The following is a 1,082,306-nucleotide window of genomic DNA, read 5'->3' as shown; positions in this document are numbered from 1 at the left end:
GGTGAAAACAGTGCCATCAAGTCTGAGGCTCTGCAGTGCAGGTCCACAAACTAAGCACCAGGCTCCCTTCCTCCTCTGAACTCAACATAACAAACTTTCAGACCAAGATTCATAAATTGGTTCAGTTCTGTATTATTTTGGGGAAGGGAAATCCTTTTGAGAAATTATAGACTTTTCTCCTTCCTTTATATCCTCTATACTACACAGGACACTGGCCAGGGCTTAGTAAATACTGCTAAATGTAAAGCAGAAGCCCAGGATTCAATTGCCAAGCAAAAGAAGCCGTTATCAGGGGTCATTTAAGACAGCCCTGAAAATCCTCCTTTCTGTAGCTCCTCCCACAGTGAAGAGTATAATCTCCATGTCTCCATGTAATCTACGGTATACTCTTCCAGGGCCTGTGCATTCTAGTGTGGCCTGGACCGGATCCCTCTTGTTACCAGAAGCTGGAGATGTATCTGTGGACTTGTAATTATCTGTAATTAGAAAAGAACAGGGAAGGAATAAGAAAGCAATGAGAGTAGAGTCCAGGTTATGCCCAATCTTACATACACTAACTCTGCTTTATACTAGAACTCGGAGAAAACTTGGGGTCTGCCGATCTTTACAGAACATCACAGGTCCTGCTTTGGGAGAGAAGTCAAGGTTAGGGCAACTGTGTGTCTGCTAGTGCTCACTGACCTCTGCCCCGCAGTGCGGGTCCCACCTCCTCCACCCCCATCCCACCCTCTGCTCTCTACCTGCCCTCTCTGTTGGGCAAGGGTTGAGTGTGGCAGGTCAGCCAGAACAGAGTTTCTCACCCAACCCCACATTAGTTCCATCCTCCCAAGGGTTTCTCATCTATTTATAGAGAAGGAACCAGATGAGAAAGAGGACTTCCTGAAGACAAGGAAGAGGAAATGTGGGGATGCCGTGCATTCATGTAAGGCTCTTGACCCATCCTGTGCCCATGTAGAGAGTGGGGCTTTGTTAGGGGAGCTCTAACATCACCCTGCAAATACTGACTACGTATACATCTTTAGAAAAGTTCTTTGTGCTCTACTTGAAGCCTAGTTACTAAAGAATAAACCACTCGTCTAGTATTCCATCAATAGCTATGACCCCAGCTGTTCTGTTTTGTTTTGCCTGCAATGGACTTACTGAAAACCAAAGTAACATTCCCAACAATGTGTCGCTTAAGGTAACAGCAATAATCATGATAAGCACCCATACTACTTAAAATGGATAAGTATTATTCTGTTTTAATGTATCCTCAAGAGCTGGTTTCTATTGTGTCCCCATTTCACAGAGGAGGCACAAGAGACATGAGAGATCAAGTATCTCGTTCAAGGTCATATATCTAACAGGTAATGTAGGCAGAATACAAACACAGGTGATTCAGATTCCAGATCAGATTTATAAGCAGTCACCTGAAACAACTCATAGATCTATATTTCTTGTCAGCCCAGGTATGTAAATAATAAATATTTATTTCTTATCAGCCAAGGAGAAATGGAGACATCAGTACAGGATTGGACCTTAAGCCAGAAGAGAAGTCTGGAGTTCATACTGTTTGCATGATTTTCTGTCAGAAAGAGGGAGTTAAATTTATAAAGAAAAGAGAAATTGTATGTTCCAGTTCTTTCCCTGATTCTGATGTGTGACCCCGCAAAATTCCTTGGGCAGAAAATGATGGCCATCTCTAGCTTCAAAGACTCACTTTGAGAGTCCTATAGAGTTTTGGTTATATACAATGGGTTTAACACATACATCTAATAAAATATCAGAAATAAAAAATAAAATTTTGAAATATCAAATGAACAATATGCTAACATATCTTTTGTAACATGATCCTCCACCCCCACCCCTAGACAGGGTCTCTCGGTGTAGCCCTGACTGTCCTGGAACACACTCTATAGACCAGGCTGGCCTTGAATTCATAGAGATCCACCTGCCTCTGCCTCCTGAATGATAGGGTTAAAGGCATTCGCCACCACCACCACCCGGTGATTTATTTATTTTTATTTTATGTATATCGGTGTTTTTCCTGACTGTATGTCTTTGTGAGTGTGTTGGATCCCCTGGAGCTAGAGTTATAAACTGTTGTGAACCGCCATGTGGGTGCAGGGAATTGAACCTGGGTCCTTTGGAAGAGTGGCCAGTGTGCTTAACTATGGAGCCATCTCTCTTGGAAGAGCAGCCAGTGTGCTTAACTACTCATCTCTCCAGTCCCAACATCTCTTAAGAAAACAAAAAAGAAAGAGGCAGAAAAGATGGGTGAGATAGCATTCAGAATGGAAGCCCTAAATTCTGTCTACAAAGAGGAACAATATTGAAAAGAGTTTCATACACACACACACACACACACACACACACACACACACACACACACACACACACGGGGTTGGGGGAAGGGAGAGAGAGAGAAAGGAAGAAAGAAAGAAAGAAAAAGAGAGAGAGAGAGAGAGAAAGAAAGGAAGGAAGGAAGGAAGGAAGGAAGGAAGGAAGGAAGGAAGGAAGGAAGCAAAAGAAAGAAAGCAAAAGAGCTAGAAAGCCACAGCGTTTAGGATTGCAAGGAGCTTGGGAGGTTGTGGGTCGTTAGAGGCATACACTGTAAATACGGCTCCATAGTCTCTCACCTGGGGCTTCAGCCCCTGTGCTTCCCAAACCTGTAGTAATTCTGGGTTAGGAATAAACATTGCAAATAAACAAATAAACAGACACAATAAAAAACAGATCCTGCCGGGCGGTGGTGGCGCATGCCTTTAATCCCAGCACTTGGGAGGCAGAGGCAGGCGGATCTTTGTGAGTTCGAGGCCAGCCTGGTCTAGAGAGCGAGATCCAGGAAAGGCGCAAAGCTGCACAGAGAAACCCTGTCTCGAAAAACCTAAAAAAAAAAAAAAAAAAAAAAAAAAAAAACAGATCCTAAAACTTATAGGGAGAAAAATTAGTTCACACGAAGAGTATCAGGAATTAAAACAACATTGGTTCCAATAACAGAATAGTAACAATAATGCACTGCTTTTTGATCTCTAGAAAGATTTAAGGGAACTTTTTCAAAATTCAGATTTCTAGACAGAGCCAATTTTAACCAAGTGTAAAGACAACATCATTTTAGATGTTTAAATGCTTAATATTTTACCTTTTATAGACCCTTGTTTTAGAAAAAAAAATGTTGACGATGGCTCTTTGAAAACTGAGGAGATCTATAAATGGAAGGAAGTAGAGGCTCCTCTGAATGTCAGCTGTGGAGGAAGCGTGGACGGGAATCGGTCTCTATTACACAATGCTGAGGAAAGCATCCAAGGGAAGAGTGCTCAGATTTAGACCAGCAGCAGCAGCAGCAAACCCTGATATACTTGACTCTATGGTGGACAGAACCAAAGGGCGTACTACAGAACTATGAGAACAATTAATGTTGGTGGTTGTACAAGCTAAGAAAAAGATATTGGGGTTAATAATTCTAAGAACACTTTGAAAATGTGAACAAAAATGAAACATAATTATGTTAGGCTGTTTACCTTAAGTTAAAATAAACCAATAATTTCCATAATCTTAGTAATATAAACTTTACTGATTTACCCACAAAGTACTGTGCCAATTAGGAAGAGTGGGAAGTAGGGAGAGCAGTGAGGAGAGAATGTCATAACCTCATGTGTGATGACAGGTCTTTAAATTTCAAAAATAATAAGGCCAAAATGGAGGTTAAAGCACATTATTTTAAATTATAGAAGAAGAAAAGGGGGTTGGGGATTTAGCTCAGTGGTAGAGCGCTTGCCTAGGTTCGGTCCTCAGCTCTGATAAAAAAAAAAAGTAGAAGAAGAAGAAAAGACTAAAGATGTAGCTCAGAGGTAGAGTGCTGGCCGTAAGATGAGTCCATGGATTTGGTCCCCAGCTTTGCAAGAAAATAAAATCAAGACAGAAGAACCACTCATGGTAGAACACATCTGTAATCCCAGCAATCCAGAGGCTGAAGCAAGAGGATCATGCGTTGAAAGCCAGCCTGTGGTGTAGAGCGAGACTTGGTCTCCAAAAAAAATTGTTCTAATTAATTTAATTATGGAGAAAAATGTCACAGGAAAGTATGTTGGACTAGATCGGTTTTGAGAACAGGATAAATGCTGGGAAGAATTCTTAATTTGAATGTTCTATGATATGACAGCATCTCATTTCATTGCTGGCCTGGAACTCGTGGGTGGAGCCAGTCTCCTACCTCAGCCTCCTGAGCAACCAGATTACTCCTTTTCTTTTTTTTTTTTTTTTTTTTTTGGTTTTTCGAGATAGGGTTTCTCTGTGTAGCTTTGCGCCTGTCCTGGAACTCACTTGGTAGCCCAGGCTGGCCTCGAACTCACAGAGATCCGCCTGGCTCTGCCTCCCGAGTGCTGGGATTAAAGGCGTGCGCCACCACCGCCCGGCTTAAAAGGAACTTGGAGGAGGTGGGGAGGTGTGTCTGTGGTTAAGAGCACTTGCTGCTCTCCCAGAGGACCATGCCAGGTGGCTCGCTACCACCTGTAACTCCAGTGCCAGAGGAACCAATGCTCTCTCCCGGCCTCCACAGTCAGCCACACATGCTCATATACACACATGCGCAGACATGCACACAAATAAAAATAAGACAAATCTTTTACAAGAGCATCTTGGAAATACTATTAGATTTCTAACAATACATTCATGAGTTATTTTTAAGAAGAACGAAAATTGGTTTACTTTAGCAGGCATCTGGGGCTCCCTGATGGTGTGTCTGCAACACTTGCAAAGATCATTATACAAAATGAGAAAAACCAACATCCAAAGAAGAGGAAGGGAACCAGCAGGCTATTATTGGCTTTGTTATTGAAATAATCACATGGCAATTTGGTAGAGAATTCAAGAGACAGTCAAGGTGATTTGGAGAGTTTATCCTTATGCCTATGTATATAATAGTATTATATCCATGCGTATCTCTTTATAAAAGTTATATTTCATAGGTGTATATGCTACATATATTCCAAATGTGGGGAGAGCTTGGTATCCTGGTGAATGATGTTGATATCATGAATGATCTTGGATTTCATCTCTGTGCTGTAATAGAAAATAAAACATGGCTTTTAAATGAGCTCATTTATTGACTGTGTTCTCTGTTTGCCTTCTGCCTTGTACTTATAGAGTTATAACACTTGGAATTGGAAGGGACAGGGGATTAGATTAAGACGGCCAACTGGGCACAGATGTCTAAAACTGACAGAAGAGATTATGTGTTTAAAATGATAAACTCGTAACAGAGCTGGAGCACGGCAAGGCATATTCTTGTGGGTCAGAAAGAATGAATTCCTCAGAAGGCAGGCAGGATTGGATCAATAGAGGAAGCTCTTTTCAAAACTCCACAGTGTTCTTTTTTTTTTTTTTCTTTTTTTTTTTTTTTTTTTTGGTTTTTCAAGACAGGGTTTCTCTATGTAGCTTTGCGCCTTTCCTGGAACTCGCTTTGTAGACCAGGCTGGCCTCGAACTCACAGAGATCCTCCTGGCTCTGCCTCCCAAGTGCTGGGATTAAAGGCGTGCGCCACCACCGCCCAGTCCACAGTGTTCTTAAGACAGTCTACTCCATTGGTAAAGAGATGATATCTACAAGTTTATAGTTCTCTCATTTAGAGTCTTATGTCTTTACAAATAGCAAAGGCCTGTTGGAGAAAGGAGGGTTCAGTCTGGATTGCTCTGACCCCTATCCACAAGTTGGGGGTGGCAGTGTGAGCAAAAAGGGAACCCATAGGAAAAAATTGGGGGTTAATGGTTTCTGAAGTACATAAGGAACATCGCATGGGGTGACCTCTGACCTCTACTCACCAAACAGAGGTGGCTATCCTCAGGAGGTCAGAGTGATTGTAAACTGCTGAAGAGTGTTTTGTTGGTTAGTTTTTTGTCCACTTCACACAATGTGGAGTCATTTGAGAATAGGGAACCCCAAATGAGAAAATGTCCCCAAGATCAGTCTGTAGGCAAACCTGTGGGGGATTTATGTGCAAAGGCCCAGCCCACTGTGTGTAGGGCTATTCTTAGGCAGATCCTGGGTAATATAAGAAATCAAACTGAGCAAGGCATGGAGAGAAAGCCAATAAGCAGTGTTCCTACATGGGCTCTGATTCAGATCCTACCTCCAGGTTCCTGCCTGAGTTCCTTGTTGGCTTCCCCTGATAGTAAACTGGAACCTCTAAGTCAACAAACCCTTCTTTCCCAGGTTGCTTTTGGACATGGCGTTTGTCAGAGCAATAGGAAGGAAGCAAACTAAGGGTGGTGCCTTAGAACGATTTAGAGTGTAAATGGAGAATCCTCATACCCAAGAGACTGTAGCTGCACGGTCTTCCAATGCAGACCCAGCAGTGCTTGAGAAGGCTGGGAGGCAGGTAAAGTGATCACAGACAGGCTGCAAGGAGACTTCACGATGAATATGAGCTCACAGCTGAGAACAGTCAATCTCTGAGAAGAGCTAATATCCCAAAGAGTAAGCAGAAGGTATTTTTTTTTTTCTGAGAGCCTTGCCTTAATACCCTCAGAGGGGTAAGAGAGGATGTTGTGTCCTTGAGACTAGAACTTTTTTTTTTTTTTAAGAGAAAACTACTAGGAGACCTGGCAGGGAAAAACTATGATGGTCACACTAAGGTTCTTTGGGATCTGATCTGCATTTCATTTTGTACTGTCGATAGACAAGGAAACACCCTATGGCAACAGCCGACCACGTGTTGCTAGAAAGCTCACATTTGTAAGCCCTCATATAGACTCTTGCCTCTTCGCCCCTAAGCCCGTTTGTCCCGGGCCTGTCACTAGAGTCTATCAAGTCACCTTCCTTTTCCTTAAGAATGCCTTTCGAATATCTGCTTTTTGCCTTCATGGTCTTGTCTCCAAACCAAATAGTAGCTCATTCATGGGCTTCTCGCCCAACCGCTTTCTGAACTTTATTCTTCTGCTAACCTTATCCCAAAGCTCTTTTTAGATTATCCTTAACATCTAAAACAGAGGCCATTCCAGAAGGCCCACAGTTGTCTGTACTTCAGATGTTTTGCTTTATTTTTCACAATGATATTATTACTTCCTCTGATTATGCAGCTACTATTAATACATGTAAGTCCACATGAGCATAGTGCCTTCCCCAAAGAACTCCAGGAAATGAGTAAGCAGGTCTGTTTCTCTAATGTCTGTTTCTCTAATGTTGGGTTCATCTGTTTAGTAAATATTTATGAACTTCAAGCCATGCTCTAGAGACAGTACTAGGTGCTATTGGGACTCCTGGGGGACTTGAAGCAGAGCTCCTGCCTAAAGAAGCTCATCATCTGGTAGGACAGAAGATGCATGTCTAAATAACCTCCAGCTTAGAGCATGGTGCAGATGGGGGGATAGAGCTGTGAGTAGACAGGCACACACGAACGAAAAGCAGAAATGCTTCCCAATCAACAGGATTTCAGAAGGCTGGAGTCAGAATGCCAGCTCAGATTCCTTCCCTAGACTTGGATCTTGTTATCCCAACTTCCTGTTCCGGGTGTGTCCTCAATTCCAGGACTCAGTGAGTGCCTATTTGTTCTTATTACTCTCCTGGGCTTAATAAAGATCAGCAAAGAAGCCTGGCTTTCAGAATCAGGCATTCAGTAATCCCATTTCTTCATGTAAGCACACACACACACACACACACACACACACACACACTGCAATTGTAAGTAGGGAGCTGAGTTGAATGGATATGTGTGCATACATTATATAAAAACACTATTCACATAACCAAGAGGCAGAAGCACCCCAAGTAGCCACTGATGGAATGAATAGATGGACAGCCTGTGGTTACACACACAATGTAGTATTGTTCTGTCAAAGCATGGAACTTCTGACACATGCCACAATAGGAATTACTCCTCAAGATGTTATAGGAAATGAGATGAGCTAGTCACAAAATGTCAAACATTAAATGATTCCACTTACATATTATTCATAGAGATGGAAAGACAATGATGTTTGCCTTGGGGCAGGGCCCTGGGAGAGTGGGGAAACAGTGTTTGATGGCTACAGAGTTTCAACTGGAGAAGATGAAATAGTTCTACAGATGGTCATGTTAGTTGTGCATCAGTGTGAATGTGTGTATGTGTGTGTCTATTTGTATTTGTAGGTACGCAGTCCTGAGTGTGCACCTGTGAAGGCCGGTGGGTGGTCCTCTTCTACTCCTGTCCTACACCTTGTTCCCTCGAGGCAGCATCTCTCACAGAACGAAGAGCATGCTGCTGTCCATCAAGGCCAGCAGGCCGAAGTTCCAGGGACCCTTCTGTCTCTGCCTCCCAGTTCTGGAGTTACAGGCACATGTGGTCACAGCTGGCTGTAGCAGGCTTTTTTGGACCGCCAGCCCTCTCATCATGGCACAGAGACGTATTTTGAAAGCTTGGCCTTTAGCTTAGGCTTGTCCCACTAGCTCTTCTAACTTAATTAACCGATTTCTATTCATCTACATTCTATCGTGTGGCTTGTAACTTTTACCTCTCCTCTTGCATGTCTTATTCCCTCTGCATCCAGCTGTCAGCCCCGACTTCCTTCTTCCCAAAGCTCTCTCTGTCCAGAAGTCCCACCTACACCTCCTGCCTAGCTATTGGCCATTTAGCCTTTTATTAAACCAATCACAGTGACACATCTTGACACAGTGTAAAGAATATTCCACAACAGCTGGCTTTTAACATGGATTCTGGGGATCTGAACCTAGGTCCTCATGCTCACATGACAAGCACTCTTACCCATTGAACCACCTCCCTTCCCCTGTGAATGAACCTGATACCACAAAAGTGTATACTTAAAATAGTTAAATGGCGTGTGTGTGTGTGTGTGTGTGTGTGTGTGTGTGTGTGTGTGTGCCACTGATGTGAAGGTATCCTTTGGGGCTAGAAAAGGGTGTTGGATCCCATAGAAGCAGAGTCACAGGTGGTCATGAGGCAACTGATATGGGTACTGGAGACTGAACTCTGGTCCCTGGAAGAGCGGCAAGTGCTCTTGACCACTGAATACTCTCTCCAGCCCCTTAAATGGCAAACGCTACACTATGCATACTTTACTATAATGAAGATTCATCCTAACCTTGTGCTTTCGATATTACAGGATTCCATTCCTCAACTCTTCTGGCTTTTACCCACAACCTTGCCTTTCCTTCTGAGTTGTGGGTTGACTTGAAGGTACTGCTTACATAGAACAAGTTCATGGCTGCTATGACTGCGATGCACTATTAGCTAAGGAAGAAGTATGCTGAGAGAGAGAGTTGGGCTTCAGCGGCCATAACCAACAAATCAACACCGGAATCCTCTGCGGCGAGGCTCACATTCCATTCATGGCCTCACCTTCCTGTAAACCTTTGTGGAGGAGGCCCATGCACCAAGCAGGAGTCTTTGGCTGTATCTGGACTGAACTTGAAATGAGAACTCCCCATCCCATCTGGGGCAACCTACTTTCTTCTCTAGAAGCTCATGGAGAGTTCCTCCAGCATTTGTCCCTCCGGCCCTAGAGAACAGTCTCACACTCAAGGCAGCAGCCTTAGCTCCTAGTGCTGGAGGGTTCAAGTTGGCAAACAAGCCATCAGACTGGAAAGGAACGTAATATTTGTGTCATGAGTAAGTAGCACGCTATTAATTTATACTGAACGGGTTGTTGAATTCTAACTATGTATAATGCATTATAGTCCACTAAAGACTGTCCAGAACTCACTCGGTAGAATTATAGCTTGCCTATTTAGCTAGCCAGCTTGCTCTAGATATCCCATCTCTGCCTCCCACGGACTGCCATTACATAGATGCTGGAGGTCCAAACCCTAGTCCTCATGCTTGCAAGGCCAGCACTCTTTCCCCCAAGCCCCATCAATACATCTTTTTATGTTGACTATTCTACCGCTGTCACGGACTCTTAGGCAAATGTGTTCAGAGAGGCCCCTGTAGCATGACTGAATTCTCTCTTCTCTTCACTCAAATTCAGATGTTGAAGAACTGACCCCAAAATTCAGAATATGACTATGTTTTCAGATAGGAATATCAAAGGGGTAATTAATCCTTATAGTCCACTAGGGCAGCTACAAGAAAGTACTATGGATGTAATGGTTTATAACCAACACAATTTAGCTCATAGTTACAGCGGCCAGAAAGTCCCAGGTTAAGGTGCTGCAGATTCAGGGCAATGTGTCCTGGTTGTACATAGGCCCTTCTGGTGGTGCTCTCTTGTGACAGCAGGTCAAGGGTGCTCCCTCAGTAATCTTTGGTAAGAATATTAATATTTATGAGGGCTTGGCCCTCATGACCTAATCACTCATGTATTCATTTCTTTTTTTATTGCTATAATAAAATGCCTGACACTGGATAACTTTATAAAGAAAAAAAAACTTTAGTTAGTTTGCAGTTCTGGAGATTTAAGGGCATGTTACCAGGGTTGGGTGTGGTGATGCATGCCTGTAATCCCAGCACTCAAGAGGCAGAGGCAGGCAGATCTCTATGAATACAAGGCCAACCTGGTCTACATGGTGAGTTTCAGGACAGCCAGGGCTACTAAGTGAGACTTTGTCTTAAAAAAGCCAAACATTTAAAAAAGGGGCTGGGAAGTGGGAGACATGATACCAGCATATTGGGCTCTAGGAAGGGCCTCACTGCAAATGAAAGCATAACGTTAAGAGTACATTTGAGAAGGGAAGATCACTTTGTCAAACAGGAAGCAGGGAAAAACAGAAGAGGCTTGATGTCACGAGAACTGAAAGTCCCACAAAATCTACTTTTATCCTTTCCAAGAGCAGTGTCCCCATAACATAAGGACTTTATGCTGCCCTGTCCCTGGAAACAGGCTCCATTGCTAACACTATGGCACTCAGCGGCAACCATATCCTACGAGTACTTAAGAGACACATTCAAAATACTTCTAGAGCCTCTTGCCTCCTGAAAGCCACTGCCTCCTAATCCCTTGAGAGTTAGGCTTGGCCCTAGCAAACAAGTGCGTTCAATCCTTGCCCGGATGCCTTCTCTTACAATGAATAATCCTGTTCCCTTCTGTGGCATTTCATAGCAGTGATCAAATCCAAGACATTGGGACTGAATTTGTTGAATTCATGAGGGAAAAACAAAAACAGCAGAAAAACAAAAACAAACAAACAAACAAACAAACAAAAACCCACAGAACTAAAGAAAGCATCCCAGCAACATTGTGTGCTTTAGGAAAGAAAAGAAATGGAGGAGAGATTGTAGGTTGCACCATGCTGCAGCTCAGCAAAGGCTAGTCTCCTGGAAAAGGAAGTTTGTTTTTCTCCCATTTCCTTCCCATGTAGGAAGGCTCCCTGGAGCTGGAACCGCCGCCACGGTAACATCCAGCCCCTGTCACTTACCACCAACAGTTCTCTCCAACTATGCAGCTGAATAAGGACATCATCCAGACTACAATTTACATGAACACAAACATTCTCAATCTTCTCTTAGAAGAAAGATGCACCTCTGGCAGTCAAATACTAGGCGGTTGACTCCATAGCTCTGTGTCCCCATACGTCCCTTCTCCATCACCCCCACTTACCTAACTGCATCCCTGGGTCCCAACACCTCCCAGTTTGGGTATATCTCCAAATCAGCCTTAAGACTGAAGGAATTCCTGGGCTCAGGCATCCTTCTCATCCAATGGTCCTAACGTACTGGCCAAATTTCTTTCCAAAATTCTGGCCCATTTTGCAAGTTGACCTCCCGATTTCTGCAGTGTTCTGCGTGCTTCTCAATTTGCCATACCCCACTATTCCCTGTTTGCCTGTGGCTGCTGCACTTGGATTACACTTTCTGCTCTTCCCTGGACAGAATCATCCTGTTCATCTGAGCAAGCCCCGTAAGTTGTTCTAGCTGAGGGTTATGAGCCTCTCCCTAGTCCCCAGTCTAATGCTGATGCTACCCTTTTAGACCTATTAAGAAACCTGCTACTCACATCACCAGGGAGGCTACCTGGAAAACAGGACCCCAAGAAAGACACGGGGATCGCCCAATGACAGAGATATGGAATGAGATCTACATGAACAGCCTGGACATGAGTGGGGGTAGTGAAGGGTGAAGGTCGAGGGAAAGAGAGCTTGGGGGAGTGGGAGATCCCAGCTGGATCAACAACAGAGAGGGAGAACAAGGAATAGGAGACCATGGTAAATGAAGACCACATGAGAATAGGAAGAAGCAAAGTGCTAGAGAGGCCCACAGAAATCCACAAAGATACCCCCACAACAGACTGCTGGCAATGGACGAGATACAGCCTGAACTGACCTACTCTGGTGATGGGATGGCCAAACACCCTAATTGTTGTGCTAGAAACCTCATCCAACTACTGAGGGATCTGGATGCAGAGATCCATGGCTAGGCCCCGGGTGGAGCTCTGGGAGTCCAATTAGCGAGAATGAGGAGGGTTTATATGATCGAGAATTGTTGAGACCAAGGTTGGATAAAGCACAGGGACAAATAGCCAAATGAATGGAAACACATGAACTATGAACCAATGGCTGAGGGGCCCCCAACTGGATCAGGCCCTCTGAATGGGTGAGACAGTTGATTGGCTTGATCTGTTTGGGAGGCATCCAGGCAGTGGGACCGGTCCTGTGCTCATGGCATGAGTTGGCTGTTTGAAACCTGGGGCCTATGCAGGATCGTTTGGCTGGGCCTGGGAGGAGGGGTCTGGACCTACCTGGACTGAGTCTACCAGGTTGATCTCAGTCTGTGGGGAAGATGGGAATGGGGGGCGGGCTGGGGGAAAGGTGAGGGGGGCCGGAAGGGGGAGAACAAGGGAATTCGTGGCTGATATGTAGAACTGAATTGTATTGCAAAATAAAAATTAAAAAAAAAAAAAGAAGCCTCTTCCTGCCCAGCTAACTTTTTATGGGAACAATGCATCTCCTTTACTGCTCAAGTCCAGTTAACATTTAAATGCTTCTCCCTTGTTCTCAACTTAGGAGAGGAATTTTTGCATCACACTTGAAGGCAAAACAGCAGCAGTATTTACTGAAAGCTGGGCAAGAGATCTGCCCTTATGCCGTCTTCCATCAGTATCGTCTGTCTGGCAGGCTAAGGAGCGCAGCCTGATTTCACACCCAAGTACATGTTAGATGCACTGGAAAACATCGTTCACAAAAACATAAAATTTAGCTGGCTACTCTCAACCGAAGCTTGTGAGTGTACTGTGGGGGAGGTATGTACGCACACTTGCACACACGCACACAGGTTGAGGCCAGAGGATAACCTCAGATATCAGGTTATATCTCAGATAACCTCCGGCACGGTCCATCATTTTGCAAGTCAGCAAGGCTGGCTGGCCAGTGAGCTTCAGGGACCTGTCTCAGACTCCCCAGTGATGGCATTACAAACTTGAGCGTTCACATCTGGCATTTTTTTTTTTTATGTGAGTTGTGGGGGTCACACCTGTGTCTTCATGATTTGAGTAACTGGGCTCTCTCTCCAACCTTCATTTATGCTCTTTAAAATTTTTCATCTTTTCTTTTGTTTCCAAGATTGGGGTCTCGATTTGTTGCCCAGGTTGGTCTCAAATTCCGGGCCTCAAGTCATGCTTCTATCTCAAACTCCATTTTGGTTTGTTGTCTTTGGGGGTGGGGAGGAGGGTGACCAATGAAGTCAGCTAAGCCATGTTATTTTGCACACTCCTACTGGCTCCTAGACTGAATAATACCCTTGCTCAGGTCATCACGCTCTCATTCTCTTCATCTAGCCGATTACAAGCTGCTACAGTTCTGCGATGGCTTTCTTTGCCCTCCCATTTCATTTTGAGCATTCTCACTCCAATGTTTCTCCCTGTTCAAAGCCAGACCATTGTGTGTGCCGAGCTGATTCTGCCCAGGGCTGTGCAGGGTGTGCTGGGAGCAGTGTGGACTTTGCAGCACAGAGAACTGCCCTCGGGAATACTAATTGCGTGGCTGATAAACTGGGGTGAGGGGAGCCTCGGGGACAATGGCAGACCTGCCTGAGAACAGAACCAGAAAGCGCATCTGCAGAAACAAACAGCAGTCAAGGGAAGCAACCCTTTTCTCTCTCCTAACTTTTCGCATCCTTTGGCTTCCATCCTCTCTTAGGCCATTCCAGGATCAACCATTTCAAGAGCCTGAACAAAGCAGAACCATCCAAAATTAAAAAAAAAAAACACAGAGCTCAGATTCAAGGTCTGTTTTGTCAAGTTCAGGATTAGCTGGAAAAGCGCTGCCTTTCGGGTTTCGTCCCCCCCCTATCATGAAACGCCATTTTCCCAAGACATTCTTGTGGTACGTCATCTTTCACCAATCAGAGAGCCCAGTGGGGTGATATTTAATTCATGTCTGTCAATCAGGACACAAAGAAAAGGCCTTCAGCTGGCCAGAGAGAATCCTGTGCTCACCAAACAAAGAGTCCGCGGGGATCTCTGGGCCCAGCCGCCAACCACTCTCAGGGAGCAGGCTTCACGCTACCAGCCCCTTGTGTGGTTTCAAAATAATTGTGGCTTTGGAAGCTGCAAGGCAGATGAAAGAGATTAAACAGAGCATCCCCGCGACAGTCGGGATGGGACTGGGACTCTGGTGTTTGAGCCCCTCCGTCGCGGATCAGCATGTCCTTGGCATCAGACCTCTGTGTCCCATCCAAATATTTGAATTTTAGAGACAAGCAGAAGTCTGACCCTCCCGACTTGCGGTTATATTAGTTCCATGATTTTTAAACACACATATCAGCAAAACCAAGTCGTTAAGATAAGAATCTTGTGTATGAAAAAAAATTTTTTTTTAAAGCCTCACTTCTATGCCTGTCATTGATCTTTGGAAGCTGGAGGGATATGAACAATAAATAAATGAAATGAAACACTTCCGCGGCAGTTGTCGGCAACACAAATACAGGATTCAAAGCAGCAGATGGGCGACAAAGGAACCGGTCCTCATGTTCAAACTTAGCTCCCTGAGTACTCCCCCCCCCCCCCCCCCCCCCCCCCCCCCCCCCGCCCCCATAAACAGTCCCTGGGAAGTGCAGCGAGCTTCTCTCCTCCCTTTCGCTCCGGAACAGCAGTGGATCAAACTGCTTGTGCACTTGACCCTAAAAACAGGACCCAGAGCTGCTGCTGCTCAACCCAATGAGGCCCAATCCCTCATTTCTTTTTACTCAGAGAGCAGTTATGTCACACCTTTTTCTTTCGAATTATATTTCCCTTGCTCGCTCATTTTAGTGGCGGTAACAAACGACCAAGTGTAAGGGAGGGCAGGAGGGAGATGAATGAAGGGCCAAGAGCCAAGGCAAACGTGTGCGGCCCAGAGAAGACCAGCTTTTTAATCTTAGCCCTCCCGACTTCGGGCTCTCTGGGACTAGCAAGAGCTTAAACGCCTTGATCTTCAATTTCCTGTCTGGTGAAGTGGGAAACACCTACCCGCAGTATTCTCGTTACAATTAAGTGAGATTACGGGGGTGAGAGCTCTTGGCAGGACCGGAGCTCTTAGAAACAGTAGTTTCTTCCATAACACAAGAGAAGGTTTAGAGCATGGCTGAACAGTCTGCGTGTAACTGGGACGCCCCTGGACCACCAGCTAGCTCAAGTCACTGTTTTAGGTTGTGGTTTCGCCGGCATTGTTCTTAGGCTAACGCCCTTAGGTTCCCTTCTTGCTGCAGCCGCAGCAGTAATGGCAGCTGTCCTTCGAGAAGGCTCTCTCCTTCTTATTTACTGCGGTTATTATGAACATTGGGGGCACAAGAAATTTCAAGAACAGGTTAACCCCTGTGATGGTTAATCTTGATTGACAACTTGACTGGATTTAGAATCACCATGGAAACACGCCTCTGGGTGTGTTGGTGGGCATTTCCGGAAAGCGTCCACTACAGAGGGAGGACACATAGCACCAATGATGAATTGAATAAAATGGAAAAGTAAACAGCCCCAACATTCCGTCTCTCTCTGCTTCTTGACTGTGGACACCATGTGACCAGCCACCTCACACTCCTGCCAGTGGACCTTGTATCCCCGTGGACTATAAGCCCAAATAAACCTTCCTTCACTTAAATTGATTCTTGTCTGGTATTTGATCACATCGATAATAAAAGCAATCAACACACCCCGTTAGATTCAGGCAGGTACCCCATGCATGCCTACCAGCTTAGACTATAACTAAAGGTTCAAGCAACTGTAGTCTCAACTACTTGGGAGGCTGAGGCAGTAGGGTTGTTTGAGCCCAGTCTAGGGTCAGCCTGGGTAACAAACTTCTTATTAAAAACAAAAGCAATAAGCACTATTTGGGCTAAGTATACAGCTCAGTGGTAAAACATATCTGGGTTCGAGCTTAAGCACTAAAAATAACTGTCTTTTGAAAGGGGGAAGTGATAGTGGTATTAAGGTTGAAAAATGACAAGTTGGAGCTGGGTGGTGGTGGTGGTGGCAGCGGCGGCGGTGGCGGTGGATCTCACCACTAGGGAGGCAGAGGGGAGGATCAGGATCCCAGGCCAGTGGAGACTACACAGCCAAGCTCCCGCACTCCTCTCCAAATTTTAGTTGCCTCAGTTATGAAATGAGGTGTTTGACACTGTTGTTGGTGTTTGTTCTCATTCTTTATGTAACCTTCAGTTTTAATTACTGTAGAATGGATATAGGAGTGCATCCTCTTGTGCTCTGCTCTCTTCTTATCCACTGAACGGCTGCACACACCTGCCTCTGCTCTGCCGCCTAGCACCATGCTTTCTCTGCCACTCCTCCAGCAAGCTGCTTCTTGCTGGGTATTGGGTCAGAAAGTCTTTTGTTTGGGTTTGTTTGTTGTTTGGTCTTGTTTTTGTTGTTGCTGTTGTTTGTTTAGGTAACCAATACAGAAAATTGGTGGAGAGAAGTGGGGTTGTTGTTATGATACCCTAACTAAGATTCCCAGGCCTTTAGAGCCAGCTTGTGGAAGGAATGGGGAAGGATTGAAGCTGTGGCCTAGAGAAGTGCTAGCATCTTGCAAGCAGAGTTTAATGGGCCATGCTGCCCCTAGCCTGGAAGGCAAGAAAACAGATAGAAATGTAGAGTGGAGGCTGAGCTCATTAGGTTTCTGAGGGGAACAGGATTCTACTGGGAATGGGGCCAGAGGCCATTCATGCTATACTCTGGCAAAGAATCATGTTCTATCTATTTCCTGAAAACCTGAATGAGGCTGAATTCAGAGGCAATGGACTAGCTTGTTAGACTGAGGTAATTTCAAGACAGCATAACATTTAGGCTGTAATGTGGTTTTTACTTACTGCATTCATCCAGCTTACACTGAGAGAGATCAGAAAGTAGAGTGTGGGAATGCGAAAAATGACCATAGTTAGAGCTTAGGACAGGACAGTTTCAGAACAAGTGACTATAATTGTTAAGTAGATTGGCACCAATACAGAGAAACCTCTGACTTCTTACAAGGATAATGGTGTTGTGGGATAACCTTTTTGTACACTGTAAAGACGTGTCTCTGCCCAAGACACCTTGTGATTGGCTTAATAAAGAGCTGGATAACCAATAGCTAGGTAGGAGAGAATAGGTGGGACTTCCGGGGAGAGAGAGGAACTCAGGGTTAGAATCTAGGCACACAGAAGAGCTAGGGAAACACTGAAGAGGTCGGACATATGGTACAGAGTAGAGGTAACTGAGCCACGTGGCAAAACATAGATTAATAGAAGCAGGTTAATTTAAGTTATGAAAACCCATTGAGGACAAGCATAAGCTAAAGGCCAAGCTTTCATAATTAATATGAAGTCTCTGTGTTGTTATTTGTGGGCTGGAGGCCCAAGAAAGTTCAACTACACAATAGGGAAGGTATCTGTATGGGAAGATATACCCATGCAGAGTTCCAGGGTGTAATCAGGAAATCGATTTGAAAGAAACAAACACGGATAAGAAGAAACATTGGGTGCCCCGTTTGAAAGTTGTCTGGGGAAGTGTTTTCCTGGACTCATCTACAAAGGCACAAGGAGGCTATTGCCACTGTAGTGCAAAGTGAGCAGGTCATATTTAAGCTGGCAGCAGAACTTGCTGGTGGGAGTCACAGAGCATTGGTTCTGTAGGCATGCAAGTGAGATACTCATGGAGGCTGGCAACAGCAAACCACTGAGGTCCAGTGACATTGCAGCAATGCTAGACTCCCTTCATGGAAGTCCCAAGTGGGCTGTACATGGAACTTTGAAGGAAAACCCTGAATTTCAAAGGAGACCTTAAAAAATTGGAAATAGCCAGGTGGTGGTAGTGCACGCCTTTAATCCCAGCACTCAGGAGCAGAAACAGGTGGATCTCTGAGTTCGAGACCAGTCTGCAGAATGAGTTCAGAACAGCCAGAAAGAAACCTTGTCTCAAAAAAAAAAGAAAGAAAGAAAGAAAGAAAGAAAGAAAGAAAGAAAGAAAGAAAGAAAGAAATACTGTAAACATGGGAAGCTGCAGGCATGGAGTGGGATAGACTGAGCAGAGAGGCTACATACAGCCTAAGAAACAGAGCTTCAGGAGGAGGGCTACCTACCTGAGGCAGGTGGAACCCAGGCAAAGATATTGGATGTGAAGCTACAGGGTCAGCCTGCTGGCATTGATCTCTTATTTTTAACCTATGCTTGCAATGTTCCTTTGTCTTCCCTTGGGTACGTTCACTCTGCCACTGTATATTGGAAGTATATGACTTAATTTTTAATTTACACTTGTTCACTGTTGGAGCTTTTGGACATTGTTAAAACTGTTAAGACTGGGGATTCTCCCAATGCACTAAGTGCTTCTTGCATTATGAAATGACTATGAGCCTTTGAGGACTGGGGGCTGGAATGTTATAGGCTTTTGTTTTCGTTTTTCAAAATGGGTTTTTTCTGTGTAATAGAACCCTGGCTGTCCGGGAATTCATTCTCTTTGTAGACCAGGATGACTTTGAACTCAGAGATCTGCCTGCCTCTGCCTCCTGGATGCTGGAATTAAAGGTGTGTATGACCACTGCCCGGCTTTGAACATTATAGTTTTAAAGTGATTTGTTTGAGTGTGCATTAACAAGATGTGGCCTTTTGATGATTCATCTTCACTATCAACTTCAACGGATTCAGAATCACCTAGGAGACATACCTCTGGGCACATCTATGAAGGCATCCCATTGGGGGGTTCACTAAAGACAGAAAACCCACCCTGACTGTGGATGGCACCAACCCATGAAAGTCCCAAACTGAATACAAAGAGAAAATGGAAGAATCCAGGTGAGCACTGGCTTTCCCCTCTTTCTGCTTCCTGGTCTACTGAGATGTGGCAAACAGTTGTTACACATAGAACCAGCAGCCACAGAAGCACCTGCCACCATGCCGTCCACACATATTTCTTCAAACAAGAATCAAGATAAGCCTCCCTCTCTCTCTGAAAGTGGGGAGGATAATAATAGTCCATACACAAGATCATCATGAGGCCTAAATGAAATGATACATCTAATTGAATAAATCCCAAACCACAAATCCTGTTTTAAAAGTGTGTGTATGTATATGTTTGTATGTTTTCTTTTACATGCATGTATTAGTCAGGGTTCTCTAGAGAAACAGTACTTACAGAATGAATACACACACACATATATGCATATGTATAAGGAATTTATTAGAATGGCTTACAGGCGATGGTCCAGCTAGTCTAACAATGGCTGTCTACCAATAGAAGAGCCAAGAATCCTGTAATTATTAGTCCATGAGGCTAGATGTCTCAACTGGTCTTCAGCATATGCTGGAATCCCAAAGCAGTAGGCCCTAATGAAGTGAAAGAAGAGCTACTGAAAGTGAGAGTAAGCTTCCTTCTTCCATGTAATTTATATAGGCTGCCATCAAAAGGTGCGGCCCAGATTAAAGGTGGATCTTTCCATCTCAAAAGATCCAGATTAGAAGTGATGGTGGTGCACATCTTTGATCCCAGTGCTTGGGAGGCAGAGGCAGGCGGACCTCTATGAATTCGAGGCCAGCCTGATCTACAGAGTAAGTTCCAGGACAGCCAAAGCTATTACACAATGAAACCCTGTTTCAACAGCCCCCCCCAAAAAAGTGGGTCTTTCTGGGGCTAGAGAGATGGCTTAGTGCTTGAGAGTACTAGCTGCTTTTCCAGAGGTCCTGAGCTCAATTCCCAGCACCAACAAGGCAGCTCACAAACGTCTTTAACTAGTCCCATGGGATACGATGCCCTCTTCTGATGTGCAGACATACATGCAGACAAAAGATACACATACGTAAAATAAATAAATCTATAAAACAAGTTAGTAAATAAATAAAAATGGCTCTTCCCACTTCAAATGATTTAATTAAGAAAAAAATCCCTCACCGGTACCTAGCCACTTTTTTAGTTAATTCTAGATATAGTCAAGTTGACAACCAAGAATAGCCATCACATATATTTATTGTATGTATATATGTATGTACACACATATATATCTCCAATGACATGCATGTATAATAGCGTGTGTGTATATATATGTATATATAACCAATGGCATGTATTCTAGTATGTATATGCAATATATTTACATATATGCTTATATAATATGGATATGTAATCTATATATGTTGTCATATACGTACACATATAGCATATGTGCATGACCTATGTATAAATATATAGTATATACATACTATACATACATTCATTGAATATATTTATATATATATAATTTTAAAAAAAATCACACATTCTCTGAGTCATAATCCCTTGAGTTACCAGGAAATTTAACTTCGGACCCTATTGGGAATTTCCCATACATATTCCTGGGCACCATTTCTGTGTCTTACATAGATGTTATCCATTAATACCTACCAGGATGGTTCCAGGACCTCTTGAGAATACCAACATCTACTAGTGTTCAACTCTCATATAAAAAACAAAATGATATTTGCATATAATTTACCTATGTCTTTCTGCATATTTCAAGTCATCTTTAGGTTGCTTATAAAACCTGATAAAGCAGAAATGGTTTATACATTTTATCATTTTATATTATTTGTAAATTATGTTCAGATTTTTAAAAATGTCTTCCATACATAATTGGTTAGATCTACAGATGAGGAATCTGCAGACAGAGGGCTGATTTCCTCGTGTTCAGCAGGGGTTGGAGGCAAGGGCATCCTCCTGTGTCTCTGAGATGCCTGTTGCATTGGCAATAGGGGCCAGTCAGTAACTCTTCTGCCGTGTTTGGATAAAGACTCCTGGGCTGAGACTAGGAAGTCCAGCATCCTGATCTCTTCCCTTTGCTGAGATCTGACCCCTGTCCTCCATGACTGGGGAGTTTCTTCATAGTCTAGTCACCACTTAGATCTGGGACCAGTCTCTAGTGCTTGAAAGGCTTTGACACCAAGGAAGTGCCTGCAGCTCTCCAAGCCCACTATCATCTCACCAGCTCTCTGCAGGCAGCTCATGGTCTACATTTGCTCTCCCTGACACCTCAGATGACTTCCCTCCATGCCCTCCTCTCAGCTAACTCACCCTGAAGCTTAGACTAACTTGTGGTCTCATTCAGCGGAGCTTCTTCCATCTTGCCTCCAGACTCTTTCACCTCATGGCTACCACCCAAGTACCACCGTCCTGACTCCATCTTATCCTGAGTGAGTGTCTGTTTTCACTGCTCATTTGAAAACAACGTGAGTTCTCTTTGTCTCCGGCTAGTGCTGGACCCAGCAAGTACCCAGTTTAGGTTCGGTAAGTCAATTTTCTTAACAGCAAGTCTATGCATTTAGCTTTCTCTCCTAATAGTGCTTGTCCTCTGTACTTGAACCTGTGGTAGTGCTGTGCACATTTAAGCCGCTTAGGTCTGTGGCCACCAGTGACCACAGACTAAATGAATTACGTCGCTTCCTAATTGCAGATCCTGGAAAAGACCCCAGCTGTCAGCCATTCCAACCTCCTCTTCTGTGTAGTGTAGAACTCATTTATAGATGCTCACTCACTCTCTTCCTAAATAATTCCCAAGGCTTTTAACTAGATTAACTCGATTCAGAAGTACATTGTGGAAAACACTAGCATGTGGGTAGACATTGCCAAGAGAACATCCTGGCATACAGCACCTGACTCACTCTGTGGATGAGAACAGAGCAGTTCAGAACACACAGATGCTGGAAGAAAGGACATTCTGTTTTTGATGGGAGCTTATTTTTCTTCCAGATTACAGCCCAGGCAAATAAGGAAGCTGGTCAGCCCTAATCTTTGGGGCCCTGCTCTCTTAGTTGGTTTTGACTACAATTCCACAGGTGACAGACACATCCAGAGCCTTCTGTTCACTCTTCCAGGAGCCATTGTTATCACCACCAAGAGTTTTGGACTCGAACAGTTTTTGGAGATGAGGAAGAGGCAGGGACAGTGGCTCTTTGTGTCTCTCAAAGGCAGCACTGTTTCCTCGTGCTGGCACAGACCACCATCAACGTGCTGCCCTTCATGCGAGACTGTTTGACTTCCCTGGCACATGGACTGCACAGTGCCAGCCCTCACGAGGGAGAAATGCTAGTGTCTCCGGCAGTGCCTTTGCAGAGCAGCAAATGGGGAGACCTTCCCCAAAGGGACTGTGCATAACTCATCATACTCCCTGCTGCTGGCTTGTTCGTGTCTCCTCTAGCTAGTTGCCAGCAGGGGCCTTGAGCTTTGAAGTGGAGTTGCTAAAGGCCCCTCTCATGTTCCTCTGTTCGGATTCATCGTCCCAGGCCATATGTCAATAACATGGTAATCTGTAAAGGTACCTGTTTGTTGATGCTTCCACAACTTCCAGATTCATCCTATACCAGTCACTCATTGATAGATACAGTTAGCAAACTCTTACTGAGAACAGCTTTTATGTCACCTCCCTCAGCCACCAAAGTGCACATTGACACACCTCGCTTAAGAGTTTCCTTTGCAGCCTACCTGTCTCTTTCATTTTTTTCTTAAAAAGGGTAGAAATGGTGATAATGATGTTGAGATAAACAGGCCAGTTTCAAGAAGACAAATAATGCATGTTTCCTCTCATACATGGAATCTATACTATATATGACATATGTATCTTTGGGGAAGAAGAAGGAAGGGTACAAGGTAAATATTAAGGTACAAATATTGGCAAAGTACAATGATACACATCTGTGGAAATGTCATAATGAAACCTATTATTTTGTATGCTAGCTAATAATAATAACAATAATAATAATAAAATAATATGTGACTCTTAATAGCGGGAAGACTGTCATTGTTGGTGTTAGGTGCTGTGGGTCCTTTGTTGGTTACAGAAATACCAGGGACAAAGGACTACACTGCCTCCTTGAAGCACAAAATAAGCCCTTGCTGTCTCAAGCCTCTGAAATTCAGGGTGCATCTGTAACTACAACATGAACCATTCCATCCTAATTAGCATGGAGTTTATCATACACTGACATTCTTGTACTTAGGTCATAGTTATCCTTTGTTTTAATTTCTGTCCTGTGTTTCTATGGTGATGAATCTTGATTATTTTTCCTTTGGTTCCATACTGTTTATTGAGCTGCAATAATCCTCTCCGATGATTTTCCAGTGGGTTTTATTTTCTGAGAAATAGTCACATCACAAAAATCTTTCTTGAATGACTATCAATAGTGGAGTAGTTGGAATACATACTTTATTCATTATATTTGGCAAAGAGAAAGTATAGTTCTTTTTAGCGGGTCCCCACCCTTCAGCTGCAACTCATTACTGTCTACCTAAATGGCCTGAACTAGCCAGAAAGCAAATGTTTCCCATTACACATGACATCCATCAGCTAGTCTCAGCAATAGGCTCCCTTCAAAATTGATCTAGCTTGGAAGTAACAGTTATGACTCACTACTGGATCTCTTCATGCTTTCAAAGTGAAAAAGGACAATGGATGATACGGTTAATCTTGACCCACTGAGTCTTTCTTAGGCATGCATCAGCCTTAGCATTTATTTCTCTGGTAAGATACTACTTTTGCCTATCAGTTCTAGAATGCCTTCCTCAGTAGGTCTGATAGTCTTTCATCTGCAGGCATAGACTATATTTAGAAGTTTTTATACATTTTTTCAGAACCTGTTATCTTATGCTGTAGTGCTACCCACAAGCTGAATTATGTGGGAACAATGTCTGAGTAGATGCTAGAGTTCAGACATCAATGCTGATAGAAGTGTATGAAGCACCCCAACTTCCACATGGGTTGCATTCTGAAAATGTATGATCTGCGTTTTTGGAACTTAGGTGACATTTCCCCGGTAGTTCTGAAATCCACCATCTGTTCCATCCTAACTACTCAGAGCCAGTTTAACCATGAGAGCAGGTGAAACACACTCCTTCAGTATGCTAACTATTTTGGGTGAGTTATCTTCAAAATCTAATCATTGTTTATAAAAATGTTTGTTGAAACCAGTCTGTTGATATATTAAAAAAAATGGTGCACACTGGTTTGGGGAAATGTGTGGCCTCCCAAACTATCGATGTAAAGGGAAGCAACATGAAATCCACAAGAACATATTCTGGTCACTCACATGTATTTAAAAACAGCAAGTGGCCTGTACATGTCTGATCAAGAGGGAGAAATTATCAGAGCCTTTTTTAGGGGCTCTGGTGGGTCCCTTAAAACATGAGCTATGGTTTGAGATGGAGAGTTAAGATCAAAGGGTCATTGTCAAACAGATAAATCTAATTTCAAAGTTAATTTTATGCAATAACTTTGAGAACCCTTGAAGTCAATCCATATCACAGCAGCATAATGCAAAAGTAACTCAAGTGCACTGGACTCTGTTATTCTGATTCCAAGCATAATGTACAAGTGGGCACCTGATAGGAACATCCATCTAATAAAAAGTATCACCGCCAGCTGAGAGGGCTCTGCTGTGGCCCGCCAGGAGGCATTCAAATACCTCTGGGAGTCTTGCTTTGGTAGAAGTGGAACACAGAGTGTATGCTGAATGATAAACTGTTGCTACTGTCCTGCCTCCTGGGCTCAAAGATAGACCAGCTCAGTACCAAGTCCACAGTACCATTTCCTCGTACCATTTGCTCCCTTTTGAAAGCTGTTAAACAAGGACCCATAGTCGAGACAGAAAAGTAATGAGGAAAAATCCATGACCCCATAGCAGTATTATATAACAATTCTGCCGTTGTCCGTGATAATTCATTATGATTAGCTCAAGAAAAAGGAGTGTCTTCCCCCTCCCTCATTTTCAGAAGGAAATGGATAGTACTGAAAACTCAGCTGATAACCCAAGTCTGGGGAGGGTGTAGGCCCAGATGGAAGAACTTGTCACTGTTTTTTAACTAAATTGATATAACCTCAAACTGCCTCTAAATGTGTAAGCTTGTACCAATAAGCAAAAGCCACCCCCAGCCTCCATCAGAGAACCTCTCCTTGCAGCAAATGGCAGAGGATAAAGAGATTCATGGCTGCCCAAGGAGTTGAGATTAAGTGGTAGGTGGTGGTTTCATGCCAAAACAAGACATTTTTATCATCCCCTCTAAGGCTCAGGGACCATTTCAGGAAATGGGTTGGGAAGTGTGTAAGAGCCAGAGGCTAGGGTCGAAGGGCTGTGAAATGCTACCTCCTAAGCTCAGCACAACCTTGGCAATCACTAACTTAGGTTACCTACACTAGGCGCACACGAGATTGACCCCATCAACAGTCAGCCATTGATGGGGGTTCAAGAGGCCCTATCCTTTCCCCCCTGAACTATTGACAGATTCTAGGACAGGGGAATCGCTGTCTCTTTTTGTATGCTCACTATTGAGTCTACTGGTCTCCAATGGGTCGTGCCAAAGCAGTGGATGCACAGACACCATGACTCAGTCATAAAACAAACCAGACATGAACTTGAGGAGAGAGAGAGAGAGAGAGAGAGAGAGAGAGACAGAGAGAGAGAGACAGAGAGAGACAGAGAGACAGAGAGAGGTTTGTAGGGAAGTGGCATAACAGGAAAAAATGGTAGGGAAATAGGAGAAGTGCAGGGTACGAGTGGATATAAGAAATTATCTAAGAACACATTTAATTAATAAAAGGAACTTTTTAAAAATAAATAGAAAATGCAAACAAAATAAGTACTTCAATTTTTAAATTCTCTTAGAAATAGCTATGAAATAGAAATTTAATAATGAAAACAAAAGTTTCTTCCTCTTTCTCTTCCCCTCCCTCCTACCCTCTCTCCCTTCCTTTTCTTCCTTCCTTTCTTTAAAATTTTGACAGGGTCTCACTATGTAGTCCAGGCTGACCTTGAACTGACAATCTTTCTGCCTCAACTTCCTAAGTGCTAAAATTATAGGCAGGCACCACTGCACCCAGATTTCCTATACTTATTAAAGACTTGAAACCAGAGTCTACCATGAGGGTAAAAGTCTGGAAAATATTAATTTGTTACTGTAAAACTGCAATAGAAAAGCAAACCGAGTTTTCTTTCTCTCCCTGGACCAGGGATTGAACCCAGGATCTCACACACGTGAAGCAAATGCCCTCTCACTGAGCTATAGCTCTAGCCCTGGGATTTCCTATAAGTTACCAATATTGATTCATTTTCTCCCTTAAATTGGATAGACAATGCAAGGCAATTTGAAAAATATGGGAAATGGGGAGAGAAGGGAGGGAGGGAGGGATTAAGGAAGGGAGGGAGAGAGGAAGGAGGAAAGGGAGGAAGGAAGGAAGGGCTTCATGAAAGTATGTAGTGACCTCGATCTTGAACTAGGAAGTCTCTGTTCTATTTTCTTTCTATTTTCTTGGTGATTTGATAACAGAGATTTAATTTATCCTTATGAAGCCATAGTATGTTCTTTCTAATTCAGTGTGACCACATTCAGCAATCTGTCATTGGTCTACTCAGTCAGATGTGCGCATGTCTAGATGCTGAGGGATAGACAACGTTTGGACAGCTATGACAGTTTTAAACAACAACATTAGCTACTAGCCATTGAAACTTGACTACAGACAAGACTCGATGTTGAGTTCTTTACATGCATGCTCTAACCCAGTCTACAAAGTACCTTAGAGGGCTGGGGATGTAGTAGCATGATACAGTGCTTACCTGACGTATGCAAGTCCCTGAACTCAATACCATGAGTGGAAAAAAAGTTATTAGAGACTTTATGTATGTTGATGGTTAGTGCCGATTGTCAATGTGACATCTTTCAATTTCTCCTCTCCTCAATGCCCCAGCTTTATGCTGAGGTCCACTCTGTTTATAGTGGCAACAGTGTCTGCATCCCACTGAGTATAGAAGATCACGAATTTTCCTTTGAGGTGGTTGAAGAAAATTGCATCTCAGAAGCTTCACTGGGGCTGAAGGAGCACAGTTCAGTTACCAGCACCCATGTCAGGTAGGTCATAACTGCTAGTAACTTCAGCACCTAAGAATCTGACATCTTCGAGCCTCTGTGGACACCTGCACTCATGTGCATGTACCTACACACATATGCATATTCATACACATAATTAAAAATAAAAATAAATAAAAGAAAATAAGGAAGCTTCACTGAGAAGTGATTGTGCATGCCTTTGATCCTCTCACTCAGGAGGCAGAAGCAGGCATATTTCTGTGTTCGAGGCCAGTCTGGTCTGCAGAGTGAGTTCCAGGACAGCCAGAGCTACGCAGAGAAAACTTGTCTTAAAAAACAAAACAAAAACAAAATTTAAAAAAAAAAAGCTTCACCATATGTCATTATGTCTTGCTGACCAAATTTAATGATGTCCATATCACTGACCTCAATTTGATGATGTCCGTTTCAGCAATTCTTATGGCAACAGAGAAACATTGTTCTCCTTGACTTTAGCCAGAACTTTTGACAAAGCAAAGCCAGGATCAACCTCACTGTAATTATGATCTCATCCCTCCAAATCTCAGAATACTTAAAGCAAAAACCAGGGAGGATAGAGTCTAGTGGGGTTCTTAAAACTATGGACTCTGCCCTCCGTTCATACTGTTTTTTCTAAAAGCAGAGTCTAAGAAAATAATATTTTTAAAATAATTTAAAAATATTTTAAACTCTGTTATTTAAAAAAATGCAAACGAAAAAACATTACACACTGAAATTAGCCAGACTCCAAGACTCCATAACTCAATGAACTTCTATACAGTTAGTAGTCATTCACAACAGAGGCTGCAGAGCTTCATGTTGGATTTTATACTTTGACTATCAAATATATTTTTTATGAACTTATCTACCATCAAAACCAAAAAATCGATGACAGAGTTAGTACTAGAAAAACAATTAGTTTTATACCCTCTTTCATGACTAGTGTTCACTGCCTGCATTGGTGTTATACTGTATGTACAATTTCATTTGTTTACCTATGTCTGCATTCGTGTTATACTGTATCTACATGTACATTTGTTTACATATGTAAATACAATACATTTATTGGCTAAATTCCACACATGAGGGAGAATGTGAGTTTCTTCTGAGATTCTGTGACCTCAATTAATATGCATTTTAAGTCCATCCATTTTCCTGAAAAATTTGTAATTTGTTTTCTTTAGAGCTGAGTAGTATTCATATATACAAATATAGTACATATATAAAATTTTCATTGCCTATTCATCTGTAAATAAACAGCTAGGTTGGTTCCATATCCTTGCTATAGTGAATAAAGGAGAATAAGCATGGAAGCCTATCGTAAGGTATGGAGTTCTTGGGTATATACCCAGAAGTGCAGTAGTTGGGTCAAATGGTAGTTCTAATTTTATTTTTTTGAGAACTCTCCAAACTGATTTCTATAATGACTGTATTAATTTGCACCCCAACTCCCAGTTAATAAGGGTTCTTTTCTGTCTGTATCATTTCCAACGTTTGTTGTCAGATTTGTGAACAATAGCCATTCTGACTGGGGTGAGGTAGAATTTCAAAGTAGTTTTAATTTGCATTTCCCTGATGGGTAGAGATATTGAAGTTAAAGAAAAAACAGTTATTGGCCATGTGTGTTTCTTATTTTGAATACTGCCTATTCAGTTCCTTAGCCTATTTGTCAATTGGCAGTTTTATGTCCTTGGTATTTACTTTCTGCGATTCTTTGTAAATCCTGGGTGTTAGCCCTTCGTCTGAAGTGTGACTGGTGGAGGTTTTCTCACATTCTGGAAACTGTTGCTTTGTTCTGTTGAGTGTTTCCTGTCCAGAAATGTTTGGTTTTCACGTCGTCCCACCTGTTGGTGTTTGGAGTCAGGGCCTATGCGGCTGGTGATCTAGTCAAAATGTTCTTGCCTACCCCAAGATCTTAAAGGTGTGCCTTGTTTTCTTCTAAAAGTTGCAGGTTTTAAAGTCTTTGATTCGTTTTGAGTATGTTGTTTTTACAAAGTGAAAGATAAGAAACCAATTTCATTCTCCCAAAGGTGGAAATGCAGTTTTGCCAGCACCATTTGTTGGACAGGCTTTTTTCTGATCTATGTTTTTGCCTTCATCAAACATTAAGTGGGCACAGCTTTGTCACTTTCTTTCTGGGTTCCCTGTCTGGTCTTCTTATTTATTCTTATGCGAGTCCTAGGCTATATTTATGACATTTTGCTATAGTAAAATTTGAGGTCGGATATTGTAATACCTCCAGCAGATATATTAAAAGGCCATTCTGAATGAGAAAGCTCTGACATTAGCGAAGCTTGAATTAAGTTTCTCTACTCCTGGGCAGCATACTTTCCATGGTCACGTAAAGGCACTCCAAAATTAACCACTGCATTCCAACTTAGTAAGCATCCATAACGTATTTTGAATGTTACATATATTTTAAAAAGATACGTGTCTTGGTGTAAATATCATAGGTTTATTATGATTGAATTTTTAAAGTCAATAAATTAAAAATGCCAAGGGAAAAAAGGCAGGTGTGATGTTCCACTCTCATAATCCCTATATTTGAGGAAGAGAAGTAGGGGGACCGGCGCAAGTTCAAAGTCAACTTAGTCTCCATAGTGCAGTGACATCAGTGACTGGAAGTTCCCAGCTATGCCTCTGTACACATTTGGCTAATTCTGTAAACCATCACTGTCTCCCTCTGGCACCTACCATGCATGGTAGGTACATACATGGTAGCTACTACACAACTCTGGATCTACATCTTCCTTTTCTAAAGCTCTCATACAGCCTAGAGGATGCAGCATAAGGTGAAATATATAGTTCTACTCAGTTTCACTTCAAAGGGAAGGAAAAGGCATCGATAGTCAACAGATCTACTGATTTCCAGTTGTGGTTCTCGGGTTTTGTTAATCATGGAGTCTGGCTGTCCCATTACATTTCTAAAGGTTAAATAAATTAATACCATGAGAAATACCCCAACCTGGTTCTGCCTCAGATACAAATATACAAAAGAAGAACTCACACAGGTCTGTTTATAATTTAAAACAATAAAGTAAAAGGAGATTGAAAAAGTCATGGAGATGAGTCCAGAGTGTCTGAGCCAGCTTCAAGTCATCTGGCCTCTGAGTTGCTAAGGTTTATTTTTTCCATCCCCTTCTGAAAGCATCGTTGCTACAAAATCCCAGAAACAGAACTGCAGTGAAGGGACAGAACTACTTTATTCCATCAACCCCCAGTCACCAAACTGTGATTAAATGGGTGTGAAGAGGAAAGCAGCCCAAGATTCCTAAAATGTCACATATTTGCAATTTGCCCAAAATGGAACCAAGCCTAGAGAAGCCTGTCTCATTACGTTTTGGCAAAGGACAGGGAATATCCATGGAAATGCTCTTAAATTTGTCCTTGTTTTCTTCTGAAAAGTGGTATCAATTTATAAAATAAATTTGAGCCCCAGTGTGAAAAGGGATCAGCATATCCAGCCAGGGACCCTCAAAGAAGAACCTGTCCACCCCAAACTTCAATGTTAGCGTTATGCTTGGAGCAAGAGCCAATAGCCAACCAGGCATACATGTCCTAGCATGCCCTCACCTTTATTAACTGTTAGAAAGAGTTTTCCCTCATTCAAAGTGGCTGCCTCTTTGGGGGGTGTAAACACTAGGCCTTCCAGGATAATCACTGTGCCTCTTCTCTGAAGTAAATGAACCAGTCTTTTTAGACTAATAGAAAGCATTTTAATGATCTTGGATTATGGTTGAGTTAGTTCTTTCTTTGTAGAAACTGCCCATTAGAGAAATCAGTAGGCCCAGTAGTCCACTCACAGAGTCTAACCATAGTTCCACAAGTAGAGCAGTTATGGACTTGTTCATACTTCTATTTATTTGTCTAGAAGTTTCTGAAGCTGATAATAGCACACATTGGCACATCTTAGCTCTTTATTTAAGGAGGTGGCCACACCCATCAGCTTAACCATCTTCAATGTCCCTCTCCTTTGTTAAGGATGGAAATGTAAATCAAGAAGACAGACTTCTCTGTGTCTTTCTTATATTCCTTACCGCAGCCTGTGCCTTCCAGGGTGAGTATCTGACAACTTTGGAGTCCTGGACCTGCTGCTCTGGGCTTTTTGGCATTAGAGTTGTGTTGCTTTCATTCCTTATCAATGAGACAAAACATCTTCGGAAAAAACCATAAGGGAGGAAGGAAACCCAGTGCAGGGAAGGCATGGCAGAGTTCTTAGTGTTGGGATTCTCTGAGAGGACTGTTTACATCTTGGTGGATTGGGGAACTTGAGATAATCAGGTGAGTACAGTCTTCATGGCCTGCTTCTAAAGAGTCACTATTACCAAAGGTTCTATGACCTCCCCAAATAGAAGCACAACCTGGAGACCAAGGGTCCGAACATATAAGATTGTGGAAGACATTTCACACTCAAGTCCTGACAATAGTGCACTCATAAAAATGTTGTTGATCTTAAGTGGTTTTGCATATGGCATTGAGGTAATAATGGTAAAAAGTAAGGGAATTCTTATATATTTAATCAAGGTCAAAGATGAAGAAAGAAAAAGCATATTTCATCTACGTTTCAAGTGTTAGGCGATAAACTTGTTTACAAAATAAAATGCTACTTAGTTTCATACTGTAGTTTATAACCTGTTCAAGGGTAGGGGCCAGCAACCGGATTGAAAAGGGACAAATAGAACCTGTAGATACATCACAGAAGAAGGATGAAGAAAGATTATAAAAGCCAAAGACTTGGGAGGACTGCTGTGGAAGTGTCTTCTGGATGTGTGTCTCAGTTAGGGTTAGTATTGCTGCGACGAAACACCATGACCACGAAGCAAGTACGAGAGGAAAGGATTTATTTGGTTTACACTTCTGTATCACCGTTCATCCTCAAAGAAGGAACAAGCACTCATACAGGGCAGGAACTCAAACTTCATCAGGACAGGAACTCAAACAGGGCAGGATCCTGGCGGCAGGAGCTGATGTCAAGGACATGGAGGAGTGCTGCTTACTGGCTTGCTCCACATAAGCCTGCTTTCTTATAGAACCCAGGACCACCTGCCCAGGGATGGCACTACCCATAATAGGCTGGGCCCTCCCAGCCTATTCAATCATTAATTAAGAAAATAATCTACAGGCTGGCCCACAGCCCGATCTTATGTAGGCATTTTCTCAACTGAGGTTCCCTCCTCTCAGATTACTTGTATCAAGTTGGCAGAAATCTAACCAGCACATCATGGCAGGGTTGTTGCCCTCAAGAACCCAAAGCAGCTATTGAAAATCACTACTGGGGAGGAGCTTCAAAGTACCCACCCCTAGCCGAGGGACGTTTCGCTGTCGAAGGCTGTTGAGGGCAGGAAGAATCGGTGTTCCTCAGGGGTGTGGGCCCTGGTGGGTTTTCATGGCATCAATGGATGGTCCCACACCCATGGGCATATGGGCAGCACTAATTGGACTCTGTGGGTTTTCATGTTTGGGTTTTTTTTGTTTTGTTTTTTGGACATCTTGAAAGGCTGGATGTGGTGGTGCACACCTTTTACCCTAGCAATTGGAAGGCAGAGGCAGGCCTTTGAGCTCCAGGCCAGACTTGTCTACATAGTGATACCCTATCTAAAAAAAAAAAAAAAAAAAAAACTCCCAAAAGGTTGTAAAGTTGTGAGGGAAATATGGAAAAGGGATCCAAGAGGCTTTTGAAAAGCATAAAAGGGTGTGAATAGGATCAAGATGCATTGTATTACATTGTATACAAGTATAAAATTCTTAAAGAATAAATGAAAAATATCATATTAAAAAAAAACTTGTTCACAAATGACAAAATAGTCTATGTAGAAAATCCTTTAGAACAGAGTTCAGAAGTAGGTTAACATTACAAAGAAAAGTAAACAAATTTCACAATGGTCTTAATGTAATTTAATGAAACAAAGGAATGTTTTTTGTAACAAAATTAACTTTAAATTTGTATCAATATACCAAAATCCATGCCAATGAAAAATACCTGAGATTAACAGTGGTCTTTTTACCTTATATTCCCATATTCCCTTACATATAACAAACATCCATGACCCACCAAATAACCAAAAGCCTCCCACAACCCAATTCTTGGGAATGTGGACATTGTTTTCTCTAGACTGCATCCTGTTGTCTGTAGGCAAAGGCCTCTTTAAGGTTCCCTGAAAAAATTTGAGATAATGGTCAAGTCCTGGGAAAACCAGCTATAACCTTTGTTGGTAGATACCACCTGTCAAGTTTCAGGAGGTCTCCCTTGATCAAACCTGGTCCATGTTAACAAGGCCTCTCATTCTTGTGGAAGCAAAAGCAAAATCTCTTCTCCAAAGCATTTTACCACATAGAGACTTAATATTATTTATAAATGATTGGCCAACATCTCAGGCTTGTTACTAGCTAACTCTTACATTTAAATTAACCCATATTTTTATTTATGCTTTGCCACATGCCAGAGAGTGGGATGTGGCAGTTTGAATGAGAATGGCCCCATAGGCTCATAGGTTTGAATAGTTGATCTCCATTGGTGGGACAGTCAAGGAAGAATTTGTTAAAGGAGGCTGTGTCACCACCACAGGTGGGCTTTGAGGTTTCAAAAACTCATGTGATTCCCAGTTTGCTCTCTGTACCTGCTGCTGGTGGATTAATATGTGCGCTCTCAGGTGCATGCCTTTGCTCTGCCGTCATGGACTCTAACACTCTGAAACCATAAACCCAATTGAACGCTTTCTTTGATAAGTTTTATAAGTTGGCCACAATGTCGAAGCAACAGAAAAGTAACTAAGACAGATGATGACTGTATTTTCTGTATTTTTCTTAACGCTAAACAAATATTTCATAAATAAGTATGCATTTAATTTTTTTTAAAAAAGCTGGTTTTTAATTTTTACTCTATATGCCACTATACGTCTTGTTTAGCTAGAGTTAAAATGCAGGTGTTTGTAAAAAGTGATGTATTTCTGAGCCATTTCTTCACCTGAGAATTAAAAGTTGAGAGAAAACCCAAAACAAATGTGGCTATAACATTGGGTGAGATCGATGGATTCAAGACCACAATGAAATGCCACTCAACAGGAGGGAACAGTAAAAACGGAAAACAAGTGGGCCTTAATAATAGTTAAGCCCCCTGGGGGTGAGCCACACAAGCAATGGATGTGAGTAGCCAGCCTTCTATGATCCCCACGGAGGAGCACAGCTCACGCCAGCCCTGCCGTGACCTTGGGTCTTGCTCTCATGCCATGCATACCTCTCATTCCATTGGACACAAATATGCCTTTCATATCAGAAAGAAGACTATCCTCTATATGCCCAGCCTTCATGTCCTTCTGCAGACACAGGGACAGACAGCTGGACAGAAGCTATTTATGTTTCCCCAAACCTTTATTTCTTCCTACATCAGTTAAATTTTTCTTCAGAACTGTTTTCACTGGACGCACTAGATGCTGTATTCAAGAACGAGATTTCACCATCTGTTTATTTTAAAAAAAAAAAAAAGGTATTTTGTTTGAGAAGTAAAGTGTGTTGGTATAAGCAGTCGTTATTGCAAGCTGTGGAACAGAGATGTCACGGGGGCTATAGGTGTTTCGTACAGCTTGCTTTTTGTTAGAAGTACTTGTTTCCTTCACAGCTTAAGCGCTAACTCAAATGGGCAGACACCATGTTTGGCTTCTCCTCTGTGTCTCTCCTGCAGAGCTTTTAGCATGTCTGGACTTCAACAATTTACTTTATTAAAATGGATTGACTTGCCTTTCACCCTTCCCTCTACATTCTCAGGGGCTCCAGAGTGTCTCTGGCACAAATGCCTCTCCTTCAGCCATCTTCCTTACACTTCTCAGTCTGTTTGGAAGGTGGGTATGTTTCATTCATCCGTGCATCTCATCCCAACTCCTGGCTTCTTTCTATCTTCCTAAGAAGGTCAATTGCTAAATAGATAAATAAGAGTTGGCCTGAGTCCTGTTTTCTCTACAACTTCCTCCCAAAGAAAAGGCAATAAATAAAACAGAGCAAGTGGGGGCTGTGTCAACATAGCAGAACACCTGCAGAACAACTCGGGGCTGACAAAGACTTATGCAACCCTCAGTGGCTGTCCAGGGTCCAACAGTAAGCTTTTCCGGACCGTAACTCTCTCCCTGCCAAGGAGTCATGACCTTTGAACCTGATGGAGTTCAGTGTAATACTGTATTATTGCTTCATGGAGCAACAGGATAAACTACATGATTGGAACTTGTCACAGACAGAGGCTATGTGTCAATTAACAGAAGCTAGAAAATGATAAAAATGATGACAACCCAAACAACCCGAAATGTATAATAGGATTTACTGTTTGCAAGCCGATTTTGCATACATTATACCAGCCTTCCTTACTTCCACTTCTATTAATAAAATAAGCCACAAAGTGGCTGAAGTTTTCTGTATGGTACCCACAAGGAAAAGGCTGAGTGATGGGGGTATTTATTCAGGGTCATGAAATCCTATTCCTCTTCAATATTCTGCCTCTCAGGTGTTAGTCATCTAACTCCATTGTGAAGTGTGTACCATAGCCAAGTTTTATTCCAGCCATCACTGAGCTTTGATATAGTGTGGTTTAAAGCTCAAAAGTGACTTCTCTTTGTGAATTTACAGTTTCCCTAATTGTGCACAGAAATAACCATAGATCCATAGCAGGGGAGGAAGAAAAGTCACCACAAGGAAAATGGGGATATATATAAAACTCATAACGTTGGGTATATTTGACCAATATTAATGAGAAATATTGAGCATATATTCCATATCAGGCATTGTGTGAGGGGCCTATAGAACTTTTGGGCCTGTACTAGGCTGGGGTGTAGACTGGCTGTAGAGCATTTGCCTAGTAGGCAGGAGGCTCTGAGTTCAGTTCTAGTACCACACAGACACACAGACACACAGACACACACACACACACACACACACACACACACACACACACACACACACACACATTCTCTCTCTCTTTCTCAGAATAACCCAAGAATAATAGTCTATGAAAATGTAGTATGAAGCCAGTGGAAAGGAATGATCTCTACAGAGCTCTGAAGAATTTCAGGAATCTTACCGACATCTTTACTAGAATGCCAGAAGATGCTCTCTCCGTGAATAAGAACATTAAAAAAGAGAGAGAAAAAGAAAAAGATTTGAAGAAGAAGAAAAAGAAGATCATGAGGGAGAAAATGAGTAGAGATAATTTGGAAAGCAGAGTAGATAAAATAAGAACATTTAAAAAAGCAAAACAAAATAACAACAACAACAAAAAACCCCAGAGTTAAAGTTGTTTGTGTTTGAAAACAACACAATGACTTTCCTAAATATACAAGAATTAAGAAAATATAATATCTGGCTGCACATAATGACAGTCTATAATCCCAACACTGTGGAGGCAGAGGTAGGAAGATCCTGAGTTCAAGGACAGTCTGGGCTAGCTAGACCCGTCTCAAAAACAAACAAATAAACATACATACCCCAAAAGTAATCAAAAAGAAAAAGAGAAACCAAATATGAAATGCAGTGTTTCTGTGCCTGGTCATGGCTTCTATTTAGGATTACTCAGGGCCCTTCAGTCATGAAATAGGTCAAGAAAAGGGACTGTTCCATGAATCAGAAAGGAGAAACAAGCTATGGGGGTGAGGTTAGAGGATTCAATGCTATTTATTAAACAAATATGCAAAATTAATCATTTTCCTGCATATAAAGAAATAGTTCGAAAATATACAGGCAAGAATTTCAATCACAAACCAGAATGAGTTATAAAACACGTAAGAATAAACTTAAATAAAGGAAGGAGTAGGCAAGAGGGCTCAGTGGGCAAAAGTGTGTGATGCCAAGATCTGAGTTTGATCCCTGGAACTCACATGGTGGAAAGAGAGAACCAACTCCTGAGAGCTGTCCTCTGACATCCACATGTGTGTTATGGTACACACACATACTTACACACACACACACACACACACACACACACACACACACACACACACTAAATAAAGTGTAAGAGAAAGGAAGGGAGGGAGGGAGGGAGTTGGGCATGGATGTATACATCTGTAACACCAGTGCTCAAAAAGCTTGAGGCAAGAAGATTACTTTGAGTTCAAGGCCCGCCTGAGTTCCACAGCATAAAAGGACTATGTAACAATAACATTAAAAAGTGTAACGCTGGGGCTGTAGAGATGGCTCAGCAGTTAAGAGAACTTGTTATTCTTGTAAGGGACCTGGGTTTAGTTCCCAGCACCCACATGGCGGCACACAACTGTCTATCTATCACTCCAGGTTCAAGGGATCTGATGCCCTCCTCTGACCTCTGCAAGCACCAGGTACACAAACGGCTCACAGACAATACATGCAATCAAGATACTCACACAGCATTAAGTATGTCTGAAAAATAAAACACTTATAAAACTCCACCCCAAGCGACAAACTAAGATAAAGTGCTGGAAAGAGCATCTGTTCATGGGTAGAGAAACATAAAGTGCCATCATATCCTAAAAGCAACTCTTTCTGAGTCCATGCAATACCATTTCAATTTCAATTTTGGTGTTTTTTTTTTTTTTGAAATGACTATTCAGAGAAGAAAAGCCAAGAATCAAATTAGAAAAATATTCCTGAAAGGGGAAGCAGCTTGCTTCAACAAGGGAGGGTACATGTTAAAACAAAACAAAACAACAGATGTATATATTCACTCTTAGTTCTGAGCTTGTCTAGACAGCCAGGCTCAGCTTGCCAATTAGCTGGTGGATCTAGAACTTCAAAATCAACATATCTGATACATTCCCTCCCTACACTGTGTTTACAACCTATGAGACCACAGTTGGATGGATTCCAGCTGCACATACTTCCCTTCCATTTCCACTCCTGAACCTTAAGGCAGGCTCCTACACAGACAGAGCTATTGCCATACTCTGCTGCAGGTCTCTGTGACCCTCTCTGTCCTTGGCCCCAGGCCTGGATTCTTCCTCCTCCTTTGCTTCTACGTGACTAATCTCCACGAAGAGACCTTGGTCATGGCATTCCTTCAATCACATGCTTCAGAACCTTTAGTGACACCTAACTGTCTACTAAATATAGTCCAAACTCTTTAGTTTGGTATTTGTAAAAGGTCCTGTGTGTTCTAACCCCCGCTTCTGTTCTCGGCTTTACCTCTCATTAACTCCCTTCTTGGCAATTAAAAGGACTAGAGTCTTCTGAGCAAAGGACATTTTAGTGGGAATTTCAGAGAAATCAAAGGAAATAACAGAGAGCGAAGCATATGCAGACCGTTCATTAGAAACCTTTCAGAAAGTCAGGAGTGATGCTGTGCATGCCTGTAACAAGAAGGTAGAGGCAGGAGGATTGCCAGTTTGAATGAGCTTTCAGTGAGACCCGTTTTCAGAAAGCCAAGGATTAGGCATACAGATCAATTGTGGAAAACCTAGCACATAAGAGCTGAGTACCGTTTCTAGCACAAGACAAAAAGAAAACAAAAAACAAAAAACAGAGAAGCACTCTAATGTGAAAGGATGGTGAAATTGAATACTACTCTAGAAGAGGTTTTGCCTTACTTTGCCTTGGAATGGACTCTTTGGAAGATACTTATTTTATGAGTTACTTAGCCATTGCTCTGTAACACACTACCCCAATATGAATGACCATTTATATTGGGTGCTTATTTAGTTCCCTAGTCTACAGGACTGCTGATGGCTTGGCTGATTTGAACCGTGCTTAGCAGATCTTGGCTGGTGGAAAGGTAGCGGACTCCTGATCCAGTATGGTTACAGCTGGTGCAACTGATCTCATTTGTGGAGTCTCTCATCCAGCATCAGGCTTGTTCACATGGTGGCGGGAAGGTTTCAAGGAAAAGCCTAGAAGCAACAGGGCTTCCAGGTTGTAAGCATCCCAAGGTGTGTATAGGGAACTGAACTCAGGTTCTCTGCAAGAACAGTACATGATCTTAACCACGGAGTTGTCTCTTCAGTAGCCACATGGGGCTTCTTAAAGCTTAAGCTCAGAACTGGCGCGCTGTTGCTTCCTTTGGCAGAACAAGCAACAAGCAGCCTAAATGCAATGGACGAAAACACTGAAATCATCTTCGAACCGTAAAAACTTCAAGGTCACATCGAAAAGGACAGAAATAGGAGAAACAGTGAGGACCTGGGCCATGTTTGTAACCAGTAGGCACCAGTCCCTGCAGCTTATATTGTCATAAGCAGGACAGGCAAGGGGCTGAACCCACAGCACTCAGTTTTGATTGACAGATACTTAGGCCAATCTGATTGTTCACGGTATGTGCTCAGCAAGGATCTTCTTTGTCCACTAATCTCAATGGTCACCTCAAGAGCTTTCTTGCAGATGCATCACTAAGAAAAGTAAACTGAAAGCAATATACATTTTTGCATTTGGGGAACTAACTCAATGTTTTACCATATCAATGTCATAATTTGTAAAATTTTGTTTACACAATGATAAAAGCTTCTTGCTCTTCTGCCCTTGTAAATACTGGAACTCATCCTATATGGAATGAGTCCCTCTGTCCTCAAGATGCACCATTGATCCCTTCTACAGAGGTTAGAAACTATATTTTTAAAATTTTATCTGTTCAATTCTTCAAGCCAGTTTACCTAGCACTAAAATAATTTTCAAATGGCTTTATTCTTTAGAAGCAGCCTCCTTTAGTTGGCCATTGTTTTTAGTCTTTATGCAGCATAGTAATATCTGTATGTATGTCTGTTACAAATACTATTTGTTTTAAGGACTAAATGCAAAATCTCAGCTTTTTTGAATGACAACTTAAGAGGTTTATAGAAAGCAATTCTATACTTTCATTCAGTATTTCAGTTTGTGCTCACTCTGAGTTATTGTGGTAAAGAGACATCTGAGAAGACCAAAGGATTCCGTTCTGTGCCAGCTGAGAGTTATCCCCTACCCAAAACAGCTTACAAATACAAACAAAAGCACCATGCCAAGAAATCAGATCACAGAAATTCCCTCCCAAATGAGTATAACTTATATAATAATTGTGTTTTCGGCTCATTTGATATATAACTGTGTTTGTGCCCTAAAACAGTGTTGTTACCTCACATTTAATACTAAGTAGAAATGAAAATTAACAGGCGTGTAACTAGATCCACATGCTAGCACTTTCGAATATAAACTTAAAAAAAAAATCTCAAGGACATTGTAGCCCAGCATAATGTGGAATGTCAGAGCCCTTCTGACATTGAAGATTTTCCCATTGTTTCTTTGCTGTTGTTGACTCTTCCTCCTTCATTAATTTATTCTCAATCTCTTCCTTTTTGTCATCAAAGAAGCCTTGGAATTGTTTAAAATTAGTACCACTTAGCTCCTTCCAGCAAAGCTATGCAAATACACTGCAAGCTGCCTGAGTTCAGTTTTCCACAGCGGTAGCAGCCAGAGTTTCTCTCTGTGGTCTTCAGTGTTCACTTGCTCAGACAATTCGTTAAGAGACACGAAAGGGCTGGGTCTGGTGGCACAGGCCTGGAATGTCAGCCACTTGGGAGGCTGAGGCAGGAAGACCACAAGCTCAAGGCCTGCCTTCGAGAGATCTTGAGGCAAAATGAAGCTGGACGAGGAGAAGAGGGCTGGTGGTGCAGAGAGAGAGATTAGACCCCGAATTTGACGCAGCATTCTACCTATATTTAGATGTTAACACCAGGCTCTGAATGTTTTTCTCCACTTTGACCAGAAATAAGGAATGTCACCCCAAACAACCAAACATCTTAAGTTTCTTTTAATGACGAATTCAAACTTTAAATGTTGTTTTTATTACATACGATGTTAAAATTACTCAAATAACAGAAAAGTAAATCTCAACCCCACCACCTGGCATCTAGTCCAATTCTTTAGTTAGTTTATAACTTTTCTGACAATAAATGTCTATCAATAAGGACATATAAATTATCCACAGATACATATAATCAATATTTATTGTGTTATTCCGTAGCTTATGAACCAATCCATAAAACTCTACCCAATTCATTTCGACAACCAAATAATGTTTTTACTAATCCTTTCGTATAGTCATTTAAGCCAAATGTCCATTCCTTGTTGAGGAGCTTGGCATATTTACTCAAACTAAGTTCTACATTCTATTTGTTGTAAAATATATAATTTGCCACCATCTTTCTAAAGGCTGCTCTAAGGTGGTGGTTCCCAACCTTCCTAAGGCTGTGACTCCTTGACATAGTCCCTTATGTGTGGTGACCCTCAACCATAAAATTATTTTTGTTGCTACTTCATAACTGTAATTTTGCTACTGTTTATGAATTGTAATGGAAATATCTGATATGCAGATGGGTTTAGGTGACGCCTGTGAAAGGGTCATTCAACGCCTGCCCACCCCCCAAAGGGAACACAACACAAAGGTTAAGACCCACTGCTGTAGGTGATTCTTGTGTCACCCATGGTTTCGTTATTCTTGCTTTGTCCCTGATGGAAGAACCTTCTTCATTCTTTTGTTCGTTTGTTTTTTGTTTTGTTTTGTTGTTTTTTGTTTTTCGAAACAGGGTTTCTCTGTGTAGTTTTGGAGCCTGTCCTGGATCTTGCTCTGTAGCCCAGGCTGGCCTCAAACTCACAGAGATCCGCCTGCCTCTGCCTCCTGAGTGCTGGGATTAAAGGTGTGTGCCACCACCGCCCAGCCCTTCTTCATTCTTACAATTGAAGGGCATAGTTTAATAATATATAAATTTGGGGCTGACAACACACACACACGAATAAATAAATAAAGTAAATTAAAAAGTTATAAAAATTTTAAATTAAAATACATATTTTGTATACGCTGAAAATATTAACTTACTAAATAAGCCTTAAAAGAACCTTAAATATGACTAAGCCCTGTACATGTCTTTGGTTTTGAGGAGATAATCAAAACTTTCTTCTCACTCCTTGAAATGATGAAAAGGAGTTTGACATGGAAGAAAAGGTGTGCCTTGCACGTGTTTAGGAACTCAGGAATCTGAATCAAATCTCCTACGACCTTGTGAGCTGCAGAATTCCTGGCAGTTTCAGACCGGAAAGTTTATCAAGCATTTGTCAGGAATGAAGAGAACCTTCCCTATCCATGGACAGCTAGGAACTCCATGGAAAAAGCCCAGTCCCATAAGGTATGGCACTAACTACGTCCTGGGTCAAAAAGCAAGATAACTGGGCATAAAAATCCTCTTATGTATTTTAGTTTAAATCCCTCTAGGGAAGCAAACTTTAAAGTTTTGTGAAACTATGAAACACATGCATTCTACATAATAATGCAAATTTAACATTGTACTTTAAAGTCCTTTGCACGGGCTAGCTCATTAAATCTTCAAAATAAAAGGAGAGGTGGCACATGCTAGTAGTTCCAGCACTTAGGGGCTTCGGGAGGAGAACCAGTTGTCCTCCATCAGTTGCATAGGGAGTCTGTGACCTGATCTACCCAAGAGTCTTAACTCAAAAATAAAAAAAAAACAAAACATCCCAAACACAAATAGTTGTTAAGTCTGTTTTCAATATTGGAGAAATTAAGAAAACAAGAGAGGTTGCCTAAGTTTGCAAAATCAGACGTGGTCATAGCAACACTTGGAGCATGTGAGCAGAACTTGACCTAACCACCTTTTCCTTCGGCTACTTTTAAATAAAATATAGAGCTGCAGACATCATATATAATACATAATATATAGTGATTAAAAATCCACACTTCATAAACAATGCATGTGTGTATAGGTGAGCATGCAAGAAAAAGTTCTGCATCAACAATCATGAGGATATACAAATTGAAACCACAGTGAGCCATCACATAAGAGACTCTCAAGTCCCCACTAGAAAGCTCTTAGAGATGCTAAGCACTTTCAGCAGAGTGGAGGATACACAGGTAGCGTGAGAAAACCAGTAGCCTTCTTAGACACCGCTGACAAACATCTGAGAAAGAAATCAGGGAAGCAATCCTAGTTACAAAAGCCTTTGAAGAAAACCAAACAAAAAACACCTTGGAATAAACCCAAGCAAGGAAGAGAAAGACCTGCTAAGAGAAGGACCCGAGGAAGACATTGGAAACAGGACGATCTTATACTCACGGATTGGGAGAATTAATATTCGAAGAACAGCTATTCTACCAAAAGTCATCAGTCCCCACTATAACCCCAATGTAGATGTAACCAACACCCCAACACCCTTTTGCACAAAAATAGGAAAAACAACAACAACAACCCTTTAAATTCATATAGAAGCAACAAAGAGCCCAGGCAGGCAAAGCAAGTCTGAGTGAAAAGAATATTGCTGATACGATAACACCTGATTTCTAGTTGTACTACAGAGCCATAGTAATAAAGACAGCATGGGAGCTTGGCGATGGTGGCACACACCTTTAACCCAGCACTCCCGAAGCAGAGGCAGGCAGATCTCTATAAATTTGAGGCCAGCCTGGTCTACAAAACATCTGTTCCAGGACAGCCAGGACCATTACACAGAGAAACCCTGTCTTGAAAAACCAAACAAACCAACAAACCAACACAAACACACAAAAACCAAACAAGCAAACAAAAAAAGAAACCAGCATGGGGCAGATACAGAAACATACCCAAACATTAATGGGAGAGAATCAAGAACCCAAATACAAGCCCACATAGTTATAACCGCCTGATTTTTGACAAAGATATGAAAAATATTTCCACATTCTTCCCACAAACCAGTTCTTCAAGCCTAAGCACTACATACATGGTCAGGTTTATCTCAGCCATGGCCAGACTCCTCTGGACCAGTTTTCTGAATTAGTCACCTTTTTTGTTGTTAGGATAGACTATGTGACAGAAGTCACTTAAGAGGGGAAAGGTTTATCTTGGCTCACAGTCAGGCTACAATGCGTCATGATGGAGGACACGTGGTGTCCTTGAGTAAGAGCTTGAGTAGATTGTGTCTATAGTCAGGAAACAGCAAGATGAATTTTGGTGCTCAGCTCACTTGGACATCAACTCATGGGATAATGACACCCATATTTAGGATGGGTCTTCTGTCTTCAGTTAACCCAAACCTAGAAGCTTCCTCATAGACATGCCCTGTTTCCTATTCCTTTTTTTTTTTTTTGGTTTTTCGAGACAGGGTTTCTCTGTGTAGCTTTGCGCCTTTCCTGGAACTCGCTTTGGAGACCAGGCTGGCCTCGAACTCACAGAGATCCGCCTGGCTCTGCCTCCCGAGTGCTGGGATTAAAGGCGTGCGCCACCACCGCCCGGCCTCCTTTTTTTTTTTAACCTTTCCTCTTCCTGTTTGAAGCCAATATGAATCTGCCCATGATTTTTGTACTTTTAATGAATATGTGTGTGTTCAAACATACTATGTGACAAATATACATTATAAATCAACTCACACTTTGGCAATTTCCATTCACATTCAGGATTCATTTTATTATAAATAGATATATGTATATATTTACTTATTGACTTTGATAATTCAACTTGTATTGCCTAAATAAAGTTGGTTTTATCCATTGCCTACAGAAGAAGAACTTATGTAGAAGGGGATATTTTATACACATCTGCTTACACAGAGAAGATACATTTTGTTGGATGAATTCGCAGAAGCATGACTTTTTTTTGTAACAAGATTTGAGAATGCCCAACTTTTCCACCATTATATTTAAAATCCCCTTTTTTCCCCAGAAGTGGTTATTCATTCAGTTTTCAAAACATAGTTTATTGAGTATCTCATACAAACCAGAATCTGTGGGAGGGCACCGAGGAGATAGCCGTCCACAAAAGAGAACTTCTCCCAGGTCTTCTGAGGCTTACTGTCTAAAAAGAAAAAATAAATACACAACACCAGGTAACGATGAATGATTTGAGAGACCGAAACCCAAAGGGCAGTATTATAGTTTGGATCTTAACTGTTCTCCACAGGTGCATATGCTGTTGATGGTACTGTCTGGAAATGGGACCTATGGAAGGAAGTTGGGTCACTGAGGGAGTGATCTTGAAGGGGATCTTGGCACCCCAGCCAATTTTTATCCTTCTTGCCCACTATGACATGAAGAGCCTCCACCACGTACTCCTCACCATGATGCACTGTTTAAACACACAACAGTCAAATACCTGATCAACACGGACTGTGGAGCCATGAGCCTGAACAAGCCACTTCCTCATTTTCTGCTGCCCACCTAAGGTACCTGTTAAAATTACTGAAATCTAACACAGGTAGAGAGAGAACTAACTTCAGGGTTGAGGTGGGACCTGTGGAGGTAGCTAAGGAGCCATCTTAAGTATAGTGTGGTCAATGAAGACCTCTTTAAAAATGACTTTTAAGTAAAAAGCCTCAATGGAATGATGAGGCCCCTTGGCTGTGTGAGGGAAGCCTACTCCAGTCTGGGGGGATGGCAGGTGTGAACAGTAGGTGAGCTGCAGTTGTGGTGGGAGCAAGCCCCCAGTGCTTGAGGAATGACAGTGAGCAGATCGGTGTATCCTGGAGGTGGACCAGGAGAGCCAGTATAAGTTATTGGAAGGATCTAGGCTTTTTGTCTTAACAAATATGGGAAGCCATGGGAGGATTTTAAGCAAGGAGGTGTCTTGATCTGACTTGGGTTCTCAAAGGCTTCCCCTGGCTCCTGTGGATTCTGGTAAAGATAAGGGCAGAAGTCCGAAGACTAATTAGAGGTTGTCGGTTTAGTCCAGGTGAGAGATGGCTTGGCTGGTGTTAGGGTGACAGCTGTGGAGGTGATGGAGGTGACAGATACTAGGTATAATTCTAAGTCAGAGCCGACCGATGTGGTTGTGGGCTGAGAGAGAAAGAGGGGTTCAGGGAGCCTCATAAGTTGTAGATTTGCAGCAACTGGAGGGACAGAATTGCCACTTATGTGAGGAGAACAGATTGGGGCATCTCACATTGGAGACCCTTTGCTGGGAATACCAAGGTGGAGATCAGTGGCCTCAGATTTTGCAGACAGTTTGGAATAGGGGCCTGGGCAACCAGCATTGATTGCCTTATGATGACCTTGGATTGCCCACATGCTGTGAAATCAGCGCTTTCCTCACCCACACAGTGTGGTGGGTTTCAGAAGGCCTCGTTCTTTCGATTGGCATTATCCTGACCACGGTGGCATGGAACACCTTTCTTTAGGCTTAGGGTCAGAGGTATTTTCTCTTTTGTGAACTATTGGTCTTTTCTATTTAACTTACTGGCCTCTGGGAGCTCTTTCCACATCAGAACACAAATCTCTTTGAGTTGCTTATGTCTCGTGAGTCTGTGGTTGGCCTTTTCACTTTATGTCTAAGTATTTAGTCATTAGAATTTAAAACAGCTCAAATAACTTAATGGCCTTTCCACCGCTCCTTGTAGCCAATGAGGAAATCCACGTCACTGACATTTCTCCACCAGAATTCTTCCCCCACCTCCCAAACACCCTTGTTTTTGTTCTGTCATAGTGTGCTATTGTAATATTAGTACTACCTTTTTTTTTTTTTACAGTGATCTTCTTTTCAAGATTTATAGTATCTGCATTCTGTAATAACATAGTGATGACCACAGGTAAGCCATTGTCACCACCGATCCTCATTTATGTAACGTAATCCATTCGTAAATCACACTGTCACATACTATTACTTTGGGGGAGAGTGATATAGTTCCTGAATTTCTGTGTTCAAAATGTCTTTGTCCTGCTTTTAAATGTGAAACAGCTACATGGTTTTGATCTTTTGAGTCATTTTCTTTTTTTGTTTTTCTTCAAAACTCCTTCCATATTAATTAATACAGAGAATTCTGTAGCCAGTCGTCCTTCTTCTTCCAGTTAAAGGTCAGTAGTTTTGTTTGTTTGTTTGTTTTCTGGGAAAAACTAGATAGAAAATAGATAGACTCTGTAGTTCAAAAGGACTGATGCATCCATCTACTTCCTGCCGTAGTGCTGCTGTGATTATCAATGTTGCAGACGAGGTCTTCCTTCCTGTAAAACTTGCCAGGCAAAACAAATGGAAGTTCTACTGTTTGCCAAGCCTTATTTTATTTTATTTATTACTAGTGCATGCGTGCGTGCGTGTGCGTGTGTGTGTGTGTGTGTGTGTGTGCGCGTGTGCGTGTGTGTGTGCGTGTCCAAACTCGAACCCTGGCCTTTCATTTTTCTATGCTAAACCTGACAACCTATCTTGAAACACTATGAAGTCAGGGACCCCTTTAAGGGTAGAATCCTGGAATGACCCACAGTCATTCATGTTTCATGTAATCAGATGGCCACACTTGGGAGGAAGGCTGGGAAATAAAGCCTAACTTGTTGCCCCCCAAAATGAGGACAGTACAGATACTGGGGGACACTCAGCTCTAAGTCCATTTTACCTCTGAAAAGTTTTGTAGTTTTGTTAATGCAACCTCTTTGTCAGAGATCTTTATTGCTCTAAATTATATTTTTATCATTTATTCCTTATATTTATTTTTCTCACCCTCCTCCCTCCTGTTGTGAATAGTTTCCTCTGAGATTGAAACATTCTGTCATGCAGGAAAGTACCCTAAATAGTTTACAGGAAGGTAAACTATTCAAAATAGCGTCAGGAAGTCCCTGAAACTGACCAGATTCACTAGCGCCCCTCCCTGCCAGAGTAAACAATAGATGCTGAGAGTCCCTCTCAGAGGAGTGAAGAAAAGCTGCAAAGACAATTTTTAGGCAAGCCAAACCGCAAAAAAAGCCTCTGAGACCAGACCAGCTGCCTGGAAGAGGTTTAGGCCAAATGAGTCACAGGGAAGGGACACTCACCAACCTGTTGAGCTGCCTGCAGGCTGTGCAGTGTGCTCCAGGTTCCCAGCTTCTGTGAGCTGTCACCATGCTGGGGTGGGCCTTGGTGATGCAGCTGTCTTTGACTCATTTCTGCTCCTTTAAGCGACCCCTCACCTACACTCCTGTAAGCGACCCTTCACCCACACTCCTGTAAGTAACCCCAATAAAACTCATGGGTTTACCAAGTTGGATTTTGGAGGCATTTGTATTTTGGTCTGTTGTGGCTTTCCCATCTGGGGTGAGTAGATATGTGTTTCTCCCCAGGAAAAGTGTTGCCACACAGTACCTCCCTCTCCTTCTCTTTTGTTTTCCCTTTCTGCAGAACTGACTATGTAGTTCAGGCTGCTCCCCCAACCCCCACCCTCAGACAAGGTTTCTCCATGTAACAGCTCTGGCTGTCCTGGAACTCGCTCTGTAGACTTGTAGACCAGGCTGGCCTCGAAATCTCAGAGATCCACCTGTCTCTGCCTCCCGAATGCTGGGATTAAAGGCCTGAGCCACCACTGCCTGGCTCAGGCTGGTCTTGAACTCACAATCTTTTTGCTTGATCCTCTGGCGTGATTTTAATCTCTAGCCTATTCACTTTACATCTCTTCTTTTCCTTTGGGTTTCATATGGAAAACAACCAGACCAATGCTCCCACACACTAAAAGCCTCTCATTCAACTACACTGCGTTCTACTAGATATTTCTTACCCCTATTGCTAACTCACTCTTTACCTCCATAATGGTATGCTTCTTCCCTGTGGATATATTCTTTCAGCTCTCCTAGTGCTTTTTATATTGTCTTCATTCACTTTTAATATATCATTTCCACTAAGGTATAAAATATTTGTCTACTTTTCTTCAGTTACTGGAGTTAATTTTCTTCCATAATACATTCTTTTCTCTCTTGTAAGAAGAATATACTCTGGTTTTGAAGTTTTTACAGTTTATTAGTCTTCTGGATCACTGCAGATCCAGTCCCTGCAGAATTTCCGCTCCTGCTGTTTGCCCAGCTGCAGTCCTGACTTCACGATCCTGCTTTCGCACTCCACATGCCAATTTCTTGAGGTCCATTTTGTCTCGTTCAGGGCATGTCTTGCAAGGCTGTTTGGGCTTGGTTTTCTTTGCACAATCCAAGGAATCATCAACGCCAATGTCACTTGTTTTGCCACCACTAAACTGAGTTATGAACCAGTACAAAAACGACACTACACTTTTTGTCTTAGGAACCATTACCTTCTCAGAGTGAGAGAAACTGATGACCATTCATTTTCTTTGAAGAGATTGATCACAAACCTGTTACCATTGATGTCCAGTTACCATTGATGATGGTAGATCCTCAGGCAGCCAGAAAAGGAAAACTCCATGCTCCTTTATTTTACCTTCATCCCCACAATGACAATGTAAAATGTTTCTATCAATTAAAAAAAAAGTAGCCCAGGTATGCGTGGAACTCACTAAGTAGCCCTCCAAGTTGGCCTTGGACTTGTCTCAGTCTTAATGGTCTAAGTCTTCCTTAGTGCTGCAATTAAAAGCCAGCATGTCTGTCTCTCCATTTGGACCCACACTCTGCCTTTTCCATTTGTATATAAACAGACCTCAGGGTGGATGAAATATCTCTGAGCATCTCAGGATTCCTGTTGGATTCAACCAATAAGGAGCTTTTGGAAGAAGGCCAGATAGTGGATTTGTATGATATGAAGTCAGCTCTGCATAGTCTGAATGTTTATTTTTTGTGTTGTGAATCTTTTAGAAATTAAAATATAATTGAGCTGACTTTAATCACAGCACTTGGGAGGTAGAGGCAGGTGGATCTCTGTGAGTTCGAGGCCAGTTTGGTCTATAGCTAGCACTATATGATAGACCTTGTCTCTCTTGTGCAAAGAAAACAAAACCAATTATATATTTATATATAATTGAAATAATCTTTAGGGGGAAAGTTATGCAAGCCTCAATCTATCCTTCTTAAACCCACACGTGAATTGCCACATATTACTCTGTAATGTGTTCCTATCTGAAGGAAGACTCTTTAGTTAGTTGACTTTTGGATTAAAAAGGAATTCAGGCAATTTTAGGAATAAGAGAATCTAATCTAGGGAGCTAAGGAGTATGGAAAGACAACCAGAGTTTCACTAATGCAAGGATGTCTTTCCTACTTCTGCCCATGACGATGAAAGGAACTGTTAGGACCATTTTTTTTTTTTTTAAATTCCTTTCTTTTTTAACTGTGATGAAAAACTTGGGTTACTCTGGATTGGGCCTACCATATTAAAAAATCAGCTGCTGGCAGTCTCCTAGTTAGAATCGCCCAGCTGGAATGTAGCACTCTCTTCCAAGATGATAAAACACACTTCACTTCTACTGTAATGTGGGTTTCTACCCAAAGTGCACAGTGTTTGCACAGCATGTTCCAGTTCAGATTTAGGTGAGTGGGTGGAAACATTTTTAAAAACTGGTCTCATATTTTTCTTTTTAAATAGAATATTTCTAAATGAAAGTCACGATTCCTAGGACAAAATAAAAGCTGTGCATAAATGTATTTAGTTCTATCATTCTTAAAATGCAGAAATAAACTCTTTTTAATGATGCTGATTCATTGTAGCACTACATTGGAATAACACAGATTTGACTGCTGAAACACCATTTGAATTCAGAAGAAAATGTTGGATCTATGATTCTGGATAAACTGTGAGCTGAGATCTTTATACCACCCAAATGCAAGTGGTACTAGGTTTTAGGGTGGTGTGGTGAGCTCAAAGAGTCGGTCATCAGAGATGGAGTTAGGTAAAGAGCTAAAACCTGGCGTGTGTGGAGCCTGAGGCACATGGCCCCTGTTCTCTTTATGGATACATCTTTGAATTTATTCTCTCCAGCCATGTGCACTGTGATCTGGATAATTAGTGATCAGCAAGGAATTTGAGATAAAACCATTTATCAATAATAGTGATACAGACTCAGTGGTGGAACACTTGCCTAGTGTGCGTGAGGCCATGGGTTCGAACCTTAGAACTACAAGTAATAACAATCATAACAATATCACCTTTATTATTTATTTGTTGAGTAATTGAGTACTGAATTCTGTGGGCCAAAGATGTGGCAGGTATTATGGGAATCTAAATTAAAGCTTCAAAATGAATGCTAGTATTCTATTACAGAATTGGGGAAAAAATAAACTGAGAGCAAGGAAATTATTCAAAATTAGTATTTAACTCTTTGCTGGTCACTGTATATTAGAAACTAAAGACTATCCAGAAATTAATGGTAAAAACTAGATCATCTGTAATGTGAATAAGAAATATTTAGCAAATGCAGAACATTAAACTAGCAAATAATTTACAGTATTTGTTTGAAAGGGTTGTGATGAAGGGCCCTAGGATTTCCTTACCTTGGAGAATCACTCCTGTCTCTTGGTTACAACAGTTAAATGCCTTGTGAGTGAGGTGAGATTTCTGTAGCTATTTACCATGAAAGTGTCTTTTCAAAGAAATGTTAGTAGATATCATATTCCCTTTGAAATTGTATGAGTAAGAAATAAAGCACACAGTGTTTTCCTCATTAAAAAGGAAGTTGCTCCTCCGATGGCATTTGGGCTCAAATATCTCAGACACATAATTTTGCAAGTGCTTCATACTGCATTACAAATTTCACTCGTGGAATTCTCTGGCAAACACTTGTGCCTCTCAGACTTGCCAGCTTCTGTATTCAGAGTAGAAATCATCCATAGATTGTCACAGAATGACCTCAGACCAGACCAGACCAGGACATTGTGGTTCTATTTCTGGCTTTGACATTTTTCCCCGATAATGGGTCACCAAACAGTATTATTATGCCGTCCACAAAGCCAAAATTTATATTTTGAAGATATGGTTGCTCGAACTGCAAGAATTATAGTTTATGAGTTGGCCTTCTAGTTGTTAATACAGTGATTTTTGAAACTCTTTCAAGTGAGATGATAGGAAATCACACATTAGACATGCTGTGGGGAGGAAAAGATCGTTCTCTCAAGTAAACAAAGCTAGAATTACTGTTGGTTATCACTTATCCAAGAGACTTGGGATAAACAAGTGTCCAGGTATCAACCATGAAATCCCTGAAACCTGTAGTTCATTCCCTGTGCCCTCTCAGTTACAATGACCCCCCCCCCCCCCCAACATTGTTTCACCAAGTATCTCAGGAGAGCTTTTTACAAGTAGCCACATGATTGAAGCTTGGCTGGGTTTCCTTTCCCTTGCCCTCCCTCTGGTGGAGGTGTTAATGAGTGAAACACCAAGATGGGCAGCTGAGAATTCCATGGGCTTGTATCCTGTACCCCTTACTCTATTAGCCTGTGGAGTGGTGGTGAGTGACTGGTATTGGTTGTCACCTTCCGGATGAGCCAAGGGCGTCTGTGCCCTTTTGTTATACAGAAGGAATCTAAATGGGAGACGAATCATTTATTTAGAGATTACTATTTCTCACGTCTTCAGACAGGAAAAGACCCAACTCTTAACTGCCTAATGTGTTCCTAGTAAGTGTCAGTGAAAAAGTGAAGTTCCGTTGGAGAAACAAGATGAAGTCTTGCTTCCCAGTAACTTAATGGTTTAATAGTTAATACACAACGATTTGGCACTTTAAATTTTTTTTAATTATTTATTTATTTTTTTGAGACAGGGTTTCTCTGCATAGCCCAGTTTGTCCTGGAACTAGCTCTGTAGACCAGGCTGGCCTCAAACTCATAGAGATCTGCCTGCCTCTGCCTCCCAAGTGCTGGGATTAAAGGCATGAGCCCCCACTGCTCGGCATACTTTAATATTTTAATAGCCAACATAATGTTTTTGTATTTTCAAAGTTCCTTTATAGCTGTGATTTCACCTGATGTTCTCAGCCCAACAAAAGTACTGTTATACTCACAGATTCTAGTGGATTCTAGTGGAGGGACCAGAAGCATGTTTCCCAGATCCTAGCCACACTGTCTTCTCCATTCAGCTTGTGGCTGATACATACAAGCCACACATGATGTAACTAACTTATAAAGTTATGAAAAGCATTCTCACATTTTCGAGACACCATGATCATACCTGTCCCAGGAATAGGATTAAATTGGTACTTACAGACCACAAAAAACTAGCCCATAGTAAATTAATGTTAGCTAACATGGTTATTATAATTGAAAAGGATGTTTGAGGTAGTACACAGCTGTGTATAAAAGCATGGATTCTGGAACCAGACTCTCTGGGTTTGACTCCTGCCTCCATCACATAGCAATCTCAGAAGATGTACATATAACTCTTAGAGTAGTACCTACCAGGAGACAGAGAGAAGGAGACGGTGGCTATTGTTCCTCATTAGCTCTAATACTTACATACAAACAAGAATTTGCCTCAAGTTACATGAGAAATGAAGAAGATAGATTATATTTTAAAAACACTTTATTTTTAATTATGTGTGTGTATGTGCAATGAGTAGACAGTGGTGTTGTGTTACAGGTGAGTTAGCTGGAGTTACAGGTGAGCTGGCTGGTATGGGTGCTAGGAACCAAACTCTCTTAACTGCTGAGCCATCCATCTCTCTGGCCCCCGGATATAATCTTGGTTCTCATATATTACTTCCTTTGACAGAAATGTCACATCTGTAGAGTATGTTCCTTCCCAGTATTTCCACAATGAATGTCATTTCCTTTCATGGCCAACCTTTCGTTCTCTAGTACCAAATGGAAACCCCTATCCCAAGCCAACGTTTTTAAAGGTCTTCTGCAAAACTGGATATCTTCAGCTGTTAGGCACTCAGTTATGCCACGTCTGCACGTCTGCACCTGTAAGCAGAGGATGTGAACTTTTGCCCATCTATCTCCTCTTATTCTCTAAGCTCACTAGAGACAAACCACGCGAATGTTATATTTTTATTCAGTTTTTGTTGATTTATCCAATAGCAGGGTAGAAGTAGATCTGCTATAGAACAGTGGGTTGCTACGGAGTAAATTACCAAGTAGTAGGCTCTTTCTATTTTCTTTTCCTCCTTCTCTTTCTTTTTTCCTTCCTCCCTTCCTTCCTTCCTTCTTCCTTCCTTCCTTCTTCCTTCCTTCCTTCCTTCCTTCCCTCCCTCCCTCCCTTCTTTTTTCATCCTTGGCTATTGGTTAACTATTTTGGTTAGGGCCGGTCAGACCTTGCATATCTCATGGCTACTGAAAATGATCTAGTTAATTTCTCTCCTCCAAGTGTGAGGGTTTGGTTGTAAATTCTTCCACTGTAAGGAACTATAAACTAAGGTTCAGGTTCTCCACCAGCTCCAGAGTGCTTTAAACCTGGAAAAGAAACAGGACCCGAGGCGGTGGGTGTGGAACGGGGAGGAGTCTTCAGAAGATAATTGTAGCCAAGAAGAAAAAGGTAACACACGTCCCACAGTGTCTTGTTTTTGTTCTGTTCTCTCAGGATGGTGGTGACAGTTGATCAGACACAAAAGCTGGCAGTCCTCTGCCCAAGTGAGGATCAAAATAACCCTCAACAGTATCAGCAGGAGGACAGAGACCGGGAGGAGGGGTGTGCATAAGAGGAGGAGAGGACGACGGTGACAAGGTGCCAAGCGCCACCACCGCAGCTAGATGCTCCCCTAAGGATCAGAGCCGGTGAGCCACCTCCCGAGAAGGGGTGGGGGTGGGAAGGGGAGGTTGAGGGGCGGGGCAGAGGGCCTGAGCCGGTAGCCTCTGATTGGCTCGCATTCTCTCGCAGCGTTTCCGGATTGGGCGGTTTGCAGCGGGAGATGTTGTGAGGCGCAACAGGGCGGAGCTAGCCGTTGGGGTCTGAGCGCAGGCCCGGGAGTGGGGTGTGCAGCAGCGGCCGCGGTGCAGGCGGCTGGCCCGCGGGGACGGGAGTGCGGGGGATAGCACAGCCGCCGCTCGGTTCCGCTAGCCGCGCCTAATCGCTCCGCCGCTCCGCAGGTTAAAAAAGAAAAAAAAAAAAAAGCAACTACCAAAAATCTGAACGACACGTAGCCGCCACCACCGGGTCCCCGCTTACCGCAGGAAGCTACCTTGCAGTGGGGCGGGCGGGGACACTCCCTTATCTGGAAGCCCCACATCCCGTAGCCTCTAGCCCCACCCGCTGCAGAAAAGGGGCCGCTGCCCCCCAAGACCTGTCCCCGCGGTCCGGGACCCTCGGTCCCGCAGACAGCTGCAGGGCTGTGCCAGCTCCCGGAGCGGCGCTCGGGAAGCGGCCGGGGTTGTGTGGCCGCCTTCGGGGTGCGGGGACGAGAGGGCTCGCGGGTGTCCAGGTTTCGGGGGGGCCTGGCGAGCACCACCCCTGTCCCGGCCCGTCTTCCTCCTCCAGCTTGGCTTCCCGGGCCGGGTGACTGCAGACCGAAAACTCCTCGCCCCCGAGCGTCCCCCGGGAGGGGAGGGGAAGGAGGTGGGGTGGGAGGAGGTGGATCCAGAAGGAAGGCGCGAGCAGTCCGCCCCCGGGAAGCAGCTCGCGCGCCCGCTGGCCGGGACACTCTTCGCGTTCGGCGATCGCGGGAGCGGGGGGCCCCGGCCGGCCCGGCCAGGCGAGGGGAGAGTCCGGCGGCCGCCTCCCCGCCCCACGCCCTCCCGCGGCGCCGAGAGCCCGGGGCCGGCCGGGGCAGGTCGTGGCTGTGCCTGGGAGCGGACCTCTAGCCCGCGTCCTCCGTTGCGTGGCCGTCTTTCTCAGCGCCTGGGGCTGAGGCGCGGGCCCGCGGAGGCCGCGCCCGCGTGTGCGCAGCGAACGAGGCCGGGGCACAAAGGCGGGCGGCGGGCGCCGGGGTCCGGCGGGCCGCGGAGGAGGGGCGGCGCCTCATGAATATTAACCGAGCCGCGGCCTAGCGCGCCCCGCCGCGGGCCGAGCCGCCGAGCGGAGCCCTTGCTTACCCACCCGCACGCGCCCGGGCCGCGCTTCCCGGGAGCCCGCGCCGGCGACCCGCCTCAGGAAGGGGCGGAGGAAATAGTGGTAGGTGGGTGGTTTGCTTTGCGCTTTGCCTTCTTTCAGGTGGCCACCCGGGAGGGCGAGCCGGGGTCGGGGGTTGGAGGGGCTGGGGGCTGGGGGGCTGCAGCGGCGAGCTAAGAGTTGCCGGGGCCGCGGCTCTCCCAAAGCATGCCCGGGAGCTGGAGCGGGAGCGGCGCCGCGTCCCAGCCGCGGCCGCACGCCTCCCCACCCAGCCCCGCCGCGGGCCAAGGAAAACAGCCGCCTCCTCGGGGGCGCGGGCCGGGGCGCAGGGCAGGCTGCCACGGGCGGCCGGAGTCACCCGCGGCCCGGGCGGCCGCCGCAGACGCCGCCGAGCCCACGCCCGCCCGGGTCGGAGCTGGCTTTTTGTTTGTTTGTTGGGGAGTTGGAGGGCGTCTGCGAGTCTAACCCGGTGCGGTGCGGAGAAAAACTTCACTTAAGAGTAGGTATCCGGGTGCTGCAGAATGCGCACACTGCCTCGGCACTGCCCAGGAAATGCAGCAATTAAAATGCACTTGAACCGGGAATTTTTTTTTTTTTTTTTTCTTGAAGGCTTCATAGCAGCCGGGCGTGTTTGACACAGCCACCCAGGGCAGTTCTGAGGTCTCGCTTTCTCATTCTCTTCCCCACGTTTAGGCTTTTTTTTTTTTTTTTTTTTTTTTTTTAAACGTGTTGCATGCGAGGGTTGTTTCTTTCCTTTGCGGGGCTCACCTTCGTGGACTGAGTAATCCTTCGGATTGTGGGAGAGGGGGAACTTGGTCTGGACTTGTGGGCAAGGCTAAAGATCGGCGCCTGGGGAAAGTTCACGTCCTTCATTAACTTCTCCCTGTTCTAGGAAGGATCTCCGAAGGCTGACGCCAGAGCAGCCCAACAAGGATTTTTCTCTGGCCTCGGGAGTAACACCGCTTGGAAGTAGACCTCTTCTCGCTGCACTTGGCCTCCACCCGGCCTGCCAGGGAAACCTGTCGCCCCTATAACTTTAAGTCTGGAGAAATGAAGAGGGCGAAGTCTGTTCAGGAGGGCATTTGAAGGGGCTGCCTGCAAATCTTTCTTATCTCGCACGTTGTTTGACCCGACCCTCCCTACCCTGCACCGGTCGCCCCAGAACCTGCTGTGGAATTGGTCCCCTTTTGGTGTGTGGCGGCGGCACCTCTCCAATGTGGACTCCAAAGGATTTGTCCCTTTACAGTGTGAAATGAAATGATGGCCACACATTGGACTGGTCTGCCTGAGGGAGATGGTGACAAACTCAAGGCCTGTGGGGCCGCCTCTGCCTGTGAGGTAAGCCAGCTAGCTGGGCGGTGGCTAATGTCTGTGGGCGTCCTAAGTGAGTTGGGGTCGTTTACCGCTGGGCCTCACCAGGGGGCTTCGAGGGGGCGTTCGGCGGCTTGGTGGCAGCGTTCTGGTTGACCAGGAGGGAGGGGAAACCTGGCCTACTTTTGTTTCTAGCGACTTTAGTGATTAATTGGCAGGAACGAGCCTCTCATGTCTTACATGGCCACATCTTGGTTACCCTTCGGGGCAGGGGCATCCTTCCATTCCTGAAGGCTGAGAAGCCTGAGAACAGACAGTGCAGCATCCATTTTTCCTTTCAGTGTTTTGGAGATCGAGCTGCTCGGGGGTGGCTTTATGTAACTCGTGTGTGTGTGTTACATCCCCAGTGGAGAGGGCAGATGGTGTGCTTTGCTGCACCTGGAAGCCAGTGTTTTTTACTCGGATGGGAGGGGATCCGAGCTAGTGGTGCCCAGAGCAGCTTTGGGTGGGAATCGAAGGAAGCCTTCCCACCGACAGTTTAGGCTCAGTCTTGGAAAGCGCCTGGAGTGTTGAAATTCTAACCTCCTAAAAATCTCCCAGCTTTGCTGTTCTTTTATTTATGTTCTCTGGGCCCTTCGACTGCTCCGCAGTTCTGGGGGCTGCTCTGGGTGTCAGGTGGCTTGCACCACAGTTCAGAGAACGGTGAGCTGGGAGAATGTACTCCAGGTTTCCTAATTGTTCTTTATTATTATTATTATTATTATTATTATTATTATTTTTATTAACTAACAGACAAACAGAATTTGTAGAAAATGTATCCATTTATGGCATCCACATGCCCTGTTGTCTTCTCCTGTCTTTTTATTCTCCTTGCATGTGAGTTGGTGTATGTGGAGTTTATTTCTATATTGGAGCTATTGTGCTTTGTTTTGTATAGTTTCTCTAATTTGATTGGTAAGGGCCCTGAACGCTGTTATTCTTTAAACTTTATCTTTGAGGTGCCTGTGTCTTTATTAAGATGTCAGCGATGACAATCTTAACATCTCCAATGAGTCCTCACCAGCTCACTGTTTCCTTTGCCTCGGTTGTAAATTTTCACTTCTTGGTCTCTGGAACACGACTAGTTTTAAGCATGTGAATTTGGGCATTTAGTCAGTTAAATCTGGGTCCATAAAGCATGCAGAAAACATGCTTCAGACAGTTTACTTTGTGTGGGAATAGAAAGTTTGTGCAGAGGGGACATTCTGTGTGTTACCACACAGTTTATTGGTCGGAGCCTTAGGTTTACATCTAGAATAGGTATTCTACTTTGGGGTATCGGTAAACACCTGCTTGCAGGTAAAGCATGATTAAGTCTGACACCACAATCCTCTGATCCAGTAAACCATAATGACGCCTTTTGGAAGACCTACCTACAGCCCGGTGATTGCTTAATGGGTATTGTAGTTACGTAATGATATATGCTGTAGTCCGAAAGCCTTATTTGTCATTGTCTTGGGAACACTTTAATTAGCATACTGCTTGCATTGTGTTTGCTAGAACTAACGTTTATTTGATAATATCCATATATGTGTGTGTTGTTGTTATTGTTTAAGAGTTGCTCTCAAACCAAGAATTTAGACACACCTTGTACTTGTCTAGAAAGCATTGTGTACTTTCAGTTAGTTGCATACTGGCTTTTATTGACAGTGGCAGTATGTATGTGTATGTATATATACACGTATATATGTATATGCATATATGTGTGTATATATATACATATGTATGGATATATATATATATATTTAAGAGTTTCGAAATTTGTTTTCATCTTGGCATTTTTTTTTTTGCTTGTGTGGCTATATTGTTTCTAGTTGGGAATGAAAAAACAATATTGTCTGTATTTTGCTCATTTAAAGAGTACTTGAATTTGGTATTAAATTAATATGTTTTGGCTTTTTAAAGAATAGTCTTAGATTCTTTGTGCTTCAGGAAGCGTTTTCAGATTGGCAGGTGGGAAGTGAGGGGCACTGTGATTACTGCCTGCAGTTGGCTGGGGTGTGGGTTTCTCTCAAATGCTGCCTACAGCTTGTGGATATTTCTGAATACTAGAAAGGGAGTTGCTATAGTTTGGTTTGATAAGTTTTTGTCATTGAACAGCACACTCAGTATTTGTTTTTAGTTTTATTGGATGTACTCTATTCTGTAATACTGTCATTCTTCAATTAAAAAGAAAAAGGAACAAAAAGGAGAAAGAGTAGCTGTATTCCTGAATGTGTTTGAATAGTAAATTGATGTATGTATATCTTTAACTAACCAGGAAACAAACACATATGTCTTAGTTGTAATGCTGTTTGCTAGTTGACCAAAATACATAACTTTGTGAGGCAGAAAAAACCAATTTGGTAATTTAATTGGAATTTCTCTCATGCCTTATCGAAGTAGCTCATTCCATGTTCTATGGATAAGGTCAGTTGCTTTGCTTACAACAGAAATTTCATGTTCCTATTAAATGATAGACTCCACTTGTGTTGATAAGTATATTAATTTAGGCACCCTTCCTCAAGACTATATTGGAAGACAGAAAAAGCAGATTACCAATTGATCTCATGACTTAAAGAATTAGGATAATTCAGAAAGTGTCTTGGACACAGTAAGAACAGTAGTAATTGTGTTCTTACTGTCTTACATGGACTTACTCTGTGCCTCTAAAATGTCTTTCTCCTTCCCTTGCCTCCCCCACCCCCTTCCTGTAGGGCCCTGCTGTGTAGCCCAGGCTGGCCTCCAACTCAAAGCAGTCGTTCTCTGTCAGCCTTCCAAGTGGTGGGATGAAAGGCTAGAGCCACCAGGGGGGCTTTAAAGATGCGGTTTTTAGTAATGATCTTAGTCACCCTGAGCTGTGGTGTGTGTGTGTGTGTGTGTGTGCGCGCGCGTGTGTAAAACTTGGGCTTGCTATTTTGTATTACATGGACTCCTTTAAATATTCTGTGATAAGATCATTTCCCTTACATATTACTTAGTTTTAGTATTCAAGGTTTAGCTTGCTACTTTTTTAACTAGAAAATTGAACAGTTGCATTGATTTCCCCTTTCCTTCATTTTAAACACTAATTTCACCTTTTAGTCTGAAGCCCCTAGTAATGAAAATTTTAGCAACTTCATTATTAAAAACTTACTTGTTATTGTTAATTTCATCAGTTCACTCGGTGTCTTGCCTTTTTTTTTTTAAACTTAGCCTGAGATTATCCTGTAGCTGTGCTGTATTTGTGGCTGATGAAAACTCTTTGCTCGTTGATAATGGAATAGTGTAAACACTACGATAGGGTGATTTTTCTGAGTAGGAAGTTGTGTGAAGTCTTGTTTTGGTTGTCTTTTATAATAGTGCTCATTTTCTTTTTGTCCCAGACTCCCTTGCTCCATCTCAGCCTCTTTCTGTCCTCCTCCTCCTCCTCCTCCTCCTCCTCCTCCTCCTCCTCCTCCTCCTTCTATAAGATTCTTTTACTGTCTGCCCGTTTCATATTGGATTAAGCCAGAGACAGTCTCTTATCCTCTGTTTTCATTCCCAGGCTTTATTTTATGGTTTCCTGGGACTTGATAATATAAGTGATTCTCAGTCTACAACTCTATCCCAGATTTTGTGGTTGTCTCCTAGACCTCCGTAACCACTTCGGTTAGTTCTGAGCAGTGGTTCCGAATACCCCACAAGCAATGCACACTTGACAGACTTAGCCCTGCCACCAGCCTTTCTGTCTGTCTGTCTGCTGTCAGTGGGCAGTGCCACCGCCTTTGGACTTGTCTCTGTTAAAAACTAGGTGGTTGTCTTGACTAGCTTCGTGTCTGGTATCTAAGTTCTGTCCAGTCTCCACTCCACATTGCTGCTGCCACTACCTGAGTTGAGGTCACTTCCTCTCTGAACCCCAGAAACAGGTTTCTCCAGGAGCTTCCCAGTAGCCCAGCTGGTCTCTGTCTTCTTCCAGAGCTTAGTCTTAAGTGACTTCAGTAGTCAGGGTCACCTTTCTCCTTTCTTGGCTCTTTCTGTACTCCTATAATTGAACTTGCGGGATTGTGGGGCAGACAAGGCCTGTCTACCTTCACCTCCTCCTCACAGGTGTCTCTTTCACCTTGCCGCCCCTCTCCTCTGGCCTCCCCACGGCTGCCTTTATCTGATTGTCACTTAGCCCTCCAGGCTTTTCTTTTCCATGAGCCCAAGACTGATTAGTTTGCCCCTAGTGCGTTAGTCCAAAACACACTGTACTTTATTGGGAACAAGTGCTTACAGCTCTGGCCATCTCTGTCTTCTTTGGACTGCAGCCGACATAAGAGCACAGATCATGTTTATTTCCACAGTGTCAGACACGTAATAAAGGCCCAGTGTTTGTTGAATAGATGAATGAACACACTGGCAGGGCTTTACATTTCATTGACTGGTCACTGAGATTCTAGTACACTGATGGTTATCTCGGTTACTCCACCTCACGGTTCCTTCCTTCATCGTCCTTAAAGTTTCTTCAACTTTCTTACCTATGTACACCTGAGGACTCAGTTTGACCCTCTGCATTTCCTCCTACATTTCATGGTTTTGACCCCAGGGTAGTCTCAAACTGGATGTCCTTGAATTTGTGATCTTCCTGATTCCACCTCCCAACTTGGGGATTACAGGCATATGCCAGGAAGTCTGTTTTTCTCTGTGGTTTTTGTTTTTGAGACAAGATCTCACTATAGAGCCAGGGTGGTCTTGAATGTACCATCTTCCTGCCTCCCCAGTCTGGGATGACAGGTACCTGCCCTCACGTCAGGCTTCCCTTTATCTCTTGAGTTCAGATGCCCACAGCCTACTGGCCTGAGTACTCAGAATCCATCTGCACTTGGAGAGTAAGCAGGCAACTCCAGAGCCAGACTGGAGCTTCTCTGCCTCCTGCTGCTCACCTTCTCCACTTGCTCCTTCTGGCCATGCTCATCACATGCCTCATCTCGGCAGGCTTTGGAGTGATTGGTGTCTCTCTTTTAGTGCATACATGACATGTATATTTGCTTGATTGGGGTCTCGGCTTGCTAAGCTGGTGTTTCTCTCCCTGCTGTAAGCAGAGCAGAGCATTTACAAATCAAATCAAGTCTTTTTTTTTTTTTTTCACTCAGATTCCTTTAATGGCCTTTCATTTCCTTAAAAACTAAAGGACAGAGTTCTTCCAGGGACCTTCAGGGCTTTTCCCCTTTCGCCTTCCTGCCCTCACTTCCTGTTACTCTTTCTCTCATTTGCTACTGGCTTTCCCAGACTTTGGCTCTTCTGCAGCCTCGAGCCTCACCGTTCGCGGTCCCCGCCCTGCAGTGCTCTTCCCCATCTCCTCACAGCTTGCTCTGGCTTGCTCTGGTCTCCCTTTTGTGTGGACAGGCCGTTCTCTGGACGAAGCCCTGCCGCTGACCCCGGTGAGTGGACACCTGCCCTCCACCTGCTGCCCACTGCCCTTTTCCTAGGGTTACTTATCTCCGCGTCACCCGTGTCCGGTGGACGTGCCTAGCTAGATGATTTGACTCTTTTTTTTTTGGAGACATATAGAATGTAAAGGTTCCGAGTGCAGAGTTTGGCTGATGTGTTCATGTGCTCTTTGTGTTATAGTTTATTTCTGAGATGACTGAAGACAAGGGAAATCCCACAGTGTGGTGGAGTGTGTTCTTAGGCATGTTATATGGAAATACAGTGTGTGAACCGTGGAGTAGGAGGTGCTTATCCTTCAGGAGACCTCCCCACTCCTTAAATTCCCTTCCATTTCCATCAAGATTGCTGCTGAGATGTTTTGAGTCATGGTTTTTTTTTTCTTTGTATCTTTCTTACCTTGGGGAAGTTGGTTACCAAGTTACAGTAACCAGGACAATATGTAGTACAAATGAAGGAAATAATTTGCACCACTGGGTTTGGTGACAGACTAGTAGAAGCGTAGTTAGAGGGATGGGTGGTAAAAGCGTACGAGAAGGTAATATACCAGGGGCTAGAGTGCTTTACCTAGCATGCGTGTGGCTCTGGGTCTGAACCCCAGCACTTAAAAAAAAGTAATATGCCTATATTTACATTGTTTCCTTAGTGAAATGATTTTCTAGTATATGACCGACACTTACTGTCTATTTTTGTTTTTAATGTAACAACCATGCAAATTTAACAGGTGTTAATTTTGATGAGAGTATAGAGATAAGTTTTTATCCTTTTAAATTCCAAACTGCTATTTACTGATTTTTAAAATAAGTTACATGTTACCAGTCTTGTGAAATTCTGATTTCTAGCAAAACCATACTCAAAGCAGTACATGAACAGCCTTTCAGAGGCACATGCTTTGTTCTGAGAAGTCCTGGGATTGATTCTACCTAGTTATGGTATAAGGCAACACCATTACTTAATTTTGAGTCTTCCTCCATATAAATAGATCCAAAGCCAGAATACCATTCTGCTAGAATCTCTGTGTAGAATTAGGAGTGGAGGTCAAGCCTGCCAGGATTGAGAGCATTTCAGTAGCAGAAGCGCCTGTCACTTGGGGCATCCTGTGTGAGTCTAGATTTGAGTGCATTAAGCAAAATCTTTCACTAGAGAAGAGCCATCAACAAAGAAAATTTCCCCATAAATTATTAGTATTCCTTAGCATTCATTTCTCTTAACACATTTTGAAGTCTGTTGTGCTTTGATTTCATGGTTTTAATCTGAGCAGCTATGGGTCAGGTAATCTACAACAAAGGTAATGCTCTCTCTCTTTTGTTCTTTGCGCTGTGGAGGGCTTTGTCGTCTTATTATATTAACAGTATGCTCGCTGATTTAAGGATGGGCAGCGCCAGTGTTGATAGATGCACAGATGCTGTTCCTGAATGCAGCTATTTTCTGTTACAGAAGGACCATATGGTAGGCACTTGTTTTTCTTTCTGGTTGATGTGATTAGATTACTAAAAATGAAATGTTACTGTAGTTAAAGATTGTCCCAGTAGTTATCTGCTTTTAATTGACCTTAAGGAGTTAAATGTGTGAACTATTATAAAATAGCCTTCTGTATAGTCTCTGGAGGAGAAAGACTTTGTGTAAGTCACTTTTCTAGTTTCTGCAATGAAACACCTGACATGAAGTAGCCTTGGGAAGGACAGGTTTATTTTGGCTTAGAGTTCACCAGGATCTAGTCGGTCCGTCGTGGGAGGAGCAGCATTCTGCAGAAGAGAGAAGGTCCTGGCCACGCTGTATCTGCAGACAGGAGCTCGGGCTGATGACTGCTGGTGCTCAGCTGGTCTCTCAGTTTTATCCTCTCTAGGACTCCAGCTCATGGAGTGGTTACACCTATAGTCAGTCCTTCCTCAATTAAGTTTTCTGGGAACATCCTCATGAACATACCCAGGGGTGTGTTTCCATGGTGATTCTAAATCCAGTCAAGTTGGCCATGGAGACACAAGAGCTCCATTTTGGATTATTTTTATGAAAATAATTTTACAGTTTGAAGTAGTCAAACAACAAACCATAGTCTCATCAAACTGAGTACTATATAAAATAGTTTATTTCATAATGAAATAATGGAAGACAGCATTCTGTGCTATTAAAGTAGGCCTGAAAGATGGCTCTGGGGTAAAGGCACTTGCCATGTAAGGCTGGCAGCCTGAACTCAAAGCCTGTAGCCCATGGTGGAAGGAGAAAACTGATTCTCCAGGGTTGTTTTCTTACCTCCACATGTGTACCATGGCATGCGCACCCCTCCATTCCCCCCCCCCTCTCTCTCACACACACACACACACACACTGTAAATTTTTTACAAATCTGAGAGAGAAATGGATGCACTGTACTGTAGCTTTAAACACTTCACACGATAGAATTTTGTTTGTTTTCTAGCTAATATAAAAAATTCCGTTCTCTTAAGTTAGGATTAAAAGAATAGGTTTAAAACTTAAACTCAGTATTTCTGAATATTTATCTATTTATGGGAACATAGTTAGACAGACCAGAGCAAACTGTCGTCCCTTACTATAAAGAAGGCTAAGTTAAAGACTTTTATTTACTTTCAAGTATCTGGCTGCTCCCCGGCCTTCTGTTTGCTGTTGGGTATGTTTGGATTCTGGCCTGGTCACTTACTGCCTTTTGCCCTGTTGCTTATCTCAGCCCTGGATGGACATCTGGTGCAGCTGTGGGTTGTGCCAGGCATTCTCTGTCCTTCTTACAACCTAATGAGCACACAGTGTCTTGACTTCCTGGCCTTCTTTTCACTGCATTTATTACTGACATAGCTTATGAGGACTTAAATTGTTAATAACATGTTGATTATTCGATATCAGATGGGTTTAGTACATTTGGAAGTTTCTTCTGGATGTCATTGAACTTGTATGATCTTGGACTTATAGGCACTTTAAAAAGTATCTTCAGGTAAAGTGTTTGGATATACCAGTATCTCCTAGTATATCAGGGTTCTGTGTTGAAGATAGTCTGTGTGAGCTTGATCCGTGAGGCCTGCTTTCTGGGCTCTGAATATTGGCTTCTGGAAATAATAGGGATTGGTATGTGAGGTGAGGGAAGGAAATGCTTGGGGCACCCATTTTTAAATGGATCTTTATTAAAAAGCTTTTAGGACATTGCTTTTTACTTCATTCATCCATTCATTCATGCTTCTCAACAGGTTTGAAAACAGAAAAATAGAGACAGGAAAATAAAAATCCTAGAATTGTCTCCAGGTGTACGTTTGCAAGTTCTGGTGAACATTGCTGAAGTTATGGGCTGAGCTCCTGTCTTGGATTTCTTCCTTGACGTTCCACTTTGTTCTTTAATCCTTGAAGTGAGAGAAACCCAGGAGGGAAACAAAGGCAGAAACCCTTGAGGTACTGGAGACTTCTCAGAGGCCCATCATTTCCTAGAACATTGTCTCTCCCAGTGCCAGCAGTTTCTTACAGGCTTATTTCTACTGTGGAGCATGGGCCACAACTTTGATGTAGCGGAAATAGAGTGGAAAATTAGAAATTTGTTTTTACTTTTTTAATTTTAAAAATTTCATATTTGCACTATATATTTTTTTAAAAATCATTTCATAATATATCATAGGCATATGTCTTTGTCCATAGGTTTTATGGATGGACCATACCCATATTGTATATGGAGGACAAGAAACCTAAATATTATAGGCCAAAGGGAATTTCAAAGTCTGTAATGTAGAACTACGTATGATTCACTTCATTTCTTTGTCTGTGAAGGTAGAACTAGGTGATCCTAGGTAGATGGGCCCATTCTAATAGAAGTTTCCAGAAGTTAAATTTGTTTTCTTGGCAGAGGTAGGATGACCTTCAGTTAGAGATGTTCTAGTGGCCACTTCTGCCTTGGTAGGATTTTCAGTCAGGTGTGTTGGGGTGATCATTTGAGTAACTTTTTGAACTACAGATTTCTAGCCTATAATCAATGTAATGAATAGAAAACCCTGGAATTCACCCAAACCTTTAACTATTGAATGGGTTTGTGGTATTCCAATGATCATTCCGGTTTGAGAACAGCATAACTCTAGATCATATTCACAGACCCTTCCAGGAAGATTCAAGGTGCCATGAACTTAGTTAATCTGCAAGATTGAAATTGTATTGTAGCCTCTTCTTTGGCAGTTAAGCATTATGTCCATGTTGCTGCTCTCCTGAAGTGATATCTTTTTAGACACAGGAAACTGTCAGGAGAGCCAGGCTTGGTGCACATCTCTAGCTGCAGCTAGCTTGGAAGCTGAGGCATGTGCGTAAGTTGAACCCAGGGGCTCAAGGCAGCAAAACAAAACGCATTTTAAAGTTCACCAGGTGTAAGTGATAGCTAGTGTACTCTTGAAAAACATCTGCTGTCCCTTAATTAAATGAAACATTTTAAAGTGGTGGAATTCTGCTTTTTGGCTCAGTGCAGCTACAGCTGTTAGGTTTTTTTCTCTATTATAAAAGTAATTTATTTGGTTTCATTTGCACAAGGCTGTACTTAAAAATACATTGTAAGCAGTTGTTTTTACTAATTTTTTAGCAAGAACAGAAAAAGTTATAGTGGAAGAATATATATGCACAGCCACATGCACACATTACACATGCATGCACATGCACACACAGCTCTGTCCCTGCGTACACATTGAGTACACATTGTGAGTGACAGAAATCATTACAACATAAATCTTCGATAATGAAGTGTTCATTAGTGCGATAATGTCCCCTGTAAATCCATCCCCATTTCCCTCCAGCCAGCAGCTCTTCTGATTCTGTCCTTTGAGTCAGTCTGGTCTTTCAGTCTGACTCACAGTGGCCGCCATTGGATAAGATGATGCAAACACAATGCAAACTAATTGCAGTGTCCAGTTGCAGTTCTGAAAAAGAAGTGGGGTTTCTTGAAGACAGCTAATGTGAAGGAGAAGGCGCACAGCCACTGACAAAGAGGCTCTGGCAGAGTGAGACCCATTCCCAACTGGAGAAAATGTAATCAGGGTTGATAGGCATCTCAAAGGAGAGCAGTGGAGAGCACGTTTAAGGATTAAGAGCTTTTGAGAAGTTGATGTCTGTGACTGTGATTGCATCTAGGAGGGTGCAGCTCTTCTCAGAGGCAAAGTTTAGCTTAGACTCAGTCTTTCAGCAGCTCTGTTTGCCAAGAGACAATAAAAAGCAGGTATGAATATATTGATGGATGGATGGAAGTAGTGAACAAATTTCTCTTACCACTGAGAATTAATAGAAAACCCTAGCTTTTCTGGTTGACTTTTAAAGGAAGCTGTTTAAAAAAGCGCTCCGGGATAGCCTCATACAAGGTTGTGGTTCTTAGATGCCCAAGTAGTTCAGAACTGTGACTGTTGTAGCTGCTACCATTTGTGACTCTCACAGGTCTTTGCTGCCTAGAGTCCCATTGATGCCTTAGCCAGGAGGTCAGGTGATTAAGACCAACTCTGATAGGCACAATTAGGTTATAAGTTTCGTGAGAGTCTTCCTTAGGATATATGACTCAAACTGTCTCTAGGAGATGATATTAAGAGAACCATAGTTGGTGGCTAACAGAAATGTGTCTGCTCTAGGCATGTAGGAGTACAGATTCTCTCCAGCTCAGGGAGAACCTAAGAATCATTTGTTTCTGTTTGGCCTTTGATTGTCGCTGTCACTCTTGACAGTCTTTGGCTTCTGTAATCATCATTTCTAATTTTGACTTTTAAGCAGATTATTCAAATGATATGTTTCGATTAACCAATATTTTGAGAAGAAGGTAGACAGTTATTTAATGGCCTATAATATGTGTGCCCATTTGGAGAGCGCAATGATTCCTCCAAACAGGGCTTAGAAAGTGCATGCCCCATGCTGTGCCGAAGTGTTAGGCAAGCATTGACAAGAAAATGGTATGTCTTTCCTAGCTGGCTCTTAATTGACCATAGACTAAATAGAACTCTTAGTCTCTTAATAGGATTTGAACTTTGAAGTTATTTTGTATATTAACTAAGAGGGATAGAGTACTAATTTTATGAATAAAATAGAGGTCATTGTTCAGAGCCTATATAGATAATAAAAAACAGAATTTCATGAATTAATTTATGTCAATGAACTTGGCAAATGACATGGTCACGTTCCTTAAGAGGAACAAATTACTGACACAAAAAACGGACACAAGGAGAAATTAAGGAATCTTCACAGTGCCATGTGTTAAAGCAATTGCATGTGAAATCATAAACCTTTGCAAATAGAAGGCTCTAAATCCATTTGGTACATTGGTATATTTAAGGCATATATCTATATACCTATATATATATCTTATATATTAAACACGTCACATATTTAAGAAAGAAAAGATTCTATAAACTAATTTTTTACAAACTCAAAAAACAGGTAGAGAGAACTTTTCTGATCTCCATTTTGTCAGGCCATTGTAGGCCTTCCAGATACAAATGTAAGAAAAGGAGTTTGTATTAACAACTGTCATGTTTAAATGAATTTAAGAATATTAGCAAATCAGATCTAGGAATGAAGTGAAAAGGGCAATATACTGTGAAAAGGGTAACATGCCACAAGTTAGTTTGAGTTATTCTAGAAATGAAAGTTTATTGTCAAAAATGAATTAGTAACAAACCGAGAGAGTTCATATGATCATCTCAGTAGATGCAAAGTATTTGACAATGTAAGTCAGAAAACTGGCACTATAATGGAACTTGCTGAATTTGATGAAGAGCATCTGTCTATAAGGAAAAACAGCTGTCATATTTTGTAACCATGAGTGTTTACATTCAGGGTAGCACTGCAGACCTACCTAGTGTGTAAGTCAACAGAGGAACTAGAAGGAAGGAAGAAGAAGAGAGGAATAAATCACTTCTCAGAATGCATCTATACACAGTGAAAACTATAAGGGATGCACCCCAAATGCCCACTAGAACCAGCTAGTAACAGTTTCAAACTTAGGGATGCAAAGTAGCTGTGTGGTAGACTTCCTTTTTTTTTTTTAATTTTTATTAATTTTTCTAAGCCTACAGTACCCAGTATTTCCAGGCGGTCTCCTATCCAATTACTAACCAGGCCCGAACCTGCTTAGCTTCCGAGAGCAGACGAGATCGGGCGCGTTCAGTCAGGGTGGTATGGCCGTAGACTTTTTTTTTTAAAATAGAAACACTTTTAATTAATTTGAATATCTTTTAAATGGATCTGTTTAAGCTTACCAAAGTAAAAGAAAGTTGGCATGGTGTAAACAAAACAAAACACCCTTATTGGTAAAGGCTGGAAATCTGTGGGATATTTTTGGTCAGGAAATGGCTATGTGACCCACTCCACATATTAAATTGAAATTAGTTATTCAGTTAAGATCCCAGTGTCTTCATTCCCATAGGTTAGTGGTATGGGTCTTTCTGGGAGGTGATCCTAGCATCAGTCACCAGGGGAGATGCAGGTCCTCAGACACAGGTATGGAGGGGCCTTTAGGTGGCTTCTTTCCCTGGCCCTGGATTATGGGGAGTCTGAATTGGAGTGGTTTCTGGTAAGTGGGGGTGAAGAGGGCACTGCCACACAGAGAAGTGAGGAGCCTGGACGGTGGCTTGTAACACGAATTGCTAAATGGTCTTATAATAAAAAAAACCGCTGGGCGGTGGTGGCGCAGGCCTTTAATCCCAGCACTCAGGAGGCATAGCCAGGCGGATCTCTGTGAGTTCAAGGCCAGCCTGGGCTACCAAGTGAGTTCCAGGAAAGGCGCAAAGCTACACAGAGAAACCCTGTCTCGAAAAACCAAAAAAAAAAAACCAACCAACCAACCAAACAAACAAGTGAGTTCCAGGAAAGGCGCAAAGCTACACAGAGAAACCCTGTCTCGAAAAACCAAAAAAAAAAAACCAACCAACCAACCAAACAAACAAACAAACAAACAAAACAAAACAAACAAACAAAAAAACCCAGAGTCAGATACTGGTGTAAATGCTAAAAGATCAGAGAGACAAAGGAACAAACCACTGCTACCTCTTACCTCTAAAACTCCTCAGCCTGAAAAGGCTTTAGCCAATAGGCCTCTAGCTGAATGAGCTTCCTCAGCCAAAAAGGCTTCTAGTTCCTGTCTCCTCAGGCCTTATTAGGCTTTATTTCTATATGCTAACAACAGCTGGAAAATGAGACTTAGAAGTGAGCTTTATTTTAATGTTTGAAGGGGAACTAAACTAAGTTGGCTACAAAGTGCCCCATTAGATTCCATTTAGATACAGGTAGAATTCTAGTAGGCTTTTGGTTATTGTTTGCTTGTCTTTTGAGACAGGGTCTCTCTGCATAGCCCTGTCTGTTCCAGCACTCACTCTGTAGACCAGGCTGGCCTCTAACTCACAGAGATCCATCTGCCTCTGCTGGGACTACAAGTGTGTTTTACTACACCTGGCTTTTAAAAAGAGAACTAAATAAGTATGTGGGAATGCAAAGGACAAACAGTTACTAAAGCTATACTGAAAAAAATACCAAGTTGGAGGGCTCACAGTATCATGTTGACTGAAAGCCGTGGAAATCAAGACAGTATAGAATCAATATAATCTTGATGTATGCAAGAATGAAAGAGAGTTGGGAGACCTATTTGTCCATCCATCCAAATGCAGTGGGGAAAGGATAGTGTTTTCAACAAGTGGAAATACATACAGAAAAAAAGAGCATCCTTTTTTATGTCTCATTGGACAGAAAAGTTAATACATTGATCACTGATGTGAACATAAAAGCAGATTATAAAGCTCCAGTAAAGCAACAGAATTGGCAAAGATTCTGGGAAATGACAAAAGTATTAGCTAGAAGAGAATAATAATGACTATTTCTACTTTATCAAAATTCAAAACTTCTCTTTTTGCAAAATGCCATTAAGAAAATGTTTTCTGGTTGCACATGGTAGCACATACCTTTAATCCCAGCTCTTAGGAGTCAGAGGCAGGCAGATCTCTCTGAGTTCGATGCTAGCCTGGTCTATAGAGTGAGTTCTGGGACAGCCAGGGCTACACGGAGAAACCTTGTCTCGATAAACCAAAATAAATAGATAGGTAGATAGACAGACAGACAGACAGATAAATATTTTTTAAAACCAGAGATAAGGAAGAGAGGTTTGCAGAATCCGTCTTGGATGAAGGGATTGCTTCCAAAATCTGTTCAGAAAATTCTTATGACTCAATAATAAGACAGCCTAGTTTTAAAAATGGGTAAAAACTGAACTCCACAAGACAAGATAAATGAAAAGCACATGCAGACATGTTCATTGTTATTAGTAACTGGGGAGGGGGAACAAATTAGTTTGTAGCATTAGCTGTTCTTTGTCACAGTAAGATTTGCTGCTGTGATTTAACTACACTTAGTCAACTCTGATAGTTCGTGGGAACGCCTCCATTTAGGTTCCCTTGGAAGTAGTAAAATAATACTGCTGTTACTTTTTTAAAAGTTATTTTTATTTTATGTTCATTTGTTTGTATGTATGTCTGTGTGAGGTTATCAGAAGCCCTGGAACTGGAGTTACAGACAGTTGTGAGCTGCCATGTGGGTGTTAGAAATTGAACCCTGAGCCTCTAGGAGAGCAGCCAGTGCTCCTAACAGCCCGATTGCTGTTACTTTTAAATTTCATTTTCCAGTTAGCCATTACTACCACATAGGAATGGAGGATTTTGTGCAGCCACTTTGTATATTCAAAATATGAAAGTTTTGGCTACTGCTGTCTACCCATTAGAATGGCCAGAATTAGAAGTCAGAATACCAAGTGTTGGTCAGTGAGGAGCAACTGAACTCTGACATACTGTAGCTGACATGATGACACAGCGTGGGGGAAGACATTTTGGCAGCTGTCAGAAATTTAGGCACTCATTCAGTGTAGCCCACTCTAGCTAATTATTTGTGTTATTTTGAGACAGAGTCTTGCTATGTAATAGCCCTGGTTCACTTACTACTTGCTACATTGCCTGGGATACCAGGATAGCCTTGAACTCAAGATAGTCCTTCTGCCTCAGCCTCTCACATTCTGAATTTACAGGCATATAGCACAGGTCTCTTTTTTGCTACACACACACACACACACACACACACTTGTTTTTTTTCGAGACAGAGGTTTTTTGTTTAACAGCCCTGGTTGTCCTGGAACTTGCTTTGTAGACCAGTCTGGCCTCGAACTTACAGAAATCCGCCTGCCTCTGCCTCCCAAGTGCTGGGATTAAAGGCGAGCGCCGCCACCACCACTCAGCTGCTGTTTATATTCTTAACAGCTAACATCTTCAAATTTGAAATAGCCCATGTGTCTACCAACAGATGAACCAGAAAATAAATTTTAATGTATTACATAGTAGAGTACCATTCAGCACATAGAATGAGTTGATACTTCCAACCGTATAGATGTATCTCAAAACGAGAAACTAGATGTGAGTGTATATATATGTATACATTCATATATATACACATATGTACACTTAGACATATATACGTATATATCCATCCATCCATACATACATACATATACACACACACATACGCACGCACGCATATGCACACACACACACACATGCAGTTCCACTTATAGGGAATCCTAGAACTGGGGAAAATAACCTCTAGTGATGGAGAGTGCACTGTTGGTGGGAAGATGGATTACAGAGGCCCGAAGGAACCTGGGGTAACCTTGTGTGGTAGTTATGGTTATGTGTATACATATATTTGCCAAGATGAATTGTGCATTTAATGGATAATTTTGTTCTGTGAATTACATCTCAGCAAAATATATTTGAAAAGAAAAAAGTTTGGTAACATGAAATTGTGGTGACCGCCGACTGCCCTCTAAAATGGCACACTTAGCCCAAAGACTTGGTAGCTTCCTATAAATGATATCAGATATCTATGGTATGACCCAGAATTTTCATTCTTAGATAATGCCCCAAGGGAAATAAAACAAATGCCCACAGGAGTGTTCATAGGGCTTGCTCATGGGAGACTGGAAGCAACTCAGCTGTCCATCAGAGGAAAACAGATCAAGCATTGTGTGTGGTTACACAGCCACAGAGAATGGATGGATGGAAAATAGCCTGAACAGAAGAAGCAGACAGACAGACAGCAGGGCCCAACACTATGATTGCAGAACTATTACATGGTGATAGAAAGCAGAACTGAGTTTGTTTTTGTGCCTGAAGGCCCAGGCATCACTAGGAGGCACACAGGAAACTTCCAGGGTAATGGGAATGTTTTGCATCTTCATTCATGTGTGTGAAGGGCATAGGTGCATGAACTTGGAGAATCATATAAATGGGGCTCAGGAACTGCATGTGACTGTATAGACTGCAAAACGCACTTGAACCAGTGCATAACTGGCTACACTGAGAATATTCGTGATGTTATGTAATCATCACTCTTTATCCCAGGGTCTTTTCGTCACACCAGAGTGAAACCCTGCCCACTCTCCCCAGCCCCTGGCCATCTCTGTTCTATTTCAGGGTTACCGGTCTGCCAATCCTTTGCAGTAGTCACACAGCGTTCGTCTCTTCCTGTCTGGCTACTCCGCTTAGCACAGTGCTTTCGTGCTTCACCCACGCTGTGTGACATGTCAGAACTCCATTTCCTTCTATGGTGAGCAGCGTCCTGCTGTAGGAACATAGTGTAGTTTTTATGCGTTCACTTGTGTATGGTTTCTTAGGCTGTGAATAACACCATTGTGAACATACCACACAAGTATCTGCTTGGATTCCTGTTTTCTTCCGAGAGTGGACCTGGTGACAGTTGCAGGCAGAGAGGACAACATGACAGGAGCAAATGGGAGAGAATGACTGATGTCCGGAGCAAACCAGAAATTTATGCAAGAGAACTCCTGTTAGATATGCCGTAATACGTACATTAATTTCCAAATGAGATTTTCATTGTCACGTCTTCCAGTGATGATGCAGGGAACAGGCTTTAGTGTCTGAACAAGTCTTTGCTGCGTTCCATTCCAGCTCAGACCTGTTTTTGGCTCATGAGGACACTGTGCAAGGAATCTCTGCTATAGTCTGCATTCAATATCTGACTTTTTAAAAACACTAGTGTCTAGGAGCAGTAAGCCACTGGTGTTGGTTTGTTCATTTGTTGTTTGGTCAACCTGGATCATCTGTTAGTTCTCACAGAGAGTGTTTTGAGGACTTTGAAACTGTAATATTAATGATAGTATTTTTTTGAGTTTTTCCTTTCTAGTGAGTTAAATCAGAGATGTCTCCATTTTTATTATTTTAATAAATTCTGGTTTTGTTTATTCATTAGCTTTATCTCTGCCCATCTCATTTCACTGCTAGTTTATAACCTGAAATCTGCGGGGGACTTACGAGTGGCTGTTTTACTTTTCTGTCAATGGAACAGGCACAGTCATTAAAAATAAATTTACTTCTATCTGGTTAGTTTTGTACAGTTTTAGAAGCCTGCTGGCCAAGTTACTTAAGCTTTTAGCAGAATGGGGTACTAGTTAGATTGTTTTCTCTTCAGGTAAAAATATAGACTATGAGAACAGATTTCAAATAGTTGGAGTAATTACATTAAAGACTTTTAAAAAAATTGTGTGTGTGTGTGTGTGTGTGTGTGTGTGTGTGTGTATGTGTGCATGCCAAATGGGTGTAGATGTTGAGGAAGCCAGAAGAGGGCGTTGGATCCTCTGGAACTGGAGTTAAGCTGTTGTGAGCTGTCTACCACTGTTAGGCACCTGGAAGAGCAGGAAGAGCTCTTAAACAATAAACTGTCTTTCTAGCCCCTAGGGAATTAAGCCTTTGCAGAGGGTGATATGGGCTGTTGTTAAATAGCCATATAGCTTATGCCTGGGTTTTGGGTTGTTTTGTTGTTGTTGTTGTGGTTGTTTTGTTTTTTGTTTTTTGCCTATAAATGTGTACATCAAAAAAAAAGTAGTAATTGGTCTGCTTTCTAACATGCAGAATGTAATTGCATCTGTTTTCAGTTTTGAGTCTTCACAACTTTTTAGTACTTGTTCCTACTATACTGTAGGCATTTATGCTGCTGACATTTGTGAGCTGTGTTTGTTTAGTCGGAGAGTACCGGTGAATTCTTTGTAAGCTCTAGACTGTAGTATCTGTTTCCTAGAAGCAGGCTATGAGACAAAGAACGTTTTAGATAATTTTATAGTGCTGAAGGAAGAGCATTAACACTCACTGAATATTTCAACACTTACTGCATTCGGGGAAGGTATGTATGACTGTATGTTTTCAAGGTGGAAACTGAGGTTCAGAGAGCTTAATTAACATGGCCAAAGCCACACAGAAAGCCTGTGTTGAGGTTGAATCTGACCTAAACTAACCTCATCCTTAGAGCTCTCCATCTTGTCTTTGTAGCAAGTGGCATATCCGTGTTTCCTTGAACTCATGACACATCTGAAGTCTGTCATGTCTGTTCATGTTCATTGTGCTGAAATACCTTTCTCATGTCTTCTCATCTATGTAAATCCTGCACTTTCTTCAAGCCTGCCTCAGATTGCACTGCCTGAGAAGCCTTTTTCTGACCTCACTGACCTCAGGTAGAAAGTATTTTTCCAGTTCTGCAGGCGAAGTTTTCCTGTCCCGACTGCCTGCTCCCAAATAATCACTCAGAGGCTTAATATAAATTATAAATGCTCGTCCAGTAGTTCAGGCTTATTATTAACTAGCTCTTACATTTTAAGTTAACCCATATTTCTTATTTATGCTCTGCCATGTGATACTTTATTGGCGTGGCACGTTCATCTGCTTCCTCTGTGTCTGGCTGGTGACTCTTCTGACTCTGCTCTTCCTCATCCCATCATTCTCAGTTTGGCTTTCCCCCCAACTTTATCCTGTTCAGCTATTGGGCAGTCAGCTTGTTTATTAAACCAATCATAGTGACATATATTCACACAGTGTACAGAAGGATTATTCCACAGCACAGTTCCAAGGTGGATAGTCTTGCTTTTGGTGGCTTTTCTTCCTTTACTTTTATGATTTCTCTCCCTCTGGACTCCTGCTGTCATTTACCTTATTTTTAGTATTGAGTAGATCTGTAATTCCTTATGTTCAGAGTTCAGAAGTTCTCAGATCTTGGAAGTGTTAGATGATGCAGATTCTGGCTGTGAACTGTGTGAGTATTTGCACTTCATGGAATAAACACAGACTTAGAGCCTATGTTCAGCTTAGGTGAGGCTTTACTACCAATATGTTAAAAAACATTTTCACTTTCAGGGTTGTTTGAAATTTAGAATAGTAATATGTAATTACAGATACAGATTGACTGTTATTTTAGAAAACCTATTTACCAGTCACATGATACTTTGACTTTTTTTTTTGGTTTTTCGAGACAGGGTTTCTCTGTGTAGCTTTGCGCCTTTCCTGGTACTTGCTTTGGAGACCAGGCTGGCCTCGAACTCACAGAGATCCACCTGGCTCTGCCTCCCGAGTGCTGGGATTAAAGGCGTGCGCCACCACCGCCCGGCTGATACTTTGACTTTTGTTTATCTTTTTTTTTTGGAAACAAATTGGTCTTGATTACCTTAGAGATGATATGAATGTGTGGGTATTGCCTGCCAATTGATCCATCATTAACAGGTAGATGTGAGCACATCATATCTTTTAAAGCTTATTATACTTTGATTTTTTGGTTACTGGTGACCTTTTTTAGTTTTCTCCTAAATCCTTTAGACACAAACCCAATTATCACTGAAGGTTTTTTTATTTTCTAGGTTTTTTTTTTTTTTTTTTTTTTTTTTTTGGTTTTTCGAGACAGGGTTTCTCTGTGTAGCTTTGGAGCCTGTCCTGGAACTCACTGTGTAGCCCAGACTGGCCTCAGACTCACAGAGATCCGCCTGCCTCTGCCTCTCGAGTGCTGGGATTAAAGACGTGCGCTACAACCGCCCAGCTCTAGTTCAGTTATATATGCTATTACAGCCTGAGATCTGGAATCAGTCATTGCTTCAGCATGTCCTGGTATCTTTGAGTGGACACAGTATTTCAAGACCTCACTTGCTGTTAGAGAATTGACTCCTAATTGAATCCTAATGAATTGACTCTGAGGCTTTTCACACAAACATACACACTCATGTCCTTAATCAACCCTCATACGTATTCAAACTAGGACAGTGGTAATAATATTGCTATAGTATTGTTACTAAGCTATAGGCCTATTTGCTGTATTTTTTTTAAGATAATGAGAACAGTATAAGACATGCTATTTTCCTTTCAAATTCAGGGTTTGGAGGATGGTGTTGTTTGAGAAAGGGTCTCACTATGTAGCCCTGACTGTTTTGGAACTCACTATGTGGACTGGGCTGGTTTAGAACTCACAGAGATCCTCTTGCTTCTGCCTCTTGAGTGCTGGGATCAAAGGTATGTGCCACAATACTTGGCAAGGTTAGGCGTGTTGTTTAACTTCTTTGGGATTACATTCTGTTCCTCTTTACCCCCAGAGTACTCATTTAATTGTATCTCAAACAGCATACACAACAATCTGGAAAAAAAAAGTAGTGCCTGATAAATGTAGTTACTGAGAAGTTACAATTTTTTCCCTATTCTTTCTCTACTGCCCTTTCCCCCTCCCCCTTCTGTTTTTCAAGTTGTATTATATCTGCCTTGTCAAACTATCAGGAATTACAGGTCCACTTTCCCCTTTCAGTGTTCAATATCCATCTCTATTTCCCATGTCCTTGCTTTTTTTCTTTTTTTTTTTGACATGGCTTCTTTGTAGCCGACACTGGCCTGTGATTTACTGTGTAGCCCAGGCTGGCCCGCTAGTCATGCTTCCTTAATTACAAATGTGAGTCACCACACCTGGTTGCTTTAGTAATTTTGATTGTCTAGAGTTTGTTTTCTGATAGGTTCTGTGGGAAAGTCTTAGGACACAGAGTTCCTGGGGTTCTCACAAGTTTGTCCGTGGATATTACAATGGAAAGCTCTAGCCTAGGCAGTTGTTCCCAGACTCATTTTCTTTCTGAAAATGTCTTAAATCTGATGCTGCAGGTTTGATTTTGTTGGGGAAAAAGTCAAATGCCATTTAATTTTATTCCCATCAGTACTTTGCTCTTTCTGCCTCAGTTAGGCTATATTGGTTATTTTTCATTGCTGTGATAAAACACCATGACCAAAAGTGACTTAAGGAGGAAAGAGTTTATTTTGGCTTACAGTTCATGGCAGGGAGTCCGTGATGGTGGCAGAGGCATGGCAGCAGACAGCTAGCGCCAGAAGCTGAGCAGTTTCATCTTTCACTAAAAACACTAAGCAGAAAGCAAACTGGAAGGGAGGCCCGGAAATGAACGTTCACAGCCTGCCTCCAGTGATGCAGTCTCCCATCAAGAGTCCACTCCTCGAAGGTTTCACAACCTCCCCAAACAGCACCACCAGGTGCGGACCAAGTGTTCCAATACAAGAGTGATGGGAGCCGTCGCTCATTCAGATCACCACAGTGGCTCCAGTTTTCGTCATGTGGTGATGGCCATTCTGAGGGCATTCTCTTTCAATTTCCAATGTTTATTTCGGGAAAGCATAATGAATTAACTCCTTGTACATGTTCTCCTTTCTGCTTCCCCGGGATTCTTAAGGCACTGTGCTGTGCACACATTGAAACTTCCCTCCTGTTTCCAGTGCTTACCATATCCTCTCGTGTCTCCTCTAGCTTACTGTTTACTTCTGGTTTTGTGTCTTTTTCTTCTTTTGAGTTTTATCATCTCATTTCTGAGTTTGTGTAGTTTGGAAGCAAACTTATTTGACCAACTGGTGATTGTTTTAACGCAATTCTCATTCACATTCTGTGTCCTATAGAAGAAGTGGGAACATACTTTGCAAAACGGTGCTGTGTCCTGACAGAAAGCAGCGGTGGAAGTGATGGAACCTGGGTAGCCCCGTGTTTAACTTTGCTTTAAAATATTCTGTTGTTAATCCTGTGGAGCAAGGTTTCAGAGAGGTGTGACAATGGTTGAGAGACCAACCTAGGAGAAAGCTTCTGGGAGTCTAATGCAACGGGAGGCAGTGGAGTAAGAAAGGGACAGCATTTTAGAAGTGACAGATTTGGTAGCTGGGTAGAGAGAAGGGACTCTAGGATGACTGTTTGCTGTTTTGGTAACCAAGGGCTTGAATTGCCCTGTCGTTATGTAGATTAGGAGATTATTGGTGCTGGGAGGTTGGGAGAGGGAAGATAATGAGCTCTGTTTGGGGCATGTAGTGCAAGGCATCTAGGTACCCAGGCTTAGCAAGGGCTCAGTCATGCAAATTGGGGCTTTGGAGAAAGGGTGGCATTGGAGAGGGTTGAAAGTAATTCATAGTCATGAGCCTGGAGGATGACATCATCTAGGGAGAGCATAAGAAAGGAGAAAGTGGGTCAAGGAGAGAATTCTAACTTAGATAAGAAGGGAAACCAGCCTTAGGCATATTAATAGGAATGATTAGGTGCCATTCTCTTTTAATCTTGGTATGGTTGTTCATGCTAAAAGGCCCATGCAGGTGTTACTCATTTTACAAATGTGATTTGGAGTTCAAAGGTTAAACCATTCGCTCCTTGTTACACTTCTAGCAGGCGGCCCTTGAGGAGGAAGCTGAGTCTGTGTGACTTGAACCCCTGCTTCTCACTTCCTACCTGGCCTCTTGCTGGGCAAGGAGTTAGGGAAATACTGCACAAGTGCTGATGTGCTACCTGGGGTGAGAGAGAATGGAAGGTGTTCGCAGTGTGAGGTTCTGCTGAGAGATTAAGAAGGATAGGTAAAGTCGTCGGTTCTGCTGTTGGCCTTGGTCTGCTGTGGAATGTAGGTAGTATGGTTAGTTTATTGCTCCACTTTCCCAAGCAGTGCTTTTATTGACCAAGTAAATGCCAGCTCACAATTCCCCAAAAGAAGAAGACAACAAAAAACGAAGTGATGCTAAACACAGACCGAGACTGCTGTGAGACAGGCTTTCCTGTGTGATGTAATAATATCCTAGTGTTTGGGAGGGTGATGCAGCTTGGCCAGCTGCTGACGCTGCTCAGACAGGAAAGGGAGGGGAAGAGCCTCTGTGAGCACTTGACTGCGGAGGGAGCGCTGCTTGCTGACAAAAGCTGAGTCAGAGGATGAAGAAGACTGCGCTATAGCAGACATGGCCCAGTTCAGGCTGCTGGACTGCATGATCAACCACAACTGGGGTTTACTCTGCAATCTGTACTGTGCATGGAGTGGCCAGGTTTGTCGGATGGGTGCATGTTCTTGCTTTTTAATTTGAGGCTGCTGTGACTGTAGAGCAGAGTGGAAATGCTTGATGTGAGAACATCGCCTTGTTGCAGTTGTCTTTTGATACTTTTTGATTAATTAGGTTTTTTCACATGGCGTATGGTAAATCTGAGGATCTGAATTACTCTGAGAGACTTCAGTTCACTAAAGTAGTACAGATGATGCTGTTTGTAGAGCCTTGCGTGGTGGGGGAGGGGAAGTGGGCATGAATTACTTAACACAAAACTAATAAATATGAAAACAATACAATTGTAAAAGCAGGCAGACAGCACAGCTTTCCAAAGAGTTTAGGATTGTGTTTAGGTAGTAGGAGTTTGGAATGAGCTACCTTTTAGCAAGCTTTTTATTTGCAAAAAAAATATGGTTCTATTTCTTTCACAGTGGTATTGAATGAAGTTCCTGTCTGAACTTTCCGTGTTACGAGCCAGGCTTTTCTGAAAACTGTTGTTTTGCAGTAGAGAAAACTTGCTGTGCATATTTCTTAGAATAGCTCTCCGCTCTGGAGTGTTCTCTAAGAAGCAAACCGTTCGTTCTCTGTGCCACCCATCAATGCCCTTAGCAGGTAAAGAGTGCTTCAGTAAGCCGTAAATCATGTTGTACATGCTCAGCCTAATGGCTTTTAAAACACAGAAGACCCAGCCACACCCCAGGTATGTCTCAGTTCTTCCGCAGGCCAGACACAAGCTTCCTAGGTTGGAAGACTTGAAATTTGTTCCAAGCAGGACATTTGGGTCTCAGTTCTTTTCTATATGTCCTATTTATCCTGGCCTGGAAAATAGTTCCATAGTTTAGCATGGATGCAATAGACCAATAAATCAGAAAATTTAGAGATAGAGAAGGTCATTTAGTGTCTGTTTCTTCCAGGCTAAGATTGATTCCTCAATGCACTTTCTAGTACTCTCCCTAATGCACTTACATTACCATAAAAATATGGGTTTTACATGGCTGCTAAGAGAATAAAAGAAGATACTGCAATTATCTTAACATTTAAAATTCATGCTATCGGGAGCCTACTGAAGCTGAAATTTGAGCTCTGTGCTTTATACTTGCTCCATCACTATTACTAAGGAGACTTTCTTGTTTGAAGTCTGAAGCTACTTGGTCATAGCTAACCCCAGAGGAGTGTTAAGTGTGCCATAGGTGCCCCGGGATGGGGAGATGCAGCTTTGGACCCTGAAGACTTGGTGTGTGCCCTGGCCTGGCTGTTCCAGAGCTGCTGTTGCTGCCCTTCCTGTGGTTTCCATCTCATTGGCCAGTCAGCTAGTGGCATCTCTCAGAGAGTTTGCAGAATGTAGCATCAGGAAAATGGCACAGGACACCGTCACTTGTGATTTTGATGCCATTACTTAAAAGTACTTTGTTTGGCCAGGCAGTGGTGGCGCACGCCTTTGATCCCAGCACTTGGGAGGCAGAGGCAGGCGGATCTCTGTGAGTTTGAGGCCAGCCTGGGCTCCAGAGCGAGATCCGGGAAAGGCACAAAGCTGCACAGAGAAACCCTGTGTCTAAAAACCAGAAAAAAAAAAAAAAGTATTTTGTTTGTTTGCTGGGTTTCTCTTGGCTGTCTTGGAACTCACTCTGTAGACCAGACTAGCCTTGAACTCCGAGATCGCCCACCTCTGCCTCTCCAGTGCTGAGATTAAAGGCATGTACCACCACTGCCTAGCTACTTAGAAGTATTTAATGGAAGTCACAGATGTAGTACCTTTGAGGCCAGGCGATTGAAGTGTGAATGGAGTAAAGAAAGAGCAGAGAGACTGGTTGGGTGTGATGGCACGTACCTGTAAACGCAGCACTTGGATGCAGAGGCAAGAGGATCAGGAGTTCAAGGCTAGCCTGAGCTTGAAAGAGTGAAGAGACCTGCACAGAGGCAGGTATTAGAGACCACAGATGACAGGAGAGCAAGCTCTCGGAGACAGCTCCTCTGCCGGACCTGGTGTTGACAGATTCTGCCTCCGTGTGTATGTGAATAACACACATAGCTGGTGCTGGCAGAGCTCAGAAGAGGGGTTGTGTAGCAGGCTTTCTTGGGCTGCCAGCCCCCAAATCATGACACAGAGACTTATTATTAATTATGAATGCTTGACCTTAGTTTAGGCTTGTCCCACTAGCTCTTATGACTTATTTTAACCCATTTTTCTTCATTATGTTTTGCCTCAGGGCTTTTTACCTTTCTTTCATTCTGTATATTCTGCTTTCCTACTTCCTCCATGTCTGTCTGGCTGGCAGCTGCCTGGCTGGCAGGCTCTGGGCTTCTCTCTCTTTCCTCTTTGTTCTCTTCTTTTCTGAGCCTAGATTCCTCCTACAGATTCTTTCTGCCTGCCTGCCCTGCCTGTCCCTCTACTGCTTAGCTATTGGCCAGTTTTTTATTAGAACAATCAGGTGCCTTAGGCAGGCAAGGTGAAAAAAATGTAACACATCTTTACATAGTTAAACAAATACAGTATAATCAAATGCAACACATCTTTTCATAGTTAAAGTAACATTCTGTAACATAAACAAATGTAAAACATCCTTACATAGTTAAAGTAATATTCCACAACAGGGTTGGATCCCCTGGAACTGGAGTCATGGATGATTGGGAGCCACTGTGTTGGTGCTGGGAACCGAGCCCAGGTCCTTTGCAAAAGCAACAAGTGCTCTTAACTTCTAAGCCTCGTCTCTAGACCCTTAAGATACTTACTTCATTTTAAAAGAAGCTAAATTTTTAGATTTGTATGTGAACTTACCATATCTTTTAAACATTGATGACTTACTAAAAAATTTCAGAACAGTAGGATCTGAAACAAATACAAATGGTGGGCAGATTTGGCTCTAGGCTTCCAGTGTGCAACTTGTGATTTATAGTAGACTTAGGGTCATACTTGGTTCCCTTGATTCCATCATTGAAGCTAAGCTGTGCCCAAGAATGTTGCTGGATAAAAGCATGTGATATTGATAGGGAAGGCGTGCAGAGGATGAGGACGAAAGGGAGTAAATGAAATGGTGGGTGAAAATGGGAAACAAATTTGAGATGAAGGAATGATAAACTAGGAATCAGGAAATGCCACCATGGGGCACAGTGCTGGTCAGTGTGGCACACCGAGAATTCTGATCAAGGTCATGTTAGTTGCTGCATTTCTCACTGCTGTAGGGAGACAGGATAGTGGAGAAGGATGCCAAATTTAGTGTCCCAGAATACCTAAGGCAGAGGTAATGATGGTTCTTGATGGCCATATGCTGCTAACTTTGTGCACCTCGAATAGTGTGGACATCAGGGATGACCGTGAAGATTAAAACCAGGGAGCGTGGTTCAGCGTTTAGCACAGTGCCTAGCACGTTATATTTGATGTGTGCTTATTGTTATTGTTCATGTATTCTAGCTTGAGACAGTGTGCATAAAGGTAATACCACATGAAATTTATATTGAAATTAAAGTTACATGTAAGTTGAATGATCACATACAAAGTGAGAGCTATAAGTTAAAATTGATTTACACATTTCAGTCATTCAGCTATCACTCCTACTAATATCTGGTTATTATACAACCAGTGTTTTCCAAGTGCTTTTGAGTGTTTTGAGTAGTTCATAGTTTTTACAAACTGGAGTCATATTATGAATACCTCTCTCTCCACCCCAACCCAATTTTAAAGGCTTCATAAAAGAATTATTTGTGTGTGTGTGTGTGTGTGTGTGTGTGTGTGTGTGTGTGTGCGCATGTTGAGTGCAGGTGTTCATGGAGGCCAGGAGAGGATGTGGGATTCTCTTGGAGCTGGAGTTAAAGGTGGTTGTGAGCAGCCCTATGTAGATGCTGGGAACCAAATTTAGGTACTCAGCTAGTGCAACAGGGACTCTTAACTGCTGAGCCATATCTCTAGTCCCCATGGCTTTGTTTTTAATAACTAATACTCTAGCTAGAAAATTATATATTTTAAATACATTGTTGGGCATTTAAATTGCTTCTTTGTATGTTTTCAGGTGTGTCTGTATACAAGTGTGTGCACATCTGTATGTGCATGTGTGCATGCACGTGGAGACCAGAGGACAACCTCAGGTGCCATTCCTTAGGTAGCGTCCACTAGAGTTGTTTTTCTTTGTTTTTGAGACAGGGCCTCTATGTGGCCCTGGCTGTTCTGGAACTGGCTGTGTAGACCAGGCTGGCCTTGAACTCATAGAGATCCATCTGCCTACAGAGTACTGGGATTAAAGGTGAACACCACCACTCCAGGCTCCTAGGCTTTTTAGTGATAGGGCCTGAGGTTCTCTGATTAGGCTAGGCTGACTCTCCACTGAGCCCCAGGGATCTGTCTCTCTCTGCCTCTCCAGCGCTGGGATTTAAAGCACAGGCTACCATGCCTGGCATTTTTGTGTGGGTTCTGGGGATTGAACTCAGGCCCTTGTGCTTGTGTGGCTAGCACTTTGTTGACTAGCATTTCTGTAGTCCCTTCTGGTGGTTTTAATAAAAATGACTCACATAGGACTGTAGGGAGTGGCACTGTTAGAAGGTATGGCCTTGTTGGAGGAAGTGTGCCACTGGGGGTGGGCTTTGAGGTCTCAGAAGCTCAAGCTAGGCTGAGTGGCTCACTGTCTCTTCCTGCTGCTGTGGATCCAGATGTAGAGCTCTCATTACCTTTCCAGCACCATGTCTGCCTGCATGCTGTCATGTCCCCCCCCCATGATGATAACAGACTAAACTTCTGAACTGTAAGCCAGCCCCAACGAAATGTTGTCCTTTACAAGGGTCGCTGTGGTCCTGGTGTTTCTTCACAGCAATAGGAACCCTAACTGAGACCTCCTGCTTCTGTATCTTTGCTGTAATAAATTGCTGAGTATCCTTCAAGGCCAGGGCTATAGCTCAGTTGACAGAGTGCTTGCTTAGCAGCAGGCAGAAGTCCTGGGTTAGATCACCAGTGCTGCATAAACTGGGTGTTGCAGCACATGCTTGTAATTTCAGCACTTGTGAGGTGGAGGCAAGAGCATCAGGAGGTCATAGTCGTTTTCAGCTACAGGAAGGTTGTGGTCAGCTTGGGCTACTCCCCACCCCAGTACCAGTACCAGTACCCTCCCTACCCCCCAAATCCAATATACTCCTCCAAGAAAACCAATAATCTCAGTTTTTCATGTTTTGTATTTCACTAACATAGAAGGTATTTAATTATTACTACTTTAATCAGCTAGGGGCCTCAGAGGGACTTTCGGCAAAGATCCTGAAGGTTTTGTTTCCTAATGGACACAGTGCTGTAAATGGGCTATACTCCTTACTTCCAGGACAGCCCTGTTTATAGCTTTGTGAGTATGCATCTGGAGTCTTCTGTCTGCTCATTCTGTTTGCTGCTCATTTCATACAAATGGCCTTCTTAAGATGCGCAGGTGACATCAGCTGGAAGTGGCACGTGAAAAACACACTAGTGAGTGGGACAGATACAGGATGAACACAGGTAGGACTTGGAGATGAGATCAGGCGACATGGGGATGGGAGAACAGAGGTGTCTTCGTCACTGTTAAGAGAAGTCCAAGCTGAGCCAGCTGTGTGTTTGACCAGTGGTGTGTAAGGACTGTTAGCCCCAGTCTCAGGACTGAAGCTCTCACACTCTTGGGCTCAGGAGGAGGAGGAAGAAGCACTGTTCTGCCATTATCTCTGAGCTGAGCCCTGTCATAGGAAGCCTGCTCAATGATGAAAAAGGCCACGAGGAATTCTAGTTCAGCGCTTTCAGAGTGATTAAGAATAGATGGCAGGCGTTTCAGATATGGAACCTCGTTCAGTACTTCTGATAACCCCACGGTGATGGTGTAACTGTCACATTCCTGTTCTTGCACAGGCAGAAACTAATGGCGTGGGAGGTTCAGTCCCCTGCCCGGTTCAGTCCCCTGCCCAGGTCCCCACAGCCGCCACGATGCAAAGCAAGATGTCCTGACAGTCAGACTCAGCTGAGTGTTGTGAATACAGGTTGTGCCGCCTGTTAAACTAATTTGGTGGTTTCCAAGGATTCTCTATTCTAACAAAATAAGATATGATTTGCATACTGCTGTATGTTTGAGAAATGACATTTTAATTGTGCTTTGTAACATGGTTAATGATTAAGTCATAGTTGATGAGGTTACTTCTCCGAGTGGCCTTGGGTTCGGAGAATGACTGGGAAAGTTCTTAGAATGAACTTCACGTGGTGCATTAAAGAACACAGTGCTTGATTTTCCTGCAGTTATGCAGGCACAAGCAAATGCAGCAGCCATGGACTCTGCTAACTTCATCAGCAAGAGGCCTGCGAATGTCTCTCTCCAAGTGCAGTATGTGTCTGTCTTATACTGTATTTTCTCTTAGAGAAAATTGGGCTCAACCACTCATCTGGCTTTAAGTTAGGAGCCATAAAGCCACATTCAGAATGTTTAAGAAGTAACGTGTTTAAAAACTGATGAACAGCCGGGCGGTGGTGGCGCACGCCTTTAATCCCAGCACTCGGGAGGCAGAGCCAGGTGGATCTCTGTGAGTTCGAGGCCAGCCTGGGCTACCAAGTGAGTTCCAGGAGAGGCGCAAAGCTACACAGAGAAACCCTGTCTCGAAAAACCAAAAAAAAAAAAAAAAAAACTGATGAACAGTTGGCAGAGTAAGAGAGAAGGTTGGCCTAAGTCAGTAATCAGAACAGGAGAGAGAAAAGATGAAGATGGCATAGGACACAAAGACAGCAGCTCCTTCTCACTTCTTCCCATCTTTCTACACGCACTCCTTTATTTTCCTTTCCTCACAGTCCACTTGACGAGGTCACCATCCACCCATCCCCCTGTGGCCGACCCCTCTAACCACCCTCCTCACAGCAGTCCTTTAGCTTAGTGAGATTTGCCTCTCCTGTGACATTTACCCACTCTTTGGAGGCAGGTGGCAGCTAAGGTCGGGTCACATTTAGGAACAGTGTTTTATTACTCTTCTCTATCATTTCTGACTCGGGCCCTTTGGTACCGTCCTCACTGGGACACTCATTCCTGAATTTCATCTTGTAATGAAGGTTAAATGCCGCTGTTGGCCCCTGCCGCTTCCTGTGATGATGCCATCGCTGTTGCTCCATCACAGGGCTGTATCTTCATTCTTAGTGCTGACTTGGAGAGAGAGAGAGAGAGGGCGAGAAGCATCTTGACAAACTGGCGCTGCCCTGGTCAATGGAGTGTCCCCCGACCCCTCTGCAGATCCCTGCTAGCTCTTCTCTTTTCTTTTCTTCTCTTCTCTTTTCTTTTCTTTTCTTTTCTTTTCTTTTCTTTTCTTTTCTTTTCTTTTCTTTTCTTTTCTTTTCTTTTCTTTTCTTTTCTTTTCTTTTCTTATGCATTGGTCTGGTCCTGGCTGTCCAGTTCCTGAGCATCGTGGTCAGCCACAGCAGTTCTGGCACCTCTGTTTCATATGAAGTCTCACTTTGTCCAGGCTTCTTCCCCCTCCGGGTGGTATATGTGAGCCTCCCATTTGCTCTACTATCCCTATGGCCCTACAGCTAACAGTCCTCATGTACCAGTGGGTACCGGCCAGGGCCTGAAGTTCTTGGCGAATAAGAACCCTTTCCTCTTCGTCTTGTTGGCCGTGTTTCTAACCTTTATTGGGTGAACCAGATCACTTTCAGTTGGGGTGGATCCACCCCATTAGTGGGCAGTACCCTTAAGTGTTTTCTTGGTGCACCACTACTGACTACATGTTCTCTTTCTCACTGCTCTTTCTCACTGGTGGGAACAGGCTGTATTCCTGGTCCTGTGTGCTTTTCAGGGACTGGCCATCCATTCTTTCAAGAGATCCTTCCTTCTGGCAGACTAACCCTGGCTTCTTAGGACTGGGCTTCTGGGGCAGAATCCCCTGATCTCTCTCCCTGGTTCAGCCCTGTGAACTCAGTCTTTGCTGCCTGGATTTCCTTTCCCTGTGCCGAGGTCTTACAAACTGTAGAAGCGAGGGTGGTCATAGGCTCCCTTCACCCTCTGAGGGCTCACTGCTCTTTGTCATCTGCTGATCCCTGTCTGGAAGCCATTGCTTCAGAGATACTATCTGAGTTTGGCTTGTGTACATGGTAGAATGTTAGTTATCTATTACTGAGTAGCAGATTACCCCTGCAACTTAATGGCTGAGAGAACATTATTATCTCAGTTTCTTCTTGGGTAGAAATAGAAGCATACTTTCCTAGGGTTGTGGGCAGCATCCGTCACAACACACTCATTCTGCCTGGCTCTTGGTTCACCTGGCGAAGGATCCTGTTGTTGATGGTGCACTTCAGTTCTTCAGAGGCTGTGAAGCTGAGCACCTGAGTTCTTTTTTCTTTTCTTTTTTAAAAGAGATAATTTCATTTTATTTAAATACATGTTTTACAAAGAAGTAAATTTTTATTTTTAATGTGGGTGTGTTTGCCTGCATGTATGTGTGTGAATCTCATGTATGCCTGGTACCCATGGAGGCCAGAAGAAGGTGTCAGATTCCCTGGAACTGGTGTTATGGATGGCTATGAGCTGTCATGTGGGTGCTAGGAACCAAACTCGGGTCCTTGGCAAGAACAGCAAGAGTCATCTTTCTGGGACACCTTCCAACATCCCCCCTCCTGCGTAAGCTTTGGTTCTTAAGCAGGCGGCTGAGTGGAAGGCACCTTCCATTTTGTGTTTTGTGCCACATGACCCTTTCCAGAGAGAGTGTAGTGTACTACACGGTGACCTGTTTCAGAGGAGGATGGAAGGGAGAAGAGACAGAGAGTGGACAAGACAATGATTCCTGTGTTTTGGAATCTAACCTTGGAAGGGACATTCCATCACTTTTGGAATCCTGTTCTTCAGGAGCTAATCACTAGGTCCAGCCCACACTCAAGGGAGGAGTTTGCACGTAGACAGGAATGCCAGGAGGTGGGGAGATTGATTAGAATCCATTGCAGAGTTGGGGAATGTGTTGGAAATCATCCCCAAATCCCTTGGTTTGTGAGGCGGCGGCTCACAGACCTGCATCTGTAGGACTCAGCTCTGGTAAATCTATCGCAGTGAAGGGACACAAAGCAGATCAGCAGAGAGAAAAGGAAAAGGCAGCTGGGACAAAGGTCAGTGGAAAGCACACACAGGCTTCCAAGAGTCCTCCCTCGGTGAAGTCACACAGGATGTGCTTAATTGCTTCAGCAACAGACTGTTACAGTGCATGGGAAGGAGCAGTCCACCAGGGAAACTCATTCAAGGTGAGATTTTGGGTTTTTTTTAACTGCAGCCCAGTCAGTCACCTTGTGCCTAGAATATACCAAAATTCTAGACTCCTAGAAAGCAAGCAAGTGCTTAGCATAAAATGTTGTTTGCACTACACAGTTTAGGCAAAGAAAGCCTCTTTCATCAGCTAGGGACTGATGGGAACATTCTTAAAATCTAAACAGCATGACACCAGTCAGTGGCCTCTTTGCAAGCAGCTCTCAGGTCCTATTCTTCTGAATGGATGGAGTTGGAGTTTATGTTCATCTTACTACAAATCATAGTAACCAGTCAAAATATTTTGTTAAAACCAGGTGTGGCAGTGCATACTTGTGATTCTAGCGTTCAAGAGATTGAGTTAAGAAGATAGACAGTCTTCGCCAGCCCGGACTATATAGTGAGACCATGGCTAAAAAGAAAATAAAACAAATTACCTAATTTCTTGGAATACAATGTTAAAAACTCATATAGTGGAATAATGTTATCTAATTCTTTCTTTTAGTAGTCTCTTTTTGAGTAAACAAAACAGGTAATAATGAATTATAAGACTTTGTATTTTTTTCAGCAGTTTCTAAGAACTGAATAACTAAACATTAACTAATATTAACTATTTTCTACACAGATAGTGTCTATTTTGGATATAAAGTGTTTTTAAGAGAATAGATCTGAAATGTGAATTAGCATTGTTAGAAATCAACTAGAGTTGGGAGCTGGCTCACTTGGTAAAGTGCTCGTTTCACAAGCATGAAGACCTGGTTTAAGTCCTCAGAATCCACATGAAAATGGGCATGATGGTGCACACTTGTCATTCTGGTGCTGTGGAGGCAGCTCTGAGGCTTGTTGGCCAGCCAGTCTTGCCTGATAAGTGAATTCTAGATCAAAGGTAGACCTTCCCCCAAAAGAGGTGCACACAAGGTTTTTTGCTCTGGCCTATACACACACACACACACACACACACACACACACACACACACACACACACACACACAAATGAATGAAAATCAACTTTCAAAAAAATAACAGTAGTTGGGGATGCAGGTGAGTTGATAGAATGCCTAACATCCTGGATGCTCTGGTTTCAACCCTAGTACTGTGTTAAACTGGGATGGTGACACCCAGGCCTATAATCCAACGCTCCACAGGCAAAGCAGGAGGATCAGGAGTTCCAGGTCATTCTCAGTCCCAGCCAGTTCCTGGCCAACCTGGATTATATAAGATCCTGTCTAAAAAAAACCAACAAAAAATACATTGTAAGAAGACTCTTGTTCTTCTTTCACAAGACGAAACCATTTTTTAATTATTTAAGCCCAATTTACCTGTAGGTTACTCTTCTGAACACAGGTTCATTTTGATATCTAACTGTAAAGCCTCTCTACATGTACCTTACAAGTGCTTCAGGACTCATGTTAATGACTAGTATGTCCCTGTCCCCCAGTACCATATCCAGCATCTCTCAAACACGGACAAGAATAGCAGATCAACATCAACAAAAATCTAGCATTTGGTTTTGGAGATGTCCTGACTGACCAGTATTTCAAGACATGCCCCATGGCTTTCAACGCACCTAGGAGCATCTCATGAGCAAAGCAGAGCAGTGCTGCTCATCCTCGGCTATTTACTGTGAATGATGCATGCTTCCTTTAGCTTCTAAATTTGTATGCATTTGTATTTTCACAAGTTTGGTACACACTTTAAGACACCTGAAAATATTCCTTGTGTAATATGCAACTTTCTTAAAAAGTTGTGATGGATTAGGTTGAAGTGTGGAGCACTTGGTCAGCATGCATAAGGCCCTAATTTGATCTTAACATCTTCACCTGATAGATGGTTTCTGAGTGCCCAATTTCTATATCTTTGCTTCTTGATGATTGTTGAGTCACTTCTGGGTTTTGGAAGTATTTGTCCTTGTAATCTATTAAAACAATCTGTTCTATAATGCCTTTTCTAGAAATACAGTACATTGAAAGGCAGTTGTATTGTAGAATTGTTGAAACCCTTCAGTGCTTTCTAAAAGATTTACATCAAGGTTCTCTTAAATATCAGGCTTCCCCACAGTGCTCAAATGTGTTTAAAATACTTTCTCAATATTTAATTATAGCTTTTTCATGACCCAATTGTAAAATAAATATGTCCTGCATTTGGAACGTTTTACTTGGCTGAGTTTTTAGTGAGTTTGACCCTAAAACAACCTTTGAAAGTTCAGGAAGGAATTGTGTATTTCTACAATGGAAGTGGGACAGTAGGAATCTTGGGGATTGGCTCAGTGGATGAGGCACTTGTCGTGAAAGCATGAGGGCAGAATTTAGGTCCCAGAACCCATGTAATGCCAGGTGCGGCATAGCTGCCCATCTCTAATCCCAATGCACTAGAAGAGACAGGCAGACTGGTGATCACGATGTTCAGATGAGACATCTTGCCTCAGTTTATAAAGGTATAGAACAATTGATGAACATACCTGACATCAATTTCAGGCCTCCATACTCGTGCTCACATACGTACCACACACATACCTGCCTCACACATGACATGAATGCTCGCGCATGCACACACACACACACACACACACACACACACACACACACACACACATTCGTGTGCACAAAAAGACAGAAGGAAGGAAAAGGAAGGAAGAAAGAGAAAGAAGGAAGGAAGGAAGGAACTGCAGCCTCCTTGCTCCATCTAAAGGGTGTGTCGCCCTCCCCCCCCCCCAGGGAACCTTGCATTTCTAGTTAACTGTTCCAAGGTCAACCCACTCAGCTGGTTCTACCCATTTAGGGTGCATCCCAGTGCTGTGACTAATCAGATTATAAAGTAGTTCCAGCCTGCCTTGGTTAGGGCATTATCTCCTCTGTGAACCCAAAGGTCTGCTATCTTTGGTGATAACCTCTGTGTATCTGCAGCTCTTTCCAGCCCTCAGGGATTTTGTTTTGTTTTGTTTTCTGCTACCAGGATTTAAGACATTCCTGTCAATTTGAACTGCATTCTGAATTTCAATGAACCACATACTTTTCTCTTTGGGGAGACTGTGCATTCTTTTCTGCTATTTATATTATTTATATTTATATCTAGGAAGAGTTTAATGTGCTTAGCTTTGCTAGTAATGAAAGAGACAAAAAATTAAGTCAGTGAAAACCTTTTTCATTTTAGCATATTTGTAAAACTTAAGAAAATCCTAGTGCTAATTGGAATACAACAATGTCCTGCTGTGGATGGGTTTTTTCTCTATTTTATGCTTAGCACTTTGAAACTTTGAAATGAAAAACAAATAAATGATAATATAGTAACAAGAAGCCCATTCTCAGGAATTTACGCTGATGTGATTCTCATGTTTTTTCACAGACACTGCCTACAGAGGGGTAGTAGTGTAATACTAAGAGAAGTTCACTGGTAGTATAAAAATGACCAGGCTAGAGACATGGCTTACTGCGCTTGCAGAGGAACCAAATTCAGTTTCCAGCATGGAGGTAGGGCAGCTCAAACTCCAGTTTCAGGGGATCCTTTACCCTCTTCTGAACTGTGCAGGCACCAGCACTCATACCAGCACTAATGTGCACAAAGCCACAGACACACAGACACACACACACACACACGTACACACACACACACACACACACACACACACACACACACACACACACACTCCTTAAAAAGAAAACAATCTTTGAAAAAAGATAGTGAATGTAGCCCATTGTGGTGGTGTACACCTTTAATCCCAACTCTTGAGAGGTAGAGGCAGATGGATCTCTGAATTTGAGGTCTAGGACAGCCAGAACTACACAGAATTCTGTACCGAAAAGGGAAAAAAAAAAGCGAACAGTGTATATATCCAATTTAAAAAAGTTTAAATGAACAAAGTATGTTTTATTCATGTGATGAAATAGTAGAGTTTTAAAGATCATATAGACATATATGTTTATATGGAAAGACATATAAGTTAAAAAACGCAAAATAGAAGAGAAATTTCTCTAAAGTATATTTTCATATGAAAAGTGTCTGGGAGTATACATGTATAACAAAAATTTGACTTAGTTTTCTCTAAAGAGGTTAGTTTTTCATCAGTGTGACAGAGAACCTCAATTGAGGAATTGCCTCCATCAAATTGGCCTGTGGGCATGTCTTTAGGGTATTTTCTTACTAATTCTTGACCTGGGTGTTGGAAGATGAAACAAACTCTTTCCTTTCCAAGTTGCTTTTGGTTGTAGTGTTTATCATAGCAACAGTAAACAAAGTAGGACTAGAGGGAATGGTAGATAAGTTCACTTGTTTTCCCTTTGCTTATTTTTATCTTTAATGAACATTTACTTTGTGTCTACTAAGAAAAATGGAATGTTCCCCGCTAGCTGTCTCCTTGTTTTGCTGAGACAGGCTTGTTAATGATGTGGTTTACTGGGGAAGTTCTAGGAGACTGGAACTTCAGCTGTAGTCCAGGCTGCGCAGCTAGTTAGCTGTGAGACCACCAGTGAGTCACCGTGTGTGTGTGTGTGTGTGTGTGTGTGTGTGTGTGTGTGTGTGTGTGTGTGTGTGTGTGTGTGTGTAGAAGGTTGGTTGAAGCAGATCTCGGATTCTGGGGGTTCTAGTGGTCAGAGCTTCTAAGGAAGCAGGCAGGGTTGCTAAGCTCCATGTATGCTCCCCGCCCCTCTCCCCAGCAGCTCTGTGTAGTTAGTTGCTCATGTAGTTTCTCTTTTCATCATTCATAGATGGGGAGAGGAAGAAAAAGAAAACCCACCCTCAAGACTTAGCAGTCAGTGCTGGGCATGGGCAGGCACCTTCAGTCTTTCTTCTAATACTGAGACAGACTGTCGTGAGTTCAAGGCCAGCCTGTTTCATGAAATAAGACCCTAATTGAAACATAGTCACCTGGCTTGGTGGTGCCGTATGTGCCAGGATGCCCTTGCTGGTCTGGAACTCAACGCTCCTTCAGCACCAGTTGGTAAATGAATGATTGTTCTTTTACACACGTGAAAGCCGTGTCAGCACTTGCTCTGTGATGTTTTCTCTTAGTCCTGACCCTTTGAGCATACTGTCTTCTGGTCCGCCCAACTGAAGCTGGACCCTAGTGTTAGTTTGAGCCGCCATATCTACAAAGTGTTAGGCCATTTGCTTGAGGTTTCAATGTTATACTTTATAAATTAAAATATGTTATTTATTATTAGCATGAGTGTACATGTGTGTCTATACGTCGTGCATCAGTATGTGTAGCTGTGGCGCATGGTGTGAAAGTCAGAGGACAACTTTGGGAGTTGGTCCTCTTCTTCCACGGTGGGTTCCAGGGATCCAGCTCATCAGGGCAATCGCCTTCACCTGCTGAGTCATCTCACTAGACCGATGTTTTGAAGATGCCAAATGACTGAGTTGGGTTATTTCATCTCCAAGTTTCCTTTAGCTATAAGTTTCTGTGAAATTATATATAATCTTTACACTATTAGCTAATGAGTCCACTGTTAAGTTGATAAAACTGTGTGTGTGTGTATGTGTGTGTGTGTGTATTTTTTTTTTTCTTTTTGCAACAAGGTTTCTCTCTGTTGCCTTGCCTAGCCTGAAACTCACAGTATAGACCAGGCTGGCCTAGAACTCATACACGATCCACCTGCCTCTGCCTCCTGAATGCTGGGATTAAAGGCACGCACTGCCACACCCAGCTGATATTATAGTGTCTTAATACTATATTTGGGGTGAAAGGTGCCAGGGCTGTGTTCATGTTCATTATATACAAAGTCCTGAGATTGCTCAGCAGAATAATAAAAGCCTGTGGTGTTGGGGGGAGAAAAGGGGAAGTTAAAATAATTTTGATTATATTGTGAAGTTTTATATCTTATTTTCTTTAGCATTACACATTGGGCATCTTCTCATACCCTGAAAATGTTTCACACTCATGACTTTAGTAGCTTGGTCATAATCATTCTTTTTTGTTGCTGTTGGACATTGGTTGGTTTGTTTGTTTATTATTATTATGGAGCTAGAACTCAAGGCTTGACCCATGCTTGGAAAGTGCTTTACTGCTGAGTCACACACCTAGCCTCTGAACATTTTACTAGTTCCAATTTCAATTTATTATTGTAATTAGGATCAAGGAGAGATGGGGAGGGGTGTAGATCTAGAGAGGGAGAGCTTTGCTTTTGAAGAGCATTATTCATGAGAGGATTAGCTGAACGTTAGATACTGAGGTGACTTCTTCAGAAATCCTTAGCAGAGCAATACTTTGGATATTGAATGTTTTTTCTTTATAATTTGAAAGTCTCTTAGAAAGGTATTTTAGGAGGAGGCTAACTTCATAATGGAGAGGATAGTGTATCACAGTGTTGTAATTAGAAAAGAACAGGGTTGTTGGTTGAACTGCACTTGTAGACAAAACTTTTCCTGGGGAGAAACAACCCGGATCTGCTCACCCCTGATAGGGAGCCTATGACAGACCAAAGTCAGGATACCACCGAAGTTCAACTTGGTAAACCCATGAGTTTTATTGGGGTTACTTACAGGAGTGTGGGTGAGGGGTCGCTTACAGGAGCAGAAATGAGTCAAAGACAGCTGCAGCACCAAGGCCCACCCCAGCATGAGTGACAGCTCACAAAAGCTGGGAACCTGGAGCACACTGCACAGCCTGCAGGCAGCTCAGCGGGTTGGTGAGTGTCCTTTCCAAGTGATGCTGGTGTAAGCCTCCTCCAGGCAGCTGGGCTGGTCTCAGAGTCTTTGCAGCTTTTTCTCTCTGCCAGTCTGCATTGCAGCTCAGCTTCTCTGGGTCTTCTTGGCACCTCAGTCCCCATAGGAGAGTCTTCTTTGCAGCTCAGCTTCCTTTAGTCTGAGAGGGACTCAGCTTCTATGGCTTACTCTGGCAAGGAGGGGCCTAGTGACTCTGGTCAGTTTTAGGGACTTCCTGAAGCAGGATGGGATGTTTAAACCAGTTATTATACAACATTATCATTCTGTTATGTATGTTATGGCTAGGAAGTACTTAGGAAAGTTAGAAGCAAATAAAGAATGAAAGTAAAATTATGGTGCGTTGTTTGGGTACCATGCTTGAAGGTGATGGACTATAAATGCTCAGTGAGGTGATGAGGCTTTAAAAGTAAGGGTGGAGCTACTTGTGCCAGCAGAAATTGTAGTAAACTGCAGGTGTCTACACTGATCTAGTGCTGTGCTGTGGTGTCACTGTTGGCCTGTGCCAAATGTGGTTGACTCTTCTTGTCTCCTTTTATCTTTAGACCTCTCCCTGCCATCAGGAAGTTGCATGTTTGTCAAAAGGTAGGAAAGGAAAAGCAATTGAGCAGAAAAGCTAGTGCTTATTAATACAGTGCCACATGATTTGTTGAGGAAGAAGTCAGTGAATGCCTAAAATTGTGTTACCAGGTTGTTTTCTTCTGTTTTAAACATGCATTAGATTTGGTCACTCTAGTTGGTGCTCTTTAACAACTAAGTAAGTCATTATTCATTGTAAACCTATTCCTAGTATGTGTAGATACTCAGCAATCAAAGTGATACATTCTTGGGACTGAAAATCATTTGTTCACTGGCAGTTTTGTACACGTATACAGTGTATTTTACTCACATTCCCGTTGCCTCCTCTTCCTCCTCTGTTTCCTCCTCCTCTTGTGTTTCTCCTTATAACCCACTTGAAGTCAGTTACTGATACCTGTTTGTGTTAGACCTGGAACCAAAATTTCTAGAAAATTTTTATTTCTGACATTTAGTTAGTTTGAAAATTTTGTTTCTAAGTTGCTAAATCTTTTTTTTTTTTTTTTTTTTTTTTTTTTGGTTTTTCGAGACAGGGTTTCTCTGTGTAGCTTTGCGCCTTTCCTGGAACTCGCTTTGGAGACCAGGCTGGCCTCGAACTCACAGAGATCCGCCTGGCTCTGCCTCCCGAGTGCTGGGATTAAAGGCGTGCGCCACCACCGCCCGGCTAAGTTGCTAAATCTTTTTTTAATCTGAAGTATACATCTCAATGAAAATAATTTTCTTTTTCACAATGTTCTAGTAGCAGCTGTTCATTGAACTTCCAGTCTCCCATGTCCTTGTGTTTAATCATGATTAATGTTTGAATTTTTATTGCAGTAGCATATCTAAGTAGAAACACTGTCTTTTGTAAGTAGAATTCGGGCCTTCGGTTCCTTAGGAGACAGCCCCTTAGTGTGCTTACATTATTCAAAATACCTTCTTTTGTTTTGTTAAAAGTTTAAGCCATAACCCATTTTTAAAATAATAGTGGACAATTTCAACTTCTTCTGATGCAGTACTAAGGAGAGTTTGAGTAAATCTTTGAATACAATTCTGAGCAAATCCCACAGATGTCCAGAGAGAAGTGACATCCTTCTCTTGTGCCTGTCTGGGTGCAAGAGGACAGAACAGACCACACTGTAGTAGCTCTTGGTGCCTGAGACCCAGCTCACATGTCTCAAATTCACTCCATCTTCATATTATACTGTAGAGACACTCTATCCCAGCCAAGTTCATGAAAAAGATAGAAATACTATTAAGCATGTGTAAGTACCTTAGAGAATTCATAAAAAATACTGTGTAAATACCATGAAGAAACCACAGCACAATGCATTTCCCTACAGATAGATGTTCTGAGGAACATTTAAAAATTTTATTAGTGAAGTAACCAGACACTCCCATTTCCATTTACTGGAGAATGGATAAATATAATGTAGTCTTCTCCCATAAGATTCCCACCCACCCCCTTTTTGTGGAGCACCTAAATCTCATGTCCTTGCATTCTCCCTTTAATGAGTATTGTTAATAACAGAAGAAATGCCAGAAGATGATAAAGAAGTGGCTGCAGACATATTGCAGATGCAGTCATTTTTATTTTGGAAGGAGAGAGAGGAACCCCCACCCCCACCCCCAGGGTTTCTCTGTATAGTCTTGGCTGTCCTGGAACTCACCCTGTAGACCAGGCTGGCCTCGAACTCACAGAGATCCAGCTGTCTCTGCCCCCTGAGTGCTGGGATCATCACCACTGCCTAGTGAGAGAAATTCTTTTAAATTATAAATCCAAATGCGGACAGGTGACAATTTTTGTTCCAGACACAATTTTGAAAACTTATCCTTTACTTTCACTTTTTAAAAATTTTTATGTATTTTTCATTATGTATTTGTGATAGAAGAGAGAAGGGAAACACACATGTTGAGGTCAGAAGACAATTTTGTGGAGTTGGTTCTTTCTGTCTACATTTACTTGAATTCCTAGGCTGGAATTCAGGTCACAGGGCTTTTGTGGCAAACACTGCCTACTGAGCCATCTGGTCAGCTGAACTTTCTCTTTTAGAAAGACAATTGTCCCTGTTATCATGAAGATATGTATTGTTTGTTACAAGGAGACCAAGGGAGATAGGAACACATAATTGGAATATGTCATTACTACCAATAAAACAACTCAGAGAATATGCCTAGAAAATAGTCTGGGGGACTGTTGTTTATGAGACATACCAGATGACATGACACCCTTTTGTTATTCTGTGAGATGATAATGTTGATGTAAGATTGTATGTCTGTAAATTAATGAGATAACTTTCACTGTCTGCCAGTAGTCCGAGCTAACCTACTTGTGAAGCATTCCTGGATGCTTTGTAACCTTGATGCATTTTTGGTTTCTTTTGCTGTTATATAAATGAAGTATAAAGTGATGATTTAGGAATCTCTTTGAAAAGTTGGGATCTAAAAACAGAAAGAGGGAGCAGGGAGACACACCGGGAAGGTGAGAGAAGGGGCGCTGTTTAGGTTATAAATACACTCAGAAGCAGATGCTGGATAGAAGGGCAGTCTAAGAGTGACTAGTCTAGCGAGCAGAAACTCTGCAGGAATGACCTGACTGCAGCAAGGCAGCTTCCCAAGTGAGCTGCAGGGGTGGTGCTACTGCTCACCCTGAGATTCGCCAGAGAAAAACCAGTTCCATCATTTTGATCAAGTTCAGCCGGCTTTTTATTAAAATTTTCAATACTGACCAAGATGGGATTTGGTCAGGACCACTCCTGGAAACTTTCCAGATGAGTGGCCCAGAGGCACATGTTGTTGGGGCTTATATGGACAAAACCTGTAGGCCACCATGCTTTTCCATGAGGCTTTGTTGAGAACTACAGCTCAAGAACTACAACTCCCAGCATTCCATGAAGTTACTTGGTCTTTGGGCAGGTGGGGCTTACAGGTTACTTTAGGGTCTAACACTACAAACAAATGTCTACCGAAATGATAAACTTGAGATTGAGCTGTTTGTAAGAATACTGACTCTCAAGGGTTTCCTTTGCAGTATTACAGGCAGAAGTTACCTGGGTCTTCAAGCTCCAAGCTATGAGTTCATTTCTTTTGTTACATTAACTGTGCAGTGAGCTAGTCACTGTTTAGAAAAATATGTGCAGGTACGGCAAGATACGTAGTATCAAAGCACGTGCCCTTGTTTTCAACCTGGATTGGCAAAAATGTCTTTAGGGCTGGAGAGAGCTCAATGGTAAAGTGCAAGGATGAAGATTTGAGTTTGACTCCCAGAACCCATGTCAAAAAACAGGCATGGTGTCGAATATCTATAATCCCAGCTCTGGGGAGGCAGAGACAGGTGGAGTCCCCTGAGGGCTCTCTGGCTAGCCAGTCTTGCCTGATGAGTTCCAGACCAATGAAAGGACCCTGTCTCAAGAACAATGGATGGCATCTAAAGAATGTCACCCAAGGCTGTCCACTAACCAGACTCATCTTCCTCTTCGATGCTCGCTCCCCGCCTAGACACACACACACACACACACACACACACACTTTCTCCCCACCACCCCATATAAACTAACACTCACACAAAGAAAGATTTTAAATTAGGAAAAAAAAAAAGGATTTACCAGCAAGCTGCATGGTAAGAATGAATTTCAAGCACACTTGGCTTATCCAGATTACATTTAAGAGTTTTTTTTAACTAACTTAGAACCTAAACCAATAGACCAAAAAGCAAACAACAACAACAACAAAAAACTTCAATTCAGAACACCAGATTATTTCTCTGACATGACTTTAGAGAAATTAGTTTAGAGATAAGCTATATCTAATTTATCAACACCATATTATTATTTCATTTCTGCTGATGGTGTGCACCGGAGAAGGTGAGCTAGCTCATTGCTTACTAGCTGTCTGGTTTTGAGAAATTGCTCTTCACTGTAAATCCACTTTTCTGTCATACTCGGGATATGCAAGGTTTTGGTTGGCAGTGTTGACTTAGAGTGAGGCCCTGAGGGTCAGTCTCCAACACTGAAGAAAAATCAATGAAAGTATAGATATTCAGGCTTTGTTTTTCTTCGACAAAATCATATTTTACACTTGATCTCAGTATCTGAACAGTGATCGTTTAATCATTTTTTCCAATAAACTTTTTCTGTGTTTAGTGACACTTGAGTTTTTATTTTACAAAAGAAATTTATTATTTACTTTGCAAGGTACCATTTTAAGTATTAGGTACTTTCAACTCATTAAAAAAAATCAGGGATGGTAATGCTTGTCTATAGTCTCAGCACTTGGGAGGTAGAGGATCCCTCTGGGGCATAGCAAATTCAAGGCCAGCTTGGGCTACATGAGACCCTGTCAAAAAAAAAATTAAAAATATCTCTGGAATAATAGGTAATAATGACACAAACAGGCATATGATGTCGTTGTTTATCTAGTTTGACTATTCCTTATCCCCAATGCTTGGGCTAGAGTGTGTTTAATTAATTTGCTGGTTTGTTGGTTTGTTGGTGGATGAGATCCGACCCTGTGTACACATCCATCTGGCCAGCATCTGAAGTGTAGTCTCTCTAGTGCTCTCTGGTTTTCCCGAGACCTGGTACGTGACATGGGGAGTTTTCTACTTCTGCTGTCATATAAATACTCCAGAAGTTTTAGATAGTGGAAGACGTTGAGTTTTTAATTAGTAATACACCTTACATTATCGTCCTCAGAGCCAGTCAAGGCATAGGCAAGCTTTAAGCAGCTTGCCGACCACAGTCTCAGCTATAAACCAAGGGTCTAGCTCAAAGAGTCGAGTTCAGAGTCCATGTCCCCCTATGTCATATCCTAGAAACAACAACAAAATAACTTTGAGCCAGATGAAAGTTGCAACCATAAAGTTAATAATACAAGGACATAAAAAGAAAACCAGTGTTTGGTGTTTTCTCAGCAAGTAAAATCATCAAAAGAGGTTGGATGACCGTGAAGAAGATCTGGCTCTTTAAGTAGACTCTGTCTTTAAGTCACTGTATGACCTGTGGTAAGAGGTACCAGAGAACAGTCTTGTCAGTGGGACTTGTAGAATTTGTGTGAGGGCGTCTTACGACAAATAGAATGCAAAAATGCTTTCTCAGGAACACATCCTGGGATGTACCAGGAAGCTGACTTCATTATACGTTAAGTACAAACAACTCTAGAGGGAGACGTGTTCTGTCGTATTCACTTGGAGGACAACCCTGTCTCTTTTCCTCCCGCCTCTGCTTTCCTTCTGTCATTGATCCTGGAGCCTTCCATGTTCTAGGCGAACACTTTACCCTAAACAGTCACCGCAGCGATTGACAAATAAAAAAATTCACCCACTGTAAGCATGTATTTCATTGATTTGTGGCAAATTTACTTGTGTAAAATGTTTACCGCAATCCTTCAGAACTTTCCCATTCTAGAAAGTTGCATCATGCCGTTTCCCATTTTTTTTAAACAATGACTTTTATATCTTCTGATTGGTGTTTCCCCCCTTACACTCTATCTCAGCCTTCTTTACGTTGCTTTGTCTAGTTACTCTGATTTTTATTATAGAGCTGTTTGTTATCATTTAGTTTCTTCTAATTTTGAGCTTTTGTTCAATCAAATGGCCTTGTTATAAAGTCTTTCAAGGGAATGAAATGGCAATTCTTAGTCCACAGGAATTGAATCTGATATCCAGCCACCTCTTACCTCCTTTCTCTCTTAGTTAATGGGCACTCATGGTTGGGAAGTGAAATGATGCATGGGGAGGTGCAGATCCGAGTCTTTTTAACTGGAAGGATCTGTGAGTGCTGTCTTCTTTCCTCACAGTCCACAGTTTGCCCTTGTTACTAATCCGGAAGATCAAAGGCTCTGTGGGTATGTAGGAGTGAAGAGGCACTCATGTATGTTTCTTTTTATCTCTTCTTTGTATACAGGCCAATGAAAATGTAACCTTCCCTTCTTTCCTACAGGGGAAAGGTCAGAGACCAGAAGGGTTTGGATGTGTTCTTCTGGGTGGATGGAATAATTGAAACAACTGAGCTATGTGCTGTTAAAAAAAATCAGTTTGTGGAGGGCAAAGTGAAATTGCTTACACTTACCCGTCTTTTCTTTTGTGGAAAGAACACAGTAAAGAAGATGTAACAAGGCCAATCAGAGACTTAAGAGGAGGAACCATGACCCAATAGAGGTTCCTGTGTGATTGAAAACAAACTGGACTATATCTGGGGTTGTGAGGCTATCAAAAGAATATTCTAGATGTGAATTTAATGCACAATTTAATTTAATTTAAAGATCCTAACTTAGACTGAAGAACAAAATTACACACAGCTTACAAGGTAGAAGAGATGATGAGAGACGCTGACACAGAACATCTCCTAGCCTGGGAATCAGGGATCCTTCGTTTGGTTTTGAAGGATTCTTGACATAAGATCTTGCTATATATCGCAGGTTGGCCTCAAATTCAATCTTCCTGCATCAGCCCCTTCTCCCACCTCCAGTGCTGGGGTTACCTTGTCCATCTTAGAAACCATGGTTTTAATTCTTGCTCAGATTTAGCCATTCACACTATAGGAAAAATCATTTCACAAGTTGGCCTCCATGTGCTCATGTGTAACATGAAAGAGTTCACTTATACTAAAACTCAGAGGGTCTTTTGTTTGTGAAAATTATATAACTAAATACACGAAGAAGGTGTTCCTTATCATTAGCCATTAGGGAAATGGCAATTGGGATCACAACAGGTCATCTCTCATGCCCCTGCCACCATGACTAATATGACAGTAGGAATCACACGTTTAGTGCCGCCAGCTCCCTCTCTGTAAACGGCATAGAATACAGCAACTTTGCCAATTCTCTTTTCAATTTTACTTTCTTGGTAGTCTTAAATCACATACTATGTGTCATATTCAGTTAGAAAAGGGCATCAAAGCAAGTAAGAGCTCTGGATGGAACATGAGGTCAGAGGTCAGTAGTAGAAGAAACCAGATCTTGGATGACCAACTAACCCTTTCCCTCCCTGTCTTTAGCTTTTTGAGTGAAAAATTCTGAAGTCACCTGCAGAGACTTTGTACATTAGAAAGTAATTACCGGTAGTTTATCTCCCCTTCTTGGATTTGAGGGTTTCTAGAGGACGGGGGAACATAAAAGTACATATAAGAGACCACTATGTAAGTTAAGTTAAGCTGCTACACTGAACTAGGCTAAGATTCAGAGGGGAATCGGTCATGTTGATGTTCTACAGAGCCAAACTGCAAACTCCATTGCTCTCTGACATCTGAACAGCCAGGAGGGTGCTAACCACATTCCCAAACAAGCTATTTGATCTGCACTACAATGCAGCTCCCTGACCCTCACTAAAGAAAGAAACTGAGGCTAACAACTGATCAGTTATTGCCCTATGTTTTCCTCTCCCTGGATTACCCTGGAAACTAAAATGCCAAGACAGAATCAGTAGACTTTTGTATTCTTAAGGAATGAGGGTGGAAAACAGTTACTGGGTTATTATTTTGCAGTGTTAAATTATAGTTACTTTTGAATGTCTATATTTGATAATATAAATAAGTAGGATAATGTACATTAATATGTTATACTAAACTCTTAGGGACTGTCCATTGGTCTTAATTCCATCACCAGTGCAGTTGAAGGAGCTCATGTTTCTTCTAGATTTCAGCTTTTTCTTTCTCTTTCACATTCTTCTTTCCCAGAACAGCCATGGACTTGAGTTCATGGAACTCGTTCCATAGCATCTTATTTTCTTTAATTTTCTTTAGGAGCTGTTTGTAATCAACTGCACATATTTAAGTTGTATAATTAATTATACGTGTAAAAATGTTACGTGATCAGGGAAGTGAGCATCCTTACTCCCTCCCCCCACCTCCCACTACTCTTTCTATCTCCTTTGTCCATCAGGGTGACTGCTGTCTGCTTCCTGATAATATAGACTCAGTTGTAGAAATTAGGTCTTTTGTGAATGGAATTATGAAGTAAGTACTCTATTGGTCTAGATTCTTTAACTTAGTGTAATTAATAGATACTTACATAGACAGGAGTTCATTTCATTGCTAAGTTTTGATTAATGTATCACAGTTCATTTTTGTTACAAAACCTTTGAGATATTTTTCAGTTTATAATAAATGAAGCTGCTGTGAACAATTTTGCATAAGTTTTTATATTGACATAAAAAATCTGAGTTTCTCTTGAGTAAATGGCCATGTCACAGGAAAGACACATATTTAACTGTTTATGAAACCATAAGATTGTTTTGCAAAATGTTTGTACCATTTTAGATTTCCATTAGCAGTGTGTGAGAGGTCCAGTTGCCTCATAGCCAGCATGGGCTGGTCTTTACAGTAAATAGGCCTTGATGTTCCATTGTGGTCCAGTGTGAATTTCCTGATCACTTACAATGTTGACCATTTCTTAGCTTCTTTAGTAAGGCATGCTCTGATCTTCTGCCCATTTAAAAAAAAAAAAAACAAAACTGGATTTCTAGACTCAGTTTTATGTTCCATATGTCAGTACTTGATGAGATTCCATTTATAAATATTTTCCACTTCCAACAAATTGTCTTTTCATTCTCTTACATATTTCAAACAACAAATTTTGATAAAATCCATTTTTTTTTAAAAAAATAGAACGTAAGTATAGGAAATGTCTTCCTCAGAGTTAGATTCTTAGAATGCTACAGTGAATTTTAGAAATAGTATGTCTTCATGCAAAAGTGTTCTGAGATCTTGATTGGGATTGCTTTGAATCAATATACAAATATAAATCTATAGATAAATCCAGAGTTCATATGATAACAACTCCAAATCTTCTAATCACGAATGTTCTTCGTTTATGTGGATATTCTTTCAGGTGTCTCAGTAATGCTTTAGACTTGAACCTTCAGGTTTAGGTCTTGCAAATGTTGTATTATCTCAAAGTTCAGTGCCATTTTAGTTTATATATCTGGTTTTTTATGCATATGTGTTTGTGTGTAGGTGTATGCAAATGATCACACCCTTTTCAGAGGTATAGGATCCCCTGGAGCTGGAATTATAGGCAGTTGTGAGCTGTCTAACTTGGATGATGGAAACCAAATTCAGGTCCTCTGCAAGAGCAGTACATGGTCTTACCTACTAAGCCATGGTTATAGCCTGGTTGATACATCTTTTTAATTGTCAAGTTTCAGTTGTTGATTGCCGGTATGTGAACTTACCATGACTTTTTTTTTACATTGCATAGTACTTTCACATTCCAATTACTTAGTTACGTTGCCTTACTACAAGCTTGGCTGGGTAATGTTTCTGTCTTATCCTTTTACCTTCATATTGTGGAAATAGACTTGCTGAGAGAAAATAATAGGAAAGGAGAGTCAGCATTTCTAAGTATTTGCTATCGGATGAAGGTGACAATTTTCAAGTTGCTAGAAGGAGCTTAGTATAATTTAAAACAAAATTTTATTAACAACTCAGCCATATAAAGTTACCTATTGGATTGAGGTATGGTTGGACAATAGATACCTATTTGATGTTGAGCACACGAGACTAAATGAAGTCACCCAGAGAAAAGAGTTTAAAGAAGTTAGTGGGTTCATTGTGGGGGTGGGGTTGCCGGCACCTCAGCTTGTAAGAAGCCTGCTGGGTGTACTGCGCTTCTCTGGGACGTGAGCCCGCTGTCAGTCATCCCTCTCATGCTGGATCCAACCTCTCTAGCAGCCAAACCAGCCAGATCTCCCACATTCTTCTCCCGTGTCTAACCCGGTCTCCACTCGGTCCCACTAGTCCAACCACTCCTACCTGCACCGCAACAAACCTCGAGGCTCCTACCAGGACCCTCCCTGCCTGCCATCACCCGCCGGTCCCTCTGGCACCACATCTAACCTTTCCACTCATCCAGATCTCCCATGTTCTTCTCCAGGGTCTAGCCTGGTCCCCCGCACAGATCCTCTCTTCTGCCACAACCTACTCTAGATTTAAAACTAACTAAAGAAGTCCACGTGCCCTAATACCATCAAAAAATAAAATGTGAAAGATCAAGTCAATATCTTCTCTTCAAAACCCACCAGTTCAGTCTATAGAAATGTTTGCCAACGAGAATTACCTAGAAGAACCCCAGGACACAGAATTTAAAAGAACAATCATAAACTTCAAAGAATTCAAAGAATTTAAAGAAGACACAAAGAAACAGCTCCATGAAATTAAGGAGAAAGAACTTAAGGAAAATAAATGTCCAAGTGATGCCCGATAAACACAGACAAGGCTGATGGACATGATGAAGACAATCCAGGATCTGAGAACAAAATTCAGTAAGGGGACAGAAACACTGAGGAAGACTGAAGCTGAAATGAAGATGGGATTGAAAAACTCAGTAACTCAACTAGAAAACTCAAAGGAAAACTCTACAAGTAGACAAAGTAAAGGATCTAGACCAAACAAACAAGGAATCTGAAGAAAAATGTTTTTAAAAATTAAATGTGAGACACCATGAAGAAAACCAAACCTTTGAATTATAGGCAGAGATGAGGGAGAAGAATCTCAAATCATTGATATAAATCAGATCTTCAATAAGATGATCGAAGAAAACTTCCCTAAACTAAGGAAAGACATACCCATACAGATGCAAGAAGTATGCAGAACACCAGATAGACAAGACCAGAAAAGAAAATCCCTCTGGCATATCGTAGTTAAAACAGTAAGTGTGCAGAACAAAGAAAAGTATACTGAAAGCTTCAAGAGAAACACAGACACACACATACACACACACACACACACACACACACACACACACACACACACACACATAAAGGAAAACCCATCAAGATACATCTGATTTTTCCTATGGAACGTTTGAAAGCCAGAAGAGCCTGGAACAGTGCATTCTACGTCCTAAAAGACCACTGCAGCCAGTCCGGAGTAATAAACCTACAAAACTATCTGCCTTAATTAAAGGAGAAAGAAAAGCTGTCCATAGCATAAACAGCCTAAAAAGATTTTATATCCAAAAACCAAAACAAGAAGATACAGGAAGTATTATTTCGGGCTGGAGAGAGGAGTGAGCAGAGCAGAGACTGGGGAGAGACATACGGAGCGTTACTATACCACACAGTACCACGGAGATCACAAACAGCACCAAAAGTCAGCAACAGGATGACCACAGTTAACACACATGACAACACTGTAGTAACAACTTTAAATATTAATGTCCTCAATTCTCTAATCAAAAGACACAGACTGACTGGCTGGATCAAGACACAAAATCTACCTATCTGTTGTCTACAAGAAACACCTTAGTTTTAAAGCTGGGTACCACCTTCGAGTGAAAGGATGGGCAAAAAACACTTCAATCAAATCAGGCCAGGAAGTAAACAGGCCTTCTTATCCTAATATCCGACAGACTAGACTTCACATCCAAACTAAAACTTCATTCTAATCAAGGGAGCAGCTACATTCCTATCCTAAACATATGTGCACCAAACCCTTGTGCAGTCAATTTCATTTAAAAAAAAAAAAAGTACTACTGATTTAAAGACAAAGATTAACATCAATCCATTAAGAGTAGGTGATTTGAATACCCCACTTTCTCTAAAAGACAGGTCATCTGGACAAAAATAGATGCACCAGGAGTAATTGACATCATACATCAAGTGGATTTAACAGATCCACAGAATATTCCACACAAGCACCAAAGAATACACATTCTACCCAGCAGCACATGGAAGCTTTTCTAAAATAGATCACATCCTGGGACACAAAGCAAATCTTCACAAAGTAAACAAAGCAAACAGACTTAAATAACTTTGTACCCTGTCTGACCACAGTGCAATAAAACTTAAAGTTGACAGCAAACAAATCTCTAATAAATGTACAGACTCATGGAGATTAATTTGAATGATGAGCAAGTCTAAGAAAGAAACAAAAATTTATCTGGAACTAAATGAAAAACAAAAATATAATTCAACAAAGCCTCTAGGACTCACTGAAAGCAGCCTTATGAGAAAAATTTATAAGTCTAAGCAGTTACATTAAAAAAAAATCACAAATAAGTGACTTAATGATGCAACTCAGAAATCTGGAAAATCAAGAACAAACCAAATCCAAACCTAGTTAATGTCAAGAAATAGTAAAACTCAGTGCAGAAGTCAATGACATAGAAACAAAGAAAATAATGCAGAGAATCTACCAATCTAAGAGCTGGTTCTTTGAGAAGATAAACATGATTGACAAACCCGTGGCCCAACTAACCAAAAGAAAGAAAGAGAGGATCCATATTAATGGAATCAGAAATGAACGGGGAAATACTACATCAGACACCAAAGAAACTGAAGATATTATAAGGGAAAAGGGAATATTGTAAGGAAAGGAGAACTCCCAAACCCTTATATGAAGCCTGTATCAACCTTATACCAAAACTAGTAAAGGCACAACAGAAAAAGAAAACTACAGGCCCATATCCCTAATGACTACAGACATACGTCACAAAGATTATACACTATGACCAAGTTGGCTTTATTCCTAAAATGTAGGGATAGTTCAACACATTCATGGCAATAAATGTCATAAACTATATTAATGAACTTACAAAAATCCCACGATCGTCTCAATAAATGAAGAAAAAAGCCTTTGACAGAATCCAGCATACCTTCATGATGGAAGTCTTAGAGAATGTAGGAGATGGGGCCATTGAAAAGCTGTGAGGTCTTACACACTTCAGTCTGTTATTATGAGAGAGGACAGGGAAACATGGGCACGGTGGGTAGGTACATGTCAGGGGAATACGTTCTCCTTGTATCTCTGTTTTCTCACTGTGAAAGCCTGATAGGGACATTGACTCCTGTGAGGATGAGGGAGAAGGGATGAAATAGCTGCTTAGGATAAGGATACAAGATGTAATGTATCTGACTGAGCACTGCAGGGTCACCGGAGGTTAGTGGTCCTGATGTTAAAGTGACCACCACCAGCTCTGCCTTGTTTCTCTCCTCCTGTGTTCACCTGGAAAGGCTAATGTTCTGAGTGGGCACTGATGATTCCTCCTGGACTAGTCAGGTGACAGTGAGGAGGAGTTTTGAAGGATCAAAGGTAAGGGAGTAAGTTAATGCTGTTCTGGAGTGGGAAGAGTTGGGATTGGTGAGGCACAGTGTAAGGATTAAGACTTAGGGCACGAAAGGGAATGAAGTACTGAATGGGGTGGGGGGTGTCTTTGATTTTAATCTATAAAGGATTTTTAGTCTTGGTCAGGCAAAGGCTGAAGAGCAGAGGTCAGGGGACCTCAAAAGTCAGAATCTTGGAAGGATTGTGATCTCTGTGCATATGGAATTTGGGCTTAGAACTGAGGCTTTTCTGCTATTTTTTAGTATTTGTTGCATTGAACTATATGGAAAGGCTTAGTCTCCTTCCTTGCTGAGAGTTCTGCATCCCTTCCATTCTTTCTCCTCTTCACCCTTTGTGTATTGTGGGATTTCCTTAGTATCGTCTTCCATGCCTTCTATGACTTTTTTTTTGTTTTAATTATTGTGCCAGTAATTTTCAAGAATTCTCTCTTGCTCATTAGTTTCCCACAGTATAGTTTTTTTCATAGTTTCAGTTTGGGGGTGGGGATGGAGAGATGGCTCAGCAGTTAAGAGCACTGCTGTGCAAGCTTAGGGACCAGAGTTTAGATCCTAGCATCCACTCGATAAGCTAGGAGAGATTCTGCATACACCTGTAACACCATCAATGAGTAGGTCACTCAGAGGAGGATTGCTGGAACTTGCTGCCTGCCAGCCTAACCTAGCCACACACCACAGACTCCAGGCTCAGCAAGAGACCCTGTCTCAAAGGACATAAGGCAGAGAATGGTAGAAGACACCAGACACTCTCTGGCCTCAGCATGCATGTAGAGGTGCCTACACATGTGCATACACCATATGCACACACGCACATATATGCACATCTTTTTGATTTGGTAGTTGTAATGCATCTAACTCTATCAGCAAATATACATCTTGTCCACTAAGTTCATGCTTATACTCAGGTATTATGTTTGTACATAAAAATTTTTCTAAATTAAGTATGTTGTGCTCTGTAGTTAAGTCTTACATATCTTTGCACTTTAGGTGTCAAAAAATAAAGATGGAAAAGAACAAAGTGAAACCGTCTCACCATCTGAAGATGAACCGTTCTCCTGGCCAGGTCCCAAAACAGTTATGTTGAAGAGAACATCTCAAGGATTCGGTTTTACATTAAGACACTTCATCGTTTATCCCCCGGAGTCTGCAATTCAGTTTTCATATAAGGTAAGAGGATTCCATCTCCTCTGGGCTTCTTCCCTTTCTCACCTCCCCCCTTGCCTCCTTTCTATCTTAAAATAAGTGCTATATTTGCATTTTAAAATCTTTTTATGTATTTTTAAACCTATAACAAAAATTTTAATTTCCGAAATACACTGATTCTAAACTATAGATGTATTTTTCAGAGACTTCTAGCTTCGTCTTACTCTTTGTGATATGTAACTTTCCCTACTGTCTAGACAGATTCTGTAGTCTCTGGGCAGACTATGGCCGTTGTTGGTTAAAATACGCTGGTGGTTACAGAAACTTAAGAATAGAAACTGCTAACTTTTGGGTGTATCATATGGTGGTGAGTCAGAGTCTTAAAGCATGGTGATCAGGGTAAACTGCATGAATATGCTTCAGTAGAGAGCACTCCTGTCGGAAAGGATCTGTGTGTGGTGATTTTAGCTGCAGTTGACGTATGGATTCACTGTTCTTTACCACCATTATTAGTGTTAGCTTACTTCATCCACAGCAGAGATGTGGAGCAAGTGGTATTAAGCCCCAACTAACAGACATGAAAACTGAGTTAAGTCCTGTAAGTAGAGAGGGCCTGGAATTTGAACTTGACTAATGTATTGATTAAAGACATGTAAAGATAATTGTCCAGTTGTATCTAGAGACCACGCTTTTTTTTTTTTTTTTTTTTTAAGTTTTTGAGATAGACTCTCACTGTGTAGCACTGGCTAACCTCAGACTCAGATATCTGCCTGCTTCTGTCTCCAGAAAGCTGGAATTCCGGGAGTGCTATGACTCCTTGACCCTCACTTCTTTTTCCCTAAATACCTCTTTCCAGGAAACTGTATTGTAGGATAACCTTTGAAAGGCACTGAATATCTTTTAAAGGTTATGAATAATTTCTGCTGTTGGAATTAGAATTTGCTAGTCAGGTTTCCTAAAATGTCGGTCCAGCTGCTGTCGAGCTACTTTAAGAATCTATTGATCTTAAAAAGCTCTGATAGTATTACTTACATTTTCGCTGGATATCCATGCTAGAGCTGTGTAATTTTTGTCTGTTTCGTTTCGATCACAAGGAGCATGTAAGTAATAGAATTTCTATAAAATAATTTGCTTAACACAGGTTAAAAATATATCTGTATTAGTAAGTGTTTGTGGAGTCTAAAGAATCCGGGTCTGACCCCATCTCTGTCCCATATTAGCTCTGTGACCTTGAGCACAGCACTTGGGGACAACAGCATGCCTTGTCACAAGTTGTGTGATGACTATGCAGCATGACACATTTGGAATGGGAACTGATAGACAGTAATGCTCGGGATAGCCATGTGAGGCCAGGATATTCATGCACGTAGGTCTGTCTTTATATGCTTTCCCTGGGAAATACATATTTGAGTATTTTCCACTTTAATATTGAAATTTTATCAATTCACTCAAAGACCGTGTGTGTGTGTGTGTGTGTGTGTGTGTGTGTGTGTGTGTGTGTGTGTGGAGTAGACCTAGGGCCTTACACATGACACTTGCCAGGTGGGCACTGCATCACTGAGCTATACTCCCAGCCTTAAGAGAATTTAAAATAATTTTTAGTGTTATATAGTTTTTAGAAAGTGTGCAATTGATAAAAACAATGTCTCTATTATGTCACTTAGCTGGCAACCGATTAGTCTCAGAACAGAGCTTATAACCAGAAGAAGAAAAACAACATTTGGGCAGCCAAAATAAAGGTCAAGAGTTATGTAATAAATCACCAGCCTTCAGCCAAAGCTCCGTTTTCCTTTCTACGATGCATGGTAGCTTTGATTCGGTCAAAGGCTCAGCAAGTACTCGCCTTGGTGTGTTTTCATACTAGCTTTTTAAAGTTGCCCGTCTAACTTCTCAGCTAGACACAGGCAGCATGGCAGCGAGAGCCTAAAGAGAGCAAGCAGATGAACTTCCAAATGAGTACAAGAACTTAAACATGGAGCCATTAGCTCTGTGTCCTGTTATGGCCACCAAGAGCTCACTGAAGGTCACTACAGCACAGTAAATAATGACCCCCGGCTCTCATTCAGCCTCACCTCTCCAGCTGCTTGTGTGCTGCCTCCCTCTAAATACCTCCGTGACGTTCCCCACCCTCATGCCACTTTTTAGAACTCAGTTGATTCTTGTCCCAAACTTGGCTTCACTCACAGCCTTGTTTTCTTGTGAAAACTCCACCCTTCTGACAAAGGTGCTTAGTAAGATTCTAATTGGTATTAATTATAGACCAGGAATTTGCTTGAAGTTCAGCTGTGATCAGATAAGAGTTTACTGTTGGTGCTCAAATGTTTTTTTTGTTTTATTTTGTAGGATGAAGAGAATGGAAACAGAGGAGGTAGGCCATAAAATCTTCATACTTCTCTAAACGTTCCCCTGTGCATTCTCGCCGTTGGGGGCTTGTATTAACTGAATTGAGTTCACGTGTAGAGCGGTTTTGAGGTGTGAGAATCATGGGAGTTGAATGTTCTTTGCTGTCATGTCAGGGCTTTGTGAATTCCTTCAGTGGATTGGTACCGTTTGAACACTAACGCTTTCCGTATTTATGCAGCAGAGTTCTAAGGACACTGTGTGGAGGGTTTTGATTGAGGTCCAAGGGCCTTTGTAAACTTAGTGCTCCTTTCAGGGCAGGAGCGTGTTGTGTTTTGTCAAGGTGGCTTCGGGTTCTTCTTCCTCCTACTCTTTTTCTTAAATACACTTAAGGACCTTCGTAAAAGATCCAGGCTGAAAAGGGGTTATTTCTTAATAATTCTGATTTGATAATTTTCAGTCAACTTTAATGAGTTAAAAGTTCACATGCAATAGAATAGATTCATAAAAACTTTATTTCTGGGGCTAGAGAGATGGCTCACCAGTTAAAAGTAGTTGCCGCTCTTCTGGAGAACCTGAGTTCGGTTCCCAGGACCCACATCCAGTGCTCAGAGCATTTTTCTAGCTCCAGGGGACCTGATGCTTGCTTCTTAAATATCCATAACTGTGATACAGTGAGCAAAACTAAGAAATTGACTTTGTTGGGGTGTTAGTACATTAGCTACAGGGTTTAATGTCATCGAGTTTTCCACTAGTCTTGTTGGTTTTGTTGTTTTTTTTTTGTTGTTGTTCTAGAATCCCACTTTGCACTCAGTTGTGATACTTCCTTAAAGTTCCCTAGTCTGTCTTCCCTTCGTTCTTTTTGTGTCTCGTGACCTCAGCATTGTTGAATCTACCAGTTTTGTTTTGTAGAATTGTTTATTCACTTGGTTTTGTCTGATGTTGTCTTCTTACTACGAGTTCAAGTTTAATGTGCTTTTACCAGTAATACCACATTTGCACCAATTATAAGTGTAACGTGTGAGATTCAGTAAATGATAACCCATGAATCTTCCATTCCCATCAAGCTATGATTTAAAAAAGTAAGTATTCCACCATTTTGGAAAGTTCCTGAGTATTCTTTTGTAACTCATTTGGCTTCTTGTCAATATAGAAATTTGCATTTTATGGAATTTCTTATCAAGTAGAACAATATAGAATATTCTTTCTATGTCTTTGCCTGACTTGTTTTTTTAATGTATGTATGAGTACTAACAGTATTATTATTATTATTATTATTACTATTATTGTTTTTTGGCTGAGTAATTTCATTTGAATCTATTCCACTTAGCCTTAGTGTATCTTTGTTGTCTGTATCTTGCCAACCTGCTTTGGGGTCCTAGAATTATCATGTTTAGGGTGAACATGGAAAGGAAATCATTTCTTTTGGTATTGTCATGTCGAAAGCATCAGAGATGTCACCTGTGCAAGCTGGGGCTCTCCTGTCTCCATCTGTTACACACGAGGGTTAGGATGAGTTCCAAATGCTCCTGCTGGGACAGAAACGGGGGCAGCTGACAGAACCAGCCCCAGGATGAGCAAAGGGCATTTGAGTTCTCTGTCATCTTCCCATCATGTCCCAGGCTGGTGTGCTGAGGCAGATATGGCACACACAGAATCTAGAATATTTTGCTTGTTACAGGGGAAATGCATGCTTAATAAATCTAGAAAAATATAATCAGAAAGCTGTGTGTGGGCGTTATGTATCTGCCACGGCCTGTTGAACTAATTGGATGTAGTTATGTATGTAAGTGGGAAGAATAAATTTAAACACCTCGAGGGGCCAGGTATTAGAGAAAGAAACTTAGAGAGGAATAGTAATATGCAGATAAAGGATAATCTATCCATTTTATACCTACATTCAAAACGGGGGTTTGTCCACATGCAGAAATACCATGTTGTGATTAAATAGGAATAAGTTAATGAAAAAAAAGGGCACAAAGTTGGGGGGGGCAGGAAAAGGGGAGTGGTTCTGGGCAGAGTATGGGAGGGGTCATATGATCCAAATAGGTGAAATTCTCAAAGAAACTGACACATTTGGAGTAAAAACATTAATTTGATTGACAGAAGATAAAGTGTACATAAATTTGTGCTGTGGGTCCAATGTCATTATTAGAAAAAGCTCAGTTTGCTTTTAAGCTTCTTAACAGCCAAAAGGATCAAGTAAGAATAGTAATAGTTAGGGATACACATCACCTGTTTAAAAAAAAAACATCTTGTTTGCATTGAAGTCCGAGGACAGAGCATCTTATATGTCCCTGTTCTGGAAAACAAAGAGAATGCTTCAGCAGTATTGCTCCAAATGGCTAATTTTCCAATGAATTTACATCCCCAGGATGCAATTCCTTTAAAGCTGTGGTTTTCCACCTTCCTAATGCTGCAGTCCGCTAATACAGTGAGGCCAGCCTGGTCTGTAGAACCATGGCTACACAGAGAAACCTATCTCGAGCCCTCCCCCCCATTATTATTAATTTTTTTTGGATGCTACTTTATAACTGTAATTTTTCTACTGGTATAAATCATAATATAAATATCTGATGTGCAGATGGTCTTAGGCAACCCTCGTGAAAAGGTTGTTTGACCCCCAAAGGGTTCACAACCCACAGGTTGAGAACCACTGCTTTAAAGGGTTTCTCAGGCTAGAGAATCATTGTGCCTAAGGAACACTGGAATACCTGTGGACTAATTGATTATCTCAGCATTGCTGCTGGTATTTCACAGGTGAGGCCAGAGGGGGCTCTGAACGTCCTACCAGTAAGAAGTAACTTAGAAAGTCCAGAAGGTATGGCCCTTTTGTCCCTGAGGAGAACTTGGGACACCTAAAGACGCTTGTCTGTTACACACTAGACATACACTTTGGTATGGAAGAGCACTGCTTGGTTTGGGGAGGGCGAGGGAGTGTGCCATCAGCAGGCACTTGAATGCTTAATCCAACCAGACATCAGAGTGTGTGTTAGGGGTCTGTTAACCATGAGGATGAGGTAATGGTCCTCTTTTGTAGATAAAAGAGCTAAAATAGCTCATGCAGATCACATGGCTAGTCAGTGGCAGAGCTGGACTTTTCAAATCAATTCTCTCACGTACTCTTTAAGTTCTTAGTTTTGTTTTTAAACTTGCATCTGTTGACTTATTTTTAAGTATTCTTCCTGATTTCTTTTTTGTTTTTCACAAGCATTTTACTTCAAAAAAATGTTCTCGCATTTAGGGCCAAGAGTTATTAGGTAAATATATAGTGTGTTTTGAAATTGACCCTGGGAAGCCTACATGGAGAAGGTTAAGAACAAGGAAACTTGTTTCCTATTTGTGAACACCTAAAGATAAAACATTCACATTAAGGTGGGGGAGCCCTAAATACCTTCTAGAAGGAAATTTTACTCACAATGACATTCTAAACAGCTGTTTAGCTATGGGCCTAAAATATCCCCTGAGCCTGAGGAGTTTCCAGTGGTCTGCCTGCCTGATCGTACTTCACCTTCCAGGGCTGTGTGTCCCCTCCCAAGTGTGCTCACGGGCTGCACAAAGCCCTCTCAGCTTAAGCATAGTAATAGCATTTCAGCTAAACTAGTTGTGCGCTGATCATAGTCCGTGCTAAAAAACTTCTGGCTCCTGAACAATGAATGACTTATAGATGCGGGTTTTTTTTGAGTTCACCCTCCTCAGAGGCAGCTTGTATGTTATTCACTGTTTGAATTCAATGGAATGTTATGAGTTTTATTTGTTTCCTTTTAAATTGTGTTTCCAAGCCTGTTGAGATTATGAAACTTTCGTGTGAGTTGTGTTCAGTGTACTAGAATCCCAGCCTCCAGTGTAGTGATCGGAGACGAAATGTGGCCTCACTGGAGAAGAGGTAACTGCTAGAATTGTATTCTAATGCCTAAGAGACCCTGTTGGAGTGCCACCATTCTGTAAAGCAACTGAAGTCTATGTTTGATATTTTTTCCTGTTGGCCATTTAGTAAAATTTCTTTTGGCGTTTAATTTTCTAATAATTAAATTACCCAGCCTTTTTTTTTTTTTTAACATCCCATACTTGGGTGTTATTTTATGTTTTAAAACATTATTTTTCAGCTGGGCATTGGTGACATATGCCTTTAATCCCAGCACTCCAGAGGCAGAGACATACAGATCTCTGAGTTGGAGGCCAGACTGGTCTTCAGAACTAGTTCCAGGACAGCCAGGGATGTTACATAGGGAAACTCTGTCTTGAAAAGCAAAACGAACCAAAAAATAGTTTTCATTCTTGAATTTTCTGTACAGTGATGTAATACAAGAAAAGACCGTATACTATTTTGGAGAGAATAGCTGTTTTGGACAATTGACCTTTAAAATTCTGGAGTAAATACTCATAATCATATGAGAATAAGGTTGGCTGTTACTATTATTTCCTTTTCTTAGTTCCATTGTTCTAGCATGTTAATAATGGGGTGTCTCAGTTGTGACATTTGTGATTTGGTTATTTCAGACTGAATAGCTCTGTAGTCTGTACTAGTATGCTCCAAGAGTAACAAGGCCCAGGACAGACCACATGCAAGGAAGTCGTTCGCTGGCACTGGGCGTTCGCTGGCCTTAGGCGTGCTGGAGCGACTCAGCATTAGCACCTTAAGAGTTGGAACCACCACAGCCAAAAGCCCTTGGATTTAAGGCCAGTGGGAGAGTCCATCTAGGAAATCTTGGTTGGCCTCTGTGTCCATGAGCTTTCGCTCTGTAGAAGTCCAGCCTTCACCATGCGTTCTCTCTTGTGCTACTTCTCAATCCCCAGGGAGGGAATTGCATTGGACCAGTTAATCATTCAGTGCAGATGTACCTTGGTGCTTCATTCAGAAACAAGTGTGCTTTGGGGAAATGCATTTTTAGTGATGAAAAGAAGGCTTATAAAGCTGAGAAAATGCAGTCTGTTTGTGCTAGTATTTCCAATAATTTGCTGAAAACACATTCTTTCAGAATAGCATAGCTAAAATATGGACCTAAAATTGTGTTGCAAGAAGTTTTTCTTCTGGGCTGGTCAGTAGCCAGAGATTTAGTGGTGAGCGTGAGAAATACATTTACATTTCTTTTCAAATGGAGCATTCTAACTGAGCTCTGTGGAGGCCTTAGCTGAACCCTGTAGGATACATGTTAATTGGGTTGTTTTTAATGAACTTGACTGGATAGGTATTAATTCATCGTGTATTTTCTGTTAATTTTTAGTGCTGCTTAGTAGAACAGCTATAGGTGTCTTAGTCTTGAGCACATCTTAGGAAGAAGGAGAGATAGATGGTCATGATGGTGAGTGACAGCAGTGCCACAGTGGGCAGCAGTGGTGGTGACAGCAATGTTCTGGGGCTTCACTCTTTAATCCTTAGGTGCTGTAATCAAGACATGACATTTAAGTCATTAGCATGAGGTAGAGTAGCTGGGTTCTGGCGTTTCATCTCAGTTTCTGCCATGGCCTCTTAGAGCTTAACTTTTGTGGAATTCATGCTTGAAAGTGTGTAAGACAGAGGGTCATATGTTCTCTTGAATTGTACACACTATTAACGGATCGCTTGTGCAGCTTCAGGTGTGGTTTTTGGCTTGCACAGCGTAGCATTTCACACACGTTCTTTAATTTCCTCATTTTTACAGGCTAGTTTGTTACTGGCTTTTGTTTGTTGAGCCTCTGCTTAACAACAAGGCATAGTTATTATTCTTTTTTTCCTTATTCCTTTAAATTTATTTATTTATTTTATAGCCCGACCTCAGTTTCCCCTCCCTCCTCTATTCCCAGTCCCTCCTCCCTGTTGATGTCCATTGCTCGTCATTTATTTTTACATTATCGTTTTGTTACTGTGTGTATATGGGTGTTTTACCTGCATGTATGTCTGTGCACCGTGTTTGTTCCTGGTACTTGAGGAAGGCAGGTCAGGGTGTTGGCTTCCTGGAACTAGAGTTGTGAGCCACCATGTAGGTGCTGGGAAACGAACCCAGGTCCCCTGGAAGAGCAGCCAGCGCTCTTAACCACCGAGCCCTCTCTCCAGCCCTTGTTGCCCATTTTTACAATGCACTTGTGGTTTTGTTCTTCAGCTGTAATAGCTCTTTATGTTTTTTTCTCAGTTTGTAGGCTCTGCATGTTCAAGATTTTTTCTTATTTTTTGCCCTTTTTTAGAGGAGGGGTTAAAACAAGAAAAGTCTATTCTCTTATTGGCCATCCTATCTCTTCATTCTCCTGATAGTGCAGCTGATGAACAAGTGTTTTTGAAGAGTATTTAGTTCATCTACTTTTTACTTTATTACTTTATTACCCGTGTTGCTAAAGCATTTCAGTGAGTGAAAAAACCAAGCATAAAAAAGTATATACTGTTTGATTCCACTCATACAGACTTACAGGAAAGACGGACCTAAACTCATGCACGCTGGTTTGAATGACTGGGAGAAAACAAAGATTTTTTTTTTCAGTGTTTGTTGCTTGTAGAAACCATGGTTTTTGGCAAGTTCCCTAGATAGAGCAGTGTCCTCAGCCTGAGGGAATACTATATTCAGATTATGCTGGTGCTTATCTAGGATATACATTTGTTAAGATAATTGAACCTTGCACTTGATGTAGTTTATCTTAGTTGTAAGTTACAGTTACATCTCAGTAGACGATTTAAAGAATATGTACAGTTTGTTCACCCTACCAGCTATAGACGGTAGTGTAGGAATGTTTTGAACAGCACAGCTATGGCCCTTCTTTTACCTGCTTTGAATCCAAAGGCATGTGTATGTAGGAGTGGCCTTGCTGAGTCACAGGGACAGGCACAGGTTCCTGCCAGTGTCCAGTGCCGTTGGACCAGCCTGTACACTAGCAGGCACACGCACACACTCCTGTAGTTGGCATGTACAGTGGCATGGGTTGTAGCTTTAATTTACATTTCCCAGAAGACAAAGCTGATTACTTTCTAAAAGCTCAAGTCCATTTGAATTACGAATTTGTAGGTATTCTTTTAAGTATTTCAAGTGAGGAATTTTTTGGCAACATTATGTATAGTGGATGTCCACTGATCTTGCTTTCCAAATTCTTACTGATTCTGTTAAATTCCTTATTTTAATGAAGTCTGAATGGGTGATATTTTGTCTTTAATGCTTTGAGTTCTCTTTAAGAATTTTGTTATACTCTGTGGACAGGAAGTGCTCCACTGTGGTATTTCTAAGGTGCTTTTTGTTTCATCGGTCACAATCAAAACTGCCGTTTGCCCGTCTTTATTGCCTTGGTGTATGGTTTGAGTTTGAGTTGAGTTTTTTCTTATGATATTTATTTTGATTTCCACAGTGTTCAGTGTGAAGTCTGTCCCTTTTTAGTTACTGTGTAGCGGAAACCACCTTACTCATAAAGTTGTCTGTCACGGTGTTGGTCTGTCCTGGACTTTGCTCTATCCTGGGAGTTGGCTCGTGGCTTGTTGTTATATAGCTTCCAAATGGAGAATGTAGGGTTTTTTTTGTTGTTGTTTTTTGGTTTTTTTTTTTTTTTGTATTTGTCTGTTTTTAAGAAGAAAGGAACACGACGGAGACCATAGGTGCTTACAAAGCCCAAAATATTTCCTAGCTGATTCTTTTCAGACACACATCATCCATGTTGTTCTGTTCCATTGGTCATTTTATTTGCATCAAGACAATACTGCTTTTGATTGCTGTGGCCTGACAAGTGGTTCTGTGGCATATTCTCCCGTTTGTCCAGGCTACCTTGCTCGGACTGGCGGATCACTAACTCGGTTCTTGTCACTAAGCCAGCATGCATGAGGTTCCAGATTAAACCTGCAGACAGAAAAGAAGAAAAAGAAAAAATATCCTGGCTAGTTTTGTTTATTATAGTTTTATAAAGGTTTTAGAATTGGGTTTTCAGTTGCTAGAGTTTTTGTTGCGTATGTACTACTTAGAAAATTTAAATGTTTAAGAACACTTCCCTTCAGGAGGCAGAGGCAGGTGTGTCTCTGAGTTATTCCAGGACAGACAGGGATAGACATTGAAACCCAATCTCAAAAAAGAAAGTAAGCAAGCAAACAAACAAAAACCCCTAAAACAAAACAAAATCCTTGGTATGTTGAAGATTGTAGATTAGTCAGTCTGCATTTTTTTGGAATAATCCTTTGCTTTTTCTCTGTTCATTTTTTGATGTAGTGAATGTATATTGATTGGATTTTTAGATGTTAAACCAATCTTGTGTTGTTGAACCAAACCAAGCTTGTTCATACTGTTGTGCTTATCTGTAACTGAAAGTTTTCCTGTGCCTACCCAGCTCCCTCATCCTTGCGTTCCTGCAGCCGCTCAGACCCAAATGAACACACAGAGGTTTATATTAATTACGAACTGTATGGCCTATTGGCTCAGGCTTCTCGCTAACTAGATCTTACATCTTAAATAACCCATTTCTATAAATGTATTCTTTGCCATGTGGCTCATGGCTTACCGGTATCTTTACATCTTGCTTCTCGTGGTGTCTGGCAGCGGCCTCTCTGTTCTGCCTTTCAACTTTCTCCTCTCTAGTTAGAATGTCCTGCCTAGCCCTATTCTGCCTCACCATTGGCCAAACAACTTTGTTTATCAACCAATCAGAACAACATATTTTCACAGCATACAAAAAGACAATCCCCCCATCACTTAGCATTATTGGCTTTGTGTGGTTTTCTACTTGAAGGTTCTTGCTTCTCTGCTCAGTGACTGCATTGTGATTAGCAGACACCGAGCAGCAGCAGCTAGCAAGATGGGATGACTCATGCAAAAGAGTTAGTAGGGGAAACGATTATGATGTATGAATAACTGAAGAGGACTGGGAAAGGATGGTGTAATACAGATCTGGCCCTAAGGGAGAAAAGTGAAGGGAAGATTTGTTAGGAGAAGCCTCAGATTCATTCTGCATCTACGGAAGTCTCGGCTAGGCCAGCAAGCAGTGGGAGCAATCTTCCTAAAGAACTCTGCTTCGGGCAGCGGTGGGGACATGCTGGCCTAGTGTGGGCCTGGCAGTGTATCCGGTGGCTGGGAGCTCCTGCCTGTGAATGTTCTCAGAGGGAAATGTGAGCACAGTATCTTCATGCTCCACAGGCTGGCCTCTTCGTCTCCATCCCAGCTGAAGGCATTAGATGCTTTGTAGGCTGCCCTTGTTGGCTGGTCCTTTATACCTTGCTCCCCTCCCTAGCCTCTGGAGACTGTGGGGCTCTTTGCCTTGTCTAGCTTTCCTGTAGTGGTCCAGGGGAGAAAGAGTTGACCATGAAGCCAGCTAGCAAGCTATGTGTATTTAGAAACTTTTATGTCTTTATAGCTAGTGAAAAATTTCATTTTTTGTTTAATCTTTTACACATGTGTATGTATGTATGTATGATGTGTATGAATGTTTTGCCTGCATGTATGTCTGTGTACCACTTTCATGCTGATATCCTCAGAGGACAGAAGAGGTCATCGGATCCCCTGAGACTAGAGTTACAGATGGTATGAGCTGCCGTGTAGGTGCTGGGAATCGAACCCCTGTCCTCTGGACAGCCAGTGTTTTTAACCGCTGAATTCTCTCTCCAGCCCCTTGTTTAATGTTTGTTGTAAGAATCTGCTCATTCAGACTTACTTATAAATTCCTTTTTTGAGATTAAAAAAGCCGTTTCTCCTTCATGCTTTCTACTTGATATGCTAACTAATATATTTTCATTTTTTTGTTTGTTTGGTTTTTTTGGGACAGAGTTTCTCTGTGTATTTTTGGCTGTTCTGGAACTCACTCTGTAGACCAGGCTGTGTGGCGGGTGTGTGTGTGGGGGTGTGTGTATGAGGGGTGTTAGTGTTGTTTTTTTTTTTCTGAGACAGGGTTTCTCTGTGTAGCTTTGGAGCCTGAACTCCCTCTAGACCAGGCTGGCCTCGAACTTAGAGATCCACCCGCCTCTGCCTCCCCAGTGCTGGAATTAAAGGTGTGCACCACCACGCCCAGCTATTTTCATTCTTTTAATAGTTTGGTAACTCTACTTATCGCCCTACTGCCTGCATATCATTTTGTGCTGTGTTGAAATTAAGTTTTTATTTAATGAGATTCCTTTATCTTTCCCCCATTTTTGCTCTGTACATTCTTCAGTCATCTTGGAGATACAACTCTAGTCTTACTTGGCTTCTGCTGTTACTACTAAGACATCATAATATGGTCATACATATTTGGATGTAAACACATAGACCTATGCACACATGACACAGACACGTACACACGACACAGATACACACACACACACACACACACACACACACACACACACACGCGTGCGCGCGCGCGCGCGCTCTTAAGGTTTTTCTCTGTATCTTTAATGCTCAGCCTTTTCCCAACAGTGTAGTATCTGAGGATCTGGTGTCTGGTGGCATCAGTGGAGCTTCTTGAGACTGTGGACATCTTTCCTCCTCACGTTTCATCAGTCTATGCTTCTTTCTGGGGTCTCTGTTAAATATTTTCATTTTAAAAAATAAATATGACTAGATTTTCATGGTTTTGCTGGAAATAAAGAAGCTAATGGATAGCCGGTTTCAATTGTTTTGAAGGGCTACTTTATAAGAAATGTTTCACAGTTAGTAGAAGATTGAAGATATGTTCATTACTAATACACTGGTAAATCCCTGCTCATGGAGACAACCTGTTGGTTGTTGATGTTTGGTAAATTAGGTGAGAATTTCTGCCCCTTAGTTACCTGTCCAGAAGAGCTGTGGCACTAGCTTGGGTTTGATACTCAGAAGTAAGAAGCAGAAATTGGTCCTGAGACAGTTGTGCAGTTGGGTTCCCCTCCTCCCTCCTCCCCTCCTCCCTCCTCCCTCCTCCCTCTTCCCTCTCCCTCCTCCCCCCTGGTGCTCATCTCCTTCCCTCTTTTCCTCCCTCCCTAGCTTTTTGAAAAGAAACAGGGTCTCTTTATGTTGACTTGGCACTCTTGAACTCCTGACTCCAGATCCACTCCGCTTAGCTATCAATGTGTTTTTGAAATGATTTCTGTGTATTCTTCTCAGAGCAGAGATTGTGACAGATAGGAAATGCCCCGATGGCTGAACTTTCAGTGAGCAGGTCCCTGGTACATAGTAGGAGCTTAGATGCACCAGCGACTGTTGACTGAAGGGAAGGACAGTGACGCCTGTTGTTGTCATGGCTACCGTGGTGCTGTTTCTGAGTGACTGTGGTCTGCTGCAGAGGTTAGCATGGCAGTCTGTGTCTGCTACTGGGGGAGAAAACTAGTTCGGTGTCACCCTTCTTACTCCCCATGGTCTTTGTCACTTAAGGGTTAGTGGCATGTTGTGATTTAGAAACCCCATTTCAAATGACTAAGTGTGTGCGTGGGAAAATGATAAAAACAGGGTGGTCTTGGGCTTACGTAGAAATTTAGACACACTCTGTAAAATAAACTGGTAGGTGAGAAATTTAAAAGAAGGCTTGATACTACTTAAAAGTAATGAATGGCAATCTATGATGAAGGAAATTCAGCGGATTAAAGTAGATACCAGAAATCCACTTTTTAGGAGTAGACTTTAAGACTTGAAAAAGATAATACATGACGTTAACTTGGTGGTCAATAAGTCAGATGTGATTTCAAAATCTCTAATGAAAGATGGCTTCTGAGAGCTAATCGGAGGTATTGGGCAGAGGGATGTAACTGTAGAAGAAGGACAAGTTCCTGCGGAGTCTGACCAGGCTCTGCAGCAGGCTCTCTGCTCTGCAGATTTCTCTCTTAGGAACGTCGCCTTGGGCAGTCCTGTAATTAGGGGATCTTGAGCTGTCTTTTCCTAGCTGCTCGATAACTTGTGACCTGGCTCACAGACACCACCCTGCTGGATCACCCCGTTCTTATTTCTAATTGCTTTCCAGCTAGCCTACATAGAAAGTATGGGATTCCTAACTTCATAAAAGTTAATTGTGGGAATTACAGTCCCTGCCTTTGACGTGTAGCACATAGCTTTTCATCTTTGGCATAAAATCACGACAGAAATACATGCAGCTAAATGCTGAGTACATTAAACTAAGACATACGTTTCTTGTTTTTTCATTCACTTAGCAAACATCTGTTCAGTCTGGACCATGAGCCAGAAACTAAGCTGATTGCGTGGAAGGAAGCAACGTGGCCTCTAACCTCACTTCCCTCAGAGTGTTGATCAAGTGTCACCTGATACAGTGGACTTCCTCGACCGTTTAATGAAAACAGCCTTGCCTTTCAAGCTCTCTGCCCTTCTCTTTCTGTGTGGTGTTCTCCGTGACATCGCCTCCCGCTAATTTCTGCACCGCCCTTTTCTCCTCTGAGCTGAAACGTAGGGCAAGGATTTTTGCTGCTTTTTTTTTTCTGCCTTCAAACTCAGAATAGTTTCTGCATTTATTGGAAACATACAGACCCACACATATGACACTCTGATTTCAAGAAACCTGTACTCTGTTAGAAGATGAAAATATAAAATAGTACTGAAAATACAGAAAGAAAGTGTGTACAACTGTTACAAGACTGTGGCAAAATAAGTCATTTTTACCCAGGGAAGGGTGCTTAGGTGGAACATTGGCTAAGATTGTTGATGGACAAAGGAAACTTAGTAAGAAGGAAGGAAAAATAGCACACCAGAAGAAATGTCTGAGACGTTTTGAAGTTATCTTTGCCTAACTTGGGGGGAAAATGGCGGGGGGTGGATTGTGTGTATTTGTTGTGCGTTACTGATACATGGAGAGTCATGCTTAGCTTTTCTAGGTTGAGTAAGATTGAATGGATGAAAACTGCATTAGTCAAAGGATGCCAGAGGGGAAGCATCTTCGTGTCCCCAGGGAGTGGGGTTCAGTCTGGGATAAGGTGCTTTTCTGATGACTACTAGAGCACCTAGTTTGGAGCTCTGGAGGAGGACGGACCATTTAGTCAGCAGGGGCAGCAGATATGCTAAACTTAGGTCCTGGGCATAATGAGACCATCCAGAGAGCATGGAACCACAGGGTAAGGATGGGACCAGGGAAGATAACGTCTAATGATGGCCAGAGGCAGAACAATCAGAAAGACATCAGAATAAGGAGAAGAAAGATCTGAGGACAGCCAGCGTTGACACTTTGTTAATTAAGGGGTGATAATTTTAGGGTGTCAGTGAAAACCTTTTCATTGGTGGTAGAGGCTGTATTAGGACAGCGGCCAAAAGGATATTTTCCAACAAATAACAAGTTAGGGAAGTTCCAGGGAACAGTAGAGTTGACAGAGGAGGAGGAAAGCAGGTATTCCTGAATTGGAATGTTAGAGCATCGGTGCATACCCAGGGACAGCAGAGGCATGGCGGTGAGTCTGTACGCCTGGCCTGGGGGTGTTTCTTCATATCAGAAACCCCTGCATTCGAGTGAGTGAAGATCAGTGAGCGCAGACAGCACCAGAGGCATCGTGGACGGGAGAGAAAGGGAACTTCTTGGGCATCAGGTACGGCTGACTGAAGTACATCCACGAGAAGTGGTAGCCGTGGACCAAGGCCCTGAAGGATTCTGCGAGGACTGAGTCCTTACCTGAGACAGGACACAGGAGAAAACCCCCTCAAAATGAAAACTGAGCATTAAAAAGAAAAAAATTGAGCCAGTGCAGCAGAAGTGCAGGAGACAGGAGACAGAGCCAGTGTGACCGCGCTTCAGGGAGAGCAGGTCAAAATCACCCAAAGGTTGGAAGAGCAGCCTTGAGGGAACAGGGCTTGGAGTACAGCAGGAGCCTTTCCTGAGCATTGTCAGGAACTTGCTTGAACTTAGGAAGCAGTTAGTCACTGTGGCTCAGCTTCTTTCAGTGGCATTAAGTTCCAAGAACTGGGGACAGAACTGGTCGGTGTGTGGCTACGTTCTCTGTAGCTAGATGGGCAAATTGTGTACTTTGAAAGGTCAAGGGAGAAAAGAGGTTGAAGTTGCTGGTAGGTTTTGTTGAAATGTGGGTCCATAGGTGATCTTAAAAAGATGTCCTGTGGGAGGCTGGTAGTCTTGATGGGTAAAGAGGGCACAAAGGAAGGTCTTGACAAATTGGTTGGTCAAGGGGTTGAGTAGTGGTAAATTCAGAGATGGAAAGTTGTTACTTGTGATTTAGAGTGCTGTAATCACAACTAGCATAGCAAGAACAGGGCTGTGACTCTGTAGGCATGATATATGATTAATGAAACTCTTCAAACTTAGGGGAAAATCTAACAAATACTCTGAAGGCAATTGTGGGGCTGTTTCGTTCATAATAAAAGAATCAGTATGAGACTGGGTAGTTATTGTTGGGTGATAACATGCTCCCACAGTGTTTGCCTAGCTACACCACCAGCGTGTTTTGATTCACGCCTGACACCTAGTGGTGTTACACTTACACTACTCTCAATTGCCCGCACTGCCCCTGTGCAGACCAGGACAGGAGACAAACCTCAGAAATGCTTCAGGCTGTTTTACTGTAGGCATGTTCCAGGGGGACGTTTTGAATTAGACAGAAGGTATTTTTTGAGCATCTGTTACATGCCAGGTACCATTCTGTTGTGCACTTGAGATTTTCACATGGCATGTTTTCTCTTCTATAAACTCAGAATTTGAAAATATAGCTGAGCAAATCGGCTATAAACTCACTGAATTTTAACATACAACTGAGAAAATCCACTGTAAACTCACGGAATTTGAATATATAGCAGAGCAGATCCACTATTAATTCATGAAATATGAATCTATAACTGAGCAGAACTACTATTGACTCACTGAATTTGAACCTATAACTGAACAGATCCACTATTAAACCATGAAATTTGAATATATAGCTGAGCAGATCTACTGTTAACTCACTGAATTTGAATCTATAACTGAGCAGATCCACTATTAAACTGTGGGATTTGAATGTATAGCTGAGCAGATCCACAGGATGCATAACTTGCTAATAAACTTGACATAGGGTTGTCTTGTGATTTTCACATGTGAGACTTTCTTGTATTTGTCTCGTGGCTTTGGGGGTTGTGTCAGTCCTTAACGTTACATAGACATTTGAGAAGATAAAAGATGGGTTTGTGTTCAGAGTATGTGAAAAACTGTGCAGAATCCTCTGTACTGTGGAGACCCCCTGGAGCATTTTGCTGATTTGCCTGTGAGTTAATACTAAAGTTTCTATCTTTTAGCTGTGCCTGCCGAAGTGTTTACAGTGTTTATGAATGAATCGGCATCTGGGATTTAATTTAGAATGCTGTAGAAGGATATGAGTGGGTTTAAATGGAGCAAGATTTTCATACCTCTGGGGCTTCATGCTGTTAGCCTCTCTGGTTCTGAGTATATGAAATTTTCCCATGGCAAAAAGTTTTAAAGACCTAGATGTATCCGATTTGAAAAAGTTTAACATGAGTAAGTTCAAACATAGTCTGCTTTTTAAGTTTTTAAAAAGATTTTTTTACTCCATTATTTAAAGGTCAACGTGTAAAGGGAGTTCATATTTGTTTCTAGTGTATGTAATTGTGATTGATTCATGACTAGTCCCACTCAAATTCCATTCTGAGATTATTATAATTTGAGATCAGGAACTCGTAAAGTTGTCAGATCTGCAGATTGGGAGGTAAAACTTGAATGTACTAACTAGCATCTAAAAATGAGCACGTTGAATAGAATTTGAGAACACCTTGTTTTAATAAATTAGTATTTTCCTCATTTGTTTTTGCCTTTACCACAAAAGAAGAAAAAGAGGCTAACAAATCAGCTATAGTATTTTAGTGTTTGATTGTATGATACATGCATTTTTGTTTGTTTGTTTTTTTTTCGAAACAGGGTTTCTGTGTAGTTTTGGTGCCTGTCCTGGATCTCGCTCTGTAGACCAGGCTGGTCTTGAACTCACTGAGAACCGCCTGGTTCTGCCTCCTGAGTGCTGGGATTAAAGGCGTGCACCACCGCCACCGATGATACATGCATTTTTTTTTTGTTTTGTTTTTGTTTTTGTTTTTGTTTTTCGAGACAGGGTTTCTCGGTGTAGCTTTGCGCCTTTTCCTGGAACTCACTTGGTAGCCCAGGCTGGCCTCGAACTCACAGAGATCCACTTGGCTCTGCCTCCCAAGTGCTGGGATTAAAGGCGTGCGCCACCACCGCCCGGCTGATACATGCATTTTTAAATGTTAGGTAGTGTGTCTTTTTTAGGATCTTAAGATGGCTTTTATAACTAGATGTGTTGACTCATGCCTGAAATCCCAGCCTTCAGAGTCTGAGACAGGAGGGTTGCTGTGAGTTTGAGATCAGCTTGGTGACAGTGCATTCCTGGGCAACTTGAGCGTCAGAGCTGGAGTCATTGGTACAGCAGACATGAAGCATGGGCACCTCTTCGACTGATCCCATTTCCTTTGGCTGTATAACCAGCAATGGGATTGCTGGGTCTCATGAATTTTTAATTCATTCATTTATTTATTTGAAGAAACTTTATACTGTTTTCCATAATGGTGTGTTGGTTAGTTTTATGTCAACTTAACACATGCTAGAGTCATTTGGGAAGAGGGACTCCTTTTTTTTTTTTTTTTTTTTCTGTCAGTGTGTTTTTTACTCATTGACCAAAATAGTCTCAATTAATTTTCATTTATATGTATAACAGTTATTTATTATTTGTATTGATCTTAGTTTTGAAAAACAACCTAGTAAAGAAGTTCATATTTCAGTAGGATCAGACAATTCCAGAGGCTCCATTGTTCCCTTGAAAGAACAACCAGTGAGCTCTTTTGCAAATTCCCTGTCTTAAATTTTCTTTATAGTTAAAAACCATGTGAAGAAAATGAGTACATAAAAGGAATTCAGGTTTATTTTACAAATTAAACCTTACAAATAATATTTTTATTTTTAATTTGTTTTTTTGAGATAAGATAATTACAACATTTTCCCCTTTCTCTTTCCCCACTTCAACACCTCCTATATACCCACCTCCCTACCTCGCTCAAATTCATGGATTCTTTTTCTTTGGTAGTAGTAGTTGTTACTGTTTTCGGTGTGTGTGTGTGTGTGTGTGTGTGTGTGTGTGTGTGTGTGTGTGTGTGTGTATTCCTTTTTTTTTTTTAAACCGGAGCTGAGGACTGAACCCAGGGCCTTGCGCTTGCTAGGCAAGTGCTCTCCCACTGAGCTAAATCTCCAACCTGATATATGTGTGTATTCCTGATTGTATAAATACAACCTGCTCAGTCCCATACTATGTTTCTTGTGTGTATGTTCCCAAGACTGACCATTTGGTGTTGGATAACCAATTGGACGGCTCTTCATGAGGAAAGTTCTCCCACTTGGAGCATTCCTTGGTAGCCTGTAATTCCTTTGTCTGTGATTGAGGACTCATGAGGACTTCCCTGCTTCCACATTAGCATGTCTATTGGTATTGTCTTTGTTCAAGTCACGTTTAGGCTTTCCTGTCAATGTGACTTCATTGGTATAGCTCTCTGACATCTAGAGGAGACAGTCTCACAGCAAACATCGTGTTCTCTGGCTTTTGTAATCTTTCTGCCCCTCTTTGGCAGTAATCCCCGAGCCTTAGCTGTAGGAGTTCCTCTTTCATATGTATCCGTTGGAACTGAGCATCGCAGCTCTGCGTTCTAATCAGCTGTGATTTTATGTAATGATTTCCATCAGTCGCAAAGAGAAGTTTCCTTGATGAAGGGTGAGGAGGACTACCCTTATCTGTGGTTATAAGGATAAATATTTAATATGTAGTTAGGGATTATGCCTACTTAGTAAAGTGGCAATTACAGGTTTTCCAAAAATCTGTGACTTCATTAGCCCCAGGTAATTGGCTAGATTTCCAGTATCAGGCGTGACTTCCCTCTTGTTGAGCAATTAGAGCTGTTGATGGCTGCCAAGGTCCACATGCCACTACTGCACCTAGGGTTATCATTGCCATGCTGGCTGTTGTGGTTCATAGGCATCATACTTAACTGGGTAAGACTGTTGGTTGCTTCCTCCCCTTTGGAAGCTTGTGTGACACATTTTGGTGTCATGAGAGCTAGTCCCTAGGGAGGAGACATTCAGGTCAGGTCCAGCTCAGGTTCTCTGGGTGGAAAATGATGTGCCCGTATATTCAAATTCAGTGAGTTAATAGTGGGTCTGCTCAACTATATATTCAGTTTCATAAGTTAATAGTGGATCTGCTTAGCCATATATTCAAATTCAGTTAGTTAATAGTAGATCTGTTCAGTTATATATTCATATTTCATGAGTTAATAGTGGATCTGCTCAGCTATATGTTCACTTTCATGAGTTAATAATGGATCTGCTCAGCTGTATATTCAAATTCAGTGCTTGGTGACTTAGCAGTAGTGACTTAACTTCCACCTCTTGGAAGCAACCAGAGGCAACAGCAATGACCTATAATTTTTTGGGACTCTCTTGGACAACCTTGACCAATAACACATAAGAGGGCTTCTCATGTCTGGTGATACAGTTTTTGTTAAATAGTCTATGGCTCTTGAGGGGAGCATTGTCAGCCCAGATGGAATAGTTTCATTTAAACAATGTATGTGTGTGTATATTCAGATTTAGATGTATTATTGATATTTTCAGGTAGATAGATAATAGTATGATCTCTTCCCTGTGTTGTCTTTCTGACACCCTTACTGTTAATTTTACCCTCTTCCCTCCTCTATCTATCCCCCACTCTCCTCTGTTAATTCACACCTCCCCCAGTTTTCTGCTCCCTCTTCAGATCAGTTACATTCTGTTGGAAGAAGGACTGTTAATTGAGAAAATGCCTCCATAACGTCAATTTTGCCTGGCATTTTCTTAATTAATGATTGATGTGGAAGAGCCCAGCCCACTGTAGATGGTGCCAGCTTTGGACAGGTGGTCCTAAGTTGTATAAGAAAGCAGCTGAGGAAGCCACAGTGAGCAAGCCAGTCAGTAGTGCTCCTCTGTGGCCTCTGCTCCAGTTCTTGCCTTGACTTTCCCCAGTGATAGGAGTGTGACCTGACATCAGCAGTGTGACCTGAGAGGTGTAAGCTGAAGTACATAAACCCTTCCCTCCCAGGTTGCTTTCGGCCATGGTGTTTTACCACAGCAGTAGAAACCCTAAGACCACTGTATCACTCACTTTCCGTTGCCACCAGGGTACAGTGCTTCCCTTTTTCCAGCGCTTGTTACTTCTGTCTTTTTCATGGGAGCCACTGTGCCTGGGATGAAGTTCTAGCTCTTTGCTACTTAGTCATGTGGAACAGTTTTTCCACTATATGTTGACCACCTGTATGTCTGCTGAGAAGTGTCTGTTTACATCTGCTGCCCATTTTTTATTGGGTTGATTGTCTTTTTTTTTCTATTGAGTTTTTGTTCCTTAATATTTTGAATATCAACTTTTTTCAGGTGTGTAATTTGCAGTATTTTCTCTTGTTCTGTGGGATATCTTGACTGTGATGATCATTTCCTGTTTCTATGCAGAATCATTTTAGTTTGATATCATCACATTTATTTACTTGCTTTTGTTTGCTATATTTCTGGGGCAATGTGAATATAAGTGTATACATATTTGTGTATATGTGACAATACATGATTTTTCAGTCTGACCGTAGTACATTTACTTTGTTCTGGAACTATAGGACTCCCTGGTTGCTCTGTTACTCTATGGGTCTTTCGGGGTCTTTTTTTGTAACTGACTGTCTTAGTTAGGGTTTCTATTGCTGTGAAGAGACACCATGACCACAACAAGTCTTACAAGGACAACATTTAATTCGGGTTGCTCACTTACGACTTCAGAGATTCAGTCCAGTATCATCGTGGTGGGGAGCATGGCAGTGTGCAGGCCAAAGGTTGTTTCTTCATATAATCTGTTTGCTCTGTGTACTTTATACTTAAAAATTTCAGGTAATCTAAATGCTGAAGGTTATTTCAACTTGAGCATTCTCCAAGGAAGTTCATTATAGATATGTCATCTTTCTTGACTCTAAAGGTAGCATACTGCAGTCTCGGCCACCAGTCTCTTTGGAAATGGGCATCTAGTTCACAACAGGGATATTGGAACATTTTGTGCTTGTACCTTTATGTCCTCTTCTCCTTCATTTCTGTTTTCTTTGGGCTGTGCTCTTCAGCTTCCTTCTAATATGACAGTTGAGTTTAATGGATAACTTCTCAGCCAGTGTTTTCTGATTACCTGTAGGGATACAAGGTTGATGTCCTCTCACAGGGCTTGTCTTGATCTGTGGGTAAACCTTGTCTGTAAGCCTGGTTTATAATAAAAAGAGCATAGTCATATGTATTTAATATCTTTATGTTAATCCTCACAGCAGCTTTGTAGGTAGGCAAAATTACTGTTGTTACCACATTACAAATGAGCAGACAGGCACATGTAAGCAAGTTGTGTAAAAATCACTCAGAGATACGATTACCAGGTCAAAGGAAGAGTGCTCAGTTAAATTTGACAATCGTATCAAAAACTAATAATCATTAGTTAGAACTCGTATCAAATATTATAAAATTTGGTAGCCGGATTGGAAAGTAAATGGTAAATGGTAACGGTGATGTTTTAAACCAGATGTTCTGGTGTAGGGCCTAAGTTTTTCTTAAGTACTCCATTATCCTGGGCACAGAATCAGACTCGCATGGTCATTCAGAATTGGATGGCACCCTCTACCTGTATATTACTAACTCTTTTTATTTAAGCTGCAACTGATCACGTTATTGTAAAGTTTATGTGCTCTCTAATCTCAGATGTAATCAGAGCTCTGAGTCAGTTCTCGGGTACTTTCATGCCTTCTTAATCAAGCCAGGTTGCTTCATTTAGCCCACTGTACCCACATAAGCTCAAAGACAAAGATTTAGCTAGTTATACGGATGTGCTAATATATATAAGTACTTTGAGATGCTCAATGGAAAGACACCCAAATAAGATACTTGACCTTTAAAACGTGTTGTCTGTGTCTTCAAAAAGTCAAAGGTGACGTAAAGGGAGGGAAGTGGAAATGACTTTCTAAGAATCACCGAGATGCTGTCTGGAAGCAGAGGAGTAATTCTCCCTGTTGGATTCCTAAAACTCTGGATTGGGCTGTTTGTTTTCTATGTTCAGAAACTGATCTACAAGAACTAATGACCTGAGATTGCCTGACTCACATTTTATTTAGTTACTGTCTTACTTTTGTTTGTTTGGTGTGTGGGGGGGGGGGTATATACACGTGTATACAAGTGTGGATGTGGGTACACTTACTCATGCAGAAACGCCAGTAACTTCGGCTGTCATACTCTATCACTTTCCACTTTGTTCTTTGAGACATACCGCACTGAACCTGGAGCTCACTGTTACAGCTGGGGGACCGGCCAGCGAGCCCCTGAGATCGGCCTGTCTTGGGCTGGTTGTAAATGTGTGCTGTCGTGCTTCCCTTTTACATGGTGGTGGAGATCCAGACGCAGGTCCTCAGCTCAGCAAGAAGCACCCTATCCACTGAACAGTCTCCTTAATATACGTTCGTTCATTTGTTCGTTCGTTCATTCATTCATTCATTCATTCTGAGACAAGGCTTTGCTCTGTAGCTGGGCTGGCCTCAAACTCATGATCCTAATGCCTCCACCTTCTGAGTGTTTAAATTATAGGTATGTCCCACCACAATTTTAAGTTTGGTACATTTGAGCTCAAGTTCAAACAGAATTTCAGCACCCCCTCCCTTCGTGTGTGTGTGTGTGTGTGTGTGTGTGTGTGTGTGTGTGTGTGTGTGTGTGTGTGTACTATTAAAATTAATGAGCCAAATGTCTTAATTCAAAATATAAAGTCTGAGTCTCGAAATTGAAGACATGTAAATTCCTCCTGAGACTTGCTTATATTTTAGGGATACTTGAAGAACAGTTTTCTTTTTTATAAGAGGAATTAGTTTAGACCCAGGTAGAATTTAGGAGAGTTCATTCTCAAAATACATTATGGTTTATTGATATGGTTGGCCTCTCTTTTAATCTGTTCCACCTCCATAGGCCTTTAGGCATAGGGTGGTGATAGACTTGTCATTAGCAAAGTGACTTTACAAAAGAAGCCATTGCAAAGGTAGTATGCCTTTGTAGATGTTTGGACCCAATTACTCTGTAAGTCAACTTTTCTACCAGAGTTTTTAGGGGTCACCACATTGTTACCCAACTTTGTATTATTTTTAGAATATATCAGTAGTCATTTGCATTTAATATATATTTGCAACAAACTCTTATTTTAATTTTTTATTATTTTATTTTATGTGTATGGGTGTTTGCCTGCATGAATGTCTGTGTGCCACATGTGTGCCTGATGCCCAAGGAAGCCAGAAGAAAGTATCAGGTCCACTAGCACTGGAGTTATGGTTGTGAGCCGCCATGTGGGTATTGGGAATCGAACCTGGGTCCTCTGAAAGAGCAGCCAGTGCTCTTAACTGCTGAGCCATCTCTATAGCCTCTATATTTTGTATTTTTAAATGAGACAGATGAGAGGATATCAAGAAGAAAACAAATGCCTTTATTTTATAAACCTTCCTGTGAAAGCAGTGTCTTGATAAAACAAATCATTTACTCCTCAGATCTTTAGCCGAAAGGATAAGTAGTTTTTCCTTTAATTCGAACTGTTGTAAATGTTGGGTTGCTCACAAAGGGATCTAGCCAGATTAGATTCTTGATTAGAATTCATTGTTTGCATTTTGAATGACTTAAATTGAAATATACTTTATTTTCTTATAAATTGCAGCTGTGCATCACATAAAATGGCAGTACATTATGAGAAGATGTCCCTAGGTGATTTTTGTCATTGAGTTAGTGTTGTAGTGTGTATTTACACAGACCTAGATGGAGCTGTAACTCATTGCCAAAGCTCTCACCTAAAATGCAAGCCCTAAGCTCCATCCCAGCACTACAAAGAGAAAACAGATAAAAATGTAGCTAGATCTAGTGCTATATGGTATAGTCACTATTGTATATGGTTTATCACTGACGAAATGTTAGGCTCATGAACTATCATTGTAAGTGGGCTTGTATCAATAAAGCTGGACAACTGGATTAACATCAGTTGCTGAGATGCCACATTTGAATTCATACCTGGATGCAGATCTCTACTCTGCCTTTGCCGAATGCTTAGTTCCTCATTTTTAATCAGTCAGACGACAGTCTTGGATCACACCGCCTATTCCCAAAGCTTGTGAGAGTTAAACTAAGTAATACATTTATTCATCAACTTAGTAATTGTTTATTAGAAGCCAGCTCTGTGCCAACCATTGTTCTAGGTGCTGTGACTATCAGGAAAAATGATTTTTTTCCTGCCCATTAGCTTATGTGACACAGCAAATAAATAAGCAAATATGCAATTTTTGTAGTAAGACTTTCTGTGAACATGTTAAGAACAGAAAATTTCGAGTGAGAAAGGTGTCTGTGGCCATAGCCCCCTGAATGTACGTGATGTTGTTTGATCTGAAGTGAGAAAGGGAACTGAGCCCATGCCCACTGACTTCTGAAACATAAACAGTTGCTCCTACAGTAGCGTGGCTTAGGTAGTTGAGTGATCAATTACTGCTTTAGAGGGCTTCTTTCAGATTTCAGATCTCGGTGTGAACAGGAGCAGCCAGTTGATGCTCTGTTATTGAGAACTGTCTTTGAGCCTCCTTTTGTCTACACTATAGTATTCAGTTTTCATGTGGCAATAACCGAGGATTCTCATATGTGGCACCCCTTCTCCCCAGTGTTGCTACTTAGTAGGTAGCATTAGATTACCCGATACATGCATGTACCTTGTTACTCAGTTACATTCTTCTTTAAATGTCTGCGTCTTCTACTTCAGTGGTTCTCAAGTTTGGACACTAACTTGACACCGCATTTCTAACACAGCTCCCGGTGATGCTGATCCACACTGGTCTGGACCTTGAAAACTGTGGGATTTTTGTTGTTGTTTGTTTTGTTCTTTTGCATTCCACGGTGCTCATCATGGTGTTTATCACTCAGCTGGCCCGTTTTCTCTTCTCTGACTCTTTCCTTGACATCTGTTTCATGGAAACTGTTATCCTCACAGTCTAGTATTAGGGTCACTGGGAAATGTGTTAACAAAATAAAATTCTGTTTGGACTCTAGAGCATTCATTTTTCGTAAGTACTGTGGGTTTCCCTACAGGTGGGTCTGTAGACCACAGCTTGTGAAATACTGACTGTCTTAGTTATGGTTTTTATTGCTATGAACAGACACCATGACCACGGCAACTCTTATAAAGAAAACATTTAATTGAGGTGGCAGCTTACAGTTTCAGAGGTTCAGTCCATTATCATCATGTCAGGGAGCATGGCGGCATGCATGCAGATGTGGTGCTGCAGCTGAGAGTCCTACATCTTGCAGGCAACAGGAAGTCGACTGTCTGTCACACTGAGCGAAGCTTGAACAAAAGAGACCTTAAAGCCTGCCCCCACAGTGACACACTTCCTCCAATAAGGCCACACCTACTTCAGCAAGGTCACATCTCCTAACAGTGCCACTCCCTTTGGGGGCTGTTTTCTTTCAAACCACAACACTGACTGTATCCAGGTTGGTGATCTTCTCATTGTCACCACTGCACTGTATCTGTCTTTAACTGATTTTTATATTATCGTGTCATTGATTTATGTCTTCTTTTCTCCACCAGCTCTTAGAAGAAAGGAATGTCTTCAGTGTTTAGCACAGTTCAGTATTAGAAAGCAGTAGCCTGGGTATTGCTGTGTAACAAGCTTTGGCATTTGTTAGTTCTGTGACCTTCAAAGATCTTTAATCCCTTGAAGACTTTGGTCCTCGTTGTGCTCTGGTGGTCATTATATTTATTTATTTTTTTTATTTTATTTTTTTTTTTTTTTGGTTTTTCGAGACAGGGTTTCTCTGTGTAGCTTTGCGCCTCTCCTGGAACTCACTTGGTAGCCCAGGCTGGCCTCGAACTCACAGAGATCCGCCTGGCTCTGCCTCCCGAGTGCTGGGATTAAAGGCGTGCGCCACCACCGGCGGTCATTATATTTATTAACTATGGGAATTAGGAGCTGTGAGGTATGCGTGGCATATAATGTCATGAATATGCAGAATATGCTCAGTAAATGGAAACCATCAATTTGGCTGCTGTTATGGAAGAAGCAAATAAATGCTCATTTAACAAAAATCCTTACAGTCTCATGTTCGTATCCAAATTCAGGTTGTGTTTAATACTTTATGAGCAATCTCTACTCTTATTTTATGTGTGGGAGTTTTATTAAAGTACTGTAAAGTAAAACCATACCTTGGGCTTTTTTTTCTTTCCTAGGAAAGCAAAGAAACCGACTGGAGCCGATGGATACCATATTTGTTAAGCAAGTGAAGGAAGGAGGGCCTGCCTCTGAGGCTGGATTATGCACAGGTGCTAGTCAGCATGTCTCCTCAATTCATTTTATTTTTCCTAACATTTTCTATTGTATTTTTACCTTTTCTGTTCTTCTGGGTACCTCTGTCTCTTCACATCTGTTACTACTGTTTCTGAGATGAGTTATGTCTGTCTTGAAACTCATGGATGTAGCTGAACAGACAGAACAGTGGCACTTGATGAAGTATGGGCACTTTTAATTAAGAAACAGACTTGCAGTTTCTCTTAACTTACAGTTGACTTTTGACCAAAGGATTACAAATGACAAACTGATGAAGATACTTCTTTATAGTGTAATTGAGATGATCTTCGTCCTCTGAGTCTGGAAGTGCCTGGTCAGGCAGGTAGCATACAGAACGGCTGAGCTTTCCAGAGTACTTGTTAGTCCCTTCATTTCCAGGTATCAGTGGAAGTGGTCTACTGAGGTACACTTAATAGCTGCTTGCTACTATATCCTGTTAATTTGGTTTGTGATTTTAATAAAATTAATTCAAGGTTAAAGATTAACAAATACTATAGAATATTTTTATTGTTTTTATGCATAAAACAATTTAAAATAGAAATCGACAGCCTCTATAAACTTCTTTTAGTCCCCTTTGAATAAAGTGTATTTTCAGCTACAAATAAGTAGTGAGTACCACTACTAAGATTTACCAGGATGCATTGTAATTATCTTTATCATCATATTTAAAGTGGCCCTTATTTTAATATCATTAATATGTATGATATATATATATATATATATATATATATATATATATATAGTATCTACACATAAGGAATTCCATTAGAAGGTATTACCTATCATATTCCAAGTGTCACAGTTTTGAGAAAATAAGTTGGAGATGATGTGATAAGCACACAAAAAAATTTCCCATCCCTCTGTCTTTTGCCTTTCTATTCCTGTTTTTCTTAGTAATCCAGTATTATCCCCCATTAAAACAAAGAGTAAATTAATAGACACAAAGTAAAAAATATATATATATTTAAATTTTATAGTACACTCATCAATTAACCAGATATATAGATTGGGAGGACATTCTAAAACAAATCAGTGGATAAAATCAGATAATACTGTTGAAATGTTCACAGTCAACATTTGAAACCTGGTGGGCAAGTAGAGGAGTAGTAGCTGGTAGTTCTGCCAGTCTTTCCAGCTGATGGGGAACAGGAAAGGAGCAGCGCTCTCCTGGGGCAGTACCATCGCAGTTAAGTACATCGGTATCAGAATTCTTTCTTAGAACATTGCTATACTTTATGAGAAGTTGTGTGCATTAACAGGTAGATTTCTTTTTGTAACAGGCATTTAGAAAATATGCACGTATATTTTAAAAATAAGGGCATATTGGGTCTGGGGTGGATTTCAGGCAGCGAGTAGCTTGACCCCAGCACCACCAAAGCAGTGAAGAGGTGGGAGCAGTCTCGGCCTTACTTCACAGTTACTCAAAGCGAAGTCTTTCAGGAGTTCCTAATGTGTTGTTTTGTTTATTTTCCTTTTTTCCCCTTCTCCCTCCCTCCCTCCCTCCTTTCCTTTCCTTTCTTTTCCTTCTTCTTCTTCTTCTTCTTCTTCTTCTTCTTCTTCTTCTTCTTCTTCTTCTTCTTCTTCTTCTTCTTCTTCTTCTCTCTCTCTCTCTGTCTCTCTTCCTTTCTTTTAATTATTCTTTGTAAATATTCTTTGAAGGTGACCGTATTATAAAAGTCAACGGAGAAAGTGTCATAGGAAAGACCTATTCCCAAGTAATTGCTCTCATTCAGAACAGGTAAGATTCTTGAAAACTGGTTAATTTTGGTTAAAACCCTATAGAGCAAGTAGGTTTCATAAAGTGCTGTGCTCCTGTAAGGGACTGGGGTGATATTCTATGGATAATGCATCTGGTGTTGCCAAGCGTTAGCCCACTAATTGCTTAGTGGGCTTGCAAATTTGAAACATTTACAATGTAAAATCCTTTGGGGTTTGAGAGCACAATTGTAGATTTATTATGAGTTTTCCACTTTGATTTGAGGTGACAAATATATAATTTGTTTACAATAAATATAGAAATAAATGCACACTTGGTCTTCTAAAAAAAAATCTTACTGAGATGCATATTTTTAATGTATTTTACCTAACAGTCTTATTGAATAAAACCAATGGCTTATATTCTTTCATTTGTTTTAACAATCTTAGCAAGATATTCTTTTTAAATCCATTTGCCTGTATTCTACAGAATAATAGAATTTTGAGCTCTAAAGGTAAATACATATTTATAGAATAAGTATCTGTAGGACCACAAAGACAATTTAGTCTTTCTTTCTTTCACCCACACACTTAGAAAATTTTAAATAACCTTTTTTTTTAATCCAAAGTCAAAGAGGTTACAATATTGCATTTCTGTTCTAAGAGGTTCTTCCCCAATTCAAATCCATAACTTTTAGATTATTGAATGGTTCCTCTTAGCTTTATTCACCTGTTTATAACTCATTTGAAATTCTTTATTTTCTAAAAGGTAAGATTGTATGTGTGTGTCTCAAGTCAAAGACAACCTGGGATATCTTCTTCCTCAGGAATATTATCCACCACCTCCTTTGAGAGAGAGTCTCATTCCCTGGAGCTCACCAGTTAGATTAGACTGGATGGCTAGAGACCCCCCCCCCCCACACACACACACACACACACTGGAATTAAAAGCTCGGGCCACCACACCAGAAATTTTTAGCTGGGTTCTGCAGATCCACTCAGCAAAGCACTTTGTACTATCTCCCCACCATCCTACGGTTTTTATCAAGGATCTCTAGCTATGTCTACAGCAGTTTGTGCCATAGTATAAATTATTTATACTAATGTCCTAATGCATTGTGATGTTTTTACAGTGAAATGACATGATCATGATTAATTGATCTCAGAGTATTCTATTTGATGTTTGAATATTTAATGAAATTCCTAGAGAAGCCAAGTCCTGAATGGAATGTAGGTGATGGAGGCAAAGCTTCTGCAGGAGAGATGCGCACATTCTTCCTTTCCAGTAACCAAGATCACCACAGCTACACCAGCATACCGATATATAACCTAATCTCTGTTTTCCCCAAATCCACGTAATTCCTCTCTTATGGGCGCTTACGGGTGCCGATCTTACAGAGTAACATGAGAATGGTAGTCTTAGAATTTCAGCCACAAGCCATTTGATAATGACAGAAAAGTTGTTTATGACATTGCTTTCTTTCAGGAAGTTGTAGCAGTGGGCCAAGCAGCTGAAAGCCACTGGGCTGCTGCAGTGTGCTCATGTAGGGCTTCACTGCCGGGGACTTCTCTGGACATCGTAGGTGTTTTCTGCCACCTGAAATGTTGAATTGCAGTGGCTTCCCTGTGTTGGTGGATGTGTTTGCACCTGTGGCTCATTGGTCCCCAGCCTCCTGAAATTTATCAGCCTAAACAGACATGGACAAATTACTGGATTCTGAACTTTTTTCCATTTTAGGTTGGGATTATTTATTAGTCTCTGAGGGTATTAAAGGGAAGCTAGGATAATTGTTAGATTAAGATAGTTCCACTGTCCTCAATATATCTAAGTATAAATCCAGGCCATGTCACAGGGTTCAGTTCAGTTTTCCTCCTTTCTCCTCCTGTTTCCTTCATGTGCTGCAGATCAAACCAGGGCCTGGCAGATGGTCTTCCACGGCCCTGGGACCCAGGGAACTGTCTCCATCACAGCTAACGGAAATCTGCAGTGCTGGCATAAAAATCTTTAAGCTGTACCTATAATGTTCTAAGATTAAATCTTATGGATAAAACAAATAGTTGATATGATAATGAAAATCGAAATTGAAATGATTCTGGTAGAGGTGATGGTGAACTGATGTTCATCACGCCTGAGGCTAAGATGGAATTTTCAAAATTAGGAAATTTAAATCTGCTTAAAATGTTAAATTTGAGGGGCTGGGGTATAGCAAGCTATAGTCCAGAACTTAAAAACATCAAAACAAGAAAGTTGCTAGAAGAGTGTTTAGTTATTTTGTGTTAATAAATTTTAAGTTGATAATAAAAACCTATAATTTGTCTTATGGCTTAAATAAGCAATAAAGAATCATACTCTGATATTCTCATAAGTTTTGTCCTAAAATTACTTATTAAGTAACACTTTTTATTTCTGAATTAGGGGCACATTATGAAGACAGCTCACTTGATTATGAACTATGCAAACTTATGTGGGGATGCCCTTTTTTGTATGTCACTTAGCTCTGTATTAACAACTTTTTTCATGTGGTTTGTTTTGAAAGCAATGATTTAAAAATGCTCCTAAGCAAAGCATTCTGAGTTAGAGTTGCTGCTCAGCCTCCCGCCTCCCCTGACAGTGTTGTGCTCAATTTCAGTGACACGACACTGGAGCTCAGTGTTATGCCAAAGGATGAAGATATTCTCCAAGTGGTAAGTTTTCTCCAAACAGAAAATGTTTTATGGACATGAATATTAAGATGATTTTGAAAGGAAGGTGAATTGCATTAAAAAAAAAGATTTCAGAACAAAACAACCTCCTGATCCGCTTAGCAGAATTTAGATTTCTGTACATTTTATAATAGAGACTGTTGCCTATCATTTGGAATTAAGTAATATGGGACTGTTTTATAATTCTACCAGAACTCCTCTGGAGCTAAGGGCTGAACCCAGGACCTTGGGCTTCCTAGGCAAGCTCTCTACCATTTAGCTAATTCCCCAACCTCTAATTTCACAGTAGACTGTTAATGTTACCATTTAGGATGAAATTCCTGAACAGTTAAGCTAAGTTACATTGTTGTCCTTTGACCCTAAGGCCGGAGTGTATATGCATATCCTTAGGAATTAAAACTTCTATTCACATATTAAAAAACAAGAATTCTAAGAAAGTAGATGCTAAATGTTCTCATAACTGTTACTCTTTTAAGTTAACCCTGCAGCTTTGTTAATAGTGCTGACTCATTACTCTAGAAGTGTTCGTTGTGAATGGACTCTAGAGCTTAGTAGGAAATACGCTTGAGGAAGTGAAACAGCGTGGGTACAAACATGAACATTTAGTCTAAACACTTCCCTGATTGTTAGAAAGAAGTATGTTTAATGGAATATTTAACACCCAAGTGTAAATATTACTTAAGGTAAAAGGAAAATAAAAATATAAATTTCACTCAAAGTGATGTTTTCAGTGTAGTCAGCAGGTCGGTGACACTCCATTTACACGCAGGCAACTGGCATACAGTGGTGACAGTCTCCACGGTGACTTGTTTTTTTTTTTACTTACAGCTAAATTCAACAAAACAGGGAATGTAATTTCAATGTAGCCCAAAAGCTCCTAAACAGTTGTTTTTTGTTTTTCGAATCAAAAAAGTCAGTAAGGACACCCTAATGGTTCATCTTATTTGCTGACATAAAATACGAATTAGCTGAAATTCATGGAGATCAACCCCAAGTGTCCTCAAGGCATGCTGGCTTTATTTAGGAATGACTCACTATTGATCACAGAACGTTCTTCCTAAGTATGTGATGGGGGCTGGGGAGACTCAACCAGGAAGGTGTCGGTGCAGCGCAGGGGCAGAATGCTACCCATGAGCGAGAGTGACGCTCAGGGACTGGAAGTGGGGGGTCTTCTCTAATGCCCCTTGACACCGGTGCCACAGGGTGCTCTGTGAATTCAGTGAACCTGCCGTCTGAAGACTTAAAGATAGACGACTCTGGAGCTGAGTTGTCAGGAGCTTCAGTTACTTTTCCTCAGCAGCAGCAGCTACTGGGGGAACAGTGTGGCTGGTATTGTCCTAAATTTCTAAGTTTGGAATTGAATGCAGACTTCTGTCACTGTCTGCTTGTGATAGATGAAGGATAGCAAACGACTTCGTGCAACCATGAGAACAACTTTCTAATAAGATCAGAGATGACTGGGCATGGTGGTGCATGCCTTTAATACCAGCACTCCACAGTTAGAGATAGCAGATCTCAGTGAGTTCCAGGACAGCCAAGGATGTTACACAGAGAAACCCTGTGTCAAACAAACAAAAATCCAAACAAAAACCAACCAGAGGAAAGCTAAGTCATTCTGCTGTATAATTCTTCACAGCAAGTATACAATAAAAAGAAAGTGCAAAGCATTCCAAACATAGGGTGGCATGGGCATACAGGTCTAGGCTCAGCAACAAGGACTGTGGTGAAATCTAAAATTGACTCTTAAAATCGATTTTCAATCATAAATTTAAAAGCATGTACCCTTAATGATAAAAGAAAATTCCATCTTTATAACTCAGCCTTATAACTCATTTCAAATCATTAAGAAATCAAAAGGGTGAATGTATAGCATAGAATTAATCATAATATGCATTGTTCTGTGAAGGGCAGCAGGATATGGCTACTTCTTTTCTGAAGCATACTTTTATGGGATTATAGACAAGCATTGTCTTAGTATTTCTATTGCTGTGATGAGACACCATGTCTATGGCTGCTCTCATAAAGAAAAATATTTAATTGGGGCTGGCTTACAGTTCAGAGGTTTAGTCCATCATTATCATGTGTGAGCATGGCAGCACATAGGCAGATATGGTGCTGGAGAGTAGCTGAGAGTTCTACATCTGGATCAACAGGCAGCAGGAAGAGAGGGTGACACTGGGCCTGACTCAAGCTTTTGAAACATTGAAGTCCACCCCAGTGACATTTCCTCCAACAGGCCACACCTCCTAATAATGCCTCTCCCAATGGGCCTATGGGGGCCATTTTCATTCAGACCCACAAGCATCATTTTTGGAACTATTATAAATATGCAAAGAGAACCAAAGGTTTTGTTTTTGTTTTAACCTTACATAGAAATATGCTGTGTTTTAGTATAAATCCTGGGGCTTAACTATTTCACAAGGGACCTTGAGGCCATACATAAGTACTTACATTGAGTTTAAATTTGTTTTTAATTTTGAAGAATCCATTTGGATTTAAAAAGAAAAACAAAATTAAGAGTAGCTAAATAAATAATTCTTAATGATATTGATAGCAGTGATCATATAATTTCAGATAATTTTTTTCATACAGTATGACTAAATATCATCATAAAAGAATATAAATTGATACCATTATATAAGAACATAATTGCTTTGTTTGCTTAAGGAGTATTTTGTACCATTTAATTGGTGCCCACTGATAATTTAAAGGTTCCCTGATGGGTACTTAAAACATTGATGTGTCGGACCATGATTACTCATTGAAAGATTTGGTGCTGTGTAATGGAAGGGAATACAACACAGTTACAGATGTGAGAAAGTTAGAATTAATCAATTCTCTCCCGGAATGTAAAATCATATCTTTATACTCAGTGTTCATTTGCCTCAAAAAAAGTGTATATTCTGATTCCATCCAAATGACCTATCTTATGAATACTTCTTTGTGTAGCCCAAAGCATTCTTTAGATGTCATGGGAGAAAAAACATTTTGCAGTTGTGAATTGTCTATTCCTAACTTGCTTCCCCAGTATTCCTTGGGACCAGTTTGTGCCATTGTGTATTTATGCTTCCTGGGATTGCTGTCTACAGCCCTGAGTTATTCTGTTGTACAGTGACCTTAGGAATACTGTTGATTTCTCCATGGGTGGTTAACTGGGGAGACCATTTATTCCCAAATTTAGTGTCTAGAATTTTTGTATAGAAATTGTAGTTATATCTGAAGAATACAAAAATTTAAAGTATTTAATAGATAATGTTCCTCAAATTTGAATAAATGAGTTACCATTAAATTATTACAGAATGGCCTTTCCAAGCTTGGGTAAAACCTATGGGGAGTAAATATGTGTATGTTCTCTTCGAGTACAATGTGTTCTAGTGCCGTAGAGGTTTGCCAAAGCTCACCAGCTTCCCTGACATTGCTGGCTGTAGGGATCTGCCCTCCTTTCCAGGCAGCACATGAAATTACACAAACCCATCACAGGAAATACTACAAGATAGTCCACAGTGCTTAGACCATTGTGTGTGTGTGTGTGTGTGTGTGTGTGTGTGTGTGTGTGTGTGTGTGTGTGTGTGAGTGTGACAGAAAAGCAGTGACATGGACATAATCAGCATGAAAAAACTAGGCTTATGTCTAGGTACACACCCAAGATGCACACCTCATGTTCAGATTGACAGTATTTATGCTATAAAAATATTATGGTGTGTATGTGTGTGTTTATAGTTTTAGCTTTGATTTCTCACTCCATTCCAGACTGTGATCTGTAATACTCATTACCTTTCAAGTTATACTGTGGAAGTGATATTTTTATGTCTAGTTGATAGTTATTTCATAAATGAATAAAACACTATAAAAGACATTGTGCTGAAAGATCTTAATTTTTGAGTGAAAAATCTATTTAAACCAAGCAGTTGTTTCCTGCAGTCAGACAGTGAGGTCTTCTGTAGTCAGCTGACAGCTTGTGGTTATGCTCTGATCTCCCAGGGAAGGAGGAGGTTGCACTGTTTTAAATGCATAATAGAGCATTCATTTAGTTTTCTGGAAGCAGAGACGAGGAGCTCAGGGGAGAAGAGAGGCAGCGATGCTGCCCGTGTTGAAGGGAAGCTCTTGTGGCACGTTATCAGATAGCAGCGCATACTGGAGGACATATGTGTCAGGGATACGTGCCACCAGATGTGTTCTGCTTCCAAGAGTAGGCAACAAATCCAGTAAGAACAGATAAGAGCTCGAGAATGAGATGCTCAGGTGGATACTGAAGTTATTCTTATGCTCCACTGCCCTTTACCTCTCTTGGTACCTTCCAGAGAAATCAGTGTAGATGTATTTTTAGCTTGCTGTTTCCAGCATCAATATGACAACATGCTTCTGTCTTTATATCAGTAAGCAGCTTCTACTGTGTTTCCTATTTTCTGCTAGCTACAATTTACAAAGGATGCCACAGCGCTGGTAAGAGACGCACAGTAGCCATTTCCTTATTTTTTAAGTCGTGTTTCATAGAGATTTGTAACAAGCCGATCTATTAAAAATTGTAAGTTTGCTTAATCATACTAATTTGCAGAGAGTGTATGTGATAAATGGTTTTCCTTCCTCTATGTTTTTGTTTGTGCCCTCTATAACTAGTGTTAAAGCATATTTCTCTGCATCTGTATTGTTTAAGCATCTCACCCTCTCCCTCTCCCTAATCCTTTGCTGTTATTTGACTGTGTGGTGTGGAGGTAGGATGTGCTCCTAGCCAGGAGTGAAGCGCATTGCATCAGGGGCGACAGTCACCACACCTAACTGCCTTGGAGCTGAGCATAGTCCCGTGTCGCATCCATGAGCTCTGTTGGTGTGGATTCTTTCTAATTAATTTCAGTTCTTAAATTTTCAAAAGCATTGCTAGATAATTTTATAAATCTTTTTTTAAAAAAATAAGAGCTGCATGCATGCTTGTTAGTAATTGAAATGTCTTCAGTAAAAGAGACCGATTTACAAAGTAATGTTTGCTTAGCTTAAAATAAGTTTATATTCAGAAAGATGAATTATCTTTTTCATATTTTTTTGCTCTTAGTATGTGCTACTTAATTTCTTAAACATGCACATTCATTGACTTTAAATATGAAAATAATTAGCATGGCTATTTAGGGGCTTAATTTTTCAAGATGGATTATTTCTTTTAATTTATAATTAATTGACAAACCATTTCAGTAAATGTTTTGCTTGTTATAGTATTACTGCCTTAAATAACATTCTGATATTTTGACTTTTTTCCCTTGTAAACATTAAGAATCTTTTTTTGCTGGGATTTATTAGACAGTCATTTAACCTGTTGATTGCTGAAAGATCTTAAAGCTTAAATGGAGAGATTTTAGTAGCATGCTATGTCTGGTTGGTTAGGAGCAATATTATATGCCTCAAGAACCTTCTGGAAAAATTAATGATTGCAGTTTGTGTGTATGGCACGTTCTACAGTTTATTCAGTTTCTCTAAGAATAATTCTTGTGAATGTACCCTGTGCTGAGCTTTGCATGCATGCCATAATAAGCATCATTCGGGATTAAGGTAGGGCTTATTTAGTCACATAGTGAACTACAGACTTGACAATTATTTGTGACACCTCTCTCTGATTTTGTACAGGCGTATTCTCAAGATGCCTACCTGAAAGGCAATGAAGCTTATAGTGGCAATGCCCGTAACATACCTGAGCCTCCGCCGGTTTGCTATCCCTGGTTGCAGGCCACTCCTTCAGCCCCGGCACAGCCAGCTGACGCAGCTCCTCCAGACTCATTACCGAACAAACAGCAAACCAGTACACCAGTCCTGACACAGCCTGGCCGGGCCTACAGAATGGAAATACAAGTGCCTCCATCACCAACAGATGTTGCAAAGTCAAACACAGCAGTGTGTGTTTGCAATGAAAGTGTGAGGACTGTCATTGTGCCTTCTGAGAAGGTTGTAGACTTGCTATCCAATAGAAACAACCATTCAGGTCCTTTGCATAGAACTGAAGAAGTAAGGTATGGTGTAAATGAGCAGACCTCTTCAAAAGCAGCGTCAAGAACCACGTCGCCGTCATCAGTTCCCACTGCCCATCTGAGTCATCAGACCACAGGCTCCAGAGTGTTGGAACCTTCTGGAATTTTACTTAAATCTGGAAATTACAGTGGACATTCGGAAGGAGTCTCAAGTAGTAGACCTCAGGCTGTGGATTCTCCTTCTGTGTCTGTCAATCACTATTCCCCAAACTCCCATCAGCACATAGACTGGAAAAATTATAAGACTTATAAAGAATACATTGATAATAGGAGATTGCACATAGGTTGTCGGACAATTCAAGAAAGGTTGGACAGCTTAAGAGCTGCATCTCAGAGTGCAGCAGACTATAACCAGGTGGTACCCACCCGCACTACTCTGCAGGTACGACGTCGTAGCACCTCTCATGATCGAGTGCCCCAGTCTGTTCAGATCCGGCAGCGCAGCGTATCTCAGGAAAGGCTGGAAGATTCTGTGCTGATGAAGTATTGCCCAAGAAGCGCGTCTCAAGGAGCGCTGACCTCCCCACCTGTTAATTTTAGTAATCACAGAACTCGTTCATGGGATTACATCGAGGGACAGGGTGATACAACCACAGCGGGAGTCAGTTCTGAAGGTCAAGTGCCCGACTCAAAAGGGGAACGAAAACAGACATATAAGTGGAGTGGCTTCACTGAGCAAGATGATAGACGAGGTATTTATGAAAGACCCAGGCAGCAAGAAATTCACAAGCCTTTCCGAGGTTCAAGTTTGACTGTGGCCCCTGTTGTTAATTCTGACAACAGGCGACTGAGTGGTAGAGGAGCGGGACCTGTCTCACAGTTTAAAAAAGTCCCACCAGACCTGAGACAGCCACATCCCAACAGAAACTTTACAACTACTAGTGGCATGTCACTGCCAAGGGGTGTTTCCCAGGACAGGTCCCCACTTGTGAAAGTCCGAAGTAATTCTGTGAAAGCGCCTTCTACTCCTGTCTCAAAATCATCCTTCAGCCAGCACTCACTGATTTCCACAAAAGACCAAAGGCCAGTCAATCATCTACATCAACATGGTCCACTGAGTCAGCAGACATGGTTCAGACCGGAAAGCACCCTTGATCACCAGCTGGGGACCGCGATGTCCCCATGTTTACCTGGAACTTCTGCTAAGACCGGGCCTCAGCTCAGTGAGAACTTGGGAACCTCAGACTTAGAATTATCTGCCAGTCCAAGGAATGGAGATTTAAACTTACAGGAGGCTGAAATTCAGCAGCCAGATGTGCTAGATAATAAAGAATCTGTCATCCTAAGAGAAAAACCTCCATCTGGTCGCCAGACGCCACAGCCTTTAAGACATCAGTCTTACATCTTGGCAGTGAACGACCAGGAAACCGGGTCAGACACCACCTGCTGGCTGCCAAATGATGCTCGCAGAGAGGTCCATATAAAAAGGATGGAGGAGAGGAAGGCTTCAAGCACCAGTCCTCCTGGTGATTCCCTGGCTTCCATCCCGTTTATAGGTGAGCTCATTCAGAGGCACTGCACAGTGCCGACTATGTAAAAAACGTGTTCAGAAAAAAGTGGGATTTATATTCCATAGACATCTTAAACTGTACTTCCAAAGCATTTTTTTTTTTTTTTTTTTTTTTTTTTTTGGTTTTTCGAGACAGGGTTTCTCTGTGTAGCTTTGCGCCTTTCCTGGGACTCACTTGGTAGTCCAGACTGGCCTCGAACTCACGGAGATCCGCCTGGCTCTGCCTCCCGAGTGCTGGGATTAAAGGCGTGCGCCACCACCGCCCGGCTTCCAAAGCATTTTAAGTGTTGTTTACTTAGTGGTTATCATGCTCTATTTCACCGCCTGCTCAGGCTTTCCTGTACTGTAGCTACTAATCTTTTTTTTTTTTTTTTTTTTTGGAGCTAAGGATCGAACCCAGGGCCTTGTGCTTGCTGGGCAAGTGCTCTACCACTGAGCTAAATCCCCAACCCCTGCATTGTATCTAAAAGAGCTGCTTATCAAATGTGTCCATAGATGTGCTCCAGGCAGACCCACATTTGTACTTTTGATTGCACATCTCTCTGTCAGAGTAGAGCGTACACTGTGAGAGTGCTGGAATTTTAAATCTGTAGTTCATGTCATCATTCCCTATGCCTAGAACACTGCCTGGAGGAAAGAGGCACTCATGCAGGAAATAGTTGTTAAAATAGTAGCTGAATGATACTTTGCGATGATGACTAAATGTACTGAAAAATGGAGGGAAGAGGAAGGAAGGAAAGGAATTATGTCATAATTACCATGCAGTCCTAAGACATAATCTACAAGCATAGTTATAATAGATATACTTAATAATGTCTTCATTTTCATAAAGGAGAAGTCTAGAGTACAGAGAACTACTTCCCTAAAGGCACTTAGAAATGAAGGCTCTAGGTTAGCTTGATTCAGTGTCAGAAACACTCCAAGGGCACTGTCCTCTATGAAGCACATTGTAAAGAGGGACCATGTAGCTGGACTTTTCTCCAGTCCCACCCGGACCCACAGCCGCTCAGACCCAAGTAAACACACAGACACTTACATTAATTAAAACTGTTTGGCCTAATGGCTTAGGCTTCTTGCTAGCTAGATCTTACACTTAAATTAACCCATAATTCTTATTTATGTTTAGCCATGTGGCTTGGTACCTTTCCCAGTTCTGCCTTTACGTCTTGTTTCTCATGGCGGCGGCAGCTGGCAGCGTCTCCTGACTCAGCCTTCCACTTCCCAGAATTCTCCTCTCTCTTATCCCGCCTACATTATACTTCCTGCCTGGCTACTGGCCAATCAGCGTTTTATTTATCAATCAATCAGAGCAACACATTTCACAGCATACAGAAGGACATCTCCAGCAGGACCATGCGTCTGTGTGTACACAGGCCTTGCTTTGCCACCAACGCCTCCTCTTACAAGGTTGTGAAAGGCTCTCCGTAGCTTTGTGATGTAATGTTTGTCAGTTTCTTACTTTTTCCTTTCTAGAGAAACTATTGAACTGTCAGGTGGCAGCATCCAAATCAGCCTGAAAGGAAGAGTCTGCATAGTGTCAAATTTTTATACATAGGATATTTTCATTGTGAGGAGTATTTCAGCCAGAATTATACCACCTGCATGTTTGTATCCTTACTGTCAAGCCTACTGAGTACTTCCTGTTGTACATAGAATTTAATACCTCATCTATATAGGTACTGAGGACTAATGGTGTGAGTGTGTGTGTGTGTATGTGTTTTAAAGTCCTACAACCTGAAGCCATATTTCACAGGCCACTAGGATCTCACCAGAATGACAGCATTACATTTTCTTTCTGTATAATGAGAATGTTAGAATAAGATGACATAGAATAGTTTTTTTTTAAAGTGCTGGCTATTATCTGTTAATACTTAATCTTTCTAATCCTATGAAGTGCAGAGATAAAATGAAAATCAACTATTTTATTAAAAAGCAGCCATTAACTGAAATCTAGAATCGTTATCTATGTAATTCTGTACATAAGCAGATTAATGAAAACAGACCATATTCATTAAGAATGAAATGCTCAGGGCTGGAGTGATGGCCCAGCAGTTGACAGTGCTTCCTGGTCTTCCAGAGGATCTGAGTTTAGTTCCCAGTTCACCCACACCAAGTGTCCTCCATGGTATCTGTACATGTGTGATATAGACTCACATGGATGCACATACAAAACAAAAATCAAGCTGGGTGGTGGTGGCGCACGCCTTTAATCCCAACACTCAGGATGCAGAGGCAGGTGGATCTCTAAGTTCAAGGCCAGCCTGGTCTACAGAATGAGTTCTACTACGAGTTACACAGAGAAACACTGTCTCAAAAACAAAACAACAAAACATCAGTCTTTTTAAAAAAGAACGAAAGTGCTCACTGACTCCCTTCATTGATTTTGAGTGCTTAATAAAGCCTTTCTCATAATTCCTACAAATAAGCACATCTGTTTTAGGCACTTCCTGAAGTTACACAACAAAACTGCACTTAAATCCCGCTTACCTACTTCACACGTAGCCTGTGGTCACTGTGGCACTGGTTACACTACACCAGGAGTGGAGGCTGAGATGCCTGAGGTTCTTTGACTGTTTCCTTCCTGTGGAAACTGTCCATCACATGATCAGCCTCCCAGAAGTTCCCGAGCCTGAGGTGGGCAGCTCGGCCTCTCCTGAGTTCTTACAGCACATTCCAGCTTTTATACTGTTTACTGCTACTTGAAGTAAAGACACTGAAAGGAATATAATTTTAGAAAATAAGCTTTCTTTTTACCTCATGTATTTACCCTCTTCCTTGTGATGCATTTGACTTTTTGATTAAAAATCTTGTATTGAAACATTAAATTCCAAAGACCTTGTTGTGTTAAGTAGAAGTTGCAGAGCTTCTGTGTTCTTTTTGAAATCATAAAACCTCAGTCCTTAGTGCCCAGCTTTAAATGTTACCCTGTGTTTTTCATTGCTGATTGGTTATATAATTACATATTCTAGGGATAGTAGGATAGATAACAAGATCCAAGTAGAGAGAAGAGAATGTATGCAATGTTCTTAAAGGGCTTTCCAAGAGCACAGATTAGGTTGTGTTACTGAGAAACAATTCAGCAGCCAAAAAAAAATGAAAAGTGTTAGCTTACTTGGGAAAACAAGCTTTTGTCTTTTTACTATAGCACTCTTCAAGTCCTTAATACAGTACTAGATGCTATGAACTTCCTAGATTTAGTATGATATCTCAAAAAATCTTTGCTAGTCCATTCCTTTGTTTAGATTGTCTCTGGGGTTAGTGTACTATAAGCCACATTTTGGTGTATGTTGAGCTATGTTTTGTGCTACTTCATTCAAGTGTTAAGTAACAAAGAAAAAAATTAAGGCATGCTTTTGTGCCATCAAACCCAGAGGTCCTCTTGTTTTAATAATGCTTTTTGTTACTTGAAAACATTATAGATTAGTGCCCTCAAATACCAAGTGCCTTGTCTTTTCCCCAAAACGGCAGTGTAGAGCCAGTCCACTGATTTAGCTGTCTATCAGACAGAACTAATGTCTGACAGCAGTGGTTTTCAACCTGTGCATCATGACTGCTTTGGGGCTCAAACGATGCTCTCACAGGGGTCACATATCAGATGTATTTACATTTGTAACAGTAGCAAAATTAGTTATGAAGTAGCAACAAAAATAATTTGATGGTTGGGGGTTCACACAACATGAGGAAATGTATTAAAGGGTCGTAGCATGAGGAAGGTTGAGAACCACTGTTTCACAGGAAGAAAACTCTCCTTACATTGTATTACATATTTAACATGTATCATTAATCTTATATTACAACCAATGTAGAAAAAAAATCAACATTTCTTTTTTAAATCAAGAATATTAGTTATTAGCAGTAGTTTGCAAATCTGTTACACACATACATATACTTTACAAGGCTACATAAGTTTTGAGTACATCTTCAGATTCCCTTATAGGCAAATAGAAAATCCAAAACGATTAACGCTTTGTAGAATGGAAACTGAGTAGGCTGAGCAGCAGGTGCTTAGGAGGCAGGATGGCTGATTGAACCAAGAAGCCAAGGCCAGCTTGGGCAACACAGACCTGTCTCAGTAAAAATGAGAAATGGAGCTTTATTTCTCTTCTTACTCACCTCTGTCGATTTAAATAAAAAGAAGTGGTATTTGCTGTATTAGAATAGCTTTTGAAATGGCTGTGTCACAACTAGGTTTGTTTTAGAAGGCTGAAGGCCCACCCCACCTCATCCTGCTGTAACAGGTACTAAGAGGAGAGGTAAATTTACCTAGGGTGTAGAAAACATCAGATTCTTCACAATCTCATTTTAAAAAAACATTTATTATGTGTATGGATTTTTTGCCTGCATGTATGTCTGTGTAGCACATGTGTGCAATGCCTGCAGAAGCCAGAGAAAGGCATCAGATCCCGTGGACCTGGTTACAAATGGCTGTGACCTGGCTATGACCTGCCATGGGGCACTGGGAATAGAAATTGGTTCCTCTAGAAGAGCATTCAGTACTCTTAACCACGAACCATCTCTCTAGCCCTTATTTCATTTCTTTCATTCCCCTCCTCCCTCCCTTCCTCCCTCCCTCCCTCCCTCCCTCTCTTTTCAAGACAAGGTCTCGCTAGGTATCCCTGGCTCTCCTGGAACTCACTATGTACACCAGGCTGGCCTCAAAATCACAGAGAGCCTGTCTCCCAAGTTCTGGGCTTAAACACTACATGTGCCATGATGCTTGGCTCCCTTGTTTCATTGACAGTTGTAAATGCTTATAGGATATAAGGTGATATTTGATCATCTACATTGTGCAATAACCAGATGAGGTGATTAGCATTTCCATCTCCTTCTACATTTATTATTTCTTTATGGTATGTGCATTCAAAACCCCCTTCTAACTGTTTTGAGAACATAATTTGTTGTCAGTGCTTTCCCAGTGGTGCTGTAAAATTCCAGAATGTATTCCTCCTGTGTAGTTCAAACTTGGTACCTGTTGGCCAACCTCTTAACTTGGTACCTCTTCTCTAGCCTCTGGGATGTGAAATCATATGGGTGGTTGACTTTCCCCTCCTGACTTCACTTAGCAAAATGCTCCCACATCCACCCACCCCCAGGTTTGCTCACATTGCAAATGATGCTTTTTTTTTTTTTTTTTAAATCATTTCAGAGTATTCGGTTGTATATATATTCCACATTTTATTTGTGTCTTGATCCCAACCATGGGCACTTCTTCAATTGATTGCATGTTGACTCTCGTGAATAGTTCTGGGGTATACCTAGGAATCAGATGTCTCTCCAACATACAGATGTCACTTCTCTTGGATATATACCCAGTAGTGGGATTGCTGCTTTTGACTCTGAAGAACCTTCAAACTGTTAACAGCGTGTGAGGATTACCTTGCACATCATTGCCAACACTTGGTACCTGAGTCTTCTGGGTAATGGTTGGGGTGAGGTGATAGCGCAGAGCAGTTGTGGTGTGTTTCCTGCCCGTGTTTGTTCGTGAGCCTCTCGCAGAGTATGCATGTCGTCTTAGAAATGTGGGTTTCTACTCTGATCCTGTGCTCATTCTAAAATCAGTTTATTTGGGGAATGATGGCAGCTATGGAGTCCTTAAATATTCTGGACATTTTGAGCCCTTGTCAGATGTATAGTTTGTAAACATTCATCTTCTATGTTCTCTTGACTCGGTTATTTCCTTTGGTTTTCATATAATCCCACTTGTCTGTTTTTGCATTTGTTACCTACTCTTTTGACATCTTATTGAAAGAAACAAATCCTTATAGTTTTGTATGTGCAGGTCTTACCTCTAAGTCTGCCATCCATTTGAACTGGCTGTTGTATATAGAAAAGGGTCTGATTTATTCTGGGTGTTGATACATTTTTCCAGAGAGAGAGGAAAGCTGGTGCTCAGGTGTTTTCTTTATTCAGTTTGAGATCCCTCCCCTCAGTTGTGATGCCCACATGTAAGCTGGGTTTTCCCTCTTTAGTTACATCTTTCTGGAAATACCACCACAGACATGCCCAGAGAGTGTGTTTCTGTGATGATTCCAAGTCTAATCAAGTTGACGGTGGGCTATTAATCATCACAATGATCATGGCATCTGCAACAAAAAATTTAAACCTATTTCCTGTTGTAATGGCGTTGTCATCTCTTAATTGGGCTTTCTCGTTTTCTTTTAGGGTGACTAAGGGTATGTCAGTCTTGTTTATCTTTGCAGAGAATTAACTTTTTGTTTCATTGACTCTTTGTATTTATTTAAAGGCTTTATTGCTTTCAGTCATAAAATAGAAATGTTACAATTTTTTTAAACATTAGTTCTTTTTGCTAAAATAATTATCATTAAAGTGATAGATGGTTAGAATTTGCACAGAATTAGTGTTTGACCTTCTGAACCAAGTAATCAAAATTCTGTTTTATATCATTATAGTTTCATTGTAAAGGATTCCATTAAGGGACATCTAATCTTATGCTTTATAGTTTTGGCCTCTTATTAAATTATATTTGGCCTAAAATACTAGAATTTAAATCATGGATGTTTTTACAAGAGTAAGAATTTAGAATGAAGTTATTGCTCACTAACGGAAGACAGGTGCCAAGCAGGACTAGTGTGAGGCTTGGTTTCCATGACATCATTAAATTCTGCTGTCTTGCTCTCTTAGTCTGTAAAGTCATATGTTTCAGGGTTTCATTTGTTTTACAGGAAGTAGGATATGTAAACCATTTACACGTACTAGCGCATAATAAGCACCATTAATGTTAGCTGTCATGCATGCATACAAATTTGTTTGACAGATGGTGACAGAAACTCAGCACAAAATTTTCCATTTCTACAAGTCCATCTGCACAAAGCTAATGGGAAAATCATGACTGACACCTGTCAGGGAAAGAAGGAGCCTTCTTGTGATTTACATAAAAATGCCAAATAGATCAGAATGTCCTGGTAGTGCACCACTTCTGGCTGTTACAAACTGGGCTGCCTTATCATATTCACAAAAATGAAAGACTTGTGTCGGGGGTGGATGGACGGACTTGCAAAGTAACTTTTCATATAATGTCTGATTATTTGCTTTGGCCCATTTGGGTTATAAATACCTACACATTTTGATATGCTTGTTTTCATTTACACATAGTTGGGAATAATTACTCATTTTTCTTATAATTTCAGAGTTATTGGCATCACTAGAGTAGTGGTTGTGTGAGGTGAATTTTAATAGACAACTGTGTCATTTATTGGTGGTTTGATGGCTGCTAAAACCTTTATTGGCCCTTTAAGTAACAACAGTCGACTGTGAAGTTTTTAGGGTTTCAGTAATTGTTTTCCTTCTTTACAGACGAACCAACCAGTCCTAGCATTGATCACGACATCGCCCACATCCCTGCGTCCGCTGTCATCTCGGCCTCTACCTCCCAGGTCCCCTCTATAGCAACAGTTCCTCCCAGCCTCGCAACTTCTGCTCCTTTGATTCGACGTCAGCTCTCCCATGACCAAGGTATGCTTAAAGTGATTCTGCACACCTAACCTCACAATGCATGGCAAACTGATCTTTTGACCAGTCAAAGAATCTGGAAAACCACTTGAAAAGTCTGAATGCTGGGTTTTAATTGCAGAATCTGTTGGACCTCCCAGCTTGGATGGCCAGCACAACTCAAAGACAGAAAGATCAAAATCCTATGATGAAGGGCTGGATGATTATAGAGAAGATGCAAAATTGTAAGTCTCAGATGTATTATTTTAAATGTTTTCATATGAATGGTATTCATTATGAGTTTAGTTTTTAAGGCTGTCTCATTTTTAACTTTGACATTAGAAATGCAAATCAAGTAGTATCAAAGTAACATCCATTTGATTTTAGAAGTTATATTTTTATTGATATATAGCAATATGCTTTTATATGTTATAGATTTAAGATGCTTTTCCTCCCCCAGACTTGTAGATATTTATAGTAGTTTTATAATGTCTTTATAATGAGGTAGGGCTATTACTCATCATTATGATGTGTTCTTTCAAAATTCTGCTGGTTATTTTTATTTTATTTCTTGAACCTTCCAACATGATTTTCTAGTTCTTTTTCATGTGATATTTTCATTGACACACTGTCTGGTTCATAGATTAGTTTAGGAACTGTGGACAGCTTTTACAGCATTGAACCTTTTATCAGTGACCAATTCTTATGTCACCTTGTTTAGTACCCTCTTCTACTTTCATCAGATTGTCATTTATATTCTAATTCAATTAGTTCCTCTAGGACTAGTCACTTAAGAGTGGTTCCTGTGAGATACGGCCAGGGTACAGTGTTCCAGCTCAGTAGGAATTGTCCTAACGATACCAGGTTGGATATGTGAGCTGTTTGAGCTTTTCACTAAAACATGTCTGCCACGCTCCAGGCTCCTCCCCACACAGGCTGTGCACAGCTTTCTTTAAAATGGCAGCACTATGTGTTTCCTCGTTTACTTGCTCCATGTACACTGTCTTAGACAGTATCAGTGCCCCATTGCCTTCTCTTCTTCCCTCCACCTCCTGCTAAAGTCCCTCTCAACTAGACCCCGCTCTTCTTCCCTGTCTGTGTCCCTGTGTCCCACTGAGTTCCGTTAGGGAAGCTTGCGTGAGCATGTGTGGAGTTATTCACCTAGCACGAACACCTCACCAGTGGCCACACTCAGGAAGAAAGTGTGTCCCCTCACTGGGGCTAGGTGGTGGCCTGTGAGTTTGTCACAGCTCCACCGTGTGTCCCATGAGTGAAGGGGGAGGGGGTTGGCTTTGATCTCAGAGGACAGTGACCTGCGATGGGATTTGAATTGTGCCGCTAATCATGCCCTCTCCATTGGCTTTTAGCTGCTCTTTTTTGTACACATACCTTTTCTTGAGAGTAGTTAGTATATTTTGCATCGATTCTTTGATAATTCCAGTGTCTAACTCATTTCTGTGTCTGGTTTTAAATCTTCCATATCTTGAAACCGGGTTTTTTTGTCTTTATTATTACCACTGCTATTTTTTTTTGTTTTTTTGTTTTTCGAGACAGGGTTTCTCTGTGTAGATTTGTGCCTGTCCTGGATCTCGCTCTGTAGACTAAACTGACCTCGAACTCACAGAGATTCACCTGGCTCTGCTTCCCAAGTGCTGGTATTAAAGGCGTGAGCCACCACCGCCTGGCACCACTGCTATTCTTTATTGAAAGCTAGACACTATAGATACACAAAATAATACGGGGTTAATGTTACCGTATTTGTTCCCAGAGGTGGGCATGAATTGTGAGACAGGCCCTCTCCAGGAGTTTAACCAGTAGGACAGAAAGAAAGGGTAAACAGTTTCAGTGTCTCCTGGTACTTTTCAGGATGGCGATTGTATACCTGTTTCTAGTTATCTTCTTGTGTGAGGTGGTTTTTGAGAGAACTATGATATATTTAGTCACATCTTTAATTAGTTTGCAGAATTAATACAGACCTGTCTTCTCTTTTCTTTGCATTGACAGCCTTTGTCTCTCCCCTTCTGGAAAGCACTCAAAGAGTGTGGGTGGATGAGTATGTGCACAGGAGTAGGTTAAGAGGGGCGTCTCTGGCTTTCATGGGCCTGCAGGCAGATGATCCATAGGCAAGAAGTCTCCTTCAGCATGACTCAGTAGCCACTGTTGGTTCAGACTTTTGGAGTCTGACTCTGAGTAGTTTATTTTAGGCATGTTTAAGCACAGCACAATTGAGTGAAAACTATTCTGCTGATAATCAACTCAATCCTGCGAGCACAACAAAGCATTCCTAAATCTCTTTGAGAAACAAAGTAAGCTAAAGAAAGGTGGGAGGTGAATACATTGAAACGCTTGGTTAAAGTACAGTAGGACACCTTCATAAGGGTGGGTTCTATAGCTTGACTGAGAAAAACAGGTTTACAAGGGTCTAGAGGAGGGAGGGTCCAGTGCCAGAAAGTCTCAGACTTCACCGAGAGTGCGAAGGTCAGCAGACTAGAAGCATCTGCTTCAATCTTCTGGGCAGAAAGCAGGTTTTGCATTCCTTGTCTTGAAGGAACAACCCTGTGTTCTTCACGTTCCAGGTTCCGCCAGTGCTTATCTGTACCACAAAGACCTCCTGCCTCTTACAGGTGGAGGGCACAGGGTGTGGCTGGCATCACGTGACAGCTCGCCCACTGCTGCATTCAAAGCCCAGGGTTTTCACTGGCTGCCTAGGACAGATGAGCTATAGTTGCCTGCCCGCTACAGATAAAAGGCTCAGTGGTTAGCCCAGGTAGCTTTTCCTTTGATACAAAGAAATATTTTTTTTTTAAGTTGCTCACTTGAAGCAGAAAAGGCAGGAACAGCTGACCAGGAACAGCTGACCAGGCAAATTAAAGCTAAGAAAGCTGCTATCAATGAATTGAAAATGTGCATATTTGTAACTTAGCTGTTCTCACTTACATTGAACAATGAACATATAATATCAATCACATGGTAAGGATGAAATGTCAACTCTTTAATGAAAATTTAGTTGTAGTAGTCAATTCTTACATCAAGAATTTTTTATATTTATTACACATATTTATATACTTTCCCAACAGGTCCTTTAAGCACGTGTCTAGCCTGAAGGGAATCAAGGTCAGTATTTAATATTTTTTAAGATACCAAGTAAATGATAAATGTTTTATTTACCGTAGTTTATTTTAGCCTGGCAAAGAAAAGTATGTATTTTCTCTTTTGGATATTTTGTATTTAAATGGTGTAACTTTTTAGTCCATGTCCACTGCATTTGAAAGATGATGGAAATGTTTAGAAATTAAGAACATTTATTCATGCAAGTATGTAATACCTTATAAACATTGGGCTGATTTTTCTCATGAACAACTCAAGGCCCAAATCAAACTGCCCAGCAGTCCTGTGTTTTCTTTTCTCTACTCAAAATATAGCTGCTGCTTGTAGCCACGTCTGTATTGTCTCCTTTACCCTTCCTTGTACTTCACTGAAAACTTCGGAATGACTGGACAGGAATATTCTTATTTCCCGCCCTGGGAAATGGCTGTGGCTGCATAGTTCCTTCCTTAAAGTCTTTGTGCTTGGAACAAAGCCCTGCCCAAAGCCAGCCAGCCAGCACACAGACGTCTGTGGTGCGCACCAGCAATCGCTTTCTCCAGCCCTGTCCTCTTCTGCAAAGGCAGTCTTCCCGTGCGTGTTCCGGTCACGCAGACATCATCTACTATCTTTGTTAAACAGAAAACTTCTGGAATCTATGTCTCTCTCTACCTCTCCTGTTTTGTACTTTTTATACTAAATCTTCTTGAGAACCATGTACACAGTCTCTCCTCCTCAGTTCACACGCATGAGAATCATAGGTAAGTGTGCCGAGGCTGCCAGTGACATTTGGCTTCACAGAGGCTGCTGACCTGGGTTTTTAACTGAATGCAACTTCTCAGGAATAGTTACACAGTTCGCGCCCCCGTGGTGAAGTCCCTCCATTGCTGCTTGTACTTCATCATCTCTCTCCCGTTGACTTCTAAGAGTACATCTGAGTCTCCTTTGCTGGGTCTTCCGCAGTTAAAACTTCGGAATGCCTACAGCTAGTTTCAACCCGTTTCTGTACACTGATTTCCTCGTTGATTAGTTCAGAGGCTTCACAGAGTCGGTTTGCTGGCCTTGGCTTCCTCCCAGACAGCAGCTCCTGTAAGCCGCTGCCTCACCTGACATTTCGTCCACATGGTTAGTAAGCAGCTCTGGGTTTGCATAGCTCTGGATTATCCTGAGATTATCCCTTCTCTCCATCTCATTAATTCCACTTCTGTTCTCCCGTTTGCTCAAGCCACACTGTTTCCCTCTCCTAAGTCAGCTGTCTACTGTGTCTCTGAGCCGTTGCCTGAGTGTTTCATTCCTCCTCATCTTCACCCCCGGCCTCAGGCCCGTTCTCTCCAGTTCCTTGTCTCTTTAGAAACCATGCTCCACGGGACAGGGTGATCTTCTTCATCACTTTCAGGTTTTCCTTCCCCTTTCTACCACAGACAAAAGACCAGAACACCCTTTCCTTAGCTCTTGCGCTTGCATGGACTGTGAATTATTAAAATGATGAATCTGTGTTCCTGTTTCTTCCTGAACTTTTCATCTCTCTGATGTGTTATGTATGGCTGGCTCCTTCACTGTGAGAGGCATTGCTGTGGTCCCACAGTTCAGCCATTCAGTCTCCAGTCTCACTGTGCTCCTTCTCCAGAAGCATACATCACAAACGGCTCACTTTATTTTGTTTTAAAGAAGGATCTCATTGTGTAGAGTAGGCCAGCTCTGAACTCACTTTGTATGCCAGGCTGGTCCCAATCTCTGTAGTCTAGACATAGATTCATTATTTGTATACCTTGAGATCCTCCTCCTGCAGCCTCTTGAGTGCTGAGGTTACAGAGTGGACCGCTATACCTGGCTTCTTGTTTGTCGTCCCATCTGTCCGTCCGCGTGTGTTTGTGTGTGCGTGCGTCCGTATCCAGCCCACTATCTTTTTCTGCCAAAATGTGACTCCATGAGACCAGGGAAGTCAGACTATTATGTAGATAGCTTTTGAAAAACAATGAAGCCAGATCACCTTAGAAACACTTGTAGTCTTTTTTTAAAGTGTGACTTCTAACCCCAGAACTTTCCACAGTGTTTTACTTAGACCATTAAATATGACATTTGTCAACACAGTTTCCATGTATAAATACTTACAAAAAGAAAAGCTGACATTTTACTGTTTTCTTGGCCCGTTCTGTAGATCACAGACAGCCAGAAGTCATCGGAAGACTCTGGATCCAGAAAGGGTTCTTCCTCCGAGGTCTTCAGTGATGCTGTCAAGGAAGGGTGGCTCCAGTTCCGACCCCTCATCACAGATAAGGGCAAGGTAGTGCACTTTCTTCGTCATGGGACATCAGAACCGAGGCCTGCTAAGGAAAGCTCAGACATACGTATGTGCAGTTGTGAGGCGCCCAGGCATTCCTAAGAAGGAAAAAGCTGGTCAGTGGGGTAGTTTTCTGCTTCTCATCTTGAATACCAACTACATGTGGAGTTCCTCACAGTGTGCCAGTGTGGACAGGAAATCGGGGTCTAAGGAGGACCCCACTTTTATTTACCAGGATTGGTTGTTAGTCATTAAAAATATTTAGCCTAGTTCTTATTAGTCATTAAAAATATTTAGCCTAGTTCTTTTCAATTTCCTTTTTAATTTTTGTTTCATTTTATTTTATAAACTGAATTATGTAAGTAAGTAGAATGGTATCAACATGTGCTTCAGTAAGTAGAATCCAACATATAAAATCTTTGCATAAATAAGAATTACTTTCGTGTTGCCAAAGAATTTAAATTTGCAGACATACTTGGATATAGACACTCCTGCTGTACCACGCACAGCTGATGACTTTGGTGATGTCATTTCCCGTCAGTACATGTTGTTTCGGGAACACTCCTTCTGGATGATGTTTACTTGTATTATGGCTTTTTATTTTTCCTTTGATTGGTTTTGGTTTTTGCTTTTTTTCTGGCTAGAGATACAGCTCAGTGGTAGAGCACTTGAACAGTATTCTGGATTCAATCCCCTAGCACCAGAAGGAAAAAAAAGAATATTAATGGATTTCTTTCTTTTAATTATGAAAATTTCTTTACTACTTTTGTGTTCATATGATTTTTTTTAAAGCAAACAGTTAATGCCCACTTTTAATGCATTTCTGTAGCGTGTATTTTATTGGGTTTAGTTGTTCATTTTTTGTCTTCCCATCTGAATTTGGTACAGATACATTTCCTAATTGGTGTATATGTGACTTTTTTTTAAAAAGTACTACTTTTTTTTTTAACTTTTTATTGAGTATTTGTGGATTTCACATCATGCATCCGGATCCTGTTCATCTCCCTGATACCTTCATATCCACCCTCTACCCTTGCAACTTCCCTATCCTAATAAAACTTAAGAGAAAAGGAAAGGAAAAGAAAAGTCTTAGCAGGAAGCTGTAGTGTGACACAACACAGGGAGTCACAGAGTTTACCCTTTAGTCCAGAACTTTACTTGCACGTAAGTGTTCACTGCAGAGTCATAGGTCTGGTTCCGGGCCTCTGGCTTCTGCTGTGCTCTCGATACCGGGACTCCTCTTGGATAATCTGCTGTTGCCCTGCTGCATGGAGATCCTGCAGCTTTGGATCTGCAGGTCTGGCCCCGTCACGTGCTCCAGCAGATCACAGATGAGGTGGATGTTGGGGTGGGTCAACTCATAGCCCTGTTTCTGGGCCTGGGTGGTAGCTGGGTTGGTCAGCCTGCCAGCTTTCCCTCATCATTACCCCCAGGGTGAGCTCTTCAGTACTGCCTTGGCTAGCTCACCCATTGCATCAGGCATCAAGTGACAGGGCCAGTTCTCCTGCTCTCAAGCCTTTGGGGCCAGCTAACGGCACCCATACCACCAGGGCCAACTCTATTGTTTTGAAAAAGACTACATTTAAATTATTTATTTATTTATTTGGATAGGATCTCACTGTGTAGCTTGGAACTTGCTAAGTAGACTAGGCTGTCCTCACACTCAGAGCCTTTGCCAACTGTATGCTGGGACATGAGTCATCATGCCCAGCTACACTTTTTAACTTTATCTCTGTGTCTATCATGTGATTGTCTTTATGCCATGGCAAGCATGCGGAGGTCAGAATACAGCGTGTGGGAGTCAGTTGGATAGAACTCATATCAGGCTTGGCAGCAGGCTCCTTTTCCCACTGAGCTAACCTGACATTTTTTCTTTCTTTTCACTCTTCATGTGTATTCAAGTAAATGAGACATCTGCTATACCAGGTACATAAGTATGCATCTGAAGGGCGTTACTTAGTCCTGAGCCCGCCACAGAGGTCTAGCCTTGTATTGCGCATTCACGGACCGCTTACTGTTTTCCAGCGTGTTGGTGGCAGCATTAGGCCGTGGAAACAGATGTATGTTGTACTTCGGGGCCATTCACTTTACTTGTACAAAGACAGAAGAGAGCAGACGACACCATCAGAGGAAGAACAGCCCATCAGTGTCAACGCTTGCCTGATTGACATCTCGTACAGTGAGACCAAGAGGAGGAATGTGTTCCGACTTACCACATCCGACTGTGAATGCCTGTTCCAGGCTGAAGACAGAGACGACATGTTAGCGTGGATCAAGACTATCCAGGAGAGTAGCAACCTAAATGAAGAGGTACGTTGTAAAAAGGATGTGGGTGAAATTTGACACTTATCAAAAAGCTCTGGATAGATTTTTATAAAAAATAAGATACACTATTTTCAGTCATTAAAAAGAAAAAACTCAGGTATACCTGCATTAGTTTTACTTATCGAAAAAGTACTATTACCAAACAAGAAAAATAGGATCTTCCTGTTCTTCATGTCTTTTCAGACACAACAAACCACAGGCAGGAGCCCATGTTATCTTTGATCATTAGTGTTGTCCCTGGTATCTCTGGGAAGGTCAGGACACCCTGTGTCTGGGGTGCTTCACCCTCTTACATAGGGCCTAGAACCTGCAGGCACCTTTTGACCAATTATTACAAGTCTGTCTTGGATATTGAAATTAGTATTATTGTGGGTTATGCTACAGTAAAAACATTTACAAAAACAAGTTGCTATGTAAAGGAAAAGAAATGATTTTTTTATGGAATTGTATAGGTAAAACTATATCTTGGTATGCTCATGGGTTTCTAAGGAAGCATGTTTTATGAACAATCATGTCATAAGCCAGTTTGTCTGTTTAGTAAGGAGTGATGCTTTACACTGGTGAGGGTCTCTGGCTTCGGCCATCAAGGAGCTGCTTTTGCAGTGAGAATTTTCGTAGTCAAGGTATTTTTCAGTATAATGGAGGTCAGACTTTTGCTCAACCCTCCAGTCCCCCATCTCATTAACACAGTTTCCTTCACATTCTTCATGCACTTTCTGCACATTGCCCACAGTACTCATGAACACGTGCATCAGCTGTGCAGCCGAACATAAGATCTTCTCTGTTCATGTTCATCGTCCAGCTTATACTGAAAGGCTCACACCGTGAGGACAGCTTCCCTGCGCTGCCTTGCCTTCACGCTGTAGCTGCTCCCTGCAAAGTGTCAGCTGATTTCAGCATCAGCTTCCAAATAATAGGATACATTATGGGCATTTTCTTTCTTTCCCCCCAAGACAGGGTTTCTCTGTGTAGCCCTGACTGTCCTGGAACTCACTCTATAGATCAGGCTGGCCTTGAACTCAAGAGATCTGCCTGCCTCTGCTTCCCAAGTGCTGGAATTAAAGGCGTGCCCTACCACGGCCCGGCTATATTATGACATTTTCATGTGGGCTTTTTCTTTGTTGATCTCTCTCCCTTACTCCCTTTCGTCCTGGTCCCCTTCTTTCTGCAAGTAGCCTGCATTCCACTTTCATGTCACATGTATTCTCTTGCCTTTTTATCTCCTCCATTTTTCCTACTCATGGTTCTGTTTCTAATTCCGTGATCTGTACCCACACTCATATAGGCACACATATGAAAATTAAAATCTATAGTCTGCATAGGAAAAGAAAACATGTGCAATTTGTCTTCCTAAGCCTAGGCACAGTAATAATGACAAGCAAAGAAGAGATTCATTCAATGTGGGTACTCTGGGAAGAGGAACAAAGAGGTCCAGTGGCCTCCAGTCCATCCTTGGGAATCCTGCATGAGGGTTAGGTTTAAATAGAGGCTAGAAAGGCGTGCATAGCTAAGCAGTCCTGATCAGGGTGTGATCCTGCCCATCATCACTGTGGCTCAGGTTTGACAAGTTACAAAACTGAGTGAAATCTTTCTGGGAGACGTGCCCCCTCTTACTGACATGAAGCACAGTGTTAGATTTTCCTTCTTTGAGTATGAGATTCCTGGGAAAATTCCAACTTTTTGAGAACCATTGTTTCAATAATTTGATAGCCAAAAAGAGCACAGTACTCTTCAAGTACCTTCATTCCTGCCTGTGTGGCTACATGTATTTCATTACACTCAAAATAAGATGTATTTTGAAAAATGTTTGCAGACACATGCTGGTGTATAATTGCAGTTGCTACAAACAGAGTTATTCCTGTTTGCTAAGCTCTGGGTTCACCTTGGGACATAGGACAAAACAGGCCCTTGATGATCTGCCCCTCTTGATGCCATCTGACTCCTAATTCACTATTCCTGCAAATTAATCATTAATAAATTCTGGTGTAGTTTCCCATGTTTGACTCAATGGTGTTATTATTGAATGCTGATCATTCATTCTGGTATTAGAGAAGAAGCTGGCTTTGTGCTCCCCAATCATGCATTTTATGTAGCATATTAATTCAGTACATACTGAATCATTGTTACTTAAAAACTGTCCTAGGTATTGCATGTATACAGAAAATAGACAGCAAACTCACTTGCAGGGGTAGGAGGCACTTGGACCATATGCCACATGGTGACCGCTCCACTGAGAATAAGTCATAGCATTTGTATTATTAAACAAACTGATATAATAGCAAGCTTCAAACACAGGGGGTGTCACCCTCTGCCCCTAATAAGCTAATAACATATTTTCTAATGTTACTCTGCTCATTCTGTAGGACACTGGAGTTACCAACAGAGATCTAATTAGTCGAAGAATCAAAGAATATAACAGTCTGTTGAGGTGAGAATCCCATCATACCTAGGGTTAATTTAGATGTCAAATATGCAGTTGTTAAGAAGTGTTCATTTCTTCCAGCAGCAAAACAGAACAGTTGCCAAAAACACCTCGCCAGAGTCTTAGCATCAGGCAGACTTTGCTTGGGGCTAAATCAGAGCCAAAGACTCAAAGCCCACATTCTCCAAAGGAGGAGTCAGAGAGGAAGCTTCTCAGCAGAGGTAACTAACTGTAACATTGTTTAAGTTGGGTTGGCAGTGTGTGTTGCTGCTTCACGATGTGATTTTTACCAGCAGACTCAGGGTCAGCCAGCTTAAAGCTCCTGGTAAACCTGGTACAAGCTCATTGGGCCTTTTCCTTAAGGTGAGGCCCAAGGCATCTGTCTCTGATCAAGAGAAAGGGAAGGAGAGCCCACAGTCACATCTTTACAGATGTGAATGGCCAGATGTATCATTGTAAGACAAAGGGGAGGACATGCTGGTTCTGCTGCTTCCTGAAAGGGTGAAGAAGTGTGACTGATCTGATAAGTTACATGGACGGGTCAGAGGCATAACAGAGTAGGAAGAGAATAATGTGCTATATGTAGACTGTATTATAAGACTGTAGTTAATGGAAGCATTGAAGAATTAGGCTTTTAAAGTGATTTAAACAATCTTGTTTCCATTTTTTTATAATGTCCTTTTATTTTCAATAACAATCAAAAGATGATACCAGTCCACCCAAAGACAAAGGCACTTGGAGAAGAGGCATTCCAAGCATTGTGAGGAAGACATTTGAAAAAAAGCCAGCTGCCACAGGGACCTTCGGAGTTAGGCTGGATGACTGCCCACCTGCCCACACCAACCGGGTAGGAGATCCCAACCATCTGCACTAGTCAGTGGCTCTCATAGCAGGGCCTGAGTTCACAGCCCTTTAGATAAAGTGGCTGCCTGCTCATCTAGTCTGCACTTTCCTCCCTTAGTATGACTGTGGGTTGAGTAATTTTTATCTTTCAACGTTTTATCTAACATATTAACTCTGAACTAGAGTAGTGACTACTCAGAAATGGTCAGTAGGAATTCATTTCAAACTTTTGTACTGTGTTAAATAAAATGCTGGTTTCTTGTTTTGCAGTATATTCCATTAATCGTTGACATATGTTGCAAATTAGTTGAAGAAAGGGGTCTTGAATACACAGGTATTTACAGAGTTCCTGGGAACAACGCAGCCATTTCCAGTATGCAGGAAGAGCTCAACAAGGGGATGACTGACATTGATACACAAGATGATGTAAGTTCTTTTCTGTTTGAATAACCAGTCTTTTTTCCCCTGTCATATATTGACCACAAAAATACTCTATTTCTGTTTTGCATATCCAGAAATGGCGAGATCTGAATGTGATAAGCAGTTTACTAAAATCCTTCTTCAGGAAGCTCCCTGAGCCTCTCTTTACAAATGGTGAGTTAGCTCCCACAGACCATGCCAGAGAAGGCTCACAGCCTGTGCTGGAAACCAGGGCTTAATAAATCAAACCAGAGACAACATGAGAGATGGAGGAACTGGCATTTATCTCAGGTCTAAATTTAATGAAAAGCATAATTAAGAACTGGTTTTGTTCATTTGTAGTCTTCATAAATTTTGGTGAAAAATCATTTGCAAAAAGTTGATATACTTCAGTAAAGTGAAAATAAGATCTATATTGACCATGTTTATCATCAAGCTAAAAATGTTATTATTGTTTCAGTCATAATTATTTGGACATAGGTGTAGTTAAAAGACCCTGTGCTAGATACTGTTGTGAGGTGGGGATCATGGACAGGCTGAATAAATGCCAGACAGTAATTTCAAAGAAGTCCCATTGAGAGAACTCTCCTTTTGTTGGAAAGGCTTGGAGATCATTAAAAACCATCTCTAGCATATAAATTTCAGAGATTTGTATTTCAAAATAGACAAAAATCTTACACATTTTAAATTGTGGTTTAAAATTAAGCCCTGAAGGGAAGGGGACTACAGTTCACCTGAGTAGTTCACCTTGTTCTCTTTTCCTGCGGCTGCCAGATAAATATGCCGACTTTATTGAGGCCAATCGTAAGGAAGACCCTCTCGATCGGCTGAGAACATTAAAAAGACTAGTAGGTATTCCTTTTTATTTGGGGGGGTGCAATTCAAATACAGCATTTAAATTCATTCTGAAAATAATATGTTCCAGATTCATGATCTGCCGGAACATCATTATGAAACACTGAAGTTTCTTTCGGCTCATCTAAAGACAGTGGCAGAAAATTCAGAAAAAAATAAGGTGCGTAAGGTACAGCCTGTTGAAATACAGCCTCAGTTTGAGGGTTAGCCCTCATCACTCTGTGCTGAGTACTCAAAGGAAGGCCTTTTTTTCACAGAAGCCTAAGAATGCATCAGACTGGACTGGCTGGGTCCTTCAGAAGATCACTCAAAAGCAAAGGCTCCACAAACAGCAATTGTCACTCTTGTGAAGGGGCATTTCATTTAGAAATGTTTCATTTTACATTCATCCAGCAAGAAAAATGGAAGAGTCAGAATTTTGTTTTCAGCTTTATGTTACTACCTTAAATAGGTGGCATATATGCTTGGTAATCCAGCCCAAGGGTACCAGATGCCACACACTGAAAAGTAATGTTTTCTTTAGTTTCCTGTTAAACAGGTATGATGCCTTTCTTCCTTTTAATACCACATCACCACATCCCCACAGTTAGCTGTCCTAAGTATTATCAAATACTCAGTTCATGTTCAGGTTTTCTTGATCAATTGTTTTTAAAATGTCTTTACAGTTATTTGTTTAAGTAGCTAGATAAGATCCACATTGTATTTCATTGGTCCATTTTAGTCTTAATTTTTCTTAATTTTTCAGCCTTTTGCTTAGTCAGTGAATGATTGCTACCCAAGTCCATTATATCAGGAGGTTGCAAATGATTCTTTTTCTAACTCAGTTCATTCTTTAAAGTTCTGTGATGATCCTGTTGAGTTACAGAGGAAAATAATGAAAGAGAAAGCTAAAGAGTATTGCTAACACCCCTGAGACTACTTTCTGCCTGAGAGAGACAGAGCTCAGTGGTACAGGATTGGCTCATGAGCTCATCATCACCCTGTTACCTGCAGTTGAAGAAGACCACAGCATTGCCTCAGCACCGTCCACATGCTCTTTGTCTCTAGTTGAGAGAGTTGTTTTAAAGGAAAAAAAAAGGGAGGACAAAAGCCTAAAACATCAGTTTACTGAGCTGTCTTCAAAAGTTTGTTCAATAAGCCATAGTTTTCTCAATATAATTCTAGCTGAAATATTTTGTAGTTGATTATCCCTGAAGGATGGCATGTTTCAGTTTTGCTGCATGCTAGTGCTTCTTGAAAAGAGTGCCATATTTCTTAGAGGACACTTAACATTGCTAAACACGTTCAGCAAAGTAGCATGATACAAAATTCAGTAACCTTCCTGTGTACCAATGTCAGACATACTAAGGAAGAATCCAGGGAAACAATCCCATTCACCATAGCCTCAGAACTGGATCAATTAGCAGGTGTCTGGGCTGTACAATTTCTTTTGTTGTTGTTGTTCTTTTTGTTTGGATATAGGGTCTGTAGGTAGCTGTCCTGGAATTTGCTGTGTAGACCCAGGCTAGCCTCAGACTCAGAAATTCTGTCTCTGCCTCCTGAGTGCTGGCGTTCAAAGCATGAGCCACCACACCTGGCTTAGTTTTTTTTTTTTTTTTTTTCTTTTAGAAATCAATTCTGTCTTAAAGTCTTGCTTGTTTAGAGAGTTTTTGTTTTTTTGGAGAAGGCTCTCCATTAGCTTGGCTGGCCTTGAACTCAGCTATGGAGCCTCCTGCCAATACTAGAGCCACAGGCATGGGCCACCACACTTGGCTTCTTGGAGTTTTTTTATTGGATTAATAGTGACTCTTGAAGACAATATGGTACTTTATTTCCTTGACATTTTTTTTAACCTCATTTTTTGGAACTTAAATTCAAACAATTAACCAAAACAAAACAAAAAAACCCATACAACTTTAGGCTAAGTGTCATCTTATATATAAGAGCTATCTAAAAGCTACTCACATAGGACAAACCCGTCTCTGTACATACATATTAAAGTATGCCATTAGTCTGAAGACTTAAATGAAGCCATAGACAAGAATCTACTGAATGCCTGACCTGAAGCATTTGATGTGGTGGATTTTTGCCTTTGGGCCACTCTTCCCGGCATAAGGGTTAGATAAAATAACTGAATATTCCAGAAGGCGACACAGACATGCCAGAGCCCACATCCTTTCCTGAAGGTAATATTTTTATAGTCTAGTATTCTAGGAAAATCCTAAATTCAAAGAGAATTTGTTTTTCTTCCGAGCAGTATGATCGCACATATAGCACATATGGGTGCCATTTGCTTCAGTAGAGGAGATCAGCTGTAGAGTCCTTGTCTGGTAAACTACATGCACATGTCAGTGCCTCCCAGGTGATCTAGTAATGTGGGAATCCTGAATGATTCATTTACCTCAGTGAGTTCTAAGGTTGGTTAAAGTTATTTAGCAACATTAATCAAACCTTAAGCTCAGCGTAATATAAAAGACAACAGGGTCCATCCATGCCTGTGACAGTCACAATTCAACAAATTCAGACTAGTCTGTCAGTAGTGTGCAGACCGAATGTCATGCTAAGAAGGCAGCCAGCCAGCCTAAGCCCAGGACTTCAGGAGATTTGGATGAGGTGAGAGTTCATCAAAAAAGATATTTCCAGACTTGTTTTCCTCTGTTAATGATTTTGATGTATGACACAGAAGAATCTGGAACCTTGCGTGTATTTCCAAGTCCTTTGCCCCTTCCAATTCCCAAGACACAGAGTTCCTTATTCTTTAATTTCACTTTTTTCTTTTCCCATCCAATCCATCTTTGTTAACTAAAAACAATTGATTTGGTTTAAAACTAATTTAAGGCTTCTTGGGAAAACAGAAATACCAAATAGCCATTGTCTATTATCATTCGAGGATTTGCTCATGAAAGCCCTAACTAAGAAGAATTTACTTTTCTTCATCCATTTTTTTGTATTTTTTCATCAAAAAGAACTTTCCAGTAACAAAATGCCAGACCTGCCATGGAGGTTTAATCTAATTTTCCATTTTCTTCCTTTCCTTCAGATGGAACCAAGAAACCTAGCAATCGTTTTTGGTCCAACTCTAGTGAGAACATCTGAAGACAACATGACCCACATGGTCACGCACATGCCAGACCAGTACAAAATCGTGGAGACTCTCATCCAGCATGTAAGTTCACACTGCATCTCCTGAAAGTTCTCTCCTCACGGCTGACAACTGGTAGGACAGGAGTTGCTTCTACTTTTTTCCCCTCTACGACATTTCCCTTATTTCTGTGCCATTCCCCAAGATAGAAATCCACTTAGAGGATTCTTTAATTATTCTCACCTTTTTATTTTAAATTTTAGCATGACTGGTTTTTCACAGAAGAGGGTGCTGAAGAACCTCTCGTAAGTATTGTCAGCCCGCGTGCTCTGCTGTTCTCATATGGGATACAGGCTCCTTCTTGACGCCACGGCAGTCTTGATCTTCTGCTTTGTGTGTTATTGTCAGCTTCGCACCCCGGAAGCAGGTCTCTAGTGCCTCAGTCGCTGATCTGATAAGAATTGAACGGTGGTGCCTACTTTACCATTAGTGACGTCCAATCAAATCAATGCGAAGTTAAGCTTGTGCTCCATAGACTGATGTATCTCTTACTAAATGTTGTTTGAAAGTTGTCTTTGAAGAGATGATGAAGAGCTCTTTGTTTGTTAACCATAGACAACAGTGCAGGAGGAGAACACAGTAGACTCCCAGCCAGTACCAAACATAGATCATTTACTCACCAACATTGGAAGGACAGGCGTGCTCCCTGGAGATGTATCAGGTAACTCTTGTGTGGGCAGTACTGACCTCTAGGTTATTTGACATTCTTATAACATGAACCAGCAAATCAGCCATCAGTAACAATCCACTATTGAGTTTTTTTCTTTTCCTTCCTCTTTTTCCTTTCTACTAATAAAAGCTGCGACCTGCCTTTTCTGATTGACCTCACTTCCCTTCCAGTGATTATATTGCCATTGACAGTGCATGGAGTTGTGATGTTTGTCAGAATGGGAAGATGGGAACAAGGAGCATGCAAACCACTGTTTTGTTTTGTTTTGTTTTGAATTCACAGTTTCCATGTAATAGTCATCACAAGGTAAAACAGATAAATGCTGCTGAATATGTGGTTGCTGTGATGGCAGAAAGTATGGTTAGACTGAATGCATAGTTCTTGTTTGGGGCCAGTTCTGTGAGAGCAGCATGCTAGACATTCAGAGCTGCCCTTCTCAATCCAATGTGTCCTCTGTCACTAGAGACGTCGCAGTCAAAGTCCCTCTTCTTGACCTTGATTTTCTTCTCTCTCCTATTGCCACCCTAATGCTCGGTGAAGTATCAGTATTTCGTAGGCTCTTGATGAAACCGTCTCCTGCCAAACTGTTGCGCTAATCTGGCATGCTGTTTTACACGATGTTCTTCACCCTTTGTCTCTAGTTCTTGTTTTAGCTCTAAAGGGTCTTTTCAGCACTCACTGACACAGGCAAATCTATATGATGTTACACAGGCGAAGTGGGAGGAGTCTATCACACGGTAATGTCTCTAGTGGATTCTGTGATGTCCCTGATGGACAGCTGGAACTGTAGGAAGAAGGAGGACTGCTGTCCACACTGTAGCTGCCTTGTCTGCAGAAACCCCCGGTTCTTGTAAATGCAAACAGAGCTGATCTGTGGTGTAATGTCTCTCTTAAGAATATTGTAAACAGATCACTACTACTCTCTTAAAAGTTTTTCTGCTGTCTCTTGTTATTTCTGAAGCGGACCCTGAGGAGAAATAGCATGGTATGGTCCACCGGTTCTTAAAGTCATAAAGCATTTAGCCATGTGTTGAAAGGGGCGTGGCACGGGGCCCAGCTCACTCATTCTGAAAAGAATTTTCCCAAAAGTTCAAAGATAAAATTCTAAAATTGATATTTATTCTTCATTATGCTGGCCCCTTCCTACCCTCTTTATAATTGTATAATCTGAGTTTTTGCCAGACAGCAAAATTATGGTCTCCATTTTTCCATTTCCATAATAGCATTTGTTAATAGATACTTACAAACCTGGTAGCAATTTAACCAAACTAACCAAAAGGATCCCTGACTGCACGGATGTGAAACTGGGGTCAAGCACAAAAATGAGCATCCTCTAACAAAACCAAAAGTGACCCGGAAGCAAGGTCACCCTAATGCCTCCATCGCATCCACTCCCATCTGGGATATCTTATACAAATTCCAATCTGACGGTCTGACAAAAATCAACACATACACCAGTGTGAGTGTTTCGATTTGTAGCTAGGGCAGCCGGCAGTCTGGAAAGTCCTGCATTGTGTATCAGTTTCAGATACAAGATGCGGCACATCATTTTTAAAGGTCTTCAAGCTTCTTTATTGCTAGATTTACTCTTTAGAAAAATAAACACTAGTATTTCTGTTTCTGTTTAGCACAGGGCTCCTTTGCCATTCCTATCATTGAGCTGGTTCTGCCTACAATTCACAGCATCCTTTCATGGCGGTGGCTTTCTGTGGTGCAGCTTGCATCTTTGTGAGCTCTGACTATCCACTGTGTTCTGTTGTTTTGAGTTTTGCTTTCACATTTTGTTCTGTGCCTGTCCTCTTCATAAGTTTTGCATTGTTTGTTAGAAGCGGTGAAGCTTGGCTCCCACTAACCACATTTTATTTACTTCCCACAGATTCAGCTACTAGTGACTCAACAAAATCTAAGGTAAGTTGCTTTAAACAGTCTGGAAACACTCCATAGTGTCTTTGAGTGAGAGCTTTTATCATTAACATAGAATTGTAGTCCATACTGGAGCCAGAGCAGTAAAGTCCAGTGTGTGGAGAAGTTAATTTGGAATAGAAGAAGCCTGGGAAATACAAGATTGTGAGCTGGAAGATTGCAGTTGTGGGAACAGTTTAGCATGGTGCAGACAACATTGGCTTGTTTACATTGTCAAAAATGTACTAACATAAAAGCAAGGAGAATGGGATAAGGAATCTGCAGAAGCCGGGATAATGGCACAGGCCTGAGACAGGAGGATAACCCATTCTAGCCTGGGCGTTGCTGTTACAGTGAGACTCTGTCTCAAAACACACACACACACACACACACACACAGAGAGAGAGAGAGAGAGAGAGAGAGAGAGAGAGAGAGAGCGCCTTCCAGCACAAATTGGACTCAATGGGTCATTTTTTTAAAAAAAGACACAGTTATGGAGTGGCTCTGTGAGTCTATGAGAAAGGAGGGATAAAAGTAATTTTAAAAAGGATTTCCATGCACAGAAAGGTGCTAGAGTATTAGTTTTCAAGCATGTGTGCATGCTGTACTGCACATAGAGAGGTAAGAGGACAATGTACTAGATTAGTTCTCTCCACTTCGTGGGGCCAAGGATTGAACTCAGGTTGGCTGGTGATTTTATCCACCAAGTCACTTCTCACCAACTTTAGACTTTCCTTTCTGTTGCTATGACAAATACCATGACCTAAAGCAACTTAGAGGAGGAAAGAGTTTATCTCACCCCCTACTTTCAGGTCACAATCCATCATTGAGGGAAGTCAGGTGAGGAACCCAAGGCAGGAACATGAAGCAGAAACCACAGAACACTGCTAGCTTACTCAAGGGTTTATGCTTTTAGCTAGCTTTCTTACACAGCCAGAACCATCTGCCTAAATATGGTGCTGCCCACAGTGTCCGAACCATAGAAACTCAGCAATCAAAACTGTTCCCACACACACTTGCCCATAGTACAGTTTGATCTGAGCAACTTAAATGAGGCTACCTCTTCAGGTGACTCTACACTCTGCCAAGTTCACAATTAAAGCTGATTAGCACATCCACTGGGAGTTTTGTTTGTTTGAACATATATTTACAAGCCTTTTACCTTAAATTCATTGGCTGGTAAATTTGTGTGTGTGTGTATACTTGATTAGACTTAGCTAATTATAGTACGGATGACACCACCCTAAATAATGCAGTCCCTGTCTCCCACAAGCAAGAACATTCTCCTACATAACCACAGTCTAATCATCATAGTCAGGTACTAACACGAGCATGATACATTATTAGAGAATGCAGCTTTTATGCAAATTTTCCCAATTACCTGAGCAATCTATTAACCCCCTGTTCAGGAATAACCAGAAATCTTTGCTTACACTCAATTGTCCTGCCACCCTAGTCTTTCTATATTTAGAACACTTCCCAAACCTCTTTTGCCAGAATTTTGTTTGAAACAGGGTTTCACAATGTAGTCCAAGCTAGCCTGGGACACAAAATCTTCCAGCCTCAGCCTCCCAAGTGCATCACTGTACCCAACTATAGATGATAAGCTTTAAATTACAAAGACGTGCTTGAAATTCCTTTTCCCTCTCACTAGACGTACATCCCCTTTCCCTGTATGTCCATCTTCCATTGTTTTGTACTATGCCTATAACAGATACTTGAATTTTCACTGTTCCCAAATTGTAGAAAAGCAGAGTCATTTTCCCCAACACACAGAATAGAGAATTTTTAAAGATGATATAATCCAGGTGCTTCTTTTATGGACAGTAAAATTGAGATGTGAAAATGAATTCATCCCTTCTCTGTGCCCGACAGAGCAAGCTGGGGACAGGAGACCAGTTTCCCCACTCAGCCCAGTTTCAACCATGGTCCACCAGTGTTAAAGAAAACATGGAGGAAACGGGAGCAACCCATAGGAATGCCCTGGGTTGAGAAATCCTTTGTAACGTATAAAAGCGCAAGCCTGCTGACCTGTGATTTGTCCTTTTTAATAGAACAACAGCCTTTCAAAAGAACTTAGGAGAGCTGTCTAGCTTATTTGTTTTTTTTTTTTTTTTTTTTGTAATAGAGAGATACTCTGATCCATTACTCCACATGCCTTCAGCTAGACTCTCTTGACTGAAGATGGTGTTCTAAAAACAAGGACTTATTCACCTGCCCACCAACCACTTACTTAGCAGGCAGACATTCTGAACAAACTAAATAGTTGTCATCAAGAATTCCCAATACATAGCAAGTGACTCTTACAGTAACTGTATTGGAGCATTTTGTGGCAAGGATTTACAACTTTTTAAGTAACCTTATGTCATGAAATTTTCTACTCTGCTGTTACATGAGATGAATGAAGCCTTTACTGACCTGATTTCCCCAAGGCAAGTCCCTGAAGAGCCAGTCTTGGTGAGCTAATGGCAGCCAGACTCCCCTTAGCTGAATGAGTGCCTCAGGTGCAGTGCCTGTACCATATACTGTCCACAATCAGAAAATTGAATTCATCCATGCAAGCTTAATCATGTCTGAATATTAAACTGTAGGAATGGTGTTTACCTATTTTCCTTTTTGAATGTTTGAGACAGGATCCCACTGTGTAGTTGGGGTAGCCTTGGAACTTGTGCTCTTCCTGGCAGCCTCCTGAGTGGTATGATTGCAGGTGTGCACCATCACAGCTGGCATAATACTGCTTACCTTTTCCGCCTGTAGACTAGATAAAGGAAGTGGGGATATTAGAGCATTATGGATGTAGGGAACACCAATGGAGAAAGTAGTAATAATTGGGAAACCTCAGGATCCCTAAGCCTGAAGTCTTTCCCTGAAGGAGAGATGTATCTGTTATGATGTGGCAAGAAATGGGACTCGTGATTAAATAAAAAACTAACACTGATACAAGTTCAAAAGGGAGTATTAAAAAAGAAACAGACTATGTTGTGGATGCATCTGGAGCTTTGGTAGACTTCAATTCTTTAAGAACTATCTGGGGACAAGCCAGCCCTGACAAGGCCCTGGACAGTGTTCATAGCCTCATTTTTCTGCTTGTTTCCTAGGGCTCTTGGGGATCGGGGAAGGATCAGTATAGCAGGGAACTGCTTGTGTCCTCCATCTTCGCAGCTGCTAGTCGTAAGAGGAAAAAGCCCAAAGAGAAAGCCCAGCCCAGCAGCTCTGAGGATGAGCTGGACAGTGTTTTTTTTAAGAAGGAGAATGTGGAACAGAGTCACAGTGAAATTAAAGAGGAGTCCAAAAGAGAAGGTGAGACATCAGGCAGAAAGCAGAGGACTGTCCTTGCCAAAGACAGTCATGTCAGGAAAGACTCGGGTGCAGCGAAGGAGGAGAAGAAGACGCCGTCATCCGAAGAACCCTCCCCACCACACAGCTCCAAACGCAACAAGTCACCAACTCTCAGCTGTCGCCTGGCCATGCTGAAGGAGAGCCCCAGATCACTTCTGACACAGAAGCCCCACTGCGAAGAAACAGGGTCTGACTCGGGTACTCTGCTTAGCATGTCTTCCCAGGCTTCACTGGCGAGGTCCTCCACCAAAAAATCAACCAGTCCAGAAACCAAGCACAGTGAGTTTTTGACCAATGCTGGCACCATCACCTCGGATTATTCTACCACATCATCAGCTACCTACTTGACCAGCCTGGACTCCAGCCGCCTGAGCCCCGAGGTGCAGTCAGTGGCAGAGAGCAAGGGGGACGAGGCTGATGACGAGAGGAGCGAGCTAGTGAGTGAAGGGAGGCTGGTGGAGACGGACAGTGAGAGCGAGTTCCCGGTGTTCCCTACCGCCCTGACTTCAGACCGGCTCTTCCGAGGGAAGCTACAGGAGGTTGCCAGGGTGAGCCGCAGGAACTCGGAAGGCAGTGAAGCCAGCTGCACCGAGGGAAGCCTCACACCGAGTTTAGACAGCCGCAGGCAGCAGTTCAGTTCCCACAGGCTGATCGAATGTGACACGCTGTCCAGGAAGAAGTCGGCTCGCTTCAAGTCAGATAGTGGGAGCCCTGGAGACACCAGGACTGAGAAAGAAACTCCTGCCCTGGCCAAAGTGTTTGACGTCATGAAGAAGGGCAAGTCGACTGGGAGCCTCCTGACACCCAGCAGAAGTGAATCCGAAAAGCAGGAGGCCACTTGGAAAACAAAAATAGCAGATCGCTTAAAACTGAGACCTAGGGCACCCGCCGACGACATGTTCGGAGTTGGGAATCAAAAACCTACAGCCGAGACCGCGAAAAGAAAAAACATCAAACGCAGACACACGCTTGGAGGCCACAGAGATGCTACTGAAATCAGCGTCCTGAGTTTCTGGAAAGCGCACGAGCAGAATGCAGACAAAGAGTCCGAACTTTCAGCTGTGAATCGGTTAAAACCCAAGGGCTTGGCCCAGGACCTCTCCATCTCAGACTGGCTGGCCAGGGAGCGCATCCGCACCAGCGCCTCCGACCTGAGCCGCGGCGAAGGTCGTGAGCCACAGGCCGAGAGCCCCAGTGTGCTGGGAACACCTGCCAGCACCCACACACCCCTCTCTGAGCAGCCCGAAGGCAGGGGTGCTGCCGGCCCCTTGGCTTCAACCAGCGGGCCCCCTCTCTCCACACCACCACAGTCACCTGACCAAATAAACGGAGAAAGCTTCCAGAACATGAGCCAAAATGCTGGTTCTGCAGCCAACACCCACCCTCACAAACTGTCTGCAAGTCCCGGCACTAAAGCAGAGTCCCCTCCCTGTCTTTAAGCTGGGTATATCCGCTCTAGCAAGGAAAAGCTACTGTTACACAGACCAGTAACTCTGTAAATATTTTTCTTGTACCAGAATTGTTATTATGCAGCCTTGGTTTGGGCTGGATTCACCATTTTGCACTGTGAAATAGCTTTACAGTGCATTACTACAGCCAGAAGAACACACACACATATATTTAAAAGTATATCAGATAGTTGTATACAAATAAGCAAGGTGTTTGTTGCAACTTACTCCATAGTATATTCCCCAAATTACTGAAGAAAAATCGCTGACTCATGCAGCAGAATTGTTCTTTTGGCTCCTCACTAACAAAAGTGCCTCATGATAAAAGTACATTTGATTTTTAGGGTGCCATATTGTTGAAATTAGATAACTTACATTGAATAAATGAATGCGTTTATCAGTAACAAATTTCATTACATTTACCAGTTTTAACACAGGTGGATACAGAACTTCCATTCTTTAGTCATTCCAGGTGGATCTGAGTTTTATATTCAAACTTTTAATACAGTTTTTGAGTTTTGTGTGACTTGAATTTTTAATCTTTCTGTAAAATACGTAATAACTTAAATGAACATATTCTATGTGTATCTTTTCTTCAGATACCAGATTTGATATAAATGTTGTAACATAGGTGTGTAGATAGTGGATCCTGGATGGAACTGGCTTCTTACTGAGAAGAATATAATTCTGCATGAGGACTTAAATCCAAACCTGTGTCATGCCTGTGTGCATACCCAATTAAACACTGGAAATAAAAGTTGTTTTGGTGAACTTGGCACTGTTGGGAGCTTTCTCTGTTTTAAAATGTTGCCCATGTATATACTATCAAGCCCTGTCATTAAAAAATTAGCCTCTGTGTTTGCACAGTCCGTCCACCTTTCCTCCTCCTGGCTGTGACTGGGAATAATGACCTCTTAGGAACACTGATGGCGGCCTCACGGTGCATAGGTAGTCCCTAGGAACTCTAGCTACAGCCATGCAAGTGAAGGCTTTAAGACTTCTTCCACATCTACTTCCCAGATACATAGTGTGTTAGACTTTGTACCTTCTGAGTTAGCTCCTCATATAAACAGTGACAGCAGTACTTTCCAGTGTGGCATGTTATAAATAATGCTTCCATAAAATCTAAACCTGTTAAGATTTGATGACCTTAGAAGCCACTGGAGCCACAGATTCTCAATGTTGTCAGACCTGAAACACATTTTTATGGAAAAAAAAAGTTTTAAAATTCTCCCGTATCATAAAACAAAATTCTATATCTACATAACTTTATATTCAACATAACACAGGGGCTACATTCCCTCATTATAGGAAAGGAATTTGCATAATCAGTATGCAAATGCTTTGACACAACTACATTCCAGAAACGCCATCAGACACTGTTCTGGTAGGTGTGGCCACAGAGGGCACAGTGGAGCCCATGCCATGAATAACTGCCATGGGTAATGGCTTTTCTTTCTTGTTTTAGACATGCTCTCTCTCTGCAGCCCTGGCTGTCCTAGAACTTGCTACGTAAACCAGGCTGGCCTGGCATACACAGAGATCCCCCTGCCTCTGCCTTCCCAGTGCTGAGACTATAGGTGTTTGCCTCTGTGCCAGGCTGGCTGTGACTTTTCTTAAACAGAATATGCTGTCAATAACCGTCTAGAGAAAACATACTTCTTGTGTAGTTTACATAGCAAAAGTAAAAGTCAGCATATTATTTAAATTGTCAAAACAATCTTTTAGGCATTTTGATAGTCTGGTTCAAGGCTCAAATGATTGTATTTCAATCTGCCCTTGAATTAATTATGTTTTTGGATTTAGTTGGTTGTGTATTTTTAAAATCCCTAATGTGATTGCTTAGATTGTTGATTTTTCCAGGATCTCATTCTTTCATTTTCTAATATTTGCATTTTAGACCTTTGGACTCTTATTTTTATTATTAACTTAAACATTGGCCAGGAAGATGGGTCAGTGGATAGGGTGTCTGGCCCCAAGCCCAACAACCTGAGTTCCATCCCTGAAACCTACACGGTGGAAGGAGAGAAATGATCCCCACATGTGTGTACACATGAACACACATCAGAATATAATAAAGTCTTGAACGTTTTTTGGTTTCCATCCTGAGTTTGTTTTTCCCAAACCTGTATGTTATTTCCATGTGGATCAGCTTTATTTCCAAACGACTGAAGGCTTTGTTTACTGATTACTGTCAACCTTCTGCATGGTCACTAAACAGAGCTCAGCTTTGAACCATTCAAAAATTAGACATAAATTTTGAATTCATACATTGCTTTAAAATTTATTGTGTGTGTGTGTGTGCACACGCACACGCGTGTGCACAGCACACAGGCATGCATAAGCCATGGCCCACATGCCATTGGCACTCCTGGAGGTCAAAGGACAACTCTTGGGAATCACTCTTGCCTCCCCTTAGGATCCAGGGTTGAACTCGGGGTATCAGATCTGTCTGCAAGCATCTCTACCCTCTGAGCCATCCCACTAGCCCTGTTTTAAAAGAAGAAAAAAAGTTGCTTTGCTACTTGGGAAGAATATTTGTGTCATTACTGGGCTTTTATTGGATAAATTAGGTCAAGTTTATTACTTTCTTTTGGTTTTTCAAGACAGTTTCACTTGTGTATCCCTGGCTGTGCTGGAACTCACTCTAGACCAGTCTGGGCCTGAACCTGCCTCTGCCTCACTCCTGGGATTTAAAGCATGCACCACCATGTCTGGCTTATTACTTTCTTTTTGGATCAGCTTCGTACCTGATTATTCAGAACCTGGGTAGGAGGTGATAAGAGTTTACGACTGTGGATCTGTGTCTATCAACTTTATGTCCTGAGATTTGATTACTAAGTAAACATAAGAGCTGGTATGTCTGTTGTGGTGGATTAAGCTTTTCATCTATGTAGAAAGTCCTGATCTCTACCAAAGCTCTTTGCTCTCAGTTATTTCCATTTCATCCATATAGCTGCATTGGTATAATAGATCTTTTTCACCCTTTGCTCTCAGTCTTTTTGGGTTTGTGTGTTGGTGCTTATATCTTACACTGGCATATAGGTTTTTCAAGTGTAGTCTGTAGATGGAACATACAACCTGGTTGCATTTACTGCAATTACTAGTGTAGAATGATTGAAGATCTGAATATGCACATACACACACAAGTTTTTAGCCTTGGCTAGCCTGGATTCCCTATATAGACCAGGCTAGTCTCAGATTGAGAGATCAGCCTCTCAAGTGATAGGATTAAAGGCATGTGCCATCATGCCCAGCCAACATTTTTTTTTCAAGTAGAATCACCATATAATTTATTGTCTATTGGTTTGATTTGTATTGCCACAGGAAAATGCCTGAGGCTGAATACTTTATAAAGATGTCTATTTAACTCGTAATTCTGGAGGACTAAGAACAGGTTTGCAGCATACGGGGAAGGCTCACTCCACATGCTGTGTTACATCATGCCAGAGAGGTAGGGAAGACATTGGCCATATTCAGAAGGAGCCAAGCATGAGGGCTGACCTCACTTTACAGCAAACAGCTTGAAGAAGTCACTCCTTAAGACCATCCTTATTATCTTCTGAGGGTGATGCCCCTTGACCTAGTTAACTCTCTACTAGACCACCTCTGATGGGTGAGATGGCACAGTGGGTAGAGACCCTTGTTGAAGATATCACTACCAAAGCAATGCTACACCAAGGACCCTGCCTCCAAGGCATGGACACACGGACAGCATTCTCAAGCCATACCCAAACCATAGCATTGGGTAACACAAGGTTTTTCTCTTTAAATATTGTTTAAGGTTTCATTTCTTTATTATCGTGCGAGGGTAGAGATGTGCCATAGTATAGATGTAGAGGTCAGAGGACAGCTTTCAGGAGTTGGTTCTCCCACTACGGGTGCAGAGAACTGAACTGGGGGTCATCAGGCTTGGTAGCAGCAAGCACCTTTACTTGCTGAGCCATTTTGCTGGCCCATGATAACATTTGCAAAGGATATTGATGTAAGCTGTACGGTTTTGAAGAACACATGATGAGGACTAATGGTTTTTGTCCTGGGGTGCCGGTTTCCGGGACGGAATATGCCCACTGATCCGCAGTGTCATGGTCTGTCTTCTGTCATTTGCAGGACTGTCTGGGGCTCAGTGTCTTCTCTGTACTCTCCTCCAGTCCCTGCTCATAGTACATACTTTATAAATCTTGATGGGAAGTTTTTCTAAGCCAGGCCACCACAGCTGCTGTAGACTCGCCTGTGAGTTTAATTCAGTATGTTACCTTTAACCTGTTCCCTTCTATGGGAGGAATGGTTTTTGTTCTTTTTTCTCAAGTTGGATGGTTGAGTTCATTATATTTTTAGTCTTTTTCAAATCCAATAAAGTTTATAATTTCCTTATGTTTTTAAGCTGTGTCAACCAAGTTTTAATTCCAAGTGTTTTTATAGTCTCATTATGATTTTTTTGACAGATGGGTTTAAATGTCCCAAAATGTGCATTTTTTATAGTGTATCATTTTTCAACATTTTCCTAAATTCATTATGGTAGAACATATAGCCTGCATGGCCGCTGTCATGATGGTTACCATCTCCAGTTCTTTCCATTTCTGGAGGAGGCAGTGAAGTCCTTTGGGACAGTGTGTTGATGACACTGGGTACAGCCATGTCAGGGATCCTAATGTGCCTCATTCCTGTCAGGGCGGCAAAGCCTTCCCCAGGTCTAATTGTGAATGTTAACAGTGTGTGCAGAGAATGTCCATTGTAGCTCCCCCGCCCCCTCCCCCAAGATGTTTAGAGCCTGAAGACGGCTTCCCTACAGAGACTGCTCCTGCTGAGATTAGCTAAACCTGCCTCTGTTCAGCTGTATATAATAATGACACCTGTTAAATCAATTCCTGGAGCCATGCAGAACATGGCACTTCTTGCTGGTATTTATTGATTTCTCTTTGTAAGTTTTAAATTGCCGTACCTTCCTGTCTAGCTAAGGACACTTGGGATTGCATGAGTAAACTCTGATCTTTTTCTACTGGGTTCAAGTCTATTTTGACTTGATCTTACTTTTGTTTAGGGAAATTAGCCTTGTTCTGGTTTGTGTAATTTCCATCCTTGGTCTGTTTTTTTTTTTTTCCATTCTTTCTTTAACCTTTCTCTATTATCCTTACAAATAGCTGCATTTCCTTATGTTCTGTTATGTTTTTTAAGTTGTCAAAGTGTCTTTCAATCTCAGTGATCAGTCTATCCATCTACTGTATGTTCAGATTGTTCCATCATCTATCCACTGGCTTTTTTTATTACTTTTTCCCTGGCCTTTTATTTTCCCTTGGATTGAGGTTTTTCTCTTTCCAACCTTCTCTGATTTCTAGAAAATGCAATATTTGTGACTGGAGACATTGCTCAGTGATTGTGTACTGCTCTCGCAAAGGACCTGCTTTGGGGTCTCAGCACCCACATAGGCTGGCTCACAAATACCTGTAACTTCAGCTCCCGGGGGATCCAATGCCCTCCTCTGGTCTCTTTGGGCACTTGCACTCACATGCATATGTGTACACACACACACACACACACATACACACATACACACACACAAAGCTAACAAAATCAATTTTAAAATGAAAAATGTAATGTGCATACTAACAAGAAATTTCCTCAATAGTTGAGCTTTGCTCTCAAGCAATACAGACATGCAAGGGTCAGCCCGTGTCAGCTGCTCCCCTCCAACTCTATCGTAACATCTTCCAGAAGTTTGTTTTTATTTTTTACTCCATGATGTGGACAATGTTCCTTCCTGGCATAGTTAGGCCAACACTTAGATTTACTTACTGGCATGTCACTGACCACTGTTACTTGTAATGTAGGCTGATACTCTAAGATCATTTTCGACCTCAATTATGACGTTTAGAAGTTCCTTCAGTGGAAGTCATTGGTCATAAATAGCCACAGCTTCTATGTATCTTTTGGTGGAATTATTTTGCTTTTCACTCTTGAAAGTGCTGTGTTGCTGGAGGAACAGTAATGGGTTGAAGCGGTATTTTCCCTTCATTTGGAGATGCCAATGTCTCTGGTGTTGCTGTACTGACTCCGCAGTCTGTAAGTGACTTCCTTTTAAGAGCCTCTCTGTCAGCATATTCTGAGGCTTTGGTGTAATGTGTGGGATTTCATGTCAGTATCCTGCTGGGACTTCTGTGGCTTTAGTACCTTCTCAGTTCTGTGCTTTCTAGTAGCACCTTCCCCTCCTTACGCTCTATCATCTCCTCCATGAACGCCCTAAAAATGGGCTGAGTGAAGCCCCTCTCCTCCACATTCCTTTCTTGTTCCCGCATTCTCCCTGGGCTGCCCTCTGCCTAACTTCCTCACAGTTCCTTTCCACTCCGCCGATTCACTTTTAGCTCTGTCTAATCTACAGTTGAATCTGTTCAGCAAGTTTCAAATTTCACTTGTTTTGTCTTTCTCTAAAAACAACACCTTTTTCAAAATGACCTCGTCAGCTTTTAAATACCACTTGTCATATTTGCAGCCTTTTGTAAAATGAAACAGTTTTATCTTAGCATGAATCCCAGAAGCAGACTACTTGCCTACAAATCTAAACACTGTCGTTTACACAAGAGGCAAGTTTCCTCCCATGGATCCTGAGGGGAGTAACAATTCCTCCCATAGTGCATGTGTGGTGTTGTTACTAACGTAATCCAGCTCTTAGAGGGTCTGATTGTTTTATCTCATTCACTCTTGCTGATGGAGACTGTTTTTTCCTGAAGCACATGCCCAGTTTCCGCTTTACTATGATCAGCATTTGTCATATGGTATTTGTCATACCATATCGAGTTCAATGTACCCAAATGATGTTTGTCCTTTCCTGTGTCTGAAGATACCCAGAGGCTGCTTCTGCAGACCACCAGGAAGGAGGATTTATGCAGGCATTTGAAAGAACAATTGATCCTGTGACCTGGAAAATCAGCATGAGGTTCACAGCAACCCAGAATCATATAGAATTCCCAGGAAAGATTTTTTTTTAGAGGAATGTTTACATTAAGAACCAAAGAGTTTATCAATAACTAAAGCTATCCAGAACTGCTATGAAGCCAGTTGACTGTTAACATCTCATTCTTCTACAGTCAATTTGTTACAAGAAACTACTAACCTTGGCTATAAGCATCTGTATTTTTAGGCTAAATATTGTTGCCTCCTTCAAAATCCAGCCTCTCTTTGCTCTCAAGCAGCCAGAGAGAGCCTTAATTTATAAATTGTTTGTTATCTGTTCATTTTGGCCAAGATGTCTTGAGGGCCGCTTTAAAGTTTCCTTAATGGTATATTGACATCTCTATAACATTCTAAATTTATCCTGTGCATAAATTCTTAGGAGAAATATCTCGTAATTTCCTCCCCATTTTCCATAAGCAATTTGCTCTGAAGACCTAATATAGTCCCGAAGGACTCTTTTGCTGCAGAATAATGAGGAAAGCCATGGCTTTGATTACAGATCCCAGTGGTCCTTCAGGGTTGATTATTGATGGGCAGACATTTCCCAGCCCCCTTTGAGGAAATGTCACTTAAAGGGATTTGTCCCCAGTCAAAGTAGAGGTGAGGAAAATAATCTCCTTCATGCTAGTGGATTTCATGGAGTGAGTGGGTGTTCAGTAGCAGAAAAACAAAACAAAAATACCTCAGACCAGGCCCTTCCTGTGTGCCAGCCTCAGCACAATGCAACTTTGTTGGTTTTGAGTCAGGGTCTCACATAACCCAGGTTGGCCTCCAACTCACTCAGTAGATGAAGATAGCCTTGAACTCCTAATCCTCCTGCCTCCACTTCTCAGTGCTGGGCTTACAGGCATGAGCCCACACATTTCAGCTCAGTGTCATTTTTAAATGGGTGTCGTTATTTCCAGTATAGTTTTTTTGTTGTTTTGTTTTTTGAGACAGGGTTTCTCTCTGTTGCCCTGGCTGTCCTAGACTTGCTCTGTAGACCAAGCTGGGCTCAAACTCACAGAGATCCGCCTGCCTCCGCCTCCTGAGTGCTGGGATTAAAGGCGTGCACCACCACCACCAAGCTTCTAGTATAGTTTTTAAACATTGGAAACTAGTACTCTTTCCATCCCTCCAGTTCACTTTAGCAGACACCATGCAAATAAAAACTCTTGAGTCACAACAGTGAGTCTCTTCTCTCCCTTGGGCTCCCTGTCCAGCTGAGAGGGGGCAGCATGCTGAGGACCACTTCCAGCTCAGCCTTAGTAAGCTCCGCCCTTGACGTCCCCACCCCACCGCCGCCCCAGAGCTTGGATCTTGTAACATTTTACAATCACGCCTCCAGCTGCAGCTAATTGCTTTTCCAACCCATCCCATATCTCATTATTTTCCATCTCGTGTGGTCTCAGCAGACTGATTGCTTGCCTGTGGCCATAAGACAGTATTCAGAGTGAATAAAAAGATGTCACATTAAAATAAGCCAAACTATTCTAAAGCCAGAAGTTCTGCCTGTCTCAAGTACCCACCCCTTAGAAAGCGCGCCTGTTTCCAGGTCCCTCCCACCATGCAATGTACGTTGATCCCCAAAGCTCCACCCTGACTCTTAGGTTGACTAAAATGTCTTTGAATAGAGAGGGCAGACTTTTGGTCTCTCAGCCCCAAACCCCATCTCTAAGGATAGATCTAGGAATATATTCTCCTCCATGCTAAGGAGAGCTATAGGAAAGAACAATTAAGAGGGGGTTTTCTGATGCTCACATTTCCCTAAGCTGAAAAGCCTGTCACCACTGCTCCTTGTCTTGTGATAGCAGCTAGCACAGTGTGAGAATATGCAGTGTGGCAGGTTCTGACGTCAGTGTTGGATTCGCATTAGCCCCTTGAATTCTCAACGTGACTTAATCAAATTGGCGTAGAGTTCCGGTTGTTTTCCTCCTTGTGCTGAGTAAGGAGGAAAAATGAGTATTAAACAATGTCTATTCTGTATCCTGTGTCTTTGGTTTTCCTTGTGTGCCTCACCAGCAGGTTCTCTCACTTTGGAAAAATCTTATTTCTAAGAAGCATCGCATTGAAAATCTTCAGGTGACTAGGTTGTCTTCAGATGAATAATGCCCTAGTCAACCTGACAAACTTTAATACATGTCTCAGCCTCCAGACAGCCAGCTGTGGCCACGGACTGAGTTCTTGTTGGCTGTTCACAGGAGGAGAATTTTCCACCATTTCCTAGAAAGGCAGCCATGTGAGCCTGGACTCAATTTCCCCTTGGCATGGGCTGACCACAGTCCAAGGCTCTTGAACTTTAAGCAACCTCAGGATGAAAGGCTTGCATAGTGCACCCAAGTTCATGTACCATGGACTGCCACCCCAAATAGCCCTACCTCTCAGCTGCATGCACAGAGGAGAGGAATAGACATCTCTCTTGCTTCAGCCATTCCTGCTTTGGGCTTCTGTTGTGTGCAGCTGCCCATAGTCCTGGGTGAGAGAGACACATGGGGCTTTAGATGAGGTCACGTGGGAAAAGAGTCAGTCATTTTTCCAAGTCTGTATGGCTAGGAACAGAAACATCTGAACTTTATAGCTTAGAAAATTTAGGACTATCTACCCCCTATATGATATGCTAAGAACATAAAGGAAAATGGGAACATCAGGTTAGTATTATTATCTGAATAAAATCTAGTCACTTGAGGATTTAAGACACATGTTCTCACTTAGAAATCAGATTTTTCCAAAATGAGAGAATTTACTGGAGAAGTGTATCAAGAAAACTGAGAACATACAAAACTAAGATTATTTAAACACTTTTTCTTACTATGTGACTTAAATGTGCTTTTAATTGCTGGCCTGGGCCATTTTCATAATCGGCCTCAGTTTCTCATAGGCCAGCTGACCTTAGAATAAGAGTTCAGAGATGCTAACCTGCCTCGGGAAACATGCATTGATTTACATACAGTTTCATTTTCTGCTAATTAAAGTCCTAGACGCTTAAACCATACTTGCTATGATCCCTGCAGAACATAGTGTACACCTTGGTTCCTGTCTGAAATTCAAACAGTTGTGATTCATGTTAATTATTTTCTTCAAACAACCAGTGAAGCAGCCTAGCAGGTAAAGGTACTTGTCGCCAAGCCTGATAACCCAAGTTCAATCCCTGGGACCCACATAGTCCCACAGGTTGTCCTCTGACCTCTATTCATGCCTGTGTGTGCATGCACACACACATATGCACACACATACACACACACAGGAGATACATTTTTCTGAATAGTGGCCAAAATGTATGTGTTAATAACTTTCATTTGGCTTGATACAGACACCTGAGAGGAACAACTTCAATGAGAAAAGACCTGCTCTGGCTTATGGTTGCAGATGTTTTAGTCTGAACTTGGCTCCATCTTTGCAGAGGCCTCTGGTAAGGTGGTGTATTATGACAGAAGGGCCTAGCAGAATAAACTGCTCACCTCAGGGCAGACCTTCCTGCAACCAGACCCCGCCTCCTCCTAATCTTTCCAGCTATGCCCTATCAATGGATCAACCCACTGAGGATGGCAGAAGTCTCATGATCCAGTCACTGCTCCAAAGATTGGCTGATGACCAAGCCTCGACCTAGGAATCCTTTCGGGCTGCCTTTGGATTCATCCTACGACAGTTTTCCAAGCCTGTAAACAGCTGAAGGGTGTCCCGTGCTGTCATTCAGTCGTTGCATTCTAGGGCTCTCATTTGGGTCTCCAAAGCTTTCTTGCTGCCAACACCGGCTTTACAGATGTGGGTTGGATTCCACTTAACCCAGCCTGTCCAGCATTTTTGGGGGTGACTAAACTTCTGGAAGCGTCTCACTGATACTAGTGACGTCATATACTGACTCCCACAGCCACTCCTCCATCCTCTGCACTATTGTTATCATAGGTCATAGCTGCCACTTCCCATCATGAAGACTGGAGGTCCAGGGTGAAGCAAGACCTCCTCAAGGCAATGCTTGCTCTTTCCTATGCTAATTCCTCAGCAGAAGATGCCCTAGGAGAAAGCCATTTCATTCCATGGGCTTTGGCCAACACCGAGGCAGGATAGGCCCAGAGCCGATGGACTCACATGGGCACAAGATCATTCATCAGCTGGACTACTTAGCTCTTCCCCTGGGGAGACTGGGTTCTCCCTATTAAAAGAAACTTTCAGGGTGGCATTTCCTCTAGAACAGTGGTTCTCAACTTTCCTAATGCTGTGACCCTTTAATACTGTTCCTCATGTTGTGGTGATCTTCAACAATAAAATTATTTTATTGCTACTTCATAACTGTAATTTTGCTACTGTTATGAATTGTAATGTAAATATCTGATATGCAGGATATTCAGTGTACAACCCCTCTGATAGGGTTGTTTACCCCTCAAAGGGTCGCAATCCACTGTTCTAGAAGTTGACAAAGTTGGACAGTATAGCCTTTGCAGAGTAGGGGATAGGGAAGCCCAGAGTGAGAGCTACTCAGAATTGCTGTTCCAAGGGATAGGGTCATTTGTCAGAATGTTTGACTTTGGTCTGACTGATGTTGGTGCTGAGCTGCTTTTTCAGAATCTTGGTCTATAGTTTCAAAAAATAAAAAAAAGTTTTGTGCCTGACCTCTGTAATGCCAGCACTCAGGAGGCTGAGGCTCTCACTGTATATCCCACAAGTTGGAGTCTAGCGTGGGATATACAGTGAGAGCCTCTCTCAGAGACAAAACAGAAACTACCAGGACTGTGAAGATGATCCTGTCACTTTTCCTCAGTGGCTCTGCTTGCCCAGAAGCACCTGAGAATGACTGGGATACAGCTGTGTGGTGAAGCACTTGTCCAGCCTATATGAGGGCCTGGCTTCAAGCCTGAGCACCAGAAACAAACAAAGAAAAAAAACAAAAAAACATGTGGCAAAAGAAGTGGGCTATCCACAGCCACGTGAATGGTGCCTAATTCATGCAGACACTTCTCTCTGCTGAGCGTCATGCAGTAGCCAGCAGTGCATTTAGATTTTACACAAGGTGGTGGCAAAAGCAATGGGCAGAACAAGTGAAGCTGTGTGCCAGGTAGAAGCATAGCCACACATTCAGCCAAATGCCAGAAGAGACCACAGAGGGACCACCCTCTTCCTTGTTAACTCCCGCCCGCCGTAATTCAGACCTTTGATAGAGTCAGTATTTCCCAAGCAAAGAAAAGTTACCAATTGGTTGCTTTCTATGAAAAGCACTTATTTTATTAGCTCCAACTACACTTTTCCTAACATGCTTCATACCCTACATTAGCAGCTCTCAACTTTCCTAATGCTGCAACCCTTTAATACAGTTCCTCATGTTGTGGTGACCCCCAACCGTAAAATTATGTCATTGCTACTACTTCATAATGCTGGTTTTGCTACTATTAGGAATCATCAGGTAAATATCTGATATGCAGGATATCTAATATGCGACCCCCAAAGAGGTCATGACCCACAGGTTGAGAACCACTGCTCTAGAGAAATCACACAATTGTCTTTGGCTGGCTTTGTTTTCTTGGGTACCTTTCCTAGGTCTCTCTCTCTGACCCTGCTACTCAGCTCTAAACATTCTTGCCAGAATCCTGAGCATGTGTCTAGGTGCTGCTCAACCTTTCTTGCTGGCTTTAGAAATCTTTGAGGGCAGGAATTGAGTTCCGCTGCAGACAGTACACAATTGTTGGACAACAACAGAAATCAGTCAAGAAAATAAAAAAAAAATCACAACTGTTGAGGACTGGGTCATGATCAAGAGACCAAATCCAAGAATCAGTAAGTAGAAGCAGCAGCTGAGATAAAACTCAAAATCTATTCAATGGAATTGTAACAGAGCATTCCCCAAATCTGGGCAAAGAAATGGATATCCAAGCACAAGAGAACCCCAAATGGACATGGCCAGAAAAGAACCTCTCCAGCACACATTATAGTTCAAATGCTCAGGCTGCAGAACAAAGAAACAGGATTAAATTCTGTAAGAGAAAAACTCCACTTACAAGAGCAACCCCACCAGAATATCATCAGACTGCCTAGCAAAACCCCTCTAAGCCAAGAAATCATGAATGACATATTTTAAGCTTTGAAAGTGGAGAACTGCCAACTAAGATTACTATATCCAGCAAAATTATCTCTTAAAATCCACGGAGAAATAAAGACATTCCCAAACATGCATAAACTAAAGCAATTCATGACTTTTAAGCCAACACTCCAGAAGATATTTAAGAGAACCCAGTTCCAGTTTGCTTTCTGTTGCTGATATAAAACACTGACTAAAAGCAGCTGTCACAGTCTGTCATGGAGGGAAGACAAAGCAGGAACTTTAGGCAGGAACCTATAGCCAAGATCCATGGAAGAAACTTGCTGGCTGACTCTCAGGCTCCAACATACCTAGCTTTCTTATACAGTCCAAGATCACCTGCCTAGGGATGGTACCGCCCACAGTGGGTTGGGCTCTTCTGTATTAATAACCAAGAAAATCTATAGACATGCCCACAAGTCAGTCTTACCTAGGCAATTCCTCAATCAAGAATTTCCTCTCAGATGATGACTCTAGGCTGTGTCAAGTTGACAAAGTTAACTAGAATAAATCCTATACACAGAAAAGGGGGAGGGGACCACACATAGTCACAGGATCATATTTGTTTCATTTGGCAATACTGGAGATTGAACCTAGGTATTCATGCATGAGAGGCAAGTGCTCTACCACTTTAATATAACTCAGTACCTATTTATAAATGGGATGGAAAACAAAGACCGTACTAGGAATTTAGTATGTTTTTATAACAATATAATTGTATAGAGATTGTTTACCATGAAATCTTGGACTTAATGGCAAAATCTTGAAAAGTTTCACCACTGACAACAGGAACAAAGAAGGAATGATTGGAAATACCAATTCTATTTGGGAAAGAAGAATGAATCTAAGTGATTAATTATTAAAAGTGAGCAAGTTAGACTGGCTAGGCAGCTCAGCAGGAAAAGGCACTTGCTGCCAGGCCTGGTGGCCTGAGGTTGATCCCTGGGATGCACATGGTAAGAGAGAGAGAGATGACTCAAGCAGATTGTCCTTGATCTCTGTATGTGCTGTGGCACACATTCGCTTACACACACACACACACACACACACACACACACACACACACACACACACCCCTACCTCTCCTAAGTTACTTTTGGCCATGGTACTTGTCACAACAACAAAAAGGAAAACTAAAATAAACCTTTAGCCAAATTAACCAAGGATGATTTGACGTTTGCAAATCGATAGCCATATAATAGCACAAGCAGAAACCCAGGACCATCTGAAAATATAGAAAGAGCTATCGATAAACCCATCAATGAACTCAATAAGAGAGCCCTCTCTTAATATAATAAAGACAGTATACAACAAATCTACAGCCAATGTCATACTAAATGCGGAAAAGTGAAGCATTTTTCTAAAGTAAGGAGCAAGACAAGAGGGTCTGTCTACTGCTGCCCCTCTTCTTTAATACAGTGCTTGAGCCAGGGCAGTCACAGAAATGAAAGGGATAAGAAATAATAGGAAAGAAATAAGCCAAATTATTCTTTTTTAACAAGATATGATTCTATACTCAGAAAACTTTAATAACGGTCCCAAAAGTCTCATATCTGATAAATATTCAGCAAAGTACCAGGAAACAAAATCAACATTCAAAAGTCAATACTTTCTTCTATACCAATATGGAACCCACAGAGAAAGAAATAAGGAAAGTGGTACAATTTGAAATAGCCTCAAAACCCAGACAAACAGGCAAAAACAGGACTGAAACTAACTGAGGATGTAAAAGGCCCCTACAAGGAAACCGTCAAAACTCTGGAGAAATTGAGGACCATAGAAAAGAGAAGTGACCCCACTATTCACGGATAGAGAAAATGGGTGCTGGTAAAATGGGCACACTGAAGAAAGCGGTCAGATCCAAGGCAATCCCCACCTAATTCCCACAACATTTGCCACAGAATTAGAAAACAATATCAAATTCATATAGAAGTCCAAATAACCCCAAATAGTCAAAGCAATCCTGAGTAAAAGAGTGACCAAACACACCATGAAGCCAGGACAACACAGCCACACTCAGTGGCTGTATCCAGATTTGTGGAGGAAAGAGACTACAGCTGGAGCAGAAAATATTGGATGCTGTGGACATCATTCTGTATAAATAAAACATTGATTGACCAGTGGCCAGGCAAAAAGTATGGGCAGGACAAGGAGAGAGGAGAATTCTGGGAAGTGGAAGGCTGAGTGAGAGAGTGGCTGCCAGCCGCTGCCATGACAAGAGCCATGTAAGGTACCGGTAAGCCACGAGCCACGTGGCAAGGTACAGATTTATAGAAATGGGTTAATTTAAGATATAAGAACAGTTAACAAGAAGCCTGAGCCATTAGGCCAAACAGTTTAAATAATATAAGCGTCTGTGTGTTTATTTTATAAGTGGGCTGTTGGACTGCCGGGGCTTGGTGGGATCTGGAGAGAAAACTTTCCAGCTACAATTGGATGCAAATATTGAAGAATGGACAGCATCTTTAATGAATGGTGCTGGGAACACTAGATGTCCCAATATGTATCTCACCCAGTATGTATGGAAATCAACTTAAAATGGATCTAAGACCTTAGTGTAAGACCTGCAACTTGAACATTTCTAGCAGAAAATGTAGGAGAAACACTTGAAGATGTTGGCATGCAGTGGTTTCCTGAATAGGACTCCAGTGGTTCAGTGAAAAGAGCGAGGATTAACACTTAGGTTAATCTCAGATGAAAGGGCTGCTGCACAGCCAAGGAAACCATAGACAGAATGAAGATACAACCTCCAGAAGGAAGGAGATCATAGTTAGCTATTCATTTATTTGACAACAGGCCAACATCCAGAAGATCCAAAGTACTTAACAACTCAACAACAAAAGAATAATTCAGTCAATAAATGTAATTTAAGAATTTTAAAGTAGCACAAATGGCCAGAATGTGAAAACATGTGGAGCATCCCTGGCTGTCAGGGGAATGCAAATACTATACCATAGCAGGCAGATGGCTGTCAAGAGGATAAACAGCAAAAAATGTTAATGAGATTGTGAGGGAAGAACACGTGGACATTGCTGGTGGGAATGTAAATCATTCCATTTACCATGCAGAACCAAGTAGAAATGCTTAAGAAACCAACCAACCAAACCACTAAAAATAGGGGCTGGAGAGACGGGTCAGCAGTTAAAAGTACTGGCTGCTCTTCTAGAGGACCCAGGTTCAATTTCCAGCACCTACATGGAGGCTCACAACCATCTGTAACTCCAGTTCCAAGGGATCCAATGTCCTTGTCTAGCCTCTGCTGGTACCACACTCACATAGTGCATGGACATACATGAAGGCAAAATACCCATATGCATTAAAATAAATAAGAACTACTATTATGATCCAGTTACATCCATCCTGAGTGTACTCAAGGGAATCAAAGCCAGCATATGATAGAGACAACTCCATACTATGTTTATCTTGGCATTGTTCATGATACCTTAGAGATATGGCCAGCCTAGGTGTCTAGTAATAGATGAATAGGTTAAAAACTATGCTATATACTCACAATGGTGTATTATTCAGTCACAAATAACAAAATCAACCTTTTTTTTTTATACAGGAAATGCAGATGCGGCTAAAGTTCACCTACAGGAAATAAGCCAGACTCAGACAAATCTTGTGCACTGTTTCCTCTCATGAGAAAACTAGAAGAACAAAAAAGATGACTTGGAAGTAGTAGAGGGACAGCTGGGGACACACGCAGGGATCTAAGGGTGGACGACAGTAAGATAATGGAAGTGGGGGGTGGGAGGTAGATAGGACCAAGCATGACATTCAAGAAAATGCCATGGTTGTTTTATGCGGTGTGCATCAGTGGTCGCAGTAAGGGCCCCTCGAGAGCTACTTCTGATGTGCTTCAGGGAGCTGGGCTTTGCTGAGTCAGTGAGTGGCCTTCGTGTCTACAAAGGGGAAAGAACATTTTTCGAATAAAATCTCTACATGCAAAAGGGATAAATGGGCTGCAAGTAAGTACACAAGGGATTCTCTCTTCATGGGTAACTAACTGACTTGATATTTTTCTGTCAGCTTGACACAAGCTGAAATCATCTGGGAAGAAGAACCTCCATTGAGAAAAGGCCTCCATCAGATTGGCTTGTAAGCAAGTCTGTGGGGCATTTTCTAGCTTAGTAGTTGATATTGGAGGACCCAGCCCACTGTGGACAGATCTGTCCCTAGACAGGTGGTCCTGGGATATATAAGAAAGGTAGTTGAGCAAGCCATGGGGAACAAGCCAGCGTGCAGCATTCCTCCATGGTCCCTACTTCAGTTCCTGCCTCCAGTTCCTGCCCCGACTTCTCTTCATGATGGATAACAACTGCAAGCTGTATAAATAAACCCCTTTCTCCTGAACTTGCTTTTGGCCATGGTGTTTATCACAGCGATAGAAAGCAAACCAAGAGGCAAACCAAATGAAATGGATGGAGATTGACCTCTCTATACTCCTGAACATAGCTAAAATTCAGATGATGGGCTGTGTCGAGGATTGATGAGGCTGTGGAGGGACAGGGCCACCCACAGTCCTGCTGATGTGAACACACAATGCACAGTTCAGAAAAGCTGTCTGGAGCCTCCTTCAAAAGCTAAATATGGCATTCCTGAATGACGCAGGGAGGGCTCATCTCACTATTTGCCCAGGAGGAGTGATAGGTATGTCTGCGAAAAGACTTCTCTATAAACGTCCACAGTAACTTGGCTTGTCAAACTCAAATCAGGAAAGAACTCCTTTGTCTACCAATGGGTAATAGATAACTAGTCACACAGCATATCCCTGCAATGAGATACTATTTGGTCATCTGAAGAACAAAACTACTGATCCACACAATAACATGCATGGAGCCGGGAACAGTTAGGATGGAAGAAGCCAGACAGACTAGGAATCACAGTCTATAACTCCATTTACACAAAAAAATTGAGAACACTCAAAACTTGGTTATAGTGACTGAAAGCAGAACAGAGCTTGGAGAAGAAGGGGTGGGAAGGAAAGACATTAAAACAGAGCATACAGTGGAGTGATTTAGGGTGGCCCCCGTTGTCCCCACATAACAGCATTTACTGCCTCATCTAATCCTCACTCCTGGAGAAATTTGTTTGTGAGCAACACACTACCTCAATGTTGGGGTTGGGGTGGGGTCTCATCTCCAATAGATTAGGTAAAATTTCACCTTCTGTGGTGCTAGCCCACACTATCCCTTGCTGGATTTTTCTTTTCTTCACCTTTCTATTTTGGTGGGCTTGAGGTCAGTCCAGGGACTGCAGCATGCTACGCACATGCTCTGCCACTTCGATGCTTCCCTATGCCCACTTGCTAGCTTTGATGTGGCCATGGCTATGCTGGGAAGAGCATGTGTCAAGGAAGGGAAGGCAGCCGTGGCCAACAGCCTGCAAAGAACAGAGTCTGAAACAACCAACTGAATCTGGACACAGAGCAGAATCACCAGGTCCATATTTTAGGCAAGATCCAATCCCAATTGATACCTCAGTCCCCCAAATCCTGATCCCATGTTCCCTGAAACCACGTCTGCACTCCAGGTTCTTACAAGTCTGTGGCTATTTGTTTCACAAGAACAGATAACAAACACAAGACACACAATAAGAACAAGTAAGTGAACTGCATGCCAGTGATGAGGGGCATCGCAGCCAAGGGCGTGGCTAAAGTTAAGTACTGGAAATACCCAATGCTCATCTGCGGAGCAACTGGACCCGCCCATGCTGGAGTGTGAATAGGTGCTGCCTCTTAGAAAATGCAATGGACTGACAACCTCTAACTTAGACCCCAAAACATAGCCACCTGTGTACAAAAAGTGTATGTAAAACATATACCATGGTGTCCAAAGATAGGAGTCATGCCAACTTGACCAAGGCCAGTCAACAAGATTAAACTTCATATACCAACACCATGTTGGCTTAACCTCACAGCTACAAGTGAGAGAAAAGTAAAACACAGTATCCAGTCATTCACAAATCGTAGGGTCATGTTTGGGGAACAGTGTGAAGGAACCTCTGTGATTTTCTATTTCTTTAATTTTTCTGGGAGCTACTCCCAACCTTGTAGACAGTGAGCTATAAACTTGTGTTTTGTGTGTTCATGCATAGGTTACACTTCATGAAAGTCTTACTCAAAGACCCATTTACGTCAAGTGGAGCCAGTTTTAAAATCACTCTATTCCTATGGCTGTGTGGGATTTTTACCACGGCATGCTCAGTTGTCTTTGATCACAACGACTATTAAGGTGGGCTGCCATAGACTGGGTGGCTTATAAACCACAAGAGTTTATATCTCACAGTGCTGAATGGAGGAAGTCCAAGATGAAACTTTTGTCAAATTTGAGGGTGAAGGCTTGCTCACTGGATCTACACCAAGGTCATCTTGTGGGGAAGAATGAAGTCTCTGGAGTCTATTGTATGTGGGTGTTAATTCCACTCAGGAGAACCCTGCTGTCATGATCTAATCACTTTGGAAAGCCCTGACCCAATACCACTTTGTTCTATACCATCTCATTGGGGCTATGTTTTTTTAAAATTATTTATGTTATTTTTAATTGTGTCTGTGTCTCTGTGTAGGTATGTGCACAAGAATGCCAGGGCTAGTGGAGGCCAGAGGCTTCAGATTCCCCCCCCCCATTCACCCAGAGCTCAAATTGCAAGTGGTTGTGAGCCAACCCACGTGAGTGCTAGGAACCAATCTCAGGTCCTCTGTACAAGTGGCACATGGTTTCAACAGCTGTGCAATCTCTCCAGCCCCTGTAGTTAGGATTTTAACACAGGAATTGGGCAGCAGGGAGGATGCAAAGAAACATTTTATTCCTGGCAATGTTAAAAATACATTTTAAAATTAAAAAAAAGTTCAACTCGATCCTTTGTTAAAAATAGGTACAAGAAGCCGGCCACAGTAATGCTTGCCTTTAATCCCTGTGCTCAGGAGGCAGAGGTAGGTGGGTCTCTGGGAGTCTAAGGCCAGCTAGATCTGCATAGCAAGTTCCAGGACAGCCAGGGCTATATAGAGAGACACTGTATCAAAACACAAAACAAACCAGGTACATGAGAAAACGGAGACAGGTGGACATTAACTGATGGGAGGGGACCTGGGATAGAGTTAAGATGTTCGTTCGAGTCCAATATATAAAATACTGTGGAGACTGAAACTTACTAATACAAAACCTGACCAAGTGCATGGACATCTACTTTCATAATAAGCCAAGTCATTTGAAATCAACGATCCTGAACAGGTTAATCAGTCTACTTGGAAGCTAGTGGATGCCCAGGGCCAGCAAACAGTAGCAGTCTGTGGGGCAGAAGGGACAAAAGGTCACAACCTAGCTTCAGCTGTTGTTTCTATAAGAGCTTCTAGAGATACAAGAGAGACACTGGTTCTTCACAGTCTCCATGACACAAATCCTTGGGGCAGGGAGCACTTGGAATTCAAGGCCAAGGATTCTCAGCTTGGAGGAGTTTTTTGGAGATCACCTGGATAGGCTTGGGGAGAACCATGTTCTCATTCTTTCCAATAGATGCTCCAAACCCAAGTGGCCCTGATCCTGGTAAGAGGGACCTTTCTCAGGCAGCTGGTATAGCAGGTTAGGGGGTGTGCACCCTCCGATGGGCAGAGCAGCTGCGTACATCCAGGTGGTACTGACTGGCTCTTCCTCACTCTTGGCTGAGTTTTTAAAAAGTCCATAGTTCATTCTCACTCGGAGCCACTGTTGAAAATCATGTCTTTGCCTCACTCTTCCCATCCTGAGTGGCTGAGAGGCCAGACCTTCTATGTTGTGACATGTGAATTTATATATCTTTATTTCCTATCACAACCCAGAATGAAACAGGGCACTAGTATTGAGGTAAACAGAGGTTGCTGTCAGAGTTGGTGGCCTGTAGCTACCATGCCACTCGTATCTTCTGTGGACCAATGTCAGACACCTGCTCAAAATAAACAAACAAACAAACAAAACAAAAATAACAAGGGCTCTCAGAGCCGGCTAGATGTGAAAGCCCAACACATTTTCAAGTAAATCAGAACATCTGATTTAACATTCTGTGTTCTGAGTAGTGCAGGGGATTTAGTAAATCAGAAAGCCCTGCCGAGCAGATGACAGCCAAAGGACCCACAGTGTCTCCAGGGATCACTAAATGCCCCCTAAGGGTCTGGGCTGGTGAAACGGGAGAATTATTGGTCAGTGGAGACAATTTCTTCAGTTTTAGTAGCATGCGTCCTTTGTTGCAGATGGCTTCTGGGGAGAGCAAGGGCCACCCCTAGGTGAGAGCTATGACACTCAGAAGGCAATGTGCTACATTCATGCATGGAGACAGGATCTGGAGCAGGAGGAGTCAGAGCTGGAGGGACAGACAGACTGCAAAGAGCAGCAAACCTTAGGTTCCCAATAAGTTCACCTTTAAACGCAAATGGCATGCATGACCTGTTGAATCTAGCAGGTGGAGCTGTGACAGGGATACACTTCAACTTGTCCTCAGATCCCAAATGCCAATTGCACAAATGACATTAGAGGAGGGACTTAACCCTGTCACTTCTAGGGAAAGCTCAGGACTTCTGAACGAGCTGCTGCCAGGCGCCTCTCAGGATTTCATGTCATGATGCTATGGCTTGAAAACGAAATGTCCCCCAGAGGTTCATGTTTTGAACATTTGGATCCCAGCTGGTGACACTGTTTTGGGAGGTTGAGGAGGCTTGAGGAGGCTTAAGGAGGCCGAGCTAGAGAGGAAGGCATGAGTTCAGAAGTTCTCCCCAGTTCTGTCTCTTCTTTCTTGCTGCTTCCTGACATACCTTCTCTACTCGCTCCTGCTGCCCTGAAGTTCTGTGTCGTCATGGACCCAGAAGCAGTGGAGCCAGGCACTGTGAGACCTCTGATACCATGAGCCAAAATACAGTCATCCCCCTAGGTCATGTTAGGTATGAATGACAGCCACAGCAGTCTAATAGACTCAGATGCTGAAGTGGAAAACACTGTTCAGGCTAAGAGAGTCAGCTGGACTCTGCGGAAGCTTAGTGCCAAATATAGATAGATTACGTCACTGTCTGCTCATTGTGTTTATTATTCATCTATCTATCTATCTATCTATCTATCTATCTATCTATCTATCTATCTATCTATCTATCTATCCATTGTTTTTCAAGACAGGGTTTCTGTGTGTTTATCCCTGGCTGTCCTGGAACTCACTAGAACAGGCTTGTCTTGAACTCAGAGATCCACCTGCCTCTGCTTCCCTAGCACTGGGATCCAAAGTGTGTGCCACCACTGCCTGACTGGCTGACTGCTAACTGACTAGTATTTCCAAGTAAAATCATTGCTTGGCTTGGCTCTCCTGAGTCATGGCCCCTCAGTTCCTGTGGCATATTTGTGTGTGAGTGCACACTCAAGTGCACATGGATGGATGTATATATGTGACTTAGGATTAAACCCAAGGTCTTGAAAATGCTAGGCAAGTGCTCTACCACTGAGTTTTATCTCTACCTTCTGTGGCATACTTTCATTGTTATTGTTTTTTAAACATAGAAGTTTACACTTTCTAGCCATTCCCTGCAATGGGCAAGAAAACTTCTGGAAATTCTGCAGGTATGCATAAAAGAGCAGTAAGCTCGTCATGAGCAGAGCTAACCACACAGTGGTTGAAAGACCTGGGTCACATTTCCTGCATAATTCCTGTCCACAAAGGAATTGCTTTTCATGGGATTCCACCTTGCAGCTGACCTCTGACCCTTAGGATTTCATTATCAGAGACTCTACCTTTTAAGTGTCCTCCTGTGTCTGAAGGCCTAAAGGACTTACTTTTCTTCATATGAATGATAGAAGGCAGTGAGTATTCTACAGAGGGTGATCTTGAATGAGGACAAGTGTCACCTGCTTCACACTTTCATCCTGTGTCCTGGGCTCTAAGAGCTGATAGCTACAGCAAAAGTTGCAATGAAGGAAGTCGAAAATTTTAAGAACAAGGTGCTTGAAGTTCCAGGCATGAGCACCAGGGGGCAGTACATAAGCAATCTTTTCCCGATAGTGTAGACTCGGCCCATTGTGAATTGTAGGAAACAACGCAAGTCACCCAACAGCACACCACCATGACGCTGAAGGATTTGCAGCAGGTCCTGCTCTTGGTTCCTCTTCTGTCTGTTGAATATAGACTTCATTTCTGTACTTTGAAAATGTTTGCTGACGCCTGCCACCTCCACTGCCGCTGCGCTCCAGTCAGACTCTTTTGGCCCAGCTTGACCTGGTCTGGAGGACCTGGGCTCTGCGGCAGGGCCGCGGCTCCCAATGGAAATCATATGAAACACTGTTTGATTGATACCTTCAGGAAAGATGTTAAAATATTGCAGAAGACAACAACACTAATGCATTTGAGAAAGTGATAAATTTGAGGGGAGGGGAAAAAGCAACTGATATCCTGATCTGCAGCTTGGCTGGATGTTAAGATGTCCATGGACATGAACAGCCAGGTGTCTGACAGCAATGAAGAGGACTATGACCCAAACTGTGAGGAAGAGGAGGAAGAGGACCCTGGGGACATAGAGGACTACTATGTGGGAGTAGCCAGTGATGTGGAGCAGCAGGGGGCTGAAACTTTTGATCCTGAAGAGTACCAGTTCACTTGCTTGACCTATAAGGAGTCTGAGGGTGCCCTTCATGAGCATATGACCAGCTTAGCCTCTGTCTTAAAGGTATCTCATTCAGTTGCAAAACTTACATTAGTTAATTTCCACTGGCAAGTCTCAGAGATTCTGGACAGGTGCAGGTCTAAGTCTGCTCAGCTGCTTGTCGAGTTCAGCCTAATCCATCAAAACACATCCCCACAGCCCATCCCCCTCACCACTGTGCAGTGTGTATGAAGTTGGTACGGAAGGAAAACCTGCTGCTCTCTCTGGTTTGCCAACATCAGTTTTGCCGAAGCTGCTGGGAGCAGCATTGCTCAGTACTTGCCAAGTATGGTGTTGGTGTAGGAGTCTCATGTATGGCTCAGGATTGTCCACTCCGAACACCAGAGGACTTTGTATTTCCCTTGCTTCCCAATGAAGAATTAAGAGACAAGTACAGGCGCTACCTCTTTAGGAACTATGTGGAGAGTCATTACCAGCTCCAGATGTGCCCTGGTGCAGACCGCCCCGTGGTTATTCCGGTACAGGAGCCTAGAGCTTGCGGAGCACAGTGCAATCAATGCAACGAGGTCTTCTGTTTCAAGTGTCGACAGATGTATTGCACCCCCCCCCCCCAGACTGCGCCACAACCCGGAAATGGCTCACCAAGTGTGCAGACGACTCGGAAACAGCTAACTACATTAGTGCTCACACTAAAGACTGTGGCAAGTACAGCATCCGTATTGAGAAGAACGGACGCTACAATCACATGCAATGTTCCAAGTGTAAGCACAGCATCTACTGGACGTGTCTAGGAGACTGGAAGATACATGGCAGTGAGTACTATGAGTGTAGTCGGTACAAGGAGAATCCTGACACTGTCAACCAGAGCCTTGCCCAGGCCAAGGAGGCCCTGAAGAAGTACTTGTTTTACTTTGAGAGGTGGGAAAACCACAGCAAAAGTTCGCAGCTAGAGGCACACACATACCATCAGACTTATGAGAAGATTCAAGAGAGGGTTAGGAACAATCTGGGAATGTGGGTGGACTGGCAGTACCTGCAGAATGCTGCTAAGCTGTTGGCCAAGTGTCGATACACCCTGCAATACACCTATCCATATGCGTACTACTTGGAGTCTGGTCCCAGGAAGAAGTTGCTTGAATACCAGCAGGCTCAGCTGGAGGCTGAGACCGAAAACCTTTGGTGGAAAGTTGAGGGTGCAGACAGCTATGACAGAGGGGACTTGGAAAACCAAATGCACAGAGCAGAGCAGAGCAGCGGAGAAGAACCCTGCTGAAGGATTCTCACAACACCTAAGCAGGGCTTCGGATGTGCCAGGGTGAGGAAGATGTGCTGGGGTGAGGCCTCCCAGCCATTGTACTGCATGCTGCAGGCTCTGCCTTTCACAACCCCAGGCCACAGCGAGGGCCCCACTCCTGAGAGACACTGGCAACACACCTCTTAGTCAATTGGTTTTCTCCTCATCTTCTTGCTTTTTGTTTCTACCAGGGTAGAGGTCATGGTGAACTGGTCTCTAGTAAGGACTTTGAAATTCTCCCTGGATGGTTGTTGGGAGGGAGGGAACTTTTTTTTTTCTCTCTGAATGGCTATTCATAGTATTAGATCATTACAACTTATGTAATTTTCAAAGGTTGTACAATTACAAAGAAAAAAAGGCAAACCATAGGATAACACAGAGCCCTTTTGAAAATAAATTGGCATTGGAGTGTTTACCCTCTAGCTATTTCACTTAGAATGTGACTTGATGCTGCCCACCCACTGAACCTCAGAATGTCTGCACTGCCAGGGTCCCTGGGGTGGACTCTGCTTTCCAGCATCATGTTTGGCCGTGGCTGGAGTCCCAAGGGAAGAGCATGGGTGGCAGATGGTGGGGAACTGAGTTGGCCTGCATACCAGGCATGGAGCCCAGGGAGTCTTGTACCTCCTGCCTTAGCTGGGCAGCAAGGGCACAGAGCAGAGCAAGGTCTCTCTAAGGACTTGCTTTTATTCTTGAATGTGAGGCTTACCCTAGTTGGGCCACCAAGCCAGAACCCGTGTCAGAGCAGAGGTGGGCTTTCGCACCTCCTGACTGAGAGACTGGTTCAGCATGGCGCTCCCTTTTGTCTCACAAAGATAAGAGTCCACCTTTGAAAGGAATCCTTCCCTAAACAAGTTTCCTTTTCTTTGGTTGTTCCTTTTGATCCAGTATTCAAGTGGTGTACTAGGGTCACATGTGACCATGTCTGACACTGTCTTACTGAGTTCTTGTGAACATCAGAGTTTCAAGGGCATGGGCTTTGTGGACCAAGAGCTAGGTTTGCACAAGTTACTTTTATGTTAACCTGGAGTGTGGCCAGAAGCTGCTCTGGGGTGGAGTGTGTTCCCCTTGCCTGGTTGCAACTGTCAGAGGACCCCATCTCTAGGGTCTGGGAGTCTACAGCCAGGAGAATCCCTGGTTTGTGGTCCCAGTTCCTTTACTAGAAGGGACTGACCGGAAGAAAGGACCAGTTCTTGCACAATCAAGGTCAATGGAACAGGCAGCTTGCCTGGTGTCCTTCCCATCTTGAACCTGGTCCTGTGGGCCTTAGAAAAGTTAGATCTGTGATCTCTGGGGTTTCCATGGCTTTGTTCAGTGCCTCCCCTCTGAGACTGGCAGAGCTGTCTATACTTGACAGGGCCTCCTTGAACTCCTAGGAGAGTCTATAGAGAACTCTGTGACTATTACGATGTGGATCCTTTGATAGTCATACATTTTCACCTCCAGTTAGCAATTACCTACGTTCCCCATAAAGCTATAAAATTGAGTTGTTCAAGATGGTGACAACTGTGACTCTTGGGGTACTTGGCCAGCTGCACGTTCTTTCACCTCCTCAGATTTTGTCTCTTCATGTTGTCCTGATAAGTGAGAGATGGTGGGGTGGATTGGGAGAAGTACTTTGGTATATAGTACTTGAACCCAAAATAACAGTGGGGGCTAATTGTAAACAAGGAGTATTCCTTCCCCAGGGCCCAGGAGTGGCATGTGAATTCTTGTGTTGATACAGACCTCTCCATCAGTGGCACTGCCATGACACAGGACCAGAGTTGCAGCTCTGCAGCCTAAACCCCCTTGGGTACTTTCTCAACTGCATAGCTGCCATGCTCCTACTCATAGGCTGTGACCTTGACTGTTGGCCCTACAGGATGCTCTGCCAGCCACAGATGGTGGTACTTCACTGTGGAGACCTTCCTCTGGTGCCCTCAGTGGCACCTTTGCTAAACATTATCAGGGACATCTTAAAGGTCAGGCAGGGGTGTGGTTTGGTTTGGTGTTGGCCCTGCAAAGACATGTTTTCATGAACTGACCAGATCCTTGGTTTTCTTCCAAGAAAAGTTGAGGCAATGTCATCTGCTCAAAGTTGAGTGGTTTATTCAAAATAAACTAAGTTTCTGATTAAAAAAAAAATGTTTACTGACCATCTCATACATGCCTCCCTAACTGGTATGGAAGAGGGGTGCTTCTAGCAGGGACCCAAATCCAAACTTCCTGGAGGGGGCAGCACCTAAGTGAAGACCAGAGGGATCACCAGAAAGCAGATGAAGGCCTAGATGTGGAGAACATTACAGGTGGAGGAAGCTACTTGTGGCACGGGCTTGTCTTAGGAGAGTGGTTGGCCCTGTGACTGCAGGGCAAGCAGAAGCCAGCTTGCACCCGTGGGGCAGGAATACCTAACTTGCATTACAAGTGTCTCCTTTGAGGCATTTTAGACAACAGGGGAAGTTAATGCCCTCTCTTTGAGGGGTCAGTGGCAGAGCACATTTTATCCAGTATGGAATTGCAGGCCTGGTGAGACCCTTCTACTCTGGCCCTATTCAGTTGTGAAGACAGAAGCAGTGTGATCACACCAATTGCAATGATGTATCTGGTCTGGAACCTTTTCCTCTCTGCCCCCCTTTCCAGGTAAGAGAAGGCTTTTTTGTGCCTTGGCTTCCTCAAGCTGACATCAGGTGCAAACGTGGACTTTTCAGGAAGAGTGCTGGCCTAGAAAGGAGACCACCATCATGGAGGGAAGAGATAGGAGCCCCAAGACTTGTGTGGGTCCCTAACAAAAGGGCTGGAAACCCAGAAAGGGGGAAAGCTGGCCAAGAGAGGAGACTGGCCTATCAAAGGTGCACTTTGCTTCTTCATAGCTCTAAGAAAGCTCCCGGCTCGAATCCATCTGTCATGTTCCGTCTAATGCACATGCTTAGGTCCAGTCTGTTGAAAAGACAGCACTGGATGGTGCTGTAAATGCTGGCTCAGAACAAAATCAAAATCAGAACCAAGCAAGTCCAAGCAAGAATGATCGACTAAGTAGATGGCACTCCTGAAAAAATACGGGGTCCTTGGCAGATAGGTGGCATGCCCTGTGCTTGTCACCAGGGAACCATTAGCATCCCTCCCTCCTGCAGAGGTGTGCTGACTGGTAAGGCTGGCAGACTAAGGTCATAACTCCTCTGGGTCAATACAGAAAGGGCTCTGGCCTGTTAAACCCAGAACAATCGCTGGCAACGGCTTTAGATGAAACTAGAGATAGTGACTGAAGAAATGGAAACTGCAGGAACTTCAGAAGTAGTGCCATCCGCAGAAGCCCTGTGAGCATGGCTGAGGAGCCGGGGGTGGGGACTGAGTGTGCAGACAGAGAGAAGCCCAAGGAGAATGGGGCCGGCAAAATGGGCTGAAGCCACCAGGCCAAACTTTGATGGGCCCAGCCTGCATTAGGTGGTGTTGACAAAGACAAAGAAAAGGGGCTGGTGGGAAGAGCCCACCCTTTCTGGAGCAAGTGATAGACTGAGGACCTGGCTTTCGGCCTTGTGTCGCCTGCACCGTTAACCTGATGACCAGAGGAACTGTGGGTCACCCTCCTGACCGGAAACCACGCCATTGCAGCTGGGACAGGCTCCCCTGCTTTCTCCTATATCCTGCACCACATCTGCAGGAGCCCCTCCCCATTAGGGTTAGGATGCCCTTTATTCTACACTTGTATACCTTGGTACACAGGAACAGGGAGGCACCGCATGGGGCACATCATTACGACGCTGCTTACCACTTACATTACCAACACATTGAACAGGCCTCACTTAAGTACTAGGAACATTCCGGAGACCAAGGAGGAACCAGGTCTGTACCTTCATAAGGCCAGGTCTTAATTCCACCTGCAAAGGCACCTGAATGCTATGAATTGGCATCGCAAAGAAAGCGCCAGGTGTAGCAAAAACCCAAGCCAGCTCTCAAAGGCAGCAAGAGTATGATACATAAGGTGTTTATAAATTGTGACTCTATAAAGTTGGGCGGAACATCGTGGCACTCTAGCTGCAATCAGGGCACTCTGGGGGCCGGAAGACACGAGCCTGATGACAGCCTGGGCTATATATGGAGTCCCTGCTTCTAAGTACATAATAAAATAACACAGTTGAGAAGCTGGAGGTGGGGTGCACACAATTATCCCCCAATGAGAGCTGAGCCAAGTCCTTCCTGTGGGAACCGATGTGGCAGCAATGACATCTGTATTTGCCTCTGGCTTCCCAGCCTGGTGTCCTTTTAAGAGTGACCTGGGGGGTTGAAAAAATACCTCATCCCCATCCCTTCTGAGTACCCAAGCCTTGGCAAGTCCACGTGGCAACATTTCACAGCCCTCTGAGAGGGCAATGCAGCCAACTTTGAGAAGCTGCTCCCTGAGCCTCTGATATCTTGCCCCAGGCTTTCTTGGGTTCTGCCGCTTCTGGGGTGCCTCTCATTGTCCTGGCAGCCTGGCAATGGTGTTGGTGGCAGGTACTACCCTGGTTCCAACTCACCTTTCCTCAGCTTCCCAGCAACCCCCCCCCCCCACAGGTGCCCAGGAGCTGGATTTCTGTTGCTATCAATTTTATCAGGCTTTATGACGAGAGCATACTATGATATAGGCTTAATGAAGAATTAGGGGAGTAAAGCAGGACTGCACACAGAGGCAACTTGGAGGATCCGGGAGAACATTTTCTTGTCAGCAGTGAAGGTAAAAGTGGTATTTAGTGAGTCAGAGATGCTAGAAGCCCGCTGAGGTACGGCTCCTGCCTGGTAAGACCATGCTGCCCTCCGCTGGACAGTCAAGAAATGAAAACCGTGTTTGTAATTAGCAGAGACCAGAGACCAAATGCGTTTCACCTTTAAGCAATCTAGTCTCCCGTGCTGTGTGAAGACAAGGAGACTAGCATTTGTTTGGTTTAACCCTTTAAACAGTGGTCCTCTCTTTGCAAAAAGTCACAACACGTGGCATTCACAAGTTTGAGTCTGAGTCCTGGTCTGAATGTGTTTTCATTTGAGGCTGAGTTCTGCCGATGATGTGACATGTGACAGGCATCAGGCCAGGGACTGTATTACACCGGTGAATGGGGGGATACACCCCTAAGGATTTCACCTCATACAGAACAGTTTAAAAGGGGAACTTACATGCAACAGAATTAAGATTCCTTCTCTCATTTCAAAGACTATTTGTAGCTGGCAAGTTTCTGAGCCAAGACCCCAGAATCCCTTTCAGGAGGCACTTACCAACAGTACTTCACCAGATGAACGCAACCAGCCAGAGAATTCCCATGTTGGAAAGAGCCCGGTGATGGTGATGTCGGGTGCAGCAGGGGGGACCAGTCCTGGCAAGAGGTCCCTGCCCAGCACTCTGGAGTTTCAGATGCCAGCGTGCGGCTTTGGGGAGAGCTGTGTGGTGAGCCCAGATTTGTGCCCAGCTCATTTCTCTCCCAACACTGAACAGCTGATGGCAATGTCAGCCTGGTGAACAGGCTGCCCTTCTTCTGAAGGGGAAGATGCTACGCCGTGAAACCTCATAGCCCCCTACAGTGGCTGCTTTTCTTCAGTGGGCGTGTTTGTTTGATCAAGGAATGGAAACACCTGTCAACAGCACCGCCTACAGCACCGTGAGCAGTCCCTCCCCATGCAAAACAGCCAAGCTCCTCCCGACTCCGTATGCACCTTTCAGGCCTCTGCCTGGCTTATGATGGCCAGATGGCCATTACTGCTGCTGTGTTCACATACTCATGGTCTGAGGAATCCCTGGAAAGCTCAGGCAATTAAACCTTAAGCATTTTGTGTGAATTTAAGGTATGCAGCATAGTGTCTCTGTCTTTTTGGGCAGAATGTATGGAGCACAGCTTAACCCTGCTGCCTTCAGGCTGTCATGTGAGCCTCTGCTTCTAAGCTGGGCAGCATGAACTGTTGTTAGGGGCAGGACCCAAGCGTGTGGCCCAACACATCACCGTACACCTACTCAAAACATTATGAGAGTTGTATGTATTTTTGACTCAGTCACACAGTTCTGGAGTATACACATTGTGGATGACAATGTTATACTTCAAAGTCAATAGCTTGGGCACACTCCTCATCCACTTTGTGGTGCAGATTCGGGACTGGATGGTGGGCCTGTCTAGAGGCCTTTTCCTGGCTGGTGTTATTGTCGCTGTATCAAGGAAGCTGGTTAGCCCTGTAGGGACATCCAGGAAAAGGGGTGTTTACCTACAAACCTGGTTGAAAGAAAGATTATGCAACCTGCTCCAGGGCCCAGTGGCTGGGTCCCCTTCCTCCAGGGTTAAGATGGGCAACACTGGGGGTGCAGAGCAGACTGAGCTGGGAACCCCTGCCCTGAGAATTTAACTTTGTATCACTACCTTCTTGCAGTCACGATTCTGAGCATCGGTATTTCTCCATGCCTGTGCAAGGATTCTAGTCACAGGCAAGGTGCCAGTCAAGCAGCTCCTTTGATGCCAAGACAGTTAGAGTTCCGTACTGTCCCCAAGAGGGCCGAATGGCACCAACTCCCTGAAGCCACGGAAAAGAACTTTGCAGCATCTGTTAGGATAACTCTGCCTGCCCATCAGTGACTTGGCATCCCTGGGAATCAACCCCACCTCCTGATTAGACTAGAAACTTCTTAGGGATCAAACAGTGCCACAGTTGTCATTGAAATTGTGTGAACGATAAGCCTAACCTCTTCTTGAGTACTCGGGATGTGTTAGGCTCCGACTTAATTGTATCCTATTTAATCCCACAGTCCTAAGAGTTAAATCCCATCACTATACTGTGTCAACAGCTGAGAAAACCAAACTCTGCTCAAATTTGTACAACTAGGAAATAGCAGTAAGGTCTCAGGTCACAGCGCCACACCCTCCCAGCCCCTGAACCCCCAAAAACTGCTTCAGCCGAGTTGTGTATTGTTCAGCAAGTGTGAAAAGGCCACGCAGCACATGGCCCAGGTCAGGGGACAATTTTTTGTTGATTCAGTTCGCTCCTTCCATCTTTATACCTGTAGTGCGTATTGAACTCAGGGCACTAAAGTTTTCATGGAGCCTTTCCCAGATGAGCCATCTCACTGAGTCCATGAAGCTTATTTTTAAGAATCTTTGTCAGATTGTAGAGGCTTATTAGATTAATGACAACCATAAATGATTTTTTTTTTGTTTTTTTGAGACAAGGTTTCTCTGTGTAGTTTTGGTGCCTATCAGAAATGATTCTTAAGCAAATATCTATTTGTAATTTAACAAAACCAGAGAAGCCAGCTGTTCTTGCGGCCACCCGTCACCCACTTTAGATGTTAAAATAACCAAGGTGTGGTTGTGATCTGGACTGCATGGATTCCATTCTAACCTTGAGATCTTTATACTGGAGTGCCCTTAAGCCAGCCAGCCCCTGTCTAGGAGGCCCTGTTCGGTTCGGGTGCATAGGCACGTGCAATGTGACAAGAACTTAAGCACAAAATACAGGAAAGAGAAGCAATTTATTCTTTAAGGATCTTTGAGTGCCGATGGGCGTGGGGCCAGGGTGATGGGGAGTGGTCACAGAACAAAGTTCAGCCAGCAGGTCGGTAGCAAGTGCAAGAGGACCTGGGGGCCATGCCTTTATTAAGGTCCTCATGCATGCTCCTTGGCCTTTCAGAGAGACTGGTTGGTTTAAAGAAAACTCATGTGAAGTAGAAATAATTTGGTCTTGGGTACTAACCATTAGGTTTGATTATGGTTAGCAGCTGAAAATGGGATTGTGGTCAGTGAGATGAGGAGCCAACTCAAAGAGGAGGGGATCTTAACTCAGCTAAAGGTGACTGAGCAAACGTGGGTCTCAGATTATGTCAGACTTAGAAATGAGTGTTGAGCCAACACATTCCTGCCTGCTGCCATTTTGCTAAGCGTGGTTATGGGTAGCCTATGTATACCTGGGCCCCCCTCCCCATCCCACCCCACCCTCACTCTGCTCAATGTTTGGAAGAGGTAGACAGCTAGCTGGTTTGGGTCAGCCTGAGAGGTCTCTAGCCCAGGGAATCTGTACCTGCCTGCCTGACACTGACTCAAAGGGACCATGAGCTGCAGGACTCTGCCAGAGCTCTGGGAAGTCTGATGTCCAACTGAGCCCCAAACACTGCTTAGGTGTTTAAGCAAACATTCCCAACACGGTCATAAACAGGACCAAGTAGACCAGTATGAATTAGCTAGCTATTAGTCACACAGAACAATTATAATTCTAGTAGCTGGTATTGTCTAGGAACTCTTGTGGAGCTTATGGAACCGCTGGATGGGATGGGAATGCTGCAATCATGTTTACTGAAATATTCCCTACGTGCTACTGAACTTGTGGCTGTCATGACTGTTGTGAATAGAGGTCTCAGAAGGTATTTCTGAGGAAGGCATGATGTTCAGGAAGCCTGAAGCTTGGGGACACACAAGTTGTAAAGTGTGACAGTATTAGCTCTTTACATCTAAGCAACAAATGAAATATTTTTTGATGTGAAAAATAATGATGAGCCGGCTCCTAAGATTGTTTGTGGAATCTATTTTTATTATTAATAACTCTTTGTCAGTCTGTGTGTGTGTGTGTGTGTGTGTGTGTGTGTGTGTGTGTGTGTATGTCTGTCTGTGTGTGTGTTTGTCTATATTTATGTATGTAAGAGCCAGAGGTCAATCCTGAGTGCTGTTCCTCAGGGGATCTCCTGGCCTGGCACTCAGTGGTTAGGCTGGACTGGCTGGCCAGCCACAGATCTGCCTGTCTCACCCCAGTGCTGGAGTACAAGGGCAAGCCACTCTGCTCACTGTGTTTGTGAGTTCTGGGGATCAGACTCAGAATCCTCACACTCGCAGGGGGAGCACTTTCCTGAGTCCTCCTCTCCATCTTCTTTCCATTCTTTGTAAATGAAAATGTGCTCTGCCGCACGTACATTTCCCTTAGACCAACAATATTTCTCTCAAAATGGAGAACTCCAGGCTGGAGAGATGGCTCAGTGGCTGAGAGCACCGGCTGCTCTTCCAGAGGCCCCAGGTTTGATTCCAGCACCCACACGGAGACTCACAACCAGATGTAACTCCAGTGTCAGGGGACCCAACAACAACTCTTCTGACCATAGGCAGCAGGAATGAACAGACACACATCCAAGCAGAATTTCCATATACACAAAATAATAATTTTAAAAACTCAAAATTGGGAACTGAAGGAAAAACAAACAAACAAACAAGACAACCAAAAACCGATCCCAAACTTAGTGATAAAGACAACTTCTTTTTACTTTTACTAGAAATTAAAAAAAAAAAAAAATCCAGAAAGCAGCAAAAGCACCTTTGATGAATGAGTATGCAAACTTGTCTGCAGGTTTATTTTCTGTTAGCCAAAACTCCAAGAAGCCCTTAGAGAAGAGTGAGACGGGAAATTAAGTTCAGACAACCACACTGTCAATTAGTTTATTAGGAACTCATCCTTAGCTGCGCCGAGCTTTCAGAGAGCACCACTGTATAAGTGGATGTGGCTACACGTTGCTCAGAACGCCCTCAAAGCTGAGACCCTGTGGCGATACTTACATGCTCTTTGACTAGGAAGTAGTTAGTTACAATGACAAGGTACAAAAAATAATAAGCATGCAGCCCTTTATTTAGTTCGCAAGGTCTCTGCTTACAGTTCTGTATGTTACATGGCTGTGTTATACAAATACAGTTATTTACAAAACCACTCGAGCTGTGCAAACTTGGAGCTTTTTGAAAATGTATGGGTAGTCCTATTTCTGCCCATCCCAATAGAGAGACTCTTAAAGCATGCATAAAAATTAACTTTGGTGTGGGGAAACTACTCTATGTGCTATCACACACAGTATTTTGATGTCTATTTATATTTATATATTTACAAAAGTTCCTCAGTGTACAGAACCGTACAGAAGTGTACATTTAAAATCCACAATGTAATAGTGTGTGTGTTACCAGGACTAGGAAAACGTAAAAAGGGGTTAGACACCGCAACAAAAATCGCTACAGAACACTAATTCTTTTTTTTTTTTTTTTAAGAAAAAAAGGAAGAAGAAAATAAAAAGAAAGCAAAGAAAAAGAAAACAGACTTGCTTGGGCTAGCAGATTATCATACATACTTTCGAGCAGTGCAAGAGTTTGCTGACTTTCTTCCTACGGGCTGTGTGGGAGCTCACTGGCTTAGGGTCTGGCATGCTACTTTCAAATGTACAATGCTGTAGTATCAAAATGTTTTGGCAAAAAAGATCTTGAAAGGAACCATGAAGTTTCGACAAAAATAGAAATCTGTAATAAAGCTAAATAACACTAAAATAAAAGAAAATATCATAATATATGCTTTACAATTTATATAGTCACACTTGTGTATCTCTCTGTTCACCTCTAGTCTCCGTAATGAAAAATATTTTTATACAAAACATACTAAAATTCTGGAATCATACATGTTTTACATGCGTAGTACAGCTTGTCTCACACATCTCTTCACTCTCACCATACTCTCTTTTTTTTAATAGCACATGCTTTCTTCATTTAATAGGTATTGAGTCTAGACAGTAAACACTATGTAAGTACAAGAGCAACAGAGTAGAAAAAAACAAGCTTTACTGCAATCTATGAACTCAGTATTTAGCACATACTTTGCGTGAAGCCTTGAACAGCACAACAATATGGTACATTCTCTCGTGAAAACAGTTGTTCCAGACTGCTAAAAATTAAAAACAAGAATGTAATTCCATCTTGTGCCTAATAGGATCTGGCCTTTAAGAAGTTTCCTTTGCTGTGGATGGGGTGGCTTTGCTTGAACTTCCGTTCTGTGCTTTGTAGCTGGCGAGGCTAGGAGTATGGATGGTCCTGACGCCCCTGGCACCTTGATTCTGGGAGGTAGGGGAGGCAGGGGAGGGAGGGGAGGAGGAGGAGGAGGAAGTAGGGGCAGCTCGGCCATTTTGAGTCTGCAGTGCAAACGAAAGGTGATGGCCTTTACCTGCATGAGGCGGGCTCTGAAACTTTAAGGAGCCATTAGAGACAGAAGGGATGAGGGAGGCGGAGGGAGTGGACCGTCCTGCTTGGGGGCTGAGAGGGGTACAAGCAATCGATGGTTTAGTAGCAGGGGCACTGAGGAGGTTAGAGCTGTCACCACCAGCAGAGGGTAGAGAAGTGCTTTTCCCAGAGCTGGGAGAAAGGGCTGGAATCTTAGAAGCAGGTAAGGAGGGGGAAGGAGGCTTACAATCCCCACCAGCTTTCTTAGCACTTCCATTAGCCTGCAAACAAAGATGGCGGGAGACACTTTGTCAGAAAGCTGGTAACATGATCAACAACGCACAGGGCCTGGCAACACAGCCCTCCTGAGAATCAGTCAGCCACAGAAAAACAACACACAGTCTGAGGCCTGAGCTAAGTTTTGTGCTTATCTGGACCTGGCTGAAACCACCCCATGCACATAGCGAAGGAGGTACGGAAAGGACAGAAAGGAAGACCACACACATCACACATTCCACGGGCATCCCCAGTGCCAGTCAGCCATGCATGGGGATCGTGATTGGGGTGGGGAGTGTGAATGCGCTTCTAACACGGGACAGTTAATGGGATTTTAAAGCAATGCAGTCAACACAGATGTTAGTAGTGGCGACTTAAGAGCGGTCACGACAGGTTGGTTTGTCTCTGTTTCCCAAGAGGTTTTGATGAAGCACTACATTCCCCAAAGCAACCGCCACTGGCTTGGCACCATGTGTTAACAGTTAAGAGCTGGAGTCACAAAGGAAAAGATGTTTTATTGTAAGCATGCAAGAGTGTGGTGAGAAGTTTAACAGAGGTTCTTTTAAGACCTTCTTCATGCCCCCAGATCCAAGATGTCTATGGAAATGAGATCTCACACAGAAAACACAGTATTTGGTATAAACTAAGTCAGCGACTGGCTTCTTAATCGCAATAGTGTCCATCCAAAATTTGGTTTAAGGTAAAACTACCTGACGGTATTGGCGGGGATCCTGGAGTTTGGATTGTTTGCTGGGCTTATCCAGGCTTCCAGGTCTGTTCTTAGAACTCATGGGGACTGGCATCCGACTTGTCTGTGGGGTGGTGCTGGAGCCCTGTGAAAGGACCAGTGAGAAAGGGGAGACAAAGAGAAGAAGGTGAGCGGATTGTTACAGAGACTACCCCACTATATGCAGAGAAGGTCAAGTGAGAAGCTAGCGCCCTACATGCAGGACAGACCCAGGAGACACCAACTGAGTTAATCAGAAGAATCAAACAGAATCAAGAGCTCACTACCGATCAATTGGATTTTAATGTGAGTACCAACAGCACACGGCTGACCCAGCTTCCTTCTATGGACCCAACACCAATCAGCAACAGAGGCACAAACAGAATTGATTAGCTGTTAGACATTTGTTGCCGTTGTTTTTGGAAGGCGACGGAGAAGGGAGGAGAGACGGGGTACATGACGAATAGACAAAAACGCGAGCCACCTGAAAGGAAGCGATTAAATCACAAGACACCTTTTGCTACTGTGATTATGACAGGCTTAAGAAGCAGCTGGATCTTTCCATTTTCTACAGACCAAGATACCTTACGTGAAGCTGAAGATATGGACGTGGGGGGCTCTGGGGCAGGGGGCACTTCATCCAGAACTAGCAAGGACCGGGGAGAGACCTCTTGGGCTATGTGGGGCGAGCTTGCACCACAATCTCTGTTGGAAGAACATGGGGTATCAACTAGGGCCCTGGGGCTCATTTCACTGATTGTATTTTCAAGTTGCCTTATGGTCTGCTCCAGGCTGTCCAGTGTTTTGTAAGTATTTTTCCTAATTTCATCCGTCCTTGAAGTCGGAGATGTGCCTTCGAGACTAGGCTGTTCTTGTCTCCTAGCCATGGTTTTCAGGGCATCTTCAGGCTGTGACCTGGTGATTTCAAACCGCTTGGCCTCTTTGTGCTGTTTCAAAGTACCATCCTCTTCCTCTTCCTCGTAAACCACCACCTGCAGGGTTTTCTTTCCCGTTTTCGTGCCTGTGCGGATTGCCTGAGTAAGAGCAGCAAGTTGCTTTTTAGGGAATTTGAACTTAAACTTTTTCTTGGGGCTTTCAAACTGGTCATCGGCCATGTCACACTTATTTCCCGAGTCTGGAGAATCTTCGGAGCTAAGCTTTCTCTGCTCGGCTTTACGAACTTCCTGCTCTCCTGGAGTCTGACTCTCTGATGCCAGGGAGTGGGGTCGTGACTGTGTCTCTGCCTTTTGTCCCCTCCCACCACTTCCCGAGTCAACCTGCTTCTGAGAGGTTTGGGAAGAGGGCTGGACTCCAGCGTCTCCGTCTTCATCCTCTTCCTCCTCCTCGATCTTTTCCTCTGTCATCATTCTCTCCAGTTCCTCATCACACTCCTCAAAGATAGTAGAAAGTCTCTTATACGCAGATCGGATGTCCATGGGTTCGTCAAAAATGATGATAACTGGCTTCTTGTCTAGACACACGACCGGCTCCTCAGCTTCAGTCCCTTCTTGCTGAGAGGTTGTCTCTTTTCTCGCGTCAATATTGACTGTCTGTACATCTTGTCCCTTTTGGCTCACAATGTCATGGACCTCCCCACTGGACAGAACCTGCACAGCGTTTTTGGTGATCATGAAGGCGATGTTATCAGTGGCTGTGTGTTCCTCACTGGGAGAACTTGGAGTTGACTCTCCATCCTCAATAGAGTTCATGTTAGCATGCCTACCCACCTTGGATCTTAGGACAACTTGGCCAAGGTCTGTCATGAGAACATTGTGATCTTGTGTTTTGGCCTCATGAATACTTAATTCTGCTGATCTAGGTGGGGGAGGAATATGACTCTTATCTGTATTTTCCTGTCCTTGTCGGCCTGCCTCTCTTGTCTTTCCATAATTCAACTTCTGATTGTCGGTGTCAGGAATAACACACTGTAGTCCCGAGACCTTAGGCCCTTGGTTGAGTTCACCTTCCAATGAATTCATGCCAGTGGAATGAAAATTGACCTTAGGCACATTTTTCTGGGAATAATTTCTACTGTCTCTGAATAGATTCTTATTGGGTGTGGAATTGTCCTCCATGAAGGTGTCACCTCTACATTCTGGTGTTCTTGATGTGTCAGACACACTAGTCACCACTGTTCTTTCCCACTTGGGAGGGCCACTAGGTCTCAGAGCCCCTGCAGTAACCTGAGAGGCAAAGCGGAGAAAGGAAACCACACACATTAATCAGAAAAGGATCTGCAAGGGGAGGTAATTAAACTGCATAGCATCAGCTGGAACCCAGAAATGGCAAACTCACCTTCTGAGATTCCACTTGGGGGCCATTTTCACATTCAACATCAGATTTTCGTACATCTTCATGGAAAAATTCCAAATTCTGGTAGAATAGTGTAGGACATGTTACTCCACAAAACCACATGCTCCCCAAAGTGGACTATAACTATCGTTCAATTACATTTCCAAACATGCGTGCGGCCCAAGCACATGTGTTACACAGCAACCAAAACCCTACAGCTCTGTTTACCTGGGACTGTTTTGTCCTCCAACCTCCAAAACTGCCCTGTATTTGTACAAGATGAAAGTCTCCATTAGTGGAATATTTCAAGTATTTCCAATTTCGTGGGGGAGCAGGGAAGAGGATAAGTGGAGCCATTAACAACTGTCTTTTCAATGCCTGACTGTCTGTGATCTTGGCAGACTCTAAAACCAGAACTGTAGGAAGCATACTGGGTGGGGGGGAGGGGCAAGCAGCGATTAGTATTCTGATACACATCTGCCTCTTACTGATGTGACTTTGGACACATCCTTTATTTCACATCTCTGTACCTCAGGTTTTGGTTTTGTTTTGCCTATAAACTGAGGAACAAGAGCAGAGTTTTAAAATGTCCCTTCCGACTCTTTTATGGAAGTCAGCCCCTAAGGAGTTCTGTTTGGGTTGGTTGTCATACTCTGGGATGAAAAACATTTTTCTTCCGTGGTCCAGTGACAGGCTGAAAATGTCTTTGCAGGTTATCAATGTGTTCAAATAACCTTCAAATTAATAACAGCCCCGAGGATTACATCTAAATTTGCAGTGATGATACTTCCCAGTTTGCAGCCATGTAGTCCTCAACAACAGAGACATGTTCTGACAAATGTGTCACAGAGTGATTCTGTTGTGCAAGCATCTGAGCGTGTGCTTACATTCACCAGAGGTCTAGGCTACCATTGTTCTTGGCCTCAGGATGCTCGTGACAGACTCAACAAACCAGCACTTGAAGCTGCTGCCTGTGTAGCACAGCCTATTGTGTTACGGTGACTTTTGGTTTTCACATAACTAGAAGTCTACTCTAAGACACTGATGAAAAATATAGACAATTACATAGACCAGTGACAGCTTTTATTATCCTTATCCCATCAGGCAGGGGAGGGAACTGTCTCTTTCACACATCAGCACTGAGTAGACCTGTGCAGACCACCACAAACCACCTCAGCATGACTGTGTGATGCAGATGACTGCCGTCAGTTAGGATCTCAATGGATGAGCCACCACTGTAGACGTGGTCCGTCACTCACCAAAATGTTATGTTACATGGGGCATGACCGTAATCCAAAAAAAAAAAAAACCAAAGTGGGCGTCTGAGGCCAAGATGGTGGCTGTGATGTCATAGTCAGTTTTTATTCCCTGCATTTTATGATGCAGCTTTTATTCTCTATATTTTAAGATATAAAGATGTTCATGAGAGTGTCACTAAGATTCAGAATTGAGGACCCAACAGCAGCGAGGATCCAGGTAATCAGAGCATTTCATCTAAAGGCACTGTGTTCTAACCTGGATGTATGAGTAGCCCCAGGCCCTGTGTATCCCTAATATTAGGATACCTTCTCCTCTCAGGATACTGCTGCTGGCCCTTCTAGCTATAAAACGCCAAGAGGAAGTGATATCTGTCACAAGGTGAAATACAGTCCCAGTGAAGGCTGTTTGGTTAAAGCAATGACAATATCACAAAGCACAATAACCCAGGCTGTGCCAAAGTTAACACGACTGCCCTGGTTCAGAGCGGAAGGAATAGTCACACACATTCAAGGAATAACACAAACAACACAGTCAGCGTTAACCACACGGAACACCATTAGTGACCAAGAACGAGGTGCACTCGCCGCCAGCCACCGCCGGTTAACCTGTCTGCTCCCCCTGGAGTTTCTCCAGACAGGGGCAGTTCTGCTGCTGCAAGAGAATGTGAGTTTTTCTGTGGGATTTGAAATTCAGATTATAAAGCAACTGATGTAGCACATAAAAGGTTTTAAGGAGAATATTAAATGAGGATCCAGCCCAACGTTTCAGTTCCAAACATGGAGCTAGTATATTTCACTAGGACCCAAGTGAAAGTTGACTCTCTGAATCAAAGAAAGGATTGGATTTGTGTAAACTTAAGTCCCCTGCCAGGCCCATTTACTGGGGGTGGGGGAAGGAGGGGAAGTGGTGGGGCTGGCATCTGCACTGGTTGGTAAGGGCCACACCATAGCCACTATTAAATATTTCCAGTCTCACTCTGTAATATGTGTATTCAAATACAATTCAATAGCAGGACTACTCCAGCAGCAAGTAACTAAACTGAAGACTAGTTTAGATTTCACATGGACAATTGTATTTAATCCATGGGCTAGACACAAAAGGGATCATGAATCAAAGCAAGTGCATGAACTTCAGGGAAACTTGGTCATAGTCGCCATGGAAATTGACAGTGATTTCTTAGACATGGATGGTCACAATTTTGTGTGAAAGGCAATCAACCTTCTTTAATATTTGCTTATGAGCCCATGATTTAGATGACGTAAATGGCTAGGGAAGCATGCTCCATGTGAATGAATAATCAACGGAATAGAGACCCAGTCATGAGGAAACTGTAAATGTGGAGTGCCAGGCTGGAGCTTCATGAGGGTAGGAGGAAAAACAATGGAGAAAACATTTAAGTTAAGGAAGGGCAGATGAATAGGCCACAAAGAGGTTAATAAAGGCAAAAACTGGGGAGTAAGACTGATAGTTCTGGCTATTAGGAAGTGATTCATCTACTGAGTTTATGATCCAAAATGAGTACCTAACCTACAAACTCAGTGTTGGGTGCTCAACAATGACCCACTGGCCTTCCCACAGCAAACTGCTTCCAATCTGCTATCAACAGGTGTGGACTCCACACTGTCAGACAAGAACCCAGTGCAACATCAGAGTCAATTAGAATAAGTCTGCAATGAGACAGTGGGCCTCACAGAGGACCTTTGGGAGGTATGACGTTTCCAGTTAGTGTTCTAGAATGGTCACATTGGTCCAAATACAACGTACCATGCCCTGCCAGGGGGTCTGCTACAAATTAGTAGTAATAAAGCCGTATAGGAAAGTTCCACACACTGAACAAGCAGCCTATTTCTGGGGTGATTTCATGGGTTTAGTTTTCTGCATGAGACAGCTTGTTTATCATCGTCTAACAACCTGCTGGTGTAGAAAGACACCCTCTGCCTGCTGACAGTTTCACCTGCCTACTGGGGGCAGATCACTTCACATCAGGGCTCTGCAATGGCGGCGGTGGGCCAGAGCTGAGCAGGTCCCTTGAAGGCTGTTGCATTTGCCCTCTGTGTTCTGATATATTTACCTCACTGGGTTTGCTTATAGAAAAGCCAAGGGTCCAGGGGGAGTAGATAGAAGGCCACTTCGAAGCTTTTTTTGTTACGATTGTTTCTCTTTATTTAAAATAAAGTAGTGTCCCTCAGTTCTGAAATGTAAGGCTTCTGGTGGCAACTGTTAGGACTTGAATTGGTTAAACTTTTTGTCCTGAATTAAGGTTAGATGGCTCTAAACCCTCAAATCCCAAGTGCTCTAGATTCATCCTCACACTGTAGCTCTGACACTGGTGACCACAGCTGTCTCCTCAGCATGGATGGATGCTTTGCTACACAGCCTAGACTCCTCTTCGAAGTCACAAGTATATTATTTTAGCATTAAAGCTATACTTACTAATTTTTAAAAATATACCTAAAAAATTGGCAATAATTTGCAAGAATCCTGTTTGGCATACTTCAATGTATATACAGGTATGCTTCCATGATTATTAACTTCCATGAGATATGTTGAAAATGAGAAAAACTTGCACTTACTTAGTTATTATTTCTGGGTTTTGTTGTTGTTGTTTCTAATGAGTTGGTCTAAAACTCTTGGAAGGTACACATTCTCTACTTGGGGAAGCCATTGCATTGGTTTTGCCTACGCTATTGTGTGGTGTTCACAGGGAACAATGCTTACTTTGGAAACCTGAGCCAGATATTTGTATCTCACTCTAAACCTGTATCTCCATTAGTCAAAGAAGAAGAGGGACAGAGCACCACGGGAAGGCCATGTGCAGGAGGTCAAGTGCAATAGGGCCGTGTTAGTAGCAGAGCAGGGCAGGGCAGGGCCGTCTGACTGTGTGGTAAACAGATAGCTACCACGTGTTACCTTCTTCTCCTTGGGTGGGACTGTGGCGCCTGGCCTAGTGTCTTTAAGGTGGCTGTCAGCTCGGGACTGCTGAGCATGACTGTTTGGATTGACATCCATAAAGGAACACTTCTGGAATGCCTAAGGAATTAAAATACTGAAGTTAACAGGGGTCCAAGTGTATGGAGCAGAAAAGAGGCAAGAATCCAAAGACATGGGGTCCCCAGCCCTGGTCCTGAATGCAGGCTCCTGCTAGGAGGCAGCATCCTGAAATCCTACATCCCACAGGGCCTTAAGCAGGCCTCTGGCTGAGCTCTAAGCAAAAGCCTTTTTTTGTAAAGATGAAATGGAGAGAGCCCTAAAGACTATTAATACCCTTGGGCTGGAGGTGTGGCTCAGTGACAAGTACATGCTCGGCAGGCATGAAACTCTGAGCTCGATAGCTAACATCAAAGGGGAAAAAAATGCTCTCAGGCGCACCTGATTTGACTTAGTGTCACTTTTTGTCTTGACCTTTTCATGTTGGTGCATACATGAACAAATCAAGGAAAGATGAAAAGATATCTTTATGTTCTTCATTTCTTATCAGCTTGACTAAGGTTATAGGAAGAAAACTCACAAGACATTTTAAACTGAAGAGGTAATAACGCACACCTGTTCATTCTCTGAAACAGCTACAGACCTCACTCTGCTCTGTTGCTCATTCCCAAGCAATGAATGCTTTTTAGCACCACGTGGTCCTGAATGGCCAAGGGGCTGCCGAGCTCTGGATATAACTGTGGGGCCAGCAGCTGGCTCATGTGAATAGGGTCACGTGAAGAGAGACTAGTTCGTAGATGAAAGAGCAGCGGTACCGCTTCTGTCTGTCAGATGACGGGGTTGGGGACATCAGGAGAGTCTCTTGACACTGACCTGTGGAGGACAGCTGACAGCTCTGAGCCCAGTGCCGCCTAGCATCAGCAGTCCCCATGGCTATGCACTTAGCAGCCAGCACAACCAGCCAGCAGCACTGCCAGGCCTCACTTAAGAGAACTAGGAAACAAGAGTCTCTGGGCTGTGGGCATTTTCCACACAAATGCTCCAGTAACTCTAATGTGCAGTTAGCATTAAAAAGGACTCAGTGAAATGAATAATCTTAAATCATTGCCTAATATTCTCTCTACGTCAAATGTTGACATCTGGAAATACTTCAGTAGGCTGAAAGAAGAAGTTGTGACTTTGCCAAGTGAGCATTCTAGCATCTGTCCTAACATCTGGACAGAGCTGACAACAGGGACCCTCTTCTGCCTTCAACGCTTGTCGCTCTGTTTTAGCCATCTTTGCCCTCCACGCTGTCTGCTCCTGTGAAAGTGAATCCTGGCTTGTCCCAGATGTGCTTGACTTATCTCCAGGCCTGTCTACTGAGACCATCCGCTATGTCCTTTGAGCTGTAAGAAGTTACATTTCCACACCTGGATTTTCTTCTGATGCCTACTCACCTGAACACAGGACACTATTTAATGGAAACTACCCTTAGAGGGGACTGAAGAATCTCTTTGCCATGCTTGGGGTCCGACTCAAGAGCACACACAGACAAACTAGCTGGACCTACAGAGCTAGAGAATTTCAGTCTTTATTATAAATAGCCACTTATAGAACAAGAAGCCAGATACCAGACACCCCACTTCCTGGAAAGGGATCATCACAGAAGATACTGAAGACAGAGGACTCTAAATGGTCATCTCACATAGTAGCTAGAAGTGTCTATGACAAATATATGGTTTCTACTGGAGTGCTAAGATTGGAACATTCAAACGTCTAAAGGTTGCTAACTATAAATCTGTTTCCTATCAGTAAGTTTCTGACCATTCTAAGGACGCACGGAGTCTGCTTGGCGGAGGGCTTGACCCAGTACAGTCTGTGAGCTTGGGCGAGTATTCAAAGGGTTCACCCCACAACGGAACACTCGGCAGTCAAGTCCCATTTGCCTTATAAGATGCAAGGAGCTCAATTTTGGCAGCTATTACCATGGATACCACGAAAACCAGGGTAGACTCGCATCACAAAATGGACCTGGTTTAAAGTTTTCTCTGTTCCATGTGAAGAAATTAGAGTCACTGGTCTGTACCAAACCACACGGACAGTGGTGAAAAAAACAGCATGTTTTGGAGTCCCACAAAGGGTACAGTATCTCAGAAGCAAAAATGTCCCATAAAAAGCGGGAGTCAAAAAAGTCCAGAGTTTGGTCTAGGAATTATGTATGTATCTAATAAGAGTTCTCAGGACATGCTTGTAGCAAAGCGTCACATTCATGACAAGAACATGGGATGGTTTTGGGTATATACCCTGCAATCCATTCTCAGTCCTAGCAGATAGTTGTGTAATTAAATATATATATAATAAAATACTCTCTAATAGGCCAAGGAAAATGGAAAAAAATAGAATATTCCTATCATCTACAGCTAGGGAGTTCTGCAACTGATTTTTCTATGTAAACTTTACAGAATTGTTTTAAAGATGTTCTCTATCCACACATCTTCTGGGTGCCCAGAGAAATGGCTGACTCTCATCTTGGAAAAACGGAGGCCAGGATTAAGACACAACTAACATGTGCTGGCTCCAGCGCCCTTTACCAGCCTTGTCCAGAGAACAGGCTCCACAGCCTGAGAAGCCCAGATGAGAAGACCAAGAGCCAATGGCCAGGAGTCACCTCAGCTCCATACCTGGAGTTCTGCCATGATTTTGTCTCCTTCTTCTTCTTCCTCCTCATCCTTGGAGGAAGAGGTAGGGACTGGTGGTGGGGATGGGGCCCAGGCTGAGGCCGGCTCCTCTGTGGGACATTTTGTGGCTCTAGTCTGTGGGGTTGGCCCAGGGTCTTCACTGCTCACCTACAGGGGATTTAAACCACAGATATTGGTGTAAGACTCTCAGGTGAGACTTCATAGATTCTCAACGCCTCTTTAGGTCTGGCTCTTCTAGCCAAAAGGCTGTTTCCTTTCCTTGCATTTAGTTTGGGCTTGTTTACATAAGTTGTCACGTTGGTGAATGGTTTGAAGAATTATGAAATTGTAAATCCCCCACATTTACAAAAGGCCTTCCCCACATTGCATTTCCAATTGGAAATGTGTTTTTTCGTTTAACACAAGGGACAAGGCTTTCCAAGTTAAGTGTCAGCTAAGCTCAAGTGACAGCTTTTTATGCAAACACCCACAGCTATGTCTGCTGATCTGTTCTTGGTAAGACCCTCACTCTAGTTTACTGATATCACACCAGGGAAAGTGGCTGGTGATCTACATTTCATAGTGTCCCATTAAAAGTCACATTAAGGCTAGCATCCATGGTGCCCAGGCTAGTCCAATAGCACTGGCTGACATTCTCCATCTGAGGTACTTTCTGGAGATCTAGATGAGTTGAATCACTACTCTTTTGTGTGTGTGTGTGTGTGTGTGTGTGTGTGTGTGTGTGTGTGTGTGTGTTCAGACAGATAGAACTGTCTGCACCCAGAAACCAGTTTGCCAAGACTCAAGCCATCAGACCTTAGACATGCTCTCCTTTCTGCCGGTGTAGACCACATCGCCAGACCTTGTGGTGGTGAGTCCTGACCCAGGAAGGTAGCTTCTCCGAGGGGGTGGGGGTGGAGGAGGGGGTGACTTTCCCCCTAGCTTGTCCAACTCCTGCTCTGAATTTGGAGAATCTTCTGGAAGAGAGTATGCCATTTCAAAGATAATCTCTTTTGAAGATACATCTGTATACAAACGCAATGCAATTTGACGTACAAACTCTCTCTTCTTGCCATAGACAAATGATTAAGGGTACAGCCTTGACAACAAACTGAACTTAACTCCCAGAAAACCCCTGCATATGTGACCTCCCTTCCTGCTGATTCAGCTCTCTCATCTCTTACATACTACATACAGCATACTACAACAGGCTTTCCACTGGGGTATTCTGGGGGTTAAATGACAAATGACATCGGCTTATTGTGACTCCAATGCAAACTATTAGATTTATTATTAAATGAATATCTTAGAATATACAAAAACTGAGGGGCACCAGAAAAGTGACAAAATTGGGCAACTAGAGGTAAGTCCCAAACCCTTTGCCAGGCTTCTGAAGCCTCCAATCCCAGCCTGAAACAGTATATCCATAAGAACTGACATAGCTCTGGGGATAGCTGAAGAGGGGAGGGGTAGAGAGGAGATGAGGACAAATCCCAGCATCTGGGAGGCAGAGACAGGTAGATCTCTGTGAGTTTGAAGCCAGCCTAGTCTACAGGGCAAGTTCCAGGACAGGCTCCAAAGCTACAGAGAAACCCTGTCTTGAAAAACCAAAAAAGGAAAAAAAAAAAAAAGACCTTGTATATAGACTTTTGTTTCACTAGTAAAAATGCATAAATGCATACAATGACATTTGTTATACACACACACACACACACACACACACACACACACACACACACACACACAGAAACCAGAATTTACAGGTGACCGATACACATTCTGGGTGACCTGTATATTAGTGAACTATTTCTGATAATGGTTTTTTGTTTGTTTGTTTTGTTTTTTAAGTAGGAAATAGCAATATACTAAATGAAAACATTCATGCTGGTAACAGGATAATTTATGCAGGAATTTTTAATTTATATTTACTTTTGGTTTCTTGAGACAGGGTTTCTCTGTGTAGCCCTGGCTGTCCTCAAAGTCGGAGACCACCTGCCTCTACCTCCCAAGTGCTGGGATTAAAGGCCTGTGCTACCACTGCCTATTGAGAATTTTTTAATCTGAAGGTAAAAAGTGAAAATGAGACATCTTTACAAAATGCGTGCTATATTTGTGGTGCATAAATAAGGAAAATTTATGAGAATTATATGAAAGACCAACAGACTGTGAGAAGACTAGTAACAGGGGAGGCATTTATACAAGGTAGAAATGTAATGAGGTGGGTCAGAAATTCCAGCGATCTGAGGAGAAAAGCCAGCTTTGGAGAATAATGACTCCTCCAGTGTCTTGACTTCCTTGGGACATTTCTTTTGTAGAGAGATTGTATGGTGGTATTTTATTTGTACTGAAATGTGATTTTAATTGTATGTTAATAAATAAAGTTGCCCAGGGGTCAGAGCTATTAGAGCCATAGCAAGAGCGTGGCGGTGGTGGCGCACGCCTTTAATCCCAGCACTTGGTAGACAGAGCTAGGTAGATCTCTGTGTGTAAAAGGATACAGCCAGCATTGGAGACACATGCCTTTAATCTCAATACCAGCCATAGAAGACCTGGAAGTCTCTACAGGTAGGCAGTGACAAGGCAGTCATGTGTTTGGGTTTACAACCAATGAGAAGGCAGAACAGAAAGACTATATAAAGACAAACACACAGGAAGTTGGTCCCTTTCGGAGAGCTCTCTTGGCTGAAGCAGGAAGGGTAAGGCTCTTAGCTCTGACCTCTTGGCTTTCTTCTTTGAATCGGCTCTGTGTTTCTTATTTAATAAGACGGTTGGTTACATCTACAAGACTGTATTGTGCGTGTGTGTGGGAGTGTTATCTACGGCCTGCACAAAGAGGTCAGAAGACAACCTTCAGGACTGGTTCTCCCCTTCCATTGCTTCGGTTCTGGGGATGACCTCAGGTTGCCAGGCTTGGTGGTGTGTGACATTGCCTGCTGAGCCACAGAGATGCTTCAGCCAGAGAGGCACGGTCTTGTTGCCCCACAGGAGCTTATGTGTGTGTGTGACAACCTCTGATTTGAAGCTAGTGAGCCTGCACAGCTCTGCAAGGCCTGCTGTGGGCTGGCCCTCACCTGACGGCTCCAGCTTGTCCACCGAGGCTTCGGCTTTCGGCACCGGGCCGGAAGCTGGCGGCATCTCCAGGTTTGGGATTGACTTCATGATGTTGGCCTGAGCTTCTTCCAGTAGCTTCTCAAACTCTTTCCCGTTATAGTGTTCCAGATTTTGCCTTTTTTCTTCCCATTTCCTTTCTGCTTTCTGAAGGAAAATAACAGTTGCCGACAGTTTAAAAACTAGAGAGAAGATTTAGGTTAGAGATTTTATAATGAAGTGTCGGAGGGGTATAGCACAGTTAAAGTGTTGATGAGATGATGCTCTGGTCCATCTGAGGCTGCCTGCCACCTTATGTCTGCCACACTGCCCAGACCCATCAAGCTGCTTCAGCCTTGTGACACTCATCCACAGAAAAGCTATCTCAGAAGCTCAAACCTACCTCTTGACAATCACTCACAATATACTTCTGCCAACGCTAAATTAAAATGGGAATGGATGTTGCTTTCAAAGATGTTTTCTACTACTAAACTTTGTTTTCTAAATTCAGCTTTCATTGCAAAAGGGATATTTAGACAAACAGAAACACAAACCCAAACACTCACTAAGAACCACATTAAGAATCTATGTCCTGATTTTACAATGCACTCATGTATTGAAATATCATATGGTACTCTATTCATATGTACAATTTTATGTTTTTATGTATCAGCTGCAAAAAATAAATTAAGGTTAAAAAAATCCTTTGCCTCAATTCTAATTCTGCTCAAGACACTGCGGGACCTCTGGGCAATCCTTTTCTTACTTATAAAATGGGAAAGGTATTGTTTTAGATTGTCTACAATGTGATCAAGTTTCATCATAGAGACACATTCAAGTATTTTGAAAACAAACAGAAGCCCCACTTCTACCACCACCAGTCTCCTGTGTTTTCCTCCCTGGTGCTGACCACCTGGCATACACTTGGTGAGCCACAAACAGGCGAGAGCCTCGCTCACGGCTGACCCAGAGTCTATTGGGGACAGTAAGGATCAGCGAATGACTAAAACATACCTGATTTGTCAATGGCCCAAGGTAACAGAAAGACCCTGGGCCTCCCTACCCATGCAGAGGGCATTTCAGAGACAGCGCCTAAGTGTCCTTTCACAATGTGAAATGCACACATCTTATTGATAATTATGTCTACCAGGTTTTTAGTAGATGTTTATAAAATAAAAGTGTTGTCACACTGACATCCTTTAAGTAAGGAAATACACACGCCCCGCCCCCACCGCCAGTGCTGGGGATAGAGTCATACTCCACCCATCACCTCCCATCCCTTCCTCAATAAGCAAGTTTTAAATAAGTGACATGGATCAGGACACAGACACTGCATATGTAATGGAAACCTCCCCTTGTCTAGAGGCCACATGACTGTGGCTATGGTAGTTTTAAGAGGTCATCTCAACACACCTCGAGTTATCCACTGGTGACATGTAAGACAGGTGAGGGTAGCTACGACCAGGCAGCTAGGGACAGAGTGGAGGAAAGGCTCTGGGATGAGGGGAGAGTGAGAGCTGGGGAAGCAAAATATATTTAAAATAATATGCTTTTTTTTGGTATGGCATTTGACTTATTTTCTCAGTGTCGGGGAACCCAAGAACCAGCATATGCTGAGCCAATGCTTTGTTGTCCTTCTCCCACACCAGCATCTTACTGTGCAGCCCAGGCTGCCCTCCAACTCACAACGTTCCTACATTAGCCTTTCAGCTACTACAATATAGGCGTTCCCTACCACAGCCACTGTTTCATTTCCATTCATAGACTACTACCATAACTTCCCATTGGCTCCCTCAATTCCAGACCCACCACCTCAATCGACTCTGCGCATTGTCTCTGGATTTCCTAGAGATACCATTTTGAGAACTCACTCACTGGTCAGACTTTCCATGTTCTCAAATATCTCTAAATCACACTCCAGGGACCTTGTACTGGCTTCCAAGTGCTCCCAGATCACCACACAACCATCTAAACTGGTTCACTCCCAGTCTGCCTTCTTATCCGGCTTTGCTCTAGCCCAGGATGCCCTCCTCAGCATCTTGTCCTGGTTAGTTTGTCAACTTGACACAAACGAGAGTTATCTGGGAAGAGGACCCTCAGTTGAGAAACTGCCTCCATCAGATTGCCTGTAGGCAAGTGTGTAGGGTGTTTTCTTGATTAACAATTGCTATGGAAAGGCTCAGCTCACTGGGGGCTGTGCCATCCCTGGGCTGGTGGTCCTGGGGTATTTAAGAAAGCAGGTGGAGCAAACCACGGGGAAGAAGCCAGTAAGTGCTCCTCCGTGGTCTCTGCTTCAGTTCCTGCTCTGGGTTTTTGCTTTGAGTTCCTTCCTTGACTTTCCTCAGTGGACTATGACCCAGTATATGGAAGCCAAATAAACCCTTTCCTCCCCAAGTTGCTCTTGGTCATGGTGCTTATCACAGCAACAGAAAACAAACTGTGCCTTCTCCGTTTACCCAGATTCTGGTGACTTCCTGATGGGAGGCAAACCCTCTCCAAGCTCGCCTTTAGCCTGGTGTCTCCGTGTGCACTGGCTCAGAAAACTTACTGCCTCATTTCTCTGTAAGCTTATATTCCACCACCTCAGGTGGGCATACGAGGTCCCAGATCAGCTCCCGTAGGAGCTGGCAGATGTTTCCTATCAGGTTTTTCCCCATGAGAGCTGGTTGCTCAATATTTACCAGCATACCTCTGACCCATCTTCCTCCAGGTTAGGGGTCATCCTCACACCTGGTGACCTTTCCCTCAACTCTACTCCTGTATTCTGTTTCTGGAAAAATCTAAACACAGACAACAACAAAACCCCTACATATCTATAAAATGCTATCTTTAGTCACAATGTATCTTTGATTCATACTGTATTCATATGAATACAATCCTATTCATATATGTGCACAATACATATGCATACATTGGCATTTAAATATACAGCAGTCAGAATATACACTCCCTGCAGGAAAGGGCATGGGGTTGTGAGAAATGGAAATAGGACTCTACCTCAATGGACACTGCCCTGTTCTTGGCACTCACACTGTGGATTTCCTCAATGAACAAACTCTGCATGGAGGAACCATTCATCGGGGTTTGAGGGGACTGGGGGGCTGGAGCCAACTGCGGTGCGGGGGTTATTTCCTGTGTGATTGCTGTGGGGCTGGCTGTATGGGAACCAGTCCCTCCGGGCAAGTTCTGGGCCGGGTTCATCAAGGCTGAGGAGTGCTGGGAGGGCTGCATGACCACAGGGGAGCTCTGGACATGGTGAACCGTCATGGTGGACAGCGGTACCACTTCTGACTTCACATCACCAGGACCTCCCGTGCTGCTGTGGAGGGGCTGCCCAGGCACATGGACTGTCTCTTCCTGATGCTTCAGGACTTCTGCAGCTGTGGCCTTCTCCATGGCGACATACTGGGCAGCTTGGGCTGCATCTGTGCCTTTCAGGAGCCCATCAGTGACATGCCTAGGAGAAACCATGCACAGCAGTGTCAAATGGGGATGAGTATCCCTCCATGCTCTCTCGGTGGTGTGCTTGAATGCCATGCATCAGTATTAGTTTAGGGGAAAATATTAAAGAACTCAGGAGTAGCTCAGGGGTGAGGGTGACCCTGGCAATGCAGTTCTTCAAAAGATTTTGTGTGTGTATGTGTGTCCGTCCTCACACACATGTGCCAGGGTCCACATGGAGATCAGAGGATAATCTGTGGACTCTCAGTCCTTACTTTCCACCTTGTGGAAACTGAGGCTGGATTTCATTGCTGCTATGGATGCCAGCATGGTCATCAATGCCAGCATGGCCTGTGAGCTTTTGGAGACTTGCCTGTCTCTACCTCCCATCTGGTCATAAGTGTACTCATGCTACTGCATCTGGTACTACATGGGTTCTAGGGATTTGAACTCAGGTCCTTATGCTTTGTGGCAAGTGCCCTTACACAGTGAGCCATGCCATCAGCCCCAGGAGATGGTCTCTCTCTTTTATGATAACACTGTTGTACCCAGACTGAGACTAGTCCCTCATTGCTTGGTGGTGGTAAATGAAAGTGAACCCATGTTTATCAACATTCACTCCTCCACCTGAACTTGGCCTGTGAAGCCCTCAAATACACTCAATTCTCACTCAGAAGCTTCTAGAAGCCTCCAAACTCTTCTTGGATTGTGAGCCATGTCAGCCTGTTTGCTTTATCACCTTATTGCTTTCTTTCCCTTATACCTTATTGCTATTTTTTTCCTTTACATGGAATCAACCAAGTATTTCAAATTCAAGGCCAACTGTGACTCTAAATTGAGGTGTGTTTTGTTCCCCATCCTCCTGAACATGCTATGCCAATGTTCTACAGCTGATTTAAATCCATGTGCTTGGGTTTGGAGACAAAGTCTGTGTAGCTCATGCTGACCTTGTGATCCTCCTAAGGGCTGGGGTTATAAGCATGTGCCACCTTCCCTGGTTCTTTGGGAGTCATTCAAAGTTATGTGTCTATTTTCACACAGACTACACTGGAAAAGACGGTGGTCTTTGGAAGTACACACCCTGTGTTTGAGTAACAGTTCTAACATGTTCTCAAATGCCAGGGACATTGACACTTTGAGTCTCAGGTACTTCTGTAGAATGTAATGACGGCAATAAATACGGCGCCTTCTTACAGCTGGGTGATGGTGGCGCACGACTTTAGTCCCAGCACTTAGGAGGCAGAGGCAGGTGGATTTCTGAGTTTGAAGTCAGTCTGGTCTACAGAGTAAGTTCCAGGACAGCCAGGGCTGCACAGAGAAATCCTGTCTTGAAAAACAAAGACAGTGCCTTCTATGAGGAGTGTGTGTTTGGGTTAATACTGTAAAGTTACATATCAAGAAATGTCAAACAGGGGACTTGATCCCCACATTTTAATTAGTTTTGCAATTTCTTCTTATTAGAATGCTTTCTCTTTTTTTTCTGACTTGAACAAAAGACACCGAGTTCTCTGACTTTCCTCTGCTACTCACCTCTGTGTCTTTTCTGCTTTTTACTTTACCTAGTATAGGCTACTTCGTCTCCAAGTCACTCCAAGTCAATATTCAAAGCACACGATCCCATCTTCTTCAAGACCTGTATTCACTGGTTCTAAGACAAATACTGAGCTTAATCACCCAGTGCTGGGTATGAAAACATCTTTTAACTGGTTTCCAGAGAGAAGAGAGAAGGGCCATTTCTTCCTGCCAGCCTACTGTTTTACTTTAATGAGGTTGGCTTAGTTTAGACTTCATGGGCTCTCACATTTGGGCAATAGCTTACTGAAGAAGTACTTTAGCCGGTCTTGATTGTAGTGGAGGAAAGAGTTTACTTGGTAAGAGAAAATGAATGAACTCATGGGAAAGAGTAACACAGTACAGCTCCTTGCTGGATGGTCTGTGTGGACTTAGAATTCCTTTGGCATTTGGTATTTCTGCAGTTGACTATACACTTGCTTTGGAAAGTTATCGTATTGAGGTTGGTTATTGTTAGAAAAATCAAACCTGCTTCTTATGACTAGTTATCCATCTCAAAGTTAACTGTATACCCAATATAATTCTCTTCCAAATCTGATAGAGTGATTATAGTCAGGGAACAAAATTCTTACAAAGTTTCTGACATATTACTTTTGCCTGGGAACTACTCCTTCTTTTTCTCTCTCTTTCCTTCCTTCCTGCCTTCGTTCTTTCGTTCTTCCTTCCTTCCTTTTTTTTCTTCTTTTTTTTGTGGTGGTGTTGTTCATGGCTAAACACACCCTAGGCAAATGTTCTACCATTGAGCTATGCTACAACCTTTTTCACTGGGTATGATGATTCTAGAATTTTTTCTTTGAGAGTTACAGATCAGGCAGTGATTTCTCTGGATCTTTTTTCACAGTAATGATTTTTAATGAGCAGGTCCACTCAAGCATGCTTATCTTCCTTCCTGGGTGGTACCAGCATGTTCTCAGACACTCTTTCAGTAGATAAACACTTGACTCAGTTTTTTTTAACTAGTCTCCTATGCCTCAAAGGTGAAGGAGGGTAAAAGAATATTTTAATTTGTTCTTCACCTACAAAATATTACATTTATTTTTAAAAAACTATTTACTTATCTAATTTTATTTATTTATTTTTTTTCCGAGACAGGGTTTCTCTGTGTAGCTTTGCGCCTTTCCCAGGATGGCCTTGAACTCACAGAGATCCGCCTGGCTCTGCCTCCTGAGTGCTGGGATCAAAGGCGTGTGCCACCACCGCCCGGCTAATTTTATTTTTAAATTCATTAATTTCATAGTAGTGGGGATCAAACCCAGGAGCACACACTACCGTGAAGCCCAGCACATGACTAATAATTTAAAAGCCTATCATGGGTCCAATGCAAAAGTCTACACTAAGGAATTAGACCCTCCAGCCATATTGCAACGAATGTTTAGGGGCTGAAGGAGCTGTGGGTCCTCCTCAGGATGCCATGAATAAGGGGTGACAAGTCATGACGCCCTTGGAGAAGGGCAGGAACCGAGAGCCCAGGAATTGCACAGCAGCCTTTCAGCCCTCCTCCTCAGCCACCCCCCCAGGGCCACAACAGTCACCTCCGCAACATTGTCAGGACATCCGTCATGCTCCTCACTCGCTTCAGGAGGCTGTCCAGCTTGTGCGGCTCTTCCTTCAGGAACCTCACTGCCTCAACTTCTATGCGCAGGACAGCGCGCATCTTGTTTTGCAAGGTTGGAAATTCTCCTACAGGCCAAAGCAGCAGTGAGTTACGGAAAAAGAAGGCAGACTGACCACACCCATCCCACTCCTGTGACCTAGGGCAGCACAGAATACCATGTCTACACATGTCGGGAGGCAGTGGGTTAAGAGCACAGGTGGTCAGACCAAGTGACCTTGGAGAGGTCACAGCCCCTCTAGATCCAGTCCCTGTGTATTACAGATAAGGTCAACTGAAAGTTACGTTTGTGTTCAAGAGTGGTATGTCTGTAAGGTCCAGTAAAAGTGAATAGACAGTTATAATTGTATCATTCAATTTCCATCTTCAGCACCCTCTATAAGGACCCTTTAAGAAGTCCTGAATGAATCTGTCACTCTCTGAAAGATTGTTTATTTATTTATCTATTTATTTGAAGCAAGGTTTCCCTGTTTCCCTGGGCTGGTCTCAACTCTGAGATGAGAGGTGCACATTTGAAAGATTCTTAAACATCCCAAGAAACACACTTCCAACTTCTCCCTCCCAGCAGAAGACTCACCTTTGAGAGTGGCCACAGCTTCTCCCACTTGTCGCAGGAGGAACGCTCCATCCTCCACGTCTTTCAGAGTCACCACTCGGCCAGCGGATGAAGAGTCCTTCTTCAAGTCCTCAACAAAGTCCTCCAGCTCACTGTGACGGGAGTCAGATAGTAGAGGAAATAAGCATGGAGGGTCTCAGAAAGGACTGGTGTAGGAGCAGAGCACTCCCTATTTTCTGCTGCATCCCAGCCCCACCTTGGGCTTCCATGGAGGTGGTGGGAGCACATTAAATGGTAGTTTGCTTTGGAACATTGCATAGAGGTATAAGGCAGCTACAGGAAAGGTCTCCTGTGCCTGCCATTTGAGGTCCAGGTTGGCCAGGGGTGTGTGTGTCTGTGTGTCGTGTGTGTGTGTGTGTGTGTGTGTGTGTGTGTGTGTGGTGGGGGAGTGGCTTGTGGCTTATGGCTTGCTGAAGATATTGTTAATTTTCAGTGGTATTCATGCCAGCCAAGGGAGCAATGTGTATGTACCCTTGGTGACCAGGAAGGGAGGGAGAGAAAGAGAGAGGGAAGAAAGCAGTGATGGACAGTGTAAGAAAGACAGTGACAGAGGCAGGCGATGTGAAGGGGTGCCATGAGCCACTACAACAGCGGAGTGAAATCAGACTACCAGGTTTCTCAACTTTGGCATCTGACATTTTGGACCAAATAATTTCATTTTTTAGTACAGGGCTAACTTGTGCACTATGGATGTTTAGCTACATCCCTGGCCTCTATCTGTTGAGTGCCAATAGCAAGCGACCCCAAATTCCAGTAATTTGTGACATGTGAATGTCCCTTGATATTGTCAACTGTCCTTGGGAGAGAGCAAAACTGCCCTCAAAATTCCCTAATAGATAACCTCTAGTATATCTGATTGTCCCACCAATAATGATTGCCTCTCTTCTTATGGCTAAGCACTTACTTAGACATCTGATTTCTGGTGTGTGTGTGTGTGTGTACAGATACCAACTCCAACAGAGCTAAGTTACATTCTCCCACTTGAGAAAACAAAAACAACCTGCCCCCCCCCCCTGCCCCTATGTGCTTGTATCCTTTCAATTTGCCTGCAAATTCAAGAGAAAGCTTTTCTTAAAGATTAGTGAGGATAACGTGCGGAGAAACATATGACCACTAGGTGGCAGCAAATGAATGTCAACTCTACCTCCTGGAGCCCTAGTGGAGCAGGCAGAGGTTGACCATTGAGGAGGTGACATGGCCCCTTTCCTCTAAGTAAGGGAGTGGAGGGAGCTTGGGTAGCTGCATGAGGGAATTCAGCAGGGCAGAGTATACATTCAATAAAGATGAAGTCACACAGCACAAATTTGACCTCTTCTGAGCAGGGAGATGGAGTAGTTGGTGATGCTGGCCATTCTGATATAAACATTTCAGAGACAAGGATCCATTTAGGGTCATCACCTTGGCTTCTCTGTGTCTGCATTTGTGAAACATGCCTGGTGTTATGTGAGCATATCCACAGGACACATACAGTGGCTGCTCCTTGAGGTGGGAACTGGGCCACCCCTTGTGAGACCTCTAAATATGATCGCCTTTGTGACTCTATACTCTACCCAATCCCTTCAGGCTTTCATAAAGCCCTTTGAAGCTAAGACCCGAGTGCTATTCCAGTTCCATCAACCTCCCATAGCTGGTCAGTATTCAAATACTCCTCCAAGGAGAAATTACTTGACCCAAAGCCATTCTACCAAAATAAAATTCTATTCAACTTTCTCTGACACAGTCCGCCCCCTGTGCATCGTGATGCTGCAATTGGAAGATCTCCAAACTCTGCCTCACTTTGCTGTGCAGCAGGGAACCTCTGACACCGCTATTCTCTTGGCTCATGTGCTAGTGATTTCCATTTAAAGCACTGAAGGTCACTGCTGTGGATGATTGATTGGTAAATAAAACACTGATTGGCCAGTAGCCAGGCAGGAAGTATAGGCGGGACTAGCAGAGAGGAGAATTGAGGGAACAGGAAGGCAGAGAGGAGGAGATGTCAGCCTGCCCTCTAGGGGGCATCATGTAAAGGCATCAGGTAAAGTCACGGAACACATGGCGGCATATAGATTAACAGAAATGGGCTAAGTATAAGAGTAAGAGCTAGACAATGGTAGGCCTGAGCTAATGGCCGAGCAGTTTAAATAATATAAGCGTCTGTATGTTTATTTTATAAGTGGGCTATGGGACTGCGGGAGCTTGGTGGAACCCAGAGAGAAAGACTCTAACTACAGGTCACTTTTATTAATTCAAAGATTGTAAAGAGACAATGCATCTAAAAATGAATGCAGACCATCTTTTGAAAATCATCAATGGGCTTTTGAAATGTTGGCTTTGCTCAACAAAACATCAGATATCCATGGGTGCTAGGGATTATAGCATTGACTTAAGTTGCTTTTGATTCTGCCTTTGTTAAAAAGAAGCATATTGTTTGTTAAAATGAACTTAATCTGACTCTTATTAGAGGTCTGTTGGTTGACCCTCTCTCCACATTTTCCCAGTGCATGCACCATTCCTGGAAATCCCCTCTTCTCTTTTCCTGTCCCTCTCTATTAGACCTCCTCAGTCCTCCAACAACTCTATGGCTAATCCTGGTCAGCCAATTGCTGACTCCATCCTTTGATTCAAGATGGCTTTTTTTATTGGCACAGTGGATTGGCAGTATGAACAATTCTCCTGCAACAGAAGTACATTATATCCATGTAGAAAAGCATGAAGGATCTTGACTCAATTTTTCTCTATTCTTTTAAACCCCAATTCACCTCTCTCTCCTCATGCCTAATGGGCTATATGAGAGTATTTCTTTTCTGGTGCTTAGAAGGAACAGGGAAGGGAGGGGTGGGGCAGAGAAGGGTAGTCATTGCTTCTTCAGTGGTCCAGAGTCAGAGTTTCTACTCATCTTTCTTAAGCCCTGTTCTCCTGCCATACAGACCCACCAAGTTATCCTAATTTGTGTCTATTTAAGATAGAAGGGACACTTATGACATCATTAAAAGGAGATATTTCATAAATTTTAAATTAGTGCTGTGTGTATATGATGTGTGACTGAGTGTGCAAGGGCACACATGTGGAAGTCAGAGGACACTTTTCTGGAGTTGGTTCTCTTGTTCTACTGTGGGTTCCCATGATCTTCCAGTCTTGGCAAGCACAGCCCATCCAGGCATCCAGCGGGTCTCTAAAGCAGGAGTATGGTCTATGGAGGGCACCATGCAGATAGGAATGACACAATTCAAACATGAGAGGTCATTAGCACCTTATACCCAATTTTCCTACCAATGCTCTTGCCCTCCTTCTCTAAGGATGTCCCACACTCTCCTGATCAAGAGACATGTTGCCATGGAGACTGTAGAGTTTCCCAGGCCTTGATGGAGGGACACTTGGAATCACAGATACCAGGGTCAGCAGATCTCTGGCACACACAGTAGGGGCTCAGTAAAGAGAGGGAGGAAAATACCAACTAAGAAGAGCACCCTGTGAACAGCACAGTTTTTCTTCCGAGGTGACCAGCACTCACCGTAACTTCTTGCCAATCCTCTCCTCTTCATGAAGATACTTCTGCCTCTCTTGCTCCACCAGGGTGCGCTGCCGTTGTACCGGATCCTCCAGTCTCTTCATTGTCTCCTTGACTTTGCTACTGATTTCCAGCTCAGCCTTCTTCATCATCGCCCTCAGAATCTCCTGGTTCTGCAGCTGTCGAACAAAAGAAATCAGCTTCCATTGGCTTCGCCTGTCTGCCACCACGAAGACTGAAAGAAAGCCCCGCTGTCTTCAGAAGTGGGTTCGGAGAAAAACCCCAGCTGAATCTTTATTTTGGTAAGAAAGAGAAGAAAGCAAGGACTGTGTACAGTGTCGCTTCCTCAAGGAACAGCTGAGCGTTAGCAAGCAAATGACAGCCGAACTTGAGCTTTTGTGTCTATAAAAAGGGAGAAGCTTTTCTACTTCTTGGCTACTGTCTCACACACACGAGGCACACACTCTGACGGACATGATTTTAGAGAGAGGAGCCAAGAGCACTAGTGTTGGAAGCCAAGTAGATCAATCAACCCTCGATCGTTTGCCCACAGAGACTTGAGGCATACCATTGCTCTCCATTTCACTTTTCTCTGATGATGTGGGCTCTGCTTTCCTTGGCGGAACTACTCTGGGACTCTCAGGAATACGTACCAACCATTGGCTTGACAGGAATTTTTCAGAATGTCTTTAAAAGTGAATCTGTACTCTCTGGTTTGTTTGGCTCCAAGTCTCCATACCATGGAATCACAGCTTCCTACCATGTGACACTCAGTATTGATGGTGACAGTGATAATGAGTCCAGAGGAGACCAAGGCTCTTGGGAATTTACTAATTTCACTAAAATCATGTCCATTTGACAAAGACTGCATGTGTATCTAAGACCACAATTTCCATAACTCTCTGGTTTTTCATCTCATGGAGCATACAGCAGGCAAGTTTGTAGCTAGGCTTTCTAAGACACTTGTCAACACTTGCATCCTTGGGACAGGGCAAATGATAGGCTTTCATATGTCCATGAAGGGGATGCCTTTCATAAGCCTCAGCAGCAGTGACTGCACTATATTTCTTACATTATCCCTAAGTCCCCCTGAAACACCAGAGAGACTTTCAGTTATTTTCAGGACCCTTCTCCACTAAATGGTATCACCTCACAGGAGTGGGGACCCTGTTGTCATCTTCACACTGAAGGGAAGTATAGTTTGACCATAGTACCACTTGTTCAAAGCCTCATTTTGGTCTCCATTACCCAAGTAAAAAATAAACTGGGTCACATGCAAAGGCATCATTGAATTCCAATGTCAGTGCAAGATTCTGCGTGGTGATTATCAGCTAAAAGGACCATGAATGTTACTAGTTTCCATACTGTTAATAAGGAAGTGTGGTAACAGGACAATGCTTTTGGCTGGTTGTGGTGACTTAGGGAGACAATTTAAAAAATGTTTAGGATAGCATCTGGTGCAAATCTAACTTTGAGTACATACCAGCCATTGTTATCAGAGAGCAGAAACCTCGGGGTGGAGCCTGTGGTTGCATCTGGGAGGGAGCCAAATAAAAGTGTGCCACTCTTGGTGATCTCTATGACTCACAGTCATGTTCACAGAGCTTTGCTAATGTCCTTTCCTTGTGCTCCTAAAATCAGTCAGTGCGTAGCAGTCACGTGTCTCCTTTGCTGTCTGTAGCTCTGTCCTGTCCTTCCTTGAGACAGCCCTTCCTGAGTATTTAGTCTCTTCTCAGCTCTGCCTCCTCCACTCCCCATGCCCACACCAACACCCTTTGGTCTTTCTGACTTACTGAGCTCCTTTCTGCCACAGTGACCTTGTACCTGCTATTTCCACCTCCTGAAATGGTCTTCCCACCACCTTGGTAATTTCTGCTCGAGAAAAAGGATCCGATAACATCTTTCCAACAAATGAACGTAAGCAGCCATCTTGATAACAGAGAGCAGTGGAAAACCCAGAATTTATTCTCTAAGTGGTTGAATTAAGGAGTGACCCCCAGCTCAGGGGAGCCTTGGTCTCAGCCTGTGCTGCAGAGGCTGCGGCAGATCTATGGTCAACACTGTATAGGTCAATGAAACATCAACAGTATCACTGCCTTCTGTGAAAAGCTGTGCTCAAATTCAGGGCTACGGAGCAAGCTCCACAGAGCTCTGTCTGGGATGGGGAGGTACCATGAGTGGAGATGGATTTGTAAGGCACAAAGAAGTACTCGATTAAATATTTGTAAAGGTTATGGATGCCTGGGTGCTTGTGAGAGAAGCATCTCATTTAACTGGGATGCAAACTGAGCATCAGGATTTTTTTGACCTCCTGAGTGATTGTGTTTTGCCACCAAGGACAGTGTCATGGTCTAAGAAGGGGGCCCATGAAAGGAGAGACGGTATCACTGTGCCAAGAGCTAGGGCACAGCCCTTGGCCATAACCCTCCTGGCTACACCCACAAAGAAACAAGTAACACTGTAATCTCATTAGCAGTAGACATTAAAATGGCTATCAACCAAAAAAAAAAAAAAAACAAAAACAAAAACAAGCCGGGCGGTGGTGGCGCACGCCTTTAATCCCAGCACTCGGGAGGCAGAGCCAGGAGGATCTCTGTGAGTTCGAGGCCAGCCTGGGCTACCAAGTGAGTTCCAGGAAAGGCGCAAAGCTACACAGAGAAACCCTGTCTCGAAAAACCAAAAAAAAAAAAAAAAAAAAAAAAAACAAAAAAAATGGCTATCAAAATAGGAATTATTGCTGGGAGGGCCTTCACATTGAAAGTGGAAAGGAGGAAAGAGAACCTTCTCCTCGAGAGGTCATGTGACTTCCTCAGGCTCATTTAGCAGTTGCGGGCTCAATCAGGGTTAGGAACAGGTCGTTTTATCCTGACTCCCAAATTGCTCTTCTATCCAGACAAGCGTCTTGCTCCAGGCATACTCTCTGGCACATATACCATTTCTGACACAGCTATGGACAGACAATTCCATGTAACACAGAAGTGAGTTACTGCGCTGCCAGAGTAGAAGAGGACGGGCGGATCCTAAGGGTTAGGCTTTATTAGTCTCCTCGCCAGGAAGGAGACTTCCTGGGATTCAGCTGAGGGGACGGAGAGGGAACTGCTTATGGCACTGTGAGGAGCAATTCCTGCAGGGAAAGGCCGAGCTAGCTAATTCTGAGTCCACTTCCCTACCCTCTCCTGGTACTGCCACTATCTCCTGGCCATGAGAACGCTCTGGTTCATCCCGCAGAGTGCCAAAAGGAAGCAAGGGCAAGACTTTGATCCACAGATGTGTCTGTCTGAATCCATCTCTGTATCTGAGAGCATGGGTAAAGTCTGTAGGTCTGTTTGCCTTTAAGTTCATGAAAGCCCATCAACGCTGTGAAGGGACAGTATACAAACAGTAAGATATACATGTTCACATTATGGTCACACTGCTCCATAAGTCCACAAATGTATCCACCAGTAAACACCACTAAAAAGAGAGATGTTTTCTTGTCGTTCCAAATATTTCTTTCATAATCTCTCAAGTTCACAACCTCTAGCCCAAGAAAACCACCCATGCTTCTGTTCTCACAGGATACTTCCTCCTGTCCTAGAACATCATGCAAATGGAATCCCACATTGTCCATGGCATCTGGCTTCTTTTATTCAGTACTCCCAGCCCCAGTGCTGAGATGGAACTCAGGGTCCTGCATGAGCTAGGCAAGTGGTCTAACACCCCCAGCCCAGCCCGGAGCTTTTGAGATTCCAGCAATGGTAGTTCAGCAGTTCATTCTTTTTATGGCCAAGTGACATTCCCTTGTATGGACTTACTAAATGTTTTACATTTTGACTTGATTCTGGTGATCTTGCTCAAGTCACTTATTTCTAATGGCACTCTTACAGATCCCTTTCAGTCTCACAGGCAATTGTACTGTTTGTGAGGAGAGACAAGTACACTTTTACTTTCCTGCCATACACCTGCATTTCCTTTGCTAGCCTTGCTGCGCTCAATAAGATATTCAGTACAGTGCCAAATAAAGTGATACTTGACTTCCTTCCGCTTGGCTCTTGCTTTTACTGGGCTCATGTATGGGGTTTCACTAGCAATACCATTTCCTATGGGCTGAGGAAGGCGCTTTCTCTATGGACATTGCCGAGTGTTGGTGTCACGGACGGTGAGTTCCAGCATGTTTCTCTTGTATTTACTGAGAGGCTTTGCCTTTTTTATTCTGTTGATAGGTTCGAACATGCCAACTTATATTTCTATGCTAAAGAACTCTGGTATACTTGAGATAATTATCTTTTAATACATTACTGAACGTCATGACTATTATTTTGTTAAGGGTTTGAGACCTTTATTTTTGCAAGGGATCCTTTTGCAAGGAGAGTCAGTGACTCTGCTACCTTTGATTTGTTCTTAGGGTGTGTGCTGGTTAGATTTTATCAACTTGACACAAGCTAGAGTCGTCTGGGAAGAGCGAACTTCAATTGAAGAATTGAAGATCCTTCAGATCATGATCAGATTGGCCTGTGGGCATGGCTGTGGGCCATTTTCTTGATTAATGATTGATGTGGGAGGACCCAGCCTACTGTGAGCAGGGGTACCACTGGGCTGGTGGGCCTTGGTTTATATAAGAAAGCAGGCTGAGCAAGCCATGGAGAGCAAGCCAGTAAGCAGCACCCCTCCACTGCCTCTGCTTCAGTTGCTGTTTGGGCTTCCCTTCACGACGGACTGTGACTGGGACATGTAAGCCAAATGAACCCTTTTCTCTCCTGATTGCCTTTGGTCGTGGTGTTTATCACGACAATACAAAGCTAACTAGGACAGGGTGACAGTGACTTTATGAGAAGAGCTGGGTACTAAGCATCCTCCCTTACTGATTTCCCCCGCCCCCCTTTGGGCCTTTGAAGATGTCATTAAACTGTTTTCTGTCTTGTCTTGTTTCTGAGGAGAAGTGAGTATTAATCCTGATTTATGTTTCCTCGTAGAAAATGCTTCTCCCCCTTCTGTCTGCCTTTTCTATTAATCCTTGTTTTCTCTCGATCTGTTCCCAACATCCATTGCTGTGGTTTCCTTTTAGAGTACCAGCCTGGATATTCACTGGGCTCTTCAGTCTGTGGATTTATAATCTTCATCAAATTTGGAAAACTTGCACCCCCTCTCTCTTGTAATAGTTTCCTTTTCCCACGGACCCTTTAATACTGCTCCATGGGTCACTGAATTTTAGGTCATTTCTTCTTGACTCTTGGATGGTTTCTTTTGCTATTTTCTATTGCTCTCTTTGGCCAGTCCCTCATCTTTTAAGTCTATCCAGATACCACTTTTTGTTTTAACTATCCAAAGCTCTACCCTTAATCTCTTGTAGCATTGGTTCATGCTTTGTTCTAAATCCTTGAGAATAATTTGAATGACTTTTTTTTTTTTTTTTAAGATTTATTTATTATGTATACAGTGTTCTGTCTGCACATATCCCTGCAGGCCAGAAGAGGGCGCCAGATCTCATTACAGATGGTTGTGAGCCACCATGTGGTTGCTGGGAATTGAACTCAGGACCTTTGGAAGAGCAGTCAGTGCTCTTAACCTCTGAGCCATATCTCCAGCCCTTTGAATGACTTTTTGAAGTCTTTGCTACTGATGTCATTATCTCCATCACTTCTGGTTGGCTTCTAGTGGCTGAGTTTTCACAGATCATATATATATATATATGATTATTAATATATATTAATAGTAGTTTTTGATTAGACGTTGGGCATGGAGCATTAGCTTTCATTGTTTTCCTTACAGATTTTGAGTATTCTCCGACAGACCAGTTATGTGTGGCTCATTTTGTTACTGAGAGGATTATTTTTAACTTTTTGTAGAGAGAATCTAGGGTAGTCTTCACACTAGGGCTACTTTGGTCCAAAGACTGGGATATAGCCCTTTTCTAGTCTGTACTTAATGCTGAGGTACCCAATATGGCCGCTTCATTTTTGCTTGTGAAAACTTGAACTGCTCCAGGCCTGGGTGGTCTCTAGGAAGATTTTGGCTTGCTGGTTTACCCACATGGTCTTTACTTGGTCTACAGGTCTGTTCATCCTACACATACTTGGTTTATTACCCAATAGCTAGCCCACAGATGGACACAGTCCTTTCTGTACAGAGACATCTTCTATTTGGCACTCCATTCCACAAATGCTTGCTGCTTCAGCTCTCTGAACTATGATTTTATCTCCTTAGCCCAGAAGATGATCACAGGACTGCCCGAGTTTCTGCATTACATCTGGAGAGTACCTCCAGGCGGATGCATGGGTCAACTGGGGATTCGTCTCCTTTATCTCCATCCTTCTGAGCAACCCAGGCCCAAGTTCTCTGTTGTCCAGCATCTGCAAATCGTGCTCAATAGTTTCCAGTTCTCTAGCTGTCAACAATGGAATAGTGAGTGGAGCTGCAACTACTCCCTCTTAGCTAGATAGCTAGAAACACAATTTATTGAAAATGCCTGTGATGGTTTTATAAGCATACTTAGAATGTTCTTGGCCATTAAATCTTTAATTGGGCCAAGTGAGTTATCCATGTCAACTTTATGAATAATGTAGGAAACTGTTTAAATCTAACTGCCTCAAAATAGCCCTGCACCTTCTAAGCTCATCCCTGACGTGGTAGGTGAAACGATCCTTGACAACATGGCCAGCTGGCAAAATGGACCAGCTGTTGCAGTCTGCCCGGAACACTGAGCAGTGGTTATACCACAAACCAGGGAGTTTGGGATTGAAAACCACACCCCAAAATGACTCCTAACCACCTACATAACATTCCCCAAGGCTTCAGGGAACAAAATAAACACTGCCTGCTCATGGACACATGTCATCTGGGTGTTGTCTTAGCATCTTAGATAGTCTCTTGTCTGTAGATCTGACTGGAATTTGGTAAACTGTTCAGCAACTTAACTGTCAACTCCTGTATCAGTTCCTTTTATCATTTCTGCCTTGGTGGAAAAAACAGCCTGTCCTACAAGGGCCACGTTGTGGTGTGCTTTCCTCTGGGACACACATTCTCCTGACTATAATTTTGGTCATCAGAAAATAAAAGACTCTGGCATAAAAGATACATTAAGATAACTGTTGAATTATGTCAGGCTGGATCCTAGGGCTCTGGGAACTGTAGCCTCTTCTTTAATGTTGATCCTCCCTCATCAGAGGAAAAACAAGATTCCCAGAAACCTTAAAATTGTAACACTAAGTTCACAATAACCTGATTTTTTTTTAACTTATCAGGAAGCTGGATAAAGAGATAGGGGGCTAAAAAAAAATGTGAATTGGAACAATAGAATGTATCCATTCTCTTGATTTGGTGAAGTCCTGACTGTGGTCTCCACAGAACTTGTTTTCTTCCAGAAATACATTTTTCTCCTCAACTCAGAGAGAGAGACAGAAATGCAATCACCTCTGTGGATTTGGAGTTCTTTTGGAAAGAAAAAAAAAAATCTATGCACTGGGACATTCTGTAGGAAAGGAATTATTCACCATTAGAAAAAAAATGGTTTATTATTTATAAATCACATCAGGAAAAGTAATGGACAGGGATCATCATCTGTTGAAGAGAACATTTATTGAGTTACAGAGTTCTTTGTTACGGTCTTTGTGGACCCAGAGGTTACTTGGGAGTAAGAACACAGCAGTGGAAATATTCCATCAGCTTGTGGCTTGTAGCAAATCTGATGAAGCAGAGGAGCCACAGTTGATGAGCACAGTTTGGAGTGGTTTAAGTTACCATCTCCTTCTGGGCTTACGGAGCAGTGGCATACTCATTCGCATCCATTTTAGCATTTGTGAGAGCTGACTGATCCTGGCATGCCTACGAGGCTTCTCACTAGATTGAGCATTCAGAATAACATGAAAGCAGTAATTCTTACCCTGGAATATTCTAGAACCACTAGCCTACCTGTCAGTCCACACCACTGAAGTCAGACTGGCTGGGTGACTCAGTGTATGTCCTTTGTGAAGGACCCTCCAGGCGACTCCAGTGGGTGGAGTATGTCTTGTCTACCGATAACTCGTATGAAATTGGAAGACAGTGAACCACATGGAGAGGGACTTGGTTGTCTCAATGGCCTTATTGACATCCTTTCCCCCATCTAACCACTCCTTGTGTCTGCTTCATATTTTTATTCCTGAGAAGAATCTATCACTTCTGGAAATGAAATGTTCACATATGATGATCTGCTACAGCCTAGGGCTTATAATGATTTAATTATCTAATTATTGGAGCAGGCTGCCAAACACAAAAGGGTTCATTCAGTTTCACTATTTTATAACACAGCTCAAAGAACACTGGAATTTCTAATTCAATTTTTGTTCTTTTGAGACTCTTCTAGCGAGTTCTGCGTGTCTCTAATGATAGCTCTATTACTGGATTCATAACCACTCTGGAGCTGTATTTTATATTGGGTGCAGGATAATACAGGTGCTGAAGGAGGCTCAGTGCTGCCACGGCTTAATTATTCTCAATTGTTCTTGTATTAAATAGACTCCCTTGGCTGAAAAGACAGAAGTTCATGGAGGAGGGGAGCCTGGGACACTGAGAATACAAAGATTGGGGCGGAGATGAGGTGAGGATGACAGCCAGGTTAAGAAACAAAGCATGTATCTTCCCTCCTGTGTCCGCCCTGAAACTGCTAACACTTCTAAGCCCAAGAGCTCATTGCTCATTTTCATTTACTCCCAGAGAGAACCAATGAAGTCGAGCGTTTCTACAGAGATAAAGAAACTCATAGGGCTCAGCTAGTATTGCTAAACCTTGTTCAAGAACTTTCTTGTTAAGAACTGGACATGGGATGTAAGGTGGTAGGAGATCGCTCCCAACCATCCCAGAACTAAAGAAGGCCATGTACCAGCCAAGGAGGTAACATACCCACAGTAACAAATGTTTCTCAAATACTTATGAAATAGCTAAGGCAACTGTTTGTGCTTATGATAAAACAGTACTACCCATGTCCCCAAACTAACAGCTGTTCACTTTGGAGAGCAGTTAGGGCCTACTATAGATAGATTCAGTTTGTGGAGGGTAGGGGGCACCACAATGTGAGACTGTATAGGGGGCGTCCAATCAGGAACACAATTTCCAAACAGCCAGCAGGTGGAGCTAAAAGTCAGTTGCAGTGTGAGGAGGGGGCATGCTGTGGAATAATCCTTCTGTACATTGAAAATGTATTGCTCTCATTGTTAATAAAAAGTTGATTGGCTGATAGCTAGGCAGGATTTTCGGGGCAGAGAGAATGCTGGGAAGAAGGGCAGAGTCTGGGGAGTCAAGAGCCAGACGCAGAAGAAGCAATGTGTGAAGTTCATAGATGGGTAAACAAGCCTTGGGGCAGCACACAGATTAATAGAAATGGGTTAATTTAGTTGTAAGAGCTGGCTGAAGACAAGCCTAAGCTATCAGCTGAGCATTTATAATTAATATTAAGTCTCTTGTGGTTATTTGGGAGTAACTGCTGGGACAGAAAAACTCTGCTTACAGGGGCAGACTCCAGACAAACTGGGAAAGAAATTGGGAGGTGACAGGTGGTGTCTGACCTACATACCTGTCCTTTGGCTTTGGGAGCATCAAACAATTGAGTTTTAATTCCTCTCTAACACTTGAAAATGGAAGTGTTTTATATCAAACCTTATTTCCAGATTTTCTGGGAGTACTGAAAACATCCAGAAACACGGCGTCTAGGTTCACAGGGATAGGGATGGCTGGAATTGCGTGATAGCTGCTTTTTAAAGGGGCTGATTCCTTTGTCCCTCCTTGCTTCCTCTGTCCCTTCATTGTTAGGACACTGAGGACTGAAAACATTCTACTCTGTCATTCCAACCACCGACAGAGACACTGCACTTCATTACAAAACCAATTCTTTTTTATTCTCATTCTCTCCCCGCCCCCCTTCCTACCTTCCTTTCCCTTCTTTGCAGAGAGATGGCTCAATGCACAAGAGTACTTGCTGTACAAGTATGAGGACCTGAGTTTGAATCTCTAGCACTCAGATAAAAAACAGGGCATGGCTGCACAGTCCTGTGATTTCAGCCTTGGAGGACAGGACAGGTAGATCCCAGGCGCTCAATGGCCAGCCAGCCTAGCTGAAACAGCAAGCTTTGCTTCAGTAAGAGACTATGCCGCAAAGCAATACAGTGAAGAGCAATAGAGGAGGAACCCCAAGGTCCTCTTCTGACCACTGCACACACAGGTGCATGGGCACACACCTGCACACTTACATGCATACACCACACACATATATGTCCACCCCATACACATGAAGTGAAAAAAAAATTTTTGCAAGGAAAAGGGAAGTCCATCCAAGATGGACTTTCACAGATGCCATGACTCAGAGGTGATGTAAATAAAGATGCACCAAATGTCCCAGGTTAGGTCTAGGACAGAGAGAAAGAGTGGTGGATGGTGGTGTCTGAGCACTAAGCAGTGTGGGCTGTTTCATCAATCCTCACCATGTACTCCAGGGTCTCAGAGGAGGTCTTCCAAAGCAGCTGCCCTTATTTTACATTTTAATTTTAATTGAAAGTAGGAGAGGTGGTTTGGGGACAGGATCTTATCATGCAGTAGGCTGGCCTCAAACTCATGATCTTCCTGCCTCCCAGTGCTAGGATTAGAGACCTGAGTCTCCACACCTGGCTCTGGCAGCCCCTTCCCCTTTCCCACTGCTAGACACTGGTGGCGGGAAAGCACATTCTTAGCTTTAATTAGGTGGGGAAACATGTTGGGTTTATGCCACTGGGGTGCTGAAGTTACAGTGGTTCAAAGTCCTTTCCTGCCTCTACCTCACCACGTGGGCATTGCTTTCACTAGCTACAGAGGAGCCCCACCCATGTGGCTGCCCCAGCTCCTGGGTGTGTTCAACTTTTAACAATATTTGGATTATGAGCTTCTTAAAGGAGGCCAAAGAGATGTCTCCATAAAGCCCAAGCTAGAACTATGCCCTCCGTGTCCAAGTCCTTGTCAAAGGCAGGGAGGGTGAGGCTGCGCCGGAGGCAAACAGGTGACCTCATGCCGTGTTGTGCCTCCCAACTCCTTAGGACTCAAGCCAGGAGATGGATTATCCCACTTTGCCAGATTGACAGTGTTTGCTGACCAAGACCTAGGATGGGAAGGGTTATTTTTGCCTTCCCTTTGATCCCCTATTTCATTTCATATACTCCTCGGTGATGAAAAGGACAAAGGAAACCTGGAATATACCACCCAGATAAAATGCACATGTTCTGTTCTCAACACATCATCCACAGTAGCTTTTGGTTTTTTTTTTTTTTTCACCCTTATTAATTCATCTTCTATGCTAAACTCATGGTTCTTAAGGAGGAGGGGGAACTGTTTCCTGAGAAGGAGGGATGAGCTGACAGCCTTGGCTGGTAGCACGCTCCATGGGGCAGCTCTCTTCCATAAAAGCAGGTGCTGGAAGGTTCCTTCTCTCACGTAAAGCACTTACTGCCAAAGGGAATTGTCATACACTGGCTATAGTTACAGGGGAAGTTCTAGACCAGGCTTCCGGGGAAACGAGGAAGCTGTGCCGTTATGATTACATGTGTAGGACCTTCAATTAGCTCCTGGGGAGAGTAGGTCCAGGGGCCCAGGGAAGTCATGCAGGGCTGGGGCTATGGGGGAGAGAGAAACCAGGTCAAGAGCCACTCAGATAGGGGACACATCTGTGAGAAGTACCTGGAGTTGCCTCATTTGCTGGAGCTGGAGCCTGAGTTCTGCCACGTTCCGCCTCATGTCAAGCAGGCTCATGTGGATGGATGAGGTCGCACCGGCAGGCAGGGGTTGGCTGGGGGGAAGTGGGGACTCCAAAGTGCCCAGACTCTTCCCAGCAGAAACATGGACCATTCCTATGAGCAAAAAAAAAATAACAAAATAAAAAAAAAAAACCAAACAGCAGAGGCCTTAGAATGCAGACAGCACCTGAGCTGTGAGGCCTATCTCCATACAGATGACTAAAAAATTAATTATGAACAACATCAGGAAAACAATAGGTCACAGAATGCTAGGAGTTGCAGTGTGTAACCATCATGTTCTAGAAGCTTCACTGTCGTGAGATGGCAGAGCGGTACTGTAAGCATGATGTCATGACAAGGAAGCTAAGTGTCTATGCTGCTGCCAGCCCCTCTGTTTCCATCCATTTCCCCTCCCTCTGGCCCTCTGGCCCTCCCTCCCTCCCTCTCCATCCCCCTATGCTGTGATTTCTCCACCTTCTTTTTCTTTAATTACACAAGGTTTCACAGACAAAAGCTGAAAAGCATATAGGACAAAATATTAACAGCATTTCTGGCTGCTGGTATTCCAATAATCTTATTGCTAAATTTTAGATTTTTAAAATCTGTACAGCATATATGTATATATTTCTGGGCCTTCACAGAGCATGCTGTGTGACTGTCCCCTGCTGGCAGGTGGACATGGGACATGCTGGAGACGGGAATCAATCAAAAGAGGGTACGCTTGGCTAAGTCCTCACAGGTTTCTAAATCTGAAAGAAGTAAGATTTCTGTGCATTGTCACCCTTGGTAAGAAAACACGATTTTACTTAACAGTTCTTCAGGAAAGGAATCAAACCTGAAAGGCAACGGAAAGAAACGTCTAGGCTGGGACACAGCTCGTGGTGGATTACTCAGGCCCGGGCTCTGCTCCCAGCACTAAAGGGCTGATGTGGAGAGGGAAAGCTCCTCAGGTCTTCTCCAGCTGCCACAGTCGCTGTCTTTGGTTCAACTTACATATGATTCGTACATTTTGCGAGCCCACTAGGGAGGGTCCTGAGCTGGCATATGACTTATAGAGTCAGCAAGGTTTAAAGAACCTTTACTAGATGGTTCGGGCTTTTAAAGAGAATGCAAAGATATGGAACAGCCCCAGAGTAAATGCTGAATCTCAGTTTCTCTCTCTCTCTCTCTCTCTCTCTCTCTCTCTCTCTCTCTCTCTCTCTCAAACACACACACACACACACACACACACACACACACACACACACACACACACACACAGATCTGGCTATTCTTATGGAACAGGCCCCCAGAGTAAATGCTGAATCTGTATCACCCATCACACACACACACACACACACACACACACACACACACACACACACACACACACGGCACTTCTGGCTATTCTATGAGCCTTAGCAGTTGTTCACACCATCACCAGTCAGGACTTGAAAAACTTATACGTGTCCCTGTCCCTTACACACAGATCAAAGTCACCCTCAGGAAAGTCAATATTTGCCATGTGTGCAGCTGTTGAAAAGACTGTTTTCCACTGTGAGGTACAAAGGAAGAGAACATCCAGTGACATCTCTTGCTACAGCAGTGTGTCATAATTAACTTAGTGTCTTCCAAGGTCAGGTATTCTGACAGGGAACAGCTATCAGTTCCAAGTTGTCGCTTTTGAATCAGACAGCTTATGCTTTGTCTGTAGGCAAAGATGCATGTGTACAGGCTTGCGAATACTCCTGGCATTACACCACACATCACCTGTATAGTAAATGGAACTGCCATGGTATCGCTCTGTTAAAATGACACTGTGAATGTCAGTCTGTCCTGGCAGTTCCTCAGCCAAATGAAGGCCCATTCCTCCTACATACCTTGTGATCCTTGTATGCTCTGAGGGTACCAGCTTACCTCACCAATTTTATTTATTTATTAGTGTGTGTGTGTGTGTGTGTGTGTGTGTGTGTGTGTGTGTGTGTACATGTCGATTCCTACCTTCCAACTTTCAGTGGGTTCTGGAATCAATCTTGGGTTTCCAGGTCTGCACAAGAAGCACCTTTACCCGCTGGGCCAACTCTTACAGAACACAGGCTCCAGTCTGCATGTTTTTGTTATAGCTGAATGCTGACATCAGGCTTCAAAAACATTTTCAAAAACCAGTTTCTTTCTGGAATTTCTAGTATTTAAGAATCCATCTTTTTCAGTAACATCTGGTTCTATTGCACGTGGTCTTTAGTTCCACCAATTCATTGGCATGGCTGCTCATCAAGGGGCCAGCTATGGCCACTCTCCAGGGAGAGTGACTTCAACTAGCACGCCATTGGTCTGCCAGTCACTTCTCTCCTTTCCTGTCACACTGAAATGTCTCTCCCTTGGCTTTTCTCTCTGATGCTCCAGCTTCATCAGTCTGTCTCTTCTCCAAATCCTCCCTCCGTCAGCCTTTGAGACCCGGCTGCCTGCTCTCCTAGGTCTGCTCTTCTCACTGGCCATGGCATCAGGGGCAATTCCGTCCTCTTCCGCTACCTGTCCAGCTCCCCACACCACCCTCCCCAGACGCCACATACCAATGGCCTCAAGTCACCCTCAGCCTCTCCTACAAGCAGATCCAATTCATTATCTCCTCTTACCTCCCCCCAAACTGTCTCCTAGCCATTTGATTTTAGCTGAGGCCACTATTATCCACTTCAATATTTAGGCCAGAACCTGGAAGCCATCCTCACTGTCCACTTTGCCATGTATGATCTTGGGCAAGCAAGCGCTTAACCATGTTCTTTTTGTACTTGCTTAGATGGGTACTGGTGCTACCCTGAGAGCTAAGGAAGTTACCACCTGTAACTGCTTAGCCTAATGTCTGGCGAAGAGTGAAACTTACTGCCCTTGGCTGAATTCTCTGAGCGGAATGGTAGAAAGGACCATCTTTCCCATCTCCATCCAGAGTCTCAGCAAGTACAGAGCATCGGGGGTGACCAACAGCCAGCAAGGATCTATAGCAAGGGCCCTGAAATGTGGACTCAGGATGGAGAAGATCTAGCTGCTGAGGACGCCAAGTAGGTCCCCATTCACACTGGGTCACAAGACCTGGAGTTGGTCTGCCACACCCACAGATGGGGAGTCACATTCAGTTTCTTGCCAAGTCTAGCAAGAAGAGACAACATACGGTTTGTCCCCAGAATCTTAAAATTATAATTATTATAATCCTCCTCCTCCTCGTGTGTGTGTGTGTGCGTGCGTGTGTGTGTGTGTTCGTGAGCACACATGCACGTGTGCACACTGTTACAGGTCAGAGTACAACTCTGGAGTCTGTTCCCCCCTTCTACCCTCTGTGGGTCCTGGGGATTGAGGTTGCCAGGCTTGCACAAGTGCCTTTACCCATTGCGACATCTCACTGGCCCTTGGTAAGTTAGATCTTAATATGAATTTTAACAAGCATGCACGTGATGTGAGCTTAATGTACCTTGTTGTGGCAGAGCTAGCACTGGTGTGAGATGTAGGAAGACCGACTGTCAGTAGCTAGTGTTTTTAACTCACTGTGAGTCTGTTTCTCGCCATAAGATACAGATGGCAACGTCTTCTCCTCAGGGTTAGGTGTGCTAACTGAGACAAGAGACAATGTAACACACATGGTATGCCTCAGAAGTGGGAGATGTCCTCTGCTCTCTCCTGTCTACAGTAAATTACACCTTTCTAATGTAACCAGGAAGTCTGGACTTCATTTGTGTTGACCTTTGGCCAAATGAGTTCCTTGGCTTCTATATAAGCCTGTTATTTGTCTATACACAGGGATAACACCACTTTCTTATAGTTTACTTCCTAGGATTATAAAAGAATTACTATATTTTGTGCACTGTACTGGCTGCTATGGCAACTAACCCCCTGTGGGCAGTATCTAGCCTTGATACATTCATTAGAAAGAGAAAGATCAAACTGGCCAGAGACTCGGGAGTGAAAACCACTCCCACTACCAATGTCATTGCCAATGCTTTTCAAAAAACATGTGACCACTACCACTGTCTGTCCCCTACAATCCCTGATCACACTTGAAAACACGGCCAAAGAAACTACACTTGTCTCTTCTGCCTTGCTCAAGAGAGACATTTACAAAAACTTCAGACTGAAGGAATCAAACAACCTGTGTATCTTTCAAGGGACTTGTGTATCCTCACATGAAAGGATGAGATCAAATAGGAGGTATGTGGACTGTATGTCACATGTGTGTGGATGTGTGTTCCACTTCCTTATGTGGAACAGGGAAATAAAAATGATACCTACCCCTTGGGGATAGACATTAATGGGTTAACGCACAGACAGTGCCAGACACACAGGAATCACTTCCTAAAGGTTTCCTTATTATTTATTACTCTACAGAAATCGAGAGAGCATCAGAGCCTACAAACCAGCATGTACATCTTGAGCAGAATGATATACAAGACACTCATCATTTCCAGAATGGATTCCGGAGGCACTGAAGGCTTTAATGTTAGTAGTTTCATTTTATTCCCTTAAGTTCATAATAAATAAGAAAATGAGTGAACACATATCCCCAGAGCAAACTGGCAATTGCTCTGAAGTCAAGTTTAGTGATTTCCATGAAATAACTGTCTGGGTTCAGCCCAGGCCATTGACTGATTTTTTTAGTTGGATGCTGGAGAAGTATCCCTTAGAAATGAGTGCCGGGCTTTGCTCAGCCCAAGTGGAGCCAGGGGGAGGGGTGGGGATGTTAGACCTACGTTCCTAATCCTATCCACATTCCTGTGCTGCATGACTAGAAGATGTGGTTTCCCCCAAATGAGGGGTTTCACACAACGGGCTGTTTGCTTCTGTGGAGCCTCAGCATGTGAGCATGCTCCTGCCCTGATCTGTTTCTAACCCAGCGGGCAGGAAGATAGCATCTTCTGCAGGGAGGCCTGCCTGGGGACCCCAGGATCAGGCTGTCACCACACAGATGTGGTGATACCAGGAAGTTATGCTAGTGAGAGTCAGTCCTCCTGCAGGGGAACATTAACATTGAAAAGGAAAGCCCTAAAGCACGTTCATTCATTCTCTTTCCCTATCTAGACTTAGGTAAGTGGTTACTTCTTCCCATTCACTCTTGTCCATTCGCCTATTACACCCAGGCTAATGTTCTTTCCCAGAGTGCAATCTCCCAATGGCCTCACTTTACAGTTAAGGGACCCCCGCAAGTTGCCTCCACCTGGAAGGATCCTCTACTCTTTCCCTGCCCTAAGTTCTAGGGACCCTTTGTACTCCTCCATCACCTTTCCAGGGGATGCTTTCAATACAGGCAAGCCCTGCTGGGTAAAGTTTTATCCCACAATTTTTGATACTCAACCTACATCTATTTTCAACTTTTCTGTGGATTTGAAGTTCTAGGCAGGCAGCACCATGGTTTATGTTTACCATATCCACGCTGCACACCAGTGCCTGGAACAGAAGTAAGGTCATATGAGTGAGTGAACAAACCACGAAGGTAATAATTTCTGCATTGCAGTAGCAATGGAGTTGTTTAGGACACCACGGAATCATACCAGTTGACTTGGAGAAACACCGAGTACTTGTGAAGCCAGCTGGAGCTGACTGAAACTCACAGCCCTCCAGAGCTCCTGGGAACACTCACCTGCACCATCTGTTTGGTTCCTATTGGCTGTGGCTTTCATCATTTTCTCACTGAAAGAAAGAAAAAGAGAGTCCAATCTACAGTGTTCCAAGTGCTACTGTCTTTCCTCGACCCTTCTATTCTTAAGAGTTAGCAGTGATGGATTAAGCAATGGAGGTGTTTGCCGTCAGCTCCATGACTGCCCGGGATGGGAAAGGCTTCCCAGGTGTGTGCTGATACAGGCAGATGCAGCTGGGCACGCGGTGATTGTTCAGATGGTGGCGGATGTGGACACACGTGGATGGTAGGAACAGGCACTGTGGGCCAAGTGGTCCGTGAAGCCACATGCACTGGGAAGCCCTGTGTCCCTTCTTGGGCCAAAGTGTTACCTTTGTCCAAGAATGACCAGAAGAAAAACAAAACCAAAAGAACAGCCCCCACACCATGATTATAAAGATGTAAACATGTCAGCCCTATAATGATCACGAAGAAACGAATTCCAGTGAATGAATGGCTGCAATGATTAAGGAGAAGCAAGTTGATTTTTTTTTTCCTGCATGGCTTGCTTCTTTTTTACCTAGACGCCTCTTTGCTACTACTTGTAATGGGCCCTTTAAAAAGCGCAGACTGAACAAGGCCAGTGAGACTGGCAATCTGCTTCTCCATGGCTTGCATCCTCTCTCTGCAAAACAAGAGAATTATTTGTTAAAGCTCTGTTGACTTTCAGATGGGTTCAGATGGTTTCTAGGTGAATGATCCACCTGAGGGCTATAAGAGGTACCACCCAACAGGCTGCCAAAGTCTACCCAAACCTGGAGAACTAAAGATCCTTGGCTGAGGCCAAGATTCATTGGTAAGAGTGGAGAGAGGAGGCTGTGACCTCACAAAAAAGACAATGCATAGGCCAGAAGAGGCCGTCCAGAAAATAGCATTTTCCTCCGATGTTCACACAGCATGTGTTTCCCAGTCTTCGTGCCCTATTTTGTTGTTTACATTGCATCAGAGGAGACCCCAGTGGGACTGGTCATACTCTGGGCCAGGCCCTGCATTCATACATGCCCAGAGGCTGCTCTTCGCAGCTGGGAAGCTGCAGGCTGATTTTGGTGTGAATGATGGAGATATTTGTTGTGTGTGTAGTTATACTTGTTTCATAGCCCAAGGGCAGACAAACAAGTGTCTCTTGTCAACACCATGGAGAATGCAATTGAAATCAATATGAGTTTGGAAGTAGATGATGCTCAGTTTAATGGTGTAGAGGCCTTAGCCTGGAGGATTTTATGGGATCAAAGAAGAAAAATATACTCAACAACTCAATCATGAACACACTAATAAAAATCCCCCTAGTTACTGCCTATGAACAGGTACTGTACCTTGCTCTTCGGGGCTCTGTGATACTACAGTCAGGTATTTGAAACAGGCTTGCCTCTCTACCTCTTAGACCATGCGATGGTGATTCCTATTCTACAAACAGCACACTCGTACACACACTGTGGCTCTCCAGTGTAAACCAACATTTTATCTGATACTCTGTGAAGACAGAGTAGCAATCTATCCTTTCACCACAGAAACAACTGGTGAGGCTGGGCTCATGGAAAGACAGGACATCTGCATCCTGAACTTTGTGGTAATCACGAGCATCCTTGAGCTTTGAGGCCTTGAGTCTTGCCTTTGGGCTAAAATCTTTAATGCCTTATCAGTTACGAAGTTTAACTTTGCAATCACCAGCTTCTGACTGGTCGAGTCCACGCGCTTTCTTCCCTTTAAACTGGCAGAGCAGCTATGACGAGGTTTCTTGCATGTATGTCATGCAGTGTGAGTAGTTCACGGTGCAAAATGCAAGCAGCCCCACCCAGGGATATATGTCTGAACAGTATGATCTCTGCTCTACTGGGGGAGAGATAATCTCAAATGCCAAGTGTGGACACACATCTATCTCCACAGACTGACTGCTCATATGTCCAGGTACAGCAATGGATGTCAATCTCTGAACTGAAGCATTTTCAGGCACCCTTGTGTACTTGGCTTCCTCTTTACCATGAAAGTATCAACAGGTTAAGAAACAGAGTTAGCAAAAATTTCTAATAATGAAATCAGGTTAGTAAAAACTTGCCAGAAAGCCCATGCTTGTTGGTAAGTCATAGTGCCATCTCAGAAGTGATAAGGGTAGTGATTGGCCACTGTGTCTGCCATGTAGGAGACACAGACGGACACAAACACTTGGGAAACTACTTCTTTGAGAGAAAGTGCCAATACAGAGTGAAAGTTGTTTAGCCCTATCATTCACTGCACAGAAGATCGAGAGAAATGCAATGTGCACAGCTACAAGGAATAACCAAGAATCTGCTTAGAGGAAAACGACAAGAAGAAATCTCGGCACTGTCATACTGGATATGGATGCAGTGCAGATCCACTGGCACTGTAACACTGGATATGGAGGCAGAGTAGATTCAGTGGCACTGTCACAGTGGCTATGGAGGCAGTGCGGATCCACTGTCACTGTCACACTGGCTATGGAGGCAGTGCGGATCCAGTGGCACTGTCATACTGGATATGGATGCAGTGCAGATCCATTGGCACTGTCACACTGAATATGGAGGTAGTGCAGATCCACTGACACTGTCCACTGGATATGAAGGCAGTGCAGATCCACTGGCACTGTAACACTGGATATGGAGGCAGAGTAGATTCAGTGGCACTGTCACAGTGGCTATGGAGGCAGTGCGGATCCACTGTCACTGTCCCACTGGCTATGGAGGTAGTGCAGATCCACTGTCACTGTCACACTGGCTATGGAGGCAGTGCGGATCCACTGTCACTGTCACACTGGCTATGGAGGCAGTGCACATCCACTGTCATTGTTCCACTGGCTATGGAGGAGTGCAGATCCACTGTCACTGTCACACTGGCTATGGAGGCAGTGCAGATCCACTGTCACTGTCACACTGGCTATGGAGGCAGTGCAGATCCACTGTCACTGTCACACTGGCTATGGAGGCAGTGCAGATCTACCGGCACTGTCACACTGGCTATGGAGGCAGTGTGGATCCACTGTCACTGTCCCACTGGCTATGGAGGCAGTGTGGATCCACTGTCACTGTCCCACTGGCTATGGAGGCAGTGCGGATCCACTGTCACTGTCCCACTGGCTATGGAGGCAGTGCAGATCCAGTGGCCCTTACACACTATTTATGGAGGCAGTGCAGATCAGGGCTAAATCAATGTTCTAGCAGGTTTCTTGTTGGTCAAAGTATTCATTACCCTGTCTTACAAGAGGGGGTGGCAGCAGCATTAAAAAGACAAACAAAACACCGTGGACATAGGACCATCTTTAACTGGATCATCACTGTGGACAGAATTACAGAGCACTGCAGCAGAGGGAGGGTTGGACCCATGAGGGCCCATAGGGCTTCCTGGAATTTTCTTTGGATCAGGGGAGGTAGGCTTCTCCACTGCTCTTCCCCTCCATAGTGGTTTTGGGATGCAGATAGCGAACGACAATTCACCTGCACCCCACTGCCTGATTCTTCAGGGCTCATACCAGCACAAGTGTAGAAGAGCCTGGGATGACAGTTTAGATGCTTGGAGCAAAATCCCTATGTGTGATCCAGGTATCTACATGCTTGGTTCTGTACTTAGTAACCATGAGTTAGGACATGAATACTCCCTGGGTGGCCTCTTCCAGGCTATGGCATCAACAGGGCCACCAGGGAGAAGACACCAGTCAGATGCTGCTGGTAGCTCTTTGACATCCTCCCTGTAGTTTATAGACACTTGAACCAAGCACATAGGGGCCACAATTCTCTCTCACTCCGGTGTGGTGGAGGCAGTGATGAACAGCACAGAGATGGACAGCACACTGACCACAAGAGTATGTGTCAATGTCTTAGCCCAAACCACTTCATGAAAATACAATTCTTTTGACACATGGTAATGAGAAAACTTTTCCCTTCATATTTAAGCATCAAAGAGTTTCTGGTTTCAGGATTCATTTGAGGGAGATTATCTGATTTATAAATTCATAAATAAGATTGTCTTTCCATTTCATGGTTGGTAATCTGGAAACAATTTTATGGCTTAACTAAATTACAGCAACTGGAAACTTACGCAGCCTTCTCCTGCGATGAAATGTTATGAAGTATGTTTAATGGGAACAGAGGAAAAAAATAAGAGAAATGCAGTGGAAGGAGAGAAATTAAATACAACCCTGTCATTTGACTGCACTGGTAATTCTGTGTGATAACCATCAGAATATTAAGGATGCTTAGGCTAATTCTTGCCAATTTCACTTGGTTTAAGGTATTATGGGCTGGTATAATTACTGTCGAAGAGATGGCTCAAAAATGATTTCATAAACCATTTTATACCATTCCATAAACCATATTTATGTGATTAGTAGGGACGGTTAACTAGTCATTTAGTGCTGTACATCAGCTTGGCCACACAAATCTTTCTTGGGGCCCAAATACAACATGAATTAAAAATACAAGGCTAATTCAGGGAAAGTGCTATTCCCAGCATCAATCAGTCGCTGATTTTGCCAGCATTCTTCCCTGCCCTGGGTCTGTGTGTGCAGGTGAAGTGATGCCTTATTGCTAGAGGGCGGCCCTCGCTGCCTTTGGAGCAGAGGGAAGAAAACCTTTTATGGTTGAGGAAATAGTTTTAGTCAATGAGTTCATTTATGTGATTTTTTTATTCAAGTTTCACCTTTGACCTCTTTTGATTATGGACGTCTTTGTTCTGAAGGAGGCCTCTTTGAGTCTGGATTAGTTTCTTATCTTTGTATAGTTAAGAAAATTAATATCAATTAGGAATCAAGAGAGTACCATACCAGGTGAAGACCAGAAGTTCTTTATGGTGAATCCCAAAGGATTATAATCTTTTATTATTTATTGTTCCTCCTTGCTGTCATGGGGAACTAATCAAGGAGCTTTCCATTTCTGGCCTAAATTATCCTATTGGAGGTAAGCTAAATAACCTAGACACCATGATTCCCAACTCTCCGTAGAATCTTAACTTCTCATTGAGGCATCTGGACTTGCTGAGGGGATATGGATGGAGTTGGCAGCTGGAGTCTATTATCCATCTGCCCTCTGCTTCTGGAGTGAGCAGGAAGACTAGGCATGCTTTGTCCTCCCTACTGTGGCTTCAGCCATCTCAACGTGTCCCCTGCTTCTCAATTTAAAATCATTTGGGAGGACCTGGGAGGTGTTGGGGGGAGGGGCAACCATAATTGGAATATAGTTTATGAAAAAACTATTTTCAATTAAAAAAAGATGACAACAAGAAAAAAAAAAAAGCAAAACAAAAAGAATTACTTGTCTTAAGTTGTCTTCCAAAGTCAGGCACCCCTGACTGGTATGTGGGTATCCCGGCACAGGAAGCTGCCTTTTCTGTCGTACCCGTGTTAGTTGTCACATTGCTGTGACTAAATCCCTGACAAGAAGCAATTTCAAAGAGAGGTGATTTATTACGTTTCACGGTTTGGGAAAGTACAGTCCACGGTGTGAGAAAGACCCACAGAACTCATGGTGTCAGGAACACATCTCTGGACTCCACACCTCCTGATATCTTCATCCCACAGCAACTCATGTCCTCCAGCCTGGTCTTCCTAAAGGTTCATAGCTTCCCCAAACAGCGCCACCAGCTGGGGACCAAGTGTTCAAACAGATGGGGGGGGGGGTAGTGTCATTTTGTATTAAAACAATAGCCTTATTCCAATCTGCCATGTTTTGTAGCTTTAAGACAATCTTCTTCAGGTTCCCTCGTTCATACAGACTAGGCCCTTCTCTGTATCTTGGCCTTTCCTCCTTGCTGTCGGCCATCATCACTATCAGGATGGTCCCTGGGATTTTTTTTTTTTTGGTTGTTATTGTTGTTCCTTATGTTTTCTGAAGTTCAGATCAAATACACTGGCCCTGTTGCTATGGCCTGTGGTGGTCCAATATCCCATGATGGGATACATGTGCTGGAGGAGCCCTCTGCAGAGGCAGGATGGCTAGGATGATGAGATCAGGGCTAGGTGGAGAGGAAGGGAGGGGGTAAGGATCCTGATAGCCCCTTCAAGGTATGGTATGCCCTGAATAACCCAACTTCTCTCTTTGGGCCCAACTCCTTAAGGTTTCATCACTTCCAAAAACACTACAGACCAAATCCTCAACAATTGTCTTTGGGGAGGTTTTTTTGTTTTTTGTTTTTTTTGCCTCGAGTAAGTGCTACAGCACCCATCCCCTCCATCTTGTCAAGACTCTCCTGCTTCTAGACTCTTTGTCAGTCTTCTGGACCCCATGCTAGGCTGGCTTTGCTCCCCCCCGCCCCCCGACTGAGGAGGGCAACAAATGAGAAGAAATGGCCCCTGTGACACAACCTTACAATGTCATTAAACATCTTTAACAGCCTTACAATGACATCTTACAATGTCATTTTCTGTTGGTTTCAAGGAGATAGGGTGAGGCATCATCTCAGTAGGCAGTCATGTTTTCCCGAGCCAGATAAAACGCAGTGTCTGAGCCAAAGGCGTTTACCTAAGATGCACTGCATTTGACATCCTTACTATTGTTGCTGTTACAATACCCAGGATTGAACCCAGGGCCCGCAAAGGTGCTTTACCACCAAGCTGCACCCGAGCCCTGCACCTTACATTATGATGCACAAAAATACAAACTTATGTGGAGAAGTCTGGCTTGAAAGCAAGACTGGAGCCCCATTTATGGAAGAGGGTAAAGGCTGTTTATACACATTCTGAGACTCAGAGGGAATGAAAGTCTACAGTGCAACATGAGGAGGAAATGCCCAAGTTGGCGGCGTTCTCTCTAGTTCTTAGTCCTTCACAGACTAGAAACCGATACTGTTTGTTTTCCTCAAGGCCATGGAAGAGGGCTGATTATCAACTTCAAGTTCACCTTGGCAATGACTTTGGGTGTAGGCACCATGACAGGAAATGGGGAATCATGGCACAGGAGTGTTCTTCTCTTGGTCTCAGGCTTCAGATGGCCTGAAGGGTAACACAGGGAGTCACACCCAAACTACGCTTCTGTGGTGTGCTTCTGTCCTTGGCACTGTCCACAAAGAGCTCCTGGATGAACAGGAAGAAGTCAACTAGAAATGCAACCCTTCCTCAGAGCTGGCACACGAACCAAACACAGACTCGGGAAGGAATGGGTGGGGCTCACAGACTAACAGTTCTAATGTGGGCGCTACAGCAAGGGCAGCAATAGCAAGCCAACTGAAACAATTCCAGCAAAAACACGGATAGAGAATTGATCTAGATTTGGGTTCTGACTTACATAGGTGTGACTTGTCTTTCCTCTATAAATTCAGTCAACATGTATTGTGCTAGGCAGTGTTCTAGGCACTGAAGACACAGAAGTAAGGTTTTACGTACACACACACACACACACACACACACACACACACACACACACACACACGGGGGTTGGGAGGGGGGTGAGTCAGGACTGGCAGGACTAAGGGGTAGTTAAGGAGCTACTGTGCTACAGTGGAGTGAAGGAAGAGAGGGCAAGAGGAACCAATGCAGGGGGTGGCCTTCTTCAGGTCCCACAGGGGGAGCGAATCCTATCATTTACTTGTAAACGAGTAAACTTTTTGGAATGAAAGGGAGCCACTGGTTACTATGTAAGGACCACACGGTAAATCAGACTGGCCCCAGTCTAGCTGAAAAATGCCCTCTCCTCAGATGTGGGTCACTTGTAGGGCCTTTGGCTCTGACTGTAAATGCGATGGTAGCTGAGGTGAGGACATTCAGGGACTCAAATTTTAATTGGAGCCCATGGCTTCTCTGCTGAGAACAGCCCGAAGTAGATGGACTCGGAGTCGGGAACCAGCTTAGAAAACCACATGATAGTCAAGAACAGCCTCTCTCAGCTGATGGCCTTTGGGTGAAGTCCTGAGGCTGGAGAGGAGCCAGTCAGGCGGCTCTTCAGTGGCAGCAAGCACCAGGCAGGCGCAACCACAAAGGCACATCTTCAAAGCAGATGAGTCTCTGCCAAGTTCAGACCCAGAGACCAGCAGCACACATGCAGTAGAGTTCATGATAGGGGGTACCAAAGGTCTGCTTGAGTTTGGCTCCTTAATGTCTTCTAACAGCTGCTGTGCTGAAGGATTCGTCCACAGCCTGTGGTACGACTGGGGGAGTAGAAACTTTAGGAATGGTATCCAGTGGAAGGAGGCTAGGTCATAGTGGGTATGCCCATGATGGGGAAACATGACCTAGGCCCATCTTGCTTCCTGGCTGCCATGAAATGCAAAGGGCTCTTCTGCCACACCCACCCACCTTGATACAACTGCAGTCACAGGCTCAAGGTGACAGCACCAAGTAAATGTGGACTGAAATCTCTGAACCACGATCCATGAGCCCTTCCTCTTAGTAAGCTACATGTCTTGGGTATTTTGTTACAGTGATGGAAAGGGCACACAAAGCTGAAGTCTCAACACTCAGAGGTTCCAGGGCCAAAAGGCTCTGGCATTGTTCACAGGGTTGCCTTTGGTTTCATTCACTGCCTGGAAAGATCACATCTGAAATACAGCTGGAGTCAGGATCCTAGAATTGAATGGTTTCTCGGTTAAGAGGAACTTATTCAGCCCTCATAATTCTCTCCATTCTGGTTCAGTGATCCTGACATAGGAGAGAGAGAAAAAAAAAAAAAAAAAGGAGGGCGTGTCAAGTCAGGCAAGTGGGTCAAAGCTCAGACACACCCTGGCCAGGGCTCCCAAGGTGCACTGTTTCTGAAGCCGGATGGGTTCTTCCCAGCATAGTAAATGCAACCGGGAAGCACTCCCAGTACTTAATCTATTTCACAGTTTGCTTTCTGTGCTGGTTGTACTAGTGGGGACCCGAAAAGAGCTCCAAGTCAGTGACAAGACACAGTTGTCTCTTGGATCTGGGTGGCCAGCATAACTAGATAGCTTCATGCTTGTATGCCCAGAAGGTTCCTGTTGATGAGAGCACTTGCTGGATCACACCTATTTTCCTTAGAACTGCACAGAACCCATGATGGGTATGACCTCTCTATATTACAGCAGATACTGAGTTTCAGCAAGGGGAGGTTTCGTCAAGAAACATGGCTAAATCCCTGCAGAGTACAGTGGCCATGACTTCCTGCTATGGTGACATACAGCCTGGGGTGAAGCGTTTCATTTCCTGTTGGCTCTGTCAGCGACCCGAGCTACCACACCCCAGAGCAAGCCAACATGAAATCATCAATTTTGGATTTTCTTTCTCTTCCCTGAGGGTGCTCTTCAATATTCATGCTCTGGAGTGGTATCTCTCTCTCTCTCTTTTTTTTTTTTTTTAAATACAGGTACAAACTGGTAGGAATAGCTGTTCATTTCTGTTAGAGAACATAATTTATCTTCAACTGACGGACAGTGTCGGAAGCTATGGAGAGATGGTCCTCAGGTGGTTGTGAAAATAAGCAACTCCTGATCTCCCTGCCTGGGCCTCCTGAACTGCTGGGATTACAGGAGTGCTTCCCGTACCCGGCTCCTACCTCCTTTAGCTGTAAAATCCTAGTGTGGACTCCAATGAAATACAATGACTCAGGGCTGGGTGGCGGTGGTGCACACTTTTAATCCTAGCAGTTTGGGGGCAGAGGCAGGCAGATCTCTCAGTTTGAGGCCAGCCTGGTCTACAGAGTAAGTTCCAAGACAGCCAGGGCTACACAGAAAAACCTGTCTCTAAAACCCAAACCAAACCAAATGGAAAAAAAACAAAACAAAAACGATGACTCTGTGCCCTCTCTCGTGTTCTTATTGACTGTCACCTTTCTGGTCACTTGTGAGTGATGGAGGAGGTAGGGACCTACTACTGCCATTAAATGACAGTCTCAAGGCAGTGTGGTGTTGAGACCCCGTTTTACTGGAATGGCTCCACTTGACACACTCTGGACTGGGTCTCCTTTTATCTTCTGTAAAATCAGGCTGCAGAACAGAGGCCTCAAAATTCCCTTTAGCTCTGAGTGTGGACAAGGAAGACATGATTTGGCTCACAACAGCACAGTGGGAAATACTGATTTTTTTTTTTTTAAGACCTACCATTTTTTGAAAGTTGGAATTAATGCTTAGACTTAGCTGTAGTTTTGAATCACATGATTCATGAAATATAAAGCCTAGAGTTTAAGTAAGGATAAATATCATCTACTTGACCATCAGTTGGAGAGACAATGAGTTATAATAGATGCTAAGGTATGGTGTGGGCAACATGAGAGCCTTAGTTACTTAGATGAGCCCTGTTTTCAGGTTGGGGGCAGTCATTCTGATTTCTACAGCTTCCTGGCTGGAGCTGCCCCTAAGCCTTGACTCTTTGGAGAGGTTCTGGCTGGTAAGGAGAAGGAATCATCTGACTGTTAAATTGTTTGGGTGACTCTGGTTTCCTTCCCTGTGACAGATTCAAGACTTCTGATTGACAGTACCTCTTGAATATTCAACAGAAATACAGTCATGTTTTAATTGGATCTAATTAGTGACAGGTGACAGCTTTTCCTTCGGAGAAGTTGGTTTGTTTAAAGTAGCTCAGACTTGACAGCAGTCATTCCCTGGTATTTTGCACAGAGTATCTTTGGGGTAAATATGGGGAGGGCTATCTTTGTAAATCAGTTAGATGGACAAACATGGTTATTAGACACCTGACACCTGAGTTCAGCAGTCTATTGCGTGGATACCAAATATCCCTTATCCATGAACTTAAATTCCTGGGAATGTAGTAATAATTCAACTTATTGGCACTTACTTGATTTCTTAGACTGGCAAAACATCCTATCATGATGTCATTTTATAGGTACTGTAATGGTAGAAATATAGCCAGTTTTGGATAAAGACCAGTTGGCCTTCTTTTTATTTCATTATGTGCAGACCATAAATTCCAGACCATCTGAGGATTATCACGGAGCTCCCAGATGGGTCCGACTTAGGAAAGTGCTCCTGTTTCTGAATTCTTAGCAATTACAATCTGTATCACTGCTTTGGAATTAATTATGTACAAGCATTCCCCTCAATTATGGCAGGGTTGTAATTGAAAAGTTTGCTTGTACTTCCATTGTTTAGGACTTGGAATAAGTGGCGCTTGGATTTCCAGCTGGCCCACAGAAGCTTCTTTACCCTGAAGCGTGTTATTAGCCCTACTGCTCCACATTGTTTTCAAGGAAAAACGTGTCCTAACTTCCCAGCTGGATGCTGAAACACTGGAAAGAGATCTACCCCGTGGGGCTCAGAGAGGCACTGGGCTGGACATGCCCTCCCTCCCATCCCCTACTTTACCAGGAGACTCTGTCACTCTCAAGAAGACAGGAAAACATCTCCCAAGTATCCCCAAAGCCAAAACAAACCCCAAACCCTCTGGCAGGTGTTCTTCCCAGATGGGCACAGAGTACCTTTCAGAGCCAGAGGGCTGCCGCACTTCACCAGAGCCCAGCTTAGATGCATATATTAAGCTCTGAATGTTTTATGATTGTCTTCGAAGTTTATGGTCCTTGTGTAGGAGAACCACATCTAAGCTCCTCTCTGTGTCCAGCAAAACATCCAGTTCTCAGCCAAATGTTTAAGAGGACCTCAATAAACATCCATTGATCCACAATTAGAGCTCTGTGGGAAAGCAACTCAGACAAGCACCCAGTTAGTCAGGCGTCACAACAGCTGGTGATCCAGTCACACCTGGGGAGGGGCCTCTGCCATCAAGCACACTGCTCAGGTTCAGGGGAATCTTAAAAGGATGCCCTCAGCCTGCCTTGTCTTTCTGTCCCCAGACTTTGGGATGAACAACCTTGATGACTTTCCCGAAACAGACTTTGCTGTTTTTAATGGTTTTGCTGCTCTGTACCTTCTGAGTCAATTCTATTCTGTGCTCACACTTGGTTTTATCCCCCCCCCCCACCCCAATTCTACCTTTGATGTTCTGTGCTATTATATTAAAAAATGTCTGCCTGCCCCTTCAGGCAGCTGTTTCTCTCTTCCTCTGTTCCTCCACACCCCCACCCCTCACCCTAGGGCAGAGTGGTTTGCTCAAAGCAGGAACTCTTAGACACTTACTCGTGAAACCTGTATGGAGTTCTTGCCTCCATTTTACACAGGAGTAAATGGAGACGGAGTAAGATTCCACTAAGGCATCAACGAACCGACTGCCGGCAAGTGTGGGAATTAGTTTGAACCTAGGTAGACTATGAAGTCTAGAATTTCATTCATGCCTTCCCATAAGCAGTTGGTGGGCAAAGAACTTGAGCTGATGGGAGCAACACTGAGCTCTATCATAATGCACCCTTAGTCTGGCATGGTAGCACAAGTTTATAAACCCGGCATCTGGAAGCCTGAGGCAAGAGGGTCTGGAGTTCGAAGCCAGTCTGGGTATATAGAGAGATCCTATTTTAGAAATGTATACCCCCAACCAAACGAACCAAATAGACCACGATATTGCTTTTCCAGAAGGTAAAGGGCAGAACTAAGTGATGATGGTTATAATCTGTATTTTATGCCTGCCACCCAGCTGCTTGTCAGGTTCATTAGGTTTCAAGAAAAGCTGTGTTTTCCCAAGAGCAGAGTGTCCTGATGGAGGCTTCTATCTTGGGGGTGGGATGGCTACTCGACAATGTTAGGAGACAGCTTCGTTGCCTTTATAGGACAGCATTTTGGGTATAGAGTTTCTGAGTTGGCTCACCTTGACTACCCCAGGGAGAAGGAAAGGAATAATCCTATTTTTTTTTTTTTCTAATCATGGTTCACTGTGCTCTAGTAGAAGAAAGTGCCATTGAGAGGCTCATCCAAAGGCTGCCAGTCAAATGGATACTTTTAAATGCCACACACCCAGATTTCAACTATCATCCTATCAACTCCTAAGGCAACAATCCATCCCTTCCTTCAAAGTTACCAACACACTAACATTTAGTCCTTGTAAAATGAGAAAATGATGAGAAGCAATTAGAAACAGACCCAAGTTATCAGCTAGCATGCAGGCTTCCTTCTGCACACATACTTTTTCTTCCCTCTTCTCCCTACCTGGCCAAAGGGCTTCTGTTCTTCAAGCCTAGTGCCTAGGAAACCCTAACCAGGTGCCATGCGGCTTCTCTTTCTTTAGACTCGGGGTACAGACAGGGCCAGACTTTGCCCCTAAGTGTGACTCTTTCCTACTCTGACGAGCTTACCTGCTCTGGCTGCAGAACAATGTTAAAATGGAATCTCAGCTCCAGTTCACTGAGCATGAAGAATCATATTCCATTTGAAGGATTGTGTTATGCATTTGGAGGGATGGCCATTAGTGACTCTGCAATGAGCACCTTTAAATTGAGTGTTATTTCTAGAAAGATGCTTTCGATTATATGATCTAAACTACAAATAGAAAACAGTAAAAACACAAATGCCCTCGAGTTTTACAGTTCTTCTGTTTTATGTGACATGGTCAGATGTAATGATGCTGTTTAATGAAGTGATCTGATAGCCAAGGGAAGGCAGAGCCCCATGCTCTAACCACCTGTCCCACATAGTCTCCCTCACAAGTCTCTTACAGCTGCTTGAACCCATTTTTCCTTTTTGGAGTCCCAGCAGAAGGGGCTGCCAAGGCAAAGCCACAAAAATATGCAAGGCGATCTTCCTTCTAGAAGCTCAGATACAAGAAGGCTGTTATGAGAAAACTCAACACCCATGGAGTCCATGGAAGGAGAACACCACCATCAGATAGATTACATCATTTATGCTGACCTTTATCAGATATTTACTGAAGGGTCTTCAAAAGAAGAGAGAGAGAGAGCGAGAGCGAGAGCGAGAGCGAGAGCGAGAGAGAGAGAGAGAGAGAGAGAGAGAGAGAGAGAGAGAGAGAGAGAGAGAGGTTGACTCCAGGAGAATGGGGCACATGACTGAGTATAGGAATCGAGATTAAACGACTCAGTGTTTAGCGCTTCATTTCTCTGTCAACAGAGCTGTTACAGAATCATGTTCCTTCAGACGAGCTGCCGATGGACCTCTCCTAGCACACATGTGAAAGAAAGGATTCTTCTCTCTGATTTCTAATGTCCTGCAGCTATTTTAGCTATTATATTGAAGTGCTCTTAGGAATCTTAGGGGAGTCCTGCAGGGCTCAGGAGAAAGCACAGCTCCCCGCAGCTCTGGTCCCTGTGTTTTGTCAGCTCACATTTTAGATGTAAAATCTCACTTTGAGACTCACAAAGAAAAAGCACTCTCATTTATTTGCTCTTAATATTATGAAACGGCAACAGAAATTGGCTTGGCATTTTATACCCCATACTCATGAAGTTAGACTTTCAGGGGGCTGAACATGCTTTAAAAGACTATCCAAATTAAATATTTCTAAAATAACGTCATGAGCTAAGCGAGACTAAAGCATATAATTTTGCACTTTGGTAATTGTTCCTGGTATTTGTTTTTTGCATTTTTTTCCCCCTTTGACATAGCATTCAGATGCACTTTTTTTTAAAAAAGAAATTCTACCAAGAATGTTCTCTCCTTTTCCCATTTCTATGTAATTGTGCTAATATACCAGCTAGGGCAGTTATACTTTAAATGGCATGCATATATTTAGCAGTATAATTATGCAAATTCTGCCATGTTTATGATTGTGAATGTCCTTTGGGAGCAGTTACTTAGCATCCAGTCCTAAATCGATTTTTGAAGGATTCTGGTTCAGAATTCACTTCTCTCTACTCCTCTGCTGTGGGAAGGTGGACGCACTGCGGTCTATTACCCATGACTACTATAGTAGATTACGCACCCCGTGAATACTGTATTTCCTCCTTCCTCTTTCTTCCTCGAGATGGGGATGGAGCACAGAGCCTTTCACATGCTAAGCAAGGACTCTACTACTGAGCTGTATCCACATTATGTAAGATAGGGTCTCACTGTGTAACAGGGCTGGTCTTGACCTTGAATCCTCCTGTCTCAGACTCTCTGGTATTGAGATCACAGGCGTTTGCCAACATGCCCGGCAAAAGGTACAGGCCCCTTACTAGACTGAGTCATTTTATAACACTGTTGATTTTACAAAGTCAACTTAATATCCCTGTTCCTCAGTTTCTGTCTCTGCAGCATGAGGTAAAGCAAGTATGGATGTTAGCAGCTGTTCTGACAGTTCTATCCCATGATACATAGAGGATACCAATTGCAGGGCTTGTTTCAAAGAGGCCCCTGTACAGGACAGATGCGCCCGTGTTGCGTTTCAGCTGAGTCGGCACTTTTTACGAACGTGTTGTGTCCAGGCTGAATCAGTGAGGACAGAAAAGATACCTTTAGTTAGCAGAGGCTCAAAATGTCGATGTTGTATGTGCCTGTGAAGGCCTGTGGTGCGTGTATCAATGCATGCGCACCTGTATGCTGTGCATGTTTGTATGAATGTGTATGTGGATGTACGTGCCTGTAAGGTATTCTGTGTGTGCTGGTTAGTTCGGGAGTTTTTGTTGTTGTTTTTCAACTTGACATAAGCCAGAGTCATCTGGGTAGAGAGGGCTGGAGAGAGGGCTCAGCCATTAAAGGCGAGGCTCACAACCAAAAATATAAGGGAAAATGTCTCCATTCTAGTGGCCTGTGTGCAAGCCTGTGGGACATGTTCTGGATTAGTGACTGATGTGGGATGGCCCAGGCCCTGGACAGTTGTTCTGTGAGCAGCGCTCCTCCGTGGCCTCTGCTTTACTTTTACCTTCAAGTTCCTGCCTTCAGTGTCTGCTCTGACTCCCTCAGTGATGGACTATGACCTGGGAGTGTAAGAGGAAATAAACCCTTTCCTCCCCACACAGCTTTTCATGGTGTTTATCACAGAATCTAACTGGGACAGTGTGTGTTTAGAGCATATATGTCTGTGTCTGTATATGTCTATGTGGTATATGTGAACAGGTGCCCCGTGGGGTGCCTGTGTTTATATCTATCTCTGTTGCATATGTATATATGTCTGTAGTGTGCATAAGAGTGCGTGTATGTACATATATGTATTTATATGTCTAATATGTGTTATATATGTATGTGCATAGTGTAAGATCTGTGGAAGAATGTGTGTGTACAGTACTAACCCGCCCACAAACACGCAAGCACTCCAGCTGGAGATAAGTTAATTACCAAATCAGGACTCACCTAGGCAGGATGTATGAAATAAAATTCTTTTGTTATTTCACATTTGGCGAAGGCGGGAACATGAAAATGTAAAATTACAGCATCACTGTCATCTGTCACAACACAGTGGTGACAATGACATTGTGTCTTAGGTGAGCACTTATCTTTCCTAGTTAATTTTTTCTAATATTTTCTAGTCTAGATATAACATAACTTGAGTTGTATAAAAATGTTTTATAACATGTAAAGAAGAAATCTATGGGCTTGTTTTTAAGATTTGGAAAAAAAATGAAGTCATTGAGGTTGGCCTATCCTTTTACACAAGAGAGTGAAAAATCCAACAGGGACACTGGCAAATAGAGAGGGAGTATCCTTTAAGGCATTGGTCAGGCAGGAAGCCGCACATGGAACCTCCACACATCTTCAGAGGCTGTGGTTTTTGCTGTTGTTTGCTTGCTTGATTGGATTTTTAATCCAGGGTTTCACAGACTGACTTGGACCTTGCAGCAGTCCCCACACCTCAGTGTCTTGAGTGCTGGGACTACAGAGCGCCCCACCACACCCATTACCAAATCTCTTGAGGAATGGGACTATGTGGCTCTGTGGGCTGGGTACCTGTGGCATCTGCATCAATGACACCACATTGTGGGAAGGAGGATGTGGTGGTTTGAATGAGAAAAGTCCCTGAATACTGGGTCCTCAGTGGGCAGCACTGTTTGGGGATTTTAGGGATCCTGTAGGAGGTAGAACAGGGGTGCCGGGGGATAGGACTTGAGAGTTTATAGACTCGCCCCACTTCCAGCTCTCATACTGCTTCCTGTGTGCAGTGAAGATGTGATCTCTCAATCTCCTGCTCCCGCCTCCTGCTCTAGCCTCCTGCTACCACATTTTCCCCACCATTAGGGACATCCAACCCTCTATAGGCATAAGCTAAAACAAGCTCTTTCTTTCTTTCTTTCTTTTTCTTTTTTTTTTTTTGGTTTTTCGAGACAGGGTTTCTCTGTGTAGCTTTGCGCCTTTCCTGGGACTCACTTGGTAGCCCAGGTTGGCCTCGAACTCACAGAGATCTGCCTGGCTCTGCCTCCTGAGTGCTGGGATTAAAGGCGTGTGCCACCACCGCCTGGCAAGCTTTTTCTTTTATAAGGTGCTTTCGGGCATTGTATTTTATCACAGCAACAGAAAAATAACTAATACAGAGGATAACACCTCTGTTGACAAAATGCACCCAGAACCTAGCATGGGAACAGTGTCATGTGATGGCGGTACATCAGGCTTTTGGTTCTCTGCTCCCCTCGAGGCACCCATGGAGTAGTGGTAGCATGGTGGAAAGGTAGAGAGAGTGGATTCTGGTTCTCTGCCTTTTATCCTGGAAGTGGATTCTTTTTTAAAATAATTTCCTTCACTAAATCTTTGTGCTTCTAATTCTCATCCTCCCCATGACACACCATTTCCCATCCTGCACCTCACAGACCATTTCGGAGGACACATCTGTCACCACATCTGCTGAGTGCTCAGCACTAGCTCCAAGTGCCGCCTTTTTTTAGTTCTACGTTCTCAAGCCAGTCCGTCAGTCTCCGTTTTACCAGCGGTGAGAGTTGGATTTTGTTCTTGCATAAATAACTCCAAAACGTTCAGGCTCATTCCTGTTCCATTCTCCTGAAATCTTTGTGCCATGAGATTCCTTATGACTGAACAAATAGGGATGGCTTCACTTGATCAAATTCTGCTAGAGGCGACAGGGCTTTGGACTGATTTGAGTGTGAAAACAGTAAGTGAAGAAGACAAGTTTGGACTTCTTATAGGGTTATATAATGGAACCATTTTTAGTGAGGAATGGAGGTTCTAAGCAGGTTCCAAGCAACTTAGTATCTGATTCTTGTATTTATTCTTTTGGAACCTACGTGAAACAGATAAGTTGCCCTTTTTACTTCAATTTCTCTGCTAAATTTTATGACTATAATTATTTTTATTCAGTTCAATCAATTCAGGCCAGGGAACTTTCTCCTATGAAAATTTGTTTTTCAATTATCACTTCGCAGATTTTCGAGGGTCTTCAAGATACATTCAGGATATAAAATTTGAATACTGGCACACACACACAAACATACACACACACACACACACACACACACACACACACACACACACACACACACACACTTTGAATACCCAGAGTGTTTTTATTCACTAGAAAACTCTTCCCATTCCAGTTCCACTCCTGAATGAGTTTTAAATCCAAACAGTTCATGGTCATGCAAACTCATTCTTTCCATTTTCCAAAACTAGATGAGAAAATGAAATTGCATTCTATAGGTGGACCATGAATGGCTGTGACCAACAGTTAAGCCACTATTCATTTTCTGTGACAGACAATTATGATCCTCCATCTATTGTCCGCACAGTTTCTGTTAATCAACATTTTCTTCCCAATAATAACAATGCTGTGGGGACCAGCGTCTAGGGACAAGAGGGGCTGGTAGTCTTTGTGGTACCTCTTTTTCCTTTCACATGGTCACTGGTGGACCTCAATGATCTGACCCCGCTCATTCAGGAACTCTGCAGGGAAGGGCCACTTTCTATGAGGCTCAGAATTTTGTTCCCTACTTGGGATCTACTAAGGGGTTTTCAGCAACACACAGGCACAGACCACCCTCGACCACCCCTATGCCTTACCTGGTTTCTCTGTCTTTGGGGATCGTAGCAGTGCTGTAAGCGAAAACTTGTTTCTCAACTAGAGGAGGCCCCAGGTCTACAAGGCTGGATAATCCTGGAGCGTTCCGTGGCTTTTCGATATACACCAGGGTGCCGGGCTCCTTTTTGAAGGACTGGCGACTGGGTGAGGCCCGGTCTGGCTGCAGGGTGTGAGGGGGCCCGTGTGCATTAAGATGAGGGTGCATGTCTATCATTCTCAGGTCACCCACCCGGTGCGGAGAGGCTGGGGGTGTTTTGGAGCCCAAGGTAGGCAAATGGCTGTCCGGGTATTTCCTTGACTTCTGTCTGTATAACGACTGCTCCATATGCATTTCTGCTTGCAAGGAAGGGTTACAGTAAGCACTTGCTGACCGGATCGCAGTTCGGTGATACGCGATGACATGATCTGGGACATCCAATGGGTGGCCACCATGGGATGAGGCTATGCTCATGCGTCCCTCGTGATAGAGGTAAGGGTCGGCATAGAAACCCTCATTTCTGAACATAACTAGGTTTTTGCTGCTCATGTCTTCGTCGGGCTTGACATCTCTTCTTTCCAAAATGGCGCTCGGGCTTGGGGAGATGGATCTGGAGACTGGTAGGCTAGAGAGTCTGTCCCTGGGGATGGTGGCGTTGCCAGGAATAGCCATGGGACGGCTGCCCCCGTAAGGAATTCTGGATGGGGAGGGAGGCAAGGAATGGGGCACTGGAGTGGATGGTGGGGAGTTTGGAATTGAATGGGGTGTGTGAGCCATGGATCCCGGTCTGGGGACTACGAGGCCATCTCCTCTTGCATAAACAATTTCTCTCTGCATCTGGAATAAAGCAAGGAATCAAAAAATATACTTAGATAATCATGTTTTTGGAGGATTCTCAAAGTGACAAGGTGAATTCCTTCATACCAGACACTCACACCAAATGAATGGAACCCAAGCATTTGTCCCCTTATTGGCAAAAGGGGCTTTATGGATGCAACCAAGTCATGGACCCTAAGGTGACATTATCCAGGTGGGCTCATTGCCATCACAAAGGCTTTTATGTAGACAACAGGGAAACAAGGAAGTCAGGCTTGTTGGGGGGCAGAGGGGCTGCAATGGTAGAAGCAGTCAAGGACAGAAAGGCTAGAAGGTGCTATGCTGCTGACTTGGGAGGTAAAGGGGAAGCCAGGAGCCAAGGACTGCAACTGCACAAGACAAGGAAATGGATTCTCCCTCAGAGAACCAACCGAAGCGTGGTCCTGCCTACAGGTGGCTAATGGCCCATGAAACTCATGTTAGAGAACTAGCCCAACCTCTACACAAGAATAAATTCATGGCATTTAAAGCCTAAAGGATTTTGTTTGTTTGTTTTGTAAAGCTGGAGTCCAAATCCATAGCCCCATTGCTTAGGCAAACACTTCACCACTGCATGCCAGCCCACAATTCCAAGTCTCCAGTAATTTGTTATAGCAACCTCAAAAAACTGACATATACCCAGTGACAACAACATAGTGCCATGGTCTAAATATCGAGGCCACAGCTTCTTACAGCCACTTAATAAATGTAAGGCTAATGTATACATGGGTCTAAAATTATGTTTTCTGAAACCTGTATTGGTACATTTTCCTACAAATTAGTTATTTGCCATTTCCCTGGCAAATAACTAATAAGCACTTTCCTACTTTTCCAAGCTAATGCTATGTGGGACATGGCTAGAAAGATGAAGTGGATCCCTGGGAGAAGTGTGAATGAGGTTCAATTCACTCATCACCTCTTTAGTTGAGCCGATGTGAAGACAGCTCAACCGTTAGGGGAAGAAAAGGGTTAACTGGGAGATGATAGGTAAACTCATTGTGAGAAGAGACGGCATCTGAAGCATGGTGGGGGCACAGTGGAAAGTCCTAATGGCACAGCCTCTGGGGCCATAAGGTGGTGATGGGTGATGGGACATCACTTGAAGGGTGACGGGACTGGGGTAGCAGGCTACTGGAAGTGTGAGCTTTGGGCTAGGTAGCTTAGATATCCAGGCTGTTATATCACATGGTCCAGAAGAGGTAAAGATGCTCATGACTCCTTGACAAATGCATCTTCAAAGAGAAACATTGACAGGAGAATCAAGTTAATGAGGAAGGGGAGAGATGAATTTGTGCTTTGCAACCACACTACTATGATTAGCAAGGACAGAATAAAAAATACAAATAAATCCAGGCTATGATTATTTGATACACTGGTGATTTGGTCAAGGCCCCAGAGGGAAATGCCCATTGAGATTCTCCATGGTCCATGAGGGAGAGGGAAAGGAAACCACAATCCCTTATCCTGACTTCCAAGGGATGACAGAAGGGTGTCTGGAGTTGGAAAGTTTCTCTGGTCCCTCCAGGCCCCTGTAGTCCTGTGGCCCTCATAAAATAATCACTCAGAAGCTTATATTAATTATAATTCCTTGGCCATTAGCTCAGGCTTATTACTGTCTAGCTCTTATACTTAAATTAACTCATAATTCTTATCTATGTTTAGCCATGTGGCTTGGTATCTTTTCTCAGTTCTGCCTGGTCATCTTGCCTCCTCTGTGTCTGGCTGGCGACTCCTGACTCAGCCCTTCCTCTTCCCAGAATTCTCCTCGTCTGCTCGCCCTGCCTATACTTCCTGCCTGGCTACTGGCCAATCAGCGTTTTATTTATCAACCAATCAGAGCAACACATATTCACAGCATAGAGAACGACATCCCACAGCAGGTGTCAACGGTTGGAGGGTAGCTGTGATAGGGACATGGGAGAGAGAGGTGACTTAAATAGAGAGGAACCGGAATGTGCACCTGAAGACTCACGGTGGGAGGAGAGCAGGTCGAGCAGGAAATAGAGTCCAGGCCTTGAATAAAAGAAACTGATCCATCACCACACAAATTTGTTTAGTAAACAACCTTTATCAAGACCTTCCTAAGAGCCAGGCATTGGGATACAGCTCCAAACAAGCTTTCTAGTTCCTCCCACTGAGAAAGTGAATGCTTTCTCACACCTCCTTCATGGGAATCCAGAGCAAGAGCCAACTGGTCTTCCACAGCTTCTTATCTTGTGCATGGCATCTAATGGTGCAGAATCCTTGACAGGAGCAGGGACTTCTATGTATTATAATGGACTTTACACAGATAGTGACCAATTAAAAATGCAAAATATTTACAAATAGTCAACAACTAAATGGAACGCTTTGAGGTTGTTTCCTGAGCAATCACTGAATTGGCCTCTTGACTCCCTGAGGACCTGGGTGATTCTGGAGACCCCAGAGGGAGCAGGTTCCCGACTTCCAATCATAGTTTATCTCACTACCCTCTTAACTCTTCAACACACACATGGAGTTCACACCCCCCTAAGGTAGTCTGTTCTCCCTTCTCCAAATCCGACTGTGGTACCTTCAAACTCTCTCTTATGTCCTTACTTTTATGTCCCATTCCCCATCCTGGATTCCAGGTGTCCCAGTGTTCCTGCCATATGTGACCACTTTCTGCTCAACTGACACATGTATGACTCAGTAGACCAGAAGGACCCCACCCAAAGTGTGGGATAGTATACCTGGTTAATTCTCCAGAATGGTTGGAACAACCATGGAATGGGGGATTTGCAAAACTATCACAAATCCTTACAAACACCTTTCCCATTGTCTTGCACAATTCAGGGCTCAATAAAAACAAAGGTATGCTCAGTACATGGCTTTATAGGTCATAAAACCTGAGAGGGCCTAGCTTAGCTGGCAATGAGTATCTGACCAAATGCCCTAAACAATCATAACACACAATACAATAACCAACACCCTGCCCCCCCCCAAAAAATCTCAAGATAAACTCATCACATCACATTGATTCAGAAAGGCCACTGTGTGAAGTACATCACACATTGCCCAAGACAAATGAACACATAGAAAGTTCTGCTGCATTATTGTTAGGAATTACAAAGGTAAACAAGATGAAAAATGTCTAGAAGCCACTTGGGACCAGTAACTGCTTTAACCAGGACCATCTCTGTTTTCCTTGCTTTCTTATCTATCTCTAGGTAACATCTAGATTTTGAGGATCCCAGCCCAGCTGGTCACAGTAGAAATATCCATCTTTCTGTTAAGAGAGTAAAAAGTGAGAACAAGATTCTAAACAGTAGAGAACTGTTAAGATAAATAAATAATATTAATGAAAGGAAAATGTAAAACTAACTTTAATTAATGAAAGTCTAGACATGTATTTTTTAAAACAGTAGAGACATTTGAATAGGAATTTAAAAATGTTTTGTGATATGAAAAGACATAGTTAAGAGTTATATTTTATAAGTATCTTTTAAAGTGAGATACCAAAAGACTCATTAAAAAAATCTTTAAAGTTTCTGGTGGCACGAATGGATGTATTCTGAAATAATAAAACAATTAAGAACAATTCTGATACATTGTGTTGTGCATTCATGTGAAGAATGTGGGTGTCAGTCAAAATACCTGTCTTGGTCCAGAGGCTAATCAGTACAGAACCTCCACAAGTGAGGATGGATCCCAGCTCCAGCTATCAGCATCACATACTTGCTGACCGTGCTGGGGTGTCATCCCTGACTTTTCCACTTCAAAATAATCCTGCCATGGTCCAATGGGGCCACTGAATGAAGCACTGAGTTAGCCACTGGACATTCAGTTATGACAGAACAGTTAATCTGAGGCTGAATGTCTCCATCAATACTAGTGGCATAGTCAAAGCCTCTGGCAAAATGTCCATGTTGTTTTGCCAGGCTGTGTCTGATTTTCCAAGACTGAGCTTTAAAAAGCACCCTGATCATTTCACCCCCTGCTCTAAATAGAGCCCCAGGAGAGGATGACATGATAATCCCATTAAGCTGTGGGAAAACATGGCTTTCAGATCTACATGAGATGACTCCAGTTCATACAGTAAATGCCCGAGTCCAGCTGACGGCACCTCACCCAGGATCTTCTGGTAGTAGGACTGAGAGATGAGGAAGGAACCTCATGCTGATTTTTAAAAACTAGACTTTACTGACTTCACAAGGGACTTGTCTGACTGGCTGTGGGGCAGATCAGTTTTATAGTTTGCCATTTAGAACAAGCTTTGGCGCTCCAGCTAGTACCCCTCTATGGCTGTAACATCCTAGTTTCGGGCGTCTACAGTCTGACTTTGCTGTGGTTTTTACGTTTTTAACTGTCTTGCTGACCAAGACCTGACATTAAATATGAAGGAGCTTTTCTCACACTAATGCCCACAGTCAGGTCTGGGAGAAGATTAGACTGACTTTACACGGTAAGAGAGGAAGACACAGGTGCACACAGGACTGTGGTTGTTTCCTACCCACTCTGACGGCTCTTCTGCACCTCATTCCTCTCGGCAAGTTAAAAGTAGCTACGCCCATCACTGAAGCTTTCTCTACAGGGAATTTAACGTTCACATCTGTATGTAAACTGCAGATTTTCGTTTTACAGAAATAAAAAGAGGGCCTACATACATTTTTTCTACCCCTTTATCAGAATTCAAGTCAAGTACTTATTTGTCTGTACAGGCTCGGGTACAGAAATGCTCAACCACCCAGCAGTGCATAAAGCAAGCTATTCTTCCTCGCTCATTTGCTTGGTATGGTCCCGTCTTTTCCTCTCTCCACTGCCACCCAAATCCCCACTGTGTCTTGGTTGATAAACAAGGAGGTGTTTTACACAGTCTCATCACCAAGGTGCCCTGAGTAGAATGTTGCTGTTCTTTCTCACAGCACCCAGTTCAAGAACCCACCTCATTCTTCCATCAACCAGAAAATACTAAGGGTCAGTTCAAATTGTGTTTGAGTTAGGCGGCTATACACAGAGCTGGATTTTCACTTCTCTAAGTATTTTAAGACAAGGCAAGTATCACTCAGTTGGAAGTTTCTTGAAAGTAAGACAAGAGGGAACATTTTTAAATTGTTTCTGGAAAAGAAAATCTAGCATGAAAAAAAATGTTCACATAATCATGTCTCTTTCTGAAGCGTTTACGACACACATAGATACGCTTTGTGGGGAGGGAATATTATGTTCAGCTTACTCTATTTCAAGCCCCACCCTTCCGAGTCTAGAATCTGTACGTGGCCTCCTCCATCAGACCACATAACAAAGTAATCGGAGAAAATAGAAAAGCGTCCTTAGAGATGTTTTCATCCTCAAAGAATAAAAGCCACTTACTTTTTGTCTGAGGAAACCACCTGTGTCACTGACGCCGTGAAAAGGCCCATTGGCTCCGTGCCGGGCTATGCTACTCCTTTGTTTGAGATCCTCATCTGAGTCCTCAGGCCCTCACTTGGATAATGCAGACAACTTTTTCCTCTTCAGAGTCCAAACCACCACAAGGGCGCTCAGGTCCTAAAATGCTCCCCAGTGAAGACCAGTTTGTTTTGCCCGGTCTTCAGAGCGGAGCTGCCACAGGCATGGATAAAAAGTAGCTCTCCCCATGATAAGCCAATTCTCCTCCCCTTGGAAATTAGTCACTGAATAACCTCAGCTCACATCCAACCACAGGCTACTGCGTGGGTGACTCAATCCTTCAACAATTGCTTACAGGGAAACACAGAGCAAGGAAGGCAGGCGCTCAACACTGAGAGCCCTGAGTAAACGGGCTAACAATAAAAGCTATATTACCAAGTAGACTCGACATAGGGCAAAGATGATCCCTAAAGCAGACCGAGAGGCAACCACTAAGAAGCAAAGCCAGCAGAGAACAGGGCTAATTATCCCCCAGGACCATCTCTTGCACCAGTTTTTTGTTATGGGTGCTGGAAAAAAAAAAAAAAAAGAAAAGAAAAAGAAAAAAGAAAAAGAAAAGAAAAAAATCTGGCCCAGCACCCAATTTTCATTCTTCTGCTAGACTTTTGAAGTCTGGTTATGGGCAAGTAAAGGAAACCTGCCTCTTCCCTAGGTTTGTGGTACCTGAGGGAAAACAAGAGGGAGGGAAAAGAGGCTGTCTATTAATTAACCAGCCGGTTTAACCAGGCTGAGCTGTCAGCGAACCCTCTGCAGCATGGGGCTAGCAATGGCTATAGTCCTGGAAAAGCCAGCTGGAATGCGGAGGGCAAGGAGAAGGCCAGCCGCAGCTGCCGAAAGAGGAGATCCGAGAGAGGCAAGCAGCCCCTGGCAGCCCCACCCTAGGCAACACGGAAGAGAAAGCCAGAGGTTCTCCAGAGGCATCCCCTGGGGGAAGGTACCGTGGAGCCTGCTCTTCCAGGGAGACAGGAACAAGAAGGGGCGTGTGTGTCCACCAGAAGTGGCTCGCTGGAGGACAGGTGTCAACACCTGGCTCACAAAAGGTGAGTGAGGCAAGAGCCAAGGCTTCCCTTGGCTCACAGAGCACTCTGTTCAGTCACTCTCCCTGTTCTCTGAGCCCTCAGGGACAATACAACACCCTGCTGGGAATCCTGCAACAAGGAACCTCAGACGTTGGTTGGGCTGGCCTTAAGCCACACCCCACTACCACACTCATGGCTGCCTGCGCATTTTTAAAAACATTTTCAGGCTGTCAGAGGTTGTTCTTGCTGACCAAAAGAATTCCGTGACGTCTCTGAAGTCCAAATGCAGTCAGCGCTGCGAACTCACCAAAGGAACTGTTGACTACCCCCAAATCGCTCGTGGTTATTAAGGGAGGGGGAAAGTGGTGCCCACGACACCACCACCCTCCCAAGATGTCCCATTAGAAACAATATTTTGATGAAGTGGTTGTAACAGATGCCACCTAAGAGGTTGGGAAAGAGGAGAAGGGATTTGAAAACCCATGTTTTGATTTTTTAATCTAATCAGCAAGGATTTGTTATTTCTCACCGGGCTACGGGAAGCACACGCTCTCAGCTCCCAGGCATCTGGCATACATTTGGCAGGTTTTGCTGGGTCACAGAAGGGCTTTCCAGGAAGGGGAACATAGAGTCTAGCCTTCACTGTCTGAGGAAGCCACATCCAGCCCCACAGAACCTCCAATGTCTTTGTTTCATGGCATAGGGCACTGCATGGCTCTCTGAGTGATTGCCCCGTGTCTTCATGAGTAGGGCCACTTGTTTGAAAGGGCTGTATGCAGAGTGACAAGGCCATGCTGTTCCCACCCCAAAACAGAAGCAGCAAACCCTCAGTGCTCTCTGGTTGAGTGCATCATGCCATAATCAACATATTATTTCATGACAGCCACCTTAAAAAGTGGTGGCGTCTGTTGACCCCATTACCACGTGAGTTGGTGGGACCACGTGGGAGGCAGTCTGGCATACCTCTCCCATCACTTCCTTCCTGCCACTTCAGAACCATTTCCTTTCACTTTCAGAGTGCCGCAGGGCACTCCGTATAGTACATGCATGGCTTCATTATTACCGGGGCAGTAATTCACTGTCAAGGGTTTGAAAGGCAGCCCAGTACTGTGGTGAATCAGTGTGAGTTAAATGCTCTGCCGTATGCAGGAAGCTGATCCCAGAGAGGAGAGAAGGGTTTGCTATCCAAGGCTTCAAAAAAAAAAGTGGCTAATGAACCATCCACTTCTGGAAAAAAAAAATGTCCTGGTGCTGTACATAGAGCCATTGAGTGGCTCAGTCTTCAGAGGACCTCTTAGCTCCTTCTCACTAGCCCAAGTGCAGTCAACTGCTGGCATCTCAGAGTCTAGTTGGATCATCAGGTTGTTCTCAGTCTTGTCTACCCTTCCATAAACAGCCTTTGTGAGATGGCTCTTCATTTCCCATCTTCTTTTGTTGGACTAAGGCTGCAGAAGTGGAAGCAGTTTCTTTCCTTCAGGTTAGCATTAAGAAAGGCCTTGCTTGTAAATATCCAGTCCTACCTCAGTAGGACACAATGTTTATCCTCTAGGAAGGCCAATAGTGTTGTAAGATTTTATTACTAACTCTTCTTTCTCATTCATTATCAATTTACAGAATACACATGTAAAGAGAAACTCCAATGCCTATAGACATACACGTGGTATCAGGAAAGGAAATGATTGTTATGCTGGAGCTATTTCAAACTCATCTTGTTTATAATGTTAAAATTGCAAGGATGGTCATTTGTAAGGTCTTATTAATCTATTAATGTTTCATTTGCTCATAAATGGACCGTCTCCCAGACATGAGACAGACAGGCTGTTGCCAAAATTATTGGATTCTCAGTAAAGAGATGATCCAGTCAGCGGTTAGCTTATGCCTATATTTAACGTGAGTGTTATTCCCAGAAATAGTTTGACATGAAAAACTCTAGTTGGACTCTGCACCACCAGATCTGGTGGACCAGCCCTGTGCCTAATAGTGATGAAAGATGCTTGGGCTGGGGCAGAATAAAGAAATACTGTTAAATGTATCTAACTTCCAAGTCGCAACCGGTGACAGGGCAGAGCTGCAGGGTAGGTAAAAGAAAAACTGCCCTCTCTCATGGATACTTGGTCTTTCTTCCACAGGGCTACTCCCCGTGTTATCGTGAGCCAAGGACAGCTCCTGTATCTGCAGTGGCCACAGTTAGTAAAATCATATCTTCTTACAGACATTTGCAACAAATGGAACAAACAACTCCCTCTTTGCTCTGCACATCCACCCAAACTTCTGCATGGACAAAGTTCTTTTGTGCTCGGATCCCTTTTAGAACTTCTAGATTTGCTGCTGGTATATTACCAAGACGCTCAACTCAGTGGCTTACACTATTTCCTTTGAGGAACAGCTATTGAAATGCCTATTTAACTATTAACATATACCTTAAATGTATGCTGTATTGCATTATCAACTTTTTTATCAATGCCTCTTACTGTGAAAGGAATCTTAAATGTGCCCTCGAGCAAATACATATGATAATCATTTAGTAGTTTTGTACTATACAAGTGCTTTCTGTTATTATTTTATTTTATGGACTCCAGAACTCAGTGAGATACATAAGGCAAATACTACTGTTTTTGAATGGTTAGGGAATGACATGTGGGAAGTTAAGAACCTTATTCAACATCATGTAGCAAGTACATACATGTAGTAGCTAGTAGTAGCTTAGTCATATTCATCTGTAGGAGATAAGTTCTTAACACATAACTAGATGCTTAAAACTGCAGATAGTACAGAATATTATATATACTCCATTGTCCCTTCCTTACACATTCCCCAAAGAGATCAACAACAATAACATATTTGGGATAACTATAACAATAAATTATAATAAAAGTTACTTAGAACTTATAAACTATTTGTTGAATTTCTTTTTTTAAAGATTTATTTATTTATGTATATGAGTGCTCTGTCCTCATGCACACCAGGAGGAATCTGATTCCATTACAGATGGTTGTGAGCCACCACGTGGTTGCTGGGAATTGAACTCAAGACCTCTGGAAGAGCAGTCAAGTGCTCTTAACCGCTGAGCCATCTTTCCAGCCCCTATTTGTTGAATTTCTATTGATTTGGTTTTAGAAAAACTAAGGTTGACCTTTGGGAGCTGAAATCATGGGAAGAGAAACTGAACACAAATATTATACATGAATATACATATACATATATACACATACACACACACACACACACACACACACACACACACACACACACACACACACACACATATATATATAATGTATACAGATACCAGATCACTTATGCACTAAAATACCTGGGGTTTATCTGATTACAATCTCTGAGCACCATGACTCTAGTTATGTTAATGGGGACCATATCTCTCAAAAATGTATTAACCAGTAACAGAGATACAGGTCCCTTCTGTTGACCCTATGTCCAGCCTTCCTTTCAATATAGAAACTGACCATGTTATGACTGAAGAAACTTAGATCCCATAGCAAATAGCTTTAGGATGATTACAACAGTGTGAGAATTAAGACGTGCATATTTTGGCTTGATGACATAGCAAGTCTAAACTTACCAAATGAGTTCATGACGATTTATATAGAATTGTAATCACTACAACTGTAGATTAGAGAGACAGAGTTTTCAGGGCCCATTAGAGAAAAATGATGGTAGATGTATGGATGAACGACAGAACTTGGAAACCAAATGGTCACTTAGCAACCCCACCTCTTATCCTTGGGGGACGCATGCTGGTCCCATTACTGCTTTAACAGAACAAACAACATATGACGAGCTGCATTGTAGGGCCCGTTTTAAACAGTCTGCTGTGGGTGATGATGGTGTTGCTGAGCCATCATTTTTATCCATAACTGAACACTGGCTAATGTGTCAGGAGAAGAAAGGATTGTAAAAGAGTCAAGCCCCAGGGGATAACACTAGAGGACAATATTTTACAAGTCACCAAATCCAAACTCTCAGCAAATAAATGTGAAACGACAGTGGAGTTTCATGTCAAAACAGCCCTTGTGGCAATTTACCTTTGATTCAGAAGGGTCTTCTGTTCTGCTCTTAAAAGTAGCTTCCAGTGTCAGACACTTCAATGGGCATCCAAGGTAGGAGGATGCTTCTGGGTAAGACTGGCAATAAATGCTGTGTTCTATGGGCATCCAAGGTAGGAGGATGCTTCTGGGTAAGACTGGCAATAGATGCTGTGTCACAACTGAAAACATGGCACTTTCTCAGTTCTTTCAGAGACATTCCAACTTTATACCTGTAAAGGATATGCCCTTGAAACCCCATCTGTGTTCCTGGGTTTTAGTTGGAGCCTGAGACAAAGAATACAAAAACACCTGCGAGTATTTGGATCAGATTATTATTCTTGAATGACCTCCAAATGTGGCTCTCAAAAATCAGTGCAGACAGGCTGGCAAGATGTCTCAGTAGGTAGAAACACTTGGCCCATAAGCCTGATAACCTGATTTCAGTCCCCAGAGTTCACGGTAGAAGGAGAGAACCAACTTTCAGGAATTATCCTCTGATCTCTACCCGTGGGCCATGGCATGCAAATGCCTGTATGCACAATACACCAATAATAATAATAATAATAATAATTATTATTATAATTATATATATATATATACTTTTAAAAAATTAAACCATCAGTGTAGAAGGACGGAGGGCAAACTACACCACTCTTGAATTAATCACTGATTCAACACTCCAGTTCAGGAATTAACATGAGTTTCTTAATCTTTAAATAGGACTTCCTGTAATACCCACTCCAAAAATATGATTCTGTAAATTCATGGAGAGTTGATTGAGTAGCTACTATCTGTGGTAAATCCAGGTTTACAACTGATGAGGGAGAAGGGATCTGTTAAGACACAATCCTCACTGGGCATAGTGGCACAAGTCTTTGATCCCAATACTCAGGAGGCAGAGTCAGGCAGATCTCCATGAGTTAAAGGAGAGCCTGGTCTACATGGTGAGTTCTAGGACAGCCAGAGCCATATAGTGAGACCCTGTCTCAAAAAAACAAATCAAAATCAAAACAAAACAAACAAACATAATCCCCATCTTTGAGGAAGGCACAGTTTAGAAGAGAAAGTAAAGCATGCGCATATGTATGCAGAAGGGGATCCAGAAAGAACCACTTAAATGAGTGCACTAGACAATACTCCCAGAATCGGCAGAACGAGGGCTTTCTGATAGTAAGCTGTGGGTGGCAATCACAATCATAACCGCCCACGATTTCTCTAGTAGTAAATACTTAAATATGTTCAATGACATTTGCAACAAGTTGGACGTAGAAAAGGAAAGGAATGTTTTTTGAGATTTCCTCTTATAAATTACTTTCTAGACTTATCCCATGGAATCCCTAATTATTCTTATCATGTAACCACCACCTCCATTTTCCAGATGAACAAACTGACCCAGAACTTCAAGTGGCTCATCCACAAGCAAAAGCAGGGACCAGAATCTAGAAGATGCCAGAGGAATCTTGCAGTTCAATATCTAGAGATCAGTGTTTGGGTCTGACCTTAGAAGGGTCTGAGGTTGAGTATTATTTTGGTGCAAAATCAAGTGCAGAGATATCTGAACAAAGGCATTTCTGCTGCTTGTTCTGGAAGAGAGGGGTCAAACAAACCAACTGTATCCACATTCTCTAAAACCGTAGGGGAAAGTCTTCCAAACAATGACCCCAGGAGATCCGTGAACCCCACAAAAGTGCTCCATTTCAAAGGCATACCTTTGTGTTTGCAGTTCAAATATCAAGTTAGCCGGCCAATGAGCATGGCTCAGAAATCTGAGCCAGTTAGCAAAACCACTGCCTTGCCTTATTTGGATAAATAACAGCCTCAAAGACAACCAGTTTGGGAGTCATGCATGCCCTGAGGCTGAGCTTGGCAGCCTCTCTGCCCATGTCTTGCCCTGCCCTGTTCTGCCCTGCCCTGCTCCAGCAGATGGAGGAGTTGAACCAGCTATCACCTTCCCTTTGCCACCAGGTTGATCCGGAAAGAAAAAGTCTCCACCTCTGCTTCTCCAAGTTCCAAGAACATACACCTCAAACTCCGAATTCCAGAAACCAAGGAAGTCATAAGAAACCAAATGGCTTAGTTAGCAGCTCAGAGACTTCCCAGAGAGATGCCATGATCCATGCGACAAAATGGCCACATCATGGAAAGGGGGGTGACACTGTCGAGTTGCTCTTGCCAATGCTGTACCCTAAAAAGAAACTCTCAGTCCCACATGAAGGAAGGCACATGAGGAAAAGGCGCTGGGATCTATGGAGGACTTTTCAAAATCCCAAACTAGCACCAAGAGCTTGTGCATTCACTTTAAGATAAACTGCAGCTTGAACCAAAACAACTTACTTTCTCCCACTGCTCAAGCCAACATTCAGTCTCTCCCTCTTTTCAGTTGTGTGTGTGTGTGTGTGTGTGTGTGTGTGTGTGTGTGTGTGTGTGTGTGTGGTGGGAGGGCTCATTAATTTCTTCCCTTTTCTGAAAAACAACATTGGACAAAATTTCTCCCAGGAAGGATAGGTCAACAAAAAGATGGAGTTTCTTAAAATCAGGAGACTGGGATATCGGCTCCACGCTGATGGCCTCTCCTCCGGCATACTGACATATATAATTAACTCCTTACCCCCCTTCCAAATTTTTAGAGGGTTTAATCAACCTTAGCCATTGTTGTCCCTCCCCATCATGGTGTTCAAGGAAGGAAGCGGAGTGTGGTAGAACCACAGAGTTATGGCTAAGCAGGCTGGACTTCTCCTAGGAATCTCTTCTCCATCATGGTTTCCCAGACTTCACGGTGGCCCTGGCAGAGATTCCCTGAGTCTCTAATTGCACAGCTATGATGTTCCAGAAGTGCCTCCTGTGCTTACCCTTCTCGGGCCATGAATAGGAAATGAATTAAATCATTGCTACATTATCTGAGGTATAGAAATGCACTAAAAAACTTGCATTATTTTTAATATCACCAACAAATATTCATGGGCTCCTAGTGAATGGTGAAGCAAGACACAGTGTACAAAATGGATAATATTCACTTGAATATATTCATAGGAGGATGAAGAAAACAATACCTTCTCTTGGTGAAACAGAAAAACTCATGAATGAATGGCAATTCGGAATGCAGGCAATGTATACCTTGCTGTAGTATATCTCAAAGACTTCATCCTTGAGGAGAAAAGTCCAAGTATATGGCATGGACTTACACTTAAGAGGATGTAAGGAAATATTCTTGCTTATGTCAGTGAGATGACTTATGAGATAAAGGTGCTGACACCTAGGCCTGATGATCTGAGTTCAATCCTGGGGAGCCATACGGTGGAAGGAAAAGAACCAACTTTTGGAGAATATTAGTTTAGATGTGTTACATTCATTTATGCTGTGGAACATTTGTTTAGTGATGCAAAGATGTGTTTCATTCTTTTATGTTGCATTTGTTTAACTCTACAAAGCTGTGTTACTTTGCCTGTCTAAAACACCTAATTGGTTTAATAAAGAGTTGACCGGCCAACAGCAAGGCAGGAGAGGGATAGGTGGGGCCGGCAGGCAGAGACAATAAATAGGAGGAGAAGTCTGGGAGAAGATCAAGGAGCAAGAAAAGAAGAGGACAGCCACTCAGCAACACAGCCGGCCATGGAGTGAGGAGTAAAGAAAGGTATACAGAATAAAGAAAGATAAAAGTCCAGAGGCAAAAGGTAAATAGGTTAATTTAAGTTAAGAAAAGCTGACTAGAAACAAGGCAAGCTAAGGCCAGGCATTCCTAAGAAAGAATAAGCCTCTGTGTATTTATTTGGGAGCTGAGTAGAGCGTCCCCCAAAGAGTATAGAGTAAAAAACAACCAATTACAACCAATTCCTCTGAATTGTCTTCTGACCTCATGTGTGCATCATGGCAAGTGTGTGTGTGTGTGTGTGTGTGTGTGTGTGTGTGTGTGTGTGTGTGTGTGTGTGTGTACATGTGCAAAGAGAACTTGTTACTTTAAAAAAAAGAGAAGATATTTTTCTTCATTCCTGTTCTCAAATTAATGGACATTCTGAATCTAGACCACACTGTGTAGAAAAGACTGTATTAGTTACTTTTCTGTGGCTGTGATAAAACACCATGACCAAAGGCAACTTGAGGAAGAGAGTTTCTTTTGGCTTACAGTTCCAAAGGCTGAGGGTCTATGATTGCAGGGAAGCACGACAGCATATGGCAGGACGGCAGCAGGAACAGGAGTCAGAGAGATCACATGTTTTAACAGCAAGCATGAAACAGAGAGAGGGAACTAAAAGTAGTAAGAGACTGTATACTCTCATAGCCCACCCCAATACTTCCTCCAATGTGGCCATGCCTCCTAAACCTCCCTAAACAGTGCACCAACTGGGGACCAAGCATTCACATGAGCTTCTGGGGGACATTGCTCATTCAAACCTCCACAGACTCCCTATACATTTCCCACTGGGACAACAAGCAAACTTGAATTTCAACGATTCCTGGTAAGTTATTAGTGAATAAGTAATTATATCCATTTCTGCTTTGGATCTTTCTCTTTCCCTTTCCATCTTATCAGCCAGGAAAATCATCTTTAAATCCGTGTTAGAGTTGGGTAGGAGGTATACCCTAAAAGGCTCATGTGTTGAAGGCATGGTCAACAGTTAGTGGGCAGGATCCTTGAGAGGGGACTGGAACGTGAGGGCTCGGCTTTCACCAGTGGAGTAATCCATTGGTGAGTTTAAATCTAACGGCATTAGTGGAAGGGGTGGGTATTTCCAGAGGTGCCGTCGTTTTTTTGGGTATGTCGCTTAAAGGCATGTCCTTGAGGGCTGTGCATTGCCCGGAACTGCCTTCTCTGCTGTTGTCTGCTTCATGGTTTCCTACCATAACGGAACAGCTCTCCTCTACCACAACCTCTGCCAGAATGTTCTTCTTTACAATAAGCCCAGAAACAATGGAGCCAGCTGACCACGGACTAAGAACTGAAAATGGGAGCCAGGTGAAGACCTCTCTTCTGTTTTTCTAGATATCTGTCTTCGTGGTGGAACTAACTGACACACACATCATTGGTCATCTGTGTTCTGAGGATGCTGAGCCAACTAGCTCAAAGTAATTTGTATATTCTCAGAATTTCACCAATTATTCATAATCCATCTTGGCCTGCCATATATTCACATTGGTAACAAACATCTGGATACCTTAGGACAGTCCTTGACAAAAAAAAAATATCTTTTACTATTGCTCAAAATTAAATTTTGGATAGGGTGATTAAGATTTACAGTGTACATGTCTGAAAATGCCATGATGAGACCCACTGTTTTGTACAAATGATATGAGCTAGCATTTTTACATTAATTATTGGTTTTTTATGTATAGCAAAAAGTATAGATCCAAAGAAAATGGACACAATTTGTTACTGGACACCCACAATTAGTTGGCTTTGCACATATACTCACTGTACAAATACTTAAAACATAAAAATATAACTGGCCTGGGGGCTGGTAGCACCAGTTTGTAATCCCAGCTACTCAGGAGTCTGAGGCAGGAAGATGGAAAGTCCAAGGCCTTCCTTTGCTATGGAGCCAGATAAAGGCCAGTCTGGGCAACTTAGTCTCAAAATGTAAAGAGAGGACTGGGGACGTAGCTGAGTGGAAACATGATTGCATAAAATGCATAAGGTCCTGGGTTCAGTCCACACTGTAAAAACCTAAATTTTCACGAGGTCAATTTTTATATTATGAAGATACATTTTATATATATGAGTACATATCCTTTTTTTTTTCTTTTGAGACAGGGTTTCTTTGAGTAGTGCTGGCTCTCCTGGAACTCGCTCTGTAGACCAGGTTGGCCTCCAACTTACGGAGATCTGCCTGCCTCTCCCTCCTGTGCTGGGATTAGAGGCATGTGCCACCACCACCTGGCGAGTGCATATCTTTTAATAAAAATTGTGACTCAAAGTTCCACATTTGACTTATTTTTATGCCCTAGTCTCAAGGTGATACAGAATAGGAACTCACTAGCATTTTCTTAAATTTCTTCAGATCATTGTTATGAATAATGAAAATACAGAAACATTTTAAAACAACATATTTCAGTCTTAAAATGGCTACATTAACATAATTATAGCCTTGGTTGCCAATACTGCCACATTTCTCATTTTTATGAGAATACAGAGGTTCTCTTAGATCACAAGCTAATAGGCTCCTTGGTCTAAATATACACAGTGAAATCTTCAGCAGATTTCTGAAGCGATGGGGTCTGACCCTGTAGATATCTGTTAAGTAAATTACTCTGCAGCAGGGAGGGTCCTTTTTCCTTCTTGTTTTGCTGTTAAACAGCTGCTAGGAAATATATTTTTAGATTCGCTTTTAAAGGAAAGCAAAAACGCTATCTACTTTTGGAGAGGCATCTAGAATGTTCCTTTACTCACAACCACATGGTGCCAACGATCTTCAGAATGTTGTAATCAATGTCTCTCCTTGGAGGTCAGCACAAAACACAGTCCTATGTGTTCATCTTAAATGAAGGTATCCAGCTCTGATTACGTGGTGGAGCATTTCATGAGAAACACACATCAGGTCCACGATCGAATTTTTCCACTGTGAATGTGTTTTGACTTCCTGCTGTCTATGGCTGTGTTTGGCAGTTCTTCCTGCTCCATTAAGGGCAAATGAGAAGTAATAGGTTCCAAAGGGTGAAAACGACATGGCAAACCATGACCTTTGATGTTGCAGGAAAAGGAAAGGAAAAAAGAATGAAATCAAGTGCATGTGTGGACCTGGACCTAGCAAATGAATCAAGCACAGTGCTCATGCTTTAAGAATGTGGTATGACTCAGTGCTGCCTGTCCAATGGCTTCAGTGAAGTCCTGGATAGTTACACCTTTTATTAGGAGAGGCTTCAAGGAAATACAGCTACACAAAATGACTTCATGAGTGCCTCCTCCTTGGTGGGAATGAGAAGATGCCGGAGTCTTGAGAACTCTTCAAGTGGAATTAGATGGGATTTTGACAACAAAATGATTCATTCTTTTCAGCTGTCTACAGTCCATAATAATGACACCTTCCATGACCCCCCAGCTTAGACGTCATCCTGAAGTTTCAGTCCATGGGATCAACTCTGCGTTCACAAGACAAGATCACCATTTAGGCTCTAGCCCTACTCCAGCTGAACGACATCATTCATTTAATAATTTTCTTTAAGTCGGTTTTAAACTGACCTTTAACTGCTTAACTGTGACTAAAACAACAACACTCACTAGTTCCTAGGCCCTCAGTCTTACAAATCTTTTTTTTTACAAAAATCATTAAAGGCAATATTATACAATGACTAAAATTTAAGCCAGGTGCAGCAGCACACATCTGTAATACTAGCCATTGAGGCCAGCATGGGATACATAGGGAGACCCCCATTCCAAAACTACAAAAACAAAAGGATGCAAAACCCCCTTGTCCATGAGTCGCCTAAAAACCAGTGGTGCCAGGAGAGGACAACTTGGCACACAAATGACCGCAGGCAAGACCTGCTGTGACAGAGAGACGGACAATTAAGGATGCTATGGCGACACTACACGACACTGCTCAAGCCGATGTTTTTTGATTTATTCAATGTATCCATAATTTGAAGCAGCTGCTGTTTCTCCATTGACTTGATGACCTATTCCCCTTCCATAAAAATACAGGGTAATCTAAATTTGGTTAGTTCAACATTTATTTTTGGTGCAGGCCCATGCATTTCCAATTAATGAACTCTAGCTCTGACAGGATCTCTGGTTCGTTTTTAGTAAGATAATCAACAAGAGAGATGTGGGCTGCTTTCTGGAGAATAAATGAAGCCGAGCTGTACCAGATATAGCCATGGATGCTGTGAGGTAGACAGTCTTCCCAGGCCCACCAAGAAAACAGCTGGGAAACTGGACATGGAAAGAATATATGAGTTGGAGGACAACCTTGGCTACATAGTAACTTCAAGGCCAGCTTACATTAAACAGTGAGCCTCTGTCTCCGTCTCCATCTCTCTCTCTCTCTCTGTCCCTCTCTGTCTCTCTGTGTGTGTGTGTGTCTCCATTTGTCTCTGTTTCTCTGTCTCTCTCTTCCTCTCTGTGTCTCTCTCTGTCTCTGTTTCTCTCTCTCTCTCTTAAACACACCCACCCACCCACCCACTCACACACCAGATGAGACCCAGAGCGATGAGAATAATAACAAAGGTCAGCGCAGTGTGGCAACGGATGAGGATGATGGGCTGGTCTGGGGCGGGCAGCTTGGGCTCCAGTACTATTTTCCATCCCTTCTTTGGTTTGTTAACCTGACCAAATCTCTCCAACCATGCTAAGCTTCTTGGATCTGAATTTCCAGGTGAATGGTTTACAAAAGGTGATGTCTAAGACCCCATTTCTAGCTCTTGAGCTCGAAGACATCAAACCAGTCAGGCTTAGTTACTGAGGGAAGGAACACCAACTAGCCAAGTCGTGTATGTTTCCTGAGTCATGAATCAAAAGGAGTATTTCCTCAAAAGCAGATGGAACATTTCTTGCTCCTGCAAATTACACACCAGTCAAGAAGCTGCTTCCCCGTGGGGAAAGCACTGTGGGGAGAAATGTCACCACAGGTGACATGGACCTTAAGAAGAAACACATTATTAACACGTTATTCTCTCTACACACAAGTGTATATGAAAACAGCACACTCACCTGAGATATTTTGGGAAAGGCACAAAAAAAATGGTCAGCCTGCCTCAGAGCAGGATGCCAGACCTAGGAAGCCTGGGCTGATACTGCAAGGAACAACCTGGCCTAGTTGGGACTGTGGAAACCCACAAAGAACATGGAGCAGGGAAAGCGCAGCCAGAGAACAACCTGTGAGAAGGAGGCTTACAGCTGGAAGACAAGGATGCCTACTCTGAGTCAAAGGCCACTTCTGCTAACATCAAAGAAAGGGGGCGGGGCTTGGATATGAGAGGCAGGGGGCGTGGCAAAAGTTTTCCTGCTCAAGGTAGCTGAGGCTTCAGATGGGTGGGGGCTGCTGAGCATCAGAGAAGTGAAGCTGCTTCAAGTGATATTTAGGTGGGTTGGTTGTTTGGCCAACCTTGGATTTCAAAACAACGACAACATAGTCATTAGCATATATTAATTTACAAAAGGAGTTTCATTTTGAAATTTTCATAATTTGCTGTAATGGGGTTGGAGGCAGGCTGCCTTGATCCTGAAACCCAATCCTGTGTCATGTGAGCTGATGCATCCCTGGTGAGAACTTTGCATAACAAATCACCAGGATATTTTCTGCTGTCTGGATCTTCAGGAGGGACTAGGCAGAGCACCGGGAAGATTAAGCAAGCCTGCAGCCCCAACTCCAGAACCTCCCCCTTCAATATTCTTTAACATTCCTCCTGCCTCCTTCTGAAAGGGAGGCGGGAAGGCACCTGGAGCAGAATCTTGTAAAGACTCTCTCAAATCTATTATCAAGCTCACAAATGCACTCCCTGCTCTGTCCCACAAACACAGTTTTGTGTGTGTGTGTGTGTGTGTGTGCCCCACCCCCACCCCTCAACTTAGCGTTTGTAGAAAAGAAGCAATAAAAGCCTGCAACAGAAACAGCTGCTCATGCAAGGTGTTTTTATTACCACCAGTCTATCTGGTGCTGACTGCCTTCATGTCACCTTAACTGGTAACCCAGTTCCGGGGTAAACATAAACATCAGCCTGATGCAGTCTCAGGTTTAGAAGGCTCCCAATTTACAAAAACCAAATAAACAAGAGACTCCCAATAAAACAACAGCAAACCCCACTACAGTACAAAATAATATCTTGCCGCTGAGTAGATATGACATTACAACTACTCCCAAGGTAAATGATCTGCACTGGCCCCAGACTTGAAACTCAACCACTGGTGAGGCTGTGCAGCATAAGACAGACACAGAGGCTATGGAGAGAAAGCCTGGGTTTAAATCTCAACTCTGCTACTTTCTAGTGTGTGATCTTGTTACTTTATCACTCTCAGCCTCAATTTCCCAATCTTAAAATGGGTATCATAGTACTTATGTCATAGGATTACCATGCTGGCTACATGAAATGATACATGGAATGAAGATCATATTGGATAACAATGTCCTACACATTTTTAAATCATCCTCAAACGGGGATTAAAACACTACAGGATGGACATGCAGATCCATGCATGTGTTCCTTTAACAGGAAGTTGATGGGCTTACGAGGGCACGGCCCTCATTAAATTCATTTAAAAGTACTTTATAATGTGATTTCACACAGAGCCAATGTCACAAATAAGCATGATTTCCGTCAAAGACTTTCAGGCAATCACTAAATTCCACAGAACAGGCTGTTTAAAAATGGGACACTTGTTCATCCTTCCTCAAGCTTATGTTGATATCTTCCTATTTTTTTCCAAACTAAAATAATTTAACAATTTAAGATGAATTTCACAGGAAAAAGAATTCAGTAACTTCCCAGAACACTACTACAAGCCATACACAGTTTTCTCTCATTCCTCTTAAATTTTCTCTACTGATTTCAGAACTGAATGAAAGATATCTTTATGAAAATACTGACGACTGCCACAAACCCATAAATGAACGAGCCCTGTTCACGCACACTGCACTGACCCTTCAAAGCCTTTCCGAAAATACAAAGTTAAACAGAAACAGGCTCACGGATCTGTAGCTCAGAGACAGCACAGTGGAATTAAAGGGGCAATCTTTAAAAACAGATTCATTCCAGTAGTAACGAGATTGCTTTCAAAGCTGTATGCAAGAAGTTCATACAAAACCTCCAACTCTAGTTCCTCACTGGAGTGAACACATGAGACATAAAACAAGAAAAGGAAGGATACAATCCGTGCCAGAGCCGGGCAGAGGAGTCTCTGCATTCTGTTGTCAAGACAGATCTTACCTTTCATCTTCCGTGGTCTGTTCCTTTCTAGAGGAAACTTTCTAGACGCACAGAGACCTCAGAACCACCCATCCATCTGTCGAATGCTTCCAGCTCCGTCCCTCTTCACGGTGACTAAATGCTAGGCTTTGCTTTCTTACCGAAGGAAGCTTTTAGTCAAAACATGTGGTTTAAAGGAGCAATATCCACCCTTGTTAAAACTATTTCACGGACATTCAGAGGTATTACTTCTACTCTATGAAAGTTAAAGCTGAGCAGGAATGTGTTTCTCCTGTTCCGGAAATCAGCATAACGAAAACCAATGCTGAGCCAACGAGAAATGTTTCTTCCCTGTGTGCTGCCTGGCAGAAACTGCAGCCAGATCAAGGAAACACGTGATGTTTATAAATACAATATGGCTCATGTTGTCATAACCTCTCAATGACAAAAAAAAGTGTAAGGAAAAACAAGCGGCCACGCAGTAGGAAAAATGAGCTCTCCATCAGTTGGAAGCTGCCTGTCTGCTAGGCAGGTTCCTCTCTTGGCTTCTGAAAAAATGAAGACCTGAGAGCATGGAGGGGAGATGTGCTGGACAGACTCTGTATTAAAATGTGCAGGCTGGTTAGTCACTGCAGTGAGAGTAATTCCTCCTCAGCGGAGACACAGTCATCCTAAAGGCACAGGTAAAAGGGGCACCCTGGAGCTCATTGCTTATAACCAAGACCCACAGTGCTCACTGAAGCAAACAATGATGGAGTGAAGGGAAAGCTTCCTGCAGCCTGGAGCTGATGAGAAAAAAATGACAGATGTCGATATCGGCATTGACCATTGGCTATTCTGATTCCTCGTCGGCCAAGTCTGGAAGCAGGGGTTTCAACATCTGCCTGGCTTACTGTTACAGCTTCAGGATTGGGAGGAAGCATGACTGGTAGATAGAGCTGGTCCACAGGATTGTGTGTGTGTGTCGGCGGGGGGGGGGGGGGGGGGGCCCTCTGTGACATTTTATAATAGTGGGGTGATGCTCACTGCTGTAAAACCATAATGCTTAGTTTATAAGTTTGAAGATATTTGAAATGGCAATAACCCACCCCACTTCAAGGCAGTTTTTGTCCTCAGGAATTGTATGTACAGCCACACATGGTATCTTATTTAGTTTTTTTACTGGAGAGCTAGCTTACCTTCCACCGCAGGAGAGTGCAACTCCTGGAACCCACTCTTTCAAGGGGGAAAAAGGCTGACAAATGTGCATTTCTCACCATCACTGTATCTGAGAAAACCAGACTTTCCCCATCACTGTTATTCTCATCTTTAACTCCAGGGAAAAGAACCCCTGTCATATTACAGTGATGGAATGGAGAATACAGGAAGCCAAGTAGGCATTCATGTTTCTCACTGGGAATGGGCTGCAAACCAACCACCAGCAGCCTCATTTACAGACCATTGTATTGACTTTTGTAAAGAAAGCATTACCAGAAAGTTCGACAGGAAAATGCTGACCTAAGCAGTATTTTCCACGACTGCATTTAGTCAGAATCTACACAGGCTGAGATACTGAGAGAGCCACAGGGAGTCTGAAGATGAATGAAACGGGGACCTGCTCTCTACAGAATGTAGAGCTCAGAAGAATGCATCCATAACTACAAAGTAAGCACGAAAGAAGAGCGGCCTACAAGAATAGGGGTGAAGGGATAACCATGGAAGTTCTAAGGAAGGACAGTGATGAAGAGAAGGGAAGGGAAATGAAAGGGTTGATGAAGACAGCGGCTCCTGAGCTAGGTCTTCAGGAAATGACAGCAGGCAGATGTGGAGATGACCCATGGACACTGGTGACGGAGGAAGATGGCGCTGACCACAGAAGTGATCAAGAAGCCAGCTCGTGAGTTCGGCCTAGCTCTGCATCCAGCTCCATCTCTTGTGACCTGTGTGGTTAGTCAGATGGCCTGACTAACTCTGCTCAACCTCAGCTCTTCCTTTTGAGGGGATCACAGGAATTTCTCTCTTATTGTGTTATGAAAATTGAGTAAGAGTAAAAACAATCAAAACACTGAACAAGGTGCCAGGCACAGAGTAAGGGAATCAGGAACACGAGTTTTTAATAGCACTGCCACTGAACAGGTGGAGGGCCGATGGCAAGGGTAGAGACCACAAACAAAAGACCGAAGCTAGGGCGTGTTTTCTGATACTTCTATCTTGATGGCATTCTCTTCTCTTCCATTCCTACAGTGTTCTTTGGTTCCTCTCAAATCCAAAACTTTCACCTCAACCAGGACACAAGAGACACAAGAAATCTGCAGCCTGGTCACCTCCTCCATCCCCTCCTCTTCCTCCTTGTGGAACTCTCTCTTCCCTCCCTTCCTTGTTTCCTGTTATCTTTTGTTCCACCATCAGGGAACAGGATGGGACAGAGTGAAAAAAGAAGACACCATGGAGTGGCTATCCAACCGTGTCAAGAAACAAAGCAAACAATAAAGTAAGTAAATAAAAATACTTCGTGTGTTTGGACATCTTACCAGGAATAGCAACCTATTTTGTAACTTATAAAACTTCTATGTAAATATCAAGGAAGGAAAGCTTGGGCTCCCTAAGAGGAAGCTGCAAGAAGCGGGCTCAGATCTGGTGGCTGATGTGTTCCAGCTCTGGGAGCTGAGGGGAGGCTTCTTGATGTGTGCCAGCTCTGGGAGCTGAGGGGAGGCTTCTTGATGTGTGCCAGCTCTGGGAGCTGAGGGGAGGCTTCTTGAGCCTCAGTTTTATCATCTGAAAGAAATGGACTCAGCACACCTCTTTTGCAGAGTTGGTGACTTCGTTTAGTTAAAATATAAAGTACTTTCCCATGCTGCTGCAGCACAGACACAGGAAGGTCTATGATCTGGCATCAGGAACAAAGGCACACAGAAAATGCTATTTATGTCTGGACAGATTCTGCAAAGAAACTAATACAGTTCACATGAATTATTATAATCCTGTAAGGAAAAAAAAAGCCGAATGGAATATATGACAAGAGGTAGAAGAAAAGCAGGGAAATTAAAGGGGGCGCCAGGAACAAAGCCAACACACAAACTAGAGCCTGCAAGCGCCTGCACTCTTGCTGTGGGTGGGCCACAAATTTAATTCTAAGCTTTCGAGTAGCAACACAAAGAGGGAAAATGATCATGTACAAGCCTCCAAGTGTCCACATGATAAAAATAAACCAGGAGAGGGGAACTATTCTTGGGAATGAGACGGGATATTTTTACAGTGGGTCCTCACTAAGGACGGAAAGCGAACATCACGACATCTGTAGCACGGTAGTACTCCTTGTTCCGGGCTATGACCGCACTCCACATCTGCCGGCCCTCAGGATGCCACACCGGCTTTCAGGGAGACATGGAGGTGAACGTAGCATGATCCATGCCTTTAAAAGACACACCGTCTTCGGGATAAGGTGAACATGACTTAAAGGGTTAGAACAGGACAAGAGAATGTGTGCCTGCTCCTCAGAGGGAAGATGGGATTACGCTGAGCACTCTGGAAGCCTTCCGCAGCAGGCGGTCTTCCATTTAGGCCTTAAAAGCAGTTTTTACTTTTAATTACTTTTAGACATTTTACTGTGGAAACTTTAAAACATAAAAAAAAGAAAAAAAATAAGGAGCCCCTATTACCTTTTTATGTTTTCAATGCTATTTCCTCTACTACTTTTTTTTTTTTTAATCCACTGCTGGAGTGTCTTAAAGAAAACTCCATTCACCATGTCGTTTAACATGTAAATACTTTAGTATGTTTCATTTTTTTTAACCACCAACCTGTTATTCTAATCCATATAGTCGCCCTTAATATCTTCTGATGCCTAATACATGCTAGAACTTTCCAAACAGCTTTAAAGATGTCGTTTATAGTTGGTCCATTCTCTTTAAGATCTACACACAGCCCTAGAACACAGCCTTAAAACTCACAGCACCCACTCGCATGCTTTTCTAGGCTAGTAGTTCCTTGGAGGAAGGAATGGGATGACTGCCCATTAATGTTAAAAGAGAGGACTTAGTCCATTTTGTGTTGCTGTAAGAAAACACCTAAGGGGTTAGGTATTTTGTTGTTGTTGTTGCCCTCACCCCCATTCTGTCAGATAGGAAATCCAGATAGCATGGTATAGGTGAGTGGTAAGGGTGAGCCTACTCAACACTCTGGTCAAAGAGCAGACAGGGAAATGGTCACGTGAGGAAGGTGTCTGGCATGTGAGTGGCCTCACTTTATGATAACCATGACTGCCATAACTAATCAAGTTTTGGGAACTAAATGAATCCCTTTTGAGTTGGTTCCCTCAGGACCCAATTATTTTTCACTAGACCCCTAATAATCCACCTCTTCCTACCATGACATTGCAGGCCACACTTCTGACACACGAGCCTTTGGGGAACACTGTGAGTGTTCCATAAGTCCCTAGCAGGCAGACATTATGAAGAGAGACACAGGGGACTCCAGACACCAAGAACAGGAAAAAAAATTTGACGTGGGAAGTAAGAACTGAGACGATGCGAAATGATGAGCACTGTAGCTAAATCAGTAGAAGTGAGCTATGCACCTTGACTAGGAAGGTAGCCTCCTCACCCAATAGCAGCCCCCTTTCTCTAGCTAAACAACTGACAACTGCATAACACAAACAAGTGTTCATCAGCTATAAATATGTGGACTACACCAATGTCTGAGGATTAAATAAAATTATACTTGCAAGTGCCTAATAAAAGCTCATGAATTAGCACTTACAGGAATATTAGTACAGGCACCAAAGGGTTATCTGTGAGAGACTTTGTGAGTGACATGGAGAAGGGCTGGTGAATGGCTGGATATTTTGAAGGGCAGGTGCCAGAGAGGTTAATAACTCAATTAAAACATGTTTTTATTTTTTAATTATGTGTAGGTGTGTATGTCTGTGTGTTGGTTTGGGCACAAGGGTGCAGTACCTGAGGAGGCCAGAAGAGGGGGTCTGATTCCCTGAAGTTGGAGTTATAACTGGTTGTCATCTCCCAGAGATGGTAGAACTGAACTCAGGTCCTCTGTGAGAGCAGTACTTGCTCTAAACCACTGAGCCATTTCTCCAACCACAAACTCAAGGTTTTCAAATCTCTCCTACTCCATTGCCTGCACATCCGTGGGTGAATATGCACTATGAGTACACACAAAAACAGGCCACTCCATCCTTCAAAGATGGAGAATCAAGGATGTTTTTCTTCAATAGTATAATTAGAACTACTAGAAGAAAACCAATGTGAAGATAACAGCTTAAAGCAGTGGCTCTCAACCTGTGGGTCGCAATCTTTTAGGGGAGGGTTAAATGACCCTTTCACAGGGGTCACGCGCATATCAGATATTTACATTATGACTCAAAACAGTAGCAAAACAACACTTAAGAAATAGCAACAAAAATGATATTATGTTTGGGGGTCACCACAAGATGAAGAACTATATTAAAGGAAGCATTGAGAAGGTTGAGAAACACTGGCCTAGAGGTTACACACTTGGGGTTGGAATTATAGAAAGAAGATCTAGAAATACATTTCAATGTCCATTCATAGGGATTATAGTTTTTAAACAGTAGTTAAAGCAGTGATGAGATAAAAATCACAAGGTCAAGATCAAGCTAAAAGAAGAGCAAATCCAAAAAAAACCAGAAAGACAAAAAAAAAAAAAAAAGCCTAAAAAGCTCAAAATGCATAAATCCTGAACATACTGAAGCCAGTGGGGAGTGATGGAAAGGTCTACGGAATAAAGGAAGCTAGGCTGTGCTGCATGGAGGCAAAGAATTTAGCTATGGTGTGGAATGGAAGCTATTGGTGTCTAAGGACACCATTCCTCATTGTCAAACACAAAGCTCAAATAGAAAACAACTGGGAAGCAGTAACTGACTCCAGTTGGTCATTAATTTAAGATGCAAGGTTAATTCTGGGGAGTGTGTCCTAAATGCAAATCTAGCAGTTGTCTGCGTTCAAGTAAAAAATTAAAGACATATGAGTAAGATTCACGGTAGACTGAGAACATTTCACAACAACAGCAGACACTCTTGGGAAATAATATCAATGCACACAAGAAAAAGAGAAGCCTCAAATGATAAGATAACCAACAGGTTTAGTGAATAGGAAGCCAAAAGTTCCCTTTGAGAGCCACAAAACAGACCGGGTGAGCTTTAAGGTATATAGAATTTGTGAATAAGCCCACATGATTTATTCAGAAGGGCCTGTCCATATGGTGAGACCAGTCCCCTGGGAGTTGAATTATCAAACCTACCTGATGGAAGGAACAAAAGTCATGTGACTAACTAAATTAGATTGGGGTGCTTTACACCCACGTGGAAAAAATCAGTAGACTCAGGAGTCCAGTTAGGTATGTTCAGTTCCAGCCAAGAAGAACAAGTCTCATTAGACACAGAGGCCTCAGCTAGATGTTAAGTGAAAAACTAGATGTCTGCTTCCCCACATAAATTCCATGCACACTCAGAGGCCCATAACCTCAGAGTTAATACTTTGGTCTAACTTGCTTCCTGGGCAACACTATTCTTATCATAAAACTGCTCTGGAGAACTGCCTGTAAATTGCAGATCCACAGTCTTACATTTCTTATGACTCAAAGGCAAGGTATTAAAGTCCTTGTTTAAGGAAAATCTCAGAGGTCATTGCAGAATCCAGGCATTGTGGCCATGGCTCCTCTGCTTGTTCCAATTCATATCTTTTTCATATGCATGTTTATTGGGAAGAGTGGGCAGCCCGGAGGTCTGGCCTGGGCTGTCTCTGGAGGCTGGTGAGTGAAGTCTTATGACGTCAGGCACAGAGCTGCTATGATGGATGCCTATGAATGGTTAGCGAGGCATTCTTTCATGGCCACACTCACAGTGCCAACACACAGGAGGGCACAGTGTGCCTTGGCCCACAGTGCAGCTTGGTTTAGTCTGAGTCTACGCTAACAACTGATACTTGCTCTGTTCCTGTTCTGCTCTTCCTCACTAGCAGTGAAATTTTACAGCTGGACTGTATATAGGCAAGGCTTAGCAAAATTGCCAGCCTTTGCTTAGCAGTGCAACTGTACTCCCTGGGAGAGAGGAAACCAGAGCCCAAAGATGGGGCTGAAAGATTTCCACATCTTCAAGTTTTTTGGAATCTAGAAAAAGGGTCTAAGTTATAAACTTCAGACATGATCAGACCTAGATGGTTCTCAAAGAGCCTTCTATATTTCTTATTTCTGAGTAATCTTTACTAAAATACAAGGACTTTTCTGCTAATTATACTATGAACATTTGTTGTCCTTCATTTGAGGGTAATGACTGAGTTTCTCTCTCTCTCTCTCTCTCTCTCTCTCTCTCTCTCTCTCTCTCTCTCTCTCTCTCTCTCTCACACACACACACACACACACACACACACCTGTTATTTGAAGTGGGCTGTGAACAATCCAGAAAGGAATCGCTCATGTTTTACCCACAAGCAAAAGCTGAAAGGCTTTGCTTGGAGTCCAGAGCAAAGCCTCCGCATCTTAATAGGTTACATGCATGTGGTTAATATTTGATGTTCCTGGTCCCCTGCCGCAGGTCCTGTGTAGGCGCCACATCTGCTTAAGAGTTAAAACAGGTGTCTTCCTTAGCCACACACAGGGCTCCCAGAAACAACTGTGGGGCGCCTGTCTGAGGAAGGGCTCTGTGTAACAGAAAGAGAATACGGAAGAACATCAGGTGGAAGGAAGACTGGGCACATCCAAACTAAAGATGTTTAGTATTTCCCCAGGCAGAGCACAGCAGAGTCAGTCATACAAGCCAGGGTCTCAGAATGTCCACTTAGGCTCCATTAATGGCATGGCCCATTGTCTCCATACGGCTCCAGCTTGCATTTAAAGTGTAACTGACCAAGAACAAATCTCAAAATTCTAGACTTTTCTGAAGTAGCATTGCAGCCTTTTAGTTTGAATCACATAGTATTTTACACACGAAATAAAAGAAACAGGAAAAAAAAAAAGAGCAGTTGAGGACATAATAGGTCTTTGCCTTCAAAACGGTGGGCTCTGGTCCCACTGTGACTTGACTCACATTACAATTCAGAATTTCATGAAAATTCTTCAAGAGCCCTCAGTTGGCTCTCCTGACCCCTTTCTTGGTTTTAAATCCACATACCCCATGTGGAAGATAGAGCTGTGGTCCCCCATAGATTCTGCATCTAATACCCTGCACATGTGATGCTAGGTTACAAGGGAAAGGGACACTAAGGCTGCTATTAGCTTCCCTGAAAGCAGGGGGATTTCCCAGACTACTAGTAGATCCACAGTGATTTCAAGTGTCTTTAAAAGAGGACAATAGAAAATGGGAGATTTGACAATAAAAGCAGGGCCAGAGGGATGTCATTTTATTGGGATTGAAAATAGGGTTGCAAAGCAATATAGGTAACTTCCAGAAAATAGGACACACACACACACACACACACACACACACACACACACACACACACACACACACACACACTGACCATTTAGAAAAGAATTTGGCTTGAATGGCCAGTCCTTATTTAGACTGGTAAGACTCTCTAGATACATAAGGCTGCAAATCCATGTTACAGCAGCAAGAAGACACACATGCACAATGTGAGGAAGTCAAGTGCTACCCATTCACTGCAAGTTCGGTAGGAAATAATGCCTAGTTTTGTTAACCATAAGAAGTATTTTTTTTTAAAAGTTGAACTCCAGTGTCCTTGTACATACTGTATATGTGTTGGGGAAGGGGTGCACTTTGAGAAATTGACTTTTTTACGCCCCACCTTTATTTAAGCTAGACACAGCCCTTCCCAGTGGACTTGCATTAATGTGATTCTCAGACTCTTCTCATATAGTTTTCCTGTAATTTTTTCCTTCCAAACATCCCTGAGTATTAGAAATACTGAGGTAATCTCCCAAGATGGCCTAAATCTAGAGAGTTCAGCTTCCAAATCATGTAGGTATTTATATTCTGCCCTGAACATGGTCCCGAGAAGATTTGGTGATACCTACTATTAAGAGCAAACAGCCCTGTGTTAGCAGGAGAGCAGCTGCATGAGGATGTTGGGACCTGAAAGGCTGTGGTGAGGACAAGAATTGCTTTTCCACACAACTCGCGCATTTTGTTTGTTTTTACTGAGTGAAACCATTGCAGCAGATTCTCTCGCTTAGCTAATGCATTACTGACCAAGGCTGCTGTGTTGGAAGGCAGTCAAGATACCTTTGAGATCTTCGGAGTAAAGATTTATCTATCTAAACTCTATGCTTGGGGTTGAGGATACAGAATAGCCCAGTGAAAGGGCACTTGCTAGCATTTGAGAGACCCTGCATTCCACCCTGAGCACCACTAAAATAAATAAGTGAATGAATAAAACTGACAGCTGAGATCCATGCTAAGGGAATGAAGTTAGAACCAGCCCCATTCTACTCCCTTTGCGCCAAATGACCAGGAAATCTTACTGTTTTACCAATGACCAAATAATGAGTCACCGACAAGACAAGCCACGTGATCCCGGGAAATGTGGCAGTGGGATGGTAGCAGGGTGCGAGAAGAAGGGAGAGTGAGCGGGAATACGGTCAGAACTGGAACGGCAGTACTCACCCTCATGTCTCCGTTCACAGCTTTGGCCATGTGGTTAAAGGCATGTGAAGGATCCTTGTTGTATACTTTGAGAAGAGATCTGTCTTGGATATTCCTGGAATCAAACACATCCATCACTATGGCAGATGAAAGGAGCCTGATTCTGGCCATTTCCTCTCCCTATCCTTAAGCATCAGGCAAAACACACAGACAGACACTCCGGCGGTCGTCTACCATGAACCAGACAAAAAGTCCTTTTACCACAAAATGGGCAAAGATAAATAAGGAAAAGAAGAAGAAAAATGACTCTGGCTTTTCTTCCCTCGTCTCGTTCCTAGGGAACGTGTTATTCTTGCAGTATTAACGTCCACCCATAAATATCAGGTAACAAGAACTTGCTTTCAGGCTTCAGAGTGTGGAAAACTAACACTCCTGAAGGCAGTAAAATGCCAATATTTACACTACTTCAAAGAGCTTTGGTTAATATTTAAATATTTAATTGTTTACTTTGCCTAAACACCTGGTTTTCTCCTTATCTAATGAATGTACACATAACAATGATTTTTTTTTTTTTTGCTTTCAGACATGCTCAGCACAGGAAACAAAATGTATACAGAATGTAGAAAAAATATCAAAAGAGATCAAACTCAGTATATTTAACAATGCATTTTTGTCCTCCCACAGTACATTTTAAAAAATACTTTTCTCCATACAAATTGAAACACAAAGGAAAAGTAGCACATAGAGTCTTCTTTGATTTTGATGCCAGTTGTTAGAGCCAAGAAAGCCAACTGCTGAAGAAGACAGGGGTCCTGCATCCTGCTCAAAGCCTGCCTTCCGATCCCATGAGAGGGGTCCTTCTCTCTCCTTAGGTTGTTCTGTGGTCCCTCTAGCTCATCTACACTGCGGTTCCCGTCAATGCTGGCTGGAGCTGAGGGAGAGTGGGCAGGCACACGGTCTTCTTGTAGGTGTACCTGCATTGGGTGGGTTGACCACAAGCACCGGGATCCTTAGGTTGTGTTTGTGTTTTAAATGAAGGGGAGGATTCTTGGAGGAGTCATGTTTCTCTCTAAATATCCGCCAGTCATTGCTTTGAAGCACCAACCAGTCGTAGCTTGCGTGGCTGCTTCCTGTTTCAAGTAGCTCATTAGAAGTGAGCTTGGGGGAGCAGGTAGCTTTTGTTAGCAACAGGGGCTAGGCTAATCTGGAGGAGAGAGTGGGGAGTAAGGATGTGGTAGTTCATGAAAGGAACCCAGCCTCTGGCTAGCAGACATCACGTGTGACATGTGCCCAAACTGGAAATCTCACTCGCCATGAGAAAGGCTTACTGCGATTGTAAATGTATTTAAAATATATGAGCTTGGTTTATGATTAATTTAGAAACATCCAAGATGAGCCAACAGTAAAAGGCCAGACTGCATTATCGTGACATTTACCAAACAGCATCCTGACCTGAACTCTCTTCAGTACCTCCCTGAGGAAAATGTAAGAAGCCAGCACAATAATGAACAAGTCAAATGGTTAGCAAATAGGCTCTGGCTTCTAGAACACGGAAAGACATAAAGTGGAATTTTATGACTTCAGAAAATTAAAGCCATTGTCTTTATTTAACATCTACCTGTATTCTTTTTTTTTAATGTATTATATAACGTTTGTGGTAAAAATTTCCACCATTAAACTTAACTGTAATCAAAACATCTTAGGTACAAAAGCTAAAAATTAAATGGTACTATGGGGAGGATATACATGATCATTTAAGGTAAACATTACATTCACCAAACAAAACAATTTTATCCTGGACACTTTTAGGCTCATTTTCACATTTAAATTAAAGAAACAAAAAGCAACTCAAGGAGAGAGAATAGTGGGCTAAGTGCCAACAAGTTATCACTATTGCAATAAAAAACAAACAACACACCAATATCTTTGAGAATTATTTGGTTGTGTGTGTGTTTGTGTGGAAGTGCGTGTGTGCATCGGGGTGGGGGTGGGGCATGGACTAAGACCCAGATCTTCTTCCTGGCAGGCAGGAGCTCTTCTCTTAGCTGTACCCTCTATCAGTGTTTAAAAGGTGCCTCTTTCAACACGTGTTGGCTTTCAGCTGTTTCATCAGCTGTTTCCATTGAGGAGGACCATGACCTTTTTCCTCCTTGGCTCTTCCCATGTCCCCTCTTGACATTCCCACAGAATGCAAAACCAAGCCCACAGAGCCATACCGTAGAACTCGGGAAAGGCTTCAGAAAATGATAACTTATAGCAATATGCAAATGTTTCTATAGGTGGAAAGTGGGCGCAGTCCAGTCACTCCTAATGGCCTCCTGACAGCCTTAGGGGCTGCAATCAAGTGGACTTGCTTACTTTCACACGTAGTCACTATTATTGTCCACCAATGCCTCTACCCGTGAATGTGGAAATACAAGGTGATCGTGAAGAGGTCTGTCCATGTAAAAAATACCACATGGCTTTATATTATGACAGGTATATATTTGGAATATAATGAGATTACCTCCGATTTAAGTTAATGTTTTGTAAAATTAAAAAAATGGTGACAGCTTGATTAATAATTTATCTAAAACATAAGCATGACTTTTCAGTTATCATAAATATTTAAACCTGTTTTCCAAAAGCAGGAAGTTGCCCAACAGATGTAGCACCTAGAGCTTGGGGCATGTGTCAAATTCTGAAAGCCCGAAATTACTCAGACACCTTGGCACCCGTCTCCGAACGTCATCTGGGATCGCCGTTAGATACGAACCAGCTTGTACCCGTGCTTGGCAGGCACAGTTTTACAAAGTGCTACTCGTTATTTCCACGATGAGGAAACAGGGGCGCCTGCGATTCCCAGGGTGGTGACCAGAAAACCTGAGATGCACCCCTCATGATTTGGATTGAGCATTTGAACATCCAGGATTTGTGTGTGTGTGTGTGTGTGTGTGTGTGTGTGTGTGTGTGTGTTTGAGTTTTAATTGGCTGTATGTTCTTGAATAATACCCTAATTTTGGTGCACCTGAGTTCCTGGTTCCATACAATGAAAGAGCTAGATTAAGCATTTGGCTTCTAAACCATTTAGGGGCTAGACCAGCAACTGCTTGTTTATATGGATCCAAATCCTGCTTCTCCAGTTGTTTGGCTGGGACAGATCAGAAGGGTCCCTTCATTCTATGGACAACACCACTGCAGTCAATGACAAGGCTTTTGTCTCCTTGATGCTAGTATTCCTGTTAATCTGTCCAACTGGGCTTCCCGGAGAAAGTCCATTCGGCAAGTGACACCCTTGGGTAAAAGATGACTCTTAGAAATGGAATGTGAGACTGCTTCTCAGTATCTTCGGTGGGCACTGAGTCTAGTTTTTATTTCAAACTTGTGAGGCACAAGCGAAGACCCAGTAGGCTCACTGCTGAACACACCTACAGGTTCTGTCATGGGAGAAGGGCACTTTGTGAGGGAGTTTGAAAATTTTAGTCTTAAGTAAGCCTTTAGCTCTTGGTATTTCTTATCCCATCTCTGGGCTTTAGTGTCCTTGAACTTCAGATAAAATGCAGTCCTGGGTCATTTCTTACGTTCGTTTCAGCTATGATACAGGCAGAGCTAGTAACACATCCAAAGCTCTGCATGGAAGAAGTTTGTCCACATCTTTGTATTTAACTTTAGGCAATAGAGGGTGGATTCCCATCTGTGTGCAGCAGGTCTTGCCAAATGTAATGACTGGGCTTTCTCTATCAGGACAAGGAAAAATTCAGACTAAACACAGACTCTAGACATCCAAATGGTGGCCAACAACCCTCAAAATCAATTAAACAAGCACCCCAAAACTACTACCTCAAACAGTGCCCCCAAACGACTTACCTCACATCATTTAACTCATAATAGACATTTCTGCTTTCGTCTTTGATGTAGATGGCAACACTAGGCGACTCCAGCATTTTCATGGTGAGCTGCTGTGGAAAGGCACTTACGAAGAGAGCACGGATCGTGTCTGCACTTGTGATTTCATTCGGCATCTGCAGCTGTTTGGTTTCATCTCCGTACTGGAGGTAGAGAACACCTGCATGCAAAAGAATCTACAGTTACTGGCTTGCAGATCCAGAAGCATGGGATGTGAATCAGAAGCTAAGCCACTTCTACCCTACTGCAGTTATAGACGCCCAGGACAAACGTGAAGAGCAAGGAATGGGGGGTGCTCATCTGGAGCTTCCACAAATGCATTATCTGGTTATCAGGTAAGTACCCGGTTTTATTCTTTGGGCAGGTGTTAGCCAAGCCATCTCCCCATTGTTTTAGAATCAAAAGGACAAGGATCTAACCTTGTTGCCTATAGCAAAAAGCGATACAGAATGGCCTCAGAAGGTATATTTAGGACTCTGACCCTGCAGGGTTATTTTTAGCATGTGGTTCATTAACTGGAGACATAATCATTATAGCAATGCATAAGGTCCAGAGCTTGTCTTAGTAGTTCATTCAGAAACACTTCAAGTGGAAATAGCCCATTTCTGTGGTTTTACTACAGCTATTGAATGTTTATATCATATTAAACTCCCCTCAGGAGGCTGGCACCTTGACATACCAAATAAAAATGGGACAAGTTGGTTACCACAGATACCATCACTGAATGTCAGAGTTCCAAGGGGGTAGCATATGTTTTGTTTTAGCCAATGAGATATTAGTCAGTGTGATGCAAAATGAAGACCTGACATTTGCTGGCACACTGGATTTGTCTTCTTGATGAGCAAGGTTTGACAATATTCCCTAACTGAACCTAAATTTGAGGACTCCAAGCCATGCTCAGAAAGAGGTCAAATGTAGAAGACCCGTCTGACAGTTCCAGCAATGCACCCTCGTGCAGCTAGGAACACTGGGTGAACATCTTGGTCGTGAACTCGCCAGCCATGTAAGAGAAAGGACGTGTCCCCACCAAGCACTGCTGAAACTGGACAGTCCTAGCCAGTAAATGACCATAGGAGCAGTCTCAGGCTACCATGCTTGCTACTGTGGTTTGAATATCAAATGTCCCCAATTCATATGTTAGCACACTTGTTCCCCAGCCAGGGGCACTGTTTGGTTAAGTTATGAAGCCGTTAGGAGATGGAGCCTTGCTGGAGGAAGTGCATCCCTGGAGGCAGGCTTTGGGGGTTTATAGACGGCCCCCATTTACTCTTCTCTTTTTTGTTGTGTGTGTGTAGGGGAAATGTGATCACTCAGCTTCATGCTCTTGCTGCCACACTTTCCATGCCTGTTGCCATGTTTTCTCCCACCATGGTGGACTCTACCCCTCCGGAACAGTGAGCCAAAATGAACCCTTTCTCCCCTAGCTATTTTTTGTCAGGGTATTTTATCATAGTAACCGAAAAAAAAACAAACATACTTGTCTTCACCGGCTGTTTGGACATGGATAATTGAAATGTTAAATCAAAGACGTTGAGATTGCATCTGGATTCTGGTGTTTAGGGATTTGTGAGAAGTCACTGGGGAGTGGACTAGTACCACCAGGGAACTATTAGTGGGCAGAGATGGAAAAGGAAACAGACGGCTTTCAGTTAACTATGGCATCTAACAAACATGTCCTCCAGAAAGTCCACTGAAATGGCAGGGAGGTAAGAAAAAGCACACATCGAAGAATTGAAAGAAGGAGAGAAGAGAAGAGACAGAAGAGAGAAAGCTAACACCAAAATCTTCAAGGGAAGAATTCATTATAAAGTGAGTAGGACCAAAGAGACCCATGAGTGCCAGGCTACTTTTGAACATGGGCATACAGAGCTGAAAGGATGAGGCTTGACTCCACTTCATTTTTCCCCAACGGAAAAGATGTGTCTATCTTTCCCTTCCTTCACCACTCAACCAAGAAACTCTTCACTGTGTCCATTTTACAAGTCTGAAGAGCTTAGCCAAGATTGGATTATGGCTGATCAGGCTTACAGGACCATGCTAGGGGGATGGCACCCTACTGTAGGAACCAGAGGAACTTCCTTAGAAAGCTGAGTGACCCACAGGAAGAGACCCTCAGATTCTGTGAAAGAGTCATGTCAGTCACTGGGTATGAACATCTGTCACCAGGAATGAATGACTGGACCTCCTGCTGTCATACTAACAGACTTCCAAGCATTTCAGACACTTTCTGAAAGCTTTTAACATGAAAGAAAAGGGCATTTGAGATTTTTATCAGGCATCTACCTTCCCTGAAAAAAAAGGTTGGGTAAAAAAAACAAAAACAAAAACAAACAAACAAACAAACAAAAGGCAGGAAAAACAAAGACAGTTTCAAAAAGATAGACTATAAGTTGTCTTTTCATTCTCCCAAACTAAGATTCATGAGACTGCAGACTGAAAAGGGGCGTGAAATGCCCAATGTACTCAGACTTGTCTCTGGTACGTGGAAGATGACAGGCCCTGAAGGCTCGCGGAGGTGGGGGAAAGTCACAGAGGAAGGACCAGGCATCAGAAAGACATCATCTTTCTCAATATCAACCAGGGGCCAAAGGACAAGAGCAGCACTTAAGAAATTCCGGTGGAATATACTTCCCATCTAGGTTTCTCCCCCTCCACATCATCAGCCAGCTCTCTATCAAAGCCATATTCTCAGTGAGGGTTTCTCTAGATACTTCGCCTAGAGTTCCAACACTGTCTCCCTATTGTTTTATATTCCATCCTTGTTTTCTTTTGATTTCTTAACTTCTCTTACCATGTGCTACAAACTTCTATCTTAATTCTTGACCTCAGGTCTGGCTGGTGCAGCTGCCAGCTGGGTACCCATGTCCACTTACAGAACATAACAGTCCGGAGAGGATGGGGATGATGCCTTTGCAAACAGAGGGGAGTGGTGTTTTCACACTTGACTCTGGAAAGGTATTTACTTTGATCTTTTAGCTAGAATAAGTTTCAAGAGAATACTTTCTAAAATACTTATTTATTTTATATTTTTAGGTATAGATATGTGTGCCTGGGTGGGTTTATGTACATAATGTATATGCAGAAGCCCATGGAGGTCAAAGGAAGGCACAGATTACCTGGAACAGGAGATACTAGAGGCTGTGAGCAGCGACATGGGTGATGGGAACCGAACCTGGATCCTCTGGAAAAGTGGCAAGCTCTCTTAACCACTAAACCCTCACACCAGCCCCAAGAGGAGGGAATGTTGAAAGGATTGTTTTGGTCATTGCTCTTCATATCTTCAAAGTACTTAATGTTATCATAGGTCCTCTTCTTTTCCCACCTTTCATGTGTGTATATGTGTGTGGTGTGTGCACGTGTGTGTATGGATAGATTTGTTTATGTGTGTGTGTATGTGTGGGGGGAGTCATCCTTGATCTCTCTTCTACCTTATTCACTGAGGCAGGGCTTCAGAATCAAACCCAGAGCTCATTGATATGACTAGCCTCGGTAGCCCTCTTGATCTGGAGAGTCCCTGTCTCTGCTTCGAGGGCACTAAAGATCCCACAGCTGAGTCCATCTCTATTGCAGCTTCTTAAATAAACATACACCGAATCAATTAATACATATTTAGTCAGCTGAAAGGGACTCTGGGTAAGGGACTATTTGAGCTGTAATTTTTTTTTCTAGATGATGTACTTAGCCTCATAGGATCTCGCTTATAAATTAAATGTTTCCTTGTCCCAAGCAGTTCCGTTACGCCTTTCTGACCATCCCATGTCAGATCCTCAGGGAGGGAGTTCTCCTGTGTGCCTATGAGGTTACAAATTCCTTAGAGTGCAGAGGAAATCTTTCAGGCCTGTCTGATCACAGATTGTGGGACGTTTTGCTCCAAATGAGAATTACGGTGATTGTCCCATGGATTAGCTCATATTATAGGAAAAGGCTACAACCATTCCTGAAGGCTGGGCCTGCAACGGTCCCCAGGTGAGGCCTCTGCAGAACTGCCTGGCAGCAGTTCAGGACCATAGCCTTGCCACCCCAGCAGGCCTGCTTTTCATCGCCACATCTGCATTCTGTACGTGTGTGTGCTGGAAATAGAATTTAAAGACTCTGAGTGGAAACAAATTGGGTCTAAACTCCAGTGACCTCAGGTCTGGCTGGTGCAGCTGCCAGCTGGGTACCCATGTCCAGTTATAGAACGTGACAATCCAGAGAGGATGGGAATGATGCCTTTGCAAACAGAGCGGAGTGGTGTTTCCACACTTGATTCTGGAAAGGTTTTTAAAGATTCTTAAATTCAGAAGGAATTCTCTTAATATATGATGGCATTTTAATGGCACAGTGATAAACTAAAACCCACATGGCTTCAGCAAGTCCACAGAGGATGAACCTGCTCCAGGTACACGAAGGATGTCTGTAGGGCATAATCTCATTTTGCATGAAGAAGAGAATAATTGAAACACATTTATTGGATATCCACTGCATGCCAGTCATGGGTCATGGATTCCATCCTATCAGACAACATTCTTGTCCAAGTGTTACTATGACCCAATCTCATGGTATGGAAATATTAATAGAAGCTCATAAGATCCAAGTGGCTTGCCTTGAAGTTACAGCCAATAACTAAGACTCATATACAATTCCATTTTGAAGATCCTGCAGCCTTGAAAGCATACTACTTCTGAAATTCTACGTTCAGCCTGTTCATCCAGTCTCTTGTCATCAAGTGATCTGAGCAGGTCTTACATTTTTTTTGAATGACCATGTGGCTTGAAGAACAAGTTGAGGACAGTTAGGAAAGAAGTTCCATCTTTAACCCAACTGAAGGGAATGCAGGCACATGGAAGGCCACACTCCAAGGGCTGGGCTGAGAGGTTATAGGGAAGGAGGGAGCTCAGAAAGTCACACCAGGGTTCTGAAATGAACCTGAGAACGTTTGGAGTCCTCCTTAAAACAACCTAGACAACTGGTATTGCTTCCACCTCAATGGCTTTGCAAAAGCATTGTGGATTTTATCTAAGAATCTTAGTCACAATAAAACAAAGTGCATTTGGCATGCCATTCCTGTGTCATGGATATATCTTTACCACCTTCTGAACCTCGGTGTTGGTCCCAGAATGAAGGACAGCTCATATATTCCTTACTGTAATAAAGTATCTAAGGATGTTCACAGTGCGACCTCAGCCTCCTAGACCTAGACTCAAGTCATCGACCTTCCCAGGCACTGTGAGTGATACTGGACACATCGCCATGAACATTCAGTCCATTGGGCCATCAGCTTATAACGGTCTTCTTGCCCATACTTTGCTTCACACACACACATATCTCCTTTGAACATGCTTCCTTCTCTATGTTAATTAATCAGAATTGTTGCCATGGTGATAAATACCTGAGAAAAACAGCTTAAGATGAGATAAATCTATTTTGGCTCATAACTTCTGAGGTTTTAGTTCACTGTGGCAAGGAAAGCATGTCTGAGCCAAGCAGCTTACCTCGTGACAGTCAGGAAGCAGAGAGAATGTGTGACGGCAGGCTTTCTCTTCCTTTTATGCTAACCAGACCCCCAGCCTATGTACAGAATAGTGTTTCCCACATTCATCAGTCCTCTCTGAAAACATCCTCCCAGACACAACATGCTTTACTAATCTCCCAGGCACTTTTCAATCTAAGGAAACTGACATTCAAGATCAACCATTACAATCCCTAACCACACCGCCATCAGAACTTCATTATGTGTTGAGGAATTTGCTTTCTTCACATACATGCTTACGATGTGTTTTATTGAAACTGCAGGCATGGCTCTCACTTTTTCACTACAGTTGCTTGTATACAAGCCAGTTTCTCTCACCAGATGGTAACATACAATACAGTGCGAAGTACCTCATAGATGCTCAAATATATTTACTTTAAATGAATTCAATTCTCCCTATACAGTGGTTGTGTTCTTTTGATACATGCTTGCTTCCTGGAATGACAACACATTACTCCTGGAATGCATTCTCCACAGGCAGGTGATGCAGCAATTCCAAATGATTTAAGTTTCCCAGTTTCTCCAAATCTACTTTGAGATTATGCAAACTACAAATCATTACATGCATCACCAGTGGCAAAAGGCCAATGTTTATGAATATATGAAGAGCTCCTGTAGTAATTTCTGAAGAGAAAATATGCTTTCAAACCATGGAAATTATTAAAATAAAAACAAAAAGATTGTTTTTAACATTTACAAAATTGGTAAAAGGATTTACAATAAAATCAGCAGTACTGAGAAAAATTAGAAAGATATTCTCATACTTCTCTTGGAAAGGCTCTTTGTAAATATACATTCAAAATTCCCAAAATATGCAGTTTCAATTAAAAATTCCAACTCTGCACATTTAGACACAAAGATGTTTTTACCAGAGAACCATGGGGGTTGATTTGATGAATCGACTCAATAAATCAATCTATTCACTGGGACACTGATGTTTTACAGAATTTCTAACAGCTTATGGCAATGAGCAGGACACATTTTTATTAAGTGACAGATCATAAAACAAAATGGAAAGGAAACAAATTTATAAAAGTTAATTACCTTGATAGGGAAGTTGTACAAACTTTAAAACTTAAAAAATTTGAGGAGCCTCTTTAAGAATAAGAACATAAAGCTAGCTATGAAAGTGAACATTCAGTTGTGGGGCCTGAATCTTGCTTTCATTTGTTTTTGTTAAGTTTATCTATTTGATTGCTATATACCAAAATACTAAAAGTGCCTGAAGGGTCCACTCAAACTCCTTTATACTCTTCTGCATAGCCCTTATAAAACAAGATTTGGTTTAATCATCTTTCAGGACAGCTTACTCACGTTCAAAGAGACTGACCAAGAGAATAACACCTTCTTGGTTAAGTGGGTCATTTCTTAAGCCAGAAGAGATCAACCAAGGTTGTCTGATTATATCAAATCTCTCAGTAGAGTTGTCAGAATGTAAGTGGACATCAGCATGGAGGAGAAATTGGAATCTAATACAGGTGAGACTGAATTATAGTTAATACATCTAAGTACCTTTAAGAAGTGCTTATTATTAAAAATTTACAAAAAAATATGTACTTAGAGGGATGTTATAGATACTGAAGAATCAGCTTTATTTACTAGACAAGCTCCTACTATGTGCCAGCTCTCTTGTACAATCTTGAGTATACAAAATAATCATAATCATAGTAGATATAGATAAAGGCTAAGAGAAATACAGTACACTTATAACTTTAAAAATAGTTTAATATTTAAGTTGATTTTCTTAAGTATATCTGCCAAAAGAAAAAAATTTCAATTCAGCTTAATGCTCAATGATGAAATGCTAAAAAGTCCCATCTTTAAATTTGGGTTATTTTGTGTGTGTGTGCTTTCTATATTGGAAGAGTGAACTAGCACAGTCAATGCACGAAAGAGAAACAAAAGGTCCACAGTCCTGGAAGGGGCAGCAAAGGGATGGAGAAGGTTGGAGAGGGTCCTGAAGGGAATGAGGAGAATAGCAGCACACTACAGGAATTCATGAGGACTCAGTGTGGATGAATGATGCTAGAACAGTTCAAAAACAAACAGCAGCCCAGATGCTAGAAAAATAGGGAATAAATATTGTTAAATAGAATTTGTCATTTACAATAACCCTGGCAATTCTGAGGAACACTGATAAGCAGGAGGGCTCACTCCACCCTGAATCAACACCATTAAAACACTGTGGTCTTTGGCACAGTACAAATAAGATTATGGAAGGAAGCAGAAGCCAGGGAGAGACAGGTTTTTATGAAGGCCTGAAACACGATAGGAGTGGTTCTAAAATTCATGTCGATTCAATAAATAGTCCCAGAAAAATTGGTTTTCCATACTGCAAAAGTAAAATATATCACTTTCTTATGCCATAAGCAGAAAAAATTCCTGTTAGGTTTGAGATCTGCATGTGAGGAAAAACTATGAAAATTTTAAAGGCCAGTAACACAGGAAGGTGCATTCTAGCATACTGACAGAAGGGGCCTTTAAAAGAAAAATAAAACACAGAGGAAGATATTGTTTTATTATCCCATATTAAAACGAGTATTTGATACAATAGAAGACACTGTAAACAAAGAAAACAAACCACATCCTGAAAGAAGATATTTATAAATCAACAAGAAAATAGCAAAATAGAAAATGGATAGTAATGGACATCCAAAATGAAAATAAACAAGTAAGTCAATGAAGAAGAAACTCCCCAGGCCAATAAATAGTAAAACGTTCACTATAATTGAAGATAAAATTTGAAATGAAAACATACTATTTTATCCCCATCCTACAGGGAAAGCCAGGGAATCTAAATGCCTCAAGTAATGGTGAGAGTCTGAGAAAATGGGCAGTGAGAGAGTAAATTCATCCACTCCTTTGGAGAGAGTTAAGGCTTGTGTCCTGTTCCTGGCTGTGTCTTTGCTGTCCATCACTGACAAAACCTCACGAACATGTTCCAGGAAAACCCACTGTAGCTCCATTTGCATGTGTTTGATCTTAGTGGTGTATTCACACAGTGGAATATTAGACAGTGGTTATAAGAAAGGGGAATCATGTTTGTCCCCAGAGCTATATCTCAGCAACATAAAGCTGGGTGGCCATGGAGAACTGGAAAACAACGCATACCGTCCCACTTAGTAGAATGTGACACTGACCACATAATCATACTCTTGCTTGTGAGTACATACCAACACAGCAGATGCAACAAAATCTGCATGGCAGCTATACCCTCTAGCTATTGGTTAGCTCTGGGATATGAAAGGATATGTGGGTTTACACCATGCTACCTCTTTAAAAATGTTTGTTAATTAAGAGGTCTCAGTTATAGAAATAACTTTTTCTTCATAAAAATTGATACAACCTTACATATCACTTATTATGTGTTGGACATTGACCTATACCCTTCCCAAATATCAACTCATTTAATCTTTACAATGTTCTCATTTCATAGAGAAGCTTTGGGTGACTCAGTTAATGACCTTATCCATCATGCTATGCCATCTCTCCACTGATAAACAGATCTGTTTATTTTTGACAATGTCTACTATATTGTTGTTTTCTATATTTTTCCTATTTAAGATACTAAGAAGAGACGATTTTTGTTTTGTATTTTTTTAATTACAAAATTTTTTATTCATTTTACATGCTAACCATAGATTACCCCTCTCTTCCCTCTTCCTACCCTCAGCCTTCCCCCCTAACCCATCCCCATTCCCTCTTCTGACAAGGTATGGCCTCCCATGAGGAGTCAGCAGAGCCTGGTACAATCAGTTGAGGCAGGTCCAAGCCCCTACCCTTGCATTAAGGCTGTGCAACGTGTCCCATCATAGGTAGTGGGCTCCAAAAAGCCAGCTTCTGTACCAGGGAGGGACCTGATCCTACTGCCAGGGGGCCCCTTAAGCAGATCAAGCTACACAGCTGTCTCACTTATGCAGAGGGCCTAGTCCAGTCCCATGGAGGCTCTACAGCTATTGGTCTAAAGTTCATGAGTGCCCTTAGCTTGATTTGGTTGTCTCTGTAGGTTTTCCCATCATGATCTTGATATGCCCCTTGCTCATAGACTCCCTCTTCTCTCTAGAAGAGACTATTTTTAAGGAAATTATCAAAATGGGACTCAAGAGATGGCTTAATGGTTGTGAATACCAGCTGCTCTAATAGAGGAACCAGGTTTCATTCCAAGCACCACCATGGCAGCTGGCAACCACCTGTGTAACTCTAGTTCCAGGGGATCTGACACCCTCTTCTGGCCTCCAAACCTCAGGTAAGGTAAGGGTACATAGACATACATGCCGGCAAATAAAAATAAAATAAATTTAAAAAAATTTAAAAATCCAATCTGGGCATGGTGGCAACACCTTTAATTCCAGCATTCAGAAAGCACAGGCAGGTGGATCACTGTTAGTTCAACACTAACATGGTCTACATGGTAAGTTACAGGCCAAGCAGGATTATATAGTGAGGTCCTGTCTCGAAACAAAACAAAAACCCAAAACAACAACAACAACAACAAGGGACAATTTTTAACAATGCTCTTTTAATAGCCTTTCCCCACAGATCATGCAGATCTGACTGAGAAATTAAAACCTGGGTGCAGCCTGGGAATCTGGACATTTTCTTTGGCTAGTGATAAAACAAAGGTCCTGAAATTCCATAGTAGCAAGCAAAAAACAACAGTCACAAAAGGAAGAATTACATCTTTTGAAGAAAACAAAAACAAACAAACAAACAACAACAACAACAAAAACCCCCAAGATCTAAGAAAAAAGGAGGGAAAGGAAGGAAAGAAGTCCAGCAATAATTACATAAAATAATGAACAATAACAACAACAACAACAAATGTATAGGGCAGTTCTGATGCATGTTCTCTTAGCATCAGACTCCGGCTATACTTTTTAACAAAAGGCATACAAGCTTCCTTAGGAGACCTGTGCATCCTGTACTGTCTTCTTTCTCACTGACCAGCAAATGTAAGCACCGTTATGGTTTGCTAGGAGTGTCCCCTACAGGTCCATGTGTTGAACATTCATTTGCTTCCTAGCAGGTGGTACTAGTTGGGGAGTTTCTGGAAGCTAAGGTGGAGGCAGACCCCAGGGGTGTGGCTCGGAACAGAGAGTGCCTGCTCCACCAGAAGCTTCTTTGCTCTCTGTTTCCTGGCTGCCCTAAGGTAAGAACTTTTCCACCATGTGCCCATGCCAGCATGCTGCTCTGATCAAGCCATGGAGACCACGAAACCATGAGCTAAAGGAATTTAACCTCCTGCAAGACATTTCTCTCCGGTATTTGGTCACAATGATGAGAAAAATAATTAATACATGCAAGATCGTGGCCACTAGTGAGAAAACAAAACTATCTGAAATCTCCTTTGTAAAATAACAGGGTTTCACACAGTAATAACCAATAATCATTGCACATGAAACTATACTTAGAAAAGTTTCTACTATACAGTGCTAATTGTTTTTGTATCACCACATGGAGATTAAAAAACTGCCAATAGGTGGTGTCATAAATTGATTAGCTTAGAATTCTTTTATTTTCTACTGTTGGAGAAAGAATTCTTCCTGGAAATGTACGGCTTGCTTGTCTCTCAAGTTCGAGTAGAGAAGTGTGCACATATCAACACAGGAAGAGCTCACCAAGAACTTCTGGAGGAAGCTTTCAGGCCACAGGGGTTAGGGGGCCTCAATACACCACAAATCATGCTAATAGCAAAGAGATAAAGTTCTTTTCTGACAACAAACACTACCAGTGGACGTCAGTCAGCGGAGTTGCACCTTGGAAGTCTGTGTCATAGAACTGACATCCTACTTTTTCAAGCTTATTTTTATTAATTATTTTTAATTTTGACAATATAATACATGTATATGATGTAATGCGGTTGGTTATATTCACCTACTTTTACTATTTATTTTTATTCCTGTGTGTGTGTGTGTGTGTGTGTGTACGTGTGCACACTACGTGAATTTATGTGCACCATATGCTTGTAGGGACCTATGGAGACCAGAAGAGATCATCAGATCCCCTGGAACTGGAGTTATAGGCAGTTGTCAGTGGACATGTGGGTTCTGGGAACTGAACCCAGGTCCCCTCCAAGAACAGAAACTGATCTTAACAACTGAGCCATCTACCCAGCCCAACCTCCTCTTACTTTTTAAATTAAAAATATTCTGTTGTTGTTGTTTTATGACTGTAGTCAAGCCTTAAACTCTCTTGTCTCAGACTTCCTGTAGCTAGTACTACAGCTCAGTGTCACCAGGCAAGGCTCAAGCTTATTTTAAAAAGGCACAAGTATAGGCTGCTTGGACCTCAAAGCATCTTGTGCTTTGGGGCCATCTCTTCCTACTTCTTTCCTCACTCTTAATCCTAGGCTTGACACATTGGTTCCTTTGTCGTGGCTGTGTTTCAATTTCCATCTCCGGGCCCCGGGGTCCAAGTAATTCTAATTCTCCTTGCCCATGAGTCTCAACAAAAGCATGCATGTCCTGTCTAGCACATCAAGGAAGGACTTGTAGGCAGCAGTTACAATTCTCTTTGAGTGGCTGGCCTTTGCCACTCTTAAGTCTTAGGGTGTACATGTCTCTATCACGGGGCCTAAAGGGAAGGGCCCCAATATGAGGCCAACACTGTCATATGTTGCTACTGACAGATAGATATTTAGGAGCCTGCATAGGGTACTCCTTGCTTTTTAGTTCCACGGATCTATTAGATCTACTACTAGATGAGCAATAAAATTTGGAAAGACAGTCAGCCCGGAGGGAGTGGTTCATTCTAGGCAACTGTTCCTCTCTGGGCAGTTCTTTTTCAGCTTCTTTTAGAAGTTTGAAGGCTAGTCTCAAAATATTTTTCAGAGAGGAGAAAGGATGTGGGCAGTTTGGGGAAATCCATAGCTCTCTGGCCTTCATTTTGAAGCTCTTAAAAGAGACAAATAACAACAACAATAACAACTATTGTAACAAAACCCCACAGAGTTGCCATATTGTTCATGAGCCCAGAAAAGACATAACCCATCCAATGCCCACATTCCTAGGACAGATCAACTTCCTAAAGCTTTGTGATTTGACCTAAGAAAAGGGCAAGACTGATGTGCGTCCGTTCTGATAGAATAGTAAGGGTCATACTATGTGACACAGGTGTCTGGAGGGGGACCTATGTTCCTAGGCTGCCAACATGGGCAAAGAAATTCTTGGAGTGACGTGGCATGGCTGTTGGTGGGGAGTCTTTCCTGCCGCCATGCGAAGTAGAACCGGACTGGAGGCTGAACCAGAGGGAGGCAGGCGACCTTGGCATCATTGTCGCGGGCCGAGATGTCAGGGGTGGAACTTCTCAATCAGGTGAGCTGGCTTTGTGCTGATGGTTCAGAGAACTCTAAAATCAAACCTGCCTTTATATTCAGATCCGGACATTATGAAGGTTGTATTTGTCAAAGCAGGAAGAGGGAATAGACTCTTACAGTTTGATAGCCAGACTTTAAAACTACACTGACAGGGCTGGAGAGACGGCTTAGTGATTAAGAGCACTGACTGCTCTTCCAGAGGACCCGGGTTCAATTCTCAGCACCCACATGGCCGCTAACAACTGTCTGTAACTCCAAGATCTGACACCCTCACAGAGACACATGCAGCCAAAACACCAATGCACGTAAAATAAAAATAAATAAATAAATTTAAAACTACATTGACAAAAGGTATGCAAGTACTGTATGCTGCCCAGGGCAGCAGGTTGGTGTATTACACACTAGGACTTGGGTGCTCAGAAATTTCAGCCAGAGCTAAGAACAGCAAGGTCTTCACCTTCTGGCCATCATGAAGCTGGGACCTTATGCCATCAACACACTCACTGCTGATCTGATCAGGTTTGGCTTTTGTAACAGAAACAAAGGTGAATCCAAATGAACTACTAATAGTGCACCACCTTTTATATGTCACTGACTTGGTTACTATTTTATATCTGAAATTGTTCCCCACAGCTCTTCTCTGGTAATCATTCTGTCATTTGTTCTCTTACTGAGTCCCCTGGGCTTTCCATAGTATTTTCTAGGGCTATTGCAAAAGTTCACAGCTGTCTCGTGGGCACTCCCAGCCAGACCCAGCTAGACGCCAGCCTGACGTGGACAGTGACAGGGCTCTGGCCTCCACAGCAAGCCCATTCTGTTCCTGGCTCTCCACCCACTTCCCAACCCCAGGGTCCTGCCTTCTGCTCCCAGCAGGGCTCCTCCTGTGTCCTCAAGCCACCAGAGGGAGTGGATGTGCTGGCAGGCCCCTGTGAACCTTCTGTCTCTGCCCCTTTCCACACCCTGGCCCAGCAGGAGAACTGGAATGTCCTCTTGGTCCTGGCCAGAGGAACTAAGCGGCTTCAGGAGAGCTAAGGCTTAGCTCAGGGATTAGCTGAGGCCTGGGATGGGCACCCAAGATCCCAACCGTGGATGTGTGAGCATGTGGTAGCATAATGAGAAAGAAGAACAAGGTTTAGTGAAGTGTTCATTCCTGGTGTGGACTGTCCTCACAGGGGAGGGACAAAGGGATTGGGAGGCAAATCCACTACATTTTGAAAGGTGGACCTGTGGGGGCCACTTCTTACTTAAGAGCATATGAGAAGGGAAGGGGTCGCTACTAGTGTGGTCTAGGTGAAGGAGGGTAAGAAAGACATTCTCTCTCCCAAACTGAGCAGCTTCTAACACGTGGGGCTTCTAAGGAAAGGCCAACCTGATGGAGCTTGTTCTTGTGACATAAACCTCCAGGACTGAGCTCGACAAATCTCACTTCGGATCTGCTTTCTCAAGACCCTCCCCCCCACACACACATCCTGCCACCCAGGGATTTTTGTCATTTTTTCCCCACATTTTACTCCTCTCTTTGTTACTTTCTAAAGAGGCATTTAAGAGACCCACACATGACTATTTCTCCTCCCCATCTTCCTTTGAAGTCTCACAATGCCTTTTAAGAGAAGCTTCTGATGTCAACCACAGGATCACAATAAAGAATGAGTGTCTGAGGGCAGCTGAATCATGTGGGCCCCCTTGGAGCAGCTCTAGAGGAGCGAGTCTGGGAGGAGGGACCTGAGGTCGACCAAGCTGCTAGGATTTCTGTCCCCACTGCCTGGAAAACATACAACCTTTGCTTCCAGATTCACCATAAATCACTGTTCAGAAATACGAGTCCCTTCTAAATGCCTCAAGATCTAAATGACCTTTGTGTGCATTCCTACTTTAATAAAAGCACTGGAAAAGACTGATCAGGCCCACAGGCACCTCCAGCCACCCTGCTGCCTCAGGAATTTATCAGGCAAAGTCACTGGATTGTGCTGTCCTGAATACAACATGCATTCAACAAGTTGTCTGGCCACCCCGGGCTCCAGCAAAACGGGACAGACAAGATTACCCCAAACTTGTCACTTCTGGGCTCAGTGCATCCTCTAGCCTTATCATCTACAGCAATTCTGCTCCTGTAGAAACACACCGCTTATATCACAAAGAGAACAAAAGGGAGAATAATAGCCTATGTCCATGTTCCCCAGAGCAGGCTAACTCAACTACACAGTGTGCAGAGACAAAGATGTTTGGGGAAAGAGTGGGAGCAGGCTTGCAGATATCTGGAGGGCCAACAGTTCGGGCAAAAGGAACAGAAAGTTTCTCAAGTAGAAGTCTGTCTGATGAGTACCAGGAGCAGCAGAGAGCTACATCGTCGGGAGGCAGAGGAGAAGTGATGAGCAGACTGATGTGAGGCCAGGAAAGCCGCAAGTGGTAGGATCATATAGACGCTGGTACTGTTGATCCATACAGATGGATCAACGCTGGTACTGTTGATGCAGCTGGGAGGCTGACGGGATTGTGCGGAGAGGCAAGGCAAGATGGGCCTGATTATTAGAATCGCTTTGGTAAATGCTCACTTAGAAGGGTGAGGACTAACACTAAGGAACCACAGGAGGCTAAGCAAAACCTGAAAGAGATTAGGATGGGTGAGAACAGGAAGGAGGGTGAGAAGTGATCACAATTCTGTATACCCAGTGGCCTTGTAGCGTCATGAGAATCAGTTCCAGGAGCCCCCTCCCCGCAACCATGCCAAAATATAGAGAGGCTCACATCCCTTTTACAAAACAATGCAGTATCTGCATATCACCTACGCACACCCTCCTGTATACCTTAAGTCATCTCTAGATTATTTTTAATATGCACTACAGTATCAACACTATGGAAGCAGCTGGGATGCTACATAGTTTAGGGAACAGTGACAACAGGAAGAAGAGCCTACATGTGTTCAGTAAAGATGCTGATCGAGCCGGGAGTGGTGGCACACACCTTTGATCCCAGCACTCAGGAGGCAGAGGCAGGAAGATCTCTGTGAGTTCGAGGCCAGCCTGGTCGACAAAGCAAGTTCCGGGACGGCTAGAGCTGTTACATAGAGAATCCCTGTCTCAAAAAACCAAAAAAGCAACTGATAGACTATATCTCGAAGGTGGGTTGAATAGGACTTCCTCTAGGCTGAGTAGAAACGAAATCAAAAGAGGACTCAAGAATAATGGCGAAGGTTCAACACGAGCAACTGGCAATGGACAATACCATCTGCCCAATTTCGGGCAGATCCCAACCTGAGAAGCATAGATTTTGATGGAGGGGATCAGAAATTCATTTTGGATCCGTTAACTTTGAAAGTCAAGTAAACGACTTCAAATACTAATATGAATCTCACGGGAGGTATACAGAGAGAGAGGGCTCTGTCCTATCATTGGTGCTTGGCACCAAAGAACTAGATCAGATCACATATGGCACTAGTAGTGAGAAGCCATGAAGTCTGGGGCAAAAGCCATTTTCTGTGAGTGAGACTATGAGAAGCAACTAGCATAGAGGCTGACAAGGAATGGCCAGGGAATCACTGAGAAAGCATGAGGTGTCCAGAGCTAAGAGAATCATGTCTTAAGAATGGGGGATCTTGCCGGTAAAAGAGATGTCATGTCAGAGCACCAATTAACACATGAAGGTCACCCGTGACATTGACAGCTTCTGGACAATGTTGGCATTGAAAGGCTGAGTGACCGTGTTTAAGGGGAAATGACAAGAAGATCTGGAGCCAGTTCCTTCACTTTCCAACCTGTTGCCATGACACAGGAGTTGGAGGGGGATTTAGTAAGTCACTTGGAACCTTGGGTAATCCAAACTCAAAACTGTCACACATGATTCCCGAAGATGAATAAGCAAGTCAGAGGACAAAGAACTTATATGTATCAGCAGCAATCAAGATGTTTTTAGGTTACTCAGATTTCTTTTTTTCTCTAGCAGACATTTTTTGTGGGATTGGGACAGTCAAACTGGAGAGTTATAGCCAATATAACAATTGCACAGTATCTTTGTCTTGGAATTGTGCAGATGCAAACAACGTTCAGTCACAGTGCTCCATCTGGCCACTCAGCTACAGCTTTTCTCATGCAGACATGACTGATGCCCCTTTGGCCATGCCTGCTCTTGTTTTATTAGGTATGTTACCTTGAGGAACTTTGTGATAACCTTGACCTCAACCAAGTGTCCACTTCCTTTAGCAACTTCTTGCTAATAGTATGTAGCCTTCAAAATTAGAAAAAACAAAACAAAACTGATGTCCATAGCTACAGCCAAAGTCACATGCTAGTGATCATTTTATATGTAATGAAATAATGAAAAAACAAAAACAAAAACACTGGGGTTTAGTTTCACGTTTTCTGTCTGTCCAATTAGGATATACTTCCCATGGGGTATCAGTTCCAGGAACTCTATGGATAATGAAATCCTCGAATGCTCAAATCCCTTCTATAAAATGTTGAAATAATCTCCAACAGCCTGCACAACCTCCAGTATACCTTAAATCACTTTGAGATTCATTGTGATACCTAATACAATGTAAATACTGCATAAACTGTTAATGACAAGAAAAGTCTATAGCATTTGTTCAGTGTGTTGGGTCTCAAACCCAGGACAAATGGCTGAGGTACCTGTTAACATATCCAAGTCGAATCTGGACCCCAGGTTCTTCCAGCATCCCTCAGTCGCTGTTACAGGGTCCTCCTGGCTGGCACATCCTGCCCCCTACCCTAAACTTCTCCAGCCTGGGCTTGGACTGCGCTTCCTCTCTTGCGGCTCTTCCCTATAGAACCCACCATTTTGGTTATGTGCCCCCCCTAAACCCGGCCATTTTGGTTATGTGCCCCTCTTTATCCTTTTAGCCTCTTGTTCTCTTGGCTACTGTTCTTGGTTCCCCTCTCCCTCGGCCAGTCCACTCCCCCTTCTCCTTACATGGTCCAGTTTAGTCAGCCTGTCATGTTCAGTCTGGACCCTTCCAGATGTCTCTGGCTATGCTCTCTCTCACATCTACAATAGACCTTCTCTTCCATCATACCTAGGAGCAGTCAGGTCTCCTAGATGTCTCTGCTTCTCTCTGTATTCTTCCTTATAACTACAATAAACTTTCTCCTCCCTCATCCTCCTTTTAATCCTTTTTTTTTTTATTCACAATACAAACTTATTTATTTTCCTAAATATTTTTGGCCTGTGGTTGGGTGAAACCATATATGCAGAGCCTATAGAAACGGAGGAATAATTATGTGTGTATTCATGTGTATACACAGTGGTACACAGATTTGTAAACACAAACACATAAACATACATGAAGATATGCACACACACATGCAACTTCTCATAATAGATAACCTAGGAGTAATATTAATATCATAAAAGAATGCACTAAAGGTATTCCTTTAGTAGCAATTAGCATCAAAAAGCACACTTAAATCCCAGTAATAAATGAATAGGCCAAAGGACTTGGGAATACAAGTACCACGGAGAGGAAAGATTGATGTATTGAAATCTAGTGTGTAAAGAGCTATTGAATTAAAAAGGAGGGGTATATGGGAGGCTTTGGAGGAAAGAAAGAGGAGTGAGAAGTGATATACTTACATTATAATCACAAAAATAAAATTTTAAAACTGACCTCAAGCATCTCAGAAAGTCTGTTTTCATTGAGGGTGAATTTGTTTCATTTGGTCTACTGAGAATCGGCTGCCTCCTCTGAATGTCTTTGTGTCAATGGCCATTAAGCAGGTATTCAGTAGCATAGCAATAGATTTCTTTTTAAGGTTGCCATTTAATGCTAAAACAATTGGCTGAGGAATGGCTGCATTATAAGGAACACATGTATTAAGTGAATTGTGGCCTACTAAAAGAGTTGAGATTCCAGCCTTAATCCGACACACACAGTTTACTATGACTTCTTAGCTGCACAAAGTACTGTTGATCTGGCTTTCCACAGAGAACTGGGGGAGAGATTAACAATGAGTCCTATGTGCCAGGAAGTATCTAGAAGGCCTCCCTCGTATGAGAGAAAAAGGAAGATATGCACAAAAATCTGTGAGAAAAAGATATTTTAGAAACTATTGGGGAGGGAATTATAGTTTGCCAGAAAAGAATGGGATAAGGAGGGCTGGGTATGTGGAGGCTTTTGGTAGAATGTCTACTAGGGTATGGGAAGCCCTGGGCTTGATCTCAAGTACAGGATTAAAAAGAGAGAGAGAAAGAAAGAACACTGTGCCTTTCATGTTGAAAGACAAAAGACAGGCTGTCCGGAGTCAGATTCCTGCGCCAAAGCTGCTGTTCTCAATGACCTTGGTCAAGACATTTAATTCTCTCCATGTGCGCATCTGAAAGTCCTGCGGGCTGGCAATGGGATTGCCAGCCCACAGACACCACCCAATTACTTCTGTCTACTTGATTTTGATTTGAACTCAAGGAACCAAATTTAGAAAGTGGGTTAGTACACCTCCCCACCACAAATGCAGAGTTTTCCCTTCCACACCAAGGATACATAAATAAATGGGAAGTCATTAATGTTAAAAACCCAAGCTTCATTAATCACCTAGTGGGCAATGCAGGAAGTGGAAAGGGACACCAGAAACTGTCAGTGTGACCTTGGGCAAGTTATCTTTTTTCCCCCCTGTTCAAAACAGCTTTATTGAGCAAAATTACACACACACACACACACACACACACACACACACACACACACAAAGGCATATACTTAAGTAGTACGATTTGACAAGTTTACTTCACTGCTGTTCTTTGGAGGGAGGCGATCTCAATATGTAGCCTAGCTTGGCCTTAAACCCACAATCCTCCTGCCTCATCCTCCAGCGTGTTGGGATTACAGGGGTGTGTCACCACATCTGGCTTCAATTTGGGAAGTTTAGACCTAGTCATAAATCCGTGAAACCATCACCAAAACACAAATGACGATCATCAGCCCCACCTCCAATGTCCCTCAGGCCCTTTGCAATGGTTCTGTCACCTCCCTGAGCAAACAAGAGTCCGCTTACTGTCACTGTGGATTAGGTCTCATTTCCTTGATTTCCATAAACGAAATCATACAAGACATACTCCCGGTCTCAATTCTTTCATCAAACACAATTCCATGCCAGGGGGTGGTGATGTTGCATGTGTTTAATCCCAGCACTTGGGAGGCAGAGGCAGGCGGATCTCTGAATTCAAGGCCAGCCTGGTCTACAGAGTGAGTTCTAGCACAGCCAGAGCTACACAGAGAAACTTTGTCTCAAAAAAGCAAAAGAAAAAGAAAAAATTATCATGAGATTTATTTGCATTGTTCCTATTTTCATGCTAGAGAGAAAGCTCAACAGTTAAGGGCACTGGCTACTCCTCAAGAGGACCCAGGTTCAATTCTCAGCACCCACACGATGGCTCACAACTGTGTGTAACTCTAGTTCCAGGGAATCCAGCACCTTCTTTTGGCCTCTACAGGAGCTGCACATGAGGTGCACAGGCATAGACACAAACTCATACACGTAAAAAGTTTAAAAGAGTGCATTATGTACATAAGCATGGTGACATACATTTGTAATCTTAGCACTCAGAAGGTACAGACAGGAGGGCAATTGTAAGTCTGAAGCTAGCCTGTTGTACATAGTGAGTTCTAGCCAAGCCTGGGCTACATAGCGAGACTCTATTTGAAAATCAATCATTCAGAAATGTGTACATGCAGTCAGGTATCACACCGAGCTTCACCAATCAAACAGAACAGTAACATCTGACACACAGGTATAAAAGCAAAATGGGGTTGGGCTGGGTGGGTCTGAGAACTGGCCTCTTGGGGATGATAGAGGCAAGAGAATAAATGTCCTCTTGTGACTCTTGCTTCCTGGGATTAATTAAGCTAGGGCATGGAAGGTCCAGGAGCAACTCTTCTCCCATCCACTGTAACTCATTAGTTTAGGGAACACAATTTGTTAGTGGGCATCAACCCCACCAGGATCTTGTAAAACAACAGTGAATTCAATAAAGTGGCTATTCTCCTGGACTCTTCCTGCTTGTCAGCGGGAGGAGACGGGCATCATGTTAATAAACAAGTGATTAGACTGTGTGCCCGGTAGCCACCAGTGTGCAGTAGGGAAATCAGGCAGGTTAGGGATAAGGTTACTGGAAAGGGTATTTCCCAGAGTGCCCAGAGAAGCCCTCTTCAGATAAAATGACACAAATAAAGACCAGCTGAAGGAAAGGTGCTCTTCTCACTAGGGTTCCCAGGACTATCTCAGGCAAAGGAAACAAAGTTCAAAGGTCCTGAGATTGCTAGCAATAAGTTCGACTGTTAAAAGGACTGCTTAGACGTCAAGGGCTGGGGCTGAGGGGTGAGGCAGGGTTGACAGATGACAAAGCCATGCAGAATCTGGGCTTGTACCCTGACTTGGCTGTCGTGCCCTGATGATGGTCTGTGTCATGTTTTGAACAGAGGATTCCTGCGAAGTGACCTGGGAGTTCGAATAAGCACCTTGGCCTCTTTCTGAGGATTGCTGGTACCAAGATAACAAGCAAGGTCTTGACCTGGTAGATTACTAGATAGTCCTGGCCTCGTGAGTGGAGAGAAGGGAAAATATCCAGGTTCTAGGTACAGTTTAAGGGCACCCTCTGTGGCTGTCTGTGAGCCTATAAAGACACCACTCCATTCCTGTAGCAGTTACTGTAGTTCAGACATTACACTGCAGTATAAATTAGCCACTTTAATCCTCACAGGAGCACTGTGAGGCAAGTTCTACCCACACATTGATTCACCGATGAGGAATGGAGGCGAGAAGAGCTGGTGAGCAGCCGGGCAGCAGCACACAGTGGGAGACGATGGAGTGGGGACGTGATGCTGGCAGCCTGACCTCAGAGCCCATGTTGTTAGCTCTACACAATATGGCTCCTTCAAGCTGATGTAGGAGAGAATGAATAAGCCAGGCAAGGTGGTACGCACCTGCCGTCCCAATACTTGGGAGGCTGAGGAAGGAAGAGCACAGCTCCAAGGCTGGCCGAGACCGTAGACGAGACATGGTCTCATAAAACTGAGTCGGGGGGAACATGACCAAAATATATTTTATGGAAAAAAATTTTGAGCAAAAAAAGGAAAAAGAAACTGAGTGGGAGGATGAGGAGGAAAGGGAAAAAAAGGAGAGGGGGAGGGGGCAGGTAAAAGGAGGAGAGCCTAGGATATAACTACTTCGTTCCAAGTAAGTCTAAAATTGAGAAACGTGTGTTTGTTGACCGTTCATTTAAAACTTTTGGCCACAAACAAACTTGTAGAAACAACCTTTGCTATCTCTTGTTACGAGCACAATTAATCACTTTTCAATGGAGCCACCTTCATGGGGTCGCTGGGATAAAGGAGTGATTGATGTCCACAGCCTGGGTGTTCTAGTTTGCTTTCTGTGGCTGTGATAAACACCACGACCAAAGGCAATCTGGGGAGGAGAGGATTTATTTGGCTTCCACCTCCAGGTCACAATCTATCAGTGAGGGAAGTCAGACCAGGAGCTCAAGCAGGAACTGAAGCAGAGACCATGGAGGAACATTGCTTAATGGCTTGCTCTCTTATAAAGCTGAGGACAGCCTGCCTGGGATGGTACTGCTCGCGATGAGCTGGGTTCTCTTACATCAATTAGCAATGAAGATAATGTCCGCAGACACTCCCTAGGCCACTCTGATAGAGATAATTCTTCAATAGAGGGTTCTTTTCCCCAGGTGACTTTAGGTTGTGCCAAGTTGACAATAAAAACTAACCAAGAGCCATGGCCACGTCATTGGTCAGTTAAAGGTGTTGAGGATGGTCCTTGTGTTACCTACTTTCCTTACTGCTGTGACAAAATACTTGAGAAAAGCAAATTAAGTTAGAGCTTTACTTTGGCTCATGGTTTAGAGAGCATAGTCCCTTGTGGTGGGGAAGGCATGGCAGGTAGGGCAGCTCTGCACAGGAAGAGGAGAGCTGAAGAGGAAGTGGTTAGATTGACAGGGCAGTTGTGCACAGGAAACAGAGAGCTGGACAGGAAGTGGATGGAGTGACAGGGCAGTTGTGCACAGGAAACAGAGAGCTGAACAGGAAGTGGGTGGAGTGACAGGGCAGCTGTGCACAGGAAACAGAGAGCTGAACAGGAAGTGGGTGGAGTGACAGGGCAGTTGTGCACAGGAAACAGAGAGCTGAACAGGAAGTGGGTGGAGTGACAGGGCAGCTGTGCACAGGAAACAGAGAGCTGGACAGGAAGTGGGTGGAGTGACAGGGCAGTTGTGCACAGGAAACAGAGAACTGAACAGGAAGTGGTTGGAGTGACAGGACTGCTCCACACAGGAAACAGCTGAACAGGAAGCAGAAGTAAGGTACAAACCCTCAAAGCCTAGCTTTTAATGGCCTACAGCCTTCACGTAGGCCGCATGTTCCAAAGGTTCTATAAATTCCCAGAAGAGCATCACCAGCTGGAGACCAAGCTTTCAACACAGGAGCCTGTGGGGGAAGAATGCTTCAGACCCTGTAGGCCAGTGGTTCTCAGTCTGTGGGTCGCTACCGCTTTCAGGAAGGTCAAACAACCCTTTCAAAGGGGTGACAAACCAGATATCCTACACATCAGATATTTACAATTCATGACAGTACCAAAATTACAGTTATGAATTAGCAATGAAATAATTCTATGGTTAGGGGTCACCACAACATGAGGGACTATATTAAAGGGTCGCAGCATTAGGAAGATTGAGAACCACTGCTTTAGGCGATTCTTTAGAAAAGGCAGACAAGAGCATTTCAGAGTATGAAGGCACCTGCTTTGGGTTTGGTGAATCTTTTCTTGGCAATATCTTTCTTCCATTTTATTACGGCCAAAAACCATTTACCTTTTATCCTGACACAAAATGGATAAGCGGGCCCCTTTGTTATCATCAATAGTGATAAAATATTGCTGGGAGACCCTGTGACTCATTGCCATGTCTGTCATGCCAAGACTCCTCTCAGACTCTCCTGGGTCAGGATTTTATGGCCCAGGAAACTGAAGATTAGCAAGGATGAGAGAGTTACCAGGCACTCTGACTAGCTTCTGGCCCTCCCAGCAGAGCCAGGACCAGAACGTCCCTGATGTTTTTATAGCAGGCTGTGAGCTCACCCTGCAACAGGTGCTTTTGTTGTTGGAGCAGCAGAAACTATTGTGTAAGAGCTGGGCACCCTCCCTCTCCAGGCTGCCCGCAGAGCCTGGCAGTGCTCAGGTGTTCCTCCTATACAGCTGCACGGTGTTTAATGCTGTGTGGACTTCAGCGCTTCCTGCCAGTGCTGAAATCTGGACACATCCAGGAAAGCGAGGCTCTTTCAACAAAACACTTGATTTAGAACTCTAACTTCCAAAAGGAGCATATCTTAAATATTTTTCCGAGTGTTCTCTATAGCCATCTTAAGCACAGTGGATGGGGCAGGCAATCTTTTATGAGTGTGGAAATAGAAGGTTTGGTGGCACAATGTTGCAGGCAAGACAAAGAGCTCTCTCTTTCCAATGCTGTCAATGGTTTTAGCTATTTAAATCCACACTAAAAGGTATTTGAGGATGCTAAGCATGTACCTTGGCATATTCAGAGCCCAAGATCATCTTAACACCAGAAGAAACAAAAACAAGGTTTACAAATGGGAAATCAATAAATTGGTGGTTTTCTCTGATCTTCAAAAATCACACCTCCAGGTTCCCACTGAATACAAAATAAAATTTTTTTAAATGTGATTTTGTGTTCATTGGGCATACACCAAGTTTGCGAGTGGATGCCCATTGATTACCCAGGTAACACAGAGAGCTGAAGGCTGGGCTCCTGGGGCGCACAGCTTCATGACAGCTCTTTAGAGTGTAAGCTGACAAGAACAGGTATATAAGCTTTGGTTTGGGGTGCTGTGCTCATACTGTGGCCAATGACGTTCATTAAATGCAAAGGGAAGTTGTGGATGTTATTGGTTCTACCTGTGGTTTAAAAAAGAGTCCCATTGCAGCCAGGTGTGGTAGTACACACCTTTATTTCCAACACACGGGAGACAGAGACAGGTGGATCTCTGTGAGTTCAAGGCCAGCCTGGTTTATAAGGTGAGTCCTATATCAGCCAGAGCTGTGACACTGAGAAACCCTGTTTTGAGAAACCAAAAGGATGCCCATTGCATTCTGTAAACTCCACCTTCCTGACAGGTCCAGAAGGCTCTAGAGTAAGAGTTAAGGAGCATGAGTATGGAAGTCGGACAGCCCTAGCCTCAAACCCTTCACTGCACATGACTCTGACCTGTACTAATCCACCCCCTTTAGGCCTCTGCTACTCACCAACGAGAAAAGGATAAGCCCATGTCCTGGAAGAATGACAAAGGAACTGTGACGGCAGGAAGTCTCCACACCTGAACCAGTGCCCAGGGAATGATATTGGCTGGTTTGAACGTTCTTCTGCTCTCTATCATAAAAACATTTGCTCAAGAGTATGGATGTCAATGTTGTTTAAGATAGGCTCTCACTGTGTAGCCTTCGCTCTCCTGGAATTCTGTATGTGGTCAAGGTTGGCCTCAAGCTTGGAGATCCACCTGCCTCTGCTTACTGAATGCTGGGATTCAAGATGTGCGCCACCACGCCTGGGGAGAAGGATTGCCATCATGCTTCCCTCTAGAACTTCTCATTGTTTCTATCCGATAGTTTTGCTTTACACTGAACCTCAGTATATGATACGTTAAAATCCATTCTCTTTTCAGTTTTCCAGAAACATCTTGGCCATTTCATCCTCTCACCATCACTCCATTCATTCGACTCCTTCCTTCCAGTTAGCACTCTTCTGAGTGAAGAATATAGTTTCAGTTGTTTATTCTGAAACATTCATAAGAAGAAAGTTGTGTGTGTGTGTGTGTGTGTGTGGGGGGGGGTTACAGGGAGGACTCATGTCTTCTTTATCATTGTTCCCTCAATTGTACAGTTGTAGAACAGTAGCCAAACCAAGTTATTCTGGCTTGACCCACAGAGAACATTAACTCCCCTCCCCACTCCCTAACCCCCCTGGTTAGTACTAAGGTTTCTCATCTCTTTGGACTTTCTTTTTTAGCACAATGATTCCTTGAAGGGGGTGGGGTTGTTAATGGTTTTAGTTTACTCCTCCCCCAAAGACCAAGTACAACACCTAAAGGAAATGATGACTTCAATGTGGTGTGATCTTCATCGTTGAGCAGTGACCCTCCACATGGGTCTCTTGGCTGTCTCTCCTGTCACTCCTCCCAGCCCCAAATGCTTACATAACCAGACAGCCAGCAACCTCCAGACCCATGGATGGCTCAACCCATTCAATCCCAACACATCCTCATCGGAGTTTTACCCTTTCTCCAGAATCTTGGCAGAGTCTGCCCACCATACCATTCTTCCTATGCCAATTACCCCGGGCATACACAGAATCCTTGGCCTTCCGGTCCCTCATCACTGCATTAGGCAGACTGCTATTGTGGTGGTGAAAGAATACTTGAGCAAAGAAACTTCGAGAAGGGAAGGAGGGAGGACGGACTTGGGTTCTTGATTCTGGAGGTTTCAGTATATCATGGTGAGCAGGACAGGACAGAGAACAGCTGACATCATGGCAGCCAGGAGTGGGGTGAGGGTCAGAGCAAGCCTGTGGTAGCAGGCTTTCTCCTCCTTTTGTTCCATCAGAACTCCCAGCTTTTAGGACAGTGCTGCCCACATTCAAGCATCTTTTCCACTATGGTTAATTCTTTCTGGAAATCCCTGCACAGGCACACCCCAGATGTTCTTTGTAGATTGAGACACATGTTGATTCAGTCAAGTTAACAATGAAGATTCATCCATACGGTCAGAGATCAGCACTTGCCACACTTCTTGCAGACAATCCAGTGGATACTTGGATACTCGCCATTTTTTTATATGATTGCTATCAGCATGGAAAGGAATGTCCAGCTCTTCAATGTAGTTTCTCAAGTGTTACATATAAATGGAGTGGTCAATCCTTTGAGATCAGCTTTAATTCAAAAGGACAATCCTCTTGAGGCACACCCAAGGTGTTACATACATCAGTATTTCTCTCTATTGCTGAATGGTATTGTGTGGTATTGGGGTAGCATCCTCCATCCATTCACCCATTGAAAGATGTGTAGGTAGCTTTTATCTTTCAGCTACTTCAAGGGAAGCTGGTCTATACATGCTTCTACACAAGATTCTGGATGAAGTTTTCCTTTTTCTGAGATAAATGCTAAGGACGACAGTTGGTGGGTCTACTTTCAGTTTTAAAGGAATTGTAAAGTTATTTACCAGAATGGCTGTGTTATCTTACATTCTTATCAGCAAGGGGTGGGTGGGCCTATTCTCTGAATCTTTACCATGATTAGCCAGCATCGTTATTTTTATTTAACTATTCAATAGTGATATCACACTGGATCTTAATTTACATTTTTCTAAAGTCTAATGATGCTGCCATCACATGCTTATTTATCACATATACCTACTCTTTAGTGGAATGTCTTTATATTTCATCCAATTCCTAATTGGATTTTTTAAAGTAATAAGAGTGTTTTGTTGTTGCTTGGGAATTTTTGTTTGCCTATTTGTTTGTCTGTTTGTTTTGAGATGGGATTATCTGTAACCCAAACTAGCCTGGAAGTCACTATGTCTTTGAGACTGGCCTCAGACTCAGGACAATCCTCCTGCCTCAGCTTCCTGAGTGCTAGGATTACAGGCATATGCTAGGACCAAGTTTTAAGAGTTCTTTATATAGTCTGAATGCTGGTCCTTTATTATATATGTGGTTAACAAAAAATTTTCTTGGTCTGTAGCTTGTTTTCTCACCCTTTTGAGAGGGCATTTAAAAAAGTTAGGTTTAACTCACCAGATTTCCCTTTTATAGCTCATATTGGTGTCACATCTAAGAACTCTTAAAATAAAAACAACATAGCATATTAACTTTCTGTCAGTATAACAAAATGTTTGCGGTGATTACCTTAAAAGGGAAAGGTTTATTTTAGCTCTCTGTGTTGGAGGTATCTATCTACCTATGGCTATCTATAGCTCAGTAGCTCTTAGCTTTGGGGCCTATGGTGGGGCAGAACATTACCACAGTGGGAGCATGTGGTGGATGAAGCCCGTATACCTCATTGATAGGAGCAAGAGCAAGAGAAGTGCTGGAGGAAATATTATTTCAAGGTGTGTTCCTTTTGTTTATGTTGCATTTGTTTAACACTGTGAAGCTGTGTTACTGTGCCTGTCTAAAACACCTAATGGTCTAACAAGGAACTAACTGATCAGCCAATGGCAAGGCAGGAGAAAGGATTGGCGGGGCTGGCAGGCAGAGAGAATATATGGGAGGAGGAGAAGCAGCAGCAGCCAGAGGAAGCTTGGCTTAGTTTCTTGCCAGCTTTCCTTAAATTGTCCCGTCTATCCTTTTGCCTCTGGACTTTTCCTGTTCTCTTCTGTAAATCTTACTCTTACTCTGTGGCTTGCTGTGTAGCTGGGTGGCTGGCCCCTGGAGACCTCCTCCTTCTCTGGCTTCTCCTTTTTTCACTCCTCCATCTCTTTTCTTCCTCTATTTATCCTCTCTGCCTGCCAGCCCCGCCTATCCTTTCTCCTGCCTTGCCATTGGCCAATCAGTTCTTTATTAGACCATCAGGTGTTTCAGACAGGCACAGTAACACAGCTTCACAGAGTTAAACAAATGCAACATAAACAAAAGGAACACACCTTAAAATAATATTCTACGGCACTAGTTTGTCCTCAGTGTTTTGTGACATCTCTCCAGCTCCTATCTACTACTTTTCTATCTAAAATGTTATAATTTTAGCTTTTGAGTCCATGACCTTTTTTAAAGTTAGTTTATATAGAAAGTAAGAGATCTAAGTTGGGACATTTTCTTTCAGAGCTATGAATACACCATTGTTCCCCTGCCATTTGTTGGAAAAAGTCTCTTTTCCCCCTTCATTGAATTACCTTTGCAGCTTCGTCAAAAATTAGATGAACATCCTCCTGCCCTGTGTATGAGTGTGTGCATGCTTGAGTGTGTATGTGTGCATGAGTGTGTGTCTGTGTGTGTGCATGAGTGCATCTGAATACATATGCTTGTGTGTGTACGCATGAGTGTGTATGCATATGAGTGTGTGTGTGTGTGTGTGTGTGTGTGTGTGTGTGTGTGTGTGTGAGTGTGTGTTGCCAGGTTCTTGGCTCTGTTTCACCGATACCTGCCTATGTTCCTGCACCAATACCACCACCTAAGCTTGACTCTTGCAGCTCTGCAGAAAGCCTTAAAATCACCTAGGATGATTCTTTCTACCTCATTCTTTTGTGACAATAGTCTCAGGCTTGTTTATATTTACAGAGAACCTGACTGTGATTTTAATAGTAACCGTTTTAAGCCTAGAAGGCTGATGTTCAAGAAGAACTGACAGCTTTATTTGGCTGAGTCTTCCAATTCATGAATAAAATATGTTTTGTCAATTATTAGGTCTGATTTCCTTCAGTAGCATCATTTTCGGCTTACAGATCCCATCTGCCTTCTGAGTGTCGGTCCTTAAGCACTTCCTTTTCCTTCGGGAGATTATAAATAGTGGTGGTTTCCATTTGGCCTTGAATCTGCCTGTTCTCAGCACAAAAGTGCAGTTGATTCTGGGTCTGCTCCTCTGACCGATGTCCCTGCTGAACTCCCTTGAAACTCCTCGGAGGGCTTGGTTTGCCTCTGGCTTTTTTACATTCTTGGGGATTTTCTGGTAGGCAATGTTTTCTGAAACCAGAGGCAGCTTTACTTCTTCTTTCCAAGCTGCGTGCCTTTATTGCTTTACCCTGCCTATGGCACTAGCAAACGTGTCCAAAGCTACACCCAGTAACAAGAGTGAGGCCGGACACAGTTGGTGGGGCCCCTCACAGGAATGGCATTGTAACAGCTGGCTGCAGGGGTCTTATATAAGCTCTTTCTGGGGTTCACCTCTATTCCTACTGTGCTGGGAGCTTTTTGTTGTTAGCGCGTGTTTGCTTATTTGCAAGTTTTTAGTACGGAAGATGAAGCCAAGGCCTTGAATAGATGCTCAACAAGATTTTTTTTAATGTCATAAAGTGGTATTGGATTTTTATGTGGGCATTCATAGAACCACATGATTTGTTTGCCTGTTCAGATGAGGGATTACCTAAATTGACTTAATATTGAACCCAGCCTGCCATACCTGAACTAACTCCATCTGGTTTTACCGTGTTACTGGTTTTAAGCACTGATGTGTTTGACTTGCTAATTTTTCATTAAGGATTTTGTGTGGAGTACATGTTACTACCAGCTCTTCCAGCAAATCTAAGCATGTAAATATTCCAGCCTTGTTTACCTGAAAATGGCTTATGTTTACTCATTCAAAAGAAACAACAACAACAACAACAAAACAAATGAAAACTGGCTGATAGGGATTGTTCCCTCTGAATGTTGAAGGTATCACTGCACGACTTTCTGACTTCGCATCCTTTCTTTGTGGGCACCGACCATTTCTCTCATCTTCTCATTGCTGATGTTCTGTGGCTTGTCCTCAGTGAGCCTATAGTGGATTTCTTTCTTTCTTTCTTTCTTTCTTTCTTTCTTTCTTTCTTTCTTTCTTTCTTTCTTTCTTTCTTTCTTTCTTTCTTCCTTCCTTCCTTCCTTCCTTCCTTCCTTCCTTCCTTCCTTCCTTTCTTTCTTTCTTTCTTTCTTTCTTTCTTTCTTTCTTTCTTCTCCTTCTTCTTCTTTTTAAATCTTACTTGTGACTTTGTATCCCTTTTCATCTTCAATTCTTAAAAACAAAAAAATCCTCATCTATGTTCTCTTCCACTACTGTCCTTCTCCAAGTTTCCCCAGCCCCACTGAATTCCTACTAAACATACATGGTCTTAATTATTTTATCCCGTTCTGGAGTTGTTCCTTCATTTTCTGTCTCTTTCTCCTTGGATTGTAAGTTGTCCTTAGATTTACATTCTTCTTGAATATATTTTTCTTACTAGTTAAATAACCTTGATACTATTTACATTGATTTGTAGGGCTAGTGTTAATTGTTGCTGGTGTTGCTCACAAACATGCTAGGGCTTTATCCCCTTGACGTTAGCGTGACCTGGTGACTTCTTTAAATGTAAGTGTCACTCCTGCAGAAGGTTTAAAAGCTAGGCAAGTTTTATTATGATTTCTTAACTTCATGTCTCTGGGGTATTGACATGGAGCTGTCATCAGCCTAGAACCTGGAGCACATTAAATATATGAGTAAGTAAATCTTTAAAAATAACCTTCTGCTCTGCCAGCATAACTACATTTTCTGAAGCACTATCCATACTCACCTCAACATCAACTCTCTCCTTGCTGGAATACGGGAGTCATACTTTTCAAGCTGATGAATTGGAAAGATAGGGGAGTCCAGAATCCAACAGAGCATGGAGTAGATAGACATTAGAATTTAGAGATGGAGTCTACCACTCAACGAGAGAAGGAATATCATGAGTGGAGCAAATGGCCTCCACAGAGAACCTTCCAGAAACAATACAGCCTCTAACTTAAGGGCCGTGCTACTGACGGGAATAAAGACTGAAAAACCAGTCAACAAAATATGTGAATTATTACAGAACAGCTTAAAAACTTAGTAAGTAAAACACCATGTGGAGGTCAAATGGCAGACCGTGAGGGGTGCGGAAGGCAGAAAGGGGCCCTCTTCAACTTCGAAGGCAAAAGGAGTAAGTTAAACAGGAACGGTCCTGACGAACGATTCTCATGTAAGGACAGTGTTCCTAAGTGGAATTTATAATGTCCCGGCTTAGAAAGCAGATGCAATGGCTACTGTACCCTTTTGTATGACTTGGGTGAACAAGTAACCATCAACTAATAGATAAACTGCTCACTATACACCTACCCCTGAATTAAGACCATTACAAATAGGGGCTCAATTGGTCTTCACAACTGCTCCATGAGGTAAGTGTTTATAGGAGAAGCTCAGAGATAGGTCAAGGTGCCCCAAATCACACACCAGGTAAATGCTGGAACCTGGACCAGCTGCCCTTGACATTCAATACACGGTCTTCTTCCCTCATACCGTGTAGTCGCTATTGGGATGGTAGAGAGGCAAGCTACAACCATGAGGGAGAATGGCAGAGAACAGAGCTGAATAACTACTGTAGACAGATATATCCTGGTGTATTCCAGCTCAGCTTCGGAACATGCAGCTGTCAGCAGGCGGCTATTCATATATTATTTAAGGCAGCTTTTCAGTACAGCTACTGTTCTAAAGAGATACCCAAACCCTTTTCAAACTGTCAGATTCTATAGATTCCTGAAAGACCCAGACATAATGTTACTTTCCATTCAAACTCTCTAAGTCATCCAAACTAGAATTTACCTCTTTCCCTTTTGTGCTTTTCCTACGGTCGCTAAGCGTGGGGCTTGTGCTGACCAGATGGCTCAGCATGTAAAGGCGCTTGCCTGCAAGCCTGGCAACCAGAGTTCAATCCACGGAACCCACAAGAAGGCGCAAGGAGAAATCACCTCCACTGTTGTCCTCTAAACTCCACATGTGTGCCATGGCATGTACATGTCCTGCTACACACATATGGACAGAAAATAATAATATAGTAATAATAATGATAATGATAATAATACATAAAATAAAGAGGTGGGTAATAGAGATAGGACCCCTGGGCTGCAGCCCTAGCTTCCCTGCTCATCATATTCAACACTGCCAGCAGAGCCAGTGGGAAGTATGTGCCAGCCACTAGGGTGCCATCGGCATGCACGTTCTGGGTTGGTTTTTTACATATATGCTATGTCCCAGCCCAAAGTCCTGTATAGCGGGAATACATTTCAAAATGCACACATAATTCAAAATTTTCCTCCTGCTTCCACAGCTAACACCCTCATCTCTCTAGAGGATTCTAAGACTCCTTGCTCCCCCAACTTCTATCCGTGCTTCTTTAGTCCATTATAAAGCTGGTGATCAAAACAGCTTTGAAGGGAAGCAAGCGTTCACAGCCTGTGATGGAAACATTCTCCTCCCAGTGTGGCCAGTGGGAGCCCAGTTTGCTGTGGCCAGTCCAGTCTGCTGCCATCCATTCCATTATCTCTCCTACCGAATTCCCACCTCTCAACTCCTTCCTGCAAGACCCTAGCCGACGGTCCTCCCACTGTTACTTGAGTGCTCCGAGTGTGCTCCTGCTTAGGGTCTCTGCACGGCCTTTCCTCTACCTGGAACTATCTCCCCAGATCTCTGTGTGGCTTACATCGTCACGTGGTCCAGGTCAGGATTCAAATGCTCCTTTCCACTATCCCTCCCTGTCCCTCTCTCTAACAGTCTCTGTAACTTTTACCTTACATGTCTTTCACAGAATTACACATCTATTACCTATTTATACATTCTCTCCTTAATCCAACAGAAGTTCCAGAAAATCAGATGTTTTTGGCTCTTTTGTTGATTGTTGCCAAAGGTAACTAGCCCTCTGAGTGATACAGAATTAGTATGAATTTCTTAATGTATGATTTCCTATCTACCTACCTATCTAGAGCTCTGTGTATATCACAGGGGCTAGGGGGTGTGTGTGTGTGTGTGTGTGTGTGTGTGTGTGTGTGTGTGTGTGTGTGGTGTGTAGTCATGCGTGATTTTGTGATATGTGTGGAAGCCAGAGATCAAATGCAGGTATCTCATTTCTCAGATTCTATCCACCTTTGGGAAGGGGTGTGGCTCCAGCATTCCCGGGCCTCTCAGGAGGAATGAAAGGAGCCGGAAGTGCTAAGCCATGAAGTCATGTAAGAGACTGGTCATCAAGTCAAAGCCTGGGTCCCTGTCCCATAGAGATAGCCCACTTCACCTGCTTGTCCTCTGTCTCATCTGTACCATGAATAGTATCAGTGTCTAGATGTGCAGTGACCAGAACTGGGCCAATCTTCCCCTGGGGCAGAGCAAAGACATGATACTGACATGGGAAATCCTTAACTTAATTAAATTGGGTCTGTGCAAATTACTGAAGTCAGATGAGAAAGTCAGCCACCTAGGGTCCAAAGAACGTGGAGATGTCAAGTTAAGCACACTTCTAAGTCCATCCATCAGGAGGCTGAAAGTGTCAGAAAAAGATGGTTCAGAGGTCAGGCAGGGATCAAAAATAGGCACAGCCAAGAGAGACAGAGAGACCATCAAGCAGGATGTCTTCCAAACTCTTACAGGATACAGAGCCCTAGGCCTCACAAGGGCTGCACTAGTCATGTGTGCTGGAGATACTTCAGATGAAGATCAGGATCCAAGCTAGGCCTTTGGACTCCTCCACAGGAGTCCTCAGTATTGTCTCACCCAAGTGAAATAACAATTTCTCATCCTCTATCGGGCCTGACCAACGGGCCCTCGTGTGTGGTTACGTTGTAAGAGCAGTTTTCACAAGGGTGTGCTGGTGCCTTAGAGCTGTTCTGGGGCCCTAGACCAAACAGTGAACAAATATTCCAATCCAACCAGATCTCTGACTGGGAAACTAAGGAGAACCAGTCACAGTGGCACACCCTTGGAACACCATGCATGACTCCGTGGGGCGGGGTGGGGGTGGGGGCTGAAGCAGGAGGACGGTGAATTTAAAGGTGCCCCAAGGTGGACAGCAAGACCCTATTTTTAAAAAGAAGGGAGGGAGGGAGGGAGGGAGGGAGGGAGGGAGGGAGGGAGGGGGTGAAAGGAAAGGAAGAAGGGAAGGGGAAGAAATTCAGGAGACCAGGTCAGAAATCCGTTTTCACAATGGGCCTGCTGAAGTTCGGAGTGAGTGCTGTAAGCAGAAGACCAGGAGTAAGCTCTGGAAAGCAGGGTAGGGTAGGGAAGAGAGGGGTGTGGGGTCTGATGACCAGAGGTCTGAAGGGAGTGAAAGGTCCACTGTTAATGGCGGGGGTGGGGTGGGGTGGGCACCCAGGCAGAGTGCATCAGGGACAGGTTGCTGAAGGACTGCTGGCTGGAGCAGCAGGGAGACCCGTCTGGCTGAACTTCATCTGCAAAGTCTCTGCTCTGTGTATATTTAAAGTCGGTCCTTACATGTGTCTTCAGTTATGCCAAAAATTCTTTAAATACAAGAACCAGATTTCATATATATTTTTTTAAATAACTCACCATGGCACCTTTCACGGTGCCAGAAAGCAGGCAGACTCTTAATATAAAAGACACGAATTGAGGGGGAAATCTGAGAGTGGGCAAAACTTGGGAGGGACATGGACAGAAAAATGTATTTTTACTATTACTTTTATATTACTGAGAGACATTTAGCCAGAGATGTCTTAAAGCCAATTAACACCTCAGGAAAGTCTGAAAATGGAAAAGTTGGAGAGAATATAATTTTTAATGACATTTTCAAACTATTGAGAACTCAACACCCGACAGGATGAAAACAGGGGCTTGCCCTGATGGGATACAGTTGAGTCATGTGGATGCCAACGTGTGCTTGCTGAGCTTGGGGCTGGAGCCTGGGAACTGCCAAAAGGAAAGTGGGAATGCAAGGGAGTCTGTAGCTAAGGGTTGTGTTTTTCTCTGGGCTGTATTAAAACACCAGGCTGAGGCATTATGCAAGCATAGAAGAAGCTGGGTTGGAAACAAGGGGAATGCTCGACAAGCATAATCTTAGTGTCTGGAAGAAAGACACACTATGCTTATGGCAACTCTGGGCTGTTGAGGAGAGAGGGCAGGCAGGAGAGGCTGGCCTGAGCCCTGTTATCTTCTGCTCCGAACAGCAAACTGTGGGGCTTGAACTGCAGAAATATATCTTCTCATAATTCAAGACCAGCTCTGCTTCCCTTTTCCCTTGGATCAAAAATGGCTGCCGTCTACCTCTTTCTTCATAGAATCTTGACTCTGAAGATATTCACATCCCATTTTGCTCTTCTGAGGAAGACCCCAGTCCTACTGGACTAGGGCCCACCTTTATAACCTCATTCTAACTTATCCACCTCTTCATAGATCTTGACTCCAAAGACAGTCACGTTCTGAAATTCTGGGGGATAGGACCTAAGTAAGCAAAACTGGAAGAGGGGGGATCTAACTCCACCTATAACAGCTCCTAAGTCTCAAGAAAGTAAAAGGGTCATGTGACGCTTGGGGACCCACCTGCTGTTGTGCTCAAAAGCAGCTATGCTAGATGGAAATCTCACCCTCTAAAATCTCCAGACAGGACCTTGGCTCGAGACCCAAGGCCTGTTTCATCTCAATTCCACATCACGATGCTCACTGGAAAAAAAATCTGAATGGAAAGTAGACCAGAGACCTTCAGCAGCCCCTTTGCTTATGGAGACACACGTGGACCCCTCAGCCATGCGGAACGTGTGCCTTCCGGTGTTCTTAGCACACCACCTGAAATATGAGAACCTGCCAAAAAGCTGTTTCCTGATGTCACCTGGCAGCCTGCTGGATGCCACTGCCAGGATGAGAGCCTCGAGGAGGATCTGCTTCGGTGTGTGGGTGTGTGACATAAGGCAGGCGCGCAGCACAGCGGTATTTCTAGTATTGCACAGAATAAATAGTCTTTAAGCTAGTGTGAAAATCCATGTGGAAACTCTTACGGAGTTAGAAGAACATGAAAGGTCCCATTTGAAAGCCAGCTTTCAGAAAACAAATTAGCTTGAGAAGGAGCTTTTCATTAAAAGAAACAATGTGTGCACTATTGACGCCACCAGGCCCAGTGTGCAGTTCCAATCCGATGGCTGTACACACAGCCTGGCTCAGGTGAAATGAAACAGGTCACAAAACAAAATCAGAAGTCATGAATCCGAGAAAGGGACTAGCATGCAGGTGGGAGGAGAGAGTAACCAGAGTGCATTATAGACATGCGTGAAATTGGCAAGGACAAGCTAAATTAATTTTTTAATGGAAAGAAGTAGGTACAATTAATCTTGCATTCAGGAAGATAACGAACGGTGAATGGAGTTCGGATCGAGCTGCCCTGGTGAAGGGAAGCAAAGGGAACCAAAGAGCTGACTCCTCCTCTGTGAGGAGTCCATGAACATTTGCTCACGTCTCTTACTCTAACTAGACCATTGCGGAGCAGCTGAGAATACAATATCTTTTTTTGGGGGGTAGGGAGGTTCGAGACAGGGCTTCTCTGTGGAGCCCTGGCTGTCCTGGAACTCACTCTGTAGACCAGGCTGACCTTGAACTCACAGAGATCCACCTGCCTCTGCCCACTGAATGCTGGGATTAAAGGCGTGGGCCACAATGCCTTAATATAACATCTTAACCTAGATACTGCCAATGCCACTAGTGAAGGGAACTGAGGCTTGCTGTCAGTATTCTTAGAACATATTCAAGGGACTAGAGATAGTTCAGTGGTAAAGAGCACTGGTTGGTTTTCCAGAGGACTGGGTTTCAATTCCCAGCACCTACATAGTGGCTCACAACCCTCGGTTAACTCCTGTCCCATTAAACGGGACCACCACCCTCTTCTGGCTTCCTAGGGTACTGCATAAATGTGGGGCACAGATATACATGCCAGCAGAACACCCATAGACATTTAAAAAACCAAACCAAAGTCAGGTGGTAGTGGTGCACGCCTTTAATACCAGCACTCGGGAGACAGAGGCAGGCGGATCTCTGTGAGTTCGAGGCCAGCCTGGGCTACAGAATGAGTTCAAGGAAAGGCTTCAAAGCTACACAGAGAAACCCTGTCTCAAACAAACAAACAAACAAACAAACAAAATAAATAAATAAATAAATAAATAAATAAAAATTAAAAAACAACACCAAAAAATATATAGTCAAAATGTATGGTGGCACACACCTGTTAGCTCAAGATACAGAGTTTAAGGTTATCCTCCATGTAAGTGCAAGGTCAGCCTGAGACACATGAGACTCTGTCTCAACAAGACAAAGCATTGGAATTTTGTCACTGCAAGAGAGATTCCCTTTCCCACTTTCTTTTGACATGCTGGAATTCAACAGGAACATGTCTTCCAAGTATTCTTCTCCAACTGGAGTGCCTTTCCCTGATACAGCAATTCATACTGATAGCCCAGCACCAATCAGCTTCCGCATGACTCTTCAGTCATCAAATGAGATCCCCAGAAACCTTCAGCCCCCAAGTTACACCTTTTGGACAGTGTGATATATTATGTCATTTAAGTTTCAATTTTTAGCATAAAGCCCTTTCATAAAAAACAAACAAACAAACCTTTCAAAGAAATCACTGAAATACAACTACTGCATAAAGGGATGTCAAGAACATTAACATATTATTGGTTTTTTATCATAATGCTTTAAAATGTTTTTACCCTAATGAACTGGCATAAAACTTTTCTGAAATAATAAAACCTATTTAGCTCACCACATTTCTCCTTTTGTCTGTTTTTTCATCTTGGTTAAAGTTCCAGCAATTATCCTGATCGTAATTTCCTGGCACACGTATTACATTCAACTGCTACTTGGAGAAAGTACTTGTTTAAATGGTTCTTATAATTTTATTGTTTTTGATTAAATCAAGTCAAATCTATTTTGGATATAGAAGTATAAATAACATAAAACATTTGCCTTGCTGGCTTCCATGTTGTCTTTGAAACTTGAGGATTCTGTTTTAAGTGAATATTTTTCACATCAGAAAAAAACATGGGCAGGGATCTGGGCTAGGATGGGGCTTCCTGGCTGTGATACAGAGGAAGGAATATTTCACACTGACCTCCTGGAAGACCGATTTCCCTCCCTATAAAGTTTGGATATCTGTCGCCTTTCATTTATTTCAATCCCGTGCCTCCATCTTCAACACTGAAATGTTTTATGTAAACTTTATAAAATGGTGACGTATAATCCAAGCTTACCAACATCCTGACTGCAAAGGCAAAAAATAACACAGGTGACCTGAGTCTTCCCCAGGAGCCTTTTCAATGCTCATGGCTAACAAGCCCCCCCGTTTGTGGCCCACCGGCATTCTAATAGAGGGCTCGCACCCCTGGCATCAACCAAAACTGTTTACCATGGTCACTGCACTTCCCAGCATACTTTGCCTACAAAGCTACCATGGAAGACCTTGGTAAAAGACATGGTCTTGGTTTCTTTACCGTTGGTGTGATAAAACACTCTTAAGGCAATTTAAGAGTGAAAAGATTTATCATGGTTTACAGTTCCTGAAGGAGATAGTCCATCATGGCAGAAAAAGCATGCCAGCAGAGGCAGAAAGCTGATCAGTCACAGTGAATCACACACAGGAGGCAGTGTGTGTGTGTGTGTGTGTGTGTGTGTGTGTGTGTGTGTGTGTGTGGCGGGGGTGGGGGGGTGAGGCAGGGCTATGAAGCCTCAGCCATGCCCCCAGGGACCCCTTTCTTCCATCAGTCACCATCTTCCAAAGCTTTCACAAACTTCCCAATTAGCACCAACAGCAGAAGATCACATGTCCAAACCCAGGTGCTTCTGTGGGGATACTGCACATTCAAACTACAAAAGGTCTAGAATCAGTTCTATGCTGACTGAATAATTACTTTGAAATCTGAAACATCAATTCTAGAGTTTCAACCCAAGAATTTTAAGAGCCTGAGATTTCTAATGATATCTAATTGTATTTTCTTTGACACAAAGTCTCACTGTGTAGCCATGGCTGGCCTGAAACTCACAAAAGAGATGCTTCTGCCTCTGCCTCTCAAGTGCCGCCATTGCCTGGGCTGTTTAAGAACAAATGCATCACGTGGCCGCACAGCTTCTTACAAGCATTCCCAGAATTGAACTGGGTGCAAGTGGGTCATTTGCAGAAAGTTTTCCATGTTTCGTTCATCTCATATGTAAAAATATTAGCTCACGAAGCACAGATGAGCTGAACTTCTTGTATCATCGTGGATGGGAGTTCTGAAACAGTCCTGTTGGAAATTAACTGCAGGGCCCAAATCCATATTTTATGAAAGATTGATTCAGTTTATGAAAGCCTCTCAGAATATTCATTTTATCAACTGTAAGAAAACCAAGACCCAACACATTTTTCTTTGAAATTCTTTCATACAATATGTTTTGATCATATTCTTTCCTCTCCCAACTCCTCCCAGATTTTCCCCACCTAGCTAGTCAACTAATTTCATGTTCTCTCTCTCCAAAACAAAAAATAAAAAATCAATCAAGCAAAACAATAACACAAAACAAAAAGGGCACACAAAACCCCAAACAAACCAGAGTCCATTTTGTGTTGGCCAATTCCTCCTGGGTATGGGGCCTGCCCTGGAGTATGGTTTATATGCCCAGGGACACTTGGAGAAAGCCAATTTTTCCTTTCCCAGCAGGTCTAGATTACAAATAGATTCTTAGGGGAGGGGCTTTGTGTCTACCACTCCTTCTCTGTGCTGGGCTTACGTCTAAATTGCACTCCTATGGGTCTCAGGCATGATGCTATAGTCTCTGAGTCCAAATGGGCATCAGCTCTGCTATGTCTGGAAGATGCTGTTTCTTGGAGTCGTCCTGGTTCTTACAGTCTTTCTGCTTCCTCATCTGCATCGATCCCTGAGCCGTAAAGGGAAGGTTTCGATAAAGATATCCCAGTTAGGGCTGAGTAAGAGCCACTATTTTTTGTTCATTTAAAACAGCTTGTTTTAGAGAGGAAATATATAACTTTATAAGTTCTCTTTCATTTCTTCTTGGTATATATCCCAGTCTATTTAATGTGTCTTGGGCTGTGTGTAGATTTTTGCTTTATTTTAATTATTTTATTTTACTTTATATTTTATTTAGCATTAGCTCGTTTCATGAAACTGTAGTATCTGTAAGTCCCTTCGATGGCTACTGAACCCACTTGCAGTTCACGGACCTGCCTCTAGATGGAGTCAGTCTGTACCTAACAGTACTTTTCACATTCCCTGCAACGAAGTTGCTATAGCAACACAATATGTAAATAGAGAAAAATCAGTCAGCATGCAAGTGCAAACAACTGAATCTTTTGCTAGTTAAGGCCAGTACAGCCATATTAATGGCTTACAGTCACACTGAATTGGATTTTCTCTGTAGAACCTGGCTAGAGCCGAATCTGCCAAAACAACCTGGCAACCCCAGGCAGGTGCTACTCTAAGGCCATCCTGGTTCTATCAGGAACTGCCAGTACTGTCACAGTGCCACACCAGATCCTCAGGGCTAAAAAATAGTAGCCCTGTACCTGGACCCCCACCATGCCAGTATAATGTATGGGGACACTGGTGGGGGTGCCAAGGAAACCGGAAACCATGCTCAGCTGTTGTGCTACCCACCACTCAGGTCCAAGTATGTGCAGTGTGCTGGGACAGCCCACTTTCCAGCCTCAGCATCAGAGCCGGCACACACTGGGAAGGTGGGAGTGTGTGATTCATACCCTTACCATAGCCACTGACCAAGCCCACTCAGGCCAGGACACTGAACCTGATGCTGTAGGAAACACTCTGATACTTGCTTTAACAGCGCCCTAACATGATTCAAGATATACCCAAACCTCTCAATCTGCCACCAAGCCCTCTTTTTAAATTTTCTGTTTTTAATAGCATTACATTGCTTTTAAATGTGTATTATTTTTAATTACGTGCAACTCATACGTTTCTGTGTGAGGGTGTGCAAACAAGAACGCAGGTGCCCAGCCATGCTGGGAACTGAAGCCACTCTTCTGAAAAGAGAGCAGTGTGTGCTCCTAACTGCTGAGCCATCTCTCCAGCCCAGTACGACCCTGTCTGGTGATCACTGACAGCACATGGGAAAACAAAGGTCAAAAACGCTATATATATTAGGCTCCAAGGTGATAGCTGGGTGGGCAAACCACTAGTCATGCAAGCGTGAGGATCTGAATTCAAATCCCCAGGACCCATGGAAAGGCTGCAGGCAGTAGTACACATCTATATAATTCCGGTGCTCTCACAGGGAGATGGGAAACAGAGGAGAACCCCAAAGCTTGAAGGCTAGCTGGTGTGGTACATGCAGCAGTGAGCAACAAAGAGCTGACGCTGCTAAAAAACAAAGCAGAAGACACGGACTAATGGAGGTGGGTGTTTCTCAACCCTCTGCTCTCACCTCCTACCCAGTCCTGCTGATGCACAGGGAATCAGGCTCTGATGGCCATGGCCCTCTTTTCCTTAAATCCCCACAGGGAGTGATCACCATCAAAATCAATGCTCTGGAATACAAGAACAGCCACAAACTCAGCAATCCACTCCCTTGAGGTACATTTGGTCCTTCATGTGGCCTAAACCCTTCTACACTGTTTAAAATTGTTTTTGCAGCCTGGTGGTGGTGGTGGTGGTGGCGGTGGCGGTGGCGGCACACACCTTTAATCCCAGCACTCAGGAGGCAGAGCCAGGTGGATCTCTGTGAGTTCGAGGCCAGCCTGGTCTACAGAGCAAGACAGGTACCAAAACTATACAGAGAAACCCTGTCTTGAAACAAACAAACAAACAAACAAAAAATGTTTTTGCCTTTTCAGTCTGTTTACAAACATGGCAGGATGGTTGTTGGTTGTTTCCTTACTCTTTGTCTCTTTGGGGGCCTGCCACCCAGCTCCCAAATAAATCACACACAGAGGCTTATTCTTGTTTTTTTTTTTTTTTTTTTTTGGTTTTTCGAGACAGGGTTTCTCTGTGTAGCTTTGCACCTCTCCTGGAACTCACTTGGTAGTCCAGGCTGGCCTCGAACTCACAGAGATCCGCCTGGCTCTGCCTCCCGAGTGCTGGGATTAAAGGCGTGCGCCACCACCGCCCGGCTGAGGCTTATTCTTAATTATGAATGTCTGGCCTTAGCTTGGCTTGTTTCTTGCCAGCTTTCCTTAACTTAAATTACCCATGTCTACCTTTTGCCTCTGGGCTTTTCCTTCTCTCTTCCTGTATACCTTTCCTTGTTTCTTACTCTGTGGCTTGCTGTGCAGCTGGGTGGCTGGTCCTTGGAGTTCTCCTCCTTGTCTGGCTACTTCTTTCTTCTCCCCCTAGATTTTTCCTTCTATTTATTCTCTCTGTCTGCCAGCCCTGCCTATCCTTTCTCCTGCCTTGCTATTAGCCGTTCAGCTCCTTTTTAGACCATCAGGTGTTTTAGACAGGCACAGTAACACAGTTTCACAGAGTTAAACAAATGCAACATGAAGAAAAGTAACACACCTTAAGATAGTATTCTACAACACAAGACCTCTGAACTGCTTAGCCAGGGCTTCTTGAAGGCTGTGCATTTGGAGTATGGTCAAGCCTCCCAAACCTGGCTGCAGCAGAAGGAAGTTGTTGCTGCTGTTCTTGTTTTCATGAGTTTCATTTGCAAATTCCTGAGGGTGCACAGAGGGGTGGGAACATCTTGTGGCTACCCTTTCCCCGAAGGCCAACTAAGGAGCAGCCAGACACCAGCCCCACTTAAGGCTGCATTCCAGACAGGCACCATGATTAAAAGGACACTACTCCATCATTAAGACTGCAGACCTAATATCAGTGGGGTGATTTTTCATGGAAATTATTTAAAAAAAAACAAACTCTACTGGAAAGTGGTTTTCACATTTGGGGAGACTGGCTTTCTCTTAAACCTTTCTCTTTCCACTGAAAAGAGGGTCAAGGAGAAATGGCATCAGTTGTGTTGGGTACTTCAGTGAGTGTTTACTGAGACGGCAGGAGCAGCTTTGGAACATACCACCTGATGGAAGTGAAGTGGGATGAGGTCATTGGAACCTGGCTGTGCAATAAATCAGAGCTCCTGGGTACATTTCTTTCTTGTCACTGTCGCTCTGCCAGCCCTCGGCATTAGGAAGGGCCTGGCTTAGCATCATCTGGCTGTGTCTGGCTCTCTCAAATGAGAAGTTCCCATCCTTCATCCCAGGAGTCGTCCCTCAGCATCTACAGGGGGCTACAGCCCAGATCTCATGAGACACCACAGTCTGCAGATGCTCCAATCCCTTATGTATAATCTGATAGTATCTGCATATAATGCACACACATCCCCCAACTTCCAAACATCTCTAGATTGGTCTGAATACCTAACAGAACTAAAAATCTACCTAAATAATTATTGTATTGTTTAGAGAATGGTGATAAGGAAAAGAAAGCCTGTGCACAGTTAGGATAGATACAATTTATTGTTTTTCAAAGGCTCTTATTTTAGGGCTGGGATTGAACCTAGGGCCTTGGACATGTTAGACAAATACTATACTACTGAGCTACACCCACAGTCCTGTAAGAATTCTGGTGTGCAGACGGTTATATCAGAGGACTCAGAACTAGCAAATACAGAGAAGAGCTTACATTTATGGCTATCTGAACATACATAGTTAATACACACACACACACACACACACACACACACACACACACACACACACACACACACACATTTATGTATGTCATGTATGTCTTACTGCTTTCAATTCCTCTCCAAATACATGTGCTAGGAGCCCCTGGCAGAATGGGCCATGGTTAACCCCTCAAAATTCCTCCCACTCTAGAAATACACAGAAGCAATAGGAACAAAAGATTATTCACATAGAATAATTATAAACTTGGCAGTTTTCTCTCCAAGCAAATATGTGAAGGCTTCCTCTTCTCCATTAGAGAGGTGGAGTTTGAGGTCTATCCAGTTCAGATTCCACCGTCAGGGTGCCAAGCCTCCATATAGCACAGCCTTAGGAGGACCAGAGTGACAAATTGTGCTACACAGAGAAGTGTAAGAGAGAACAGGTTTCCCCACTCAGCCTGTGGAAGTTTGAATGAAAAGCGTTGGCCATCCCCACCCCTCCAGGGCTCCTATACTGGATCACTTCGTCCCCAGTTGGTGGTCTCCAGCTTTTTGGGGAGGTTATAGAACTTTTAGAACTAGAATGTTGAGCTTTGCTGAAGGAAGAATGTGGCTGGAGGTAGGCTCTGAAAGTGTATAGTCTCTCCCACTTTCAGTTTACCCTCTGCTTCCTGTGTGCGGTTGAGATGTGACCTCTTAGTTTCCTATTCTGTCTCCCTGCTGCCATACCCCTCTGCCATTATAGATTCTCCCTCTGGAACCAGAAGCCAAAATACACTCTTCCTTATGTAAGTTGCCTTTGGTCATAGTATTTTGTCACAGCAATGGAAAAGTAAGCAGGACAGGGTCCCATTCCATGCTCTGTGGCCAGGGGCAGGCAGCAACGGTATCTCACATTCCTGGGTGACATCTGGGGAGGCAATGGTATAAAATCTCTGAGTTACAGCCTCTAATGCATAGGTCAGGGTCTCTACAAATACCCCAGGAATCACTGCAAGTAATGCTTTGATCTAATGTTTTGGAGACTTGAAGTAAAGCCATGGTGGGAGCTGAAGAGCTGGCTCAGCAGTTGAGAGAGCATCCTGCTCTTGCAGAAGACCTGGATTTGGTTCCCAGTGACAGTTTCAGCCCCAAGTATCTGACCTCCTCTTCTGACTTCTGTAGGCAACTACACTCATGTGTATATGTGTATATACACAGACATAAAAATGAATCTTGGAAGAGTTACCCCGCCCCTTAAAGGGATTCACAATGAAGCTAAATTTAAAAAACCTTCCCATATAATCCGTAATCTTTCTGTCTGGAATGTACTCAAAGAAATCTACACACAGATTTTCTCAGCAGCTTTATTCATAAGCATCCACACTTGAAATCAACTAAGATGCCTTTCAGAGGGTGAACAGATAAACTGACAGATCTAGATGATGGAATATTGTTCAGTGCTAAAAGGACATGAACTATAGTCACCAAAAGACATGGAAGAAACTTAAATGTGCACTACTAAGTTGCCAATCTGAAAGGGCCAAACTGTAGTTGTTGTTTTTACGCTTTGCTCTTTGGGGTCCTGCCACCCAGCTCCCCAATAAATACACATGGAGACATTATTACTTATGAATGCCTGGCCTTAGCTTGACTTGTTTCTTGCCAGCTTTTCTTAACTTAAATTATCTCATTTACCTTTTGCCTCTGGGCTTTCACTTTTCCCTATTTCTGTATATCTTTTCTTTCCTTCTTATTCCGTGTCTGGCTGTGTGGCTGTGTGGCTGTGTGGCTGGCCCCTTCTTTTCTCAATTCTATTTATTCTCTCTGCCTGCCAGCCCCAACTATCCCTTCTCCTGCCTAGCTATTGGCCATTCAGCTCTTTATTAGACCAATCCAGTGTTTTAGACAGGCAAAGTAACACAGCTTCACAGAGTTAAACAAATGCAACATAAAAGAATGCAACACATCTTTGCATCATTACGTAAATATTCCACAACATAAATGAATGTAACACATCTTCAGTTACTATTGCACAACACCAAACAGTCTCACTCTAACTCTAAGACATTCTTGAAAAGATACAAATACTCCAATGGTAAAAGGAATGCTCACTTGTGGTCAGAAGTTAGTGGGGAACGGAGGATAAATGGGCAGAATGCAGAAGATCTTTGGGGCACAGAAGATACTTTACATTACACATGGTGGTTCCTCGTTGCATGTCCAACCCCATGATATATATAACAGCAAGAGTGAGCTTTAGCGCCAGCTAGGGGCTGCAGGTGATAATGGCACAGCAGGGGAGGCCTGCCAGCTGTTTCATCATTCCTGGCCTAAAGTTCTTGATTAGGTGGGGGAAGAGAAGTCTATGATGAGCAAATGATCAAAATTATAAATAAAGGTCAAGGTGAATGGATACATCTAGAGCAGTGATTCCAGCCTTCCTTATGTTGCGACCCTTTAATACCGCTCCTCGTGTTGTGATGACCTCAACCATAAAATTATTTTCGTTGTTACTTCATAACTGTGAGTGTGCTACTTAGCAGTGTCTCAGTTCCTATGACCATGGGAAATGTGTGTTTTCTGATGGTCACAACCCACAGCCTGAGAACCACTGATCTAGATGAGGATATATTCAGAGGATATATTAAAATTCTCAACTCAGAACAAAATGACAACACAGAGATACCCAAAGACACAGGGCTTTCAAATGGCACCAACAGTGGGTTTACAAGGTCATACCTCTGAGTTTTGGCGGGGTCATAGCTTCAGGTCTAACTGTTTGTGGCACTGGAGCAGGGGTGTCTGGGGACTGGTCCTCTACGTGTCTGAGTTAAATATGACCAGGCATAAGGGGATTTCCTTAAAGGCAAGGCCGAGTAAGGGCCTTGAAAAGGAGATTGTGTTTTGTAGACTCCTGGTGACTCACATTTTCCCCTTCATTGCATGACCTCATCAACCCCGGCCAATTGCTCTCTGGGCACCACGTGCATCCCAGAGAAATTCCCAAGTTGGCCACAAGGAGGCACTCAAGGGCAGCAGTAACGTTGCTGGCTCAACACCCTCATTTTCTGAAGCCACAGGTGGCCTCCCTTTTGGCAAACTTTTCATGTTCTCATCTCCTGTCCTCTCCTCCCCCTGTGTTCCTTTGTTCCTCTCCGGAAGTTGAAAAATTCACAGGTTAGATGCCCCTTATTGAGGTAACTGAATTGAACCTCTCGAATACTGAATAGCCTTAATTTGCTGTGACTATATGTTTATAGGTACTTGACAGCTGAGCTGTCAAGTTTAACTTCAGGCTGAGCACTTGGCAGAAGCGCAGCCAACCAGAAATGTCCCCTCAGTCATTTCTTGTCACTGCTTCCTAGCTCTTCTCTCTCTACCGGAGGCTGGGTTCCTGCGCTGGGCAGGTATCCACCTGCAAGGCCAGCTGCTTGCTGAGGCAGACAGAGGAAATTCCTCCCTTGAAGACAAAGGGTCCATTATCCAGCAGGCTCAGGTTCCCAGGGATGGGGGAAGGCACACAGGAGCTTCTTATCTTTACTTTATTTGGCAAAGCAGGGGCAATCTTCACAGAGACCTGATCCTAACCACCACCACCCCACCCCCCACCCCCACACCATTTCCTGCAAAGCACAAAGGAGAAATTCCACTCCCAGCCTGGCTTCTGCCTCAAGGGTCACAGTGGCTAAGAAGTCACAAGGCTCTTTGATGCAGGTGGCAGCTGCAGCCTGGTGGCAATAGGAAGGCCCTGCCTGTCATCTTCACACTGGCCTGAGCAGTGTGCTCCCAAGTTGTAGGCCAGCCTCTGGGAGTCCTAGAAACATTATTGTAATGGGATGTAGGGTTTGGACTTCCTGACTCTGTGATTGAACTGCCAGGTCATAGACAAACACACACACACACACACACACACACACACACACACACACACACGATTCCCTGTGGCCTTCTTGTCTTATCTGCAAAACAAGAACAAGTATATGCAAATAAAAACAGAAAAGGAAAGGTTTTTTTTGTTTGTTTGGTTGGTTTTTGAGGCAGGGTCTTGCTGTGCGGTTCAAGCTGGCCTCAAATTCACTATGGAACACACACTGGCCTCCAACTCAAAATCTTCCTGCCTAGCCTCCTCCTAAGTACTGGGATTTCTGGTGTGCACAATCACAGCCAGCTCGAAACGTAATGTGAAATGTGATACAGGGTGCTCACTGCAGCAGTGCTGACACCAAGATCGGACGAACAGGTCAGCAGGGCCTCTCACCAGCATGGAGTGTAGAGCCGCAAACAACAGTCCGCATTTCACAATAACAACTATGTTTTATGAATAATAAGAAGGAAAGGACTCGAAAGCAACAAATGCAAGACGGTGATATGGAGACAACAGAAATATTAATTACCCTGATGCAATCAGGACCCATTGTGTACTTGGGACAAAGCATCACAAAGCACACAGAATTATCAGATCCTAATTTAAGGTTTAATTAGAGACAAAAATGATAAAATGGTAGGTATCCTTACTTGATCATAAAGGACCATTTACATGTATTAGCACACTCCATACTGTAATTTGTATATATGTACAATTAAAATAAACAACAAAGGGCTAGAGAGATGGCTGAGCGGGCAGAGAAAAGTACTTGCCAGGCAAGCCTGATGGCCTGAGTGTGACTCTCAGAACTCACATAAAACCCCAATGTTGTGCACATATCTGTAATCCCAGCACCCCTACAGAGAGATGAGAGCTTGTCCAGACACTCACGGGCTAGCCCTGAGCACTCAGCCCAGCGGAAACAATAAGAGAGATCCTGCCTTTAAAACAAGGTAGAAACAAAGAATGGGCTCAGGAAAGTTATTTTCTGATCTCCTCGTGCATGCCAGGGCATGTGGGCACCAGAACTTACACATATATCCTACACACACACATACACACAAGCAACGATAGCAATACTAAATAACAATAAGAATGACTGGGTGAAAGTAAAAGAATATTAATAGTGTTGATAATATAAGCACTTTTAAATGCTTTTATTATAATGCACTTTTAATACAATGTGCCTTTACAGGTAGCTAGGGTAGTGTCTGAAACCACACAAGGAATGCTAGCCTTGTTCTGTTTCGCCTGAGGTTAGTTTGAACAGCTAGAATGCATTGCGAACCAAGTTTCTCTGGTTGCTCTCTGCAACAAGGAAACAAAATCGAGGTGTCAGTTTACACCGATCTTCTCCATAATCTTCTAGCAACAGTTTGCTAGGTTTTACATGGTAGAATTCAGCTGTCTTTTATATTCATCCATTTTCTGTCCCCTCTTACTGCAAACACAAGCATTACGTGAAACCCTTAACATGGCAAGTGAGGCTTGTGGAACACCAGCGCCCCAGGCAAGGAGGTCTAAACCCTGTACCCTGTACATTTTGTTAAGGTGGTAGGGAAGGGACTAAAAAGGCAAAAGAAGATATAAAGTGAACCCCAAATTCAGGGGGCCGGAGGAGGGCGGATATACTTGTGGTAAAGGCAATACCCCTTGGTATTCCCTTGTCCAACAACATTAGCAAGTACTAGCAATGTGATAGCTTAACGTTGCTAATCCTAGACAATTCAGAACGTGCCCAACCTCAGAAACAGCCTGGACTTCAGCTGATTCCTCAGCAATCGTATAACACTCTTGTCCTAGATAGGGGGTACTATTGCTGGGATGAAGCACCATGATCAAAGCAACTTGGGAAAGAAAGGGTTTGTTTGGCTCACACATCCATACCACTGTTCATCAGTGAAGGACGTCAAGACAGGAACTCAAACAGGGCAGGAACCTGGAGGCAGGAGCTGATGCAGAGGCCATGGAGGGGTGCTGATTACTGGCTTGCTCTATAAGATTATCTCAGCTTATTTTCTTATAGAACCCAGGACCATCAGCCCAGGGATGGCACCACTCATAATGGGCTGAGCCCTCCCACATAAATCACTAATTAAGAACATGTCCCACGGTCTTGCCCACAGCCTGATTTTTATGGAGGCATTTTTCTTGAGACTTCCTCTTCTCCAGTGATTCCAGCTTTTGTCAAGTTAACATAAAACTAACCAGCCCAACTTGATGTTCATTTTGGTTTAGATCTTAAATGTCCCCACAAAGGCTATAGGTAAAGGACTTTTTTTTACCAACAGCATTCCTAGGAGGTGATGGCACCCTGAGACAGTGTGGCCAAGTAGAAGAAAGATCACTGGAGACCCTTGGCCCTTCCTTTCCCTATCTGTGCTCCAGCCGTATCTCTGTTCTACCACATGCTCCACCATAATGTCTATTCTCCTCATAGGAATAAGGCAATAGATAGGGAAATGCAGGCATCCTTCCTGCTTCCTGGCAGCCACGAGGTAAGCAGCTTTGGAATCACTGCCTTCCCACAGGCCCCAAAGCAAAGCAACAGAGCCAGCCACACATGGACTGATGAACGCAGTGGTTCTCAACCTGTGGGTCACAACCCCATCGGGGGTCACATGTCAGATATCTTGCATATCAGATATTTACATTACGATTCATAACAGTAGCAAAATGCAGTTATGAAGTAGCAACGAAAATAATTTTATGGTTGGGGGAGTGGTGGTCACCACAACATGAGGAACTAACTGTATTAAAGGGTCACAGTATTAGGAAGGTTGAGACTACTGGGCTAAAGGTTCTGAAAGAGTGAACCCAAAAAAAACCTTTCTTCCTTAGGCACCAATTATCTCAGGTAATTGTCAGGGATGGAAAGTTAACACGATGTTAAATCAGCGAAGTTTTCTAGGGTCAGTGTTTGTAGAGTAAGATTAAACTGATACCTGAGTCCGGGGCAAATGTTCAGAAGTATAAAAACATGCACACGCAGCAAGAAAGGGGCAGGTGGAGCTGCTTTTGAAGCTTACCCAGGGATCTTTCTTTCGTTTGGTTGGTCGACCTCACCACGGGAAGGCTTGCTCGAGTCCGACTTCCTCTAGCGAAAGGACTTGGTACTTCCCCCTCAGACATGACTTCCAAAGAGTCACCAGATGTCTCCGACAAATGCTCCAGCGGATCCCCCAGATTGGGAGGTTGAGGACTGTGGGATAGCTTGGGGCTTTTTGTCTGCAAGAGACATTTTAAAGAATGTTAAATAGTAAAAACATTACTACTGATGTATTTATTATTGCCATGACATTTTCAATACCAGTTGTGACCAGAAAGAAAACCACCAGGATTATGCTAGGAGTCAGTAGTGTAAATTCCTAAGGGGAAAAAAAATGTCCTTGATGATCCTATTAAGAATTGTGGTCTGCTGGGAGGGGTGGCCCACGTCTTTAATCCCAGCACTCAGGAGGCAGAGGCAGGTGGATCTCAGTGAGTTTAAGGCCAGTCTGGTCTACAAAGGGAGTTCCAGGACAGGCAGGGCTGTTATTCAGAGAAACCTTGTCTCAGGAAAAAAAAAAATCAAAACAAAAAAACCAAACAAAAAAAAGAATTGTGGTCACTGGACATCTACCTTATAACTGCCATTTCAAGTAGGTTGGGGATAAGCCTGCCCTGTGGAAAGAATGATGGAGAACTGTTACCTTTGCCAGAGTCTCACTATTAAAGCCCAAGAGCTGAGCCTGCATATATTTCTAGGTGCCCAGTGTAGATATCGGGCTCACACCAGGGTAAACTGGACACAGTCAGTTCTTCACAGTATTCTATAGAGACCTGATTCCAGGGGCTGGGGAGATTGCTCAAGGGTTAGTAATAGTCACTGGCTGCTATTCCGAAGGACCCAGGTTCAGTTCTCAAGACCACACAGCAGCACACAGCCACCTCTAACTCCAGTTCCGGGGGAATTCCTCTTCTGGCCTCCACAAGCATCAGGTATGCAAAAGGTGCATGCGCAGATACACACGCAGGCACACACTCATACACACGAATTAAGTAAATGAAATGAGTCTTTCCTAGGCATGGTGGCTTAATCTGAGCACTGAGAAGGCAGAGGCAGGCCGATCTCGGAGTTTGAGGCCAGCCTGGGTCATGGAAGGTATTCCACAAGAGCTAGGGCTACACAGAGAAGCCTTGTCTTGAAAAACAAAACAAACAAACAAGAAAGCAAATCAAAACAATGAACAAAACAAACAAAAACTGTGCTTAAAAATTCAATAAGCTGCCGGGCGGTGGTGGCGCACGCCTTTAATCCCAGCACTCGGGAGGTAGAGGCAGGCGGATCTCTGTGAGTTCGAGGCCAGCCTGGGCTACCAAGTGAGTTCCAGGAAAGGCGCAAAGCTACACAGAGAAACCCTGTCTCGAAAAACCAAAAAAAAAAATTAAAAAAAAAAAAATTCAATAAGCTAACGCTCTGAGGGAGATATTAATAACACTGTTGAATATTTCTGTTCTGAGGCAGAAGACCCTTAGTAAGTTGTCTAGCTTTGTTTTTTTATCTTCCCTGCTAATCCACAGACAGCTGACAACCCCACCCACACACTGCCTAATTGAATTCCCCTGTGAATTACCTGTTTAGACTGCTATGTTAGGGAGTAAGTATGTCGAAGGCTCATTATCTATTAGTGAGTATTGTCCAGAAATCAGAAGGATGGTCAGCACTGGGAGATGTCAAACAGCACCTGATTTAATAACCCAAGGGAATTATGACAGAAGTATAAATATGAATTGTGTGGTACATTCATTCATATTTCAGTGAATACCCATGAGAGCTCCACTATGCTCCAGATACTCTGCTTGGGACTAAGACTAGAATGACACAGCAAACAGACATGACTTCCTTGTTCGTGGTGCTTATAATCCAGAAGGAGACATGCATTAAAGAGAAGGGGCTGGGTGTGGTGGTGCACACCTTTACTCCCAGCGCTTGGGAGGCAGAGACAGTTGGATCTCTGAGTTTGAGGGCAGCTTGGTCTATAGAGTGTGATCTAGGACAGCCAGGGGTACACAGAACAACCTTGTCTTGAAAAAAACAAAAGAGAGAAGGGGTGGGGTAATAGGAGGAAGTGTGCCATCCAAGATTGGTGGTTTAAGCAGAGGCATGTGGGTAAAAGCAGGATAAAGATGTTTTTTTCTAGATCACTGTGGCTGCTGTACAGAGACTGGAGATAACACAGGGCATAAGGCAGAGAGGAGGGGCTAGGGAACTTGGGGAACTGTGAGAAATGGGCACAGTGTCTCAACCTTCCCATCTCCCCTGGCCAATGCTGACCTGCATCACATGGCTCCAGGCACCTTCTGGAAAGCAAAGGGATCTAGAAGGACCACGCAGGTGCCTTTACTCTAACTAAGATGCCAAAGGAACTGGTGGGGTGGCAGTGGGGTCCAGGCTGTCCCCAGAAGCCAGGCTTGTTGGTTTGCTCCATTCCTTGATTTCTTCATGCTGCCTACGAATGCCAGTCCACCAGGCATGCCAGTCCACCAGGCAGGCATGTAACTCAAGGCACTGAGGCTTCCTGGGCATGTGATCTGTGCAGCTAGCTGGAACCTTGCTACCCAGTGATCTGCGCCTGTTTCATGTTCTTCTGGGGATATCTAGAACTTTTCATGATTTTTTTTTTAAATCAAGAGACACTTCATGTGTCTCTTTACTTCTCTTTAAAAGCAAGAGAAAATTATGTTGCCTTTCCTGCTTTCATGACTTAGCTACTGATCCTTGAGTGATGGTACAATTATGCGTGATAGGTCCAGAGGACCCTTGGAAAGATGGAATGGTCTCTTTCCCACTGCATTACCCAGACAGCCACACTTCACAACACCTCACAGGACCCTCCCAAAGAAGGAAACACAAATTCTTTCCCTCCTGTGACCCCCCGGGGATGTGCCTTCCAGAGATGCCTGCATAACCAAATGAAACTCAGCCATTACAAGCCAATGAGATTATGAAACAAGATTCGAGCCAGAAACAACGCCATTAACAGGCAAATTGCCCCTTTAGGTTCGTTTTCATATGCAAGTTTCCAAAGCAGATTATTTCCCAATTTACTTTTTATGAAGTTGGCTTCTATTATGGGGAACTGATACTCTTCATGACTTTTTTTCCCCCTAGTCTGGAATCAGACCAAGCATATCATCCAACCAGGGAAATAGCCCTAAATCTCACTCATGTACCTCACCAAGACTTGGAGAAGTGGCTATGGTCACTAATGGCAGAGCTTCCGAGTTAAACTAAGCAGAATCTCATGCTAGATGTATTTTAACCAGAGAGGAGGGGAGGTGAAGAGGAGAGACTCATTTAGCCTAGCAAAATAGCAAAACCCAATATTCCTTTAAGCGATGCAGCTGCATTTATTGCCTCTGCTGTGGCCATCCTAGCAGCCTGTAGCTGGCATGCTGCACGTGATGAGTTGGTATTTTCCATTGCAATAGGTAATAATCCTTGAAGAAAATGAAACATCAAATCTCTATTTCTTGTTCAGGGTCATCACAGTAGTAAGTAAATATAAAAATAGAGATGAAAAGGCTGATATCTTTTCTAACTTCCTATATATAAACTCTTTGGTTCTAATCTTCTCTTGATTTTTATGTCACTCAGTTTCTTGTTGAAAACTATCCTTGCACATTAGCAATCTCCTCAAACACTGCACCCTCCCCTCAGCCGCTAGCTCACTGCTGAGATGTCCAGTCAGCTTGCAGAAAAGACATTGAAAACAATGTGCTACTTAGCCTGTAGCCAGCATATAAGATATCTCTTAAGGGCCTAGAACTGCATTAACAGGAGCTAGGGACAGGGCATGCCTTGCACACACAAAATTATGGGTTCACTCCCCAACACAGCTGCATAAATTGGGCTTGGTCACACACACTTGGGAGGTGGAGGTAGAAGGCTCAGAAGTTCAAGGTCATCTTCAGCTACATAGCAAATTCAAGGGTGAGGCCAACGTAGGCCTGTCTCAAAAACAAACAACACAAAAGAAGCATATCTGTAACATACAGGAAGAGCCATGTGGGCATGCCACTGTAAGGGCTGGAGAGGGGAACTGCAGACTTGAAGAAATGGCGGTGTTGAGGGCAGATCAGTGGCTGAATGCCTTGCCAAGCATACCTAAGGCTCCAGGATTTATCCTCACTACCGTAATATTAAAAAATAAAAACTAAAGGTGGATGGGGAAATTTAGAGCTTCAGTGTGGCAGAGGCCGGGTTGCTGGGAACGCTCTCCTCCAACTGGACCAATCAATAGCCACCTACGCATGACTAAACCAATCAAATTCCTTTCCTCAGAAACTACTCCGGGGCCAGAGAATTTACTCTATGTGTATGAACAGACCAGGAAAGTGATGCGGCAGAGCACAGAGAGGAGTAACACAGACTCCTGGTGGGATCACAGATGAGAGCCTCAGGCCCATTGCCCAAGCCAGCAGCTCTGAAGCTTCTGCTTCCAGTCACTCATGGGGGTGTGGGGGGGTGTGCATGGGGGGGAAGGGGTTGGGGGAGCAGGTGTAGGGGGTATGAGGCTTACAACTAGTTTGGCCCTTAGTTCCAGTTTTGTCCTTTCACTGTTTCCAGAAGAATCTATGCCTCATTAGCAAATGGTCACTGTCCAATACCAATTCTAGTAGTTGGTCCCCCCAAACCCTTAACCAAGTTGCTGTGCTACTCAGATTCATAACCTGAGCAGCAGCCAGGGAGAGCACTTAATTCTCTGGAGACTAAGCAAACAACATCAAGCAACTAGAGGGGGTTAAAACAGAGAGGAATGCTGCTTAGGTTTGCAAAGTCTGAGGCAATGAAAACAGCGTCAAAAGAGATGCCGCTTTACGGCTTGCTCAGAGGCAGCATGCATGGCCTGGGTTAAACCCCAGGACTACATACACAAAACAAACTCAACCCCCATGTTATCCACAGTAGCATTATAACTATAGGAAGGGAATAGGGCCTGGGGAGATGGCTCAGCTGGGAATGTGCTCACTGCACAAACACTTGGATCTGAGTTCAGTCCCCTAGAACTCATGTAAGAGCTGGCACAGTGGTACACACCCTTCATCTCAGCACTGGGGAGGTAGAGACAGGAGGATCCTGGTAAATTGCCTGGTCAACTAGCTGGTGAGCTTCAGAAGCTGCAGGTTCAGTGAGAGACCCTATCTCAACAAAACCAAGGTAGATAGCAACTGAAGAAAACACCTGATGTTGACCTCTGGCCTCCACATGTACAGGAACCCATGTGTACACTCATAAACATGTACATGTACACACAAAGGTGTTGTATGTGTGTGTGTATTTTAGTGTTCCCTAAAAGGGAGGCAGACTACAGGACTTCAGATTGTGGTCTCAGTTTGCTTAAGATGAAGCCTTTTCTGGACCTTGGGTGGTCCAGCATGTGCTCTGCATTCTCTGTTGTAGAACTGAGAGCTAGCCTCAGCTGTAGAAGAAGCAGAGGATGATGGGAACACTCTCTGGGCCACCTGAGCAACACTCAAGAGTCCATAACCCTGGCTGGTGACCCAGGACAACAATCTCCCTGCACTTTCCATTACAACTTTTTCCAGACTTCCCATTCACCAAGTGCCTCAACCCTCCAAACACAAATGAGAACAGGGTGGTCTGTCTAGTCAAGTCACTCAATCCACTACCCTTTCTAAAGTGTTCTCTTCCTTAAAGAGGACTTTGTCTCACTGAGCAGTGATGGTGTAAGGGGATCCATATGGCTCTCTCCGGTGTCTTCATCTATAACTCTCTCTTAGACTAAATTTCCAGGCATTTTCTCTTCCTAATGATGGGGAAGGAGGGGAGGGAACTATCATCTCAGGTTCCTGTTGCCCTGGACCAGATGGCTCATCCCTGGTTAATCTCATTTAACCATCACTGTCGCTTCGTAAGAACACTTATCATTTAAGGAAATAGTGCCTAAGCCATGTACACTGAACTGCTAGTGAATGAAGAAACCCAAACCCAGTATGTAGGTTTACAGATATGAATCTCATTGTTGAGTTACTTAATCAGGACACAGAGATGCTGGCTCTAGGTCATCTTCTACCAAGAACTTGCCAGCATATAACCTTCATTGGGTAACAGTTGGCTCATGTGTTGCTATTTAAAATTCCTTTTTGGCCAAAAAAAAAAAAAAAAGTCATAACTCTAAGGTATACATACCACAAAGAAGAAAGGGTGATGTCACAGGGGTGAGGCAGGGGATTAACTTACTGAGACATCCTATATACTGTTGATTCTATTGTACCTGCTCTGTACAAACACGTTGCTAGGCCATACTGAGGTCTCCTTGCTGTCACAGCACTAACTCAGGAGACTGCTGTGCCTGCTGGTCAATGTGAATGCACTGGAAAAATCCACCACCAGCAGCATGCTTTTGCTAGGATATCAGATTTGTGCTTAGTGTCCTTAGTGTGCCGCTGTGTGTGTGTGTGTGTGTGTGTGTGTGTGTGTGTGTGTGTGTGTGAGAGAGAGAGAGAGAGAGAGAGAGAGAGAGAGAGAGAGAGAGAGAGAGAGAGACTGTTGCATTTGAACACTGTAGCCAAAGAGGAAAGGAAATCAAAGATATAATCATCAATGTTTTTTCATTCTCATTTTCAGACCTTTTAAACTCTAAACTGAAACGCTGAGGTCCAGAAAAACAAACCTGAAATGAAGCTTTATATAATATGCTAATTGTTGGGAACAGTGGGATGTTTGGTTAGCCAAAGTATTCAGATCACAGTCTGTTTTGAAAAGAAAAATCAACCCTGCCTTAATGAACTTTTCCTTCATACTAATGGATGCCCGGTTTGCCACAGAGAACTGGGAAACACAATGCAAATGTATTCAGAATGACTCATTCCCGGTGCTCCTTAATGCTGAATCAGACACCTTGCACTTGAGAGACTCTCAACTCAGCCTAGTCAGAATTCTCACTTGAACTGAAAAGAACCATCTAGTTGCTAGGAACAAAGTAAGAGATTATCATGTAATGAGTCAAGCATGGACTTCAGTTTTTCTCTTTCATCCTTGCTCCAGCAACACTTCATCTTTGAAGGAAATTCAGTTACTAGGGAAGGCCTGACCAAGGCTCTGACCGAGGCTCTGTTAGTTTACGGAGTCCCTTCCATGGTCCACAGTGTGATCAGCTGCCTCCCATTCTTGTCCCTTTCTTCTAACTAAGTCTTTGAGTTTGTAACTAGAGATGGGAAGGAAGACATAGAGTTCTGTAAAGCACACCGGACTTCCTGAGGCCCTGTCCTTACAGACACTCGCCCTGGGTGGCAGTATCCACCGAGGTCCTTGCCCTCTGGGCCAGACACCTGGCATTCTCAGCTGAGTTCTGGGCCCCACAGCTAGGTGCCCTTTGGGAGCAGGCCAGCCCTGAGCATCCTATGGCTTCCTGCTGCTTCCGGCAGCCTCTGTGACTCTTGGCCAGGACCACTTGGGTTTCCTGGGCACCATCATTGTGATGACGGCCGAGGTGGGGGACACACTGAACACGTCGGTGGACATGACAACTGCAATATAAATGTCAGAAACAAGTGCAGTTCTAGAACAATCCTGAAACTGTCAGATGGTCTCAGCTTTAAATGTATTCAGAATGACTCATTCCCGGTGGTGGGGAAATGGTGGTAGGGGCCAATAACCCAGCTTTGTTTTCATTATGAAAGATGGGCAAAGGCACTAAAGAGTCCTACCATCAATCAGGAGCAAGGCATAAACCCAGTCAAGATGGAGTGCCTGGTGTCTTCCTGGGGGGTTCCTATAGGGAGTCAGGACACATGACAGGTTTCCAGCAACGTTGAACTTCCAGGCCCCATCAAAAGATGGGAATTTAAGTTCAAGCCTTTATTTGAAAGCCAACTTCCAACTTCTTTGACTACCTTTCCTTGAGTTCTGAAAATCAGTATTTCCATTCTGTTGTTTGGACAGAGGTTAATGGTTTTTCTCTAGGGTTTATTTTGATGAATTTTCCCTGATAAACTCTGCCATACCCTGTTTCCTCAAGGCTAGTATATCAATACTTTCCTCCCTCTTCCACCCACAGTGCCCAGACATTATTCATGTTTTTCACCTGTGAAAACATCCATGTTTGGTCTGGAGTGAAATCCGACGATTCAGCAGTGGAGCAAAGTACAAGCATCTTCTCTTTTACATCTCCCCATTTGTGTGCACTATTTCATTATCAGATCAGAGGGGTGTGCGGGCTCGAGTGCCAACTGCTCACTGCCCAGAGACAGTCTGCCCAGAACCACCACAGACATCTGTGCATGCAACAAGTTGCCTATGGTCACGAACAAGGGTGGGGCCTTCTGCTCTGGCCACACAAGTCCCTTCTTACAGAAACCAGGAAGCAGATGACAAGGACAGCTCTAGTACGAAGGGCTATGTCCTTGTCCTTTAAACAGAGGTATCCAAGCTTTTGACAATGTGCTATGACATTGTCATCTATAGGTGTGTTGAGACATCTGCCTGCTGTAGCAGGGTTGATATGCCTGGACAGAATACCAGGCGGCAGGCACGATGTCCACAAAGCATCCTTTGCGGGCTAGTTCCGTCTTTTGAAAGGTAAATGCCTGAAAATGAGACTGGAGGACATGGAGGTTACTAATATGGTCTGAAGAAGGGAAGGGAATGGATGATCTTTCAGGACCAAGGAGAAAATGACAGTCCAGAGTCACTGATGGTGACACTGACGTGTTCTTTAAGTTGGGGAGACCTGGCTTCCATTTGCAAAAAAGACTCCTGATGGAAGATAGGTATATGGTACGCTTGGGTGCTCAGTCTGGAAGCTTAGCAAATCATGTCCCATGTAACTGTCTGCAACCACATAGTATGGAGTCCTTACTCAGCTTTAAAAGACTAACTGTGCTCCCAAGATTTTTTTTTATGACTGCAACCAAGGGCACAGTGCTTCCCCCTGAATATAATGAGAATATTTCTCAATAGGTTGAAGCCAAGCCAAGATTAGTTAGATTTAGAAAGATTAAGAAAAATGTGGAACCCAAAAGATGGCTTAGTACAGTGTGCTTCAACCTTCCTGATGCTGCATCCCTTTAATACAGTTCCTCATGCTGTGGTGATTCCCGACCATAAAATTATTTTCATTGCTACATCTTAACTCTAATTTTGCTACTGTTATGAATTGTAATGTAGATATCTGATATTTGACCCCCAAGGGGGTCGCAATCCACAGGTTGAGGACTACTGTTTCAGTAGGTGAAAGGCACTTGGCTGTCAACTATGATGACATGAATTCAACCCTCAGATTCACATGATGAAAAGAGGGAACAGACTCCTGCAAATTGTCCTCTGACCTTCACACATGTATCAACACATGTGCTTGAACACAACACACACACACACAAAATAGATGCCATTTTAAGAAGTTTTTTGTTGTTCTTTAAAGGAAGAAAAATGATAGCTCCCATTGTGGGTTTGTGGGTACAGATATGTACACATTCCATCCTTAACCGAATCAGTGAGTCTAGAAACAATTTACAAGGCGATTAACAAACTCCAGTCTGGAATACTAAGCACAGCAAAGGTGTTTACAGGGAACGTTTCTTGTACAATGTAGGAAATAAAAGTCACATACTAAATATTAACTTTGGTTTTCTTCCAGTGTTGGCATTATGGGTAACATGCTTTCTCCATTTCTCCAAATCAGGAATGATTGCTTACATAAATCAGAGGATTAATGAACAAGCCAGACAGTTACAAGGAACATAATAATGAGGAAAGGAAAGACTTCCTCAGGGCACTTAGGATCCAGAAGGACTGGTGATCATCAGTGGCCTGTTCATACCCACTCCCAGCTTCCCCAGCTACCCTACAGCTGGATTTCAGGCAGAGGGCTTGTCCTCAGAGGTGGCCCCTAATAAGGGCACACGGCACCAGGGAAAACCCAGGAAGGGAAGTACATTCTCATTTTCATGCCATGCAAAATTGGCAGGAACCAGAACTGCAATGGCTTTTCAACTCCAAACTAGATACAGCCAGGAGAGAGGAACCAAAGCCAACAAGGCCATTCTGGATATGCATGTGGCACTTCACCTCATAAACAGACAGACTTCCAAGTCCTTAGTTCTGATGTCACTGCCTTAACTAAGCCCTTCAAGCTTGGCTCCAGGTAAGTTCGGCATTTTAGCAATGTTTTTTATCTATCTATCTATCTATCTATCTATCTATCTATCTATCTATCTATCTATTTATTTTTCGCTAAGTCGTTCATGCTTCCTTGGTTGCTGCTCAAGTTTATTGCTGCAGACTGGACATGCCACAAACACCTCCCCTGGTTAGAATGCAGGAGAGCTAGCCCAGCTGCCAGGATCAGATGTCAGCCTGCCCACGGCACACTTGTGGCAAGACACAGACCCTTCTGCAGTGACTCTTAGACTAGACTTCTGACTTCTCCGCAGAGCCACCCTGAGGTCAGAGCTACTTAAAGCCCCAGGGGCCCAGATGCCCCATCCTCACCCAGCATCTCTCCACTACATCAGCCAGTTCCACATCTGGATCTCACCAACCCCGACCCTCATCCTTTCAGATGTTCACAGGCGAGGCTGCTCTGTACTGCTGCCCTTCCCCTTCTATTTCAGATACAACGTGAAAGGCCAGGTGAACCGCTGCTGTCCATTTGACCACCCTGCCTATGACATCCAACCCTGTCTGTTTTAGAAAGAAGGGAAACAACATCGCTTCTTTCAGGTTTTACAGTAAGAAAACCCTTTGCCTCCCGAAGCATGAGTAGAGTATTTCCTGGTCATATAAGGAGAATTTTGTAAAATACAGCATGTTAGGAAGGAGCAGCTGGACTTGATTTCCAGCCAATCACAGGATGGCCATTTGTGACTCCGCCTCTTCCTGTGGTAAAGCTTCCCTTTACTGAGTACTGCCTGTAACCAACCCGTAACGACTATATCCCTTTCCTCCCTCCATGTGAAATAAACAGGGTCTGCATTAACAAACAAGTGAGGGCTCCAACAAGCCCAGAGGCTCCCAGGTCCTCACTGCTCAGGAACACAGCTACAGATGCCTGGAATTCAGAGACAGGGGTGCACTTTTCAAAGGCTCTGGATGAAAGGTGTCTGTGGGGATTGCTGTTACTCCCGGGATGAAAAGAGAGGGACCTGCTTGCAGGCTTTGAAATTCTAAATAGAATACAATCTGTGCTGAAGACTCACCTTAGAAGCCTCCTAGCAAAGGTCTTTTTAGACATCACCCTGCCCCCAACCTCCCCAGCCTAGGTTAATACCTTTGGGGAGGATGAGAGGCCCTAGGCCAGGGGCGGAGTCCCTAAAGATGAATTGCATTATTGTGGAACCAACCTGGCTTTTTTCCCTAGTAGCAATGGTCCAACCGCAGTGAAGGCACAGACAGTGACAGTGTCCTGGGAACTTGTTCTTACAGCTCCACAGTGGACGTGGCCTCAGGGAGTTGTTGGAGGCCACCAGACCATCAGTACTTGTGGCCAGACCCTCTCCAAACATCCCAGGAAGAGTTTTGCTGTGACTTACAAACTTACACAGCACACCCACCCACACCCAAGCCCACCCTCATACTCACTCACCCCTACCACCACAACCATGACCACCACATGCTCAATTTGACTGCAATGAGTTTTAATTAAAACAAAAATAAAAACAAAGCTCCCCCAAATAAAAACATCTTTAAAAAAATAAGCCAACCAAAAGCAAAACAACCACTAAATTCACTTTATGGGAGTTTCAACTACCTTTCTGGAAAACTGTTCCGTTTGTTTGTTTGTTTCTAACTCTGTTAACTTATTAAATACCAGGGTCTGGAGAACCAGACAAAAGACAAGAGTAAGATATGAAAGATTTGTGTTCTGCTCACACTGTTTTGTGGAACACAGACTAATTCCAACAATGCTATGTATTAGTGAAACACTAGAAACCTTTCTGAACCTCAATTTTCAGTTAAATGACTTGATGGGGGGGGGTGTCTAAGTGACCGAGTATTTGTTTGCATAGCATGAATATGGCCTTGGGTTCCATCCCCCAGACCTCACAGAGTACACAATGGAGATAATCAGAATATTTACTTGATATTGTAGGACAAAGAGAGTGCTTTAGAACTCACAGGACAGCATTTGTGAAGCAGGAGCTCCACAAAGCTACCCTTTCCCTACACTGCTCTCTCAGAGTTTCTGGGCAGCTCAGCTCAGCTTCCTACCATAAGGGGCTGCCTCATAACTCATGGGCTCCCACAGGGATTAGAAGGACACACCAATGGCTTAATGTGCCCATACTGCTGGACTGGAGAATGGCTACTTCTGATTTTAAAATAGAGAACATCATGTCGCAGAGGACCTGAGTTATTCACTGAAGGGGAGAACAAATACCTTCAATTTTCAACCTTAATCCGCTGGCCACTCCAGTGGGGTATCTCCAAAAATCACTGCTGTAGTTGTACCTTAGCTATAATTCAACAAAATAGAAAAGAAAAAAATTTGAAAGAGGCCTCGGATAACCAGCCATTTGTTGATACGCTAAAAAGAGAGAAAGAGTCGTGTGGTAGCAGACATCTTTAATCCTTTAGCCCTCAGGAGGCAGAGACAAGTGGCTGGATCTCTTTGAGTTTGAGGCTTACCTGGTCTACATAGTAAATTCCAGGTCAGTCAGGGTTACAGAATAAGAACCTATGTTAAATAAGAAAGAAACAAGAAAGAAAAGAAGAAGAGAGAGAGAGAGAGAGAGAGAGAGAGAGAGAGAGAGAGAGAGAGAGAGAGAGAGAGGAAGAAAGAAAGAAAGAAAGAAAGAAAGAAAGAAAGAAAGAAAGAAAGAAATAAGAAAAAGAGAACAGAGGATTTCTTTCTTCTTAACATAAGGAAAAAAGAAAGAAAAATGGACACAGTGCAGAGTTAGCAAGATCCTGGGTTCCTGTTCCCATTACCCTCTTCCCCAAAAAGCGTGGAATGCTATCCCAGACTCTGTACTATTTATGATGGGGAAAAAACCTTCTACACCACAGTATCAACTCTAAGTTCTGAAAATTGGAAAAGCAGTTAAGGGCAGTGTGTAGAGCGGCAGGGAAGAGCTCACCATAGCGTTCTTTCCCTCCCTCTGGCTCGATTTGGTGTACAGCACATGTGTGAGGATGTGGTAGAGGCCTCTCTTTTGCATGAATTCTAAAATTCATTATGGAAATATGAAAACAGTTATGAACTCATTGTTAGTTTTTCGGCTGCGTTGTGTTCTTACCCTGCAAGGAAATGCCACGAAACACGACAGAATCTGCTAACAAGAGTTTTATTAAAGGTAAAGGGACAGAGTGAACAGGCCTGCGGGAAACACGTGTGTGGAGAAGAAGAAGGAACCGGTGCTGTGGGATGGTCTGTATGTCAAGTGTGTTGCTGATTGGTCAATAAATAAATCACTGATTGGCCAGTGGCCAGGCAGGAAGTATAGGCAGGACAAGGAGGAGAATAAAGCTGGGAAATGGAAGGCTGAGTCAGAGAGACACTGCCAGCCACCATGATGACAAACAGCATGTGAAGATGCCGGTAAGCCATGAGCCATGTGGCAAGGTATAGATTAATGGAAATGGATTAATTTAAGCTGTAAGAAGCCTGCCACGGCCATACAGTTTGTAACCAATATAAGTCTCTGTGTTTACTTGTTCGGGTCTGAGTGGCTGTGGGATTGGCAGGTGAGAGAGATTTGTCCTGAGTGTGGGCCAGGCAGGAAAACTTTAGCTACAAACTGGGAACATGGCGCCAGATTTTAAAGGCTGGGTGTGGACAGATCAGCGTCACTACTACATGCAAGGGCGTAGATCACATGGCCACGTTGCGCGCCTATGTGGCTAGTGGAACATCACGGATCTTGGTCACGTGAGATGCCCTGACCCAGAAATGGTTATCCTGACCTGGACCTGGCTAGGTGGAAGTGTCCGCCAGGCATATGCAAACACGCCTGACCATGGGGGCTTGTTGTAAACCTTTCACTCATGGAAAGAAACTAAGGATAAACACCTGTCCGAACCGGGCAGCTGTGGGTTATGACAATGGTGGTTTTTGGTGAATTTGGTGAAGCCCAAATTTAACTGTTTTAAGGACAGGGTCTTACTATGTAGCTCTAAGACCTGGTTGGCCTCAAACTCACCTGCCTCTGCCTCTAGAGTGCTGGGATTAAAGGGCTGTGCCTTGAGGCCTGGTCCCAAATTTAACTTTTAAGTCTGTCTATTGGAGCAGGAACTTTCTAATTTGAGCTTGTTGTTCCAAACAGAAGATCAAAGGGGCCATTATCTAAAAAGGGAGGGTGAGGAGGTCAGCACTGTTAATGACACTGGCCAAGAAGGAGGGGTCACCTTTGTAGACAGGCAGACAGCTAGACAGTGAGCTGCTTCCTGAGCCTTTGCATTTGGAGCCTCACAGTAAGGGGCGGTGGTTCTGATGTGCGCATATTCGGGAGACAATGGGGAAATAAATTATCCCATGTTTGGGGGACAGAAAGGATGTGGGGGGTCATGTTCCGCAGCTTTAGTTGGCATAGCTACCCAACACTGAGCCAAATGACCAGGGATGTTCCCATCTCTTGGACCCTGAACAATCTAGACTAACTCAGTATAAAGTAGAGGGCCTTGAGTTTAAAGGTAAACAAGTAATAATAAGTCAACTATTGACTGCTAGACAGCCCGGAGGCAAACTCCAGCCCCGCCACTAACTAGCAGTGTGGCCTCATACAAGTTATGTAATCTCTCTGTGCATCAGTCTTCTCATTTGCAAAATGGGGGACCCCAGCATACCTTCCCTCTTGGGGGACAGCATTGAGAATGGCACACGGGTTCAGTAAGTTCTAGGACAGCACACACGCTCCCATCATTTCCCTATATGGAAACGTGGGCCAGTCAAATGACCTGGAGCCAATATTGAGGTGATGGATCTGAATCAGGTCACTCATGTGAACCCAGAATTTTTAGGAGTGAAACACTCTGGTTTACTTCCAAGAGGCCTCTGGCTTGCTAGCTGGTGGTGAGGGGTCTCACTGGGGAAGACCGTCTTTCAAAAACCATGCAGACACTCCGGCCTTCTGCATTACCACACATGCTAGAAACCCATTTGTGGAAAATACATTATTTTGAGGCAAGCATGCAGTTAATGCTCATTCTAAGGACACCCACTCTCAGCACCGCCAACAATGCACAAGGTCCCCAATGCTGCACACACGCGGTCCGGGTAGTTTTGAATCAGTGCTTGGGGTAAAAGGGAAAACACAGGCAATCGGGTTTAGTCGGTCACAGCAATCAGAACACCACGAGCTGTTGTGAAAAGGGCACAAAGGAGGTGCAGCCCAGTGCAGAAAAAGGGAAGGCAGAGTACTAACTCGCTGAGATGCCTCGATTTTCATCAAGTACCTTTGAATGTCAAGTTCTGCCTGGAGAGATACCAGCATGCACTGCAAAGCCTGTGACCAGGAGAGAGAAAGAGAAAGAGAGTGAAAACAGGAAGAGAGAAGGGGGAGGCTGCCCAAAGGGACCATCTAGTCCTTCATAAGCTTCATCATCATCATCATCATCATCATCATCATCATCATCATCATTATGTGTCACAGTTATCCCTCCCAAGAGAAAGAAGAGACAGGGGCAAGTCCAGCCACTTATTTTTCAAAACAATGTGGGAGGCAAGTCCTAACTACCAGGGGTCTCCTCAAATATCCCGACACAGGTGCACTTGACTCCACCTGTGTCACCTGAGAATATGTCCCACTGACCCAAGGTCACAAGGGTATGGAGGACTTGGCAGAGCCTGCCCAACCAATGCAACACCTTGCTGAGTCAGAAAGCAGGCTGGTGGGCAGGACGGAAGCTACCATGAAAATTAGCACTGGCTCCTGGGTCCACAGCCTTTGGGTTGTCTTTCTAACCGTCCCATGTGTGGTGCCCTCTGTCTGCACCCTGCTATCCAGGAAGCCACGGCCACTATGAATATAGGCAGGAATAGATGATCAGCATTTAATCCAAAGCCTGAGTGCTAATACTTGAACCCAGCAGCCCTGGAGCCGCCTTCCGTTTACAGGCGAACTGAGGGTGTCAGTGCTTAATTTGCTCAATTTTCTTTGATGCTGCGGATCTATTTTTAGATGCCTTCATTTTTTAAAAACCCGAACTAGAGGGATCGGAGAGATAGCTCAGCAGTAAGAGTGAGTGCTGCTCTTCCAGAGAACCTGAGTTCAATTCCCAGCATAGATCACAGCCTCCTGTAACACTAGACAGCTTCAGGAGGTCCAGGGTCCTCTGTGCGCATACCCTCAACCCACATGTGCACACGTGTGTGTGTGCGCGCGCACGCACAAACACACACACACACACACACACACACACAAATAAAAAGAAAAACAAATCTTTTAAAATGATCTAAGGTAGAAAACCCTTTGTGTGTTTTGAAACAGGAAATTTGTATAATCCTAACACAAGAATGATCACTTCTTATACCTCATGTCAGCCAATGAAGTGTTCTCCCTGTGTGTAGGATTAGTCATGATTTCAGCTATATCCACACAGACTACTAACATACAGGGTCTCTAAAATCAATTGCAATCTGGTGTGTTGATGAATGCCTATAATGCCAGCATTTGGAAGGCTGAGGCAGAAGGATCATGAGTTCATGATCTGTGCTATATGGGTCTCAAAAATTACATAAATAAATAACTTAGAAATTCATTTTGGCTAAAATTGAGTGTAATAACTAAACACAGCCAGGAGGTGATGGTACATGCCTTTAATCCTGAACTCGAGAGGCAGAGGCAAGCAGATCTCTGGAGGCCCACCTACAAAGTGAGTTCTAGGAGAGCCAGAGCTATACAGAGAAACCCTGTCTCAAAAAAAAACAAAACAAAACAAACAAAAAACAAAACTAAACACATACCATTGTAATAAGATTATATAATACAAAAAAAAACTAAACACATACCATTGTAATAAGACTGCACAATATATATGATCCATGTTACCACTTTATACATACAATGTATACATCACTATATGCATTTATGTCTGAGTAACTAACTCCATGTCATTTAGGACCACACACATCAGCTATAGACCATAAGAAGAAACAGAACCTTTGAATACAGAAGGCTATGCTTAAAAGCCAAGACAAGTCTCCTGACAATAACTGTGTTAAAATATTCTACCCAGAATGCTCTTAGGGGTTACAACCAGTAAAAGAACTTTTTAGGGCCTTCACAAGGAACAAATAGCAACACCATTTGAAGAACTATCTGCTAGCCTGACCTCATAAAAGCCCCTTTTCCGGTGAATATATTCTTCCCAGAACTAAGAGGGTTGCTGTAGGGCCCTCTGAATCTCCGCTGCAGAGTTTACAGGCTTCATCAACTAGGAAAGAAATATCTTGAGGCATACCACAAATAATAAAGCCCTAGAGGAGCATGGTAAATAAACGTGCAAGATGGAAATAGGATGATAGATTTGAAGAGCTGCTGTAGTTAGACAGAGGCAAAGGCTACATAAAATCACACTTTGTGTTACGAGGTAAAGGAGAGCAGTATCTCACAGCAGAGAGGAGACTTCAGCCCTACAGAGTCAACCTAGAATGGGGGGGGGGGACCAGGGACCAAGACGCCCCCAACATCAGGGGGACCTACAACAATGAAAGAAATAGTTGGGGAAAGTAAAGTCAACAAGGCAGTAGTCAAGATAAGTACCATCATGAGTCAAAAGGGTTGTGGTGGTGGCAGTGATGGTGGCGGCGGTGGCGGCGGTGGTGGTGGGATGGTGGTGGTGTGTGTGTATGTATGGTGAGGTGGCTCCACATTCTGGAGCCAATCTCACTCTCCTGGTTCATTCTTGGCTTGACTTTGGGGAGTAAGTGGAGACAAGGAAACACAGAAACTATTAAGGTTTCCCACCAGTAGACCAGGGAAAGACTCAGGGGTGCTAGAAGGCAGGAAGCCCTTTCTAGAAGGTCCATGGATCCAAAGGAGGAGGAACTTGGAGTCCGCAGCTGGACATGCTGTGCATCCTGCAGTCCTAGCATGCTGGAGGCTCTCAAGTTGGGGCCAAGTTCTTAAAGCGTAAGACCCTGCCTCAAACAATCATCAGCTCCTCACTGCGGAGGGTTTTCATACAAAGGAAGCTCACAGAAAACTCTTTACCTCCCAGTGGGTTCCATCTGGGGGGGAAACTTTTAAGCCCAACAAGAAACGAAGCAGAGATTTAATCGGACCCCTCCTATATGACACTCAAACTGAACAGGGAGCACTTAGAGGCTGGTGTGTGGCTCCAACTAGAAAATAAACGAGTTCCCCCACACGAGGAGAAGTGGCAAGGAAACTACTTTTAAAGAATAATTTTGTTTATTTATTTCCAGTGGGAAGCCGCACACACATGCCGGGGCTGCTTGTGGAGGTCAGAGGACATCTTACAGGAGTCAGCTCTCTCCTTCCACCATGTGGGTTCCCGGATCAAATCTACATCATCGGGTTCTGAGGCAAGCACCCTGACCTGCTGCGCCATCTTCTTGGCCTCCAAAGAAGCTAGTTTGATTAAACTTATTGATTATCAATGACCCACTCATCACTTCAAGGCAATAACTGGAGTGGCAAAACAATGATGTTATAAAAATTAATTAGGAAGGTAATTTTTTTCAAATGCTACTAACAAAAAATTGAACAGCTCTCAGAATGAAATGGCAAAAATAATCACTAGGTGTTTCTGTTGTACTGAAGGATTCAGATTCCGGAGATCTTTTTCCAGAAATGAACAACACAGAGTGCTGCCCATAGCACAAGTGATGGGTGATATGGAATTTTCCTTAGCTCTATCCACTTCCGAGTTTTAGTAAGAAGTCTAACTATCCCACAGTGTGAATGGGGCAGAAGCCAACAAACACACAGGTGTCTAGGGGTAGCAGCGAGAAAGGGCGGACGGTTAGAATCGAAAGGTTAACATTTAACTTAAAGGTTAAGTTTTTGGTTTTCTTCAGAAATTAAAGATTTTCTGATATGACTTTACCCAGAGTCAACTTCTGATGACTTGGGAGCCACTTAGCAAACTGTGGTGAAATAAAATGCATTTATAAAACAATGGTTATGATCCAGGGAAGACGTGTCTGTGATGGGTCCTCCATGAACACTGACTTGTCCCCATTACCATCACAGAGAAGAGCCCAATGGCCAGAGCCTCGTGGAGGCCTCTGTCTTACTGAGCATAGAACACAGAAGCAGGCTTTCTCTCTTCCTCTCTTGTGGTTTATGTACTTGTTCTTGAATTCACAGTAAAGATTTTCACTACAACTTCCCACTCAGTTTAAATTTCAAAGAATAGAAAATGTTGTTTTCACTCCCTCCCAACTGTTTCCCTGCTTTAAAAAAAAAAAAAAAAGATTTATTTATTTATTATGTATAGTGTCCTGTCTGCATGTGTGCCTGCAGGCCAGAAGAGGGCGCCAGATCTCATTACAGATGGTTGTGAGCCACCACATGGTTGCTGGGAATTGAACTCAAGACCTCTGGAAGAAGAGCCAGTGCTCTTAACCGCTGAGCCATCTCTCCAGCCCTCTCCCTGCTTTTGAAGACACATAACAGCTATTTGATTGTCTCCCAACTTGACTTTCCTCATCTGTTAACTGGGGAGAGCAATGGACAGTAATGGTTATTGAAAAGTTTAGATGAAGCAGAGGGATATACAACTCCATGCTCAACTCCTATCCCCTGTAACTCCAGCTCCAGGGTATCTGATGCCCTCCCTGGTCTCTGTGAGTAATCACATACAAATGGCATTCACACACACAAATGCATGAACATAAAATAAAAACAAATCTTAAAAAGAAATTATATTGCCAATGGACTGGAGAGATGACCCAGCAGTTAAAAGCACTGACTGCTCTTCCAGCACCTACATGGCAACTATCAATTGTCTGTAACTCCAGTTCCAAGGTACCTGACGCTGTCTTCTGGCCTCATCAATCACTGCACACTTGTGGTGACAGATTTATGCCAGTGAAATACCCACACACGTACAATAAAAATAGATAATTCAAATTATATTGTTGACACATGCTTTAATAACAGATGATGAATATTATGTCTTAAAATTCAGCAAGTGTGTTTACAGTGATTAACTCTAAAGAAATAACCATAACCTAAGGGAACCTGCACAGTGTCCTACGAACATGGGGGTGGACTCATGCTGGGGCCAATGAAAACAGACGCCAACAAAGGCACTCACACATAGCTGGGCATGGCAACATAGACCCAAGATCTCAGTACTCTGAGGTTGAGGCAGGAGAATCACAAATTTGAGGAAGCTTGGTCTACACAGCAAAGTTATGTCTCTAAACAAAACAAGAAGTGTACACATATAACTAAGTAGATAACACCGTGCCAGAAAGTCGGGTAGTAGTGGCTCATGCCTTTAATCCCAGCTAGGGCTATTACACAGAGAAACTCTGTCTCAAAAACAAAAACAAAACAAAACAAAATAAAATGCCAGAAAAAAATGACAACTGCTTGCAGTTTTGAGTCTATATGCCTATAAAAAAAGAGCAGAGGACATACCAAATGCTAATAGGGATATCCTGCGGGTTGTAGGACTACACTAATTCCTAACTTAATTCTTTATAGATTACACAATTACTCTTGTAATTAAAAAAAGACATTAAATTTAAATTCCATAGGATATGATATTAAAAGAAGAGAGAGAATAGAGATATCTCCTTTAATAGAAAGAGAATATGAGGGTTCATGGTTTGGGGGCTTTGAAGGTGGGACAGCAGCAAGATCACAGCTAACCGTGCGGCTTTCCCATGACTTCTAAGCTGCCTGTTGGCTTCTCTCATTGACTAGGGAGCATTACACCACGAGGGGGTGCCCTGGACTTGGCAAGTTCCACAATGTCCGGTATGATGGAAGGGCCCAGCTGACACCCCAGACACTGGAGGACACAGGACACCCTCCCCACTGGTGGCTCTGTGTCAATCTTTGTCCTTTCCAATATGCTTCTGAGTCCCTTGCTCGGACTCACTCTGGCTGCGGACGACCAGTCGGTGAGGACACTTCAGTCAGCTGACCGCTTGTAAACTGAACAGCAATGACAGAATGGAACGGAGCGGGGATTACTGCAGGTCTAATCCAGTTAGCGGAGTGGCCACCGATGAGTCAGCTCTGTCACCGCAACACAGAACTACAGAGCACAACACAAGCAAATGTCGGGGAAGTCACCTTAGAAACCACTCTACCCTGAAGACACATAGTCATCAGTAACGGGTCATCAAAGCCAATTCAGGTTCTTTCATGTTAAAAAAAAAAAATTACTCCACGGAGTCGTCCAATTATTTAATAAAATTACTTTCAATATTTAAAACAGTGAAAGCGGAACAAAATCATTTCCCCCAGGACATTCAATAAGTCAGGCTAATACTTATAACTGACATCAAAATTGTTGTTTCTCGCCGGGCGGTGGTGGCGCACGCCTTTAATCCCAGCACTCGGGAGGCAGAGCCAGGCGGATCTCTGTGAGTTCGAGGCCAGCCTGGTCTCCAAAGCGAGATCCAGGAAAGGCGCAAAGCTACAGAGAAACCCTGTCTCGAAAAACCAAAAAAAAAAAAAAAAAAAAAAAAATTGTTGTTTCTCTCTAAAGGGCAAGTGGGGGCAGGGCAGCTTCTAAGGAAATGAAGGAGGGCGCAGATGTCCTTATGAACTGTTGTCCTAAGAATTCCTCCTTTTCTGAGAAATCCCAGGAGCAGAAGCAATCCTACAGTGAACATGGGATGGTGGCTGCAATACTGTTTGCGGCAAGAGACAGGGGTAAGGAAGCGTGGGCCTTGGCGTCGACACGAAGTTTAAGGACCGTGCCCATTCCATGGGGCATCTTCTGTGTGCGGCTTCCTCGGCAAAAGACACAGTGGTGTGAGTATTGATGTTACAGTGTGGTGTATGAAATGAGATCACGTCACTTAGGAAAACACCAGGGCACAGCACGTGAGGCTCAGTAAGAGCACAAGAGTGACGCCTGTAGTAAGCAGTGGCTGGGGACCTCAGAAGCAGGAGTCCAAGCGGGGAGCCCCGCTTGGCTGTTTTCAAAACAAATGAATCCCATATACACCTGCTGCACGGCAGTTTCCTCTGAATTGAAAGAGGAGGCTCACGAGACTCATGGGGTAAACAAAAGGTCACACTCTGGCAAAGCTGGAATCCGGAAGATTCTGGAGGGTCCCACCTGAGCTTGATAGGAGAAGCATCTCTGAGAGCTCTTGGACCTGACCTGACCTGCTGTCTACAAGCTGTGCGGAGGGTCTCAGAGTTGCAGCTTTCCCAAGTCCTCATTCATGCTGGGGAGGGCTTTGTGGGATGCAGCTTTTGGAGTCATCCCTGCTCCTGTAGGTAGCCCCTCACCCATACTCCTGTTAGGAACCCCAATATAAACTCAGTGGTTCACCAAGTTGGACTTTGGTACAACTGTTACTTTGGTCTGTCATGGGTTTCCTTCATGGGGTGAGGAGGTGGAGGTTTGTGTTTGTGTGTGTTATGTTGTCCTAGGAAAGCAATGCCTTAGTTACAATACATCACTGGCGTCCAACGCAGTGGGTTTGAAGGGTAATACAATGATTTCTATTAATTGCTATAGCTTGGAGGGGGAAAAAAATGATTGCACCACAAAGTAAATACACAAAACATAGGCTAGAGCTAAGCCAGTTTTCATGATGTCCAACACACACATAGACACACACACACACACACACACAGCCATTGTTCGGATGGACGGTCAGTGCTATAAAAGCAGCTCAGTATTGTAATATTCAGCTGCCACTCATTTCCAATTCTGTTTCACAATATCTACTCTCTCAAACTAGAAGAATCAGACTATATTTAGGAGAAAATTGAAACAGCTAAGATTCCCATGCAAAGGAAAGACAGCATTTAGGATCAAACAGTGCAATGACTAACTATCACAGGAGTTCTTTCCTGAGCCTCCACATTCTCCACTAGCAGCCGAGGAACAGAAGCCAGCAGAGGTGGAAGTGTTCTGGCCCAGTGTTTTATACCCTGCCTGGAGGAGTCTGCTCAAGTCATTTCTGCAAAGGAGACAGATATTCCTAGAACCGCCCCCAAAGAAATGCCTCACACGGTTGTAGCCTATGTGGAGGTCCAGCTCAAACATTACCTGCCACACATATAAGCTGTGGCTTGAGAGTGGACTGACTGTCAGTGGAGGGTGCATCGTGACCGAACACTTGGTCTTTAGGGTGGTATCATGCAATGTAGAGATGGAGGAACCAATGGGAGGTGGTGTCTCCTGGGAGATCAGTGGGCCATTGGGGGAGGTGCCTCCAATAGGAAGTCCGCTGGAAGGAAGTTCTCATGGGACCCCCGGGTGGTTCTCTCACGAGACTGCTATGAAAGCCTGTGTTTGGACTTCACTCTTTCTGTCTACGGACAGACTTAAGACGTGACCACCTCTGTCAACGCAGGCTCCCGCCGCCTGCTATGAGGTCTACCCCAGCACTCCGCTGATACAGGCACCATTCCCCGGACCCTGGAACCGAGCTAAGCCAATCGTTTCATAGAGTAGCTTGTCTTGGACACTTCATCACAGTGACACAGAGACTGGTGATATAACAAAGGCCATCTGTGTGCTTGCTTCCCCCCTGCCTCCTTCCCAAGTCCCCGTTCTCCACACTGTGACCGTCACAGAAGCAAGAGGCCTCTTCAGTACTCCCTTCTCCCTTACAGGATGAAGGACACAGAGCTGGAAAGAGGTGCTGGGCCTCAGAACTTGGGGTTGATGTGGTGTGGTTGTCTGAATATAAATGGCTCCCCTGCTGGGCGGTGGTGGTGCACACACCTTTAATCCCAGCACTCAGGAAGCAGAGGCAGGCAGATCTCTGTTGAGTTCGAGGCGAGCCTGGTCTACAGAGCGAGTTCCAGGACAGCCAGGGCTGTTATACAGAAAAACACTGTTTCAAAAACCAAAATAAACAAAGGCCCAAGAGGCACATAGGGAGTGGCACTATGAGGAGATGTGGCCTTGTTGGAGTAGGCGTCACTTTGTTGGAGGAGGTGTGTCACTAGGGGGTGGGCTTTGAGGTCTCAGAAGCTCAAACCAGGCTTAGTGGCTCACAGTTTTTTTTTCTGGCTGCCTGCAGATCCAGATGTAGAACTCTTGGCGACCTCTCCAGCACCATGTCTGCCTGCACACTTCCATGTTTTCTGCCATGATGATAATGGACTAAACCTCTGAACTGTAAGCCAGCCCCAGTGAAATGTTTTCCTTTATAAGAGTTGCTGTGGTCATGGTGTCTCTTCACAGCTGTAAAACCCTAAGGCATGTAGCCTGCTTGGTTTGGAGGCCTATTTCTTGATAATAAGCTACCTAGTAGGTCTTAGAACTTTAGATGTGTGTCCCAGGCAGCAGTGCCCACAGCCTGAGCAGGCCTACAAGCTCCAAAGACCTGGACCCAGCCCAACACTCACGAGAACCTCACCATTAAAAACACTCCAAGACTGTTCTGATCTATCCCTGCCCCCCAACCCTACCCCCAGCTGACTCCCTGTCTTTTACTGTCTTGGGTGCTCTTGTACCTTCTCAAAAGGAGGGAAATTCCGCATGAAGGAATTTCTGCTTGGCAGGGCTTCTTTTCAATTTTTACCAAAACCTCCTCCCACAGAACGTGAAACTTAAATAAAAAGACTCGGAACCCCTGAAGGGGGCAGGAAGTGGGAAGAGCTTCCAAACCCCTTTCATTATTTCAAAGGCTTTGGAATACATTCCAGCTTTGGTTCAATAGCTGCTATTTCTGAGGATGTAAGCATGGCAGAAGGGATGGTAAGGGCTCACACCAGCTGGAGCCATCGTCCCAGAAGGCTTTGCTTCAGAAACTGCTTCTCACACTGGAGGCCTGCCAAAAGTGGCCTTTTAATGAAGAGGAGAGGTGGGCTAATGCCTGGATTCTGACTTCTCCTTTCTTCCCTTGGGGAACAGGCCCAAACTCCAGAGCCTTGAAGATCCTTAGCAGGTTGTATTGAAGTGTTAGGACCTCAAACACACGTTTGATACCAGCTGGTATCATCCCAGGTCTGCTGTGCCAACTCTCACTATGGCTGGTGGTTGTACAAATGGGGCTGAGGGACAGACCACCAAGGTAAGAATCAGACACCTGAACTTAATGTGACTCAGGCATGTTTCTGGTTCTAGAGTTACTCAGGGATTCAAATGAAGAGCTGGATGAAATCTTTAAGGCAAATTTTAGCTTTACATTAATTGCCTCCCAAAATGGGCGTTCCTGGGTGGTCCAGGAATCCCACTTCACAGAGTCACCACCAATGGAAGAGAAGGCCCGAGTTAGATCTGCTCTCTGCAAAGCTTCATGTCCTTGTGTACAGGAAGACTCTTATGCTGGTTGGCTTTTGTCAGCACAAACCTAGACTTACCCGAGAAGAGGTAATCTTAATTGAGGAAAATATTTCCTGGAAGACTGGCCGGTAGGCAAGTCTGTGGGGTAGTGTCTTGATACATGACTGATATGGAAGGACCCAGCTCATAGTGGACTGTGCCATCCCTGGGCAGACGGTCCTGGGTTGTATAAGAAAGCAAGCTGAGCAAGCCATGAGGAGCAAGTCAGTAAGCAGTATTCCTTCGACTTCTGCATCAGTTCCTGCCTTCAGGTTCCTGCCTTCAGTTCCTGCCTTGATTTACCTCCATGATGGAGTGTGGCCAGAGAGTTGTAAGAAGAAATAAACCCTTTCCTGCCCATACTGCTTTCGGTCATGGTGTGTAATCCCAGTAAGAACCCAAGACAAGCCTGAATACAAGACATGAGCCCAAGGCCTAAGCTCAGCACCCATTAGCTTCTCACACTGAACAAGGTATTTCACCCAACATTGGACTTTATACTAGAGCCATGAAAGCACCAGGGCTCACTTTGTAATCTGGCAAATAAAACCATGGCACCCTCTTCACAGGGTCAGCAAGAGGCACAAGTGATATCAGCTACATGAAATCTCTTAACTGTAAAGCTCTAACGTGGGACACTGGCGCTGTTCTGCAGAAGGCATTTCAGAAACGCACAGAAAGAGTTCCTGAGATGGCTCAGATGGCGACTGTCTCTACTGACCCCAGACCCCACAGCTCAATGCTATGTCTGGCCCCAGTTCCCGAGTTAACACTCATAGTCTAAATGTTTGTGCCTTCTTAAATCCCCGGGTTGAATCCCTGGTCCCCAGTGTGATGGTATGTGGAGGCAGGGCCTTTCAAAATGACGGCTTTATATGGGTGGAGCTTATATGATGGGGTTAGAGCCCTAATAAAGAGGATGGAGAGATCAACCCCTGATGCTCATGGATACAAGACACTGACACCTTGGCTTTGGGTTTATTTTACTTTCCAAGACAATGAAAAAAAGACATTTCTATCGTTTAAGCCATAGTCTGCTTATTACAGAGCCCAACTTTATCAAGATGACGAACCAGTGATAATCATAGTGGCCGATGCTGGCAGCCACATCCCCAGTTTAGATACCGGCCATAAGACTTGGTGTCCGAGGCCCTGATACCTCCTGCCCATGAGGCTGCTCCCCTGATCCCACATCTCATGAACTCAGCTCAATCAGCCTGTTCCCCTTTACCAGCCTGTATCACTTGACACCTAGAGAACTCCACACCAGGCTCAGCCTTCCTCTCTATTTTTTGGCTTATAGACTTCAGAGCTAGCTATATTATTTTGGAGAAAAGTTGTTCTGTGAAATCTATTTAGTTTGACTGGGGGAAAAAATGCCTTCTTCTAAAAATGTTATTCTGGAGAGTTCCATATCACTTCTAATAGCAATCAAGTAAGAGTGACAGTTTCTTACATCAATGGATAGGCTGCATTAAACTGTTAGTTTGTACAATCAAGCACCACCACTTTTAAAAACACTACACAACTGAGGCCATAGTTACAAACTGCTATTGTTATTTTGCAGAGAAGCCAGGGCTCTGTACATGCTAGGCAGGTGGTCTACACTGAACTACATCTGTAACCCACAAATTGTGGATGTTTGAGTGTGTGCATGTATGGGTAGATGAGTGCACTTGTGTGTGCATGTATGTTCATGTGTTGTGTTCATATGGGTTCTTGTGTGTGCTGGTGTGGGGGCTGGGGCAGAAAGTCAATCTAAAGGATCATTCCTCAGGAGCCACATACTTTTCTTTGAGGCAGGATCTCTCATTGGCCTCTAGCCCATCAATCTGGCTCTAGGCTGGCTAGCCACAAGCCCTAGGGATCTGTCTAATTCTACCTCCCCAGTTCTGGGATTACAAGTATGTACCGCCTTGCCCTGCTTTTTTAAATATGACTTCTGAGGATGGAACTCATGTCTTTATCTCGCCTGGCAAATACTTTACCAACTGAGTTAGCTAGCTTCTCGGCCCACAAATCATTTTTAATATTACATTTCAGGATGATAATCTAAGCATGAAACAACAAGAAGAAACTATAAAATATGACATTGAAATCACAGTGTGGAATTAGTGTATTCTGCTCGCTAAGTGAACTCTAGTCTCTGTCTTTATTCATAAGACAATACAGGGTTCAATCCTTTTCAACCAGAAGACTGCATTCTCAGAGTTCTTGAAGAAGTTGAGAGCTTATCCTTCTAATTACAGGGAACCACAGTGGAATGTGCCTCTATAACAATTCAACTCTAAACATGCTTTGCTAATTGCTTGCAAATACCAAGAGCAGAAAGTTGAAAACACAGCCTCTGAGTAAGCAAGCAGCCTCTGGCCTGGCTGTGCAAGCCTGAGAGTCAAGTGGCAAAAGAGGAGGGAACAGAAGGGGAGGAAGGGAGAGGGAGGAGAGTGGAGAGGGAGGGGAGCGGAGAGGGAGGCAAGCGGAGAGGGAGCCCTTCAGCAGCATTCCAAGTTTACTCTGGCTGATTTTATCCATGAGGACCATGGGGTGGGGGCAGCCACAGCTCACCAGTGATGCACAGGGTACTGTGCAGGGTGATCAAAAGACATTCGAAAAACATTTAAGAAGATTACCAAGAACCCTTTCAGGAGAAGGGAAAAAGAAAACAGAAAAGCAATTATCGTGGAACTTTGTGGGGACCAAAAAAATCCCAGAATGCCAGCAACTGAAAACAGAACAGAACAAACCTAAAGGGAAACGTATTTGAATACGGTTATTCTACTGGCATGTCTGTCTGGAACATCTGCCCGGCTTGGGACATCGAGCAAGCAGGGTGCTGGAAGGTATAGGAAGGAAAGGAAAATGGGTCACAGTTTGGGGGTACAATGAGGGTGAGAGAAGCCTAAGGGCAAAGGGGGAGTCACATCCAGATGGGTGTGCACACAGACACCTAGCTTATTTTCTTGTATCAGTCCCAGGAAGTTACTAGGGTCTGAAACAGGTATGGAGGGAGATAGAGTTACTTAAGGGATTTGGGGGAGACCACAACATTCTTGTCATCCTCCAGCACTGCCTTAGGGAACCCCTCAAGGACCTGGACAGCTGCTGTCCATCAATCTCCAAATTTCTACAAAGACCCATTCCCCACTTGGGTTAGTACTCCGGGGCATAGGAGTTTAGGACAAAGTTGAGGAGGTCATTCACAAAACATGCTCCACAGTAATCTAACTTTTAGAGATGTCTGGCATGCAGTCTCTTTTCTTTTGGTGCCTGGCCTCTCTCCTAATTTACCAAGTAGCATGATGACCTCCTACCTCTCTCAATAAGCTAATAAATCGCCCTTGTATATTATCAGATAAAGCACAGCACAGTTCCTGTGTTTGGGAACAGTAACTCCCTCTTCTTTCAAGGCAAGATTGTTGAGTAAGAATAACCTTGACTCCACCCACTCCTAGTCTGACACAGACTTTTCTTTATGGGCTTGGTTTTGAGACATAAACAAAGAGCTTTGAAATCCAGAGGTGGAGAGTAGGGTTTGAACAGAGCGTTTGATTATTGGATAGAAAAATAAAATTAATAAAATGGTGGCACCTTATGCACCATAATCTATAATGGGCAGATCAGTACACCCATTTATAAAAAGGATAAGGAAATCTTTTTAAGTTTACATCTCAAGTATACATATACCCTGTAATTAACTCATTTCACATAAATATAAGGATATTATGTCACCTATGGTTATTCCGTGCAGAAGGTAGATATTTGATGGCTAGCATTTGTCACAGTCTCAGACCCAATCTTAGTGGGTCACCCTCACTCCTCTTTCTCAGTGCAGCCCTTTATCAGTTAAACATACCCGTGGTGAGCCTGTGGTCCAGGGCACACCTGGATTAATTTATTGACAGCCTCTCACCTCCTACTCCAGGAGAGGCAGGAGTGCAGCGGACAGGGAAGCAGCTCTCAACTGGGTTCAAGGATTGAGGCCAGTGTGGCCACTCAGGGACAGAGAGACGGGATTTAGAACAATCTAGATGGGCAAGCAGTCCTCCATGAGAGAACTTAGAAGAGGCTTTGTGACCCTGGCCAGTTCCCCATGGTGCTACCTGACTTCACCATGTGTAGACTCCAGTCTTCACATTCATCACACGGGAGGGCCATACCTGTGAGCAGACATGGCAGCAACCCTGAGTGAACTACAGAGAGTGAAGTCATGAGGACTAGGAGCCTCTTTGCTTCTGCTATCTCAGCAACCTGCATGCTACACCTATAAACTCTATAACTGAAAGTCAGAGATACATCTGGACTGGATAGCTCAGTGGGATATGGAAGATTCTGGGTTAGACCCTCCAGTACCATACAAAAATGTGAAAGACATGAAGAGGCCCAGGACCCTGGATAAGTAGATGCCACTGGTACTAAGTGTAGTTAGTGACAGTATCTTTCAAAGGAACACTAGCAAGGAATAAGAAAAGGAGTCTAGAACACAAATAACTGACAAAATCCAACTTGTCCTGAGTTTTTCCCCAGCCCCAGAGGGAGAGCAGACCTATGCTCTCCCTGCTTCTCCAGCTCCATTTCCCCAAGAATTGAACTTCCTCACTACAGTGACTAGGAGGATCAGACTGTTCACTCTCCACACATCACCACACACTCACATTGTAGAGAGGCCAGTGAAGACATTTGCACGCCTACTTTGGATGGGCTTGGAAAGGTTACAAAGACCAGCAGTATCTCAGGAAATGAAAAAAAGCCCAGAGCAAGGATGAAAATACACTTAGAGGGGGGAAAAGGAAACCCGACAGGAATTTTTTAAACATTAGATGCCAAAAATCAATTCATAAGCCACATAGTCACTCTTCCCAAAATCGAGGGTTAAGATGCAATGGCCCATTAGGTATGATCAACCATGAAGATAACCCTCATGATCAAGATGTTACTGTTCTCTCCCCTCCGCCCACCACTCATCACTCCACCTTGCAGCCTACCTGCTTTGCATACACCTCATTCAAGTAGGAAGAGGATCATTGGGGCCAGTCTGTTTAATGCAAATGTCTTTGGTTCTATCACTCAATTGCATGCTGGCAAGAACAACCCCAAGGTTCTACACAATGGGGGACATACATTCTATTTCCAAGTCAACTGCTGACAGGTAATGTTTATTGTGCCCTTCCAGAGATGTCTTCTCTAAAAGAATAGTTTTATACAATTATTTTTATGGTTTAGGTATTTTGAACTAATCATGAAGACACATCCCCCAACCCCAAAAGATAAGTAACACAAGAGTTTTTTTAAGACTCAAATAGAAAAGATAGATCTCCTATAATATTGAGAGCACTAAAACTTATAATAAAAGCCACAGCCATCTACCTTCTGGGTTAGTTCACTATAAGTCATTACCCCCGCCCCCCACATCCCTCTCACACACACGCTAGCCACCGTGGAATTGCATGACACAGATGGGCACTGTCCTTCACTGCTGTTCTCAGTGCTCAGCAGCCAGGTCACCGGGATCATATAATTGTACTACTTTTAGTTTTCGAGGCTCTGGGGTCTAAAGCCAAAAGGTAATGAATGAGCTACCTTAAGAGTATCATCTGGGCTGGAGAGATGGCTCAGTGGTTAAGAGCACTGGCTGTTCTTCCAGAGGTCCTGAGTTCAATTCCCAGCAACCACATGGTGGCTCACAACCACCTGTAATGAGATCTGGTGCCCTCTTCTGGCCTGCAGGCGTACACGCAGGCAGAACATTGTATACATAATTGATAAATAAATCTTAAAAAAAAAAAAAAGAGTATCATCTTTTCTTTCTTTAAAAAACCATTTGGGATGCAGAGAATAAAACACACAATTTTAACACCTTTCCGAGGGATAAAGAACAGCCACATAGCACACCGGCTTTAATCTCTCATTTTCTTTTACCGCTGCTTTCACCCCAGGACTGGATATTGTAGTCAGACCCCAAGCCTTTCTCCTTTCTGCTTCCCTGCCCTGTGAGCTCCAGGCATTCTGAGTACATGAGCATTTCACTAGAGTTTGAATATCTTTCATGAAGACTAGGGCTGCATGTAGACCCACCAGCCACTTCCACTCAGGAGAGATTCCTTTCAGGAAGATAAGCCATTCTGCATCTCGTTTCTCGACGATGCTCTCTTCATGGGCACCCAGCATGCGGTTGGTCTTCCTTACTGGATGTTTGTTGTTGGCACACACAACACACCCCAATGTTCACCACGCCTCCACCATAAATGAGCACATTCTAAGACCTCTTTCCTCTCTGTGATTTGGTGGGTATCAACGTGGCCTGTCATAAGAGGCGTTTTGTAAAGGGCACTGGCTTGGAAACACACCCTTGTAAAAGTATTACCTGCCAACTCACTTAGCCTGACTGAGCCTGGAGGTCTTCTTAGGCTCACAGTGGAAGGCATCATGTAGTGTACCTCAGTTGCTATCTGAATGGCATGAAATAAATGAGGGTGTGGTACATGGGGTCAGCACTCAGCACATCCTGGTGCTTTTCTCACTCCTCTGCCTCTACCCAAACATCTTTTCAGAGAACACAGGACAGAGGGGATGACAGCTGGAGGTGGAGGTTGGATTTCACGCTGCCTTACATCTGGCCTTCATAATTTTTCCTCCAAAAGATAAAGGTCTTATGTTAACAGGACCACTAGGTTACTATGCATGTATTACACCCAATGCAGCAGCTGACAGATTTCAGCTCTTTCTGCATGCACGGGTCTATATACTACAGGACTGGTGACAAGGTCAGAGCACCAGCCACTCTTTGCTGGGACCCCACATTTATCTCCTAAGTCAGTATGGTTCTTTTTTTTTTTTTTTTTTTTTTTAACTGAACTCATCACTTGTAGAATGAGCGTGAAAATTGCTTCTTCTTGAGATCCACTCTGAACTTGGATTTTTGGCTTCTATTACCCACAAGGATTTCAGGAGACACAATTTCCTAATGTGTACAGTGTATCTATCTTCTTGGCCCCAGCATCTCACTAATGTCCCAGTTTAAAAAAAAAGACAAACAATTTTCTACCAAACCAAACAAAAACAACAACAAAACTAAAAAGATTTCTTAAACCAGAAATAAGGTAAGATAAAAGGAATATAATGTCTGCTGTAGCTATATAACTGGAGTCAATGAATGGGCCTACTTGCTACATGATGCTAGATATGATGTGTTAAAACCACCGAATCTCCCAGTCATGACTGTGGACACCTGGCTATATGCATGTATCAGGTTTCACATCGGGGCTGCTCCTGAAAGCAGACAGAAGTCAAGCAAGCTTTAATGGAATTATATCTTTCATTTCCTAATTAATTATATGCTAGGCTTACACTGATGCTCTAATATTCATTTCTGGTTGATGGTCAACTAACTTTTCACAGTTGTAAAGCAGGTTGAGTCTATTGTGTACTTACGGAAATAAACTAGAGTGCTTTGTATTTTAGAAGCAAGTTTCCTGGTAGTCCTTTCAGGATATAAATGACTTGTAAGTTCACCAGGTCAGTAATTACTTTTCAGTAATTTTCAGCAGTTTTCTTAAAGTAAAAAATAGCTTTAGATGGCATTTGGATATGGATGCCATCTTGTTCATTCAGGTCAAAACGCAAGGCACAGTAATGGTGAAGGTGAAGGATTTGGTAATTAACTTGGCTATGGCAATCATGTCTTACTATATTCACATATCAAACCTCATGCTTTATACCCAGAATGTACTGCATACAGTTTTCACTCAACTATGCACTTCATTAAAGCTGGAAAAGAACTTCTCAAAGCATTTCTTTAAAACAAACAAACAAACAAAACAAAACAACAAAAACAAAAACAGCTAGGCTGTGGTGAGGCACGCCTTTAATTCCAGCACTTGGGAGGCAGAGCCAGGCGGGTCCCTGTGAGTTCGAGGCCAGTCTGGTTTGGTCTACAAAGTGAGTTCCAAGATAGTCAGGACTGTTACACAGAGAAACCCTGTCTAGAAAAACAAACAAACAAACAAACAGCCTGACATGAAAAATGCTGTACTCTTTAATGTACGCATACTGTTTCAATTACTATTCTGAGCTTTATCTTAGCATATTTTTTTTCATTCTCTCCTCGAGGGCCAACAGAATAATCCCTAACTATGAAAATAAAATGATTTAAAAAGTAAAAGTGGTGATGTAAGCCTTATGTTTTTCTCCCCCCATGGCAAAATCCCAAGTAAACGCTTATCTACACACCCACAGCTGAGAGTGGCCAGAGCCAGCATATTCATAAAAACAAATGCACCAAGTTTTTATTGCCTCCACCCCTGGCCCTGAGGAATGTACCATAGAAGGAAAGTAGAGCAGGAAAAAGGGATGTCAGAAGTTTAAGTGGCCCCTTCCAGTCCCATTCTCCAACCTCTGCACGTTTTCTAGCAAAGCTTTTAAACAGGGCTGGTGAGAGAGATCACACACTGTGCTTGTGGAAACAAATCCACAGCTTTGGTTTCAGGACAAGCAGGCATCCTTCCTTCAGGGGTTCACTGCCACCTTCGTCTTTGGGCTTCTTTCATGGATTCTGCCGCAGTCTACACTGAAGTGAGGAGGTGTAGGGGTTTGCCATCAATCACTGCAATCTATTTCTAAAGCAATTATTTACACTCCCACTATATGCCCTCACGCTCAGTGAGGCAACTTTGTAGTTATTCATATTCTATAAAGCTTATTGTCTAGTGGACAAAGACAGACAGTATGCCCACATGTCCATTGACTGATCAGTAAACAAAATAGCCATAACATGTGGCATGCATCTGAAATGTCCTCGAGAGCTCATATTCTGAAGGTGAGAGCTCCAGCTGTTGCACCATTTTGAGTGGTTGTGGAAAGTGGTTGAGAAGTCGGGCTTAGCTGGAGGAAGTAGGTCACCGGTGGAGAACTATCCCTGGCCCCTTCCCACTGTGGCCTCTGCTTCCAGATCATTCATGCAGTGAAGAGCTCTCTACCATATGCACCTCCAACCATGATGTTCTGTCCAAGCACACGGGGCCAAGCGACGATGGACTTAACCCCCTTAAACTCTGAGTCAAAAATAAATCCTTCCTATAATGTATTTCGGCCACATATTTTGTTACAGCAATGCAAAAGTAACTAATGTAACCATACAATGGAGTATTATTGTGCCTTTAAAGGGAAAGGATTCCGATGTGCTCCACAAAATGGGTGATGAGTCTTAAGGGCATTGTGCTAAGCGAAATAAGCAGTCACACATATAAAATCCAATACCCTGTTATTTCACTTACATGAATTGTCTGAAGTAGTCAAACACAGAGTTAATAGAAAATTAAACAGTGATGGACAGGTTTGGGGTCTGGGCTATGGTTAAATGGATACAGAGCTCCTGTATTGCAGTGTTTTAGGGTAGCAGAGATGGCTCAGCAGGTAAGTGCTTACTGTACAAGCAAGAGGATCTAAGTGCAGATCCTCAGAACGCAAGTAGAAACCCAGAGGTGGTGGCACACACCTGAAACGTCAGTGATGGGGGAGCAGAGACAGGCAGATCTGGGGCTCTCTGGCCAGACAGCCTAGCCAAAATGGTGAACTTTGGGTTCAATGAGGGACTTCGTTTTAAAAATAAGATAGAAAGTAACAGAAGAGGACACCCTGACATCAATTTCTAGTCCTGCATAAACAAGTAAGTGCTCTCTCTATCTCTCAGTCTCTCTGTCTCTGTCTCTCTCTGTCTCTCAGTCTCTCTGTCTTTGTCTCTCCTTCTCTCTCTCTCTTACACACACACACACACACACACACACACACACAATGTGAACTTTTTAACACCACTGAAGCATAAACTTTAAGTAGTTAAGATGGTAAATTTCATGTTATGTGCATTTTCCCTCCATTAAAAAGCATACTGTGAACAATCAACACAAGTAAATAAGGCAGCAGAGGAACAGGAAAAGGGCACAGAAGAGAACACACCCAGCTGGAGTTTCTCTACAAAGAATCTAAATAAATAGGAAGCGCTGGAAGGGAAAAATGTTCTCAGAATATCCTTTGTGTGTGTGTGCAGGGGCAACTCCTTGCTTGCACATTTAGACAACGCTAAGCCTTATCCTAACATCTCTCTCTAGAGAGGAATGACTCTGGACTCGATCAAGTTTGAATAAAGATCTTGGGTACATCTCATTTATTTTGTGGTCCCTCTGGTATTTTCCCTATCTCTTCATTCTTCTTTGAGGTATTTACCCATGCCCTTACCTTCAACACTGGTACAGATGCCCTTTGGCAAGCTTGCTCTCCCTGCATCCCTTTCTATTTGTGAAGAGCACTCTGCACAGACAATGTTATCACATTGCTGTGAAGTGGTCAGATCTTTGCTCTGTGCTGAGGGAAAGTCAAGCCAAAATCTACAGCTGTCTCCCATGTACCATCTGCCACTATTCCTCATAGCCATGCATTGTAGGATGGGAGCAAGATGTGTATTTTCAATATTAATTGTGCTGGTCATTACACTTGCTATCTCAAGTTGGTTGGATTGAAAATTTTCTAATATTGGAACTAAGATAATAGAATGTATGGTATACACCTTTCTAAAAAGATTGAATTTTAATTATGTATATGTATGTGTCTGCATGCATATATGTTATACGAGTACAGGTGCCCTTAGAGGCCAAAAGAGGACATCAGGTCCCCTGGACCTGGAGTCACAGGTGGCTGGGATCTAAACTCACATCCTCGGAAAGAGCAGCAAATATTCTTAACCACTGGATCATCTCTCCAGTCCCTGGTGTTCACCTTTTGGTAATGATGCCACACTTCCTCTGGCTGGAGACTGAGACAAACAACCACCTCTCCTGTTTTTAAGTGAAAAGAAACATGCAAACTGCCCCATGAGTTTGGAGGGGATTCACCACCTCGATAGCTGATAGTGGATTCTTGGGGAGAGACTGCAGGTCATTCTGAGGTAATTTGGATCTGAATTGTACCAGCTCCCTGGCTTCATCCTCAGTTTAAAATTAGAAGCTAAGACACAATCCTCCCATTAAACATATGGAAGATGGAGAGGAATCTCATTTATTTTCTCTCCATATAAATAGTAAAGCCTTTCCTTTGCACTCTAACATGCACAAATAAGGAGATTTCACGGCAGGGCTGTCTTCAGACCCTGTTTAAGTACAGATCTGAGGAAAATGAAAAGATATGTTTCTGTTATTAAAATCTCATCTTCTGTTGGAAAATGCCCAACTAGCTCAAGGAAGATCCCTTCACTTTTAATATTATTAGCCAGAGAAAGTTTTATTTTGTACATTCTCCAACTAGAAGGTCAGAATTGTCTCTTGGAATCTACCCCCAAACTTCAGCTTCCTGCTCAGTAGGGTTTACCTCAGAGAGTGAATAGGTCTCTCACTGCCACCAGACCTCAGTCATTTCTATGAAATCAGCCAGATCGGGGCAACTCAAACTCTGTAATGAGCCATGAACTGGCAAGACACAGCACAAGCAAATACTAACATTTTCTGGTTGATTGCCAACAAATATGTGTGTGAACAGGCTCAGCGATGCCATATTTATAGAATGTTACCACAGAAATGAAAGTTCTAGAGAAGACATTTAAAGTATCATTCTAGATGGTATTTTTAAATCATAGTTATTTTTAGTTTTGCGCATACCCAATATAATGGGAAAAGTTGATTCTTTTTTGATGATTGTTGCCAATAGTTGTGGTAATATATTAGTTATTACCTTCTTTTATTATTTTAGACAAAAAAGGGAAAATGTGGTGATATATTGCGTACCCTAATAAAATTTGCCTGAAGCTCAGAGGACAGAACAAGCCACCAGATTAAACATAGGTGCCAGGCAGTGGTGGCACATACCTTTAATCCAAGCACTCAGGAGGGCAAAGATCCATCTGGATCTCTGTGAATTCAAAGTCACCCTGGACTACATGAGAATGACTCAGCCTAGGAGAGAAACAGAGCCTGGTAGTGGTGGCACACACCTTTAATCCCAGTACTTGGGAGTCACACGCCTTTAATCCCAGCACTTGAGACCTCACTTTTAATATTAGTATTTGGGAAGCACATATGCCATTAATCCCAGAACTAGGAAGGACTGAGCAGAGAAAGGTATATAAGGCTCGAGGAGACAAGAACTTAAAGCTTTTCAGCTGGAGAGCCTTTTCAGGAAGAGGAATCCTAGAGGTAAGACGTGGCAGTGGCTTATTCCTTTGCCTCTCTGATCTTTCAGCATTTATGGGAGTATCTGGCTCAAGGTATTTTATTAAAAGACCAGTTAGATTTTGTGTTACAAATAGTTCTGATGTTAGTGGAGAACATGGAAACAGAAGCGCATTCACAAGGAGCTCCAAATAGTGAAGGGAAGAGAACCAGGGTGCTCCTCCCTAGCTCAATCCACAAAGATCACTGTAATCTATCAATTACAGCAACACTGGTAATTGATAGCTGCTGGGAGAAGGACAAGCAGCCAAGGGTATGACACGTAGTAAGAACAGACTCCAATGGATGGACACATCCGGGAACACAGAAGCAGCGCTAAACCAAGCTGGATGGGTTTAAAAGAAAAAGAGGATGCAAAGTCGAGTGGGTACAGAATGGGGAGGTGTGTCTGGGGGGGGAGTTAGAGGAGGGGTGATTATGATCACAATACCATGTATGAAATTCTCAAAGAACTATAAAAGTGTGTGACGGCATTTTAAGACTTATCCTTACGCTCACGGGTATGCACAGCTCCAATCCCTCATCAGTGCAGCAGAGACATTACAGAAAACACCAGTGGGTCACAATACACATATAAATGGGTTATTGTGTGGACCCCAGCCCAGTGGGTACATCCACTACAGAAAACTCCTGCATCTGAGGCTCAGAGAACATCACAGAAGAGGAGGCAGAAAGAATGTAAGAGCAGAGGACCAGCAAGTCTGTTGTGAGAGTGTGTTTCCTGGAAAAGACAGGGAAGCTTTACCCATGATTCTTCAATACAGCTGCCAAAACCTGACCTGAGAAGACAAGCTAATACAGAAAAGGGAAATCTCACAGGGTCCCAACCCTCGACAAAGAACTACAGGCAACTAATGAGCAGCTAATGACTACCGAGAGAGGGAGACTTAGCCTCTCCCAGGGAAGAACACCCTAACTGGTTATCCAATACATATGGTCAGTCCTGAAATCATACACACATAAACCACACTAAACTGTCTCATTGGGTTGCCTTTATGTATTTATGCATATATATATGCATGTGTGTGTGTGTGTGTGTGTGTATGTGTGTGTGTAACACAATAATAATCAAAAAAGGACATCAATTTGGAAGGGGATAAGGGAGGAGGCATGTGGGATTGGAGGGACAGGGAAGGGGAAAATAATGTAATTACTTTTTAATTAAAATTCCTAATAAAAATAAAGACTAGGAAAAAATTGCAGGATCTTAAACATGTTGGAAATGGAGAAGGAGAAAACAGGACAGAGGCATATAGAGGTCAGAAATTGACCTGCAAGATGTGGCTACCTTTGTGTGGCATCAGTGAGAAAGAGGTGAATTATTCATTCAGTGGTGATGATACCATTGACTGGTTCCCCATCAAACTCCTTCCTTTAATATTAAGTTCAAGTAGATTAAACACTACAGCCAAAGACACTCAATGCACTATAATAGAAGGCAAGTTTCAAATATGTCACATTGGCATGGGGAATTTTTATAAATGGAATTTTATAAAAGCATGAGGAATTTTTATAAATGGAATTTTATAAAAGCATAACTCCAAAGAAAGAACAGAAAAGACTTCTAAATTTAATCATATATCTTTAAATTTCTGTAAAAAATATTCTTTTTAAACAAAAGTGGAGGGACAAATCAAAGACACAGTTACATTAAGTATGTAGAAAATTAATTTTTCAGTATATGAAATGGTTTTGTCATCCAATTAAAAATGGGCAAAAACATAAACTGAAACTTTATACATACAGAAAACTGACTATGTGGTCTAAGATGTATGAAGAAAACATGACTTAACATCAATGATTTTAAACACATAAGTTAAAACAATGAGCTACTTTTCTTCCTTCATTAAGTGAGAAAAGCCTAAGATTTTGGGCTGGAGAGACGACTCATCAGTTAAGAGCACTGGCTGCTCTTATAGAGGACCTGGGCTGGATCTCCAGCATCCATATATGGCTGACAACCACCAATAACTCCAGTTCCAGGAGAACCAGTGCCTTCTTCTGGCTTCTGTGGGTACCACTCCTACACATACACATACGCAGGTGAAACACTCATACACATAAAATAAATCTTAAAAGAAAAAACTAAAATTTTCACAGCCCTAGGTAGGCAATAATGAGCTAACATCATATGCTGTGCAGATGTCCACACTGCTACAACTGTCCCCATAAAAATCTGTAAACATTCAGCCGGGCGGTGGTGGCGCACGCCTTTAATCCCAGCACTCGGGAGGCAGAGCCAGGCGGATCTCTGTGAGTTCGAGGCCAGCCTGGTCTCCAAAGCGAGTTCCAGGAAAGGCGCAAAGCTACACAGAGAAACCCTGTCTCGAAAAACCAAAAAAAAAAAAAAAAAAAATCTGTAAACATTCAATGAATTCTACTTTTAGAAATTGACCCTCTATGTAGAAGAGCTAGGGGAAAGTCCCACTGAGATACATAAACAAACCATCACACATAAAGCACCTTGCCTTTCCAAGAATAAAGACAGACTATAGGAGTCACAGGTTAAGAAAGGTGGGAATGAGAAAAATCACCATGAATTTTGTAACCTACATAGTGATAATCAATGCAGTCATTAAGACCTGTGCTTGTGTGAGTTGATAAGGAATAATTTGAAGATTCAAGAAATAGAACACAAAGTAAGTGCACATAATCTACATCAATGTGTATGCATCTGTCTACTTGAATATGCATGTGCCATTTGGGGAGAAGCTAGGCAAAGAAACTATTAGTCACAGCTAAGTTTATAAAGAACTGAGACCTGAGGTAAAAACTCAGTTTCTTAAGTGGATGTATGTACAGTTTGCTTTCATGTATGAAGATGTTTTTCCATGTATGGTACATTTAATTTCATTTTAAAACTTTAATTAAAAAATGATTCTGGATTTGCTGTCAGCTGCTATCTTTTCTGTTGTCTTCCATTAAATTGATCAGGCATGTGAGGCAAATCTCTGTCATTACGGTAATGCTTCAGTTTAATGATAATCATTTGATTTCCACCGGTGGCTTCCCTACCTTTGAGCCACTCGCAATGTGTCCACTGTGTTCTGTGATGGTGGCCCTGCAATATGTTTGTGCACAGTGCTCACCAGCTACTACAGTTTACAGAGGACTGTACTTCTCCAAACCAAGCTACTGGATGCAAAGGCCATAATATTCTGCCTTCAAGAATAATTTCATGCTAGCAAGGGCAGTGTGGTAGGCTTTGCACAATTGTAATGATCTGCCCAAGGTCTGTATATCACACTTCTTCCAAACAATTTGTATAATGGATGACATTTTGGGAACCAATAAAGCTATTAGCAGTCTATACAACTATGTTTTTTTCATTCAGTTCCCCAATGTTTATGCTAAAGGAATTTTGAGACCATCCACTTCAACCCCTAACTCATGTTTATGAACATGGAATTAGGCAAGATTAAATGCCTTATCTGAGGCCACCAGTTTGCAGCCAGCAAAGCCAGTGGGAAATCATAGATCTCCTAAAAGTCATTTGCATGACTGAGACGGTGAACCACACTGAGGAAATGACATTACCAGCTCCATTCGTGAAAATAAGCATCAAAGGAGCTATAGGACACGAAAGGACAGTATAAAAAGAGATACACTTCTCCCCACCCTCGCTGGCTTTATGAAGCTTTCCCAGGAAAGCATGCTCAGAAAGGAGAGATGTTATGCATGTGGTTGAGTCCTTTATACCCACAGACAATCATCCACAGATGGAAGATACATGGAAAGAAAAAAAAAAAAAAGGAATGACTGTACTCCAGACTGTATTCTTACCATATTTTCTAAACACTCCATTATAACAATTGCTGACAGCATCTGCATTGCATGAGTTTCCTTAGCAATCCAGAGAGGATGTAAAGTGTGCAGAAGGGGTTACAAAGGCATGGGAAGTCCTGTGCCATCTTATAGAAGGGACTTGTGCATCACAGATTTTGGAATCCTCGGTGGGTCCCTGGATCCACCATCCCTTGAACCCTGAGGGACAGTGGCTGTGCTTACATAGAAGTGAAAGTAATTAAACATTATGACTCCATCTGAAGAGGAGCAGGAGATCTCAGTTCCAGACAGAGCTGAACAGCACATCTGGCTTAGCTGACAAAGCTTATGGAGTCGTCTTTTGTTGCAGGGACTAGAATGAATCATGTTAACAGTTCTCCAATGACCCCCTGGACAGTCACAACAAGGTTGGACTTACTGCAGGCTGAACACCCTTTTCTGAAATTCCTGGCCACAGAAATGTTTTGGATTTTTAAAAATATTGGCATACACATGAGACTGCTTTGGACAAGAACCTGAGCTGGAACATACAATCTACTTAGCTTCATATGTGCCTGTATAGGGAGCCCGCAGGTAACTCTTTTATTCGATTTGACTTTCACTTAGACTGTGACTCACTGTGAAATGAGGTGTGGAATTCTCCACATGTGGTGTCATGTCAAACATGCAAAAAGTTTCAGATTTTGGAGCATTTTAAATCTTGGCTTTTTGGATTCTAGACGCTAGCCTATACAGATCTTGCTGACATGCAGAGGCACGAGAAAGGGAATCCTATTACAGACACCTGGGGAATGCTTCTTAGAAGACATTTTTAGAAAAATTCCCTTGCAAGCTGGGGCACCAAGTCCTACTTCATCCTGGGAGAATGCATTTCTTGGTTTTCCTTTTCTATGGCGATGACTATTTTGACAGGAGTCAGATAGGGATAAGCAGAGCTTTAATCCCCACGGACTTGACAGCTTATTGAGTATGATTCAATATTCCTGAGGAGGAGAGAGCAGAAAGAATGGAGCAAAAATAGAAGATGGTCTGCATGTCTTAGGACTGGTAGCACAGAATCACTTCCACACAATACATCACACACACACACATACACACACAAACACACACACACACACACACACACACACACACACACACACACACACAAACAATCCTCTCAGCAGTGAACATCACAATGATTCACTATGTCTGGTTCAAGGGAGCATTGTCTGACTTTAGCCCCATAGTGGATGCTCCAGTGGCAGATGGGAGGTGAGGAGGGGTTGAGGTAAGAGATGGAGAGAGCGGGGTGGGGGGGTGGGGTGGGGGGGGTGGGGGGGGAGAGCTTTAGCAGTGCTGACCAGGAGCATAGAAACCATGGCAGCATCGGATTCAGTCTCTAAGGGAAGGGACCACATCAGATAGTTCTTCCTGCTGTCCCCTCCCTGATCACAACTGACATGGAGACCAGAGTTACACAGATAGATCTTTTCTCCAGCACAGCACCACACAGCCTTGCCTGGCCTTGCAGTACTGCTTGGAATTAGATGTAGTTATGACCAATCTCTAAGTCAGTGGTTCTCAACCTTCCTAACACTTCAACCCTTTAATACGGCTCCTCATGTTGTGGTGACCCTCGACCATAAAACTATTTTTGTTGCTACTTCCTAACTGTAACTTTGCTACTGTTATGAATCATAATGCAAATATCTTTGTTTTCTGATGGTGTTGGGCGACCCCTGTGAAAGGGTCATTTGGTCCCCAAAGGGGTCTCAACCCACAAGTTGAGAATCATTGCTCTATGCAATGAACATATTATTCTGATAAGCAAGGAAGAATGTGAGAGAAGAGGGAATTTGAGAAAAATGGAGGCACAGACTTCAATTTTGGCTCATAAGGGGTACTAAAGTGGCTCATGCTCAAAGGCAGCTCTCAATGATCATGGCTCCTAAATGCAATTTAAACTGCAGAAAACACTAAAAGTCTCAAGAGGTGTGGGAGCAACTGTGACCCTAAACTTTCTCAGTGTGCCATATGAAGTTACTTAACTAACCTCTGCATTTGTGCTCACATTAAATTGCAACCACCCTCTGACTGGTGTCATCAGGAGAGGAAACTAAGACCCATAGAGGTCAGTTACGGAACTAATGGTGCTTGTTGGCTTCCAGCCTACCTGAGAAAACTGAGTACCCAGGTTCAGGGAGAGACCCTCAAAGGAATTCCTGAGATGGAAGAGGAGGATACCAGATGCCCCCTGGCTTCTGCACATGCATAAAAATAAATCTCTTTCAAAAATGAAAATAAAATACGTCACATAAAACTGACCACTTTAACCATTTCTAAGTACACAATGCTATGGTCTTACCACCTTCACTCTGATAAGCAAACATCACCACCTTCTCCCACAGTACTTCTCATCCTGTAAAACCTGAACATGGTGTCCACATCTCTCCCATCCCTGCTCCCTCTACCCCTAGTAATCTCTGTTCAACTTCCTGTGTCCATGAATTATTTGAGTACTTTAGGAACCTCATCTAAATGAAATTACATAGTATTAATCCTCTTGTGATTGACGTATTTCACTTGACACAATATCTTGAAGGTTCCTTCACATTGTACCACGTGTCAAAATCATCTTCCTTATTAAAGGCTGCCTAATATGCTATTATAAGCTTATATCCCATTTTGTTCCTTCATTTATTAGTTCATGCTTGGGTTGCTTCTGCCTGACAGCTACTGTGATTGATTGGGCTATATGTATAGATAGTTTTTCAAGCCTTGGGTTTGATTTCTCTTGAGTACATACCAGGAATTACCACTGTGCTTTCGATTGCAGCTGCAGTGTATGACTTTGCATCGGCCACACAGTCCTACACAATAACTAACAATACTCGTTTCTCATTTCTCCACCTGCAGTGTGACGCCTCTATACTACTGGGGTGGTGTCAGGCTTCCATGTGCTTTATGGCCATTTGAATATTTTTGATAGAGAAAAGTCTATTCTCTATCAATTGGCCCTTTGCCAATTTTCAGTTGTGTTTTTAAATTTGTTATTGAATGGTTTGCAGTTCTCTATACATTTGAAACATCGTTCCCTTTAGAGATAAACAATTTGGAAATACTTTCTCATGGTGTAGACTGCCTTCTCACTCTGCTGACCTTTGAGACAAGAGCCTTCTTGTCTCCACTGTGTAGTCTTCATCCTCACTGAAAAATTAACTTCAATTTTTTTAGGCTTAAATTTGAATTTTTAAAATTTAAAGCCTCTTTTTTTTTTTAATCAAGCATCTCTGAAAAGCTCACAATAGATAGTATATACCCTTTAAGTAAACAAAATCTTCTGAATGTTTGTGTCTAAATATAAATAGCTCAGTACACATCTGTGGTCCTCGTAGCATGGTCCGAGTCTGGAGTAAATGAACCAGATTGCTGTGGGATGGTCTGTATGTCAAATGTGTTGCTGATTGGTCAATAAATAAATCACTGATTGGTCAGTGGCCAGGCAGGAAGTATAGGCGGGACAAGGAGGAGAATAAAGCTGGGAAGTGGAAGGCTGAGTCAGAGAGACACTGCCAGCTGCCATGATGAGAAACAGCATGTGAAGATACCGGTAAGCCACGAGCCATGTGGCAAGGTATAGATTAATGGAAATGGATTAATTTAAGCTGTAAGAACAGTTAGCAAGAAGCCTGCCACGGCCATACAGTTTATAACCAATATAAGTCTCTGTGTTTACTTGGTTGGGTCTGAGTGGCTGTGGGACTGGCGGGTGTCAGAGATTTGTCCTGACTGTGGGCCAGTCAGGAAAACTCAAGCTACACCAGACACTGGGTTGGAGCTCACAGTTCTCAGGTTCATGTTGTGAAGGGCAAGACTCAGAAACATGCACTCAAGACCCTGGAGTGAGACGAGCTGTGCACCCATTCTAAAGAGAAAGAGTAACACTCTCAGAGACTCCCTTTGTAGAAAGTGTGTTTGTCTTAAGTACCATCAGCCAAAGGTGAAAATGGCAAGTAGAATTTTTTATAAAGATTATTATTTTTTAAATTATGTGTATGTGTCCTTCTGTGTGTTATGTAGCATTGGTATGTGAGTGCAGTGTCTGCTGAGGCCAGAAGAGGGCATCCAGGTCCTGGAGCTGGAACTCTAAGCAGTGATCAGCCACCCAACCTGGGTGCTGGGAACCAAACTCAGATCCTCTGCAAGAGCAGCAACTGCTCTAAACCACTAAGCCATTTCTCCATCCTCAACAGGAATAATTTTGTAGTGTTTGAACTCCATACTCTTTATATTCTTTTTCTTGCTTGACTTTTATCGGGTGCCTCAAGAGTGAAGTCATTTATAGCCCACAGTCCAACGTTTTTAGTCTGACCCCATGTTGGCAGTCTACCTTAGAACACATTTATCATACCACAGTGAAACCCCATCTCCACTAGCAGTTCCTCCTCCACCCAGTTCATCTCTGCAGCCATTGACAAAACCTGATCTACTTTTTGTCTCGATGGATTTGCCTTCTCTGGGCATGCCAGGTAAATTAAAGCGTAAGAGGTGGTCCTCTGTGACTGGACTGCTTTATCTGGCGGTGTCTTCAGGACTCATCCACATTGCAGTGTGTACTATGATGCTCAGAAATTCTACACTTTGTTAATCAAACACAGCATCTCTTGGACATTTTTTTTTCTTATCACGAAGCTGTTATGAGCATCCATATTCAAGCGGTTGTGTGGATACTATTTGTATTTTAAAAGAACATGACTAGGGATGAGGTTTCTTGGTTCATATAACCCAGGTTTCCCATGGTAGGAAGACTTCGCTAACCAAGGCTGGGAAATACATTTTAGTGACACTACAGCCTCCACACAATTATGTCCTTCTAAGCCCACAGGTTAACATCCATCATTCATTCCCCAAATATTAAATCTCTGATTTGGGGCTCTGAAGTTACAGAGGAGAACAGGATACACAAGACCCATTGACAAAGTTTACAGGCATCAAGGAGAGTGCTAGTTGAGCAAAAAAAAAAGGAGAATGAAACCCTATAAACACAGCTGTGAGGGAGTAAAACAGTAATTAGAGGAGAGCTGAACATACAGTTGTGGTGAGAGAGGAAATGCCTATTAAAACTGTCTGACAGAAGCCCAGGTCCCCCAAACAAATTTGTGTGTGTAGTATTATGTCTATGTTAACCTGTGTGTGTGGACATGTGTGTGCCAGTACGCTTGCCCATATATGTGCCCTCAGAGACCAGAGATTGACGTTGGGCAGCTTTCTCTATCAATCTTTACTTTGTGCTTTGAGACAAAGCCTTTCCCTGGAGTTCATTGAGTCAGCTGGGTTGGTCAGCCAAGGCGTTCCAGAGATCCACTTGTCTCAGCATCCGCTAGCACAAGGCTATCCACAAGGCTTAACTTGTCACCCAACTTTTATGGAGGTGCTGTGGACCAGAACTCAGGTCCTCCTCTTTGTGTGGCAGGCCCTTAACATCTAAGTCCTCTCCCCCAGGCTCTCATATTTTGACACATGGTTGAAAGGGCTAAGAGGGCTCCTCCTCATTTTATATTTGAGGGCAACTTCAGTCTACATTGATAAATGTAGACTATGTGTTTCTTCTATACACACAACTGGTCGTAATTTCAAAGATTCTTGGAAGGAGACACACTCGACCCCTGACTTATCTCAGTACTTAGTATCAGTTACACTATCGTCTTTTCAATCTATTCCTCATTCTGTGAGGCTTTGGCCCTCTTCACTTGTCCTCAAAAGAAATACAGAACAGCTGTGGCCAATATGCATTTATTATTAACAATAATAACTTATCGCTCAACATTTTTCCACACTGAGTTCAAGTTTTGCTTGGCCTGGAAGCCTTGTTTTTTCCCAAGTTTTAAACCATCTCACAGCCTTCCCAATGGCTTCCATCCTCCTTGTGAAGCAAAGAGTGGGTTTTTACTCTCCTAAGGCTACAATAGGAACTCAGCACAGTGTAGTTCCTTATTCGGCCTTTATATGGACAAGGTCTACACTTAAGAGCTGGAGCCAGTCCAAAAAGGACCAGCTTGATAGGCTACAAAACTCACCCAGGACTGCATCTGGTGGTGGGAGATAGGGGTGGAGATGATGCTAGTATCAGCTAAACCCCAAATGTCTATCTCCGAAGCATGGATTTATCATTATTACTCTCATGAAGAAGAGTAATTGTCTTGGTGTCCCTACCCTCTGCTCTGGACATCATTTTCTACTGTTTTCAATCACATCTCTAAATGACCACAGTTGGCTGACCATTGATCTAAAGACCCCTCCCACTCCTGCCTCCAATCTAGGCGTCTACTGTTACACAACTTGCTGATCACTAGGCATTTTAAACAAGTCCTTTTTCTAGTACTGGTCACTTCAGAACATTTACTGATAAAACTCTTTTTACATACTCCACTGTGATTACAAATCCCTAATCAAACACGCTCCCAGTGTGCCCCAGTGAGGCGTGCTCCTCAGAGAGTTGCACCGTGAAAGGTAATCATTCCTTCAAAGTCTGACAAGGGGTCTTCAAATCAAACTAGATGGCATTTTTCACTTCCTCTCAATCAATGGCTACCATTCCATCACTTGGAGGCTGCATTAGTCAGGCAGAGTTTGCTCTCTCAGACCACCACCTGCCACCTCCCAGCCTGCAAGGTATTTCCAGATTAATTCTGTGCTGTTCATTGGGTTGAATATCTGCTACCCTTCCTCCACTACCATCAAATTTTCTTCCAGGCCATAAAATGTTTTACTGTGCCCTTTAGAGGCTATCCTTCACTCATGTTCCATCTAAATGCCATACTTCTCTTTTCTAAGGTGTGTGTTCTCTCTGCAACTTGTGCCTTATGAGGCCATCGTTCAAAACCAGTATCAGCGTCCTGGTAGGCAAGCCATCCGTGTCTATGGATTCTAACAAAAGTTCTTTAAAACAACCTTCCATCAGCTCTTCTGATCATTTCATTCACTCTTCCAGCTCCCACTCAGCATTATCATACCCCTTTAAAACTAGAAATTTTGCTTTGGGGTTAAAAACAGTGCGACCCACTGACGTCATCTGAAAACCAATCTCCTCCTCTACTCAACAGAGAAAGGAGATTTCCCTTTCCCTTTGCTGATGTATGCAAAGAGTGTTTGCCTTAATGTGTGATGAAGGCCTTTCTCATTCCTGCTGGAGCTGCTGACTTCCCACACTTCGTAGTCCAACCTGACTTCCTGCCACTCCTCTGCCTTGCAGCAGCCTTCTTGTTCCCATGTCGGCTCTTTGTTCAGGCTGCTGGCTTTCCTCCTACCTTCCCTACCTTAATTAGAATAGCCTTTTTGTGTTTCCTGAACTGGAATTTCATTAAGGCACCATCTGTACTGCTGGATCCCCATGTCTTTTTCTATCCAATCTCTGCATTGATGGCTTCCTCCTAAAACACCTAAGAGCCGATTTCATCAATTCAACTGGTGAATACTGCTGATTCAGAGCCTTTGGAGAGCCCGGGAAACACTAATATATTTCACAATAAAATATTCACCCAACCCCTACATTTCTAATGTTGACTTTGGGATAAGACAGCATCCTAGCTGCTGCTTTTGCTTTCTCCTTTAAAATACTTCTATTAGGGCAGAGAGTATTGCTCAACATGCAAAATGAGCATCTGCTCAACATGCAAGTGTCCCCAGTTCAATTCCCACCACTAGAAATAAAAACTCCAAGGGTATTTGATTCTGTAAGGCACAAGAAGACACCAGGATCCTGACGCCGTCCATCTTTACAGCTTAATCACATGTTCAAGAAGCCTGCTCAACAGCTTCTCATAAATGAGAGATTACATCAGAAGTCCTTGGAAAGGTTCCCTTTGCTTTGTCTAAAATTTTATTCTGAAACCTGCAAACTATCTGCCTGCTGAGTCCCTGGCATGTCCTCTGAAAGGTAAAAATAGACTTTTACAAAGGCTTTTTAAGTTCCTACCTAGTGTATTTTATTTTATTTTTTTTGGGGGGGAGGGTGAGACAGGGTTTCTCTGTGTAGCTTTGGATCCTTTCCTGGAACTCACTCTGTAGCCCAGGCTGGCCTCAAACTCACAGAGATCTACCTGCCTCTACCTCCCGAGTGCTGGGATTAAAGGCGTGCGCCACCACTGCTGGGCCTTACCTAGTCTTAAACAGGCCATACCTGTGAATTCTTAGGTAAGTCTTACATCAATAAGCCACAAACAGAGATTTCTTTGCCCTCCTTTCCCCCTTATTTCCTGTAGTTTAGGCACCACTCCAAATAGTGTTTTTCCTTATACCTTTCTCATTATGATCTATCTGCTAACTATTCATATTTTTTAGAACAACCCCTTCATATCCAACAGTAACTAACTCTTATAGAATATCTGTATTAGGAGGCTGGTACAATATCAGGAATAAAGATATGATTTTATCTGAACATCATTAAACCCGGTAAGATATTTAGTCTCAGTCCTACCTAACAGATAACAACATCCAGACTCAAGGCAGCTCCACCACATTTGGTTTACTAAGTACTGGCCTTTCAAACTTAGTATCCCATGGGTACCACCGCCCTTAGGTCTATAAGGGAAAAGCTGGTGAGAGGTACTGGCTTTGAAGGGCAACTTACTTTTCCTCTTTGGTTCTGGGGCAAAGGGGATGTATATACAGTTATGCTCAAAGGAAAATTTCTTTAATTAAATATGTGCTAATAACTCATATTTTCCCCCAAGCACCAAGTATACCAGGAAATACTGATTCATTCTCCCTCAGTATCAATGGAGGGTTAAGTTTCAGGACCCACACACCCCTGCAGGGACCAAAACCTGAGGATGCTCAAGTCCCTTATAGGAAATGCTACAGCTGCAAATAACTAGGAGCATCCTCCAACACACACACACACACACACACACACACACACACACACACCCTGTCTAGGGCTTTACAGTAACTAAGACAGTGTAAATGCCAACTTAACAGTTATTATATTGCTTCATTTAAGGAATAATGACAAAATCAAGGGCTGCATATTTTCAACATAGACAATTTCTATTTTCTAAATATTTTTAATGAGTCTCAGGCTAGTTAAATGTGTAGATGTGGGATTCTCTATCTACCTATCTTTTCTCTAATTACAATTATAATGGACAATAGATAATAGATAGACAGACAGACAGACAGACAGATAGATAGATAGATAGATAGATAAACAGATAGCTGATAGATAATTGAAAGACTATGGTATAAATACAGTAAGGTATAATTAAGAAAGCTACCAGTGGCGTACATAAAATAATGGCATCAGTTTTGAAAACTGGAGCAATACTTTCAACGGGACAGGGATTTCTATCCCATGGAAGAAAACCAGTTAATAAATTAGGGATTCCAGCTAATATAGCCAGATCACTGGGACCCGTTTAGTATAGAGAACCCTACGGGTCCTAAAGGAAGCTATAAATAGGAAATATAAGTGGGAGTTTCAAAAATTCTGAGATAAAGATTTACATGAGTTATGCTGCTTGGAAGAGCACTCTAGGCCAGAAAAGAACACTGTTCTGACAATTTGAAAACTTATCACGTGTGTTAGTCATTTATTGAAGAAATGAAACACAAACCACCCATATCTCCAGTAGTGAACAGCCTGGGCCCCAGTCTGGAAGTCACATGGTCACACACAGAGCTACATTCAGTCTTCTTCAACCTCTGCAAGAGGGAATTCCATGATTGTAGCAGCGAGAGAAGGACCTTGTTCCCAGAAGGGTACAAATTAAAGATCACACATTGTCCTGGATTTCTGTCAACTTGACATAAGCTTAGTTTCATCTGGGAAAGGGGAATCTGAATTGAGAAGATACTTCCATCAGATTGACTGTAGGCAAGACTGTGGGGCATTTTCCTGATCGATGATTTATGTGGGAAGATACATAGGCTGTGTCACACCTGGGGTGGGGGACTTGGGTGCTATAAGAAGGCAGGCAAGCCGGGCAGTGGTGGCGCACGCCTTTAATCCCAGCACTCGGGAGGCAGAGCCAGGCGGATCTCTGTGAGTTCGAGGCCAGCCTGGACTACCAAGTGAGTTCCAGGAAAGGCACAAAGCTACACAGAGAAACCCTGTCTCGAAAAACCAAAAAAAAAAAAAAAGAAGGCAGGCAAAAGATGGGCAGTGGTGGCACACGCCATTAATCCCAGCACTTGGGAGACAGAACCAGGCAGATCTCTGTGAGTTTGAGGCCAGCCTATTCTACAAAGTGAGTTCCAGGACAGCCAGAGCTACATAGAAAAACCCTGTCTCAAAAACAAAAAACAAAAAACAAAAAACAAAATATAAGCAAGCAAGCATGCTGGACAATCATGGACAAGCCCAGTAAGCAGTGTTCCTCAATGACCTCTGCTTCAGTTCCTCCCACCTCCATGTTTTGTCTCGTGTTCCTGCCCTGAGTTGCTGTGGACTTTGATATAGAAGTCTAAGCTGAAATAAATCCTTTCCTCTCCAAGTTGCTCTTGGTCATGGTGTTTTATCACAGCACTGGAAACCCTAAGACACATATTCCCTAGATTGAGTTTGAGTCCAGGCTCTGCCCTTTGTTAGCTGCAATCCTGGGCGAGTTACACAAACCTTGCTTCTCTATTTCCTTGATAGTGAATGGAAGTAAAAAGAAAACTGTAGCATGAATCTTAAAAGGTCTCATTAATAAAAACAAACCCGGAGCCAGGTATTGGGGTGAACACTGAAAGATCAGAGAAGCAGAACCAGCCACAGCTAACCTCAGCTAGCCAATTCCTCAGCTGATCTCGTTTCCTCAAACTGGAAGCCTCTGTGTCCTCATCCGAATGGATCTCAGCTGAACTGCTGCTCAAAAGCCTAAAAGCTTAACCAGGCCTAGTTCCTGGTCCTCAGGCCTTACATACCTTTTTGTTTCCTGTCATCACTTCCTGGGATTAAAGGCATGTGGCACCACGCCTGGCTGTTTCCAGTGTGGCTTTGAACTCACAGAGATTCAGATGGATCTCTGCCTTCAGAATGCTAGGATTAAAGGTGTGTGTGCCACCATTTTCTGGCCTCTATGTCTATCTTGCGGCTGATCTGTTCTCTGACCCCAGATAGGTTTATTAGTGGTTCACAATATATTGGGGAACACAATATCACCACAAAAAACTACATCTCTGTGAGTTCGAGGCCAGTCTGGTCTACAGAGCAAGTTCCAAGACAGTCAAGGCTACACAGAGAAACTCTGTCTCAAAAAAGAAAAGAAAAGAACTACAGTTCTCAAAGAGTATTAGTCAGGCATCACCACATATAAGCAGTAGGACTCAGTGAATTGCTCCCTTAAATGAATGAACACCAAAAAGGCACTTTCAGATAATTAATGAAATAGCAAAACCTCATTAATATCTAATGTACTAGCCCAGCAGTACAATGCTTGCCTAGTATGTGTAAGCTCAAGGGTTCAAATCCTAAGAGTAATAGTAATAAGTAGTAATTATTATTATAAGCAATAATAATAATAAAAGTAAAAGAAAAAATCTAATATGTGACAATGTTTGAACCAACATTGTCCTTCAAAATCCTAGGCATAGATAAAGCATGGTTCATGGTAGAATGGTATCCTGGTGGTCTCTAGGGACCAGAAAGATGTGAACTGGCTGATGGTTGTAAATGATGCTCAATGAGTCCAGCAGAGAAAGGAGACAAATTGTCACCTGTATTGCAAATGTTTTCTGCATTCCATTTTGGCTTTGCTCCCACTGAGTTACTACTTCTTGGTGTTTCCAAATGACAGCACAAAATACTCGGTTTTGATTTACTTTCTGGATGACCAGCTGTGTCTTAGTCACTGTAGTCACTGTTGTAGTGCTGTGAAGCGGCACCATGACCAAGGCAACTCTTACAAAAGAGAGCATTTAATTGGGGGCTTTCTATTTGTCATTACAAGAACAAGAAAGTGGCAAACGTTTAGACGGCTTGTTTAGAAAGTGTATTTCTATTTGTGATAGCACGACTACAATGGCTAATCCTCGTTGGCAACTTGACACACCTAGGAAGAGGGAACTTGATTGAGGAATCACTCTAGAAGAGTGTTCTGTGGGCATGTCTGTGGGGTCCTGTTTTGATTGCTAATTGATACCAACGGGCCCAGCCCCTGTGGACGGTGCTACCTGTGAGCATGTGGTCTTGGCTAAAGTAGAAATCTATAATGCAGTCAGCCAGAATGGACAAGTGACAGCCAGGGTGTATGCCACTCTCCATCACCTCAAATCATCCTATGAACTCTGGATTTAAGCAACAAGGACGCCAGGGCTAGTACAGCAGAATCCAATCCAGGGAACTCAAAATTATACAAGAAAATGACTCTCGGTAAAAAGAATATAAAGCACTGAATCTGAATTTATGACAGAAACAGGCCAATGCAATTTCTTCATTTTGTCCCCGCCTGGCCCCTCTGACACAGACACGTCAACCCATCCATACACACTCATGTGCAAATTGCACAACCTTGAGGGTTACCTGCTTAAAGCCTTTTCGACTCCCACTCTTTCCTCTGTTTCCTACAGCCTGCTCCTGGAGCATAATGTTCCCAAATAGTACAGCTAGACAAGACACATGTATCTATCCATGAAATACAAAGTCAACTGCATTTCCTTGGGCTTGTATGAGGGGTAGAGGAGATCCCAATCTGTACGGTGACAAAAGGCAGCTGTGAGGAGGCCAAAGGCTATCTACTCCTGTGAACTCTCTGAAGGTAGAGAGTGAGCACTAAGACATCTTCTGTTATAGGCATATATGCCTACACAGAGTCCATACACATACATCTTCCTCATCTCTTGTTTCTCTAAATGGGTCTGAAGTGATCTATAACTCGCATCACTGAGAGGGTTGACTGTTGCAACCTGCCTCAGCTCCTTGAAATCAGAGCCAAGCTCTATACCTGCAAGGACAAAGAAAACCTGTAACACAAAACACAACCACCGAAGAACCCGCAAAACATTGCCCCTGGTGCCTGTAATGACGAAGGATTAACTGAAGACAAGTCAGAATCCCGACTTCAATTCAAACTTCCTACTAATTTCCAGGTGGCCTTGGTATTGGCTCCTGAGTGGAAAGGATCATTTCAAGCTAAAGATGGGGGCAGCCAACCAATGCCTGGACAGCCACATGCTTAGACCTCTTCAGACTCAAGTTCTGCAGTGTCTGAAAAGTCGGGTGCATGAGCGACCTAAGGCAGCAAGGCTCTTCCAAGAAGAAGCACCAATAAACAGTGTTGTAAAAACATGACAGTCTTGGGCTCCTAGCCAAGAATTGAGTGGAGAGGAGTACAGGTCTGCAAGACTTGACATGATGGCGGACAGCAAGTAGCAACACTGCCTTTCTACAAGACAGGGTCTGTGAGACTGGAGGGAGATAACTGGAGAAGCAGGATCCCCAAACCACTAACGAGGCATACAGGAGATAAACATCTAAGCGGCCTTAATAAAACTCCCACCCTAGGCTCAACTTTTATGCCTATTTCTTCTCTGTATTTGCAGCCAGTTCTCAGCCTAAAAATCTAACACTAACTACAGATTTTTATTGTGATAACTATTGTTACTCCTTTGATATTTAGAAACCTTCGTTCATTGTTTCAATATTAACTAGAGTACACTAAGTTTCAGGTACTCAAAAGAAATATAAAAACTCTTTGAACTTAAGCCATACTCACATACAACATCACCACATTGCCATTTCCTTCAAATTCCATCTGAGTTGAGGGCAATCTAAATGCCACACAAATTTTTCTTCCAAAGGGAAAGATTCAATCAATACCTTTCTCCTTCCTAGCCCAGCTGTTTGTCACAGTGACATTATAAAGCAGACAGGATGCTAGAAGCCAAAAGCCAGAGGGCTGATTGGGCTGTTTATGCTGTGTACTTCACAAATAAAGGACTGTACCTAAGAGCAGAGGTCACCCAGATGAACTGCACTCAATAGCGTATGTGGACAGGAGTGCTCTGAGTTTACTGTGGATTCCCACCATACTCTGCCAAAGGGCGAACAGAGACCTGGGGAGATGGCTCAGTGGGCAATGTGCTTGCTATGTACACATGAGGACCTGACTTTGAATCTCTAAAACCCACATAAAACTGGGCACAGTAGAGCAATCCCTGTGCTCCTAGAGTTGAGGTGAGAGGTAGAGTCAGAAGAATCCCAAGGAGTTGGCAGCCAGCTAGCCTGTCAAATGCAGGAGCAAAACCCAAGAAACTCTGTCTCAAACAAAGTGGAAGGTCAGGGCCCAGCATCGTCCTCTGTTGTCTTATACATATGCCATGTCACTAGCATGCCTGTATTTACACACACGAATGTGTACACACACACACACACACACACACACACACACACACACACACACACACACACACACTGAAAAGGAATGGAGCCTTTTGGGGGGTGGCTTACTGCACAAGAAGGTGTCTTCGAATACCCTGAGTTTTGCTTTTACCATGTGAGGGGCTGAGGTATGCATATTGATTACCTAGATAACTTTTTGGTTCATTGTTCAATAAGATACCCTTGGACGAGGAGAGGTCAGGTCTTTAAAAATATAAGAGGGATGAAGGCAAGCCCACACTTTCTCAACTATAAAAGGGTACAGTCCCTTAAACACCTCACCACTGAACTGCTCCCCTAATCTTCCATTATATTCAGCCACAGAAGGTTGGGCCATGGTCTCCTGAGCCTTCTCCTGTCTCCTCTGCACTGTAAGTAGATGGTGTCCACCGTCCTTAGAACTCCCTGGAACCGACTGTCACACAATACCTGGAAGGTATAACAAACACCCACTCACCTTGAGTACTTTCAAGGACTACCAGGCAAAGGTGATTTAAGGAGAGCTCTGCCCTGTGTGCTCAAGTCACTTATGGTGTCTAAAACGACTGTCTACAGAACCGTCGCTTGGTCCAGTTTGTGCAGGGCCTGCTTCCTTGCTGGTGTCTGTGCCACTGCTTTATGGATTGTCTTTCTCTTCCCAGCACCCAGGTACCCCCATAGACCACTTGGGTCTAGTCAAAGAACACTCCATACTTGAGGCCAGAATTGGTCTAGCTTAGGCGAGGCTGCTAATAAACTAGAGTTGAACTTCTGTGATACAGTTCATTTTTCTTCTGTAGTATTTTAAAAACCGGCAGTAAAATGTACACACTACAAAATTTACCATGTCAACCATTTTTCAGTTCATCTCAGTGTCATTTGGTACAGTCACATTGCTATGTATGTGACATTGGCCACCATCTACAGCCAAAATTGAAACACTTCTTGTCAAACAGCTCTTCATTTGACCTTCCTCAATGCCTTGCACCAGCCCTTTACTCCCGGTCTCTGTGGATCTATTACTGCCTATAAATGGAGTAATACACTGTCTTTTCTGTGACTGGCTTATTTCACTTAGCCTACTGTCCCCACGGCTCATCTGTGTTGTTGAGCATAGGCCAAGCTCCCCCTTCCACAACGTCTCATCCATTTTCACACCTATGACCTCATATGTGGCTTCCATCACTTGACTCTCTTGAATAACACTTCTCTGAACATGGGTATACGGACATCTCTTCCAGTGCTGCGTGCAATTCTTTTGTGCATTTACGGGAAGTGGAAAAGCTGGATCATAGGGTACATCTGTTTTTATTTTCTTCTGTTAGACTAAACGCATGCTGTACTACTACAGGTGTTCCTTGTTAACTGATGACTAAGAAAGCAGAGATCCAGTGCTGGGGCTGTTGGGGCCCTCGATGCCACTGGATCAATACATGGTGACCAGTGCTCAAAGCTCCACATGGTAAAAATGACTATGCCCCTGCCACTATCAGGCAGACATGGTGACCAGATAAAAGCACAGATGTTGTGGTACTAACAGGACTGCCTTGAGATAGAATCTACAGTTTACTATGCACCTCCTGAAGATAACACTTTAGATGAACAGGAATGGAATGCTCAAGCCAGGATAAGGAGAATTTAAAAAAAAAAAAAATGACTTTGGGTCATCCTTCAAAAACAGCCCAGCCAGTCCACGATCTAAATTCTTAATTGTTCACAACAGACCAAAGAGAAAGCAATCAGCATCAAGCATACAATTTCCGTGTGTGATTAGTCATTCGAAGACTGGTTTGTGGCTGTGGGGTAGATAGGTAGCAATTTATTTTTCCTCTACAGATCTCCACGCATGAAGTGTAATTACAGATTTGTTTGCCTTTTCGGTGGTGTGGAATTAAAAACATAACCTCCTTGGAGACTTAAAGTAGCATGCTTTCCTTCTTTATTCTCAACTCCCAAATAAGAGTGTAATAGACGCCAAGTGGCATTTTGTATGAGATACAAGATCACTGATTCCTGCCGCAGGGTGTGTTGGGAATCGCTGCTTTTACCTGCGGAAACCCCAGTTACAAGCTACGGAGTAATTGTAAACACTCTAGGGTTTGATAGGCGTGATGATGCCACCTTTCCATTTTGTCACACTGTTGTATCATTAATCTGGGCTTTACTTATCTCCTGGAAACACTCGATTCAAATGTTCAGTTAACAAAGCTGGATATGTGAATTTTCTTCCAGGGAAATTAATTTCAATAAATGCCAAGAGATTTGCAGTGCTCCAGCAAAGGCTCAGGACCTTAAAGTTGGATTCTTGAAATGATGGTTCTGGCCACACACCATCATCAGTTCAGGCCTCTTTTGTGAAAGTTGCTGCAACTATTGTTCAGAGTACTAAGGCTCACCTGTTCTTCAGTGAGAGCCTACACAGTTCTCATGCCTTCCACTAGGGTCCACTCCAGCCCCTGAGTTTTTTCTATCCCTTGTTCTGGGCATATGTGGCCTTAGGCTCTTCTGCATATTTTCTCAAATGGTCTACACAAACCTACTTCATCTCTATGTTCCCCAACTCTAAAACAAGATCTTCGTGAAGGAAAGCAAGCAGGGTTGGGGAGACACTCAACAGAGAAATGCACTCACCACCCATCCTGATGACCAGAGCTGCATCCCAGAAACACATATAAAAAAGGCCAGATGAGATCCCTCGGATCTACAGTTCCGGCACTCATACTCTGAAATGTTAAGAGACAAGACGATCATTCAAAAGCTTGGGAGCAGCTAGCATGGAGTACACAGCTCATCAGAAACAAGAAGACCATGATGCAACAAGGGAAAGGAGAGAACCCACTCCCACTCCTGAAAGTTGTCCTTGAACCTCCACACACATGCAACACACGCGCGTGCACGCACACACACACACGAAATAAAATATATAAAGAAAAGAACACATAGGCAATATTTTATCATGCCTCTTCAGGCCTCGCTCTAACACTGTTTCCCTTGCATTCTCGTGGTGTAGGTGAGTGTGGGATTAGTGGAGCTGAGCCACAGAATAGAAAGCTATCTTTTTCATGGTTGCAAATGCACATGTTTCAAAAACTATATAATGAAGATACACACACTAAAAAAAGAAAATCTTTTTTGAGAAAAGAGAGAGACAAGATTGAAACTACTCACATTGTCCCATTGTGATAACTCCTCAACTTGAACCTTCAGATGCACCCCCCTTTCATAAACCAAACTCACTTCCCAGTTGTGAACCCACTGGGGTCATTCACCCCACTTCAGACACTGTGTCCACTTCTCTCTGTGTCTGGGCTTCCTTCAGAATCTCTCTCCAAGTGTTCTGTGCTGATGTTGCTCCTTCCAGAAACTCCATAGCGTGAGCTCTCCAAAGCCCCCGAACTCTCACCTCATCGACTCTCTGTGACTACTGACACTAATGTACTCCTGGATACCAAACTGTATGCCCGACTGTGCTGGGGTGCCACAGCAACCTCACCAAGGCATTGTTCCGTATTTGAAACTTTTGAGGGGAAGCGCATCAATACTCCTAGCTTAAGGCAATGGTCTCAAAATTGGGTCATCTGTATTTTGGGGTCATATCACCTTTGCAAAAGGGGGGCTATAGAGGTTGTTGTAATGTAAACAAGCACACACACACTTTCAAACACACTCACACACTTTCACTCACATACACACACTCTCTGTCACTTTCTGTCTCTGTCTGTCTCTGCCTCTCTCTCTCTCTCTCTCTCTCTCTCTCTCTCTCTCTCTCTCTCTCTCACACACACACACACACACACACACACACACACACACACACACACACACACATGTCTGTGTGTGATACCAGGGCTTGAAACCTTGTAGAGTGCTCAACAGGTACCCATATCAATTTGATGATGTGTTAGCCATGATCCTCTAGAGAACTAGATAGGACAGAGACCCCAGAAAAGTGGTCTGCTGCATATCAAGTCCAAAGCTAATCCAGAAGCAGAATTTCGGCCTCCTTAAGAGGGACCTCTAGCAAGTGACTGCATAAGACTCATCCACAGTATAGAGAGTGGAGGGCAATCTGTTTTGCTCAAAATCTAAGTATCAATCATCTAGAAAATACCTTTACAAGCAAGTTTGGGTAGCACACATAGACAACCCCACCAAGGATGGTCCATGTGTTCAAGGCCAGCAGAGGCTACACAGGGAGACTCTGTAGATTGACATTTGACCAGATATCTAAATACCAAGATCTGGCCAAGTTGACCAATGACAGTATCCAATATTTACTTCCCCTTGAATTCATGTGGTTGTATTTTTAAGTATCCACTAAATTATTAGTTCATAAATATTAACTCATGTTCTTTGTTCAGGTCTTCATTCTTGACTCCCATCTTCCTCATTAACCTCTCTCCTGAGGATCCTTTCTTCAAGGGGGAAATTATCACTTTTCCTACATCTAATGTTAATATAATAATAAAATTGAACATTGCCTAAAAGCTCTTATCATAAAGCCTAGGTTTATGAAGTTTTCAGTTGAAAGCATTTCTTTTTAACTTCTACTATTCCTAGAAAAAGGCATTAAAGTTAGGTTCCCCAGCATGGTGACAAACGAGCCCATTGGATAAAGGAATTTGACTCGGAAGTAACAACACTATAAGACAGTACCGTAACACGAATTGCAAAAGGTCTTATTAATAAAAACAAACCCAGGAGCCAGGTATTGGAGTAAATTCTGAAAAAGAGAGACAGAACAAGCCACAGCTAACCTCATATCGCCAACTTCTCAGCCGATCTGTTTCCTCAAACTGTGAAGCCTCTGAGTCCTCACCTAAATGGATCTCAGCTGAACTGCTGCTAAAAGCTTAAAAAGAGCTCTAGTTCCTGGTCCTCACACCTTATATACCTTTCTGCTTCCTGCCATCACTGCCTGGGATTAAAGGTGTGTGTCACCATGCCTGGCTGTTTCCAATGTGGCTTTGAACTCACAAGAGATCCAGATGGATCTCTGCCTCCTGAATGCTAGGATTAAAGGCGTGTGCCAACACTGCCTAAACCTATGTTTAATATAATGGCTGTTCTGTTCTCTGACCCCCAGACAAGTTTATTGGGGTGCACAATATATCAACCACACAGTACCTCTAGAGAAGTATGTGCCAGGCTGAGTCCCATCTCCAGACTCCATCAAGCTACCTCTAATTGCTAAGTGCTCACAAAGAAAACTGCTCTGGTGCTTTTCTTCCTTTTTTCCCCCTTTATATTCTGGTTTGTTTGTTTTACTTGTCTAATTGTTTTCTAAAGAGAGAAAGAATGAAAGAAGCCATGGGGTGAGATGGTAGGGAAGTGGGGAGCATCTGGGAGGAAATGGAGAAGGGGAAACCGAAATCAGACTACAGTCTATAAAAAGAATTATTTCAATAAAGAATAAAAATAAATAAGATTATTGTTTACTACAAGAATAGCAAAACCCAACCTCCACTAAAACATTTTTGAGGCAGACATTTCATTAAAATGAGCCTCAAGGCCCTAGTGTGGAGTTCAGTGGTAGAGCATTCACCACACACAAGCAAAGATCTTACACTGCAAAAATATATAAATATGTAAAAATAAAATGATCCTTGAAGTGGGTAGATTTTCACAGTAACAAACTGGAGCTGCCTCTGCATAGGAGCCCACATTACCCAAATAGCTGAGTCTGCGGGTGGCTTAAAACCCAAATGTAACACTATATCACAAAAAAACAAAGGTGGGAAATATTGGGGGAACCACCCCAGTGTATATATTTTCTGGGAAAATATGTGCATGCTTTAGTCAAAGACACCTCCACATCAGTGTGAAAAAACATCAATTTTGATTGCATCTTTCTGTGTTTTGCTCCTTTCTCATAATTAAAGCTGGAAACTCCTGGAAGTTATTTCCTCCATTACTTCATTGTGAGCAAAATCAGCTGCGTTGCCTAAAGAGACTGTTCCATCATGCATTGTAATATTTATGTAGCTGCACTCCTGAGATACTGAGGCAATATGATTTTCCACTTTCCAGGAGGGGCCCTTGTTATTCAAAAAAGGTGGTGGGTCTGTCATCTCAGCTACTGAAGTCCCCATCCCTAGTTAGTGAATGCTGGTCCCCAGTCAAGCATCCATGCATCAGAGGACAGGGTAGGCAGTCCGGAGGAAAACAGCATCCTACAGAAAACAAAAGTCAAGCTGTGTGTACTGTCATGTGCCTTTAATCCCTCAAGTTCTTGGAAGGCGAAGGCAGGCAGATATCTGCAAGTTCAAGGCCAGCCTGGACTACATACTGAGTTCCAGGACTATGTAGAAAGATCTTGCCTCAAAAACAAACAAACAAATCAAGTCTAAAATACAAGTGAAATCTCAGAGGGGGTAAACATCAGAATTTGGTTGGTACTAGAAGCTGGAAGGTACCAAAATTTGAGTGTCTTTAACAAGAAAATAGTCTACACTATGATTTACAATGAATGCCACACAAGATACATGAACTTAGAAAAGGGGTGGGTGGGTTAGGATAAACAAGAAATCTAACAGAAAGACACATCTCACAAAAGAATAGCAGTTTAATGCATTTCCACTTCTCTGAGACATACTTTCTGGTTTATTCTCTTCAGCCAATGTATTTACTTTTGGCCAGTGTACTAATGAAAATCTATAGGTCAGCTTACATGTGGTGGTATTTTTGGCATATGAATTTCCCCAACCAGCAGACATGTATAATAATTTATAATTCCACCATTTTCCAGACTACACAATCTCACTGGTCCCTTAGATGCTCAGAATAAACATAACTTGATTTTTCCAACACGTTTACTAAAAATAAAAGGACCACACAGTGAGCATCTCTCTCTCTCTCTCTCTCTCTCTCTCTCTCAGCAGGCAATTTTCTTTAGAATCATTCTCTCAACAGCCTTTGGAGAATTAGCGACTCTCAACAGAAGACCACAGAATGCTGGAACAGGAACGGATGTAGACATCCAATCTTTGCTTGGAAATATATATTATTTTTAAATTTTAGCTGGGAGGACTTTCTTCTGCTGATAAAAAAAATGATACCCCTTTGTTGAAGAAACAGATAGGAGACCCCAGGATAGTCGTGGGGTCTAAGTGTCCTGTCATCTAACCCAGAAGCATTTCATCAAGTCCTAAACACCAAAGTGCCAGCCTGTGGACAGTGGACTATGCTAATCTACAGACATTTTTGTGTTTCTTCCTAGCAGGAACATGTTAAAAGCTATCAAGAGCTGACAGTGTGGATGAATCATGGATGAGAGTACTGGGTAACAAGTCAATGTGTCTGAGGACAACCAAAAGGTGGACAGCTTAACATACTGAAATGTAATACGGACTTGTATGGGCAGGCCCACTGTCACACCCAGGGTGACAACTCACCCAGGTTTGCCCAGGACTTTCCCAGTTTCAAAACAAAAAGGCTCCTCTCCTATGACTTCCACCCCCTGCAGTGCCTGCATTAGTTACCTTTTGTTGTTGTGATTAAAAAACCAAGACAAAGGCAACTTACAGAAGGAAGAGTTTATTTATGTTCATGGTTATAGAGGGAGAGTCCATAATGGCAGGGGAAATAGCAGACGGCCTGGACAGGAAGTTCCTGTCCGTTTCCCTGTCTGTATCTGTATGCAGGAAACAAAAAGAGAAAACTGCAAATAGGGTGAGGGCACAAACTCTACACACACACACACACACACACACACACACACACACACACACACACCTGTCTAATGCTATACTTCCTCCAGCAAAGCAACACCTCCTAACAGTTGCTTAACTGTCTCAAACAGCACCACCAATTGGGGACCAAGTATTCAAACACTTGAACCTATGGGGGATAGTTCTCTTTTAAACCAGCACAGTGCCGGACTGGGATAGTTAGTACCTTACCTCAACACACACACACACACACACACACACACACACACACACACACAAGCTTCTGCTGTCAACTGGTCTTATACAGTTGATTCCAACCTCATGATTGAGTAACTGATGAACAGCCTAGATTGTGGTGTGTCTGTAAGGGGACATACATCACCTGAAGTGGAGCAGAGAATATAAAATCCTGGTGCTTCCCACACCATGTGCATATGCATATATATCATGTTCTAATAGAAAGCACTTTAGGCTGGGCTCCAACCAAGTCCTTTAGGTAGGCAGAAGAAAGGGTTTTTGGCTCAATAAGTAATGATATTCCTTATGATCTTCATTATATCAGATATCTTTTATATATACTCCTTTGATGTCTCATTATTACATAACATTAAGATAAACATCTATCCAGTCCCCAATTAAGTGATTCAAAGTTAAAATTATCATCTCTAACAAAATTTGCTAAGTGTGAACTGATACAAATTTTACTGTTCATGATCGTAAATTTTAAAAAAGATTTTTTATTTTTATTTTATGTGTGATTTTTCTGGCCTGTATGTATGTGTGCCATATGTGTTCAGTGCTGAAGAGGGTGTTAGGTCCTCTGGAACTGGAGTTACAAGTAGTGATTAGCTGCCATGTGGTTGCTGGGAACTGAACTCAGGTTCTCTGGAAGAGCAGCAAGTGCTCTTAACCTCTGAACCATCTCTCCAGCGAGACTGTAAAATACTTGACTATTCTGGCAGTGGACCAGATGACAATCCTTCCCACCAGCAGATACTGCAGGTGGAAACATCATAAAGCGGAGAGCCCATTGGTGGGTTTCCTGGTAGATGGATGGGGCGGGCGAAGCCAAGTCCTCCTGGACAGGCTTCTTGGGTACAGGGAGGACTCCTACAAAAGGACAACAGACAATCGTCATTTGTATGATTAGTGAGAAGTGTGCCTCTTTCCTTGCAGGGTCCACAGCGCTGAGCATCATCCTCCAGGAAACAGAAACACAGAGCAGCAATTGGGTGAAAGTTAAAGACAAGCAATAAGAACTCATTTTCTAGATCTACTTGTGTGTGTGTGTGTGTGTGTGTGTGTGTGTGTGTGTGTGTGTGTGTGTGAATATTTTGCCTGCATGTATATATCTGCAGCATGACCGGTGCTTCTCGAAGTCAGAAGAGGGCTTTGGATACCCTGTCTCTGGAGTTATGATGGCTCTCAGCCACCATGTGGGTGTGGGGAACTGAACTCAAGTTTCTCTGCATGAGCAACAAGTGCTACAAACCACTGAGCCATCTCTCCATCCCCAGGACTTACTTTTTCAATTGTGGTAAAAATAATTTTTGAAGCTCTCTTGCTGAGGATCAAGTTGTCTCGTTCAGAACTAAATAAGGCTGAGTCCATTGCCCTCAGGAAGGACATCATCAAAAATCACAGCCACAGTTACAAACTAACAGCCTTGGTAACAAACTAGCCAGCTCTCCTATCCCAGTCTATGACCTGTGCCTTGGTGATAGTTAGTTGCAAGATTGACTTGCCAGAGGATCTGAGAATGGAATCCATCCAAACCATCATTTCTCACAAGGCAGTTCTGCAGGCTTCGTGCAATCTATAAGCAGTCCAAATCAACACATTCAGGCAGGTGGCATTCCAAAGAAGCAAAAACAGTCATTATCTGAAAGCATCCTCCTCTGTAGGAGGGCATCCCACAGGAAAATACACAAGGGCTTCAGAGCTGCTGCATCCCGAAAAGCCCCATTTGGCTCTAAACCCAGACAGCTTTACCAACACAGCCCACTGATATTTTCACAGCCGCACTCGCTTTCCTCCTAATTGGGATGTTGATGGGCCTCGTGTTCAACATAATGGGCTCTTCTGATCGCAGCCTCGCTGCTCACTCTGAAGTAAGAGCGTTTAATCAGCGGCCACTCTTCCCCAAGCCTGCCAGCCAGAGCATTTGTCAGGTGTTGTCAATGTTCCCGAACAAAGAAAAATACAGCCTCACTTTTACCTCTGCTGACAACCAGGACTTCAAAGAGACACTGACGCGCCTACTCTCCCAACTCTGCAGACACCACCAAATCCACACGGTACGCCTTACCCTGGTGCGGATTTTCACCAAGAGGTTAACTAGGAGAAGCGGTGGCGAGTCTTCCCTTCAGAGTTCTGAAACCTAAGCATCCTTCATCAGTTTTGACACTACAGAATCATGTTTTAAATAATTACCTTTTAAGCTGTGAGTTGAACAAAGTGGTGTACACAGGGAGTCCTAGCTACTGAAGTGGTGGAGGCAGGGGGATTACTTGAACCTAGGAATTTAAAATCAGCCTGGGCAACAACACAAGACCTGTGTTTTTTTGTTTTTTTTTTTTTTTTTTTTTTAAGTGTGAGTTACAGTTCCCTATTAACCTTCCCACAGCAAAAAAAAAAAAAAAAAAAAACATGTTCAGCCTTCCGGTCCTGTCTATTTATATCTATTTTCCTGAATGACACTCAGCTGGACTCCTCTCTTGGCATTTGGGCCTTGAGCCTCAGAGAATGAGCAAGCATCTTGAGTGAACAAGGTGCCCCTCTGGAGGAGCACCATCCTTGCTGGAGGAGGAGGAGGAGGAGGAGGAGGAGGAGGAGGAGGAGGAGGGAATTCTTCAAGTAAACTGTGGTGCCGAGGGCAACTGCTTTCTTCATGTCGCCTCATATCTCCAGACACTCATTCTGGCATGGGGAAGAGAACCAGGTTCAAGCTCAAGCGGTGGTGGCGCACGCCTTTAATCCCAGCACTCGGAAAGCAGAGGCAAACGGATCTCTGTGAGTTCAAGTCCAGCCTGGTCTACAACTCGAGTTCTAGGACAGCCAGAGCTACAAAGTGAGACTCTATCTTGGAGACAAAACAAAACAACAACAACAAAGAACTCATAGGGTTGTGAGTCTTTGCGTGTGTGTGTGTGTGTGTGTGTGTGTGTGTGTGTGTGTGTGTGTGTGTGTATGTGCTGTTTCTTGTATGTGTGTATACATGTTTTGGGGGTACATGTTCACGTGGAGGCCAGAGGTAAACATTGGCTGTCTTCAATTTCTCTCCACCTTGTTTTTTGAGATAGGGTCTCTTCCTGAACCTGGAGCTCACTGATGGTAGATGGCCAGTGACCTCCAGAGATTCACTGTTTTCAGTTTCACCCCGCTTCCCCAGCACACTGGGGTTACACATGAGTGACATGGTACCTGACTATTCTGTGGGTGCTGGGGATCCGAACTCAGGTCCTCACACTTGCATGGCAAGCGCTTAACCAGCTGAGCTGTCCGCCTGGCGCCATGGGTTAGTGAGTCTTAGACAGAAAACCAAACAAAAATGGCACCTCCACTTCTGCGCTTTCCTCTGTCCCCCTCTGACGAAGTTCAGGTGCCATCTGCCGAGTTCCAAGTTTTTCTGGTTCCAGGGAAAGCGCCTACTCACCTTGCATTTCTTTTCAACTTCAGAAGAAAGAAGAGAGCTTCCCATTTTTTTTTCCTAGAACAGGCCCTGCCCAGGTACAAACGGGCTGCTTCTACACCCGTATGCCATGTATTTATGGAATACTGGAACCCTTGACAGAAAAATAAAGTTCAGCACCCAGTACGGCCAAGGTGACGGCGATGGCCTCGGGTCCTAAGGTGGAAAGTTAGCAGAACTGAGACCGCAGGCTAAGGAGACTGGTCAGCATCATTGCCTGATGAGAGAACAGATCAGTCATTACTCCCAGCATCTTCCCAGTCATTACTTCCCCTCTCTATCACTGTACCCCCAGCAGCTATCAGCAGTCCCAGTGTATCCCCAGTTATCTGCGGGCTTCAACTGGTATTTACTAGCGGATGCCTTGATACAAGGTAAGAGGTGCCTCTCAGAGGTTAGTCCCACTGATCCCAATTCACTCACTGCCTGGAGCTACTTAAACATCAGCAGGGTCGAGGGGAATAAAGAAGGTTCCCGTCCTAACTCTCCACACACCCACCCATGCCAATCATTCTCCCAGCTGCCAAAGGCCCAGGCCCGGGCTTAACATACATCTGACCCCAGGCTGCATCAAGTACGGGGCAGAGTGCTAAGCTCTAGACTTCGGGAAATTACTGATGACCCAGGGAACCTGGGGCCCACATCAGCTGTTTCTGACACTGCGGAAAATAAAAGCTTTTGACACCAAGGGGATTCTTGCTTCAGATTTACATATTTAAAGTAAAAGTAACATGAATATTTGGCAAATTCAGTTCTATGTAACCCTTTTTATCAAAGGGGTTGACTTTTTAATTTAATTTTTTAAAGTGAGTGTACAAGGCATTAGAAACCATTGTGACTTTTTTTTATTTTTTTTTAACTTTTTTATTTTTATTTTATGTGCGTTGCTGTTTTGCCATGGGTGTCCAGTCCCCTGGAACCGGAGTTACAGACAGTTGGGACCTGCCATGTGGGTGCTGGGAATTGAACCCAGGTCCTCTAGGAGAGCAGTCAGTGCTCTTAACCACTGAGCCATCTCTCCAGCCCGACATTTTTTATTTTTTTTAATAATGTATGTTTTAGTTTTTTCCCCCATGATTCCATTCCCTTGTCCTCACTGGTTCCTCCTATAACTGCTTTTCCAGTCTCTCTTCCCCTTTCCATCACAGGTATCCTTTGGTCCATCATGTCCTTCCTCATCACCAATTTTTACCCTCTCTCGGGTATGCTTTGCCCACATTTACATACATGTGTCACACTGCAAACTAGGATCTGTATGTGAAAGAGAACGTGTGGCTTTTGTCTTTCTGAGTCTGGGTCACTTTGCTTAATGCTACACTTTCCAGACCCACCCATTTCCCTCAAAACGTCACTTCCCTTCATAGCTTAACGAAAAGGGGCTGGTTTCTGTTGATCCCCCTCCAAAACAAGGCAGTGGGAGAGGAGAGCACCTGCTGAAGAAATACAACTTTGCAGCGCACACCTTTCATCTTCTGAAAACTGAGGACTGTTCACCTTAATCTGATGAGAAAACAGAAACTTCAAGGTTCTCCACCAGGTAGCTTTCCTATGATCAGCCCATCCGTGTCCCTGTCTATTGGCATTCCATGAGCCTTGTAGCTGAGTCATGGCCACCTTTCACCAGCCAAGGGCCTCGGACACATTGCTCCTAAAGCCTCAACTCCTAAACGCCTCTGACAGTTGAGAGAAGAGTACACACTATGGTGGGCCTCTGTGTGGATTAAATGAGCTGTCCACATGAGGAGTGCCTGGTATACACTAAAAGCAGAAGAAATCCTGGCAGTTGTTGTTATTGATATGTGGTGGTGTTAGACAGTCACTTGTTGGCAGGCCGTTAAAGGACATGCTCCAGTGAGGATGTGAAATGACCTCCAGAGGTCCCCAGGATGATGCTATCGGGAAGTGATGGAGGAGATCTGAGAGGTAGGCCTGAGTGGTAGGTCTTTCAGTCCCTGGGGCTCGGTCCCCCTCTCTTCTCTTTGCTCCATGGCTCATGATGTAAGCAGATTTGCTCCATCATCTCACTCTGCCAAATAATGAGGAGAGGAGTGTCTCGAGACTGGATCTTCTAAAACTCTGAGCCAAACAGACCTTTTTCTCTTAGTAAGTTCCTCTGCCCAGGTATTTTATTCCCAGGAATACTGTAGGGAAAGCCAAACTAACATACACTTCCTAAGACTTCTCTCTGTTCATATCTGATTTAGAAGACCCCAGGAGAGCCCAGGAAAGCAGAGAAGTGACAGTGACAGCGTGTAAGAGATAGTAGCATCAAGAAATGAAAAAGGCCCTTTTGCTTAGAAAAGGTGGCAAATGCCAGCTGGTGTCCATAACCCCTTCGCTTCTTTGTCCCCTATATCTGACACAATGTCCAGCATGACACACATTTTGGATAAATTTCAATGGTGTCAAGAACACATGGGGCATGTTAGTGAGTAGAGGAAACACTGAGTGTAACAAATTCTAGTTTTAAGAAAAAGTGCCACGGTACGAGCATGGGGATTTCAAAAGCGTATTCCATGGAACTGTAGACCACTGCAAATTATATGCATACAGACACACACATGGATGCACACACATGCTTCTGTGGTCTGGAAAATGCTGATCACTGTATGTGACTGTAGGACTCACTCCAGGATGCAAATGCATGAGCTCTCCGTCATGTATTTCCTTTGAGAAAGCAGGGTGTTTGATTTTTAAAGATCATTCAGTTTACACGTGCAAATAAAAGTTGTCTTTGCTGACCATGAAGATTAGGGCCAGCAGGCTGTACCCTCTCTTTGTGGCTGGCAGTGTGGTGCTAACAAATGAAAAGAAAGAAGGTAAAAGTGAGCAAAGAGGTAATGTGCACCCGGTGCTGGGCACATAGAAATGCTTTACCTTCCTTATCCATTTCAAGCCCCACATTTTGGAGATGTACATGGTCCTCATCTTGCAGGCAAAGAAAGAACAGATCAGAATTGTTCAATTTGAATCGAGATTTCACACTACATGGCAAACCATCCTTCAGGCCTAGGTAACCATCATCAAGCATATGATGACTTTGTAAGTCTCTACTGGTGTGGGCACAAAGCGGTTCTAGAGTATCTGGGAGATAAAGTGGGTGTAATGTACACTATTCTACCATCAAAGGCAATGGAAAAATACAAGTCAACAAGCTTATCTTCATGGCAGATCTTTGCAGAGACTTCAGGATGCAAATGTGTGCTGTGGGTTTCACAGCCACTGAGTGAGTATCATTTGCCAGATTACAGATGCATGCATGTAATTTGCAATATTCTACAGTTCCATGGAATCCACTTTTGAAATCCCCATGCTCATATCATGGCACTTTTTCTTTTTCTGAGTCAGGGTTTCTCTAACAGCTCTGGCTGTCCTGGAACTCCCTCTGTCAACCAGGCTGGCCTCGAACTCAGAGATCCGCCTGCCTCTGCTTCCTGAGTGCTGGGATTGGTGGCGTGTGCCACCATCACCCAGAGATACTTTTTCTTCAGACTAGAATTATTTGCACTCAACATTCGCTCGACTCACTAACATTCCCTATGTTTTCTTGACACCATTGGAATTCATCCAAAAATCTATGTCATGCTGGTTATTGTGTCAGCTGTAGTGGACAAAGAAGTGAAGGGGTCATGGATATCAGCTGACATTTACCAGGTGCAATGAAGAACTTATTTCAAGACCTTCTTTTCAAAGTGAAAAGAACAAAGGGAAGGAAGAAGTGGGACTGTTCATGATGGGTAAACCCAGGGTTTCCTGGCTGGACTCGGTATATCTTTGTCCCTTTCAGAAAACAAAAGACAAAGCCTGAGGCTTATGTTTAGATTATACCCTAAGAAAGTGGATGGCTCACCCTCCTCTCCAGTCAACCGCATCTCTTTCTTAACGGACAGGGGATCACTTGTGATCTTGAACCTGGCCTTCATCCAGTTGTCCAGACTACCTATTACTGCTTAACTGCAGTCAATACTAGTGGCGTCACAATTTCTTTGATTCTTTTCCAATCCAAATTCCCCTTTCTGGAGTGACTTCTGATGGTCTAGCCAGTGTATTAGCTCACAGCATATGGAATTTGGAATGGTATTTCCATATGACGGCCATACACATTCCTCTTCCAGGTTCCATTCAGAAACACATGTGCTATCAGTTAGCAGAGGAGGCCGAGAAGGGCCCGGACTGGGAAAAGGATGAGGAAGTCGAGCTCAGAAAGTTGAAAAGAAAAAAAGAAAGGTTCCTTATCCTGCTTAGCAATAAAGATCATGGAAGCCAGACAACTTTTATATGCAGGGACAGGTAAGAAAAATCAATTTATTGTATCCTATGCTCTTGGGCTATATTTTCCTTTTACAATTTAAGTGTCAGATAAATGCGGCTTCAGAAATCACAAGCTCTCTACAGCTTAGGCAATGGCATGATGACTCAGCGAGTGGCTTGAGATCCATCTTTCCCCCAGTAACAAACTTTAGTGTTAATTGCTGTACAACAGTTTGCTCCGAAGTGAGATAGCATGACAGCTCTTGTGTGCCGGGAGACGTATTCCATTCTGTCTCAACAGAAGGAGGAGATCCTTAATGTGAAGGCGGTTTCCACGTCCTTGCATTACGTTAGCACTCTGCCAGCTCTGTCAGTGGGAGGCTTGACGGGAAATAACACCATCGGCAGCCACGTCTTTCAGTAATTAATAACGCCCACCCTCGGTCCTTCCTTGTTTATTAACACAAGCTTTGTAACAAAACGTCCCTCAAGAAGGGGCTTGGTCACACCTGTAATCCCAGCAACAAAAGACAGCAAGGGGATTGCGGCAAGTTCAAGGCCAGCACAGGCTACACAGTGAGTTCGGGGCTTGCCTCCTTACACGGTAGAACCCTACCTCAAAAAATAAGGTAAAATAATAGAAAAGGAGGAGGGAAGAGGAGGAGGAGGATGAGAAGCGATAGCTCCACCTAGCGCTGTAGAAAAGTAGAAAACGGAGAGAGTCTATTCCAGCTGATGAAGTTTCAACCAGGAAATGTGTGAAGAACTTAAAAACCTGAGGAAATAGACACATGATCGGAACTTAAGACCCATGACAGGGGAACAAACACACGAAGATCTTTACGAATACAATTGATAATGAAAGTTGGAAGCTGGCAATTTCATAGTTAAAGTCTGAAAACTGCAAGAGCCAGGGAAATCAATGTCCAAGCATCACGGTTAATGGCTGTCACACTTCTGCTGCTTGAGTGAACAAAGGCTATGAGGAGTGTGAGATCACATGATCACGAGGCGGGGACCCTTGAAGCACATGACAAAGGGAAAAGCAGACAGACACTAAAATTGGCAAGAACAGAAACCTCACATTCCAAGTTCTGGAAGACGAGATGTCCTTCACCGAACACCAACAGAACAGGAAGTGGAAGGGGACACCTGGCTTCAGGGCTCAGGACTCGAGCCCAGTTATTTTTGTCACATGGAAGATGCTGTCACTGCACGCACAATTTCCCATGCAGGTATGCCACATGCTCACAGCCTTGCCTATGGCTTCAAAGAACGGCTCCCATGAAAAGACTGTCACTAAGATACATCAAGTGGCCAGGGAGGCAGCTTAGAATACCATGCTGAAGGCCCTTACGATTTAGAGAGTTAAATTTGTTATTGTTCTGAGATATCAAAGGAAAAAAAAAAGCAGATATTTGGTTGCTGTTGTTTTTTTTTAAATTGTGTTGTCTAGATTTGGCATAAAATAACATTTGAGTTTATCTCCTAAAGATTCCCCAAGTCCCAAATACCACTCACTGTTGTTTTTGTTTGTTTTCTTCAGATTTATTCTTTTTTATGTGTATGTATCTGTATGCCACATAGATACGGCTTCCCACAGAGACCAGGAGAGGGTTTCAGATCTCCTGGTTTGGAGTTAAAGGAGCCTGACATAGGAGCTGGGAAGAGAACTCAGGATCTCTGCAAGAGAAAGCAAGTGCTCTCAAGCACTGAATGCTGAATGAAGAGCTCCACTCTGCACAGTGCTCTCAAGCACTGAATGCTGAACGAAGAGCTCCACTCTGCACACTTGGCCACTCTTCCCAGTTTCTTTCCCGAGTCACACTGAGGGTATTCTATGTGTCCTTTGACTGGGTTTGGGGGTACCCAGGAAATGGTTCAAGCATTTTGGTTGTTCTCAGATCCTCCAGTTTCTTTCTACTGAATTCCTCCAAGTGGAGAGAAAGTTACTTTCTTCCAACTGTGTTATAAATCTTGTTTCTGCTAGGTATGTGGCACACACCTTTAATCCCATCACTTGAGGCAGGGGCAGGCAGATCTCTGTGAGTTCCAGGCCAGCCAGGAGGCTCTGGTAGGGCCACTATTTCCTTCATCATGAGCACCAGGTAGGCTGCTCAGAGACTTGCTACTTGGTTCTTTTTTGTTGTAGATTTTGCCAGACATTGTCTTACTGTGTCTCCCAGGCTGCTCTGGGACTCATGGCCATCCTGCCTCAGTCTCCCCAGTGCTGAGATTGCAAGTAGGGGCCACCATATCAACATTTCTGATCTTTCATTATAGGTGTTTGATACTTTGGCTTGAGAGTCTTAAAAGTATGGAAGTGAATTTGATTTGACTAAATTGGATTGGAAGGTCTGGGAGTGGCGGCCATCAGTTCGGAGGTTTAGTCTGTTATCGTCATGGCAGGACACAGCAGCATGCAGGCAGCCATGGTACTGGAGAAGGAGGTGAGTATTCTGACATCTTGACCCACAGTTATTGTTTTTTAATAACGAAGCAATTGTGCCCAAAGCTGCAGTTACTCGAGATGTGGGGGAGTCAGAACACACAGTCATCCTGAACCCTGAGAGACTTCGAAAGCTGGTTGTGGTAGGTGTACTGAGAGTACACACCTTGTTAGGAGATGTTCATGGACATTTGGCATTATCTAAAGAATGATCACAGTTATACTCTCTTTAATAAAAAATATAGTATTTACCACTAGGATAGCCAAGAAATGTTAATAAGATACTAAATCAACCAGACGCGGAGCTCTCTCTCTCCGCTTTTATTTCTAACATTCCTAGTCAGACCACTGGTATCAGGGAGTAGATCTTATGTTTTCCATGCTTTGTTTGTTGGTTGTTGTTATTTGGTTGGTTTGTTTTTGGAGACAGGGTCTCCTGTAGTCCAGGCTGGCCTCAAGCTTGTTCTCTAGCTAAGGATGACTTTGAAATTCTGATTGTGGTGATATTTTGTTTGTACTCTTAACAAAGTTTGCCTGATGATCAGAGGGCAAAGACAGCCACTAGATTAAACATAGAGGCCAGGCAGTGGGGGCATATATCTTTAATTCTAGCACTCAGGAGGCAGAGATCCATCTAGATCTCTGTGAGTTCAAATCCACCCTGGACTACACAAGATTAATCCAGTCTAAAAGAGAAACAGAGCCAGGAAGTGGTGGCACACACCTTTAATCCCAGTATCTGGAAGTCACACGCCTTTAATCCTGGCACTAGGAAGGTTGAGACAGGAAGTGATATAATTGGGCAGAGAAAGGAATATAAGGCGGGAGGAGACAGGAGTTCTGGCCCTTTCGGCTGAGGACTCAGGGACATTCAGTCTGAGAATTTGTGGAGACAGGATCTCGTCTCCCTTCAGCCTGAGGATTCAGTAGTGGTGATAAGTTTCTCTAGTGGATTGTTCCTTTGTCTCTCTATCTTTCAGCATTTACCCCAATATCTGGCTTGGAGTGTGTGGTTATTATAAAACCAATTAGGATTCGTGCAACATCTGATCCTCCTGTCTCCACTGGTTTCCATCTCTGACCATTTTCCTTTACTTGCTCTATTTCCTCTGGTGAGTGATTCTTACATTCTTATCTAAATACTTACGAAGCTAAACTCTCTGCTAAGCCCAAGAGCCATATTTCCAGCTGCCTAATGGATAACCCTTGGGCACCACAAAGACGACATGTGCAGACACAACTGTGTCCCTGTTTCAACCTTCACCTCACCACACCTGCTCCTCCGCTGACATCACCTCTCATCCAAGCAGATGTTGTAATCGTCCCGGTAAGAAGCCTCTCCAAGTTTATGCTCTCCTCCCTGTGGTAAATGCTTCTGCTCTCACTCATTCAATTTTGCTTTAAACATCCACATAGCACTGAATGTGTGCCAGTCATTGCTCTAGAAACTTTATAAGACTGTCATCTTTTATCTGTAACATCAAAAATCCTGCGGACGTCCCATCCATTCTCCATATGACAGTTCAAAAACTCATTTTTCCTCCAAATTCAAATATCTCTCTTGCATTCAGAGGCCCTGAAGTTTCAATGTTCCTCACATCTATTTTCTCTAGCTTAACCCATAAGGACTTTGATTTCCTGCTTCTCAGCCCTCTTCTACTGTGCTGCAGCTCCCTTCCCCGTCTTTATGAAAACATGTTCCAGCACTACCAAATGACACACCTGCCCCTCCAGAAGCCCTGGGACTTTATTCTGCCAAGAGCCTTCGTCATCACAGACTCCACAGTACAGGAAATTCTTGAAGAAGCCTTCCCCCACCTCTTAAGTAGAACTATTGGAAGGTTCTCCAAGGCAAATATTATAGTTCCAAGTGGATCTCAAGCAAACTCCCATGCAAAAACAAAATGAAGGGGAGTTCTAAGGCTTTTCCGCACCATTGGTGGTAGTGGTGGGGAGGGGGGTATAACATAGGGAATGATAAAGTAATGACAGAATGGAATGCTTTTGTTCACAATGAAAGAAGACTCTGGAGAAGTCCCACAGCTGAAGCCACGGAAGCAGCTGTTAAGACAACCAAGTAAGGTGTGAAAGGCATGGGACTTGAGAATGATGCTTTATGCTAATTTACTCATATATGGTCTGAGTGTTTTTCTGTTTGTTTCACCTCCCATCAGCATTTCAGACCCTACCCATTTCTAAAATGCCCCACACGGCATTTCTTTCCAATTATCTTTACTCTGCTTTACAGATTGGATTATGAAGACATAAGTGAACCTGTGCACCCCTTCAAAAAGCCCCACACAAGTAAATCTGAACTCCACATATGCAAACCCCAAGTATTCGTCATCTTGTGGGCCGGGCTCTCTGCAAACCAATGCACGAACATGAAGATGGTCAAGGCATGACCTTAAATCCAGGAACTCACACTTAGCAAGAGAGACTTACAGCCAACGGCCTTGAAAATCCAACAAAGGCTTCAAATAGCCAAATCCAAAACCCAGTTGGAGTTTGTCTTTCAACTTGGCCCATCCTCAGCCCCTCCTCCCATCTCAGTAAATAGCAAGAGGCATCCTCCAGCTGCCAACAAGCAATGCTGACAGCCACTTTTACTCCTTTTTAAGGCTTGAATCCAAACTGTCCCCCACAGGCTCCTAATTTGCAGGCTTGTTCCCCAACTGGTGGGGCTATTTTCCGAGGCTGCTATGCAGGCCCTGTAGCAGGAAGGGCCTGGCTGACAAAGCAGGTTACTGATGGGTCGATCCCCTCCTGGTTCCTGACATCGTTCTCTTTTTCCTGGTCCTCTCTGATGTAAGAAGCCTCTCACTACATGCTCCCATACCCAGGGACTGAAGTGTCGTGCTGTGCCTTATGCACTATGATGGACGGAAACTGCCAAGAACTATGAGCCAGAATGAGTCCTGCTTCCTTCCCTTCAGCCGCTTCTGTTGGGCACTGTGGTCACACTGGGGCCAAAGCTAACCAATCAAACTTCTTGCTGCTCGGAGTGGTCCAGCGCCTTTCATCTTAGCACTTGGGAGGCAAAGGCAGGTGGATCTTTGTGAGTATGAGGCCAACCTGATCTACACAGTAAGGCCCAGCCCCGCTGAGGCTAATAGAGAGAGACCCTATCTTGAACACAACAAAACACAAAATCCTCCTAGATTCTTTCACAGGCCTACTGCCATCCACCTGAATCCACAAAAACCGCAAGCTAAAATTAACCTTGCCTCTTAACAAGTTGATTATCTCGGGCGTTTGATACAGGAACAGAAGGCTGACTAGCATGCTGGAGCTGCAGGGTAAGTATAGGCAGTTAGGGATTTGGGGGATGGTTAAAGTATAGAGGGAGCTAGGAGAAATACCTTTTCCCATCTTTTCTTCATAAAACTGTAGTTTTTAGTAAGTGGAAAAATAAATGTCTAAGGCACTTCAGTTGACTTAGGAAAGACAAAGATAGACTTCAGAGGCATTAGGATGCCAGTGTCAGTCAATGGAAGGGTCCTGTACAGGCAAAACAAGATGTCAGGGGATTTTAGCAAGCAGTTTATAAGAGAAATCTCATCTATAGGTGCCTGTGAATTTCATCATAATCCAGTAAATATGGGACTAGAGTATAGCACGGAAGAGTTCTACCCAGTATGCTTGAGGCTCTGGGTTTGATCCCTAGCACCACCAAAAGAATTAAGTGTCCGGATTTGAGCCAGCAAGATGGTTCAGTGAGTACAGGTGCTTGCCACCAAGGTTTGACCTGAGTTTGAATCCAAGCACAGGAGAAAGGCAAAATCAACTTCTGAAAATTTTCCTCTGGCCTCTACATGTGCACTGTGGCAAGAACATGCCCATGACAACAACACACATTCCCTCCCTACATATCCCCGCAGCCACAAACAAATACATGTGAAAAGTAAAAAGTGCCTGGATCTGGGAACCTACATCCAAAACCTAGTCCTTAGAATCATGGAAAACTCCATCAACATCTGGAGTAGCCAATGAGATAGTGTCTTCATTTTTCATTTCCAAAGAGCTACACAATATTAGGTTATTATATAATTTATGATTTCTAGCATTTTTGCATCTGTATGCCAGGTGCTTCAAAAGCACTATCTCTAATATCCATTCTTACCATGACAGGACAATAGAGGCAAGAAACAGGACACTTACAGAGGCCACATGGCATAAAGTGGCAGGAAGAGTGTCTGACGCTAGTGTGCTGACCCCTCAAGACCGAGCACTACATATTACTGTGACTTCCCTCTGCTGCCACCTGCACCAAGTTTCCCTGTTGTGGGACATCTGTACACTGTGTGAAGATGTATTGCTGTGATTGGTGTAAAAAAGAGCTGAACAGCCAATAGGTAGGCAGGAGTCAGAACTTCCAGGCAGAGAGAGAAAAACTGGGAGGAGGAATCTAGGCACATGGGAGATGCCAGGAGACACAGAGAGGAAACAGGAGATGCCACGTGATAGAACATAGATTAATATAAGTGGGTTAACTTAAGTTATAAGAGCTAGTTAGGAACAAGCCTAAGCTATAGGCCGAGCTTTCATAATCAATAATAAGTCTCAGAGTCATTATTTGGGAACTGGCTATACAAAGGAAAAATCCAGCTACACTTCCCCCTCAGCTTCTTGCCACATGGAATATGACTCTTCCTCATTCTTACATTCATTAAGCTGAAGTCTTTACCCTGTAGCTTTTGAGAAGAACTAATGAGGCTGTCTAGGCGGATCGTTTGCAAACCTTCGGCCCCAGTGCCTCTCTATGTCCTGAGACATAGTTAATTAAAAGAAAAATAGAACTGCCTCATCACACTTGAATTTTAAAAAATCGTTATAATACCCTATTATATAAAGAATAAAAGAGGTATATTGTAGCACACACACCTGTAACCCTAGCACTTAGGAAGTGGAAGGCAGGATCAAGAGTTGAAGGTCACCCTACTGAGTTTGAGACCCTGCCTCAAAATACATACATACATAAAGAAAAACTAAAAGATAAAAATTTATATACATGAAGATATGTTTCAGTATGTAACTTCTCAGGTTTAAGTACATCACATGACACAAGAAGACAAGCCAGTCTTGTGGCATATACCTGTATTTTAGCACCTGGAAGACAGAGGCCAGGGATTCTTAAGTTTGAGGCCAGTTTGGACTATATAAGTAAGTTCCCCACCAACCATAGCTCCATGGTAAGACCCTGTCTCAGAACAGAAAAAGAACAAGATGACAGTCTTACACCTGTAAGTAGAATCAGGGTGAATTCTGTAGCTACACATGCAGACTGGCATGAACAGAGGCGTGTTTATTTTGAAATAAAAGTGAACATACAAAGTTCTTTAAAAAAAAAAAAGACAAAAACTACAAACACCCTTGTTCTGTGGTGGCTGCATCCTTGGGAAACTCAGCAATATTTAACATGTTTTTTGTTTCATAAAAATATGCAGAAGATGTACTAGGTCTCTTTGTCCCCTGTCACAGTTGAAATAAGTTTCCTTTTTTGGCTTTTCACTAGTATGTGTATGTGTGTGTTTGTTTATGCACATAGATAATTCTATTCATAATAGAGTTTTCTATCGCCAAAATGCCTGGCCAAACACTCTGAAATCACGGCTTCACATGGACCGTTCAGATCTTTATAATGTGAAAAACTACTCTATGCCTTGCAGAACCTTTTGTGTCTCTGGTCTGTGCACATGAAATGTCACCACTTTAATTACTGTCACAAGCAAAGTGACCCTACAAATTCCCAGAGTGCAGTGCAGTGGCTGGCACTTTCCTTGGGCATCATCTAGGCCGAGGCAGGTCCGCCTCCTTACATTCCGCACCTCTCCCGCGCGTTTCATTCCCAGACAGCTAAGAAGACGTCGCTGTCAAATTCTCTCCTGTTTTGAAAGTCTCGGCATGCTCCACTGTCATCCCCTTCTGTGGTTATTAGCAAGGATACGTGAGCTGGACTAGCCAGCTTTTGACACGGTGACAGAGAACATCCTCCTAACCTTTACACCTTCTTTGCCCCTTAGTCCCAAATACCACAGCTGAGAAAATAATAAAATGAGACACACGAGTGTTTACTCTCCGGTGAGACCATGGGGGGAGGGGAGGGCTAGGCTCATAATCTACAACTAGAAACAATTAACAGGTTTCTCTCTATACTAGTTCATGTCAAAAGAGCTTGCATAAAAATGACAATAAATCCTACCAAGGTGACCGGAAAGTAAGAAACCAAGGATATTAAAGGAATAAAAAAAGGGGATACAGTTTTCTGAAACTGAAAATGGTTACAGTAAAATGATCTGCTCTGGGAGACATTTTCTGTCTGGGTGATTATGAAGTAATGCTCTAACTCAGAGAACAATCTCAATGTAATTCATTCATTAGTAATTGATTATTAGTCATTCAGTAGACATGCAGAGTCCCTACTACACAGGAGGTCCTGTGTGATGTGCACACACACTTTGGATTCCTATGAACCACAATCACCTGGGAGCTTTGTGGAGACTGAATTCTGGCTCAGCTAGTCTAGTATGGAGGCTGGGAGCATTTCTAATGTTGGCGCTCAGAAAATGAGGCCCCCAAACGTTAGCATGCTGAGTACTTTGAACAAAAGACAGTATTTCCTGTTGTCCTCAGAACCAGAGATCTTCTGACCTCTGGTTTCGACCCAGGCAGGGTGAATCTCTCTCTAAAGTTTCCTTACCTGAGGGTCCTCCAAAGTGAACACAGTGACCATCACTCCCTTCCACAGAATTTCTTGTCAGGAAAGATTAAGTTCACGCTGATGGAATAAACACTATGGAGAGCCCCCAAAGCCAGACAGATGTCACAGCCTTTTCTTGTCTGTTTGTCAGGCCCACTTAATTTAGGCCCACTTACAAGCTATTGTCTACTCTTTGGGGGCTCGTAACTTCCTAAAAATATCCTTTATTAATGTTTGAAATCACCTGTCCCCACCTCCACTCCCCTCTTCCCTATGAAGAGGCTATCGAGTCTCGTATTTTTGAAAGACTTTCATGCTCAAGGGCACATTACTTTGGGTTTTGACGGTTAATCTGCCTGCTGTCAGTCATGTCAACAGACCAAACAGGGACCCTTCACAGGGAAAGGGAATCTCCCTCCTTCATGAAGCTTCAAGTGACACAGAACTGTTTTCAGCAGACAGCATCTTAAGGAACAACAACACTTTAGGGAGCAAAGTAAGTAAGCCTGGACCCTGATTTCACGGAACTTAATGATTCATAGTAAGGCAATGCATCCCCTCCAAAGCAAACAGAGCCTATGTAAGCCTGACTGTAGCACCATGGAGAGAGATTGCCTAATATGTGCAGGGCCCTGGGTTCAATTCCTAGCACTGTAAAAAATAATGAACACACAACAAAATATAGAATAATACCAGACAGAAAGTGCTATTCAAGACCAAAGAATTACTGTCAAGCCAGCGGACGATGAGCTATCTGGGAGGGTGGCGTGACAAAGGCAGCATGGAGGCTGACTTCTTAAAGACATGAGGGTTAGGTGTACAGCAAGACAGAGAGGAGGACAGAGAATGTGCCTGGAAAGGGGTCAGTGACACAGCGGAACTTAAAGAATGGCATGCTCAAGTGAAGAGAGGAGTCCCGTGTAGACGGGGATGACGGCAGAAGTGAGAAGAGAGGAGTCCCATGTAGACGGGGATGACGGCAGAAGTGAGAAGAGAGGAGTCCCATGTAGACGGGGATGACGGCAGAAGTGAGGAGAGAGAGGAGTCCCGTGTAGATGGGGATGACGGCAGAAGTGAGGAGAGAGAGGAGTCCCGTGTAGACGGGGATGATGGCAGAAGTGAGGACACAATGCTAGGAGCCTGGCTTGAGACACTGGCCTAAGAGCCATTGGAGAAGGACCCCAATACTCAAATCAGGGTGTTCAGAACTGAGACTCAGAACTCTCCTCAGAGCAATGGAAGGGACAGGCTGACATGGGGAAGGGAAAGAAAGGAGAGGCCTTCAGACCAATAAAGAGGCCACTGAAATAGTCCAGAGGAGATAGGAAGGCCTGATCTAGAGATAAGCATGTAAGTATGATAAGGAAAAATATATGGAAACATCTACCCCCGGATCTCCTCCACTTGGCTTTACTGTGAATAAGAAAATGCCTACCTTTCCCTATGCTGACAAGGCTTGGAGAACTTCTTTAAGTGACTGAGAAAAGCTGATATATTAATTAAAAGTTACAACACTCTTGGAAGGTTCACCTAGGTTATGTAGAAAAATAACTGAAAGACACATTTGGTTTTCACTTCAGACACTTAAGATTTTACTTATTGCTGACATGTGTATGTGTGAGTGCAAGTGTATATGTGCCACAGAGTGCCACTGTGGGTTCCAGGGATAAAACCCAGGTCACAGGAGCTTTGACCCGCTGAGCAGTCTCACCAAGTCCAGCCACTGAAGATTTTAGTTCGCTATTAATGAGTAATGCCTACTCAAATGGTGACCTTTCATTCTTGGAAGAGATAGTCTTAGTGTATTAACCTTTACTCGAAATCATGGCAACATGTTTAGTCTGGTTTACACCAGAGACACAGTTCCAGGGGAAAGAATCTAGCTTTGAAATGCAGTGAGATGAAAACTCCGAAAAAAAACAGTTTACAGAGAAGAGAATGCAACATTTCTGAAGTTCCTTCACTCCGTCCATCCCTCAGGCTACGATACCCAGTGTTAGGCTCTCTCAGAACTGTCTACCTCAAGCACACCTTAGTGGTTTTCCTAACGCAAACAGCAGTGTAATGAGTTCCCCATATCTGGAGTCACCACATTAACTATAAATGTAATTCTGTAGTAAATCTAAAGTGTATCATAAATAACCCAGGCAAATTACGTCAGGCTTTTTAAAAATACACATAATATTTTTATTAATTCTTTGAGAGTTTCATAATGCATACAATATATTTTGGTCATATTAACATCCCACTTTCCCCTCAACTCCTCCCAGGTCCACCGCCCACTCTTACAGCAGGCTTTTAAAATGTAAAAAGGCTTTTAACATTTAACTGTAGATGGAGTGTAGGAATGCCCACTCCCTCCCCACCCTGTTACAGTTCAGTGAAATAAATCATTCTTCTGAGTAAGTGAGAAGGTTTCCTTTAGATCTCGAACCACAAACATCTTCAGGAAGGCTCAGGCAACCACTAACCAGGGCAACTGGATGGGTAGAGTGGGGGAATAGAAGAAAATAATGGGTGATACTAAGTCTCAGGTTTGGGCTCAAACCAATCCAATTCAGGTCAGGGCCCTTCTTTTAAAGCTGTTAACCAGCTAAACAACTTCCACAGCAAACTGTAATGACAATTTAACTCTCACTCCAAGACAGCAACTTTATCATTCCATCATAATACTTCAGCCCAATTTGATTCCATTTTCACTATATTTCATTGCCTTAACCATGTCTCCTGTAATAATACAGCAAGCCTTTGCTGATTAGAAAACCCTGAGACAGGTTGGGTGGTGGTGGCGGCACATGCCTTTAATCCCAGCACTTGGGAGGCAGAGGCAGGCAGATCTCTGTGAATTTAAGGCCAGCCTGGTCTACAGAGATATTTCCAGGACAGCCACGGCTACACAACAAAACCTTGTTTTGTTAACAAAAAAAAAAAACCAAAACCAAAACCAAAACCAAAACCAAAACCAAAATTCCCAAGCAGCTTTGTGTAAAAAGCTGGAGAACTCATAACAAGCGTTATTGAACTTTCGAACACTAAACAAAAGCCTGCCTGTGTCATTTCATTTTACTTAAGGGTCTATTCTTTCTTTGCAAGTTGCAGGGTGTTCATGTCAAACAATAGTTTTTTTTTTTTTAAATCCCTTCTACTTAAATAATAAACTAATTTATAAAGTGCTCAAGAGAAACACATCGTGGAAACCCCCTCCCTGTATGGGGTATAGAAGCAAAATGAAAAGGCTCATCATTGACCCCTGTGGTGGGACATAATGGACAGGGCAGTCTGACCAAAATCAGTTCTAATGAAAGTCTCTGTTATCTGGAATAAATCAGTATATTTGACCCACAGTTTTAGAGACCTCAGTCTACGGTCACTGACCACACTGCCTAGCGGTTTGGAGCAAGGCAATGCATGGTGCTGGAGTAAGTGGCGGACCAAGAGACTCATCTCACTGTGGCCAAGAAGAGAATAGGAGGGTGCACTATCGGGAGGACTGGTGTCTGGTGGCCTAACTTCTTTCTTCTTGGCCACACCTCTAGAGGTTCCATTCCCTCCCGAGAGAGAAGATTATAGACTGGGAACCAAGTCCCCAAATCATGGGCCTTGGAAACCATCCAAGATCCAAATTCCAGTGACCACATCTAGACCAACTCAATTACAGGGAGCAGATGGAAAACTCTCCGAAACAAGAGGATAATTGGCCAGCCCTATTAGACTTATCTTAATGACACCCACCTGAAACGTCTTCAGAGCGATCTAGTCATATTACACTTTGATAAAGTTGTTTTTAATGTTGGAATTCCTGTGGGAAGATGACACTCAGCAAAGAAGGGGAAAGTAAGTTCTTGTTTTAGAGCCTGTAGGAACCTTATCTGGAGACGGGTAACAGGTGATATTTCTAGGGATAATATACCAAAAATCCTGAACTCTGCTGAAAGCAACTGTGATTAAAATCTTATTTTTGGAGCTCCTGGTAATATTCTGAGTGTGGGTAAGGAGCTTTCTTCAGTGAAGAGCACACTCCCTTACCCTAATCCTTACTCCTGTTCCAACAATGTTCACAGTTGATTTGGGATTTCTATGACTTTCCGAAGGGATTCCATGCCCTTGAGACCTTTGTTTCCAGTTTTAGGCCTCTGGCTCTCCAAGACTCTTGCCTGCCCTCCTCCCCACACTCAAGGAGCCTTGGGACTGCTGGTCAGTGTCTGAGATTTCCTACTGAGTTAGCCTGGCTTCTGTTCATAAACCTCTCAGCTCTACCTTAGTCAGTCTTCGTTCGGTCTCCTCTAAGTGACACGTCATCTCCAAACCATTCAAAGACCTTCAGTCACTCTACCCTCCAGCCCTACTCACTGGTCAGATCTCCATACCCGTCGGTCTAGGATCCTTCTCTTCTAGCACTGTGCTGAGGATCAGTATTTTACTACACAGCACCCTGTGTGCTCGGCTCCCCTTCTGTCCAGTGCGTGCACATAGGGTCTGGTGACATCGCCCTCCCTTCTTCCACACACTCACATTAACCTGTACTGCTCTCTCCCAGCCTTGCCCCTCACCAGCCTCTCTGTCATTCCTAGTGAAAGATCTTCACTGGAAAATGCAAAGACCGGCAAAGGCTTCTCTGGTTTCCTCCCCCTCCATGAGCACCCTTACCCCAGGCTTCTGTCACTAATGATGGAAAGGATGTTTCCATCCCACCTCCTCCTAGTTCTTGTCCTGACAGCAAATCCACCCACGGACTCTCTCCATGCCCCAGGGTCTTCAGATCTTCTGGATTTAGCTCCTTCCTTTCACAGTGAAGCTTCCAGAAGGAGGATCCATATTCTCACTTGCCTTCCGGACCTGCTAATCAATCTCTGCCTCACTTCCCTAGGCTGCATGACCTCCTGCTTGCTGAATCCAACCGTGATGGCAAGAAGCTCACTTTAAAGACTTGCTGTTAGTTTATTTACAGTACACAAGTGAGAAGCAATGTCTTACTGCAGCTTGCAATCAACTAGAACTCAAACCTTCCCCCTGGACTTGCCTAAAATGCAAATCTGATCATGTCACTTACCTATTTAGAATCTTTCAGCTACTTCTTCTGACATTTAGATATAAAAATATCCTTCTTGGAGGGGCATGTGTTGAACCCTCAGTCCTCAGGTGATGCCACTATTTGGGGAGGGTCTGGAAACTTTAGAATGTAGATCTAGCTAGAGGAAGCAGGCTATTGGTGAAGGGCCTTTCAGGGTTGTGCATAAGGATTAGTTCCCTCCTTCCTTGCTGCTTCCTGTCCACCATGAGGGACAGGAGTTCCTTGGTCATGCATTCACATGATGTTCTGCCGAAGCACAGGAACCAAACAACCATGCACTGAACCCTCTAAGACCATGAGCCAAGAGAAACCCTTCTCTCCTTTAGGTAGCCTTTCTCAGGTATTTATGACAGGGACAAGAATACTAACTGCCTCATTTGCCACAGGATTAGGTTCAAATTTCCTTACTAGAGAAGTCCTGTTTTGCTGCCTTCCCAGCATGCTACTTCCATCAACATTGTATATCTTAGTCTACAAACCACAAAATAGGAATGTACTAGCCGGGCAGTGGTGGCACACACCTTTAAGCCCAGTACTTGGGAAGCAGAGGCAGGTGGATCTCTAAGAGTTCAAGGCCAGCCTGGTCTACAAAGCAAGTTCCAGGGCAGCTAGGGCTGATACACAGAGAAACCCTGTCTTAAAAAAACAGAACAACAAAAGGAATATACTTGATGATAAACTTTGATATTTTCAAATTAAAATAATATACAGGGAGAAAGACAATTGTATTTTTAGCCCAACTCACACCATAGTTTTTAAATGAACAAGAAATCATAAAAAAATGAGTAATTAGAGGAACTTATGGAATAGGATCCTACATATCATGTCCAGCTATGTTATTAATTAATTTTTAAAACCACTATACTTTTCAGTTGAAAATAAAATTTAGAACTAGGCACGGTGGTACTGGTTGGTAATCTCATTTATTCAGGAGGTGAAGGAGGAGGACCTCAAGTTCAGATCTGCCTGGGTGACAGGCAGTGAGTTCAAGGCCAGCTTGGGCAACTTAGTGAGGCCTGATCTCAGAATGAAACACTAAAACAGGGCTGGAATAGAGCTGTGTAGTCAAACACTTGCCTAGCGTATGTGAGGCCCCGGGTTCAATGTCCTGTACTGAAAGAATATCAAGAGCTTGCTCAGTTTCAGCTGCAGGACCATGTTGTGCCAACGCAGGTCTTCTTCAGACTTTCTGGGTTAGGACTGACCTAAAATGTCCTTCCAAAACTGCAGTTTCCCCCTTGCCCCTCTGGAAGAAGAATATAAAGAATTGAATAAACAATGTTTATAAAGAAAAACAAAACTCTCCATCTTATTAAGTAACATTATCTCCTTCACTTGAGTTCGAAACAGTTCAGAGAATTGAATTACGGCTTCATTTTACTAATCCCCAACTAGCAAAATTTAAGGAAATCATGAGTCGCAGACAGATATGCATGGAGTGGGATGAGCAGAGGTCAGAGATCCAGTTCGATCAAATCACAGGCAAAGCCAATATTCTCTTAAAATATTAAGTCACTTCTATTGGCAGGATACAAAAATCCTATTAACCAATTTCTTTGATTCCAAGAAAATCAATTTGGATATTCACAGCAGGAAGTTGTAGAGCCCAGAATGAAAGTAAGTAGGAGAGAACATAGTATTTCTTATAAATGAGCTGGGGTTCAAAATATAAAGCCAATCTTCCTCCAACAGGAAAACGAAAAACACTTTTAATTGAGTCTCCAAGTAGTTCGTTATTATTTCCTGTAATTAAAAACTCCAATTGTTGGCCTAAATCTTCTCACATATGACTGTGGCTGGTTTTGACTCACAAAAGCTCTGACTGACCTCAACATCCTAATACAAAAGAAGTAAGAAAATCTCCTGAGAAGCCAAGGGCAGGACGCTGCCAAACTCAGATCCAGAGGCACAGACCGGGAGTTTCATGTTATTTAGTTGAATCCAACTTAATTACAATCCTCCGTCTTGTAATTTAAAGTGAACTAAATAGGCTGACCAGGTGTCCTTCCCAATTACCGCCCGCTAGCCGAGGTGAGAGGGCATGGGCATTTTTGTTTATCAAGTATCTCTTCCTGGAAAGGACAGAAAGCTTTGGGAAGAAAGTGTAAAAACAGAGTCTCAGCAGGGAGGGTGTGGAGTAAAATGAAATTATGTAAAGCTAAGCTTTTGTACCTCTCTGGAAGACAATGAAAATTATAAGAAGTCTCTGGAAGACTCATGGACCCTGGAGAGCCAGCGTCAGGAAAGAATGAGGATGCTAAGGGGGTGAGGTCCTTGGAAGTTTCTGTCCAGTTCTGTAAAATCAAATCTGTGACAGTACCTCCCACTGGAGCTGCCAGGCAGACTGACATCAAAAAGTAGGGTGCTGATCTAAAAGGAAAAAACATCTGTAACGTTAAGAAGATGACGACGACACTTAAGGTCTTTTAAAATTTGCAAAATATTTTGGCTTCGCGGAGTGAGGTTATAGAGAGGAGGCGTACAACGAAATAAGATAAACCCAGTTTTACAAATGGGCAAGAGATCAGAAGGGACAGCTCAGCAAAGGGTGCCTAAAGATGGAGAGTGAGCTCAGGTGGTGCTTGGTTCGGTTTGTTGTTGAGCTCATTTGCAATTTAAAACAGGGAGGTACCACGGGGGCATTTACTAGAGTGGCGAAAATCTGAGCAGGCAAATGAAGAACAGACTGATGGACAACCCCCCCCCCCCCCCCCCCCATTTGATGCTGCTGGGAAGGTCAAGGGGGACAGCTGCCACTTTGGTGGACATTTGTCTAGTTCTTTGTCAATAAGAAAAAGATGAGGGTAAGTAATGTTCTTAGCAGGAACCCAACACTCCCCTCATTCAGATGATGCAGGCTAGTCTCAACAGTGACAAACCACACTGATTTTGTACCTTTGAAATGACGGGAATGGATCTTTATTTCTGGAGTCTTCCTCCCCAATACATACCCTAGTTTAATCATAATTTAAAAAAACCAACCAACCAAATAAACAAACAAAAACATTAGTTCAGGTGGATGAAATGGTTCTGTGGGTAAAAGTGCTTGTTGCACAAGTCTGACAACCTGAAGTGGTTCCCCAACCCTACTACACAAGGAGAGAACCTCCCCAAAAGTTGTCCTCTGACTTGCACCACATGTGTGTTGTGGCATGCTTGGGCCATCATTCACGCAATACACATCACACACACACACACACACACACTAATGAGAAAAAAATAAAGTTAAAATAAAGGAAACATGAACCCATATCAGTTAAGGTACATCTTATCAGCATATCTCCAAATTGTCAAGGCCATTAGAAATAAGAAATGTCTGAGAAGCTCTCATAACCAAGAGGAATGTAAGGAGATAATGATGACCAAACACAACATGGGGAAGGATATGGAATAGCTCTTATGACACAGCTAGTAAAAACTGTGGACTAAATGACTAGAACGTGTCAACACTGGTTTACTAACTATAAAACAGGCACAAGGCTAATGTAAGATGTGACTGATAGAGAACACCTTACAGGCGCCCAGACCGTAGCACAACTGAGGTCATGATGGAAGTTCCATTCGGGCCAGCAACACCTGCCAAGTGAGAACAAAGACCTAATCCATCAACAGCCATAGTTTTGGGAAAGTCCTTAAATCTACTAACCTTGCTTTTTGGCTTCTGCAGTTCTGCTTCTGGCTAATTGTTCTTGCTAACTGGGGTGTGTCAATCCAGGATGTGATATTTGTGCTTAAAAGCTCACCCTGAGAAAGGCTCAGGACTGCACTGGGGTCTTGAACACCCAGAGCAGTCTTCAGTTGGCTAATAAAGACTTTCTATTGGCTTGGACCCATGTCCAAGTCATCTTCTCTGGCGGATATCTCACAACAAACAGAAACTATATGGGGTAGAAGGGAATTCTAATTATCTTCACATTTTATCTGTAAATCTAAAATTGTTCTTGTATTTTTTAATTATTTATATCTTGAGACAGGTAGCCAACCATGGCTTAGACCTTACTATGTAGCCCAGGTGAATTCAAACTGGCCATGATTCGGTCTTAGTTCCATGAGTGCTAAGATCATAGGTGTCTTCTACCACATCTGGCTGAAAAGTTTCTTTTAAGTCATAAGTGAAATCTTGAGAATCACACTATTTCCCTCCACATACTGCCTGCCAGTATTCTGGTCCTCACTCAAGTAAGGTTTTCAGCACATTAACCAAAGGAATACTGGTTTTTTACACATATTGAGGTTACATTATTTGAATATAAGCCCAAAATATTCTAAGTGTCTGATAATTTTGTTCTCTTAAATAGAAAAAAAAATACCCATCTTCAGTTGAAGAATTAAAAGTGGGTGTACTGTTTGAGTGAAATATTTTGTTTGCTTGTGGATAAGGCCCTTCTCCACCTAGTATCTAAGGAGAGTTTGAATTAGTAGTGAATGTCTACCTTACTGTAGAACACTTTCCACTCTTCTTCACTGACATCATTCACCTTCCCTCGATGCCGGAAACCCCAGACAGCCCCAGATAGGCGGCCATTGTTTTGTTTTTCCTTTTCCATTGCAGTTTTGTCGAGCACTTGATGCTCAAGAAAAGGATAGCGATCACATGTTCATCTTATTTCAAAAAGACATATGTTCAACAAACGCCTTCACTGAGTCCTGAAAGCCATGAATTTACAAATAATTTGAAAAGAAAAAGCACTAAAGTTGGAGTCCAAGTGGCAGGAGACCTTAGAACACCTTGGCTGCAGCCACTGATGAGCCAGAACACACCCGGCATCTCTCACCATTTTCATTCTGTTCACTAGCAATATTATTTTCACTTTTAGAATTGCAAAAACACTCTTAGAATGTATTTTTTTCTCTGTTTGCCACTGTAAAAAGAAGCAAAAAAGTGTTACCCTCGAGTTAATTGGTAATTTTTTTCTCTTTTGTATTTATTACTTTTAGTTACAAAGGTTTCCATATAAATCACAGATTCTTAATGGTGTGTTTTAATTTCATTACTCTTTTTAATTGTGATAAAATAAATATTTTAATTGCTAGTTATATTTAATATGCAGACTTCATCAACTTTTAGCTCATAATATCTTTCTCAGATGCTCACTTCAAAAAAAAAATCCACAGGCCTTTTAATGAAAGCATTTTACTACATAGGAAAATTTTCCATGTGGTCGTTAATCAGGAACATGGGAATCTCTTCACAAGTGATACTGTAAATTTTACAGTAATATATTAAAGACAATTATTAGTGAGATGCCATTAATGCTGGCCTTTGAAGTAAAGGATGCTACTGGGCTCACGATTCTACCACAGCCCAAATGGGACCTACGTTTTATTTTTTTTCCTAGGGATCGAGTAACATGTACTAAATATAAGCTACATGACACCCAAAGGAGAAAGCATAAGAATAAAGAATCCCTGCCCTGTTTTTCAAACATCCCCATTAGCTGAAGCAACTCAAAGCACATTCATGTGATGGGGCTCTGCCTCAGTGGTGCCTTCACAGTTTGCAATATTCTACCAGTTCCCATTTCAAAACAAGGATCTAGGTGACTGCTGATGAAGAGAATTTTTACACACACAGCACTGTAAAGCATACCTTGTAGTAAGAGCCTGATCACCTTGCAAGGAGCATCCAGCTGCTTGGACTAGTTGGCTCAAAATCTTCATGCTTTGATTCAATCCTGATTTTCTAGCACAAATTTCCTAGCTTGAGCTAGCATCATGCTTTACACTGGCCAACCACCAGGCGCGTGTGATAAGCTAAGAACCAGCTTGGCTTCTGTTATGCCACAACCATGTATCTGAGGGAGTGAAACCAGGGGGCCAGGAAATTACCTGCAGTAGTAAATACTTAAAAGGCAGAGATTATTTAACACAGAATTTCTATTGGCTAGAGGGTGCTCTAGAAATGAAGAGCTTAATTAATGCTTTCTGGAATAAATGGACGTAATTATGGCATGCTACCTAGCCAACTGGGGCATTGTATAACTGGATGAAATAAATAATAGTGTCTAGCTGACCATAACCTGCTGCCACTGACCACTCAGGTGTGAGAGTGTAGAATCAAAATGATTCCCAAAGGTGTTCTGACCAGGCAAGTTGGCATTTACTGCTGAAGACAGCCTCTGAGGTGGGGGCTTGCTGAGCAGCAATAAACAAGAGTTGAGACCCCACATTCGACCTCTATATCCAGCTAGATCTGCACATCTTTCTCCAGGTTTTAGCCAGGAAAATGAATGGAACTAGGAAGATCGTTTGAGTGAGGTGACTCAGATCCAGAAAGACAAACTTGGCATATTCTCTCTCATTTGAGGCTTTGAGCTCCAAATCTTTGGATATGAGTATATATCCTGGAGTAACTACATAAAGCAGGTAAGTTAAAAAAGACCATGGAAGGAGGGTAAAGTAACAAGAAAGATGTCTGAAAAAGTTATAAAAAAATTACTATTAACTATCTACCTAAAAATACGTGTAATACATGCAAGCCAGTATGTAAATATAAGTATATAGTTTAAACGAAATTTTCCCATCTCGGTTGACAATGTTCCTTCCAAGAGCTGAAGCCCAACTAAGAAAAACACCACACCAGGCATGAGAAGCCCTCTCTTGAGTTGTTGGTCATGGTTGGCCAAGAAACTCCCAAAATCTTATAGACTATTGCTATTGCCCTTGGTTGCCTCTAGAGTTGGGAGGTAAGTTCCCATTGCTTCAGACACAGGCCCCAGAAGCTTGTGAGCAGGAACTGACCTGAAAGTCGCTTCCCTGAGGACTAGCTTTCATGGTACTAGACGGTGACATGTAAGCTTTCAAAGGAAGCAATCCACAATCTTACCCAGCTATGACTCCTACGAACCACAACAACCAGCACGGCGTGATAATCCTAAGGGGGCAGTAGTGGCACGTATACCAACATCTATCTAATTGGACCTAAGAGTTACTCAACAAGAAGGAAATCAGCCTGATACTGGAAATCTAGCCAACTACCCAGAGCTGGTGACGTCATGGATCTTGGAGGAGAACCTACAGCAGCCACTTCACTAAAACAGCACACTCCTTAACTGTATTGTAAGTATTTGTTCTCATATTCACAGATAAATGTAGATCTCACCCCTCATTAAAGAGACTTCTCTTTGTAACAGATGGAGACTATCACAGAAAACCACGGCCAATCAAAATGCAGAAGCCCAGTCCCAAAGGCTACATTGATAAAACAACTCCCACACCTAAAGCTCAGAGATCGCTGCAGAAGAGAGGGCAGAACGATTGTTAAAAGCCAGAGGAATGGGAAATTTGTTGAGATTGTGTCTACCAGGAATGCCAGAAGATAGACTCATGAAATCTCATTAACATGGCTGCCTAAGCTGACCTAAACAAGGACTACAATAGACATGCTGATGTGGACAGGAGAAAGCCCATGAGTCCTCAACAATAACCTAAAAAACTACAGGGCACTAAGGAATACTGAGAACAGGAGAAATAGTATTCTCAAGGAAGACACCAGTTTGTTACCCAATACCAAATGGTCAGTCCTAAAAACATATACATGAAAGTAACGTTATACAGACTGAGCAGGTTGTACTCATGTATTCAGGAACACACACACATACACACTTGCATGTATGTAAGTATCAACAATTAATGAAAAAGGAGACAATGAATTTGAAAGAGAGCAAGAAAGGGTACATGGGGGCATCTGGAGGGAGAACAGGGATGGGAGAAATGATGTAACTGTAATACAATGTCAAAAATAATTTTTAAAAATAAAATAAATACATACCTTAAAAGGGGGAATGAAATAGATGAAGTTTGTGGCTTTAGAGGATCAGTCAAGAAAAAATTTATATTACTTGATGGTTTGAGACCATGTTCTTGAAATGTTGACAAACTCAAAGCATTAGACTGTTCCCAGAGATGCTATTTTCAACTAAAAATATATCTACTCAGATAACATGCTGAAAATTATTTTAAAAAATGTTCACATGGATTATTTCTTGAGAATGACATATTTTTCCAACTCTTTGATCCCGAATAAATAAGAACTTAAAAATGAGTATTGAGGACACTTCACAAAACCTGACAATATGAACTACAAGGAAAGTGACCCTTGGAATCAGAACACCTTCTTCTGAACCTCGAGTATTTTCCTCAAACAACAGAACATAAAAGTTTCTCCTGCTAACAACAAAAATAGATAGATAGAAAGATAGATAGATACAGACAGACAGACAGACAGATAGATAGATAGACAGATTGCTAAATAAAATGACAAGAAGGGCATAGATTTTTCTAGAAAATGCTAAGAAGCTTACAGTTCCATTTAAGCAGGGGTGTGGGGGTGGCTGAGGCACCTGAAGTTAAGAAAGTTTGCATCTGGGGCTGGACGGATGACTCAGTGGTTAGAAGCACATACTGCTCTTCCAGAGGACCAGAGTTTACTTCCCAGCACCCAGGTCGGGTAGCTCACAACTGGCTGTAACTGTAGCTTCAGGTTCTCCAACATCTTTGACCTCCTCAGGCACCTGCACTCCTGTGCACATGCCCCCACACAAACATTCACTGAAGTAAAAATAAATTAACATTTTTTTTAAAAAGGAAGTGTGCACAGCCTTTACAGTCCTGGAACTAATAAATGCAGCACTCGGTAATCTCCAACCTCTTTATTAATCTCCAATTCCACACTCAAAGCACTTGGTATTTAAATTAGCAAGATCTTTGAGTCTCTTTATGTGGAGATACCATGAGCATGTCCGTTGAGGCACAGCTGGGAATTTGGGCCCGGGTAATGCAGGCCCTCCTAGCCTGACTCACCTTGCTAAGAAGTTACAGTGTATGTTGGACCCGACATTCAATTTCTATTCTTTGCTTTCCATAAGATATAGATCATTAAGTCTGAATCAATTTCCTCTGCAGAAACTGCTTTAAATAAAGTGTCTCAAATAGCAATGCAATTTAAAAATAATGAGTATATTTTTTCTAAGGCAGACTCTGGTTCCCCTATGCATTTTAGATCATTTTTGTGTTGCCTTTCTTGATTTGATGTAGGGACTGTAGCACAGGTTCCAGCAAGTGTGGTTAAACAGGACACCAGTAGAAGGCTTCTTGCTGTATACAGAGGGCCCATTCTCCCTGCTATTGTGCAGGAAACCTCAGCAAGATGGAGAGCTGGACACACTGCCAGGCATTATAAATGTTAATTGCGATTGCTGCACGTTTTCTGCTAAGCCATAGCAGTTTAATTTAAAGTATCTTCTATGTCACTGGAGAGAACTGTTATTGAAAATAGCTATATTCATCAGCAGAACAGAGCTCTTCTTGTTCTACTGCAGAAAACAAGAGACGCACGAGACATGTCAAGGTATCCAACCCTATATCCTGCGAGGCCAGTTTCAAACTTCTCCAGAGTAATGTCTGTCCCACTGAATGGATGCTATAGTGGTTCAGCTTCATTGTCCACATGGCTGGATTCAGAATCACCCGGGAACTTGATAAGACACACTCCTGGTTGTGCTTCTGAGCATTCGTCCAGAGAGGACTAATTGAATACCCATCTGGAATGCGGTTGGCAAAAGGCTGGTGACAGGAAGAGCGTTTTTTTTTTTTTTTTTTTTTTTTCCCTAAAGCAAGCACAACACAAGCATTCTTCCCTGCCCATCCACCATGGAGTGAACCACCTCCTCTACCACAGATTCCTGCCACCATGATACTCTGCCCAAGCGCCTGGGACCAAGCAGGTACAGACTATACCTGTTCAAACAATGAGCCCAAATAAATCCCTCCTTTCTTTGTTTGTTCAGAAATTCAGTCACAGCAGTGAGGTGAGTAAACCGCACTGGCCCCTTTAGCTTCGGTCACTTCTACTAGAGATCTGTGACTCCTCCTCCTTCAGGCTTACATGCATGCTTTCCTGTGGGCTTGGATGCCTGTTCTCCTCGCCTGTTGAACTTGTCTGTCCTATGTGGAGAAACTCCCTGGCTCCACAGTGTGGCTTAGGAACCACTTCTGCCTGTTCATGTGTCACCAGCCTCTTCCTGGGTCACAGAACTTCTGTTTATTTGCAGTCCCCACTAGACCTACATTTCTCCTGTTCCTTTCATCCTTCCAGCCCCATTGCCCGACTTAACATCCAGAGTAGAGTCCCCACATGTCTGTTGAATGGAGGAATGACGGTGAGTCTAAGGGGGCTCCACTTAGCTCATGTCTACTGCGTGGCTGCAACCTGCCAGATGCTTTGAACAGATCCTCTCTCATCCACACAACACTGCAAGCTGTGTGCTATTTTTGGACATTTCACAGACGAAGGTCAGTGGGATTAAATGGCTTTCTCTAAGTCACAGAGCTCATAGTGAATCCAAGACCAGATCTGTGTGACTTCAAAATTCCTGCTCATCACACTGCAGTCTCTCCCTCTCCCTGGAGCCAGCACACACCCACAAGAGTGCTGCGTGGTGGACTTCGAAGAGTACTCCTATTCATCTTCCAATCAAATGAAGGCTTTCCAAAAGCCAGCAGTTGGCTTGACTTTTTCTACCTCTGCTCTCATGAGAATGTTCTTCGTGGACGTGATAGCCCATCCCAGAGGCCTTATCAAAACTCTGTGTCTCCTCCTCGCCATGCTTCCTCAGTGGTTAAGAGGTGGCAATTCAATAGCCTGAGGCATCTTACCCCAAGACAGCTTCTCAGAGCAGTGAAGACCACCCCTCCACAGGCTTCCAGAACAGAAGGGATGCATTCACAGCATCAACACACTGGAGCGTTCCAAGGAGAAGCCAGTGGGTCTGCTTTCTGATGCAAGAGGAAACATTCCCTAGACAGCTGCCAGAAGTATTACTGGTGTCCTGTGGATGTGCCATTTGCCTCTGATGCTTGTTCAGGCAAGTCAGAGAAGAGACATGGAAAGATCTGGCTGGCAGGTGGCCTGCCTTCCTTTTCACAAGTTCCAGGGCGGCATCACCTAGACTACATTTATGAGATTTCCTGCTGAATTTATGAGATTGCCTGCCACCAATCCCCTGACTCCTAGAGCCATGGCAGGGTCCACCCCAGAGACATGAGTGAGCTGATCAGCAATACAGAAAATGCCTTTTATCTGGACTGACATATCCAGGCTAAGAACTGACATGGTTGCATCGTTGAAAAGCTACCATCTTCTATTAGGTTAGAGTTAAGACCAGGTTGGAAAAAGGTAAGACTTTTCCACTTACATGAGCTCCCATGGGAGCACATACTAGGTGGAGGATCACAGGTTAGTGGGTTCAAGGCCAGCCTGAGCAACAGAGTGAGACTTTAAACCTAAAAAAAAAAAAAAAAAAAAAAAAAAATTCAACCTACAAAACTAGAGGTGAAATTCTAAAAGCATAGAATATTTTAATGTTGGCTTAAAAGTTTGGGAGATGGGGCTGGGCTAGACAGATGGCTCAGTGGTTAAGAGCACTGATTGCTCTTCTAGAGAAGCCAGATTCAACCCCTCAGCACCCACAGGACAGCTCACAACTGTCTGTAACTCAGAGAAGTTACAAGGGATAGAGCATTCTCTTCTGGGCCTCCATGGGTAACAGGAATGTACTTGGTGCACAGATATGCATGTAGGCAAAACACCATAAACATGAAGCAAAAAATTTAAAAAATGATAAAGTTATAAGAGCTAGAGAGATAACTCCACAAGTAGAAGCACTTATTGCCCAGGCCTACTACCTGGATTTGATTCCCAGAACCCATGTATAAAAGCCTGATGCTGTGGCAAGCAGCTGTAATCCTAGTTTTCCTATTCTGAGATGGAGGCAGGCAAGATAATCAACAGGAAGCTCCCAGGCTAATATGCAGCACAGCAGCAGAAACAAGAGAGGGGGCTGGAGAGATGGCTCAGAGGTTAAGAGCACTTGCTGCTCTTCCAGAGATCCTGAGTTCAATTCCCAGCAACCACATGGTGGCTCACAACCATCTATAATGAGATCTGGTGCCCTCTTCTGGTGTGCAGGCATACATACAGACAGAACACTGCATGCATAATAAATAAAATAAATCTGTAAAAAAGAAAAAGAAAAAAAGAAACAAGAGAGACTCTGCCTCAAACAATGTGGAAGGAGAGAACCACCTCCCACAAAGCTGTCCTCTGATTCCATATTTATGTCGATACACACACACACACACACACACACACACACACACACACACTAAATTGATAAAATAAAATATTTTTACGAAAACTCCAACCTAGATTTCTTCAGGAGTCTTTTCAGCAGCTTTTTGCAGGGAAATATCAAATGCTCTTCAAGTGAGCAGAACAACAACAACAAAATGTTTTGTTTTTTGCATTTCTGAAAAGTCCTTTCTTTCATAAAGGAGAGTAAAGCTTCACCATCACCAGGGCCCCTCCTTGCTCCTGGGTTATGGTCTACATCAACACAATGGCTGATCAACAAACAGTCAAATACCATGGCTGCCCTCCCTTCTGACTACTAACAGCATGTAGAATGACATGAAACAGTAATATTGCTTCTAATGATCTTGTACCCCGCTTCCATATACTTCTCTAAATAATAGCAAAACCAGCAGCCTCAAGCATTGGAATTTACAAATGAAATGAAACTCCTCTTCTACATTCTGAGCGGCCCTGGGCAGAAAGAAATGGCCACGCCTGGAGTAGCAATTAGCTCCTCAGCCATTACTCATCTCAGCCCTGTCACATCCAAGAGAGGCCTGAATAAGGAGGTTCTGCTTTAAAAGGAATATGTTTTTTAAGACCTGATCATGTAGCTGGATGTGGTGACACACACCTCTAATCTCAGTACTCGGGAGACACAGGCAGGCGGATTGCTGAGTTTGAGGCCAGCCTGGTCTATACAGCTAGTTTCAGGCCAACCAGGACTACATAGTGAGACCCTGTCTCCAAACAAACAATAACAAAAACCCAACTAAGAGTGGAGAAGCACCTTTAAGGGCCCTACTGTAGCCTGCCCATAAAGGAGATGGTATTAATACTTGGAAATTTTCTGTCTTTAATAAGGTGGCAGAGAGGCTGGCAGTCAACACAGCTAGGAGCATCAATCTTCCCTGCAAACACTTCATAAGAAAAATACAGAGGAAACAGTCAGTTACCACAGTTGCAGATTCTCTAGGTTTCCCTACTTGCTAAACTCTATATGCAGCCACCACATCAATATCCATGGACTTGAACAAAATAGCGAACAATCTGGGTTACCCCCACAAGCATGTTCCCAGGTGGAGTTCAATTCACCAGCACTCTGCCTTCCCAGTTAAGTTTGAGGAAACATTCTTTTCACGGTCTATTTAGTGCCTCCTGTTTGTCTTTTGTGTTTTCTTTCTGATGATTTTGCTGTTTAAACTGGCCCTTGAGCAGCGTGCGGAAGGGCTGTCTAGTGTTCTTAAGTACAGGAGGTTGTGATGTGCCTTACAGAGAGAATATAAGTGTTGGATAAGCGTCATTCAAGCATGAATTACAGTACAGTTGGTTGCTGAGCTCAGGACACATGAATGGATGATATTTATTACAGAAGGTGTCTTTAAATAGAAACACACCCACATACAAGAGTGTGCTATTGTTAATCAGCTGGCAAGACTACTGTGGGCAGAAATCTAATAGCGGAAAAAGTTAATGCTTACTAAGCGTCAATATTCCCTAACTCAGCATGTCGATTAATGTTGTCAGCTTGACAGGCTCTAGAATCCCGTAGAAATCAAACTCTCAGCATGTCTGTGGTGGTATTTCTAGACTAGGTTGGATGAAGTGGGAAGACCCACTCTAAATGTAGACAGAACCAGCCCCTGAGCAAGAGCCCTAAGTTAAATGAAAAAGAGAAAGCAAACAGTACCAACATTCCCACCTCCCTGCTTCCTGACTCTGGGCCATGGATGCTCCGGCCACCATGCCTGCCCCACCATGCCAGAGACTCTACCCTCGAACTGTGAGCCAAAGCAGAACTATTTTTCACTTGCTTCTGCCAGGTATTTGATCACAGCAATGAGAAAAGTAACTGATGCATCAGTATGCAGAATAAAATGTAACTGCTGCTAATAATGAGAACTGACTATACTTCCACGTAAGGATAAAGATACGTGAATATGTGAAACAGGATTAATAGTTAAACAGCAGAGGATAGTTCATGTAGTCAGCTCATCTCTTTTTACTATTTACTTTTTCAGATCTTAAAGAATCAACAGTTTGAAATCATGGGGCTTGTGCTGGAAGCACAGCCAGATAGAACTTCTGTGGTCCTCTACAAGTTGTTATTTTTTATTTTTTTGAGACAGAATATACTGTATTAACCAGGGTTCTCTAGAGAAACAGAACTGATAGAATGAATATATATATATATATATATATATATATATATATATATATATATATATGGGATTTATTAGAATGGCTTGGGCTGTGGTCCAGCTAGTCCAACAATGGCTGTCTACCTATGAGAGGACCATGAATCCAGTAGTTTTTCAGTCCATGAGTTTGGATATCTCAGCTGCTCCTCAGTACACACCAGAATCCAGAAGTAGGTTCTAATGCCAGTGAAGGAATGGACTTTGCAGAGAGAATGGGAGCAGATAAAGAGTAGCTGCTTCATTCTTCCTTGTCCTTTATGTAGGCTGCTATGAGGTGTGAGCCAGATTTAGGGTGGGTCTTCCTACCTCAAAGGATCTGCATTTCAGGTGGGTCTCCCTACCTCAAAGGATCCAGTTAACCAAAAATCCCTCACAAGTGTGCCAGTTAGTTGAGTGTTTAGTTAATTCCAGATGTAGTCAAGTTGACAATTGAAACGGCCATCACATAGACAAAATCACTGTGAATGTCTCAGAAATAACATACACTACACTTTTTTTTAACTTCTTAAAAAAAGGAAATCACATATTTTTGTCATTTGCAAAATAGATTTCAACAAAAGGATGGCTTCATTGGGGACCACATTCACTGGGGCCTTCTATCCTCAAATTCAGACTTACCTACACACACACACACACACACACACACACACACACTGAGATCACAGGATGCTCACACTACAGATTTGATCTTCATCTAAACAATACAAAATGTTAATCTTTAACTTAGGAGCAAGGCAGTTTTCCTGCCTGAGGCACATTGTCAATGTTCTCCAAATCTTATTCTTCAGAAAGGTAGAAGAGGAAGATAATAAGAGAGACACTAGAAAGCTAATAGAATTTAGAAAGGTAGATTCAAGTCATAGGATAGTGCTTACTGTCAAAAAATAAAAAGCATTCATTATTTCCAAAGTTATCCAATAATAGTGGGCCAATCTGAAAATAAGTATCAGACAGTTTTCAAATCATTCCTGTGTGTATACAGTTAGTAATTAGTCTAGTAATGTATAGAATGTGAATCACGAGCATATGGTTTACTGGGTTTGAGTTGTGTTTGGGGTTGATGGGTGCATTTCTAATTCATTGGCATTGTGGTGGTTAATTCTGATTGGATTAATGGATGCCTTTGAATAGTGGAACACATGTCTAGATATGTCTGTGAAGGCATTTCCAGAGACTACAAGGGCTCTGACTTAATGAATGAATCCCTTGATGGCTCATAGTATTGTGGCATTAACAGGAGGTGGAAAAGGTTGAAAGTGGTAAAGTGTAGGATATTGGGCCCAGTTGGAGCAGGGTGCCCTTGAGACTGTATCTTACCCTGTTCTCTTCCGGCATTGCCACTTCTCATGACTTCCGGTCCACTAAGAAGCGAAAAGACTGTTTCGCCACACTCTCCTGCCACCATGATGCTCTGCACAAGTACGTGAGACAAGGCAACCCTGGTCTGATCCCTCTGAACTATGAACAAGAACAAATCTTTTTTCCCCTTATTATTCTGCCGGGTAGTTTGGTCATAGCAATGTAAAAGTAACCAATGTAGGTACGATACTGGAAAATTCATCACAGCAGACATCTGCCCTGGCTGGGCCCCAGATCTTACATTTCTATGTTTGGGAATCCTATTCATGATCTCAAATTGAGACAGAGAGTAGCAAAGAGACTCGTCTCTGGAACCATCCCTGGGTTGAGAGAAGAGTAAGACAGGACAGATCCTACTGTGTCTTCCGGCTGAGTGCCCCACGAAGGAGGCCTGAAAAGTCACAATGAAGGCAAAGTAGTAAAGATATACTTTACCTCTTACAAAACTCCTTTAGTAGGTGCTCTTTATTTAAAGATCCTTCTGTACTCACACTTTGCAAATGTTAATAAAGAATCTGGTTCTCTGAGTAGCCACAGGGAACTTCACAAGTCTCTAAACAAAACTCTTCCCTTTTCTGAGTCTCCACTGAGTTGGGCAAACTGAAGAGCATTTCGTGTATAAAACGCCAGCTTCTCAGCATAGATTTAGTGTGGTTAAAACAACTCCTAGAGCCTTAATTAGTTCCTTAATATCTTTTTATTCTCAAAGTCTGCTCTCCATAAATAGCCGGCAGGATGAGTGTCTGTGGACAGTAGGGCGTTGACTTTTCTGCAGTGGGAGTCCTTTGACATTGTGCTAACTGTCTTGAGTCTTCATTCTCAGGCCACAGACACCAGAGAAAGAACGGGTGGATGCTGTCCTTGTGTTTGCTCTTTTCATTAAGACTTTTCAAAGAAGGCTTTATTCTAGCCTGCATTTAGAAGAAAAAGAAAGAATCCTTGCCTCCAGGCAAATAACTCATAAGGGTAAGAAAGAACTCTGTGATCTGACTTATTTCATGGGGACCACTAGAGTGTGTGACAGCAAACCTCTGGAGACATTTGACAAGTGCTGCTACCACCACCCTGAAAAGTAATCTGTAAAAGCTGGCAAAGACAGTCATTAAACCAACCTACTGCGAGACAGGGCTCTCTGTGTGGCCTTGGCCATCCTGGAACTAGCTCTGTAGAGCAGGCTGGCCTCCAACTCACAGAGACCTGCCTGCCCTTGCCTCCCTAGCACCACCACTGCCCAGCTTCAAACTTGCTACTTCTTAACAGCTAACTTAGTTTGGTTGGAGTGCATGTAGAATTGCTGTATCCATTTTGTGGCCTCTGTATTTCATTCCCATCAGTGACAAGGTAGCTTGCAAGGTGCAGATACAGCTCCTTAGACTGTGTGGGTAATAACACAATCGTGTGTGTGTGTGTGTGTGTGTGTGTGTGTGTGTGTGTGTGTGTGTGTGTGTGTGTGTGGTGTGTATGGGTGTATGTATTGCCTGCATGTCTGTGCATCTGGTATCGGAAGAGACTAGAAGGCATCAGACCCCTTGGAACTGAAGTTAAAGATAATTAGGAGCTGTGTAGGTGCTGGAAATTAAACCCAGGTCCCCTGGAAGAACAGCCAATGCCCTCAGCTGCTAAAGCATCTCTCCAGCCCAGAACACATTCTTTTTACAATTGATTGCTTGAAAGAGACATCTTCGAATTGAAAGAAACTTCAGACATTACTCAGTTATATATGCAACGTGAACGCTTCTGCAGCAGGTGTGATGATTGAGTCCAGGAAACAGCTCGGAGGCTAAGGGCCACACAGTGAGTCAGGAGCTTCCCCAGCCATGTTCTGAACCCCTGGCTCCTAGTCTGGGCACTGGCATTACTAAGTGATTTGCCTGGTAATTGTCCTCATCTGATTTCATTCTCTAAACATACTGCCATCTGTAGAAAACGGGTGTTGATCATGCAGAGGGAAGTGAGGAGGCAGGAGGCACTCGCAGTAGGGTGGGTATGGGATGTCAGTTTGTCTCCTCAGCTCAGAGATCCTCCAATCAGAGGCCCAGGTCTAGTGAGCATCCCCATGGGCCTTGATCTTTCTGTGCTCCCTATGACCAGCTTAAAATGGAAGTGAGGGCATGCACCTCTCAACAGGGGCTATTTTATCCTGTCGCAGGCTGGGTCGAATGAAACAGTCTTCATTTGAATATGTTGAAGTCCAAAGCAACACCCTGAGCTAGAACCAACTGTGTCTAGGGGGAGATGTTAGAAGACCCATGAGTACAAGCTCAGCATTCCTAGTCCTCGCTCTCTTAGTGAAAAGTAATAAATAGTTATACTGAGAACTGAAACGAGCACTTGTGATCCAAAATCTCAAAATTCCCAGTGTGTTGGTTATAGGGAGTGGTTTCTCTGGTATTTACAACCACTAACCTCCACTTCTAGGTAAGTGATTATAAAACTCAGTATTATTAAGTTCCTTAATCAAATATGTGTTGATATTTTCCCTTCTGGAATGATACACTTTGTGTCAATCAAAAGAGAAAATAATCCTAAAATTAAAGGCATTTAAAGAAATAAATCTGATGCCAAATTGGGAAAGAAAGCTTTGAGTATGCTTTGAAAATGGAGCCAAAGTACCCATTAAAAGAAAAATTACAGGCAAATTAAGAATATGCTTTTTCCCAATGACACTGAATCTCAGTAATTTTCTCCATGATGATCTGAAAACCCTGTAATTCTCACAGAAATCTGGCAATCTCCCCCATTTCCCTTCGGCAGAACAAACAGAAAGGCATAGGGTGTGGTATGTATTACAAAGAAATATTGTCTTGCATTTGAGTTTGGAGGCACACGCCAAGATTACTCTTGAGTACCATCAAAAGAAAGAAACATAAGCTATACTTCAAATATAAGCTATGTGAAGTGGCATAATCCATCACATTTATTTTTCATGCTTGCTAATTAGCCAAAAGTTGAAAATAAGATGTCATTATTTGTTCAATTTAGTGATTTATTTTAGTGGGATATATACACATAAATTGCCTTTATGCTTATGAAGGGATGGCATGTAAGTATTTGATCTAACAGCCCACAAGATCAGTGTTCTTGAGACCAGATAACTAGGTGAGCATCGGAAACCGATGTCAGAATTCACGTGACTACCCTGTGTTCAATGACCAAAACTGTTTCTTTACATCAACAACCTTGAGTTTTAGTCTTGAGTAATTGTTCACAATGTGATTTTCTAAGAGCGAGATTAAAAATCAATTATTCTCTATTGGAAGTCAAGGGATGAAGTCAGAATTTTGCATCTCTAACATCTTTACTCCACAGACAGAGAAGAAGACCAGACTGGTGACTTGGGTGGGCTTACAACCAGAATTAGCACCCTGTCCTGAGTTCTGTTTCCATAGCCCACTGCCCACCCTCATGATGCAGGTGCCATTTCCATATTCATGTAAGCAATGATTTCTTCCAGCTGATGGGATGAGGAAGAGAGATGAGACGTGAATATCTTTCACTATCTTTTACAAACACAGACATGGAAGCTTCAGTTATTTTACACAAAACCAACTCCTCCATCCTTAGGTATGGAAAAGGCATGATACGTGATACCAATTATCTGCATTATGTGCACACAGATTGCAGCTCTTCTTTTCCTTCCTCCATTCTTTGTTAAAGACAGAGTCTATGTGTGCAGCCGAGGCTGATCTGGAACTCTATGCTGCCTAAGCTAGCTGGGAACTTGTAACGTGCTTGCCTCTGACTCCAAAGGGCTGGATGCGGCCAGGCGGTGGTGGTGCACGCCTTTAATCCCAGCACTCAGGAGGCAGAGCCAGGCAGATCTCTGTGAGTTCGAGGCCAGCCTGGACTACCAAGTGAGTTCCAGGACAGGCTCCAAAGCTACACAGAGAAACCCTGTCTCGAAAAAAAAACAAAATAAATAAATAAATAGATAGATAGATAGATAGATAGATAGATAGATAGATAGATAAAAACAAAGGGCTGGATGCATGAACCATCATACTCAACTTCATAAGCTTTCCAGAGAAAAATCAAACCTATTCTATCCTAAGGGCTGCACATAAGAGAGACCAAAGAAGACTCCTGGTCCCAGGGAAAAGCCAGCACCACTCCTGCTTTCCGAGTGATAAGCCCTGGGCAAATGAGTGCTTGGGTCCAAACATTAGCCTTCATGTCTCTGCCAAAGCATTTACTTGCTATATGCTTTCTTAATGAATGTTTTAGCAATCCTTTTTTAAATGGACAAACCTTGGCAGGAGGTCAGCAAGTTAATTGGCTGGGAGAAAATAAAGCACAGCTCTATGCCCATTTCAAATACACATTTCAAATGCAACATAAAGTGCATGGGGAATCATTATTGTGCCTGGTGTTTTGAAAATCCAACGTAAGTAAGTATGACCTTTCTACCCAAATGAAACCAGGAGCGATGATTTACCCCGAGTCCTTTCCCGTTCACCAATTTTCTTTTTTCTGAACAGAAGTTCGTCGGCATGGGGTGCAGCTGAGTGCCACAGCACCTGCCTAGCATGCAAAAGTCCTCGGTTTGATCCCCATCGTTGCGATAAATAAGGAGCAACTCCTGAAGCCACTGTGAGCCTGAGTGTACAGATGATTAACTAACTGTTGTAGATGGGAGCTGTAGGGCAGGAACTCAGAGTTAAAGGGGGGTGGTTACCACTGTCAATTACAGGGTAGCCAGAAAGCACATCGTCTCTTTAATTAAACTTAAGGTAATAGGAAATGTCATTTATGAAAAATCCAGCCCCACGTACCGCATGGTGGCAGGCAGCCAGGCAGCCATGCACACAGAATGGCAAGTCTCTTCTCAACCAACAGGATGCCTGGATGAGAAGACGGTATGCATCCCACAACTGGTACCTTTTCTCTTTGAAAAGTGTCATGACTCTTACTGGGCATCAACTACAAAAATAAAGACTCTTTAGAAAAGCCAGCATGGTGTTATTAGCCTTCTAACATTCTTTAAAGATTGATTCAAATCCCCCCTTTGCTCTAAACACCTCTGTACCTGGGGAGAACTCTGCTCCTCTGGGTTCAGACAAAGCATTCCGCATGTGCCCAGCAGAATATTCATCTTACTGATTCTGTGTGTGCCAGCGACTTCGGGTAAACTGGAGCTCACTGAGAACATAAATGCCCTTTATTAATCTGTACCCTCCCAACAGCTGTGTGAATGTCTGGATCTTAGTGGGTTTTTAATAAAAATTCATTTCATTTTTCCCAGAGAAAAGCAAGGGCCTAAAGTTATGAATAATTCAGCCCCCATCTTATCAAGCCTAATAAATTTCCACTCCAACTCTTTCACCTCTGATTACAGCTGGTAAGATGGTCAAGATGCCATCCTGGCAGGAGTCTTTTGATTCCTGTCACCAAGCTTCAGAGAGAGTTGCCAGGGAGTCATCGTCAAAAGTAGCAAAATGGACAAAAGATGAAAAACAATAAAAAAAATGATCAGTTTTGGGGAGGGGAATGAGTATGATCAAATAATTGTGAAAAAATTGAACAAATTAAAATACTATCAGTCTTCACTGGGTGAGGTGGTACATGCCTATATCTCAGCACTTGGAAGCAGAAGGTTAGAAGCTTGGAGGGTGACCTAGGATATTTAGGGAGACTCTTTCTCAGAAACAAACAAGATGATGTGAGGGATTGGGCTGGTTGCCCAGTTTCCTACTCTACTAACTCAGAGTTGCCTTAGGAAATAAGAGCCCTCTTTCAGACTTTGTCTTGAATAAAGGCAAGAGCTGAGAAAGAAAGCCAAGGAAGCGACTGGAATCTCTACAGGCAACAGAGCATGCCAATATCATGGGATTAAACAGTGTGAACCAAAATGAGGATGATGGTCACAAGGTTGTCAGCTACAAAAGATCTGGCACTCTTTAAAGGACCAGAGACGTACACAGTGGCATCAATTCAGCTGATTTTCATTTCGTCTGAAATAAACATCCGTGCACTTGAAGCCAAGTGTAAAATCAATATAACCATCACATATGGTTCAAAGTATAAACTCCTCAAGTACAGGTAACTGATGAAGGTCATGACCAATGTCCTCAAAAACTATCAAGCCCAACATGGTAATAGATTCTTGCCTAATTAATGTAAGAAAAGTGTTGATTGGGCCGGTGAGATGCCTTAGTGGGTAAAGGCGCTTGCTGGCAAGCCTGAGGACGTGAGTTCAAACCCTGCTGGAAGGAAAGAAGCAACTCTCAGAAGTTGTTCTCTGACCTACACACACAGATAGATAGATAGATAGATAGATAGATAGATAGATAGATAGATAGATAGATAGATAGATAGAAAGTACAAAAAGCAAAAAGAATGTTGATTATCATAGAAAGCTGAAGAAATGGCTCAGTGGTTAAGAGAGTTTATTGCTCTTATAGAGGACTCAGCTTTGGTTCCCAGCACCCACACAACAGTCTAACTCCAGTTTCAGGAAATTCTCCACCCTCTTCTGGCCTTCTCACCCTCTTCTGGCCTTCTCAATTCCTACATGCAGGTGGTGCACATAAACTCACACAGGCAAACACTGCACATTAAAAAAAGAACTTTTTTATTATTATTGTTTTAGGGCTGTTTTGGGGGTTCATACTTTTTTTTGTTTGTTTGTTTGTTTGTTTGTTTTTTGTTTTTCGAGACAGGGTTTCTCTGTGTAGCTTTGCGCCTTTCCTGGGACTCACTTGGTAGCCCAGGCTGGCCTCGAACTCACAGAGATCCACCTGGAGTGCTGGGATTAAAGGCGTGCGCCACCACCGCCCGGCGGGGGTTTATACTTTTAATTCCAACACTCAAAAGTGAGTTCCAGAGGCAGTGCTACATAGTGAGACCCTGTCTCAAGAAAAACAACAACAACAAAACCCTGTTTCAGGTATTTCCTTTCCTACTCTCTACAAATCCCTCTGTTGTGTATACAGTGCAGGGCCTACTGTAGCTATGCTCTGCAATGAACCTCAGAAGAAAACATGCCACCTCTCTCAGCTCAGTGGCTTCCTGGAATGTCTGTGACAGTCCCTTTGTGCATAAGCTTGGCTTTCTTTCCTTCCTAGCATACTTCTGTAAAAGCTGAAGCAGGTCCTACTGGTTCAGCATGCTCTTGGGGACTTCACCTTTCATCTGTTTACACCCAATCTGTCTCCTGGTGCTCTTGCCCACCTCCTCTCTACTCAACAGTGGGTATGCGTTCACCAGCTCCTTTTAACACATGTCTTTCTCCTGTCCCTCTACACATTTCAGATATACTACAAAAATATGAAAAGGCTAGATTTTGAACAGACTTGACTTTTATTATATATACTCTGCTCTCAGCCGCCTCAGAGCAAAGAAAGAAAAATGACAATGTACTTGTGTGGATTTGGGGTTCATAACTGACAAAGTACAGTAGGCCCTCTACAGCCATGGGTTCTGAATCTGTGGGTTCCACACTCATGAGTTTAACCAATGGCATTTCAGAAATATTCAGAAAAAAGTATTGTGTCTCTACTGAACATGCAAAAACTATTTTTGTCTCATGATTCCCTCAAATAAAACATGAAAGGAATCCTATTTACACAGAATTTACCTTGCATAATGTATTATGAGTAATCTGGAGATGATTCAAAGCATATGAGACAGTGAGTGTCAGTTCTAGGCAAATGTTGCACCTTTTAAAATCAGTGACTGGAGCATCTTCGAATTTTGTATGTGTGGGGCCCTAGAGCCAGACTCCCATGGATTTCAGTGAGTAATTTTGTAATATCCAGTACCAAATCTATAACTGCCTCAACAAAGCTTAAATTCTCTTCCTAAACCATTATGAATATATGTTTATTTACATGTATTTGTTTTCCATAATAAAAGTGTTAGAAGCTATCCATAACATTGAAAGGAAACTAACTCTGTCACCTGAGGGAGACCCATCTGTAACAGTACCAGCAACAGGCAAAAGGCCTTCAACTCCAACAATCAAAATACATCATTGGTTAATGTCCTAACACACACCAAAGGCAAACAGCTAACTAAACATTGAGAGATTAAGGAAGGACAGAGGGACAGTGACTTTAGGTATCCAAGAACCCATTGTCTCTTCTGGGAGACACTTGAGACCCTAGGCTTTCCTGTAGGAGGGTTAAAACCCAGGTAGATGAAAACCCAGTGGACTGGTGTAGCAAGCATGTCCCACATTGATCACAAGCATTGTCCCCAGTGGTCCAGCCTTTTGTACACGTTCAAATCTGAGCCACCACCACAGACTCCACCTTGATAAGTCCCAAGACAGGGTAGCTGCCTCACAACTGCAGAAGCACAATTAAGAAGCTTATGACGAGATGCTAATCTCCTGGGTGTATTTATATCCACAAACTCTAGGAAGCAGTCCAAGTCTGGAATGGAGGAGCATCAAGATTGCCACGGACGACCTCAGAGGCAGCACCAAATCACAACGGAGACAGACACCGGGGTCTTCCTATTAGGGGCACTTTCTTGGGAGGGTGGACCTTGTCCCTCAACCTTGATGATGAAGTGACTTACAGTGCTTTTGTTGAGCATGGGGTCTCCCGCCTCACCTAGCCCCAAAACTGGGACTCCTGAAAATATTACTAAACAGACTATAACTTACCCACCTGACTGGCAACACATGCCCACACCCATGCTTGATTACCCACACTCTCTCTTGAACCATTTTCTCCCTGTGTGGGTCCCCACGGATAGGTGGAATATCTGAATTCTCAGCACAACTGCATACTTCTGCCCAACAAATCCAGACCCCAGTTCCTCTGTTCTGTCCATTCCTTTCTTCCTTGCATTGCTTCCTCCCTGAATCCTCTGTAATGTTGATGGGACTGGACACTGCGACATGGAAGTATTGTTGCTGTGTGTGTGTGTGTGTGTGTGTGTGTGTGTGTGCGCATGCATATTCACTGTATGTTTTGTAACTGGGTAATATAGCATAGTGGTAGCTACATATCAAGATTTCTTTTCCTCCACTCACAGGCAGAGAGGAGGGTCTTTCTCCTTGTGTATGCCAATAACTGGGTCTGAAAGGCCAAAGCATTCTGTCACTATGCCTTGGCTCAGTTGCTGCAGAGATTTGCTCAAGTATCTAAATTTAGAGAGTTTCCCATGGTTAACTCGGGCAAATATCTTTTCCATGCAGCATCAACATTCCAGAGCTTTCTGTAGAGGGTGCCACCGCCAAAGCATTAAAGCCTGGGAGAAAAGTACTCAATCAGTTCTAACTAAATCCAGAATAGAACTCAGGGCCTACTTTTCCTAAGAACAATGGAAAAATCAGTCCAGTAGGTTCCTTCAATTACACACTCAATGTGCACTTGCCAGACAACCTTGAAGGCTGGTGCCAAATTCCACATGGCCATCTCAGAAGGCAAACGGTCGGAACACCAGTGATTTGTGTTAGGACGTGCATTCTAGTACAGGGTTGCTGGTGCAAATCTGTGGCCTCGGCATTAAACACCTCCTGCAACTCTGAAACTCACTCCCTTCTACAAAGAGGCCTTTGACCCTCCACCTCTGCTACTGTGAGCCCATTATTACCCTCCCCTCCCCTTTTGAGTGTCCCATCAATGGGGTAAAGAACAGGCATGTTCACTCCACAAACAGAACTGGTATGCAAGGTCAATAACAACACTCCAGGATTAGTAATTTTTGTCAAATGTACAAAGGGTCATTGCCCGTCCAGATAACGTTGTTAGGAGACTACTTAATAATTCAAGACTGTCTTTTAGAATATGCTTTCTGGGGTGTAACTATTCCACAATACAAACGTAGACATCAGCACATTCCAGTTTCAACGAGCTACAGAGTCCATTCAATTTTCAGGGTTCTGTCCTAGGTGGAGGGCTTCCCAATTGCTCTGAGTCTTTCTAGGGAACAAGCCTGAAATGGCTGCCTGAAGCACAGCTGTTCATTTGTGTCCCCTTCCTAATCCTTCAAAGAGACACACCTCTGGGCTTGACGTTTCTAGCTGTCAGCGTGTGTGCGCACGCACGCACGCACGCACGAACATCCAAGCTAAGGGGTTTACAGTGAGAATACTTCCATTTCAATCATCTTTTCTTCCTCCTCACACCCTCACAACTGAGGACTAATGCCTCGTGTTTTCTTTACAAGGTGAGAAAGGCAAACACAGGGGAGGCCCTACCACAGGGAAAGCAGCAGGGCTGGAATTTTAAGCCATGGGAAAATCCCTAATGGAGACACTTGAGCTCTTGAGAGCAACGGAGCCAAAGTGGGCAGCATGGTCTGGTGTGTGTGCGTGTGTGCATGTGTGCATGCGTGTGTGCCTGTGTGTGTGTGTGGGGGGGGGGTTGAACTCAACAGGCCCTGAGAGGAGGTGGAAGCTTCTTTGATTCTCCTTCAATCCTTCCCTTTCTCCATCTGAGTGTAGCAGGCCAGGGAGGGGCACAGTCCTCCAATGAGCTTGTCACCTTCAAGCCTGCTCAGGCTCCCAGAGTGTAGATGTGGTGGAAACACAAGGTTCAGTTCCAGGTTCTAGCCCAGTGCTTCTCAACCATCCTAATGCTGTGCCCCTTAATACAGTTCCTCATGTTGTGGTGACCCCCCCAACCTTAAAATTATTTTGTCGCTACCTCATAACTGTAATTTCGCTACTGTTATGAATCTTAACATAAAGATCTGATATGCAGAATGTCTGATATTTGACTCTGTGAAAGGGTTGTTTGACCCCCCCAAAGGGGTCTTGACCCACAGGCTAAGAACCACTGCTCTAGAACTTCACAGAAAGGACCCCTGAGCACAGCCCATAGTTGGTCACAAGTATTTTGAAGACGTTCCTGTCTGGGTAATCTCAAGTTATGTGGAAAACCTCTAAGAAGCCCTGAGAGTGTGACTTGGGGACACTCTCCTCCCTACTCAGGGACAAACCTTCTTACACAGACACCACCCACCATTTTTTTTTTTTTTTTTTTTTTTTTAATTTCCTGGTCACTTTAAGCAAGTTTATCCCCGGCCTCAGTCTGTCTCTGTTCTTCATCTTCAGAGTTGCCCTGGAGCCCTGGGCTGGGAGGCAGAACAGCTTGCAGGGAAAAGGCATCAGATGACACAGAGCTGATAGACATCTGCAGTCCACTGACACAGTGACATCTAAGCCAAGGAATGCCAGGAATTGCACCCCCCTGTCACACAGGCGCCACACACTACTCCTGGACACCTGGACCCTGAGCCTCAGCCTGAGACTTTTACAAACTCACCTTTTCACTCTCTTCCTTGACTTCACGCCACTGTTAGCCCCAGATTCTGAAAGCCAATCAGGACTTCAAAGATCCTGTGTCACTTCGAGAGCACGAGCACGTGTGCACATCCCTTCGTGTGCAGCTCTGCTTTTAGGGTTTGGAGGCCACACTAACTCATCCAATATAACACTCTCTCTTTTACTGGATATGGGAGGGCACTCCTGTCAATTCAGTACTTAGGAGGCAGGAGGATTGATTGCATATCCAAGACCAGTCTGTGCTGCATAGTGAAACCTCTCAAAAGACCAAGGATGGGGTGAAGTCTGGAGGAATACTGCTTGCCTAGCATATCTAAAGCAAGTGATTAAAATATGCAAATAGATAAAGTTTTAATTGTTGAACATTACTTTCCTAACTGAGAATCTGTCTCTATATAACACTTGCTATGCGTAACACTATTCATCAGAGACCTTCAAATACTAGTGCACAGGGGCTGGGGAGATGGCTCCATGGTTAAGAGCGTGTACTGCTCATGCAGAGTTCCCGAGTCTGGTTCCTAGCACTCATGGTGGGCAGCTCACAACTGCCTGAAACTCCAGCTCCAGCAGATCCCCTGGCCTCCTCAGGCACCTGGCCTCACATACACAGATACACAGAGACACATAATTTAATTTTTTTAATTAAAAATAGTATTGTATAGGCTCTAGTTAATAGAGGATACCACTCAGCTCCTGGGGCTACCTGAAGGGACAGAAAGAAGTGAGAAGCCGGGACCTGAATCAGAAACTAGAATTCCAATTTATAGAATGCTGTTAAACAAGACACACATCAGGGTGGACGTGCAAGCCCCTGTCCATGATCATCTGCCTTCCTCCAGAAAGTCATAAACTAGTGGCATAAGGTGTCCCTTGAAGCCAGACCCCCAATTCTACATCTCTAACTTCTTCTGAATCCCTGGAGAAGACCCCAGAGCTACCCGGCCTTGGGAACCTCCCTAGCCTTTGGGACTGACCTGGTTAACCTTTAGTCTCCTGAGTCCTGTGATTCTCTGAGGTATGTTTGACCGGAGCTGATAATCAGATCAAGACTTAGAAGAATTAACTAAGTAGCACATGGAGCAAGAGCAAGGTTCATTTTGGTTCATGCTCTAGAAGATGGAAAAAGTCAGAACACAGCCAGGGAGGGCCTCCTGCCGCTTCAACACAGTGGAAAGCAGAAGAGCAAGTGTGTACATGTAGGAGAGAAGAGAGACCGAGCTTCACAATGACCGGCTTCTCCAGTAACTAATCCAGTCCTTCAAGAATTAACCCAGGCCCAGAGTAAGCCACCAGCCCTCCTAACAACAAAGCCACAGGGTCGTCAGCTGTCAGTGTGCATTTCAGGCAGCCATGAGGTCCCAGGGCCACGACTGCACTCCTTTCCATCACTCAGTCCATCTCAGGGCTAGCCGTTCATTTATGTGCACTTACGTTCCCCGTACCACCCCACCCCCAGGTCAAAAATATCTTTACAGCCTTTCCAAGTCCCTGGGCCTTTGGCCTTCTTTTCACACAAACAAGTAACGTCTCCTTCCTTACTTATGGCCCATCATCACCTGTCTTGTTGTTTGGTCACTCTTCATAGACCCAACATTCTCTGTCTTGCCCCACTTCCTTATTCTTGGAACCATCTTGGCCCAAAACTGTCTGAACAAAGTATACTGAGCCAAGGAATTGACTTCAACACTGCCAGCAGCAGCGCGTAGTCTGAACCGAACGTTGGAATGTTCCAATACACACATATATATGCATACGGTGGGAACTGCAGTTGGTCTGTTCCCTCAGAAAACTCTCTTGCCCCTTTGCTTCGTTCCCATATCAGACCTGGCAACTGTCCCTATTTTATGATGTTTCATCCCAGAGTGTAATCCTGGCAGTCAGGAGACAGGTCCATGAAATAACAGATCAGCCATACATCAAACAGATCTCGTTTTAGGGCTTTCTTCTTTTGAAGTTTTACTTTTTCTCTGCCTGGGCTTCCACAAAGTCCCTCCCCTGCCTCCACTGTGTCAAAAATGCTTCCTCACAGGACACAGCTGATCAACTTCCTCAGGACTGTGGAGCCTTGCGGCTTCTCCTGCCCAGTCTCTGAGGATTGCAGAGCTCCTGCCCAGATCAATAGGGGTTCTAAGTCAGGCAGGAACAAGACGGAGCATGCCCAGGCTTCGTCTTCCCTTTGCAGAGGTGAGGCAGCCCAGTTCAGAAGCAGCTGCGTAAGCTTTTGAGAAACTCACGGGCTGGGGTGCAGCACAGTGGTAGAGCTCTTTGCCTAGCTCGCTTTGGGTTCCATCCCCGCCACCCCAAAAACAACAGAGCTAACAGGCACACAGACGAGAACCAAAGCAAGACAAGAAAGGGAGGTGCATCTCTTGATTCTGAGAAAACTGGCTTGGAGGTGGCTTTCATTTGTCTTTCATGTTTTGCTTTTTTGAGGCCGAGTCTCAGTCAGTATCCCAGGCGGGCCTTGAACTCTCAGCCTAAACACTGGGATTTGTAGACGAGAGCCACCAAGTGCTAAGCAACAGCACTCAGTTTCCCACATGTACTTGGCATTTCTAAACCAGGTGCCCACAGGCATGAATTCAGAGTCCAGCAAGGTGAGCCACAATGATTATGCTTTAGTTAGACAGAAACATTTCAATATAATCAAGAGAAAAGCTTCCTACTTTCGAGTAGAAAATTGAGAAAAAACTCTTTTCAGAATAAAGAAAAGCAATTTAGCTATTGTTAAACAAGATTAACAACTGGGAACAATCAAGGTGGACCTGAGAGCTATAATTTTAAAAATGACCGCATGACCTCTGGCCCTTCCTGGCTCCCTCTCAGGACAAAGTGGCCAGGGATCAGAAACATGACACAGCAGTTTACAGACACCTGGGAAGAGAGACAACCCCTAGAATCACGGACTTGTGTACCTGTCTCCTGCTTGCTTCACCGTGGGACCCCCGACAGCAGAAATAACCCAGGCCTGTTTCCCTCCTTGGCCTTTCCCGTGGAGAGCAGGCTGGAGACTCCATGTTCAGGGCCAGCTGCAGCCATCAGCCAGACCTGAGAGTTCTCTGAGCAGAAAAGGGTCCGGCCCATGAGTGACAGGTCCTGCCCTTTCCAAGTGCAGCTGGACTGTAGCCTAGTCCATTCTTCCAGCTAGCTGGCCCGCCACAACCCACAGACAGACAAACAGACAGAGAGACAGGCAGGCTCAGGATTGGGAATGTGATTCACTCCCAGATAGAAAATACTGGTTTTACTCACTGCTATGCAAATGCACTATGGGCGGAGTTTTAGGAAACGCGGATGTGGACACCAAAAATCCCAGCAAGAATGTGTCTCTTTAACATACATTTCACTTGGCCGAAGAAGCCCCACCCACACACCAGCCATTAAAGAAAATTGGAGCTCGCTGCGTGGGAAGGAACCATGTCTAGCTCCTCGGTATATGCTGGGACAGTTCATGCACACAGGCCGTGGGCCTGGAGGCAGAGCTTTGTCTAAATCAGCATCAAATGACAAAGCCTGGATTGCCAACTGGTTTCAGTGCTGGCGTTTGGGCCAATTGCCTCATCAATTTGGAGCTTCAGCAATAACCATATCAAATGTTCATATAAAGAGTTGAATAAACTCTTGACATCCAAATGTTTGAAAAACCACCCAGGGACTTCCCTACTCCCACCCTAGGCTTCAGATGGGATGGCCTATATCAGCCACCCCACCTGGCTACTGTCATGGTTTCTGAAGAGTCATATAAACCCACTTTCAGATCCGTCTCTGGCTCCTATGGGCAAAACTAATCCAGACCACATCATTTCTCCAAAGCCCACTTCCTTGTCTGTAAAGTGCAGGAGTCAAATACTACCTCATGGGCTTGCCAGTAATTTTCACAAACAAGTCCAAACTGGACAAGCCCCACTGTTGAAGGTGTCAGTGGGACTTGGCAATGTTGACAGCCCAGGGCTAGGAGCAGAGCACAGGCTGAGTAAGCAGGCTGAGGTCCTGGATTTGATGTCAGAGCAAAACAAAAAGCAAAAACAAAACAAAACCAAAAGCCAGGCTACACACCCGTTTTATGTTTTTTTGTTTTCTTGTTGCTGTTGTTGTTTTGATTTTTGCCAACCTCCCCAGAGTGCATTAAGTGCCTGACCCGAGCCAGGTTGCAGGAAAAGCTTCAACAAATTCTCTGAAATATATATTACTGGTTTCTCTTTTTCTGTTGAGAGCAGATGACAAGTCAAAGGTTAGGGGTACTATCCTGTCACTGTAACAACCCTGAACAAGGAACCTAATGTGCATGTATCTTGTTTCAGACATCATCACATCCTGTGATGTGCACTTTGCATGCTGGGTACCTTGCACTCCTGGGTACCTTGTTTTATGGTCAAAAGGAAACACTTTAGAAACCCCAGTGCACTTTCTGAATGTGTTTAGAAGTGGGGAAAACAGAACAGAAATAACATTTGCCCTTTTGGGTTGATGGCAGACTGTGGAACTATGCTTCTGAATACCAGGCACGGGACCCGGAGGCACAAATCGCTGACAGATCCCCAGAACTCTGTGAAGTGCTGGCGGTGGGGCTCTCCAGTATGTTTTAGACATCTACAGTGTCTACAGTCATCAGTACAGGATAGCTGCACTGATGGAGAAGGACTGGGGGTCAATCAGTATCTCCTGCCTAGGTGGCTCTCTGTACAATAACATTTGGACAAATGCTAAAAATATAAGCCATTCTCCCTCCCTGGCTATACCACTTCTGCGCTACAGGAAGAAAACACTCCAAAGCTCCAAATGCTGTTCAGGAACTGCAGCCACCTTGCCCGGGTCACTTGAGTTATTCAACAAAGAAATTCCTCTGTGCCTCGGAATCTCTGCCCTTAGATGTTCTTCCTCCTGAAAAATCTAAGCTTCATTATTTTCTAGGATGGCTTCTTCCCATATAGCCCTCTTTTTTCCTTCATGGCATTTATATGTATCTAAAAGTCTCTACACAATAGACCTTCTTCCTTAAGTGACATGTTTCTGGCCCACAGTGAATGATCAAAATGATGGATAGTACCTATGCATGGCAAATATGTGACTTATTAAGTGTGAGAATAAGGCCATTGCGGTTAGCATAAAGATGGCACAGTGGCACACAGCTTTAATATCAGTACTTGGGAGGTAGAAGTAGGCAGATCTCTATGAGTTCGAGACCAGCCTGGTCTACATAGTGAGTTACAGGTCAGCCAAAAGGTCCTGTTTCTAAAACAGACAACAAAAAGAAAATAATACACAAGCTTAAACACCCAAACCAATTCCCAGGACCCTTTTTTTGTTTGTCAGTGGAAAACCACTCATTTTGGACCTGTTAGTCTTCAAGAAACTGAACTGGTGAACTCCCCAAGCTTCAGATTCCTTCTCCAAGAAGCTAGGCCGATTCCTGTAGCAGTTCAAGGGTCCCTCCCACCCAGAACAACCTCACAATAACTGAGGCACTGGGCAAAAAGCCATTGCTCCTCATAAAATGTCATGAAATGTTTCCAGTAGAGCTACTGCCAGGTATCGAACACCCACCACACGCCAGGTACTGGCCTAAGTACTCCTCACACCTTGAATCTAGATGATCTTGCCACGCAGGAGAAAAAGAAGCTTGTGCAGAGCATGACCTGCTCAAGACCACTCAAATACCAAGCAGTACAACCAGAACTCAAACTGAGTCTGTCCAACGACAGAGGTGAGATTCCTTTCACCCCAGCACAGTGCTTCCAGGAAAAATGTGACACAAATTTTGGTTATGGTCAGTGTTCAGAGCAGGGGTCAGGCAGGTGAGCAAGACAGGTGTAGGGCAGAAAGTGGAGCTCTGTATGAACCCCAAAACCTGTGCCTTGTTTAAACTTGACTCTTGCACATTTTCTAACAAAGAAGTTAAGCCCCAGATTTGTTGATTATATGTTTATATATTTGGGGTTTGTTTCGGGGGTTTTGTTTTGTTGTTGTTTGCATCCTTGGGGTACAAGAAATTTTATTTTAGGGTCAAAACTACATGAATCCACAAAGTTTTAGTGAATTTTTTTTGGTTTTTCGAGACAGGGTTTCTCCGTGTAATTTTGGTGCCTGTCCTGGATCTCGCTCTGTAGACCAGGCTGGCCTAGAACAAGTTTTAGTGATTTTAATTTTGACTTGTGTTTATTTTCTGTTCTACAGTGGTGGAGATGGAATCCAGGACCTCATGCATGCAGACGCCATGCGGTCACTCTCCGCTCTGTCACACCCTGTGCGGCCGCTTCGCTAGAGCCCCCACCAAGTTTTAGTATTTTATGGAAACTTGCCGAGATCTGTACACAGGCTTTCCTAGAGACCCTGGTCCCAGGCCAGCCTTGTCCCATCCAGTCTTATTTCTGGCTACGGAAGTTGCCTAATTTGTCTCTTCCATTCCAGTGAGCACTTCTGAAATCCTACAAGGAAACAGAAAACGTGGGTGGGGGAGGGGCTGGGGGCACTGAGCAAGGAGCAGGGCTCTGTGAACTCTGAGCGCCTGTCCACAGAGGACCTGTTTCTGATCGCTATGCTGGGAAGAGAGTGGCTTCACAGTTGCATCTGACATTCCTCACAAGCCTGACTGACTTCAGGGCAGAGCAAGGGTCTCTTCCCACCTAGCTCCCCAACGCTTGGTTGTTGAAATGGGAGAAGAGAGAAGGGAAGACCCTGCACCTGGGAGGCCCGAGGTAAATCTTTCTGACTGACTACAGACAGCATCTGAAATCTGACCTCCTCAGCAAACCACTTCTCACAGCACACGCCTTAGGGAATCCCAGAATGATGCCACAGGTGTGGAGTTAAAATTGCTGAGTTCAAATCCCCACTCATGACCAGTGGTAGTGGCCGACCACGCCTTTGATCTCAGCACTCAGAGGCAGAGGCAGGCAGATCTCTATGAGTTTGAGGCCATCGTGTTCTATAAAGTGAGTTCCAGGACAGCTAGAGCTGTTACACAGAGAAACCCTGTCTGGAAAACCAAAACCAATTCCTTTTCCTTTGGAATCAAGACTCTCCCTTATTCTCAGTCTTGGTACCATTTTTACATGTATTTCTTTTTAAAAGGTTTTATTAATTTGTGCAATGGTGTGTGCTGCATGTATGTGTGTGTTTGGAGCAGGACAAAGCGCTACAGTGTGCGTGTGGAGGTCACAGGACAACTGTTGGAGAATGTTCTCTCATCCTACCATACAGGTTCCAGGGAGTGAACTCAGGTCATCAGGCTCGGTGACAAGAGTCTTCACTGCTGTGTCATCTCGATGGCCCTAAATGTATCTATTCATACACATGGATGTTTCTCTATTTAAAAAATAATAATTATAGTAGACATAATTGTGTGATGTTTCTGACACGTAGTGACGTGTTGCAGTGATCCCTAGATATATACCATGAAAAGTTTAATTGGATTGGACCAGATTGAGTTGGAATGCACAGAGAAATTTCATTTGTGTGTGTCGATGTGCCATAAAAACTCTGTGGTGGGCTGGCAAGTGGCTCAGCAGGCAAAGGGACTTGTGGCCAAGACAGATGACCCAAGTTCAACCTCTGGAACTTACACGGTGGAAGATGAACCACTCCCCAAAAGCTGCCCTTTGAATTCCACAGGTCCACCACGTCACAGGTGTGCCCACCTCCACAAAATAACCTATGATATTTAATATTTGGAGGAAGAAAATATCACTATTTATCCCACAATATGGGAAGCTTGGCCTATTTATCTAATGATTTATAAAAGCTGTATTTAGCTTAGAAGTCACCTAGCTCCTCCCAGGGCAACAGTAATTATATTCTCTTTAATGAAATTGCTTCAATTACGGCTTTCCCTTGATTTGCACATCACAGCCTTGACCTTCCTCTTTTTCTGCTAAACTGAGCTATTTCTCATGATTCTTTCTGGGTTAGCTGACTAATGGCAGGCCTGTGCACAGTTGTGAAATACGGCATTGAGATGCATCTGCCATTAACTGCAGAACCGTGATGTCTCTGGATAATGGAGTTTCACGAGCAGTAACTGAGGAGAAGGGAGGAAACGCACAGTTACTGTGAAGACAGCGCTTGTTTGTGCTAACAGGACCCACAAATCAATCCCACTGAGGGCTGGACAGATTCTGCACACCTGGATTAAAGAGTTGGCGCTACACCGGGCAGTGGTGGCGCATGCCTTTAATCCCAGCATGTGGGAGGCAGAGGCAGGCAGATCTCTGTGAGTTCAAGGCCAGCCTGGTGTACAGAGTGAGTTCCAGGAAAGGCGCCAAAACTACACAGAGAAACCCTATCTCGAAAAACCAAAAAAAAAAAAAAAAAGAGTTAAGAGTTGGAGCCTCAAATCACAACATCCAAAGCTTTCTTCGGTGTGTTGGGACTACACAATGTAGTGCTTCATTTGTGTTTTTCTGAGCAGGACATTCTCTGAGGTTGTGCCTTTTATCACTGGCTTCTCTTGCTCTGAATGGAAAAGCTCTAGTACAGTTTGCAAATTGCAATATGCTGTGTTTTAAGATAGAGCTTCATTTGGGAAGGTGAATTTTTGTTGCATAACTGGAGCCTTCCCATGAAAACTTAAATAAATACCAGTTGGGTGGGGGAGTGCACCCCTATAATCTCAGCACTTGGGAAGCTGTGACAGAAAGATCAACCATGAAATTAAAAGCCCAAACACAATAGCTACACAATGAGACCCCTACCTCAAAACCAAACCAAATCAAGAAAATATCTGCAAAGGTATGGGATTTGGTCATGCAGCGAGTGCCTTGTATGATGGCCGGAAGATGTTCTACCCTACAAAGATGCATTGGCTGCTTTTGCTGAGAAGTTCAGATTGCTTAAAAATATTTCAGCCAAACTAGTATCTGTTTAGGAAGGAGGGATCAAGATTGAATAAATTTGAGATACTGCTTCTGAGGTTAAAAGTGATTGCTCCCACAAAGAAAAAAGAAAAAAAGCACTCCTTCCTTGCACAAGGAACAGGGGTTGCTTGGGTGGAGATGAGGCCATTGTCTCAGTCCATCTGCTAGTTTGCTGCCCTCCTTCCTGAGAACACAGGCTAGACAACTATTTTTTAAAGTCAAAACATTGCCTGCATGTGACAAAAATCTAAACAGTACAGTAATCAAAACCTAACACTTCCATTCTCACTATCCTGCTGGTTCCTCTTTCTGATTCGTTGGTTATTAATCTAGACATTTGTAGATAAGTACACAGAAACTATACATCCTTTTTCTTTTTCTTTTTGTTTTTTTTGAGAAAGAGTTTCTCTGTGTTGCCCTGAGTATCCTTAGACTGACCTTGAACTCACAGACATCCGCCTGCCTCTGCCTCCCATGTACTGGGACTAAAGGCATGTGACACCACCACCTGGCTACATGTTTTTCAATAAAAATGTGGCCCACTCTTTCTAATATCGATGGAATCATACCCGTGATGCCAGTATTGTGCATTGCTTATTTAGCCAAACTTGGTCATGTATTCACATCTACATGTAGAGTTTCTATTATTTGTTATGAACACAGTGACTGGATCATATGAAAGTGATGCAACATTCTCTGTCATATCCCTATCCACAATACTAACCAGTGTTTCTTACATATATTTGGGTGATTTCTTTCAACACTAGTACTCTGATTTGACTTCCAGAAATTTGTCCCTTAGATGTGCTGATATGTTTATAGATACAAGGAGGGTCATTGCAAATAGTACTCACCAGGGAAACAAAAGGGCAGGAATTTAAATGCAATTTGAAAACAGCCAGGTCAAGATATGGGACCACTCCAATAACTGCTGTTAAAACAGAATTGTTCTAGGACACTTTATGCTATGCATAGTCTTCCATACACACACATACACACACCACATACACCCTCACACAACACAACATAACACACTCATGCATACACACTCACAGACACATGGATATACACACTCACACACACCTGGACACATAAACACTCATGCATGATTACACACACACACACAGGCATACATACATGGACACACATACACTGCACAAAGAGACTTAAAATTGTCCTTCACGAGGCAATCAGTTGAGGTATTTTCTTCAACAGTCACAAAACTTAATATAAGAAAGGAATTAAACAGTAACATCACTGGAGAAGGGAATCCATGCAAGTTCCTTAGTGCAACATTCAAAGAGACAATTACACAACAAATTTTCTCCCATGGAACAGAAAGTCAAATGAAAGCTATGGCATGTTTACCTTACTAATGACTACACGGAAAATGGGATGGTGACGTCCTCCTGATGCCCTGAGTGCTATTCACAAACACTTCAACATCGAAGAGAGAAAATGACCATGGGACTATCAGATCCGCTCTCTAGCTACTCCAGATGCAACTGAGGCAGGAGCCTGCTTCACTGCTGAGCAGCAGGAGAAAGGTCAAGGTCAGTCGCCCCGGAAGGATCCGCAGTACCACACGGCTACCCAGTCAGACATCGTCCAGAGAGGATCTTTGCTTTCTCCATCCTATGTGATCTAAGCAGGATACAGGGCAGGCCAACAGTCCTAAGGAAGCCTGCCATCAGTTTAATGGGGCCAATATGACTATCTGCATTTGTTAACCTTAAAGGAACTGAGAGTAGGAAGCACAGTATCGCATCTGTTACTTAATTAGGACCAACCAGGAATGGGAGGTACAATGACTATGTAATGGCAAAGTCATGCAATGTCCCACCACGATGCACATAGAAAAGAGCCTTAGATCCCAACACCCACTGGACTCTGGGCTAACAGAACTCATAGGTCCCATAAACTGAGCTGTACATTCCTTTCTGGGAGAGCTCGGGACACAGATTTCTCTACATGGTAACATTTTACATTTGTTCTTACAAGCCACACAGCCAGGGATCTCAACTCTCAATCTCTTGTGTAGTCTCTTTTCTGAAGCAAACACAGTGGAGATTCCTGTCACCAGGAAAAAGCTGGTCCAGGATCCTTGCTTTGTCACTACCAAGGCTGTCCTGATTTTATTCTTCCCGCCATAGCCCACAGCTCCAAAGGTCTCCAGTTTTCTGAGGCCACACAGTTGTCATAAACCAAGAAGGATTTATTCCATTGGTTATGAACAGCAAGAGGGAAGGGATTAGATATCTCATAACACTGGCCTTGAGGCTACAGGTGGACTCAGGGTGTAAACTTGCCTAGGATGTTTGAGAACCTAGGTCTCATCCAAGAATGTAAAAGAGAAGGAGGAGGCAGTGGAGACAGAAGAGGAGGAAAAAGAAGAGAGACACACTTACTTCAATCTTATGCCTCTATCAGGGAAAAAAATGAAAATCACCCACCCATATTTCCTTTCATCCAGTTACAGGTTAAATGTGAAAGTCAGGGGGGTTATGAAAAGGCAATTGATTTTGTAAAGACCTATGGGGAAATTCACATTAAAATAAGAAGTGGTCCCCAAATCACAGGCCTTATGCTTTCCAATGTACAATACAAATATGTCCCAACTTTGGTCCCCTCTGGAAGGTCTGCATCCTGTAAAACAGTTGAAGAACTTAAGAGCACAGTTTGACGATGCACCGGTGAGTACTACTCTCTACTTCCCCTCCTCCACCTCTGCTGTCAGTGGCCACCCACCAGGAGGACACCTGTCATGACAGGGCTTTCTCATGATGAGTGAAGAGTGTCTCTGAAACAAAGAAGTTTTGGAGAAATCAGCCATGGTGATTGTGCCTCGAATCCCAACATGTAAGAAGATCATGAGTTTGAGATCAGCCTGGGCTACAGAGATGGACCCTGTCTCAAAACGAAACGAAACAGTTTTTAAAAATCTAGAAAGTACTCTCCAAGAGCTTCAGAACATGGCTGCTTGGGACTGACTGTGCTGCACAGTAGTAGACGGCCTGCCCAGGACAAATGAGGCTCAGGGTCAACAGCCAACAAATGTATGCATGCACAGGGGTTTACACACACACACACTCACACACACACACACACACACACACACACACACACACACACACTGTCAACTTGGGTGCTTCTAACGAAGCGCAGCAGTAAATAACCTCACAAGGGCCTGTACTGTAATCAGCATCTGCAATAGCTTTGTCCTCCTACACATAACAGTCTCTTCTATCTCCTCCACAGTCAGCCACCAAGAACTTCTAGTTACGATTTTTGTTTTAGGGCATTCCATTTAAAAGAAAGAAAGAAATGAAAGATTTATAGGGCAATAACACAATACGTAAGACCAGTAACTCCTTTACTAAGAGACTTTTAAAACTCAAGACCTCAGGTTGGGGATGTCAGGCTTGCCTAACACGAGGGAGGGCCTGAGTTCAATCCATAAGACGGTAAAAGAAGATAAAATTCAGTCGCTCTGACTGGCAAATGAATGCCCTCCAACTGAAAGTCTGTGCAACAGGTAAGTAACGGAGGCGGGATTTGATCCCAAGTACCTAGACTCCACCCTCTCCGGCTTTGAACCTTCCATCAAACGTTGCCATGTTTCAAACTGCAGTATGCAATCACTGTTTACTTACCCAATAGAGGTTCAGTCACAACAATTAAGTGTAACAGAGAGTAGAGTGAGGTTTGTCAGTTAAAAAGAAAACGGATATTTATTAGTCATTCTAAACCTATCTGAAGGTTTGGATCCCTGTTGCTGGTGGATTTCATGCCAGGCGAACTCTCTACCCTGTGGTAAACCTCTGGGTGGCGTAACTCTCTTATGAAATGAAGATTTACTTTTGGACTTGCAGATTGTCTCTGGAGATAAAATAACCAAAGAGAGATTTTCCTCAGGTCCCCGCATGGGGCTGGAAGCTGGAGTCAGCCATAAAGCAGGGTTCATCTGACCACTGGCATTAATCTAGCAGTGAGCGCAGTCAGAACTTCAGCAGCTCAGATGTCAGAGCCACTCAAGGATCAAGAGAGCCCACCCAAGCTCCTGCCAAGGGCCTCTCCCACAGCTTCAAATCTGGGCAGCTCTGAAAATCTGGAACTTTGTAAAGTGCTTAGGAAAACCCAGGACTACCAGACTCTTTCCCCTGCCGAGATATGCTGTTGTTACTCAAGAGCCTGATACCGCACACACCTGTAATCCCAGCATCCAAGAGACAGATCACGAGATGGAGACCAGCTAAGGCTACATAGTGAGTTCACGGATACTGGGGGCTGGCTACGTGCCAGGTCCTGCCTCAAACAAACAAACAACAACAAATAATAAAAAGTGCCACTGCTAAAAATAACACAATGAAAAACAGATTGTCTTCTTCCACTCGAACAATGTAGACTAGAACCATGAGCTGCTCACACATCTGGAACGGAGACAAGGGAGGAGCTGGCAAAGTCTGGAATCAAAAGCAAGTAAAGAGCCACTGCCTGGAACTCCTGGACCATGAGGAGTTCCTGGGTGACTTGGTTCCCACTTCAACAATCACTGTAGCATCCACACATGATTCTTCCTGTGGGCCCAGAAAAGTGTGAGGTGGATGCAATTTCAAAGTGTGAGTGTTGACAGTAGCCTGAGCTCCGATGAGAATGTTATCAGTAAAAAGTAAATTCATGTGACTGCAATCAGCTCTCTACAAGTAGCACAAGCACTATTAATTTATATATATATACATACATATATATACATACATACATATATATATAATCTTTGGCAAACATGCTTTGCTGCTGCTTAGGAGTTGTTTTGATGACGAATTATTTTTCTCTATATTTGCTAACACAAGAACAATCTGGATCTGCAGAAGTGTGGAATGCTCTTGCCCTTCATCTCTTGAGTCATAGATTGCTCATCTGTAAGGCCCAAGCCACGGACTCTGCAAGTCTTTACTTGGCTGTTGTAATGACTTGAGGAGAAGGACAGAAAAGAAGAGGGAAGAAAACAACTCTTCCCTATCACACAAACGTCTTGTGCCTCCTAAGTAAACACAGCCCATAATATGTGCAGCATCACAGCTTAGAGCTGCTCCACAACACCATGACTGTCACCCTCGCTGTGTGAAGGCGAAAACTGAGGCTTTCCCCAAGTCACACAGCTAGCGTGTGAGGAAACCAGTCTCCTTTGTCACCCTCCACACTAGCTGCTCACAACCATTTCACTGAGGGCCAATTCTGGTGCTAATTCACATTCTCAGACTGCAAGATTTCAGATTCCATGCTTACATATTCAAAACATTTTAAAGCCTACCATTAGCTTCTAAATAGTCTTTTGTCTCAGAAGGTCCAGGTTCCCAGGTCCCAGGTAGCTTGAGCTCAGGCTTTAATCCCATGCTTATAGGAAAGACAAATGAGTTTTCTCTGTGCTCTCTTAAAGAGGGAGAGCCTGACTACTCACAGAACAGTTAGCACCCCTTTTGGCTAACTCCTGATTCCGGCCACCTGAGGAGCTACTACAGCCTGTGGCTTACAGGGCTGCCCACCTGCTCCCACTGCCCAGGGACCAGGCTTCTGCCCAGAAGCAAGCTTTTGAGCTACCATTATTTCCCTCTTCTTCCACAAAACCTTCATCTGCCCTCTTGCCATTTAAGACTATTTTCTTAAAAGTCTACAAACTAATGAGTCCAGCACGGTTATTGTTTTCTAGTCCTAGAAAATGTTTTTATGAAAAAACATGCAGGTACCCTTGAACACAAAAGTGCCCCTGTTTGTACATCTGATTCCGAAGTTATTTCTGAGATGTTCCAGAGATTTTATTTTTCATATTTTACAAAAGGAAAATCCAGAAGTACCTGGGTTTTAGCTTCAGATATACACACACACACGTGCACACATGTGAACACACACACACACACACACACACACACACACACACACACACACACGGCATCTGGAAACAGTCAACAAATGCATGTAGTATCTCAATTCTCAGCCATCCTGTAAGTCCTTATCTGTGGTGTTCTTACAGCATTATTCATTGGCACAATCAGCATAATGCATACATAATACATCACTTGTTTTTCGGCTCTATTCAAAAATCTCAGTTCATTCAACAACAACAACAAAAAGCCCTTAAAACAGGCCAGAAGCTGGAACACTCCGTGTGGGAAAGCCACGCTTATAGACTCCATCCTTCCTGCCAAGAGAACAATGCTCAGAGCAGACCACAGTGCCGCCAAATAATCTTTTGGCGATAATTGGAAGGAAAAAAAACAAACAAAGAAAAAAAAAAAGGAAATCGTGTATTTACCTGTACCAAGCACTCCACAGGTCGGGTGGCAGCGAAAGGAGAATTTCTAGTCCATCTTCTGAAACTTTCCTTTTCTAATGGACTGTCCGGTCATCCTTCTTCCGAGCTGTCAGGTAAACCCCCCTCCATGGCTCTGCTGTTTTCTTTTGCAGTTTTTCCCAGTGAAACTCTCCTCATTTGCATGAAGCCTACTTGTAGCCTATAGGACTTTTTGAGTAACTACTTGTTAAACTGGCTGTCTTGACATGCTCTTTCAAGCATGACATCATAAATCTCCATGGAAACCCTAACCCCACCTGCCTACATGCCAACGTTACCTGTCAAGCAAAGACTTAACAATCATCTGAAATTGTTCATTAATGAAACCTTTTCAGAGGGGCTTGGGATCTTTGCACGGTGTAATTTGTGCTGTTGGCAGCAACGTAGCCAAGAACGGTGGCTTCGTTTTCAAAGCCTGAGCTGTTTTGCAGAAAACAATGATCAAAATTATAGGCATTCGTTAATCTGCCCCTCCCTGTCTAACAATGCACTTAATCAGTGGAAGAGGGGAAAAAAAAAATCACAGTGGCACATGTATGCCTCTCCCTGCCGGGTAAAGTTACTTTGAAAACTCGGGTTTTGAAAAAATCTTCAATCTACACTTGTAAGGCTTCCCAGCTCTGTTCTCCCACCAACCCCCTACCTACTTTTAACCGGGAAAACTTGCAAAACAGGTTCCTTACCTGAGTGTATGTGTCTGTGTGTGCATGGGCAGCTGTGTGCATTTCCAGTGGCCTGTGGCTACAGAGGTGGTAGGAGGAGGTGTGGAAACTTTTAACTCTTTCCTGGCATGCATGTGCGTGTCTCCCAGTTTATGGGAGTAACTGGACTAGCACTGAACATCTATTTGGGGATTTGGAGGGACACATTCTAAAAAACATTCAAGCTTTTATGCACTTACACAATTTTCACTCTCTCAAATTTTAAAAAGATTTAAGTTATTTTTAATTTTGTGTATGAGTTCTTTGGCTTGCTTGTCTATCTGTATGTGTACCACATGTGTGGCCACAGCCTGCGGAATCCAGAAGACAGCATCAGATCCCTTGGAGTTAGAGAAAAGACAGCCACCATGTGGGTGCTAGGAACTGGTCCTGGGTCCTAAGATCAGCAAACACTCCTACCCATTCAGCTATCTCTCCTCTCTCTCTCTCTCTCTCTCTCTCTCTCTCTCTCTCTCTCTCTCTCTCTCTCTCTCTCTCCTCTCCTCTCCTCTCTCTCCTCTCTCTCTCTCTCTCTCTCTCTCTCTCTCTCTCTCTCTCTCTCTCTCTCTCTCTCTCTCAATGCATTCTCCACTGGCTACCAAAAGATTTGGACACACTTCTGCTGAATTTGTCCCCAAATCTTCTTGGTTATAATGCTGAATTCATCATTCTTTCTTTCCACTACCAAACGTGGTGCAGAAACCATATCTTCTCAAGGTTTAAAACTGTTGAGCTCCAGGAACCAGAAACTTGGTCCAAATCCACAGGCGTTTACGGACCACTGGCTGTCAGGTGCCACAGCACAAAGGGTCTCAGTGAGGCTGGATGGGATCAGCGGCAACACTACCTACCGTGCTGGATGCAGCGGTGCTGCAGGATCCACCTGCTCTAACTCGCTAGCATCCTGCAGCAAATTGCAGAAGGCTCAGCAGCACCTGCCCTCCAAGGCCAGAGAGCAAGTGCTAACCTTTACACCGTGCCAAGCGCCTGCTGTCCTCTGCAGAGAGCAAAGCACGGGCTTCAAACACTCAGAACAGCTCTTTCTGTTGAGGACCAGAAAGGGCTTTGGATCCCATCCACTGCCAATTCTGAGTTCTGCATTGCGCCAGTGCACAGTCCACAGATGGGACATTACCTTTGAAGGGAACCAGGAACTAGCCGGGTTTAACATGGCAGCTCGGGTGGGAATCCTCCTGGGAGGCAAGGCTATTGTCAGAGAGTCAGTTACTGCCTCTGTGAGTTGAAAACACATCCAGATGAAACCTGCACTTACGCTTTACCCAACGGGGCACAAACACAACATGAGACAAACAAAACCAAGACAGAACCATCTCTGGTTTGATTTGGCGGAATCTGCAGATGGAGTGGAGGCGCTATTCAATTACAGTTATTCCTCAAAGTTCCATTAGAGAGGAGCATGTGAACGCAGATTCAGCAGGCAGAGTGGTTATAATGGGCCAAATCTTCCCTTTGGCTTATTTAGGAAATGACAGTATCTCAGCTTTTGCTTACTCACGTCAAGCTTGGAAAAGAGACTCAAAAAAAATCAGCATGTGAAAGGCACATGGGGATAATTACAAAAATAAGTCGGAGGCAAAAGCCAGGATTAACCCATTCACAGGCAGACAAGCAGAGGTAAATGCTGGGGATGACATCATTATGGGATGTGGGAACCTTGGCTGATTTAGTGCGGGCTGGTTTCATGCGCCAGCAATCTTAGCAATAAGGACAACCCATGAGGGTTGGCACAGATGCCAAGACTTGATTAGAGGTGGCCCGGCCAATAAGGACTTCTCTTCCAGTCCCCAAATGAGGGAAGCCCAGAGCTGCCTACCACTTTAATAGATAGTATCGTGATCTTACTAAATGAGTAACCAAGTTCAGGCAAAAAATAAATAAATAAATAAATAATAACAATAATGTAAAGGTTTGTATGTAAAATGTCTCCGACAGGCTTGTGTGTTAGAACCGTTGTCTCCAGCAGGTGATGCTGCTGGGGGGCCCTGGCACCGTCAGGACGTCAGGCCTAGCTGGGGGAAGTTGGTAACTGGTAGGGCCTGGAGGTCCAACACTAAAGGTTATGCTTCAGCCTCTCGCTACACTCCGTCCCCTTCCTTCCTCCTTGGTCTGCCAGAATACTAAGAAGCAGCCGCAGCCGCTGTTTCTGCCACCACAGCGGCTCCAGCACGCATACCTTCCCCACCCTGATGGATTGTGCTGCAAACCATGAACCAAAAGGAATCTTCATGTAGGTTCTTATTCCAGGCACTCGGTTATAACGAGGAGAAAAATAACTAATGCTAGCTGGGTGGTGGTGGCACACGCCTTGAATCCCAGCACTCAGGAGGCAGAACCAGGCGCATCTCTGTGAGTTCGAGGCCAGCCTGGTCTAAGAGTGAGATCCAGGACAGGCACCAAAACTACACAGAGAAACTCGGTCTCGAAAAACTAAAAAAAAAAAAACAAAAAAACTAAAATAACTATTGCAATTGACTGTTTTGTTTTTAACACAGGCATCTAGAATTGACTCAGGAGAGCAAATAATACTCTTGAATTTGTTTCAACAAATCTATGTTGTCACCGAAGTGCTCTCAGAAATAAAGCCTCTGAAAAATGAACGAATACAAGTGTCTGCTAAAAGAGGTTTCTTACCCACGACTCAGAAACTGTCATTTAGCAAAATGTACTTCAGTGAATACTTTCCTTGTTAAAAGAATCAATCCTAACCTGCTTTAAGCTTCACAGACACAGTGTGATACAAGAAGGACCATCATTCCCATCTTCCCTATAGATAGGCTCAAAGAAATCAGGTTGGGTGGGTCTCCCACAGAAACAAAGTGTTGGTGTCTCAATATAAATCTGGGTGGGCCCAAGATTTGACTCCAGAATGCCTGTGCTTAACTACAGGCAGCATTACCCCTAGCTTCATAAATCCACTCCCAGCGGGGGTTATGAAAATGCTGACTAAATTAAGCCAGGCCAAGTGGAGTTCTTCTGTAACTAACTTCAAAGAGCAAACAGACTTTCTATGGATCCTCCAGATATCCTGAGTAAAGAGATGCTTAGGGTTCTTGGATTGTCCAGCCAGGGAGAGTCTAAAATGGAAGGAGTGTCAGCAACAGTGGCTGGGCAGAGGGAAGGCATTACTCTAGCTCTGGGCTGTATACAAGCCAGCCTGGACAGCACAGAGCAGGGTTAATACATCATAACTCAGCCCTCAGAACCCCAGGGCCAACAGATCCCAAAGATGGAGAAAAGGCCTAATGAAACAACACCAGCTTCTCTAGAAATCTCTGCTACCCTGTCCAAGGAAAAACTGGCAGCCACTAAAAGAAATAAGGACATATTTGGTGTCATCAAAAGAAAAAGAGCATTTGAACTTCTAAGGGAGATGGTGGAGCCCAACCTTGGTATTCCTTCATCCCAGCAGACCTTGATCCTCAGGCTGTTATTGGATGCCATTGATTTCTTTTAGAATCACCCATTCTCATTCGACTATTGCTTAATGGTACTAGGGGGACAGTTAATTTTGTGTTGCCACTGGGCTAAGCTGAGGTGCCCAGGTGTCCCATGAAACACCCGTCTAGATTTTGCCGGGAAGGAATTTTTCTCAGATGTGACTCACATCAGTCATTAGGGTGTGAGTAAAGCAGATTACCCTCCATAATTCAATCAGCGGAAGACTTAACGAGCAAAGGCTGAGCTCCCCTGAAGAAAGAGCGTTTTGCCGTTTCTTCTCTTGTTCCGCAGAACCCTGACGGATGGATCTCATAGCTCCCGGCTCCATGTGTGCAGTATGGCTTTCTGGGCATAGGATCCAGTTCTCATGGGCCTCTAGATGTCTAAGTCATTTGTCCTGGAGCCACCTCCTGCCATTTCAAATCGAGCTTGGCAACAACACCTAACTAAAGTACCTGCCAAGTCTGACTTAGCAGGAGCCATTTGTCATCAGAGATGAATAGACAGATTCGTGATCAAATGAAAATGGAAAGTGATAATGGTTATGCTTGACGTTACCATATAAACTCTCCCATCAAAATCCACACTGACTCTGGGCATGGGGGCGGGGCATGCCTACCATCTTAGCACTCAGAAGCGTAAGGATCCCTACAAGTTTGAAGGCAGCCTGGGTTACAAAGCGAATCCCAGACTAGCCAGGGTGGCAGAGAGAAACATTAAATTAAAACTCGCCGGGCGGTGGTGGCGCACGCCTTTAATCCCAGCACTTGGGAGGCAGAGGCAGGAGGATCTCTGTGAGTTCGAGGCCAGCCTGGTCTCCAAATCGAGTTCCAGGAAAGGCGCAAAGCTACACAGAGAAACCCTGTCTCAAAAAACAAAAAACAAAAACAAAAACAAACCAAAACAAACAAACAAAAACCTCATTTTGGGCTGGTGAGATGGACTGATGGGAAAAGGCATCTGATGCCAACACTGAGCCCCTGAGTTTGATCCACAGAACACACACGGCAGAAGGAGAAAACTGACTTGTGCAATTTGTTTTCTGACCTCTACATGTACGCCATGATGGACACACATATACACACAATAAACAAACAAAAATACATGAAAATACTATTAAAAATTAAACTTGGGGCGAGGGGATGGCTCAGTGACTAAGAGCATGTGTTGCTCTTGCAGAGGAGCTGGGGTTCTGAGTACCCACATATTGGCTCACAACCATCTGTAATTCCAGTTCCAGGGGCTCCAAAGCCCTCTTCTGATATCCATGGGAACCAGGCCAACACATGTTCCAAATACATACATGCAGGCAAAACAGTCATGTACACAAAATTAAAGTTTTTTAAAAATTAAGCTCATTTAAAGACATTATAAAAGACAAGATAATTCTTAAAAACTAGGAAAGGATATTATTTAAGATAGACACTAAAAACAATAAGACAGGTTATCAGAAAAGGAAAATGTAAACTGATTCCTGATAAAATAATAGAAAAAATACACCTGAGAGAAAGCATGAAAATATTTGCTCTCTACTAAAAGGAAATACAGATGTTTCATGGAGTAATGGGAGAAAAGCTCAGAGAGGTGGGAGATGTGCATGCCCGTCTTTAAACAGTCACACTTCTCACACATTTTATATTTAGCATGCTTTTGCACAGAAGAGTATTCTGCTTCCATTGAAATATCTTAAGACAGAGAAAGGGAGGAACAAAGAAATAGAGTAGGTGGGAAACAAGGTGGACACAAAATAAAGGATAAGCTCTGCTGTGGGATGTTCTGTATGTTAAGTGTGTTGCTCTGATTGGTTAATAAATAAAACACTGATTGGCCAGTAGCCAGGCAGGAAGTATAGGCGGGACAAGGAGAGAGGAGAATTCTGGGAAGTGGAAGGCTGAGTCAGAGAGACGCTGCCAGCCGCCGCCATGATATCGGTAAGCCACGAGCTACGTGGCAACTTATAGATTAATAGAAATGGGTTGACTTAAGATATAAGAACAGTTAGCAAGAAGCCTGCCACAGCCATACAGTTTATAAGAAATATAAATCTCTGTGTGTTTACTTGGTTGGATCTGAGCGGCTGCGGGACTGGTGGGTGAGAGAGATTTGTCCTGACTGTGGGCCAGGCAGGACTGGAGAAAACTTCAGCTACAAAGCTCACCACTCTCACGGCACATTTGGGCCATTGGTTTCTCTCACACCCCATTTCCTGTCGTTATCACACCTGTTCAGCCTTCAGCATCTCGATGCTGGCTGAGCAGCATCACTGACCCGGGAGTAATGCCAATAAATGCTCATGAAACCAAATCATTGCACATTCATTTGTGCAAAAGTGCTTCTTTGGTGCAGGAATTGGCAGGACAATGCCTGCTGATATTTGCCCCACACTCTCAAAAATCAACCCCTCAGTTCAAAGGTTCAATCCATAGACCCAGACCATGCAAGGCTCAGATTCAGCCTCACACAAAAACAGGCTTGTGGGTGCCCCTGGAAAACCACAGATAAGAGAACTAGGAAGTCAGAGAAAGAGCACACCTGATGAGCCAAAGACACTGAGATGAGAAGGCAAAGTGAGGTTGCAGTAAGGCTGTGGGAGAGCAGGTCTGGGAGGCTGCAAAGAGATGCTTCCAAATGCTGTCCAAACACAGGCTCCAGACTCGAGGCTTCCCCACCCAGCCCATCCCCAGCAACAGACCCCTGAGAGCTGACACCATGATGGCAGTTCTGCCCTCTCACTATTACCAATAATAATACTTTTAAACTCCATTTTTTACCCTTTCATTTTTGTGTGTGTGACCGTGTGTGTAGTGTCTGTGAGTATGTTTATGTGTGCGTGTTGGGGGTGTGCACATGAATATGCGCGTGTGTGCACATGTGAAGGTCAGAGGTTGATTCTGGGTATCTTCCTCTATGTTTTGAGACAGGGTCACTCACTGAGCCTGGAGCTCAGTACCTGAATGGACTGACTGGCTCCTCCTATCTCCACAACTGCTCCTCACTGAGCCCTTGTTAGAGCCCATGCTCTGCTGTGTGTGTGTGTGTGTGTGTGTGTGTGTGTGTGTGTGTGTGTGTGTGTGTGCGCGCGCACGCTGCGCGCGCGCGCGCGCAGGGGATCCAAACTCAGGTCCTCAAGCTTGTACAGCAGGTATATCATCACCAACTCAGCCATTTTTCAGTTCTCTAGTCTCTGAAACCAGGTCTTTTCTTTTTTGGGGGGTTGGGGGGTGGTTGAGACAGGGTCTCTGTGTAGCCCTGGCTTTCCTGGAACTCACTATGTAGACTAGGCTAGCCTTGAATTCAGTGAGATCTGTCTGCCTCTGCCTCCCAAGTGCTGGGATTAAAGGTGTGTTCCACCATTCCCAGCTTCTGAAATCAGGTCTTGGATCTATTGCAGCTGAACCTGTGACAGCCCTTTCTGTACTTTTGTCCTCCTCCAGTCTGTCACTGTTCTCATTTTCCTTCCTAATGTCTGGTATGTCAATATGTACTTCTGGTGATGTTCCAGACCACAGCTGCCACCCTGGACCTTATCACTGCTGCTCTGTCTGGACACTAAGGCTGCCACCAAGCCCACCCATATCATCATCCCTCTCACATAGTGCTGAAAGCTGATTTTTAAACTTGCCTTTAGTCTAATTCCACACCCTGGCCCAGGTCTATGGATCCACACTTTCTGCTGGCATCCAAGGCTTAGTTGGCACAACCCGGCTTCCCTCTCCTTATATCCACTGACGTTCTTCTCCAAAGGCCACTTCCACCTTTCTTAGATTGGTCATAAAGTAGCCACCTCCATTCTTGTCTCAACATCATCTCTTGGGTTCTCCCTACTCCAGAAGAACACCATCTAAGCAGGATCCTTGCCACAGGTGAGACCTTGGGGATTAGATTAATGGAAAACAGGACTCCCTCATCCTTCTGAGACTGCATTCAAATTCTGATCTCCCTTGTGAAATTCTTCCCCTCACCCCCAACAGCTCCTTCCATTCACTGATCTTTAAGCTTTTGAGGTGTGTAGCACCATTTCCAAATGCAGTTCTCATAAAACACAAGACCCTAAATGTTAAATGTGTGGGTCAAATTGGCTTTGCAAACGGTCAGTATTTCTTTGTCTTCTCCTCTTTCTCATCTTTTGCACATTGCTAGTTATTCAACCTCGTTCAGACCAGGCAAGCACTCTGTGACTTAGAAACAACCCTGTCCCAACACTGAACACTCATTCCACATCTACCTGCCTGAAATTTCTCACTTATGGTGGTTGGAATAAGAATGGCCCCAACAAGCCGGGCGGTGGTGGCGCACGCCTTTAATCCCAGCACTCGGGAGGCAGAGCCAGGCGGATCTCTGTGAGGTCGAGGCCAGCCTGGTCTACAGATCGAGATCCAGGACAGGCACCAAAGCTACACAGAGAAACCCTGTCTCGAAAAACCAAAAAAAAAAAAAAAAAAAAAAAAAAGAATGGCCCCAACAGGCTCATAGATTTGAATGTTTGGTCACCAGAAAGTGGCACTGTTTGAAAAGATTGGGAGGTGTGGCCTTGTTAGAGAAAGTGTCACTGGAGGCAGGTTTTGTGGATTTCAAAAGCCCAAGCCAAGCCCTGTGGCTTTTTCTCTTCCTGATGCCTATACATCCAGATGCAGAACTTCCAGCTATTCTCCAGCACCATGTCTGCCTGCACGCTGCCATTCTCCCCACCATGATGACAATGGACTAAACCTCTGAAAGTGTAAGCAAGCCCCAATGAAATGTTTTCCTTTATAAGAGTTGCCGTGGTCATAGTGTCTCTTCACAGCCATAGAGCACTGACTAAAACATCACCCCAGATTCATTCACTCCGCTTATTAGCATATTCAAAGATCAGACCAGTCATTTTATTTTTGATAACCAGGGATATCCCCCCAATTTGAAACTTTCTTTCCCCTGTCAACAGACTGGGTACTAGGCTGGATGGTTGCAATTTAGAAATTCCTTAACTATTGCTATCTTTTCCTTACCAAGAAGGGTTCAGACATGTATTCAACATCTACAGCAATGGGGATGAATGACCTCATCCTGTCCTCACCACCACAGCATTGTTTGCCTTGCTCTATGGTTAAGAAAAGCCTCAAGGACATGACTGACTCGCCCACAATCATGCAGCTAAGAGTGTCTCAGCATCCATGAACTCACATCAGACCTCAAAGTTCACACTCTTCCCACTAAAAAAATTTGTCTTGGCAGGCAGATACTGGGATTTACCCTTAGTGTATAATGCCAAATCTGTGCTCAGTGTGTCTGTCCATAATAATTAACCATCTGATTGGATGACTCTAAGAACAGGTGAACAGATAAGCAAAAAACCAAGAAGAATCCCTAACCAGCAACAAACAGGAAGGCAACCTGGTATTTATGAATGAGTGTGCACCTATGCTCCAAACTGAATCATATCAGTCATTTCTAGAGCCCTCAATCTCAAGATTCTCTATCTCCTTTGGTGTCAACTCTCTCTAGACTCTGCTGGTGACTATTTGCTGCCTTTGCATAGCTAACTAAACTTTGGTTCTGGTTTCTCCTTACTTCCCACCTACTCCATTGAACTCTTCAACAGGCTTTCCAGTGGAATTTCACCGAGCTTTTAACCTAGGGCTGTTCTCAAGATGTTCTCTCTTGTTCTCCTACAGCACTAATTAAAAGTAAAGCTTGGGCTGGAGAAATGACTCAGAGGTTAAGAGCACTGGCTGCTCTTCCAGAGGTCCTGAGTTTAATTCCCAGCAACCACATGGTGGCTCACAACCATCTGTACTGAGATCTGGTGCCCTCTTCTGGCCTGCAGTCATACATGCTGTATACATAATAAATAAATAAATCTTAAAAAAAAAAAAGTAAGCCGGGCGGTGGTGGCGCACGCCTTTAATCCCAGCACTCGGGAGGCAGAGCCAGGCGGATCTTTGTGAGTTCGAGGCCAGCCTGGACTACCAAGTGAGTTCCAGGAAAGGCGCAAAGCTACACAGAGAAACCCTGTCTCGAAAAACCAAAAAAAAAAAAAAAAAAAAAAAAAAAAAAAGTAAAGCTAATGTGGAGGAGGGTAGCAACCAGTTAAGTATCACATTGAAAGTGATCCCTGTTTAGTAATCCTTTTCTCCTTCTGTATCATGGTCAATGAATACCAAGTGGAATTTTCTAAGCAAACTTGTAACCCCTGAGTTGTTAGGCTTTTTACTTCTATTTCTTCTTCTTCCTCCTCCTCTTCTTCCCCTCACATTCATGTGAGACCAGAGGTTGCTATCAGGTACGTTCCTCAATCACCCTTCACTTTATTTATTTGTTTGTTTGTTTGTTTGGTTTGGTTTTTCAAGACAGGGTTTCTCTGTCCTGAAACTCAATTTGTAGACCAGGCTGGTCTTGAACTCACAGAGATCTACCTGCCTCTGCCTCCTGAGTGCTGGGATTAAAGGTGAGTTCCACACCACCTGTCCATCTTCACTTCATTTTTTGAGACAGGGTCTCTCACAGACCTGGAGGAGTTTGCTGATTAGACTAGGCTGGATAGCCACCAAGCCATAAAGATCCTTCTGCCTCCTGGATTCACAGGTCTGTGTACCACTGCAGCCAGCCTTTCACACAGGTACTGGGGAATCCCAATCCAAATCCTCATGCTTGCATGGCAAGCACTTTGCCAACCACAGCACCTCACCCGTCCCCAAGTCCTTTCAGTCCCTGAATAGTAACCTTTGCAATGAGTGTGTATGTGTGTATTCCCAGGGGCTGAAGGCAGGGCCTCATACACACTAGGCAACTGGTACATGAAACATCTTTATGGCATAATTTAAAATGCCAGCCCTCCAGGAAGCTTTGCAAACTAACTCCTTCATTTATTCATTAAGCAGCATCATAACTCTTAAGTATTTGACTGTCCTTTCCATTCATGCTTTCACTATCATTTTTCATTCTGTCTGAATATAGACACTAAAGCCATGCTCATTGCCTTTAGATTTTTCAAGATTATATAGATTTTCTCTGGGAAGTGCTTTCACACTGATTCTTTAAAGTACCATCGTATTCTTTGCTTATACAACCATTAGTGTTTCATGAAACATAAACTCACCATTTGTTAACATAGACCCTTTGACTACAATGTGTGATCTGGTTATGACACTACAGTCCTTCTATTTATTGGTGTATCTCTGACTGCAGTAGCATTTTCCCAATGTTCATGACCACTCAGCTACATACCATGATTCCTTTCCTTCTCCAAATTGTTAAAGGTGGATCCCAACAGGATCACAACTGAACCTCATGCCTACTAACACTGGCAGAGCTTGTACTGAGGCAGCATCTCCACAAGAAGGAGCCAGTATTACTAAGTCACTGGGTAAGAATGGCTTCTCTGGAGACTGGGCCAATCACCAACATCCTTTGTATGTATAAAAAACAAAGACTATTGTGCTGAATCACAACACACCCCAAATGAATCACAAGGTCTATTTGTTATGCAGCATAATTGATCTAAACTGACTAATACATGAGTTTTTAGGTATACATCTCCTATCAGCACCTTTCTTCTTATAACTTGGATACTGAAAAATAGGAGGCAAATGAGAAAAACCAGCAGAGTATGTACTCTCTAGTCTGGTATGTGACATTAAATGTTCTCTGCACAAAAACAAAACAAAAATGGTACTCATTTTGTTCTAAAATCCTGTCACCTCATTCACCAGTTTGTGGCACTGAGACTCAGACTGAAGTCCTTTAAGTCATCAGAAGTGTACTCTCCAACTAACCCCACCTTTCATAGGGGATGCTTCCTCTTTTTCAAGGTGAGATCATGGCTATGGTTGTTGTTGGTTTTTTTGTTTGTTTGGTTTTGGTTTTGGTTTTTTCAAGACAGGGTTTCTCCCTGTAGCCTTGGCTGTCCTGGAACTCTCTCTGTAGACCAGGCTGGCCTCAAACTCACAGAGATACTCCTGCCTCTGCCTCCTGAGTGCTGGGATTAAAGGTATGTGCTACCCCCACAAGGCTTGGCCAAGGTGGTGAATAGCACCTTTAACCCTTTAACCCTTTCCCATCCATACTGTATGTCCACAGAGCCGTTCACCCTGTTTCCCTGTTTTACACAGAGAGGGTGTTTTCTCCTCTCTATTATTAACACCCATCATGGTTTTCTGTGAATTTTGAGAGAGCTAGCATCAAAATGCCTTTAATTTGCCAATTTAGCTTGTCTCTGGAAAGCTCCTCTTCCGGGACGAGAGAGATGGCTTGAGGATTGAGAGCACACACTGCTCTTGCAGAGGACTGAAGCCGGGGCTATTACCTGCTGAGAGCCTTCTCTCCGGCCACTGAACTGATTATTTTAATGCAAGAGAAGTCCGAGTTTCAGCCAGGTATCATGACGTATGACTGCAACCTTAGCTTTCAGAAAGTGGAAGCAGGAGGAGCAGAGTTTAAAAACATAAGCTTCAGAAATACACTGAAATTGTTCACTGACAATGGGAAAATAAACAAACCTCCTCCAATACCGAAACATTTGTGCTAGAAAGAAACAAGGATTTCAAACAAAGTCTTCAAAATATGCAGGTGGCCATGAACCGGAATAGAGCAATGCTAAGAGTTACCATGGGAAGATGCTCCCAACAGCTCTTGCTTGGTGCTATGATCTGGATCTCACCATGCTTTGACTGAGAAAGATAAGTCATCAGTGCCAAATCCCACAATTAGCCTATAGTGAAGGCTGCATTCCAACCATACCCCACCTTCCACAGCCAGGCAATGGGACCCCCTGTCTAATGGCCCTGCACAATTAAAAAAGCCCAAGAGGGGGGTTGGGGATTTAGCTCAGTGGTCCACAGCTTCGAGAGGGAGGGGGGAAGAAAAGAAAGAAAAACAAACAACAACAACAAAAATGCTGGGCGACGGTGGCGCATGCCTTTAATCCCAGCACTCGGGAGGCAGAGCCAGGCAGATCTCTGTGAGTTCGAGGCCAGCCTGGGCTACAGAGTGAAAGCCACAACAGGCACCAAAACTACATGGAGAAACCCTGTCTTGAAAAAAAAAACAAAAAAAAAAAAAAGAAAGAAAAGCCCAAGAGGGCCTGGAGATGGCTCAGGGGGTCAAAGTGCAAGTGACTCCTGCAACCACATAAAAAGTCAGACATGGTGGCAAGCACCTATAATCACAGTATAATTGAGAGAACTGCTCAGAAGCATGCCTCAACAAGGTAGAGGTGAGAATCAGCTCCTCCAAGTTGTCCCGGCACCCCCACGCCCCACATATGCTTGTACCCTCACATACCCTCGTGTGTATGTACACATACAAATAGCTAAGCAAATAAGTAGTTGTTTGAAAAGGCCTGAGAATGTAGAGGGAGGCGGAAATGTGCGGAGCCACTCTTATGCAAGCAAATACACATTATGCTGCAAAGTGGTCACCTGCAGACTTTAAGGACTCTGAGGGACATTAAGGCAATCTCTCAGCTTTTCAATAGTTGAGAGTCAAGAAAAGGCATTCATGGTTTTAAAAACTCAAATGCAAGGCCAGGGAGCTGGCTCATCCAGCAAAGGTGTTGCCACACAAGTTTGGCACCCTAACTTCTCTACCAGGAACCCATATAGAGGTAGAAGGAAATGCCTAACTCCACAAAGTTGATCTCTGATCTCCACACTTGTATGCACACACACACACACACACACACACACACACACACACACACACACACACGAGAAAATACATTTTTAAAAATTAAACCTAAATTTAAAATTCTCTACTAGGAGTATTCCAGCACTTCAAGTAAGATTTGGAAACAGGGCCACATTCTTCTTTTCATCGTTTTTGATACCAAGGAATTAGAAGATTCCTAGATTTTCCTGCTCCCAAGCTATCATATACAATGCCAGATGCATCGTTTTTGACTTGGTATTCTCTCTTTCTCTCAACCATGCTAGAGAGGCAGCCAGGAACACAGCCCATAGAGGAACAGCTGGTACTTAAGAGTCTGGAGATGCACATCAGATGATGTTATTTGACTTCCTCCACAGGAAAATCCACAGTCAGAAGGTCGATGAACAAAGGATGGCAGGAAGAGTGCAAATGGGTGGTGGGAGACAAGGAATGCAAACTCAGAAGATGAGGTAGTGTCTGCAGGAATTTCCCAAGACCCTCCAAGGCTTCTCTGTTGTCTAGTAGGCTGGGTGGGATGGACTCACAGAACCTCAGCAGCAGACCGAGCGCACACAGATGTGGCCTTCAAAATCTCCGCGCTTTTGAACCATCAGCTCGGAATACAAACGAGGCAGACACAGAACGTGGCATTCCTTCACATCAGGAGAGAGCAGCTGCTAGGTCACCTTGCTGCTCCAGCAGAGGTGTTATTGGGAAGAGGAGATCGATACCTGAGGCCACTAACCCACCTCCCTTCCCATTTAGCACGGATTTTTATCTTTTCCGTCCTTATCTCCATCCTCCTCAAGTGTACCCTCCCTTTTGAGTCATAAGCATCTACCCTAAACCTACAAGCCCTGGGCCTGGCATGGTGGCTCAGGAAGCAGAGGGATCCCTGTGAGTTCAAGACCAGCCTGGTTACATAAGGGATTCCAGGCTAGCCAGGACTGCATAGCCAGACCCTGTCTAAGAAACCAACAAGTAACAATAACAAAAAGCAGACTGACAGGCCATGACTTTTATCATTTAGGATAGTAGAATAAACAAGGATTACCAGTTCACACTTCTTTTGGTTCAAATCCCAGATTCCCAGTTCACACTTCTTTTGGTTCAAATCCCAGCGTCTCCTTGCTGTGTAATCATTTAACCAAGTTTAAGTTTACTTCCATATGAGTAGTTTTGTATCAAATATTGTATTTCCCAAAACAGTGACATAAAGAGAAGAAAGCACATATCCCATTGCTCAAATGCACATGGATGCTGCAAGCCTCCTTCAAAGGAAAGGTAGCCCTCCTTAATTACACAGGAGTGGGTCATCGGTCCATCTTTATATCAGCGAGGTTTCCCATTTCCTCTCTGCAGGCCACAGTCTGCCTTTTTGCAATGCAAAGAGGGGGAAAAAAAAGGAAATGTGAAAAAGAAAGCACATTTCACAACTTCAGGCATTCAGATAGAATCCTTAGAGAACGTTCAACTTAAGGGAGAAAAGGAACTAAGGATGAACTGTGGATTGAAATTGTACCAGATGATGCTAGTACCCATTTCTGTGAACAACCAAAAGCTGAGTGACTTAGACAGAACCTTGGCCACTAACTGGCAAGACAGAAGACTGCAAACACTGAGCCTGTCTTAGTCCCTGGAGTCAGCAAGTCAGTAGAGTCCTCCCCCTACCTGCTCCCCACCCACTTGGAATACAGGCTGAGCCTTCCCTGCTTCCTCACTACAGTCTCCAGCCTCAAAGGTCAATCTGATAAGAGGCCAGTGAGGGCCTCAGAGGAAGCCGCACATCTCCTGTGACCACAAACCTGCTCAGTCTGCTAAAAAGTAATTGCACACAGCCCGGGAACAATAATACCCTGCGCCACAGTTGGGTGATATCTGTGTGGCTGTCGAGATAACCGGAGAAAACAGGTAGCTGAAGACAGCAGAAAGCAAAGGATGCAAAGAAAACACCCGTGGTTTCTATGAAAGACGCAAAAAGAACAGCAGCGCACAGCCTGATGTCAGCTTGAAGAAAAGAAGCTTGTCACAAGTCTATTCTTGGATGTTCCATTTTGCCTTGGCAGGTACTTACAAATTTTTGTGTTCGTTCATTCATTCACTTATCCACTGTGCCAGGCACTTAAGTGCTCTCGGGATGAATTGCATTTGCACCATGTCTCACTCAGAAAACAAGATCCTTCATGCCCCGTGCATTAGATGCATTTGTGGTTAAAAAACGAAAGCTCCTTTTCAGAGAACTGCATGGTGTGTGTGTGAGCCTTCTTCTTGGGTCAGACTCCCTGTTCTCTTGCTATACCGGTTAGGAGGACAATGCTCTCAGCTCTCACATCAAACCTTTTCTGTAGCTAAGCTGGAAATCAGGGACAACTGCATGACAAAAACACTAAGCCATCTTGCTCATTAAAAAAATGAGCTGAGGGCTGGAAAGATGGCTCAGGGGCTAAGAACGGTGGACTGCTCTTGGACAGGACCCAGGTGTGGTTCCCAGAACCCATACAGCAGCTCACATATGTCCTCTCTAGTCTCTGTAAGCTCCTGCATGCAGACAGTACATATAAACTCAGGCACACACATAAGCATATAAATACATACAATAATAATAGACTGGGCATAGTGGCTCATGACTTTAATCCCAGCTCTTGTGAGGCAGAGGCAGGCAGAACTCTGTAAGTTTAAGGCCAGTCTGAGCTACATAAAGAGTTCAAAGCCAGCCAAGACTACACAGTAAAACCCATCTCAAACAAACAAAACTCAAAATAATAATAATAATTAGTAGTAGTAAAATAACAATAATAATAACAACACTAATAATAATAAACAAATCTTTTTTTAAAAAAAAGAAAGAAAACAATGAATGAGCTTTGTAGGGATGTTTTCCTAGCATAAACAAGGCTCTGGGTTCTAAGCTCAACAACAACAAAGCAGATTGGGTGGGCTGGAAGGGATGACTCAGCGCCTTGTGCATGCCTGTAACCTCGGCTCTGAGGGGGCCCAGACTGGAGGATCACTTGGGCTTGCAGACTGCCAGGCTAGTTGAGAAAATGCAAGCCCCAGGTTCAGGAAGAGACTATTCCTCAAAACGAGTGCAGAATGATAGCCAAGGACCCCTGACGCCCCCTTCTGGCATCTGTGCACATGCATAGGTTTGCATCTGACCACACAAATGTGCCGCAGACACTTCTATGGACACACACGTGAATAAATTTATAAACTTTTAAAAATATATTTTTTTAATGAATGAGCAAGACCAGGAAAACTGACAGTGTGTTCCTACCTGGTCCCTCAGCCTCTCCTGGTGGCCCATAATTGCTGTGGCATGGTGGGGGTACTTCTGCTTTAGATGCTCCAGGAACGCCTCTCTCTTCCTGTCCATCTCAGACGTTTGCATCCCCAGGATCTCTTTGGAACTTCGGGGCCCACCTAGCGTGTGTCTCCGTGGGATATTTCGGGCAGGCTTGGAAACCTGAGCCCGGGTGTTTCCATTAGAGAGGCGCTCCTTGGGCCGGCGGCATGCTGCATCTTCCAGGGACGTTACATGAAGATTGCTTTTCCCTTGTTCTGCAGGATGAAGAACAACAGTGCAATTCACAATGAATGTTTTCACAGTAGTCTCATTTGTAGAACACCAAGGGGGTTTGTGGCAGTTGCTAATGAATCAATGTAACTTAACAGAATTTATTTTTGTTGTTGTTCTTTTTTTTTTTTTTTGGCAAGAATAAGAAAAAAACTATAATCAGAAGAAATTTGAAAAAAAAAATGTACTATAGATGCTGTAGCAAATGTTTTTTAATTCTTGCTGTCATTGAGTTTGCTACAAATGAGAAAGCTTGGCCAGACTAGTTGTTTGCAGGTAACTGCCCCTGTGTCTGTAATGATGGCAGAGGTAACTCCAGTAATTCTGACTATTTGTATAGTTTCTGTTATAGTGACAACCTACTAACAGGATTTTAAAATTTTTATAATCTGAAGATGGATCTTCTGACACATGTGGTTCCCCCAGAAGACAGCTGGCACCAGTGAACCGCTGGAAAGTTCCATTTCTCCATTCCAGTAAGCCAGGCAAGGGGAGCATCACTGGAGGTAATAGTCGGGGAGCCGTAAGGCAAAGGTTAAGCCACACTTTCCCAGAAATGACTTTATCTAAAACATAGCAAGGGAAGAGCCATGGGTATGTTTTGACGGTTTTGACTTAGGTAGACTGCTTCTAAGCTGGCCTTTCAGAGCCACCATAGCTTATCCTTAGAACAGATCAACAAGGACTTACAAGGTTTAATGCTTAGGGTTCAAAGTGTGTACAAAGATCATCCTTCCCCTTCTTTTCTTTTCTTTTTTTTTAAGATGGGAATGAAAGTAACAAACATTGAGAAGCTGCAAGGATTCAAGAATACAGTCTTTTGCTTGTTTCCTTGAGTTTGTTCTGTTTTGTCTTGAGACAGGGTCTCTCACTATGTAGTCCTGATTGGCCTCGAGCTTGCTATGTTGACCAGGCTGGCCTTGAACTCACAGAGATCCTCCTGCCTCAGCCTGCCCAAAAGAGTGCTGGGATTAAAGGTGTATGCCAGCTTTATAGTTTTTATTTACTTATTTGTTTGGTTTTTGTTTAGTAATTTTTTTAAGCAGCAGGTGTCCATAGTTTAGGCATAAACCAGCTCCCTAAAAGCAAGGGCACCAACACCCTAACACTGTTACCCCCTCTTTTGCCTGGAGACCTCTGAATACAGAAGATCTCCAAGTGTAGAGGCCCTCTGGCAAGGAATGGAAAATATTTCATCTCTGGCTAGTTTTCCTGTTCTCGTCTTCCTGAGAATGTGTGTCCTGAGAGCACCTCTCTTTGTGTACACCCCACTTCTCATTATTTAGCTCTTGACAGCATCTCCACCAGACACTGATGAAGAAAGGGAGGAAAACAGCTCAGTTAGTTACTATCAACTTTCACTAGTTTCAGCAGTGAGCTTAAAGAGGAAGAAGACAGATATCTGGTTAAAAAGATATTGAGGGATTAGTATAGTTTTATTTATTTAGGAAGAATAATCTTTACTAAGTAATAATGTCTTTAATTTGTACCACAATTTCCTCTTTTAGCATATATTCCCTAATAATACAGCAGTCACAGAGTCTATTACATAGTGCAGAACTCAGGGTCAGGGATGCAGCCTAGAGATGAAACTCTAGGATACGTAAGGCTCTGGGTCACAGCCACAAGACCACAACAAAAAATAAAGCTAAGAGCAGAAAGGTCATATCTCAGGCCGAGAAGCACATACCACAAAGATGCTCGGCTTATTTTGTGTGTGTGTGTGTGTGTGTGCTGTACATGTATTTTGTATTAGCCAAAATTGTTGTATGCATGCTAGAGCCCTGTGGCTTTTCAATACTGGTTTCAACTACATTAAAATAATGCATGTAAAAATTACCCAGGACAGCTAGCTTAATGATCAAGTCTGAATCTCTGGCAAGACTATTTCTTTACATGGGCCAGAAACACACACGTCTACATTCAACCTTACGGATAAACAATCATGCGTGACCAGTCAGACAGGCAGGAGGAAGACACTCTGCTGAACTCATAGGCCTTCAGGAGCTGAGCTGCTCCATCCAGGGATCAGTAGAGCAGGCCAAGACAGCAGGAACACTTTAGCTTTGCAGACAATGGTGTCTCCCACTTTCTTGAAGTAAATTGGGAAGCCAGGTAGAAGTAGGGTCTTAAGGTCACTGCCACCCCTACAGTAGACATTAACCTCTTTGTCATCCCACTGCCTGGACTTTAAACTCTCACCCTTTCCTGATACTTCTCATGGGGAAAGTTGCATCAACTTTACACTGGTTTTCTATTTCTTTCACATTCCTGTGGATTTTTCAATAATGTCTCCAGTTGCCTAACAAGGTTGAACATGCCATGGAGAAAAGGAATGGAAACAGTACCCGCAGTTAGCAAGAAAAAAGGCTTCTGCAGGCCACCTGGCAGACAGAGCCCACCTTTGTCTTATCACCCTTACCCATTGTCCCATCAGTCCCATCTGCCTCTGACCCAGCACCAGGCACCACCAGCACCTGAACAAGCCAATACTGTCCACACAAAACCATTTCACCCTCCTCATAGTTACTTAGGCCTTTTCCTCTGTTCTTGGAAGCTGCCAGCCACACGCTTGAAGGAGAAATGACATCTGGACTATTGTAGCCATGTGGAGAGAATCTAGCCTTTTAGCTGAGCCTAAAACCCAAGTCAGGGCACCCATAAACAAGAGAAGGAGGAGGCAAAGTCCATTTTGCCACAACTCCACAGTCAGGTGTCAGACCCAAGTGGGCCAATTCCTCCTTCTCCATATGCATAAAGAAAAGCACAAGGGTGCACTCTCAAGCTGCCAAACAGAAGGGCAGTTCTACTTCTTGTTTGGAAAGAACTTTGGTGCTAAGATGTAAATATGGGTGTGTCTGGCTGTTTGCTATTCTGGGAATCCTTGTCTAACAAAGTAGTGAAGCTGTAGCCTGAAGACAAGGCTCAGCAAGGCTGAAAGGCAGCCCTGTTTCCTCTTCCTGCCCCTCCCAAGCTCTTCCAGGGAGCCCACTTCCAGCAGGGCAAAGAGCAAACAAGAGCTTCCAATGGAAAACGGGCCCTTAAACATTCATTCTCCAGAGCAGAAGTGGGCAGGAGGAGGGTAAGCAGGCCAAAGAGCTGCTCCTCAGAGACCCAGGGACTCCAGCTGGGATGTGTCGACATCCTGGACATCCTGGATGGGGAAAGTAGAAAGGGTCCAGCGAGGGTGAATACAAAAAGGCAGAGGGGTATAGGAAGCCACGCATCCCAAAGGAGCCGTCCACACAGCAAGCTGTACAGACAGGCAACTGGCTGGACTCGGGGAGCTGGTGTCTTTGCCATGCTTGGATTACTCTGGCTGAGTCAGATGACCCAGTAAGGGATTTGGGGCTTTGCATCATTGGGGCACTCCACAACCTGCTGGGAACCAGCATTAGTGCGGTTATCTTTCGGGGATATTGATTTTGTTTTATCTTATTTGCTTTTAATTTTATATTTGTACTGAAAATTAAACCTAGAGTCTTGCACATACAAGCTAAATATGCACTCTATCACTGAACTAAACTTCTCTGAGAATGTATTCCTTGATCAAGGTTAGGGAGTCCAATGGCTCATACCTATTATTTCAGCACTCAGAAGGCTGAGGTAGGAGTTCAAAGCTAGCCTGAGTTACATAGTGAATTCCAGGTCAGCTGGAGTTACTGTGTAATAGAGCATAGAATCTTGTCTCAAATAACCAACACACACACACACACACACACACACACACACACACACACACACACGCACCCTGCTATATATTAGGTAGTTCATATACTCCTTTGTGTGTGTGTTTGCATGTGGTGTATGCACACTTGTGTATGTGAATGGGAGTATCTGTACACGCTTATGTGGAGGCCAGAGACGGATGTTAGGTGTCTTCCTCTACCATGCTCACCTTTGTGAGACAGAAAAATGGGAGCTCATCAAATTCTGTTAGTCTGGCTGTCAGCAAACCTGGGAGGCCCTAATGTCTCCACCTCCCAGGGCTGAGGTGAAGGGCAAATGCCACCACATTTAACTTTTTACATGAGTTCTGGGGACCCAAAGTCAAGTCCTCATGCTTGTGAATCAAGCATTTTACCTACTAAACTACATCTCTAGTTCCTCCTTACTTCTTTTTTTTTTTTTGGTTTTTCGAGACAGGGTTTCTCTGTGTAGCTTTGTGCCTCTCCTGGGACTCACTTGGTAGCCCAGGCTGGCCTCGAACTCACAGAGATCCGCCTGGCTCTGCCTCCCGAGTGCTGGGATTAAAGGCGTGCGCCACCACCGCCCGGCTCCTCCTTACTTCTTTATAGTGGTTAGCTTAGGGTTTTTTGTTTTGTTTTGTTTTGTTTTGTTTTAAATAAAGTATCTATGTAGTCCAGGCCAGACTCAAACTTCCAGGGGATCCTTGCCCTCTTATGGCATCTGTGGGCACTAGGTAGGCAAGTGGGGCACAGACACACATGCAGGCAAACACTCCTACACATACATACATTTCTTAAAAAATAAAGTCAAGGATTAAAAACAATTCCTGGTATAGACTTTATACAAAATAGAACAGCTTGCTCCCTAGTCCGGAAAAGCATTCTTGTGTTGTGTTGATTCAAGGTAACTGACTGAGTAACTGTTCATTCACACAAATATTGATGAGATGCCTGTTCCAAACACTGAAAGGGAGTAGGAGGCTGGGGGAGTAGTGATCAAGATAGACTGTATCTCTCCCCGAACAGGAGCATCCACATGATGATTCGAGAGACAGTCAACAAACAAACTAATACACAATCTGAGTGTCAGGTAGTGCTTTGAAGAGGGAAAGAAGATATGGGGATAGAAACTGGCTGTGCTATTTCAGAGCACAGACTGAATATCTGCCATTCCCTAGGCGAGCACTCCACGGGAGGCTGCCAGTCAGTGGCCTGAAGAGGCAAGCAGATTGGATGGACCCCTGCAAGTGTTCTCAAGAAGCTCTTAAAAGCCAGAACGGGAGCTCATGCTGTGGGCAACATCCCAAGGATCATACTAGGAGATCAGACTAGGAGCCCATGGCCTCCAAAGGAAACAAGACACAGATTCAAATTCTACCAACAGTCAGACATGATGATGCATACCCATAACCCAGCACATGGCAAGAGGCAGGAGTTCAAGTCCAGCCTCAGCTACATTAGTTCAAAGCCAGCCTGGGGTGCATGAGATCTCATTTCAAATGAAGTCCACCAATAACTACCAAATGCCTTCTCTGCCAAATGCACACAGCTTCTTACACTGTGCACCTATGGGGGAATCACAGAACTAAATATGGAAGCTGTGAAAAAAAAAATTAGCAACAGTGAAGGGTTTCCAAACCTGCAACAAACATCAAGTTAATTCAAAACCATGTATGTATAATCAGGAGTTGAAGATTACAGCTTAGAGGTTAAGAGCATTCTATTTTCACAGAGGCTGGGTTTGATTCTCGGCACCCACATGGCCACTCACACATGCTTCTGACCCTGATTCCAGGGGATTCCAAACCCTGTTTTTGACCTTCCCAGGTACCAGGCACACACATGGTACAAGTGGTTCATAGACTCAGGCACACACACATATACATAAAATACAAACTAAAAAGTACACCAGCAACACATGTAAAACCAGATATGGTGGTTGCACACCTGTAAGGACAGCATTTGGGAGGTAGAGACAGGAGGATCAGGAGTTCAAGGTCATCCTCAGCCACATACAGAGTTCTAGGCTATCCTGGGCTGCATGAGTAAAAACAAAACAAACAAAAATCAAGCTTTAATGAATCTGAGAGGCTTCTGGCAGCGCTCGAGCACATTGCATTTTGTTTCACAGGATCCTTGGATCTGAACACACAGCATGCATGCTTTACGTGGCATCTGCCACCATGCCACAACTTGCCAGCCAAGGCTCCTGGAAACACTGCAGCTCGGATGCAATTACTATATATTTTGAATTTCAGTGCTGTCACTGTTCCTGCAAAACTTTCTGCTCTTATAGAAAAAGAATGGTTTAATTATGGAAAATAAGGACTTTAAATAGCTCCCTGCTGTCAGCCTTCAGCATGTAAGTATCAAATTAGTGCATCTTCAATGTGTATTATCTTGGAATGTGTGATTTTTTTAAAGATTGCTGTTTGAGATACTGACTTGAAATTCATTTAAAAAAAATCATTCAGCAAATATTGACTTGGAATTGGGACAGAAATTTCCAGAATTTCTGAAAGGGCTTTAAACATATTTTTGACATTTGTACTACATGTTTATATGAGTGATACTCTCAGCACTATTATAAAATCAAACTATCAAAACTGAAAAGTTTTAAAGATGTTCTGTATCTTGCTGTATCAAATATTCAGCCAAGATTTAAATCCTTATATAAAAATAAACAAGCACATTCATGTTAGTGTGAAAATTTGTTTTCATCTTTAATAAATGATCAAATTTTACACACACACAGACACACTTTGCCAGCCATGGTAGCACATGCATTTAGTCCCAATTCCAACACTGAGGAGGCAGAGGCATGCAGGTCCCTGTGAGTTCTAGGCCAGCTTGGTCTCTATAAGGAGTTCCAACCTAGCCAGAACTAAATAGTAAGACCCTGTCTCAAAACAAACAAAAAAAAAAAAACAAAAACAAAAACAAAAAGGAAGAAAAACAAAGAACTTTCTTTTACAGCTAATTGGTGTTTAAAATGTTTATTTAAAGATTTTATTTTAAATTTTAACTATATATCTGTACATATGACTACAGTTGCTCAGAGTCCAGAGGAGGATACTACTAGATTCCTTGGAATAAGAACTACAGGCAGTTGTGAGCTTCTCCACATGGGTGCTAGGAACCAAACTCTCGTATTCTGGAAGAGCAGCATATGCTCTTAACCACTGAGCTATCTCTTCAGTTCCAAAGGGTTGTTTTAAAATACGCTTCTTTATGATTTAGCACCAGGAAATGTTTGATTTATATGCCTCTTTTTTAACTGTATATATCCAGAGTCATATAAATCTTCCAAGATAAAAGACACCAGGGGCGGGGGGGGGGGGGGGGGGGGGGGGGGGGGGGGGCGGGGACACGACTAGGAAGCCCTTAAGCCATGGTGATGTCACTGTTCCCCATATCCCCACCTTTCTTAAACAGCTCCGGGTTACAACTGTTGCCCAGTGAAATTATTTATAGAGTTCTCTTTTATTCTCAAAGGCGTCTGGGTTTGAACAATGAGTTACACGATCACCCAAAGTCTCCTTGTATACTGTCGCCTGATAAAACACAGTCCCTGGGGTGGCATTGCTAGCCTTCTGTCTAATTGTTAAGGAACTGTTAAGTGTCCCTCTATGAGGTTAGCACTCCATGAGATGTTGGGAGTGCACAGGTGAGTGAGACATGTCCTGGCCCAGGAACCCCACATTGTAACTGGGTGAAACAGACACACATGCAGACATAAAGCAGAGCCGATGCGTGCGCGCACGGCACGCACACACACATACACACACACACACACACACACACACACACACACACACACACACACACGTGGCATTGCGGGTGACGCTGGCCTCAGAGATGCTGCTCCTTCGGCTCATCCTAAGAAAGCCAGACATAGCCCAGTGGAGCACACGTGAATCAGCCGGAATCAAATCTTGAAATTCTAACTGGGACTCTTACCTTCCTTTTATTATTTTCCCATCTCCCTCTCCCAATGTCCCTAACCTGTCAGTTCTCGAGTGCCTAGGTACAACCTTAGCTCTTCGGTGCCTGGGTTCTTCAGCACAGAGGCAGTCACAGGAGAGAGCTCAGTCTCCAGTGCTCCTGGCAACCCACTGACCAATACCTGAATAGGTGCCTGATACTTTCCTCAATCCTCACACAGCCTAAGGAAATTCTGCTTCCCTAACCCAAACCGGCCCCTCCCCCTCATCTATTCCTCTTAAATGCTTTCCCCCTGAGGTAAAGGCAACTCCATCCTTCCAGCCACCTGGATCAAATATTTTGAAGGTGTCTCCGACCCCTCTTTTCTATTCAGCACTATGTCTGATCTTAGCAGATTCCTTTGGCTTTGCATTCAGTGTGCGTCAGGAATCTGCTTTCTTCTTATCGCCTGCTGCTTATCACCATCTAGCCTAAAGCAGCATGGGCTGGTTTTCTTGCCTGGCTTCCTTCAGAAGCCTCCTCAACAGGCCTCTCTGCCCTTCCCCCAATCCACTTGGGTTAAGCACCACACAACACCCCAGCCCACTAAGTACCTGCTAAAATCCCTGGTAGAGAGCTCTTGCCTAAGATGCTCAAGACTCTAGGTTCACTCCCAGGGTTCCAAATTAATTAATTAAAATTAATTTGATTAAAGAAAAGGCAAGCCCAATTGGCTAGCGGCGTCTCACCTCCCATGAAGTAAGAGCCAAAGACCTCCCTGCAGTTCCACAAGCCCTACCGAATCTGGCCTGGGTGACCTCTCAACCCTTTTCCTTCCCATCCGCCTCTCAGGTTCCTGCCCTTCCCTCTCGGGCTGTGGATTCGGTTTATGGTCATCTCTGCTCCAGAGTCACCTCTGAGATGTTCTCTGATATTCCTTAGGACTTCATTCCCACTCCCTTGTTCTTCCCTTTTTTTCCCCTATAGCCTCATTTTTAGATAACAGAATCACCAGATAAAACAAAGGATCTTCAGTAAAATATGATGCTCGGGAGCATAAAAAATATTTTTAGTATAAGTCTATCCCACGTAATATTTAAGAAATACTTATGCTTTAAAAGTTACCCATTGTTTCTCTGAATCTCGAAGTTAGCTCCGGCACTCTGTGTTTTTATTTACTAACTCCAGCATCCCAGCCATCTAACATGCTCCGTATTTTTGTTTATTTGTTCATTGTTTGCCTCTGCCCCACCCCATCCCAATTTGGCCCTTTAGACCATCAATCCAATGAAGGGGAGTATTTTTCAGTCTGCGTTTGGCATCACTGGATCCCCAGCGGCTGGCACAGTGACTGCTCTACAACAAAAGTTCAATATTCATGGAGTGGATGAGTAAGCGAAGTGCGGAATTTGACCACCCCAACTTCGGAAATATCAATGAATTACTCCGGTTGTTTCAGAGTTGGTTCTTAAATTGCTCCTGTTCTAATTGCCCCTTCTAGAATCTGGGTCGTCTCTTTCAGGACAGGCCTAGAGGTTGACTTCCTGTAGGAAGATCCGTCCTATCAAAAGAGAGTGAGTTGGGGGCCTTAGGCTGGACGCCACCAACCCCGGGACCCTCAAACTGAGATTAAATGCTGTGACGCTCAAACAAGTGGACTGACGCCCCAAGGCTCAGGGATTCACTGAGCATTTAAGAGACGGGCTTCCTTTTCAGTTCACTGGTGGATTTCTCTCTCTTAATTGTATTTTCTTCTGTCTGGCTTGGTTTTGCATTTTCAGTGTGGATGAGTCATGTGCTACTTCCTTTTTTTCATTTTAAAAAACACACACCTTTTCCCTTGTGCACAATCCCCACTCCCACGCGCTGCCGTGCACAGCTCAGGGCACTCCTGCATATCTTTGTGTTACTAACTGGCCCCTGCATGAACCTGGACGGGTAGGGCGGGCGGGCGCGGGGGGGGGGTGGGGGTGGGGGGTGTTCAAGATTGTGTGGTAGGTGTCCGGACAGCCTACACAGTGAGAGGGGCTGATGGGCGCCAGCATCGCAGTCTGCAACCACCCACCCTCCCGGCAAGATTTATTTGGAACTATATAAGGTTCTGGAAATTCCCTACGGAAAAGACAAGTCTATTATAAACACAATGTAAAAAAGAAACTGCCTGGAGAAAATACAGGAAAGCTGTTTTAAGAACTCCCAACTTTTACATTTAAACAGAAAGCCCCAGAGTTCTATCTATCATCCAGATGCTCAAGTACTCCCCTGCCATTGGGATCTGCAAAACAAAAACATCCTTAAACTCCAATTTAACTCTAAAGCGCTGCAAAACTTTGTATCCTGCAAGAAGTTGCCCCCATGGAAACTCCTAACCAATGAATGGAACCGCTGCGCCCTGGACGTAGGCGCAAAATTGCCTTTCAGAGCCTCTTGAAGCACTGGGAAATTATCAAATTGCTACCGGGCGATTCATTTGTCATTGCTTAGGGATCCCGCACAAACTGCTTGCTCACTCACTGTTCGACCAGTTTGACACCATGCACCACCTCTTCCACGGCAAGAAGATCTTGCCACAATATAAAGTAGAGCCAAGAAACCACAGCTCTGGGCTTAGTTTGAAAACGCACCCCCCCAACACACACCCCAAGAAATGAATGTTCGTGGCGCCAGGCTCCCGGTCTCCAGTTCTAAGCAGCGTGCGTGTAACTCCATCTTTGAGAACTGTTACTTACGGGGCATTTGTCTGCTGTCTGCGGAGGGAGGCAGGTTCGGCTCACATTTCTGGCCTTCGCTTTCTTCCATTGTCCCTGCCGGCCGCCCAGGCTCCTCACTCGGGAAACTTCAGAGCGCAGTTCGGAAAGCTCGCAGAAAGCGCTTGGAAGGGGGCCCGGGGGTGGGGCGGAGGGGACCGGCGAAACCCCACCCCAACTAGTCTCCACTCCGGTGCAAAGTCTCCCTCGCCCGGGAAGACCGCATTCCAGCGCCCGGCCTCTCTCGGCGCGGGTCCCGGAGCGTCCGCCACCCGCCTGCTGTCGCCGGGACTGGGGGCTGTGCCCTGGAGGCGGCGGCTGTCCCCGCCTCTGCCGCCCAACAGGTGACGGCTCTGCTGACCCAGGACGCTGCCTGCCGGGTTTCCCCGGACGAGGCAAACACTTCACTCTGGAGTAGGGACAGGAACGGCTGTTGCAAGCCAGGCCCAGCCCTCTTGAATCTCAGGAGCCCAACAGGCCCCCCAGATAGGCTGCGGAATAAGCAGCGAACGGCTGAATCCCCCAAAGTTATGCGAAATCTCTTTAAAAGTTTTTTTCTTTCTTTTTTAAAGATAAGTATATGCTAAATATTGTGAAATAAACGCTTTACACACCAACTCTGTAGGGGACTAATTAGCATCTATAAAGAAGTATTGTAATTTTCTCCGGTCGACTTCTATCACTTCCTTACCAGGACTTTAACCTCTGGATTTTAAACCCTTTGTTTTTTTGTTTTTTTTTTTAACTCACGCACCTTCACTTTTTTGGACTCCTTTCCTCCCCCCAACACAGACACACAAACACACAACACACACACACACACACACACACACACACACACACACACACTCTTCTTGATCACAAACCTGAAAAGTCACCTAGTAAATCGACCTTCTGAGTCGCTCAAGTTAATTACTTAAAAACATCTGAAGGGCAATTAAAATGCTTTTCTTTGGATGGGCAGAATTACATCCGACAAACTTGTTCTCCTTTTAAACTACCTACAAATATTTATTTTGTTCACTACCCAGTCCTTGGAAAGCTGGCAAATTTCCCAGAAAGTGAAAATAGGAGGCACAATGTCCACACAAAAAGGATGGGAAAATAATCTAAGCAACATTTGCCCCCGCTCTTTTAGAGACCTGAAAAGAACCCAGTAGCTAATAGAGAAGGTGTGACATTTTAATCTGTGGCCCCATATCATCTCAGGGGGGAGAGGACAATGGTCATCCTGCCCACCATACCTTGACCCAATTTACAGCCCATTCAAGCAGGATTGGACATTGATTTAGAACAGGAATGTGTGCAGAACAATGGCTGGCTGGCCGCTGGGCTGGATTATGACCTTGAGTCACCCGTGTGTCTTGGCAGCAGAAGGGACATATTTTGGCCATTTCGAACATAAAAATACAGAAGTCTGTAAAAGACAAAAGAGCGTGCCACCAGTTAAGGTAAGGGTGATACCCATGCTGGGGGAAGAAGAGCCCCTCAATTCCTAAGAGGATTTTTCTGGAAAACTAAGAGGTGGAGGTCTTGTAGAAAACTCAAGCAGTGCTCTAGCAGAGGGAATACAGACAATGGGTTCATTTTGTATTTAAAGATTTATGTTTGTTTTATGTGTATGGGTGTTTTGTGTACACATGTATGTGCACCACTTTGGTGCAGTGCCCACAAAGGCCAGAAGAGGGCGTTGGTCCTCTCTAACTGGTATTAGATGGTTGTGAGCAACCATGTGGGTGTTGAGAGAGAAACCTGGGTTCCCTGAAGGGGCAACAAGTGCTCTTAACAGTTGAGCCACCTTTCCAGGCCCAAGGAGTGGGCTTACACAGCAAATAACTAGAAGTTTCTGTGACCCTGCAACATCCTGTGATCTTACTTATCGGAGGAAATCATCGAGCATGGCTATTCCCATAATCCTGGCCATTTATTTAGGTACAAATATTCATAAAAGAGGACCCACCTGGTAATCCAGGACTATAATCTCCATTACTGAGACAGGAGGATGGCAAATTCAAGGCTTGCTTGGGGTACAGAGTGAGTTTAAGGCCTTCCTGAACAACATAGCAAAACCCTGTTTTAAGGAGCACACTAAGTCCGAGGGGAGCTCAGTGATAGAACATCGCCCAGGCTGTTCAAGGCCCAGGGTTTGAATGGCAGCACCACCCAAACAAGTTCATAAGTTAGGAAGAGTCTCCGGTGTTCTGGTCTCGGGTTGGATTGTTCTGGTTGTCTTTCTGTGTGTAAATGTGTTTGGATATGTGAGTGAGTGTGCAAGCCTGTGCATACCCGAAAGACCAGAAGAGGGCCTTTGCTGTCCTCTTCTACCATGCCTTACTCTCGTTGAGTCAGGTCTCTCCTCAAACTTAAACCGGTTTTTTGACTAGGTTGCCAGTCAGCTGACCCCGGTGAGCCTCCTGTCTCTGCCCTCCTAGAAACCGGGCTTGACGGGCACAGGAGGCCCACCTTGGTATGTGGTGCTGGGACACAAACTCCAGTCTTCACGACTGTATAGTAAGTGTCCTTAACTGCTGAACCAGCTCTCCAACCCGCTTAAGTCTGCTATGGCTGCTGTAAGTTTTCAAGTTATCAGTGCCAATGGAGCAGGGATTGCTGAAATATGAGGCTAAGGGCTCTGACACTACCCAACCTGTTACCCTGTGGGAACAGTCCCCTCTTAGCAGCTCCTGTCTGTCACTTGACACAACACAGGAACAAATGTAAAGGATATAGTGGCAGGCCAGTGCAGCCAGCCAGCAGGACCCTTCCCTTCAATTCCACGCGGGGAGGAAAGAAGGATTTGTAGACAGGGGTGCTGCCACCCCCCGTGGTGCTGTGCACAAAGCAACAGAGCCGTCTGCGGGCCTCTGTGGATACCTAGATGGGCCAGAGGATGCTTCTCCACCCTATTTGGACTCTGAGACTCTAAGGAGCACAGGGAACCCCTCAACTGCCCACACGCCCCAGCTGTTTCGGCTTCTCTCTCAAGGGAAAAGCAGGCTGCTGCTCCCTCTGTGGCTAGTCCAGATGTTCTGTGGAACGCATTGAACAAAGAAGCAAATGAGAAAGACAGGGAACCTGCACCATCAAGGACTGTGATCCACACACACACTGATGGGGACATGTTTTCCCATGTGACCCGATTCTGGCAATTACAGGAGGAGCTTCTGTGAGTCACTGGACTTTTGTTGTTTAAGAACAGGAACTGAAAATATTTTGCAAAGACCTCGTTCATGCCATTGTGCTTTCTAGTCACATATCTCTCCCCCAGGCACACTGACCTTATTAAGAACTTCCCACTTACTGTCAAGTTTCTCAGAAGAAACAGTAGCTGTATTCTGCAATCTGCATCAGCTTGGCACTCAAATCCTCATGAAAAACACCACTATTGTCACCCCAGGTGCTAGAGAAATGGCCTTTGTTCTAGCAGCAACTCTGAACTAGAAGTATACTGTACTCTTAAAAATGAATTTCTGGCTTGAAAATTTGCTATCACCATCCAATCTGCCTATTGCTGTACTTCAGAACTTGCTGGGAAAGCAGGAACTTAAATTTGATTTTCTTCCAGTCATCTAGAGAGTCACAACAATGATACTGAGGGCTAAACTTCCAACCCCACCTCTGTAACCTGGTGAAGGTGAAAGTCTTTCTCATAGGTGGGGATTTGGACTTACAATAAGCTTACATGTGCACAAAAACTGTCATTCAAAACAAAGAGAGAAGCCAAAGCAGCTGGGGCATATGGGCAGCTGAGGGGCTCCTTGGGCTGCCTTGAGCCCAGAGTCCAGAGAGGGTGGAGGAGTGTCCTCTGGCCCATTCAGGTATCCACAGAAGCCCCAAACAAGAGAAGTACAGTAAGACAAAGGTGATTTTTCGGTCATAGCCAACCCATTACAGAACTGGAACGCTGGTTTTAAAAATGGCATTTGTATGAGATCTGCTAAGATGGGAATTAATCACAAACAATTATGGATGGTTTGTTACAGGCCTACTTAATTACAGGGCAGTGGGAAAACACATCCGCTTCTTTTATGTAAATTTCTCAGAGAGAAATTTGGCTAGAGTCAAGCCTAAGTGGAATTACCTTGATATATGTTTAGCTTTTTTTTTTTTCTTTAACTCTTGCTAAAAGCAAAGATAGTTTAAAGTAATTTCACATCTGGACACAAAAGAAATAATTAATGCTTGCTTAATGTCCTGAAGTGGACCTTTTGAAAGCATTGATAACTGAGTCAAAACAAAGTGGAAAAAACAGTCAACAAAGATGTTTGAAAGGGAGGCTTCCTGTTGGCTAAGTGTCTAGCTTCCCAGTTCTGATGGCATGTGTCATCTGCATGTCAGAAGGAACAGACGTTTAACAACTGGGCAAACACTGGCGAACCACACTTGGTGGGGGTGAAGCGCGGCCTGTTCTCCCACACTCCTCTGACAGCAAGCTGTCAGGTGCCCCAGTGACCTTATATTTAAGTATTAAGCAGAGCACCTGGAGAAGGAAAGGAGGCACTATTAACAATTGGAGCTGGACAATTAGTAACCGGGACTGTCCCCAGGACACCAGCACAGATGGCCACCTGCATGTGATCCAAGATAAGGCCCATATACTCTTCAGGTCTCCAAATGTGAAGGGCTCATAAAAAAGAGGTTTGGGCTTCTACCAAACACCCTGTGGATGAATTTTAAGCGCTAATGAAAGCAAATGTGGGACCCTCCTCAGAGCTATATTTCAAGCAGTAGTCACAGAGCTCCAGCATGACCTCTCAGCTTCCCTTACTGGAAGGCCTGGAAATCCCAGAACCCTGCCATTTAAGAACTGAGGTTCAAGAGTCCCCCAGCATGTGATTTTCCTGTTCAGATGGCTGGGGACGTCTTCCACACACATTCATCGCACAGTTACGTAACATAAAGTTACACCAGGATCCCCTGGGCTCCTGAAGCACATGACTGGTGTCCATTTTTTTTTTTTTTATAGGGTTCCTTTCATCTACTCTTGATTGGGAGGTACAGCTCTGCAGGGCTGCCGTGTGGTCTCAGCCCTGCTGCTTGGTCACCACAAACAAAATCTGGATCCCAGGTGGCAACTTTGAAGTGAAAATTGCAGCGCTTAGGGCATTTACCCTGGAGTGAGCCAAGCTGTGCACCACGTTCCGGAGTTCTTGGACTTTCAGAGCAGAATTCACCAGAATGTGTAAACTTGCACAGACCCAAGCAATTGGTGCTGCGATCAGCCTTACAGTGAGTATCTGGTGGAAATGGTTTTTCCAGATTCATTTTCTGCCCCTAAGCCTCCTTCAATTCCCACACTCCAGACTGTTGTAGAGAGGGCAAGAGTGAAGTGGGAAGCCAGCACATAGCCAGGAGGCTGAGTCACAGTGTGGTTCACTTCTCTGTTGCCTTAACCTACCACTTGGCAAACGAGTGCTTAATAAATTCACTAGTCTGGTTCTGACTCTGCTCTCCATCTGCAGGCTCTTACTCAGCCACAAGGCTAGGGAGCTTCTGTCCTGGTTTCTCACGGCCGCCGTTGCTCCACGTGACCCCTCAGTTACTCTAATTCTTTGTGCTCCACTGACATGGAGAATAAAGTCAAGAATTAGTAAGGGCAAGAGAGCTTGCTTATCCGTTGCTGGAAACAAACTGAACTTCAGAACAAACTTCAGAAGAGGTGGGAGGGGCCAAGAAGAGGTCAGACAAAGGAAAGAGCCCTGGAGCAGGCTGTGGGGACACAGCTTTTGGGCAAGTGAGACAGTTTAAGTTGCAGAGAAGGGTCACCTGATAAGGTTGGGGTGGCAGAGCAAAGGCTTTGGATGTCACCACAAGAAATCAGAGAGAGGAATTCCTGGGGTCCTGGTGAAGCCCAGGGAGATGTCCCTCACACTTCCCTCAGCAACCTTTGTACTCCTTGATCCCTGCCTAAGGAATTCCAGTTCCTTTCATTCCATTCCCTGCAAGGCAGGGGACCCATGTGGCTTTGGGTGAATCACTCCTAGGCTGGGAGAAACTGAAACATACAACATGTTCCTGTATTAGATCAATCCTTCCACTCTGCATCAGCTTCAGGGAGTGATCTCCATGGCTTTGTTCTTGAGGGGCTGGGATGGAACCCTGCACAGGGCTCAGGTTCCGCTGCCTGGAGTGCTACCCAGGAAGCACACCTCTGCCCAACATTCTTCAACCTGAAGGGAGGCTTGGACTATAGAACATGAAAGAATCCCAGCAAAGGAATCAGCCTTCCCTTTTCAACCCTTGGATGTCTGGAGAAGTCATACACTCATCAAGAAGTGAAGGGGCTTACCAACACCCAAAGATGCTTTGCTGGTAACAGTTTCCTCCCAGATTCAAACATTGCATCCTGCAAGGAAGCTCCTTAAGCAGGAAGGTAAACAGTTCAAAAGAGCTTCAGGAAGTCCCTGAAACTGACCAGACTCACTAGGCCCCTCCCTGCCAGAGTAAGCAATAGAACCTGAGAGACCCTCTCAGAAGAGCAGTCAAGCTTCAAAGAAGGATCTCAGACAAGCCAGTTGCAAAGAAGACTCCTGGGCCAGCCCAGCTGCCTGGAAGAAGCAGAAACCAGCCCAGCTGCCTCAAAGAGGTTAAAACCAACTGAGTCACCTGGAAAGGACATTCTCCGACCTACAGAGCTGCCTGCAGGCTGTGCAGTATGCTCCAGGCTCCCAGCTTCTGTGAGCTGTCGCTCAGGTTGGGGTGGGCCTTGGTAATATAGCTAGCTGTCTTTGAGTCACTTCTGTTCCCGTAAGAAACCCCTCACACATACTCCTGCACATAACCCCAATAAAACTCAGTTGGACTTTGGTATTATCCATACCTTGGTCTGTCATGGGTTCCCTATCTGGGGTGAGTGGACACGTGTGTTGTGTCTTCCCAGGAACAGTTTTGTCACACAACAAGCCTGTAGCTGGGTTGGGCGCTAGAGAGTTCATAGGCTCCAGTGCTCAAGGGGTTTGGGTGTTTGAGCACCTGGAGTCACTCAAGGACTCGGGGGACTCCAACTCTGCATCCTCAAATTTCTTTCAACCTTTGAAAATAGTCATGTGCCTCAGAAGTTAGTGCCGACGGTTAAAAGAACTAGTATTCAGCATAAGACACCCCAAGACCAAGTTCTCAGGACAAAGGAGATTTATTTGCCTCAGAGGGACAGAGGGCAGGGATAAGGGACAGAGATGGGAGATAGAGGACAAGGGAGAGGGGAAGGGACAAGGGAGAGGGGGCAGGGGTATGTGTCCCAAGGGGACAAAGGACTGCGTCTGGATAGAGAGGAACCAGACATGGCCTGTAGGCAAATGACAGTTTATAAAGGTACAAGGGGAAACTCCAAGTTAGGATGAGGTGTTTAATTTTAACTGGGCATGTTAATTAGGTGAGCCAAAGGGGGCTTTTGATTGCTGGACTTCATTACTTCCATAGCTGGACCTTGGCTGTCAGCCTCGGGAGGAGGAAGTGGCCAAATAAGGGAGTAGACCTTGGTAGCTAGCTTTGGGAGTGTAATCTGATGGTTTTTAGTAAGGCAGAGGGAATGGGGAAGGGCAAAGCCTGCCAGAGCCGTGTTTACCGTGCTCACGCTAGCTAGAGTCCACTCAACAGTAATTCTACTTTTTTCTGCATTCCAGCCCACAGCACCAAGAGGGAGGACATTACTCTACACTGCCCGGGAGAGAAACAGTCTTTGTTAAGAAGTACTCATTCCCAGTACAGTGGGTGGACAGGTAGAGGAGTGTTCCACCTCACATACAAATCCCACAGCCCCTCAGCTTTGCAGACCTTAAGGTAAGGTGAAATTCAGGTTCCCACACGCCACTGGAACTTAAAATTCTTCAGTTTCCTGCTTTTGCTGTTTTGCTTCTACATATCCTCTTTTGCAAACGTTACCAAGTTCCAACTGCGCCAGAATTTGTGGAATACAACGCTTAATTACAGGGTGAGCCCCCGTGTGCATAACACTGTCTGAGGAGCTTCCTTACCTCAGCAAGATTAAATTCCTAGAGTGGAAAGGATAAAATGAGAAAAAGCAAAAGTCAGATGGGCAGTATGGCTCAGTGAGTAATGACGCTCGCTGCCAAGCTTGGACCTGAGTTTACTCTCGGGAACCCACGGTAGAAAGAGGAACTGCCTGGGCCCTTCCCCCCCCTTCATGAAGCAATAGCCTTTCCTGGTCCAGTCAGCAGGGTTACTATACTGACTGACCCTGCCTGAGCCCTGGCAGCCTGCTCCTCCCTCTTCTCTCTGATAGAATCTGAACATGCAATGTCAAGGACCAGGATGTAGACAGAGTAGCCACTGGTTCCCAACTCTGGAACTTTGAGTGTTTCCAGAATGTGAAAATTTTGGTACTAAGCTAGAAAAAGTCCCAATAAAGTAGACTGAATTGCTGTCTCCCCCCAACCCTGACTCCCCAGAGGCCCAGAGGCAGGCATATGTTATGCAGAAGTAGGTCTGGGGGACAGAGAGATCAACAGAGTACTGCCCGGGAAGCAGCAGGTGGAGAGCGCTGGGATGGAGAAGTCACTCAGAACTGCCCGCAGCCTCTGCGGCGACTGCTGTACCCCGAAAGCCACAGCAGTGCATCTGCTCAGGGCTTAGGGGGCCATTCCCCGTCTTTCTTATGTTTGCACACAAAAAATAACCCCAGCTGTGGGCATATCTTTCCCATAGTACCTAAACAGATCACAGCTGTGCAGAATGGGAAATTCAAGGGCAGACCTCATTGATTGCTTATAAAAGAAAACACTAAATTCGGACTGCTTCATCACACACACACACACACACACACACACACACACACACACACACACACACACCTTGGTGTTCTTCATCCTGATTCTCCAGAGATTTCTATTAATTAGCTTAAAATCACCTTTGAGCGTAGGTTTTTAAGAGTCAAATCGCTGACTTCAAGAAGCTTCCAAATACTAGAGGTAAGCGAATATATGCAGACTAAACTCAGGAAAAGAGTGAAATTTAAGTAGGAAACAGTGAAAATCACCTTGCTTCGGTTATTATTCCCCAAACTGCAGCTTACTGTCTCCTCTCATCAAATTGCTGGCATTTATATCATCACTGACCTTATATCAACTCACTAAGAACATTAAGGTTTTGTTTTAATACTATTGAACTATGGGTATCAGATAACAGTTATGTATTTTTAGTCAGAATTGGTAAATATGTAAGTTTTAAAAAAAAAGTAGGTGGGTGTGATGGCTCCTGCCTGTAATCCTAGCCGTAGGAAGCTAAGGCAGGAAGATTGCTGTGAGTTCAAGCACAGCCTAAGCTATATGAAGTGAGTCCCAAGTCAGTCTGGGTTACAGAGCGAGACTGTCTCAAAAACAATCGATGGAACAAAATTTAAAAATAATAAAGCAAAATGTTGAGTTGGGGTATAGTTCACTGGTAGAATATGAGATTAATGTGAATGAGGTCGGACATTTATTCCTCATCACAAAAGGAAAAGAAAAAGTAAAACATTTTGTTTGTGTGATTCTTAAAATTGCTTAAGGCATCACAATCTGGAATGTACTGCTTTAAGCCAAAGGTGACAATTTAACTGCCTTAGTTTTGTTTTTCTAGTGCTGTGAAGAGACACCATGACCACAGCAACTCTTTTTTTTTTTTAAATAATTTATTTAACTTTATTTTACGTGCATTGGCGTGAAGATGTCAGATCCCAGGGAACTGAAGTTACAGACAGTTGTGTTACAGACAGTTGTGAGCTGCCATGTGGGTGCTGGGAATTGAACCTGGGTCCTCTGGAAGAGCAGCCAGTGCTCTTAACTGCTGAGCCACCTCTCCAGCTCCCCATGGCAACTCTTGTAAAGAAAACATTTAAGTGTGGTGACTCGCTTACAGTTGAAAGGTTCAGTCCATTATTGTCGTGGCTGGAAGCAAGGCAGTACAGGCAGACACGGTGCAGGCAGACAGACACGGTGTGGGCAGACACAGTGCAGGCAGACACGGTGCTGGAGGAGCTGAGAGTTCATACATCTTGCCTCACAGGCAACAGGAAGTGGTCTGTCTGACTGGGTGTGGCTCGAACATATATATGAGTCCTCAGAGCCCACCTCCACAGTGACATACTTCCTCCAACAAGGTCACACCCACTCCAGCAAGGCCACACCTCCTAATAGTGTCCCTTTGGGGGGGAGCATTTTCTTTCAAACCACCACATTATACTACTCATTCACACATACCATCTATCTTAGTCCCTTTTCTGTCCCTATAATAGAATATGTAAGATGGGTCTTTATAAATAAAGAGGTTATTTTTTGCTCAGAGTTTTGCAAATTTAATAGAACAGGCATGACATCTGTTAAGCTCATGGTGAAGGCCGTGTGCTACTCCATTCAGGGCAGAAGAGCAGATGGGATAGAGGATATGTGGGCAAGAGAAGTCTCTTCATGAGAGGGGAAGAAGGAAAGTTGAGGACACTCCGAGTCAGTACCTCACTCCCAGGAAAATGCATCAGTGAACCCATGAGGTCCCCATCTGTACATCCAAAGATATCTGAAGATTCCTACCACCTCTCAAAACCATGATACTGGGACCAAGCCTCAACAGGAGCTTTGATGGGGACAAAACATTCAAACCAAGGCAGATTTATTTTTCAAAAACATATTGAATACTAATTGGCCAGTGGTGAGTACCAAGATGTCATCGGATGACACTGGTAAGGGAAGCTGTAGATTTGTGAACATTTCTCACACTTCGTGATACTTCCTTATTTATGACTCTTTCTTATGGCACTGTGAGGTGTACAGGCAGTGACAGCTTTGGCTACCTTTAATTCCAGCTCTGACCACGAGTATTGGCATACACAGAGACATTCAGTCCTTAAGGAGGTTTCTACAATTTAAGAAGCGAATGAAACTTCAAAGGCTCAGACACTCAGACAGTTATAAGACACACAAGGCTTCTCCCCAAGGTTGTGAAACAGTTCCAACGGCTGGGGCAGCAATGCTCCAGTACAGCCACATGCAAGTTGGCCATGAAGCTCAGGGGTACAACTTGGATGAGTTATCACACAGACCAGGGTGGGCTTTTTGTTGATGCAGCTGCCTTTGAGTCACCCATGCTCCTGTCAACAGCCCCAAGAAACACGTTTGTTCACCAAGCTAGACTGGAGTGGGGTTCTGCCTTTGGCCTGTTGAGGGTGCCCTCTCTGGGGTGAACAGACAGTTGTTCCTGGCTCACCGAGAAAAGTCACATGGTGCACATAGATCCCGGCTGTTTTATTTTGCATGATGGGGTCAGCAAGGAGTGGTGAGAATAAGCAGACTACAGAAACGATGTCTACAGGCACCAAGGTAGAGGAGGGAGAGGCCAGTAATCGATGTCAACAAGGAGCAGGGAAAAATGAGCGACCACATTATGGAAGGACAGGAAACCTGGCCTCAAAGAACCACTAGGAATTTGGTGGGTGCCTTACAGGGAAAAGCATGCCAAGTCCAGGGAGCCCCAAGTACAATGACTAAAGAACATGCAGGTTGGGGGATGAGGGGTGGAGGCAGCTCCTGCAGGGCTGATGGTAATTTAAAAAAAATTCATGGTGGGATGTGGCCAGAGATGACCAGGAGACATATAAATGCAGTGAGTCCCGATTTTGAAGGTTCTAGCACTTAAGTTATGTCTAGTATGATATGACAAATTAATCAAACCGTTCTGTACTTTACTGTTAATTCGGTTTGCTTGCCTGGTTTGAGGTCACTGGAGGGAGAACCGAGGGCCCTGCACATGCTATGCAGGTACTCTGCCATGTATAAAAGTGATTTGCTAGCACAATGGAGGCTGTATTGAAAGCGGAAAAAGAGCAGCAGAGAAATTGGGGTGCCATGTTCCATGCTGTGTGTCTGCTGAAAGTCATGAGCAGCACCCCTTGCCTGCCCTTCTCCCCATTTCCATGCACTTAGAAAAAAGAGCAAACTCAGCCACCTGCCCACCTTGGTGCAAGTATTTGCCCAAGTTAAAGTTCATTCATTAAGCACAAGCTTACGCCATTATGACAATGAAATTATACCGACTAGCAAGCTGGCATCTAACAAAATGATAAAATTCATTTCTAACATTGTGGCCTGGTGAACCACAAAATCAAAAGGCAACGAAGTAGAGCTGGGCCCAGTGGGGTATACTGAGTGATGCAATACTAGTGCTCGGGCAGTGGAGGCAGAAAGACCAGAAGTCCATAGCCACGGAGGGTTTGAGACCAGCCTGGGCTACATGAGACCCTGCCCCCTTACTGTCTCAGAGCATGACAGCTTGAGTCCAATCTCTGGGACACACAGCTCTTAGAAATTGTTCTGACTTCCATACATGAACAGCATAGGATGGATCCTCCCAACTAACTAACTAAGTAAATGTAATAAAACTTTAAACCAAACAGATTAATCTAGTTCACTTCTCTGTTGCTGTGATGGCTCATGCCACTTGGGAGGCAAGGCCAGGCAGATTTCTGTGAGTTCAAGGCCAGCCTGGTCTACAGAGTAAGATCCAGGACAGGCACCAAAACTACACAAAGAAACCCTGTCTCAAAAAACCAAAAACCAAAACCAAAACCAAAACAAAAACAAAAACAAAAAACAAACAAACAAACAAAAAAAAACAAAAACCAACAGCAATTTGGGGAGAAAGGTTTTATTTGATATATTTGATTCACAGTTTATAATCCATCATTAAGGGAAGCCAGGTGGGGGATTCAAGGCAGGAGACCATAGGACCATGGAGAAACGTAACTCAAATTGCTAAATGGTATTATAATAAAAAATCCCAGTGCCAGATATTGGGGTAAATGCTGAAAGATCAGAGAGACAAAGGAACAAGCCACATCTTACTCCTAGGACTCCTGGGCCTGAAAAGTTTTCCTCAGACGAAAGACTTTAGTTCCTGACTCCTCATGCTTTACATATACCTTTCTCTGCCCACCATATCACATCCTTTCTCAACCTCTCTAGTACTGGGATTAAAGGTGTGTATACTTCCCAAGTACTGGGATTAAAGGCATGTGCCACCCCACTGCCTGGCTCTGTTTTCCTAGACTGAGTCAACTTCATGTAGTTCAGGGTGGCTTTGAACTCACAGAGATCCAGATGGATCTCTGCTTCCTGGATGCTAGGATTAAAGGTGTGTGCCACCATTGCCTGGCTTCTATGTTTAATCTAGTGACTTGTTCTGTTCTCTGATCTTCAGGCAAATTTTATTAGGGTATGCTGCGGATATCGCTATATGTAAATAAACACTGATTGGCCAATAGCCAGACAGGAAGTATAGGCGGGACTAACAGAGAGGAGAATTGAGGAAGGAGGAAGGATAGGGGAGACTGCCTGGAGCCGTCGCCAGGACAAGGAAGATGTAAAGTACCGGTAAGCCACGAGCCACGTGGCAAAGTAAAGATTAATAGAAATGGGCTAAATATAAGAGTAAGAGCTAGACAATGATAGGCCTGAGCTAATGGCCAAGCAGTTTAAATAATGCAAGAGTCTGTGTGTTTGTTTTATAAGTGGGCTCCGGAACTGGCGGGACTTGGTGGGATGCGGAGAGGAAAGCTCTCCAGCTACAAGGGTATACAATATATCACCACAGAGAAAGACTGTTTACAGGATTACTTCCTTAGCCTTCTCATCTACCTTCCTCCTCTCCTCCCCACCAGGACAGGGTCTTGCTAAGTAGCAATAGGTTGTTTAGCAACTCACTATGTACACCAGGCTGGCCTTGAACTCCCAGAGATTAGCCTGCCTTTGTTTCTGGAGTGTGGGGGAATTAAAGGCATATACCACCATGCTTGGCTCATCTATCTTTTTAAATGGCTGAGGTCCAACTCCTGGGGGTGGCCCCCACCGACAGTGGGTTACGCAGGTGCACAGCAATTACTAATTAAGAAAATGCCCCACAGATATGCCCACAGGCCAATCTGATGGGAGCAATTCCTCAATTAAGGTTCCTTCTTCCCAGATGAGTCAAGCTGACTACTGTCTTGGCTGGCTTTTGTCAACTTGACACAAACCTAGACGTATTTCAGAAGAAGGAATATGAAATAAGAAAATGCCTCTGTAAGATTGGCCTGTAAGTAAGCCTGTGAGGCATTTTCTTAATTGATAATTGATGTGGGAAGGCACAGCTCACCGTGGCCAGGAGGTTCTGGGTTGTATAAGAAAGCAGGCCAGGCAAGCCATGAGGAGCCAGCCAGTAAGCGGTGTTCCTCCACGGCCTCTGCATCAGCTCTTGCCTCTAAGCTCCTGCCCTGACTTCCCCAGATGATGGACTACCAACAGTAAGATAAAAATCAACCTTTTTCTCCCCAAGTTGCTTTTGGTCCTGGTGTTTTGTCATAGCAATCGAACCTGAACTAAGACAACACCTAAAGCTAACTATAACACAAACCACCACCACAACAACAAAACAAACAAATAAAGATAAAAGCAGAGGCAGAAAACCCAATGACCAGTTTCCAATGTTTGCCGGACCATCAACATGATTGCCCTTGAACCAGGTGAGATTGGATGGGTAATCCTTGGTTCTTCAACCTCTCTGAACATGGGTTCGCACGTGTAGATAAACCCAGCTAGATACACTCTGAGGCCTCGTAGATAAAAATTAATTTTAATTCTTCTTTTAAAGCCCCTGGTGGTAAGGGAAGCTGACACATGTGGGACCTCTTCCCTCTCCTGCTTCAGCTGTAATGGAAGGAACAGAGGCTCACCTATACCTCACTAGCTGGGTTCTACCTCTGATTCCTACACTGCCCAAGTGCATAAGGCTTCAGCTGGGTCACTTTTACTTAATTATTGTGTATTAATTACTCAGAAGAATGGTTTTCAACCTGATATGTTCAGACAAGACTGGGCATGTTCAGGGTGGTATGGCTGTAGACCATCCTGTTTCATAATACGTATAACTATTTTAGTCAGACTCAGTCCCCTTTCATCAGCCTCCCTTGTTTCCATCCCCAAGTGGATCTGGCTGCTCTCCATTTCCCAAAATAGTCCCCCCTTTACCTTCATGGTTTGTTTGTTTGTTTCAAATCTAGATTCCGCATATAACAGCAGACTTACCCTATGTGTCCTTGGGTATCTTTGTGTGTGTACATGTTTGTGTGCAGGTGCATGTGCTTGCAGGGGTCGGGGTGGGGCAGAGGTCCATGCTGAGGTCCTCTGTCCTGTGGCCCATTATATTTTGAGACAGGTTCTCTCCCTGAACCCGGAGCTTGCTGATGTGCCCACAGTGGCTGGGGAGCAAGCCCCCACAGTCCTCTGGCCTCTGCCTCCTCAGGGTTAGAATCAGAGACATGTGTTATTATGTACTTCTCATGGGTTTTGGGGATCAAACCAGGTCCTCGTCTGTGTGGCAAGAACTTTACCCACTGAGCCGTCTCCCCAGCCCTTCATATTTGTCTTTCTGAATCTGATGTGTTTTGTTCAACAGTTCACCCATTTTCCTATAAATGACATGCTTGTGTCCTCTATGGTTGAACACTACTCCACTGCGAATGTACATCACATTTTCTTTCTCAGTTCATCTGTTGATGGGCACATAGGCTGATTCTATGAGTTGTGGAGATACCTCTGTGGTGTGCGGTGTGCTGATTTCAGTTCTTTAAGGTATATATTTGGAGTTAAGTTGGTTCTTGAGGCTTTATAGATCCCAAGTGGAGCCTACCCTGATTGCCGAGGAGCAACAGACTTCCAGTCATGAGCTGCTAATGTTTCTCCATAAGTAAACATAGGTACTGACTGATCATTCCTGAGCTCCTGCTCTACTGCTACACGAGTCCAGTGTTGGGTTAGACACACCAGCTTTCCCATCTGTAGAGTGGCAATCGCAGTAGTACCTAACTCAGAGGGTACTGTGAGAATCAAGGGAGAGAGCTGTGCCTGGTACAGAGTGCCATAGAACAATGAATAACAGAACAATGCAAACTGTTCTGTCAGTCATGGCCATAAGAAAGGAACACGATCACCCAAAAATCCTTAAGAAGGATGCAGACATGTGAGTAAAGCTACTGGGTCAAAGTGACTGTGACATGACTGGATGGAACAGCAAGATCCCTTAAGATTCATCAACCGACTATATAATCGAGTGAGCAGCTCTTCCTCCGCTACTTCATTGGGAATCAACACTGGCACTCTTCAATGTGGGAAGCTCTCAGAAAAGAAAATACTCTGGCCTTGGTAATCTGAGCATAAGAGAGATGTCCAGAATAGGTCTGGATGAGGCATGCCGAGTGTCATTATGTAAGTGAGGCCAGTTAGGACGGTGGGAACACTTAGAGACTGAGTCCTGGAGTGGAAGTGTCTGCCAGCCAAGACAGACTGGAGATCCCCCACCCTCACCCCATTAGTAATCTTTCCAAAGCTGGAACAATGGGCCTTTGTAACTAAGGCATTTCTTTTCTATGTTGAGGTCAAAATCCAATTAAATCAACCCTGAGCACCAATGGAGAATTAGCCAGAGAAAGCTAAACAATTGAGAGATGGGGGAGGGAAGGTCAGGAAGACTGTGATATCTGATAAACACATTACTCACTGGCAACAAGGTTGTTAAAACTGGTCAACATCGGCTTGTAACATGTTTAGAATGGGATTTAGTCACCTCAGTGCTACCTGGTACAGCAAGGGGAAAACTCACAAGGAATGAAGCAAAGGCGTAGATTTATGCATCCAGGTATTTATTTAATAACCCACAAAACTATTCTGAGCATCTGCAAGATCCCAACACATTATGTGATGGGAGGGATGATGAGTGAATAGGTCCATCAGTCAGCATGCAAAAACCCTGCCTGTCCTGTAGACACTATGAAGCCAGAACCAGAAAAGAAAAATAAGGCAGCAGTGTGGTCCAAATTATATTTTAGGTTAGTGTGCATGGAGAACGGATTTGAGGGAAGCTGACAAGGGGAGATGTGGGAACATGAACTAAGCCGGTAGTGAGGATCAAGAGAGTGAAGCACAGATTTGAAAACCGCTGAAAAGTGAAATTAGCCAGCTCCAGGAATTAATGAAACTCAGGTTCCAGAAGTCAGGCTCAGCTGAGCAGCCTCAGGGTGTGGGTCAGCATTCCACCCAAGCTCTAGGAATGCTTGTGAGTATGCAGGTTAGCTCACCAGTATGCAGATATCGAGATTGGAGGTCACGTTATGTATCTTCCTTTATTGCTATCTATCTTAATTATTTGAGACATGGTCTCTCACTGAACCCAGAGCTCACTGTTTCAGTAGATTTGTTGGCTAGTCTGACCCCAGTACCTACTTGTCTCTGCCCCCCAGCACTGGGATTATAGGCGTGCACAGTACTAAGCCAGGCTTTAACATGGATGCTGGGGATCCTAACTTAGGTCTTCATGCTTCCAGAAGGTTCTTTACCTAATGAGCCACCTCCCCAGTTTACCATGTGAGTTTTTTGTTGGTGGTGGTTTGGTTTTTCAAGACAGGGTTTCTCTGTGTCATTCTGACTGTCCTGGAACTTTCTCTGTAGACCAGACTGACCTTGAACTCACAGAGATCTGCCTGTCTCTGCCTTCCAAGTGCTGAAATTAAAGGCATGTATCACCACTGCCCAGCTTACCATGTGAGTTTTGACCCATTTAGTATGGTTAGTCTCACCACAAATAGGTCTAGTTTTTCCCCAAACAGATCCATTGTTCTAATGTGTTTTTGCTGGTTCCCCTCAACATCAGCCACTCAGCATCTCAAATTCCAGAAAAAGGGAAAAATTCAACATCTGCAATGTTCTTCCTTGCCTAGATCAGGAACGACCCTAGGCATGTCACATAATATTAGCTTTGTAACACATGCAGTTCTGATTGATTATTGTCAAGAAGTCCAATGGCCATTTATTAAAAAGATGCTAAAACCACATATGGTCGGTTATAAAGTAAGTACGTGGCCGGGAAATCACAGCTTAACTAGAAGAGCATTCCTTTCGGATAGTTCTAACAACTCTCATGCCTAGACATGGGTTCCATTTGCCTTTGGTGCAAACCCTGGTTTAACTCTAAGCTACAGGGAAATGGGTCAGGTGCAGTGTTCTGCCTCCTTCACAGTGCCTGACATGTTGTAGGCACCCCAGAAATACTTGTTGCATACAATGAATAAAAACAAACTGTGGGTAGATTTAATCCTCGGGGCCAAGCCAGACTCTCCCAACTGAGTCCTAGAGTCTCAAGAAGTAGTAGAGGGCAGCAGGGGCTCAGCACAGCATTTGCACCTCATTCCTGTACCTCCACACTCTCAGCCTGCCTTTCAGACTTAGGATTGGCCTGGACCTCCACATTTTGTACCCTTAATTACTTCACTTATTGCAATGGAGAGCCAGAGACCACAAAGCTCTGTAAAGAAGCAGACATTCAAATAGACATATTCACATTTGGCCGCTAGAGGGCGGGAGAGTCAGGAGCCGTTCTCTGGAAGACAGTACTGTCCTTTTGGGTATGAACTTCCTCTTGTGCTGGTGAGGTGAAAGCCTCAGCTTCTTTTAATAAATAATTCACAATTCTTGTCAGGGAATGGGAGTATGATTTCTCCCTTGGGCAATCTGAAATACTCACTTTGGGCAGTGACTTTTTTTAAAAAAAATTGTTATTTAAAGCAAAACCAGAGTCTATTCAGAAGAAGTCCTCAAATGCTGAACACTGCTGAGCAGCCTCTGTATACCAGGATGCTGTGAGTTTCCAACCCATGGCCTGGGATTTTGAGCACCACATATATCCACGTGTAGACAGACATTTTGACCAGATGCATGCACCCTGTGGCCAGGCACTTGTTGATTAGATGCATACACATCTGTCAAATAGGGTTGACAGAGTTTAAAGTGCAAGATGCCAAGTTAAGTACAAATTTCAGGAAAACAGTAAATGTATTTTAATATATAGACACTCCAATTTGGGGGCAATTTGTCTTTTGTTTGTTGGTCTGACTTGGTTTCTTGAGACATGGGCTGGCTTGAACTCCCCTTGTATCCCAGGATAGATTCAAAACTTGAGAGCCCCCTGCCTCTGCCTCCTTAGTGCTAGGAATACAGATAAGTGCCACCACATCCAGCTTGAAATGTCATTTTTACTGTTGTTCTGAACATCTGACTTACATGAGGTACTAAGACACTTTTTCTTCAAGTGGACTAGGTCATTCTCTTGCTGTGGCTTTCTCCATCTCCCATACCTGGGCTATTTTTCTTTACCAATTACTCATTCAGTTACCCTACTTATTATCCAAGGTCTGGCTTGGGAGTTTCTTCCCTGCCTATTCATTAATGCCCCCAGTGGCTGTGTAACATAGTATGTGTCACAGCCTTCTTGGCACTCCAGGGAAGTATGTATGGGGTATGAGGCTGCTGATTCCCATCAGGAGCAGAAGGAAGGGGACTGTGGTGGTGTGAATAAAAATGGCCCCCATAGATTCATATTTGGATGCTTAGGGAGTGGCATCAGGAGGTGTGGCCTTGTTGGAGGAAGTATGTCACTGTGGGTAGGCGTTGGGGTTTGAAATGCTCAAGCTCGGCCCAGTGTCTCTCTCTTCCTGCTGCCTATGGATTTGGATATAGAATTCTCAGTTACCTCTCTAGCACCATGCTTCCTGCCATGACAATAATGGACTCAACCTCTGAACTGTAAGCCAGCCCCAGTGATATGTTTTCCTTCATGAGAATTGCTGTGGTCATGGTGTCTCTTCACAGTAACGGAATACCTAAGACAGGGAGGGATGAGAAGCATGTGTAAGATGGGATCATTCTAGATGTCTAAACATATTGGAGGGAAAACAAGGTTGGCAACTCCCGTACTAGACCCTGATACCTGGGAAGACAGAACCTAGATTGCTTTTGTTATTCTCCTCCGCCCCTCTACCCTTTCCGCTACACCTACATAGACATAAGCATAGAAGAGATGCAACAGACACACTGACATAACAGAGTTCTTCAGCCTGGGTGTGGGAGCATAGCTCTGTGGTAGAACTTGTAGCTCTGGGTAGAGAACACAGTGTGCAGGAGGCCCCGAGTTTCATCCCCAGCAATCTCCAAACAAGTAAGTGAATAAATAAACAAACATATCTCTACAGAGTCAATAAAACCCAGTTCCTTGTGAAAACAGAAGATGTTATCTCACTCGTCCCTCATCAGTGAGCCTCCCACACACTCCTCTAGCTCCCTAAAAAGTAGGCAGCCCTAGAGGCCTTGCTGTCCACAGCTCTCTGGCCTAATGACTGTTCTACCGCATACTACCCTGTCACCTTCTGAGCTCTACCGTGTCTTCTGATCTGAACTTCCCTTCTGTTTTTACCCATGTTCTGGAGGAAGGCACCCTGACAGACATACTCAAGTCCCAACTTCTAGCACCCAGAAAGCCCTCTAGAAAGGGCAGGTACCCTTCTGCCTCATCCATAAGAGCCTCAGGTTCTGGATTCTTTGGTGGTTCACGGGGGCAAAGCCATCTTGGAAGGAATCGGTGGAATTGGCTTGGGGTTCCAGTGAAACAGGGCAAGGCTCTTGAACTGGCTGCCTAATGGCCTCTGCAAGTAGCATCCAAGGTAGCAAAACATGGCACCTTGACCTGGTGACTGGAGATTCTTTCCTCTCCTGGGCTTGTGGTAGCGAGAGACAGACAGGAGCACCCAGGCCAGCCTGAGGAGAGAGTTCTGGGAGAGGGTACCTGGCTTTCCCTAGGGAAGCTCAGCCTCCTCATAGGGCCTAGCAAGAGGGAGAGCAGAGAGAAGAACCACGCTTGTTCCCTGTCTTTCAGTTTGAGACCTATGCTTGCCAAGACATTGCTTAATTGAATGAATGGGACATTGACTGGTTTGGGGAGGAAGAAATGTGGACCATGTTGGTTGCCACTTAACCTCTGGTTTTCCTAAGAGGCATCCAATGTCTTCTTGCAGAACATACCACAAAATCTAGAATGATAGTGTGACATCTACAATGTACGGGCACTGAGGCTTTGGAGGGATCGGCTTCAGGATTTGTTGTCTGTCTGGAGAGAAGGGAAAGGTGTACAAAACAGAGCAAACAGCACAGGCTGTATGTGCTGAAGACTCAGTGAGCAGAAAGAGACCTTATTTGGAAGTATGTAGAAGGCCAAAGCTGGGAAGATGTTCACAGGAGGTTTGACAAATAATTTATCATCTCCTAAAGGTGACTTTTTTTTTTTACTAATTTTATTTGTTTATTATTACTATTATTGTGTGGTGTGTGTGTGTGTGTGTGTGTGTGTGTGTGTGTGTGTGTGTGTGTACAAGCATGTTCATAAGACAATTTGCTGTATTTAATGCCCTCCTTCCACCATGTGGGTTCCAGGGACTGAACTCAGGCCATCAGGTAGGTGGTAAGTGCCTTTATCTACTGAGCCATCTTGCTTCTCCTCAAGGTGCTTTTTTTTTTTTTTTTAAAGATTTATTTATTTATTATGTATACAGTGTTCTGCCTGCATGTGTCCCTGCAGGCCAGAATATGGCACCAGATCTCATTACAGGTGCCTGTGAGCCACCATGTGGTTGCTGGGAATTGAACTCAGGACCTCTGGAAGAGCAGTCAGTGCTCTTAACCACTGAGCCATCTCTCCAGCCCTCATGGTGCTTTTTAATAAAAACCAAAAATCAGCCCAGTGTGGTAGTGCCTGTCTCAGCACTTGGGAGTCAAATGCAGGTGGATCACTATGAGTTTGAGACCAGCCTGGGATACATAGTAAGTCCTAGTCTCAAAAACCAACCAAACGACCAAGCCCCAAACAACAACAACAACAACAACAACAACAACAACAACAGAGCAGGTTTCCTCCAGAACTCATTGCTGGACCCACGTTAAGTACACAGGCATGAAATGGCCACCGTTTAATAATTATTAATTGATCCATCATCTTGGCAGGAAAGTATTTCCCTTTCTTTGGCTTTCCAGAGGCACAGACTTCCTTCACCCGTCTAATCATCCATTCTTACCGCTCAATCATTGCTAGAGAGCAACAGGAGATGCCCTTCCCTGCTCTCCTGTCCTCTTTGGGTACACAGGTTGGGAGGACTGTAGCAGCCCTGCTCTAACTGGAATGAGTGGAGGTGGGGGCCTAATTCTGGGAGCAGCTCTGCTAGGTGTGTGCACCTTAAACATGCCGCAGAGGCCCATATGCTAACGGCTTGGTCAGCAGCCCATGGTTCTGTTGGGAGGTGCAAGGATCTCTTGGAGGTGGAGCCTAGGAGGAGGAGGTTAGGTCGTTGGTACATCTTGTGATGTTGGGACCTTGGCCCTTCCATTCTCCTCTCTCTCCCTTCTCCTCTCTGTCTTCCTCCTTTTCTCTCTACTGTACAGCTGCCACAACGTGAGCAGCTTGGTCCAAAGTATGTTCTTTGTCACGGTGTTTGCCTATCGCAACCTCTGAAAATGTGAACCATAGTAGGACTGTATTTTAGAGATCACAGGTCTCACCATGTGATCCGGGCTGGCCTCTGCCTCCTTAAAAGCAGGCGTCACCACACCCAGCCAAACTGTCTTCTTAAGTTGATTTTTTTCATCGAGATGGAAAACTGATTGCTACAAACCCATGGCTGCCTTAAGCTAAGCTGCCAACAGGGTTACCTGTATCTCTCTCTGCCTTCCCCTCTCATTTGCCTCTTGGGTAGGGAAAGCTGTGTTACAACTGTGTGCTCTCTTGACCCACAAACTCCAGCATGGTATGTGCAGAACACTGTACACAGTTCTTCAGTCCTATGATGGCCACTATGAAGAAGATGCATTCATCATTACCCCATCCTGACAAAGGTTGCTGGGGGGGAAGAATAGGAGAAGTCTAGTCATGGGACTCAGTGGGTGAAAGTGTTGTGCAAACCCAATGACCTGAGTTCAATCCCACAGATGCACAATGAAAAGAGGGGATTGCCGGGCGGTGGTGGCGCACGCCTTTAATCCCAGCACTCGGGAGGCAGAGCCAGGCGGATCTCTGTGAGTTCGAGGCCGGCCTGGGCTACCAAGTGAGTTCCAGGAAAAGGCGCAAAGCTACACAGAGAAACCCTGTCTCAAAAAACCAAAAAAAAAAAAAAAAAAAAAAAAAGAAAAGAGGGGATCAACTTCTGAAAGTTGTCTTGTGACTGCCATATATGTGCTGTGACACAGGCATGCCTTCATGTGCACACATGTACATCACACACACACAATAATAAAAAAGTAAAACATTAACAAAGTGGAAGGGCAGTAGCTAGAAGTAGAATCTGGGTTCATCATCTGGTGGTGGACCTAGAAACAACTATCTTGGTTACTGTGAATTGTCATTATTATTATTAATATTGTCTTGCTGAGATAGAACCCAGAGCTTTTTGCTTGCTATGCAAGCCCTGTATCACCAAGCCACCTCTAGTCCTACATTATTTTAAAATCAATAAATAAAGATATATGACTGATTGTTTTGTATTGGAAAAAAGGATAAAAATGAAGATGAATATATTATCACTATAATATAATTATTACATTATAATGATAAATTTAGAAAAAGATTGAAGGGGAAACATATCTAGTGAGCTAAGATCTGAATCTGCCCTCACCTGTCAAATGTTAGGAGCTGAGAGCCTTGCTCCTGCCTTGCTGGCACAAATAGAGCTGTCTCAATGAACATTGATGGCTGTGTATGGCAGCTCACTTCCTTCCCCAGGGAAAAGCATTTGAAGCTATCTCTCTTGCTCAGGTGAGATAGCGACAATTTTCAGAGTTCTCCCCTGTAGATAAAGGAAGACGAGCATTATCTGGTCTGACCACCAGGAAGATGCAGCAGCCACGGACGCTGTATTGATAAACAGGCAAGACAGATAGCCACAGATACAACAGTGTAGGCCCTATTGTCTTCACAGGGCTCCAGCATTTGGTTCACGGAGCGATACTCTGCCAAACAGATATTTAAAGTGGACATTTGCATAAGACTCTTGCATCAGACACCTACTTTTTCATGATATGTTTTTTTCTCCAGCTAAGTCTGCAGGACCCATAAAACCAGAGCAGTAGGCTTTGTTGGAGAATTAAGTTACCTAGGGAATTTGGCATGGATGCTTCTGAGCCATTCCCACTGAACATGCCCTGTAGTCACTTTAAATGTTACTCTGGTCACAAACACCCATTTTTGTCCCACTGGTCCATTTTTATCCCCAGTCTATTAGGGACTTTGCTACCTGCCATCTGTATGTGACCTTTAGCTCAGGTTAGAAGGCTCTCCTTGGCTCCGTGTCATCTATCCCAGATGTTCTTGTCTTACAGTCCTGGCTCCTGAATGGACAGGAAACAGTTAGCCAGTGAGGATGATGCTGGAAAGTCAAGCCATAGAGACTCTTGATGGGGTTCAAGACAGTACCCTGGCACTGAGGATGAAGCAGGAAGGTAGCTCACCCTCCTCACATCCTTCTCTCCTAAAACAAGACAGAATACCCTCACGTAAGAGATGAGCCTCTAATATGGTGATATTTTATTTGTATTAAAATATTATTTGTATGTTAATAAATAAAGTTGCCCGGGGGTTAGAGCTATTAGCAAGCCATAGGAAAGCAGGGCAGTGGTAGCGTACGCTTGTAATTCCAGCACTTGGTAGGCAGAGCTGAGTAAGTCTCTGTGTGTTCAGGGATACAGCCATTATTGGATACACATGCTTTTAATCTTAATACCAATCATGGAAAACCTGGAGGCCTATACAGACAGGCTGTGAGGAGGCGGTCATGTGGTTGGGTTTACAACCAATGAGAAGGCAGGACAGGAACTCTATATAAAGACTTTAACACAGGGGTAGCTCTGGTTCGGAGAGGTAGGACCACCACAGGAGGAAGGGTAAGGTTTTAGCTCTTAGCTCTGACCTCTTGGCTTTCTTCTTTGCATTGGTTCCGTGTTTATTATTTAATAAGAAGGTTGGATACATCTACACTCTAAAATTCCCAGAAACAAGGAATGTCCTTCGGTCTGAAGACACAGGAACACAGAACAGAAAGAATAAACACTAGGTCCCCAAGTTCATTTCCATCAGACCAGACCCCATCTTTCCTTCACTCAGACTTCTACCCACTTTATCCACTTAAAACATAAAAATCCACCAGGTGACTCCTGTCTTTAGGTCTTCAATTCTACAGGTGTCTATATCTCATGAACTCTGTATTACGTCAGTTTGTATGTAACTCTCTCTTTTTAATCCGTCTTTTGTTATGGAAGCCTCAGCCGCGAGCCTAGTATCAAATGAGGAAAAGAAATCTTTTTCTACAAAACTACCATCTCTATCTCTGATGCTTATCTGATTCTCTCTCTCTCTCTCTCTCTCTCTCTCTCTCTCTCTCTCTCTCTCTCTCCTTCCTCATTCATTTCTTGTCCTGAGGAAGTAACACAGTGTAGTACATCAAGCTGTACCCCTGGCCCTGCAAGATTTCCAAAACCAGGGCCAGCTGAGATGGCTCATCAGCTAAGGGTGCCTCGACAAGTTGAATTCAATTCAAAAAGTTGTCTTCTGACTTCCACATGCATGCCAAGGTACACACATACCCATGCTCACACACATCACACGCCACACAATAATAAATAAAAATGGAAAAGACCTTCAAGACCTTAAACACCATGACTAACTCTCTTGAAAGTAGATCTTTTCCATTCTGCCCATGAAATGTTTCTTACTCCTGACCAGATTAACAGGGTAAAATGCAGTTCTTGAAATCCCAAAGAAACTCGGTAGAACCACATTTTAAAAAAGGTGGATTCTGTGGTGTGAGGTGATGGCATTTTAAGAGGACAGCATGCCAAGTCTGTGTCTTTGTTATCTCCTTTGTCTCCATGAAGTCACCTGCTCATCAGAGCACTTGACTGTTAATGGCTTCTTCACTGACTTCCTACAGTCTCTCCACATGGGGGCTAACCAGAACAATCTGGCTGGCACTTCCTGGAGAAGGTGCCAAAGGATGGAAGAGTGCTGAGAAAATAACTGGCCAGCAGCCTGTCTACCCCAGACGTGATATCCTCAGTGGTGTGTTCTAATTCTGGAATTCCTAGATAGCTCTGGGCTCTCCCAGGACATATGGGGGGATATGTGGGCAGGAGAACCTTCTGGATGCCCTGTGCTTGCTGCTCTGTGACAGAAAAAGTATCTAAAGCCTAGAAAATGTACAAAACTGTATTCCACAGGGAGGCTTCCAGCCCAGGAGGACCTGGGGCCAGTTCCTCGTGTGTGCTAACCATTCAGAGAAGTTCCTGGAGTAGAAGTGAGAGGAAATGGCTGTCATATGGGATCTTCAGCAAACTTGTCTGTTTGCTGCTTCAGTATTTGGGGGTGCCAGACCCAGAACACGATACCACCAAATGTGGCAGCTTAGAAGAGACAGATTGTTCCCAGCCTTTCTGTGAGAGTTTGTCACAAAGGGTTCTCTGACATGCTGTTCCTGAAAACGCTCAGAGATCTCCATGTGACAAGAGTAGTATTGTCTTGCACATAGGAAAAGAATGTAGAGAGAGCCAAGGAGCATCTGAACAGTCCAGCCTTGCTGGTTCCCTTGCATGTTGCAGTCAGATCACACACACTCTGTCCAGTCATGCATCTACTCAGCTGCCTACCCTAAACTTCAGAACTCCCACTTTTCTCTGGGTCTCTGAGGCTCCATTTCTAAAGACCCCATATTGTGTAGCAGTTTGTTTTAAGGAATTTGTTATGCTTTATCTGTGTATAGAGCTTTCAGCTAGGACCCTTGTAGTAGATAAAGCAAAACAACTGCTTTCTCTCCACTATGAGGGTATGAGGGTAGGTGTGTATGGAGAAGGAGAGGGAGAAAGGAAATATTTTATTGTATTAGTTATGGGAATTATGGAGCTTTATACCAAGATAGCTAATTAGTATCTAAAGCAGTTCCCCAGTCCCTGGGTTATATTTTCAAAGTATATTTACTTTTTTTAAAGATGGACTTCTTTTTTTGTTTGTTTTGTTTTTGTTTTTCGAGACAGGGTTTCTCCGTGTAGCTTTGCATCTTTCCTGGAACTCACTCTGTAGCCCAGCTGGCCTCGAACTCACAGAGATCTGCCTGCCTCTGCCTCCCGAGTGCTGGGATTAAAGGTGTGCACCACCACCGCCCGGCTCTGACTTCTTATTTATATGTACGTGGTATGTTTGTGTGTCTGGCACATATGTGTGGGTACCCATGAAGGCCAGAAGAGGAAGCTGGATTCCCTGAAGCTGGAGTTTCAGGTGGTTGTGAGCCACCAATGTGGGTGCTGGGAACCGAACTCAGGTCTTCTACAAGAGGAGCAAGTACTTTTAACCTTTTAGCCCTCTCGTCAGCACCTCAAAGCATTTTAAAAAGAATCATTTGGGCTCATTCTGTACTTCGTCTACTTTTTCAGCCAAGCCTTTATTAGTAAGAGCAGTTGCCCATTCAGGGGTGTACCCTTTGTGTGTGTGGCGTGTTAAGTGTTTTCATGGGTGACATCATTGGCTTCCTTGATTCCTCTCAAGAGTCCAGTGGTTATTAGCATCTTCAGGTGACAGAAGAGGGGGATAAAGTTGACTGAAAGGGGATGCTGTTACAGAGTGACCAGAGAATGCCATTTACAGCATCACCTCCTGATAAGGTATAAACACTTGTTACATATACAGCTGGTCCTCCATACTCATGACTTCTCCTTCTTCAGATTTTCCTAGTTGTTGGTAGAAAATACTGAGGGGGGAAACATGCACAGACTTTAAAAAGCTGTCTTTATTCCCTGAACCACAAAGTATAATAACTATTTACAAAGCGCTAAAATTGTATCGAGTGTTATAAGAAATCTACAGATGATGGGGGAGCGCAGAGACTTGCTGCAAATATTAGGCCATTTTAGAGAAGGGACTTGAGCAGCTGTGGGTTTTAGTATCCACAGGGGCCTTGCAACCAGACAATCCCAGGAATATGGAAGGATGACTCTACTTGATTCATTTTTTTTATGTTTAAATTTTTTATTTTGTGAATGTGTATGTGAATGCATGATGTGTACATGAGTGTGAACATATATGTGGAGTGAGAGGGCAGCCCGATGGAGTAGGTCTTCTCCTTCCTCCTTTAGGTCGATTCTGGGTGACTGCACTCATTGGGCAAGCTTGCATAGTAAATAACGACCTGCCAAGCCATCTTGTTGACCCTTTATTTGAGTGTTTGAGGTCCAACCTGCATCTTTCTTTCAGTACCATGAACAATTCAGTTTTAGTTAGAACGGCACCAATGATGAGCTAAAATAAATAGCAGCCTACAGAACGCGTGAAGAACAAAAGCTTGCCACTCTAGTTACACTTAATTCCACACCCAATTAGTCCATGCCAAGTGTGCAATGACTATTGTACCAGGGGCCAGAGAGTCACAGATGCAAATGAGGGGCCCTTGGTAACTCAAGATTTATTCATGGCTGTGATCCTTACTCTCCTGAGAATCTCCAATGGCACGCTAGAGAGTACCCAACACCTCCTCATTGTTACTGCTCATCCTTTTGGGGCCTCAAATTTATGCAAAGATTAGAAGTGGAATGAAAGAACCAAGTAACTGAACAGCTAAGTTGTGTAAAGCACATTAAACATATTCAAAACAAATCTGAATATTATATGATTGAATTAAAATATTACCTCTTTTGTTTTTTTTTTAAGATAAAGTGTTGGACTTCAAACAAATTGCAGACATGAGGCCAACTCCCTTGGGATTGTGTCCCTGAGTATGCATTTTTTTTCCTACAGAGTTATGGTAGCTTATAACTAGATAGAAATGGTTTAAAAACACAGAACTTATTAAATACTGAAGGGAAGAGGAAAGAGAGAAGCCAGTGAGTCTCCAGAAGCTAAATGCTAGAAACTTAAGGATATGATGACTTGGGAATTAGGAATAAGGAGAAACCCTGAGAAACCATTAGCTTAGTCAGGCACAAAGCTGATATGAGCAAATACCAAAAAGAAAAGAGCCAGTCAGGGCCTTAGGGACCTGTGATAAGGTAAGAAATGAGCCTCGAAACTTAGGTTAGGAAAACCAGATCGAATCCTGGACCCAGGATGAGGTTTCAGAAACTTCTCATGAACAGCTCCTGAGGATAATGGCTAGCTGACCAGGTATACAAGGAGAATCTCAAAGGTCTTGAACAAAGCCATCCTAAAAAGGGGGGGACCCTGGAAGACCAGGGGAGCAGAAGCGATGATGCTGAGGACACAGAGCAAGTCACGGAGTGCACAGGAGAAGCAGCTTATTGAAATGAGCTAGCCAGCTGGAGACGACGCCACAAGTACAGCACTTGCCATCCGAGTGTGAGGACCTGAGTTCAGGTCCCCAGAACCTACAGGAAGCCAGACGCAGTGGCAGGCACCTGTAGTCCAGTACTCCTCCAAGAGGTGGGAGGCAGAGACAGGAGAATCTCTGGAAGGTAGCTGGCCACCTGGCTGGTGTGTGCAGCAGTGAACTGCAAAGAATCTGTGTCTGAAGGTGGAAGGTGAGAACCCACTCTTACACATACACACACACACACACACACTCTCACAGAGACAGACAGAGACAGACAGATAGACACTACATAAACAAATAAACTGTAATAAGAGAATACTTAGCTATAAATATAGGCAAAGAAAACGAAAGTGACCAATCTTCTAAGCAGAGAAATCTCTGGAGAAAATCAAGTAAATTGAAGAGAATTATATGGAAAAACTAATTCAATAAGTTTTGTGGAAATGAAAGACTCAAATCTGTGCATCAGGATAGAGATTGAGAAAGGACCATGTGTTGGGCACATGGTCCCCAGGCTATGGAGCTCCAGAAATGATGGAATATTTTGGAGATAAGGCTTAGTGAGGGCTACTATGGGAGAACCTTGAGGGGGATAGTGGACCTCGGCTCTCCTTCTTCCACTTTCTTGGGCTTCCTGGATGCTCTGAGATGACTAACTTCTTCTGCCACATGATCCCAATCTTACCATGGGCTCCAAATCATGAGACTGTGGACAAAATCCTTTGGAGTTATGAGGGAAAAAAAGAAGCCTTTTAGAAAGATAGGGTGGTGTAACTATAATACCAGCACTTAGAAGGCTGAGACAGGAGGAGTATGAATTCAAGACCAGTAGCAATTTTAGACTAGCCTGAGCTACGTAGAAAGAAATCCTCTCTTAAACAAATAAATGGGGCCAGGACGATGGTTCATCAGGTAAAAGTGCTTGTGTAAGCCTGTCGCTCTGAATTCAATTAAATTCCCAGGACTCCAGGTTGAAGGAGAGAACTGACTCCTGAAAGTTGTCCTCTGACTGCCACATGCATGCTGTGGCTCACATACACTACTGATACATCAAATCAAAATTAAACACCCCAAAACATTTTTCCTCTTTTAAAATTGTTTGGTATTTTCTACAATGGTGGGAAGCTGTGTAATACAGATGGCTTATTAAAATACATTAAAAATAGTAAAATAACAGCTACAACAAAGGAAGGGCTTAAGGCCTGGGGAGGAGGATGTATATGTGTGGGGAATGTCTGGAAGAATGCTGATTAAACCCTGATCAGCTGAGCAGACAACCTGAGTGGTGTGTCTAGATGTATACTTACTAGAAGAACTCAGCTGAAATGCCTTAGCCTTCAGGGTTAGCTGAGAGCACTTCTCCTTAGAGAACCAGTACTATTCAAGTCTGGGGGTGAGTTGCATTTGTCTGTGTTTCTACTGTTAGGTAAGTGTGGATCTCAAGAGTTTACCGTAAGCAAGGAATGTCCTCCTTTGAGATCACGGACCCATGGGGAAGAAGAGCTCACACCCAGAGCTTCCTCCCAAGATGTTCTGTTTGATTCCAAGTTGAGATTTTACAAAGGATCCAAGAGAGATATTTCAGCTCAGCATCTCTTTTTCTCCTGAAGTACAGAAACTAACCAGGGGTGGTAGTGCACATCTGTGATCCCAGCACCGAGGAGATAGTAGCAGAAGGACCGTGAGTTTAATGTCAGCTTAGGCAATATAGTGAGTTGCAGCAAAGCCTTGGCCCCACAGGGAGTCACTGTCATAATAAACAAAAACCAAGCAACAGCCAAACATCAGAACTAGGGACGGATTAGTTCTACAGGTAGTGCTATCATATCCTACAGGTTATATAACCAAGAGTGGGATACACAAGCATGTTTGTGGTGTCCTTGTGGCTTTAATGACTGTTTATAGAGCCAAAATGGAAAAAAAAAAGTCTTACAATAAAGATAAATAGGGCAGAGAAAAACTCCAATCTCATGGGTTTGCTCTTAATAACTCCAGTGACAAGACTAATTCTCCCACATCTCTGAGCCCCATTCTGTGGATCAGTGGCCTCTCCACCTTATCAGAAAGCCTGTTGCTGGACAGCAATTGGTGGTGGACATTTCTTGAGGTAGGATTTGGATTCCTGGAAAACCTTCTCCAACATGTGCTGGAGGACTGCCGTCTTGGAAGGTACTTAGGCAATGCAGATAACAGCCTGAAAGTGATGTGTAAATGGTCATTCATTTGCATTAGAAAAATGTTCTGGGTTTTCAGAACCTCTTTATGTAAAGAACTTTGCTAGGTGCACTAAAAGATTAAAAAAAGAAAAAAGAAAAAACCCCACAATATCATCTAAAGTGAACATCTGTTACAGCAGCTGGTTCTAAAAGCAGATTAAGGTATAACTACCATATAACGAACAAAAAAGAGAAAAATATTCCCATTTTATTTTATTCATACCCTTCTAGAACTGAAAACCCTTCCTATTTATTACCCAGCAATTTCACTGGGATTTAGCACACTTCAAGTTCCACACATGATAAACCAAATGCATTATAAATACCCCATCTACCCAGGAATGACTCAGAGGCATGACACAGCCCAAATCCTCAAGTCTACACTCACTGCTGTTTACTGAAAAGTAAAGTGTTTGTTATAAAAAAAATAAACCCCCAGGAGAACACTGGAAACAACTGTCCTGCCATGCACAGCACTGCTCAGTAGGGTACCACTCTATGCGGAGTGTCTGTTATTTGGGGATCCAGAGCAGACAATGCAGAAAGAAGAAACCGCTCTCTCTGTCTTATAGGAAATGCAACTTAGAGACCTGAGGATATTTAGTCTGCAGAGGTGAAACTTTGAAGAGGCGTGGCAGTTGTAACAGATTTGAAAGGCTGCCGTACAGGATGCAGACTAGACTGACCTATCCTGGATGGCTGCGGGGTACAAGGCTGTATCGGGGAACAGGTTCATTTTGCTTCACGATAGGAAAGATACTCTGTCTAATTGGATTTGGTAAAAGGAAAGGAACTGGCTGATTGCTAGAGGAGAGAGAGAGAGAGAGAGAGAGAGAGAGAGAGAGAGAGAGAGAGAGAGAGAGAGAGAGAGAGAGAGCCCTGCTGCTGAGCAGAACCAAGCGGAGGGCAGCTACAACTTGCCAAGGAATTGTACAGACAGCTGTCTCACACTGGAATGGATGGGAACAGGCAAAGAACTTACTTCTCTGTCCATCGTCATGCTGCTTATAAAGCCTCTCATGGAAGTCTCAAGAGTACAGAGAATAATGACCAGGGGATGATCTTTAAGACACAGAGGGTTCTGGCTGGGCGTGGTGCCTCACGTCTGCGATCCTAGCACTCAGGGGCTGTACTAACGACCGTTCTGCTGCCTGATAGAACACCTCGGTCAAGGTGACATTCAGAAGGAAGAGTTTGTTTCGGATGATGGTTTCAGAGGGTCCAGAGTTCGCTGTGGAAAGTAAGCAGAGCAGCAAGCTGCGGGCATAGGGGCAGGAGCAGGAAGCTGGGAGTTCAGACCTTTAACCAAGCAGAGAGAGCAAACTGCAAGGAGGTAAGGCTTTTTTACTCTCAGAGCCTCTCCCCCAACTCCCCCCATGACATAGTTCCTCTAGAAAGGCCACACTACTTAAATCTCCCCAAACAGCACCACCAGCTGGGGATCGAGTGTTCAAATGCCCAAAACTATGGGGAATATTTAAACCGCAGAGATTAAAGCAAGGGGTTTAGGGCTTTGAGGCCCAGCCTGGGCTACATAGAAGTTCAAGGCCAGCCTGGGCTACAATGTAAGACCTTGTCTTGAAGTAACATTAAAAGAAAAGAAAAGAAAAGAAAAGAAAAGAAAAGAAAAGAAAAGAAAAAGACATGGGGTGGGGGGGGGGGGGCGATGGAGTGATGGTGCAGTTGATAAGGTCACTGGCTGCTCTTCCAGAAGACCTGGGTTTGATTCCCAGCACCTACATGGTAGCTCACTGCCATTCATATTTTCAGTTGCAGGGAATCTGACACCCTTTTCTGACCAGGCATAGACAGGCATACACAGACATACATGCAAACAAAACACCCTTATAAGTAAAATAAATAAAATTTCAAAAAGATGCAAAGTAATTTAGTCCCACATTAAAAAAAAAAAAACATTTCTCTATTCTGAAGATGAACAAGAAGCTGATGGTAAATAGAAAGAGGGGAAAGAAATTCAGAGGAAGGGAAGTTGGTTGGGTAGCCCTGGTTTTCTATGACCCCCTCATTCTTGGAAGGGCTCTGTGACAAGTCAACTTCATATAACCAGCATAGCAGTTCCTCAGAGACTGACTGGGCCTCGAAAACCAACTAAAAACCTCTCTCAGCAGACTTGCATTTTACCAGGAACACCGTAACATTAAGATCCACTAAGTGTTCTTATCTTCTGGTCTTTCCTGGTCTCTTACGGATCTTTGAGTGTCTCTAAGCTCCCCCACACTTGATTAGTGTAAACATTAAAAAAAATGCAAACTGTTTACAAAATACAGAATGTACGCACCCACAGTATCCCCAAAGAACAAACATACAAGTAGGCAGAAGAGCCACACCGACCTGATCTGCTCAAACAAAATGAAAGCAAAGCAAACAGAACCATCAGAACCTCCTTGTGGAACAGAGACAGCCCTCAAGATGGATTAAAAATCAAGAGACCTGGTGCCTGGGAAGATGTCTCAGTTGGTAGAGCGCTTGTCTTGCAAGAATGGTGACCTGAGTTCAATATCTGGAACCCACCTAAAAGAAGCCAGGTGCACAGCTGGAGAGATGATCAGTGGTTAAGAGCACCTTCTGCTCTCACAGAGGACCTGGAAGTTCCCAGCACCCTGAGGGCACTGGACATGCGTGTGGTGCACGTACTTATATGCAGGCAAAACACTCACACACACAAGTTCCAGCTCATCTTGGGGTACACAGTGAGACCCCAATTTAAAACAAAAACAAACTAAAACAAATTATATATATATATACAAATTAACATACAAATTTAAACATATATATATATATATAATATAAACAAATTAAAACATACAGAGAGTGATAAGCTTGGCATATCACTGATCCCAGTACTGGGAGATAGTAACAGGTGGATCCTTGGGGTTTTCTGGGTAAACTCCAGGCCTGTGGGAGACCTGGTTGAAAACAACAAGATGGTAACTCAGAAGCTATCTCCATTGACAACTGTTTGCACAGGAAAAATTAGTTTTCTTCAATGGTGTCTCACTGGATATAAAAATCACACTTAAGGGAGGCCTCATGTCCAGCAGTAGATGGCCAACACAAAAATGAACTCAATGGCATTTTTGGAAATGTTTTCTCTCATAGTGCTTTGATTGGGGATTTTTTTTTTTTTTTTTTTTTTTTTTTTTTTTTTTTTTTTTTTTTTTTTTGGTTTTTCGAGACAGGGTTTCTCTGTGTAGCTTTGCGCCTTTCCTGGAACTCACTTGGTAGTCCAGGCTGGCCTTGAACTCACAGAGATCCGCCTGGCTCTGCCTCCCAAGTGCTGGGATTAAAGGCGTGCGCCACCACCGCCCGGCTGATTGGGGATTTTTTAACCTTGTCTTTTGCTCAACAAATATGATTTGATATTGTGTTTTCATGGGTTGTGTGTGTGTATGTCTATGTGTTTGTGTTTCTCATGTTTTCTCTTTGTTTTTTTTCCTTCTGCCTGTTTGCTTTGTTTTATTCTGGTTTGTTTGTTTTTATTGTTTTCTAAAGAGAGAGAGAGAGAGAGAGAGAGAGAGAGAGAGAGAGAGAGAGAGAGAGAGAGAGAGAGAAGAAGGTATGGAGTTGGATGGGTAGGGATGATCTGGGAGGAGATGAGGGAGAGGAAACTATAATCAGAATATACTGTATAAATTTTTTTTTCAGTAAAAAAATAAAAACAAGAACAACAAAAAAATCAAAGCAACAATGACAAAATCCAAGAAGGATGGAGCCTAAGGAATGACACTTCTCGTTAGTGTCTGGCCACTGGCCTCCAAATGCACACACACACTTGCACCCATACCCGTACATGCACAAGTATGTGTATGCGGCTGTGTACATACACTCACACATGTGCACACACACACACACACACACATGCCACAGAACTGTAATTCTGTACATGTAATCTCACCATGTACTCACCTATAATCTCAGCAGTCAGGAACCAGAGACAGGAGAACCATGAATTTGAAGCCAGGCTGGGGTAAGTTCTAGGCCAGCTTGGGGTACATAGTGAGAACCCAATTGAAAACAAAAACAAGCTAAAAATACGCATGTATACATTTAAAACATACAAGGACTGGTAAGGTTGGCATATCACTAAACATTGAGTAAGAAAGGAGACACACAGATAGCCCTCTGATGGACAAGTAATTTGATGGACAGATCCATATTGACAATCCCAAGTCTTCCAAGTCCTACATTCTGCCTCTTCAATGAGAAATACAAAAGATCACATGCCACATTCCACTTGGATGTTTCCTAGTACTTCAAAATCTGTGTATAAGAGGCTGAACTCCATTTTGTCCTTATACCACAATTCTCTCAGTGATTCATGGCTCTGCCCACTGTCATCAAACAGAAATCAAAGGCCGATGACATCATTCAGTACATAAAAACACTGCCACACAAGTCTGTTGACCCAAGTTTGATCTCTGGAATCTATGGTGGAAAGAGAAGTAACTCCCCACAGTTGTCCTCCACACACATGCCATGTCATCCACACACCAGAGTATACACAAACCACACGTATGCAATGATAATGATAATGATAAATATAATTAAAAAATGACAAATCCAATTACAACAAAACTCCACACCTCATTTCTCTTCCAAATACCATTCTACTCAAATCCATCCTGCCACCATTAACCTGGACCAAACCATCTTTTTCTTCTTGGAAAGGTGCCAGAGCCTCCCAGTTAGTCTCTCTGGGTTCAGGTTCACTCTTACTCCATTCTGGAGCAGAACATGATCTGAGCTACAAAACTGACCTGTGGTGGTATTGTGTTCCCCAAAATATTGTGCACCCTAATAAACTTATCTGGGGTCAGAGAACAGAACAGACACTAGATATAGAGGCCAGAAAATAGTGGCACTCACACCTTTAATCCTAGCATTCCAGAGGCAGGGATCTGCCCGGATCTCTGAGTTCAAGGCCACACTGGAAACAGCTAGGCATGGTGACTCACGCCTTTAATTCCAGGAACTGATGGCAGAAAGCAGAAATGTATTTAAGGCATGAGGATGAGGAACTAGAGCTGGTTAAGCTTTTAGGCTTTTGAGCAGCAGTTCAGCTGAGACCCATTTGGATGAGGACACAGAAGCTTCCAGTCTGAGGAAACAGAATCAGCTGAGGAACTGACGAGGTGAGGTGGCTGTGGCTTGTTCTGCTTCTTTGATCTTTCAGCATTCACCCCAATACCTGGCTCTGGGTTTGTTTTTATTAATAAGACCTGTTAAGATTCATGCTTCCATCAACCATAGGAAAAGTTCCAACCCCCTTAAGCCAGCCCCAAGGTCCTGCATGATCAGGCTGTGAGCTCCATGCTAGTTCTTTCTCCTCATTAGACCCCTTCACTCTGTAGGCTGGAGTCATGTTGACTTGTTCTCTGTCTGATGTGGGTTGACTGTGTACCCCATAGGCTTATATGCTGGAAACATAACCCTCAAGTTCCTATGTGAGTGGTATTTGGAGGCATGGCATTTGGGGGGTAGTCACACTTAGATGAGTCGGGGCCCCACGACAGCAATGACAGTGTTATGAGAGACCTGAATTAGCACATTTTCTGTCTTGTCATGTGACCCCCCTCTTCCATATGCAGATGAGACAAGAAGGGCCTCACCAGATGGTGAGCAAATGTCAGTGCTGTGCTCTTGGACAACCCAGCGTCTAGAGCCATGAGCCAAATAATCAAATTCTTTTCTTCTGAGACAAGATCTCACTTTTAGCTCAGGCTGACCTCAAACTAATGATCCTTCTGCTCAGCACTGGGGACAGTGTTTCCTGTATGGGCAGGTACCACATCACTGTTAAGCTTCTATTCTTTTTAAATGACTTAGACTCAGGTATTTTGTTACAATATCAGCAAAAAGATTTTAGGAGATGACTCAGTGGGTAAATATACTTGCTGCATTTGCTGAGTTTGAATACCCAGCACCTACATAAAGCAGACATCATAATAGATGTCTGTAATCCTAGTGTCCCTACTGTGGTATGGGAGGCAAAGACAGGAGAATCCCCAGAAGCTATCGAACCAGCTAGTCTGGTGCATGCGATACAGAGGCAAACAATAAGAGAGACCCTGCTTCAAAATGGAAGGCAGGGACCAATGCTCAAGGATCTCCTCTGACCTCTGCATGCATGCTGTGACATGCTTATGCCAGCGCGCGCGCAGCGCTGCGCGCGCACACACACACACACACACACACACACACACACACACACACACATCTTACACATCATGTATATACACATATCATACCCTCTCTCTTCTAAACACAGAGAAAGATCAAAACAAAAGAAAACACTTAGCAGGCCACATTCTTTCCAACTTTGGAGTCTTTATGCATATTATTCCCTCAGCCTCTCTTTCCTTCCTCCTTCCCATCTCCTAGTCAGGCCTTCCTCTTCCCTTGTATTCTGTCTGAGTTTCTTTTGTTGTTGTTTTGGTTTTTTGAGACAGGGTCTCTCTATGTAGCTCTGGCTGTCCTGGAACTCACTATGCAGACCAAGCTGGCCTCAAACTCCCAGAGATCCACCTGCCTCCTGGAGCGCTGGGATTAAAGGCGTGCTCCACCATGCCCAGCATACCTTGCTGTTGAGTTGATAGCATACTCTCATAGAAGCAACTTCAGGGAGAAACAGCTTGTTTTTAGCTCACAGTTCAAGGTACAGTTCATCACAGTGGGAAGTCAAGGATGCTGGTCACCCCATGTCCACAGTCAAGAAGCAGAGAGCAAGTGGGTGGTGGTGGTCCATTCTTTAATCCCAGCACTCAGGAGGCAGAGGCAGGTGGATCTCTGTGGTCTACAAAGTGAGTTCCAGGACAGACTGTTAGACTGTTACACAGAGAAACACTGTCAAGAAAGAAAGAAAGAAAGAAAGAAAGAAAGAAAGAAAGAAAGAAAGAAAGAAAGAAAGAAAGAAAGAAAGAAAGAAAGAAAGAAAGAAAGAAAGAAAGAAAGAAAAAAAAGAAAAAAGAAAAAAAAGAAAGAGAGAAAGAAAGAAAGCAGAGAGCAATAACTGTATGCTGCTCACTTTCCTTTCTAAGACCTCACCCAGGGAAATAGCACCACCCACTGTGGATGACACATCTTCCCACCTCGATTGATACGATCACATTAATACCCCACAGGTATACCAAGGGTACTATCTCTGAGCAGATTCTGTTAAGTTATTAAACCACTACAGGTCCCAAATCCACGTCTTCAGGGAAGTTCTCACTCACGCCGGTCCTTGCCACATGAGTTGCGCTATGACTCTTCACTTCGTAACACACATCAGACTTCGAAGGTTTCTTCACTGTCCATTTTCCAAACCCCATTAGAATTTCCAAGACAATAGGGACCGTGTCTTCCTGAACCACATGGGTTATCAGTTCTGGTCACTATTAGTGCTGCTGTGTGTGAATGAATGAATGAATGAATGAATGAATGTCACTGTCCACAAACTTTACTGTGCAGAGGGGTCACCAAGGAAACCAAGTTACCAGATCCATGGTCATTGGCATCTGGCTACCTTTTCCACCACAATTTTGGGTGGGGTGTTTATTGAGACTGTCCTTGCCTTGGACTTTAGGAGGCAATATTCCAGGATGTAGAGATAGATATAAGGAGAAGCAGAGAACAAGTTCAAAAGACAAAAGGAAACAAGCTGTGAGGCATTAACTACCACAACAGACCTGCAATGCTGTTAAAACAGCTACAGAGAAATCTGAAGGGCAAAATGATAGGTTGTCAAGGTAATTCCTCAGTGAGAACCTCAACTGTTTAGAAGAAACTGTCTGAAGGAGCTGGAGGGGAAATGCTCAGATGGGAAAGTCAAGTTGGGCTGGTGTTAAAGGCTGGGTATTATTGAAAAGAAGATGAGGAGCAGGAAATAGACTCACACACAGACATGTAGGAAGATGAGTTCACAGGAAAGGAAGTGGAGAGGAAGAGGGAACCCTGAAGAGAAGGCTCAGAGTCCACTGGTTTGAGGATAAGGATGGGAAGTCAGGAAAGGGTCTGACTACAGAGACCCTCAGAATTTCTGCAGAGGATCAGAGACGCCCCCCCCCAACAGGGCAATGTAGTGCAATGGTTATTTTGAGGTAAAGGCAGAGAAATAATAGATCTAGGAGGAAGTCTCCTCACTCCCCTGCCCAGCGCAAGGTATGAATCTCCCTCTGTGAAAGTGTGTTTGTCTGTTCTCACATCAGGCAGAGGACGTGGTAGAGAGGTGATGCTAACTTCAGTCTATAGAACAATCCTTCCACATAGCCCAGATATCCTATTAGCTTCTTTCATGTGTTAGCGGTCTCAGACCTCAGAGCCCTGTGAAGTCCAAATCCCTTTCCCTTGTCTTGTCATATTGGCAAAGTAATACACAATCTCCAAGGCCTAGCTGCTTTTGAAGGCTTTTGCTTCTTCTGAGATCCCTTCTACTTGCACAGGAAATAAATCCTTTCTCTTTTATCAGTTTAATTCACTCACCCCAGATACTAGATGTAAGAGGGGAGAAGAAAAGATTTCCAGCCCCTTCCATTAAACAAAGAGGAAGAAAGAGAGGAGACACCCAAATGTAACACCTGAGTTGTGCTTTAAATATAGGCCTAAGATTAAAAGGAAACACTCTGTTTTTCCTAATATGTTCCATGTCTCTGAAACATTTCTCTACAACACAGCCTTCTTCTACGTTGTAAAAACATAGAACAACCAAAAAGAAAAAAAAAGTGATGTATATCACAGAGATATTCAATTCTAAAATTATGAGTACTGAGAAACTTTTCTAACAAAATGGAGAAGTGAAATGCATATCTGTCTTGAATTTAAAGAACACAGGAAGAGTGGGTCCCCTTCTCTCTCCCTGACTTCGTGGGATTTGCTGAGCTGTGGGAAGGATCAGCTCACTGCAGGAAGGACACAACTCCACGGGGTCAGAGGGATGGGGAGAAGGTTTCCCTGGAGGCTGTGTCCCTGGTCTATACTATCCTGACCTCTGTTTATGGGCCACCGTGGTGTGAACTGCTCCACCCAGCCACATCCTCCCAGGGGACCAGACGGTTGAGACAATGGTAAGCCCTCTCCTCCCTCACAGATGTTTTTCTCTGGTATTTGGTCACAGCAGTGATACTATGAACACAAACGATACAGCGTTATGAAAAGAAATCTCCCGAATTTCTCCTCATGGCTTCCACAATCATCCCTTTCTATTAAAGGTATCTGCAGGTGGTCGAGGGATGGAGCTGAGAAGTCCTGGCTTCGTGACCTCATTTATTAAAGTCAGATGGATTTTTCTCAACTCAGTTGAGTGACCTCTCTCCCCACCTCTCATTTTCAGGCTAGGGACAAACCCCAGGGACTTTCACATGGTAAGCAGGATTCCATCACAGGGCTCCCAGCAGCCCCTGCTACAATCTTTATTTGTGAGACGGACATAGGATTCCTTGCCATCTTTATAAGATTATTTGATTCTACCATGAAGGCATTTGTAATCTGTCAGTCTCTTTAGAAAAACACAGCGCTCTTAGATTTTAGCAAGAGGTAAAGAGTATCTAGTTCTACAAAGCATTTCCCCCTCTCCTTAAGTGATAACTAAGTAAACATTGGGCAAAGAAGATAAGACAGTCACACCAGCTAGGCAGTTTGCAATGATACAAAAACTCTAAAGGGTGCACTCGATTTTCTTTATCCGACTTCACCCCCTTTGTGTTTCTCAGAACAAACATCCCACACTCCAGCAACACAACAGCATTCCCCTCTGAAGGCTAAAACTGCAGGAATCTATATCTGGTACTTCGGAAACAAGCCAAACCTGGCAGTAATGTGTGCACACATCAGATAAAGGATTCAGCTAACAGATGCTCCTTCTTGCAATCAGCCAAGAACCTCTAATATTCTGACAACTTGTTAATCAACCAACATATGGTATCACTTTGGTAAACACAACTCTCAGATTTTGCTTTTTACAGAGTATTTTCTGAGAGATATAATAGTCCTGACTCATCAACACTATTCACTGGGAATCAAGGGGAGCTAGCCTCCCCCACCACCTCAAGTTTGTTTATAATTACTTGGCAGAAAAAAATAAATATAGGCATTGATTTCCATTTGGGTATTTTTCTGAGTTAAATTTTTTTTCAAATGCCAGCCTTGTAGACATTTGTGTATTTTTGAATACCTTCTTGCACGGACTTACATAAAGCACAGGTCAAAATAGCTATAGTCCCTATATTAATTTCCAAGGGCTGCTGTAACAAAGCTCCATAAATTTGGCAGCTCGAAACAAAAGGGATTTATTCTTCCACTGCTCCAGAGAGAAGTCAGGTCATACAAGGCTGTCAGCCTTTGACATTTCCCTAGGATCTTGCTGTCTAAAAAACGTACAGGACCTCATTCACGGCTATCCTTGAGATGCATGTGACCTGTGGGTTTCACATTGGAGGTGTCTATGACAGAACCAAGCTTGCTCTCAAGTGTCCATATCTAGGGAAAAGATTTTCCCTTGCTACTTCCAGCTGGTAGTAGTCCTGGCTTTCATGGCTTGTGGCCATATAACTCTAGTCCTTGTCTCATTTTCATAAAGCCATTTTCTCCTCTGTGTTTATAGCATCAAATTTTCTTAGTATAGGGAAACAGATGACATATGAGTTGTGTCCACTCTGTGTCAGTATGGCCTCACTTTAGCTTGTGGGAAGTCCCATCCCAGGGCAGATAGACTTGGGCTGTCTAAGTAAGCTTAGAGGACGCAAGGTAGTCAGCATGATTCTTCGTTTGGTCTCCAATTCAGTTTCTACCTACAGGTTCCTGCCTTGAGTTCCTGCCCTGACTTCCCTGGATGATGGGCTGTCACTTGGAAGTGTAAGATGAAATAAACCCTTTCATCTCCAATATGCTTGTGGTTAGAGTTTTATCAAATAAACAGAAAGCAAACTAGGACACAGACCAAACTCTGGAATCTGGATATTTAGAAGGAAGCATGGGCTGGGGACGTGGCCCAGCAGTAGAATACTCGTCTAGCACGAGTGAGAGCCTGGGTATCTCCTCAGTGTGACTTTCTTTTCTACAGTTTCTGGCTCAGGAGACAGGGGGGCAAAGTTTTCAGGTCACTCAACTAAAATTGACACTGACATTAATGCATCAATGTTAATAACAAGTTGATATTTATTATTTTCGACAGGTCAGGCAGTATTCTGAGCCTTTTAAATTCTAGAATTATCTAGAGAAAAATCCCAGTTTTATAATCAGTTGTCTGCTTCGAGTACCTATGAAAGACTGCAATGTGATTGAGTTGAACCATCCTGCAGCTGGAGGATTGAACCAATTACTTGGGAGTCCTAGGTTGTTTTGGTAACCTTTGAGTGGAAAGCCTCTGTCAATCACCTTGTTACTTTATTGAAACTCACTATTTTGGGCACAGATCAAAGAAAAGAGCCACAGTGTAAGAAGGAGCCAGTAAGGTGATGGTGTTATCAATGGGATATGGTACTAGCAAAGGAAGAAAATGAAAACAAATAAATAAAGGCTCTGTTAGTCAGCTTTCTGTTGCTCGGTAACAAATAACAGAGAGAATCGATTGATTTGGAGAACAGGTTTGTTTTGGCTTGTGGCTTTGGGGCTTTCAATCTGTCACTGGTTGCTTCGGGGACAGAACTGCACAGTAGGAGTATATAGCTGAACAAAGGCCACTTCTCAGAGGCCAGTAAGTAAAAGCAGAGGAAGAAAGGATAGGGTCCCACAATCCCTTTCATGGATACATTGCCAGTTGCCTGAGACTACTATCACTCTGTAGATCCTTTAAGACAGCTTGAAGTGTCTCCCACCTCTCAATGGTGCCATGCTGGGATGTAGCCTTTAACATGTGGACTTCTGAGGAACACCTAAGATCAAAATCATAGTAGATCCCAGACACCTACAGGAATAAACTATCTATTTTCATGGAGTCAAGATTTTGGGTTTATGAGTGGCAGAGTCATGAGCAGCACGGGCTTCAGGCCTTAAACAATGTCTATTTTCATGTAGACACTAGCACTAGCCAACAATTCTGTAGCATCTATATGTGCTTATCATGTTTTAACCACTGGAAACGATTAACTTATTCAATCTGCATAATGGCTTACTAGGGGTGGAGGTGGCTATCATCTCAGTTCTACAAGGGATAAAGTAGAGGCCCAGAGGGGCTAGCTAGTCTCCCAAGGTCATCTACTCATATGCACAGGGGTCAGGCCCTGCATGTAAAGAGTTTAGTGTCCAGGTCTGTGATGTTAGGCTCCATACAACTCCGCCTCTCTGAATCTAGAAGTAAAAGAACACCTTTCTGTGGTCATGTAGGAGATAGTTCATCTAGGTCCAACCAATGATTTGACAGTATTCCTTTTTAAGATTTCTCTCCTCTTTCACCACTTTAGGGCAAGACAGAAGAAACCATGAGATCCCACTCACAGGCTTGCTATCTTAATGGAAACTTGGGCTCTTGCCAAGCATGGTGGTGTAGGCCTGTAATCCAGCACCCAGGACACTGGGACGGAAGGATCACCAGCTAAGGTGAGGGAGGCACCGAGGCACCATCTCAGAACAAACCAATGAGCTACCGCCCACCCAGGGTTTGAATTGATTCAGCTCTTTTCTGTAGAGCCTTTTGTGAACTACAGACTTAGTGCAGCGGCCTGGGGTTTGGGGGCTTCAAGTCTGGCTCTTCTGGCAGGCAATTTACTGCCTCTCTGGGCCTCAGTTTCCTCCTTGGTGATATGGGGATAACCAACTGTCCCTGTCTCGGCAAAACAAACAACAAACAAACAAATAAAAAACACCAGTGTAGACAATATCATGGTGCTGCTCCTGAAGTAGTGCCTGGGATCCAGCCCACTCTTCCTAGCCTGCAGGAAGCTTTCACAATGCTTAGCTCTGTGCTTGTCATTTTAATTATGATGTTGATTATCAGCATCTTTGAAGGAAAATGGTATTTTATTTTAAATGTCTTCAGTGATTTTTTTTTTACACTACGTTCATTTTTGATATATGTTGAGGGTCTCTTTTACAAATAAAACAATAAAAAATCACTTAAAAACAACTCATGAAGTCCTTGGGAGAATGTAGAGTATTAGTCTTCCTAGCACCCTATCTATGCCCCGATTGTCAAATAATTTTGATGCAAGTATTTCCTGCATCTTTTCTTGTTATTGGTAAGTATTTTGATGTTAAAAATTCACTTCATGAATGGAGGTGAAGGGGATGATGGTGATAAGAAGGATGGTGGAACTCTGGGTAATTCCCACTTGGTATCACTGAGTGTTTATGTGATTGACATCTGTTTGCTGTTGGCAGACTGATCCAGCCAGTCTAAGCCAGTCTAAGCATTTAACTCTCCTGAATAAGTTGGTAAGGCTCAGTTTTGCTGATGCCATAAAGAGAAAAGCCAGTGTTTAGAAAGCTACATTGCAACTTTTCTTTCCAGTAGGTACTATGGGGCAGCATACTGTCCATCAGAGACCTCTTCTAGAGGATTTCAGTCAGAGCACCTGGCAAACCTGGGCTCTCTTTATCCAGAAGCCAGTTCTGGGGATATCTTATGGCTACAAAGCATGCTTGTTTGTTGGTTTCTCACTTCCAATGCATGGTAAGTTTTTCTCAGGTTGATAGGGCATCTGTTTAGATATGTAAAACTCCCATCCACTAGGAATAGGGATGGATGAGATCAGCTTGACACCAATCAGAGAAGTGGTTCATATATAAACAAAGAGCCCTGAGCCTGGCACAATGGCACACGCGCGTAACCCCAGCACTCCAGAAACAAAGTGGGGAGGCTGGCAACTTCTGGGCCTTCCTGGACCACGTAGTGATACTCTGTCTCCAGAGAACAGTTAACTATGAAAAGGGACTTTTGACCACCCTAGCCATTCACCACCTCCTTTGTCCTCTCAACAGCATGGAGCTTAGACTTACTTACTGAGTACCTATCCCCAGACTGTTGGAGGATGGAAGTGGCCACAGTGTTTCCCTTGGGAGCAGTTCCAGGCAGTAGATGCCTGCAAAGCCCACTGACTCCATAGTTCACAGCCAGCAAAATAATGGAGTCACCAAATGAGGCAAATTCTGCACAGTGAACTTGGGGACAGTTAGGAAGTGGTCTGATTCTTTAACCATGAGACTCAGATATACCTGGAAAAGATCCATTCACTAAACACAAAGGCCAGTTTCCCCTGGGAATGCCGCCTCCTCTCTTTCAGGATTCAGTCTGCTTATTTCTTTGTCCTCTGTGTTTGCCACCAAGCCATGTACAAGAAATTCTGCAAAATATTAACTATAAGATAGAGTCTCTTGTATTGCTGTCTTTAGGAAAGAAAAAAAAGCCAGTATTGGAAAGTGTGATTCTTCATTTAATCTAGATTTTTGCATAAAGCATAGGTGCATGTAAATAACCACACCCAAACAATCACATCTGGCTAGAATAAAAATCTACATTTCATGGTTAGTAGAGAGAGAGAGAGATGTATATATACATTATATTATATCAAATATTGCTCTTAAATATAGCTTGTCTTAGAAAAATTCCTTTCAGCTTTTTGAGCATTAATCATCTTCAAAAGGAATAATTGAGATAAGTTAGATTTCTTCTTTTTCTTTTTTTAGACCTATTTTATGATTGTGTGTTAGTGTGTGCATTCATGTGTGCAGATGTTCAATGCCCATGCGTGCACATGTGAAAACTAAAAGTCAATATTAGTTGTCTTCCACATCACTTTCCACATTACTTTTTGAGGCTGGGGCTCTCATTGAACCTGAAGATTACCAATTTAGATAGACTGACAAATCAGAAACCCTCTCATCCTAGGATCCACCTGCCTCTGCACCCCTAGTTCTGAGGTTACAGAAGCATGCCACTGCACCCAACATTTTAAAAATAGATTCCAGAGGTCCAAACTCAGGTCCTTAAGCTTATACACAAGGCACTCTACCCACTGAACCATCTCCCCAGCTAAATGAGACTTTAAAGTACTTAATTCCTATAAATTACTCAGATTCAGAAGCAGCTTCACCTGGGGTGCCATGGAAACAGGATGGTGACCAAGGTTAGACCAGGACCCATCTATATCTTGGAAATCTTTCCTTTGGTAGAGTCTCAGAAACCTATGACGTCTACTGGCCATAAAGATGCGAGCACAGTGAACCAAGAACAGGTTAAACAGTATAATCTGGCAGATGTGTTCATGGAACCTGGTCCCAGCTTTTCCAAATTCATAATTCATTTATTGATCATGATTGCTAGGGTTTCACTGTGTCCCTCTCCCAAAGCTGATGCGTAAGAAACTTAAGGCATTAATTGAATTAGATGTAATCATGAAGATGGAGTCCTCAGAAGGCATTAGTGGCTTTTCAAGAAGAGGAAGAAGGGCTTGATCTAGCACACCTGCTCTGCTTCATCCTCTGATGCCCTCCATCATTTTATGATGCAGTGAAAAGCCCCTCCCCAGTAAAAAGCCCCACACCATGGTTGTGAATTTCCCAGATTTCAGAAGTGTGAGCTAAATATATTTCTTTTCCTTACAAATCACCCATAACAGGATTTGTTATAGTTACAGAAAGCTAACTAAGCCACTGACTTATTTTTATTCACTACTGATAAACTCCTAGAAATTTTGAATGGAGCTAATTATTACGACAGCCTTGTTGTGGCATAGAAAAGAGTAAACAATGGATTTTCAAGAGGAAAATGAAGCTGAATAAGGGCCAAAGAGTGAAGGCATTACTACTTCAAAAGTGGGGAGGCGTGGGATTAGGGGACAGGTACAGTTGGGATCTGGAGTGGTTCCCAGAGGCCCTGTGTTGAAGGCCTCAATCCCCAACTTGACACTATTATGAGGAAGCAGGGCTTAGTGGATTTTAAGTCATTTGTGTCTGTCATCAAAGCAACTTGTGGAGGCTTGTTGTTTCCTGTTCTCTCACTTTCCTTCTGTGAAGCGAGCATCTTCCTCCCTGGCTTCCGCCAGGGTGTATCATCAATAGGCCCAAAGAGACTAAGACACCTGATCAAGGATGGGAACCTCTGTTACCTGAGCCATCATAAACCTTTTTTGCCCTTTTAAAGTCATTTATCCCAGGTATCTATTACAGCAATGAGAAGCCATCTAACCAAGGAAGTTGTCCCTGATGATGCTCTGGGTTTCTCAGTCAAAAGGTGCAATTACCAAAAGAAACATGTTCCAGGTTGAAGGAAGAACAATACATGATTATCTTGTAGCTGAATGTGTTTGGGAAATATGCAGAGCCCCAAGGAAGCCACCAAGACTAGCCTAGGGGAATGAGAGGACAGTAATAGAACTTTGGTCAGGAAGGGCAAACATGGGCCAGACCATTGTGATCTTAGAAATCAGTGGGTCAGTAATTATGACCAGAAGTGATGACATATTTACTGGAGCCTAGTCTCTGAGTTTTAATGCACTTGGTAATGTCAAGACTAAAGACAAATGGAAATAAATACTTCAGAGCATAGAAATACAGTGTGCTGAAGGCTCTTGAAGATGTGGCTGACTCTCTCCTTGAAGGAGTCAGCTCAGCTCACCAGAGCAGCCATCCTGACTGGAGCCCAGACTAAACTAGCAGTCAGAATCAGACTTATTCATCATTGTGAGCCACACTCTTCCAGCACCTTGACTGAGGACTTGGCATCCCAGAGGGAATGTGTAGCACACCTTCAGAGGCATTGATGACCCAGATGAAAAATGGCCTCTTGAGACTGTGGGGTCCTCCTTTTCCTAAAAGAAGGAAAACAATTTCTCCAGGAACAGAGATGTGGGTGATGTGCAACAGCCAGCATCCCCAAGGTTAACATGTGTGAACATTGATAATCCAGCGTCCCCTGAGGTTAACACATGTGAACATTGATAATGTCGGCCTGCGGCTGCTGAGAGCTGAGCCTGGTGTCTGTGAGTGGAGGAACCAGGGCAGTCCCTTCATCTCTTTCAGGGAATGTCAGGAAATCCCATGATAAATTGGCTAGATCATTTTCTCTTCCTTTCTCACTGTATCAGGCAGAAACTGCAGTTTCGTTTTGTTTTGTTTTTCCCTCACTGGCTGGGTCTTTAGACAGCTTCCTGCTTTTCTTGAGATTCATTATTTTCATCTGAAAATGTATACTTCTTTCCTTGGAAGTAAACTCTGAGATTGGCAGGTATTTCTCTATATCTTCATGTTACCTTGCATTGAGAAGGCACGTAAGTTGATGGCCTTGAATTTCATTATCATCATGAATATTAATTCAAGGCATATAATTTTATGTTATATGTTACAGCAGCAACCAGAGAATGGAGAGTCTTCCAGAGTAGAAAAATCTCACGCACAGGCATGCAAGAGGGCAGGCAACTGTTGCGCCATCGTAAAGCCACGGTGGATTTCAGAACTTGGTCGATCCATCACATTTCCCGTCACCAAAATCCTGACCACGCTGCTACTCAGAATCCTTCTAAACACAGGACCCTCCCGCCCTCTACCCAGAAGTGGGAATCGTCAAAAGAGATGCAATTTAAGTCTTGCACAGACTCGCTGAATCTTTATTTTCGGTCTCGAAAGTTTCTTGTGTCATCCCAATGAAGAGCAATTAAGAACAGAAAAGTTCCACTTACAGATATTAGACAGGTGTGTGTGTGTGTGTGTATGTGTGTGTGTGTGTGTGTGTGTGTGTGTGTGTGTGTGTGTGTGTGTGTGCAAGACTATCCTTAGATTGAAAAACAAAAATGGAAAATAAAATAAATGAAATCCTCTGCTTGTTTCTGTTTTCTGCAGCTATTCGAGAAATGAGTAAGGGCTACAGAGACAGCTCAGTAGTTAAAAGTACATGCTGCTCTTCCAGAGGACCTGGGTTCAATTCCCAGCACCTATGTGGCCTGCATGGCAGCTCACAACTGTCTGTAACTCCAGTTCCAGGGTATCTGATGCCCTCTTCTGGCCTCCTTGAACACCAGATATATTTACAGACAGACAAGCAAAACACCCATACACATAAAGTAATTTGAAAAAGAAATGTATAAAAGTGGATTATTAGAAACCCAAAGTTCTGTAGTTAGCTTACCTAATCATCATTCATTTCTAAGCATCTTCTGTTTATTAACAACTAAAATGTATTTCTCCTGACTGGGGTTGTTATTTTCTTTCTTTTCCAAGTTGTTGGGCTCAAACCCAGGGTGTGGCACAGCTAGGCAAGCTCTCCATCACTGACCCACACTGAGCATGACTGGAGTTATTCTCAGCATGGATTTTAGTCAGACTTCCCTGGAACTAGCTTTGGCAGCCACAGGAGATACCTTTCTGGGACCAGGACATATACTTGCTGTGGAAAGTGGGACAGAGGTTTTTTCTGATGATCCTTGGTCAAGGAAAGAAAGAATGAGGAGCGATATTTTTCAGGCTAGATATTCCACTGTAGTAAGGTATCTTTAACATTTAAAAAATGTTTTGCCTAAAGGTCTACTTCGAAGCTATAGGAAAGTGATTTTTCAAAAAATAAATTAATAAGTTTTAACTTTCTTCTTTCTGAACTCCTCAGGGATAAGGTAGGGATTACCAGAGTAATAATTGCTTAAATGTGGGGCAAGGGCCTTCAGTACTTAGGGTGTGCTTTGAGTCTTGGACTTTTATAACTTTTATAACTGTTAACACATTCCTGATGAAACCAGCAGCATCTGGACCCCCTCCAAAAACCCCAAATACCTGAGATCTCACTAACTAAAAGTCTACTGAACTGCCTGTCCAAGTTATTAGATAGCTCCAATTTAGTGCCAGAAAGAGGAAATGGGTATGATTCTCTTCCCCGGTTTTGCCTTCAACCATGTCGGCTCACATAACTTTCTCCTGTCTCTTACCAACATGTGAACTCGACCTTACAGATTCTGCTCACCTTCATTTATACAAAGTGCATGATGGCTTACAACTGCAAGCCCATGGAGCCAGGTGGGATGAGCACACCTGTCATCTCATCACTGAGCAGCTGTGGCAGAGGACCCAGACAGCAACTCACCAGCCCACCCTTTGAAACTCAAATCTGACTCACTCTCATCCCCTCCCCTCCCCTGGAGCATATGGGTGGGACTCGAGGGCCATTTTATGAGGACAGGCATCTGCCTTGGAACATCTCCTCCCCTTTTAGATTTGCCTTTACCATGAGTTTAGGACAGAGAGGAAGGATTGGATATGTTTTCTCTGACTGACTTTCTTTGTGTCTTGTGTTAACACGGATTAGCTCTTAGCATCTACTTGTGACAGGCATCAAAATGTGGCTCTTAGGAGCTGACTCGATGTTTTGTCTGGCAATGTAGAGTCAGTCCACCTGATCCTCAGATGCTCTGGTTTGAGTCTGTATCCCAAAGTTTACGTTTGAAACTTAAGCCACAGATTAGTATATTGATGGTATTTGAAGATGGTGAAATGGGAGGTGTGGTAGTTTGAATGTATTGGCCCCCATAATCTCATAGGGAGGGGCAGTGTTAGGAGGTGTGGCTTTGTTGGAGTGGGTATGGTCCTGTGGGAGGAAGTGTGTCACTGAGGGGGTGGGCTTTGAGGTTTCCTAGGCTCAGGATATTGCCCAGTGTGCCAGTTGACTTCCTGTTCTTTGCAAGCCAAGATGTAGCCAGCACTGCATCTGCCTGTACACTGCCATTCTCCCTGCCATGATGATAATGGACTGAACCTCTGAAACTGTAAGCCAGCTACCTCCAATTAAATGGTTTTCCTTTATAAGAGCTGCTGTGGTCATGATGTCTCTTCATAGTAATAAAAATCCTAACTAAGACAGGAGGCAACAGAGATTAGATGAGGTCACGAAGATGAGGCCTCCATGAGAGCATTGGTAGCTCTATCAGATGACAAACAGAGACTAGGGTTTTCAGGCTCCCACTCTCTTCTCATTCCACTTTATAAGAAGCAAAAAAGCCCTCGCTAGATGCAGTCCCTGGGTCTCAGCCTCCCAGGGAGAGAAACAGATTTCTTTCTTCTCTTTACAAATTATCCCATTTCAGGAGTACAAATGGGTTACATGACTGAAGACTGAGACCATGTACCTAGTCACCCTCCCCAGCTCCACACGGCCCACACTACAGGCAGTAGTTTCTCATGCTCACATATGAACGCACGCATCTTCTCACAGACTTTAGAGCCCCGTCTGCTGGTAGAGAATTCTCCAGAAGGCACTCGCCTGCCTATGGTCCAGGCAGGAATCTCTTCATCCTTGCCATCTCATGCAGTGGAAGCACGTTTGACTTTAAAGACAGTTCTCTCTGCTTAGCTCTACCATCTTTCTCCTCTTTCCTTTCCACAGGCTAACAAAACACAGGACTAAGTGCTGTGCTGTGCTACCTAAGGAGACCTCCTGATGGAGAACAAGGCACTAGCCTCCCCTCTTTATCTTCTCTTCAATAGCATCTTCCTTAAAGGCACTCATCTTGTCCCCAAAGAACAGCATGCCCCATCATAGTGAGCACAGCATTCATAACTCCAGAAAGGCCAGCTTGTCCTTTTCTTCCCATCCTGGGCACAGTGTTGGTTCTTACAGCAGGATCTGATCCTTTGACATCCCCAAGAGAAAGTCTGCTTCCAATTGCTGGGGATTATATCTATTATGGGGATAGACAGAGACTCTTTGTTCTCAGACTAAGTCCCTAGTTGCTGATTCAAGGCAACAGGAAACAGGCCCATTTGATATCCCTTTATACTGCTACCCAATGTCTCCTGAAACTCATCTCCATTAAACCATAAGCCTTTCCAGACTGATCATTCATCTAGCCATGCAATAGATATTAAGTGATCCTTCCACCTAGGGACTAATTCAGGTACTGGGAATGTGACAACAACCAGGATAGCTAGGGCTTCCTTTCCCGGACAGTTTGCGCTACTTAGTAGGTAAGCCCTTTAAACAGATATGCTAGAAAGATATTGCCTTAGGGTGTGATAGAGACACTCACCGTGTGTGTGTGTGTGTGTGTGTGTGTGTGTGTGTGTGTGTGTGTGTGTCTGTCTGTCTGTCTGTCTGTCTGTCTCAGGATTGGTGGCTGGAAAAGGCTTATCTGAATGGGTGATCACTCGCTTGAATCTGAATGATGCCCTGGTAGGAAAGAGGCAAAGGCATGAGATGGTAGCCCATGTGGCTTGTTGAAGAAACCGAATGGTAAATAAATGGATGGCTTTCCTATTTGCCATATTAACCGCTAAAATTTCCAGGATATATTCCCATGCACTCTTCTTGCTCCCATGAATTAGAGAGCTTCACTGTGAGTCTACCCGGCATTTGTTAGGCCTCTACAGCTACTTATTTAAGATTAGGGCTTTAAGACAAGAGGGAGCATTTTCACTCATATATTTGAGTCATGTGCCAGGAAGTGTCCTTATCTGAAGGCTACCATAGCTCTGGCCAAATTACCACCCTGTAGAAATCAGTCACTAACAATGGGAGAACAGACCCAGAAGGCTTCCCATGCCAGGTACCTTCTTAATAAAGTTCATAGATGAATTCACTTGCACATGTAAATTTGTGTATTACACCTTAAAGCATTACACAAATAAAAAGGTGTTATTTTGAGGCTTACTAGAAAAAAGTACAGATAATAATGAGAAATAAAATAAGGTTCAAGAAAACTCTAGGGTTCTATTTCCTTAGTTCACATGACTTTGAAACAGGAGAAATCTCATCGGAAGATTACTTATTTTGTTAAACAAAATTGCTTTCATAATGTTCGTGCCTGAAATAACATTTTTCTTTGTGGCACAGCATTTTAGACCTGAGTAATATCTTTGAGATCATTTATAACCAAACTCTCATTTTGAAGAGATAATGGGTGTCAAAAAGGCAAGGCAACATTCTAGGTCATGCAGCATTCTCAATTGCCAGAGGTGAATTTGAATCTAAACGTCTTTATTCTCAACTCGCAAGTTTTGTCAAATTGTTGTGGTGCCTCTAAGTTAACAATTGTTCTTCGGTACATATTATATTACCCCACTGCTGGCACTATTAAATTAGAAATGTTGTGATAGCTAGGCATCAAGATGGCTTCCAATAATCCTTGCCTCCTAATAGTTCAGTCTCACATGGTTGGTCTGTGCTATGGCTTGACTTTGAAATGTCTTCCACGGTCTTCTGCTTTGGATCCTTGGTTCCCTGTTGCTGGTCCTATTTTGGAAGGTTCTGGAGGTGGGCTTAGCTGTAGGAAGTAAGTTACTGGAGCTAGGTTCTTAGGGGTGTATTTTCTCTGCCCACTTCCAGTCTGTCTTCACTTCCTGATCCTCATGAATAGCTTTTTCCATATGCTTCTGTTGCCATGGTGATCTGCTTCATCATGCCTTCCCTGCCATGAAACCTCCTGAAACTGTGGGGCAAAATGTATCTTTCCTCACTTGAGTGTTGTTTTGGTTGGGTATTTTGTTATACTAATGGTAAAATAATATGGTCTGCATAAATACAATGGTATATTACTTCCAAGGCAGGTTATGAATAACCATGGTTACCATAATGATTCCTTTCTCTTGGACCATGTTTTCTGAGCAAAGCCAGCTGCCATGTTGAGAGGATATTTAAAAGGCCTATGGAGAGAGCTGAGGAGGGGAGATACTTAATCAAGAGCCAGTAAAATCTCAGGCTTGCCAACACTCACGTGTGAACTTGGAAGCAGATTCTGCACTGACTTGTAACCAGAGTTCTAGCCAATAGAAACCCCACAGACGACCCTGCCCCAACTGCTCAGCTAAGCTGCCTCAAAGATGCATTGCCCCAGGAAACTTATGAGATAATAAGTATTTATTACCTAAAATGCTATTTGGGGGGTAATATTTTGTATAGGAATAGAAAACTAATATGAGCATCATACTTCCTTCCAAACAATGATAAATACTATGTAACAGACAGTATCACTTGTGCTAATTCCTCAAATATTGGACAAATAGATGCCTTGTCTGCTCAAGGACCTGTTTAACCACAGTTGTTGCCACAGAGATGGAGAGGGTGGAAGGTGACTCTGCCCAATGCCAAGGCCTCCTTGTAGCCTGCCCTGGGGCGTTAAGTCTGGGTGTCAAGCTTCTGTTGGAGATCCAGGATGAAAAGCATAGCAGTAGGGTGACATCCACAGAAAGAGTAAAAACAGGACATATCTCCAGGTAGTCTTCAGGCATGTACCACCTCTTGCTTCGATTTCTCATGCTTTTGGAAAACTAGAAGTTACCAGAGGCTGCTTTCCCCATCTTGTTACAAGTTTGTTCCGGATTTGGTAGGAAAGATCATTAGAGATGTCAGTGAATCTAAATTTAATATTTACTTAAGCCAGTTCTGGGACTATGTGTACTCTGAAATGCTTGAGTTACGGTATGCCATGTGTCTTAAAGAAATCCTAGCCCTGGAGACACTTTCTGTGTTAGATAATGTGTCTTTCCCTTTTCCCTGCTCAGTTTGAGCTCACTGGCCTGACAAGGCCTGTCAGGAGTTATTGCATGGCTTAATGTTTTCATCCTCCCTCTTTTTCCATCAAGCTCCACACAGTAGTAGAGCTGAGCTCCATTCTGTGCTCTCTTCGTTTCTGTGGGTGTTTTTAGTGCCACAGCTTGAGTCTCTGAGATGAGGGACATTCAAGGCTGGGAACAGTGGGGGCTTAATTAATATTATTAAATATTATCCAATCATGCCAATGATGACTTGGGGAAGAAGGGGTTGTATAATGGTAACAATGTCAACCTAACCTGGACATGAACTTCCCGTTACTTAGTCTGGCATGTTCTCTTCTGAGCTATCCCTGTAGGGAAAGTTAAGACAGAATTCCATGTTTCATTGTTACACGGTTGAGAACAGGAGCCAGAAAAGCCTTCTGTGTATCAGTGACATATTTCAGGAGCTGGAGGGCTCAGCCTACACACAGTGAGGTGAAGGTCAGACCAGATCTTCTAGGCATGATTGATGATGAGATTAGAGGGGGTGATGGGAGGCATTTTGCTCCTTCCTACAATGCCTGAAATTCACTGTTAATGATAAATGTCTGCATTAGAGTTATGTTCTTCTGAAATGCAAACATTCTTAGAAGTCTTAATTTGTTCACGTTTTTTTAAAAAAATCCTATTTTATGCTGGGGGAATTTACCAGAACATATTTCCTCAGGGCTCTTAGACAATAAGAGTTTTATGGAACACAGTGGGGTGTGACCCAGCTAAATTTAGACCAGGACACTTCTCCAGACAACAGCTATTTCTTGGGAGGCAGAAACACTCACTTACTGCTTATTAGGACTCCAGGTGGGGTGGTTTGCTCTTGGAAATGTTTACCGATAGACAACTAAAAAGCACTCCTGAAAGAATAATAGGATAGCTGAAGCTTTAAATAAGAATTTGTAGACTGGGAAAGGGGCTGCTAATTCATGCTATTAAATTCAAACCCCTTGGGGACTATCACTTTAATATTTCAATTTTAGCCAGAGCAGAGAAAGGAAGTGCAGAAGTTGACTTCTCCTAATTTATTCCCATTGCACATTCCTGCAGAATCCTTGCAAGTTCCAGAAATTTGTGTCTCTCATATGCTGGGTTTGCTGAGCTGCCCTGCAAAGGAGGACACCGAGGCTAGCTCCTGAGAACTGGGACTCCACCCTCAGCTTTGTTACAGGACTTGGAGCATTTGACTTGAAAACTAATTTGTAGAGGTTCTTCAGAGAGACAGGGGACAAAGATAGATGGGGGAAGCCTTGTTTCCATGTTCTCAATGGAAATAGAACACCCAAGTTAAAAGCAACAAGGCTTTCTCCCCAATTGAAAATCAGTGAAGAAAAGAATATTTTAAGAATTTCAAACACTTGGGGTTAGGGGAATGGCTCAGCCAGCAAAGTGCTTGACTTGCAAGCATGAGAACCCAAGTCTGAGCCAGAACCCATGAAAAACTTCAGATGTGGTGTGGTGCTCTAGCAACTCTAGTTGCTGGGGAGGCAGAGGCAGGTGGTCTACATTTTAGTAGATTCCAGCAGTGACAGAGCCTGTCTCAAAACAGAGGTAGGTGGCACCTGAGGAACAATACCCAATGTTGACCTCTGATCTCTGCATACCCATGAACACATGCATATATGCAGTCTCACACACACATGTACACACAAAACTTTTTTTGAAACACTTTAGGGCACATTGCATTTGTAATACATGTACACTGAAAACCTCAAAAGTTACAGAAGGCTTAAATTTTATGGAGCTATATAACAAGTTCTCAGGGTGGAAGAGTCGGTATTGGTAAGACATCACCTTTCCCCACCGTGCTATGTTCCTGTCAGCATCCCACAAGGTATCTTTGTAGAAAATGATGCTAGTTAAATGGAGAGGACCTACAGAATCCAAACAGCTTGGGCAGATGACAAGGCTGGAGGACCAATACTACCTGATTGCACAACTTATTACATGTCAATAGTTGTATAGATTTTTAGTTATATAGTTAACACCGTGTGGAATTAGCAGAAAGGCAAACAAATCAATGGAATGGAAGAGACCCTATATGGAACTTTTACAAAAGAACAAAGGAAACTCTATGGAAAGATCAGTGGTTTTAACCAATGGTTCTGTAACAATTGGACATACATATGTGAAAAGGAAAAAAAAATAAATTCCAATCTTTATTGTGTGGCATATTTAAAAACAACTAACAACCCTATATGCATCATAGGCCTAAGTATAAAATTTAAAATCATAAAGCTTTCACCAGAAAACAGAGTATAAAATCTTCATGACCTTGGGTCAGGCAAAGATGTCTTTCTTAAATATGATGGGAAAATTAGAATCTATAAAAGAACAAACTGACAAAATTGGCTATATTAAAACCAAAATGTTGAGTCTTGAGAGATGCCTCAGTGGTTAAGAGCATATAATGCTCTTGCAGAGGACCCAAGTTCTGTTTCCAGCATCCATGTCAGCCAGCTCCCCACTGCCTTTAACTCCGGCTCCAGTGAACCTGATGCTTCTAGTTGCCTTGGGTACCTGTATTCATACACATATGCCACTAGCCCCTGACATATGAATATTTAAAAAACTTATAGTCTCCAAAAGACACTTTTTTTTGAGACAGGGTTTCTCTGTGTAACAGCCCTGAATGTCCTGGAACTCACTTTGTAGACCAGGCTGAATGCTAGGATTAAAGGTGTGCACCACCACTGCCTGGCCAAAAGGCACTTTTAAGAGAGCAAAACGAATACTTGTCATCCCAGCACTTGTGTGGCTAAGTCAGGAGGGTAGGGAGTTCAAAGTCAGCCTCAACCACATAGTGACTTTGAGGACAGCCTTGGTTACAGGAGACCTTGCCTAAAAAAACAAATAAACAAAAACAACAACAAATAAACAAAAAAACCAAACGATAAAAGAGGAAGAAGAAAGAAAACTGGAGAGTGATTGAGAGGGAGAGGAAATAAGAGAGAAGTAAGCCACAGACTGGAACAGGAAATTTTGGAAACCATACGCCTGCTAACAGACATATCCAGAGTAAATAAAAAAGTTCTCAAAATTTAGCAATAAGAAAATCCTAACATCCCAGCTTTTAGAAAATATGCAAACTATTTGTACAGACATAAAGAAGAAACAAGCATGGGAAATTGAAACACAAAGACTTGAACACAATTGTTCATTAGGTGTATGCAGAGAGCATTGCAATGTGACCATAACCTGGAAGAGCTGAGTTTAAAGGGACAGCAAGTAGGCAGAGTTCACTGGGTTCTCATTTGTTTTTACTGAGACTGGAAATTCTGTAAGTCTCTTGGACGACAGTTTAGCAGTTTCTTAAAAACTTAAACGTACTCCCCCCCCCCCCATCAGAATTGCAAGGCTAGGATTTGCTTATAAAGAAGAAGCATTTTAGAATGTTCTTGGGATTTGTTTTAACCTGGAATGAAAGGCATGTAGATTCAGAATGACTGCCACAGAAGAAGTTTTATTCGTGGTTTCCTAGCAACAAGAGGCATGGTATGCCATATACAAGGGTCACATGAAGAAGCATCAGGGACCATCAGGTGACAAAGAGCTGGAGAGGACAATGTGGTCAGTGGTTTATGAGAAGGATAAGCAGGTGCAGGGGTGGCTAATTCTGGTTAGTTCTCTGAAGTGGGAACTTGCCCCTGGATGCCTGGTATCTGGACCTGACCTGATTCAAGTATGTGGATAAATGCAGAAGCATAAGAACCAGATAAAAGAAGCATTAGGAGGGATGAGCTTGGGACTGGTTAGCATCCCATATGAAAACTCTGCTTCCAGAAGAGTCTTGATATCTCGGTATTGGCTAACTTTGAGAGAATCAGTCTCTTCAAGAATGATAAAACCTCAATGTCAAAGTATCAACCCCATATGGTTAGTATGGAAATCCTATGTCCATAAAAAACTTTGCATGAATATCCATATAGATTTTATTTGTAAAAGACTGTGGAAAACAACCCAAATATAAATCAGACGACACAGAATGTGGTACAACTCTCCCTTATCTGTGGGATATTGGTTCTCAGATATCAGCTGACACCCAAATTCTCAGATGCTTATGTCCCTTATATACAATGGCATAGTGTATTGGTCAGACCTTTTATGGCTGTGACAAACACCTGAGAAGTAGTTTAAAGTAGAGAAGTCTTGTTTTGGCTTACAGTTCCAGAGGCTGTTTTATAGCCAGACCCTAAAGTTACTTCATCAGAGTATAGAAGTCCCTGGCCCAGTGTGAGGTCACAGAGCACCATTTTGGTAATCACCAAAGATAGCCCATATCCAAGATTTCTGGGCAAGCAAACTGTACCAGGAGATAGTACTTGTGGGGTTTGGTTCCAGCTCAGGTGCAGATTTGCTCTGTCACATCAGTCAGACCACTGAGTCCCCACACCTGTTTTCTTATGTGCCATATGACGGGATTAAGTTCTCTGAGTCTTTGCTACTTCTGATGAACTGGTCATATGACTCTGAGTAGTGAGTCCAGTCCCACTGCCTAGGGTTGTGTGGGTCTGTATGAGCAGCCCACCTCCTTGAGAGTTGGATGAACTTTGATCAGGTCTCTAATGACTGTCCAGGGCAAGAAAGGAGATGAGGAACAGAGGCCCAGTGGTTGGCAGAGCACTAAGTATTGCATTTTCATCATTATTACAATAATAAAATACATACAACATAAAATTTACCATTTTAACAATTATTTGTTTATTGAAAATAGTTTTTTCATATAATATATTCTGATTACATTTTCCCCTCCCCTTATTTCTCCCATCTCCCTTCCCATCCAGATCCACAACCTTTGTGTCTATCCTTAAAAAAACAAATAGGCATCTAAGGAATAATAAGAAAATAAATATAATAAGAAAAAACAAAAACAAACAACTTTGAAGAGGACCAAACAAATTGAAGAAAAAGGAGGCAAAGACAAAGTGCAAGAAATACACATAGATGTAGAGACACAAGTGTTTGCACACACAGGAATTCCATAGAAACACAAAACCAGAAGCCATACTGTATACACAAAGGGCCTGTAAGGTTACAAAGAGAATGCCCTGACTCAACATTATGAGACAAAGAACCTCCAAAGACACCCTGGGGTTTGTTGTGTTGGCCATCTACTCTCAAGCACATGGTTCAGCAGCACTGAATGCATTCAGATTCTTGTGCATCTATCTTTGTCCTCCAGCTGCAGAATCTTTCCACATCTTCGGAAACTGAAACTCTAGATATGTTAAACATGAACTTGCCACTCCCTCTTCCCTAGCCCATGGTCACCACCCTTCTACTTTTCCTCTAGGAATTTGAGTACTTTATGTGGTGATATTTTAATTGTGCTGAAATGTGATTTTATTTGTATATTAATAAATAAAGTTTGCCTGGAGATCAGAGGTCATAGTGAGCCAGGAACAGAAGTCAGGTGGTTGTAGCCCATGCCCTTAATCCGAACACATGGCAGGCAGAGTCTCTGTGTGGTCAGGGACACAGCCAAGCACACGAGCCTTTAATCCCAGTACCAACCATAGAGACCTGGAGGTCTGTATAGACAGGCAGCGATGAGGAAGTCATGAGGCTGGGCTTAGAGCCAGTGAGAAGGCAGAACAGGAAAGCAATAAAAACACAAGTCACACATAAAGAAGCTCTCTCTGGGGAAGCGACGGCAGTGAGGTGATAAGGTAGGTAAGGTAGCCATGGCTCTCTGATCTCTTTGGCTATTACCTCTGTATTTGGCTCTGTGTTACTAAGACTGTTTAGAAATTCGTCTACAACTTTAGGTATTTCATATAAATTCCATCATCAACCAACATACTAAGCAATTTAATAGTATTTCCTTTAATCCTGCCAGTAAGCCAGGAAGTAGGGAATATCTTCAGGACAAAGCTGAAAAACGAAGCCCAAGCAGGAAGTTTTGTGTCACACCACTATGGAATTCACTAGCCCACCACTGACACATAGGTCAGCTGCTTCCACAGCCCAGGTCCTTCTGTTCCTGTGCTCAGATAAAAATACATTTAATGAGATATGGCTGAGGTAGAGGTAGAGGGCTTACCTACCATGCAGCTTAGCTACCTAGCCCTGACTTGATCCCTAGCACTGAAAACTTAAATAAGTCAGGAGAAGTTGGAGTCACACACAGGCCAGCGTAGCCCATTCAACTCTTAGCAGTCTTGATTAGATTATAAGGAGTCCCTTGAACCTGAAATCTCTGCGTTGTCTAGAAATTCTCTATGTGTGCACACGTGTGTGTGTGTGTGTTTCTATGACTTTAGTCCTAAAACCAAACTGAAATAAGATCGAGTTAGATATAATGAATAAAGCTCTAAGTATGGAATGGAGAAGCATGGAAACATAGAATGTGTTTTCATTACTTCCAGTGTTTAGGGCTATGTGTTTCTAGAAAAATGAGGAATAAGATTCCAGATACACAAGACCATAAGTGGCATTCTTACCTCCAAAAGCATAAATGACTCCCTTCCTGACTGCTCTTTCAGCTGTTGGTGGATCCTAGGGGGTAGGAATTTGCAATTCTCAATGTGTATGAAAAGAAGTTGGCTTCCAAGACAGCTGTAGCCAATCTACTCGAGTGAACCAGACAGCCCCACAGCCAGACTTCATGGAAGAAAGAATAAATGACCCTGGAGGGGCAGACTGACTTATGGCCAACAGTTCAGGAATCAACAGTAGGCCTTGAAGCTCAGGAACCATGGATTTATGCCTAGCAGACTCTTCAGAATAAGCCTGCCTTGTGGACAGGCAAACGGGTTTTTTTTTTTTTTTTTGGTCATAACTGTCTTTAGATTTATTCTTAACTCCAGAGTGGGTGAATGTTGTTCCCTTTCTCCATTAGTCACTTGAGATTTATTTATACATTATTAAAGAATTTTGCTAGCATTCCACAATTTCTAGGAACAGTTTGCTTTTAATGAGAACTAAAATCTAAGACCTCCAAGTCTCCTTCCCTTGTTAAAAGATTTAGTGCTGGTTTGAAAATAAATCAATACCATCTTTCTTTACAGAGAGAACTTTGGATTTTTCTTAGGGACCAGAAAGGACAGACAGTAAAGTTTGTTTAGGTGTTGGACAATAGCTGAAAAGTGTAATATGTTTGGCCTTAGAGAGAATTCTCTGCAGGATGTAAAGGGATTAGACATCTCATGGCACTGACAATCTTCACTCCTGAAGCTATCTTTGCCTCTGTGTGCTTCATGCTGGAGGGATAGAAAATGTTATTTCACAAAAGACAGTGTTTAGTAATTCATTAACTCAATTTGGACATATGGCAAATACTTTACATTCTGATTCACAGGGACATGTTTTTACGAGGCTGAGTTCTTAGGCAGTAAATGAAGAGGGAAGGAAACAGGCCGGGATGGGCACCCGTTCCCTATCTGGATACTCACAATATGGATTGCACCCACTACCATTTTCAACTGAAGCGTTCATAGAAAACATGTACCAATTAAAGCTGGGTTTTAATAGACACCATCAGGATAAAACCATACACTAAAGGTTCACAGGTAGACAGAAAGACAAGTAGATAGACAGACAGATAGATATTATTGCTCACATTAAGAACCAAACGATTCTGAGATGGTAGGAAACAAAAAGAAAGAGGAGAGGGGAAAAGGAAGAAAAAAATTCTAAGTAAAATGTTAGGTCTGTGGCCATGAGCCTCAGTTGTTTTGGTAATAGCAAAGATGTCTATTTAGACTTTTGAACATGAAACTTAACAGCTGGGGTTAGTATGGCATTAACATGGGATTTGGAATTAGGTCAAATTCAAGTCTCAACATTGTCACTGCTAGTTGTATAACTGAGTTCACACACATCTCTTTGGTCTGGAGTTCCCTAACCTATGGAATTAGAGGAATGGGTTAAATCCTTCTCCTGGGTCTGTTTTAAAGGGATATGGGATTTTTGTTTGGTTGTTCATTTTTAGATTAATGCACAGAGCCAGGAATACATAGCAAGAGACCCTCAGAGTTACACTCAGTACAACTGATGGAGGAATTTAAGAGGGAGGAAGACAGACATGTTTGGTCATCAGATAAAGACAGCCAGCTTCTCCTAAACCTCCCAAAATTCTTATGCATCAATTCACACACACACACACACACACACACACACACACACACACACACACACACACACCTTGATTCTGTGGTACTCTGTGTGTATGTCCTTTCAGGGTCAGGGTCCTTGGGACACGCTGCCGGCATCAGTCATGGTACCTGACTGAAGACGTATGCTTGGTACATACTAGTGACCCAGTGGACCCAATGAAGGAACCCCACGAAAATCCCTTCTCCAAGTTTGAATTTAGACTCTTTTTCCTTCCTCCCCTTTCTTCTCCTCCCCTCCCCTGTCTTTAACCTTGGGGGTCTCATTTTTTTTTTTTTTTTAGCCCAGGTTGGCCTGGAACTTACTGTCTTCCTGTCTTCCCCTCTCAGGACTGTAAGTGGCTGCCAGCACACCAGCTCTTCTTATTTTCAAGCCCCCAGTCTTGTTGTCCTTGATACAGATGTGGTAGCTTCTAATGCTAAGGTTTCATAGACAGTCGGTGAGGCAAAATAGGTAAAACTCAGTCAGAGTAGCCTGGACTGCTGTGACATTATTGTAGTCGGTTTGGTGAGCTCCTCCTAAACACCTTCTACCATCAAAGAGTAAACCAAGAATGCAATGAGGAAGTGTGACATCCTGCATTTAGTTCCAGCCAGTGACTCAGATGCATCTTGCTGCTTTGGCCATGGTTACCCTTCTGTACTCAGCTCCTGACACATGTGCCTGCCCTCCCCCCAGTTAGCTTTCTCTTCTTGCAGCCCAGGCTGAGCCTCTCTTCTCCTACCTTCTAAATCTCACCCTCAGGCTGATTTTATTCCTGGTTGCTTTGGAGAACATAGCTTTTCAATTCAGGTCTGAACTGGGATTTGTCAGGACTGCCTACTTCAGCTCTGTCCCATCATTTGGCTGCTGAGAATAAAGCTATACAACCAGAAAGATACCTGGAGCCAGAGAAGGAAGGAAGAGCCCATGAGTAGGGACCCCTCAGCCATGCCTGATACCGACATACACCTGGCCGTTTTCTTGCTTAACCAATTGGTCGTCTTTAGCTCCTCTCCCTCTAAGCCATTAATTTTTTTTTTTCTAACCCTAGAAAGCAAGAGGCTAAAACTGAAGGAGTAACAGAAAGAGAGGAATAATTTCTAACAGCACTGGGACTAAAAGATGGCTTTGAGACAGCCTTTCTCCCTCTTGACTCCCTTGGGAAGCCAACGTTCTCCAGAATATCTAGAATATCACCAATCCCTGGAGATATGAGAGTAAGCCTTGAGCACCCTTAAATCAATCCTTGGTGTTAGCACTTTCCAACATAGGAACACACTGAATAACAAAACCTTACTGCTGTCTACAAAATGCTTATAGATAGTTGAGAAAAATCCAGTTTCTTTCACATCCATTAAAAAATAAAAAAATTTTCCATAATTTTCCTCTTATTTTCAGATGCTTCAAATGAACACACACAAAATTCAGTACCTGCTTTCTAAACAAACTGCTTCGATTTTCTGAAGTTAAAAAAAAATACTGCTTTTGAGGAGGAACTAAAGCTTCACAAGCTGCTGGTGGTATCAGATCATGCAAGCTATATTTCTGTAAAACCCAGGAAGCTTTAACTGTGATTCCAGGGGAAGAAGGAGTGAGACATTAAGAAGAGTCTGTGCAAAGCTCCGGGGTTCTCACTTAATACAGGACAAAGTTATCCATCTATAAAAACAGAAACCTTGGTGGAGTTTCTGTGAAACTATTTTAAAACAGTTAAACCTATTTTAACATACCCAGAATGGAGTAAAAGCAGAAGGCCAGATGATCATGTTATGGAAATAAAGACATATATCCAGATAAAAAATAGTTGATAGTGTTTCTTGGAGTGACTAAATATAAGCAAATGGGAAGATACTTTTAACTTTATTTTTTTTTTAGCTTAAAAAAACAAAACCCCAAGCCTTTCTATTTAAATGTGAGGGATCAGCAGCAGAGGCAGCATTTCTGCAGTCCTGCACACGTGTTCTGTAAATCCCAGTTCAAACTTGTGCAAGAAAAAAATGTGAAATCTATTCATAGGAATGAATGCTGTCATTAAGAATGCAAAATAGTTTCAGAAATTTAAAGCCAAGAGGCAAAAGAAAAAAAAAATCTCCTTGAGGGATAAATATTCCATATATGGTTTTTATGCAAAGGCAACTTATTTTTAGTAAATATGGGAAAAAATTCTGGAGCTCTTTAGGATTTATATACTCAAAAGTGACTGTTAATATTTAAAATAATATCCTCTTTTGGATAGTTTCACTTTGTAGCCCAAATTTTATATAAATATGATATATAACAACATATAATAACCTACCCTCCCATTGCCCTTTTTGAGAGAGGTTCTCACTATGGAGGCCTGGCTGTCCTGAAACTTACTGTGTAGCCCAGGCTGGCCTTGAACTCACTGAGATCTGTAGGCTTCTGCTGCCCAAGTGCTGGGGTTAAAGGCATGCACTACCACTCCTGGCTTACATAGCCCTTTTATACAGCCTTTTTCAGGGCTGGGGATGGAATTAGGGCCTAAACCTTCTACTCTCCAAGTACTCCATCATTGCCATGCTATGTATTTTAAAACCAGAATTTGTCAATACACATATTAAGTTTAATAGCTTTTTTTTTTTTCATTTTCGAAAACACACAATCCAAAATAAAAACTGAAGTACAGGGCAGAAAGTTCCTTTTCAAATGAAAATGGTTTTGCTCACCACAGATCTCTGACATATCGATAGCCATCTTTCTGCTGTTTAGACACAGCCCATCTGTAGGATAATGTCATCGCTAAAACTCAAGTATATTAACTACACCCTTCAAATTATTCCCAGGGTGGATATTTCACAGTTAGGAGAGGTTCTCTATGCATCACCAGTACAAAGACTAGAAAATTTTCTTTCCCAACAATACAAAATACATTTAGGGAAACTGTGACAATATGCTCTTCACCCTTCCTCATCCCCATGAAGCTGCAATGTAGCAGGAATCTTAAATGATTTTATTTATAAAAACAAATCCAGAGCCAGGTATTGGGGTGAACACTGAAAGATCAGAGAAGCAGAACAAGCCACAGCTTCCTTACCTCGCCAATTCCTCAGCTGATCCTGTTTCCTCAAACTGGAAGCCTCTCAGTCCTCATTCCGAATGAATCTCAGCTGAACTGCTGCTCAAAAGCCTAAAAGCTTAACCAGCTCTAGTTCCTGATCCTCACGCCTTATATACCTTTCTGCTTTCTGCCATCACTTCCTGAGATTAAAGGCTCACTTCCTGGGATGACAGGCATGAGTCACCATGCCTGGCTGTTTCCAGTGTGGCTTTGAACTCACAGAGATCCAGACGGATCTCTGCCTCCCAAGTGATAGGATTAAAGGTGTGTGCGCCACCATTTTCTGGCCTCTACATCTAGTGGCTGTTCTGTTCTCTGACCCCAGATAAGTTAATTAAGGCACACAATATTTTGGGGAACACAATATCACCACACTGCAAAAAAATATGAAAATTTCAAACTATCCCAAGAAAGTGGGTGTGCTTCTCTCATCTCTGGGATAAAGGAGCAGCGTGCTCCACAGTCATCAGCTGGAGAAGCTGTTACCTCTGCATCCCAGAACTACTAGGAGAGTAATGGACACTGAAAATCCTGGGGCCTCAACCAGATCAAGTTACTTGAATTTTGATTTGGAACCAGGATCTCTGAGGATGTATATACATTTGTCTTTTCTTTTCTAAAATCAGCTCCCTTTGGTTGCAGGTGAGTGGGAAAGTTCAGCAATTAGAGGCTCGTGCCACATAAGCCTGGGACGCGTGTACAGGTGGGACTCCTGGGACCCGTGTACAGGTGGAACTCTGGGGACCCGTGTACAGGTGGAACTCCTGGGACCCGTGTACAGGTGGAACTGACTCGGCCGAGTTGTCCTCTGACTTCCAAGTGTGCACTGTTGCACCCGGGCTCCCAGTATTATGCAACAACAACAATAACAACAAATAATTAGAGCCCTACCTGGTTGCTAGATACACTAAATTTCCAAGCAACAGCATGTAATCTTGAGGATATCTACCCACATCTAGAGTGTGAGATTATACCACATGATTCCCAAGCACCTTTTTCTTTGATACGTATGTTTTTGAAACAGAACCTCACTATGTAGTCATGGTTGGCTTAGAACTCACTGAGATCCTCGGGTCTCTGCCTCTGGAGAGCCCGGCTACATATTTGTTTTGGGACTTTTTCCCTTCTATTTTTGGGACCTGGGGTTGGGGGCCATTTGGGAGGTAGGAAGTGGGTGATTCTGGACTATCCCCTGCCAGCAGTGTTCAGCTGGCAAAGGTTGAACCTGTTGAATTTTCTTTGTTGGACATGTTAATCAGGGGCTTAATCAGATTGTATCCAGTTAAGGACTCAGTTCTCTTAGGACTGATGGTTTCTGTGGTGGGAAATGAAGTCAAGTTAACGTTTTGTTTGTTTTTCAAGACATGGTTTCTCTGTGTAGCCCTGACTATTCTGGAATTCCATGTGTAGACCTTGAACTCAGAGATCTGCCTGCCTCTGCCTCCCAAGTGCTGAGATTAAAGGCGTGAGTCACCACACCTGGCTCAGTTTTAAAAATGGAGACTTTTATAAAGCCAGATTTTCTTTACAGATTTTATAATTGGTTCATAAGTGAATATGGGCAACTTCTGGATTTTCTTCTAACTACCAAATACTTGGTGAGGTACTAAAAAAAAAAATACCGTCTTTTTAACAGAGGACCCAGATTCTTGTTTCTTCTTGCTATATGACCATGGGACAAACTGTGGACCATCTGTAACTTGAAAGAAGGCCCCCAGTAGAACCCTACCATGCTGGCACCTCAACTTTGGGCTTCACAGCCACCAGAATTCTAGAACAAGAGAAATAAACTTCTATTGCTTATAAGCTACAAAGATAAATACAAATAAATAAAAAGAACTATTACAGGGGTTATCTACTTGACCCCCTGTACTACAAGCTGCAAAAATATATAAAGTAGGATTTCAGCTGATTATGACAAAGCTAATACCTGGAAGAAGCCAAGGGCCTTCCAGAGGTCAAGCTGAGGCTCAAGGAGCCTTGGTGATATTTGGCTTTTGATTATCAGCTGTTTCCTGCTATGAGTTTCTTGTGTGCTACTGTAGCTTTTCCATCATTTATTGGGCACCATTTCCCCTTTACTAAAGGAATATTCAGTTAAACTTCAGCACTGACAGCTATGCACAGCCAGAACTCCAGTTCAAGCCTCCCTGTAATTATCGTCACTGGCAGCATTAGGCAAGGACCATCCCCGGAGGGATGAAAGTACCTTGTCAGAGATACCTCTGTATTCTGTAAGGACAGACTTAAGTATCCAAGGCCAAATGAAACAACACCTGTTTCCTAGGTCAGAAGGATAGCTTTATTTCTTGTGCAATTTAGGGTGAGACCCTCCTTCCTTACAGCCTTACTAATAGACTCCTAATTTCTTACCTAACCACTACTAGGAATGTAGATTGAACAGATAAATTCCCTTCTTGATATACTAACCAATCATTGACCTCCTCCTTTACCATTCCCCTTTTGGGTTGTAAAAGAAAGCCTGGTGGTCACTGCCTGAGGAAAATTCTTATCTGTCTATATGACTCCATAAGAATTCAAGCCTGATGACCTTGTTCTGCGAGAGGATTACTATTGCTTGGGTTTATAACTGGATTCCTGAGAGACTTAGAGAGAATAAGGAGACAGAGAAGAGAAAAGAGAATGGAAGAACTAGATGGGTAAGAACTGGAGAGGAATGAGCTGAGATGGGCAAGAACTAGATTGAAGGGCTAGAAGAGAGTACTAGAGGAATGAGATGGAAGACAAGGAAGAGCCAGATGGGGAAGAACAAGATGAGGAAGAAGGAGATGAGAGAGGAGCTAAGATGAGAAAGAACTAAATGGATGAAAACTAGATGGGGCAGAACTAAGATGAGAGAATTAAGATAGAACTTAGAGGAAACAGCAGAAAAATGTAGAGAGAAATCAGGTAAGAATGGAGCTAGGCATGAGAGCAGAATAGGAGCTGTGTAGAGAGAGAACGGACTCAGAGGAATAAAGTGTATGGACTAAGGAGTTTCGTGTACATAGATTCATTTCCTATCATCAAAGATTAATTATCAGCTGGTTGTAGATTCTTTTTCTGGACCCTGGGAGGGGACTATTGAGGGGCTAGACTCCCATAGTCTCCGTTACCCCTGGACAGCACATTTTTCCTAATTGAGCACTTGTAAGTAATCACCTTACAAGTAACCAAGCACAGTAGTAACCAACCCTTACTATGAGCAGACTCTCCTTTGCCAGTGAAATGCTCAGTGTTTTAGGAAGGAAGCAAAGCCAAACGCTGATTCCTCAGTTAATAGCTAATTTTTATTTAGGCTTTGCCTTTCTCAACTTGTTTTTGTGATTACATTTTTATTTCAACTTTTAACTTTTGTATCAATAGCACTATTTTGTCTGTTTTCCCCCAGCTTTGTACATAAACATATACACAACGTTGGCAATTGTCTCAGAATGCAACTAATTGATCATGCATAAATCATGGGGCGTTGTCTACTTTTATTTTTTAAGTCACTATCTTTTTATTGATAAGGACTTTCTTTTTTTTTAATTTATTTTAATTTATTTTGCAATACAATTCAGTTCTACATATCAGCCACGGATTCCCTTGTTCTCCCCCCTCCCGTCCCCCTCACCTTCCCCCCAACCCTCCCCCCCATTCCCATCTCCTCCAGGGCAAAGCCTTCCCCACAGACTGAGGTCAACCTGGTAGACTCAGTCCAGGTAGGTCCAGTCCCCTCCTCCCAGGCCGAGCCAAACAATCCTGCATAGGCCCCAGGTCTCAAACAGCCAACTCATGCAATGAGCACAAGATCTGGTCCCACTGCCTGGATGCCTCCCAAACAGATCAAGCCATTTGATAAGGACTTTCTTATTGCTGTTGCTTTGGAGGTAGGCTGCCCTCCAGCTTGCTATTAGCATGAGATGACCTTGAACCCATGAACCTCCTGCCTCCATGCATCATCAGCATGAGAGAGATGTGTTAATACTCTGGTAACACTTGTTACCAAGTCCAGCAACAGAATTTATCCAGGCAAATGCCCCATTATTAGCTTCATTTGGCAGTTAGACTGCAGAGACAAAGTAACTGTGATTGCCTACAGGGGGCGCTCTTAAATGACTGGGTCAGTATTTGACCTGAGGTCAGCTACATTCCAAAGTGTTGACTTTAATGTCTTATATGAAGATAACAAGAAACCACAGGCATTTTTCTAGCAAGGCTAATTTTATCTGGTGATAAATATGTTAAACCACTAGTATTGTAATAAATAATAAAACACACACCAGCTTTTATAGGAAATGAATGTTTCTTTTATAAAGACTGACTGCCAGACTAACTCTTATAAAAGAGGTATGTGTACTCGCTTAATTTTATAATGTAAGCATCTGACTACAGTTACACATTCAGTGTCTGAATGTGTCTACCAACAGGGTAAATCACAATGAATAGGACTTGGAAGAACACACTACATTATGCTTGACCAAGCTGCTTACACTTGCAATTCTGATTTCTGAGCAATCCGGACCTATTGGTGTAAACTGCTATAGATGGGTTGGAGGTTCAGCCGGGGGGTGGTGGCACATGCCATGCCATTAATCCCAGCACTTGGGAGGCAGAGGCAGGCTGATTTCTGTGAATTGGAGGCCAGCCTGGTCTACAGAGCAAGTTCCAGGACAGGCAGGGCTACACAGAAAAACCCTGTCTCCACCCCGGCTCTAAAAAAGAAAGAAAAGAAAAGAAAAGAAACAGGAGGCATACGCTCTTGGAATCAGATTATCAGATTTAGCATGTGTGGAGCCATGTTTGCCTTCTTTCTCTGTGCAACTTCACATGGAGCAATCTAAAATTTCCATCTCTGACTCACTACATCGAATTCCAAAGTATCCTTTGCTCTCTAGTGAAAACTCAAAGAAGATGGCAGTCACTGACTCACATAAGTTCCCTGTTTCCAAACCCATTGGGTCTGCTGGAAGTGACTCTGTCTAGGCTTGGAAAGCTGGGAAGAGAAGCAGGATATAGAAATTACAAGGAATCTGAGCAAGGAAAGAGAACAGTGGAGCTGCTAGAAACAGCAGATTCACTGAGGACCTGGCACCCCAAAAGGGGACTAGGAGAACCTAAGGAAGAAGTGAGCGGAAAGCACCTAAAAATAGAAGCTTTGTAGGAAACTGCCCTGAAGATCCTGGAGTTGCTATTGTGTTCCAAATCCTGCCATATCAACTGGCATCTGTAAAAAGGCATTGTTTTTAAAATACACTATGTCCTTCCTATCTGTTCACCAAGGACACTGGTTACACATCCTGCTCTAAGCCGGTGGTTCCTCACCAGCATCTCTTCATTTCTTACTATAAAAAGTCACAATTGCATTGCTTCCTCTGTGGGAATTTACACTCACATGTTCCGTTCATAACTATTGTTTCTGTTCTCTTCCCAGCCAACTGTGGAAGCATGGAGACAGAGTAGCTGTGTGGTTTGTAAACATACTAAAATGCACACCCTCGCCTGGCAAGACGGCTCAGTAAGCAGAGGTGCTTGCTGCCAAACCTAATGACCTGAGTTTGGTCCCCAGGACCCATGTGGTAGAAGGAGAAAACTGACTTCTACAAAGCTGTCCCCTGCCCAACTTCCACAAGCTTGTTGTGATATTTACATGCCTTTACATATATGCATGTGCATACACAAGATAAATACAAGCAATAAGAGATTTTAAAACTAAAACAAAATGCACATCCTTTTGACCCTGGGTGGGATTCACCTGTATTAATTTTTCCTTAGTATCTTTTGCTTTTAAAAAAAAGTTACGTAAATGTTTTCTTGATCAGTTTTCCTAAGATTAATCCTTTGAAGTCTTCTGAATTACTAAGTTGTCTTAGATGATTGGCAAAATGAGGATAAAGCTTTGAAAACTGAGCTCCTGACATTGAAAAAAACACTTCAAAATTGAAGTGGATGAAAATAAGCAAAAATTCTTTAAAAACAAATTTAATTCTACTTCTTTACTGCTGGGCTCTTTTTATTCTCACACTAATATCTAGATTATATAGATTTTTAAGTCCAATTTCACAGCTAATGAACACGTGTTTAGTTTTCATAATGCCATGTCAACCTTAAGTTGACTGAGAATCACTTGCCTGGTACTTGGCCTGCCCTTCCCAGAACTCCCCTCTAAAAAGTCCAGTAATTCTCTAAATTAGATGTTAGGCAACACAGGATCATGTTGTCCCGGACAGAGACATTTTGTCAGGAGTCAGCTTCAGCCTGCAAGATTTGTTGCCAGCATAGTAAGAGAGCAGGCATGTCAACAAGAGTGTCCTTGTCAGAAGCCATGGCTGAACCAGCCAAAGCCTGGTTCTTAGTGACACTAAACTGGGGCACTTTGGGAAGGCTAGTTGATGACTATGCTACAGCTGCAGGGTTAGCAGAAACAGAAGATAGCCGAGTCTCCAAATGGTGAGGCACAAGTCTGGGAGAAAACGGACACAGGTTAGAAAGCCGGCAGATCCACAGCTCCTGGCAGCTGCATCCTGAAAGGCTGGGCTGCCTATGTGAGCATGATTTCCATGCTGTTACTGCTCTCCCCTCCAATTTCTCTACTTTAAACTTCCTTCAGTCGGGGAGTTCTCCTTCTCAGTGTCTACCAGAGATAACCAGGGTACTGCTCATTGCGACCTACTTTTTAATGGTGTAAGAAAACTGTTTCAGAACGATGAGGATTAATGTTTTCCCCTGTTACGGATCACTGCAGTTTGGGTCTTTGGCACGGCTAACAAATTCCTTTTCTTTTTCTGATATATATTATGGCTTTTTAGTATCAAGAACAGCACTCAGACTTTTTAAAAGTAGCTGGTATAAAATCCAAAGGACGATGGTGATAGTCCTCAGTAATAATTCTTGTTCAAGTGATACCCTGGCATGCCAAGCTGGCTTCTTGTCAGATTCTCAAGTTTTAAGGTTGACTGTCCCTTTCTGCCCTGCTGTCTGTATGAGAACAGCATCCATTGCCTTTGTCCATTTCATTTCTTGTCTGGCTCTCCTGTGGGACCTCTGTTCCTGCTCTGTTTCTAGACTGTTTCACCCGTATCTCAATACCACCTTAAGAACTCTGAGTCATCTAGTCCCCCCTAAACAGCCACAGGTAACTGATTCGTAATAGCTCTTCTCATGAAAAGTCTCCCAATTTATAAACTTAGCTTAAAATTCCATGTATCATTAACTCGCTAAGGTAAAACTGTTAAATAAAGCTTTGTATGAGGCAAGAGGTTTGGACTGGCCACCCAGCTCTGGACCCAACAGTTTGAAGTAATGAAGAGTTTCACCACTGACAGGGCACTTTCATGGGCTGTTACAGACTGCATAGCCAATGAACTAATGAAGCTATAGTCAACTCACTTCTGAAGACTTGTTTAGCTGACATGGGTTGACTAGACTGGAGTCGAGTGCTTTTTCAAATTGTTTCCCCATTTTCCTATTGATGTTGTCTGGTCTGAGCATTGGTTGCATTTCTCAGAGCTTGTTTTGGTTTGGGGAACTGCCCAGTTTTTAAGCTGTGGTTTTTGTTTTTTTGCTTTTAGTTTTTCTTTGCTCAAATAAACTCTACTAAATGTAATTGCTGTAAGGATTTTTCCTTTTTAATAACCTTTGGTATGTTCAGAACAGCTTGAGAATGTGAATTTACTTTTTTCAATTGTGAATTTTATGACCTCTAAACATATATTTGGTATCATTGCTGAAAACTTTAAAACAAAGTTTTCTTTTTAAAAAAATCTTTAAAAACTTTTAAAAAAGATTTAAAACATTTTAACTTTATGTGTATGGGTGTTTTGCCTGCATGTATATCTGTGTACAAGGTTTATGCCTGGTGCCCACAGAGGCCATAGGGGGCATTGCATCCCTTTGAACTGCAGTTACAGACTGTTTTGAGTCACCATGTGGGTGCTGGGAATTGAACCTGAGATTTTTGGAAGAGCACCCAGTCCTTTTAATCATTGAGTCATTTCTCTAGCCCCCTTTTATTTATTATTTATGTGTATGTGTAAATGCCTGTATGAGTTTACACATGCCACGTGTATACAGGAGACTAGAGAAGACAGAAGTAGGTGTTGGGTAGTCTGGGACTAGAGTTACAGATGGTTGTGAGCTGCAATGTAGGTGCTGGGAACTGAACCCAGGTCCTCTACAAGAGCAGGAAGTTCTCAGCTGCTGAGCCATCTTTCCAACCCCTCTTTGCTAAAAACTTAATGTTCAGATTGAATGGCACTGTAAGTATAAAGTAATTTTTAAAAGTGATTTTGAAGATTTAGCAGGAGGAAAGGAGCAGAGACTGTCTCATTAACACTCTTTATATTAATTATACGTGGGCTGAACTAATGTTTTTAGATCGTAGTGTCTGGTTTGTTTGGGATCATGTGACCTATAAACAACTGATTCCTTGTACTTGAAAGACTAGAGTCCAACATCAGAAAACAGGTAGATCCGGGGTTCAGTGATAGCTTGCTTCCTGATTTATTGACGCTCTCCTTTTGTTGGATCCTTACATAGCAGAGGTGACAAGGCAGGTCTCTGGGATTTCTTGTATACGGGCACAAATTCCATCCATGAAGGCATTCCCATAACTTAATCATCCTTCAAAGGTTATACATCCCAATAACTTTATATTGGTGATTAAATTTTAAATCAAGGCATTCAGCCCAGAGCAACTGGGTCAAATAAATATATTATTGAAATTAGCTTTACCTGTTTCTCTTTACCTTTTATTTCATTTTATTTATTTTTTATTTTTGTATCTATATGTATATGCCACATGGATGTAGGTACCCACAGATGCCAAAAGAAGATGTTGAATCCCCTGGAGTTGGAGCTACAGGAAGTTCTGAGCCACCCTATGTGGGTTTTGGGAACTTTGAAAGAGGTTTTTCAATCAGTTCTGCTATACTAATATCTGTATATGAACAAAATGTGAAGTCTGCCCCCTGGATAAATCACTGAGATGCTGAAGGGTCCCCTCTCTAGCTGCCTGGCTGAATAGATTTGTGCCTACTATTTCATATATGAAGCTATAATTCATTAGTGAATGAGGTTACATGTGATGCTGAGGTCCTATGGGTCAGTTATCCTGTGGCTTAATCACACCTCAGATGACAGCTTATATGTCTGATTATTACTTATATTAGCATGATTTTTTTGCAGTTTAAATTATTTCTTTGTTGGTCAGGGGAAGAGAGTGCAATGTGCCTGTAGAGGTCAGAGGACAATTTGTGGGAGTTGGTGCTCTCCTTCATTGGGTACCAGGGATCGAACTCATGTTGTCAGTCTTGGAGGCAAACATCTTTACCTGCTGAGTCATCTCACTGGCCCTGTTAACATAGTTTCTACGGGTTACTCAATTCCAAGTTTAAGCCAATCATAAGTGTATCTTATAAACACATGTAATAGTTCTGCAAGCTTGTAAGATGCATTTATGTTGATTTGACTCCTTCCAAGTGATCAAAGGCAGAGACTGGATACAATTATCACCCTGCTCTTTTTGACATCACCTTTGAGCAGCCCCAGATAATGTTTACTACAGAACAGTGGCTGAAGGGCAGAAGCTCACAGCTGTTCTACCAGTGCCTGGCTCAGAATTCAGTGGAAATACTTAGGAGTCATTAGCTGACCCTGCCTGACTGCAGTCATCTGAGGGTTGAGAAGAAATCAACACACTTTATCCAACTGGTGATGATGCCTGGCAAGGAGTTAGTCACCAGAAAGACACACAGAGAATTTCTGTGGAAAGGCACATCCCATTCAAAATCTAGAGTTCCCACTGTGTTGCATGAGGCTGCCTATGTATAGATAGGAGGTTTTGGAGGATAAGGGGATAAGGATGGGGGTCAACTTCTGTCTTTAAAGAAAGGAGATGACTTTCTATCTTGACTCTGCATAGAAGCCTTCATTGACAAGGCTGCTGTGAGGCACATGAGGATGTTCTTAGCTAGGGGATTTGTTGGGTGGGATGTCTGGCCTCCTCTGAGGTCTTTGACTCAGTGTGGCTCAGCACTCATGGCCAGGACCAGCATTTATGCTCTAGGGATCATTCTGATTTTTTGGAAAACAAGCATATTCTTGGAAACATTTCTTGGAAAAGAATGGATTGGTTTCTTTGAGGGGATATTCATCCTTTGGGCATAGGATTTAAGTAAAAATTTAAAATAGTAACTATTTCAATAAGATATTAACTTTAGATATATAGAGTAGAAAGAAAGTAAAAATAAATCTTTCCAGAGCAAATGGGTTAAAAAGAAAAAACTGAGGGAGAAGAGAAAGTTTATATCCCTGATTCCTTGGGGCTAAGAATTTCATCTCTTTGGAACTATTGAAAATTGTATTTAAAATATCTATTTACTACTACTTGGTCACACACACACACACACACACACACACACACACACACACACACACACACACATATATACATACACACACACACACGTTTGTGGACCACGTACGTGTCTGATGCCCAAGGAGGCCAGAAGAGGACACTGGATCCCCTGGGACTGGCTTTATAGATTGTTGTAAGCCACTATGTAGGTCCTGGAAATTGATCCCAGGTCCTGTAAAGAGCAGCCCTTAACTACTGAACTATCACTCTAGCCCTGTAGCCACGGCTTCTGAGTCCTAGCTTTGTAGCTTTGTCTTCTGTAATCTTGCTTAGTTCTAGGGTGGTTGTGTAGATTCTTTGGGACATTTTATGTTTGTTTTTTTTATAATGTATTTGTGTGTGTGTGTGTGTGTGTGTGTGTGTGTGTGTGTGTGTGTGTGTGTCTGTGTCTGTGTCTGAGGTCACATGCATGCCTTGGCCATGTGTGGAGGTCAGTGGATGACTTGCTGGTGTCAGTTCTGTCGACTAGCTTCTGAGGGTTTCTCTTGTTTCTATGCAGGTACATGTTCCAGGTCAGCTGACCTACGAGCTTCCGATCATTCTCCTGTCACAGTTTCCCATGTCATCATAGAAGCGCTGGAATTAAAGATGAGCACCGCAGCATCTGGTATTTTATGTGCATTTCTGGGGATAGAACTCAAGTCATCAGGTTTGTGTGGCAAGTGGCCCACTGAGCCATCTCTCTAGCCTTGTTTCACCCAGGACTCTCAGTATTATCTAGAACGCAGCTGATGGGAGTGGACAGCACTGCCTTGCTCCTGATCTCAGGAGAAGGCTTCCAGTCATTCACTGTCAAGCAGTTAGCTGAAGGATGCTTGGAAATGCTGTCTATTGGTCTGAGAAGGTCTCCTTCTATTCCCAAACAGTGAGGAATGGAACTGAATTTTTCCAAAACCTTCTCTGTATTATGCTTTGGGACAATGCAGTTTTCCTTTTATAGACTGTCAATATTGTAGAGTAATCTGACTTTCAAACACTGAGCAATCTTGGAATTCTCAGAATAAAAACCACTATGTTCTATGGCATTTGTCTCTTAAAATATATCACTGTGTTACATTTGCTATTATTTTATTGATAATTCTGATGTCTGTGTTCATGGAAGATATTATTTCTTTCTTTCATTGAACTGTCTTTGTTTTTTTAATGAATATTTATTTTTTTATTTCATGTATTTCTTTTAAAATGTTATTTATTTATTTATTTTATGTGTATTATGCATTTTGTCTGCAAGTATGTCTGTGTATCACATATGTATTTGGTAGCTGTGTGGGTCAAAGACAGCCTCAGGTCATCTGGAACCTGAGGTACAGATGATTGTGAGCCACTATGTAGGTGCTGAGACTACAGTGTCCTCTGGAAGAGCAGCCAGTGCTCTGATCCTCTGAATCAGCTCTTCAGATCCCATAGTATTCTTTAATATCTGTGATTTCTGTTCTCTGGTGAGGGACTGTATACCTGGGTGCTTAGGGGCGCTGACTGAACAGCATGAATAGTAAAGAATGAACACACACAATAGCCTTTGTTTCCCCTGGATTTGTTCAGGTATTTATTATGTTTACTATATATTATTTTTATCCTGGAAATTCCAGGATTGCTCAGTGTTTGAAAGTCAGATTATTCTACAATACTGATAGTCTATAAAAGGAAAACCACATAGTCCCAAAGCATAATTTATTAATAACATAATCATCTCACATTTGGAAAAAGATCCCAAATTATTAAGCAATAGCTTCACATCTTAGTGATCCATCAAGGAATAATTGCATGAGACCTAACACTTTTCCAAATAGCCTACCTGTCTTTTATAGCAGGGTCACTTTGTAGTCTTGTTCTGCAGGACACATATGCTTATTCCTCTAGACAGTATCAAGCCTTCTTCCTGGGGTTCTAAAAGCTGGCAGCCAAAAAGTTTCATTGCACTTGGATGATCAAAGGATCAGACTAGCTTCAGGCCAAGGAGCAGACAGGGTTGGTGGAACCAGTGACGGATGCAACTGCCAATGGAAAGCCATGTCAGATCTGACTCCGATATCATCCAAGGACAAATTAGCATTATGCCATATCTTGCACATCAAAGGTAAACTATACTTTGTCTTCTGGAACTTTCAGTCAGTGGTTAAATATTTGCCTGTGAAAGGTTGGTTGTCAAGCCAAGCAAAGTGGTATGCAGCTGTTATTCCACACCTTGGGAGATGGAGGCAAGGGGATTTTTTTTTTTGTATGCATTCATGTGTTTGTATGTATGGGTAGGTGTGCCTGCACATATGTGCTGAAGTCAAAGGAGGGTGAACTTATTCCTTTGAGGCAGGCTTTCTCCCTGAACCTGGGGCCTATGTTCTCTCAGATAAGCTAGAAGTCACCAGGCCCCCGCCATCGTTCTATGTACATGTGCCTCCTAGCTGAGGTTACATATATTCACAAGACAATCGGCTTCTTATGTGAGTACTGGGATCCAAACTCCAGACCTAGGATTGCTCAGCAAGTGCTCTTAACTATTAAGCCATCTCTCCAGTTTGATTTGCAGTTTCTTGAAGAAGAAGATTAGATTATTAACTTGATACATTTTTTTTCTTTTTGGACATAAGCATATCATGCCAAGAATTTCCATTTCAGCATTCCTTTAAGCAAAATATCAGAAATTTGAGGGTTTTAAAAAAGCTTTTTTCACTGGGCAGTGGTGGCGCACACCTTTAATCCCAGCACTCGGGAGGCAGAGCCAGGCAGATCTCTGTGAGTTCGAGGCCAGCCTGGGCTACCAAGTGAGTTCCAGGAAAGGCGCAAAGCTACACAGAGAAACCCTGTCTCGGAAAACCAAAAAAAAAAAAAAAAAAAAAAAAAAAAAAAAGCTTTTTTCAGTTCAAAGTATTTAAAATTTCTCTCAAGTCTTTTTCTTTGATTTTATAAACATTTTACATTCATGTTTGGAGATTTTCCTCTTACATTCCCATTTGTTTCAAAAACTTGGACTTATGTGGAATATTTGTATAATAAACTTAAATTCTTCCAAACTGTCAGCACAGTGTTATTGTTCGTTGATTGTCTTTTGCCCGATGAGTGAAGATTTTCTTAGTTCTTCATGTACCAGGGAATTTTGTATTGGATTCAGATGTTTTGAATGTTGTTATGAGAACTTGGTCCTTTGGAAACTGGTCTTTGTTGTTTGCCAGGCGAAGACCTGATTGGTTACAAGCCGCCCACCCCAACAAGCCTTTGGGTTGTTAGTCCACTGCAAATTGAATTGTTTGAGACTTTACAGGTCTAGGTCAATCTGTATTTCATATACCGTCGAATGTCTTCCATGGCCCTGTTGTGGTTGTCTTTAATACGATTCAATTCTTTATGGCCAATGCATGTTACATAAGCTCAGATATATATGTACTCTGTATATATGCTAGGGAATGATCCCAGGAGTTTGGGAACTGAGTGGTTATTTTTCTAAGCTCCTTTCTCTACACCATTTCTGGGACATGGTGCTTTTTAGTTCCTTGAGGCTTCCCAAGAAGTCCAGGATTTTGTTGCTACAGCTACTTCCTGAGATGATCATGTTCAGGGATAAGTGGTGGGAAGACAGACAGACAGAGTGAGGAAAACTGACAGACAGACAGGTACTTCTGCCAGTGTCCTATAAGCAAGTTTCTTTTCCCCAAGGGAGAAGAATTCTGTCTTCAGGTTTGGACTCCCGTTGTCCCCACTGCTATTAGTGCCACCATGAGACTATTTGGGGGTTTGAATAAAAAAATACAGAGAAATAGAAAGGGAAAGAGAATGCTTCCTCTGAGCTTTAAGAAACTCATTTCAGAAGAGCCACGATGCTTACCTCATCACATGGTGGTGCATCATAAACGATTGTTTTGTCTCTGGTGACAAAACAGAGGGGCTAAGGGATGAGTTGAGCTTGTTCACTAGGGAAGGGCTCCAAAGCATGGCTGCAGCGAGATTCTAGCGTGTCTGAACGTGGTGGAAGAAGTGAAAACTGACAGAAGATGGAGAACACACAAGAACACAGGGGCCGAGAGTTACAAACACCAGAGAAGAGCTTTGCGCACTAAACGGAATAGAGCAGCTCTGAACTGCAGCTTACTTTTCCTGGTTTGGTCTGACAGATGATGGAACGCTTTTGAACAAAAACCAGAGCCCTGAAAACAGAAGGATGTGGTGGGATTGTAAAATGGTGTGCCACCTGGGCAAAACAGTTTGGTGGTCGGTCAAAACGTAAAGCACTGTTACTCTGCTACTCAACAGTTCTACCCTTAGGCATGTATCCTCAAAGTACTGAAACTGTGCCCCTACGAAACGTGTCCATGAAGGTTTATAGCAGTGTATTGCTAATAGTCAAAAAGTTAAAACAACTCAAATATTCATCAAATACTGGAGAGAAATAAAATGTGGCATATTCATACAATGGAATATTACTAAGACAAAAATGAATAAGAAATTGACAGATTAAATGACTTTGGTGAACCTTCATAACTTCATTTGAGATCTTCCATTTATAATTTATAAATACATTTGGGGTTATAAATTATAAATATACTGTCTCCTGTCAACATTGTATACTTCTATTTGATGATTTCTGTGTCAAATATATGGAAATTTTTTCCAAGTTAAAAAAAAAAGAAACTCATTTCAGTTTGGATATGGTGGGATAGGCCTGTGATTTCAACACTTGGAAATCTTTAAAAAAAAATAGTGCAAAGGAATACTGTGAATTTGGGGCCAGCCTGAGCTATACAGTAAGATTTAAAATAAAATAAAATAAAACACAGACCCGGCTCTTTTCTTGTTGTTTGGCCAGGAATAGGGGAATTCTGGTATCAGTGGCCTTCGTGCACTAACGCCCACTTCCCAATTTCAAGCTATGTTGAGCTCAGGCAAAGAGATGCTGGAGCTCACAAACTAAATGAGCTCACTGCCATTTTGATGGCACATTTGGATTCTGATGTTCCATCCCAGAGGGCTTTTAGTCTTCAACAGCTGCTTTGTTCATTCTGTCTGGGGCCATGCACTACTATTATTTTAAAGTTGTTTTAGAAGTTCTGGACAGTGCATAAGACATGCCATGGGGGTGAGGTATTGATGTAGGAAAGGAGACAGCATGATTATCACTTTGAGTTAGGAGAGCTTGCATTCATCACTACTTACTGGATGTCAAACACTACCTTTAGTAACTTATATACATATCGCTTTCTATGAGCCTCTTACTAAACCTATGAGGCAAATATAAACCATGTAAGGTCCCCAAGATCCCATAGACAGTCAGTGAATAAGCCAACATATTAGCTCAGGTAGCTTAGAGCCCTTAGGACATGTGATGAGCATCTGTGTGTGTGTGCTGGGACAGAACTCAGAACTCATAGCAGGCATGCTAGATAAGAGCTAGACACTGGGCTATAGCCCCAACCCCAAGGCCTATGTTCTTATATAAGCTAACTCTTGAAAAAAAACATTGAAAGAGAATAAAGATGGAATGCTCAGACTGTAGTAAGGCATACTATCAAGGTATAATACTTCAAATATTTCAGCATTGCCATAAAATGATGCATAGATGAATAGGACAGCATAGAGAATTCCAAAATAAAATCTGTAAGATATGATAAGTAATATATAATTAAGGAAATATCATGATCCAACAAGGACAAAACAAATGGTTTGGGGATAACTGCTTGACTAGTGAGGGAAGGAGTAACTTAGATCATATGCAAAAGCCAAATTCCTAATAGATATATGTTAAAAACAGAAATAGTCACTGAACTTGACAAGCATAAGGAAATGATATGAACTATTTATTCTGTTGTTATTATTATTTTTGGTTTTTTTTTTTAACATATAGCCCCGGCTATTCTGGAACTCACTCTGTAGACCAGGCTAGTCTTGAACTCACAAGAGACCTGCCTGCTTCTGCCTCCCAAGTGCTGGGATGTACCAAATATGTACCAAACTATCTGGCTAAGAATATGCACTTTTTAAAGAAGAGATTTTCCAAGCAGGAGAGATGGCGCGGTGGGCCAAAGCACTAGTGGTGCAAGCCTGATCGCTTGAGTCGCATCCACGTGACCCACGTAAAAAGCTAAGCATGGCGGCGAACATCTGTAATCCCAGAAGTCCTGTGGTGAGATAGGACACACACACACACACACACACACACACACACACACACACACACACACACACACAATAAATAAGTGGGAGAATTTCCTAAGCTTAACAGTGATTATTTGGTATATTAAAAGTAGTAAAACCCTTACAGATAAATAAGATGAAGCGAAAACATAAGGAATATTTTGAAAAAGTCTACAAATGGGCCAAAGATTAGATAGTAGTGACAAAGTGGCCGTACAGATTTTAGGAAAACATTTAGCCCCTGTATAAATAAACAGATGAAGGACATAAACCAGTGTTTCTTTCCTTATGAACAGCTAGGAAAATTTTCAACATTAGTAACAGTGTACATTCAAATCAGACCAGAATATCACATTTGGCTTTGAAAGGGTTAAAATATTATGGCATTCAGGCTTGTGGTACAAAACTATGGCAGTTTAAAACACCTTTAGATACTGAATTTATAATATGTGTAAAGTTTCTTAGAAATAGAAACCCATTTTAATTCATGAAAATTCTAGGACTATATTCAACAAACTAACTTCAAATGTGGGGAGAGGGCAAAATGAACTATGTATGTGCTTTACATAAATAGAAGAGATGGAAACATACAACCACAGGAAATCAGCTAAGTAATTATGGATCACCCATGTTATGGAAACCTACACAGCCATTAACATTGTGTCTATAAACGGTTTATAATAACATGAAGGTATTTCATTTAAAATTTCATTTATGATTTTACATACAACAGCAAGTATGTTAGGAAAACAAACCCTGAGGCATACATGCCTATAATTTCAGTACATGGGAGGCGAAGGTGAGAAGATTACAAATTTAGGGCCAGCCTGGTCTACACAATGAGCTCTTGTCTCAGAAAAATAAACCGAAAAAGCAAAATACAAAGCAAGCAAAGCGCAGTGCAGCTGGAAGCCACGGGTGGCCGAGGTGGAGCCAGGGCTCTCTCTGCTATTCTTTCTTTACAACATCTGTGGGAGTCCTTCTGAGTTCCTTCCTACTTTTAAAAACTACATAACACATATTCCCTTTTTGTTTTTCAATGCCTTCTCATTTGTGCTTTGAATAATTTATCTATTAGGTGTGTTATTTAGTTCATAATAATTTAAACAAAAAACAACATCCTTTACCCTGACATCAATTCCTTGGTTTTTAAGACTGTGTAGGAGAGGAAGGTTTTTAATAAGATGATGCCAGTTGAAAAGAGAATGAACAGATAATCAGGTCTTAATACTTAGTGTTCCGGATGAATGGGATATCTGTGATTCTGGAACCTTCCAAATACAACCTCATTTTTTACTGTCTTCAAGTTTGGGCTTGGAATAACCTGGTTGAGTTATAAATGACTTGTAATGGTTTATTTAATAATGCAATTTGGCTCCACTTTTTAAAATGCAGGCAAAAAGATAAACTCAGGTCTCAACAGTTTAAAAACAAAGTTTCAGCAAAAATCTCTGGCTCTTTGCCCACCTTAATGATGCCAGGAGTCTCAAGAAAAGTAACATTGCTCAAATATTGTGTTATCTTCCAAAGAAGATGCAGTGAGGCACAAGAAAATGCTGTTTGTAAAGTGTCAAGTCTCTGCTTGGAATCGTCAGGGGAGATACTCTCCTGAGGCCCAGGGATGCTCTGCCACAACCCAGGCAGCTGGCTTTCTAGAGTGACAAGACACAGGCATGCGGGCATTTGGTCTCTGTGGGATTCAGCCATTGCCATGCCTGGGTGCCTGCAGCAGAGACTGCTGTGGGTCCTGCCGGTAGCAGTGAAGTCAATCTGAGATTCTGCAATCTGTAGGCACCTTGGTACTTGCACCATAGTGATGATGAGGCCAGGGATATTTTTACTTTTGAAAATGGATTAATGATTATAAATGCTTTCTCAAATGTGATTTCATGCTGTGTTTAAAATAAATATGTCAGAACTTATATGTTACAAAAATACTATCCCCTTCCAAGGAATTATCTTATTGCCATTTTATCAGTTTTTTTTCCTGGTTTAGTATTTTTGAGACAGCATCTCACTATGTCATTCAGGATGGTCCCAAACTCACGATCTTCCTGCCTCTGCTTCCTGAGTGTTGGGATTACAGGTGTGCACTACCACAGTCAGCTTGGGGCTATCTTATTTTTGGTGTCTCCATCATTCAAGACATGTTGGATGTTCCACTTTGCATACTTACACCAGAGATTATGGAACACTGGAAAATCTTTTTAGTGTTTCTGATGTTTTGACCTTTGGGGGTAGGCTTAGGACTTTCATGGGTCATCAAAATGAACAAGCTTTGTGAATAATAGGGCAGTTTAGCTATACTCTCAGCCACTTCCAAGGATCACACAGGTCAGTTCCTCCCCAATGTGGTATAGGGCTAGTTAAACTCTCAGCCACTGTTGGTGGGAGGACTAGGCACAGAATATGCTATTATTGGAGCTGGGAGTTTTCTTTGCAAACAATCAGATGAGACTCTACAGTAAGGAAGCTAATGCTTTGTATTTATAATCACTATAAAGGTCACAAAGACTAGTAATACTAATCAAAAATACACTCTAAAAAGGCAGGACCATCAGTGTGAGTTTACAGCCTCCCAAGAAGTCTATTCATTTGCTATATTTTGGTCTATCTGTCCCTTCCTTTGAAACATTCTTCATATTTAATAGTCCTGTTATTATGGTAAGAAATCTATTGTGGGAAATTTGTTCACGGTGTGAAGATGTATTGCTGTGGTTGGTATAATAAAAAGCTGAATGTCCAATAGCTAGGCAGGAGAGTCTAAGAGAGACTTCCAGGCAGAGATAGAACTCTGGGAAGAAGAGAGGCTGACTCGCCAGCCAGATGCGGAGGAAGCAGATGGACAGTATGGAGATGAGGTAATGATCTTTGTAGAAGAACAGAGATTTAAAAATATGGGTTAATTTAAGTTGTAAGAACTAATTAGGAACAACCTTAAGCTAAGGCCAACCTTCCATAATTAATAAAAAGTCTCTGTGCTGTTATCTGTGAGTTGGCAGTCTGAAAAGAAAGTCAAACAACAGAATACTTGGACAGACAAGACATATAGGGAGATGAATGTTCATACAATGAATTCTCACATCCTTGGTATGTTCCTATTTTCAGAAAGATTTACTTTTATTATATGTATGTGTGACTATATGGTACATGTGTACAGGTGCTCATAGAGGTCAGAAGAGGGTTTTGGGTCCCTTGGAGCTAGAGTTACAGGTGGTTGTAAGTCAACTCATGTGGGTGATAGGAACCAAATTTGAGTTCTCTGGAAAAGAAGCAAGCACTTCCAAACCCTGAGCCATCTCTCCAAGCTCTCAACCCCAATTTTATAAATTATAATTCTGAATAGAACTTTAAAATGTTTTTCCTCCATGCCTCTTTTAAAATAGAGACTTCTGGACAAAATTTACCCATTTCTTGATGACTCAGAACTGTCCTTCCAAACATGAATTACCCAATGTGTATAGGGACTTGAGCAACTACAACAAAAATAATATGGGTATATTCCCAAAGCTTGCAGAGAGGCATGCATTCTTTGCTGTTATGATGAACAGATTCCTGTTGCTATTGGAAAAGATCTCTTTGCTTACATTTTATTCCCCTCTTGTAGATGGCTCTTCACTCCTATGTGTATCTTACTCACATGTGGGATTCTCATACTCCAAGGTTCCTCCCTATTTGCAACTTCAGCTCCCTGGAAAGAATTACCAAAATGTCAAATGTACAAAAGTTGTGTCCAGAATGGATACAGAGACTACTGGATTTACACCGGGGCTGTTGGGGTTATGTTTTGGTAAACCCAACAGAAACTACAAGTATCTGATGGAAAAATCGCAGAATCCCTCTAGTCTAGCAAATAATGGAAGGATTGGATCTTAGCAAGGCAGTACACTGCAGAATACTAGTGGCTCCCCCCACCCCATGATCTCATTGTTGATTGGGGGATGCAGTTATTTGCCACTAACAATAACTAGCATTAAGACTGGATCACAGAGAGCTATCCCAGGGAAAGATCCAAACTCAAAAATTGAAGGATGAGGGGCTGGAGTTGTAGTTCCATGGTACAGCATGCATCAATTCTCAGCATAAAAAATCCAAGCAGGAAGCTAGCAGGATGAATTCTGCTGAATGCACATGCTGCTTTGCATCGTCATGAAGTTGAGACATCCTAAGCCAGGGACTGTCTATATGGCATGTTTAGGAAGCTGGAGAGGGTTACCACCTCATCTTTTTTCATGAGGATGCTAAAATATCTCTGTCCTGTCTGCTCAGAGACCACACACACACACACACACACACACACACACACACACACACTTTTGCATCTGGCCGAATTTTTAACAGATCACAGCTTATTGGTACGTGAGGTGTCACTTGAAGCCCACTTGATGGATGGAGAAACTAAGACTTAGGAAGCATCTCAGCAGAGCTGGGAATGCAGCCTGCCTCCCACCTCTTAGCATTCCTTTCCGACATCATGCAGGGGTCCCTGCCCTTCATGTTGTCTGAGCTGTGTTACCTTATCAGCTCTCACCACTGTGGGGCTGTATGAGGCATTAGGTTTGTCCCCTTGTAGGGTGCTGTTCTTCCTCGAAGCTGCTGAATGTCTTGGGTTTGTACACCTCCTTCCCATTAACCATTTGATCTCTGTTTTCCGGAGTGTTTTGCATACAGAGGACTTGTGACCCACAAACAGCCCTGCCCTGTCCCAGACTCAATCCTGCCAAGCTAGCAGACTTAAATTCCACACAGCGTGGGTGGGTGTTTACACCCTTAAGCTCTATGGGACCCAAAGCCTTCTTCCCCCAACTCCCACTGATGGCAGCCCAAGAACCTCTGCTTCGGCTTCCTTGCTTTCTCTCTAGAATGCTTCCCTGAGACAGGGACCACAAGTCAAGCATCAGCCGGCATAGACTGGCCATCACTTGCTCACCACAGCAGTTGCAATATTGTCCATGTCTATCTGAAAGGAAGCCTGTCATCTCCATACACATTTGACTCCCAAGCCTACTTCAGGCTAAACACACCACCTACAATCATCCCTGCTGAGGTCACCATCAGCAGCCTACCGTCCCTCACTCTTGCTCTTCGTCACATTCACCTCCTCCTTGGGTACCAACCTGCTCTAGATAAAAATTAATGACCCACACCTCACCGGGCACTGTTGAGCAGGCACTTAACCACCTACCAGGAAGGACAGCTGAGCTCCGAGAGTTTTATTCTTGCCCTGGTTACCTGCTCAGTCCCTGACCCAGCCTTTGCTGCAGACACCCTGCTGGAGTTTCAAGGGAGCCTTCTGCCACTTGCCCAAGCCGGAAGCACATACTTCCCTACCTTCCAGTACCTGCCGCTCGATGCTCGGCTTTAACCAAATGGAACTAATTGCTATTCTTCATGCATCTGCCGTGTTTTTCTAGCTCCTCGATGTTTGTTCTGTGAGAAATGCCTGGAACAGCACTCCGTCCACCACCTGTGCTCCCCAGCCCACCCCAGATCTCTCTGATCCAAATCTCTTTATCTGTTAGGCTGGCCCTTCGGCTTTCCTTCTACACGTTTCCACTCCACTTTTCCCCCTTTAATTCGTAAAGCGCTTCATTTGTACTTCGTCTGGGAGGACTTCGCCAGATTCAAATGTAAACAGCACATAGAACCAATCAGCAACATGACGTTATAGTCATAAAAGATTAAAAAAAAAAATAGTCACTGTCACTGTCCTTCACTGTCCCACTGAAAGGTTCAACTCTGCCCTTTGTTTTGAATGAAAATTCAGGCAAAACTGTGATTTTTCTGATAGCTCCTGCTTAAGAAAAATTCCATATTCACAGTAGGCCACAAAACAGCCTGAAAGAGAGATTCATAGCTCAACCCAATCTTCATCAGCCAGACCTCCCTCAAAGCTGACATGCCTCCACTGTCTTCAGCAGGCAAGCTGCTGCCTTCAGTGTGGAGACCCCCGCCTGGCTTCTCATCGCTCCTGTCCTTCATTCACTAACTGAGGCCTCTCGCCAACCTCCATCCCAGGTTGGCAGGAAGAAAGCCCAGAAATCTTCTGAGGCTAACGGAATCAGACATTTACAGCGGGTCCCCTCTCTCTGGGGGCCCTTTTTGTGAATCCTTTGGATGGTCTGCTCTTTTCACTTGGGGACTCCTGTGTCACAGCTGGCTGCTTTTCTCCCATCTCCCAGTGATCTGGGGCCCCCTCCAGCTTTGCTCTGCTGGGGTGTCATTTAGCCTCTGGGCAGCTAGGTTACAGGCACCTTCATCCTTTGGGGAACAAGCTGTTGAGGGGCAGGCTGAGTTCCTATCAGCAGCAATGTCCCTTCACTGTGGCTGCCTAAACAAACTGCTAGGCATGGAGTGTCACCTCTGCACTTCTCATATTTAAACATCAGTCCACATCTTCCAAATCCAGTTCCTCAAAAAGAACTGCTGGCCTCCGGCATGCTAGATTTTAAAGGGGTTGGCAGACAGGCTAGCCAACCCTCCTCCATAGGGATGACAATGGAAAACCCAACATTAAAGAGGTAGAAATCTGTACAAAGCTCTCTCAATGTTCCCTTAGGGGCCTTTTATGCTTCTTTGTGGCTGAGCAAGTTTTTAAGTTGATAGAACCCATTCTTCATTTCCCTTTGAAACTGGTGCCTTGATCTGCATTACCTCATTTTGGAATTTCCTATCTGTTAGAACCAAGAGACTCAGTTAAAAATTCCAGTTAAATACCTTGTTACCCAGCTACAGAACAGTTACAAAAGGGCGTGCTCCTCTTGTAGACTGTGTCCTGCCACCTGAGGTTGCAGAAGATGGCAGGCTCATCTCATACTCCTCATAGCATCCAAAATTGAGCATGCTTCCCAATAGGCAATCCAGAGCTCGAGCTCCCTGGAATGGACCAACCACAGAGCCACTGTCTCACACTTTTGATTATCCTCCCTTCAAAACTATGGACAATGCCACGGACCTCTCTACAGTCGTCATATCCTAGAGTCTAGGACCTCAGCTACGCAATGGACCTCTCTATAGTCACCATATTCTATTTCCTTTCTGTTTTACTGGAAGCTAGATTTCATAACCCCACATCCCTTGGAGTTAGGTGAGGCTAAGAACTGAGTTCTTGTCCACAGAATGGGAGAAGAAGTGACTATACCAGGTCCAAGTGCGGCTCCAAGAAACCTCCTGGAGAGTCTGCCATGGCTTTCCCCCACTGGAGGAGCAAATGTGGAGGGGAGGGGGGCCTAAAAATCACATTGTAATTGGATGAGTGCTCATCCTCACACACTAGACTGTGTTGACAGTCACACTCACATCTTTATAGTGAGAAGCCACTGTGACATAGATATTGTCATTACAGTGGTGCTTAGAAATACAGAGTGCTAGGGTCTAATAATGCACTTCTGAAAGCAAACTAAACACATTTTCTCACGATCCTGTCCCTCAACTCCTGTGAGGAAACACCTGAGGTATATGTCCTTAAGTCAAGAAATACAGTCTACTTTTTTCTGTGGCAGTTCACACACTCACTGAAAAGCTAAGGCACATCCCTCTTTTTAGGTTAAGCAATTTTATCTTAGCTAAAAGAATCACACAGAAGTTTTTTCCTCAGCTCTGTAGGCTCAAAATTTTAACTAAAAAATATCATTGATGTAAAGGTGGGGAGTGGGCGCCGTTGTGGAATGCCAGTGTGGGAGACTTGGCTGCTTTTCTGTAGGATTGTAGTTCAGGATGTGGTAGGCTGTATTTCTGGAATAGGAGCAAGACAAGTTCATTCAACCATGCAAATTCAATTAGAAGCCTTGGACTTATTTCCTGTGAAAATGTGTTCTCTATGCTGTGCTTGCTCTGGCATTCTCTCCAGGTTTTCACCATAATAGGTCCATTTGCCCTTTAAATAACACAGGATTGGTAAATGTCTCTGGTGAAGGAGGTGGAACTTGCACATCTTTCCTTCAGTGTTCTAAAGATAAAAATATCTTTTTTTAAAAAAAAGACCCCACGAAGTAATAAAAAACAGACAAACTATTATTGGTGAATAGAAAATCCTAGGTCCACAGACCTTAAAACAGTCTCCAAGTGCATCTTGAACCTTGGATGTTAATCTGACTTTTAATAAAATATAGGAAAGCAATTTTATATTTTCTGCTTTTATCTGTTTCATTATTCAATAACACTGAACTATATTATAAGAAAAATGACATTTTCCTTTATATTTAAATGGAATCATTCATGCTGTACCTGAACACATATATTTTGTTCCTCCATGAACTATTATGGCTATCTCATCATTCTTGGCCATCTTTAACTTTTATCTTTTAGGCAAGGGAAGTTGGAGGCTTTATCCCTAGATTAAAAGGCAGGGTTTAAAGAGTCATGTCCATCAATTGCTGCATTGATTTATGGTATCTTTTGGAATTTTGAGGTAACCACAAAATTGCTGGAGATTTTATACAGCTGCAAAAGTTGATGATGGTGATCAATCATGTGGAATTGAAAACATCTTCCGGCTCTGTGAAGTTTGATACTATGGAGAACTTACTGTGTGCTAGTCCTCAGGAACAGAAGGTGATGCTAATAGATGCTGCTTTGATCTGCATAAATGGCTGGATGACTTATCTGTGATTGGTTGGTTGCTCAGGTACTAATTTCTTCATAGTTTTCAGTTGTTAGGGACTCCAGAATATTCTGCCAACACTATGCACTAGACTGTTTTCTGGAAGCTCATTTTTACATAGGGAAGTTGGGTACCACCACTTCCATTAACCACTACGGTACAAATTATGAAAATTAAAGATTTTTGGATCTAAATAAGGTATATAGGATACAAAACCTCATCACTGCCTCAAAATAGCCTCTAATCTGGTTCCAGGAAAATAATGAAACGTTGCCTTCCTAGTGGTTGGCAGTCACATGTTCTTATTTAGAAAATGAGAGTTGGTCATATCTTTGAAGCTAATAAAACTTCAAATAACCCAATAGCCTCATTCAGTTAGTTTTCATGAAAAGGTTGACTTATAACTTGTACACAGAGGGAGGAAGTGATGTGGACAGAAAGACGGTGGGGAAGAATGATTAACAAGCTCCTGATGCTCTTTAGAGTCTAAGGCTCACTGCTCTTAACAAAGGGGAGGAAGAAGCAGTGGGAGTCACTGGGAAGTGAGGACAGGGCAGATGTGCAAAGACCACGGGGCCTTTGGTCCTGAGAGACACTTTACTCTTCATCACAATAAGAAATTAGACAGTGAAAGGCCACACAAGGAGAAAGAATACAACTCCCAAGATACTGAAGGCCACATAGTCCATCTGGATAGGATGAAAGCAATCCGAATGAACTTTCTAGGAATGGAAAAAGGAAGCCGTTCAGAAAGGGAGATAGATAAGAACAACAAGATGGCAGGATGCAGTCGTATACAGGATTAGATGGAAATGCTCAAGTCTCATGGTACCTGGAGGGCTATTTAAAGTCAAGACTAACAATGCAAGTGAAGAAAAGCCCTGTGAACTTAAGAGTTTCAGAATGAAAAACTGATCTATATGTTAAAGACATTTAAATTATTTTTCCCAAAAACATATTCACATACCACTCAGAATTATGAAATCTATAAAGCACCAAAGGCCAAATGGCACCTACGCATGCCCTTTAAAACATTAATGCTGACATCTTGGAAAATGAGGGCCACCCTTCCCCCTCACTCCAGTAAGGTGCTGATTTCAATGACATTATTCATCTAACATTCCTGACTAAATAAAACATATAAGAGGCAAAGACTGCCAGTTCTTTGTCCTGTATCTCCTTTATTATCCCTACTTACTCCTCTACCACACTGCAGCAAGGCCTCTAATTGAAAACATAAATTTAGCTCCAAACAACAAACTCTCTGCAGAACTGTCTGCCTCAGCATTTTCTGTGCATGGTAGGAGTTGTGTGTTTCTCACCAGCTCGGTATGGCCCACCTCCAGCACTTACTTCATCCCACGTGACCCAGGGAAGACCAGGATAGCTACCCTGCAAAAAGAGGGAATGAGTTCTTTGCTTGAAGGAAGAGACTGCACTTTAGCTAAAGTAAAGGTTAACTGGGATTCTTGACAACAAGATTGTCCTTGAATAGTCAAGGTCAGAGTAGGTCTTGGTAATGACGGCACAGGTATCATCACTAACAATGGAGGGCGATGTAGCTAGGCATCATTAACATAGTTTATGAAGGTGAAAATAAAACTGTTCCTGTTCACCTTGAGTCTCTGGCCCTGGCTTTTGGTCCAAGTGTGAGCCCTTAAACCCTTGTGCTTGCTGCTCATCCTAATGGGCAGTGCAAGCCTATGCTCCGTTTCTCCCGGGACTTCACGCTCATTAGCCACAGTCACCAATTAAAAACTTTGTCAGAGAACGAAGGGCTTTGCCACAGCCCATGTAGAGGCCTGGAAGCCACTTTTGAGTATCACATGGATGAGTGAGTCGCCAGGACACGCCAAGCCACACATCAGTGGGTTGTGTACATTCAGACCGATGCAACAAAAGCAGCCTGAAAAGTTGGAAGTCAGCACTCTCTGAAAACTCCTCCTTTTCATTCCAAAGGATAAGGATTTAAACTTTTTCATTATCCTTGCTGATCCCAAGTATTTTAAATGACAAACATTATAATTATTTTTATAGCCGGTGACACAGTCCAGGATGCAGCCCAGACTCGATAATTTTCTAGAAATGGTTACTGACCTATGTAGACCCTTCCTTGCAACGATGAGGGGTCGAGTTGAGGTTAACATTCTGGCAAACCACTTAGGATCGAGAGTAACAACTGTTTGGTGAGGGATTATTGCCATTGTAAACCACTGACAAGGGCTGGAAACGGTAATTCTTAATTAAGAAAATCACGAGATCAGCGTCTGTCCTCTCTTCATGCAGCTGACGACTGACCCCACCTCAATTCCAGCACACACACACACACACACACACACACACACACACACACACACACACACACAAAGAAAGTCAACAAAGGAATGGGTTTGTTTTTGTAATGATTTGTTTTAGATATTTAATCTAAAATAACAGGCTGGGACTTTGGAAATAATTTTGGATACTGTATGCAGAAAGAATATTTGTTATTTTTATATGAATCTTGTGTTTTGATTTCAATTGTGTCTCACAACTGACTTATTACTAACTTGCTGCTTTCAAAGAGAATTTTAGGAGAAAATGGCTTAAAATTATTGCATGTTCACTGGAGATAATAAAACTTCCCATGACGTACATTGTAAAACAAAAAAATCATGTTTAGACAGTTTTCCATAACCTTCAAACTCAACAATTATTTTAATTAAACATTAGTTGATTATTATGTGTATGGGTGTTTTGCCTGCATGTATGTCTGTGCACTACATGCATAACTGATACCTGAGGAGGCCAGAAGACTGTATCAGATCCCCTAGAATTGGAGTTACAGGCAGTTGTGAGTTGCCATTTGGGTGCTGGGAATCGGACCCAGGTCTTCTGGAAAAGCAGGTTCTCTCTAGCCCTGCGAATGTTGTTTTGTTTGCTTGTGACATACAAATCATATTTTACTGGTGAAAAGTGAAATAAGCTGGGGGTATAGCTCTGTTGGTAGACAACTTGCCTACCATGTACAAAACTCTGGGTTCAATCCCTAGCACCGATTAAAACAGAACATGGTGTTATATGCCTACAAATCTAGCACTAGCGAGGTGGAGGCAGGAGCATCAGAAGTTTGAGGTCATCTTCAACTCCACAGATAGTTTGAGGCAGCCTGGGATACAGAAGATCCTATCTCTAAAACAAATGAATAAATAGAAAATGTAACATTATTGGTGATTAATAATTTTGAGATGTCACAAAAATTATATGCAGAAAATCAGATTAGAGGAATATCAACAAGAAAAACAGACTGGGTACAGCCACCTAGATTTCTCGGGAGCTATGATAAATGGTAGAGATAGGATGCATTAACAACAATTATACAGCCTTGTTGCCCAAGACTTGGCTTTAAACTATACACAGTCTGTAAGATTTGTTAGTAAAATGTTTCAAGGTAGTAGGGAAATCATAAAATTCTAGGGCTAGAAAGAAATGTGGGTTTTGTTTTTTTTTTAAATTAAAAACCTCTGGTTTTTGGGTAGTGCTGAGAACTGAAATCAGGGACCCATGTAGGCTAGCCAAGTGTCCTACCACTAAGCAATACCCTAAGCCATCTTAACAGCCCCTTGAGAGTATGTCCTGGACTGCTAAGGAAAAGCAAAACCCATTTGCATTGTTTCAGAAAATATTATCCGTGTCTCTGCAGTCCACTCCATGAAACTTTTCTCTAAGTAGGGCACAGCCCTTTCCTAAACCCCACCCCATAATTCTCAGCACAGTGGGCTGTGTCGGGTTTATTGTAGAGGTTCAAAGGAATGTACCTCCTCAGAGGTTATATAGCAATACTTCAGGGTTATATTAGTTTAATAATTTTCAAGCTGGTTTTTGGAAAGTCTGCATTTCTACAGAAGCTAGCAAGAAAAGTGCACAGAAAATATGATTTGTGAACTTCTCAGATTCTAAAAAAAAAGAAAATCATGTCAAAAAAAAAGCCAAAGCTCAAGTTCTTGTTCTACATTTTTTCCCTTAAGAAAGCCTGAAAGCTTCCCCACTATAAACACTTAGAAAAACAGCTAAAAAAGACAGTATTCTTTCAAATCCATTGCTAAGCTTGCATCTCCGAGCAGGAGAGAGAGGAGATGGGAGACACAGAGATCCAAAAAGGAACAGTGGGGCCTAAGAGACGGCTCAGCAGTTAGGAGCTCTTGGTGTTCTTCGGGAGGCCCAGAACTGGGTTCCCAGCACTCACACAGGGCAGCTCACATATGTCTGTAATTCCAGCTCCAGGGCATCTGACACCCTCTTCTGGCCTCTGGGTTCTCTGCACACATATGGCATAACACAGACACAAAAATAAAAATAAAATAAAAAAATAAGAAATCTACTCCAATTAAAAAAAAAACGAACTAAAAAACAACCACACTGATTTGCAGTTAGGTACTGACAGTCTTGGTGACAGAGAAGCTTCAGTGTAAACTCCACACAGGAGTGGGGGACAGCTGAAAGTCCTACAGAGCTGAGTGTGGTGACTCTTGTCTATATCCCAGTAATTGGGAGGTTGAGGCAAGAGGATTGCTGTGTGATTGAGGCTAGTTTGAGTTACAGGGTGAGATCTTGTCTAAAAAGGAAAAATTTAAAAATGAAAAAAAAAAATAGGAAAAAAGATTCAGGTCTGGGGCCATGGCTTAGTTGGTAAAGTCCTGCCTTTGAAGCAGGAGGACAGGAGTTCTACCCCAAGGACCCATGTAAGACGTTGAAAACGGAGGCACACTTGGAACACAAATATTGGTGAAATTATTAAGGCCACTCCACGTAGTTAAAAGGAGATTTATTTAATGGCGTAACTTACAAATTAAGGGATAGGTAGGTCGCGGGGTCTGGGGAAGGTGTATCGCAGTCCAGCGGTGTTCTCTGGAGCTCTGCTTGGTACACCTCTCTAGTCCAGGGTCCCGCAACAGAGAGAGCGCCCGCCGATCCAGATCTCGGGTCCCCAGGCGCCTCCCTTCGCGCCGCCTTGTAGGCGTGACAGTTGCCGAAGTCTCAATGGGGGTTGGAACTTCAGATCAAAGCTGGAATGGCTACCCACTACACACAAACACTGGGGAGGTGGATACAAGCATATTCTTGGGTCTGCTGGTGGCCAGGCAGCTGCATTAGTGAGCCCCAGTGAGAGACACTGGCTCAAAAAGCAGGGAGGACAGCTCCTGTGGTACAACACCTGATGCTCTTCTCTGGCTTACACACACACACACACACACACACACACACACACACACACACACACACACACAGAGAGACAGAGACAGAGACAGACAGAGACACACACACACACACACAGAGAGAGAGAGAGAGAGAGAGAGAGAGAGAGAGAGAGAGAGAGAGAGAGAGAGAGAGAGAGGCATGCATGCACTCTTCTAAATGAAGCATGGAAAAGCATCACAGCAACCAGACATGCTAACAGCACTCCTGTCTCCTGGAAGCTGCCAAGAGAAGAGAAGGAAAGTGTCCACTCAGAGTTAATAAGCAGACTGTGTGTGGTCCACGCAACACAAGTTAAAAAAATAACCTAAGGATTCATCTGTGCTGTAAATTTTAAAAATGGAAGGAAAATGTCTCCGAGGAGCTGGCTGTACCTACTCTATCTAGTTTTACACAGTATATATCCTACTGAAGATGAATTCGGAATCCCACATCATTAATCACACAGAGAACACAATCAACCAGAAATAGTATATAGCTCTTGAAGCCTAAAGTATTCTTTAACCTACATTTAAAATGACTAAGACAAAAAAGAATGAAAACTATATGAAAAGAAAAATACAGTGTTAAAATAATATGGAGAAGGACTAGAAATAAAAAGAGCAACTGAGTGAAAAGCTTGATGGATAGAGGAAACAGCTGTTAATACAGAGCCAAAGAATAATTAATGCTCTGCAAGGCTGATTTAAGAAAATACTGAAACACAACACAGTAAGGTAAGGGGATAAATGTATGTAAGCGCTGGACATGGTGGTATGTAATCCCAGCACTCAGGAGATACAGGAAGGAAGATGTCAAGTTTTGAGGTGAGCCTTGGCTACACAATGGTATCCTGGATTAACAATCAAGTGATGGAAGCGTAGTACACACACACACACACACACACACACACGGGGAACAGAAAGTATGAAATGAACAAAAATTAGTGCCTAATAGGAATTCCTGAACAATGGTAGACTTTTGAAGGGGGAATATTCCAAGATATATGCCTGGATATGTCCCAGAGGTGCTAAGGTATAACACCTCAGAGTTAGAAGAGACGATCCACGGAGAGCTACGTTATAGTGAGAGGGATGAAGAGCAAAGACCAAGGGGTCTGAAAAGCAACAGAGACAAGAGGTAAGGACTCACAGAAGCAACAGCCAACATGACAGCCCTCCAAGGCAGAACAAGTGACAGGAATAAGTAGGGTATCTCGTGGCATGTGAGAAAACGCCTGCTGGTCTAGACCAATGCACTCAGCTGAAAGTTTGCCCGAGTCGTGAGGGTATTTGCCATTCGTTGATGGGTCTAGAAAAGCCAAAGTCCTTTTAAAGGTAATAAAAACTAATAAAGTTCTCGCAAGACTGAGTTTAAAAGAGAAAAGGGAAGTGACAGCTGTGTCTGTGTGAAGAAAGGTGACAAGTATAGATGAGGAAGATTTTTAAAAGGTGAATACCAAGAAGAGCTTTGCACCCTTGAAAAATCCAGGCAGAATGATCAATTCGCTGCAAACAAAATGTATAATTATTCAAGAAGAAATAGAAAATTGGACTGGCCAAGAGAAAAATGGGATCGTTGACTAAAATCTATTCACAGCCACATAGATTGACCAGACCTGGAGCTTTCAGGCAAGTTCATTCAGCTTTCAAAGTGAAGGTAATTCTAACTGTAAAAAAAATTTCCACAGAGCAGAATGAACCAATTCTATTTTCCAACTCATTTTCATGAGGTAAGAGAAATGATGCAAGATGAGCAAGAAAAATTACATGCCAGTCTCAGTTATGAATATAAAAGTCTAAGGAAGATGCCAGCAAACCAAATTTAGAATGAGCATTAAAAAAAAACTGTAATCAAGTTAGAGTTATTGCAGAGTAGAATGGTTTAAATTCTAAAATTTTATTACTATAACTCACCAATGAATCCGCTAAGAGACCATCCATTTCAATAAATGAGAAGAAAAGGGCATGGCAAAATTCAAAATAGATCCTTGATAAAACATTTTAATGAACAAGTAATAGAAGGAAACTTTCTTAACAAGGTAAACTATATCATACAATAAACCCCCAAGGAAATACCACTCCCAGCTGTAAAAAGCCAGGGGTACATTATATAAAACCTGGAGTAAGACAATACTGCTATCTAATGTTGGCTCAAAGGGTCTAATAATAAAATGAGAAAAATGGAAAAAGATAAATACTACAAAGGAATGAACAGAACTCACATTATCTAGGCTACATGAGACCCTGCCCCCAAACAAAACACAACAACAAAAAAAGAAATTTCAGCATGTGCATAAAAAGATACATCTATAGATCTTCACAGCATAGCTTTACATCAAAACAAAGTTGGTCCAAAGTCCTTCCAGCAGGAAAATGAATAAATCAACCTTGAGTTATATCCACAACATGAAATTATCCTGCTGTTATAATAAACAGCTAGACACCTAGGCACCAGCATGGATAATACCTGAAACAATGCTGAGTTTGAAGAAGTTACAGAAGGATGTGAACGATGTTTTGTGTATTTTAAAGTGTGAGCACAAAACAAGACTATAAGCACAAACCCATATCCGCTGTCTGCATCTAACACATGCCTCCAGGCTCAGCTGTGCCAGGACAATAACTATGTTAGGAGAGAGGGCAAAGAGCAAAGGAGAGAGTGGTTCAGCTGAGGCTGTAAGGAGCTTCATTTTAGTTTATACGTGATATGAACGAAAGATGGGAAAATAAACATTTGAACTTAGTAGTTAGTTTGTAGATAACTATGATATGGTTTTAGATGCATTAAAGTATTTTTATAAACAGATAAAGGAAGAATGTGATGGGTATGATTATGGGACATGTCTTCATTTTTCTCAAATCACTACAAAAACAGTAATATTTTTAAAACATAAAAACTAAAAATAATCCTTGTGCTTGCTTTAGTTCTGCAGCTGATTCCTGATAAGTAAATCATTTTACTTATTGGTTTCACTATCGTCCTATACTAAGTAAGGGCATGACAGAAGTATTCTGGTTCTAACTGCCAATGAGTACTAAAAGTTGGGAAAGGGTAGTATTTCTGAGGTTATCTAGTCTTTCTCCTTGGAGGTCATCTGCCAAATTTGTACTTCACCCTGAGGTACTAAATTTGTCCTCTGATGTAATAATGGGCCATTTGAAAAGTAGTACCCTATGGGTGCTCAATAAATCGCCTTCGAGCTGACAATGGGAAATCAAAGTGGCCAATCCAGATCAGGAACAATGTGAGAACTCAGAACGCCGCCCGCTCTGCCAATAATTGCCCAGTGACTTCCAGCCCCAAGTCTGGGAACTTCCCTCTTTAGTCATTCACTTGCTGATTGTCTGCTTTCGTGAATGCTTGCTCATCGTTATTTGTCACAGATCAATAACATCTATGTAAGTGATAGTATAGTAAAAGTCCCTTAATATATTTCATGACAGAAAAACATAAAAACCGACCCTTTCCTTTATCAATTTGAAAGACTTCATTCCATCCTCTAAAAGTCTTGTTTGGTCATAAGGAAAACCCGGCCCAATGCAAACAACTCAACGCATTTGCTCACTAATGTGCTGTTTTCTTCTAAGAATTATGGTGCTTTTAGCCAACAAGGGCTAATTATCCACAGAACCCTGAAGAAAATGCAGCACAGAAACACACGGTGTGGGGTGAAGCTATACTTTCCGTAAATACTGAGGCAGGGCTGAGATGACTAAAACCCACTTCCAACATGTGGGACACAGCCTCACTCAAGTCTCAATTCTCCCATCTTCACCCCATCCCTGGCCGGTACCAGTTCTCTGCTACACGTTTTATGAAAGACTATCTGTGAACTGAAATAGTACAGGAAGGAGGAGATACAGTATACAGCCTTAGTGGCTAGACTGAATGTCAGAAACCACGGTGCCAAAGGCAGAAGGAATGCGGGATGGGAGTCAATGGGAATATTCTAAGACAGATTGTTCTTCGTCTGTTGAAATATGACCGAGCGAAGGCAGGCATGCCATGAGCATTTTTGAATATCAGCATTTCACCCGACAACGGATGCCAGTCAATAATCGCTTGATATGATCATCATTTCATCATCTCCTGCTTCATAGGCTATGGCTGGTCCACTGAATGTTTATAAATGAGCTATTCAGAACAAAACAATTGCTTTATAAAGGAAAGCTGCATGAGATGGCTTGGTGTCTTTTGAAATCCAGCAATGTAATTTCCATTGAAGCCTAATAGTGTTCCCATTCAGGAAGTAGATAACAGGATGTGAGTGGAGGGAAAACATCTAGTGGGTAAAGGCTGGAGAGATGGCTCAGAGGGTAGTGTTTTCTGGGCAAGCCTGAGGACGAGTTTGTACCCCTAGCGCTTAAGAGAAAAGCTGGGTGGGCTTGGGGAACTCAGATCCAAGGCTTGCCTGGCACTGGGTGTGGTCTTCCTTTTCCTTTTCTTTATCTCACTGGGATGCTGGCCAGAGTCTATGCATACTTTTCCAGACAACCTAGGCTTTCTGACTTTTTCTCTGAAGGCCTTTCCCCACCCACCTCTGCCATGTAGCAACATACCAACTTTCAATGCTAACCATTTCTGCTTTCTCAGACTCTAAGAGAGACATGACAATCTTCCTCCTTTCTGTCTTGCTTTTCCAGGCAACTGCTCAGATTTCCAGCTTGCCTGCTCTGGAGATTTTTCTCTCAAAGTCTAATAAAATTGTCATTGAACTTCCTTTTGAGACCATTTTTAAATTCTCTTTTTTTTTAGTGAGACTTAAAGCCGACCCCAACTTCTCCGGTAAACACAACAGGAAAAAAACCATCCAATGAGTGTTTTCTCACCTGGTGACCAAGGAGCACAGTAAGTAGAGAATACTTCACATTTTTTTTCTTGATGCTGCTTGGAGTGAGACCCGTGGCCTGACCTATGCTAGGCAACTGCTCTACAACTAAGCTACAACCCCACCCCACCCTTCCATCAATACTGCCACAGGTGATGTGGACCTGACATCCATAAAGGGGCTGCTGGCCCTCCCCGTGCCTCATAAAAGCCAGTGCAAACCCTTAAGCACGAGTAAACCAGAAAGCAGGTAATTTGTCTGAAAGTAGCAACCATGTGGCATGGCAAAGAACACATTCGCTCTGTGTCATTTCTCACAGCTCCCAGATGACTGTCTACCTCCTCTAAGCGCGGGTTAGTGGCCCTCCACGGTTATACCATTGGCACACAAAAGTGGGCCACAGATTCCTATTGCTCACAACAAGCCTTTGACCTAGGACCACCCTGAGCTGCTACCACACCGTGGAGGCGAAGAGTTAAAGGGCAGCTATAGAAACGGAATGATGCACTCTACTGAGGAGAAATAGCAGATGGCCCGGCAGATAATGATCTCTAGCTGAAGGGCTTAAACAGTAACCAGGCTGGTTTTGAGAGCATTTGGCTCTGAGGAAACAGGAGGAACAGGAACTGTTTCTTAGAGGGGGAGGCAGAGGACATTCAAATGCTAGCAGAGGGTGGAAAGAAGGGCGACACAGAGGTGTGGTTCGACTATCATGGTTTTTCCTTTTTTAAATGCTCTCTTCTAAGCCAGCTAGTTTGGAGAAAAATGGGGTATTGATGAGGGTTTGGTGGTAGAATAAGGACCATGGGAAACAGGAGAAACAAAGACAGCCCAGATATCCACCAGCCAGCACAAGCAACCACCCCCTTCCCCAAAGGACACTGGGAAAAGTTGACAGCTGCACAGAACAGAGGGATGAGGGTGGTTGGTTGGAAGGCAGGAGTCTAGGAGGGAATAGGGCATCTCAGCCACTTCTAGATCCCACGGCGGTCTTGGCATTGTTTAACCACATCCAGCTGGATGAGAGTCACAGCTCTAGATTTTTGGAGTCTCAAGAAGCTGCCTCATTACCCCCCACCTCCCACCCCCACACTTAATACTGCAACCACAGGAAAGTGAGAAAGCCTGGAAGCTTTCGATGTTTCAGTTCCCCATTGTTTGGTACGGGCTAGAGCCATTTCCTCCAGCACCTGCCAAATGATTGCATGGCATTTTCAAAAGAGTTCACAAATGTCCCAGCTTCAGATCATTTCTCTCCCTGGATTTACCTACCCTTCAGCAAATCTGTCCAAACCTTCCAGAAAAGTCAACAGTTTGATATGCTTGCTAGGGCAATAATGCAGTCTTCAGGAGAGTTTTCCCCCCTTCCTTATTTCCTAATTTAAAATATAGTTTATATTACCGGAGGAAATGAGCCAAAAGATATTCACTTGCAACGTTAACAAAATTAAATAATTCCCGACACGAAAACATAAGCATGCCTATACACATTACCTGCTAAATGGTACCAAGAGCAGAAAATTCTGTGGTGACTCTTGTAATTAATTTATGGGCTGGCAAATCGTTTTACTTATATTTATAGTTGAACTGATAGCTTCATTGAGATAACAATATGCAAAAGACGCTTCATATTAAGGGATTAAAGGAAGGAAAAGAGAAAAACAAAGTACTTACTTGCAGTGATAATTTTAAAGTAATCTTGAATTTCAAATTAGGCTCTTTTGTTCATAAAGAAAGACTAAGCTAGCTATAATCCTTTGGACCACACGGTATACACTGGAAATCCACAGGACAAGTCTTTGAGAAGTCTTCCTTTTGTATTTATTTCTCCAAACAGCCAAAATATTAAGAAGCAATAAAAAATAAGAATGTCCTTAAAATGGGGTGGGGTAATAGAAAAAGGAAAGGGGGCAAAAATCAAAACATAAACGTCAAAGGATGAATGCACCCTGTCTAAAACTCAGATTCGGAAGTGTCACTGGCCTGGCTGTCTGCATCTGAAGCCTCCTCTTGTCTTCCTGGTGACATTTCTCGTCACTCAGCCTCGTTCTGTTACAGCACCACAAGGATGTTTGAGGAGAAATGAACTCATCGTCCAAAGTTCCTCTAGTAAAGGAAAACAGATGGAGGATTTCCTGCTGAGGACTCCCCGCCGAGGCACAAATTCAGGGGGTGTGGAGTTGACTTGTGAAGCTCTTGTTTTCTGAGCTCAGCACGGAGACCACATGTGCTGCCTCACGCTCAAACCGAATGTTGCCATCTGAGGTAACTCCCTCAACACTGGTGACGTTGCAAGAAGCAGGTCAACACTCTCTGAACACCCTGCTCGTCAATATCCCTGTTTCAATGTCATCTCTTCACTAGGACAAGATAACTGACGTAAGGGCCTTTGGATGATAGAGTCCTCCTCACTGCGCCTGTCCACCCTGCCTCTTCATCTTCTCTTCCAGATTTCTTTCCTGATATCAACGTTCAGGTACACACATGTTGAAATTATTTTGTATGTCACCCAGGCTTTCTTTCTTCCTGTGAAAGTATATTCTAAAAGCAGTATGTTTTAAAATGGGTTCTGAAGACAATGGTTGGCCCTAGATTATTATCCAATGAGAAGGAGGCTAGTGCTCACAGCCATGGAGTCCTGCCTGTAGATGTAATTCTAAATGGTCTTATTAAATAAGAAACACAGAGCCAAATAAAGAGCTAAAAGCTCAGAGGTCGAGCAGTAGCCAAGAGCTGAGACCACCTTATCTTACCACTCGCTGCTGTCCTCCGAGAGAGAGAGAGAGAGAGAGAGAGAGAGAGAGAGAGAGAGAGAGAGAGAGAGAGAGACTTTCTTCCTGTGTCTGGTCTTTTTATTGACTTTCTGTTCTGCCTTCTCATTGGCTGTAAACCCAACCACATGACTTCCTCGTCACTGTCTTTCTATACAGACCTCCAAGTCTCTATGGTTCACACTGAGATTAAAGGATCTGGTCACCGCTTGGCTGTGTCCTTGAATACACAGAGATTCTGCCTGCCATGTGATCGGCATTAAGGGCGTGTGCCACCACCACTGGACTTCTGCTAAATGGCTTGCTTTTAGCTCTGATCTCCAGGCAACTTTATTAACATACAAATAAAATCACATTTAAACACAAATAAAATATCACCATACCTGCCCACAGATTGGTGCTTGTTAGATTGAAACACAAGTCCATTATTTTTGGTTTCTTCCTTCCCCATTATCAAGTATGAGGACACTATGGCCCATCACAGGAGGCTTTCCTTCGTTAATTTAACAAAGGCCTCTTGACAAAGCATTAACCATGTATTAATCTCAATTACCCTAACCCAACCCTTAAATCCATACCCACCTTTCATGCTGCCACTGTTTTGAACGGTCCTCCAGAAGGAAGGAAGTATTATGGGCTGGCAAGATGGGTGAAAATGCCTGCCATGAAAGCCTGAGGTCGGAGTTCAGATCCCCAGAATTCATGTAAAAGCCAGACACTGGTGTGTGTATCAATAATCCTGGTTCTCCTACAGAGTGATATGGGGTGGAGACAGAATCCCAGGGAGTTCTTGGGCAAATCTGCTGGAGTATGCAGTACCGTGGCAAACAATGTAGCAATCTTGCCTCAAATGAGGTGAAAGGTTGAGGACCAATACTAGGTTATCCTCTGACCTCCAGTGCACACACAAATAGACAATTTTGAAAAGGCTTTTGAAAAAGATGTCAGTACCATGTAATCTTTCTTTCCTGGTCAATGTCTTAGTGGAGTAATTTACTGTTGTGTGGTCCAGTTTTCTAAAGTCCAGTTGAGTGATGGAGCAAGTGACGATAGAGGTAGGGATGGATGGGATGAAGGAAGGGTGTACGTTGTATGGAGAATTATGGCCTGTCCCCATGATGAGTTCTATGGAAACCTTTGTAGCCTGAGCAAAGATTGTCTGGAAAGGCAGCGGTAGTGGCTCAGCAGTAAAGTGTTGGCTGTCTGAAGCATAAGGACCCACCCCCAGATTCCACTTAAGAGCCGGGTGGGTGTGGTGCTCACTTGTCATCCCAGTACTCACAAAGCAGACAGAGAATTCCCTAGAGCAAGCTGGCTAGCCAGACTAGCTGAAGCAGTGAGCTCCAAGTTCAGAGAGAGACCTGTCTCAATATATAAGGTAGAGAGTAATATAGGAAGATACCTGGCAATAACCTCAGGCCTACTCACAACACACAGGCAGACACATGCACAAGTATCCACACACATGTGAACATCTATATACACATGCAAAACACACACACACATAAGCAAAAAAGAATATTCTATACTAGACATTCACAAATGTAGATCCTAGACTGTATGAGGCCCACTACCTACATCATAAATAAAGTTTTATTAAAAAACATGCATGCCCATTTCTTCTGTATTATCTTTAGCTGCTTTTTATGCTATAGTAACAGAGCTGTCTGGTAACAACAGAGACAGCATGATTCACAAAGCCCCAATATTTTACCGTCTGGCTCTTTCCACAAACATCTTATAGATTTCTCCTTATTATGTCAGAGAGTCACTAGAAAACTACTGAATTAGTTGACTGTTTTTTTTTTTTTTTGGAGCTATCTAGTCAGAAGTGTGGTATAGCCCTATTGAAAGTCAGTGTGGTATAGCCCTATTGAAGGTCAGTGTGGTAGAGCCCTATTGAAGGTCAGTGTGGCATAGCCCTATTGAAGGTCAGTGGTGAGTCGGGGGTTGCTTCCCCACTAGTCCCAGGTAAATTCGGCAAGAGGGTTTTCTGGGGGCTTGGTCAAAGGATTGGGGAATTTCAAACTCCCAGGAAATAAAACCTATCAGGTGGTAATGTAGGTTGACCAAAGAAGAACCCAGATGTCCTGGAGGGGAGCCAGTGTAGCAGAGATGAGCTCATGAGAACCCCCAGAGAAGCACCAATGGAGGTACTGTGAGGACCAGTACAAAATCAGTGTATGAACATGGAAGGGACCCTGCAGCGGGAGGTGAAGACCTGGAACTAAAGTAAGGATACTGTGTACCTTCTTTCTGATCTTCATGGAAAGGTTACACAGCTACCTCGACACTGACTTCTCCTGATTGTAAAGCACAAGGCCCTGCCTCTGGGCAAGCCTGAGGAATCTAGGTGGTTGAACACTGCACCCCAGCCTAGAAGTCAGGCTGAAAGACAAGCAGCTTTACCAATACATGGCCCCCTCATGTCTTCTAGGATGTGCAGAGAAGAAGCAGGGAGCCAACCTGGTGCTACCAGGGCTGCTGGAGAAAGGCATGGTACTCCTCTCAGTGACCTGGCTCTGAAAACACAGAGTATGTGGACAGGAAGAGTGCAGCCCCAGAACAACCGGAAAGCAAGCATGAGGTTATCTGTGCTGCTGGCCAGTGTCTGGCTTAGCCTTTTCACCCCAAAGCCAGTCTGCATTTTTTCCAAAAGAGTTGACGTGCTTGATTTGATGACTGCCTTGAATTCTATGCTTCAATTTCCCCAAACTTCACAGCTATCTAAACAGTGCTTAGTTTCCAAGTGTAATTCCCTTACCCCAATGATGAACGCTGACTTAACTTCCTGGATCCCATGAATGTAGCTATCTTTTCTTCCACCAATCTACAGTAGCTCAGTTCATCAGTAAATATTTCTTGTGTTGAGACTACATACCAGGCACTGTGCTGAACCTGGTGTAAAAGATCCAATGAAATAGGCAAAACCTCTGACCTCTTGGGCGCTAGACCAACACAGACATGTACAGATAGTTTTAGATTGTGATAAGTCCCTGGAAGAAATAAGCCAAGCTGCTAAGAAGCACAGGAACTGGGCAGCGATGAGGGTGTTAAGTTGGTGGTTAGAAGATCATTCCTGAAGCATTTTAGATGAATTTTGGAAGCTGAGACAGAGCTGGCTATGCAGTGAGCTAGGAGATTTTAGTGGAAAGGCCAAGGCTGGAAGCAACATGGCCCATTCCCCAAAGCAGAGGATCCTCTGGTGTGACTTAGTGGGCAAGCGGGGAATGGTAAGTGCTAGGCAGAGACTTGCCGGTGAGTGCTGTTCTCTGGAAAGAGGAACAGGTTTGGGCATTTTCCAAGGGCAAGGCAAGGGTCTAAGCAAAGGAATGTGTGCTTGGGTGTGTTTTTCTAAAGGGATTTCTCTAGCCCTGTTGTTGAGAATGGAATGCTGAGAGAGGGCATGAGATCAAACTGAGGGATGGGTGTTGGGAGGGACTTACATGGGTATCAGGCGACAGAACATTTGAGACAGATTTTGCAGAGATGGGACCTGTGTCTGCTGCAACAGTGTAGGGACTGTAGCGTTACTTTTGAAATGTTTTATTCACCCATGTGAGGTAAACTCAGAGGATGGGGCATCGTCTTTCTTACATCTTGTGCATGCCTAATGCAGACAAGGGATCTATGATTCTAGGGCTGTATGTTAGGCACAGTGAACAGGTGGCTGTGACTTCAGCAGGGCAAGTCTTTGTACGAGGAGAGAACGGGTGGTTTTGAAAAAACTCTTTTTTCTGGAATCTGAATACTTCCATAGGTCCAGCTGATGATCCAAAAGGACACCTATAATCCCAGTACTTTGGAGGCTGAGATGGGAAGACTGCCATGAGTTCAAGGTCAGGCTGAGCTATATAGGGGGAAATCCTGTTTTTTAAAAAAGGTATCTTAGTCAGTGTTCTGTTGCTGTGAAGAGACATCATGACAATGGCAACTCTTATAAAGGAAAACATTTAATTGGGGCTGGTTTACAGTTCAGGAGTTTAGTTCATTATGGGGAGCATGGTGGCATGCAGACAGACATAGTGCTGGAGAGTAGCTGAGCCTGGCTTTGGCTTCTGAAACCCCAGAGTCTACCCACAGTGACACTCTTCCTCCAACTAGGCCGCACCTCCTAATCCCTGTCAAGTAGCAGCACTCTCTGATGACCAAGCATTTCAGAATATGAGCCTATGGGAACTATTCCTATTCAAACCACTACGAAAAGCCAGCAAGAAGACATGGCTTTGAGATGGAAGACAGATATGTTGACCTTGCAGCTGTCTGTACCCTGCCATCATAACTCACCAAGCACAGAGTCAGAGAGACTTAGCAATCATCTGACTTGTGGCTACAGTTCGTCTTCTCTTCAGCCATACTCTGTCATTCAGGATACCATTCCATATATGTGGCATTTTTTTTTCCAACGTTTTATTCTCAGCCAATCTTAAACTTATAGGAAATTACCCTTAATTACTCAAATCATGTATCTTTTTGAAAAGTCTCCTCACATAAAAATGTGTTCCATAAACACACCCCTCTGGCTTTGGCCGCAGACATTTCCTTAGTACTATCAGTGAAGGACACATGTCTGTACAGACACAAAAAGCCAGGCAAAGTCATTGAAACCAACGCACTTCACTCATCCCTGGCAGGATGTTTTATGTTTCACAAATCAAACAATGATTTAAGCGATTTTCAGTACATTTTCCCCCTAGTTCAATAAGATCTGGTTCTTTAAATCTGAAGGAACAGATATTTTTTTCCAAAACACGAATACTTAAAGTGACACTACAAAATATAGCCTTAGGGTAGAGAGATCATTTTTATGAGTAGAAGAGAAGATTATTACATTGCACTAGATAAGAAGCCATTCCATCAGAATTATTTTTCGATTTTCACTGTGCATATCTTACCAAAAGAAAATCCCAACATTCCAGTACTAGTCCCTTTTTATTCCAACAGCTAAACTATACACAATCAGTTGGGCTACCCGTAGCCCATCTTTGGGAGATTCATACAGAGTGCTGTGTTCTCGTCATATTTGGCTTTGGTGTGGTAATGAGACAGCAATAAAGTTTATGTTCTCATAACACACAAGAATGGTATTTTGTGTTAAGCAGTGAACATCAAAAATAGCTATCAGTATAAACAAACCACAGAACATACTGCTCTTCGTATGCGTTAATGTGCCATTGAAAATTAGTGTAAAGCCCACTGTAGATGGAATTTGAATATTTACGTTACAAGAACTCACATAGCAATCATTACTAAAATGTATCATACCTGAAATGATTCTAAAATCATTTGGTGGCCAGCCATTGGCCTGTCCCATTTTCAATCTGTGTGCAGAGGGAGAAAACTCTGCGTTTTCCCCATACAACTTAAAAATTCAAATTTATCGTGCAGAAACAGTCCTGGCACAGCGGGCACTTAAAACTTAGGCTGTTTTGCTACTTGGCAGTATCTCATATTTGCTAATGAAATATTTCTCACAACGCATCTCAACAAAGACATATAATCCATTTGCTTTAGGTGGAAAAATTAAGACAAAAAATTTGAAATTAGGTTTGTTGGTTTGTTTGTTTTTTTAGGCACACAGAAAGAACAAGAGCCATAGGTTTACAGAAAAAATAAAAGTTCTGGCCACATAATTGCAAAAATTCATTATCCTATGAAAGGAATGTCATAACTTAAGTTGCTATGTTTTTATTGTTCAATTACAGCAGTTATTAATAGTTCACACAAACTCTTTCAAAAGACAGATCTTAAAATTTTTCTGGTTTTGGTCTCCCCAGAAACACTAAAAATAAAACCACAGGCTAGGGCTGAAGAGGCGGCTCAGCCGTTTTGAGTGCATATTGCTCTTATAGCGGACCCAAGTTCAGTTCCCAGCACCCATGTACGGATCAACCTCTTGTAACTCCAGCTGCAGGGGGTGCATTGCCCTCCTCTGACCTCTGTGGGCACTGTGCACACCATGCACCCACAACACACACACTAAAAAAACTTTTAATATAAAAATTAAGAACTCTACTTAAGAATTCTTCCACGTGGACAAGGGAAATTTCTGACCATCTGCAGCAGCAGTCAGTCTTCATGTGACAATTGAACAGCTGGCCTGTCAACATCACCCAGGTGAGTCAGGACCCATTACTTTATAGAAACTTGATAAAATCTGTCCCGACCCAGTGCTCATCTTTGGCACTTGATGTCAAAATGTGTGAATGAAAACAGTCCTCCAAATCAAAACAAACTGACTTACCAGCAACATTCAAACAGAATTTTTATTTCCAGTTTCATCAATTCCAAGTAAATCTCAAGCCAAATCCTTTATCCAGTGTCTGGGATCACTGTGATAGTTACTTAGTCCTTCCTGGACCTTTTATGTGCCCTGCATATTTGTGTTTCTGGTTAGTTGTTTTTGTTTTTAAATGATTCCTGGATCATTTTTCCTTTGCTCATCTGTCTTTCACACCTAAACGTTTTCCTCCTCTTTTTCTTTTGAGTGTACATCTGGGATTCCTGTTGGTCCCGGGTCCCCATGGGCTCATTCCTACCTCACCCTCCAGTTTCTGTCTATTTGTCATGTCCTTTCTTTTCTCTAGCGCACAAGCAATCCACAGAGAATTACTGGCAGATGGTGGGAACTGTGCAAAAACCATAAGGCAGAGGATAATGTAAACACTCTTCAATAATACATCCAGTAAAGTCAAATATACAAATGAAAATGGAGACCTCAAGCCAACTGGAAAGTTAATAAAATCAATTAACATACAGGACAAGATAGTTATCCTACCCAAGTTAGACAAAAGAGTTAACGCCTTTCCATCTGTGATAATAAATACTTAAAACACCATTGTGGCAGTTTGGGGCTTGTTTTGGCCGTCACTCATTGTACTGATCCCATATCTTAGATTGTCAGTTAAAAGGACAGAGTCAAGATGGGGGAGATGACTCAGAGGATAAAATCCTTGTCCTCACGTATGATGCTGATCTCTATGACCCAGGTATGTATGTCAGGTTCTCCAGGCAGCGGCAGGGTATCCCCAGGAAGAGCAGACAAGCCAGATTAACCATTTTGGTGAAGTCTAGGTTCAAATGAGAGACAGGACCTCAGCGAATATGGTAGAGAGTGATTGAGGAAGACCCCCGATATCAGCCTCAAGCCTCCACAGCATGTGCACTCACATGCACACACACACTTGCTTACACACATGCACACCGCATGCACAGAGATGGGGGAATGAAATGTAACCGTTAGCCTGCTTTGAGAACAGGTTTCTCTGTCTCCAACCTCCCTCATCATTGTCCTTGGACATTGTCTAGGGCTCCATCTACCTTTAATTTAGGGGTCACAATTAGATAGAAGAAAGTTTGTATCAACTTATCAAGTAAAACTTGGTGACGTGGCAATAATGGTTTCTGGAGAAATCAGAGATATCTATTGTGTTCTCTTTGTTCATTAACTTTATTATCCATAGAGAGCAGATGAGAGGCTGCAGTTGGTAAGTTACTTGCCATGGACGCAAGAAGACCTGAGTTCAAAGCCCAGAACCCATGTATAAAAGCTGGGCATAGTGATACTTGCTTGTAATCCTGCTGTTGGGGAAGTAGAGAGAAAGCCCTGCCAGACAGCCTAGCCTACTTGGTGAGCTCCAAACCAGTAAGAGATCCTGTCTCAAAAAACAAAAAAAAAAAAAACAAAAAAAAAACCAAAGATGGGGGGTGAAGAGAGAGCGTCAGCAGTTCAGAAGGCTTGTACACCAGCATGAGGGCCACAGCTGGGCATCATGGGCACATCTGTAACCCTAGCACCAAATCTGACAGTGGGCTTAGACAGCTCTGTCCCTCCACCAGCCTTTTTGTCTGAACCCTGTCTTCCTCTTGGGCTGGTTCCACTCCCTATATGAAGCTCTCCTTGGCAGACATCTCCTGGCACTGGCCATTCTGGAAACTTTGTTTCACCACTGCAGTCCAGACTTGGCTTCCACAGCTTCACACAACGGTCTCTTCACCCCTCAGGTCCTCCTCACAGGCTCCAGCACAGTCATACTTTGCCTGGCCTCAGCGGTTCTCTGAAATGGTGGAGGACAGATCCATGGCCCCTTCTCTCTTGCATTTTTCATGCCTCCAAAACCAGTTCTCTGTGGATGAAAATGCTCAGTATGGCGGCCAGGTTAGGATGGACCCTGGCCCTCCAGAATCACCTTTGCAGCAGCTTTTGTGTGTTGTTGTTTGGGGGAAGAGAAAACTCCTTAGACCTTTGCTCTTCACAGTTTGAAAGCTTAGCTGACTGGAGCCTTTTCCTGAGGGCACACTGCCATTATTCCAGTACTTCACGGCACTAGTCTTCTTAACTATTTACTACAGCTCTCCTCCAACACATGCCTTGACTGTAATATTAAGCTTCCCACTTCTTGTTTTCCTCTCCAAACTGCACATTTTACACACACACACACACACACACACACACACACACACACACACACACACATGGGCTGGTTCCATATATATATATGTATATATACATATACGTGTATATATATGTATATATACGTATATATATACGTATATATATACATATATATATACGTATATATATATATATATATATATTCTGCCCCACAAGCTTGTTTTTACTGTAAATCTGCAAAAGGAAAATCAGTAACAACCATGCTGCAGATTCAATATTATGTCTTGGAATTTCCTCCACCATAGAAATCAGTCCATTACTTTTTAATTTAGCCTCAGAAAAGTTCTCTGAACATTGACAAAATGTAGTCAGATTCTTTGCCAAAACATCACAGAAATAGCCTCTAACCCAGTTGATGCTGAAGTCCCTGTTTCCCTCGGAGACCTATTGGACCACACCTCTACAGTCTGTACTACTCTCAGTACTACCCTTCCCAGCTCCTTACTACAACAGCCCAAAAAGCTCTGCTTATAGCACTTAAACTTCCCTAGGCTAACCATCTTGTTCTGGACAAAATGGTCTAATAGTGGCTGTTTGGATGGGAGCTCCACCTCAAGCCCTGGCACCCTGGTATCCTTATACCCAAAGAGTCTGGAATGTTTGGTTGGAGTTGAGGTGGAGCTCCCATCCAAACAGCCCAGACTCTTTGGGTATAGGGATGCCAGGGTGCCAAGGGTTGAGGTGGAGCTCTCACCCAAACAGTGGCAATGTCGTACAGTCTAGTAGAATATTTGTATCAGATATTTGAATCACTAAATGTCTGCAGAATGTCTTAAAGAATATAGTTTTCAATTTAACTTATAATCAACCCCAGGTGCAGTAACCCCAATTGTAGAAACAAAGCATGAATAAATGAAACTCACAAACATTTAAAAGGTCACATTCAAATTCTTGACTTAAACATTCAGCTGAGTAAAGATCTTCACAAGCAGAAGTGGTGTCCTGGATATTTGGTAAGCAGGCACCAACACCTTAGAACTAATTTTAAAATTTAATTTACATTATTTAAGCTTGCTGATAATTTCATGAATAATTTATTAACACATTATAAAACCCCAGTAATAATCATTAGATAAAAAAGAATCCATGGTCTTAAGCCAATGTCAGGTGCCCTCTTGTAGTGTACATTATATTGGTAAATTGTCATTCCTGTTTGAGCTCACTGAGAAGATGTGTGTAAATGGGGCTCCCTCCACCCCAATTTCAGACCCAGATACGTTTTTCTCAGTGTCCTTTAAGGACACCCCTAGTCTGGGGATGGGCTGTTCCCAGCTGTGACACAGAGGGAAGAGAATAGCAGAAAAGCCCAAGAGTGAAAACACTGTGTCCTTGAGAACAGGCAGAAGGAGAAGCATTTCCAAGAGATGTTGGAATTGTTTATCCCATGATACACAAGTGCCTGAGGCAGGAAAGAGGAGCCAGCAGCTCAGCCATTGGAAGTTCACCCATGAAGAGAAAGCTCAACCAGTCAGCCCAGCTGAATGCCTCAGCTTTCCTGGGCAGGTTCACAGAGATGACATTAGACCTGATCTGGTGATGTCATTTCTATCTGTTGCTATTTGTTCTTTTATGTGGAGGTGTCCTCAGAGGCGGCATTCTGCTCTACCTGGGCATCTGTGTAGAAACTCCAGCTGACTGCCTTCCCAGGGCTTCTCCAGATGGTTTCTAATAGATGTCTGTAAGCCTCCAGTGTGGTGCTATTGCCTTCCTGGGGTTATTTATTCTTTTACTCAAAAGCTTCCCCCAAGGGGAAATTGATCTGCCTGGGATTCTCTCTATCCTAACCTCTGTGGACTGCTTCAATGGGGCTTACCCATTGAATTCTTGTTGGATCTTGTTGAGCACCCAATTTGATGATGTTTTGCTATCTCTCTAACCATGCATGCATGCATGCATGCATCCATCCATCCCTTATTATTTATTATTTCAGTTTGGCTTGCTATGTGCTTAATAAACCCACTCGTTCAAAACCACAAGCATGCCTGTTATAGATCATTCTCAAGGCGACAAAGAATAGCTGTCTTCACAAGCTTCTCAGGAGGCCCCACGCCTGGTGCTTTGCACAGTACACACTAACTCAGAGGCTCTGTTTTCACCAAGCCAGAACTGTATTCCATCCTTGACTATTACTGTCATTTGGTTTGCTCGGACAAATCATGCATCATTGTTCTAATTTGTTTAAGCAACAGTCACACGTACAATATAACTTTTAAAAGGAAAATGGAGCTGGTGAGATGGCTGAGAGGGTAAAGGTGCTTCCTGCACAAGCTTGGTGACCTGAGTTCAATTTCCAGAGCCCACAAAGGGGCTGAAAGAACCAGCCCCACAAAATTGTCCTCTAACTGTCATATACGTACCATGGTATGCCTGCCCACCCCTCACCATGCATACAGACTCAATCATAATAAATATTTTTTTAATTAAAATAAGAAAGGAAATCATAAAAAGCTTCAGGAATATTTGTGGCCAGGAATAAAAATTCAGTAAAGCACCTGTGTTGTTCCCGTTTCTAAGCATCCAATCCCAGGTTGCTTGAACCCAACCTTCACCTGCATCTAAAAGTCATTTAATAACTGGACTATATTCCTGAGTTTTTTAATTTTCATTTTTAGCCTATATTGTGAGTAAATGTTAAAACAATAAACCAATTTCCCTAAAGAAAAAGATGAAAGTGTGCAGAAACAAAACATACAGGATAATTTAGATGCAAATAATAAAGAATCCATTACTGGAGGAACTAGAGCGTTTCTTATGAACTGACACTCTTGCAAAGTAGTCAGGAAAGGGAAGGGTTACTATTTCCTGCCTTGAAGGCAGCTCTCTAAACTGGGCCAGCACACAAAGTGAAAAGACAACCTTGCTAAAAGCAATCTGCACTTGGTGTATTAAGTGCCTGTCTTACATAAGGCACCAGGCAGAAACTCACCCCCCTTAGAGGGGTGGTTGGGGGCACCAGCAGACAGACCTGAGAGTGTTGTGATTCAGGAAATGATCGGCTGTGTTGATCTTGTCATCATTCTTTCATAATAATTTCACCCCAAGTGTATTGCAGTCCCACAGACTGAGCTCTAAGAGTTAGAAGCGGCCTCTCTGGGCGCCACTAAAACCTATACCCACAGGGCCTCCAAAGACGAGGAAATCCTTTTATTCTTCACCAGTGAAACAGACGTGCAGCCTGCTGTGCTCAGGGTTACTGACCAAGTGGAATAACAACTCCAGGCTTGCTACCGCCATAACGACTCATAACAAGCAGTCTCAGACTCCTGTTCCACGGTGAGGTGAACACAACCAAAAACCCTGAAGATCACTGATGCCAGAAACGAAGACTTGAGGTTGAAAGCAGTCTTGAGAGTAGGAGAGGGGGACCAGGGAGATGAATGAAAGCCTTGTCTGAAGGCCACAGGGATCAGCAGCAGTTGCTGGTACATCCCTGTCACTGAGCATGCAATGCCAGGCAAAGCACAGGAAAACCAAATCCAGACTCCTTTTGGGGGCAGACAATGGAGGTGGTGTCTGACGCAACTGTACTCCATCCACCTCTTGAGGGATAGCACAAGACCAGCTGCCCTCCTCCTGGGAACAATGGATGGACGTACTTAACCCATCCTAAGTCTCAGAAGCAGGATTAGCGGGGGTCTTCCAGAGCCATTCCTCAATGCCAGGAGTGGGTTAAATCTACCCTGGAGTTCTGTCTGAACCTGGCGAAGTCAAGCACCTCTGGTAGAAACCTCTTTTTCTCTCTCCCTTTCTATCTGCCTCCCTCCACCCTCCCTTCTCTCTCAGGTGAGAATTACAATTTGTTATCTTTCCTGTAGTCTAGTAGTATGGGTCTGGGCAAAGATGATGACCTCATGCAGCATCCTTTAAAACTACCCTGCATCTATTCTCAGAGCTTGGACAAACTACCATGCTCCTAGAGTGGCTGGAAAGTGGCTGGCAAAGGTCCTGCTGTGTAGTATCTGGGCCTTAGCTTTTAAAGGCCTAATGTCTGCATAGATAAAGCTGGACAGACCCTTCTCTATTCACAGACCAGGAACAGACCTTGGTGGCTTCTGGCATTCAATAGCCCTGGTGGCTTCCTTATGTGGCTTTTGTTATTGTGTTGGTAGTGGTCTTTGGTGGTGGTGGTGGTAGTGATGGTGGTGGTACTGGGGATCAAACTGAGGGACTTGTACATGCTAGGCAAGGGCTCTATCACTGTACTATATGCCCAAGCTCAGTTTGCAAACCTCATGTGGTGGTTTGAATAGGTATGGTCCCCATAGACTCATGTATTTGAATGCTTGGCCCATAGGGAGTGGCATCATTAGCAGGTGTGGCCTTGTTGGAGGAAGTGTGTCACTGTGAGCTTTGAGGTCTCATATATGCTCAAGCCACACCCAATGGGACCATTCACTTCATTTTGCCTGTGGATCCAGATGTAGAACTCTCAGCTCCTTCTCCAGCACTATGTCTGCCTAAATGCCACAATGCTTCCTGCCATGATGATGATGGACTAAACCTCTGAAACTATAAACCACCCTCAATTAAATGTTTTCCTTTATAAGAATTGCCGTGGTCATGGTTTCTCTTCACAGCAATAGAAACCCTAACTAAGACACCTCGGTTCTCTATTTCTAACATCATTTCTGTACTTTGTAATCTAAAGCCACTCTATTTCTCCTTTAAGCTTTTGAGACATCAAGCAGTTGTGTTCCTTAATGTGCAGGTTAAATTATTTTTATTTATGTGTCCTTCCATGCACCTATATGTGAGCATGTGCATGTGAGAGCAGGTACCCAAGGAGGGCGAATGCAGCTGATCCCCCTGGAGCTGGAGGTACAGGTGGTTGTGAGCTACCTGACATTGGTACTCCAACAGATAAGATTCCTAGCTGCTAAGAAGCCGCCACGGTTCTTTTGAATCTCTGTTCCAGTCCACCTTGTGGGGCATTCTCAACCCGTTTTATAAAAACATCTGCTATTTTCCTTTACCTCAGAAACGTAAGTGTGCCAGGTGCATATCTTGCACACTCAAACAAGCTTGCCTATTGTCTGAGGGTTTTTTTGTCCCCCTTTCCAGATCACCTTGCCAAAGACGGGTGGAAGTTGGAGGGAAGTGAACAGGGGAGAGTGTGTCCCTTCCAGAAGACAGAGGCCTGTAGCTTCCAGTTCTAGGCAGTTCCTGAAGCAGTCTGCATACCGCTCAGAGGCAGCCTGGCCAGGGCTGCATATGGATAGAAGTCTGACTTCAGCACAATTCTGCCTGAAGTAAAGGAGACCACCTGTGGAGCAAATGAGCTCCAGGAATCACAATTTCACCAGAGTTCTCGCAGATGGCCCTGATTTAGAAAAGGTATGCAGAAAATCTTTGAAAGACAACTGCTGTTCTTCACAGCATTTGGAAATCTTCATGTGCCTCACTATCCCGTGCTGATTTTGTTAAACCAGCATCATTAGCTCTCCTTGAAGCCCAGCTCTCCTTTCCTTACTTCTAATTTTTTTTAAAAAGACTAGATTCCAATTTCAGAATATTTGTTTCCCTTCATTCTTCTCAATTACAATTAGCTACCAAGTCCTGGAATATTCTCTTGCCCATGCTTGTGTCACTATTTTAATGCAAACCTCACTGCTCCTGACACAATGTCTGATCTATTACATTATAGTCTTCATATTTAAATGGGTTCCTTGATGTCTACTGCACGGAATTGCCGAGTTCATGCACGTTCCCTTTACTTACACACTGGTGCCTTTCATAGCTCACCATAATCTTCACATGATGCACTAAACTCCATAATTAACTCACCACCTTCATTTGTATTTCCTCCTATTAGATATTAATTCAATGTCTTTGGTGCACTGTGCATCATCCTTGGCTCAAGAGAGACAGAAGCAAATAAGCCAGACCTGTTTTCTCCGTGCCTTGTAGAGAAGGGAGCTGATATTAAAGATCAACGTTCAGAAAGAAGATCTATTAAAGCTTGTTATAAGTTGGGGCAACAGCTCAGTTAGTAAAGTGTTAACCAATAGAGAGCGGTCCCCACACTCTTGTAAAAGCCAGGCCGAGTGTGGTGTCTGCCATCCCAGCACAGTGAGGGCAGAGACAGGAGGTTTCCTGGGGCTTGGTGGCCATCCAGTTTAGCTGAGTCAGTAAGTCTAGGCTCAGTGAGAGAGCCTGTCTCAAAAGATAAGGTGGAGGGCCAGGTGTGGTGGTGCACACCTTTAATCGCAGAACTTTGGAAGCAGAGGCACACTGACCACTGTGAGTTTAAGGCCTGCCTTGTCAGCCAGAGCTACACAGAAAAAACCCTGTTTCAACACCTGCTGCCCCCCCATCCACAAAAAAAGAAAAAGAAAAGTGAAACAGGATTGAATAAGACACCTGACATTGATCTCTGGCTTCTCCATGCATGCACATGTACACGTACTGTTCAAGAGGAAGCTCCACTTCAGCCCCCCTTACTTCTCTCTCCAAACCCTGCCTCATCTCAGAAAACCCATTAAAGGGTGGCTTTTCCCCTATAGGTGCTCAAGACCATTCCTACAGGGTATATAAACAGCCCCCTAGAGAATGGCCATGTGGTTTTCCGGTCTCTTCTCCCTGTCTTCTCTCTGGGGGCCGAAAAATCATCCGGGATGGTTTTATTCATTAAACCTGAACCTTAAATTCTTAACTTGGTTTGATTTGGATTACCGCATTGGCAAGGGGGCGGGGGCTTAATATCAGGGTACGGAAACCTTTCACATACAGATACACAGACACACACGTACACACACACACACACACACACACACACACACACACACACTTCACAAGGGAAACCAACTTAATGTCTAGGTTCTTAGGAGGGTTCCCCCAAAATGACATTTCAGTGGCAGCATCCCTAAGGGGCATGGTGTGGGAAAGACTCACGCATGTGGGGAAGAAGACCGACATGCCTGGATGCAGGCGGAGATGGTGAAGCACAGGGGAGGTCAGAGGCAGGAAGGTCACCAGGGGCCAGACTGGGACAAGCCTAGTAGGAAGTGCTGAGGAATTTGGGTTTTATTATAAAAGCGGCGGGGAATCACAGCAGGTTTGAAGGAGAGGAATGCAATAATCCATTGGGTTTCAAAAACTGTAAAATGTAGACGGCTTGAAGAAAAGGTCTCTGGGTGAGAAAATGGGAGAACCGTAGGTAAGAGACAGGGGTGGTTGTGACCGTGGTGGTGCCCGGGACATGAACAGAAATTCTGGAAAAGAGACTCCGGATTCAAGGGAGGAGGAGATTTAGTGATCTTCACCAGAGGAGCGAGGCAGAGGGAAGGGACATACAGGAATATTTGGATGTTCAAGCTTCCATCACAAACAACAGAGGAGACTGGTTTGGACCTCAGAAAACAAAGGACAGAAGAGAGACTGAAAGTCAGAGTTTCACTTAGGATGCTGGAGTCCAACATAGATACTTCGGAGAGGGCAAAGTGAAGATGAGATTAAAGCAGTTTGACTTCATTACCGTGAACTTGGAGATCAGTGAGAAGGCTCTGAGCTCTGCTCTCTCTAGCCTGTCCATTGTGTAATATGTAACTTCATGTGGGCAAACCAACCAGGGCCAAGAATAGCCCAAAGAAGTAAGGTCTGCAGAATCGAAAAGCATCTCCTGACCAAGAGATTAGGGTCAAATACATAACATCTGGCCCAGCTGCTGTGAGACAGTGCCAGTTGTTCCGGGAAAGCCATTTTTGTCTATCTAAACCTCCCTTAAATTAGTTCCTGGCAAGATGGACTTCTCACTGAGCTGGCTTTTTAGGTAAAGTTGCCTTGCTACAGAACCCTGCCACAAGGTGGTTGGCCTGCCATATGGTGAGCAGCCAGACTTGGGTCCCACAGCAGTAGTACATGTCATTCTGGAATTCCTGAGAGGTACCAGTGTGAGACATAAACTTGGCATTAACTGACCCATTTGGTAACTGAGACCGTGGGGTAGGAGTGGAAGAGACAGTGGTTATGGCCCAGACCCGAGCCTCAAGGAACAGCAATGTGGAAAGGTTGAGTAGACAAGAAAGAGCTTGCAAAGGGAAGGACAATATGGTATTGAGAAAGCTAAGAGGAGTATCTATGCTAAGTGGGTCAGGATGGGTGTGTGGGCATGATCCTGCATTGAGTGCGGGAAGGCAAGCTGTGGATTAGTGACTCATTGATGGCCATTACAATAATTTGTTGTTTTAGGGTTTCCACTGCTGTGATGAAACACTATGACAAAAAGCAATTTGGAAAGGAAAGGGTTTATTTCAACCCAGAATTCCATGTAACAGTTCATCATCAAAAGCAGTGAGGGCAGCAATTCAAACAGGGCAGGATCCTGGAGGAAGGAGGTGATGCAGAGGGCCATGGAGGGATGCCACTTACTAGCTTGCTCCTAATGGCTTGCTTGTCTGCTTTCTTATAGAACCCATGACCACTAGCCCAAGGATGGCACCACCCACAATGTGCTGGGCCCTTCCCCATGAATCACTGATAAGAAAATGCTCTATAGGCTTGACTGTAGTCTGATTTTATGGAGGAATTTTCTCAATTGAGGTTCCCTCCTCTTAAGTGATTTTAGCTCGTGTCAAGTTGACATAAAACTAGCCAGCACATTTGTCAAAAGTTTTCTTAGTTGGTACTTTGTTCTGAGGTCCCCTCTGATCCTGGTTTACCTGTATTTTGAAGTGCTGAGGGTTAATCACAAGGCTTTACACGCTGGGGAAGTACTCTCACAATGGGCCATGACTCCCAGCCTTGTTGATGCTTTGAAGACATTGTATATAAATAGATCCACTCTTTACTACAGAATACTTTAGGTTCTGACAAAGAGTCATGTATTTTCCACTACATTCTATTGCCCTGGATTTCTTCATGCTAATCTACTGTAGTTCTGTCTGGTGATACGTTTCTCATAGCTAGTACTGCTCCCTGCCCCACCATATATATATATATATATATATATATATATATATATATATATATATATATATATATATATATATATATATATATATATATATATATAAAACATTTTAGACTGGGCTCTTCCACTTCCAGAAAAATATTTGAAAATCATTCTATTGCACGAGTCAACAGCACATTGCCTTTTGTGATTGAATGCTGTTTCATTGTGTGGTCATACCTCAATTTGTCCATCCTGAGACTGATGACCAAGTTGGCTATCATCTATTTTTGTTGATCATGAAGGGAGCTATTAGAAGATTTGCATGTGGGTTTAGCCTAAATATAAGAAAATTCCTTTCTCTTGGGGGTGGGATGGTGGGGAGCCATGTTTCCCCCATACAACCATTAGCCTCTTGATGACTGTAGTAGTTTGGTGAGGTGATACTGTAGAAACAGGAGCAGAGAGGGTTAAGACGTAAGGGGAAGGTAAGGCAGTGGATACAGCACACGAAGCAAGGCTTCAGAGTATTTCAGCTGATTTGTAAGCCGAGCTCCAGCTGGAGGTGACTGTGAGGTTTAGGGAGGTGTGCATGTCAAAGACAAGAGATGCTTACGTGTTGAATGATGGTGGGAAGGAGAAGGGTGGCAGGGAGAGGTTAAAGGTGAAGGAAAGAGCAGGATGTGAGGAGACAAATAGTGTCTGAGAAGCATGAAACACTGGCTTTTGTAAGGAAGCGGCTCCTGTATTTCAATGGGTGAACCTTGCAAAGGCTGGATCTGACCTTCATTTGGCTTCTTCTGGGACAGCGGATTAGCTCAGCCCTTTTAGACTCCTTGACCCCCACCCATCTGCCTCACGATGACATCATGGACATGCTGGTTTTGCTTGTTCACTAATGGTGAGGCATTTGCTAAGGACAAGTAATAAGAGTGCAAGTGTAGCAGTTTGTTAATGTTTATCCCAGAAGTATGCTTTGCCTCATTTTCTGCAAAAACACCCTTGTACTGTTCAAATTTGATCTCATGTGACACTAACCACTTGGAGCACCCAAGAGTCCCTAAGCCATAAGCCCTGTGTATACAAACAAGACTTGGGGGCCAGTGACATGGTCATGAAAATTCCCTTAACGTTGAACATTTGGGGATTTTTAAACTAGCTTGATAACATAAACATGTTTCCTTGGTAGTGATCCTGACATTGACCCCTAATAATTAGAGGCACTTGTGAATTTCCTCTGACTCATTAATGAGCAAACCAGACTATAGGTTTTCCTTGTATCTTTTAAAAACATGGTTGCAAAAATAGTGACATAAAATAAAACCTCCATTTACATTAACCACAATGATAAGGCTGTGTCTTATTTAGGAAGTTATGTATGGTTTTAAGACTTTCAGGGAAATATCTGAAATGACTAGCCAGTCGCTCAGGCTCCATAAAGCCTCACACTGACACCTTACAGAGCAATTTGTACCAGGACAGATAATAACACACTTAGCTATGGGATTTCAGATCTAATACTCTAAAAATGTGTAGGAACACATAAATGCTTTGTGGAATAGCTCTGTACAGAGGAGCGGCCTGTAGCAATCTCATCTTAGTATCACTAGGGGTTTTAAGTCAGAAACATAATTTTTCAGTTTTGGAAAGGGCTTTGAGAAGGTCTTACATCTGACAGAAAGAGAAAAGAATTTTGTAGGCAGAAACCTCAGCTGCAAATACTGAAATAGTCTGTAAGTTTTAATGATCTTTGGCTCTTATTCTCTCAGTTGTGTTACATATGATGCCCCTTTGAAAAGGTCCTTTTAGAAGAGAGAGTCCTATTATCCCGAGGGCTAAGATTGTTAGGTAGCAAGTCTGCAATTAGAAAGCTACTCTTTGATTTTGGCTCTAATCCACTTCTTCAAGAAAAGCACTCTGCTAGGGACTGAGATCCCCTGTGGAATGGACACCAGTCCTCCCACACAACATGCTCACAGCCAACCCCTACAAATGTTGTTTTGAGGGACCCTAAAGAGAAAGCGGTGATCAACTGTGGTGTGAGTCATTGATAATCCAGCAAAGGAAAAGGTAGCTGTTTGGAAAGTTGAGTGATGTACTTGGAAAAGCCTCTAAGCTATGGGGCCCCAGCAAATGAGTGGCATCTCCTTAGGGAGGCAGGGAAGAGGAAGGTGAAGGTAGAGTGGTCGGGATGTGGTAAATTGAAGAATTAGAGAAACGTGGGTGTGGAAATGACTCCCGGAGCCTGGTTGGAAGACATCTCTGCACGCAACAGCATCCCTGACTTTCTAGTCACCATCCTTGCTCTAGCTGGCTTTCCTTTACTGTATCAAACCCTAGAGATACTCAGCTTACTCAGGGAAGATTTTGGCTCCTATGTGTAGAGTTTTGGGTTCATGGTTAGATGGTTCTGTTGCTTTGAGGGCTGCAGTAAGGAAATCTATTCCAGAGGGGATCATGCAGTGAGCATTATAAGGGGCTCACCTCATGGCCCAGCAGTGAAGATGGACAGAGAAGAGGCTAGGCTTTCACAGTTTCCTTAGTGGGCACACATTCAGCAACCTAAAATCCCCCGCTACACTAACTCTTAAAGTTTCCACCACCTCCCAACAGTGACAAGCTGGGGACCTAGCCTTGAACACATGTGTTTGGATGGGGATAATTCTCTCTTCAGGGAAAAGAATTCTTGACCCAGTCTTTGGAGTTTATCCTGTACAGCCTGGTGGCTGGGCTGCTGTACTAGATAGCATGTGAGTGAACAAGTGACCAAGAGCAAGGCTACTTTGACATGATAAGACTCAGAGCTACCTGTGGTATCAGGTATCCACTCTGAGCAGGACATTTCCAGTGTGGATAGTGGATTACTGTCTTCACAACACCCTCTTGATAATTCTTCTGCATCCAAGAATAATACACAACACTGGACTGCCTGAAGTGGATGTGTAAACGGGAAGAGTGCTGAAGAGTGCTGAAATCTGTCACCATGAGCAAGGAGACTGCTGTGACAGAATGAGCTCACGCATGGCCTAGGTTATACAAACACTTTCTGTAAATAGCATTGTGTGAGTAAATGAATGGTCAGGAATAAGGCTATGTCTCTCTTACAGAATAAAGTGGGACCAACTAGTGGGAACGAGGGTGGGCGATACACCCTTTGCTATGCTAGTCTGACACGAATTCAATCACTTAAATATGCTTTCCAAGCACTGTTCATATAGAGAGAACCTGGGGTAAACAGAGAAGCAGGATGCAAGAAGCTCATGAATTTGCATGCCTTTAGTTAAAAAATTGGGAGAGTATTTATATATATATATATGTATATGTATATGTATATATATATATATAATATAAATTCAACTCAAATTCTTAGCGAGCCAATGAACGTGATACAGTTTAGAAGAATCCTTACATTCTGCTGTTATGATCGAATGCCTAAGAAAAACTTCTTTTTCTATTTTTCTTTTATTGAAAATAGGTGTGTTTTACACACTATATTCTGATTATAGTTTCCCCTCCCCAACTCCTCTCTGACCCTCTCTACCTCCACTCCCATCCAGATCCACATCCTTCTTCCTTCTGTTGTTAGAAAACAAACAGGCGCCTAAAAAATTACACAATGAAATAAGAAAACAGACGAATTAGACCAGGACAGAACAAACTGAAGAAAAAGAGTCAAAGAAGGCACAAAACCCACAGACAGACAGACGCAGAGCTGCACGTCCGCACACACAGAGATTCCATAAAAACACAAAACCAGAAACCATAGCATGTAGGCAAAAGGCCCGGGGTAGGGAAAGCCTGGAAAAGCATTATGAGACAATCTCTAAAATGCCAGTGAGTTATGTTTTGTTAAAAGTTTTGCACACCCGGCCGGGCGGTGGTGGCGCACGCCTTTAATCCCAGCACTCGGGAGGCAGAGCCAGGCGGATTTCTGTGAGTTCGAGGCCAGCCTGAGCTACCAAGTGAGTCCCAGGAAAGGCGCAAAGCTACACAGAGAAACCCTGTCTCGAAAAACCAAAAAAAAAAAAAAAAAAAAAAAAAAAAGAGTCTTGTATACCCAAGGAGACTCTGTTGAAGAAAACTAATTTCTCATTGAGAGTGGTTATCAACTGGAGATAGATTCTGGGTCACGAATGGGGCTTGTGTCCATGCCCCCTCTTAGCTTTAGCTCTGGGTTCCAACTTTAAAAGATGAGAAGATTGATTGTAGTTCACAGAATCAGAAGTTTAGGTTGGTGGCCATCTGCTTCATTGTTCTAAAGCTGTGGTGAAGTGTGCGATGGGGCAAAGCTTCTGGGTTCACAAAGCTGACAGCGTGGCAGAGCAAGAGAAAGCAGAAGAGTCTGGGGACAAGATACAGCCCAAGTACATGTTTCCAAGGACTGACTCCCTTCAACTAGGTTCCACCTGCCACGTATTCATCACCATCAAATCGTGAAGCCATGGTTGCATTAATCCATGGATGGAGTCGGAACTCTCATGCTCCGATCACCTCTTCCAAGCCCCACCTCTGAAGTCCACTGAGCTGGAGGGCAAGCTTTCAAAACATGAGCCTTTGGGAGGACACTTCGTAATCAAACTATCCAAGTAGCTTTCGACGACTCTCACTTGAGGAGTAGCTCAAGTTGATCCACTAGAAACAGACCATTCTCATAGATCTGTCAACTTAGATTCTGAAACAGTTTCCATCAGGCCATTATTTAATATGATCCTGTTACTACAAATCTTTCAAAGTAATGAAATTCTAATTTTCTTTTTTAAAACAAACATATTTACTCTAATTTTATACATATAAATGTTTTGCCTGCATATGTGTATGTATACCACATGCATGCCTGGTGCTTCAAGAAGCCAGAACAGGATGTTGGATCTCCAGGAATCAGAGTTACAGATGGTTGTGAGCCACCATGTGGGTGAATGAACCAAATGTGGGTCCTCTGTAAGAACATCAAATGCTCTTAACCACTGAGCAATCTATCTAGCCTCCAAACTACATCTTTTATACTGATTTAAGGCTTCCAACTCATTCAGATTCTTCCTTCCACCCTGGTTGTTGTTAAACACTTCTTTGCCTGCTGGGGAAGTGCCATTTGAATAGATTTGCTGAATTTGGATAACACAACTATCACACACAAGCCTTCAAACTGGATGGAAGCATCAACCTAGCCTCACTGGACAGTTAGGGGAATAAGGATGACTAAGGCCACGTCTTCTGGGGAGGGCTGTTACACCATCCTATAGCAAGTCAACTCTCAGTGCCACCTAGATAAATGATGCCACAGTTCATACTGAACCCACAGAAGAAGCCCGAGCTTGAGGAGTTGCAACTTTGGGGTCTTGCTTAGCCTGTAAATCCATCCTGGGAAACTTGGAGCAAAGATTAAACTGTGTTGGTTTTGATATCTCCTTCTGTCTTCCTTCATTCCTGCTGATAAGAAACTTCTATTTTTAGGACTAATTTGTGTATTTGAGCTTGCAATGGTATTCCTCATTCTCTCTTCTCCCCTTCATTAACATTTGGCATATCTATTTTAAAAACATTCACTCCCTAGTAAAGCCAATTATGACATGCATGAAAGATTAGTCAGAAAATATGACATTTAGGATTTATTCCAAGTTTACTTGGTCTACATCATTGATGAAATTCAGGACTCTTATAAGCATGACAGCAACAGAAATTAATCCAGAAATGCTCCTTAGTTAAAATCTGCTACACAAGGAATCTTCCAAAAGGAATACAGGAAATAATTAGGCCAACAATCATCCAAAGGCCTTTGCTGACATTGAAATATTCAGGCTAATATCAGTCTGATAATGAATGCATGTCTGTAACTCTCAAAATGGGGGGAGGCAGCCCAAGTTTGAAACCCTGTCAGAAGCAATAGGAACTGCTTGATTTGCTCAACTGCCAAAGGCAGAGGCAGCCCTGGAAAAAGCATTCCTTTGTTGCGACTCCTTTTAGGGCCACTCTACTGGTTTTAGTGACTTGCATTAAGTGCCTATTGGTACCAAGCACCGTTTGGCTGCTGGGGATAGAGAGGGAAAGAAAATCAATAAAAATCCATGGGTGGTGGCATATAGGTTAGAGAGAGGGGGGCATCACAACAAAATACCAAAGTAAAGCAAATCACACTTAAGGTCAAATAACGCTATGCACTGTGGGAGAATCCAACCCAGAGGAAGTAGACAGGAAGTGCTTGCGTAAAGGCATTTGCTATTTAAAACCAGGCGGCAAGGGAAGGCCGGCTGCAAAAAGACATTCTGGGCAAAGACCTGGAGGAGATGGAAAAAAATAGTTAGGGTAGGGGTGGGGTGAGAAGAGTTCTGTTAGCTTTTGTAAACCCTGGGATTACCCTGAGATACAATTTGACAATTTTTTTTTTTAAAAAAAGCACTCTATACATGAAAAATAGATCAATTTTGTGATATAGAGATTAATATTCATTGCCAACCAAATTAGCTTTAGAATCACCTAGGAGATTGATTGGTGAAGGTACAATAGTCTGGGTATGTCCAGGAGGGCATTTCTAGAGAGGAGTGACTAAGGAAGGCAAACGCCCCCTCAGTGTGTGTGGTACAATCCCCCAGGCAGAGGTGCTCAACAGAATGAAAGACAGGGAAGGAGAAAGCCAGCTGAGGGCATTCGGTCCTCTCTGCCCCTCCATCTGACACATGTCCCCACTGCTGGGGTGTTCTTCCCAAGTGCATAGGGCAGATACCTTTGGGCTAAGCACTCTGAAACCATGAGCCAAAATAAGCCCCTCCCCCCTCAAGCTGTTCTGCCAGGGATTAATCACAATGATGAGAAATAAATACAATTCTTTCCCAGGCTCTACAAAAGCTAACAGATCACTCTAAAGCTTAAGACAGGACATGGACTAGCAATTATTAAGTGTTTTCTCTTGTTTTATTTAATTGTATTTTTTCCTCCCACAAAGTCAGGGTCTAGCAAGTTGAAACAATCAGCCAGAGGTTGGACAAATAGTGAACCATAGGTCTGTATTTGAATTTGGGCAAGGTGATTGTCAGGTCCAAAAGAAACTCAGGACAAATGGCTAACTATGCTGCCTATTAGCATACCAAAGTGCACACTGGCCTCCAGGCTCACTCAGTATCCCTGGCTCCTCTCAGCTCTTCTCAGCCCACCCCTACCCTAAACTTCTCCAGCTCCTTAATTCTGCCAGTTTGGTCATGCATTCTCTCTTGGCTCTCTCTCTCTTGCCCCTCTCTCCTGGTCCTCTTCCTCTCCTTATCTTCCCCACCTCTGTCCTCTCATGGCCCAGTTAAGTCTACTGGCCATATTCAATCCACTACATTCTCTCCCTGCTCTGGACTCTTCCAGATGCCTCTGGCTGTCCTCTCCCTGATATCTACAATAAAAACCTGCCTGCAACCATACGTTGGAGTGTTATGTCCTCCCTTTATTCTACAGTGACTGCACAAAACTCTCCATGTGCCATGTGCCCTCTATGTACAGGAGGAGGTAGCTGGAGTGAAGCTTAATGCGGCTGTCTGTGGAGTCAGAAGCAGCAATACAGAGCAGTTAGAGGTAGGCTCTGTTCCTACTGCCCCTCTCCTCTACAGAACTTGGGCTTCTCATACATCCTTTACTCTGTGTAAGATGGAACGTTATAAGAAGGCAGCAAAGATGCCAAGCAAATAACAGACACTAAAAGTTGTTGAAGCTCAAGAAGAACTAATACAAAGGCTCAGCTGGTGCCCGGAGCAGCACAGTGAATTCCTTAGCAGTGAAGTTACCCACAGCCCCATCCGTCATCTTCACCAGAGTACCAACGGCAAGTAGAATAAAGCACCACAGCCTTTGACAACCATAAGCTGCTTCTTTTCATCTTCCCTTGTGAACTCTGGTAACCCGTGCCACACTGAGTCCCATTTAACCGCCTAGCATGTCTGCTGTCTGCCCAAGTCAGGTCTACTGTAGACTTGACCTTATGAAATCAAAATGCCTCCTGGACCCAGCTGGGTGAGGTTTCGGCTTTTACAGGAAGGGACATGTGAAAGTGGGCTGTTTCCCACGTGCTCCAAAAAAAAAAAAAAACTGCCATGGTTTTCGTGCTTGTGATAGAATGCGGAAGAGCATTTATAAGGCTTAGCTTAAATACAAGGAGGGAGCTGGGTGTGGTGGCACATGCCTTTAATCCCCAGTGCTTGGAGGCAGATTTCTGTGAGTATGAGGGTGACCTGGTCTACACAGTGAGTTACAGCCAGGGCCACATAGACACTGTCAAAATAAATAAATAAAAATAAAAATAAAAGACAAGAAGTAAAAGCACTAGTCTACAGGAAGCACAGGGAAAAACCAGGAAGGAGTTCCCTTGAAATGTGAATGCCTGATTGAGTCAGGCTGTCTCAAGGTCCTCAGCAGGAGCTAGCCCCAGTGCTGTGGTCAGGCTCTCAACCCAGCTTTTATCTCTCTCTCTTACAGAACATGAAAAAATGTCTGCCTTGGTTGTTTACTGACACTTACATGGCATGCCCTCATTAGACATTCCTGCAGACTTGACATTACAGTAGCCATCTAAGATCTATCTCTATTTAAAACGCTAGCCAGGGCTCTCCATCCTAGTCTCTAGCCTTTATGAACAGCAAATAAATAATCAGGAGGAATGATCTGCACACCAAACATCCTGTCACAGACGAATTTGTTTTCACCCTTGTCTGTTTTTGAATTGAAAGCATGGGATAAATTTCATAGCTTTATCAAACATTCAGGAGAAATGTCTGCTCATTCACAACACAGTTATTTCCCGCCAGCCTCTTAAAAAATTAGCTTCATATTCAGCTGAAATATGAAACCCTAAGAAATATGTAGAAAGCTTTAAGACAGAATTTTCTCCCTAATCACTGTCATATTGATCCCCAAATACAATAATCTCTGTAATTTAGGCTCCACTAGTTTAAAAACAATTGACAAGTCTTAAGATGAAGTTAACTATTGTGTTTTCCATGAGAAGAATGTACTTGCTAAGCTTTAGTGCTGTAAGATTATAGGAATGTTTAATTTGCTTGCCTCAAAGAACAAGCTGCTCCTTGAAGACCATTTCTACACTCCAAGTATACATATCAAGCTAATGTGCTGTTTAGAAATAATTTTTATTTACACATTAAGTCAAATACCCTCAGCCTTGGTGAAATCACTGTGCAAAGTTGAAAGAAATTAAATTGTTGCTTCTTTTAGAATCTTAAAATTTGAGATGAGCTTTTCTTCTTAATGATAATTAGTGATGTTTTATAGAAATAATAAATCACAGGGGATATATCTAGTTTCATGGGTAGTTGAGGCCGATTCTAATCAGGACTGCTGACCTAATGTTTGAAAAAGGACTGACTGTTTTCAGGAGAATCCATTAATGACTTGGGAAAACAGATGTACTTCTGAACAGTGCTAGTCATGCCAAGGACAGTATGTCCCTTCTTTTCCTCCCATCCTCTCAAATAAACCAAAGACAGACACTGACTTAATGTATAAACAAACGAATGCTTCTGGTGTCACCAGGCTCTGTGATGACCTTCTCTTCTCCCTCATTTTACTGAGATTTCTTTAGACTGGACACATCTATTAGACACCATCTCCCCCAGCCAAAAAAAAAAAAAAACCCAAAAAACAACAAAAAAACCCAAAAACAATGGAGGAAGGAGGCCAGCAAGGGGGCTCAGCACGTAAAAGCACTGGTGACCAGAGGACGATCCCCAGAACCCACATAAGAAGGCCAGATGAAGTAGCAAGCATTTGTAAACCCATCACTCTTAGAGCGAGGTGGGAGCTGACACTGGAGAACTGTCTAGAAGCCTGCAGGCTAGCTTGGCCACAGTATGCAGTGCAGGAGCAGAAATGAGAGACCCTGTCTCAACAAGACTGACGGAGAGAACCCAGGAGTGGTCCTCTAACTTCCACAGGCACACCTGAGCATGTGCATGCATGCACATACAAACACACTAAATAGCTCAATAAGTCAATATTGAAAAAATGGCAGAGGGCAGTGGAGCCTTGGAAATCAGGATGTTTTGATTAGGAGTATTTTGGTTGCAACAGAAACTTATCTGAAGTAGCTCAGATATGATCGGTCATGTGCTGTGATAAACCTGGATACTCAGGGCATTCTGGTTTAAATCTGCACAGACTCAGCTCTGATCCCAAATTTTCAGAGGGGCTGTCTGTTGTTTTAGCATTTCAGGTCTCTTGGGCCTTGGCATTAGGGTTACAAATATTTCTACAGGAGCCATGGTTGCAAGTCACAGAGATTCAGACTAAGTCTGCACCCTGTTCCCAAATGCTATCTGTAACTCTCATGAGGGCTGTCCCTCACTATTGGCAATGGCCAACTTTCTAGATACATAAAACGTTGTTTCATGAAATGGACAGTTTCTTAGCCAGGATTGACCAAAGAGCTTTTACAGGAAGTATGTTTCAATATTTCAAAGGAATGAGAATAATCAGACCTCATTTATATTTAAATTGGCTTATTTTAGTGCCTTTCCCTGACACTGTAATACCATTAAGGGATCCATAGCATCACACCACTTATTTTCTAAGGTAAGTAGAGATTATTATTCTGCTCAGAGAGAGAGAGAATGATAAGAAGTGGCTGTTGAATAAGCAGTGCATTATGGGAGCTATGTGGTTCAGACAGAGTTTGGGTAAGGCCCTAGCTTTCCTGCATGCCAGTTTCCTTGTGGTAGATGTGGTTGTTGGGTCAACTGAAAGAAACAAATGGATGTGATTCCCAGGATATCCATGGATCAGGCTCAGGGAGTCTCATGAAATACAGGAGCCACCTACCATCACCCTGAGATCTTGAATTCCAAGCTCTAGAAACATGGAGAAGAACTAGCTGGGGTTTCAGGACTGACCCCAGGAAGAAAGCCCAAGAGTAAGTAACTCTTCTTCATAGCTACCACACAGAATGCAAGCTACACTACCAGGTCCTAGGTGGCTCCAGCATCTCTCGCCACTCCTTTTAAAGTAGTATGTTCTCACAGCAGCAATGCTGGGTGATCAGTAGTAAACGAAGCACAACCACTTGATACTGACATTTAGCCAGCAGGAAAGGAACCCCATGGAATTCATGCGCTGACCATGTTAGTCTGAGAGTACCCCAAACAGCACGAGCTGCCCACTCAACTGCACAAGCCTCAGGGAAATAATATCAATTGGTCCCATATGGTAGGTCATACCTTCTGGGGACCCCATGTCTCACAAATGATTCCTCATGGAAAACAACTCTATCTGCTTCAAATAGCAGAAAGAAAATCCAAGATTTCTTTTAAAGGTTAGACTGTCTTTAGTAGTGACTTCTCAGAATGAAAACAAACAAACTAGGGTTAGTTAATAAACATTATAATAAGAATGGATGAAATTATTTTAGATTTGGGAAAAGAACCAAAAAATTTTTTAATGATATTTACTTATTTTTTTAATTTTTTTCATTTTACATACCAACTGCTGCCCCCCTCCATCCCCTTCTTCTTATTTTTCAGCCATTAGGGAAACCATAGAGGGAGAATATCATCAGCACTAAGTAATTAGATCAAAGACCTTCACTGTTCAGATGACTCACTGAATGAAATGGAGAAGAAAAAAACACTGGGAAGATAAACTCAAAATATATGCTTAAAATATTGGTACCAAGTCTTTTTTACCAGATATAAAAGTACTCTGAGACAATGGCTGCATTTGAATACCAGATGGGAAGCACAGGGATCGCCTGAGAATCCTTGCATCCAACCCTTCCTTGGCTATAGAGTGTGACATCTTAGTAACAACTCCCACTTAAAATACCTCTTAAAGAGTTGTAAAATTGATTCACACTGTTTAGAAAGCATCATGATTTAGAATAATGTCTTCCAGGATAGTTTATGTTCTTACAGGGAGGTCTGCTTTAATGCAGAGAAGGAAATGCCTATTTTGGAATTCGGGGCTGCACTGTACATATGAGGATGATGTATATATGTGTGTCTGGTGTATCTGTGAGTGTGTATGTGTGTGTGCATGCACGTGTGTGTGTGTGTGTGTGTGTGTGTGTGTGTGTGTATGTGAGAGGGAGAGGGAGAGAGAGAAGAGAGAGAGAAAGAGAGAGAGAGAGAGAGAGAGAGAGAGAGAGAGAGAGAGAGAGAGCGAGAAAAGAGGGGAGGGAGGGAGAGATACTATAAGGAGCAGAAGGATGAAGAATGATTTCGATTGAATTTCCTAAATCCATATCAGAGTCAGAGAGTGAGGAAAAAGCAGACAAGAAGGCTTGGGACACTATAGTGTCAGATGAGGAGGAAGACAAAAAAAATCTAGATAATGGAAAAGAAAAAGGAAGACATTGACCCTCAGAGAAATGTCATGCACCTCTCCCTGGTCGTCCTTTTTCTGTTTGATTTTTTGACATTTTTATGATAAATAAAAGTATTTTTCACCAACATATTGTTATAGAGAAACCTATGAAAGGAAAGGAAAGACTGTATTATGTCTAGAAGAGGAAAATGTCTACGCGACAGAAAACAGTTTTTAAGTTGGATTTTAAAAAACCGTTAGATGGACTGCCTGGTGGGGAGAGAAGCTGATGTGGATTTCCTTGGCTGCTGTTGGCATTTTCCTGCTCCTGTCTATAGTACACACTTCATCGTAAACCTCAGAACAAGAAGAGACAATGGAATCCAAAGAAGTCGGCTCCCTCCTAGAGCAGGCCCCTAGCTTACCTCACGGTAGAAACCTGACTGATTCCTAAGGCAGCCATGGCTTCCAGTTACTCATCAGAAAGCAATAATACTGTATTTATTTCTTCTTCCCTGATTAATTGGCCAGTCTTAGATGTAGGGCATCCGCACTAAATTGGGGTTCCTCAAGACATCCTTCTCCTCTGAATGGGATTTTCATTTTTAAAATAGAATATACACCTTTCTTTTCTGTTTTCAGTAAGATTCATTAAAAAAATGTGCTGATAAATGATTTCTTATTGAACAACTATGCATATTGAATTCTAAGGTTAAGATAAGAAAATCAATATTCTACTTTTCTTGTTATTTTCCAAATACATTTTAAAATTATTCCCTCTCTTTCCCTTGGTACTAGCCTTCCTCAGTCTACCTGCAACACTGATCTTTCTTCTTGCTGCTGACAGTGATGGGCAATGGTGCTTTTTAGGGTCACTGCTGCAGTCACGATGTGTTACTGTCATCTGGTCACTGATGACATATTCATCTTGGCATGCAAAACATTCTTTATCCTGTGTAAGCCCACATTAGCTGTGGGTTCTCTGTGACTCACCATTTGACTTAGGAGCCTCCAGGAGAAAAGACACGACTTCCCACATGTGTTTCAGAACCAGCGATGACTAGCATGGTGGTGCTTTACTTAAACATTCAGTTTGAAGGAAAGAGTTAAATACTGCTTTTTTCCTGACTGCAGGAAAGAGAAGAGCTGAGAACCAGGGTCAAGAGAAAGCCAGTGTCAAGTGCGTTGACTGAACAGACCCTTCCTGGTGAAGGGTAAAAGAAAACATAACCATCCAAACAAGGCTGGCAACCACAGTGTTTTCCCCATTTCTGGCTGTGCTCACACAGAAGAGGCTCACATAACCATCTGTACAGTTTTAGGGTCTTTAGCTATTTAAGTGGACAGGTAAAAATAAGCAAGCTTTAAATTCCTCCAGTAATTGAGGATTATCTATATGGGAAGATTTAATTCCCTTTAATTATTTAATAATTAATAATGAAGCTGAAATTTTCCTTTTAATTGGTATCATTAGGTATGCTAACAGATATGGTGATTTATTCAGTATATATGCTTTCATGAATATTAAAAAAATAATGAATATATAAACACGCTTAAAAAAATCTTAGCACATCTATGATATTATCCAAGAAACCTGAACACTCAGAATCCCAGTGAAAAGCTTCCAGCAATACATTCTGAATATAAAACAATGGGCTCCAGAACTGACTTTTCTTTTGTTCATTTACATATTATTCTCTGAGTGGTTTCCCCCCCTTTTCAACCTTTCTTTGAACTGATAGTACACAAAAGAAGTGACTTGAAAACAGTTTTGCAAAACTGATTAAATTAGCAAGAATATTCTTCCCCTGGCCCCATAATACAAAAATTGATTATAGCTATTAAAATTTGCCTTTGAGAGTTTTTTCTTTTCTTCTTTGAGAAAGTGTAACACAATATAGTCCAGACTGGTCTTGGACATACAGCTCTTCTGTCTCATCTTCGTGAGTGCCGGGTTTACAGACCAAACCACCATGACCAGCTGTGAATTTTGATTCCTGGGTTTTGTGTTAGAAGGCAAGATAAGAGAACCACACTCTTCTCAGATATATTTGGTTCAATTATCACAGAATCAATAACTAATTTATATCAATGAATTATACCAAGGCATATCCAAAGGCAACACAATTTAGTAGAAATAGTTAATAGGTAAAAAGCTATTAACTATTGTTTGATAGCTGTCCATATTGGTACAAAAATTAATCATATATTATCATTATATATTGAAGTATGGATTTTTTGTTTGATTCATAGTTTTTGGTGTATCTTTCTTGGGATTTATTGAGATTTATGCTACCTAAAGGATTTTGATACCTTTTAAAATCAATTTTGTAATATTCTCATTCATTATTTTTCAAATTATCTTTCATAGTTTCTGCATTGTCTCCCTCCTGACATCCAATTAGACATGTATTGGGCCTTTTTCCTCTGCTGTGCTTGTCTCCAAATGCCTTCCTATTTCCCACCACTTTTCTTTTAGTCTTATATTCTCAGGAATTTCAAGAGCCTATCTTGGATTGACCTTAGCAATATGGTGGAGTTGGAAGCTCTGAATACCTGTTCCCTGACATCCACCCCCTCCCCCATATAGGCACAATGAGTCAACAGCAATAAGCAGATGAACTCTGTTTGTCAAGTATGTAGAAAGAAACTTAAAGGCCTCTTTACCCTGAATTACACAAAGGTAACCAAACTGAAGTTGGTAATGAAATTAGGGATGCCATGTCTGGACCATGATCTTCATCCCCAGCACAGTGCCAGACAACTGAGAGAAGATTCCAGTTGAGCTCCACCCTCAGGTCCCAACTCTTCCATTTGCCAATAGATTGGTCTCTGACTCACCTGCCTATGAGTACTGATAAGAACCACAATGTGCCAGACCACCAGGGGCTGCAGAAAATAAATGTGACAACTTGAACCATCACGTAGGTACCACCACAGTTCTCCATGGAATAAACAGAGAAATTCAAAATAAAAACAAGCTCTTAGCTTCTTCTTGGGGAGAAAAGAATTGGACGGACAAATCTTATGGCGCTCCATAAGATTCTGGTTTTTGCCTCACCCGTCCTGTAGCGCTGATGGGTCATGAGAACAAAGACATTTGTCTGAACTAACTGAACGGCACCTGCCATAGATTTTTTTTCCCTCGGTCTTTTCCTGTGTGCACCTTGTTTATGAAGACTCAGAGAAGTGACAGGTTTTCTGAATGTGCATATACTAATAGAGTCAAGAAAAAAAAAAAAGAAACAGGGAGACATGATCCAAACAAATGAACAATATAAAATTCCAGTACCAATCCTAATAAAATGGGACTGTATGTATTGCCTGATATAGAATTGAAAGTAATCATCAAATGGTCAATGACCAAATGTGGTGGTTTGAATGAGAATGGTCTCTATAGGCTAATATATTTGAACGTTTGATTCCCAGTTGGTGGAACTGTTTGAGAAGAATTAGGAGGTGTGGCCTTGCTGGAAGAGGGTATGCCACTGTGAGTAGGCTTCGGGGTTTTGAAAACCTGTGAGACCCATTCCCTCACGGCTGTCTCACTCTCTCTGCCTCATCGTTGTGTTCTCAACATGTAGCTCTCAGCTGCTGCTCCAGTACCATGTTTGCTTGCCTGCTTCCATGTTCCCTGTCATGGGGTCATGGACTCACCCTCTGAAAATGTACATAAGCCCCTAATAAAATGTTATCTTCTATAAATTGTTTTGGTCATGGTGTCTCTTCCCAGCAATAGAAAAGTAACTAAACAGACCTCAAGAGAGTAGTCCACAGAGTGAGAATCTCAACAAAGATAAAGATATTGAATATTTAAGACTTGTGCTTTACTTAAAAGAGCTGACCAACAGTAGACGGGGGCAAGCTAAAGTGAACCAGAGAACACTAAGGAAAGGGAGTTCAACTCGTCTAGTCAAGAGGGCCATAAAAGGTACTATGGACATGCCATACAGAGGAAAGAAAGGATGAGAACGTTTATTCAAAGAACCAATGATAAGCTGCTTAAATTTGGGGAAATAAATCATATCTGGATCCAGGAAACCCAAAGACTTAAAATATTATGAACCTAAAGAAATAGATACAGGACACAGTACAGTCAAAGTCCAAAGTTAAGGGAAAAAGAATTTTGAAAGCAGGATAGGAAAATGGCTTTTCACATACATAAGAACTTTCATAAGATTATCAATGGAGTTTTAATAGAGACATCATAGGCTAGACAGAGGATTGGCATCGAATACTAAAAGCATGAAAGAGAAAACAATGACTAACTGATGTTATTGTTCCTGATTAAAAAAAAAATGCTCTTCAAAAACCTGGGAGAGGACAAGCCTTTTCAGGACACCCAAAAGCCTGGAAAATTCATTACTAGATTTGTATTAAGAGAAACACTAAAGTGAGGCCTTCAACTTGAAACAAAAGGATACCACAAAGCAACATGACTACAAGAAAATGGAACTCCTTGGTAAAGATTGGAAGGCACAGCACATGTGCAGCTGACCATTCACATCATGGGTTCTTCAGCCCCAGACTCAATGAATCACTGATTTAAAATAAAAGCAAAACAAAACCACCCCCCCCCACTGATTTAAAATTTAAAATACTGATCATGCACAGGTTTTCATAATTCCAATATATATATTAAACTCACAGAGATCTCCCTGCCTCTGCTTCCCAAGTGCTGGGATTAAACATATGTGCCACCATGCCAAGCTTTAAGTTGGTACCAGAAGTGGGGTATTGCAGTGAAAGACCTAACCATGTTGTTTGGGGAGGATTGTGTTTGGGGGCTGGAAAAGCCGCTCACTAAGCTCTTCTGGAGGAGCTTGGAAAATAAGAATTTTGAGAGCAGTGCAGACTATGGAGGCCTGGCTTGTGACATTTCAGAGGATAGTTTAAAGATTCTACCAGGTCTTTGTGGGATGAATCTGTGGTGTCTGTTCAGCTGGAACTGAAGAATCAGCTGTGATTAACAAGATACTAGAACTCCTAAAGTAAATCTTTGTCTTACTGGGACAATGGACGCTGATCAACCAGAGCTGAGAAATTAGTGGTGATTAATAAGAGACCAGCATTACCGAGGTGAAAGCTTTTGAAAAGCATCTTCTGAGAGCCAGCACACAGAACCTGTGTTATAGAGGCAGCCTCCATTGTACCTCGTGCTGGCAGCCAAACTTGGTAGTGTAAGAGTCACCCACGTGGTACTGGTTTTGAAGGCATAAAGCAGATATAGAGGGCATCTGAGGCTTGGTAATGTGAGAGGCTGGGAGAGGCTACTGTTAAAGGTGCACCCAGAGTGGCAGTGGAAGCCACAGAATTGAAGGGGTCATAGAGAAAAGTTGAGGCTTGGCAACATGAAGAGAGCCTATGAGGGTGACATACCATCTTGTGGCCTGAAAGAATATATTATAGAGATTCAGCTGTGTATTAAAACTATACCTAGAAATTTCAAGGCATTTTTTTTTCTAGAGGAAGCCATCTATCACTGAATATTTGGTGTTATTCAGTTTTTAATATTTCAGCTGTCTTCTACTATGAAATTCTTACGGGCCCATATACTACTAGGCCATGTGGCAAACAGTTGAGCTTCTCAGACCTGCTGATCCACTAGATAACTAACTCCCCTGCAGAGCCTAGGAGACAGGCAAGGCTGTAGATGCATAGCTTTGTTGCTTGTGCAAATGAAGCTCAGACCATCCCCTTCCTTCAGGCCTAGGGGCGCGGCAGAGAGACTGACTGAGGACAATAGGGCTTTTTGCATAACCAGGTACATGAAGGACTGGAGCAGAATTCCAGAGGCAGGCAGAGAGTCTGAAGAGAAGAGAGAGAGGCAGAGATTCTGTAGGTGGTAAGGCAGAATGGCTCAGGCTGAGGAGTGAGGAGCAAGGAAAAATTTTTTGTAGATTGTAGGTAAATCAGATCAGGAGAGGAGAAGAGGAAGAAAAGATGGAGGATGAAGGAACAGGGGACGAAGATAAGATCAAAAGTATAAGGGCTTAGTTATTACTAGGGCTGTGAGGAGACAGAAAAAGTAGGTACAGAGAGGAACTGAGAGTCGGGATGGAACTGAAGCTGTATAGAAAGAGTTTTTTCATAGAGGAATAAAGTAAATGGACAAAGAGCTTGGTGTATCTAGATTCATTTCCCCACTGTTGGTAGCGTCTCTCTTGGGCCCCTGGGAAGGGAATTAAAAGGCTGGACCTCAAAATTCTGATAATACCAGTAGGTGAAAGTGTAGCCCAGTTGCAGCGGAAGACCCCAGCATTTTGGAGATGGCAGTACTATGGAATGATGACCAAATGTGTTTTGGATATATAGTATAAGAAGGTACATACTATGGTATCAATAGCCTAAAGATTGGGTTGAAATTAAAAGTGAGTTCCAGGTCAGCCAGGGATACATAGTGAGAATCTGTCTCAAAAACAAAACAACTGCCCCCAACCCCCACCCCTGTGCGTCACAAAACAAGCAACAACAACCCCCTCCCCCAAACTTACACAAAAACCAGTGTAATTCTTGTATGTCATTAAAGTTAAAATTAAAATAGACCATAACAGCTGTGAGATACTTTTAAAGGGCTCATGGTAAGTATCAAACAAAACGTCTACAGAGATTAGAGAGTACACAGACGAAAGACAGAAAGTGACCAGATTATTTCAATCCAAAAGCTAGGAAACACAAAGTAAGAACAAGAAAAGCAAAAGAACCCCAAAGCTAATGGAAAACCATCTCAAATGTAGATAGTTAACCCCCTAATCACAAGAAGTAGGTAGTCTAAGTGGACTAAGACGAAAACCTCAAGGCCCAGCAACATACCGTCTAAAAGAGATGTAAGAACATACATAAGCTGAAAGTGAAAGTTCAACGAAGATGGTCCATGCGGACAGTAGGAGCCAAAGATGATGATTATATTCAGACAGACAAAGCAGATTTCCATAAACAACAACAACAAAGAATACTTCATTCAAGGGCCCTGGAGATGACTCAGCAAGAAATAGAGCTTGCTGGCAAGCCTCATGACCTGAGTTTGATTCCCAGAACCCACCTGGTTCAGAGAACTGACTCCCACAACTTGTCCTCTAATCTCCACATGTACATCATGGCATGTGTGCCCGTTGTTAATTCCTGGCCACTCCCTCAGCTACAAGACTGCACACATGCTGTTCAGATGCTTAGTCATTCCAGGGCTTTATGTCCTACGTAATCCATGTACTGCACGCAGCGTGATCACGCAATCTATGCACATGTGTGGCGTAGCTCCATAAACCCATATGTGCATGTGCAGGGGAATGCATAAAAAGCAGATTACAGACACCTTCCTTTCCCTGCCTACCTGCCCATGTCTTCCACAGGCCTGATCACATTCTCTTCTGTCCCTCCCTTCTCCTTCTCCTAATAAAACTCTGATAGTGGGTTTTGTTGTGCCTCGTGGCTTTTTCGCACGGTGACAGCACTGCTTAAAGAATAAACATTGTGCCACCACATAAAAAACCAACACCCTAACCGCTGGACTAAATAAAAACATTAAAGAACACCAAACAAACACACCTCACTCAAGGCAAAGGACAACATTATATAATCATAAAAAAGGTAATTCACCAAGACAATGGGACAATTGTAAGTATATTCTTTCAATTTTCAAGCATCGAGGGAGCACAATGAAAAACCTGAAGGAGTCAGGGTACGTGATGGATACTATCAACACCCACTTTCAGTAAGGAACAGAACAAATCATCAGGAAATCGACAGGTAGAGTGGAGCTGAACAGCATTCCAGATCAAACGGCCCCACCACACACACAGAACAAAGCGCTAAGACACAGGTCCTTTGCCATTGCACATGGAGCATTCTCTAGGAAGGATGGAGACAAGTCAAGACTTAACAAATTCAAGGTGACTGAATCACATCAAATATTAGACACAATGAACTAAAAATAGATGTCAACAGCATAGGAAAAAGTACGAAAGTCACAAACATGTGGAAACGAAACAGTACACTCTTGAACAACCAGGAGGTCAAAGAAGAAGTCAGAGGGGACATTGGAACGCACATTGCCAGGAGCACCACCTCCTCCCCTAGGCAAAAGACCACCACACCAGAACTCTTGGAACACAGTACAGGAAGCAAGCACTAAGAAGAGGTTCATGGCCTTAAACTTCTAAATTAAAAAAAAAAAAATGATTTCAAATGTATCCTAATTTTATATTTTAAGGAACATAGAAACAATTAAAAATGAATACTAAAAACGGCAGCATGAAAGAAATATTAAAAATCAGAGCAGAGATAAACAAAAGAGAGAATAACAAATTGCTTGAAAAAATATCAGTGCAAGAGTTGATTTTGAAATAACTTTTATTGAATTTGTCCCTTGGCGATGTCATACATGTATGACACGCTAACCCTCTGTAATCTTCCTTCCACCTCCGCCACCCCCAGTCCCAGCTACAAGTCCTTTCCCATCTTCATATCTGTTTGGTTTGGTTTGGGTTTTTAAAAAATGAAGTTGACAAAACATTAGTTAGACTAAGAAAAAGTCAGAAAATGAGGGGGGCATAGAAGGGGTTGGAGGGAAGAAAGGGGAGGGGAGATATGATATACTTTAATTTCAAAATAAACAAAAATAAAAAATAAAGAGGAAAAGTAAGTGATGTCACAAGAGAATAAGAAGGATAAAGACTACTATAAATAATTATAGGCCTGCCAGAAATCCAGGTAGGCTGCCCACAGACTGTCTCCTCTCCCTCTGTTCTCCCAGACCCAACACCTCAGTCTCCTCCCTAGCACTCCATCAGAACACCGGATACAGCCTTCCTTCCCCGCTGCCCGCTCTCCTGTGGCTCCCACAGACCAGCGATTCTCAACCTTCTTAATGCTGTAACCCTCAACAGTTCCTCACGCTGTGGTGACCCCAAACCGTAAAATTATTTTGTTGTTACTTCATAGCTGTAATTTTGCAACTGCTAGGAGTCATCATGTAAATCTCTGATATGGGATTCCAAGTGGTCGCAACCCACAGGTTGAGAAGCACTGCCATAGACACTCCTCTCCTAACCTCCTTCCCCCACTTGTTGCTTTGTTCCAGACCCCAGCTCCAGCAGGCACACCCTGCTAAACCACAGGCCATGCCTGCTAGAAAACCAGGTAAGTTGCCCACGGACCTTCTTTCTGTTTCCCCAGACCGTCCCCTAGCCTCACCCCCAAATCTGCAGCACCACACCTGTGGCAGCCTTCCCTGCCCCCTGCTCTCATCTCCTGTGTATCTCACAGATCCTCCACTTCTAACCTTCTTCCCACCTCTTTTGCTTTGTCCTAGACCCCAACTCCAGCAGGCATCCCCTGCTAACCCAAGGGCCACTCCTCCCAGGCCAACAAATAGGCTGAAGGCAGACCCACCTACCTCTCCTACTGCTTGAGATCCGCTCCCCACCCTCCACTCCTACCCCGTGCTCTTATTTCCTGCTTTGTAGCTGGAAACCTGCTGTGGTCTCCCCTTCTCTGATCCCATCTGCAATGGATCACAAAGACCTCATCCAACCTTCCCTCCACCAACTCCTCCTGTATCCCAGCCTCCAACACCAGTAGGCATTCCCTGTAAACACATCAGTTGAGCAGGCCTGGAAAACAGGTAACACACAACCATCACACTGTCCAAAAATCCAGAGGGGAAACAGAAACCAAAAAACAAAACACCCACCCAACAAAGACAAATCCGGAAATCAGCACCTATATAATCATACCAAGCCCTGATGCCTAGACACTAGTGTAAAAAAAAAAAAAAAAAAAAAATCAATCAATTACAGCCAGGACAACAGGTCTTCACTAGAGCCTAGCAATCCTATCACAGCACAAGCACAAGAAAAAGACCTTAAAACCAACTGTGTAAAGACAATAGAGGTCCTTAAAAAGGAAATGAATAAATCCCTTAAAGAAATCCAGGAAAATAGCCGGGCGGTGGTGGCTCACGCCTTTAATCCCAGCACTCGGGAGGCAGAGGCAGGTGGATCTCTGTGAGTTCGAGGCCAGCCTGGGCTACCAAGTGAGTTCCAGGAAAGGCGCAAAGCTACACAGAGAAACCCTGTCTCGAAAAACCAAAAAAAAAAAAAAAAAAAAAAAAAAAGAAATCCAGGAAAATACAAACAAAATACTGCAGGAAATGAGTAAATCTTTTAAAGAAATCCAAGAGAACACATAGAAACAGTGGAAGGAAACTAATAAAACTGTTCAAGACCTGATAATAGAAATAGAATCAATAAGGAAAACACAAACTGAGGGGATTCTGGAAGTGAAAAATTTAGGAATGTAAACAGAAACTACATAGGCAAGCTTCACTAGCAGAATACAATATATAGAAGAGAGAATCTCAGGATATGCTAGAAGAATGGTTACATCAGTCAAGAAAATTTGACGCAAAGAAAAATTCGAAAACTCCTGACACAAAACACCCAGGAAACCTGGGACATTATGAAAAGACCAAATGTAAGAAAAATAGGCATAAAGGAAGGAGAAGAAACCTAGCTCTAAGACCCAGAAAAAGTCTTCAACAAAATTATAGAAGAAAATTTTCCTAACCTAAATAAAGAAATGCCTATAATGGTACAAGAAGTATACAGAACACCAAATAGATTGGATCAGAAAAGAAAGATCCCTCACCACATAATAATCAAAACACTAAACATACAAAATGAAGAAAGAGCCAGCACTTAGGATGCAGTTCAAGGCCAGCCTGTTCCAGAGTGAGTTCCAGGACAGCCAAGGCTGCACAGAGAGACCCTGTCTTGAAAACAACAACAATAAAAATCCCAAAAAAACAACAAAAAAATGAAGAAAGAATATTAAAAGCTATAAGGGAAAAAGACCAAGTACATATAAAAGCAGACCTATTTGAACCAAACCTGACTTTTCAATGAAGACTCTAAAAGCCAGAAGGGCATGGACAGATGTGCTGTAGACTCTAAGAGACTACAGATGCCAGCCTAGACTACCATACCCAGCAAAACTTTCAGTCACTTTAGATTGAGAAAATAAGATACTCTATGATAAAATCAAATTTAAACACTATTTATCTACAAATCCAGCCCTATGGAAGATGCTAGAAGGAAAACTCCAACCTAAAGAGGTTAACAACACACATGAAAATACAGGAAATACATAATCTCACACCAGCAAAAACAAAAGAAGGGAAACACACACACACACACACACACACACACACACACACACACACACACACACACACACACACCCCACCACCACCACCACCACCATCACCCATAACAACAACAAAATAAAAGGAATCAACAATTATTAGTCATTGATATCTCTCAATATCAGTGGTTTCAATTCCCCAATAAAAAAACACAGATCAACAGAATGGATGTGAAATAGTATCCATCCTGCTGCATATAAGAAACACACCTTGACATCAAGGATAGAAATTACTTTAGGGTAAAGGGTTGGGAAACATATTCCAAGCAAATGGACATTAAGAAGCAAGTGGGTGTGGTCATTTTAATATCTAACAAAGTAGACTTCAAACCAAAACTATTCCAAAGAGAAGGGTGCTACATCTTCATAAAAGGAAAAATCTACTAAGATGACATTTCAATTCTTAACACATATGCCCCAAACACAAGAGAACCCAAGTTTGTAAAAGAAACAGCACTATAGCTTAAATCATGTATTGACCCTTACACATGATCCTGGGAGACTTCAACAATCCACTTTCACCAATGGACAGAACATCCAGACAAAAATCTAAACAGAGAAATACTGGAGTTAACAGACTTTATAAACCAAATGGACCTGACAGATATTTCCAGAAAATTTCACCCAAACACAAAAGAGTATACCTTCTTCTCAGCACCTCACAGAACTTTGTCCAAAATTGACCACATACTCAAACACAAAGCAAGTTTCAACAGATACAAGAAAATTGAAATAACTCCCTGCATCCTAACAGATCACCACAGATCAAAGCTGGATATCAACAACAACAGAAACAACAGAGAGCTTACAAGCACATGGGAACTGAACAACTCTCTACTGAGTGGAAAATGGGTCAAGACAGAAATAAAGAAAAACGCAGACACCAACTCAGAAATAAAACCTTTCACCTCCAATCTGTCCTGCCTGTAAGATATGCTAGGGCAATGGTGACACAGAACTTGGAGGAGTAGCCAACCAATGTCTGATTTGACTTAAGGTCCACGCCACAAGAAGGAATCCATTTCCAACACTGCTTAGGTAACCAAGAACCAGAGACTAGATAGCCCAGAGATCTAGGTTAAAACCAAACACAACAGGCCTTTAAAAAAATCAAAATGATTCCTAATGATATTCTGCTATACTCATAGATCAGTGCTTTATCCAGTCATTATCAGAGAGGCTTCTGAGAGCTGAGGGGAGCAATTTGCTGGGACAAATGCAGAGAACCACAAATGGGAGCATAGGCAGAGGCCCACAGCCAGACCTTATACAGACATGCAGAGAGAGAATCCGAATTGGGGCTCTCCATCAAATCTCTTCCCTCAGAGCTCAGAGAATCCCTCAGAAGAGGTGGACAGATTGTAAGAGCGGGGGTGGGGGGTGAGGGGGATGGAGAACACCAGGAGAACAAGGCCTTCTGAATCAACTAAGCAAGGCACACAGAGGCACATATGACTTCACAGAGACTGAAGCAGCAAACACAGGGCCAACATGGGCCTACACCAGGCCCTTTGTGCATATATTATAGCTATTAGCTTAGTATTTTTATGAGATTCCTGACTGTGAGAACAAGTGGATCATGGGACCCTTTTCCTCCTGTTGAGGTGCTATGCCCAACTTCAGTATGATAATTTTTGCTTCATCTTATTATATTATGTTTTGCCATGTTTTGTTGTTATCTTTTAGAAGCCTGTTCTTTTCTAATGAGAGACAGAAAGGGAGTGGATCCAGAGGGGAGGGGAGGTGGGGGATATATTGTATGAGAAAAGAATCTATTTTCAAAATAAAAGAAAAATGAAATTATTTATGTAGAAATAAAATAAATAATTGTGTCAACAAATCTAGATAACCTAGAAGAAATGGATAAATTCCCAGAAGCTTGCAACCTGCCGGGACTGGTGAGGCAGAGAGGACATTCTGGGTATACTTAAACATATTAAGGGTGTTGAATTGATAATCAAAACATTCCTGATCAAACATCAAGACACAGTGGTTTCACGGTAAACTGTATTGAACATTTAAAGAATTACCATCAACCACACAAACTCTTCTGAAAAACTGAAGAGGGAGGGATATTTCCAAACTCATTTTACAAGGCTAACATTACCCATATATGAGTATGAGATAAGGCTAGTGCAAAAAGGAGGAAGAGGAGAAGGAGCAGGACAAGGAGGAGGAGGGAGGAAGATGAAGGAGAATAGGAGGTAGAAAGGGGGAGAAATAGGAGGAGGAGTTGATATACACCAACAGTCCTCAGAAGCATAGACGTCAAAATCTTCAACAAAATAGCAGCAAACTATATCCACAGCATTAAAGGATTGTGCACAATGTCCAAATGAGATTTTTCTCTGGATTGCAAGGAAGGTAGAAAATAAGAAAATCAATTACTATGATATAGCACATTGATAGAATAATGACACTAATCAAATACAAGCAGCAAAGAAGCAGTAAAAGCTTTTGACAAAATCAAAACCCTCTGCAAACTAGGAGTGGAGGGAAACCACCTCTGTAAGTGTTAGTAGTTCTGAAGAGAGAAGTCTCCCTAATGCAAGTGTTACAGCTCTGAAGGGAAAGGTATCCTGGCAGCTGGAAGCCAAGGAACACCACACAGTTACACCCCACAACAAACCTCATACCAGAGAGTTATTGGGAAAGACATAAGAGGGTGGCTGCCACTGCTTGAGTAAGAAGCAGCAGAGAACTGAATGGGAAATAACCCTATATAGGGTTTCTTGGGAGTGGAGTTTTTCAGAGCGGGATTGGTGAGATTTTAAGTCCCAAGCACAGGGTGAGTTCAGGGATTGGTGGGTTTTCAAAACCTGGAAGTGAGCTTGGACTTTTTACCTTACGACCTCAGCATAGTAATATGTTATAAGCTTACATATAATATGATGAAAAGCTGAAAAAAATTCCTCTAAGACTAGCGAAAGACAAAGATGCCACTCTCAGAAGTTCTGTTCATTACAGTAACAGAAATCCTAGCCCAAGTTAATAGATAGTGAAAATAAACGACATCTAAATCAGAATGAAGAAAATGATCCCCATTTGCTGATGGTGTGGTCATATATTTATACATTTATATATTTACGTAGCTACATTTCCACAACCATATATATGTATACACACACAGACACAACTATATGCATATATAACTTACTTCTAAAGACTCTAGCAAAATATTGTTAGAATTCAGTAAAATTTCAGGACATAAAACTATAAAACTAATATAAAATCAATGGCGTGTCTATAAACTAGTAGTTGTGAGACAAACTTTTGCTGGGAAGACAGAACACACACACACATACTAACCCCAGATAGGGAACCCATAACAGAACAGAGTACAGATACCACCAAAGTCTGAACCAATGTTTTACTAGGGTTACTTACAGGAGTGTAGGTGAGGGGTCACTTACAGGAGTAGAAATGACTCAAAGACAGTTGCATCACCAAGACCCACCCAGCATGGTGACAGCTCACAAAAGCTGGGAACCAGGAGCACACTGTTGGAGTGTCCTTTCCAGGTTACTCTAGTCTAAACCTCTTCCAGACAGCTGGGCTAGTCTCAGTCTTTGCAGCTTCTCTCTCTCTGAGTCTGCATTGCAGCTCAGCCCCCTTCTGCCTGAGAGACTTCAGCTTTTATTGTTTACTCTGGAAGGGAGCTGCCCAGAAAATTTGGTCAATTTAGGGACTTCCTGAAGCTATCTTGAGTTGTTCACTTTACTGCTCAAGGAGCTTCCCTGAAGGATAGAGTATTTCAATCTCAGAGGAAAGTTAAAAAAAACGTTAATAGGGCTGAAGAGATGGCTCAGAGGTTAAGAGCATTGACTGTTCTTCCAGAGGTCCTAAGTTCAATTCCCAGCAACCACATGGTGGCTCACAATGAGATCTGGTGCCCTTTTCTGGCCTGCAGACATACATGCTGTATACATAATAAATAAATAAATCTTAAAAAAAATTAATAGATCCTCAAAGTGAAAATAGAAAAACTAATCCCATTGGAAACTGCATCACTGCCGGATGTGGCAGTGTACATACACCTTTAATCCCAGCACATGAGAGGCAGAGGCAGGCAGATCTCCAAGTTCAAGGCCAGCATGGTCTACAGAGTTTTAGGACAGCTAGAGCTACACAGAGAAACTCTCTCTCTCTCTCTCTCTCTCTCTCTCTCTCTCTCTCTCTCTCTCTCTCTCTCTCTGACTCTCTCTCTGTCTCTCTCCCTCCCTCCTTCCCTCCCCCTTCCCCCCCACAAAACACAAGAGCAGAGCACTTAATGGCCAGGACAATTACACAGAGAAACCCTCTCTCAAAAATTCCAAATAGATAACTAAATAACTAAATAAAACTGTATTACAAGGAATAAAATTCTGTGCTGAAGATGTGCTTAGTCCATAGAGGTTGAAGGTTGATCCCCAGTACCATATAAACTACAAGTGGTAGCGTATGCTGGGAATTCCAGCATGGACAAATATAATCAGGAGCATCAAGACAAGGGAATCTGAGGCTGATATGTAAAATTAAATTAAAGTATAAAATAAAAAAAATTTTGAAATAATAAAAAAATTCGGTTTTCCTGCACAGTGAGTCTAAAGCCAGGGAATTCAAGTAGAACCAAGGATTAAGAAAGGCGGAGCTGGGCAGATAGCTCTGCTGGCACAACAAGACTGTGAGTTTGGTCTCCAGTACCTATGTAAAAAAAATTGGGCATGTTGGCATATGCTTGTGATCCCAGCACTGTGAAGGTAGAGATGGGAATTTCAGTGGCCAACTAGTTAGCCGGTGAAGTCTACTTGATGGGCCCCCCATCCTTCTCCCAGAAAACAGGATAGATGGCTCCCAAGGAATGACAATGGCCTTCACATGCACAAACATATGTGTACACACACACACACACACAAGAAAATTGATAAGTATAGCAGGAAGATATGAAAAATCTCTAGTTTTTTGAGGAAAAGTGTGTGAGTTGAAAGCAGCTATAACTGTTAGAGGTTAGTATGACTACAGAGAAGCATTGTGCTGGGCACTGGGTCAGGAAGAAAAGCACCCAGAAAGCAAGAGCCCATTTATGGACGGCTCCAACTTAGGAAAATGCAAATTAATATAAAAGGAGATGAGATAAACTGATAATGCCACCACCCACCACAGAGATTCTCTACTCTAAACTAGTCATCTAGAGAATCGTTTCCCTAGGGTCAGTCTCAGGCACACATTGTCTTCTAATCTGGCCAGATAGCAGATCTTGACATCAACATCCACACATACTGGTTTTGTAGGAGTAAAGATGCAAGAACAAAGAAGTTGTAAAGTCTTGCACTGAGGTTCCAGAAAGCTGCCGAGGGTAGGCAATGTGTTGGATTCCTTGTAAGGAGCCCCTGTGAAACCATTGCATGACACTCAAAAAAGTAAAGGCTAAATTGTATTAGAGACTCCAGAATGTTGGCATTGCCAGAACTATAGACCTCAGCAGAGGAAAGCTGCTGGTCCAAGCAGGAGGTCACGTGTGCTGTGAGTGACAGAACTGGAGGGTGAGGGTGGCCATGGCCTTTGGAGCCCACATGATTCCAATTATGAGCCTTAGATGCTGGACATGGAGCCACAGAATGGGGTGTTTGCTCTACTAGGTTTAGGTCTTGCTTTGGTGCCCGCTCCTTCCCTGTTGAAGTGAGACTGTTTAATCTGTGCCATTATATATTGGAAGAGTTAGATTGCAGACCCTCTAGCTGCCTCTTTCTCTCTTCCACAATCAGGCCACTCTCCCCTACAGTCTATCCCGTAGGACAAACAACTGACAGGCATGTAGCATGACTGTTAGGGCACTGAGGACTAGCCGGGAAAGCAAACAGCCTCTTCCACGTGCTGCCTTGTGCCTTCCTTCTTTGTGACTTTGTAGGCTAGACCAGACCAGGTTATGTAATGTGCAATACTCCTCCCGCTACCAGCAACTTATAGGAGTCATAAACCCCTTCTGTAGGGTTTAAAGGGAAGGCACTAGCTCCCTTCAAGGCCCCATTATGGCTGCCCATGGCCATGATGCTACATCTCTACTACTCTTCAGGAAACTCAAGGGTTTGTCTCTCTCTTCAACAATCTGGTCACATGGTAGCCATCTCCTTTAATGGTCTCCCACTTCAAAATCCAATCATAGAGGACCATGATTATGAGGTTCTCTCTCCTAATAAAGCTCATTCTGAAGGGTAATTTGATGTCTATTCCTTTCTATGAACCTGACCTGAGATTTTGTTTTCTAAGTTCTGACACCAAATATGTAATATGTTTCTTGATTTTACTAGGCCTCTCATTCAAGAGATTGCCTTGAGTCTCAGAAGAGACTTTAGACTTTTGAACACTCTTGAGTCTCTGCTATGGAGGAATTTTGAAGTTGGAATTAATGTATTTTGTATTTTAAGATTGTTTCTAAGAAATAGGGGTAGGTTCTGATTCAACAGTGATGTGCTAGGGCAGTGGTTCTTAACCTTCCTAATGCTGAGACCTTTTAATACAGTTTCTCATGTTGTGGTGACCCCCCAACTATAGGCAGAGTTTTCCTGTTCTGACCGCCTGCTCCCAAATAGCCGGCAGCTATTTCCCAAATAACTGACTTGGTGACTTAATATTACTTATAAATGGTCAGCCAATAGCTCAGGCTTGTTACTACCTAACTCTTACATTTAAATTAACCCATATTTCTTATCTATGCTTTGCCACATGGCTCATTGCTTATTACCTCTTTTTCTACAAATCCTACTTCCTCAGCAGCTGGCTCGTGTCTCCCTGACTCCACCCTTTCTTCTTCCCACCATTCTCCTAGTTTGGTTGTCCTGCCTATAATTCCTGTCTGGCTACTTGTCAACCAGTATTTTATTAAACCAATCCAAGTGACAAATCTTTACAGTATACAAGGGGATTATTCCACATCACCCAACTATTAAATTATTTCATTGCTATTTCATAACTGTAATTTTGCTTCTGTTATGAATTATAAATATCTGATATATAAGGTATCTGATATGCAATGTCTGTGAAAAGATTGTTTGACCACCAAAGGGGCTGCAACCCACAGGTTGAGAACTACTATATTAGGGTGTCAAGTTGGTAAATGGACTTCTGGTGGTTAATATCATGAAGGATTTATAATTACCAGAGAAAAAATTCTGTGTATGTCTATGAGAGCCTTCCTTCTGGGTTAAAGATGTTCAGAGACCCACTCTGAATGTGAGCATCACAATTCTATAGGTTGGGACAAGACTGAATAAAAAGCAAAAAGTTGGGAGAGCACCAGTGTTCTTCTCCCCAGCCCACCTCTCCTGAGTATAAACACTATGTAACTAGCTGCCTTATGCTGCAGCTGCCTTTCCCCTCCTATCCCTATGACAGACTATACCATCAAGCTGTGAGCCAAAATAATGGTTAGGCTTAGAGTAAGAAGTTAGGGTTTAGGGTTAGAACAATTCCTGAAGGTGTTACAGTCGGGCATTTTGTCACAGCAGCGAGAAGGAATCAATAAACTATGTATCTGATAAAGAATTGGTTTTAACAGGACCCCAAGAAAGACATGGGGATCGCCCAATGATGGAGAAATGGAAGAGATCTACATGAACAGCCTGGACATGAGTGGGGGTAATGAAGGGCGAGGGTCGAGGGAAAGAGAGCTTGAGGGAGCGGGAGATCCCAGCTGGATCAACAACAGAGAGGGAGAACAAGGAATAGGAGACCATGGTAAATGAAGACCACATGAGAATAGGAAGAAGCAAAGTGCTAGAGAGGCCCACAGAAATCCACAAGGATACCCACACAACAGACTGCTGGCAGTGGTCGAGAGACAGCCCAAACTGACCTACTCTGGTGATGGGATGGCCAAACACCCTAATTGTCATGCTAGAAACCCCCTCCAACTACTGAGGGATCTGGATGCAGAGATCCATGCCTAGGCCCCAGGTGGAGCTCTGTGAGTCCAATTAGCGAGAATGAGGAGGGTTTATATGAGTGAGAATTGTTGAGACCAAGGCTGGATAAAGCACAGGGACAAATAGCCAAACGAATGGAAACACATGAACTATGAACCAATGGCTGAGGGGTCCCCAACTGGATCAGGCCCTCTGAATGGGTAAGACAGTTGATTGGCTTGATCTGTTTGGGAGGCATCCAGGCAGTGGGACCAGTCCTGTGCTCAGTGCATGAGTTGGCTGTTTGAAACCTGGGGCCTATGCAGGATCGCTTGGCTCGGCCTGGGAGGAGGGGACTGGACCTGCCTGGACTGAGTCTACCAGGTTGATCTCAGTCCTCAGGGGAGGCTTTGCCCTGGAGGAGGTGGGAATGGGGGGTGGGCTGGGGGGAAGGTGAGGGAGAGCAGGAGGGCAGAGAACAAGGGAATCCGTGGCTGATATGTAAAACTGAATTGTATTGAAAAAAAAAAGAATTGGTTTTAAAATATATAAAGAGCTCCTAAAATAGCCCAAATAACCCAAACCAAAATAACCAATAATCCAAACCAAAAACCTGTTGATATGACTAAAAAGTCATTGAGAACTTCAGTAAACATAACTCCAAAGAAAATACACAAATGTCCAATAGATATGTGAAATGATGTCTAATGTTACTAATTATCAGAAATATGCAAGTCAAAGTCCTATGGAGTATTACCTGCAATATGTGATAACATAAGTGAACTTTGAAGACCCCGGGCTTAATAAAACAAGCCAGTTATGAAAGATGAATATTAAATCATTTAACTTATATGAGATGTCTAAATGGTTAAACTTGGGCCCGGAGAGATTATCAGGAGTTAAGAGCACTTGCTGCTCGTGCAGAGGACCTGGATTCAGTTGGCGTCAATCACGTTGTGGCTCACAACTGTCTGCAATTACAGTTCCAGGGTCTGGCCTCTGTGGACACCTGGTGCACATTCACACAGTCAGGCAAACAAATGTACAGATGAAATAAAAAGGAAATCTTTTAAATTATTCTATTCATAGGAGAAAAAGTAGAATGATAGCTGTCTTGGGTTGAATGGAGGGAGAAATGACAAATAGCTAAATAATGGTTAAAACATTTCAGATACACAAGATGAAGAAATCTGAGAGATATGTGGTACAGCACCATCCCGTGGTCAACAATCTGCATCGTACACATATGTGGTCTCATGTTGTATACACAGAAAGTTCTGTTACAGGTAGGCTTCATGTTATATCACAATAGCAATACATTTTATTTATTTATTTATTTATTTATTTTATTTTTTTGGTTTTTAGCAATACATTTTTTTAAAGTCATAGTTTATCAGATTTTTCTTACTATATTTGGTCTGGCACTTAACAAATCTATTGAGTTTCTGCTTTTAGTTATTAATTATAGTTTTTCATTATTAGGAAATATATATTCAAAACATGACAGGTCAGTGTTGCTAGAATCTGTCCCTTCAGTGTATAAACTTCATATATTCCAATATCAATGATGTATTCAGATCTGATGCAGCAGTGTTTTTTTTCCTTTTCCTGACCCTGCACATGGTCACTGATTTACTTATGTGCTTACCAAATGTTTACTGTGTACATGTCTTCAGACTCTCATACGGGGGAATTCTTAGATGCCACCTAAAGTAAATTCTCTCAGAGATGATTTATATTTTCTGCTTCTAAGTGGTTTTGGACACTGCCAAGTGGGAGTGATTAGGCAGCATTTTGGGCACTTGGCTTTTGGTTTTTATCCATCCACCTTTCAGCGATACAGTTTGAGTCCCTGGGGCAGTACACATTATCTACTTCTTCATTATTGTGACAAATACTTGGTAAGGTGCGACTTAATGGGGGAAGCATTTATTTTGCCCTCTAGTGTGCTCAGCCCATCATGATGGGGAGTCAGGGCAGCAGGCAGCACACTGCAGTCAGGCAGCAGAGAGAGACGAAGGCTGGTGCTCGTTTGCCGCCTTCTTTTCAGTCTTTATTTGTTTTATTTGTGTGCATCACCACATGTGTGTGCAGGTGCATTTGTGCATGTCCTTGTGAAGGCCAGAGTGAGACTCAGGGGTCACTCTTTAGGAGCCTTAGGTTTTGAGCTAGGTCCCTCGGTAGCACATGGGGCTTGTGAATTGGGCTAGGCTGTCGTCTGTCTGTCTCTGCCACCTAGACTTGGGATTACAAGCATGCACCACCATGGCTGTCTTTTCATGAAATTCTGATATACATCAACAACAACCACTTCATCCCCTGAGCCATCTCTCTGGCCTCAGCCTTCTTTTTATTCAGTTTGGGACCACAGGCCCTGGAATAAATGTCACCCACATTCAGGGTGGATCATCCCTCTTGAATTAAACCTCTCTGGAAACACCCGAAAGACATACACAGAGGTATGTTTCCATGGGATGCTAAGTCATTAGCCTGACGTTGAAGATTAGCCATCATGCCCTGCGAGTAAAGGCAGGTGGCTGACAATTCTCCACAGATTCGTTTCTTCCACTCTTCTGTATGTACAGCTGGGGCTAAATCAATGGTTTTCTTCAAAGTCTCCCTCTGCAGCAGGCTGTTTATTCTCCCTCTGATTGTGCCATGGCTCTTGCTATGCCTCAGTAGGTAGTTCTTACCCTCCAAATGTACCTATTAAAATTTCCCAGGCCACAAGGCTTGACAGAGACCACTACCAAGATGCCAGTAACAGTTCTGGGTTTTGTTTAATTTCCCCACATTGAAGCTTTCTTGTGTCTGCCTCAGAGGAATTTGTCTCTTTCCTGCCAGAACAACCAGGCATTACAAAAAGTATTTGTGGTATTTTTAAGAAATTCAGTGTTTTTAGCTTTGGTCCTCTGGGAAGGCATTCTCTATTATGTACAATTTCCATTATGATTTGTTGATAATTCTTCTGGTTATAGCTATTCAAAAACCTTTGCAAAATAACTTTACTAAGTAGGGCATAAATAGAACAGAGATTTTCCTAGTGTAGCATCTTTAAATATTCAAGATGCCTCTTCACAAATCACTACAATGTAAATAGAGGTCTCATCATAAAAAAAGATGGCATTGTATTGTGCTCAAAATTGAAGTAGCAAATCAGTCCTCACCTTAAAAACAAGTTCAAAATCAAAATCAGAAAATGACTTTTAGGAACAGATGAAGGTAAATAAACACTAACAAATGATATAAAACAATTATATGGTGCAATTATGAAATCACAAAGGAGATTAGAAGGGCGGCGAATGTTTCTTAATATCTCCCCTTTGCTGGGTCTCTGTGAGTAGAAAGGGTACCTCTAGCAATAAATGATGAGGGTTTTTGTTGTTGATATTTGAAGCCATATTTTGAAAATGGTGGGAGATGTTTTAATTGTGATGGTAATTCAGTTAAAAATAATTTCAAATTAAATTAAACAAAACATCAACTATATAGGCCAGATAGCAAGACTTACACCACCTAAAATTAAAAAAAAAAAAATACTGTGGGGCTAGAGAGGTGGCTTAGCAGTTAAGAGCGAGTACTGTTCTTCCAGAGGATTCAAGTTTCATTCCCAGCACCCATGTGGAACAGGTCACAGCCACCTGTAACGCCAGTTTCAGGTTATCTGACTCCCTCTTTGGGCTTCCATGGGCACCACATGCAGGTGGCAGACACAGAAACATATAACATACACATAATTTGAATATTTTTCAAAGAAAAAAATCCTTCTGTGGAGTATTTGTTTGCAACAACCGAGGGGCCTGGATGCATCTATTTGTGATGGAATGCTTAGAATACCTGGCCTTAGTTTTAAATGAAAATTCTCAGGTTGGTGTACATGAGGCTTAGTATTTAAGTTTCATCTCTGCTTTGACCCTTGTATATGGCGATACCCCAGAGTCTTAGGTCACTTAATCACCTCAGCCAGGGACCATACTCTGTTTTTTTATATTTTCTATCCCTCTGGGCGTCCATCCAACCTTGTAATTTTAATGACAATCCATGTATTTCTCACTACAAACCCTGCTATGATCTCTGGATTTCACTTCATATCTGACACTCCCTGTGAATCCTTACGAGCCACACAACATGAATTTTACAAACAAGTTGTTTTTTTTTTTACTTTCTCAGTTCCTTTATCATTTTTCCTCATTTAGTTTTTGTCATTGAGCATGGTGGTGGTAGTTAATTTTCATGATCAACTTGACTGGATTCAGAATTACCATGGAAACACACCTCTGGGTGTGTCTATGAGGCTGTGTCCAGAAAAAAAATGTAACTGAGGAGTAAAGACTCATCTTGAATATGGGCAGAATCATCCGAGGGACTGGCCCTTAACTGAATAAAAAGGGGAAAGTGAGCTGAGCGCCAGCATTCATCTCTCTCTGATTCCTGACTGCAGACGTTAATGTGACAGCTCCTTTACCCTCCAGTTCACATGACTGTCCAGCCACAATGGACTATATCCCATTTGGTCTCAGGCATTTGGACACGGCAGTGAGACAAGGAACTCTCCCGCTGGCTATGCCCCGTGAGTCCTCAGCCCCCGTTTACCACGGCCTGCATCTTAAAGCCGGGAAGCGTACGTGGTCCACAGAAGCGAGCCAGTAAATACCGATGCAACAAGGAGCTTATGCATAGTTTTCTCTTGAAATCATTTCAGAAAAACCTGTCCTCCCCTCCACTGTTCCTCAAACCATTTCTTTCCCTCTGGCTTCTGCCACCCTAGTCTGCTTTGCCATGTCCTAAATGCAGCATGGTCTTTGATGATGCGTCCATTCTCCTCCAACCCGGCAGATTCTTGTTCCCCGGGGCAAATGGCCTGATCTGCTTCTTTCATACATTCATTATTTTGTACATAAATCTATTGCAAGGTTTTATTTCAATATCTGTATAACACAGATAATTCAGGCATTGTTGGGTTTGACGGTGAAATGTCCCCACAGGCTCATGTACAGGGTCATGGTAACTCTGTGTGGAAAAGTGGTGGGGCCTCTTAGGAGGTGTGTCCATGTAATGTATGCAGATAGGCAATCCCACCACCGCAGCTGAGAGCGGTCCACGCAGATCATCAAACCACAACACAAACAAACTTCCTTGTATAGCTTTTGTCAGATATGCTGGCCCAGCAAGGCGAAAAGGATCGAATTCAATTCCCCAGAGCGAAAACAATGTTTATGCTTTAAACTTCCAGAATTCAACACAATACCAGATATAAGGTAGATGTTCCATTATGGTTTGGTTCTTGGATGGGTAAAGACCTTACAGGGATTATATCTTTAAAAAAAAAACCCTAGTACTAAATATTTTAAAATCAGCTTGAGAAATATCTAGCAAATGCATGTCTAGCATATATTAAAATGGAAAATTTTAAGCATATTTCTACACAATGGTTATGTCAAATACCATATACCTAGATATTACATCTTCATAATGCATATAAGCTATAAGTCAGTTACAAGCATCTTTGTAATGTGAATATCTCAGTAATTAACTTCCTTTGAAATCTAACTTGTTTACTATGTTTATAATATGAATTATCAATAAATATAAAATGCAAAAATATATATTCCTAACAGATACATCTAACCAAAATTCTTCTATATAAGAAGAGAATCCTAATTCACTTATAGCTCCCTATAATTCACTTTGCTAATATAATTTTACATTTTGGAAACATGATAAACAAAACAACCTGAACTCAGGTGAAGTTTCTGTTGCCTTCTCATTAAAAAAGGGTAAGAAAATCACACAGGTGAACTTCTGGCCAAACTGAAGACTGGCAATTATTAACTCAGGAAACCTGATAGTTAACCTGGCGGATCAGCATCATTAAGAAGAAGGCTGTTGCCTTCCCCATCCTTCTGCATTCCCAGTTACTTCCTGAGCCCACCCCTGGCAATGAGCTAAGACTGGTCTTATGCAGTTACAGAAAGGAGGGTCTGATAGGCAGACAGACAGGCGGAGGCACAATCATCTGCTCCCAAGTCACCAAGTTAGATAAAAGTGTTTTAAAAAACGTAGAAGGATATGATTTCTTCGCTTAGAAGAATCGTTATAAATATATTCCCAAACAAAGTGACAATATCTTTTCTGTCCTTTCATCTATATTAATTTTGGTTATTTTTCAGGTGACCACACTGTGGTTGCATAAATGAATCTCATAAAATAAAAGTATTTTGAAGGTAAAGTGGCTCATTAGAATTGAAAACTTAAGGTTGAATTAATATATATTAATTCATATTAATATGTAACTTAATGCAGAATTAGAACAGTACAAGGAATCAAGACGAAAATGTAGCTTAGGTAGTAAAATATTTGATTAGAATTGGGAAAGAAATCTGTGTTTTTATACAATCTCTTAAAGGTCTTACAGAGGAACAAAATCACCGGACCACTAACCCATGTTTTGGGGTTAGTGAATAATACAAACTTTAAGTTAAAAAAAGGTAATTTATTTTATGTGTATGGGTGTTTTGACTGCATGTGTGTATATGAACCATTTGTGTGCCTGGTGCTTGAGGAGGCCAGAAAAAGGTGTCAGATCCCTTGGAACTGGAGCTACAGATGGTTTGCGTCCTATTGGGAACTGAACCCAGATCCTCTGGAGGAACAGACCATAGTTTTAACTGCTGAGCCATCTTTCCAGCCCTGAATACTACAGATTTTAGAAAAGAGTGTCTTTTAAAGTTTTTAGTTTGTTGCTTTTGTTCAAAACTCTAATTAAAACAGAAACAGAAAGTCATATTTCCTTTTTAGTTTTTTGAAGAGAGAAACATATTTATTTAGTCCCCTGGGAGTAACCAAGAGCAAAGCTTTGTTTATAAACACAATAGGAGACACTGGCTGTAATTTTTTTAGCACAAATAGGGCAAGGATCAGCGCAGTCATGGCTTGATCAATGCCAACTTTTCTAGACTTGAGATAAGCAAGTAAAAACAGAGAGCTAGTTGGTCACACAGCACAAGAGACAGTGTATATCCATGATCAGCTGGGAAAGGGAAGATTTGCGAGGCAACCTGGAGGCATCTAGGGGCTTTTGTCTTTCTCACTTAGGTTGTATGGGCAGATGAAGCACCGACTTAGACAAAAAGAACTAACTCTAGCCTTTTCTGTATTATTTCTAAAGGGAGAGATTAATTCTTTCATTGTGAAGGTATTATACCTGTGAGCTATTGATCTCTATACACTACGTAGACTAGTCTACATTAAACAAAGACAATCCCAGATTAACTTTAAGACATGATTTCAAACTCCTTCAGTGAATGCTAACAAAATCAAGAGGCAAATAATATATATATATATATATATATATATATATATATATATATATATATCAGTACAAACCCACTCTTGCTTTTCACAGATCCTAGAAGCATATGTATGGTTGGTTGAGGAAAATAAAGAGAACTCCAGATGTAAGAGTTATTTTAAATGTTCACAGTCATATCTCTTGCTATATTTAGTTAGAGAAAAGTTGGCTTGAAGTAACTGGAAAGAAGCATTCAAAAGGTTGAATTTTCTTTTGTAAAATAACCATGCAGAGGAAGTCATGCACATTTTAATAGGATGAAGAGAAGTTTATTGGCCTGCACAGATGCTTGATGGAGGAATCTGAACTCACTGGCATTGGTGATGAGCCAAAACTATGAATGAGAGGGTTGGAACGTGAGTTGCCATTGCTTTGTTGAATTAAAAACAGTCCTCTTGATATCAGCTCTTCTCAAATATTGGGTGAAATTGATCCCAAAGGCAATCAGAGAAAGAAATGGACATGCTGAGTATAAATGTAGTACAAATGTGTCACTTCTAGACAATACTAGACAAAGTACAGGTCCTACCAGTGGACAATTGCTTCCTATTATTATTAACATGTTATTAGAAAACACAGTACAACCAGTACATCCATCCGAGGGTCTGCCTCCCTGAAGCAAGGACTGTGGTCCCCACTATTCCACTGTGCCAGGGTCTAACATCATCACAACCAGTAGTAGAATTCAGAATGAATTCATACCCTGCTAGAGAAAATGAAAAAAATTTTGTGCTATGGTTACTAATATTTTTGACTGTTAGAAGTGGGCAACATTAGGCTCCAGGCTTCCATAGGCAATTAAAATCAGTAGGTCCTCTGGTAAACAAAGGAAAGTGAGGTTACCTCTTGGTCATAAATAACAGTATAGGGCATGTGACCTGGGGATTATAATGGAGTTTTTCTGGCATAGGTACATGTATAATACTGTGAGAGCGTAAGCCTTTACCTTCTTCTGCATTTGGAGATAAACAGAGACTTCATTGTACTTGACTTCGATTACTTATGTGGGGCACGGACTCTTGAAAACACCAGACACACATTAACCAAGTCATTAATCCACACCAATCCTCTTCCCAGAAACCACATATTATTATTCTTTAATGGACGGCAAAACTCAGTCAGAAAGGATAATTGCCTTGCTCAAGGCCACAGAGGGAGGCTTGTGTCAGGACAGAATTAGAGTTGAGTGATTTGGGGCCTACAGGCTTGTATTTGGCCCATTAGGTCATGTGTAATGGGAAAAGAGTTTTTTGACTTGTATGGAGAGAGAGAGAGAGAGAGAGAGAGAGAGAGAGAGAGAGAGAGAGAGAGAGAGAGAGAGAGAGAGGGAGAGAGAGGGAGAGAGGGAGAGAGGGAGAGAGGGAGAGAGGGAGAGAGGGAGAGAGAGAGAGAGTTTGTGTGTTCCTCTGTGAGCATGAATGTAGGCATTAGGATAGTTAGTGGTGGCCATGCAGCATTTTCCATGTTAGGATAACATTCACAGATTATGACACAATTAGTCACTCTGAAACTTGTTTGCTTCCTTTCCCATTTCTTGGTTTTGTCTAAGAAAGATACATGCTAGATAAGAAATAAAAATGGCTCGACCCAGAGGCCCATCTCCTTTCTTGTCTAGTTTTCTGTCACCCAGGCTGCCCCTGAGTGCAATTCTCCTTCCTTAGCCTCTGGCATAGATGCCTTATGGGAGTGCACCTCCATATCTGCCTCAGAAGAGCTTGTGTTGAGTTGTAGAATGTCACTAGAGGTTTTTCTTTTCCAGGGACCAGACTGAACAGTTACTAAGTTTGGCTAGCTTTATTCATTTCTTCAATGAGCAGACGCTTGCTCTGTATAGAAAGGTGATTTAAGTGGAGGTCATCTGTAAAGGATCAGGAGATAAAACTTATGGAATTAGTTCCTAACTGCATTTTAAGTACATATCCTTATGTCTACAAATATTACAGCTCTCACCTTCCATCAAAGAAGTTTCTCTTTACAGTAGACAGAGACCATTACCAAACGCCACACAGATCACAATACAGAGAACAACTGGTTGTCACCAGGCCCCATAATCCATCCACAGCACAACCTTCACTCCTAAGGCTCAGGGAACAGTTCAGATGAGGGAGGTAGAAACATTGTAAGAGGCAGAGGTCTAGGAAGTCTGCTGGGAAATTGTGTCCTTTCATCCTAGAAATGACAGGGGAGTTACACTCATAAGACATCAACAATACAGCTGCCTAAACAAGACCTGAACAAAGACAGCACCAATGGACATGCTATTGGACAAAGGAGAAATCTATGGGGCCCCACCCCTAAAGAAAGAACTGTAGACAACTAATGACTGGTGAGAGAGGAAGAATTTGTCGTCCACAGGGATGATCCCCCAATTGGTTATCCAATACCAAGTGGATTGCCCTGAAATCCTATACAGACAAGTAAATGAACTCAGCATGTTGTATTTGTATATTTTGGCATATATAGATATAGATGTAACAACAACAGCTGAAGAATAGGAGGCTATGAATTTGAGGGAGAATGAGGGAGGATACGTGTGAAGAGTTGGAGGGAGAAGAGGGAGAGGAAAATAATGTAATTACATTTTAATTTTTTTTTAAAAAAAACATGAAATTATAATTCTGGCTCTATGACTTCCTGGTTACTAGTTTTGGGAAACTATCTCAAACTTTCTGTTTCAATTTCCCAGCCTGCAAAGTAAGTGCAGTAATAGACTCCTGAGGCTGCTTACAGTTGTGCCAGCCACACTGTAGAACTCAAGAGATTAGATGTCACCATGACCATCTTTTTCATCACAGCAAATGCACGAGAGGAGGGAAGCTATTTCTTCCAACCAGCCTTGTTGGTATCCAGGTTTATTTTTAAGAATGATTTTCTTTATTTTGAATAGCTGAAGGACAAACAAATGTAAAAGTCAAGAGCTGGGCCTAATGAAATGGCTCTGTGGCTAAAGTGCTTGCTGCAGGAATCTGGTGACAATGAGTTTGATCCTTGGAACCCATGTAAAGGTTAATGGGAGAACTGACTCCACAATGTTGTCCTCTGACCTCCACACATGTGCTGTGGCATATATGCTCTCCCACATCATGCTGCCTACATATACACTAATAAATGATAATTATAATAAAATAATAAATCAAGGCTGAAGTGCAGCTCAGTGATAGAGTACTTACTTAGCATTATCTGGCCTTGGGCTCAATTTGAGAACCATATGAATAAATATGAATCAATTAATTAATGAAGCCAGAATGGTGCTATCTAGGGGAATATATCTGAGCAGAAGAAGGGAACACAGCTCAAGAAGAGACTCCACAGTGTCAGACACTGACTCATATCCTGAACTGAAAAAACCTAGCCTATATCAGGGAACACCAACACTCATCTTCCATTTGGTGGCTTTTCATCATGGTGGAAGTTCTTCTTTGGGAGAAACTTATGAATGCTATGGTCCTAAGGATCACTAGTGGCCAGGCTCTTTTTTTCCAGGGATCATCTTGGATCACTGATTAGGAATGAAAAGCATAGCAGCATCCCAGTGATGAGGTTAATTATTTCATAGTACCCTCAAAGTAGAATAGGCAATGATAGCTATGTTAAGTGAATACCTCACAGGCACACTGCTTATACACATAAAATAACCATGTATTGTGGTCTCAAAATTAGAGTGACAAAAACTCTTGAGGAATTCACAGCATAATTATGTAGTAGAGGAGTTGGAAAACAAAATCAAGAAGATCCAAAAGATAAAATATGAATTAAAAATGTAAGTAAAGATATCATAGAACAGCAACTGACTCCTAGAGGTTCACAGAGAGAAAAAGAACAAAGAAACAGATAAATCATCTAAGATTTTCAGGCTAATCTGGGCTGAGGGCACTCTGGAACTTGAAAGAACCCGTTAAAGATCCAGTCAAAGTGGACAAAAACAAAACAAAACAAAACAAAACAAAACAAAACAAAACAAAACAAAAAAACCCTGATGCCTTAAAATACTTCAGCGAAGTTCTGAAACATCAAGGATAAAGAGGAGATCCCAAAAGCTTTGAAGGAAAGAGTGAAAACATTACCTACAAAGAAAACTATGAATATGTGAGTGATGCAGGGCTATTGATGGAATCTAGAAATCCATACCCACTCAAAATATCATGGGGACATTAAAAAGAATAAAGATATTTGGGACATGCAAACACACAGAACATTTTCTTCCCATTTGGCTTTTCTCTTGTTTCTGGGGATTGTGATTCAGCAAAATGGAGCAAAGAGATACCTGTTCAATGTTCTAGAAACTGGGCAGAAAAAAGCAGGCAAAATGGCTGAAGGAAACTGAGAAACACATTGGGGACAGAAATGTGTTTCTTTCCTTGGAGAAATTGGAAATGCCCCACAGAGAAGACGACTAAGATTTTAAAACCACCAGAGGCAATGACAATATCAGGTGTCTTGCATTTGCCATGAAAATATTTATGAGGTCATCTTAGTTATGTACTTCATTCATTTCTAATGTTTAGAACTGGTTGACAGATAAACTATGGAAGACCTAGTTATGATAACAACACATGACATCCACATTTTTTTTTTTTGGTTTTTCGAGACAGGGTTTCTCTGTGTAGCTTTGTGCCTTTCCTGGGACTCACTTGGTAGCCCAGGCTGGCCTCGAACTCACAGAGATCCACCTGCCTCTGCCTCCCGAGTGCTGGGATTAAAGGCATGCGCCACCACCTCCCGGCTGACATCCACATTTTAATGTGAAATAAAAGCACAGATTATAACATTAAACTAGAGGGGAGGGGACCTTGGAAGCAGATGAAGGTGAGGTCCTGCTGTAATCTGTGAAACATACTAAATGAGACACAGACTTTAAACAAAATAAAGAATGCACTTGGGTAACAAGAAAGCAGACGAGTGACAAAGACCAAGGCACACTCATGGCACAATTAACTTTCTAAAGTGTAAAACCAAGTTCTCTGTGAGGACAAGGCCATAGCTCAACTCAAACTCAATCCCAATGGTATGTCTGACATCACTGGGATTGCTGTTCACTTCTTTGTGACAGGGTCTTCCTAGCCTGCTTCAAAATTTCAACAATCCTTCTGTCTCCCAAGTGCTGGAATTAAAAGCATGTACCACTATGTGTGGCCTGGGCTTTTTTTCTTTTCCCATAGTGCTAGAGATTTTATCCAGGGCCTCACATCCCAGGCCAATGCTTTATCACTGAGCTGTGCTTCCAGCCCCAGGATTTCGTTTCCTGTCGTACACCTATCTATCTATCTATCTATCTATCTATCTATCTATCTATCTATCTATCTGTCTGTCTGTCTGTCTGTCTGTCTGTCTGTCTGTCTGTCTGTCTAGCTAGCTAGCTATCCATCCTCAAATCCATCAATCTATGGTATGTGTGTGTGTGTGTGTGTGTGTGTGTGTGTGTGTGTGTGTGTGTGTGTTGTGTATCATGGAAGAAGTATGGAGGTCAGAGGAAAATTAGTGTGAGGTAGTTTTCTCTTTCTACTATGTGGGTCCCTGGCAGGGGTAGCGGCAGAACTGAAGACACCAGGCTTGGTGGGAAGCACCCTTCCCATGAGCCATTTCCCTGGCCTGGGATCTCTTCTGCTTTTATTTATTTATTTATTTATTTATTTATTTATTTATTTATTTACATCTCTCCTATAGTACCCCCCCCCACCTCCCCTTTGCCTTGGATTTCTTAATCACATGACACACACTTCAATGAAAACACCATAGTTCTGCTACAATACAGACTTTCTTTACCTCTCCAACAACTAGAAGTTCCTATGGATACTATATGATATGAAGGTGTGCTGGCTAATTTTATGTCAACATGATGCAAGGTATAGTCATTGGAGAAGAGGGAATCTCAATTGAGAAAATGCTTCCATAAGATTGGGTTATAGGCAAGCCTGTAGGATAATTTCTTAATTAGTGATTGATAGGGGAGGGCCCACTCTTTGTAGGTGGAGTTGCACTAGTGGTCCTGGGTTCTATAGGAAAGCAGGCTGAACAAGCCATGGAGAGCAAGCCAGTAAGCAGCGCCCCTTCATGGCATCTGCATCAGCTCCTGCCTCCAGGTTCTTGCTTTGGCTTCCTTCAGTGATGGACTACCACAAAAAAGTATAAACCAAATAAACCCTTTCCTCTTCAACTTGCTTTTGGTCATGGTGTTTCATTGCAACAATGAATAACATTAACTAGGATAAAGGGATTGATTTGAAAAGAATTCTGATTAAAAGTAAAGAAAAATGTACATTCTAACAATGTCTTTCTATCTTGCTGTCAACTTCAAAACACACTCTCTCTCTCTCTCTCTCTCTCTGGTTTTTTTTTTTTTTTTTTTTTTTTGAGACAGGGTTTCTCTTTGTAACAGTCCTGGCTGTGCTGGAACTCACTTTGTAGAACAGTCTGGCCTCAAACTCACGGAGATCCACCTGCCTCCTCTGCCTCCTGAGTGCTGGGATTAAAGGTGTGCCACTATGCATGGCTAACTTCAAAATTCTTAAGTGTTAGCTTTCCTTTTCCTCCCAGAGAGGTACAAAAGAAATATAACTTTATTAATCTATACTTTTCCTCTAGTTTATTTATTTGGCAAAAATGTCATTATCTACATTGGTCTTGTACTATGATAAAGATTCTTGGTTTTAATGGATTTTGTTAAAGCCCCCCAAACAGCCGCTATCAAACATTATTTTTGCCCATAAAGTCTGTTCAGGTACACCCTCAATTTGGGCAGCAGAGGCTCAGCATGCTCAATGACTGGAGCCAGCACCTGGCTTAGACTCTGTGTGAGGGTCTCCCTGCCTGTGTAGAGTGGACACAGCTGCCTGCACTGTGAATGTGTGAGCATTCCATAGGTGAGGATTCCATAGGTGAGGAAGGCTGACATCCTTGTTCATTGAGTACCTATGGATATCATCACAGCAAAGTTTCCTTTTTAAGACAGCCATGAGTCAGTCTCTTCAACAACTTCTATCAATACTTCTCAAGTTTTTCTGTGTTCATTTGATGGACGACTTTCCACAAAGTCTTTTTGTTCCAATTTTTATATACAAATGGACAAAACAGCAGCAAAGGTAAGGAAAAACAAATTTATTCCCAGAATGATATTTGCATCTTTGAAATAGCGTACAGCGCAAGAATGTATTATTCTATTTCCAATAGTTTTTAAACAGGAGAGGCCAGGATTGAAATTATAAAATGAATTTGTTCTTTTATATAAAATATAAACTTCTTCCAGGATGAAGTTATTATATTGTTAAACAAGAGCTCAAACATATTAAAATAAGCACTATAAAATACTTCTTAGAAATTTAATGTACAATTCTTGGTAAAGTGGGAGAAATTGGTATTAGATTTTTAAAATACAATTTAATTGCCCTCTGTGATTATCAACACTAAAATAAAAGTTCTCAGTAGTTCAGTGTTTTTCAATTCCAGGTCAAATATTCAACAGTCTTCTTGCTGAGGGACACATTCTAACAGAGACTGGAGAGGGCTCATCCAGGTAACAAGATTAGCAGGAAGTTTTGCCTCACTTGGCAAAGAAATTCATTGTTAGATTAGCATTTCTGAGAAGCATCGTTTTAAGCAGAGACTGCCAATAATTAAACACGCAAAATTTCCTCTGCTAATTAATGACATGGCTTTAGGAGAACTTTCCTATTTCTTTCCATGTGGATAAACCAACAGTAAGAAATTTTATGCAGATATGATCAGATTATTCAAGAGTACAGAATGCAAAAATAAGCTCTCATCTGATAGAGAAACGACAATGCCCCCCACCCCCACCCCGCGCCCCGCAGCTTTTCTCACATCATTCTTTAATTAATTAAAGCACTGCCACTTCCACTGGTCTAATGATTGGTTATTTTACAGTGTACTAGGAAAGGGTGCATGCTCACGAACACAGCTAAGCACCGGAGCTGCGTCCATGCCGTATCTCTATCAGTTACCTGTCAGGGTCAGTAAGCAGGAAGTTTCTAGGCACAGTAGCGGACACCCGCTGACTGCAGCCTTACCTTTGGGAGCCGCTGCCTTCCGCTGAGCTGGGGTTGCCGCTGCCTGCACCTGCTGCTGCTGCTGCTTCCCCAAGTTTCCTTCGCTTCCCCTTCTCTCCGGCTTCTCACCTAGGCTGCTTTTCTTCAGCTTGCTGCTTAAGTCATCCTTCTTAGAGGACGGCAGCTTAGAAGCTGCGGTAGTAAGGAAGGATTTAGCCGAGCGGGAGGATTTCGACATTTTAAACGGCAGGGGGGAAAAAAAACCCACCCTCCCACCCCGAACAAAAACAAAACAAAACAAAAAAGACCCGCTCTAGAATGGTACCTGCTGGGGCAGCAAATTCTAAAAAATGATCCTGTGAGTTTCACGTCTCAACAGCCAGCGACAGTGTGGAGTTCAGCTGGATAGAAAGTGCTAGGCTGGGCTGCGTGGACTCTTGTTTTTTGTTTGCTTGTTGTTTTTTAAACAAAAGCATCCTGCTGCCACACTGCCCATACACTGGACCTGTGGAATGGAAACGTGCTTCAAAGACGAAGGAGGCAGTTGCGGTGGTAAACGCGCTAACTCCAGGGACCTGCAGATTCTGGAACAGGGAATGTGAAATACGCATACAGACACGCTCACCCAGAGAAGTCCCCAGCACGTTCAGACTAGACACTGGACAGCTAGAAATGGAAAATGAATATAAATACAGCCCCACCCACTCAGGTACAGTTTGTGAAAATGAGCCAGATGGGAGGCTTACAGGACTAGGGAGCTAGCTCATGCCATGTTGAGTTTCCAGGCATTCCTTCAAGCAAGTATTTCCTTGCCCTAGCACATTCCTAGATTATAGTCCAAGGGTGGACTGTGCAATGCATGCCCACCTACAGAAACACTTCTGTTGTTTACAGAACACCAAGAGCACCATGGAAAAGAGAAAGCCAGAGACTACATTTTCCATACTTCTTGGGGTTGCTATGCGGCACCCAGGAATTGATGAGAGGAGAGCTGCATGCCTGGATAAGGGAGTGTGAGGTGTATGTGTATGCATGCTCTCTCTCTCTCTCTCTCTCTCTCTCTCTCTCTCTCTCTCTCTCTCTCTCTCTCTCTCTCTCTCGTGTGTGTGTGTGTGTGTGTGTGTGTGTGTGTGTGTGTGTGTGTGCGCGCATCTGTGTGAGGATGAAAATCTGTGTGAGGGACTATGTTATTTTACCTTTTAAAGAGTTTCTTCTAGTGAGCAGCTGTAATTACTCAGCCTTCTGAAAGGCTGAAAGTAACATGTAAAAATCACGTGCATTCACAGGTCAGGTTCCCCTAGGCTGAAAACAGTACTTTTGCCAACTGAACACACAGAGCCCACTAGAAGCACGGGGCCCCTTGCCCACTAAGGGTAACCCTTTTCCCTCCTCATTTCCCATGTCAGTGATTTTTACTACTTGGGGTTAAGCTGTTTCCAACCTCAATTATTCTGTGTTCCCTCAGGGAGGAACTATACAAACACTCTAAGAACTATAAAGAGTTCTAGAAATCTGTGACTGTATAATGGCCCTTCGCTTGCAAATGCCCTGATAAATGCCTAACTCCTTAGCACTGTGTCAGGTGAGAATTAGAGGGCAGGAAGAGGATACATTTTGGGATCAACTGGAATACTTAGCTCAGAATTTTACTTGGGCGCCTGCCCCAGAGAAACAACCATTTCCAGGATTTAATTGATAAAGCCGGGACAGTTTTGATCTACCCGGGAGGCAATACAGATGGCCTCAGATAACAAACCTGACCTTCATCTGATAATGGTAGTAATCAATACACACACACATATGCAGACACACACACACACACACACACACACACACACACACACACACACACACCACCCCTACTTCCTCCACCCCATCTGTCCAAAAAATTCCCGAATTTAACACTACTTAGCAGACCTAGCCCAGTCCTACCAGAGTCACAAACTTAAATCCTGACTCAGAACCGAAGGTCCACAGTGGGATCCCATTCATGATTTCAGACCAATAAAACCCAGAGAAGCTAGGAGTAGCCCTTAATGAGAAAAGCAACCTGTGAAGACGACGAGCCAGTGCCTTCCCAAATTCCACTGCATCATCAAATTAGAAAGCATAAAACTTAAGTGACCCCCCCTTCCCTCTTAAAACTCCTGTGGGAATCAGCCAGGCCATGCTTCACTGCAGCTGCAAGGGTGTCTCCATCTTTTCCAAGCTGCCTCAGGCTCTTTCCTTTCTAGGATCTTCCTTGCAGTCTCTTTTAGGAATACATTTGACAAAGAAGCTCCCTTTGGCTACCTTGTAGGCTGCTGAGCACAGGGGATCAGAGCCTAGCAGGTGGCAGCTCACCAGCTGAGTGAACTAATACACTGAAGGCTCACCATCCGGGTTTTCATCTCAAAAGAGATGAGCACCAGCAGTACAGCTTGGTCCCAAGTGGGTACAGACCCCATGACTGCTGAGCCTGTGGAGCCTGGCCATGCACTGGAGCCTGGCGAGCCAGTGAGGGATCCATGCCAGGAAAGAAGTGTAACCGAATCCTGATGCCATCTAAAACAGGTGGTTTTCCTACCCAGTGGGTGAGGCATTTAGCAGGAATCACATTGTATATGGGCGTAGCATGCCTGTCTCTGCCAACAGGGCCTGGGATAACCAGACCAGTTTATAAAAGACAGAAAAAAATCATCAGGAATAATTATGAAACAGGCCACTGGAAGAGGTGGGGACTATACTAGTGTCCTCCAGAGAAACAACCAATGAGAGACTTTTACGTTTTATATATATACGTGTGTATATGTGTATATATATTAGATACATATATAGCTATACATATACATGTGCATACATATGTATATACAGACTATGTCTGTGTCTATGAATGTCACTTACTGGGAGATACGAATATATACACACACGTACATAATATATTATGTTCATCCAATAATTAGGTATCTAGTAGGATATGTGTAATATATTTATTAATATATATTATAGATCCATATATTCAACAATATAATATACATTCATGCAGACTAAATAATACATATATGTACATTTATATAAAATATATATAATATATAAAATGTGTGCTGAATGTTGGGATACCTGGGGTCATTGCTGCTGGTACAACTGTCTCTAGGCCCTGAGAGATTATAGAATTATCAGGAAACTTCTAAAGTAGAACATTTCTGAGCTTTACCTTAGACCAGTGGATTAAAATTTCAGGCAAGACCCAAGCTAGGTTTCCAGACCCTCACAAAAGCAATTTGCAGTCATGTTTCTTATTCAGGAGGCCCTGGGAGATGCTCCAGCCTGTATCCCTATGTGAAGGTCCTCAAAGGACCATTCCTGACCACTGCTGTTGTTACACTTTGGTTTCTCTGTTTGTTTCTTCTGTTTTATAGACACTATCTGCCCTTCACAAGCTGTGTGGTGAATCTGTCTGAGAACATCAAACACATGTCACTCATCAACTTGTCCGTTTGTTTCTGGGCCATGCTTGGTTTGAGCTGTAATACTTGAGGTGAACACATTCCCCCATCACTCAAAAAGTAGACTCGCCTGTCTGCACTAACATTTGTGCATCTCTTAGAAGGAAGCTGGCTTATGCAGAAGGTACAGGCTTGGAAGCACCACGTGGTTCATTCACTTTCTTCTCAACTCCCTGGAAGTTTCCTGAGACGCTGTCACTCAATGCATCTCAAACTCTTTGGCCACCATACAGCTGGAGTCCATGTAGCGTAGAATATTTTTGTTTTAGACAAAGAAAAGAGAACTGACCTAGAAGCATTTGCTTGGTCAGCTAGCACCAGATGTGCCTGAAACCATCACACAAAAGGAAGACAGAATATGAGAGGTTTGGCTCACTTAAGAAAAAAAAATTAATTCTTAAAAATACTTTAATTGGTTGGCAAAATAATACACTATTAGGATTAATTATGTGAAGTTAAAATAAAGAATAATTAATAATAGAGACCAGAGATGTAGAAGTTTGTTTCTGAGCTTTCTAGCACTCAAGCAAAAAGGGCAAGGGGGGGGAGTTTGTAGAGTCTCTGCTATTTTATTATTAGTTTGAATCTAAAGATAACAAAGCTGCCACTGGATCAAAAAAAAAAAAATCTTGAATTGTGAGACCCAGGAGGAAGAACAGCTTTCTAGAACAAACACTGTCACATTCCAGGAATCACTGCACTCCTGTGAACTTTTTCTGGAAACACTGTTTTAATCTACATGGACAATTTCTCTCCTAAGTCCAACAGGTAACCTGCCATCTGCTCCTGATCCTAACAACTCCCAGCCAGCCAGGCATAGTTGCACCTTCCTCTCAACTCGAGGGCTTTACTTTTGCCTCTGGTGATACTTAGTACCTCCCCATAACGGTCCAATCCTAACCTAGCCTTTCCTTTAAGACAACATCAAGTCGGCCTGTGGTGGGGACAACCTCTGTCCTCCAGGGCTCTCTGATCTCCAAATGTCACTGTTACTACCTCTGCTCACCTGGTCAGCAAGACAGGCAAAGGTTTCTCCTCTTTTGAAATATCATTTACCCAAACTCATCACTGCTACTTTTGCTGGCATGAGGACATTGTCCCAAGATACTTTTATCATTGTTGTTATTGAGTTTTAGTTTATTTTGAGACAGGGTCTTATTAATATAGCAAGCTGACATGAACTCCCAAACTTCCTGCCTCCTCTCCTGAGTTCAAACATTACAGGCTCGTGCCACCATATCCAGCTACAATCGAATGGCTCATTGCCTTGCCTTCCCTCCCTCTTCCTCAGACCAACCTGCACCTTGAACTTTTCATAACTAGATGGCCCAGCCTCACATATTACATTGGGAATTTCATTGTTTTCCTATGATTTCTAGTGAAAAGAGAGAACATGATATTCAAAACTGTAGCTTGAGGAAATCCAGTTACTGCTCCCCTTAACTCTCTTCCTGGCCTCTGACCTCTGTGACAGCTCCTGGATTTGGTCTGTGGAACACCATGCCTGACGGGTTCTGGCATTTGGCTTTCAGTGGCTCCTGTGTATTTGGGTTCATTCAGGCCTTGCTCAGAGCTACTTTGTGCTTGTCTAACCGAGTCTGTTTTCCAAATCCTGAAGGCACAGTTGCCTTGTTTGTCTGGTTGGTTTGGTTAGTTCCATGTTTACTGGTCTGTTTACCTAGCTAACTTAAATTCCTCTGATCGACTTCAAGTCAACTTTCTCTTATTCGAAGCATGGAAGCTAAGATAATTTATGAACAAATACTCCTTATTTCTTCAAGGCAACAATCACATGACAAGGGTTCTCGAATGAGGCTTCTCCCCAAGGGCTCATGACTGAACTGGTTGAGAGCCACCTTTCCAGGGCATTGCCATGTGCCTCTAAAGCTGAGATCACTAGTATTTTCTAAGTTGTGTGTGCTGCTGCATGTCTATGGAGTGGACTTTTACAGAATTCTACCTTCTTCCCATTCTCAAAAATGTCCTCTGGGTGAGAAATGACAGGTAACAACTCATGACTACTCTTGAATGTGAAGATATCGCATTCCTTGTGGAAATTCATAAAGGTGCCTCCCAGGGTACAAATGCCACCAGTCACAGTAGGTGTGGACAGTGGTGATCACTAGTGATGCCTGCTGACACCAATTCTGTCCTATGTCATTTATCTCTATCCTGAGGGGTAGTACTATTCTTAGACTCATGTGATAGCTGAGTCAATTGAAGCATTCAGAGGTCTAGAAACTCACAAAGAATTCACAGATAATATGTGCTAGAGCTGGGATTTGAACTCAGGCCATCTGGTCCAAGAACCTGTCTTCTGTGTAAGTCAAAATATCTGTCTTTAACTACACTATACCATGTACTGAGGACAGACATTGAGTGCTTGTTCAGTTACAGCAGTGACCTGGGAAGTGTCTTCCATCTTGAATCCTGTGTGACAGACCCTATAGATGAGTCCCCAGATAGGACATGGGTTGTGACAGATGAACCCAGCAGCCCCTGTATGGGAGAAAACCTCCTGGTGCACAGGAAGAGATGGTAGAACAGCCATGTGGAAGGCAGCTTGCTATGGATGGGAGACAAAGGGTTGCTGCCATGCTCCCCAAGCTGCACAAGGAACACACATGGGCTTCTCTGGAGCTTCTCGACCTTTGCCCTTCCCTGGCCTCCTGACCTTGTTTGCCAAGCTGTCAAGGGAAACAAGCAGGCAGCATGTTTCTAAACGCATCCTGCCAGAAGAACATGAAGAATTGTCATGACACCCTTGAGAAATCACTTCAGCTCTCTGAGCTGGATCACCCGGAAGAAGGGTCTGTAGTATTTCCCCTCATATATCAAGGGATTGTTTCAACATTCGAATGACACAATGAATATGAAGGCACCTTTATGAAGGCACTGTAAAAGGTCAATTTTACAGTGAATCAAATGGTATAATTATAATGGTTATAAAATACTGATTTCCTATTTTGCCTTAGCCTAATACCAGTTTTTCCATTAGCAGAATGTACTATAGCAAGACTCAGCAAATCTTTTCTATAAAGGGACATAGAGTAGATATTTTAATCCTTCTGAACAGAACGACTTCTGTTTAACAACTGAGCTTTCCTATTGGCACATGGAGATAGAGATAAAATGTAAACCAATGAGCAAGGCTGTGTCCCAATAAAACTTTATTTACAAAAACACAGCTGGACAGATACATCTGTTGTTTGCTGAGTTCCATTCTGTAATAGCCATTTACAACCATTTTGGAATTTCACTCAGATTCCTGTCTCCACGAACACTGCCTGCAATATGGATTCTTTGCCTCACTCTTTGGTTGGGTGAATTTTTGTGTTCTGACTCTCAGCCTAGCTGTGAACAATTCCTCAAATTGACATCATCCTAAAATTTGGACATTGGATCATACAGTTGCTTGAGGTGAGACTCAGTTCCTCAAACAGCCAATGCTGAATCTAACTTAACTCCAGAACAGCAGCAGCGAGGACAATGGTCAGTTCTTTGGCTACCTGGGTTACAGCATGCTTTGGCAATTTATTAATATATAATTATTCAGTTCTGTAGGGAGACCTTTTGGAGCACTGACTATCAATCTACGGACTGAGCTTATCTTGCAACATTTCTTGTTTCTTAGCTAAAAGACAAAGTTCAGATTCCTTGACTTCCAAGTTAAATGTGGCACGAAGACTTCTTGATTTAACCACTCCAATTTCTAAGAATCCTTTCAAGAACACTTTTAATGATTTCAATAAAAGTTACTTTCCGCCATGATGTCACCCATCTGTGCTTCTATATTGTAAAGGAATCTGAAAATGATTTAGGATATGCTTCATTATGCTACAAATTGTCAATGCCAAGAAGGTTCTTTTATTTTTCCTTTTATTGCAAAACCCTCCCATACATAGAAGACTGAATGACTTATCTGAACCAACAGGTAGAGCTGGAAGTCATCTAGAAAGTTGTACAAAAACGTGTTCGATGGCCAGGTTGTGATTGGGGGCGGAAACTCTGTGATCACAGTCAGCTTCCCACATGTCATTTGAAGAATTCGTTAGCTTTGAGTACAAGTCAAAATTTTATGTTTTCAGAGTAGATCCTGATGTAATGATACACTAGTTCTTAGGCTGGTACATTCAGGTGTCATTGACAATATAAATTAAACACAGTCATCTGTAAACAATGCATTGAGTCACCATTGCTTGCTAGTAGTGATACTGTATCCAGGTGAGGTTTAAATAAACCTCTGAACATAACCAAGCGGTATGACCTTTTACCCACTTGAAAATGCAAAAGAGGCAAAGGTGATGAAACTCTGCCCCTACTTTAAATCCCCCTAATGACAAACACAATGTGGGGACTTAAAGGGAGCAAGCAGTCCTCTAGCCCTCCAATGCCGAGCTTACTTCTTCTCTCATGGTAACGTAGAGAGGTGACAGTCGCTTGCTTTTAACCATAAAATATTGAACACACTGAGAATTGTAGTAAGAGCTGAATCTTAAACTATCGAACTAAAGAACAGAGAAGAAGCCATTTCCTAACTCACAGACATTTGTTGAAGTGCAGAGTGACACTTAGTTCAAGGGCAAGTCACAAGGGAGCAAATAACCTGCTGCTTTCTGTAGCTCCAGTAGAATTCCTTTCTGGGTCCCACAGGTTTTTAGACGCTCTAACTTAATGATGGAGAGGAGAACTGTAAATCAAGGAGTGAGCGAGGAAGATTGAATAAAGCTGGGATTGTGTTCAGCTTTTGAGGAAAGCCTTATGTTTACTGACCGAGAGCAAGGGAGGATTATGTCCATTCAACATGTTGAAAATCATGCACCTGCCCCATCCTCAAGCTCAGTGTGAATGTTTGAAACATGGCAAAGGGTCACATCTTCCTGTGTCTTATTGAAAAGCCACACACACTATACGTAAGTGAAGCCAAACGTACAACGAAAGAAGGAAATTAAGAAATGGCTCTATTCTTGCAATGAATATGAATATGAAATCACGAATCTTTACAGTTGTTCAAGACTCATAAACACATAAGCAGCCACTCAATATCCATCATCATTTTTAAGGAACTACAACTCAACATTGTAATGAGTGCCACTTTACACTCACTAGGACTGATGGCTTGAAAAAACTGCCAACACAAAACCAAAAGTAATGAGAGTTGGGAGGAAGTTTAAAAACTGGAATTCTTGTATGTTGGTGGGAGGAATGTGAAATGGCACAGCCGCAAGGAAAGTGAAGTGGCGGCTACCCGACACAGGAAGCAGAGAGCTGATGTCATTTAGGAGTTCCGTTGCTGGGTCTCTGCCTAAAATCAATAGTTGGGCATGCACGTACACAGTAATGTTATTAAAATATCGAAAATGTATGTGCATTCCAAGAATTCAATGAGAAATGATTGGATAAAGAAAAGTAAATGTATCTGTATGCATCCCATGTACAAAATGAAATATTATTTGCCTTAAAGAGATGGAAGTTCTGACATATGTTGAAATATGAATGATCTTGAGGGCATTATTCTAAATGGGATAATTTAGCCACCCCAAATCCAAATACTGTGTGGTTCTATGTAATTTAAGGTAACTAAAGTAGTCAGATTCACAGGGAAGAAAGTATAGTGGGTCTCCAGGGACAGGAGGGGAAACATGGAGACTCTTAGTTGAAGAAAATGAAATATTCTTGAGATAGATGAAAGACAGAGATGGTTACACAATCAGAAGACTTAATGCCGTGAACTGTGTACTTTAGAATGGACAAAACAATAAGTTTAATGTTACATATATTTTATCATAATAAAAAGGTTTTCTGATGGCCAGAGAGATGGCTTGCTGGACAAAGGTGCTTGTTGCCAAGCTTGATAATATTGCTTGAATCCCTGGGACCCACATGGTGGAAGGATAGAACCAACTCCTACAAGTTGTCTTCCAATCTGCATATGTGTGTGTGCATGTATATGCACACGCACACACACACACACACACACACACACACACACACACACACACACACACACACACAAAGGAAAAGTATTTTCAGACCTGGAGTGTAGCTCAGTGGCAGAACATATGTGTAGTTAACTGTGGTTATTTTATTGGAATGTCACTCCTTCTTCATGTGGGATTGAACTCAGGTCATCAGGCTTGACTACCAGTGCCATATCACCACTACAAGAGGAGAACTTGTCTGTCACTGTACCACTGTTACTGTACCACCAGAGGCATGATGTGACTCTCCTTCTGAGGCCTTACTATGGCTGCTGGGACATCTCAGCATGTCTTCTTGCCTTGTCATACTTTCTCAATGCCCCAGAGTTGATGCCAATTTTTTTTTGTTTGTTTGTTTGGGATCTGACTTCCCTCTCTCCCTAACTGTAACAGGCAGGCATCACACACACTAACCCTCTAATGGTCATAGGTTACCTACAGATCAAAGAGCCTCATGCAGACTTTGAAAATAACTTTCTGGGGCCTGTGGCTTGAAGATACAATTATAGGCATGGTCATGATTAGTCATGTTCCTCTCCATGCAGCAGGGACGAAGCCCCCCAAATCATGATCCAAAATAAATATCTTGCTTCAAATTATTTCTCTCACTTATTCCGTCAACTGTGCTAGTCATGGCTCCTTTGTGGGACAGGATATCAGAGGGAGATGTCTTAAGGAAGAAAGATTTATTTATGTTCACAGTTTCAGAGGTTTCTGTCCCTCGTGGTAGGAAGCATATGGTAGAGAAGGGTGGTTCATATGTGGAGGACGAGAAGTAGAGAGGCAGGTATGCAGTAGTGGACTCTTCCCTTTTATTCCGTACAGGTCCTCATCCTATGGGATGGTGCCACAACATTTAGGGATGTTCTTATCTTGTTAGTCACAACTCCTGGAAATGCCCTCACAGACACACCCAGAGTAATGCTCTCATGATCTCCCAGGTGGCTCCCAATCTAGGTAAGCTAGCAGTTGAAGAAACCACCATGAATGCTCTATAGTTGAGCTGGGCTAAACTCTACCCTGAAAATGATTTTCCAGAACTCATTTCCTAGTCCCTTAATTCCCTGGCCCTGACATGGCATTTTGTGGAGACATCTGTCTTTTGGGAGATAAATAAATAAATAAATTCTTTTTGAAAGGAGGAAGAGACTTTCCCCATCACCTCAGAATTCCTGGCAACAGATCCTTTGGACCTCAACTTTACAAAATTTGTCCTGAGTTATGGTTCTAGAAACTCCTGAACTGTAGTGTTCCATTTTTCCTAACTGAGAAGCTAAAGAGCCAACGAGCACCTTGCACTTAACTCTATGAACAAAACCAAGTTTATTCCAGTCCCTGGATGCTCTTCAGGGATCAGGTACTAGTTCACACCACTTGTTAGTCGAGTGTACAGCCCATTTGTCTCTGCAGACTATGTTTACAAATGAGGCTACATCAATGTTTACGTAAGCAAACAAGCAGCTTGCAGTTTAGCTTGACACTCCCCTTTGTACACATTTTTAAGTTGTTAAGTATCTGAGGACCTGAAGATCTTCCGTTGAGAGGCCTGCATCTTTGATCTGAGGTTATATGATTTGGAATATTAGATTCTTTGTTTCCTTACAAGAATTCACAGACCCCACTACCCCCCAAAAAGTAACCATTGCAAGCAACTCGGGAAATTCTGAAGTAGAAGTTTCTTCTCCATTATATTTTAATGCCATTTAGCACCCTCAGCTTCCCATGTCTTCCTGTTTTCTGGGCACATCTACATGTCCTCAGGAGATCCCTAGTTCTAATCCACTAAAAGCCGGCTTTCTGGAAAGCATCTTCATGGGGGTATTTATAACTTGAAACATTTCTTAGGTGAAAACAAGTTCATTTCACAGCACAAAATTTAAAAATGTAAAACAAAATACTTATTTATGGAATAGAATACTATTGGTAGACCACAAATAATGATACAGCTTTTGGAGCACTCCTCAGAAACTTTTAAAAATATTTGAAATACAGTGCCGGGCGGTGGTGGCGCACGCCTTTAATCCCAGCACTCGGGAGGCAGAGCCAGGCGGATCTCTGTGAGTTCGAGGCCAGCCTGGTCTCCAAAGCGAGTTCCAGGAAAGGCGCAAAGCTACACAGAGAAACCCTGTCTCAAAAAACCAAAAAAAAAAAAAAAAAAAAAAAAAAAAAAAAAAAAAAAAAAAAAAAAAACCCAAAAAAAATATTTGAAATACAGCAAACCAAAAAGGGATGTAAGGAAAATATAAGCATAAAGAGAACACAAAGGACTCACTTGTACCCTATGGAAATCATACTCTACAGACACATCACCCAGCATGCATCTGACCACATCTGAAATAACACACTGAAGTTCTGAGATTGTCTAGGGACTTCCACCTGAACCCTGACATGCCAGTCATCCTAGACTTATTGTCAGGGATTCATTTCTTCATAGCTTCACAAATGTCTGTACGTACTTTAATTTTCCTTCAAAATCCCTATATAAAGGCCATGGAATGATAAGCGCTGTATTTATTCTTCTGTGACTTAGACTTGGGTTTAAGCCTGGGATCCATTCATTGTGCTATTGCAATTCCTAGATGGGAGAGTCTGACACAGCACAACTCATTTTCACTCTGCACGTGTATACAAGGCACAAAGATTTTTCAATGAACATGAATAAGCAAGTTGTGGGAGACCTGCTCCCACTTTCCCCCCAGGATACTATATTCTTGAGGAGGGAGAAGTGAGAAATATTTAGATAGAAATATAAAGGAGAGAGAGAGACAGAAACACAGGATAGTTCAGGAGTGCCTGAATCCTTATCCATTGGCCCCCTCTATCTCCTCTAAAGGGCTTTTTAAAGGAATGCCAAAGGGTGGGGCAAAAGACCTCCCCTTGCTAGATCAAAGCATACTGCACATCCATGAGCAGACCCTTCCAAATGCTTGGTAACCATGCATGTGGTCAAGCCATCCTCTAATGCAGCCCTGCTGGGTAAAGCAAGCTCAGGTGTCACTAGGAAACCTTTGTGGGCCTCCACAGTACATCACAGTCTCCACTTGATGAACATGTGGACTCTTCCCCAGAGATCAAAAGTGTTAGCGTGGTTATTTATTAGTACTGTTTTTTGAAATATTTTCTTGGTTCTCCTTCATTTCTCTATTTCTCTACCCATATGATATATCTTATGTTAACAAGGGCAAATGAACACAAAAGTAGCTAATATGGGTTCACACGCATCAGATGCCAACTGTAGTAGTTACTTTGACCACTACTGTGACAGAACATCTTACAGAAGTGACTTAAGGGAGGCAGGCATATTTGGCTCAGGGTTTCAGGGATTTCAGTCCACAGCACAGAAGGAATGCTCTGGGACGGTGTGCCTGTGGCGAAGTTCCTCAGATGGCAGGAAGGTCAGGACACAGAGTGAATGACAGGAAGGAGCAAGGGGCAATAACCTTCAAAGCCGTGTACCCTGTGGCCAGCCCTGCTCCTGAGTTAGATTTTCCACAGGCTCTCCAAACACAGTCACCAGCTGGGGACCAAATGTTCAAATACATGAGCCTGTGGGGGTGGGGCACGTTTCACATTCGAATCACGGCACCAGCCACTGTCCCAGGTACTTTTTACACCATGTTCAATCATTTCCTATATGAAGTGGGCACTGTTATTATATGGATGAGGAATCTGAGATCAGAGAAATAGAGTATAACGAACCAGGTCCTATTATATACTCAGGCAATTTATTCACAGAGATTGTGCTATTTGACACTACACAAATCATACTCCTTTATGCATAATGATATTTTGTGATACCTCAAGGCTTATTCAGATGTGTATCAGGGCCAGCAAGACAGTTTAGTGGCTATAGGCATTTGCTGTACAACCTAGTGGCTTGAGATCACCTCTCCAAACACATATAAAGGTCAAAGGAGAGAACAGACTCCAACAGAGTTCTATGATCCTCACACATGTACCATGGAATGTGTCCTACTCTGATAATAATAAATAAAAAATTCTTATATATAGTGAATATTCTTAGACCCTTACTGTCATAAACAAATATTATGCCTATTTTTAAAATGTTCAGTGAATAACATAAACTATTAAAAATTTCATTAGACCTGCAAATAAATTTACACAATGTAGTTTCAAATCCATTAACACATTTTTCTTCCAGTTTTTGATTTAAATGGTTTATTTTTTAAATCATGTTTCATGATATCCTATATACTGTACATCTTTTATAAAATGTATTTATGGGTGACTGATATGCTTTCCACTACAGAAAATGGCACATTTTAATGTATTTTCTATTCCTTGCTATTTGAGGGAACACAATTGACTTAGATAGTTCTCCACTTGCTTGCGGGCAATGGCTGAGTAAAGGGAGGGCAATTACTCTCCCTCCTTATGGACTAGGAAAAGAGACACAGTCTGTGAAACAATTGTTCTCAGACATTGTATGATGTGCAGCACAATGATTGCTTGGAGGATTAAAAAATGAATTAAGCTCAAGGATAGCTCCAGGTTACTGGCTGGAGTTTCCAGGTCATAGTGTAGGAGGGGACACCACAGTAGAGCTTGGTGGCCATTCAGGGATGAGAAGATAGAGTTCATAGTTCTAAGAGGTGAATATGTAACTTACAGGACAAAACACCAAGAGGAACAACTGCCTAGAGATAGAAGATGCATGGAGAATCTTCTCTGGTTAATGGAATTACGTTAGCAACCAATAACAGAAAGATGCTTGAACAGTGCACAAATGTTTGGAAGTTAAGCAACCACTGTCTAAATATCACTCCACCCCGACCTCTGCCCTGGCAAAGGAGAAACACACAAAATCATAAGTGTTTTGAATAGAATAAAATAAAAACATTGTCTATAGAAATCAGGCAGATGCTTCTGAAACTTAAGGGTAAGGGACAGCGTGGATGAAGTGACATTATGTAAAGTGTCTAGTTTAGACAACACCTAGGTCTCCCATCATAATGTAAGCTTCAACTTTAAAAAGAATTAAGTGTAAACTATGTATAAACTGGGTATGATGCCACATACATGTAATTCCAACAACTTGACGGGCTGATGCAGGAGGACTGCAAATTTGAGGTCTATCTAGGCTCAAAATAAAATAGGCAAGGGCTGAGGATATAGTTCAGAGGTGAAGTACTTGCCTGTTACATGTAAGGCCTGGGATTTGATTCCCCTGTGCTACAGCGAGCAGAGGAAGCCCTGAGTAAGTGAAGTCCTGAGTGAGTGTGTGTTTTGAAATAGTCATGGCCTGTTGAGGATTCCAAGACCAGTTGGCTCATGGTAAGTTGGCAAAGCCATTACCCATATGGGCCAGGCTCAAGAGAGATGGCAAAGCTTTCCTTAGGAGTCCAAGTATGAGTGCTTATGGATGATTGAACAGTGTGTGCAAAGACTAGCAACTGCGACTTTTTCCTCTAGGATGTTTACATCCTGAGAGATTGCTCACCTACTGAGATCTCCTCCCCAGCAGCTAGCGACTGCTTGCCTCCCCCAAGTCCCCTACGATGTACCTATTAAGGACGCTGGGGTTCGAGGTTGTGGAGGTGGTATGGGTTAGAGAACCTCACCTGATCCCAGCTTCACTGTAAGTGTGTCTGCGTGTCTGTCTTTCCTTCATGCCCATGCTGCCCCTAGCTAGGGTTCTGGAACCCAGGCTGTGCAGGATGCTGCACAGTGCCAAAAACAAACAAACAAAACCCAAACAAATAAGCATAAAGCAATATGGAACAAAAACCAATGAAATAGATAAGAGAAAGCAATGGAGAAAAACATCAGTGCAGCCTAAAGCTAGTTACATGGAAGGATCAATAAAATGTTCAAGACACAGTAAGACAAGTGAGAAAGAAGAATAATGGCACAGTTTATATTGGGAATGAACAAAGATACCACAACATGAAGTAACTGTTACAAACTTTATATTAATAAGCTTTATATTAATAAGCCAAACAACATAGTGGAAGTGTACCAATTGGTTTAAAGATAGAAACTTCCAGCTTGTTGTATTAGGTACAGGCAATAGCTGTAAAATGAGCTGAGCCTTCCTTCTGGCTCGGAGTAGTACTGCATGCCTGTGATCCTGGCACTTGTGAGGCAGAAGGATCACAAGTTCTAAGCCAACCTGAGCTACATCTTATGGAGGTAATGCCTTAACTGAAGTTTCCTCTTCCCAAGTGACTATGGGTTGTGTCAAGTTAACAGCTGAAGCTAACCATGACACATGGTAAGAGAGTATCTATAAATAAATGAATAAATAAATAAATGAATGAATAAATGAATAAATAAAGTGAAGAGATTGAATTAATGATCAAAAACATTAAGAAGATGGAACCTCCAGGCTAAAGTAGCTTCATTGGTGAATTCATCTCCTGACCTCAATCTGGGAAATGTCACACAAATCCTATCAATGTTCTTTCAAGACAGAAGGAGGGGAACATTTTACCTCATTCTATGAAACCGGATTACATAAGAATGAAACCCCATGATTTGAGGCAGCATGGAACCAGAAACCACTATAGTAAGTGTAATATCCAGGGAAAGACCAAAGGTAAGTAGTCGATTCTATTGAGTAGGAAGTAGAACGGTGCTCACTGGTATGGAAGGGCAGCTAAAAGTCAGACGCCAGCTATTAAAATAACGAGAAAGTAAATTCTAGTGTTCCATAGCACAACAGAGCAACTGTAGTCTACAAATCTATTTACATAAATCTTATTAGAATACAGGAGTTCTATTTTTCAACACAAATAAATGACAAATGGATAAGGAAATGCTAAGTACTGCAATTTGATTATTACACACGGTGTTTATGTTTCAATTATAACATGGAATCCTACAAATACATACAAAAGAAGAATCAACTGCTGTAGATTTAGCTCAGTTGGTAGCATGTTTGCCTACCATGTGTGTGCTCTGGGTTGGATGGCCAGAACCACATACAAAAGAAGAATCAACTGCTGCAGATTTAGCTCAGTTGGTAGCATGTTTGCCTACCATGTGTGTGCTCTGGGTTGGATGGCCAGAACCACATAAACTGGACAGGGTGCTATGCCTTTATTTCCAGTACCCAGGAGATGAAGGCAAGAGGACCAGAAACTCCTTGGCTACACACTGAGTTTGAGGCTAGCCTGTGACACAGAAGACCCTGGCAAAGAAAGAAATTACTATTGTCTTAGTAGGAAGAAGATAAAAAATTCTACTAAATTCAACACTCTTTCACAATTAAATCTTCCACTGATCTAGGAATAAAAGAGAACTTATAAATATGATAAAAGTCCTTTGTTACATAACCAAAGCAACCACCTTCCAGCTACCACCTTAATGATAGACAGGTAGAATATTTGACAGCCAATTCATTAAGCAAAACTTAGAAATTCAAATAAATAGTGGATATTCTACTCATTCCTCATTAAGGGAATGCAAATTAAAGCCCCATGAGAATGGCTGAAGTCATAAATACTTACAACACCAAGTGCTATGAAAGTGTAGATCAAATAGACTGCTCACGTAATACTGATGAAAGACGATCCAACCACCTTGGAAAGGAGTGTCACATTCTCTTGTACAATTTTATACAGTTACCTTATGATGGGGCAATTCTACTTCTAAAATTTTATTTAAGAGATATGAAAACTAGGTCCACATTCAGATGCACCCAAATATTCAGCTATATTCATTCAGCTTAGTTTATACATATTTAGTATGCTCATTAATAGACTTATGTTTATGCCTGTCACTATTTGTTTTCTAAATGTTTCATGTTTTTTCTATTTTTCTTTATTATCTTGTTAGACATTAATAAATCTATGCATACCATTATTAATTACTTTATTATGTTTTAGTTATTTCCTTACAGCTTATTCCAGGGTCTGCACAATTTGCTTTTTTGTTGTTGTTGTTTCGTTTGTTTTGATCTTTCCAGATTTTTTTTTGTGCGTGTATGTGTGTGTATGTGTGTGTGTGTGTGTGTGTGTGTGTGTGTGTGTGTGTGTGTGTGTGTGTATGTGTGTGTGTAGCATTGGTTGTCCTGGAACTCATTCTGTAGACCAGGCTGGACTCTTAACTCACAGAGATCCACCTGCCTCTGCCTCTCAAGTGCTGGGATTAAAGGCATGCACCACCACTTCCTGGTCCTCAGGGTCTGCACTATTAAACTTAGTTTTATACAATCTACTTAGTTTTAGTACTAATTTAATTCTGCTTTTACTTCAATATAGCTTCATTTGCCCCCACTCTGTGTTAGTTCTCTTATATCTTTTCCATAAAAATCAATATATCTTATATAAACACATATGTGTACACATAACACATATATGACAATATATACACAAATGTACAAGTATAAACACAACACTATAATGTTCAATTAACGCTTTCTGTATTTTTATGATTTTTATAGAAATTAAGAAAAATTTCTGCAGTCTTGAATTTCTGTATGTATGTATTGCATTAAAACTTTTCACTTCCTCCTTTGAATGCACATTTCAGTTGGTGTCAATTATTTTAGAACAAAATACTTTCTTTTATTGATATTACTTTCTTGACAGCATACAAAGTTTTCATTACAGCTTTTTCATATATACTTTGTATGTTCATTTTCTCATCCCCCCATCCCTTTACCCCTTCCTGCTTGCTCTCTCTCTTCCTCCAACAGAACCCTTCTGCTTTCATATCATGTGTATTCTCTTGCCCCTCCACATTCTGCTTTCAGATTTTCCTTCCCCTATCATACCCACACACATAAAAATTAAAGTCTATGATCTGCATGAGAGAGAATACAACATGCCATATCTATCTCTCTGAGTCTGGCTTATTTTACTTAACATAAGGACTTTCAGATCTATCTGTGTCCCTACAAATGCCATATCATTTTTCTTTATGGCTGAACAAAATCCCACTGTGTATATCTAACACATTTTTTTAACCATTCATCTGTTGATAGACATCTTAGGCTGGCTGATTCCGTGTCATAGCTATTCTGAACAGTGAAAGAAAAAAAAATCATGGCTATGCAGCACTGTGTGGTAGGACTCAAATCTCTTGAGTATATTCCTAGGAGTGATGTAGCTGCGTCTTATGGCAGTGCCACTTTTGGCTTAATGAGAAGTCTCCATGGTGATGTCCATAAGGGCTGCATCTGTTTACGTCTCGCCAGCAGTGAATATGTTTTCCTCTTTCTCCACACCTTGGCCAGTGTATGTGTCATTTTTTTCTCTTGATGCTATTCATTCTGACAGGTGAGATGGAATCCCAAAGTAGTTTGAATTTGCATTTTATGATGGTTAAGGCTGTTGAGCACTTTTCAACTATTTATTGGCCATTTGCTTGTTTCCTTCCAAGAACCGTTTTTTTCAGTTCAATAGCCCATTTATTGATCAGAAGATCTGGTTTTCTTTGTGAGCTCAATTTGCACAGGTCTTTATTTACTCTAGACATTAACTATCAAGTACAGCTGACAAAGATTTCTTTCTCCATTTGTAACACAAATCTTAAAAGGTCTTATTAATAAAAAACAAACCCGGAGCCAGGTATTGGGGTGAACGCTGGAAGATCAGAGAGACAGAACAGACCACAACTAACCTCACCTCGCCAACTTCTCAGCTGATCTTGTTTCCTGAAATTGGAAGCCCTCGAGTCCTCATCCAGGGTGGATCTCAGCTGAACTGCTGCTCAAAAGCCTAAAAGCTTAACCAGGCTCTAGGTCCTGGTCTTTATATCTTACACATGTTTCTGCTTCCTGCCATCACTTCCTGGGATTAAAGGCATGTGTCAACATGCCTTGCTGTTTCCAGTGTGGCCTTGAACTCACAGGGATCCAGGTGGATCTCTGCCTTCGGAATGCTAGGATTAAAGGTGTGTGTGCCACCATTTTCTGGTCCCTATATCTAGTGGCTGTTCTGTTCTCTGACCCCCAGATAAGTTTATTAGGGTGCACAACTATTGGGGAACACAATATCACCACACCCATTCTATAGGCTTTCTCTTTACCATGCTGACAATTTCTTTTGCATATATATATATATATATATATATATATATATATATATATATATATATATATATATATATAAATGCAACCTCATTTGTCAACTCTTGGGGTCATTTTTAGAAAGTTCTTACCTATGTCTGTATCTTAAAGTGTTTTCTGTTAGGAGTTTCATCATTTTAGGCGGTATATTAAGGTCCCTTTTGAACTGATTTTTGTTCAAGGTGAGAGATACAGATCGAATTTCAAACCTCTGAATGTGAAAATCCAGTTTTCCCAGCACCACTTGTTGAAGAGGCTGTCTGTTTTCCCAATGTTTGTTTTCAAACCCATAGTCGTCCATTCTCATTGTCACCTTGGCTGCATTTGGAAACACCTTGGAAACAAGCTCCTCCCCCTGGGGGGCGTGTCTGTGAGGGTGTTTCCAAAGGGGTCTAACTGAAGAAGGAAGACTTACTCAGGATGCCGGTACCACCAATCCACGGGCTTGGATCCCAGACTGAATAGAAGGACTCCCGATGACCGACACGGTGTGACACAAGGGACCAGGTGCCTCATGCATCTGCTGTCATGGCTTCTCAGCTATGATGGATTGTACTCTCAAGCTGCGAACTAAAGTAATTCTTAATTTCTTAAGTTTCCTTTGTGAAGTATTACGTAACGAGAAAAGTAACTAGGAAGACATATTTGTTGAAAATTAGGTGGCTCTTGCTGTGTAACCGAGCCCTCTGCTCCACTCAATTGTTCTGTATGTCCGTTTCCATGCCCAAATCATGCCCTCTGTCACTACAGCCTTAGAGCATAGTTTGAGGCCAGCTATTGTGATACCGTCAGCATTGTTCTTTCTGCTTAGGATCGCTTTGGCTATCCAAGGTCTTTTATGTTTTCACATGAATTTTAGGGCTTCATTTTAGTTTTTATAAGAATTTCATTGGAACTTTGGTGGGGATTATGTTGAATCTGTAGACCACTGTCAGTAACATGTCATTTTCTTGACATTAATTCTTCTGATCTATGAGCCTGGAAAAGATCAAAATACTTTATTTTTGTTTTCTATTTTTTATTTATGTTTTTATTTTATGTGTATTGGTGTTTTGTCTGCTTGTGTTTGTATACCACAGGCATGCATGGCACCTATGGAGGCCAGAAGAGGGCATCATTGGATCCGTTGGGATGGAGATATAGACAGTTGTGAACAGCCATGTTGGTGCTGGGAATCAAACCTGGATCCTCTATGAAAGTAGCCAGTGCTCTCAACCACTGAGCCATCTCTCCAGCCTCCCATTTTCTGACTGTTTCTTATGAAGAATATCTGTGAGAAAATATTTTTTTCTTGTTTGCTTGTGTTTTCTTTTCTTTTTTATTTTATTTTATTTTATTTTACAATACAATTGAGTTCTACATACCAGCCACGGATTTCCTTGTTCTCCCCCCTCCTGCCCCCCTCTTCTTCCCCCCAGCCCACCCCCCATTCCCACCTCCTCCAGGGCAAAGCCTCCCCCGAGGACTGAGATCAATCTGGTAGACTCAGTCCAGGCAGGTCCAGTCCCCTCCTCCCAGGCCAAGCCAAGCGACCCTGCATAAGCCCCAGGTTTCAAACAACCAACTCATGCAAATATTTTTTTAACAGTTTTCTTTTTAGAACAATTTTTGGATTAGAGAAAAATTGTGCAGAAAGTGCAGAGACTTGCACATGCTTCCTGTCCTCTCTCAAATATCCTCTTATTATTAACATAGTGAGTTAGAATGACCTGCTTATTAAAATTGACGAACCGATACTGACATATTACCCTCAATATCAGTTGAAACCCAGAGTCTATGTCCAGGTTTACCCTCTGTGTTGTGCAGGTCTACACATTTTAACACTGCATAATGTCACGTGTCTACCACCAGAGTACGGAGCAGAACAGTGTTGCTGTTCTAAAGCCCCATGCTACACCTACTTACTTTTTCTCCCCCCGCTTCTCGCTTCTCCTATCTGGAAATAACTGAACTTGTTAGCATTTTCCTGTTTTATACATTATAGAGTGATTTGTACTCTATAGACTACATACATAACCTTTTCACACTGTCTTCTTTTGCTGGGCCGTGTGGTATATGCCTATAATTACAGCACTTGGGAGCCTGAAACAGGACTGCCATGAGTTTGAAGACAGCCTGGACTACAACGTGAGACCCTGTCTCAAAATAACTGAAACAAACCCAGCACACACACACACACACACACACACACACACACACACACACACACACATGCACACACATATGCGCGTGCGCGCACACACACACACACACACACACACACACACACCCTTACACCTTTCGTCTTTCACATTGCAATATACATTTAGGTTTCCTTCATGTCTTTCTATGGCTTGACAGTCACTTCTCTTTAACTTTGGATACTATCTCAGGATATGGACATAGTATAGTTTTCTTATCTGTTGAAATATTGAAGGACGTCTTGGTTCTTCCCAATTTTGACAACTTTGAAAAAAGCTCCATAAACCTTTATGGGCAGGCTTTTGTGTAGACATTCATCACCAATCCGGTTGGGAAAACCCTGGGGAGTGAGTGCCGGATTGCATGGTGAGTTCGTGGTTAACTTCGTGAAGAACTGCTGGGCCACCTTCAGAAGTGGTTTACTGTTTCTGTGTTCACTCCAACAGTGAGTGAGAGCTTCGGCCATACCCCCTTCGGGCTGCCAGTTGTTCTTGTCAGCTCATTGGGTCTTAGGCATTCTAGGAGGTACAGAATAATTTCTTGTTTTGAGTTGCAATTTCTTAATGAGAAATGTGAATTTCATATGTTTCTGTTACCATTCATGTGTCCTCTTTGAAGAGGTGTTGGTTTAGATCTTTTAAGCCCATTTTAAAGAATTATTTTTATTTACATGTAGTGTGTGTGTGTGTGTGTGTGTGTGTGTGTGTGTGTGTGTGTGTGTGTGTGCTGCCAGAGGACAGAAGAAGGCATCAGATCCTCTGGAGCTGGTGTTAGAGGCAGCTTTGAGCCACCAATGTGGGTGTTGAAAATTGAACTCTGGTCCTCTGGAAGAGAAGCAAGCGCTTTTAATCCCTGGCCCATCTCTTCAGCCTTAGAGGCATTTTAAATCAGGCTGGTTGTTTTGCTTTTGATGAATTTTAAGCTAGCTCCTCCCTCCCTCCCTCCCTCTTTCTTTCTCTTTCTATCTTTTATAAATAATGCTTTATGCTGGGTGTGGGGTCATGGTGCACAGTTGGATAGAATAAGTTTCCGGGTAATAGACAACATGCACTCACAACAGCAGAGTCAGGCAGGAAGTTGGAGTCAAATTGTCCTGGTCTCAGGCTTTGGGAGTTCTTCGGGTATGGTTAGGGGCTCATGGGGTAGCAGGATAGAGGTTAACCAGACAGAGGAGGCTGCAGTGCTTCTTTTCTCCCATGGCTCACACTTGCCCCCAAAGCCAGTCCCCACTAGGCCAGGGAAGGAGCTGGGACAGGCTGGGGTACTGCCTCCTGGGCCTGTGTCTTTACCCTAGCTAGAAAGGCAGGGATGGTCCAGTAGAACAAGTGAGTGACAGATAAGGGGGTAGACTGTGCTGGGTCTCTCTAGCTGGCATCTCTGTCTCATTTCTAAGTATCCCTCTGACTGTCCTTGCTTCTCTGCATTCCACTCTGTGCATCACCTGACTTCTTTCCTCCCCTGCAAGTCATTTCTCTGAGTATCTCCCTGTCGGTTTGGCTCAGAAAGCAGGCTGTACCTATAAAGAGGAATTTCAATATCTAAATATTTAGTCCCCTTCCAAATGTGGTGCTGCACACCTGTAATCCCAGCATTAAGGAGGTGAAGGCAAGAGGATTGTGGGCATGAAGCTGGCTTGAGATATGGAAAGAGCTGTAGGCCAGCCTGGACCATGTAGTGAGGCCTTGTCTCAAACTAAAAAAACAAAAGATTAAACTAAATATCATGTCCCCATCTTTCTAGATATTTGTACCCCTCTTTGTCCCAAATGACCCAGGCTCTAGGGTCATATTCCAGAGTTTTCCAAACTGGAGAGACTCCTTAGATTAACACTCATTAAGTACTCTTCCTGTATTTTAGATGTGAGTCTTCATCAGCTAAATGTTTTCCAACCTTTTCTCCTAGTATTTGACTCACTTTTCATTCCCTTGACAGAGTCTTTCATAGACCAGAAGTCTTTAATAGTAATGAAATCTGACAGGTAGTTTTCTATTCTTTCATGATTTTTGCTTTTAGTCTTATATCTTTCATGATTTTAATTTTTTATGATTAAATATCAAATAATTAAAATATTTTCATTTGTGTTGTCTTCTAGCAGTTTTATAGTTTGGGGTTTTATGTGTAGTTCTAAGTTCCATTTCAAGTTGATTTTTGTGAAAAGTTTAAGGTCTTTGTCAAAGATTGTGTGTGTGTGTGTGTGTGTGTGTGTGTGTGTGTGTGTGTGTGTGTGTTAAAAAGACTAGCCTTTCTCTCACTGGGTCACCTGTGTTCCTTTGACAGGAAACAGTTGATCCTCTCTGGACATGCTACCCTTCCTATTCTGCTGATCAGCCATTCCCCCACCAACCCACACTGTCTTGTTTACCATGTGTAAGGGTCCAAGTTGAGTTGTGCCAGTCCTCTGGTTTTGCTCTTTTCTCCCCACATTAATTTCGTTGGTTATAGGGGTCTTCTGCCTTTTGTGTAGACTTTATAATCAACTTGCCAATCACCACTGATTGTAAGTGCATTGCATCTGCAGATACACTCGGGAAAAACTGTCATCACTGTTGAGTCTCCAATCCATGAACATGGTATGGCTTTCTGCTTATTCAGATCTTCTGTTAAAGTGATCAGTTTCTCCATGTATACATTTAGATTTATAACTGAAGTATTGCTGTTTGGTGTTACTATGATGTGTGTTCTTAATAACAAAATTCGATTTTTTACTGCTGGCAACTCAGTAAATAACTGACTTCTCTGTATAAACCTTGTATTTGTTTAGACTTTCATAACAATATTTGGTATGCATTCTTTATTGGAACTATCTGCATAGACAATTGATTCTTTTGATGTAGTTTTTGTTTTTATATTAACAAACTTTCATGACTGGTTCATCCCCCATGGTGTACTCTTTTAATTCATTATACATTTTCACTCTCTTTTGGGGAACCTAATTCTAACAGAGGGATTGATGCTCTAAAAATCTGGACCCATCTGCGAGCCAGCTGGTATGGGCCACTCTTTTTCCTTGAACATAGGTATGGGGTACACTTTTCTGGTTTTGTTTTGAATTTTTTTGTAGTGTTTTGTTGAAAACTGGCATGCTACATAATATAATGTTGTAATTGTGAGCTGACTCCTTGTAAGAAAAGTTGTTGGAATTAGTCTACAGAAACTGTCTCCTGCTTTGTGCAGCTACTAAAATCTGTGTTCAATTTGTGTGCCTTAAATTATGCTTCCAGTCTGGCTTGCTAAGTGATCACTCTTGTGACAGCTTGGCTCAGTGGTCAGTCAATGCTTGGGCAGAGGGTATATTTAAATACCTCCAGCTGTGGTGCGTGGTGCTTCCATCTTCTGTGTGCTTACTGGGAACATGGCTAAGACTTTTCATTCACAGCTTAGCTTTGAGTTTCCTACCTTAGGTCATTCTGGTACAAGTACATAGTTTTCTAGAAGTCTCTCCCTTCAAAGCTCTCTTCCTATGCTTCTTGCTTGTCCAATGCTTATCTAAACAGGACCACGCCTCCAAATGCAGAATAGCATGCTTCTCCATGCCTTTTTGTTGCTTTTATTGACAAGACTCTTGGTGTGGCTTTCACCTTCCATTCCACATCAAGTTAGCTGCTCCTGACTGCTAAGCAGTACCTTGAAACAGTCGGCCGGACTCTCAGGGGGTAACAGTGACCTAACCTGCTGCTTATAGTGAGGCAATGGGATTCATCCCAGGAGTGAAGTCACAAAGCCACGGTCACACAGATGGCCTAGTTAAACTCAATGGTTCACAAAACAAAATGAATAGACATCAATTTGTGAACAGAGTTCGTAGGGAAGAGAGTATTCAGGGGCAGAAGGGATGTGGAAGCGGATGGCGGGTCAGAGTGGTCAGTACCCTTCATGTACACATACACGGTGAAATTGTCAATAGCAAACTTAATTAAAAATAGCAATGAATCGATGGAGCGTCCTGAGACGTTTAAACCTTTGTCTCTGAGAATTGAGAAGACAGTTTGTTTTTGTTTTTTCCATGCAAACAGGTAGAAAACATTTTTCTAGTACATCTTCCAGACTGCAAGTGTTCCTAACTGCCATACAACCTCTCTTTTGCCATGAAAACTACACAAGTCACAAGATCAAAGAAACTATAAAGAATCCCAAAGGACCACCCAACCGTGATCCAACTCCTTTATCAGCAGTACATTCATCTACATAAAGCCAGCAAAGTAAAAGACAAAAGGTGATACCAATGGAAATTTTTTAGAGGTAAGAGTATAATTTTCTAGGATCTCCAAACTACATTCATAAGTGAGTGATCCAACTCCTTTATCAGCAGTACATTCATCTTTGTTGTTCTAAGTGGCTATGATAGCAGCTGGCTTTAATTACTGACTAATGACATGGAGAAGTCCAAGCAGATTCACTCACTTACTTTGCTGGCTTTAAGAATTTCTAAATTGGGACTGGAGAGATGGCTCAGTGGTTAAGAGCACTGGGTACTGCTCCAGAGGAGCTACACTTGGTCCCCAGTACCCACGTTGGGCTCACAACTGTCTAAAATTCCGGAAAAGCCAATGCCCTTTATTAGCTTCCACAGGCACTATATGTAGATGGTGCACAGACAGGCATGCAGAAAAAACACCCATAGAAAAAGAAAAAACAATAATAAACCAACAAACAAGAACAAGAAGTTTCTAAGCAAAAATAAATAAATAAATAAATAAATAAATAAATAAATAAATAAATGAAGATACTTAGTTCGGGACAACTTTGATAATTACTAATATATGCTATTTCAGGGTCACTATTCATTATAACAGCAATATTATTGCAATAGCCAGTACTAAGAAAGTCTGTGAACTTTCGTGTTATGCTCCTCCCTATGTGCTTTATTTTGTGGAGCTGGAGAGAGGAATTGGTGGTTAGAGGCTTTGCTGCTCCTCCAGGGACTGGAGTTCAGTTCGCAGCACCCACATCACCAGCAACGCTAGCTCCAGGGGCTGCAGCTCTCTCCTCTGACTTCACGGGTGGTACACTCACCTGTGCACCACCTTCAGAGGTAACTAAAAATTACATCGCTATTTTTGTCTAATTAAAAATCCACACGAGACGGCATGGCTGTTGCTTCCCAGCAGTGATCCAACATGGTTTTAACATTGCTTTTAGAAATCTCCATTTCACAAAATGAATTTAACTCCTAGGAAGATATAGAACATTTTTCATGTGTGAAGAGATAACTTGGCCATATTTCACAAACACTTATTTTTTGTAAAGTTTTCAGAATCTTTCCTGAGATACTAAAAACACTTTCCCACCAGATTTGAGGTTTCTAAATGAAGCTCATGAGTTAGAGTCTATATTGATCTCATATACCATTAAGTGGCAAAATGGTACAATTTATCATGTCCACATGGCATTATGGGAAATTCTCTCCACTGCTTGGGTTCTCTATTTATACTTTCTAATTTCCTCACATCACAAGCTAATGACAGAGGAGCTTCCTTTTCAGGTTATTGTTTCCAACAAGGAACTGCATAGAAACAGCAATTATTTCTGAAGTTGCATCCTTTTCCCTACATTGTTTAAAGCAATGATTTGTTTATTTCAAGCTTCAAATTCTATTTTCTACCTATAAAACAAATTACCTTATGCATGAATATGAGAACACATAGCTTCTCTACATTGGCCAGTAAAAATCTTTCTGTGCATAGCATACTAAGTAAGTTGTTAAGTTCTACTGACTTAAGTACATGCAAGTGCTTCCAGTTGAAGATCAACTATATTAAATCACACACACACACACACACACACACACACACACACACACACACACACACACAATGTACTGACCACAGTAGCCATGAAGTGAAAAGGCATGACCTTACATGAGCAAGAAAAGCAAATGAACAGACTCAATTTACATAAAAAGGATGTCACTCAACTCAGTGGAATATATTGGTATCTTTTCTGCCAACTCTCAAGAACGTACAACACATGGCATTTCACACATAATAGTCAGCACCATAACCCATTGTCTTGACTCCTAACGTTGTTAACATAAACACTCCTTTCCCTCCACTTATGCTTCTTTTCCCCAGCTTCTTCCCATAGCTCCATCTTCCATCCCACATGGCAGCTCCCTCAGGGCTTATGGCCAATTGTCCCTTCTCTTTCTACCTTCCAGAACATCCTCCTTTCTCTGCCTTTTGTCTAAGACCCATGTGATTCAGATCCAGGGTACCTACCATCTCATTATTTAAAACCTGGTCCTCAGTGTAGCAGGTTGTTTCTGAGTTGCATGTCAGAGCATGGGTGAAAACTATCTAGAAATATCCTGGAAATAACAAGACAGCACAGAGCTGTTAGACAAACACAATGCATTTTCATTAGCCACCATAGTTATGTTTTGTAGCAGGAATAGGAAGACTGAATTAGTGATTCTTGAATGATTGCCCTAAGAAGAAATATAGTTCTTAAAAATGTTGGGTGGTATTTTTGACTGCCAATCAATACATAATATGGTGTCTATTTCTCTTTAATGATCCCTTACTTACTATGTGTAGTTGATTCATTAACATTGACCTCATACCTAAAAGCACTGTAATTTATGCCTCAACAAACCTCAACAAACCCATGTGCTTTCTCCACAGGACCCGACACTGTCCCCTTTCACACGGGTACACCTGGGCCTGTTGAGCCCATTGGACTCTGTTTTTACATTATGAAAACATCAAAATATATAGAAAAATGCAGAAAAAAGAACAACAAAAAAAAAGCATGGGACTACATGGACCATGAAAAGAACATGTGTTTATAGTGTGCTTTGTGTTATTCAAATTGACTGCAGCCCTATGTTCACTTTTGAATGTCTGCAAAAGCATCATTACTACTGACTTGGAGACTGTATATATATATATATTTTTTAATGAGAATGTGAATTTGTAAATGGAGAATCCAAAGATAATGAAGATCAATATTATTTAAATAATAAAAATATTATGGGGTAAGGATGTAATCGGTAATCAAAAAAGTTGAAGTTGGTTTTTTTTTTTTTAGTATGTTCCAGCTTAATCCAGATGACACTGAACTTTTGTTAAAGCTCTGTTTAAAACCTTGACTTTTCTTGTCTCTGCAGGATGTTTCTAAATTACAGTTTATCATACTAGGCATTACAGCCCAGCTTCCCTTGAAAGCCCTGGCTTTTCTTTAATCACTGGTCTCCAGGGCTGCAACTAAACTTAGGTCATCAGCATTGTGTTCAGGGGAAATCCCTCATTCAAAGGCACAAGGGAGAGTTTTACCCAGTAATCCTAGAGGGAGAGACTTCTATCTAACCATCAAACAGTGTGGTTTTCTGGAACTGGGGAATTCTTCCCCCCTTGCCTTCCCTTTATTCTGTACCATAGTTTTATGCAAAAGGGTACTTGTTTGGCATTTGCTTGTGGGCTGTTCCAGCAGGATCAGGACAGGGCTGTGGCTAATGTGAACAGGGTTGGAGATGTGACTGTCAGGCGCCTCTGGAGGAACAACCTGGGATTTCAACTTGTAAGGTATGACATGGAGCCAAATTCTGAGGTTTATTGGGCTTGCTTTTCTCTTTGGGCTTTATATAGTGACTCTGTGTGTGTGTGTGTGAGAGAGAGAGAGAGAGAGAGTGTTTAAAACTTGCACTTTCAAGTCCTCCATGACAGAGGATCTTGAAATGTTCTCAGTGAGTCAACACAATTCATTTGACAGGGACTCACAGCAGAGTGTGACCGACACACCTTCTGTAGACATACCTTAGGTCTTTGTGAGATCACGAAATGGAAATCAGCTTTTAAAGTGGTTTTCAGGTTGACTTTTGGTTCTATTAAATGTTAAATATCTCTCTCTCTCTCTCTCTCTCTCTCTCTCTCTCTCTCTCTCTCTCTCTCTTTCTCTCTCTCAACTCTTTGGACAAATTAAATGTCACCATCAATTCCCCCTGAGTGTGGAATTATACCATTGGATATTTGAGGAAAGAAAACCTACCAGAAACAGATGTTATTGGGTGGGTGGGTAGGGAATAGTGGGTGAGAAAAGCTTCTGTTTTGTAGCTGAGTCTACCACAGCTTTCCTATCACATCAACTTTACTTACAACATTTAATGAACAAAAACATCCAAACTGACAAACCAACGTGACAAGCAAACAGCCACCACTGAAGAGCAGAACTCCACGATCAAGAGGTGAAGGCACGCAGAACGTCATGGAGAGAGTTGACCGCCACTCACTCCTCAGCACACCACCACGTAGAGCTGCATTTCGCCTATCCTGTAAGTGACTTCTTTTGCTTCAAGAGAGACGCACACCTTGTTTGAATCTTGTTCCCGCAATGTTAACATGGAGTAAACAGTACCTCCCAGCAGTCCATCCCTAGGACACGAGGTGACTCTCGATGCTTTGCAGAAGACAATTTTCCAGACAAAAACAGCCTTGTAACATTCCAGAGATCTCATCTATTGCATGAAGTTATGCATCTAAGGGCAACACTATAATTTCTGGTTTTGTTATTCTTCTCTACCTGGCCCTGTTCCTTTGCCAAATAGCTCACTCTACTAGAGGCCATGTCTCCACAGCTGCACACCAGTTTCTAGTTGCAGGGGAAATTACAGGCCTTCCTGAAGCAAATGGAACTAGAACCTCTGGGCTTTACCTTTAAAAATTGGTTGCTTACGGCCTCATTATTTCTGTATCCAAATCTTACCTATTGGTCGGTCAGCATGTCCCATGCCCCCGCTCCATCACCACTTGGAGTGGCTACCCCTGGAAGAGTACTCATCCAGGGCCGGAAACATCCTCCAGGCACCAGACAGAGAAGAAGAGAAGTTAGCAAAGTGCAACTGGTTTTTAAAGTTTCCATTGCTTTTCAGCAAATGTGTTTTCTTCCTGTCACGGAGCTGAGAACATATGCAGCACCTGGCAGATGATTTCTTCGAAGCTTAAAGTTAGGAGAGGGAAGGCTGACTCACAGTTCCTTACACTGCATGTGTGAAACCTTTTGAGAAGATTTGGAGGCGGAAGATCCACAGGATTTTGATGATGCTCTCAATTGCTATTAAATCAGTATAAAAAAGAGAGAGAGAATCTACTGCCTCTCTGATTCTATTTCTGACCTTTACAAACTTAAAAAAAAAAAAAAGGAACATGGAGGGGAGTTAAGTGCCAAAAGAAGGTGACATTTTTAGGTGGCTGTGGTTTTCCGATCATCTTAAACATTTGGTCTCATGGCATCCTTTGGATTCAAGTCTTATCTACGACAAGGACAAAAGCTCTGGGGACCACACAGCCGTTGACCTGGTACTGACTCCAATCACTACATCCTTTATATTGCACTGCTTGTTTTCTGTGAAAGGCTCATGCCACTCAGTTTTTTACTAAAATGAAGATACTGTAAGGAATGGGGAGCTAAGACATGATTCTCATTAACATAATACAGTTCAGGAAATGGTGTTTTGGCTGTCTTTGCCAAGTATGTGCAGGAGTCACTCACAGATATTGTTTTCTAACTCCATGCAAAGAACAGCAGTTGAAACACCTGCTTATGTACTGTGCTGTACAGGATATGAGTGACTAGGTCTGACTGCCCAAGATGGCCACAGGAACAGGCCACCCACGCAGGTATACATGTTCAGTGTTTTGAGTGTTCAATGAAAGGACTTTACATGTTGCACACGAATTCCACAGAGTCTGGCAAGGGTCCTTTCAGAGATAATAGTCTTGTCAAGTATTTACCTTAACATGCTTTCTTTATTTAAATTTAAAATTCATTTTATGTGAATGAATCTTTGCCTGCACATATATCTGTGCTCCGTGTACCTACCTGGTGCCCATAGAAGCCAGAAGATGGCATCAGATTCCCTAGGAACAGAGTTACAGATGGTTATGAGCTGCCATATAGGTGCTAGGAATCGAACTTGAGTCCCCTGGAATAGTAGCCAGTTCTTTTAACCACTGAACCATCTCTCCAGCTCCCCTAACATGGTTTCTTTATCACAATGCTTAGGACACATTTTCCACTGGAAAACCTGCCTGTGGTATGAAGCAGTTTTACAAACCACAGCATGCCCATGTGACCCATGTACAAGAGAAGTCAGGAACATTGGACTTAGGACCATGTAGTTCAGCCTGAACCACAGCAATCACACGCTGCTGCTGCAAGCTCAGAAGGCAAAAGGTTTCCATCAGCTTCCATAACACAGGCCAGAAACTGCAGGAGAAGCCAGAAGCATTAAACACAGGCTAAGTGGTAGTCACATCTTCTCCATTCCAGAGCTCTGTTCAAATACTGGACTTTGTATTTAATAACAGTGTGACCTTGAGTCAAGCATTTCGACTATGTGGAGCCCATCATCCCCTATGTGTAAGACAGGATAACAAGTCCCCCTTGTGCACAGCTGTGAGGATTAAAGATGCCATGTGACGTGGCACACAGCAGACGGGATAGAGAGTAACTATTATTTTGTGCATTGTGATTGTCTACTGAGATTTGAAGCACACTTTCCCCCCCCCATACCCAGCAAACTACTTCAAAGCCTGTTTTTCAAGGCCATTAACTAGTTTGGGGTTAAAAAACCAAATCCCTGTACATGTTCTGCTCTGCTTATCAAAGGCCACCTCTAATGCCTACTCACTGGTGAGTAAATTACACAGGTTACTCGTCCACCTCCGGTTAGTCTTGAACCACATTCCATGTGGTAATGGGTCAATTTCTTTACTTCCTTCTCCCTCCTACCACATTCCATACCCCCAAAGATGCCAGTTTTCACTTGCCTTCGAAAGTGAACTTTCATCTGTATTTTTCCGAAAAGTTCCTTAAAGTCGTTGTAAGTTCTTTGAGCCCCCTCCAACCCCAACCATCAGCAAATAGTCCCCAAGAGAGAATGACTGGTGCCTTTGCCAGAATCCTCCCACAGAGAACAGGGACTTTGCAATGAGCAGCACATCCAGAAACTGTTGACTCTTTGATCTTTGATACTTGTACGACTCTAAAGAGAAAGGCATTCCATCCCAACCACACACAGAGAGGGACACAGGTTATTTATGGAAGGTCCCTGACTCTGAGCTTAGCCTGGCTCTTTAAACACTCAAATACACACATCACTTTGACTGGCCAAATTGCTCCCACCCCTTGCAGTTCTGTCGAATAGGAAGGGGGTGGGAGGGAGGGTGGGGGCGTCTGGTCTTTGGCTTTCCCCTGGGGTGAGAAAGGTAGCTTGGCAGAGGCAGTCACAACAATATTTATAAAGACAGGAGAAAATAGAGTCCATATGTGTACAAAGGAAATCAGAATAAATCACGGGGGGTGAAGAAGCCTCTTGACTCCATTTCTGGGGTCTGGCGGCTTCTGGTGGAGTGAACGGAACCAGCCACTCTAGGCTTTAGTACTCAGAGTCCAGTGTTCATGTGGCTTCCTTCTGATCAAGTCCGCCAGCCAGGCAGTTGCTCAGATGAGTTGAAGCGGACTCTGGTTCCCTCCTTTCAGACACTATTTTCTAAGCCTCATGACCCAGGGAACTTCCTATCTCAGAGCCGATAATGACCTGGAAACTGTAAGTTCTTGCTTTTGCAGTTGCTGAAGGGCAGGTTAATAGCTTCCTCCCCATGATTCCCAAAACTTCAGACCCAGGTCCTGCCTTCTCTCAGGTGTGCTGGCTCTATGATGTGTCTGACTATTGGTCCAGGTTTCAACATGGAAGGTCCCCCACAGGCTATTGTTTGGAACTCTCAGCTCCCAGCAGGTGGCGCTGTTTGGGGAGGTTAGGGAAGCCTCAGGAGGTGGGGCCTGCCTAAAGGAAATAGGTCACTGGGGCCAGGTTTTTGGAGAGTCTTGTCCCCGGCTCTTTCTCCTTTTTCTGTTTCTGTCCACTGCGAAATGAACATGTGTCTTCTGTCATCTGTCCTGCTGCCATGATGCTCTGAACAGGTACACAAAGCTAAGTGACCAGGGAGTAAACCCTCTGAAACTGTGAACCCCCAAACTCCTCCTCTTTTAAGTTGTTCTCTCAGGGATTTGGGGCACCATTATGCAAAAGTTACTCAGATAAACACTAAACCAAGAACCAAGTTAAATAAAAATAGTACCATGCTAAGATTTATTCTCTTTGCTCTCTTTCTCTGGGTCCAATATATTGAGCTGGTGGATTTATGGTGAAAACTTAGGCTGAATGAATCTGGCTACTAGTCGGAACATCACTAGGGTAATTTCTCATCTAGATACCCGAGGCCATCCATGAAGATCAATTTGGACAAAGAAAGCATGGTCTGTGGATATTTCCTTAATCTGTAGTGGTTCCAATGGCTTCAAGCCAGAGTCAGAACACAAAGACAGGCATATCAACCTCAATGAACACGATACGCATCTTGAAAAATAGCACATCTGCTCATACTACTGTCTACACGGCCAATAAATAACAGATAAAGCAATATACAGCTGCATCTCAGACGGAATGTGTATGGGAAAGCTGCGTGGTTCAACTTAGACGTTTTGTTCCCTGGGCTCAGGGAAAAATTACGGAAGCCACTTTCTACAAATATAACTTTGCCTCATAATTCATTCACTCATTTCACGATTCAGTAAAAAAACAGGACTTACCTAAGAAGAAAACAGGAGAGGGGAGGAGCCGACAGATAGGCAGTACAATCCTTTGAGGGCGACTTTCAGGGGCTCTGGGCTGTGGTCCCACCTTTGTCTCTGGGATGCAGTATAGTCGGCTACAAACTTAGGATCCCAACATTTCCATCTGTAAGATACAAACAATAGTGTAACTGTTTACCCTATAACTGCTAAGTGAATTTTAGAGTCCCAGACTGACTGAGAGAAAGGAAGAGCAAAGAATAAAATGCTGATATGTAGGCCAGGACATATTAAAATCACAGGCAGACCTCCACACAGCTATTCAAACTTAGTGCTCTTAACTGGCAGTTTTCCATCATTTGTTTTCTTAACCAAAACAGGAGCGGGATACCACAAGGCAAGGTAAACCCATCAAACTAGACCAACCATGAAGACAATGTAGATTTCTAGAGTTGAGGGCCAGAGGAAATAGGAAAAGGCCAATTGGGAATCAGAAGGGACAGAGAGAAGCCGATACCCTGTGACTTACTGCCATGCACTGTCCCTCAGAGAGCCTGGCACACAGAGATACTGTATGCTATGACCTAGACTAAGTGGGAAATGACATGAGATTGTGGACAGGTTCAGAGGCCGGACCACTGGTGAACCTGACTTGTCCAGCACAATGAATGCAGCCTAAACAGAATTGCCCAGGTTCAAACAGTTTAAAATGCTGGCTGAGGATGACAGGCACATCTGTGTAGGGAGGACGCAGGATCACTGAGAAGTCCCAGAAAACTGAAGCTGACATCCATTCTTCCCTACCATCAGTAACCTCCGAGCAACTGGAAGCTGCGGTGATTTAGCTGACGGCAGTGAACCTGGTGCACACAGAGCAGGCCTGCTGTTTAGAAGAGCAGTGTTTCCATCATGGACATTTGTTGCTATAAATCCCTCTCAGGGTCCAGAAAAACACATTTCAAGGGGAAAGAAATGGTGGATAAGACTATGAGAGATGCCACTGACCATATTTCAAAATATTTTGCAAAACACCATTGGGTTTTGACTCAAGCTTCTAAACATGGGCTAGCCCATGGATTTCAGATTAGTTATTGTACTGAGTTCATCCAATTATTAATTTAAACATTAAATTCATAATTAGTTATTTTTTTTTAAAGTATGGCTTTGGAATCAAAATGGTCCTCTATACACAGTGTCTAATCCAGGAGAGATGAATGATCCAGATGCCAGGAAGCCTGAGGTCTGTGTCTCTGAGCCACTAATCACTGGCCTTAGCTTCATTACCAATAAAATAAAGCACAGAGGGGCTGGAGGGTCAAGAATAAACCCCTCAGCTTTCCCAGTCTTCACTCAATCTTCTACTATGATTTCTATGACCACTTCATTTTGAGATTGTATGCATATTCTTTTTTGTTTGCTTCTTTTAAGTATATTTTAACTTACCCTTCATGAATTTCCTATGTGTAGACAATGTTTTTTGATCGGATACACTCCTAACACTTTGTTCTGCATACTCTTACCTAATTTGATTCTCTCTCTGGCTTAACTGAGCCAGTTTTCCATTAGTGTGAGAAAACACCTGAGATAATCAGCTTACAAAGAGGAAAGGTTTATCTTGGCTTATGGTTTCAGTTTATGGCTGCTTGCTTTGGGCTTGTGGTAGCATTCTGTGACACAGTGGAAGAGGGTGGCCGAGGAAGCCTGTTGACTTCACAGCAGCCAGGAAGTAAGAGAGAGAGAGAGAGAGAAAGGAAGGAGATGAGGTTCCAATATTTCCTTCAAGGGAACCCACTCCCACAAATATTTAACTTCCCACCACCTCCCAACAGTGCCATTGGCTGGGAATCAACCTTTAACATATATGGGCTTGTGGAGGACACTCCAGATCCAAACTACAGTAGACTCTCTAGATTCAACAAACTATGTTCTCGGTGAGTCATGGACCCAGGATATGAAGTTGATCTGGTTTCAAATTCTGGCATCTTTTCATTTACTACATGTCAGTGTAACCACTGACTATATCAATGAGTGATGCTTAATAAAATATTTAAAATACATCTATTTGTTTCAAATTAGTGTTGGACTAATAACAATCTATTTCTTGGGTATCTTTGTAGTAAAATTCATGAGGGTGAAATCTGGTGACCACTAACTAACTGGGGGTTGGTAGGTAACTGAAAATTACATATCAAGGGCTAGAGAGATGGCTCAATATGCAGAGCACTTGCTATGCAATCACAAGGACCTGGGTTCAGATGATAGAACCTACATAAAGTAGGGCACATCTGAAGTCCTAGTGCTCCTATAATAAGATGGGAGACAAGGGACAGGAGAATCTCAGATGCTTATGGGCCAGCTCATCTGTCACAAGCAGCAGTGAATATAAGAGATGGTCTCAAACAAGGTAGAGGGCCAGGACGAACATATGATGTTGTCTCTTAACTTCTACGTGTGCATTGTGGCACACAAGCACCACACTCAAACACATGAACATTTATACACAAATGAAAACACAGAAATGTACACACAGAGACTTAGGAGGAAAAATACACATCAATAATAAGACAGCAACTAGATGATTTTCCAGGCATTGCTTCCCCCCCCCCCCCCGCCCCCCATTGTATTAGACAAGCCTTGCTGTAAACCTACTGGGTAGGCAATGTTAGGGTCATTTTGCAGCTAAGTCTGCTGAACTCATGGAGATTAAACACATTGTTCAAAGTCACATTATAAGTCTGGAGCCTGATCTCAATTCCAAATCTCTCAGCAGCTACTGTGTGTTTGTGTTGGTAACAGTTAGAAATTATGGGTAAGTCTACTGCCTGAGACAAGTTATTCCCAAGCTCTCCTTCCTCTTGTTTTTCCTCTGAAGTTTTGTAATTGGCTCTGTCCACTCCCACCTCCCATGATTCCACACAGGATCTAGATTGCACCAGGTCCACAGTTCACAGCTCTACCTGCCTCTCCTCTGGACTGGCCCAATTTCATTCTGCTCCAAAGATTGGTATGAGTGTCTTTTGCTCCCCCTTGATCTTATACTCCTCTGTTCCCCACTGGCTTAAACTGCTTTGTCAGAGGAGAAGAGCACTGTGAACACATCGCACATGAGGCAGCAGATGAACTGGGTGTGTACACAGCAGGCACTGTGGAACAGGACAGGGAAATACATGCTTTAATTATTTTCTTGTTACTGGGACTTATTGGGAAGTAATTAATAATAATAATCCACTGCTTAATTACCTTTATAATACTATTCTGTAGGTTAATTCCAGAGAATTCAGACTCATTGGGCCACGGAATTGAAAAGCACAATAATTTTCCAATATAGTTTTTGTTCCTTTTACACAAATGGGTAACTTTGGTTCTGTTACTGAAAATGGCCAAGTAGAAGCTCACAAAAGGTTGTGTTATAATGAATGAATAGGAATATGTGCAATCAGTCTGCAGCTATTTAAAAAATTGAGTTCACGTAAAGCACTTGGTTTAAACTGAAAAAAAATCTTTTCTCTTAAAAAAATTAAAGGGCCGCCGGGCGGTGGTGGCGCACGCCTTTAATCCCAGCACTTGGGAGGCAGAGCCAGGCGGATTGCTGTGAGTTCGAGGCCAGCCTGGGCTACCAAGTGAGTTCCAGGAAAGGCGCAAAGCTACACAGAGAAACCCTGTCTCGAAAAACCAAAAAAAAAAAAAAAAAAAAAAAAAAAAAAATTAAAGGGCCCTGAATTAGTTTGGATATTGTTATTCAGTTTATAAGACTGAGGAAGAGAATGTTTTCTTGATACATATTAACAAGTCATCTGAACTCCAAATTTTTACTGACAAACCAGACAATCTTGAAATAAAAGGGCCATGCAACCACCAAGTATGAATAAGTGATTTTTTTATTGCAAATTACTGATATTGCAGAACTCAGTGTGACAAGCCAGCCATCAGAGAGTTATCCCATGACAGCAAAATCTTTATGGGAAAAGCAATTGTAAAATTCACCTTTAAAAATTGTATTAGTATGTGTTAAGTAAACAATTAATGAGTTTCATAATATATTCATTCAAACGTATCACATAGCTTCAGCCATCCTTTACCCTCTTCTTTCTTTCCCACCTTTCCTTCCACTAACCCCCTTCTCTTCTCAAATATTCCCATTTCTACTTTCTTGTCATATGCTTATCTAATGGTCTCTAGTTTCATCCATTGTCTTGAAACTGACATAATTTCATTCATCTGCACAGTGTAATAAAACTCTATCATGAATATAGGCAACATTTTCTGTATTCTATGCTTCTATTGATGGACATCTAAGCTCATCTATTTTTATAACATAATCTTTCCTGATCCATTGGCTATTGACCCATTTTTCTCTTTTGAGGAATATAGTTTTGTTCCACAAAGCAGATAAAAATACAAGAAGCAAACACAAGAGTTTTCCCAAGTGTGAAGTAGCAAATAATATTCAGAGTAAAATAAATGCTATTTAAGATCTAGGTATGACTATACTCCCAGGCCAGAGGATCAGGAGTTCAAGATCATCTTCAGCTACATGTGAATTTGAGGCCAGTCTTGAGCTCATGAGACACTATTTCAGGAAAACCAACCAACCAAATACCACCACCCACCCAAATTGTTTAAAGGGAATGAAAATGGGAGGATTTAAAAACATATTTCCTACTAAATAAATCACTTGAGGCTTTTACTAGTCATCGCTGGTTTGATGAAGGCAAGGAGAGTGTTGAGAGCTGGCAGTGTTGGAGGTCCCCCATCTCTAGATGATCAGGCTGGTCCACTAGGGAGGCCTGGAGCAGCAAGAACACTCTGGCCTAGCAGCTGGGCAAGCTCTCTTCATTGGTTCAATAGTATGCCTCAGTGGCCAGAGGTGGTGTAATCTAGAAAAGCATGTGACCTAGAGCTGATCTGCGCTGAGTTCCAGGGACAAGTGAGATTAAGGATGACGTGGGGACAAAATGGGAGTGAATATGAGACTGGCTCAAAGCTCCTGGGAGAAGTATTAAGGACCATACTCGTAAGGGCTAAAATCCCAAATCTACTCGTATCTGTGTCTTCCATCATGCAGAAATTAATGTCCACACCCCTGAAAGGACCATGAAAACCCCCTTTCATTTATATTTTTGGCTTACTTAGCAGACTCCTCATCTTAAATGTCCAGTGTTTGAAAAGTCTCTACATAGCTTTGAGGGCCTCAGAGCAGCAGGTTTTCTTCTGCAAAACCCACAGTCAATTTCTCTTTGCTAGAGAACAGTGGAATGTAGTGACTAAGAATGTCTGTCTGAGACAACCAGATTTGAATTTAGACCTCATCTGTCTGTGCTCACTTTAGCTGTCAACTTGACACAGCACAGAGTCAACAGAGCGAGTCCCAACAGGGGGGATTGCCCAGATCAGATTGGCCTGTGGCCATGTCTGTAAGAGATTGTCTTGATTGATGATTCGTGTAGAAGGTCCCAGCCCGCTGTGGGCAGCAACATCCCTAGATGGAGGGCTCTAGGCTGTGTAAGAAAGCCAGCCGAGCACGAGCCAATGAGCAAGCCAGAAAGCAGGCAAGGGAGCAGCTATCCTTCAAGGAGGCAGCTATCCTTCCTTCCTCAGTGATGGACTGTTACCTGGAAGCACAGGCTGAACCAAACCCTTTCCTCCCCAAAATAACTGTGCGTCAGAGTGTTTTATCACAGCAAGAGAATGAAATCACCCTAGCCTAGGTCAACTTGTGTTTCTTCTGTCTAGGAACTTTTCTCCAGGACAAACACAACCTTCACTCTGTCCTTCAGGACACTTGTAATTAGATTAGCACTTTATCCAGGTCTGGGCAAGCCAGCTGACCGACCACTCAAAGACTCAGTTTCTTCATCTGCAGCATGGAACTGATGATGATGGCCACGACAGTGCACCATGTCATTCAGTTGTCTTGCTCACTAAATAAATATTTGTGACCCATGGGGTAAATTGCTCACCATATGATAATGAGTCTAAATGTCAGAATCTATTCACGTGACTTACAGCATATCACGTATTGCCGAAGCACTCACTTTCTGCTTCCTCCACTAGAACATGAGCTCTTTGGGTGAGGACCTGTGTTGTAGTCATTTTTTTTCCATACTAAAAGCAAAACTTGTTATACAGTTAAATCATCCATTCAACAAAAATTCACTGACTGGCTTCTCTCTGATAGACATTATAATGCTAAGCATGTCAAACATATAAATGGTTAGGGGCTTAAGAAAATAACTACAGTTTAAAAGTATTGTAAGTAACGCCATTTGTTGCACAGAGTTAACTGGTAACGATTATGTTCTATCAACTGACCTATATTACTTCAATTGTAAATAAGGTAAAATTTTAATTCCAATATTTTTGCCTTGACAGCAAAAGCAGTATAGTCTTCTGGTGTCTGAGAGTTAGCTGAGCCCCCAATATACTACACAGCATGGAGGGGACACCATGATGGTCAATTGTTATTGTCAACTAGACACAACCTAGAGTCGCCTGGGAAGAAGGGACCTCGGTTGAGGACTTGCCCAGATGAGACTGGCCTGTGGCCATCTCTGTGAGAGATTGTCTTCATTGATAATTGATGTGGAAAGGCCTGCCCACTGTGGGCAGCGCCATTCCTAGATGGTTCTGGGCTGAGCATGAGCAAGCCAGCAAGCAGCATTCCTCTCAATGGCACCATTTTTCAATTGTGACCAGGAAGTGTAAGCCAAATCAACCCTTCTCTTCCAGTTGCTTTTGGTTAGAGAGGTAGTTCTCAACTAGTGGGGTCATGACCCTCTTGGGGGTCAAATGATCCTTTCACAAGAGTCTCACATCAAATATCCTGCATATCAGATATTTCACTGCGATTCATAGCAGTAGCAAAATTACAGTTAGGAAGTAGCAGCGAAAACAATTTTGTGATTCGGCAACATGAGGAACTGTATTAAAGGGTCACAGCTGGGAAGGTTAAGAGCCACTGTGTTATCACAGCAACAGAAAGTAAACTAGAACAGCCACCAACCTGTGTGTTGCATCCGTTGACACTTGTCATTAAATGCATTAACAGTACACCCTGATGGTTAGTGCTAATTGTCAACAGAATCTGCAGGAAACAGGCCTCTGAGCACTCCTGTGGGGGATTATGTGGATTATGCTAATTAATGTGGGGGAGACCTGCCCGCCCACCATAGATGGCACTGTTTCTTGACTGAGATCCTAGACTGTATAAATGGGGAAAGGGAACTGGGCATCAGCATGCCTTTCCTGCTCGTTTCTTTGGACCGTGGCCATAATGCGGCTAGCTGCTTTATGCTCTTGCTGCCCTGACTTGGCCTGCATGATGGACAACATCTTGAACCATGAGCAAAATAAACCCCTTCTCCCTGAAGTTCCTTTTGTCAGATAATTTTATCACAGCAACAGGAAAAAGGACTAGGACATGTACTTTTACTGAACTAAGTTTTAAAAATGCAAAACACTAGAGATTATTAGAAGATATTAACCATGCTTACAGCAATCCTGTGAGCTCTGCAGTAATCTTAATAAGTCAACAGAGAGCACATGAATTTTTATTACCAGGGTATTCTAATATTTCCCCTCTATAATGAATATGGGGGTGGATCCACCACTCAGAATTACTTTCCATTAGTGAGAAATTCTCTCCATTGTCAGAGAGAGACCTATGACAGCCTCCCCCAATTGAAGGAAGCTGAGAGGGTGCAACTCTGTTTCCCTCCTTGCCCCACATAGCTGCTCAGCCTCTTTGGTGGGCAGTGTCCAGAGCTAACCTGGCTCTACTCTAAATGCCCAGGGAATGATGCCAAAGACTTGGGGACTGAAGTGGTAGCAATAATGTGAAAGTGTCTTGCAGTGATGGGCAGCAGAGGAAAGTGTACCTGCTCCTTCACTGTCACAGCCAATCTAGTTCTGTTGGTGGCCCAAGGCTACACTCAGTTATGGGCAGTCTGTGAGCCCACAGTCTCCTAGGCCAAGACAGCTTCTGTTTCTCGAAATTAGGAACACTACCTGGGGCAGGCACACAGTTTTAACCCTGTTCTCTCTGTCTTTCCATAGAAATCAAAGCGGTGGATTGCACACATCAATCACCATAGAGGATACATGCCACTGGGTACCCCATTTCTCCTACATCCTCTTCTTAAGATGCCACACAGTGTTTCTTTCTCAGTTGCTCAGCATTTGTGGGCTGGAGGAATGAATGGTTATTTTAGTGAAAGAGCTAGTCTCAGAAATATGAATCTAAAACTATCCCAAGGAAAGAAGTTCAGTTCGGAATCTTTAAAAAAATAAAGGTATCTAAATATACTAGTATACTGTAACTTTATCATTTCCTCCCTATCTGCTTGGAAACATTTCCAGTGTTTAAACAAAGAACCACAGCCAAACATTAACTCTGGAGCTTACATTCAGTTTCCACTTGCTTAAAAAAAACTTATTAACCTTTCTTCCTCAGATCTTGCTAAGCATCTTCCTTATGCTTCTGTCTTTGCTCACGTCATAAAAGCATTTTCAATGCAATGCAAAGCTGTCTGCTTACAGCTCTTGGTTGGTCCGAATACAAAAGATGAAAAGGTCACTGAGACCTTTGAATGTGTCAGGCCCTACTAACTCATTCTCCTCTATTATTTAGAATGAAATCCAGAGCAGAGAGTCCCAGGAAACTAAGTAGTGTAACTATCTTACGTGGCCGGAGGACCAGAGAATGTGAGGAAATCCCTGAAGACTATCCCAAGGCACAGCTTCCTCTCTGTGGTCTCACACCTTGTCTACCATGCAGAGAATCACTCCAGGAATGAATAACACTGTCATCCTCTACCAACCTACACATGCTCACATGGGTACTGGGTCCCAGGGAGAGAAGCAGGAAAGGAAGGGGGCTCTCAAAACAGATTCTTTGGGGAAAACATTCATGGCCACAAATGCCCAAGGTTTTAAAGACTGGGTAATCTCTTGGGTTTCTTTTCTGTACCAACATTTGATTTTATTGAATTACATTTTGAGAAAGAAAGATAATTCAAGGATAGGGCCAGACCAGAAAGTACATGAGAGCCGGAGAGATCACAGGAGATAGATTCCAGGGGAAGAACGCGTTTGAAGACTTTGCTGTGCGGATGCCCCTCCTTCTGGCCTTTCTCCACTCTCTTTTAAAATGTAAATGAATTTACTCATGTTTGAAAGAGAAAAAAGGAAGATGGAAGATAAAATAGAAATCATTAAAATGATATTCCAGGGCTGTTAGCATGAACAGATTCTAGAATACAAGGGAGAGACTGCCTTCAGAAAAGAAAGCCACCCTGTCCCCTTCTCTCTTGGCTTCAGGGGACAATGAATCCCAACAGACAATGCTCCCAAGTGAGGAACCACTTCTGAGGAGTGGCTAGGGTTTTCAGTCATTTGCATTAATTCTTGCTGCCTTCACATTTTAAAACATCCTGGGTGCTTAAGAGTAAATGAGGATAGTATCCATCCAATGGAAATTACCCGTTCCCAATGTGAGCTACTTCAGTTAAATTTCATGCAGTAGCTCACTTCCTTTACTTTCTGGGCACTCAAGGTAGGGGAAAACCTGACTGCTAGACATAACAAACACCAAAGTTAAAATTCATGTTTACAGAGTCCTATTCTGAAAAAAATATTTTGTTGGCTTAAGTACTTGGGTGTGGTGTCTGTCTGTGCATGCATGTATGTGTGTATTTGCAAATGTGTCAGCACATGCATGTGCACGGAGTGGGCCAGAGGTTGTCTGGTGTCTTCCTTAGCTGCTCTATACCTTACATGTGGAACCTAGAGCTCGCCAGTTCATCCAGCAGTGCTAGACAGCTTGCTCTGGGGATCCCATCGCTACCTCCCACAGGCTGGCGCTTACAAGCAGGCTGCCAAGCCCATCTGATACTTACATTGGTGCTGCGGAGTCAAACTGGTCCTCATGTCTGCGTGGTAGATGCTTTATCTGCTAACTCATCTCCCCAGCTCCTAAGGGATAGCCCAGACTCGCCTCAGATTGGTAATCCTCCTGCCGTTGCCTCTTCAGTTCATTCTACCAGCATGTGCTCCACAACCAGCCCTACTCTCGAAAATGTTAAAATTTTGCCACAAATTGAGATTTAAGATGAATTAGTATCAATTCCTCTATTTAGGGGTCATTTTGTATGTAACTTTACAGTAAAGGTACCTTTTAAGACACTGGCTTTATGATGAGCAGTTTTAAGCAAACCACTCCATACACCTCCACCATGATTCTAGCAAATCATGACAGTTGTTAGTATATGTTACAAAATAAATGAGCTTGCCAGGATTGATGGTGCATGGCTTTATCTAGCACTGAGCAGAGAGGTAGAGGCAGAGACAGATGCAGAGGCAGGAGGATCTCCGTGAATTCAAGACCAGCCTGGTCTATACAGCAGGCTCTAGGCTGGCCAGGGCTACATAGTGAGACCTTGTGTCAATAAACAGACAAATACCCAAGCAGACTTTAATTTCTGCTTTTCATGTTACGGTGACTATAGAGGAAGAATGGTGACCATGTTGTCCTTTACACCAGGACACTGTCTTCTTCCTACATAATAGGCCCAGGTTGCCCCTTTCTTCCTTAAACCCCACTCTTTCCCCATCAATTTGATGTTGGGGTTCAGCATCGGCGTTTGTGAAATGTATTTCTATTTCTTTCATTCATGACATTAATCGCAGCATCCTAGGGAGACAGTCCATTTTATGGCTTCTATTTTACTCAAGAGAAATAAAATATAAGAGCTTCAATGACTTTCTCAAAGTCATTAACAAACCAGGGATCAGGATTCTAAGTTTTTTTTTTTTTTTTGGTTTTTCGAGACAGGGTTTCTCTGTGTAGCTTTGCGCCTTTTCCTGGAACTCACTTGGTAGCCCAGGCTGGCCTCGAACTCACAGAGGGATTCTAAGTTTTTAAATGCCTACCTTGTACACATGCTTAATCTCTCCAAAAAATAAGGGCTGTTTTTCTGTTTAGCTAACTAGAATAAATTAGAATAAAGACACACTAGGTAAGGAGGTGGCACCTGGTTCGTAACATAATATCCTTGTTCTATTGCTGCTTCAGTCTAAGCACTTAACATTCTTCTAACCTTCTCAACATGTCTGTCAGGCAACCATTAGTTGCTCTTTTGATTTGGGTCTACCCTCATGTAGCATCCATTTGTGAAACCACCTAGAGAAAACATTAGGAAGTTATGAAAATTCCAGTATAAGGGGAAATGCTTTCTTTTTTTGGGGGGAGAGGGGTTTCGAAACAGGGTTTCTCTGTGTAACAGCTCTGGCTGTCCTGGAATTCACTCTGTAGCCCAGGCTGGCCTCAAACTCACAGAGATCCACCTGCTCTGTCTCCTGGGTGCTGGGATTAAAGACATGTGGCACCACCGCCCCTAGGAAAATGATTTCTTAACAATGAGCAGTCACTTACTTGAATTGTACCACTGTGGTCATGTGTACACAGCAGGCCAGAATCAGTTGTGACGGAACTGGCAAAGCAGAAAACTCACTTGGAAGCTTCGACCCCAAATGCAAAGACCAGGAGCACATCAGCTTCCCAGGGCTGTTCTCATTTGCAGAATGATTCTCTGGTCTTTCTTTCCTATTTTTGAAACTGACTAGGCCTTTGCTAGGGGGACTTTAGGGACACCTGGACACTGACACCCCTGTTATTTCCTAGGGTCCCTGGAGGATTGTAAGCTCACAGAATCCTGGAGCTATCTCTGTACCCCTGTTTCCAAGGGCTTGATACAATGGCAAGAACCAAGAGAAAATCATGTGGGTGTCACTCTGTCCTTGCTGCAGCACATTGCTCTGGGTGCTTTTAAAAATTAATAATACAGATCAGAGACAGAGTTCTGAAAGAACAGGAAATAATTTTTAAAAATGTTATAGCTTAGGACAGGAATATTACATAATTATAAAACTTTCGTATTTCAGATCTTGAAATCCCTGAGAAATAGCCATTTTAAACAATAAATATAAAAATAAGAACAGGCTTAAACAATAAATAAAAAAATAAGAGCAGGCTCTCAGTGTAGATGAATTTGGTAATGGTTGAGGAGGAAATCCAAGCTACAATGAAGAGTGGGGTGATTCCAGGTTTTCTAACTGCTTCTACAGCTTGGAACACTGGTGTCTCTGGGCTTTAATGAGGCTCTTCTGCAAGACAGAAAGGGTCGTGAGGGTTGAATTTTACTTTGGTCAAGACTGAAATGATTAGTGGACACAGCTCCATACTGCCCCCTGGTGGTATCATGCTTTACTGTGCTCGGAAATGTCTCAACCTGGGCAGGAGCTTGTTTTACACAGTGGCTTGGGAATGTAGAACTATGAAAGCTCATTTTACTCAACATTCAAGTGTCCTATTGGTAGCATTTCTCCAGGGCTTGACCTGAACATCGTGGAAGAAGGAAAATGACTTATAAGAGGGATGTCAGGGTTTCAATGTAGTCACCTCCACAGGAGGTGATGCTGGGCATGGAGCTGCCCTAGGAACTAATGTGAGTACGAGAGAAGTGTCCAATGCACCTTGACCCCCAGTCATCCAATCCCATCTCAAACTCACACACCTTAACATATGAGAAGTCAAAGGTCATTGAGGTCATGTTTAGCTTTAAAGCAATGAACTTGTGGCTTAGATGTCAATCAAGACATGGTTTTAACATGAAGGTTTTCCTCAGCTCTGACAGGCCAGGAATGCAGTATAGTCACTGCCAGATTAGACCAGGGCTAACTTGCAATGCACACGTCCTTCTCTTTCCCTTACCCATGAGCTGGGGCGTGGTGAGACTCCTGTGCACTGTGCAGGGAGAGTCGGACAACTTTGAATCTCAGCATCACTCCTTGATTCTCCTGAAGCTTAAGAGACAAACGAGGATTTGGAAGACTCAGAAGACCTGCCACCCTCAGCATACAGAAGAGGTGGGCTACGGCTAGACAAACCAGAATGGGAGAGTCTGAAATGCCAGGTATACTATGACATTTCCAAAGGCATTGGCTATTTCTCACTGGGATTAATGGACTGGGAAAATGCCTAGATGGAGAGAGAAGAGGGCATCCTAACAGACTCTCTAGGGCTTCCTATTTACTGAGCTTAGACATATTGGAATAAAAGCAAGACCTAGGTCCGCGGAGAAAAGTGACTCCTAGCAAAGCAGGGTGATATGAGGCCATTGACATCATTTACTCCACCGTCCTGCGATGTAGGCAAGGTTGGTCTGGCTTCTGTTTGCCCTCTTGCATTCTATTCATGTCCCTGCTAGGATTTTGAGCTCAATAGAGGAGGTACACCATTTGACTCTGCCACAAACGAAACAGTCCTATTACATTTCTAGGAGCCAATAAAGAGTCCCTAACTTCACAGTGGCAGGGAAATGGTGGCCTTGTATCAGGCTTTTCCTCCATATTTTGATAGCAAAGGGACCCTTCACATCGTTGTTGGGCATGTTCCCTCTTACTATGCCATGTAGGCTTCCAATAATGAGGGGGCTTGGCTTTGCTTTATGCTAAACACATTTTATGAAGAGCACCTGATCCTGGTGTGTTCTTAACCTTAGTCAGGGCACAGCTGAAGGGCATGCTTCAGTGACTTTTTCTGCTTACCCTCCCCTCACTTTCCTATTCCTCTCAGGCTACATTTGTGAGCTTTCAAGGTTATCACGGGGCAGGCAGGATAACAGTCATGTGACACATTGTTACCCTGGAGGTTTAAGCCTCAACATTTCTGTTTTTCCGTGGCTCTGTGAGGTCCATTTTCAGATCCTTCACCTACCCAGCACTTCCTTCCTTTACTGAGAGAGCATTTCCTTTGTCGAGTGTATTTCTGAGTCCATGTTTGCCAAAGCAGTTTCACAATGAGAGAATAACAAAGGGAAGGCTTACAAATCACACAGGCACAAAACCCCAAACTCTAGCTGTTGCTGTGCTACCGTTTGGAGTATAGTCTTCATATTGCAGAGTTTGAAAAGCAATATAAGCTGAGGGGGATCTTGGAAATAACTTGGCTCCATGTCATTTTAATAGGTTAAGAAGCAATTTGTCTGCTCTACTTTTTACATGAAGAGTTTACTTAGTCACAGGATGCTGTCTGAGTTATTTTTTCCTGTTGCCATGACAAAACACCATGACCAAGGAAATTTATTAAAGAAAGCATTAAGTTTGGGGTTCATGATTCCAGAGGGCTAAAGTTCATGACCATCACAGTGGACAATATGGCAAGGCACAGGCAGGCATAGTGCTGAAACAGTAGTTGAGAGCTCATATTTGATTCACAAGCACAAGACAAAGAGAGGAAGTGGCAGTAGTGTGGACTTTTGAAACCTCAAAGCCCACTCCTAGTGATACAGCTCCTCCAAAAAGGCCACACCTCCTAATCCTTCCCAAACAGTTTCACCAACTGGGGACCAAGTATTCAAATATATGAGCCTATGGGGGCCATTCTCATTCAAACAACCACAGATGGTTATCAGTCAGATTGTTCTAGTAAATAAATGAGTATAAAGGGCTTAGCCTGGTATTCATCTATTCAAGGTCACCTAAAATATATCCAACCAACCATTCCCTGCCACGAATCTCCCTACTCTCAGCAGATTCTTTTCTATCTGATGCTGGAGTATATGGTGGTTATTACCAAGGTCAAGCGTGTATGTATGCTATTCCCTTCCATAGAATGCAGCATTCTCTCTCCTTTATGTATCTGTCATATTGACATACTTCCATATTAATAAGTATAGACACATTCAGATACATATGAATCTATCCATATATTTAGATTTAGAACCCATGCACATTTTACATGTGAAATATATAGAAAATATGAAGACATGTCTAGGTTCTCTATCAGACTTGCAGGTATATGACTCCCCATCTTACCCATGTCTGAGACATTTGTCTCAATTCTATGCAAGATCCTTAGAAGTCTGGTTTTGCACTTTTCTACTTCCCCAAAGCACTTGGCTCAGAGTTGTGCAAATCTGTGTGGTGCTTAGTCAACAGATGATGGGCTCCATGAAAGAACAGAGAAGCCAGCACCAACCGGACTGTAGGAAGACAGACTTCTCAGCACAAAACTGTGCTAAAAGCAGCCCAGCTGGTCCAAGGGAACTGGGTCTGGTCTTTATTTTCCTGTGGACACAGAGACTGGGTTTTCAAATAACAACTTTTGGGTAGACATTAGGAAAAGACCAATTAGTGTGATGACCCACCCGACCGAGACTGCAGACTTGACAATTTGGGTTCTCTACCTAATTTAGCAGAGCAAGAGAAGGAAGCCATTCCACACTGGGAGATCTTGATTTTCTTGGGGGCAAATTTCCAGGGTTTGGTTTTCTTTATTTGTCAGTTTATCTCACCTGCCTACTATTACTCCAATTATAAGATGAGGTATTTGGAATAAGGTTCTGTAGGTTGGATCATGAACATACTCCATGTGTTGGATACTTGGCTCCCAGCCTGTGGTACGGTTGTGAACCTCAAGGAGCTGGAGCTTAGTGGAAGGAAGTCAGATGCCCTTGGAAGGTGATATTGAGACCCCAACCCCTTATCTCCCTCTGTGCGCCTGCAAAGCCAGGAGGTGAGCAGATCTCCTGTCACGTGTCCCCACAGAAATGTTCTGTCCCATCAAAGACCCTCAGTGTAAGGAAGAAAAGGAAGGCTGAAGCCTCTAAAGCTGGGAACCAAAGTAACCTTTTTCCTTAATGAGCTGATTCTTTCTGGTGTTTCCTTGCAGTAACAGAAAGCTGATCAACACTATTCAATTATTCTCCGAGGTGCTTCTACTCTCTGAGTTAGGATTGCTATTATTGTGAGGAACACCATGACCAAGGAAGCTCTCATAAAAGAAAGCATTTAATTGAGGGCTTGCTTATGATTTTAGAGGGTAAGTCTGTGATCATCATGGCGGGAAGCAGACAGGTGTGGCACTGGAGCAGTAGCTGAGAGCAGTAGCTGACAACATCCTGATCAGCAGGCAGCAGACACACACAGAGAAACAGGCCTGGCATGGGCTTTTGAAACCTCAAAGCCCACCCCCAGTGACATACCTCCTGCAAGGCCACACCTTCCTAATCCTTCCCAAATAGTTCCACTAACTGGAGACCGAGACTCATAAGCATTCAAACTTATGAGCCTATGAAGTTCATTATCATTCAAACCATCACATCTACCTCTAGAAGCCTATGCCTAGAAATACACTCCTTCCTCTACAGCCTGTTCCTTGATCACTCTGGCTTTCACTCTAAACATCATTTTATCACCCAACAACACACTCTGCTAAGAGAAAAAGAAGGCAGGTAATTTATTTGTTGATTAGGGCCTCTTGTAAAAGACTCAGAGTTGTAATCTAAAAATTATTAAAATACATTTTCTTATATTTTCACTTGACCATAGCTCTGCCACTCTTCCTATAGTAAATGAGCTTTTACAGGAGTTGTATTTTAAACCAATGCCCCTCCTTTGATAAAAAAAAAAAATAGGAAACATTGGAGGGCTTGGCATCCTACATTTTAGGTAATTTTTCTTGTTTTATGACTAAAACTAGAACATGGGAAAGGTACCCCAAGAAATTGAATGAGGAGAAGAATGTGGATTCTTCTGATCAAACATGAATCAAAACTTCATTTCAGATCATTAATACTAATAATTTAATGGTAAAGGGTGTTATTTACTGGGAAGAGAGAAAATGATATCAAGGCCTCAGTAGGGTAGGAGTAGGAAGGTGATGATTTGAGCCGAAATGACAGGTAAAAAGGTAACCATACAATCCCCTAACTGGTGCTTTTTACAGCACATACTTGTTTTGAAATGTCCTTTGAGCTTAGGAGACAATACATTTAATCAAATGATCCTCATTCTTATTCCTACGGCTTCTAACCAACAAATTTATTTCAGTGGAAATACTTGTGCAGCATGCTCCGCCCCTGAGCATTCTGGAATGTCATTACACCCAACACAATAAAGGAGGTGACAGAAGATCAACTTGCTTTCACAGTTTTGTCCTCTGTCATCTAGGTAGGTGTGTGAGAGAATGACTATTTTTAGTACCTGCTTTGCATTTCTATTGATCAGGCTCTTGCCAGTCATTTCTGGGCCCCTGCTATAGTCTTGGCAGGTAGGTGTGAACACCCTTTTTCCTGACTAGGAAGCAGAGATTTAAGAAGGCTAAGCCACTTGTGGTTAACTCATGTGTTCACTAAAATTAGATTTCGCCAAGTCCTAATTCAGTTTTCTCAGGTTTGCAGAACAAAGAGGATATAAATGCTTAAGCAACTGACAGTCATTTGAAGGTAACTCTGACAGCCAATTCTTCCCATTCTAGGATAGTGTTTCCCTGAGCAGCAATCTCTGGAGTGATGGGGTATAAGAAATGCTATGGGACCTTTACCTACAGAACGAAACCAAGAAAAGTGCAGCTTTGGGGCAGTCTCTCCATCTCTCTTGAGACCCTCATGAGGTAGGTGTCCTGCCCTATATACAAAAGGGACAAGTGTTGAAAAAATGTCAAGAAGCACCAGAACAGAGCATCCCCCACCCCATCCCAGTTCATAACTGGCCCCTTCCCCTCCTTGTCTACATGTACTTCCACACAATTGTCCAGTCTTCGTTAGATGTAACCACGGAATACTGCGTAGTTCTCCCCCCCCAGCCCCCGCCCCTGCCAGGCTTAGATGTGCATTTCTGAAGACTCCCTTGTCATGTGATACCCTGCATTTGTTTTGTTTTTCTCTTCAAAAACTGCCTTCTGTTATAGAAGCATCATCACCCGTGAGACATAAACAAGGAAAAGATTTTACTTTTTCCTCTCCTACAAAAGTGTGAAAGGCACACCTTCAAAGGGATTAATCTTCATTTTGTCTCAGCTAAGGATAGAGGGGTGAGTCTAGGGAGACAGACTGATCATCCCCAGGAAATGTTTGAAGGACTACTGCATTTATGATACACATTTCAGAAAGTTGCGTTCTGGAAATTTCCACAGCTGGCACATTTTCATTTCCACCAAGTGATCAGGAATCCAGGTTATGGCTGCATTGTGGGTGGAGTCCTTGGACAAGCCACTAGTCCAGACTTTGAAGTCTGCAAATTGAATGGACTCATTTGATTCAGAGCTGTTCCTTATATAATGTTACGTTTCCCATGCTGATCTGTGGAAAAAGCTTCAAATTTAAGGGAAATCTAATTCTATTGTATACAAAACACACACACACACACACACACACACACACACACACACACACACACACCCCTTTTATTTTATATGATGAATGCAACTGCAATACTCATGTCTTTCCTACAACTCTGATGAGATATTTGAATTATAATCACTGATGATTATTGTGTTTAGGTTACTCTACCTCAAGATACCTTGGCATATTAAACGTTTTAAGCTGAAGGAATCTGAGAGCATAGTGGAAGAAAAAAGACTACTGTCACATTTTTTTCTTTGTCCACTGAGTAGGTCACCAAATTGCCACTTGAAAGGTTACCTTTGCGAAGCTGAAGGGAAGGCCATTCCTCCTGAAGACTCGTAGAGAGAAGAATCTGAACAAACGACCTCGCTGCTTCTCCTAGCTTAGCACCATCAGATCCCATCCCTTTTATTCATCATATTTCTCTATCACTATCCCTTTCTTTATCAAATAGGACATAAAAATTAGACAAGTTTCCCTCTTTTTTGGGGTCTTCATTTTCTTATAAAGTCTCCAGTGTCACATAACATTTATAGCAAATACATTTGCTTGCTTCCTTCTTGATATTGACAGAAGCCTTAGCAATGAACACAACATGTGTAAGGAAAAGACATATCTCTCTCCCACAATGGTGAATACCATTCATTTGTACAAAGCTGAGACTTACTCTACTTCGTTGTTGTGGTCTAAGTCTTCCTCTGCAATAGTTAGAAGTGTGTTTCATATACTAAAAATTGTGGTAATTTTTTCCCAACAAGTTAAAGAAATATATAAAAGTTCAGAAATTAAAAGAAAAGTTAATGGGAATTTTTCTTTTAATCAGTCATATCAGTAAATCGATATTTTATAATCAAGAGAGGTATGATGCATGAGATATTAAGTCATGTTCCCAAGAATCTCTGTGCAAGACATTTCCATATGGTACCAGTCTGTAAAGTTTTATAACACATTCACAAATCATGGTGACAAGGAACACATGTTAAATTTTTAAGAATCAATGTCATTTTCCCAATATAATTTTATTTCCTTATGCTTTGAAACTTAAAAAACCATATTGCTTCTTAAAAAGCCACAGCTAACTCCATAATCAATAAACACATGAACAAACTACATGTCTTTCATGTATTTAAAGTGTGTCTTGATATTAAACATAAAGCAAAGCCTACATTCTGAATATATTCTATCATTTTATTCCTTTTGTGGCACTTACCATAGTCTGTGTAGTTTGCATATGTGTTTGTTATTTTTCCTTTGACTCTCATCTACAAAGAAAGTTGATTTCATCTTATCCCAATCAGAATGGCTAAGACCAAAAAAGCAATTGACACCAAGGCCCAACAAATACATCTATAACACAACTCCCACACTGAAGGCTCAGAGATATTGAGGAAGAGTGGGTGGAAAGACTGTAAGAGGCAGAGGACCAGGGAGTTTGCTGTGAGATGTGTCTCCTAGCAATGTCAGAAGCCACACCCACAGTCTCACCAATATCACTGCCCAAACACTAGCTGAACACGGACCACAATAGACATGCCAGTGTGGATGGGGGAAGGGCCAGAAAGCCTCGACCTTACACAAAGAACTACAGGCAACTAAGGAATGTGGAGAGCAGAAGAAATGGTTTTCCCCAGGGAAGAGCACACCAGTTGGTTATCCAATACCAAATGGCCAACCCTGAAAACTTACATACAAGTGACATTATGCAAACTGTGCAGATTGTATTTGTATATTTGGAAATATATATGTGTGTATATTAACATATATGTATGTAAGGACAATTAATTAAAGAAAGAGGCCATGAATTTGAAAAAGAGGAAGGGTATATGGGAGGTTTTGGAGGGATGAAAGGGAAGGAGGAAATGATGTAATTATATGTTACAGCTGAACCGCTTGAACACCTCTTGGGGGAGGGGGAGAGAAGGCTCAGAGTCAATGACACAGACAGTGGGAGTCAGGTGAGGAGCAACCAGCAGACTCCATGCCTTCTCGCCCCCTCCCCCAAGAGGTGTTCAGGCGGTTTGGTCCATAACAATTATATTATAATATAAGATAAAATAATTAAAAAATAAAATAAAAAAAGCAAATGGCAACAAATTCTGAGAATGTGGGGAGAGAATGTGGGGAAAGGGGCACACTTATTCACTGATGGTGGGAGGACAAACTGGTATAGCCACTATGGAAATCAGTATGGAGGTTCCAGCTATACCACTCCTAGGCATATACACAAAGGACTTCCTATCATATCCTACTACAGAGATATGTGCTCATCTGTGTTCACTGCTGCTCTATTCACAACAGGAATATAGAGACAGCCTAGATGTCCATCAATGGATGGATGAGCAATGAAATTGTGGCTCACATACACAATGGACTATTATCAAGCTGTAAAGAATGAAATTTGAAGGTAAATGGAAGGAATTGGAAATAATCATTGTGAGTAGGTAATCCATACCCAGAAAGATGAACATTGCATGTTCTATCTTACATGGATGCTAGATTTTAATCTCTAAATAAATGTGAAACAAGATATTTGATATCTCTATTTTCTCATTATAGCTTCAGAAAATCCATATTAGAAGAGACCTACTAGATTATCACACCTCCCAACAGTCCAGGCACTGCTTTATAAATCTGGCTTTTATACTCAAAAACATTTATCCCTGAGGGACATTCAATAGATGGTCAAGAATATTCAAAGCAATGGAATAATTTTTGAGTATCAATTTTATTTAAAGACTTCAGCAAAAAAGAATAAATCCAATAATCACACGAAAAATCACTAAGAGGTGCATGACAGACTTTATGATTTGTCTTAATTCTATTTGGGGGAAACAAAATATTTCTGTTTTTGAAATATAAGTTGTTCTTAACAGACATAAGACATGAGAGTCTGCATATTTATAGGGCAGCATGTGATATTTTCATATATGCATGTATAATATTTATTTTTTATTCTTTTACAACCTAACATACACATCTAAAAAGCACTTTTAAAAAAAAGATTTATTTATTTATTATGTATACAGAAGACGGTGCCAGATCTCATTACAGATGGTTATGAGCCACCATGTGGTTGCTGGGAATTGAACTCAGGACCTCTGGAATAGCAGTTGGTGCTCTTAACCTCTCAGCCATCTCTCCAGCCCCTAAAAAGCACTTTAATCATCATTTTTATCTAAAATTTCCCATTTCTCTTTCTTCCAAGTGACACATACAGCTGTGGAAATGGGAGACTTGGCCTCTTCCACGTGGCCTTCTGCCTGTCTGATCACTCCTTCTGTGGTCCACCATGAGAACAAATATGACCTGGGTGTCACACTGATGCAAAAAGGTTGAGGAAACAGAAGAAATCTGAGTCCAGCTGAAAGCCCGGCACTGCACCACACAGATCCAAAGCAGGGAAATCCTCCCACTGATTGCTTTAGTCACTCAGACTTTGATTTGGGTTGTTATGCATCTAGCACTGACTAATACAGAAACTGGTATCCAAAAGTAGAAAGCTTCTGTAATAGGCATTTAATGAGCAGCACTGACCCTGAGATCAGCAGGCAATAAAGAAGCCTTGGAGAAGAAAGAAAAAATAGTGATCTCCTCATGTAATGGACAAGCCATTTGGCAATGCTGTCCTCTGTGGCTACTCAGAATACAGAAAGTATTAATAATAAATTGTGTTTGACAAGAAGCCTCTTAGGCAAAATGTTGATAGAATGAGCTGCTCCTTCTGTGCACCCTTAGAAGAAGGAGAGCATTAAAAATGGCAGGGTGCAAGTGGAAGAAAGCCCAAAGCTTAGCAACCTGTAGGCTGGATGAATGAAATTGTTTAGTACCTAGTGAAAAATATCACCATTGAGGGACAGCCTCAGATGCCTCATCCAGGGCTATCGTTACAACACAACCTCAAACCGAACGCTACAGCAAGAGCTGAGTCGCTATACCTTGCGAGAATCTGAATGGTCCAAGTGGGGAATTTTAGTTGGAGAAGTTCTTGCATGGGCTGTGGCTTTGGGTGCTGGGAGACCATTCAACTCTGAGCACTTCTCTCAGTCTTTGGAGTACCATGTCCAAAAGAATGATGGGCAGGACTTAGGCACACAGAATTGACCAGAATGAAGTACATAGAAAGCTTTCAAAATGTTTGAGATAATTGTACTGGGAAAAACACTGACAGTCTTATGTAAGGGAGCTTTAAGGACTATTAACAGTTTTCAGGAAGGCAGACAGCAATGTTCATCTTCCTGGAAGGAGATGCTCTCCAGAGCCCTCTTCATAGCCCTCTCCAGGTAGCTCTGAAGGATGATAGAGAAGGAAGTGTGTCCTGGTGGTGTGGAAAGGAACGACAAGAACGGTGTGCTAGAGGCTGCTCCCAGAGAACGCAACTGGGCTCAACAGAAGAGCATCCCCTCACCTGTGACCTGGCATCATTTGCAGCACGGGGCTGCAGACTTGCTGTGAACAAGTGACAGTTGTGTGCTTCCCATCCCTGTACTCCCTAAATAGCACTGCCTTCTGAAGTGGACTTCCACTTCTTCTGTCATTTCATGTCAGACTGGCAATGGGGTTAGGTGCATGGAAGATGGGAAGGCAGCATATCGGTTTCGTTGATAAGCTTTCATATCAGAAGGAAGCCTGCGGGTGACTGTTTTTCTCATCTCCATTCTTCACTATCTCTGTCATCAGAATATGTACTTTGTTCCCCCTGCGCTAGCTTAGCGGTATGGCATTCAATGAAAGGAGGTTGGAGGTGATGGCTGCTTTAGGAGATATTCCCTGCTTGCTCTGGCTCCTCTTGTGTGCCTCTGATCACCCATATCGAATAAAGGCTCCAGGTCACCACTTGTCCAAGGAGAATGAAGAGACTTGTGGGATAAACCAGGACCCACAAGGTTCAGAAAGCCTCAAGAGATCTCACAGGCATTGATCACTATCTAAAGAAGCACCCTAGACTGCCTTTGGGAAACCTGGCTGCTGAATCCTCTACTTATTATCAGTTCTTAGATCTGGGGAATGTCGCACTGTTTGCCTGGTACCCAGTTTACTTTTTTATAAGTTGTAGCTTGTCCTCAACCTGTTAGGATTCATGGGGTTAATGAGAATAAAGGAAAGAAAGACAAGGGAAAAGAAAACCATTTTAAGATGGTACCGTGCCATATAGCTGGGGGCACTGTTGTTATTGTAGGCTTGGGTTAGACTTCATGCAATATGTGTGTCAGTTATTCAGGGACATGGCACATTCCCACTCCAGGCAGGCAGATAGACGCTCAGCTCTGAGGGGTTCCTGTCTCTAGCACTCCTTCCTGAAGTCATGTGCCACTGCTCTCTTGGGTTTGGTTCTTGTATCATTTTATCCATCCCTGTTTCTTAAGGCTCAGCTGAACTCAGCAAATTGAATTTTCTTAGAGAAGATGTAGCTGATGGTTTGTTTGCATTATTAACTGAAAATTTCATGATGAAACCCAATGGTGAATATCTGAGAGCCAGGCACAATTCTCTTTAATGTTCTTTTCAGAGCAGATGCTATCCACAAACAGGGATGTTCTTCACATGCATAGAGGGAGGAGGTACACATGTCCGGTGGGATAACGAAAGAGCGTCAAGCTGAATAACAAGCCTGCTGTTCTGACTACAGACAAGGAATGTCAAAGTTCTTACAAGGTAAGAAATAAGAGTTTTAAACTTATTAAGTTATTATCTGTTCTGAAAAAATGGCCTCTGTGTGCTCTCAGCTATGACAAAATCTTGCAGAATCAAAATTAACCTTTGATTTAAAGGTCACCAATAGCTTTTTTAATTTGCAAAAAACCACAGGGAGGTTTTATAATCTGTCTTCACTGAGCATGGCCAGGAGATGAAATTCTTCTGAATTTAGAAGACGCTTTCTAAAAAAATAAGGTATGGTTCAAGAGTAGATGAACTTATTATATCTTCAAAGAAATTCTTCCAGGAAGTATTCTCTAAAATGAAGATAATCTTAAAAATATAATTTGAGATGGAAGTTTGAATTGAACAAAACTCCTTGAAAACTCAAAAGGTGCCCAAGCAAATCTCATGGAGATAGGGTTGATAAATGTCTTTAGTAGTTTAAAAACATTTCTATCTGAGCATACCATTGTGTTTTCTTTTTCTAGGCTCCCTGGACACATCACCTAAAGTTTCTCTCTACTTAAATATGGGTTTATTTTAAACCATAAGAAACTTTGAACAGTTGACCCTATAACTAAAGTTACTGGATAGAGATACAGGCTACTAGTGAAAGTGGAATTAACCGTGCAGATGTCTCATTCAAAAGAGCAAACTAACCACACCTATTGTCTCAAAACATAAGGTCCAAGAGAACTAGAGGGAGGTGGCAGCATGGTGACACAGGAAGCCAGTACTCAGGAGACTGAGGCAGAGGGATTCTCAGCCTGGGAAGAGGAAGTGAAGAGAGAGGATGAGAGAGAGGGTAGTGGGATATGGATAGGAAGAGAGGACAGCAGAAGAAAAGCTTCAACTAACATTTGAAAATGAGAGAAGGAAAGTGGGGGGGGGGGGGACTAGTAACAGATTGAGTGGAGCAGAAGGAAGATGTAAATGCCTAGCAAGGGGTGGGCCAACCAGGTGTAGCCAGTTTCCATGTAGATCCAATGATGGGGAAGCTCTGGGAAACAAGGCTTTGAGATGGTGGGAGGAAGCTCAAAGAAAAAATAGCCGCCTTTGGAGATGCCTGGCAAATGTCTCACCCCTGCACTCACACCCTTCTCATAGGAAACCAGAAGTGCGCTCGCTGAGGGGCTCCAGACAACAAGCATGGCAGGGCCTGCTCACGGAAGCTGAGCTCCACACAGGAAGGAAACAAAGTTCCATCAAGGAAGTGGGCTCTGTAGGCAATTTCCTTACTCTTGCCTCCTGAATTCTGGAGCAGCTTGGTGGCCCCACTCACCATTTAGCCAAATAGAATGAGTGACTGCTGTTTTGGCTAAGGGAGACGTGACAAAGTTCCAGTTCTCATAACTCAGCTAAAAAGACTGTATGACTGTCGTTTGGCTAAAGAAGCTGTGTGACAAAGTTCCAGTTTCTGGTTGGGTGGATACAGCCCCACTTCCTCCTCTAGTTTGATTACTTAAAGAATAAAATCATTTGTATAGTGGTTTTTGGATTCACTGACTTGTTCCGTTTTGCCCTCACAGTATTGATGGTCTGGGAAAGGAAATAAGATGAATACATTTATTGGAAAAAAAAGTAATATAAAACCTACACCTTTGAAAGTGTTAATATTGATGAAATGGCCGAACAGGATGTTCTAACTAGACCCCGTAGATGGAGATGAAGACCAAGATTGGAAAGTACAAAAAAACACCACAAATGAGTTTAGGAACATTTGCTGCTTATTTTGTGGTGAAGATATTAATGCTTTTATAGTTATAAAATGCAAATTTGAAAACTAAGAATCAAGAAAAAGGATATGATTTCACATTATGAGTTAATCATTAGAAGATTATAAAAATAAGAAAGGTAGGAGTGTTGCAGAAATTATATAGATATATAACTTAGGATACGTTTTAAGGTTTAAAATAGATTATAGTACAATTTGATAAGAATTTTTGTTTTGCTTATTATAAGTTAAGAATTAGCCTTTTAGATTCTAACTGTCTGGCAATGGTGACCATGAGGAGATATTAAAGGCCGCCCCCGCCTCCCCATCTAGTTACACTTTGTCTACTTGCTCCAGGAACTGTGATCATTGAATTTTATGATTATGGCTTTTAAAGGCTGTTTTGATTCATGTTGGGAAAATAGTTATGTATTAGCTATCTTTTGAAATGCAAATATAGACTGATGTAATCATTGTTGTAAGATATAAAAATAAACTCTGTGGCCCTGGGAAGAGAGAGGAAAAAATGATATACAGAAAAGAGATATACATACACTGCCTCCCGAGCGCAGCAGAAAATAAAATATTCCTAGAGGCTCAGAAAAAGATTACACTGCTGTCTGGTGTAACTTCTTCATATCACCTGCGACACCCACCCCTCTCAAGTTCTGATCTCTGGAGCGGGTCTGCAGCAGCTGCTATGTGGATGATGCCTCCCTTGGGCACACTAACAGGTGCCATTTGACCCCTAGTTATCCGACAGTGAAGCTTAACGGTTAGCACTAATAGCCCCTCACAACATTACCATACCTTTTTAAAGGGCTATGCACACTGTAATAGATTTATGTATATTCATTCTTTTATAAATCTGTTGACCTTATCTATGAGGCAAGAGCTTGCTAGGTAGCTCAGGCTAGCCCCATATTCATGGCTCTTCTACCTTTGCCTCTCACTGTCAAGGATAACTGACAGGCAAGTTCACTGGACACTACTGTCTGAAAGCGATGGACGTCAGCACGTAACAGGAAGGACAATGGGCCTCTGCGAAGATCAGAGAACTTGGGATGTACGTGCCACTGTCACCAGAGAGGAGGAGGAAGGTGGTGTAACCAGGAAGAAAAGGTGGATGCTAGAAAGAAGAAAGGATCGACAGAAGAGAATCAACAAAATCAGTCAGACTTTTAAAACCTAAGGGGTGTGTGAAGTTGGGAGCTTTTGTTGTTTTGCCATTCTGAGATAGGGTTTCATGTAGCCCAGGCTGGTCTCAGCTTTGCTATGTAGCCAAGGCTGGACTCTAATTCCTGATCTTTATGCTTCAGCCCCCCAAGTGCTGGGATTAAAGGTGTGAGTTACCATAGTGTGTGGAAGTTGGAGGCTTTTGTGCCACTGATCTAGGAACAGTGGGATTGGCAGGTCCTGGAGGGAGGGGGTGGGAAGCTTAGATCTTACACTAAGGTGTCCTTTAGAGCAAGGAAGGAGAAGCCTGGGGAGTGGCAGGGCAAATATGACCCTTGAGGGACAGAGAAGGCCCTCTTAGAAAAATTTCTTTCGTGGTTTTATGCATCTCTATTTTACAATAAAATTATTTCTAAGTACGTTAAAGCCAGATGTGGTGGGCACACCTATAATCTCAGGGCCTGGAAAGTAGAGAGTGTGCATACGTGGAGACCTTGATTCTATTAGCCACTCTATTCTTCATAATGAGATTTTAAAAGCACGTTCAGACACGTGCTGGCTGGTTTAATGTCAATTTGACACAAGTCAGAGTCATGTGGGAACAGAGAGTCTCACTTCAGAAATCACCTTCCTGGGACTGGCCTGCAAGCCTGTCTGTGGGGTATTATCTTGATTAGTGATGGATGTGGGAGGGTCCAGTTCACTGTAGGAGATGCCATGTCTAGGCAGGTGGACCTAGATGGTATAAGACAAGAGGCTGAACAAGCTATGGGAGCGAGTCAATAATCGGTGTTCCCCCATGGCTTCTGCTTCAGTTCCTGTCTTTGGGTTCCTGCCTTGATTTTCCTGCATGATAGACTGTAAGCCGTAAGATGAAATAAACCCTTTCCTCTCCATGATGCTTTGGTCATGGTGCTTTATCATGGCAATAACAACAAGACAGCAACGGGAAAGGTTCAGACACATATGAAGGCCTGTCAGGAATTCACCATGACATATTTCACACTGAGGAATTTCACTCTAATTTAGGCCATTTGTCAGAATAACTGTTGTTCGAATCTTAGATGGTCTTTTAATAAAAAGCCCTGAGCCAGATATTGGGGTGAACACTGAAAGATCAGAGAAGCAGAGCAGCCACAGCCAACCTCACCTCGCCAACTTCTCAGCTGATTCTGTTTCCTCAAACTGAAAGCCTCTGAGTCCTCACCTGAAAGGCTGAACTGCTGCTGCCTGTAGTTCTTACCTCTATGAAATCCTCAGTCTCAAGTACGAGCGTTCCTGTTTCCTCATACCTTATATACCTTTCTGTGTCCTGCCATATTACTTCCTGGGATTAAAGGCATATGTGCTTCCCAGTACTGGCATTAAAGGTGTGTGCCACCACTGCCTGACTTTGTTTCCAGTGTGGCCTTGAACTTACAGAGATCCGGAGGATCTCTCCCTCCCTAGTGATAGGATTAAGGGTGTGTGCCACCACTGTCTGGACTCTATGTCTAATCTAGTGACTGGCTCTGTTCTTGATCCCCAGATAAGTTTTAGGGTACCCAATATTATCTTCAAATACTTCAAACCAAAGTTAGAAAGGATGCTCTTTTCCTTTGTTTCCTGTTTGCTGAAATAATTACATCTCTGATCAGAAGAGTTATAAAAAAATCAGCCATGAACCCAGGGTCTGGAGGAGGTTTGTTGTGATGGATGGAGGTCAGGCTGAGGCTCTAGGGCAGTGTTTCTCAACCTGTGGGTTAGGGTGTCGAAGGACCCTTTCACAGGGGTCACCTAAGACCATAGGAAAACATAGATATTTACATTATGATTCATAACAGTAGCAAAATTACAGTTATGAAGTAGCAACGAAAATAATTTTATGGTTGAGGGTCACCACGACATGAGAAACTGTATTAAAGGGTTGCAGCATTAGGCAGGTTGAGAACCACCACTCTAGGAGGTGGTGGTGGGAGCAGCCTCAGTTCTTGAAGAATAAAGATGCCCCTTGGAGGTATGAGATCTTGAGGTAGTCCCTGAACGTTAAGCTTGGTTCTTAGACTAAGAGAGTTTCCATTCTTCACCCCAAATCACCATGACAATCATCATGGAGCATTTACAAGCAGAATGTGCTATCTGACTCCCATGCAATGAACAGTCATGGTCCAGAAAAAGATTCTGAAGAATGAAGAGTAGAGGAGAAACTGAGGGAGAGCTTATGACAGGAGCCTGCGATTATCAGGAGCGGTGAGATTTTCCAAAGGCTCCAAAATCGGGGCTGTTATTCTTAAATAGTAGCTGGTGTGCATCTAAATGATCCTAAGTGAAGCCACAATGGTTGTAACCGTCCCTAAACCTCTCTTTTCAAATCACAGGTCTGCTGAATGAGCAGTCTGAGCTATCCCTTCTGATCTAGTTGGCTTCTTTCAAATTACCTGGCATCTGCATTCATTTAAAAAGGAAACATCATTGGGAATGGCTATTAATAGAGAAAATAACATTACCTTTAAATTGTGGCCCCAGAGAGCTGGGCAATGAAATCTTTTATAGGTGTTCATTCATTTTTCATTTTATACAACACTGGTGAGGGCCTTAAAGCATATAAAGATAGAGCAGACTCCTCTTGCCTGGTTTGAAAAGGCTGGGGCGCTCCACCGAGCACACATCCACTTTGGCTGTTCCCTTCATCTTTCCTTCTTTCATCCTTTCTTCTCTCTAACTTGAGGACATTACAGCATGGCAGAAAGAGCAGCAGACAAAATCAGTGAAGATTTAGCCTCTCAACTAATTCTGCCTTTTATTAGCTGTGTGACCTTGGGCAAGTCACCTCGCCTCTCTGAAGCTGAGTCTCTTCATGTGTAACATGAAAGTAATGTTTGCCCTCTCTTTGGCTCTAAGTGGGGAGATGAAAGTGCTTTATAAGCTTCACTGTTAAATAAATTTATAACATTCTAAAAACTCGAAGGACAGAGGCTGGCACTGGACTTGTTAATAGATTTTGACAGAGTTTGAAAGCATTTCCAATGTGCTCTTTTTCCAACTACATTGCAGTCCTTGCCACATCTCAGCCCACAAACTATCCTTAGAAGACTGAGAGGGCCTACTTGCAGAAACAACATACTTTCCAAGGATACTCATTGTCCCATGTCCTTATAAAACACAAATGAGAAAGATCTTCAGCAAGGGAAGACTCATGGACTAAAAGTTATAATCATTGTTGACTTTTAGCAATTATTCTACCGGGAGAGGAACTGGTACCATATGGGGCTTTATTATCCCTCCGGCTGCCAATGACCTTGCGCCCATATTCTTGTAGTGTGAGTTAAACACATATCCACAAAAGGGGAATAGATTTCATCTTCAGCCACCAGGAGACTTCCCTTGACTTCCTGTGATGGCTAATCTTGACTATCAGTCTGACTGGCTTGAGAAATGCATTGGAGCTTAGTAAAGCTCACCTCAGGGTGTTTCCAGAGACAATTTGATAATGAGGGCTTTGACCTAGTGAATGAATCCCTTGATGGATTCCATGTGTGATGGTATAATTGAGAGATGTGAAAGGTGGGGGTGGGGGCTAGCTGGAGGAAGTAGGCTGTTCTTGGGGCTGCATCTTGCCATTCCACCTTCTTGAGTCTGTCTGCTCCCTGGGCCACCATGAGGTGAACAATCTCCTTCTTTTCCTCATGCTCCCACCATCACAATGCACTGCCTTTGTATTCCTCAGAAACACAGAGCCAAGTGGCCATGAATGGAGCCCTCAGAACGAAGAGCTAAAACACATCTCCCCCCCACACTTCTAAGTTGCTTTTTTTTCTAGATTGATTCATTCTTTCTTTCATTCCTGTATTTTTTGTTTTATCCGTTTTTCCCTTTAAAATTTGTCGTGTGTGTGTGTGTGTGTGTGTGTGTGTGTGTGTGTGTGTGTGTGTGTGTGTATTGCCCATGGGTATATGTTTGCATGTGTGCTGATGCATGTGTGTGCTCATGAGTGTAGAGTTCAAAGGCTCACATCTGATGTCTTCCTTAGTTGCTCTCCACCTTACGTATTGAGGCAGGGTCTTTCATGTGAGCTCAGTGCTCACTAGTTTGTCTAGTCTAGCCAGTCAGCTTGCTCCATGGTTCTGTCTCCATCTCCTGAATGCAGGGATTCTAGGCCACCATGCCTGCTCAGCATTTATAAAGGTGCATATTTATATAGACCCAGACTCTGTTTCTCAGGCTCATGGAACAAGTGTTGAGCCCACTGAGCCATCTCCCAGACACTCAAAGTGTTTTAGCTAGTGTTGCAAAGTCCAAGCCATCTAGTTACTGTGATCACATTGTCTTTAGTAGGACTTTGATTTTCCTTTGTTCGTTTCATCTTATTTTTTTTTTTAGTGTTGCTGGTGAAACCTATGACCTCATACAGGATAAGCTGATCGATATCCCTAGGCCTTCAAAAGAACTTAACAGGAAATATCTATTCTTTTCTCCTGTCTCCCCATAAGAGTCATTGACTACTCAGGATCCAGAATGTTTTGGAACCCAGAGATTTGGGTTCCTTTCTATACTGGTTACTTTTCTTGCTGTTGTGATCACACAGACCACAAATGTGACAAAAGGAACATAAGGCAACATATGACTTTATTTTGGCTCACAGTTGGAGGGGAAACAGTCACCAGAGATGGGAAGGCATGGCGGTAGAAGGAGGAACCAGCTGGTCTCATGTGTCCACATCCAGGAGGCTGAGAGGATGGATGACAGGGCTCTGCCTGTTTTCATTTTCTTCTTATTATCAGTCTAGGACTCCAGTCCATAGGATGGTAACACTTACACCCACAGAGATGTCTTGACTTAGTTTTCTCTGGAAGTGTCCTAAAGTCAGAGATATGCCTCCTGTGTGATTACAAATCCAGTCAAGTTGACAAAGACGACTAACCATTATGTTCCTTCCAATTTCCCCCATATCTTCATTATTTTAAATCTGTACTAACAGTTTCTTCTTTCTCTGATCTCTACTGCACCTAGGAGAGCGCTGTACACACTGGAGGCATTTGTTACATTTGTACTGATTGAGAATTTAGGAATCTTTTCCTGTATACAAAATATTATGAGAACTTGAGTCCCCAGGAAGAATGTTGGCATAAGTGTGGGTATGTCATCTGCCTATAAATAGAAGTTGTACATGTTGATACAAATTATATTTTAACATGCCTAAATCACCTCCAACATGTTACTTTTTGCAGCTCATTTGGCTAGGAGTGACTACTGTGGCAGTACCTATATGGACTAGTGAGTTCCTAGAAATGGAGCAGCTACCCCTGATAAGTTTTGGGGGACATGAGTAGAGTGGGACAAAGTGTTAGATCATAGACCCCATAGATGCTTCCTCTCTTTTTCTCTCTCAGTGTTGGAGAGTCTAGGGGGCATTGCATGGGGAAATGGGGGAGGTGGTCATGATTATAATACGTTGCATATATGTATGAAAGTCTCAAAAAATAAATTACAGCCTGGGTGGTGATGATGCACGCCTTTAATCCCAGTGCTCAGGAGGCAGAGCCAGGTGGATCTCTGAGTTCAAGGCCAGCCTGGTCTACAGAGCAAGATCCAGGACAGGCACCAAAACTACACAGAGAAACCCTGTCTGGAAAAAAAAAACCCAAAAAAACAAACAAACAAAACCTCAAAATTACAAAATCAAGCCATACATTCCCTGCAGTTCTGATCTCTATCAACTGTGGATGTAACAGGGACTTGCAAACAAATGTTTTTTCCTTATATTTTGTGCTCCAGGAAAAGACTCTGATGCCTTTGAGTTATGGACAGGTTTGCTACCTTCTGGGGGAAAAGTCATACATGTCAGAGATTTCTCTGAAGATGCTCTCTTGTTCACACAATTGTGCTCTGACACACTCTCTCCCCATTTCAGGTCTCCCGGTCATTCTGTCCCCAGTGGCTATCTCTTTTACTCTTTACTTTGACTTATCATCACTCTTGGTGAAGCCCCTCTCCAGATTTTAAAAGGAAGCTTTTGCTTCGCTGTTTAGAGCCATGTTGTGTTGTCTTTGATACAATCCCCTCTCTACCCCTTCTAACGTCTCTTTCCCAGTATGACCTTATCACGGCCTCCATAGTTGGGAGTGTCTCTCTCTTAATACAGCTCATTTTGGAGGGTGACTGGTCTCAGCTCCTTCTCGATGAACCAACTGAACCTGCATTTTTCTTTTGGATATAACCAAGGGACTTTGCCATGAGTGTGGAACAACCACCATGGTCCCGTTGTCGTTTCATACAAATAATTCATGTCACTGGGGTTTGCTGTCATGTTCTAAAGTAGAGAGACAGCAGAAAGAATGATAACTCCTTGCTTCAAGAACCCTGATATGGTGCAAAGGTGTCTTATTTAGTGGCACTGTAGGGGCTTTGAACCTTTTAGTCTCAAGTTTACTCAATGAGCTCTCACAGATGGCTTGGAAAAGTTGACTTTCACGTTTCCTTGGCCCAACAGCATCTGCCCTAGGAAGTCCCTTCTAACCCTGAAGGTCATTAGAGCTGTTCTCTTTGGGTTCCATTTTACTCATACAAGGGAGTTTAAGATACATTGGCCTGTGCTTTTTAATCGGAGCTGAGAAGCGATTAATTTTTTTTTTAATTTTTAATTTTTTTTTTTTTTTTTTTTTTTTTTACCTTTTATTTGCAGAGGAACTTCTGGTGTTTCTAATTTAATTTCTGGGTAGAAAGTAAAAACTGGAAGAAACGGGTGCTGGGACAGCAGGTTGACATCTTAATTTCAGATACTTGCTTTTTATAAAGTGCACACTGCTGCCAGCCTGCCAGCCAGCCAGCCAAGCATTTCCCTGAAACTAGATCTCACTTCCAGTCTGAGAGGAGCGTGGGGAGCCAGACACGAAGAGCTGGGATGCTGTAAAATCAGCTGGCAGGGAACGTCTGAGGGGCCAATTTCTCCTGATAAAAACAGTCTCTGCCTCTGTTTTCCAAGATGTTTCTAAATTGAAAATGTACATTTTCCAAGCAAGGAGTCCGGAACTGGAGTTCCACTTCCTGACCATCAAAATCAGTGTGCATCTGCTCTGGGAAGCCCTGACCTAGGGGGAGGTGTGCTGCCTGCTGTGCGATCTGAGGAATGAGTCAGGCTCTCAAGTTAACTGCCAAGTGGAAGGAAACAACACAGTTACACCAAAAGTCACAAAAACGAGTCAAAGGTTTTCCCTGTTTACATTCTGGCTATCACGGGATAGCTCCTCTCAACCTATAAAGTGGGAGAAAGACATAATGAAGCCAGAGTTTATATGTTATGGCAGGAATTGTAATACATGAGGTATTTAATATAGTATTAGCCATAGCACTGACAATAAAAATTTATACGTGTGTATATTTTCTTTAAAATGGCTCATGTAGCAGTTAGCATATAATAGAAGGCAGGCTCAATTTTTATAAACTTCCTACGTGTGATTTTACTTGATCCTCAGAAATGCTTTGTAGTGGAGCTCATTTGTTGAAGAAAAAGCTGAGGTTTAGAGAGGCCAGCTATCTGCCCAAAATGACAAAAAAAGGAGGTTTGAAGCCTGCCATGAGTAACTCTGAAGCTCTTACACTCCACGTGATACTTCAATCTGTCAACAGCATCTTTATGTTAAAGGCAGGAAGACTGGGATTTGAAAAGTGTTGACTTTGCTCTGAGGCTGCATCGTAGGGGTTTCAGACACTGATGTCAAGCCCAGTCCTTTTACACATGCCTTTATGCCACTACTGATAATAAAACCTTCACTGGGCCATGTGCTTAATAAAGAAATGCCTCAAATGTAAGAGCTAGTTATTTCAGTCTTTTTATCAGCCAAGGAGGGCACAAACGGAGTCAACACAATGCCTCTTCCACTGGGTGGAGGAATTAACCCACGTTTAACCTCCACCAGTCAAGTTCATTGTCTTTCTTTTCAGTGCTTCAAACGCTGTTCATGTATTTTGGAGGCTGATTGACATCCGATTCTAGGCTTGGTCCAGATGGCTGAACAAATAACCCAGGTGGGAATGCAGCTGCACCTCTTCCCAGAGGCAAAGCGAAGGTTCTTTTTATTCCTCAAGTTATATTTCCATCCTCAATCGGCAGTGGTCCTATAGAAAAAAAAATAACTGCCCGGGTCTAATGTGAAACTTACAACATGTGTGAAGCAAGCAGGCTCCCAATGTGAGCCATGGTTTCCCACCATTACCTCTGATTGCCTGTGGTGACTGATAACAGCCTTGCAGAAGTGAGCGGGCTGCTGGTTTGAAGTAAACCCAGCAAGCTAAGAATGTGCTAACTGGTCTCCCTTGATCTGAGGGAAATAATTGTTATCTATTTGCAAAATTACATATCCTTGTTTCCCTAATACAGTATTTTATAGAATTTCACCAGGATCCTCCTGTGAAGAGGGAACTGTATCAGGGCTCTGTAAAGTGGTCTTTGGATGTTACACACAGGTAGACCTGGCTTTGGATGCCACAGCTGCCATTGGCAATCAGCATGGCATCGGGACATAACTAATCATTCTAGCCTCAGTTTCCTAATCGTGAAGATATGTAGCTGTTTTTAGGGATAAGATCATCTACACAGTGCTGAGCAAACACTCAGTAAATGGCAGCTATAGCTAAAACTACTGGGATACAAATTCTTTACCAATCCATTCCTCTCTCTCATGCTGTTTTTCTACTAAATTTAGTTGTCTGTGTATCTAAATAATAGGTGTGGGAAAATTGTTTAATTCATTGACATCAGCTATCAAAGTGACATCACAATTTTAAAGGGAAAGGAGGTAAAGGCATATTGCCTTTCACATTGAGCCTTTTCAATTCAAATAGAATATCTTCCCCAGGATTACTGAGCTTTAATTGACAAAATCTGTAGGTATTTATGGCATACAGTGTGAAAAGTAATACAGTGTCACAATCAAGCCAGTTGACAGGCTTATCACTTTCCACACATCTAAAATCTGCTCCTTCAGAAATTTTTAAACACACAATGCATTCACTCTAGCCACTCTGCTCTGCAACGTATCTCCCAGACTCGTTCCTCCTGTCTAACTGAGACTGTACTTTGAGCTCATCCTATTTCCCTGATTGTCCTGACCTCTGCTAACCTTGATAACCTTTCTACATTTTGATAAAGATTCCACACAGTAAGATAACCTTTCTGTGCCTGCCTTGTTTCATGTAATATAATGTCCTCCAGCTCATCCATTAAATCACAAATGATGGGGGCTTCCTTCTTCTTAAAAGCTGAATAGTATTCCAGTCTGTACCTGTGTGTGTGTGTGTGTGTGTGTGTGTGTGTGTGTGTGTGTGTGTGTGTGTGTAATGTGAAATATATGCATTACATGATATGTAAGAAACTAATATGTATATAATATATTTTATCTTAAGCATAGAAATGGATTCAGACTTAATCCAATAGCAAAGCAAAGAAGACAACAGAGAAGTAAAATCTGGTTAGTTTGGGTCACATCTTCCTTGCTACAACACCAAAAGCACAGAAGAAAACGTAAGTAATTGGATTTCAACAAAATTAAAAACCTTTGTGCTGCAAATTAGTTCATTGAGAAAGCAAAAATGTAAACTCCAAGAATGAGTGAATATTTGAAAATCATATATTTGGGAAGGCAGATTTGCCTACCATATGCAAAACATTCTTACACTTCAATAGTAAGAGGATAAATAATCCAAGCATAAAAACAAGCCAAAGATCTAAGGAGATACTTCTCTAAAGACACAAAAGTAGCCAATAAGCACATGAAAAGGGTGTCACCATGCACTAATTAAAACTGCCACGAGCTAATGCTTCACAAACACTTTGAAAGGAGGACAAATGCTAACCAATGTTGGTGGGGGGTGGAGAAATCAAACTGTCACACACTGTGGTAGGTCTGTGAAATGCTGCAACCACTTTAAAATCAGCAACTACTCAAAATCCTGAGCTCATAGTGCCCATGTGACCTAGAAATTCCACTCACAGGTATGTACTTGAAAGAAATGGAAGGCAGATCCTCTTAGGGGTATGCACATAAATATTCACAACATCGTGATAGTCAAACTGTCGACAGATGCAAATTTCCATGAACTAGTATGCAAATACATAAGTTATGGTGTACCCTCACCAGTGGGATATTATTTGACAATACCAAAGAATAAATGTACCTTCTACATTGTGAGTGGATTTGAAAACATTCCATTAAGTGAAAGAAACTAGTTGTAAAATATCTTACATCATATGATATGATTTATATGAAATAGGCAGAATAAAACAATTCATAGAAACAAAAGCTAGAGTGGGAGGTAGGGTGATCATGGGGAGCAGCTGTGCGTGGGTAGAAGATTTATTTTGAGAGACAGAAATTAATTGCGGTGATAGCTGCCCAACTCTGAGAGGTTCTCAAAAGCCCTGACTCACAGTTGGGATGAATGAACTGCACACTGAGTGAGCTGCACCTCAGTGAAGCGGTTAAAAACAAGAATGAGGATAGTGTCCTGTGATTTTTACAAGTCCAATTACACAAAGCCATTCTCCATGTGCCAGGAAATGAGAAGGAAACGAGCCAGTCCTCCCAGAGAACCCTCCCTCCTGAGCAGACCAACTCCGCTCACAGTTAAACAGCTCTTTGGTATCCTGGCTGTAATCACATCACTGTGTGTTTAACTGTTGCTCTCCTTAGATTTTTGGGCTGTTTTGAGCCTGCCATTTGATGTTGCAGTATTTTACACACACACACACACACACACACACACACACACACACACACACACACACTAAATAAATATATTTAAAAAACCGTGTTGGTGCTTGGGTAGCTCTTTGGGACAATCACTCCAGGGAATTATTGTGGCCTCACTATCCTTGAAAGTCATCTAACATCCCCAGCTTTAGTGCAGGAGGAAGCCCACCTCCCCACAGCTTTGGCAATGCTAATTAGAATTCTGATAGTGAAATTTAACATATTTTATGTTTGAATAAATTTTTTTTTAATGAATAAACTTGTGTTACTCCATTTATATGCTAGCCAGTTATATTTCCTTTTCTGTGGCCTTCTTGTATTTTAACTGATTTTTTTCTGTGGAAATTAAAGAAATACGTGGTTTACCTAATGACTTACGTGTCACAAATACATCTTTTGTTGTCTTTTAAGAAACACTATTTAAGCCAGTTCTGGTGGCACATGCCTGGAATCTTAGTGTTTGCGAAGAAACTGGAGGGTGAGGAGTTTCAATATTACCTTGGTTACGTACTGAGTTTGAAGCTAGCCCAGGCTACCTGAGAGGCTATTTTAAAAAGCATATGTGTACGTGTGTGTTTATACATGCATGTACATATATACATGAATATGCATTATAACTTAAAAAAATAGGCTGTAATGTTATTGAAGGTTTTCTTTTTGGCTTAAAGTTCTATATCACCTCTTTGTGTGTACATATGTGCACCATGCTATGGATCAACTCAAGACCTTGCATCCACTAGGCCAGTGCTATACTACTGAGATCAAACTTCAGACCCCATATTTAAAACTTTATACATGTGGACTTCCTTTTCGGCTTTTGTTGCTATTTGCAGCCTAGGGATGGAACTCAGGACTTTGTACAGGTGAGCGAGGACTCTACTACCAAGCTGCATCTCCAGCCCCGGAGTTCATTTGGATTGACACACAGGACAAAAACTCACCTAAGTTTATTCCTTAAAAAATGTGTCACAACTGTCCCACCTTCCCTCTACTATCTGAAATTCCACTTGAAGTATACACAACCTTTCAAAATGCTATAAATTCAGATCAATTTCTAGACGATTTTATTCTGATGACCTATCATTTTAGTTTCATTGCTAATATGTTTTAATTTACTATAGTTTCAGAATGTCTTAATATTCAATAGTTCCCATTATTCTTCTTTTCCAGAAATATCCTGGTCAAGATCATGTGTCTGCCTATTTTGTTAAGGTATTAGAAATATATCTTTTCTGGTTGTGCTATTTCAGAATCAGTATCTCCGTAATGACTTGTCCTAAGTAGAAAGTGTTTTTCCTGTACCTGACTTATCTTAAACAGCCCTCCAACAGAGTTGGCAAGGTTCCTTTCACACAGGTCTGCATGTTTCTTTTATTTGCTATAAGTATTCTTTGTCATGTAAGTGGCATCTCTTTATTTCTCCATTGTGTTTCTCCTCTTATGACTGGTAAAAATGATGATTACATTTTAAATGTTCAATTTATAACCAGCAACTTTCCCAAAGTACCTTAGTGATGTTAACATGTCTCACTTATGCTCTTGTGTAACTGAATTCTAAAGTCATGTACTTACACATCTGGAAATACTTAAAATTATTCTCCTTCGTAATAGATTTTGCACACAGAAACATATCTACACATTGCCCATCGGTTGTCTTGGTCGTTTTTTTGTAATTAAATTAAATAGAAGTGGAAAGAATGGAAGCATCTCTCAAGCAGCTTCTGTCTCCAATAAAAATCCCACCCTATTCATCAGCAGACATAAGTCTGGAATATTTCTAGCTGGCTGCCATAGTGAGACTTCAGAAAATCCTCATCCATTACTCTACAAAGAAGTCCCTCTTGTTCTCATGTGAGACACAATTCTCTTGTGAGAAATTATTTTTTCCTTTCAGATCTTTGGGTTAGTAGGAGGCATATTTCTGAAGCCCTCATTTGCTTTTTCAACCATTCAGAAGGTGCTTGTCAACCCCTTGGGATAGACTTCTGGAGCCTTATAGCTTGCATCTCTCACACCATCCTAGGTATTCTTATTTTTAGTAGTTATCAATAGCCTTTTTATGAATATGGCAAAAAGGCAAACTGAATTTTGCGTAAGGCTTTATTTTATTGAGCCATCCTTGTACTGCATGCCAACTCCACAGACCCGTTCTGGGATTCACCTGAATTCCATAATCAATATCGCAGCACATGCTCTTTCTCTTTAGCTTTCACAGGGATGGTGTCTGTGAGCTTTCCTGACTGTCAGTCAGCAGTGACAGACAACCTAATGAGCAGATTCCAGTGGGAAAGTGGCCCAGGGTTCAGTGAGGAGACACAGCCCAAATACCCAGGAAGTCTCTTCTGCCACTGCCACCTCCTCCGGAGCTCCACTGACAACCCAGTGGCAAAATATGCCATGATAACTGGTGGTTGGAATGAGAATGGCCTCTATAGACTTATGCATTTAAATACGTGGTCCTTGGTTGGTGGAAATGTTCGGGAAGGATTAGGTGTGGCTGTGTTGGAGGAGGAGTGTCACCGGGGGTGGAATTTGAGGCTTCTGGAGTCCACACCATTCCCAGTCAGCCCCCTCTTTTTACCCGCTGCTCCCAGCTTCTGCTCCAGTGCCATGCCTGCTTGCCTGCTGTTATGTTCTCCACTATGATGGTCATGGATCATTCTTTGAAACATCAAGCCTCCTCTAAATGCTTTCTTTTGTAAGTTACCTTGGTCACAGTGTTTGGATGACTGCAAGAACAGCAACTAAGACAATGTCACAGAGCGGACATCCATGTCAAGTATGGGAGCACTGCTACCTTCCCTTGCTGAAAAACAAAGGGGCCTCTTTAAAAGTCATTGTCATAACAGGTCAGCAAAATCTTCAGAGGCCCTGTGGTGGACACAGCGGGGTGCTTCCCCCTAGGCATCCTTAGCTTTGATGACTAGAAATTACATCATCTATAACTCTAGGTCACTCTAAAGGCAGCACCCACCCTGCACTAGAGATGTATATGTGGGGGTGGCTTAGAAAGCCTACTCACAGCTGTTGCCTTTCACTACTTGCACCCCAACAGGCATAATCACCTCAAGTTAGTGATGTTGTGAGCTTCTAATACCATTATTCCTGTGTATAACAGATTTCTGTTTACTTACAACCCAGGAAGTAAGCCCATGTGTGATGTTCAGCTCCTTCCACACCTAGTTGTTGATTGGTACCCCGGTCATATCTTAGGGGGATCTCAGCTGGGACCAAGAAAAGATACCCCAAATACAAAGAATATGGACAAGCACCTTACAATCCTGAATCCTGCAACCTGTGGCTGACCAAGGAATTGAAGGTCTGGTAGGGCTTTGGCTGATAGGAACATACTTTAGTTACAAGATGTGCAGTGGTCATGAACCCTCAGGATCTGTAGGTCACACTCATACACACACACACACACACACACACACACACACACACACACAGCTAGAGACACATGCAAGGGCTTTTTCTGGATGGGCCTGAAGTTGCTCAAGCTACCAGGCATGTATTGACATTTCTTTGAAAAGATAGTATAAAACTACAAATTTTATCATTGGTAATTCAGGCTGTACTGGATCTATGGTTTGTTCTAATCACAGACATATTTTCACAACATTTGCATATCCCCATGTGAGACAGGATCTGACACAAGATTGATAAATTGTGACTTTATTTTCCCTTCAGTAGAGGGCCCAAGGGGAAGCCTTTGCTCATCTACTGCCAGTAGAAACAACCCCACTATAACCTACCTCATTGTAAAGTTCAAATTCCTTCTTACTTTTAGTTAAGTTGAATTATAGGAAATGGCTAATTTTGTATCTGAGACAAGGCTAAATATTGTGAGATTCATTCATAATACTTGAATAAAGTTTATTAACTGTGATCTGAATCATTTTTTCTTTTGCTTTCAGATATTGTTTATTTTCCTATTAAAAATAATTAGTACAAATAAGTCAGATCTAAGCTGGGGTGCCCACCTCTTTCTCTGCTCTCAGGGTCACAGGAACTAGTGACTCTGCTGAGGAGGTGCTGATCTGACTCCATTGCAAGAATCATGAAAGTCTGCCCACTGGCCAGTCACTCTCTGTTGTGCAGAGCAATGGAGATAGGCCACTTAACTCGTGACCCAGTCATGGGCATGATAAACAAAATTTTAAGGCATCCATGGAGTCAGATTACTTATACTCCCTGGAGTTAGTGAGGAACCATCCCTCTGTCTCTAGTTTTCAAATATCATCAGGTTGCAGGCTGAGTACACAGTACTTCCCTTCAGAGTTTCTTGAGGAGCACAAGCACTATGTACAGTTGGTAATCTGCATTCAAGTCTACATTCTTAGATTCTACCAGCCAAGGACTAAAGCTAGTTAGGAAAACATTGTATGGGTCCTGAACTTGTAAGGACATCTTTTTTCTTGTTATTTACAAACCAAGGAAGAATTTCAACTATTTATATAGTATTTGCATTCTGTTACAAGTTATTCATCTAAAGATAAAGCATATAGGATGGTATGTGTAACTTCTATGCAATACTATGCTGTTCCATTTAAGGGTCTTAAGCATGTACAGATTTTGGTATCCATAGGAGTCCCGGGACAACCCCCTCCAGATAACAATGAGGGATGATCATATAGGAACAGAGGAATAGAACTCTTTTTATGTAACTAACATAAATATAACAGGCATTATTATGGAAAGTTATGATGAAGGAAGGTAACAATAATGGGGCAGTTTATTGTGTTTGAGTGTACATCTATTTTAGTGACTATAAACTTCCATGGTACATATATTTTAAGTCTTAGATTCTTTAGCTTAATATATGTAGACACTGACATTACGTGAACTAAATGTTAGCTCATGTCAGACAAGTGTCAAAAGCGACACTCTAACCTCAGGGCCTTCCCTCTTCTCTCCTCTGCATGAGAGTTGTGTCTAAAGATACCCTCAATCAGATAGTTACATCAACGTGTTCATTATAGGTAAACTAGTTGCCCAAGGATTCACGTTTGTCCTCACCTCCAGTCTCTCAGAATGTGACTATTTGAAAACAGGATCTCCAGAAGTGATCTAGTTAAAATGAGATCAGTAGGGTTAACACTAACCTAACTGTCACCTTTACAAAAGGGACATTTGAACACAGACACAGATCTATATGGAAAGAACAGTGTGCAGGGGCAGAGGGAGAAGACAGTGCTATAGTTTGGAAGTAGGAAGCCTGTGTGGTGCTACTAAGAGACGATGTGATCTTTGGGAGGTGGGGCCTTACTGGAAGAGTCTAGGCCACTGTGGATGTGTGTGTGAGGGCTGCAGGCTTCTTTCTTTTCCTCTCTCTGCTTCCAGGTCTGTGAGGTAGATGGGTTTGCTGTGGCACACTCCTTATGTGATATGGTGCACCATGGGTTCCAATACAACAGAGACAAATGATCTTGACTTGAAACTACCATGAACTATGAGCCAAAAGTTTAATTCATAGATCATTATAAGTTAATTATCTCCTAGATTTTGTATAGTGACAGTGAACTGACTAATGCAGTGACCAACTACCTGCAAGCCAAAGACGGTGGCTCGGAACATCTTTCTTCACAGCCTTCAGAAGGAACCCACCCGGCAGCCGCCAGCGCTTGCCCCCCAACCTCCTGTTAATGCTACTCAATCCATTCTGTTGGTGATTTTCTGTCATGACAACTTTAGCCAATCCATGTACCATCTTCTGCCATTGATTACCAAGGAACAGTTTCCTAGGTTTAATCACATCTGTTTAATTTTCTTTATCACACAAAAAAGTTCTGAAGGTCATTCCAAAGATATTTTATAGGCCTGAAAATACCCGAGAAACTAGACTTCTGTGGGCTAACAACATCACAGTGTACTCAGGGAGAGAAACAGAGACACAGGTGGATATAGTAACCACGGAGCAATCTTCCTGAAATTATAGAGGTTGTGCATTCTTTTTATTTAGGAATATTTGAAAGTCTATTTTGATCTGCTCCCAGCAAATGGCTGTGTTGGCTGAGAGCTTCACCAGCCTGTGACTCGGTGCCATTTCAAATATTATTTTTGGATTGAGGGTCCTCAAAGGGGCAAATGAAATACCACGAACCCGCAGATCTGCATTTGGATAACCCTACAACAGTAACATGAACAGTAAAGGGTGATGTGATTGCTGTATTACAGCTACAGGAAAAGCACAAAGATAAATAAACTGGAAATGTATTAACATGATATTTTATGGAAATTGAACTTTTATGGGGCTCCACAGAAGTCCTTAGTGACCCATAAAAATTTCTACCTTTGAAGTGTTTTATGGAATCCACAGAATGGCTTCCAATACAAATTCTGAAATTCTCAGGAGGCTTTGTACATATCTTTCAATTCATAATCCATAAAAATATAATTTGAACATTTTCAGCACAGTGTAATTTCCTCTCTTACTGACTTTGATTTCTGAGGAATATCAAGATACTAGTTATAAGTATAATAAGTTTTCAATTATTTGCCTTTAGATATACTTCTTAAAGCCACAGCTGCCAACTCTTATTTTGCCATTATAAATTAAAGATGTAAGAATGAAATGTACAGTTTCATGAAATAGAACTTCTAATCGTATTTATCTTTTTATGTTTTTAAATAAGATTATTCTGAACTTATGTGGGGAATTAAGCCTTAATGAATCAGTTAGGATGTGTCAAACTGGGTTAGATTTCTGGAACTTTCATAAATATTTGTTTATAGTTCTTCAGTGAAATCTTAGTTCTCATTGTCACCTTCCAATTGTTTAGAGCATTATCTAACAACAAGGCAAGGTAAATCCAGAAGAAGCAGAAATATTATATCGGCTATTTCCCTTTCTATATACATATTACTTCAGTTTTGAACTGAAAATAGTGACCTCCAATTTCATTAAAGAATGAACATGATCTTTCATTTAACCAAAGCCAAGATAGGGTATGGGAGAGAGGGGGTGAAGTAGGGAGGGAGACCAACTTTATTATTTCAAACTATACATACAAGATGCTTGAAAAGACACTTTGGCTTATGATAAGAAGTGAATGCATACCAGGAAGATGTGTATGAGTAGGTGTTGATGGGGTTCAGGGTGGGTTATCTCCAGTTAGGGGACATTGAGCTTGGAGAAAATAGCAGGGGTAGGAAGGTCCTGTGACATTCTCATCTCCCTTCTCCATGAAGCCGGCTACTAGAAAATTCGTGACTTCCAATTTGAACTCCGTCTTGAGGGGATGTGAACCCACAAAGCCCCTCAGTTTATCACCATTAGATCATCACGCCCGCCCCTATCTGTCCAATCACACCTTTGCCCACTGCTCAGTAAACTTAGCACAGAAACACAAGTTTGAGTGTTTCTTGAGTCCTCATTTTGGAAGGCTCCGGTGTCATGTAAAACTTAAAGTACACAAAGAATGTTTGTTCTTTTTCTTGTTAACCTGTCCCTTGCCATGAGCCCAGGGAAGGGATATGTTCTTTCCTCTCACTGTGCTGACCTAGCATCCTTAACTATCTGGTAATACTTAGCATTCTGAGGCTGTAGGTCTTCTATAGGAAATGGAAATTCCTAGTCTGCCATATCAGTCCATTTCTCTTCCACAGTAGAACCCTTCCTTCTAGAGTGCCCATCCATGGACAGGCATAGGTCTGTGAATGGCTGGACAGAAGCCTCTGACAGGTCTCAGAGGCTCAATATGGCTTGGACAGCTCACCCAGAGCACTTTCTTGGAGTTTGCCATATGCAACACCAAATATTTTTCATATACATAAAGAGTTATTTCAGGATGGGGAGTCAAGTCTAAACACGAAGTTTGCTATGTTTAACACACATCTCATCCATGTAGTCTGAGAATAAATTTTACACAATGCTGTTAGTAGTACATTTGTGCTTTGACTATTGTTGGATACTCTTCCTGGGGAGATGTGGACAAATGTCTACTCACCCCAGAGAGGGAACTGACAACAGACCAAAGTAAGGAACCACCAAATTCCTGAAACAATGTTATGAACCAGTGAGTTTTCTTGGGGTTACTTAGGCGAATATGGGTGATAGGTTACTTACAGGAGCAGAAACGACTCAGAGACAGCTGTGTCACCAAAGCCCACCCTGGCATGGTGACAGCTCACAAAAGCTGGAGACTTACAGCACACTGCCCCGCCTGCAGGCAGCTCAGCAGGCTGGAGGGTGTCCTTCGAGGTATCGCATATATCCGAGCCTCTTCCAGGATGCTCAGCGGGCCCCTGCTTCTTTCAAGCTTCTTGGCTACTCTGAGCCTTTTCTGGGTAGCTCAACTTGTGGGAGAGTGTCCCTCAGCAGTCCTTACAGCTTCTATGTGCTTGGAGGGAGAGGCTTAGTGAATCTGGCCAGTTTTACTTCCCGAGGTGTTTACTCGCTGAACTTCCCTTCAGGACGCAATGCTCTTACATTGGCCATTCTGCCGACTGACTTAGCCTTCACCGTCCCGTGTCTTCACAAGAGGGAAGGTTTTAACAGACACTGCTGCACAGCTGTGACCTGTCATGTGAGGTCACGTGTGGGCTTTTCCACTTGTGCTGTCAGTTCGGTGTTCAAACACGCTGGGGTCTGGGGACACCTAAATTTTCAGACTTTTAGATTTGAGATGTCCAATCTGAAGTGTCTCATGGAGGGAAGTCCATGGAGAGGGGCAGTCTGTCAAGTCACCAGGGAGGAAAGACAGCAGGAAATGGGAAGTACTCAGCAGCACTCCAGCCTTGCCATGGCACCATGGCCAGTAAGTTTCTTATGCTGTCTGAATGAGTCTGAATTCCTTACCCTTACAACTGAGCCAATCACAGTCAGTCTTTCTATTTCTTTCTCACACTTCCCCAAGACATGGGAAAAAGCTGTTTCAAAAGGGGCAAAGTCAGCTGCTCTTTTAATGTCCTGTTAAATGTATATTTGACCCATCCTACATCCCACTGAGCCTATATCCCACCCAGCCTACATTCCATCTTGGTCTTTTGGCTTGTGGTCAAGGGAGCTGTAGTAAACAAATGTGGTACTGTCTTCTCTCTGTTATCATCTGTCTACATAAGAACAGCTACTCGGTTCAACCAGATAGCTGAGGCTACTGTGGATGTGGGGATCAGGTTCAGTGGAGATCTGGGATGTGATGGTTGGAGGCAGTCCTTTTAAAATTATGTCCAGTGAGGCCTTTACATCCCACACAGACCCATGAGAAGCTTCAGTGTAGGCAAATGTATAGAGAATAGAGTTCTGAAACATCAACCTCAGCACATTCCCAATTTTAATGAGCTACTCTGCTGGTCTTTACTGTATAATCTGCACTTAAATAACCTTTTATTGGAAGAAAAAAAAATCTCTTTTGCATTTTTGTTTTAATTAATTAATTAATTTGGAGACAGGGTCTCACTATGTAGCCATGGCTGGCTTGGCACTCACTATGTAAACTTGGCTGATCTTGAACTCACAGAGATCCTTCTGCTCTGCTCTGATGCCCCAGTGCTGGCATGTGTCAGCATGCCTGGCTTCTGTTATATTTTTAAAGGTCAAGAATACTAATTTAAAAAGAGAACTTTTTAAAAGAATGTTTCCACTTGTTACAATTTTACTGAGCTACTACTACACATGGAGCAATGTCTTATCCCCAACTGACCAACATTTTGTCCCCAGGTACTTTATGTTTTAAAGAGAAGGTCAATGCAAATTGAAATCAGGAAGTAATAGATGACTACTTAGTCCATTTTTATCCATCAAAACATATTTAAAATTATGTTTGGCTTTTGCAGTCCCTACATGCCTGCTTCTCTTTCTGGTTGAAATATTGTGACTATTGTAATTTGAATGAATATGTCACCCACAGGCCTAGACAACTGAACACTTGGTTTCCAGTTGGTGGTACTATTTGGGGAGCTTGTGAGGAGGTGTGGCCTTGCTGGAGGACGTTCATCCTTGGGGCAGGCTTTGAGAGTTTGGAGCCTCACATCATGTTCACTTTCTGTATCCTGATTGCAGTTGAGGATGTGATTTCTTAGTTTCCTGTTCCTGCTGCTGTACCTGAATTTAAGCTCAAAAAAAACTCTTCTCTTAGTTACTTTTGGTCATAGTTTTTGTTGTTGTTTGCTTGTTTGTTTGTTTTTAATCACAGCAACAGAAAAATAACTAATACAAATAGTAATTCCAATGTGTTATTTTGGTTCCTAGTGTACACAGAATAATTCAAACAGTCAGTCTCAGTGAAATGAAATAGGAAAATTCCTTAATATGCAAGAAGTAAGCAAGCAGACAAAACACTTGAACAAGATTTCAATGAAGAAATGGGCCTTGTTGTCTGCCCTGGCTCTTGAATCTATTGTTTCCATTTCTTATTGTCAGTCTACTTCAGGCTTTCAACATCTTTTACCTGTATTATTCTCACCCATCCATAAGATTCTGCTACAAACCCCATAGCATTGACAGTCACCCTCTCCAGGACATTGAGCATTGCCTTTTTGTCTGTGTATGGGCTTCAACTTTTGGGGCTCTCTGAGATTTCTCTTAACTCCTCAGTCTGTCCATGGCCTTGACCAAGTGAGTATCTTTGATTGGGCAGGACTCTCCCTCCATTCTGCATCCCTTGTTTATACTTACAATATATGGAGATTTCGCTGGTTTCACTGCAGGAAGCTAACATCTCTTTTATCTGTGCACACAGCATTCTTTTAATTAATTAATTAATTAATTAATTAATTAATTTTGCATCCCGGTCACAGTTTGCCCTCCCTCCTCCCCTCTCTGTCCCCTGCCCACCACTGTCCCCAACTGCCCACCCCCCATCCACTCCTCCTCTGTTTCTGTTCAGGAAATGGCAGGCCTCCCATTGATATCAACAAAACATGGCATATCAAGTTGCAGTTAGACTAATTGTGCCCCCCCCCAATATTAAGTCTGGGCTAGGTGACCCAGAATACAAGAGATGGAAGATAGAATCTCAGTCACTGAAGACATGATAGAGGAAACAGATTCATCAGTCAAAGAAAACGTTAAATCTAAAAAATTCCTAACACAAAACATCCAGGAAATCTGGGACACTATGAAAAGACCAACCCTAAGAATAATAGGAATAGAAGAAAGAGAAGAAACCCAGCTCAAAAACCCAGAGAATATATTTAGCCAAAGCATAGTAGAAAATTTTCCCCACCTAAAGAAGGACATGCATATAAACTACAAGAAGCTTGCAGAACACCACATAGGTTGGGCACATGGCATTCCTTCTGTTAGGTTAATGACAAATCTTTCTTCCTTGGGTTCTGTTTTCACAAGATGCATCTACCATAAGTAGACAAGATCAGACACGTGGGGGTGGAATGGCTGAGGCTGTCAGGCGCCAGTGAGAGAAAACTGCCTTGTTGCTGACGTCTGCTATGCGATCAGTCCCACAATAGAGTCTGCACTAAACATGTCAGACTTTCCCTTTATTTCCCCTAAACAATACAGTATACAGCACTTACCTGGTCTGAGTTATTACAAACAATCAGAAGGTGATTCAGAGTACAAGAGAATACATACTATGCCATTTTTATATGAAGGACTTGCTGTTTCATGGATATTGTTATAAATTACACATTCTAGAACCAATCCTTTGTAGCAATCCAAGGTTTGCTACTTTATAAGGAATATAGGTTCCATTAGTTCAGGTAGCACTATCTGATTTCTGTTTTATAATTTGGCATCATATGGTAGAATTGCATGCAAGGAAAGTCCATATGGACAAGAAGTAAGAGACCAATGGAGGGGCCAGCCTTGCTCTTTGGGAATAACCTACTTACTCTCCAGGAAACAGATGAACTACTTCAGGACACAACTCACTCCAGGAGACCATCACTGATCTCTTCATAGGGACAGTCATGATTTTGTCATCTCCCATTCAACACCACCTCTTCAAGGTCCATTACCAATCTTTCATTGTTATCGTTGTGGGGAGCAACCTTCCAGGACATGTCTCTTTAGAGGGAGTGGGCACAGATTTAACATATACCCAAATCAGAGGAAATAACTATACTAAGTTATTTCATTGATCCATTCAGCAAATACTTAACATATTTTATGTCTGAGACGGTGTTAGACCCTGAGGATATCACAACTGAACACCTTCTGAACACCTTCTCATGAAGCTATATTGGTTTATTTTATGGGGTTGCAAGTTAAATATGTCATTTAGTATGTAAAGAAGATTGTGATGGCAGAGACTTAGATGAGAAAGGCACAAAGTTGGAGAACTGGGATGAAGCTCAATGATAGATTGCTTGCTTAGAATGTAAAAGCCTTGGATTCACCCTGAGCACTGAAAAAACAAAAAACAGTACAGATTGTTCAAAAGGAGTATGATCTAGATAAAAACAGGAAAGGGCAGAACTCATTGAAGGAGTGACAGAGAGTAAGTATATGTGTACAGACTCGCAGGAACTACACACACACACACACACACACACACACACACACACACACACACACCCCTCTCATATTTGGAGTAAGAGTCTGTCAACAACGTAAGAACACAAAGACAAAATATTCACAAAATATCTTAACCCAAGCTTTTCACTTTTAAATTCAGTGTTAGGAAGGAAGATTAACAGAGACCAGTTAGAGAGAGTTCAAAAGTTGTAGCCCTTTATGGATTTACCCAGCAAAAGGTTTTGGAGAGTTACAAATCTTCCTTGAGTCTGTGCTTTTGCCTGAGGGTTTGCAAACTATTTCCATAGTAATTCACAATGTCTGCTCTTGGGGATCAGGTAGTTCATCATTTTTTTTTTTTTTTTGTGTGTGTGTGTAGATGGCAAGCTGTTCCCTCTCTGTGTGTTTCCTCCTGATTCACCAGCCTCTCTATCTAATCTAAAGATTCCAGGACTCTCACACTCCCTCTGATTGTCTCTGTCCATTTAGCTGGGACTGGGAAAGGAGGACTTGCCTTCATCTCTTAGATTTCTATGATAAAACAAGCTGGAAATTATTCTTAATCACTTGGCCTAACAAAAGGAATAATGGCTAATCAATGTAAGAGGATTATGGCTAAGCTCTCTATTAGCAAAGGCCAAATACATAATAAAATCTGGAAGTAATTATGCTATGCCCTAACTCATCATTTGATGGATGCTTGCCTCAAATGTCACCTTTGACCCCTTCATTTGTACTTCATCTTTCACAGTCTTCCCAGTGGGAAGACAGAAGAATGGAAATTGGTTCCACTCCATATTTGATTTGATAAGATTAGAGAAATTGCAAATGCTGGCCTCACAGGAGGGTAGAATCCAAAACCACAGGGTGGATAAGAGGAACATAGAGGTTCAATCAGTCTCCCCTCCTTTTCACTGAATGTCTTGAATCAGTGGCCAGAGCTGAGGGTTTCTCTGCCTGCCAGGTACATCTGCTTCACCTTACTGGCTATTGAGTTACTATAGCAAGGAAACTCTAGATGGCTTCAAAGGCAAACTACAGTTGCTTGAGAAAAGATCAGACTACTCTGTCTCTTTCAGTGAATGACAAGCTACTGGAGTTGAGATCTCACCCTGTAAATGTACCATCATCTGGACACTGGATAAAATATATTTGTATCACAGGAGAGTTAGCATCATAATAGATACTAGGGAGAGTTTTTAGACATAAGATGCTTATGTTTTAGTAGTTGTTGGGAAAGACTCAAAGCTTCCTGTAAATGAGACTGGTTCTATGCTGAGGAACGTCCAAGCAATTCAAAGGGGAGTTATGGAGTGTCGTCTTATGTGGTGATATTGTGTTCCCCAAAGTATTGTGCACCCTAATAAACTTATCTGGGGTCAGAGAACAGAACAGCCACTAGATATAGATGCCAGAAAATGGTAGCACACACACCTTTAATCCTAGCATTCCAGCGGCAGAGATCTGTCTGGATCTCTGTGAGTTCAAAGCCACACTGGAAACAGCCAGGCATGGTGACACACGCCTTTAATCCCAGGAAGTGAGGGCAGGAAACAGAAAGGTATTTAAGGTGTGAGGATGAGGAGCTAGAGCCTGGTTAAGCTTTTAGGCTTTTGAGCAGCACAGTTCAGCTGAGATCCATTTGGATGAGGACTCAGAGGCTTCCAGTCTGAGGAAACAGGATCAGCTGAGAAGCTGGCAAGGTGAGGAAGCTATGGCTTGTTCTGCTTCTCTGATCTTCCAGCACTCACCCCAATACCTGGCTCCAGGTTTGTTTTTATTAATAAGACCTTTTAAGATTCGTGCTACAGTCTTACCCACTAAGAGCTATCAGACCAAGCTCTTCATCAATAACAAAACAATATTACACAGCACCAACTATACACTTATTCAGCACCAGAGAATACATTCAGTGTTTCGTGTTCACTGTTTGAAATGTACAAACAGTGGTCACATAGGGGAGAAAATTTTCTTTTGTTTTATATACAAAGAAACCTAACTTAGCTCAGTGATAGGTGGAGCCAGATGTAAAGACCTCTCATGCTCCTTATTGCTTCTCTGTAGCATCCTAGCAACACAAGAAGGAGGTATCACCAAGACTCTGGAAGGAAGAGAACCATACTATATTTCTAACCTACAGAGTATGGGGGGGCGGTGAGGAGTGCTACCTTGACATTCAAAGCTGATGTATCACTGCTGTCTTCACACAAACATTCCCCCTCAGGGTGGCAAGTCTGAAAGCCATATGCTGAGATATCAACAGCTCCAGTGGGAAGGAGCCTAGATTCTTGAGACACTGGATGGAAGAAAATTTTTATTCACCTGCATTAGTTTTCAGACAAAAGAGAAACTTACAAGGTTTTAGTTCTCAAGGTGAATTGCCTCTGCAGCTCCAGCTCTTATAATCCCAACAAACACTGTGTTATAACTCTGGGCTGATGTCAGTAACCAAAATCCCTTTCCAGTCTGATAAGTCTTCTGAACCATTTATATCTGTTAATTTTAAATTCTAAAATTAACCTTTGGGATATTTAAGATATCATTGAGTAGAAGAATAGACTGTCTCAACTGTCTTTACATGAGGAAGTCCAGGAAGGGCATTACTGGACTCCTTAGGCAAATTCTCTGCATTCTGGGTTGTTGCCATTCTGCACTGACTCTTTCAAATAAAGACAGTCCTGAAGGTGTGAGGGTGTGGCTGATCTCAGCAACATGCTTCTATGTCATCTCAGACAAGTCTTCATGCTTGCTTGAAGTAGGGCTGTTAAGTGAAATGAAAATGCCCATGTATAGCTCAATCTGTGCTTGACAACAATGCTATCAACTTCTATGTACTGTGCTTTGTAGCTCACAAGGGAGTCACATAAACTATCTCATTTGTCCTTCATAATAACATTATGAGGGTTGGCGAGATGGCTCAGTGAGTAAAGAACTTCCTGTACAAGCCTGAGGACCTGAGCTTGAAATCCTAGCCCCCACATAAAAATTGGGTATAGTGGCACATGCCTATAACCCCAGTATTGGGGGTATGGAAATAAGCAGAACCCCAGGCGCTTGCTGGCCAGCCAATCTAGCAGAAATGGTGAGCTCCAGGTTAAATGAAAGAGCTGTCTCAACGTGATCAAGTAAAATACCTGAGGTTGACTTCTGGCTTCCAAATGTGCGTGCGCATGCGTGTGTGCGCATGCGTGCGTGCGCACACACACGCACACACACACACACACACACACACACAGAATGTGCACACAGACATATACATACACTTCACACACAGATTATGAAATTGGCAGGTTCACTATTGCTATTCCTATTTTGCACACATTAGGAAACTAAGACTTAAAATGACTAAGGACTTCTACATAGTGTGGCCAAAACTGGGCCCCCAATTCTCCAAATCCTGGTACCTTGTTACTAGATGGGAGACCATGGCCAAGAAGAGTTTACTAAATTCTTGGTGATGTTATTATCATAGAAAAGCATCCTGAGGTCCCAGTTGATGGCAAGAATTTAAATTGTCTAATGGAGACAATCTGTTAGAGGCCATTTCCTGGGCAATGGACATTATTAGCTTGCAGGACAGATTGGGAGAGTGCTTCCCTTCTCAGCTACGCAGACCATTATGTCCCAGTTATATGAGATACCTGCTGAGAACACAGAGGTAAAGGGCAGGCAGAAAAATCTAGAGCACAGAAAGATGGTGATTAAATAAAAATGCTAAATAGAGAGGTAGAAAAACTTTGACAACTTAGGCAAACTGTAGTTTGTTTGGCCAGAAAAGACATAGATGAAGTCTATATAAGATGGTCAAGGTGGCTAAGAGGTAAATGTAAGATACGTGTTGTCTCAGTAGACAGCACTGGATAAACAGACGCCAATCCTCCATCATAAGGTGTTTGCAGAGAATGGAGGGGAGTTCTTGGTATGCTGGGAGATTCTCGTCTGTGAGTCACACATACAGCATAATGGAAAAGAGGAGGCATTTGAGGCAGTCAAATCTGCATTTCAATCTTGATTTTGTGTGTCCCTAGATTACATATTTTTTCTGAGTTTCCATTTTCTCAAAACTAAATTGTAGATATTACTAGTCTCCTTTGTGCCGCCTGAACCATTTATGCATCCTCATCTCCTTCCTCTTTTCTTGTGTCCCTTCACCTGGGACACCCTCCCTCCTTACCTAGCTATGTGATAGCTCTCAGGTGTCTGCTAAGGTGTTCCTAAACCTTCCAGGGTGGGCCATCTTCCTTCTTGTGGCTGTGTGAAGACAGTAGCATCTCAAAGGCACTCCTTGAATTTCTGCTCTGATGGTAGTGTAAACTTTCATACCAAGCAGGAGAGTTTTTCTTGATTTATTATCTTACATACTAGATGGATGGCATGATTATTAAAAAAAAAAGAATGGCAGTATTTCTTCTTATAGACATGTGACCTAGGAAGGCACCTGGAGTAGGGCAACAAATACAAAATACTTACTTCTTCATTGATTCATTCACCCATCCAGGGTTTATGCCCACTTTATATTAGGTTGTTATCTAGACCCCGATGATGCACGAGTAAAGGAAACAAAATAATCAGAGCCTTCATGGAGATTTTATTTTAGGAAGGGAAAATGAGCAATAAACAAATAAAACATTAGCAGATGAGGATAAAACTATTTATAACAGTGGTTCTCAACCTGTGAGCCACAACTACTTTGGGCTATTACAGGGGTCACCTAAGACTATCAGAAAACACAGATATTTATATTGCAATTCATAACAGCAGCAAAATTACATTCATGAACTAGCAACAAAATAATGTTATTGTAGGAGCCTACTGCAACATGAAGAACTGTATTAAAGGGTCTCAGCATTAGGAAGGTTGAGAACCACTGACTTAAAGTGTCCTTTCTTCTCATCTCCATCCCTGTCTCCAACACTGTCTCCATCCCTATTATCTCTGTCTTTATTTCTATCCATCCCCATATTTATATCTATCTCTATTGTAATCTCTATATCCATCTCAATCAATCACCATCTCTTATCCTCATCCTCATGTCCACCTCTATCTCTATACTAGTTACATTTGGTGAGGTGACAAAATGTTATGATCAAAGGCAATTTAAGGAAGAAAGAGTTTATTTGGGCTTCTAGTTTCAGAGGGAGAGTCCATAAAGGCTGTGGAGGAATGGCAGCAGCCAGTCAAAGAAGAAACTAAGAGACCACATCCCAACCATGAAAAGGAAGCAGAGTGAGTGAGCTGGAAGTGGGGCAAGGTGATAGACTCCGTAAGCCCTTTCCCACTGATATACTTCCTCCAGCAAGGCTCCACCTCCTAAAGATTCCATAACCTCCCCAAACAGCACCACAAACTAGGGACCAAGTATTCAAATAAATGAACCCATGGTGGACATTTTTCATTCAAAATCCTACAGTTTTTAGTCTCACTTCTATCTCCATCTCTCTTTGTCCCTGTTTTCATCTCCACCCTTTATCCATCCTCATTTTCATCTCTGTCTTCATCTCCATCACTGTCACCCATGCATCTTTATCCCCATCCCATCATTAGACCCAAGCATAGCCCTATGCCAGTCTCCAAGTCTACTTCATTAGTACATACTAATCTCTAACTTGAAATTCACCTTCTAGCATCATCCCCAATGAATGAATGATACAATTACATAAGGAAAATACACCATGTCCAGCATTTGAACTGTATCTATAGCTGTTGCCTTCTCATTAAGCATTTAACAACCCCTCAAATCTTTTCAGTGTAATGATCACCAAACACAAACAAACAAACAAACAGACCCTGGTAATCTTATGAATGTGAGTTAGAACAAGTACAATCTGCATTTGGAAAGCTGTGGTCATAAATATGAGGGAGGGGACTGTTCTATCTGCTGAGCGACTCTAAACTGAACTTTAAGGACAGAGATCAGATTGTGGTCAAGGTATTACAGGTTCAAATCTTTGCCACTTACTGGCTCTTGAAAAACCACAATCCCTCTATGTCTCTCATTCAGTTTATTAATCTGTGAGTGAGACACTAAAATCGCCACTTCATAATGAACTAGCACTGTAAGGCTGTAGAAGACCTTCTGACAGAGAGAAAGTGCACACTGTTAGCTGTTGTGATGTGGAGTCATGGTTGTAATGAAACTCCACAGTATTCACTCATATGTAATGCAGCGGAAGATGACTAAGCAAAAAATTTAAAGACTTCAATTCTAAAGAAGCTATGATTTCTTTCATCTCTATTTTTCTCAGTTACTTCATATGCATAAAACTGAATACATTTCTTTAAAGAAAATAAAGATTTCATTGCCGGCATTGCATTATCATCTACATAAATGACTTCCACCATGGTTGCTTTAAAAACAGAAGTCTTTTCTTCAATATCATAAAGATTAAATATTTTAGAAAGGTAAAAAGAAATAAAGAAGTCCTGCTGTCTATTTTTTCCTGGCAAATGAAATTTATAGTTGTGATTTCTCTTGGGTTATCTGAATTTAATGCATTTGTAATGTTACTGTGTACAAAGCAAGTAACCATTGTCAAAGTCACACTTCTCAATATGCATGTCTCACAGTCTTGTACACATCTACAGAGTATATAACATAAATAACTCTGAGAAGTGACAAAAGCTAGGAATGTAACTATATAGGAATCAACCGAAAATAATCAGACTTACAAAGTTTCTTCCGAGTTTCTCAGAGAGAAGCTCTCTCCATTGCTTATTTTGTGGATAGGATTCTTTGTTTTACCAGAACTCAATATGTATTTTCTATCATTGGCTCATGTAGCTTACAAAACTTGACAAATATCTTAATTTTGAAAAGACTTAAGAAAACTTCATGAGAAAATAATAAGTGTCCATAAAGTATCTACAAATGTCAGAAAGATCTTTTCTCTGATGTGCTCTTCCTACCTTACATTATTTATTTATGTTCCTTTTATACTTGTGATATCAACTGTGAACATCCAGCAGACTACATATAGATCCAAAAAGCTCTAAAAATATATATGTTTTATCCATGAGCCATAGAGACCTAGTGAGGTGTGACTAAGCCAGAATCAAAACTGTCTCCCTTGACAATTTGTAGCCTTCAAAAAATTCCCTCATTCCTTACTTACTCCTTCTTTTACTCACTTAGTCAACACACATAACACTGACCACATGCCAAATACTATTCTAGCTACTTGGAATCCATCTGTAAACAACAAAAGCAAAACCACAAAGCCTCTTGTAATACTGCACACCTGTCATTACAGCACTCTGGAGGCGGAGATAGGAAGATACTGAGTTTAAAGCTAATCTGGGCTACATAGCAAAACCCTGTCTCAAAGTAAGAAAAACAAAATAAAAGGATTACGAAGATTTCTTGGTCAGGAAAGTGCTCATGTTGTAAGTGTGAGGAGCCGAGTTCAGACCTGTAGAATTCCTCTAAAGAGTCAGCAGGCAATGCACGACTGTAATCGCAGCTCCAGGGAAGTGGAGACAGGAGGATCCCTGGGACTTGCTTGCCAGTCAGCCTAGCTAAACCACTGAGCTTTGGTCTTTTGAAAGACCCTACCTTAAAATTTAAGATAGAGAAGTAATTAGTTAAGACACTGATGTTCGATCTCTAGCCTCCATATCTACCTGATTACATAAGCACATATACATACTACACACACACACACACACACATACACACACACACACACACACACACACACACACACACACACACACATACACACACACACACACACACACACACACAAACACACACATACACCACACATACACCACACATACACACCAGGGGGAGACTAAACTAAAATAATAATAAGACAGTTGTAAAAGGAAGCCAAATCTTTCCCTCATGAAGTTTGCCTTCAGTTGGAGGAAGTCTTTCAGATACATAGGGACTCAATTTTTAAGCCAGCTGAGAAATAAATGGACATAGTGTTTTACAACTTTTTAAATCTCAGAAGAAACTGCTCTAAATCTAGTTTTGCTTCCAGGTCCCTGCGATATTTGAGAAGTGGGTATGATACTGGCTAGAACCTTGAACCCATGAAATATTAAAAACTATCCAAATGCATCGGTCTTCTCTGTATAGTATTACTTAACAATTTGCCTCCATTGTTTCTTGTATATTCATTACAAAAAGTGACTAACAAGGTGATTAACCACAATTCTATGAGATATGTACTCTCTTTATTCCCACCCTTTCAACTAAGAGACAGAAGCATAAGATTCAATAACTTGCTCATGGTCCCCAAACTGCTGAGAGCTAGGATTTGAACCAGAATTCATGTGCTTACATAGTAATGGACTGACTTCCCGTGTTCGTACTGAGTTTCTACTTGAACTGACAAATTCCCAGTCTCATGAACCTCTTAAAGGCAAACAAACAGAATGCATGTAAGCTTGCAGATTATATATTCTAAATGCAGGTTCCATATCAGGTCAGCTCGTGGACACAACAGAAAGTCTCTGTATCCATGTTGTATGTGGTGAAGGAAGCAAATGACCATCATGACCTGGGCTAGTGAACGAGGGAAGATTCCATCCTTGAAAAGATGGCTTGGAGGTGATGGGAGCTTAGTAAAGTCTCCACCATTCAAAATTGAGCCTTTCTGCTTACCTTGATGGTTAACATTTTTCTCCCTATTAACTGTCATCATCTCAGATGTCATGTAGCTACTAACCTCACATATTATCTATATTCCTGCATCTCAGGGTAAACATGTACTAAACCAGTGCAAGAAGAATCACTCTTCCATACCATCCATTATAATACCTTATTAAAAAACAGGGCTTGCCGGGCGGTGGTGGCGCACGCCTTTAATCCTAGCACTCGGGAGGCAGAGCCAGGCGGATCTCTGTGAGTTCGAGGCCAGCCTGGGCTACCAAGTGAGTTCCAGGAAAGGCGCAAAGCTACACAGAGAAACCCTGTCTCGAAAAACCAAAAAAAAACAAAAAACAAAAAACAAAAAACAAACAAACAAAAAAAACAGGGCTGATGAGATGGCTCCATTGGCAATGGCACTTGCTGTCAAGTCTATTGGCCTGAATTTGAGCCCCAAGATGCATATGGTAGATGGAGAGCATCAACTTAGGCACACCGTCAGTTGATTTTCACACACACACACACACACACACACACACACACACACAAATAAAATATAATAAAAAAGGAAGAAACCTGGCCAGTGGTGGCAGAGGCAGACAGATCTCTATGAATTCAAGGCCAGCCTGGTCTACAAAGCAAGTTCCAGGACAGCCAGGACTGTTATACACAGAAACTCTGTCTTGGAAAAAAAAAAGAGGGAAAGTAGAGAAAAGATTATAAAATACAAAAATGCTCTTTTGGCTGCTTTAATTGGATGAAAACCTTTGACACAGAGCGAAATAAACAGAATTGGCTGAAAGAAAAGTATGGAATGTTCATCTGGAATGGTGCCTAATGTGATTATGCCAATTGCAAGTCACAGAAATGAAGAACTGGCTAATGAGATTAATACTCATTGGCACTTCTGAAGCACTTTTATTTAACCATATCTTTTTTTTCTAGGCACATATAAAATTATTAGAGGAGAATACCCTTAATCTTCATATTGTACATATTTGATCTTTAAATCCCATCAAGAATAAATAGAATGACCTCTCCAATGTTCTTCTTTTCAAACTAGAATATTGTGAAAAAGATCTGTTACTGTTAGAAAGAAGGAGTTTTGTAGGTTTGGGAAGATCTGTACAGGCTGTTTAGGTCAATGGCAGCATGGTCAGTAGGTATTAGAATAACAAACAAGGGTAAAAGATTAAAACACTCCAGGAAATGATCATTTCTACACAATGCTTTTTTTTTTTTTTTAAAAAAATTTGTCTGAAAGGTGAAGATGTCATTTTATTTGTTAAAATTTTCTTGTATTGGACAGATGGATGAATTTCATCTCAACAATAGCTCTGTGTGACATTTAGATGAGCACATACCTAATCATAGCATCATGGTCTGAGACCCTGAAGAACAAGGAAACACTAAACTTATTTGAGATGCTTTTTCTACATGATAGATTTTAGTTATCACATGTCAAATAGCTCCTGGAAATTTTATTTTTCACAAAATGCATATCAGAGCCACATGGCATACAAACCTTCTCTTTAGGCAGAAGCCAGTTCAGAAGGTTAGGAAGTTGCTTAAAATACTTAACCATGTTTCATGTACCAAGTGCAGTCAACATGCACTCAGTGGTTGGGAATCATTGTTATCTAGCAAACTGTAGTTACCAGTAGACTGAGCTCTATAGTAAGATATTTCAGGGACTGAAACCCAGACTTGCAGGTTATTGAAGATCTGAAAATAAGTGCAGGGATTTATAGACTCAACCTTCGGTTGTAATTGGCCTTCATGAGTCAAAACAGACTTTCTAACTTTTCCTTGTGAATAGACCTCTCATTTTTCACATGCTGACTCTTCTGTTGATACTAATTATCACCTACAGTTGTGAGCTCAATACTGCCAAGGTCTACCTATGCAATATTTATTTTATATTATGATATATTTGATTTTTAAAATACCTCCTGAATAATAAAATGATCTATAAAATTCCTACAATTCTCCAAGATAAAATTTTCATTGCACAGATCCTAGATAAAAGATCTGTGGAATTTTGAGTGTACACACTCCTGTAAGCATCTCTCAGCTGAAATGTAAAAAATACCTAGCAAGTTCAGACTCAACTCCTATCTCCTCCCATAGGCAGCTAGTCTGGTTTCCATAACTAACATTATGTTTGGCTGTTCGAATTTTATGCTATTGGAGTAATACTGTATTCTGTATGTGTCCTTGCTTCCTCTTTCTTAATGGTTTGCAATTCATGGTATTAATGTTTCACCTTTATTCCTATATTTTCTGTTACATGACTATATCACCATTTGTTTATCCATTTTAATTTCCATTTTAGGGACATAATGGATAGAGCTAGTACAGACTCCTTATACGGGTGATTTCTGTGGGTATGTATGTGTGTGTACTCTCATGTACGTGGTCATAGATCTTATGCCTCCGAGGAGCTGTATGCTACACTTTATGGGAAACTCCCAAACTTTGCTAACATGCCTCTTCACCAGCAGCAATGTAATGGATCCCCATTCTTCCCATCGCTTGTCATCACCCAGTTTTTACATCAGCCACTCTAGTTGGAGTAAAGGGGGGACTTGCTTCAGAATGACTCTTTATGGCTTTATCCATGGTCTATTCTGAAGGGAACCTTTTAGACATGCTGTCAGTCATTTGTGTGCTTTTGAGTAAGTATCTCTTCAAATCTTTCCTCAACTTTGTTGTTTGGTACAGGAAGGCATACCCACTCCTTTAGTCTCATTATAGAAGATGTTTATGGCCATTTCCACCGGAAGGAAGAGACCTGTATGAATAAGTTGACCTACTTATAAAAAGGCCAGGAGCAAAGCTTCACACTGTTTATAGGATTACTAAGGATCCATCTGAACATTTTCAGTGATTTGTTTCATAATTTTGAATGACTTTGACTTGACATGGTGTTTCATTTCCCAGTGTATATTATCTGCTGCTAAATAGAAACTTGGATTTTGATATGCTCTGATTTGTGGGGTCTCTTCTTTTGCTTTTACACTTCTTATAGATGTCCTTCCTAAAAACAAGTCTTTGCCAAGGTTGGAAGGATGCTGACCTGTATTTGCTTATAGATGCATTCAAGTTTTAGCTTTGACTTTTAGCTCTATCTAATATTAATTTTTTATCATAAGATGAAGCGGGAGCCAAAATTTAACTTTTTATTTTATGACATGATTTAGCATTTTGGTGAAAAATGAATATATCTGTACACATAAATAGATGAATATAAAATATTGACCCATTTCTGAGCCACCCTGTTCTATTTTCCTTTTCTTCATTCTTATCATTTTAAATTCATTACTAGTTTAGTTATTTTATTTTTATAGAAGTCTTCATGTTTAATAGTGTGAATCTCACAGCTTTGTTCTTCAAGGTATTCTAAAGTATTTTAGGGCCTTCGGGCCTTTGATTTTTAATATAAATGTTGAAACAATTCGTCAAGTTCTATTTTTAAAAAAGGCCTACCTATTACAGCTTTGCTCAGAATTACACTGAATCTGTGGATAACTTTGGGAGAAACAATATACTTCAATGTTAATCCATGATCATGGTATATTTCTTCATTTATTTTAGATGACCATATTTACATATTTTATTAAATATATCAGCAATAGTCTACAATTTATAGTGTGCACACATTTCATATCTTTTAATAAATTTATTCTTGCTGGGTGGTGGTGGCTCACACCTTTAATTCTAGCACTCGGGAGACAGAGGCAGGTGGATCTCTGAGGTTAAGGCCAGCATGGTGTAAAAAGCCAGTTCCAAAAAAGCCAGGGTTACACAGAGAAACCTTGTCTTTGAAAAAAATGTTTCTTATACATTCTAATCTAAAATATCTTGTTACAGTGTGTGCTGCTGCTGTATAGATATATGATTGGTTTTTCATATTGTCTTTGTATCATGAGATTGTTGTTCTAGGAACTGTTTTATACGTTTCTTGGGATTTGCTAAACAATTATCTGTAGATACATTTACACTTAAAACTTTTCCCTTTTTGTTTGCCTTTGTGACACATATGAATTTAGTTTCCTTTTCCTGATGTATTAGTTGGCTGTGGTCACTACTGTAGTAGACACAGGAATGGGGAAAGTTAGCATCCATGGCTGCTCTTGCTGTTTGTATCCAGTGTCTCCTACTCTCAGATTCTCTCAGTGCAGCTATAATGTACCGAAGTGTGTGTGTGTGTGTGTGTGTGTGTGTGTGTGTGTGTGTGTGTACTTGACTCATTAGAATTTAGTTTCACCAGACTTGTTCATTGGTGAGTTAAGGTTTTCATATGTTTAGAGACCTTTTGGCTATTATTTCTTTAAATGTGTTTTTCTTCTCTCTCTCTAATCTAAACTCCCTATAACATGTAATTTTTGGTGACCTGAAATCAAATTTATAGATCCTATTGTGTCTTCAGCCTAGTCAGTGGAGATAAAACTGTTTGTCATTGTCATTTGCATGTCTAAATTTCTATGTAGTTCTTTTTTTTTTTTTTAGTGGAGAAGGTAGACTTTATTACAGATTGTGGTACAGAAACTAGGATTTCACAGAGTGGAGCACCCCTGAGACTGAATGCTGCTCAGATTTACATTAGAAAAAGGACTTCATACAGGTCTCGAAATTTCTGGGGCAGTTGCCTGTGGGATTGTTTTTCTAGGTGATTGACAGGCCTAGTTGAATTAATTCTTAAGGAAAGGGACAAATGTACATTATATTTTAATGATTGGAGAAGCCTGGAATGTTCTTTTGTTTTTAAAGTTTTATTTCTCTTCTGATATCCCTTGTTTCTCAATATCACTTTTCCTTTATATCACTAAATACACGTACAGTAACTGTGTAAAAGCCTTTGTCTGTTAATTCCCAAATGTGTGACATCTCACTAATTATTTCTGTGTACTACATTTTACCCTGGTTTCATCACATTTTATTGCTTCTTCATAGGCCTTTTACTTTGATTATACTTGACATTGGGAATGACATTTTTTATAATGTGCCAGACTCTTTTCTGATATACGTCTTTACCTGACATCAATAGGCTTTGAATTCTGTTCCTGTAGACAGTCAGATTATTGGCTGACTGTCTTGGTATCCTAGGAGAAGGTCTTTTATTGTGTTAGGATAGGTCTGTCACTTTGACACTTGTTCTCAGGATGCTTCCTTAGTCTTAGCCGCTAGGGTGATGGGAGGATTTGGGTTTATACTTTGTTCAGATACCTGTCATTGTAGTGGATATGATCGCAACAACCCATCTTGCTTCAGCTCTTGTGCCTAGAAGTTGTCTCTGTAACAGAGAAATTTCCCTCTTTGTAGCATGAATCTTAAAAGTTCTTATTAATAAAATCAAACCTGAGCCAGGTATTGGGGTCAATGCTGGTAGATCAGAGAGACAGAACAAGCCACAGCTATATCACCGTGCCAGTTCTTCAGCTGGTCCTGTTTCCTCAGACTGGAAGCCTCTGAGTCCTCATCCAGAATGAATCTCAGCTGAACTGTGTTGCTCCAAAGCCTGAAAGCTTAACCAGCCAAATGCTGCTAGTTTCTGGTCCTCACACCTTATATACCTTTCTGCTTTCTACCACCACTCCCTGGGATTAAAGGCTCGCTTTCTGAGATTAAAGGCATGTGTCACCATGCCTGGCCTTTCCAATGTGGCCTTGAACTCACAGAGATCCAGAAGAATTTCTGTCTCTGGAATGCTAGGATTAAAGGTGTGAGTGCCACCATTTTCTAGCCTTTGTATCTAGTGGCTGTCTGTTCTCTGACCCCAGATAAATTTATTAGGGTTCGCAATATTTTGGGGAACACAATACCACCACACCTCTTTTGTCTTATTTGTATATTACCACAAAGTATTTAGTGTCCTTAGTAATTAGAGAAATGCAAGTTAAACTTCTCTGAGATTTCAGCTTCCCTCCGTCAGAATGGCCAAGGTCAAAAAACAAACAAACAAAAACCCAGCTGACAAACAGTGCTGGAGAGAATGCAGGGAAAAGGGAGCCCTCCTTCATTGTTGGGATTTCACACTTGTGCATCCATTATGGAAAGCAGAGTGGAGAACTCCCCAAGAGCTAAAAGGAGATCTACCATATGACCCACCTATACCAGTCCTTGGCATATGCCCAAATGACTTGATAACCTCCTCCACAGATAATTGCTCAGCCATGTACATTGCTGATCTATTCACAACAGCTAGAAAATGGAAACAACCTAAATGTCCTTCAACTGATGACTAAATGTCAAAAATGTGGTAAATATATACAATGAAATACTATTTATCTGCAAAGAAAAATGTTATCAAGAAATTTGCAGGTAATGAATAGGGTTAGAGTATAACATTTAATGAAGGGATCCAGATTCAGAAAGACAAATGTTGTATATTCTCTCTTATTTGTGGATCCTGCCTCCAAATCTTTAGATGTAAGTATATAACCTGGTATAACTACTGAAACCAAGTTAAAGCAGAAGAGCCTGGGAGGAAGTACTCTCTATGGGGTAGAGTTGCTCATAGGTGCTTTAAGGAGGAAATGAGAATAAATAGGTGTGTGGGGATTTTACTGGGGAGGGGTAGAAAGGGAATACACACAGGGAGAGTGAAGGAGCAGGATTAAATAATACTAAACATATTTGAGAAAGCCATAGATAAATATTCATTTATGTTTACCTAAGACACATACATAATATGTATGACTTTACATGTATACACACATATATTTGAATGAAGTTACACTGCTTGGGGTAATAATGCTTCCCTCAAGAACTATAGACCATCTAACAAAAACCCCAGTGCCTGGCATGGGAAATCTCCCTTGAAGTTGTTGGTCAGGGGCATCAGAGAGACTCCCCAAACAATATAGGCTACTGCCATTGCCCTTGGTTGCCTTCCAAAAGCTGAAGGTAAGACCCCATTGTTTAAGAAACCACAAACTTTGAACATAGGACTTAGAGGAATTGAGTTGAAACTGACTCAAAAGGCTTCTCCCTGAGGAATACCTCTCATAGAAATGGATGATGCCATCCAATCTATCTATGAAGAAAGCAACCAATAGTCTCACCCTGATGCAAAACTTATGAAACGAAACAAGGACAAGTCCAACAAGGTGTGCAAGGATTCAGTGGTATCATTTTTATCTTGGGCACAACCATCTGCTGTCTAATTGGACTTAGTGAATAGGAGGGAATTCATGCCTAGTACTATAAACCTAGTCAACTACCAGTGGCTGGTAAGGTCACAGACCCTTGAGGATAATCTACTATTGCCCCTTTCCCACAGCAGTGTAACATCTCATACTTTTATCATCTTTCCACTCCATACTTTGCTCATCAATGTATCTCTATGTTGGGCAGAGTTGTATGCCACATAATTGTCTGAGTGTACAGTGGGAAGATGCTTGTAATCTGAACTGCAAACAATTCCTCTAACCCACCAAATCTTGTTGACCTTTTGGAAATTACTTTGTTTTGAATATCTTGTTCCAGTGTAAGTACAGGGACAGATGTTTCAAGAATGTCTCATAGCCTCATAAAGAGACCCCTGGCTTCTTCTTTGTATGTCACAACCTCCAAGGCATAAGGAAGACCTTCAAGTAGATAAGGATAACTCCCTCAAAGTGGGGAGGAATAGTATGTTCAGGACTTTCCTGGGTAAGCTTAGAAGCAGCATTCCTGGGAGAAGGAATAAATGATCCATAAGGAATTTTCATTAACCCAATATCCTCAAATTGTACAAGTATTAAAAGTGCTCCAAGTATGTAACAGGTGGAGATGAAAACCAAAGGTGGCATGGCAGCCATCATGTGGCTCGGCTCTGCTGGATCTTGGTCAAGCAGCTGTGCTGGCTTTATGATTTCTGCCATTCCATTCAGATATAGTTGTGCCAGGAAAGATTGTAATAGTCAGAAGACCAGGATATCTGTTGTGAGATAATGTCTTTTATATACGGTATATAAGCAGCACTCATGAAATCTCAACAACATGGTCACTGAAAATAACCATGCACAATAATAACACCAGTTGACATGCAAATGTGGATGGGAGAAATTCTACAAGGACCCACCCCTAGATAAAGATTTACAGGAAATGAATGGCTGTTGAGAAAGGGAAATCATTTAAATGTTAAATGGGCATGGAAGTCTACCCATAATTTCACTGTGTGGATGGTAAAGATAAGAGATCCCTGGAACAAGCTAACTTGACCATCTCAAATGGCAAACTCTGGGTTCAAGTGAGAATACTCTGCTTCAATATATCAGGTGGAGAGTGATTAAGGAAGGTACCCAGCTTCAACCTGGGTACCTGCACACACATATGCACCTACAAAAATGTGAATATGATACACACATGCGTGCATGCCATACACATACACACAGAAAGAAATGAGAAAGAAACATGGAAAATGTTTGATTGTGGTTTTACAGATTCACTGTTTTGATTGCTTTGTTTTGATCGGAACAGTCATAAAAACAGAAGAAGTTGGAATATTATGAGGGTCAGAAAGAATTTATAAAACATATGCCTACACATACATGATTTCTTCCTTTACTCATGCATGCTCAGAAATGTGTTGTCTAATTTCCAAGCAGTTGGATGAGTTTTCACAATCACTGCTGTAATTGATTTATATCTTAATTAATGCTTATTATAAAGCACACATACATTGTATAATGGGATTTTAAAAAATTTTCCAAGACTTTTTTATTGATGAGATGGAGTGTTGCATGAATCCTAAATGGTCTTATAATAAAACCCAGAGCCAGATATTGGGGTAAATGCTGAAAGGTCAGAGAGACAAAGGAACAAGCTACAGTCACTTTTTGCCTCGCCAACTCCAGGAATCCCTGAGTCCTCAGTTGAAAGCGCTGAATTCCAGTCTCCTCCCACCTTATATTCCTTTCTCTGTCCAGCCATATCACTTCCTGTCTCAACCTTCCTAGTGTTGGGATTAAAGGTGTGTGCCACCACTGCCTGACCTCTGTGGCTAACTCTGGCTAGCTCTGTCCTCTGATCTTCAGGCAAATTTTATTAGAGTACAACAAAATATCACCACAATGGGGGTTTTCCTATACAGCTCAGTGTGGTTTTAAGCTCACAATCCTCCTGCCTCAGCACCCTTATACCATAATATGATGAACTCTTTTGTAATCTATTCCTCCACCTTGCAGCTGTTTTTGTCTTTTTGACAGCAGCATATGAGCCTTGTGATACTGGGTTTAAAGGGGCTCAGAGTCTAGTTAACCACATCGAGGTAGCACTTCCTGATGTATGGGATGATACAGCGTAAAGCCTGGAAGGACAAATAAAAACCAGGCAAGGGAGAACATACGTCTACCTAGCCCAGAGGTCTTTGAACACCATTTTTAAAGTCTGAGTAGGCACCATCCTTCCCCACAACATCTACATCCCATGGTTACATACAGCCCATGGGATCTACATTGGGAGCGCTGGTTGCTTAAACTGAAAGATATGATGAAGGGGGATTCAATAGTGTGACAATGGTGCTGGATGACATGATACTTTGTGTTACTTTTACCAAGAACTGAGCTGCTTAAAATAATAGAAATGTGCTCCTTTATAGTTCTGGAGGCTAGAAGTCTGGAATCTGGCTGTCAGCAGGGCCATGCTGCCCCTGAATCACCTAGGGAAGAATCATTCCCTGCTTTTGGTAGGTTCCTATGGTGGTTTATGCACTCTTTGGCTTACAGGTGGATTGCTGTGTTTCTGTTTATGATCATCTAGCTCACTAACTGTGTATTTTTTGTTTCGGTTACTAGAATTCCCCCTACGTATAAAGAGACAATGAGTCACTAAACTTGGGGCCCACCATAATCTATCACAACTTCATTTTACTTGCTTGCATTCACAAAGACCTTATTTCTAAGTGAGGTCACACTCACAGCCACCATGGCTAGGGTTTACACAGCTGTGGGAAGAAGTAAATTCAATCCATTAAAATTAGGGTGCCGCCGGGCGGTGGTGGCGAATGCCGGGCGGTGGTGGCTCACGCCTTTAATCCTAGCACTCGGGAGGCAGAGCCAGGCGGATCTCTGTGAGTTCGAGGCCAGCCTGGGCTACCAAGTGAGTTCCAGGAAAAGGCGCAAAGCTACACAGAGAAACCCTGTCTCAAAAAAAAAAAAATTAGGGTGCCAAATATCTGCCTGTCTCCATGCTGTGCTCATTCTTACAGCTTCCAGTTGGATTCAGCAAATGTGGAGCCCCGAAGAAGGTGGGAAAGGCTGAGAAAAATATAGTCAAGAGCTGATTTATCTGATCCCTACTGCTTGATGGCTTGTGCCTTGGCAGAAGGTCACATGGCTGCCTGCTTTATTTTACCATCTTGTTCCTGATTCCAATAGACTTGAACCTGTTGTCCTTTTTTTTTTTTTTTTTTATCTCGAGACAGGGTTTCTCTGTGTAGTTTTGCGCCTTTCCTGGAACTCGCTTTGGAGACCAGGCTGGCCTCGAACTCATAGAGATCCACCTGCCTCTGCCTCCCAAGTGCTGAACCTGTTGTCCTTTTGACAAAGGATTGGGGATTGCATGAGTTTGGTTCTGTCCTAAAATCTATGTTATACACTCCCTTGTAATCAATTCTTTTGCTAACCATATAATTCTATCTTAATTTATGTGTGCCACCTGTCTCCTGACATTTACTGACCATTGGTTAGACTTCAGTCATTTTAAACAATGATTTAAAGAAATGTTTGTAGTTCACTTTCAAAGTACCAAAACTTAAAGCAAAAATGAACCATTTAAAGAAAATTTTCATGTACAATATTATGTAATTCTTAAATACACGGTGGTATAAATAACAATATACAATTAATGATGTAGAAGTATTACTGTATTAGTTTCAAATTTTCTTCTTTCCCTTTTGTTTTATCTGTTACTCAGATCAATATTCTGAAACTTGCTTTCCTTTGCTGTTACTATGTATGTATCCAACTGTTTTTCCCTGACACCCAGCTTGTTGCTAAGATGCTTTGCTCTAAGAGATCAGTTCATCTAGAGTGCAGGGTAAGCTGTCCACTAAACCTGCAAGTTCATGTTAGAACACAGGATATGCTGAGGAAGTACAGATGGGGGAAGAACACGCCCTTTAGGCAGATGTCCTCTAGGGATGTTCAAAATGCTTATGTGTCCCCCCCTCACTCCCCCCCCCCCCGTGGTCTGAGGGTGTACAGTTCTGACACGTAGATGTCCATTTACATTGGCCTGAAGCCAGTGAAATAATTTGCAATAAACTCATGGACTTTTTACACCTGCTTGTCAACCCTTTTCTCTTACCTTTAGAACTGGCCAAAAATTTTACATCAGAAAAGTACCCTTGCTTTTTTTGCTCTTTCCCTCATTTCTTTAAGAACAGAGGACTTAATTAGCTAAAAATACTACCAAGAAGTGGAAGGAATATAAGGTAACAGATAGCTGGGGTCATCAATTCTGCCCTATGGTCAATATTTATATCAGACTTTAATATTAGAAACTAGATAAAATTTTTTAATCCCCCCCACACCCCTAGTTTACCCAGGAGATCTCATCTATTTCCTCTTCCCAGGGAAATCCATGCATTCCTCTTTGGGTCCTCCTTGTTACCTAGCTTCTCAGGGGCTGTGGATTGTAGCCTGGTTATCCTTTACAGTTAGTATCCACTTATGAGTGAGTGCATACCATGTTTGTCTAGAAACTAGATAAATTTATATGCATTTGTTTTGATTGTCTTATCCCAGAGAAGAAACCAGGACTACACAATATTTTGGTTAGCCGAAAAACCATTGCATTTCAGAGCTGGAATAAAACCTAGTGAACAATAAAAATGAGAGCAATGATTTTACAATGAAAATGAAGGCCTGGAGAGGAGAGAGTTTTATTCTAGGGGTGGGTGTTAGCCACTTAGTAGGACCACGTGCTTGGTCCACAGAAGCCACTTTGGGTCCCTAGAAGCAGAATCCAAAGCAGTACAGTCACACCAGAAACTAACTCCTCCTTTTCACAGTGCCAGGATTGTTCTCCGAGGCTGTTCAAATGATACCCTTTAATATCCTGAAATTTGATCTATTTTTAGCATCAACATCATTACACAGCTTGCAGGGAAAATGTGAAGATGGGTTTGTGTATAAACAGACAGGCTCTTCAGTGTTCAGCAGAGAATATGCTGATTCTTTTACAAAGGAAGTGAAGTGGGCAACATAATGGCAATCATAAGCAATGCTGGAATGCTAATGCAATGCCTGTGCAGCCCATACATTCTAAGTACCCATAGCTCTAGCTAATCAGCTAACTAATTGCTTATTACAGGTTCTGAGGGTATTTAATTTGCCTATCATTATAACAACCCACAAACAAGGGCAGTACTTATAAATGGCCCTATTTTTACCTTCAGATTTATTAATTTTTCTAAGCAATTTTATGTATTTCTTTCTGCTTCATCATTATCTCAAGTATTAATTTTGGCCAAAACACTTTGGAGAAACACACACAATTATGCAAACACTACTTTTATGTCTTTAAAGCAAAAGTTTATACCATCTACAGAGGTCTCCTGCAATGGGATAATGCTTTTGTACACTCACTTAATAAAACACTGATTGGCCAGTAGCAAGGCAGGAAGTATAGGTGGGATAAGCAGACAAGGAGAATTCTGGGAAGAGGAAGGCTGAGTCAGGAGACGCTGGCTGTCCAGGGAGCAGCATGTAATGGCACACAGGTAAAGCCATGGAACATGTGGCAACATATAGATTAACAGAAATGGGCTGAGTTTAAGTGTAAAATCTAGTCAGTAGTAAGAGTGAGCTAATGGCCAAGCAGTTTTAATTAATATAAGCCTCTGTGTGTTTGCTTGGGAGATGCGAGTGGGGAAGATTTGTCCCAACCACAGGCCAGGCGAGACACAGGAAAACTTCCAGCTACAGTCTCCTTTATGCATGGAGGCCATATCCCAGTGCTCTAGTGTGTGCCTCAAACTGCTGCTAGAACTCCTTCCTGTGTGAACTACAGTGCCCCCACAATATACATACCACAGATAAAGCTTAATGTATCAGTCATACACGGAGGTTAACAATTATAAAAATATGTTGTAATAAACATTAAGTGAATATTTTTTCTCTCTTTCTCAACACCCCCCCCCCCCAGCCCTTATATGTTTAGTCTGTCTCTCAAAAGAGTTTATACCATAATCAATAAGTTCGGACCACAGTGAACTGTGAGAACTGGAACCAAAGAACGCAAAAGCACGAATAAAGAGACATCTACTTACTTGGTTAAAGAGGGATGACATCTGTGTTAACGTTTCACCATGGTGACAAAATACCCGAGCCAGATGAACTTAGAAGAGGTTTTAGTACGGGTCAGAGTTTGAAAAATCTTTATTCCCGTGCTCATCTGTTTTTGTGGTTTGGGACCTAAGAACACTGTGGCAAGAGTGTGTGGGGGAAAGCTGCTCACCTCAGGTGCCTAGGAAGCAGAGGCAAAGGGAATAAGAGGAAAGGTCTAGCATCAAGATATGTTCTTTCAGGGCATGCCCCCAATGGCCTACTTCCTCCAACAAGGCTCCACCTCCTAACAGCTCATTTAGCTAGAAACTCTTCAACCCTCATGAGCCAATCATCTCAGTAATTCCACAAGCTGGGAACTGTGCTTTCAACACATGAAGCCACAACAATATCTAATAACATTAAAGCCAGATTAGAGGAAAAAACAAATATGTCAATGGTATGGAGCAAAATGTATAAAAAAACCTATCTAAATAATATACGTTTAATTTTTCATGATCAGACTCAAAAGTCTTTGAAAAAAGCATTCTCTGTGTAAAATTTTATAAACTTATCAATATTCTCCATGAATAAATTTCTTCAAAGATGTGTGCTTAGCCTTCTGACTTGACCACATTGCTTGTGTCCTTTAAGAGTTAATGCTTCTAAGATTCTGTGAAGTTGTACTTTTTTAAAGACTTGGAGAATCTGGCTCAATTCATATACTTTTCCTGGCACATCTGAGCCCTTCAACAGATACTTGATGAATGAATGAGAACTGTTTGGAGTAAGTGAGAGCTTTGCTATTTTCATCCATTACATTTTTGAGTTACACAGGCTCCACTCTTGGCTTTTCACACAAGCTGTGATGAATATCATCTGCTTCCTCCTCCAGATGCCTTCTCTATCCTTCTCTAATTTGTATGTACCCGGGAGATGGAAGCTGTGTCAAGGAATCCATTTCTTGTCAGCCATAGTGACCTTCAACCAAGACCAGGTCCTGGCAGAGATGGAGAACACCAAAGCCAAGGTGCTTGCTCTCCTGCTTCCTCCCTGGTGACTTTTTTTTTTTTTTTGCCAGTGGCCACAGCTCTTGCCAGCTGGTCTTCTTCATCCATGCATACTCCAAAGTGCAGGAGCTGGTACTCCCTCATTCCTCCAGGTCAAGGGTTGGCAACAGCTCTTGTATCTGCCAGCTCTGGACAACTGTACCATCTCTTACTGGTCACTATTTTACAAAAGCCCCCTTTGGTAGTTGTTTCTCAAGTCCTCAGCTTAAGTGAGCCATCTGCTTCCTCCCAAGACATTGACTGATATATGAGAGCGCTGAGAAGTTGTATTTATGCATTTATGCTACATTTTATATTTTATGTGAAAATGAAAATGAAGAAAAACCACCGCTTCACAAATGGTTGTGTCATGTTGTCCACAAGACAAGAACTGAAGAAACCATAAAAATATTTAAATTGTCTGTTTCAGTACCCTAGATAACCATGACTTTCTCACTAGACATAAGACATGTTATATGTCCTGTACTTTTACAAGAGACAATGAGCTAAATGTTCCAAAAATGGCTATTTCAATCAGCAGGAGGCACCCCCATAAGGGAGGACAGGCTCCATATCAAGGTCATCTGTGGTAAGAAATGTATAAGGCCCAGTGTCCAGGAGCTAACTGAGAATCACACAGGGCTAGTATACATTGAGTAAAAGGCAGAATATTCTCAGATGTCCAACACCTTGCCAAGGAATCACATAACTGCATTAAAACCATCAATTCAACTGACTTTGGATTCTGCTAAGATTATAAATAGCTTTATTCTCATACTGCCCGTTCCCAGCAAGATGCAGAAATGAAGCGGTAACTTCTGAAAGTCCCTGGTATTTTTGTGGAATAGAAGTAGACATTTTGATCGACAGGTGCAAACCAATTTCAGAAACATTGAAACAGGAGAAAGCTTTTGTTGCAAAGTTAAGAGCTGGGGCCGAATATCATAGGTGTTGCTACCATGAGCCACTACTACCCCACACAAGGCCTTCCAGCCATGTTTGTTTTCAAAATTTAAAGAATAACTTATAAGATGACAGAGAAGATGTTAAAGATTCTGGGGTTGATTTCCAAATCACTCATGTTACTGCATCCGTTTTGTTTCTGTTTGTTTGTTTTTGGTACAAATATGATGAGGTATCCTATAAACAACTGACGACTAATGAGAAGCTTCCGTGTTTTAAAATGCATTTTGTTTTATGTTTTTGCAGAGCAGTATTGAAATTAATGATAAATATTCAAACTCCGGTTCTGGTTTTCCAAAGCTGTACTTGGCGTAGCCTCCCCTTGTACCTCGTTCCTTCCAGCCATATTAGTACTTTGTTGTATTTTTAAGATAGTGTCTTGCCACATAGCCCAGATGGGCTTTGAACTTGTGATCGATCCTCTTGCCTCTGGAGTGAGCCTAAGATTGTAGGGGTGTGCCACCATGTGCGGCTCCACATGGGTCTTCTTTGTTATTTTCACTTGGAAACTTGGTCCTTATTGTCCCTTGCCTGTTCTTTGCATGTTTGGTGTCTTTGTCTTGTCATTCGGACATAGTGTGCAGGAAATCTGAGAGATCCTGTCTAAGATTCCTTCCTCTTCACTTCACTTCATTACTGAGTCTCTCCATCAACCCTGAATGCTGAAATCTCTAATGCGCAAGAGAAGAAAACATTATGCAGCTGCATTTCAAGTATTCAAGTTCCTCATGAGTTGTGTGACTCCACGAGCTTCAGGTATCTCAACATTGTAGATGTATCCAACCTTCTTATTAAATAATAAACACAGAACCAATGCAAAGAAGAAAGCCAAGAGGTCAGAGCTAAGAGCTAAAACCTTACCCTTCCTCCTGCGGTGGTCCTACCTCTCCGAACCAGAGCTACCCCTGTGTTAAAGTCTTTATATAGAGTTCCTGTCCTGCCTTCTCATTGGTTGTAAACCCAACCACATGACCGCCTCCTCATAGCCTGTCTGTATAGGCCTCCAGGTTTTCCATGATTGGTATTAAGATTAAAAGCATGTGTATCCAATAATGGCTGTATCCCTGAACACACAGAGACTTACCCAGCTCTGCCTACCAAGTGCTGGAATTACAAGCGTACGCTACCACTGCCCTGCTTTCCTATGGCTTGCTAATAGCTCTGACCCCCGGGCAACTTTATTTATTAACATACAAATAATATTTTAATACAAATAAAATATCACCATATTTCCCCTTTTCTATTTTAATAAAAAGGAAAAAAAGAAAAAGCTTATAACTAATATAAGAAAAACTATATACAAAAGTACAATAACTATATACAATATATACAAGTAATAAATACCTAAACAATGTCTAGTCCATTTGTATTTGACAAATTCAGAGAAAATAATTTCATTATCTATCCTATTTTGGTAAGTCCAAAATGTATCCTAATTAATCTTCAACTATAACTAACTAATCTTCAACTCCCTCAGAGACCCAAGAAGGAAATAATATTAGCTAACAAAAATAAAAACAGGAAGTGCACATAAGCAACTTCCAAAAAATTTGTGAGTTGACAGAAACAGATAGCTGTCTGGACAGTCACCTGAGGTTTCTCCGAAGTGCTGGGGCATCATCTTCAGCCTATAGGCTTAGCATATCTGACAGACTCATTTGTGAAGTAGGATATACACAAGGTCAACAGTTCAACCTCACATTGAGTGAGAGTAGTCCATGTACCAGAAACACCTGAATTCCACTAGTGTCATGTCATGATTCAGGATTTTAAATTCTGGAAATTGTTGATGGTTTTTTAATTCAGCTGTCCATTCTTCTTGGCTGTGTATATATGGCTTCATCTCAGCATCCCATTCTTCTTCATATCCCTCCATCAAATGCCAGTCTACTATTGAGAGGCGTGAGCTTAGTTACTCTTCAAGAACAACTGTTTCAGCTGCTGTTCCATTGCACATCAGAGGCCATCAGCCCACTGCCTGTTCAGCTGCCTTCGAAGAAAAGGGCACTGTACCTTTTTTGAATTGCGAAGGCCACTTCAGGGATGGTGCCATATTGTCCTGGCCTCTGAAGATGCCTTTTGATAAAGCCATAACCACACTTGGTTTTGGCAAGAATCAGTAATCCTTTGTTTTATGTCCTGTCTATCCATTTTGTCCTGTTGATTCGAGGATACTTTGTTGTCCAGTGGCTAACTTTTGCCACAATGAAAGTTAACTCCATATGCAGTTTCTTCAATGCCCATATTTTCTCTGAAGTAGATTGGTACTGCCAGGAGCCGACATGTCTCATAGTCATAACAAAAAAGAAAAATTTTCTAAGTTATTAAAACATTTTAAATGCCATATTCTGTAGATCTCTGAAGGGTTTGAAGATAACCTGTCTATCTAAAATATATCTACTCAATCTTGAAAACATACCTAATATAACTACAAGTTCTATTATAATATCTAACTACTAACTTTCATTTCTTTATATCCTAATAGTTGGTAATAACATTCAAGGATCAGAAAATTGCATTACATTGTTAGATGAACGGTACAATTAGAAAAATATATATAACATTTTCTAACAATATCAATTTCAATATATATAATTTGTATACAATATAAAACAATCCAATCCAATGTAAAGTATTTACATTTTTCTTTTCTTTCTTTTTTTTTTAATAAGAACCTTAAATCTAATCTCCTTTGCTTAGCCTTTTTCCTAACCCTTGACAACAACTTGTAACCAACCCCCCTAATCAATGAAAATTATCCCAGACCCAAAACCCATTAAAAGACCAAAAAAACCAGCTGCCCCACACCACCTCTTTGGGAATGTGGGCGTCGTATTCTTGAAATTGCTTCCTGCTGGGTATGGGCGAAGGTATCTTTATCCTGAAAGAAAAATTTTAGGTTAATTGTCAAATTCTAGGAAAGGTAAATATATCCTTCGTTATCCAGTCTGTGTATAATGCTAAAATTCAGGGTTTATCTCAAATCCTTATTCAAGTAGTCTTTGAGACTGGATCATCTCAGCTAGCTCTTCTCAAAATTGCTCTGAGCACTTTGTAGTTCAAAGCTGATCTGTAGATGATGTTTGTCAACTTAGTGATGTTATTATTGTCCACGTGGAATTGTTGTTGTTGTGGGGCCCCATCTTCTTCCTGGAGACTTCAGTTGATGTTAGGCCTAACCGTGATTTCCTGCAAAAAACTGATAAGAGACTCGAACACAAAGACTATATATGCGACTTTTTAGAATTAGTTAGTACTCTATATGACCATTTATATCTTTTTTTTTTTTTTTTTTTTTTGGTTTTTCGAGACAGGGTTTCTCTGTGTAGCTTTGCGCCTCTCCTGGAACTCACTTGGTAGCCCAGGCTGGCCTCGAACTCACAGAGATCCGCCTGGCTCTGCCTCCCGAGTGCTGGGATTAAAGGCGTGCGCCACCACCGCCCAGCCTGACCATTTATATCTTAACAAAGTTTAAAATGTATATATATCTATATATATTGATCTTGTAAATTTTGATATAAAATTCTTACTTTAAGAAAAGTTTAAAGAATCAGAATAGAATCAAAGAGTTGAGATTCGTAATAGAATAGTCCCTTAATTAATTTGGCTTTTCTCCTGTCCCATAGCAGAAGATGGCTCTTTTCTTCTGGCATGATACAGGGAGTTTGCATTTTCCTTTTAACAACATGCTTGAGTTTAAAGAAGGAGAGAGCCATTCTCCAACTCCAAAGTCAGCTTTAAATTTTAATTGAACTGGGACTATTAGAAGTTAAATAGTGTTAAATCTTTAAAGAAAAGCAGAAACACTGCATACACTAGATATGTTAATTGACTTACCAAGTCTGGGTAGAACAGTAGAATCCCAGGGAATTTCACAGCCACCTGGTGTTCGAGGTGTGAATCCAGCGAGAGAGAGCGAGAGAGAGCGAGAGCGAGAGCGAGAGCGAGAGAGAGAGAGAGAGAGAGAGAGAGAGAGAGAGAGAGAGAGAGAGAGAAAGTGTAGCCGCTTGAGCCGAGTCAAGCCTTGGCCTTACAGGCAGGGGCCCTGTTCAGCAGGGCAGGTCTGAGTTGTTTGTAGCAGTTGCAAGTAGCTCCAGCTGCGGGTCAGTCAGGCCTGGGCCCAAGCTAGGCAGCCGGGCCGCCCAGGCTGGAAACCGGACCTGCCGCCAAGCCAAGCCAAGCGGTTTTTAATGAATTCTTGTCACGTTGGGCGCCAAATGTAGATGTATCCAACCTTCTTATTAAATAATAAACACAGAACCAATGCAAAGAAGAAAGCCAAGAGGTCAGAGCTAAGAGCTAAAACCTTACCCTTCCTCCTGCGGTGGTCCTACCTCTCCGAACCAGAGTTACCCCTGTGTTAAAGTCTTTATATAGAGTTCCTGTCCTGCCTTCTCATTGGTTGTAAACCCAACCACATGACCGCCTCCTCATAGCCTGTCTGTATAGGCCTCCAGGTTTTCCATGATTGGTATTAAGATTAAAAGCATGTGTATCCAATAATGGCTGTATCCCTGAACACACAGAGACTTACCCAGCTCTGCCTACCAAGTGCTGGAATTACAAGCGTACGCTACCACTGCCCTGCTTTCCTATGGCTTGCTAATAGCTCTGACCCCCGGGCAACTTTATTTATTAACATACAAATAATATTTTAATACAAATAAAATATCACCATACAACATCTCTTTGTAAAATGCACAGAGCACTACCCACCTCCCCAGGCTAGTAAGAACAGGACACATGGTGAGAACTGTCCAAGGGTATCTCAGTGATCTTCCGTTCCTTAACTGCTTTGCTCATCCAAAGGTTTCAAGCCCCACGAGGACGAAGAGCCTGCCATTTTCTGTTTAACGCACAATCATGAGTTGGAGTAATGTTTGCATAACAGGTGTTCAGCAACTACTTATTAAGTGAATGGCTGCGTGGACTTACACAAACTAGCAACAATTGCAAGGCAATCGGAGAGGAGAGATTGCTACCACGGTAGGAAAAGCTAGAATTCACTGCCGTTCTGGGAAGCCACTTTCTCAAAAAGCTAGTCTTAAAAGCAGTGTTTTCCACCAGATTCTACTATTTGCTTCCAATATGAAGAGCCAGAAATAATTTTGCCTTCACTGGTAGGTCTGGAATATGGCCCAACAAAATGTAAGTAGGCCCCCAGGGGTCCTCATGGGACTCCACAGGAACTTCAAATGTGGCTTGCTTATAAAATCCAAAGCACAAGGTCTCCAAGAGGGACAGAATTGCTTGATGATAAGACAAAAGTCAACCAACCCAAAGAAGTAGACAGCTTAACCATTTTTCTCTTTTTAGCAATGTTTTTAGGCAGAGAGCAAGATCCTGTGCCAGGAGCTCCCTTTGGGGTGTGCTGGGGTGGGGGGGCACTTACTGTGTGGACAATGTGCCCCTTCTGACCTAGAGCTCAGAGACCACTCCAGAATGATGAGACTGTTTAAGTTCACACCCACAATTTTTTCCCATTGAATCAACTGCTTTGAATATCCTCCCAAGTCTTAAGCTCAATGTGATATTTGGCTCATCACACACTATTCTCAGAACTAAGAGAAGGAATCACACTGTCTTTGGAGGGCTGAACAGCACATCTGTTTATATGTAAATCTGCTACAGAACTCCAATGCCCAAACCAGGGGACAACCCTCAAAGCCAGAAAACTATTTGAAAACATTAATTTTGGGAAAGGATAGGGGATTTAGAAAGCCCAACCTGAAGATACCTGACCAAAAGTTTAATGTGTGATCAACTTTACCTTCTTTATGATGTCATAACATTTACTTCCCATCACACATGAACGAATCATGGCACGATATCATCCTTCCTTTATAGTCTAATAAATTTTGATTTTGATTCTTTGAAATTAGATCTCCAATTTACTGAGATATTTATATAACATTCTCAGATTATTTCATGTTACATGTTAAAGAAGGATGTATCAATAGTATGTATTGTATCTTATTAAGGAAAGACTTAACCATTACATACATACATACACATACACACACACACACACACACACACACACACACACACACACACTTTATCACTTGCTAGAGGAATACCAGGTGAGAAAAAATGGTACTATTTTGAGACTAGAGAGACATTTATAGCAAAGATATCCAGGCAATTAAATACATTAAGATAGCTTGTTGCCCCTAAAAACACAGGGTGAGATACAGGCCTTGATAGAAAGAGAGGAAAAATGGAGAGCAGCAAACAGGCGGCAGCTAATGACTGGGAGTGTGTTTTGAAATATAGGATTCTCTTCAGCCCACATAATCTTCCTGTGGAATGAGGATTAGCCCAATGAGAAGGATGAGAAATGAGTATCAGAGGCTTTCTTGCCTTAACTTCCAATACTTCCTTCCATGTGCAGGAAGATTCGGATGATACATTCTGCTACAGAGGATTGGAAATCCCGACATACTGGTTAGTTTTTGTTAGCTTGACACAAACCCAGACACCCACTATGGGAGAGGGAATTTCAGCTGAGCAGATATTTCTCTGGCATTGGCCTGTGCCCATCTCTGCCGGCCATTTTCTTGATAAATGATTCCTGTGGAAGGGCCCAGTGCACTATGGGCAGTGCTACTGCTGGGAATCTCCCAAAGGCCCAGATGTTAAAGACTTAGTTTATCAACCTGTAATGCTATTGGCAGTAGTGGGGCTTTGGGAAGATGAGACCTAAAAGAATAAATTGGTGACATTGGAGACATGTCTTTGAAGAGGATATGAATCACCGCCCCCCTCCCCCCACCGCAAAAGGCCTCTTCTACTGTCTGCCCTCATCATGATGTCCTGTGTCAGCACAGGCCCAAAGAATGGACACCAAACAACTATGAACTTAACCCTTCGAATCCCTGAGCTCAAAATAACCCTTTCCTCTCTATAAGGTGATTTATTTCATGTCTTTTAGCACAGCCAAGGAATCTGACACTGTCACCTTTTTTTTTTTTTTTTTCAGATCTTTTACTCCCAATTCCCCTTGAGGGGAAGTCACTCAGTCTGACTAAGGGGCAGGAAGGAGATAGTGGCGATGTGTTGATCAGCCCCTTCTCTTTCTTAAGAACCCACTTTCCTGAGCTGATTTTGACCCCCACTTCTCCAGAAGCAGCTCCCCTTCAGTAGGAAGTTCAACCACAAGGATGGGGTGTAGGTATGCATATTCTAAGATTCACCATGGGACAGTCACTTGGTTGACATGTGAAGACTATACTCTCCTTTATTCAGAGCCTAGCTGTTCCTTTAACTATTCCTTTGACTACTTACTATGCCTCAATTCTCAATTAATAAGGTGCTACAGAAAAAGAGGTAGTGTTTTATTGGTCCCCAATAAAAGTCTCAAACATCAAGTTTAGAGACAGTAACCTATCCAAAGTAACAACACAGTGGAAAGAGATGAGAATGAATTTACTTTTCATTCTGACATTGCCTGGAGTTATCACAGGCCTTACAGATGAATGGCTCAGCTCACAATAGTGCCCCCACGTCAGTCCCAAACACTGGTTCCCAAGGCTGCCCAATTTGTTTCTGAGCTGTTTCCAGCTCCCTGGTTCCAACAACTTCCTCCTGAGGCTTAGCATGTATAGCATCTCACTGACCTCAGGGCAGCACTCATCTTACTGTCATTGGTTTATACAATATAAACAACTGTAAAGAGAACACAGATGAAGATCTGGGGTACATTGCTCAGTAGGCACAATGTTTGCTACTCAAGCATAAGGACCTGAGTTCGGATACCCAGAACCCCTGTAAATGTTGGGTGTGGCATTGTGTACCTATGATTCCAGTGTTGGGAAACAGAGAGGTACATCCTGGGGTGGGTGGGTGGGTGTTCACTAGTCATCCACTCTAGCCAAAACTGTGAACTCCAAGTTCAGTGAGAGACCCTATCAAAAAATAAGTTAAAGAAGTGATTGAGGAAGCCATCTTAACAAATTCTGGCCTCCACACACACCTACATGGGCAAGCACACTTCCACAAATGCACGTGTGCATGCACAGGCACACATGCCTGCACATTCAAATAAAATAAATTAAAAAAATATGGACCAGCGGTCAGATGAAGGTACAATTGGAATGCAGGACGTAGTACAGATCTTCCATCTCTCTTACGGTGTTCTGCCTCTCAACACTCCAGAATGGTCACAATTTTAGGTTTTTATGGAGGCTCTGTACCCTGGGCATGATTGAAGATTAAAGTCAATCTCCAGCTCATCATCTCTCCCTAGTGTTGGGTTGTGTCAAAGTTCCAAAAGTCTAGTCATCAGGTTGACACTTTGGCAATTTCAACCTCCATCTTAAAGTTATCTAAGAAGCCACCAGCCATCTTTCTTGTACATAAAAGTCACCCATAGGAGTGAGGGGACTTGAAGTGTTTTAAAAGCTCTTTTGCCAGGAAGCAGAAGATAGGCTAACTATGTATTTATTTTAAAAAAAAGATTTATTTATGTGTGTGTGAGAATATGTGCACAGGTATGCATTTCCATGGAGGACAGAAGAGGGAATCAGATCCCTAGAGCTGGAGTTTCAGGCAGGACTACAGTCCCCACACCAGGGGCTTAGGAACAGAACTTCACTATTCCAAGAGAAGAGTAGGCATTCTTAACCACTTAGCCAGCTCTCTAATCCTCCAGATATACATTTCTTATTATGTCACAGACATACAAATCAGAACCTGGCAGGTAGCAATATTCTGCTAATTACAAATTAGAAATAGTGTTATGAGCCAAGTTCAGGGGTCTTGTGTTCTGAAGAGGCTGTGGGCACTTCATTGTAGCTAGCCTCAGGACATATTTCGTATCTCTGAACACTTTTCTAGGAAAAAAAACATCACTGACTACATAGGGAATAGCATGTTAAGCCCACATCTCCAGGTATGGTACTGTACAATTTGAACAACAGCTGTCTGGATCTTTGGAGACTGTATCCTTATTTCTCTCGCAAAGTTTAAGTTCTATCTTTGCACTCTCCATGAATCACCTATATGAGAGCAGAAAGACAACACCTTCACAATGGTGTGAGAAGGATGCAACATGGGTGTGCTTGAGTCTTAAACTAAAGCAATCAAGCAGATGGATCCAAGGAAAAAGCAAGTGACCTCACTGCGTCAGAAAATTGGACCACAGGAGCCTATGCTGTCCACTTTAAACTCCAGTGTCAGTGAAGGGGTCTTCTGTCTCAATGCCTTAAAAAAACTGCTTAATTCTCCTTGGGTATGGGCATCCCAACACACACAGCTCACCAGAGACAGATTTTCCAGTTGCTGAAATAGCCATACATAAAGAACATGAAACTTTGATTTTAAGGTAGAAGCAAGTTTACCATAACCCGAGACCTAGTCCACATTAAGAAAGGTGTCCTCTTGGCATGTTTGGCTGGTGTCTTCTAGAAGCCTGTCCTTTCTAATGACAAACAGAAAGGGAGTGGATCTGGAGGGGAGGGCATGTGGGGAGGAACTGAGAGAAGTAGAGGGAGGGGAAACTGTAGTCAGGATACACTGGATGAGGAAAGAATCATTTTTCAATAAAAGGGAAAAAATGAAAAAAAGTTAAAAACCTAATGAACCATCTGACAATTAGAAAAACAAATAATATAATAATAATTAAAATAAAAGAAGAGTGTTCTCTGTCATTTCACTATCATTAGGCTGAGCCGTTGCTGCAGGTTGAGTATATATCTCGAATTTGTGAATTGGAAACATTATGCTAAAGTTATGTGCTAACGGTATTTGAAGGTGGAAGCTTGAGGAGCTCTAGGAATCACACGGGAGGGGCCCCACGCCAGCATTAGTGGCTTTCTAAGAAGAATATGAGAGGCCTCTCGCTGCAGACCCAGGATCTCCCCAGCCCTTTCATTTCTTCTCTCTAGACTTACCCTTATCCTACTGTGGCCCCTCTGCAGGAACCTCTCCTCCCACCCTACTTTGCTTCCCTAGGGTCTGTCTCGGTGCAGACCCAGCTTAGCTCTTTCCCACGGACCTTCTCAGCCTTCCCTTCTAGCCCATCTCCACCTCTTTGTGTCAGCACTGATCCAGAAGACACTTTTCATCAGGGATTCCCAGTGAGCTGGAAAGGAGTCAGGCAATTTCCACTATCCTCTCTGTCTCCCATCATGATCTCTCCAGATTTACACTTAGCCATGCAGCAGCCTGCTTGCTGGAGCGTCTCTTTCCACCCCACCTCCACTCCCTGGGGAATGTGCCTCTTCATGCAGACCTGATCCACTAGATCTTTCCCACAGCTACATCAGCCTTCCCTGCAGGGCCATGTCTATTTCTTCATGCTACTCACTGATGGGCAGAAGCATTCACACTACCAGGGAGACCCTACAGCTATCACATATGTGTAGTATCCATAGTGGCAACAGCAAGCGAAGAGCAGAACACCCACCCAACAAAGAAGGGACCAGATATCTACACTAAGAAACACCCCAGATAGCATAACTCTAGATGCCTAGATCACAGCACAAAAACACCAACTTGAACAACCAGGTTAGTGTGCCTCCTCCAGAAGTCAGTGACCCTATTGCAATAGGACCTGAGAAATGCAATTTAGCTGAATCATAAGACAAAGTCATCAAAATAGCAATCATGAATATGTTCAAGGACCTTAGAGAGGCAATGTCTTAATGAAGACAGTGAAAATATAAACAAAACAGTGGAATGAAAAAATGAAAACAGTTCAAGACATGAAAGTAGACATAGAATCACTGAGGGATACCAGAACCGAAATAAAAGTGGAAATGAAAAATTTATAATGTCAACCAATAACTTCACAGGTAAGCCTCGCCAATAAATTACTGGACATGGAAAAGAGAATCTCAGGTGTTGAAGAAAAGGCCGAAGAAATGGATACCTCAGTCAAACAAACAGTCTGAAAAAGAAATCCAGGTACAAAAAGAAAGAAAGAAACAAACAAACAAAAACAAAAACAAACAAAAAATCTAGGAAATCTGGGACACTATGAAAAGACAAAAATCTAGAAATAATGGGGATAGATGAAAGACAAACAAGGCCGGGCGGTGGTGGCGCACGCCTTTAATCCCAGCACTCGGGAGGCAGAGCCAGGCGGATCTCTGTGAGTTCAAGGCCAGCCTGGGCTACCAAGTGAGTTCCAGGACAGGCGCAAAGCTACACAGAGAAACCCTGTCTCGAAAAACAAACAAACAAAACAAAAAAAAAAAAGACAAACAAAACAACAACAATGAAAGAAAACAGAAAAAGACCCAGAAAATATTTTAACAATATAGTAGAACATTTCCCCAATCTAAAGATGGAGGCACATATCAAGGTACAAGAAGCATACGGAACATCAACTAGACATGATGATATAAGAAATTCTACATGATAATCAAAACACTAAATGTACAGAACAAAAAAATATTAAAAATTGCAAGGACAAAAGACCAAGTCACATATAAAGGCAGACCCATTAAAATAACACCTGACTTTTCAATAGAGACTCTGAAAACCAAAAGGGCCTGGATAAATTTTCCACAAGCTCTAAAAGACTAGGGATGCAAGCTTAGACTACTATACCCAGTAAAATGACCAATCATAATCAATGGAGAAAGAAAAACATTCTACCATAAAACCAAATTTAACAACTTCTATCTAGTAGTCCACTCTACAGAAAACTTCAATCTGAAGAGGTTAACTACACCCAAGAAGACACAAGTAATAAATAATCCCAGACCAGCAAATCAGAAGAGGGGGCAAATCCCCACAGCATAACAACAAAATAACATAAATCAATAAACACTGCTTATTGATAACTCTTTTTTAAATTTATTTTATTTAATTAACATTTTTTCATTTATTTTGCATGCTGACCAGTTTCCCTTCCCTAATCTCCTCCTGTTCCCTCTCCCCCACAACTCCAATCTATTCCCCTCCCCATCTACTCCTCCACCATCTCCATTCAGAAAGGGGCATGGCACATCTAGTTAAGGTAGGCCTGAGCTCCTCCCCCTGCACAGAGGCTGAGTGAGGTAGTCCAGCATGGGGAACAGGTTCCTGAAAGCCAGCTAAGCACCAGGGACAGGCCATGGTCTCCCTGTAAAGAGCCTTATGAACAGGTCAAATCTACACAATTATCACACACATGTGGAGAGCCTAGGTCTGTCCCATGCAGGACTCATAGGTAACTCTTCATATTAATGGTCTCAGTTCCCCCAGTAAAATGATGCAGACCGGATTATAAAACAAGATAATTTTTTCCCTGCTGCATCCAAGACACACACATCACAAAATCAATGATAGATATCACCTCTGGGAAAAAGAATAGAAAAGGGTATTCTAAGCAAATGGATAAAATAAGCAAAAAGGTGTAGCTATTTTAATATCTAACAAAATAGACTTCAAACAAAGCTAAACAGAAGAGCTAGGGAATGGCATTGCAACTCATTAAAGAAAAAAAAAATCTACAAAGAGGACACTGCAATTCTAAACATCTATGCACCAAATACAAGGACACCCAAGTTCAGAAAAGAAACACTACTATAGTTAAAAATCACAAACTCATCCTCACACACTGATAGTGGATGACTTCAATACCCCACTCTAGCCAAAACTCAGGTCATTCAGACAAAAACTGGAAAATTGCTGGAGTTCAATAACCTACCAGATATCTACAGAACAATCTACCTAAACACTAAAGAATATACTTGCTTCTCAGATGTTCACAGAACTTTCTCCAGAACTGACCATATACTTGGACACAAAGTAAGTCTCAACTAAAACAATGCCATGTGTCCTATCCGGCCACCACAGATTAAAGCTGGTTATTAGCAATAGCAGAATGTATACAAATTCATGGAAACTGAACAACTCATTACTGGATGAAAAATGGGTTAAGACAGAATCAAGAAGGAAATTAAAAACTTTTAGAGTTGAATGAAAATGAAAATATAACATACCCAATCCTATGGGAAACAGTTCTAAGAGGCAAGTTCATAGCACTAAGTGCCCACATTAAACAAACAAACAAACAAACAAACAAACAAACAAACTGCAGAGCTTTCCTATTAGTAACTTAGCAACATACATGAAAGGGCTAGAACAACAAGAAGAAATAATACCCCAAATAGTAAATGGCAACACATAATCCAAACTGAGGACTGCAATCAATGAAATAGAAACAACAAAACAATATAAAGAATCAATGAAATGAAGAGTCGATTCCTTGAGAAAATCAACGAGACTGACAAACTCTGATCAAAATTAAGGAAAAGATGGCGAGAAGATTCAAATTAATAAAATTAGAGTTGAAAAGGGGAACATTACAATGGACACTTAGAAACTTCACAGAATTATAAAGACACACTTTTAAAAATAGCTGTATGGACTGGAAAATTTTAAAAGAAATGGGCAAATTTCTTAATATATACAACTTACCAAAATTAAATCAAGATCCAGATAGGCAATTTAAACAGACACACAAGCCCTAGTGAAATAGAAGCAGAAGTTGAAAGTCACCCAACAACAGCAGCAGAAAGCTCAGGGTCAGGCTGATGCAGCTCAGATTTCTACAAGATCTTCAAAGAGGAATCAATCTTAATTCTCCTCAAATCAGTCCACAGATTAGGAACTGAAGAAATATTTCCTATTTCTTTTTATGAAGCCACTATTACCCTGCTACCTAAATCACACAAAGACCCAACAAAAAGAAAGTTACAGACCAATATTTCTAATGAACATAGGTGCAAAAATTCTCAATAAAATACTTGTAAAGTGAATCCAAGAACACATCCAAGAAGATCATTCATCATGATTAAGTTGGCTTCATCCCAGAGATGTAGGGATGGTTCAAGATATGTAAATTAATAAATATAATCCACCCCATGAAGATACGGAAAAGAAAATACAACATGTTCATCTCATTAGATGGAGAAAAGGCCTTTGGCAAAATACAACACAACCTCATGATAAAAGTCCTGGGGAGATTAGGGATACAAGGGACACATATAAGCATAATAAAGGCAACTTATAGTAAGCCCAGAGCCAATATCAACCTAAATGGAGAGAAACTCGACATTCCCACTAAAATGAGGAACAAGACAACTCCCCATACCTATTCAATACAGTACTTGAAGCTACAGCAATAAGACAACTGAAGGAGATCAAGGGGATACAAATAGGAAAGGAAGAAGTCAAAGTATCGTTATTTGAAGATGATATGATTTTATACATAAAATATTCTAAAAATGCCACCAGAAACTTCTACAGCAGATAAGCTATTTCAGAAAAGTTACAAGATACAAAATTAACTCACAAAAATCAGTAGCCTTTCTATATACAAATGACAAAAAGACCAAGAAAGAAACCAGAGAGACAGAACCTTTCACAATAGCCTTCAAAACATACCTTGAGATAATTCTAACCAACCAAGTAAAAGACTTGTATAATAAAAACTTTAAGGTTTTGAAAATATTGGAGGAAGATGGAAAAGTCTCCCATGTTTATATATCAGTAAGATTACTATTGTAAAAATTGTCATTCTGCCAAAAGCAATCTATTGATTCAATGAAATCCCCATCAAAATCAAACATAATTCTTCACATAAACTGAAAAAAAATTTTCAATTTCATATGGAAACATACTGACAGAAAACTCAGGATAGCTAAAACGATCCTGAATAATAAAAGAACTGCAGGAGATATCACCGTTCTCGACCTCATATTGTACTACAGAGCTACAGCAATAAAAACAAAATGGTATTGGAACAAAGCCAGACTTATCAGTGGAATTGAATTTAAAATCCAGACATAAATCCACACACCTATGGATGCCTGACTTTTGATAGAGAGGCCAGAGATACACACTGGAAGAAGGACAACACCTTCGCTGGTCAAACTGAATGATCACATGTGGAAGAATGAAAACAGATCCATATTTGTCACCCTGCACAAAACTCAACTCCAGATATACCAAGGACCTCAACATAATACAAGATACCCCGAATCTGATAGAAAAGAAAGTCAGGAATGGCTTTGAACTCACTGGCACAGGGAAAGGCTTTCTGAATACAACACCAATAATGTAGGCACCAAGACCAAGAATTAATAAATAGAATCTCATAAAGGTGAAACCCTTCTGTACGACACAGTACACCATTATTTGGACACTGTGACAGTCTATGGAATGATGAGAGATTTTTTTACCAATTATACATCTGATAGAGGGTTAGTTTCTAAAATAAATAAAGAACTTTAAAAAAAACCCTAGACATCAAAAAAATAAATAGCCTAATTAAAGAGGGAGTACAAAACAAAACAGATAATTCTCCAAAATGGAACACAAATGGCTAAGAAACATGTAAAGAAATGTTCAACATCTTTAGTCATCAGAGATATGCAAATCAAAACCATTTTGAGATTTTACCTTGTACCTGTCAGAATGGCCAATGACAGCACATACTGGCAAGGATGCAGAGAAAGGGGAACACTTATTCATTGCTGGTGGAGTACAGTCATTATGGAAATCTGTGTGGTGGTTCATCAGCTATCGGATGGCTATAAGGAATAAACGTCTTCCACACACAGCAATACTGATGCACATATGAATTCCCAGAGACTATGGCAGCACACACAACCTATGTGAGTTTATGCCTGATGGGAGTTCCAGCACTAAGAGGGGGAAGCGGACATAGGGTTCTGCTACTAGCCAGAAAGCTGTCTGTAATTAGTACCCACTGGCAAAGGAAAAAATCAAATTTCTTCAGTGGAGTCTTCACTGGGCATAGCAACCATGTTTCAGGGCAGCCCCCATACCCAGGAGTAGTCAGCCCACAGGAAATGAACTCAATGGTATTTTTGTGGAATTTTTTTTGTTTCATTTTGTGTTGTTTTGGCATTTTCTGTCCTATTGGTCTTTTGCTTTTTTATTTTCATTTTAGTTTCAGGAAAATGAAAGAGTGGATTAACCATAATATCCTCAAAGACTCTTCAAAGTTGATATTTATTCTTCTTTAGGTCCAGATCTGTGGTGGTCTGATGACTCATCTTAATGAGTTGACCTGAAAGACCTCTGGGGAAGACTTGTGGATTCTGTGGTTACCCCACAAGGCCAGATTGCCTTCAAATGAAATTTCATTATTTCAGAAATTAATTTCATGGTAATCAGTTCATCCAGTCAAAGGTCTTCCCAAAGGAGAGGGCAGGTTGGAAAAGGTTGACCAAGATGAAAATAAAATATCAAATGCCTATTTATGCATGTCCATTCCCACAGCTGGTCCAAAAAACTTTGGAGGAGAATGCCTAGCTCCTCCTTGAGGTGTGTGGTAGGAAAGAATTGAGAGTCACTGTGCTCACAGAAGTACTGGAAAGAACTGGGGTCAAACTCATGAGCATTCTGCCTAGAGTTGCTAGGTCTGGAGTCTGGGGTTAATGACATTTGTATTTTGCTGACAAAGCCTCTTTCAGGACTCCCATTTTCACTCTTCTGGAAAACTGATTCTTGAATTGGTCTTTCTTAAAATCCCTTACTTTCTAGAGCATATCCCACATAGCTCTCTTCTTCTGAGATAAGAGAAATCCAATACTTTTTCCTTGAGATGATATTTAGGAACAATATGACCAAAAAGAAAGGAGACATGGGACAAAAGAATGGAACAGAATTTTGAGGACTCATAGGCAAAAAGCCACCCTTACAGATTTATTTATTTATATTTTTATTTTTGTCTCTGTCTCTTTGTTTCTCTGTCTCTGTCTCTGTTTCTCTCTGTGTCTCTGTCTGTCTGTCTGTCTGTCTCTGTGTGTGTGTGTGTGTGTGTGTGTGTGTGTGTGTGTGTGTGTGTGTGCGCGCGTGTGTGTGTGTAGGTACACATGTGCACAGGTACCACAGAGGCCAGAAGAGGGCCTTGGATCCCGTGGCATCAGATGGCCTTGGACCCCCTGGCACCGGAGTTACAGGTAGTTGTAAGCTGCCCAATATGGGGTACTGGGAACTGAGTCCAGGTCTTTTGCAAGAACATTAAGTGTTCTTAATTACTGAACCATCTCTGCCGCCTCAAAGAAGCTCCATTACATTCAGGTTAATTGTCCTTAATTAATACCCATAGGACAGAATTTAAAACAAAGCCTTGAGTTAATTAACACTGACGTTTGCTCCCAGAGGCTAAGAATGCCTGAGCAAATACTTCTTAAATGAGTGACTGAATCAAGTAATCTATGTAATCTATTCAGGGTTGAGTAGGGTATGACTACTAGTGATTTTCTTGGGGAAGAGCTGTAGCTGAAAGAAATAACCTTGTCAAAGATTGTGACCTTCGCTTCAAACACTCATAGTTATCAAATTGTGTTGACTGTCATCTTCCTTGTTAGGGACTCCTGGATTCCTATTCAATGAGATGAACCTTTATCCAGACAGATTCTAACCAGTAACGACAAGCATTGATGATGGGCCAGAGAGGGGTCATTTCCCATTCTTCCAACACCACAGACTGACAGTGGCAGGTGCTTCTGTGACTTGTGTCTGTCACCCAGACCCTGATGTAATCTGTGTTTCCTTATCTTACTCCTCCGAAACCTGGTTCCAACATGCTTGCTTAAGACCTACCTGTGTGGGGAGTTTCTAATCAGGCCTTGGGACACACAACTCTAGTTATGTGGCTACATACGCAATGACAATTACTGGGGAAGTGGGAAGTCCCATTACCCACATGGAGTATACATTTTTCTTTGGTTGTTAAAGATGCAACACTGTCACCACCCCAGAGATACAACACTTTTGTGTTCTAGCCTGCACTGAGTGCAGGGTGAATTGACTGAGTTTGTTCTGAACAGCATTGTCAACTTGAGAGAGGCAACAAGTCCTCAACACAGCATGACCCTACAGTAACCTTCCTGTTGAAGCAACCATGGGAATAGGGGCATTTCCTGTAGACCTTGGCCACGACCTGTCAGTGGCACAGAACTTACTCATAGGTCATCATGACTGAAAACAGCTTCCTGAAAGGACAGATCATGGGTCAGCCATGTGACATTAATTAGACAAGACCTATTATGACTAGATAGTTTTCACATTTTTTTTCATGTACATGAGATAAGCTCATTTCTCATTAGTTTTATCTTTTCTCCATCTTAAAATCTATGGGATGAAAACCATGTTGCCTCTCACAAATATAAGCCCTGTTTAAATGCATTTGAGAAACAAAGGGCCTAGCTTATTATTTACATACATGTAGGTCTGTATACATGATTACCAATCTGAAAACAAAGAATTTGAGTGATGAAACCACTCCTGAAGCCAGGGAGAATCACAGGTCCCCAGATTTAAGGAATGGAACCTCTTCCTCTTCTTGGGATGTGGGGCAAGAGATCCAGATGCCACCTGTTAGCCACAGCTGTTTGGACAGCTGGGGAGAGCGCTGCATTTCTATCTTGGAGCTCACTGGCTGGCTCTCTTTCACTGATCTCTCCTGTCACCTGTGGTAGACAAACTCTGAAAGTGGTGTCTCCTCTGATGACTTTACCCTCACAGAGTTCTATGCTCCACATTTTATATTGCCACCTATTTTTCTGCAATTTTCAAACACACCTGTTCACTTACATACCCTACACCAGTCCTACCCTCCACTTCCAACTTTTACAGCCCATTTTTGCCAGGGGATAGGCTGGCTGCCACCTAGTCACAGAATACGCACGCTGAAAATTCCATGAGAAATAAGGAATGGAGGTCTTTGCTTTGGGTGCCCTGCTGTCTTGGTATCTCCATGAGCAGAAGTAACAACAGTCACTTTTTAAGTGACTGACTGTGTTTGGAAACTAATCCAGCCAGACTTCTGTTCAGCACACGGGATTTGCATCTGGATGCAGTGTTGTCTTTAGCTGAGTTTTCTTCTTCCATTTCCTGCTTAGTTTGGGCATGATAGCCAGTATGGAATTATTAACACAAGCAAATCACTAAAAAACATAAAAATCTGGGCTCCAACTGACAGGTGAATATTCCGTAAGAAGAGAAAAACAAAGAAGATCTGCAGATGGGGACAAGTATCTCCAAATCCAGTTCTCCTGGGTGTCAGATATAGTTCAAGACACATGAGTAAGAAACTCTAATAATCACTTCTTCAAAACCTTAAAAATACTTTCCTATTAATAAAGCAGAAGAAAGACATAAAAGGAATACAGATAGGAAAGAGAGACGTCAGATAACTCCCATTTGCAGATGATATGATTTTATACTTAAGAGACCCTAAAGGCTATCACCAATCTCTTGGAATTCATAAACACTTTTAGCAAAGTAGCAGGAAATGAAACCAACATACAAAAATCAGTAGCTTTTCTATATATCCACAACGAACATGCTGAGAAAGAAATCAGGAAAACAATCCCGCTCAAAATAGCCTCAGAAATACTTAGGTATATATGAGGTGTGTTTACATTTGAAAATTGTTATGTATTTATTCTACTCTAACACCAACACATTAAATAAACAAGAAATAGACTGTGCTGGGGTGAGATAAACATTGCAGTAAAAGACAAAACACAGCAGCGTGTTAGCTTACCATAGAGGAAGGGATGCTGAGGAAGGCAGAGAAGGGACCAACTGAGTGTAGCTTGGAAAGATGAGAGAACGGCTCAGAAGAAAAACAAAAGGCAAATCAGCAATAAAGAACACAATCTGTCCCTGACCATTGATTGGCTATAAACAGCCACCTTATGCTCCTAAAACCCTAGCCGGTGGTCTCTCCTGCTACCATTCTTTCCCCACAATGATGGACTATACCCTCTCATAAGTCTTTTTTTCTCTTTAGATCCTGGTCGAGGATTTTGTTGTAGGAATCAGAAGTCGTTTTTGTTTGTTTGTTTGTAGTAATTGGTTCTCGGAAGTATGGCAATTGCTGTGACAAACTCGACCATGTGGTTCTTAGGCCATTGGGACTTGTTTGGGGGAGGAATGCGAAAGAGTTTGGACAGGTGGGCTAAAGAGACCCTAGAATGCTATAACAAAGCTTAATAGGCTATTCTAGTGGGACTGTAGAAGGTCAGAACCCCAATAAAAACTGCTGACAGTAAAGGCTGTGCTTAAGAGGTCTCAGAGGAAAGCAAGGAACTGGACTAGAAAGCATTCAAGTTATATTCTGTCTATGTCTTGAAATTTGTTTCCCAGTATCAGAGCTTTATTGGGGGGGGGGGAACAAAAGAACCAGGCCTGGGGAAGAAGCACATGAAGAGAACAGAGAGAGATAGGGTCTGTGTCCAGCTTTTTAAGGATTCCCATGCACATGCGCAGGTGGGCTTACAGAGCTATGCCACGCATGTGCTGATTGTGTGACCATGCTGTGCACATTTGCACAGTCATGCAGCACACAGATGATGTAAGATGCAAGACCCCTTGCTTAGCTCCTGAACTGTGCATGTGCAGTCATGCAGCTGGAGTGGCGGCAGAATCCTAACATTCCAAACTTTTTGCTTATTGTAAAAAAGCAAGTGAACAGGAATAGGGCATCATTTCTCCCAGAAAAACTGCTTCCAGCTGACTTGGTGGGTATCGGTTGACTCTTGGGGGTGGGGTAGGGAAGGGGGCTTCTGAGGTAGACAGGTGTCCTGGGATGGTGGGCTGCCGTCTGCTGCCTTGGAGCTGTTCATCTTTCCTGGCTTGGCACTCTGGCCGCTTGTGTCTGCATGTCTTGAAATTTTGAGTATGACTGAATTTAAGTTTTGGACTGATTTTATTGGAGAACATTGCAAGACAGAATAGCATCCAGGGTGTGGCATGGATTGTTACTGCATACTGCTCTCCACAAGGTTTATAATAAGAGAGCACAGAATGATGTGAAAGTGTAGTTCTGTGAGTTTGCTGGTCTGGTATTTGAACACTTGGTCCCCAGTTGGTGGCACTACTTGGGGAGGTTTAGGAGGTGTGGCCTGGCTGGAAGAAGTATGTCACTGGAATCAGACTTTGAGAGCTTTAAGTCTTCCAGTGCTTTGTTCTCATGATTGAGGATGTGAGCTCTCAGTTTCCTGCTCCAGACATGCCAGATCCTTACTGCTATGCTTCTCCCACCATGATAGACTCTTGTAAGCCAAAAATAATCTCTTTCTACTCTAGGTTTCCTTGTTCATAATGTTTTATCACAGCAATAGAAAATTTAATACCATGAGGAAGGAAGGGAATGTGGACAATTTAAGGACACAAATGGAAGACAGGAAGGGCAGGGCCAGAGCAGCTACGATTGCTAAAGAAATGATCGCAATTAAGGAGAACCCATGTATTTTCCATTAGGATGGTAAAAAATGGTAAACTGAGGGCAATGTATTACCCACTAAAGGGTCTAGGCTCCCAGAAAATTATTTGAAAAATATTCGTTTGGAAAGAGAGTACCCAAGAAAAGAGTGATTGAACAGGAAGGACATGGCTTTGCAGGGATTCCTTGCTCACAAAACAGTCAAACAACAACAAAACCTTCCATGCGGCATAAGGAACTCTTTTCCCAATACAGGAACTTGAATGGATAGCCATGGTCCAAGGAGGCTAGGCTTTATCTTGAGCTGGCAGCACAACTTGGTGGTGGCATCCACATAGTACTGATTTGGTGAGTCTACATAAAACCCACATAGGTCATAGAAGCTTACATCAAAGTTTTAGAAAGCCACAGAGGCCAGGCAATGTGCAGCATGGTCAGGATGCCTGTCAGGTGCTCCTCAAAACTTTCACTTCAGAAAAGTATAAGAATTTGATGGATGGATTATCTGCCAGTTATTTGAGACTAGACAAGTGAAAGTACTCACAAGGAACATTATTCAGTCCATCAGGCTATGTTTATCAACTTCTTCATTAGAACAGAGCAAGTAATCTGACATTAGCCTAGACGGTGGCTTTGCAAGCAGAGTCTGAATATTTTAAAGTGACAAGTAGAATATTGATTACAAGCTCCCAAGAAAGTGCCTGAAAACCCACCTATGACATTCATGTATTCTGCTCTCCTGCTACACACCACAGCTTTAAAAAAGATTTCTACCTTTTAAATCTACATTTTCTCTTCTTTCCCACATTAGCCAATGATGGCAGCTCCTCTCTCTGACAGAGAAAGCAGATGATATGGTGAGATGATGTTGAACTTCCCAATAGTGGGTGCACAGGGAACACTCTACCCAGACCTCCCTGCAAGGCCAGGTCAACAGCCTAGCCTTCTGTGAGTCTTATTCTTTTCCTTTAAGACTTCCATTCTCACCCTATTAGATAGCAAGACTGAGTAGAGAGCTTGCATGTGGTAGGGGCTTCTGGGGGCTGAGAAGAGGGAAACAAAGAAGCCACAGCATGGTCCATTTAATGTCGATGTGTGTGTGTGTGTGTGTGTGTGTGTGTGTGTGTGTGTGTGTGTGTGTTATGTGTGTGTGTGTGTGTGTGTGTGTGTGTGTGTGTGTGTGTGTGTGACTTTGTTATGTTCCCCCATGTATCCCTCTGCCTCCACCTTCTATCACACCACAGCCATTTCTAGTACCCAAACTCCAAAGTTTTAAAATAGTCAGCATCAAATAAGATGTTGCCAAATATTGGAGACAGAGAAGTAAAGTGGCACAAATGACTTGCCCCATTATCCTCAGGGCCTTGGATAATAATCCACAAAGCTCAAGAGCCTGCACAACACACTGCATTCTGGAAGAAAGAGCCGTAGTGCTCTGTTTCTCTGTGCAGAAAGCTTGTGTTCCTAGCAATTTAAGCTGTATTCATTATCAACAGAGAAGAGCAGCCCAGTAGAGTGAAACTGTGACCCTAGGAACAGGCCTGCCCACTCACAGGCACAAGTGTTTTAAAAGTCGATAGTGAAAGAATGGACATTTACATTTTAAAAAGTTTATTTGAATATTTTATGTACATAGGTATTTTGCCTGCATGTACGTCTGTGCACCATGTATGTGCACATGCCTGCAGAGGCCAGAAAGGGCATCAGGTCCTCTGGAATTGCAGCCAGCACTTCTTATTGCTGAGCTATCTCTCCAGCCCAGAAACAGACCTTTTAAAAATGACTATTGATTTGCAAAGTGATAAAATCAGACTATTTTTTTTTTAACACACAGCACAGATAGAAGTATGTTCTAGATGGTTTGACTACAAATCTGAAGGGGAAATTTTTGAAATAAATTGACAAATGCGTTCACCATCATGGGATAGATAATTCATTTTTAAGAGAAAAGCACAAACCTCCAAGGAAAATGTTGATACGATTTCTACATTAATTTATTTTAATATAAAAGTTACTGTGAAGTAAATGAAGTGCCAAATAAATTGGAAGTGTATTTTTACAGTGAAATAACTTTGAAAAATAATGCTCACAAACAGTAAGAAAAACCAGCAACAACAACGAGCCAAAGGATTCAGACTTTTCTGGTGAGTGTGTATAACATGACTTTGGAAGTAATTGCAGCAAAGCCTAGTGAAAAATGAACTGTGTGTACCTCATGACCCAGATATTTCCTTTCAAGAAAAAGGACCTAAGCATGCAGTCAAGTCCCAAGTGAAAGTATATTGTTGGACAGAGACATGTCCATGTCAAGGTCCAATGCCTCAATCTCATGGGAATAGCAAAGCCTTTCTGGAGTGAGTTTCAGAAGGATGGCAAAGTCTTCCTCTGATCCATATGTAAATGCTGCTAGTGCATGCTGAAAATACCCACCATGGCTTTCTCCCCCCAGGATGCTCATGTTCTGACTGTTTTTCCACAGAGTATGGTCCTACCAGAGACCAACTAAACCTTGTTCAGCCCTATATAATAACCCAGCCTCCTTGTTTATCTGTATGTAATAGTACCACCTTCTTCTTCAAGCTGTATGCAATAACCTCACCACCCTGGCCAACAGTATATGAAAACATGTTGAGCTTCCCGCGTGTTACAGCTTCTTCATACAAGAGCACCCATCACGAAATCCCAGCTTTTCTGTGTCTGAATTTTTTTTTCATTCCCTGCCACCCCTGTCAGGTCAATCCCTGGAGTAATGTAGGATGTGGCAGACCTAGGAAAACCTGCACGTACACACAAGGAGATGTGGGTAAAGCTCTTAACAGCACTCAGAATGTTATATATATATTTACAGCTCACAGGAATTTGGTCAACAGAGATTAACAAGGTTCCATTCAGAAACTCAGATGCACTGACTAGATCTATGTTTATCAACAGGACCACTTAGCTACCAGGACAAAGGCTGGAGAGAAGCTTTCCTTCTAGAATGATCAGGGCGTGTGGATAATTTTCTTATAACTATTTCCAAGACCCTAGACTAAGGTCAGAAATTAGAGTCCTTGTTGGCCTGGATGGATTCCTCTAAGTTGTGTCAATGGTTAGTATGAACTCTACTTTCACCAATGTACTGAAGTACATCTGTGACTTACAGAGATTTATTGTTAGTCTCATTCAGTCTCCAAAGCCTGGGACCTTCTACCCAACCATATATATTACTGACGAGTCAACAGGCAATTCAGATTACTATAGACTGAATGTTTGTGATGACTGAAGTTGTTCTTCTGAGTGTGATTAGGCATTGGAGCCAGTGAGGGATAATTAAACATCATGAGCGTGATCTGTGTTCTTAGGAGAATAAACAAAAAGACAATTTCTACACTGTACAAAGGCACAACAAAAAGCCCTTTATAAATCAAGAGGAGTTTTTTTTTTTTTTTTTTTTTTTTTTTTTTTTTGGTTTTTCGAGACAGGGTTTCTCTGTGTAGCTTTGCGCCTTTCCTGGAACTCACTTGGTAGCCCAGGCTGGCCTCGAACTCACAGAGATCCGCCTGGCTCTGCCTCCCGAGTGCTGGGATTATAGGCGTGCGCCACCACCGCCCGGCAAGAGGAGGTTTTTTGTTTTTGTTTTTGTTTTTGTTTTACCAGAACCTGATCCCAGCACCCTGATCGTGAGTCTTGAGAACTGTGAAAAATAAATGTTGCTGTTTAAGAAAATATATCTATATATATATATATCATCCTATCCTACAGGCATCTTCCTAAGAGCTAATTTTAAAAGAAATGTAGTTATTTTAGTTTTCCAGGAAAGTTGCAAAAATAGTAGAGAGTACTTCTCATACACTGTCATCCAATTTCCAGTAGCATCTTCATACACTGTGAACAAAGGTCCCCAAAGAAGTGGCATCTTCTATCGAACCTCCCTCAAGGCTGATTCACCTAATAGAACTCCAATAACTGTGAAAGTTTGGAATGGTGCAAAGTCTATAGCCAAGTTCTCTTGAGGCATCCTTCACCCTTTTAATAGCTATTTATTACCCTCCTCTGATGTAAGCTAGTATCTCTGTGAATATTGACTAAATCCTTTGGAATGTATAAACAGACACCCAGCTCTGATAAACAAAAGGCTAAGAATAGTATTAGATGGCATCTGAGGTTCAGGGCAGAGATTTCCCCACATTGCTCTCACAAACCTACCTGCAGTTTCTACCAATGTACTTGAAAAGTGCCTTGATTTATGGCTTTCTTCATTGTGTTATTATAAAAACTTCACCAAGGGCTGGAGAGATGGCTCAGCAGTTAAGAGCATTGGCAGCTCTTCCAGAGGTCCTGAGTTCATTCAGTTCCTAGCAACCACATGGTGGCTTACAGAGATCTATAATGGGATCTGATGCCCTCTTCTGGCATGCAGGTGTGCATGCAGATAGAACATCATATACATAAAATAAATCCTTAAAAAAAAAAAAAAACTTCATCAAACTTTGTCAATTTTGCTAATGACCTGTCTGACAGTTAATATTAATTGTTCACTTGAAAAGACAGAGAATCCCCTGGGAGATGGGCCTCTGGGCATGCCTGTGGAAAATTATTTTCATTATGTTCATTATGTGGGAAGACCCATCTTAATTGTTGGTGGGACCATTCCATGGGCAGCAGACCTGGAATGTACCGGAGACAACAGACTGAGCAGCAGCCTGCATTCACCCACCTCTGTTCCTCACTGAGAATGCTGTGTGACCAGCCTCTACAAGCACACACTGCCTTCACTTTCTTACAGAAGCTAAAGGAAGTCCCTCCCCCTTGCTTTTGTCAGAGTATTTTATTACAGCAAAAGAAAAAGAAACCAAGAGACGCTGCTAATTTCCAAGTCCCCACACCTCTCCTTTTCTCTTAGTGCCACCACTTTCTTGAACACAAACCCTTCTGATTTTTGAGTCATTCCCCAGTGAGCCTTTCCAGCCTCCACTTGAACTATTTCTTTTCCTTCTCTTTCAGTCCCTCCTTTTTCTCTTTGCTTTTTTTCTTATGAGATTCTCTTCCTGCCTCAGGTCGGGTCGATTTTTTAAAAAAACATTTATTATTTTTAATTATTAAGTATGTGTCTGGCTGGGGGCTATGTGCATAGTTACTGGGCATTGGATCTCCTGGAGCCAGAGTTACAGGTAGTTGTGAGCTGCCCAGTATGGGTTCTGGAAACTGAACTCGGGTCCTCTGGAAGAGAAGGAAGTGCTCTTAGCTGCAGAGCCATCTCTCCAGCTCCATAGTTGGTTTTATTTTTTTGTCTTTGGGGTTTGTTTTGTTTATTTGTCTTATTACTCCAAGCTTTCTTGATGGGAGATGTCACTTTTCAACTAGTAAGTAGAACCAATGACATTTATCCCTCAAATGTCCCTGTAGAATCCATAGCCTCAGGCCGTATGTCTGAGTACACACTGGCCTGGATCATAGGCAGCTTGAGCCTGGCATTTCAGCCCCATCTTCTAACTTCATTCTCAGCCCAAGAGCCTATCTCCCCACTACCTCGAGGGCATTATTTCTGGTCTGCACAGTACTGGCTTGGGAATTTGGGCTGTTCCTAAATTGAAAGTGTTGTGACTGACTCATTTAACTGGCAGGTAATGATTTCCTCCTTCTTTGAATGGTTTAAATTGAAGAAGATTCGCCATGCTTGTAAGCATAAAGAATGGCACAGCTATTCACAATGTCTCCAAAATCTGGGGATATGGGCTGTGGTTACTCTTGCCATTGCTTTCTTTTATGTGACCAGAGGCTTGGTGGCTGAGTAGGTGCTGATGCTGAGAGGCTTGGTTGAGGAAAAGGCAGCTGTGTGCATTGGTGACTGACCTCAGAGGTATCCTCAACACACACCATCTGCCTTAAAGGCAGTTTTTAACACCTACAAGGGTGGGTCCTCCTTTTGTGGAAGGGTGATGTAGGGTCCACTTGTGCTTCATCCTGATCTAAGTGACCTTTTCCTTGGATAGACTTCACCTAAGTACTTTGGCTAAGCTGGATCTTACCTACTCCAACTCAGCAACACTGGGTTAGCAGTGAGTCCTACCCCTCTATGGGTGCAGGCCATGTGTCTGCATTGCTGGAGTATCCCCAGCACCCAGAAGTGTCTGCTCCAAGGAGTGTCCAATAAACACTGGGTAAGGCAACAAAAGGGTGTATGTGAGCCGCCTCACAGGTGTAAGAACAACAGGTCAAAGAAGAAAGAAGCAGAATCCATTCTCCAGATTCAGAGATGCCTCCCTGTACGTGACTGTCTACCTCCCAAAGGGCAAACACTATTAAAAATGGGAGAGAGGCCATGTTTTTATTAGTCTAATAAAAGAGTGAGGCTGATGTTTTTTTTTCTCTCAGTGTGCACGCCAACCCAGAGTGCCAGCACTATTTTAGCACCAGGAATTTCCCTGGCAGCCTTCCTCATACTTCACCAGCCAGGAACTTTCCAGTTGCTCTGGGGTACCCTCACTTGTTCTTTCCTTTCCAGTTCCTTTCCCCCAATTCAATCAGTCTCACCATACTCTTTTTACTCTTCATCAAGCTTATCCCCAAAGAACCACAAACCCCAGAGAATATTGATATGACAGGTGATGGGCAGGATTGCCTAACAGCAGGGAAAAGGTTGTCTTCCTTTGTTTGCTTTTTTTTTTTTTAAAGGAAGCAGGAAGGTACTTGGCTACAAAAGCACAACCAATCCTTGACAGGCTGTGATAGACTTCCTTGCCAATATAAACTCATGTGTTTCACAGGATGCCTGCTCCCTGACATTGATTCAGTATGACAACTTCTTTATTGCCAACCCAAAAGAATCTCAGAAATGCCAGTGCCCTGCAGTCACGGAGGCTAACACTCAGCCTTAGGGAATTCTTAACAGTACAAGGAAGGTCTGAATTAAGACTTTGGCTGGCTATCCTAAGTCACTGTGAACCTACAGACTGTCAATGAAAGGACAGCGAAAGTGGTAGGGTGGAGAGTTAGGGGTTGACCTTTATCCTGAGGATAAATGGATGAACATAGCCTTGTTTTAGTTTTCTATTGCTAGGAATGCTAGGCCAGCAACACAGGAGAAAAACTAATATTCTAAAGGAAACATCATTGACACACAGGCTCGGATTGTGCCACTGTATTTACAAAGGACAGTGAAGTGGAACTAAGATACTTGACATCCCAGCTGGCATCGCTGCTGGGGCTTGAATGCCTGCTCTCTCTCCTTGCTACTCTTGCTGTCGTTATCATTCTTCCTGTTAGAACTGCAGTAAGTTGTTCTCTTTATTCTACCCTTGAGATCTAGGGGTGGGAGAGTGCCTCATTAGCACATATAAGTCCCTGCACAGGAGCCCTGGCACCATAAAAATATCATCTTTGACCTTCAGCTGTTTCTTTAATTTAAATTTCATTTTATGTGTGGGAGGGTTTTGCCTGCATGTATGTGTGTGCACCACTTACATGTCTGATGCCTGCAAAGGACAGAAGAGGGCACTGGATTCCCTGGAACTGGAGTTACATACAACAGCTGTGAGTCAGTATATGGGTGCTGGGACTTGAACCCCAGTCCTCTGCAAATGCCGCAGGTGCTCATGCCCACTGAGCCATCTCTCCAGCCTCCAGATGTAGCTATTCTTTCTGGCACTTAGAGACCTTCTCCAATGGATGGTATCAAAGGCTCCTTTAAATCTGAATGAAGAAGTCAGACAACACCTCTGGGAAGTTTAGAACCCACAGCCTAAGCTGTGTCCTTCCAGGGGGATGTGACATTTCCCCCACTCTACTGAAAGCTTTCCTCAGAGTGAGGAACCATGGGCTTTAATGTTGGTTAAAGGAATGGACAGTGCTGCAGTTTGGAATGTGAAATGCACCCATAGGTGCAGTTGTTTGAACATCCACAGCTGGAAGAGCTGTTTGGGAAAGTTATGGAATCCTTAGGAGGTAGAACTTCCCCTAAAGGAAGTGAGTCATCAGGGTTGGGGTGGGAAAGATCGAAGGTTTATAATGTAGCCCGACTTTCTATTTGCTCTTTGGTTCCTGAGTGTGGATACACCCATGCTTCCCCTGCTTGCCGCTATGCCTTCTGCACCATGATGGACTGTACCCCTCTAGAACTGTAAGCCAAAATAAGACCTCTCTTTTGTAAGTTGCTTTTGTCCAATTATTTTAACATCAGAACAATGGCACAGAAACTAAGACAGACTATCAAGGAGCAAGTGGGGAGAGAAAAGGATGAGGAGGGAAGCATGCCAAGGACCCATATCTCCTAGACAGGTGAATGCCTGCTCCAAGGAAGCCACCATAGACCTGGGATGAGGGGTTTATTTGTGCTGTTCCCGCCCCTGATTCATTGTAACTGGAAGCAACTCCTATGACCATATCTCTCTCTACCTGTCTAGGGCCAGGTAGATTACTGACAAGGAGGTCATTATGCCACAGAACCCAATAATACAGAAGACCCAACACAGAAGAGTGACCTCAAGTGTCCTGAGCTGTTATCAACTGGACACTCCTACTGTGGAGAAGAGCCAGCGCCATCAAATGCTTTGCTGAAACACTGGGTGATGCCTGCCATTCCTGTAAATGAATAGTTTCTCTTAAACTTTTCATTTATTGTCAGCTTGGGAGGCAGATAGAAAAAGAGAACAGGTAGGCAGAAAGGCAAAATCTCTGTATCTGTGTGCACACATGCAGCCATACACAGGCATACATAAGAAGGCACATCCTTTGCTTCCATGCCTGTCCTAATGTGTGGAAGTAAATGCAAGAAGGGCAGGTCATTTGCATTTTGATGGCAGAAACTGTAAAGCTGCTGTGCTGACTGAGCACTTCCAATTTGAAGGATTCGGGGGGTTATGGAGAGACTGGGGTTGTGATAGGGAGACTGAAGGTCTAGGTGGAATCTCACATTTCAAACTGATGGAAAGTCTAGTGGCAGGAATGAACAAGGTCAGCCTCAGTCCTCTGAAGAAGTTAAATGTCTACAGAAATGAGTCAGGATATAAAGACAGGAAAAATTAAGGAGGCCAGAGAAAAGAAATGAGCTCCCCATTCCCTAAGGTCTGGTTTATGTTTCCTGCTGGCAGAGAGTCAAGAATTTTTGACTGACCATTGTGAAGATGCCCACACAGAGACCACCCTCCCTTTCTGAGAGAGAGCTCAGACAGGAGGGAGGAAAACTGCTCATCAGCCATGCCTCAGGCCACAGTTTATTCCTACATCCTTGTGTCACTGAGTTTAATCTCAGCAACCCCTCTTTCTCGTCTGTCAGTCTCCACAATGCAACACAGAAGGCATTTTATAATCCCACTGCAAAAGAACGTTCTCACGGATGAAAGAAATCAGTAAACCAGTTCGTGTTTTTCACTCGGTTTTTAAACTCTATCTGTGAGCCTGCTCATGACTTGTGCCCTTCGACCACTATAACTCCAGAAGCCACCTCACATACGCGGCTGCTGTTCCACTGCTTGTCTTAACATTTCTGTCTTAATGCTCGGACTCTGCAACCCTTGCTTGTGTACTCTTTTTTTCTTAATAACTTGCAAGTTTGCTTCACGATGACTCACCCAGAAGTACTTCTCTGTGCACGAGTGAAGATCCTGTCAATACCTGAAAGAACACCCAACGGGACTCCTTCAGCAGCACAGCCAGCAACTCCTGCAGACAGGGATACCTCTGAAGCTGCAGCCAGAGAACTTCAATCCTGCCTTTTCACTTAGCAGACACGTGACCTTGAGACAGTCACTTCTAACTCCAATAGTCTCACCTTTAAAACTGGTATTCATGGAGACAGAGGGACACACAGAAGGGATTGATGGACCACTTGGCACACTGTAGATACTAGGGTTAAGTAAGTGCTGGTTGACTATAAATTTGGCTTGGACCAGGGATAGCCAGGCATCTTTTTGTAATTCCAGGACCGTTCCTGGTTTAAGTACTGAGAAGCTACACATCAGTAATCTTTGGCAGATCTTTGAAAACTATAGTTTTTGAATCTCCCAGGCTTGAGCATTCAATGCTAAGAACTGGGCCAGGGCTTGAATCATTTCTTCATCAGCTTCTTTGTGTAGCTCAGGGCCATAAGTCAGCATTAGGATGCAATGCTCAGGCCTGTGGAGACTCACAGCACTGATATGGATGAACCAGGCTATCCTGAATGGGAGCAATATGACTGTTTAATATGTGTTATCACTCATCATACCTCCACTTTGATTCCATTCTTCAAGCTATTTTCTTTCTTTTCAATGAACAGTGTTCTATTCTTAGGAGTGGCCTCCCCTGGCTTAGGGAACATCACTTTCCTTCACCTGATAAATGTGACATTGCTGCAGGGTTGCTGCTGGACCTTCTGTGCCCATGGTATGCTCAGGGCAGTATAGAGGCTTCCTTGGAGGCCCTCCTCCTTTCGCCTTCCTGGATCAGTGACTTTTGTGTTTCTGTGACCACAGTATCTGACACTGAAAGGGGGGTTCATTTTGGCTCATGGTTTTTGAGGGTTTTGGTCCCTCATGCCCAGGATAGCATGGCCAAGGAGCTTAGCTCATGGCTGGAGAAATATGTGTCAGAGGCTCCATACATCACAGTAGACCTGGAGACTGTGAGCTCAGAACCAGAGACTAGACTATAAACTTAATCTCAGAGGCTTGCCCATGGTGACCCCTGGCCTCCAGCTAGGACTCACCATCTGTGATGGTCAGTCTTGGTTGTCAACTTTATGGGATCTGGGATCAACTAAGAGGTACATGTCTGAGTGGGTCTGTGAGCATGTTTCCTGTAAATGTTAACACAGGGGAGAAGATTCACCCAGAATGGCCAGCATCTTCCAGCAGTGGCCCAGATATAACAGAAGTCTTAGGGGAAAGCAGTACTACTTTTGAATCTACCCAACTTTGCCTTTTGCTGATATGTTTATCTACACTACTGCCATCACTGAAGCTGCTACCCTTCATTGACAGTAGAAACCATACCCTTTGGTCTCCCAGTGTGAACTGAAGACCAGGGACTTCAGGAATCCTCTAGGTCCTAGAGCGGTTCTCAACCTGTAGGTCACAACCCCTTTGAGAGTTGAATGACCCTTTGACAGAGGTCATATATCAGATATCCTGCATATCAGATATTTACATTACAATTTGTAGCAGTAGAAAAATTATAGAAATGAAGTAGCAATGAAATAGTTTCATAGTTAGAGATCACCACAACACAAAGAGTTATATTAAAGGGTCATGCATTAGGAAGGTTGAAAACCACTGCTCTAGGACTTCAGTGCCAGATTTCAAGTGCTGAATCATGCAACCTTGTGGACTGAGCAGCTACTGAGTTCTCAGCTCTCCTGTGTGCAGACAACCAGTGTTGGACTACCCAGCTCATATCAGAAAGCCAATCTAAAAATCCCCTTTATAATAGATGTTCAGTCAGTAAGTTCTTTTCTATATATTCATACACACAGTTGGTTAGTTATAGATGAATAGATAGGGAGAGGGGAGGGAAAGTGGGGATAGGTTAGTTCTGTTTAATTGGTTCATTTTTCCCTATAAAACTAACAAGAGTCCAGCAATTACTTGTTAAAGAAGGGAGGAAAGAGGAATAGAGGACAGAGAAATGAAGATGAAAAACTAGATGCAGTCTACTTGCTGAATAATTCCAACCAAGCACCAGCCCAAGGAAGGTCTTTAGGCCTTTGCTTTAACACTCATAAAAGAATGGTAAGTAATTTCCATGCCAGTTGTGTGTCCATAGACATCCATAAAAGGCTGTAAACTGACTCAGACTGCTTCATGTGGACTGAAGCATACATGATACTACAGTGCATAAACACTTGTGTGATGGTTTGATTGAGAATGGCCCCTGTAAGCTCATAGAGAATGGCACTATTAGGAGGTATATAACATTGTTGGAGAAGGTATGGCCTTGTCAGAGGAAGTATGTCACGGAGTGTGGGTTTTGAGGTTTCAGATGCTCAAGTCAGGCCCAGTGTTATCCTCTCTACCCGCTGCCTTCTGATCTGGCTGTAGAACTCTCAACTATTTCTCCAGCACCATATTTATCTGCATGCTGCCATACTTCCCACCATGATAACGGACTAAACCTCTGAATTGCAAGCCAGCCCCAATTAAATGTTTTTGTTTATAAGAATTTGTTGGTCATAGCGTCTCTTCACAGCAATAGAAACCCTAACTAAGACAACTTGAGTCACTGAAAAAAGACATTTTTCTCACAATCTATGACAAGACATTAGCCCAGTCAATTGCCAACAGCCTCAAAGGCATTTACAAAATGTCTGGGAATTATGTCCTAGTGGCTGTGGTCAGTAAAAATCATTTATTATGAACCCAGTTAGCCAGGATGAGGGGTGAGGAATGTTTTCTACATTAGCCCTACAACAAGACCTCCCTTCTCTGCTGTCCATATGGCTGTGGGATCTCTAGTAACCATGCCCACAGTGGATCATCTTGCATGAAGCCTGCCCATGCATCCAGGCAAGAAAGCAGATGCGTTCTGTGGGCAGAGTCTTGCAGATACTAGGCTTTCCAAAGCAGCATATGCAACCACTTTCCTAAGTATAATTCTGTAAGAAAGTGTAAAATGGGGCTTTGTAAAATACTTTTGGTAACTGGGACTACCTTGTATAAACCAAAGTAAACAAACAAACAAAAAAACTGGCTTTATTCCAAGGAAAATGCTAAAATCACATATAATAACCCCAGATAAAGCTGGACTTGGTGAATCCTCAAGGGAGTCTTTGCCCTGGAGGAGATGGGGATGGGGGGTGGGCTGGGAGGAAGGGGGGTCTAGGAGGGGGGAGAACAAGGGAATCCGTGGCTGATATGTAAAATTAAATTAAATTATAAAATAAAATAAAAAAACCCTAAAAATAAAGCTGAAAAAAAAATCTGGACATGGTGGCGAACACCTATGATGTCAGCACTTAGCAGGCTGAGGCAGGAGGACAGCTGTGAGCTCAAAGCTATCTCAGAGTACTTAGTGAACTCCAAGTCAACCTGAAGCAGTGCAGGACTGGGTCTCGCAAGACAAAACATTCTTCCCTCAAGCGCCTAAAGTATCTATAAAATAAACTTCTCACTTCTTGTTTAGGCAAATTTTGTTTCACACCTCATTAATCTAAACACACATTGAGTAATGGAGAGATTAGGAACACAGAATGATGAGGATATGTTTGATTATGTTTGGTGTGTGTATGTGTATTCATGTTCATTTGTTATGGTTTGAGAGTTCATGCTCCCTCCCAAAACTCATATTGAAACTTAATTCTCCATTCAACAGTTGTAACAGGTAGGGCCTTTAAGAGGTCAGGCCAATACCATCTAGATGCTTTTCTCTTCTGCTTTCTGCTGTAGGACACAGTAATAAGGCACTGCCATGGAATCACAGCTATTAAACTTGATATTGATGCTAGATTTTCCAACCTCCAGAGCTATGAGAAAGGATATTTCTGATAGAGGAGGGCCCACTGTGGGTGGTATCATCCCTAGGAAGTAGTCTTGGGATATATAAGAAGCTAGCTAAGTATGAGCCCGAGTGAGTGATCGAGCCAGCAAGTCCTGTTCATCAACAGTTTCTGCTTCATGTTCCTGCCCTGACTTGCAATGGGCTGGGGCCTGGAAGTAGAAGACAAATAAAGCCTTTCCTCCACTAAGTTGCTTTTGACTAGAGTGTTTTCTAAGAGGCAAGTTCATAGCACTTAAGTGCCTACTGATAAGTTTTAGGACTCCTGAAGGCCTCTCCAACATCGCAACAAACCAAATCAGGAAAAGCCCAGGTTTAGCAGATGAAGTGCTCCCAGGTGGTTCCCCACCCACAGAGTAGAAGGGATGCCACTTATATATCCACTGTGGGAATTGTCCTGAGCCTCTCTGGGGGAGGAGCTGTGTTTGGCGGGCTCTGAAGGGGCAGGTTTAGGGAGGAGCTGTGTGAGGTGGAGCTCCCACCCAAACACTTACATTAAAAAAAATGGAGAGATCTCATATTAACAACTTAACAGTACACCTGAAAGCTTGAGAACAAAAAGAAGAAATCATACCCAAAAGGAGTACATGACAAGAAATAATCAAACTCAGGTCTGCAATCAATGGAATAGAAACAAAACAAATTGAAAAAAATTACAAAGAATCAATGAAACAAAGAGCTAGTTCTTTGTGGAAATCAGTAGGATTGACAAACCCTAATCCAAAGTAACTGAGGAGTAGAGAGAGAATATCTAAAACAAAACAGAGATGAAAGGGGAGACATAATAACAGATATTGAAGAAATCCAGAGAATCATAAGGATATACTTTAAAAACTTGTACTCCACCAAATTGGAAAATCTGAAATAAAGAGACAATTTTCTTGATAATACCACTTACCAAAGTTAAATCAAGATCTGATAAGCAATTTAAACAAACCTATAACCCCTAGTGAAATAGAAGCATAATTAAAAGACTACCAACAAAAATCAAGCAAACAAATGAATTCCAGGGCCATATGGTTCTAGTGCATAGTTCTACCAGACTTTCAAAGAGAGTTAATGCCAATACTCCTCAAATTATTCCACAAAATAGAAACAGAAGGAAAATTGCCCAATTCGTTTTACGAGACTACAATTACCCTGATACCCAAACCACATAAAGCCCCAGCAAAGAAAGAAAATTACAGATCAATTTCCTTTATGAACATAGATGCAAACATTCTCAATGAAGTACTTGCAAACCAAATCCAAGAACACATCACAAAGATCACCCACCATGATCAAGTAAGTTTCGTCCCAGAGATACAGGGATCGTTGATTCAACATATGAAAATCAATAAATATAATCCACCATAGAAACAAACTGAAAGACAGACAAATACAATGTGATAGTCTCATGAGGTGGAGAAAAGGCCTTTGACAAAAACCAACACAACTTCATGATAAAAGTACTGGAGAGATTAGGGATATAAGGGATGTACTTCAACATACAGTTTATAGTTACAGGCAGTTTACAGAAAGTCCAGAGCCAATATAAGCCTATATGGAGAGAAATTCAAAGCAATTCCACTAAAATTAAGTATATGACAATGTTTTGCACTCTCTCCATAGCTATTCAATATGGTAAGACAACTGAAGGAGATTAAGGGGATACAAATCAGAAAGGAAGAAATCAAAGTATCTTTACTTGTAGATGATATGTTAGTACAGTAAGTGAGCCTAAAAATTCCACTGGGAAACCCCTACAGCTGATAAACACTTTCAGCAAAATAACTGAATACAAAATTAACTCAAAAAAATCAATTACCCTCTTACATACAGATGATACACAGACTGAGAAAGAAATTATTGAAAAAACACCTTCCAGGATATCATCAGATATTATAAACTATCTAACCAAGCAAGTGAAAGACTTATAAGATAAAAACTTCAAGACACTGAAGAAAGAAACTGAAGAAGACATCAGAAGATGGAAAGATTGCCCATATGCATAGATCAGTAGAATTAAGATAGTAAAAATGACCCTCCTACCAAAAGCAATCTATGGATTCAATGTGATCACCATCAAAACTCTAACACATTTTTTCACAGATCTTGAAAAGACAATTTTTCAAGTTAATGTGGAAGCACAAAGAGCCCAGGTTAGTCAAAACAACAATCCTGAATAGTAAGAGAACTGCTGGAGGCCTACCATCCCTACCCTCAAATTGTACTATAGAGCTACAGTAACAAAAACAATGGTATTTACACAAAAACATACACATTGATTAATGGAATTGAATTTAAGATGCAAACATAAATACACATGCCCTGATTTTTTACAAAGAAGCCAGAAATACACACTGGAAAAAAGACAGCATCTCCAACAAACAGATGGTGCTGGTCAAACTGGATGGCTGCATGTAGAAAGAAGAGTGTGAACAGATCCACACTTATCACCTGGCACAAAACTCAAGTCCAAATGAATCAAAGACCTCAGCATAAAACTAGGCACACTGAACCTGATAGAAGAGAAAGTGGGGAATAGGTTTGAACTCACTGGCACAGGAGAAGACTTTTTGAACATAACAGTGTTAGCACAGACTCTAAGATCAACAATTGATAAATGAGGCCTCATGAAACTGAAAAGCTTCTGTAAGGCAAAAGACACCATCATTCAGACAAAATGACAGCCTATGGAGTGGGAAAAGATTTTTACCAACTCCACAACTGATAAAAGACTACTATCCAAAATATATAAAGAACCCAAGGAATTAGATATCAAGAAAACAAATACCACAATTAAAAATGGGATACAGATCTAAACAGAATTCTCAAAAGAGGAAATTGAAATGGCTGAGAAACACTGAAAGAAATGTTCAACATCCTTAGTCATCAGAGAAATGTAAATCAAAACTACTTTGAGATTTCATCTTACACCCACCAGAATGGCTAAGATCAATGGAACAAATGACAGCTCATGCTGGCAAGGATGTGGAGTAAGGAGAACACTCACCCACTCCTAACGAGAGTGCCAGCTTATACAGCCACTATGGAAATCATTGTGGTGGTTCCTAAGGAAGGTGGGAATCTACCTATCTCAAGACCCAGCTATATCACTCTTGGGCATATTCACAAAGGACGCTTTCATCCTACCACAGAGACACGTGCTCAACCATGGTCATTGCTGCTCTATTTGTAACAGCCAGAAATTGAAATAACATGGATTTTCCTTAATGGATGAATGGATAAAGAAAATGTAGTAGTACATTTACACAATGAAATATTATTCAGTGATTTAAAAAATGACATGAAATTCTCAGGTAAATGGATGGAAATGGAAAAAATATTCCTGAGTAAGGTGACCTAGATCCAGAAAGATGTATGTGATATGTATTTGCTTATACATGGATATCAGCTTTTAAGTCAATGATAACCAAGCTACAATCCATACACCCACAGAGGTTAGGTATAAAATAAGAGATGAGGGAGGAAAGACAAATCTCATTAGAAAAGGGAAATAGAATAGATAGTTATGGATGAGTGGGGGAACTGGAGTGGAGAGATCAAGTGGGGAGGGAAAAGAGAGGGTGGGATGAGGGAAAGAATAGGGGGAGAAGCAGCTAAAATTAAGCACCATTTGATAGAGTGGAAATCTAATACAGTAGAAGCTTTGTAAAATAAATACGTATATGAAGGGGAACTAAATGAAACCACCAAATAGCAGGCGAGACATGTCTTGTCACCAAATGAAGCTTCAAGTCCCAGGACTGGGTTACATCTAATTGAGCTCTTGACCAAAGGGTTCCGTGGGAACTTCTAAACAACCCAGACTGTTGCAAGACTATAGGTTGCTCTCCACAAACTGACAGCAAGGCCCATTGGCTGAAAACAACACCCACACAACTTGTTAAAGATGGAGATGGTGAGCTGATGCCTACATATAGAACCTTTGCTCCTACATTCCAGCATCTCTGCTACAGGAAGGTATTGTGCATACTACAAAAAGAAAAGAAAGGCAAAGAAAAGAAATATAAACACCAACCCAGCCACAAACCCTTTGATCTATACTGTGTCCTGCCTGCAAGCTATGCTAGGGCAATGGTGGTACAAAGCTTGTGGGAGTCACCAATCAATATCTGACTTGACTTAAGGCCCACTTCATGCGATGGAGCCCATACTTGATACTGTTTAGGTAACCAAGAACATGGGACTAGATAGTAATTTAGTTTTCTCTAAGGGAGCCTCACTGGGGAAACAAACTGCTGTAAAGGTCATGTCCCATGCCCAGCAGTAGACAGCCAACAAAAACAAAGTCAGTCGTATCATTGGGGGTTCCTCGTCTCATAATGTTGTGTCAGGGTTTTTTTTTTAATTCTTATTTTTTATTTTTATTTTATTTTATTATATAGATTTCTGTCCCCCCTTTGTATCTTACAGATCAAAATTGGTGTGTATATTATGGATTTCAGCTTAGTGTTTTTATGGTATTCCTGAATGTGTGAATGAGTGGGTCTCTGCATTTCTATCTGTTTCTTAGGACTTTCCTTGGGCTCTTTTCCTTCTGTTTGTTTGTTTTGTCCAATTCCAATGTATTAGAATGTGTTTTATCTTGCAACATTTTATTTTATTGTTATCCCTTAGGAGCTGTTTGTTTTCTAAGGGGAGACAGAAGGGGAATGGGTCCAGATGGGAGGGGAGGTGGGGAGGAACTGAGAGGAGCGGAGGGAGAGGAAACCATAGTCAGGATATATTTTGTGACAAGAAAAATCTATTTTCAATAAAAGGGGAAAAGAAAAAAAAACTTAAATTACATGTAATGATATGATATTCCATCTTAATGTAATATTAAGAAATAATAAGAAGTGATTTATAATTAAAAGTTGAAAATAAAATATTTCAACCATTTCAATGAGTAGACATTGAATTTAATTGTCACACATGGGTAAGATCAATATTAAAAGCATGATGGTATGCCCTTTGAAATCTATCAAGAATCAAAATTCCAAATAAATTTATAGTATTTATAAAAAATTATCTAATGGGCTAAATATGACTTGTATTTACTTTTTGCATAAATTTTCTGGTAAAGCTTAAGTCAAATTATGAGCAGTAACTAAAGACTACATATTTACCTCCAGAACCTCCTAATAAGTCCTCTGCTAAACACAACAGGTTCAGCCTCTACACTGTATAATAGTGGGATAAAAATGGCTTCAGCAATACATTACAGAGCATCTTTCTTAGAAAATTTAACACATTAGACACTGTGCATTAATCTTTATTTAAAAACAAGTGCTTCTAAATTCTTGAAACACTGGGCAGCCCCTAGCATGCTATGGATCCCTGCAGCTTGGACAGACTGAAGCTGAATTTCTTGAGTTGTAAATCAAAGATCATACAGAAAATATCTAGGTAGAAAGCATCTAGTCCAATAGAATACCTTTCAGTTGGAATTAAATGTGAAAGAATAAAGAGAAAAATAAAGAAAGTAAGTGTCCAGACTGTGCTATCTATACTGATGAATCTCAAATTTACCCTGTCACAGAGCTGTTGTTTCTGTCTTTGTGGACAAGAGATCTTAGTAACTGTTGTTATTTTTTAAGAAAACAGTCAATTCTATAAAATGCAGGACTGTGAAAATTATGTCCAAGGAAGGCATGTTGGCACTCGCCTATAATCCAAACCCTCAGGCATAGGGGTTGATTTGAGGCCAGCCTGAGCTATGTACTGAATTCAAGGTGGCGGGGAGCAAAAAAAGAAAATCAGAAAATCATATCTGTATTATTTGCTGCAGAAATTCTTTATCCACAAAAGACAAATTTAACCATAAATCACTGAAAATGATTCAATAACATGCTACCAAATGAGAATTTAAAAAAATGTGCACTTGGAGATAACCAGAAAAAATCAGCGTATAGACAGAACAGTGAGTCAAGACAATGGTAGAGATGGAGCACTGCATACGGCCACATTCCTAGCCCACGGCCTTGGTACAGCCTCCTGGCACGCCTTCCTTGAGGTTAGAGCCTAATGCCAGCCTCCTGGCACGCCTTCCTTGAGGTTAGAGCCTAAGGCCATAGAATCTCTTGTGATCATCTCCATTAGAATGTGAGGATTTTTGCAATAAAATCATGTTTTCTATGTGCCTCAAATGCCACATAGATTTACTGTACTATTAAAAGTAAAAATTAACTCTGTTAAAAGAAAAAAGAATCATGTGACTAAAAGAAGTGGAGGGATGACACCATTTTCCTATATACATGTATTTTTTATCTTTAAAATTAATTTACTTGTTTAATCGTGTGTGTGTGTGTGTGTGTGTGTGTGTGTGTGTGTGTGTGTGTGTGTGAATAACCTGTGCTAGTTGGTTCTGTCCTTTTATTATATAGGTCCCAGGGATTGATCCCAGACTGTCAGGCTTGTTGGCAAGTACCTTTCCTACTGAGCCATCTTGCTGGCCCAAGACACATATGTTCTTTTTACAGTGTGCAAAGGAGTTTAGTTGACTTTGGGTCAGAGTCAATATCCCACCATGCCTTGAGTTCCCTCTGGTCCTTAACAACCTCTGGTGGTCCCGAGGCTTCCCGTTTCTGAAATAAGTGATTCAGTTTGTCCTCAGCAGATCTGTCACACTCACAATCACCTTCTACAGCACTCTCTAACCTATGGGCCACCTGCACCTGATGACAATTGAGCTTATAGACCCCTTTGGCAGATGAAGGGACCACTGAGTCACTGCACCCAGACTGCAGATTTACTAGGGTTCTCTGTCCTCTTGTCTTAATCTTACTGCAGTGCAACACCCCAACACATGTTGGCCCCAGCAAAATGAAACAGTAGTGAGTACTGTGTGATGTTGTTGGGCTGGTAGGTACCAGTTTGCATTGCGCACAGCCTTGCCTACCAACCCGATGCTGCATTTAAAGTACTGCTCTGAACTGGCTATGGCACTCAGCATGGCATGGCATCTACACCCTCCTTCTTGCATATGCATAAGTTCGTGATACATACTTTATCTCAAACAGGGAGCTTCAGCTGGGTTCTCAGGAGGTGAGGTATGATGTGTGGTATTTCCAGCAGTGGGGGAGGCTTGGCAGCCAGCCAGCCTTCTTGCTCCATCTCTGGGAAATTTCATGGCCATGGGTGAGAGGGTTATTATCAATACACACACACACACATGAGAGGGAGGGAGGAAGAGAGCAAGAGAGGGGGGAAGGAAGGAGGGAGAGAGAGAACTGAGAAAAGAGATGCTAGCACAGGCCACACATCAATTGACTCAAAGCTTTATACATTTGCCTAAAGTTGTATTTTCATGCTTGATTTTGCCTTCTGGATTCTTATGCAAAACACACCAGCTCCTTCATAACTCTGTGTAGTTGATTAATGATAAGTCACTATCAAAGAAGTGCAATCCCTTAGAGACTCAGTCCTCAGACACAAATCAAATTTTGGACTTGGATGCTTTATTTCGAACACAGCTGAACTTTTCAACCTTTGTACATGAGTGTGCACTTGAGGTGTCAGGCTTGGGCTTCAGTTCCCTTTATGTCGGTATATTTTGTTATGCAAAGGAGAATAGTGAAGACATGTTAGACTTACAACCAGTGGAGTTGAAGGTGGTGGTAAAGAACTTTAACCAGCTTATCGTGGCAGATAGTACAACATAATGGTTAGGACAGAGGGGACATTGGAAGCCCAGCCCCGCCCGGCTTCCCTCCTTACTAACCACAGGCTCTTGAACGGGTTACTCAACATTTTTTTCCTAAACTTTAGTTAGATGATAATTACAATTGCTTTACAGACTTGTGGCAAATATCAACTGAAGGAAATAATCTGTGGGAAGTCTTTCTAGTCAGTACGAAGTAAGCATTCAGTCCGTGTAACAAAAACAAAACAAGATGGCCCAAAGCCAAGTGAATGGTTATTTTTGAAAATAAAATTACTAATTGCCAAACTAGTTGTGGAAATTTAAATACCTCCTAGGTGCATTTTCACAAAATGTATTTTACTTAATTCCCACAGAAATTTTATGATGCTTTTCTCTTTTTTCTCCTCATAGGAACTTATTAGGTGCATTACTGATTTCTTTTGCAGCTGAGTGAATAGAGTAGATGAGCCCAAACATATCAATACATAGCAATTAGACATGGTATCACTGGAATTTAAATCAAATCTTGATCTAACTGAAGACAAGGGTCTTTATCTACACTATCTTGCATGTGTGCCTCTCCATGAGGCAGCTGGAATCTAAAAGAATGCCAGAGTTTTCCTAAAACTAAGGAGCGGGCACTTAGAGACAAATGGCTATAAATGCTACAGGTCAAGTGCATACTGTCCATGAAAACTCTGTAAAGTACACTTTTCTCTACCACAATTTCCAAGGGAGAGATGCAATTTCCATCCAGGATGAACAGATTTGGGGTTACAAGGACATCTCCCTGTGCTCACTATAGGCCTATAGTCACTGTGGGGCAAGAGACTTTTTATAGAGTGTTACAAAATGCACTTTTAAAAAGGAACCTCTCAGGGTTTGTTTTTTTCACCTACTTGAATATTCAGTTATCACATGTGTCAACATTCTGTGTTCTGTGATGTAGGGAAGAATTCATTATTGGCTGAAACTATGTCACATTTTATCTCTGGTTTGAGATTAATAAAAGCCAGAAGTTCCATCACAAACACCCCAAATAGTACCAGGATGCAGTACTTTTCCCTGCGGGGACCATCATACCGACCATCAAATTGAGTACTATGTGTTGTGTATATATAAACGTGTAAACATGTCTTATAAACGTATAAACATTTTTGCCCAAGACACAAAGTTCTGATGTGAATGTCAGAGTTGAGGTCAGTAGGACGAACTCAGAGGAATCAAGTTTCAAGTAAAAACATCACTGTGGGCCGGGCGGTGGTGGCGCACGCCTTTAATCCCAGCACTCGGGAGGCAGAGCCAGGCGGATCTCTGTGAGTTCGAGGCCAGCCTGGGCTACCAAGTGAGTCCCAGGAAAGGCGCAAAGCTTCACAGAGAAACCCTGCCTCGAAAAACCAAAAAAAAAAAAAAAAAAAAAAAAAAAATCACTGTGTTTGTAGTACAGATCCCTATTGTCTTCTTAAAACTGGAACTTGTGTGCACCCTACTGAGTAAAATATGAGTACCTGCCACTGTTTTCTAAGTCTTCCTTAGCAATAGCTAAGTCCTGGTACCAGAGCAACCAGCTGTATCACAGACGCCTGGGCAATTTTTCTTTCTAGTTATTATGAGCCTAACCCACATAGGAGTCTACTTGTAGAAAAAGGGAAATTGAAGATCCAGGAAAAACATTTTGGAAACATTTAAAAATTATTTATTATTAAACAAAATTAGAATGTATCAGATTATTTTGAGAGTGCTTTATACACTGTAGACATACAAAAGTGTTTTAACATTTAGGAAAAGAATAGCCTTTTGGTTACACAGGAAACAGTGCTTTGATCTCATGTCAAACAAAAATTAAGGGCTGTGAGATAGGTCAATGGGTAAAGGCATTTGCTACCAAAACTTGGGATTTGCATTTGATCCCCAGGACCCACATGGTGGAAGGACCGGACTGACTCTTGTGACTTGTCCTCCCACCAATCCCTAACACATCTGTATAACACACACACACACACACACACACAAATGAATAAATGTAAAAAAAAATCACTGTCCAATTGTCATTCCAAGTGCAGTGACGGCTGCAGAGCATGCAGTAAGTGCTCCTGACAATCAAGGAGCTCTTAGTACCCTCCATTTCCCACGGTGGCCACTAGTCTGACTAGAGACACTGCCCCTCCTGAAATGGTTGTGATCATCTCAGGCAGCTCTACAGCTCAAGTCCAAGGCTATGTATAGTTTACAACCTCAGCCTCAGTCACCTAAAAGTGCCCTCTTACCTGATACTCCATCTTAATAGGTTTTCTGCCCCACATATTAAGTTTCTCTGCTGATGCAGTAAGCCAAATCAAGCCAAACTGAAAAAGTATAGCAACAAGTTTTTGAGAGCAGTGTAACTCCTGGGCAGGTTCACTGGTCTCAGAGACAGAATCCAGAGAAGTTGCATACCCAAGCTAGGGCAGGAAAGTTTTATAGGTTGTAGGCAAGGGGTGATGACATGCCCACCATAAGCTGGGTTTGTGGCCAACCAAGTATAGTCAAAATGAGTGCTTAGGTGGGGACTTGAGAGGCTGGCAAGTTCAGGGGAAGAATCTACAAGAGCTGCCAAGAATGTGGAACTGGATGTTTGGAGCCTTTCCTTTGTTCGGAGACTCTTTGAGCAGGTGGGGTTTGGAGAGACAGGAATGGGGCTTCCTGTTGGAGCTCGAGGCTCCAACTGAACAGCTCTTACAACATCCAGCACCAACAATGTCAGGGGATAGTTCAGCATGGAGCCAACCCCAGAGAGCTGAGGCAGATACTAACCAAACGGAAAACTCAAACCAACAGGGGAAACTCAAATGAGATAATTTTTTTTATGGGGGTGGGGGTGAGGGGGCAGGCTCATGTAATGGTGCGTGGATGGAGGTCTGAGGACAACTCACATGATTCTGAATCTTCTTTTTTTTTTTGGTTTTTTCGAGACAGGGTTTCTCTGTGTAGCTTTGCGCCTTTCCTGGAACTCACTTGGTAGCCCAGGCTGGCCTCGAACTCACAGAGATCCGCCTGGCTCTGCCTCCCAACTGCTGGGATTAAAGGCGTGCGCCACCACCGCCCGGCTGATTCTAAATCTTCTACCACGTGAGTACTAAGGACCACCTTGCTGGTCCAAGAGAGAGGATTCTGATGGTGACAGTCAAGCAGGACTGCCAGATAAAGGATAAATGGATTTTTTAAAAAAAATTTATAATACAAAGTGATTACTAAAGACATTGATGGGGATGTCAAGATCACATGCCTTGTTTGGTGAGCTGACAAAGTCACTTCCAAACTAGTGTCTGTTACTAGGGAGCAGCATCAGATCAGTACTCACTTCTACCAACAAAGTAGTCCAAACAAACTCTGATAAATGAATTTAACAACAAAACCATCGGGGAGCTTTGTAAGTTTGGCCTTTCAGAAGGTCACCATTTATTTCTAAAATATTATTAAGCAAATGTAGGGATACCTCTTTAAAGCATTTCCTTTATAGCTGTCTCCAAATGGAGAGAGGCCAGCGTAAATCTGAGAGTTCCTAAGTGTGCACTAAGAGCTTCTAACATCCAGAACTCAAGTGTGTGAGTCACTCACCACTCACCCTTAATTATATCATCATTGTAAAAGGTCTGTTTTCACATGACCCAACTTTTAAAATCATACAAAAGGTAAATCTAAGAAAAATGTCTAGAATTTTAAAGTAAAACTGATAACAGAACATAGCTCAATCTTAAAGAAGTCAAACACCACTGTAGTTGGTTACCCATGGATTTCATTAGCCTCCTAAGAGATGCTTTCTCCCAACAAACTTGCTGCAGAAGTGAAATCTGAGTTTGTAAAAATTATTTCTGTAAAGTTCACATCATGACAAATCCCCCAACTGTAACTTTTGCCACGGACATTAAGAAACCAAAGGGAAAAAATTCAGCCAAAATTCACAAAGATCACAGTAGCTCTGTACTGGTCGGCAGTGAGAGCTTCATCCACGGCCTGAAGCTAAGACATGACAACAAGGTGATGACTCCATTGAGGAAGGTGAGGCTAGAGGAAGAAAAGGGAGAAATGGACAGGAAGATGTCATGACAGCAGGTGGAGTGAGTGCTAATAATCATGGGGAAAGAAGGGGGCAAACTCATCCAGATGTGCATTTTGCTAACTGAAATGAAACCTAAAGATGTATCTAATGCTAACAGGGTTTTGTGGGTAGTGATTATGAATTATCAAAAACCATAAAAGTCATTTGGAAAATAGATAAAAATGATCCTGTAAATGGGACAGGAAATGCGAAGCTGTCCTTTTACATCTTAAAGAGACTTTAATGCCATATGATGTTTTCTGTCATGTAAAACAGCCCGGAGGGAGAGGGAGGGATATCATTTCATTTGTTACCAGTTCATGATGTTTTAGTGATGGCATCATATTGTAAGTTCTTCTATCAATTCTATCAAGATTTTAATCAAAACATTATTTCTTTTGTTTATAATACAGAACAGTGAGCCTTTCCAATGTGTGACTCTTCAATAAAATTTGCAAGTAAGCCATCCCATGAAAAGACATTTTCTACAATAAGTAAGGCACACTGTGCAAATTGTCTAAGATTTCTCTTCCCTGGAGGAAGTGATAGCTGGTGCTTAATGCCTGTCATTAATAACTCCTAATTCGAAGGCTGTTCCTGTCACTTGAGAGGCCAGTTAGTCAGCTGACTCAGTCTCAAGGCAAAGAGACACTGAGCATATTATGAAAGACAACTCACTTGGTTATCCAAGACATCCCACAAACCCAACCAAAGGCACATGTTCCTGGGAACTAGACACACCTTTCCAGCTTCTTGTAATAATTTCATTCCCATTAGTTAGAAGAAACAGACTAAAGGAAAGTCTCATGAAAGTATTGCTTGCTTAAACATTGGCTGTGTTCTCACAGAAGGAACCTCTTCATATGTTACTTGAAAGGCAATGCTTAGAAGATAATGTTATAATTAAAGAAAATTTTAAATTAGATTTTCTTTAATTAGGATTTTTCCCTTTAGAGTTTGATTAATAGTTCATTGAGGTGAATAACATATACTTTCAAGACACTTAAAAACAAAGGGCTAGAAAATATGTATATTATAAAGTTAGGCAGCAAGGTAGGGCTTAGTAGCCTTGGATGCCATTGAAGATAGACACATTTTTTTTATGATTGCTTTGGACTCCACCTCATGGTTCCCAGGAAACAGCAGAAAGGGAAACTAGGATTTAAACTACTACATGAAAAGGTAGACATATTATAGCTTTGTTGAGGCACATTAAGGAAAGTACCTCTTCCTGGTCAAAAAAATGGAACCTGAGTAGAGACATGACATTCTGATCTGCTCCAAAGATAAGAGCATCACATAGGATCATTCTCTTATTAAAGAATTAATCCAGTCAGGGCTGTTATTTGCCTGGCCAAGAGATCATCCTTCAGGAAATTTACTTGCCTGAAAACACACCAAAGAGTTGGGAGGAATAATTATTCCTGTAACGAGACAATGTGCTCATCCTGCCCAGAAGCTCCTCTCCCAGTCTACACACTTAGAGCTGTCCATGCTGCACTGAAGAGATTGCGCATGTTTCTGACTTCTAAGTCAGAAAGTGTAATGCTCTTTTTTCTTTATGTCTCTTTTTCCAGATAGTAGTCAAAAGCCTAAGTGTGCTTTCCCTTGCACTATGGTCTTTCACAAAAGCACCACCACCCCTTCCTTCATGCAGCTACTTGTCAGCCTCTATTGTTGAACATGCTTGATTCTCCTAGATCCTATCTCCAAAAGTCATATTTTCCCTCTTTCTCTTCCTTTCTCCCCTGTCTCTCTCTCTCTCTTTCCCTCCCTCTTTCCTTCCCTCCCTCTGTCCCATCCTCTCCCTCCCTCCCTCTTCCTCATCTCTATCCTCCTGGAAACTGCTGAGATTTACAGCTTCCTATCTTGTTCTTATCTCAGACTCTACCAAAATGGTCCTAGAGCATCCTTCTGCATCTGTTTTTAAATTATTTTATCAATGAGACTGAAAACTCAGGAAAGGTAACCTGTTTGTTTCCCTGATTGCAATAACATGTAAAGCAATGGTACTTATTGTTTCTGTTTTTGTCACTAGAGGAATAAACTCATAAATATACATGTAAGTGAAGAATTATGTATAGTAATACTACCTATAAAATTGAGAGATAAACTGGCATATAGTTAGATAAAAATTTATAAGTACTTCATATAAATGACTTTCAGAGCTTTTTTTTTTTTTGACTTTCAGAGTTTTATGAGCTGAAAAACCTTGATGATCTTACAAACTTCACAAATATTTATCTTGACAAAGCATTTTTTTTTGGTTTTTCCAGACAGGGTTTCTCTGTGTAGCTTTGCGCCTTTCCTGGAACTCACTTGGTAGCCCAGGCTGGCCTCGAACTCACAGAAATCCGCCGGCCTCTGCCTCCCGAGTGCTGGGATTAAAGGCGTGTGCCACCACTGCCTGGCGACAAAGCATTATTTTTATGTGTGTTCTTTCTGTGGTTTTTATTTTTTAAATGAAATAAAAATTAATTTCTAAATAATGAGCATAAAATTCTAGAGTCCTGAGAGTAGAAAAAATTAATGTAATGAGAAAGTGAATACCTGAGAATTAAAAAATAAAAAGATTAAAGGAATATGTGAAAAGAAATTAGGGAACTTAACTGGACCTTTTAACATAGCAACTGGACAAAAAAAGTGAGAAAATAATTTCTAGGTAATGGATGGTAGGAAAAGTAAGAATGAAGTGCTGGGGTTGGAGAGGTGGGTCAGCAGTTGAGAACACTGGCTGCTCTTTGAGAGGATCCAGGTTAATTCCCAGCACCCACATGCTATAACTCCAGGGTGTCTAATTTCCTCCCCTGGCCTCTGTAGGCACTGCACACATAAATTACCCAGACAGAAATGCAGGTAAAACACAACAAAATAAATAAACTTTAAAAACAAACTTTACAAAAAAGAATACAATACTCAGAGAAGAGAAACCCAGGAGCTGAGATTCTATCTAGAGAGAGTGTCCTGACTCTGGCAAAGGGGTTACTGTCCAAGCTAAGTCCAGCAGTTCTGCTGACCTAAGCAGACAAAGCAGTCAAACAAGTCTGAGGTCGTTGAAGACTTTGAAACCTTGGTTGGATTGATCCTAGGGAGCAGAGAGCTGCCAGCGCATGGGAAAGCAGTCAGAAGTTTAAGCACGTGCTCCCTATAAGATTTTTGCTCAGAATCCCACCACGCATGTGCTGAACAACACCCAGTTAACCAAGAACAGGAGCATGCCCACTTCAGTCTCAGGATTCTATCCGGTGGTTACTGATTGAAGCCAAATCAGAGTTATTTTAAATTCTCCCCCCACCCTGCAATATAATATTTTATTGATTATTTGGGAATTTTGTACAGTGCACCCCATCACATTCCCCAAAGACAAACAAACAAAACAAAACTCTAGCCAAATCCAATTTGTGTTGCTCATATACTCACTGGAGCATGGTCAAACTTCAAGTGGCCAGTCCCTCCTCAAGAAAACTGAGTACCCACTCCCCTTACCCCGCTAGAAACATCAACTGTGAAGAGCTACACTTCAGCATCTTTATCACAGTTTTTTGTTTGTTTGTTTGTTTGCTTGTTGTTTTGTTTTGTTAGTTTTTCAAGACAGAGCTTCTCTGTGTAGCCCTGGCTGTCCTGGAACTCACTCTGTAAACCAGGCTGGCTTCAAACTCACGGAGATTCACCCACCTCTGTCTCTCTACTGCTGGGATCAAAGGTGTGTACCATCACCGCCCTCACTGTCCAGCTTTATCACAGTTTTTGAGGGCTCTCTTTAGACAGGACTAGCTTCCTGTCTGGACTTTTCCTTTCCTTCTCTTCTCTTCTCTTCTCTTCTCTTCTCTTCTCTTCTCTTCTCTTCTCTTCTCTTCTCTTCTCTTCTCTTCTCTTCTCTTCTCTTCTCTTCTCTTCTCTTCTCTCTCTCTCTCTCTCTCTCTCTCTCTCTCTCTCTCTCTCTCTCTCTCTCTCTCTCTTATCTTTTTTTTGCAGGAGGGGTATAAATTCTTAAAGATTGCCCCAAGGTTCAATGTCAGGCAGCCAGGCAGCTGTCAGCCTTGGAAAAATGCTTCAGAGGGAATTCCCTGCATTGAGTTTGGCTATCCCAACAGACATCATCGGTGGAAATGTTTGGGAAGCTTCTCCAAACAGTCCCAAACCTGGTTGCATTCTGTTTTTTAACCTGGGTTTTTTTTCCTGCTTAAAAAAAACAGCAGTTTATGAATTGATTTCCATAAACAGAGACTGTTCCTCTTATGAAGAAAATTCCCCAAATTGTACTAAAAATGTATGAGACTTGTACTAGTTACTTGTCTCTTGCTGGGATAAAACACTATGACCAAAAGCAACTAACAGAAGACAGAACTGATTTTGGCTTACGGCTCCAGAGGGAGAGTCCATAATGGGGAGAGAGACACCGCAGCAGGCAGCCTGCAAGGAAGCTCAGCCCTGAACATAAAGCAGCAAGAGGGAACTGACAGTGGGAGATGGGGCTGTCAACTCTCAAAGGCCACTCTGGTGTCATGCTTCCTCCAGGCAAGTCATACCTCCTAAGGGCTCCGTGACCTCACCAAGCAGGGTAACCAACTTAGACCAAGTGTTTAAATACCTGACCCAATGGGGGGCATTTCACATGCCCATCACCACAAGACATGATCACATGAAATCACAAAGGAAACTAGCACATAAGAGACCCGTGACACACACCGGTCAGTAACTGGGTATTTCTTCATACTTTCCAGAAGTGAAGCAAGTCTAAGTCATGGACAATAGCTCTTGGTTAGTTTCAGCTTCAGGTTCTTTCAAAGGGCAATTGAATCAAATGCCCCAAAGTTAAGAGTTTTATTGAAACAAACAAACAAACAACAACTAAGAAAATACAGGATAAGAAAGATAAATGCAGACGAGTAGCATTTATAGCCTGATTACTGCCCATTAAAAACATTTCAGAATTGGTTTTGTATTCCCAGATGGACTTTAGCATTTTTCCTCCGTGCTTGTGGAGCTGACGCCCCAGGACACACAGGGGGCCACTTACACTCTGTCCACACACGTTCTAACTCACCCTAATGGCTGCCTGCAGCTGGGCCTATTTCTTCTCTTTGTTCCCGTCTCTTATATTTTTATAACCCTTGGCTGTAAAAACATCAGTAATAGAACATTTTCCAAAGAGTATGATTTAGAGATTAGAAACAAACACTGTGCCTCCTCTAGCATTTCTATAACATATTTTCTGCATTTATATTTTTGTCTTAAACAGAAAGCACTTATGTAATACCTTACATCTTTTAGAAATACTCTGACATACTTTATTGCACACAATCACTAAGAGAAACTGTCAAATATTATTATCCTTCAGTTTTTTGGTTTGTTTGTTTGTTTAGTTTTTTTTACAGTTACCAAAACTGAAATTCCAGGGTCAAGGTAGAAAACCAGATAGCAGCAATTCCAAGTGTAAAAATCTAGGATTCTTGACTCAGTCTATTACCCTGACAAATACATTTGATTCCCTATTTCTGTATGTTCTTTATCAATGAATTAAAACAACTACTGATCAAAAAATAGTTTAAAAACCACCTTGAGTCTGCACTGAACACATTGAGACTTTCTTCTTGACAGTATTTCCTAAACAATGTAGTGCATTTGCATAGCATGCACATTTGTACCAGGTAGTGTAGAGCTCTAAGGATTCTGTCAAGGGATGTAGCAGATCTGCACAAGTAGTATGGAAATACTGAAGTATGTTATATAAGGGACTTGAGCATGACACTACAGCTAAAAGCATTTAAGTTTTTTTAAATTATGGATATGTGTGTGCATGTATGTCATTGTGAGGATATGCTCATATGAGTTCAGGTGGCCTCAAAGGTTGGGAGAGGGTGTTGGATTCCCCTGGAGCTAGAATTACAGGTGGCTGTGAGCTGCCTGAAATGGGTATTAGAAGCTGAACTTGGGTCCTCTGAAAGATCAGCAAGTGTTCTTAACCACTGAGCCTTCTGTTCAGATCCTAGAAGCAATTTAATTTTAAGTCCTCAAATATTTTACACTGTGGCTAGACACACAGGATAAGGCATGGGGAAATGCATCCTCTACAGCGGCAACCGTTTGGAGAATCAAAGGTCAACATGACTAAAATATTAGCTATATATCCTTTGACGAATTTAAAAAGATTCCCAGTTCTTAGAACCTTAATAAATACTAATATTTTATCAAGTCATATTTTTAGGGACAAGAAATACCAAATAATCCATCTCCACCACTCCTTGTATGTACACTCACAGGAATCGAGCCAACACACCACAGAGACACAGAATGCTCATGCTCCCCGCAGCACCACTCACAGTGATCAAGGTACAGAGTCAGCCTAGGTGCCGAACAGCAGTAACTAGACCCAGGAAATGCAGGATGTTTATGCTCAATGGAGCTTATTGGGCCATGAAGAAGAATGAATGTACAACAGTTAGAGGGCAATGGGTGGAAACAGAGATCAATATGCTGACTGAAATAACCCGGACTCTCAGAAAGACAAATATCATGTATTTTGTGTGATATCTAGTGTGGTCTACATATTAACATATATCTTTAATATGTCAATTTCATAGCGAGGCAGTGGAGGCACACACCTTTAATCCCAGAACTCTGGAGGCAAAGGCAGACAGATCTCTGAGTTTGAAGCTAGCCTGGTCTACAGAGTGAGTTCCAGGACCTCCAGGGCTATCCAGAGAGAGAAACCCTGTCTCAAAAAACCAAATATATACCATATATGTATGTATGTATATATATATATATATATATGCACACACACACACATGTGTGTGTGTATGTGTGTGTATGTATGTGGTGTGTGCGTGTGTGTGTGTGTGTGTGTGTGTGTGTGTGGTGTGTGTGTGTGTGTGTGTGTGTGTGTGTGTGTGTGTGTGTGTGGTGTGTGTGTGGTGTGTGTGTGTGTGTGGGGTGTGTGTGTGTGTGTGTGTGGTGTGTGTGGGGTGTGTGTGTGGGGTGTGTGTGTGTGTGTGTGTGTGTGTGTGTCGTGTGTGTGTGTGTGTGTGTGTGTGTGTGTGTGTGTGTGTGTGTGAAAGAGAGACCTGAAAATAGATAGGAGACTATTTGGGAGGAAACTTTCCAAAAAATGAGTGACACCATTTGATATATACTACTTCTATATTAAACTGACATGATGAAACCCATGATTTACTATATTTACTAAAATGAAATAATTAAAAAATACTTTCAAAATAGAGTAAAGATCATTATCACTCCAAAGTTTAAAAGGACATTAGTTCTGAAGTACTGCCTCATCTGAGAATGAATATATGTGAAATGGACCTGGATGTGAACTTCGCTCCATTCCGCTGTGCTTGGAGTCTCCTGCCTTTCCCTGGTTAAGCAGCAACCTCAGAGAACACACCCAGAGCCTCTCTCTGCTGCACCCTAGTGAGCATGTTAGATGGATGGCCTTTTCCAAAGCCCAGCAGGTCCTTCAGTCCTCCCAGTCAGATATCCTCTGGTCAAAGGACTTAGCAGCTGGCTGCCTCAGCCACTTCTGCAACCTGAGAACACTTAAAACACTGTTTTTGTCTTTCAAGAAAGACCTTGTTTTCCTTTCCTTTATCTTCCTTCCTTCCTTCCTTCCTTTCTTTCTTTCTTCCTTTCTTCCTTCCTCCCTTCCTTCCTTCCTTCCTTCCTTCCTTCCTTCCTCCCTTTCTTCCTTCCTCCCTTCCTTCCTTCCTTCCTTCTTCTCTTCCTTCCTTTCTTCCTTTCTTCCTTCCTCCCTTTCTTCCTTCCTCCCTTTCTTCCTTCCTTCCTCTCTTCCTTCCTCCCTTTCTTCCTTCCTCCCTTTCTTCCTCCCTTTCTTCCTTCCTTCCTCTCTTCCTTCCTTCCTCCCTTCCTTCCTTCCTTCCTTCCTTCCTTCCTTCCTTCCTTTCTTTCTCTCTTTCTTTCAGCAACTCACTGGTAAGGTCAGAATTATGTGCACAGGTGAATATCCCTTTGAATGCATTGAAGAAAACAGACTTTGAAAGACATGCACATTTAGGGAAAAAGTGAAGCCATCTATTTTATCATCTACAAAGTGAGCAGTTAGGAATGCCTGGCTGCCTGAGTACCAGGAGGGCAGGTCAGGACACTGTTGGCTAGTCTCTTTACTGCTGTTCCTGAAGAATGAGCTGGTGGTAAACATAAGCCAACCTCAGCATAGTGGCTTATCTACATCAATGCAGACCTCACAGCCCCCTCTGAAGGCCCTAACTGCACCATCACCCCCAGGGGCGAACTGGAAGCCCACCAAGGTACATTTCCCAGAGTCTGCAACACTTCACCTCTCTGAAGTGGTGATGGTAAACAAGCATTTCTTCTGGGCACCTTTGGTCCCACAAATAATTCACTAACCAGGACTCATTCACCCCTCTGTCCATGGTCTGAAAGAGAGCTGGGTTTAGAACTGATTGTGTTCATGGCTTACACCAGCACACAGCTTCCAACAGTGAGGTGCCAGAGTTATCTGAGAAGAAAAGCAGGGATGAAAAGCCTTATTTCCACCTTTTTGCCCCCCCCCATCATCCCATCATTAATGATTTAATTCTACCCAGTCACTGGCTGATGACCATGTGTCTCTGGTCCAACTGTGTGTGGCTGTCCAATTCAGCTCCACAAATACTTATAAGGTACTTCCTAAGTGCTACATGCTGAAGCCGCAATGACTGACTGCAGCTCTTATCTTGGGTTTACAAAGGTCAACTCTGTGAAAGAGCTGGAGACAAGAGCAGTTGCTGCCACTTGTTCTCTGACTCTCCCTGCATGGGTCCTCCCAACTTCAAACACACTCTCCATTATTGGCTGCATGTAGAAGTTTTTCTTAGCTGCCCTAAGGCAGAGGTGTTGGCGAAGGGTCGGTTCATGTACTAGCAGGAGTAAATTCTAGAGGGAGCAGACTGCTCCTGGGAGCAACACTGCTTGCTAGTTGCTGAGGCCAGGAACCGAGGAATGAGGGAGCACATGGGTTAATGACTTGACTGTAGCAGCTTGGAAACTTGACTCAAACTGAACTTTCCTGTGACTTTCTTCCCTTACCACACTGTTCTCTGATACCTATCATTAATGATATCATACTGTATGTTGCAAAGAAAGTAGATCAAACGTGTTCTTATCACATGTGTACAGAGACTGTGAAGAGACTCATGATCACAGTGCTCATCTCACTATACATAGCAAAAGTGGCACCTTGTACATCTTAAAATTTTTATGAAAAAAATTAAAGTGCACTGTGATCTATAAACCTCAAAGAACATCTAGTTTCTTTGACAAGAGGAATTAGCAATGCCTCTTTCTAAAATCAGCCATTCAAGCCATGGCTGGGTGAAAGCTAGGTGATATGGATTGAGAAAACAGCAGTTGGACTGCCCAGGTAAGCGCCCAGGCTAAGAGTTGAGAAGGATGTGCTGGTGATAATGGTTAACTACAGAGAGAGACCAGTGACCGTTCTAGCATCGGCTGGGGAACCTGCCAGGCTATGCTATTCCCAGTACTCCAGGCACTAAGAATTGCTTGGAACCACAGTAAAGGGTGAGCCCACAGAGATAAGTCCACTAATTCCACCATGTGGCAATGCCTGTGGCAGGTAATTAGTGAGACAAATTGAGAAACAAAAGATTATGTATTACAGTACCTGAATTTCATTTTTCTTTGGATATTGGCTGGCTACTGGTGAGAGACAGGCCACCTTCAAAAACAATTGTGCTCTTGAGATTATTGAATTGACAGTGGATTATAGGCTAAGTCAGTTGAAAAGACAAGGAAGACATGAACCAAGCCTGTGGCTTGCTGGCTTGCTGTGCTGAGAAAGGCCAGGTCACAGTCACAAGATAACAGTAAACTTCTCATGACTGTTGTAGGCATGCCTCCACAGTTGACATATCTGGACATTTACAAAGCACATTTTTGGACTTCAGAGTAATGTTCTAAATGCTCATGACTGGTGGCAGTTCAAAATAGCAGCCATTTTGGAAGACAACTAGTCTAGCTGATTATTACAAAAGTTAACACATATTCATCATATGATCTAGGTTTCACACTCTTTGGTATTTAAAAAGGAGTTGAAAAGCTATGACCATATAAAAACTTGCCCTATTTATAACTGCCATCTCAGAAGCAACTAAGATGTCCATCAGTGGGTAAGTGGGTAAACTATAAGACATTCAGACAAAGGAATATTATTCTGCACTAAAAAGAAATGTGTTATCCAGTCAAGAAAAGACATTATAGGATTCATACTACTAAGTGACAACATTCAGTAATAACAGACTGTATAATGTCAACTCTGTGCATTCTAGAAAAGGCAAAAGAGTGGTGGTTGCCAGCAGCTATTAGGGAGGGAGGGAGGAACCAGGTCAAGTATAAGACTTACATGACGTTAAAATTATTCTGTACAAAATGACAATGGTGGATAGATGCAATTACACACTTTTGAAATTCACAGAAAGAGAAATACTGAGCACAAAACCTATGATGAACTATGAACTCCAGGCTACAACGATGTGCTAACACAGGTCATTGGTTTTAACATACCACTCTCATCAGGGATGCTAATAATTGGGAAGGATAAGCATATGTGGAGGCTGAAAGAATTTTAATCTACAAAAAATGGGCTTTAGTCAATTACAAAAATCAATGGACGTTTTTCATTTGTACATGGGAACCAACAATTAGGTGCATGGAATTGCTTTTAATTAAATTTAATTTTCAAAGTTTGTGGCAAAAATAACTCCCTTATAGCCTACCTTTTATATGATACAATGCAAATCTTGCAAGCTAGAAATGTGAGCAATTATCTAGTGTCATGCCCTCCTGTTAGGTTATATGATCTCAGATAAAGAGTGTTTGGGACATTGACTAGACCTAGAGCTCAGCTCTTAAACTTCTGGGCAATGTCTTATCACAGTGTTCCCCCTGTCCCCAAAGACTGTAGTTGAGCACCGGATGACACAGTCAAGCTCTGCTTACCAGCCAAGATACAGCCTGAGAGATAGATTGTGAGTGGCATTTGTTACTGGGCAAATATTCTAGAATATACTTACACAAACCTGATGTCTAGGTCAAGCTACCAGCTTCTTGACTGTATCAAGAGACTTGTAGACATGCCATGCATAGGCTTGCTGCTGACATATGTTCTGTTCTATCTACAGTGACCACTTCAAGAAGAGGGATACACTTATTGTACATGCTGAACTTTGACACTCCTGGTCGCATGACATGTTTGTTTACACAAGCATCATCGGATGTGTGTGTAAAGCACTGCCCTGTGATGTTGAACTATCTACAACATCCCTGGGCAATGGTGACTTTTCATCGCCATTAGATTGCCACAGACTTCTTCATTTCCACCATATATGGAAACACTGCATGTGGTGCGTGCTGGAATGATTTGGTTGGCTCTTAAGACAATCATACTTCAGAAAATACATCCACACCTGACTCTGGTCCTCTTATTTATGATTTTAAAGACTTGAACATGAAATAAAGCAGATAGTACTGTAATGCAAAGCATTGGAAGAGAAAAGGGACATGACTTATCCCTAGAGAAATCCATTCTAAAAATATCAGCTCTCCCAACACAATTAACAGTCGCTCTGTCTCCTCATTTCTGCCCAAGGTTTCATGGAGTGTTTTCCAATTAATTGGCAAATTATGGCATTGGCCACAGTATTTCATCCTTTAACTCATTTGCATACGGAGTGGAAGATACTTTTCCATCTCTATGATGTGTCACAAAGAACAAGCTTTATAAACATGCTTAAATCCAAAGTGAACTAGCAGATATCCCAGCACTGAGACTTAGCAGGAGCCGCGAGCCTGGGTGACTCCTAAGAGCAGGCTTTTGCTGCTTTGAGTGGTGAATGCAAGTTTTCAGATTTTATTTTAAGTGATCATGACAATTGATTTCCTAACTGAAAATTAATCAATAGATGAGCATATGTCAATACAAGTGGTACAAACCAGGATGCTAAGGGGATGTTAGGATCTTCACCTACATAAAGAGGTAGATGTGAGCATGTGAAAATGACATTACATTTCCTGATGACGGAATGGAAATTAAGGGAAAACACAGAGACTGAAGCTCTGACACTGCCCATGAGGAACCCACAGTTCATCACATCACATCACATCACGTCTCTAGCCTACACTGAATACACTGAATCAGTACTAAGGTATTTAATTAGAAAAGAACAAAGTCAAGGAACACACCCCAAACATTGAAACTTTATTTCTACAGATAGTGAAATGACACTTGAGATTTACTTTTGTTCTCTGTAGAAATAGGAGTCTGTTGTAACATATATTTATGTTCCAATTTTCCCATGTTGATTTTCACATTTTCAGGAATACATGTTATTGAAAACTAAGGATTTTTTTTTTATTTTGGTTTTTCGAGACAGGGTTTCTCTATTTCACCATAGTTTAAACTAGAAAGCAACATTGCTCCAGTGTTAGGGCATTCAGGTCATAGGCCCGTCACCAAGCCTGAGAGCAAGGCAGAGGGGCAAAGTGTAATCTGTCCGGGATTAGTTTCATAATCACACCCAGGCCACAGGGAAGCTCCTTTGGGCTTGGGACTAATCTCATCAGAAAGTAAAATAATTTGGCTCCTCTTGGCCACAGAACTTTCGGGAGGAAGGTAAAGGCTTTTAATTTAATCTGAAACATATGCTGGTGACACAGACCAGGAAATGGAGCTGTAAGAACATGGAAGGTGCAAATTCCCACCTGAGAATCACATACAAACACAGACATTTTGCCCAGGGAATTAGGCCCATCTAAAAACCAGAGGCTTTTCAACCGTGCTTTCTACTGCCTTGAAATGTATTCTAAAACTTACCCTTAATGGTGCTGCTGCTGAAATGAAAGTTCCTTAGACAAATTATATTCAGGAGAATTTGTCTGAGCAAACAACCAAACCAAAACAAACTTTGTGAATCCGATAGCCCCTAAAATTACAGCAGACTCAGAACTTCAGCCAATAATGCTATCAGACAGAATTTATAGAAAGGTAGAGGTGAGGCACAGAGAACACATTAATTGACTGCAGCTTAATCAATCAGCCAGGTAGTTGGCTATGGCTTAGTTAATTGGCTACAAGGCCTTCTAAAACCAGCCATGCTGGCACTATGACTAAACTCCACACTGGTCTGGTCTGTCAGGCCCACTGCAGGTATGCAGCGCCCACTCATGGCCTCCTATCACTGTTGTTTAACTATGTCAAAAATTAGGGTAAAATAGAGAAGGAAGACGGGCACAGAGGGAGAAAACAAACTAAACACTCCCTCCTACCCACAAACAAAAATTTAACATGTTAGAATGAAAGGTCATTAGGTTAGGTCTCCGGTGTCAACTCCCCATTCGCATGCAGAAGATCTGAGGTAGGCTAGGTAGAATTGTATCAAAGGCCAGTACTTTGTAGCTTTGGCATCTGTCTTAGGTAATGCAATTTGATCAATTCGATTTTGAGAAGTTCCTTAACTGCAGTGAATCCCTTTCCAGCAATTTAGGAAAATTAAAGCGATTTACAAGATAGACAGAGACATGCATTATGCTGTCTGTCACCATTTCCCCAAACCACGGGGATGGCAAAGGAGAGAGATGGCTTAATTCTGTCTTTGGCAATTTATTACTTTAGATGAGAAGAATTACTAAGATGTAGACTAGCAATCACTAATTGTTTTTAGATTATACACTAATATATTCATTTCATAATTGTAAGTGAAAGAATGCATACTAATGCTCAAAGCCATGGTCTTTTTTGCATAGCTTAACTAATTTTAATGGGTGAAAACTTAATTAAGTAGATTCAAAGTGCAATCAGCCTTTGGTAATGAACATGCTTACTTTTTATCAAAATAGACAGTTGTTTCAGGCCACAGCAAAGACTAGAACTGCATCTTCAGCATTATGGTCCTCTGCAGACCTCCTCGCAGTTAATGTGACCATCTCTCACTGCGCATGATCCTCTCTCTTGCTCCCCCTGGCTAGCATGTGTGGGAAGGCTCATCACTAAACTGACATGGCTGCCATTGTTTTTAGCTTCAGGTCTATGGTTCACTTCCTCTCATTCTATTTACTTGGCAGAAAAGCCATGAACCCACGCTTGCCAATGCTTACTCTTCAGGTCTTCAGTACCAGGAAAGCAGCTGAATGTAGCTGGGACACATCCACAGGGCTGCTGATTGCACCCCGAAGCTCTGACCTCTGACCTCTCAGCTGCACAAATCTTTCCGTGGCCATTTAATTGCTCATTTTCCTTCTCTGCGTAAGTGAGTCAGTTTCATGTCACCACTGCAAGGAACTCAAAGAACTGACTTATAAAAAGGGTTATTTACCTCATGGCTCTAGAGATTCCAGTCCAAGGTGTCTGGTGGCTTTCATGACTTTGGGCCTTTGGTGAGCATACCAGAGGGCAGTGAAGGGATGTGGGCCAGAGCAAACAGGTCCATCACAAAGCAGGAAGCAGAGAGAAATGGAGAAACCAGGGCCCCATAATCAACTTTTAGGGCATACGTCTCAAATGACCTAAGAACCTCTCATTGGGTCCTACCCCTGAAAGATTCCACTGTGCCTCTCTTCCCATTCTTTCTAGAGTCTACCCCCATCCAGCCACCATCTTATTAAAGCAGTAATACTGCTATTGTAAAGTCACCATGGACATCATTCTGCTTAGTTAAGTGGCAGATTCTCAGTCCCTATTGATGGGAGCTGCTCATGACATTTGATACAGTTCATCACTCCACTGTCTTTAACAGGCTGTACCTGGATTTCAGAACTTTTTTTTTTTCCCATTATTTTCTTCCTGCCTCACTGTAGCTTTTTCTCTTGTCTGGTTCTCACTCATCCCTGTACCCTTTAGGGTACCCTGGAATCTAGCTTATGACTTCTGCTGTCTCCAGCCACTGTCGAAGGCAGATGCCCTTAATTTGTGTTGTACAACCATGTTGGGAGGTTCCTAACATCCCACACATTGATATAATGTGTGAGACCTACTGCATTCCAATTAAAGGATTCTTAAGGGAGAAGGTAGGCATTGGAGACTTGCTGCCTACTTGGTCTCATCTAGCCTCAGGCTTGAATGCTGCCCAAGAGCCAATACTCTCCACAGTATGCCTTCATTAAAGATTATGCCCCCTGAACTCCAGACTTGAATATTCAACTGCCAATTGATTTCTGCATTTGGGTGCCCAGTAACTATTTCCACCTTCCTAGCTCTAATACAGAATTCCTAGTTCTACTCTCTCTACTCTTGGTTTGGAGGTCTTCTTTGTTTAGGCATGTGAGAACTCCTTCCCTTGGATGTGTACTCCAATGACTGTGGAATCATTCCAATCATGTTTTCCACTGACATCCCACTTTCAACATGGGAGAAATCCCCACTGCTTCTATCTTCAAAATAGTCCAAGAACGTCTTGTTGGTTATCACATCTGCTAGATCCAAACCCCATCACTTTCTCTGAGATAGCTGGCCTACTTACTCTCAGTTCTGTGCATTTACTGCCCAGTACTGTACACCCAGGAAGGTTTTTTCTGAACACCCTGTTCTAACAGTCCCTTATCACTGTGTGACTTGTCCATGCTTTTGGACTTATCTAACTCTAATACATTTATCATCATCTGACAAACCTTTCGGGTTTTGGTTTGGAAGTACTGAGCACTCTATCACTGCTACAACATACAAACCACTTACATGTTTGTTGATTCTGCCCCTCCCTTCGAATGTATACTTAAGCGAGCCTTAACTCTGAAAGAGAACCTGTCATGTGAACAGAGTAGATGCTCACTCAATATTTACTGACCCATGATTCACTCTTGCATATGCTAGCCTACAATCCCTCTGGAAATAAAATTATGTAAACGAGCTAAGAAAAGCAGTCTGATGGTTTTAAGCAAAAAGGAAGGACTAACCAATCCAAAGTTGGAATACCTCTGTTTGATGCTCTCCACTGCTTTGGTAGTGATCTAAATGACATTACGGTGCACAGGTATCCTTCCCTGCATAAAGTGCAGGGTGAAGAGCAGATCAGTTTGATACACATCACTTTCTCTTGCCTTGATGCACTGTAATGTCATGGGCTAAGTGGGTCTTTTTGTTTCGATTAGAGCCTTCCTGCAAGGGTAGAAAAAGCAGAGGGCATTGGCACACCTTCACTGTGACAATGTGCATCTGTGTTACCCGGAAACTTCTCTGTGCTAGCTATTGGTGTCACTGAACTGTGTGCCCCAGGCAATCTGGCTCCCATGGTGACTCTGCAGGAATCTGACAAGAAACAGTGGAAAACCAATGTCTTGATGTGGCTGCATGTCAGGATTTTCGCCGTGTCCATAAACACTCCACCGTGAGCATCCACATCACAGGATGAATCTTTTATGAATCTGGGTTCATTCCACATATAACAAAACAGATGCCAGCCAACTAAGACAAGAGATTTGAAAAGCCCCTTTGATATCTGAGTGTCAATTTGTATCTCATGTTACGGTCTATGACAGTGAAGATTTATTCCAAAGCTATCAAAGAGAATTAACTCTTTGATTCTTAAAGACACAATTGTGCAGATCTGACACAGTGAAAGAAATATGGCTTATTAAATATATAAATATAACATAAAAAAGTACAGAAAAAGTATTAACTTCTCAAGATACCAAGGCAGGTACACTGGTAATCCAAACAGGTTGATTATCAAGTTGTCTCACTCACCCCATAGTCAGTAGCTCTTGCTGTAGGAAGAGTTTTGCTCATGGATGGAAGATGTTAAGCCCAGGGCCCAAGGGAGGAAACCTAGAGAAATCAGAAATAATAAATGGATGTACAGTATCAGGACACAGAGAATATGTTTTCTTCCTGCAGATAGAAAAGCCTGCAGGAGATTAAAGTCAACAATGCGGTGGAGCACGGTCACATGGGTGGGGTTTTAGGTCCTTTGATCTAATCCTGCTGGGAGAAGGGCAGTGGGCACTCTGTCCTGCCAGTGAACACACTGTCAAGGTCTCAGAAAGTTCAGTCTCACTTAAAGAGGAAAACGGGACAGCGGTTCTTTGTTAGCTGAATGGAAGCAGCGGTGACATGTGAGCTGAAAACAGCAGAACCCAAGAGGCCATTGTACCACACTTCCTCATTTGTGTTTTTTTTTTTTTTTTTTTTTTTTTTTTTAATGGTGAACTTGTGAGGGTTAAAAGAAACTGGTGGGAACAAATTGCCTAGTAGAAGTGTGGTGTCTGTTTACAGATGCAGGACCCAGAAACCTCTTCCTCAGCATGGACTGCCTCTCACCCCAAACCTAACCCAGCACAACTCATTCTTCAGGACTGTTGTCAAATAGATCCGGACATTTCATGGCACTTTCAGCCCCAAGCTTATGTTCCTTTAAGTCACAAACTTTTCCTTTCCTTTGGAATAAAGGTAAAACTTTTACAGTCAAAACAAAAGCCCTAGCATATAGATTCTAACTCCATGGAAAAGATGCTTTCTGAAGAAGCAGATTGTGGGAGAGAAAAGAGGAGATGTGTACGATAGACCCTAGGCAAAATTTCTAACAGATGTACGTGAGACCTAAGTTTCAGGGAGAGTTCCACCCAGCAATACTGACTCCAGAGCAAACTTTCATACTGTGTCCTGTGACACTGGAAGTACAGTTTCCAGGGTGGAAACTTAGAACAAACTGAAACCCTGGTTCAAGTGGGAAGCAGCGACGCCTTCTCTTGAGCAATGTTGAATTCAACCAGCAGAGCTTGGAAAGAGCGCATCCTGGTCTTTGCTTATAATAACTCGTGTGTGTGTGTGTGTGTGTGTGTGTGTGTGTGTGTGTGTGTGTGTGTGTGTGTGTGTGTGGTGGAACCCAGGGCCTGATGCAAGCACTCTACCATTGAGCAATATGTCAATTCTCTTTCTTATTTTCTGTTTTGAGACATGGTCTCACTAGGCTGACCAGGTGGACCTTGAACTTATTGTGTAGCTCACGAAGGGCTTCAACTTGTGATCCTCCTGCCTCAGGTCTGGCTGATAGTTCTTTTTATAGTGTCCTCCCAAAACAATGCTCTTCCTGTTGCTTTTGACTATTTTCCTCTCACCAGGCTCCTCTATTCTCTATAAAGATAAATAAATAAACAAACAAAACAAATAAATAAATGTATACGTGTGTGTGTGTGTGTGTGCGCGCGCGCGCGCATGTGTGTGTTGGATTATTTGTAGTATCAACTGGTAGAGACACCAAAAAAAAATCCAAAGCACCTGTGAAGAGAAATATTGCTTCCTTCTGGCTCCACACTGGAATCCACTACAGAGCCTTTTAGAATCTGATGTTTGTACTCCACCCAAAGTTTTACCAGGTTGTAGTTGGGCCCCAGTACCCCAAATGCTTCCACAGATAAGTACAACATAGTTCCGGTTTAAGGAGACATGAGCACAAACTATGGAATCTAGAAGAGGATAAATTCAGATACAAAGTAGTAGCATTTTGGAGGTGGAAGGTGTCTTAGAAAGTTTGAGGAGATCCTTTTTCAAAACTGTAAGGAAATCGAAGTTTGGGGATGGACAAGCTAAAGTTTTAGAGCCAGCTAACGGCAGCGACAGGCTTGAAGGGTTGTCCCCAACCCCTGAGAGAGAATGTGAAATATAAATAAAGTAAGGTTACACCTTTGCTCTGGAAAGATAAAATATATAATAAACAAGAGAAAGAAAATTCAAGGACAGATTATTAGACAAACCCACACTGGGAGAAGGCAGGGCTTCAGGTGTCAAAAGCGAACCACACTGGGTAATGTCCGGGTGGAGCAAGCAGGACCTGTTCCTGTCAAACAGTACCCAGGATAACTGAACTATAGAAATTGCCTGCGACGTGGTGCATATATTTTTTTTTTTACCATGTAAGCAAAGTGGATATTAGATGCTTTACCTAGTATTGTAAGTGCTTGGTCAGGATTGGTTCCATTAGTGGCAGGTGCTCTCTCACCCCACCATAACAATGATCAAAATCTAACCATACCAGGTTGACTCCTTTGTTTCTCCTCAAGTTTGGAAATCTATATTTCCTGTCAACTTTCCTCCTGGGCACATTCTTGCCCTTTCATCTGACCCCATGGCATTTTTGCCTTTTGTAAGGTTACATGGTTCACTTTCCCATGCTCTTTTCATGTCCTGTCCCCACTGCCAGTCACCTGCTGCTTCAACAGTTAATGGCCACAGATGCTTAAAGTAACTCTTCCAAGTTGGGGAGCTGCATGCTTGGTTGATTTCCTTAAAGGGGCAAATGCAGTTTACAACAAAATATCATTTGATAACCTAACCATCTCAGGAAAGCTGAATAAAACTGGAGATGTGCACATATGGGTAAGAGGGCAGCTACTGCTATTTGTGGACATGACTCAAGAGTCACTGTTTTGTATGCCTTGTACTTAGCACAAAGTCTGGCACACTGGTGATGTGCAGTACCTACTGTTTTCACAGAAAATGCAAAATGGCACATTGGGTATGCACTTCCTGCTACTTGGTTCCTGGGGCTACTAGCAATGATTACTGATAGCTGAGATTTCATAGGAGTTATTGAACCTCGAAACAGGCTGAGGCTATGGTTACAGCCTTGATAAAACAAAAACCAGTCCTATGGAAGGAGTGGTGATTGACATGCCAGTTCCCACATTCAGAAAGCCATCAGTGCATCAACTCTAGCAGTTGGTGGTAGAGGGGAAGATGTTTCGGTTACTCCTAGCCAATGACTGAGGCTAACTGGCAGTCCTAGTCAAAGAAGGGAAACCGACCTGTGCTGAGGGATGCTCAGTGGCCAAAGAGCAAAGTGGCAGTTCTGTCAGAGGCTTGAGCAGGAACCAAGCACAGGGACAGAACTGCTGTCTTCTGCAGGGTCATGGGTGGGGCTGGAGGTGGCCTGGAGCTTCATGAAGCTGCCTAAGCTTAACAGTTTTGCTACTGCACACTGCACCTGGAAGGTGGGCAGAGACAGGCTCCCTTGTAAAGCTTGGTTCTGATTGGCTGCAGGCTGAAGGGGCAGAGCCTGAGAACTAGTGGCCATTAGCTGAGGGCCAAGGAAGCTAGACATGGATAGTCTCTTACTTGGAGTATATGTTCCAAATTGTAGGGCAAGTATACTATTGATGTTCAAATCCCAGCATCTCAAATCCTTTGAGATGACAAAAAGAGTAGGTGAAAAGATGGAAAATGCCATGGTCATTTCCACCAGCTTCCTCCACTTTGCAGAAAATACAATTTAGAATATAAAAATATGAAATTTAAAACTCAATCTCCAAACCTTGGAGAAGCAGTGAGCAGCAAAATCAGGTTAGGTATGTGGTTTGATGGCCACAAGACCTAGGATCAAATCCCCAAATCTCCACGGTACGTGTTTAGTCACATACTGCATTTCACTGGCTTTCTCAAATCTACCCCTGGGATAAAGGGAGTGTCTTCTCAGGCCAGCTTTGTGAAAATAACTGTCACAAGTTCAGTTACCCAAGGGCATTGATGAGATGAATAGGAGAGTGGTCAAGCCTTGAGGTGGAGCCAAGCTGCTCCAGTCTGTGTGTTACCCTGTTGTCCCCAGGTACTGAGTTATTTCATTTCTTGGAGCTCAGTCATGCTCATTTATAAAGTGTAGATGTCAATCTTACCTTAGAGTATCATAAACATTAAGTGAATAAAGACATATGAAATGTAGCCCTTGGGTGGTGCTCAGGAAGCGACAAATAGGCCCCGAGGCCGTCAGCTGCCACTGTTTTCAATCATGGGGCTTCTTTAAATGTGTGTGTTTGGTCGTATAATCAGGAGGCCATCCTTTAAGGCGCAATATTTAGAACCTTTGTTAACATATTTTGCAGCTAAGACAACTTAGAATATAAGAACATAAAATTTAAAACTCAATCCCCAAACCTCAGGAGGTCACAGTCTCCATGGCGAAGCAGTGAGCAGCAAAATCAGAACAGAGCCAGGCGGTGGTGGCGCACACCTTTAATCCCAGCACTTGGGAGGCAGAGCCAGGCGGATCTCTGAGTTCGAGGCCAGCCTGGGCTACCAAGTGAGTTCCAGGAGAGGCGCAAAGCTACACAGAGAAACCCTGTCTCGAAAAACCAAAAAAAAAAAATCAGAACAGAAACATTCTGGAGATGCCTCTGCCTCCGGACACCTTCCTACCCTTAGATGTAGTCATTAACTGTCTCCTTGTCCACCTCTCTCTGCATGTGAGAGGGAGCAGAGAAGGTAGTGGGCCACAGGGAATGGAAGGGAAAGATCGGCCCAGGAATAATTCCTTAAACTTGAGACCAGGTATCAACAAAATATCAGCAAACATTTGCTGGCTAGTAAACCAAATAGTCAGGACCTTACTGGAAACAGCACCCCTGAGAATATTTCACGGGCATTTAAATAATGACATTGTTCATTTGAGATCCTGGTGTCAGCTGCATGCTTTGTTCATAGAGAGCATTAACTGTGACCCTCAGGGTTATCTTTTTGTACGTACTAAAATATAATTTGATGTTGCAACCATAATTCAAATTTTTTTCTTCCTTTCTCTGTAAATGTCAGCATCAGATGGTGGACTGGCATAAACAGCCTCTCAGGGCGAAGCCTGCCCATGTTGCAGTCGTGGTTCATTTGTAGACATCAGATTTTCGTCTACTAGCAGTAAGGATTTCCCTCTCAACCGAGGGAGACATGCCAGTGTGCACAACGCTGCAGTTTAGAACTTCCTTCTAGGAGCTTCTTCCCTTTTGTGGTCAACCTAAGTGAAGCTCAGAAAGTATCAATAAATTGTTGGGGGGGTCACCCACTAAAAACCATGTCAGGTGACTGGAGTCTAGAGCCCACTTTACAGGACACATCCTACTTCCCCCATGCAGGCCTAAAGTTATTCAAGTGAATAACAATTTAGTAGTGCCAAACGTGACTCAACTTCTTAACCAAGACATATGCTATCTTCCCACAGGGAAGAGTCATCTATTCCTCATTTAGCCGCTGGACCACTTTTAACAGGTAGGTGGCTATACGGCATTTTCAAAATATCTAAGACTCATTCTAAAACCAACATCCATGCTCACACATTACACTGCAAATTCATGTAGCCAGGGCTGAAAATACATTGATAAAAATGAAAAGCGAAACAAAACAAACAAACAAACAAAAAAAACAAACCAAAAGAGCCAACCTGGGCCGCCCATTGCTTAGATAAATTTGTGATTTGATGAAAAGATTTATTACAGCAGAGAATATTTAATTCCAATGACAAGAGTGCCCACAGCACCTTTACTTAGGCAGAACATTGACATTAGAAGCAGCCTATTTTAAAGAAGACATTCTAGTTTTTCCAAGGGGAAGATAATTTTTCAAATATTATTTTTAAAAGGTATGAGTATAGCCTCAACATGGGATATCAAATGATCCCCCCCTTTTTTTTTTCAAATTAACCATTACCTTCAATGAAGAGCTTTTGCAAGCATGCGGCAGTACAGCAGGCATGGGAGCGGGGAGACTGCCAGGAAGGACAGACAGGCAGCTTTTATGAGATAGGTCCTAAGAGAGATGAGAAGCATTCTTCTTGAATGAACTGACAGCTAGCTATTCATTTGCTTAGTAGCTAGACTGCAGATATTAGAGCATGCCAACCTTTAAATGGAACAAGAAACTAGCTACTGAGTCTTGACCCAGGCTGACTGCCAGGAGAGTCTTGGTTTGGTAACAGATGGAGAAAATTAAAAAAACATAAAATAAAAAATCTCTATACAAAGAACTGTACAGATAAGCCAGAGATTTGGGCAAATCCATTTCTTGCTCACTCTTCCTACAGCCTCAGGCCCAGTGCCACCATGAATGGAGGGTCACCATGCCCTTGGAGCAGGACAAGCTTTTCAGAGGTTCTGTTCGGCCTGTGTCTCAGTTGATCTTCCAATCCTCCATGCCAAACCTGGCTTAACCAATAGTCACACATTTGGGTACTTTCCTAGCCACAGAGAAAAGCATCTGGCCAGGAGCTATGGTGAGAAAGGGTAGCAGTGGGCCATGGGCCAGAGCCAGAAGAAAATATGTGGAGGTTCTTTCCTGGGATTGTGTCAAGGACAAGAATTCTGTACTGCTTGCCTCTGCAGTAGCATGAGGCTTCTGGGTATGCAGAATTCAAGGGCCTGAAAATAGTTCTCTTGGGCCAGGAATACCAGAGGAGTAGGCAGATAAGGAAAGAGGCACCAGAGAACTCCAAGTCACCCTCATTCTAAATTCAAGGAGAGTGCAAGGCAAGATCAAGCCAGTGCCAAGGGTCTAGAGAAGAAAAGAAACTCTCCAGGGTAAATGGTACTCTTGACCCTCTAGGCTTGCATGAGGGTGGGGAGTCCTGAACTCTCCCAGATAACAAGATCCAATGAGCAGGCTTTAAAGTCCAACTAGACAGTTCTTGATTACCCCTAAGCTACGAGTGTCACTATTGGACCTCCAGGCTTATCTTTCCGTGCAGGTCATTGTGTTTCACACACATTGTGTTTCCTTTTCTCCCACATGCACCTTTTTTTGGTACCATGAGAACTAATTCTGAAAGAAGAGGCTTCCAGGTCAGTTCCAGCTCAATTCTTCCAAGTTCTATGTCCACTTACCAGTTGAAGGACATTTAAGTTATTTCCAGAGTTGCAGTAGCAGCATCTTCTAAATTGGGGGTAACCAACAACTGTCTAATTAGACTTAAGGCCCACTTAGTAGGGAGGAATTTATGCCTGGCATTGCAAACCTAGCCAACTACCCACATCTAGGGAGGCCACTGAACCTAGAAGAGAACTCCCTACTGCCACTTTCTTAAACCAGTTTAAGTTCTGACTGCATTCTAAACACTTATTCTTATGCCTGGGGAAGTAGTACAGCTCTCACCCCTAATCCAAGAAACTTTTTGTAGCAGATGAAGATCATCACAGAAAGCCACAGATGGGCCAAAATGCAGAAAACAAGTGATCAGCGGATGCCCAGCCCCAGGTGATACATCTATAACATAACTCAGCCCTAGCTGATACATCTATAATATAACCCAGCCCCAGCTGATACATCTATAACATAACTCAGCCCTAGCTGATACATCTATAATATAATTCAGCCCCAGCTGATACATCTATAATGTAATCCAGCCCCAGCTGATGCATCTATAATATAACCCAGCCCCAGCTGATACATCTATAACATAACTCAGCCATAGCTGATACATCTATAATATAATCTAGCCCCAGCTGATACATCTATAATATAACTCAGCCCTAGCTGATACATCTATAATGCATCCAGCCCCAGCTGATACATCTATAATATAATCCAGCCACAGGTGATACATCTATAATATAACTCAGCCCTAGCCGATACATCTATAATATAACCCAGCCCCAGCTGGTAAATCTATAACATAATCCCTACACATACGGCTCAGAGAACAGCATGGAACAGGGGTTGGAAAGATTATAAGAGCCCGACAACCAAGACATCTGCTGGGAGATTGTGGCTTCTATGTATGATGGGGAAGCTACACCCATGAAATCTCAATAATCTGGTTGCCTAGATAAGACCTGAACAATGACATCACTGGCTGACATGCCAGGGTGGCTGGGGGAAACCTCACAAGGTCCCCCCTCTAGATGAAGAGCCACAGGCAATTAATGACTGGTGAGAACGGGAGAGGCAGTTTTCTCCAGGGGTGATCTCCTTAACTGGTTATTCAATACTAAGTGATCGTCCCTAAAAATATACAGATGAGCTACAATAATCAACTCAGCAGATTGGATTTATATTTATATGTATGTATACCTCTAACAATCATAATTGAAGAGAAGGGGAAAAAGAGGGGGTGGGGAGGTGGGGATAGATCTGGAAGGAGTTAGGGGAAGGAATTGAGTAGGGAGATAAATATGATCTAAATAGATTTTTGAGAAAATTTTCAAAGAATAAAAAAACATTAAAAAGAAAAAAGATACGATGAGAATTTCTTTACCTACAAAAGAAAAATTTGTTATAATATCAAAGCTATTAAATTTTCACTTTTATGTTGTTGCTTTTTAATCAATATGATGAAATTGCCCATACCAAACAGCCTTGATGAACTTGAAACAACTAGGCACATAATGATATTTGTTTAGCAAGTAAGCAATTTCTATTTAGACGAGAATATCTAATATCAAGAAAGCACAGTAATGTGCCTCCCCTAAGTGACACAGAAATTTAACAGGAGAAGCTGCTGGTAGGTGTTACAGTCTGCAAAGTTTACAGCATTTCTACAGTCAGACCAGCCAGCTCAGGAACAGACAAGCAGATCAACAGAGGATTCAGAAAATGATCTAAGTATCTACGGTGACCTGGGAAGTGAGAAAGAAGTTCAATTTATAGGAAGATGGACGGTTTAGTCTTTTCTAAATTAAAATTTGATAAAGTTTAATAAACTTTTCTGCCACCAGTGAGGAAAAAAATGGTACTCATCTTCTGCATCAAATACAAAAATAAATTCTAAATGAATTAAAGATTTAAATGTTGAAGAAATTAAAAACAAATGAAACAAGAGTCCTTAAGCAAAACAGGAATCTCTGAAGCTATGCAGGAGAAAGCACTTTTACTAGAAAAGGAAGTTTGAGAAAAATTTAGAATGTTAAATAATTCCAAAACAAGGAAAAAAGATAAATGACAGAAGGAAAAAAGTACAAGTCACATGAGAGACTGAGAGTTAAATCCTGTAATTTATAAATCATTGAGCAAAAGCCAAAGGCATCAGTCTTTGATTGGGTGGGAAATGTAATTCCATCCTCAAGATGTAATTCACAAAAGACAGTCCTATAGGTTAAATAGACAAAGAGATGCTCAAATCCATGAATATTCGGGGAAATGTAAATTAAGGTACAAGATGGCCTATTCCAGCCATTGGATCAACAGTAATGAAGAAGAGCTCGTAAGAGTATAAAATGGGCTGCTTCTCTCACTCACTGCTGGTAGATAGCAAGGAGGATGCTCAGGTTATGACATGGTCCAATGAGACCTAGTGAACAGTTAAGTTGTGGCATCATTTGTTGAACTCTGACCCCACAAAGAGATCCTGGTGAAGTATCTGAATAATGACTGGGTAAGTTACAGGATGCAGTGTTATGTAAAATAGGAGACATCAGGCAGCTTTTAAGAATGAGTTGTATTAGTCAGTCGTGGAGCACACACCTTTAATCCCAGCTCTTGGGAGGCAGAGGCAGGTGGATCTCTATGACTTCGAGGCCAGCTTGGTTTACAAATCGAGTTCCAGGACAGCCAGGGCTGTTACACAGAGAAACTCCATCTCAAAAAACAAACAAAAAAAAGAGAATGAGTTGTATTTGTAGTCACTGATACATATGAACACCAAAAGTACCTTTTACTGCTTTTTTTTCTTTTATTTCTGCACAAAGTCTCCCTATATAACCTAGCTCAGGATCCTTCTGCCTCACCCTCCAGAGTGCTGGGATTACAGGCACGTGTATTCATGGTTGGCTTTCTATATTATTTAAATCCTCTGAGTTTCTACTGCCTAATTTATAAAGTTGAATGACAGTAATAACTACTTCAGTCCTTCGAGATCATGTGGGAAGCTTCACGTATGCCTCCCCTATGCTGGTGTAGGACAAACAGTTGTATTTATCACTACTGTTTTTGTGGCTATAGAGACTAGAGACAAGTGAGATTCCCAAAGGACCATTAAGGGGCTCTAAGAAAAATGTGCAAAAAGCCATGAAGTGGCTGGTTGAGGAATTCAGCACAGCGAGTGTGAGTTGCGGAGAGTCCCATGTGAGTTGCTCTGCCCATGCTTCAGGGGAAGGAGCAAGGGCAGGAGGAATGAGTGGAGGGGAGACTCAGAGGAAAATGCCTTGAAGTTTTCATTATCAGGGGTGACTCTGAAACTGCAGGCTACAGTGTAATTTATATAGACTAGAACGTTCTCTCTCATGTTCTGGAAGCCAGATGTCCACCATGCAGCCCATGGTATCTGGTGCCTGTGACAGCCTTCTTGCTGATCCCCACATGGCTGAAGGCATGAGGAACAAGTGAGAATGAAGTCTGTGCTATCCCACAGCAGAGGAGAAGAGCTACTGGGTGCTGAGAGACCTCTCTGAATAAATGTTACTCCTGTGAAGCTGGAGGCAAGGCCTCACCTCTTAACACAGTCACAATGGTCACCGCTGAATTACGGTGATGACACATTCAGCCAGAGCACAGAGTGAGTGCTGTTGATGGAGGAGTGCTGTGGGATGTCTTTCTGTACGCTGTGAATATGTGCTGCTACCACTGGTTAATACAGAAGCTGCTATGGCCTATGCCAAGGCTGGGAATTCAAGCAGAGAGAGGAGAAGAAATTGGAGTCAGAGGAGACGCTGAGCGCTGCTGGGGAAGCAAAATGTAATGGAACACAAGTAATGCCACGAAGCCATGTGGCAAAACATAGGTTAATAGAAATGAGTTAATTTAAGATATAAGCTAGTTAATGATAAGCCTGAGCCATAGGCCAAACAGTTTATAATTAATATAAGCCTCTGTGTGCTTATTTGGGACTGAAAGGCCAAGGGACCTGGAATCAGAGTCTCTTAGGGGGTGAAACAATCCCTAGGATTTAGTGAGGGCTTATTCTCTAAAACCTTCACCAACAAAGTTCAAGTTGTTAGGACCCGCTTTCCCCAGGCCACAGACAAGAGAACTGCGAGGGAATGTGACTGTTGACATTACAGCTATTGGAGCTAGGCTGTAAACAGATGAAGCACGTTTATGTAGAGGCCAGTGTCAAAGGCATTAAGAGTTGCCCAAAGCCTCAAAAGATGAACACTAAAAACAATGAATTCAGTAACTCAGTTACTGTGGGGATACCATGCTTGTTGGGCTGACTTCAATGGATTTAAGAGCCATCAAACTACGAGCCAAACAAACTCTTCCTCCAGTAAGTTGACTTTCCTCAGCTGTGGTGCCCCAGCCATTAAGGGGAAATCGACAGAGAGCAACAACAACAAAAAGGGATAATGGCAGGGGTGTTTATATTAGTCAGGGGAGGCCTCTAGAGCAGCAGTTCTCAACCTTTGGGTCGTGAATGACCCTTTCATGGGGGTCACATATCAGATGTTTACATTACTGTTCATAACAGTACCAAGAATACAGTTATGAAGTAGCAACAAAATATTTTTTATGTTTGGGGCTCGCCACAACACGAGGAACTGTATTAAGGGGTTGCAGCATTGCAAAGGATGGGAACCGCTGCTCTAGAGAAACAGAAGAGAGAGAGAGAGAGAGAGTTAGTTTTGAGAGGGGGTTTTTAGAGTGGCTTACAATGGTCCTCCTAGTCCAACAATTGCTGTCTACCAACAGCAAGTCCAAGAATCCAGTAGTTGTTCAGTCCACAAGACAAGGCTGGATGTCTCAGGTGGTCTTCAGTGTACAGCAGAATCTTGAAGAAGTGGGCTCTAATGCCAGTGAAGGAATGGACTTGAAGTAGAGTATGGGCAAGCTGGTAAAGAACAAGGGCGTCTTTCTTCCTTGTCCTTTATATATGAGAAGGTATGGCTCAGATTAGAGTGGGGGAGGGTCTTCTGACCTCAGGTGATGTAGATTTAAGGTGGGTCTTCCTACTTCAAATGGTCCAATTAACTAAAAAAAATCCCTCACAGGTGTGTCCAGTGACTTGGGTTTTTAGTTAATTCCAGATGTATGTAGTAAAGTTGACAACTGAGAATAGGCATTACAGGGAACATGGGAAGATAGGCCGAGGGTTAATAAAAACAGATATGTAGAATGAGGAAGTACAAAGAGCTAACATACACAATGAAGACCAAGAGCAATAAAGCTGCACTGTATACTCGGGATTCATGTTTGACGAGGTTTTACCTCCTCTTGCCACAAAAACAAAATACCATGTATCTAGGTGAGATGTTCTCAGTGAAGAATCCATTCACAAGCTCATTCCTGGTGTTGGAGCGAACATATCCCCACATGGAATGGGAGAAAGGTCCTACTTCCTTGCTGATTGCTAGCTGGGAACTTCTTTATAGTCCTTAAGCTCCCAGCATCCTCATATGTTTTCTCTCTCCTGCTTCAAATGTCCAACTTCCTCTACTTCTGCTTCTCCTGAGCTAGCTGTGGAAAGCTGGGGACTTGCTTAGCATGGTTGAGGACTTAGGTTCAATCCCCAGTGCTATAAAAAATAAATAAAATAGAGTCATAATTGAAGATATTAAAGAAATATAACCTTAACGATATCTATAAAATTGTGCTTCCCGTATAATATGGTTAGTTCCAGTGATTAAGGCATGAGCATCCTTGAAAGCCCATATCTACTTCGCTGCTTGGAGCTTGAAAAAGAGCACCAGAAAACAGTAGCTTCTTTGTTTCGTTATTTAACCAAGTGGAAATTTCTCAGAGTCTAACTTCCTTCTTACAGGCATCATGACTGTTATTAAACAAGATGCGTCGTACCGTGATGTTTGATGACCCAGATTTCTTGTGTGACACAGGGTCAGTGTACTCTTTCCCAGGAGGGAAAGTACAAAAGAACATTTTAAAAAATGCAGTGTTTCTTGACTTTTATTTTGTCCAAAGCAAACTGTAACAATGCCTAATTTTTCCTGAGTGTTTCTATAAAAAAATTCTTTATTATGAATATTGAAAAACCATATAGTTTCAAAAGGTAGATGCTTAAGTTATCTGCAAATAAAGGATTAAAGAAAATATGTAGCATAACCATCCTTAACTCCGAAATTCTATTTGATTGACCTGTTTATCCCTGTTAGGTCTTCTGGCAAGTATCTGATAATGGGTCACATTGTCATCACATGATGTGCTTTTTACAGATGACAAGGGTGTCCTGCCACTTAGAAGGGAGTTATAGTATGGAAATCACATTAAAGCCGGGAGTGGGGGCACAAAAGTGACATGGAGTAGCTTCTACATAGGTTGGAGACAAAGAGTAATGATTTTAAATTATCACCTAGGAAACCAGAGGTATAATTTAAAAAAATATTTCATCATCAAGGCCAGTTAGAGCTTAGTACTAAGATGAAAAACAATTCCTTCATCTCAATGGCATCAAGAAAGTCACAGAGAACAGAGAGCAGAGCAAGCAAGGCAGGCCCTGCTAGGTTCCCACAGTGCAGAGGAGGCTGAGGGAGAGGTCAGCCCATGGAAGAGGCGAGGCTGCTGGGGCACATCCATACTGTTCACCCTGTCACACACAAGTGACAATGTACATTATGGCTGCAGATGCCCCGTCTCTACTGAGTCCAGACTGAAAATGCACATGTCTTTGAAGGCTCATGTGATTTTCTAACTCACAGGGAAGATCTATTAAGCCTGACCCTCGGTAGATGTTTTTGTACCAGCTGCTAAGGTAGAAACAGTCCCAGGGAAGTTCTTTCAGACACTTCAGCATAAACAACAGTAATACTTCCACAAGCCTAAACCAGTCATTTCTCTAAGGCTTATCATTGCATACAATCAGAAATCCTGCAGAAAGCACATAACCTTTCCTTGGCTAGACATTGACTTGCTCTTTGTATTAAAGGCATCATAACTATCTGCTATCTCCCTCCAGTGACCCTTTGGCACATGTTTGGTGGAAGGCAAAGCCACTATTATTTCTCCAGCTATGACACTGACTATGTTCATTTCACTCTGGGTTAGAGAAATAGTCAGTCAATCCCGATGACAGTTCCCATCCTGAGTTGCTCTTAATTGTCTGTAAGTTCTGGAGAGTTCAGTGTCTGTTGTTGGAAGATAGAGTTTGCAGCAGCTGTCTGTCAAGAGCAATGCCAAAGATAAAGCGATTCCATAGACACTTAACATTAGGGTGGGGAAGAGCACAGAGTTCCTGTAGTTAGCCACTCCTACTCACGGACTCCAGTTTGCTGTTCTAACAAAGGGACTGTGCACTAGGAGGTGCAATAAGCCTTGCTGCTCTATGCTCTTCACTTTCTGTCTTGTTCAGAATATGAAACTGAGAGGTGCCAATGTTAAGTCACAGCTGGGACAGAAGTCAGGGGTCAATCAAAGGAAAAAGAAAAGAAAGAAGATACCTGTTCACCATACTTCTGGGCCCATTCTTATTGTCCTACCTACTTGTGCCACCTCCCTCTTGACCTCTCCTGACTTCATTTAACAAGACATAAATGCTCAGGTTAGCCTTTTCTTCAGGCAGGTTTCCAATCACATCTGCAGCTTTCTTTGTAAACACAACCACACACATAAATATAAGTTGTTTTCTTTTATTTCTGATCATTGGTGAGGATCTAGCAAAAAAGTCATTATTCCTTCCTCAAGGAAGAGAACAATCCTACTAAGTGTTATTAGGAACAGCCTAGTTTATAATCAGCTATGCATCAGAAACATAAATTATAGGTTCCTGGGTCTTGGACCTGAATTCTTATTTATGTGTTTATATTTGAATGGTGCTGGGCTTTGAACCCAAAACATCATACATGCTAGGAAAGTATTCTACTATTGAAGGGCAGCCTGAGCTCTAGTTTTAGCATCTTTAATGTAGACCACATTCTCCAGGAAATGCAGGTGTTAAGGCAGGCTGAGGGACCTCTACTCTGAGGTACACAGGCAAGAACAAATCCATAACCCCCTTTAATTACAGCTAAACATCATCATTATTAATGATAGAACCCTGCTTCTATCAAGTGCTCTGTTAATTGGCCATCTGATTGCCACTCCTGACTACCTCTGGCTTCCTCCTCGGTCTCATCTTCTTCCACTAATATACAAAGTGACCCGAGGAACTCTATTAGACTGGGCGGTCAGAAGAGGGGACAAAGAAGATTTTGCTCTCCTGAGAAATAAAAGTGACTGACCTCTGAAATCCATTCTCAGTTAAAGCATGGACTATCTGAGCTCATAATTTATTAAGAGAAAATACTGTCCAGTCTCAGGGAAGGCAACCACGTGGCCTGTGTAAGATTGAGCCCATGAAGTGTATATAAACTACCTCTTCTTTCAAGAAGATTGTAGTTGAGTAGTGAGGAGAGAAATTATCCTCCCCATTTATATTTCTGCTTCTGGCTTTCCCCCTATGGTGGCATTGTCAGCTGCCATTTTTTTGAAATTCAGATTAAAATGACAGCATTAGAAAGAAATAAAAGAATTGAAGTCATGATTACTCCTTCCAACACTATTCTGGGAGACTTAAAGAAATGAAACTGAGGAACTCCTAGCATTTCAAACAAAATTACCTGAGCCTCTAATGGCCAGTCTGCTCTTGGGCTAGGGTTAATTTTGTCTAGAGGATGTTAAGCATGGGGCAAACTATTCTGTTTCCTCCAAAGGCTGCTGAATGATCCAGCATGCTTGAACAATGAGGCACCTGTGGGCTGTTCTTTTTAATTAAAAACTCCTTAATGGGATGGACTTTCAGGCACTTATTTGTTGTAAATGCGAGAATTTGGTCCACCTCATTTTCCGAAGTCCAATTTGAAAATTATGTTTAAAAATAGCCTCCTGGTTTGAGAACACAATGAGACATTCACAGCAATCTGTGAAGGATGGATTTATAGGTTGTTCAGATTCAAGAGGAAGCAAGATTGCAATTTATCTGTCCTGCAGATGATGTGTGCAAGCAGCTGGAGTTTAGAGAGGAATTCTGTGAAGGCAGAGGAAGGTCAAACAAGGACTGTCATACCAGGAGACCTTTGGTCATCAGAGCTGGGAGTGAGTTAGGAGGGGATGAGAGGGGAAGCAGCCAGAAAGCTGGACAGGAAAATGCAGCAAGAGCAGCTGTTAATCAGTTAGTGAGATGTCAAGCTCAGCTGTGGTTTTTGTTTGTTTTCATCTTCGTTTTTGTTTGTTTTGGTTTGTTTTTGAGACTTTGAGCCTGATAACACTTCCAGAATGTTCCTTATGAGGGCTAAACAAGGACTATGAAAAATTTCAATGCATGTGTCTCACATTCCCCTCAACATAGATTCAGGGTCCCTGCCCCAAGGAGCTGGTGAACAGAGACCATTTCACAAGAAGTAGCTGCTATCCACTAAAGCTTCCTCCACACCAGAATTTGCTGGTGGATCTGTTACATCTGTGTCCCTGTGGGAGAGAGAACCTAAGGGAGAGCAGGTTTATTTTCACTCATGGTTCCAGAAGCTCAGTCAATTAAGGTTGTGGGAAAGTATAGCGAGGATTCTGGCAGGGAGTGTGCAATAATAAATGCTCACATGGTACAGACCAGGAAGTGGAAAATTTGTGCTGGAACCAGGCATTCAAAGTCCTGTCCCTAGTGATATACTTCCTCCAGCCAGGCCCTGCCTCCAAACATGAGCCATTGGCATCAGATTCAAATCATACCACGGTACCATGTGGAAAACAAGGATAGAGATTGGTTCATAGAAAATACAACATCCAGGTCATTCCCAACAGAAGTCACTATGACTACATCAAAGATGGCCTTATTTAGTTTTCTGTTGCTGTGATAAAGCAGCATGACTAAAAGCAACTTGGGGAGGATAGGGTTTGCTTTATAGTATAGCTTGTAGTCCATCATCCAGGTGCATTAGATCAGGAACACAAGGCAGGAACCCAGAGTCAGGATTAGATGCAGAGGCCATGGAGGAATACTGCTTACCGGCTTGCTCTTCATGGCTTGCTCAGCCTGCTTCCTTGTATCACCCAAGACCACCTGCCCAGGGGTGGCAACACCCATACTAAACTGAGCCTTCTCATATCAAACATCAACCAAGAAAATGTACACTAACATTTAATGGTTTGCCCACAGGCCAGTCTAGTGGAGGCATTTTCTCAACTGAGTTTTCCTCTTCCAAGACGCTAGCATGTCAAACAGATACAAAACTAGCCATCACAAAGGTATGTGTGGGTCTTCTATTGACAAAATTTTATCAACTATATATTAAAAAGTGTCAAGCCAGGTGGTGGTGGCATACACCTTTAATCCCAGCACTCGGGAAGCAGAGCCAGACGGATCTCTGTGAGCTCGAGGCCAGCCTGGTCTACAGAGTGAGTTCTAGGAAAGGCACCAAAGCTACACAGAGAAACTCTACCTCAAAAAGCAAACAAACAAAAAAAAGTGTCATTTACTCAACTATTCTACCATTGTTTAAGCTATGAAGGACTATAATCAATAATAATCAGTTTACATTGTCTGTTTCATTTATTCATTCAACATATTTTATTTTTAAGATTTTATTTTTAATTGTGCACACATTGTGTGTGTGTGTGTGTGTGTGTGTGTGTGTGTGTGTGTGTGTGTATGTGTGTGTGTGTGTGTGCATGTATAAGCATAGGCGCCTGTGAAGCCCAAAAGAGAGTATCAGATCCCTTGGAGCTGGGGTTACAAGTGGTTGTGAGCCACATTTCCTGGGATCTGAGAGCCTAACCTAAGTTCTTTACAAGAGAGTAAGTCATCTTAACAACTGAGCAATCTTTCTAGCTCTTCGTTCAACACATCGTTTTTTTATTATTTTATTTATTGTGTGTGGGGTTGAAGACACTTGCACACATGATGTATGTGCAGAAGTCAGAGGAGAATTTGCCAAAGTGGGTTCTCTTCTTCTACCATGTGTGTTCTGGGTATTGAGCTTAGTTCATCAGGCTTAGTGGCAGGTGCTTTTTTTTTTTTAACCAAGCCACCTTGCTGGCCCCATTTAACATGTTTAAGGAACATGAATTATTTTCTGTTCTTACAATGCTGTTGGATTCTAAGGATACAGAAAATAAAAACGATTCCTGTATTAATAGAGCTAATAATTTAGTGATGGAGGAGGACATTAAGTTAATAACTAAGAGAAATATGTAATTCAAATTATGACATTAATCAGGATGAGGTAAAATTATGTGGTGACCACAAACAATCTCAATATCTCATTGCTTTGTAACAGAGGTATAGTATACAAGGTATAATCATGTGACTCTCCAGGGAAGACAGTAATTGCTTTCCTAATGGCAACTCAATATATATATATATTGGAAAGTAAAAAAATGAAAGTGTTTGGCTACATGAGGTAAAGAAGGGGGTGATTTACCAATGTTCATGAAAGGTGATCCATTCATTCAAATATGAAATGTTATGATTTTACGCAGACAGGATGTTATGGGTGTTACAGAAGAATCTAGATTAGTTTTTAGAAGCATTGAATTTTGAGGTTTATTTAAGACTGGTGAGTACATGATACACACACACATGTCCATGTGGGTTACCCAGACTAAAAAATGAAATAAACCAAAAACAAAACAAAAGACATGATAGTTGAAAGAGGACTTGCAGGGAGGAGTGGAGGGGGGTTGCGGAGGTATGAGGGGGATAAGAGAGGGTGCGTGGTGAATGGACCAGAATGTCTTATATCTATGTATGAATTTAGTGACCGACAGGAGTTGTATCTTGAGTGTGCTGGAGGAAAATAATAGGCCACCATTTAAAGATGGCAAACCAGTATGGGGAAGATGGGGAGTATGGCTCAGAGGGAGAGAATGCTTTCCGTGCAAACCTGCAGACCTGAATTTGATTCCCCAGAACCTACATTCAAAAGCTGAGAAAGGCCCTGTGGGTACCATGTTGTGAGGACAGAGACAGGAGGATGAATGGGACTGGCTGGTTGCCAGCCTAGCACCGGGTTCCGTGAGAGACCCTGTCTGTAGACAATGAGGTGGAGAGTGACAGAGCAGGAGGAATGATGTCCTCCTATGGGCTCCACATGTGTTCAACCCACCACCACTCTTTTTCTTGAACCAATGAGTTGACCCAAGGGGAGGCTTGACTGAAGCTCAGCCAGTTAGAACTGCCTTTGTGAATCTGCAGAGCAGTCCAGCTGTCCTGTAGAATAGACATGACCTTGGGTGCTGTGAGTAGGGGCCATTGCTCCTATCAAGTAGAATGGGTGAAAATCTGGTCTATAGTAAGAGGGAGTATATCCGTTATACAGAGAAGAAGAAAGAGTGTTCCTAAACCATAGATTAGCTAGAATCACATCCTTGTCTTCTACGAGGTACCCCATTAAAAAGAATATTTAAGCATTAAGTTTTCATTAATTCAAGCTGCTTTCTGCTTCTTGCAGTTAAGAATCATAATAGTGACTGGTCCATAATAAATAGAAGGCACTGTTTTGTGAGGAAGTGAATATGCAGAGAGGTTCAGTTCTATGGCACACAGATTTAGAGAGAGTCACTGCTGGGCCTGCAGCTTGAGTGCAGGTCATCTGACAGCAGAGCATATGCCCCTGGACAATTAGTCTACAATGTTCTGGTTTGAATCTAAAGGATCCCTCTACAGGCTCATGTTTTGAATGTTCAAGCCCCAGTTCGTGGAATGAATTTGAAGGCCATGGAACCTTCTGGAAATGAACATTGGCTAGCATAAGTACATCCCTAGAGGAGACTCTCTGAAGCTTATGTCCAACTGTGGATAAGCTGCTCTGTTTCTCATATGCCTCCATGAGAAGACCAGATTGCTGGCCAAAGCTCCAGGGACCACAACCTGAGCTACTTTTTGACCATTGTGGACTGAAATCCTTTAAAGCAAAAGTTCTCAGCCTGTGGGTCACAACCCCTTCAGGGGTCAAACAACCCTTTCAAAGGGGTCACATATCAAATATCGTTCATATCAGTTATTTACACTGTAATCCATAACAGTAGCAAAATTATAGTTATGAAGTAGCAATGAAAGTAATTTTATGGTTGGGGTCACCACAACATGAGGAACTGTACTAAAGGGTCACAACCTTAGTAAGGATGAGAACCACTGCAAAACCACAAAGCAACACAAGCTGCTTCCCCACCCCTAGGTGACTCTGTCAGGTATTCTATCACAGCCATGAGAGATAACTAATACAGAAGCCTGCCTATTCAAGTGGAATCTGGCAAAAATGTAGACGCCAGCTGGTTGATAGGAAGAATCAGACTGTCAGTTCTATTAACTCTAGCTCAAAAACCCCATGTATTTTGTAGTGTCTTAATGATGATGTCTGTTTCCACAAATGTCTTTCAAGATTGAAGGTGATCTGTAAACATCAGACATTAGGGAGTATATAACTCATACCAAATAAATCTTCATGATCTAAAATGCATTATAAAAAGATCAACAGTGTTGCTTCTTATATGAAAAAATAATTCTTAGTTCAATACTTCTTTCACTCAACCAACATTATCACTTTTGATACTGTATTTCATTACATAGAAAAATACTGACCTTGTGGTTTGGAATGAATGTTCCCCTAGACTCATATCCTGAAGACCTGGTCCTTACTCACAGTGGATTCCCCAGGTAAGAACCTCATCAATGGACTAAGAGAACATTCAGTGTAGAGACTCATCGATTTATTAGTCCATTGATGAGGTTCTTACCTGGGGAGGAATTGGGTCACTAGGGTTATGCTTTGAAGGGTGTATCATTTCCCTGTCCCCCTCTTCCTTCCCCCCTCCACCCTTCTCTCCATCTTTCACTCTTCCTCTTCCTTGTCCATTACGAGGGGAGCCACCTTGCACTCTGCATATTGTCTGTTCAGAAGCAATGGAACCAAGAGACCATTGATTGGAACCTCTGGAGCCACATTCCAAAGCAAGTCATTCTTCCCTTAGGCTTTTCTCTGATGTAACAGCAATGAGAAGCTGACTGACACCCTTCCTGGGATGAAAAGAGTTAGTGGTGTCATGTCCACCCTCTGCTACCATCCTACTGAAATAGTCACCATAACATAAAAAAGGGGCCCAATTACAGGGTCGCTGGAAATGGAAATGCTGATCAATAACATGCCAGATGTACTAAACAGGCATTAATAGAACATTAATCAATTTCTGCTACTGGTCAAGGGGCAGAGAAACCACTTCAGGTTTAGCCATCTCAGGTTTAGTCATCTCAAATTTAGAGATTTTAGTGGTTAAAATGGGGAAAGGCATCTATTAATGTGAGACTTATATTTGCAGCAGCTGGGATCCCTTCTTACTCATTTGTACCAATGAAAAATATGTTTTTCTTTTTAAATTCCCATTTGGACATGTATGCTTTCAATAAAACTCAGTAGGCTGGAAGACATCAGATTTTCTAATATGGGATTGATCCCATATCATAAACTCAATTGTAAAATGGGAAGGAGGAGGAGGAGGAGGAGGAGGAGGGGGGAGGAGGAGGAGGAGGAGGAGGAGGAGGAGGAGGAGGAGGAAGAAGAAGAAGAAAGAAGAAGAAGAAGAAGAAGAAGAAGAAGAAGAAGAAGAAGAAGAAGAAGAAGAAGAAAGAGGAGGAGAAGAGCCATGAGAACCATACCCATCGGGGAGGTGATAACTTTGCTTTCAATACTTCTAGAAAGAGATGATCTAGAGGATGCTTCAAAGAATAATCTTATCTTCCCATGTAGATGATGGCAGAGCATAAGGTCCTTCCTCCTTGAAGGTACCAGACTCAGAAAGAAGAGAAGGGTCTCTATAGAGCAGCCTGAGCTCTTGTAAAAGAGAGGTTAGAATTGTAGCCAAGAGGATGCTGAGACCACAAGACAATTCAAGACCAATGCATTGTTAAACTTGAATTTTTCTAACATTCCTCTCAGCTTACAGATGGTCACCACACTGCATTGTCAAAGGGCTTTCTCATCCTGTGTCTATGTTCCAACTTCCTCCTTCTCTAAGAACACTAACTAGATAGGACTAGGGGTACCCTAATGTCATCATTAAATTTCCCTGTTTAAAAAATCCTATTTCCGCGGGGCGGTGGTGTCGCACGCCTTTAATCCCAGCACTCGGGAGGCAGAGCCAGGTGGATCTCTGTGAGTTCGAGGCCAGCCTGGGCTACCAAGTGAGTTCCAGGAGAGGCGCAAAGCTACACAGAGAAACCCTGTCTCGAAAAACCAAAAAAAAAAAAAAAAAAAAAAAATCCTATTTCCATACACTGAGGTCCTGGGTCACACACCTAAGGAATTCAACATATGAATTTTGGAGATACATGGCCCAGACTTTAACAGAGGTGACTGTGTTGGTTAACTTTTGTCAATTTGACACAAGCTGGAGGGACTCTCAGCTGAGGAATTGCTTCCATCATGCTGACCTATAGGCTTGTCTATGGGGCACTTGCTTGCTTAATAATTGGTGTAGAAGGACTCAGCTTGTTGTAGGTGGTGGCATCCCTGAGCTACTGGTCCTAGATTATATATGAAAGCAAGCTGAGCAAGCCATGAGGAGCAAGCCAGTAAGCAGCACTCCTCTGTGCTCTGCTTCAGATCCTGCCCCCAGGTTCCTTGACTTCCCTCAATGATGGACTATAAACTGCAAAATGGTATAAACTACTTTTTTTTTTATTCTTTTACTCTTTGGCTCTTTGGGGGGCCTGCCTCCCAAATAAACACATGGTTATTTTTTAATACCTGGCCTTAGCTTGGCTTATTTCTAGCCATCTTTTCTTAACTTAAATTATACCATCTAATTTTTGCCTCTGGGCTTTTATCTTTATCCTATATATTTTTCTTTTTCTTTACTTCTTACTCCATGGCTTGCTGTGTGGCTGTGTGGCTTGTCCCTGGAGTCCTCCTCTTTCTCTTGCTCCTCAATATCTCTTTTTTCCCCTTCTATTTATTCTCTCTGTCTGCCAGCCTGGCCTATCCTTTCTCCTGCCTTGCTATTGACCATTCAGCTCTTTATTAGACCAATCAAATGTTTTAGACAGGCAAAGAAACACAGCTTCACAGAGTTCAACAAGTGCAACATAAAATAATGCAATACATCTTTGCATCATTGAACAAATGTTCCACAGAATAAACAAATGTAACACATCTTAAAATAATATTCTACAACAATAAACCCTTTCCTTCCCAAGTTGCTTTTTGGTGATGGCGTTTATCACAGAAACACAAAGCAAACTAAGACAGTGACCAAGGGTGTAACATTTGACAAAAATGAGAAATACAATGGAGGCATGCCAAGTACGATGATTACAAATGAAGGAGAGATGCCTTTTTGTGACAAGATGATAGGATGAAAGATTTGCACCACCTCCAACTCAGCTGCATTTGGAGTTGGGTAGAAAAGGGATCACCATCTGAGAATGTCACTGCAAAAGCCACAGCCTAGGAGGTTGATCATGATGAAGCCAGGGAAGGCCAGAGGATAAAGGAAGCATTTACTGAAGAAGATAAAGTTGTAGAAGAAAGAAATTTCAGTCAGGAAGATAGAGCACATTCATACTTTCCCACTGCTAATACCAATGTAATCAAGCAGAAAAAGGGGAAAGTCTATTCAGGCTTTTAAAGAAATAAATAACACTTTGGGTCAGTAAAAGGAAAGAAACATCAATGCCTAAGGCCACAGCTCTGCTGTGAGCTAATGCAGCTGCTGGCAGGTGGTGGAGTGGTGGTCATCTCCTGGGAGCAAATACATTCTAAATGATAGGAGATGTTCCCCATTCTCAAAGAGCTTTAAAAAAAATCACTCGATTTTAATGATGGTGACCAAGGATCTATACTTTGTTATTTTCATAGCTGTCTTTTTAGTGTTAATATCTACTCTGGCTTACTATTCTCCCCTCTTGAAATGCTTTCTTTATTCATCTTCTTGGATGCCATTCCTTCCTCTTTCTTTGCTGACCTCTGTTTCTCCATCTTTGCTGGTTCCTTTTCATATTTCTCATCACTGAGAGAAGTCAAGGCAGGAGCTCAAATGCCAGGAACCTGGAGGCAGGAACTGAAACACAGGCCATAGAGGAGTGCTGCTTACTGGCTTGCTCTCATTGCTTGCTTTCTTTTATGTTTTCTTTTAGCACCAGGACCACCAGCTCAGGTGTAGAACCTCCTATGGTGACCTGGGCTCACATATCTCAGTCATTAAATAAGAAAACACCCTACAGGTTTGCCCACAAGCCAACCTGGTGGGAGAATTTTCTCAATTGGGGTTTCCTCTTCTCAAAAATGATTCCAACTTGTATCGAGCAGACATAAAACTAGCCAGGACACCAGGCTTTTCAAAAACAGCTTGTTGTATCTCCCCATGCCCCTCACTTAAATTATTATTAAAGAAAGAAGTCAAAATACATAGTCAGAAATTAGAAAACTAGGGAAGGGCAAGCAAAGCCCAAGCAACTAGTATGACAGAAATGTTTGAGGTCTGGCGTCTTCCGATCATGGGGTCTAGGTACTGAGAGCGGTAATATGCTCTGGGCATAGTATTCTGTCATATGATTCAATTCCTAAGCCCCTATTCTAAAATTATGTCTTCTTCTTTCCTGATGATTGACGTTCTGGGCCTTGAAATACAGCCCCTGTGCTTCAACCAGCTGCAGTGATTCTGCAGATGGACTTGATGATTTTATGGAGATAAAATTCAGGCTTCAGCATGGACTTTCAGTCACTTGGGAAAGACTCACTGCAGTTTCTAAGAATCATCTTCCATCTATTCCATCCTGAATTCTAAAGTTCAAAGTATGCTTAATAAACTTTTTTAATGTCCAATGTATTATACAATTATTCTGGCATATTCCATACACAAAATCACAGTGATTTTCAGGGGTGTAGAGAGATTTGCTAACTAAGAATATCCCCCATCTCCTCCCTCCCTCCGTCCCTCCCTCCCTCCTTCCCTCCGTTCCTTTCTCTCTCCTGTTCTACCTCCCTTCCAGTCATTTTTCTTCTCTTCTCTTCTCTTCTCTTCTCTTCTCTTCTCTTCTCTTCTCTTCTCTTCTCTTCTCTTCTCTTCCCTTCCCTTCCCTTCTCTTCTCTTCTCTCTTTCTCTTTCTCTTTTTTTGAGCTAGGGTCTTTTTGTAGCTCAGACAGGTCCTGAGGTCAAAATACTCATGCCTCAGCCTCTTCGGTGCTGGGATAAGATCACAGATGTGTACTATAATACCTGTTTTTTTTTTTTTTTTTGAAATTTAGTGGTTTGGATCAAAACTATTTTAATTCTCTCTTTATCCTGGTAACAGCAGAGTTTCTTGCATCACAGCAATATCTACTAACATTTTTTAATAACATCACTTTCTGCTACTAGAATTTTAAAAACAAATTTTAATAGTTTATCTACTATTGAATTCTTGTAAGTGCCCAATGTCTCCAAACTTTTTTCTATACACCTGCAGGCAAGTTACTTATGGGTTGCCTGGGGCCTGGTTTAAGATCAACTTTCCAATCCCATGCCCCACTTCTCTCTGCCCCTGGTCATTCTTCAGGAAACCCATGCTTACTTTTCATCATGACTACAAAGAGTAATTAGGAATATATTTCAACTCTTGACAATATTATGTTCTACTTAACACAGCCTCACCGGTTTTTCTAGCCCCAGGGTCTGTTTGTAGTGCTGTCACAAAATACAGTAGACCAGGGAGCTTAGAAACAACAGAAACTTGGAGGCTAAAATGTTGGTTCAGCAGTTAAGAACAATGGTTACTCTTCTGCAGGACACAGGTTTAGTTCTCAGCACCCACATGGTGGCTTATAACCATATGTAGTTCCAGTTCTAGGGGATCCATTACCTTCTTCTAACCACTGTGGGCACCAGATACGTATGTGGGACACATAAATAAAGTTGTACAAATATTCATCCATATAAAGTAGAAGTAAATAAATCTTTAAAACAAAAGAGAAACTAATTCCAAACAGTTCTGGGTGCTGGGAAGTTCAAGCTCAAGAGGGTCAACAGATATTCTTGTTTCGTGGACAGTACCTTGTTGCTGTGACCGATCATAGTGGATGGGGTAAGGGACTCCTTCAGTGCCCTCACCTTCAGTTTTGGCAGATCCAGGCCTTTGCACGTCCTAGGCAAGTCTTCTGCTACTAGTTTGTATCCCCAGTCCCTCATATTCTTACAGGGTCACTGATGTTATTCATGAGCAGTCTATTCTCATGACCTGCTTCCCTATGGCCCCATCTCCTGATTCTATCAGGTGAAGATCAGGATTTCAGCACAGCCTTGAGGAGACACAGACACCAAGACCATAACACTCCACCAAAACCATAACACTCAGAATTTACAAGGTGCAAATTTAACTTATAATCATTTATATCTTTAAAATATTATTTCAAAAATTAAGCTTTTATACTCCAGGAAACATTTTTCAGAATGATAGTTATTTTTTAAAATTAATGGCTATAAATCATTTTTACAGCTTTATTGTGACATTTCTAAAACTGTTAGCTACATTGAAGCACTCTTTTATTTTGACTTCCGCGCTGGCATTAAAAAAAGCAGCATGTATGTTGATGTCAGAGTTGTAAAGTTGATGGAAATAATGTGCCCTATCACATAAAATACATATTGGTAAGTTAATACAGAAGATGACCAAGAACATCTCCCAGTTTCTCATCCACTCAGAAAAGAGGATTTTAACATAATATTTACCTTTACTGTTGGGGAAGCTGAGCCATGTACAAAGAGAAGTGACTTGCCACAGAACACTTTCTACTCAAATTGCCTTTCACACCTTTCTGCAGCTTGATATGATTGACAAATTGTTACTTACACTTTGCTGTGTAATAAAATATTCTAGGGTATTACAACAAATTTACTTCCAGGGAATTTTTAAAACTCACTTAGAGATGAGCTCTCTAGTTCCGGCAAGCATATGATTAAACTGGACAAGGAGATGACGAGGTGACAGTTCTGTAGGGATTCAGTCCTTTCCCCAGTCCTCCATACTGTAAGGTTAGTACCCCTGCAAAGTTTCTTAACCAGAAGAGACACCCTGCTGCCTGTTGTGGTCTCACAGGGGAAAGTGGGGCACCCAGATGGACAGCTAAGTCAATGGAAATCACTCCCTGTGCCAGGGTTAAACACTTTGAATGGTCTCATTTAATCCTCAGAAAACAGGTATGAAAATTTTCTCCACTTTACAGTAGACTGAAGAACCTAAATATAATGCCTAAGGTTGGTAAGATAAACATATTTGAGTATATTAGTAAAGTAAAATGTGTGTGTGTGTGTGTGTGTGTGTGTGTGTGTGTGTCTGTGTCTGTGTCTGTGTCTGTGTCTGTGTGTGTGCATGGGAGAGAGAGACAGAGACAGAGAGACAGGCAGGCAGACAGACAGACAGACAGACACACACAGAGAGAGAGACATACAGACAGACTACAGACAGGGGGAAAGAATATGTGTGTGAGTGTGTGTGTACATTAATTCTTCTGGTTTCTGCTCATGGTTTTCCCTACATAGCTCCTTAAATTCCTGCAATTGCTGGATCAATGAGTCTCTTTTGTAAGATAATGAGAAGCCTGGCAGCTGGCGGCCTCTGGATTTCTTCAGAATGAGGGTTCTATTAAAAGAAAGACATAGGCAAGCAGCAGAGCTTTGAGATTGCCAGCAATCCTCTCCAACCTCCAGGATTGCTCCAGGAAGGTCAGAGCATCACCAATGGACAGCAATGTAACCATCATGCTGATGATATGAAGCATAACACCCAAAAGGACAGGGTTTCAGAGATCACTCAGACTGGTGAACTGCTGAACGTGGTGGGTGGCACCCCCTCATTCACAACTTGATCCCCTTACCTCTTAATCCAACTGTTCACTGACATTCTCTGTAATATCTTAAAAAAAAAAAAAAAAAACACTAACAGATGTTAGCCAGGTGTTTCTCTTTGTTCTGTGCACTATCCTGCAAATCACAAAAGCACCCGAAGAGTCCACCATGATTATCATGGCTTGTGAGAAATAAATCCTTACCCAGACCAATTTCATAGGGATTTTCCCATATTTTCCTCTAGTGCTTTTACCGGTTAAATTTTATAGTTCTTAATCTGGTCTTAAATCCAGTTTAAGCTGATTTTCATATCTAGAGACAGTGGTTTCATTTCTGCTGCTTGGGGGAAGCTACAAATCATCAAGAATCAGTAAAGAAGACAAGTTCTAGAAACAAGTTAGCTTATCTCATAGCTCTACAGGTTCCTAACCCCTCTATACTACCATTTTTTCCTTTCCATGAACTCTCAGCCACATTCCACGCTTACGGACAGTTGAAGATGCTGCTAGTCTTCATATGAAGTGTACTATGTGAATGTGCATGCTTGTATGTCTGCCCTATTATCCATCTCTCTTTAATCTATCATCTATTGTGAGCCACCTTGTCACCAGTTTCTAACTTGCTCCTATTTCATACTTCATATGCCTGTGCAGGGAGAGATGTGACCACACCTGACCACTGAAGTTGGGGGCTAGAGGCTGAGGCAGGTGATTCAAGTAGAGAAAGAGCTTCACAAAGAACAACCCTGAACCCCTTCTCACAGCAGCAGGCAACTATCCAAGCTCTCAGGAAGCCTGATTCAGCCATGTTTTTTTCTGAAGCTAAATCATTTTGATTATTGCAACTTTAAGCAGGCATGGAATTGTCATGTGCTTCAATTCTCTCTGGAGAGAGTTGGTCGTTAGTGAGGACTGTGTTTGTGCTCCAGCACAGGGCTTGCTCAGTAAAATGTTCTACCCCAAAATGCATTTGAGTGCAGAGTAGTCTTCTTTTTAAGGGAGCAAAGACACCTGCTGTCTTAAGATCTATAAATTGACAATCTACCAGACAAAGTCACAAAACAAGGGTGGGACATGGGAGATTGTGACTATTGAATCATTCTGTTGTTAAATCAATTACTGCATCCGATTAGTTTTTCAGTAACATTTGGAATAGAGAAAATGTTGTTGGCAAAATAGTAAAAATCTGGCAGCCCTGAGAATCAAACATTAGCAGCCATTCAGAAACAAACAGAGGCAACTTAGTACAAGAGAGAATTCTCTGATCTAATTACTTCCACTAGTCAACGCCGCCATTTTTCTTCTCACTGATTTATTTAGCTCCACAGCATGAGCTCAATTAATTTCCTTTTACTAAGAGGTCACGTTAATCTGAACCTTCCCTATAAATACACAAAAAATGCCCAACAACTGTGCGATATTTTGTTAACCCCTTAATATCTGAAAGTATCACATATACAAAAAGAATAAAATTGTAACACCTAGTATACAGAGGACATCCAGCCAAGTAGTATTTAAATATGAAATGACTGAATCATATAAAATGTCATAAAGATGGCTAAGAGTTTAGACATGAAAACCTTTAGATGCCTAGTGAACAAATAAGATAGCTGGGTTTTCTATCAGGCCATGCATCAAGTTGTAAACTCACAAAGAGATATTTTGAATAAAGAGGAGAAAATGTCCAGTAACTAAATATTGTTGGGATTCCCAATCACTGCTTCCACAGTTCTTTTCTCTCACATAGTAAGCTCCACTAATCACAGCAGACTCTATATTGCTCTGTAGAGTTGACACCTGCAGGTCCCTGTCTCTCCAGGTTTTAGGGTCCATTAAATGACTAGGTGCAGATGTAGATCAAACTCTGAACATGACCTAAGTGCCAGGGAAGGTTAGATGTTAAAAGAATCAATGTAGCAAGTCATACTTCATGTTTTCATAACTCAGCTGACTTCATGGTCACCTTTCCAATATTGTTTTGCAGAGTGAGAGTCAGTGTAGATCCACCATTCACGTGTTCTGAAGACCCTCCTGGAAGCAGAATAAGCTGATGGTCAACTCTAGATCCAGTGCATGCCAACTTGAATACTTTTTCACTTTCTTATGCCTGGATTTGAATTCTTGCGCTAAAATGTTCAATACAAGAGAGAGATCTTTTCTTCCTGTTTATTCTTGGTATTTTATTTATTTAAAAAGTTGTTTTACTTCAACTCCTCCACAAAGCTGCAATAGAAGCTGTGAGATATATATGTAAAATATGAGGGCAGACAAAGGCATCACTTTCCTTCCCAAAGTGGCCTGGCATGGGTACTATACACTCCATTCCAAATAGCTACACACACCTAAGTTCAGATCCCAAATCTATCATTTGCCAGCCTCTTGATCTATAAAATGATGCAGTGATGTTTCCAATTTGAAGGGGCAGGTGAGAAAGCAAATGAGTCATGATGAGAAGCTGAGCAAAGGTAGGAACATGTGAGGCCAGGTGCCCACTAAGCAATAAATAGTTATTCTCACTCAAACAATTTTTATTTCAGCGTACAGTTTATACTTTTCCTTAGACAAAAACCAGAGTTCCAGATCTAGGTGTATAGTGTAATAAAACCAGTCATCAACTAAATAAGACCAGTGGCTGTGCTGTACTGGAGTGTCACAGTCTCTTACAATCCCATCTCCCCAAACTCAGCTGATTCCTTCTGAAGCTATTGGGGTCTTGAGACAGGATGTACCCACCCCACCTGCCAAGGTTGTATCAAGGGATGTGTTCATGAGTCCACAGCTGGATTGCTGTGCCTTTTTCATGGAGGTACTAGTACATTAGATGTGACACAAAAAGGCCACTCTGTTCTTAGGAAATTTGTAGAGCTTGACATCACTCCTGGAAAAAAATAAAGTGCTCAGGCCCAGGAACATCCTGTTCCTTAGCAGTTTATCACCCCCTTTAAAAAAAACAATAAAAGTCAATGAGCTTAAAATTACCAAAAGCCTTTTACAATCTGGTTTCAATCGCCATCCTTTGGCTTTGGCACAGAGTCTTCGTTTGTTTGATATGCTCTCCGTCTGTTCTCTGCTTGTGAGCAAACAGTCATTGTTCATTATCTCAGGGGCTTCCTGCTCCCAAACACCTCCTGGTTTCCCTGGGAAACAACTTTGCTAGCATGGCAGCTACTCTGCTTTCCACCTAGCTCCATCCTGCCACTGTGGCTTCTGTGTGCCTCTACTTGTGATTCTAGGAATTTTAGTCACAGCAGCCATCTAGGAAGCTTGTAAGCAGAGAAGACCCCTGGACTTCACTCTGGAAGGCTGAGGGAGAACCAAAGAGCTTGATAAGTTGCTCCCCATCACCGGCCACTGCTTCTGATGGAGGGGAAACTGTAGTGTGGGAGACACTGAGCACTTGGGCAGACCTGGCTTACCTCCTGCTCCAACTGCACTGCTCAGCTGGTGCTCAGTTGTACCGTTTTCACAATTCCAAGAGAAAAAACACAATTTGGATGCAAAAAAATCTTATAACATGGATACCACTGCAGGGATGTGATTCTTAGTTACTCTCACAGAAACAGCCTGAAGAATGGTGTATAAAATAATAATCAGGGCATTGGATTTGGAGTCACAGGCCTGTAATCCTACCCACTGAGGAAGCTGAGGCACCAGCATCATAAGTTCAAAGGCTCCTGAGCTGGAGAGCAAGTTCAAGATCAGCTTAATCAGTTTAGAGAGAATTTGTCTGATGATTTTTTTTTTTTTTTTGGTTTTTTGAGACAGGTTTGTCTGTGCAGTTTTGGTGCCTATCCTGGAACTCACTCTGTAGCCCAGGCTGGCCTCAAACTCACAGGGATCTGCCTGCCTCTGCCTTCCGAGTGCTGGGCTTAAAGGCCTGCACCACCGCCGCCCAGCTCTGATGCTTTTTTAAAAAGCTAGAGAATGTAGTTCAGTAGTAGAGTTCTTAGCATCCTCAAAAACCTAGAATCAATCCCTAGTGATGAATGTGTGTGTGTGCTGTGTGTGAGCGTGCGCATGTGTGCATATGAGCACCGTACAACCTTACCATCACCACCAAACAACCCACAGTAACCAGGAACATGATTACTTGTGGGACACTTGGCAAGCTCAATGTCTTTAAAAGCACTAGAGGCTGAACAGAAGAACAGCTACAAAAAATAATACTCTTATGTGCCCTGAGTGAGGAATTCTTTTTCTCATATAACATATCCTGATTACAGTGTCCCCTCTCTCCACTCATCTGTTCCTCCCCACCTCCCCTCCCATCTGGATCCACCCCATTTCTGTCTCTCATTAGAAAACAAACAGGCTTCTAAGGGATGATAATAAGATAAAATACAGTCAGATAAAATAAGAACTAAAACATTGGAATAGGACGAAACAAAAAGGAAAAAGAGCCCAAGAAAAGGCACAAGAAGCAGACACAGTCTCAGAGTTCCATCCCTTTGCACACAAATACTGGAAGCATGGCCAGTGCCTCAGCCTGATTGTCAGCACCATGGACAAAAGCCATGGGGACAAGCCGTAAACCAGACAGCAGCCAATGCTTGGGAGTCTGTGCCCACTAATACCAAGCCAATGGCGGGGGTGGGGGGCAGTGTATTAAAACTTTATTCCAGAAAAGAAAAGTAACATAAAAGAGATTTTTACTGTTTTAAAGAACAGTGGCTGATGCTAAATTCTTCCTGGTAAGAATTTTGAACTTGAAGCATTTGCTATCGAAATGCCAATCAATGGCAACACAACAGGGCTATTGTTTCTAGGCATGTCATAAAACATAAAGTTTCTCATCTTTTAAGAAAGTATTTTATGTTATTGCTTTGGAAAATGATTGTATGGAATACTTAAACTTCCCTTAGTGAAGTTTATTACACCTGAAGGTATAATAGAAAAAATTTCAACTCTAATTAGAATGATACAAGAGGATGTTAAATTTAGACAAACTCCTCCAGTACAGAATTATAGTTGAGGTTAAGGTTGGATGAGGGGCTGGGGTGACACACTGACTGATACTTCTATGTGGAAAGGTGATGATAACTCATCAATTTGCAACTCAGGGTACCAGAATGTCTGGTGGGTATTTCTCATTAAAGTCAATCTACATCATACTTCCATCATCTTTGGGCTGTTAATGGTATCATAGTTTTGTCCATGAAGATACTAGTTGTTAGGAAAAAAAATGAGCCTTTTCTGAGGTCACATGCCACCTCAGAACAAAGTCGGAGTTGAATCATAGTCTGCCTGACTGTGAAGGTGACATTTTCACCTCTCTGCCAGGTCATTAGACCACAGTGCCACAGGCCATTTTTATCTGTGATAAATTGGTTAGCAACCTAATTCACTATGTCCTAAATGCATTGCGATCCAGAATAATACAGACACTGTTTATAAATTATCTGTAGGGCATGAAAATTAATTTTACTGAAACCAAAATTGAAAATATCTTATAATGAAATAAACAACCCTGCTGACATTATAACTGCAAATCAAGTGCTTTATATGTAACTGAATAACCCCAAACTCAGACACACACTTCTGCAAAGCCAGAGGTAACCTTTTGTGGGTCAGGTGGTCTTTCATTTATTAAGACTGTTTCTATATGGGCCCATCAATACAGAGTTATTAGTATGCAACTATCGGTACAATTCCTAAGAATCTAAAGTATTTAAAGAGGGCCCAAATGATAAGGAAAAGCTGACATTTTAATGCAGAAAAAAGAATAACAGAGAACATATTTTGAGTTAACATCTAGGAGATAAAGGGTTTTCATTTTCCTTCCTCTAAGAGTGAAGTGTCACATTTAAAATTATGTGTTATGTGATGATATATTAAGAGTGGAGAAAGAAAATTACTTTAAAAAATAAACACAGGCATTTTCCAGTTCCACTAACAGAGCTTACAAACTGTGAATGTCAGAGATAAATAGAAACACAATACGGATTTAGGAATTAGAAACTTGATTTAGAGACCTAAGTCAGTCCCTAATGAATTTCACACATTTTTCAGGATTCCGAGACCAATCCATGTGGTCTCAGATGTTCCAGACTACAGCTTAAATGTGCCAAAAGCAGATAGTTAATCTCCCTTCCAAACAGAACCCTATAAATGGAGGATTTGCCATGAAATATGTTGTCCAAATCAAGATACTGATAATAACTATGTCAGGGCAATTAGAATTCAAGAGGACTATCTTAGACAAATTAGGAAATATGTCACTGTAATAGATGATATGCATCCTAGATGATCAGGGAGGTATCAATCAATCTTCGCTCATGGGACTTTTTCTTCATTCATATACCTGTTTTGTCCTCTGTATACTATTGATATTATGTTATATAATCTTTATAACCAATAGATAATCCCCATTCTTGTTTGTCTGTCTTCTTTCTCTCTAGTTCCGTCTCTGCTATTTATTGTATCACTTCTATCTTATCAAGTCCATCCAAGCCGACCATTTACTGGAAATTACATACTTACTTGTTTATTTGTTTTCTTAAGATTATTTCTGTTGATGTAACCATTTTACATTGTAATAGAATGTAATAGTTGTACATTCATTGTGTTTTGACGTCAAAAGGTGTTAATCAAAGGCCTTATATTTTACTTTTTCTACAAGAAAATATTTTCATACCATAGAAAGGCATAGCAAACCTGGCTACGTCTTAATCCATGAAAGTTTGTTAGCTCACACAGTAAAAACACTGTGAGATGTGGAGGCTGTGGTTTTTTAAGAGGGTTTTCCTCAATTAGCTCTGTGGGCCTCCTCTGCTTTCATGAGCCCTTAAAAAGGAGTGTATTTCTCTAGCTAACGGCAGAAGAGAAAGTCAGAGAGATTATAAGGGTGAAAAGGATTTAAACTTTTGCTGGCTCTGAGCTAGAAAGGATTATGTGACCGGGAGGCTTTGGCAAGAACGACCGAGCCTCAGGGAACGGAGAGTGGTTGTAGCTCAAGGGGAACAGAGCTAGGACCTCAGCAAAGCAATCTTCAGGAGCTGAATTCGAGGAAGAATTCAGACCTTGGGAGAGAAATTCCCCGAGAGTCCCCAGGAAGGAGCCCAGCCCTGTCAGCACCTAGATCTTAGTCTCCCAAGACTGTCAGCAGAGGACCTGTGTGAGACACAGAGTAGTACTTAAAACTTCTGACCCACAGACTGAGAGAGGATAATGGATGCTTAATCCCCCCAGTCTGTGGTAATTTGTTACAGCAGTGTATTTGTTATGTCTTTCATTGCTGTGACAGAGTGTCAGACCTAAATAATCTTTAGAAGGAAATACACATTTTGGTTCCCATGTTCAGAGACTGCAGCCCGTGGTCACTTGGCCCTATGAGTCTGGGCAGAATATCTCTGCAGCAGAAGCAGCACACAGTGGAGCTTCTTCACCTTACTGAAGACAAACAGCAGAGAGAGGAAGACAAGAAGAAGTCAGAAAGCCCCACAGCCCTGTTTATAGTGACTCAATTCTTCTACATGGGCCCCAACTCCTCCAGTTTCCAGAACCTCCCAAGACAGTGTCAGCAGCAAGGACCTTGGTGCTACCACATTAGTTTGTGTGGGGCATCTTATATTTAAACCCTAATAAGCAAAAATGGAAAATAGTATAATTATGGATTCTATTTAATCTTACTTAAATTTGGGAGTCTATGAGTTAGAGCCTCCTTAAATCTAAAAGGAGAGGTCATCTTTCATCTTTTAGCTAAATGTCTACATATGGCACTTATGCTGATTTTTAAAACATATTTTCAGATGAAAGAATAAATTTAGCAGTCCACAAGAACTCAACCTCAGGTAATTCCCTTCACTGTCAGCCCCTTGTTCATCCTCAATCTTGGAAAACTAAGGGATCTAACCTCTTGGTTTGCTTTCTAATATTATCCTGTTAGAGTTTGGCTCTTGGGTGTTCCTCAAAAGTGCATGTTAAAACCTTGATCCTTAGCCAAGTGAAGGGTGGCAAGAACTTAAGAGGGAGGCACAGTGGGAGGAAGTTAGGTTATGGGGGGTTTACTTGTGAATGGGTTGGGTATCTTGACACCTTCCTATCTTTCTTTGTGTCCTGGTCATGAGGTGCATGGTTTTGCTCTGCCATCCATTTCTGCCATGTGCTGCCTGACAACAGGTCTGATGCAATGTGGTCAACCAATCAGATTGAAACTTCCCTAACTGTGACACAAAAGATTTTCCCCTTCATTAATCGATAGTAACAGAAAGCTGTCCAACATACCCTCTGTCCTTATTGGAGACTTGAGGGAAAAACTTGCATTTTCCAGCAATCAAGGGTCATACTGTTCTCTGCCTCATTATCAAAATAGGTCAAAAGATAATGAAACTGTAAGTGGAACATGAAGCTGGTAGCTCTATGATTGAGAAACAACAAGTTGGTTCTGCCTGTTGACTCAACTTATCAGTCAAATGGACCTGAAGGAAAGTGTCACCTTATAACACAAAATAACACCATCAACACAATTAAAAGACCCAAATAGACAAATGATCCTCAACAAACAGCAATGTTGGAAGTGTCATAACACCTGATCTCAAATCATGCCACAGAGCCATAGTGATCAAGATGGTATGGCGCTATCATAAAATAGACACAAGTACCAATGAAATAGAATAGAGGACCCGGAAACAAATGCACACAGCTGCAGTAACCAGCTTATTATTATTAATTATTATATTATTTGACAAAATATCAAAATACATATTGAGAAAAAACATCCCTTTTAACAAATGGTGCTAGGAAAATTGGATGTCTGCATGCAGAATACTGAAATGAAATGTATATCTCTCACTCTGCATAAAAGTCAATTCAAAATGGATCAAAGGCCTTCCCATAAGACCTGAAATACTGCAGTTGCTAAGGAAAACACTTCAAAATACTAACATAAGCAAATACTTCCTGAATTTGACATCAGTAGCTTGGGAAAGTTAGCCACGAGAATTGACAAATAGGATGATGTTAATTTAAAAAGCTTTGGCACAGAAAAAGAAACAATCATCAGAGGGAAGAGACAGTCCACAGAACAGGGAAAAATCAACTGAGACTATACAAATAATGAGAAATTTAAACACCAAAATCCAAAATCATCTAATCAATCAATGGGCTACTGACCTGGATAAACAGTTCTCAAAGGAAAAAATGCAAATGGCCAATGGATGTTTGAGAACACACTCAACATCTTCAGCCATTGGTGAAATGCAAATTAAGCTGCTTTGGGATTCCATTTCACTCTGATCAGAAATGCTATTATCAAGAAAACAAATGACAACAAATGCCAGCAAGAATGCACAGGAGAGAGGAACCTGTTTTTGCAGCTGTAGGAATATAAACTGGTGTAGCCACTATGGAAATCAGTATGGAAGTCACTGAAAAAAATAGTTAGAATCGAACTGCATATGATCCAGTTATACAACTCTTGGATACATACCCAAAGGACTCTACCATGGAGATATCTGCACATCCATGTTTAATGCTGTACTGTTCACCTTAGCCAGGGTATGGAACCAGCCTACATGTCCATCAAGAGATAAACAGATAAGGAAAATATGCTATATGTAGACAACAGAATTTTGTAGAGCCATAAAGAAAACTGCAATTCTGACATTAGCAGGAAAATGGATAAGACTGGAAATCATGATGTTAAGTGAAACAAATTGTACTCAGGAAGACAATATAGCATGTTTTCTATCATATGCAAAGCTTGAATTTAAATCTGTGTTTGTGTGTACATGTGCATGCCACCATGAGTAAGGAAGAAGAAATGTTAAGGTAAGGGGAGGCTGATGGAATACATGTGACATGAAAGCAGAATGGGGACTCTGACAGGGAGGAGAGGGACAATCATCAAGAGAGTGGGAGGGAAACATGAGAAAAGAGTAGGGGAAGAAGACCAACAAGAACAAATCACGTAAGAAATATAGTTAACCTCATTTCTCTGAATGCTCATTTCAAAAAACAAAAATGAGACTCCCCCTTTACCTGGAAAGTGAACTTAAAGATTAATAAGAAATGAAAATAAAATTTAAAATTTGGCAATTTTCTCCTGGTCAAAAAAATTCACATTTGTTCCTACATCCACCCTCATTTTAACATTCTTTTAAGATACTCTGTTCAAATACAAATTTGTGTCTTTTTTTCTGCAATAGGGATGAAGTAAAATGAGGAATCTGAGCTCTAATTTTCCTTGATAGGACTTTTGAGGTCTGGGTTTCTCAGAAAATTTAGTTTAGTTTTTCAAAAATTTTAGGTTTTACAGTCAAAAATAGAAATGTCCAGAAACCTGAAAAATAATCCCACTGAAGCTCTGGAGTCTTGTAGACAAAGAGCGAGTACTCCTTTCCAGACAAGAAAACAGTAGTGTCTCCAAACAAATGATCTGAGAGTTGAGTGGCAAGTTCATTGAACTATGCATCTTGTCCCCAACCTCTATTTATTGTCTAGGATATCTGATGGATGATCTGAAATTCTGGAGCCTGAAGAGAAGCAGGAGTCTCAGGAGATGTGAAGAATGACACCCATGTCACATTGATGACAGCAGGAGAAGGTCATGCTGTCATGGAATAGTTACAAGGGTTTAAACAATACCCAACTCAGCAGTGACTTACGAGGTGACGTTCTGTTCTCAGATTTTCTGAAGTGCAGAATGACACAGGCCTCTTAGGCTACCTTTCGGTGAGGGGGCATCCAGCAATGACTGATTCACATATCATAGGTTATACCTCACCAAGAGAAGTTAAAGCTGAAACCGGATAAACATCAGAACACAAAGCTTTGTGAGGGTTTTGTATATGATTGTTGCAAAGCAAATCCATGCCGATTGTATGCGTACATGTAGGTGAATAGATGAAAGGGAGTGGATAAAAGGAGTCTACGAAATAAGCTCTATAAAAGAGGCCCAGTGAGAAGGCTATGGCCTTCTTCTATTTCTCAAGATGTGCTCTGGAATTTCTTTTGTGGATATGCATGACAAGCCTGCATAGATAGTGTGTATTCATCAGCCACGCACAAGATGGCAGGGCACCTGGGAGATGGCCCAGAAAGAAGACTCCACACCTCCTCCGGAAAGCAACACAGCCTACTAGTAAATTTAATTTGCAGTTTGAAAATAGCCTTCTATATTTGCAGTTTTCTATAGACTCTTCAATCAAAACACATGGCCGTGTGTTTTGTTACTGTGACAACGTCCAAACTGGTCATTAGGGACTACCCTGAATGTGCAAGTCTGTGCTGTGTAATTTGTAACTGGAGCCGATACTTAAAATATATTGACTTCTCCCATTTCTCACACTTCTGATAATTTCAGTGATGATCCACTCAGGTAAACACACCACTCGCAATAAATCAGCTACCTATTTATTCTCCTCCCATTAACTATCACATGTGTGCATGCATATGTGCACACAGACACGGCAGCAAGGAAAATTAAACCCATGAAGATACTTTATTAGTGGGAAGTCACAGCTGACTTAACTTTGAAGAGTCAGGCAATTCTAAGTTCCTCCTGCAACTTTATCTCACCCACACCACATAAATACACAATGAAGCATGAAACCCAAATATGCAAACGGAAATATCTCTTGCACAAGGAGGCATATTCTTGCAGTGATAATTCTGCTGTGCTTGCTCTGTATCTTTAAGATTACTTCCCCCAGAGTTATATTCTTACCCATCTCTTTTCTACATAAGCTCCTCCCACGTCTAACGAACACTGGTCTTAAGGGGACTGTTTGGTATCAAGGACTAAGTCATGGAGAAAACCAAATGGCAGGAAAGCTCTGGGGTCCTACTGCCTTGAAGCCCTACCATTACAGTTTGAATATGATGAGTCACCTCAAAGAGCTCATTTGTTGAAGGCTTGATTCCAAGATAGTGATGCTATTGGGAGGCAACTGGCTTATAAGATGCTAATCTCATCAACATATTAACAACGGGTGAATGCATACTGAATGGGCTATCAGATGGTGTCTATTTGAAGGAAGTATGCCACTTAGGAGTGCATCTTATAGAGTGGAACTTGTCCCTGGACTCTTTACTCACTGCTGTCCAGCTACCATGATGTGGTTACCTCTGCTTCCAGTATCTTTTCCTCCATGATGCTCAGCTTCACTACAGGCCCACAGCCATAGCACTGCGCACTACGGACTGAAACCTCTGAAATTTGAGCCAAAATAATATTTCCTTCTTTTTTTTGAGATACCTTATTACAGCTGTTTACAAACCAATGTACTCACACTGGACCTACTTCCATCACCTTCTCTATGCTGATTTGTTACACGGTAACCAGCCCAGAGTCATTGCACACACCATTTACTCCATTTAAGATACCCTCTGTATACACAATTTACCTCCTTAAAGATACCCTCCCAAACTCTCTGGCAACCAACATTTATCATCTCCTTGAAACTCTAGATCAAAACTCAGCTCCTCCAGAAAACCCTCTTCTGATGTAATTGTCCCATCAACTCTTTCAACACAGAGGCATTCAGTGAACAATAGCATTTGCTCTCCTGATAGGTAGCTTTAAAAGAGAGATGGAGCACAGTTAATGGTAGGGAAAGGACGCATGGTTATTATCAGAGCCAACAAATTAGTCTAAGATGGGGAGTAAATGGGGTAGAACTGTATTTTGTGGCATTAAATAAAAAATATTAGAATTGAAAAAGAACACTTACTGTAAGCCATAGAGCAAGCAGACCTTTGTAAAATTTAATCTGCAGGGCTCTGTGAAAAAAAAAAAAACACTAAGTACAAAAGACATGGTAAACCCAAGTGAAACATCACAGGTCATTCAAAATTCTATGACTCAATGTTTGAACAATTAAGATGTAGATTCCTTAAAAATGAGCTAAGTGGCTCTCCTCTCAGCAACACACACATATACTATGTAATCCAATGCCGGACAATTGCCTGCATATGCCAAGCGCTTGGTAAGTCCCTGGGTATCTGAGAATGATTGGTTATATGATTGGTTTCCTCCCCATTCTAAGAATACTCAAACCACTGCTCGGGTCCTTCATATAAAATGGGGTAGCTTTGTATCTAACCTAGACACATACTCTTGCATCCTTGAAGTCATCGCTAGACTACTTACAATATCAAACAGAATGTAAATGCAGTGAAAATAGTAGTGGTTGAGGGAGTGAGGACAAGAAGACAGCCTGCACATGTTCAGTGCAGATGCAGTTCTAAGAGCAGCATTTCTGGTCTGCACTCAGTTGACTCTACAGATGTGCTATCCACGGATACGGAGAGCCAACTATATTTGCATATGCCAGTAGGACCCAGAACCAGCTTTCAGAGGAAGCAGCCTTCAGTGCTTATAAAATTACAGAGACTATTTAGCTCAGAATTCATATTTTACAGAGGAAGAAACACAGATTGGAATGCTAATTGGAGAACATCCCATCAACTAAATGATTCAGGTGGCACAGAATTCAGGCTTCTGGACTTCTGGTCCAGTATTCTTTTCAAGTCTCTACACAGTATCTAAGGAGAAACTGATTCCAAAAGTTCAATATGATGATGCAAAAGCATTCTAAGCCCTATGTATGGTTCATCAGAAAGGTACTCAGTAAAGAGTATCTATTGGCAAGATTTGTAGATTGAATTTCCTACATAGATTGTTTTGAATATGATTTATAGATATGTATTATTTATGGTTGTATTTAGCAGAGTGTATCTAGAAATTTAAAGGTAATAGTGGCTTTAAAATGAAAGACATTTATTTTTTCTGTGACTAAAGGAAACTACAGAGTGGGGTCCAAAGATGGCATGGGGCATCCTGGTGTCAACAGCCCTTATCCCTTCATACTTTGCCCCCTACTTTTCCCATATTACCTTTGGGTTCAAGTTGATCCTCTAGCTGTATCTACCCACTCTGAATCCAGCCAGCAAAAACGAGAGACAAAGAAAAGCTACATCTCTCTTTGTTAGCACTCTGAGAGCTCCCAGACAACAAATCTGATTGCATGGCTTTCATACAAATCTAGTCAGGTAGCTCCATCATGCTGTAAAGGGCCTGAACAATACTGTCTTCCATCATAGTGGACACACACCTGGCTGCAGCAGGCTTCTGTTGCTGGGATAAGAGAGAATGGATATGAAATGCAACCAGCATTCTTTCTCACAGAATAGCTGCCCAATTGTTCTCCAAAAACTGCCTTTTTTTTTTGTAAATTTAAAAATTGCTTTAATAGTATGCAAATAACCCAAGTTTTTAAGGAGCTAGAATGATGCATATGAATAAGGTTACATGAAGCAGTGTAATGACAATGACTTAAAAGATTTTATATGTAAGTAATATTGTATTAGGTCATCATTTTAAGGTCACATCTTTTAGTGATATCCCTAATAGCCTAGCCATCCCGGCACATTAGAAAATTCCTCACAAGCCAAGAAAGGAGTCACCAGGTCACAACACTTGCCAAGAGAGCTTAGTAAGATGACCAATTTCTTTGAGTCTGACCAGTTTTCTAGCCATGCTTCCATATGCCAAATGCCAAGCCCTTGCCAAGGCCACTAAGGTCATGCTCCCGAGCTGAATCTGGTGCCTGTGTTGGGAGAAAACAAGCTCTAGAAAGCAAGAAGATTCTTTGGGGCAAATGGAGGTCCAGAGTTCTCATCTGCCACAGAAAATGCACATCTTAACCCTACAGAGATGGTGGTGACTGGCAGTTCTTGGTGAGGGAACAGGACATCTTGAAATCAGAAGCTATAAGAATCGAGTCTTAATAACCAGATTTTCCACATTGAATCTAGCGAATTCTTACTACACTTATTTATTTGGAGGCAGTGTGATCACATGCCATGGATGCACATGGGAGTCAGAGGATAACTTGGAGGAGACTGTTCTATCCTTCCATTGTGTGGGTCTCAGAGATCCAAGTCAGGTCATCAAGTTTGGAGGCAGATGCCCTTACTCACTGAGCCATATCACAGTTGTGATGTAATTTAAATCACATCAAATTGATTGTCACTTTAAATCCTTCCCAATACATCATAGTGATGGTGTGGCCCTTTAATTCATGTAGACATTTTTCCAAAACTCTACTTGCAGGGATCATTTCTGTAGTTCCTAGAAAATGTTCATCTATGTCTGCCTAAAGCTTACATGAGACTATAACTATTTTCAGTGGTGTAACCAACGCCAACAAGATACTCCTTTTCTCAGCAACTTGTCCCTTCTGTGACTTCCACTTCCCATGTCCTGCCTATCACTTACAAAGACTTCTTTAGACTCCTTTCATTCACTTAATTGTAAGTGACTGTGATCTTTTAGGTTTCTGGAGGAACTTTTTATCTTTGGTTTACTCAAAACACCTAAATGCTCTGGATCTCTTACCTCATTTGATAAAGGTAAGTACTCTGGAAGAGACAATCCCTCAAGTACATCCTGCTCCAAACACCCCATGATTCTATGATAGAACTACCGAGTAGCAATGTCACATAATTCAGCAAAGGCTTTAAACTTCTCTGGCAATGTTTCAATAAGAGCCACAACCATTTGAAAATAATTTGACAATTCTTCTGGATGAATTCTTCTGGAGAAGAAATCATTTGTATACATCATCCTGTCTTATCATGCTTTTACAGCTGCCGACGGGAAGTAATTCACTGCACCATTTGAGCAAGCTAGTGAAATGAAAAGTGAGGTAGCCTCTCAGGTAAGTGCCAATTAAAACCATTCCAACTCATTTCAAATGAGTGGTATGCAGCAACCTCCAAGTGCGGCTTTTGGGAGAATGAACTAGCACTTTTTAAATGTTGCTTTTTGACTATGCAGGAGTGTCTGAAGACAAAGATTCCTGCTATATGCATCCCTTAGCTCTCGTTCTTATGTTGGGTTCATGACAGTAAAAATAGCAGTGGATGCTGTGGGCTGAGGATGGCAGTCATCCTGGTTTTTCAATTCCCTCTCTTTTGCCTCTTTTCCTGGATCTCTGTGTACCCTGTTTAGTTGTATAAGGAATGCTCCTTGGGGCTCACTTTCACTACTCTGCCTAGGTCTCCCTAGCAAATGATGAACACGACTCCTGTCCCCAACCACCTAGCCACTTGCCCTTCAAGATGAAGCAGGAAAACAGGCCTCTTTCTATTTAGACTTCTCAGTCACTCTAGCTCTTCCAATTAAGATTAGATAAAGAATTATGTCTTGGGGCTGCATTCAAAATATCATTCAAAACTTTGCAGTGGCTGAGCATGTACCTTCGTGAGAGAAGGCTTAGTTAGCATGTGCAAGGCCCTGCATTTGATGCCAGTCATGCACAAGACACCATGTATGCACACACACATACACACTTGTATACAAAACTTTTATAGCTCAAGGAAATGTGATTACTGGTGGCCAGGAATTAACTTCCGTAAAGTTTTGCTTAAGGAATGTAATTTAACTCCAAATATGGCTTTCCACAGGAAAAAGGAGCTCCTGAAAATCTTCATTAACTTTTATTAATTTCTATGTAAATTAATCTCCTGGGTAGGCAGCACATGTTTTGTAAGCAGTCACCCAAAGGAAAGGGACTAGTTGGCAAATTTAGAGCATGCTCATGGACTAAGGGTCTAAACTGTACCCTGCTTATGCAGCAAAACATTCCCAAAACAGCAAGATGATCAATTCCATTAAAGACTTCATAACTGAAATTTAATTCAGATTTTACATATTTGCTTTCAGACAATAACATTTAAAATTCAATCAAGAGCTTGTGGGATGGTTCCTTGGGAGCTTGGCAGCATGAGTTTGATCTCCCTGACCATGATGGAAGTAGAGAACTGACCCCTAAATGTCATCCTCTTACCTATATACATATGCCTTGGCATATGTCCACCTACAGTGTTCTGTCTGTCTGTCTGTTCACCTGTATGTCTGTCTTTCTCTCTCTCACATACATACACACAAAAAAACAATAACAATGATAAATAATAACTATAACACACTCCACCTCACTATACATGAGACACGCAAGTACAAGTTTACAGTTTCTATGCCTTGTGAAGAAAATTAATACAGTCTTTTATAAGGGTTAATTTGGGACATCTACAATTTGTAAACTGAGTAACAAAACTTTCTTTTAATATAAGGTGATTTTGATGAAGTGCCTTTATTCTTTTTTCACATATGAAAGTGAGAAATTCAAAACATAAAGCTCCTCAAAGAATAGTCTGTCTCACTTTAATACCTTAGGAAATGAGAAATGACATAAAATTGGGCCTCAGTGTTAGCCCCTTCACATTTGATTGTGCTGATATAACCTAAATAATAATAATAATAAATACTTAGGGCTTAAAATTATTCCTGGGGCACTTTCCAATCTCTTATCTCATTTACTCATTATGACGACGAAGTTGGGGAGGAAAGATTATCTTATTCTCACTTATATGTCTTTACAGTTGTTCCTGAGCCTGAGAAGTTTACTTAAACCATGAAATCCTGACCTGGAAAAACCACTAAAACTTTCCTTTTTTTTTAGTCAGCAACAAAGCTGAGGGGCAGAACAACACTAGAGCTTTCACACTTCATCATTTTTCCCCTGAAGTCAGACTCAAAATGAATTTTTAGAGGACTATCTGTTAATGATTAAAAAGCGATGTCCTGCAAGAAGGGAAATATGACAGGCTGCAAATGCTGCTTCATTTCAGAGTAAAAGCTCACTAAAGACACCTAAGTGGATAAGAGCCCAGGAAAACATCAAATGTGAGGTAGCTCATCTGAAACGGAGAGGCGTGCATGGACTGTAAAATATGGAGAACCGGGAGGTCTCTTCTGTACACACTTTTTGGACATTTCCTACCATCTATTCACTCAATATTGTAATGGCCATCTCATTGGCCATCCAAAGTTGTTGTCTTGTTGGGGGCTCAGAGAAGAGGTGTTGTGAGTTGACTGTCTACCATCCTCCAAATGCTCATGTGTTGGTCCTCAGCTGGTGGCTCTATTTTGGAAGGTTGTAGAACCTTTGGGTAGGAGGCATATACATGACTGGAGGCAGGCCTTTGAGGGTTATAGCCTGCCCTCACTTCTGACTTGAGCTCTCTGCCTCCTGATTCACAGGACTCGAGGAATCTTCACTACATGCTTTGGCTGTCATGAACTCTGCCAAGCCTTCCCATCGAGATGGACTGGAATGTTGAGCCAACATACACCTTTCCTCAAGTTGGTATTTGGTCACACCAGTGAGGAGAGTGTCTGATGAAAACAGTGGGAAGTAGCTCACATCTATGGAGGCCCTAGCATGTGCTTAACTATGCTAAGTGTTCTGTGTATAATTGAGATAAACCTGAGATCCACCCAAGAGAAGAAAGAACCTACCGAACACAGAGAACTGTTCTTCTTCCACACCTCCTAACAGAAGAATAAACTCAGTCACTGCCCACAAGGAAGTCACCTCTAGTAGAGAACAGGATGATATGTTCCTTCTGCCTTCAGTTTTGCAACTACTCCTGTCTCTCCCTAAAATAAAATACCATTAGCTCAGAAGTCATGTCTGTGAGAGATTTTTTTTTTTAAAGCTTCATTTGAAAAGTATCTGGGGAATGATCTGGTTGTTGTTTTATGACCTTTCAAGTGAAGTATCAAGTCACTGAGGAATCATGGAAATGTGACAGCTTTGGTGAGCTGATAGATTTCCAGGAGCCCAGAGCATCCAGTAGCTGCAAACTGAGTTGTGCATACACACAGAGAACTGCACACAGAGAAGGTGGAGGTGTTCTCACCAAGTCCGTGACATCTTGATGGACTGGGCCCCAGAACCTTGAGTTAGAAGAAACCCATTCTCCTTTAAGTTGCGTTTAAGCATCTTAGCAGAGCAACATGAAAAGACACTGAGACAGGAAGAGAGTGCAAATTCACACAACTCTCTGGAAAACCATTTACATTAAGTCTAGAAAAAAAGCTGAATTCTTTGAACCGCTTATTTACCTCTTTAACTAACATCAGTTCTAGAGAAAGAAGTGGGTGTGTTGATACAAATGCTAGCAAGCCCTTACTAGTAATATCACAGTATTGAAAACAGTTTATAAACATGCGCGAAAATGGAAAGGGACAAGTACATTATGGTGTATGTTACACGAGGGGCCCTAGAGCCATTTTATATGATCATCTCCAAATGGTTTTAGGGATGCAGAGAGATACTCACTATAAAATTTCAACTGAGAAAAAGAGTATCAAATCATTATATAAGAGGATCTTATTGTTTTATTTTCTACTTTTAGATTTCTGTTTATTTTTTTTTAATGTGCATCAGTCTTTTTGCTTGCATGTATGTCTGTGCACCAGGTGCATACAGTGGTTGTGGGGGCCAGAAGAGAACGTAAAATTCCCTTGGAGCTAGGACTACAGGTAGTTGTAGGCCACTCAACATGGGTGCTAGGAGTCAATCTCAGGTCCTCTGTAAGAGCATCATCCACTCTTAACCACTGAGCCCATGATGGTCTTATTTAAAGATAGGTAATTATAGGAAGAGAAAGGGACAGGACAAGTCTGTGTGTGTATGTACATATGGGTGTGTGTATGTATGTATGTATGTATGTATATACATACATGCATGTGTCTATATGTATATACGTCCATTTATCTATTATCTACAGATGTATCCATTTATCTACATCTATCTATTGATCTATCTATCATCTATTCATCCACCCATCTATCTACCTAAAATAGGGAATATAACAGAACAAACACAAAAGTTATAAAAGCAGTAAATTTTAAGACAATTTTTTTTTAATTCAAGGAAGTGTTATGTGGTGGCATCTGGCTGTCATTCCAGGACTAAGTAGATAGAGGCAAGTGGGCTACAAGATCAAGGCTAGCCCGGGTTACATGGTGAACACTCGCTCAAAAGGAGGACTGTAAAGAAAGAGGGTGGGAAAGGAAAGGAACAGGAAGAACAGGAAGAGGAATGAAGTGAAAGTAAAGGCAAGGAAGGAGAAGAGGGAGGGAGGGAGGCAGGGAGGGAGGAGAAAAAGAAGGCAAGAAAGGCAAAGATAACCTTCAAGGAGCATGATCCTGAAAATTGGCAATTAAGTCTTTAAAGGAATTATCATCATCATCATCATCATCATCATCATCATCAACAACAACAACAGCAAAACCTCACATTTCATCACAACTCTGTGCCTTACAGGCCTTCACCAGGAGAGGAAAAGGAAACTGAGTAGGAAGGCATTGGTGCAAATCCTATGAGAGAGTAGTGCAGCAATTAGGTAAACAATCAATACAACCTAATAACAAAAAACTACTAAGTTATAGGTGAAAGACCATGAGATACACAAATGGCCAAGTGCACATGAAAAGATCCTGGACATGATAGGATGTAAGGGAGATGCAAACCCAAACCACAATGTGGCACCATACCATTCCCACAGTCTGCTATATTCAGAAAGTCAGAAAATAACAAGTGCTGTACAGGACACAGAGAACCGGGAACCTTCTTATGCTGTAATGTAAAATAGTATGGCCCCTTTAGGAAACAGTTCGGAAGCTCTTCACATTGCTAAACATGAAGTTACCATATGATCCAGCAGTTCCACGAGTATGTATATCCTCAAAGGAACTGAAAACATATGTCCACAGGACAACTTACACATGAATATTCACAACAGTACTATTTGTAATATTCCAAAAGTAGGAGCAACTCACCCATCAAGGAACGAATGGGTATGTATAATAAATATATATCTAATACATTAATATACCAGCTGCAAAATGCATAATGACATTGAGACTCTATACCATAGAACACTTTTGACATGAGCAGAAATGAAGTATTGACGCATGCTTTGCAGTGGTTGAACCTTGAATAGATTATGCTCAGAAAAAGAAGCTAGATGCAAATACCCACATTCTATGTGAGTCTATACAAAAGAACCAGAACTAGCAAGTGTACAAAGCCAGCAAGCCAATTACTTAATTACTGCTGCAGTCTGCAGTTGATGGGGACAGTATTGAGGGTAGCAATGGACCTGGAACTCCTTTAGAGAGTAATAAAAATATCCCAAGATTTATTGTGGTAGTCCACTGAATATATTTTTTAAGTAAGTTAATTGTGTGCTTTAAGTGAATTGTATGGAATGTGAATCTCCTCTCAGTAAAGTTGATGTATTAAAAACCTAGACTCAAAACTGAGTTTTCATGAGTTAATCTACTAACTTTGCACAAGTTCTTGCTGTGGTCTATGCTGTAAATGTACATCACATTGCCCAATACCATCAGTTTTTAAGGGCCTAGGCGCAAGCCTCCTTGACCCACTCACTCTGGAACATTTCATGCCTGTAAAACCAGTAACAATTGAATGGTCCAACTTTTTATGTATTGCAATTGATTTAACTATTGATGAACATTTGGATTATTCCTAGTTTGGAGATGAGGTATACGATTCTTCAAATAAATATTATTACATTTGTCTTTTGATACATACACACATGCATTTCTGAACTTCTATGTCACTAAGAATGTACCCACACAGCATTAGGAGATACTTGTGGTTTCTACCTTTTCCCCTCAACCAGCAACATGTGGGAGCTCCAGATATTGAACGCTACCTATAGTCACTGCCAACGGCTTTTTAAAAAGCAGTCTGGGGGGCACATATTACTATAGCTTTCATTTATTTCCCTGATGAATAATGTTGAACATTACTTTTGACACTTAACACATTGATCCTCTTTTATAAAGTGTTTACTCAAGTCTTTTGACTAGTTGTTATTGAGGTACCTTTGTCATGATTTATCAATTTTATGTTACATGCTGTATCAGTTACTCTTCTTGTTACCATGACAATGAGGGTTTTTTTCATTGCTGAGAGTTTACTTTGGCTTACAGTTTGAGGGTACAGTCTATTATGATGGAGAGGTCATGACGGTGGGAGTGTGAGGCTGCTGGTCACACTGTATGTATAGTCAGAAACAAAGAAAGATGAAAGATGGTACGCAACTCATTTTCTACTTTTGATTCATTACATTTTTTAAAATTTATTTTATACTTTAATTTAATTTTACATATCAGCCACGGATTCCCCTGTCCTCCCTCCTCCAGCCCCCCTCCCTTCCCCCTGCCCATGCCCCATTCCCATTTCCTCCAGGGCAAGGACTCCCCTGGGGATTCAGCTCAGCCTGGTAGATTTAATCGAGGCAGGTCCAGACCCCTCCTCCCTTCGCCCAGGCTGAGCAAAGTGTCCCTGCATAGGCCCCAGGTTCCAAACAGCCAGCTCATGCACTAAAGACAGGTCCTGGTCCCATTGCCTGGGGGCCTCCAAACCGTTCAAGTTAATCAACTGTCTCACTTATCCAGAGGGCCTGATCCAGTTGGGGGCTCCTCAGCTATTGGTTCATAGTTTATGTGTTTCCACTAGTTTGGCTATTTGTTGATTCAGACTAGTACTCCAGCCCATGGAATGGTGCCACTCACGTTTAGTATTGGCTTTCCTAGTCAGTTAACTAAATTTAGAATCTCCCTCACTGACATGCTCAGAAGTTGATCTCCTAAATCAATATTAACCGCCACAAGTCCACCCCTTATCAGTTTGACACCCAAACATAGCACTTTAAAGCCAAAACTTTCCACCCCTGGTCCTTATAGGTTCATGGATAGCTCATAATACAAAATGCATTCAGTTTAACTTCAAAGGTTCCCAGAGTCACTAACAGTTCCAACACTATGTAAAAGTCCAAACTCTGAGTTTCCTGAAATCAAGGCAATCTCTTAGCTATGAACTCGTACAAAATTTTTAAAAAGCTACATATAAAATAGCATAGAATAAACATTCCCATTCCAAAAAGGAGGAATGTGGGCATAGAACTACAGACTCCAGATGAGACCAAACATTCATCAAGGCTAAACACAAAATCCTGCAGCTCCATGTCTAGAATTTGAGCTTCAGGATGGATTCATGGACTCCAAAGGACTTGGGTAGCCTTGTCCTCTATCCCCTCGGTCTGTATCACACATAACTTCTCTCTTGACTCAAATCTGCTTTGTGCCTGAGGCTTTGCTTAAAGGGCACCACATGGCGCCGGCATCTCCAGCATTCTGAAGTCTCCAATCTTCCCAGGTGTCACCTTCCTAGCTCCATGCAATGACCTCAAAGGGTCTCCTTGCGGAGGATCCAAATTCCATCACATTGCCCAATAGCATCAGTTTTTAAGGGCCTAGGCGCAAGCCTCCTTGACCCACTCACTCTGGAACATTTCATGCTTGTAAAACCAGTAACAATTGAATGGTGCTACCAAATTCTGCCATCAGTCTGAGATGCAGCCTGTCAAGCCTGGACCATGGTTGCAGGAGCCTCCATGGGCTGACCCTGGGGAAACGTATCCCCAGATGGCTGTTTTGATCAAAGAATCCCTTCAAGGGCATTCTCAGTTTAGGCTCTCCCCTTTCAAATACACTTGGAAGCTCACAAATTGGAGTCGTCAATGGATGGGGTCTTTTCCTTGGAGCAATTTTCTATCCTCCTAAGGCAGCACAAGATGCTCATTTTAATGGTGTTAATACTGTCTCTAACAGTTTCAGTGGCTCCCTCAGCAATCCTCTCATCTTAAACTTTAACTTTGCTCACACTCCCTCCTTCCCTGCCAAACTTCACATTTTTTGTGTCTTTCAACTTTATTTTTTCCTTTATTCGAAATAGGTTTTTTTTCATACAAAACATTTTGATTACAGTTTCCCCTTCCTACCAGGACCTTCCTACCTCGCTCCCCTCTAGATTCACACATTTTCTGTCTCTCCTTAGAAATAATAAGATAATTTTAAAAACCCAACGAAATCAGAATATGACAAAACAACCAAATAAGAAAAAAAAGCCCCCCCCCACCGCAAAGAGACCACCAAAAACACATACAGACATGGAGATACACAAGTTTGTACACTCAGGAATCCTATCATAATATATATGCAAAGGACTTATAAGGTAGAAAAACAAACAAACAAATAAAAAAACCCAAAATGCTCCAACTTAACATTAGGAGACAAGAACCCCCAAAGGGCCATTGAGTTTGTTTTGTGTTGGTCATCTACTGCTGGGCATGCAGCCTACCCTTAAGAGTATTTTCCCCCCAGTGAGGCTTCCTTGGAGAAAACTAAGTTTTCATTTGCATGTGGCTATTAATTGAAGGTGGATTAGGGATAGGGACATGTGTCTACTTCTTTCAGTTCTAGGACCCCATCTGGGGGCAGATTTGTGCAGGCCCCGTGGATATTGCCACAGTCTCTGTGAGTTCATATGTGTGCCAACCCTGTTATGTCTAGAAGGCCTCGATTCCTTGGTTCCTCCATCCCCTCTGGCTCTTTTGCTCTTTCTGTCCCCTCTTCTGCCGAGTTCCCTGAATCCTAAAGGAAGGGAATTGATGGGTACTATTAGGGCTGACAGTCTGAGGTCTCTCACTCTTTGCATGTTGTCTGGCCGTGGGTCTCTTTATTTGCTCCCATTTGCTGCAGAGAGGAAGCTTCCCTGATGATGACAGAGCAAGACACTGATTTGTAAGTATAGAAGAATGCTATTGAGTCATTTTATTGCTATCTTCCCTTAGCCTTAGCTCAAGTCAGATGTCCGTAAGTTGCTCCATAAGCTTTGTGTCATGGATTGCACTGGTGTTTCTTGTAGGCAGGTCATTTGTGTTGATCATATATGGTTTATAGCTGGGCTGGTGTTTACCTTTCTCCTTCGGTTGTGTGCAGAGTACCTTCAAGTACCATGAATACTAGTTCACAGGAGTTAAGCCTCTAGGTAGGCACCAGCTCAACTTCTCGGTGTTCAGTGAGTTGTGTAGGTGTTATCTTCAGTGATGGGGTCTCACTGTCAGTTTGTGGAGAGCCGCCAATAGTCTTAGCAATAACCTGGGTTGTCAGAGGGTTCCCCTGGGGCCCCTTTGGCCAGACCTCAATTAGGTGTAACCCATTCCTGGTTTTGGAAGCTTCATTTGGTGAAGAAAGATGTCCAGTTGGACATCCTCTCCATTATTTGGCATTTCATTTGGACTGCCTTCATATATGTGTGTTTTTTAGGAAGCTTCTACTATGCTAGGTTTCCATTCTACCCCTCAAATGGCCCTTAATTTTATCTGTCCCCTTCCATATTCCCTCCATTATTCCCCTCTTCCCTTCCCTTTCCAGTTTTATTCTCTCATTACAACCACCACTACCCCAGTTCATCCATAACTGTCTATTCTATTTTCCCTTCCTAGAGAGAGCCATCCTTTCCCTTGGGTTCCTTGCCCTCTACCTAACCTGTGTGGTTACATGGATTGTAGAGTGCCTATTAATAACTTAACAGCTAATATTCACATATAAACAAATACATACCATATTTGCCTTTCTGGATCTGACTTAACTCACTCAGGATGATTTTTTTCTAGTTCCATCCATTTTCCTGTGAATTTCATGATTTATTTATTTTATGTTTGACTAATATTCCATTGTATTAACGTATCACAGCTTCTTTATTCATTTGTTCATTGACAGCCATCTAGGTTGTTTCCATTTTCTGGCTATTATGGATAGAGCACCAATGAACATGATTGAGCAAATGTCTTTTGGATATATACCCAAGAGTAGTATAGCTGGATTAAGAGGTGGATCTATTTCCATCTCTCTGATGAACTGTCATGGGTACCAAATAGACTCAAGAAATTACATGAAGCAACCTGACTACTATCTTTTCTTGACATTTCCCCTTCCAAACAAATTAGCCCGTTGCTTCTGAATTGGCTCTCAATTCAGTTGACTGGCAGGATGAAGCCAGATTCTTTGCCAGACTATAACTCAAATATTTGGCCTGTTGCCCAGTTTCAAATAGAGTCCTTGCTCCCCTCTGAAATAAGGTAGGCCTCAGCTCTTCACATTTCTTTCTAGGCATTTTGATCTAAATTTCCACCAGAGTGGTGCATTAAGTTCTACTTACAGCATCTAAGATCTCTCTAGCCTGCAGCTCCAAGTCAATTGCAAAATAAAATGATCCACACAATCAGGTTTATCATAGCAGCACCTTGGTTCCTAGTATCTTATCATAGCCACACCTCAGCTCCTAGTATCTATTTCTTGTATTAATTACTTTTCTCATCACTGATAAAATACCTGAAAAAACAGCAACTTTGGGAAGGAAGTTTTTGCTTGGTTTTGGGATGCAGTCCATTGTGGCTGGGAAGTCCTGGCAACAGGAGAGTGAGGTCACTGATCATGTTGCATTCATCATCAGGAGGCAGAGAGAGATGAAAGCTGGGTGCCCAGATTGCTTTCTTTTTGTCCTTTCTCTCTTGCATTTATTCTGGAACCCCAGAATGTAGGGTAGACTGTCCCACCTGAATTAACTCAGTCTGGAAATTCTCTTTCATACATGCCCAGAGGGTTGTCTTCCAGGTCATTCTAGATCCAGTCAAGCTGACAATATTAACTTTTGCATACACTCAAGGGATATATGTGTATGAGTATTTCACACTTATTATTGGCTTTACACTCCCTTATGGTGAATCAATCAACCTTCTCTGAAAGCTTTAAAATGATTTTTGAAAATTTCATATATGTGTATTGTATTTACATAATTTCCTCTGTTTCTTTTTGTGTTCCCTGACTCTCTCAAAGTCAAAGTCATTACCTCTTCTTGTAATTATATATACATATATATATATAATACACACACACACACACACACATATATATATATATATATATATATATATACACATGCATACATATGTTGTTGAATATTCCTTTACACTGTGTGAAGATGTGTCACTGTGATTGGTTTAATAAAAAGCTGAATGGTCAGTACCTAGGCAGGAGGTACAAGCGTGACTTCTGGACAGAGAGAGCTCAGGGAAGAAGAAAGGCAGAGTTGCTAGCCAGACATGGAATAACCAGGATAGTCATAATGGAGATGAGGTAATGAGTATGTGGAAGAACACCAATTTAAAAATATGGGTTAATTTAAGTTATAAGAGTTAGTTAGAAACAAGCCTAAGCTGGGCCTAGCTTTAGTAATTAATAATAAGTCTTCATGTGATTTTTTAATGAGTTGGTGGCCATGTATATAAATGTGATGATATTTTATTTGTGATGAAATGTGATGTTTTATTTGTACGTTAATAAATAAAGTTTGCTTGGAGATCAGAGGTCATAGCCATAAACAGGAGTCACACGTCCTTAATCCAATCACATGGCAAGCAGAGTCTCTGTGTGTTCAAGGACACAGCCAAGCGTGGTGACACACGCCTTTAATCCCAGTACCAACCATAGAGACCTGGAGGTCTGTATAGACAGGCAGTGATGAGGAAGTGATGTGGCTGGGCTTAGAGCCAATGTGAAGGCAGAACAGGAAGGCAATAAAGGCACAGGTTAGACAGGAAGAGGCTCTCTTGGGAAGCTACGGCGACGTGGTGAACTAAGGTTAGTTGGCGGCTATTGCTCTGATCTCTACGACTCGCACCCCTGTATTTGGCTGTGTGTTTCTTATTTAATAAGACTGTTTAGAAATTCATCTACATATATATTATATATATATTATATGTGTGTGTGTGTGTGTGTGTGTGTGTGTGTGTGTGTGTGCGCGCGCGCGCGCGCTTATGTAAGCTACTGAGTCCATTTAGTGTTGTTGATATAAGTATGTGTTTAGGACTGACCACTTGGTATGTGAAAACCAATCAGGTGGCTTATCCCTGGAAAAAAACTGACAGTTTTTTTGTTGTGCTTTGTATTTCGTTTAAGAATTATTTGCATATACCATGAAGAAGATCTCTTGTATTGTTTTCAAGCCTCTTTAAACTGAGTTTGATGAAGCACACCTGGAATTCTAGTGTGTGAAGATCAAGGCAAGTAGATTGTGAGCTCAAGACCAGCCTGGACTGCAGAGCAAGGATCTACCTTTAAAGGAAACAAATATATATTTTGGTTATGCCATTTGGACATATGATTGGTTCAGAATCCATTTTGATACACAGTAGACATTCGTGATTATTTTCCCAGAAATCAATGCGTGTCTTTTGTGCACTTGATTACAGTGGCCCCTTTGTTTGAACTAGGCCACTGGCTGTGTAGAATCTGCTTCTGGAATTTCCACTCTATGCCTGCCCATTAGTGAAAAGATTTTCCATCTTACATCACAGGGCCTAAACTTGGCTGTTCTTCCCTAAGACAATCTTGGATATCCTTGTCCACTTCTATTTTATATGAATGTTGGATTTAATTTGTTAATCTCCCTAAACGCACATGGTGGGGGTAACTAATTGGATTTTACTGACTCTATAGATATTACAGGCAGATCTTATTTCTTTAATAAAATTGAGTCCTCAAATCCACAAATTTGATATAGCCTTTAATTTAGCTAGTTCTTTAATTTTTGTAAGTAACATTTAGCATTTTTCTGTGTAAATGTCTAGTATAAATCCTTACTAAAATTAGTTCTTAGAATGTGATTTTTGGTGCTATTTTACATTGAGTATTTTAAATTTATTTTCAATTGTTTCCACTACACAGAATATAATTACAATCAGCTTTTTTTATATCAAACTCCAATTTGGTGACCTTTTTGTTAAATTCTTTCTAATTTATAGATCCCTGAGAAAGGTTCTGCCTTTCCAAGCATATGTTTGAATTGTTTACAGTTCCTGGGATAATTTACCTGTCTAGCCTACTGCTGCTATTCTATTCATGTTGTGAATTAGCCTTGATGGTTTTTGACTTCTCTTTCTTTTGTTCAATTAATTTACTGTAAGTTTTTAAAAATTTTCTATGCTATGTTTGCTAAATTTTGCATTTTATTTATTTTCTCACAATGCATACCTTGACAAATTTCACATGCAAGTTGAAGTTGAATTTTAGTAAATGTAGACTTCATTGGTGTCTCCCAATTCTCCCAACAACAACAGGACTCAACTTTCTCTCCTTCTCTCACCCACATCCCATATTATTACTGTTCAGTGTTTATCTTTAGTCTTCAAAGATCCATTATTGATCATGTTTCCTTTTGCCTATTTTGAGGCAGGATCATGCTTTGTATCCCAGACTGGCCTAAAGCCATGATCCATGATCCTCCCTCGGCCTTCCAAGTGCTGGAATTGCAGATGTGTGACACTATGCCTGGCTAGACATTTTTGAATGGTACATTCTCACTTGCCTGCCTTTGTACAAAATTCTTCATTCCCCATCCTTCTCTGCATTGGTTTTCTTCTTTCTGGTGGACATATTTCATCTGAGGAGTCAATGAAGTAAATGTTCCCCTTTGTGTAAGTCACAAATCATCTTCGTCCTTTATCTTACCCCGGCATATTGTTCTAGAATGACAATTTTCCATTTGCACTTGGAAGATATTATTTCATCTTTCTCTGCCATGTCTTATTGCAGATTTAAAGAGTACTGTTTTTCTAACTGCCTTTCTTTGCTATTTTTACTTGTTTTTCCCTCTGTAAGCATATAAACTTTTCTTTATGCTGATGTGGTTCTACATTTTCACAGCTATGTGTTTTGAGTAGGTTTACAGTTCTATTATCTGCTTACATTCAATACCCACTGTGCCCCCAACTCAAAGTCTGGAATTTTCTTACCACTGTTCCCTAAATACCACTTCTTTTTCATTCTTTATTTTCTCACCTGGAACTTGCATTAAATATACGTTGATTTCCCTTGATTAGCTGGCATTTTCCCTAAGTTTTCATATACTTTTCATGTTTAGTTTTCTATAATGAATTTACCATCAGTTCCTCAAATTAGTGTTTTAATTATTGATTTATTTGTCTTTGGGGGCTAGTTCTCAACCCATTTCCCCCGTTACTTAAATGGTCTCAGTTCTGATTTTAGACAGCGTGTTGCTGACCTTCAAAGCTCCTACTTTCATCTAGTTTTACATTTGCCCATGTTCCTTCTTGGTGTTAGCTCAGGGAACACCTTTGGAAAACTCATATTGATGTTTGTGACTTTCTTCACTCACTGCTAGCTCTTACAACCCACACCCTACTGTTGGTTGAGTCCTCTACTTCTAGGTTTCACTCTTACTCACTTGGTTTGTATGTCTCCAGCTTGAGGTTACTTTCCAAGGTTTCCTAGAATGAATATCAACATGATGGTTAGAAATGCCTCTGCAAGAGGAGTATTCCAATTTCAATGGTAGTTTTTCAATATTGGTGTAAGGAGATCCTATGTTACATCTGCTATGGTAAGAGCTTGAAGACTTAACCTCTTTTTAGTGAAATTGTTCCCACTGGGCCCTGAGGTATGGAAAACTTCATTCTCAGTTCTCTGAACTTTATTTGCTTCTTAATGGACTAGCCAGTACTTCTTAAGTTCTGGTTTGGAGCATGTTGATCTGCAAGTAAAGCACAAACTGCCTCCCATGGGCTTTATATCCCCAATGCCGACAGGTAAAGCCTGCATCTGCACTGCTTTTTTCTTGGTCTATTTGAGCATCATTTCCTGCTCACTCTCCTGGCTTTGAGATTCCTCTTCAGTTTTGAGAGCTGAGGGTTTCCATTTCTTGTCTTTGAACTTGGAATTTTCACTTTCATATTTTTCAACATTTCTATACATTAAAAGTCTAGAAAGTTGTTTCACACCATATTAACCATATCCATCCTATTACTTTTTCTTTTCTTTACCTATCCACCCATCCATCACCCATCCACTCATCCATCCATCCATCTATCCACCCATCCACCCATCCACCCATCCATCCATCCACCCACCCATCCATCCATCCATCCATCCACCCATCCACTCATCCATCCATCCATCCATCCACCCATCCACCCACCCATCCATCCATCCATCCATCCATCCATCCATCCATCCATCCATCCATCCATTCACCCACCCACCCATCTACCCATCCATCCATCTACCCATCCATTCATTCTTCCTTCCTCCCTCCCTCCCTCCCTCCCTCCTTTCTTTCCTCTCCTTTTGACAAGGTTCCCTGTAGCACAGGCTGGCCTCAAACTTACCATATAGCCAAGGCTGACCTTGTACTTCTGCTGACCCTGCTCAACTTCTAAGGGTTGGGATCACCAAGATTAGAAACATGTGTCACCCTGTGTTTATGTGGTGCTGTAGATTGAATGTAGGACTTTGTTCATGCTAGCGAAGCACTCTACCAAATGAGCTATATCCCAGACCCCTTATCCTGTTTTTCTAAATACAAATTTGATCACATTGTCTTCAATAGGGTCCCAATGGCTTGAAGAATAAAGCCAATCTCCTTATCAAGCTACTCTATAAGCTTCATAATGAGGTGCAATTCTGGCTCCAAAAAGTGTCCTAGAACCACGTCCCAATTCCAGATGCCATATTAGACTCACAGTGGTGCAAGCCTTCTGCCTCAAATGTTTCATTCCTATTCTCATTGTTATTTTAATTTTAAGAAACTTCATTTAGAGGTGGCCTCTAGACCATGTTTCTATTTCTACTATTCCTATTCTGTGACCTTCATCTAAGTTGTGATCCTTTTGAAATCCATGGGTTATAATTTTTTTAAAAAAGAGTTTTTAAGCACAGGTCACCTCATAATCCAGGTCATAAATCCATTAAATCAAACAAAAGTTAAGTAGAAGAATGAAAGTGTCTATCCATCTAAGAAGCCAAAAGGGTACTATTGTGTAGACAAAAGTCACTGACACACTGATAAGCCACTGAGCTTCATCGCAGTGCCACAGTCCTGTGTAGACCAGTTCTTGACCTTCGTTCAGTCTCTGCTCAGCTCTGCTCTAAGGCAACATTTGCTCAGCCCTCTTTAGGGAGAGTGGCCTGCTGTGGAGATAGCTGTTATAGTTTATGTGCTTCATTAGAGCAAGGAAATATAGTTCGCTGTGCCTAAACAAATCCTCGATGCTAATGGGCCAGGAGCCTGTGAATGCAGAGTTGGAATTGCTGCAGCATCAGAGAAATGAAAGGAAGAAAGAGCAGCTCTGGAAGCAAAGGAATTGCGCCCATAAGCTTCGTTTATATACACATCTCCAGTGAATCAATAACTCGGAGATGTACAGTGAGGGCGAAAACGAGTTGATTGCAATCTTCAAAGAGTCGGCAAAAAGGAAAAGTAGCAGTGCAAATTAAACTCATTCAGAAGAGCGAAGACACTTGGCTCAAACTTAAGAAGATTCAATAAGGCTGGCAAAAAATTCATTATTTCAGAAGAGATGACAGAGGAAAGTAATAGCCTCTGAAATCTGGACATAAAAACTCTACCCAGATGTTTGTCTTCAGACCTTTTCCCCACAGTCTAGTTCTTGAGAATGCAAAGCTGTATCCTAAGGTAGGCTTATGAATATACAAACAGGAGGCCCTCAGCCTCTAGTTGCTGAAAACAATGAAAAATTACTGTCTGGATCTCTAGTTAGGCTACCATTCCCAAACAAACCCAATTTAATGCAAAAATGTCATTTACATTTTATCATTCATTTCTTATCTATTATTCAATTTGAACACACTGCTTTTTAATATACATTCACTCTGTCCCAGTAAATACTGGCACAGAAGAGCACAATCAACTCAGCAAGGACAAAACCCTTTTAAGCCTGTCCTCTCTACTCATACATGGACACACACACGCGCACACACACACACACACACACACACACACACACACACACACACACCACAACCAATTCTCAAGCATTCTTGGGTTCAATAGCTACAAAATTCCCCAAACAAAGCTCTAGATGATTATATGATCAAAGATATTAAACAAATATTTGCCTATATTGCCCTCCTGCAGGGACTTAAGTCTTGAGTTCAAATTGAGATTTCATTCACAATATGGTAACTGGATCAGCAGACAAAAGAACTGGTCTACTGTGAGACTGTACATTCCCACTCAAGCTGGCCATCTCATTAATACAATCCATAATGCATATAGGTCATATATACATTTGTGTGGTCTACGCTGCACACATATGACTGATACCTATAAAGATGAAGTGGTAACTTGTAAATGTGCAACAAATGTAGTATATATTATATAGAGGAATCTGTCAATTATATGTCATATATGTACAGATAGATGAAAGATGGACAGATAGATGATAGGTAGACAGAAGAACAGACTGACAGACAAACAGATGAATGACACTGGAAAAAACTTCAGCCCTCTAATGGATAACTTGCACCAAAATTCAGACTGATAAAGGCATTAAGCACAGACACACATATATATTTATTTATATCCATGTGCATACAATCTCTTTTTAATAATCAGAAAAGTTTACCTGAGTGAAAAGTCCTATATCTACTTCTGTATTCCAAAAACCTGGCTGTTAGGTGTTATGTGAACAGAATGTAAACCACCTCAGTAAGTGGTTTCTCCTACCTCACTCACAGAGAGAACAATTGTTCAAAAGGACGTGTCATCCAACTCCCTATCACACTCCTCCACAAAGAGCAAGCAAAGTGACAGGGCTCAGAAAGATTTACTCAGTGCCCTGCAGGATTCTGCAGTGGATCTGTGGCATATAATTATAACCTTCCCTGAAGAATCCCAGCAGTTGCTGTGAGCCTCACTCCAACAATTTCACTTTGCCTGTCCTAATAAAGGAGAGGAACCAGCAACAGAGAGCTAAACAGAACAGCTAAAATCCACATAGGTGTCCGTGCTGTGTTCAATCTTCCTCCACATACTGATATCTATATTTTCTTATAGATGAAATGTCTTTGTTTAACCTATATTTTTCTATATTTAACCACTACCTTTATTAATCTATACATAACCATTTTTTATTTGATACAATCATATACATTCCTCTAGATTTAAGTTATAGTCCTTTCACTGCCTGTGCTGTGTGTGCATGCCTACACAAACCCACTGCATAACATCAAAGCATGTTCATAACTTTATTGACATAATTTAAGGTATTTCCCTTACAGAAAGTAGTAAGAAAAAACAAAAACAAATTTAGACATTAAGAGGCAATTTCAGGCCTTCTTCATGAAATAAGGACAGTCTTATACTGATTGAAAATTGGCAAGAAAAATATTGGAAGCAGGTGTCATGATCAGGTTCCTTGACAAGCAGACTCTAAGGTCAAAACATGTCTGTGCGATACTCTGTGTCTCAGGAACAAGACCCTTTGTGATACTCTTTCTCTCAGTCCCCTGTGAGGGCAATGCAACAACAAAAGAGCAATAAGGCAGACACTGACTGATTCTCCAACAATTTGTGAGAAGCTGGAATCAGGTGGTCTCTTGGAGATGTCCTAGACCGACAAGGGGGCTGTGTCGTTATACCCTTGCCTTGAGCACTCATGGTTTGTAGGCTAACTCTATGGGTAGATTGAATGTTAGCAAGTAATCACTTTCATAGATGGCAGTGCCTGGGGCAGGGGGTGAAATTAGCTTCATCCATTGGATGTTTCAACAGCTGGGAAAATACAGGCCTCAAGCTCAAAAAGCAACTGGTTGGTGCTGGGGTATCACTATCTGAGTTTCCTGAGTCCACCTCATTTTTTATGAGAACTATAAATAAGTACCTCCAATTATGAACCTACTCTTCTGATAAGCATGTCTTGTAACCTCGGTGATCCTTCCTTCCTTCACTGACTTCTTTGGAACTATGACAGGGGTCAAGTATCTCCCAACATTTAGTGAATTATATGAATCATCTGGACTCACCATAGCAATCCAATCAGATATCCAGATTATGAATTGCCAAATCCATGTCATCAGAAAACTGGCTGAAAACTAGCTGAGTATATTGTTTCAGCATTACAATCCCACCACTCAGGGTGAAGTGGAAAATTGGGAGTTCTAGGTCACTCTAGGCTACATAGTGAGACCTTGTCTCAAACAAACAAAATAGCTAGCATAGATAACATTGTGGCTGAGTATTAATGCTGTTGTGTGGAACTAGAACAATATTTCTCAAGTAAGTGACTGTGTAGGTAACAGTAAAACAAAATAAAACAACAAAAACCAGGGCCTTCATCACTCTTTTAAGAGCAGAGAAAGTGAGTCCACATTGAGTGACCAACCTTTGGTTTCCTGAGAAGGCACTAGCCTTCTAGGCTCATGGAGTTGTCTGTCACCATCTTCAAGCTTCCAAGTCTATATCCAGCCTTCTGTCTTACGCTAGAACCTGTGAATTTCTTCTCCATCTTACAAAACCCTCAGGAGAGAACTATTTCCAAGAATGTCCGAGTGACTTTGGATTCTTCAATCTTCACAGCTGGTGCTCTTCATTTATTAGGAAGAACTTCAATGAATGCATGAACACTGTAAAATGAGCAAGTGCATGTGGTGTTATGCCTGGCTACCTATTTTTCTTGAGACACAGTTTAATGATTTTGACCAGATTATTAAAGAGCTTTAACATGGGAAGGTCTTTAAAGTGGTTCAGGACAGTCCAAACTTAGATGGCTGGTGCTTATATCTGATTCTACTACTTATTAACTGAGCGACCTTATTTATTTTCAGGGACCTCAAGTTCTGGATCTGTAAGTAGTGTTAACAAGAGTCCCTACTTCTGCAGCTTTTATGTAGATTCAATGCTGCTGACCTTAATCAAGGGTTGATACAAAAGTCCAACTACACCGGGCAGTGATGGCAATGTCCCTATCATATAGTGTCCTCTTTATGGATTCCAATTGGAGAAATCTTCTTCAGCTAAGGACTCAGAGAAGATACTCTGGTATGTGCTCATGTCTACTAATATCTCACAGAGACCAGGTGATTCAGGAAAAAGGATGTAGGCATTGAGAAGTTGAGTACTGTGTGATGCCAAGCTTCAGCATTTCAAAGTCTTCAACTTGTCCCTTGTTTGATAATGTTGTCAGGTATGTTTTCTCCTGACTCCTGTGTCTTTTTTGTTTATTTAATCCTGCTATAATTTATGATCTTTTATGGAACACCTTGAATCCACTGAAGAATAAATCCATTATATACATAAACAGATGAACAAATTCATAGAGTATGGATTAGTGTCTTGTTGCCTATTATGCTACTTGTTCTGTTTTATGGATGTTCTCCCTCCTCTTTAAATGAATTTAGAACTTCTATTGTCAAGAAAATGTGAGTGAGTGGGATGGGGAGTTTTTTGTGCTGTAAATAGATAATGAAGCAATCAAGATATTTTGAAGAAGCCCGATGGTGATCTCAACACAAACAAAATTGCGGTAAAAAATACATAAACAAAGAGAAAGAAATGACTTTAGAACCCATCCTGTTTATATCCTAGGAGGGCATTCCTTGGAGGGCGAACATATTCATAAAACTCTTCTGTATTTTAAATCTGAGTTTCCAAAAAAGAGTGGAGGGGCCTCAAACTCCCTGAAGCAAAATGGCAGCTGTGAGGAATCTTTCAACAGAGCCTTCCTAGTTCATGTGGCCTTTTAAGTACAACTGTGAGTCTCCATAAGTCATAAGTATTCTGCAGAAATTCCCTATGAAACTCAGAACCACAGTAATTGGTCCTGATCATAAAGGATTTGCTAAAGGTAGCCAGGCTTTTTTCTTTCCTCAAAACCCTGTGGTGGCAGAATGATTTTAATGTCTCCATGCTTCCTATAGGCAGAAGCCTGCTCTTCATACTCTCGGATCAGAGGAATCCTGGAGCAAGCAGCCTGAGCAGTGATAAAATGCCTAGCAATTACAATGGGAACGGCTCCCATCTGTGTTGTACTTCACAGATTGTGACGAGTTTTCATAAATATTATTTTACATGATCCTAATAAAAATCCTGACTTCAAAGTCTACACTCTGTTGCTGGTTTTAAGGTTGTTGTAGATTAAATATTTCCTCTCAAAATTTCACAGGTTGAAACCCTAACCCCCAGCACCCCAGAATTTGACTTTATTTAGAGATATGTCTTTAAGGTAGTTGAGTTCAAATGAGGTCATTAGGGTGGACCCCAATCTAACATGACTAGCATCCTCACAGAAGAAGTTAGAGAGAAACAGGGACACAGAGGAAAAAAACTGTAGGACTATGAAGACATACTAGAATGACCAAAAATGGTCAGCATGCCACTGAAAGCTAGGAGAGATAATGGGACTCTCAGAAGCCATTTTGACTGTGCCTCTACCTGTCAGAATGGTGAGACAGGATGCTTTTACTCTCTACACCACAACATGGTCAATTGTTACAACAGCCCTAGGAAACTAATACAAAAAGACCTTTGTTGTCTGGTTCTCCTTCCCTCTGACATCTTCTTATTTCTCCTTCCAGTGGACTACACACTCTAGCCAAATAGCATGCTACTTGGGAGACTGTCTACAAAGAGTCTGTTGTTAGTTGTTGGGATTAAAGCAATAGAAGGAGAAGCTTCTGGGACAATGTTCCTTGCACATTTCTGAGTCCTAAGGAAGCCAAGTGTCTTCCCTCCTTTTCATGGAGTACCTACAGACCTCTAGATAGCCTTTAACTAGTGTCACCATTAAACTTTTTTACTTGGTTCCTAGGAGAAAAATGTTAAATTCCAGTGGGATTTAATGTCTTTACATCTCATAATTTGGGACATAGTTCTTCTTTCATTTCTTACAGAGAGAGGGGAAGGGAGAGGGAAAGAGATGGAGAGAACAGTATTTGGACACACAGGTACTACAGCACACATTTGGAGATCAGAGGACGACTACTGAGAGTCAACTCTCCTTTGACCATGTGGTTTCCTAGGACTGAATTCAGGTCACCAGGCTTGCATGGCAAGCACATTTACCTGCTCAAACTATCATTCTGTCTTGTGTTGTCTTTGAGAACCCAGGTTCAATTCCCAGCACCCACATGGCAGCTCACAGCTGTCTGTAACTCCAAATCCAGGGGGATCTGACACTTTAATGCACATAAAATAAATTTTAATAGAAAAAGATTTAAAAATTACCCTGAAGGATTATAAGCTCCAGGGGTTAATAGCTCCACTCCAATCAAATCTTATGGGTGATGTGTAGAGGTGGTGCTGGATGAGCACACAACACATGGCTACTGTGATGATCCCTCCTGCCTCTGTGAGTGTGATTTGGTTTTTCTAAATACTTCACCTCCCACAAGATTAGAAAGCTAGAAGTTCTGTGCCATAGCTCCCACACAGCAGAAGTCTGTGCTTTCCCTTGGTTTTGGCAGATGTTATGATCACCTGACAAATAGAATGTGGAATGCTGGTTCTCAGGCTTTAGGAGTCAAGTACCTTCCTTTCCTGCTTCAAATTTTGATTCCTCTCTTTGGTTAATTGTCTTTCACATCATACCCAGAGACCATTATTCTAAGAAAAAGGCCAAACAAGGAAAAAAAAAGGCATCCTGCTTGACCAGTGGCTGTAGAACTGGATTCATAAACTCTGAGAATGCTGTAGGTAGCAGGTCACCTCTGAGTCTGAATCTTCTTCAGCGATTCATGAGGCCAAGGCCACAGGATATTCAAACTTTTATGTGACCTACACTTGTTTCACGACTCAGGAAATCAGAGCCTAAATTTTGGAGTGAAGCATTCTTTGGAATTAGACACTTTAGCTATATGTATTGGAATGAGTTGTTCAATCTCTTAAAAGTTCAGTGTTCTATTCTACAATAGAAATATCTTTAGGTGACTGTAGCTAGATAAAGGACAACAAATATAGTTTCCAGAGCACATGAGGCATGCCAGATTTCACCGGAGACAACCATAACATCACTCTGAGGTACAGGCACAATCCCTCTATAACTGAATGTAGTGGGTTCACATCTTGATGACCACAAAGCCAACCAAGCAAGCCAAATCGTAAGAGCAGAGAAAGCTGTGTTGCCTGCAGCAGGAGTGAGCTGTTCCAAAGGAATGCCCCCTCCTGGGCTCAGTGATTTTATTACAGGAACCTATGCATACCTTTAGATGAAAGTACTTAAGCAGTTCATTTCTAAGAATGTTCAGTCAAGGTCATAGTTCAAGAAGAAAGATGACATGCATTTCGGGGCATGGGACACAGGGTTAAGGTTAAATGCCGAACAGAGGTGCCTCTGGGCATGTTTAGTCTGTGTCATGATGCTTTAACAGAAGAAAACAAATGCTACATTGAAGATTGTTAATGGTTGGAGATTTTTCAGTGTCTTCTGGAAATGGCAGGACCCCTGCATTCAAAAACTCACATTAGCTGCGGTTGCCTGAGCAAGGTCTGCACAAGATCAAGCCAGTCAACATTCCAGCATGGAAGAGAAAGGAATTCATGTGCCCCCACCCCTAACTGGGAAGCTACGGATAGCCAAAGGCTTCCGGATAAAAACAATTCATAAATGAAGTTGGAATTGGGGTGTGGGGAGGAGTTGAAGGTAAATATTATCAAAATACTTTCGTGAAATTCTCAACAATCAACAAAATATTTTTTAAAGTGAACAAGCAAAATAAAACAAAATATAAGAGTTTGTCTTTCGAGATGCCTACCTAGCTTAGTGGCTGATATCTCATGGCTAAAAACCACTACCACGTCTGCTCAGATCCCTGAACAGAGTGGTGAGACAGCGAGCCATCTTCCCTAACATGCAGAATGGATTTACTTCAAGAAGCCTAGAATGTTGTTCTGAAACGCGACAGAAGAAAACACAGAGCCTGCATTCCACATGAAATGCTCACAGCTGTTAACAAATATCAAGCCTCCCTGAAAACTGATTACTGCAATTTTGTCAGCTAAATGAAAACACTAACAAATGGCATTTTCTGCTTTCATAAGCAAAGGCCTTGGGCCTATTCCTCTTTAGTGAAAATGAGTGGTCTTAGTCCCTCACACACAGAAGTAGGTGGAAAGCAGAGCAGCTTTTGGGCTCCACTCCTTACCAACCTAGCTTATCAGTCCAGTCATTGTACAAACGATTATTAGAGCCAAAGTAAAGACTCCATAAGCATACAGGTATTTCCCCAAACACTGAATCCCTTCTGAGCAGTGACAAGGAGGTCAGCAGAAACAACCAGCTCCAAAGGGCAGTGGACAAACGGACACTTCAGGAGGAATTTGGCAACAGTCGAGAAGGCGCAGTGCTCTCTCTAAATGAATGGATTAAAACCAACCTGGGAAGCGAACTTCCAGAAGATCTAAAATGTCTGCTCTTTCACTGTGCAAGGGTATTGTTTAAATCGAAGAGGATTTGAAAGTCCCCCCAACTCCGCCCCATTTCCTCTTAACCAGCTGTTACATACTTTGAAAAGCAATGATTTCACAATAATAGTCAAAATGCCTTTGATGAATGACTATTAAAAGTTAATTTCACTGCATTTGAGCCATGGGATGGAAGGCCAAAACAAAGCCATCTCCTCTGCTCTCACAGAGCTTTTCCCGAGAGAAGCCTAAATTACCCATGCTGGATTTGCACCAGCAGCTTAAGGTATTGCTTGGGCTTGTCTGTTCCCAGCCTGGGGGGGGGGCAGGTCAGGGAGAGAAAACTGCAATGGCTGCCACAGGATCAGGGACTTCAAATGGCAGGTGTTCCTGCGTAGACATTTTATGTGCAAACCTGTACACGGTTAGCAACTGTCAGCACATTTCAGGCGGCAGAGGGATGGCCAAGGCATTGTTGCTAAGAACATGGTCGGTATGCTTGTGTTTAACAGTGCAGCATGTAGCTGATGGTTTCTTGTGTTTCAATAGTCAAAACTATCCAGGAAGAAAATAAGTGTCACAAATGAAAAAAAAAAAAAAAGTAAGAGCTGGGAAAGGGAAAGGAAGACACAAACAGAAATATGGTTTCTTGGATCACATAGACACCCTTGTAAGTGTTAGAGTCATGGACTTGGTGCACCATGGGCAACTGTACCAGGCATATTTGACAGGTGCTACTTGAGGTGGCCCAACAATGCCATCTGTGAGCTGCTTGAGTGGAAACGGGGTCTCCAGTCCTCCGCACTCTGGTGAGGTTCTTCTCCTTGTGACCACAGTAAGACGAGTTGAACAGTTATGGGTCTCTGACAGTAGAACAAGAAAATGATGGGAATAAAATACTTGACCAATAACTAGAAAATAACTCTCCACACATCTGCATTTACCCCTTCCATGAGAAGATCAGGAGTATAAACGACCTTTCCTGGTTAATATAATTCTTCCTCCCACACAGGAGGTCATACTTCCTGTAAAATAACCAAACCTAGAAACAAACTGTAAGTCTATAGAAAAACAGAATGACCCATGTGACTCAGACAAGGAACAAAGCAGTCTGGGGGAAAGAATTCTATAGAACAAAAGTACAGTGACAAGATGGCCAAAGATTAGAGTTGTTACCCCATCCATCCTTATTTAAAGACAAAAAGGGAAAATGGGGGTAATGCTTCAATAATAATGAGCTAGATTTATTTAAGGTTATAAGAATATATCTCTCACATTGCAAAAGAACTCCCTATAAATCTTTTGTTTCTCTTCTTATATTTTTGGTTGTGAGCCTAACCTCTAACAGCTGAGCCTTCTCTCCAGCCCTCTTCTCTCTCTGTCTCTCTCTGTCTCTCTCTGTCTCTCTCTCTCTGTCTCTCTCTCTGTCTCTCTCTCTCTCTCATTTTTGAGACAGGGTCTCACTGTGTAACTTAGGTTGGCCTTGAACTCAGAATCCTCTTGCCTCACCCTCCTGAGTACTGGGATTAGCGTCCTGCATCACCACACCCAGGCACAACTGTAGTTCTCACATAGCAGTTTTCTGTAGGCATCCAAGGCACAACTTAGCTTGGAAAGCATGATGGACATGCAGCCATTCTGGACTGCTATAGCAGAGAGTGAAAAGGTTTAACCTTTCGCTGACCCTACTAGACCTGTTCAGTTGTTTGTTTGGTCCTCCAGTGTCCTGGTTTGTAAAGATAAACATATCATAAAAAGATCACCAAAAGAGTTTCCATTTAATTCATTTCTAGGGCATTCATCACTTTTAGAGAGGAAGGTCATGCAGTCTTCCATAGACATCGATATTTTTCCCAGATAGAATGTGGTTTAGATGAAACTCAAATTGCAAATCAAAGGAGAGTCTTGTAGCAGGCTTCCTAGATACAAGATTGGAAACATAAATTATCCTGCATTAGGCCAGTCTCTAGATAATAGGAGTGAAAAATCAGCTTTTATTGGGTGGAGGAACAATCCAGTATTGCTCAAGTTGGCCACTGTCATTCTAACCCTCAATATGATATTCACCTTTGATAACACCATTGACATCTTGATATAACCATCCATGGCCTTGTAAAACTCAACTACAAAAGATGAATTTTTGTAATATTTCTGGTGATGCAATTTTACATTTTGGGAGACAATTCCCAGAATTTCCTAGAGCACATCCCATGACATAAACTCACTTCCTTTTACTCAAAAGTGGTACTCACACTATAAAACAATGTTCACAAACCTGGGGACCTGACTGGATATTTGATGATGGCTAGGAATTTAACTTTTTGATATTGTGAAAATGTTATTTGTGTTTTATTATATCAATCCTGCCCCTGCTTTTTTAAATCTTCTTTATAATTCAGGACATCTGTAGTTTGTTGTAAAAGGATACAATGCAATAGAGCCAGAGAGAAGTGATGGAATTTGAAGACAGGCCATATATTGTTAATTGTCAAGGCTGAGTGATATGTATATGGGGGATGATTACATTCTTCTCTCCATTCTGTGTAGGTTTGAACTTTTTTACTTTCTTTCTACTTACTCCTTTATTTATTTTAAAAGTATTTTAAATTTCATTTTATTGTTCTCATTTGAGCCCTACATCACGCCTGCTCTTCCCTCCTTCAACTTCTATTTCCCACTCCTCCCAAATCAGGATCACCCTTTTAAGAGATGTTGATAAAAATCAAAATCAAAAGTTGTGGGTTGACATTGTAGCTCAGTGCTTGCCTAGCATACACAAAGCCTGAGAATGATTCCCCAGGACTGAATATACTGTATGTGGCAATCCACACTTGTAACTCCAGCACTCAAGAGGTAGAGGCAGGAGGATCAGAATTTTAAGGTCCTCCTTGGCTACCTGATGATTTCAAGGTCAGCATGGGACATACAGGATCCTGTTAAAAAGAAAATCTAAAGTTGCCAATGCTGTAAGAATCAGCAGCCTCAGCTAATAACCCCCAGCCATGCTCATGCAAGCAACACTAATTAAATGCAGTGAGCCATAAGAAAAGACATGAATGTAGGAAGGGGCCTTGTTGGGAGTAGAGGTTTTGGTGGGAGGGGGGAGAAGATAAGAGAGGATAATGGGAAGATTATCCTCAAAGTTCATTTTATATAATGCATGAAATTGTGAGAGAATAAATACATATTAAAGAAAAGTGATCATAAGCCTCTAATATTTGTAACTTAACTTGGCCCATTGCAATAAGCATATAGAAACTGTAAAATAACCCACTCTCTTATGTATGTGTTTAACAATTGGGGAAAGAGATGAGGAAAAAAAGTTCCCATTTGTCCTCAAAGTTCTGTTAAGAATCATAGAGATTTAAAGAGGGATTTGCTTTGCATCCATGATTGAGAGTGCAGTGACCCTCTCACACAGCAGAACAACTTATAAAAATGTTCCCTTGTGACCTGCAGCTCATCTTTGAAGGTCACTGAGTTATAAGACCATCTGAAGCCTCAAGTAAAATCTTGAGACTAGAAAGAACCAGTTAGCTATATCTGAAATATATCATTGAGAATTTCAGTCACTACAGAGCAAAATATGGGTGCTTTATCCTATGTTCTTTGGGGTTCCTCCATGGTCCTGTAGCAGTCTTACTCAACAGAGCTTGCTGACATGTGCATAAGAACTAGTCATGCAAATGAGCACTGTCAGGAAACCGCTCTCCTGAAAATGTGCACACCTAATCACTCTTAATAACACATATCAAAATCCCATTGGAGGGCAAATTGTCTGTCATGATCCATCACATGACCTTTCATTAATTAACTGAAAGCTCTGTATCAGGGAGGAGGGCAAGCAAAGGAGAATGTCACAGTGGACACTGGCTGAAGGACAAGAGGAGCCCTGCAGAGTTTCTGTTGGAAATGCAGGCCGGGACTGGGGAAGTGGATGGTGATTTCGAACCCTAGCTGCAATGTGCTACTCTTATCTCAACAGGCTGAGTGACCTTGAGGAGGCCATATCCCCCATCAGGAATTTGTCAGCCTCCTTAGTAATCCCAAGCATATGAGTTCTGGGGGCAGAGGGGTCTCCAACAACACAGGAACCCTGGACTTCTCCCACTGGGATTTCTGTAAGTGTTAAGAAAAGGGATCTTAATGTTTCTCGGGTTAAAAACATGATATTTAAAAGAAGCATCACTGGTGACAAGATGGTAGACCTCTAACAGCCGACACATACACATCTGTAATCCTACCAAATGGATTACAGCAGACTAATATCTTAATGATTATTTATTTCAGCAATCAGTTTAGAGAAGAAACATCAGACAGAGAAGCCCATTAGCCACACAATATGCAAGTGGAATCATGGATTTGACACTTAGGTAACATGCTAGATTCCTGCTAACCTTGTCTTCTCACAAATACTTACAATCCAGCTGGGGTGTCCTGCTACCTTTCATGGGTGAGCCCATTTACCCCTTCCTCCAGTTTCACAACACTCTCGACCCTAATGGCCTCTCTCTGAGCATCTCCCTTCATTCTCCAGTATGGTTAAGAACTGGTCTGCATCACAATATGTCCTCGCATGGCCCATCATTGTGAGGCCCTGCTTGGTCCTTCTGGCTGTCAGGATACCTACCTGCTTTACATCTCTAATGCCCAGTCTAGTTTCAGACATAGCTGATAATTCATATTTATTTAAAACTACATGACACTAATCTTTTAGGATCCTATATCCCTTTATGCTTTGGTCAAAAAAAGGCCTTTCCACTTACCAAACTCCATGTAGGTAATCTGACTTACAGTCACTCAAGTTTTATGACAGCGCAAATGGAATATTCATCCAGTTTAAAAAAAAAGTGATTTCTACATTTTGATTTTTTCTTAGTAATATGTAATATGGTGCCATGTTGTGATGTCTAACTGAAAATTTAAAGTAGCATAGGTCAAGGTATGGTTTCTGATACATTAAACATAATGAATGATTTTGTTTATTTAAGAGATTATGTTTATTTCTCTGTAGGGAAATTGTAACTTGAATACCACATGTGCTGCCCCACACTGGTGCTAGAACCAAACTCAGAGCCTCTGGAAGAACAGACAGTATTCTTAACCACCGAAACATCTCTCCAGCCCCTTGAATGCATTGTAGACTTAATAATATTTTTACCTTATAATGTATTTATCAGGCTATAACCCTGACCCCATGTAAGTTGAGAGACACCTTCCTTTAAATCATCCCAGAGAATCAAGGAGATTGGCAAGCACTCAGAATTATGAGCTAATACATAAAGGGGAAGAAATACTTTTTCTATACTATGTTAAAAAAGACATTATATTTGAATTTGTGCAGGATTGCTTTGATGCAAAACTGATTTGAGTATCTAACTGGAAAAGTTAAATGCTACCTAAAGGAAAAGATCATGGTATTAAACTTTCACATGTTTAAAATGCCTATAAAACAGAAAACATGGCTTCCCTTACCCACTGCCACCTCCACCCTTCTCTGTAGAGGACCTGTGAGCAGCACAGGGCCATAGCTGTCATGCTCCGTGAAGGTTAAGCTTTGATGGTTGGAAAATACTCTTTCTCTACAGGAAATGAACACGGAGAGATTCTCTTTTCAAACTGAGCATCAGTCTGGGTGCTGTTGGGGTTTCGTGAGCCTGCCCATTGCGGCACTTCTTTCAGGCTTTGGTTTACCATGGTTAAGTTTCTCAGTCCTTCACTAGGACTCTATGAGATCTCTGCCCCGGCTGCTCTCACTTAATGAATACACACCTCCCTCCATCCCTGTCTCCACATTTGTTGGATGAATAAAGCTGGAGTTATGATACTTAAATGCCACTGTTTTAACTAATGTTGTTTTGGATACTTCTGAATAAATTTTAAGGCTTGCAAAAGTAGAAATGGTGATTTGATGGTTAACATGACTGAGACAGCTAAGGTAAACAAGATTAAAATAACATGTCTGAAGTATCGGAATTTATAGTACAGAGTCACGCCAGTCCTAACAGTGAGCTATCAAAACTGAGTTGTTTGGTTAATCAATTATGGGCATTATTCGCTGGTCTCCATCCCTTCCTCTGTCTGGAATGCTCTCTTCTCCGTCCTCCTTCATTCCGATCGCTTGTCCTTTATCCATGTTACATACATTTTCCATGTTTTCAAGGCCTGGGCCAAGTATGCCTGATACCATTCTAGAATCTCACAACTACAGAAAACTTCTTTCTTCCCAGAACCCCAATAGAAGTTTGGTTTATATTTCTATTTGTTCATTTATTTACTCATTAGATGCACATTTGAGAGACCTATGAACACTACAAATTGTTACCACTTTCTTTGCAGTGTTATATAAATAAGTTACAATCTCTTTTACAAAAAGAGAAAATCTTTTCAAGGCAATTGTTGTGTCTGATTGATTTTTGCATTTCACAAAATGTTTTTGGTGTAAGTATTGTTTGTTGTCTGTTCAATTTCACTTTCCCTTTATTCTTCTTTACTGCTGGAATTTTGACTTGGAATAGGCCTTGTCTCCCTATGCAGATCTTTAACATATGAGACACCTATTAACAAGTTTGAAAGGCGAAGTGGCAATATCATAAGAGTGGGGACTTCATTACCCCATTTCAACAATGGGAAGCTCATCCAGACAGAAAGCTGAGATGGAAACATTGGACTTACTGGATGCTTAGCCAAATGAACCTAACAGACATTCAGAGAACCTTCCATCCAATAACCAGAGATAGACATTCTTCTCGAGAACCACCTACAGCATTCACCATCTTTTAAGACACAGAGTAAGTCTCAACAAACCTAAGAACGTTTAAACCTTAACAGGTTTTCTTTTTCAACCACAATGGTATTAAACTAGACATTGATAACAAGAGGAAAATTCACAAATCTTTGTATACAGCATGCCCCAAAATAACCATTGAGTCAAAGAAATAATGAGAGAAAATAGAAATTATCTCTATATGTGCAGAAATGAAAGCATAATGACTCAAATAGAGGATTAGAACAAGTAATTTTAAGAGCCAAATTTACAGGAACAAAAATCCCATGAGGGAAAAAACCCTCAAACCTGCATTATACCAAAAAAAAAAAAAAAAAAAGCTATCAAGAGAAGTACAAATTAAATCCAAATTAAAAGAAATAAAACAATGATAATCAGGATAGAAATGAACAAAACAGGTGTGGCATGAATCTTAAATGGTCTTATTAATAAAAACAAACCTGAGCCAGGTATTGGGGTGAATGCTGAATGATCAGAGAAGCAGAACATGCCACAGCTACCTCACCTTGCCAGTTCCTCAGCTATCCTATTTCCTCAGACTGGAAACCTCTGTGTCCTCATCTGAATGGCTCTCAGCTGAACTGTTTCTCGAAAGCCTGAATGCTTAACCAGTTAAAAGCTTCTAGTTTCTGGTCTTCATGCCTTATATATCTTTTTGCTTTCTGCCATCACTGCCTGGGATTAAAGGCTCACTTTCTGGGATTAAAGGCGTGAGTCACCATGCTTGACTGTATCCTTGAACACACAGAGATCCAGGTAGATCTCTGCCTCTGGAATGCTAGGATTAAAGGCGTGTGCTACCACTGCCTATCCTCTATGTTTAATATTGTGGCTGTTCTGTTCTGTGACCCCAGATACGTTTATTAGCATGCACAATATTTCGGGGAACACAATACCACCACAAACAGGTTCTGGAAAAATTATATGAAAAGATCAAGAAAAAGATCAACAGAAGTAAGAATTGTTCTGTTTTCAAACAAATGCTTGGATAGGCTTAGTCCTCCACATATATGTTATAGTTGAATAGCTTGGTGTTCTTGTGAGACTTCTAACAGTGGGAGTGGGGGCTGTCTCTGACTCTTTTGCCTGCTCTTGGGACCTTTTCCTCTTACTGGGTTGCCTTGTACAGCCCTGATATGAGGGTTTGTGTTTAGTCTTATTGTAACTTGAAACAACATGTTCAGATGCTATCCCTGGGAGGCCTGCTCTTTTTTGAAGGGAAATGGGGGAGAAGGGGAAGTTGGGGGAGGGACTGAGAGTTGAGGGAGGGGAAACTGAACTTGGGATATAATATATTAGCAAAGAATAAATAAATTTAAAATAAATAAATAGGGAAAACTCATTTCAAGAGAAATGCTGTGCATATTGCTCAACCCCCTGTGTAAACTATTATTATTTAAATTAAAAACTAATTGGAATTTAACATTTAGAAAAGAAAAAATCAGAACAAGTATACAAATAAATAAAATCAGAAATAAAAGAGAAGACATTGCAGCAGATGCTACAAAAGTAAAAAAGACCTCATTAAGCAAGGGGTGGGGGTCAAGATCATGATGGAGAAATCTACAGAGACACCTGAGCCAAGCTCATAGGAACTCACAAACTTTAGATAGACCGTTGTGGAACCTGCATGGGTCCAGACTAGTCTCTCTGCAAATGGGAGACAGTTGTGTAGCTTGGTCTGTTTGAGGGGCCCCTGGCAGTGGGGTCAGGATCTATCCCTGGTGCATAACCTGGCTTTTTGGAGTCCACTACCAAGGTGGGATGCTTTGCTCAGCCTTGATGCAGGAGGGAGGGGCTTAGTCCTTCCTCAACTGAATGTACCAGGCTTTGCTGACTCTTCTTGTGAGGCCTTACCCTTTTGGAGGAAGGGATGGGGGTGGAGCAGGAAGGAGCCTGGGGAGAGGTAGGGGGGAGCAGGAGGAGAGATGAGAGGGGGGTCTGTGGTTGGGATGTAAAATAAATTAAAAAAAATAAATAAAAAATAATTCTTCAAAAAATAAGTAAAAGACCTCATTAGTAATTGTAAGACAACAAGTTGAAGAGTCCAGGGAAAACAGCAAAATTCACAGAAGTATGCAGCCCACCAGGGTCCGTTCAGGCAGAAACAGAAAGCCAGAGTGGACCTGTAACCATGAGGAGATTGAAACATCAACAACAACTGTAATCATAATAACAAATACTTCCAAACAGAGAGAAAACTAGGACGAGATAGCTCCATGACTGAATTCTATCAAATATTTAAAGAATTAATACCAATCCTTCTTGAACTTTTCCACAAAAGAACAGGGAGACTATTACAAAAGACATTTTATGAGTCTAGGATCATTTTATAACAAAGCCAGACAAAGACAACCTCAAAAAAGGGAAACCAATGTCTCAGATAATGATACAAGTGATCAAGTGGAAAGAAATTTATTAGAGACCCCAGCAATGTCCAAGAGTCGAGAGGATCCAGAGAAGAATCTGTGTACAGATTCCTTGCAATCCCTATCACAATACCCACGTCACCTTCACAGAGACAGAAATAGAAATCCTAAAATTCAAGTGGAACCACCAACACAAATAGCCACAAAAATGCAGAGGCAGAAAAAAAAATGAGGTTTTACTGATTATAATTAAACTGAACAGCTACAGCAATTAAAACAGCTACGTATGATTCTGATGAAGGTGCTGAGTGGGATCATCTCTTCTAAAAGTGGTCCTGAGGAAGCTAGACATCCACATATATGGTAAAACTTGGGTCATATTTTACTCTAAACACAAAAATCAGTGCACACTTCATTAAATACCTAAACTCAATGCCAGAAAGCATAAAAACCCAAGAACAAATGTAGAGGAGAATCTTCATGACATTGGCCTTGGGGATGACTTATTTGCATTTATGTGTCTCTCTGTGTGTGCACATGTATTTATTTTTATTTATGTGTCTCTGTATGTGGTACATATATGTGCAGATGCCCACAGAGGCAAGAAAAAGGTGTGGAATCTTCCTAGAGTTGAGTTACAGGTAGTTGTGAGCAACCAGATGTGGATTTGGGGAACTAAACTGGGGTTCTCTAGAGGAGCAGTAAGTACATTTAACCACTGAGCCATCTCTCCAGCCTCTGATCATGACTTTTTAACAACAACCAAATTAAAAAAAAAAAAAACAATGGAGAGTATGTTAAACTGAAACTCTTTGGCACAGTAAAGGAGAGAACTGAATGTAAAGATACCTCATATATTGGGAGAAAACATATAAGAAGAACATAGACATGATGGTGAGAAAAGGGCTTAGAGGGAGGAAGGGGAGTTCACAGCAGTGGGTAGGAGAGAGGAAAAGGCGTGAGAGTCACCAGAATATACTATACATATACATATACATGAAACTGTCAAAAACAATGTTAATAAAACATAATTTAAAAATCCATGCAACTCAAGTGCAAAATATTAAGTAACAGAATTTAAAAATGGGTGAAGGACCTGAATAGATAGCTCCAAAAGAAGACATGAAGATGGCTAAATATTATAAGAGGAGATGCTCAGTATCTTTAATTACCAGGGAAATGCAAATCAGAACCACATGAAGCATTATCATACACCTGTTAGCTAATGCTGGAAAGTCAAGAGAAAACCAGAGCTGGCAAAGGTGTGAAGAAAGACTTTCATACACAGCTGGTGGAAATCTATCTAGGTACATACACTGTGATAGGCAGCATGGAATTTCCTAGAAATTAAAAGAACTCACAAATCCTTCTTCTGGGCATATAACAAAGGAGACAAAATGACCGCGTCTTAAAGATACTGCAGCCCATGTTCAAGGTGGCATTAGTCACAGTGTCCTAGAATGAGGAAACTTCAGTGTCTGTGTGTGGATGAATGTTGAAGAAAGTGTAGTATACACAAACAATATCATTCATTCAGCTATAGAAAGAAGAATGCCTACTGCATGTCATGATATGGGTGAACTTGCTTAAGTGGAATAAACCAGATATGGAAAGATGAACACTGCAAATCCTTATCTATTCACAGAATCTAAAACAGAACAAAAGATGACTATATAGCAACAAAGGACAGAATCAAGGTTAGCAGAAGTGCAGAATGGGAGCAAGAGGAAAGGAGGCTATGGATCAACACATACAAAGCTGAAATCATGAAGGATGAACAAGTCCAGATATATATAGCATGTGAAAAATACTGTTTTGTGTAGATAAGAAGAGAGATATTTTTGAATATTTACTATTTATTTATTTATATATGTGTGAACCTGTATAAGTATGTATGCTCCACGTGCATACATGAGGCTGAGAAAACCAGAAGAAGGCATCAGATCCTCTTAAACAGGAGTTACAGGCCATTGTGAACTGCCACATGGGTTCTAGGAACCAAATCACATCCACACAACCACATCCACACAACCACATCCACACATCCGCATCCACACATTCATACCACACAACCACATCCACACAACCACATCCACACAACCACATCCATATCCACACAACCACACCCACACAATCACATCCACACAATCACATCCACACAACCACATCTACACCCACACAATCATATCCACATCCACACAACCATATAACCGTATCCATGCCTACATTGACACAAATATATTCACATACACACAGAAGTGACTTTGAAATGAGGGTTATTAATTTACTTGACTATTTTGCAATGTGTAACCATTTTAGTAAGCATGACTATATCAAAAAATCATGTTATATATGTTAAATGCATGCATTAAACCTGAAACAAACAAAAAGAACCCAGTTGGTTACATTAAAAGGGGATCTCAACTTTGTGCTTTCCCTATCATGGTTGTTTTTAATTTTTTTCTCGTATTTATTTGAAATAAACATCTAGTACCCACATTAATGTGCACCAGTCACCATCAGGAGTAGAAGGGAAGCTAATCCAAGTCCTAGGAAGCATGAACAGGGTACATTACAGTGTTAAGATTCTACACACCACAGTTCTTAAGAGAATAAACACAAAGTGACCAGGCTGACAATTACTCAATAGCAAAGGTTCAGCTTAGAGCTTGAAGTCTATTCAACTTCTGGCTAAGCATCTGCTATTCACCTGGCCTTGACTTGAAATATCCCCACTGGGGGAGCCCTTTGTGCTCATGCCCAGAATAACGAGCATGTGAGGCAGCTCCTAACAGCTCCCATCCCACTGCAGTCAGGAACGGCATCCCCATTTGGTCCAGAAGAAGAGAGGAGATAAGGGTGAGAGAACGAAATTGCATTTCTCCAGGAGGAGTGATGATCTTTGTTGTTGTTGTTGTTTTTACAGGAATTTTTACATGAGATAAATGTGCTTCTGAAGTAGCACCATTTGGACTTGCTCTCAAAGGCCTATGAAGTATTTAGTAATTTTAGTAATATTGTGCTTTTTAAAGTTGCAATACACCAGATTTCACCAAAGAGAAATACAAGACCCACAAAAATCTCACCTTATGATTTTGAAAGTGGGAAGCAGATATATACTGCTTTTAAAATATGTAGTATGAAACACTGAAAAAGTGTATGATTCTACATGCCTGACGTGGTGGTATACACCTGTAGTCCCTGGGGAGTGGAGGTAGGAGGATCAGGAGTTCAAGACCAGCCTAGGCTACATGGAATGCTGTTTAAACAAGCACATCCTGTACAAGTAGGCATGTTATGGCTTGCAGAAATGTTCATAATGAGATCTCAGTTTATCCACTAGGGAATGGATAATGGATAAACAATTTGCTGTATTGAAATGCTCAACAGTTCACAAGCATGATTTTGAGGTCAGGTATTGTAAGAGACTACATACACAAATGACTGTCACCCACACCATGTACCCACACACATGTGGACAGCACTAAGTGGACTCAGTGGGTTTTGAAACAAAACATGAAGTTGAGAGGGGATGGAAGCTGGAGAGATAGTTCAATGGTAAGAGCACTGACATCCACATGGTGCAGACCACAGTCATGTAACCCCACTGCCAGAGGATCTGATGCTCTCCTCTGGCCTCTTCAGGCACCAGCCACATACATGATACTTCGATAGATTTGCAGGCAAAACATCCATGCACATAAAATAAATAATTGTGCTTTAAAGTTTGGGAGACAGTGGTAAGGGAAGAAGGAAAGAACTAGAGGAGAATGGATGGGGGGTGGGTTTGATCAAAACATATTACGCACATGTATGAAGTTCATAAGAAATTAAAAAATAGTACTTTGGCCCATGACCTGCAGTGACCTTCACAGAAAACTAATCCCTTTATCTCCTATAAGTATTCCAAGAAGTCAGTCTGCTTTAAACCAAATCTTCACAAAGACCCATGATTGTATCAAGGACAAATCCAGGACTCAGAACCTCTGCAACAACCAGACCCAAACAGCCAGGATTTGATTATTTAAACTGAGAATGTGCTTGACTTTTGGCTGTGCTTCCAGCTTTAAGGCCAGAGAAAGCCAGTGTGATGTGTGATGTCCTGCTTTGCTCCTCCCTGAACCCCTCGATTCCTAGTCCATGCTCCCCAAGCAGACATACTTCATCAGCAAAAGTGATAAAGCTGGACCGTGGGCTCCATTTTTACATTTTCTTTGCCTGCTTTTCCTGGTGATAAGTGTATGAGTGCTCATATACATGGTTCATGTGGCCGGTTGGGGCCTTTCCACTCCTGTCCTCAAACACTCATTTCCCTTGTGTGTGTCTAAAATAAGATATGTAACCCTCTTCCAAATACAGGAATAAAATGCTTATTGGAGAGTCTTGGGAAAAAAAAGGATATCTATAAAAAAAAATAAAGACTATGAAGTCATCCATTCAAAACACTCGTTACACTGCACTTTTCTAGTAATTTTATCTATAAAATATCTTAAAATTATATCACTTTATTATGAATAATTTATTGATATACAGTACTAGGTAGTATGTATAGACAATTATGGCTTTTACAGCATATACATTTGTCATCTCGAAAAATAGCTTAACATGAGAGAATTTTATGAAAACAATAAATGGATATGTGAATAAAGCAGTAATGAATCAGGCACAGGAATATTACAACTGATAAAAATTCAAATAAATACATTCCCAATAATTGCACAAAGCTCATTTATTTATCATTGACATGTTCCTTGAGAAGAAATAAAGTTATAAGCTGCATTGTTAGCAAGTCCTTTGAGAGCATTTTGAGGCATGAGACTCACTCATGGACTGATTGCCAGGAACACCAACTCAAGAGATCTGGTTTGGATTAATCTTTGAGGAAAACTGTTCAACATCACCGACAGTCTCATGAGAACTGGAGCAGCCTCCAACACAATATCCATGCTTAGTATTTGATTCTTTTCTGAACATGACCTGCTCTATAATTTAATAAATCATTTAGAAGAAAGAAACCATTGGAGTTCTTTATATGACTCAGTGAAAGTCATTTTGATTCAATGTTGCTTTCATAACATTATCTGACATGCCTGTGGGATAATTACACTTCATGGTTATAGAAGTTAACAAAGCTTCAACCTGAAATGGCTTAAATCAAGAATATATAAAACACAGAGTGAAGGCACTGACCAGCAGAGGAGAAAGTCTGTGTGGGAAATGCCTGGCTCTACAAATGAGCTACATCAAAGGAACAATGTGCAGATTTATCCCATATTTAATGTGATACTTTCAGATGATGAATTTAATCACCCTGAAGCCTTGTTTGATGTGAGACCTTAAAATCTTAAACGGAGAGTCGGGGTAAATTGCTTCAAATCTTGAATTAACATAATCATTTAGTCCATTTAGTTGGAAGGGGTAATTAGTGTTAATCATTGTCCTGGTTAGTTTTTATTGTGAACTTGACACAAGCTAGAGTCCATATGGACAGAGGAAACCTCAACTGAAGAACTGCCTGGATTAGATTGGCCTGTGAGCATTTCTGTAGTGCATAATTCATGCAGGAGAGCTCAGCCCACTGAGGGCAGTGCTATCCCTGGACAAATGGGTCAAGGCTGTATAAAGGAGCAAGCTGGTAGCAAAGCATTGAACTAGCCAGTATGCAGCATTCTTCCATGTCTTATACTTTAGTTCCTGCCTTGGCTTACCTCAATGGTGGACTGTAGCCTGGAAGTATAAGCCAAATAAACCCTTTCCTCCCAAAGTTGCTTTTGGTCATGGTGTTTAACACAGCAGCAGAAAGAAAACTAGGTTAGTCATTCATTTTGTGCAAAATGTTGATCAACATTCACATGCTACAGTACATGTGTAGTTTGGGGAGTTGGGGTATGTGTGAAGATTGGAGTATGGCTCTGACTTATTTTCCCAGTTTCTGCTGCACACCTGCACCTGGATGTCTTAATGACACCTTCAGCCGAAGATATGATAAACTAAGCACATCATCTCTCTCCAAAGCTGCTCTTTACCTTGAAGTCTACATCAATAGCATCATCAATGTAATACACCCTTCTCAAGTCCTCTGATGAATCCTGTCTTTCTAACGCCTCATTCTCAAAGCTGTCATTCTATATAGTAATGTACTGTTATGGAATGACAATGCAGGTCTCCTCAAATGGCATATGTGTTGAAGACTTGGTCTTCACATCTATTGAGAGGTGATATTAGAAGGGTGCTAATTTCATCAACAGGTTAATCCACTGATGACTTTGAATGAGTTATTAAAGGTAGGGCCTGGTTGGAGGACATGCATCACTGAGGGAATGTCTTTGAATCTCTTCCCTTCCCTTCCTCTCTTTCTCCTTCCATCCTTTTCCCTCTCTGTCCCTCCCTCACTTGCTGTTAAGTGAACTTTTACCTCCCATGTCATTTCACCATATTCACCAGGTTCTGTCTACTACAGTTCTGTAAGCAATTGATCCAGCCAACCATGGACTGGAACCTCTTAATGCAAGAGCTGAAATCAATCTTTCCTCATATAAACTGCATCTCTCAGGAGTTTGTCATAATGATAAAAAGTCTAACACATCTACTATGAGTCTTTTAAGAAAGCACTCACCCATCCTATTTCTTAAGTGTACCACAAGTCCAGGTTCTCGCCTCCCTTTCCCTGCTATTTCTATAACCTTAAGTCTGTTCCTGGCTCTTCAGATGCTGGTTGAGGGTAACAGTTTCTAACCAACTCATTGTCTGGAATTGTCTTTTATAAATACCAACCTAATCATGTGTATCCTATTAAAAATGGCAGCTAAAGGCTGGGAATATGATTTCATGGAAAAAAGTGCACGCCAAACAATTGTGAGGACAGGAGTTCAGATTCCCCAGAACACAGACAAATGCCCAGTGGGTATGGAAGCTGGCTCACAATTCTAGTTCTCAGAAGGCAGAGATCGGGGATCCCTGAAACAAGCTGACAGCAGACTAGCTATATGGAAGAAGTACTGGTTTGATTAAGAGCCCCTTGGGGTTGGAGAGATGGCTCAGAGGTTAGGAGCACTGGTTGCTCTTGCATAGGACCCAGGTTCAGTTCCCAGCACCTACAAGGGATTCAAAACAATCGTAACTTCAGTTCTAAGGTATCTAGCACCCTCTTCTGGCCTCTGAGGGTATCAGGCACATATGTGGTGCACATACATACAATCAGGCAAAACACTCATGCACATAAAATAAAAATAAATAAATATTTAAGAGAGGGGAAGGAGCAGATCCTACCTCTATGATTAAATGGAAAGTGATGGAGAAAGGCTCCCAGTGTTTGCCTCTGCCATTCACACATGCATATACATGCTCCCTCACACTTTGAAAACACATATTTATACCACACATACATTCACACACTACGAATGGCTATTTACTTTCTATTGCTTATGGTGTAATATATCAAGACCTTCATGATTTGTTGTAACCCATAGCATAAAAACCCATCTTCTCCATGAAGCTCTAACCTTTGCAATTATGGGTCCTTGGCAAGAATAGAAGCTGAAGCTACATCTCTTACATGGTAAGCTAAAAACGTATACATTTAGCTTGTCAGCCATTAACTATGTGTATGTTTTCTAAATGAACAAATAAAATTTCTTAAATTAGTGGTTAATTAAGGATTTTGGACTCCTCAAAGGCCCATATGGGAAACAGGGTTATAGGAATGGGAGGTTCTGGACCCAGTCAGTTCCCATTTCCCTTCTGCCTGCATCCCATGTGTGACAATAGTATTATTTGCAGACTGCAGATACCCCTCCCTGATGTCAGAGCACATTCACAGTCTTCTACAAACAACCCCTAGTCTCACTTTAGGCTTAAGGATGCTGTACCTTCCCACTCTCAAAGAACTCTCAGTGGTGGAGGTCACCAAAGACACTGGTCATAGCTTGAGCATCCCCTGAACAGGATGACATAGGACACCTGGTGCATAGGGCTATGAACTCAAGTCAACAGACCCTTAGGGCCCACGGTTCTTTTGCTAGAGTGATATCTTCCCACCAAGGGCAGGATCCAGGAAAGGAGTGGCTGTCACTCAGGGCTAAGGACAGTGACCTGCTCCAGTGCAGCCCACATATCAGGCATATCCAGTACCAATTGGAGCATTTCGTACTCTTTCACCCCTTCTTGATGGAACAAACTGCATGTGGATTCTTTTCACAGAGAAAGCTAGATACATATTTGCTAGCAACTCATTTTGCATTTGCTGCTTTTCAGTGTTGTCTTCCCGAATGGCCTTTGTTCCTTCCTCTACTTTGGATCTCAGAAGCCTACAGTGGTGCCTAGGACACAGTGATTTTGGTATTGCTTCACTGAGAGACAATGTTAATTAATGAATCAGATTCTTATATATGCCCAACTTCTGTTTCTCTATTTCTCAGCTTCCATTGCCATTTTTTAAATTTCTAAACTTAATAGAGGAAGATAGATAGACAGGCAAAAAAATCCATACTTTGTTAATAGAAGGTAGAGAAAATTGGGAACCAGAAATGCAAATTTAAAGGTTAAATGAACAGGAAATCACAAGGAATTCTCCTTGGATTGTGAAGGTATGGGTCAGCTGATTGTATGCCAGGCATATGTTCCTAGAGACTATAACTGTCATAGCATGTACTTTTTATTTATCTCTTTGTATTCATTATAGAATGGAGCAGAGTAAAACAAAGTTTACATTCTCTTAATTTTTTTAAAAAATCAAGTCTCCTAATAGTTTGCCAAGTGAATTCCCAAATTAACCACATAGCATGCCATAGTATAACTTGGAGATGTATGACCTTCCACCCAGAGCACTGCATTCCCATAAAACAGGAACCAAATGGTGGCATCCCACCTGACTCCCAGATCAATATAGTCCAAGAGCCCAGAATAATACAATCCAAAATACAATAGAAGGGTCTTGTTTGCACCAATGTCTGGCACTCCTAAATATCCTGTCTCATTTTCCATCTGTTCCTTCTTCACAGCTTTCTCTACTCCCAATGCTTCTGAGGGATCCCCCTGTTGTTGATGCTGATTTCTGATGTATTTTCCCCTGCAAGCGCTCTCTGTGAATGCTCGAGAGCATTGCTTAGGATGTAGAAAGAAAATTAGGGTGGCCACAAAGATGAAGCTGAAAGCACATCCCTCTGAAAACCACCAGCAGACAGTTTATGTCTGAAGAGAATGCTGTGGTTCATGTTATTCAGCCCAAGAACAAAGTACAAGCTCCAAGAGTGAAGGCATGAGTACTTTAACATCTGCTTTGTCACCCTTCTTTGGAAGTGTACAATTTAGATTATGTTTAAATCTGGCACACTTTGTTTTCAATTTTTACACATCAACTGAGCTCTACTAATATTTACCAACATTTAAATCGCACCTTTTAAAATGCATGATTATGATTTAAAATTCATAAAACATGATGGGACGCATATTTTCACATTCTTTCTTGAAGTCCCCACATTGAGCTCCACTGGCAAGCTTTACATCCAGAGGTTTAAAAAGAAAAGACATTTTTGTAAAGGAACAGCAAGAAGGTAAAGGAAGAGAGAAAACGAATGTAGAAAAGATGAGGTAATGATGAACAGAACCTCATCCTCTTCCACATGAGCACACTGTCTCCGCCCCCTTGTGTGTGACTGAATTTTGGTCATGTTATAAGTGTGAGCCACTGCCAAACTTTTCTGTAAATGTGTGAAATACTTTACACCCTTTACTCATTTGTAGCATTGGTGGAAAATCTGTCTCAAAAAAAAGGCAAAGCTGTGTGGTAAAAGAAACCAGTGCTGGGACGATTAGCTACCTTTAGGTGGTACCACCTGCTAATCCGGAACAAAGATGGTGTAAGAAATAAACTCCTATAGTGCTCTGCCCTTGAGCTTTCCTATTGTACCTGCTGTGCAGTAGCCAGACAGTTTATCTAATATAAACTTCCCAAAATATCACCAATAGTACCACTATGCTTCATGCACAAATTAATGGCTTATATCAAAGTAATGGATTCTGGAGGGCTGTGCATCAAAATTCTATCTTATGATAATATTTAAATTTCACTTGCTTTCCTCAAATTAAAAATATAGCTCAGGGAAGTGGAGAAGTGGTTCAGGAATACTGTATGAGAAGTAACAATTAAGTTCTAGTATGCATTGCAGAAACTCTAATAATTGGGTAATTTATATCAGGAGACAGCCTTCCTTGATCAGAACTACCTCGCAGGTAAAATTGGGTGGAAACAATCTCTAAGAAGATCTAATGGAGGTGCAGAATCTACATCCTAATCCTGATGACAATAATGTTTCTGCTCTTCCTAAGTATACCTCTTGACAGCTCCCGAACACTGGAGTTCCATCAAGGTATAGAGGAAAGAAGTGTTGACAGAAGAAAAGAAGGGGCCCTGGGTAATAATATCCTCATTTACGAGGTCATGCTAAAAGATTACCTCAATCTGAATAGGAAATATCTTTTATGTGTAGCCTTAAAAGGTGACAGGTGTTCTGTGTCCAATGCCATTCTTAATTTCATCAGTCCCCCGACTCTACTGAGTTCTCAAACACTTGGAAGAGGGATTCATTCTAGCAAGCTCCTGGAAATCAAAGTCAGTAGATATACAGAAGTTATTGCTGTATCCCACTCACCCTTAGGAAACTAGGAGATGCCCAAGTGCCTAGATAGACTCAATAATGCAAAAAAAAAAAAAAAAAGAAAACTATTACGTCCTCCCCCAAAAGACCCCTGAAAACTAACTTTTTAGGCTGCTGTTACAAAATACTCATTTCTTCCCAGGACTTTCTCACTGTTTTTGGCCAGTGGAGCAACATTTCAATATTCCTGTTGAGGTGGAGGTAGTCAACTTGCTTGCCATCACCCTGAGCTCACTAAACTTCACCTACCAGTAAGCTGGTGATAAAAATTGAGCCTAGATTGAAAGGAGACTTTAAACCATAAACCATAAACCATAAACCAACTGAAGCCAAAACAAAGGGACAGGAAAAATCATGACTCAGGAATCAGCAGCTTGTGAAAAGGGATCTGCACAGTTTGGTAACCTCAGATCTAGATATATGAAAACCACCAAGAAAACCAAGGTGGTTGGAGCATGGTAGGACAGATGGCCTCATATCCCCCATCAACACTAACAAAAGTGGAAACTATACATTGACTGGTCACTTCTTAATTAAGTCTGATTACTTATTTTAATCCCTGGGATATAAATGCTTATAGTTAATTGAGTTATAAAGGAGCCTAGTCCCCATGGCATGTACTAATGGCATATGTCAAAGCCAAGTGCATTCTGGTATTGTGAATGAAGCATCTTAGACTCTTGGGCTATTGTGGCAAAACCTGTGAGAAAGTTGGAATAGAAAAAAGGTGTAATAACATTCCCACTCCTACGGTGAAATATATATATTTTTATGTTGCATCTGCTTGGTCTCTGCCACCCTAAGTCCTCACTAGACGTGTGATCCTGTGACAAAGGTAGTGGTATATGTACTGTTTGGTAGCCACCCTTCCCCCAAACCCCTCACAGTCCAGGACTGCTTGTGAGAAAGTCAAAGATTCTTGATTTAACCCTCTGAACATCTCCATCATTTTTTCATCCATTCATGTCTTTTGATAGTGATCACAGTAATAATCAATTTCTAAAGTCTTAAAATTGCAGTTTATACTTTCTTCATCAAAGAGCTCACCAGTATACCTTTGTTCCTGTATTATAAAAATAAATGTTGAGTATCTTCGAGTAGGTAGGAATAGATCAAGGACTTCATCAATGCCTGGTACTACTTTAGGAATACAATAATGAGCAAAATCAGACATGATTGTTGGCCATAGGTAGCTCTGCCTGATAAGAGAGATGAGAGTTACATAAATACTATTGAGATAAATACATATTGATCAACAGAGGCAAATGCTCTGAAATTCAAAAACAGATCTAAGGTACAAAAAAAGGAGTAAAAGGGAGAGAACTTACTTTTGGATTGTGGGTTCTGGGAATGTTCTTTAGGAAAGTAACACGTCAAGTAGAGTTGGCAAGTGAAGAGTTAGAAGTGTGAAGCCAGAGAGACATAAAGGTCCTGAGGCAAGAAAGATACTGGTGCATTTGAGGTGAAGGCTCACCTGGAGCTCTGGTTTCTCCTGGCATCCCAAGCTTCTCAGGGGTCCCCCTTGTTCATCCCTGCTAACCCATGCACTTTAGCTGTATCCTTCTGTGCACACGAGTCATCCCTTGCTGTGGGATGTCTTTCTGTACACTGTGAATATGTGTTGCTACTATTGGTTAATAAAGAAGCTGTTAGCGGTGGCACGCACCTTTAATCCCAGCACTTGGGAGGCAGAGTGGATCTTTGTGAGTTCGAGGCCAGCCTGGTCTATAGAGTGAGATCCAGGACAGGCACCAAAACTATATGAAGAAACCCTGTCTTGAAAAACCAAAAATTAAAATAAAATAAAGAAGCTGTTTTGGCATATGGTAAGGCAGGATAAGAGCCAGGTTAGAAATCCAAGAGAGATACAGGTCCCTGGGGTGACCAGACAGTGACCTGGTAGCAGGCTACCTACATTAGACCAATTCCTCCATGGAAAGGACAACTCTGTCTTCACTGGAGTAGATACTTATTCTCGTTATGGATTTGCCTTTCCCTTACATAATGCTTCTGCCAAGACCACCATTCATGGACTTACATGATACCATATTCACTGTCATGAAGTTCTACACAGTATTGCTTCTGACCAAGAAATTCACACTAAAGCCAGAAAGTGTGACAGTGGGCCCCAGTCATGGAATCCACTGATCTTGCCATGTTCCCCATCATCTTGAAGCAGCTGGCCTGATAGAAAGATAGAATGATCTTTTGAAGACACAGTTACAGTGCTAATTATGTGGCAGCAGACTGGAGGGCTGGGGCAGGGTTCTCCAGAAGGTGATATATGCTTTGAATTAGTGTCCAATATATGGTAGTTTCTCCCATAGCTGGGATCCATTGGTCCAGGAATAAAGGGGTGGGAAGGGGAATAGTTCCACTCACTATCACCCCTAGTCACCCACTAGGAAATTTTTTGCCTCTGTTCCCATGACCTTAAGTTCTGCTGACCTAGAAGTTTGGGTTCCAGAATGGGGAACACTCCTGGCAGGAGACACGACAGACAGTTCATTGAACTGGAAGTTCAAACATCCCCCTGGACACTTTGGCCTTCTGATGCTCTTAAGCCAACAGGCTAAAAAAGGAATAAGGCGATTGATCCAGATTGCCAAGAGGAAACTGGATTGCTTCTCCAATAAGTAAGATTATGTCTGGAGTGCAGGATATTCTTTAGGGCATCTCTTGATGCTACTGTGTCTTGTGATTAAAGTCAATGGGAAACTACAGTAGCCTAATCCAGGCAGGATGATAAAGGGCACAGACCCTTCAGGAATGAAGGTATGAGTCACACCTCAAGAAAAAAAAAGCCAAAACATGCTGAGGTGCTTGCTGAGGATGGAGGAAATACAGAATGGGTAGTAAAGGAAGGTAGTTATAAATACCAGCTGTGGTAATTTGAATGTAATTGGCCCCCATAATCTCATAGGGAGTGGCACTATTAGGAGGTGTGGCTTTGTTTAGTGGGTATGGCCTTGTTAGAGGAATTGTGTCACTGTGGGGATGGGCTTTGATGTTTCCTATGTTCAGGATACTGTCCAGTGTCTCAGTCAACTTCCTGTTCCCTGCAAACCAAGATGTGGCCAGCATACTACCATGCTCCCATCATGATGATAATGAACTAAATCTCTGAAACTGTAAGCGAGCCACCCCAATTAAATGTTTTCTTTATAAGAGTTGCCATGGTCATGGTGTCTCTTCACAGCAATAGAAACCCTAACTAAGATATCAGCTAAGGTTATGTGACCAATTGTAGATACAAGAATTATGAGTGTTTCTGTCATATTTTTTAAGTGTTTGTACAGATATTTGTGTATTCTCTCCTCAATTTCTTTATCATGTAATGTAATATCAATTACAAGAATTTATCAGTGGTTTTTCACATTTAAGTTTGAGATACTAAAAGAATGTCCCTTGTACTGGATAGTTTTATGTCAACTTGACACAAACTAAAATCATCTGAGAGGAGGGAACCTCAAATAAGAAAATGCCTCCATAAGATTGGGCTATAGACAAGCCTGTAGGGCATTTTCTTAATTAGTGATTGATGGGGGAGGCCCCAGCCCATTGTGGGTGGTGCCATCCCTAAGCTTCTGGTCCTGGTTCTATAAGAAAGCAGGCTGAGCAAGCTAGGGGAAGCAAGCCATGACCAGCAAGCTGGTAAGTAGCACTCCTCCATGACCTCTGCATCAGCTCCTGCCTCCAGATTTCTGCCCTATTGAAGTTCCTGTCCTGATTCCCTTCAATGATGAACAGTAATATGGAAGTGTAAATCCTGCCCCCCCCAAACCCTTTCCTTCCCAATTTGCTTTTGGTCATGGTATTTCATCATAACAACAGTAAATAACTAAGGCAGTCCCTTAAGGGACATTGCCACCTATTCTAAAATTTGTAATGTGTCTGCGGTTGTACAAGGGATAGTTATATCATGTTAGGTGTAATTACAATGTGGTTATTGTTTTCATTTGGAAATTAAGCATGACATAAGAAGATATGATTGTGTGTCCAGATGATAAGGGGTAGGGTGACTGGTGATGGCTATTCTTGATTGTTAACTTGACTACATCTGGGATTAGCTAAAACCCAAGTGGCTGGATACACCTGTGAGGGATTCTTCTCTTAATATAACCATTATTATCCAGATCTTTTGATGTGGGAAGATCCACTTTTAATCTTAGCCACACTTTCTGCTGGCAGCCTATATAAGGACATGGAAAAGGAAAGCTTGTTCTTTGCCTGCTTGCTCTCACTCTTGCTGGTAAGTCCATTCCTTCACTGCCATTAGAGCTTACTTCTTCAGGATTCCAGCACATACTGAAGACCAGCTGAGACATCCAGCCTCAGGGACTGAACAACTATTGGATTCTTGGACCTTCCATTGGTAGACAGCTATTGTTGGACTAGCTGTACCACAGCCTGCAAGCCATTCTAATAAATCCCCTAACATATATATATATATATATATATATATATATATATATATATATATATATATGTGTGTGTGTGTGTGTGTGTGTGTGTGTGTGTGTGTGTGTGTGTGTTCATTCTATAAATTCTGTTCCTTTAGAGAACCCAGATGAATATACCAACTTTAAATTATTCATCACTTGAATAATTTGAAAAAATTAAAATTATTGAGTGAATGACAAGATTTAGAAGTTTGACAACAGGAAATATTAGGCAGCACAGCTAGTGAGGGCTTTGAATTCTGTTTCATACCTACTTTGGGTGGCAAAAGGAAGAGAAGGAACAGAGAGGAAGGAAAAGAACTTTCTATTCAAGACACTGTAGTATTCTAGGGAATGATGCCACCCATAGTGGATTAGGGTATCCCTCCATCAAGTAACAGCTAGAACAGCTTCCCCAGAGACATCCCTACAGACCAATCCAATCTAGGCAGTTCTTCCATTGAGCATCTCCTCTTGCATGACTCTAGGTGGTGTCAAGTTGATAGTCACGCTAACTAGGACAGAGGGCTTCTTCCCTTGTCACATACATGCACTGTAGCAGTCATCATAACAAGGGTTCTTAACCTCACATCCTTGGTACCCAACTGAGAGGGAGCCTGACCCAACAAAGGAGCAAACAAGTCAGTAAATGGCATAGTGTGGTACAGTACAGCCATTTCTATCTCCAGTCAAGGAGCAAAAGAGGAAGAAACTGGGTCCCATGGTCTGCATCAAAGGCACACTCCCATTCATCTAAGTACTTCCCAATAGGCACTAAGTTCCGAAGGCCACCACGTCCCAAGACCACCACCACGGAATCAAACCTTAACACATGGGCCTTTGGAGGCCACTCAAGATCCAAATTCTAGCAACAAGTTCATGCAAAATGGGCCTTCAGTTTCTCACCCTTGTGGTTTGATCTGGAGATGCCTACCAGCTATTGGACATATATGAGAGTCTAGGCAGTGAATTAAAATGCCTTTAAACCTGGAAAGGGAGAACAGTGTTCAGAACAAATCAAACTAGCCCATCCTCCACAAACCACCCTCATAGAATATGGGACAAAGAAATAAACATGATGAGAAAGTGGTGCCAAACCAGGGAAACAATTTCTGCTTCCTTTTTCCAAGTGGCACCGGAAAGTCATATTCTCTTCACACTTAGAATATGGTGTGACTAGAGAAGCATCCTGCAGTTTTTAAAGTGTATACAAATGCCACTTTCTGAGGAATTTTAGTGCTATTGGGGCTTTTATGATCACTGAAGATCTCATGAGTTAAGAGATTTGGACAAGGGCTGGAGAAATGGTTCTGTGGTTAAGAGTGAGCCCTGCTCTTCCAGGGTCCCCAAGTACAGTTCCTAACATTCATATCAGGTAGCTAATAGCCTACTGTAACTCCAGATCCAGGAGATCTGTTGCCCTCTTTTGAATTCTGTGTATACCTGCACTCACCCTCTGACACTCATTCATAGGCACAAAATTTAAAAACAACAACAGCACACAAAAAAAGAGATGGACAAATTATTATGACCACTTGGTGACTGAATTAGGACTTAACCATGCCCGCCTTTCACTCCCTGTTTATGGCAAAAGAGGACATGCCATGCTTCCTCTCTCTCTCTCTCTCTCTCTCTCTCTCTCTCTCTCTCTCTCTCTCTCTCTGGTAGGGGGTGTTACCTTCTCCCTCTACATATAGATTGAGTTCTTAGGCTACCTCTGGGATTTTGATTTTTGATTTTTCTCAAACTGTATGAATCTGATATCTTGTCTTCTACACTTTTTGTAAAACTTTCTCTATGTCTCTGGAAGGAATCTGGGTCATGGCTGAAGGCAGCTGGGTAGAGAAGAGCCTGTGTGGGGACCACAGCTGCAGATATCTGGATCATGATGTCAGCCTTGGTGGCACCACAGCCTATCATTTGTCTGTGTAGTTTTATAGAGAGGATGAAATTCGCTTTGTATCTAATTATTGTTTTGATAATTTGGTGGTTTTAAATCATTTTTCCAATGGTATTTTAAAATTTCTTTTCCTTTGATTTCAACCATCCTCTTAATGCAGCAATTAAATACAACTGATTAAGGCTTATAAATGTGAAAAATTAGCAATACCCATAACAGAAAAGTACTTCAGCAAAGTGTACAATGAACCTTTCAGTTCCTTCCCTCAGAAGATGCCTGGAGATGAAATATTAATGATAAAGTAAGAAAAGAACACTTACAGATCCAACAAGTTGAGTGCTAGGCATCAGGATACACACTATGACAAAAAATTAAAATTGAAATAATGCTGAGGGATGAGATTAGGAGGAGGATAGACTACCTGGAAACCCAGGGATGTGAAGGCTGTAAAGGGGTAGGAGAGGGAGATAGGCAGGAAAATTACATATGTAATAGCCTTGACACTGAATACTCCTTGGCTTAAGTCACAAGCTGCCAAAGGCTGTAGGAGCAGAATATCAAATACAATTTATTTTTCCTGTGTCAATCACAAGAAGAAAGACCAGGTTGTCTACCTGCCAGACTGTATGGGAGAATGCCAGAGTGGTTCCCAGGCAGAACATACTAGGCCTTGGGTTCTAGTAAGACTCCAGCACAAAGAGACTCCTTCTGTGGAGCATACAGTGCTAGAAAGATCACTGCAGATATCCATTATATTTTCTTTGAGAACACAAATGATGTCACCAGTAAGATGCCTTTCTATGGTGTCCTGGTGAGCATTATTTTCTTTTCTTCTAAGTGGGCACAGCTACCTGTGTGCAAACATGCTTTGCATATACTGTTATATATGCATGTTTTTTAATAAGCCTTGGGTATCTCTTAAAGGTCAGTTAGTATATTAGACCTTGATGATTCTCAGTTGACAGACTGACAACTCCTCCCTTTGTGCTCACAGCTAGGTAGAGAAGATATGTAGAAAGGCCTATCATTAGTAATGTTTAGGAGACAATATGGAGAAGCTAGCTCTAATGAGCACAGGGAGGAGGAAACAGAAAGCAGTGGAGAACTGAGAGGCAAGTCTTTAGGGGGCTGAGTCTTGCAGACAAGAAGGAATTTGTCAGAAGGACTAGGAAGGGGTTCAAGTTGTCAGGCTCCAAGGATAGACTTAAAAGTGAGAACTGAACAGGTTAAAGCTGTGGTCTCCTCTGTGTCCTAAAAACAGACACCTTTGGACATGCTAGGTGGACTGTTGCTATAATTTTTTTAAATTATTTTTTTGCAGATTAACTATTCAGATTAGTTCAGATTTTGGACACAGGGCACTCTCAATCATTTAATGCTGCTGGAGGCCAGGTGGATGTCTGTGGTCCATGCTGCCACCAGAAACCACGTGGAAGTCCGTGATCCATGCTGCCACTAGCTGTTGTGGGCAAGGAAGCTACTTTCACACTGGTATTGATGACTGTAGACTCATAATTGAGAATGAGAGACATTGAAAGCTTCTGTGGCAGCCTTCCCCCCACCACAAGAAAAAAAGAAAGAAAGAAAGAAAGAAATAAATAAAGAAAGAAAAAAAGAAAGAAAGAAAGAAAGAAAGAAAGAAAGAAAGAAAGAAAGAAAGAAAGAAAGAAAGAAAGAAAGAGAGGAAAGAAGGTCCATATAGGAAGCTATTGAAGAGAGGACTTGAAATTGGTAACAAAGATGCTGAGGTATAGCGCTTCAAACTTGGTGGCTTGGTTCGTGGTAGAGGAAGGACTCAATTATCTTCAGGGGATGGCCACTGGGAATTTGACCATGCTCTAGTGAATATATGGGCAACACAAATTGGGTTTGGTGTATTTATATTCTTTTTGAGGGGGGAGGGTTCAAGGGTTGGAGTTTGGACCTGGGAGGAATGGGAAGTGAGTATGATCAGGCTGCACTGTATGAAATCCAAAAATAATCAATAGGGATATTATTTTGGGGAAAATGAAGAAAAAAGTAAAATGATGAATTTGCCATCTTTGAATGGACTCCTATTCTGTTCTCCAGTACTCATCTAGAAAGCTGAAGTCTGGATAATTCTTGCTCAATACAATGAGAGTTCTGTTTCTAGACATTCTAAAGTATATTACAGGAATTTGGTCCACCAAGCACACACAGGATGCAAAGCCCCAAATACACTGCCTTGTTCACATGCTTGGTTTCTAAAACTTTTGCCTTTATCAACCAAGAGGGAGATAGACAGTTATTCAAATTTTAACTGTATTCACAAGCAAATGTTTGGATGAAGTTGACCAAACAGATACAGCTTGTCACAGTGAAAAGCTCTCCATTTATTTTGGTGGTCAGCTAGCTTAGTAATTATGAGATTCTTGTGGTGTAAACAGTCCCCTGGTGCATATCTGAGCTTGGCCCACTTGTTCTTTTAAGGTACTGGGGACTGAACCTGGAGCCTTATCCTTGCCCACTATTGAGTTATTCATCCTGAATCTTTTTTTTTTTTTTTTGGTTTTTTGAGGCAGGGTTTCTCTGTGTAGCTTTGCGCCTTTCCTGGGACTCACTTGGTAGCCCAGGCTGGCCTCAAACTCACAGAGATCTACCTGGCTCTGCCTCTCGAGTGCTGGGATTAAAGGCATGTGCCACCACCGCCCGGCTTCATCCTGAGTCTTTAAAAAAAAAAAAAACTTTTTATTTTTGAAATGCTCAGGCTGGACTTAAGCTTATGATCTTCCTGTCTCTTGAGTTGCTGGAATTATAGGCCTGGAACACCAGGCCCAGCAGGATGATATCTTTCTGCATAGCTACTAAGTGATGACAAAGGACATTCTATTATAACCAGGGTCACTGTGGTTCCTCTATTTGAGTTTGATACCTCTATTGACATCATTCTTTACCAAACATGAAATTCTTTCTCAGAGAGGCACAGAATGCTTCTCATACAAAGATTTGATCTACCATTGAAAACAAGAGTCATTAAACTGGAGAATTAGAGCCCAGAGGGGTCCATAGAGAAGCCACTGAGGAAGCAAGAACTGATGGGCTCCGGGAGGTCCTGTGCCTTGTGGAGCCAGAATACATAGACATAAGCAAGTGAGAGCCAAGGAAGCTGAGAAGGGGAAGGTTTGTAACCATGTAAATGTGAAATGTTGAGGTCTTTCACCTTTAATTGTCTCTAATATATGAAATAATTATTGTTCTGTGAATAGAACAACACTCTAACATTATTTTAAGCTTCAGCTCTTTCATTGATATTCTTATTGTTTCCATATAAATACAATTTGAAACCAAAATAACAGAACCCAGAGAACCAATGTACAGAGCACCTACTACTTATCTCAAAAGGCTGATACTCCAAATCTTGTAACTACTACTTTTGTGGCCTTCGGGTGTGGACTCAGCTTCCTTGAACCTTAGGTGCCCTCTAGGTAAACCAGTGATGAGAATCCTCCACTGTTCTCTTGCAGGACTCAAATGAGATTGCCCATAGAGTACATTAGCTCAGCACAGGGCTGACTCACAGAAGACACTTGGTTAAGAGTCGTTTACTTGGGCTTGTGATTAAATTATTTCTGCAAAGGTAATCTAAAGGCACTGAATAAAACATCATGTTTAACAGTTGATAAAGTATCTCCTTTATGTTTATATTCACGAGTAACATGTCATAAATAATGTTTTTATACAAGAGAAAATATTATTTCAAAATAAACATATTCAAATACAACACCTAAGGGAAATTGAGAAAGTGTAATATTTTATGATACCAGGAAATTATAACATGCTTCTTAACTCTCACCTAATGGAAATAAAAAGAAATGTCACATGTGATTATTTTAATTGGAGCCTATGTCAAGGTGTTTAAAAATAGCATTTCAGGTGTAATTCTTCATATCCAATTATTGTACACTTCAAAGTACAAGTTTTTCCGTACGACTTGAAGGGGAAAAAATTAACTTGGAAACTAACAAATACTTTATTTGTGACTTCTACTCAAAAAAGAGTTTTTTTTTTTAGAGCATATGTTGGCATTGCTAAAACATATATTGTCACTGCTTTTGGTTGCCTACCAGAACTTTAATGGTAAGACCCTACTGCTGAAGATGCCACACACATTTTCACAGGTTATGGAGAAATGAAGCTGGTACTGACCAGGAGGCTTCCTCTCTCCTGGCTAGCTTTCACAGTCCTGGAAGGTGCTAGGAGAGCTGCTGGGGATAGGGGAGTCATCATCAGTCTCACTTAGCTGTGAGCCCTGTGAACTGCAATAATAACTGATGTGTTAAGATACACCCAGGAATGCAATAATGGCACAAATGTTATGGGGGTAATAAACCACTTTCTGATTGGACTTAAGATCATCTTCATGAAGGAAACATGTGCACAATATGTAAATATTGCCAATAACCCATGGTTGCAGAACCCACAGGGTTCTCCCGTGGTAAACCTACTACTATTATGTACTGCTAAATGGACATAGTATCAAACTGCCTTATGAATTCATGTTTCTATACTTGAAGATTAGTGTAGCTCTCAGATCCCATCAAAGAAGTTTCTTTGTATAATGGATGGCGGTTAACGCAAAAACTCACAGGTGGTTCAAATACATAAAGTAAGTGTCAGTGGAGTGTTCAGCCACAAATAAGATATACCCACCCAAAAGCTCAAATACCACTCCAGAAGAAGGGTCAGAAAGATTGTAAGAGTCAGAGGTCAGGGAAGACCAGAGCAAAACAATGTCTTCTGGATATGACAGGACAAGCGTGCTCATGAACTCATAGAAACTGCACGAGATCTGTACAAGATCAAGCCAGTTAACATTCTAGCATGGGATAGGGAAGCATTCATGAGCTCCCATTGATAACTGAGGAGCTTTGAACAGTTGATGGCTTCTGAGGGAAGGAGTCAGTTTCCCTTAATAGTGTGATTCTAATAGATGGCTGCATACCTAGGAATATAAGAGCAACACCAAGAAAATATATATATATCACATACATATTTATGTGGATGGATAGAGAGGTGGAGGTGGATCTTGGAGGAGTTAAGAGAAGGAATTGTAGTGAATATGATCAAAATATATTGTATCAAATTCTGAAGAGTTAATAAAAATAGTTTCTAAATTTAGAAAAATGAAAGTAGAAGAGAGACTATTTGGAAAGAGGAAAGGACAAAGAGGATGAGGGTGGGGAAGAAAACAAGAGAGAGTAGAAGGAGGGTGAATATGATAAAAGAACATTGCAGACATGTGTGGAACTACTGTAATTAAGCTCACTGCTTTGTATATTAATAAAGACTAAAACATTTAAAGGCAAATAAAAAGGAATCTAAAGCATAAGTGAAATAAATATAAAATCTTAGGAAGCAAAATAAAGACAAAGATAATAGTATTTCAATTAAGTAGCTCACTTTCCCCATATAACATATTTCCAATTTATTAATAATACTCTAAGATTCCAGGAATCAATGAAAATGTTTACAGTGGAATTCATTTTACTTTTTTTATGAAAACTACTTTGGACTTGACATAAACCATGAACCACAGGATAATTGAGTTACTGTGAGAATTTATTCGTAGTTGGCTGTACCAAGGGCTCACAAATGACCACACACTGACCCTGTCTAGTATCTAGCCTGAGAAATTGGTGGCTCCAGACGGAGGCATAGAATCCATTGTCAACAGCAACACAAGGAGCCGAAATGATGGCTCAGGTGGTAACATGTTTGGTACACAAATATTAGGACCTGAGACTTATCAGCACCCACATGCTTGCTCACACTTGAAAGCCCAGGGCTGAGGAGATGAAACCAAGTGGATCCCTGGAGCTCACTAGCTAGCTAGCCTAGCTGAATCAGCAAGCCCCAAAGCAAGGTGGATGGCTCCTGAGGAGCAATATGGGTCCTGAGAAGGCCAACCCATGATCTCCACATTCACTATATTCATACACACACACACACACACACACACACACACACACACACACACACACACACACACACCAAAAAGCAAAAATAAAGCCTATAAAAATAACTTTCCCCAAAATATTTTAAACCAATGTATAGTAAAAGATGTCTGATGGTGTGCCCTCATCTCAACATTTTCAAAATTCAAACATGAGCAGTCTCTTTGCCAGGTTACATTACTCATAATTAGTCAGGGAAATCTTTAAGTCAGGTAACCTGACAAGATGCCTCTGGGGATGTCTCAATATAGTTGTAGACGCCAGCAGGATAAATTTATATCTTCACAGGTTTCTGTAACAAGATTTACTAAACCAAAGAAATTATTTTGATTTTCAAGACCACTTGCTACCATCACAAATTAACCACTTTACTCATGATCTAATAGGTTAAAATTCAAGTATTTTCCATTCCAAATGAAAGCTCAAGGGGCCGCAGAAGTAATGGCTTCTTTTAAGCAAGAGAGAGAGAGAGCTACTGAATGGACTTCATGCATCCTGGGTAGGGAAATCAAACTTCAGAGGACATATTCTTAGTCTACATTTCTAAAATCTTCAGCATGTATTATCACCACTGTTCTAAATTATTAAATTTTGTGATTTAGTAAACCTCCCAAACCATGTATCTGTTCTAGTGCATAGGATAGTATGCACAGTATTATGGAGAGGACCTCATGGCCAGCATGGTTTGAGGAGGAAGGGCCAGGTGCATGTCTGCTGATGAATTTTGCATTTCTTTGAGCTAAGAAAGCATTTGACCCCATCAATGATAACAAGATAAACAGCCACATTTTGATGAGATGCTGTTAAGGGAACATACCTATATTTATGCCCAGGTAGTCAGTCACAACCTCTGTCAAGCCCTTAACTAGGCATTCACTAATTCAATGAGTATATTTTAAGCCAGTTACAGCTTGCAAGTTAGAGGTGAGCAGAGAGAGGCATGGTGAGAGTTTGCACAGAGGAGGTGAGGCTGAGCTATGTGTCAAAGGGTTCTGTATTCCAAGCCAACATGTTTAGAATTGATTAGCACAATGTAGAGAAATGAGCTTTAAACAGGAGAGTTCCTTGATCAGATTTTCATTTCAGAAAGATAACAGTTGGGTTATTAAATTGGATGGAAGGTAGGAGTGGAGGCCTGGAAAACAATTCAATAAAGGATTCTGAGAACCCAGGAAATGAATGTTGGTAGCCAGAATGCATCTGAAGGGTGGGACTGGAAAGAAGGAGGTCAAAACAAGACAGAAGGTTTAAAGAAAGAAAGAAAATAAAAACAACAACAACAACAGCAAGGAACACAGGAGGCAAAGCAGTTCTAGGGAAGAGGTTAGGAAGTGGTAGATTGAAAGTAACAGGTAGAGTGCAAGGTCAAGGTGAGCTGTGGGAGAAATCAACACAGAGTAGGGAAATGTCTGTCCAGCCCTCACAAAACTGACCAAAGTGTCTCTCAGTTAGAGTGACATCTCTTTGCAAATGGCTAATGAAGCTATGAGGGTGGGGGAGGAAGGCACAGGGTGGAAGAATAGTACCGAGGACAGAGCAAGAACTAAATACTGAGGAACACTAACAGCCAAGAAGTGAGCACTAGTACAAGAGACAAGACATGAGAGACAGGGAAGTCTGAGAGAGTAAGGACAAGGATGAGCAATTCAAGGTGGCACTGGTCAAAACTGGCACATAGTGCCAACTTACCAACTGATATAAAGTCCAAAAGAACAAAGGAAGAAGTTCACAAAGGGAAGAACATCAGATGAACTGGGGACCTTGGGACTGTCATCTCTCTCTTGGTTGGGCTGAATTGGATGTGCCCAGGAGATGAAGAACTGGAGAGAAGCTATAAAGACCATTGCTACAGACATTTAATTCTCCACTTTTGGAGATGTGTAGCTAGAGTTTTTCTCTCCGGGTCCTGCCAAACCCCGGCAGTCCCGCAGCCCACTTATAAACACACAGACGCTTATATTATTTAAACTGTTTGGCCTAATGGCTCAGGCTTCTAGCTATCTAGTTCTTCTGTCTTAAGTTAACCCATTTCTATAAATCTATACCTTGCCACATGACTAGTGGCTTACCAGTATCTTACATGTTGGTACTCATGGCAGCAGCTGGCAGCGTCTCCTGACTCAGTCTTCCTGTTCCCAGAATTCTCTTCTCTGCTTGTCCCGCCTATACTTCCTGCCTGGCTACTGGCCAAGCAGCATTTTATTTATACAGAGCGATATCTCCAGCAGAGATGCATCCTAACAAAAGCAGCAATGTTAGAGGTGAGGCCATGCCAAGAAGTGGCAAGCACTTTGATGCTGCAGGAAGAGATAGTATAGTTCACTGCAAGTGAGGGGTCTAGGGACCACAAAGGTTGGATGCTGGACAGATCACCTTTCTGGACATGGAAGTCACTCAATATTTGGAGCAGAAAGGTGACAAAAATCAGAGATCCCAGCTCTAAAGTTATGAAGAACAGGGAGGGGGGTCAGACAGCTGCTGGTAGTGCTGCAGTAGTGGCAGCGTAAGCCTCAGAGAGACATCAAGAAGAGGAAGAGGAGTAAACAGTATCTGCAACATGCACAGCACAAACAAAGAGCCCAAATACAACTCCAGACTCTGAGATCATGGGCAAATTCTTCATCCATCCATCCACCCACCCATCCATCCATCCATCCGTCCAAGAACTGTGCCTTGAATATCTGCTAGTGCTGGAGCTATGCTAGCTACAGGAAAAATTCTTCATAAATATTCACTTAAATTTTTTTTGCTAAAAAAGTAAAAATTTGATAGTCATGAATGTTTCAGGTATAAACAGAGTCTTTACAGAAGAAAGCAGCAAAGGAAGAGATTTGAGTTTACTGGGGAGTAGTCCTCAAAAGCCGTATGTTGAGATTTTGGAGAGAGAGCTTGACGGGAGTCTGAATCAGAGGGAAGGAAGCACAGGGCATGCCTGCCTGTAGAAAGAAGCTACCACACTTTGGAGGGGCTTTCATGTTGAGAACCAACTAAGAGTGGCAAGGGTGTGCTGCATGCAGAAACTGGTTAACCTGGCTTGGAGTTCTCAATGGAATTTACCCTAGCCATGATTAATTTGGCTTCATTGAGAAATCCAGATATACAACAGACACAATTACTCCTAGGGGTGGTAGCAAAACCAGTGCAAGAGGACTATACTGGAGTGTTTGCCCAGCATGTACCAGACGCTGAGTTCAATCCCCTACCTCATAAAGAAGGAAAAAAATGATCCTAGGTCTAGTTATATTGTAATGCAAGGAATCTGAGTGAAAGACAACATGAGGCATGAGGGTAGACTGACCACATGTTGGTCAGAGCCCTGGATACTGAGAGAGGACCCAGTGACTGAAAACAAGTCAGCCAATTCTGGAATGAGCTTTTGGAGAAATTCACTGGAGACTTAATGTTCCCAATACCTTTGTAAGCTTCATACCTCCTTTAAACACACATACACCTTAGTTTTCCCCCACTACATGTGAGTGATCCTCTGAGACTTATTCTCAGTTCCTTCATAACGAGGAACATGCTCTCCTAACTCCCATCTACAGGGCCAGAATGATGAGCCCCATTCTGGCATGTCTGGCCCTACCAAAGATGTTCCTTTTAACTACTTTGTCGGGATATCCCTTAAGCTGCTCTGTGTTGGCTGAACTCGTATTACTGGCCCGCATCTTTATCTTTGGCCTAAAATCCCCAATCACCCTAGATCAGATCAGGAAATAAAGACTGCTTTGCCATTTTTATCCAAATTCTAGGATAAAGCACCCGTGATTCTTCCATCTTCATTACCTTCATTGATCTTGTATTCCCCAGGGCTGGCATCTGCAGTCTTGCTTCCAGCGACTTTCCTCTCCGACATGCAGATGTGTTTTTTTCTTGCCAGCTCTTCTGATGACACTGTGACCTGAGGAGATGAGAGCTACACATGCTCCTGGGTATTTTTCAAATGAGATATTCTTAGGAGTCAAGATGGTCCTCGGGGCCCTGTACCGTTTCCATTTCTACCCTTGTATTTTCAAAGCTTTCTGGAAACCTTTCAGATTGCTTTCTCTTGTCCTATAGTCTTTCACGTTCTCTGCTCCAAATGAGCAGATTTTCCCTTGGCACACATTGTTTTACTTCTCTACTGCCATCTCCAGAGTTCCTGTCCTACAGCAGCTGGAAGGAAACGATCCCCAACAGCCGTATGATGTGGCTGCATCAGGTAGAAAAAGCACATGTGGGGCTGGAGGAATGGCACACTGGGTAAGATTCTTGCCTGGACAAGTGTGAAGACCAGAGTTTGGATTTCCAGCCTATTTATAAACGCCCAGTGGGTATGGTGGCTGTCCTAACTGACTTCAGCCTCCGCTGTCAGGCTGACACAGCCCATAGTCATCTGAAAGAGTCTCAACTGAAGAACTGCTCAGATTAGATTGGCCTGTGGTCCTGGCTATGAAAGGTTGTCTTGATCAATGGTTTATGTGCAAAGACTCAGTCCACTGAGGGCAGCACCACAACTTGCTTCATGGTCCTCACCTTGACTTTCCTCACTGATGTATTGTAACCTGGAAGTATAAGCCAAGTATAGGCCTTTTCCTTCCCTAAGCTGCTTTCGGTCAGTGTTTGGTCACAGCTACAGAAATTAAACTAGGTCAGTGGCCTACCTATAATCCCTGTAACCTCAGCTCTTAGGAGGAGGAAACATCCTCAATGCAAGGTGGCTCACCGTGTTATCCAAATTGGCAATCTCCAAGTTGAAGGTAAAAACCCTGACTCAATATAGAAGGTAGAAGTCAAGACAGGTGGAATCAAGAAGGATAACCTATATCTATCTACCTCTATCCTCCATATTTACACACATGTATATGCACATATACCCATGTTTACATGTGCCCACATTCATGTGAACATGCATACACACATTCTCATAAAAAGTAAATAAAAATTAAAAATAATAAATAATAAGGCACACATGTGAGCCCCGAACTTCTGCCTGGAATGTAAGTTGATGGAAGACAAAGAAGATGGTGAATGGCATTCAGTGTTGTCCTTAGTCAACATTCACATCCATACAAAATAATGGGAAGTCCAAAGCACAATAGAAAGTTAAGCGTGGGCTAGCTTTCTCTGCCCTTACTTGCAGACACAGTTAGAAGTAGGTCTTCCTATTATTCCCTTGGCATTCACACCCACAGACTGACCAACTTCCTCCCCAGTCCACCTCCCTGTGGCTAGCTGGCCATCCATTTATGAGGCTGCAATTTATCACTTTTTTTTTTAACCACAGTGGGCTCCAAGAGTGCTCCCCCACACTTGTCAATCTTGTTTTCCAAGGCCACAAATTATCTGTAGGCCAGGTAGAGTTATGAATGACTCCAGAAGCTTTGCTCATCAGGAAAATATAGCATCTCCCTTTCTCTGAAAGTGCCGTAAATGCACATGGAACAAAAAAAAAGCTGAAATTCCTCAGACTGTTCATTAGTGATTCTCACAAGGGCAGGAGTGCCTCAATGGGCCATGGGAAACCACCATTCACTGAAATTCACTGCCACTGTCTCCATGGCAATCAGCAATCTGGGACTGTTATGACCAATTTCTGAATATGTCTAATTTATGCCTGGGATGGTGCAGGGACTCGAGTTAGACATGCTGAGCAGTTCAATATGAGATTATGTTAGCACAAACCTCCTGGCTAAGATGGAAATAGCTAGAGTGGCAGATAATACACACTCAAGCAGTTGGCTTCATATATTTACTACATCATTCCTTCATTTTTGTAATGCTTCTTAAGCACAAGTTACCTACCCAGTACCTTTGCCCCTACCGGCAACCATAGACATTAGCAATGCTAAAAGATGGAGAAAAATAATTAAAATTCTATGCGTTTCCTAGCTCAGTCTTTGGGGCTTGTGATGGTTAATTTTATGTATTGAATTGGCTTTATGATGGTGTACAGATATTTGATCAGGCAATAGTCTAGAAATTTTCGTGAGGCTATTTTTTATTTTAAAATTAAATTAATTAATTAATTTATATTGTGTGAGACTATGGGTGGGTATGAGTGTGTGGGTGTATGTGTGGAGAATTGAGAACAACTTGCTGAAAGGAGTCTGTCAAGGATATTTTCTGAATGATAGTAACATTTAAGTCAATACCATTGAATAAAGTAGACAGTTTTCCATAATGTGAATAAACCTCACACAGTCAGTTGTAGCCCTTACTACACAAAAGTCTGACTTCCCACAGCAAGAATTTTCATAGCAGACAGCTTCTTTCTTCTGCTACAGCCTGGTGACCCATGACATAGAGTTTGGATTGTTCCAGTTCTATAATCATGTAAGACGGTTCCTTAAAATAAACTTCTCTCTAGTGGTTCTATTGATTTGGAGAATTCTGAGCAATATGGGGTAAATTCCTAATAGTGGATATTAATGGAAAATTATACAGTGCCAGCATAGACATCCATAATTACTTCCATCATGGTACCCATCATACATTTCTTAATACTATATTAGAAGAGGCATTACATCTCTCTTTTTCTGAGACACTGTGGCTGGGACCCCATCTCAGTTAACAGGGATCAAGAAAAGCTTGTCCTTGAAAGTTCTACCTTGGCCACCTACCACTGGCTTCTCCTGGACTTCCTTGGCCAAAGGATGTCACCTGAAAAATTTCCTAGTTCAGCTCATCCTAAGGTCACTTATGTGTCAACCTCTAGTCCTGCACAACCCCAGTTTGGATAATCCCTTGAAGTCATGCCAAGACTAAAAACAACATGAAAGAGCCACCATAGAGACAGCAATCAATCTTGCCCCAGGATAGCTGGCCATCTGGCAGTCCATGTACTTACTAGTGGGAACCACAGCCACACAGACGCCTCTCTGTCTTTTAACACCCTAAATACCAAGGCTAGCATCTTCCAATTTGGCCATGGCCTCCACTGTAAGCATGCCAGGCACATCTGTGTGGCCTTGTTCTTGCCCACATGTTCTCTTTTCAGATGCTTTGCTCCTATTTTTTTTTTCAACCAGAAAATGATCCATCCTTCAGCCTTATCTCAAAGACTACCTTTTTTTCCCCTGAACTATTTCCTGACATCTGCCAGGAAAAGGAAATAATTCCCTTTAGTGTGTTCCCATTGATATTTCTATTTCTTCTATAAAAACAAAGTCATACCAACCAAATATTCAAATATCAGCCCAGTTAAAATTGCCCTTAGAGTCTAATATGAGAGATGGGAATTTTACTACTGATATTTATTCAGATGTCAGTATTGGCATTTATAAATATAACTTATCAACAGAGGTTCACAACCATGGATGGCTTAGAGAGATGATCTGAAATGTAGCAATTCTAAAATACACAAACTATTTCCTGTATGAGTGAGATGAGTGCTGGTCTTGGCTCTCAGCACAGCAGGGTGTGGTCACATCCTTTGAATTCTATTCTCCATTCTTGATTCCTTTATTTCTAACAGCAAACATCACTGAATGGCTTCTGAAAGCCTCAGCTCACCACAGTGGTGTCATAATGATATACTCCCTTTGCTCTGGGAATTTCCAGGCCTAACACATGTCACACTCAAATGCCACAGGACTCTCTCCTTCAGGTTGGTTTTCTCACACCCCGAATGCTCAGCTTAGGGGTGATCTGCAAAAGAAGCAAGAAAACTAAGCTAATTTTGGAAACTGGTGTCAGGCAGTATTCTGAACCAGCTGGAGGTAAGTGCTACTGTAAACATGATTTCCTAAAGTTTATCTGTCATCTGGGACCCATCAGGAGATAGTTTCAACTTTGTTCTTAGCTCAACTCTCAGGTTTCCTGGGCTGGTTGTAATGAACTGTGAAGATGAGGCCGAATGGAACTCACTGGAACCTCCCAGCAATCTGTGCTTTGCTGCCTTGCCCTCCCGCACAGTTTCAGGACTGCCAGTGTAGCCTTTTGTAAAAGGCCATCTAGCATGTCTCCTTTAACATTGCTGCAGAGGCAGGGATGGATTGGAGGCAGCTGCTACTCATTCTGCACCTTCAGTGACTGGCATACTGCAGGACCAAGAATGAGCCCCTCTTCAGACATCTTAGTTCTTTCCCAAACCCTGGCCTGGAGGTCATGGCTGACACTGGACCCTGCAGTTCCCTGGGGTTCCTCATTGCCCCCACAGTGTTTACATAGCTGACCCCACTTCTCCTGAAATTCCTGTTGCATGTGGTCACAAGCTGCTATATGCTCTTCTAGAATTCGGCTTCCTCTCTCCAGATTAGCCCCTCTCAATGCCTCTTCTAGATTTTCCTACACCATGGCCTCCACCTTCTCCTCTGTACTCTCTGCACTCTCATCTAGCCCCGTGGTTTTAATCTTACAGCCATGACATCTTCATGCATTCCTTAAGCCCTGGCTTCCTCTCTAATCCATACAGCAAGCATCTCCTTTCAGATGCCCACTGCCAGATAAAGACAACAGCATACAAACAGAACTCTTTCATAGTCTTCCCCCAACCTACATCTCTAGAAAACAGCACAGACATTACTCTGGTGAAAACTTACATGGGACCTGCAACTTCTCTCATATTCACAGACCCCACAACTGTTCCATAAGCAGGTCCCTCCAGTTTCATCTCCAGTTTTCTGATGCTTATTTCAACACCTGTTGCTGCCATGATGGTCCAGACAGTACTACTGCTCATGTGGACCACTATTGCCTCATCTCCTAAACAACCTCCATGACCCTAAGATTAATTCTCCATAGGATAATTTGGTGCTGGTTTTAAAGAAGAAATCACTGAAACATGGTGGCTCATACTTGTAATTCCAGCACTCAAGAGGTTAAGACAAGAGGATTTCCATGGTTATCACCCTGGTGAACCCAAATACTGTGGGATGGTCTGTATGTCAAATGTGTTGCTGATTGGTCAATAAATAAATCACTGATTGGCCATTGGCTAGGCAGGAAGTATAGGTGGGACAAGGAGGAGAATAGGGCGGGGAAGTGGAAGGCTGAGGAGAGACACTGCCAGCCGCCATCAGGACAAGGAAGATGTAAAGTACCGGTAAGCCACAAGCCACGTGGCAAGGTATAGATTAATAGAAATGGATTAATTTAAGCTATAAGAACAGTTAACAAGAAGCCTGCCACGGCCATACAGTTTGAAACCAATATAAGTCTCTGTGTTTATTTGATCGGGTTTAAGCGGCTTGGGACTGGCGGGTGAGAGAGATTTGTCCTGACTGTGGGCCAGGCAGGAAAACTCTAGCAACAAATGGCGTCCAACGTGGTGGCAAGAGTTTCCACCTAAAAACTGAGAAAAGGATTCTAAAACGGAGCTAAAAACAGCTTCCTAATTGTCTCTCTCAAATGAGCGGCAGCTGCCGGTTTGAGCTACTGGCGGGTTGCTGGCGTGCGCGCTCGACCTGCAGTATGGCGGGAATGAGGTCTCTGCAAGTGACACATTAAGCTACATTGTGGAGTTAGCCTTTGCTAGTACAAAACAAAAGAGGTTTCTGGGCTACACGCTGCTTGGATAAAAGCATAGACCCACGATGGCTCCCAGAGCTGGCGGAAAACTACAGTACCGCCGCCATGTTGAGAAGCTGAGGTGGGCGGAGCCAGCAGCCACAGCTGCTGCAGCTTAAAGCAACAGATTCATAATAAGACAGATTCAGATGTAATAGTTTAAAATGTGTGTAAAATATACGTAGGCTTAAAAGAGACAAAAAAAGGTGATATATACAGTATAGAAACAAATACATGGTTTTAAAAAAAAAAATAAAGTCTTTAAAGAGACAGTAAAATTAATATAAAAAATAAGCCACGTAGAGATGACTATTACACAGAGAGTCTGGATTGTGTTGTCTTTGGGATTCTTAACTACAGAGAGATATTTGATTGTAAAGGAAGCTGAGTTAAACCAGTATGTATATTTTAAAGATACTTTGACTTCAAAATTTGGATGTAAGGATATGTTGCTTTGGAAAAGAGTCTCTTTTGTTTCCACAGAAAGCAAGAGGCTATGGATTTGTTCCAGAGTAAGATACATCAGGTTTGACCAGCCAAGACCCCCTGAAAGGTCTCCGATGACACCATGGCCCAGATGATCCAACATCCAGAACCGTTTCAAGGCAACTGGCCCAGATGATACAGCCTCACGGACTACTCCATGATCCTAAAATTTTCTTTGTTTCCCCAGAAGATACAGCGCCCCCCTCCAGCAGGAAGTAGTAAGAGAAGCTACGCCCAAATTCCCAAATATACCAAGCTGACTTTGGAGATGTGTAAAGGTTAAAACCTTCCTTTTTAAGAAAAGAAAAGGGGAAGTACTGTGGGATGGTCTGTATGTCAAATGTGTTGCTGATTGGTCAATAAATAAATCACTGATTGGCCATTGGCTAGGCAGGAAGTATAGGTGGGACAAGGAGGAGAATAGGGCGGGGAAGTGGAAGGCTGAGGAGAGACACTGCCAGCCGCCATCAGGACAAGGAAGATGTAAAGTACCGGTAAGCCACAAGCCACGTGGCAAGGTATAGATTAATAGAAATGGATTAATTTAAGCTATAAGAACAGTTAACAAGAAGCCTGCCACGGCCATACAGTTTGAAACCAATATAAGTCTCTGTGTTTATTTGATCGGGTTTAAGCGGCTTGGGACTGGCGGGTGAGAGAGATTTGTCCTGACTGTGGGCCAGGCAGGAAAACTACAGCAACACCCAAAGCCTCTTGAGTAGACTCAACAGAACTTTTAGAGTTTATTGTGGATTCCAAAGGGTGAAAAAGACTTGGCCCTTAAATGACTACTGAGCAGAGCCTGGACCTCACAACTGACTGCTGAGCAAGGGCTGGTCCTTACATGATTGATCATGGCCCAGCCTCACTCAATTCTACTTATAGCAGCCTTCTGGAAGTTACCAAGCCACAAACTCATTTCCAAGTATTTACCCCAATACTTCTGCTCCCTCAACTCTTTCCCTAGACCACCCGAGACTCATGTACTATACTCTGTGTCATTTGAAAATCACCCCCTTGGCACCCAAGCAGGGGGATCAGGATCTGTCCCTGGTCTATGGGCAGGCTTCTGGATCCCGGTGCCTGTGGTGTGACACCTTGCACAGCCTTGGTGCAGTGGGAAGGGGCTTGGACCTGCCTAGGCTCAGTGTGCTGGGCTCTGCTGACTCCCCATGGGAGACCTCAATTTGGGGGATGTGGGGATGCGGGGTGGCTTGGGAAAGAGGGCTGGGGGTGGGAGGAGGGGGGATCTGTGGATAGTATGTGGAGTGAGTAGAAAATTTCTTAAGAAAAATGAAAAAAAAAAAAAGAAAATCACCCCCTTAGAGTGACCTGTCCTGTCTATAACGGAGCCTAGACTCTATCCCTGTACACTCTATTTTGTATTCTTAGTCATTATTTAAATATACACTTGTTTTTTATTAGACTTTGGAGTATATGCTACAAAGTTAGTGGGTTCATCCCATTTCTGTAAGTACATATAATTAAGCACTTTGATTGTATTTACTCCCCTGTTGCTTTTCCTTATCCCCCTTTCCACCTCACCCTTCCCCAGTTTTCTCCCCTTTAATTTAACTTAATTTAATGTCCTTTTTTCATGCCACAGATTCCACAAATAAGAGAAAAATATGCCTTACTTTATTATTTAATTCTGGCTTATTTCATTTAACATGATTGTCTCCATTATATCTATTTTCCTACAATAACATAACTTCATATTTCTTCATGAGTGTGAAAACCCTCAGCTTTGTGTATCACCACATTTTCTTTATCCATACATTCACCAATGGACACCTCAGCTGATTCTATAGCATGACAGTAGATTGTGCAGCAATAAACAGGGGTGTGCAGGCACCTCTGTGGTAAGCTGACTTTCAGTTTCTTGCATATAAATCCAGAGTGGTATGAATGGACCATCTCTTTTTAATTTTCTGAGGAACCTCCAGGATGGTTTTCATGGTGGATGGACTAATTTACATTCTCTACCTACAGAGAATAAAGATTCTTATTTATCTCCTTGATATCTATCTCCCATGCTAAATTTAGGGAGATGAAGAATGGGCTCACAATACTTACTCACCATGGGTCCCTATTCCAGTCTTGGCTAGCAGTTCAAGCCACCTAGAGCTGGCTCTGCATGGTCAACCTATGTGCTACAGATAAGCATCCAGAAAGTACCCTACTGATGCCATATCTGAGACACTGGAGGAAGGACAAGCATATGAAAAACACACTTGAATCTGTTTCCACTTGTACATCTCCCTTGCCTGCATCTGAAGGATGGGCTAGCACAGAAGTAATTAGAACTATTCCAAGTGAAAATAGCTAATTGCAAAAAGTTTAAGTATAAAGAAAGAACAAAAAGAATGAATGGGGTAGGAAAAGGATGAAAGAAGGAAGGGGGAGACAGAAAAGGAAAAAGGAAGTAATTGGAGGGAAGGGACAGAAATTGGGGAAGAGAGAAGAAAGGACGAGGAAGGAAGGAAGGAAGGAGTAAACTACCCTTTAATGCAGTGGTTCTCAGCCTTCCTAATGCTGCAACCCTTTAATGCTGTTCCTCATGTTGTGGTGATGCCAAACCATAAAACTGTTTTTTATTGCTACTTCCTAACTGTAATTTTGCTGTTATGAATCATAGTATAAACGTGTGTGTTTTCTGGTGGTCTTAGGTGACCCCTGTCAAAGGGTCATTTGACCCCCCCAAAGAGGTTATGAACCACAGGTTGAGAGCCACTACTTTATGATGTCAAGTGTGGCTGGATCTCGTGTCCTTAAAGAACGCTATTAGAGTACAATGCTGTTGCACTCTGACCTTATGTTTCTGATTTAGGAATTCTGAACTCTCTCCTCTTGCAATATGCTTCTTGTATGCAGCAATGTAATGGTTACTGCCAATTCTAGGATTGTAGATAGTAATTAGTTATCCTAATAGAAAAAAGGTTTTCTTGTCCAAGGAGCCTTGTATTCACCACAGGAATGACTCAGCTGACTTGGTCTGTCCCTTATGACCGTGACTGTGCCAATTCTCAGACAGCCAAATGGAAGAAAGCAGGTAAATCCATAACTAATTGAGCAAACTAGAACTTGATGGATGTCTTCATTATCCCAAAACACAAATGAGATGATTTTCATATCACTTGCCCATTATCTTAGGGCAAAACACAACTTTGAGATGGAAACAGTGATGAGGTGAGGGTCGCCCATTTGCCCTGTGTCTCTTAATCCAGACTAGTTGGACCTTCACCATTCAAAAATAAAATACCCAACACATGTCAATATACACATATCCACAAAAGAGATCTAACAGTAGCCTCACAAAATGTTTGGGGAAAACTGGGCTCAACTAAAACACAGAAGTGAAATGAACTGGTGGAAGTCGCAACATAGGTCTTCCTTTCTCTCCTTTTCCTTACTTGGTGTCATCTAGAGTCATGGTTTTTAAGGTCATTTATGTACTGGTGCCTCTCAATTCACCCTCCATCTGATGGCAGCCACTTATCTCATTGTTTAAACACTGGTTCTTCTCACATGAGTCAGACACTTCTCTAGTCTAAGGTATCAAAATGGAACCCCTCATCTTCTCCAAATCTAATCCTCCCTTGCATCCCCCCAATCAGAAGGTGGCCATCGCATTTCAGTTCTTAGGGAATAAGCCTTGAAATTATCCTCAAGCCCTTGCTCTTTTATCTGGCTTTCAGTGTTGCAGTGAATTTATCAGTTCTAGATGATCCCTTGGCTCTTCAGGGCTACCACCACCCAGTGTCACCAGTACCTTTTTTATGGATCACTATAGCAGCCTCCTCATGGGTCTCCTGACTCTGTTCTCCCATTTATTTTTTTCAGTCTCATCTGTATTTCCCTTTTAAAGCAGAATGTGATTAGGCACTATATTTCCATTCACAAGCCTTGCAGAGTGACAAGACCTAGGGAAGCTTGGGGTTTTGTTCTCAGTACTTCAGAAAACAAGCCACCTGGGGAATTCCTGTGTGGAGCTGTTTCAGCTTGTGTTCTTACTTCTAAGACATGCAGAATTAACTACAGGAGATGACATTTTTTAAAGACAAAACTTAAACCATCTTAATCTTTTCATTTTAAACATCAAGATACATCCCAGAATGCTTCAGGGACAAATGATGTGGTCTTCTAAGCAAAACAGCTTGATAGCTATACACTTCAGACCACAAAGTTAACAGTGGGTTACATTTATGTCTTATAACAAATGTTCTACCAACCTGCTGAATCAAACCTATAGCATTACAGTATCACAAGCAGAAAGAAATGTTATCTACCCCTGAGTGTTCATGCCAGACAGATGTTTCAAATGTTAACAAAATGTAGCGGACCAACTCCCACTTTTCCCCCCAGGGTACTCTTGAGCAGGGAGAAGTGAGAAATATTTAGATGGAAATATAGAGGAGAGAGACAGAAACATAGGATAGCCTCGGGAGGGCCTGGGTCAAAACCCACCAGCCCCTTCTGTCTCTGCTAAAGGGCTATTTAAAGAAATGCCAAATGGTGAAGCAAAAATACCTCCCCCTAGCACAGCCAAGTGCAGAACACTCCAAACGCCTGGTGACCACGCACATGGTCAAGCCATCCCCTAATGCAGCCCTGCTGTGTAAAGCAAGCTCAGCTCTCACTAGGAAACCTCTGTGGGCTCCCACAACAAAAATAAACAAAAATCCTGGAAAATATATTATCAGAAGGAATGAAGGTCAGCATTGAACAAGTGGTTCTTCTAGCAAAGCTTACTCTACTTCTTCCATGTGTGATATGCCATCATCTCCTTCCAGTGGTGGCATTTCTTCAGTTACAGCAGCACTAGTATCAACCATAGTAGGATCATCCCCATCAGCACCTAGACCAAGCTTGATCATCCTGTACACCCTGTTAGCATGCCTGGGGATCTTTCAGACTGAAGTAAGGAGACAGGCAGGCGTACAGCCCATACACCAAGATGACCTGGTCTTTCACAGACTTGTCATTCTTGTCAGCCCCTGCCTTATGCCCTGAAGTTTCAATACTGGAGTGGTTAGGGCTTATCTCCTGGTGTGTCTTTGCTGCCATGTAACAGAGCTGTCTCTGAGGGTTTGGGCTTTCATGATTAGCTCCATGTCTGGTGTCCATCCATATGTGCTGTGGCACACAATACTCATCAATGGGCTCAATCATATAGATTACTACTAAGCCATGCACAAAGGTGGAGTTAGCAACTTGGTCCTGGGTCTCAGCTGTGATAAAATGGATGTGCTTCTGGTTTTCCTTCGTTCTGATACAGTAGCCCTTGAGAGAAATGACCCCAGAAGCAGATGTGTAGTATCTCAATGGCTTTCAAAGGTTCTTCCAATTTGAGATTCTTCATGAATTCTGAGCTCTGTATTTTTTGAGAACTGCTCATACAATTTTTTGTAGTTCTCTTATCTTCTGCCAGTTCAGTAAATAGTTCTAAGTATTCCTTGACTAATTTTTTTCTGATAACTTTCAAAATTTTGCTTTGCTAGAACTTTTCGTGGGAAATACTTAGATGAAGATCCTCAGACTCCACTACTCCTCAAATGAACATCAGATACTCAGGGATTAACTCCTCACAGTTATGTAAAACTTGATGTTCTTTTTTTTTAATGTTTCCAAACAGATCAAAGGGAGCACATCTTGGGACAAAAAAGAAGGGCCCAGAGTTCCAATTGTCCCTCAACAGAAAAAATGCTTTTCTGCCAAATATTCTTCCCAGTCGTTGGATAAGGTATACCCCATACAACATGTTCTCCTTTACCCCCACTTCCTCTTTCTCTTGAGTCTATCAGTTCATCTCATGCACAAATGTTGTTTGTATATACATCCTATATTCCCAATACAATGGAACACCCATGAGAGTAGGGGTGCTTTTGCCTATTTTATTTGCTGCTGTACCTCTACTGCCAGAAATAGTTCTCAGTACCTTGAAGGTGCTCTGATCAGTAGCATGTGTTGAAATAATCAATCATGTATTTATACAATCCATCTGCCCAAAAAACAAAAGCAAAATATAATGATTTTTAAGAAAACCCAATTGGTTCTTTGCCACTTTCCTCTCAGATTTAAAGAAATAGAAGAAAATTAATTATTGTCATTTTTGAGCCCGATGTGATGAATTATTATATTAGACAGGAAGTGGTTGAAATACAGGGTGACATAAGACAATTAAACATGTAGTGATTGGAATAAAATCAGCAGGTATTCAGAAAATCCAGTTATAATAGCAGGCAATGAACTTGAGGAGTGTTCCTAAGACAAAGGTCAAAAGCATAATGTAAAATATGCACAGGCCATGAGGTATTTGGATGACAACCCCAAAAAGAAAACACACCAATAAAATTACAAATGCATGGATGATAAGGCAATAATCAGAAACATAATGGAATGAAACATTCCAGACCCAATAAAATAAATGAGATCATAAATTAATAGGTTAATGTCTTCTAAGAAATTTAATGAACAGAAATAAATGTTCAATAGAGGCTCATAAAATTTTAAATCTAAAGAGTTATATAAATGAGTCCTAAAATTATCCACTAGAATAGTGATCACCCAAAGGACAAGAGGAGGCTGAGGATATGGGTCAGTAGTAGAGCACATGCTGAGCACACACAGTGCCATGGATTCCAGTCCTCAATAAGCCACTCACAGAAGTGGAAGTGGGGATAACACAGATGAGGGTAAGAAGAAAAGGAAAACTTAGCTCAGAGTTTGTGGGAATACAGGTTGATATGGTAATTATGAAAAACAGCAAATCAGTCCCTCTACCTCTTCTGGAAATGCACACATACACATGTACTAAATGACATCACCACCTCATAAATACATCATCACACCCATGTTCAGTAGAGTATTGTTTTTGTTTGGGTTTTATTGGTGTGAAGAGACACCATGACTACAGCGACTCTTATAGAGCAAAGCACTTAATTGGAGCTGTCTTACAGTTCAAAGGTTTAATCCATTATTGTCATGGTGGGAAGCACGATAACATGCAGGCAGACATAGTACTAGAGAGGCAGCTGACAGTTCTACATCTGGATCTGCAGGCAGCAGGAAGAGATAGTGAGACACTAGGCCTGGCTCGAGCTTTTGAAATCTCAAAGCCCAACCCCAGGTAACATACTTCATTCAACAAGGCCACACCTCCTAATAGTGTCACTCCCTATAGGCCTATGGGGGCCATTTTTATTCAAACCACCATGTTGTAGAATATTATTTTAAGGTATGTTACTTTTGTTTATGTTATATTTGTTTAACTCTGTGAAGCTTTGTGAATTTGCCTGTCTAAAACACCTGATGATCTAATAAAGAGCTGAATGACCAATAGCAAAGCAGGAGAAAGGATAGGCAGGGCTGGCAGGAAGAGAGAATAAGGAGAAATCTGGGAAGAAAGGAAGAAAGATCAAGGAGCCAAAGAAGGAGGAAGACATCAGGGTCCAGCCACCAAGCTACACAGCCAGCCATGGAGCAAGAGTGAAAGTAAAATATATAGAAATAAGAAAAGGAAAAAGTCCAGCAGCAAAAGGTAGGTGGGATAATTAAGTTAAGGAAAGCTGGCAAGAAACAAGCCAAGCTAAGGCCAGGCATTTATAATTAAGGGTAAACCTCTGTGTGTGTTTTATTTGGGAGCTGGATGGCAGGTCCTCCAAAAGAGGCAAAGAGTAAAAAGCAATACCACCACCACAAGTATTATCCATGATTGTCAACATATAGACACCTATACATTCGTCAATGGATAAATGAAGAAATATTACCCAGGACTTTACATTAAATAAGCTAGACAAGAAATAGAAAATATAGTATAGGACCACTTACATGTAGGATGTTTTAAATGTCAAATATTTAGAGATAGAGAATCTAACAATGATTACCGAGGTTGGGGCATAGGAAGGAAATGGGGAGATGAGGGCCAAAGGATTTTAAGTAGCAAATATGTAGAAACAAAAATTGAAGGACAATGCATAAGATTATAGGTAATAATGGTGTGTGGTTTTGAGAATTTTTGCTAAATAAAAAGCAAATGGATTTTTAAAAAATACTACAATAATTATCTGCTAAGCAAGACATGCCCACTAGTGCAATAGTGGCGAGACTGTGGGTGTAACCAACACATCTCTTCATTTAAGACCTTTTCTTCAGGCGGGAATTCACGACAGGTTCTGTAACCATGGGCAAAACATGTGACCGGGAAGTAATTAACCCTAGAGGAGAAGCCATTGATATTGTTTTGCTAAACTGGCATGTTGGCAAACTTCCTTCTAAATATTTATGTTTATATCCACAGATATACGATACTTTCAGCCTTGGTCAAAGAAGCTTCTTACTTCAATGGGTAATAATTAATGTAGAGATTCCTGGCTATCCAGAGTGTTGAGAATAAGTGACTGTGAATTCTCGAACACAGATGGAGCATCCATGTTAAGCACGCCACATGGCTCAGGGGACACTGAGGAAGAAAGGGTAGAAACAATGGAAGAGCTGGAGGGCAAGGAGGAGTGTTGTGAAAGGCTGGCCTCTGGACATGACATGACTGTTGCACACATCAGGGCAGAGCTTCTGTGGCTATCTGTACAAGGTCTGCACAAGATCAAGCCAGTTAAGAACTCTATCATAGAGGTGGGGCTCTCACAGCCCTGTCTCTACTGAAGGGCTAATAATAGTTGATAGCTGCTGAGGGAGGGTCAATTTTCTCTTGAAAGGGTGGCCATTGTTAGGTTGCCCATGCCCTGGTGGATGACCCTAAACTCTTCCACATATGGGCCGTGGATTTTTTTTTTTTTTTGGTTTTTCGAGACAGGGTTTCTCTGTGTAGCTTTGTGCCTTTCCTGGGACTCACTTGGTAGCCCAGGCTGGCCTCGAACTCACAGAGATCCGCCTGGCTCTGCCTCCCAAGTGCTGGGATTAAAGGCGTGCGCCACCACCGCCCGGCGGACTTTTTTTTTTAAGGATGACATAATGTTAGGAGAGAAATGTGTTGAAGAATGTTTCAGAGTGACTTGGAAGGAGGAAGCAGGAGAAACATATGATCAAGATATACTGTATACATATCTGAAATTTTCAAAGAATAAAAAAACTATATGGTCTTAAATTCTGCTCTCAACATAATCAAAGAAGCCCCTCTTTGCAGTGAACAGTGATAAATGCAGACGCTCATATCTGACAAGGTACTAAGAATAAGTGATGGTTGAGGACTCAACCCCAAACAAGACATTTCCACCACCTAAGGCTCAGGGAACACTTCAAACAGAACTGTTAGTCACTAATGGATCCTGTGATGGGGAGAAGGCAGTCATTGTCTTCTGTTGTGTACCCAGGAGGGGCCCACCAGGTTCCAATGAGTTGTTCCAGACCCATGGTCACACAGGTAATCCTGTTAACATTAGGGTGTCACCAAACAAAACAAAGTCATGAGGCTGAGAATGAGATCTAAGGGGGGTGGTTAACAGGGATATGTGGGAGGTAAGAGAGGGTGGGGCGAGAAGACTCAGAATGCATTATATATATGCATGAAATTATCAAAGAACAAATGTAAATAAAAAAAGGTTTAATAGATTTTTAAAATCCCTAGTCTTGCCACTGAGGGAAAACTTGATGACTGTGAAATGATGTATATGTCAATTCTTTGCACTACATTATTTTTTCACTCTGTGTGCATTTTCACATTATGTTATGCACTTAAACATACACACATAAACATTAAGAATTTTAAATTAATAAGTAAAAGTAAGCAAACTGGGAGAAAAACAGGTTTTATCTTCTAAATCTTTTCGGTATTGGTAACAAATGACAAGGCAGCTCATAGTACACATGAGGGAGAAATTCATAATTAAAATATTTTGCCAATATTTCTGAGCCATTCATCATATGCCAGGACAATATATGTTAAAGGACTACACCTGCAAAGTAATAATATTATAAAAATATAACTAGAAGATTAAAGAGGCTTATAAACATACCCAGTAGGGGATATATACATATATTTATTTAATATGTAATTCCACCACTGTATATTCCAGGAAACCAAGAAATTGATAGAGTTCAAACTATGGGAGATCTTCACTAGAAAACAACTGTCGGCAGATGTTGAGGCTCAACAGCTACTTAGAAATAACAAAATAAATATATTAATCACTGTGAGAAAAATAGTATTCTCACAAATAGAAATAATTTTAATTTTTACAATTATAGTGACTAGAAAAGAATAAGAAATGTGCATGTATTGAAAGCGACGGTATTTGTTTCAAAGTAATTGTAAAGTTCCGGATTAAAATTGTCAGAAGAATGATGAGCAGGGACAGGCATGGGAGGGGCAAGAGAAACAGGAAAACGAAAGACTAAATTCCTTCTAAATGCTAATGGAGCACTGGTAGTATTTAAACACTATCTGCCTTCAATGCATAAAGTCTAGTAATTAACATATCAAGTTATATGCAAGACAAGTGTGGAAAAATTGTAAAACTCCTTGGGTCCACATTTAAGATTTAAATAGAACAATATGCTGGTGAGTCAGGATACTCAATTTTATAAAGATCCCAGTTTTTCTTATAATGATCTTTGCATTCAAGAGAATTAAATGAAAATCTCAGAAGCACTTCTTACTGACGTTGGCAAGCTCAGTCTAAAGTGTATACGGAAAAAATAAAGGCTGAGAAAATGATGACAAAATAGAGGGGCCTAGCAGTGGCTTAACCGCTGGGTGATCAGAAGGCAGGAGCAGACACCGAATAGCTCAGCGGGCGTTGGAGACAGGAAAAGGAAGAGACTCTCCGATAGATGGCGCTGTGACAGTTGTGCACATGGCAAGGAAAACTGAATTTGTAGCCTCATCATAACCACCAACCACACCCTACAAAGGATAAGAAAGGATCAGAACCTAAAATCTGGTTTCCAACAGGAAAAAAACTTTTTAAATAATACATGAAAGTGGCAACAGAATACACTACAAGCACATTTGAGAACTTCAGTGTTTTGTTTTTTTAAAAAGACATAAAGTTGGGAGGGAGATCTGGTGGGGGCACCAGGGAGAAGTTGGAGAGAAAAGGGGGGGGCGGGGAAGGTTGATCAAAACACACTGTCTATATGTATGAAATTCTCAAGTAAAAAAGTTCTTTCTAAAAATAAATAAAATAAGTCTAGCAAAATATGGTTTAAGAATTGAATATACATGGGGTTGGGGCTGAAGCTTGGTGGAGCACTTGCTTAGCATGCATGAGGCTCTCTACCCAGTTCAGCACTCTGTCCAGTACCGATACTGAGCACGCATGAGGCTCTCTACCCAGTTCAGCACTCTGTCCAGTACCGACACTGAACAAAAAGGGAAGTAAATAAATGTGAAAAAACTTTGAAACTAAATTGAATGGCCACGATAAGTACCAAAGAATAATGCTGTCAATGAAGGAAGGATAGGAGAGTTTACAGGTCATGGACTGACTGGGTAAGGTTTTTTCCCCCCAGTAAATTGAGATAATAATGCTGATTTATTTTATTACTTAAATGTCTATTTAAACATCCTTAAGTGCTACATGATAAAAATATTTGAATGAAAGGATATGTATGTTTAGCATGACAAGCAGTGGCCAATAATACATATAATTATGTGATAAAAGTATTAGACCTACTGTAGACAAATTGTTGTCTCAACCACTCACAGAAGAAAAATGCCCTTTAATCCCAGCATGTGGGAGGCAGAGGCAAGCAAATCTCTGTGAGTTTGAGGCCTAGTCTACAGAGTGAGTTCCAGGACAGCCAGGACTGTAACACAGAGAAACCCTGCCTTGAAAAGCAAAACAAAAAGAAAAAAAAATGCAGCAAGAAAATAAAAATGGAGAATAATTGACCTCACAATTAATATGCCGTTGTTGAGATAGTAGGTTGCTATAAATTAATACATTTTTAAAAACCAGTGTCAATTACCATATGACTGAAAGTAGACACTCAAAATCTTATAGAACATGTGCGAGAATACTATTAAAGAGTGAATTATTAAAACATTTAAACAGCGTAAAGTGTTCTTACCTTGTAATCTTGATAGTCAACTTTTAATAAATCTTGTTTTGTAGCTTATTCAGAAACAGTAAAAATGTAATGTACATGTTCAGCTGTATAAAATATTCAAAGCAAATCATCACATACCTCCTCAAAGTTACAATTAGCAGGTAGCAAATCTGATCACTGTAAAGAGTCGATAACAATAAAGATGTGATGTTAAGTTTCTGGCATAGGAGAAGCTTAGGTTTCCCTGTAGGGTGCGGCAGCAGCCGTGCCTGGAGGACAAGTCATAGCACTGATGGTGTGCAGATGTCACTTAGAATCAGGGCAACATTTTGAGAGTGACAGTAGACAATTTCACATTGTATGAACACCACAGAATGTGCTCATCAAACTTGAATAGCAGAATCTACCATGTGCCAGGCTATGAGGGATGGCCTATTTTTCCTGTGCTACGGACCTGGGTAACCTGACACTGCACTGCATTAGGCAACTGTAATGCTTTGTTGTTGTTGTTGTTGCTGCTGCTGCTGCTGCTGCTGCTTCTACTCTTTTGGGGGGCCCACCACCCAGCTCCCAAATAAAGCACACACAGAAGCTTATTATTACCTATGAGTGTCCAGCCTTGCCTTGGCTTAGATTCTAGCCAGCTTTTCTTAACTTTGAATTATCTCATCTAACTTTTGCCTCTGGGATTTTCCCATTCTCTTACTTCTGTAACTCTTACTCTTACTCCGTGGCTTGCTGTGTAGCTGGGTGGCTGGCCCCTGATATCCTCCTCCTTCTCTGGCTCCTAGATCTCTCCTCCCAGATTTCTCCTTCTATATATTCTCTCTGCCTGCCAGCTCCACCTATCCTTTCTCCTGCTTTGCTATTGGCCATTCAGTTCTTTATTAGACCACCAGGTGTTTTAGACAGGCACAGTAATACAGCTTCACAGAGTTAAACAAATGCAACATAAACAAAAGTAACACACCTTAAAATAATATTCTTCTACACTGTGGTAAGTACTTGTATATCTAACATATTTAGACAACAAAATTATACAGTAAAAATATGGCAGACAAGACAAAAGGTACATCTGTTTAGGGCCTGTGCCTGAGCTTGCAGGGTGGGGGTTGCTCTGGGTCAGTCAATGGAGAGGGAGGGAATGAGACAGCCCCCATGTGACTAGGCTCAGCTCTGTACATCATAAATATGGCACAGTCAGGCCATTACATCTATGGGAAATAATTTTCTTTCCCTAATAAGAAATGAACCTTAGCTTATGTAACTTTTAACTTTATAAACTCGTTAAATGTTCTGACTCCCATAATAATAGCTCAAAACATAAAACACTTAGAGCCATGCAAAGATTTTCTCTTTGCATTCTTATTCTATAACCTTTTCCCTCTTTTAAAAATCACATATTTTGACTTTTTGAACATTTTTGTTAAAAACTAAGGCACAGACACACATTGACTGTCCTGGGATATATGTATTTGGTCACCTTGACCCAAGCTAGGGTCATCAGGGAAGAGAAAAATCTCAACTGAAAACAAATCTCCATCAGACTGGCCTGTAGGCAAGTTTGTGGAGCATTTTCTTCACTACTGATTGATGTGGGAGGGCCCAGCCCATTGCCATCAGTGTCAGCCATGGACAGGTGGTCCTGGGGTGTATAAGAAAGGAAGCTGAGCAAGCCATGGAGTGCATCCCTCCCTCCGTGGTCTCTGCTTTAGTTCCTGCCTCCAGGATCCTGTGTGGAGCTGACTTACTCCATCAACAAGGGACTGTGATGTGGGAGTGTAAGCCAAACAAAGCCTTTCCTCTCCAAGTTCTAATGGTCATGCTATTGAGCACAGCAAAGGAAAGCAAACTGTTATACTGCCCAAGGTCCACATGTGGCAAAGATCAGCAATGCCATTGTTGTCTGCCTTGGCATCTTGCCCCACTTTGAGATCTTTAGGGTCAATAGCACACTTAGCACCATCAGCTCCAACTGAGCTCCACCTAAGGGACTGCCTGAGGCTGTTTAACAGTTAACTTTTTAATAATAAAGAAAATGTAACTCTAAGTCATGATAAAAGTGTAACAGTAAATGCCTAAACCAGTGACACTGTCACTTATTATCAAGTGTTTTGTACCATCCTTTATGTGTATATTTACATACATATACACATACTGCGTATATTTACACCAGCCCCACTACAAGCAAAAGGAACACATTATGCTGTGATATTATGACAGTTATGGCGCCACTACATGAAAGAAAATGTTCAGTATCATTATGAGATCAGCAAAAAAAAAAATCAATGATTAAAAAAAAAAAAAAAGCCAGGCATGTTATAATTCCAGAACTGCAGAAGCTAAGTCAAGAGTAACACCTCAGATGTGAGGCCAGATGGGGATATACAGTGAACTCAAGCCTGGTCTAGGCCTTACAGCAAGACCCCATCTCAAGGAAAAATAAAAGAAAGGAAGAGAAGGGGAGTAGAGGGGAGGGGAGTGGAAGGAAGGGACCAGTGGCTGCCAGAGGTTGGGTTTGGGAGAAGGAATGAACAGACAGAGCACAGAAGAATTTTAACACAGTGAAAATACTCTTGATGACTACCCGTGCCAGGTACCTGTCACTGTACATTTCTAAGTCCACAGGCCATACAACACAAAGAGTGAAAGCCAGCATAAGATATCGGATTCTTAGTGATGCTACTGTGTCAATGTGACTTCATCAACTGTGGCAGGTCCACCATTCTGGCTAGAGATACTGACAGCTGAGAGGCTGGGCATGCATCCTCACAAGGAGACCCATGGGAAATCTCTGTACCTGTCCCTCCAATTTGCTGTGAGCCTAAAGCTGCTATAAAATATAAAATAGTTTTTTTAAAGAAATACTAAACACAAAAGAATACAAAGATAGTTATATATCATGATAACATTGGATTCTTAAAAAGAAGCCTATGTAAAAAAATGGAATGAAATATCTCAAAACCATAATCATGGTTTTGATGGACTAATGAGTAATTCTTTCCTTGTCTTTAATTTTTAGCATTTGCAAATATGAATGTATATTTATATTTCTTTTACAATTTAATAATTTAATGAAGTGTATAAAAATGAAAAACTAATGCTGAAATATAAGGCATGCCAGGAAGGTGCTACATACCTACAACCTCCGTACTGGGAAGACAGAGTCAGATGGATCATGAGTTTAATGCCATCTTGAGCTCTGTGTGGTTTGAATAAGAGCAGCTCCATACACTCCTATGTTTGAATATTTGGTGCCCATTTGATGGAACTTTTTGAGAAAGATTAGGATGCATGGCCTTGTTGAAGGAGGTTTGTCACTGGAGGTAGGCCTTGAAGCTTCAAAAGCCCAGCCATTTCCACTTAGCTCTCTCTGCCTCATGCTTGTTGATCAAGATGTAAGCTCTTAGCTACTGCTCTATCGCCATGCCTGTCAGCCTGCTGCCATGCTCCCGCCACAATGGTCATGGACTCACCCTCTGAAACTGTTCAACCACAAGTAAAAACTCTTTCTTCTGTAAGTTGGCATCTTGTCACAGCAATAGAAAAGTGTTGTGGAATGTTGTGGAATATTATTTTAAGATGTGTTACATTTGTTTATGCTGTGGAACATTTGTTTAATGATACAAAGATGTGTTGCATTCTTTTCTGTTGCATTTGTTTAATTTTGTAAAGCTGCGTTACTTTGCCTGCCTAAAACACCCGATTGGTCTAATAAAGAGCTGAATGGCCAATAGCAAGGCAGGAGAAAGGATAGGTGGGACTGGCAGGCAGAGAGAATAAATAGAAAAAGAGAAAGAGGGATCGGGAAGCAAGAGAGTATCAAGGAGTGAGAAAAGAAGGGGCCAGTCACCCAGCCACTCAGCCACCCAGCCAGACATGGAATGAAAAGGAAAGAAAATATATACAGAAATAGAGAAAGGTAAAATCCCAGAGGCAAAAGGTAGATGGGATAATTTAAGAAAAGCTGGCAAGAAACAAGCCAAGCTAAGGCTGGGCATCCGTAAATAAGAATAAGCCTCTGTGTGTGATTTATTTGGGAGCTAGTGGCTGGCTCCCCAAAGAGTGAAGAGTATAAAAGTAAAAATAACCAACAACAGTGGAATTAAATATTAATTTAAGATATGTTACATTAGTTTATGCTGTGCAATATTTGTTTAATGATGCAAAGACATGTTACATTTGTTTGATGAAAGAGAATTAACCTGGGGTCAGGAGGTTGAGTCAGCACAGCAACTAGCTAACAGGAAGTGGCAGGGAGGAACCATGTGTAGCTAGGGTTCTTAAGAGGGGGCTGAGCAGAATGCCAGGTTTTTCAGGAGCTGAAAGCTAAAAGAGAAGGTTACTTGCTATTCAGCCTCTCTGAGTGAGCAGAATTCCACCTCAACCTTTAAATCCTGACTTCTGTAGAGGGATAGAGATCTAGATAAAGCTTCTTTTGGCAGCCATGATAGAACCTATGCCTAGGGAACAGAGTTCCCTCCTGGCTATGGCCAGTGAGGCCGAACTGCTGCTGGTAGCTGCGGAGCTGCAGTTGCCGATTAGGACAGCAGTTGTTTAAGGGGCTGCTACTGCATTTAAAGAAAAACAACAGAAAAGCAACTAAGAAAAAGTTATGTAGTACGATCTTATTGACAGAACAAACAAGCAAACAAAAACTAAAATAAAATATCTACGTGAGGGGACACTGCAGACCTGCAATCCCAATGCTTAGGAGGTAAAAGGGGGTGCTGTAGACCTGCAATCTCAATGCTTAGGAGGTAAAAGCAGACTGACCAGGCGCTCAAGGCCAGGCTTGGCTACTTATTGAGTTTAGACTATGCCCAGGCTGTGTGTGACCATCCTCCCCTTCACCACCCCCCATTGTGTATGTTAGGCTCACCTTTTACAAACAAATTAATCTTACTGGTCCCCAAAACGTCTAGAAACTTTACTCAGATTGGTACTGAAGAAGAGCAAACATCAAGAAAAAAATTAAAGGTAAATTTAAAACTATTTTATACTGGGGAAAATTGATAGGGAGGTGGACACCATGAAGGGAGAAATGTCATATCACCATGTTATTTCCATGCCTAGTGGCTCATCTTTTCAGTGGAAAAAGAGAGAACACAAAGGCCTGAAGCATAATTTTCAAGTTAGGAAATGAACAGGGCAGTGCATCTGGGAGGAGTTGGAGAAAGAACATGGATATAATTTTAAAAAATGTATGAAATACTCAAAAAACTAATTTTTTAAAGGTTGCATCAATTTGAACCTGCTATTTGAGGAAAGGCAACATTTGATGCAGCAGGAAAGACAGGAAGGAAGCTAGTAAACAGGTAGGTGGGAGCTGGTGAATGGGTAGGTGGCAGCCAGTGAAAGGTAGGTGGGAGCTGGTGTACAGGTAGGTGGGAACTGGTGTACAGGTAGGTGGGAACTGGTGAACAGGTAGGTGGGAACTGGTGCATAGGTAGGTGGGAACTGGTGTACAGGTAGGTGGGAACTGGTCAACAGGTAAGTGGGAACTGGTAAACAGGTAGGTGGGAACTGGTGCATTGGTAGGTGGGAACTGGTGAACAGGTTGGTAGGAACTGGTGCACAGGTAGGTGGGAACTGGTGTACAGGTAGGTAGGAACTGATGCACAGGTAGGTGGGAACTGGTGCACAGGTAGGTGGGAACTGGCGCACAGGTAGGTGGGAACTGGCGCACAGGTAGGCGGGAACTGGTGCACAAGTAGATGGGAACTGGTAAACAGGTAGGTGGGACCTGGTGCACAGGTAGGTGGGAACTGGTGCACAGGTAGGTGGGAACTGGTAAACAGGTAGGTGGGAACTGGTGCATAGGTAGGTGGGAACTGATAAACAGGTAGGTGGGTAACTGGTGCATAGGTAGGTGGGAACTGGTGCATAGGTAGATGGGAACTGGTGCACAGGTAGGTAGGAACTGGTGCATAGGTAGGTGGGAACTGGTGTACAGGTAGGTGGGAACTGGTGCACAGGTAGGTGGGAACTGGTAAACAGGTAGGTGGGAACAGGTAAACAGGTAGGTGGGAACTGGTGCATAGGTAGGTGGGAACTGGTGAACAGGTAGGCGGGAACTGGTGCACAGGTAGGTGGGAACTGGTAAACAGGTAGGTGGGAACTGGTAAACAGGTAGGTGGGAACTAGTCAACAGGTAGATAGGAACTGGTGCACAAGTAGGTAGGAACTGGTGCATAGGTAAGTAGGAACTGGTGCACAGGTAGGTGGGAACTGGTGAACAGGTAGGTGGGAACTGGTGCACAGGTAGGTGGGGAGCTGGTACACAGGTAGGTGGGAACTGGTGCACAGGTAGGCGGGAACTGGTGAGCAGGTAGGTAGGAACTGGTGCACTGGTAGGTAGGACCTGGTGCACAGGTAGGTGGGACCTGGTGCACAGGTAGGTGGGAACTGGTGCATCGGTAGGTGGGAACTGGTGAACAGTTAGGTAGGAACTGGTAAACAGGTAGGTGGGAACTGGTGCATAGGTAGGTGGGAACTGGTGAACAGTTGGTAGGAACTGGTGCACAGGTAGGTGGGAACTGGTGCATAGGTAGGTGGGGGAGCTGGGGTATAGACCCATTAGCTGCTTGTAATTTGGGTTTAGAGCTAGAGAACTACTTTTGGGAAAGCCAATAGCATTCAATTTATAACAGATGTAGCCAAGTATTTCTAACATTAAAATGCTCAGTCAAAAGTTCAGTGAGTATAGAAGCCATGAATGTAGGAAAAATAAGATTCACGGCTGTGAGCTAAGGAAGCTACCCTAATCACGGGTGGACATTAATTATTCTATATCAATAGGTTTTGTGCTGCTTGGAAGGATGGAAACACTAGCTTAATTGCTATATTATATTTTACTATGTCTTCACATAAATCTGATGCATGATTGCAACCATAAACTTGGGAAATTTCACATGAATCAACATTCGCCCACATAATCATCTTTAAATAAAGAGAAATAAATGTATGATTCAAGACATAACCAAAGCAATCCTTCAATAATAACATCAAATCACCCAAGCCTTATTTCTTCCTGTATAGCAGCTGGTATCCCTACCTCTAGCTCCCCACTTCGAGCCTTCTCTTGGAGCAAGTACCCAGGACTATTCTGAATCAGCCACACTATTTTATTAAAGAATGCAGCTTCCAGTCCGGCTGCCTGAAATGGGGTGGGCAGCAGTAGCAGGATGCTAAGCATAGGACAACAAGAGTCCACATGGGCAGAGGCTGCTGTGAACAGACGAGTGGTTTAGCAGAAGACAGGAGGAAGAGAAGCCCTGGAGAGGGGCCACAGGAAGACAAGGACCTCTGTAAAAAGACTGTCATGAAGTATAGGGTGTGGGAGGGCTGTTCTAAGCAGTGGGAAGAATTGGAGGAAGAGGACTTAATTCTCATAGGACCAAGGTCATGGATTAAATACACAAATGTTCCTATGTGCGGGGACAGGAAGCCAGTTTTTAAGTAAACATGGCCTGTCTTCATGGTACATCAGTCAACTCAATGACAAGCAATTATGTCATTGAGTTGACATACTTGTTAATTATACACACATCATAGAAGAGAAAATAAAATTTGCATTGATTTTTAAGGTGGAAACACAGGGCTCAAAGAAATTGTTATCTCTTTTGGAGCTATTTGGGTCTAGCCCCTCAACTTAGGAGATTAAGCCTTCATTCTCCTCCACCTTTAGGGATACTTAGGGATAAAATTAGAAACACCCTGCAAAGTTATCAAGCTGCAATCAAAATTTTGCTCGCCTTATCTCCCACTGTTGATAAACCTAATACTATCGTAAAAAAAAAAAATTAGCTTGGACAATACTTAAAAAAAGGGAAAGAAAGAAAAAAATGACAGGACAACGAGGGCATGGAAAGGGCTCAGCATTTAAGAGTGATACTGCTGTGGTAGAGGACTTGAGTTTATTTCCTGATACCTGTACCAGATGGTTCTCAAGTACCTGTTATTCTAGTTACCAGGTCTCTGACACCCTCTTATGACCTCTGAAGTCAACTGTACTCACGTGAACACACTCACACAGAGGCATATACACATACACATACACATTTCAAAATAAAATGTTTGAAAAAGACAAAGGGTAGACAATTCATTATTTGAAAGTTAAGCATAAGAAATGTAGAAAATTATTTGTTCATTAAATACAAGTAAAAACATTCCATGAGAAAGAGTAAAAAGTAATAAAACCAGAATTATATACAGAAAGAGCATAGCAAAGCTTAACATTTAAATAGGAGGTTTTCCTTTTGTAAAAGCACATAGGAATTTTCAGTTCTTCTATAAAATATAACAGTCATCAAAGCTCAAGCTTGCCAATCTACTCATTTTGCATTTGAATTTGAATATTTTTTTTAAAGTTAGCAAACTGCAAAGCTAGCATATCTAAGAATAAGAATTTCTTAGCAAGGATCTCTTTAAAAAATCAATGTGAAAATTCAAATTCATAATAGCATTGAAACGCATAGACGCATTATACATTATTTTGCATAGCTCCAAATATAACTAGAAGTGACTCATTCTAGACTTGCAAGAAATTTGAGAATGAACCAATAAATGTGCAAAAACAAATGAGAGAAGCACAGAGTGGAGCCGCCAGCTGCATACATTAAGACTCACGATGCTCTTTTCCTTAGGACAGACCAATGTGCCATTACTATTAGACTAATTTTAATATCTTATATACATCTCTAATAAGATAATGTTTGCCATGTTCCCAAGGCCCCCAAAGCTAGCCAACAAATAATTAAATAATCAGAGAGGCAATGGAAACAGAGCTGGCAAGAAGCTCAGTAATAAAATCTGGAAAGAGCCGTTCACAGTGATGGCAAGAGAAGGGAACCGCAGGAAGCCAGACATCATCAAGAAGCCCACCAGCACGGGGCCACTGGGGGACAGAAACAGCTCCAGTGCCTTGGGGCATGGCATTATTGGGGACAAACATAAAGGCTGTCGTGGTGAGCAGGGTGGACCCATTTTATTTCCAATTGACCCTCAATAATAACTTAAGGGTAGTACCACTTTGGTCAGAGACTATGTTAAGAATGGGTGTGTAAACTAGCCCTGACCAAGTTGGCTCAGGATGCCTGCTGACTTCGAGAAATCATCTTGCCTATACTTCAACTAAGCTGAGGATGAGGCCAACACATGATAGGGCAGAATCGAGGGGGAAGGGAAAAGCTAGATTCAAGATTCAGGGCCAGACCTTCTGAAACCATTTGCTTTTAATTGTTATGTTGGGGGCAAGTAGAGGCACTGCATGACATGGGAATGAGCGCTATCAGGGGGAAAAGGCATGGTGGACTATACTTGAACACTAATATCTCACTGGTGCATCCACAGAAGAGGGCCAGGAGGAGTACATATTTAGCCACAGAGACATGTGCTTTCCCTGCATAGAGGTACACAGCCACACTCTTATTCAGTTGGAGAGGTGGTTCACAGCTCAGGCCAAATTTCAGTCACTGTTGTAAGACCACTTAGAGCACAGCAGTAGCTGGTGGACATGACCTGCAACATGAAAGCCAAGATTCTTGTCCTCAGGCCTGAGGCTGCAAGATGCTGCAGCAAGTGCAGAGTCAGCATAGTACCAAAACCACTTGGATTCCTCCTATCAGGGTGCAGCCGGACACCTGGGACCATCAGCCTCAGGCTGATTCTTGACCACTGTTTATTTGGGGTTCTACTGGAGTTCTCAGTGTATAGTAAGACCGATCTCCCCTAGGAAATGAGAATGCCAGATGAAGTATCCATCAGCCTTTGGTAATAAATACATGAAGATCTCCTGGTTAGCTAGCTTTTCTGGAGCTGTGGGTTGTAGTTTGGTTATCCTTTGCTTTACAACTGGTATCCATTTCTGAGTGAGTACATACCATGTTTGTCTTTCTCAGTCTGGGTTACCTCACTCATGATGATATTTTCTGGTTCTATACATTTTCCTGGAAATTTCATGATGTCATTGTTTTTTACTGCTGAGTAGTGCTCCATTGAGTATATATACCACATTTTCTTTATCCATTCTTCAGTTGAGGGGCATCTAGGTTGTTTCCAGGTTCTGGCTATTATGAATAATGCTGCTAGGAACATAAATGAGCAAGTGTCCTTGTGGTATAATTGAGCATTCCTTAGGTATATGCCCAAGAGTGGTATCATTGGGCCTTGAGGTAGATTGATTCCCAATTTTCTGAGGTCTCCATGAATAAAATGGGGGTAAGGGGGGAATATAAGGTAGGAGATGAGGGATGAGAACATAAGGGAACAGGATGGTTGAGCTGGAACAGGGACAGAATGGGAGAGCAATGAAAGAGATACCATGATAGAGGGAGACATCATGGGGATAGGGAGAAACATGGTGCTAGAGAAGTCCCCAGGAATCCACAAGGATGACTTCAACTTCAACTAGCAATAGTGGAGAGGGTGCCTCAACTGGCTTACCCTAGTAATCAAATCGGTAAATACCCTAACTGTCATCATAGAGCTGTCTGTCAGCCAGTAACTGATGGAAGCAGATGCAGAGATCCACAACCAAACACCAGGCTGAGCTCCAGGAGTCCAGTTGAAAAGAGAGAAGGAGAATTCTATAAGCAAGGGATATCAAGATCATGATGGGGAAACCTACAGAGACAACCAAACCAAGCTAGTGGGAACTCGTGAACTTAAGACTAATAGCTGTGGGGCCTCCATGGGACTGGACTAGGCCTTCTGCATAAGCAAGACAGTTGTGTGGCTTGACCTGCTTAAGGGGCCCCCTGGCAGTAGGATCAGGATCCATCCCTGGTGCATGAGCTGGCTTTTTGGAGCCCACTACCTATGGTGAGAAACCTTGCACAGCCTTGATGCAGGAGGAGGGGCTTGGACCTGCATCAGCTGAATGTACCAGGCTCTGCTGACTCTCCATAAGAGGCCTTACTTTATTCCAGGAGGGCATAAAGGGTGGGTTGAGAGGGGCTGAGAGGGTGGGAGGAGGAAAAACAGGGGAATCTGTGGTTGGTATGTAAAATGAATGAAAAATTTCTTAATTAAAAAAAAAGAAATATGTGAAGAATATTAAAGGAAGCTGAATTAGTGGACCACCGTGTCACCCTCAGGCATGTGTCTAAGTCAGTGGTTCTCAACCCTCCTAATGTCATGACCTTTTAATACAGTTCCTCATGTTGTGGTGACCCCCCAACCATAAAAAAATTTTTATTGCCACTTCATAAATGTAATTTTGCAACTGTTATGAAGTGTAATGCAAATATCTGTGTCTTAGGCAACTCCTGTGGAAGGGTTGTTGGACCCCCAATGGGTCTTGACCCATAGGTTGAGAAATCATTAGTCCAAGTGACATCTCCTAGATGTAAGACTTGGTCCTACCAGCAAATATATCCAATAAAACAAGTTGCCTAATTCACAAAAACAAAGAATTGGGGCCAGAGTCTACTCTCATGAACTGAAATAAATATATTATCATCTCCTTGTTGAAGCTAACTTGGATTTCTTTCTTAATTATTGGGATGGGGTTACATGTCACAGCATTGGAGGCTAGGGGACAACTTACAGGAATGGGTATTCCTTTCTCATCATGTGGGTTCCAGGGATCAAAATCAAGTCACCAGACTTGGGTAGCAATCATATTTACTGGCTGAGCCATTTTGCCAACTCCCAACTTCAATATCTATTCTGTATTGTCCTAGGCTTCTTGTTACAAAGACCAAGCACAAATCCTGGGTTTGGCCCAATGGGACTAAGAGAAAGGTACTTAAATTCTTTCACCCCCAGTGTTCTTGTTTGTAAACTTTTTTTCATTGATGAGTGTGAGAATTTAATTCACTAACAAAAATAATGCACACTGTATCACATTTGGCCTGTTGCTCCAACAGGTGATACATCATTAAATTCAGGGCTGTAAATGGACTGTATTTAAGACACTAGATGCATTTGGAAATATTTTTATCCAAATTATTTGAATTTCAAAATAAAAGCAAGTTCCCATGACACCAGATGGGGATCTCTCCTTTCTCCTCCCTAGAGGGCTTAAGACTGACTCTCCTTCCTCTGGACCCTGCAAACTGTCAGACAAATGCCACCCTTGACTTTTATCAGAGAAGGCTCTCTTTCCAGTGAACAGTGGAAGATGTAGACTCATGGCTGTACAAGGTGTGGAGAGTAAGTGACAGAGGAGTGTTCAGGCCCAAACAAAACATCTATAGCATCCCCTATCAGGATCAAGAAACACTTTAGAAGAGGGGACAGAAAAATGCAACAACTGGAAGAGAAGAGAAAGGGCTGCAAAATGCCACCTCTGGGAAAAAGCACGGCAATCATGAACTCGTAGCAGATGCGGATACCTGCAATGGGTCTGCACAGGATGGTCCTATGCAGCAGGAATCTTAGAAGGTCTTATTAATAAAAACAAACCTGAGGCCAGTTATTGGGGTGAATGCTGGAAGATCAGAGAAGCAGAACAAGCCACCGCTCCTTCACCTTGCCAATTCCTCAGCTGATCCTGTTTCCTTAGACTGGAAGCTTCTGTGTCCTCATCCGAATGGATCTCAGATGAACTGTGCTTCTCGAAAGCCTGAATGCTTAACCAGCTAAAAGTTTCTAGTTTCTGGTCTTCACACCTTATATATCTTTCTGCTTTCTGCCATCACTCCCTGGAATTAAAGGTTCACTTCTTAGGATTAAAAGTGTGTGTCACCATGTCTGGCTGTTTCCAATGTGGCCTTGAACTCACAGAGATCCAGAGGGATTTCTGCCTCTGGAATGCTAGGATTAAAGGTGTGAGTGCCACCATTTTCTAGCCTCTGTACCTAGTGGCTGTTCTGTTCTTTGACTCCAGATAAGTTTATTAGGGTGCACAATATTTTGGGGAACACAGTACCGCCACAGTCCTATCCACAATCAGGTATGGATGGGGACTTCGGGGGAGCCCCACCACTTACTGCTGAACTATTTGTTCTTGATAGAAGAAAATTAAAAATCTCATAATTCTACACACATTAATTTTTTACATTTTAAATTTGGTAAAATACACATTACATAAAATATGCCATGATGATTGCTCTTAAATGTTCAGTTCAGTACCACTAAATACATTCACGACATAATGCCAACATCATCACCATTTGTTACATCATTCATCCACAAAACTCTTTCCATTCAGTAAAAACCAAACTCTGTACCCATTGCCATAGCTACCTAGTCCCCTCTCCCTCAGCTCCAGGTGCCATTCTAATTTCTGCCTCTATGAATCTAACTACTAATTGCCTCACAAAAGAGGGTTCGTGAAGCATGTTATTTTATGTCTGGCTTATTTTACTTAGCATGGTGTTTTCAAGATTTACCCATGCTATAGCATATGTCCAAATATTCTTTTTAAAATCTTAATAGTATTCATTGTGTTTACTGTGGAGACCCACAAAGGTTTCCTAGTGAGATCTGAGCTTGCTTTACCCAGCAGAGCTGCATTAGAAGATTGCTTGACCATGTGCATGATTACTAAGTGACTGGAAGGTTCTACACTTGGCTGAGCTAGGGGGAGGTCTTTTGCTTTACCCTTTGGTATTCCTACATATAGCCCTTTAGAAGAGACAGGAGGGGCCGGTGGATAAGGATCCAGACCCTCCCGAGGCTATCCTGTGTTTCTGTTTCTATCCCCTCTACACTTCTATCTAAATGTCTCTTATCTCTTTCTCCTCAAGAGTTCGCTGTCATAAAATGTGGGACCCAGTCTCCCAGCTGGGCTCCCACAGTTTACATGACAAATTCTCTTTGCCCATTCATTACCAATGGACACTTTTGTTGGATTAGCAAAATGCTTTTAGAAGCAAAACAATAAGATGCCTCATTCTCATTTGTATCATTGCGTTATTGACTCAGCCCAGTGCCAATCAGTAGATGGTAAAGAAAATGTACCACATTCTTACATTCTTTATGGCATTTTCATCCATAAAGAAGAATGAAATCATTTCATTTGCAGGAAAACAGATGAATCATGATGTTAAGCAAAATAAGCCAAACTGCAAAGACATATGTGTGGACTCTAGGGGAAGAAAGATGTATGAGTAGAAGGGATTACTGGAGAAGAGATCAGAGGCAGGAGTGAAAGAATTGGTGACAGGGAGGTAAACAGGATCAAAGGACCTTATGGGAGGGTGAATGAAAATGCCAAACAAATTTATTTGTATTTATACAAAATCTGTAAATTCCATTGTGCATAATTTAATGGATAAGATACATTTTTAAACTTCTTAGAAACTCCTATATGTTCATTTATCATATTAATTTCTTTTTTGCTTATGTTAATTTCTTCCACTGTCTCAGAAGCAAAAGAAAATATGATTCCTAAGTGAGGGGAAATTTTCAGAATTTATTTACATTGAAGATTAACCATACACAGAGAACATTTTGAATTACTTTTATTGGTTTGGATTAATTTATGTATCCAATATGCCAGTCACAACATATAGAGACAAAAAATGTTTAAGTTTTTTATTCACTTCTTTATAAGTCCTGAAAAGGAATACACATATACACACACACACACACACACACACACACACACACACACACATAATGCAACATACAAAATAGTATATCACAAAAGCAATAGCAGATGCCAATGTGCTGAAATGAAAAAACAAAAGCGGTTTTTTTCATTGTGGCCCTGACTTCAAGAGGCTACGGTGCTTTGATTATTCTTTTGCTCAGGTGCTATTTGAAGCTTGGAGTCCATCAGAGCAGCTCAGAGGTGTTGAATTACAGTGATACAGGAGCAGAAAGCCCTAATTTGTCTCCCATTTGGCCTGATGCTTGTGTTGTTGGACAGAGGCAACCAGGCTGGGAAGCCAGTGTAAGTGGAAATTCCCAGAGTCTCTTTGGGAATCACACCTGACTTTTCAAGGGCGGTGGCTCAGGGGAGCTGGCTAATTTCCCAGATGTTTTACGAAGTCCTCAGATATCATATTCTAAAAATGATTTTAATGGGCATTAAAATAGTACTTAGAGGCTACAGAGGCTTCTACAGAATCAGGTGGGCAGACACTTTTATTAATGTCACTAATGCGAAAGTATTCTTAGGGTCTTTGATGAGTTAAAAAGCTGTCAGTGGGATGCATACCTTTTCATTTTAATTTTGTCTAAGACAAACCTAAAATTGCAGATTTTTCATCCCTTGGGGAACATGACCCACTTCCACATGGTTGACCTATGAATGTTACAGAACAATTCAAAGTTAAAAGTAGTTAATGTGCTCAAACTGGATTTTTGTCCATGAGACTTGAGGAGATTTTCCTGCCTCAAGACAGACTCTTTTTATACTGCTTTGTATGCTACAGGACCTTTTTTCTGTGATCATACATAGTATTTAGGAGCTGGGGGTATAGCTCATGGATAGCACACTTGCTTGGCATGCATAAGGCCCTTGGTTCCATCCCCCAGAACCGTCCCAACCCCCACAGAACAAAAGAAAAGAGAAGTAATGTGATTGAAGAAAATGAGAAAAGCCTGGGGAGGGCTCACTGCCTTTTGAATCCCTGCTATACCACCTTTGTCTCTGATGAAGCCTGTGACACAACCCTTTGTCCTTGTGCGCACCTGGGTCCATTCCACCGTCTATCAGTCCTTATTTGTTATACCAATCTATTCAACTTAGTCTCAAAAGTTCAACTTAAAGCTAACATTATCTGCTTTATTATAGAAAAAGGGATTTCATTACACTCCAATATTCTAGTGTCTTACCCAATGTTCATCTAGGATGTATGGCTTCATTGTTATTTATCATATACTATCATAAAAACATAGTAAGCTAGCATTTAAAATTCTAAATAATTTTACTGTATCAAGTAATGCACATAATTTTCTAAGTTAAATATTATTTCAAAGTTTAAAAAGAAAACACTATGGCACTCTTCTACCTCAGTCACTCCTCCTTCTTTTGTCTTGAAAAAAATGGATTTGAATCTTTGAGTTGATTAATTGGGCACTTAGGTATGTATTGAGATTAATTTCACAGAATATAAAAGTGGCCACCCTTGCAATGCTACATAACTGCCAGTCTATTTGTAAATTACCCCCTTTAGTCCTAGATCAACCTCTCCCCATTAAGCCTTTTCGCCTCAATTTCATCTCCAACAACCACGACTCTGTGTTTAGTGTCTATGGAATTATCAATTCTGCATCATTCTCATAAGCTTCCTTCACCACTCCAGCTATTATAAGTTGTGAGATTCATCAGGATATAGTATGCATCAGTACCTCATTCCTTTTCATGGCCAAATAATATTCTATTATTTTAGTATATCACATTTGTCCATCCATTCATTCTCTGAGGTGTTTCTATTCTTTGGCCATTGTTCCTAGTTCTGCTATGAATGTGTGTGAATGTGTTTCTATTTGGATATGTATTTTGAATTATTCTTTGGGGATTTATTCAGGAGTGGAACAATGGTGATTCTATATTTAACTCATCAAAAATACAAATACTTGTTTTATGTGTGCATTTTTTAAACCTGAATGATAGTTTTCCTGAAAGGATGCCTTTGCCTTTTGGTTTCCCTTTCGCTAGTTTTCAATTCTTCTCTTGCTCTCTTTCCCAGTCACATTGCTTCTCATATGCTTCTGTGTACAGAACTGTTTATTAGTTACTTCCCTGTATGAGTATTGAGATTGCCATAAGAAAACCATGTAAAAATAGTCCACTTGAACAAAGCAAACCCTTATCATTTGTCTTATCCCTGGTGAATTTTTTTTCACTTTGCTTTCTATCTCTATAAACTTTCCCCATATCTGACTTATTATAACGTCTTTCAACTCATATCCCCCTCTCTCCTGATAAAGGCTTTATCAGTAACTAAAAATGAGTGCAATTTTAAAGCCAATTCAAGTTTTTGATGCATCACAAAGGAAGTAAAGAATAATAATTATTTGAGCAAGGGAAAATAAAGCTAGTAAACCCCAAATAAGATATTTCCTCTTAACAAAACTTGCTTATAAACAAATAGTTCCTGTGAATATTTCTGCTACTCTTACGGGCCACAGCTGGATGTTTTCAGAAAGGAAAACTAAGGAACAAAACTGTTCTCATAAACACTGAGATTAAGGACTATTTCAAAAAACCCTCTTTTGACTGTCATGTCTACATTTTCTGTTGAGGACCTAAAGCCAGGAAGAAGAAAATAAAAAAGTGCATTTATTCTGTATCTGCTGAACCATAAACTAATAAGCAGGTGACCAGGGAAGCCAAGAAGACACAGGATAAAAGAAAGGAAAGCCTAATTAATACTATTGACACTAAAACACAATGCCAAAAATAAGACAATCATATGAAAATGTTTTGAAGGGATGCACACACTTCAATGGCCTCGCAGGGAATCATCTGTGATGACTGCTATGAGGCTCTGGGTCTCCTTAGCCAGAGCAGCTGATTTTGCTTAGACAAATGTTTGTTCTCAGAATTTACACAAGCTGAGTCATGGCCTTGAAGATATGATGATGTCATCATGATGATGCTTCATTTTCTCACCAGATGTTAGTTGAGCTCAAGTCCAACTGTCCAGTCCAAATCACCGAGGTAAAGGACTGCCAGCATAGTTTTACATACTCATTAAAATGACTTTTGTGACTCTGGTGATAGGATGGCCAAACACTAACTGTCGTGCTAGAAATCTCATCCAATGACTGAGGGAAGCAGATGCAAAGATCCACGGCCAGGCCCCAAGTGGAGCTCCAGGAGTCCAATTGGCAAGAAAGAGGAGGGATTATATGAGTGAGAATTGTTGAGACCAAGATTGGAAAAAGCACAGGGACAAATAGCCAAACTAATGGAAACACATGAACTATGAACCAATAGCCAAGGAGCCCCCAACTGGATCAGGCCCTCTGGATCAGTGAGACAGTTGATTAGCTTGAACTGTTTGGGAGGCCCCCGGCAGTGAGACGGGGGGGGGTGGGGGGGGGGGGTGGGGGTGGGGGGGGGGGGTGGGGGGGACCTGTCCTTAGTGCATGAGCTGACTGTTTGGAACCTGGGGCTTATGCAGGGACACTTTGCTCAGCCTGGGAGGAGGGGACTGGACCTGCCTGGACTGAATCTACCAGGTTGAGTTGAATCCCCAGGAGAGTCTTTGCCCTGGAGGAGATGGGAATAGGGAGTGGGCTGGGGGGAGGGTGGGGGGAGGGGCGGGGGGAGAGGACAGGGGAATCCACGGCTGATATGTAAAATTAAATTAAATTATAAAGTAAAAAAAAAGAAATGAAAAAAAAGACTTTTCTGTGTGTGTATTCATATGCATATGTAAGTGTTCATTTGTGTGCATGTGTGTGGAGGCCAGAGGTCAACCTTGGGTGTTGCTCCTCACGAAATATCCACCTTGCTTTTTTGATACAAATTCTCTTGCCGCACCTGAGCCACCTGATTAGATATCTATCTATCTCTACTTCTCCATTTCTGGGGTTACAAGGGCATGCTACCATGCCTGACTTTTCTTATGGGTATTGGGGATGGGACTCAGGTACACATAACGGTACAACATGTACTTTACCAACTGAACTTTCTCCACAGCCCTAGTAGCATGATTTTTATATACTAATTTCATTTCAGGACTGTCCCATCTCCATTTCTGCTCCCATTGTATTTATCTTTACCCTCTTAATTTAAATTCTATTGGGTATCATGGTAAGAAGCTTTTTTTTTTTTTAAAAAAAAAAAAAGGCATCTCTGACAACCACACCTCTAAGAGGACTCAATTTTAAGAACTCTAATCTTTGTTCTTATGCATAGTCAAATTTGGGGTGCTCTCAGAGACTTACCCTATTGGACATGAGAGCTGTAGTGTTCTGAGATGAAATCCCGAGATAGTCCAGAACATAAAATCCCCACCTGAAAGCATGACTATGCTGGATAAGTCAGATGGCCGCATGAAGTACTACCAGAGCCACATTAAGTACTCAGGAAACATTAACGTTATTAGCTAGTGAACTTTCCGATTTCCAACTCCATGCTTCACTGCAACTGAGAAATATACCAAGAGCAAAACCAGCTTCTTTCATCTCAAGGTCCACTAGCATAGGAGCTGTCAAGCATTTTTTAATACTGGAAGAATTTTGAGTTCACAGAGTTAAGAAGTCAAGATAGCAAGGGTAGACAACACCTTCCTGGAGAGCGGCTGTGAAGAGAAGGGAACACCTCAGCAGGGGCCGAAGGGCCATCAGTGTGCTGCTTGCTTGCTTGCTTATTGAGCATGCATTTCTGTGTATTTGTAAAAAGATTAGTGAGACACAAATCTGTGCCGTGTACGGTACACAGGGTGATGGCAAAAGTAATTTCATCTTACAAAGGAGGTCAAAATGCAATCAAAACAGAAAATGGGACCTAAAGTGCATGGTGACAAAGAAAAGAATCTCTGTGTAAACTGAATTCTACTCAATAAATCTATCATTTCAATTTTTCTTCAAAGGTGCCTTTAAAGAAGTAAAGCTGCGTAAGTGTATCTTTGTTGGTATGTGCACAGAAATACCTTTTAATACGAATCATGGATGTAGATCCAAGGATTCCTTCTAAGTAAACTGGCTCAGTCTTCCTATTGATGTTCACAAAATCAAGCAGCCCTCCATGAGTTCAGCTCTGGATGGAGTTGGCAGGGAGAAAATCCCTAGATGGAGAAGCTAGCTATAAATAGACTACTTAGGAATTCCAACTATCTTCATTTTACAGTAGGAAACAGAGAGCTGGTTCATCTTCAAATACAGGTAGAGTAAACATGTATAATGAACTCGCATCTTAATTCATTGGTAAGTTTAGTTCAATTTTTAAAACATAATACATTTACTTATTATGAGAGATATCAAGGAAAAAGAGAGCTGTGTTGATTAGTTTATCTACTTAAAACTGTTACAAAATGTATGCATGAGAAATCAATGCAAAGAGAATTCAATGATCTGAAAACCAAGGCCTATATTGTAAAACTGGGCTTCATTTTTGATGGATTTAAATGGAGGCATTGTTCATTTATTTCACAGAGAGAAAATTTCCAAATGCCCTGAGCATAGTTTCATTTCATTTTGTGTTTGCCAAGTTTATTATGTTCATATATTTTAATGACATGTTCTCATCTAATGGAAGTATGGGTATAAATTTCTTGTGTACAATATTAGTCAGAATGCTCCCATCAAAGCTTATTTAAGGAATAAAAGAATAAAAATACTCTTCAAGACTGATGCAAAATGTTTGTATTATTTGTTCCTTGATGTCTGCTTCATTATCATTGGTGAGAAGAACTATAACCATCAACTTGCAAATTGGAACAAAATGTTCCCCTTGAAACTGAAGCCATCTTTTAAGGATCATGGCTTTTTAACACTCATTTGATAAATGAAGAAAGATTTATTTCAAATAAAATGCTGTAAAAGCTAAGGAATTACCAACTTCGCTTTCCTTTTAAGACAAGTTTGACTTTAAAATTTAGACTAACAATCATCACTTCCTTCAGATTCAATACTACCTCATTTTTTTAAGAATATATTTGTAGATGTGAGAAAGATGAATATGTTTTAACCCCCAAATTATCAAGTTTGTCAGGTTAGTCATTGGCTCAGTTCTCCTATTAAATCTCTCTGGTACATATCTGCAACCACATGGTGAATCATAAAATAATTGTAAAAATCTTACAACCACATCAAAGAGACAGTAAAGTTGATACAACAGTTATATCTCAGTCACTTAACATTCAACAGTAAGGAGGTGATGAGCTAAGGCAACTTTGGTTTATAGTACACATTTGAATGGACTCTCAAGCTTTTCATAAAGTATTTAGGACAACAACACAAAAAACTTCTGTGCTTCTAGCACTTTACTACTTTACTGACTTAACTGACTCAATAAACACTGGATCCGACACCAAGAACATAGAGGGAAAAGAGCCAATCTCTTTGCTCTACCATCATGAGAAAAGGGCAGTCATGTCAACAGATGCAGTGCAGCAGGGCAGCGTTACAGAAGGAGTCTGTGTATCTTGCTGTGGCAGCAGAAGAGAAGCCACCCTAGGGCTAGAAGGACTGTGCAAGTCTCCTTAGACTTGCTGAAAAGTCCTCACAAAGGGAGAGCTGGAATGGACGTTGTCTCCTTTCATCCAGAAGTCAAGAGAGGAACGGGGACGGGGGGGGGGGGGGGGAATACTTCCAGTCAAGGGTCATTTGGGGGAAAGGTTAGAGAGTCTTGAGAAAGCACACACAGCATGTACAGGAAAGTGAACTCTCGTGTGTGTGTGTGTGTGTGTGTGTGTGTGTGTGTGTGTGTGTGTGTGTTTATATAAGAAGGATTCTATTAAATTCTCAATGGGACCCCATCTTCATGATGAAGGGAAAGTCTCCTTTTGCAGAATTCTGCCTGAGTTCTCAAGCTTCTTATCTTGCCTTGTCCTATTTTCCTTGTTCCCATTGAGTTTCCTCCGAGAACAATTCCTTAATAAACTGCTTGCACCCAAGTCCTTCTAAAGTCTCCTGAAAGGAGACCCTGCTCTGGTGGTAGTAATAAGAAAACCATCATTGAAATAGCTCCAGAGTAACCATCACAAACCTGAAGAAATGCAATGCATAAAGAGTATCCAGAAAAAGGAGGGGCAAATACACATTTAATAGCAGCTGGTGGATATGGAGAAAAGAGGGCAGAACTAAAACCTGTAATGATTTCATATATCATACAACTAGCTAGCATCTTTCTCCCATCCAGGAAACATAGGAGGTAAAGAGCAGGTGTGGAGGATTGAGGGAATGGGGCAGAGTTGAGGAAGAGGACATGATTCTAGACTTACAGACATAAAGCATGAAGCCAGTATGAAACATCCGATCTGTATAGAGCATCTACTTCTATTTGTGCAAATCTGAATTCAGAAGCAAGTTCTGAGGCTTGAAAGTGGATTTGAGCAAAGAATATGTTATATTTCCCAAGAGCACAAGAATTGTGGATAGTGTTGACTCTGATAAGGAGTTGATTTATTTTGTGCTCATAGTGTTGAGGATAAAGTCGTCTCCCACGTGCTAAGCAGGCACTGTTTTGAGCTTCACTCCCAGCCTTAACTTGACTCTATTTTAGAATGCTTGAACTTCTAGAGTCACATCACATATTGCAGTAGAAAGTAAGTTGAACTTCATTAGAGATACCAAAGTATATCAATGTGTTATATTATTGAAAATATGATAACCTAGCATAGCTAGTAATGACAATAATACCTCTATGCAAACCAACACGGGCTCCTAGACACAGAACTTAAGCAGAACCTTTAAAGATTAGGTGACATGGGGACAGCACTTCCGTATTAACTGAACACAGCACGTGTAAATGGTCACCACTAGTAAAATTACCATTCCTATGAAGCTAGTGTATATGAAAAGGACAGTAGATATGCTCACTGACATGCGGTTTAAAGAAGAAATGTGTTTGGACCTCCCTTCTGGACCAGGTTAGTCAGCCTGGCAAGGGGCTAGACTAATCCATTAGAAAGGTAAATACAAAATCTCTTGTGCTTAAACTCAAATGTGTACCAACTGGGAACCAAACCCACCAGCTATTGATTTTGGCATATGGTCTACAAAACAGAGGAAAAACTGCACTAATTCTGAATGGTGCCAAGATAAACGAATGTGTAGGTGACTCCGGAGTAAGATAGCTTTTTTGGGGGGAGGGCATATGCTAAAAAAATGACTAGCCAAATAATATGGTAGTGCTATTTTAAAGTTTTTTGGAGGCCTCCATACCGATTTCCATAGTGGATGAATTGATTTATATTTCCATCAACAGTGGATGAGGATTTCTTTTTTCCTGTAGCCTCATCAGTGCATTCAGGTTTTAGAAATGCCGGCTGACCTATTGACTTCCTGTCTTTATCTTTGTCTGTCCCCATCTCTGTCCTCTGAAGCCACATACTGAAGTAAATGACTGCAAGCTTCATTCCACCCCAACCAACTCTCTCTCTTGGCTGATTTGAACATAGCAGAGGCAACTCTATATTCTTAAAGGCAGTTATAATTTGAATTAATGAGGAATACATGATCTTCTGAAAATACTTGGTTGAGAACAATGAGAAAGTTGGCATACTGAGTTTTTTATTCTATTTAATTAAATGGTATTAACAGCTATAAATCATCCAGCAATGGTGACATGTATACCTGATATATTTTTTTTTTGGCGGGGGGGGGGGGTTTCGAGACAGGGTTTCTCTGTGTAGCTTTGCACCTTTTGTAGAACTCACTTGGTAGCCCAGGCTGGCCTCAAACTCACAGAGATCCCCCTGGCTCTGCCTCCCGAGTGCTGGGATTAAAGGCATGCACCACCACTGCCCGGCTATATACCTGATATTTTAAAAAGCAGAAACAACAGTATGGCTGTCGTTTCTCACAGGAGACACAGAAGTTCAAAGGTTCTACGAAAATAAAACCCAACAGTTACTGATATTTGTGGTGAACATTAATTTATCTTAAATTATTTGTTAAATACTTTGTTAAAAGGAAAAGTGTCCACTAAATAGGTTCAAAATTGACAGCTAATATGTTATATGTAAACTTCTACCCAATCACTTTAAACCTATCCACTAATATTCAGCTTCCATATCTACCTGCTGTCTCTTCTGAACTGAGTTCATTACACCACTCTGCAGAAACTTAAACAGGTCCCTTCCCTAAGATGCACAAAAGCCAGGCAAGCAGGAATGGATGAGCCACTACAAAGTGCCCATAGGTCCAGAGAACTCAGGACCAAAGATAGCATAGAAGAGCAGTTCTCAACCTAGGATTCTCAACCCCTTTTGGGTGGGCTGAAAGACCCTTTTATCGGAAATTCTGCATATCAGATATTTACATTATGATCCATAACACTAGTAAAATTGCAGTTATGAAGTAGCAATGAAATAATTTTATCATTGGGGGTCACCATGACATGAACTGTATTAACGGGTTGTAGTGTTAGAAGGTTGAGAACCACTGGCATAGAGGAATGGTTACGTTCCTTCTTTTCTTAAACTCTCTATATAGAGAAGCAAACATCTGCCCCAACCTCTTCTCCTTTGTGCCCAATACTGCCAGTACCCAACACTGTTTGCCCTTGGCCTTCCAAGAGAGGATAGCATAGAAACTCTATCTCCCCCTTGATGATGAGGTTTCTCTCATGAGTCCACCAAGAAGTCCTCTCATCAGACGCAGAAGTGGTTAGAAGTTCTCTCCTGGCAGCTGTAGACTTGTGTCAATAGATGACCAAACTTGAAGTCTAGATTTTGGTACCCTGATGAGACTCACCTAGTGAGGGGCTGTTCTGTGATAACTGCACTTCATATTTTCTCCAGATGGTCATCAACCTTTTCTCACTGGGATATCTCACTGAACTTGCTCTCCTTACTCACTCTGTCCTAGGAAGGTCAGGGCAGTGATTGATTTGCTGTGTTGAAGCATGGCATAAGCTGGACCATGTTTTGTTGTTGTTGTTTTTTTTCTCTTTTGGCTCTTTGCTCTTTGAGGGGACCTGCTACCCAGCTCTCAAATAAATCACATGGAGGCTTGTTCTTTCTTATGAATGCCAGGCCTTAGCTTAGCTTGTTTCTTGCCAGCTTTTCTTAACTTAAATTAGCCTGTCTACCTTTTGCCTCTGAGCTTTTACCTTTCTCTGTTTCTGTTACTATTACTTTTCTTTACTTCTTACTCTATGGCTTGCTGTGTACCTGGGTGGTTGGCCCCTGGAGTCCTCCTCCTTATCCTGCTCCTCAATCTTCTCTGAGATTTCTCCTTCTATTTTTTCTCCCTGCCTGCAAGCCCTGCCTGTCCTTTCTCCTGCCTTACTATTCACCGTTCAGCTCTTTATTAGACCAATCAGGTGTTTTGGACAGGCAAAATAACACAGTTTCACAGTTAAACAAATGCAACATAAATGAAAATGTAACACTCTTTGCTCATTAAACAAATATTCCATGGCATAAACAAACGTAACACATCTTAAAATAATATTCTACAACAATGTTTTCCAGAAGGTAGCTGCTTCTCCTTTGCCCTTCTGTGCTCAGATTTTGAGAAGTTTCCTTTGTTTCTTGTTGCCTATACTAAGCAAATTTTTTGGGTCCTCAGGCCTTTTGTATTCATTTTCTTTCAAAGCTATAACAAATTACCATTAACTTGGTATCCTTAAACAACACAATTGAATAGCTAGTGTTCTTTTAGCTATTTTTTGTGTTGCTGTGGCAAAATACCTGAGCAACTTAAGGAGCGGGGGGATTTATTTGGACTCATAGCTTTAGAGGGTTCAATCTATGATCACCAGGGATTGCCATGTACTTAGGGAGGATGTCACAGGACCAGAGGTATGGAAGAGGATGCTGTTCACCTCATTGCATAAGAAGGAGGTAGAGAAACAGGTAATTCCAAGAGCCCAATCCAAGTGACCCCCCTCCACCTGGTAGGCCAACCTCCTATCATTTCCATAGCCTCTGAACATAGCACACCAACTGTGGGCCTCAGAGCTTGTAGAGAACATTTTATACTCAAAGCACAGTAGTTCGGAAAGTTAGAAGTCTCACTGGCTGAAAATCAAGGTTTCAGTAGGGTTGCACTTCATCTAAAACTCAAAGGAGAATCTACTGCCTTGCCTGTCTGGCTTCCAGTATGCTTCACATCCCTTGGTTCATGACTTTGGGTCACCTTGAACTCAGTCTCCATCTCCTATTGGGATTCTCTTGCCTCTCTCTCATATGGGCTCTTGGGTTTATATCGTGCTCAATCGCATACTCAAGACTAATCTTTCCACCTCAGAATCCTTAGTATCACATACAAAGACCTTTTTCTCATGGAAGGTAAATTCCCAGCTTTGGGAGTTAAGTATGACCATCTTCAGGGAACACTCATCCGCCTACCATGCTTGCCTCCTGGAACTAGCTTTCTGGTCTCATTTACACTCAAGCAAATGGTTAGGGTTAGCCCTCAATCCCTGCTTTTACCTTCTCTCTCTGGAAACACATCTGAGCAGTGAGGCTCAAATTTAGGTAAATAGCAGAAGTAAGAGTCCTACTTTGGATGGAGAGTAAAGCGTATATTCTAATGTAGCTTTGACAAAGCTCTGCACTGAAGATTTTACCAAACACACAAAAATTGCTATATTTTCTTTCCTGCCAGCAATTCTGCTCAGTTGGTTTGCTTTACTGATCAGAGAGCAGAAAAAGAAAAAGGCAACGGTGAAGGAGTCCCCAAGATCCTTGTTCCCACTTCATTGGATATGTGGCAGACCACTTAGAGATTATTTCATGATAAAATATTTCATTAGTTATCTATTCTGAATTCAGATCTTGAGAAGACAGGTTTTCTTCCCCAAGTCTAGGCACATCTGTATAAATCTACATTTGAGCTAAAGTTCAAACAATTTGAACTGTCTGCAAAATATAATGAATTTTCCAAAAATACTTTTCACCACTTGACACTAAAATACAGTAAAATCTCAGCTCCCATTTGTCCTCAACTCTCTATCAGCACAGGGCCAGGAAGAAACCTTATGAGTCGATCAATGAGTCTCCGTATTCATTCTCATCCGTTAGCAAGTGTGTGCTGCATTGTTCAAATCGTCACATGTCCGCAGCCAATACAATCCTCATTAGCCATAAAGAGCTGTCTTCATGACATTCGTAACTGAATATTTAAATCAATATGAGATGCAGAAATGTCCTCGGCGACAACAAAGCAACTGTGGTAAAGAACAAAATACTTGCCAGCGCAGAAGCTTCATCATCTGCTCGACTGAGGACAGCATTATTTGATTAGAACACGCCAAAGGATTAATGGAAAATTTTAAATAATGTGACGGCTAAGCTTGATATTACATTGGCCTGAATTGTGAAGCAGCTCAGGGATTCCATGGCCTAGAAATAGTGCAGCTTGCAGATGGTAACAGAAGGCCCCATCCCACTCCTACATGTTCCTTTCTTAAGCCCTCCTCCAGCTCATTCATTTATTCTCTCATTCTGCATCTATCATTTAGTCAGCAGTGGGGCTGTGAATGTAAGCAAAAGAGAAAGTTAGTAAATCTGCCCAGGTAGCCCCTGGTAAAGACAACAGTGTAGTGCCCAGTGTTTGCTTTGTCAAGCCAGAGTACCTCTTTGTCACCTTGAGTAAATTATTTGACTTCTCTATGATTCACATCTCTGGGTATTAAGCAGGGACAATGATGACGTGTAAGACATCGTACAGACAGTACAGGCACAGTAAAAATGCATGCCATTTGAGTGTAGATAATAATAAGACAACTTCACCGAAGAAGGAGTATTTGAGCCAGTATTTGAAAAACAGGCAAACATTTGTTTATTTAAAGAAAATGCGCTTTTATTCGGGGGTTGGGGGTAGAGGTGGCGAGCTGGGGATCAAATCCAAAGCCCCATCCATGCTAAGCATGTAGTCTACCACTGAGCTGTCTTTCTGTCTGTCTACCACTGAGCTGTCTTTCTGTCTACCACTAAACTGTCTTTCTGTCTGTCTACCACTGAACTGTCTTTCTGTCTGTCTACCGCTGAGCTGTCTTTCTCTCTGTCTACCACTAAACTGTCTTTCTGTCTGTCTACCACTGAACTGTCTTTCTCTCTGTCTACCACTAAACTGTCTTTCTGTCTGTCTACCACTGAACTGTCTTTCTGTCTGTCTACCACTGAGCTGTCTTTCTGTCTGTCTACCACTAAACTGTCTTTCTGTCTGTCTACCACTGAGCTGTCTTTCTGTCTGTCTACCGCTGAGCTGTCTTTCTGTCTGTCTACCGCTGAGCTGTCTTTCTGTCTGTCTACCGCTGAGCTGTCTTTCTGTCTGTCTACCGCTGAGCTGTCTTTCTGTCTGTCTACCGCTGAGCTGTCTTTCTGTCTGTCTACCGCTGAGCTGTCTTTCTGTCTGTCTACCGCTGAGCTGTCTTTCTGTCTGTCTACCACTGAGCAGTCTTTCTGTCTGTCTACCGCCGAGCTGTCCATCTCTCTGTGTGTGGATTTCTTCCACTGTGGCTACAGTTAGATATCTAGGAGAAGATAGTCAAGGTGTTACATGGCCACAGCTACGAAGTAACATCTAGTCAAAACATCTGGAGTATGAGACACAGCTCCTCCTACTGAGAGCTTGGCACACCTCAGAAGTTTAGGAAAGTGCCAACAACATCTTTCAGAAAGCCCAACTGTCTAGAGGAGAACTCACCCTGACCCTTTCTCTAGTGTAGACAGATTCCACTTCCTCTTGGCATTCCCACCAACATCATACAGGTAACATCTTGTCTGCTGCAGCTCTGCTCGGCCCATTGTCCATGCCCACCCCACCTGCTGCAGACTCATCCTCTGATTCCCCATCTCTGCCCTGACCTCAGTTATTCCATCTCGGCTGGGTATCAAGAGCTGTCTTCTGTACATATAAATCATTCCGTCTTTCTCCCTCCTTAAAAACAAACTCTTCACGTTGCCCTTGGGATCCACTCCTTACCAACCTCCAGGGAGCACGTGCTTCTTACTCCCCATTCTGACTTCTCAGCACTAGCTGTTCTCCAGCTAGGCTCTAGGTGACCAGCTGCAGCAGGCGCTGAGCACTTGCCTGCCATGGCCTCCACTGCGTAACCTGCTTGCTGCCTTCCCTTCCTTTTTCTCAAGTGGGAGAGCTCAGCCTGAGGAAGAGGGATGGGGGCGAGGGGGGGAGTTGTGCTTTGGCTTTGCACCTCATGCATGACCAGGATGTCACCTGCTACCAGGATGTCACCAGTCAGTTCTGAGTTTTGATGTGTTGCCTATAAAATGAGAGGACTGGACCAAGGTACACTCAGGTTCCTTCTCATCCTCACCCTTCCTTTTCTGTTGCCAAACAAAATTCCTTTCCTTCCTGGATTCTTTCAACGATTCCCCTAAAAATATTTTTACATAACTTAATTTCCTCACATCTCCCTCATGACTCCATTTGGAGTCTCATAAAGGTAAAAAATAAAATGGAAAGAGGAGAAATAATGAGCGATATTTCCTTCTTTAAGGAAAACTTGGAACAAAATTGAGATTAATAAAGGCATACAAAGAAATCTAGGAGTGGAAGAGCAGTGGTCTGATGAGAGCGATGCACACCGTCAGCTGGACAGCAACCACTCTGACTCTTCCTTTCCATCGTTCCCTTCAGTCCTGTTATCTGTGCTCCACTGACAGGGTTAACCCCTCTTCCCACAGACTGATCTGTGAGTATGCTGTTCCTTCCACCGAAACACCTGACCAGATCTCCATATTGCAGGCTCTCACAAAACCAAGAGACTCCCCCTTACCATACAGATTGCAGTTGTAATTGTATTCGTGAATTTGCAACTACTCTGCTGCTGTTGCCCATCCTTTTTTTCTGTTATGTTCTGAGAACAGGAATTTTCTTAAACATTTCAGTAATAAATGTACTTCTTTCTAAACATTTTGAATAAATAGATATATAAAAAAACTGGGTAGAATATACCCTTTACATTGTCAACCCCGGGAATGGACCCTTGCCCATGTGGTCAGGAGTCCTGTGTCTTCTCTAGAAGGTCTTTGGGGTTTGCCCCTTATTTCATTCTACTGTCAAGGATTCAGCAGGAATACTTCACTTCCTGCTCTCCAATCCCTCTTATAACAGTGCTAGTTTCTGAAGTGGCTGGAAAAGTTGTGTTTAGAATGAAGACTAGGAGAGGGGTCACTGTCACCCTGATACTCAAGTGTTGTGAAACTCTGTCCGCTGGGCATGACATGGCTGTGGCCATGAAATCAGAGCAGCTGTGATGACCCACGAGACTGTCACAGATTATATGTATTAACACTCTCATAGATGAAAGGAATGTCATCAGATCTTCACCTGATTCTTCAACCTCTTGCTCTATCCTGCTCCCAAGTTCACCCCAGCAGCAAGAAATCCTGCCCAAGCTACATGCTCTCTTGGGATGTTGTTGAAATATAAAGGAGGAAGAATGTTAACTGAAGGGAAGACTCCACTTACATAGCTTTGGGAGAGCATCCTCTATGCTGGGGTATGATTTATAGGGACAGAGCTGATTTTGAGTCACCCATACTTCCCTAAGTCCTCATTCATGCTCTTCTAAGTAACCCCAATTAAACTCCTTGTTTTACCAAACTGGACTTGGAGAGAATTATTTCTTTAGCCTGTCCTTGTGGCCCTATATAGAGTGGAGACCATTTGTTCACATTTTGTTCACATGTCTCCAGGAAGAGTAATGCAACCTTGGGGCAGAAAATAAATTTGAAGAGCAATATCCTTTGTGAATTGCAACACAAAAACCAACAACAAATATTAGCAAATTAAAGACAGCAAGATACATAAAGGATTGCAAGCATATCCAAGTGTGATTTATACAGAGAATAGAAGTTGATTTAATGTCAGAAAATCAATTAATGTAATAAACTATATCAATAAGATAAGGAACAAAGCCCATATGATCAACTCAATTAACACAGAAAAGCATTTCACAAACTCCATTTCTATTTCATGATAAAACTACTGAACAAGTCAGGAGGAGGAAAGGTCCATCCTCAACCTGAAAAGAAGGCATCACAGCTAATATTATACTCAGGGTAAAGACCAGATGCTTTGTCTTCTAGCGTCAGGAGCAAGATAGAATGTCCACTCTTGGCATTTCTATTTATTACAGCCCAATTGTAGTTGGAACAAATAGGCAAAAGAAAGAGAGGGAGGAAATATGGAAGGAAGAAAGGAAGGAAGGAAGGAAGGAAGGAAGGAAAGAAAGAAGGAAAGAAGAAAAAGGCAAGGCAAGGAAAGAGAAGTAAGGAAGAAGGACAGAGGAAGTAGTATTCCAGTTTAGAAAGAAATAAAACTATCTCAACATGTAAGTGATATGATCCTGCATAAAGAAATCCCATTAAAATCTAAAAAGGCTATTAAACAAAATTGTTTGGCAAGTTTGCAAGGTATAAGAGTAATACACATAAAACAATTATATAACTATATATTAGCATGGACAATCAAAAGTAAAATGAAAAAATAAATAATTTAATTTATAATGAAAACTATAAAATACTTAAAATAAGTTAAACAAAATTAATTTAAGACTTACATCATTAATATTAACAATGTGGGAAAAATTAAAGACCATCGTAATGAATGGGAAGTAATCTCAGTACATGTTGGAAGAACTCTCACTGTTCAAATGGCATGACTGCCCAACAGATTATTTTTTACAAAAGAGCACACAAAGTTGCCAGGTTGAGAGTGGGGTGAATCTGGGAGGAATTAAGCAGGGGAGCTGGAGGTGAATATGATAAAAACACATTGTATGAAATTCTCAAAGAATTAATAAAAATGAAAGAAGAGACAAAAATCTCAACAGGATGGATATCATACAGCATCTCATGAGGTCTCAAGTTGCATTTTTCTGAAAGCCATTGGAACTGGCCTCCATCTCTTCATCCGGTCACTAGCCTTTTCTGGTTTATATCTGTAAAGTTCTTTGCACACTGTTTCCTGTCTTCTTATCCAGAGACATGGATGTAACTCTCTACTCCCATTCACTACCCTTCAATAAAGTTTTATGATGATCTCTCCCAACACACACACACACACACACACACACACACACACACACACACACACACACATACACACACACACTCACACACACACACCCGGCATGGCTCTCAAATTAACCTACAAATTCAACACACCAAAACCTTTGCAATTTTTTCCAGGAACTGACAGATTCTAAAATGCATGCTCAAAATAGATTATAGACTTAAATGAAGCAAGAGCTAAAATTACAAAACTCTCAGAAGAAAACATGGGAATAAAACTTAACCAAATTGGATTTCCTGCACATGCAAGAAAAGTAAAAATAGATATACTGTACTTCATCAAAATGTCAAAATTTCAGAGTTTCAAATTGAACCATCAGCAATGACAAAGCACAAAGAAGAAAGAAATTATTTACATCTGATGAGGTATTTGTATGGAGAATAGATAAAAAACATAGGTCAAAAATAAAGTGGCTACCCAACTTAAAATTGAACAATGAATAAACAGTTCTCCAAAAAGTTATGCAAGTATCCAATAAACATGAGAAGATGTTTCACATCATTAGCCATTTGTATTAAAACCGCATGATACCACTTCACAACCTTTAGAATACCTATGATTAAAAAAAAAGATAGAAACAAGTATTGGCTAGGATGTGGGGAAAATGAAACCTGGACAGCTGCTTCAGAAGCCAATTCAACAGCTCATCATAACACTAAATATAGATTTCATTTTATCCAAAACTCCACTCAGTATGGAGTACTCAGAAAAATGAAAACATAAAGCCACACAAAGACTTGCATATGAATTTTCATTGTAGCATTATTTATTGTAGTCCCAACTGGAAACAACACTGAACACTAACTGACCAATGGATAAATAAATTCTTGTATATAGGTACAAAAGGCTACTACTTCTTGATAATAAAGGGAAATATAGTCATGCATGCTATACTGTGAATAAGCCTTGGCCGTGTGTTATAAGACTTGAGTCATAAGCTATGTCCTGCATAGGGTCATTTGCATACACAGAAATTGTATTATTGGGGACTAGAACGCTAGACGGTAAGGAAATGGCAATTGGCTGCTAACGGGTGACTGACAGCTAACTTGTGGGAGTTTTTTCTGGGGGAGATGAAATGTGATAGTTGTACAATCTTATGGACACATCTCAATAATTAAACTTCAGTCTTTACATGGATGGATTTTACACCGTGTGAAACATATCTCCAGTAAGCCCTTAAAAAAAGAAGGGTTCACTATGTTCACGTTCTTCTTCACTAACTTGTCACCCTCTGTGTCCTCCTATCTTCCACAATAGCCCCAGAAACCACACTCATCCAAAACAGACCAAGCCTAAGGTGAAACGCTCAGGATCATCTCATTTGGTCTGGAGAGTCTCTCTGAAACATGTGCTCTCCTACACACACACACACACACACACACACACACACACACACACACACACACAAAATCACACACCCCACTCTCTGAATCCTCTGACATTCAGATTTTCACCCTGCCAAGCTATTCCATAGGTCAGCAGATCCAGACCCACAGGCCAAATGTGAGACTCAAGCCCGGCCTTCTTGTTTGCCTTTGTACTGTTCTCTAGCTAAGAGTGGCAGTTACCTTTGCAAAGAATGAATTAAAGAAAAATAATGTGTAACAGAACCAAATGTGGACTGCAAAGTCTAAAGTGCTCATTACTCTCCAGCCCTCTACAGAACGAGCTTGCTGACCTGCCAATCCATCCCTGGAAAAGCTCAAGTGAAAGAGGCCGAGGGAAGCCTCACCCTCTCTTTTCAATCACTGTTGACAACAAAAACAGTAAAACCCAAGAGCCAGTTTCTGTAATTTCACAGCAACTGCATTTTTAAGACTCTTGCAAGCCAGCTGAGGTTGTGTTGGAATTGGCTACAGGTGAAATCACCACACAGAAACCCACAAGCCCTACAAAACAGGCCATTTCTATTGCAGTCAACACATCGCTAAAGAAAAACATGGGAATTTCACCTTTGCACTTCCTGGAAACCAAAAGGCAGATTTTTTTTTTTTTTTTTTTTTTTTTTTTTTTTTTTGGCCAATGGAATTTGCAGGTGGAATACTGTGGGTCAAAGCTGAGATGCTTCCAGAAGTACTGGGGCCAATGCCTGTGCCTCCTGGGATAGGAAATTTCAGATTCTCCTGGTCTCTCTGGCAGTTCCCCACCCTCATCAGTGCCCTGGACCCTCTCTGTTAGACCATCCAGCTCTATGAACACGAGTACTGGCCAACAGACTCTGCAGCCTGCATATACTGATACTTGCAAACTGCTGTGAGCCTCACTAGAACCAGCAGGGGTGGAGCTTGTGGGTGGAGGGACAACTGCCTGGCATCAGCCAGGGCATGCAGGGAAAGCTTCAAGATCACCACTAGGGGGAAGGCTGGTCACACTTAGCATGAAGGCATTCAGGGACCAAAAGGCAGAGAGGGATGAGGGTAAAAGGTATGAGAAGCCATAAAGATAACAGGAAAAATGGAAGACGAGGAAAGAAAAAGGGGAATGGTCGTTATTTTGTCTCTCCTGCAAAGGGGTACTAGGTGCTGGCGAGCCTGAGGCTGGGATCAGAATTCTCAGCAGCTTTCCAGCAAGCTCAGTGCTTTGTTCTGTCCTATACAGAAGGACATTGTGAGGGGGAGGGCTAATGGGGCACCCCACTCCCCCTGCAAACCACAGGGTACACCGATGGACATATATTGGGAGGACTTGTCTTGCTTGGGTTTCTTTCTCCTCTCCTGTCTTCTCCTCCTCTTCCTCTTCCTCCTCCTTTTCTTCTCTCTCTCTCTCTCTCTCTCTCTCTCTCTCTCTCTCTCTCTCTCTCTCTCCTTCTTCTTCCTCTCCCTCTTTCTCTCATTTCCAGCTCACTTTACTCCCTCTTTGTCATCAAGGCTCAAGGCTAGTCACAGATTCCTGACCTTTCTGCCTCAGCAACCAAGTGGGGAGATTACAGGCACTCACCACCCTATCTGTCATCTCTTCAAGAATTCAAATTCTCAATTATGTCTAAATCTTTAATGTTCAATATATTTTACATTTCTTTGCACTTTTTGAATATTGTTTATTTGCTTGATTTTAAAAGGTGGCAAGTAAAGGCTATTCAACAGTGACTATTTAATAGAATACATGTATGTCAATTTATATATGTGTATGTGTATTCATACATATTTATGTTCTCAATCAAGAGACAAATTATAAAAATTCCATCTGAAGGCAGGGGATAACTTAGTGGTTAAAATGTTTGTTGCACAAGAATAAGGGTCAGAGTCTAGACCTCCAGAACCCATATGAATGTGAGGTAGTCGTGGTGACCTACCGTAATTCCAGCCAGGGAGGGATGAAACAGGCGATCCCCAGGGTCAACGGGCTAGGGAAACTGACCATATTGGTGAACTCTGGGCTTTATTAAGAGACCCTGCCTCATTGAATAAGGAGGAAAATGATTGAGGGTGATTTGGGACAGCAATCTCAAGTTTTACATGCTATTTGCATACACATGCACAGAAACTCACTCACATACAAGCATGTATGCACACACACAAATGGGAAAAGAGAAAAAGTGCCAACCTAGACATTCATAGAATAACATGAAGGAAAAATAAAGATTTTATTAAGTAGATATTAAGATTATTTTTCCCTATGATAAAGCAAACTATACTATTATAATGCTCAGCAGTGAATTGAATGGGCTTTTCTTAGGGCAACTAGGAACCTAAATTCCACATGTAATAGTGTTTCTACAAGGACAAAAATCTAAACAACTCATCATATGAAATGTTCAGAAAAAATGTGCTTGCAAAGTGGGCAGAAGAAGTTGGATGGATCAGCTGTTTGGAAAGGTAAGTTACCCCTGCTTTTGTTTCCATGAAAATTTGTGTTTCTATCATAGAGTTATCCCTGCCTGTGTCTGTCTGTGTCTGTGTCTCTGTCTGTCTGTGTCTGTGTCTGTGTCTGTGTCTCTGTGTCTGTGTCTCTATGTCTGTGTCTGTCTCTGTCTATGTCTGTCTCTGTGTCTGTGTCTGTCTGTGTCTGTGTCTGTCTGTGTCTGTGTCTGTCTGTGTCTGTCTATGTCTGTCTGTGTCTATGTCTGTCTATGTCTCTGTGTCTGAGTCTCTGTGTCTGTCTGTCTCTGTGTCTCTATGTCTGTGTCTGAGTCTCTGTGTCTGTCTGTGACTGTGTCTGTCTGTGTCTGTGTCTCTGTCTGTCTGTGTCTCTGTGTCTCTGTGTCTGTCTGTGTCTGTGTCTCTATGTCTATGTCTGTCTGTGTCTGAGTCTGTCTGTGTCTCTGTGTCTGTCTGTGTCTGTGTCTGTCTATGTCTGTCTGTCTCTGTCTCTGTCTCTATCTGTCTGTGTCTGTGTCTGTGTCTCTACATCTGTGTCTGTCTGTCTGCCTGTCTGTGTCTCTGTGTCTGTATTTGTGTCTCTGTCTATGTCTGTGTCTGTCTATGTCTCTGTGTCTGTGTCTCTGTGTCTCTATGTCTGTGTCTGTGTCTCTGTCTGTCTGTCTCTGTGTCTGTTTCTGTCTGTGTCTGTGTCTCTATGTCTGTGTCTATGTCTGTGTCTGTCTGTGTCTGTGTCTCTGTCTCTGTCTGTCTCTGTGTCTGTCTGTGTCTCTGTGTCTGTGTCTCTGTCTCTGTCTGTGTCTGTCTGTGTCTCTGTCTCTGTCTCTGTCTGTCTGTCTCTATGTCTGTGTCTGTGTCTGTGTCTGTGTCTCTCTGTGTCTGTGTCTCTGTGTATCTGTGTCTGTCTGTGTCTGTGTCTCTGTGTCTGTCTGTGTCTCTGGCTCTGTTTCTATCACCATTGCATCTATATCTCCCCATCTTCTCCCTCCTTTCTTCCCTCCTTCCTCTTTCCATCTCTACATCTCTCTTGCTCCCTCCTTTTCTCTGTTTTCCATGAAGATCTATTCTTTTTGCATTTCTTTCACAGTTACACAATGAATTTCTAGTGAATATAGTTCAAGGTTGGTTCTAATTTTGCTGCTGTGGCTCCAGAAAAAGGGACTCAAAACTAATGTAAATTGGACGAGGTCACAGGGCATGCTAAGAACAGAACTGGCAACCTACAAGTTCTACACCCAAGGCTCTCTTTCTATTTCTAGAATGAAAAATGGGCACAACAGAACATTTTTCCTTAATAAACAAACCCATCATAAATCCACAGGGTTAAATCTGTTATGTCCATTTCTAAAGTAGGACTGCCTGGAGCTAGTAGAAATAAGTTGTATATTTTGGTGTGGTAATTTATATGGAAATATATATGATACCAAAATTTAACACATAAGTGAAATACTGCTTGTAATATTCTGGTAGAACCAGTAAAATGTCCCATCACCTGCATTTAAACAGCTGGAGCATAGTATTTTACAATTAACAAGTCTTTCTTTAACTTGCCTTTAAAATGGATTTATATGGGTCATATTATTTTATTTTTATTTTTACATAATGTTCATTGGTTAGTTGATGTTGCCCTATAACTCTCAGTTGAAAATTGCCAGTATCTGAAGGTAATCACATTTTTTTTAAAAAAAGCAAAATCTGACCCAAGAGCAAGGGACAGGAAAATTATGTAAAACAAAGTCATGTAGCCACCCAATTGATTTAAGATCTCTCTCCCTCTCCCTCCCTCCTTCCTTTCCCTCCCTCTTTCTATTTCTTCTTTCCACTGTGCATATGTTCTTAGTCCAGACAACCACTAGAACTAATGCTGCAAAATCCCTCTCTGATTCAGTTTGTCAGTTTGTGTATGGCACTCACCTCCAGCCTCCGGGAGACCACTGCCCCAGCCTTCCATTTCCACTGCTGTTAAGAACTAGGGTGTGACTCTTAGGAGAAAACCCTTGCTCTGCCCAAGGAGTACATGCGTGGATATTGTGATAGAAGGTGATACTTTCAATCCAAGGACAAAATATATAGCTGCAACCTTCTTCTGGAGACTTTATTAAACATTCAAAATGCATTTCATTTCCACTTAACAAGACTTCATGATAGAGCTACCATCATATTCCTATTGATTATACAAATACCTCCTGATCATCTATTTATGTCACATCTAGGAATCAGAGATGCGAATGGAACAAAATGGATTAAAATCTTCACTTTCACAGAACTTATGCTTTGCTAAAGGAGAGAAATGGAAGTAAGTGAATAAAATACATGATATTTTTGGTTACAATATCTGAGAAACATGTGAGGAAAGGAAAAAAAGTTAGAAGATGCAATTTTAAGTAGAGAAGTCAAGAAAGACCTCACTGAGGAGCTGAACTGGAGAAAAGGTAGGAAGGAGTGAGACAAAAAGATGTCTGGGGAAGAGCGTTCCAGACAAAAAGACTAAGTTCGAAAGTGCTTAGATTGGAGTCGGCATGATTACTACAGGAGCAGAAAGACCAGCAGCTGAGGGGGAGTAGGGGAAGAACTCACAAGTGTGGAGGGAAGTAAGGTGTAGAACCTGTAGTTCACTGGGAAGATTTTTTTCTTTTACTGCAGGAAGAAAATGGAGGCGAGCGAGTCACCTGACCTCTGTGTTGGTGGTGGTGGTGGTGTTCTGACTGAGCACAATCTAACAGTGAAGGAGTGCGAGGCTGGAGCAGAGAGAGAAGTGAGGGAGTCACTGCAGGAATGAGAAGCCTGGACCAGCCCACTGGCAGGGGCCATGGGGACAACCAGTCAGGTTTGCAGTGCATCGTGCGGTCCTGATGCAGAATATCTTAATAGACTGAAAGCTAGCCCCAAACAAAGGAGGATCCAAGGATGATTCCAGAAGTTTTGGGTGCAGGAAACCAGAACCAATGGAGATACTGCTCATTGAGAGGGCTCAGTGGGAGACGTAGGTTTGAGGACAGGGCATTCTACCCTCTTGTCTATCCAGGTGATGGTGGCAAAGGAAAGAGCAGGATTTCCGATTTGGAATTTGCGTGAGTGTGTGCCTCTTGTGACTAGATTCCATTTCTGCCTAAGCGATATCTCCTTGACATTATTCTTTTATCCATCCATCAGTCATTAATTCAAATGCTCTGGGTGTCTAGTATTGCCAAATAGGGTGCTGAATCTTGAGTAAGCAGTGAGTAAGGAGATGTTTGGTTCATTCCATTGAATTTATGGTCTAGACTCTAGACTCTAGAGGGAAACAATAAATAACTGCTTATGCAAATACATATGTATACATATATATATGTGTATATATATATATATATATATATATATATATATGTATGTATGTATGATAACAACCTACAAAAGTAAGGCAGACATGTACACAAAGAAACAGAGGTGTTGGGCAACTTAAGTAACTTTCCCATGATTTCACAGCTGGGGAAAGGCAGGATCATACCATGAATGAGGTTGCCTCTTCCCGAGGCCACAAGCCTGCATTATGAGAGAACTGAATGTCAGCTTCATTCTTCCATGGCTAGTATATGACTGCTCATGGGAAGACAACAGAAAGACTTTTCTAACTTGGAGTTTCTGTCCGATGAAGGGTTCGGACCAGTTGATTCAGAAAGCCCTTCTTGCTTGATGACTTGAATTATTTGAAGTAGAAAAGATCTGGGGAGGCCCAACCCAGACTTTATTTACTCCACAGTTCTCCAAATCAGGCCTATGTTGACACTGGGCGCCATCGATTCTCGTCAAGCCCTCTGCTGCTCTAAAGAACTGAAGAATGCAGTAGCAGCTTCAAGGGAGGGGCTGGCGGGTGCCAGCCTTAGAACTGGGGGCTGGGGAGGGCGCTTGATCTGGAAAGAATGATGGAGAAATTCAAGAGGAGCAAATCCTTTAGATGTCCCCTGCACTTAGGTATCCCTGGTATTTTCCCATACCTGTAATGGATAGCAAAAGGGACTCAGGCATCCGAGTGTGAGCTTGGAGACTGTGGATCCTCTGTCAAGTTAGGCTCTGACCTTGGTAATCCACCATCCCATAATGGTAGAAGCCTAGTCTTCCTGTTCCCAACTACACAAAATACACTTCTTTTCCCCCAGAGCACAAACCTTGCCAAAACTGTAAGACTTGCTTAAGTGTTCATTCTCTCTACAGGCAGAACTCCCAAAACGATGCAAATTGGATGCTCATGGCAGAAGGAATAGCTTGGGTTTGGTTAAAGAACCCCAAATTTCAGCTACCATTTTTAGGGTTTTTTTTTTTTACATTTACTTCTCAAATGCAACTTTTTGCATAAAATTCTTAAACTCCCATAAATCATCCACAACCACAATGTTCTCTCTAGAACTCTGATAATGGCATAAAATGTCTGTAAAATACTCAATAATGGAAAATACAAAGTGTTTTTCTATTCACTAATTATAAATTCTTTCCAGTGTTGGCACACTAAGCTGGTAACATTAAGGTCAAAATATTAGGTCCAAAAGTAAGAGGACTTCATATTGATATGTTCTAATTTTCAATGTCTGATTTAATCATAGACATAAAGCCATCTCATTTTGTAAGCAGAGGACCTGAGTTCAGTTCCCAGCATCCACACATCAGGAGCCTCACAACCATCTGTAATCCCAGCCCCAGAAGATCTGATACCCTCTTCTGTCCTCTGAGGGCACATGCACTCATGTGTACATACCCACACACATATACATAATTAAAAATAAATTTTAAAAAAATATATAAATTTAGTTTTCTGATAGAAATAATATAATTGAGGGTGTACTTATCACTCACCTTGGAATTTGCATGTCAGCAATAATAAATATGGACTGAATTAATTAAATTGAAGAAAGTCTTGTAGATGCATGTTTACTTTTCCTGGGTAAAATTTTCATGGGCCTAAATCTTTTAATCAAATTCAAATTAAACATGTTTAAAATACAAGCAATAGAAATGTGCATATTAAGTAGCCACATATTATTAGATACATGAAGGAATTATTTTGATGATTGTACTCTTTTATCTGTCTATCCCACTGTTCTAAGAAGTCCCAATCATATTAGCAGCATAACCTCTAACCCTGGCTTTATGACTTCCACATGGTGACAGAGACTCTGCTCTAAGAATGTTGTTTATAATCGACATATCCTCAGCAATATGTTCAGTTGAGAGAGAAAGAGAGAAAGAGAGAGAGAGAGAGAGAGAGAGAGAGAGAGAGAGAGAGAGAGAGAGAGAGAAGTGAGCTAGGTGCTGATGATTTCCACCGCAAGAAAATAGAAAACAAAACTCGTTTGTCAACAAATACATACGTATCTTGGGCTATGGAGATGGCTCGGTGAATAAAAGTGCTTTCTCTGCAAATGTGAGGACCTGAGTTCAAATCCCCTAAACCCACATAAAAACCCAGGCATAGCTGTGTGTTCCTGTAATCCAGCATTAGGGGGCAGAGATAACTAAACCCTGAGAGCTTCCTGACCTGCTTCTGGTTCTGTGAGAAATCCTGTCTCAAGACAATAAGGCAAAAAGTAATAGAGGATGGCATCCAATATCCTGCCCTGGTCTCTGCATACATGCTCTCGGGTACATGTACCTGTACATCCACATGTATGCCCTCCAACCCTGCCCCTGTGCATGTATGTACTAGATATCTTCAAATGTTTAGGACCCCACCTTCTTTCGCCCTCCTGTCCTCTCCAGCTGCCTCTTTTTCCTCCCTGCTCTGGCTCATTATCTTTCCTCTTCTTGTGTTCCCCAGTAAGTATCCTTCCTTTAGGATACTTCTAACTATGAAGAGTCTATCCATGAATGTATTCATTTGTAGTACTTATTAATGACCCAATATGTACTTGGCATGATATCAGCCTCTGGGTATCAAAGATGATTGATAGTGTCCCTGCCTTCGAGGAAGACACAGTCCAGCTGACACTGGGCCACACTGCCAGTAAGCAGGGTTGTCAGTCACTAGAGTAAAAATGCAGCACTTGCCCCTCATTATGAAACATCTATTTCTCCCCAAGTTTTTCCCTTATCAGTTGTAAGCTGGGATCATACATGAGCCATTTCTGTTGCCCAGCATTCAATGCAACACCAAGAAAAGAACTGACTCCATAACGTGTTTTGGGTGAATGATTGGGTTCCTTCTCAACGAATTAAAATAATAATAATAATAATAATAATAATAATAATAATAATAATGCCATCTGACTGAGATCAGCTTTTCGCTACCCTATTTCCCCTCAAAGGGTCGTTTTCAATATCAAATCCAATGGGATTTTGGTTTCCTAGGAAAAGATAGTCATGTTCTCAGAGAAGATAACCTCCTGAAATCATTTTATCATATGTAATGTAATAGTCCCCAAGAAGAGGTGGACAAATTCCCCTGCGCACGCCCTCTGCAGGCCTCTGACCAGGAGGGCTTAGTTTTGCTGAACTTTTTTTTTTTTTTTAACCATTTAGAAGTTGGGTCTGTTAAAGAATTAAAACATCTTTGGAAGAATTCGGTCAGTGAGAAGGGCGCCAAAGGGAGATGATCCCGCCAGAAAGCATTTGAGCAAAATGCCTAGGGTCTCTGTTTTAAGCAAACCAGGTGCCATCCAGATCTGCAGCAGCTCAGAATACTAGGGCGGAGGAACCAGTAGCCTAGCAAGGAGAGCAAGAGAACCAGAGCTGCTCCTGTCCGTCACCTCACGCGTGTCCCTTGTCACCCTCAGAGAAGCTGCCGAATTTCAGAATCTAGCAACTGAGGCTCCAGAAGCACTCATCATCGACTGTGGCGACAGAAGCGTCACACCCTGTTCCTCCTTCCATTTATGTTGCCTATGTGGTGGCAGGAGCACCTCAGATGGCCCCAACCACACAGTTCGATCTGATTTCCTAGGTCCTGCCTCTGGGCTTCCCCTGCCACCAGCGTGTTGTTTGGGGACCAGCTTTTCCTCTCTCAGCCCTCCAGCTATCACAGATTGCATGCCCTTCAGCGCAGCCAGAGTGGAAAGCCAAGCAGACTTCTAGTCTCGGAGCTTTCCAGGCGCTGCTAATCCCCTGGCTCCACACTCCAGGGGTGCACACCAAGGTCACCAACATAGGTGTGACTGCATCCACCCTCCCTCTTCTGAAACCTTTCCCCTTCTGAGATCTCCAGGGTCCCGCTCTTCTCTGCTCCTTCACCCCACCTACTTGGAGGTCTCTTCCCTTTGCACCCCAGCATCTGAACCACATCTTGCCTTCGCCTTGCTGGTGCTTGCCCCCTCTAGAAAGGATAGTTTTCCCACTCAGGGGCTCCTGGAAAGTCTCCCTTTGGGTTTCCGGGAGCCAGAGGGAGGAGACAAGCCTCCCACTCGCTAAGGGGGAGCGGCAGGGGAACCGACGCAAACTTCTGCTGCACTTACTTCGGGCCGAGGCTACCGCCCCCGTGCCTCTGCTCGCTCTCCCACCGGCAGCTGTTTCTGGGAGACCGGGAGTCACCACCGCGCTTGCATTCCCCACGCCAGCGGCGGCTGCGAAATGCGTAAGAGGGGAAAACTGGTCTCTCGGTGACAAGCGTGCCCAGAGACCGGGTCCAGAGCGGAGTTCTGGCTGCAAGCTTGAGCCTCAACCACCTTCAGCAGCCTGGAGATGCTGTGCTGGGCGCCGCTTGCCCCACTCCTCGGCTGGGCTGTTTCTGTCCGACTCGCAGTTTTAGTGCATGCCAGGACTGCAGCACCCTCTCCGTCCTCCCGGGGAGACGACTTTCAATTCACCTGGAGGTTGGCGAGGCTCCCTCGCGGGCGCGCATCGTGACAGCGGGTGCAGAGGAGAGGGAGGTGCGCGGGAGCCCTGGCTGCCCGAGTGCGCCTCCAGCATCCTCGGCGGGCGATGAGGAGCGCACAGCCTTCTCCAGCCGCTCTTCTCGGGACTGCAGTCCTGACGTCACCTGCCCTCCCTCCCGCCCCACAGAGGAGCAGCGGCGGAGGGTGGGGTGCCGCGAGCGAGGACGCGGGAGTGTGAGTGCGCGTGTGTGCACGCGAGAGTGTGCCCCGCAGGGCTGGGGAACGAAAGGAACCGCAGCTGGATCCGAAATCTGAGCTCCAGGCAAAGCGGTGCTGAGGGGCTTCTGTGAACAGCTGGGGGCGCTCGCTTCCCAGTTGGGGCTGAGTTTGGATGAGACCAGGAGAAACAGATTAAGGTAGCACCACCAAAGCGGTGGGAGAAGTATGAGTTTAAAAGAAGCACCCCAAGTTGGAGGGTGCACAAGATGCCTTTTTAAAAGGCTGCTCTGGAGGCAGAGAGAAGTAAACATAATGGGACAGTAGCTTACTCTCCAGTAACAGAGTCTGGGTAGAGTTGGGAACTCGCAGCTTTGGCTCTGGCTGCTAGTTCCCTACAGGCTTTGGGGTGGCTAATTTTTACCGAGTTATCAGTGCATCTGTGTTTCTCACCTAACTTCTTTTTGTGAAGCTGAGGAAACTGTGATTAGAAACTGGGCGAAAGCACCCTAAGCGAAAGGAGTCCTCAAGGACAAGGAGTACGAAGTCCATTCTCCGGGTCCTAGATCAAAGGTCGCTGAGGGTGAGAATGCTGAGCCAGAGTCCCTTGCTTCATTAGGGAGAAACTAGTTTGTCTTTGCGACCCTGCAAGGCCTTATACTCCAAGGGTAGTTCCATAGCCACCTAACTTTCCTCCTTGTCCAAAATTGCCTTGGTGTTGGGATGGATAGAGGTTATTCCTGGAGCATTTGTCCCCTTAGTGCGACCGTGGCGCGCCTGCCATGGACTCTTGGACTCCTCCGGGCTGCAATGGCCAACTAGGAGATATATGCTGGCTGCCTGAGGACTCCCGGTGGGAGCGAAATGTGCAATGCGCTCCAGCCCAGGCCAGATCTGCTGCCAGGATCTTGGCGTCCAGCTCAGGAGCGCTCTGCAGTGACTGCTCCTGCAGCCAGCAATTTTGCCCTGGTGAGTGGCAGTGAATTTTAACTGCAAGCATCTTCCTTCCTGAATCCAGACATCATTTAATAGCTGCTGTGCTCATACTCATTAAAATAATTTCAATAGAAAGGGTAGAAAAAGGGAATTAAAGGACAGAAAAAAAACTCAGTTTAAAAGTATTTTTTAAAACATTCAACTTTCTAAAGATTTTGAAGTAGGATCAGACGTCCACAAAGCAGCTCCAATCCCAACTCTCCAATGGAAGTTTAATTAGCAGAAACGAGTCTAGGTTTGATAATTTTAAAAACTCCCACATTTAAACATTGGAAATATAGCTAATCAGATAAAATTAAGGATATCCTTAGTAACTACAGGTGGGAGCCCACAAACAAACAGCATAATTAAAGTGTTAAGATACAGTGTGCTCCTAATGAGAACAAGGGAACAGCAGGAAAGGACACAGGGCCATCAGCCTCCAGGTTCTTCTGCAACTGGCCTATTTTTTAAGGTGTAATTTTGAAAGCATGCTGACACCACGAAGGACTTATATAACCAGATCCTAGCTATGTGCATTTCAAAAGCATAATTTCTCAGTAGGAGTCACTGTTCCCTGAAAATGCTAATTCAGATTAATAGTGTGGGAATAAGCAAGCCATTGACAAATTGTGATTTGAAAACAAAGTTGAGAAGTGACAGCTGTGAACCTTCCACGCTGGGCCATGATTTTGTTTGCATGTGTTGAATACAGGAAGTTAGCGATGCCCTGCCATCTACTATGACAGCCTGGCTAAAATGTCCCCCAGCAAACTGTGGCCATCTGACATGACGGACACAAGCAGTTCCTTCCCTTATTTTCACTGCATCCTGTGCACACCTTGAGGACAACCGCGTGTGTATGCTGATGTGATTGGTTCTTTGCATGTTTGTCCTCCTTCCAAGCTTAGAAGCCCCTCCCCAGTAGGCGCTGGTTTGCTTTCCTTGGGCTCCAGCAGGGGCTCTAGTAAAGCTTCTCTGCTTGTTTCTAAAGAGCATAGTATAACTACATTGATGAATCTGTCTTGTAGTACAGTACTGGCTATCAAGCAGGAAACAAGGGGAGTAAAACCAAGAACTAGATAGGAATCCAAGCACAGATCATCAATTAGTGCTCTACAAACACAGCAAGAATTAGACAGGCACTCAATAACCAGTGCTGAGAAAACTGGATCCACAACTGAAATCAGGAAATCTGACCCTTAACACAACATCAAATTGGATGAGAGTAGAAAGAAGACTCAAGATGAGGTCTAAAGGCTCAAGAAGGGGACTGGGCATGGGGCTCCTTGACATTGGCCATGGCCGGTATGATTTTCTGGATATCATACTGAAAGCTTGAGTTTCAAAAGCAAAGATCAATAATAAATGGAATGACACCAAAATGAAAAGCTTCTGCACACCAAAAGAGCATCAACAGAAAGAAAGGACAATGTGTGGACTGGGGGAAATATTTCTGAGCCACACATGTTGAATATGGGTTACTACCCAAGTTATAAAGAGCCTTTAGAATTCAGTAGCAGATAAGCAAATGGCCCAATTAAAAAAAAAATGGGCAAAGGACCTAAACATATTTCTCCAAGAAAAAACATATTTAAAGGGCCAGAAGGTGTGTTGGAGAGATATCTTACAGCTAAGAATGTTTTCTGCTCTTCCAGAGGCCCCAAGTTGGGTTACCAGCACCCACACTGTGCTGCTTACAGCCAAATGTAAGTCTAGCTGCAAGGGATCAAGCACCCTCTTCTGTCACCCATGGGTACCTGCACACATGGGACATACTTACACACCACACACAGACACACACACACACACACACACACACACACACACACACACACACACACACTAACACAAACAAATAAATAAAAATTAACAGTAAATCTAAAAACAAGCCCAGAGAGTATGGGTCAAGATGCTCAATATCATTAGTTATCAATGAAATGCAAATTAATATCACTACAAGATATCACCTTATATTTGTTAAGATAGCTATGATCAAAAAGATAGACAATAACAACTGTGTAGAAAAAAGGAAACACTTGTACCATGTTGGTAAAATGTAATTAGATGTAGTTATTATGAAAAATATTTTAAAAGTTAATAACAACAGAACTACCATATGACCCACCAATTCATCCTCCAGGTATATAGCTGAAGGAGATGAACTCATAAAGATGCCTGCACTTCCTCCATGCTCATTGCAGCATTTTTCACAACAGGCATGGTTTAAAAACAACCTAAATGTCTGTTGAAAGATTAATGGGTAAAGAAATAATAGCATGTATATGTTGAAATACAATTCAGCCGTAAAAGGGAAATCCTGTTATTTTCTACACCATGGGTGGACTAAAACATTTTTCATTGTGTAGAGTGCAGCACATCCATTCAGTTGGGTGTAGTTATTGCTGACAATTTAGCAGACAAGGTCAACTCAACTTACCCTGAGCTTCTCCCTAACCAGTGTGAAAGGAGCCACAGTTCAAATCCAGCAAGTCACAGTCCAATGTTCTGTGACTGCTCCCAGCATAGACCACCAATACCCAGTCAATTCAAGTACCAAGTACATTACAGGGACTGAATAGAGAATGAACTCTCTACCCCAGCGCAAACACATGCAACTGTACTTACAAAGAAGCAAGAACTCTTAGGGAGTCAGAACCATAGACTCCTGGGTAGGAAATACAACTTTAACCCACTGTCTTTCCATACATGATAGTCCACATCCATTAAGGTTCCTGAACCAAACTGGCAAATGCACGCTGGAAAAATTACAGAGAATCTTGATTCTATCCTTCTAGAACCCCTCTCCTAGGAAGAATAATCTCCTTTGGTCTTTAATGCAGTTTCTCACCTTCCACAACAACAACAAAAAAAAAAAAAAGAAAGGGAAAAAAGATCAAGGTCAATTTAGGCTATGTAACAAGACCCTTTCTTGAAAATGGATAACTAAACGAAAGTCCCCCAAACCCAACATCAAGTTTTTTTTTAAACAGAAGAAAAAAGAATAAATATTTTTTACATAGTACTTAGCTTCCAACAATTCTCCTGAAACCCAGTTAATATAAAGCTTATGTATATTGTTAACATATGTGTTTGTGTAGAATATCTATATATGTGTATGTATTTCTACGTTAATAGATAAAATATACCATATAGATTATAATCAAAATGATTTTAATAAACCTATCTAATTAAAGAGGTTACATGAGTTCATGAGAAAAATCTGTTGAAATTTTTCTTTTTAGAACATAATATATCAGATACAAAGCACCAGCCTTTTCATGAAACTTCTCTGAGGACTCAGGTTTGCTCTTAATATTTAATACTTCTTGGTATATGAATAGCTTTATATTTGAACTACTTGTGTAGTGGCCTCTAATCCTGATAGAGTTAACCCCTAAGACAAGATGCTAAGTGACCACTTTTCTTTTAAGAAGTGAAAGTCCTAATTGAGGCATTAAAATTTCAAAGATATAATAATAACTCAGGCTAAAACTAAAAATTGGCATAATAACACAATACATTTGGAGTAATTTAGTGAAATTTTGAATTAAAATGGTAATTATGGGGCTCAGGAGATGATTCAGTGAGTAAAAGTACTGGCTATGCAAGCAGGAGGACTAAGTTCAAATCCTCAGTACCCACATAAATGCCAGCCCTGGGTCATGCATGCCTCTAATCCCAGCACTTGAGAGGTAGAAGCAGGAGGATCTCTATACGTTTGAAGCTAGCCTGGTCTACATGGTGAGTTCTGGGACAGCCCGAAGTACATGAGACCTAGTCTCACAAACAAATAAAAAGTCAGTCATGGGCACTCATTGTAACCCCAGGGTTGTGGGGTGAAAATTGGTCAATCCCAGGAGCTGAATGTCCAGCCAACCTAGAGGAAACGGTGAGCTTCCAGTTCAGGGACAGACCCTGTCTCAGTGGATTGAAGTGGAGAGTGAGAGAGGAAGACACCTATGTCCCCCCTGTCTTCCATGTGTACATGCACCTACACACACATGCATTAACATACACATGCATATACCACATACATGAACATTCAAAGACAGAGACAGAGTAACTAGCAGACCATTAGATAACCAATGCTCTGTGTACAAACACAGCTTGGCAATAAGTTTGTGATTAAAGTTGTAGTTACCTGTATCATTACATTAAAAATCATGGCACTTTACATATACGCTGCTTGTTCATTTGTGGTAATACACTTCCACATGGGTACTCACAGTGAACCAGTCCCTGGATCTGCCTTACTATGACTTGTATGGTGGCCTACATCCATGGACCATACTCACAGGATGCATCCAGCAACCAGTATCTTTGCCACATCATGAAATCTGAAGAGCAACAGTTGAGACAACCTATTGTTTTCTGCTGGAGTCTGGCAGGATTTCCTTAAAGGACAAGTAGGGTTTGTTGGTTGGTTTGTTTGTTTGTTTTTGTTTTGTTTTTTTTTTTATAATGCATGTTCCTATGGATAGGTTTACCTCTATGTGAAGAAAATGGTGCAGGCGGCAAAGCTTTCGTTTTTCACATCCATTGGATGGAGACAAAGAAGTTCTAGCCAGAACCGACTCTGAACATTGCCCAGTTCCCGCCACTAAAGAACGGACTGGTACCCTTCCTCTGTCTTCCCTTTGAGTCATAAGTCCCCTGAGACAAGGCAGTCCACTTGAGCAAGGCAGGGAGAACGAAATTCATAGGAAGACTGCAGAATTCTTAGGAAGTTTCAGGAAGTAGTTTAGTATGGGTTTAACTACGCTAATTTGGTTCTTCTTGCCTTGTACAAAGCAACTTCAATCTAGATCTAAAAGAACACTTGCTGGAAACCAAGCACGGGAACACATACTTAAAATTCCAGCACTTGGGTGGGAGATTTCAACTTCAAACCAGCTTGGTCTACATAGCAAGGTCCAGGCTAGCCTGAGCTATTTAGCAAAACCCTGTCACCACCACTACATCACCAAAAGGAGTGAGGGGAGGGGGAAGGAAGACAGAAAGTGTGCAGCATTCCTTTCTAAACCTTTATTTCTTGACCCCTCTTTTCCAGGTAGTCTCCTTCCACTTTTGTACAGAGTAGGTAGGTTGGGTTTTTTTTTTCCACTTACACGGTCTAAATCATATGATTAGAACTTCGGCACCCCCAGGCACAGCAGCTTGTCTGCCTACGTGTTTATAAAGTATATGTACACTTACTGAACTCTATAAATAATAATAACAGTAATCACCCTCTATACAAAATTAGAATGCTAGCATATTCAACCAGTTTAGTATGCTGATTTGCTTTAGTGCTTCGTAATTATCTCATGAAACCTATGGTATAATGGGCACTACATTATACAGTCTTCCAAAAATATGCCACTATAGATCCTGGCAAAGAGGCGCACCTGCAGCTTCCCTCCACCCGCCTCTGTAATACAGAAATGGCAGGGTGGTACTTAAGTTGTATTCACATTGCAAACTATTCTAAGCAATCTTCCTTTCAGCCTTTTCCACCCCAAATTCCAACCTACATTAAGGATCTTTAAAAGTCTACGAGTCCACGAGATGCTTGAGCAAGAAAGTGGAAATGTATAATTTCCCCCACATCCAGGATGATTTGTAGATTGCAGACTGCCACTCAGTCCTCCAGGAGATGTGGGGTGAAAAGGCACGAATCCAAGCTGCACCCAGTGGTAGCTACCAATGGTCATAGTTAACAGCCAGTTGATCTTTCCTTGTCTGGCTCTACAGCAATCAGGAAATTCACCTTGATTTTTTTATTTTTAAAGAATAGGTCTCACTATGTAATCTAGGTGGTCTCAATCCCCCAGCTCACCTGCCTCCATGTTCTGAGTACTGGACTGACAGGCCCACACCATCACAGCCACCTCAGCCTTGGCTCTCCTGGGAAAGCAGTAGCCTGCCTCTCAGTGATTTGTCTTCACAACTCAGAGAAAAGAACAAAGACATCATTGAAATCGCAGTGAATAAATGCATTTTGCTTTGCACTGAGCAAGGCTGCTGACCTCTCTCTGCAATGAATTTGACAGGCTGAGGTAATTAAGTCTGTGCTACAGCTTAAATCATTGAGAGGACAGGTGACATGGCCAAAATACTCATGCCATTTGAAACCATGTCATGGCAAAAGATCAGCACTACATAAAATAGAAACCCTCACACCATCTGAGAAGAGGGAACTCCCAGCCTTCCTTGCTTTTGCCTCAGGGTTTTCTTCAATGCAGTCATGTTATTTTAATGTGCCAGAGTGCAAACGTTGGCCAGAGATTTCTGCAGTCAAAAATTCCAGTGTCTCCAGCAGTATGCTCAGTCTTCTGGATTAATTGGATAGAGCACCGTGTAATACAATTCTTTTGACATTGCTGCAGAAATACCTGAGGGAGCTCCCCAGAAGAATTGCTGCCCACAGAGGCAAAGCCCTACCAAAGGCTCCAGAGTCTGCACTCAGCAAACTCCATCGTGGCTCTCTCCAGCAGAGCAAGACCCATCCATTTTCACAGCACACACAGCTCACCTTGGAGGATGTTATCATCTGAAACATTATCCAATCCACCAAAATAATCACCGTGTCTGTCTTCACTTTGCAGTTGCTTTTAAAGAAAAAGAGCTATCTTGAACTCATGCTCAGATCTGTGTGTAAAGGGCATGGCAAATGAGAAATGTGAGAACAAGTGCCTTCCAGGAAGTTCCCATTAAAATGACAAAAGATGCTGGTCTTGGCAGAGCATGCTTGTAATTCCAGCATTGGGTTGGGAGGATGCTAAGGCAGGTACAAAATGAATATAAGGCCAGCTTAAACTACATAGGAAGAGCCTGTATCATTCACAAACAGGGGTAGGGAAATGAGTGAGAGTGCTTGCCCCACAAGTATGAGGACCTGAGTTCAAATTCTCACCACCCACATAAAAATCCAGGTGTGTCTGTATGTACCCATAACCTTACCCCTATGAAAGGTGGAAACAAGGTGCTCACTGGGGCTTGTTGGCTGTCAGCCTAGGTCCAGGTTCATTGGGAGACCCTGCCTTACAGGAATACAGTGGAGAGTGATAGAACAGAAACTCGAATCATTCTCTGGCTTCTGCACATGAACAGAAGTATGTTCACCCACAAATGTGTGTGCATACATCACACACATGCCATACACACTCACCCGTACAAAACAGGAAAATGTTCAATAAGTATAAAATGATTTTTAAAATGTTTAGTTTACATAACTATTCTTCAGCAACTTCTAAAGTTCTAAAGAAACCATTGGAAGACACATTCTGTTCATGGCTGGTCAGGGAAATTATAGAGCTGAGGAGAAATGTTTGTAAGAAGTTGTATTGGTGTGGTTGATTTTGGATTCAATGTAGAATTGTTACCTTCTCAAGATCTGCTGGTGTGGTGGTCAGTCAGTCAAGGATCAGTAAATCAAACAGGATTTCCTCTATTTTAAGAATCTGGTGATTAAATGTCCAGAATTAGATGCTCGTGAATCATTGGGAAAGCTAGAATGTTCTTATCTAAGCTCCCAGCAAACAGAGAACAGAGCTCACTGATGCTGATGCCACCCTAGCAGCTGGCAGCTTCAAGTTCAACATCCCTTTCCACTGTGGCTGAGCAGTTGCTACTGTTTCTCCAGGCCTGGAGAAGGGGGAGTGTGGGGAACTGATACAGGACAAGTATGACTTCCCTGACTTTCCCTGAAGCTGAAATAGCCAAGACTGGCTGGAAGATGGCTGCTGTCACACTTCTACCATACAAAGTGTATGCATGTGGGTGTGCATGTGTGTGTGTGTGTGTGTGTGTGTGTGTGTGTGTGTGTGTGTGTGTGTGTGTGTTCAGTGAATTGTACCTTGAATCTTGAATCCTGAATTTTAGGTAAAAGGCTCTTGGGAGATAATCTTAGCCCTTTCAAGGTCTCAAGAAGAGAATGAGTGAGCCAATGAAGAGGACCAACCACAAGTGGCCAAATACATATAAGTGTGTGTGAGTGTGTGTGTGTGTATTCACTCCATTCCACCAAATTGGGGAGTTTAGATATAGATATAGATATAGATATAGATATAGATATAGATATAGATATAGATATATTCACTCCATTCCCCCAAATTGGGGAGTTAATGAGGCTGCACATTCCCAAGAAAGGGGTGATTTTGAGAATTGTAAATATCTGTCACGGTGATGATCCTCTCATCTTGCTTGCCTTGTGTCAGAGCCAAGAAAGGAAAGACTCTAAGCAAAGCTGAGAGATACATTTCCTGAAAGCCCAGGTCCCTAGCCTTGCTATTGTCCTCACTAGTGATGTGTCATGGGAAGTAGGGAATTCCCTTCCGAGAACACCCAGGAAAACCAGACAAGGAGGACCTTCTGGGACGTGCAGCATAGGCTATGTCTGAGATGGCCAACGATTGGATCTGGTGGGAGGGGAACCTAAAGCACATGCTGTGGAGAGTGAGCATGGCCAGCAACAGTTGAAGTTAGGAAAGACTTCCCATCCAGGTCCCCTGGGCCACAGAGGAAACCAGAGGATGGAAAACCATGAGTTCCAGAAAGAAGCTGAGAGTCCATCAGAGAATCTCTCTCACACACTTCCAAAACCACTAAGGTATGGACAGTGCTGCAGCCATCACGTGGGGCTATTTGGGTCAGGGAGCCAAAGCGTAGCAATCAAGGCTTTGCTAACTTCCTGAAATGGAACAGGCCAGAGGCAAAAGGGGCAGGGGTAGGAGCAAGGAGATCAGCAGACTGGGGAAGGTCCACACTGCCAAGGAACCTGGAGCAATGAGCCCCTTCTACTTCCCTTATGAACCATGAGCTAGGAGGAAGAGGATAGTTCTGAATGGAGTCAAGTCCAGGATCTGAGTAGAGGTCTTCATAAAGAGGCCTCTGTAGTGTGGGTTGGACCTCCGAGTCTTTAAGAGCAACTGCAATGCACTAAGGTCCCAATGTGTGTCCCCCAAAACCCAGGTTGAAATTTAATCCTCTACATAATAGTGTTAACCCTGAAACCTTTAGTTCAGGAGGGTTCTGGGCCAATCTCAAACCAATGGGATTGCACACTTACGGAAGGCTTGAAGAACCTGTTTGGTTCCTTTTTGCCCTGTAGACCAAAGGAAGAAATCAGCAAAGTACATCTTTGAAGGAAAGTGAAGCCCTCAGCAGTCACTGTGGTTGCCAGTGTGTTGGTCTTGGAATTACTGCTCTCCAGGGCTGTGACAAATCAAGTTTTATTCTTTGTAAGTTGTCCACTCAAGGTGCTTTGTTTTACCAGCAGAAACAGACTAAGACAAATACTCTGGAGGTAGAGGACTAAGTCCTTTAATAGAATGTGGTGTAGAGTCATAAATCCACCAAATACTGCTGGGTGTGCTGCCACAAGTCTTTAATCCTGGCACTCTGAAGGCAGAGACAGGAGGATCTCTGAGTCCAAAGCCACCTTGATCTACAAAGGAAGTTTTGGGTCAACCAGGGTCACACAGTGGGACATTACTGAAAAAAAAATTAGTAAATATGTGTATATGTACATGAGAGGGAGGGAGGAGGAGAGGAAAGAGGGAGGAAGGGAAGGAGAGAGAGAGGAAGAGAGAGAGAATCATTTTTAAATCCCTGCTCTGTGGTAGCTTACAGAAACTGTTGCATATTTTCAGACTATATCCACATAAAGCTACATAAAAGAAATAGTCTTTTAAAAACTCCAGGCACCTATGAAGAAATGTGCTGTTCCCACAAAACTTCCTTGCTTATTTGCTCTGCAAGACCACCACTAATGCCTTCAATTATAGCAGCCATGTTAACAATGCTGCTGATGTATGAATTTTCTTCCAGTACTCTGAAATCTTAAGATATACACAGTTAAAAAGAAAAGAAAATTTTCAGGAAAAGCCCCAAATGCAAGCACTAACTTCTTGAGAGACTTCCAAGGAGGGGTCCTGTATGCCTGTGCTAGCCTTGGGTAGTCCCTGGTCCCCTTTCTCTGTGACTCTCAGGGAACCCATGCAGGCAGGGCAAAGGGAAGTAGGTAATTTCTCTTTAGATGATGAATGGAGGATTTTTGTGTTTCTTAGGCTACCTGTTGGTTTGCTCAGTTTTAGTTTTTATATTTTGTCTTCCCAGTTGTGACTAGCATACACATTTTTGGAATGATTTTGCAAGAGAGTCTGAAGGACATGGAAATAGATATACAACATGGATCAAAACACAGGATTTTCCTCTCTTGAGGAATAATAAAAGGACTGCTGCACTTAGTATTTAGCAAATTCTTTTAGCATGTAGCCTAAGCCTTATTATTTTATACCAAAGATTTTTAACATTTGGTTTCTACAGGATGCATGTCATAATTCCTTGCTGCCCAGAATTTTGAATGCCATTTTCATTTTTAGTAAGTTCTATGTTTTCTTTTTTTTTTCCCAAAAGAAAAAAAATCTATTACTTACTCAGCTTTGTGAATCAGGTCCTTGCATATCATAGGCAAGCAGTCTACCAAGGAGCTAATTCTCATCTCTTGTTTCCTTCTTGTTGTTTTGAGATAGGGTCTTGATAAGTAACCCTGGCTGGCCTCACACTCATGATCTTGTTGCCTCCACCTCTTCAGGGCTGTAACAACAGGCATGCACCACCATGTCCAGCCCCCAGACTCTTTTGCAGTAGAGTACAGGTAGGTAAATGAGAAATGTATTCTCTGTGTGGCGTATTCATATTACTAATGGGTGTGCTGGTTAGGTTTTTGGCAACTTGTCACAAACTAGAGTCACTTGGGAAGAGGGAACCTCAACTGAGGAAATGCCTCAGTCAAATTTTCCTGCAGGCCTATTTTTGTGGGATTTACTTGATTAATGATTGATACAAGAGAGCCTAGTCCACTGTGGGTAGCACTATCCCTAGGCAGAGGGGCCTGGATTTTCTAAGAAAAGTAGCTGGTCAAGCCAGGGGAAGCTAGCCAGGAGGCAGTGTTCATCTGTGGTTTTGCTTCAAGCTCCTGCCTGGAGTATTTACCTTGGCTTCCTTCTCAATGATGAACTGTGAGCAGTAAGCCAAACAAACCCTTTTCTTCCCCAGAGTTGCTGATCATCATGGTGTTCATCCCAGCCACAGGGAAACAAATTAGGACCCTTGGAAAGACTGTATGCCTCTAAGAAGGGCTGTGGTTGAAAGCAGTCTTTACAAATGGAATCAGTGCTGGCAGCAGGAACAGTTGAAGGCAGGTTGAAGTGTTGGCAGCTTTGCAAAGTCAAGCACCCATCGAAACAGGCATGCAGTGTGGTGACCACTATAGCTGCAATTTCTCCTCCAGCTAATCGTCTGTGTGCTGTAGAAACAGTAGTGGAATGTTAGCCCTGGAGCTTATTTTTCCAGCATTGTAAATAACATGAATTTTAATTTCAGCTTCAGAACATCTGGCTTCTGTGGAGATAGTCTAAAAGATGATGGCTCATTGATAATATATCAGAACACATTGACTTTTATAATTTGACATTGTATCTTGCAACATCTATAAACTTACTTATTAGTTTCAGTGACTTTTTTTATGTCCATCAGATATTGCCCTATGACAAATCAGGTCATCTGTGAACAGAATCAGTTCTTAATGCTTTCTGATTCTGATACCTTTCATTTCTCTTCCATGTCTAGTTGTACAGACAAGAAATTACATATTTTGATCAATAGAATTGGTAAGAATAGACAACTCTGCCTTATTCCTTATCTTAGAGAGAAATGTTCAACTTGTCCCTAAGTGTGGCATCATACATAGATGTTGCAGGTAAGTCATCTAGCAAGTAGAAAAGAAAATCAGGGATGAATTTGGAATTTTTTTGAAAAACTCTTTTCTATACTTCCTAAAATACTCTTATGCATGCCATTTAGGTTTTTAATAAGATGAGCTATGCTGATAAATCTTCAAGTATTAAATCAAAAGTGCATCCATGGGATTAGCGTCAGTTGGTCATACAAATTGTCTTTTAAAAAGAAAAATCTTTCAAGTAATCTTGAATTTCGTGAATCATGTCACGAAATGACATGAAATCATGTCAGAAACATAGACAAACGTGTGTGTGTGTTCCCACAAAGCCAGAATTATTAAATGGCAATAAATTCACAAGGTATGTTAGTTTCTCTAGCATCAACTTCCTGGTTAGTCCCACTTTACTTGATAGCTAATTGAGGAAGAAGATTTCCCTTTTTTGTAATTCCAACCCTAAGTACTAAGATTAACTCCCACACCACACATTCCACATTCTACAGTAAATCGGTCTAATGTCTGTATGTACGTATGTATGTAGGTTAAAGAAACGATACAAAGGGTTAGTGATGCCACAGCAGAGTTCAAAGACTTTCAAAAATTACGAATAGAAGCAGAAATGAAGAGCTGACAAGAATGCCACCAAAGCCTCCATGGGGATAAGAGAGCAAATTCTGATGGTGTAGAGTCCAGCTGCTGTTGGGTCACAGGCTTGAGCTGAGCCTCAGGGCTGAAGTGAGCTACAGAAGTAAGGGGAAGAACTGGAGAGGTCACAGAGGCAAAGGGCGGGACAAATAAATGGCCAGACAGCAGGTCCAGAGAGCTAACCAGACAAATGGACAGCAATTTGAGCAGGGCTAAATCAAGAGTGGAGACAGGGCCAACTGAAGCCTCTGACACCGTCCGGAGTCCTCTGCCTGCAGGTCTCTCAATGTGTACAGCACACTGGGTACTGAGATGACAACAGTTTAGTTGAGGTGTCCTCCCACTTACGGGGCTCAGGTGAGTGTGTTATACTCATCCCACAATCTTGTACATCGGATAAGTTCTTGGACCTGGTTTGGCTGATATGATTTTATTATGCCCACATGCTTCTATCGTCCCAGTCTACTCTGACAAACTTATAGGGTAGCACCCTTTCTGCTTTTAGCAATAAGTTATTTATCAGTCAGTGCCTTGTGGGTGGTGCTGGACAGATGGCACTGTTTATGTGCCCACTAAGATGCAGAGTCATCCTCCATCCTCAAACTGGAGTCAAAAGCTCCTTGTAAAATGGAGTCTCTTGGGGCAAGGCACAGCCTGAAAAACCACAGTCTTACACAATCCAGTAACTCTGGGCAGGCCTCTCAGCAGAGGGCAGATGAGGAGCTGTCTTCATGTGAGCCAGTAAAGGAGAAGAGTCAGGATAAAACAAAATAGACTCTATTCCCAAGAGATAGAAGAGAAGGAAACTTTGGGGGATCATGAAGGTAGGGACAAGGTCCCTGAAAAGTGCAGAGGAAGAGACAGGTGACACACTGCAGAGAAATAAGCCAAACCAAAAGCCACTACAACCCTACTGCTCCCGTGTGTGTGTGTGTGCGTGTGTGTGTGTGTGTGTGTGTGTGTGTGTGTGTGTGTGTGTGTACCCTGGCACATCCCAGTGTGTGTGGGGGGGATTCCCACCACATGGAAAAAACTGTCAGTCCACAGCCCTCACAAGCTTCAACTTCAGTGTGAAGTTTGGTGAGACAGCGAGTAATTCTTAGTAATAGACAGGTCAACCTAGAAAGAAATCTCATTTGTCACTCTACATGACTCAGGACCATGGCCGGGCACTACTGTGAGAAAAACCCTGGTGTTTAATCCTGGGGACATGGTAACAGGGAAAAACATCAAGTCAGGAAGCCTAAATTTAATCTGCCACAGCCTCGAGGTGAGGGACCTTGGGACATTGATGTGGAGAGAGGATGGATCAAATGCCGACAAGACACGCAAGCAGTAGGAAGTGATAGTGAAAGACAGGCCCAGTTTTGGTCCTGGGACCATACATCATCCACTGAGATAACCCTGGAGTACGGGCAGATCTGAGCCTGAGCTCAGTGGGTGAATCAATCTCCAGAGAGAGACTTACCTGTCAATCATGGCTGTGAAGATGCAAAGTCCACAGGCAACCACAATTCCATCCTTGCAGCAAGATTCTTAGAACTTAGGGTCTCTTAAAAGTATGAAGACAGGTTTTGTGCCTGTAGAGATCTCAATGCCATGATTGTTTCTCACACTCTCGACACACTTGGGGAACCCCTGTCTCAGCTAGAACATTAGCTGCTTGGGGTTGGGGGAATGATCGGGAAATATCCTGAGGGTAAGAGGACCTGCCCAGTCCATAGACTGCAAAGCTAAATATGGCCAGCAGAGGACACTGGTACTCAAAGAAGGAAAGCTACTAAAGTGAGGAGGACTCTGACAGACACCAGTCACTCATCCAATTCAGGCTCCAATACCAGGTAAGACAAAGGAAAGACAAGAGGCCACAGTTAGGCTAACCACCACCATGACACCTTTCCTTGTAGTTGATAACATCTGCTTCCGGTTGTGTGCATTTTACTACACATTCAGCAATATCTTCATCATATTTTAAAATGCTTTCATCTTTTTATTCCCCTTGATATATCCATTTAATTTTATTTAAACTTTCCCCATTATCAGTCATTGGTTTTTCTCATTGACTTCTTTGTCTCCTGTGTTTTCTCCTTTTATTCATCCTATACTTTTTGTAGTATTTTTTACTTTATTGTACAATCTTTGATGATGGTTTTGCTCTTTCACCCCTTTTTATATTTATCTAACTTTGTTGGTGAATGTTTAAATTGATGGGAAATCGTTTGCCTTTTATTTCGTTCTAATTTGTCGCTCTTTTTTGTTTCCCTTTGTAGCATTATTTTCCACGCCCCTCTTCTCATTTTTCATTTATTTCTTTAGGTCACTTTCCTTTTCATTTATACGTTCCCTTTGCTTAGCCTACTTCCCTACTTTCTCCTTTTCCCATCTACTGCTGTTATCTCAGTTTGCTATTCAATCTCCTGTAAATGTAAATGACATTAATCTTATACTAGTTACTTTTTAATGCTGTGATAAAATGCCACGACCAAGGCAACTTACAGAAAGGTTTATTTGGGCTGCTGGTTCCAGAGGGATGAGGGTCTTTTGTGACAGGGAGACATGGCAGTAAGCAGCAGGAATAGTGGATGCTTGGGATGCATAACCTCAAACTGTAGGCACATAGCAGGGAGAATAAGCTGAATCAGCATGAGCTTTAGGCTCTCAAAGCCTGTCTTTAATGACATACTTCCTCTAGCAAGACCACACCTCCCAAGCCTTCCCAAACAGCACCACCAGCTGGGGACCAACTATTCAAAGGCCCAAGACTATGAGGGACATTCTCATTCAAATCATCACAACCCCCACAATATTCTGTATCAGTTTTTCAGTGTTCTATTTTATAGTTATTAGTGAAATGATAGTGGACATTACTTGATTTTAAGCCAATTTCAATGTCTTGTTGAGTGTGATGGTACAAATATTACAGTTCGTTTTTCCTTTCTGAGTGGTGCTGGGGATTAAGCCTTCAAGAATACACCACTTAATAAGATCTCCAAATAGAAGTGATGAGATACCCAAAACTACAGATGAATGTTTGAAATATGAAACACAAAGAACATGAGAAAAGGCAGCACAACTCCTTCAAGAGATAATTGCTCAATTACTGAATTCAAACACACTGAAATAGGTCAAAATGCCAGAAAAAGATTCCAAAATTTTACTAGTATAAATTATCAATGTCCTTAAAGATGATTAAAAAAAACAGATTAATCCCATACATGATCTGGAGAGGAAAGTTAGCAGTATAGAAGAAAAAACAATAAAATTGATGACAAAACACCAAATAGATAAAACGGTCACAAATATGGAAGAAAACATAACAAGGTGGTCATCATTTCGAGGAAAAATAAATAGAAATGTTGGAATGAAAGACTAAATGAGTCAAGTAAATACAATAGAAAGCACCACCGATGGATTTGAACAAACAAGAAAAGTGACCAGGAAGAAAGGGTGAAGTCAAAGGAATACTACAACCAGATATCCAAAGGAAACAATGAGCAGGTCCACAACACCCAAGACAGCCAAACACCCCACAGAAGGAGATCAAACTCCAGGGTATGTAGAAAAGAAGAGGGAACTGTTATAAAAAAAAGGAAAGGGTAGAGGATCTATTCAATGAAATTATAGAAGAAAACCCCCAAAATCGATGGAAAGGAATAGATATGCACACATAAGAGGCTTCTGGAAGAGGCACAGAAACCAAATAGACTTACCCAGTGTAGAAACTTGACATCTTACAAGTCAAGATGCCTATTAAAGCCAAAAATAATATGAATGTAATAAGAAAAGACACACACTTATAAATGTAATAATATCAGAATAACACCACATTTCTCATCAGCAACACTGAATGCCAGGAAAGTACAGAATGATTTTTTTTTTAGGATTTATTTTTATTATCTTAAAAATTATGTGTATGTGTAGGGGGGGGGTGTTTGCCTGTGAGGGCAAGTGCCCCTGGAGCTGGAGTTACAGGTAGTTGTGAGCTATGCAACACAGGTGCTGGGAACCGAATTTGGACCCTTTGCAAGAACAGTGTATGCTCTTAACCACTGAGTCATCTCTTCAGTCCCTGGAACGATGTATTTTAAGCCCTGCAAGTAAATAACTGCCAACATAGATTTCTATATACAGCCAAACTATCTTTTGCAATGGACATAGAAATAAGAACATTTCAAGATAAATTCAAAGCAATGGCGTTCAAGACCAACACGCTTCTGTAACTGTAGAAGACACTTCATGACATTCTGCATCCTAAGAAGGAAAACAATACACCCACATAAAAATTCAAATTCACAATCATGAGAGCACAGGAAAGAATAAATTTCTTGAAATGAATGGATAAACAAAGGCAATAGGAAGGAATCCATAATGTCCAGCCCTGTAAACCAGCAACCCCTGATACTAATAGGGGCAAAGGAAAAAGAACAAACAATACAACCATCTAACAACTAACAAATTTTCAGGAGTTAATAAAGATCTTTCAGTCATAACCTAAGCATACATGGCTTCAACTCACCAACAAAGAGACACAGACTGGCTGATTGGATTAAATAACTAGACCAAAGTTACAGATTGAATCCATGGGACGTAGTTCACTAGTAAAGACTAACAGAATGCAAATCCAAGGGCAGGAAAAAACATAAGGTGAGTGGGAGCTGAAAATTAGCCAGCATGGCCAAGATTGCTTTACCAATCAAGGGCATGGTTAAGACTCCATTGTTTACTTTCATGATCATGTGGGTTCCAGGAACTGAAGCTTGTCATGGCTGTTACCTAGCATTACAAGGAAACATCATAGAAAGTGTCATCAACTCAGAGTCAAGTCCTCTGGAACTGGAATTACAGGTGGTTATGAGCTGCCCAATTTGGGTACTGGGAACTGAACTCAAGTTCTTTGCAAGAACAAGAAGTTCTCTTAACTGCTGAGTCATTCCTCTAACCCCACATATATCACTTTCACACTGTTGTCAAATGGAAAAATCATGAGTGGAATGAAAATAGATGATTATTTTTATATTATTAGATCTGATTTGATAAAATTTGGGTAAGAATTTTACATCTACATTCACAAAGGATGTTGCTCAATGGTTTTCCTTGTATACTATATTTGTTTATTTTAGTATAAGAGTAATGTCCACATCAAATGAGCTATAGCCTTCTACAAGAGTTTCTGAAGACTTTATATTATTTCATTACTAACTGTTCAGTAAGACTTACCAATGAAATCATATGGACCTGGAGTGTTCTTAAGGGAAGATTTGACTACATATTCAGTTACTACAACAGACACACTATTTCTTCTTGAACAAGTGCTAGCATTTTGAGATTTCTAAGCTTTTATTTATTTTCTCCAAGATGCTTAATATATAGACATGAAGTTGTTCATAACATGTCTCTGTTATCCATTTTGCATCTGTAGAACTTGTACCGGCATTGATTATTGTATACCTGATATTGGTCATTTATGTCTTCCATTTTTGTCCTGATAAATATGTCTAGAAGTTTATTAATTGTATTAATCTTTTCAAAGGGTCAGACTTTGAATCACTTATTTGTTTATTTATTTTTGGCTGTTTGCTTTCCACCGTATTACTTGTTTTCTGTTTACTCAGATTTTAATTGGCTCTGATTTCATTAGTTTCTGAAGGTAGGATCTGAGGTCAATAATTTAAGACCAATTTTGTAATTTAAAATTAATGCAGACATTTGGTGCTATAAATGTTTTTCCAGTTAGTACTTTAATAGCATCCCACAACTTTTTATATTCTACTTTTTCATTTAGCAAAAACATTTTATAATTTCTTTTTTGATCTTTAAGTTGATCCTAAAGCTTCTTTATTTTTTACTTTAAATCTTAACTTTATTGAAATAATTTAATAAAGAATTTTTAATATATACTAATTGTAACTTGAATTTTTGTATTTTTTTTATTTTTGAGATTAGAATATAATTGCAGCATGTCCTCCTTTTCCCTCCTCCTTCCAACCTCTCCCATGTAATCACCCTTGTCATCTTTTAAATTCATGGCCTCTTTTTCTTTAGTTGTTTGTGTATATCCCTAAATATATAAATACAATCAGCTCAGTCAGTATAAGGCTAATTATTCGCATATTTTTGGATGGGTGCTGACCACTTGGTATTGCACAACCAATGGGTGTGCTCCTCGCTGGAGAAGACTATTCTCCCCCTCTCAGCATTCCTTAGTTGCCCGTAGTTCTTTGTGTAGGGTGGAGGCCTCGTGGGTGTTTCCCCTTCCGTGTTAGCATGTCTGTTAGTGCCTTCCTTGTTCAGGTCACACTCAGGCAGTCATGCTGGTGAGATGTCACAGGGGTAGCTTCTCCGATGTTTCCAGGAGACAGAATCTCATAGTAAACTTCCTGTTTCCCTTGTTCTTACTATCTTTCTGCCCCCCCCCCCCCCCCCCCACACACACACCTTTTTTACAATGATCCCAAAACCTTAGGTACAGGCGTTGCCTGTAAATGTATTAGTTGGAACTAGGCTCCATCACTCTGCATTTTGATCTGTTGTGGTTTTCTGGAATGGCCTCCATCTGTTGCAAAGAGAAGTTTCCTTGATGAGGGGTAAAGACTGAACTTAGCTGTGGGTGTCAGGACAAACATTTAGACTGTAGTCAGGGATGATGGTAGTTTAGTAAAGTGGTAGTTGTCGGTTCTCCTCCAAGTTCTGTGACTTCACTGGCCCTGAGTAGTTGGCTAGGTCTCCAATACCAGAAATTATTTTCCTCCTATTGAGTGGCCCTAAAGTCAAATTAGAGAGCTATTGGTTACCACCAAGGTAGTGCCACTTTTGTGCCCTTAGGGTTATTGAGCCTTGCTGGTCATCGTTGTGGTTCATAGGCACCGAAGCTGGGCAGAACTATTGGTTGCTTTTCTTCCTTTGGAAGCTTCATCACACCTTCAAAATATCATGAGAGCTGATCCTCAGGGAGAAGGCTTTCAGGTTAGATTCAGTTCAGGTCCATTGGTTCCTGGGTCCAAAGTGCATGATGTCAGCAATAGGTACCTACCTTCTACCTCTCTAAAACTTTTAAAAATCAGGTTATATCATTTCCAAATGTTCTGGAATTTTCCAGAGACTTTCCTGTGATGGATTACTAATTTAATTCCTCTGCAGTCAGAGAACTTACTGAGACTTTTCTATGATCTAAAAATGATCTCCTTTGACAAATGTTACGATAGCATTTGACAAGAATATGAATCTTGCTGCTATTGAATACTGCATTCTACAAACATCAGTTAAGCCAAGTTAGTTGATAGTGTTGTTCAAACATTCTATATCTTTATTGATATTCTATGTATTCATCCTAGCAATTAGGTTTAACTCTATGACCACATTTGTAGACTTGTCTAATTCTCCTTGGCATCCTATTAGCTTTTTGCCTTATGTATCTTGAAACTCTTTTAAAAATATTATTTATGTCTATTTATGTGTATGCCTGTGTGTTTGTGTCTATGTGTATGTGCATGAGGGTACACACAGAGACCAGAGGAGGGTATCTGATCCCCTGGAGCTGGTGTTACAAGCATTTGTAAGCCATGCAGATGCAGGGAACTAAACCTGGTTCCTCTGCAAGAGCATCAAATGCTCTTAACTGCTGAGCCATCTCTCCAGACCCCTTGAAACTCACTTGTCAATAACAACTGAGGATATTTTAATAGTCTCTTAAAGAATTGAGTCTTTATTTCTAAAAGATACTTTTTTCCAGCATAAATTATTTACTCTGTAGTCTAGTTCATCTGATGTTTTATATATATATATATATATATATATATATATATATATATATATATATATCTCAATTTTCCTCAGAATAGTATTTCTTTCTTTCAGTTTTAAACCGTGTGTGTGTGTGCGCGCTCACACACACATACACACAGTCTATTTCCAGTGCTTTCCATTTATTTGTGTTTATCCTGATTTCCACCTGGTATTTTTATTCCATCTAAAGGGCATCCTTTAACAAGTCTTACAGCGTGTCTCTGGTGGTGATGAAATCTTTCAGCTTTTGTATGCCTGAAAAAGTCTTTATTTTATATTTGTATTCAAAAGCTGTTTTCACTACATATGCAATTCTTATCTCATAACTTCTCCTGGCGTGGTTTAGAGATACTGTTCTACTTCTTCTTGCTTGCATTGTTCCTCTAGGCTATAGGTTTTGTCTTTCTTCCTCCAGTCTCAATATCATTCTTAAAAAATCCAGCTCTTCTAAGAGATTTTTCTTCTTAATATAGTTAGAAAATTTAGATATGTCTGTGCATCATCTTCATGTCTTTTGTGTCTTGAGTTAATTTTCAAATATTCTCTGTCTCATCCACTTCATTCTTCCTGTAGACCTGTTTCATGTATGGTAGCTGACGTGATCCTACACATGAATGATTGATTCTCTTTTTCTTTTGCATCTTGTTTTGTCATCTTTCTCCTTTTTTCACATTTTCATACTTTCTATTGCTACGTCATCAAGTTCACTGATTATTTCTTCGACACTGTCTAATGTACTAATCATCATATCTGATGGACACGTTCATAGGGTATTTTAGCTTTATTTTCATCAATGTGGAGGTGTTATTTATTCACCACTGTTCATACAATCTTCTCTCTCAGTTTTTGAACATCTGGGATATTGTTATAACAACTCTTCATGTCTTCCTCTGCTAATTCCAACATCTGTTACAGTTCTTGGCCTATTGTGATTGAATTTCTAGTCGTATTATAAGTATTTTACTTATTATAAGTAGTATTTTCTCATTTCTTTGTATACTTTGTACTTTTCTGTTAGATCCCAGATGTTAAGGATTTTGCCTTGTTGGACATGGGCATTTTCGTGTACCTATACACTTCTTGAATTTTCTTCTCAGATGCAGTTAAATTGTTGTAAAAACCACTTGATTTGTTAGATCTGGTTTTCCTTATATGTCAGACATGTTCCAAACACTGCTCCAGATAAGGATAAATTGTCTTTTCTCCTCGTGCAAGAATTTTAGACTCTCTATCCAGTACTCCCAAAGTATATTTTCCATTTTGGCTGGTGGCAGTAGGTGCTATTCACTCTATTCTGTTCAAGTAGGTTTTTCACTTGTTTTCTTGAATGCAGTGTAGTCCAGAACTCGTAGAAAACTAAAACATATTCCCAAGAGATCTCCAGTGTTCTGTTTGTGTGGGGTTCTCCTGTCTTGTGTCCTATTCTGCACAATCCAGATTTTCAGCTGCCTCTCTCAGTTCAGAAAGGCCACTTAGTAGGCATTTTCTTTCTGTAATGTAACTGAGATGGGCTGTAAGCAATAAACAAAGTTACCTATAGCTTTCAGGGGAACTCTTCTTTACTGGCTGATATGGCATGTCTTGAAAAATAGTGTATGCTATACTGGTTGCTGTTATGACGATATAGTGTTGAAGTCAAAATCTGTGGGATAATGTATGCTAACTTCACAACTAGTGTCAACTTTCCTTGACTATTTCAGGGATTCCCTAAGAAGTGGTGCCTGTATGCCCTCTACTATCAGCTGTATGCCTAGAAGAGGATCCAGGCTCACATGTAGTAATCCTTACCCAAATCCCAGAATTCTTATAGACAAAAGCAAACTGATTCTAAAATGTTTGTGGAAAAGCCAAAAGAAACCAAAAGAATTTATGAAAGGTAAAGCAGGAGCTAGGGAAAAGGCTCACTGCTACAGTGTTTGCTGTGAATGCATAAGGGCCTAAGTTCAAATCCCCAACACCCACATAAAAACCAGGCACACCAACATACTCCTGTGACCCCAGTGTTGTGAGCGGTGAAGATGGAAAGATCCTGAAGTTCACTGGCCAGCCAGTCTAGCTGTAACAGCAAGTTTCGGTTCAGTGAGAGACACTGTCTCACAAAACAACATGGTGATGTGATTGAGGAAGACATCTTAACTTTAGCCTCTGGCTTCCACATGTGCTGCACAAAAAAGCATGCTTGCACACCCACAGACACATGTGCATGTAAGCATACAGCACACACACACACACACACACACACACACACACACACACACACACACACGCACACACACACGTAGAGCAAAATTGAAGAAACACATTGTAATAATACTGAATGTAATGAAGTCAGAACTTCCACAAGAACTAGTTGCAACTGGAACTCTAGCATACCATTAATGAAAATTTAAAATGACACAGCCATTTTTCATACAACGTTTAAGGCTATGTACATTTACCAAGTGATCTAGTAATCATTCTCCTAATGCTTATTGAAATTCTCATACAAAGTCTGTCTGAAATGTTTATAGAAACCTTATTCATAATCATTAAAGACTGGAACTTGTCCACTTGCCCTTCAACAGAGGAATGTGCAGTATTTGATAATGTAACAAAATACTACTTAGAAAAAAAGGAAGAAAGGGATTGAACTGCTAATACATGTGACGTGATGGGTGAATCTTCACTGCACTATGCCAAGGGGAAATAACCAAATACAACAGCACAGGACAACTGAGTCCATGCATATGACATTCAGAAAAGAGAAACCTGAGTAATGGTAACAGGGCCAGCTGTTGACAATAGAGAGGACCCAGATTAAGTGTTGAAAACCAAAATCGTCATGAAGAAATGTCCTGGTTATTTTTAACTGTCAATTTGACACAACCCAGAGTCATCTGACAGGAGAATCTCAATCAAGGAATTGCCTAGTTCAGATTGGCCTGTGGTGTGTCTTCTAGTGGGTTACCTTGATTGTTAATTGATGGAAGAGGGACCAGCCCACTGTGGATGGTACTATCCCTAGGCGGGTCGTCCTGAACTGTGTAAGAAAGCTAACTGAATAGAAGGTAGCTGTGATCTAGCTAGCAAGCAGCATTCTCTGTGGTTCCTGTTGTATTTCTTTGGTTGTGAAGTGAGTTCTTTAGTCAGAGATAACATTATATGGAATAGGAAGCAGGCCTGCCTTCAAATTCCTGCCTTGGATTCCTGCCTTGATTTCCCTCGATGTTATTGTTAGCTGAAATGAAACCTACTTGCTGCTAACTTGCTTTTGTTCAGAGTGTTTTATCACAACAGAGCAGGAACTAGCACAGGGCAGGGGGAGGGCCAGGGACTACAGAGATGTTCTGTTCCTTGACTATAATGGTGGTTTGTGACTCTGCATTCGCCAGGATTCACAAAGCTATATGCCAAGGAGTGTGCCCTACCATATGTAAATCAAGAACTAAAATTTGAAACCTATATACTAAATATTGAAACACCTACCCCTCTCCATGACTCAGCCCCATGAATGTAGGCAAGCAGCCATATTCACTAGGGTAGAGACTAGAGAAATATTCTCTTGAGATATAAAAAGAACCAGTGGAGGATGAAGAGAGGATTTACGTACACTGACATTTGAGAAAATTGTTCTAGAACAGCTGGGCTTTGACTATGAAACTAGTATGATGCCCATGTTGTCATGTCCTGAGAGCACATACACATTCCAAATTCCTATTTAGTTTCAACCAAGAAGCCATATACTTTTAAGGGAAATACTGCTCATGAAACAAGAAGAGTAATACAAACATTGAAAGGAATAAAATTCAATAAAAAAATGAGAGACTGTAGAAAGTTGAAGAAAATTTCAAGACATTCATCTGATACCCTCAAAGGACTGAGAGAATATATTACTTCCATTTTTTAAAATGCAATAAGAAAGAAACAGGAAGCAATTAAGAATGTCTGGAAATTAAGTACAGCAAAGAGAAAATAAACCATATCAGAAGGGCTAGAAGATAAAGTGAGGCCTATTTTCTAGAAAGTAGAACTGAAGCCAAAAATAAAGAAAAATTCTGCAAAGTTGCATAATTAATACAAAACCCCACATCCAAATAAAGAGTGCACCAAAAATGAAAAAAAAAAACTACCTAGAGATATTTAGACCATAAAAATACAAAGTAATTTCTAGAATTTAAATTATGTACCCAGAAAAAAATAAATGGGAAAGACTCAACCAATGTATCATTATGGGTATTTAAAATACCAGGGATTGGGCCACCAAGATGGCTCAGTGAAGAAAGGAAATTGCCTCACAAACCTGATGACCTGAGTTTGATCCCTGGAACCTAGAGTGGAAGGAAAAAAACTGGTTTTGTCTAGCACATTGTCCTCTGATCATCACATGCACACTGCGGCATAGGCACACACACACACACACACACACACACACACACACACACACACACATACACACATACACACACACACACATACACATGCATGCACTTACACACACAATAATGAAAATAAAATATAACAGAAATTAATTAAAGCCATAAGCTCTCAAAGAGAAAAGGCTGTATATATTTAAATAATGAGAATGACATAATACAAAAGACATTAGAAATCATAAGATGTTGTGGAATATTTCTTTGATTAGGTAAAAATGTGTTACATTTGCTTATTATGCATTTGTTCAATGATGTGAAGATGTGTTGCTTTGATGCCTAAGGCACCCAATTGGTCTAATAAAAAGCTGAGCAGGCAATAGAAGGATAGGCAGGGCTGGCAGCAGAGAGAATAAGTAGGAGGAGCAATCTAGGCTTGAGAGGAGAGAAAACAAGGGAGAAAAAGAAGGAGATGCCCGGGGCCAGCCAGCCAGGCAGCTGCCAGCCAGCTAGACATGGAGTACGACATACAGAATGGAAGAAAGGTAGAAAGCCCCAAGGCAAAAGGCAGATGAAGAAAAACAGGTTAAGTTATAAGAGCTAGGAAGAAATGAGCATAAGCTAAGGCTGAGCATTCATAACTAATAATAAGTCTCCATGTCATGATTTGGGAGCTTGTTGGTGGCCCAAGAGAAAGCCTGATGCATTTGGTATTCCAATGTGGGGCCCAAGTTTCCACATAGGGTCTGAGAAAGGTGAAAAAGAGAGAGAGAGAGAAATAGATAAAGCTCTTTTAAGAGGTTCTGCCACACAGCAAGCATTTGAGCAGCTGGCACTCTAAGTAGAAATGGTATGCTAAGTAAAAACACCTGCACAGTGTAGGCACCAACTTCTAGAGCTGGGGTGGTTGAATGTAGCTCCCTGGGTTAGACACAGTTCCCAGTTGAATGTAGCTCTCAGCCAGGCCCACGGGGCATAAAGCTTGTATCTCACTAACCTGAGCAGGGTGGATACAGCTACCAATGAAAAGTCATGTGCAAGTTTGAGGTTTGAACACTACAGTGCCCAGTAAAGTGGGTCCAGACCAAAAACACATCTAAAGAGGTATTTAGAAATGTGCATAGATACTTAAGAAAGAAAAGAAAATGGGTATAGACAGTCATAGGAAAAAAATAAATAGTTTAAAAATAATAAAGTCTTTAAAGAGAGAATCAAGTAATATAAAGGGGAAAAGCCACATAAAGATGGGTAATACCCAGAGAGTCTATGTCCTATATGGTGTTGTGCTGACTTTGAATTTTTTGAATGCTGATAAATTAATGACAGCTGTTGAGAGACATTGGATTGTAAAAGGGGCTGCTGAATTAAACCAATCTGCTTTAGTGATATCTTAACTTTAAAAAGGAAGTCAGAAAATGTGTTGCATTGGGGAAGAGGTTATGCTTTTGTTTCCACAGGAAATAAAAGACTATGGATTCCTTCAAGGTTAATAGAGATGAGATTTGATGAGAGGAGACCACCTGAAAATCTTGACTACAGATATAAAGAAATCAAGAAAAACAACAAGACAGGTAATGTATATACTGATCCCTCTGCATGAGAACAGTTCTGAGACTGGACCACAAATGTTACAACTAGTTTTCCCAGGACTTGACCTTTCTCTCAATTTTCTCAGGGTCCCCTAAAGATGTTATTGCCCTCAGACAACAGGAAGCAGTCTAAGTCTAGAGAACACAACATTCATATTTCTAAGAGTGGGATGGGTGGCTTTTGGTTATTTGTTGGGTAATGGATGTTTGTCATCATTTCATGGGGATATAGGAATATAGGATAAAAAGACAACTATTAACCTCAAACACTTGACATTGGTGTGGATTTTAGTATATTGATACAAATTTAAAGTTATTTTTGTTATACTATATGTATATTTCTACTCTTGTTTGGGGTACTGTGTTTATGCATCTCATTAAAAATGTAATGTTTTTAATTAAGAAATGCAGGTTAGTAGTTAGTTATATATAGTAACCAAACTTGTAGTAATATTAGATATATTTTCAAAGTTAAACATATATATATTTTGGATATAGGTAATCTTCTAAGACTTTAAAGACCTATAGAATATGGCATTTAAAATATTTTGTTAACCTAAGACTCTTCCTGACAGTGAGACATGTCTGCTCCTGGCAGCACCAATATACTTCATAAAAGGATGATGGGCATTGAAGAACCTCCATATAGAGTTTGCTTTCAATGTGGCAAAGCTAGCCATTTGGGCAAAAAACTGTCCATGCCTCGACTGCTGACAGCATACCATTCAAACTTCTGGCTTCATACAAAAGTCTGCCAGATATTCTGTAGGACACGGTGGAAAATGACTGATGAACTTTGCCAAGACAAGGCAGGAGAGTCCTTCAAAATTTCTGCTTCATGGAAAAGCCTGCCAGATATTCTAGGCCTATAGGCCAAAGATGGATGCCCTAATGTTGAGAAGATATGCCAGATATCTCTGTCATTTCTATAGTTTTGGAAGTGGCTTGCACTTAATAAACTCCCTGTTTACTCAGATAATATTATATCCTTCTGGGATCTTTGATGGAGTTGAAGACTAGATAGCTATAATTACAGTTTTTCTTAGTTATGATAGAAGGTAAATTAGGCACAAAACTTTATACTCACCAAGATATGATAAATAATGGAGTAATTTCCCTGAATTTGCCAAGTACAAATGGACTCGATATTATAAATGTAATTCTTACATGACAATTGTTCTTTTTTTTTAAAAAAAGATTTATTTATTTATTATGTATACAGTGTTCTGCCTGCATGTGTCCCTGTGCAGGTCAGAAGAGGGCACCAGATCTCATTACAGATGGTTGTGAGCCGCCATGTGGTTGCTGGGAATTGAACTCAGGACCTCTGAAAGAAAAGTCAGTGCTCTTAACCTCTGAGCCATCTCTCCAGTCCGACAATTGTTGTTATTGTATATAGTCTTACTATATCAAAGTTAAAACCTTTCTTTTTATTTAGACAAAAGGGAGATATATTGTGGAATATTACTTTAACTAGGTAAAGATGTGTTACATTTGTTTATGCTGCATTTGTTCAATGATGTAAAGATGTGTTGCTTTGATGCCTAAGGCACATGATTGGTCTAATAGAAAGCTGAATGGGCAATAATAGCTAGTCAGTGGAGGGATAGGTGGGGCTGGCAGGCAGAGAGAATAAATAGGAGGAGGAATCTAGGCTCAAAAGGAGAGAATGAGAGAGAAAGAGAGGAAGATGCCTGGGGCCAGCCAGCCAGGAAACCACCAACCAGACAGACAAGGAAAGAGCAAGAGAAATAGGAAATACAGTATGAAAGAAAGGTAAAAAGCCCCAAGGCAAAATGAAGATGAAGAGAAACAGGTTAATTTAGGTTATAAGAGCTAGTGGGACAATGTAGATGAATTACTAAATGGTCATATTAAATAAAAACCTGGAGACAGATATAGGAGTGAAAACCTGAGAGATCAGGGAAACAGGAAAAGCCGCAAGATAACCTCACCTCACCTCACCCACACCTCAGTCTCCAAAAAGAGCTACTTCCTGTATCTCCATGTCTATATGCCTTTCTGTTCTCTTCTCTCATTGGCTCTCTCAGCCCAGCTACTTCTTCTTCCTGCCCAGCTCTGTCACTTCCTGTCTGTCTGTACAAACTTCCAGATCTCTATGGTTAGTGCTGGGATTAAAGGCATGTGTCACCATGCTTGGCTCTGTTCCCCAGTGTGGCCTTGAACTCACAGAGATCCAGACAGATCCCTGCCTCCCAAGTGATAGGATTAAAGGCGTGTGCTACCATTGCCTGACTTCTATATTTACTTATAGTGGCTGGCTTTTTCCTCTGATCCTCAGATAAATTTTCTGGGGGACATAGTACATTGGGGGACACAATACATCACCACAAGACAAGCATAAGCTAAGGGTTAAGCATTCATAACTAATAATAAATCTCTGTGTCTTTATTTGGGAGCTGGTTGGTGGCCCCGAAGAAAGCCTGATAAAGTAAGATGGTAGAATAATGACTTGAGAACTATAAGGAAGAGTTGGAACCATACTCAGAGAATCCATCAAAGCACACACATATGTAAACATGATTTTCAGCATTCAGGGTCTCAGAAGTGTTGCTTGCCAATTTTCAGTTACTGCTTCTTGGGAAGCAACTGTGTGTCATCACATCAGGGAAAACAACCTGGAATAGGCTGGGTACCTGCTGTTTTCCAAGTAGAAAATGTCGTAGTCCTGTGGGTTCTAGAGCTCTTGTGGAAAGTTTGAGAAGAGTTCACAATGGGAACATTTTTAAAAGTAGAAAGTAAAAGTGAAACAAAAATCAACTCCAAGGGAAAAGTCTCTCTTAAAAAGAAAATTATGAATAAGATTTTTGCTTAGTAATAAGTAGCCAAAACCCTAACATTGCTCAATGAGTTTATCAAAAATTATAAGTATATACAAAACTGTAACACTAACTAATGATTGTATTGACATTTATAAATACATTTGGAGGGTGGGTGAAGGTGAACATTGGGGAGTGGGGTGACCTTGGGGGAATTTTACATGTTCATTTTTCATATCAAAAATTCAACCGTGTCTAAAACATGTTCATTTTTCATATCAAAAATTCAACCGTGTCTAAAACTGAAAAAAAAAACAATCAGTATTTACAATGATGGAGGCACTTATCTCAGGGACTCGCTGAAGGAAGAGAAGAGGCTGCTTCTACAAGACCCAATGTGGGGACAGGAAGGGGTACAGTGAGCTCTTCTTAGATGTCATAATTAAAGGAAACAATTCTATACATGCTTTACTCTGATAAAAATACAATTAAAAGTGCAATTGCAATGGGCACTGTGAGAATGCCACTTTGAGTAGAAAGATAAAGGACAAAATAAAACCTCCTATCTGTTTTTCAAATCTGCTAGACAGGAGAGATAGCCCTGTTCGCTCCGGGGGAAGGAAAGATGCTCTGCATGGCTCTGCAGCTCAGAGTGACTTCTGACATCATTCTCCTGAAAAGAAGACATGAAATAAAAATGCCTATAGTTTATGGCTCTCTTTCCATTCATTTTTGTGATTTTAAAACAATCACAGCACTGTAATGGGTGTACGTTTGTTTCTGCAAACAGCTGAGTCTCAGCCTGTATCGGAAGGTTGGTTGTGACATTATGAAATTGCCGAGTAAATGTCACCAAAGACAGGGAAATATGGATCCTGATTTCAGCAAAGTCAGCTCTTAGATTCTCTAATACAGAGTCCAGTCCTATGAAAAGGTCCCAGAATGGCATCCCATAGCCACAGTCCTACGCAAAAGTTCATGAAGCTCCAACATTAAAAAGCTTCATATGAGCCGGGCGGTGGTGGCGCACGCCTTTAATCCCAGCACTCGGGAGGCAGAGGCAGGCGGATCTTTGTGAGTTCGAGGCCAGCCTGGTCTCCAAAGCGAGTTCCAGGAAAGGCGCAAAGCTACACAGAGAAACCCTGTCTCGAAAAAACCAAAAAAAAAAAAAAAGCTTCATATGAATGCTTAGTGGGAGGTGAATTTCACAGGTGCTAGGCAAAGTATTTCTGACTTTCTAATGCCTGTTGCTTCATCCTGGTGCATGTTTTTTTTATTGTATTCTGTCCATTTAGTGCACAAGCCCATGGACTTGATTTTGATAGTTTAATACAAATAAGCCTGGTAAAGAGAGGTGCCATAAACTCAGAGCTGCAAAGGCTATGTAGGGGGATTCAAACTACAATGACAACATCAAAAACAGATTATTGGGCCAGCAGATAAGGGCACTTTCCACCAATACTGAGGACCCAAGTTCAATTCCCAGGACCCACAGGATGGAAGAAGGTGAGAACCAACTCCTACAAGTTCCTCTTGCTGCACACTCACACCATGCAAAGACACACACACACACACACACACACACACACACACACACACACACACACATACACACACACACAATTAATTAATGAATAAAAAACTATTTAAAATTTATTATTGGCCTGTAGTTTGGAGTACTCATCATGAATTCATGATGTACATACATACATTCTATTTCTGTATCTTTTGTCCAAATCCTTTTCTTTCTTATCTTTTGGTTCTTTTCTTTCTATTCTTCTCACCTATGCTGATTCAGAAGATAAATTTCAAAAAATGCATGTCTAGTCTTTGACTAGCGACAAGTTGTCCTTTATCACGTTCACACTGGAAACTTCAATATTAACCAATGGCATTGCCGGCCTGCTGAACAATATAAAGGCATAAGATGCTGTGACCCAACCACTTGTTACATAGCTCACATGTTATTGTTACCCAGTCTTTCCATTTTGACCTGCTGTGGGGTGCTCTATTCTGTTTCCACATATTACTTAAAAATGTCAACCTGTTTCCCCAAATAAGAACTAGAGTAACTATTACCAGTTCTGCTGTACTTTTGTGTGAATTCTATACCTGCTTCATCATATAGGTTTCTGTTTTATCCCCAAACATAGCCATCACCCTGACTTTCATACTAATCACCTTTCATCTCCATTTGCAATTTTACTTTTGTTTGTAGTTGTGTGCATGTGTCTGCATGTATGTGCATGTGACTGCAGGTGTCTGTGAAGGCAAGAGGTATCAGATCCGCCTGGATCTGCAGTCCCAGACGGCTGTGAGCTGCCTGACTTCAGTGCTCAGAACTGAACCCAGGTCCTTAGCAAGAACAATATGAGTTTGTGGTGGTTTGAATGAGAATTGCCCCCACAGGATCATAGACTTGAATGCTTGGTCCCAGTTGGTAGACTGTTTAGGAAGGATTAGGAGGTGTGGCCTTGTTGGAGGAGGAATGTCAGTGGGGATAATCTTTGAGGTTTCAAAAGCCCACAGGAGGCTCCCATCTCTCTTTCTCTCTCTCTGCCTCATGCCTGCAGATCAGGATGTAGCTCTTAGTTACTACTCCAGCAGCAGGCTTGCCTACCTGCCACCACACTCCTTACCATGACTATCAAAGACTAACCTTCTAAAACTCTGAGCAAGCCCCTAATCAAAAGCTTTCTTTTACACATAACCTTGGTCATGGGGTCTCTTCACAGCAATAGAACAGTAACTAAGACAGCATTTTTAACTGCTCAGCCATCTCTCCAGGACCTTATTTCCATGTGATAAAAAGGTTTATCACATATATACATGTGCCTAAAATTTTGTAACATCTACTTTTGTGTGTTGTAGACATTGTAAAAAAAATTTCCTAGGAAACACTCTGAACTAGTTGGCTATCTTCCTTCCTTTCTTTCTTGACTTTAGGTCATCGAGTCATCATTATGTTCTTGGTTGCTTTTTGCTAGTCTGCAGCACAGCATGGAATATGAAATATTCCACAGTTTATTTATCTCATCTCCATTAAGAAGACTAGACAAACAATTTGAGGCAGCCATGGAGGTACAGCATTCATACCTCTTCTTATGCTGTCATGAGTGAGGCTAGCTGACGACATCCTTAGTGTGTGAAGATCCATAGCAGGAGTCACACATCTGAGCCACGGAGAGTTTGAACACATCCCCACGTCTCCCACATCCCCTGTGAGCCCTTTCTACCCTCCTATGATCAGATGCTCTGTGCTGAGCACCCTGGTGTTGGTGGCATGCTGGCTGTACCTGGACAGAAACTGTGGGTACATGAGGAGAAGCTCTTCCAGTGCTGGCCTCTGGAGCTTTTGTAGCCCTCTGTGTCTGACAGCAGGGAGCAGTGGCAGCAGACAGGAGGAAGCAGCGACAGGGGGCACCCTCTTAATGTTAAAGCCCTTTTTAGGGATACAAGTACCAGGGCCACTTAGCTTTGTGGCAGCAAGTCCTCCAGCTCTTATGTAAGCCCTTAGCTCTAGCTTCTGGGCCTAGGTATGGAGGTACCTCAATCCTTGGCAGGGGCCACTTTTATAGGTACCAAGCCTAGAGTATCTGAGATCCTTGGTTCTAAGGACATGACAGTTCTCTGGAACTCTTTCAAGTACTAAGGCCTTCAATTTATGACCTCTGGCCCTATGCAGCCCTTCTATCCTTCTGTCCTCTCTCATCTCTCTCTACCTCTGTCATCCCTCTTGTTCCTGCTCTGGTCACTCTCATAAGCTGTTCGGCTGCATCTTGTTGCCATGGTGATTATGACACCTTCAGGAGGCAGCTGCTAAACTTTTGCTGCTGCTTCAGCTGCTGTTGGCTCCTTGTCTGGCCACTCTACCTCTTCTGCAACTGTCAGGGCAGCTACTTTAGTGGCTTGGCCTACTGGTTACTCCATCAGCACCACCACTGCCATTCTGCTACCCATACTATGAAAGAAAGTAACAGGGATGGATGGATAGATAGATAGACAGACAGACAGATAGGTTTATAAAGTGTCCAGCTCTGAGAAGTCTTGCACTGGATCTAAGGTTCATAGAGGGAGGCAGCATAGGAGGGTGTCTCTTAGCCAGCTCAGTCCATGAGCTGCACAGCCTGCTTAGGTAGCCAGAAAATGATTCCTTGCACAAATTACAGTCAATATTCATTTGGTGCTGACACTAGTCCTGGCACTTTTCCATTAGTACCTGGCATAATAGTCCTGCTACTAGGCCACCTGCTACATGTCCCATCTTGCCTAGGTGGAAATGGTTGCAGGGAAAATCAGGTGCAATCTTCTTAAAGCCCTTATAGCTGGAGCTATACCTGCAGGAGCTGGAATAAAGCAGTTATGGTAAGGGCCATGTTCCCCATGAGCTGGAACAAACAATTCTGATCATTATGTAGCTTCCCCAAGGTGTTCATGCAGAGTTCAAAATAGTGGGTGTTGGCAAAAGGATGATTCAGCTGGTTGCTTGACTGACAGTCCTTGTTTTAAATTTTATTTTATTTTTTATTATTATGATGTGTGTGTGTGTGTGTGTGTGTGTGTGTGTGTGTGTGTGTGTGTATTGAGTGGGTATGCATACATGTGTGTCGAGGGGACAGAGTACACTTTGTAGAACTGTTTCTTTTCTTCCACCATTATATGGGTTTTGGAGATCAAACTTGGGTTGCCAGGCTCGTGTAACCCAAGTGTCTTTACCTGCTGAACCATCTTCACTGGACCTTGGCAGTCATTTTGCTTAAGACAGCCAGGGCATCAAGAAAATGTCCAAAGGCTTTCAATTATGAAGTCAAAATGGAGGAGGAGTGGCTCAAAATGGAGGTGGGGAGGAGGAGTGGCTCAAAATGGAGGTGGGGCGGTGGGTTGGTTGCTGGGAGGAGTGAAGGGAGGAGTGAAGGGAGGGGTGAAGGGAGGAGTGAAGGGAGGAGTGAAGGGAGGGCAAACTGTGGTCAGGATGTTCTGAAAACAAAAAATAAAATAAAAATTAAGAGAAAAAGAAAAAGAAGAAAATGAACATCAGAAAGTGTGCTTCCAACAACAGTGCATTAATATTAATGTTGATTTTAGTAGTATCGGACAGGATTTTTACCAATGCTTAACTCTTGCCGGGCACAGCAGAGAAAGATGAGTCCCCGTCCCCCTTAGCCCTCTCCCTGGAATTGAGCGGTGCCCTACAGCTGAGGCAGTCACTAAGAACAAGAAGTCCCTTGATTGGAACTTAATAGTATGAGCCTTGCTCACCACAGGACTCATGCTTGTCTTGGCTCCTGCAAATACACCTGATGACATTTGCCTCAGAATGCTGGGAAGAAATCAAAATGAGTCAGAGCATGTGAAGTCTAATACATAAAAAGAACTTGTAAATGCCATCCTCTGATGACATCTTTTCTGTGTTTGATTGCTATCTTCTCTGTCAGACATAGTTTCAAGTGAAGACCAATGTGTACTATAAAAAGATATGTGGTATGGCTTGCCCAGAGTCTTTATCATCTGGCATGGACCAGCCCATCCGCATCAGGGTCTCATGCATTCAATATGAGAGTTCTAGACAGATACGTGTAGTGGCAGGATTTTGGCAGATCTGAGGATTTTCTAGGTCAAACAAGAGATGGAAACTATTAGCAAACTGAGCAGATCTGAGGCCCAGTTATGGGTGAAACACCTGTGACAACATCTGTGAGTAGGGAGATGACATTCGGCATTGTGCTGGCTGGTCTTACGTCAACTTGACACAAGCTGGAGTTATCTGAGAGGAGGGAGCCTCAATTGAGAAAATGCTTCCATAAGCTCCAGCTATAAGGCATTTTATTAATTAGTGATTGATGGGGAGGGACCACCCGGGAAGGCCCACCCCATTGTGGTTGGTGCTATCCCTGGACTGATGGTCCTGGGTTCCATGAGAAAAAGGTTATGCAAGGTGGTAAGTAGCACCCCCTCCATGGCCTCTGCATCATCTCCTGCCTCCTGGTCCTTGCTGTGCTTGAGTGCCTGTCCTGACTTCCTTCAATAATGAAGAGCAATATGGAAGTATAAGTCAAATAAACCCTTTCCTCCCCAGCTTGCTTTTTGGCCTCAGTGTTTCATTGCAGTCATAGAAACAAAGACAGCATCTGATCAGGGTCAGATGGGAAGGAAGGAGTGTGGGTCTAAGGGCAGCTCCTGGAGAGGTTTATTCCAACTGAAGGTTTGGAGTAAGTAGTAGGTGCTTCAGACAGGGACTTTAGGATTTTCTGTCAGTGCTTCCCCTGGGACTTTTATTTTAAAAAGTGCTCTTAGAGAAAAAAGTGAGATCTAGTATCAAATAAAGGACTCCTTCCATTCTATCTGAAGCCTTCATTCTTGGATCGCATGGTGATTTTATCCCTTTGAGGTGAAAATGGAACACAGGAAGAAGGTTGAAGGATGTGCCAAATCCATTAGGGGTTGCCTCTGGACCGCGCCCCCCCCCCCCCCAGGGAGGCTTCTCAGCTTCCTTTTTTCCTATGGGGTTTATACAGATGATACTTAAGACTAAGCACCTGCCAAGTCATCAAACAACTCAAACCTTAGAGAAGACAGGCGAGATCATGTTACTAAACAATGTCACCTGTGAGTTTTTTGGAGGGTAGAAGAGGATTCTAACTCTGTTACCCCTTCAGTAAATATTTTCTGAGTGGGAAGCCCATTACTAGATTTTCAAATTACATATTAAATAAGATTCAGTTCCTTCTGGTAGGAAGGCAAGGCAAAGACTATGCTTTCTAGCCACAAAAGTCAAAGCATTGGAAGCAAAAATATGATGATAATATACAACGACATTGAAATTGGGTGAACTCCTCCCACACCCAGTCTCCCTTTCCACCACATCTAACACAGAAAATGCGGAGTTTCTCAGGACTTTATGGAAACTCTTGTATTAGACTAAGTCAGATAGGCAACAAGAGCTAAATTTGTTGCTCAGTTGAAAAGTAGGAAAGATTAGCATAACCAACTTGACCCAGGGAGATGGACATATGAAGCAGAAAGCCTTGAATATTGGTCCAGTGGAGATAAAAACGAAAATAGAATCCTTGTTGGCTTAACATACTCAAAGCAGGAAGTAGAATTCCATAGGAAACTGTAGTTAACTGCTGTTGGCCATGAACTTTTTGATCAGTAATATGAACCAAATTTGGCAATGGAGAGCAATTAGTGTGGTTCATGGGTTTTTAATGCTGCTGACACAGGTATGTTTGAAGTGAAGGTTTGAAAGATGAAGACTAAATGCCCACTTTCCATAAGCTTTTCAAAGGCTCTACCCAAAGCACTTACTAAACTGCAGAACAAGAGCTATGGAAAGAGTCCCAGCAACCATGCTCCTGCCAAGATAGCTGTCCCAAGTGCCTGAAGGGTTCTTGGTAGACTTCTGGGAGGGTCCCACTGAGGTAACCTAGGACTCTGCTTTATAGTCTTGTGGGGTTGGGAGTGAGTGTATGTGTGTAATATGTATGTGTGTGTTGTGTCTGTTCTTATAGATGTCTGTGCACACTTCCATGTGATGCATATAGAGGTCAGAGCACGACATCATGTATATTCTTCTATCACTCTAAGCTTTATTCTCTTGAGATGAGGTGTTACTAAATCTGAAGCTCACTGTGTGGCATAGGCTAGCTGGTTGGCACGCTTTTGGGATCTGTCTATCTACGAGCACTCTCTCTTCAGTGTTGAGGGTACAGGCATGTGTGACCATGCTGAGCTTTTATATGGGTGCCAGGGATTTGAACTCAAGTCTTCACGTTGCATAGCAAGCACTCTTACCTACTGAGCCATCTCTCCAGCCCCATTCTTTCCAAACTTTAAAGATGCCACCCCTGTTTTATAGTCTTTGTTCTCTCACTCTCTAGACTGAGATTTCTCCTTCTTACTTGCATCAAAACTCATACATACAATAAATACCTTCGTGGAGAATTTAACAGTGTTTCTGAGGAAAATAGATTAAAGTGTCATTAACATGGGGTATTTGTATGAGTTCTGAGAATTTCATAATGTCTTCATGGTCAGGAACCCTGAGCCATAGCTCTTAACTGCCATTCTTCATGTCTACCAACTTTAGAAAACACTATCAAGAAGCTTCTGCGACATGGAAAGATCTTGGCCATATCTAGTAGGTGATACTCACTATATCACCAGTTAAAAGAGTTTTCACATGACCTTTTGACCTATAATTCTTCACATCATGGACTTTCCAATAAATATCAAGATTTTTCTAGATTAGTTGGTTGATTTTGTTTTACAGCTGTACAAAAACCTGAACTGAATTGTGAGATTCTTTTCTTACAAAAATAAATTGTCATGAAGGAGGCCAGAAGTTCCTGAAGTGTACACAGGAATTTCAGAAAGAATAAGTAAAGATGTGGCAACTTGAATTGGTGATATTATTCTTTCTACTTTGAGCCAGCATACTACTGATAAACCCCTAAAAGCATGCTGATGCCTAGCTAGACAGTGCTCATATAGCTTTCTAATGTGCAGAGTCACACAGCTCTCACAGGAATATGATTAGCTGTGTCCAAGCCTGCTAAGATAATGAAGGACTCTGCTTGAGTTACAGTGCTGGAAATAGAGGCAACTTATTCCCAATAGGTTTCTCATTTTAAGTAAGATAATGTGTTTGTAAGCAGTTGAGTGAAAAAAAAAAACTGCTGTATAACCAAAGAATCTGAAAGTAGAGAAGACAAGTCTAAATTATCCATTTAGAGTTATATCTTTCATTTCTTGGATTTGGATAACTCCACAGGAATTTCACTGGGCCTTTCTCTGCCCTAGATCAGAATATGTTTAATATATCAAAAAGGTACAGTTACTGAAATACCCACCTGACAAATTATCTCCACTTACAAGTACAGTGATCATATATCTTAGATTTTTCCAAGCCAATCCCATTTTAAATTTATTCCATCCTACTCTATGAAGGCAGTACAGTTGATGATTAATCAAACACAATTCTATATTATTCAATTTAGATATTAGAAAACATCTATGGCTGGACCACATTCTCTGATTTAAGGTTTATAAAATATGTTACTTTGAATTCTCACAAAATGTTGTAATGACATCCTGCCATGTTTATAATGCATGAGAATCTGAGCTAATTTAGCTTAGATTCACAGAAGCACTGGAATGTAAAAGCACTTGTAAGACAGGATAATTTATCCTTCTCTCTTAGGTAGGCACTGGCATATGATTCTCCCAGGCTGCTGAGAATTTATCCTGCTTCTAAAGATGGTCCAAAAAGCAGACCACAAACCTCTTTGAATAGCCATTTTCTAATGAGGAAAAATTTCCAGATCCAGTCATTCCACACTGGGGGATACTTAACCACATCTAACTGGTAAGAGGGTCGAAAGGTCCAACATTGGTTTCCTACTTAAGTCATTCTTGAAGTCATCAAAATGACCTTGCATCATGTAAGTGAACTTGTCAGCATATAAAAACCTTGTTTGTGTAACTGTCTTGTCTTTTCTCTCACTTGACTCTCTCCCATGGCGGTTTTCATTGTATATAGTTTAGAGGTTTCTGGAGCTCAAATGTGAAAGAACCAAGTAGATGCCATAACAGGCTGCTCAGTCTTCTCTTGGAGATTAGACCTCAATTTCAGTTTCCTGAGACTTGAGCAAGCAGTTTCTGGGAGGGCCATGAACAAAAGACAATTAATCACCAATGCCCCTGCCGGCAGGGACAGGGAGATAGGACACAGCAAGCCTGGGCCACTGAGGCAGCCCCCACAGTCAGTCAGCCACCCTCCACAGCAGCTCAAGGACAAAGCCTGGGACTTGTCCAGGCCTGTTCCAAAATGGATAACTGTAATCCCCAATTAACCCTAGCCAATTAAAAGTTACTAACATGATTGCCACTCACATAAACCAATCCTGAGTATGTTCCTATGTAGTCTGTAGAACCCAGCCCCCTCCCCTTGCTTTCCCCCTATAAAATCCCTGCCCCAAAGCTACTCAGGGTCCCTCCTGCTCTGTTGATGCGTCAGATGGATGGACCTGAGTTAACTCACAATACAAAGACTCTTTGCTTTTGCATTGGATTTGGTCTCTTGATGGTCTTTGAGGGACTCAGGGTACAACAAAACCCAGTGAAGGAGCTCTGTGATAACACTAATTTAGTCACTGAATACCCACTCCATATCTATCCATCACTGAAAACCCACTCCATATCCTTCCAGCACAGGACACTAAATCTCTCACCAGTGTTGTTGAGGGAAAGGAGGTAGAGCTGACATTATTTCTGTCATCTGTAAAAAACACACTCTGGAGACCTAGACGGGTAGCTCACTAGGTAAGAGAACTTGCCGCACAAGCATGAGGATCAGAGTTCAAATCCCCAGCACCCACATAAAGAAGCTGGGCTTGGCTACATGTGTACCTGTAACCCCAGTGCTGTGGAAGGGGGTTGGGTAGAGACAAGAAGATTTCTGGAGCTTGATGGCCACCAGCCTAACTCTGGTTTCAATGACAGACCCTATCTCAAGGGAATAAAGCAGAGAGTGATAGAGAGGGCACCCAATAGCCTCCTCTGGTGTGTGTATGTGTGTATCCATGTGTACATATGTCATATACATATACCACACAAATAAAACCATCCCCAATGTACAAGCACACAAGTATTCTTTTTAATGTTCATGCCTTCTTACTGTATCACCTCCTTCCTCCCTTTGCAATCCCTTTGAGGTCCTTCTAGCTCCTTCTATTCATTCATAACATCTGGCTTGTGGACCTGTTCCCTTTCTCAAATCTTGCCATATCGCTTGTCATTAATATAGATGTTCTATATAGTACCCTATTTCTCATGACCGTATGTTGATTTTGTTTTTATCATGGTCTGTCTCTGGATCTTGCAGTCACTATTGTACCTCCGGGGCCTTCAACTCGTTTCTACTCTTGAACATAAACATAATTTACCTCTCTGAGTCTCTTACTGCCGTTCATCGATTATCTGAGCTTCTCCCACACCGGTTCCCTGTTTGCTTACACCAGGATTTTGCAATGACTGCTTGGGATGCCCCATTTCTGAATTTGCTAATGATCCACCTTCTCTGATTTCATACTCAAAGAAATTTCTAGAGCTGTATTTTGGAACCTTCTCAGAGCCATAGTCTCCAATTCCAGCTATATATCCTGAGTCTTGTCACTGGAAAATTCTTTAACTTATCACTGGTCAATCCCAAGATTGTCATTTCAAACAAATCCTGCTCCTCTTTCACATCTTCCAAGCACCCTGCCTATCTTCTACTTTCTCTATTTGGTAGGTACTCCATCAATTGCTACTTGGAGAAAATTAAAGCTGCCTGATAAGACTTTTCTAACACATCCCTTCCCTTTACAAATGAATATTTATTTCACACACATCCTGACCTCCTTCCCTTTAGCCCCAGTCATAAGCTCCAGCTGTGTTTCTAACCTTTCCCATGTCACCACAGGACCTTACATCATCCACCATCCTATTAGTCTTTGTTTGTAACCAGACAGTCTATACTCCTTACCATGCTGATCACAACTTCATCTCTGCACTATGATTCACTGCTATGTTCTAACAGGAAGGTCCAACCTGTGACCCAGAGATCATATCTGCTTGCCACATTTGTAGATGACAAGTTCATCTAGTAATGTCAAAAGTTTGGATCCTCCTGTGAGCTTTGTGGATCAATAAAAAGATCCAGTGCTACATGGAATTTTAACTCAAATTTGTGAAAATGAAAATCCAGTTAGTACTAGCTACTCTTCAGGCATCCTGTAGCCAGTATATCAGCTGGATTAGATTTGCAGATGTCAAAGCATTCCCATTCATGAGCAAAATTCTCTTGGACAACACTGCTCAGTTTATGGAGCATCTTATCTCTCTGAAAGTCCAAAGTTCCTCATGTCTCTGGCTCCCAGCACAATGTGATGCAATCACTGTTTCTATGTGCCAGCATTAACTCTGGCCTCCTTTGCATATTAATATGTGGAAATTCATTTCCAGAACCAAAACTTTTGGTTTTGCTACAAACACAAAGTCCTTAACACCAATATTTATCTTCATGTGATAATTAGTGTACCAGCAAGTTACTATTGTCTTTTTCCTAAGTACAGTGGAAGAACATGGAGAGATATAGGTGAGGAAATGGGACAATATACCTTCAAGGAAAAGGTTTTACTTCCGATATTCTAATCATTCCAAACCTTAGCATGCATAATAAAAAAAAACATCAATATAGATGCAGCTGTTATCTTACTTTCAAAATTATTATAGATACCAATTTTGTGTGTATTTGAATGTTCAGGTATGTGTATGTGCACATGTTTTGGATACACAGGTATGTGTGTGTACATGTGTATGGAGACCAGAGTTCAACCTCAGGTATTGTTCCTCAAGTACTGCCCATGTTGTTTTTTCAGACAGAGTCTCACCTTGGTGTGGAGCTTATTAAATAGGCCAGGCTTGTTGGTCCCAGGGATCCTATTCCCACCCCTCCAGTGCCAGGATAAGCAAGGACCAGCACACCAAGCTTTTTGCTGGAGGTTCTGGAGACCAAACATGGGTTCTAATGCTGCAAGGCAAGCCTTTTACCAACTGAGCAGTCTCCCCAGCCACCATTTTTCAGAGAAACTATAATAAATTGTCTTTGATGAAACATTTTATTGTACCCAGAGCATCAGATTATCATGCAGCAGAGTGAATGCTTGGATGTTTGACCACACATTATTATTATAGAATATGTTACAAGGGAAATCATGAAAAGAAAGCATTTTTTAAAAAGCAAATATATTTAACTCTACTCAAGTTTACCCTAGTTAAGACCTTTGCTGTGTGACTTGATTGTTTTGTTCAAAGTGAATCCTTAGGAGACCTGGAATGTCACCACTTAATAGAAAGCATATTCTGAACCCATGTATCAAGTTTATGGTCATTGATGATCATTTGGAATACACTTCATTAATGTCAGGACTAGAGGAAGAGAGCCTGGAGACTCTAGCCCTGCCGTTCACTGGCTGTGAGCCTGGGCACTTCGCTTAGCTCAGAGGCCTCTGTCTCTCTAGGGTCTCATCAGTTCATCAGAACACATTCTCTCCAGACTCTCTTTGCTCTCTAAAAGCAATGTAGTGTGGGGTTGGGGTAGAAAAAAAGGAATTTTCTGACATTGTCAATAGTCTCTCCACTTCATGTTAAGAGTAAAGTATTTCCAGCCACAAGTTTTCCACCTCTATAAAATGTCTACACTTTCATTCTTTATGAATAGACTTCTGGAATCTCTGTCACCTAGATTTCAAGAAATAAGTATATGAGTACAGCTCATCTGCAGGTGTAACATATGAATATGGGAGGTGAAGGGATGCAGGAGGAACAGTCTGCAGGAAAGAATCCACAGGCTCCTGTGACCTCATTCAAACCAGCGGCATGACCTACTGTCCTTGAGCGTGTGTCCTCTAGTGGTGAGCTCATCTCACCGTTTACCTTGCTATACTGCTCGATTTACCTGTTTGTATTCGGGCATGTTTCTAACATGGTACCCTTTTAAAAGATTACAAATATGCAAACATTATTTGTAATCATAATTTTAAAAGCTCTGAAGTTAATTAAGTGCCCCCTCCTAAGAGTTGGACCCCAGGAACAAGAGCTTGGATATACGCCTAAGCTGCACCTTGGATGTTTAAGATAAGCAAGTTAGTTGTAAAATGCTGTTTGGCTTACTATTTTTCAGTATTAGGCTGATCAATGAGTGTAGAGAAGGACACAGTCCAAGGTGGAGGAAAGAGTATTTTTCTCTTGTAACATGAAACTTTTAATTATTTTAAATGTGTGACTTGGAGAGCTTGGAACCAATCCACCTCCAAGCAAAATAAAAATAAATGAAAATTGACGATGCAATGGTTCAGTGACTAAGAAACTTGAACCTATTACAAACTGAGTAAGTCTCTCTAACCTAAGCAGTACAACTTCTAAGGTTGGTGTGTGTGTGTGTGTGTGTGTGTGTGTGTGTGTGTGTGTGTGTGTGTGTGTGACAGTGACAGAGAGAGAGAGAGAGAATGTGTGTGAGAGTATGAGTGTGTGTGTGTGTGTGTGTGTGTGTGTGTGACAGAGAGAGAGAGAGAGAGAGAGAGGGAATGTGTGTGAGAGTATGATTGTGTATGTGTGTCACAGAGAGAGAGAATGTGTGTGAGAGTATGAGTGTGTGTGTGACAGAGAAAGAGAGAAAGAGAGAGAGTATGATTGTGTGCGTGTGTCACAGAGAGAGAAAGAGAGAGAATGTGTGTGAGAGTATGAGTGTGAGTGAGTGTGTGTGTGTGTGTGTGTGTGCGTGTGTTTGCATGTGTGTGTACATCTACCTGCTCATGTGTTCCATAAAAATGCCATTGTGGGGGCTAGAAAGATGACTCAGTGGTTAAAAGCACTTGCTGCTCTTGCCAAGGATCTGGGTTCAGATCCCAGCTTCTACATGGCCAGACACAACTACATAAAATTCTAGTTCCAAGGGATCTGTCATCATCTTCTGGCCTCCTGTGGGACCAGACATGCACATGATACACACACATATATGTAGTAAACACTCACATACATAAAAATTTTAAAGTAAATATTTTAAAAAGATATCATTATTAAGATCATCATTATTTCTTTGAAGACAAAACTAAAGGGCATTTAGTGTTATATATGTTATATGTGGCTGTATTCCTTTAAAATTTCATTTAGCATGTTTATTAGGGACTACTAATACACAAACTACACTCATGAACACACTACACTTCCATTCCCTCCTCTAAATAAATAAATAAATGAAATAATAATCATTTTTTAAAACAACTCAGCACTAATATGTGAAAGCAAGTCTATTTTCCAACTCTGTTGGACACACAGCTTTCCAATGCTCACATTAAGGAGCCTTTCTGTTTGGCTTGCCTCTTGTCCATGAATCATGCTGGATATTAAGGTGTTGGAACTATACCACTGTTCCAAAGAAGAGGATGATCTAACTGGGATACCTGAGAAATGCATTATTAAAGAAAAAGGGTTAACTGTCCTCTTAAGTTCTTTTCCAGTTGTAATAAAATAGCCAACCAAAGCAATTCAGGGGAGAAAGGGTTTATTTCCATTCACAGTGCAATGGCATTATGGCAGTGAGATTAAGGCAGTAGGAGCTTAAAACAGTTGGCCACAGAGAGCAGGCGCTGGTGTACTCCTTTAATGCTAGCACTTGAAGGGCAGAGGCAGAAGGATCTCTGTGAATTCGAAACCAGCCTGGTTTTAATAGCAAGTTCTGGGTCAGTCAGGGCTTATATAATAAGATCCAGTTCTTCCACCCATAACCCCCTTAAAAGGAAGCAGAGAAAGACAAATGCTAGTGTTCATCAATTTTCTCCATTTTAAATATTCCAGGATCTGCACCTAGGGAGTGGTCCTAGCATTCCCACATCAATTAACCTAATCAAGAGAATTCCAGGCACTGGAGGGATGGCTCAGCCATTACAGGCTGGGCTCATAGTCAAAAGGACAATAGAATTTCTCATAGACATTCTCAAAAGTTGACCTTAATCTAGATAATCCCTCATGGGTGTTTCTGGAGGCTTGTCTCCTGGGTAATTCTAGATCCCATCCAGTTGGCAATGAACACAGACCATCACAAGTGTACATTAATACTCCTCTTAGTAAAAATGCTAACAAATCACTATGGTAGAGAATATATATATGGTAATGCATATATGTGTGTGTCTGTTTTGGGAACGAAGCTGATGCTAATGTTTACTGCTGGAGGAGAAAGTGGGAATAAGGGGTGATCATGTCTTATATTTTTTGTGTCTGTTTTAGTCATAATTCCTACTGCTGTGACAAATACCCTATAGAACAACTTAGAAGAAGGAAGGATTTATCTCAGCTCATGTTTTCAGAGGTCCAAATCCATGATTAGCCTGCAAAACATCAGAGCAGAGTGTGTGTGGAGTGAAGGCTTGGATTGCCACAATAACACAAGTCTGACCATTTGTTAGCTACTAAATAAGTCAGGCACCTACTGGGACAAACAAAATATTATTGGACCTTCAAGATGCCCTTGCCTTTATTTTCTTCTGATACTTTAGGATGCAAGCTAAACACACCCAGAGGAATTCCTGTCCACCATTTTAACTTTTTAATCATGAGCTCATGACTTCAAGGTAAGCATGTCCCCAGATATGTCTGTTATCTTTTCCTCTTAAGTTGACTTTAAACTGAGCATGCTCACAAGTGTGCTCCTTAACTGAGCATGCTCATGAATGGAGCAACTCCTTATAGAAATACGTATAATCTCCCAGAATAAAATCCTCATGCTTTCCTTGTTTGAGAGCATTGCTTTGAAAATAACTTCTACACTGTCCCTACCTGCTGCAGGTAATGAATCCCCACTCTTTTATGTCTCTGCTCTTCGTTTTAGACTTTGCTTTCACCAAGATGTGAACCCATTGTGTTCAGATACACAATAAATTGTGACTGGAGGGGAAACTGATTCACATGATTGGTGATGTGCAAAGAGAACTATGGTTTTATAATCTGTTGCAAGAGTAGAATTATGATAGTAGCTACACATATTTTTATGTCCTGCTTGGTCATATTTGAATGAATGAATTTTCCCTTTTATTTTTCATTGTTTATCTAAGGTGGTAGTTGCTTTATGTTATTTAATTTTAGAGTTACAGGACCTCAAGGTAAGTTTGTGGCTATCTAGGAAAGGAATGAGCCTTGTAAGTATGGAAACAGCATTTGATGGGACTTAGGACTTTCCTTTGGGAGATGTTGGGGATGCTGCATAGCTTAGGTGGAAGTAACTTGTTTCCATGGCTTTCTAGAAAGTTTCATGTGTACAAAAACCTGGCTGTGGACACTGAGTCCAGAAAGGCATTCTGCAATGGGTAATTCAACTCTCTCAACCTCATTATTTTTCTCCTTGGAAATATTAAGAAGTTAAAACTCCATTTCTCATAATTTCTTGCCGCTAGGTATCTGTACATAAATTTCGTTCTATGAAGGAGTTGTATTTCCACGAGCTTTTTCTGAAGGTGGAAGGGAGGCACACACCTCTCTCTGCAACAGTGTAGGGAAACGAGAAGCTGTAATCTGAAAGGGAGTTTGCAGTGGCCAAGCATTGCTATTCACCATCCAGTCATCTGGCTTCTAGAGATGGCTAGTGGCAGAGGCTATAACTCTGCCAGCAGTGGCTGTAGCAGTCACTTGCTCCTGGGACCACTTCAAAAGTTGAAATAGAAGCTGAAATTCCTACAGAATACCTTGGCTTTCACATCTCCAACATTTCTAATTGTTTTATATTTTTATTTCTTTATTAAATCCTTTTGTGTTTAGAAAACATGCATGCACTACTGTTTATACACTGAAATAAAGATATATAACTGATATATAATCCAAAGAAATACTTTCCTGAGTACAGGAAAGGGGACATGAAATATTGTTTGTAATATCTACAACAGTAATAACTTACATGTCTAAAAATAAGAAGTCATTGAATAACTTATGATATATTTATACTATGGTATACATCGTTTAAAAGAACAAAGTCAATTTATATTGCCATTAAAATCCTGCAACTTATATTGTTCAGTCCTTTAAGGGGAAGTTACATAATAATGTGTTCCAAATTCATAATAGTAATAGCCTCTTCAGAAGACATTAGGATGACAGCTGAATATGACAAGAAAAGACTTCAGTTTTATGTGTAACAATTAAACATTTACAATCAGAATAATATTCCATATTACTGGATGACATCAAAGACAGTGAATTTTAAAATAATGCTTTATTCTGACTGTAAAGAATAAAGCAATTATAAATACTGAGAAATGAAAAGTAAAAGAAGAGAATTTAAAAAATACTGGAGCTACTTAGATGAAAATCTAAAGACTTCATAAGAACAGCTGTAAACTCCCATACAAAGTATCTAAAGGAAAAAGGGAAAAATACTGGAGAAAGAAGTCATAACACATGCTGACTTCTACCTTTGCAAAAAGAGAGAGATGATGTGGACAGCATGGACTTCTTTTCTTGAATATGAAACAGAAATTTAAGTTTAAATTGTTTGCTAATGTAAAGAAAATCATTGATAAAAACGGCAATTGATTGTGTGTAACTTTCAAATCACTAGAGAAAAGGATCAAAGAAATTTGATCTATACAACAAATCCAAGGAGCAAAAGAAACAGGGTGTAAAGTAGAAAGAGATTTTTCTAGGAAGTATGTAGTGGTATTTGCTCCCCCCATGACCTTGGGTGATATGGGGCCCAAAGGAGGCGGTGCTTCTTGATGTTGTATGTGACCTCTTAAAAGGAAGGGGAGAGGGGTTATGAGGTCCCTTCTCCCTTCTTCCTGCTTCCTGGTGTGACTGAACTTCCAGGTGGATTCACTCCAGGTCAGATCAGAGGACGACTTCAGCTGTCTACTCAGTTAGGCATATGAGTGTATTTCCTCAATTTTGTATCCTAATAAATTCCCTAATACTCCTTAAGCAGACTCCCATGGACTTCTCACTTTACCTGACCCCAATGTGGTGGGAGAGATGCTGTGAGCTGCTGCCAGGAGAAGCAAGATTTGAAGGTACCGCTAAGCCACAAAGCCATGTGACAAGACATAGACTAATAGAAATGGGTTGAGTTAAGTTATAAGAGCTAGCTAGAAAAAGCTTGAGCCATACAGTTTGTAAATGATATTAAGCCTCTGAGTGATTATTTTATAAGTGGCTGCGGGACCTCAGGTGGGAGAGATTCATCTGGACCATGGAGCAAGGCAGGACCAGAGACATTTCCATCTACAGAAGTATAAAAATATTAGAATTGACTCAGAAGCCCAAAAAATTTGTTATGATAAAAATTATAGCAAGAAATAAACTAAAATAATAATAATAATGGAAAAAGAAAAGCTATATACTTACATGGTTTGAAACAAGATCTCTCTCTAGTCATAGAAGGTTTGAAAAGTCATTCATTACCTGTGTAATGATAAAAGAATGGAAAATTGAAATGCCCCCTAGTTAATTTAAAATTATTATTGCTTCATTTTTTACACTAATAAGTTAAAGATAAGAACAAGAAGTGCACTTGAACAAATAAAGAACTAATGTTGCTCATCCTTGTCACATCAATCTAAACTTCAATTATTTCCAATAATTTATGAGTGAGGCAAATTTACAAATCCACTTATATAATTAACTATTCAACTGTGTTTAGTAAGAAAAATCAAACATATTGATGTAGATGTAACCAACCATCTTATTAAATAAGAAACACAGAACCAATGCAAAGAAGAAAGCCAAGAGGTCAGTGCTAAGAGCTAAAACCTTACCCTTCCTCCTGCAGTGGTCCTACCTCTCCAAAAGAGAGCTACTTCCTGTGTTAAAGTCTTTATATAGACTTTCTGTTCTGCCTTCTCATTGGTTGTAAACCCAACCACATGACCTCCTCGTCACTGCCTGTCTGTACAGACCTCCAGGTCTTCTATGGTTGGTATTGAGATTAAAGGCATGTGTATCCAACGCTGGCTGTATCCCTGAACACACAGAGACTTACCTACCTCTGCCTACCAAGTGCTGGGATTACAAGCGTACGCCACCACCGCCTAGCTTTCCTATGGCTTGCTGATAGCTCTGACCCCTGGGCAACTTTATTTATTAACATACAAATAACATTTTAATACAAATAAAATATCACTATATATTGATGACCACCACAACTTTATTTGATAAAATTCAACATTCACTTTTTATGGACAAGAAAAAGTCTCAGTAAACTAAGGAATAGGAGATTATGTTCTTTCTGTAGTATAAAGAATCTATTAAAAAGAATAAAAACTAATATAGTCAACAAAAACACATTAATGGAAGCTTCTCTGGAATTTCCCACAAAGATTAAAACAAAAGGTAAGCCTTTATGTTACACAATTCTGAAATTACCAAAAATAAGACCAGAAAAGAGGAGGAGGGGGTGGAAGATATAGGAAAATACATAGGAAACAAACACGTGGAGAATAAAAGGTCAGAGATCAGCTAAGTACCAGAGACATAAAATGGACATATGGCCTCTTCTGGCCTCTGCAGGCACCTGTACACATATTACACACACACACACACACACACACACACACACACACACACACACACACACACGCACATACACACACATTATATATATATGGATTGAAGTAGTTTGAAAACTACTATGGCATTTATAGTTGGCATATAAATAATGAGGTAATTAAATAGTGGTTATTTGGTTAAAAGTATTAATTAGTACTTTGAATTGTGACTCACACAAAAATTAAAATATAAAAACCATAAACTAATACTGATGAATATTAAAACTTTGGACTCAGAAATTGCCTTATTGGCTATAACAAAAGGAAAAAGTTGACAGTTCATCTCTAAATTAAACTTCTATGAAATAAAACATATTTTTTCATGTGTAAAATGAGGCATTTTGAAGAAATCTTTAGGCTCTGTAACTATTGTTCTCCTTACATTCTATGCGTGCTCTACTTGAGCCCCATTCATGGCTGTGTCCATTTTTCATATAACACAAGCCCTTTGGAAGCAGAGTTTTTACTTTCATGAGCCTTTTATATAGTTGTGCAAGCTACATCCATTGTGGGCTCCGTTATACTCCATTCCCACAAACATATCTATTCTAACCCTGGGTGCTGTGGAATGTGTGGTCCTGAGACATGAAAATCATGCCTGTGAAGAGAGCTGAGTGAACAGGAGTTCACCCTGAATCAGATGGACCGTGAATGTAATGGCAGCCCTCCCTGGAAGGAAACAAGGATCTGAAATCACAGGTCCTCAGGAAAGAGGAGTCCACATGAAGACAGGGCAGAGATGGGGGTGATGAGGCTGTAAGACAAGAAAGGTGACAAGGTGACAAGAAAGGCTTCCTCCCCACAGCCTGGAGGCGTAACACAGTGCTGGGACAATTTGCATTCTTTGGGCTTTTGAGCTGTGAGAGAATGAACTTCTGTTTTAAAGCACACAGTTTCTGATACTATTACAGCCATGCTAGGAAATGAATACAGTCATTTAAGTAGAGTTATTTCATTGCTACATGTACTAGCATGTATACCATGCTATAAATATGGGGCCCAAGAATTAGCACACATCTATTCATCCATTAATATTTTGAGAAATGAAACTCAACTATTTCCTATTTTCAAGAACATTCTCTATAACTTTCAAATCTGATGGGCATATGCTCCCTTCCTTCTAATTACAAAACAAACTCATTATCAGCCTTGTGCTATTTCTCAGTGTGTGTGTGTGTGTGTGTGTGTGTGTGTGTGTGTGTGTGTGTGTGTGTACATGCATCCATGAACGCACACGTGGAAGTCAGAAGTTAAGGTTGGATGTCTTCCTCAATCACTCTCCACTTTATTTTTGAGACAAAGTCTGTCATTGAACATGGAGCTCACCAGTTTGACTAGATGGGTTGACCATGAGCTTTAGAGATCTGCCTTCTCTGCTCCCCAGTGCAGTGGTTAAAGGTGTGTGCCACCATGCCCAGCTTTTACATGGTCTCTAGGGATCCAAACTTGGGTCCTCCTGTTTGCCCAGCAAGCACTTTACCCACTGAGCCACCTCCCATGCTTTTGCCTCATCTTTTAGGAGATGTCTTTCTCAGCACCTACATTTACCCACTTGTATTCTTACCCATCTTACTCCGAGCCGAACGATGAAGTCACAGGTTTCCTCATGCCCAATTGGCTGTCCTAGAAATGGGGACCTGCATAACTGTTTTCATTTTACCAAATGGCACCAAGGCCTGATTTATTGCACATGCTCATCGTCTCCACAACCTGCTGTAGAATAAGATCAAATAGATGTCATCTCCACACCAAGAAAGAAGTGGGATTCAGCTGTGTTCAGGGACTACACATACACAAGCTTCTGGAAGCCTGAGTCATTGGATCTGTCCATCCTCTAAGTCTCTTTCTTTGTGCTATTATCTTAAACTTGTTCCTATTTTACTATTCTTTAGTATTCATTATTCCACTTTCCAATAAGCTTCTAAAGATGCATCATATTTTACCACCATTTTTCACAAAATAAAGACTACTAAATACTCCACAATAGACTAACTCTCAGACAAATGATTGCCTGATAATTGAATGTCATCCTTACTGAACTAAAACTCTTACTATTGAATTTTGTTTATTGTTAGTACAGCAAAGTAGCTAATAACAATGATATTTTAGATGAGAATTCAAATCTGGGGCCTGCTATACTTACTTAATCACAGACAAGAGAATAAGGAGAATATCACACACAGCCTGTAAAGCAGTGCACAGGAGCTGAGGGGAACGCTCTGGGATGGCTTGTTCACATGCAGTGTACTCTCAAACAAAATCTGAAATAGGTTTAAGATCTAACTGAAGCTGGCCCTTATTTCTGTCTTTTGGAGGAAAACCAGAAAGACTGTCTAGCTGCTCTGGACATATATTACTCATGGCAGCAATTGGCTAGAGCGTGGAAGGGGCAACTCCCTCAGAGCAGGTTTCTTTCTCTTCAACGGCCCCACCATTCTCTAGTATGATCCAGTAGACTTTATTAATTCATTCCCTCACAGTCCCCACCAGTTCATGGTGTGATCCAGTACGCTTCATTCATACAGTCCCCACCATTCTCTAGTGTGATACAGTGGACTTTATTAATTCATTCCCCACAGTCTCCACCATTTCCTAGTGTAATCTAGTAGACTTAATTTATTCATGCATCTGCCTCACTCCTATAGACACCAGAGTGTGAAACTGTACAGCACATTATGTGATGGTCTTCTATGTAAAGTATCTTTACACATCATTGTTTAGTTCATTAAAATGTTTCTGTAATCTCAAGGAAGAGAGCAATTGAGAGAAGTTGAGATGCACTGGGAGAGTGTACAGTGCTGACTCTTCTTAGAAAGAACCCATTTGAATGCCCCATGTGATGGGACCTATGAAAGGAAGGGGAAAGAGCAGAATTCTCCAGCCTCATTCCAACTGAGGGATTAAGTTATTTGCCTCGGGTATCACAGCGAGCTGCATGGCACTGCTCAGCTCTGGATTTATGAGTGATTCTAGCTTCTTTAGAATGATATAGTAGAGCAAAGAGATGAAATGGCCTTCTGACTGACAACATCCAAAAACTGTCAATAAAATAAATGTTATATTAACAGCAGCTACGTGCAAGGTCTACTGTTCTTAATGAAGAGATTCTTGCATGTAAAGAGAGTGAAGCACCATGGAGGTGAGTGACTCAATTGTGGACAGGAGTTGGCAGTTAGACTCAGGAGATTCATTTGGCCTTTAATTGTACTATTTCTCCTTAGCTTAAGAATATGAAGCATATATAATAGGCATAGCATCTTTATTCCATTGCATACACCAGCATTTACCCAACACTCCCCTTCTTCAGCCCTGTCACTCACATGGGGTTTAGGACAGAGCAGTCAAGGAGTCTGGGTTACTTTAACGCATAGAGATGCAGCATCCATACTTTGCCAATCTTTTATAGTACTCTAATTGGGAGGGCTGACACACTTCTCCCATCATACAGGTGGTGATTTTCCTACAGCAAACAAGTATACACTAGCTTCAGTGTTTCTCTGCACTCTACTATTTTCTGCAGGCTTACATCAACCCACACCTGGTGTTAACTCTAGCCACAAATATCTTGTCAATGTGTCAAACGCTGCTGCGAGTATTAATCTTGATTGTCAACTTGATTAGACTGAGAATTGCCTGAGAGATAAGCAAAATACTCCTGTAGAGATGCTGGGCATTTCCAAAGAATTTTAGATTACAGAGGCTCTGACCAGGTGAATGGACTAATCCTTTAGTAACATGATATATTACTAGGAGCATTAAAATGGAAGGTGGGGTCTTTGGGAGAAGCAAGTCACTGAGGGAGTGCTCTTGGAGGTCATGTCTTGCCCTGGTTTTTTTAGCACCCCTCTTTACTGCACTTCCTAGACATCATAGTGTTAACTCCTGTGCTTTCTTATTCTTTCCCCACAGTGGTGGGCTAAGTTCTCTGAAACCACAAATCAACATAAATCCTCCTCCCTTAAGACGATCTTGTAGGAATCTTGATCACAGTGATGTAGAATTAACTACTACACATGGTTCTTGTCATTTGCATTTTCTAAGAGAACAAAACTGAGCCATGGGTAAAAGCTCAACAGATAAATGAGCATTTAACCTCCAAAGTTGTCATGTGGAAGAAGGCAAGGAAGGAAAGGAGTAGCCCAAGGATGGGCATGGTGGTGCACTCTTTTAATCCCAGCACTTGGGAGGCAGAGGTAGGCAGATCTCTGTGAGTTTGAGGCCAGTTGGGGCTACATAAGGAGACCCTAACTGGGTGGGGGGGAGGGAAGAATTGTACAAAGGAAAAAAACACAGCCTAGGATGTAAGAGGTAAATAAAATGCTGTATATTAAGTCTTAATGTGGAGTACACTTTACACTTAAACATTAGTCTAACTAAACTTCAGTGGGATTATACATATAAACTAGATATGGAGGGCATTTCTGTAATCCCAGCAGTCAGGAGGCTAAGGCAGGAGAATCGAGAATTTAAGATCAGTCTGGGCTTTATAGCAAGTTTAGGTCTTGTCTCTAAAAAAAAAAAAAAAAAAAAAAAAAAAAAAAAAAAAAAAAAAAAAAAAAAAAAAAAAAAAAAGAAAAGGAAATAAATACCAGATCACTGGATTAATCATCAAAAGGAGTATGGGTCTGTCCTCTTTCTTCCCATATGCTTCCATCCTGATTCCTTCTTTTTAAAGAAGGCACCCCACAAAGAGAAATAGAGAGAAGAAAGGGTGAAGATGGATGTGGGGCCCTCCTAATGAGGAATCTAGGGAAGAGGTCATCAGAACCAATATGTTGTCTTTACAATGCTTTTGCAAGTTTGAAATTGTCCTCCACACTCAATAAAAGGGATAGGCCAAAGATGAAAATGAGTATTATTATACCAATATGAGCAATGAGACAGCCATAGGATTAATGAGCATTACTTTGAAGGAGTAATTTAGTTCAAGTGAAAACTGGGGAACTCTAAGTATAAATTAATAATCCTACCATTATGACATCAGGTTCTAAGTATCTTTCAATCATACAGAGATCTGGCAAGTGAAAAGCTATGAAGAATAAAAATATTAAAGCCCACATTTAGCAAGTTTAGCCTCATGGACAGAAAGCACTACTTGTAAGAGTTGCATAATGCATACCAACTTTAAGCACAGACAAATATTAATGAATAAACATTGGTCACAAAGGTCCATAAACAAATATACAGCAGACTTCTGAGAATAGATTCTACATGGACCATACTTTCTGACTCAAATGCAATTAAGTAAAATGAATAATTAAATGATAGTTTTAAAAAACTGGAAATTAAAAAAGTCAAAATTCATGTGAAACATGACTCCCATAAATGACCATAATTTGGTTTTATGAATATTTGGAATTAAATAATCATGAGCTAATTTAATGATCTTTATTTTCATACGTCCAGAGCAAACACAGGCTAGCAACCCATGGTGGTTAGTTTTGTTAACTGATCACAAACTAGAGTTACCTGGCAACTGGGAACTTCAACCGAGGAATTGCCTCATTCAGATTAACCTGTGGGGATGTCTGAGTGGCATTTTCTTCATTGCTACTTGATTTAGGAGGGCCCAGCCCACTGTAGGGGTACCATCGCCAGGCAGGCGGGCCTGGGCTGTCTTACAAAGGTAGCTGAGCAAGCCAGCAAAGCAAGCCTGAAAGAAAAGCTGCTCTGTGGCCTCTGCTTCAGTTCCTGCCGCCTGGTTCCGATCTGGAGTTCCTGCCTTGGCTGCCTTTGATGATTGACTATAACCTGTGAGTCAAATATACCCTTCCCTTCTTAAGTTGGTTTTGGCCAATGTTTCATTAGGTCAACAACAAGCAAACTAGGATGCTCCCCATCAGCCTTTACTACTACCACTACCTCAAGGTTAATACCCAATATTTTAATCAATATTATTTTTTTCAAATTTTAGAGACATAGGTCTATAGTAGGTTGATCTTAAATACGTGTCTTAAGGACCTTTTAAATATATGCGTATTTCATAACTAACAGGACTCAAGAGCATGAATATACGACCATATATTTTTCCATTCAGTTTTTGGGAGTAAGGTTTTGGATTTTGTTTTTACTGTTATTATTGAACCTATAATGATTACTTTTGTACATACCTTTTGATAACTGTTTCTACTCATTTCTGTTGGGTATACACTTTGGAGTAGAATTGCTGGATCTGGAGGCAGGAATCATTTTGGCTTTAGGATACATTGCTAACTTTTCTTCTGAGTGTCTGTACCATGTTCCACTCCCACCAGGCTCACATGAGAGTCTCAGTTGCTTCATGCAGTTACCAAAGTGGGCATTGTCAATCTTGTTAATTTTAGCCGTCCTGGTGGGTGTGTGGTGGTTTTCATTTTCTCATGACTAATGGAACACAGCATGTTTTCATAAGTGTATTGCCATTTATATGTGCTCTTTTGTAAAGTGCCTGTGAAACCTTTTGCCCATTTCTTTTTTGAAGCACAGCTTTATTGAGATATAACTCATACACTGTAAACGTCACCCCACTAAAGTGTAAATATATTGGGTTTAGTTTATTAGAAGGTGTACTTTTACCATTACCTAATTTCAGAACATTGTTTTGATCCTCAGAGAAACCATATTCTACTAAAAACTCATTCTTTATCATCCTGTACTCACCTGAGCCCCTGGACATTACTAATTCACTTTCAGTCTGTGCATATTTCAAATTAAACCATGCAAGACATAACCTTTAGCAACTAGTGTTTTCACTAATCATGTTTTCAAGGTTCATTCATATTGCAGCATGTATTAGTATCTCATTCTTTTTTATTATTGAATAGTACTCCATTAAAGGGACATACTGCAGCCTTCTTAATTCATTATTATGGTCATTTACATTATTTACCCTTTTGTGCAATCTCTACATTTATATATAAGCTTTTTATGAACATGTTTTCAATTCCTCTGGGTGTTATGTACCTAGGAGAAAAATTGTTGGGTTATATGACAACTCTAGCTTACTGTTTTTGCTGTAACTTTGTTATTATTTTAGGGTCTAGTTTTTATTGGTATTAGCTTATTTGAAAAGGACAGGAAAGCCCATCCAACACAGCTCCACAACTTCTCCTTTCATGTGGCTGTCATCAAACAAATTGCATTTCTATATACTGCAAGTCCATCAGCCATTTCTCAGCCATTTCTCTTGGTTTATGTGGTCATCGATTAACTATAGAGCAGAAGAAAATACGCACAAACAAAACTCTGTTGATGTTGGCTTTCATACCTTCCTAAATAAATACCTTGGTTGGTGTTCTCTATTTCTATATGAATGTGTCCAGTGTGTGTTCACTTCAGCCTGAGAACATCTCCAGGTAGGTATAGCAGTGGCAGATTCTCTTAGATTTCGTCTATCTGGAAATGTCTTGATTTTGACTTAATTTTTGGAGGATGGATTCCCTTGGTTTAAAACTTCCTGTTGGCAATGTTTTTAGTAATTGAGTAAGCCATCCCACCGACATCTATAAGCCATAGTCTGAGGTATGAAATCCACTGTTAATGTAAATGGGATCCCATTTGTGTGCTGGGTCATGTATGCTTTCTCTTTACTCTTTCAAGATTTTCTCTGAATTTTAACTGCTAAATTAACGTTATGTTTGGATCTTTGAGTTTGTCCTATTTGGAATTTCCTAAGCTTCTCATAAATATCAACTAATATTTTCATAAAAAATGGTATTTTTTGTTCACTTTTTTTAGATGTTTTGCATCTCAGCTCTTTCTAGCATCCTTCTGGGGCACTCTTGGTATAAAACACATGTATTGGTATGTTGATGGTTTCGATTAAAAGAAATCTAAGTACCTGTTTATTTGGGTTTATACTGTTCTCTTCCTCAGATTGGATAATTTCAATTGATCTGGTTTTGGGCTCAATAATTTTCTTTTCCTCAGATACCTCAGATTTTTCTGCTGAGCCAACCTGCTGAATTATTTTTTACTTTTCAGTTCTAGACTTTCTATTATTAATTATAGTTTCTATTTCTAGTGATCTTTTATATTTGGTGTAATATCATTCCAATTCATTCCTTAAATTCTCCTCCTCCTCCTCCTTCTTTAATTTCTATGCAGAACTAGGGATCTAACCCAAGGCCCTGGTCATGATAGGCAAGTGTGATCTACCACTTAGCCACACTTAAGCCATTGGATTTTAGCTCTGTGAAAAGAACTCTCTATGTGGCTTATCTTAGACTCACTGTATAGCCCAAGTTATCCTCAAACTTGTCATCCTCCTGCTTCTGCCTCCCATGTGTTATGATTGCAGGCATGGACCAGCATACCTAGCTCCTTGAATTCTTTAGACATGATTTCATTTAACTCTTTGAACATATTTAACAGATGATTTTAAATTTTTGCATATTATATCTAACATCTGGGCTTTCTCAGCTACCATCTTAGTTAGGATTTCCATTGCTGTGATAAAATATCATGACAAAAAGCACTTTGAGAGGAAAGGGTTTGTTTCATCTTTCACATCCAGCTAACAATCCACTGCTGATGGAAGTCAAGGCAGGAGGAATGCAAACAGAGAAAGAATCTGGAAGCAGGAATTGAAGTTGAAGCCATGGAGGAATGCTGCTTACTAGTTTGCTCCTCCTGGCTTGCTCAGCCTGCTTTCTTATAACACCTAGAACCACCAGCTCAGGGCACTGGCCAAAGTGAGGTGGACCCTCCCACATCAGTCATAAATCTAGACTGTACCTTACGGACTTACCTATGGGCCAATGGTATGGAGGCATTTCCTTGACTGAGATTCCTTCTTCCCAGATGACCCTAGCTTGTGTCCAGTTGACAAACTAGCACAGTGTCCATTACTTTTGTTTGCTCTCGTCCTCCTGTATACAAGTCACACTTGCTTGTTTCTGTTTTCATTTACAGTTTTTTGCTGAAAATCTGATGCTTAAAACAAAAGCATGGGGCCATTCAGAAAAGCAAACCACCCCAACCCACACAGCTTATTACTTTGCTGGTCGTTGCTGGTAACTGTTTACTTAGCAGTTTTGGGGGCCTGGTTCTGTAAGCCTGCATTTGTTATCATGCAGCCACTAATGCCTGTGCTGAGTGTCCCAGTGATGGAATGGCTATCTTCTTAAGTACTGTGAACCAACCAGCCTCCCAGCCTTCACCAGAGGGTTCTGTACATGTGGCTACAGTACATCTCCAGTGCTTTGGCAGGGTATCACAGTGCCTCAGACCTCTCTTCCTATTTGCACAGGGCCTCAGTGTAAATCAGAGGCGGTGGTGTGAGGTCTGCTCAGGTCTTCACTGAGCATATGTGCAACCATGCTGCATACACACGCATGGCCTTCTAGATGCTCTAGAATTCATAAGAGCTTTCCAAGCTGCCTGTGGATTCATCGGGTGAATTTCCTTGAAGTCTTTTTAATCAGCCTTCTGTGTACTCCAACTTTTGTCCCACTCCAGGTAGTGGCAGTGTCAAACAAGTTCAACTGATCATTGTTGACAAATACGCTTGAGACAAGCTGAACACACGGAGCAGACTCGGAGTCAGGTCAAAGAGAGACAAACCCTGAGGATGGAGCTTGGGCACCAGGGGTCAGACAGTTCAAGTTGTTTTGATTCCCTGGGGACAGAGGTTTGGGAGCTGATCCAGCTTGGTTCTGCCAGGCTGCTGGCTCTCAGTTACCATGGTTACAAGGCTGTTAGTTTTCA

The 1,082,306-nt window shown here is 42.3% G+C and overlaps 3 protein-coding genes and 1 pseudogene across 33 annotated transcripts; 2 read left to right on the top strand and 2 right to left on the bottom strand.

Annotated features, from left to right (window-relative positions):
• Positions 1 to 55,637: 55,637 nt before the first annotated feature.
• On the top strand, positions 55,638 to 181,662 carry Arhgap21 (Rho GTPase activating protein 21). 12 transcript variants are annotated; one of them, XM_052729393.1, is made up of 27 exons: positions 55,638 to 55,811; positions 56,637 to 57,082; positions 111,051 to 111,230; positions 113,550 to 113,574; positions 138,691 to 138,783; positions 140,468 to 140,546; positions 143,134 to 143,188; positions 147,620 to 147,649; positions 148,820 to 150,713; positions 158,042 to 158,200; positions 158,319 to 158,421; positions 161,254 to 161,290; positions 163,419 to 163,544; positions 165,567 to 165,851; positions 168,230 to 168,294; positions 168,373 to 168,509; positions 168,993 to 169,135; positions 169,402 to 169,557; positions 169,647 to 169,725; positions 170,326 to 170,399; positions 170,477 to 170,566; positions 173,426 to 173,551; positions 173,731 to 173,772; positions 174,083 to 174,188; positions 175,159 to 175,182; positions 176,074 to 176,105; positions 179,198 to 179,232. In XM_052729393.1, exons 2-25 carry the CDS (start codon positions 57,002 to 57,004, stop codon positions 175,176 to 175,178), a joined length of 4,185 nt encoding a protein of 1,394 aa, XP_052585353.1. In that variant the 5' UTR covers positions 55,638 to 55,811; positions 56,637 to 57,001; the 3' UTR covers positions 175,179 to 175,182; positions 176,074 to 176,105; positions 179,198 to 179,232. The 12 variants fall into 12 exon arrangements, with proteins under 12 accessions (XP_052585353.1, XP_052585345.1, XP_052585347.1 ...); XM_052729385.1 differs by lacking the exon at positions 175,159 to 175,182 and having other exon boundaries at positions 55,638 to 55,807; positions 168,370 to 168,509; positions 179,198 to 181,662; XM_052729387.1 differs by lacking the exon at positions 175,159 to 175,182 and having other exon boundaries at positions 179,198 to 181,662.
• LOC128104863 (uncharacterized) lies at positions 69,477 to 69,599 on the bottom strand (annotated as a pseudogene).
• Positions 181,663 to 204,265: 22,603 nt separating the features above from the next.
• Positions 204,266 to 205,782, top strand: LOC128104098 (E3 ubiquitin-protein ligase ARIH2-like). The gene is given in 4 exon segments (XM_052728860.1): positions 204,266 to 204,646; positions 204,649 to 205,088; positions 205,091 to 205,729; positions 205,732 to 205,782. Coding segments are annotated over 4 exon segments (1,470 nt in total). The 5' UTR covers positions 204,266 to 204,306.
• A 9,391-nt stretch (positions 205,783 to 215,173) lies between these two features.
• Positions 215,174 to 1,022,605, bottom strand: Kiaa1217 (KIAA1217 ortholog). Of its 20 annotated transcripts, none has more exons than XM_052729451.1 (23): positions 1,022,070 to 1,022,605; positions 897,865 to 897,913; positions 857,523 to 857,603; positions 507,794 to 508,077; positions 363,077 to 363,275; positions 312,248 to 312,446; positions 308,423 to 308,516; positions 276,691 to 277,523; positions 258,542 to 258,646; positions 257,986 to 258,035; positions 252,331 to 252,500; positions 240,682 to 240,857; positions 237,150 to 237,280; positions 236,493 to 236,640; positions 232,945 to 233,404; positions 229,932 to 230,115; positions 227,677 to 227,837; positions 226,864 to 227,028; positions 224,183 to 224,302; positions 220,016 to 220,093; positions 218,305 to 219,903; positions 217,704 to 217,826; positions 215,174 to 216,998 (listed from the first exon to the last, which is right to left on the bottom strand). In XM_052729451.1, the coding sequence occupies exons 4-23, from the start codon at positions 507,905 to 507,907 to the stop codon at positions 216,501 to 216,503; spliced, it is 5,607 nt and encodes a 1,868-aa protein (XP_052585411.1). In that variant the 5' UTR covers positions 507,908 to 508,077; positions 857,523 to 857,603; positions 897,865 to 897,913; positions 1,022,070 to 1,022,605; the 3' UTR covers positions 215,174 to 216,500. The 20 variants fall into 20 exon arrangements, with proteins under 20 accessions (XP_052585411.1, XP_052585410.1, XP_052585408.1 ...); XM_052729450.1 differs by lacking the exon at positions 897,865 to 897,913 and adding an exon at positions 863,241 to 863,339; XM_052729448.1 differs by lacking the exon at positions 897,865 to 897,913.
• Between the last annotated feature and the right edge of the window lie 59,701 nt (positions 1,022,606 to 1,082,306).

Source organism: Peromyscus californicus, unplaced genomic scaffold, assembly GCF_007827085.1.
Source record: "Peromyscus californicus insignis strain IS unplaced genomic scaffold, ASM782708v3 Scaffold_8__1_contigs__length_139910024, whole genome shotgun sequence".
In the NCBI taxonomy this organism is placed as follows: domain Eukaryota; kingdom Metazoa; phylum Chordata; class Mammalia; order Rodentia; family Cricetidae; genus Peromyscus; species Peromyscus californicus.
The sequence above is the reverse complement of the archived record's forward strand: the minus strand, read 5'-3'. Positions and strand labels throughout refer to the sequence as shown.

Bases quoted from the DNA above. Each gene is read 5' to 3' on its own strand.
- Arhgap21 (XM_052729382.1), top strand. From the start codon at position 80,517: ATGGCCCAGTTCAGGCTGCTGGACTGCATGATCAACCACAACTGGGGT. The intron at 163,545-165,566 runs GTAGTGCACTTT...ACTGTTTTCCAG, and splicing joins TCATCACAGATAAGGGCAAG to CGTGTTGGTGGCAGCATTAG. The intron at 169,726-170,325 runs GTGAGTTAGCTC...TGCGGCTGCCAG, and splicing joins TGAGCCTCTCTTTACAAATG to ATAAATATGCCGACTTTATT.
- Kiaa1217 (XM_052729441.1), bottom strand. From the start codon at position 686,704: ATGTCGAAATCCTCCCGCTCGGCTAAATCCTTCCTTACTACCGCAGCT. The intron at 258,036-258,541 runs GTAAAAAAGAAG...TCTTTCTTTCAG, and splicing joins AGTAGCAAAGAGGCGTCTAG to TGAGAAAATGATGAAAGCCA. The intron at 227,029-227,676 runs GTCTGATGGCTT...AATCCCCTGTAG, and splicing joins GAAAGGAGAGCATGTCTAAG to GTGAGCAGTGAAGACCCTGG.